Source organism: Pseudopodoces humilis, chromosome 3 (assembly GCF_049639895.1).
Source record: "Pseudopodoces humilis isolate 2021_Gansu_Grassland_sample_001 chromosome 3, ASM4963989v1, whole genome shotgun sequence".
Lineage (NCBI taxonomy): Eukaryota > Metazoa > Chordata > Aves > Passeriformes > Paridae > Pseudopodoces > Pseudopodoces humilis.
The window spans coordinates 47,523,590-48,677,022 of record NC_142202.1 but is presented as its reverse complement, the minus strand read 5'-3'; the positions used below and the strand labels follow the sequence as shown (position 1 = coordinate 48,677,022).

General features: G+C 38.5%; 5 protein-coding genes and 1 long non-coding RNA gene across 19 annotated transcripts; all 6 read left to right on the top strand.

Annotated features, from left to right (window-relative positions):
- Positions 1-13,240: 13,240 nt before the first annotated feature.
- On the top strand, positions 13,241-34,545 carry RAB32 (RAB32, member RAS oncogene family). Its single transcript, XM_005518496.3, has 3 exons — positions 13,241-13,654; positions 30,509-30,786; positions 32,992-34,545. Exons 1-3 carry the CDS (start codon positions 13,426-13,428, stop codon positions 33,139-33,141), a joined length of 657 nt encoding a protein of 218 aa, XP_005518553.1. The 5' UTR covers positions 13,241-13,425; the 3' UTR covers positions 33,142-34,545.
- ADGB (androglobin) lies at positions 33,587-142,420 on the top strand. Its single transcript, XM_088052616.1, has 35 exons — positions 33,587-33,648; positions 41,412-42,008; positions 57,085-57,229; positions 60,291-60,383; positions 62,582-62,653; positions 63,916-64,098; positions 66,543-66,682; positions 67,905-67,991; positions 69,901-70,113; positions 80,563-80,641; positions 82,987-83,161; positions 83,886-83,976; positions 86,635-86,779; positions 93,540-93,585; positions 95,216-95,381; positions 97,259-97,322; positions 98,880-98,982; positions 100,107-100,239; positions 101,268-101,382; positions 102,822-102,989; positions 104,972-105,110; positions 110,506-110,691; positions 112,094-112,187; positions 113,729-113,863; positions 114,662-114,815; positions 117,840-118,027; positions 119,542-119,726; positions 124,694-124,890; positions 126,062-126,173; positions 132,772-132,881; positions 134,988-135,143; positions 137,005-137,113; positions 139,157-139,244; positions 140,434-140,617; positions 142,256-142,420. The coding sequence occupies exons 1-35, from the start codon at positions 33,587-33,589 to the stop codon at positions 142,418-142,420; spliced, it is 5,079 nt and encodes a 1,692-aa protein (XP_087908742.1).
- A 139,933-nt stretch (positions 142,421-282,353) lies between these two features.
- Positions 282,354-382,630, top strand: STXBP5 (syntaxin binding protein 5). Of its 8 annotated transcripts, none has more exons than XM_005518498.3 (28): positions 282,354-282,557; positions 284,359-284,456; positions 309,868-309,949; positions 310,743-310,843; positions 322,109-322,243; positions 323,327-323,390; positions 325,749-325,832; positions 334,822-334,945; positions 335,981-336,059; positions 342,099-342,253; positions 343,282-343,354; positions 345,536-345,683; positions 345,916-345,983; positions 347,001-347,041; positions 347,921-348,141; positions 348,683-348,861; positions 350,642-350,767; positions 351,242-351,393; positions 358,519-358,581; positions 361,971-362,030; positions 362,127-362,174; positions 369,120-369,170; positions 373,251-373,490; positions 374,911-375,274; positions 377,775-377,940; positions 378,683-378,794; positions 380,943-381,163; positions 381,864-382,630. In XM_005518498.3, the coding sequence occupies exons 1-28, from the start codon at positions 282,405-282,407 to the stop codon at positions 381,903-381,905; spliced, it is 3,450 nt and encodes a 1,149-aa protein (XP_005518555.1). In that variant the 5' UTR covers positions 282,354-282,404; the 3' UTR covers positions 381,906-382,630. The 8 variants fall into 8 exon arrangements, with proteins under 8 accessions (XP_005518555.1, XP_005518554.1, XP_014119024.1 ...); XM_005518497.3 differs by having other exon boundaries at positions 358,516-358,581; XM_014263549.2 differs by lacking the exon at positions 362,127-362,174 and having other exon boundaries at positions 358,516-358,581.
- A 35,785-nt stretch (positions 382,631-418,415) lies between these two features.
- On the top strand, positions 418,416-959,514 carry SASH1 (SAM and SH3 domain containing 1). Of its 6 annotated transcripts, XM_088052805.1 has the most exons (21): positions 838,273-838,375; positions 838,975-839,125; positions 862,188-862,316; positions 897,944-897,994; positions 898,134-898,183; positions 909,392-909,432; positions 910,703-910,789; positions 912,051-912,163; positions 913,775-913,876; positions 927,848-927,980; positions 932,064-932,899; positions 936,479-936,550; positions 938,926-939,069; positions 941,204-941,339; positions 942,203-942,372; positions 943,482-943,691; positions 944,401-944,551; positions 947,005-947,118; positions 952,633-953,771; positions 954,314-954,445; positions 955,274-959,514. In XM_088052805.1, exons 3-21 carry the CDS (start codon positions 862,272-862,274, stop codon positions 955,532-955,534), a joined length of 3,987 nt encoding a protein of 1,328 aa, XP_087908931.1. In that variant the 5' UTR covers positions 838,273-838,375; positions 838,975-839,125; positions 862,188-862,271; the 3' UTR covers positions 955,535-959,514. The 6 variants fall into 6 exon arrangements, with proteins under 6 accessions (XP_087908929.1, XP_087908928.1, XP_014119124.2 ...); XM_088052803.1 differs by lacking the exons at positions 838,273-838,375; positions 838,975-839,125 and adding an exon at positions 418,416-419,887 and having other exon boundaries at positions 910,712-910,789; XM_088052802.1 differs by lacking the exons at positions 838,273-838,375; positions 838,975-839,125 and adding an exon at positions 418,416-419,887.
- Positions 429,680-463,757, top strand: LOC148184640 (uncharacterized). The gene is made up of 2 exons (XR_015772193.1): positions 429,680-429,726; positions 461,372-463,757. It is a non-coding gene; the product is annotated as an uncharacterized LOC148184640 (long non-coding RNA).
- A 38,507-nt stretch (positions 959,515-998,021) lies between the features above and the next one.
- On the top strand, positions 998,022-1,151,226 carry UST (uronyl 2-sulfotransferase). 2 transcript variants are annotated; one of them, XM_005518502.3, is made up of 8 exons: positions 998,022-998,616; positions 1,053,494-1,053,537; positions 1,070,277-1,070,432; positions 1,077,387-1,077,466; positions 1,093,383-1,093,536; positions 1,117,953-1,118,050; positions 1,120,190-1,120,347; positions 1,148,144-1,151,226. In XM_005518502.3, exons 1-8 carry the CDS (start codon positions 998,370-998,372, stop codon positions 1,148,425-1,148,427), a joined length of 1,221 nt encoding a protein of 406 aa, XP_005518559.2. In that variant the 5' UTR covers positions 998,022-998,369; the 3' UTR covers positions 1,148,428-1,151,226. The 2 variants fall into 2 exon arrangements, with proteins under 2 accessions (XP_005518559.2, XP_087909687.1); XM_088053561.1 differs by lacking the exons at positions 998,022-998,616; positions 1,053,494-1,053,537 and adding an exon at positions 1,064,172-1,064,232.
- The last annotated feature ends 2,207 nt before the right edge of the window (positions 1,151,227-1,153,433 follow it).

Here is a 1,153,433-nt window from a genome sequence, read left to right as displayed (position 1 = left end):
CAAAACAAAACAGATTAATAGACAATGTTCTTCAGGTTAGAATAATTTTAAAATTCTTCTCAACTTGCCCATTAGCCTTGTTTAGGTTGTGAAGTTCATAGCGTAGGAGAATTGCCTTCCTGGATGTCTTCTCTATGTGCAAGCAGGCTGTAAGTTCTTGGGGTTTACAATGACAGTAATTTCCCCTCGTAACTGCAAACATTTCCACTTCTGAGAGGTGCTTCTCCACTCTGTGAACACTGTGGGTGTCATTAAAGAAGTTTAATTATATGCCACATATATGCTACCATCTCTGCTTTCGGTCTTTATACTTGGGCTGCATGAACTTAAAACCCAGTAATTTAGGTACTTAATTTTGGAACTCTTTAAAATATTGTACCAGTTACCAGAAGCTCCCAGATGATTGTTCTCACAGCTGTTCAGAATTCTCATGGAGTGAGGATGCAAAATGGAAAACCCTGGTGTAATAGAGTGATAACTTAGGGTAGGCAGAGAAGGTGAGTTGTGATCCAAACTTTGAGCAGTCTATAATGGCAAAAGAAACACTGAATTCTCTTGATAATTTGGTGGTGTGTTTTTATCATCATGAACCATTTGAAGTGACTATAGCATGAGGCAGACAGCAAATTCCCATGCTAGTCAGTGCTGAAGTGGGAAGAAGTCCACCAGACTCCACTGCATGTGTTTCACAAAAACTTGTTCTGGTGTTTGCCACCTTCCACTAAAGGCCAGAGTTTCTTTGCAGGCAACCAAGTTATCTAAATTGCCAATGGATCAAAGCACATAGGATCTAGTTTTAAAACTCATCTGAAAATTCTATGGGGCATATACTACATCAAATTCAATTAACCGCTTCCAAAACTATGAAGGTTTGGCTAATTAGCTATAAATGCACATTCTAGATGGTCCCAGGAAATGGGTCTATTTTCTGAAACTCCTTTGAAAAATATGCCCTCCACAACATTCTGAGGAGGTCATTTTAGCAAAAGAATGGACAATCAACATGCATTCATCATATTGCAATTATCATAGAATATACTACCTTTATTCTTTAACAAGTTTAACTGAGATAAATTATATTAACCAAGAGGCATGTTTTGTCAGAAAATCTAAATAAATTGCATGACCTCAGGCACTGGTATGAAAGTGTACAGCTTTTAGTTTCCAGATTTTTCAAACAAATTTATGTACTTCTTTGTGTCTGAAATACATTAGAATACTATTGTCTAGTTTAAGAACATGACAGTTGAAAGAAAATTATTTTGATTTACCTATGTAAACATTTTCTACTGCTATTAGCCCTGCAAATATCTGAGGAGCCTTCATCTGAAAAAGACTGAAAGAGCAAAACCTCGTATTTATCTGTAAGTATTTTTGTCTTCTCAGAACTAGAAACACTTCTCCTGTTGAATATTGTTTTTTCTTTTGTAGGAAATGGAAATTGCTCATGGTTTGCCAAGGAAAGATAGTCTATGTGTTTACAAAGACTGCATGTTCCTTTACCTACCCATCCGTCAAAACCAGGCATTGAACAAGTTCATTCATTTCAGTCATCTGTAGGCTTCCAGCCTTAATTAAGTCCTAATAACTTTCAGAGAAGTAAAGAACTGGATTTATGCTATGTGCCCAAATCCCACCAGAGGAAAGCAGATGGAACAGTCCATCCCACTTTCAGCTGGGCAGCGGTGCTCTGGTTCATGAGTGGTCACACCGGTTCTAGCCTGACATTCCCAGTGTAGCTCCATGCCATCCCTAGCACGAACAGTGTCTTCCACAGTGGGTACACTGAAGAAGCCACAAGGAAGACATGTGGATTTCAAAGTGAGAAGGAGGAAGCATTAGGACAACGAAAATACGCAATTTCATTCAGTTTCATCATTCCATTGAAAAGCCTGTTTAAAGCAAGCATTTGCTTTTGTTGCTTCAGGCGTAGAACCACTGTATGTGTTTGGGGTTTTATCTTCTGGTTGAGCTTTTTAAGATTACCAGTGCTGTGATGGAGAACAGGCATGATGAATGCTCAAGACTGCAAAGTCAATGAGAGCCAAGGCTGGTTTCATCCAGGAGAATGAGCACTGGATTGGGTCCCAAATTCCAGTTCTGTCATCAGCTCCCTGCGTGGCATCCAGAGAGGATTTTGTCCCACTTTCACAGACATCAAATGGAGATAATGATGCATTTCATCTCATAGCAGCCATAGGATCATTAAAGTTCATGATTCATTTGGACACTGCTGCACTCTAGTCTGCTCTGGAAAGTATCATGAGGAAAGAAATAATTCTGCACTCATTCCATGGTGTAGCCACTAGTTAAGCAACAAGGATAAAAGTAGTGAACAGATGTTGGATTCTCTAAGTATACTGCACTACAATGAATGGAGCTGGGAACAGGGAAAGAGTATAGTTGTGCCATTAAGGACTGGCACATATATGGTGCCAAATTAAAGTTGGATGGACAGCCTCATTTCTGGCATTTCATAATTTTGAATGCTTGGTTTTTAAGTAGAGCCTTATTTCCTAGCATGGTTTCAGTCACCTGTACTGTGCAAAAAAGTCCACTGAAAAATACCAACCAAAGTGACAGCACATGGTTGGAATTCAAGCTATCTAGAATGGGCAGCAGTTCCTGGCATAGTAAACAAAGAGTTTAAGAGGCCACTGGCTGATGTGTGCTGGATGAATCCAGCAAATCCGGGGCATGGAAGAAACTCCCACTGCTGGATGTGCCAAATCTGTGCAGGTAACCTGTATTCTTTGCTCTCTCAGCAGTCGTTTGATAGAGCACTGGAACATGTTAGCTCTGAGGCATGAATCTCAGCTGTCCTACACTAACTCATATATTTGACACTAAGCATAACTTAAGTACTGTGTTGGATTGAGACTATTCTTGTCAGCCTTGTAGTTTTCCAAAACTACTGAATTTTCTGCAGTCCTTACCCCTTTACAGATATACTATAATATACCTGTGCATTGATGTATTCACAGTAAATGAGAGATATGAACAAAAAAATCACTGAAAATTAAATCAGGACCCTTGAAACACATTATTGGTTTAAAAAAAAATCAAATTTCCTATTTTGCGCGTTCCTCAAATTTCAAACATCTTGACTAATTTTTCTGAGAAGCAGAATAGTAGGTCATCTGGGGGGAAAAAAAAAGGACTTGAGACTTCTTTGAAGTAGTTTATAGGAGGCTGCCAGAAGAAATTTTTGCATTTAGGAGAAAAAGAACAAAAAGTTCTTGTTTGGTATCCCTATGTGCCATGTGACAAGCTGCTTTTTGAAAAGACTGGTTATGGTTGTTAAAAAACTTCATAGGCATCTGAGAACCAATTTTGATAAAAAAGCTCTCTGATCTCTAGCACACACACAATCTCACGTAAGACAGAAAGTGTTTCCTAGGCCCAGCAAAAGTTAGTAATGTCAACTGTAGCTTTGGGACATTTTAAACAAACACCTTCAGTTCTAAATTGAACTTCTATGTATGCAATCTGTTAACTCTCTGTTCTGTAAGTGATTTTCCTTCTGCCAAGAACTGGATTCTTTGGTGTTTTGCATCTATGACAGCAAGAAATTGCATAAGTAGCTCAAAAGAGATGAGTCCTGAGCTCTGTGACCAGCTAGCTTGTTGTTAGGAAGAAAATGTCCTTCATCTGGAAGTTATGTGTGAAGAACTTAGTATGTCTCTCACAGAGACAAATCACTGACTCAGAGCTGCAACAACTTGGAAAAGGAGTGGCTTTGCATTTCGTGGTCCACAATACTTTATCACACTGAATTTGCTGTGAGGATGCTTGAGGCAGGCTTAATATTTGAGAACTATAACAAAAGCAAATAGACACCTTTTAAATTGCTGAGATCAACACCACTAGTTACAGCATTCGACTGAAAAGCCAAGGGAACAAACTGCAGACTACATAATTTCAGAAGTAGTCAGGTACTTTTTGTTCCTATAAATTAAATCACAGACTAACAAATAGTGTCTGGTGTTCAACATAACTGGATATCTTAAAAGGATGTTTAGAGAAGTCAAATTTCTTTAGTATAATGTCTTACCAGGAGAAAATAGCAGAAAAATAATGAAAAGAGACATTGAAGAAACAAAAATAGGTACTAATAGAAAATCAGCACTTCATTTTAGGCTATAACAATTTTCATCATGATTGGACTGCGAGATGTCTGTTCTGAATTAGTTGTTTGTGAATGATACAAACAGTATAGACTGAAAATATTATCTCCAACATAAACAGACTGTTCACAAAATAAGGTACTTGGAAGTAGAAAGATTTGGTACATAACTCATGTTACCATGGTGAGATGGAAGGCGAGATAAAGATTGTAACTGCACTCCAAGTACTCCAGTTGGAAGAACACTGAACCTAAATATGCAACTCAGTGGCACCTTTGTGTACTCTCTTAGCAGTACTTTGAAAACTACAAAAATCGATGGCAGACATCAAACCAGATGCCCATTTTCTTTCTCATTGTTACTTACGGAATTAGCAACATTTACATTCTAATTTTCAGCTTGATCGTTATTCAACTTGCAAAAAATTTCCAAATACATTGATCTGCTATGGGTATGGCTCATTATTTTCTTTAATTAGTTCACCTCTCTAACTAGCTATGGAGCCAAATGGATTAAAAAAAAACAAGCTAAAACCAGTGAACATGGGCTTTTGAAACATCACATACAGACAAGTACAAAATTATTTACTGACAAAACCACCTGCAGCTACCTTTTAGAAGGCTATATCAAAAGCACTAAACACAGATGTTCAGTTGCTGGGATTTATGCCTAGAGTGAGGTCTTTATTTCCTTTTATGTTCAGACAGTTTAGAGGTATGTAGGCAATGAGATCTCCATAGAATAGAGGCTGATGGAATAAAACTGCAGCTTAACAAGATCCAACTGACAGTACCTTATGACTATTGCTAACAATGCAGAAATCAGGCAGCAGTGGCTTAGATGGCCACCACAAATACAAGTAAAATTATGCAAAAATGATAAATAACTGTAGCAAAAAGAAGCTGTGTATACGTAGAACAGCAGTTCAGTGACAAAAACTGGCACTGAGCCAGCTGTCATGCCAATCTGAAGGACAAGAATGTCTTGGGAGCTGACATAGATAAGCTATTGTCTTTGTCCCTCAGCTGATCAGCCAGCTGGCAAAAGTGCTCAGAGCCCACTCCCTGGCTGCCAGCTCTTTATGGACTGAGTGGTGCTGCTCCTCAGGAAGAATCTGGAAAAAAAGGCACATACAGCCAGGGGCAGGTTAAGAACTGGAACACTGTGACAGAATACACACTCAAGAAAGAAAATTACTTCAAGGGCACTCTAATCCTGCTTACAAAACAATTAAAAATAAAAAATAAAAGTAAAAAAAAAAAACAGTGCTTTTCTCAGTGAATGATGAACCTAAAAACCCTTTTGTCTAAAAATAAAGGTAAAGTGATTGGGCATTAAACCCAGCATCATTCTCACAGTCATAGTAGTCACACACTGTCTTCCAAATATGTTATTCCATAATTTTATTTAAGAAATGATGACTGAACGAAACCACTGTTTTGTTTAGCAAAATACATTCTCATTTATTGTTTATCAAATAAATTTGATACAGATTGAGCGTGACAGGTTTTTTTTGTTGTTGTTTTGTTTTGTGGGTTTGTTTGTTTGTTGTGTCTTGTTTGGGTTTTTTGGTTTTGTCTGGTTTGGGTTTGAGATTTTTTTGTTTTTTTTTTTTTATTTGGTTTTTTTTGTTTGAGTTTTTTAATGGTTGAGAGCAGGGCTAAAAAGCCATTTCCAAATACCTGCAGAAGAGAGGAGCAATGAGGACAAGCAATACAGTTTTGCAGCAGGAACTACTAGCTTTCCCAGTAATGAAGACTGAGGATCTCCGATATTGTTCTTTAACCTGCTTGAAACCTAAGCAAACCTTATCCATTCCAGGAGTCTGCCTTGGGCTAAAAAGCTCCAAAACCTGTCAACAACACCTGTTCAACCATTTCTCAATAATAAACTAGTGTGAGGCAGAGGGGGGAAATGACTGTCCCAAGAAAAAGACCAAAAGCCTTTAGACTGGAAAGGTTTGAAATCCTGTCCTTGGCAGCAGGATCTTGAAAACTGACATAGGGTAGCATGCATCAAACTTCATGTATCCATAAAAAAAACCTCCAAACTGGTCAGGTTTTGAACACCTCAGTTAAAATATTAATTTTAGCAACTTGCAGTTAAAACCAGTTGTAAGAAAGATACTCAGTTGCAACATAAATTCCAACACAATCTCCACATAAATGACACTGAAACCATAATATACTTTGATCATAATACAGCTTGGTCCATTATATGGCCTCATGTTTAAGCCACACAACAGCACTGAGGTCAACAAATAATGCATTGGTATGGTTAGTTTATTTTGTTAGAGAAGTTTGCGCTTTTGAATGTGAAGGGAGAGAGGAAAGGGCATGTCCATGTCTTCTGTCATTGCTGTGAAATTGTGCAGCAAAGACTGCAGTGTAAAACATCTATATCTTCAGCTAAATGTGTAATGAGTGAATAAGCATGATGTATATTTAAGTCTAATGCATAACAGCTGTATTTCCAGGTCTGCTGTAACAGTTATCTTTTCCATTCTGTGTCCCACCACAAAAAAGAAGCTGGCTACATGTGAGGAAGCTCATGCACAGGAGTGAACTCTAGAAGGTGCAGAGGATGGGATGAGTCATGATGACTGAATTTCTCTTGCTTAAGTGTGTGAGCAGAATGGAGACTTACTAGAACAGTTTACAAATATCACAATGCTTTTTGTTTCAGTTTTCCTACCTTTCTCCACATGAAAGATGCAACAAATGCTTCTGCTTTAAAGGGTTGTTACAAAATAAATACATTATAAATTATTTAAATTAAATGTGTCAATCAACATGGATTTATTTATTATTTTGTAGTGTCTGGTTGTCACTCATCACTCTAAGCATCTATGTAATTTGGTATCTATGTTTCCAAGTCATATCCTCAGTAACATTTCTGTAGCTGCAGATATTATTCAGTGTGGTACAGGAAAACGACATTTTTTAACCAAGATAAACTAAGAATGATAAGGATTTTTAGTTAAGAGTGACACAAAACAATTTGGTGAGTTATCAACATAAACATAATTAGGAATTTCTAGTGCCTTTCAGTACTTCAGTTTTAGAGCCATTTAAAACACACAAAAATGCCCTCCTAAGGCAGCTTATGTCTGGGTGGTGCCTAGTACAGAGTCCACCCATGCCCAGCTGGAGATGCTACAGTTTGCTGCTGATTGAGTAAATCCTCTCACCTCTCGCCACCTTCAGATGCTCATGGCCTCTGTGTTCAGCTGTAGATGCTAAGAGCTAATCATCACCACACAGATCATTGCCTAGCCTTCTATGCTGATGAGAGACCTAAATGACCCTGACTTTATGGAAGAGATCATGTGGAGTCACTGTGAATGGAAAGTAAGGGCCTTGCACAATTCAAAAGCTGTCTCCCTCAGTCTGTTGTCTATGCAGATGCAGATTTACTAGAAGTCAGGGAAGAAATCAGCAGATCTGTAGCACTTTCACTACTCCTTGCTCCTGCTTTATGTGTTGCAGTCACAGGCAGATGATAAGAGAGTCAGTCACTCAGTGCCTCGGCATTATGGTATCCATTCACCTCCTGATACATCCAAAGGCACAAAAGACTTTTCAAAAGAACAGAAGTAACAATAAAACTAATATAGCCCAGAATGTGGCTAAGAGGAAGCCCATAACTGGGGAATAAGTAAGCTTGAGAGCCATGTATTAGCTTGGTATTCCAAGTCCATCATTTACTTGCATAGATTACAGGTGAGAAAGACTATCTCATCCTCTGTGCAAGGCCGTCAGGCCTCATTAAGGAGACTTCTGCCTGTGATCATCAGGGGTATCTCCAGCAGTTTGCCAGCAAACGTCATTGTTTGACATGACCTTTTCATGGCTGGTTTCTCTTACCCTTCTGGACAGATGGATCCTTCTATTACTTCACTTTTTGCACCATTGTTTTACATTTATATAAATTTTACATTTCTTTTAAATAAAAATTAGTATTTATTTTTCTAGATTTTCCAGTATATATTTATGGTTGTCTAATAATAGTTTTGCATGCATGCATCCCAGATATATTTTACAACTGACACAGAAACAGTACCTGTATTTCTCCAGCTACATTGTTCGAGTACAAGTAGAACTCTCCTGTATCCTCAGAATGTATTACAGGTTCAAGCCTGCATCACTCAGTTAAATTGTGGCTGGGAGACAAGAGTGAGTCACAGTGCCTGGCAGGAAGCGAAGCCCCAGGCAGGCTTAATGCTATCACATAATCTTAGCTTTCTGTTCATGGGTGCTCTCATACAGCTGATGGCATACAGTGGACAGAAAACTAGGCATGCATTTGTAGACTAAATTCAGATCTAACTTTCAATTAATATTAATTCAGTCCTCTTCTGAATATGCTTTGTTATCCAGTGTTTTACTTGACCACTGAAGCCTTTTTTCCAAAATATCCCCAGCCTTCCATTCCAGCCTTGGTCTCCACTGTTCGTATGGTACTATCACTAAAAGCAGTACTTTGGGATATTTCCCTCAAAACCCACTGTTAAGTGAAAGCATTCAGTCACCTGTGCTGCTCCAGGAGAACGCCCTGTCTGTGATCACGGTATTTGTGTACAATTGCAGATTTATTTTGCCCTTGACTTTTGGGAAACACTGTGTGGAGCAGAGGAAGCACTCTGTGCATCCCCCACCAGATCAAGGAAGCACGTAGGTAACACAGCGTGCAAACCTGCTCAGTCATAGTCCAAGAGCTCTGCATCCTCATATTCACAGGGCAATTGTCCATGGGTAGTACCTCCACTTTTTCAGCCACTCTCACCATCCCTTCAGCTACAAATTTGGCTTCTAATACAGCTGCAGACTAAGTTAAATGCATCCCTCTGCTTCGGGCAAGAATGTGCCTCCTGCAGCTTTCCTGGTCTAACTGGCTGAACCTGCTGCTGGTCCCTTTCTCACCACTGGTTGACAAGTAGAAACATGAAAAATCTCTCATTCACTTTGGAGAGGGAAAAAGCTCAGAAAAACAGGAAAGTGAGCATGAAGAAAGAAATTGGGAAAAAAAAGGTAAAAAATGAAAGGCCTAAATTGAGGTCAGAAAAAAATAACATTAATGGCAAAAGGAAATAAAAATACAGGGGGGGGAAAAAACCACAAAAAAACCACCAAAACCAAAAAACAAAGAAAAAGAAAAGTTATTAAAGAATTACAAGACTTACAGTTGGTATGATGAAAATAGAAGGGAGATAAGAGAAAATGGTACTGTAGAGGAAGTGGAGGAGAGACTAACACAAGAAAGATTAGAAGAAGTAGTCTTGAAGCAGTCTTGAAGGAAGAAAGATACAGAAGACATTATGGATCAGAAAAAAAGGAAGCTACATGGCTGTCTTACAAGCTAAACTATTTCACCAGTTCATTGTGTAATGATCATGAGGCTATTAAAATTTCTGTGGCATTTCCAGTGGCCAGCCAGTTCCTTAAACCCAGTTGCTGTTGGAAGCTAGTGTTCTGACACGTGGATAAAAATAATTTAGCAAAGGAACCCAGTGGCTGGACAGGCTAATATCAACAAACAGCAATGGTAAAAAAAAAAATTCAGACCAAACTTTAACCTTTAGGATGAGAGGCTACCAAAAGCCTGTTTAGTAAGACATACATTTCTCTTCCTCATTCCTGAGACCTCCAGTGCAGAGAAAGAAGACAAGACAAGACAAGACAAGACAAGACAAGACAAGACAAGACAAGACAAGACAAGACAAGACAAGACAAGACAAGACAAGACAAGAAAAGAAAAGAAAAGAAAAGAAAAGAAAAGAAAAGAAAAGAAAAGAAAAGAAAAGAAAAGAAAAGAAAAGAAAAGAAAAGAAATAAACAACCCATCAAAACCAAATAGCTTTTATTTCGTATTTGAAATATGAAACACACATCTTATTTAAAGGCAACCAACCAGATAAGTTAGGTAATATGGCCAAAAATAACTCTTTTCTGGTCTCCCAGTACAGCAACTGAAGGCAAAATATAATGTTGTTATCCCAATTACTGTACCATAATTTCAACAGCCCTTGTTCAATAGAGAGTTTTTGTTGACATCCAAATGACAAAGGGAAGTCAGTTGAAAAGCAGAATTACATAAAAAGACCAAGTGACACAGAAATCTAGCTCACAATATGAAGATTAGGTAGGTGTTGATTATATTTTATTCTATAACCTCATGCATGATTGATTGCAGTGCCCCAGAAACACAGGACTACAAATGATGAAATTTTTCCAAGCTGTTTCACACAGGTATCAGCCAGCTTGATGAAAATTAATATTAATGAAATTACGGCAAAATATTAGTTCAGGCAAGATCTACTGCTATATGTTTGGTGTTATGTAATGTAATTAGTACTGATTAAACTATTAATCATGGCAAATTATCAGTCACATTTTGCCCTTGCTATTTTATACTGACTCCTCTGTGAACAGATGATGACTTTTATTGACTTCTTTGCTTTTAATATTGGTTCTAATCACCCCAAATCAGTGTGTGAGAAAAAAAAAAATTAAATTACAGGCCTCTTCTGCACTGTTGATATAAAATGTAAGTATCCTGAAGTATTTGTATTCAGTTGACTACTACTAGTACAGTTAGTAATAGCTCACTTAGTTGATACGATAACTCTATCTCAACCAAAACCAGAATATCTGTTTTGCCTTGCTTGAAAAAAAAAATGAAAAACAACAACAACAACAACAAAAGTAATAGGAGGAATGAATTTCTATGACATGGAAAACAGAAAGGGTAGTAGGCAGGTCTGGCAAATGGTAGGAAATCCATACATTTTTGCTCCCATCTATGCAAGTAAAAACATAACATTCTCTAATTTTATGAGAGGCCTGGAGTCAACATGCAAGAATTCCACACCCTGGTATATGATTCCACAATGTGCCTAGTAATCAATTAATACAACTCTCCCAGAAGGTAGGAAAGTAATGTAATTACTGTCTCACAGGTAAGGAACAAAGGCTCAAAGACTCCATCTAAGCCTGTGGAACAAGGCTTTGCATCCATCCTAAACCCCAGCCACCCTTACATAAGCATGTGACAATTTATTTCCATCCCACTCTGGTTTTTGCAAGTAAAAGGAAAACTCAGACAACTATCTGGGGAGACATTTCAGTGCATGCCAACCAAATTCCCTGTCTGAATGGACCACTGTGTTGAAGCAGACCTCAGTCTAGATATAGCTAGAGAGGTTTACCAGAACCCATAGTGGTTAAAGTACCTGTACCTGAAATAATATTGTCTCACATCTGCCTTCAACGTCCTGGATAATGACAGTGCTACTTGCTTGTCTCATCTCTTGACAGGAACCCAGGCTGCCCTGTGCCTCCCTCCACCACCAATAAGAAAATCTAAGTTATAGACTTCCCTCAGATTATATTCTGGTATCATTACAGCTGGGCAAGTAAATACTAATTACGATTGTCATGGAGTTAATATAGCATGACAAATCAACAAATTTACCAAAATAAAATCTCTAAACACAATTTTTCTCCAAGAATACTGTCTTTTCTTGCCTTATTTTGCCAAACAGCTCCTCTTTTCACCTACTTCCATCTACACGGCATGCACCATCTTTGTGTGACATGGAAACACACATTCTCAAAAAGCCACCTGAGGATATCTGGATCATCTTACTGAAGCCACTAATTTAAAGCATCGCAAAGAAATTAGTATGTGCAAAAAAATGTTATAGTTTCAGGAACAACTTATGATTGTTTGACAGATGTTACCATATATTTTAACTGCTACTTTCTTTCCCACTGGGGGCATCCCTTCTGCTACTCAGATCTTTACTTGTGTTACCTGTCTCTGCACACACATGCTGTCCAGACAACCATTTAACATTTCCATTTTGGGGTCATTGCCATTGTTCTCCAGCACAAAATAGTTCTGTTTAGGTATTTACATGATAAACAAACATTACAGCATAGAGACACTACCACACAACTCCATCCTCTTGTTACTGGCACAGACACCTGGGATTTTGCGTTTCATTTGGAGACTGTGTTAGCAAAGATTTTTTTATTTTTTTTTCCCCAGCACCTGTAGTCAGCACACATGGTACTATATGGTCCTAAGGTCAGGAAACTTGTCTTATGTTGGTTTCTAACAACCTGTGTTTCAGAGAGGCTGTGGCTGCCCCATCCCTGGATGTGCTCTAGGCATGGCTGGATGGGACTTCAGCAGTCTGGTGTAGTGGGAGGTGTCCTTGCCCATGGCAGGGGAGCAGGGACTGGATGATCTGTAAGGCTCCTTCCAACCCAAACCATACCATGATTCTGTGATTGCCTAGGGTAATTTTTAAAACAACCAGACAACAACAAAAATATTTTATTAGATCAATTTAGCAACGGGAGGGAACTAAATTTAGCTGTAGGCGTTTGATGGGAATCCTGCAGATGAGGGGGTGATTTCTTCCCGGCTCACCTGAGCCTTTTCCTTAGAGCAGCCATCGCTGCGTCACTGCCGCCGCCTGGGATCGGACCCATTTGCCCGGGCGGGCCCTGCACGGCCCGGCCCGCACTGCCGGCTTTGTTTGCCCGGGCGGACCCAGCACTGCCGAGCCCGCAGGCATCCCTAGGCCGCAGTGCAGGGCCTGCGAGGGCGGGGAGGTGGCCGGGTGCGCCTATAGCTGCCCAAGCTGGCTCCTGGGAATGGAGACTGGGAGCGAGCACGGGCCCCCTGTCGCCAAGCATCCTGATAAGGCCCTCTGTCCCACGGACCTCTCTGCAATAAAACACTCTTTGCCGGACGGTGGAGAGAAAACCCGGGTGCTTTCAGAGACTTCACCGGGAGAAAACTTACGCGGCCACCACCACTAGAAGCAAAGAACCAAAGAATAGTACCGCCAGAGAGCTGTCACTTCCCCAACCCCAGCCCTCCTCTGAGGATTAGCCCCCGCCACAGCCCTGCCGCTCCCAGCCCGGCCCGGCCCGGCCCGGCCGAAGCAGCTGCGGGGAAACTCCCGCCCTGGCCCTGGCCCAGGCCCGTTCCCAGCCGGCGTCCCGGAGCCGCGGGGCGGGGCAGCCGGTCCCTCCCCCGGGCCTCCCGCCGCCCTCCCCCGGGTCGCTATAAGCCCGCGGAGTTTCCGTGTCCTGTGACTGCAGTCAGGTGGTGGCTGAGGTTCCCTGCTCCCTCCCGCCCTCTGTCCCGCTTCGTCTTCCCCCGCCCGGCGAGGGCCGGCCCAGCGGGGAGCCGGCTGGGGAAAGTTGCTGGCTGGGAAAGTTTAGAAGCGGGAGAGCCGCGGCCCCGGCAGCCCGGCCTGTTCCCGCACTCCACGGGAGGGATGGCCGGCGGGGAAGGAGCGGGCAGCGGCGTGCCGGAGTGCCGGGAGCACCTCTTCAAGGTGCTGGTGATCGGGGAGCTGGGCGTGGGCAAAACCAGCATTATCAAGCGCTACGTGCACCAGCTTTTCTCCCAGCACTACCGGGCCACCATCGGCGTGGATTTTGCGCTCAAAGTCATCAACTGGGACAGCAAAACCCTGGTGCGGCTGCAGCTCTGGGATATCGCAGGTACGGGACGGGCGGGCTGCTCCCTGCAGCGTGAGCCCCGAGGGCGCTGTGAACCCACCCGGCTGTCTGGGACCCGGCGCACAGCCGCTTTGGAGGAAAGCGTGTTTTGACTGGGAAGTCTCTCTTCTTGATTTTCGTCTTACCCCTGTTTTAGGCAACCTCTCGTTCTTGCCTTCGAGGTGTGAGTAAAGGGAGGTCTTGATGTGGGAGTGAAGTTTTTTCACTTTACAGGCTTTCCCCTCTCCTGTTAGCAGACTTCGTGGGCCTCTTGGCTTGGCCCAGGGTTTTGTAGCAGTCCTTGAACAGCTGCTTTACTCTTACTGCTGGATCCAGGGCTCCCGGAGTGTTCCTGCTCATACTGCTCCTCCTGACCTGCTTGTCTGAGTGCTGGTGGCCTTGGTTATGGCTGCTGCTGAAATTAATTCAGGGTTATGGCTTTGTAATGCATTTAATGCACCGTGCTTTACAGGTTAAAGGTAACTCCAACAACGAAAATTGGCCTCAAAAGAAGAATGCTTAAACTTTGCATGCCACCATGTCACTTGGCTAATGTAAAAGTAGCTTTTATCCCTGCTGCATCAAGTGAGGGAATGGAACTTCTGTAATGCTTAGTTCTATATTAAAATCACAAATTTTTGTATTAGAAACATACTTTGAGCACATGGAAGCAGAAAAGTCCTGCCCACTTTTCCAAACCATGCATTATTCCTTTCCTATATATGATTCAAACCTGTTCTTCAGCATCTCTGTTTCCAAGACTCCAACTGGATATCTAGCGCGATTAACTTTGCTTATGCTGTGATGTTAAATGCCACAGAACAATCTCTGTTTTGCTGTGGTCTCATAAGAAGGCTGTCCCTCAGCTCCATAATCACCTTGGTTGGTATTGCATTTCTAGTTTTGTGTGCAACCCAGGTATTAGCTTGCAGCTCTCCTCATCCCTGTCTACCACCCTCAGAATATCTCCTTGGATATGAAAAAGCAGACTTTATTTCAAATGCTGGTGTTTAAACTTGCACTACTGGAAGATACAAGGGAAAAAACCCAGTAGTTACTGTTTCCATGAACTTTATGCTTATCAGTGGAAGCTGAGAAATGAGGAAGTGTGACATGTGGCTGCTGTAACCCTGTGACAGACTAGCTGTACCTCAGCTTCTGGTCTTTTTGCTCTAAAACACTTCAACTATGACTCCTCAAACCAAAAAGCCTTCTTACTGCCATGTGCTGAAGTACACCATGGATCTTTCTGTTGCTGGCCTGCAGGGCAAATGAAAATATTTTGTAATTGCTGTTTGGAAGAGCAAGTAAAATGTTGGCAAGCTTTCGATTCTGATGTGTTCCTTTTTGTGAATCGGCTTTAACTTTCTGTGAGTCAATTAACAGTATCAGTACAAACTGCTGCAATCATCTGGGTATATTTAGCGAGCCTGGGGTTCCAAAGATTGAAGAAGAGAGGCTGTTAGCATCCTGGGGTTTGGCAGGCTGCCATACTCGTGTTTGACTTCTCAGCCCTTCATTGCTCAGACTTGGGTAGTCTGTATGCTTTGCCAAAGCAATCTGTTTCAACAGGATAAGCAGAAACTTAGCTTTAACTTGTCACAAAGTTTGGACAGAACCTATTTACAGCTTGGGAAGTTCTGTCAATACATCCATACGTTAATGTCATGATCCAGAAGACAGTATGTTTCATTCTTGGTTATTACCCTTGGTGTATTTTTGACACTGCTAGGTGAAGACTAAGTTAAAAGCTGCTGATTAATCCCTGGAGGCTTGCGGCAAATTGGTTGAAGAATTAAATTGATTGAAGAATTTAAATTTTTCCTGTCAGTGAAATATTTTTCCTATTTTATAAGATTTTTGTATGAAACTCCTGACTAGACTTTCCCTAGCAGAAACTAAAAAGGAAGAAAAAACTGTTCTGCAGTTTGCGCTCCAAACTCTTAGTCTAATCTGCTAGTTTAGGGTATTCTGCTTCCAAAAGGGCTGGGGGGGATCTTGCCCAATGGAAAAACCCAAGACAAAGATGAGAAGTAATCCCGGTGTTTTTTGGTTAGCTTAGCCAGTGTGGCAACAATAGTTTGGACTCCTATAGTACTTCACATCTGAGAGTTAATTAGTAAAATAGAGATTAATTTAGTGTCCATACGGGTATTTGATAGTCTTAAGGTGCTGAAGTCCTCAACCTGGGAGTGTGTTCTGGAGTTGCTTATGTAAACAGGAATATTTCTAAATACCTGAGGATGTTAACAGATTTATATTGAAGCTGTTAGTTAAAGAAGCAGGTTGAAGATGGCTTCTATAATCATAGACTATATTCTCTAAAGCTCTTTATTGAAGTGTAGCATGGTGGCTGAGCATGTGATAGTCATTCCTTTTTAACTCATCAGCCCAGCTGTCTTCTGGCTTTCAACAGCTTGTAGATAATTTTGCCTGCTGGTGTGTGCAGACAAACAGCTTTAGATCTCTTGATGAGATCTGAATCTTATGGTAAGTAATGTTACATGTGACTTCCCTTCAAGCAATATGGTGCTGGCATTCTGAATTGACTTTGATGCATTTAAAAAGGCTGTTGAATTAAAGTAACCCTTAAGCATAGAAAGGGGTGTTACTTTCACTAGATCAAAGCTTGTACGTAACTGTTCATCATAAGAAGCTTTCCTTAAAGAGCTGGGTGATGCAAACTATGGTTTTCTGCCTCAGTCAATGATAAGAACTGATGCTATAGTTGATGCATCTGCTAAAGTTCATAATGCAGATACTATGCTGGATTCTGATGTGATTGCTGGAAAAGTGATGAATGTAGTGCTGTTTATTGTAATACTGCAGGTTACTGGATGATTTCAATTTCTCGTGCTAGCTGAGGTTGTTTTGGTATGGGTTTGTTGCTTTTTTTTGTGATTAGATAATTCTGTCAAATAGAGCATGACAGTGTTACGCTGCTCATGCTTTTTCTTTTTTCTGCTGAAAATAGCCCTCTTGTTGTAGTACCCCTTGTTATAAGGTACAAAGTAATGCAAATTCTTTTAACAGCATCAAAGGGGAGGTGATGTAAAATGCTGAAGAGAGAGGAAGATTAATGTTGTCCTAGACGTTTGTATTTCAGAGATAGTCTAGTGTTTTAGTTTTTAGACACAGATTGTAACTTTTTGAATAAAGGTGATGAAAAAGCTTGAGAATAAGACTGAGCAGATACTGTCAAATTATTTTGGTTACAGCATAAAGAAAGAAGCATTCTGAAAAGCTGAACAGATTATATGCATGTTCATGCAGGAACTTTAGCTGCCTTTAGGCATTATCATTGGGCTTTTTGTTTGGCTGGCTTTTGTGTTTTGTGGTTTTATTGTTTTTTTTTTAAAGTTTTGATGCATGAAGTAATGAAAAGTATATCTTTCTGGATAAATTCTGAAAGTGTTAAAACCTTGATCAAAGGGCATAAATGATTGACAAAATAAATAGGATGCCGGGATGAGTCATTGTGGTAAAGAGATGCAAAACAAAGAAATCTTAATGATAGGGGAGTGTTTTTAGTCTCTTTCAAGGAAGTAGAGCTTCCTACTTGACAAGAGTGCTGTTTTAGTGAGCACTGCTCTGACCGCAGCATGCTCAGGAGATGTATGTAACATATTGAGGAAGCTGTCAGGTGATATTGAAAGAATGCTTAAAGGACTTTCAATATCACAGAACCTTTGGAGCTGATCTAGTAAAAGCCAGCAACTGTGTTAGCTGCTGCTTTTGTGCTTGTATTGACTATCACTGTCACTCCTATCAGCCTGTATGAAGTGCAGTTTCCTGGAGGGCAGGAGTGGTAAAGATCATAGATGGTGGCTTCAGTTTGGCTTCTCATGAAGAATGTCACTAATGGCAACTGGTTGAGAAATTTGATTTTAAAGGTTTTTTTTTTTTGAGGAATTCTGAGTTAACTTCGGTGTAGTATCATTCTTCTTCCAGGATTTTGTTAGAATTTCTTTGTATAAATATCTGTTAAAACTGAAGTAATGCTTTAACTGGCAGAGCATGACTATGAAGCTGGCCAAACAAAAGAGAAATCACTGTACTTTGGTATTGTAAACATGCTCTACAGGCTTTCAAGAGCTGAATGATAAGCAGCATGTAGCATGTAAATTTGTTACTAAATTCTTGTGTGTCTCCTTGAGAGGAACTGAACTGTAACTTGTTACAGGCATATACATGTCCCCAAGAGGACGGAGAAATCAGATGAAGTATTTTGGTTAAATACTAAGTTGAAGAAGAGCTGGAATAACCCATCTTTTGTATGAAGACAAATGAGTGTTAAGATACATGAATTGATGTTAAGAGCAAGTTAACTTTTTATGTAACTCTTAAGCTTATCTATAGGAAGCCATGAGAAATGCATGGTTTCCTGTACTCTGTCCCATATGGTTGACTTTCAAAGGCATTCAGGCAGTTACAGTATGTGAGATAGTTTATTTCCATGTGAAAACTCCCGTTTCAAGCAGCTCTGTATTCCAATTACTCTGGAATACACTTGTGCCACTGGCATGTCATAGAGGCTGCCAAGTTGCTTTTGTGTACTGGGGCATTAGCTTGTTTCTTGAATTATGGACTGATTTTATTTTTTTAAAATTAGGTCTAAAGCAAGTGTTAAGTGATGTTAATGCATCCCTGAAAGTCTATAAGGAAACCAGAAAACTTCTGCTGTTCTGTACCCATACCTGGCTCTGTGCCAGAGGCATGTAGGCTTCAGTTGCTTTGTGGAGAAGTGTCTCATAAGCGTGGAGAATTTGGAGGCAGCAGGCTCTAACAGTAGTCAAGGTATTCTTGTAACAACTTGTCCTTAGCCACAATGCACGTTAAAGGGATTAAAATGGCAACTGTTGCAAAGAAACCATGAAAAAATTGCTTGGCTGTGTGAGTGGTACAAGTGGCACAGACAAGGAGGCAAGACAATCCAGGCATAACCTGCCCTCAAATGTGGGGATTTTTTTCTCACCACTAGAAATATTTTTAATGAGTGAACGATGTGCACATAAATAACTGCATTAGAAATGGATGCAGAACTTGGATCTCAGAGCTTTTTCAGAAACTTATACATTTTCTGAAGTTGTTTCCTAATTTATATGGTGGTGGAGGTTCCAGGGGCAGCCTTCAGGTAAAGATAAGGAGTGCTATCATTTTGTTTACAGCTGAGGCAGGTCAGAAAGCTCCCAGTCGGGTTTGGGGAATCTTCTATGTGATTATGTCTGCAGACTCATGGAGATATCAAAGACTTAATTTCTGACTGCTTCCTGCTCACACATGTTTAAATATACATCTCATGAGAGAAAGTTTCCTTAAGGATTGTGCTTACTGGAAGCATGCAAGACTAACAGATAAAGTAGAAGGCTTGCTCACATAGATTTTGAGCACAGAGGCAAGAAACAGTTCCTTCTAGAAACTGCCCCTCTGTGGGAAATCATGCGTGGGTGTCTTTTCTTATGACTTTTCTGGAATAGCTGGATTGGGTTATGAGCTTTCACCTCAGAATGACTTGTTGTGCTTGGAGCTCTACAGCTAAATATCCAAATAAGTGCTGAATGTGTTAAGCTTGGGTTTTTGGCATTTTTCCAATTTTCAGACATCTCTGAATACAAACAGATTCTGGATGTTTTCTTTTTTGGGAGTCCTCTTTAAATATACTTTTAATGAAATGTGATCAAGTGTGGTATGATGATCTAATAAAGGAATTTACACATCTTATCAGTGGGGTACCAAACAATTAATAATGGCAAAGGTTCTTTTGATTAATACTACGTTATGTAGCCACTCAAAGTACTGTATCTGTTATCTTGGACTAAGCTTATAACCGTTGTGCTGATTGAATTCTGTAAGCAGATGAGAAATGCTACTGTCTGGATGTTGTTGGTGTAAGGTAGTCTAGTATGGTAATTTTGACTATGCAGGGCAGGACTGTTCAGTTAAACGGGAGAATTGAAACAGATGTTCTTTGAATGTTTTGGAAATAAGCTTAGAATGTCCTCCTTTCAAGGCATTTCAAGGTGAGATGAAAAATGGGGTTAAAAAATGTGATACTAAATGACCATTGGATCTAGTACAGGGTTAAAATAAAGTTCAGTGTATTTATTTTACAGGTACTTTCAATTCCTGTCAGCAATGGAAATGCACTTAAATGCTTGAGCTTCTATGCACTATGGAATAGATGGTGTTTCAGCCTTATTTTCAAAAAGATGTCACATTGTAGTTGTTCAGAAGTTTTGTGCTTCCTACAAGATCACAATGAAAACTTTCCTAGTGCTCTGATACAGAGAGTAAGGGATGGCTGGATGGGTATACATCAAATAGACAGGGGAAATCTACCTTAAATGTAAACAATACCTAAATTCTTACATTCAGTATAGTAGACAGGAGGAAAAATAATGTATAGAGCTCAACATAACTAATTTTTGGATTAGTTTATGAAACAAACTAGAATACTTTGCAAAAATAATAAACTTACATTGATCACCCACTTTTCTGAAGGCAAGTATTAAATTCTTGCCCTTCATGTAATACTGACTCAAGTAGTCAGAAATTAAGCTGGTTTGACAAGTCAAGCACATTGCCCTTCAGAGGCAAGCTGGCACAGACAATATTGAATATACACTTTTCTCCTAATGTATGGCATTCACATGAATGTAAATCAAGCTTTATCAACTCTCCTTGTATCTTCAGAAGCTGCAGCTTCAGAGTCTTGGTGCTTAACCTTATTTACATCTCCACTTTGCCTCTTACCAGTTTGGTTTTCTTTAGGTGCACATTAGGACAGGGTGTTACAAAAGTGCATATCCACAAGTACAATTTGAGTGGGCAAGTGCTAAAAAGGGGTAATTCTCAACTTGTGACATCAAGCAAAGAAAATAATCTTAGTTGATTAGTTCCAGAAAAGGTATTAGCATGCTGTAAGAAATAAGATTCTTCCCCTCAGTAGTGAGTGAGTCCACTGGACTCAGTCTCACAGCTGTCAGAGATACTCTCCATGAATTCCAGTGGTAACCATTGCTTTGCTTTTGTAGTCTTCTGTAAATGGTTCCCTCCAAATACTTGCTTCAGAGGTTCAGAAGTGTGATTTGCCGTGTTAGAAAGAAGTGATTTGCAGAAAGGGAATGTCTGTTTATATTTTTGCATGAAAATATAGGAATACCTCTTGTGAAATTCCTGCAGATGTTAAAGCTGGCAGTAAGCAGTGACTACAAAGCACAGCGTCCTTCTCAAGCTACTGTGGTACAATGTTGAATATTCAGAGAATTCTTCTGGCTATGGAGACACAAGAAGAGGATAAACAGAGTGAGATTATGCTTTGAGAAATGGCGGGATTTCAGGGCTTTCTAGATCTTGCTTAGAAATAAATATCTTAACTGTCTAGAGAAGGCTGACAAACTCTCAGTAGCAGTGGCTTCTACATTAGCCAGTAATGAAAATATTCCTTGTTGTATGGATTTTAGCAGCTTTTCAAATAATAGGTTGAGAAGTAGCTTCTGAATGTCACTGCAAACAGCTCATGGGAACTTGTTCTTTAAATGGTCCCAGGCTAAGAGTGCTGGGTAGGGCAAAGTGGCAGCAATTTGATAAAAAATTCCAATCACACGCAATGTGCCATGACACATTGACCATTTTAGAGGTTAACATTTTTTCAGTCTCATGATAAAGTTGTTCTGGAGACAAACTGACTTCAGAATTATTCTCCTGTGTGCTGTGAAATGCTGTAGTGACACGTAGCATCACTGTGGAGTACAGAGTACAGCTCTGGCTGCAGGGCAGCACACCAAAGGATATGGATCAGAGGGAGTCAGGCATGAAATAGCTTAACTCTGGCAGATTCCTTGTTTGGGTATGTCTTGTTAAAGCAGGGTAGGAAGTACCAATTCATGCTGTTGCTGGCACTAATTAGACTATGTCAACTCTTTTGAATATTAATGCAGGGGAATTGTTCCATACGTGCTGCATGTGACAGCTAGTTAGAAATTGTTTACCTTGGTTACACTCTGATTTTCTGGGAATTGAAATCTAGTGCTTAAACAGGGAATTTCTCTCACTTGCTGTTTAGCAAAGATGCAAAAAAAAATAGGTGGATTCTTATACAAACATGACTGTCATACTGCTGCATAAATACATGTGAGGTTGGACAAAACCCATCGAACTCTAAGTGCAGGGTGTTGCCTCTCAGCTTCTTAACGACAGAACAGTAAGCTGTTGAAGTCAGTTTGGACAATTAAAGCATCTGATTAGCCCAAGACTATGGCAGCAATGAAAAGTTTGTCTTGCTGTAAAATACCTGGTGTGGGCTGTGCAATTATTTGAGGGAAAATTTTCTATCTTTGTGGGAGAGTATGGCATTCCTTTTCTATTGGGTTGATAGAAGTAATCATAGCTCCTGGTGGAGTCTGGTGTCTAGCTTCCAGCACTTGCCATCTCTGTGCTCTTGCTGTTTCGTGGGTAGTGAACAGGACTTTCCTGTGTTAAAAGTATAGTGATAGCAAACAGTGAATGGAAGGACTGGTCATTGATTTTGAAGTTTCATGTAGTTAACAAGTTGTTAGGTTAGAAACTAGCTGTGTTGGGAAATGGAACTTTAAAGCAAACTGCTTCCTAACATTTCAGAATGAAATAGTGACTTCTGTGAACATGTAGAAATTATTTGATTGAAATAATCAAAATATCACTGCATTTGAACTAATATTTGTCAGTCATATCTAAACCACTACAGTCAGTAACTTTTCAATTTCTAGAGTCCCTCATACATACAGTGCCTATATGGTATATTGTCAGCGTTATGCCTCTGACACTGCATTGTTCAGCAGAATTACTTCAACAAGCTGCACCCTGCAGCTTTCTAATATAGACGTAACCAGAGGATCAAAGGTTGTCACTTAAAATGAAGTGCGAGTCAGTTGAACAGGGATTAACTGGCTTTTACCCTGAAGACTGTTCTGAAGCATTTGGGAAAGGCTTAGTGATGGGACGAGGTCCATCCAGTGGTCAGTAACTTACCCATACCACCCTTAGTAAGAAAGGATAGTAGCAGCTGTAATTGTCTGTCAGAAACTCTAAGTACTGCAGTCAGTGAAGCTATTTCTAGTCTCATACAGGAAGACATAATATTCTAGTAATTCTCACTTCTTAGCCTCTCTGTGTTTGTCACCAGAACCACAAATACCGATTTTTCACAGTGGTGGTGATTAGAATGATGTTCCTTAACACAGGTTTCTAACATCTGCTAGAGCTGATAATGTCATAGAAGCACAGAATGGCTTGGGCTACAAGAAACCTTAAAGATCATCTAGTTCCAACTCTGCTGCCATGGGACTAGACCATAGGTTGCTCAGAACCCCATCCAACCTGGCCTTTGAACGTTTCCAGGAATGGGGCATCCACAGCTTCTCTGGGCAACCTGCTCTGGTGCCTCACCACCATCACAGTGAAACTTATTCTCAGTTTAAAACCATTTCCTCTTGTCCTGTCAGTGCATGCTCTTGTAAAGAGCTCCTCTTGTCTTTCTTGTAGGGTTCCCTTTAGGTACTGTAAGGCCTTAGGTCACCTTTTCTTCTTCAGGCTGAACAATCTCAACTCTGTCTGCCTTCACAGGGGAGGTGCTCCAGCCTGCTGATAATCTTCATGGCCTGCTTCTGGACTCACTCCAACAGGTCCATGTTATTCTTATTCTGGGGATCCCAGAGTTGGGTACCACACTCCAGCTGGGGTCTCACAGAGGCAGAGCAGAGGAGCAGAATCAACCTCCCTTGCCTTGCTGGCCACACTTTGGATGTTGCCCAGGATACAAGTGATTTTTCTGGACTGCAAGTGCACATTGCTGGGTCATGTCCAGCCTCTCATCCACCAGCACCCATAAATCCTTCTTGGCCCAGCTGCTCTCAATCTGTTCTTTCCCCAGCCTGTGTTGGGACTCCAGCCCAGTTGCAGCACCTTGTACTTGGTCTTGTTAAACCGCATGAGATTCCCATGGGCCCACTTCCCAAGTTTGTCCAGGTCCCTCTGGATGGCATCCCATGCCATACCTTGGCAGATATGTCAGCTGCACCACTCGACTTGGTGTCATCTGCAAATTTGTCATTAAATAAATGCATGGTTCAGCACCTCCATGGTTTTAACATGTACCAACTTTATACTTACCACTTAAATGGATAAGACTGAGGAGTGGGGAGCCAACTGGTGTTAACAATCTTGGTGTCTGTCTACTCTCAATCTATGTCTGCTACCTGGGGGAAAAAGCAGGTAGGCACACTTGAACATGAGCTGTAATATTGATAGTAGTTTGGTTAACCTACTTTTTGCAGAATAACAGATCCAAGCTAATCAGGTAGGACAGTTCTGAGACAAGATGTGCTGGTTTGGGGAGATGGGGGATAGCTGTCAGCAGTGGTAACTTGCCAGTAACATGTTTATATTCCTCTCTAAAAAAGGAACTTAAATCAACTCACACCTGACCCTGGTAATGCTAAAATGTACATTAGATGTCTGGAGAACTGGGAGATTCATCCTCAGGGCAATTCTGGATATTTGCTGTATTGTGCCAAACATCCAGATGGCTTCCAAAATGTGGTCTTTTCCTGCCTGAGGCTCTTGAAAGGCCTAGGTGAGTTTTTAAAGTGACAGTAGTTCTAACCCAATTAGAGGATTGAACTATGTTCCCAGCCATTTTGGATGGTGATTTAGCTTAAATCTATCACACTGAAGGACAGTAACTTTACTGAGAATTGTCACTCTGGTATTCCTGGGGAAAGAAAAAAATCTTTCCCTTATTGTTCAATTGGTCCTTTTTGCCATCTACATTAAATAAAAGCACAAATGTCTCATGGTCCTGGGAATGGATTGAATCAATTTGGTTGTGGAGTTTGGCACTGAAGTTGAAATGCTGGAACTGTGCCTGCACATTGGTCAATAAAGTCAGAGTAGTTGATAGCAAGAACCTAAGAGCCAGGGGGTTGGCAGTCAGTCTTCCTGTCCTTTTTGAATTTTGGTATGAGTGACTATTAGTGGTCTTGGTAAATAGTTGATCTGAGAATGCTTCTCACAATGCGGGGAGACTTTTAAAGTATTTCCAGACAAAAACATGGTTTGTTACAATCAGTCACTATAGCTTACTGAGCATTCCATGATGCCTGTGATCACTGCAGTGTATAGATAGAAAAGCAGAATGAATGAAATGCACTAGTAGGAAGCTACTTCTATGCATTTTGAGCTAACTGAATTTGCTTCAATATGTCTGTTGGTCATTTTGTTTACTACTGCAGTTACTGCTGGATAGTTTTTTGCACTGGTTTTATAGGTTAAATGTTTCCTGTGTGGCTTATTCCTTCTTTCTGTTAAGTTTTAACTGCCTTTTCAACTATTCTCATCTTCAGTGTTTTGAAGGACAAAATTGATGAGAGATCCTTAACTCTATTCATAAGCTGGGCTTTTTGATATTTTTCAGACTTTTGGCAACTCTATTATTTGGTCCAGGAAAAAATTTGCCTAGTTTCATTGCTGTGGTCTTCTCATTAATAGCAAACAGCTTGGGAGTAAAACTCTTCAGCTAGTTGTACACTGACTTTTGGGTGACTGCAGTCTAGACTATATAGTTTAAGGTTTTTGATGTAGAACTTCCAAACTTGTTAAAATTATATTTTGAGTTCTGGCTACCCATTAAGCTGATTATCCTGTTAAAGACGGCTTGAGCTAACATTGCTTTAATGAAAGAAACTACTTGTTCATCTTTGCAATTGTCAGACAAGTGTTATAACCCTTGGTCATCTATCTCTTCCTCATTAATGACACATCTTCTGGAGGATTCCAGAACTGTTAATCTCATATGAAAGAGAAAAACTTGGAAGAACTTTGTTCAGATGTCTATCAATGTTCTAGATGAGATATTAAGGTTTTAAATGCAACTGACACAATTCTCTCTTGAGTTATGTGGCTTCAGATAAGTAAAGTTTGGATTTTAGCAAGATAGGGGAACTTTTGCTATACTGTTGGTCTTGATGGGATAACCTTGATTGTAAAAAAAGAGTAGCTGGGGAAACACCTTCTAGATGGGCCCTTTTACTCTCTGAGTTTTTTTTTAGTGGTTATAAACTGCCTACTAACTTATGAATATAATAAGTAGTCTGGGGGAAGGAAGCCTCACACACTCATTGTGCATAGTATTTGTACATTTGTACAGTTAAATTTCTAGCCCCAATTCCCATAATGTAGGAGGAGTTACAAGTTGAAATAATGAGTGAAATAATAGGAGTGTAGGGTATCTTTTGCTAAATACATGCAAGAACTGCTACAATGATAAGTCACACTGCTGTAATAAACAGAACACTAGTGTTTCTCCCTTACACTGGGAAAGACTGCTCCAGAAACTCTTTAAAATGTACTTCAAGGCAAGGTCACAACAATAACTTACCTTTTGCAGTAAAGGATAAATGTTAGGCCTCTAATGTCAAACCTGGCTATAATTTTTTTCATGTAGTTTTTAACTTTTAGATCACCCACATTACAATATAAACTGGGAAGTGAGAATAGCTCCCAAGTTCTAATGCAGTTTTAAACTCAACTTTATTCCTGTGGTGCTGCTGTAGGGAGCTGTATTATTTCCTGATGCATGTCATTGTGCAAATATTTCACCTAAGGTTGTTGCAATTACTGGAAAATATGGTGACAATGTGTGCTGAGTCATTTCAATATGAAAACTGTGGTTAGAGAATGCAGAACTTTGCATCACATGAAGTCACTTCCAAACCCCCAAATTAAGCTTCTGATCCCTGTGACTGTCCTGTATCTTATCTCCTCATTTACACCTGAACTACTATATAAACAAACTACTACACTACTAAACACAAATTATACTTTAGTGGTACCGTCAGATTTATGCCTAGTCACTGGACCTACCAGAATGGTTAATCTTGTGATGTCCTTTGTATACTGCTGTACTAAGCAATTAGTTATCTTCCCGCTCTCTTTTTTTCTAAGATTATACACACTGGAGGTTTTAAGTCTAGTTTAATCTGATCACTTTTAGCCTTTTTCTCCTCTGGGGGTATGATCCACTTTCTGTACTGCTCAACACTATTCTCACATATGGAGAAATGACTGCAGCAAATATCTTGCTGAACAGAAGGGGCATGGCAAATGTCTGAAGTGTGCATTTTGTTTTAAGAGTAAAGAGAATGATGTCCAGCCTTGAGAATTTGGAGGATTAGTGTTTTCTAGTTTGATTTTTCTGTATGAGGGTTTGTTTTATGGTTTTTATGCAAGCTGAAAAGCGCTTGCAAAAGCTCTGCCTGAAAGTGCTGTTAAATTTTCAGAAGGCTGTCTAGAATGCTCTGCATCCTATACAAGAAGGTCAGCATGTGCTTTGTCAGTAATGTCAGGATTGTAACGAAAGTCCATTCAGTTTAAACTGAATTCTTTTCCTGCCTAATGCCATATACCTTTTGCCCTCCTGGGCAGGCTATATTTTACTGCTTCTGTCTTTGTATGAAATACAGTATATCCATCTTCATTAGGCCTCCAGACAGGATGAAAGAGCAGTTGTAAGGTAGTATTCAGGTCAGGTTTATTGTTAGTGGATGTGAATTCTAGAGGTGAAAACAGCTCTGTAAACCAAACCCTGGTTTGGGTTACTCTAGAAAAGGAAGCATTCATATTGGGCTGTATTTGACCTATTAAAAGGCCTTAATCTCTAAGAATACAATGCTGTTGAGCTTGTGTGTATTTAAGGGTAAAAGATAGCAAATCTTCCCAATATAAAGCTTAAATCTAGTAAGTAAAGATAGAAGCTTTCATGCCTATACGCACATGAGTTTTCTACTTTCACCCAAATTAAAACTGTGGAAGAATATATGTTGATGTTTTTCTAAATCTAGAACTCATACTGCAAGAAAGACGAGTTGCTGGAAATAAGTGTTAAATGACTGTTGGAGACAGCCAAAGCTCATGGTTTATACTGTGGCTGCTTTAGAGTACCAGGCAACATACAGTTCCATGCTGACTTCCATTCCTAGCAGAACTGCTGTCCTCTTACACTGTGAGAAGTCACTGTACAAGTATAGCCTTGGCTGTGTCCTCAGGTTTGGATCTGAGCTATGTAACTTTCTTTGGAAGCTATATGTAACACTTCACTAATTTCACCTTTGTGTACATCTTAAATGTGCTGTTGTGTGTGTTTCAGCAATGGTTATTGCTATAGGAGACTAGTATGGCTACCTTGCCAACTGTTTTTGTCTTTAAAGTTTTTTTGGATGGGAAAGCAATAGGCAGGAAGGGATTCAGTCAATGGTAATGGCCTTCAGTGTGCTCAGTGATTGCAGCCTTGTTAATGTACAGCATGCACAGCTATCTGAGAAATGGTAACTGAGTGATAACCTTTTTTGCAATTCCTAAATAACTTAGTTTTCATAGGTAATGATCATGTTCTGTCTACTCCTGGTAACAATCTAGCAACCCTTCCTTCAACTAATCAATACAGCTTAATTTTCTTATGTAAATGTTCACCAAATGTTTGGAAAAAAGGCCTTAAGTAAAGCCTGGAAGCCTCCCAGCTTTCCAGCAACTGAATAGGGAGGACTAATGGGACCATTTCCTTTGCTGCTTCATATTCAGTCTCATGTAAGTAACAGCAAGTGGTGTTCAATTCTGGACTATTTCAGGGCTCAATTTAAGATCTCTTTCTGTAGAAGACTGAGTTTGGTACAGGGCATTGTAGACCTTGAGATTACATGGTTTGTTTTCTGGGGCTGTTTTTATGGTGTGAAGGGCTATCTCCCTGCATTGGATACTAGAGTCGGTGCTTTAGTGTAGTCCATGTGTTCCCATGCAGTGGGAATTGGTGGTGAAACTGACAGCTAAACAAATGGGGAAGCTGAGAAGGAGCTCCTCAAAATTTGTGTGGTGCCCTGTGCAGTGACTGGCTTAGTGTAACTCAATTTGACTATGTGGAACTCCATTTAAAAAAGCCAACCAAAACTCCCCAAACCAAAATCCCTATATTCTAAGAGTAAAGCCTCTTTAAATGTGACGTCATTGACATGCAGAAGTAGTTTAAGCCTTCATATCTAACTCTTTCCTAATGGTACTTGATTAGTGGAAACAGTGGTCAGTATTATGGTCTGTAGTAAGGTTATTCTAAAAAGCTCTTTTAGGCATAAGAGTCCAGCCTAGGGAGACAATGTGAATTACTTGTGTACTCTTTTTAAGAGAATTGTATTAGCAGTGTGGCTTTTCTAGAGGCATAGCCACAAAAATGCAGGCTTGGTGCCTGACTTGTTGCATGGCCTTAAAGTCTATGGCATAAATGCTGCTTCAAAACTTGAGTTTTGAGAATGGACATAAGAGCTTTCTTCTTGGATCCTGCTTGTTCTTATACAAGATGATCAGCCAGTTGTGAAAAAGATTGCGTAATCTCCATTCTAAAGAATATGCTGGGTAGTGATGCTGTTTTCTGCAGCATCATAGTTGGGAGTGAACGGACAGAAATAAAGTCAGCTTCTTTATAGTTCTCTGGAACTTACTGTGGCTGCTGCTTCAGGCCATTCTAATAGGCAACCTTTTCTGAAAATGTCTGTGGAGAATGAAGTAATCATACTGTGAAGTACTGGCATTAAAATGAAGCAAGTGAGCTGGAAAAGCAGACTGCTGAACAGGATTGCTTGTCAACTTCCTTCGTCTATTGAATTTCTGTCTCTTTATGAGGAGGTGATAATACAGCCAATTCTCCTTGTATCTGTTTGTCCTTTCTGATCAAAGGTGGACTTCAATGTATATAAACAGAGGACAACTATGTTTTCAAATACAGCTCTTCTTTTTTAGGTGTTCTTAAACCTCAAATGCACAAAATGATAAAAGCTCAAGTGATGATACACTGGAAAACTAAAACATAGAGCTCAGGGACTGCTTTTCCCAGTGAAGACTTCCAAACAAAGCAGGAAGCTATTTCAGTAGCCCAGAGTTCCCAAACAATGTGCTAGGACTTGATACTGCTAGACAGACTCAAATGTGAACACACTCTGATAGTCTGACCTTTCAAATAGAAGAATAAGTGAGCTGGCATGCTCTAGTCCTACATTTCAGGTATTCTGGCTAAAGTAGTTGTGCTTAATAAGAAAAGGGGTTTTTTTTAGTTTTCTCTGCTTATGGGCAATTGATTTATTTTTTTTTCTGGATTTTTATTGTGAATAATTGTACTTTAACTGTTCTTGTTTTAAATCCTGGGATTGCTGTAGAAATTCTATAGTTGAAAATTAATCCAGAGTAAATCTTAGACTTGAAAAAATGAAGTCAAAGTTAACAGGTTTAGCCAGAACTGTTAAGCTAGCAGCTCCATTTGAACTCGTCCCTAAGGAAGAATCTATAATACACTTCTTCAGAAGTATTATTCAGAAGTGACTTCTTCAGAAGATGCTTTGAAGGCTGTTAGGCTTGAAGCTTGCAAAACCCCTTGTTGCTCACCATTCAGCAAAAGGCTGACTTTGCTTAAGTCTTTAGCTGAAGCAACTAGATTTAGGTATAAGCCTTAATATTCTTTGATGAAATAATGATCTGTGTATAGCTGTGCTGGTAGTTTTTAGGCATTACTTCTCAAAGAACTCTACTCAACAAAAAAGTTTAAGAAAAATTCCAAGTGGTAGTTAGGACTGCAAACTACTTTAAGCATCTGACTTGTCATGTATAGTATACATAACAGCTGTTAAAATGAACTTGCATAAGATAAAGGAGGCAATGTTTTATGCTCTAGGTGACTAGACCCAAATGCCAAACTTCTATGATTTAAGCTGCTACAGTAGTCCATTTAAACTGAATGCAGTTCATGCTGCAATATAAATATTCTGTGACTGTCCTCTCTTTCAGGCCAGGAGCGCTTTGGAAATATGACCAGAGTATACTACAAAGAGGCAGTTGGTGCTTTTGTGGTCTTTGATGTCACAAGAGGCTCCACTTTCGAGGCTGTTTCAAAATGGAAGCATGATTTGGACAGTAAAGTACTACTTCCCAATGGCAGCCCCATCCCTGCTGTTCTCCTTGCAAACAAGTGTGACCAGAAGAAAGATGGCAGCCAGAATCCCTCTCAAATGGACCAGTTCTGCAGAGAAGGTGGCTTTGTTGGATGGTTTGAAACATCTGCCAAGGTGAGCTTAATAGAAAAATATTTTTTTTTCTATTGTCCCTTTAATATTGGCATTAGAAGGATGAATATAATAATATAGGAAATAAAGTTATCAAGTATAGGAAGTGGCAGTCAAATTCAGCAAAATTTATAGTGATGTGCAGGCTAGCTTCATTCCTGAAGAAGATGAGGAATATTTGGTTTAGATTAAAAGTTATCATAAATTCAGAGCACCTTGAAGCTATCTGAAAACCTTGATTATCTGAGTTTGAGTTTTTTTATCTTGCACGCATGAGGATCACTCATTCTTTAGATGTTAATACTACTAAATGCTGGTCAAGCTCCCCAGAGGATACTCTTAGAAGATTACCCTAAAAGGTAATCTTTAGGTGCAGGTTTCTAAATTGCATTTTCTGTTGTAACTGTTTTATGTAGGAAACAGCAAGATTTGAAGTGAACAAGCTATTTGCTTACTCATTGCTACCTACCCACAGTGTTGCTAAAGCACTTTTCCATTTTATCAGGCAATGTCAAGACTGAACTGGAGAAAAACAAATTGTTCTGTATAATAATTTAAGTTAAGAAAGACAGCTGCTTTATTCAGTTAACTTTGAGTAATTTTATGTACTGTACAGTTTTAGTCTGCAGACTTTTTGTCAGTGCACAGATTAAACTGGCAGCAGCTTTGCTGGGAGTGAAACCCAGTATTTCCTTGAAGCTCAACTGATTCTTAAAATGAAGGACTCTTTTAGATGAGGACAGTGTGGCTGACAGACCAGATTAGTGGTCTGGCTGATAAATCCTTTGTAAAGTAAGATAAGCCTCAAGGTTCCACTTTTCCCTTGGCTTGCCTACTTCCTTTAACTGCTGCTGCTGCTGAAGTGTCGCACAATGTTATTTAGACAACTCTTAAAAAGCTAAGGGTCTCCAAGAAGACTATAAGAAACAAGTTCCCTTTTGGTTACTTTAAGAAAAGGATACACAGTTGAAAGAATTAGTTAAATTAGCTAGCAATTTATTTGTATTTGAAAAGATATTTCCAAACTCACCCATCTGTTACTAAGAACTCTATTTTTTTTAAGGCTCTTTATAGTCAAAAAGAACACCAAGATTCTGCTTTGGTGAAAGTCTTCCCTGAAGATTTACCTGCTGTAATACTGCTATGTATAAACTGCATTATGGCTTAAATGCAAGTAACACTGGGAAAAAATCTAATGTGATGTTCTAGTAACAACTTGCATTTTAGGTGGCATTTAAGACAGGACAATGTAAAACAAGGTTCTTGGTGCAGTGAAAAATCCAGACAATAAGTTCTAGCTTGGGTATTAATTGACTTGTTTAGAACTCTGAAGAGCTGTAGTTGAAATAGCAAAAATTTAGGATGACTGTTTTGTTTTCTAAGTATACCAAAACAGTTTATGTTTTTAAGTCCTGCCCACTTGGATATCCTATTAAGTTGCTTTTGTCTTTCTGTTGGAACTGATAATTGGATCTTAAGTCCTGTCATCAGTAGTATACTGGGCTGGTATTTCCTTTAGAACCAAAGATGAACAATTCCAAACATAGCAGCCCTGTGCTACCAGATGGCCCAGCCAGGTCAAAACTTTGGCCAGAGACTCCTTGGCACTAAACCAGCTTGGGCCCTCAGAAACTTGGATGTTCTGGCAAGGTACATCTCTAAGTATCCTGCACACATACATTCTTTAGGGTGTATGGGGAACAGGGCTTTTCAAAGTATGCACAGGAATATGCAGTGTGGCTAGATGAGGCGTTTGGAAATAGTTGCAATTTTGAGGCTCATGGAAAAGATCCTCTTACATAAATAAGTGCATCCAAATTCCAGCAGAAACAGAAAAAGTCTGCAAAAGATAGGATGATACTAAGATGATGCAGTTGCCTAGGATATTTCCTGATGCAGAAATGCACTTTGCCATTTGGGAGTCTTCCAAATGCAGGTGATGCTCATTCCTCTGACTGCCTACTAGATTAGAATCAGGATTCAACTTGTAATATGGATGAATAATTTTATATCTGCCATTTCTGCTAACTTTTTTGGGAAAAAAGTGTTAGCAATGACTTCTTGCATCTAAACAGTTTGTGTTCTGCTGCTGAGACTGAAGAATTATTTTCTTTTTGGATAGCTTTTTGATAGAAAAGTGTGAATGTTAATAGGAATGTGTGACTGTTTCAAAAAGATCACTGACTTCCTTGCTTTCAACATTTTTAGGACAACATCAACATAGACGAAGCTGCTCGATTCTTGGTGGAAAACATCCTTGCCAATTACAAAACCTTTCCTAATGAAGAAAATGATGTGGGGAAACCAAAACTGGACCTAGACCCATTGAAAGCAGAGAGTAAATCACAGTGCTGCTAATGCTACCACTGTTCAGTAAACGTGATGGGATGAGCAGCAGGACTTTGCCTCAAGTCAGAATGCTGCTATGGTGCTGCGGTGTGACAATCCATATGGGGTGTCTGGTACTATCTGAATTGGTGACTCATTTGGGTGTTTACATATTCTTGTTTAGCATGAAACTGAGTATCTTGTGAGTTATCATTCCACTTGCTTGAGTGTCTGCATCTAAGTCTGATTAGTGTCTTGTTACTTGAGAACATAAGGTAGTGTTTACACTCCTGAAAGGAACAAAGACAACTTTCAGTGTCTAGTTTTTTTCTAGGACATATGCTACATTCCAAATAGGACTCACTTTTAGCTGAATAGACTCTTACACCTTTAAAGTAAACTTTTCCTTTGTCACCATTTATGTCCCACTTGAGCCTTCTCACCAGCACAATTGTCCCTATTTATTATCCCCACCATGAGGATCTGTCTCATTGCTGGTTCTCCTGGATCAAGACATCCCAGAAATCTTGATGGGAGGTATCTTTCCTAGTGTGGTCACTAAGAATGAGTGGAGTAGATGGCTTTTACAAGTGAGTAAAAACAAGATGGTCAAATTCTTGTGTTTAACAAGGGAAAGACATGGTTATAGAGATACTAATAAAAATGCATCTCCAGCAATTTAAGGCTGAATATTTTCAGCTAATACTTGACATATAAAACACATTAATGAATACATTTGTACTGCTGGCACATAGTTATGGTAACTTCACCCCTATGCACATTCAGAAATAAACATCCAGTAACTTTCTCATGCACTAACACTGAAAACTTTACCAAGAATATAAAAAGTAAATACCTTACTGTCCTGTGATGATGAACTTGCTTCTTTTTTCTTCTGTCTAGAGATGGTTCTGAATACCATGAGCAAGGAGAGAGGTCTTGAGGGAAATAGCTTAATTGGTTCATGCTAGTCTGTCAACCTTTCTGCCCCAAGCTCTGTCATTGTCAGTTTTAGAACTCTTTTGACTGCTTTGAACTAATGAACTGGCTTACCAGTTTGTAACTGTATACTGAGATGCTTATGTTTCTTTATTATAACACTTGTGTATTTTTGGCAGCAAATGAAGTTCAGAAGGACTAGAGGTATTTCATGGTTCTTGAATGCATTCTGGAATTCCGACTCTGCTTGGCTCAAAGGCTTTGAAGCTCTTCCTTATTTTAAGGGTTTCTTCTGTCCTGGTACCTCATTGCTACTGACTTCAGAAGTCTTACCTTGCTGGGTTTGATGGTGCTGATGTTTAGGTAAACATCAGAATTTAGGTATATGCAGGATTTGATGTACTTTAATCTGTATTGAGATTTCTTAGGCTGTCTTTTTTTCTGAAGAGTAACATACTTTTTAAGAATTAAATAAATATATTTGGGCATCTTTTATGTGTTGGTGTATACTTTTGAGAACATGAATCCTCACATATGTTCCACCCTATACTCAGATGCTTTCACTGACACTTGAAAAGAACTTTATCATTTAGTATGTGCTAGTTAAAAAATTATTTAAAATTACTACAGTAAGGCTTGGCATAAAGTAAAGATGGGTTTAATAAGCTTAGGATCTTAAGGTAATTCAGATGAAAGAGATCTTAGGATGTCTTCTAAGCCAATGTCTTTCTCCAAGCAAGGTCATAACGTACTGCTTAGGTGTTCATGTGGTCTGGTCTTAACCTCAAACAGTGGAGACTGTATGGCCCTGGGAAAGTTGTTTCAGTGCCTGACTTTCCTTGAGAGTTGAAACTATCACCATCTTCCTATTCAATCATTTGAACAACTCCATTTAGACTGTGAACTCATTTTTTTGTTTAATCTTTACTGTGCTGACTTTTTTTCAGCTTTAATTAAAGCTGCACAAATGTAAATACCTACTTTACCTCCACAGGCAGTTTCCCCAGCTGTGGACTGTGAATTTTTTTTTTTTTTGCTTTAGTGTTTAGATTTGACAGCAAAATGGAGACCAAACTCCTCAAGCTTTGTTGCTCTGCCTGAATGCATGAATCTCATCTGGGTCCTGTCACTGATAATATAATCCTATGCAGCTTATTTTCAAGAGTATCTGAATTTTTGCTTAAAGAGTTACTGGTGCTATATTTAAGCACTTTCCTTGTTTTGTACATAGCTTCTTCTACACTTCTGCATGAATGTAGAAAGGACATGTCTCTAAAACTGGTGGAATGTCCTGGTTTTGATACAGGTTGTCATTACTGAGGCCAGTAGTATAAAACTACCTGCAGAATGGAGCCTTTCTCTCTCTTTTTTTTTTCTTTTTTTTTTTTTTTCAAATTTTGTCACTTGTCTGAAGAAAAGGATTTAAGCTTTAATAGAAGGCTATTCTTGCTTTGTGCTACAAAGTGCATTTTCACTACCCCTCTGCGGAGAGGAAGCATTGTGATATTTGAGACTGAGCAGGTGGATCAGGAAAGCTGCTCCAGTCAGAACAAGAAAACTGTAAGAAGAGATTGGCCTGAGGAAAGTAAATGGTAGCATTTCCCTAGTAGAGGGAAATGAGACTGCAGTTCATGGAGAAGTGTGTGGATTAGTTAAGCTAGTCATGAAGCCCTGTCCTAATGAACCCAAAAACTTTGATTTGGAAAAATATGTGGAAGACAGACACAAACAGTGATTTTTCAGTTTAGCATTTTCTGAGGTATCTTAACTGCAGTGCTAGAAAAATAGGAACTATTCCAAGTTCCAGAGTTGTGTTTAAACTGTGTCAGGACTGTTGAGTTGTATCAGCTCCTTAGATTGAACAAATCTTTGTTCCTCTATAATAATTAATCTGTGGGGAATAGTTTAAGTCATTCCTAAAGAGCCAGTACTTGATGTCACCACAGAACAGGTGGATGCTGAAAGGATGCTGTGGAAAGCCCATGCTGGAGCAGGCTCCTGGCAGAAGCTGTGGCCTCATGGAAGGGCCCATGTTGAAGCGGGTTTTCCTGACAGGCCTTGGGACCCTGGGGGGAATTCATGCTGGAGCAGTCTGTTTTGAGGGACTGCACCCCATGGAAGGAACTGACACTGGAGCAGTTAATGGAGCTCAGGGGAAGAACTCATATTAGAGAAGTTTCTGGAGGATTGTCTCCCATGGGAAGGGCCCCGTGCTGGTGCAGGAGAAACATGAGGAGCCCTCCCCTGAGAGGGAAGGAGCAGCAGAGACAATGTGCAATGAACTGGCTACAAACCCCCATTTCCCATCCCCCTGCACCACTGGGTAGAGGAGGTAGAGAAAATTGTGAGTAAAGTTAAGCTCAAGAAGAAGGGAGATGTTGGAAAAGGTGTTTTTAGCATTTGGTTTTTTATTTCTCATTATCCTACTCCAATTTGTTTGGTAGTAAACTAATTTACCTCAGTCAAGTCTGTTTACCCATGAGAGCAACTCATGAGTGATCGCTGCCTGTTCTTACCTCAGCCTGTGAGCCTTTTGTTTTATTTCCTCTCCTTCATCCAGCTGTGGCTGGATACAGTGGCTTTGCTTGGCACCTGCTGTCCAGCCAGGGTCAACCCACCACACAGGCAAACTACTTTGAGACTTAAATTGCTGGTTTTGATGGCACTTTGCCACAAGATCCACAACATTACTGCCCTCTTGTATTTAATAGTTTAAGGAGCAAGAACTTTTTCAGACTGTCCACCAGCATGCCATTTTGTTTCATTGAGTTATTGTTTAAGCACAATTAGATGAAATGACTTGTAGCTCAAATGGTTATGGTGGCACTTGGCATATGGATGATAGAATAAGTGTGACAATAATTTATATAATTTTTATGTGTTTCAGAAGTTAGAGAATGTAAACTGCTGTAGTTATTTTTTTTTTATTTAGAAAAGAAGATATCTTACATCCGTTTATGGTCTTGCTTCTAACTTTTCATGAGGAATACTAATCACTATTAATAATTTCTATTAAAACATATTTGTCCAACAATCTTACATTTTGCATTTTTCAAATAGCAGAGCTTTTTGCTTTCAGCCTGCATATACAACTGCAGCCACACTTAAAACACAGTAAAGTTAATCTCTGTTAAAAGGGATTTGCTATGATCTGCAATATGCTTTTACTTAGAACAAGACTTAACTTTTTAAATCTCCTGCAAAAAGGTTTCCTTCTTAATTTTTAAAAAAAATTGTGAAAACCAAAATACTAAAACAGTGTACTAAGAGATTTAATAGGTTCTGCAGTTGGGTAGTTTACACTACACTAGGTCTTAGTATTCTTAATTTAAAAACAAATACCCTTCCCTCAGGCTACTGTCACATTTTAATTGTATCTTTTACCCAAAGACTCAGAATTTTTCAAGAGGTAATACTACTTCCTCTGTCCAAATCCCAATTTTGTAACAGTTCCAGTAGTTAGAGAATTATAGTTGTCTTATTTAACTCCAGATTTCAGATAGGGTTTTCACACTATATCAAACACAGAAAGCCTTTCCTTTTGACATGGAAAGATATTCCTGTATCATTGAATGTAAATTTACAAAAGAAAGGCAATGGTTCTGCATGGTTCTCTGAGCTACTTTGATTTTCCACTGCTGCCTGCTCTTGGGGCATACACTCTTTTTATCCCTGTATTTGAGTGGAGAGATGATCAAAGTTGTGGTGGTTCCCAGTTCATTATTTTAACTATATAAGTGCCCTGAGCAGTCCCATGGGACTTGATGGTATTGCTGTATTTAGATTGGACTTGAACAGCTGCTTGATATTTAACAGAATGTTTTGGGTCTGTGTTCCTCCAAAATGAGATTATAGCATGAGAATGTGATAAAACACTGCTCTAGCAAATAAAGATCTTGAAAATAAAAAAGGAAAGTGGAAATCATACCACAGGACTTTGATGAACCCCACCTTTCTTACATGGTGTCAAATTCAAGAGAGGCTGGAATGCTGGAAAAACCATGTCCCTGACAAAATCAGATGCAACATGGTACCCTAAGATATTTTTGAAATGGCAGTGAAGCCCTGTCCTTAATCAAAGACTATTTTCTATTATGCAGTTGGCTGTGATTTTTTCCCCCCCAGCCTTGTCTTATTCTACCAGTTTACCCAAGAAAACTCTCATAATCCTCTTTACTCCCTAGCCTTATGTTAAGAGGTAACAGAATAGAGCTGCCTGTGCATAGTTTCAGTCCATCTGTTTGAGGATGGTTTTGTTCAAATTCAGCTCCCTGGCCTATGTCACCTCAGTGGCTGACTGTTCCTGACTCAGTGCACAGACTGCTCCTCCCAGGCTTTATCACATACTGCAGTGTTATCATTTTCTCAGGCATTACCACTCTCAATTCACCACTCTCAATTGCTCTTTTTTTGATCATCCTTCACTCTTTTCCTGATCCTTCACTACGTGCTCTTAATGAAATGCCAGTGCACTGCTGTCTTCCTCTGTTCACAATTTCCTACTGACCTGTACTTTCCTTACATCTTTTCCACCTACTCTTCCACTTAGCAAACAGATAAAAGAGAATATTGGAAGTTAAGGGCAATGGGGTTTTTATTTGTTGAGTGCGTTAATTTCAGAACCTAGATTTTCCTATCATTTGATAAGAAGACCTGGGGAAAAAATGTCATAAAAATACAACACCAAAATCCTTTAATCTCATGACTTTTGCAACCTCATGCTTGAAAATGAAGCATCTTGTCTTACAGAAGCTTCCAGCTGATTTTGACCTTAACCCATTTTTTCATGGAAAACTTCCTAGAACCACAGAATGGGTAAAGTTGGAAGTGGCCTTGGAAGATTGTGTAGTCCTACACCTCTGCTCAGACCTTGAGCAGGTTGCTCGTGGCATACTCAGTTTGATAAAAAATTCGACACTCTTGTTGGAAAACATGTTCCAGTATTTGACCACCTTCACTGTAATTAAAAATAAAGTTAAATTTTATTTTGATGAGGAATTCCTTGTCTTTGCATTCTCACATTGATTCCTCATCCTGTTACTTGGCATCTCTGAGAAGAATGAGTGTCTTTAGCCTACTCATCAGTCATTCTAGACATTCTGCTTTGACCCCCCTCCCATACTCCTTCTCTTAAGGCAAAAACTTTTACTGTCTTGTACTGGAGTCCTTGTGCCCTCTGTAAAATCAGAGGAGACTTAAGTCTGAGCTCCAAGACCCCTGAGGGGTTTTGGTAGCGCTGCTGTTCATAGTTAGCCTTTTTCTATTCTCTTCAACTACTATGTGTTGCCATAAAAAGTGCAAAGTACTTAAGATTAAAAGGTTGCTTTCCTGCAAGGGGCTTGCATGTGCTATAGCTGTTGATGTGATGCTTTCAGGGAAAAACAAAGAAGCTGGTGTTTTGAATGGTATCTTGGAAGACGGATGACCAGAAGGTCATCCATCCATTGCTAATCAGTACATGCTACCTTAGTATTTGTTTAGTGACATCTTAATGGGTTCCTAACACTTGTTTTTGTTGTCTCTTGCATTTATTCCACATTTTCTGTCAGGCTGCCTCTACCCTAACAATTTCTTTTCTTCAGGGAGTGTCTGTCAGATATACTTCATGGCTTGAGACATTAGGGCAGTGAAACAGCTGATGTGACTTTACAGATTCTTTGCCTGTTAGAAAACTAGCTTGTTTGAAATTCAGATTAATTTCTCTTTCCAAACAAGCTGTCCTTGTCATTGCTGTTAGGTTATTGAATTCTAAATTAACTTCTTGCATAGATAGAAAGATATTACTTGATGGATGTTAAACTTGAGGTTTTTTTTTTTTTTTTTCCTTCACAAAGCACCTGGCTTTTGATGCCATCACTCTTAGCAAACAAACTTATTGTAGGATTTTATGGCAAAAGGTCAGGTCCATTCTGACCTTCGTATGTAGTAACTATCATTTAACAGGACAAAGAATTAAAAGCTCTGTACTTAAATATGCTTTTCTGATTTCTATTCTTCCTCCTCTACCACCTAAAAATGTTTACAGACCCAGGCACTCAAATTTCAGTTACTTTTATGTTGTCTTTCACATTATGAAAGCTTTAGTTACTGGGAAAAACTGCAAACCTCACTGGTCATCTGCAATGGGATCAAGAAGGAAGTTTTCCTACTATGAAAACTTTCACAAGTGCCTCTTACATTTATACGTATGTTTTGTAGATTCTTTTCCATAGTATTTTCTTTGTCCATTAATTATAGGAAAGGGGATTCAGAGGAAGAGAAAGTCTGTAATTTCCATGGTGTTTTTATCTGCATTCTGGGTCACAAATTGGATCCTGTCCCCCATCTACAAGTTGTCATCAGTTTCCAGCAAGGTGTGGAGGTAAACAGCCCTATGCTAGTACTGAAGAGGTGTAGCCAGATACTTGAACTCACCTCTGTCTCTGCTATTTTTTATGTTTGCCCTAATCAATATTTGATAGCATAATTGTATGAAGAGAAGACCAGCTGTTCAGTGTGAAAAGAAACAAATAAAATTGAAATGTTTTCTTGGCTCTCAAGTGCAAAGTGTCCCAAAGTACCTCATTTAAAATGGATGCTGTTGGACATAACACTGAAGGAAATGCCAAGCTGTGGAAGAATTTTGCACTGTGAAATCTATGAGTGTGTATCTGGCTGCCTGTCATCTTGATATAAATCAAGATCTGACATTTGTCTAAAATAAGCCTCTAGATGTAGCAACAAATGCTTAATTTTCCTCCTATTTTTCATCTACTTATGCCCTCTGCAATTTGACAAATAGATTTTCATTGATTTTTATATTTGAAAAAGACTTATCTTGAATAAGAATAAACAAAAAAGTATATTCTGATTTATCAAGGATTTTTCATCATTCACTACAGACTGGGAAACAGTAAATATGATGTTAGAAATAGGTGCTGTTAGCAATAATGCAGTCTCTGGAATGTATCTGAAAAAGTCTGCTTATAAACTAAGTTGAAGTCAACTATCTGCTGAATTCAAAACCAGCAGATTAATGCTAATTTTATCGGACCTTGGTGAAACGGCATTCACTTCAGTAATCACGGGCTTCATAGCAGGAATTAATTGCCTCAATCTGAAATTAAAAAGAAAATAAAGACTTGCACAGTCTAGCTCTAAAATTTCTCTAGGCTGCCAGGGCAGAGCTGACTCATATTCAAGTTACCATCGCCCAAAGCCCCCGGGTCCCTTCCTGCAGTGCTGCTGTCCAGCCCCTGTTTCCCAGTCTGTCCGCACATCCAGGGTTGCTCCGTCCCAGGTGCAGAATCCAGCACTGATCTTGGGCAAACTTCACACAAGTGATGAGTGCCCAGTCCCCTCACTTGCCCGGGTCTCTTCAGGGCCTCGCTGTCTTTGACGGAGTCGGCTGCTTCTCACAGCTGGTTATCACCGGCAAGTAGACAAACTGCCTTCTTCGGACAGGTTCCTAAAGCTGCCGCAGAAAGCGGTACCTGTTCCCTCGAAGCCAAACCTTTGCCCACAAAGGCATTTCACGCCCTTCCTTTGGCTCCTCGAGCACGAAGCGGGCGGCGGGGCCGGGCCGGGCCCCTCGGGCCGGGGCCTCCCTCGCGGCCCCTCCCGAGGCCCGCGGGGTCGCCCGGCAACGCGGCGGACGCGGCGGCACCGAGCCGCGGCCATGGCCTCCAAGGTGAGCAAGAAGAAGGAGCTCTCCCGCCGCACCAGCACCTCCTCCAAAACGTGAGAGCCCCGGGAGAGAAGGAGGGTGGGCGCGGGAGGATAGCAGCCCCCATGCCGGCCGGCCCGACAAGGGCGGCTCGCCTGGAGACACCGCCGTGCCCGGCCTGGGCTACTGCGGCCGCCTCAGGGTCCGGCTGGGGACTTGCCCCGAGGCTTCCCTGCCTCGGCCCGGGCGGCCGCCGAGGGCGGCGGGCACCTGTGCGAGACGGTCCTGTCGCCGTGGCACCGGCCGGACACGGGTGTGTGAGGGCAAACAACTTGTGCTAAGAAAGTTCACTCGCTGGTGCGGGTGCTTCGTTAAAAGCGGTTTCTGAAGCCGAGGTGGGGGTTGGCTGTTCTTGGGGTTTAGTTAGTTTGTTTGTTCAAACTGGAAGCCCAGCTCGTGTGGAAGTTGTCCTCCCTCCCTCCCTGCTGAGGACCTTGGGGCACTCCTGTCTATTTATATCGGGTAGAGGGACCAAACTAGCTGCAGTTTTGGGGGCGAAGTGATTAGTAACTGTTACAGCACATCAGTTTCACTTACAGACGGGAAAGACAATTCCCAGTGTCTGGAAGGTTTGCTTCATGTTTTAAAGAATCTGAGGAACGCAAGTATGTTAAAAAAAAAGAATTCTTCGTATTAATTTCTTAAATATTTCTGTGTAAGTAGCATCTCGAGTTATTTTTAAATGACTTGCTATTTGCTGGGTGTTTAGTGTGAATTTTATATTTCTGTGTAAATGTCTATTTCTTCCTGAAAAGACAAATAAATTGAGAACAGTGACATCCACTGTCATTGTTTTGACTTGTGAGTCCTGTTTCTATGGTGTTAGCAGCTTTCTCATCCTGATGTAAGCCTGAATGCATGGCGCTGATAGGATTTAAATGAAAAAGATATCTCATGTATGTGCCTATGGCCTCTGCTCCTTTTTTTGCTGCTATAAATGAAGGTTTAAGTTGTATCACTTATTTCTCTCCTGAAATCAATCTCAAATACCCCTTTGTGCTTATTTCATAGCTAGTTACACAGCCTTTACTACACAGTAGTTTCTTATTTCATATTTTCATGTTTCTATTTTATATTTCACACCTTGATTCCCATTTTGCTAACTTCTCTGTTGTAGCCTGCCAGTATCTAGCTCCTTCTCCCCACTACACCCTTTGCTTCGTAACTCTGTTGTTGTTGTTTTGGCCCCAGCCATGCTGTCCTTCATATTTATTGCTTCAAGCAGTTTATAATTTTTTTTTTCTGATGATATCAGAAAGCTATCAGGGACATTTTTGGTTTTTAGCTGTTGGAGAAAAAAAAGGAAAGTTATTTTACATAAGGTGGAGTAGCTTGAAGATATCCTAGTGGTGGCACAGTGATTTTGTTTCTTCTGTAGTCTAGTAATATGTTACAGTAACCTAATTGCAATGCAGAGCCATTACAATAACAATATATAAATAGTTCATATCATTTTTTCATAAAGCCTATAACTTTTGTTTTAGCTGTAGCATTTCTTTTGGATTTATCTTGTGTTAAACTACTGTGATGCAGAGGGCCCCTGTTGTAAACATTTATTGGTCATTCTGAAATTTTACTAAGGCCTTTTGGATGAATGGATGAAAAAATGTAGATTTAGGTCAATGCATGTCTTTCCAAGCTCAGCAAATGACCTGATAAGCCTTGACTAAACTGTCAGGAAAGATTTTTCCTTTGACATTTGTTGAGCTGTAGAAATTAATTTAAATCAAGAAAGGCTATTGACAGTTGACTAAATTTTTGTGTACATAACTTTTTGTCATGAAAAAAAAAATACTGAAGAAGTAGACCCATTTTCTCATGAAGCTGTAGAGAATAGTGCTATAAAATAACTGAAAAATTTATTTCAGCCCTTGCTGTTTTCAGTCATATTGTTTTGCTCTGTCAGTTTTAAGTGAGTTGATCAAATGTATTCTACTATAGAATTTAGTCTCAGTAAGATCTTCATCCTGCTGAAAACCCTCATGCATCTTAGTGCCCACTCATCAAAAGTCTGTATGAAAACCTGATGTTTTACAACTCCGTGGAAATTGTTGGTAATTGGGAACTGAATATAGTGGGACTAAAATTTCCCCTTGGAAACACTTTTAACATCTTGAATAGCCTTTCTTCTCTCTAGCCCTTGATTCCCAGGTGGATTGGAATTTATATGCCAAACTCAGTATCAGAAAATATTTTAGCATTCTTAGTCCCTCTGAAAGGATTGAAGCATTGAAACAGTTCCTCCTTTTCTTTAGTCGTGCTGTATGCCAAAGGTCTCCAAACCTTTTTTTATTGCACAACCCAATTAGTCAAAAGTTTTTGAGTGCACCCTTCCTATATATGTGTGTTTATCCCTTTATCAGTTATATGCACACACTACTCAAGCTCTAATGTTTTTTTTCTTGTGTGCACTGCCTGCTTTGGAGACCACTGCTATAAACTACAGAATTTCTATGGGAGACAACAAGCAACTAGGCAGTTCAAATTCTGATCTACAGCTAGTAACATTTATAGGGAGCTTTTTCTTTGGATTAGGCTTATTGGTCAAAAGTTAGAGCCACATACTGTGGTGATTTATACAAAATGGAAGCTATATATAATTTTTCAATTTTCCACAATGTTTTCACTTCTTTCCTTTGTCACAGGATTTTGATGTCATAATGGTGGGAATGCAATTGATAGCAGACAGATGGATATGTTATTTCTTTATTTGGAAATGGAAAGATGCTGTATAATGAGAAATATCTGTATTACAGTAAAGATCTAATACAGATGTAATCTCAGTCTACAAGAACAAGATACAAACATCATTCATTTCCTAGAAAGTACAGTTTTAGGCCCAAATTCAGAGAAGATTAAATTTTCTGATATTCTGTGTCGTTGTCAAGAACAATCAGAAGAGTACTGAGCTGGTTCTGCAGGATAAAATGCTCTGCTCAGGCATAAAATGGATAGTATTGATGCTCTTTATAATTGCTGTTTATAATTGTTGAGAAAAGCTGCTGAACATGGTGATAAAAAAACTGTACTGTGATTCATTCCTCATTTTATTTGGTAAATCCTGTGTTGAACAGGGTGCTCTATGTTTCTTTAGGTAATGATTTTCCCCTAATACTAGGCAAGTGTTGGTAATGATTATGAATGTTTTATCAAAGGCAATTTACCAAGCCTTTTTTTGAATGTGTTGTGGAAATTAGAACTAAATCTTATACACGCACAGTAAGATTGCAGCTGTGTTCATTGGATATATAATAATTACTTCTTAGAGATTTGGATTTCAATAAAGCTGATACTATCTCTCACAGTATCCTTCTGGACAAAATGTCTCACACACAGCTGGATAAACATATCATGGGTGGGTGAACAACGGGCTCATGGGTAGGGCATGAAAGGCGATAGTGAATGGGGTGACATCAGACTGGCCAGCTGTTACTAGTGGGGCTCCACAGGGCTCCATCACACTGGCCCTGTGCTCTTCATCGTCTTTATAAATGGACTCAGGACTGGAAGGGACACTAAGCAAGTTCAGAGATGATGTAAAATTGTGAGAAGCTGTTGACTCCCTAAAAGACAGAGAGACCCTGAAGAGAGACCTCAATTTCTTCTCTCAAGAAATTAGAGTGATGGGCAATCACCAACCACATGTCTTAACAAAGACCCGTGCCAGATTCTGCACCTGCGATAGGGCAACTCGGGATATATGGACAGACTGGGGAATGAGAGGCTGGAGAGCAACACCTCAGAAAGGGACCTGGGAGTCCTGGTCGATGGCAAGTTGAATATGAATACAACACTGTGGAGGGCCAGCTGTGAGGAGAAGCCGTATGAGGAGCTGCTGAGATCACTTGGTCTGTTCAGCGTGGAGGAGACTGAGAAGAAACATCATTGCAGTCTTCAGCTTCCTCTCAAGGGGAAGAGGAAGGGCAGGCACTGGTTTCCTGCTTGGTGACCCATGACAGGACCTGAGGGAATGGCATGAAGTTGTGTCAGGAGAGGTTTACACTGAATATCAGGAAAAGGTTCTTCACCAGAGAGTGTTTGGACACTGGAACAGGCTCCCCAGAGAAGTGGTCACAGCACCAAGCCTGAGAAGTTCAAGAAGCATTTGGACATCATTCCTGGGCACATGGAGTGACTCTTGGTCCTGTGTCCTATGCAGGGCCAGGAGTTGGACTTTGATGATCCTAGCAGAATCCAACTCAGAATATTCTCTAATTCTCTCTGATATCTGTGTTCATTCTGTTACCTAGCTTGTTCAGGATGTTCGAGACAGAGACAATTACTGTAAAAATTTTGCGTAAATCTATGAAAACCGAAATGATGCAGTTACGTTCCTGTATTTGAAAGAGAAATGGATATTTGCAGCCTGCATGAGAAAATGTTGCCTTGTAAGTTTAGTATTCTGTTGTAATTGCAAGATAGATTTTCTGTTTTATTTTAGAACAAAACTTGCAGTTGCAAGGACAAAAATGTTAAAAATACTTTGTCTTTTGGCTAATACTGTCTCTCTGATAGTAAACATGACTTCTTTTTATATGTCTGTAATGATCAAAATACTAAATGGAAATATAAGTAATATAAAAAAGAAGACGACTAATTTTTCTTTAAACAATTTGTAAAAAAATCCTGAAAGCTGTCAGGATTAGCTTACCAAAAAGAACTGTGTTACATTTTCATTTGTTGTGGATAAAATTAGTGCAGAAATCCTCTGAGAGTAATGTGTACAAAATCTGTGCAATATACTTTGATCACCTTAAAATCACTTTTCTTAATTTCTAGTGAGATCAGGCTTCTTTTTTTTTTTCCCCACAGGTGTTTAGAACAGTCAGGACACTACATCTGCACTGTGGAAAATCAATCAGGATTATGGGTGTATATATTGCATTGTTGGAGTGGGACTTCAGAAGCATATGGAGAAGGCAGGAAAATTCCTCTGGACTTGCTAGCCAGACTTCCCTTGGGTCTCTGCAAGATGCTCCACTGGGTCTCTCTTCATTATTGCTTTCTAATTAGATAGCAATTCCCTCAGGAGCTAGGCAGCTGCTGGAGAGGATGGGCTGAAGAGCTCAAAAGAACTGCTGTCCTTACAGCTTTTCTTAATTGCACCATTAGAGGCTACTGAGAATCTGATCTTTTCCAGGTTTCAACAGCTATGGTGAATAGGAATTGATGTCTTTGGTGGCAGTGAAAGAGATTCTGCATAGTAAGAGCGGATAATGAATTAAAATGCTTTTAAATTAATTTGATGAAGCTCTATGCCATCAAGCCCAATCTTCTGAATTAAACTTAAGCCATCAGCATCTATCTTAATTAGGGTTTGGGCTATTAGGGACAAAAGTGAAGAGTTAGTGGTCGGTGCCAAGAGACACTGTGATTTAGGGGTAATTGTGGCATGTCACCAATGTATATAGGGGAAAGTCAGAGCAGTGCTGAAGTTCTTTTTAAAGAGTTCAGTAACTAATACTTGCTGCTGATGTATCCTTAAGGACCAGAAGAGACAGACTGAAGCCTGCAGTGGCTAGAAGAAATTATTTTTTAGCTGTGTGCCTGGTTGATTGCAGTAAGTAGCAGGTTGCTGCACTTATGCCTAGGATTACTTAATGTTTGTTATCAAGATTAAAGGATGGGACAATAAGAGCAAAAAAAACCCAGTGAATTAAAATTGAGTGGCATTGCTAGTTCATTCTTCAGTTCCCAAATACCTAGGATAAGGTTTCAGCCATGGCTTGTGATTGAGGTTTTATCCATTGCCAGAATGTGTTCTTTAGGTTTGGTAGTTCAGAGAATATAGACTGACCAGATTAATTCTTTTATGTTTTGGGTTTGTTAGGTAGGCTGAAGGTTGAGAATGGTAAGAACTAATGACTCATGGATAAGAGCATGGTAATTGAACTTGAAGTTTTTAGTGTTGTGCTGGACCTCTCATGTTGATTAATGTAAGTTTTAATGGGCACTAAAAACTTATGTGGAATCAGTGAAGAAGCCCGCAGAAAAGGAACCCACTGAAGATTATATAAATGTATAGCAACTACATCAAGCTTGGAAAGTGCTTGAGCTCTATTCTTAAAAATACTTAGCGACTGTGAAAGTATTTGAAAAATACTATATGCCTTCATGCTCTTTGCAGGTTTTCAGTTGCAGTATTGTTTGAGACAAGGTATTGGGCTACAGTTCACCCATTCTCTCATTCAGTACTCCTGTCCTCTTGTTTGTGGTCCAAGGGGGTAGCCCAGTGGTATATCTTTGACTTGCAGCATGTGTTACAACGTGTTTTATTTGAGAGAAGAGGTTCTGTATTATTAAAAAGCTGATTATATTTATATGTAGGTGCTTTTGCTTGTTTTTGACTGTGCATGAGCTACAGTTGGAATTGAGTGTGATTTCTGCTAGAGACTTGAAACAGAGTGAATGTTTCGGACAAAAGACATTGAGGATACTAGCCCTGATTTTGCATTTTTTTTAATATGTGTACCCATTTTATGGTTAATTCTGCCCAATTTATTTGAAACTGGGCTGTCATTAAAAATCTAATTAGTTTCAAGTGTTGGTTTAACCCCATCTGGCAGTTCTGACCCACACAGCTTGCTAGCTCCTCCCTAGCAGGATGAGGGCAGGAATCTGGGTAAAAATGCAAAAACTTTAAGGTTGAGATGAGGACAGCTTAATAAGTAAACAGCAAAGCAAGAAAAAGAATTTATTCACTGCTTCCCATGGACAGGCAGGTGTGCAGCCATCCCCATGAAAGCAGGGCTTCGTCATATGTAATGGTGACTTGGGAAGACAAATGTCATCACTCCAAACATCTTTCACTTCCTTCTTCCCCCAGCTTTTAGTGCTCAGCATAACAATGGTAAGGAAGGTCTCTTTGGTCAGTTGGGGTCAGATGTCTGGGCTGAGTCCCTTCTGGTCCCTTCTTGTGTACCCCCAGCCTACATGCTGGCAGAGCCATGTGGGAAGCAGAAAAGACCTTGACTCTGTGTAGTCACTGCTTAGCAATAACTGAAATGTCACTGTGTTATCAACACTATTTCAATCACAAAACTAAAACATAGCCCCCCTACAAGCTGCTCTGAAGAAATTGACTTCAATCCTAGCCAAACCCCATATAGCTACTCACTGGACTTTGCAAGGAAAAGATTTATATGAAAAATGTTAAAGTTTCACTGCATTCCTAAGCTGCTTTACAGTTGTAACTGGTAACATATTGCAAGATTTCATATTCTTATTACAAAGCTGATTTTTGATAACTCAGGAGTCTCTTCTGTCTTAAACAGCTTGGTCCAGATTCTTTCTAACCAAGGCCAGTTAAGACTGATGGTATTCTCTTGAGCTACAGCTGTTATTAATCCCCTGTTTGCAGCTACTGTCCTGACAAAACTGAGGATGTTTTGAGATCATGGTCTCCTTTAGCATGCTGTTGATTGCAATCCAAAGATAAACAATTGTTTTAGTTTGAATGGCTGTCTGAATCCTTTTGGAGGGCATTTCCTGATCTGTCAAATAATTTAGGCACAACATAAATCTGTAATGGCCCAGGATTCCAGGACATCCAGCTTCATAACTGAAGGGAGAAGTATCTATGTACCTTAAAATTTAACCATCTGAAACACTGAGCAAGTAGTACCATCCTGCACATACGTACTTTCCCCAGACACAGCAGTGTTAGTGAATAAATGTTTTGTGATCTTAGGTTCATGATTGTTCTTCAGAAGTTATTTATTGCATCATTGACCATCTGCAAACTCTACTACTATACTATTAAATGAATGCCTAAATATTAACCTGACTAAAGCTAGAGATGGTCCTGAAGGCTTTGCATTGACTTTTTTTAAGTATGAAAGAACCACTTTTCATTAATTGGTTTTTATTGTCTATTTATTTTGTAAGTAACTCGTATTTCTGAGCAGAGTAATTTTTTTCATCTCAGAAAAGAAATTTCTAAATTGCACCTAGAATTTCTGACCAGAAAAATGAAACTCTTGCTTTCAGCACCTGTGCTTCATTAATTGAAATTTTTCGGTGTGTAAATGCAGTACAATTTTACATAATCAATTTGGTGGTACTTTTTATTCCCTTCTACTTTTAACTTTCTTTTTAGTTTCCTGCTTTGTGGTGAGATAATGTTGTTTTTTTTTTCCCCAGGTAAATATGATAAGCGTACTAGAATAACAAATAAGCTGACCAATAATTTTAATTTTTTGTTAACAGATTACATGTTAATTAGAAAATTATGTATTCAAATTAATTTTCCTAGTTAATTCTAATTAAAGCAAAGAACCACTGAGAGCTCAGCCTATTTGATCTGTAGATTTCAAATTTCATGGACTCATGGGCATGAAAATATTAAGTAATTTACTAGTGGTGGTATTACACTAAATACTGTACTCCCTACTGATCTTAGTTTTAGGGTTTTCTTTCCATGAAACTCCAAGCACTGTCAGAGAATCGTACAGGCAAACACTGCATGAGCCCCTGTTTGGAGACTACAGTCAGACTGTGCAAGAGGAGCTTTGACATTGTGATGAACGGTGTGATGGAGAAAAGAAGCTTTCAGCAGAACTGCATAGCAGAAAATGTACTGTCAAAAGAAAAATACTGATAGTTGTGCTTTGAAGCTAGAAAATATTCTTGAAGTATCGTGGTAGAGACTCTGTTTGCCAGGGATTATTCATCTACTTAAGCAGAATGGTCTTTATCTTCTGTGAACTCCCTGTAACCAGCATGGAAGAAGAGGGATTTCCTGGTTTTCTTAATAATGCGTGCAAAGTGCCTTTTAAACAAGTTGGCCTAAATCCACAGAAATGCTGGCATGCTCTGCCATGCTGAGATTTTTAGCTCTCGGTTAATTGTTCAGGTGCCATATAGAAGGCACAAGAGGTTTTTACAGAAGCCAATAAAGAAGCAGTGCCATGCAGTTCAAATTTTTCTACTTGATACTTGAGTATCAAACTTTAGTGTCAAAATCAACCTTCTTAGGATTCTTACAGCTGGAACTAAGTTCAGCTTATAACCTTATAATGCTTATTCATTTGCTGCTAGTTGGAAGAAGAACACACTGATTGGACAGAAATTTGATCTGCAGATTGGACGTAGATGCTACTTGCTTTCAAATCTCTGACTTGTTGGAAAACTGCAAGATGCAGTTTTCAAACCCCTTGTTGTCCTGTGGCAGTCTTTTCACTTGGCCTGTCACCACCATCTTTTGAAACCAGTTAACCTCAAAGGATTTGGACCAGCTCACAATACCACCTGGAGCACAAGTCAGAGTCAACCATAACCATCTTGGAAGAATCAGTCAGAGATCACTTATTTTGGCTGAGATTGGCACCTGAGAATGACCAGAAAAGACATTTATTTTTCCAGGCTCTTGCTATGAAATTATCTAGGTATTGATATATTTTCACCTGGATAGAAAGCCCACCTCTGCAAACTGTTTTTATTTCTGTACGTTACAAGTGCTCATTTAAGAGCGAGATAAAATAGTGTTTCTGCCTTGGCAGGCGTCTCTCGGAATTGATTTTCAATGTTTTACTCTTGGGAATGTAATTTTAAAAAAAAATAAATTTGAAGGATGTGTTTTAAAGGTTTAAGTGACCTCCAGTGTCGTAGAACATGGAAGGCTGTCAAAAGAATGACCTCCAGGCAATCTGATACCTTCCATTGGGAAGAATGTTTTGCAAATAAGTAAAAGGTATTTTTTTTCCATTCTATATATTCAAAGCTTTTTTATAGCAGATTTGGCTCCATAGAATCAGGAACAGAGAATTTTCCCTACAACTGTCTCTCAGCACAGAAAATGGCAAGCTGACTTTTCTGGCATTGCTCTCACAGGCTACAGAGTCTTGGGCTGTCATTTGAAAGCAGCAAGTATGTGATATTATTTCTCAAGTATATAATGTCGCTTGATTTTACTTCTTTCTTTGAGCAGTTTACAAATGATAGAAACTATTCTTCCTGGAATGCAAAAATTGAAGGATCAGGATCCAAAATTCTAACATTGTATATAAGCTTGTTATGAGCATGAAGGTTGAATATTTACAGGAATTCCTCAAAAAAGAGAAAAAAAATTTTTAAAAAAATTGCTTTACATAGATTTTGTCACACAATATAAAAAAAAAAAATCTACTGTGAACTACATTAAGTATTCAGTTGCTTATCAGTCTATTTGTCACCAGTTTTTTTAAAGCATCTTCAGTTTTTTCCCCTAACACATGGCAAAAGTCAATTACTCAATTCTGTGTTTTATATTCAATTTCTAACTTCAAGGTTTTATATAGAAAAAAGGTTTAGTTGGGATAAATGGATCAAAACAGCAAAAGAAACTCAATTTTAGCTGGCATTCTAAAATTACAAGGATAAGAATTCAGACAATATTTATAGGGCAACAAATGGAATCAGGCTGAAAACAAGAAGAAGAAACAAAAATAAAGGTTTTAAAACCTACAATGCTTCTAAACCACTATTTTCTATTATTTTTTCTTTCAAGTAATGTCCAAGGCACGCTACTGTGTGAAATTTGCACAAGGGATTTGGCATATAGGGTTTTTCTTCCGCCTCCTAGAATCTGGAAAGCAGACCAAGAAGGAATATCTTGGTTTCCATTAATAAGAAGGCAAATAAAAATGTGAAAACATGTGGAGTTCTAGCTGGCAAAGCTAAATCTCAGGCTAAGTAACCATCTCTCTTAGCAAATATGTGTTTGCCTTCAAAAGAGGCTCATTCTTTCAAGTTACTGAGGTTTATTAGTAGTTTGTCTGACACCTACAAGGACATCAACTATGTTTAGAAATGAGAACATCACACTTGGAAGCAGTGATCTAAATTACAGACCCCTTTAAAAATGATATGTCTACAAAGAATAATCAGTCGGTGTTAATCTTTTCTTTCTATCATCACTCTAATTTTCCCGTTTGAACTTGTTTCACACAGAAAACACTCTGCTTTTTTGAGGAAGAAATCCTACCTCAGTACACAAAAAGTGATATGACAATAAAACTTCCTGTCATATGCTTTTGCAAGCAATTGTGATTGCAACATAGATGGTTTTTAATTATTTGTTCTGCCCATCATTCCTGTACTGCATCCATGGCTTGAATCTCTCCAAATGTGAGAGCTCTGAGCACGTAGGCTAGAGTATTTTGCTTCTGCAGAGAATCCTATAAGTTTTGGCTCCAATATCCAAGGTAAGACTAATGACAAGGTATTGTAAACAACTCATTCATATTTTGGTTTTATTTTGTGATTTCTACTGACCATTCTAATAATAAGGAGAAAACTTTATTGCTTTATTAGCTGCTTATGAAATTGTCTGATTGTGACTCATTCTGTTCGTTCCTCTTCTGAAGAATGGCACTAGGTAAGAAGAAAAAGAGCAAATTATTTTGCCACAGAGTTGCTGATACTTTGCCAAACTTTATTTTATCCTTTAGAAACCCTTATGAACTTTAGTGTTACCCTGGCTTCTTCTCTGGGTTTCCAAGATATTCAGATCCTACTTTTTAAAAATCATTTCAGTGATCATAGTTTAAAAGAACTTTCTGCTATAAGTAAGGTCTTCAAAGGAGCCTTTTGTCTTTGAAGTTGGAAGAGATTAGAGAAAAACTTAAGTAGCTTCCCTGCAGGGCAGATTTGGAGAAAATGTTGAAGCATCTGTTTGTTCTTTGCCCTTCTTTTTCCTAATATAAAAGCTTTACTGAGGACAGAAGTTGGTTTTTTCTGACTGTTCAAACAATCCACAGATAGGGACACTTTTTTTTACTGTCTGCATGGTGTCACAAAATTATTGTTATCTGATGATCCAGAACATCATGAGTATTGGGAGAGGAAGGTTGGAGTATCCGTGCTGTTCTGAAACTACCTACAAATACTTCTAGTATTTCTCAAATAATTCTTGAGAAGACTCCATCAGTGTTGCTGGATTCCCCGTGTAAGGAATGGTCATAGATAATTTACAGGTAGATTTATCTATTTTAGGAAGAAAATATTTTCTTCCTAGCTTCCTAGACTCCTTTAACTAAGCTGACAAGATCCTGCTTGCAGAATGTGGTAGTGTGTATGTCTACAGACAAATGACTGTATTACTTGAGAGCACATTTCCAGTGAGCTTGCTTCCAGTCTCTTTATCAAATCAGAAGTCTCTGAAAAACTTAGGTTGCAGTCTGTCTGCATTTTGCCTGTTGTGCTTGTCTTTCCTGCCGTCCCCTCTTTCCTCTGTTGGCGCTATATCAATTTTACCAGTATTCCTAGAGAAGCTGCTTAAAGGGTCAGAGGTGAATTAGTGCCAACTTCATGGTATTTCATTTGGCAATTTATTCTTCCTTGTTGTCCTTTTGGGTTTAGCACAGGATTAAAAGGAAGTCTGCCAGTAAATTGGTTTTTAAAATACTGTTGCACAATGAACCCATCCAGCCTGAGCATAAAATACCAGTAATTTGCATTGTCCTTGTATCTTACAGTTAATTTCAAAAAATTCTCACATTAAATTACTCAATCTTGTAATAGAGGAACTTCTTAATAGCATTGCTGAAATGCAGTATCTTAATAAATTCAGCTGTCTTTTTTAATTTATTACTATTTATTAATTATATTTTGAGACCAATTTAATTTCAGTTATTTGTGAATTTTCCAGGTCTTATTGAATTATCCTTTTTGAGATGCAGTAGCATTAGATTTCCACAACTTAGTTTAGGCATCTCAATCATAGATAGCTTTGTGTCCATATCTTCCACATTGTTAATGCTGAGAGTGTTCTGTCATGTCAAAGTGTGGTGGAAAGTAATTTTGTGTCTTAGTGTGATTGTAAGCTAAGTAGGTCCTCCATTTCTCATAGTTGCATTTTAAAATTATGTTTTTTTATTATTCCATTATTATCCCAAAGCATTCAGAAATCTTATAGCAACAAATGAGGAAAGGGTCTGAGTAACATGGTCTAGTGGAAGGTGTCCCTACTCATGGCAGGAGGGGAAGAACTAGATGATGGCAGAACTCTCTGAGGTCCCTTCCAACACAAACCATTCTATGGTTCTATGAATTATTGAAATTATCATTAATTTTATTTGTGAATGGTGTCAGAATACCTTTATTATTGTTATCAGTAAGTGAAATTTCCATGCTTCTCTATAAATATGTAAAAGAGGAAGTGCATATTTAGAAGTAGATAAAAGATAAAAAAAAATTAGTAGTCCTTACATATTTTAACTGCTATGTATGCCATTCATATTTCATCTGAAGTAAGAAAAAAGTACAAAAAATGAGAATTTTAACTTATATTTTTTTTACTATGTGCAAGAAACTGCCAGGAGTCATATTTAAATCAGTGTTAGAAGTGTTCAGGTTTCAAAATATCACAAACATTGAATCTGTTGCTACAGCCAGCACTTATTTTTCATTGTTCTTCATGCATGTGGTTAGCACAGATGCAGCAGATTCTTTGAAACAATGGGAAATGATACAGAGAAACTGATAAACACCTCAGGGTTTTTCAATTGCTTGTTAAATATTATTGAATACAGAATGAAGCATCATTTGAGTATTCAAGAAAACGCTGGAGAAAATATTATACCATTAATGTAAGATCAAACATAATAGAGTCAATTTACAGATGACTGATGTGACAAAGATGAAAAAACAAAGCTAAGCATCACCCTTCAGAATACATCTTCCCTCCACTTTGAGAACTAGAAGCTATGTTTGGATGGTTTTTACACAGCAGAAGGCACAGATGGTATTGAATTTTAACAGCTGTCTTCCATTAAGAGTTACTGGTAGTGTGGATGAATGGAGTTAATGTCTAGACAGTGAGAAATCTTTATTTTTACCCATGTCATTGTCCTTACTATTGCTAACAACTAAAGTATTGTGGAATTATAGAAAAACATTGATTGAACAGTGCATCTGGGAGCCTTTTAGTCAATCTTCGACTCAAGAATGACCAGTTTACATCAGGTTGCTTAGATCCATGTCTATTTGATTTTTAAGTGTCTCCAAGCACTGTAGTTACCAGGATCCAAGTCAGACTCCAGTCAACTCCCTCAGTACCTTTGCTCACATTGCAGCTAGTCCCATGAAGCTGTGTGTGTCCAGTTGGCTTAAGTGCTGCCCACTTCCTTCCTCTGCTGTGGGTAATGCTTCACTCCCACAGACTCTGTAAATAAACTCTTGGACTGGGGAGAGCCAAATTTGCCAACAAAACCCAAGGCACAAAAAGACATTGAGTATCTTGGCCTTTCCCATGTCCTTTGTCACTAAGCTGTTCTCCACCCCACTGAGCAGCAGACATGTGCTTCCTTGTTTGTCCTTTGCTGCCAATGTACTTATGGGAACTCTTTCCCTTGTACCTAACCTTAATAATCCTTTGATTATTTCTACTCCAGCTGAGCTGCTGCTTTTGTAGTTTCACCACTCTGCACTTGAGCAATGTTTCTGTTCCCCCAAGTGACTTGTCCCTGCTTCCACCATTTGGGTGATGCAGCTTCATGGTATTTTCAGGTGTCATTTGCTACACAAATTTTTTCCTTAGTCAGACTACTCATTTAAGTAGTCTGTGTTTGACTTTAGAATGTAGTTACACATTTTGTTGCACTTATATAGGAACAATGAATGAATATTGTAGCTAATACAATTTTTCAGCCCTTTGTACATACTGGAAAGATGAAGGTGTACTAGTGCTACTTCGTGGCAATGAACACATTGTATATTAGTCTTGTGAAAATCCTTTCAGCCTCAGCAAAATTATTGCCAGGATTGTGAAACCCAAGAAGAAAGTAGTGAGAGTGCTGGTAGCACAAGAGACCCTAAGAATGAAACTACCTGGAGACAGCACTGGCTGGTCTAGCAGCTCACAGATGCCTGCAAGTGGGAGTCCTTTTCCCCAGGACAACTTTTATCCATGGCAAGCTCCTTCTAGCTTTCTAAAGAAAATAAGTCAGAAAAAATCAAAGAAAGCCTTCAGATGGGTAAGTGAGTTGAGCTGAGTGATGAATGCTAGGACTGGCACAGGAGAGAAAGGAGAACCATGTGGCTTGAAGCAGGGGAAACGAAGAGGGAAGAAGCTGTCCTCAAATTGTGTTTTTGTGCTTCAGCTACCCAATTTAATTCAGTAGAATTCCTTGTATAAATGCATTTAAATATTTTGTTGGCTTATACCTAATAACAACATCAAGCACTTCTATAGGTTTCCTTATCTTAGTGACAAAAAAGTTAACATAGTTTAAAATACTAAAATTTCTATTACAGTACATTAAAAAAGAAGAATATAAGATAGAAGTCTTCCTACTACTCTTGTCTAATAATGATGTTCATTTTTATTTATGCTACTGTGTGTTTCCTAGGCCACCTATGCTTTCCAAGATATCTGCTTCCAATGAGAAGTGGAGATTTCCTATTTGGCCAGAATGGAATGATGCAGATATCAATGCAGAAAAATGGGATGCTGGAAAAGCTGGAAAAGAAAAACCTGGAAAAGGTCAAATTTCAGTAAGTTGTGTGACACATATTAATTCCACTTAAATTTTTGTATGTGTATTTAATAGAGTATTTGTCACAGCTTCAAAATAAAATGTTACTGCCAAATATATTAATTTTCAATCATATATTTTCAATGTGTTGAAGTGGTTCCCTACTGAACTACAGTAATAAACCAGAAATATTGTACATTGTTTAATTGCTGCCTTTCAAATGAACTGTTAACATACCTGTGTGCATTAATGTGTGTACATTAATGGTTTTAAAAAGATACAACCCCCAAATCTATTTCATAGCATAACTAAAACTGGGGATGTGGGAACAGCTGAACTCTTGTAGTACGTCAGGGCACTGCAGTTTCTCTGGGCTCAAAATATTTGATGCGTTCATCTTCGTTATGGCAAAAATGGATGTTGAAACAGTCTTTTGTACTGCACTGCACTTTCTGGACATGTGAAACACTGTCTGCAGTTCTAGAATGTAGAGAATGATTTGAAGGAGTATTGTCATTTTGCAGAAAGTAAGCACCTGCCAGATGCATAAAAATTCCTGTTTTCCAACTTTAAAATTAATTAAGTCTCATGGATTTTTACTCCTTTGAACTGGTTATCATTGCAGAATGTATGGATATTTTATACAGAGTAGTAGTAAATGTATTTCTTAAAGAATTTCTTAAACTCAGCATTTTAAATTGAAATTTAAAATGCATTACATACCACACATTTTAAATTGAAATTTCAAATGCATTAAATACCATGCTTTATAATCTATCTTATATGCAAATTCTGCATTTTTCATGTGTTTCTTCTGAATATGTCCTTGTGTGCTATGTTTATGTTTCCATATTTAGTTCTAGATTATTTTTTCCTTATCCCAAGGTTGACTATATTATATTCCTATGGGGCCAAAGTATTGTTTTGAGAGAAGGTATACATTCTGTACCAAATACTGCCATTAACTTGTCAAGTAAATAATTTTCCTTCTCCTTTTCCATTACCACATTTGGTGTCTTTGGGCTGTACTCAACATTTATCTAGCACTAATTTGTTAGTTCTACCAGACATTATTATCATATATAAAGTTCAAAATAACTATATCTGAAAACCTTTCTTCTATTTTAGCACAAGAGGTGTTCTGAGTTGTTTACTGGACTCTTCAGTTCTTCAGCTACAAGCTGTATGAAACATTGCTGCTTTTACTGTTTAAAGGAATTATATGTCAGTCACAGCAGATGAATTTACAGACCTAAAGAATTTTGTGATGTGACCTCTTTCAATCTAAGCAGAATTCAACACTGAATAGGTTATTTCAGCTGGAAACAAAATTAGTAATGTCATCCAGGACCTTTGAGTACACTTGGAACACGAATATAAACAGTCCTATTTTCCTGTGTGGGTAAAGGAATCAATCTGAAGTGGTCTCTTCCCTTGTAACACTGAAGGTCTGTTACCAAGCATCCGTACGCAATGCCCTCTCTTAGAGAACTGTGTTGTTGAGACTGGGCATTTGGCCTTGTCTTTGTCTCTTGTGCCTATTTCTTTCATGTCCTTCCTGTAGAACTTGTAGTTGAGACTCCTGTCCGTAGAGCTTGAACCCCGAGACTTAGCACTTGCCTCTTATAGCCACCTTAGATAAAAGATAAGTTAAAACTTGGTTTTTTTTTCAGACAAGTTTAGCTAGACCTACAATATTCTTCTTCAAAGCATTTTTTGCACTAGTACTCTAAAGAAACGTTTTACTTTCTAGGTGTGGTTTGTTGGGTTTTTTTAACCTTTTTGTCCTGTCATTGATAGATACATTGAATGATAGTGTCCTGTCATTCCCATTTACCTCCATTCTATGGTTTATCTAAAAGTTATCTAAACTTTTAGGTATTAAACTTCTTAAACTTATCTAAAGTTTAAGAGCAAAACTTTCCTGTTATGCCATGAAGTCAGGGTTGGATGTCTCTGAACGCAGAATATAAACTCTATTCATACAGTTAAATGTGGTCCAGGCTCCAAGGCACTCTTTAAGCTTTCAGGAAAAAAAAAAAAAAAAAGTATTCCTAAAATATTCCTTCCCTCCCCTCCCCCCCAGTGTATCTTTTTTCCTTCAGGTACTGAAATAGCTTGCTACAGATTTTTATGTTGAAGGAATTTACACAATGAAACAATTAAAAAATATGGGGAAAAGATTATTTGGGAGTCTTTGGTTTGTGCTTGGTTTTTATGCTTTTGTGATGTACTTTGTTTTGCCTTCCTTTAACCATTAAGGACTCAAAGTATCATAGGTTTTTGTTCTTGCCAACTCTTTCTCTGGTCTGTAGAAGATAGAGTGCATTGTAGAATTATACAAATGTATAATATGACTAAAAGCTGTTTAAAATCCAGGCAAAAATAAAAGGCATTGAGCATGTAACTGATTAGCTTCTCAGTCAGCACACGCTGTATCAGAGGCATGTCCAGAGGCAAGTAAACAGATATCATATATCCTGACACCTTCTGTGCACATGGAGCATAAGCACCACCTCAAAAATGCAAGTTTGAAAACTCTATGAGCCTCTCTTTTTAGTGGGCTAATTCATGCTGTATAATTATAGTTCTCTTTGGTTTATACAGCAGTGCTAAATGCATGGAACATGCTTTTTCTGTGTCTTAAAAATTGCTTCAGATATTTCAGTCTTCAACTTAAAAAGCTGTAGAAATAAGTGAGTTAGAAAAAGTAATTAGGAATAACTTTGTAGAAGAGTAACTGATGTAAAAATTTAAGCTTTTTTTGGAGACCTTTCTGAAAGGGGAAAAGAAAGAGAATAATTTCATACAGACCTCTTAGAAAGTGCAGACCACATAAACTTCACACTGTAGATGGCTTTTGTGCTGCATCTTCATATTGGGCTTTGGGCTCTTTTTGTTCAGTTGTAGATACTAAAAGTTCTTTTTTTATGCTATTTTGCTCCTTAAGTGAATTGTCCTCTGAACAATTTATTATTTTAAATCTCACAGAATTTACAATTTACAATTACAATATTACAAAATTACAATATTGTAATTATTAAAAGTGGTCCATTTTTGTTCATGCATATTTTATGTAGCCTGGATTTGATGACCCTGAAGGGAAAATAAGGTTGCCAGCATCTTTAAAAGTGCATTCATGGAAACGTCCACAAGAGTTTTTAACAAAAGAGGTAAGAAACAAGCAAGGTTCTGATGAAAAAGTGCTAATTGCCTAACTTGTGAAAAGTAGAGTGAAATTAGCAGATATCAACAGGTAAAAACCACTTGACCACACAGTCAGTCCTTTCCTGGAGACTGGTGTAGATGAGGTGTGTGCTCACACACGGCTGGCTGGGCTAGAATCCCTGGGCACAGGATGAGCTCACACAGCTGATGCTAATGGCAGAGCCTGCAGGCAGCTCCTGATCCCTACTGGCAATTACATCACCTCCATCTCCTTGGCTTTATGTAACCACAGCAGCAAGTTCTTCAATGTCCTTTCATTTTACAGCAGAAATTGTGAGCAGAGTTGTTTTCTTGTAAGAATATCCTTTCATAGCTCAAATTGTGTCATAGGTCAGTAAAACCAAAATGGATGGAAACTGCAGAGAATGCTGCATAGATGAATCAGAGGCCTGCTTGATGGCACACAGCATGGGTTTCTCAGTGTCTGAAAGGACATAAGATTACCTACACTAACTCCATTCTTTACAGTTAGCTGTAATAACAGCATTCTCAATGATATTATACAGAATCTGAGAGCCATTATTAATGGGATAAGACCACCGTTGACCAGCACTTCCTGGTGCAAAACATCATGGTAGTGTCATCCTCCCACATCTACTTCATCTCTTGACTCCCGTGTTCATTTGGAAGACAAGTGGATGGAGAGATGCCTTTCTATTTTAATTTGTGTTCTTTTTTTCTCATTTAAGAATTACTGTCATGGCAGAAAAATTTCTGTATGTTCCAAATGAGGCTTCTCTTGAGCAGGTGTCTGAAGTACTCATATTTGTCATGAAAGCATGAACTAACTTTACCAGAACTACAGTACTTTTTTACACTTCAACTATCATATTTTTCTGGGCTGCACAGAGTACATGTCCATGTCTTTGACAGCACTTGTCTGCAAGGTGACCATAACATTTTAAAATTATGCATAGCTGTTATTCAGTTTAATTTTAAAATTTATTGCAGAGAAAATAAACAGCCTCCCATTTCAAAGGTTAGTGTTCTCCAATACTGTTACTAATCTAAGAGTTTACATGATTTACTTCAGATGAATTATTGAAGTTTTAAAACACTTGGACCACCCTTCCAACTTTTTCAGGCTTGTCAGTTTTCCTTTTGTCAGCTTGTCAATTCCATTTTTTATTAACTAGACACTAAACAGATCTAAGTTTAATTTTTAATGGAGGAAGAAGGGGAGGTCAGAGGAGTAACTGACGAGACCAAAAGATTGGATAGGATATGCTGCCAAAATGCATAAACTGGGTGGAGGTATCTGAAAGATGACAGCAAGAGAGCTGGCAGCCCAGAAGGTCATGGAAAAATGTATCTGAATTAAAAATAGCTTTTAAAATCTATCTCCAGAGTACTATGAAGAAAACATTTGTCTTCTTTAGGACCTGATTAAAACTTTGATGCTTCTTCTGGTCCAATATATATTGAATCAACAAGCAATGATTACCAGAGATTTTATATAAAAAAAAAGTAAATGTCAAGTGATGAAAGGCTATTAATAATTATTTGTTACCTGATACATTTTAACTATAAAAGAAAGCATAAACATGCCTATTTAGTGTGATAAGCAAAGAATCAAGAACGAACACCAATATGTGATGGGAGGCACAGATACATTTAGTTCAATAAACTGCAATCCCAGTCTGTTATTACTAAACTGCTTAAAAAAAGGAAATGGGCTGTACAAGAGGGAAATAGTCATGAACACTATGTAATGCAGCCAAAGGTTTGATAAAGTCACTGCTCAGACAATAGCACTGTCTAACTGAACCCTGTGAACCCTGGTGGGTGGCTAAGGGAATGTCAAAATATGAGACAGTGTTATGATCATGATTTAAATGCAGATCTGCTAACATCTTAAGAAATTAAGAGCATCTCAATTTACTTATGTGATTATTAAATTTGATATTCTTTTAATCTTCTGGTAAAAATAATAATATTTTTTTAAGAATTCTGGACTTATATTTTAAGGAAGTTTTCTTAAGAAATACCAAAACATCTACATAATCACTTCTAGTTTTCAAATGTGTAATGAATGTTTGCCAGATGTCCAACATTTGCATGTTCACTGAAGTTAAATGCTAATGTTAATTTCATTTTTTCCAGATGATTTAGCTATGGACCTAACTAATTTACTTTCTGCTAGGTTCCTGTTGTAGTCCAAAATGAAACCTCATTTGACCTTGTTTCAGCAAATGAGCAAATATTTTGTTGTGAGGTAGGTGGAAATAAATTAATGTCCCTTTAAAAAAAATATTTCCTTTTTCTTATATCTCTTTAACTTTTTGAATTCCACTCCAAATTCCTACAAAGAAGAAATTAATTGTGAGATATTTTTAAAGTAGAAAAATAATGTAGGTGATAAGGTGAAGAAATGATCTATATTATTATAATTAGAATTTACCTTTTTTAGAATTTGAAAAATCAATGATGGTAAGAGGTTTTCCAAACTTTTTTAAAAACGTACATATGCAGTCTATGAACTAAGGTAATTACTACTGGATAATATTGTCTAACAAAAAGAGTAAATAAAGGCTATGTTAGAAAGGATTCATATTTTTTATTCAAACTTTCTGGAAGTCTAGTGGGTCTTCATGTGTATGCAAATATCTGTGACCCAGACAGTCTTTTCCATCTCTCGAGAATTTATTGCTTTAAAATGAATGTTTACTGAATTTCTGCAGGTCTTGGGAAAATATAAACCAGGTGGAACCATGGCATCTGAGTGCCTTACTGAATATAATTACTTAGTAATTTCTATTTCATTCAGTATGTCAATGCATATTCAAAATTCAGCACCAAAGATATAAGGGAGGAAACACCAGAAGACAGGTCATGTAAATTTTGAAGTCTACAAAACCACTAATTAATTTTAGGGCAAGTTTCTTGTAGTAAAAGCTTTTTTTCATTCCAGTTTGTATAAATCATTATAACAGTTCAGTAATACTCGTGAAAGTATGACATGCATCAGAAATCTGCATGTTATAAAAACACATGTGTAAAGCATGGTTAGTTAAAGCTGTTATTTTGAGTCTTAAAAATTACTAAGGTACATTTAATAATTTATGAGTTCTTTAACTGAATACAAATAATGACTATTAAAGGCAAGACTAATTTTTAGCAGCTGGCTTTTAATAAGCAATTAAACAAGTGACAACTTGCAAGTTCTGTAACATAATTTATTTTAAGATCATATTTCTTCATTTGTCTTTGTTAAATGATGAATACCTTTATTAATACTGCGTCTTCACTTAGTTTCATGAAGTCTTGTGCTATTGTAGATAAGTATTGTAATGATTTTAAAAGAAGTTGTAACAGCAAAATTAATTTTTCCATTAAACCATAGCTATATTTTTATGTCACTTTTTTATTTACAACAGAATCTGTTTTATACTTTGATCATTATAATATAACTTGACCTTTTTTTCAAAAATATATTATTTGAAAAGAATTTTTTTTTCTATTTTTCTCTTGTTTTAGCTGATGAGATGGATTGTAAGTGAAATCTATGCTGTCTGGAGGATATATAATGAAAATTCCTTAAATAGTGAAACACTTGTTTGGAAACCTTGGGAACACATTTATGCCTTATGTAAAGCTACCAAGGAACACATACCACTGTACAATAAATTTGGAAAATATGTATTGAAACTTTATTGGATGGTGAGTTGCTTCCTCCAACAATGTAAAATATGATGCAGCTAGCATAGCAAATTTTAATGGTTAGTGGACATATATTTTATCATTGAAAATACATAGATTTTTAGGAGTAGAAAAACTGAAAAATTGTTGATGCTTGTTAATTAAAATGCCTCTTACCGTTCATGTGATTTTTGTACAATTTGTGGCTTGATGAAAGTGTTATTACTTGAAAAGGCAATATTTCATTTTTGTAGTTTTGTAGGTTTGATGCAAATGCTTAGTAGAGTGAGACGTATGACCCACACCTCTGGTGTATTAGGCTATAAGTTTTTTGGGTTTTTTTATGTTTAAGTAATTCAGTTGACATACCTTACAGAGATACTTGTATCTAAGTGTATTTAAAGATGGATACTTCCAGTGTGAGAGCCATTTTCTGGTTAAACTAGAACATCCCAAGGATTTCTAAAGATAACAGAGAATAACTTCTTAACAGATTTGGCAGTCGACAGGGAACAGTTAATTGCATATGGAACCTCATTTTAATAAAGAAATAGTGACATATAAAAGAACTGACATCTAAACGTTATCTATGTTGTTGGAGTTATTTCAATTACATTTGTCTTTTGGAAACAGAAATATCACTGCATGCTAAGACCTATAACTAACCCTATTAAACTTGCAGTTTCAAAGTTGAAAATATTTTTGAGACTACCAGTTAAAAGAAAAACTTGAAAGTGACCTTCTCTGGAAGGGGAACACTTACCAGATTTACAAGTCTGTGCTTTCCTCATTCCTTAGTACTGCCTCCACATGTGGAATAACTTATATTCATATAGAAATGGGTTGCATGAGTTTGAGAAGGCATAAATTGTGTTGTCCAATTTCCTCAGCAGAGGACATTATTCTGTGTGTGAATTTAATGCTGCAGATATTATGTAGTCATGTGGTAAAAGACTGCATTTTAAAGTGTATCCAAGAGTCACCTGTGTGCTTCATTTTCTTTGTCACTTTTGTCACTTTTTGTCACGTTTCTCTTTTTTTTTTTGGTTTGGGCCTGAATACAAAAAATTGTATTCAGGGTTTTTTTTCCCTCTGGGTATATAGATGTATTTTACAAAAGAAAAAGCAGAAAGTAGAAAATTAAATGAAAAAGAGGGAAAAAAGTGGAGGAATAATGAACTGATATCACTAATATTCTGCATTGAGTCCTGAAGGTATTGTATATGACATCAAACCTGTGGATAATATTTTTTTCACATAATTGGCACAATATATAAATTATACCCCACATTCTACTTTCACTTTGCATTCCTGAGGCTTATCAAATTGTGAATTTTTTTCTCACTTTTTTCCATCTGTAGACCTGTCTCACTTTTTTTAAAAAAATTTCTTTACTTTCTTTTCTTTTACTTATTAACTTGTACTGTTCTCCCTACCTAGTAAGCTTCAGCAATTGTTAGAAGAGGAGGTATGTGATCATATCACTGACTAGGTCCTTTTCAAACTAGGGAAATTTAAATATTTTGTTTTGGTTGCCACAAAATGGTTCTTATCACAAAAAGCTTCTTTTATGTATTTTTAATATCTTTGCTCTCTGGCCTAAATTTGTTTTCTCCTTAGGCCTATAGAATTCATAGCATTAATCACCTGTCATTTCAGCTTGAATCCATGGTTTAGTTGCAAGAAGAGAACAGTAATTTTGCACTCTCCAATAGCACATGGGGGACACTTCAGTGTTTTGGTCATTCTTCATCATTTTGTGGGTGAATTAACAGAAGTACTTGCTATTGGCCCACCTATTCTCTATTATATCTTCGTCAGTAGGACAGAGACTTTTATTTTGAGAACTCTTGACAAGATTATTTTGTGGAATACTAGCTCAATTTACTAATGAAGTATCTGGTATTGGAGATATCTGTACTTCATCTTACTCGTTTGTTTGTTATCCGGGAAATAGAGGTATTTTTTTTTATTGTAATGCTTAACAGGAGACTAACTGCAGTCAACATCCCCAGGTAGTTTTTAGGAAGCAAAAAGGACTGCTTGCATCACTAGTATTTTCCAGACTGAGACCTAAAGAGGCACTTAAAAAGCTGCTATCTTGGTTAAGCCTTTTTTTAATCATCAATGTTTCTCAGACATCTGTCATGGCAGCTGAAGAAACAACAATGAATGCATGCACATGCTGTACTACATATATGAGATGAAATACATTTGGAAATAGCAGCAATTAGATTAATCTCTGAAACAAATAACTCAGATCAGTAATAAGGTGCTATGAATGCTGTTTCCATGCTTCTCATTTATTATGTAAGAACTTCCTTTAAAGCCATCTGTGATATAAAGCAAGTTACAGTAGAATTGGGTTCTTGGAAATGCATTAAAAGTTCTCTTACATACTCTTCACTTGTCATCCGACAAACTAATTTTTTTCCTTCTGCTTTTTTCCCCTTTCCCTGTCACAGGGTTGTTGGAGGAAGATCACTGTGGACGACACTATGCCTTTCGATGAAGAGGAGAATTTGTTATTACCAGCTACAACCTGCCAAAATGAACTTTGGCCAATGTTGCTGTCCAAAGGTATAATTAAGTTAGCAAATACGAGGTATGTTTTGTCATCTCACTTTTGGTTTGTATTGTGAAGTCACATGGTAATAGCAAAAGGTTGATTTAGTATACATAGGAAATATTTTATAATGACAATTATATACTTCCAAAAGCTGGCACTGTAAATCACTAAAACAAAATCCTCTATAGCTACAGAATGTGCAGGGTCTCCTTTCTAGATGTGTTTGTAAATTTATTCACAGAAAACTTACAAAGAAACTAGAGTACTCTCATTATTTGCTTCATTTGTTTGACATTATTCCTGAAAAACTTCACATATGACTTTCTACCAAACAGAAGTACCAGTGAAATTGTCAGCCTTGACTAGTATTGACTCAACCAATGTTGAAAGTAGAGTTTTGTGAGCTGCTTTTGATACCTTTGCTACAGTTGTTCTATTGTGTACAATAATCACTTCCCTAGAACTGACCGGAAAAGTAGAAGGTGGCCTATAATGCAGTGATTGACAATTATGACTACAGGATCCTATGAAATGAGCAATAAACACCAAGAGTTTAAATGAATAAACTTGAGAAAATAATTCAAAACACTTATCTGGGTAGTGAAGCTTCCCTGTTCTCTTCATGCCAAGTTACGTTTGTTGCAAGAGTCATCTAAAGCATGTTTACACAGGCTAAGGAGTTGCCTAGAGCTGCCTGTTAGGAAACTTGTTTGCAGAAATGTGATTAAAATACTGTATTTCTCCAGAGCACAAGGGTTAACCATACAAATGTTGGCATCTCTGGCCTTGGTCCTCTCATGAAATCTCTTCAAAGAGTAGCCGAGTGTCAGTTTGAAAGAGTGAACTTTGCTAGAGTGGAAGTAGAACCAGCTTATTCAGAATAACCTGGGGGTTAGATAAGCTGCTGAGGAAATGCAAGCTGTAGAATCATATTCCTGTTTCAGGGCAAGGGATTTCAAACCCACATCTCCGGCCCTGCAGCTGTGTGCAAATCTACATAGTATGCTTGCTAACAAAGTTGAAAAAAATGCCATTGTACCAGAGGGAAAATGAATACTGAAATAATGGACCTGATGCAAAGGCATTGACTTTGTAGGGAAGTAGTCAGCAGTGGTTTGGAAAATTCCTAAAATTGCAAGTAATGACTTGTTTTTCATCAAACTATTCTGTGTATGGTCTTAATCCTACAGAAAGCAATGTAGACAACAGAGTTTAATGTAGTTGGTTACATTATAATTGTAAAATGTCTGCTTTATAGTATACATGAAAATGGAAAAAGAGAGATGGAGGAATTTACAGTTCTACAAACACTGACTGGATGGATACCAGAAGTTATTCCTCTCCAGTAAGTTCTTTTATTAAGCAATTTATGTGTTAGTTGTTTAATATTTAATTCTATAAGGCATTTCGAAAAATAAAGCTGAGCCCTGAAAGTCCTTCACCATCAGTTTTGGAAAGTGAATGGTTTATAATTCAGGCACTTGAGAAATGTACCTTTGAGAAATGCAATTCTATTGTGTTTTTCTTTGTAAGTCATACGGTTTCTTGTAAAGCTATTTATCATGCTGATGCCTATTCTTCATAAAATTAATTTAACTGATACTAAACAGTGTGACGATAACAAGGTTAGAGAAACCTATGTTTAATTTAGTATGCAGTTGCAAAATGTCTGCTGATAATAATAATTTTATATATGTATATACCATAGAAAATGTATGTCATGAATTTGGAAGTAATCAATGTCAACTAGTATGGTTTCTGTGTCACACTATATTAGGAACAATGAGAAGTACGACACAGACTCTTTTGTGGGTTGTACAAGACAGCAAAGTTTATTATCTCTGATCTTCATTTATAGACAGGTCCAAGAAGGTCTGAGAGATAAAACTCTCATTGGTCATTAAACCAAGACATCACTATCATTGGTCAAGTGGAACACCACTCCTTGACTGTTTCTTGCAAGTAAACAACAAGTATCTAAACAACACCTGCAAAAGGTTGTTGTCCTTCTCCAAGGACTGTTTAGATTCCTCCTTATGCTTTCTCAGGCCAGAATGAGAACCTTGTGTGACTTAGTTCCACACAGACACTGCGCTCCCTGCCTGCTTTTTTGCATTTAGCATCCACATTCCCTCCCTTTAAATTATAACAGTTGGCAGACTTCTAGTTTCAAAAACAGTGTTTCCTTCCTATAATAACATTTTTCTTGTTTCCTGTGTGTTTTATGTTCATTTTGTATTTTTAAAGAAAAACATTCTGACTTTTCAGCTTGGCATTCTTTTTACTAAATGAATCACCCCAATACCAACACTAAATATTTAGACTTTTTCCTTTGAGTTACACCTTTTTGCCTTTCGATATCTACATTCGAATGAATATATAGATAACAAATACTTATGGTTTATATATAATTTATTTAGATATAATTGTTTATTTATAACCATATTGCACTATTAAATAATTTAAGTCAAAGAATTTTTTTTTCTATTTTCAGTAATTTTTATGTCTCAAGCTATACTTGTAGTTTAGGTCTTAGATATATTTGTGTCCTACAGTATTAGTTCATAGACTTAAAAATCTAAGTAGCCTAAATTGTATTTCTTTCTATAGTTAATTTTACAACTTCAACAACAAAACTAGTATTCACTTACTACAAAGATAATATATCATGGAATATGAAAAAGTGGATACTACACAGTCTTTGGGATAGATAGTGTAAGATGACTTTAGCTGATTTTACAATCACTTATTTTATCTAAAAAAAAGTTGAATGCATTTAGCTTGCATGAAACTCATTCATGACCCTGTTTGAGATTATTTCTGGAATCGCTGAGTTTCTGTGGGAAAAACCGTGACTACAACTGTTATGTCATGTCAAAAACTTTCCAGTTTGGAAGTCCCTTTGAGAAACTTTTTAATATATAGAACTAGAATCACAGTATTATACAGTGTAGTTGTAAAGTGGTCTGCAAGTTCCTCTGCCACAACTTGTATCTGCTAAAAATCTTGAGAAAGGATGCTTGATTTGCATGCATCTCTAATCACCGTCTCATTTTTTTATGGGTCTTTCCATAAGCTGTCTCAACAAATATTTCTGATACAGAGTGTGTTCTATCTACTAAAACAACCCAGTAGCATTTTTTGGAGTTGGACTGTCAGTTGTGGTATAGTGCTGTCTAAATGAAAATCACACTTTCTTCTCTTATTGGAAATGTCCCTACCATTGACATATACGTTTGTATTTTCTCTTAAAGGCCTGAATACTTGGACAAAGTTTGGGACTTTTTGAAAGAGGTTGTGCCAGAATTCAAGTTGCCAGAGAAGGCTCCAGAACTTGGCATTATTCAGGATGACACAAAAACAGAAGAGACCAGAGATTCAGAGTTAAAAAGTGAAGTTTCATCTAGGAATAAGCTGACAGATACAACTGAGAAAACAGAGACAACCAATAACATTACCAAAGGTCTGTAATTTTACATAGTCTAATCTCTGTAGGGCAAGCATAAATAAGGTTAACATCATGTCTGTTTCAAATAAGTGTGTTTTGCATATATTGCCACATACAACTCTGTGGGTTTGTTGTTTCACTGAACATGTTGCAATGATATAAATTCAAAATACTTTTTGTTTAGCTATAGGTCTTATTAAAAGCAATACTTGTCTTTTGTTTTGTAAAAATAGCTTCACTTTCTGGTGGAGATTCTTTCAGCTCCATGTCACAGACATTTCTCTAAAGTCTGGATCCTTGCAGAAAGATATCAATCAGAGAGATCAGAGTTTCTCCGAAGGCAACACTTCTCTAGCCATCAATTAATTACACATTTCATAATGGCTGTTGTAAAGTGTGATTACCTACAGAGTTATGACAAATATATTCTAATGTCTACCTGCATTTTTATTTATTGCAACTTTTCTTTTATGCTACTAGGTATAGGCAATCGTTTCCTTCAAGAGCTGCTAATCTATTTACATTTAAATGAAAAAAACACAGATTTAGAAACTTGTTTGTTCCAGTACATTATTCTTCATTGTTTTTATTTGAGACAGGATTTTCTTAGTTGTTGTTTTTAACTTGAAGGCATGGGTACAATTTCACAACACTTCTCATGCCTTTGGAGAGTACAAATCATATGCTAAAATTTCTATTTCTTCCTAGATTTTTGGAAAAATCTCTGACTTCCTCGCTTTGAAACCCCAATAATATGTCCCAATGTCAAAAATGTTATAAAAGTCTTAGAAGATACCTGGCTGAGATAGTATTCTCTCTTCTTAGGAAATCCTGCTATAATTTTGCCCCAGTCATCAGTGTGATTGATATTTCAGAGTTTGAAATAGACATGCCACTGGGAACAGCTCTGTCATTCATCCAACAGGGTGTTGTTATTTTTTCCCAGAAAACTAAGTAAATTTAATCTTGCCTAAGACTTAAAAATTCTATTAGTAACAGAAATAGTTAAGAATCAGGGAACCATTGCGTCACAATACAGCTCTGTAAACTCCGAGGCTGAAAGCTTCGTTCAGCCAAAAGCTTTGTTGACATTTGGGATTAATGTTTGGATGATAAAAAGCCATCCCCATGTCTCCATGAGAGATAAGGACCTAGGGGTCCTGGTGGACAACAAGCTGTCCCTGAGTCAACAGAGTGCGCTGGGGGTCCAAGGATGTCCTGGGTACATTAGGATATGCATTGCTATCGGGTCGAGGGAGCTGTTCCTGTCCCTTTATTCAGTCTGCATTTGGAATGCTGTGTCCAGTCCTGGGCTCTTCAGCATATTAGAGACGTGGAGCTCCTGAAGGAGTCCAGCAGAGAGGGCAGTGAAGATGTTTGGGAGACTGGAGCATCTCTTATGAGAAAAGGCGGAGGAAGCTGAGTCTGTTCAGCTTCGAGAACAGACAGCTGAGAGGGGGCCTCATCAATGTGTTTAAGTGTCTAAAAGGTGGGTTCCAAGAAGATGAAGCCTGGCTCTGCTCCATGGTGCTGAACAATAGGAAAAGAGGCAATGGGCAGAAACTGGTACACAGTAAGCTCCAGCTGAACATGAGGAAGAACTTCTTTACTGTGTGAGTGACCAAGCAGTGGAACATGTTACTCAAAGAGGTTGCAGATTCTCCCTCACTGGGAATGGCTTTAAACTGGAGATATTCAAGAACTGTCTGGATACAATCCTGTGCTCTAGTATGGCCCTGGTAAAGCAGGGATGTTGGACCAGATGACTCACTGTGGCCCCTTTCAACTTCAACCATTCTGTGATTCTGTGAGGCTGTGAAGCTGTGTTGTGCAGTTGACCAAAAGGAGCAAAAGAATGCCATCCAAAAAGACTTGGACAAACTTGAGAATTGGACCCATGAGAATCTAATGAGGTTCAGAAAGTCCAAGTGCAAGGTGCTGCATCTGGATTGAGACAATCTGAGGCATGAGTACCAACTGGAAGAAGAACTGAGAGCAGACCTGTAGAGAAGGACACGGGGGATCTGATGGATGAGAGCCAGTACATGAGCCAACAGTGTGTGCTTACAGCCCAGAAAGGCAATTGTATCCTAGGCTCCATCTAAAGCAGTGTGGCCAGCAGCATGAGGAAGGTGAGTCTCCCTCTCTACTCTGCTCTCGTGAGACCCCAACCAGGAGTGCAGCATCCAGCTCTGGGGTCCCAGGACAAGAAAGACATGGACCTGTTGGAAGGAGTCCAGAGGAGGGCCACTAAGATGATCAGAGGGCTGGAGAACATTTTCTGTGAAGGCAGTCAGAGAGCTGGGATTGTTTGGTTCAGTCTGGAGAACAGAAGGCTTCGGGGAGTCCTTAGAGCACCTTCCAGTGCCTAAAGGGGGCCTACCAGAGAGCTGGAGAGGCACTTTTTACAAGGGTATGTAGCGATAGATCAAGAGTGAATGGCTTTAAACTCACAGAGGACAGGTTTAGATTGAATACTATGAGGTGCTCCCACCCAGGGAGGCAAAGATTTAGTTTCAGATAAGCATTGTTAAAGTGAGAGGCGTGGCTTTAAGCCCGGGAAATGTAAATTCTAAACCTCTGTCTCAGGGGCTGGTCCCTGTGAGCCCTGGAAGAGTTTCCCCACCCCAGACCCTGGTGGGGTGCCAGCCCCAAAGTTCTGATTGGGGTTGAGCCCCTGGGGTTTCTCCCTTGTTGTGTTCCTAGTGGTCCCTGACCCTGAACTCCACCCTGGTTCTGTCCCTCAAAACCCCTCACCCTGCCTCTGTTTGGGGCTCTCTGTCTCTGGATCTGAGTTTGTTCCTGTGCTGAATAAATGGTTTCATGAGCAGAAGCCCATCTTGTTGGTGTCTTGTGCCTGTCACTGGTAACTGTAGCTTCTCTGGACATGATCCTGCAGCTGCTGAATGCAACAGAATACTAGAAGGAAATTCTTTCTGAGGATAGTGAGCTCCTGACACAGGTTCCCCAAAGAAAGTCTGGTTGTTCAAACCCTGGAAGTGGTCAAGGCCAGGATGGGATTTTGAGCAACCTGCTCTAATGGAAGGTGTCCCTACCCAGAGCAGGGCGGGGTGGAACCAGATGATCTTTAAGGTCTTTTCCAACCCAAGCCGTTCCATGATTCTATTATTTTTTTATTTCTTTTTTTTTGCATTTAAGTAGTCTTTTCCTGTAGTCTAAGTCTTCAAAGAATGTTTAGACTGTGGGAGACTTTCTCCTTCCATGTCCATTAGGGATCTATGCATTGTCTATGCAAATTTTTTTTTTGTAATTACTGATGCATGAGAGCAAGGACATGATGAACATATTTGGCACAGTGCCAGAAGCACAATGATTTCTTACATTGTAATAAAGACATAAAAGTTGTGCAATAACTAAAAGGTGGGACCGCAGCCTTCCTGGCTCCTTCTCAGTAAATCTTCATTTACATCCTAAGGACTACTTTTTATTTTTATTTATTTTAATTAAATTACATTAGCTTCTTATTGTATCTCATCTCTTGACTTCAAAGAGTTTATGGTTGATTGTTTTTAAAATTTATCTAAAATCTTATTAGAGCATTTACACTGACATGATATTTGATGACCGCAAGTTTTTATCTGAGAAAGAAAAATATTTAATCTTTATTTTGCTTAATAGAAAAAGCAGAGCAGAAAAAAGTAGGAAAGAAAAAAAAAGGAGGAGAGAAAGAAACAAGCAAGGTAGCGCCTCAGTCTTCAGAAAAAGTCCAAGGCCTTCAGGACTTAACTGAAAGTAAGTCCTATTATTTTGAAGCTAAAAATACAGACAGGAGTTACATGTAAAGCAAAAGGCTTTGCTTTAATTTGGTTTTGAACTTAACTGGGCAGAGGTTATATTTACTTTTTTTATTTTGTTTAAATTGTAGTTATTTATACCTAACATTACATACTGAAGTCATTCTAACCTAATCTGCAACATAGATTAAGAACAGTATATTGCAGTACTTTGTTTTAATGGCAAACTGTCTTACAGTTGTTCTGTGTTTAAAAAACAATTATTCCTCTTTCATCATTTATTTGTTCAACATCCACTTTATACACAAAATTGCAACTTGAAAAAGCAGGCATGCTTCTTTGTCAAAGGGCAAGGGAGCTGGAGGTGGGGCGGAAATACTTGTTAGAACTTTCTTCATCATATAAATCTTAATTTTTTTAAAATCTTCATCCAGGAAATACATAGTGATGAATTTAATTCCTATATAGATATATTAATAAGAATATAAAAATTAAGCAAATTCTTGTTTGTGCATTTATATTAAATGTTGAAAAAAAAAACCCAAGAAAATGCATTTTAAACCACAGTTAAATACTAATCAGCTAAACAATCAACTAAGATATTTCAAATTTACAAGCATAAACTATAGAAGATCTTCACAAATGTATAATAAGATCATATGCTCTTGGCATTGCTTATGTTTGGATACAAGTGGCATTTCCATGTGACTAGCAGCAAAAACCAGTTATTAACTGGAATAATTTGCTGTTGCAAATCAGTAGGTGGGAATAGGTAGAACATCATCCTAAGGGAAATAACTTCAAAGTAAAAATGAAATTTACTACATAAATGGTATTAGTGCTTGATTTGAATCCTGATTAAAATTAGTGGTTTCAATAATTTTAAACTACAGCAAGCTAAGATTGTGGTTTTTCATCAGCAAATATATTTATTGAAATTCCTACCTTACATACCACTAAATGAGTTAAACAGCAGTAAATTTTAAAATATATTGCAGGAATGTAGTTTGGTTTACTGTAGGTGTGGAACAGGAAATGAGATGTTTCATGTGATTAACTAGTACTCAAGCACGTGATGGAGAAAAAGAAAGCAAAAGGGAAGCAAAAGGATCCAAGATATGTATTCTAGAAATTGTGCAAAATGAGTGAAAGAGCATTAAAAAAGAGGCAGTGCTTCCATGTAAAAAAATGACATGATATTTAGATCTTTATTCTGCCACTTAAAGTACAGTTTATGTTTTTTTTCTGAAAGACAATTAGTATGCTGTGAAGAGGTTATTTAGAAAGATTATTAATTCAGGGCTCAAGTACATTAATCAGAGAACTCTTTTATCTTAAGTTTGAACCAGAAAAGACTTTAGGAGAAGATTAAGAGGTAGGTATCTCTATAGTGAGAAAATTTAACATTATTAGACTGCAAGGAAAAAAAAGGAATTGCAGTTTGAAATAATACTGAATTACGATGCATTGTTGTTGTGAGACTGTAAACGAAAAAGGGAAATCTTGCAGGCTTCATGAGACACGTGGTCTGCACAGTGGCCCAGGACAGTAGAATCATTGTTGTGGATAAAGTAACATCTGAAACTAGGTCTTGATTCAAAGTTAGACTTAGTTGCAAAAAGTTCCTGAATTGTTCTGGTGGAATTTTGTAACAATGACTTTATTTAATGCAGCAACTTATTTTTTCATGGGCTTTTTTGGGGTGTTTTTTGTTTGTTTGTTTGTTTTGTTTTTTGGTTGGTTTTTTTTTGCTTGTTTTTTATTTTATTTTCTTTTAAATTATTTGAAAAGTGTTTCGTTCCCAGCATGATAAAAGTGCTTATTTCCCTCCTGCAAGCTTTCAGTCTACCTGTTAACTGTTGACTTCAAGAAAATTTTTCTTCTTGTGATAAATATGGACTGTTTCTAAAGAGATATTTAACTACTCCAGATACTATTTATATTTGACTTTTAAAATGGCAAAACCTTCTGTATTCATTGCATTGTATATCCATGACCTTGTTATTCATGACACATTGAAGTACCAGTTACTTCTAAATGCTTGGAGACTTCTTTTACAGGCTTTTGATTTTGTGTGGGCTATAATGTTGTGATGAGTTGGTGCTGTCTGGCAGCTAAGCCACCACCCATCCACCTGCTCACTCCTCATAGTGGGATGGGGCAGAGAATGAGGAATGAACCCTTTTCCCACCCCCAGTGTTCTTGGTGGGATAGTGGAGTGAGCAACAGAAGATTTATTGGTGTGTGAGCTTGGCTCAGCAGGCACTGATGTACTGGTCTGTTACCCATGGTGTTTTGGTCATGTATCTAAAACAGAACCACAAGAGCTGCCCTGATGAAAGTTGAATCCTAGACAGATCCAATACCAACATATACAGTTCTGAACCACTTGCACAGTCCAACCAATGCCTGCTGCACTCCACAAATGCAGTATGAGTTGCAGGATCATTGAAGCACTGAACCTGTTTCTCTATTCATCCAGTTGTGTGGATCCAGCTGAATAACAAGCCCTGGTGTAGTCAGTCTGAACTCTTCCTGAGAGCAACCAACTCTTTGGTCCTTCGGCTTATCAGTCAGCCAGTCTTTGGGAAATTTTCATATTGGGAAAATTTCATATTCGTATGTTCCTACTGACCCATTTTAGCATACAAATCTGTACATTTCCACTCAGCAGCTTTATCTTCTGGTAAATTCTTTTCATACTTCGGGTATTCCCTTGTTTTATGAGCAGTTTTTACAAAGAAATTATATGATATGAGATGAGGTACTGTGAGGTGAAGGTCCAGACTGTTGCAGGGTCCCCAGAGAGGTGCAAAGGAGAGCTGCTTTATTGTAAAAAACAGGCCTTTTTAAGCAGTTAGCCCATTATCAGTTCCATTCTTTTAAATCATAACAAACATAATTCAACCAACACTATATACCTCAATGTGAACACACAGTGGTTACATCACTTGTTTTTCTGCCTCTAATTCAGCTGAGTCACTTTCCCATAGTCCTTTTCTGCTTAGCTGAAGTAGCAGGCCTGAGCAATGGTTTTACAAGGCCTTCCCTTTGTAAGGTTTCACCTATATGAAACAAGGTGCTCAGTTGCCTTGTTCCTATAAAGAATCACCACTTCGCTTTTATTTAGTTTCCAAACTACTGAGTTTCATAATAATTTCTGAGCTGCTGGAAAGGGAATGCTATTCCATTTGAAAGGGTACTAGCTAGGAATTTGGGAGTTTGTGCTACAAATCAGCCATGTGTTTTGCTAATCTCATTGTGCCTTGATACAAATTCTGTAATTAAAGATAATATTTTCTATGTCACAGAAGTGTGGAGATAATTATTATTATACTTAAAAGTTTTTGAAATCAAACAAGTAGATCTGTAATCATCAGAGTCAATGAGATAAACATCACATAACTATAACATACTTGTAATTTTTCTTTTACCTACTGAGGAGTTTTCATTTACAAGATGGATTGAAGCCTAATGTTTTGGTTTTTCAAGTGCATATCATCATTCTGAGATATTTTTGTCAATTCTGAAGAGCACAGTTTATTTTTCTGAAAACTAAAAAATACCTTCCAATACGCAAAGCTAATGCATACCTATCAGAACAGCAGAAATTAACATCTGAGCTGCACATCTGATGATCAAGATATTGAAATCCAACCGATGTGTTTTCATAGAATGGTTTGGGTTGGAAGTTCATTTACTTCCAAACATCTGCCATGGGCAGGGACATCTTCCGCTAGGCCAGATTTCTCACAGACCCATCCTGTGCAACCTGGCCTGGAACACATCCAGGGATGGGGCATCCAAAGCTTCTCTAAACACCCTATTCTGATGCTTCAACATCCTCATAGTAAAGAATTTTCTTTTACATCTAAGCCAGCCCTCTTTCAGAGGGGTCAGTTAAAACAATTGCCCCTTGTTCTATCACTCCATGCCCTGAAGAATCTCTTCAGCTTTCTTGTAAGGCTACTCTAAGATCTCCCTGGAACCTTCTCTAATCCAGGCTGAACAACACAAACTTTTTCAGCTCTTATTTATAGGAGAGGTTCTCTAGCCCTTAGAGCACTTTTGTGGTCCTCATCTGGCATCATTAGTCCTTGGAAAGTTAAGCTACGTCATTAGCTCTTGTTTGATAGATAAATATTTAAAAGAAGCATTGAGTGAGAAAATTCTTTTCAAGTTGTATGCAAACCATATAATAAACAAATAAAAATGCTTAAGATCTATTAAAATCAACAATTTTTAATTCCTGGCATTTCTTTATAAGTGGTTAAACATGTATTTTACATGGATCAATTCAAGTCTTACTTTTCCTTCTCAAAGAGACTGAAGCATTTGTTCGGGTTGTTTAGTACTCATTATCTGTAAGTGAATTTGTAAAGCTGCAAGTGTGAAACATAAGTACCTACATAGATACAGAATTTTTTAACAAAACACTGCAGAATTCTTGTATATACACTGATAGATAAAGATAATAAGCTTTGTTGAATCTACTTTGTTCTACTTTATATACTTTATATAGCTTTATTCTACTGTATATTATAACATTTTTTCATTTAGTAATGCAATTTTATCAAGGCTGTCAGTTTTAACCAGTTTCCCCAAATGCTGAATCCACACTAATCATCATTACACTTGGTGCTAAATAATTTGCATACATCAACCTAATTTTTTGCACAGTGAAAAAAGATCAAATAATATGTAATTTTTAAAGCTACTGGCGTAATGTGCTAGTATTGTATGTATATTTTTAAAGTGGATATGATGTTCCTGGTTAATCATTTGCATGCTCTAATAATTTGTTCATTGCTGTTTATTGTCTGCCCTGCAGACATTTTATTTCACAACCCATCTGGACTGAGTAGGACAGCTTTACTTTCCACCTGGTATTTGATTAAATACTTTTATTTGAGAAATACTACTCACATGCAATGAAATTGGTATGCCTTGTGGCACATACTGTTCTGTAATGTTCAGGACATTGTAGCTAATATTGCCATGTTTGTAATAGATAAGATATGTTGGTAAGGACTGAAATTAAAGTTAATTATAGCTTTGATTTTGAATACATTGAAACCCACAACTAACACAAGAGCTGTGGTTAACACAGGAATCACAAACATGCAGTGAGAAAAATTAAGAATCCATTGGAAAGTAACTCTTACCTGCTTATAGCTTATATTTAATTGGGTAACTGAATTCCTGGAAGAATATTTAAGATGCAAACATATTGTACTTAGAGAATAAAAGGTTGTATACCATATGAATAAATAGATTTTAGGTATGATAAGTCATATTTTCCAGACACCTGCCTGCTTATGTGCAGATAGCTTTGTTTTATTTCATTTCACAGAAAATACCTATTCTTAGTGCAACTTCCAGTTGAATATTTACTAAACATAGGAAGCAATTATCCTATATTTGAGGTGAAGCTGAAGGGAACAATGACGGACACAGATAATTTTACTGGAGTGTTAGATAGGATAGAATCATAGAATCTTTTAGGTTCAAAAAGACCTCTAAGTTCATTGAATCCAGCTGTTAACCTGTACTGCCAAGCCCACCACTAAATCATGTTCCTAAGTGCCACATCTACACATCTTTTAAATACCTCCTGGAATGATGGCTCAACCACTTCCTTGGGAAGCCTGTTCCAATGACACAACTCTTCCTGTGAAGAAATTTTTCCTAAAAAAAACTTTCTGATGAAAAACAGGTGTCACAACCTGTGTACTGAAATCTTGTCTCCAAGTTTTCTGAGATGACTAAGGAAAAGTAGAGATATATATATATATATTTTTTTTTTTTTTTGAGATGTCTTTTTGGTAAAACCAGAGACGTATGTTTCAAGTATGATGTTTTAGACTTTTAATTTCCCTTCAGCATGAATGAACTGACTGTCAGATATTTTTGGCTTCTCTTCATCATTCAAGGATTAGCAACGGCTTCTTTCACAGATAGGAGTAAGAGATGATTGTATGGAACAGATTTCTGGAGTTAACAAAGTGAATGTGCCCCTATTTCTATCCCTTGCCTATAGCAGAATTAGAGGCAAACAAGATTCTATAAGGTATGTGGGATAAGAGCTTCATACTTTCTGAATCAGCCATCATTACCTCCATTGTTTCATCTGCTTGACAGGAGAGCAGTAACCCTGGCTTACAGGCACTATGTTTCTCAAATTACTTCCCTCAATCTCCATATCCCTTGGCAGCAGTGGCCTGAGCCCTGGCTTTGGATCCTTTTGTTGGCAAGATCAAATTTTGCCTTCACTGATGAGAAGCATTTAACTAGCAGTTACCAATCAGGATGTTTTTACTTCATCTACACAGATTATGCATATTGTTTTATTTATGATAGTATCTATTGTTTTTAAAATTTGAAGTAAAACAGAAAAACAATGTTGAAAGTTCCATCTGACCTGTCATATTTTTAAATTGTATTTTCTGTTACTAATTTATGCAAAATAAGTAAAATATGCAAATGCTGTTGATGATTTAAATGAGGTGTTTTTTTCCATCCATGGATTCTTTTCATTGTACACTACAGTGATCTCTTCTTTCAAATGAAATAACAGTCAGACAAAGAAAACAGTAACAAAAATAAGGAAGAGAAAGCACAATAATTTGGTGTGAGGCACAGCAACAGTTTTTTGCTGTTTACCTTGTTCTAAAGCATTTTGATGTTTTCTGTGTAGAATCACCCGTACCAAGCCAGCCAGAGATGGTCGTGTGTGCTGGCTGTATACCGCTGCATTTGTTTGAAGAGGATATTTTTTTATTAACACGAATGGTAAGATTCTGCGCTCTCAGGACAGGAAAGCATTACTTATTTTGTTATCAGAGTGCTTCATTTTGTTGCAACAATATTGTAACAAAAAGAATACAATTAGCACAGTGAAACAGTTACTAGATGATGGCTATCAGTTAAATTTATATTTTGGTACTTCTGTATTCTGAACATGCATTTTCCTGCCAAAGCCTACTGATTTTACTCAGTTTTCCTCCACTTTCTTCGGGATCCCAGAGGCTGAAGTCTCCTGAGAGAGACTAAATGTGGACTAGAAAATGTATCTTGATGAGATACTTCTGAATGGAAAGTCTAATTATTTTTAAGGGCTACTTGAAAAAAAATTAATTTTAATTTTTTGAAGACTACAGTTAAGACTCCCTGATATACATTTTCCAGTATGTTGTTTGTTGTTATATAAGGAATATAATGTTTATATCAATTTCTATCATTAGTGTTGTAGCTGGTGAAAGCAGCTGGAAAAGTGTAGCACTTAATGCAGCTGGGGTAACGACAACACTTAAATTTCCACTTAGTCACTTACACTCCTCAGAAAGCTTTTTATAGTGCCAAAGCAGGCTTTCTTGAGTTGATTATTAATTAGGTTTCCCTTTTTTGTTGTTCATTTAAATCATATCTATCATCATTAGATCATTACATTTTAAGCTGCCTTTTCAGGAAACTGGTAAGCTTCATAAAGAAATTTCCAGAAATGGTTTGCAGGTGTTATGCTTTAGTGCACTTAATTCTTGCACTTAATTCTTTTTAAAAATTATGTTGTGTATTTTATGCAGTTTTGAAGATTAACTTGTTTTCTATGCTATTATTTTAATTTATTTTAATTTAAGGTCTCAGTCTATTATTGTCAATAATAAGCACTGCTAGTCATCAAAAGGCAAAGTGGAAGAGGGGACATGGGCTTATATCTCTCCTGCCACCTAACACTCTGAGTCTCAAACTTGACTATAGTCTGTTGGGATATAGAGATTACTGAAAAAGAGGTATGGCCGACCAAATAGGATGAGACAGATGAATCTATATGTCTAAAATAGTATTTTAGTAAAGACTTGATAGAAAGATGGAAGTTGACAGAAGTTAAATATAGAAGTATAGAGAATTTCTTATGGATAAAACCCCCACCATTTTCAAGCTATATTCAAGGACTAATTACACTAATTGAAGTAAAGTTTAGAAAATGGATTCACTAGGATAAGATTTGCTCCCTAAACTTGGAGAAAATTTTGTCATTGGCTGCAGTTGTGCCAGAATTTCCCTCCCAGACTTTTTCAGTATCCCTCTTAGCTTTGCTTTCTAGTATGGATTTCCTTGGATGGTTGTGGCTTGAATTTGTCTTAGTTTGCTCAAATAAGATGAAAAAAAAAATCAGTAATTGAGTCATACAAGTGTGTAGTGTACTCAACAGCTAAATTCTCCTTTATAACACCTAACTGGTTATCTTCAAAATCCTTTCTAATCTTGGATGTATAAATTGGTATTTTAAATTTAATTCATTGCCCATTCTTCAAATAACTGACATTCTTCTCTACAGAGTTCATAAATACAGAACCTAAGGAATATTTTAAAATTAGTAGAAGCAATCAGACGCTACTTGCTGATGAGTATATTAAAGAAATAAGTTATTGGTGATTTATTTAGCATGTAAAAGAAAGTGTGGATTTAAAATTAAAAGTATGTACAAATCTTGTAACAACTTTCAGTTGTGATGTTAAGTATTGGGCCATTATTATTTTAGTGGGAAGAGCACCACTCAATGTCCACATCTAAAATTGTTCTTAAGTCTGCTTCTAAGGGCTTTGGTATACAGATCAACTGAAGTGTCTTTAATGTGTTTTATAAATAAGCCGTCAAATAAAAAGCTTAGCTTTAATGATGCATTGGTTCAAAGCAATACACTACTACATTTTTACAAGTTATCTAAAAGACCAATTGATTTTAGAATTCTGTCACTTTGTAAGTTCAGCATGAAGTAAGGACTTTTTCCCTCAGCAAGTACTTTTAAGTATGTTTATTTAAAAGAAAATGTTGTGCCTATTGCTTTCTCTACATATTCATTCTTTTTACTAGTATGTTATGGTCATATAAATAAGTTAAAAGAAGTGATGAATCTATTATGAAAAGTAAAATACATATAAACACTTCTAAGTATACTTTTTGTGTTGAATATCAAATTCAGCATGTTTTTGTATAGTCTTGTCAGGTGGACTACATTAATTTAATTTATTGTACAAGCTGTTAGATTCCTTTCTGTGTATACTGTTCTTGTTTGTTAGACAGGTGTAAGGAGAAGGAAGATCTGTCCAGTCAGGTTTTCCTTTCATGTTCCATAGGCTGACTCTTCAGAGAAGATGAGGCAATATGGGCTTTCCCATATACACAGCCATCCTGTCCTGATCACTAGAACTAGGTCCTGTCCTCTGGTAGCACTGCCAGAACCACCACCACTTCCTTCTTGGAAGCTTTTCCGTCAGAAAAAGCAAGTTGTTGTGACATCTGAACCCCAAGGTTTGTCTATTAAAAGCTCAAAAATAAATTTGTAATCACATTTTAATTATTACAGGACCGTATGTTATCTTAATTTCAATTAAACTCCATTTTGTATTACTTCCTCTTAGCCATATTTCCTGCATACTTTGAGAAGTGTCTTAATTTATACTGAAAAAAAGCAGTCTAGTGGAGCAAATGAAGAGAGCTCAGAAGCTCTCTGATGCAGAACCATGAAAGCTTCTGAGCACCTTTTAAAAATTTAAAATATGTGACTAGTCCTGCTGCATCAACTCATGGTTTCAGAGTAATTTTTTTTCATAAGGTTTGTATTATTATTTGTATTATGTACTGCATAATGGAGTTAGGTGCATGATATGAGACAGCTTGAGCATGAATGTGCTACAGGCAGGCTAGCAAAGTATACTGGGATAAGAAATGGATGAAATTGGCATAGGTAAAATGTGTTGCCATAGTTGCTTTGAGCTACCCTGGACAATGTTTCATATAAGCTAGGCACAATTTAATACTTCTCAGGCTGAAGATCAGAGTGTAAAGCATTTATTTTTTCATGATACGTCACCTAGATCCACCCCTGTTTTTTCTGTTCAATTCAAATGCATGGGATGATACTTGGAAAATTATTTAGGGGTGACAAATCCCAATTGGAAACTATTTCTCAACATTAATAGTATTAAATACTTTTATGAATGCATGTATTTAACAAGTTTCTTTTTTTCCCCAGAGCCTGTGGTAGAGAAACCTGAAAAACACATTGAGATCGCTAGCCTATTTTTTAAATACAAATTCAATATTATCACAATACCAACAGACACGTAAGTATATAATGTAGTTTCAGTATTAGCATTGTGAAAGTGCACTGTGAAAAGTGCCATGGCTTATCTTTACTTGTGTCACAGGGAAAGACTGCTCAGATCATGTCTGAAGCATATCTGGACAAAGCGCTCTGTTGATGTATTAGTGTCACGTAATTAAGCAGCTATCAGTGAACTGTACATTTAGGATGCATATTGGCAATACAACATCTAAATCTGTATACTAGACACAAAATATTGATAAACACCTAAAAACTTCTGAACACCTTCCTGTAGCTAATCCCAAGATCTAATCAGGCACACAGATGCATACATATGTAATTATGCTGACCCTCCTGTCTTTGAGGCTTTCAAACACCTCCTGTTTGGGAGTGCAGCACACACTTCCTGTTGGAGATGAGAGTCTCTGGGCTTAGCTGTTTCTCCCTACAATCTGCTCATGTCTGCACTGCTGAGAATGTTTCCCAGGGGGTCCCCCTGAGTCCCCACTTGTCACACCCAGTACAGACAGTCCCCTAGGCAGATGCACACTTCTTAGGGCTTCTGACATTGGAGGATAGGGAGTGCCATCAGGCAAAGACACATTGGGATTCTCTTCCCAGTGGGCCCAAAGATGTAGAATTTTTGATAGATGACTTCTGCCAGAAACACAAATATTCTTTGATGTATTTCAAATTTTTCCTCAAACTATTGATCTTTTTTAATTCTAACACATAACAAGGAAATAATTGACTGGCCAGTCAGTATTTTCATGGGCATCACTAATTTCATAAGGAGCACTTACTGTTTATTAATAAAAGAGGCTGTTCTCTGTTCATGATAGTTGTTGCAACAAGCCTGAATGTGCAGGTGAAGAAGCTCATGGTCAAAACACAGCTTTGTATAAATGCCTTGTGTTAAAGACTGTTTGGAAGTCCTATAAACCCTTGAAAACCAAAGTCTTAATATAGGGTGTCTTAGAGAAGCTTCAGAAATTGTTGTATTCATGATTTCTAGTCAATATTCATGCTCAGCATAATACTTGCTCCCTGACAAGAAAGGAAAGGATACCATAAAGTGTATGAGCCAAAGTTTTTTCCTTGGACACCCTGTATAATGCACTTCTGTCAGGCTTCAGCTTATTATTTGAACATTGAGACAAGTTCTAGAATTATTAATCCTGTCTCTTTTATTCTGACTGAGTTTCTGTCACAAAACATTGAATGTAGCATATACCCAGTGTAGATCAAAAGGTTTATGTCATTTTGGAGGTTAGGTCTTTTCTTGAGCCTGAGTCCAGCAACAGGTTGTAAATTGTTGAAGATCTGTACACTTTCTTAGGGTGTGTGCACCTTTTGTTGAGACATCTCTAAATAAACTGACTAAATTACATATGTGACAGGTTCTACATTTTGATTAAAATAATTGAATAAACCAGTAAGCTATTTTTAAAATTTTTTGAGCAGCAGCATTTGCTCATGGAAGATGTGACCATGGAATATTCTGGGGATGTAATGGTTTTGCTGATACAGTTGCATTTTGTTAGTTAAAAGTAGTTAAATTACTGCTTGTTTTCATACAGTAGGAGTAGAAATACATTATAATGCTCTAAACAATTAACAGACTATCAAAATAAGGAGGGATTGATAACGAAGATGCTGAAGTATTTGCATTTTGACAGATTTGATATTGTTTTTCATACTTGATAGATTGCTTTATGGTCAACATACCCCATTGGGGAAGGATAATTTATTTAATGTGCTGAGTTTCCATGACAATTAGCTAATTTAATCATTGTGATTTAATTAACAGGTAATGGCCAAAAATATATAGCAAGTATTAACATTTTGTTAAAGTGATATAGCTTTGTAAATAAGATAAGGGACTTAGATACACAGTTGGGACAGAAAGTTTTTAATCTCTTCCTTTTCTTCTAATAAATTATTTTGAAACACCAAAAGGCATGGTATGTGTGACTGTTACTGCAAAAGATCTTGATCTTTCATGATCTCAGTCCTTAAAGAGGGGGATAATTAACACAGATTTTAGTTTGTTCTTTATAGCTGTAATAGCACAATTATACACTTAAGTCTAATTAGCATGTATGCAAAATTGTTTAGGTCTTGTTCTTCTAGTTCTTCACTTAACAAGCAGAGACTTCCTTATATTTCCTTCAGTTTTTACTCCTGCCTCCAGTGAAGTCAGCAGCCGAGCTTTCTTTTGCTAGTACCAGAATAGGCCTGCACAGGTTTCCGTGGTTATCCTGTGTTTTAGTGGTCTGGTAGCTATGGAGACCCAGTTTGAGGGGAAAGACAAAAAGTATTCTGACATAAAACATTTTATTTTTTTATCTTACCTCCATTTAATTAGTACTTTTTTTCTTGTCTAGAGGCCATAGTAATTTATTCACTTCTGACATTATCATCTAATTTTCTGGCTTGGGCTTTGCTTTTTTGAGGGTTAGTTAAGAGGTCTCTCTGTCATAGGTTTGTGTTTAGCACCAAGCCAGTAATGACAAGAAATATATGAAGATATGGATTCTGTGCTGCCCTAGGAATCTTTCAAAATAAAGGAGACACACATTATTTTGACAAAATTTCTGTTAAGAATAATTGTGGAAACTGCATTTTGAAATAAAATGTATGGATTAAAGTGTTTGCATTTTCTTTTATTATTTAGCCACTTTCCACAGACTACCCTCAAAAAAGGATTTCATTCTATATCCCATCTCACTTCTGTTAGTGAAATTGATGAAAATGAAAGTGACAGTAATGGGGATATGAGTCAAAATGGGAGACTCTCAAATGCAGAAGATTATTCTCAGGTAATATTTCTATTTTTTTAACTTGACCTAGTTTTGTATTACAAAGGACAATGAAAGACAAAATGGAAACTATTTAATACTGAAGTATGTATTTTCAAAGACATTTCAGAAAGCTTTTTCCCTTGCTATATAAGTAACTTCCAACCCTTTCCACTTTGTAGTTATATTGATGTGTATTCGGTGGGAAATTTTAATTAATACCTTTATTTTTCATGATTTTCCCTCAGATTATAAAAGTTCTGTTGCTAACACTGTCTTAGTTCTTTAAAATCCTTTTGATGGAAGAATCTTAAGAAGATAGTCTGCAGTGTTTTAAATAATCTTAGTTTATGTTATGATCAGTTTATTTCGGCTACAGTGCAAGATGTACCTCAGCATGTGCCTAGAAAAAATGTAAGCTTTATTTACACATGCCTTAAAATGGCATCTTCACTTAGAACTGAATGGAAAGACTTCTGGCTAGATATGGAAAAAGAGGTAAGGCTTCTCTGCTCAGTTGGCCTGCTCTTAAATTTCAGAAGCTCGGCATTCTAAAGGAATCCTCAGTTGTGATTTAGACCCTGAGGCTTCCTGTGCAACTCTGTGAGGGAATGCCATTCCTCCAAACAGGTTCACTAAGTGCAGCACTGACTGCAAGTTGGCTCAGATCACCCAAGCCAATGATAGTTACTAGGTAGGAGTCTCCACTGCAATTTTCCTACATAGGTAAGATTAATCTTACCTAAGTTTAATAAAACATTGGTAGGATTTTTGGAATTACAACTTTGGGAAGTTGTAATTACTGATTTTTATATTACTTTTTTTATTTTCTTGTTTCTGTTTTTAATTTGGAATATGTATATGCTACCAAAGTCTGTTTTTAGATAAATCTTTAACAAAATGCTCCTTCTAAATTAAATCTTGCATGCTTAACAGAGAAAAGATGATACTTTCAAAGAGTTTATGAGCAATATATGTCATGAAATATATTTCATACAGGGAAATAATTGACAACATAGAGAAATAAAGACTTAAATACTCAGTTAAAAACAAACAGGGCTCCACTGAAGTTTTTCATTTGCTACAAAGAAATTCCATGTGGCAATGCTAGCATCTCTTGAATTTCATTCTGACTGCAGCAAATGCTACTCAGAAGACTATTTGATAGCATTTCTCTTTGCGCTTTAAATTTTTAATTGAATGGAAAGTAATTTTCTATGTAATTTTTGAAGTGTTGGTTTATATTTTCTCTGCAGAATACACTCATACCATTTTTATATTTCAGATCTATATGTATACTATGTGTTTAGATAATATACATATGTGGATATCGTTAGTGGATTTAATGATTTTAAAATAAGGCAGTTCTGCAGTGAAGAAGAATACTTTACAATAGAATATATATATGACCTGTGATTATGTGATATATTTAGCTATTTGATAATTTGTGTACATTTTATGAACAATAGCCTAATTAGTACTTCAGTAGTACTTTAGTAGAAATACTAAAAGTATTTTTAATGATGACATCATACAAAAATTGTTACAAAAAGCAGCAGGGTAAAAAAGATCTGTAAGTTGGTTTGGTTCGGGACAAATTTGAAAGGAAATTTCTGAATGGGGTCTTTCTAGTAAGCAAATTCAAGCGGTCCTTCCTTCCTACCAATTCAGGAAAGATTTCCTTGGAAAAAAGTAGAGAAAGCTGTTTATTTAACAAGCAAAATATTCAAAAACATGAAAAAATTAATACTATTAAACAACAGAACCTCTTGTTGTTCTGAAGAAACAGCAAATTCAAGAAGTCTTTTTTTGTGGAGTATAGCTTGAGTCATCTCTTAAAAATCCCTTCTGTGCTATAAAATGCTGTGCCCTAAGCCCTGATAGGCCCCAAGTGTGAGCTTCTGATAATTTTTCTAAATTTTCAGTCCAAAACAAGTTTGAACAGTTCCAAAAAAACTCCAAAACTACAATCCAAAAAATTTCTCTGCTTCAGCTAGATAAAAAACTAACTAAAAGCAAAAAAAAAGCTCTGTCTGACTGCCTGAGCTGCAAACAACACGCACAGAAAGAAAAAGTGAAAGAACAAGTGCAATTTCTGAAACAAACTATGTGCTTATTTTTCCCCCACTTCACTCTTGGAACCAATATTAAAAGTGCAAAACTTAGTATCCAACACAAACAGAACAGATGATTAGAAATACAAGCATCATAAAATCATCCGAAAACAAAGTAGCATCTTATAGCATATAATTATTATTGTTTTCATTACTTCAGTCTCTAAATGTACAAATACAGATTTGGTTCGTTGCAAATTAATAGAAGTGTATGTGCTGGAAGCACCAAAGGAGTGTGAAATGTCCCTTAGATTTTATCCCCTAGTCCAAGAGTGATTTAGAAGGCTCATCTATCACAGTAGGACATGAAGTCAAGGAGAGATAAGGGCGAGTATGAAAATACATGAGAGAGATGCTGATAAAACTGGAATGGTTGGAAGAAGACATTAATGCGATGCAGGCTGAGGGCAATCTGATTCAGACATGAAATGTAAGAAGTTATGAGCAGCTAATTGACTTGTACATGACCTTTGCTTTTGCCTCAAATTAAACCTCAGCTGAAAAATGCTATGCCTGTTAATAGCTAAAGTATGCAAGTAGAGCTTCATTTTTGCAGTTTGGTTTTTAATATGGAGAACAATCTTCTTTTTTTTTACATATTAAATCTTTTCATCAACAAAATTATGTGGATACCTCTAGCAAATTGATAAAGGAAGAGTTTGCTTTCTGTAGTTTTAAAACTTGACATAAAATATACTTTTTAAAAACAAGTTAATTAGTGATAATAAAAGCAAACACTGAAAGAGAAAATTTGATATCCAAAATTCACTATATTATTGCTAATTTTTAGAATTTTGTATTGCAATATACTGAATGTGAATAACTTTGTCTCCATTTTAAACTGTGTAATTACTAAGTCAAGAGACATCTGCTCTAAAACCTTTGATACAGATTCGGTAAATCTTTGGGATACAGCCGTTTTATGCTTTAAGCTGACTGAAATTCAGTCAGCTGCTCCACCAGATGCTCAACAAGTTTAAATTGGCATATTTCAATTCACTCTAATGTAAACTGCATGAAGTAACATTGCTGAATATCTGATTCACTGTTCCTAAGGTCTGTTGTCACAGAAACAGAGACTAGTGATACTTGAAAGACAAAATTCTAGGAGCTGGATGTACCTTCTTTGAAAAATATGAAGTTGAAAGGCATGTCTCATGTCCTCAAAATATTCATACCAAAAAATAGAAATGCCTCATTATTGAATATTTTCAAACTTTTTTTTTGGTTGTTTTTTTTTTGTTTGTTTGGTTGGTTGGTTGGTTGTTTTTTTTTCTTTGACTTTCCCGTTCACTGCTTTTATGGTCCTGGAAGCATTTAGATTTGTATTAGGAAAAAAAAAAATTAAATATCTAATTTTGGTAGTTAAATTGATCTTGAATCTCTGGTCTTAAGAAAATGCATTTTGTTAATTTTTTGTTAAAAAACTCCATAAAATAGGGCCAAATTCTTAAATGGTGAGGCTCTCTTTTATTCTTGTTCCATAGGAAGTTAAGTTTTTTATAAGTGTAGGACACACTGAAAGACAAATGTGAAAGTATTTCATGGCCAGGAAAAAAACAAAACCATCAGCATATGTAAATTGTACAGTCTTGCAGATTTATGCAACAGTAATTTTGTCAAACGCTTCTGAGAAAAAGATTATCCTGGAGTAGTGTTTCCTTGTAGATCTGCCATTCAAAGCCTACTTGAATATTCTTCATTGGGATGAATTTTTCGATAGAATTTTTCTATGTGTTCTGTTTGAGGAAATGCAAAGCAAGAGAATCAGAATATCATTACCTTCAGTATGTGCAGTGGCTATTAGATATTTTAATATACTGACCTGATTGCTATGTTCATGCATCTTAAGTAGAACACTCATATTTCTCTTTGTGGCTCCTTCAGTGTCATGCTCCCTGGCAATGCTAATTTCTAGAGCAAAAATGTTAGTCTTCATTCTCCCCCAGTGACACGAATACAAAAAACTTGTTATTTCATGTTCATGTTTCCTTCATGTTTCTTACCTTGGTCTATACATTATATATTCAAACTCAGTCCTATCTTCTCATGTGCAGCTGATACCAGTTTATTTAATTTGCATGTTCTTTTGTGTGCTCTTTTCATGCTCCCCATAAACATTACTGACTGTTGTGTCATAACAAGCTTTTACTTCTTTTCACTCCAATCCTTCTGATGTTGCATTTCGTAACTGCTGTGAATTGGTATTGAGTCACCAGGAGAGCTAGGTAGTAAACAAAAAAAAAAAACAACAACAACAAAAAAATCTATTTTCTTCACAAATTTTATCATTTTGGGAATTACTTCACCCTGCATAAAGTGGAACTTCCCTGCTTATTATTTTCAGGGAAAAATTACATATGACAATGAGGCACATGAATTAGAGGAGGGACTTGAGAAGAGGCATTTAGACATTTGTGGTATAGACACACTTTGATGGGCCCACAATTATCTACTTGCACATATATATTGGGCAGCTTCAACGTTAGAGACTGAATAAAAGAGATTCCAAATAGGTAATCCAGTATTTTTAAGCTATTTCTGTATCTCAGTTTGTGCACAGCTTTGTAGATGCTTGTTCTTTTGTAACATTGCCTTTTTTTAAAACCCACCTCTGTTAACCTACTCTCACATCACAGCTAAAATGAGAACTGATATTCCATTTAGTGATACAGTGACTGAGGAATAAACAAAAGTCTCTCCAAATAACTGTAGATGTAAAACCTTTTGATGATATAACTCCCAGATCAACATCAAACTTCAAAATTTAATACAGGTTTAGAACATAAGAAATATTTTGGTCATTGTAATTTTGAAGGAATTGAAACAGATTTTTTATCTTAAAAATAGAGTACCTGAAACTTTATTCCTTCACCTGCAGTTATATTCAGAGAGCTTATTTTTTGAAGAAGACTTCTGTTTTTCACAGAAAAACTGATGTGTTAAATTTTGCCATACATAATTTCTACAATAGATTTGTGCTGTGCAAACAGGGAACTTCCAAATTCCCATAATGGACAATATTACAGTTAAATTATGTGTATTAAATTATTTGTTACTTCCAGTTTTGGGATAGAGACTCTTAAATCTGTAGTTCATTTACTCAGCTCTTTCCTTTGTTAATTCAGAGAAAATCAAACACCTAAAATTTTATGAGAGGTGAGATTTCTGAGCCTGTTCCCATGTCCCGAGCCCATAGAGATTCCGTAAAATGCCGCAGGAAGATTTTTACTTGATCTAGAAATTACAGTAGGAAGCCATAAGGTTTTCCTCTAAGGAAGCATTTACAGGTCCCTTCACATAGTGCATGCAGGGTAGTCAGTAATAGGAGGGTTGAGGCAGACCTGGATTTCCAGCACAATGACCTTGTGTAAGATTTAGGTACTGTTGTGACCTGCCATCCAGTCTAACTCAGACTGTCTAAATTATGTCAGTCAAAATATATTTCTTGATTGTACTGAGAAAGCACAAAAGCTCCAAGTCAGCACAGCCCCCACAGCTTCTCTTTGAAATGCAGAACAGAAAATCGCTGTGCGTCCAGCTGCTGGCCAGGTCAATGCTACCAGCTTCAGCATCAGCACCTTTGTCACATGTCAAGATATGTGAGGGTATATATGAGGAGTTTGGGTGGGGAGAAGGGTGACAAATCTAGGTAAAGGGAGACCTGGGATGAAAGGAAGCTTGCATATTTGTTTGTAATAGCATTTTTAGGTTAGAATATTTGTCTTTGCAAAGGCATAGCTAGTCCAGCTTAACCATTAATAGTACCGCATTCAAATAGGAAGTAAACTGGAAACTGTGCAATTTCTTTCTCCTGACCAACTTCATGAAAGGAAAAAAAAAAAAGAGGTGGAAGTGACTTCTTCAGTGTTTATATCTCGTCGTCATATTGCAGACGAGAGGGCAGTCAGAAGGAAGGATGATCAGGCACACATTTTTAAACCAGAGATTTTAATCTCTCAAAGACAAGGACCTTGTCTTCGTAAATTTAACGAATGGAGTTACTGAAAGGCTGGCTAACTTCATTTGAACTTTAAGTACAAGCAGCTACATTTCATTCATATTAGTTCAGAAATTCTAGCTTGGAGCTGGGTTGACCAGGATAAAGTTGTTTGCCAAAAACATAAAAAAAAGAGGCAACTTTTTATATAGTGATAGAAAACAAAAGATGCTATTGTAATCAAGGATGCTGTTGCTAATGACAGTTGTGTACTGTCACTTGCACAGCAAGAAATGCTTGTTGGAAAAGGAGTACTCTATATATTTTTCAGGAATACTAACAGAAAAAAAAATGGAATTTGTTGTAGAATAGGAATATTAGTTCTTAGAATACAACTTATTTTATTGTTTAAAAGCAGTAATATCAAAGAACATTTCAATAGTGAAGTGGTAGGTATATGAAACAGCTTTTATCTTGCATTGCAGATGACATGTACTTCTCTAGAAAAATATCAGTCTATTAGTGATATGCATGTAGGTATTATGATGAAATTTGACACTTTCATTTTTCATTTAAAAACACAGCCCAAACCCATGATGATAACTTACCAGATTGTATCTCTGTCTCTGGAATGACTGCCCCCAAATCAGGTATTTTCTCTTACAAAATAATGCAAGATTATAGTCACCATCATTACTTTTTCTTGTTTTGTTTTTTCACTGTATAGGAGACCACTTCCTTGTCACAACAAAAGGCAGAGGTACTCAGTAAAGGTAAGTGTGTGTAAAGTTTATAATTAGAGTTCTGCCATTCCTATGTTGTTTGGCAGCAGTGTTAACCCTCGTATTCATATATTAGCAGTCTTACTTTTTTATGGGTGTTGGTTTTACAGGAAAAGATTTCAAAGAACCGGTAAGCATGTACAATTGCATAGAGTAAAATCTTCAGTTTGGTGTTCAAAAAAATTTAAACACTTCTTATTAGTTACTCTCCAGAAAAATATAATGGATTTTTCACACAGAGCTCTTTTTTAAGAAACGTGAATTATAGTATTTTATATTTTTTTTCTAAAAAATGGAAAAAAAATTAAACAAAAACAAATGAAAAAGCAACAAAAAGCAGCTTTCATTTTAATTAATGTTCTTCTGAAATGTGTTTTACAGCACTATTTGAAGATTATTCAAATTTTTTTTCAAAACTAATACTTCATTTTTTAAATTACTTTGAATGCTTGAAGGATTTGGTCAGAAAAACAAGAGGCTCTTAAAAATAAGAGCACTGTAGTTGTTTTACTGGAAGCCTAACACCCATGTTAGCTTAAATTGAAGAGAAAGTCTAGGTTTTTCAGCTTTCAGGTACTTTTTCCATAGTTGAAGGAAAAGAAAAAGGCCTTTTGTGCCTTTCCTTATATTGCATTTCTTTCAGTTTTTGAAAACTAGTTGCAAACTAATGTAGCGCAACACATTAGCTCTGTGTGTATTGTTGATAATGAAATATTACAAAGCACATTTAAATATAAATGATGCAGATTTCTAATAGCTTTCTCATTTGTTATATCTTACGCTTGAATATTACCTCATCTTTTTCCTTATGCTTGTATATTACCTCACCTTTTTCCTCAGCAAGCATTCTGAATTAATAGCTGTTCAGTTCTTCTATTCTCAATTGTTGAGCTATTCTCAAAACTTCTTTTTGGGCCAGGTCAAACATTTTCAGTAACTATTTATGTGAATCTCAGAAAATAAATGCAAACAAAGTTACATTACAACACAAAAAGTTATTGAGTGATTGCAAAATCTGTCTAAATATGTCTGTGTTTATATTTTGCTATGAATCTGACCTTAATTCTGATTTTCCTACAAGAAAATTAATGTAATCTAGTTAAAATCTGTTTCTGTTTAGAAGCAGTTAGTGTGTGTAGCACACAGCAGTTTGTGTGAGTAGCATCATAGCGGTTACTAAGTACCAGACACAAAGCTAGGTCTTTGTGTCCTCTACATTTCTCTGTATTTTTTTCTGTGGGTTGTAGAATACTGCTTCATTAGCCTTTTATTGAATTGAGCTTTGGACAAGGGGATATATTTTCATTTATACAGATAAATTTAGGTTTGCAAATATCACATTGATATTGAAGATTCTAGGGCACAGTTCAATATGTGGTAGTTTATTGAGGTGAACTACTTATGCAGATGCGGATTCAAGCCCTAATTTTCCCTGTAGAGTTGCTTCAGTCACCATTTGAGCTCTCTAGGTCAGTGGGATAGCTTTTACTTTTAAACTGTATGCATAATAACTGATGTATAGATAATTTCCTTGTAATTTTAGGATAATTTTTAAGTATGATACTACTCTAACTTTGATATTGTCACTGTGTTGGCTCTATGTGTCTTTTTATCTTTGCAGATGAACGTGACAGTATCAGTTTAGATACCAAAAAAACATCAGAAACAGCTGATACCAATACAAAGAGCCTGACAGGGACTAAATCAAAGGATGGAACAGCATCAGAAAAGATTTCAGTTTCCAGGGAAACCTGGATTACCTTTGAAGACTTCTGTGTTTGTTTCCAGTAAGGAATAGAGGGTTTGAGTTTTATTCCACACAATATACTGTATAATAACGGTAAAATTCAAAACATGGCTATATAAAAATTGTATCTTCTTAACAGATTTTCTTTGTATAGCTATCCTGCCTTTCAGGGTGGCTTCAAGGCTACTCTTCAGACCAGACTATTCTTCAGACCAGAGGTACTATCCCTTTCGACAGTGCATCTGTAGATGCAGCCCTGCTCTGTGCTTTGGTTGTGTCCTCCAGAATACAGTGGAGAACACAACCACCAGCTCCACAAAGCAGCTGTCAGACTGCAGCTGGGGTGGAAGATTGTATGTCGTGGAGTGTTGTGGCCATTAGGTGCTTCTGTAACCCATGAGGCACTGTGCAGACACAGTCTGCATCCAGACAGCACAATTCTAAAGAAAAACGTAGTTGTTGAAATCTGTAGCCATCAGCATAGCTTTGCTTGATAAACTAGATGTTTTGTCTCACTCCCTTTTCAATATAATTCCAAGGCATTTATGCCTCTGAAAACATAAAATAAAAACAACTTGTAGCATATCTTCAGCTTCTGTCTTTAAGATTTAAGGAGCTTGGTGCAATACATACCCTTCAGAGAATCTAAGATTGCTGAGGGAAGTGATTTTATCAGAGAAAATTCACTCAATTCTTTTCTTGTTTGAATGTGTAACTGACATTTCTTTGTGAAGCTTTTATTTTCATAAGTAAGCGTATAAACTCTACTCATTCTGTAAAGGAGAATGTATAACTTTTATACCAGCCAGCAGCACAGGAACTTCAGGAATAAAAAGTCAGGGGTCACTTTAGGCCTTGTTAAGATTTCCATGCTGCTTTTAGGTAGTCCTAGGTCCAGGAAAATAGGACATTCAGAAAAAAAAGCATCACAAGCAATTTCATTTCCTTTAAAAGTCTCACATACAGAGAATGTGAAATATGAACTTTCTATTTTATTAGCCAAATGTTAAAGTACTGTTGACCTTTTTAGACCAATATTAATATTAATTAAGGCAAAAATTATTTGTCAGTTTCTTAGCTGTAAATGAATGAGAGTTTATTTTCACAGTCAACTGATAAAATATTGGTTAACAGAAAATCTTGATTGACCTTTGAAGAATTTATCCCTCAGAAGAAATTAAGCATCTAAGATTTTCAATTTACCCCTCTGCTCAGCTGAAAACTTTTCCTTCTCTGTCATGCCTCCTTCTCAGATACAGTGAAAATTAGAATGTTCATAGTTCATATCAACTTCGAGAAGTGAGGAATATTTTAGTCATTGTAGGAATTGATATGTCAGCAGTAGATCAGGATCCCTGTGGAGTTTCTGGGTAATCACTACATTGGTTCAAATCTGATTCCATCCTCAATTAAAACTTAAGCCTTTTATGTCTTCCTAGGTGAAATTAAAACCAGAAAAAATGTTGCCAGGAACTATATAGCTTTCTGAAGGTCTGAAAACAGCTGAGAACTGAAAAAAAATTAATAAAATATATAAACCAGTCCATCTTTCAGTTATACTTTGTATAAAACTTCATTACAGTAATTTTCATGTTGGTATGGAAGTTTTAGAGTAATATTAGCAAGTTACCATTTATAGATTGAAAATAAGCAAATTAGTGGTCTGACCTCCAATGGAAAAGTGTAGAAATGCAGTAAATACATGAATTAATTTCAACTGCTTTCTCTAGAGATTAATTTTATTCACCTTTTTATAGCTAAAAATGTTGAATCATTTTTGAGAAATAGCTGTGAGTCTGACTTGTGAAATTAGAATCTTGTGCTATGAAATAGACATTTACCTAAACTAAGTAATTTATACTGATTATTTTCTTATAGTCATATATATCTAATATTTCAATTTTATATTCTTCTTAGGAACCTGTATGTTTTCCACAAGCCACATACATATGCTTATAATTATCAGAAGACATGTTTTAAGGTAAATGACTGTATTGTGCTTTTTTTTTCCCCAGTTTTACATAATTAGATAATACATATATCCTAAAAGATATTGATAGAGCAGATATAACTGCTACTACTGAAAAGTAATAATGCGTTAAGGTTACTGTAGTCAATACAAATGTATGTTTGCAAGCAAATGTTCAGCATTATATATATATGTGTTTAAGTAAAGGAAAAATGCTGTGGAATGCTACTGCACAATAAAAAATAAATGGCTTATGTAAAGAAAAATGATAGTGAATCAGCTCTCCAACCATTATTTATTTTGATTAAAAACTACCTTATAACAATTTGGTGTCAAAATTGAATTTAATGATGATTCAGCTACAGAATCTGCTCTTCAATTCTCCTTCATCCTCCCCTGTTACCTAAAACCCAAATTGTGAGTCTGTTTAGCATAACACTCTGTTTTCTCTTTAAATGCTAAGTCCTTTTGCTATTTACAGCATCCCGTTGCAGGGCTTTAGTAATACTCTTTAGTTACATTCAAATAATGGAATTTCTCTAAACTTGCTATTAGTTCATATTATCAAAAGGTTATTTGACATTCTTTGAATATCCTGTCCCAGCTCTTATTTTATAGCTTATCTGAGGTGTAATTGTAGAGTACTGAAACGTAAACTCCAGGCATGAAGTTCATGTAAAATCCTGTACTGAGAAGGTTAATTACATGGATTATGCTCCATAATTATAGTACACCTGCAATTTCCCACCTCTCTGTAATCACATCACAAGAAATTTTCCTAATGACTGTGTGATATACTTTTGTAAGCCATAATCAGCATTAAGACTATGTAAGCCTGTGTGTTCTTGTGCCAAAAAACCCCTAACCCTTTGCTGTAAAACCATTCTTATTTTTAACATTGAAAGAGATGATACGTTTACAGTATTACGTATATTTTATATCATGCTTATAAAAGAACATTTTCATATTATGATAGAAGGACAAAAATACAAAAAAAAAAAAAAAGTATTTATATAACTCTGGAATATTCAGGAAGACCTGTACTGTAACAGTTCTGAAGAAAGCAGCTTTTTCACTTTTAGATTTTAAAGAATTACTAGGAACAATAGAATCATTCTATAGTTTCTAACATTGGCATAGGGATAATGTATTGAAGTTCAGAGTGAAAGATGTTGCCCTCATAGAGTTTTGTAGGAGAAAAACCCATTTATAAGGGAATATCATTCATATCTACAAATTCAAAAAGTATTTATTTATTTCAAGATTTCTGTAATTAATTTGAATCAGAAAGTTGCAGCAAAAACCAAAATTTTTGGTCTTCTGTTTTCTGGCAAGTAAAAATCCTGCATTTAGGTATGTATGATCAGTATAATATAAAAGTAGGTATATTCTCGTGCAAAAGGAGTTCTGTTTCCTTTAATCTCTTAACTGAACAGCTTATACATGCAGCATGAGGCTCTGGGCTAAATGACATGTTTGAAATTTGGAAGAAGTAGTCACAATTTGTGTAAGGCCAGTTGGACAGGATTCAGTGCAAAAGAATGAACAAACCTCCATTTTTCTGTACAGTCTTCTGATGAGGAAGTCTTCTATTATTTACTTGTGGACAGTCTGATGCCCATTGAAATCCTGGTTAGCTTTTCTGCATTAGTACACTGGTATGTTACTGAAGGTAAGGCAAACACACAAAAGTACATGTCAATGTTGCGTTTTCCCGTTCTTGAATATGTTTGTGCCATTGTGTTTGTCTCTTGTGTACTTGGGCACAGTTTGAGAGTTTAGCAATACTTTGAAGGAGTCAAATTGGTTTTAAGAAATACACTAACATTCAAGCAATACTTTGTCATTATTTCATATTGATGATGAACATTTCCATGAAAGAATCCCTCCCTTGTCTGTTTATTATGATTTGCTGGAAGCTTTTCATCTGTATATTTCTGGAATGGATTTTCTTGTGTTTCTTGAGGTTTCTTTCCTACAGATTCCATTCATGCAAGCTACTTTATGCCTTAGCTGATCTTAATGCAGCAAAAACCACAATATAACCAAAGAATATTTCTGAAATTATTTTTAAACTGGTGCACAATAAGCTCTCAAGTATGTTTAAGTTAGCTTTTTCAAGACCTAACAACTTGAATGACTTAGATATTAATCCCTTGTATTTCATGAAAAATACAGAATGGAATTCAGGAGAGTTAAGGCATTTTATTATGGTAGTTGGCTTAGGTTAATCAGATATTTAAATACTTGACATGGATGTAATTTAATGCATCTAGAATGGAGTAGAGAAAACCAAAACAAAGCTAAAAAACCAAACCAACCATTCTGTTAAAATAAACTATAAGCTATAAATGTCAATAAATGTATTTTTTTAAGGCTATTTGCTTTCTTTGCATATGGACAGAAAGGATTTTTTTTGAGTTTTACAGGAGCCTTAAGTGGCTTGGAAGATGTCTGATGCCTTAAGTTTTTAAAAAATACCTACTTTAATCCTTTAACACTGTCTAGCCTCTGTTCTAGGTAGTGTCTCAAGGCATCAGATGTATACATCTTTGTAACACATTTTATAACCATTATTTTCTAGCAAATAGTACAAATAAGCCATGTTTTGTACCACCAATGCATTTTAAGTGACTGTTTTTTTCTGTGTTAGCAAAACCTAAATGAAGATTTAATGACTGTGAAGTAGCCACAGATTCTGCTTAGGTGTGTCTGAATGTTATTGTTGTTCACCCTCCCCATATTGTGTGGGTTGTATTTTGTTTTGGTTTGTTTGGTTTGGTTTTCTTAACCTAGGTACTAAACAAGAATGTTCAATGGGCGTGCTGAGGGTTGAATATTTCTCTTGGAAATCTGTGATTCCTGGAGAACTTGTATTAAAGATGCATACATCTGCAACCAAAGCTACTGTGGTAAATCTTCCTGTTGGGTATGTATGTATGTATGTATGTATGGGTATGTGATTTTTCTTGTTAAATGCTCGTAAGTAAGAGTAGAGAACTCAGACTCTTTATAAAAAGTGTTGGTAAATTCACAGTAATTTGTCAATCTTACCAAATTAGCAGTCTGATAATCCAAAAACTTATATTTTAAGGAATAAACCCTTGCAGGGAAACCGGGAAAACAACATTTTCATGTCTTGTCATAAGCATAATATTCCTGAAAAATTCACTGAGGCCTTCTACTTTCCCAAAAAGAGAAAATCATCAGTTTTATCTCAAAGAGATGAAACAAAACGTAGTTTTAAAAAATTAAGTAAGATGTCAAATAAATAGGCATAGAAAGAGAATACACAACACTAGCACACTGAAATTAAATCAAAGACTTTTAATAGTGCTTTTTATTTGTATTCATTTAGACTAAACCTGGGACAGTTGTTAGGTTTATAGACAACATTCACGTCTAGTCCTGCATTCACATGTGTTTTCTTAGTGTAGTTTCTAAAAGTTGTATTTCTCTGTATTGTAGGGAGGCCAAAAATGTGTGTCTTTTAGCACCTGTAAATTTCAAAGCTAACAGATACCATCAGCTCAAATTTATAAGCTTCCCACCTTTAATTCTCTTTACTCCAGACAGAGACAGGAGGATTTCAGTCAGATTTAATTTACGAAAGGTGTGGGAGACAAATGGGCTTCCCCATTTCATTACAAAAGAGAAGTCACTTGGTAATCATGGAAGGCATTCTCTTCCCACTGTCTTTTAGTGGCTAAGGGGAATTTAAATATGAGTCAAAAGAAGATGTAATTAAAAACTACCTCTGTGTCTGGGGAGCATCATGTCTCTTTTCTTACTCTCACTGCTGGATCTCTGGATAACATTTTGAAGCTGTGGCCTGGATAAGCTTCTTCACCTAAATACAATTCTGACAATGATATTACCTAATGTGTGAAAGAAAAAGCTTAAGAATTGCTGCAATTAAAAAAAAAAATTGTTTGGTTGGATTTTTCTTGATTGTAGGCGACATATCCTGCTCTTCACAGTAACTTGTCCCATAGGGCACCACATTGAGCTGTGTACCATGGTGCCATGTGTCTTTGGAGAAGAGGATGCCGTGATGCCAGCTCTTCAGAAGGTGTGCATAGTGACTAATCAAACATTGTGAAAATAGTTTTTCTGGCTACTAATTAAAGTGAAGTAGTATTGGACTTCGGTTTAGAGCTGTTATATTCAATGGGATTGTATTAATTTTAATATGAAATTGGTAAGGGCATTAAAGATACGGGTTTTACAGCACAACAGGTACTGGATGCATATTGCAAAAGTTATCTTATGTAAACATGTAAGTTAAAGTTGGGTAGTACTGTGGTTTACATAGAAGTGCAGCATACAATGTGAAAAATGCTCTTCTTGAAATACATATGTCAGGGTAGTGTATAACTCACTCTTTGAGGCATGTAAAAATACTCATAAAATACATGTAGAAATATTAATTAATATTTAAAAATAACTGCGTATTTAAATAAAATCTCACATCAGTGAAATATGTGTGGTCCCATGGGATTGCATATTACACACCAGATCCCAGAGCAGCTTTTATATGTAAAATGAGCAATTTAATCAAGTAACTTTTCATAGCTAAGAGGCCCAAGAGAGAAAATATTACAGCTTTTGTTCTTCATTGTTTGTAATCCAGACAGACACCATTGTCATCCATATTTTCAAGGTTTTTTTATCAAGCAGTAGGCCCAAATATTTATTGAAGTCCCTGAGGGTAGGGAATATATTTTCTAGAGAACATTTGTGCAAAAATATTTAAAAGGTGAGATTAACAGAAAATTTACATAGCAGTGTAGATTCTGGGTCCTAATAATAGAGCACTAAAACATCTTGTGCAAATTTATCACATATACTGTGACAAAAAAGTAGAAATATAAGAAGCTGGGTCATTAAAAAAATCTTGTGGCTGTACTATCCCCTTGCCTTCAATTTTTGGATGAAAAACTATTTCCTATCAAGAAAATAAAGCAGACTTTTATCCTTGGGTTTTCCATGCAGTTCTTTTCAAAGCAACTTCTCTGCAGGCCATTATTTGCAGGAAAGTGTGCACATTCTTGCAAAGAAATCCTGATGAAGATTATTGATGCTTAAGACATCATGTATTTGATCATTGTTTTCAGCAGGATATTAATACTAATTTGTCCTTCCATAACAGAAGATGCTAAGCACTTCAGCTGACAGTTATTATCACTGCAGTAGAAAGTCTCTATATGGATCTTATTTTTGATTAAATTTCCTATGACTAATAATTTAGGGGAAAAAAAGCAATGAATATCTTATGGTGTCTGTTATTTATTTTACCGGCAAAAATCAGTGAGAATTTTATATGCTTTTGAATATCAGAGACATAATTGATTTTACAGTTTATAATATGAAGAGCAACTGCATGAATTCAGAAAGTTTTGTACTTCATCACAATAAAGAAGCTTGTATTCTGTCATGGCCCAGGAAGAAAACCAAAGAAAATCCAAAAGCAATCTTTCTAAGAATAGTTGTTTTATTCTCTTTCCCCAGGAGAGCTGTCGATTTATAGAACAGGCTACAGCTATCCTGAAAGCTGTTGGAAATGTGATAAATAATTTCAGCAATAAGGATGAGCTTCCTAAAGCCTTGAAGGAATTAGAAGTAGCTCATTGTCCTCCTGGCCTTCATGATACTAAAATAGCTAAAGAAAACGTCAAGGTGAGCAAATAGTTTAATGAACGCACATCTAAAAGCTACAGAACTGGATAACTGCTTAACACTGTCATTATCCTCTCCAAAACAATACCCGTGAACTTAACAAGGACCACCTGCATGCTCTGAATGTGGCATTCATTATAAAGTGTAAGCCCAAATGACATAACTTGTAACTTGTATGGTAATTATCTTTTAAGAAGAAAAATTTCAATGTGCACAGAGTAGCACGTTCTAAATTAAGTCTATTTTTGTCAATCCAGTTTAGCATACTTTGGGGCAGAAAGCGTGAGCTGTTTTTATATTACAACTTCATTTTGAATTTGCAAGATACATCGTGAAATGCAGAAAAGTCTAATGATTGCTTTCTCTGCCTAATGTTGATGGAACAGAAAAATATTATTACAGCTTATATTTCTGAAGGCATTAATGAGATCTTTCATTCATAGCATTTCAAGTTGATTTTCTTTGTTTCTTGATACTACAGCATTCTTATTTAACTTTTCTGTTCTGTATTTATGATAAATTAAAGATATATGATGAAAACATTAACTTTTTCTGTAGATCTCTATGCTATAGCTTTCCAATATTATAAAAAGATTACAACAAAAAAATTTTATAGAAACACACTAATTTTAATGTGTATGCAAATGTTGATCATATTGCTATAACTTTGTTTTTCTAAAGTTAGTATTTTATATATTCCAGATTCATTTATTTTCATCAAAGTACTAGAAAGCTCATGCAGTTTAGATGTTGTAGTTTAGATTGAATAGAACAAAGGTTTTAATATTTTTGTAATCAGTGATATTAAAAATCAGAACACCTAAGCTAGCAATTTTATACGTGGGCTTGGCATCAGGCTCAAATTCAAGAAAATAACAATTCATAAAGAATTATTACGGGTGCTCCACTCATGAAAGAGGTAATTTACATGCCAAATCCACCAGGGAAAAAAAAAAATTGGTTTGAACTCAGGAACAGAATATACAAATTTTAAATGCATATGCTCATGTGAAATATGTGCAAAACTTAGAGAGCTTAAGAAAAATTCAGTAGTCATAAACACAGATATCCCTTAATTTCTCCTCCACTAAGAAGACAAATTTATATCAGTAAAAGAATAAAAAGACAGAAATACGATAAATGAAAGGCACTGAGCTGACAGTGATTCAAGGATGAAAATATGGAAATTATCTGTCTTTAATACAAACGGTGAAAAATTGTTCTGAATACAAGAAAGGATCTACTATATTCTTTCTTCCCCAGTTTTACAAATTTAAAAATAAAGGACATCTTTATTAGTATTAAAATACATAAAATGTTTCCAGAAAGTAGAAAAATCTGAAACTAAGGTCAATGAAAGAAAAAAAATCTTGTTTTTTCCAGTAAGTTACTACTATGTTCTTCAACTCAGATTATGAAACAAGTTCTGTAAAACACACTCTAAAATTCCCATCTACTAAGAGTGGGGGAGGAAAAGACTGGATTTCTGCTCTTTAAAGAGCATCAATATGTCAAAGCATAAAAATAGAGCCAAATCTTCCCATGCTGTAGCACCTCCTAATCCCAAAAGCATTCCCATTCCGTTATCAGTCTCTGTTCTGAAACCTCGAGTTTAGAACTCCCATTGTCATGATAGCAATTATAATACGTTCTTCTGTCCTCTGGTATGAGGCCATCAACCCCCTACACATAAACTACGAGGATGTTTCTGGGTGATAAACACACTGTAGAATAAGTCAAATTTTCTTATTTTAATAAGCCAGGCATGAAACAGGTTTTCTCTCTATTGTTGTCCTGAAGCATTGTAGTCCGACAGTTGGGATTAATTTTCAGATACAGTATCTGTTAAAGGAAGTTAAAAACTTTATGTATATGTGGTAGGAGAAGAGGGAAACAGTTTCTAAAACAATAATAAGAAGCAATATAAATCAGTCTTTATAAATGAATTATTCTTTAAATGCTTTTCCTCTTTCTGATTGTAGGTTTTCAATAATGCATTTTGGTATTTGATCAAATATGTATTAGACAAGAAGGATCTTTACAGATATAAATTTGCCTTCAGGTCCTTTACTTTGGATTTTAAAGACACTGATTTTTCTGGTGATGACACTGGTATTTCAGGTAATATGTTGTTATTGCTAATCACTTCAAATATATCTGCAAATTCTTATTTTCAGGGAAGCCAACTCTTCTCTCTTCTTGTTTTTTTCTTGCTTCAGTAGACACAGTTGATTTTTAAGCCTAAGACTTTTACTGTTGACAGGACATCTGAGGCTCATCTCAGAATAGAAGTGATCCTCTTCTTTGTCCCAGAAAGTCTGATTACCTTTTTTTTAATTTATAAAACTGCCCTTGGTCTTCTTTGCGTTTCATTTGTCCGTATTGACAATCAATAACAATAACAAACATCTACACTTTTTACCTGCTGTACTGCACCTCGTCACTATTGTTCAAAGTATCCTCTGAGAAACCCTTAAATGCCTATATTGTTCACAAACTGAGAGCGAAGGAAGACTCAATTTAGTACCTTCATTGAAAGTTCAGCTATTTCTTAGTGATGGTTGAGAGGTTTTTGTTTGTTTTTAGGGGGAGAGATATTTTAAGTTTTGTTATCTTGCTTGCTTTCTTGCTTGTTTTTTAAGTTTGTTTTTTGGGAAATTAGTGTGTTTCCTGGCTAATTGGCTGGCTAGTCATACCCATGTAGTGTGGGACTAGCTACAGCACCATCTGCCTCCTTCAGCTTGTGGTCAGGGTGTGCTGTGTACCTGAACATACTCTGAGAGGAGCCATTGGAAGGCAAATGTATTTCTTACAAGCAGGGATAATTCTCTTCCCACTGTTTCTTTGCTTCATTTTTTGTGCAGGCTGCAATTTTACGCCATTAGAATTAAGTTTGCATGGCAATCAAATATATTGCTCTTTTCCATTTTAGGACTTATCTTTCAGTCTCTGTAACTTTTTAATCTATTAATGCTAGCATTTATTTTACTATTATAAGCCTTATGTATGTGGTTTCATATCACAACAGAAAAATAATTTATCTGATTGGTGGGAAGAGACATGATCACCATTTGAACACTTTTTATGGGGACTTAGCTTTTCCTTTGTCTATTGTGAACTTACAGAATAAAGTGCCAAACAAAACAATACTAACTTCCTTTTGATTAGTCAGTTTATTCTGGAAAAATAATATTAAAAGCTAAATTAAAATGTATACAAATACCTTTCCTGACACAACAGTGTAGTACGTTTGTCCTTTTAAGAAAGCATTTATAAGCATGTCTCTCTTTACTGGGAACTTTCCTCTGAATCTCCTCTCTTCTGAAGTTTATTGTTCCTTTGAGACATTAGGTATTTTTCAGAGAATTTCATCCCATGACAAGAGTATGTTACAAGGGTCAGCATATTGACATTTATCACACCACTTGAAGTAAACAACATCTGTCACATTTTTTTAAAGATGTCTGTGCTACTGATTTCTGTATCCCAAAAAAACCTTAAACACTTGTCAGCATTAGAAGACATTTTTTAAATAGATTTGAATAATTAGCACAGTTGACAGGTTGTAGCAAAGATCTCTTATAAATTACTAAATTATGAAATCTACTGTGACAGAATATTTTTAAGAGTTGGGCAGTGAATCAAAAAAGTGGAATAAATATATGGAAGAAAGTTCTGCTTCAGTTTTGTTTCCTCCAGTGTCCTATACATCCTTTTAAATTATTTTCTTTTCTAAAATTAAATTACAAGAGATCCCTATAGGACTGGAAAGGTAATTGTTTCCCTTTGGTTTTATTGACAGTTTTTTACATTTATTGATGTTTTGCCCTGCTTAAAAAAGGTTGCTTTGGAGTAAATGCATGCTTTTGTTCAGGTTCCATCCACAACCCTAAAGAAATAAAGCATAAACCAAGTGAAATGTCAAAGAAAAAAAGGTAGCTAGCAGGAAAAAACAGCTGAAAACTTCATTGTAGAAAGATCTAGAAGGATTGGCATGATTGCCCTGGCCCACATTAGCACTGCTGCATTGTCAGGTTAGTTGCTCAAATCTTATCAAGACATGAGGTTGTAACCTTCTGGAACCTAACAGACATCAGTGTAATCTACCATACCAGATGAATGAAATATTTTTGTCATCTGTGTCTGCAAGTATATTAAGTCAAATCTGAGGTTTTTTTGGAACAGCGCCTCCATTTTATAAACAACATATTTTGCACTGTGTGCTGAATTAATGTCAAAGTTTACCAAGGGCAAGGATATTATGATTTACTGCAGGTAGTGGTCATGCCTGCTAAGATCTCTGAGAAGCCGTCCTGAAAATGATCTAGTCAAATTTATTTGACTGCCAAGTATCATCCATCCCCATGGAGCAATTAGCAGAAAAGCCACAAGAAACAAGAGGAAGACCATGCCATGTGAACATACACAGGAATGTGATGCTTCCTGGGAAAGGAAGCATATCAGGATGATGTTACACAAGAGGTAGTGTTGGCAGTTCAACACTGCCTGCCTGCTCTCTGTAGCACACGTTCTTTGTTTACCTTGTCCGGGTTTCATTGGGCCCAATAGTGAGCCAGTGGAGCCAGGGGAGGTCTGTGGCACTTATTTTCAAGAGTCTCAAACTCTTGACAGTTGTTTAGGCACATTTCAAGAGCTACATTTCTTTCTCATGGATAAATTCCAACTTTGAAGTTGGAAGTGGAGTGCCCTTTGTGTACAGTTCTCTTAAAACCTTTTGGTCTGAAATTTTACATAGCAGTTGAACTGTTCTCTATAAGCTTATCTTAACTGTAAAACTGTATTTGGGAAGTCCTGCTCAGTTCTTTTTCAGAACAAGCTTCTCTCTCCTCCAGAGACTTAACATAGGTTAAGTCTATCTTAACATAGGTTAAGATGATTGATTGTACAGTTTTGTTGTGTTGTGTTGTGTTGTGTTGTGTTGTGTTGTGTTGTATTGTGTGACTGAAAAGAGGATTCTGAACATTTGTTTCTTCTTGCACTTTGGATATGAACTAGAGTTCCAGTAAGGGGTGAGGGAAAGTTTGGCATTATTTGATTGAATATGTAAAGTGTCTCTTGAGTATATGCAGAATACTCCTTTTTCAAAAAAAACATTCCTACATTGCCTCCAGGAAAACTGTAGTGATTTTATGGTGAAAAGTGTCTTGCTAGGCTTGAAAGCTCCAGTTTTATTATTAGCATGGTGTCTTCTGATTAACAGCTAAGGCATGTCAGAGATTTTTGACAAATCTGTTTTCAATCATAATGTCAAATTTGAAACATCCATTAGTTCAATATTGATGGATTTAAAACATTCACTAGTTCAAGATTGATTGATTCAAAGCATTTCACAGAATACATTTCTCTCCTTCTAAGAAAAAATATTAAGAAATGTTAAGTTTTAAAAAAAGCCTTAAAAGATCAGAATATTTAATTTAGACCTCATTATTTTGCCTTAAATGTTGCAAAGAAAAATATTTTTTTCTTATGACATTGTATAAAAAAATAGAACAAAAAAGAACCTCCTTAGGAATATATACATTAGAAATATATACTGACAATTTTGGGGTTTTGGCCTGATCTGTGGTAGCTTTTGACATTTTCAATAAATAGAATTGATTTCTGTGTGACAGTCCATACAAATTTTTTATTTTTGTGTTTTCAGAAACAGTTTAACATTTAACTAACTTACTGTACATCCATATATTCTTTATCCTGACAAATGAAATGTTTTACTTCTAGAGGTACAGGTATTTTTTCTAGTTATGGAGTCCACTTGGCATCCTCAGTGGATGAAGTTTTCAGCTGGTTCACAAGGCAATACTTTTTGTATTTACTTTTCTATGTTATTGGTTCCTGCTCCATGTTAGGATATTCTTACCTATTAGGTCAATCTGTGTATATGTGTGTTCATATATATACAACAATACATTATTTTATATATATTTTATATATACAATAATATATTATTTTGCTTTATATGAGGAATGTAGGCTCTGCAGCAGAATTCATTTTTCTGAGCCAAAGCACAGACTGAAAATTGAAGTCTATTTCCATTTCATGAAGACAATGATTAGTGGGGTCAAAAGTCATCTTACCACTGGGTTCTTTAATTGTAAAATAGACAAGTTTGTAGACTGAAAAATTCATTCTGGAATGTATTCCATTGACGAATGAATGGGAGAGCCAAAACCTTTCCAGAGGTGCACAGACAGAAAACATCTTAGAACATGTTAAATTCCAGATGGATGTTAGGAAAAAAAACATTTTTCACCATGAGGCTAGTCAAAAATTGGAAAAGAATGCCCAATTAAATTATGGAGTCTCCATGGTTATGGAAATATGAAAAAATGGACTGGACATTTCTTCAAGAACAGGAGCAACCTGTTCTAAATTCATCCAGTTTTGGATGTGGGATTGGACAAGATGAACTTCAGTGGTCCATTCGAGTCTGCATTATTCTGTGATTCATTATATGCTCCTGTTTTATAACAGTGGTTGCACCATTCATATTGTTGAGTTCTAATCTGGTTACTATTGAAGTGGGCTTGTGTAATCTTCCAGTCCTCAAGTATTAAAGAAGCTTTCTGGGGTTTGGAAATGCAATACTAATGAGAAATGATGGCTTGAGAACACAGCCAGATTTAGCAATATTGAGTAAAAGTGATTAGATTGAAATGTGTGATCTGGCTGATGAAAGCAATATCTTAAGATAGTTTGTTTGCCTGCAATGCTGTCTATATTTTTCAAGCAGATTCCTCTCCTCCTTTTTGTTTTTTTGGTACTTCCTTTTGCAGCAGTGCTTCCTTCCTATCGCGCTGTCTTGCTTCCTTTGTTCCATATGTGTGCAGTTCCAAACTACCCTCCCTGGCACTGGCCCCTTGGAGTGTTGTTCCCCATATCTTTCCCTAAGTCCTGGTGCTGATGGCTCCCAGGATGCTAATTTCCAGGCAAGAATGCCTTCAAGGAGCTCATTGCTAAACTGTCAGAACCCATTAATTTCTGTGTCCATTTTGGAACATAAAGTCAGTCAGATAAATTAACTCTTCCTTTATCATAGATCTTACTCTTATTCTGTGTCTACTTTGTGGAAGCTAAACAAAATGTTTTGAACAACATTGGTGTTGAAATTATTACTAAAATATTACCAGATTGAGAGACAGAAGTACTTGAAGTCTTGTGAAGCGCTTTTAAGCTGTGTACAGAGTCAGGCTTTAGTGTATCAAATCCTCTTGGTTCATGCTTGGAAGAACATTTTGAAACCACAGTAGGAGGCATGATTTTAAAAAATGTCCTGCAATAGCTGTCCATGAAGAGAAAAAAATAAATTATTTGATGTTTGTAATTAGCAAAGTAGCTGACATTTTGACTTTGTGTAATTATACAGTATATTTTCTCCAACTTACAATAAAAACAAGATTTCAAGAGTGATATTTTCATGATAAAAATTTTATGCTTGAAATCACTCTCTTGATGTTTTGTGGGGTTTTTTTTCTTCTTTTTAAATTCATTACAGGCAGCTACAGGACTTCCAGCTTTGATGTTACTCATTCTTCCATTCCTTCAGAGAGCAGTGAGGAGAAATCCCTCAGTAGTTGGGAGAATCAAACTCCCACACCTGAAGAAGAAGCAGCAGCTCTCACAATTCAAGCCATCTGGAGAGGGACCTATATTAGGAAAATACTGAAGAGCAGAGTACCAGGTGTGTCATTTAAAAATGCCTTTCAAAAATGCTTCATACTTCATCTTATTCAAATCTTCACTGTAAAGAGTTTTTTACTAATTAATGTCTAGGTAAAATTAACTGAAACTAATGAAATAGAACTTACAGTTCTATTAAGGTCTCCTAACCACTCAGCTAGCACATATGGTACTAAAAAGTATCTGAAAAATACACCCCCTAGATTTGCATAGATAATAAACCAGAATTTACATTAATGTAAAGATGTAGATTTAGGTCAGAGCTGGGATAAATGTTAGGGATGTTTTCTGGAAATGTAAAGGAAATCATACAAGAACCTGAGCTTCATATTGAGTAGTCAGTGGAACACACACAAAGCCTGATGCTGTCCTCCAAAGATACTGTACTGATACTATCCTTCATTCCTGTGCATACAGATAGAGGAATCTTGCATAGCAGTTCAGGACTTGTAGCACATTTCCTATTCAACTGTTCTGTTATCTCAGCTGGAATACTGTGTCCAAGTGCGATGTCCACAGTCGAGGAAGAAAGAAAGATAACAACCACAAAATTTTGAGTAGATTTGTAAGGATTTGGATTAAATATAGGCCTAGTACGTACATACAGGTTGTTAGTTTGTAATTTCAGAAAGATCAGATAAGAAAAATCTTTGCTATAATCATTAAGCAAGATTAACCCACATGAGGAAAGGAATCTGAAAGTAACAGTATCTTTAGGCTGATATCCAAAGGGTTAACAAGAAGATCTTTAGTCTGAGATTCAAAGCTTGTGGCTTGAATCTGGACACATTCAAGTTAGAAAAAGTGACATTTATTAAAAATTACTTTATTAAAAAATAAGGCATTTATTGGAATAAACCAAGATTTGTATTGTACTACTGAAAACTTTAAAATCAGTCTGGTCTTTATCTGTATTCCATGCATAGAAACAAACACCTTGAGATGACAACACAGCCTGTTATGTGAGTTATCCAGCGTAGGTGGGATGAATTAACCATTGGAGCTGCCCAACTCTTTTCCTGTTAGCTACACAGATAGTTTAGGTACATCCCTACCCCCTCCTGGTATCTGCAGATAGAAGTTGCTGGGAATTATATATTGTCTGAGGACAGAGACTGCCATATATCACTACATTTTACAGTGAAAAAACTGTAAACTGGAGAAAATATTGATCACATAATTTTTGCAATTGTTGGAGTGCTGAAAAGTACAAAGATGATGAATGGAATAAACTCTGTCAAACAAAAAACAGTTTTCAGCTCAGCGAGACTTCTGTAAAACTCCACATAAATAAGGCAATTTACTTGTGCAAGTGGCATTTTTCAAAAGTATTTGGCAGGTGTAAATTTAGAACAATAGCAAAATTGGATGTTATATTTTCTAACTTATTTTATTAACTCTAGGTACTAAAGAAAACACTGATGTTGAAGAAACTTTGAAAAACCTGTGGGCTATGATTGAGTTAAATTTTGAACAGTGCGCTATAACATTGTTAAGGTAATCATGCAATAAATCAAACTATTTTATTGCAGGCAGTTATCATACACTGCTATTCCACAAAATAAACATGGTAAGAACATTATTAGTGTCAAAATTACAGCACCCTGATGGAAGGGGTGAAATTTTTTACTAAATATATGCCATGCTTTATTCTCTGTACCCTACATGAATAAAATCTTATTTTTGGATATGTTACAGATTTTTTCCTTCAGCTTGAGCTAAAATATTACCATTTGCATGTATTTAATTTTTTAGTATTTGGTAGAGTACTCCATAAGTACAGATGTGATACTGATTCCTTAGTTAAGCAGTTAACCAGTTGGTTTAAGGAAACTTTTTGATTTGTGCTATCTGTTAAGCAATCATGGTTGACAGTAGAAAGGAGATAGCTTTGCTATTTGTACCATTTATTATCTCAGTCGGGGACTCTTTTGCTGCACTTGCTTGAAGGAAAATAGATGTATGTCTAGGTAGTAGAAATGTAATAGGTGTATTTCTATACTTTCCCTGATATTTTATTACAGCTTTTGGAAAGAAGGCTATTCTAATTTCAACAGTATTCATTAAGTCATTTGCAAGCCTAACGCTCTTTGGGGATCACATATTTCCATTAAGTCCTCCAAAAATCTCTCTGCAAGTGTTCACACAACTGATCTAGCAGTAAATCAGTTCTTCCAGGGGTGAGGATTGAAAACTGGTAGTAATTACTGCCTGTGGATATAAATCCTCACTCCTTGTAACCAGTAATTTGAGCAACACTCACACCAGGTATAATTTTATTTCACCTTTTAGTGTTGCTAATCCTGTAAAACCTGTGTACGTTGATGGGATCAGGACTTTGCAACCACAGCCTTGTTCCAAATATCAGCCATCCATTTTAGATTTGCAGCATTTCTACATCAGCAAAGATGAGATGAAGTTTTCAGTCTGCCTTCAGACTTATAAAACTTATGGGGTTTATAAGCATTGTCCTGAGGGATACATTTGAGTGTTAAAATTATGCTAATGTGTTTGTGGTTTTGTTTTTTTTGTTTAACAGCTGACAGATCTCCATTTAACATAACAATCTAGCACCTTGGACAAAAAGTTCTTCTTTTATTCCTTTATTATTCCAAAAAGTTTTAAAACTAAATAAAGGTATTTTAATCTCCTAGTGATTCCACAGCTTTAAGATGACAATGTAAGAAAAATGAAGTTATGCTAACTGATACTTATTAAAAAAAAGAAAGAAAGAACAAGAAAGAGGTAGAATTTTGTAGAAACCATGACATCTTGGGATATTAGAAGCAGCTGTAGTTGCAGATAGGCTGATGGATAGAAATATAAGTATATATTTGCCATGAGACCTGAAAGAACTAATCCCTCCATGAATTTATTTTATTTAAGATGAACAACTGCTAGAGAAACATTAGTAACACATTGTATCTTGTTTTACATTCATGCACAAAATAGTGTTCTTTATGATCAGCATAAGTAAAAGTCAGTATATATATATATGCCATCCTGATTAGATTGAAGTTATCTTTTCTGCTTTCCAGAGAGATGTTTAAAAGGAACTCTAATTCACCTGAAAAGTTTCCTTGTTATGAAGATGAATGGTGTAAGATGTATTTCACTGACTATGCAGTAACCTATGCTGATCAACCACCAAACACATGGTTTCTGGTTTTCAGGTAAGTTTCACAGAGCCCTATACAGCTCTTACAGGGAAGTAGCATTTATACACTGTGTCTTTTCACTAACCTGCTTAAAAACTTCTTATCTGCCTGCTTTCCTCAAATTCTGACATGCACTTGTTCTGGTTATTGCTGGAACAGAGTTCATTTTCTTCTTCATTTCTTCTTAATTTTCTTCCTAGAAGCTGGTAGAGTGCTGTGTATTTGGATTTAGTGTGATAATAGTATTGATAACACACTGTTATTTTGGTTGTTGAGTGTTTACCCCAAGTCAAGGACTTTTCAGTGTCTCACGCTCTGCCAGTGAGGAGGTACACAAAAATATGGGAGGAAGCACAGTCAGGACAGCTGCCCTGAAGTGGCTAAAGGGATGTTCCATACCAGGGAATGTCATGTTCAGTACACAAATTGAGGGAGGATTACCTGGACAGGGGCTGATCACTGCTCAGGAACAGGCTGGGCATTGGTCAGTAGGTGGCAACCAATTGTATTGAGCATTATTTGTTTCTCTTGGGTTTCTCTCCCTCCCTCTCCTAATCATTAAAAATATTAATATTATTAGAATTTCTATTAGTATATTTTGTTTCTATTGTTAAGCTGTTCTTAACACACAAGGTTTATATTTTCTTTCTGATTCTTTATCTCAGGTGGGTTGGGTGTGGGAAGTGAGTGAGCAGCTGCGTTGTAGTTAATTGCTGGCTGGGGTTAAACCATGGCAGTATTTTTTGCTTTGTGTTGCACATATCCTTTTATTTGGGAAAATAATTTTGATATAATTTAATTTTTCTTTTTTAGAGAAATATTTACTGTCCCAGAAGACATGCTTATATTGACAAAGGTGTTTACCACTATCCCTTCCTGTAGACTTCATGTCCTTGATAATGACACACAGGAGGAAATGCCACATGCCTTTTTCAAAGTGGCACCTCATGTTTATCCCAAAAATAAGGTAAATGCAAGAAGGTGTTGTGAAAAGTATAATTTTAAAAATAATAACAAATGCCCAAATTCTGTGGAGAATATAGTGGAGTTCTGTCATAGTGTTTTACTTCAAAGCACACCCTTGTTTATTAGCAAGTTTGAACAGAGACCATCACTGATCTGCTTCTGTGCTGAACATTTATTAGTGAAATTTTGATTATGCTCTCCTCTGTACTCTTTCCAGCTGCTGCTGTTTTGGGGTTTATTATGCATGACACTGAGCACAGTAAACTTTGTACCAGTGTTTAACTTGTGGCCATAAAAAGTTTAAGTAAGGAATGATAAGCACCTTTTCTTCCCATGGGTACAACACAGGACCCTCAGTGATTCTGTCAATTACTAATGAAAATGTCCCTTTCTATTGGATTCCTGCTCTTCCCCATTGAAGAAGTACCCTCTTAAAGCCACATTTTTGTTATTCTTTGCTACACTTATGGTCTATATTTTGTAATATTAAATGTGGTTAATAGCAGCGAAGGATGATTTTTAAAGTATTAAAAGAGAATTGTGCAGGCATGCTGTATTTTCCTACTTGTTCTTACTGCATTTTTCAACCACTGAGCTCCTAAGTTCCTCAGTAAGAATATAACCTTCTGCTCTACAATTTAGCTTGCTTCTTCCTAGTTCCAAATAGTTGATTATTGTTTCTGTAGACCTGCACAAGCTTTTGAAAGCTCTGTTGATACTTTGACAAGACGCTTTGCAATTAGTAAAAACAGAATACAATGGTATTATTTTAATCTGTTACCTTTTTTGTAACTGTAAAAAATAGTCAACAATGTAGTACATCAAGCAAGAAATTATACAGTATGCTTAAATGTCAGTATTATTACATAAAAAGTCATTAAAAGAAAATACACCTACCAGCTCTGCTTTCAAACTATGACTCAGCAATTTACAACAGAGATAAAAAGGAATCCTGTCAACAGATACTGACTTTGCTGCAGAAACACTCCTGGAACACATTAAAGTTCATTTCAGAATGATTGACAATAAAGATAAAATCTACACACTAGCAATAAAGTCTGTCTTCTTTTTGCAGACATTACAGCCTAGATGGAAACTGGCTACTTGCTTAGCATTATTTGGATTTTTGGGGGTTGCATTAAATTATCTTATTTTTTGGTGTTTTTTTCTCCTTCTGGATACAGTTGAATTTGTTTTAGCTCTTGGTGGTTTTTTTTTTTTTTTAAATTCTACTCTATTATTCACAAGTCTTTTGAACAGATTGTAGAAAAGGATAGAGATAAGCACTCAAGCTTCAGCTGACCTACATAGATAAGAGTTTAAGAAATCATCACTACCACCATATTTAGTCTAGAAAATAGAAGTCTGTTTGAGCAAGGATACTGCTCAGTTATTTCTCTTGACTAGTCATAGAAAGATGTAAGGGATTCATCTAACTTTGCCATGAAGTTAATTTGGGTGGTATATTAGGAAACAATCCTTTCTGTTTCCAGAGACAGTGAATTGTAACAAGATATCTAAGATATCTAGTAGTGAAATCTCTTGAAGGTTTTTAAGAAAGAGACAAATTTAATGGGGTTGTTAAGTTCTATTTTCTTATTTCTCAGTAGTGACTTTATCTTCCTACCAGACGCAAAATTTATTGTGATTTCTAATTGCTCATAGCATTCAGAAAGTGCTCACTCAAACAAACTTTTGGTCCTAAGTCTAAATTTTCTGAATATTTTTACTGAACTTTAAGATTGCATAACATTATCTTTATAGATAGGTATACAAGATAAATTGTCCTTCTCATGCATCCCTTGCTGTCAGAAAGCAGTTGAATATCTGCCCAAATCCTTCTCCATTTCCAGGTGTACTTGATAAGAACAGAGGGGCCTGTGACTCTGTGCTTAACTGTGTTGAGCTCTCCAGAATGGTTACTCTGAGTGGTTGCTATTACCTTGTGGTGATTAAAGGTTGTAAAGCACCTTATTGCTACAATTGCACAAATTGGAATCGTGAATTATTTATTTTACTTTCATTCTAAATATTCAGTATTCCTGGAGCCACAGCCCTGAATTATTGGATAGTCCTGAAATCACAACCCTATTTATTATAAGCATTTTTCAACTAAGCTGTTTTTGCTGGTAAATGGTGATTGATTTAAACAGAATTAGAAGAGGACTGAAAGAAATAAAGCCTTTCATAGAATTTTCATTTGGACTATTGCTTAGGTGGAACGTGAAATTTTAATATTTGAAATAGGGAAATAGTTAGACTCCATGAAGAAGGGGTTTAATTCTGAGTTCCCCTGCAACATTACAAGTGGCCATTTCATTCCTTATATCCCTTTTTCATGCCTCTGCCTTTCAAGTAATCACATTCATATTGCCTTCATTTTCACAAATGCAAATTAACCTGGCTCCTCATATTCCTATCCTCAGGATTCATAAAGAGCACCTAAATCTGCATCAGCCTTATTGTGTGTTGCATTTTTTATTATTTTTTTACTTTAATTTTCTCATACTAGAAATATGTTTTCATAAATCAATATTTTCATACAAATAAGATTAGTATCTTGTAATTTCATGCTATATCTGCAGTGGCAATATTAAACAGGGGTAAATGTTAATTTAACCTCAGATTTGAAGACTGAAGTAATCTCATCTCTAAATTTCCGTGCAGCAAACTCATCCACCCCTACTTTCACACTGCCTAAGCATGAAGGAGCATTTTAAATAATCAAATACTTTGGTTAGAAAGTGACTTCAGGACTTTGGTTGTATCTGCCCCTAAGACCACCTGCCAGCTTTCCAGTTAGATGAAGCTGGATTTAACTTGCCATGCAACTTTTTGCCAAATATAAATTGCCAAAATAAGAGATGCTCCGTAAGTTAGAATAAAATCGAGTTAAAAAATTCTTGCTGATGAAGGACAACTTATTATATTAAGTGTAATGGACAAAAAGTGTGTTGCATGTAGTCAGAGAGTTCCTTTTGAGTAGCGTTATTGCCATGTACAAATGACTTGTTTCCACTTTCAGAAAGGATACACTTTTGTGGCTGAAGCGCACACTGGTGACCAACCTGTGGCAGGTGGAAAATGGACACTCCGCTTCATCAGCTCCCACAGTGCCCTTCCATTTCTCTCTCGTGAAGCTGTAAATAATATCTATTCTACTCAACAATTTAAGGAGTATTACATACCCAACAAAGAGTTCCTACTGCTTAGGTAAATATTGAGAGAAGAATTAATAACTACTGGTTTTTATATTGATCATCCCTACTAGAAAGGTGTGTTCTTTCCTCTTTCTTTGAAGCAGAGAATATTGATGCAAATATCTGAATTTTATGGGCTATCAAATCAACATTTGATATACTGAAAGTGTTATTTGTGAAATATTGCCGCTACTTAATGAAGAACACAGGTGTGAAGTACACAGACTATAACTTTAAAATCCAAATTCAGTATTTTGCATTTCTGTAAGCTCAGTCTTATCCACATGCCAATTACCGAAATTCCATTGTACTTTCCGGGAGTAAACATGCATTAAAATCAAGATTTTGGAGGTGGGGAGGAGACTTTTTTTATTTTTTCAGCTATTGGGATAAAGCTTTAATTAATACAGGAATAAGACACTTTTTTTTTCCCAGTATATCAGACCATCTTCCAGTATTGGCAGAAAAATTTATATATGTTTTATTTTAGCATGCTGATTCTTTTAGGAGAATATATTTAGTAAATATGAGATTTCATATTTATTAATTCTTTTTTAATTGATTAAAGTTCATTAAAATCCCTTCTGAGTTCAAAACTGACCATTACTAAATTGTTATACTGAAGCTTTTACACAAAGAACTACACATTACACTACAACAGGCCTTGTGCTTAGAGCTGATTAAATGTGTATATTTTGAAGGTTAATTCTAGAACATTTTATCCTGATTCCTCAAGACTTTTTCAATATTTCAAACCAATAGATTTTTCTTGGGATAGAGGTCTCTTTAAGAGGAGGAATCTGTTTCAATAAAAATGAAAAATGCATGCAACAGAAACAAAACAAATGCACTAAAATTTTGTAAGCACTCTCTTGATGATTTTCATTCTTTTCCCCCTTCTGATGTTACCAATCTTAAACAAAATTATATATTTTTAGCTCCAAAGGTGCTGAAGTCTGGGTAATGGATTTTTTGTGTGTTGTTGCTTCTTTGCTTGTTTGGTGAGATTAGTTACAACAATTTGAAGTTATGGACAAAAAGCATATAATACATAAAGCAATGGGTTAGAACATAACAACTATTTGAACAATATAACAATTATTTGAATTTTGTCCGCAGACTCTAATTCAACAGTTTTTTAATGCCGCAGTCTTTTAAGCTGACCAAAGTAACTACTAATATCAAAGGAGATGTCCGTACCTATTTGAAAGCAAATACTTTTTCCCCTCAGGTACTTTTGATACAGTTCACTAATCTGGCTAATGATAGTCAACAAATAAAAGTACAGTAGGCAGTCAAATGTCTTTTTGGACATTTGATAAGTCAATGAAGAAACAAAAAAATAGTTAGACCAACCCATTTTTCAAAAGCAAAGAAGCTTAGCCCATTAGACTCCAGGAAGATATTTGATTTGTAACTCAGTTTTAGGTGTTTGCTTCCAGTTCAGCTCAACATTTAGGTACTTTCCTAAAAAAGAATGATCAGGTATAGTTGGTTATATTGCTGTAATTTTTTCTTCCTCTTCAGGTATTTTGTAAAAGTCACAGCACCACATACTGCTACATTGCAAGTACAAACCTCTAATTCAGATGTGTTCATTAAATTACAAGTCCTAGAAAATGAGAAGGAAATTACAAGTGTCATTGGAAAGGGCAATGCAGTCATCCCAGTTGTTAATTTCTGGAGTAATCAATCACTTCTGAGCTCCCAGTGTAAGTATCGTAAGCCATATTTGATAATTTTATTCACTGCAGGATGTACGTTCTTACTGTTACTGTAGATAATCACAGAAAATACTATTTTTCCCTGCTCTTTTCATGAATCTTTAATTTTACTGTTCAAAACAAATAAGTACAATTGAATGAGGTACATAATTCTTAGACATATTTTTAACAATGGGTCCTGTAGTGCTCAGGTAATTTAAACAAAACATTAAGTACCATCTGCCTGCCTCCACTATACTTCCTATACACAACAGATTTTTATGGCTACTGCCATGCCATCTTCTTTGGTAATCTATATTTTCCTGTTTTCTATACACCTCACTTCTAAACCAAATTATTTCCATTTTATTTGTGTACTATTTTGAATTATTCATTACAGTTGTGTTTCAATTTTAAAATTAATTCTTCATAAGAATTAAAAGTTTGCTTAAATAAAACAGATGCTTATAAACCGTCTGCTACTGTACTCTCCATGAACGCTACTATACATAAGGTATGTAAGATATGAAAGTCTTCAGTCCTTCTATGAAGGCTTCTAAGCAATAAATATTCTGTAAATCTGAGTTTGTCTATTTGAGCATATTGAGAACTTGAGGCAAAGACAAATTGTTCAAATACTGGCTTATTGCTTTGCTAAAGCCCAAAATAGCATATTTCATCTGCTCACCTCCACTATTTTGAACTGTGGAGTTTTCAAACATGATCCTTTAGCATGATGTGTAATAGGAAATTCCAACGCTTTATGGGAAAAAATAATTTAATCATATTTATGAAACATCTTGATTTCTGTCTCAACTGCACCTTGTTATTAACAGAAATGTAAAATCTAATCCTATGGAGACCATGCTCTTAAAACATAATTCATCAGATGAAAACATTAGGGTTTTAAAGGAAGTCATAGAGAATCTGTCATGATTCTCTCTGAGTTACCAAGATAATCAGTAGCTATTTTTGGTTACTGTTTTTGGAATGTGGAAGTGGAATAGTAAACTTAATAGTAGACTGGTGGAAATAGAAACAGGAAAGTATAAAATAGCTCAGCTTAGGATCAGCATCACAATAGTGGCAATAAGTGAGTTACTCTAAGTGAAGGAGAAACCTTGTTTTGGGAGACTACCTCATTGCAAAGATGATAGTCTGAAGACTGAAATAAGTTAAAAGGCACAATCAAGTGACAGAGAAGAGAAATGGGTTTCACCAGATGCTGAAAGGATAAGGATGGGGCAAAATAACTAGAAGTGGTGTTTTGCTTTTGCCAGTCTACCAGGACATGTATGTGGGAACTTTGCAAAATATCCTCAGAAATCAGACACACACATTCTAGCTCTAATGTGCTGTGATACAAATAAATTCTTCTAATTTAAAATTATTTTAATCCACTGTGAATTATTCAGTAAAATACCTGCTACATTAACCTGATTGAATATAGGAAGGTTTTTGTATCAGTGCTTATTTAGCAGTGGTGGCCATAAAATCATGTTACGATTTTAGGCTATATTTGAAATTGAAATGAATATTCTGATGCTCTTTAAATGTGTGTGAGTATATAGAGAGTTGACATTTGGAATGAATGACTGTGAAACTGTCACTGCTTGTTGTTTTTTTTACTATTACTTATATTTTTACAATACTAACACAATTTGCCTTAACACTGAAGTTCTTTTCCTATTAATATATATCCTGTATATCACAAGGAAGATACTTTGTGTAGAATCTTTCATAGCATCCAAATTAAATGAAAATATTGTGAAATGTACTCAGTATAACCAATATGACAGTATTGTATTAGCCAATCTACTGAATACCTCTAGGTTCAGTAGTGGTTCAATTTATGGCATTGTAAAAGTATGTTTCTTTGCTATTGTCAAAAGTGTTTTTATGGCCTGTACAATAACGATATAGAAATACCCAGAAATACTGATGCCAAGTTCAGGTGAAGATTCATACAACAGACACTCAATGCAACAAGATTCCTTCTGTCAGTATTTCTTTGTTCTCTAAAAAAGTGTGCTTTCTCAGAATAGGAATAATCAGAAAACACTGCTATACCACTGGCACCAATCTTGTTAGTTAAGCCACATATAATCCCTAAATTTGACACTTATTCACTGCCACACATGTTCTGTCTCTCACAGAATTGATCACTGTGTTGCCAGAAGTTCTCCTAAGTGACATTATTGTGCAAGCATCACCAATAAAACATTATCTCCCTTGCCTACCCACAGCCTGTTAATTCATCTCTGTCACAGATGTTCTATTAATGTCTTTTACAGCTCAAAATCTACATTAAACCAACTGATTTTGAATATATTTGCCTCTTCTGAGATCTAGCAGGTGACTTGGACCTTGAATATTTGCTTGACAATAAAGGACTTACATATTGACACACCCATTGCAGCCATAATTTGTTTTGTTGATACAAGCACAGCAGTTGCATAAGCACAGATGGTCAAGTGAATGCTCACAATCCTTTTATTTTCCACAGTAACAGTCTGATCCAATCCTGTTAAAAAGTATAAAAATACCTTTCAGAAATGTGTTTTACTCTGGAAGCGAGGTAGGTAGAAGTTTCTTCTAGCCAGAACTTAGGAAAACCAAGAGCGATATACACATACTTTTGTATGCAGCAAGAAAAATAATTTGATGTTAAAGTGCCGCCTGGTGACCACTGCGAGAATTACTGACTGTGTATTTTGGGGAGCTTTTCCAAGTGATCGTTCCTGCAAAGGAAACATCGAGTCTTATGGGTGATTCCACCATTCTGAGATGAATTATCTTCATGTCAGGATCTTCCTCTGGAAAAATCTTTATAGAGCTGTTTAATACTCAAGCTCTTCAGGTTTTGGGGAGAGAGAAGAGGAGAATAGCAAGGCATTAATGAAAATCAGTTGTAGGCTAAGGAATACAACTTCCCTTGAACTCCACCTATCTTGCTCGGTAGAGGTAAGCTCCTGCAGAGGGCAGTGCACATCTCCTACTCCTGGAACCCCAAGACAACACATCCTGGAGTGAAGCTCACCTCTCTGTTGACTCCGAGGAATTCATCTAGGTGGTCTTGCCGCTTTAAACTTATACTTTTGTATATTACATCCATTGGCCCTTGCTAACAGTGCTCAGACACTGAAGATCATACCTAACTAGAAACCTTTATGCAAATATTGCAAACAGTAACCAAAGGCAATTTACACAAATAGAAAATGTCTTTATGTAGTTATTTTTCCATCTGGAATACAAATTGTTTCTTTGCCAGCAGGTTTTCCTGCAGATGTAGAATATTCAAGATTTGGGTCTTTGAATATTGTTTCTTATTCATCCAAATGCACTTCCATTGAGTGAAAGCCTCATGATTTTGGTTCCCTCTGGTGAAAGTCCAGATACTCTAACCTTTGTGAATTATGTCTACTCTCACCTTCACCTAGCATGGGAATTTAACTGATACCTAAAAAGCTCAGCAGTAGCTGAGTGAGAAACTATTCCACAGTTACAGGCTTGCTTAGGCATACCTTTTACAAAACAACAGCCATGGAGTTGCAGCACCTTGAAAAATGGTTGAGAAGAAACCAAGTATTGTCTCCCTTCACATTTGTTTCACAGGCCTCCTTGCCACAGGGACAGCAAGAGGGATGGCTCTGGTGCTAAAGATTCTAAGTGCAACGCAGAAGGGCAACTCAGAACTTGTGATTAGGAGTTTGAGACCTCTTTAAGAGACCATCTCTGCAAGGTCTTATTTTGATTTCCTGACTTCTGTTGCTTTTCTTAGGAACAAGGAAGCACTGGCTTATGCAGAGGAAAGATGCAATAGGAAGTAATCCAGGACATTTGGCTTTCATAAAAAACAGTATTTCCTAGCTCCATTTGAGTTTCTAGGGGCACACTTAACTTCCAATTGAGCATTTATACTTTGTCACACCACCAGTAAATTGTGTTGAATCTGCTGTAATAGTCCTGCCACCTCCTGTGAATTTCCCTGGATGTTTCATTAACACACATGAAAGTGTGCATTTTTCTTTCAAAGTGGTGCAGGATCATCCTTTGTTTATACAATAAACTCTGGGAGGAGTAAAGCCTCTTGTCCTCAGTGAAGTCAAAATGATATGTCTTTCCCAGATGATGGTCCAGCTGTTTTTAGTGCAACACAGGTGAAGCTGCTTCCCCAGAGGTGTTATTCTTTGTCCTTATTCAATTTTCTGTGAGATGTTCACTTTTAGAATTTTCTTTCCTTTTTCTGTAGACATGCAGGCAAAAGAATATCATACATTTCAATGCATTAGAAATGAAAACAAATTTATGTTTTCTGAGTTAATATTTCTGTACCAGTCCTTCTTTAGAACATTCCACTTTTCACAGTTTTCCCACATTAACATCTTCCTTAGGTGACAATTATATACTTTGATAAAGGATAGATCACAAATAGTTTTGTATCTCCTTTCAAGACAGACTTTTTTTTTTTTTTAGCTCAGGTTAGCTCTAGTCTTTGTTTTAGGTTGACACAAAAGAGGTTAGATAAGAGACTTCTATAAGGGTATGCATTGCCATAACTGAGGCCAATGCATACCCTTCATCCAGTTTTACACAATTTATTAAATTAGCTTAGCCACAAAGGGATCCCATCATAGGGAGCACAAGGCATCTATATTTTGTGATGTACAGCATGATGCTGTGGTGGTTAGGGCAGGAAAGAAGGATGGGCTTATATGCTTTGTAAACAGTAGCAACAGTTATATATACACAGCCTCAAGTTTCTCATTATTTACTTTGAAGATGTTTGTGATTTGCATGCAAAATGAAATCTGCATATTTTTTGGAATAAGCATAATTTTAATTGGAAGCTTGTAAGTATAATCTAGTATGAGAAAATGGACTAGGTTAATTCTTTCTGATATTTTCTGGGGGCATCTGTTTACCTTATACCAGTAATTCATATCATTTCTGGACCTTTTTTTGTCATCTTGCAGTAAAAAACCTACAGAATATTCAAAGCAGTACAAAGAAGGGATCAGAAACTGGACGATTGAAAAAAAAAAGCCGTAATTCATCAAAGGACAGCAAAACTTCTTCCAAAACAGACCTTGTACAGGAATGTTCACTGATATCAATAGATGAATCTTTCTCTTCGGAAAACTTTGAAAATAATGTTGGAAGCCCACAACAAGTAAGAGTTTGTTAATCACTGGGATTTGGGAAGAAAGAAAAAAGCAAACAATGAAGGGTTATTGCTAATTCTTTTGGTACATGTGGAGATCTTCTATCCTGGAGCAAGAACAAGGAATCCAAAATTAAGATTGTTGGTAGCTTTTGAATGAGATGATGAAAAAAGGATAATGTACATGTATGAACGACTAAATAAGTAGGGGGTTTCATATCAAGGTGATTTACTCTATCTTTAAGTGTTCTTCATTTGGCAAATCCAGTGCAAGTACAGCAAAACTTTCACATAAGGATCAAAAATTGCCATAAATTAAATTAACATTTTGATGCTTCAATATGAGCTTTCTTTGAAATATGATATTATAGAGGCCATCTCTAATAGTTTGCATAGAGAAACACCCATTTCCAGTCAGCTGCAAGCTTTAGTAACAGACACATATTATCTGGTACTTGAGCCAGGTTTGTCAGAGGCTAATGTCTAACATGGGTTTTTCTTGATGTCATTTAGTATTTGTCTATTTTAGAGAAATTAAACTATACTATACTTTCTAAAACAGTTCTTGTTTTACAACTCCACATATTTTTCTGCTGTGTTTTTTTCTTGATAGTTGAGTTAAATTGCAACAAAATAACCTAAGAAAACAAAAATTATTGAAAAATAAACTCCAGAGTTGTCCCTTTGACTCAGAACTGGCATTATAATTTTGGAAAAAAAATTCTAAATATAATCATTTCCAATTCAGTTTAGACAATGTTTAAAACAGCCCATGGACCCTGTCACCTTTATCTCAAAATTAAGGCATTATTGAGTGCTAGTACAAGGGCTCAAAGCTCTGTAGTAGGTCTAAAAATCAAAGACAAAAGTCTTTGTTTTAGTACATGGCATATATAGGGAAGTTACATGGAAATCTTACAGGAATGTAGCTCCTTATTGTGTAGCCCAGTTTAGTTTTACTTGATAAACACATGAGTAATTGTTTAATTTCACAGGAATTAAAATAAGACCTGTGGAATTAACATTAATTTTTTAAGCTTCTTGTGAATGGTGTTATGTGCAAGCTTATAAATTAATTATGTGTTTTATTTGCTGAATTCAATAGCTGGCACTTGCCAGCTGCAGGACTTGAATTCTTGCTGTAATTGTTATGTCTTCAGCATGTTGCATTTTCTTTCAGTCTTACCAGTATTCAATAGAGGCATTGGTGTTGCATGATAGTTGGCCACTTACTGAGAGTGAGTCTTTGCTTGTTCAGAAACTGAAAGAAATGCAGAAAGATGAAATCAAAGGTAGGTTGATCTAAGTACATATTTAGTCAAATGTATCATGTTACTGTTTAAAAAAAAAAAAAAATTGCTCCAAGCAACATTTTTTCACTGTTTGAGTGAAATAACTAGGCAACAAAACTTTTATGTTCTGTAGTTCTTAGAAATGAAGTTTGATTGCATGAATCTACACCTTCACAAAATATAAGGAAATCAGAGAATACACTGTAAGACTCACCTTCTTAGGGCTCAGCTTTAGGTAGAGATACAGAGCAGAAACATGCCTGCTGATAATTTAAGAAAATATACAGAACAAGAAGGGGTGAAAAGGCGTGGTTTGGGAAATGCATTGCTTCTGTACTGCTAGGAGAATTTAGGAAGAGAAAAAACTGGGAAAGTGCCCAAGTACAGTCTGTATGTCTAAGTCACGAAGGGGACAGAGAAATTACAGAAGGTTTTGGGTTTTTTATAGATTATTGTAGCATTTCTTCTTTAGGGACAGTAAAAACCAATCCCAAGACACTAAAAGCACTTTGAATCCTAGTCAGTACTCTGTAAATTAGATAAATATCTTGTATTTGCTTCTTCTTTTATCAGCAAGGTTGACACAAAATTATTTAGATCTTAATTTTGTTAAAGTTTGTCACTCTGGACCCAAAAGCCTGAGAGAGGCAAGGCTGCCGCCAGTGCACATGGTGCAACTGTTAGGCTGAAGATATAATCCCACCAAGCACGTGCACATAGACACACATACACACGATGTATATGTGTAGGTATGTGTATATATATACATATACACACACACATTGCCAGCTACACAGATCTCAGACAGACACTCAGAGCACACAGACACAGACACAGCACCAGCTACCTCATCCTTCTTTTCTTTCTCAGACTGGAAAGAATGGAAGTCCCCAAGATAGACTATATATTTCTAAAAAGATGGAACCTTCCACCAGCTGCACTCATACACCTCTTGTGCTCAGTAGCTCTCCTCTGCATCCCCTACAAGCTTCGAGGCTGCAGCCCTGCTCCAGCTGCTGTTGCAGAACATCACACACACTTGCAGCTGATTCTCCTGTGTTCTCACCCCTAGGTTCCTGCAAAACCTAAAATATTACTTTCCATCATCATTCAGTAAATTTCCCGTATTATGAATATTAAAGTTCTATAACTCAATTTTTAAAAGAAGTGATAGAAGAAATTATTTGCTTCCTCATATACATACACTTGCTAATACCCAAAAGAAATTATTTAGGATGGTTGGTTTTTATTTACTAGTGGTATGTCTCGCTTTTTATTCTATTTACATATTTCTTTTTAAATGTCTGGTCAAGTCTCTTTTTGGTAATTTTTACTTCTCTGGACTGAACTTAGATTCAGCAGCAGTAACTGCTGATGGATGTTATCTAATTTCTTGGGTTTGGGATGTATGCAATATTTGAGATTTTTTTTCAGTATTTCTTAGTTATTATTACACAATAACTTTACAACGTTATTTTTACACAACAACTTTAAAACGTTGTATCTTCTTGATTTACTGTAGTCTCTAGTCACTTTTAGTAGCATTTGAGGAGCTATGTCATGTAGGCTTACAGACTTTTACACAGCTCTTTTAGTGATTTCACCGGCTTGTGTTTGGTTGTGTTCTTCACAATATCATCTTTTCTTCCTAGATGATTCCACTCATTCACTTAATTTTCCCTGTTAGACTGCTTCTTACGATAAACATCCTATTGCATCCTCTAACCCTTCTGAGTTGGCTACATACTGACAGCTTGCACTAGACAATATCCTTTTATACAGCTTCACCATGGTCTGTAAAACTGCAGGTGAAAGGTCACTTAATCTCTTAAATTTCTTCACTAGTTCTCAGCTCATGTCACTGAATCTTGTCAATGTCATGAGTGTTCTCAGGGTTGAATTCAAGGCAGCAGCATTCCAGTTCACAGCTCCTCTACGCTAATTGATGCTCTTTTGCAGTCAAACATACTTAAGCTACAGTCAGTCATAACAAGCACTTTTTTCTTGGGATTATTTTAAAATGGTGTAAATTTTTGTGCCCTCTCATAAATGCTGTCTTTCAAAGTAACCCAAATCCATTTCACAGTTCTTATTAACTCATTGTTTCTGTGTATACAAGGATACCAACAGATCGCCTAGGCCACCAACAGACTTTAAACACAATTTATATCAAAAAGTTTAAACACCAATACTCATTTAGTAGTTAGTGTTTATTTTATGTACCCTTTTAACAACAATATTTATCTGAAGTGCTTACTATAGTCAAGTATTTTGGGGGAAAGCCCAAACATTTTTTCCTTTTTCTGATTGTGAACTAATCTTAAATCAGTTAGAAAAATGACCTTTACCATTTAAAACTGCTGACACAGGTTGTCAGACACAAAATTCAGATAATAATAATGTTGATGTGTAACCAAAAAGGTGTTCCACCATGTGATTTTTAAGAACACTGCAGTGAGCCAGATGAAAAAGTATTGCAAAAAATTTTCCTCTTTTCAAGTATCCCATTTTCATGTAAGCCAACAGTGCCATCTGGAGTTAATTTTGTATTACATCTAATTTATCATGCCAAAAGCATATTTCAACTTTATATTAAGATCTACTAAAATCTTTTTAAACTAGTCTCCCTTTAAATGAAGACCCATGCTATTATACTATTGATATTCACCAATATTATAAATGTTTATTTAGAACATTTTTGAAGAAAGCAAATTCTCTGGTATACAGATGCTATGACAATTTTGTATTTGCTGATGTTTGTGCTTGTAAAAAGAACTGTGTTAGAGAATGTTACTTTGTGAATAATACTTAGTCATATTTATTATATATGAAATCCAATTAAATGTTTTATTAAAGAGCCCACTGTGCAAACAAAACATTAAAAAGGCATTAAGGAGGAAAACTTAAGTACACAGAAATTAGGAAGTTCCACATAGTTTATTTATACTGTCTTCATTACTTTCTCTCTTTCTTCCTCTGTTTGTCTTTTTTTTTGTTCATTTGGGGGTTTTTTGTCTCCTTCTGAGAACTGTTATGGTGCAAGTTTTCAATGGAAAAAGACTTTTAAAAACATAAGCTCAAGATCATTATTCTTTTACAAAAGGGGAACAATTAGCAATCTTGTATCTCCAGTACCATTTTCAGTTGCTTGACTGTGTAAGCAAAATCATTTTAAGGTTCATTTTTGTATAGAGGATTTTCAACTATTCTTTTGGGGTTCTTTGGTTTTATTTTTCTTGTAGTAGGATCACAAATTTTATTGTGCAACTGTCACAACCCTGAGCTGAATCATCACTGTGTGATGAATGCTGGCTGCATGTATTTTACATATTGCCTTAAATTAACTCAGGAGCGTAAGCTGTTGATGAGAGAGGGCTATCCATGCAACTGGGAAAGCAGGAGAAGATAGAGTGCCCAGCCAGGTAGTAGAGGTAGGTTTGAAAAGGCAGGACAGGCTTTGGAATATTCCTTTCTATCCTCCACAGTGGTGAAGGTTTCTCCCACAGGTTTTATTTCCCACAGGAGAACTTGCTGGCTCGTGCCAAGAAGAGGATTCCATGGGATGTTTAACTGGATATTCAGATCTCTCTCTCTTTCTCTTTTCTATTTCCCAGCTCACCTATCAGTAGTGATTAAACACTTGCCTGGTGTTCAGTGAACAAAGAGTTCACAGAGGATATATCATGGTGCTGTAGATCTCTAAGCCACACTCTAACCCCACACTACTACTGCAACCAGATTTTTGGTTTGCTTCTGTCCTGGTCTATTTTTTCTGTGATTTTAGTGTCTGGGTGTGCCCAACTTTGGAAAGATTTTTGACATTGTCATCTGCTAAGAATCCTTCTGAGGGTCCAGTCAAAGACAGGAAAAGCAACATCTGAACTTCTCAATCTTTTCTTAATGAAATCTGAAAGTTCCTTATGGGGCAACTAACAGTTGTTATTACCAACTACTGGGTAATCCCACTAAATGCTCAGAGCCTATTTCAGATAGCAGGAGCATGATATCTTCTCAAAGAAAGCTTCAAAAGACTCCTCTGTATTATACCTATGAATAAGATAAATTCTCTGTAATTTAAATTTCATAAACCAGGAGTAGCTGTCTATTGTGCCTAAAAAAGATAATTGATGTATCTCAATCTGAAGCTGAGTTTCAGATAGGAATTACTTGGTGCAGTTGTTTGACTTGTCATAGACAAGACATCAGACTGGATGATCACTTTGGTCCCATTTGGCATTAGACTAAATTAATTTTTGTTTAAATAATTGAAGAGCAGTAGAGAAACTAATTTTAAAGTTGCTGTCAGCTGTGTGTCATCACTATCAGCCCATGTGATGCCCAGGCTTTTCTTGGTGCCATAGAAATATAAAACTGCCACTGAGAGTTTGTGATGATTGATGCATAAGCTGTGAGCTGGAATGGCCTTTTACTTTCTGTATCATCTGCCTGCCTTTCTTATCATATCCCATACAAAGCATTTGCCTGGCTTTGCCCTTAGAAAAATCCCAAGTTGCTACTTGCATCTCCCTTTGAATCAGAGTGGGCAGCCTACCAAAATCCAGGCATTGCCCCCTCCAGGCATTTCTGGAGGTTGATCCCCAAACTCAGGATACTGCTTGCTCTGCTGAGGGAGTGGCAAGAGGTGGGAGAAACCTGGAAAGTGCAGCACATGGGAGAGCTTGGAGATCTCAACTTAATCCTGCCCTAAGCCTTCAGATCTGGAGTTAAAGTAGGTTACCTCATTCTAGCCCTGTCATTTCTTACGCTTGCTTTACTAACTTATCAGGGTATGCCCTTAGTTCAGAGCATCAAAATGTTATAATTCGGAGTCACAAAATAGTTCTAGAAACCAGACAAAGCTTGTAGTATCCCATGACATAGAAAGTCTTTGTCCGGGATAATTTAGCTAACTACACTGAATGTCTTTTGAGTGTTCGTGTAAACAATAAATAATTTATCTCTAAAAATTAATAATTCCTTGAATAATGTATGTGCACGAGCCTGATTTATGGTGCTAGTATGTAATGATAACGTGAAATTAAAGGGAAAGACATTTATGTAATCATTTTATAACTTTGAATTATGTCATCACTGTTTTATACTTGCATTTCCTGTGGAGTTGTTTTAGTATATTCAGTATTTGTGGAGATCACTTTAATTTTTGCTTTCATTTGTTAATATATGCCTTAGTAGCACTGAATCAATTTAAGCTTTACACTTTAGTTTCACTTTTTAGTTTTCATTTCTTAAGTAGCATCAGGACAAAAGAATAATACCATTTCTAGAAAAACATATGTAGGATGTATAATGTAATACACTTCTATACCATATATTTGTATGTGGAACCATATGTGAGTTAAAAATATGGTTTTATATATTTAATATTTACAACTTTATATATCTACATAATCTCAGCCATGACATTGCAGATCTCATCCAAAGCTCATTAATTGTGCAGTACAATGATTTGTCCTCAGTGGAAAGAAGTTGGAAAAGCACTAAGTGAAAAATGTCTTACCTTAAAAGCATTAAGTGAAAGACATATTATCAGACAGTGAAACAGTCATTCATATGAACTTTTTTCTGACAGATGTCCCTTGTTTTACTGTATTGGCTAAATCTAGGTTTTCAGCACTCATCTCAATGTTTCAGGCAGTAGAAAGGTGGAAGGAAATGAAGATTTCAGACTCAGGTTTTTAATCTTTCTCATAGTGTTCTGGATTCATCCCTGATTGCTTCATCTGACACATTCTTTATGCTATTAAAGTTATATGCTACTACATTCTTTATTAACTGATTTGAAAAAGAATATGACATGCAAGAAGTCTTGTTTACAGCTCTCACCAGCTAAGACATTGCAAAATAAGTGTTGCAAATGTCAATTCTCAGTATCATTAATTCAAACATACAGTATACATATGTACTGATAATATAATTAATTTTAAATGTTCTTAGATAGTTCTGACAATGACAATTTTGCATTTCTTAAATATGCATTGAGTCTCAAGCGTGTTCCTTTGCCTTAACCTCCTTGTATTTTTGTGGGGTGTATCTAAATCCTCTGTTCTAGACAGTCTTAGGATGTGAGATAATGAGAACATTGACTTGACCTGTTTCGAGCTTCTTACTTTCCTAGTGCATAACAAACACTGACAGAGATTGTATGAGACTGTAGAAGGGAAGTGAGAGGCTGTGATTCTGAGCATTGCCGTCTTTACGCTGACCCATACACAAAGCAGCAATGCAGTGATGCTAGCAGGCACCATGGAAAACTTTCAGTTAAGCCCTGGGTAAAGTACTATTTAGGACAGATAAGCTTGTCACAATGTGCTCACCTTGTAAGTATGTTTTTAAAAATAGTTTGGTCCTCATATTCTTTCTAGGTAGTAGTTGAAAGTGTGAACTAATTAACTGTCTTTCCTTTGTCTCTCTGTATGGCTGTTTTGTGCTGTTATTCCACCCTGGGTTTTATATGGGGAACTATATTTATGGGTAACAATGACATTCTCTAATTCATAATGCATTATAACTACATCTGAGTAATACATGGGAAAAGATGAGGATCACAGTTTTCCCCTAACTCTCACTTCTTTCCAAGTAAAAAAGATTGCAAATATTCCTAAATCAACCAGAAGATCAAAAGATAAAGCATCTGAGAAGACAGAAAAAGAGAAGTTCCAGAAAGTAAGAGCATCACTTGAATCTCAGGTGAGAACAAAGCCAAAGCCTCAATCTGTTGAATGTGCCATCCTTGTATTGAATATAGAGATATTCTCAGGTCTGCAGATCAGTACTGATAGGACATCTAATGTCCCTTGTATTTCTCTATAACCTGCTTTGCCACCTTTTTAGCTTAACACCTGAGAAAGATTGAATTAAAAATGTTGAATGTAAAAGATGTGCATCCTGGATTTAGAAATGCAATTTGCTCAATTCTTTGTTTATGTATAAAGGAACGACAGGTTGTTCCTTTTGTTGATGTAGCTTTTGTCTCTGCTGAAGGTTTACTAAATTCCAAGAATTCACCATATTTGTGTCCCATTAATCCCTCATTGTACTGGCTTCCATGGGTTCCTAGGGAGATGAAATAGGTCTTTCCATTGCAGTCGGTTCCTGTCTCACATATCACAATTGTTATTAGCATGCAGACATACAGTGACAGAAAAAATTGGTATGTACTTGCTTACTTGGAAGTTCTTATCCCCTGGGGTGGATCATCTTAGTGTTCTGTGGCTGTCTGAAAAGCTATTGCCAGCCTTAATGCCTTAAAAGGAATAACTGACCTTATTGGTTGCAAACGGATTAATGGAAGGCAATGAAGGAACTGACAGCTCCTTGTTTAATGGCATTACTTTTGCTGGGAATTTTGTTGCCTCATAGTGTGTAATTTAAGGAAGGAACCATAGAGGTTTTCATTAAGAAATCTCTACTGATTTTTTAGTTGATTAATCTTGCTGCACAGTAGACTTCCCTGTGATTCATATCCACACCTAATTATACAGAGCTCTGGAACAATGCCTTACACTAGAGGTGATGGGATGATGGTTCTTGGGAGTCCACCACTAAAATAGATATACAAGTTTTGAGATGCAGGCCTTGCAAATAAAGAAGATGCCTTCCTTTAGTCTCAAACAATGTCTTAGGCTTAAAGCTTCTTCAAATGGAATGTTTTCCAGAAATACATGCAGCACAATATCTCATTTCTTGGTCAGGCAGCAGAATAGTCTCCCAGATGTCAGGCCCTACTTACCCTGTGATTCTAGAGAAGCCATGCCTTAAGCTTTTGGGAAGTGATGGGAAAAAAACCTTATAAGACAGAGCAAGGCTTATTTCTATACAAAAATCCCACTTGAATATAAGGCTTCTAGTAAAGAAGGTTGTGGAAGGAAAAGGGAAAGGGAAAATGGGAAAGGGGAAAGGGGGAAGGGAAATGGGAAATGGGAAATGGGAAATGGGAAATGGGAAAGGGGAAGGGGGAAGAGGAAGGGGGAAGGGGAGGGGAAGGGAGGGAAGGTGCGGCAAGGGAAGGGAAGGTGCGGGAAGTTGCGGGAAAGGAAGGAGCGGGAAGGTGCGGGAAGGGAAGGTGCGGGAACGTGCGGTAAGGTAAGGTGCGGGAAGGGAAGGGAAGGGAAGGTGCGGGAAGGGAAGGGAAGGTGCGGGAAGGGAAGGTGCGGGAAGGGAAGGTGCGGGAAGGGAAGGTGCGGGAAGGGAAGGTGCGGGAAGGTGCGGGTCGGTGCGGGAAGGTGCGGGAAGGTGCGGGAAGGGAAGGGAAGGGAAGGGAAGGGAAGGGAAGGGAAGGTTCGGGAAGGGAAGGGAAGGGAAGGGAAGGGAAGGGAAGGGAAGGGAAGGGAAGGGAAGGGAAGGGAAGGGAAGGGAAGGGAAGGGAAGGGAAGGGAAAGGAAGGGGAAGAAAGGGAAGGGAGGGGAAGGGAAGGGAAGGGAAGGGAAGGGAAGGAAAGGGAAGGGAAGGGAAGGGAAGGGAAGGGAAGGGAAGGGAAGGGAAGGGAAGGGAAGGGAAGGGAAGGGAAGGGAAGGGAAGGGAAGGGAAGGGAAGGGAAGGGAAGGGAAGGGAAGGGATGCTGCATGAAGGGATGCTTCATGCTGCATGAAGGTGGGGGAAAACATGTAAACAGAACACCTCAAAGAGCTTCCAGGCATTGCAAAGTAATCTTTCTTTCCTTTGGCATCCTCTGTATATCAAAGTCTGTCAATGTGTATCAGTCAGAAAAATTACCAGTATACAAAAACGTAACTTCATGCTAAAGAGTGGTAATAGATGTATACTTGTGACTGCATTATGTTTGTGTACTTTCAGCCAGGAGATTCAAACACACCCTACTGCATTTTACGCATAGTTAGCGAACAGAAAGAGGCAGAGTTTCTGGAGGTGAAGAAAGACACCCGGCGAGTAGATGAGATCAGAGCCATGAAAGAAGCATGGGAGTCTGCAGAGCCAGGGAGAGCTGTCAAGGTAATATCAGAGAGCTATCTCTGCAGTGATGTTTCTTCACAAGTTCCAGGAGTTGCTGTAATGGTAGAGCAGTTGCCACAACAGACACCTGCCTTCATAAGGCTGTCCTCTTCACCCCTCTGGAAGACAGGAAATTTTACAGTTTAAGGAATTAAAAGTGATTATGTGCCTGAATTCTGGGTAGGAATCCAGATCATCTACGTCAGGCTTCTGTAGATCACTGAGACTTTAGATCCTACTTCACAGAACATAGAGAAGTTTCTCTTTAGAAAGCCCACTACCTCTACACATTTGCAAAGCTGCTTCTTGTGACAAGTTTAATGTTTAGCATGAACAGATTCTATCAAGAAATGCACTTCTATAAATATGACAAAAATTATTTCTCCTGAAAAACTGGCACCTGGTCATATCAGTACCCAAACTGTCCCCTGCAGCCAGGATTCCAAATTCAGTCTGTATTGCAGGTTACTCATGAGCCTGTGACATGCTCAGTATGAATTCACTGTTTTGTAGAAGCAATACTGATCTAGTTGCCAGCTGCATCTGGGTGCTTTTGACGAGACATATGCTTGAGATGGAAAAATAATACATGTTCCTTCTAGCAAAGCAAAAAGTGCAGTCCTGATCCAGAACTGGAAGCATTATTACCAAAGAAAAATGAAAGAACAAAGTGCAGTCTTCAAACTCACCTGACAGTCATTTCCTATCCCCACCAATACCATTGCCCATTAAGGGATACTCAGCCAGAATCCCCAGCTTAGAAATGTAGGTTTTTCATATTACTTTTCATAGTATGTTTTTATATTACTTTTCAGAAATGAACCTCAGACATGAGTCTTCCCAGTTACACTCTCAGATTTTCTCAGATCTTTCCAGTGTGTTCGAAGCTCAAAACTTTTCCTGACACTACTCTATTAAATTCTGAACTAAGGAGAAATGTCACTCTGTAGCTTTGATTGATTGTGCTGAGACTGAAAATGCAAATACAGCCTCCTAAAGATTAGCTAGAAATGAATCCCCTTTGATGTGTAAAGACTTCAGAATCTGGTTCTATCACTGTTACCCTTTTTTACCAGAAAATCAACTGAATTGCAACTACAGGGTTCCATTTTTGAAGCAACTTAGGCTTGTGACTTTTTTTTAAACAGCTGTTGTTAAGAAAATTGCAGCAACAATAGAATATGTTAAAACAAGGTCTAAACTGGGGGTATGCTAGCCAGATTAAGTAGCTTGTCTCTTCTTGACAGTTCATTGTTTGTCTATTCCAGCCATCACAGACCCTCTGACTCTGGAAATTGAGTGCCTGACTTCAGGCTGACCAAAAGCCAAAGGGCTTCTCTGTCCATTCTGGCAATGACAGGCCTTAAGAGAATGCCAAGTCAGTCAAAGTCGCCTTCTGAAAAGACAGAAATGCTGATGCCTGATTTTGGCATCAAAGGTAATTGAGTCTGAAAGGGTTTGCACCCAAAGGTCTCATTTTTCAAGAGGAAGTCTAAATCATCAGGCTGTAGGAGCTCTTAGGACGAAGTGGTAGTTCCCTGGGGAGCTGCATTAGCCATATTTTCAGCTGTACAGCTTTTGTTTTATTTTTAATCCCAATGCTATTTTAAACTGCCCATAGATCAGTGATTTTCCAGTATTTCACTGGACAGTGATCTTTAGTGTAAGTGTGCAATGTCTCAGGACTGATTCAGTGGGATCCTGGCATCTTTTCTGATTCCAGCACCAGGCAGACTTGCACATTGCACCCTGATGTTAGGTCTCATTGAAGACTTACAGAATCTTACTTTTGCAAAGTCTTTGGGATTTAAAATATGCAGTAGAATTTTTGTTATCTGGATTATAAAACTTTGATCTGTAGGCTTTTCAGGAACGTGTGCGTTTTATTAATAAGTATGCTGTGAGAGATTCAGAGGAACCCATAGCTGGGGCTGAGATGGCTGACTTAACACCTAGTTCAGAAGAAACAGGTAAGGGTTTCTTTCTGTGTCTTCTGTTCAGCATGTTCCACTCCTTAGGAAAGACTTCTGCATTAAATACTGGTAGTAGATGGATAGATCAGCTCCAGTAAAGGTGTCCAAATGTGCAATGGCAGGCTTGCTCTCTATCCCCTCTTTATTTCAATTGTTTCATTGCTCTATTTCCAGACACAGATACAGCCTCACAGTTCTTAAAGGCTGCCAAGTTACACTTAAGAAAACTTCAGGTAGCCCTTCTGTAGTAGAATTTTAACCCTAAATTAACGTGAAGTTTTTGGAAGTTTAGTGGAAAATACCTTCTCCGTCAATTCCAAGTATCAGATTTCATTAGTGTAGAAATGCTAAAAAAGTGTGCAGCAGCTAAAATAGCATGCCAGTAAGAGACTTATACGCATAAGGTGCATTCTCTTCATGTTCGTGGAAATTGTTCAGGGAGAATGATCCGGAAGTGAGGCGTCAAAAAGTACATGCTGAGTAGCATCAGTTTCCTGGAAACTTCCATAAGTGCTATCTGATTTTATTTAGTGATTACAACTTCTATGGATTCTTCATATGTATTGCCTGCCAATTTCTGTATTCTAATGAAGAGTTAAAATGGATTTCAAGCTGTTTGCTGTTTTGTTGTTTTTTTTTTTTTAATTCTGTGAATATGCTGAGATCAGGCCATCACAAAAAGGGAAGAATACTTCCCAGCCTGATTGTGACAATATCTGGTTATGACTCATGTGCATGGAACTAGAACCTGTGACAAGTCCTTAACTATAGATTAGTATTTTTCCACCCCAGTAAGTAATCTTCACAGGAAAGGTTCAGAACTTAGAGTAGAATTAACCCTCACCTAATGCCTTTAACACAGTATTGGTTACTCAAAACAATATTGTTTCCCCTAAGTTACTGGGTAAAAGACTTCAAAATTAATGTTGTCCACCTAGAGCTTTGTTTTAAACTAAGCACTTAGAGTCTAATATAAGGTCTTAGGAAGTAAAGTGAGACATCCCAAAGACTTTAAGTTGTTATGGTTCTGTTCCACAGAGTGCAGCATTTGGCAACGAAGGGATTGAACATTTCTGTAATATGCAGTATCTTAATAAGGATTTTTATATTCTGAAGACTACTGTTCTAATGGGCAGTGTCTAAGGCACTTCCAAAGATCCAAGTTACTCTTTGAGACCAGCAGAAAGGCTGGTATATTTGTGTATGTATAGACAGTAAATATATAAACATTAATTATTTTAATGCTCAGAAAACTCTTCCTATTTCTCATGAGAAAAGTTCAGTAATATTTTTAACACATTTCAATTGGTTACCGCTATCAGTAAGGTAATAAAAGGGTTTTTATAAAAGAAAACTAGTGCAGTCCTCATTAAATCTCATCAAATTTCTCAAGTTTTTTCAACACATCAAGACAAATTGAAAAAAGGAAGCATTGAAATAATGATAAAGCATCTCAACCCAGTGCCATGCTTAATATCATATGTGTCACTGTACTGCAAGAATGCTACAGTAAAACAGCATGGTTTTTATCCATGTGATTAAAAAAAAAGTCTAAGATTTCAGAATACCAGTTTTACTATGTTTTCCTTTAAACTGGTATTTCTTAAATTGAATCTTCTTCCTGAAAGGGAATATATTTTTAAGAAAAATACGGCCAGGACTAGAGAATCAGACTTTTACTGATTTTTTTAAACAAAAGAATATGATAGCCAGAAAGTGTTTTTTATATCTTTTAGGCACTGCAAATTCAATGTTCTTGCTTAGATTTACTAAATTTCTTAAGTAGAGAGGATTTAGCTAAAATACACATATTTGTTTCATTCTAGTATATGTGTGTTTTTATAGCATCTTTGATTCTATCTTAAGTGTTGGAAATAAAAAGTCAGAAATATTATATTCTCTCCAGCCCATATTCTCATTTAATAATGTATTTTGTTGAGCCAAAGGAAAAAAAAATTTGTGTAAGAATTTAGGTGGAGCTCCCTAGCATAACCAAATAACCAGTTTAATCTGTTTTGGTTTATATTTTCTTACCCACAGGAGTGCAAGAACCACAAACAGATATTGACTCAAGATTAAAAACACAGCAAAAAAAATGGGAGCTTATAGACCTTAATCCTTACATAAGGTAAACTGCCCTAACACAATAATGTCAAAAGAGTTAAATCACTGCACTGCATGTAATGAGTACCTGACATAAACATTTGAAGAAAATAAGCATTCAGGCAAATATGCTTATTTCAGTGCTCTTAAAAGTAGCACATATTTCCATATCACAGGATATTCTGAGCTGGAAGAGACCCACAAGGATTATCAAGTCCTGATCTTAAGGCCAATACAGGGATTGATCCCACAAGCTTAGTGTTATCAGCACCACACTCCAATCAACTGAGCCAATCCCAGGGTCATATGAAATTTGTCAGGATGTTATGCTGGTTTAAAGCAACAAATTTAACAAATGCAGCGCAGTTAATAATAGTTAATAGCTGAAATAATTTTATTAATTATATTTATTATTCAAAAGAACTACATTATTTATTGGAAGTGTTGATATGAACTTATTGAGCTAATATACATGCACCTCCTTACTTGCTGTGCTGCAGCTAGAACCCACTTTATGCTTAAGACCATTTGTATTCAATGTGGCATTTTTGCATTTCACTGATCTTCAAAAGACTTTAAAAAATTTTGAAAAAAATTCTCAAATTTAATTTTAAATTGAGAGGGAAATTGGTATTATATTGAAGTGATTAGCATTAGAATAGTAGAAAATATGGCAAAATACCTTCCAAAAGCTTGAATCTTATAAGCATTTCATTTGTCTTTAACTCCTGAACTTTTACACTAATCATTTAGGACAAAATATAGAAGTATATTAACCACTTACCTGCCACCATGCCAAAACCAAAAAAAACCAAACAAAACCGACCAAACATACAAACAAAAAAACACCTCAAAAGATAAATTGCATTTGTCTCAATGCAGAATTATAGTATCAAAAACTTGTGAAAATATGTTTCTTGGAAATTAAAAGTGTCACATGTAGAAGTTTTTCATATGCTCGAAGATGAGCATGATTTTACAAATAGATTTAAAATAGACACCAAAGTACAAGAAGACCTGACCTCAGGAATCTGTTTTCTTATTGGTGTTATACAGAAGCAGAGGAAAAGTGCCTCCTTAACCATATCTAACTGTATGATGGTGATGTTGCCAAATATAAGCTAAATACCTCCATATAGATGTTTCATGCAAAATAGACAATACCCAAAACTGTATTTGATATGAGACAAATATCTGTTTTGTATTTCTTTCAGAAAAACAATGCCTGAATCTGTGCTGAGAAATGAGTCTATCATTCAGCAGCAACAGATATATAAAGAAGAAGAAATCAACCATTTTAGGCAACTTCGCATGCTGGCTTTGGAACAAAGACAAAAAGAAGAAAAGGACAGAATTTTATTGAAGCAAAATACGCTTGAAATGTATGAAAACCTGCAGGTATGTTTTCAAGATTACCTTCCAGTTAACTACTGCTGTGTAGTCTGAATATCCTACCATTATCAACCATTATCAAAACTTTTGTATTAAGTACTGATTAAGTATTAAGTAGTGATTAGAAGCAATGAACAAGCTTGAAATTTCACTTGGGCAAAGGTTGAAACTAAAAGATCTAAAGTAAAAAAATAATACTGCATGGCATCCTTAATATGATATTCTTAGTACTTTCTTGATAAACTCTCTGCAAAAACACTATTGTATCACCATAAAAGGATGGTTTTAAGTCAGAAAAAACTGACAATTTGACATATAAACCAGATGCTTATCAGTAAAGCGTCTCCAGTCTGGCTATGTTTTTGGTTATAGAATTGCATACAGCTTTTTGAAAAGTAATAAAAAAAAATCCACAGGAGGATAAATTGGTCTTAATGTGTCTCAGAGATAAGTTAGAGAACCCAGCTTTCTTGGAATATGCATGATGACAACAAATGAAGAATCTAGATTATTAAACCTCAAAAAAAAAGGTCCATAAATAATAAATGTGGTAGCATTAGGGTAGGATTCATTGTGAGGATTAACTCAGCCAGTGCACTGCATGTGAAATTGGTACAAATATCTTACCAAACTGGCTTAACTGTATCAACAGGTTTGTTACAGTGGTGATACAATAACCACCATCAATCAACCGCTGACTATTCAGAGCTCTTATAACTAGATAAGAAACAGTAAAATTAATTTTACATCAAATCAACCTATTTACAGACATCTTACTTGAAAACTGCTCAATTAGTTCCCAGACAACCTGATTTATATTACTCAACTGTCGGTCAGCAAGGAGCTGCAGTTCTCCAACTGACCCTAATAAAGATGCCAGTACAGGTTTTCAAATGTTGCTATGATTTTGGATGTCTAACATATTAGAACGGCAAATTTTTCACAAGAGTAGATCCTTGATTCTCTCTAGAAAGTATTTCCATTAAAAATGTTTCACAGTATGAATTTAAAACAAGATTTACTTGTGAATATGCACACTGTGCTGATAAGCACTTTTGCAGGTCTTTCATCTGTAGACCACCAAGAATTATATAAAGATTTCCAGGTATCCCCATTTTTCAGGGTGGAAATAGCAAGGGAAAAAGTATTCAGAGGTATCAAAGTCCCACTAGCCCCAAGTCTCATTGAAGGTCATTATCATTCAGGCTCATTTAGCCTCTTAAAAGGCTACAACTCCTATGCCATTCCAGCATTTCTCACACCTAGTTTTTAATACTTTTTAATTAACTATTTTAATAATAGTTTTTTCTTGTTTAAGACTGCAAAGCAAACAAGTAACTGAAAAGGGACTAGATCCAAGTAGGTAACTACTCTGTCGCCTTACTCTTCTTCCACACAACTACCTTATTATGCCAGCAGTTTAAAAAAGATTTTCCTGAACTTTCTCTTCTTCATGGTGAAAAATTTACATATAGCTGTTTGTTTTGAGAAAACAATAAACATCCATGTAAAAAGAAAAGGAGAGATGCCGTCCTTGTACTTAAGAGTCAAAAAGTGAAACAGAACAGGAAGGATGCAGCTGCTTGTGGTGAAATCAAGACTGATGTGTTGAGCAGGGCAGTATTGCTGTTTGTTTTTGGCTAGGCATCCTTAGATGAAGCACGAGGCAGAGTTTACAGCATTCGGGAAGCATACAGAAATCAGCTGCTGGAGGCTGAACGCAGAAAAGAAGAAGAACTGGCAGCTCAGGAAGCAGCCCTGCAAGCAGAGCGAAAGAAGAAAAATGCAGACAGAAAGAAAAAACGGTAAAGGTTTAGCAAGGAAAGTGTAGTTGCTATCACTTGTGAATTGTATTTACCAGTTTGAAAAAGAAAGTTTATATGTAAAGATGAGAAAAAATGTTTATTATTCTCAACAATTTTTTGGCAACTATATCACATTTTATCTCTTTGCCTGTTGCTAGTGAAAAAATTGATCTAGTATTCTTTTTAGCAAAATGTTTGGTATTTTGCTTCTCACTAAGCTACTTGCTACTATTAAAGCTTTTCTGTTTTACTAGACTAACTATTGCAATAAAATTTGTATTCCATTCAGACACTTATCTCAAAATCACAGTGTCTTTTGCTTTTTTTTAATCAAAACAGAACCAGTCAAGAATGAATCAGAGTTGAAACAGTGACTGTAACCTGTCAGTTTTGAAAGTTGTTTGACCTGGCTTCTTAAGTGGATGACAATTGGTGGAGTTTATCATAATTAAATAGTGGCAAATCACACTTTTCCTATGCTGGCATTGGGAGGCTTACCAAAGCCTGATTGATTAGGCTCCCAAGCTTTCTGTGTACTGTAATATTTTTCCCTTTCATCATTTCTCTTAAATTGTTTTTGAATCGCACAGTAACTCTCTGTAGAGACAAACTCATGACATAACCTTCCTAGGCTTGTTAAACACTCTTTAAAACCCTATTATTCTCTTTGTTTATCTTTCCTAAGATGTATTTTGCCCTCACTGTCTTTGCTCAAAGTGACTAATTACAATAGACTCTCAGCTGGAATTTTAAAATACTTCTTAAAAGTAAACCAAAAAAAAAAAAGTGTATGAATGAAGTGGCAATCACAGGCTTTTTATTCAAATGGTGAAATATTTCCTCTAAGCTCTTGTTTCCACTATCACAGAATTCCATGGTTGTGTCATCAAACACAAACTAACATTACATGCTGCTGCCCTATCCACCTTTTTTCTCAGAAAAACACAAATTATCACTCTGTACTCAGACAAAATGATCAAGACTCTTACAATTGTGAAAACTTTCTAGAACAAACAGAGGTGTTTTAAATGGCTTTAAGTATTTTCTATATTTGTAGTCACAAGCAGAAGCTTGGGAAGTTAGACTATGTATTGTACACCTGCAATATGTCCAGGATGTCAAAAAGCATTTCATTATCTAGGCAAGGTAAGAAACTATGAGACTCACCCATTCGATGTAAATCATAAGAAATTTTATCTTTTGCATTTCTGACCACTGGTACTAGCTAGCCATTGTCTTTGAAACTAGCCTTTCCTCTGCATCTTAATGACCAGATGTTCCTCACTATTTGGCTTGAATTTTACTCACTCTTCTGTCAGTTCTGTGACGTGTGCTTTGTACTTCATCACACCTACACACCTGCTGTGATGCCAGTGCCTCCTTTCGGCCTCCTTCCTCCCATACATCATAAACTAAACTAACTATCTTGAGGTTTTGTCTTTGAAAAGGAAGAATTGAAACCAGAGGCCTAAAACTGCACTGGTGATTTTTATTTCAAAGAGCAGGGGCTGAGTTTTGCTTTGACCCATACAGGCTGCAAATCACAAGCCCATCAGTCTTTTGCTATAATTGGTCTTTGTCCTCTCTGTTTTGGAATATGGGATATACTGCTTCATAATATTCCATCTTGTTTCCATGGCAATAGCACGTGTTGGTTGTCTTCTTATGTGAATCTCTAATGAGCTTCTGTAGAGGAGGATCAAGTTGAAGTTCTGTTCTTCATGTCACTGCAAGCGTTATAACGACATTCTGTTGTAAAAATCAATCCAGCTCCAAAAGCCAGCATTATCAACATCTAAATGTCAAAAATTCAGCTAACAACCTTCATGATCACAACCCATCCCCACGTGTAATCAGCTGTCAACTGACTTAAACTCAGGCACAGTGTACTGAGATCTACATTATCAAATTTTGCTCTGATGTTAAACATAATTCTAAGTTTCATAATTTTCTCATTTTGAAGAGTAATGTGGCATCGTTGAAATCTGCTGTGTGGTTTGTGAATGTCTCTGTTGGCTCTTTTATAACTTCAACAACACAGATATGATGAGGGTGTGAATTACTGTCACACTGTTTAATTGCATGTACTTTGGAGTGTGTAATGTTTTAAGAGAAGCACAGTAACAGTTTTACTAAATCCCTGTGCATATTCCAGAAGAACAAAATATTCACTTACCTCAGAGGAGCCTGGAGGAGAAAATGCCTTGTTTGGGTTGTGTCAAAGAATTTACATACATTGGACCAGAAACAGATGACTGATGACATTTCATATGCATCAGTTTTACACCAACGAAACAGCTTTTTCCATGGTACACTACATTACAGGCTAAGTTAGTGGGGAAAGATGTACAAAAACTAAAACAAAACTATTTCAAAACAGCCATTTGCAGTAAGTTAAGGAGCCATTGCGTTTAACACTTCACTGTAAGAAAACAAGAATGGTATGTTGTGCTTTAATTGATAGGCTTTTTGCCTCCAGTTGTAGACCAGGCTGCCCAATAGTCAAATTATGTGTTCACATGGGTAAAACGTGTTTATTCTTTTGCCCTATTTCTCTGTAGGAGTAATACAACTTTTAAGCACCATAACTTTATAACATTCTCTGTAATAAAAGTATTGGAATTTGGATAGTCATGAGTCCTGCTTATACTTAGCTCAGCCATACTGGGCCAGATTCAGTAGAGGGCATAAGGACAAGCTTGAAATTACGTGTGTTCTCAGTGAAGAGCTTCAGCAAAGGACTCACACATGGAGCCAAGCCCTTTACAGAACAGAACAGACAGGGAAAGCTTTTCTGGATCAAGACACGATTGCCTGATCTTTCAAGATGACACTCATTTTGGAGGTGCAATGGCAGAATGGCTGCATCAAAGCAAACGATATCAGATATCTGGTGGCATCACACCACAGAAGAGGCTTGATGGAGTGGGAGTGGGGACCTTCTAACATTTTTTACAGAAAATCATCTCTGCAAATGTTGGCACAATTTGTCACTTACACAGCCTCTCGTTTTTTGTTCATGGAAGGACTCTGTATGAAAAACAGCACATGTATTTATGTTGATCTCAAAAAATTGTAGTTTAACTGTCATAACTTCTCCCCTGAAATTTCAAGTCTGACTCCTGAAGAAGAGTCTGGCAGCTATTTCTTTACATTGATAAAGAGAATTCACTCAGCACATCAAAAATTCCAATTTGTGTCTGGCAGAAGATTGTGTGCTTTGTAGAGGCAGTCTCCAGTATAATGGTAAGATTTTATTTTTATTTTTTTGTGATTCCCCCACATCTTTAAGTACCTCCAACTCATGAATAAAATACAAAGCTGATTCCACTCTCTGCACCTAAAACACTGTTGAAGAGTCTGTTAGTATCTAAACATCAAGAAGAAGCAATTTCAAGAAGCAGCACAGTAGCATGTGAGAGACAAGCCTGGTTTTCCTCCTGTGAACCAGCTGTGCAGTTGGAAACACCTAGTGAGCTCAGAATTTAGAGCAATACTGGATATGTTTTACAATTACACTTGGTAATTGGCTGGAATTTTGAACACTGATTTAGAATTTTATTAGAGCAGAGGGCATCTTTCAGCATATCGTTAAGGTTGAGCTACATTTTTTTGGGGATAAAACTAAAAGAAGTTGTTTACTGTACTCTTTCCTGACATTCATTTCTCTTTCAATTGAAACATAGGCAGTTATACAAAGGAAAAATTCCACTATTCAGTAGAAATTTGTGAAAGTTTGGATGGAAACTGAAAAGGTCACAGGAGAATGAAATCACAATCGGTTGTATTGTGAACGATCCCTAAAGAATCTATCAGAGTTTGATTTCTTTACTTCTATATTTTAGCAAAAAAAGGTAGATTCACAGTGTGGTGCAGGTAGCTGAGAAAGAAAATAAGTCTTTGGCCTGATAATTCAATTTAATGGGGATTAAGTCCATAAAGGCTTATTCACTTGTAATGATTCTTTGTAGGTGTGTTCTGCTAAGCTTCAGCAGTTTTCACTGCTTGATCCTTTTCTTTTGACCAGCTATTCTGAATTAGAAAGGATCTTTTCCATTAAAATATGTATCTACAGTTACTTTTTAATGCAAGTAGCTTCATTAATCTTCATATTACTTGTCCCATCTGCTTTGCTGTAATTTGGCTGGCATTTACACAGTGAGTTACAGACCAAAAAGCATACCAAGCCTGTTCCATGTTGCCTTGCTACTAAGACAAGCAATGTGCAGTGAAACCAGGCTTGGTTCTGAGCTGCCAGTCTGCTGACCCCAGCAAGGTGCAATCTACCCACTCTATAAGGTCTCATTTTAATTCAAGGAAGACAGAATTCATGCACATGCACAGCATTTCCCCTCCAAAAGGCAAGAAAAGTGTCTACATATTTTGTCTGGCAGAAAACATAAGAGAACAGCTTTGCATAATCACATGGCAGTTTGCAGAATGAAGAAATCTCACTCTCAGAGCCCTTTTTTCCTCTCATTCATTTATTGAATCAGTCCTAATAGAGTCAGAGTCCAAGTCATATTTCAATGATTTAAATATTTTGTTTGCAGAAAAGCAGGATGCTGTTGTCCTCCATCTCAAAAGAGGACAAAGACAGTAGAAAAGTAGAAAGCCAGGAAAAGAGGAAACAATTTGCATTGTATGAAGTGAGACAACAGCACAACAGAAGGTACAGTGAAAATGTTACTAGCCACAATAAGAAAAAAATATTTGGGGGGAGCGGGGGGTGGGACACTGTTAGATAGGACTCAGGAACTTTGATCTCTGTGGCATCAGGTTTGTGGTTAGGGTCACTGGTTCAGGGACTGGCAGGCTGTTCTGAGAATGAGATAATGTACAGGCCCAAGTGTAGCCAGGACATGTCACTTTGGATCAGATCAGGGTGAACACTCCTCTCTGAAACCTGAGCTTCCTTGCCCAACACATGGCTTTCCCTCAAAGGGTAAGCACCAAAATGCTCTCTCTTCCATAGGTACATGGGAAGTGCTTGCCTTGCACATGGCAGCCCTGTGGGTGCAGCACAATCCATGGAAAATAATACCCAGGCTTGTTTACTCTCAGCTTGAGAAAGCTGGATTCCATGGGTGAGGGCCCACAGACAGGACATCCCAGATATCTTTCCCAGATACCATGGGGGACCCATTCTCACCAGACCCATGCTCACAAGACCAAGCATAGGGCAAGAGAGGTCCTGATTAGGTGCATAAGCCAGCTCATTGTAAAGCTGGAACATACAAGGAGGAATATAGCAGCTGCATGTTCATGGACTTCTGTAAGGTTTGACTTCCTAACAAGTCATGTAAGTGATGTGTCTTCCTAAAAGGAGATTACTGTTTTGCAGCCTGTATTGTGCTAGATTTGATTTCTATTCAGTGTCTGGACATTCTACTTGTGGCAAGAACCAGTAGATGTCAGCTCCAGACTGGTACAGAGGCAGTCCAAGCACTCAGCGGTGGCATAGCTAGGAGCAACCAGAACTACATCAGACATACAGAAAGAAGAATGTGCCTAAAGGGGCACAAAGGGGCAGTGAAAAAAAACTGACCTTCCTCTTCTCTACTCCACTCCTTCATCTTTGAGGTCACAATTATTATGGGGTTTTATTATTTATTTTTTTTTTCACTACACAGAAACCTTGACTTGGCTCTGGAGACTGTTGTTGGCAGCAGATAGAATCACAGACCAAAAAATCCAGGAAAGACTAAACTACTCCACCCCTAGTCCACTAGAGTAGACAAAGGAATGAAAGCCTTTATACCATAGGACTTTACATACCCCATAAAAATTTTACTCTTGGGAACTGGAGAAAGATTAGGGACCAAAAATTAGCCGCAATTGCCCAAAGCTATGTTTGTACTCTTCTCTTACACCACAAAAATGTGGCATGACAGAATGTGAGGTTCAGCTAATGCAGGAATGAGAAACTTCCTCTTACCTTGTCCTTACTCTTGGTAGAATAACTGTTATAGCTTTCACCAAAAACATTAGGAAAATCAAGGGAATGCATTTCTATTGTTTCAGTGCAAAAGGTGAGTTTCCTAAAAGCACATTTCTCAGACTTGCTCAAATAGCTTTCAGCTGAACTATTCAGTGTTATAATTTTAAAAGACTTCATTGGTAAATTAGGTTTTTCAAGTGGTTTCTTTTTTTTCCCATATATATTACTGGCTTAGCACATTGCAGCTGTGATGTAGCAGATGGAAACTGTTTTGATAATTGATGCTCTGAAATACCATATGCATAGGCTGAGATATTTAAGTTCTGTTTAGTGTCTTTGTCTATGTCCATATCTGCTTTCTCTGAAAGACTCTGATTTGTTTACCACAAAACAACAACAAAAAATCTGGAAACATGGCTAAGATGAGAAGAATGTAGATCCCTGTGGTACCGTTTACAAATTGGATACAAACAGGTCCAGATGAAGTATCATTCTCTTTTCAGTCTTCTCACTGAACTTAGCATAAGCTGGAGGTCTACTATTGTCCCCCACCTATCTATCAGCACATGTGTGCTGAGTATATCATTGCTGTAATTCAACACACAGCCAGCACTGGTACAACAGAGCTGGCGTGCAGTGCAGAACAATTGCAAATCAAGTGTGAGACATTTTGTCAGATGAACTCCCTGCTCAGTGACATTCAGCTGGAGTTTTGCAAGGGGCCAGGAGTTCACCAGTGAGATGCACAGGACAGAACATTGTGAGGCAGCACTCTTGGCAGTCCAGTTAAGTACTCTGCTTTCAGACTCAACAGGATGCAGTCTCCTTGTTCCATCCTTTCTAACAAATTCGGCTGTATTCATTGCAGCTTTCACATTGTCACCCTGGTAGCAGTGTGACCATACAGGGAATAATATGTAAATTAATTTAAATAGAAACATACAGAAAAGTTGTGCCACAGTCTTGTTTGGTTTTGGGGTTTTCTTGGGTTGTTTTGTTGTTTTTTTTTAATTTTAATTTAATCAAAAACAGTGCAGATAGTATAGAGGGGACGCCTAACTCCGCACGTCTAAATCTGGAGGCTGAGTCATTCAGCCACATTTAAAAATTCGTAATCATGATTCTTGCCTGGATAAATTTTTCAAACGCGATGTGAATCGTGTCAGAGCGAGCAGGTAATACACACCTTATTGAAAGGACTTGGGATTTTCCGTGCAATGTCCCGGCGCCGCCATTCCCTCCCGGCCGGGCCCGCCAGGGGGCGCTGCCGCCGTGCCTGCTCCCACCGGGATGGCGGCGCCGCTGGGCCCTGCCCTGCGCTCACGGGCCGCTTCCAGCCCGGCCCACACACCCCTCCGGGATGGCGGCCGGCCGCGCCCTGTCCTCACGGGCCGCTTCCTGCCTTGTCCGCACATCCTGCAGGGATGGCGGCCAGCCCTGCCCTCACTGGCCGCTTCCAGCCCTGCCCTCACGGGCCGCAGGGATGGCGGCCGGCCCTGCCCTCCCGCCCCGCCACCAACCGGGACGGGACAGGGCCCGGGCAGCCCGCGGGGAGCTCCTGCCCCGAGCTGTGCCCTGGGACCAAACACTTCAGCAATTCGCGGGTAAAGGACAGAAGTGCTGAATTCTTGCTGACCCGGGCTGCTTTCCGAGAGGCTGAAGGCAAGGATAGCTGGTTTTTTTAGTCTTTCATTTCCCCCGTAGCAAAATGTGTACTCAGTTTTGAGACGCGCTATACACAGTAAAAAATAATAACTGGGAGGCACTTCGTCTGCAGAGTAGCAAAGTCCCCTGCTTTCATGTGGGCCCTGCAGAGCTGTGCCCCGTCTGCCCCTATTCCACTTGAAAGAGAAGGAATCTCTGTGAACTGGAGAGATTTTAGCCCCTCTGTCCGTTCAAACACCGAGTGTGTGACCGCCCCACGGCAAGCCCGACTCCGCTGACCCCCGGCTGAGCCCTGGCTGCGGCCAGGCCCCGGGAATGCAGGCGCTGGCTGTGCCCATCCTCGGTTGCCTTAAGCCTTAGAGCCCCTTTTTGAAGGCTTTTCTGCTTTTTGTTTTCAAGGTTTGCCTGCGGGCCAGCTGACGGCTTGACTCGGCTGCCCTTCCTCCCCCAACCAGGCTGACACCGGTGCACGGTATCGATCTCACTGCGGTACGGGAGGTGCAGCCAAAGCACCGAGACGCGCTCGCCTCGTACAGTGTAGCAGAGTGAACTTTCAGAAAGTAAAAGTGCTTGTTTAGGAGGCTGATAGAGTAAGTCATCAAAAATACCCACTGTCCATTGTACCTCTTGACATTCATTGTGCTGCAGCTGTAACTTACTGACTCTTTATAAGGATATAATGCGTTGGGAAGTTAGAAACTTGCAAGGGAAGTATCTGCTGTCCCATAAATTGTCCCTCTAATTTTTATAACACATTACATTTAAAGGCAGGTCATAATGTTCCAAATCAGTTACCAAAAGGTAGGTCTCTAACTAAAAATTACTTGAGTGAGGAGCTGAGGAACCTGCTTCAAACTGGAGCACTGAAAATCAGGCCAGTTTGAATTAACTGCTGCTGGAGCCTAGCTCTGAAAACACGGGCTGCTGTCACCACGTACAGCGTTTGCCTTTTGAAACAGATCCAGGGAATGAACAAGCATAAAAATATTCCAGACAACTTCAGGATGCTATTCAGCAGTACTGACCCTGCCTGCTCCACTAAGGGGCCTGACACAGCACATATCATCACTGGATATGCATCTGTTTGACACTGGACAGGTTCTTCAGCTGGAACCAAATCCACACTCTGTGTTGTACAAGAGGAAAATGGGGGATTGGGATAAGCAAGGCTCGGTTTTTCCCCTCCAAGTGTTCTTGCATGGACTGAGTAGGTAACTGTACAAGCAAGCTGAATCATAACGGGGGCTGCTTAGACTTTTGAACAGCTGATTGGCCTTTTCCTCACATTTATGTATATGTATATGAATACATATTAGTTTGAAAATTTCTTTCAGAAAATTTTTGAGCTGCAGTATCGAGAACTGCAGCAAACATCTGTGTTGTTTATTGCTTATTTTTCAAATGTCATCATGCACCAGAGGTCTGCAGGAGCTCATCCCTTCCCAGGGACAAGAAGACTGCAAGAACCTTCTGATGGGGAACAGTCCGTGCAGTCTTCTGCCTACAATAAACTTTTTTTCCCTGTATGTGGGCAAAAAGATAGAATATCACGGAATTTAAAAAACAGATTGAAGCTCTCATTGTGTTTAAGCTGCAGTATATATTAGGATATGGCATTTTTCTAATGATGAGTCTTATGGCTGAGGTGTTAAAAAAGAATTAGTCTAGGCAATTTAGCCACCAGACAGCTATTGATACCACCAGAAGCAGGCTGATTGACTTTGCAAGTCTCCAATTATAACCTGTGCTATAATTATGATTATCTTTCTCCATAGAGCACTACTGAGCCTCCACTTTTGACTCATACCAGATTCCCACTGAAGTCAGCAGGAGCTGTGTATGAGATGGGGCTTTCACAGGCAGCACTGTTTGTCCGAAAGTAAACAAGCTGTTCCTGTAAATTGCTTCCCCAAAATGGGCCATTTTCTCCTATGTATGGTCATAGCTGTAATCAGGCACACAGCTCCTGCTTTGTTCTGATACAGGAGCAAAGTCAGGTTTAAGGCACAGGTAGACTGGTGTGTCTTCAGACTTCTCCAGCACTGAAAAAGTCAACTTTTACAAGTCTTAACTTAGAGGCTAGCTTGAGTCTCTAGCCAATAATTCAGTATCAAGAATACCCTGCTTGCCTGTAAACCTTATTCTCATTAGACTTGTGCAGACAAGAAAAATGTATTTAATTGATTTCATCATCATGATTAGAAAGGGGTAAGTAGATTTATGCAAGAGGAGTAAATTCTTAGATTTATTGTGGAAAGCTTACACAGGAAAAATCTATCTTCATCTCCTACCTTTCTACACACTCAGGAAAACTACTCACAACTCTGATTGTAGGTGAAGTTGTTAATTACCTGGCCAGCACAAGTGAGGAAAGGTACTTGGGAAGCAGATTTCCATTTTTGCAGAAAAAGAGGAAACAAAGACCAAACTGGAGAAAACATGAAACAGAAGAATTCATAAGACTATAACTGTTCATGTTAAGATGCACAATGTGAGAAGATCTTCATATTAGGAAGTTTCTATAAAGGCTAACTTGCAGACAAATTGCCCCCATTATCTTGATAATCATTTTCTAAGCCATAAATCACCCATCTTGCAAGCAGATATGTGGAAATAACAATCCCATGGGATTCTGCACAGCACTACCAGCCTGTTAAAGTTGATCAGAGGGTGGTGTAGGGCTGCCATCTCAGGCTGTGTTTGAATGTTCTATTGTCTTCTTTCTGGGAGGAACAGAAGCTTCACCCCTTTGGTATTTGTGAATCAAAGACTTCATGTGTCAGAAGTAGATGGACATTTCTTCATGGAGAGTTTTCAGAAATATGATTACAGCTGTTCTTAAACATCGTGTTCTAATGTTCTCTGTGTCCTCTATAGTGCTCTGCTACACAATGGCTGTGTAACCTAAAGCCATACTAGCATTTTAATCTCAGACTTTTTATTGCTAGCTCTTTTAATCGCAGGCTTTCTTTTTTTTTTTTTTTTTTTAACTGCCTTGCCTTTCCTAAATTTACATTATCCAATACTTATAATCAATTGCTGAAGCAGGATGAAGAATATCACTCAAAAAGTTCTCCATCATTGTGGTGGCTACAGCGTGTTAACCTGTGGTATTTGAATAGTTGTATGCAGGAATGATTTCTGTCTCCTGGGAGGACTGGGGCACAAGGAGCTGCCCTGGTTTTGCAGTGAGTATAATTTGGGTATTGGCCATAACACCATATAAGCACTGTGGCTTTCTTTAAGTAGTGTTAGGAGTGAGGCACAGCCTGGCCGTGGTTTCATAGCAAGTTTGGGGTCTTGCAGTGTCTGGGCCTTGAGTCCCACCATACTTTTGACAACCAGCTCAATGCCTTCTGTTGCTGATCCACAGCCATGCTCCACAAGTCAGTAGGAGAATCCCTCTCACTGAGCAGTTAGCTTGCTTCTGTTGGAAGTGAAACCAAAATTTCAAAAGTTGTCATTTTTTCTCTACCTTACTTTTGCAAAATAATAAGGTGAGGCTTCCTAATGTGCAACCCCTTGCAATTAATCAGGCAGTGACTGTATCTGAGAGGGGCTCAGGTAGGTCTCACCTGGAGCCAGGTTAATCTTTCAAAACTTCTGTGACCTGCAGCCACAGTGGGGGTAGCAGGAGCCTTTTCAAGGGACACGAGTGTCATCTAGTGGTGAAACAAACCCACTCGCTCACACCCCAAGGGCCACCACCTGCCCACTGGTTTCCATACAGAGCACTGGGTGACACATTTTATTTCTGCCACACTTGAACAGACTAATGCAGAATATATGGAGTAATACTTCTTTTAGCTTTCATCCTTGTGGGATTTCTTTTATGCAGGCTAATGGAAAATAATATGAGCCCATAGCTAACCAGGCAGGAGACACTAATGGCTCTCCATCTGAGGTTCTTCTGTCCCAGTGATGTGGTACAAGAAAGGGTCTGTCTCCTTGGGAACAGTGACCACCAACTCTCTAGGGATTGAGAATTTTATAGGACAAAGGACTGTTTAAAGCTCTATTTACTTATATTGTATGATGTCTCTGTTGGACATTTGTGTTTCAGAGTAAATTTTTACTCAAACTCCTTTGCCTTCTTTCATACGTAAATCCAGATTTATTAGCAAAGCAGAGCATAAACATAGTAATTCTCTTGTAGCTGGTCAAATAAGAAAGGAGAAGTCTTCACCAGTAGCATCACTGGCAGAGGAACATGCAGGGATGGTGGCTGAGCTGGTAACAAAGTGGAGTGGAGAAATACTGGCTGGTTATGTTCAATTTTCCTGATGTGACTTCCTGGAAGTTCATCACAGTAACTGTAATGGAACAAACTCAGCTTAAGGTGTTGTGCAGATATTCTGAGGGAAAACAGACTTTGAATTTAGTCAGCTAGAACTTAACCATGTAAAATTACTGCAATTGCTCAGTACACATTTTAAAGTGCTGAACTGGAAGCTCACCTTTTTTTTTGGAGCAAAGAGGAACTCGCCATAGTTACAGCTGATGCCAAGGACTGAGACTTAAGAAAAATCCCAAATTCTTCCCACTTGACTAGGGGCTGGTGGATGGAGGCTGTGGAGCTACCCAGCCTTGGAGCAGTGGGCAGTGAAAATCCGAGGATCCAATCCCTCTGCATGGGAGACTATCTAAGGGCATGCCTTGTTTTTCAGATGGTGCTTCCTCTCCCACCATTTCCTGCTAGAGCAGGCCTTGGGCAGTCACGCCACACAAGTTTCGTGATCTTAAGGGTGAAGGCACCTTAAAGAAAAAACAAGCAACCGACAAAAAAGCCTAATGAAAAGCACTGAATCCCTTTGCAAAGCTGCCGGCTGGCCGTGTGACACGGCGCTGGGCAGAGCCCGCATCAGCCAGGGAGTCAGGGGCTCTTGGCAAGCCGAGGGCAGCGGAGCATATGGGTCTTTCCTTCGTGTCCTCTGCTCCCGCAGCCACCGGGAGAAGGGCTCAAAGAGCCGCCAGCTTCCACCTCCCGCTTCCCGGGAAAGCGCAGCCGGCGGCGCTCACCCTGGCGCTTTCATTTGACAGCCCGCCTGCGTCAGCGCTAATACCGAGCTCAGCTGCTCATCATCCCAGCTGATAATGTCGCGGGAGGAATTAGGCAAGGCATGCTGGTAGAAGGGAGAGAGAGGGCTTGAGGGAGAGTAATCACAGGCTCAGCGACGGGAAATAAATGAGATAGAAAAAAAAAAAAAAACAACAGGCGATTCTCAGGCTAGAAGGCAGTGTATTTTTAGGAGATGGGGCTGTTTCAGTCCCAGCTGTGGGGAGCCACGGGATAGATAGCAGCAGGTATCCCTGGGATTTCAGCAGGGTTTGCTTCAAGGCTGAAATGAGGGAGTTGCCACAGGGCACTTGGTATTCAGCTGAGTTGCAGAAGAGCTAAATGGATGGGCTGAGAGACTGGGTTTTCCCCTTGTCCACAGATGAGACTTGGCAGGAGGCAGGGGAGGGCTCACAGATACTGCTGCTTTCTGTATGGGCCTTGTGCAGGATTTCCCTCTTCAGAGAGAGGCAGAAAGGTTTTCACTCACACAGCTTCTGCCTGAGATTTGGAGCAGGCCTTCCCCATGAAAACAGTGCTAATAAGAGGCCATGCCACAATCTGATGAAACCCAGGGAGGTCCTGGCCATAGAAGCAGCACCATTCACTGCGCCGCAGCCAGCAGGAGTCCAGTTCCCAATATCTCCCTCGACAGCAGACGGAGCAGAATGCTCCGTTAAAAAAGACATACATTTAATTAATTCCTGTGGTGCTATAAAACTCAAATTTAATTTGAATTTTTAAATACACCTTGGCATTTTAACCACTGCTAGCAGTAGGGCAGTGTTATAGTCCTGCTTCTGGTTATATCCCTACAGAATGTATCTCTTTCCACTGAAATTCAGTAAATATTTTGAAAAAGCTGTGTTACGGTCAAGAATGTTTTGCAAAATCTTTATCTGTGTAACCTAAATGGACCTGGCAACAGAACAGATTGTGCTCTGAACTTAGGGAAAAAGGTGAAATAGCTCATCACTATCAGTTCTGCTCTTTGAATGTGGCAGTAAATTCAGGGTGATTGTCCATCTCCAAATGCTGCATGGCATCTAGATTTACATTCCCTGGATTGTCTGGCTTTGTAGCTGTTTGGTTCTTCCAAAAGCCATGAAACAACTCCTGAAGGAAAATGGTGTATCCAGAGCACCAGTCTGGCCCAACCACAGACCCACAGACCAAAATTCTCAGCTTAGAAAGCCATCTTTCATAGGCACCAGAGAAGAAACAAGTATCACAGTGCAGAATGAGCTTTTTTTTCAATGAGTGTTGTGCAATGACTAGCACATCTAGAACCAAATACTGTAATAATTTATGCCTGTGTGTTGCTCTTTTATTTTGTGCATGTGATTAATTTTGGACATATATTTTCCATATCTCCAAATGTTCTGCAAAGTTCAGCAGTAAATTATTATTTAACAATCAAAAATTGCTTTCTCACACCTTTTATTTTCCTCTTTCTTCTTGCTAACTGGTCTCCAGGAGAAACACCATTAGAGTGATGCTGGAATCAAAAGCTTTAGCTAATATTTTCAGAGTTACTGAGGGAAAATTGGAAAGGGAAAGGTGTCTGCATATCTGGCCTCAAAAGGTGAGCCCAAAATTGAGACACCTTGGTGATTGAATTACTGGCCAGTGATTACATTTGAATATTCAATTCCTGTGATAACAAAGGCTCCCTCAAAATGATTATTTTTGCTTGACACCCAAGTTAAATTGCATTTAATTTCATATTCTTCCACGAAAGTTATTCCATATTGTGTCTTTCCTTTTGAAACATGGCTAGGCAGGTACTGATTGCTAGCAAGCACAATAGGAAAAGTCTAGATGACACAAGATAAACAATATGTGAAGGGGTGATAGTTTTGGCAGAAAGCACTTCACGAGGAAGTGAGTGAGGATCATAGGCTTTTATCTGTCAGGTAGCTCATAAATCACCAGATCAGAGTCAGTCTGATTATTCCACTTGTAAAAATATTAAAATTCATCACTGTGATTTTCACATTGTTAGTCCTCTGTAATTGATTATGCACTGCAAAACTTTTCACCAAGCAGTGTTGCTCTTGGGTTGTCATGTAGGGTTTAGGGAACAAAAACATTGGTGACAAAAATGGAAACACCCTTTGCACTTGTGCCAGCCTCAGCTACTGCTTTTGGGCTCCATCTGTCCAGTGTTTCTGCATCCCCTGGGATCTGGGAGCAGAAGACTGTCACCAGGATAACCATCCTCCTTGAAGAGCAAAAGTCTCTCAAATTATACAATGAGGTCTACAAATAATCATATCAGCTTAGCACTAACGTGCTTAACACTTAAACTCTGGGTTGTTTGTCCTTATTTCACTTCAGTTTTTTGTTTGGAAAATCAAAAGCCAGTCCCACTATAATCTTTCAGCCAAGCTTCACTTTTTTTACTGTGTTGTGGGGACTCTTCTGAAATCCCCACCTAGATTTACCTTGTTTCTCTGTTCTGTCCAAAGGAAGAGCTTTTTGCTGCACAGCACATACATGTGCAGCACAGCTTTTGATGCAATTGGAGAGCATCTTCCCTCTCTGCAGGTATTCCCTGCAAAAATTACCAATACTTTTCTTCTTTCATTGGAGATGACTTTTTTCCCCCAAGGGCTTTGCTCACACAGTTGCAGTGACTGGATGCAAGTGCAGGACCAGGGAGTAAGGCCCTTTGTTTTCAGTCAGACCCCACAGGGTTATCCAGAGACTTAATTCACCATATAACAATCTAATTCCCTTCCATTAATTCAACACATGTGGGTGCTTCTAGAGAAGCTGTAACCAGCAGCTCACAGATGGAGCAGGCTCTGGTCTTGCAGGGGAGGATTTCATGGCAGGCTGGTCCAAATACCGACAGTCAGTTGAGGCTTAATGGAGACCTTACCCCTCCTCAATACAAAGCTGGGGTCCATTTGGCTCAGAAGGGACTCCTGTCTAAATACTTCCTTAGTTCCCTGTTCTGCCCTTGCTCTGCTTCTCACGTGCTGCATCCCTGTTCTGCCTCATGCAGTGATGTGCCAGTCAGGAGGGAGAACCCCTCTAGGACCTCTGCCTTCACCTTCCCTCAGAAAAGGCCTTGGACAAGTTAGGGCATTCTATGGAAACTGGGCCTTAGCAGGAGAAAGCTGAATGGAGAAAGTAAGCGAGGCCTGGTGAAGGGAACCCATGAGAATAAGACTTGCCTCAGGCCAGCAGGAAGTACAAAGTGGACCTCAGAGGCTTCTGCCTTGACATCAGGGGATATTTTTAACTGAATAAAAAAATAGCTCTAGGTTAGCTTCTGTGAATAAAGGGATTGAGACTAGAGTCGAATGATGAGAGACTATTGACGAAGGAAGAAAATGACTGGCTACAGGCTGAAAGCCTGAAAAAAACCCACGCTTTTTCAGGATGGATGTGAGATGAGACAAGAAGCAGCTGGTATTGCATCCACAAGGACTGAAGCAAAGCCTACCAAAAGGAATGCAATGATGATGGGACCACATCCCATTCTCCGTGTCACAGAATGAAGACGTCCAACAGTAACCAGCACAGGGGCTGCTGCACACAAGAAACAGGTTAGGCAGGGTTGTGTTTGAGCTTTCCATCCCAGTGGCTAGGGACCGCTTATCAGTCTTGTTCCTCTCTAAGGAAACTTCAAATGCTTAAATATCCCAAGGTATAAAACTTCTTGAAGCCTGTGCATTACATCTCTGCTACCTGTGGCACATCATGAGAATCAGTGCTTACAGGTCTAACTGGTGTCCATTTTTAGAGCAGTGGGTAAGTTACTGAACTGTCCACCATATTTTCTCCTTACTGAAAGTTACTTATTCTCATTTTATAATACCAGCTAGAGGCCAGGAAAATCAGTCTGTATATTTCTCAGTATATAGCTACATACACACGTATTATAAACTATTAAAAATATACAAGGTTGAAGAATAAGGGAGAAAAAGTGTTATCCACATTTTATAAATGGGGTGCTGAAGTAAGAGGAGATGACGAGTTTCAGATCATACTCAATGTCTGTGATAGATCAGGAAACTCAGGTCTAAGAAGAAGTCCACCCTTCCTTCCTGGAATGGAAAGAAGGGAGCTAATACACACAGGAAAGATGGGATTGTAACTTTTGTAGAGTATTTGTAGTGTTTAAATAACCTTAATTCTCTGCATTCCCAAAGCAGTCTCCCTGCTTTTTCTTCATTTTTCATTCAGTAGTCTAAAGCAGGAAATGTGACACTTACTTGATTTTATTTTTTAAAATTTCTTCATTATTGCAGAAAAATCTTCAATAAGTCATGCTTGGAAGCTCTTGGAAGTTTGCAAAACCAAGCCCTATTCAGCTCCAGGCATTTATACATGACGCATACACTCATCAGTGCTCATTGCTGTTGTTTCTCTGCCAATCACCTTACCCAATGTGAAGATGTGTCACAACACTGAGCAAACATGGAAACAGCCACTTTAATCAACCGTATTTTCCCCATATGGTAACTTTCCTTTACCATGGTAGTCCAGTTTTCACACAGATTTTAAAGAGAGGAAGTTTACAAGCAATAAAAATTAACAGCCAGTATATATGCAACAAACAAATCAACATCCCCCCCCATAGTGTGTGCCTGAGTGGATCTAATTCAAACTGTGACTAAACTGTGGTTGCATTTCGATGAGATATTTTGCCTAAGGATGTGCAGTGTACACAGTGCATGATTCATTTCAGTGAGAACCAGACCAGGGGTGACAGGAAGAAGTTCTGAGGACAAGCACAGAGAAATAGCCATAGCAGAAGAGGAAAGCCACACAATGATTGTGCTGCCATGCCCTTAGAGCAGTAACAAGGCAGGGCAGTGAGAGCCTTCATTCCCATGTGCTTGTGAAGAACTTTACTGACTCTCTTCGTCTTCACCTATTCCTCCCCATAAAGAAAAGAAAGCCCAGATTAATGTGGTTGGATATGGGGATAATTCATTTTTCAAGCACTCTCTCTGCCTCAGATTGCCTCACAATTCAAGAAGAGCTCCCCCTTCTCCACACACACCTAAAGGCCAGTTCTGGGAGCACGACTTTCCCAGAAGTCTCTGTAGGGCTGGGGAGCAGGTGCCTTGCTAGAAGTAATCCTCACAGCTGTCTGGTTCATGTGTTGTTAATACAAGCACATAATTTCCACTGGCGTAGATTAGGAGTATTAATGGCAACAGAACAATGAATGTCTGTGCAATCAGAATTTGACGTCTTGTATTTGTCATGCCACCAAATAGCTTGTTTCCAAATTGTAGAACAGTTCTGTGGTGAATGGAATCGGGCTGTGATAATTTGTATGTATGAACGATATTTTAAGACCCACTTGTTTTTACATCTCGTTCAAACACTGCCAGGATGGATGCTGGGTGGATGTTGGGAGCATACATACATTCTGTTTCAGAGATGCTTCTCTTCTCATCCTGCAGTGTGGCTTAGGGATCTGTCTCTCCTCCGGGTATTCATTTTCAGTGAGACTTGGAAAGGAGAAGACAAGCCAAACACAGCACAGCATCTGAGGACATAATGTTTTCAGAGCCGGCTGGCAGTGGTAGTCTGTTGTTCTGTCAAAACAAAGATGATGTGACAACTCTGCCTGTCAGTCTTTGCCCAAATTCCTTCCTTCCTTCCTTCCTTCCTTCCTTCCTTCCTTCCTTCCTTCCTTCCTTCCTTCCTTCCTTCCTTCCTTCCTTCCTTCCTTCCTTCCTTCCTTCCTTCCTTCCTTCCTTCCTTCCTTCCTTCCTTCCTTCCTTCCTTCCTTCCTTCCGTCCTTCCGTCCTTCCTTCCTTCCTTCCTTCCTTCCGTCCTTCCTTCCTTCCGTCCTTCCTTCCTTCCTTCCTTCCTTCCTTCCTTCCTTCCTTCCTTCCTTCCTTCCTTCCTTCCTTCCTTCCTTCCTTCCTTCCTTCCTTCCTTCCTTCCTTCCTTCCTTCCTTCCTTCCTTCCTTCCTTCCTTCCTTCCTTCCTTCCTTCCTTCCTTCCTTCCTTCCTTCCTTCCTTCCTTCCTTCCTTCCTTCCTTCCTTCCTTCCTCTTCCTTCCCCTCCTTCCTTCCTTCCTTCCTTCCTTCCTTCCTTCCTCCCTTCCTCCCTCCCTTCCTCCCTCCCTCCCTCCCTCCCTCCCTCCCTCCCTCCCTCCCTCCCTCCCTCCCTCCCTCCCTCCCTCCCTTCCTTCCCTCCTTCCTTCCCCCCCTTCCCTCCCTCCTTCCTTCCCTCCCTCCTTCCTTCCTCCCCCCCTCCCTCCCTCCCTCCCTCCCTCCCTCCCTCCCTCCCTCCCTCCCTCCCCCCCTCCCCCTCCTTCCTTCCTTCCTCTTGCCCTTCTCCTTTTCCATCAGCAGCATCACCTCAGTCAAATTTCGCAAAGGAAGTGAGTGATAATATCTTAGAGTTACTGAGTTCCTGCAGTTTTTACCAAAATCATACAGGGACCGTGCTGGAACCCACACTGGGGGAGCAGCCAGTCGTTACATATGCAGTTCCCAGGTGCTTCAGTCATTTGCTGCTTTTTGTCCAGTGATTTTCTGCTCTTTGTGCAATTGAGAGGCCAAACACCACTGTTGCCGGTGGGATGGAGTGGGACACAGGAAGGGCATGGAGGGATTACAGGGGTGCTGGATGCAGGAGGCAGAGCTCTGCAGCAGGGGTAGAAGTGGAGCTGAGAACTGGAAACACTTCACGTCGGGCTGAGGATATGTACAATATGTGTGAGTACAGCTCCTAAAGCTGGTGAAAAGAAGAGAGAATTCAGAAAATAAAACTTTGCCTAAGATGTCTTTTTTTTTCTGTATAGAACTTAGAGTGAATTAAAAGCAGTAAATCTAACTAGATGTTTCTTGATTTATGTTTTACATAAGTAGTTGTTTCTAGTGAATGCAATGGAAATGTATTTTAAGAGAAATGAGTGAGAAGAGGGGGAAATATTTAAGGCTCAAAACCAAGGAAAGATAAGTATCTACATTTAAAATGTTCTCAATTTTCAATTCCTTATTCAACCACTAAACCATTTGCTTTGATAACATACATTTGACTAATTGGCATCATTTTCTTTCTCAGTAAATGTGAAAGGTGATCTTAGACTAAGTTAAGATATGCTTTGCAGCCTGAGGTGATTCCATGATAAGATGAACTTGCAATAGCTACTGTGCAACTTGTATTTTTGGTTTAGTAGGGATGGGAGAGTACTGTCTCCTCTTAGGTGCTTGGGCAGTTTCGAGATCTAGTGATATCTAATGCCAAGTCATCAGAGAGAAATGTCTTATGGGCAACTGCAAACAATTATCTCCAAGCATGAGAGCAGTGGGAAAATATATATATGACCACAGGAAATATTTATGGTCCATGATCAGAATTACAGAAAGCAAGAATTATTATGGCCAGAGCAGTCAGGGGTTAGCTGACACTAGTCTGTGGGAACCTAAATTTTCCTAGTGGAACTAGGTGGAATTCCTTATTCTAGCAAAGTTTGCTGGCATGGTGACTGCTCTGTTCCATTGTATAGTGACCAGAGGGTATGAAAACAGTAAGAGGTAATTAAATAAATTCTTAACTGAAGAGTTTTCCTGGTATGCGCTTATATTTTTGTTCATTGTACTGAAATATACAATGTTGTTAAATTTAGAAATAAAATAAATTGACAAATTTGACTTAAATAATTTCATCTCTATTCTTTTCTGAAGACCAGTGTGCAGTGTATATGTGATCCAATATAAGCTTCATCAATAGAAATTTAGTTGTCAGCATATTATCATTTGAGACTTCATCCTGGAATATTTCAGCATTAATCTTTGCAGCCCAGCTCTGCACAGCCAAGATGCTGGGTGAGGAATGCACTTTAAACAGCTCCTCCAAAAACCATGGAATGTGCCCAGTGATCGTCTCCTGCAACTCCAGCTGTGCACTCAAAATGTCAGGACATTTCAGATCTGCCTTTTCCTGTGTGTTTTTGTTGCTGATGGTGATGGTGGTGGTTTAGGTGCAGCTGAAGAAGTTGTGCTATATCTGGACAGAGGAAACCACAGCGTTTTTGCAAAGCAAGCATGCACCAGGAAGTTGTCTTATATTCTGTTTTGACATTAACTCCTGAATTCTCCCATTCACTTCTCTGATATAATTTTGTTTTAAAGCAATCTAACAAAAAGCAGGCTTCCTGAAAACAGATAACATTTTCTTACTCTTTTGATAGTAGTGGTGCTGTGCTGTTCCACCTCAGCTTATCGGCACAGCTTTCATTAACTGCTAACCTTTACAACAATATCAAGGGGAGGTGGTAGTTTTTCTTTTCCTGATGAAAAAGATTTGTAAGGGCTACCAGAGTGCTGACTTTCTCATTCTCTAAACCCTTTTTTCTGGTGTTTTTTTTTTGTTGTTGTTTGCTTTTTTGTTGTTGTTGGTTTTTTTGTTTTGCTTTGTTTTGTTTTTACTTGATGATTGCTAGCAGGGTTGAGAATAGCTGACATTTTGGGATGACAAGCACCTCACCCAACATGAGTACCCACTACTATCAATTCACACAGGACCTCAGATTATTATAGAGATTAATAACTAAATAGGAGTAGTAGGGGTGATTATCACAAATAGCTGGTTCTTTCATAAATAAACCATTTATCATAAGATCTGTTAATTAAACTTTATCAAGACTGAAAGATGAATAAATGCCTTATTCTCTAAGTGCAAGTAAGATGATATTTTTTGCTCATAATACTACAAATCCTGTATGAACCCTATCTCAATGTTTAACCTTAAGAGTTTAGTGTTTCTCTTGTCAGTTTGACATGGTGCCTGACCTTTGAGCAGACACACAACAGCTGATAGGAATTTAGAGCTGCCTGTTTGCAAAGTTCTTTTCTTGTAGGATGTAATTTCAAGTCCACCTAGCTCACAAAACTCCTGAGTCATCCTATGGCTGGGTGTCTGTCTGTCTGCAGTATTCAACCAAAGTGTTGTGATCTCACAAGTCCTCTGACTCAATTTTGGAGTTTACCCAAATACCTGCACTGGGCAGAGCATTTATTGAGTTTTGTGTGGAGAATAAGGCCTGCAGGTTGGCCATCACTTTTTCAATGTCTGGTCAATTTTGGCCAAATTTGCTGGAAACATGAAGGCCACAAAATTATCATTGTCCTGTGCTTTCAAGAACTGTCAGTCAGGGAGTCGTTTGAACTGCTTAATGAATGTACAACATTCTAGCAAGGAAAGATGGGTTTAGTTTTCTTTTGGATTAGCTCATTCTACTCATAAGACAATTAAGAAGGAGGACATTAAGAAACAGAAACTTTTCATCTCCAGTTCTGTTATGTGTCACATCCCCATCCTTCACATGGTTGTTGCTCCAAAGTCAAATCTTACAGCTCTCCCATCTTTCTTTGAAGCACAGGCTGAAAATGAGGCCCTTGCAGAGGTTTCAGAACGAAGGTTCACAGCATTGCCATTATGTATTTCCCTTGGATCCAAGTGGCAAAAAGTGCAGCAGTGTAGGGCCTGCTGCCTTTGCTTAACTTTTGTGTTTCTGAGCCTTTATCAGGACAAGCAGCCATCAGCCTTTCCCCTTTTTCATGAGCTGCTATGAAAATTGGTTCAGAGAGCTGAATGTGCAAGTCTTCCTGTGGTTTTAGAAACAGCAGCAGTGGAGCAACATTTAATTTGCAGCTACTTCTTCTTAACCTCAAGAGGGAAAGGTGGTAACTGTTAATTGCATCACAGCATGCATGTGCTGGAAAGCACAGTTTGCTCTGACTCCAGGTGTCCTGGGACCAGCAAACCTAACCAAACCAGATTCAAAGCACCATGTGTGCAAACTTAAGCCCAAACCACACCGCACAATGTCTGTGTTTATTTTTGCTGTGGATTTGGAAGCAAGAAATAATTAACCATCTCTCAGAGCTCCTGGCTAATGCACACAGATATAAAAGATTGCAGGAGTGCTGACATACATTCACCGGTGAGGGCAATCACACGCTGAAGATGTGTATGTGGCAGTTCTCTCCAAAAAAGCTTGAAGCTTTACAGATCAGCCATGTTCCAAGAAATAGGTTGCAAAATCTGTTTTTGAGGCACCATTCATTTATTCTGAAGTCATGCAGGACCTCAGGGATTTTGGTTTTTTAGAGGTTTGGTCTCTTTTATTATCTAATTCTGGATGCACTATAGTAGCTAGGTGGTTTCGTGTGAAAGGCTGCAGGGGCAAGATTCCAGGATGAATTCTGCAAGATTACAAACTCTTACTGTACTTTCTGCCAGGAGTGGCCATTCTCCTTTCTCCCCTTCCCTCCTCCCTTCTCCTCCCTGCTCATTTCTTGCCAAGACTAAAGCTGTCACTTTATGAGGTAAGAGCTCTATAGGTCTGTGCTGCTTTAGAGCAGCTTGCAGGGAAGCTGTGATGATGGAAGTACAATGAAAATTGGGTATATTCTAATTAACCTTGGGAATACTGCCATCAGGAATGCAGAGTATTCCCCTGGAAAAGTTGCTTTTAAGTGGCTGATTGTGTGTTTGTCCATGAAGCTGTTATCAGACCACATAACAGCTTTGGGGAAAGCTTGAATAGGCTTCCATCAGGAAAGGAGGGGTGGGAAGTCGGCTCGGGTGCTGAGAGGCAGTCTGTTGCATTTAGGAAATACAGCAAACAGCCTTATAGGAGAGCAAAAGAAATGGAAAAAACCCAACAGGGCTCTCTCTTTAATGGCTCAAAAGCTTAGGGGCACCTCACTCAGCAATATCAAGCAATTCCAGACTGATGATTCTTTAATCATCACACACAGATGAAAGCTTTTCTGCACCAGAACAAATATCAAATCCTACTGCCATGCACAGCAACAGAATCTGGTAAACTATTTCAGCCTAGCTACGAAATTAATCTGAAACAGACTGGCAACAGACAATAATAAGGTGTAACCCTGGAGCTTTGCTGCTGTTCATTATTTTTTTTTAATAGTGAGTTCAGAACCTCTTCTGTGTGATCTGGAAAGATCCATTTCAAACAGCGTTGCAGGGTGGTGTGGGGCGTTTTCCTGGACTGTCTTGCCTGCCTTATGCCTGAGAGGCTTGTATTTAAAATGAGTCTCTCTCTTCCCCCTCGCCCCTTTTCAAACCTAGAGTTAATTTGTTCCCACACCTCAGTTTGTGTGAACAGATGCCTCCATCTCTGAGCTCACAATTGCTGTCTGGGAAGTGATTCAGCTGCTAAACAGTTGTAAGTGAGCAGGCAAATAATCACTGGGTATTGCTGACATCTGAAAAAATAATCTTGTGTTCATGACTTTGCTAGCAAATGAAAAGGGACAAAAATAGAGGCCCAAGCTGCCTTGGAGCATGCCTCTATCTGAAGTCACCTGTAGCAAGGAGCTGTTCTTGCCAGTTACCTGCTACAGACAACTTCAGATGCAGCTGTGCTCAAAGGATGAGCCCTTCTGCATGCACCACTGGATGTGAACAGCTGGACAACAGCCCCTCATGGACAATTCTGACTTTCAGAGCAGAAAGACCACTGAAAGAAAAGGGTCACTTCGGCAGCTATAGAGGTTGCCTCCATATCTTCCCACCATTGCCTTCTATCTTGCCTACAGTTCTCAGCTGGGAAGTTTGACTTATAAAGGAGCATTGCTAGCTCCACTGATGGTCACTATGATGGCAAATAGATTGAGCCACAAGGGATGTGGGGACATGGTACTCCTATACCTGGGGGAGGTGCAAAGCACCAAATGCTGCCTTCAGGGCAGCCAAGCTTTGCTAGAGAAGATGCTGTGAGGAAACAAGAACAAACATAAAACCCCAAACTCGTGGGTTGCAATGAGCTAACATGAGGGTTGCAAATGTTTCTGACTCACTTTCTTCTTTTTTTTTTTTTTTAAATCTCCACAATAAGCATTTTGTTTTTGTAGTCTTGAATAGGTTTTTTTGCATGCAATAAATACATTGGATTAATCGTGAATGTTGAATATTAATCATAGCATATTTTTCCTTTTTGATTAAATTGTGTTCAGTTTCAAAAATTGAAATTTGGAGATTGAACTCACTCAGAGATACTAACAAAGAATGTCAGTTTGGCAATTTTTTGTGTTGTGTAATCTGAAGTGCAAAAGGATGAATCCAGCAAATGGCCAAAAATAAACAAAAAACTTGTGCCAGAACAATAGCACCTCTGCAGCATATTGACTGCAGATGTGTCTTTTGTAATCTCTCCACTGTAATATTCTGTTAAAAAATAGACAAGTTTTGGGTGCCACAATTTAAGAAGGAAATAAAGCCATTAAAGATCATCGAGATGAGGGCAAGAAAAATGGTGAAGGGTCGGTAGGGGAAGCCATATGTGGAGCAGCAGAGGTCATTTGTTCTGTTCAGGCTCGACAAGAGGAGACTAAGGGGAGACCTGTTTCCTCATGAGAAGAAGCAGAAGGGCAGGCATTGATCTCTTCTCTGTGCTGACCAGTGACAGGACTAGAAGAAATGGCTTGAAGCTGTGGCAGGGGAGTTTTAGATAGGATGTTAGGAAAAGGTTCTTCACGCAGTGGGTGGCTGGACACTGGAACAGGCTCCACAGGGAAGCAGTCGCAGCACCAAGCCTGACAGAATTCAAGCAGCATTTGGACAATACTCTTGGGGACATGGTGTGACTTTTTGTGCTGTCCTGTACAAGGCCAGGAGCTAGACTCGAGGACCCTTGTGGGTCCCTTCCAACTCAGGATATTATATGATTTTATAAGAATTCCAGTTACTAGTTCAGGAATCTGTGGTCCTTTCAGGCTGATAAATCTAAATTTCAGTCAGTCATCAAAATAAAAATAGTGAACAAAGACTGTATATCTAGTTCTAAATTTCTTTATCTATAGATGGGCAAAACTATGATCCAGCATCAAAGTACTAATGTGTGATGGAACTGGAACCCCACATCTAAGCCTCTCCAGACCTCCAGACATTCATGTTCTTATGTAGTGTGTGTGAAGTGACCACAACTTTGGAAGGAAATTCCAAGATCCACTCCTGGGTACAGGTGAGGCTTTCCAGGTGAGGATTGTATGCTTTAATACTGTTTGTCTGCTTTGAAGATCCAAATCCATCATACAGATATTAGGGCTGACTTGTTCACTAAGCACTTTTTTGCCTTCACATGGAAAAATGGATTGGCATAGGTGTTTTATTCTGCTATGCAGGTTCCACAGAAAAATTCTCACTGTGCAGACACAGTACTGAGTATTGCCACTTTTATTGCAGTTAAGTATCTGCACAAGAGCCTGTTTTGTATGGCATTGTACCACAACTACATTGATCTCACTCTTCATGAAAAGCAACCAGTAGCAGTCCTGTCCTCAGGTTAGCAGGAGGTCCACAGGGTTCTATTTCTGGTTAAAAATGGAATATTACTTTTCAAGTGATTATTAGTTTTCAACATAATAAAATCCCATCTACAATTCCTTCAAGGAAAAAAAAATTCAACAAGTAAAAATTATTACTATTACCTAAAATCCTTGTGACTGTTCACCAGTTTCTTGCTCATATAAATAATATACAATGATGTCCTGCAACTTTGAACCAGGTAAATTTACAGAAGGAGCCATGAACATCTTACCACTATGAGCAAGTATGTGAACTGCTATGAAAATTACCATAGAAGGGAGATTTTGCAAGGATTCAAATGTCATGCTTAAGGGAGCATTGAAGCTCCTTGACATAAAAGTACCTCTAGCAGGAAAGAGTTTTCTGTCAGGAATTAAAAGAGGATAGTTAAATTAACAAGTCTTTAACTCTGTCTTTTATCCTCTCAAAATACAAAAAATGCAATAAGGAATGAGAGGCGTCATATGCTTATCACAAAAATGAAGATGTTGAGATAGACTCCATGCACTGAAAAAGTCCGTGGAAGCCTCTGTGGGTACATGGCCAGCCTCTGGGGCACACACTGAACCTAACATGTACAAATATAGCTGTAAGAGCCACCCCACACCTGGCCCACACACACTCCTACATGGTCCCAGGGTCACTGCTGAACAATAAAGAACAGAATGATGTATATATGTCTCATCAATAAGTCTGGACTGAATTTTAGCAAAGTCCTGCATTCCTGGGAGGAACTCCAGAACTGTTCTGGATGTATCACACAGATCAGCTGAGATGCCCTGCCACAGTTCCCAGCATGACCAGTATCTATCATATGGTCGTGTGGGCAGAACTGGATCCTACCCACTACTTCCTGCTGAACAGAACTCATTTCCTGGCCTGGCAGTCCAGCCTGGATCTTTGAAGTGCCAGCACAAAAGACATCTTGAGCAGCATCTTGTCACAGGCAACATAATTGTAACTGTATTAAATTCACAGGTTGCACCAGACTGGAAAGAACTGTGAATATGCTGGATAACACGATTATAAATCAAAATTAATTTGAAAAATGTGGCGAATTGAAGACCCCATTAAAAATGACATAGAATATGGAAGAGGAAGGTGGGTGAATGCAGAAACACAGGAAAGTATATGAATTGCAGCTTTCCAGGGATGAATTCTGCTAGCAATTTCAGAAGGTAACAAGTCAACTAGGAGTCAGAAGGATCACACTGAAAAGAAAATAGCATTTTACAGGGTGGGGTGTGCACTGGAGCACAGCCTGAAAGGCACATGAAGTAACTCTTGACTGAACTGGAAGTGGATGTTCAGATAAGATTTACTCAACTGGGCCTCTTCAAGCATCAAAACCCTCCTTCCTCTGCTGTTTGAAAGAGCAACACAGATGCGGAGTAAAACTGGTAAATTGGGATGAATTTTGTGAACAGCAAACAGTAGCAAAAAAGGAACAAAGTGAAGCCAAAAACTGTGCTATGGACTCGTTTACCACCAAAATTATTATGACAGTTGAATCTACCTCTCAAGTTCACTTTTCCAGTCTGAAAGGAAAAGCAGACAGCCTCCTTTCCTGTTACCAGATGGAAGCAGCAATATACACATATGAATGTTGGCCTGATGTCAGCTTTGCCCTGTGCTGCTTTGAAGGAATTTAGGACTTCTCATTGATTTAAGTGGAGCAGACCCAGAAGAAAACATTGCTGCATAAACCCTCTCCAGCATATTTGCAAGATATTGTGCACCGCTACAAAGACCTCTCTTCAATGGGATTGTTAATTTCAGTCTTCTCTTATTCAATTAGTTCATATAAACTCTCTAGCAGCATCGCAGTCAGGGCTCCAAAAACCTATGCCAAAGCCTTCAGTGGAATCCCTCACTGGCAGACACAGGTCTCAGAAATTTGCTTTCATTTATCTTCCCACACTCACCTCTAGCATTGCTGTGGTTCTTATAATCGCAGAATTTGGCTTATCACACAAAAACAAACACTGTACAAGCCCAAAACTTCTTAATCTTGGTGGTAGACTTTGTGTGCAATTTTTTTTTGCTTCTTATTTTTTGCATTTTTTTCTCAGCATTTTAATTTACATATGCTTAACCCATCCAAGCTTTGTCATATTAACACAGAAGAAAAATTACATAAGTAAATCTGCCTTTCTTGCATTTTCTACCTGTTTTGATCTAATAAATAATATGATGTTATGATAATATTTTAGAATTGGTTATGGCATTATATAGTGATGTCAGCCCCACAGCAAAGGTCTTAGTCATGTGTAAGCTGTAGACTCTACTCACTCATCTGGGCTGGCAGGAAAGGAGCATCTGGGAAGGAGCAAATCACATCTGCTGTTTTCAACCAGCCCACTTCAGCCTAGCAGTAGCCAGCTGAAACGCAAGTTCTGAACTGCTAAGAAATATGTGAAAAACATCATTTGCAGGAGGTTTTAGGTTGACTCATCTGGTCTTGCAGGTACACAGCTTTACAGTTTCCCCACACCAGAATTTTTTTCCCCCCCTATCTTGTGTTTTATGTAGATGTTCATTTTTAACATCATTTCTATGAAAAGCACTGTAGTGAAGAGAATGGTGGACAAAAAATTTTCCCTTGGATGGTACGGATGATACAGGTATGGAAGTAATTTTCCTTATTTAGAAATAAATGCTCCATCAAGTGCATTTTGATTGAAAAAAAATTGACCACTATCTTAAAAATCATAAATAAAACAGCTAATATGCCTGAATGTGAAGAAGACTATGACCAGGATTTTGGAGACTGGTACCTGAAATGGATCCATCGGCATTAATCAATATTATGTTGGATCCCTTGGGGCCAGTGTTTAGGATTTAGGCTTCTGAAACTGGCAGATTCAGTGTACATAACAGCTAGAATTTTTTTCTTTTTTCTTTTTTTTTTTTTTTTATAAAAATCAACAGTTTCTCTTCCAAATAGCTGGAGCTCAGATGCTGAAGCTTTTGAGTTTTTCTGTAACCCTCAAGGGTCCTGCTTCCATCTGGAAAGTTAGGCTGTCAGTTCACCAGGCCCAGAAAATAACTTAGAGAGGGCATGAATCAGAGAGAGCTATGCAAAGCTTTCTGATGCTTTGTGTAATATTATAAAGTAATCCAAATATCCTAAAGACGTCAGAGCAATATTTAATAAAACACTGCTGTCTCTCAGGTCCATAGGAAAACAGCTGAGATTCCCTGACTTCAGAAGTCATACTGAAAATTATTCTTACATCAGAATCCTATAAGATGACTTAAAAAAAACCCTAACAACAGCTGTTTTCTATTAAAAGATATTGGATTTTGGAAAAATTTATTGCTTAATTATCTAACATGGAATCCTCCCAATATGGTTATAGTGGGAGTCAGCAGATGGCACTGTTACTCGTAGTGATAAAACTTTCTACAGCTGTGCAAAACTTGCTACGCTATTCAGAAGTTCTGCATTGTTGCTCATTTTCTAATGAAATGTCCTTGGCCAAAAACTAGGCACTGTCTCCCCACCTCACCTTATCAAACCAAAGAAAATACTTCAGATGGATCTGGCCTTAGAGAAGTGTTCAGATTCCCAAGAAAGGGGGTTGTTTGCATGCTCTCTGAGTACCTTTGCTGAAAATCAAGGATTAAGTAAGGAGAATAGCAATCCTTGTTAGGACTTGTCTGCTGGGAAATTGATGCTTTCAAGGATGGTGGTGCATAAGCCATATAGAGTCCTTCTTGGAGGCCATGAGCACTAATGGAGAGGGTGAAGGGGGTGCTTATGGTAGAGCTGAGACACTTTAGAGGACAGCAAGAAGGTCTTGGAAATGAGACTCACCAGCAAGAAAACTGGAAGCGCTTGAAAACCCGAGGTAGAAACACAGGTAGGGAGCATTGCAGGGGCAGCAAGATTGGAAGTGTGCCCAAAGGCAAGGCCAGGGGGCACTCAGTGATGGTTATTCGTTCTCTGGGAAGACTTAGCACTTCTCAAGAGATTGCTAGTCCAGTCTAAACTATTTACCACACTGATCCTAGGGATGGAAAGAAATAGTGCATAACACCCACTAAGTTTCTCGATAATTGCATCTGTCTTCATTAAGGTTATTTTTTTCCTCCTATAAGTCTTGAAAAACCTCTGTGAATAAATTCCACTTATCAATATTTCACTGGTGTTTCTGGCTTCTGTTATTAAAATTGTGACATCAGTCCCTTCAATCTATCTGTTAATGATTAGCAGACACACAGAGACAGACACACAGACACTTTTCATCTCAGAATGACTGTTCCTAAGGTAGAAAGGATTTTACTATTTGACTGGGATGGCATGATGCATAAATCATCAGCAGGGTCTGTACCTAGTGAGGACAAAAGCTGGATTATAGGAATCTCACTGGGATGTTCCCATCTGGCTTCAATTCTTTTTACATGCAAATCCACAGTGATCTCAGAGACCGTTTGAAATTCAGCCACAGCTGAGCCAGGTGCAGGGTACTCCAGGTGGGGGCAGAAGGAGAGTTAATAGGGCCCCTTCCTCCTCTCCTTTCTAATTTAAAAATATCTGTCTTGCTGTGTTCCTGTTTCTGCTGGTTAATGTCAACATCCTATCTACAAGATATAATACAGAGTCTCTATGCCCTGTGGAAATTTGGAGAATGCATTCTTTCATCAGTCTTCACATAGTGCTTACAACTGGGTAACTTTATAGGCAATTAAGAAGCAGAGTATTCTAAAAATAATAGTCTATTTATAGTCTTTTTATGAGCTACTGTGTTGCTACCATAGTGGTCATTGTTTTCTCTAGTTTGCAAGACATGTTATATTTAGTTTTCTCTCTAAAAAAAAAAAATAGTTAATAAGGACTTCTGCAATGGTTGACTGGATTAATGTTATGCTTTAGGCTCTTGGTTTTCTTAGATTCTGCAGCCAAATTGTTTGTCAGTTATAAAATTTACTGAATCGAAAGGACTAAAAATTACTTTTAAAACTGCAGGAGGAGCAGAGGCTATATTCTCAATCTGCTTGCAAAAATCTGTTGCTTGCATGTGTCATCTGTCCTAGGTTTGTCTGCTCTAATCAATGTTTGCACCATCATTGATTAGGGCAGCAGTGGAGAACAGGAAAAACTAGTAACATGGACTGAGTTGCAGTACATAAAAGAAAGAAAAACACTAGCATTTAACAGATTTCTTTTTCTATTCATGGAGTTTTGCACCCAAACTATTTTCTTATGTTAGCTTCTCTGTAAAGTTTCCTTAAACTACTGGCTGAACTAATAAGTGAAAAATCCATCCAGGTGATGAAGGAGTGGGAATTGGATTTTGGAGAACTCCCTATTTACAGATTACTAAATTATATGAGGAACACTGCTGAACAACGTGCTGAGCTTATGTTCAATAAGAGCTTCAAGATTGAAGACCTGCTAAAATCATTTGGAAACAAGTCACTTGCATGGTTTCCTTCATAGGCCTTTAGGCAATTACATATTTAAACTCTCAGCATCTCTGTCTTCTATTTCAATGAACAAAGGGCACAAAAGAAATCCTTTTAAAATCTTATTCAGTCAATGTCCAGTTCAGGGTTTGTATTCCTATCAAATTTCGGTAGGTTCAATAATTTTGGGTGAAAGAAATGCAGTCCTCTGGTGCATAAAAGAGGCTGGAGGAGTAGGGGGAAAACAGAATTTTTTTTAGTGAAGTATTGTTATAGATAATGATTCTTGTGTAATCAGATGAAAATTGCAAGGTAATAGTGCTTAAACCTATCAGTTTATCTTTTGGAACCAGTTTAAAAAAAAAAAAAGCCATTACCTTAATATCTAGCAGCCATTTTATAACATGTGGAGTATTACGAATTTGGAGACCACTTTTCTTGTTATATTTGTTTCTTGGACTTTATTGTTTGGACTTTATAAGAGTTTCATTGATCTGACCCAGCTCAGCTAGTTACTTGGCCTTTTACTACAGCTGCCTGTTTACAGGGTGCTGTCTCAGAGAGTATCTGCTTTCAGGACAAGAGGAATGGCTGCATTACTTCAATGAAAAAGTACTCATTTCTGGATTGTTTGCTGGGCAATAGGGAGTTGGGACAAATTATTAGCAAAGCTTTGTCTGGGTGTGTATCAGATTATTTCTGGGTTAATGTGAATTGTTCATGGCCAAAGCCAACTTACAATTTAAAGGGGAGTTCTTAAACCATCTTGCCTTCTCCCTTCCCACATTTAAAGAGGGAATTATAGAATTGTTTGGGTTGAAAAAAGCCTCTAAGTCCAATCATTAACTCATCATCGCCAAGACTACCACTAATCCATGTTCCTAAGCACCACATCCTTTAAACACCTCCAGGGATGTTCACTCAACTGCTACCCTGGGAAGCCTGTTCCAATGTTTTACAACCATTTTGGTGGGGAATTTTTTCATCATATCCATCTAAACTCCCCCTGGTGCAACTTGAGGCAATATACTCTTGTCCTACTGCTTGTTAGCTGGGAGAAGAGACATAATATATATAAAAATGATTATTTAAGACCTCAAGACAAAGCTTTGCGATGCAAGAAGATACAGATGTGAACCTAGTCCTTCAGCTGCAAGGGTTTCCTCTGCACTGAGCAATAGCTCTTGTCTGAGCAGTCTAAGTTAGGAGGTTAAACAGTGCTGGTAATTTAGAACTTGGTTTTACTGTTCTCCACCAATGTCCCTGGACAGCACACTGCAGCTAGCAGGAGTGGAAGTGTCACAAATTGCCAGGATGGCTGTTGTCTCCTAGCCAGGGAGTAGTTTCTGGCAAGGCTTTGGGACACCACAGAAATGAAGGATGCAGCTCCCTATGTGAAGTGTGGAGACCTAGGTCTAGGATATGTAAAAGCTGGGGCAAAGTGAGCCTTTTATGGTTCTCCAGAGAGACTATTTTCATCAAAGATGTGCTGATGGAGACATCTGTTTAAGCACTGGTAGCCTTTTTTACAGACATGAGATTTGTCTCCTGTCAACACCTCTGACTGGGATTTCAAAGATGTCATTGTTTGGAACCAAGCAAAGCAGAGGGCTAGCTCATCCAAGGAGATGGCTCAGGAACAGTCTTTCTTACTAAATCAGCCAGATCTCTTGCAGAGGTATTCTGTAAATTTAGGATAAAGGCACAGGGCTTCACTTCCGTTTTTGTTGTTTTGTGATACAGGCCCTTCCCTTCCCAGGGGAGGTTTGTTCACAGCCATTCTGTTTGGGACAGCCTTGTATTATCAGAGTCTTGAAAACCTCAGCCTAAAGGGAGGTGGTCCTAAATCACTTATTTTCCACTGAAATATTTAAGGATTATTTTAAAGAAGAGCCTTAGCTTATAGTGTGTTTTATAGGAGAAGCAAGCAGGAGAGCTGTCCCAGGCCATATTTTGCTGCAGTGCTTGCTTGGTTAGTCTGTCTGTGTAATTTCAGAACTGCTGATTCATTTCCAGGCTTTGAAATTAGTGACCCCAAACATGGCCCTTTTCTAACCTGAGGAACATTTTTTTAATGGAATGTAGACAAATGACATGTTAATGTAAATCATCATACTTAAACTAGAGTTAATCTGATTTGCTTCATGGAAGGCAAACAAGCAAATTCCTTCAAGGCTGTTCCTCCAGTTCAGTCAGAGCCTCTTTCTGGAGCTGCCAAAATGTGAGCGGTGGTCAGAAAATAATTGTGTTTCAGCACTGGGGAATGTAACAGCTTACAAGAGCAAAGCCTGGCCCACCCCTCCACAGTCTAAACCAGTGCATAAGGGCAGTGCCAGAGTGCTTGCCAGAACTCTCTCCTTCTCCATTAATGCTTTTGAGATGGGGCATGTGCAGAACTCAGCGAGGCAGAAATATTGCCACTTCTTCCTCTCAACACTTTTTCCCTCTGGGGCAGCTTGTTAATGTGGCGGTAGGGAGGGAGGGAGGGTGAGAGCAGGGAGGGTGGGGGGGGCTGGAAGTCAAGCCTGTGAGTCATACAGGGGAAGTTCATTACAGGCTACACAGCTGTATACCCGGGCAGAAAAGGGCTGGTTGCTTGCTGATGAGAGTCTCTCATCGCTGGGGTTAACACACACAGTAACATGGGATTCTGTAGCTGCACAAGAGATCATGGTACAGAAGCTGTGTTTCTGAAATCAGATTAAAAACAGGTGTGGGGTGCAGTAAAAACATGGGATTGGTAAATTGCCTTAGAGACATGGATATCTGAGCTAGTGCATGTGCACATGCGTGTGGGTTGCTTGCATTCGGAAAGGTTCAGCTAAGAGTAAAGAAAATCCTTAGACGTGTCCCTTTGGTTTTGTTTGAATTTCACTGCACTCCAGAACAATGCACAGGGACTCAGCTGCTTCCCTCAGGGATGTGAAGGGCACAGAGTTTACAACTCTGCCTTTAGACGTTTCCAAATACAGAGATCTTGCAGAGTCACTTCTTGGCTTCCTACAGGTGAGCTTCTGGATGGATGCACCAAATTGCTTGGTCTAAACACAGCTAAGTATCTGATTAAAAACTAGATTTTGGAGAAGAGAAAAAACTCCCAAGTAATTAACATCTAGTAGAGTGTTCTTCTTCCAGTTGCCAGGTGTATATATTAGCTACCAGTGAAGCAAGTACTTGCAGTTAATTGTGATAAATCTCTCTTTGGAAAATAATCAATTAAAGTAATTTAAATTTAAGCAAACTAAGATTGGACCTTGGCTCCAGATATCAAATCCCTTTTCCCTATACTTTTAGGTTGTTGTAATTTAATCCTCCAGGTTGTATGTGATTTACCAGGCAAGAACACCTCTACCTTTTATTGATATCTGAGCTGTTAATGTAGAGTACAGTTCATACTCTTCTGAAAACAAAATGTATGCAGTATATTCATTTCTGAACAGAGAAATACCTTATTCACTCTTCTATAACCATCCATGTTTAAAAGGATGGAAAAATAGGAAAAGTAGAGAGGATAAAACTTTGAGGTTACTGTTTAGGAGCGAGTATTCCTGCCAGATGACTCAGAATTCAAGCTGCTGCTCACTTTGCAATGCCAAGTGAAAGTCAAGTACCAGCCTCACTGATGTGAAAGAGTAGACTGGACTGGACTGAACTGAAATATATTGACAAAAAACTGAGGTGGGCTTGTTTAGCTGTACACCACTATCCCATAATCTTTCTGGGCTTTCCTCCAAGAGATGCATACTGAAAAACAAAGATGGAGCAAGAAAAAAGGCATACAGGGTCACTGCCTACAATTTTTAATAATGAAAAATAGTTTGAATGGTCTACTATCCATCTTCCATAGCCTGCAGTTAACTTAGATAGAGCATTAAGTATTTATCTGTGAACTTAAGAGTTCTGCCTGGACAGCATGATGATGCCCTGAAAGGAAACAGTTCTTCTGACATTGCTTCATATGAAATTCTTGTGAGTCAGCTAGGGAAATGTGGTCTTTCAGAAACTAGGATGGATAAAAAATTTATTATATCCAGGTAAGCTGCTCTCTGGATGTGGTTTTTAATGTTACCGCTTCAAAATTGAAGGGGATACAAGTTGGATTATTGGTATGAAAATATTTTTTCTTGTTTTGTTGGTTTGGTTTGCTTTTTACATAGCACAAAGGAATAATGTGATCTCAACACTTCAAAAATAGAGCAAAAACCTCTGAGTTCATGGAGCATTTTTCTCAGTAAGCTTTAATTGCAGCAACAGAGGTAGAGATTGGGTGCTAGGAAAAAAAAACGTAACTCAAACAAAGCAACATCCTAAAAGTAAAGGTAATGAGATCTATTCTTAGACCTCAGAAGCTGAGGAGGTCTTTAAGAACAGATTGGACAAACATTAATCAGAAATGACAAGACTGAAGCTGAACCTGGGCATACACTCTGCCGCTTCATAGAGGTCTTCCTAACCATTCCTTCTATTGTGCTATAAGTTATGATAAAGCTTACATTTGAAAAGTGCCAACACATATTGCCTCCATGGAAAGGTTAACTTCTAAATGGCTGAACCAGAAGTGAGGTCTTTTTCTCCTAAGAAATTGAAAAATACTAAATTGATAATGATGTACTGAGTCATTCTTTCCACTGCACCATCAAATTACATGCTTGCATCTGTCAGCCATATGCCATTCCAGTCTTTCCTGTCTTGATTTCATTAATAGCACTGGGCCAAACCAGGCAGAATTCCTGTTTGTGTAGGCAGGTGCCCTCTCTCATTAGTATTTTCTTGCTTTCTGTTTTAGTGAGTATAGCCCCAATAATATGACATTTCAAAATCACATACCTCATTAATAGATGTACCTTAGAGTTTGTTTCTAGATGGCAGAAATAAAAATGCCCTCTTTATTTTCAGTTCCCTGCTTCTTGCCCCTTACAGGTACCACATTTTTGCCGTGTTCCTCCAGAGTTGCTCGTTCTGTACCTCACCCCGTACAGTGGGACTGCTAATCTCAGCTTTGTAATACTGACAATGATTTTGTCCGACATGAATATGAATTGTATGCTTTGTCTGGCAATAATTATGCTACTGAATTGATCCTCTACTGAATGATGGATTGACCTCCCTACTCTGAGCTGTTCCCTTAGGAAGCGCTGTGGAACACATGCGGGAGGCTGTTTTTGTAAGGCTGGATGACAGTTCAGAGATATGGGATGTAATTGTTCTCTAGCAAAAAAAAAAAATCTCAGTAGGACAGATATGTTAACAGACCTTTGCTGCTTTAATTAAAAGGCATCTAAATGTCTGCTGCAGTGCCCAGTAAGTTTTTTGCAAGACAAAGCCCAGGCTCTCTAATACAGATAACCAACTTGGATATAATTGCAGATATGGGACTGGGAGTAGTTTTGTTTGAATAGGTGAATGTCATTCTCAAGTTTATCACCTTGCTAAGAAGGCGTTGCAATGGGGTTAATTCTTAAACTTTCTCCTGAATGTTTCTCAAGCTTTTCTCTGTGTCCATAATTATCATCTGGAAACCCACAGAGTGCCTTGTGAAAACCCCTTGTGATTCAGGTGGGTAGTCAGTAATTGCCCCACTGGTGCTGTGAGCTGTGGGGGGTGGACCAGCCACCCATAGGTTTCTGGTTCTTAGATACTTGGGAAGTGCTGGGAAGAGGTAAGAAGGACAAAAATCTTGACATGTACAAGAATAAAAGTGGTGCACTGTTGCAAAAATTGTGATGCAATGAGGAAGCTCGTTATATTTATACTATTGTTCAGAAGTCTAAGTCATGCTACCCTAAGACGCCTCCTCCACAGGTGAAAACAAGGGGTTTGGATCTACTGAATGTCATTTATCTCAGAGGGCTCCAAGTTAGTGGGGTTTTTTCCTGTTTATGTTTAAATTGTTTTGTTTACTGAAGGGGCTGCTTTTTCCAAAATTATGGTTTCACTGACCTGTCTTAATGTTCAACACAGTTCTGTGGTTTTATAGTCTCTTCACATTAACTTTACAGTAAAGTTAATATGATAGAATGACGTTGTGCCAGAATCTGTCAACAGTTTTTTATTTAAAAAAATTTATTCAAACCACAAAACAAACCATATTGCTCTCAAAAGAAGGAGGACATTCAATCATTTCAAGACTCATTCAACTGATATGGAGGTGAGTTGTTTTGCTTTAGGAGTATATTTTGAAAAGACCCTGTTCCCACTTAAAGCAATTTTTATATCCTTTTTCAGTACTCAGTTTCACCTCTGACAGTGCTTTTTCCTGGCATCTCTCTTTGGCTGAGAGATTTACAGTTCTTTCCCGTGACAGAATAGATATTTGGCTCTCCTATCTAAGTCTTTATTTACATACTGACTACTTCTGATTTGGGAGTCTTTAGGTTCTTTGAAAGGAAATGTTATTATTTTTTTCCATTTATATCTTAATTTTATTTTTATCTCAGGTTTTATTCATCTTTATCCATGGGTGTTTTGCCAGGAAGAAAATGTTGACTTTAAATTTCCGTTTGTTGCAGGAATGCACTTTAAAAATCCCCTTAACAACAAATGTCAGTTCCTTTGAAATTGTATTTCCCAACTGTTGTTTAATTTGCAAAAGAAGTAAAACCTCCAGAGGTGCATAAAAAGGTTCTTATTCTTTCAGCAGAGCTAACAGATTTTGAAATCTGACAAAATGTGGTCAATTCTATTTGAATCAGTTCCATTTCAGCATTTCTACTTAATATAACCAAACTGACAGAAAAATTATTTGACACTTGAGATGATTGATACAATCTTTTTTTCTTTTTTTCCCCACCAAAAAACAAGCATCTACAAAAAGGTCTCCTTCCTATTTGAGAATAGAAGATGCAGATTAGGGTGTAAAGACTGCCCTGAGATTGGCCAAGCTGTCTCTGGAGTGGGGAGACATTGACTGAAGTGTATCCTTCAGGTCTGAAGCAGGAGAGAAAAAATGATTAAACGACATAATCCAAGGTGAATGCTTATATATGTGCAAAGCAGCACCTCTGGCAGAAAAACTATTTCCTTGGATTCCCTGCTCACAAGATTAGGGAGAGGCTTTGTGGGGCTATCTTGCTATCTTGATGTTAGTCCCTGGACTCTGTTTTAGGTATGGACCCCCAGCCTTTGGCAGCTCTTGGTGCTCTTCTGTACCATAGGGAGGAGGGAGAGAATGGATTTGCTCAGAGCAGATTGCTCATGGTGTTGGAACAAGCTGGAGTGAGGTCTTGCCTATGGGTGGGTTTATATGATTTGTATATATTGACATATGTTGGAATAAGATAAACCATTTTTACTTGGGCTAGTGTCACTTGTACAAGTACCTATAGTGCTACCATTTAGGAACAAGCCAGTAATTCTTACTATTTCTGAGCTACCACAAAAAGTGTGGATTTTCTGTGACTTAGCTAGAATATTTGTATTCAAGTGCTGTGTAAAAGGGCTTTTCATCACGAACAAGTAAATGCCAGACTAAATCATGTAAGAATTACAGAAAGTTCAACACTCATAATGGCCTCATATGCTCGTAAACTGAGTTATGTTAATTGGATGGAGTTACCTAAGAGGAGAGAACAGGAGAGCTGGAAAGAATCTCAGCTGAGCTAGTATTGAGTCAATGCCCAAGTGGCTTGAATAGGCACCAAGATAACGGTGTTGGAAACAAGGGAAAGATTTCTAGCATCCACTAATGAGATAAGAAAAAATTGTTGCATCTTCACACAGAGTATAAGGTGGTTATTTTTTTTTTAAGGAGAAATAAAGTTTTATTGGGATGGTTTTTGTCTCAGTTTGTATCTGGAGACCATATGTACTTCTTTCCTTCAGCTGTTTAGTGGGGGGTTTTTATGTTTAGTGTTGAGTTGGTGGTGTGCAATGTTTTTCCTAAAGTTACTTGATTAGCTTGGATTGAACTCATCTTGCTGCTCTTTCTTCTATTTATGGAAGTATCTATGTTATTGTTTCATTGCAAAGTAGCCAACAGAAATATTAATAGCATAAGGACTTCTGTCTCCCTCACAGTCTGGATTTCAGCTGGGTCAAACCTGTCACCAAAACCACTGGAGAATGTACATCAGAGAAACACACCTTCACTCACCCCCAGCTTATTGGACTTGAAGGAGTCACATACTCCATGAATGGGATTTCTAGAGGATTGTAGGGGGTGGCAGGGATCCTAGACAGCTCCTTTGAATCATTAGATCCTGTAATGCTCAGCTCTAATGAGGGGAAGTGTACTTCAGAGTGCTGCGACTGGTGATCTCTTGTCTTTTTACTACATACCAGTGACTTACTGTTCACAGCTGTCACCTGAAGGGGGTGAGAGCCAGGCATTCAGCCTTTTCCTGACCACACAAGCTTTGGACACACAGGATGTGTGTTGTGCAGCACTTAGTCTCACATAGAACTTCTTCCCCTTTGTAAGTTACAGACAAGGGCAAGACAGAAATGCACTCATTTGGATAGGGGAGTAGGCTGCATACATCTATATAAGTTACTGTCAAGTTTTATACATGCTACCTCAAGTGCAAGGGGCAGTAGGAAATTGAAAACTTATTTAATTGAATAGATAGCCTAGAAACATGGCTTCCTAGTACTTCATGTCCATAAAGACTGGAATTTTCCTGAAACTGTCCATGTTTTCTAGCATTTGCACAGGTAACACTAATGAAAAAAATTGGTCTTGTTTCATATATGTGTAGCTTCTTCTCCACTGGGGAGGCTGCAGATGATGAAGTAATGTGGAAAAGAGAAGGCTTTCGAGATGAGCATTACATGTGGGAAGGGCTTCTGCCCTTAAACCAGTTGAAGAGAAAGACCAAAGTGTTTGAGCAACAGGGCTTGCCAGGATAGGGCAGGAAGCTAAGAGAAAAATCTGTGGGATGGAAATTGCAACAGTATAATGAAATTAGAGTACAGATTCATGGCATGAAAGAATATTAACCATCTCCTTCTCACATCCATTTCTTTCTCCTTCTCACATCCATTTCCTTCTTCCTTCCTCCAATCACTTTTCTTTGGTGGAAAAATCCTGTCTTCTTTGATATCAGACTAGCATGTCTGTGTGTAAACTGGCTTGGCAAGGGTCCCTGGAACATCTTTGGTTTAGAATTGTGCTCTGTGAGGTTTTGTATGGTGCTATTTGGTAGGACAGGATTACAACAGTATAGACCATCACATGCCCATTCCCAGGAACAGTCTCAAGAATTATCTAATTAACAAGGACAGAGAGCCACTGGTATTTACTTTCCAAGATTCTTTGCTGGGTGTTCCTGGGGATCTGCAGTGAAATGACAGAAGCTCTACTGATATTTAGCAACTGAAAATCTGATTGTCAATTGCCAAGAGGAAACTGCAGTGAAAGAATTAAAAGAGATTCCTCTTCTTTTAAAATCTCTTAATCTGTTACATGCCTGGTTTTGTAGAGATGGTATTCAAATTCATGATACTCCTTGAAAAGCTGCTGGCTGTGGTAAACAGTATCTAGTCTTAAATCCAGATAAGCTGCTATTCTAGATCTGTAGTTCAGATGTATCTGAATTAATCTGGAAGTGAGGTGCCATGCATCTTAATATGACAATAGAAAAAAGTCTAGAAGTCAGACTAGGGGATTGTCTTGCTATCCTAGCTGCTATAGTGGCCACAAATGGAGGCATGTGGGAAAGTGAAAAGAGTAGGAACACAGGTAATCCTGAATATTCTCCCAAGTACAGCTATTATTGTTTTAAGGAATGGTGTGAAATGAACCTTTATCCCTTTGTTTGCTTGCAACCTGGCTCCAAATTGCTTTCTTTAATGCTTCCTTTATTTTGTTGGCAGAGAGGGTAAACTAGTGATGCCTTTTTAACCCCTTCATGAACATCGTGATTTTATACACCTCTACCTGCTTTTGTCATCTCTTTTTGTGACTGAGATGTCCAATCTTCATGTTTGTGATCTTTGTGGCTTTCCACCTCTGAATCTGTTCCAGGCTCCCACAAGACATGCGAAGATTGCACTCATGATCTTGCAACTGTGTTCATGGAGCTTCCTATTACATTTATACTGATATATCCTATGTTTCTATTTCTGTCATTGTCTCAAGATACCACTTGTGAGTGGTAATGGTCAGCAACATGGTAAGGAGCATTATTTTTATGTGAAGCTGAAACTGTGCTTTTTCTTCTGTGCATCCTTTGTGATCACCTACACTGAATTTCCTCTGCTCCTTTATTGTCCACTCAGCTCTTTGGCCGTGTTATTTTTCTGTTGGCCCTCATTCTTAATAACTTAATATTAACAAAAGTTGAAAACATTCTCACTCCATTTTTCACCCTCTCTCAGGTACTTCATCAGAATGAGAATTAGCACAAGTTCAGGTAGACACATTAGTCAGTAAGAAATGACCATTTACTTCCAACTTCAGTTTCTACTTCCAACTGATTATCTGTCTATGTAAGCAGATTCCTCCTTTATCCTATACTTCCTTGTTTTTACCACTGCAGTTAGATATCCTTTTGGAAATCAAAGTAGTTATTTTTGGCTTTATGAGACTTATCTACAGAGTTTTTTACCCCTTCAAAATAGTTTTGCAAGGTATAATTTTTCTTCAAAGCCCTATTGACTCCTGAAGTTGATCATTCAGATATCTATTATTTCTGCAGGTTGGGTTTTTTTTTATTTGAAGTTGCCATTTACTTGCTCACTACAGGTCAAGAGGCCTGAAGTTCTCTTGAAAGTGTTTGTTAAAATATGACATCACATTTTTCTGGTCCTCGGATACTGATGCAATGAGAAGCTGCACAATATCCTTGGTAATTCAGTTATTTCATCCTTGAGTTCCTTTAAAGCTCCTGGGTGAATACCATCTGGACTTGGCAATTTGTTAAGTTCATTTTGTGAATTTGTTTCATAACTTATTGTACAGTTACTTCAATTTCAGACAGCTCCTCTGAGTCACTCATTTAAAAAAAAAAAACAAACTCCCTCAAAAGACCCCCACTATTTTTTTTTTCTTCTGGGAACATGGGAATCTTCCCAGCTTCTCCCAGAGTGAAAAGCTGTCCAACAAATGACATCTTCTCTTCGTACATTTCTGCTCTTACATTATTATCAATTGACTTTGCAATCAATCTATATCTCTGGGAACGTTTTACTTTTATCAATTGTGCTTTGAAGCATTTATGTTTGCTTCACTGTGTGTTTAGTTTTCAGTCTGTAGGAGTGATATTTTTTATTCTGTTTGTTTGGACACACATCTTCCACTTTCTAAGGGCTGCCTCTGTTGAAGTATCAGGTAGCAATATTGAACTCTTTTTGCTCCCTTTCTCAAGGATTTATCAGAAGATGATGTTTATTGCCCATATGTGTTCAATATTGTGGCTTTACACAGCTTTGAGTGTGTGGATGTGATTCTGTCTTTACCAAGTTTTTCTTTAATTATACCAAGAGATCTGGCTTTCTGCAAGTAATTTTTCTGCTGTGAGGAAGAAAAGTGTGTTCATTTTTTCAGCTCCGAGCGATTGGGTCAGGGATTCCTTGTTTATATACCTGGAAGCTTATTCTAGATATCAGCTACAGCTATGCACACACAGATCTTCCATGTGCTCACTGAACATTGTGAAAAAAAAAGCCACAGGGGAAAAAACCAACAAACCCACATATATACATATCCATATATGTATACACTTGTATTTTATGTATATATGAAATATATGTACACAAGAATGAAAGAGAAATTGTGTTGTGTTCTAAATCCCTAGCAGCATATGGGATGAACTGGCTAATTCTGGATCATTTTTATGACTTCATGTAGTAGAGTTCCCAATGTGCTTGTTCCATAACCTTTAGATTTCTTTCAGAAAACCTCTCACTGAGTTGCAGTGACTGTAGTGAACAGGTCAGATAGCTCATAGTTGCTAAGCACCAAGCAGACCTTTAGTGGAAGGGAAAAGATAAATGTGCAAATTTAAAAATGCACAAGAAATTTTATTGATCCCTAACTACTGCATGATCTGCTTTGAAATGATTTGATTTTGTCACTCTAAAACAGGCAATTAGGAAGAGTAGACATCTAGCCTGTGCTTTGCTTCCTTTGGTTGCATATGGCATGTCTTGGAGCATATCTTTACAGTGATCTTAACATAAAGCTAAGGTGACTCAGAGAGGCTTCCTCCTTATAAATTAACACTTTTATCAGTTACTAAGAAACACAAGCAATATTATCTGCTGGTAGCAGCTCTCTGCAGGTGGGCATCCTGAAATATTGACATAATTTGAACCATAAGGGTTCTATGCAATTACATTTTTAAGGCAAATTAAAACACTTGCAGAGTGGCATATTAGTTTTAAATGTTATTAATAAAAGCAATTAAAATCCTCTCATTGTATGTCTGCCTTCCTGGTGCCATGAGTCCGATTTATTTGTGGGCACATCCTTGTGTAATATACGTTTATCCTTGTCTTCCTGGGAAAGATGAGAAAAATGCCTAGTAATGAGATGGATAAAGGAAGATATGCTGCTGCCTTCCTAGTGATGACAGGTTTTACATCTAATGCTTTTATCCTACTGGCCCACTGCAGTAAGCTTTGAGGCCTGTCTGTGCACTAAGAGTGGCCAGAATGCATCACAAAACAAATCAAAAAAGGTTCATTTACCAAAACCCGCTTTTTTCTTCTTTTTTTCCTTTTTTTTTAAAAAATTCAGATTCTGTTGAAAGGCTTAATCTGAGGAAGGTCAAAAGACAGTCTGGTTGTGATAAGGTTGAGGCATTTTAGCTCAATTTTATCTAGCAATCTCGTCTCTTACACTCAATGTTAAAAGTTCTATTTTAGCATTTGATCCAGCTTTTAATGCCGTGTTGTGCCGTGACCAGAATAGTAGGCAGGGTGTCACGCAGAGGACACCCGCTGCGGGCACCCCTCTGAGAGCAGTGCCAAACCAAAGCAAATATGCCTGAGTCCCTCCAGCTACTGCTGTCATCCGAGAAGAAGGAATATGATTGTTCCCTGTAAATATGTCTTGACACAATATGACCAGCGCTTCCATGTGCATACACTGTATTATATAATACAGTGTGTAGACATTCATGGGAGACTTTGCAATCATTGTCATATTTTCTTTTCCTTGATCTGATGCTGATTTACAAGGACTTTCTGATCTCTCTCAGTAGTGGTAGAATAATAACATTTTTGGGGAGGTTCTAATTTTAATACCAACATAAATGCTACTGCAAGTAATAGTTTATTTTTCAGTGAGGTTATTTAATTTTGTGTTGCACGCCTTAATGACTTGCAGCTGTTGATAGACCAGTGAGAAACTGCAGTAGCATTTTCAGCCTCTCAAGTAAGACTTTTAGTGAGGTTAAATTTCCCTGCTCATTTATAAGAAGCACTACATATGGTGAAATAGGATTTATTTTGCCTGAACCTTGTTCTCTGAAACAAGTCTAGGCAAGTTGGCTTGGACATATGTAGCTGATGCAGAGAGGAAAATTCTTTCAACTCGTGAGTCCTCCCATGCACTGAGCCTGCCTCCTTTGGATGTGACAGATTGTCCTGTGGAGCAGGCCTTGTTTTTTCATTGGCTACATATTCAGCTCATAAATGGCTTTATGGTGGGTGCATAAAGTCAGAAGTGTAGTTGAAGGTAGTGTACAGGTAGGTCAAAAGACCTCTACTTCTTTCAATTGCTAGCCATTTGCTCAGATGTGGGGTAATGCTGTACCATCTTTTTACCTTTGATCTGTGCAAAAACAGTGTTTCCCACTGCTCTGAATGTATAGTCCACAACAGACTTCCTTATAAACTGCATCTTGTTGTCTTATCAACTGGCAAGCAATTATTATTTGCTGAATATAAGATGTATATAACCTCTTATATTAAATATTAACCCATGTTAATATGCCTGATTTCTTTACACATGTCTGAGCTTTCCTGATGCATGACTGTACCATTTTTCTCTTTCTAAAATGCTAAACTGCTTCTGAAAGAAGTTTCTTCTCCCCAAATGAATGGTATTTGAGGCAGTAACTTACAGTTTAAGTATTCATTTACTTGGATTAGTAAGAGAAACTTTTCTCCCTTAAAAAGGAAAGGATTGGAAGTGTTCAGAGACAAATGGAAAATATGGGAGACACTCCAAACCTTGTATAAACTGAAGCAATCTCTCAAAATGTGAGGGCTGCTTCTTGTGAAAAGAGGTCAAAGACACTTTTGGGGACACTCTGGAGATAAAAACTAAAGGCGTCTCAGGGAGTCACAGTCCCACCTTGTCTGCCATAGAAATTTCCCATATGAACACATTCTGGTATTGAATGGCAGTGCAAGTTAGCACTTGATAGTTTGCTTTAACAATTGTATTTTTGTCTCCTCTCCATATAGTTCTCAAGTTATGTAATGGTTAAATCATTGTTTTATGACTGTTGTTAAATTGCAGCAAATAAGCTTTGAGTTTAAAAGGGAAAGAGGCAGAATATATCTAACATTTTTTGTCACTTATACCTGTTTATGCAGAAATGTGAAAATATTTTCAGCCTCTTCCCAGCAGGGATTTCAGTACTCAAAGCGATTCCTGCTTCCCTCTTGATTTGGCACTAATATGTCCTTTAGGAAGGCCTGTGAACATCTCAAAGATGAAGGAAGTATTCTCCAGCACCTGCCAGCTTTGGAGTTTGTTGCTTGCTGGGGTTTGAAGAGGTAACAGAAGAAAGTAATCATTAGCAGAAAATGCTTGCTACTTTGAGTTTGTTGTTTGTTTCCCTCTCCTTCATTTTAATCATCCCAGCTATGGAACAAATGATCATTTCCAAATAGTTCTTTTGGGTTAGGGCTGGAATGTCTGAGTGCACTGGCACTGAGGTTAAAAACACTGCCACCAAAACCCAGGACACACTGTCCAAAGTCTGCTTTTGTACAAAGCCATCTCAGAAATTAGGTAAATTAAATGGTGAGGAACCTCAAAAGCAGAAAGCTCAGTGTAAAATGGTATGAGTTAAATTACTGTTCAGCAGATTATATGATTTTGTACACAAGTACAGTCTGCAAGGCATGTCTAGCTAGCAGGATGATTTTTTTTTTTAACCAAGTCACTCTTAATTACAAAGAAAATATTGCTGACAAATTATTAATGTAGAGTTTCTGAAAGAAGCATTTTCAGATGCAAGTGGTAATTATAAAACGTAATTATACTTAATGTAAGTTACATGTAAATTAAGTAGTATTTCAGCTGCAGCTCAAGTCGCTCTTTCAAGATTATTACTGAGTGTGAAGGATGAGGCAGACCTGAAAAGAGAATATATGAACCAACAATAAAATTCTGCATTATATTTCAAAATTTCAATTTTAGCTAAATAATTCATGTCACATGTGCAACACAGTTGAGAAGACAGAAGAGGTTTTGTAATAAAGATCTTTAATTTTCCATAAACTTTTTGATATATTAGATAGGAATAAAATCTGGCCCGTCTAGAAACTTTTCACAAGTTATTTGGAAGGTCTTGCTTGAAAAGGGTGAGCAAGATTTGGTGGTCTGAGTCAAGATACAGTATAAAGCTAATTAACTTCACAGAACACCCAGCCACAAAATAACTTTCATATCAGCATCTAAAATCACATTGCATTTAATAAGCACAGTGGAAATATGCAATCTCAGGGAAATTAAGAGGCAGGGAAGCAATACACTTTTAGAGTTTTGGGCTCCTTCTTGATCACTCTAATGAAACAAGCAACAGCCAGTTGTCTGAAGTGAGTCTAATGGGAACATTACCAGTTTAAGGGTAGAACAAACATATCCCCATCAGCCAGGTACTTTTTTGTTTCCCCTAGATGTCTTTTAAATGAGTAACTGAAACAGCCTCCTTCCTTCTTCTGCCTACAGTTGCCTACTGAAACAGCCTGGCACACAAGTGTGTTTCCCATGTTTGCCTCCACAAGGGGATTGCTTGCCACAGACTTAATGTATTACACTGCTGCACTGAAAGCAGGGCTGATCACTCCAGTGATGCATTGTTGGCCCTGTGATGCATGGCAGTGCAGCCGTACCTCTAGTCAAACTGCCTCCGGCCTGTAAAAGCAGCTCCAAAGCCGTTCATTCCGAGGCAATGTAGTGGAATTGTACAAAGAATCTGCTACCAGGCTCTTTGCTTACAAGGAAATTTTTTTCTTGAAAAACAAAATCATAAACCAATAAAGGTTGGAAAAGACCTCCAAGATCACCTAGTCTAGTCCTTAACTCAGCGTTGTCAAGTCCATCACTAAACCATGTCCACATCTTCTACCCTTGTACACTGATTTTGTCTTATATATTTCTGTATATATTATATATTATATATATATATTATATATCTTTCTATATATATTATATATATTTCTGTTTAAATTTGAAAAAAAAAAGTGTGAGACAGAAGAATTACAATCTGTTGAAAGAGTTACTATCCATTTTCTAGATAATATATTCAGGTACTACCAAGGGACTTATCTATGAACTGGCAACCAAAATTTCAATATGGTAGGGTAAAAGAAGGTGGTGGAATAGTTTTTTTAAAAATAACTGCTTTATGTTTGAACTACCCTAAAAAGAGGTTGGATATTACTACTGTGTTACAACAGCAATATCAATGCTGAGAATTCCTTCAAGAAAAGTCCTGTTAGTTGCTGTGCATGTTATACAGCTTTCCTTGTGCGTTAGAACTTCCATGAAGCACAGGTTACTTCCAGTTAAACTGAGGAGTTGTATAGCCCTCCCACCCCCTCTAAGAGTGTGGAGGAGAAGAAATTACTGTTTTCACATTCCACTTAGAAGTTTGAACTAATGTATGTTAATGCTAAAGAATGTGGCTACTTCTGCAATGCAAATTTGATTCCTATAGACAGCTTAACAAAGGAATATCCTAAAATGAGACCAATATACAATCATTAACAAATACTGAGGTGGATAGGAAGAGGCAGGCAACTGAGAACACAGCAAGTTGCTAATGGTATCCTTCAAATGAGTTATTTACATGCCAACCCTGTAGTTATAATCTCACTCATACAGTATAGGTCTCTGTGGGGAAAGAACAGAAAAAAATTATGTTTTGCATCACTTGGCATCTCAGTATAATCAAAGCCCCAGATCCAGGTGAGTATACTATTGAATTGTAAAGTATTCTTATCCTTTCCTAAAAGCATCCATTCACATGTATCATCTTTGCAGTCCTTGTTCTGCTGCTAAGCTGCAGGGAAAATCAAAAGCTCAGTTCAAACCAGATGTGATCATAAATGGCAGTGATACCAGGATTTTTGTGAAACTTTCAACAATGGGATTAGAAGAAAAGTCTGAATTTGATAAGTGTTGCTGAGAGCCAAACTACTTGAGTTCCAAATGAGAGGCAGGGGTCAAATTTTCAGTCATGATGTATGTAGACTGGAAAGTAGATGATAATCTGTGATTTTCAGATATTTCTGAGAAGCCTGGCTTCCTAAAATTAATTTTTATGCATGTTGATTTTGGTGTTTTGTTCTGCGTGTGTGCTGATGATAATTTATATGTCTGTATATTAGATCAGTACAACTTTTCTAAGTTGTAGGTGTAAAGGAGCTCTTTCAATATCTGTGAGAGACTGGATAAAATGATTATTGGCTCAAAACAACTGTGTGTGAGGGGGAGTGGGCCAGAGCTTCTGTGAAGGCAGGATGATTATGCTTCCTCACCGCCTCACTGGTGATTCTAGTCCAGCCCAGAATAGCTGTCAGTCACTGGCACAGGGACAGCAATGCCCCACAGCCCACTCTGGAACCTCAGCCTAGCTTCAGAGTGGCCAGATGACTGGAAGCCCCACCTGGGGGTCCGATGGCCACAGGAGGGCAGAGCAGATGAAACCCATTGCCCTGAGACACACATAGTCATGCATCCCGTTGTCTTTGGTTTTTATGGCAGCTGACAGGAAACTGAATCCAAGGCAATAGCTGCATCTTTATTCACTCTCTCTTTTCTTCTCTTTCTCTCTTTTTCTTCTCCTAATTTCCTCCTCTTGAAATCTGGGTAATTTAAAGTTGGATGGGTTAGAGTTTGCCAAGTCAGTGTTTTGTTGAATGCTTAATTTTGATCGAATGTTTGATTTAAATTTTGCCAAGTTTCTGATCTTCTATTTTGCCAGTAAAGTTTGGTTTTTAACCTCTCGGGAACTTTTGTCAATTCTCCTTTGCATCACCTCAGGGAAAAGTACTACCTTAAACCTCCTTTAAGTAAATTCACCAAGTGAGGACCAGGGCTTTACAGTATGTTTTCATTTTCAATGTGCTCCCTGAGATTTAAGCACCAATTTAACTTGCCTTTAATTATGGCTTTTAACATCTTTCTGATTAGAAGTTTGAGCTAGCCCATTTCAGTTTTATTCTGCACTACCCTTTACTACTGGTAGTTCGTATAACTTGTGCTGCCTTGCATCACCATATGCCAGGCCATGAAGCTGAAACTGTTGGTACCAGGACCCAACCTTGACATTAGCTGCTCAGTTTAATGTCAACTTTGCAAAGCATACATGACAAATGTATCTATTCAGCAAGTTTACTTTGAAGAGTGTTATAGGCAGAAATTCTGTATTAATCCTTATTTTTGTTCATGCTCAGATCTTACGTTTTACCCCTACAGCATTTTTTCACTGACTTTTTCTTCTGATGACTATGTGTAATGACCAGCAACTCTCTCATAATTTCAGGACTATTGAAATCTTGCAATATTTTTTTTTCAATTTTTATAAACCTTAGGACTTCCAGATGTCATTTTTCCCCAAGCTTGCAAGTTATGGTATGTACCATGTAAGCAAATAGCCAAGAAGCAGGAGTACCAACTTGGTGTGTGACGTTAGAGTGACGTTAGGACTGACTGTATTTTCTTTCTCTATTTAAATTGCCCTCATACATTCAAAATAGTAATACAGTCATGCTCAAATCAGAAGTGGTTCAGAGCCTAGATAAACATTATCTGTCACAGGACGGCTGCTAAATAACTTAATTCCTATATGACTGCAACTTTGTGCTATTCCCTATGCTGCTTCTCTACCCTGGGAAGCCTCAGCAACAGTGGCTTGGGCTCCAGAAGAGTCTCTCTGCTTCTGACACTAAGCACTGCCACCAAGCTCAAAGAGGAGATATTTCCTCACAGGAAACTGAAGTCTTTTCAATTGTCCCCAACCCCTCCAGTCCTTCAAAGAATACTTTATGTTCTTGGTGTCTTGCTGTAAGTCAGGTTCTCGTTCTGTATTTAATAGCCAGAAATACAAGGGTTTTTTCCACCCTACAGGGCACTTAGGGGAACTTGCCCTTCCTGCCCTGTAGCCCCACAAAGAGCAGCAATGGTTAGAGCTCTGAAATATTTTCTGACCCAAAGTTCACTCCCAGGAATACCTGGGATACACACAATTGACCGAGACATATCCTGCAGCCATTGACTAAGACACAGTCTCACTCTGCGGGCTCTGCAGAGTTCAGTACAGTTTGGAATTTTAGATGGAGAAGACAAAATTGAATTTTGCTGTCACAAGTATATGGGACAGCAACCAGTCTGCTGCTGCTGTAGGAAGTGAATGGGGAGGCAGGGGCTTAGACAGGTGTAGAGCTGGGATGGAGGGGGGCTGTGAGAGGTCCTGGGAGATCTGGTCCTACTTCTTCTTCCAAGGCTGAATGAGGAAAGGGTGTGGGAAGGAGAGTTTACCGTTGCTATGGACCCTAGCAACAGCTGTAAGCCTTTCTTTGGCAATGGAGGGGATGTCAGCCCTTCCACCATTGCATTGCAATAACAATGCAAGCAGTAAATGGTAGGCTGCTTTGCCACTCCAACAGCCTGTTTTCTGGAGAGCTGTCCTAATCTGATACCCAGAGATGTGATGTCCCACAGTGGATAGAGCCACCATGCAGCACACGAAGCAGAGCTCAGCTCCAGCCATGCCTGAACAGCCTGGGATCTTCTCAGATCTGCTAAAGATGCAAAATTTGAATGTGCATCTCAGAAAAGTGTGTCTAGCAGATAAACAGGTTGGTAATTAAACACTCCGGTACTCTCCAGCTGTTTCTTTCTTTTTATTTTTTTTTTTTTAAGAAAGTTTCTTACAAACCAAATTGAACTTTTTGTTGATCAATCAGTTCACCAGATTCTGTCCCTTAGAAGATGTGTTTTGAAATGTGAAGTAATTCATGGGTCATAGGGTGTCCCTGGGCTAGACAGAACTGGAGAACTTTTGCTCCTCTGTGGTGGAAGTATTTCCAATGAGTGGTGTATTTGCCTCTTTGCCAAAGCTTCTCTCTTCTTCTCCCAGACTTGGAGGGGAGCCATGCTTGGGGCCAGATGTCTGAGGCTGCAGGCCTTTTTTCAATTTCAACAGCAGTCAGTACTCAGCTTCATCAATAATTCAGGTTTTTTCTTCTCTTAGGAAATCAAGAGCTTTTCCTCACTAATCTTTAAAAGATATTTTAGTCAATTTTATCAGTTTTTTCATATTCTTCTAGGTGGCAGTACTGAATCTGGTTGGGTTCTGAAGGATTTTTACTCTATAGTTTTCACTCTGAGGACCATTTTAATAATGTATTATGCAATATGATCATCCCTATTGAGTGTCTGCTTTTTTTCCCCACATCCTCTCTTGAGACACAAATGTGTTTAGGAACCTTCTTATTTCAGAAGGATGGGTCCTGTTCTTCTTTGAAGTAAAGTAAAAAGTTCTCTTATATTTTTGGGGTGTATTTTAGATTTACTTGAGTTAATACTTGAATTACCATGTGATTGTGCTCTAGAAGACCAAGTTTGAGATGTAGCTTCTATTTGGCTTGGAAAAAAGTTTGGTTTTAGTGGGGTTTTTGTTGTTTGGTTTTTTGGGGTTTTTTGTTTTTTGTTTTGTTCTTTGGCGTTTTGTTGGTTGGTTTTTTGGTTTTGGTTTTTTGTAAGTTCATATCAGAATAAATGTGTTCCCCATTTTCAGATTGGCCCTTCATAAAGTTTAATGTAACAGCTTTATAACTTACAATGACAGAATTTCTGCTGTGACATTGCCAATCTTTAATAATTTATGAACACTTGTCCTGCACTTTGGCTTTCTTCCACATTCGGTGCTTTCATTTAAGCTAAACTCAAGTTGGGCAAATGAAAAAAATCCTAGGAGCTCAAGAAGAATTAGTTCCAAGGTAAGCACACTGTCCAGATGCATAACATGTTTGGATATTATTTCATTGAAGGCTCACATTCAGCTGACCTGACACAGAATGACATACTGGCACTTCTTTCTCACTGACATCTTCTTCCCAAGAATCTGATTCCTTTCATTTTAAATAGTCTCTGACATGGCCACTGAGAAAGCTCTAAAAGCTGAATGTCACTGGTACAATAGTGGCACTGGGGTGCTATGTCCACTGGCATTTTTGGGAGCCTGAGAGAATGGTTTTGCAAAGGATGAGTGCTCCATTCACCACAGTTCCCTGTCACAGTGTTATAAATGCCAGCCTCCTATTGTGCTCCTCCTCTGAGTGTATGGAAACGGCCTGGTAGGGAAAATTCTGCCCTTCTGCAAAGATGGCTGACTCTGGCAGCATTACAGGAATGTGTTTCCTGATCATCACAGTGAGAAGTGCCTATTCCACCCTTGGAAACAATCAGATCTTTCTCCTCTCCCATCATTTCTAGTTGATATCCATGCCTTAAAGCAGAAGATTTAGCTATCTATCCTGAAAGGAACAAGCTTTCTCTGTGGAATGACATCCACCTGTGCAATTTCTATTACTTCAGACTGCAAGGTCATCCATTTCTGCCAATACAAGTGTCTAACCCTATTATATCTCCATAAGGCCTCCAAACTACATAGGATTGCTAACTTCACCAGCATGCTCCAAGCACTAACAAGAACCTCATGTAAGATGAGACCAAAAGACCAACTGCTGACAAGCTGCACACATTTTTTTTTCTTCCAGCTTTATATCCTTTTCCAAGCTGCTCTCTTTAGCCCATTTCCTGCAGGTTATGATTCTCACAGGTATTCCCTATCATCTCCAGTTTAATAGCTACCTATGTGGTAGCTATTAAAATATTTTCTGATATTAGATCAACCATATCTTTCCCTGTGTGAATACTAATTATCTCAGCAAAGAAAATCAGTCAAATCTGATCTAACACTGGCAAATTCACATTGTGTCCTATCTTGCTTCTTATTGCCTAATTCCTTCCACGTTTTTAACAATTCTTTAAAATCCACTTTAGTTTTGGTAAAAGCACAGTAGAATTGCTGCCAACATATTTTATGGCACATATATTAGATTAAATGCATTGAGTTTGCTGTTTTCCAGTCAGATAACCCTGCTGACTCTCACTTCCCATGTAAATGTGGCATACTGCCCATTGCTTTCCCCAAAACTCTGGGAAGAGAACTGTCTGTGGCTTCATCTCAAGTGCATCACTTTTTCAAGTATTTTCAAGTACCTGGCATGAGGGTATTTCATGTGTGTAAACCAAATGTCCTATTCTTGCTTTTTCTTAATGCAAATTTGAAGTAGTTCTTAGTGTTTGGGGACCATAGTTGAAATGCCCTCACCCTAAATGTCCTTCTGTGGCAGGATGGACGGGCTCAGGAAAGCAGATCCCCCCTGTAGGCACTGGGTCAGCTGAAGGGAGGACTCCCAGCTGGCGGTTTTCGATAGTCTGTCTTGGGGAAGTATCCCAGAGGAAACTGAATTCAATGAAAGCCTTTACAGGTGGAGAAGGTTCTCATTCTCAACTCCAAGCTGAATGAAGGCATTGAACCCAAAACTGGGCATCAACTGCTGCTCTTACCCAGTTTTAAAGGTGTTTCTGTGACAAACATTGGTAGGTAGCAAGAGCCAATGTGCTCACCTTTCCCAGCCAAAAAAATAGGAAAGTGATAAAGAAGAAAAAAGTCAATTTTTTTAAAGAAAAAAAAAAAGCATTTGAGGATAGATAGTGTCTGTTTGGGGATGTGCAACTCTGTGTTTGTGGCAGTCTCAATGAGAGACAGTAGAAGTCATCTGGACCAGTTTTCTTTCCACAATCACATAAACAAAAGCTGAAATCTATTTCAGCATATAACCAGCAGAGTCTGTATCTTTTCTGGTGGTCTGAAGTCCCACTCATGCAGGCCCAGTTCTGGGCAAATATCTATAGTGTTTCACATTGAAAAGTCATATATAAATATAGTAGGGTACCTTGAGAAGCTGTAAAACCTACTTCAGATGGAATAATCTGATACCTAAATTCAGCTTTTAGGCTACCTGTGATCCACTTAAAATTATAAATGTAAATTTCTTTCTACAAATAGAAGTTAGGGATTTTTTGACCAATGTCTTAGGGTAGAAGGATGTGGGGTATGGGGAATAAAACAGAGAGTGCAATAGAACTGATAGCAGAGCTTAATATCTTAGACCTGATCAGAAGCCATGGGAGAGACAGACAGAGATTGCTCCCTGGGCAATAAGTGACCAAGAAATATGTCGTGCAACTCTATGATAAGACAATGTTACCATGTGAAGTGGTGTCATAAAGAGTGTGTACTCAATGGGAGATTGATACCAAGAAACAGAACCCCATATAAGTGCCATACAAGTAAAACCCTATATATAACACCTTGTATACTCAATAAAATTGGCTTCTGATCTAGACTTTGATGTCATCATCTCTCAACCACTGGTAGTGGAGAACAAACAATCTCTCTGACATCCTCCTGGGGAGGGCAAGGCTGGGCTCCTTTCTAATCAAAATGAGCACCAGCAGTGAGAATTCTTTTTGGTGATACTGCAAACACAACCAAACATTCTCTAGGCTCCTGCAAATCTCTCCTTTGCAGAAGCAAAAAGGTTCAGTGATATAGTAGCATGATATACAAGACAATAAGCACAGATTGCTCTGTTGATCTGCTGTGTCCCTTGCCTGAGGGGATCATGTTGCAATTGTTTAAGAGCCTAATTGCAGTACTAAAATGTAATTCAAGGTGGGCAGTGAAGACTGACTTTATTATAAAAAATGAATTAAAAGCAGAATGGAAAAAAAACCCAGCTACAAACAGTAGCACAAAGTCCAGGAAGTGGACCAAAGTGGTGAAGGGTAGCACCTTACTTCTCTAATAATGTGAGACTGATTTATAAGAGTACAGTTCTGAATAAAATCTGGTTCCCCATGGGGAGCTTTGATTTTACTTAATAAGAGTTGCCCCTTCCATTTTATTTTTATTTTAACCTGGATCTAGGATATGAGAAGAAAAGGAAAGCATATACATTCTTCCATGGGCAGACATCTGAATAGCAACAATTCAGTGTTTTCAGTGCATGTAAAGACTCTCAGCCATCACCCTCAAAATAAATTGTTCCAATTGCTCCCAAAGTATTGGCCACCTTTGGGGCCTGCAGAACACAAAATTACTTATTTTAGTGTTGAATTAAAAAATCAAGATTTAGAATAGATGCTAAATAAAAAAAATGCTAGCAAAGTGACCTTTTTGTTAGAGTTTATAAGAGCTTATGCTGCTTGACTGAGCAGACTGGGCAGCCAGAACCCTCTTTCACTGGAGAAAACTGGAATGAAAAATTTAATGGAAGTGGCAAAAGACTGCACTCCTGCATGGAATATGCACAGAAGAACAAATTTGCAAAAGAATGATCAGTGGTATAAGATTGTTAGGGGCTTTCTGAATTTGGGGGGAAAAAAATTCAGTAGTGTGGTGGTTTAGCATTGGCTAAAAAATAAAATCACCAGTGTGCTTACTCATTTCTTGCTGTGAGGTATGGATTAGGCAAAGGGCAAAGCAGGCTTAAAACTTAAAAGGCATAAAGAAACTTTATTAACAGGACTACAAGAATAAGTCAACTTGAAATTTCTAGGCCAAACTGAACTCTGGTGTGATAGAGAAACTTTTTTTCTATTCTTCTGCAAGGTTTATTACATCAGTGCTTAACAAGCTAAAAAACCTCACCTACACTTTGACCCTTGAGGTCTTGCCTTTGTGACAGTGAAACGAAAATAATCCACAAGAGGTAATACTTTAGGTGTAAATGCAAGATTTATGTCACAACAATTATGCACACATAAATACAGAGCAGGAAGGGTGAGCAGGATGCATACTGACAGTCCAGCTTGTCCAGAGGTAAGTTTTCCTTGATAAGACAGCTACTTCACTCTTAGTTTCTGATCATAATATTGCAGTATTCAAAATCTCAAACATCTTGACTTTCTTCTGTCTGATACATTTAGTTATTATTTCTTCTCCTAATGTTCTGTGTGGCTCATTCTTTTTGAAGCCTTCTTTTAACTGGTCATCAGTGTTTCTGCTGAATGGTGATCAAGTAAGGTAGAATGATTTTGTTGGAGATAAATGGAAAATGTTTTTTTCCACTGTGTGATGAAAGTGGCACTTGGCTCATTCTGGTCCAGAGCACCTCAGAAGGCAACCTGCCAATATTATGTCTCTTTCATGTGCTACAACAAACAGCAGCTCCAGTAGAAATATTGTTATCTCAGTTTTCAAGAAGCACTGAGCTTTTTAGTCTATACTGTTTTTTGAGTATGAAAACTCAAAAACTTGCATCAAAACTCAGCTATTATCAGCAATTCTTCTCAGTCGTAAACCACAGTTCTTCCCAGAAATATATTGCAGCAGACTTGGTCAAGCTTCACTGAAATTTAGTCCTGTCTTTTCATCAAGCTGTGGCTCCTGGTGAATCATAGCTGAACTGTGGAGCTGTGCCTGGACTGCCAGGCACAGACAAGACAGCTTTGGACATGCAGTGTTTTATCTGTTACTGAGCATGTGCTGCAACTGACTAAAAATTAATTGGAAACTGTTTTTTTCCAAATAGACTAAAGGAGGATATGTCAACAGTTACTGTGAATAAGATCAGGAGAGATTTCTGATAAGATTTGTCCCATGCAGCCCCATTTGGAGGCAGATTTGAAAAGGGGTTTTCAAGCCCTGAGCAAGTACAGATGGCAAGGAAGTGTCGTTCATGCTGCTTTGTTGGCTGAGCCCCTCTTTGAGGATTAGTTTGGAAAGGATGTACATGCAGGTGCTTCTTATATCTGCCTTATAAAGACTTTCACAGCTGTGGAGACATATCTAGTTTGACATTCACAGGAAAATTATGGCTAGATTTGTTTTCTTGACTTGCAGTAACCCAGATCACATGTGCAAGGTGGGTGAGTGTACACAGGGGCAATGTAACACCGTGTGTATAAATGTAGGAGATTTGTTTTCTGAGTATACAAATACAGGGTGCCGATGAGTGCTTCAGGGGGAAGGTACTGTTTGTTATTCACATTTTAACACCTTATTTGTTAGACTATGTGTTTAAAAAAAGGCATGTAGTTTTTCTCTAGAGTCTGTGAGTTGCTCAGTGTCATTAGTATGTCTACAGCCCTGGCATTAAAATTACATCTCTTTTATCTCTAACTGTTTGATAAAGTGATGCAGTTTCCAAAAGCTGGGGCTACATTATAAAACATATTCATAAATATTAAGTTTCATAAGATAAAGTATTCCCCTTGACACTATCAGGATTTCAAAAGAGTTTAGCAACTCTCTTTTTTCATTCAGAGCAAAACAGAAGTGCAGCTTTGTTGTTAAAGCCAGATAATAATTGACCTATATTTCACACACCTTCATTTCCAAAAGTTGACAAGGGCAATGTGCTCTTGAAGCTGATAGGAACTTGTACTGGAATTAGGCTTAAACTTTTTGTGGTGGTCTTCTTTCCAGAGGTTTTGAAGATCAAAAAACACTGATAAAAATGCACATTGAGTTAGCGCGATGAGCTGCAGTTTTAAAGAGGAGGAGCTCAATTCTGTTATTTATTACTGACAGATTGTGAGATGCTGTCCTAGTTAAATGTAATGTCCACATGTAAGCAAACAAACAAAAGCCTTCACTTTTCCTTAGCTGAGACATGATCTGCCTAAAACAACAGGGAAACTGTAAGATTTCTGAATCTTTGTTGGTAGTAAGAGCAGAGAGAGAAAATCAGAAGTGCACAGTGACCCAAATACGGTGAAATCTTAAGCAGTTTAGCAGTAGTTCAGAAATTAATCTACCTTTCTTCTATGGCCTATAGAATTCATATTTTAACCTGACCTAAAGATCTTGGATATGTATCCAAGTTCTTCCAAGCTTATCTCAAATATAAATAAGTTTGAGCTCAAGTTTTTCATTTTTACCTGGTTCTTTTGTATCTCTCATTGAACCTTAGGTTTTTCAGAATAGTAATAGCCTTCATCCTTTACAAATAACCTATTTTCTTGAAAATGCCATTGGTTTCAGGTGGTGTTATGATCTTGAGACTGGTGACCTGCATGTATAGTTAAACATAATAGAGTAAGGAAGATCATCTGCATCCCAAACAAAATCCATGCTCTCCTGATGGTGTGTCTAGCTGCAGAACTGAACTCAGCATATCTGGGGATGGGCTCTCTCCTAAGGTCCGTGCTCCCTGACAGCCTGGGGAAAAAAATCCAATTTCAGAATTGTGTCCAGTGAACAACAGCCTATGCTGTCGATTGCTATTTCAGCTAGTTGGGAGTAAAAGTCTTCTTTTACAGAGCGGACCTAAACTCTAGTGATTTGCTGGTGAGGTTCCTCTCTCAAGGTGGCACAGCCTGTCCGTGGGATCTGAGCTGATTATAAGTGTAAATAAGATATGGCAGCGAAATCTCTAAAGACTCATAAATTGATCCAAGACTTCTACAGCCTTAAAAGCAGTTACAGGTGGGAACTGGAGAAATGTCAAAAATAAGGAATCATAGAAACAATGTGCTTGCTGGAATCATGTTCTACATTTTGGGTTTTTCTATCTGCTGTAATTGCACTATGTCATGAATTTGAGCTTGTGCTGTGAGAAGAGAAATACCTTGGGGTCTGTTGTTAGAGAAAATTTTGCATTTATGTTTAATATATCTGTCTTCAAATGAAGGTTTTATGGAAAGTAAGTCTTGACTTGAAAACTTTTTTCCCTCCAATTTCATTAAAACCCTGCCATCCAATAAAATCAGATTTGCTTGCACTGAGGTTTTTTATCTGGTTTTAGTAACTAAGTAAAAATTAGATGTGTTTAAGTAGCAAAGATTTTTTTTGTTTTCATTTCAGCTTTTTAATTAGTCTAGGTTTCTTTTCTAAAGCTCACTTCCCCTTCCTCACCACAACCCACATAGAAGCTGTATTCATATATTGCTGCTAGTCACCTAAGGGAGACTAACATTCCACAGAACGATGAAAGGAGAGCCAACTTGATGGTGCTACACAAAGGGAACAACCAGTTTTCCAGAAGGAAAAGGTAATGCTGAAATGAGCAATCTGCAGGTTGTCAGACACCTCTGGCCTCTTCCAGGTGTGTGGAGTCCTGAATTCCTCACACTCAAACGAAATCTCTTCTAAATGGATATGTTTTTTTCTTTAGCCTTTTTCAACAGAATCTATTTTCTGTTTTGAGGTTGGTTTGGGGTTTTTTTTTTGGTTTGGGTTGTTTGTTTGTGTTTTTTTAATTTTTTTTTTAAATAAATTTAAATAAAATTTAAGTTAAATGACTGGAAGAATAGGATGCATAAAAGTCAGGAGAAAGATGCAGACAGATGTTCTTAAGGTGCCATGCTTTATTACAAAATTTGTTGTTTTGATGTGTTAAATTAAGAATAAAATTCTCCTCGCCCTACAAAGTATTCCAGTCTAAGAATAAAACAAAGATCCACTAATTAAGACAACAAATAGGGAAGAACAAGAATAAAAAGGATAATCTAGGAGAGAAATTCGATTTAATTATCAGTCATAGCAGAATATTGAAATAAATGGTATGGGTAAAACCTGCTGGCAAGCTGAGTCTCAGATGCAAATACACTGGGAGTTTGCTTTGCCAGCCTGTTTTCCCTCATTAGGCACTTCCTGCATAAAAATGGAGCAATTCCTATCCATCAAAGAGGATAGGTATATTCTTTCTTAGGAGTACACATTGATTTTGATACCATGATGAGTTGTGAATACTCCAAATCATAATTTTTTTTTTCTTTAAAAATACATGTTACAAACCTTGGTTTATTACCAGAAAAAAGGCTTTCAGGTTATTTCTCATTTCAAACAAAAGGGAAATTTTTTGTTATATTCAGAATTGACTGTAACTGACTGTTCTCTAGCAAACTTTATGAGGACATCTGCAGACATTCAGTGTGTTGACATAATAGAAAAAAAAAGGAAGCTGGGAATTTAAATTAGGTCCAATTCAGAGATGCATGTGTGTTTATTCAACAGGTGGAAAATATTCATATTTTGGTGTGAACAGGTAAATGGTTAGTTAATGGTTACTGAAAGCATGATCAAGACTAATCCAGAATTACTTAAAAGATCTGTAAGCTGTGGCTCAGAGGATCTTTTAGTCATAGATGTAAATCTGTTCTGCATTCAGAGCTCAAGGGGTGACAGATACCTGGTCACTGTGAGCATTGTGTCGTCTGCTCCCTGGCAAGGGCTTCTCCTGCCTCACTCAACACTCCATCATTTAGATGAGGTGGAGGAAAGCAGCTGTTCTTCCAAGTCCAGTGCCATATTCCAGGCGTTGTCAAGACAAATCCATTAAAGCATTGCAACTGATAGCAGATCACATCTGCTGAAAAGACTGGATTTCCTGACAAGGATTTTCTTACCCTTGGAAAAAGAGTATTCCATAGGAAAAACATAAGCCTTTTTTTTCAGAAAAATCTCTAATGCTGTTTTTCAATTGTCTTTATCAGTCCAGCAAGATTCCAGCTCTCACTCACATTCAGTTCTGCTTTAATACTTGAAAGAATCTTGATGCTTGGAAGTCTTGAATTCTTGAATGCTTGAAACTCTTTGATCTCCTAGAAGGACAACATTGGAATAAACCTGGGAAAATAGGTTGTCGTCAAGCCATTCTGAGTAACTGTTTTTTCCCAGGTCATTCATAATAGGAGACTGTTTCTGAGGCAGCCTACTAAGGCTGAGGCATCTCTGAGCTTCTACCTCTGCACTCAGCATCTGACACAAATATAAATGAGAGAATGTTTCTTAAGAGCACTTTGGCTGAAATAATCCTCTCCAATCCCATACTGAGTCATGCTTTTCATAAGATTAACTCATAGGAAATGAGTTCTACTTCTTCCCCTAGCTTCAGTGGGAAAATTCCACTCATTTTTGGGTTGGCTTAAGTCTACAAGTGCTCACTGAAAAAAAAAAAAAACAAACAAAACATGACTTACTAAGATATGAGCTTCTCTTCAAACAGGTGTTGCATCTTTCCTCCTTGGTGATACCTGGAAATCCATGTGTGTATCAGGGCCTCCTATTCCTTCAGCATCCTGGTGGTTTGGTGGTAGCTGCACTGCTGCTCTGTGCAAGATCCATGATGGAAGTAAAGGACACTGGTTTCTCTGACACTGAATTGTAAGGTACAGCAGGAAAAAAAGTTTGTAGGAGTAAGAATAGTACAGATTCCTCTTCTGGTCTGTAAACTCTTATGAGGCCATTTATAGCACATCCAAGATCAGGAGCCAGCAGTAACATGGTCCCTGCTGAACCTCCTGAGTCAGCAGGATGTGATCCTCCTCTGGCAGATGATGTTAACAGGATTTGACAGTCCAGAGTAGGATGTCATGCCAGTGCAGCCCTGAGAGTGGGCCTGCTGAGCCAGAGGATGAGCAGAGCCCTTTCCTGCAGTGTGGCCAGGGCTGCCCTGCCTGGGCTGTGCCCATGGGGCGGTGCAGCCAAGCATATACCATAGCTAAGGGTCAGATGTCAATACACCTCCTCAAGAGCTGCTTCCCTAAAGTTAATTTCTGTGTCTGAAGGGAAGAGTTGCTGTGCTGTTAGCTACTCTGGCACCTGCCAGATGGGAATGGTGTCATGAGCTCTGGCTTTTTTAACGCCCTGCCATTGTGGGCCTCCTGCTGCCCCCTGACTGGAACTTGCAGGAGGGTTGGCCAGTGACAAATGTCTAGCAAAGGCTTACCCATATTTGTCTCACAATATTAGCAAGGGGAAAGGCTTTCTGCTGTCTCATGCTCATAGGTCATGCCCTGTCTCCAGAAGACTGCCAGAAGGAGAAATTGTGAAGATGTTGAGGAAAGAGGAGAGAATTAATGAGATGCGAATCGGGGATAAATCTCTGGAGAGGTACAAACTTCCTCTAAGTCATTGTCTCTAGGTACTAGGCTGTTCTGTCTTATTTTTGGCATGATCCAGCTTCAAAAGTTTCCAATGGCTTTTAAAATTCTCTTGCAGCAATTGTTTCTAATATTTCTGGACTACTGGCTCCCTGCCCTCTGCTCTGCTGAGTTGACTGCAGAAAAAATTGCTTCTCTAGGCAGTGACTGACAGCCCACTGCCCTGGGAGCAGTGGTGTCTCAGAGCTGGTTTATGTCTCTTGGCAGGGAATATCGTGCCTTCCAGGTCCTGCTGCTTCTCCACATGTACAGGCAGCATAGCTGAAGAGGAAACCTTCTTCATGTCTCAGTGCACAGGCAGCACAGGATGCCAAATTAACAAGTCTTGGTGTCAGCATTGGCATTATGCTTATGAAAAGAATAAAGTTTAAATAGGCTGCTGATCCCACGGTTATGAATGGATGCGGGGGTTTAGACAAGTCCTTGCCTTTTGCCCAGGCCTCTGGCAGCAGGCAGTAGCTTTTCTGAGGTGGCCAGCACCCCAAATCCCACTCTCATTCACGAGCTCTTTAATAATGGCTGATTCAGTCTGTTGTGGAGTGAATTTTTTATTTCATAAACAGAAAACTAACAGACACAAGACTTAAAACAAGCTAATACTAAGCAGGGATAAAAAGAGGATAAAAAGTAAGGATAAAAAGAGAAACTACTAGTAGGTATGTACAGTGTGGGGTTAAAGGTACCTAGTAATGTTACAGCTAGAAAAGAAATAATATAGCATAGGATTCAATGTATCTTACCATCCGACTGTTGGTGGGGCACACATTGAGATCCTTTCCCTCAATCCACAGGGAAGTAATCACAGATTTGTGTCCAAATTCCTGGAACAAGTCTCGAACACTTTTAGGGTGTGTGGGTGGGTGTGTGTGTGTAGAAAGCTTCTGCCTCTGTGATAACTTGTATGTCTTTTATAGTTTATAAAACAGTGTCTCTTAGTCAAGAATATTTCTTTTATCTCTTCCCACATCTGCTCTCAAGACTAAGATGTTGATTCTTAGCTGAGTCCTGAGCCCTTTTGGCACCAGAGATGACCCCTTGCTGAGCCTTTCAGCCTGGGTTATCTATCTCTTTATGCACCAGCTATCTGTGGTAGAGAGGAAGGGGGACAATCCTGCCACACCCACAAACAAAATGACAAAAAGTCTATTTGTGTAACCCTGTTAAACAAGGACATGATGTGTCTTCTGCCCTTTGTCACCTCTTACAGCACAAGATTTGTCTCTGTAGCTGGGGTGGTGTCTCTATGTTTGGGGGACTGTAGGGCTATAATATTCCAGATACTCAGGGCCAGCATGTCTAGTGAAACTTCAGCACATTCACAGGGACAGCAAGAGAGAAAGCAATGGCAATGTGGAAAAGCCAGCTGGCTGCTCACTGATGTTGTTGTCAGCCACCTGCAATCACACAAAAGCTTTGCTAGGGTTTAACATAAGAAATGATGCTACACAGCCGTATCTGTGTAGAGCAGGGTCAGGAAGCCAATGTGGAGAAAGAATAATTCACCTTCTTGAAGGTTTTCCTTTCTCTAGCTGGTAGCTCTCCTGCCAAAATCATAGTACACCTGCAATGTCAGAGCTATGTCCTCAGCACCGAACATTGCAGCAGGGCGCTGTTATGGGGAGTGATCCAGGGAAGATTGGATATGGGCACAACCAAGGTCTGTACTTCTGTTCCTGCATGCTGTGTGTAGCCACAGCATTCAGACTGTGCTGTGGACAGCATGTCAGTATGGAAAGACAGGTCCTGCACTGAAGAGCTTAAAATTCTCATAGATGCAGGAAGTGGAAGGAGCAGAGGAAAAAGCAAACTTTGTATCAAAAGTTTGCTAAAATGAAAGAGAGGTCTGATACAGAAGTGCAGGGGTGAGATCTTAATGCAAACAAGTTTTAAATATTCAAAATGTATTTAGAGGTTTTCTGGATGCCTGACTTCTTGAGAAGGGGAAAGTGTTTACAGTGGGGAAAACCAAGATTCCTTAATGTGACAAGTCATGAATGCAGAAATGTTGGCGTCCCAGATAATTGGTTTATTTCACAAATTTTCACTTGTGTACAAAGATGTGTTATAATACACCCCATTCTTCAAAACAAAAACAATGTTTTAAAATGGTTCTCTCTCATTTTAGCAAGGGATTGTGGGCTTTTAACTAGAGATAATGAGAAGTCAGTTTATGAACATCAGGGAGGACAATATTTCAGACTTGACAAACAACAACAAAATGCCTTAAACTTAAACCCACAGGACCTGAACTTTAAACTCAGATCAGGCCCAAAGCAGCAAATCCAACATGTGATGTAGGATGTAAGCTGAGCCAGCAGCCTGCTGAGCTGATGCCCTGCCTAGAGGGGAGGCCAGTGGTATTCATGTCATGTATAATACAGGCCAAGTAGGCTGCAGGCTTCAAAATGGGTAGAATGCACTAACCTGGAGGAAATCAGACCACAGCACTTTGCACCAGTTTGAACTGTCAAAGTCTTACTAGAATCTTCCCATGAATATCAGAAGCAGGTTAGCTCGCAGCAACAAATTCAGAGCCTGCTGTGTATATGGTTTGCATGGTAAAAGGGCTAGTGACTGCTCAGCTGATGGGGAAACAATAGAGCAGGAAGATACTTCAATAAAATAGTTTGAAAAGAAAAATCTTCAAGTGTTACAGTTTAAAAAATATATGAAAGCAAAAGAAGTTTGTACACAAAATGCAACCCATTTACAGCTCAGTATAGCTCCATGACTGTTTGTAAAACAGAGCTTTCTCTTCTGCAGCTGCAGGGGAACCAGTTTGCTGCCTCTGCATCAGAGGGCAGCTGGGGAGAAGAAATCACCCTTACTGGTGAGGGGGGCTGCCAGCTTGCATAGGAGCAAGGCCTATGTTTTACAGCCAATTTACATGCCCTCTTCTGGATTTGGTGGTATTTCAGGAGAGTTCAGCCTTGTGCTGGCAGCCACAGCTACAGGGCAGCCCCTATAACCTGCATACCTATGGATCCTTGTGGGAAGCATGGTCTGCAGGGCTCAGTGTGTGTGTGTGTGTGTGTGTGTGTGTGTTTGTGTGCAGGGGAGAGACTTTTCCCCAAGTAAAGCACAAGGGTTGTTAGATTGAATTGTGATACAGTTATTTATGTACATGCGAACTGCTCCAGAGAGTTATCACCCCAAGCTGCTCTGAACATTGCTGTGTCACTGCCAATGTTTATTTTACCTGTGCCTCCTACAGGGATCTTTTTTTTCAGAATTTCTGTGCCCAGTGCAAATGGATTTTGAAAGTCTGGATCTTTTTAGCAGTTGTAACTGTGCCCAAAGTAGCTCTCTACAAGGACCTGAAAGGAGCTTCTAGTGAGGTGGGAGTCAGTCTCCTGCCAGGTAACAAGTGAGAGGACGAGATGAAATGGCCTCAAGTTGCCCCATTGGAGGTCCAGATTTGATATTAGAAAAAATTTCTTCACTTAAAGAATGCTCAGGGAAGTGGTGCAATCACTGTCCCTGGAAGTGTTCAAGGGGTCTGTGGATGTGGCATTCATGGATGTGGTTCAGTGGTGCACTTGGCAGTGCTGGGTATCCAGTTGGACTTGATCTTAGGAGCCTTATCCAAGTTTAATGATTCTATCATTCTATAAAATGACATAACATATGCTCAGTCTCAAATAAAAACACTATATAACACTAAATAGAGACAGGTTCTTGGGAAAAATCCTGTCTTAAGCCTACCCTTAGCCTTGTACCTGTTTTTCTCTAAAAACTGTAGCTCTAGTACAGCTTCATTGTTAGAGCCGAAAATAATGAATTCACCTTTAGACTAATGAGAAAACAGAACTCACTGAAAGCAGAAAAACAAATGTAGTTTACAGAAGACCTAGCTAAGCTTTAAAAGTCAGTATTTACCACTTCAGGTAATTGGAGAAATTTGCAGTTTAATTTAGATGGATACATTAGGGCACAACTGCAGCTGCTGAGTGCCTCTTAGGGGAGTGTTTTTCAGGTAACAGCTTCTCTCTTTACCCTCCTTCACTAAGAGAAACCACACACAAGACAAAAAGAAAATTGTTTGGTATTTTTTTACTAGGTGTTTGATGCTTTATAAGGTCATGGTAGGGTATTTCTTGTTAGATGTACCAATAACAGCAATTTTTTTAAAATTATCTTACATTCTCTGCATGCTTTTAAAATATCTGCTCAAGTGCTTTTGATGTTTTGCAATATTTCACAGAGTGCAAAACCTGAGAAGTTTAGAATTGACATACTTTCTGGCTTGTGCTTTATTTCTGCTGCAGAAAGGATGATTTAAAACTCAAAAGATGGTGAAAGGTTTTCATTTGGAAAATACTTGTATAGAAAACAAGTCACAGAAGAGACACTGAACAGAGAGGATTAAAGGACATGCAGGATTGCTCAAAAATGCTATTTAAAAGATAGGGATAACAGACTAATTAAAAGAGCAGCAAAGCCTTAAAGGATTGTGTAATCTAAAACTAAAAAATTGTTATTGATTAAAAAAAGAGGAGAAAGAAAAACACATTACTTCTTGTACAGGAAGAGGAGAGTCTTTCAAGTAGTAACCAAATAAAATTGACAATTTGATTTCTATATTTGCCATATGGTAATGCTTGATGACTTCCGAACACACACACCCACCAAAAAAAAAAATAAAAAACAAACCCAAAAAGCATTCCCAGCTTCCCAGCCTGGGTAAGACATTGCTTCTGGTTACTCTTCCTCAAAGTAGTAAGGACCACATGTAGTCCAGGCCATCAATCATCTTCCATATCCAATTTTCACTCCTTTCCCACCTGCTGTATCTCATGGTGTGTGTACATACAGCATCTCTAATTCTCACTTAAATGTATTAACCTTAAGTAGTGAGAAAATAATGTTCTACCAAAAGGTAGAGGAAGATGGACCTTCAGTATTTGTTTTAATTTGTTGTGAAGTCAGAGCAGTACTGTGCTAGCTGGTACTTGAGTTGATGAGATTTTTAATGAACTGATAATGGTGACCTTTTACAAAAGAAGAGCTAGTGTTTTTTATAAGGTCAAACCAAATCAATGTTGTCTTCTTAACTGTTATCTATTCAAAAGAGAAAATTACAGATTATGGGGCATTTCACTGTCTTTATCAGGTTTTCTACCCTTATGTCCCTGGATGACCTTAACTTTTCCAGTGCCTTTCCATTCAAAATTGAGTTATTTCCCTTGCTTCTGGGCTGTGTTTTCCAAGATCCCTACTATTTCTTCAGCACCATTTCTATTGGTAATCCAGCTTTAAAATCAATCTGTGTTAGAAATGCAGAATCTTTACTTGATATTGGCTTTCCGTGAGATATTCATTTATGAAAAATCTAGCAATGACTTTAGACTTTTAATATTTTTGCTCTTTTTGTCTGGGTCAAAAACATTGCAGAGAAAAATTGTCACTTGAGATGTAAATTCATGAACATTTATCTTGTAAATTAGAAAAGCTCAAAGAAACTGAAAAAATGTCTTTTTTCAAAAAGGAAGAAAAATAATTTATTATTTTTGCTAAAAAAATACCACTGTGCAAAATATAAAATCCTTTTTTTAAAACAGAAGCCAGAGGAATTTGAAGTCCTTTTCTAAATTCCAGTTTAAAAGCAGACTTAATTATATAATTTCTCACAAAGCTGATTCTTTGCATGGATGAATAGCTGGCAGTGTAACCAAGCTTGTTCCTCTGATGCTTCACACCTCAGGAAGTGATTTACAAAAAAGCAGATTCTTGTTTAGTCCTTGCAGTAGGTGGCTATAAATGCCAGGTTTTCAACAATAGCAAAAACGCTAGTCTTCCTCACTAGTTTGATTTCAGACAACCTGGATGCTGGGAAGAAGTCAGTGATTATATATGTCTGCTTATGTGAAGTGAGAGCACATTGCTCATCTCTGTAGCCAAAAGACATCTGAACTTACGGAACAAGACTCACATTGTCTCCACTCCCAACCAGCTACATTCTTCATGACAACCTTGAAGAATATAGTGCTGTGGCCACTAGCAGAGGATGAGTACAGCAATTTTTCTGGCAATCTCAGTGTTTCTTTTAGGTCAAGTTCATGATTTTGTAAAAACTGAAGTCTTCACAGTACTGGTCTGAGGGTTAAAAATAAAGAAAAATCTCAAATAGCCAAAAAAAATCAATAAATGTGGACATAGGTTTATTGAAAGGGGGATGAAAAACCTGCTAGCTAGCATTTTGTGGTTCATGCTATCATGCTGCAAAGGCAGGGGAAAGGAGAAGATTCCCATCTTAATCTGAGGTTATGGTGCTGTATCACAGTGGTGCTGCAGACAGCTGATCTCACAGCTGTCTCACTGGCTTGTGCAGTGGGGACAGAAACCTTGGCACACAGGAGGGAAGATACTGTGGCTCCTCTGCGTGAGGGCTGTTTGCATTCCTTTCTGACTCACAGAGCCAGTTACCTAGATGTAATTAAGAGATAAAGTTACTTTATAATGTCCAGGAAAACCAGGCCCCTGACCTAGAGCTATTCCCTGGATGCAGTTCATAAACAACATAAGGCTTGGTTTTCAGCCATTCAGGTCAGGTCAAGACTTTCCAACGTGTTTGCTCATGTTGGTCTGCCACTGCTGAGCTCAGCACCAGGCTTCAGCTTTGCAAAGTTCAAGAGGAGGTTTAGATCTGACATTTTGGTTTGGATGCACTGTGAAAAGGAAGTCTGATTTTGAATGTTAAGAGTGGTCCAGCAAGCTATGGAAGCACTGACTGTTCAGTTCATAGTACTTGTCATTTCCATATGCTCTGAGCTTCAGCCAAGTACTGAAAAAAACTAAAATGTAGCCTTTTGCTATATGCCATACAAATATAGGTTTGGCTGCAGATCAGATGCTCATTAAATCTAAACCATTTACCTGGGTTCTTACACCTGTAGTCTTGTGGCAAAAATTAGAGAATGAAGGAAAAATCCCACTGTGTTTCTCCAGGCTCGACTCCTTTCCTTTTATTTTCCATTCAGCAGGGCTTCATGATAGAACTAACGAGGTGACATCACTCTGCTAGATAAATTAATTTTGATTCTCACCAGAAAGCTGGCAGTCAGAACCAAGAAAGAGAAAGACTGCAGGAGGAGGGAGAAGGCCACCATCTGCACAGAGAGGTGGCAATTGCCAGCTGGGCCCAGGGCTAAAGGATGGAGAAGAGGAGAAGATGACCAGTGTTCTTTGTGCTTGTCTTTTGTTGCTTTCCTAGCTACAGAGGAGACACATACAGCATTTGGAAATTGCTGAAGCTGCTAGGAGAGAATAAAGATGAAGAATCTGAAACCGCAAGCAGGAGACTGGAATACAGTTGTCTAGTGTACAACTTTTGGTGTCCAAACGTGCACAGTGCAATGAATTACAGCAGTTCTGTCCTTCCCTGTGTTTCTTTTAGAAAGTTAGAGGGTTTATGTTGAGAAAATATTGAAGAAAGAGTCACTTCCTCATGCTTAACTTTCATCAATTTGTTATCTGTCACTTTTATCAAAGCAATATTTTTCTAGTCTGGAGAATTCAAGACTGTGATGATACGTAAGAAACATCAGAATCTTTTCTCTGTATAACCCCATTCAGTCACTAGGAATCTGGCATCAGCTGGAGACTGCTACCGTTGCATCTTCAGTTCAGACACAGGCTGTTGCAGACAAGATGCAGACTGTGTTCTCCCACAGAGTATTTACTTTCAGCTTCTTTTGTTGTTCCTTTTTATGCAAAATAAGTATTTTTTAATGTAAATACAAGATTAGGGCTTGTATATGGAAAATGTGATTAGTGAGTGTGCGCCTACTAGCATGCATATTATTTTCATTAATCAGTGGTGACAGTCATTTTGTTTTCATGGTTTTTGGCAATCCATTTGCTCTATTCTGAGAGACTCGGTATCTAAGGAGTTTGCTGGAAAACAGCATTTTGTGAGAAGATGCTGGAAAAACACATTCTTTCAACCAGCTAAATGCTGTCACAGACAGTTACTCTCACATTATAAGCAAACCATGTGTGAAAGCTCAACACAAGCCCACCCTATCCTCCTGTTTTGTCTGATGAAGGCTCATAGAGGTATACTGCATGTATTTATTTCTTAGCCCCCTAAGAATTTTGATGTCCTTTAATGGTAAAAAAAAAAAAAACAACAAAAAAAGCAGTGAGACCAGGTGCTATTATCTAACCTATTGCCACTTCTGCTAAGGGTTGTTTCTTACTAAGGAGACATCCCTGACTGGATGGCTGCATTGTTTGGCTCTTGGCCTAAATAAGTATACATATGACTGATGTGTCAGGGGTCGTTTTCTTCTCAATGAAAACCAGGTGTTTGACAGTATTGCCTTAGCATCTCTTAATAATGTTAAACATAAAAAAATGGGATCTGTCCCTTCCAGATGTAGCCATCCAAAAGTTATTCCAGGTCATTCACCTAGGCAGTTAGCAAAAAACATTCAGGTACAGCTGAAGAGTAATTTGTTCAGCCTTTTTCTCTTCCCACCAGTTAAGGAGATATGTACATGACAAGATCAGATATCTAACATTAACATGGCTCACCATAAATTAGGTGATTATTCTTTAGAGTGAGCTGCTTAGTTCATTCTTAAAGTAGTAGTTTCTGTAGCTGGCATGTAGCCTTTAATTCAGTTTCTTACTCAGCTGGGACAGTTGAAAAGTCATATCGAGTTAAATCTGCAAAAGGACTCACCTTTGGTTTTCCATGACTTTTTGAACTCAAAGTCTTCAATCTGGCATTTAAACTGCAAAAACCTTGGATCACCTCTCTTCCATGGGAAAGCTGGCACTCTGGTGGGGTTTCCAGTACCTTCAGCATTGAGCTGTAAATAGGAAATGTTTCAAACAAAAGTTTGGATCTTAAATCTTCACCATGTTCTGAATCACATAGAGCTTCATTTGATAGAGATCTCCAGGTGTTACTTGGACCACTTGGCCAGGAGATCTGGAGTATCAAATCATTTCCCATAGCTGGGAACCTAAAAGACTCAGGAGGCATAATTCTTTTTCATTTAAAACATCCCCATGAGGAAGTCCTACCAGTATGAACTAATTTCCTCCAGGCAGATATTATTCATTCATTATTTGATGACAAATAATGAATGAATGGAAAGTATTAACAGGTTGTAGGGGACTTAAGTTGAGTTATTGCTTTGAGATTTTGAAAGCTTAAATGTGTTCTATCTGCCCAGTGAATTCACATCTGTATGCTGCAGGGCCATGTTTGAAAATTGGGGTTGAGAGTATTGTGTTAGCTGAGGTCCAGTGGTTGGGAGGTTTTGTGTATCCCAAGGCTAGAGACAGCAACTCCAATCTGAATATCTGAATTTACCAGTAATTAGGACACTCCTTGCTACTGGATGGAGTAAATATGTATGTGTTCATATGATGAGAAAGGGATATTCAGTATCATTCTTCCCTTTCTTTCTCTGTAACTTTTTTTTTTTTAATTTCTTAAAGATCTAAGAAAGAAATTTGAGGAGCACCATCAGGACTGCAGGAGAAGAGAAGTGATTAGTCACTTCTCATGGACTTGCTCAGTTAGTTCTCTAACACCATGCAAGTACTAGGAGAATACATTCTTAAAGTGGTGAGTTTTAGGTTCTGCAGCAGTGGAGCCCCATAAGCACTCAATAAATAAATAAAAAGAGAAGTCTCAAGCCCTCATTTTACCCACTCTCAGAACTGTTTTATCGTATTAGGTATATAATTTATTACAGTTTTGAATGACTGTTCTGCTATAAAGGTAGATTTTTTTTCTAAATCCAAAGTGGTTTTTGGCATCACACGCATATTGAGGCCTTCTTGCACTTTGGAAGAGGAACAATAAAAGTGGCATGAGGCAGCACAACAAAAAGAAAAAAGTAACCAATTTCTTATTATTTGTTGCTTGAACTAATATTTTGTTCAGATTCTTTCCTCATCCTGCTTGTACTATACTTACGAAGTTTAAGGCAGGGGAATACTACTATATTGCATTTAACAGCATCCTGAGAGGAGTGGGAAATCTATTCCCTTTTCTTGCTGTAAATATATTTATTTCATGCTATTCCACCATACCCCAGGAACTGTTATTTCATTGAAGTCATATGTTTCAGTCTCTCTCCCTTTTTATTTTGTGACTTTGTACCAGATGTCAGCAGTTACTGCCAGAGCCAGAATCAGTTTTCTCAACAGTTTTGCTTTAAATCTTTCTTGTCCAAAAATGTATCTATTCTCATGGTTCAGAGACCTTCTTAATGTTTTTTCAGGTATTCTTCAACCTTTTAAAATCACACGAGAGTCCTTTAAAAGATGAAATTGCAAACAGTTTTATTTGGAAAGTATACAATATAGTCATATAAAAGTGTACAAAACCCACTGCATCAGCAGAGTGGTCCACAATCTGAGTCTTAATACCTGGTTGTCTTATTGAGGGTCAAAACTCCACCCAATAAAACATTCCTTTTGCATCTGCAGCTTTCCTCACACAATCTGGGAGGCTCAGGCAGGCTGAGTGGTTGTTCTCCTTACACAAGGAGTCATCACTTGAGTGCTCACACCCTCTCCAGCCCAACACAGCCCCGGTGCCCAGAGTCTGCCCAGCCTTCACAAACACCTTGGTCTTGTTGAATATGGCCAGCCTTGCTTAATTTCTTTGTTCTTGCCGAGACTACCAGTACAAGGAAACTGAACAAAAACAACCTTCTCAAATCTCTTGTCTTTCAGAGACAGCCCAGATATTAAGTGGAATTTTTCTACAACGGAACCTACATTTATCCAACTTTTAATTTGAAAACTATTGTTGCTGTAAAGTAATTTGAATGAGCATTTCTCACCAGCTATAAAACAGTAAGGTTTTTTAATGAGTTCATGGCAAGTGCTCTGGGCACATAGATAATGACTACATCTCACTGGGTAGCTGCCCTTAGCCTCTGCCTTGTTAATTCCTTCTGTCCTTAATGATTTTCCCTCATGTTCCCAGCCCAGATACAAAGAGGAAAATCCCAAACCCACTAGTATGTTCAGATGCAAGTACTACAGTACTTACTGTGCTTCTGTCCTTCCTCCTCATAGGCAGGACCAAATTCACCTTCGGTGCAATTTTATCACTGTCAATTGAATTCCACACTAAATTATTTTTAGGTAGTTCCCAGTGGACAGCTCAGCAGGAACTGCTTACATCGAAGCCGATTCCCAAAGCTGCCTCTGTTACTTGTTAGGAGAAAAACTGGAAAGAGGATTTTTGATTTTTCAGTATGATGTTCCCAGAAAGTATTTCCCCTCTGAGTAGAAAATAAAATAACTTTAAAATGTACAAAAAGTGACATAAACTGTATGCAGTCTCTTTTTATTGAGCTGCCATTACTGTTGAGAAGCTGTAAAAGACTGGGGATTTGATTGAGTTGATGTTATTGAGCTTCTCTGACAAGGGTATACCCATCAATAACTTCTGTTATTATATTTTTATGTCCTCCAAAAATAGCTGCTTGTTTGCCTTATGTCTTTTTTTCCCCTCAGAAACAGTTTGTGGAAAAGCTCCCTGTAAGAAATAATTAATTTTAGTTTATACATTACAGAATTCCATGAAGTTTGCCTGAATAGATTTAGAAAGCATCATAAGTTGTTCTCTCTCCATTTCCTTTTCTCATAGTCTATTGCACTGTGTATGGAAAAGGAGAAAACTCCCATGCTGGTGTGGATCTGAGACTCAGTAAGGGAATCTGGGGTTGGCCCATGAGCCAGGAATTAGCACTAGACACTGCTGTGGAGGAACAACCTACTCCCACCTGGTGATTTCAGGGCTTTTACCAGGGCCTGTGGAGGAGATCTAGGAGCCCTTTGGCAAAGAGAAAGAGATCACCATCAAACTCATAACACATATGAGAACAAACAGGTGTACAGAAAACAAAATATGGCTTCATCTCATTTCAAACAGCAACACCAGCTCCCATCAGGAATGTTCTCTGGAGATTAATATCTGCTAGCATTTAATGAGCCAAAGCACAATGTGGGCTATTAACTCCTCTCAGCTGCTTATCAGTTCCCTGGGAAATGTTCTACACCTCACTCATAATTGTTCAATTATACCCACATTGCTGGGTTCTGCAGCCTTGCTGTGACATCACATTTCTGACAGCTGTGTCCAGCAGCCACCAACTAAAAGGCTGCATCCCAGTTCGAAGGCCAGTGGAGAGAGAAGGACATGGGGTCTGGTTGATGAGCAGCTGTGGTCAGTCCTGCATGCCCTGGCTTTCTATCAGAGTGGAGAGTACTTACAGATTCAAGTGGAGAGGAAGAGGCCTCTTAGATTAGCTGGGGACAGGGATCAAGCTCATGGAACTCAGGAGCCTCCTCCAAGCATCTGCGCAGCAGAACATGATAGCTTGAGTCAGTGGTTCCCATGCAGAGGTGCTCAGGAACCTGACTAGCTGCATTGCATAGGCAAATCTGAGTTCTTGTTTTGATTTTCAAAGCCTCATCTTTCAAATTTCCTATGAATAAGATGTAGAAACTGCAGAGTGAGTCTCCTATCAAAAGGGTTGCATTGTGAAACCTTTTTCATAAGGTTAAATCACTAGGTCACTGTAATGTCAGCATACTATGTATCTATATTATGTGTATATAGCAGCTCATTTAGTATTTAAATGCACAGTAAATCAAAGTGATAAAAGTTGAGATGAACTGTTGTCATGGCAGAGGATTGAAATGAAAAGCTTCATTTTTCAAATGGGAGAAATCCAAATGAATCAATTCTGTCATTCTTTCCTTGAAATATGTCAATTTTAATAGAACTGTCTCTTTAGTGGAAACATTATTCTGTCAGAAATTTTCCAACCAGTCATATACCCAGCAGCAACTGGTAAAAATGGCAGCACTGGCTTTGAAGGCTGTCCCAGTAGCCCTGGGCAGTGTGGCCAGTGAGCCAGCCAGGAACCTCTTTTGCCTGTGAGGAGCTGCTGCTGCTGATTCCATGTGAGGGTATGGGCAGGTCCTCCTACCAGCCGTGGTGGTGGGGTCTGCTCCCTCTGCACAGCTGCTTGCAGAGTCCTCAGTTTCCCTCCTTTGCCACATTTGATGAAATGCATCATTTCTTGCAGTGTCACATACCACAATGCAAATACTCTTTCAGTCAGAAGGACAAACCATGACATCTCAAGGATTCACATCCTACCCGACTGCTCAGATCTAAAGGGGCAGCTAGATAGGCACATTCCCATCTCTTAGAATTTTGTATTTGCATTTTATGTAAAGGTGATTTTGCAATACTCTCTTAATTCAGTGTATTAAGTGGAACGAGTCAACATTAAATAAAATAATATTTAAATGCCTGGGTGAAAATTGCTGAAGTTTTGAGGAGTCACAAGCACATGGGACACTAAAAATTAAGAGTTTGCAAAGCAGATGGCTCTTTGTTGGCTTTTAAGAAACACTCTGAAAAACAAAATTTCTAATAATGCCATGACATTTAAACTAAATTTCATCCACTGAGAGCTACATATGCAAGCACAGCAAATAATATAAAATTAAAATCTCAGTGTCACTTGTTTTCATGGATAACTTTGGATGTCCATGGGGACTCCTGAAATATCTGGAACTATCTAATTCAGGGAACCAGTCTGGAAAGTTTTATCCTGGTTACTGATTGTGAATCAAGGCAGAGTACTGTATCTTTTACACCTACTAAATTCTCATTAGGTAAGCATTTGTATTAGCTAAGTTTAGTCAGAAAAACTGTTCTGCAAGATATCTGTTGTACAGGATCTACTTTTAAAAATTAAAAACTAAATAAAGTTTCTTTTCCTTAATGTAGATTTGAGGTTATATGTTCAGCTGGAGTTGTGACTTGAAAGCTCTAGAAACAACGTAGTATGTGCATGAAATTAAAAATAAATTGATTTAATTTAAAAGTATCATGTTAAGAGCAACATCTGTAGACTGAATTCCAGTCTCAAAATAGACTTTTGATCTTCTGTTCTCATCCATTGCAAAGTAAGAGGCTGTTGCTACAGCAGAATGCAAATCAAGAAGGCAATCTATTTTTCTGTACCAAACCTTATAAACCTCAAAGTCCCTGTGTACTACTAATCCTGTGCTCAGCTCATAAAAAACAATCCTTAAGAATTCAGGTAGTTGAACGGTATGGAGAGCAGTGGTGCTGAGTGAGAGCCCTGCACTGTTAGGAGGCACATGGCTATCCCCCTCCTGGAGCAGTGTCAGGGCTGTGCTCAGGGCTCTCCCTTGCAGGTCTTTGCGGTGGTGGCAATGCAGGCAGTGCTGCCAGGGAGAGGGGCAGCTGGGCTGCATTCAGGCAGCTTTTTCTTTACACATCTCCAAGGCCAAACCACTCTGCCTTCCCAATAGAAGATGCTGTTTCTGGTAGATCTTTCTGCTTTTTCAATCCAGACTTTCCCCTGGACTGACCTTGCAGTTTTCTCTGCCTGCTGTTGTCCCTGAGGCCAAGCTGGGCTGCCTAGAAGGGTGGAGTGGAGCTCAGAGCAAGATTCACCGCTGAGGCCTTACCCAGTAGATCTCTGTGTTCTGCATTTTGCTCATTATTATTGTTAGTGTTTAGTTATTGTAGTTACCTCAGAGAGGGTCTATACGAACTGCAGATGCATCTTCAACAGGAGTAGCTAGGAAATGTCCATTGCTTTTTGAATGTCAGGTGCTTTGTAATCTGCTCCCCAGAGAACTAAAGTCAGAGCTACAGTGGCTCCTTCAGCAGTGATTCCAGGAAAGCTTTCTCCTGCGTACCTGTTCTTCAACATTCCTTCCTGTGAAAAACAAGAAGCTTCTGCCATCCTTGGACTTGTAATGCATAAATTGCCCTCTGCTGCTATACTTTGCAAGCTCCAGCAGCAAGGTTTCCAAACCATAATCCAAAACAACTCCCTATAAATTCTAATGGTGGTCATGTGGATAAGTCTTTACCTTCTGCACGTTAAACTTACCCTGAGGGACAATTTCCAAGACTCTGAAACATCAGTGAAAAGGGGAAGGAGGAATATTAAGACTCCCATCTAATGTCAGTGCCTTCTGGCCAGTTTTGTTACTTCCATTTTTATTCCTTGCCACTGATCCTTAAATAGAATTTATAGTTGTCCATTTTACACTCACCTTTTCATAGGGTCAGAGATGTATCCATGCAGAATGAGCACTCTCATGCAGCCAGAGGAAATAAATGCTCAGGGAAAAAGAGCTCCAGGTAAAAAAAAGGAGGATTAAACCTCCTGGAAAAAATCAAGCTTCTCTTATCTGCTGTAGAAAACACCCCAAAGGGACTGAGTAAGTTTTCAGTTTTGCATACATTATGGAGTTAGTTTTGTGGTCAGTACTGCCACATCCAATGTCTTCCTTAGTAAGAACACAGCTTCACAGAAAGAATCCAAAGTTTGTGGAGGAGAAATTATGCTTGCCACTGAGCTGGCAGAATATCATCTACCATTTACTCATAAAGATCACATCTTTTCATGCCATGAGAAAAAATATGCAGTCCCAGGAGTGCCATATATAAAGTGAGCCAACACAACACACACACTGTCCCAGTGTGACATTTGACAGAACTGCAGAAACAGTAATTATACTTCACCCTGTTACTGTGAATCCTTTAAGTGCCACTGCACTGCTGGTGTCATATCAAAGAAGTATGTTATCTCACTGAATTGGGTTTATATGTCAGATGGGTGAGGTACCATTGTTGATGCACCATTTCAGTGAACTCTTTTTTCTCAGGTCAGAGCTGTTTTCCAGTGTGAAGTGCCCTGAGTGCAATACTGGTCCAGTATGGTGGTGTGTGAAATTCAGCTGTGCTAGGCTGACCCTGGCTAGGTGCCAGCCAAAGCCATGATACTGCTCTCCCTCTTTGGCTGGATAGAGGAAAGGAAAAATAGAACAAAACATTCATGGGTTGAGATAAGTGAGAGAGATCACTCACCAGTTACCATCGCAGGCAAACACGCTTGGGGAAAAAAATTATTTATTACCAATTAAATTAGAATAGGATAATGAGAAATAAGATAAAAACATCTTTCTCCCACCCTTTCCTTCTTCCCAAACTCAAATTTGGTCTCAATTCTCTCCACCTCCTGCCTCCACTGGGGCAGAGGGGAGTGGGGAATGGGGTTTACAGTCACTTTATCGCACATTGTTTCCGCCACTCTTTTCTCCTCATAGGGAGATCTCCTTAATACTCTTCCCTGCTCCAGTATGGAGTCACTCCCATGGAGTACAGGGATACAGTCATCCATTAACTTTTCCAACATGAGTACTTACCATAGGCTGCAGCTCTTGGTGAACTGCTCCAGAGTGGGTCCCCTGCAGGGTCACAAGGCCTGTCAGAAAACCTGCTGCAGTCTGGGCTCCTCTCTCCATGGTGCCACAGGTTCTGCCAGGAGCAGGTTTCCCAAGGAGCCACAGCCTCCTTTGGGAATCCAGCTGCTCTGGCATGGGGTCCTCCAAGGACTTCAGGTGGTTCTCTGTTTCGCTGTAGACCTCCATGGGCTGCAGGGTGGCAGCCTGCATGACAATGGTCTGCACCATGGGTTGTAGGGGCATCTCAGCTTCGGTGTCTGGAGCATCTCCTGCCCCTCCTTCTGCACTGATTTGGGTGCCTGCAGAGCTGCTCCTCTCACAGACCCTCACTCCTCTCTTCTCCAGCTACACTTGCTCTTCACATTGACCTCTTTTTCATTAAATACATTATTCTGGCAGTGCTGACACCATGGGCTCAGCCTTGGCCACTGGCAGGTGTGTCTTGGAACCTGCTGGCTCCGACTTCCCTGGTGACAGAGGAAGCTTCTGGCAGCTTCTCACCAAAGTCACTCCTGTAACCCCCCATTACCAAAATCTTTCCATGCAAACCAAATACACCAGCTTGTCACCATCTAACCTGATGAGCCAGGGAAACTTTGCTGACAGGAAGCAGTGCCATGCATGTACATTCTGTGAAGAGATTATGTAGTCTACAATGCCTTCTGCAAAGAAAAACTTCTACAGACCAACGAAGAAATATAGAAATGTAGAGGTTCTCCCTGATTTCACTGTGTTTTTAAGGATCAGGAACATAAATTGTTTCATTCAAATTGGCTGAGGGATTTCAAAATTTTTAGAACTTCAGCCTTCAAAATGAAAACACAATAATTACCCAAGGAAACTAGCACTGCAAAAATATCTTAATAGAACAGTAGCTCTTATGTGATCTCTGGTACCTTTTTTCATTGCTATCTTTCTGAGAAACAGAGTTTAGTGTGACACTAGCCATGTTACCTGCTTATCACCACAACACAGTTCAGTGTCAATGGGCAGAAAGTGTAAAGCTTTTGAAGAATTATGTAAAAATATCTAGGTAAACTGATCTTGATTTCAAGAAGTAAAATCTAGGTCTCTGTCATTTCTCCCTTTGCTCCTACATATCCTTTGGTCAGTCTTGGGACTAGATCTAGAAATGTCAGTACAACCATCAAAAAGATGTTAGGCATTCAGGTGCTGTTTCAGCTGGAGCTGAGCACTGAAGTATGAGGGGACCCTTTGAAGATCACAGTTTTACTACAAGTGAGCCTAAAACATGCTAAGGAATGAAGAAAACAGTGGACATACTTTAAAAGATGCCCACTGCACTTCAGTTAAGATTACTAAAGTGAAGCACCCAGTCTCCTAAAAGGAAAAGTACATGAAACCATGCAAACATTTGTCCTAATGAAATTTCAGCTCTTTTCTTTTTTTTTTAAATAGCTCAAAAAATTGTATATCTGAAACAGCCACATGCTGTGGTACTTTAAGTGAGAGAACTGGAACTTGGAATTTTTTCACACTTCTTTCACAATCAGCAGAGGGTTGCAAAAAAGAAGGTTGACTTATGGGTCACTTCTGCTGAAACACTTGCTAGATCACAAGCAGCTGCCAATTGGTTTCAAGGACATAGAAACTATTGACTTACAGTAAGAGAGCTGCACACAACTTAATAAGTTGCTCCTCTGCAAAAATGTTTACCTGTTTAAAAGTGGTCTTTTTCACTAACTAGAGAATATACTGAAGAAAAAAATGCTCTGTTATGTCTTTTAGAATAATTTATTAGTTAATAGTAAGATATTTTTATAAATTTCTTTTTTCATAACATGATAGTTGGATGAAAACCAAAGTGCATAGAAAATTCACAGACAATTCCAAATAAATAAACTTCCTATAAAACCCATAAGGTAATTCTCAGACTTCTGAAATTTCTTCTGAAAAATACCACACTTCCTTCAGTACCTGCTCAGATGGCAGAATTAGTGTGCCATTTGAAGACCTTTGTGGCAGCAGTCTCCATGTAAGGTTTGCAGTTTCTCTTTGCTTTGTGTTTGCACTGATCCAGTGTATAGCAGAGTTGTTTATGGTCAAAACACAAACTTGTTTATGGTCCTAAAAGAAATTGCTACTATTTATATGTAATTCCTCCTGAATGAATCTTCTCTATTGCCATATTTTTTCTGCCTAAAAAGCTCTATTTTAGGATTCTCATTTGTAAAACCAATGCAATAATGGGAAAGCTATCTGAGCTATACCATGATTCACAGATAAGAGTTACACTTCAACTGATGGTCATTATTACTGCAGAGGACACAAATTAGTTTCAACTTGAGCTTAGGCTTGCTGAACTGACAGAACACAGTTAAACAGAAGTCTCTGAAGGGAGAAGATAAAACCTTCACTAATATCTGTAAAAAATTAACTTTCCTGAAATGAAAAAATTCAAGGCATGTGAAAAATTCTGAGTGGAATTCTTGTCTCTGAGAAACAAAATTATTAATGATGGGTTAATCTGCTGCTGCTACTTATTCCTCGCATACATCTCAGTCTGTAACACTGCAATCATTTGCTGTGGTGGTGATGGTGCCATGGAGAGCAATGACAGCACTTGACAAATTAGGCATGGAAGAGTCTAACTGAAGCAATATTCTTATTTATATCACTTTGACTCACTTGCAGCCCTGAAACTAGTTAGTGTAATATCTTCTGCTTACCTTGGCTACCTTAAATTGCTCCCTATTTCATCATGTCTTAATGTTGGCTTGAATTTCCAACCCTCCTTATGGATGTCTTGTCACTACAGGCACAAAACAGATCTCCAAATCTTTGCATGACAAGAGTATTTTTTCTTTTGCAGAAAACACTCCATCTTCTTTGTGTTTCCTCTTTACAACAATTCTATCCTTGATCCTAAAGCTACACCGGAGTTTTCCCCTTATTTCCTCTATAACCTTTCAAAAATTTGCTACCTCTCCACCCTCACAGATAAATTTCTTATTCCCATGCTATGAAGGGAAGGTGCAGAAGGCTACTGCAACAATCCATTTCCTGGCTTGTCAGTACTGTCCTGAGGAAGGCAGAGGGCTTGCATTCACGGGTAGAATGAACTATCCATCTAAAAAGAAATTTTAGCAGCACTACTTGTCACTTCAGGTATAATCCACCACAAACCCTTTCTCTTTCTTTGCTGTGAAATACCTGCTTAGATTATCCTCCTGTTTCTGTTTTTGAACCCTTCCTCACCTTTTCCAGTAATATCAGAATCAATATTCTTGTGCTCTCCTCTCATGTGAGAAGGACCCTCCAATAATTCCCCTCCTCCAAAACAATTTCATGTCCTAAAGAAGACAAAAAATACATGCTTGTTAAAATCCAGATAGCAGACAAGCTGGAGTTGCTTCATTTCAGGCCAAGTAGTATTGAGTCATCCTTATCTCCCTGTTCCACCTCCTCACTCCACACATTTTTGATTACCAGCACGACACTTAGGTTTTAAATTGCTCTGTGAGGTAGGTAGGTAGGTAGGTAGGTAGGTAGGTAGGTAGGTACTCTGCCTTGCAGGATCAGGCCCACAAGCTGGATTAGTTTCTGACAGCTGCCTCAATGCAATAACAGAAATAACATGTTGCTACTTAAGTTGTGGAAAGTGATACCTGCATTTATAGGCTTGTCAGTCTAATTGGCACCTTCAACAGTTACCATAATTTACATTAAAATAGCTTATCCAGAACAAATTCCTGTTTTGCATTTAAACATCTAGCAAACACAGACATGAGGGCTCAGCCCTACTGGAGACAGGAAAGCTATTGATGAAGCAATGTTTCATGGTGTTCAGCACACAGTGTGAGGAAGCTAGGAGTTTGGGAGCTGCATAGACACTCCTGAGACAGCAGCTCTGCAGTAAGGAGATTTTCTAGTTAGAAAGGCAAAGAGAGAAGAAAATTAACAAACTTTCCATGGGAGACGGTTGCTGTTCAAAAAATCATGAAAAGGTAGTGTTTTCCCCATAACCTAGTGCAGCTTGTAAGACCAGATGGAAAATCATCAGTCCCTCCCCTACAGGGTGCCTTGAGCTGGCTCAGTACTTTCTGGGGTTGAGGAACTGTCCACAGAGGTTTCATGTCAGCAGTATTGCTTGCTCCTGAGCACAAAACCAAGGCTGAGGCCCCTCAGGAAACCTCATTTTCATTTCCCTGTTGTTTAAGAAGCAACAGGTCCACGTCAGAAGCTGCATTTGGTGTTTGAGATGCAGCACTTTGTGATGTGGGCACTGCTTGTTGTGGTGGCCGCTGCTGAGGAATGCTGGTTCATCCCTTTGAAAAGAGGCAGACTGGTACAAGACACTCAATGCTTTGGAACTGGCTGCTTTTCACATTCCCATGAAGTATTGATAGCTTTAGAAATGTATTTTTAAAATAAGCTTTCTATGCCAATGTGTGAACTCAGAACCAGGTGAAAGCTTGCCATTCAAAAGCCATTTTGAAGGGAGAAAGTATATGCATAGCTATATAAGTGTTTTCCATTAAAAAAAAGGTCCATAGAGTAAAGAGGTGATACCATGCAAAATGAGGTCTATAATGTCAGCTTATAAATTCAGTATACTACCAGCATTTGTACATTATTTGTCCTGGTCATATTGGGGTTTTGAGTAGTGTGAAAAAACACCTTATTTATGTTCTTCTGATCCAGTGTTACAATCTCCCACACACCCCTTGCAAGTCATATAAAACAACAAAACCAATTCTGTCTCCACTGGCTAATGTGCGTTGGCCTCATTCTTGACACCTGATACTTAATGTTCTCCCTAAAAATTTGCTGATCCAGCTTGACCTTCATCTCACACATAACATCCCTTCTCACACAACTTTACGGCCACCTCACCAGCAATCTTCAGTTCAGACACAATCTGGGTCCTTGCTCCTCTGCCACACATTCATCTTTGCATGCATCAGTTCAGATTTTCCGTTCCTCCACTTCGGTGGAATTCAGTTGTATTTAATTGAGTTACCCCTGACGTCCTGCAGTGACAGAGAAGAGACCTGGCCAACCATCTTTGTTTTGTCAACTCTAATTCTCAGTTACACTTTTATAACTATCATGTCCAATTCACTGTCTGTTTCAGGGCAGGGCTGAACAAATCTCAATGTGAATGGCAACTAGTACGCAAATGGCTTATTAGACCAGTCCCTGGAGTCTCTGTCAGAGCACCAGCCCCCATCGAGCTGGAAGATGTCCAAGCACCAAAAAGACTCTGCACTGAAGGGCATCCATTTAAAATAGACAAGAAGGATGGCTGCAGGGAAGTGGTAGCATATCAAGGATGTGGAACTGAGGAAATGATGATTTACCAAACTGATTTAGAAGAAAACATCTATCATTAAGGTTTGACTCTGTACCTCTTCTCATAACAGTACTCCTCTTGCCATCCACAAGGTCATTTCAGAAACTCATTTCTTCTCCATTCTCATTTTTTTCTTTTTTTTTTTTTCCAGCTCAGCAGGGTTAGAGTTGAGCCAGTTCATTACCCAGTGCAAGGCTCACTGTCCCTGCTGAAGTCAGCAAGGGCACGCTGGTACACACACCTTCATCATCTTGAGCCTGATGGCTTATATTTCCAAGAAATGCAGGGTTGTAGAAAGGGTAAGGATTTCTCAAGATTTTATGGACACTTGAGATGGCATTTGATGAGTTCTTCTTTTCTGAGAACATTGTTAGTGCCATCAGTGTAATAGCATGGGAAAAACAAAAGCAGACAATCTTTTTTTTGCCTCTTAAAGATTTCAGAACAGAATTATGAAACTGACATAGGAAATATGGATAATATGGATCTGTATACATGCTTACCCTAACAAATTAAAATGGCTGGTAAATTTTTTTGAAGACACTATTTATTCTTCATCACATGACTCAGTACATCAGAAAACTTTTTCAGCATATGTGCATTTTTAAAGACTAGCTAAAGTTCTCACTTCTTAATGCAAGAAAGTATAAACATAGTTTGTATTTTATTGCATTACCATTATTCATTGTGTTTTATTGGTCTGCTATCTTTATTTTATTGGTACTGTATAGTAAAATCTTTGAGTATGTTATGGTTTTTGAAAGGAAATAATTAGCTGCCTTCTATTCTACAATAAACAGATGTAAAACACAGGGAGCAATAAAAGCACATTGGTCTTTTAGTAAACAGCTGGATGTGATATCAGGAGCAGAGTTCAAGCTAAATAAATTAGATTTTTTTAAACAAGAGGCGAAAAATAATCCTTCAGAAAGTAAGACCTAAATTTGATAAAATAACTGTCTAAACATATGTCTTTACAACCAAGCCAAGCATTGTAAAGCAAAGGGACTGTATCAAAATTTCTTAAGCCTGCATTTCTCTGGCATGCTCTGAAAGCATGGCAAACAACAAAGCTGATGGAAAACACTACTGAAAATGTCAAAATCCAATTTTCTTGCATTTGTGGTATTTTTTTCTAGGGAATGCTGTGATCTCCTTCGCTCCTCTGCTGCTGCTGTTTATGCATATATTTAATGTTGTTCCTGTGAACACTCTCATCAAATCCTCTAAAACTGATCGTAATTTTAGAGTTAAAAGGGTAGAGGAGAGCTTGCAGGGTTTGCATTGTATTTTACTCTTACAGTCCTAAACTACAGCTAAAAATTTTCTACACTTTACCTTGAATAGTGTTCTTCCAATCCCTTGCAATATTTTGAAACTTTGCAAAACTAAAAAAAAAAGAATAATTTTCAGCTTTGAGGCTATATTTCCTTAAGCAATTTTGAGCCTTAATTTTATTTAGAATAAAGCATAATCAAAGCTGAAAATTATCCTTCTCATCTAAATTTGCCTCTATGGACTTCTAGACCTCAATATTTATTGCTAAAAGACAATGTTTTCTGTTGCTTCACTTACAAAATATTTGAAAAAACAAAACCTGTCTGATGAAAAATTAGATTGAGATGCTGATATACTTAGTAGACCATTGCTTCTATGGGCACTTTTTATTGTGTTTTGCACCCTTCTGTGTACAAAAATCATGTCATGCTGGTAAATGCTGCCCAAGAAGTCTCCCTGTCCAGACTGATTGTTTTGGATTGGTGTTTTGGTTTGGGTTTTATGTTTGGAGGGGTTTTTTTACGTCTTCCATTAATGCTTAAGAGGAAATACTACATATTTAATGTAAAAAATGTTTTTATGCAGAATACTGTATATTAAGTATTTTGATTTGTTATTTGACCTTTGAACAGATGGACCTTCGAAGATTTACAAACCTCCCTCTCCCTTTTCTAAATTGATCATGTAACTGAACCTCACTTTGTTTTTCTTCCTTAAAAAAAATAAGTAAAACAGGGAGAATCACAAAATCTATCATCACATCAGAGTTTTCTAATTTCACAAGAATGAAAATGGCACCATTTCCAAAAGACTTCTACTGGTTTTTTTTAAATAAAACTTTTCCTGATCCTTTTCCTGTATCTGCAGTCTCCAGAATTTGTAATCCATTGAACCATTCATTTGCACAAACTGAAAAATTTAAGGTACACTTTTGTTATAAATCTGGACTCAAAAATTAATATAACCTGATAACTTTAATGACCTAACACTCAACCTGCAATATATAAGATAGTATAGATATGCTCTACATAGTTTCAGTCCCTAACAATTATGTATTTCAGCCTGGATACTATTAAAAATATTAATAGATCTTTAAAAATAGGTAATAGATACATTTCTATTTTCATATTTATTAAAAGCATTACCAAAATGCAGTTAAGATGCGTGCTGATACAACATATTTCTAGTTTGGGCAGAGGTACAGATTAATGCTTATTTGTAGGAGGCCAGCTTTTTAGTATAAAACTCTAACAGTGAAAAATTACTTGATGGGAAAATAATTGATGAGGCATCACTGGTGTGAAGATCTGTCTAATGTCAGCTATTAGGCATCAAAGCAGTTAAATCTGTGCATAGCTAATAATGACTGGAACACAACTTCCTAGGAAGTATGTTCCTTGAAGAATAGATTATCCACTCTTTGCCTTCAGCTTGCATTACACTGGCATAACTTGCATTATCAGAAATAAAATAAGCCCTAGCAAGCAACAGAGACACATGTTAATCTAATAGATCATGATATAAAATTGCCACTTCTTATTAAACCTTTTAGTATGGCAAAAACCCTGTTCCCATGTTCTAGACCTTTGAAGAATATGTCATCTTCATCGTTGCCTGTTCTCAAAATTTTCACACATATTTGAACTAAACAAAAAAATTAAAATTGCGTTGCATTTCTAAGTAAATGTATTTCTCATCCTCCTTAAAGTGGGGCCCTTATTTCATATGTCAGCTACTGCAACTTCCTTCTCTATTTCTTTGTAAAATGCAGTCTCAGCCTTGCTCCCATCCAACCCACACTGACCACTGAGGTTTCCCTGTGCTCGCCATTCCTGGGCTTCCGTTGCCTATCTAATTGAACCACGCTGCTTGATTTCCTTCTGTAAGACTGCTGATACCCATCCTGGCCATATGCACTTATCCTCATTTCTTATGAAAACACCAGCCTCTGGCCAGCCTACATTTATTTCTCTTGTTACTCTTCAGACACGGAGGCTTTGTGTTTCTGGCACACTTCATACTCTTACAAGAAAGGTCCATGATGAGTCACAATGCTACCTCATTATTTTTTTCCCCCTATCTTCCCTATAATGTTCCTTTGCTCTGATGTCTATAGAATTTGGACAACAGCTTGCTTAGAGCATATTTTGATCAATAAATACTCTTTCTTGAGTCTTTCTTAGCCTTTTCACTTAGCCTAAGCTTTTACAGAGAGAGGATGTCTTTGGTCCTTACTGTGACAAGCACAATGGGTCTTTGTCCATGAATTAGGTGTCTAAATGTTATAATATTCTGAATAGTAACTTTTATTCCCTATGAGGAGGTCACTACCCATGAAACAGACATATAAACAGGATTCTAGAAGCTTGAATTAGGAAGAAATGTGTTCTAGGTAATTTTCATATTAAAGCCTCAAGGAAGCAGTATGATTGACTTTTGTACTGGGATTTCCCATTGTACATCTCTATTTTATATGCCCAAAGAAACCTGCACATCAGACTTCAGTTTGTCTTGCTCTTTAAAAACTGCTGAATGCTTCAGGCTCAGATTAGAAAAACTATGTAAAAGAAAATTATGTAAAAAATATTGTAGAAAGTTTGTTTAATCCTATCAATTGATCACTATCTCATATGCTGAAGCACAAATGTTCAAAACTACTATATTTCTCAAACAAAAACAATTATTGTGTGCATGACTATAATTCAGGAGATTTTAGAGGGAGGGAGAAGTAAAACAAAACAAAACAAAATCCCAGAAACATCTTTTTTTTCTACATTTCTTTATTTTTTCCCATTTCCTCTCATTAGGAAAAAGCAAAGAACAGAAATAGTCACTGACCTTGAAACAGAGATTAGGAAATAAGAAAGACATATTTTACCATCAAAGAAGCAGGTGTAATGGCAAAACCCAGTAGTATTAAGCTGGAAAAGCCCAGTAAGTTAAAGATAAAATGTATTCATTACATAAATAGCTGTTGCTAGTTTCTGCAGGAAAGAAGAAAAGTACCCAAGGCAATGATGCCTTAGTTACTCTTGAAAAATGAAGATTTTACCTTTTTTTTTCTGTAAGTGAATGGAGTGCTACGGGGAGGAACATGATGGAAAAGCCTTAGAGTGTATTTCAATAAAAAGAAATGGCTCTACGAATGAACTCTGTGGCACTAGGAGGCAAATACAGCGATTACTAAGTCTAAGGGATGACAAATACAAAATGTCAGCATATGTTCAGACATTCTTGAAAGAAAAGGTCATGAAAAATGACAAATAAAAGACACGTGTTTGCTGTGAAAATATATTCTAAGTCAAAGCTAAAAACCTTTAAATAAAAGATGCTTCCACAAGAAGAGTGTGGTATCCAGAATATCTAGAGTATATGTCCTAATCCACTCACTGTAGTATCAGTTAATAGAAGCTATGAAGATATAAAATATTAAGTGTAATCTTACATCCTTTTAAAAAAACTCAAGCATGAAGAAACATCTTTGTACAGAATAAAGATTTTAGTTGAATGAAAAGAAATAATTAAAAAAGAAATCGATAAGGCCACTTTTCTTAACAATACCTTCAGAAGGGCTGTCAACTCTTTAACTTTTTCATGCCAATAATCTTCCTCTCTTTGATTTTGGTTTTGGTTTTCCAAACATGAAGTTTCTTCTCTTGTTTGACTAACACAACCTAACCACATATGGTGTCATTGGAAGCATTACACCACTAAGATAAGACCAGCTAAGTGACTTCCTGAGCAAAAGATCATATCTTTGACTGTATCATAAAATCTGATAACCCTCTGTGGAGAAGTGGCAATGAAACTCCTTCATACTGCAATAAATTAATGTGGCCAGTGTTATTTGTTTTTCAGGTGCTTGTAATAGCAGCATATTTTGCTTTTGAGATTCCTGGCATTGGAAGGTGGCATTCAGAGGTCCAGCATCTAAAATGCTCTGGGCTGCCTCTCTGGCACTGAACTCACCTCAGCAAAATGCTGTGGCCTTGCTCAGGGAAATATGAGACCTCAGACATGCTGTTTCTTGCATTTTTCATAACAGCAACAATGAAAAAAATAGTCTTAGAGCTCTTGTTTAAAGAAACAGTACCCAAACAGAGATTATCCAAAGTCCAAGATCATTGTTGATAGGAAGAAGATAAATTCCCTTATCTTGAAGGTACACGCTTTTCTTATTAATATGTTGTACCAGCGTCATTCCTGAGCCCTACTAGGAATAGGTCCCTGGATCTTCTGAGCATATCTTGCAGATACAGAGGGAAAGAATGCACTAAGGATGCCTGGGGCCACCTGAATGCCAGCAACTTGTTCTAATTCATGCACATTGATGTACACTCAGACATTCTCATTACCTGGTGGCAAAACTTCACCCTTTGAATCACTGAGGGGCTGTCATCACCTTCCACCAGCACTAGGAGGTGTTGAACACCTGACTGAAGGACACCATGAGAGCAAGGAAGAAATCATTGTGTAATCAAGGTGTTCCTTGAAAATAAAGAGTCCTAGTCAAATTTAGTTCCTGACCAAATATTTAAGGAGACTAAATATTTAAAGACAATCTGTTATTAAGAGAAATATTAATACAATTTGTTGTTCTACTCTGCATTCTTGGTAGATAACTTAACAATCAAATATCCAAATGCTGTTCCATTAAGAAAAATGCATGTTTATACTAACAAATTTGATTTTATAATTTAATGTTAATTTTGTAGCTTATTGACAGTTTAGTTAATGCCTCTTGCATCTTCTCTGCAATTGTTTGACAACATTGCCTTATGACTTCCCTGAGCTGTCAAACACACTGAATCTAGATCTTCACTTGAGTACGCATGAATGGTTCAGTAGCTTCTGTGCACAGGAAAGCCAAAATGATGAAACACAGAAACAGAGTTAGAGGCATAGATAACCAAACTCAATTACTCCACATAGTTTTCACTCTGTTGACTCTGGTAATTTTAATTGTTTTCAATCACAAACAAGACAAAGGTCAACATGAACGTGAATCATACTGTGTCATGTGGTTCTTGCAGACTTACAAACAGGTTTGTCAGCATTTCTGGCAAAGAGCAGCTGCAGGATGATACCAAATGTTTTATGTCTAAAGCTCATTAGTTGTTTCTTTGCTTTGCAAAAATAGAAATCTGTGCATGCTTGGAAACAGGAAGCTCTGAACTTAAACTGTACATCACACTCAGCCATCCTCTCTTGAAATGTCTCCTCAGATAAGGTCACTAAGATACTTACACTGATCCATTAAAATTACAGAATGAGGAAGTAGGGTAGTAACAAAGAAAATGGATCTATTCCTCTTAGCAAGAATCAGTCTGCCTGGTGGTTTAGTTGTAAATAAAATGTAGCAATAGGGGATGAGGGCAGACACAGATGTATATAAGTTAGGAACAAAGATTTCTTATGCTTTCTATACTATTGCCCTCACTTTCAAAGCACTCTGCCACTTCTAGATATAATGATTTTATTTTCATAAATCAAATTTTCAAGAAATAATCAAATGAGTGAACGAGATAGATTTTAAAAAAAGAGATCAGATATGCTGTCTAAAATTAAATTCCTGTTAGGAACTGCTTAGAAGCATAATCTCCCTGTTTCTTTAACTTTCTGTGTTTGCTGATTACAGAAATAATTGTTATAGTTGTTGACACATACAAGGGCTTGTCACACCTTACAATTTATAACCACTAGATTTTTTCCCCTTTGGCATTATTTGTACACAGTGTAGCCAGAATGACTAAAAGCTAATGTATGCTCTTCTGAAAGTTTTATTTGGGTTAAAAATATACCTTAGGCCTGATTACCTCAAAATATATATGCAGAAATAGATTAATGACACAGGATCCTAAATGGTGAAACATCAGAAACTTCCAAGAGGCCAAGGGAGTGTTCACTTTCTGGCTTGCTCAGGATAGAAGCAGGATGGTCTGGAGGCAGGGCAATGCAGTAATTAAATGGGCACTGCCCAGCAGGAATGGACACAGCCAAGCTGGCCACTGTATGTCCTTCTAAGATCCTGAAGAAGATTGCAAATAAAAAGACTGGCTGACTCTAAGCCAGTAATGACCCACTTCTGACTGGCAGACTGGGAAGAGAATTCTTTCCTGTAGCCACACAGACTTCCAAACCTGGAAAAATGGGGGAAGATTTCCCCTTTCCCCCTGCAACTGCCGAAACATCAAGAATAATGACAATGTACATCAGGGCCCAGGTTTTGCCAAGATACCTTCAACGCTGTGATGAAAATCAAAACAAACCACAGAACACAAAAAATCAAATGCAAAATTTAAAGAATAACTATTCCTGTGCCAATCTTCGTGGACACCAGGAGGAAACATCAGGAGGTATTAATCTGCCTGTGCAGACTTTAGCAATGATTGTTTTGACACCATCTCAGTGCTGCATCTATGGGAAGTCCCCTCAGGGTGTGTGTAGGAAGTAAGTGCAATATACACTGTTACATTTTCAGTGTGTGATATCTGAGCAGTGTCCATCACCTCTGCCTCAGACCCTCATAAGCTTTAATGCAATTGCTCTCTAGTGGTGCTGTGAGGGTATGTAATGCTGCAGCTCTTACTTATTAGTGCAGAAAGTGATGTATTGGAAGGCTAAGGTCTACGTGTTAAGATACTTAATTACAATTAGCTCCATTTAAAACAAACCCAATCAGTAGGATACAAGTATCTAAGTATCTTTATAGATTCAAAGATTTTGTTGAAACAGTTTATCTACAGGTGACAAAAGGAGTAATGGGATCCAGAGGACTGAACCCTATTGCATGCCTATTTACAGATCTAGTCTGGTTGGTTATTTCCTGTATCTCAGTATTTAATCTCCTTGTACAGAAATCTGTATTTAGTGTCAGAAGTGGAGATGAAGTTATTTACAGACTGTAAAGACAGTACACCACCTAGCCTGAGAGAATTTATACAAAGCTTATTATTAACCTAGGTATGTAACTGCATCTTTTATATTAGTTTCTGACATATGTGTCCTAACATGTGCTTGTGTTACTTTACCTCTCTCCATTTCAAAACCTATGAACTGGAATGAAACTAACTTTGTGTTTGAATGAATCTTTAGTGCAGAAGTGTAGTTCAGTAACACAGAAAATATTTTTTTTTTTTTTTCTTTGACATATGCAAAGCCTGCTGTTAATCTGCTTGTCCTTGTGAAACAAGGAACTCCATGAAGGTTTCTTTGCCTGCTGTGAAAAAAATGTTCATACAGATGAATGGGAACACTTCACAGAAAACTGTAGTAGATTTTGGCTACTACACTTTTGTTTCACCTTCTGAGTTACCTCTCATGAAGATGATATTCTTACTCTTGCTTTCAGTGTTGCTCATGAGACTGTTCAGAGAGAATTACTTTATTATTATTGTAATTGCTTCCCATTTGCTCATGATTATATCCAAATTCCTGAAAATCCACCAGTAGTGTTCAATGAACCTTTACCGGCATGAACTTGGAATGACAACTTCCCTTTTGTTCACAGTGTGTTGTCCTGGGCACACCTGAATTTCTTTTTTCTGCTTTGGCTGACATCTTGATGTGTATTTTAATGTAAGAGCAATTGTCTACTAGGACAACATCAGCCTTCAGTGTAATGAAAGGTTATTTTTGTATTGGAGAGCAACACCATTTTCTTTTCTCATCCATAAATTCTCAGATTAATTCAGTCTGCATCATGCAGCTCCAGATTACTCTTTAGTTCAGCCCTGAGGCCTTTGCCAAATCATTGAAAAGATAGAAGCCATCTGTAAAATCTGTATCTCTGTGCAAACTTCCTTAAGACTGGAGCCATTCAGATCTGAGGCTTTGATTTGCATGACACACTTCTGAGTATTGACATTTGGCTGAGTCAAAAAACACAAGTTAAGCCAGCCCAGATCTTTCCTCTCCACCTGTTTGTACAGAGCTGCCAAGCAGAAAAATTAAATGCTTATATTATTAAATAAGAAATCCTGTTAAAACTCCTGGGCTGTTGAATTCTGCAGTTAGTTTTCATTTAATTGGTTCTATAAAAATCGTTACTAGAATCTCTTATCAAAGCTGTGTCTCTGTTCAAGGATATTGAGAAAACACCACCAAATCTGGCTTCTCTTTTGGGATACAGACTCACAGAAGAGCAGAGGCTGGAACACACGGCTGGAGCTCATCTAGCCCTGTCACTGCAGCTCTGTGGTGGGGTCACGTCTAATGCGGATAATGTACAGCCCTAACAGAGGCTTGGACCTAACACTTGGAACAAAAGCTTGGAGACAGGGCTTGGGTACCACCACTGCACAGCCCTTGAAGATAGTTCAGAGCCCACTAAGTTCTGCTGTGTCTGAAACTCTGGGGCAGGCTGTGCCTCTACTGCTTGTCCAGGCCATTACATCTATTTTACAGCACCAAAAAGAGCAGCACACAGGAGCATAATGAGATAGCAGTTGTGAATATAAGGAAGGAGAAGGAGGGTAGGAGGGTAGTGGCTCTGGCTTTGAATAGAGGAAACCAATTACAGCCAGCAGATGGGGAAACATCTCTGTCGATCTCTGGCAGCTTGGGGTGACACTGACCTCCCCCTCCCCCTGCCCTATCACATCAGGGAAAACAAATCTAACAGTTGATGGTTAAGTAGGCAAGAGAAGTGATCAGACACCTCCCATTTGTGCCAAACAGTAGGCACAGCTGTATGTGTATCGCTAGACTGCTTTCTCTGCAGAGAAAATCAAATGGCACTTCTTCAGCTCCAACTGGGCTGATATTTCACATCTCACTTTCGACTCTTTTTGATCTTCAATCTGTTGACTGTATTTCCCTCCAAAATAATGAGGGAACCTGCTGAGGAGCCACAAACACACGAGAGATGGAGGAGAGAACAGCACAGCCCCAGGCTCACTGCAATGGCAGTTTAATGGGACCTCGAGAGACATGTACTTTAAGTGGTTGGGGGACCCCTTAGAATGCAAAATCTTATTTCCCTTGGAGAAACTGCAGTGTATATCATTAAGAGAATTACAGGGACTTACTGATATGCTTCCTCGGTCATTATTTCACCATGATGTTCATGCACCAAGCATCAAATCGTGCAGCAAATCATGGGCTTTGAGACAGAGAAGTAGAATTTGGCACAGTTTGTCATTTGAACAACTCTTCTGAAATGCAGAAAGCAAATCTTTGCTACTGCTAAGAGGGGGTCCTTTTCCTTCAGTTAGCATGAGTATTTTTTTTTTTTCAAATACTGCTTCTGTTAAATCATCCCCATGCAAACACCTTTTTCCCTCCTTAGAGGTTAAGCTACATAGAGCCTATAACACTTTACAGTTTGTCTCAGAAATGTTAAACTCAGTGTCTCAGTTCCCAAGATTAGGTGGCACAAGGCCAGTGTGAATTCATCCCTGCAGTGGATTCCTCTTTGGCTTAAAAAGTAACAAATCCTGCTGAAAAAAAAAAAATCACAAGAAGTGGTGAAACATTTGGAAGCAGGAGAGCCTGTGAAGAGGCAGCACTGCCCTCTGTATGACATTCATATACCACAGTGGAAATATGGTAGGTATATGCTGAAACTAATTTTCTTTGAGGGATTAGAGAGAAAAAGAAATGGGTGGAGAAGTGGGAAGGAATTAGATTATGTTTTTGTGATAAGAAGAGAATCTTTGAAATAATAGTTCTCTCAAGACTGAAAGGGAGAATACACAGGGACAAGGATGGGGAGAAAGCTCTTGCAAGGAAACACATCTCAGGAATCACTGGGAGCATTTTGCATGACAGCCTAAAGGGGATGAAAACATTTCCTAGACCTGAAATAAAAAACTTAACTCAGAAAAGAAACCAGCTTTTTCTGGTATTCCCCCATCCTACTCCTCACTGGCACTGGTATCCCGAAAGCTGTCTAGTCCTGCCCTTTTCTGTCAGACATGCAAATCCTGGGGCCAAGCAGAATTTGGGTTTTACTTTTCCACTCCAAGAGCTTAACAGTTATTTTGTTCTTTTCTTCCCATCCACTTTCTAGATATAATTTCAGAGCTATTTATCTATTCAGTATTAGCTCTGTCTTCTGTCAATAAATCAACACTGATCTCCATCTTCTTATTCTTTCAATTAATGCTTGTGTACTGAGCAGCATATGCAGAGAAGTTTTACCAAAGACTGCTCCTGAATGGCTAATGAAGCTGGGGGCCAGTGGTGGGAAGGGTTGGAAAAAAAACTGGGGAACATTTCCTTCTTTATTCCTTTATTTCATTTTATATGTCCTCTTTGCTATAAAAGAGAGCATTGAAGACGATCTTAGAGAAAAGGAAAGAAAGAGTCAGAAAAAGACAAATACCATCCCTAACTATCTGAATGGCCACAGCATACACAGGAGAATACATTTATTTTCCCAGGCCAGCTTAGCTACAGGCTGCTTCCAGCAGTCCTTTTTCTTCTGGCTGCACAGCTTTGATGCTGTCTGCAAGGAGCGCCTGGAGAAAAAGTTGCTTATGTCAGGTTAGAAGAGAAGGGAAATAAGAGGGAGGGAAGAGAGCCTAGGCTCATCTGCACTCTGCATCTGCCTCAGTCTCTGCTCTCAACTCACTGGTTCCTGATTTTCTGCCCCTTAAAAGACTTTTTCATTTTGGTTGTCACCCGTGCAGGAGCTGTCTTTATATTCCTAGCTGTCATCCATGGCCTCAGCATCCCACATGACCCTGTTGCCTGCACATGGTTGCAAACCAGAAAACTCCTCCCAGTGGCTCCTACCTTCCTACTTTCACCCTAAATCCCAAACACCATCAGTGTACCCCAGTCCTCACCCCAGAGACTACTGACAGCCCCAGCTGATGCCCCATCCTTGGCCTGGTGACAGGTCAGTGCTGAATATGGGTGAAAAATCCAAGTTGCATTACACGGTCTGACACCGGATGCTGAAATACATGAGAAAGGCTAAGTCTCAGCTTAATAAATTCCATTTTAAGGAGACCTGTGCTCATGAAACATGAACTGAGTGGGTCCCACCAGCAAAACATCTTTCACTGTGCTGTGTCTCAGAATGCCTGGCCAGGCAGCTGCAAAAATCTCACTTTGACGTAAAAAGAGGATTTTCTGCTGAGGATCAGTAATAAATGCTGATCTATTAAGTTATTTTGGCCCAGGCTGAGATGTGGAGGAGCAGTGCATGGAGAAATAGGTTTTTTTCTTCTGGCAGAGGAGGAAGGAAATTCTGAGGGAAAAAAAGGGACTTTAGGCTGAGTCTCAGGGTCTTGGGGCATGCCCACCAGAGTCTTGGAGGGTTGTTTGCTAATTAGCATAACAAGACTCAAGGCAATTTACAGAAACTGTGTTCACGTCACAATCTGAGGTGTAGTAAAGCACAATGGGCATAGGTCAGCAGGACACAGCACTCTGGGTATGGGTAACAGCCTGCATTTTAGTACTGTCTCACAAAACTTATTCAACCAGAAATGAAAAATAAAAGCCACAGTTACAGGAAGGATGCAGTGACCCTGAAGAGGACCCAGGGCACTGATGAACTGGACATGTGGGCTCAGAATTCTGGTATGGTCACCATAGTCCTGGGAGGAGTAAAAGGGGAATATTAAGCAGCATAACTGACATTATGCTTCCACTGTATTCCTCATCTGCACAGGCACAGCTAGAATGCTTAGTTCAAATTTGGTGTTACAGATCAAACACTACGCAGATAAATTGGAGAGATCAGGGCAATGAGCAACATGCAGAAGCAGCTCCTGGAGACAAAGAGTGAAAGAACTCAATGTATTTCGCTTACAGAGATAAACAGTGACTTGGTTACAGTCTGTAAGTACAAGAATAAGGAACAGAAATGTGGTAATAAGGTCTCTGAAGTCTAGCAGACCAATGAATAACAAGGTCCTGAGTGGGTAATGAATCCAGATAAGTTCACAAACCTTCAGAAACAAAGTTGAAATTTTAGTACAAAAGATAATTAACATTCAAACAAAGTTTTGTAGTTTGCAATGGATCCTCTATCATTGGAAAAAGTTTAGTCATTGTCAGACACTTTTCTAATAATGGCTTCAGCGCAAGCAGGAATTAATTCAGCCCCAGCTTCTGTTACAGATGAAGTCATGAAGGGACGTTGATCAATTTTAACACCAGGATTAATGAACATATATTCATCCCATAGTCTCTGGGGTGTACAATTTTAACATTTAGGCTTAAAAGACCAAGATTCTCACCAATTCTACCCTAAAACTCCCCAACAACTCAGGGAGATGTTCTCTAGAGGAGCTTGAGCCATATTATCAGGTGATTTTAGGAAGGATAAAACATTACTCAGAAAACCAAATTTTCCTCAAAACCTCCGGAGGAGAAAAGATGGTGAGAGCTATTTAAGGCTCTTCTGCTGCCACATGTCACACGTTGTGACGCACTCTGTCAGCGTGGTTACACAACACCACCACCTCCTCAGACACAGCCGCCTTTCCATGGAGGGCCTGTGCCCCCCCTGCCACTCCCTGGCCCCCCACCATGCCAAAAGCAAAGGAATAAAACTCTGCTGATATCTGTTAAACCCATCAATTGTGAAGCAGTGATGCATTCTTCCCTTCCTACAGACTTCTTGCCTCTCTTTGGCACATAAAACCCTTGCTGTGATCAAAACACAATTGCTATTTTATTTGTGTTAATTATTTACTGACATTTGATTTGGAGTTCTAGAGAAGTACTAGAGGATGATGGCATTGCAGAGGAGAGAATCTATCCAGCAGTTGTTCCACCTCCTGGCACCAGAGTATGAAGCTATAGAGAGAAGGCAGATAAGCTGCACATCCAGTTTTGCATACAGCCCTTCTGCAGCCTCGCACTCGTGAGCAGCCCAGGTGAATCACTGAGTCTGTTCTTGCAGCAGCAGAGCTGGAGAGCTCTGAAATGCTGTTTTGCAGCAGTATTTTGGTCAACACAAAAAAACATCAAAAAATTAAATGTTGACTATGATAGATAGCAGAAACTAGATAGAAAAACATGTAAGTAATTTAACAGGAGTATTTATTCTGGTTTTTGACTGAATGAAAAGCACTAAGCTTAAAATATGTACTGCTATAGTTATGATTTCTTTTTTAAAATGTTTCCAGGCTTTAGAGATATGCATGTGTTTACATAATAAGCTATTGGCATGAATATGAATATATATATATATATATATATATATATATATATACATATATATATATACAACAAATAAGGCTGCATAAGGCTACCAAGAATCTCAAGTGGTGGTTGCCCAGTGTTTTCCAGAATAGGACAGTGCTTTGAAGCATTTATGGTTGTGTCACTTTTTTTCCCTTTAAACTATAATCTTATAGTGTGGGTGTCTGATTTTTGAATGAATTTCGAGTGGGAGGGAAAAACAAAGATCAACTATTTCTGACCTTGAGACTAAAGGAAAATATTGTGTTCTACCATTTTTAAAGTACGTGTTCAAGCATTTACTTAAGCAACTCAGACAACCCTGTGGTTCTTTGATGAGGGAGCCAGCTCAGGAGGAAAGGAGCTGTATCTTGGGTAAACTCTGCCTAAATAGAAATTAAAAGTCTTTCAAAATGTGCATGTTCAATGCACAATGAGGATTCCAGCTAAACACCCCCACCGTTCTGTCACACTGTGAATAAACCAGCTTGGGACTCTCAGGCAAAGGGATGTGCCTGCACTTGCTCTGTCTGTCATGCATGGCTCTGGCTGGGCCATGGGAATACAGGACTCATGGGAATACAAGGAACTGAAAGCAGCTGTCTCTGCTTTCATGTCCAGCCACTGTAAAGATAAACAACATGACCTGACCCATGTGCATACGAAGGGAGATCAAATGAACATTAAATCTAAGTTTATAGGTGACTGGATCAAAGGCATCTTGAATTTAGGATGACTTTAACTTTGAGGACTACGTTAAAGTTTCATAAGTGACATTAGTGGTAATGCTGAGTTTGCAAATTTGCCATTCTCTGGAGAAAATAAAAACACTGAATTTGGAAAGTTTATTTGTAACAGTAGAGTCAGACTCTTTAAAATATCTTATCTTTAATTTTTTATTTAAATTTTTAATATTCTCCCTGCACAAACCAAAGGGAGAGGAATACTCTACAATTATTTTGATAATTCAAACCCATGAATGTCTTCCCAGGCAAGCTGTGTTTTCTTTCTAAAACAGCTTCACATAAAAATATCTCTTCCTTCTCCTTTACAAAATACAAGTACAGCAAGCTTTTCCAGAAACAAAGATCAAACGTGGTACTCAGATCTGTGCCCTCTGGGATTAGTCATGTTTTCAGAAGCTGCTAAGAGCTTTCCACCCTTCTAAACTGGCAGGAACCCAAAGCACACAGGAACCTGCAGCAAGTTCCCAGTTTAAAACTGCACAGGGCTGCTTCTGTTAGGATGTCTGAGAGCAGTACACTGATATTTTGCTTCAAATACAACTCTCTAATCTCTTCGCAGAATCACACAATGGTTAAGACTGGAATGGACTTCCAGAGGTCATTTGGTCCAACCCTCTCCTGCTCAAGCAGTGTCGCCTATAGCCAGCGGCCCAGGATCATGTCCAGAGGCTTTTTGGTGTCTCTGGCAGTGGAGACTTCACAACCTTCACAACCTGCTGATTGTGGCAGTGCTCAGGAATCCTCTCAGTGAAAAAATGTTTCCTGTATTGTATGGGAACCTCCTGTATTTCAGTTCATGTCCACTGTCTCTAGTACTGTCACTGCTGAAAAGCACCTGGCTCTTCTTTGCATTCTTCCTTCAGGTATTTATGTCCTCTGGAAAGAACTTTCCAATCCTTTTCTTCTTTGGGCTAAACAGTCCCAGATCTCTCAGCTTTTCCTCATATGTGAGATTGCTGAGTCTCTTCATCATCTACATGGCTGTACATTGGACTTTCTCTAGTATGTCCATGTCTGTCTTGTACTGAAGAGCCCAGAACTGGCAAAAGTGCTCCAGGTGTGACATCACCAGTGCTAAGTAGATGGGAAGTTTATTATTGCCACTTGCTGACAATAATCAGGGACGCTCTTAGACTTCTGTCCTGCAAGGGTGCATTGCTTGCTCATGTCCAACCTGGTGTTCACCAGAATTCCTAGGTCATTTCTTCTAAGTTGCTTTCCAGCAGTTTGTCTTCCAGCATGGAGTGGTTCCTCCCCAGGTGCAGGAATTTGCATTTTTCCCCGTTGAACTCAATGAGGTTTCTGTTGGCTCACTTCTCCAGCCCGTCAAGGTTCCTCTGGATGGTGGGACAACCTGCTGGCATATCAGCCACTATGCTCAGTTTGGGGTCATAATCAAACTTTCTGAGGGCAAGCTGTGCCATCATCTAGGTCACTGATGAAGATGTTAAACCTGATTGAAGTTAGTATTGACCCCTGGGGTACATCAATAGTTACTGGCCCGCAGTTATAATTTGCACTTCCCTCTATGCCTGGTCATTTGGTCAGTTTTCAGCTCACTGCTGTTCATCCAGCCCACACATCAGCAGCTTGTCTGTGAGAAGGATCTTATAGGAAACAGGGTCAAATGCCTTATGTACTTCCAGGCATACAATATCCACTGCTTTTCCTTCATCTGCCAGGCCAGCCACTTTTTCATAGAAGTTTATCAGTTTGGTCAAGTGCTTACCCTTGGTGAAGCCATGCTGATTACTGCTGCTGATTTTTCTGCCCTTAATATGCCCAGAAAAGCTTTCCAAAATTAGCTGCTCTATTCTCTGCCAAGGGACTGAGGTGAGGCTGACTGGCCTGTAGTTCCTTGGCTTCTCCTTCTCTCCCTTTTTGAAGATAGGGATGACATTTTCTTTCCTCCAGTCTTCAGAAATTTCTCCTGGCAGCCATAATTGATTATAGATTACTACCTTGCAATAATCTTGACAGAGTTTACTCTGGCAGCCCCCTGACTGTTCATGAATGCATCCTATCAGGGCCCATGGATTTATGCATATACAACTTGCTTAAATATTACCTGAACCGATCCTTTTCCACCACGGGTACCACTTTCTTCTGCTGGTCTTACTCCCTGGTCTGTGGGACCCGGGATCCCTGAAGACCAGTCTTGCTAGTAATGACTAAAGCATTCAGTACTTCAGCCTTGTCCTACACCCTGCATAATCAGGTCACCCATCTCATTGGGTAATGGGCCCACATTTTCTCTATTCTTCCTTTTGTCACCTGCTTATGGAAACCCTTTTTTGTTGCCTTTCACACCCCTGGCCAGCTTTAATTCCATTTAACTTGCCTAACTTCATCATAAATAACCTTACAGAATGGTGGAAACAGTGTCTTTTTGGCATTCTGGTATGATTGTCTGCCATGGCCTGGCAACAAGCTTTGTGAAAGCAGTTCTAAATATGAAGGTCCCGTTCTCACACAAGAAATGTGAGCTTTTGATAGCAAAGGTCATGTCCATCCACATTGCACAGCATTATTTGAAAACTTTCTATATGGAAATGAATTTTCTAAAATTTCAAAGAACTTCAGACAATAGGTACCTCTCTCACTTTTAGCAACATATCTTATTTAAATTTGGAAGAAATAGTCTTTCCAATAATATTTGGATAGTGAAGTGGAGGTGATGAATGGCCATAGAAGCTAACTCAGCAAGCGGGGCTTTTGCCCTTGTTGGTTTTTTGTTTGTCTGCTTGTTTTTTCTTTTTGCAAGAGAAACAAAAGCAAAAATCATGACAAAACCCCAAAAATCATGATACAAGGATGTGCTGTGAGCTTTGTGTCATTCACACCATTTTGGCCATGGTTTGCACACAGAGGTTAAGGAGGTCCAGGTAAATCGTATTTGCTGACTCACAAATGAATTGCGTTGAGGTTTGTTTTGGCATTGATGATATTTGCAAAAAACCAGTCCAACAGTTTCATATTTATTGGTGGCTAAAAAAACACCCTTTACATATTATCAGCAGATAAATGGAAAACTGAGCCAGCTACTTAAGGTAAGTTAGGTTTTGGAGAGCCAAGTCATTTGCCATGTAAAAATTCTACAGCTTTGTCTACTGGAGGCTGTACATCAGCCTGCAGACTAAAGTATTCATAGATACATGTGTTGGACATAGGAGATACATTCTGACATTGAAAGTTATTCAGTTCAGTAAACAGGCTCGGCTCAGCTGAGAGTCAAATCAAGCAAGATTTCCAAAATATTCTCTGTGTGCTTCTGACCAGCTCTAATACTGCTTGCCTTCCCAGAGAAATTTCTTTCTTTACTCTTCTCTAAAACAATGATTTTATTGATTTAGGGATTTGTTCAGCCAGCCTCGTACATGTTATTAGAGTGAGTAAGCGGGCTGGGATCTCTGGGACTCTGGAACCAATAAAAAGAAAGGTTTAGTTGACAAAGGGAAAGAAATTAAGTGTGAGATTCTTGGAGAGCACATATCAGTGACACACCCCTAGTAACATTTAGCTTTTCCCTGTCCATTTTCTTATGCTTTAAGTCCTCAAATCTGTTGAAGGAATTTGAATAGGAAGGGAAAGAGGTGGGGATGTGTCTATCTGTGATTGTATTAGCCTTAAAGTGTACACCTCCCTGATTGGATCCTCTTTTCAAGATTTTTGCTTGATGGAAATCTATGAAAGTTCACTTCTGCAGTAAAGCCAGCTGCACTCAGGGTAGAAAAATTACTGTGAGGGTAAATTAGAACCCAAGGAGAAGATACTGTAGATTGCCCTTAAGAATGTAACAGCTGGGAATGCTGGCTGAAGTCCTGATTGCTGTACTCCGGCATAAGCTAAAATAAATGAAGTGTCCAACCAGTTAAGAAGCAATTAAGAAGCAATGTTTAAATTGCCTGTGGTTAGAAGCCCAAGCCAGCAAGGGGAAGTCCTCTACTTTTAAGTAGTTCCTAAATGTTTGGCACACTCCTTCTGCCAATTAAAGCAGAAAGAAGCATGCACTTCTATCCTGTAACAGTAAGGTGTGAGCTGTCCATCTAGTTAACATGACTGGGGTCTGGGACGGTCAGGGCCACCTTTTCATGTCATGGCCAGAAATGAAGGGAAAGGACTCATGACTGTGTCACTGAGGGTCAGGGAAGACTGGCATCTTGCACTGTATCTTCACAATGATGAAGTAAAAGAAGAGAGAGCAAAAGCTGGTGTCAGTGCAAGGGCAAGCAGAAGGGTTGAGAGGACTGCTAAATGCAGCAACACATCCTGGCTGAACATCTCAGCAAGGGAAAAGGCAGCCTTCAAAACCCTTCCCTAGCGTAGCAAAGGCAGAAAAATACTGCAAATAGCCAAAGTGTAACTACTCCGAGCATCACAGTCTGTCCCCCTTTTTGGGAATATGACATATCCACAGTTTCAGGCACTGCAAACTACAAAAATTCTTGGTGGATTTCTGCAGGTATTACACAAATGTACAAAACCCCTTATTAATCAACCTGGCAGTACAGGACACACACAACAAAACAAACAAACAAAAAATACACTTAAAAAAGCAAACTTGATCTAGAAAAACTCATCAGATTTAGAAATAAAAGTGGCTAACAGACTCACTCAGTGGAAAGGTCTCATTATGTTCACATTAGATTTGCACTACATAAAACTTCCTAAGATTATGTAATTTGACAAAAAGACAAGAGTTAAATTCCCTTATTGCTGAGCGTTGACCATTTTTTCTGTTTTTTTTAATAGTTTCAATTTTCCTTGAGTGCAGCCATTTTTGCTAGCTGGTGATCCCAGGCAGCTGTGTAAGCAAGAGGGCAGAAAGCCCTGTTCCAGAAGGCATCCCACACGGACACAACTCCTGCTGCAAACTGACCCATGAAGGAGCTTCTCTCTCCATTAACTCTAAGGAAAGCTGAGAAAGACAGGCTGACTTTTCAGGTGAGTGGTTTCTAATACTGTGGATAGGGACAAGAATGCAAATGCCAAGAGAATATGGGAGAACAGCTTTCCTCAGAAGGAAGACTAAATGGGAGAGTTTCTTTTGATTTTTTTCCCACTCTCCCACAAGCTGACAATCAAAATAGGAAATCTTGCAAATGGCAGTGATGCAACAAAGTATAATCTTGAATTTAACTAATAGACTGTCTACTTTAAAGGAGTGCTTGAATAATTAAGAACATATTTCAGGGTTTGCTGAGTCATTACCTGTGTTAATCATGAACTATGAAACCATCAGAGGGTTATACCTGGAAGCGAGATCTTGATAGAGTTTACCTCTTCCTGATCTTATTTCTTCTACAGCACTGCTTGATGCACCTGTTTAATACGTGTGTATGACAGGGTGTATGACATCTGCATAAGTACCTACAGTGGGGTATGATTATCAAGCTCTCCAGATTCAACAGTTTTCCCACTCAGTATGCAAGTATCTCCTGCTTTTCGTCAAACGTATCTAAAGTTACAACTCTTAAGATTTCACTCTTAAGTAATAAGGACAAGGGCTTTGTCAGGGTACTCAGAAATTATATTTGTTCTGTGGTGTTAATTCTACAACTTGTTTGGGAGCTGGGTTTTTTCCCAACCCAGAAAAAAAATTATTTACTTAAAACCTTAAGCACAGCTGGGTAGGGCTCTTCCTTCAAATTACAGTGATTCACCCTTAGAGAATTTACGTAAATCTTTGGAATTAAATTTCAAAAGTCCAACTTTGGAGTTGTTATGCTGTTCTCATAGAACACTCAATTATATTTAAAAAAACAAATTATAATTATAAAACAAAAAAACAAATTTAAATTATATTTAAAAAAACAAACCACCTCACCTAATTACTTCTAAAACAATATAAATCAATCCACAATAAATGAGACAAGTTTTTTCCGTTCTAAAGGCCAAAATTTGACTTTTGCAAATGGCTAAAATATACAAATTTTCAGAATGTACCAGTTTATCATAGCCAGCCAACTGTTTTCAAAATCTGAATGTCCTGAGCCATGCATTTAATTTTAATGTATTTTGAGTAACAACTTAATTACCACATTTCAAGCCCTAGCTTAGAAGGTTGCTGGAAAACCTGACAAAAAAGGAGTTGCCAATTATTGGGCTAGGTTGGTCAACATTAAATAAATGTAATGTTTCATGGGACATTAAGTAAAGCATGCATAAAAGCAATGGAACAGGTTTTGTTTTATATAGGAACAAGGGAAATCTATTCTGAAATCATGCCATTCAGGAAATACAAATATCTTCACCATTCATCTGCAGTCAATGAATCACTTTCAAATGTCAAAAGCCTTCTATATGGTTTAAGTGTTCTCCTCAGCCTCATTTTTCTCATTATTTTTGTTATTCTCTTTACTATAGTTAGATTTTTTTATTTCTAGAAGGATCTCCTTGTGGTTCTTTTCACCTTTCATTGATCTATAAATATAAATTTGATATATAAATATATATTCCTAGAGAACCATACTTCTTTCTACCTTTTCTCGGTGTTAGTACATTGTGTATGTACAAATGGAGGTGAGGTTTTTATTCTGCCAAAGAATAACTACTATTCCTAGACACAGCTGATTAATCAATTGGTTTGATCTATTGGTTATGATTATTGGTATCATATTTAATCAAATATAAGCTGATTACTTGCAAGTCCCAGTTTTATTCCTTTCATAATGAGCTTGCCAGTCCAATCTAATACTTCACGGGGAAAAGCAATTTATTTCTGATTGGCTACCAGGAACATGTGAACAGACCAGGTGTGCTCCTAGATGAAGGAGTTCTCTATAGTCTGCTTTAAGAGACCAAATCTTTATTTTATCAGCATCTTTATCACTCTTCCCAGAGGAAAATTATCCAAACTGCCTTTCGAGAACCCTTTTTTACAAGTATCAAAGGTCATCTCTACCAAAGTCATAACTTCTCCTGGGGTTTGCAGGACTGTAAAATCATTAGGGACCCTTCCTCAGTGTAATGCTCCTTCTGTGTTCTGTGGCTTCTGAGTTCATGAAGCAATCAGTCATTTAAAAGATGTTATGGTTGATGAGTTGTATTCATTAAAATCTCTGTCATTGGGCCCCATCATTTTAGAGGAAATTTTTTTCTCTGACTTTGCTCAAAAGTGGTTGTTTTATAAAATTTGATAAAATTCCACTTGGTCTTTCTAGAATGAACTCAGAATATGAAAAATTATTTCCATTCATTAAAATTTTTATGTGCTTCTTTTTTAGCCAACCAAAAAAACTTAACCTCAAAGAAACAAAAAATCCATAATCTAAAACAAGCCAGTCCTTACAGATGACTGTTTTAACTTGTTTAAAAAATGCCAAACTTTAAATTGGAGTATATCTCTTCCATCAAAAACAAAAAAAAAGGGAAGAAAATTGCTGAGAGACAGTAAATATGTAACAGCATATTGAAAACCATGCATACCAATAATGAGGATCCATGCCAAAAGATCTAGAACTCTGCTCAATGACACAGCTGTTCATCTGTGTGTAGTGTGTGTTATATACATCCAAACATGAATCCTTGCCATGTTTGACTGGAAAGCACAATCAATTAATCATAAATTATAAACTCATTGCAAAGCCTCTCTTCAGCAGTGTCAGATCCATTTTACAAGAACGAGCCAGCCATAGTAATGTAGTAAGAAAAACTGCTTGGATTTAGGTGCTCTCTCATCAGAAAGGTTTTTATATGAAGTTGCTGATGCCTTGGAAAAATCATGGAGAATGTAAGCAGTGTCAGGTTATATATAGCTGCTAAATCATTTTCCAGACCTTGTGGTTAAGTATCACCAAATCACACTAGCAGGATAATCTGCCAGTTATCTGATCCCAAATTTCGATGGGACTCATAGGTTTACATTAAACCTCATTTTAATTATAGTTTCAAGTGGCTGTATGTGGAGAGTGATGAATGAGAAGGATGGACAAATGGCTGGCTCGCCATGCCTGATCTCAGTTCTAGGCATTGCACATTCAAAAGAGGTGAAGTGGTTTAGATTTGCTAATTTCATTTTCCCGGCCAATGCACCAAATAAATGTTGTGGTTTTAAAGCAGTAACTAAAAAATTACTAGAAAACTTATTTATTTCTTGCTGTGAGATATGAATTAGAACAAGAGCAAAACAGGCTTAAAACTTAAAAGGAATAAAGAAAGTTTATTAACAAAACTACAAGAATAAGAACACCAGAATAAACCTCCAGAAAACCCTTTTATCCCCCACTACCCACCATTCCTTTGTTCACATGACAACATAGAGACAAAAAATTTTGGAACTTAGGTGTTTAAAACAGTCTCAATTCCTGCTAGAGTTTTTCCACCAGCCTTTGTAGAGAAACAGAAGTCTTCTGCTAATCTATGGAGTTTCTCATAAGAAAACTATTTCTGTTATAGTTTTCTATTTCTCTGATGCCAGCTGCCTGGAAATCCTGTCATCAGTTCACTCCTCCCATTTCACATTACTCTGAGGTGTGTATGGGCCATGAGTCTAGGGATGTCATTTTTTAAGGATGAGTTATTCAAAGGCAAAAGTCCTCTTCATCTGTCTCTGTGAGCTTCACTGGAAACAGAAGTTTTCTCTTTGCCTCTACAACGGCCCCAAATCTTCAACGATTACTTCTCGAGACCCCCCTCTGTTCCAGCACCTCACTGTATCACAACTACTCCACTTTTTGCTCAAAATCCACACTTTGAACACTCCATTCCTCCCAATATACTCTGTCATGAATTAAAGGAGTTTTTCCAGAACACTATTGTCCATCTCCATAGCTTTAACCAAAAAATATTTCAGCTTATAAAGCATCTCCTTATTCTCTCTTCCCCATCTAAAACTTAACTCTTTTCTTCACGGTCTTTGATGGTTTTATGATGTCTTTTTTCATGTTGATTCTCTCTCTCTCTCTCTCTCTCTCTCTCGGAAAAAGAAGTAATCTGTACATTTTATCCAGGTAGTAAAAGAGTTAAAGTCTTGGAAAGCTGCAGGTATTCATGGTGTCAGGTTTCAGTCCAGCAGCAGAAACTACAAACAAGCCAGGTCGGCTGGCTCCGTTTCTCCCCCCCCCGCCCTCTGAGACCTTGTCCGGCCTGGAGCGGGGGAGGAGGCCGAGACAGAGCCTTGTTACCTTGTCAGAGGCCGGAAACAAAAGAGCTCAAGAGAGCCCTGGCTTTACATCTTAAGGTGGTGTTCACAAGTTGATCTCACTTCTGAATGGTTAAAACCGCCACCAATTCCCAGTAATGACTGATAATTGGTCAGGAGAAAAGACTCCCATCAGCCCCCAGAAGCTTCAACTTCCTTAGCTCCCAAAGCTATCTTAAAGGTAAAGTCACCCTATGACATTCCACCCCATCTCAGTTCTAGGCATTGCATATTCAAAAGAGGGAATGCCACTTGTTCCAGCTGGTATATGAATTCAGAATAATAATGATTTTTTAATGTTTGTTTTCAAGAGGAAGATCAATTTCTGTTGCTTTTACTTAAAGCCAGACAATCCTAGTAAAGCCTAGAGAGGCTTGTGGAACTCTGTGGTCTCCATTATGTTTGCTCTGCATTTGGTAACTCACAACCCCTCCCCCCTGACCTTGCCCAGTAACTTGCAGGTCACCTGGGCATGCAGGTCCCTCAGTTACCTCCATGCTTGTAGCCACACAGCAATAATGTACCCAGCCTCTGTTCACAGTGAGAATCCCACACAGATGTAGACATAAACCATGACTTCTCTCACAAACAATGAGAATCAGGGGCAAACAGAAGGACATTTTTAAAGAGGGACTGAGATCTAGTAGTGTCTCAATATCTATAAGGGTTTGGAGTTTGGTTTTTTTTGTTGTTGTTGCTTGTTTGTTTTAATTGTGTAGGGAAGTTTGTCGTTTCCTTTCCTTTATGTCACTGCAGTGATCATGAACTGCATCATGTTGTAATGACACAGGAGAGATTCTTTACCTGGAGAATCTCCCATTTCCAGAATGAACCAATTAAAGATAAGCTGAATGTATTGCAGTCATCTGTTCCTGTTTGTATAGTATTGTCGTGGTTTTAAACCAATAACTAAGAAAATTACTTATTTCTTGCTGTGAGATATGGATTAGAACAAGAGCAAAACAGGCATAAAACTTAAAAGGAAAAAAAAAGAAAGTTTATTGACAAACTACAATAATAAGAACACCAGAATAAACTTCCAGAAAAACCTTTTCATCCTGTCTACCTACTATTCCCTTGTTCACATGACAAAAGAGACAAAAACTTTGGAACTTTGATGGTTAAAACAGTCCCAATTCTTGCTACTGTCTTTTCACCAGTCTTTGTAGAGAAACAGAAGTTTCTTCCTGTTAATTTATGGAGTTTCTCACAAGAAAAACTATTTTTCTTATAGTTTTCCATTGCTCTAATGTTAGCTGCCCAGAGCTGCTGTTATTAGAGCCCACTCCTCCCATTTTCACATCACTCTGAAGTGTGCATGGGCCATGAGTCTAGGGATGGGATTTTTAAGGGTAAGTTATTCAAAGGCAAAAAGTCTTCTTCATCTGTTTCTGTGAGCTTCACTAGAAAACAGTTTTCTCATTACCTCTCAAGGCTTCAAATCTTCCAGCACTTCACTGTACCATAATTACTCTACTTTTTACTCAAAATTTACACTTTGAACACTCTATTCCTCCCTATATACTGTCATGAATTAAAGGAGTGTTTTCAAGACCTTATTGTCCATTTCCATAGTTTTAACAGAAAGATATTTCAGCTTAATTAAAGCATCTTCTTAATTCTCTACCTTTTCTGAAGCTTCTTTTCTTTCCTGTCACTGGTAGTTTATAAAGTCTCTTTTCATGTTGATCACTCTCTTTTTCTCTGTCTGGATAAAAAGATTAATCCGCAAATCTCATCTGGGTAATGAAAGAGTTAAAATCTTGCCCAGGCTGTTGTAGGTAGTTCTGTGGCCTCGGCCGGTGCAGGAGCTGGAGCCGTCTGCGATGGAAAGTTCCTCATGGCTGCTCTGGAGAGTGTAGTCGCCGTGCCCAGCCCGCTGCAGGTCTAGAGCCTCTCTCTTTCTTCACTCAGCAGTTTCTAGTGAATTTAGTTACAGCAAAAAACCTGCAGCCGAGCCAGAGATCGGCTCAGCCCGGCCCAGCCAGAGCCCGGAGAAAACCTTCCGCAGGGCCCGCATCCCCCGGCCGGGAGACGCTGGGCCCAGCCCAGTCCCCGCCCGGCCGCATGGCCTGGGCAGGGAACGGGAGGCCTGGAGCTCCGCCACCCTTCCCAGCCAGGAAACAAAGAGAACCAAGAGAGCTCTGGTTTTACACTTTAAGGTAGGGTTCACAAGTTGATCCCACTTTTCAATGGCCTAAACTGCTGTCAGTTTTCAGCAATGACCGATAATTGGTCAGGAGAAAAGACTCCAGGCATTTCCCAGCAACTTAAACTTTCTGAAAGGTAAAGTAACTCCATGACAAGTATTTTGGCTAATGTCAGAGAGTGATAAAGCCTGAAGTAAAAAGGAGAAAATTAAAAATTCATAAAGCAGCTGTGTATTCCTCAAGTAGAGGGTGGGATTTTGGAATTTCAATGAATGCTTACATCTAGTCGTGATTTGGGACCTGATTTCACTTCATAACTGTAAATTAATTATGTTAGTGACTCTCCAGCCATAGTTCTTTAAATTATGGCCACATTCTATATGTGATTTGGAATATTAATCTTCAAGGAGTTTATATGCAATATGGGGTAGTCAAAAGAACAATACTCACAATCCTCTGATATAAGGGCTTTTTATGATTATACAGAACTTCTATCTGAACCACCAAGCTCAAAAAATCATAGCTGTTTGTCGTATCTGTGTGCTGTGAAATTGGTGAATTTGTAGCCTTTTGATTTTCTTAAGAATGCATGGTGAGGAATGGTATGTACATCTTAAGGCTAAGTTGATTACAATAGACGTGAAAGAGCAATTTTCAAAGCTGGTGTAATTATGAACATTAGAAAACTGGAATAAGCAGCCCAAAATATTGAAATGAGAATGCAATACTTTACAGATTGTCCTGAGATGACCCAAAACACAAGTGAAGCCATTATGTTTTATCCTCTCACATGTAACATTTAGATAAAAAATTTTGACCTTGATTTTCTTCTCTTTTGTGTTTCCCCTTGCACTTGTAGATGAGAGTTGGAAGGTTTTCATATGTGAGAGCTGCAGTGCTGAACATTAAGTAGTTGTATCTAAAAATATTGTTGAAGAAGTAAAGGTCTTTCAGACAAATTATTAATAGTCTATTTTGGTTAAAACGAAGAAAGTAATCTCACATCTGTCACATAAAAATTCCTTTACTGAAGTAAGAGGTACCATGATTCAGAGAGGCAAAATGATCCATTATTATTAGACAGTCATTTATATTTAAAAGTAAACAAGATATAAATAGCAGTGACAGTAGGTAATGTGCTTGTGTCTGCAAAGAAGCAATTATGTTGCAACAAGTGAGTACATTATTATGGAAAGAAATATCATGACAGTAAGAAAAGAGTATATCTGTAAAAACACAGAAATTTTCCAAAGCTCAATCATAAGATTTCTTTTGCTTCAGTATATTTCCAACAAAACATTATTAATGAATGGAAATCTTCATGAATTTAAACAAAAAGAAAATGGCAAAACATACTCAAATTTAGATGGAAAACTATATAAAAGAGATACTACCAACATCCTGCATTTAGACCCATTCCAGATGCAGGACTATTTTTTTGTTTTTTCCTCATGAAATGCAGGAAAAGGAGTTACTCTCCATAGTTTTACAGAGGCCAGAAGCTAGGGAGGGGGGGAAAATAATGCAACATGTAATGAGTGAAACAAACCAAAATTTTAAAAGCTTTTCAGAATGAGGCCTCTGAGCAGCCTGGTCACCTGATCATTGGACTAGAACTCCTGCAAAGGTCCTTTCCAACCTGGACTATTCCATGATCGAACACTATGAAAATTCATGGGAATCCTATTTTTTTCTGTTAATCAATCTGTGAGTATTTTTCAAATAGTTGCAAGTTTTAAGGCTTACTTCAGAGAGCTTTTGCTAAGTTTAATGTTCTTTTATTGTGAATAACAACACTTATCTCCTGCCAAACTCTCCATAGCAATCTGTTGGCATTTTGTTATATTCTTCTCCATGCAAAACCTTGTTCATTTATTCTATCTGAGTGCAGCCTAACTTCAGTACACATCATGCTGCAGAAAGTTAACTCCTCCAAAAATTGTTATTTTTCTTAAATATGCTTTTTCTGTGTTCTTCCATCTGCTTCCCATATTTATGCCCCATGTACATCTAATCCATATTGCTTACTGCTAGCAATGTCTAAACCTTGGTTATAGAAACTAGTGACTTCAAGTTACAGAAACTGAAGTCAGCACTGCTCAAGACATTGTTTTCACATCATTAACACACCTTTACTTTGGAGGTGACTATTAAATTTCATTAATTACATTAAATTACATTTTTGGAGGTGAATTAAAATTTCAGGTAGCAAAACAATTCTGTTACCCAGTTCATAAGGCTTGATCAAAATTTTCATAGCTTTTTCTCTGATTTCCTGATCAACTCTACCTTCTTTTGAATAAGATTTATTTACTTATGTGGAGCTATATGTGTTATACCAGCTTTTTCCCTGTGTACTTCGTTGCAAGGCAAACATAAAAAACATATCGTAGAAATAAGTATGATACAAACTACATCTGATTTTAAAAGCAACGTCCTTGGGCATAACTTGTAGTTACCTGAGTCTGGAGTAATTTTACTGGGATGATGCAGAATTGCCTGTGCTGGTGTCTCTTACACCTTGGTTGTCAGAGGGAAGTGCTGTGTGCAACACACCTCGAATCAGCTCCCGTATCACTGTGTTCCTAAACAATATCCAGCATTACTAAGCAATTCAACTCTGTACACCTTGGGCAAACAGAAAGAATTGATTTAGGGTAATAATATAACTTCCTCAACTCCTGTAAAAAAACCTAAAACCAAAATAAAATCACTTTCTTTTTCTTATTTTTCTTTTCTTTTTTTTTTTTTTTTTTTTAGTTTTCAGAATTATTGCACTTGGATTTGGTTTATTCCAATGAACATGTTCAGTGAAAGGTGAATAATTTTTTTGGGGAGTTATTTTCCATTTTGAAAAGGTTTTTTTGTCAGCTCTATCTGAAAATGCAGAGGAATGCTCCTCTGGTTCCTGGGTTCTTCCATGAAGCATCACAGCATGCAATGTTAATGAAGAAAAAATTGCTTTGACCTAGTGCAGGGCCCTAACAGTCTGTAACTCAAGCAAATTTAAACTGTTTTTCACTCAATTTCAGCTTCTAACATCTCTCCATTACAGTTCTGCAGACGTTCAAAATAACATCAGTGCCTTTTTTTTTTTTTTTTTTAAATGAAAAATGTCTGACCATTTTCCCATGCTTACACTCTGAAGTAAATTTCTGATTAAACAGGTTAAAAATTCCTTTTGGGTAGAAACCAAGCAAGTAATACTCCAGGCAAAAGTTGATTTTTTGTTTTTCTGAGTTTGAGAATAATTGAATATAAGGAAAATCATTCTATTCCCTCAATCAAAGATTTGGTTTGCAGTATGATCAAATAACAGACTAGTGTAATAAAGTGAGATTATCCCAGGTATGTGCTCACTAAAAAAAGAGGTAGAATTAAATGTAAGGTATTACCAAAGTATAATGGTAACCCAGTGTTAAAAGTTTCTAAATTTCTTTTCAGGGAGTATTACCCATCTTGCAGTTATCTGCACAAAACATTCCAAAAGTTCCAGTACCTGCCTATTCAACACTTATTTGCAAACACTGTGAAATTCATAAAAGCACAATTCTCCTTTAGTTCTTGTGAAAAGTTTAACAAGGCAAAATTAATTTGGTAAGTACTGCGAAGTATTTTATTTTCAAACACACATTTGTGTTTGAAATTCGCTTTTGGGGGTTAAAGAGGAGGTGAAAGTTGAGAGGTGATAGCTGAAGAATGTACTGACTATAATGGTGCTAATTACGAACTTTCGTGCTGGTCTTTCCTTTGGGAAATTCATAAATCACCTGAAACAAAGTCTACATCAAAGACTAACAATTTTAAAAATAATTCAAATTAAAAGAATTCTACAGGGGCTTCCATCTAGACAGCACAAATGTACCTCTCACGATGCAGGTTGTACATACATACACAGATGCCCTTAGCAGACCCACACTTACACTGAAGTGTTATGGACTTTATGGCAAAGTAAAGCTGGTGTGCAAGATTTTAAGGAAACAGACTCCAATGTTAAATAGAAAACCACACTAAATATCCCAGACACCCCCCACATCCCCCACGCCCCCCAGTCTTAGTAGATTGGAAGGCTTTCCTGCTTTCAGATGATGGTAAAGGATTCTGAATATTTCTAGTCCCACTCATACTACACTTCCAGGTAGCAGAGACTGTATCGTGCCCAAATAGTGACTAATGGAGTATTTCTGCTCCAAATTCAGACTAGGTTATGGTTGGTACATTGTGAACTTTCTGAATTTGGCTTTTTGTGGCGTCAGAACCTGTGACTGGCTTCACCAGCCTTACTTTGAGTACTTCCCCACTGACTGTGCAGATTCATGTGTAGAAGAACTTTGTTTGAATCAGTTAAGGCTGAGTAAGTATGACATCCATGCAGAGAAAACTCTTGAAAGCAAGAAAATGTCAGGTTATGGAACTCCTCCTAAAGGCACCTCAGTGCCTACACAACACATTTCCACTGACATGAGTAGACTTCACACCTCCCCACAGAACTTCCTTCTGCCTCCCAAATATAAGGGATCCCATCCAGCTCATTAATTTCACACTATAGAACCCCCACACCGTAAGCCTGGCTCAACACTGAGTATCTCATAAAGTTAGTAAGGTCAAAATTATGTGAATGTGTGAGATTTTGAAATAAAGAGGAGATGGGGGTGTTCAAATTTTATTTATGCTTCAAATTTGTAGTTCAGAGCTGTCCAACTGACAACAATTTTTTTTTTTTTTTAATAGAATAACATGCAGGATCTATTTCTAATTCTATATTTTAGACTACCAGCTTGGAGTAAATGTTCTGGATTCATGTAACAGGTGATATAGCAGAACAGCTGGTCCAAAGTTTAAATGAGCATAAGTAGTAACTGAGGAATTATTAGGCTAAGAATATCAATTGAAACATGATGGATAAACACAATGGGTGATTTTTAAAATGGATAAAGAAAATACTTGGTTTCTGCTGAGTTACTTTTGAAATTATCTTCTGCCTAATGAGAAAAACCATTAAGTGTCATTTGATAAGGCAGCCAATTCCTGTCTTTCATACACCATTCTGTAGTATTACTTCTTGTTCTTCTTATTGAGGCTACCTAATATCTGAATATTCTGAATATATGAAGCAATACTTTATAAAAGCACCTGGTCACATATATTCTGCCTAGAGTAGGTAGCTCACATTAATTTTGAATGAAAATGAGAAATAAAGTACGTAGTAATGAAATTTTAATCACAATTGCCTGAATGTTTCTGTTGTTTTGTAGGCAAACTGGTTCCTTAGCATATTAGCATAGCTCTTTAGGATCTTCTGCATACAGAGAGTCACCAGGGATAACTACAGATTTACAAAATCACTCAGATGCTTTTGCAAATCACCCTCACTTCAATAGCTTTGAAATTCTGGTTGCTTCTTTTTTTCTGAATTGTGGTGACATCCTTAGTTGATAAAGGTGGAAGGGTCAAAGCTGAAGTCCTAGTTAGGACAGTTTTAAAGGAATTTTTAATTTATTTTTTTTTTTTTTTTTAGTTTTAGTTGCTTGCTTTACCACTAACAGTTTGGGGAGTAGTTTCCTTATTATGTATCTAATGTCAACATCAGCTGCTATTTGTTAGAGTTCAGGGCCAATCCCTACCAAGCCAGATGTACCCGGTAAAACAGAAGAGTTGTGAAAGCATCATCCAGAAGGTGTCTATAGCAGTTCCATGTGACTTCAGTAATCCTTGGTATTAGGAAAGTTTTGAATTCCTGATAAAATGTGAGTTTTTATTTTTCCTTCAGTGATTGGAGCAATGCAAATGCTACTGAGTTTTCTTACCAGAATTAATGTGATCTTTATAAGCCTATGGAAGCAATCACTAAGAAAATTAATGTTGATGTCTGATATTAAATCTTCTTCTGAGGAAGTCCTATGCAACATCCATGCTGCTATTAACATAGTTCTTTAAGGTTTGACAAATATGTTGAGTCAAGCTTGTTTGTTCACCACAGGTACAACTGGCACAATTAAAAGGAGTGCCTGTTTAAACAAGTATACCACACCCTCCATATCAAGGGTAAAGCCCAACTCCATTGGGGTTAATCCTTCTAATGTTTCGGTGATAATGCTCTTTGTTCCAAGGTGCTTAGACTTTCTGTTATACTCAGAAAAATGTATTGGTGTCACAGTAGCTGAAATATTTACTGGACTATGCCATCATCATATCATATAAGCACCCATTAACATCAATTCAGACTTCCCTTTGTGTCATATTTCATTGCCAGTTGTCTCATCTCTGAAATTCCCACCTAGATAAAAACTACTCCTGCAGCTACTGCGACTTCTGTTAAAAGAATGGTACCAAAAATGGACAATCATTATTACCACAAAATTAGTTTGTAGAAAGCCACAGTTGAATTTTGATATTACTAATATAGTGTTAGAATGCTTAAATCTTAATATTCTGCTGGTGGTGTTTACTTATGGTTCTTGCACCCGGTCTGTGATCTTTATAGCCTCAAATGCTAAAGGAGGTGAAAATAGTTATTAATTGGAGAATGCCAGAGAGATACAACGATATAAGAGAAGTTGTACCTTTTGGTATTTGTGCATCTGGTGTATTGTGCTTACCCTGTTTGCACACAGATATGAGCATCCACACAAATGCTTTGTTCCCTTATCTGCAATCTAGCAGTGACTTTCTGTCCCCCTTCTGGAAATCTCTAGTTTTACCATGATTCTCATAGTGTCTGGTGTTTGTCTGAAATTTAGTCACTTGGTATTACCAAATATGTGCAACTCTTCTTATTATAACAAACAAAAGTATACCTGGTCCTTGCATTTGAAAAAATAAAACAAACAACCCCTAACCAACCAACCACTTCTCTAAGAATGTCAAAAGCATACTTCAAGGTGCAAAACATGGACTGTGAATACAAGGAATCAAATTTATCCTTGTCCGTCTACAAAGGTGTAGGGAAAGCTGATGTGTTAGAGCTCTGTTTATCAGAATACTGAAGCACATGATTAGCATTAAGCACAAGTGACACTTATGCTTGAGCGCTTCACAATTTTTGATTTGATCAATCAACATTAGAGCATTCATTTTGTGAATGGGTGCTTACTCTAAAATACAAAGAAAATCAGTGAAGCAAATGATTCCTACAGTATCCCACTTGGAAAGAGAACTAGTTCAGGGGGGTTAGTATCTCTGTTTGAAAAAGCTGGAGTAATGAACACACTGAACAGCTGTTTCTGACAACAGGGAAGCCACTTAGGCAATTTATATTTGCAATGTTGTTTACATCTGGGACTAGTACTCCAGAGCACAGTATGTGAGCTAAGGAAAACAAACATACACCCAATTTGTAAACTTCTAATATGCTTGTTTTACCATAAAAATAGACTTGTAATTAGTTCCCAGGAGTTCTGGTACAATAAGATGAAGTCTAATTTCATACAAGAAGAACAGAAGATTGTTGTTTCAGCTGAGGCTTAGGCAAGCATGCCAAGACCAATAAAATGAATGGGAGTCTTCCTACATGTTTGAATGGCTTTACATCAGAAGAAATAAGATGAAATTCAGAGTGACTGACAAGCCTGACACAGATATAGAGCTGTATCACCAGACCAGAGGATTTTTTTGTCCTGTCCTCAGTATCTGAGGTTGCTGTGTGCACATAAGCCTACATTTTTTTACCAGCTAAACAAGACAGGATGATGAACTGTTCAGAGAGAGAGAGAAGCAAAGAAAGATGTCCTACAATATAAGAAAGTTCTAGATCAAGAAATGCATTATGGTATAAAATGTCCTTTGATTTCAGTCTTACTGGATCTAGACTAAAGATACAGTTTTGTAAAAATTTATTCATGACATAATGAATTACAGTCATCCCCACATGACTCCTAATATAAACAAAATACAAAAAAAAAAGCAGGCTTGCAAAATTAGTTTCAAATCATAACTCTGCACGCAGAAATTACATTTAAATATTTAAAACAATTTTAACAACTCAAAACTGGGTGAAAAACAGAAACTTCAGTCTTCATGATCATATTTGGTATAAGAAAATGTCTATGTGGAAGAGCTTGGAGCTTTTTCTGCCACAGGCACTAAAGACAGTTACCGTTTGGGGTTTTTTTTCATGTTTAATTTAGATGATCAGCACAGATGTTTCAGAGCTAAATTGTCTTTTTTTGTTGGCAATATAGGCATGGTCTCATTACATCCTTTTCCCTCTCATCAACAGCTTTAGAGATTCAGATGCAATTTTGAGTAACTTGAAGAAAAGCATGATTTTTTTTTTTATATTTTGTGATATTTGTAATGAGCTCCTAGAAGATGCTGCATGCCCAAGGCCTCTTCAGCAAATTCTCTTGGGATAATATTCCAATGTGTCCTTGTATGTATAGTTAACATATTCAAAATATATGAGATATATATTTCAAAATATACCTGATTCCTATTTCTACAATATCTGATACAAAATCTTTGATGACCTTCTCTACTCCCAAAAAATACCATACAGCTTTTCGCTGTAAATGAGTTACTTTCAGCTTCTCTGTGCAAAGTAATTAAATTATTATCAGCCCTGTAATGAGTCCCTCTCTCCCTACTGCTTTCCTTTTAATGAATTGTTTTGATTTATATTACTATTCCTTAATGTGGCTTTCTAATTTATGGCATGGATGTAAGCTCTCAAACTAACAAGTCCTGTTTGTTTCTTTACCTCCTCTGGTAATGGACCTTTCCTATAGAGATTACCTAGAGGGACGGGGACTTCCCAAAAGTGACCAGAACACTTTTATAGCAAGGTCTCTAGCCCTATCATGTCTCTGTAGTTGGTGATGTTTAATTTCAGAATGGATCGGTTCTTTCTTGTTATTTGGTTGGTGAGAAGAGAATGTCTTGTACTAGTCTAATCAAGAAAGATTATTATATAACATCTGTCAGATTGACTTGTACCATATGGGCCCTGGGCCATCTTCTGTAAGAGAACTTACAGAGACATCTCAAAATGTCTGTGAAAATAGAACATATTTTTAGAATTGTAGAATACCTCCTACACTGCCAAATGAACCTGTCAAAAGCGCATCTTGATTTCTTCAGCTCCTACAACTCTTGCTTGTTTGCAGTAATGGTATTTATTGACCAAAAGTGGGTGGAAGGGGTTTTTTGTATCTGCTTTTACAGATGTGAAATTAACAGAATGGAAGGATTTTTAGGGGTTTTTGTTGTTTTGGGGTTTTTTGGGGGGAGGGGGAGTGGGGGGGAGGTTTTCTAAAAGTTCTGAAGCTATCTCTATTTTAGTTTTACATGTGAGGAGGAAAGCTAAAAGAGACCGAGTAATGAGAAGAAAAAAGGAAAACAAAAAGCAACAAAATAAATGAAAAGCATTTACACAATCCATTGTTGCCAGGATCCAAACACAATGATTACACATATTTGACCCTATTCCTGGCCCAAAGCTGGATTCTCAGTAACAGTAAGAAGTAAAATTTTGAAATAGTAATGCTCAGCTCTGGGGTGGAAAAGTGCCATTTTGACATGGAGCTACTAGAGCTGGTTTGAGAAGAGTAAGGGAAATAGGCAGTAGGAGTGCAATTCACCTGTCTGGGTGTCTTCAAGGGGGCAGAGAGGACTGGAAGCAGAGTATTTGAGAAATGTGGGAGAGCATCTAATGGCTCAGGATGCGGATTCTGGAGTCTGTATGTTTTGTTTACCTGGCTAGTAGTCTTCGAAGGGTAGCGCACTCCTAGCCTGCTTACTATGATAGGCGTAGAATCTCCTATTGCTGAATAGGCAGGTGCTCTATCTAGCTCCTAAGAAGAAAGTAATCAAGCAGTTGGCTGCTAAAATCATGGCTGCTAGGATATGGAAGATAATGAAGAAAGCCAAGCATAATTAAGAGCAAACATAAATGAGGTTATAAAGAAAGGGAAAGTGAAGGTCCAGAATTTATTCTAAAAGTGGGCATTGTCATAAGACTAACAGTAATGTGGGTCTTTCATTAAGTGATGTGTTGGTGGAAGATCATTTTGTCTGGATGTATGCACTCACATCTGTCTATTAGTGTGAGCTGGGAAAGCATCATTCACATCTTCTAAAGGAATCAGCCTATCAGTGGTTCACAGAAATGTGTCTTGTACTACTCCTGCAGTCATCTGGCTATTATCAGATATATCTCTCAGTTCTGGAAACCTACATTCATCATAGACTAGATTTCTAAAGGCAGTAAGGGCAGAATTACAGATGTTTACCAGCACCATGCATGTATTGGTGTAAAGGTCAGTCATTAGCTACCCTCCCAGATACCTGGAGTGGAACTACAGCACACAAGGAGAGAAGTGCACGAGTGTCTGAGCTCTGCCAAATGAGCTGGTATGACAATATGGTGTAGCACATGTGCCAGCATGCTGGTTTAGCCTCAGGAAGCAGCCTGCCTTTGAAGGGAAGCCAATGTGCATGAACTAATAAGCTTTACTTCTCAGAAAGTCCAGCAAGTTTGGGATGACACTGTGCTGAACTGACTATAGCGCGGACTATGCTTCTTTTTACACTATGGATAATTTTTCTCCATCCACCGGCATCTGCTTCCACCTAACATCCTAGCTGCTTAGAGCCTGAGTTCAAGGCAATGCTCTGAAGGTGCTAAAGGATTTTAAATTAGTAGAGAGCATCTTATAGCATTTTTCAGGGTACCTGTGTACCTGTGGTAAGTCACATACCCTTGTTTTTTGGCACAAAATCTCATCAGGCCTTACAGTAGGCACAAACATGACAGCCCTCCAGTGCCATGTAGCTCTGAATAGGAATATGGAAAATGCCATTTACAAGTGGATGTACCAACACTGACTCCAAGAATGCATGTCTTGATAGATGGACGCTGAAGGGTGGGGGAAGGGAGGGAAGTCTGTAATCTTGGTAAGTGCAACAGGGAGTTGTTTAGGATTATAATGTTTACTGCCTCTGCTTACTGCTCCTTTCCATGTAGCTGCCCAAGTAATTCAGTCTGTTTGAGGCAAAGTCAGCTTCAGGGACTAGAAATACTTGCATTCATCAGTTCTTATCCAAGTTCTTATCAAAGAACCAGTAACTAATAGTTGAGCAACATTTTGAATTGTGTCCTAATGCGACAGACCATGTTTGTTTGAGAGCTATGCCCTGAAACATTGGCCTTAGCACTGAAATGCAGTGAGGGAGAAACATTCTCAATTCAGGCAGCACTCTCCCTTGAGAGGCTGCAATAAAAAGCTGAAGGGTGGTCCCTGCAACTTCCAAGAAAGGTCTTTCCCCACCTGTGGGAGTGCTTACTGCCATCTTCTGGAGCAAACATTGAGGAGCCATGTGATTAAGCTCTTGCCATCAGGAAGCAAATTCAGGCAAGAGTTTATGCAGCTGAGGCTACCAGAATACCGTGGGCAGAAGCAGCAGCAGCAGACCATTGATTCAGTGAAAAGAATGGTTAGTTTAGGATGCTACTGCATCAAAGCTGTAATTGCCTGAAAGCAAAGGTTCACTTAGCCTGTGCTAAATACATGTTTGGCTGCAAACAACACTGGCATGACCTCTAAATTACTGAGTGAGCTGATAACATTTTAAGATGCTTTTAGAAGTGGTCCTGGTGCAGCTGCCAGAGGGTAGAAGGGCAGCATGGCTCCCATCAAAACATGGCTGAGAGGCACAGTTAGGACAGCACATCTCTGTGAGATGCCACATGTAAGGCAAGAGGAACTCAGCTGCTGGTCACAGGCTACTAAGGGCTCAGAGACACCACCCAAACTTACCCCAGCACAACAGCTTACCCTGCTATAACTGTTCCAACATTTGATCTTCATACACGTACCGTTTGGTTAAAATTCTCATCGACTTTTTTCTTTGGGGCTAAGGGACTTCACCTTTGTTTGTCACTGCTCTGTCGCTGATGTATAACCTACTCCCTGTGAGAAAATGAGATTTGTGAGTTCTGTGTATGTTCTAGCTTTCAGGAAATTAACATAATGTAGATTTTTAGGTTTGAGATCAATGGGGAAGTGCAGATCAATTAATATGTAATACATGTAATGCAGCCATGGCTCCTGGCTTGGCAAATGAGGCAAGTAATCCATCCCGTGCACAGCATGGAGCATGCCACTTACTAAAACCTATCAAGAATCAGGCACCTTAGTGGACAGGTGTTGTGCCACCCAAACAAGCAATCCTCTATAAAATCACCTAAAAATTTGATCCCTGCTTCCTGTCACTCAAAGAACACGTGTGGTAGTACAGGCAGACGTTTCTAAGGTGTGCTTTTTAAAAGCACTTTAGACACCCAGAGCTGGCATAACTTGTTGCATGTAGTCAAGAGCTTTACATGCCCGAGCTTTCACTGTAGGTGGTCTTGGCCATTTCCCAGTGCGACAGGAGATTACAGATACTGCTGATGGGAAATGTGTTGTCAGTATGGAGCATTTCAGAGGGCCTAATGTCAATTTTGCATTGATTTTTGGAGAAATAAAAGAGACTGACAGGGAGACCTACAGTGCTCAGATGTGGATAAGAAGCAGCATCACAGTGCTAACATGTGACATGTGCTCAGGATAACATATGCTGCTTCTTAGCAGAGATTTGTAGCTTGGATACAATGCCATGCTAATATGGCCATGTGATTGCCAGAGAACTTGGAGTACAGGCAAAAGTCATTTGAGTGCATCTATACCTACCACATAGTCACAGAGGCAAGAATGCATCTAAAGTTACTTTATCAATTTTGGTTGCAGATATATGGAATTTTGGTGCATCTCCATTGTTTCATTAAATACAAGGGCAACATCTGCTTTGAACATAGCAGGAAGAAAATATTGCTGGCTACACCAACTCTGAAAACCTGACAGCAGCTTTTGAAGGCTGTTGTTGCCTTTGAGGTAGCATTCCAAAAAACAGGTTATTGACTGATAGGCAATTACAAGGTTTTGATTTATTTTCACAAGGAAGATTTGAATACAAATATAAATATTGCCAAAGCAGATTGCATAAATGGCAGACTGCTTATATAACTCTGGTTATGTGTCATAGGCAAGCATTTATAGAAATTCAGCAAGTTTCCTTCATTAAGTACAGATTAATTCTCGCTGATCTCTAGCTTCAACTGCTTCAGATCCAACTGAAAATGAGTCTGCAAAAGTGCGTTATTTTCTCATGTCAGTTTGAAAGCCTCTGAACCATTGATCAAACAAATTTGGAAGATCTTAAAACACGCAGCAAAGGGAAAACAATCACGTGTATTTCTTGAGCATAAATTGGCAGGAGGGAAAGGTCATTCTATTGACAGGCTGCAAAGAAAGGGTGCTTCTTTTTCTGGCAGCTGCAAACAAAAGTCATCGTTCCGTCAGAAGTGTAATATTTGTGAGCTCAAAAATGCACTACAACAGCAGGAAAAAGTCAAGAAATGGCTCAGCCTGTCCAGGACACAGAAGATGTACCCTGTGCCTATTGTCCGCACTTTTCCTGCTTCAACATCTCGCATGAGGAGGTGCTAAGTAAAATTAAGAGAGGAAAAACACCAAATTGAGCAGCCAAATACCTTTTATCTGTTGTCTGTGTAACTTCCTTGGTAACCAGTCGCTTAGGAAAAGAATAGGAGGCCACTAATAAAATGTGGGTACTCTGAAATAATGGTATTTGCAAACAAGACAGCTCTGAGAAATGGAGCTCATAGCACATATTACAGCTATTGTTTTGGCTAAAGTCCTGATGAGCACCAACACTCCATCCATTAGTATTTTGACTATTTTCCTTACAGACATGTGTGCAAAAAAATTTAAAAAATTATGACCTCCTAAAATTTTCTCAGGACAAACAACTTATTAGTTTTATAGTGATAATGGGTTTGGTGCATAAAATGTGTCTATCAAAGGCATACAATGCTGAATGATATCTTAGGAAATTTTATTAGGCTTGGCAGTGGCCTGTGGTAAGACTGTGTCTATATTTACTGAGATCATCTTGGCTTTTATGTTGCATAAGTTAAAAAAATATTTGCTATGCAGAAGCATTAAAAAATAATTATTGTGAAAGATTGGCTTTTGCTATTTTAGAGGGTAAATATAAGCATGTTTGCATTCTTTCTTCTAAGTGGAACAGACACTGAAACTTCTTGTTTTTCAACAGCCTAATGTCAACACTTACTTGCTAGGTTCAGGTTTTGGTATCTCTTCTCTGTTCTATTATTTATTGTGGGACACAATTTCAGCTGTGTTCTCTGCTTTTAGTCAGCTATGTCACATCAACTTTTTTACAATATACATTTTATTTTTTAGCTTTGTCACAGCTCAGATAAGACAATGAGAAAATGAGCCAGGTTTTACATTGTCAATAATAAAAACAATTATTCCATTTTCCTTTTGTACTGTGTGATTAAAACAGTGTAATTAGACCAAAACCAACTATTTCTGCTATGCTTAGGGTGCCAAAGGTGTGGTCCATTATCATGATATGTGAGTCAGTGAAACACCAGTCATGGTTTTCACATCTCCAAAGTAGTATTGGCTTTGCTGCCAGTTAGGAAAATCTTTTTTATCTATAAATCTGGCAAATTTTAGTTAAAAAAAAGCACAGATGGTCAATAGACATGGAATTCTAATTTTCAGAACAGAATCAACAAAGTTGAACACAAGCCTTGCAAATGCAATATTTAAAAAAAAGTAATTTATTACATGAATATCAAGAGGCACCAGTTTTGTAAAGTTCACATTATCTTTTTTAAAAGTGCATATTCCTAATATTTTATGTAAGTAAAGGAAGTTTTCTTAGGCAAAAGAAGTTTCTTTTTTATATTATTCTCAGTTGCAGATAAGTGAAGTAAAATTTCCAGTGCAAAGACTGCAACAACTACCACACTGGTCTCTTGGTATATTTGTGAAAGTAAAACAAAGATTGGGGAGGCTGTTCACCCCACAAAATTTACTCATTTCCTTACCAGCTGCAAGATCAAACTGAGGAAACTCTAAAAACTAATGAGAAAGTTGTCTGTAAATTTGGTACCACCCATAAGACTTCTAAGATTCTTTCACTGGGCAGGATATTAAAGACTCAGTCCAAGTTAAAGTTAATGCATCATTTGTCACACAGAGAGATTCTATTAAAAATTTCAGACCTACATCATTATGCACCATCTCACCATCATTAAGTATGTTCTTCATGGCTGACTAAAGTTAGCAAAGACACACTAATAATCAGAGAGATATTACTGCTGAGAATTGTTAATGCCTCCTTTCCTACTGACCATGCTCAAGCATGCAATAGTTATTTCTTCCTCTCAGCTCTCTTTGGGTGCCAACAGGCTCACAAATCATTGTCCTACCTGGTACCTGTTCCCTTCAGAGAGGTGTCTCAAATGGTGTTAGAAGGCTAAGCACAGACACCTATCAAGACTTCATTTTATTTTATCTTAATCAGACTGCACAGACTAACAGAATATTAGGCTTGATGGAAGGTCTTCTCACTGTAAGAATCAGAAGTAATTGTCCTGATTTTTTGGGTCTTCACACCATTGACTGTAATGCATGTCTGGCTTATACGGGTGTATTTCAGGGATTTCACTTTGATAGGGGATTCCAGATGGCTAGAGAATTGATTTGTTCTTTGAATTCTCCCCAGAAGAACTGCCTGTACTCTCTTTTGACCTGTCTCATTTGATGTGTTACACAAAAAACTCATGGGGATTCCTATTTTCATAGCGAGTTTAAGCTCTCCAGTGCTTTTTTTTCAAACAAAGATTCTCACTTTTTCATTCCTTTGCCAGATCTGAGAGCAAGGGACAGTTCAGTACTAAAGAGAAGTTTGTGGTAGAAAGGGGGAGTAAATATTTTTTTTGGCCCTGTCCTTTGGCAGCACAATAGCTTTTACCTAAACACTGAGTTTTATTTGCAGGGTAAGGGAGGAGTTGCTTTTAAGATGTTCATTCTGAGTGTGACTGAAGCCCTGGGCAACCTAGAAAAGCTCCAGGACAATTGATCAGTGACAGCTGCAGACTTTAGCCAACATATCTATCAAAAATCAAATTTTCTCTCTCTGATTAGGGATTTCATAGTTTGTACCACTCTAGTATCTGAAAAATGAAGGATTAACTCCTGCTTTATATCAGTGTTGAATTCAACCATTTCCAGTGGCGGGAATTTCTTAAGTGAGTTATTCTACCATTGGGAAGTGCAGCCCTTCAAGACCTATCTTGTGCCTCCAGGCCTTGATTCTTCATATTAGCATTTGATACACCCAAAAGAAATGTATGTATAAAAGACTGTGTATATATATATATATATATATATATATATATATGTATAACACAAAGTATTTGCGTACTTTGATACAAATAGTTCAAGGGTAAATTTCTTTGCAATGTTTTGGTGTGAAAAAAGCATTGTGATAATATGAAAATTTGTAAGCGAAATAACCTCTGCAGTGCTCACTCTCAAATCTCAACACAGCTGAAAAACTCACATATGCTGTTAAAATTATGGATCTGAATGTTCATGCTAAGCTTATAATACAGTAAAGGATATTTAAAGAACTATATGTACATTCAGTGGTCCGTAAACAGCTTTTAGAGCTAAAAGTGCACATCCTTCATAACTCCCTTCAATACTGAAACATTGCAAATATTTCACAGAAGCAGACATTTCTTTGTACACACTGAAAATTTCCTAAAGATATCCATGCATAAGTGCTGCTTGAATTTTAAGTGTCTTCCAGGATTCTTGTCCAAATATTCCAGTAAATTTTTAAAGGTCAGATACAGTGCTTACGCAATATATATAATTTTAACATGGTTTCTCAAACACATATAAACAATTCAGGGAATTTTTCTAATTTATATTACTTAGAAAGTGATGAATTGTCCCATTCATATGTTTAGAGGATGGGAAATGCTTGTTCCAAAATATGAAGGGAAATATAAATCAGGGAATTGTTAACAATAAAGAAATCTAGATACTTATAAATATTGTAAACAGAAAGAAACTCAGCCAAAAGTAAAAAAGCTATGACAAAATAAATAAATAAATGTTGCCTTACTTGGGAGTGGAATAACAGCTTACCAATGGAATTAAATCAGTGGTCCATATAATCTTGTGTCTGGCAGTGGACAATTTTGGGGACAGGAAGTTAGGAAAAAACCTCCAAAATGAAGAAATGCAACTCACCCCTCAGCAGAAGCAATTCTTCCCTGCTCCAGAAAAATTCTGATTAATTTGGTCGAGTCTCTATGCAGTATTTTTCAAAGTTGTTGGTGAATTATCAGTAGATGTGCTTATTAATCATCCAAATATATTCAAAAATCCTTCACAGCTCTTGGCTGTTCAATTTTTTTTTCCATTAAATTACACTGCTTCATTTAGTATAGTATAAGAGATATAGCCTGTTGTCAATTTTTAATTCGTTAGCTCTTAATTTTTTTATTTTTTCATTTGTATACTGTTTCATTTGTATACGTATAAGTATAGACACATCCCTTTCTTACAATGCCTCATAACTTTCTCTTTTTCACTATTATTTGTATATAACTAATGCCTCCTTTATTCATCTCTTTCCTCAGTGAAGTAGACTTACTCTCCAATGTCTTACAACTCTCCTAAACAAGCCAGATTCTCCTTATTTTCATTTCACAGTAATGTTTATTAACATTAGGTTCACTCTCAGTCCAATATGCATTAGTATTTTCTAGAAATTTAGAAATACATTCTATTGATTTGCTATTACCAAACATAGCTTCTCCCTGAGCTTTTAAAGGCATGATGCTGGCAATTTAAAACATGAAAATAAATATATTTTTATTTTAAATTTTACCACTGTATATATTAATTTACAAGCATTTTACTTTGCTATTCATATGGGTCTTTTTAGTTTTTTGAAGTTTTCTGACTAGTTCTCTTGCCTAGATGCCATAAACTGTCTTTTCAAGATCATTAATAAATATATGTAAATGCACATATTAATCATATGTTGAAATATTTTGTTAAAATTATTATTGTTTTGAAGTTGCTACTTATATCTGAGGTTTTTTTTTTACTTTCATTTTTTGTCTTTTACACAGGTCTACTCAATTACTTTTTTTTACATAATAGTGATCAGATGGACATCATTAGAAACTAAATAAAACAAACCAAGTTTTCCTTTATCTTTGACAATCTATATTTCACTAAATTATTCCAGACAGTAAAGCTGGGGAGGGTTATTCACTTTATTTTGTCTTTTAAAGATAAATTCTTCACCTTAAGGCTGCTCTCAGTGTAAGGTCAAGAAAGCAAATATTCTTAGAGTAACCTCAGACATGTAAAATAGTTATTATGTGTACAAAGATACCTCAGAAAAAAAGAGTGCTCTTTTCTTTCAAAACAATCTCCTGTGCTGTATAAGTTTTCTGTGTATAAGTTATATCAATTCAGATACATTATTTTAATTTCTGTTAGGTTTTTTGTTGGGTTTTTGGCGGGGGAGGGAGGTTTGTTTTTCTGCTACAGTGTGTGCTCTGTGTTGGGAAGGAAAACAAATTCACACACTATGAGAAAAGTGATAGTTATATGTAATAAAAGACACAACTCCCCCCATTTTTCCCCCTTTTAAAGCCTAGCTTAGGTCACATGAAAGGAATAGGACTTCTAGAGCAATAAAATGAAGAGCTGAGGGGTACAAATAAGACTAAGTGAAAAATGCATTAAAATATAGGGCAGTGGAGGGTTACACAGTTCTTTGCATAGTTCTCACTCATGGAATAGTGTGCAGCTGAGGTCAGCTGAAGTACTCACAATTCCACACTCAAACAGGAAGGAGCTGAAAGAAGAGACCTCCACCAAAGAATATTCAGTTTTGGGATGTGTTTATCTGTTAATCCACTGGAGCTGGAAGTCACTGCCCTCCAGACCAGACTTTTTTTTTTACCCACTTGCATACTTTGTATTACCCAAGAGAAACATCCATCTTGTTCTGACTGGAGAGAGTGGGGAATCTGAATCCTGTTTAAAGTTGTATGTTTATTACACAGACACTACACAATGCTCTTAATTACTTTAGAAATTAAATATTAGGTACTGGTAGATTAAGATAATTTTCAAAACATGAAAAGCAAAGCAGAATCTTGATTTCACCTATTTTTGCTCTTCTTTTAATTTGTTTAATTTTGATATTTTTCAGCATGAAAATGCATGAGCATAATTTGTTCCTATTAAATTTTAGAATGCTTTACTTCCACTGGACATAAATTTCACTACTTGAACTGTCCTATGGGTTTTGGGTAGGAAGAGTTTTATGGGAAAAATCTGTTTAAACAACACTGCTATTTATGTATTTACTTACTCTGTATACATTCACAGAAGAAAAATTTCTCTCTCCTTTCACCTTAATGAAAGCTTTTCCTTTGTTGTTTGCACAAAGTCCTATTTCTTCACTAAATTGAATTTACAGTTTTCATGAAATATGTATTGTCACAAATATAATTTTCTGCTGAAGCATAAGGCATATTTCTTTGATCATACCTTCTCTTGTACAGAAATACAGCAGCAGAGATGTGCAACTGACTCTCCACCTCAAAGAAAACTACCAAAGGGAAGAATTATACTGCTCATATAATTCCCTGTAGAGACTGAGAGAAAACAAGCTGCATATGACATTACGAGAGTTACAGAGCTGAATGCAGAACTGGATAGAAATAATAAGAAGCTACAGATCATAATAGGGAAATAAATTTCTTATTTCACTTAATTATTTACTTAGCTCAAAGATACTGTGCTTTCAAAAGGTGTGAGGGACAAAGCATTATTCCTCAGCATTATGTGAACAGTTTCATATACAGGGGGGTTTAAGGCAATGTTTGTTAAAGCTTGTATGTTCCATTTCAGCAGAGCTGAAGTTACTTTATGATAAAACCCTAATATGCTTTTTTTTCTGGGAGGACACCTTTTCAATACATCTGCCAACACATGAAACCTTCAAAGTCACAGCCATTAAGAATCCATCTGTTAGATGCATTATTTGAAAATACTATTCAGTGACCTAAGTTCTTGATTCTAAAATATTGTGTTTACTGTGGGACCAGCAACACAGACAAAAGTATTTCAAAGCACTTACTGAAAGATAGAACAGCTTCACGGATCTCCTAAGGATGTGGTGGCTTTTGGTATGTGGTGGCTCAAGGAGATTCCTGGAATTCAGAGTGTCCAAGAGTGTCTACACACCTGAATGGCATATCCAGGAGGAAGGCAGAAGACATGAATAGATCAGCTGATTTATGGAGAATATATCAGCAAAATATAAATACAGAGCAAGAAAATAACTCACTGACACTTGATATAATGGTTTTAGGATATAATGGTTTTTATGGGATACACTTTTATCTTAAAAAAAATTTGCTTTTGCTGGTCTTCCTGACAAAAATATTCATGACATAGAAAAGCATTTCCATGGGACATAAGACTGCTCTTCAGATATGAATTGCTACTCTAGATGTAGGCATAAAAATGCCAGAGCCCTGGGGGTACTCCCAGCCCTGACTCTCCCTACCAGCCCCCAGGGCTCCCCATGACACAGGACCCCATGTCAGCACCTGGAGTCATCAACTCCTGCCCCAGAAATGCTGCAGCAAGGCCATTCTGCAGCTCACCATGGCCCTGCCCAGCCACAGGCCGTGTCCCAGCCTCGACACATCCCCATGGAGGTTCCCCATGGGTCCCCAAGGTCTGGGGCTGCCCTGGGGCCTCATGGCTGCCTGCTCCTGGCTGGTTGGTGTCCCAAACCCTGTTTCCAGGCTGTGCCAATGGACTCCCCTAAGCAGCCACCGATAACCCACAGAGCCACCAGCCCTCACACAGTGCCCTGACTATGTATTAAACCATCTTTCCAATGAAATCTGCATGGCCCAGAGTTAGTGCAGTTCAGTATTTCTTACCACAGAAAAACATTGGGCTGGAAGAGAATTCAAAGGTCATGTAGTTCCAACCACTCTGTCATGGATGGACACCTTCCACTAGACCAGCTTGCTCAAAGAGGAATAGGGAATGGAGAGGGGTGTTAGTTAGGCTGGAGTGTTTTTCAAAAGCTTAGCAGCCATTTTTGCCTTGAAACCTTCAGAATGTAAGGGCCACTAAGGCTTCATGAGGAGCCATGTGCTGAGGAGAAGAACTGAGGGAGTGGGGCTGGCCGTGGAGAGGGAAAACGGATTTCCACTCCCTAGCTGGGAGGCAGAGCTGTGCATAACCTCAGGCTGTGCCAGCAGCCTCTGTAATTCTTCCAGACACACCTCAACATTGTTCCAGGGAAGTTACTTGCTCCCCGTGTAAGGGGAGAGATGCAAATCTAATGCAAATTAAACGGCTCCTACTGCAGATGGAAATTTAGGAGCAGCTGCACGCAGCAGTACAGACTGTACCACAGACTTGCACAACTAAACCAGCACCGCTCGCCTTGTGTATGTATCTCAATTTCCAGCTGCTAAAATTAAGGCAATCTCTTTTTTCCCCATTAACCTGTCTGTCTTGCCTAAAGAGGAGGTGCCTCTGTGCCAAGTTTTTCTCCCACTGTTACTCAGGAAATATCTTTTCAAACTGAGCATCTACATGGTAATGGACTATAAAGTATAGGTATAATTAATAAATGTTGGCTATTCCTAATGGATGCTGGAACCGGTCTAACTGGAGTGCTACAGCAGAAGGGATGCTGACTCACAGGGAGATTTGAAGGGGCAGATATTAATGACTTCTTACACACCTTGCCTGAAGTAAAGCTGAAAAACGTGATATCTATTTGCTGAACCCGGTCTCAGCAATAGGTCTGAATTTGACAATGCCATGCACTATAGCTCTTGCTGAGCTGATCTAGTTAAATCTCACAATTTCTTCTAGACTTTAATTCAATCACCCACTTCATGTCAAAGTTCAATTGCCTCGATTAGGACTTCGAATTAGACTAAATCACCAGTTGGATCTAAAACCAACTCAAGAAGCTCACTGATTAGTAGTGTCTTGGGACAGACCCTAAAAAAATATAAAAAATGGGAGAAATGAGAACTGTCAAGATCACTGACTTTAATAAATTGGAATCCATTCTGCATACTGTAGGCTTCTCCTACCCATTTGCATTGTTACCCATTTACTTTGTCTGAAACAATTATTTACTTTGTTAATTTCAGATTATTATATTGTTCCTAAATTGGAGCACACCAGCTTTTCTTTGAAATGTCTCAGCTGTCCTTGCATTTCACCTCCTGTCTCACCAGCTGGGAGGGAGGGGGGAAGATGCAGAAAGAGGCATATGAAGCACATTAAGAGCATGATAGAATGCATGTTAGAATACTCATACTTTTAAGATAAATGTTTTAATTGTCTTGATATCTGAAATTTTCTCACAGGATGGAGTTAATAAAATTTAAATATATATCTGGTGTTATTATACAGAAGAAGGGTTCACATTCACAGAAAAATTGTAACATGGATTAAAATAACTGTATTAAAAAAACAAAAGCCTAAAATTAAATGAAGCATTGATGCATTTTGGATCTTCTAGCTTCAACATCTTTAAAGGGATTGTCCACTTGCTTCTGTGCTTAGCCTTGCAGTTTATGTAATTCACCACTTTTAATTTAAAGCAAGAAGAAAAAATAGTAGTGAAATAGTAGCCATTTTTAACAAAGGCCTAATGCTCCTGTAGTCTGAGTACTTGTCTATATTGTTAAAGTACTGTACAACAGACCTTCCAACTAATGCCATGTAATTAGAATGACAGTAAAAAAAAAGTATTTTTTTTCTTGTGGTGGACAATCACTTTAAATGATTTGCTGATGAAAGATCCTGTCTGAAATGCTATACTTCACACAAAATACCGGATGTAAACAAATCACTATATTTGAAAGACATTGCACAACCATAATTATGTTTTCTGAATGCATAAATTAGTTTTGTCCATCATATTTTAGCTTTAATTCATTTAGTACAAAATGAACCTTCTTTACTTGGCAGACACTCATACTTCATCTTAATTTGGCTATTTTATAAAGCTTTTGTTGATTTCACTTCTAATACTTTGCTGTCTTTTAATGGACACAGATTGTATGTCATATTTACTTCACAGAGGACATAAAGTAACACTGTTAGAAGAAGCACTGTAAGAAGCATTTGTATTATACTTGACTGAAAACTATAAAATGTGTATGATACATTCATATGAAACAATATTCATTATTCAGTAAAGTATTGGCCCATATTTTTCCAGATGGATAATAGCCTTAAGTTATTAAAAAACCTGTTCTGACTAGCATTGTATGTTTGAGGTTTTAATACTGACTTAGGCCTGCTATTAATGTAAAACTGAGAAAACAGAAGTGCAGCACATGGAATGTGACACTGTAATTTTATTTTGCAATAAAGCAGAAAAACACAGAGGTTAAAAAACCTCCATCCTGGGAGGCATGATAAAATTTGACATGACTATAAGCAACATGCTCTGACTCTGAAGTTGGATCCAGTTTATGACTTGAGTAGACCAGTGGACCAGATGATCACCAGAGATCCCTTTTCACCTCAGTTACTCTGTGCTAATATGACTCTGCATTAATATGTCTCAGATATCCATCAGAATAGATGTAATTACAGAAGCAATACGATAAAAGGCAAGTAATGATGCAAGTTACGTACTGGTAATGAGCATGTCGTTCTGTCAGTGGAGTAAACCGTGTCTTCTTGTGATGTAGCTTAATCTTATATATACTGTTAAGAAGGAGCCCAGATTGAATTGAAGGAAACATCAGGTTAATTACATGTTGAAGTGATTGCATAAATCATGTTAAAATTAGGAATTCCTCAGTATCATTAGTTGTAATTTTGCATAGATCATGGTATAATTAGAAATTCCTTAGTATCGTTATTTATAATTTTGCTTTGGCATCTAAAGAACTACAACACATTAAGCAAACTTAAATGTTGAATATATATATGTGTTACCTGCTTGTCCTGTAATCTTGACCATCCACTAACAGTGCCTGAGTAATGATTGTCCTAAAAACATAGAGACTGAAACCCCTTCAGTCTGAGCTAAATATTATGAAATCAACCCATACACAAAAAAGTACCCATAAAAACTATAATTAGTAAGGAATGGAATAAATTGACAAAGGATCAGATGTGAATAACATGTGAATTTTATGAGCCTAAGTACAGCACTGCACTTCAGTAATAAGTAATACACACATTTTCATTAGATGCAGTAAATTTTAGTGCATTGTTTAATAGCTGGCACTGCCTTTGTCTGGTCCAGCATGACAGTGGTGGGGCAAAGGTGCAAAGAAGCATGTGAGATACTGAGAAGAACACTGCACAACCTCTTGCTCATGTTTCTGTCATGCAGTGCTGCTCCCATTCCTCCCTTTTGCCTTTATACCCTCCCTTGTTCGTGCATTGCAGCTGTTCACCTCTTGTCACTGGTAGTGGCCAGCAGTCAGAGATTCACAGGGCTCAGCTGGCAACAATTCCTCAAACCCTTCCAAGACATCCATGCCTTTCTTCTGCCATGCCATAGCTCTGCACAACAGCTACATGGCCACTTGTACATTATTGGTTGTGCTGGTTGCATAGACCAGTGCTGCAGGGCCCTGCCAATTCATATTTCAACAACCAGTGTATGCACTGGTCACGCTGTTTGCTGACCCGAGCTGAATGTGCAGGAATCTTGGTGCAGACTCGGCAGCAGCAGGATGTGCCCTCTCTGTCACATGTCCATGCAGCCTGATGACATCCATATATGAGTGCTAGTCATACGACCCATGGGTCTTGTATTACGGATATCCCATCATCTCTGTGCCTGCCAAAGACCACACAGGCTTCCAGATGCAGAAGCTCATTATATCAGTGTAGGCATGGTCAATCAGGATGTTTCTGAAGTAGCTGATTTACAAACGGGACAGTTCAACTCCAGCTGTGGTTATGGTGAGCACTAGCATAGCTTTTTTTTCCTGGAGCTGACCAGCTAATTGGCACATGCTCTTAGTTTCTGTCTTGTTTATGGCTTATTCAAACCAAGCTGCAGGAAAATCAAAAAACTCACCTGCAGCTGGAAGTCCTCCTTAGGATTCGTCACCAGTGCAGATTATTGTGGGGAAAAAAGACAGATGTTTGTTTGGCAACAGCTCTAAGTCTAGAAAGCTTGAGCAGCTTCCCAGCAGGCAGGAAAGATTCCAAAACTTACTTGGAGCTGTGGTTACACTGCCCTGTCCAATACATTTCAGTAGAACAACCTGAATAAGATTAGTCCAGAAATGTTTCCAAGCTTCTTTCTATTTATGGCGAGGAAATGTTTGGCTACGGCTCAGTCGATCCTGACTGCAGTGACTAAGCACTGTTAAGAAGTTCTCAGGAAAGCTAAGCATGCTTCTTAGACTTCAAAGTCTGGATTGACTGACTTTCAAAAGCTTTAGGGCTGTTAGAGGCCAAGCAGGGATCTTGAGGTCACTTCTGATGATCCATTTCTCATATACACTGAGTTTTGCAATAATTACCATGGTGTGCAAATCCCCTGCAGCCTTCTCTGGACACAACCAGTTACACTTTTGGGGCTCACGTACAAACTAATGACAAAAACCATGTGTGGACCTTTCACTTCATTACCTACCCACTGCTCTTGATTATTCAAAAACATCCTAGAATACACTGTAATTGGGTGGCCTTTTATTCATTCTGGCTCATGTGGGACTACAATAATTTCTTTCTTCTTCAAGGTAACACTGGTGATACATCACCCCACAAAAACAAACAAACAACCCCCTGAAAAATCAACCAAGGAGGCTCATTTGCACAGTGATAACTGCACCCTACAGTCATCTGTCAAGTTATTGTGAATATATTGAGGCAAAAGACCCAACAAGTCTGACCTACACTATTGCTCTGTGGGATCACACTGATATTTAGGACACTTCATGCCCCATTGTTTCAGATACCTATTAGGAACAGTGTCTGTTTATGTGGTATCTGTAGCATATCAATCAAGAAACGAGCAAGTGATCCCCTCTCTCATTTTCTAACAGCCTTAGATAACAAGATCAGTAAGAAATGTCAGGCAAAGAAAACCTAAGCCATGTGGACTCATTTGATGGCAGGGATTTCCACAGCACTGCTGGTGCCTAAGAAACTTGTGAACATTTAACACTGACTCTGTCCCCACTAGGCTCTGTCATAGCTGAGTACAAGTGTTGGGTCTGATTGCTTCTTGTCCAGCTGTCCAAGATACTGAACTTCGGGCTGGGGTATAAAACCAGCAAGTGATTTCTGACACTGGAGGCTGGAAGGTCTAAGTGGGCAACATGAAGGAGGTTAAGAAGAATGGTCTTGTTTGTGAAACAGGATGAGGTTATTATGTAAGTGCTGGAGAGCCCAAAGAAGGTCTCAAATACAGCAGCTAAATCCTGAGAGATAAAGAGGATATTCACTGAACTATAATATTAAAAGGCCTATTACTGTTCCAGCTGGTGTCCCAGTGAACCCAATGAACTTTTTCACTAATTTGCTGGACAAATTTATTTAAAACATTTTTACAGGAAGAGCTGAAGTCCCAGAGACTGATTCATTGAATGGCATAAACCTGAAAGCCTGAGGGAGGATCTAGTGTTGGTGCAACCTAGTGTATATGACTTGTCTCAGTGTTTGCATGCATCAATACAATATTGCAATAATGAATGGGGTCCTTCTCTTAGGTGCTAATGTAAACTGAAAATCAAATCCAATCTTTCCTCTAAAAATGCACAGTCCAAATAAAGAATGCATTCATAGGCCAAGTACATAAGAAAAAGGGAGAGACTGTAATATGCAAAAAGAGAGCTTTTAATGTCTTTTAATTCATCTCCCAGGTTTGAGGGGGTTGTTGCTGTGAATATTATTCCTATCAATAATAGGTTAGTTGTGCTATCAAAGCTGTATCTAGGAGTGTTTGCGGAGCCTCGCCTAAAACATACTGAACAGGACTACAACTTACATTCTTAGTTATACATGTGCCTGTCTCTACCTGTAACAGTTTATATTTACCATTCAAATGTGGCCAAGTTCTACAAGTTTTCTTCCCAATTCAGTGTGTTATAATAAGCATATGGGAATAGATGGGAAAATAGACATTACTACTGTAACTTATATACAGCTAAAATATGTTACAGATAAATAAAGATGCACTGAAATGGCACATATATATCTCTTAAGTTGGTTTTTACATCAGACATTTACATTGAAGTCTACTTCCTTCTTTTTCCTAGGACTTGTGTCATCTTTGGAAGCACTCTTTCACACCCTACCAAGATGATTTCAGGAAATGACCAACAGACCCAGTAACACAAAGGAACAGCTCTGTAAGTTCACTTTGCAAGAATATGTGAACTGTCTTGGTTTCTTTCAAATGCTTGTACATCATATACCTGCTGGCAATACAGCTGTAAATTAACAAGACCTTACCGGTCTAAGAAGAGTTTGTGGGATTTTTACTTATGAGGTTATGAAGATGGCTGCATTGTAGCAATTCTGCTGCATTCTGATTGCGCTCATTCTTCAGTGCACTATGACACTGGACACTGTGCTAATGCAGCATGCCTGGCCATGAGGCTGGAAACACCACCTGAAAGGACCATTTTCCAGTGTGCCGAGCATTCTACTGCTAAGGCATTTGTCCTGAGGTTAAAAAATGTGAGCCAGCCTCTTGATTCACATCTCTACAAGTTTTCCCTCCAAAACGGATGATTGCTCAGTTAGTTTTAGCTGAAAAGAAGTTCAATAGCGAGTCACAAATAATTATGACAACATGACAGACGAATAATATCTACTGCCTGACCACTCACTAGATAATCCCAAACTGCAAGCTAGCAGTAAAAGAAATTAAGAGCAAATACAGAATGCTGTACAACAGAGGCTATCAGAACAAAACGTTTGACTCTGTGCCAGCTGTTTAAATTGGTTTTGCAGCCATAAGCATGAATGGAAGCACCTTCGTAACCCCGGCGCTCGCCTTACGACGCCAGGGCTGGCCGTGACCTGCCGGGCGGTGTCGGGCAGCTCGTCCGCAGCCCTCTGTCCAGCCGCACAGCGAGCACCCCCGGTGCGGGGCCGCAGCACCAGCACAGCGCTCGGGGAGCGGAACGGGGGTCTCGCATCCCTCCGCATCCCTCCTCTGGGCTCTCCCGCAGCCCCTCCGCCGCTCCGCGCTGTCCCGGCTCCTGCGGCCGCCTCCGACCAGCCCGGCCACGCCGCGGGACCCGCGGGCGCTGCTCCGGCCGCGGTCCGCACCAGCCCCGCCGCCTGGGACGAGGCGCGGCCGCGGGGGATCTCCCGTGGGAACCCACGCAAAGAGCCCGGCTCCGCCGCAGCCGTCGAGCGCCTCCAGCGCCGCGCCGGCCGCAGGGACAGCGCTGCCCGCGGCAGCCTCGGGCCGCCACCACCTGTTACCTGCGGCCGCCCCCGCCCCGCCGGAGCGCAGCGCTCAGGCCCGGCCGCCCCGGCCCCCGGACGGCGCGGCGGGGCGGGGGGAGCGGCTCCGCCACATCCGGGTGCCGCCGCTCTCAGCGCGCATGAGCGGCCGCCCCGCCGCTGCCGGGCCGGGCGCCGCGGTATCGCCGCTGCCGCCGCTCCTCCTCCCCGGGGCGCTGCGCTCCGCGCTGCCAGGCAAGGGGGAGCGACCGAGAGGCGGGGGAGGCTCCCTCCGCGGCAGGAGGAGGAGGCGGAGGAGGAGGATGGTTGTGGGGGCGGGCGGCGGCAGGCGCTGGCAGCAGCCGGGAGAAGCCCCGCTGGTGACTGGCTGTCGGCACACGCAGCTCTGAGGAGGAGGTGGAGGGTGCTGAGCCGAGCCGCGGGGCTGCTGCTGCTGCTGCCGCTGCCGCCGCGGGGGGAGAGGCTGCGGCGGCGGGAGGGGACCGGCACACGCGCACACACGCGGACGGGTGACAGCGGCGGCTGCCACCATGTGAGGGGGCTGCGCGGGGCGCGGAGGCTCCGCGGGGAGGAGAGACGAGGCAGCCCCGCACAAGCCCCGGCGGCGGGAGGGGCGGCCGGGGCGGGGCCGGCCGGGATCGGGGCGAGCCGCGTTCCCCGGCGGGCAGGGCGCGGGGTGCCCGCGGGCGGCGAGCGTGGGACCGGCGGTGGCGGCGCTCGGTGGGCTGACCGGCTCCTGTTTGCTTGGCTCCAGTCTCCGTCTCCGAGCCCGCGGGCCCCGATGAGAAGCGCCCCTGCGCTGCCGGACTGACGCCTCGCCGCCCTCCCCGCGGACGAGGAGGAGCGCGGCGCCCCCGAGCGCGGGCCGCCCCTGCACCGCCCTCCCCGGCGGGGGCTCGTCTGCCGCCTGCGGGGCGGGCGGCGCGGCGGTGACAGCGCGGCGGCGGCGAGGCCGGGGGAGCGGGAGCGCCGCCGCCGAGGACCATGAGGAAATTTAACATCAGGAAGGTGCTGGACGGCCTGACGGCGGTCTCTGCCGTCGCCTCGGCGTCGTCCGCCGCGCAGCAGCAGCAGGCGGGGAACCGGGAGACCGAAATCCAGGAGACGCTCCAGTCCGAGCACTTTCAGCTCTGCAAGGTGAATGAATGCTGCAGCCCCGAGCCGGCGGGCGGCCGGGGAAGGGGGCGCGCCGCCGCGATGGGCGCTGCGGGCTTTGCTTCTCCGTACCGACCTCGCCGAGCCTGCCCGCCGCTCCTGTTTACTTGTTTGGATTGATTATTTCGGGGGCGAAGACGGGAAGAAAGCGGTGGGTGTAGCTGTACAGGTCTTGCCGGATTTCTTTAGACATCTTTCTTGGAGAGTTTCGGGGTTTGTCGTCGTCTAGGCTCTTTCATGCGAGTAATACTGGCAGTGTTCGCTAAGGCTTCGTAGAAAGAGTTGGATGGATGGGGGAAGGAGTGACACTTAGCTGTAGTGCAGATCTGATTATCGCGGCGTTTGAGTAGAAGCCTCTGCTAATGGGCCTGAAGGACGGGGAAGCTGTCCCTCTGCATTATTTGGAAATTCTTTATCCTGTTCCTTTACGCCTGAAAAAGGCTTTCGATGTTTGTGGTGGTTTTCACTGCAGTGTGTGTTGCCAAGTTGGTGATGCTGCTATTGCAAATCCTATCTAGAGACGAAGTTCCCGTTTATTTATTTGCTTGTGTGTGATATGATAACTGCAGTTTGTGTCTTCACGCTTCAGAAAATGATGCAGTGAATTAACCACCAGCTGAATCAAGAGGAATAAAAGCTGATTGGAATATCAATACTCATTTTTATCTTTGTAGTGCACCTCTGGCCTAGCTGGACATGGATGAGCTTGTTTGTGAGCTCTCCTTGTTTTTTTCTGGTATTGCAGGCATTACTGCTGCTTTTCTGGAGTTGGTCACGAAGGATATGGAGAAGAGCAGAGCTGTTGCCAGTTAGACTTTATTCAGTTGTGAAATACAGAGAGTTGTGGGGTATGCCTGCAACTTCAGTGACATACAAGGAGTATATCAGAAGTTTGCTGTGTGTTTATGAGGTCCTGAAATACCTCTGCTTTAAACTAAAGGCTTAGAAATAGGAAAGCTGGTATTTGTATGGCTTAGGATGCGTGCATTTAGAGTGGAAGAAGTTGTATTATGTTCTCAGTTCTGATTAATTGCAGCCTGAGAAGTTTAATGGAGTCATTGCTTGGTCAATTACCAAATTAGTCTTGGCTAACCAAAGAAGCTGAATGTGCCAATAGTTCCATATTAAGAAAGAATCCCATGACTGAGGGGGTTTGCTTTTGTTCAGTGAGGTATTTTTTGGTTTTGTCAATTCTGGGGCTGCCTGTTCTCTTTGAGGGAAGTAGGGGGTGAGAGATTGGTAGGCTCTCTCAAGCTCAAGTTGCTGTTTTTTTTATTTACTGAGCTGAGAGAGGTTGCACTGTCATGTTGGGTCTGTTGGATTGAAATTGAAGTGATTCTCAGAAAAGCATGTATAGTAGTTTCTAATAGTTCTGATGACAAGTCTGGCTTTGTTGCCAAACTTGCTAGGAACATCTCAGATTTTCATAGTTTAGAGTCTTTGTTAGAGCTGAAAATAAGATTACTCAGGGAATGAGGTAGATGAAAAAATGAAATGCTGAGTTGATACAGTCTTTATACAGAAGAAATGTAAGATTCAAATTAAGTTTCAGAAAGTCTGATTGTCACTTGATGCTCAAAGATGAGTAATTATGACTAAAAAAATCTTTTGTAACTGGTTCATGTAAGGCAGGTGATTTTCTCAGTCTGTGATTAAATTGCTTTGTAGTTCCTTTTTAAATTGTGATTAACATTGAATCCTGTTCTCTAACATACAGTCTTGATTCTGTTTATTTTTGGTATCCTGCTTGACCCATTGTTACTGCGCTGCTGTGACTTGTTAGACTGTACGCCATGGTTTCCCCTATCAACCTTCAGCCTTGGCATTTGATCCGGTTCAGAAAATACTGGCCATTGGGACTCAGACTGGAGCACTAAGGCTGTATCCTTTCGTATTCTGCAGTGGATTTAGTGCACCTCGCACAAGTGATGTCTTGATTGAGCTGCTGCAACCATTCAGAAGTCTGGTGGGAACCAGGTATGCAGGAGGAGAGAAAACCAGCAAGCTGTCTTTGCTGTGGGTAGCTTGGCTGTTCTGGTTGCTCTTTGTGTCAATTCAAGTTGTGTCAGTGATGTGTGGCACGGCTGCTCAGTTGCCGTTATCTCAAGTTAATAAATAAATTTTGTGGAGGGTTACTAGTGTGCTGACAATTTATAGCAGCTGACTGCCAATCTAAACAGGGATGGGGGCTGAGCTCTGTTTTGTTGTTCTGCTCCATCCTCTGGGGTTAAAACATTCTGTGCTGCTTGGTGAGGTGATGTTTGTTTGGTGGTTTTTGTTGTAGGGTTTTTGGTTGGGCTTTTTTTTTGGGTGATGGGCTTATTTTTGTTTGGCTTGTTCTTAAGATAAACTTCGTAATGCTCTAGTCACCTGCTACTACTTCTGTGTTGCCAAATGAAGGTTTCAGGTGGGGACAGTAAAAGGTGCAGGAATTAGATCTTGCTAAAAGCTTCCAAGTGACTGAGAATCGGAATGAATTTGTGAAGTAAAGCACTAGTAACCCTGCTTCTTTTTGTGCACTAAAAAGTGAACTACCCATATGTTTATAGCCATATGGTACCACAGCCATATGCTACTATCCAAGCCATGTAACAACATATGTGTTTAAACTTTTATTTTAAAAGAAGGTGTCCTGTAGATTCTTTAATCCCCATTGCTGTTGCCAGAACCTTTACTTGTCAGCACAGAAGAATGGATCAAATTCTTTGTTGTCCTGAAATTGACTGAATTCTAAACATTATGGGGAAAGCTTAGGCCATCTTGCTAGAGACATTAACTTAATCCTCTTTAAACTGTACCTAAATCTAACAATTTCCTTTGGTGTTTATATTAGTCTCCAAGTGGACCTTTATTGTTTTTTTCTGGTATATCACTACCCTCTCTGCAAGGTTAATAGCCATAAGGGTGTTGACTTTTAAAAGCTGAATAAGTAGAACTGAAAAGCTAGATTTGTCTTATGAACTCGCCAGATTTCTTAACTCAGATCATGAGGAATAGGGCTGATAATGCCATGTTCTTAATGCTATATTTGAAACTACACCTGATTTCATAAATTTTCTTTTTGAAGAGGTTGTGGAGTTGACTTAAATGAAGAGCAAACTGTGTGTAGGTAGTGTTAATTACTCTTATATTGATAAAATAGATGCTAAAGCAAAGAGACGAAGAAGTAAGAACTTGGATTGGAGGAAAAGAGGAGATCAAAATGTACCTGTTTAGAGCTTACTCACCTGTAATTTTGGGCAACATGATGTCGCAGTTTGGATAATGATGACTCAACAAAACCTGTTTCTGGGCACTCATCCATGGCTACACACACCTGTGAACTCTTGGAGTGTGAATTGCTTTCTAAATAATCGAGAGAGGTATTGCAAGATTCTTTGGGAAGGCAGCATTACTGTGAGAAAATGACAGGAATTGTGTTTTCTAAAAGAAGGGAAGAAGTTTCATGCAGAGACTGAAATGCTGGTGTTCCTCTAACTTGATGAAGATGAATATGCTTTTTTTTTAGTACTTTGATACAGCTCTTGATTCATGGAAGAGCAGGTTAAAAGCTGTCAGCTGAATGAGTAGCCCTGACAGCCCAGACAACACTGCAGAATTTGCCTCTCCTGTGATTACATCCTCTTTGTGATGGAGGAATGCAGGCAGAAGGAACAGACTCAGACATATTCCCAATGTAAAAGCAGCCTCTTCCTTTTTCTGCTGGTTTGAGAAGAGTGGGTAAGAGTGAGGGTTGCAAGAAGTGCTCAAAGATAGAGCCAACCCTCAGGATGCTTTGCCCACTAAGGTTTTTATGAATAATAAATTACTTGCAAGGGTTCGTTAAAGTGGGAGCCACTTACTCTTTAAGGCTGCAAAAGTGTTTTTAATTGAAATGAGGTATGGACTAAAAAGACTGAGTGTCAGTAAAGTGTTATTCATTGAAAAATTGTGAAAGTGCAATGCAAGTCCTCATTTTCTTCTGTGTTCATGCTGTGAGAGTATAAAAGTAAAGGAATGATTATGTTTCAGCTAATGTCCATTAGCATCCAGCAAATGGGAGTTGGATATTAGTGTTTTCCTTGTGTCTTCAAGTATAGGTACGTCTTTTTATGCTTTCTGTTGCGAGTAATCTGAGGAACAGGGGAAACAAGTTTGGTATTTTCTTGGAAAGGGTATTAATGGTAAAATATTCTTAAATCAAGAAGTGAGAACCTGTTTGAGATTTCATTAATATGTGAGGAAAATAATGTTACAATCCTGATTTGGCTTTGGGCTATTTATCAGCTAACCTCCTGACAGAGGTTCTCTATTTGGTCAGTCTTCAAACTGGCTATTTTCAATTCAAAACTAGTACTGATCACAACAGGTTAATGTGAGTTTTCTAAATCACACTCTTATCTCATTCTTCTTTATGAGGACTCTGTAGCCACTACTGGAAGAACAGAGAGACTTCTTATTCGCAGGTACAAATGTTTGCAGTTCTGTTAAAATTGTCTGTAAAAATAGAACTGAAACTTTTCCTGAAGAACCAAAATGTGTGGTTACAAATATACTGCCATTTCAATGACTTTGTCTTTCTTTATCTTAATGGATAAATATGCTATACATCTGCATTGAATTCTCTAAATCCACAAAGTAAATGTAAAAATGGAAGTACCTAAATTATAGCTGTCATGTTGCACTAATGGGATTAGAAATAGAATTACTACTCTGTTAATATTTTTTGCCTCTAGACTTGATGGGTGTAGTTTGTAACACAGTGTGCCAGAGGGGCAACTTTGCATTCTATGTGCATAAGCAGCTGTTGGTTCTAGATCCTGTAGTTTTAAGAGGGAGAGAAGTCTGTAAAAATACTAGGAAGAGACAGCTTTTAGTGTAAAACTTTAACCTTATGAGTCATGAAAGTTAGTTTGGGATTATCCACTGGTTTAACTTGAGCAGTATGTCCCTTGTATTCATTATAAAAAGCTTGATTAGTTACTAAGAAACATTTCTCACTCTTATTTAGCGAAGAGATTTAAAACCAAGCTTTTTGGAGGCAGACAGATCCTTAGAGAAGTATTTCCCCACCCGAAAAAGCAATTAATAACAAAAGCTCTCTTTGTTCTCAGCTATGAGCAACATCTGGGTTACTGTACAGTGTATAAGAAAAGTTACAAAGTGAGTAGCTCAGTAGAGTAGAAACCTTGAGCAGCCTTTAAGTCACCCTTTTCCTGAGACTAGGATCTGTTAAAGCAGTTAAGCTGTTGGAGTCTGTTTTCTCTGTTGCAAAGGAAATTGAGGGATGAGGTGGACACAAGGGCAGAAGCACTCTGCTGAGCGACATAAAATCTCAAATTATTTCTCCCAAGTAGTGGCTGGACATGCTGGTCTGGTTGTTCCTCTGAGTTTGTGGTGCTGGTTGGAGGATACTTTTTCCAGCTGTTTGAGGTGTGTGAGTCTCAGCTGGTGGCCTGCCTCTTGTGTGGCAGTTCTGCCTCAGACTCCCTCTTTGTGCTGGATTTTTGTGATTGGGTGTGATCCCCACAGGGAGCAAGTGTGCTCAGTATTGGTTTCAAACTGCTGTGTTCAGTGTAAGCTGCTGGTGGCCTCTTTTGTCACTACAGGTCTTTGGTTTTCTCCATACTTGAAGGGATTTAGCTGCTGTTACAAGGGTGGCTTTCAACTCTTGATCTACTGTTGCAACATGTGAAACATTAAGTAGTTAAAAATTCATCTATGCTTTGCTTCTTTCCTGTGCATACCTGAACCTTTACAGTAGGACATATAGTCCTTGGTGTTACGAAAGTTTTGTGCATAATTGGCTGTGCTTTGTTTTCCCAGCAGATATCAAAACCTAATGATTTAGAGTTCAGCTTATCTACTCAAGGTTTAACTTGATGTAATTGGATAGACTTTACCCTGCGACGTCCTGGCAGTGCTCAGTGTCATAAGTAATAGCCCTGCTTCTGTGCTCTTCTACTTAGAAGGCCCTCTGGAAGCATAATGTAATCTGAACAGGGTGTTGTGTAGATTCTGAAGAGGATAGAGAAAGATATCATGAACTCTTTTCAGGATTTTTTTTTTGCCTTTAGGATGGTGTTTCCTCAGAAGTTTTAAGTCCAGGGCTCTGTACAATTAATAATAATAGTCAGCTGAGCTTTTTTTTTTTGTTTGCCTTTATAAGGTAGAATAAACTTTGAAGCTAAAGCAGAAACATTGAAGGAATTCTCCTGGTCCCTGCTGTTTAACTGCTCCATCTTAAACAAGTTTCTTCATTTTCCGACACTTTAATTTCTATATAGCGAAACTAGGGCAATATATCAAATCAGGTGTTTTGTGATAGTCTCCCAACATGAATACAATAGCTACTGGTGCTTCGTGCCTTAAAAATACACATTTGCAACATGAAGTTCAGCCTCTCTCTTGATAGAGGAAGTTCTAGTAAGGAAGACCGTTTTTACTGGAGATAATTGAGAATGGAGTACCTGTGGAGTGTGGTACCTTCCACACAGACCAAATTCTGCCTCTGACTCTTTATTCCTCAGCAGAACAGGTTATTTAATTAAAGTTGGCTTTTCTTTTCCTTTTGCAAACCAAGTTCACAGGAAGGAGAAAAATTGGATTGTTCATCATCCCATTGTTAAAAATCTGAAGATTCCAATCGTCCTGAATGTCAGTATCTGTTAATTTCCCCACAGTCTTTTCAGCACTAAAAGACGTCTTGTGCAAGCAAATGGCTGAAGTTTTTGTGTTTGGGGTATATAAAACTTGTTTTCTGTAATTTCCATTCTCCAGCCCTTTTGAGAACTCACTTTTTTAAAAAATCAAAATAGCTCAAAAACCTGGGTATGTGGTTCCATGCAGTCAATTTCTGATGAAGCGTTTGTTGCAACATCTGGAAAGCTTTGCCATAGATGTATACCACAAAATTCAAGCAATTTGGTAAATTCTCTGAAGCTCTAACAAAATACCATTCCCAAATTGTGATGTGATTATATCCATTAAAATTACATCTCCTTTGGATCGTTCAGATTTTCTTTGTGGAAATATCAGCTTGAGATATTTGTGTGTTGGGGTTTCTGCTTTTTGAGTATTTTTTATTGAAGTAGTTCTGTACTTGCTCTTTCTTCTCTGTAGTAGCTCTACACTGGCAGTAGGACAGTGGCTTGAGTTGTTTAGAGTATGCAAAGATTTCAGTTTTTTACACAGAGCATCCAACTGAATTTGGCACATCTTCAAGTGAGATGCTGGTTCAGATGAACCTGGGTAATCCTTTCTGACCTAAATTACTCTGTAACTCTGCTGATTCTGTGAACACACCAAATTTGAACTGAACTATTCTTTCATGGATAGTCAGGGTCTTTTGGCATTTGTACACTGAAGAAAATGTTCTCAACCCTTGTCAGTAGTGTTCTGGACTTTGAACAAATATGCCTGTTTTGGGAAAAGTACTTTGGTAAACCTATAAAAAAATATTGCAGTAGTGTCATGTCAGAGAGACACTGATTATTTATTTTTGAGAAAATATTTGTTTACCTTGCCACTCAGTTAACGCAGAGTCGTTTAAACAAGAAAACTACTTTGCTTAAAGCATATGTTAATCTTGTCACATTTCTGTTTCTTTTAACACTACTGCATTTCTTGTCATATCATCTGGCACTTTGTTCACATGGTTATTGTTATCTTAGTGAAAAATTCCCATCCTCTAAATGAAGACAATCAGCTACTTTTGTGTATTCTGAAATTAAATAGGGCCTAAATGGCATGGTGAGGCATGCATCTCCCAAAAGTGCATGGAATTAAACCAACTGAGTCCTACACAGAGAAAGCTTTGACTGAATTCTTTATAATAAATAGGAGGGTGTTCTTTTTAAATCTGTGGTTTTACTTGTTGGGAAACTTAGAGTGCTGGTTTTGGCTGGAGTAAAGTTAGTTTTCTTTACAGTAGCTGATATGAGGCTGTGTTTTGGATTTGTGCTGGAAACAGTTGTGATAATGCGGGGATGTTTTCCTTACTGCTGAGCAGGGTTTATACAGAGCCAAGGCCTTCTCTGCCTCTCACCCCACCCTACCGATGAGCAGCCTGGGTGTGCACAAGTAGCTGGGAGGGAACGCAGCCCGGGACAGCTGAACCAAAGGATATTCTATACTATATGGTGTCATACTCAGGATATAAAGCTGGAAGAAAAAGAAGGAAAGGGAGGGAGGATGTTTGAAGTGGTGGCGTTAGTCTTCCCAAGTCACTGTTACACATGATGGAGCTCTGCTTTCCTGGGGATGGCTTCTGCCCACCCACGGGAAACAGTGAATTAATTCCTTGTTTTGCCTTGCTTGTGTGCAGGTGGTTTTTGCTTTGTCCCTTAAACATTTTTTATCTCAAACTGTGAATTTTCTCTCTTTTTCAATTTTTCTTCCCCATCTCACCAGGGGGAGTGAGCAAGGATCTGTGTGGAGCCTAGTTGCCAGCTGGGGTTAAACTCCAACAATCCTTTATGACACCCAATGTGCAGCTCAAAGGATTTGAGATAATGACAGGTTTGATTGGCATGTGCTAGATTGAATTTATAGCTGTAATTGCTGATCAGCTATTAATTGGCAGGAGCCTTGCTTGCCTGACTGTACATTAGAGTCCAGTGCTCATTAGTGGCTGGTTTTTGCTGCTGCTGCGCTGCTTTATCACCTCACTGCTGTGCCTGGGAACATTGTGATAACAGCAGCGGCGATGTGCCGGGGCTGGCAGCTGCCCAGGGACTGTCTGTGTGTCTGTGCTGTGCCCTGGGCTGCCAGGGACTGCTGGTGAACTGCAGCCAAAGGGACCTGACCCATGGATGAATCCGTGTGGGAGCAGGAAGGTCTGGAAGTGGCTCTGGCTGTGTCAGACCAGCAGCAGGAATAGCTCTGGAGGGATGGAGGCCCAGGGACAGGTCTGTGCTGCAGACAGGTAGACACTGACACATCAGTGCCTGTGGATAAGTCCATGCTGGAGCGCCTGAAAGCGAGCGGCCATGGAAAATCCCACAACAGAGCAGGCTGCAGGAAAGACTGCAGCCATGGGTGTGGCTATGATGGAGCAGGTTTATCTCTGAAGGGACTGTAGGTAAGGCCATATTGTAGCAATTGTGGGGAAGCAGCAGGTCTTTCATTGGGAGTATTACTGAATATATTTTAATTCTACTAATGCAACTGCTAGTAGTAATTGCTTTTGTTCAAAAATACCTGAGTATAATTGTATTGAAACTCATACTGTAATCTACAAAAATGAACTTTACGATGAAAACTTCCCTGCAGGTATTTTACTGACAGCAGAAACTTAATGGATATTGCCTTTCAGCTTCAAACTTGCTGGGTCATGGTGAACCCGGGGAAGGAAATGTTCGGAAAGCATGCAAAGTCTGTAAAGCTGTGGGTTACTGTAGCATTATCATGGTTTGTTTCCTTGTACCACTTTGCTATTTGTGAAACATGGAGGTGGTATATGGATTGTGTGACCTGATGAGCTTTGGCTAAACTGTAACAGGACATTGGGTGGCTGGAGCAGAGCTTAGGCTTTCAGACTTGTGGTACGCTGCTCAGTTCACTAAGATCTTAATTTGGCATTTTATTTGATTTGTTCTTTCTTGATCACTGTGGAATGGCTTTTAGAACTGAAGTAGCATTATTGCTGCAGGAGATGACATGAGTAGTTTTACTAAAGTCACATCTGGAAGAGTAGAAGCAGCTTAAGATTTGAGATGTGATAAAGAAAGTATGAGAGCACAAATCAAGTTTTCAAACCCTTCCTAACAAAACTTAAAAAATTTTGTAGCTGATTTATACTTCTGAGTGTCCAGGTTCCTTTGTTGTACAAAGGTTTCAAAAGACAAAGGTAAGTGTTCTTACATGATCACTTTACGGTGACTAGAAGTTGGCTTATCTATGTACCTCAGTGAAAAACAGAATAAAACTTGCAAGTTATTACATTCAATATGAAGATAAACAGAACTTCAGGACATGGATTTTGTGAACAGTTAATTTTGTCCTTGATCTTAGCTATCTGTTAGTGGTTTTACATTTTGAAAAAGATTTGCGTTCCTAGTAGTTTTGAGAGAGTTAATACTGTGGTAGGTCTTTAATCTGTTGGGTCTTCCCTCTTCCTCTTGCTGCTTTCAATGTGCCTATCTTAAAGTGTACTATCAAACTGATGATAGCTTTTTTGAAAAATCATGATTCTTGATCCTGCAAAGTTCATCTCATTAAGCAGACAAGACTCTGTTTTCCCAGAGATCTAATTCTTTGACATGCAGTAATTTGTTTGCCAGCCTGAGGTACAGGTTTGTGTCTTTTGAGGCAAAAGCACATTGCTTACCCACTGCCTGTGTGCCGTCTGCCAGCAGCTTTTGGAGTTCCCTTATTTTGCTGACCCATAAGTTTCAGTTGTGGTATTGTAATTGGTACTTGAATGCCAGTCAAGTGTAGCCTCGTAGTATTCATGATAATTTAGTGATCCCATTCATGTCAACACTTGTATCATGGGCACTTGGTAATTGTACAGCTTACATGTTTATCAAAGGAAGCACTAAGTTACCACCACTGTTGACTTTCAGTGCAAATACAGGTGAAGGTTTAATGACATAATTTAAATCTCTGTCAGTGGTATTTGTATCACGGAATTTGGATACATTAAAATAATGAAGGTCTTGGAAACAGCTGAAACAGTAATATTTCAGAAGAGAGGACTGGTAGAATGGTATAATGCCTTATTTAGTAAATTTCTAAAATATGTAACAGTTCTGTTGGCTTCTGGAGACTCATACTGAATCCTGATTCCTTGTGATTTTTACAATGCATTTGTGAAATTACTTTTTCTTGTTTTGTTCTGGCACATTGATGTTCAGTTTAAGACTGACACAAATGAGAGCCATTTTTTCTTCCACTTAAAAAATTCTCCTTTTAAGAAATTCTAAAATTAGCTTTCTGTTGAGATCTGTACAACTCGATGATGTCCTTGGTTTGTGTACTATTTATTTTAAGTTAATCACTTTGTGCAATGATTTTAATATTTTTTTTCTTTTAATATCAGGAGTAGGTCCTGCTTAGTCTTCCATCCATAGTCCTAGTATTCTTAATATTAAGTAGTTCTAACCTTATAGACTTTTACTTGAAAGATTTGAGATTTTTTTTTATTTTTCAATTACTTAGAGGTTTTTCTTTGCTTTAAATTCTATTTTGAGTGCTGAGAATAGTGAAAGTAGGTGAAACTATAAATGTGTGTCTGCAAGCATAGAAAACAAAGTGCTTTTAAGGAATGGGTAAAGTTGGATGGGACCACTGGAGGTCATCTAGTGCATCCCCCATGCTCAAACAGACCCTGCTAGAGCACATGACTCAGGATTGTATCCAGATACCTTTGTCAAAACATAAAACCAGAATTGTTTTGTAATAATAATGATGCAGATCTTGTAATATGTGAAAAAGGGCTGTGTTGCAGTTTGCTAAATCAATTATTTGATTTGTGTTGTACAGAGAGATGTTTACAGCTTGATAGAAATAACTCAAGGCTACCTTATTTGCCAGTTCTGCTAAATGTCTAGGATTTTGTTTCATAAACACCTTAAAAAGTAAGTATTAAAACCTGATTTATGTTTAGGAAAACTGAAACTTAATTTTCTTCTAGGATTGATACAGTGTAATAGCAGTGGCTGCTGTTTCCATGTTCACAGTAAGTCTTTAGCCCATCCCACTCAAACCATACAGTGCTCTTAAAAGCAGTGCTGGTGGAGAGTGGAGGTTAGGTTCTCCATCAAGAAGGCTATAGATCAAACTCGCTGTTTTCTGAAGTATCTGTCATGGATTCTCCAAGAATTTGTCATTTCCTGTTTTATATTATCGTGTAAACTCCATAGGAGTTTAACTTTGGAGCTTTGTAAGTCAGGGAACTAAAGAGAGGGTGCAGATCCAAAGGAAACAATACATTTGTATTTCTGCTTAGTGAGCTATTATTTTATTTTGTATGATTCATATTATTTAAGCAGGGGTTTGTATTCTACATCTTCTTGAAGCTGCTGCCTGGATTGTACTCTGTATGTGTACAAATAACCTTGTTTGATTTTTGTTTCACATAATAATAATAAATGTAACGCTTCAAGAGTAGCCAAGTAAAGAGGTAATCCAGCTGGTGTCCAATGTTTTTGGTAACAGTTTCTCCTAGAGGCCCTCCCACTTTCACAACTAGTAACAATGATTTGTACTCAGTAGCAGCAGATGGACAAAACCTATTTGCATTCTCCAAATCTTGCTCATTAGGGAAAATGATGGAATACTAATTTTTTTTTTTTTTTTTGTGATCACTTAATGTTCAATTGATAGTATTAGCTTGCCTGTCTTAATTTTTTTAGCATATGCTCTACCCAGTCATACTACCTTGTTAAACAGAGCAGATGTTCATCTTCACAGTTGAAAAACATTCTTAACTGGACTTTGTAATGTTGATGTTAGCAGTGCAGTTACTAAACTTTAGTGATGCTTATTAATATGGAGAATGGGCTGCAAAACAATAATTTGCCTGGCATTCCCTTTTATATGTGTTCCAAATCTGTATAGTAAACTGATGCAGTAAGATTACCCCCACAGCCACCCCTAAATGTCAGATAAAAAGGAAAGTCACAAAAAAAACCCCCAAAAACCCAAAAAAACACAAAAACAACCTTTCAGAAAGAAATCCTGGTGTGTTACTAATGGGGAAGGAGAGAGATCAGGTAGCCTGTGTGTCAAAAGCAATGTTAGTAATTGGTAGTTGTTTGTTAGTAATGTCCCCATGTTTTCATAAGGGCTGTTGGTCAAAGGAAATAAGAGTTCATGTGGCAGCCACTGACAAAAAATACTACCATTTTCTTAAACTTTTGTACTTCTCTATCTTTAAAAAGAAAAAAAACAAACAACCAAACAAAAAACACCTAAACAAAGGTATAGGTCCAAATTTCTTTTCAATTACCCCCAGTATATGTGCTGCCTAGGATGTGACTGCTTTTATACCTGTTTTCTTACAGACCTGGTCCATGGAAGTATTGGGAGTATGGTCCCAATTTTGTTAATAGTCAAAGGGTTACTAAAAAAAAAAAAGATAATTTGGTTTATGCATATTTTAGAGGAGAGGCAGCAGGAGTTGACTTTTGCAGTATTGTTTCTTACCTGAGTAGCAAAGTACAAAAACTACTTTTGAATTCTGGCAGTTGAAAATAATTTATTTTTTCCATATGAATACACTGCCAATAATTTCCAGATCAAATAAATGGTGTTGTGGTTAAAAAAAAAAAAAAAAAGTGGGGGTGGGGAGAGGAAGGGCATTTTCTGAATTAATTTTATTGACTTTTGTTGATCTGCTCTTTCTGTTGGCAGCTCCTGGTAAGAGAAGCAGCACGTCAGATAATGCTGACAGTAAAGTTTGGTTTGGTCAAACTATTTAGAAACTGCAGTTTTATATCATGGCATATAAACAGAAACATGTCTTCATTTCAACTCAATATTTAATATTGTAATTGGATTTTTTTTGGCACAACGTATAATTTTCTTAGCTTTTCTATTTTGTTATTAATGTCTTTGCTGCTAAAGGTAGAAAATGAGATGCCTGAACAGTTGATGAGAATGTATTAATGGTGTGTTAAAAAGTAAAATGCCAAGACTGTTGAAGTGGGGTAGTGGTGAGTTTATCAAGGAAGCTGTTGTGCAGACAGGAGTGTGATGATCACGCTGCTATCTGAGAATGTTCTCTGCCTTCAGTTTTTTGTCTGCAGCGGAAGTTACTGTTGCAATGCGAACACAGAACTGGGCAAGTTTAGAAAACAATACCCTTGAGTAAGTTTTAAAGGAGAAATGCTACTCTGTGCCATTCCTCAGCAGTCACAGTGTGCTACCAGAATAATTGTAACCAATTTGACAAAGAAGATACTGCTAATTCTTGCTATTTTCATATACAGAGTAATGCACTGGCATTTCCAGGAGTACAATCTACTCTATCGCTGTAGAAAAACTCATGTGAAGAGACTATTCTTGCAAAATAGTTCTGAAATGATATTTCTTCTCAAACTTGAATTATGCGGACTTTGATTATAATAGAGGCAAAATACTTAAAAGCATAGTTTGAGAGCTTTTTCCACATTCTACAAAAATACCACCCTAAGTTTCAGAATAACAGAATAACCTGTCTTTATTTGCTATAGTACAGACAATAACTAAATTATACAACTATAGTTAATTTGGGGGAAGTTCACTTATGATGAAATTAAACTCAGTTGTGCATGCTTGTTGTTAGTGTTGGTTGGTGTTATCTTAGTGTTTTGATGGGCAATATGTAAAGATAATCAGTGTAAGTGTATTCTGTATGAATAGTACTGATCTGCTGTAAACACATGATTTTCAGCTCCTAACAAGAACTTTTAAACATAGTTAGTAATCTGAAGTATCTTAGTAGCTTAGTGCTGCTCACAGCTATTATTTGGTATATTAGATCTCTAGTTGTCTTTCTTTTTTTCTTGTTTTTATTCAATGTGGTAATTTTCTTGAACTTTGACTGGAGTACATGTATCAGTCTATCACAGTGGTTTTTAGAAACCTATTTTGAAAATAGGTTTAATCCTGAATTTTAGCAATAGGTCACTAATTAATGTTTCTTCATTTTTATTCAAGGAGATTATATTGTTTCTTTTTTAGTTGCTGTTTTGTCTTATTAGAAACTGTTGGGTAATATAAATAATTTCTACTTTTCCTTTGAAATCTCATCTTTAAATTTTTCAGTGTCTCTATGTGGCTGGTTTCTTTTTCTCAGAAAATAATTCTTAAAAAATACTTCTCTTAGTTTTTCAGGTGTGATTTATAGTGTAGTGCCTTTTCTAGTAAAATTACTTGTAGCTTTTGGCCATGAATAGTTTCCAGGAATGTAACTATCCTGCATCTCTGGTGATCTGGGGTGAATGATCCAACTCTCTCCTCTTTCTTCTCTGCTTCAGGAGAAACAAGTTTGTGTATGGATGTGGTTTGTGAGGAGGGGTAAGGAGTGTTTGTGTTGAAATGTTTTTGTCCTGACTGAGGTCTTGTAGCTGACAGTGAATTTGAAGACTATGAGTTCTCTGAAGACACACCAGGTTTAGAGAGTTGAGCAGACTGAGCGTGTGAAGGAAAAAGGAGTAGTAATCAGACTTCTAAGTCTGATAAGCAGTGCTTAATGTATCAGTTGGGAACTTTCCTAGTCCTTTGTTGCAAAAGAAGTAGGGATGCTTTGCAGGCAAAACATTTTCAGATTTGTAATGCTTCAAAGAACTAAAGTGAATTTCCATGCAGTTATCCAGAAAAAGTTCCTTAGCTTTTTCTCTTAATACATATGTGACTTCTATTTTGTTCTGGTGGAGTTCTTTACCATCAGGAAGTCTAATGCTCTTCTTGATTGGGTTTTTTTTTTAATTCACAGAGACCTAGTGACCACTGTAAATATACAATGGGATTATTTGTTGCTGTTTCATTGCTATTCTGCTGTGCTGACATTTGAAAGAAGAAATAAAGTTTAAACAGTAGCTTGTAAATTTAGTATTTATTCTCTTCAAACTTTTCTAGTGAAATCTTTGAAACAGTAGTTTTCCCCGTGTGTTTTTTTTTTTTTCCCTAGTAAATGTTTGAAGAGCACCACAGGTGACTTGTCTGACACTTATCAGCTCAGATGTTTACTGTTCCAGCTTATATTTGAGCCTCATGTGTTTTTTATTCCTCACCATGCAGAGCATACATAAAACTTCCACAGTTTACAGCTTCTAGTGAATTGTAGCTGGCTGACAATTACATCTGTTTTCCTCTTGGATTTTTGATGGAAGGTGTTATAGAAGTGAACTTCCAAAACTAAATAATTTCATTTTTTCTATTGCTGAGTAGAAAAAGCTGTCTGACGCTCAAAACAATAAACCAACTATTTAATCAAAAAACATTAAACACTGAACTACACTGCATAAATGCAGGTTCTGACTCAAAGCAGGTCTGGATTGATGGGGCTACAATGCCACATTAATTTTAATGATCTGGATTTGGTGCTTAGAAACTGTCTTGAGGTTGGATGAAGAGTCCTGGTCCAGACAATGCTTTTCTTTTGTCTGAGCCCTTGGATATTTTCATGTTGTGGTATTTCTGAAGTTCCCTTTTTCACAGCTGGAAACTTCTGTAGAAAAGATAAGAAATGGTGTCTATTTGACATCTGTTAACCTCGGGCTTTAACCTTAAAACCTCAGTAAAGCTCTGGACTGTGGTGATAGTCTCCCTCAAGCAGCAATGGTTTTTTTTTTTTTTCTCTTTTCCTTTTTTCTTTTTTTTTTTTTTTTCCCCTATTTTTTTTTTCTCTTTTTAAATTTTCTTTATGGGGTAGTACTGTGATTAGTGGTGATGACCAAGGTTACTTTTTTGGAATATGTATAATTGGCAGGTTTTATCTTTTAACTAAACAGCAGCAATTTCACTTTCTTGTAAGTAGTTTGTCTGTAAATATGTTGCTGAAGATTACAGTGAGAGCCAAATTGCTTAAAAAAAGTTCAAAGTGCCTTAGTTTCGTACTTCAACAACAGTCACTTTGTAGGTAATAATTTTGAGGAATTTGACTATTTTTCTTCAAGCATATCTTTGTGCAGACTTGCTCTTTACATTGCCTTCTCTTTACCATGGTAAAAATGGTGAGAGGAACGGTGGAAATGTGAATGTGTTCTCTTGGCATTTGGGGAGCAGGGTGGTAGTGAAGGAGATGAAGTGCTAAGTGGAAAGGAAAACCTCTACTGTTTCTGCAGCTTTTCCTTTCCTATGCAGGAAGTGTACATAAATGCTCAAGTGTCTTTATAAACTCAAACCCCTGAACCTTTCCTTGCTCCTAATAAATCAGAGATCTAACTATAAACCTTCAGTGCTTGGTTTTATTGCATTGGTCTACCTGCATCTTACTGATGCAGAAATATTGGTAGATATTTCTGTTAAGGTGCAGGATTGTGGAAGAAACTTGGAAGTTCGGAGCAGCATAAATACCCTCTCTGTGTCTTTGAGGGGCTTGAAGCAACAGTTTGCTGTATATGGCACTTCAAGTTCCTTGAAACTGGAATGGTTTCAGTTATGTGAAGTGTGCTGTAATGCATGGATATCTATTATTTTGGATACTTGTAGAGGAAAGACAGACACTTTCACTGTGGAACTTGCTACTGTATGACTCAATCTTGTAGTACTGTTACATGTGTGTTGTAACTCTAGAAATGCTTCCTGTGATTACACAGAGCCTGTATTTTAGGACATTGAGGTAATGCTTTGGATGGGATATGGGCCTAACCTGGGTTTTTCCCACTCTTTCCAGCTTCCTTTCTTCCCTCATTTCAGCTTCATATTTTCATGAAACTTATGGTAAAATATTATCTGAAGACTTCTTTCCCTTCAGTCAAAGTTGATTGAAATAGCTCTTCAGACTCAGATTATTTGTTTGTTCTGCTAGTAAACCAAACATTCTTGTGATACCAGGGTAGATAAGCACTGCCTGAAGTATCAGACATCGCTTGGAATCTGACAAGCACTGGAAGTAAAGCGAATAAGATAGGGAGATTCTCTAAAGTAGCAGGAAAAAAAAAATTAAAGTTGCAAGGTAATACCTTCCCTCCATCTCAAAGTACCTACTAGGAAAAACTGCAGGAAAGATGCATAGGGGAAGTACCTTGGACTGTGCTTTTTCTGTTGATAACCTGTTTTCCGTCTTCTTGTGGTCTTCAACTGGGCCTTGGGTACCTGGAAATCTCGTAATACTGTTTGGATGATCCCCTTCCCAGTTCTAAGAAAAACCCTTGAGCTTCTGAAACTCACAGTTTGTGCAAAACACTAGCTCTGTATTTATACTCCTGCAGGAACTCCTGAGCACTGTCCAGTGGTGCATTTCCTGGGGCCAAGGAAAGGACACATCTGAAATCCTCAAGTACACTGAGAAAGAAGCAAACTGCAGGATCTAATTTTGCACCTGTGACAAATTTTAAGAGAAGAATTAAAATGGAATGGATAGGGTTATTTTTAAGGCTATGCTTTACAGCTTAATAATATTGAAGACACATGCTTTAATGTCAGTTTTTAAAATGACATTTTAGGTTTTGTGAGTGAAGTGACCACTTCTCTTCTGACACTTAAAAAAAATTAGGCTGAATAATGCAAAACATTTACAATTGATGTTGAGCTAGTGCATTAACTCTTAAAAATAAATTACCGTCGTGCATTTGAGGAGAATTAAGGTTGCATAAGCAACTTCTAGGGACAATGTCAATCTTTTAATAGTCTGTGTCAAGTAGGATTTCTGGTAAATACAAACCATAAAAATATTACTTTGTACAACACTGGTATGCAGCTATTTTTGTGGTGTGAAGTGGAGCTCTGTGTAATAGCAGAAATACCTCAACTGAATAGCTAAGTAAAATTACAGCTATTTCCCCAAAACAGTAATTTCTTTTAATGTTTTGGCATGTATTTTTTCCATGTTTCATGAAAAGCATGAAAAAATGCAAGGCACTCTAATGCGCAGGCATTGGTTTTGCATATTTAAAATAAGAGTTCTAGCTCCATGGTACCCCTTGTTTATGTGAGGACATAGTTTCTTCTCTTGATTTTTGTGGAATGGTGCCATCTACTGAATTGTACCTTGATGTTCATTTGTGGTAATAATTTTGAGCAAACCTGTAAAATGGTCACTGCTGTTTTGATGGTAGCGAAATAATAAGTTTCTCAGTCCTTTGGTGATTATCAAAACTAAAAATTATGCTGAAGTGGAACCTGAGGAGGCTTAAGGTAAGATAAAGTGAAAAACACTGTCTTAGTGTTACAAAATACTTGAAGTAGCAATTAAATGATAGCTGTGATTGCTCACACTTGAGGCTAATTTTAACAATTTTTTAGTGTCACTTTGAATGAGAATATTTAAGAAGTCTCTACTTCTGCTTTGGCAGATGAGGGAAACTTTGTTCCAAGACCCATTTATTCCATTATGTTTGAATTACTAGGGTTTAGAGCTAGTGCTAGCTGAAATACTTAGAAACAAATAGCAGCTTTTTGTGATGCTGTGCTTGTGAACATCACATGGAGTATTTGGAAGATCTTTCAGCTTGTGACTGCTATGAGACTGGGGACAGATTGTCATATCAATTTGGTATAGACAGAAGTGGTAAACTTGTACCTGCCACCTGGATTTGGCATCTAAGTTTCTCTCTCTGGCCTGTGCCACGGAAGTGTTGGGACTTCTAATCCTTAGTGCTTAGTGCTTCAACATGTGACTTTGCTGACTACTTCAAAAAGCTGTGTAAGCATAAATGTGGTATACCTATGTCACTGTATTGATAAAATCACACCAGTGATTAAACTTTTCTTCAGAAAGATGTTTGGAAGAGGAAGTTATTTCCATCATTAGTACGATGCAAAATGGTGTGGGAAGTAGAAGGACAGATTAAACCTCATCTACAAGTTGCACGTTAAAGGGCTGTGTCCAAAGGAAGGAGCTGATATCAGTACTGAGAGAGAAACTACAGCAAAGTCTAGGGAGAAATTCATAGATGTGACCAACTTTTATTTTAATACGAGATCTTTAAGACCACTTCCTATGCCTAGGTCACCTGCTTTTTCTGCTGCCTTTACCAAAGCAAATGAGTAAAAGTGTCTTCATGAAGAGTGGTAATAGTATCTGTTGTCTTATTCTAAATAACCCTGTAATGGTGTAAAGGGCTAATGAGGTACAAGTAAAATTGGCTCAGGAGACTACACTCACTGCTATGAAGTTTGTGGGGAGGGGTTTGGAGAATGGGCTTGTGTGTGAACAAAGTTGAGATGGAATATCTGGTGATTTCAGCTGCTCTTCTGTCACTTCTATCCAGTGGTTGGTCACTTGGAAATAACTGAAGAGAATTTGCTTGTGAGACAAGAGTTAAGGGAACTATTTTAGATCATGCTGTGTGAATGAAGAGAGATTTCTGGACCCAGGAAAATGCTTTACAGTCAGAAATATGTGTTGACAGACAATAATTGATTGTGCAAGGATTGGCTGTGTTCTTTGAAAATTAAATTGTCCTTTTATTAGATAATATCCAAGGTTATTTATGCTTTCATAAGCTAAATTAAATAAGTATACAAATTCACTTAGCATCTAGTTCTAGAACATTACACTTGTTAATGCTGCTCTTGGCAATGTTTGTACAAAATATGGAGAGTCTGGGAAGAGACATCATTTTTATTTCAAGTATACCTCAGTTCTAGGAGCATAGAATGCCCCTGGCCTTTATTTTCGGCTAGGAAGCTAAGCATGTAAAGAAGAAAAGCCTGATATTATGACATAGTATGTAATAACATGTTGAAATTTGACTTGGAAACTAAACTGGATTAAATGGATAACAGGTGAGCAGGACTTGGAAGCATGAAACAAAATACAAAGGTTTTACCTGTGAATTTTGATGAAGTTCTTAAAAAAAATGTAATTATTTACGCTTATATATGCAGTCTTTGGAAAAAATTTACTGAATTAGCAGTTACCATCCATTTCATGCATCCTGTGTAGTTGTACAAGCCAGTATTTATAAGAGTTTCCTACCCTTGTATTCTAGTGTTCTCCATCTCTTCCATCCCACTCAGAAAAAGTACTGGATTAGTCACCTTCTCTGCATTATTAGTGCTGAAATACAGGTCTTAGACTAAAGGGGTACAACCTGTATCAGAAAGCAAAGTGAGTAAAATCAAGGAAAACCTTTAGCCTTTTTAGTTGTTTTTTTTTCTTTTATCCTAAATTGATGCTTTTACCTCTTCATTCAATAGCATGCTTTGCCATCTGTGAATTGTGCATATAGAAACTTATCATTAAAACCAATCTTGCTTCTTGTTTAATTTTGAATCATGTTTTTTTGTTTTGTTTTTTTTTTATCCTGTTTGCATTTGTACTGCTCTATTACATCTTGTTCCAATGAACAATTGCCCCTCACTGGCAGCTCTGAGAAAACTCTACCAAATACAGCCTTTACAGAAAATTTGCTGGCACTTTTTGTAGCTGCTTGGGAAATGCTGTGTTTGTGCATATTTATGTAAGCAACTTTGAAGTTTAAGAAGTGCTTTGACCCCTGTCAGTTGTTGTTAAAAAGTTGATTGTACTTAAGTTACTGCTCTCTACCTGTTCCCTGTCAGTTTACACACAAACTGGTTCAGGCATTGTTTAATTGTAAAATACAAAACTTGTGCAAATTGAGGCAAAAAAGGGTGGGTTTGTGTTTTAAAATTGCTACAGCTACTTTATACAAAAAAAACAGTTAAAACTCAGCAAAAATTTTTGCTGGGATCTGTAGACTTTGGCATTTTTCAAAACAGAGCTCCTTTTTATCAGTCTGAGATTTTCTTTGCAAGTTAACATTAAATCATTTGGCTTCTAGTGTTTAAAGGAGCTGTTCTATAAACAAAGTGAATACTTAAGGAAGCTGATCTGTAATTATGTAGAAATGAACATTATTGGTAGCTGATTTGGACATTGAAAAATTCAACTTCCAGCCAGTTGTTTAGTCACCATTTCACTGGAAGTTCTAAAGCTGCAATAGTAAACAGCAGTATTGTTAATTTACTGTTAAATTACTATAATATTTGTAATAGGATTTAACATCAATTTTTTAAATGTTGTACCTGTTACTGCCCTCGTTCCTTGTCCTCCCCCCACCACCAAAAGCACTAATTATATGTTGTCTTGTTTGGTAGTGCATTGATGTGAAAGGTCGAAGTGCATTTTCTAGATGGTGTCTGACTAATAGTTTCTGACTTTTTAATAACTCCCTCTTGCTAAATAAGTGTGTCTTGGCAGATTGTTCTTTGAGATGGTTGCTGTAGATTATGTATGTGAAAGTAACAGTACTCATTAGATTTGATGAGATACAGTGGTGCACTTTTTTTTTTTAATGATTCAGGGTCTGTTTAAGTGGAAAACTGCTACATGTACATGACTGTAGTAAAATATTCAGGTATATTATGCAGTCCTGGAGAGCTGTATGCTGGTATACATAAGAATACATTGAGTAATCTACTTGTTTTAGTGTTTTGTATGGAATTCAAATCAATGGTTTGTGTCTTTATCTAGCCAATGGCTACTGGCTTTTTCTAGCTAATGGCTATAGATAATTTGTCAAAATTGTCAAATGTTTAAATAGTGTTAGGTGTTACAGCTCTAATTTTGAGAAGTATCAAGGAGTGAATATTAAAAGCTGCTACAGTTTCAGATTTGTCTTTATACTCTTGAGCTGTTGTAACAGTGGCAAATCTGATACCTGGTCTGTCTTTGCTGTACTATCAAGACTTCTTATCGCAATGTAATTAAAAAAGATTCCAGTATCTGTGTGGTGAAAGTTTAGAAAATAATTCAAATTATTAATATTTTTGTATACATCAGAATAACTACTAGCCTCCTGAGCTGAAAGACTGGGACAGGAAGCAGAGTAGACCACCTGGAATCCAGGAGGAAGTAGTTAGTGACCTGCTGAGCCATTTAGGCACTCATACATATATAGGACTGGGTGGGATTCATCCAAGTGTACTGAGGGAGCTGGCAGAAGAGCTCACAAAGCTGCTCTCCATTGTTTGTCATCAGTCCTGGCTACCCAGGAAGGTCGACTGGAGGTTAGCCAAGGTGGTGTCCATCCACAAAAAGGTCCGGAAGAAGGATCTGGGGAACTACAGGCCTGTTAGCCTGACCTTGCTGTCCAGGAAGGTTACGGAATAGGTTATCTTGACTATGATCACACTTACAGGAGAGCCAAGGGGTCAGGCCCAGCCAGTATGGGTTTAGGAAACCGGGTGACTTACCTCATGCATGAGGGGCAGGGCTGTGGATGGTGTCTACCTGGACTTCAGTAAAGCCTTTGACTCTGTTTCCCACAGCATTCTTCTGGAGAAACTGGCTGCCCGGAACAGATGTACTCTTTGCTGGGTTAAAAACTGCCTGGATGGGCAGACTAGAGGGTGGTGGTGAATGGTGTCATATCCAATTGGTGTTCAATTACAAGTGCTCAGGGCTCAGTGGTGGGGCCAGTTCTGTATAATATCTTTACTTGTGATCTGGGTGAGGGGATTGGGTATGTCCTCAGTTTGCAGATGACACTAATTTGGATGGGAATGTTGATCTGGTGGAGGGTGGGAGGGATCTGGACAGGCTGGATCGATGTACTGAGGCCAGTGTTATGAGGTTCAACAAGGCCGAGTGCTGGGGCCTACGCTTCAGTCACAGCAGCCCCATGCAACGCTAAAGGCTTGAGGAAAAGTGTCTGGAAAGCTGCCCAATGGAAAAGGACTTGGGGGTGCTTTTTGATAGCCAAGTGAACATGTGCCATTGTGTGCCCAGGTGGGCAAGAAGGCCAGTGGCATCCTGGCCTGTACCAGACACAGCATGGCCAGCAGGAGCAGGGCAGGGATTGTCCCCCTGAACTTGGCATTGCTGAGACCACATGTCAAGTGCTGTGTCCAGTTCTGGGCCCCTCATTGCAAGAAGACACTGGAGAGTGCTGGGGAAGGGCCTGGAGCACAAATGCTACAAGGAGCTCTGAGGGAGCTGGGAGTGTTTAGCCTGGAGAAAAGGAGGCTCAGGGGTGACCTTGCCACTCTCTACAAATGCCTGGATGGAGGCTGCAACCAGGTGGGGTCAGCCTCTTCCCCCTGGCTGCTGATAGCAGGACAAGAGAACAGAGCTTCAAGTTGTGCCAGGGGAGGTTCAGTTTGGATATCTGGAAGAATTCTCTCATGGAAAAGGTTGTTAAACATTGGAGTGGACTGCCCAGGAAGGTGGTAGAGTAACCATGCCTGGAGGTGTTCAGGAAAAGACTGGATATGGCACTTAGTGCCATTCTCTAGCTGATAAGGTGGTGATTAGTCAAAGGCTGGACTTGATTAACTTAGAGGTCGTCTTAAATCTAAATGATTCTGTGATTTTTTTGACAACTGCCTTATGCTAAGGGTTGAATTGATAGGTACAGATTTTGGACTGTCTTGTATGTCAGTTGGGTCAACCACATGTGAAGAATGCCCCAGTAGTCCCTAGGTCTGCTTACAGTAACTAAAGAATTAAAAAAAAAAAAAAGAAAAAAAGAAAAAATAGAAAGACTGGTCTTCTCTGATTTTCATAACCGTTCTGGAATTAATTTCCTCTTTCAAATGTGATTTCTATGGGCAGATGTGCACTGAATTGCTACTATGCAGCTAAGCTGTAAATAATAGTAATAACTTGAAAAAAAGAGTATTTTGAGGAGACAACTTGCATATTGCTAAATGAGATGCTTGAAGTGTAAGCTTAGATATGAAGCTTGCTGGAAAAAATACATTTTGGAAATGTTGCTTTTTCTCTTAAATTAAAGCGAGTTTAATCTTATGTGATATTAAATTAAGGTCATACTGTGATTTCCTTGTGTATTACCTGCACTTCTAGCAGTTATGAAAATGAGCACTAATGCTAGGACATGAGCATGTGATCTTTTTCTTCTCTCAGGCACAGCTGTTGTCCCTTGTTTTTGCAAAAAATATGCAGTAAAGACAATAAAATAGTAGTGTTTTCTTGGGTTAATTTCCAAATGGCAGTGGGGAACATAGAAGCAATATTCAAAGGTACAGCTTAGAAGCTATTAATTTATCCAATTTGTTAATATTTGGAATCATGGATGAAGCAGGAATTGAAGGAGCAGGGATGGGTCTTTGATTAGAAAACTGCTCCAAGCAGAGTATTTCCTCTAGAGCCACCCTAGGTCTTTGGCAGAGAGTTTTTCCTGTCTACAAAATTAAAATGCTTTGCTCATCTTGTCATTATTCATTATGATTTTTGCCTGTTTTGGGAAAAACAATGTAGTAGATGATCACTGCTCAGTACAGTGAGCTCTCTTGCCTAAAGCACACATACACAAGTGCAGCAGATTTGGGCAAACTGCATTCCCTGGGCTGCTGCCTGTTTTGTGTGGTTGAGAAATACTTCACATGTACTGAAACAGGCATGTTTTGTCCTTCTACAGTCAGTCTTTGTGACGTGCTTTTTCAATTCAGCATACCCTGCAAAACTGGGAGGCTTTACATTGCTTTAGAAAAGAAGATTAATGCTGGTTAGGAGGATGATATTAATTTGAGTAGAATAATTTTAGCTACTAGGTGAAAAAGTGAAGATGACATAATCCTCGAGTAAAGGAACTAAATAGGACTAGCTGTAAGGACAATTTTTTTAAATTTTTTTTTTTAAATGACAGTGAGCACTATAGAAGAGGCCAGACTAGTTTCACATCTGGATGTGAGGTTTACACTAATTTATCAGAGAGAGATTTTCTCTGAATATTTAAAACTTGTGTAATCTTACTCCCAGTGCTGCATATTTACTGATTTCTGGAAAAATGGTTCAGGTGTCCTGGAAAATGTAGAAGAATTTTTTGTTTAAGGAAACATTGAAATATTCTTAATAATGAAATTTTTACCGACTAGTTGTAATAGTGCTTCCAGAAACATTAGCATCAGAAGTGCTTGCAGAAAGCATCTGCGGAATAGAATTTGAAGGAAGAAGCAACTTCAACAGTGTATGGATGTAGGTTTTGCTGGGTCATATTCCTCTTACGAAGTAAAGTAGCTGTGGAGTCTCAATTCCAAATAAATTTAGGGCTTATGAACAAGGTGTGCATTTAATTATGCTGGAAAATGTTGTTCTGGGGAGGGGCTGGGAAAAATCTTTTATTAGAAAACTACCTGTGTCAGTGCAGATAAACAAATTTTAAAATTCAATTCCTGTAAGCCTTTGAATTTCACATTTGAAAATTGTTTTCGTCTACTTCTGCAAATAATTATTAATTCAAGCAAATGCAGATGCATGAGCAAGGCTGAAGGCAATCAGCTCTGAAATTCATGTTTTTCCTTGTGGATTTTTCAATCTGGCAATTTGTGTAGTCAATCAATAGTTAATGTAAAAGCAACTACTTTACATTAAAAGTATTCTGAGTTTGTGTAGGAAGGTATCGTTCATGGGGACAACACCCCCTCCACTCTTTTTTTTTTTTTTTTAAGCTATAAACTGACTGGAATATAGATTACTTGTTTCTTAAAAAAACCTTAATGATAAAAATGTAAAATAAAAGCAAAAAAGTAGGTGAGGCTCGCTGACTCTTGAAGTCCTTCCAAGGCAGAATGAAATTAAATTACTCTGGCGAAGAAAGCTGGTATTAAGTTTGATGGATTATTCAACATCTGTCTAGTGTATATCTCAACACTTAGCTGGATGTTATGCAGATTCATTAGTCTAGAAGAATGTGATTCAAGTTTAAATGTTAAAATATAGCAGTGTGTTGAAGCAGACTTCACCCTTCTGTTGTTCTACATTTTATTTTACTTAGAGGCTTAGAGGCTGAGGAGGAGATGTGTTTGAGTTTTGATTTGCATGCACCCTAATAGTCTTTTCAGCCTTTCAACTGCCTGTAGCGTGAATGCACATGTTTTTTAAGAATGTGCATATTATCCGCTTTGGTTTTGTTCAGCTATTTCTCAGTAAATTGAAAGCTGGCAGAATGAGTGAGAATTGTACTGTTTTATTAATTTTTAGCATGTGCCAAGAGAAAAAATAGTACATATATTCTCTGTTTTGCATACGGCTTTGGAATAATTTCTTTTCTTCTGAAAGCTAAGATACTTCTTTAAAACAAGAAGTGTTCAGCCCTGAGAAATTATAGTCCAGAAACCCTGGGCGTACAATGATGATGAAATACTGACTAGTTTGCTTAATTCCTCTCTTATTTCTGCTCAGTCTCCTAGACGTTGGAGAACTTAATTTTTGTATCAAAAGCAGGTACATAACCTTTATTTAAAATAACCTACATTTAAAATACAGAATGTTTGCAACTAAAACTTAACTAGGGAGAAGTGAAAGAATCTGTTTTGCTGCTGCTTCTATCAGTATTCATTATGGAAGGATAGGACTGATTTATGTGTGAGAATGAAAAAGAGCAAGCTTTTGCTATCTCATAACTGGTGTGAATCCAGGAAGTCTTGTTGCAGAGATCCTGAAAATTTACATTAGACATTATTTCCCATTGACTCCTCCATATTTTGACTACTGATCTTCTCATCTCTGTCACAGCAGATTTTTTTTAAAGTGCCTTGTGTTATTCAGCTCTTTTCATCCTTAAGTAATGTTTAAATGGAGAGAAAGATCCTTTGGCATTTGAAAAATGTAATAATTTGTTTTTGATGGTTATTTAGATTAACTTCATTTAATTCTAGTCCTGATATTTAACATTGTTAAAATAATTACTTCATCATTCTTCAAGTTATTCCTTAATGGTACCAATTCCAGCTTTGGTCGGCCAGGAGTTGAATGCTACTGTCAACATGACAGTGGAGCTGCAGTAATCCAACTTCAGTTCCTGATTAATGAGGTTAGTAAAATGATTTATGTGTAGTTAATAGAAGATATGGAACATATTTTCTTTAATTTTTCATGATGCAAACATTAAAATTACCAGATATAAGTGATCTATCACAAAGAGCAAACTGTAATAACAACTATAAAAAAATTGACTTTTTTAGTTTTGGAAAATGTTTGACTAACTTCTAAAAAGGTCTTTATCTCTAAAGTACTCTTTTGCTATAAAAAATAATTAGGAATATCTTTTCATGTACTTGAATGTTGCAAGTTATCTCTGGAATTTGTGAAGTACTTTTTCAATAACACTACCAGTTTCAGTAGGTAGTTAATTTTATTTTGATAGAGTTACTGTCTTAGACATGAACTGAATAAAGTTGCTTCAGTTTCAGATGTGTGTTTCTAAGGATGTAGCAGCTGAGATCTGACAGCAGTGCTGTTCTTGAGCTAGGGACAGTTTTTTAGAGGGATCTCGCTAGCTTTGTCAGCACCCAGATATTAGCAGTTCATTGCTTGATTTCTCTGCAGAAATGTGCATGAGGAAACTGATGGGCACACACTGGAAAAAACTCCTCCATCATCTCTCATTATAGCACTGAACAAAATATGAGTGAGCTGAACAAGATGTGATCACATCAGTTATCTCACTCCTACTGCTTAGAACTTATCTGTACTGTGGTGCTGATGGAGATGCTTATATATTTTTTTCATCCTGGTAATAAATATGTAAGATATTTCCACTGTGATGCTACACTGTTCCTAGGGTTATGAAAACAAGTTGACTAAAATGTTTTTTGTTCTCCTAGGGAGCTCTTGTGAGTGCCTTGGCTGATGACACCTTACACCTGTGGAACTTGCGCCAGAAGAGACCAGCTATACTTCATTCACTCAAATTTAACCGGGAACGGTAGGGATTGGTTATTAATGCAGTGCCCCTGAGCATCACACTCATGCTATTGTAAGATCAGATCTTATTGATGCAGTCCAAGTCATAACTTGGTACATAATTGAAACTGGGCTTACACTGGGTTTGAATTTCAATCTTTCAATCAAATGTTAGGCCCCACAGTAGTTGTGAATAAGACACACTAGTGACCTAAACTGAGATGCCTTTTCTATCACTTTATGTGTTTCATTGCTGAACATCAATTTTAATATCTTTAAAATGTGGAGGGATAGAATAATTTGAATGTATGTCTATAGAGGAATTTTGGAGCAGGTGTGTGCACCATCAAGAGAACCAGACTGGAAACTGAAATTTTTTCTCCCTTGATGGCAAACCAGAATTCTGCACTGTTAGAGCACTTGTTTGTATCAGAGTAGCTGAAAACCACTTGCATTTTAATTAAAAATTTTTCTACTCAAGTAATATAATTGTAAGCAAGCTAGAGAGACATTTAAGATTAAATTACCAGAAGTCAGTTGACTAAATTTCTGAAAAACATGTCCTTTGTTTTTAAAGCAAGTATTCCTTCCCTTTTAGGAGGTATTCCTTCTTTTCCAGCATATGTAAAGTGTCAGCTGGAGTGCTGTGTTCACTTTTGAACAATATGCATTAGAGATGGACTGCTTGGGGAGCTCAGAGGATACTAGCAAGAACACAGAATAATCTGTGACTTGTATTTCTTTTGAATAGAGAAGGAGGTAATAAATTTTAAGTAATAAATAGCAAAAAAAGTTAAATACTTAAGTAATACCTTCTAATGTAGTGTCATGCAAATGCTAAACAAACTGTTGGGTAGGTGAAAGTTTTAAAGAGCAGTAGTTTTAAAGAGCAGCTTATGAACAAATTCATTAGGAGCAACATAAATGCAGATTACTGGGGTTTCTTTGTATAGAGGATTAAGTGATTTTAAGTCCTTTTTTGAAATTATTTCTACGATCACCATGTATAAAATCTTAGGGCGTATAGGAATAGGACAAGGGGTAATGACTTTAAAGTGAAAGAGGGTAGATTTAGATTGGATATTGAAAGAAATTCTTCACTGTGAGGGTGACGAGATGCTGTAACTGCTTTCCCAGAGAAGTAGTGGGTGCCTCATTCCTGGAAGTGTTCTAGAACAGGTTGGATGGGGCTTTGCTCAACTATCTACTGAAAAATGTCCCTGCCTGCAGCAGGTGAGTTGGACTAAGTGATCTTTAATGACCCCTTCAGGCCTGGACAATTCTGTGATTCTGAACTGTTATACAGAAAACAGAAAGCTTTGTTAACTGAGGCTAATTCTCTGCCCCAAAGGAGTAGCAGTGTTCCTTTATGCAGTATAAAATTCTTTAAATGGAGAGAAATGCAGTTTGCAGCCACTAGTTTAATGAGGATTGTCCATGTGTAAGAGATACAGTAGTGTGTCCAAACTGAATTTTCTGTTTCTCCCTTCCTCTTTTTTAGTGACTCTTCTCTTACTTGTAGTATCTACCTAAGTGTTGGTGTAAAATTAGGGTTTGTATTCTGAAACCACACTTAACCATGGGCTTCTAGCTAATGCTTTAAAACAGGTATCTGAGATGATTCTGATTGTGTGCAAATCTGTTGTAGGCTGGCTTAGAGTTTTAGATGTGTGGATATCTTTGGTTAAGCCAAGTGAAAGTTTTAAACCATAGTTTTTCTGTAAATGTAGTAATGTCAGTAGCAAAACCCATCAGTGGGAGTTGAGTGGGGTTAGAAAGGAGTCTTGGTCACTGATGTTGCCTTAGTGGCTGATTTAGTTACTAATCCTGTCTTGCCAAGGTGTAAGTAATGAGAGCACCACAGTTACTATGAGTGGTGTAGGCATAGCTTGAGGCAATGGCTTATTCTTCTAGCAATTTTAATTTTAAAATATCTATTATAATAACATATATAAATAGCCAGAACACTTAAGATTCCCAGATCTGTACCTTGTCATAGCCACTTAGGTCATGCTGGATGACTGTTAACTGTTTTCAAATATTCTGTTTTCTTTTGCCTAGTTTATAAAATACAACTCTATAAAATAACATATAATTTCATTATCATGTAAATATTTTGATTTGAACTGCAAAAAATTCACTGTTAAATATTTCTAAATAGGGGCCTTTATAACACTCAGTTCATCACACCTAATAATTTTAATATGCTAGATGAATCTGAAGTAAACGGGCTTTTCCTAGGTTGGTTTTATGCTCTATATTAACAACTAAGTTTATTGAGGAGAGTGTTCATGATGTAAATTAGTTAAGCACAGTCCGTTCTTTCAGACCTTTCTGGAAATGTGTCAGATGGTTTTGCAGGTCTTTGCTGGTTTTAATCCCACCCTATAGTCCATGTCCACTTCCTGCACTTGCTTAGTGTGTTCTTTCTAAAGGAAAAGTGCTTCTCTATCTCCACTTGACCCCCCTTCTCCAACCTGTTCTTTCTCATGGTGTGTTAATACCCATAGTCCTTGGATTTACCAGCAATTCTTATCTTTTAGTAATAACAGTCCTTGGCTGGCTCCACAGCCATCCAGTTTTCTGTATTTGAGACATACACATTAGCCTCTTATCTTATGGGAATTGAGAGCTCAAAGGGATCTCACTGTGGACTGCTGTTTATAGGGTTGTTAGACAATGGGTTTTAATACACAATAGCCCCTTATAATACAGAGCTCAAAAGAGTTTCACTTTGGACCACTATTTATAGGGTAGCAAGAGAGTGGGCTTTAGTTGTAGTAATTTTCCATCCTGGCCAATTTGAGTTGGTAACTTTCTTTGACTGTTCAACAATAAAAATATTATTCCACTTGGGTTGCTATTCAGACAAGAAATATAAATTTCCAAGGCTGTTTTTTAAAAGCAGATGTTCATTAGACACCTCTTAGTTCCTGGGAATAGACAGTGTTTCTGATAAGCTCAAGGGGAATTTAGTCCAAGTGCAGTTCATCACGACCACGGCATAATGAGCATTTCTCAGGTCAGAGAAGTCGGTGTCCTGGGTGACACAGGCATGCAGCACCACAACCCATACCATGACTAAAGTCAGCTCCTCTCAGCCTCCACATTCTCAAGTCACAAGCATGAAATTGATATAAACCTAATTAATAACAATTTTAAACTACTTTATGTCGTGAGATTAAGATCTGTTCCTAAGGATAACTAACTTCTCAAACAGGATTTATTTCAAGTATTTTGTGTGCTGCAACACAGTCTTATAAGTGTCTTCTCTAATGATACTTTGTGAGTTTGTGAAGGGAGATTAAGTATCTTGGAACTCATTATATGACTGAAACAATGATTGTAGTGGCATCAATATTTGCTCTAGGATTTTTGAGGTGAAGGTTTAAAATTATTTAACTGATTTGATTTACCTGTAAGTGTGCTGAAATTGCAGAAAAGCAGCATTTGTGTCCTATTTAACAGGAATTAAACTTTAGTCTGTCACAGGCAAATTTTTATTCAGTTTTTGTTTCTAAATAACAATTTCATATGAAAGGTTTAGATTTGAACTAAAACGTTGTCTGAAGTATAGAAAGATAACTAGCATTTAGCTACCCACATGAAAGGATTTTCTTAGTCTTGAAGCCTATTCATTAACTGTGTTTAAAAAAACATTAATTAAAGCAAGTGATAAGGCTATGGCTTCATTTAGAGTTTTAAATCTGTAAATTATTTCGGAAAGCAATCTCTAGTATATGACAGGAAAGTGATGTGAATTCTTGCTTTCCTACTCATGACTTTTAAGAACAGGGAGTGGTGAGAAAGAGCTGATTCTTTTAAATATAGTTCTGTGCCATTACAGGCTTTGTTCTGATACATGGAAAATGTCTTTGGGTAATTTGCATAATGTTAGATTTGAGCAAAACATTTCTTTAAAAGCAATGGCCAAGAGTCATGAAAGATGCTACTTACAGTTGAATCATTAAATTAGTTAAGAATCTGTAGATAAAAAATTGACCATTAATGGATTCATAGCTCTTGACCTCCTTTTGTAACAGTGATAGTAATTTGAAGCAAGTCTTTTGAAGTGGGAATTAGTGAGGTTTTAGATGTATAAGAAATAAGTTAGTTGAAATTACTGATGACTGAGATGTCAAAAACTCAGTGCAAAACAAGCTAGCTCAAGTTTTCTAGCCTTTTGTTTGCTGCATTTGTGGAGGTTTTGCAGCTGCTCTATGTTCCAAACAAGAGTCAGGAAATAGTAAACCAATGTCATGCTTGGCCGCTGTTCCTTGATTGTGGGAAGCAGTGTGTAGGGACCAGGACAAAAATGCATAATGATGGGGGGCAATTGCTTGTGTGACTTGTCATGCAGGTTAAAAGGGTCTAAATGCTATCTCTTTTCAGAATGCATAATTCAGTGTGTGAACTTTGTATTTCAGGTTTCATAGTTCTCTAAGATGTCTTCAGTGGATCATTATGTAGTTCCTTTGTCATCTACATATTGATGTATAAGTACCTTAAACACAAGATTGTTGTGTGTTAACAATCAGATGCAAGATTCAAGTCAAGTTTGCTTTAACTCAGTTATAAATGTTACACTAGGCTAACTCTGAAATAAGTGTAGTTAAAACACCATATTGGATTAAATACTGAAAGCATGTTGTGAGATAGATACATACGTACGTACGTACCTAATTTGGTTTTAGCTTCCTGCTATGCAGAAACTGTTAAACTTGATGCTGATCTAAGGTGTGAAAAGTCAAACGTGCATCACTAACCAGCCAGGGACTTTTGCAGATCCTCTTTTGAGAGGGTGGAGTGACAGACTAACTTGATTTTAAAAAGTGGCATGGGATGACAAATTTGAGGCCCCTTTGCCAGCCAAAGCAAACCAGCTTTGTATACAAGTATGAAAAATTTGTTTCATTATCCAAGACTTACATCCTTCCTGAGATGACATGCCCTGTTCTAATGCCAAAAGAAAGTTTCTCTTTATGGTAAGTTACAAAGCAAGAATGGCATAAAAATAGAACCGAATGTTTCGTGCGAGTGTTCTGCATATCGATTCCTGAATGCCTTGATAGCAGTTTAATTTTTAATATGTCAGCTTCTGTGTGGTGGGATTTAAATAGTTTTCCACAACATGAAACTGCATAATTCAGTGTTACAAAATTATGCTTCAAATATCTTTGGCTTTCTATCCTGCTGTAAACATCAGCTTTGGCATTGTGTTTGGAACACTGTCTGCAGAGAGTGGAAAATCCCACTTGTATTTACTTTTTAATAATAAGATTTTAAAATTCTATTGGCACATATGTTACCTTATTAGATACTGCAACTGTGTACTCGGCCTGTGCCATAGCAGACTTGAGAGTTTTCTTTCACCTTGAGTTTATAAACTGACCAATTCTGCCACTTTGTGGATAGCAGAAGGACATACAGGTTGTCTTGCCTGTGAGAGCGGGTGATGATAGACATTGTTTATAGGGTCTTGGTTCATTTTTCAAACATAACTATGTTTTTGGTTTGGGGTTTGTTTTCTTCACACTTTTTAAAGTGAATTCAGAGCGAGAGGAAGTAATTACTGGGTCTGCATGCCTTCATGGTGTCATGTAAAACCTTTTACCTTGTGAGCTTAAAATTTTAACTCAGTGATGATTCACTAGGGCATGTAATTAGAAGGAGTTTGATCTTGTTTCAAGAAACTAGCAGAAGAAAATTAACGTATTGACTGTCTGCATTTGTTATGTATGTGAATGTTTCTTTCAAAGGATCAAATTGCTTTGAAAAGTGTTTCCTTGAGGCCATGCATACATGAAAGTTATACGTCAGTGTGGCTGATGGAAGTGGAGTTGCATCACCTGCCTTCTGCTGCCTTTAGCATTCAGGCAGAGCCAAAATGCTGAGTCCTGTCACTCAGAAATTTCAAATTTCAGAGAAACAGTTTCTAAATTGCCTCAGTTGCCCTTGTAGCTATACTTTTCACACTGACTTTCACAGTGATATGAGGCATATAATGGCCAACTGCCAAGTTCTTGAGAAGAATTTGACCTCTAGTCTTTAAGTTCTGTCTAAATGACAGCCTTCTCCATCAGTGATAGGAATAATTTTTCTGTTTCGTGTGGTAGGGCTACATCTCTGATTTGGCCATTTTTTTTCTGCAGTTTGAGTTGACACTCCCCACATGCCTTTTGAGGCAACTGATTTGGAAACTAAGAGCATTTTTCAGTATTGAAAGAATCCACACAAAACACTCAAAAAATCTGAAACTTTCTTACAGCCAATGAAATACCCTGCACTATATATTTGTGAGCTCTTGGCGTGTCTGACATGCCAATGGCCTGGTTACTTTTTGTGCTGTCCCAAGATACTTGAGTATCTTGCTCTGACACCTGCTTACTCCATCTTGACACCACTGGTGTCTACCACAACTCAGATACTGTGCGCAGGTGTTTCTCAGCTGCCTGAAGAGGCAGCCATTCAAGTCAGTGTATTTGGGAAAGCACCATTTGGAGTGCTGTTGAAGAATATAAATGGAATTGAAGTACCTGGTTCAATTCTTATGATATAATGCATTTACCCACATGTTCTTTTGGTGGGACATTTTTGGGATGCATTGAAAAGGATTTCTTCCTCTGCCTTCTTGTCTTTGAGGCCTTTTTTTTTGTACAGGTAGATAGTCTAAGCTTATTGAAGTTATCAGATGTGGAAAAAAACACTTTTGCAGCAGGTGGTATCATAGCTACTGCTTGCTTCCATCAGTATGTCATTTTGACACTGGCTTTTGACTTTTTAAGCCCATGGAGGACTTTGACAAGAGTCCATGGACTAATATCAGAATTAAACTTTTCAGCTTCTGAATTTTGTGTGTTGCTATCTTATACATGCAAGTTTGAGGATACAGATGTGCAGAATACAGCTTGATAGCTTAATCTTTTGCTTTATTTTGCCTATACGATAATGATCTGAGCTGTGTGCTTACAGTCACTGCAGACCTATAATGATAGCCTGAGGCACTAGAAATATTTTAGTGACTTAACAATAAAACCTGTTATCAGTGTTTGTCATACTTCAAAGTATTTGTCACTGTGCTTTGTTAAAGCAGTGAAAAATTCTGAAGAATATATAATGCTTCATAATGCAGTAGACTAGGAAAAGGTAAAGATTTAGAAGGATTTCTGCTGTCATAATACAGTCAAGTTAACAGCCTGCCATTTTTCCTTAATATTTCCTCTTAAAAACTAATTCTTTCAATAATTTATTAATTTAATAAGTTGTGTTCTTTAATATTTCTGTAATTAAATTGCTGTAGGGAATATTATCACTTGCTGCATTAATTGTTTTGATATATGTTGTGAAACAGCAGCAATTAAGATTTTTTTTAATAGCTTTGACAGATTATCAGAAGATACATGGTCTGCAGTTAAGAAACGGAATCCTTTCATCAGGTTTTAAAAAATCTTATTGAAGAATCTCCTGTCATTCTAAGACTCTCCCATAAGCAATATCCTAAATAATTTTAATTAGTGTAAGAACAGTAAATATTTTATCTTTGTTTTTTTTTTTTTCCCTGTGGGTGTGTCACTTGCTTTTCTTTATATAATTTTGTTTTCTTGAGCTATTGATTCAACTCTTACGAATTCATTTTGCAAGAAAGAAAAATTTCAAGTTTGTAGTTTTTTTTTGAGGGGTGGGGAGGGAGCAGCTTTGCAAGTATGTGTGTGGAAGAGAAAGATTTTATGCTCACAGTAAATTACAGCTATAGGAGAATTTAAAACTACCCTGGCTGCTTTGGGCTTGTATAACAGTGCCTCATTTTAGTGATGATGTTAGTTTATACGAAAAATCTTGCTGTAGATTTCACATTGAAAAAATAAATCTCCTTAAAGCTCTTTTTTTTTTTTTTTTTCCCCTATAAAGGGATCTTTCTCTTTGTGAAAATATGGGAAAGTGAAATATTTGAAATGACATGCTGTACCCAGTACTGGTTTATGCTAAAACTTTGGTCTGTTTCATAAAATGTACTACACTTACTGAGGGAGCTGAAATTGCCTTGGAGACAACATGAAGAATCTGTTGTGCCTTGAAAAACTGCCTGCAAAAGCCTGTTTTCTGTGACTGCTGGCTCAGACAATTCCAGGCTCTCTCTTTAGACATACAAAACTGAACAATTTTAAATCATAGATGCTTCTATTTTAATGGTTTTGGGCAGAATGGCTTGCTACAGGAGAAAAGTATGGTAGTCTGCTTTTACATTGTTTTCAGGCAGTTGGGGTTTGTGTGCAAGAAAGACCAGTACAAAATTCTTTCATGTGTAGTCTTTTTGATGTTTTCTCAACAATTGATTATATTTTTCACTTTTATGCATAATATCCATTTGTGGATAGGGAGAGAGGGGGAAGACTGCTCGAGTTGTAGAAATGGCTAGAGGATTATATGGCCAATTCTGCTTCTGCGGATCTTAAAATACATTGTGGATGAAGTATATTCTAATCGTATGGCGAAGAGATAGGTTTCTGGAAGAAAAATATACATTTTTCAGAATGTATATTTCATTCAGAAAAATAAAAATGCTGTCTGTGGCCAAGCATCATATAAGCAAATATTGTATCACTAGCAAGAAGATTCTAACCTTTTATTTCAATCCTCCAAAAGGAGTTTGAATCCCTTCAATCATCAAAACAGTTTTCAGCATAGCAAACAAGGCTGCTGGCTATTCAGATGGTCCTAGCTTCACTGATTCTTAGTTTTTAGAGGGCTGTATCACTTCCAGAGTTGTTTAAAATATACATAGTTTAAGTCTTAATCAGTGAGAAACTCAGTGCATGAACTTAGTTGGAAATACTATTCTGTAAATTTTTAAAATAAATGCAGTAATCTGAAATGAGTCATTCAGTCAAAATATAATTAAGTTTCTGAAAGTTGGAAAAGTTGGAAAGTTTCTATTAAGGTAATATAATAGTAAATATATATTTTTATTTGTAAATGGAGTAACATTTACTACATTCAGGGGAAGTGTTGGTTCTTATAGCAGGACCAGCATGCCATTCCTTTTGAGTTTAACTAGTTTTTCTGTGAAATAAAAGATCTAGGACTATTTTTTACTTTCTAGAAAAATCACACAAGGCTGATTGTAGAAGAATGATAAAATATTTTGAAGAATAAGGTTAAGAACTCTGTTATGTGCCTATTCTTTACAATTTTGAAGTCTTTTCAAAGACCTCCTGCCTTTGAGAGCTTGTAAATATTCTGTAAACCTATTTATTCTGTTTGTTTACTAATGGCATGCAATCAGTTTATTGTTTGCTAACTCTTGACAAAATTAATCTCAGCTGCACAAAGGAGACAATAAATTGAATATGCCTGCATATTCAAGAAGAATATCAAGAATGTTGAGGAGCTTCTTTAAATGTTACCCTTGGGCTACAGCAGTCAAAGCTGAAGGCCCAACTTTTATTTTTGCCCACTTTAAATGGTGTACAATGGATTGGTTTTCATAACTAAAATTGGACAATTGTAATTAACAATATTAACTTGCTAATCAAGACAAGCCTACAACCCTGCTACTGATTATTTTTTCTGGCTGCTAGGCCATGATTTTGGATCCAACTGATCTGGTTGCCAGCTGCTTCTGGCATGTGGAGTGCTGGCACAGAAAGCCGCTGTGGTGTTGCAGGGTGCTGAAGGTTTATGTTTATGCTCTATCTTTATATAGAGTAACTGCCTGCCTGGGAAGAATGTGTACCAATGTATGTAATTTAGCTTCCATTAAAATACTTTTTTTTAAAGGATGTTGGGGAAACACAAGTTCTCAGCCTTTGGTGGTTGCAGATTAATGCGCTTAGTTAAATGTGTTACAACCTCTGCAGGTTGAGTTGGAAGGGCATTTTAAGTCATGTATGTAGTATTTTTTTCTGTCAAACATCAATGAAAAAATTAGTGTAGCCTTTTGGCATAAATATTCAAGGACAAGAAATTGAGTTGGAAAGCAGATAGATAAGGTATTTGCTTCTGCAAAGTCCATTTCCTAATTAGGAAGAACTAAGTGAAGAAAACCCAAAAATGGTACACTTCTGAATCCAGGTAGTATCACTATAGAAGTTTTAACTTTTGAAACCTGCAGTGCAAATTAACATCTCTTCAGCCATACCAATTTCTCTCTTTGCTGCTGTTAGCCTTTCCTTTCAGCTGAAGTTGATGTGCGTATGCAGCATCTGATGCAAAGGTTCTAAAGCTTTTCTTTGCGTAAATACTTAACAGGCTTGTGAAGTGATGCATGGATTTGGCAATAAGCAATCCAACTGGGAGAAAACAAGAACAAAAAACATTGTAAGGCTGAGGATTAAAGCTGACAGAACAAATTCTTGTTGAATAATTGTTTTACCTTATCACTAAAGCATTTCTGAACACCCAAGTTTGATAGCTAAGTAATTCAGCAATATCTTCCAATGTCAGACCCTGTCAGATTAAAATGGTTTAGAGTTTCCAGAAAGTTTCCAGACTCCAGCATTCTGTTAGTTTGTAAAGACATTATTTCCTTACCTTGAAGAAATAGTCAACAGTAATCAGGACCTAAGGGGGCAGAAATAATCAGGTTTTCAAATGCTACTATTTGTGCTGGAGCTGCAGTCAAAGAGGAGTCCTCTGCCAGCTCATACAGTTGTTAGCTGTTGAGTCTTGTGCAGGTACTCCCTTCTAGCAGGAGGAAAAACTAAAAGACAGAAAATTAAAACATGATTGAAGTAAAGTTACAGCCTGAAATTTAAACTACTCTTAAAATTACTTTTATAATTGTTTAGGATTATTCTAAGGTTTGATCTTCAGGCATTAATTTGGATTATATGTAAACTTACTTTTCTTGAGTTATACCTTTTGGCTGTCTTCTTACTTGAAATCTTATCTGCATATGAAAACTTCTTTGTTCTTTAAAACTTGAAAGTAGATGGATTCCAAAGGGAGATTTATAGACTATAGGAGTATTGTATTTTAAGTTTGATGTGACAGCAATCACATACATTCAATATGATAGCTTTTACAGATGACTGTAATTTTTTTTTTTTTATTATTTATAAGTTTTAGAATACCTTGCTTTCTATTTTTTTGTTCATCCTAATGTTCTGCTTTGTCTCTTCATCTCTTACTTTGGTCATGTACTGGGTTTTCTACTTTACCTCAAACTTGTCTCATATATTCCTGTTCGCCTGTTGCCTTATTTCTACCTTTTGGTAGCATAGACCTTGCAGTGTAGGATACCAAAAAGACGTTTCTTTAATTACTTTTTGATGGCTTTCTCTTTCAGGATAACATTTTGTCACCTGCCTTTCCAAAGCAAATGGCTGTATGTGGGCACCGAAAGAGGAAACATTCACATTGTCAATGTGGAATCATTTACTCTCTCAGGCTATGTCATCATGTGGAATAAAGCCATTGAACTGTGAGTTTGCCCAAGTTTTGTCTGTGTTGGGGAGGGAACAGCAGTGTCTCAGATGTTAACATCAGTTGCAGGAATATCATTGTTATCTAGAAAGGCCTCCATATTCATCTTACTGCACTACATACACAGTCAAACTACATAGTCATGTAGATATTTTTATTTTCAAGAATGTGAAGTGCTAATGTTTGTATGTTTCTGCCTTTTAGCAGTATTTTATCATAGTTTCTGGGATAGACATGGAAATAAACAAAACAGAGAGTATAGAAATAGATGTAGAAATCACTGTGTGGGGTTAAAATAGAAACAAAAATAATATAGATTAAAATATGCTGTGGCTGGTACTTGGATAGACATGTCACTTCTACAGTTGGGGATTAAAGACCAAAGTGTAAAGACAATGCATTTTTTAAGAGGGCTGATGTATTCTCAGTCGGAAGTGACTTTCTGAAATTCAAATAAATGTAAAATTTAAATTTTGGCAAATTTAAATAAGTCTATTTGAAGAGCAAAATACATTTTATAGCTATTGTCACTGCATCTCCTTTTTTTAATGTTAGAATTGTATGTACAAATACAGTGGTTTGTGGGGGAAAGATGTAGTTATTGCTGCACTTCCTGTGCTGGTGTTTTGTTCCCAGTATGTTTTCTTTCAAAAATAGATGAAGTCCATCACTTGCCAAAGGGTGTTGAGGCAAACACAGCCCTTTATTAGCCCATCTTCTTCAATGCAAGAAGTCCAAATAAAGTGTTAATTCTGTGTTATTGTAACAATTGCCATCTTTGCCATTGTTTATAAATAATGGCAAAACCTGTATTCCAGTATAAAGGTAAACATTTTATCCTATGGTAATCCTATGGTTTATTGATAGGTAGTAAGTTTATTTTTCCTTAAGACTAAGTGTCTACAAACAGACATGGTATTTATGGGCTTGAAGATAAAATTAAAGTAACTCCGTTTTGGAATGTCACAACTTGCTTATTACATGGAGTCTGTATCTGCAGAATCCGTATTATTTCCAGTCATTGTGAGATACCATGTAGGGTAGGGGACAATTTTTTTTAATGGAAACATTTCTTTCTCAGGTCATCCAAATCTCACCCAGGACCTGTTGTCCACATTAGTGACAATCCAATGGATGAAGGAAAGGTAGGCTATTTTAAAAACTCTTCAATATGTTATTTTCAAGCAAGACTTGTTTAAAATACAGATACAGCTGCTATTTAAGGAATGTTTGAGTATATGAGGACAACAAAGGTTTTAGGCCCTGAAATAATACAAAGCAAGGTACAGACATGACTGTAGGACACATTACTGGAATAAATCATCATATAATCAGAAACATGTGAAAATGAAAATGATTAGCTGCAAGACTTTTGGAAATAAAAGCAAAGAATTTTACTTATGGTGATAAAAATTAAGATATTACAAAAAAAATACAACACCAATCATAACTAGAGTGCTGAAAGTGTGATGGAAATTACTTCCACTTTTTCATGCTCTTGGGTGTTATTTTACAACTCTAAACTGCTTATTTATATAGCATATTTATATAGAATACCATGTATTTTGTCTTTAGATTGACTAATATAAGGTTTTATGGAATTTGACATCTAACTCATATTCCCATATTAGGCCACATATTATAATCACTAGGTGCTGTTTGCTAATGAAACTGGCCTACAGAACAATGAGATATTCCAGAAAAGGAAACCAAAATATGTGAGAAGTATCTGTGTATTAGACTTGTATTTTCATTCTTATGAGACAGTATTGACATAATCATCTGTTCATCTTGGCAAGAAGTTTTACATAAACTACATGGTCCTGAAGCCCATGCAAGACAGGATTCCTTCTCCTGTGACATACCATTTTTCTTACTAATGTTCTACATATGCAGGAGAAATACATTTTTTTCTACTTTGTGTTTTTCATGTCAGTAGTAGATTAAATTGGAGAGAGGGAATGATCCTATTGTTTTAGCAGTGGTTTGAAAGTTTTAGCTAGTTATCAGCTTCTCTCCTAAACACCTGAGGTTTCAGTCCAGCAGAGAATTTAGTGAGTAGAAGTTTTTTTCAGTAGTATGAGGCTCACTTCAATAAGTGCATAACTAATGGGTTTCTCTGTAGAATTAGGTTGACTCGTATTGAAGGCTTATAGTCTCTAGCATATGAATGCAATGAAGCTGTTGTAATTTTAGGAAATACAAGTGATTAATTTATTTTGATGTATTCCACCCCACATCTAATTATTGTCAATTAAAGTTTAAAAATTACTGGTTTTATTAATCAGTGTATCAATCAGTGTTTTGAAATCTGACCTTGTGCTTTTCTTATTTCTCATAAGAAAAGCACTACTAAAAAACCACTGTGTAGTTGCAAAAATCCCCCATGTACGCACTTTTAAAATTTGTTCATGCTTTTAGCTTTCTAATCACAGTGGTTTTTCTAATGCTTTAAGTTAAAATAGAGAAATTATAATATATAGCATATGATAGACAAGATAATTAATAATATACATAATGTTCAAGGGAAAAATTGAATAGTCACTTTTACTAGATCAAACATGTCTAATATTTATGGTGTTTTAGTGCTGTATAAGCACTGAAAGAGATGAAATATTTTATTTCTAAGCTTGTAGGAGATCTGTTATTTTTGTACTGGAGACAACGGTACACCCTGAAAATCTTAACATGCTGAAAAGACTGTCCAGGCAAAACCTGTAGGTATGGCACTGGATTGTTACTACTGCCTTATGTTGGCCACGGGTTTTTGGTTTGGTTTTTTTTCCATTAAGAGAAGTAGCACTTAAGATAGGAGAGCAAAACACTTAGATAGTCAACAATGTGTTAGACCAGCTATTATGAGCAATTTGAGCCTTCACTCCCTGCAGTAAGGGTTCCAACTTGCTTCTTGCAAAAAGATTATTTGGGAAATTATCTACTTTGGTTTATCTAGTTTTCCTCCTATGAACAAATAATGTTTCTGGTGTTCCTTCAGCCAGTTATCTCAACTGTGATTAACATCTGGAGAAAGCTTATAGTACATAGTTTCTTTATAGACAATGAAATCTTACTGGGAACTTCAGGGGGAATATTATATTCTTCCAGCAAATTTTAGCTGAATGAATTCCAGTGAGGAAAATCCACAATAAACTTCTTTTTAACACTCCCTATTTTCACTCTGGGTGGAATACACACAGCAAGGTTTAATATAGATCTTTCTGCAACTCAAAGCAATTTCCAAGGAATCTTTAGAAGGATGCTTTCATTTTTTTTCTAATTTTGCATGAATGTCCATTGTATTTTCTGGAACTTGAGGGCAATAAGTACAAAGCAAACCTTTCAATCATTGAGGCCTTCACCTTTTTAATTTTTGTTTTTATAATTACTTGCAGTTTCTATACATGTTATTATGCTGCATATCTTTTGAGACACGAACTTCAGGCATTGCAAATGATATAATTTTGCTTTTCCTTATAAAGAATTAATGTATCTTCTTAATGCAGCTTCTGATTGGCTTTGAATCTGGGACAGTGGTATTATGGGACCTGAAGTCAAAGAAAGCAGATTACAGATATACACATGATGAGGTAACATTTTTCATCTGCATTACTTACTCTGAGGATATAATGCACTATTATACTGACTTCTATTAGTTTTTTAATCTTCTGCTTCTGTCGCCAGTGGATCAATAAGTACATCTATTTGAAATTGCAGGTACTGGAAATTTTCTCTGAAAGAGCAGTAGGGGTTGGATAATAAACTTCAGACCAAATAACTTCACTGAGTTTAAGTTTGTAAAGTAATGGATGGATTGTATTTCTTCACTAAGCTTTTAGGTCTTTTTTCTGTTAATCATTTAATTTTCACCTGTGTTAAGGGCTTAAGTTGAAACAAGAGGGTTTAGCAATTTCTGTAGTTTGGGATGTCTCACATATTCTTGGAACTGCGAGCGGAAAGGGAAGAGGAAGAAACCACTAAATAAATGGTTTCACTACAACATTTTTCTAACTACTTTTTCTTTGTAGAATAAGATAAAGATCAATTCTCTTTGAAATGAGACTGGAGGAGGTTTAAAGAAACAATGACATTAAGTAGCATTAATTTCTTTAAAATTTGATTCTTGAGAGAATAGATATCTTGAAAGACTGAGATTAAGAAAAATGAGTCAGCATAATAGCAAGTTGATGTATTTCATTTAAAATAATACAAGATTGTTCCTGATTACATTGTGTTGACTGTAAAATGGCTTTGTCATTGTTCAGTACCAACTTTAGTTTTTTTTTTGGGGGGGGGTGGGTGGGTAGGGGTGTGGGATTGTTGGGTTTTTTGGCAGCGCTTCTGGCTCAGTACTTGTGTGTATTATATCAAACGAGTTTACTTGGAGGGGGAGAGTCTGAAGTAGTCTAACCCTTAGCTCATCAGAAATGCCCATATAAGCCCCAGAGTTATGTGTTATGCAAAGAACAATTTTTCTTCCTACCATTTTCATTTCATGAAACTAATTCATTCCCTTTATCTTTTTTTTTTTCCATAAATTTGCTCATGTCTTCATCATCTTTTTCTTCCTAGACCTCTTTCTTGTGTTGTTCTCTAAGTTTTTAAACCATTGTATTTTGTCCTTGTTTTATAAAACAAGCACAGCAGCATAGTATATATGAAGATGTGGGTACACTGGATTTATCATGTGGAATAATTGTCTTTGGACTTGTTTTGTTTTTCTTTTTCTCTTTCTATTGATCTTGATATTGGATTAGCCTTAAAATGCACCATAAAACCAGAGTGTTCTTCAGGTGTTATTTGTCAGGTCAAAGTCCTGACATTCAACTGTCATTTTTCATTGACTTAGTTGGACAGTAAAAATTAGTCTTTCTGCAGGTTTTCACTAAAATCCTGATTTCTGCTTTGAATGTGGTTTGGTACTGTCAGCAGACTTTACCATCTTAATATTGTTCTAATTTTCCAAGTTGCTTATGAATAAACTGAGCAGTATAGATCCCTGAGAGTCTCTACCGTTTAGCTTCATCCATGAACTAATCAATTAGTGCCAGCCTGTCTTTATTCCAGATTGCTTTACTTCCTTAACCAGTTATTTCTTTGTTCAAAGATATCTTGTCTGTTTAGTTTTAGCTCCCTTTGAGATATGTTGTTGAAGGACTTTGAAAGTTTTGTAGACGGCTTAAGTGGTGTTTCCATGAACCTCATGCCTTTTACCATTCTTGGAGCTTAGTTTGACTATAATTACCTCTCTCAAAAAGCATGTTGACTACTTCTGTCTGGTATATTATACTCATCCATACGTCATTTAACTCTGTTCCTTGTTAAAATTTTGTTGCAGTTTCTAGAAATTTACCTAAGGTAGACATCATGCTGCTTATTCTGGTTTTTTATTTTTTACTTTGTGGCCTATTTATTTAAAAATTGACTGAATATCTGTCTCACTACTTTTTGGAACCAATTCTGACTTGAGAGGCTGTAGTGTATCAGTAACTATTTTAGATATTACATCTTTGATTTTCTTTAGGATTTAGAAGTGAATGCAGTATTCAGTTTGCAGTATTGTAGGTATTCAGTTTGGGTTTTTTGGTTGCAGAAGAGGTAGTGAAATACCTCAGGTAATGAATTACCTTACCCTTGGTAATGAAATGGTCTTACTGTAACTTGGGAATGGTTAGGAAAGGAAAAGAAAGAAAATGACGATCTGGTGATTGTAGTGGTTTCCTTGCTCATGAGAGTGTGTACACAGAAGACTCAGAGTGGAACAGTGAAGTAGTGCCTTGTCTCAGGAGATCTCCTCTCTCTGGTCAGTGTGACGCAGAGCAAAGAAAGTTCTTTGCCATTTTGTTTCCTGCTAACAAGCTGTGTGAATTTGGAAATTTCTGTGCAGAGAATCTTTCTAGCTAGTTTCTTGTTGACTTCCTGGTTTTGTGGCGTTGTTAGAGAACTTCTTTTGCGCACAGACTTTAAGGGCTGCATTCCATCATGAACATGTATGCCAACCTACCCTTAAGGGACAGGGAGCATCTAATGTCACAGCATGCTTCACCTCTTCTCTCACAGAGGGTAATGCATGTGACATTCTGCCCCGTAGCAGGAGCCGGATTTTAAGCCTCAGGATTTATACCCTTGGTTCTCTGCTTATTCTTGATGAGAGCTCTTTTGAGTGTGGAGTTGACAACCAGTAAGAAGAGAACTACTTAGTCCAATCTTGTCACAGTTGCCATCTTAGGGGGTGGCTAGGCTTCCTCAGGCATCATGAGCAGGGTGGCCAGGACATTGATACTATAAAGAACATTTGCTACAAACTTTGCCATTGGATTGGTTTCCTCCTCTCTGGTCACTTTGTAGTTGATGTTATTCTTTAAGTGTGTGACTTGAAGGTCCCTGCAGTCTTTTGCCATCATTTGATGCAACTTTCTTAACTTGAAACTTCGAATGTGTGCAGGGATCCAAATGTCATCCTTTCTTCCTTAGCAGAGGAAGATCATAATGAGGGTCAAAATCCCTGTGCATCCAGAGGTTTGTGGAAAGATACCTGTTATTTCCTGAGGGAAGGTGTTGGATCCAATTATATGGGTTTGTTCCTTCCCGCTTGGTTTCATTTCAAATGGCCTGACCTTTAGAAGGCTTTCTTGAAACAAATTCCCATGTTGTGGTAGGGCAGTCTCATTTGTTGCCTGAAAGCCAGGTTAATGGAACACTGCGCAGGCTTTGTTCCTGTTGGAACACGTGTGCTTCCCAGAGCCCTGGGCTAATAGCTGCAGCACAGGGACACTTGGACACTCATCCCAAGGACAGGAGCAGGTGGGTAACATTAACTATGGCTGAGGGATGCAGCTCAAGGTCATGATTTGGGTCAGTGCTGATTGCTGGCATATTCTCTGAAGAGCATTCTATTTACAGGACAACTCAGAGAATTTAGTTATAATTTGATCTTTCTATATTATGAATTAAATCCTGAACTTAAAATAGTGTGTATTTTTTATTATAACAGTAATATTTTGAATTTTTAGAATTAGTTAGAATAATGCACAGATGTAACATTATTTTTCAGAGAATTTGGAGGAAATTATTTGTACATAATGGAACTGCAGCTGTGAATGAACTTTTGTTTAAAAAATTTCTTTGAAACCCTTTACTCAAAACATTCATCCCTTTTGTCTTGGGCAGGCTCAATGAAAAAGTAAGACTGAATTCCTTTCACACCTTTCTTAAGCCTTTTATATGCAGACATTGGGGATTTAAGGAAAGTAAGCTGTGCATTTTTTATGTTAAATACATTTTATATTGCTGTCATTTCCCAACCTGTGTGTTCATGAAAAAAATGAAACAAATTTCTCAACTATTAGCTTTTTCCTAAAAAAAAAAAACCCAATCTCTCAACTGTAACTTCTGAAACCTAAAGCTTGTTTTATAATCAAGTCCCTTCTTCAAGTAATATTTTGTTTGTTCTGATGTCAAGTAAGCTTTGACAGCATTAACTATAATGCATTATAGATTACTATTTTTAGACTCGGTGTTCTGGTACATGGTTGAGTGTAAGAGATTATTTTAGAGCATTAAAAACATGTCAAAGTAGCTTGTGGAATTAAGAGGACAGGGGAAAGAGAAACAACCCCAGAATGTGACTTGCCAGAAACCAAAGTGTGTCAATGTATTTCATTTCATCAAAACAATCTTCATGATGCATTGTCATTTAAGTCTCAGTAGTGACATTTTTTTGTTTTCTTCCTTTTGCAGCATTTTTCCCCCTTCCCCCTTGTTGACAAGAGAGTTAGCATAAAGCCCCCAAGTTTTAAAATACTTTGTATATTTTGGTGAACCTGTAGAAAAGGATTCAGTATCATCATCCATTCATGTTTAAATGAAAATGCTGCCCATATCCGTGGAAATTAAAGGACTGTCAGAATAAGGCTGTGAAATCTGGATAAGATATCTGGGTAAGATATGGTAAATAGCCAGTCTGGCTTGCAGAATAACTAATCATGGGCTTTGCCAGTCATATACAGTGTATTTCAAGCTCAATTAATGTCATGAGAGAGTAAAGGATCATTGAGAAATCCAAAGAATTATGAAAGGACCTATCAATGTCTCTGGTACATTCCATATTTGCAGTAGTCTAAATTTGGTGTTAGAAAACTGGATTAAAAAAATTCTCTTGAAACCAAGGTAAACTGCTTAAATTCATAACTTTTGTCTTTACGTCATTGAAATCCTCCATGCACTGTTCTGATTTTGGCTGGAACAGGTTTAATTTTCTTTCTAGTAGCTGGCACAGACCTGTCTGTTTAGATGCACTATGAGTAACTTTGATAACACACTGATGTTTTAGTGGTGCTGAGTAGTTCTTTTTATCGCAATTATTGAACTGTTCTTTCCTCAACCCATGAGTTGTACTGTTTTTTTCTGGTTCTCCCCCACATCCTACTGGTGAGTGAGCAGCTGTGTGGTGCCTGGCTGCTGGCTGGGGTTAAACCATGACAGATGAGAAGAGTGGTCTCAGACTGTTCCAAAATCATATGTATGTAATCAGCTGTAGGGCTAAAATAATCCTGTAGGAATTTAAAAGAATGGGATTATTTGTATCAGTATTTAATGAATTGAAACAGCTCAATTCCCCTGGTGGAAAAATACCATAAAAGCTTGAGCCTTTATTGATGAACTTGACTCTTAAATTACAAGGTTGCATTTAAATTATTCATTTTTGTACCCCTTAAAAGAACCAAGAATAGTAAGAATAGTTAATTCTAGGGATATTTACAAGCTATTGCAGAAGTAAAAATAAATTTCATAGAATGTTTTAAAATATGCAATAATCTCTTGAAAAGCTAGTGATCTACTTATGATATTTCTGTAGGAGTCTTGAATATAAATTATTTTAATTTTGTTCCTCAGACTTTTTTGGTTTATTTGTGATTGCATTTTACAGTCCTATGTAAGTCTCTCTCAGTTAACTGCTGCAGTTGCTGCAAAAATCTTTCCTTAAAATCAGGCATGCTCCCCTTATTTGCAAGCAGCATTTTTCCACATGGGATAATCTTTTTGGAACAGATGGTGAATTGATTCTGTGTTTGTGTACACCCTGTCTTCACATAAAACTCAGGCATAGTTTCTACAATTTCTTGTTTAGGTATATATAGAACAGCAAGGTCAATTGTGTTTTGATTCAAAAAAGTAAGATTCAATTCCCCACTCCCCCAGAAAATACTTAACTTTCTTAGAAGTTTTGAAACAAAATTCCCTAGAGTCCAGAACAAGTACCTTAAATTTGAATTATAGTGGAGGATAGTAGGAATACTTCTAATAAGAAACATTCCGTGGTAATTAATTAAATACAAAGCTTTATCTGCACAAAGTTGATTGATTTTTTATTAGAGTTCTCTCTGTGAGTTCCTGTAAAGATTGCCTGTATTTGGTTCGTGCTTGTAAATGGAAGGACTCAGAACAGTAGTGAGGTCAGGACTTGATTTACCTGCGCAGACAGCTCCATTTATGGATACAAATGCCTTGTGCCTTAAATATAGCAACAATCTTCTATGATACTTGGGTATGATCTTGTTATAAGGGGTTACTTTCTGGGCCCATGTGACCAGAAGAGATGACACAGTTAGATTTGTGCCAGCTCATGTAAGCATACTGCTGCATTATGGTACCAAAAAGAAAACAGGAAGTTTTAATAATTGAGAATTAGAGTGAAAACCAAGAGTTTTATTCTGCATCAGGAAGTTTTGTGTGAAATATTGCAATAAAAATATATTACTCCTAGGGGCTCTCTAGTGTCTGGGAAGATGTGCCGAGTTTTGCAGTCTCAGTGGATTCTGCTTAATTTTTCTATTTTATGCTTTCCTTCAAATTCCAGCACTAATAATAACCGTGGAAAAAATGAAAAAACTTTTTTGTTCTTGTGTATTGAGATGATTTTTCAGATAGCAGTTTTGTTTTGGTGATTGAGACTCTTGCTAATCAACAACTAGTGTTATCAGCTAACTGGTACTACTTAAGGTTATTATACTTCTTTCATTATAAATGTATTCTCACCTGACCAGCTTGTTGTGTACCTCAGGATAGTGCTGGAGCTACTTACAGATTTGGTTTTATTTTTTAGGCTTGTAAGAGTTTGTGAATTGTGTGATAGCGAAGGATATTGCTCTATACAAAAGTTTATCATACCCATCCCATAGAGTTGTTAGTTGGATTATTTTTAAAAATGTAAAAGATATATTTTGGTTATATTTTTAAAAATATTTAGCTGCATTACTAAATATAACAAATTACTCTAAAACTAAAGAGACTAAAACTAGGCAGTAAATTGCCATAATGTCAAAAGGCTTATTGTACTCTTTGAGAGATTTTATAATTTTCATCCCTCCATGTTCCTTGCAGAAAGTGAGAGCAGTGATCCTTCTCCTTTGTGCTCAGATCTTTTTATCTTCTTAAGCATTAATGGTGTTGGAACAGTAACAGGTTGTTGCATTTCTCTTCTCTTGATGTTCTTTTTCAAGAAAAGGAAGAAGTGATCATTTCTCAGATGTATTCTTCCTTCCTTTTATGAAACTTTGCTGTCTTACTTGTTCTTAAGACCTATTTCTACATAAATGTGGATTGAACTGTTCAATTTACACTGTGGGCTGCCTACTGTTATCAGGGTTAGACTTCATATGGGAGATTGTGTAAAATATACAGATTATGTTGTATTGCTAAACATGCTGTAGACATTTATTTTCTCAGTGACAAGAGCTTTTTAAAATACAGCCTTCTCTTTACCAATCTGCACTTCAAACTTATTGATCCCTTGCTTTATTTGGTGTAATGTTGGTAAATAAAGAAAATTTTTCAGTATTTATGCAAGATTTCTTTTATAATACTGTATTTTTTGATAATTTATTTTTTTAAATTTAATTTTTTAAAAAAATACTTTTTATAATAGTTTTTGCTAAATAAAAATTTGACAGGCAGAATGATCAAGACCATTTCACTTTGACAGCAGGAGACATCATGTGAGGAATTATGTTCAGGATTCTCAGTTACATGTGTAGATGTGATACTGGTACACAGAATCTCTTTAACAAAATCTATGGTGATTCCACAATACATAGGGAACAATATTAAATTTCACTAAGAAATGCTGAACTTAATCTGTAGTTTACATATATCCATATGTTATATTAATTTATTGGGGAAATTTTTATTGGAGACTCTAGGCTCATACAGCATTTTCTTCTGTCATTTAAACTCTGGATTCTCCCATTCAGTTTGCTGGAAACTGTCTTGTCTCTCTGTATAACTTCATGAAATATGAAGATCTGATCTGTGTATAATCAGTTTGAGCAAAGCTCGCTTGGATCTGTCTTGAGATGTGCTCTTCATCCAGTAATTACTGCTTAAGCTGTCATTGCTGGTTACAGTTCTCTACTGCTCACACAGCCAGGTTTCCTTACAGAGGAAATCCCAAGGTCCCTGAGGAGCTGGAGTAAGCCCTTCTTACAGACAGAATCACTACTGAGGGTATCCAATAAGGGTATTGTAAAACCCATCAGTTTTCACTTATTCAGCACCTGCTTTTCTAGTTTGCCTAATGTCTTTGTCATAAAAGTAAGTCTACCTTTTCAGTAATACCAAAGTTCTGTACTTCTTGCAGTTATTGGTTCCTTTTGCACCTTCTGTTTAGTAGAGAAATACTCCAAGGTTTCATTGTTTACTGATATTTTCATGCTATAACTAAAATTCCTGTGATTACCTAATGGTTTCATGATGTCTCCCTGTACTAACAGAGATGATGAAAGCAGAAATGGCACCAATCTTTCCTTGCTAGTTAATATTTTTGCCTTATTTGTATTCTTCGCATTATTGTTTACTTTCTTCTTGCCTGAAGGCAGCCACTAGATTTTATTTATTTAGCTATTTTCTGTAGATTTTATGTGGCGTGGTGTAATTGTTCCATTCTTCATTTTAGGAATCTAGAGATGATTTTTTATTTATGGAAAATTTTACAAGTAGATTCCTATGTTTTACTGCACCTCAAAGCTGCCATTGCAACATTAGAGTATCCAGGCTAATACTTTGCTTTCATCATCATAATTTTAAAAAAATCTTGTTACTTCAGTTCTTGTTTGATGGAAGTTTTGAGCCAGTGCTTGCTTCTTGTGCTCATCCACATAAACAAACATATCAAAAGGATATGTAATACTTGAACTTAATGATCTCATCCCATTTTTTTTTGTCTGGACAGTATGTTTTTCACAGTACTCAAATTTTGGTTAGCAAAGCTTAAATAAGAGCTTGCAGTTATTCTCTTCCTGCTAACTTTCATGGAAGAAAGCTTCAATACTGTGCTGAGAAGGGTGGATTCCCTACTTGCTCCGCTGAACAGGTCACTACAGTGAAGACAGTATTTTTGATGGGTAAAGTGTGTCTGAAAGTACTAGTTACTTACAGAAAACTTACCGTGAGTAAAGAGAGGTATTATTTAAACAGTAATTTTTCTAATTGGCTTTATCTGTTTAATGTCATGAGGAAAGTGTTAAGAATAAAATGTTAATAAGATAAATGATTTATGTTGCTCTGTTTTTTCTTGCCTAGGCTATCCACTCTGTGGCTTGGCATCATGAAGGAAAACAATTCATTTGTAGTCACTCAGATGGTACCTTGACCATATGGAATGTAAAATCTCCTACCAAACCATTCCAGACAATCACTCCACACGGTAAGATGACAGTGGATATGCACTGCACTTGACAGCTCTTAACACGTAGAGAACTTGTTTTTAATAGAAGTTTATTTTGCAAAAAACAAGTATTAAAAGTGCACTTGCAATACAGTTAAAATCTTTCTCAGTCATATAGATTTCTCATAGATTTTACTTGAAAAAGAAAAATCTTTATGGGATAAGAATCCTAGTCAGTGCAGCTTTCTCTGAACCTTAAGCTTGTCTTCCACACAGTGACACTGATCTCAGAGTTAACTAATGCATATTTTGCAGGGCTGGCTTTTGGCTTGACAATACAATCCCATATACTGTTAAAAATACATATGAGCAAGTACCTGTTTTACGTATAAATGTGTAGATTGCCACATAAATTTTCGGAAAGGTTTGTAACAGAATAAGAATAGCATCTCGTGAGATGTGCCCACTTCTGAGAGGTCTTGCATTAATGTTAATCTAGGAAATTAACATTACATGTTGTTCTTCTGTGAAATATACTGCTGCTCTCCAAGTAAGTTCTACACAAATGCCAGGCTTACATGGTGTGCATGTCTCTATTTCATGTCTTAGCATCTTAATTTAGATTTTAAGTGAGGCTGTATTAGTGGGGATAATAGCACACTTGAGAGAGGGCGGGCTTTTCATGCTCAATTGAAGTCTTAGCCATGAAGGATAATAATCAGGATAAACCTCACTTGTAAGCTGACCAATTTCAATTGCAAAAGGGTAGACACATAAATTTTAAATCTCCTAGTTCTACTTAAAACAGCACTTTAGGGGAGGATTATGCATTTGAAAACAAATATTCTACAGCAGTCAGGTTTAGAGTTAGTTTATTCCTAAACATTCTAAGTTGGTGTGTTGAGCTTTAACAGATTTTTAATTATGTTATTCCAAGGCATACTCTATAACTGTCAAAGTTGTTGAATATATGTTTGCATGAATTTTATACTTCTCAAGCTGCACAGTGAATTTCATTACTTGCCATAATGTTACGGAAGTGTAAGATTAACACAGGAAAATCATTTGCTTTAGGGAAGCAGCTAAAGGATGGAAAGAAGCCAGAACCCTGCAAACCTATCCTTAAGGTGGAATATAAAACAACTAGAGCTGGGTAAGACTTGTTTTATATGCAAAATGAATATATGTTACAGTTCAACACTCGGGGGATGGACTTTGTTTCCCAGTTGTTTGGGCACATGTTCTGATGGTATAGCTTTGTTTTAGCTTTGCTAAATTAGATATTTGATGAAAAAACTACAAAAACTTGTATGAAGGAATTACTATAAACAAATCACCAGAACTGCTAATGCATTAGCTTCATTCTTCTTTCATGTTACTAAAACTTATATGTGCTTTTGCTCAATTTTTTGCAAGTTCTAAAGAAAATGAAGATGATAAAGCACAGAAGACAACAAAACACAGACATGATTAATTGAACTCTAATAAATAGTACCCCGAATTGAATATTCTAAAATTTGAATGCATGTTCCTCCCCCCTAAAATGTTATTAACAGATGTTTTTCTAGTAGAGTGCAGTAATTTATGCAGTGAAGTGTGCCTAATTATGCATATTGAAAATGTAACAAAGCAGTAATTGCAACAAGATACTCAGATGAAATTACAGTATCTAGAGTAGCATGTTTTGTTACCAAGACTGGAGTTAGGATGGATGGATTTCATGAACTGTGTGGAATTTCTTCTATTTGTGTTTCTGAAGTGTTTGAGTAAAAAGTGCAATATAAAGATGAAATATTCATGGAAATATGTTCAGCTATTTGTAAAAGCTGATATTTTGTTTGTTTTCTTTTATTATTTAATTTATTATCATTTATTTATTCTATTTTTAATTTAATATTTTATATATCTAAAATTTGTATTTTATTTAATAATTTAATGTTTAATATCTTGATATCATGTTTTTATTTTTTTATTTTATTGTTTATTTCTTTTATATTTTGTTTGTGTACCATTTTTATTTGCTTTCAGGAATTCAAATCTTTAGAAGATGATTACTTAAATGATGCAGTATGTGTTGATATACTCATAATATCACTGGCTTCAGGTGTTTTTATATTTTGCTAAAAGTGAGGTAAATAGAAACTTAAAACTCTGCCTAGCTCCCAGTTTTATAAAAATCTGTCATCTGGAAAGCCATGGTTTACTTGTGAAAGTCTACATCTGTCTGCATAATCCTTTCACAACTGAAATATCAAAAGCTGATCTAAAGAGAGATAATCAAAAAGATCTCAGCTTCAGCAAGTTACAATTTCTGCAATCAAGAGCCTTCTTTTATGAATAGTCATTCTGAAGGAGAAGATTAGTTTGGAGCTTATTCTGTGACATTATATTATTACAATATGAAAACTACTTGACTTTTCACATAGTTTAAAGAGTAGTTTATTCTAGTATAATTTCTAAGAATTCTTGGGTGTTTAGAGAGGCTACTTTTTCCTAGTGTTTGGCTTGTGTGGTTTTTTTTTTCCTGTTGCATTTCTCACTTTCTGATATTTATCCAAACTGAATATTTTGATACATTTCAATTTACTCTTCTCTCTAATGTTTTCTATCTTCGGTGTACTGTTAAATCTACAATTATTGATAACTTTTCCTGAACTTTAATTAAGAGAGGGGGGGAAAAAAAAAACCTGGAAAAACCCCACCAGTCTGCACTGTGGTAGAGAAGCAGTGCACTGGAAATCTCCGTTCCTTTACTGCTATGAGTACTTGAGTTTGCAATTCAATTGTCAGTTTCACTTGTAATCTTACAAGATTTTTAAGGCAAGATAGAACTACCTTTCAATAAATTTTTGGTAGATTTTCTGTTTACCATTTTCAATTGTTTAATTCTGAGCAAGGTAAGATTTTAACTTTAGATAAAAGTGCTGTCATTTCTTAGATATGGTTTAATTTCTGTAGCACATAGGAGAATCATTTCTGGACAGGACAAAATTTTTCAGGCCACTGAAACAATGTAGGAAACATATCAAACTTTTTTCTATAGCAATTCACTATAGCTATTCTTCAAATATTAAAAACAACAGAAAAAAAGCAAAGAAAGTTTGCATTTAAGAGATAATATTTAATGCTTATTTAAGATATATTTCAAATCTTTATTATGAAAAAATGTTCTTTATTTCCATGCTCTATTTTGAACATCTATCACCCCTTTTTTTTGTTTCTCCCTTATCTGTCTAGAGTGGTCAAAGATCTAGGTCTGTTTCGGTACCTCCTCCAGTGGAAAACATTTCACTGATACGATCTTAACTGGTTTTTTTGCTGCTTCTAATTCTAATAAGCTGTTTTTGGAGAAAAGGAGTTCAGAACCATGCAAACAGAAGGACAGTAACTGATGGCAACCTATATTAAGGGCTACAGACACTATTCTTTTTACTGTTGCAGAGCTATTAATTCCTTCTCACTTTTTTTTTTGTTTTTCCTTGCATTTTGTTTTCCATATTATAAAACTGGGGTCAGGACAAAAGGAGGACACGAGGCTTTTCCTGGGCTTTATCAGCTACCTATTTATTTGCTAACTTTGTGAGGTTTTCTGTTGCTTTTTGTTTGTTTGGTTTGGTTTTTAAGTGTACTGCAAATAGTGCAAATGAAAGTGAAGTGTCTAGAGCTAAAGTAATTTACCCTGCAACAAGAGTATATCTGTAGCTTTATTTCTGAGAGAAAGGTTACTATTGATGAATAAGGTGTGAAAAAGGTACATTCTTTGTATAGTCCTTGTGCAAAGTGGCATAATTTTGAAATCTCAGACCATAATGTCACTCTACTGCAGTCACTTTTCATCTAAAATACTCCATCTTTTGTGAAGCACTGAATTTCAAAGGTAGCTTACCTTTTGAGCTTTCTAAAATGGTTCCCATACTGCTTTTTTTTGTCTAATCTAGAGACACTCTAGCTTCCTAATGCCACTCCGTCCCCCTCCAGATTCAGTCCTTCCTAAAGTCCTTCATCCTTTCCACATGTGCAGGTTCAGTACCCTACAGTATTTACTCTGGTTGATATTAGCATTATGGTAAAATTGCCTGTGTCTAATAGAAATTAGAGCTCAAAAGTCTCCATGTAAAACATAATTCAGAAGGGTTTTGTCTTGGTAGCTGATGCAGCTGTCATTGACTAACTGAGTGGTGCCTCTTAGCAAGATGGTTGTGTGTAACTGGGACCTAGAGGCTGCATTAATGATGATGGTTCCCACTAAGTAAAAGTTGTTAATCTGTTCATTTAGTTTGAATAATGCTCTTTACTTGTGTGAGCTTACTGGTTTAAAACCACACTTCCTAAAATAAATTTGAAGTTTTATCTTCACTACTACTATAGGACTTCAAGTATTAGGGTAAACTAACTCTTGAAGTCTTTTGCATCTTCATACTAGGATTAACTTCTCCACAGATTGTCATGATTTGAAAAGTAAGCCAGATGGTACCAATGACCTGATTTCTCTATATGTCATTCTCTCACACATCTGGATTGTCAGAAGCTGGCTCACATTTGACGGTTTTCTTCTAAAATTGAACAGAAACGTCTTCCTGGGTTATGAGCCACTCAACTCTCAATTGTATTATGTTTCCATAGATTGCAAGACCTAATCCTGTATTTTTTGAATTTTTTTTTTCAATGACTTGTTACCCCCTTTTATGGTCAATTTCTTATAGTATTCTCTAAGTGATTTTACAAATTTCACTGATGAGGAAATTCATCTAAGTGGATTACTTGCAAACCTGCTGAAGCTGAATTGTTTCAAAGAATCTCTATGGGCAGCTGCTAAAAATACTGTAAAGCAATTCTCTAAGATGCAAATTCTGTTTTTTTTTAAATGTGTTCCATTGTTTCAGGTAGGTAAAATGTAATTCCCAAAGTTGATTCAGTGTCATCTATTATATGAAGTACAAATCTTCTGCATTTTTATTTTAAATTATGTATTTCTAATTGACGTGCACTAACCTTTTAATATGTCTCAGCTGAAGGGCAACACTTTAATTAGAAAATGCACATTCTGTGTTCATGGTAAATCCATGTTTCATGAAAATATGAAAAATTCATACACAAACTTGTAGTGGTCTTTATGACAGACTCAAGTCAGGTTTAATCTTTGCTTCCTTTGTGGAAAATCTGTGTGACAGATCAATGTGCTCTATTTTTAGCTCTTCCATTCCTTGTGTCTAAAGGATACAGTTTCTGGCAAGCCTGCCCAAAGCAATTTGATTACCTTGAGAAATAAAACCAGGAGAAGCCGACTTAAAATTGTCTCTGTGTATGAAAATTTAAAACTGAAATTTGTTACTCTGTTACTGTCAGTTGATCTCAGTGAATCTGCAAACCTGATAATTACTACAAATTCTCCTGGCAACATTATTGCTTAAAAAATCTTGATGATTTCTATGGACAAAAAATACTGCAGTAAATCATTCCAAAACAATGAGACCTTACCAGTATTTTTCTCTTCACTGACATCCTGAAAAATACCAGACAAAAGTAAAGGGTGTAACTTTCTTAAAATTTCTTCATGGACATGACCGTAAAAGATTGTGTGAAGTTTCAATACAAAGAGCTGAGATTAAATGAAGACTCAGAGAAAACTTAATCCTTTTCTAGGAATACACTCTGGGCTACTGTTAGAGGCAGATATTGAACTTGATGGAGCCATGGTCTGATTTATGGCTATTCCTTTGAGGTCTCTTCCTTGGCCAGCAGCACTCTTTGATCTTATCAAATCTTTGGTCATATGTCTTTCTGGAAGATCAAGCAAATTGTGAAATAACTGTAGAAGCTGGAAGCTTCTCTCAGTCTGCTTTGCCTTCAGTGCTACAAACACGAAATACATTGCAGCCGAGTCTTAAACTCATAAAGTGCAGCATGCGCATAAACCAAACCCTTAATACGCATTTTTTAAGAATTCAGATGTATCTAGTCTCACTTGGTGTTTCAAATGCCATCTAGGGAAAGCCATTTAGACAGTATTGAAAAGGATAGGAAATAGGAAAGGATGGGGGGGGAAAAAAAAGTTTTCTTCAGCGTCTCTTTTTACAGTACATCAGGATGGGGTTTTTTTTTCTGTAGAAATTTTCTCCAGATATTGATATACTAGCTGCTTCCAAGGAAGATGCAAATGAAGGGCAGGATTTTTACTGAAAGTGAGCATAAAAGTCAATCAGAAGCAACTGACAGATATGCAAAGTGCCCATTTTTCCTTCAGAAATATAACATGAAATTTCAGGCAATAGTCAGTAATGAGTAACATTTATTTTTTGAGCTGCCTACTTACAAACAGTCAGTATACTCTTTAAAAAGGATTATGTCGCATTTCAAACATAAGCAGTATTAAAATGAGTAACTCTAGACAATAAGGAAGTAAGAAAATACCTGGTAAAATTAACATATTTACTTCATCTTGTTTTCAATAAATGAAATAATAAATTGTACATTAATTCCATATATTGGAAATATATGGATTTATTTACAAGTATGTTTCTGCAAAAGCTTTTAAAAAAGTTTCAAGGGAAGCCTCTAATCTGCTCTTGAGACTAAAAGAAATATCTCTGCTTTGCTTGGCTATTTGATTTGGCAGTAGGAATAATATATAAAAAAGGAGTTTCTTGAATTTTGTGCATGGTGGTAGGGGCAACAATGGGTAAAACATCTAGAGTAAATGTGTGATATTACTTAAAAGATGTTGTGTCTTTAAAGCTTATCAAGCAGTTGGTTGCATCTCCATCTGCGACAAGACAGTCGTATGCCTTGTACATATGTACAGCCAGTGAATGGGACTGTTTCTTCCTGATTCTGGGGTGTTTTATGTCAGGAAAGAGGGACTGTTAGTAAATCTGACTCTGCAGTTCAGTAGAAAAAAAACAACTCTAAAACAGTACAAAAATTTTAAAAATATTTCATCTTGCCAAGAAGTTATAAAGCTTGATTAAACCAACAAAATGCTTGGAGGAGATGTCAGACTTAAACAAGAGTTAGAATAAGATTTAAAATACATACCCAAGCTGTTTATTTCATGAGAGCTGGTTTGCATTATTTTTACTACATTTCTGCTTATTTATATTTCACTGAAGTTCATCATAAGGTTGCAAAACCTGCCCAGTCTCTTTTAGCATGTTATCCTGGCTTGATCCTAAATGCTGCTTCTTTATTCCAGGGAGCCTTTCATCATTCTCTCAGGAGGCTTGTCGTATGACACTGTAGGAAGAAGACCATGTTTAACAGTCATGCATGGGAAAAGTACTGCTGTGCTAGAAATGGATTATTCTATTGTTGACTTTCTAACCCTGTGTGAAACACCATATCCTAATGGTAGGCTCTGTAAAGATTTTTTTCTGTACCTTGACTCCTTATCGCTGGAGTTTTATCCCATCAGAATATTCTTTACTATTGTCTTTCTGTTTTATCTCTGAGGATCAGACTGCAGCAGCAACATCTGTTATCCCTATTGTCTGAAGTGTGGTTTACTTGCCAAAACATCGTAATAGAATAGTTTATTATAAAGCCAAACTTGTGTCTAGAAAAAAGGCAATTACTCATAGCATGGTTTTTTGGGGTTTTTTTTAATCCCAAAAGCATGTGCAGACAAAAAGCATTACAACTTCAAGCTGTAGTTACTGGAGCAGATGTGTTTATCTGTGGATATTTGGGCACATAAGGCCTTTCCAGTCAGTGCTAAATCATGAGGAGCATTTTTGTATTATTTTTAACTTTTAGTGGCTTTATTCATTCCCCTACTTACATGGATTTCACCACTAACCTGTAATCTCTCTTCTGCAGCAGGGGATTTCTTATCATAGTTTAGGTAGTTATCTCAGATGAACACTGTTATATTGCTGATGATTCCAATGGTTTTAGCTGTGAGCTTCCATCAGAGTATATGAAATTGCTTAGCTTGGAATTTGGGATCTATCTGAAAGAGGGCAATTAAAACTTTGGAAACTTTTTCAAGTTTCTTATTTTATTGTCAAGTCAGCTGTCTTTTGAGCCACTTTGTAAACAATTAAAACTTAAACCCCACTGAATATGAGGAAAAGCAGTTTAGGGGTGGGAGGATATTATTCAGAAATTGGCTCTTTGTCTCATATTATCTGCTTATACAAGTTACTCTGCAGGTTCCTTTTTCTGTTATTTGAGCTGATGAGAAAATTGAATAGAAGAACAAGATTTTTCCAAACGTGGAGTATTCAAGAATCAGTGTATATAAAATATCTTCAAAAACTAGTAATCTAAGTGCTTTCTAATCTCAGCTGCCAGAGTACAAGCACTGATTCCATTCTTGAGGCTGTGCATGCATGGGCTCCATTTACCAATAGGTAACTTTTTGTTGTTGTTTTCAGACTTTCAGGAACCATATGCTGTAGTTGTTCTCCTAGAAAAGGACTTAGTACTGATTGACCTTGCACAAAATGGGTAAGAACCTTCTGGAGTCTTTTTAATCATTGGCTGCGATGGTCAGCCTACTGTTCTACTTTATAGATTTTTAGTCCAACCTAATGCCTCAGAACATAAAATTTTGAACATTAAATATAAAATTTCTTCAAATGAACTGATAATCTTGTTATATCAACTTTTTTTAAAGTTAATTTATAGTAGATGAGTAGAGTATCATGTGACTTTTTTCCAGGCTTGGTTGACTGACCAATAGATTATTCATAGATGACTTCTGCTTGTTAAGTGTCACAGTTTATTTTAAAGTTACTTGGTGTTGTGAGAGGAGTCTGAAGTCTTGGGGAGCTTGCAGTTTTGAGGAAGGCAGCAGGGAGAAGAACTGATCAGATAACCCAAGTAATTTTGGCTGTTGTCATCTCTTAAAATAGTATTTATATATAATATTATATATATATAATATATATAATATAATCTCACTTAAATACTTGCTGATCTTATTGCCAAATAAATTGCTACCTGAATTGCTTAAAGTAACTCCATACTGATGCAGCAATATAATATATATAAAATTTGAATGATAATGTCTACTCTCTGGTTTATATCTGTGGTAAGAAATTGCTTAAAAGGAGTGTCCAACTGCAGTATTCACAGATAATACCTGCCTAAAACATTGAGTGTCCTGTTGCTTTGTCCATGTACTAGTCCATACACTCTTATTAGTGGTGATTAAAAATTGTAGACACTACAAAATTTTTTTATGAAGGGTATTAAAATTTGTATAGACAGTAACACCTAACTATTAAGGGATCAGGAGCAGAGGAACTAGGTAAAACTTTGCTACCATTCCAGATTAAGGATTTCCAATGGTCAATGAAGAAAAATCCTTGTGAAGAACATGCTTCTAGGGCAAAACAAAAGCCTGTAAATATTTGTCCTCAAAGTCAGTGGTGACACCTTGGACAATTAAGACTGTGGAATCTGGAGGATGATCAAGTTTTGTCCTAATAGCTCTGCAGCTATTGCACAATTTCATTTAGGTTTTCTGAATGTTACATGGCCATATGCTGTATCCAAAACTTGTTTCTGATATACCAATAGCATTAAGTGTCAGCTATTTAGTTAGAAGTGCCTGAAATTTGAAGTTATGTTCAAGCTAATTCTTTTTAATTTTAAAAAATCTTCAGCAGTTTGTTTTTACAATGGTCTGTTATGACTGACTTGCAAACTACTAGTTGTCTGACACCTAAAAAAGAAATAAAATTAATAAAAAAAAAAAAAATCTACAGGCTTTCTTTTACCTTGTATTCTCACAGGGATTTGTCATACTTTGTTAAAGTTAAGCCTCTTCTGCATGTATTTTTAAAATATTTTGTAGCTTTCCATATAGCCCTGTAAAAAGTTCCTGATGTGCAGAATGTTTTCATCTGTTGTTGCTAACTTTTTCTTTTAGATGGGATGAGAAGTTGTCTTTTCACCTCTCAAAAAAGGGGAGATGAAAAGAGTAAAATTACATATAGTGTGCATTTCTCTGGAGATAAATGGTCTTTGAACACTGACACATTTACCTCTGTTAGTATTGACCTTTTTCCTCATTAAGCCTCTGTCACTTTTCTGATGGAGGTAGTGCTGGGGAGCATGTATGTGTATGTTCTTCTAATTCATAATGGAGTGTTACTATCTGTAATTTTCAGATCTTTGGAGATGCAAGTATATTAAGAAAAATTTGTCCATGCAAAATGCTGGACAACTTTCTGTTTTAGTACAGTGTACTAATACAAAATGCGATGGGTGTCTTCCTGTCTTTATCCGTAGAAGAATAGACTGAAGAGCTAGAAATAAATTCATAGCTCCATGTTACTGCAGCTGAGACTTGGCGGTTTATTTTTTTCCACAGGCCACTAAATTAGTAACCTTTTGAAAATATAAAATGACAAGGAATAGCAGTGTTCTGGAAAAACTCTAAAAACCGTACAAACTTTAGATTCCATCTAGATTACTACACTACCTACTGCTCATACTAGATGAGCAGTAAAGTTGTGTAGTGTATTTGTTCATAGTCTAATTTGATACGCATTTATTTTCTCTGTATGAAAAGAATGCCAGCTTAGTCCTTAAACACTTTTTAACTTGTGTTAACTTGTGTTCTGCACTTAAAAAAAAAGTTTTTCCTAGATTAACAGTAATCCTGCTCTTCCTTTAAAGGTATCCTATATTTGAGAATCCCTATCCTTTGACTATACATGAGTCTCCAGTTACCTGTTGTGAGTATTTTGCTGACTGTCCTGCGGATCTCATACCTGCATTCTATTCAGTTGGTGTTCAACAGAAACGTCAGGGTTACAGTAAGAAGGTACAACATCTACTACACACGTTTGTATTTTAAAATACTGAGAATCAGAAGCTCTAAATAACAGGAGTGTCCATACTAGGACCAAAGCTTCACCTGACTCAGCTTGCCTTTGACACTGGCTACTAGCAGGGGAGGATATATGTGGCTAATGTCTGGGGAGGATCTGCAATAATTTGCCTTAACTTTGCACTGTATGATATTTTCTTCCTCAGTATATTTGTTAATCTTCCAGGAATGGCCTATCAGTGGAGGCAACTGGGGTTTGATCACACGGAGCTATCCAGAGATAATTATTACAGGGTAAGTGATACCAGAGTCTACTAATAACTTTCTTAGCTCATTAAGTAGTAGTGAGAATTTTTTGTTTCTCTTTTAGAATATTTTGTATGAGTGGTTTGAGTGATTGATGAAATTATGATCACCAGACATGTCCTTGGCATAATCTTCTTGGCGTGGTACTGAGAAAGCAAAACAGAATATGGAAGGGGAGGTAGAAACAAAATGATAGCAGGTGTTTCACAGGCATTATTACTATTCATTGTAATTATTATTATGTGGTATTGTGATTACATGTGATTACTATTAAAGTAACTTGGATCAAAATTACCTTTTATTCTTTGATTTTTGCAAAACATCTGAGTATTGTTTTAAAGCATGGTAGGTCCATTAAATAGTTACTGAGTTCAGATCTTCCTCAAAGGGAAGCCAATTTTTTATCTCAAAAAGGACAAGCCAAGACTTAAATCTGATCATTTTGAGACTGATCTTTCTACTTTAAGGAACATAAATGAAATTTAATTTATAGCTTTGCAGTGTATCACTGAAAGTGAGAGCACTACTAAAATGTTTTTAGAGCAGCCCATTAGCCCTAATCAGGATTACTGTCATCTTGTACTACACATTACAGAGACTTTGAGACAGTCCTGAAAAAATAGTCATCTGATTCTCAAACTCCAGGCTAAATAAACAAGTTAGATGACTCATTAACAGTGGGATTCTGTATATTTAGGCATCTTCTTTACATGTGTTGCTCCTAATATAGGGCATCTTTTAAGAAACAGTACATGGTAAGGTATGCCTCAGTATTTAAAATTTTAAATCATCAAGGAGTTAGCCTCCAAGTGTTTTTCTAGTCTCTTCTGTCCAAAGCAATTGCAGCACATGTTGGTAGAATATTGACTTTTAATAAATTGTGAAAATAAAGTGTCACTGAGAAGACTAATAAAAATAGAATGCTAAGTGTATACTTTCCAATCAGTAACAGAGGTTAGCACTCCAACTAATCATTTCATCATCTATTTTTTTAATATTTCATAGGCATGCTGATGGATCAATCAAGTTTTGGGATGCATCAGCAAGTAAGTGTTTTCAGTAGAGATCTTTCCTGTGCAGTTTTAGATTTTTCATCTTCAGTTGAAGAGTTAATTACTTCTGATATTTGGCATAGCTCACAGTGAAAAATGCAGCAAGAATCCGAAGTAGAAATGATTGCACAAAGTTAGGTGTTTGAATTGGTCTAGTTGGAACTAGTTTTACTCTTGATACCTAAAAGCTGTTTAAGGCAATCTTGGAATCGTCATTAGTTATCTTTGAAAACTCGTGGAAAACTGATGAGATTCCAAAAGGCTAAGGCGTGTGTGGTTGTGGGAGGGAACAGATGCAATGTATGTTTAAAAACTGGGAGGAGGGCTATTTGGAATGATATAGATCTTTAATTTCAGTTTGGAGTAGGAGTGGAACCTGGGAGAGAGGAGGGGGGAAGCCAAATCTGACTGATTGTGTGCTTAAAAATTCTATTCAGTGTAGATCTGTCAAAATGAGATTCTGTTAAAGACTACTTAGTTTCTTTCTAAAACAGATAAATAAATCTATTAAGGGGGAAATTGCAAGTGTCCTCTACATTGATTTAAAAACTTTTCAGTTTTTCTAATACGACAGTCTTACAGATGAACTAGGGAAATGTGATTCAGGTAAAACGACTGAAAAATGGAAGAGGAGAAAGGATGCTATAATTCAGGTTTTTCTAATATTGTGGTTAGTATTTATAGCAGTGATTTGGGCCTCTGACTAGACAATATGCCTGTGAACTTTGAAATCAGCATGAAGACAGTTGAAGGAAAATGTAACACAGAATTAAAATTGCAGTTGAGAAGGATACAATTCAAGAATTAGTTATAGCAATATATTAGCTATCTGTTTCGATCAAAACTAATTTTTCTCTTTTGCTTTGTTCCTAGTAACGCTGCAAGTACTCTATAAGCTAAAAACAGCCAAAGTATTTGAAAAATCACGGAATAAAGATGACAGGCCAAACACAGATATAGTAGATGAAGATCCATATGCTATTCAGATCATCTCATGGTGTCCAGAAAGTAGAATGCTGTGCATAGCTGGAGTTTCTGCACATGTCATTATTTACAGGTTCAGCAAGCAGGAAGTGACAACGGAAGTCATTCCGGTGAAGTGTTTGGCCATTTTTTAACATTTTTTTTGCCATAATAAGACTGTTTTAGCAATTTACTGTATTTTTGTCTTTAATTATATTGGTGAAATGGGCAAAAACTAATTGACTCAAAATAAAGAGAGGTGGGTTTTTTGAGAGAAAGTAATTAATTATGAAATTCAGCAAAAGTAAATATTGCACACCGATATAATGGCTTTCAGTGACTTCCTAACTGAGAGTGTGTGCCAGCAGAATGATAATTAAATGGGTCCAGTATTTAATTTATTTCAATATTATGAAGCAAACTTTTAAAAACTGGGAAATATGTCTGACATTCAAATTCTAGCAATCTTCAGATATTCAGTCTGTAACAGTATGGCTGTATTTCTGAAAAATGTGTCTTTAAGTTGCATTGTTTATTAAACTGTTACCTTTTAAAAGAGGGGAAGGGTCTTAGATGTCACTGTTATCACTGCTATCTTCAGTTGCACTTCATTTATTCATGTTCAGTGTTTTGAAAGACTTTACTGATTTTTTTTTTTACTTTAATTAACAGATGCTGGAAGTACGTCTCCTATATGAAATAAATGATGTTGAAACTCCAGATGGTGAGCAGGTGCCACCTGTACCAACTCCAGGCACAGGTTCCAATCCTCAATCCATTATTCCCCAGTCTCATCCATCTACCAGTAGCAGTTCATCTGATGGACTTCGTGATAATGTCCCATGTTTAAAGTAAGTATATTCTGTTATATTTTCAGTGAGTATGAAATGGTGCAAGAATATGTGATTAGAGTATATGTACTTTGATATCATTACAGATCTAGCATTGCTGGTGAAAATGTTTTATTTTGTAGAGCTAAGTTTTCCAAGTATCTGAAAGTTGAGCTTTGCTTTACGAAAAAAAATATTGCAGTCTTAATTTTTTTAACTTCTTAAGCTGATCTAAAAGAAAACCAAAAAATTAAATCCTTGCATTTTAATTTGATTAATTAATTTGATTTAGGAAAATCTGGCATAGATGTTAATGTAGCTATAGAGATCATGCTTTAGAGCAAACAGTTTTTAATAGCTGTAGTTCAGTCACTTTGATATCTTCTCATCCTTGAAATGAATTGGAAAATTGATGTTTTGTGGCTCTCCTTAACTTAAGGCCATATCTGAACATGTTTAATCTGTTAATTTTGCAGAGCCTTAAGTTTTAGAAGTGAATCAAAAGTGAAAATTCTTACAGATAGCTAGCTGAGTGCTAACTCTTTAGGTTTATATTTCTTTTTGAAAATCCTCCAAGGGAACAACTTTGTGTTTTGGAAACAGAACTAAATGTCCCTTTGTCATGGATCTTCACTTTGCATGATACCTAGTAGTGCTCTCATTGTAGGTCTTTGACAAGTTTTTTTGGTCTTTTTAAATTGGGAGCTTTTTCTGCAAGCTTCTTTGTGTGAGCTTTTACCCATTTAGAGAAATCAGAATTTAAAAAGTCTATCTTTTTTTACTCTCCTACAAGAATGCATTATGTGATATCTGTGCCATCATTTCTTCCAACAGAATGTAAGAAATATGTAATATATACCTAGAGATATAAGTTAAGTATATACTTTGTTTTCTGAAGTTTAAGATCCCAAGTTGGATTTTAATTCTTTGAGTGTATCCATCCAGAAAACAATTAATTCTGATAGGGTTGCTTTATTTGGGTAAGAGTTTTGAAAATGTATTGATTGCACTGAGTTGGAGAGGTGTATTTCTGAATGAAACTCATCTAGGTAGAAAAATCAGAATTCTAAACTATTCTAGGCTAATATCTAAAATATTGTCCAACCTAAATATCCATCAGTGAGAATAAATGGGTAAAAGGAGAGGAATTCAGGAAACAGGAACTTTTCACGTAAAAAAATGCAAGACGTAATCCTTTCCATGGAAGTCTATTTGTCAGCATGCCAACAAAATCTTTACAGGAGTTTCATTCCCCAGTCCCAGGTTCATTGTATACACTTTGTCTACTATTACAATAATTTACTTGTTGTAAATTTGGTTTTGCCATATCATCAACTTTTTATTTGCATTTATCTCAATTTTGCAAATATCTCAATTTTTCTTTTCTTTCTCTTTTCATTTTGCTCATTCCATGTACACCTCTAACCCCCTTCTAAATTAGAGCTCTTTTGGAAACTCTGAAAAACATAGGTAACATCTTCCTTTTTAGACACTGACTGAACACCTGCCTCAATTCAAGGAAATGCAGCATAATAGCACTGTTATGCCTTGTTCTGAGGTTGGAAAAAATGAAACATTTGTGCTCGTTATTCAATTAATTTTCAATTAGGTAGTGAATCAAAAGAACTGAATTCCCAGTTTCAATGTGGCTTTTTCTTCTGGTTGCTTTTATTTGCTTTTGATCACAGTTTTTACAATTTTCCAACATTTTAAAGTCCGGCATGGTGTAGAATTTAATGAACTCTATCCCATAAGGAAAAAATGGACACAATGGAGACACCATGTTCTGTTTACTTTGCAGAGTTAAAAATTCTCCTCTCAAGCAGTCTCCAGGCTACCAAATTGAGCTCGTTATCCAGCTGGTGTGGGTGAGTGGAGAACCTCCTCAACAGATAACCAGCTTAGCTGTCAACTCAGCGTATGGCCTGTAAGTATATTCTACACAGCTCTTTCCGTCAAAGCAGTTTAAAACTATCCATTAAAATTGAGTCTCTGGGTGTGTTCACCCAAGCTGCACAGCAACATAGAGGTAATCAGTTTCTTGTGCTTCTGAGACAATTCCTTTTGGGTCATGGCAGATACCAATGATGCTGATAGCAGAAGCAAATCAGCATCATTTGTCCTCACCCGGCACTGTACAGCCAAGAGTAAGTCATTTAAGGCTCTGTGTCAGATAGGTTGGCAAGAATATTGACATTGGTCTGTCCTACTCAGCACCATGTTTTTACAAGAGAACAATTAATCAATAATGTGCTCTCAAATAGTAATTTATAAATAAGTGCAATCTAGGTTAATTCCTAAAAATTAGGAAGTATTAAATGCTGAACTGCAAAAGATATTTGTATGAAACATTACCAATGTTTAATTAGCATTGTCTTTGATTTCACTTCTCTTTTTCCAGAGTAGTTTTTGGAAACTGTAATGGTATTGCCATGGTTGATTATCTCCAGAAGACAGTGCTCTTGAATCTAGGCACTATTGAACTGTATGGCTCCAATGATCCCTATCGTAGGGAGCCACGATCTCCCCGAAAAACTCGGCAACCATCTGGAGGTGAGTAACCCGAACCATATTTCAAGCTCAGAAGAAAGGCACAATTGATCATCTTGTCTTAGTGTATGTTCACTGAATGCCAACATTCCTCACTGTGGTTTTCTTTCTTCTTGATCTGTTGCTAATGTCACTACTGCAGCTTTGTTAATTAATCCTTTCTTAAAAATTGTTGCTTAGTGGAATCTTCTGATGCTTCATACCGTTACTTATTTTTCAGGGTAATGTATATTTTAAGAAAAATATAAATTTACAATGGATTACAAGTTACAAGAATGTACACAGCATGAAGAAGTATCCTGATGTTTCTGATAAAGCTAGTACCCGTATTACATGCTTGTATAAATCCATTAATGTTTGCAAATAGCCTGAGTGTTTGCTGGGATCTTTTGGCTTCCTGTTTTAAAATTTGGCTAGAAATGTTCCTGATGAGCTAAATCATGTTATGTTGTTAATACTGTTATGTTATGCTTCAGAGGAAACCTTTGATTTAAATGAACAAAATAAACTTCTACATACAAGCTGGTAAAATAAATCCCTCTGGAGAAAAAAAAAAAGAAAAATATGCTGAAGATTGTTCTTTTTCAGCTAAAAAGCTAAAAAAAAGGAAAGTGACTTTACAATCAAAATGCAAAGCTTTTCGTAGCCAAAAGGAAAATGTATTATTTTAAAATTTTCTTTTCTCTGATGTGTCATGGGTACTCCTAAGTTATTTCAGAAAACAGCACAAGACATAATAAACTGTTCCAAAAAACCCTTCCTCATGATTGTTAATTTTTTTAAGAAATCCAGAATAAAGTCCTTCTAAGTTTTTCAGGTAGTATTTTATTCAAATTGAAATGGATGTTCTAGAAGGTATTTTAGTAAATGGATGGTTTGAAAGAGATCCAGTTAACACCAGTCAGCTTATTTCAACTGAGGAAACGGATCTAAAAATCATTCATATAGAGCAAAGCATACACAGTTGATATTCTGTCAGATAAAATATTTTCTTGTATGAAATAAACCTTGAGAGAAAGAAATAGCTTTACAATTTGACTGTGTTAATTTGTGCTGGTAGTACAGGGCTTAAAGGCTTAAATTCTGCCTCATGCCTATAGATTATAAATTGACTTTTGGAGCTTTAGACATCACTTGCCTTTGTTTCCTTAACTGTTCTTATTTCAATCCAATAAATTGGATCCACATAACTGTGTTTCAACTGTGTCTCTAAGATGTTTATGATGAAAGTGCTTTTTGCTCATTATTGTAGCTGTTATATGAAGTCATGTTTTTTTCATCTTAACTTCTGAGACTAACAATCTGCATGGCAATAGCATTTTAATAACCTGGTTGTACAAGTTACTTGGCTGGCTTTTCTGTCTCAAATGTACTGTTAGTGTCTCCGTCTTTCCTTTTCTCATTGCTTCATGAAGGTATGCTGACTGTGGCTTCTTGCATGTGCGGCCTTTCTAACTTATATTCAGAGTCTGTGAAAAAGCTTCGCACCTCTTATATAAGTAAGTCATCTCATGGCATTCAAATACTTTTTGAACATCTGAACTTGATTTTTTTTTGTGTGTTGCTCACTCACCATAATTATTTTTCACAGCCTTTTTTAAGTAATTGTTTTACTTAGAGAAACTGGTTTCAATCCATCCTGCATCCATTGTATTTCTTGTTTGTGGTATCTTTAGAAGAAATTTAAACGAAAAAAGCAACCATAATAGTCTCTGTATTTTGTGTTTTCAAATAAATAAGTCTCAAAATCAAAAAGAGAGTGTATCTCAGAATTTGCTAATGTTTATAGAGCCAAGATCTCACTCACAAATTTAGTGTTATTTTACTAGAAACTTTCCTTGCTTGGTTCCCTTTCTGGCAGAAAAAGCTTCAGAACTCCAGAGTTAGAGTATTAGTAGCAATGATAAGAATAAACATTGTGATTACAGAGAGATTCTTCTTTTAAAAGTGAAAAGTTACTTCGACAAAAATGTTGTTTATAGGGATTAAGAGTGGAAGTGTATGGGTACTGCACAGCCCTCTTCGGTTTCCAAGCAGTTTTGAAGTTCAGGTTTCCGTGTAAGGAAGGTAATTCATCAGAACCATGAATTACCTGAGAGAGTCTGACTTATACCATCCTTCACAACATCCAAGAATCTTGAGAATGTAAATCTTATTTTTTAAAAGCATAACATTGTTCCTTTTCTTAGGATGCCACTTTCTCCAGCCCTCAGGCAGAGGTAGGTAATCTCAGCCCTTTTTTTAATGAAGTAGAGTAGATTAAGCTACAGTAAAAATGGAGTTAAAAAGAAACAAACTGCAAAACAAACTTGAAATTGTGGTCCAAGTCTTAATTCTGCCATTTCCTTTCGCCCAAAAAGAAAGAAGAAATACATCTCAGAGGATAGTCTCAGTTGCCAAATACTGCTTTCTCTATAGTATTTCCTCCTCTACTGCCACGGTATGAAGGGAGCTAGGTATAAAAGAAATGCCTCTACCTTAAGATGATACAGAACTGAAAACCAGGATCTGGCACTGATTGATTATTGTTTTGGAAAAAAGAAAAAGATGGGTAGAAATCCTAAAGCTAGTAAATACTGTAAAGCTGAATTTACTTGGACTGTTTTATTTAGGAATAAGTTTAAACAAGTTTTGTACCCAAGAGTTAATTTCTGTAATGTATTCTGTAATTCTCTTTCTGCTTACCATCCTGACAGTATCTTGGTTAATTTTAAGACCTGAAAATAATTTCTTTAGTTATCATTTAACATTTCTCATTATTTGTAGTTCTTTCAGTGTATGTGTTGCCCAGACATCAGAATTTGCTTCAATAGTTTTCCACAAATAATGAGTTTGTTACATTTAAGCACTGCCCTTTGATTTATTTATAGGATTGGATCTATGTGATATAGTCAGAACACTTTTGGGTTTTGCATTCTCTCTTTCTTGGACATTTACTACCTGCATTTAGTGTGTTCAAAAATGCAAGGTGCTTATGCTTCCTTGGTTTTGGTTTGAAAGATGTGCCTTCATTGGATCTCTGTCTTGAAAACGTTTCTATTTTAATACTTTGATTTATTTTTTTTTCTATGAATAAGGTATTTTCAATGGCTGTACAACTAATAATCTCAGGGAGTACTAGTATTTAATATCTATATCTTCCTAGTGCTTTTCTATCTAATGTGGTTGGTTTAGAAAACTCATATTCATTGAGAAAACAACAGTGTAATTTAAAAAAAAAAAAAATCATGCTAGCTTACACATGCATTCAGGCAGCATGCAACAGAGCAGCATATTATTGCTATTGTACGTTCAACCACTTCCAAAAAAGGCAGGAAGGATTGGTCCTTCCTTGTTAAAAACCCTGATATTCTGTATGTTTCAGCATAAAATGCCAGTTCAATAGATCATCACCTGCCAACATACTTAGTATTTAGTAAATGGTATGTCCTTAATCAAACAGTTGAAAATTTACAAAGACATCTTTTAAAAAAATTCACAGAGTAAGAGTTACATATCTTCTAAAATATGAATGGAAATGCGCGATTTTTTTCCCTTCTCTTGTTTTGCAAGAATATGATGTATTTCTCTGTCATCTTATTTTTTCTACTCAGAAAAGAAATTCAGATTCCCGTCTTAAAGCAGCATCTATTTAGAGACAAGGCTCTCTACACTAGCTAGACTGTAAACTGTCATTTCAGGCTAGCTCTACAGATACAAGCTCCCAGTTGGGATCGTGTTTTGGAATTTATCAGTGATTCATACCAGGTATACTACTCACATGTTTTGGGTGGCAATTTATAGTTTGTGAAGCATGCAGTATATGTGTTTTGTTAAGGCCTGCCAGACAGTGTCATCAGGTGCTTGTCAAGGTTAAAAACAAAATCAATATTTACCTTCAGAATCTAATAGTCAGGGGGGAGGGTATAGAAAATCAGCTTTGACCATGTGCCCGAAGTAATGAAATGTGTAAGTAAAAGCTTTACAGTGTGATGAAAGCTATACATGATGGAGGCTTACACTGTTAGGTGACCTGTTAGGACCTTTGCTTGATATACTTTTTGCTAAATAAGACAGGAATCATTAAATCAGTACTCATAAAAAAATTAGACATGTCATAATATCATGATGAAACACCAAAACTTATATAGCTGTTATTTTTTCCTGCTTAGTTCCCTAAGTTCACAGAGAACATTAATCATAACTCTTTTTTTGCAAATTACTGTTGGTGAGAGTTACAAGATTTTATGTGACTTTTTGATTAGTGCAATGTAGTACAACTCTTTAAAAATTAGTATTTCTTAGTTCTACCAGAGGCAGTTTAGGTTTCTGGCAAAACTGAAGCAGTTCTTACATGCATGTGACTTTTTAGAAATTTTAAATTTACATCAAAAAGCTTTCTGACAGTAATCTATAAGTGATTCAAAAAGTGAGGTTGAGACAAGCTAGAAGAAAATACATGCCCAGAGCTCTTCTGGAGTTTCTTGATCATGTTCTTTTCCCCATCCCCCTTCATGAACTATTTGAATTTTAACTTAAATGTCATGAGACCAACATCAGCTGACTGACATCAGCCAAGGCCGAAATCAGAAAGTTTGACTGTTGGTCTTGGAAGGTTTTGTTTTTACCCTGTTTTTCAGGCTAACTGAAGTTTCAGGCCAACTGTAAAATTCTAACTTTTACATCATATCAAGTGAGTTTTAGTTGTAATTTTTAGTTTTGCTGTTTTCCAGTCGAGTTGTAGGTTCTTCTGAGATATGTCTGCTTAAAATTTGTGCAAAGAACTGACAAAAGTCTCATGAAACTTTATACATCAGTTAATTTCAGCTGTAATTCTTGGGAGTTTTTAATGCAGCATGGTAATGATGTCTTTAATGACATGATATGATTCTTGGAAATTTGGAGGAAATTTCAAATTTCTTTGCTTCTGGAGTATGCAGAGATAAACTAAAAGCTTATTAGAAGGTGCTATATTGGTGTTAGAGAACATTTTAGTTTTTTTAGTTCTGAAACAGGAACTCTTGGATCAATTTGCTTTTGTAATTCAAAGCAATTTTCATGGATGGTATAGACCTGAAACCAGAGAATTTTTCCAGGAGAGCTGTCTTGCTGCCAGTGCTTCTGTCAGGATACCTGGGGTTTTAAGATGAATAGCAAGAGGTTATCTTGCAAGTTTCTTCAGCTTGGTCATGGGCAGATCCTCCTAGTTCACAGCCTTAGATCATTCTTGTTATACTCTGCTTGGTTTAATTACTAATACAATCATGGCTAAAATTACTTACCATCTATTCCTGTTCCTTTTCTTTCCTAAGTAATAGCACTAATGGCTTTGGACAGATATTCAAGGTTTACATGCCATAATAATTACCATAATGCACACTAATTATTAATTAAGATGTATATTAATCAAATGATAAACTTGAGAGTTCCTACAAAGAATTCAGGTATACATTCTTGGCTAAAGACTATTGCTGTCAATTAATGAATTTTCATAGGAGAACTAGTATACAAAATTAAACTCTCCCTTTGAAGGTAAAGAATTAATCTTTATGGAAAAGAGGAAATTCTGTTCCTGAACTGCATGTATGAATTTCTTTGGTTTGGCTCCTGAAGAGGCAACTACTTCTAAGAGCACAGTATGGATTTATCCTCCCAGCACATCTATCATCTAAAACTTGTATTGCTTGTTGTGAAAGAAATTTCGAGATTTTTCAAAAATCTTTTTACACAATCCTGTCTAGTTCAAAATGTTTAGTTTCCCATGCCTGTTTAAAACTCTGGTGTAAAACCCTGATTATCCCATAGTGTTCATCGATGTACTGACAGATGTCTAAATAAATTCCACTTTTCTTTCTCCTGTGTAGTGGAAAGATACAGCTTCCACCTGGAATTTCATTCAACATTTTAGAATTTAAATTGGTTCCGGGACTGTTAAATGTAGGGTTAACAAAACCTTAAGGTTATTTGACAGTTCTAGTAATTGTGTTTTGGGGTTTAAGCTATACATGCGCTTAGTAATCTTAAAAAATACTTTTTTGGATAAATGGAACTGTTAATGTAACATATTTTCAAGGTGTTCCTTATTGATATGGTATTTCAAGAAAGTTTTCCCCTTTGAACTATTCTAGTTTAGTGTTTGGAAATCTCAAAGCTTTGATGGAGCAGGGCTGTTGTACTTTTGTTTTTTAACAGATATGTACAAATGTACTTGTGAATACTGTGTAGTGTACAGTTGTATAGACTGGCATTCCATGTGATACCTTTCTTGTCCTAGCTACTACCACTCAAACTTTTTGAGTATTGGAAATATTCGTGTGCATGCAAAAAACCCTTTAATTTTAACAAGTATCTCTTAGCTATTACTGTTCAGTATTACATGCTTGTTTTCCTTAGTATCACATCATGACATTTCTGTAGGAAAGCTTCATGATATAAACCTGAAGATGCATTAAAATACCAACCTTATATACAAGTTATATAAAATATCAACAAAAATGCACTTCTTTTGATTGTGGGCAGTCATGACAGAATTTTTTTGTCAAAAAGGAAAATAGAAAAATTTCTTGTATACTTTTAAGTTGTGCAATGGAATAGTATTTAGACCATTTTGAGGCAGCTTCTGTCTTTTGAATCTGATTGTGTATGATTAGGTTTTATTTCCTTCACTGGAATGAAAGGAATTAGCTTTCAGATGTTAACATATGTGACACCAATACGGAGATTTTCTGGAAAATGAAAGTAAAAGTAGTTTGAAAAAAGGCACTGTAGTTTCACACATCGTGTGTTTGTAATCTTCAAAACCTTCTTTTATATTATTTTCTTTTGCTATTACATTTTTAATATAACTCTGATTTTTTCAAAACAAATTATGTTTATACTTAATGTATATATGTAGCATGTAAATAATTAACTGTTCTGATAAGTCTGTCTAGCTGAAATTTGTTGAGAGAGTGTATTTTGCAAAGAAAACTTTAGTAGGAAGAAGTGACTCTACAGTTATTGTGGGTAATGTTAAAAAAAGTAATACATAACATATTCTATTGCAACTGGCTTGTTTGTCTCTAATAAGAAATGAAGTTCCTGACAGCAGTGCAAGTAAAAATAAAATGGGAACTGTATTTATAATACACTGGTTTTGTGTTTCAGCAGGTCTTTGTGATATAAATGAAGGTACAGTGGTGCCAGAAGACCGCTGCAAGTCACCCACATCAGGTAATCATAACTTTCCCTGATCTTCAGCTTCTTATTTTCCCAGAAGATGGCATGCCTTAACACTTACTAGTTAAATAATTATATAAAACCTGCTGTCCTCTCACAAGCTGTTGGAGCTGTTACAAATTTTGCCATGTTGCACAACTGCATTTTTAAAACAAGGCTGACTTAAGAGATGCAATAGGAACATGTCATAAAGATGATTAAAGAGAGATATAAGCTGAAATATTTATGCCTCAGGGAACATACTGCACAGTGGAATTTTGCAGCATTGACAAGAGATGCACAAATTCCTGTAATCATTCATGTGATTGTTTTGTATTCCTCAAAAGTGGTAGAGATGATTTCTGAACAAGTTTACTTCTGCTTCCTCATAAGTAGCAAATTACTATTTTTCTGTGGAATTAGAGGTCTACAGAAATCAGCATCCCAAAAAAGTAGAAGTTCCCTATTGAATACTCCTCTTACTGCACCCTTCTTAAAATTTTTGCTTTATGTGAATATTTTAAATGAAACTTTCAAGATTTATTATTTTAATATGGGCTACTTGAGGCTGTAACCATGTACATGCTTAATAATGCATGTCAATAATGTTGTTATAGTGATATATATATAATGTTATAATAATGTTAATAATGCATGTATTAGAGTGAATAGTTTTAGTAGTAGCAAAAAATTGTCACTTTATTTATTGCTCTGAGAACTTTTAAAGATGTCATCTTGTTTCATTCAAAACTACTCAAGGTTAAAGGACTCAACTGCACATAAAGTAGTATGTAGTGTAAAATTCTAATCAAGATGGGAGTCTAAAGATAGATTCTTTTTCCACTGTAGCTTCTATCTTTCAAATCCAAATTAAAATCATAACAAACCAAAACATTGTGTTTGTAGCTCTAGTAGAAATTTTAACATAAATTTTAATTTCCAGTTTGACAGTTGTCTTTTGATGTTCATTTTAAATTGTGCAAAACACTTCTCTAGATCAATCAATGTAATTTTCATTTTTGCAAGCTCTTTCTTAGAGAAAATTTGATTTATTTATAATTAAAGCAAAACCTGGCTGTGAATTTTAATTAAAAGTCTTACCTGAAGATGTGATTTCATGACAAATCTGTGTTGCTAAGTGTTGGCATGCTGAAGTCATCAACTTCACTATAGTTTGTAACAAAAGTACTGCTGAGAATTAAATGCATGTTTCCTATTTCATTTTTACATATTGAGACCAATGCCTGTAAACAATTTGCCATGCATTGCTGCAGTTGCAGTAATCCTTTCTCTGTCAAGGTTGAGCATAGTTACCAATTCACTGTGGTATTTGTATTTGACCCACTTAAAAAGTCTGGGCTAAATCTAGGTTCTGGTACACTGCTATAAAATATCTGCAATGAACAGCTAATGAATCATAACCTTTAATGTGTATCCTTTTCTCCCCCTGCTCCAGAATCACCAAAATGTCAGCCCAAACAACTCCTAACTTAAAACACTGTGTAGTTTAAATAAGATGGTTTCTTTCATAATTTGATGTTGAAGTAGAGTAAAACTCAGTTCACCACTTCTGCAAAAGTGCAATGAAGGCAAGTCCAAAGATGAAAGTTAAGGTTTATGGAAAACTCCTAAATTTAACAATTGGCTTCCCCTACCTTCCTCTCCTTCTTGTTTGAGTGCGAGCTGAAGAAGGTTAAAGAGTAATGTTTAAAGTACAAAAAATAGTGAATGGACAAAAAGATAGAGGGAGAACGTAACTGTTGCATTCTCCTGTAAAATGGAAACTTCTAGTAGTGAGGTTGGACTGTACCCTGCTTCCCTCAATTCTGCCCTCTGCTCTCAGTGAATGAGATGAAGCTTATGGTAGACTTCACAACTTTTCCTTTGGAAAAAATTTTGGATGCACCACCCTGGTATAGAAATAATTTGTTGATGTTTGTTTAGAGGGAAGAACTGCAATTCCTTAGGTTTGGTTTGAGTTTTGTATCTTTTCTGGGCAAAAGCATAAGACTGATAACAAGCTTGAAAGTGATGTTTAGCTTTCAGTGGTAAGAGAGGACCTTTTTGAGAAATTTCCTGCAGAGTGTTTTCAAGCTTGAGAAGGATGGAGGCTAAATTTAAGGAAACTTTTTGCAGTCTAGAGGCTTTCTAGTTTAGAGGAATATATGCAAACACAAAATGTTTGCAAGTTACTAGCTCTAAGATTAGAGGATGGGATGGGCAGTTTAATGCCTTATTGGCTTTCATTGTTACCATGTGATCTGTAGAAGAGACCAGTCACTGTTTGGACTGCAAGTTTGCACTGTTTGAAGTCTGCAATTGCTCAAATCTACCTTTCTATGTCCAAGTAAAGAGAAGTGGAAGGTAACTTCCACTAGACTTCCTCCAGTGGGTGATAATATAGATGAGTGAATTCTGAAAGGGACTACCTGCATATGGGGGTTGAGAGAGTATCCTACAGTTTTGGTAACACAGAACTATAGAACACTGTGAAAGTGCAGGAGGATTTATTTTACCTCCTGCTTTTTCTATAGATGTCAAGCAGTAATAGGACTAGACTCTGGGAGTGTTTATTTGACCTAAAACATTGTACAGCATTTAAACTGTCAAGTTTTTGTCTTCAGAAGTGCCAAAATGTTTGTATTCTATTCTGGTTTTACAATTCCACAATATAAAATCCAATTAAATTTTAACATTTTTAGATGAATTGTTTTAATTTTCTGGCAATGTTTTAATTTCATGACAACAGTAAGCCTTAAGTTGCGGTCTGTTACCACAATCAGTTTTTCGGGGTTGGGATACAGAAAAATCCAGGTGGCGGTATTGGCTCAGAGTTGTCCACAGAGTAGTTGAAGAACTGTGGTCCAACAGTGATTTACTGCATTGGAAAAAAAACCCAAAGAGTTTATAGAACTCGTGTTTATTGTTACAGCTGTGTTTTGTGAATCATAATTTAGGCTAATCTCTGTGTCTGGAGCAATGATTAGTAGAGCCATTTAGTTATTCAGCATAAACATTTGTTCAATGGGAGAATTATTTCTAGCAATAAACTCGCTGCAATGTGCAGCATTGTACCTTGCATTATAATTTCTGTGGCTAATTCCAATATGGCAGAACTCTGTCACGCCAAAGTAATTTGTACTTTGTAATATCTAGTACAGCTACAGAGAATACCAATATCAGTATTTTCTTTTCAGATTTTTTCTTTTCATATTTCAGATATTTTCTTTGTTATCTTCATTAAACTCTGAGCTCATATATAATTTTGTATAATATATGTATACATATATTGTATTATATATGTATATTTTATATGTACTAATATACATTGTTTTTTGTGTCAGAGATATATCCCCTTCATTCATGTCAAATGTATATCCATTTCATTCTGTCTCCACTTGTAGGTTCTGGTTCACCAAACAATTCTGATGATGAACAAAAAATGAATAATTTTATAGAAAAGGGTACAGTATTTTTCTTTTCTTTAGTCTTATTTTTTCTTTAGTTCACCTTTTGATACACTTTGATTTTTTTTTTTTTTATTAAAATATTATTTACAGTGAAGACCAAAAGCAGAAAGTTTTCCAAGATGGTAACCAATGACATAGGTAGGAACTAGAAAAATTCTACTCTTTCTAATCTAGTGCCTTACTCTATGCAGCACTAACCCAGCAGCAAAAAATAAAAGGCAGAAACCAGTCAAATTTCAATGCATTGTGTTATTAATTTTTTTCATTCTTTTTGCTAATTGGTAATTCTATGGGCTGCTTCTGTACTAAATACACTGGCCACAATAATTTTAAAAAATCAAGGAAATTGGTGTTTTAAATTCTCTGATTTTACAATTGCACTTCTCTGTTTTTCTGGATGGGTGAAATTCTAATACATAGTAAGAGTTCAGTCTATGCAAGTCACAACATGATTCCAATACTTTTGCAAAGGTGTGCTTGTTTTGGGAACATATGGCTGATACCATTTCTTTTTAATATTTTGTACTCATAGCCATATGGTCAGTTTTTTATATGGCTGTGGTCAAGAAATAGGTACTATTATGGTTTCATTTATTCATTTGGAAGAGGACTGGCTTTGTATGTATGTTTTGTTCCAGAACTCTCTTTACTTTTCTGCATCCAACAGTGACACAATACCCTACCAGCTCTAGACTTGTGTCTTAATTTGGCAACAAAATTGCCTTGGGAGATGTTGTATGCAGGTAGATTGAACCCTTTCACTGCTGGAATGGAAATAACTTTGCTTCTGACAACTGGCTCATTAAATAAATGAAAGCACGAGGCTGTATGATTTAGCTTTGGGAAAGGCACTCTTCTTCCTTAACTGGGATATGGTTTCTTTCATTGCAGAACCACTTTGCTAATGTTCATTTGTTTTCATTTAGCAAATTAATATATCATTGTAGAATAATTTCATTTTATCTCTTCAGTCAGTTTAGGTTGAAATTATATAGTAAAATTAATTGCTAAGCTACTATTTCACAGGTTGTGTGGAAGCATAGTTTGAGATTAGGGAGGAAGAGATTTCTTTTCCTGAAGTCTCCCTTTGTTTTTTCTTTTTGGCAATGTAAGTTTTATCCTAAAATATGAATCCCTTTCATCATTATTTAGTATTTGAGACGAATAATATTTCAGAATTCAGGGAGACAAACAGGAGTATGACAAAGTTATCCTTGAAATTTGAGGTATGGAATGAGAAAGTACTGTACAAAGGACATATTTTTGCTCTGTGTTGAGATCTTCTTGCAGTGACATCAGAAAAGGTAGGGAAAACGAATTTTGTGCAGCAAAAGTCTGAATGTAAGTCAAGAAAGCAAATGGCTGTCAATAATACATTATGTGAATTCATCTGTAATTAAAAAGAAATTGCTGTCTTTTACACAAGCATTAATATGTTCCCCTAAGGGAAATTCAAGGTAACTAGAACCTAATGTTCAGGTTGAGAAAAACATGAAAAAAACAACACCTAATCTTGTGCATGTTATATCAATGTCCATTGAGGTAATGGTTCCCTTTTGTCTCTTTTGAACATAAGACACACTGTCTTGTGCAATACACATGGAAAATTTGACTAACTGTGACCTGTTTGGGTTTTTTTCCACTTCTTTTCAAAGAGTTACATTAGAGTATTAATAAAATATGCTAATGAGATTCTATAGAGCCATTCACATCTGTTTCAGCTGGAAGCCTTTCAACTGAAAGTATTAGCAATGTTTTTCACAGCTAAAAAAAGCAAAACATTTATTTATAAGCAATGCATTCTTCAGGGTGTAAGTTATACTGTGATTTCCGTAATTTGCACAGTTTATTGGAAGCTTAAAGATAATTATTTATTTTGCATTTTCCTAGTTTTGAGTGGTTTGCTGTGCACTGAATGTGGTTGTTTCACTACCATGTTTTCTATAGCTTATCTGGCATGCTTATTCTAGCTCTTTCTGAACTTACATTTTAAGCTCTTTCATGTAAATAAAACACCTTTTCTGTGGTAATAGTTGCATGTTTTTGCTTTTCATTGTTTCAAACTGAATTGACAACCAAATGTGCATGGACAATGAGTTTTGTAAAATATGTCATTGTCATTAACATCACCATGTTGTATGAAACAAATTGTTTGCCATAACTGTGTCCTCAGGGATGAATTTGATGTCTTCGATGTGTATGGCATGGTCATAGCTCTCTGCGCTGGCACACAGAGCAATCCGTTCAAGTGCTTTCCGTTCTTTGTCAATGTGTGAAATACAACCTGCTAAATGAGGTGCAAAACAGAGTTAAAATCATTTACATTGGAAACTTCTGTTGCTGTTAATATCACTCCTGTGTTTGTCACATGGGAACAGGGAGCAAGGGAATACTGCTAGCAGTGTGAAGTAATTTTATTGCAGTGGTAGGGCTGCAAGGGGGTAACATCACACACGCAGTTATAAACGTGAAGCCATTGTCAACTTACTACTTTATTGCAACTGATGTAGAGCATTGTCATTCCTACAGATTTCTGTAATTAGTGATAGTAACAAACACGGTTTCTATGATTGGATCAAAAAAACATGTAAAACTGAAACAATAGCCCAAGTAAAGCAATATGCAAATGCTTCATGCATCACCATTTTGATCAGTTGGTCTGGTTTGTTGTTTTCTTCTAAATACTCAACTGAGAATGCTCTGTGCTAAGGAATGGGTACTAAATCAAGTTAAAGACCTGTTGTGAATGTCTTGGTTTTGGGTCATGTTTCCCTCTTATTTGCATCAAAGATGAACCTTGATAAAGTTACGCTTTATCTTGGAGATACTGGATACTTGATTTAAATTAAAATTTCTAGAAATTTTGCAAAGTGCTGTGGCCATTATTGAATCCAGCCCATTCTCTTACAAATGTCACATATTTGAAGGTGTAAACAATATTCTGTGAAGTAATATGCAGAGGTTTACTAAATGTAGATGAATTTACAGAAAGAAGAATTGGTAAGAAAGTTTATTTTCTGAGGCTGTGTCATTTTTATAGGAAGACATTGGGATCCAGCTTCAGAGGAAGCAAAATCTACAGCTGTTTTACTCATAATTTGGTTAGTTAAGTATTTGGCATGAAGAGATGCAGACGATTAAATATTATAGCTACAAATTGTCTTGGAAGTTAAGATGTAATAACCATATCTGGAAAAACCTTTAGTAAAGGTGCCTGCAAAATATGGCAGATTTTACAAACTTTGTAACTGTTCTAATAGCCTACATGTCAAACACTTCTCAGGAAAATTGGTCTTATTTATTTCCTGCACTTTATAAATTTAAAAATAATGGCAAACAGTATTATTAGACAGACTTAAGCAGTGAAGATTTCATTCCAAAGTTTTATAATCCCCACTGTTAGTACTGACAGAGGTTTCTCACATTTCTTACATTAAAAGTGCATACCTAAACTTTTCAAACATTGCTATAATAATTGACCATTAATGCTGTTTTCATCAAACCAAATTTTAAGATGTTCATAAAAAGTTCTTATTTTCCCTAATACCAAAGACAATGTGTTCTTTCAATGTGTTTTTAATACTTTGATTGATTTTTGGATGTATCCAACTATATGTTTTCTTACAGTTTCCTGTAAAATGGTTTTATTATTCTCATATGATTTTTAGAGATTTCAACATTTGCTAATTGGTAATGTAAATATTTCACTTTATGAAGTTGTCAAATATAGAGTAATTTAGGAGGTTTGGTATCTCTAACAAATTCTAAGCTGCTTAGTTATTTCTCATGTGATGTTACATGAAATAGGCTTCATAAGCTGTTCTCTTGCTTGTCAAAGCTCCAAGACACATGATCCTTTATAATCTTTAGAATTTTATTTTAAAATAAAAGGAATGGAGGAAAAAATCACTGTATTGCTTTCAAACTAATGCACTATACATTTTAAAGTATCAGCTCAGGATAACCAACTGTAAATTAATTGTAACTGTTACTTCTAAGCCACAGCTTGCTATTGAGAAGCCTTCTCATGCTTCAGGTTTTCTTCATTGAATTGAAAGGCATTCCTTCTACACTGACATATAACATGTTATGGAAAGGCAACCTTTCATATTTTAGCACCTACCTTCCCAAGCCTGACCTGTGAGAAATCTCCAAGAACCCTTGGGTTTGGACAGTTCTCTGATACAATCCCTAATTATACATATTGACAGAACATGCATGTACACCTGTGTATTACTCTTGATTTTCTAATTTAGAGAAATATTAAATGTAGGTCTAAACCCAGGCAAAACAGTCACTGTTGCCTTGAGCAGCAGTGTGCCAGGAGGAGAACAACAGCTCCCTGATCTCTGTGTCATTGTCTCGTACCAGTCTGGGCTGTAAATGCTGCAGCAACCACCACCCCCAAGAGAGATATTGAACTGTGGTATGACAGCTACTATTTGAAGTCAGCAGGAGCAGTCAGCATCACCTCTGCCCTGTTGTACAGCTGGAGTGAAAAGCCTGACACTGAATGCTCTTTCTGTAGATCTCCGTCCTGTATCTTACATTTTTCTGATTTATATAATTTGCTTTGTACAAGGCATCTAGCACGTTGCAGGTTTTCATCTGAGGCATAAAAAAATTTATCAAAATTTATTGAATTTATCAAAAATTGTAAAACTTTAGCCAATGTGAATACAAGCAGGGATTATTTTTTTATAATGTTAGTTAAAAAGGGCTTAGCTAGTGAAATAGTCCTATTTTCTTACTGCATGTTTAGGCAGGTTTTTTTTTTAAACACAAGATGGCACCATTGCTGTTGGAATAGGATCTTATTTCTCATTTACATTTGAATTATTGAGGTTTCTGACACATTAACATATGTTTTGAAATGTTGGGGGTTTTTTGCATAGCACAGTAATTCAGAATTTCCAGTAATGATATCCTTTTTTAACAATTCATGTATCCTCTTGTCCTATTAATGAGGCATAGTTCAGTATATGTTAAAAATTGTCTGACAAATTTGTTTTATCATACCAGTCTAGTTCACACAGCTGGCCTTTCACTAAGGAACAAAAAGCTAAAACTGGATCAGCTCTCAGAATCCAACACATTTGCCTACAGTTGCTATTATGTGCTATAGTGTTATATAGTATCTGTAACCTTGGATTGATTTGTATTTATTTTTTAATTTTTAAATTTTTTTAAGCTTTTTTTGGTCAGTTTTCTCCCAGTTGTTAAGACTGTGCTAAATGTTTCTATTTGAAAAGCCAAGGGTGGCTGTACTGGTCTTCAGTTAGTTGAAGAGGTTAAGGTATTTACACGTGGTAAAAGCTGTTAAAAGCCAAAAATAACTGGTTATTTTTTGTGTACATACTTCAAGTTTTGTTCAGTATCTCAGCTCTTAATATTTAAGTGTCTTACAGAGAAAACAAGTGTTATGAGTAATGCCCACCTTGTAATTCACTATTCCAGGTGAGATTTCATGATCTTGTCCAGCAGCTGATTTAAGTTCAAGCTGATAGCAAAACGATGGGCTCCTCATCACTAGTGCTGTTGTGTTCCCAGGTTTTCTGTTTGTATCTCTGAGCTCTGATCTGAAATAGGAGTTGATCTTGTTTGGAAGCAACATTTGGCAGGAACTTCATTCAGATGAGTTTTGGCCTCACTGTTAAGTTGGGTATTTGCCAGTGCTAATGCAAGGATGAGGGTAGAAAACACATAGTTGTGCTACCCTTTTCAGTTTCAGCCTGTCCTAAAATAGGTGATTAGCATTTCTGCCTGAGAGTAAGTAATTTCAATTTAATTCAAACATACCTTTAACATTGACACATAAAGGAAATTGGGAGATTATTTCTAGAGTCTTGTTCTCAAATTTTTATGATGTATGACAGGAATAAAACTGTTCAACTATTCAGATAAACTAGCATTTGCAATATTGATGAGCATAATTGATGATACAGTGAAGTATTTCACTTTTGGAAGAAACGGAAGTAACTTTAAGTCACATGCTGTTCTTCAGGATATTGAAGATTTGGAAATCTTGAAATTGGAATGATTTCTGTTAAAGTGATAATTGGAATGAGGTAACTCTATTTTTAACAGAGAAAAGCAGCAAGATTCAGGCTGCTTTGGGTGGTATCCATTACAAGGTACTCCTAGAATTATGAGGCTATGCTCAGTATCTACTTTAGGAAAAGACGTATTACCCTTGCAAGATCATAAAGAATTTAATGATATATCAAAACTGAAGCATGTGGCTGGGAGAGAAATATAGAGTGTAGTCCTAGTCTAGCAGATAAACTATATCAAAATAATTCCTTCTCCAGTTATTTGAAAGAAAGATGGAAGGGGTATGTATGCCTACTATTTTATTTTTGATGCTTTTTTTAGCAGAATTTGTTTGTATTCTACTGCAGTTTAAATGGACTGCAAGATTTCTGTTCCTGTAAAACCAATTTCTAAGTCAGTGATGAGCTGAAGTACCGTTTTTCACTTGAGCAGTATTATCAAAATCTTTCTGGTTTTTTGAATGTGTTGCAAGTGTTTGTACACTGCTGATTTTATGATTATTCTCTGTAATGTCTTCATTCTTCTAAGGTTGTGGATTTTATCTCAGGTGATTAGTTTTATACAAATTTGTATTAATTTTAGTGTAATTTCAAGTTCCTTTTCTTTTTTTTCTATTTTAAATGTCTCAGGTTTGATCAGAAAATAGGGCATGAGAAATGGGGATGGTATCTTAACTATTTGTAAGAATCAGTGCACATCCTTGTAATTCTGACCTCTCACCTGAGAAATTAAAACTTGAGGCTGAGCCAAAGCCAAGTTCATCCAATCCATTAAGCCCTTCCTGAAGCCTAAAGGGAAATCAAGCTCAACAAAAGTCATAAGATGCTGTATTTAGGGATATTGCTGTCTTCCATGATTTAGTTTGCACCCCTCACTTGAGGAAGTGAGGCTCTGCTTTAGTGGAAATACTTTAAAGTACCTCAATGAATGTAATAATCAAATATATATTAAATATTGTGAAAGAAGCAAATAAGGACCAGCAAAATTATGTTTATTCTTTTTAAAAAAAAGATATACTTCACTTTTCAGCAAAGATGTCCAGGAAGCTAAGTTTGCCAACTGAGTTAAAGCCTGATTTAGGTAAGTTTATATAGTTGATTTTATTTTTACTAAATCTGAATGTGAGTATGTTACAGTAAGAGGCCTAAGTTATGTAAGCTATCGTGACTTTATTTGCATTTATCTGAAGTATAGAAATAAAATTTTAATTGCACTCTTTTTGGGGACTCTCAGGCACAAAATGTCATTGCTGTCATCATAAGGTAAGCCTGCAATTCCTGTATATGGCTTATCGCACTTTCATTGTAATTTTTAGGCATCTGTCACACATCAGTAGTGCTGTGATAGCAAAAGCGTGAATAAGCAGACGGCATTAGGAAAGGTGCTGTCTGTGTAAGACCATCTGATACACTTTAAATTGAGAAATTAAATATCTTAACAGGATATGTAGAGGTGCTCTCAACAAATAGTTGGGTGTAGTTTTATAAATGTTAATTGTCTTGTGACCACTATCTCTAAAGTAAAGCAATATACAGCTGTTTGGATGGATGACCAGTCTGAGAACTGATTTTTCTTGAAAATGCACAGTAACTTTTTAAATAAGGATCAGTTCAGTTTTGAGGTCTGTAGTACTAAAGGTCATTGTGTTGCCTAACTAAAACAACATACAAATGAGTAGGTTGGGGTTTTTTAAATACTCCGAGTGCCAGCTGTTAGATCAGATCCAACTCCTCTGACTTGTTCTCTAGTAATGATGGGGGACAACTGTAGACCTACAGTAATAAATGCAGCTGCCTTCTGCCTGCCACAGCTTGCTCCTCTTTCTGCAGCAGAATTGCTACCACCAGCCCAGCAGAAGACAGCCAGGATCAGTCTGACAGCTGTAGCACTGTGTGTTTGCCAGGTGCTGCTGCTGTCACCAGGGGGAAAAGTCCGTGGCACTGGGATATTCTGAAACTGAGCTGGACCACCCTGATTTACAATTACAGCTTGCACCTCTCATGGAAATGTGAAGTTGGAAGCAATCCTCAGACATTCTTTATGCAAGGATTGGCAAGGATCCTTTGGCAGGGATATGGATGTTTTGACAATTTAACCTCTGATCTATTCATGAGCCTCCAATAAATAATACATATATACCAGATATATACAAATAAATATACCAGATGAAGTTTGACTGTTGTGTAGTCTAATTAGACAGATTTCCAATTATTTAATCAAACTTCCTTGCTTCCATATTAACTTTTTCTTGCCCTTTCCATGATGAACAGGGATTACAAGTACTCCCTATCTTAGTAATTTTTTTATGCTGTTGAAATCTGTCATCATATCTCTGATCTAATTTTTAGATTTTTTTTCATTACAGAATTCAGTTTGTTCTTCTCTAGGTTATTGTATCTAAACCTAGGGTGGCTTCTGTTAATCTCCTCTGGAACTGAAATTTTTCCACATCTTTCTAAGCTTAGGGTCTGGACCTAGAGCGATTTGACTGTGGCCATGTTGGCACAGAAGAGCAGAAGAATTTGACGACTCTTCAATATGTTTCTGTTGTTCCACACTATGTTTACTAATGTTTTAGGGATAATTCTGGTATAGGGTGAATTTCATACTTGGCAAACTGGAACACATTTATACTTAAATGTTAACCAATCTGCTGTTTTACTCACAGTTCTTTGATGGCAGTAAGTACTTGGAAGTGTTACTTTTCCTTAATGAAGACTGGTGAAAAGTGAATGCTGATTTTTTTTCAGCACTTTCCAATCTTGAAAGAGTTACAGTGTTTTCCACATCACTTAATATTTGCTGTTTACTGAAATAATGGAAAGGGTTTTTTGTCACATCATTTCTGATAAACTCATAAAATAGTTTGTACCTTCTGAATTGTAATAGCCTTTGACTGGTTTTGACTGCATGTATGTGAATATCTGTGCTTAGAGACCTCATTTTGTTCTGAGTAAAATTCTTCTAGGTTTTCAGGTCTGTAAATCATTTTCTTAAGCATTTACATTTAATTTTGCTTCTATTTTTTCTCATAGTGATATAGCTTTTGCATAGTATTTTTCAGTGTTGGCTTGCTTGTATTTTTGTCACTTATGTGGCCATATCTATTGGCTGTAGGAGACAACTGAAATGCCTTTCTCCTAAATTCATTATCCTTATCATTGTCTCTTGTTTCTTTCCATGGCTTCTTGAAACCTCCTCTTCCATGATCTTCTTTCAAATTAGTTTTATGTCTTTAGATCTTTAACTGGCTTCTTTTACTGTCTGAACAGATAAAATCTAAACTATGTGTTTCTGTATTTATTCTTTGCTTTCTAAAACAGAAGTTATCTTCATCATACCCTTGTCTGCATTATACCATTGCTTTTCAATGTACTAATTCAGTGATTAAGATGCTACTGCCACTAGGTGCTATTCCTTGCTTTTCTTCCTCAAAAGAACCTCATCTTTCCATCCTTCTGATGGTGCGTAGTGATTCATCACACTGCTGTTCCTTCCTCTTCATCTGAATCTAATCCATTTACAAACTTCTTTCTTGACTTCATGATAACTAGGATGCAGTAAAGCAGTTAAGCTTTTAACCCTCTGTTCTGTCTTCTGAATGGATTGTCCACCTTCAAAAATGCCCATATTGTCTGGCAAGTTAGATTTATTGGTTTTCTCCTGTCCATTCCAATGCTTTTGGAATTTGTACAAATACTCTCCAACTAGCTAGAACTCACAAATGCACATGTAAAGCTATGCTTATTGCAGTTAGGATATGATTGATTATATTCAGACTGATTAATCCATGTTAAAGTTGAAAAAAATAATTAAATTGGTAAATATTCAAGCCTGGAAAAAACAAGCATCATAAGAGGTGGTGGTCATTAGAAGACTCATAAAAACAAATTATTGTTTTACACTGGATTTACTGTTTTTAATGTGAAAACTTAGTATGTCAACATCTGAGTTTACTGAGTTAGTTTCTGTAATTCATGTTTTATATTTGACAGCTAAAATTCAACAGGACAATGTTTTTTTCTTTCCCTGTTGGAATGAGGCAATTATCTCCTGAGAAGTTTCACTGTTTGTGTTAAGTAGATATGTGTATTTAATCAGTCGAAATCTAGTAGGTATGCTTTCCAAATGCATGTTAGATATTCTTTGTAGAAAGCTTTTCAATAATTTAATGAAACTAACATAGCAATAGTTCCAAATAGTACATGGTTGAATTTTGTTCTTTAGCTCTTAATCCTGCTTTAAAATATCAATTGCATCTATACCCTACTCAAAAGATTTTTTGAGTTATTTTTTTAAAAAGCGTAGCATAAATTGCATCAAACTTTTGCTGGTGAGGGCTGTCTTGTGCTAAAACTTGGCAATTATGAAATAAGAAAGTATAACATTAAATTCAGTGTCTGCTGATATATTAGGTATTGCTATACCTACAGATAGCATACAGCAAGAGTGGAGCAGCACGTTTTTGTTGATGTTAGAATTCACTTGTTGCTAAACAGCAAAACATTCAGAAAAGCTTTAGTGCTATTACTGGAACTATGCTACAGCATTCCAAGTGGGAATCTTCAGCTTTGCATAGCAGTACCAGGTGCCATTTGATAGCATTTGTTTTTCTCTTAATAAAAGCTTGGGGGTGTGTAAATAACCTGTTAGATCTCCTGCACACGGTTTCCTAAAGTGGAACAATACTGTGAGTCATTACAGGTTCCATGCTATCATGCTGTGCAGATGTCACTGCATTTCCTAAACTGAAATGGTTGTATCTTCCTAAGATTAGTTAACTGTGATCCATGGGAGCCAATATTTTTTCATCTGATCAATGAACTAATTGGCAGAGAGGTTTCTAATCCAACTTTTTTAGAGGACTACCACTTGATGACTATTATCCTCTGGCTCTAGAAGATCTAGATCTAGAAATATGCCTTAAAATTGTTTGTGATAATTACCTATTGGCAGCCTCTGCAAATAATATTGGGTGCTTTGCTCAAGAAACAGCTGGAAACTGGGGAATAAGGAAATATGACTAAGTAAGGATAGGGGTACACAAATCAAAAGCGTTATAGTTAGTATAAAATTGACGCTAAAGAACAGAAAAACAGTTAAATTCTCTTAATCCCTGCAATTTGCTATTCTTTTTAATTAATACTGATTTATTTTCAGATGTCAAAGACAACTCTTTCAGTCGATCCCGGAGTTCTAGTGTAACTAGCATTGATAAAGAGTCACGTGAGGCAATTTCAGCTCTTCATTTCTGTGAGACGTTCACAAGAAAGGCTGATACATCACCTTCCCCTTGCCTGTGGGTTGGGACCACACTGGGTACAGTGCTTGTCATTGTACTGAACTTACCCCCAGGAGGAGAGCAAAGACTTCTTCAGCCAGTAATTGTTTCTCCTAGTGGTATGTACAAAGCAGACAGGCTAAAGTATGCTTTGATAAAGTGTTGTTGTTCTTCATATTTTTTTAAGAAACTGTTTGGGGTTTTCTTTACAATTATTGATTAATTAAAAATATTCCATTGATTTAGCTGCTAAGTGTAATAATCTAGACTGATGACTGGTTACCAGTGTTTCTCAAATTGGGAAAGTGTAAAGTACAGCTTCATAAAATATAAAAATACAACTTTAGTGTTTACTTGCTGAGAAAACAATGTTTGCAGTTGTTAAACAGATAGCAGAAGAGATGAATAGTATCAAATGCTCAGTTTATTCTTGTGGTTTTAGTCATCGGGTAAGAATCAATCAATTTTCCTGCAGCAAGAAAAGGGAGTGCAAACTGAGTCTGTAAATTGAACAACTAGCTTGATATATTAGTGGAAAATATATTCCTTTGGATTGCTGTGAAAGGTCTTGTATCTTGTTTTTCTGATGCACAGCAACTGATTTTGTTATAATTATGTAATAACAGTTCATTGGATATACTGTTAGTCATAGATTTAGCTTTCGTGCTACCACTGTCTAATGCAAGACATGCTGCTCTAGTCCATTTTGCTACACAGATGGTATCAAACATAGAAATGTTTGATGCACTGCATTGAAATGCAATGCTGTTTGATTGGAGGAATGACTAGGAGTGGCCATCTACACCATAGATGGGATTTGTGTCCATCCAGTGAGGTATTGGCTGCAGTGGTCAGATTTGGTAGCATTTGGTCATAAAGGCAATGCCACAGGCTAGGCAGTGTGTTTCCTCTTTGGATCTGCAGCATAATCCTTAAAAGATAATGCTTTATATTTTGTACATAGCAAATGTTCATGTTGTTATTTATGTGGGAATAAATTAAAGTAAAATAAAATTCATTCGCTTAAGATCTGGCCTACAGAGACAGTGATTTGAGCAGTAAGGAGAGAAAACTTTTTCATTTCAAGCTAGAGAAGTGGATTCAAGTGTGAACTACAGGGGAGAAATAAAAAAACACACATGCTTGTTTCTGAACCAATTGAAGGAAAAGGTGGTGCTCACCTTTGACTAATAGTAACATTTATTGTTGGTATTAAACATACTGTGTACTTATCAGGAGAGAATGAAATGAGTTGTATTTGTGACACTGAATTTAAATTCAAGTACATTTCCCTTGAAGTTAATCAGAGTATGTACCCACTTTACCCTTGAAAGCTGGTCTAACATTTTCCTGATTACATTTGTGCTTAACTGGTTTTTAGATAAATGCCCAAGGTTTGTGTACATCTGTTTTTCTAGGGAGACAAATTGAAGTTCTTGTTGTCTTTTCATTCTCCTAGCTTCTTAAAGGAATGTTTTGTAGCTTGGAAAGTGATTTAGGAGAACTGTTTTAGAAATGTGCTCAACTACTCTTTCCTAGGAACCATCCTGAGGCTAAAAGGTGCAATCTTGAGAATGGCTTTTTTGGACACCACAGGATCTTTGGTCCCACCAGCGCATGAACCCTGGAGAGAACACAATGTTCCTGAAGATAAAGATGAAAAAACGAAAAAGCGACGACCTGTCTCAGTGTCCCCTTCTTCCTCTCAGGAAATCAGTGAAAACCAATATGCAGTGATATGTTCAGAGAAGCAAGCAAAAGTTATCTCACTGCCATCCCAGAACTGTATTTATAAGCAAAATATAACAGAGACTTCTTTTGTTCTTCGTGGAGACATAGTGTCATTGAGTAACAGTATCTGCCTTGCATGTTTCTGTGCCAATGGACATATTATGACTTTTAGGTAAGATCTGTTTGATAGTAACTTAAATATAAAAAAGAATAGTCTTCTGCAACACAGAAAGGTTCCTTTTTCCACAGGATGATGAATTTTTAAAAAATTACATTCACTCAGGGTTGATGATTGTCTAACACTTGAGCCTGAATAATTTTGATTGCACATTCCTATTAGTTGTGTCTTTAGCACATGAGAAAGTTTTATCACTTTAGTTCAAGCTACATTGATTCAACACAAACAGTTCCAAACAGGTGATATAGATCCATGACTTTAAGTTTGTCCAAAAGTTGAATTTACTTCTTGATGGAGAAAATTGCCTTGAGTTAGACCTTTAGCTTCTACCTGACCAGAACTCTGCCTGTTTTTGTGCAGATATTTTCATCCCACCCATGCCTCAGTATTTTCTTGTGTAGCTTGCTTGTGTCTTAAAAGCCTTAAACTTCGTCTATGAAGTCAAGATTAACTGCTAGCAGTAGGATAGTAATGAGTCACCTAAAGTAAGGGGTTTAAGTTATGAGTTTAAACATGTGTTGTAGTAGTAGAAGTTCTTAAATATACTTACAGGTCACCTATGTAATCTTCATGTCCTTTATCTTAAATGTTTCTAAGTGCTATTTTATTCTGAACAAGCAGTGTGTACATACTTACACCCTTGCACCTGCAGTTTAGTTGTGGCCTAATGATAAGATGAATGTGGAACATGGCCCTACAACATTGTGCCAGTAAAGTTCCTAAAAGATTATTTTTAAGGTTACCAAAAGAAGCTTTCAGCTTGGAAAATTCTATAAAAAATATTTCTTTAGCAAGTTTTTAGAAGTAAAACTAAAACTGATACAATCAAAACTTGTTTTTTAATTGTAGTGTGTAAGTCTGTAACTCCATTGGTGTATATCCCATGTTTTATGTATTCTAAACATCTCTTAAAAAATGTTGTTCACCTTGCAGGGCAAACAGTATTGTTTTTCCCAATTAAAACTAAACTTAGTAATGTTCAGATAACATATAGTGAAACAAATCCTGTCTTCTTCAGGATTCACGTTGTTTTGTAATGAACTCAGCATTTGTGCTAAGTTATAAATAAATAGTTACCTTGTGTGGGGAAGTTGGACTCCAACGCTGAGCTCCATTTTGTAAACCTAAGTTGCTGCTGGGGAGAGGACCTTACATGCAGTTTGTATAAAGTTGTCAGAGTACTGCATCATACCCAAGATGCCCTGATACTTAACTACTGATATAAATCCAGATAGGCCTTAGTAACAGACAAACCTGTAACAGAAATTATGAAAAGGCTCTCATGGATGTCATGCTTGTCCTATTTGATCTAATGTTTTTGTGCTTTGAAGCAATAAGAATGTTTTATGCTCCCATTGATCTGAAGCAAAACACTTCCCTGTTACTGACTCTCTTAGAAATATTCTTATTTTGGATACATGCGTGGCAGAGGTGTCATATCTGGGTGATATGCTTACAAGGGAATATTGCTTGTTATTTCTCACTTTTAAAATTTGCCTACAAAGGCAATCTCAGCATCTTGCAGAAAAAGAAAAAAACAAAACAAGGCAACCTGATACTGTTCTGGTTACTGCATCTTTCTCTGGGTGTAAATTCAGTTTGCCCCTTTGCTGCTTTTTTAGTGTCTAGATTTAATAACCTTATGCAGATGGTGTCTGCAGCAGAAGCTGTTTGTTGTATTATTGGGACATTGACAGTTAACAACTTTTGTAATTTTTTTTAAAAGAATTTCACAGGGATTGTTTGAGACAGTGGTTTATTTTTGGTTCTACTTACCAAGAAATTAGGTGTTTTGTCTTTTCTTACTTGCACTTATTATCACATTGAGGGAGAGGAATGTTTGGTAAGGGAATATTGTTCTAGCCCAAGTGTGCTGGCTGTTCTTCAGTAGATTGATACAGTAAGTTCTGCAGTTACATGTACAGAATCAGTTAATACAAGGTAAGAAAACTTTGCTCTAAGAGGACTTTCCCTTCAATATCTAGTCAGGAGATAAAAGGGGGACTTAATTCATAAGATTGTTTGAGGCTACTGTGTTCTGCTTTCCTTTGTCAGCACACTCATATTTCTACATTTTCTCAAGGAGAGGTCTTTCTTTTAGACTTTTATTTTTAGTCAAGGAGAAATTATTAACCCAAGAGAAGAGACAGGATGTTTAATTGTAAACTCTTGGTAGATACTTATCAAAATGCCTTGGTAATTATTAAGTAATGCCTAATTCATTAAATAGTGAATTTGTGGTTTATATGCTCAGACTAACATTTAAAAAAATGCTTTTAAATGCATCTGTGATGCAGATGCTTAAATTTCACTTTTGAGGAGCTACCTTGAAAAATCTGATGTTTTGAGATTCTGTAATGTCATTAAATGAAAAATTAAATAAATTAAATTAAAAAGGGGAAAAAAATACCTATTGCAGTTTAAGAATGAGCCATTTGATCAATAATTGACATTTCTGCTATATTTAATGGGCTTTTTAATTATTTTCCTTAAGTTTGCCAAGTTTAAGGCCATTGTTGGATGTATATTACCTGCCACTCACCAATATGAGGATAGCCAGAACATTCTGCTTCACCAATAATGGACAAGCACTCTATCTTGTCTCACCAACTGAAATACAGAGGCTCACCTACAGCCAGGAAACATGTGAAAATCTTCAGGTATAGAACCCTTTTTAGAAAATCACGTTCTTCTTAGATGCATTCTGAGCTGAGCATTTAGGCTTTTGTGCTTTGATATTTTTTTTCCCCTTTTGTTTTCCTTCACTGTAAACTCTGATTCTGCATGAATCATTTCTACATTAAATTTTTGTTTCATCCGTGCTATTGTAGCTGAATCAGTTTCTTGCTTAATTTCATTTTGTTCAACAGGAAATTTCCTCTTTTAGCATGCAGTTAAAATTCCCTTGATCAATTGATGCATGCTGACACAAGTGGGGAATGCTAACTCAGGATATTTGAAGGAAGCTATTAAGTCTCAGGGGTATTAACAACTTCTGTCATGCTTCAGCTTGGTGGTTGTATAGAATAATGAAATAGCAGAGTTGCAGGCTGTACTTTCATACTGCTCCTTGGATATAAGTATTTGTAGATAGAGTTTCAATAGAACAAAGTCAGGAGTCTTGTCCAAGTTGTTGAGGGGCAAGTTAGTTTTACTTGAATGCATTTCTTTGCTTCTGAATTCCATGAGCTCTAAGCTTGCAACCATCAGAAGCAGATGTTTTGGACAAATTTCTTAAAATGTATTTATTTTTCCATTTCCTACATCACCTTGCAAAAGCAGATGCCCATTAAAGCATATTCATTTTGAAATTCAAATCCATTAAATAAATCCTGAAAATGAAAGAATATTCCATTCTTTTTAATAATTTCTGCCTTGTTACGTCTCTTTTTCATTGCAAAGGAAATGTTGGGTGAGCTCTTCACTCCAGTAGAAACACCAGAAGCACCAAACAGGGGGTTCTTTAAAGGCCTGTTCGGAGGTGGGGCACAGTCACTTGACAGAGAAGAACTCTGTAAGTTATTATTAATTGTTATTTTTCTGGTATTTCTTCCCAAGGAAGTCAGTGATCCTTGATAAATGTATTACCTCTGTTTATAGAATGTTACCTTTGTGAAGAGGAAAGTAAAGTAGGGAGTGACAAATACTTTCTTTCATAGATTTTGTGTTTCTGCCTTACCAGCAAGGTCAGAAAAGCTTGGTATGTTTTTTCTCACAGATTCTTTTAGCTCATTTATTCAGCACTAGATGAGTTATTCCATTTCTTGTTTTATAATCTTATTTTTATTGATCTTTTTGAAGCCTATAGTACTGACCATGATTCTATTTATGCTGGTAAACTGAAAGGGACTGCTTTTGGAGAATTCTGTTCTGGACAGTGAGAAAATTAAAACTTAATTCCAGTTATTTGCCAGATTTTCCTTGTTTTACTTGTGCAGAGATGCCATAGGAATGACAGCAAGGACAGAACTGTTTGATATTTTAATTCAGTCTTTTGTTTATAGGACAGTAAAATTTAGATTTGGCAAAATTTTCATTGCTTTATAATTTTCTCTTTTTTTTATTACACTTTTTTTTTTACTATGGTGACATTTAGCACTTTAATATGTTTAAGGAAAATAGCTTCCATTTATTTATTTAGGTATTTTCTAGATGCAACACCATATTATGCAAGCCTATTTTTAAGAACCTTTTTCTTATTAACATGAAATGTATCCATCAAAATGGACAAGGTGCCTTGCTAGTTCTTTCTTTTATGGTGGTTCTTTTGATCTCTACAGAATAAAAATTAGACTTTATTACTTGTGCTTGCACATTTTGAGCAAATGTCAGATATTTAGATATTTAGAGGTCCCTTCTCCAGGTCAGGTTTCTTCTTTGGTTGTTTTTATATATATATATACACACACACATATGTAATACTATGGAAGGTTGGTCAAGTATTCTAGTAGAGAAATCTATGTGCACAAATTATAACTTAATATGACTGAGACAGAAGAAGGATACCTTGTAACTTTAGAAGCTATATCTATGTATCATTTCAAGTTTCAATACCATTAAGTTTTTGCTTGGATCTTTAGAAGGAAAGTAGTATTGAAAGGAAGAAAAAAAATCTTAATGAATTGTATCCTGACAGAGAGTTCAATGATAATTCAAAAGACATTTAAGACTATCTTTAAAGTAGCCATATATACCATCAGGGTCACAGCAGAATCTGTAATAAGTGAAATTATTTCTCTTTCTTATTTTGGGAATTCACAGAAAGGTGTTTATAGTATTAATTTAAATGTAAATCATTCTTAATAGAAGCATAAAATCAAATCAGAGAGTCTTGAAATACTGCATCAAAACGTATTTAACCAGTTAATATTATTCTTCCTAGAGGTAAAAAGAAAATATTTAAACCATATTTCATTGTACTCAGATTTCTTTCGTCTGTACAATTCTGCATGGGATTGGCACATCAAGTATCTAGATTTTACCGGGTGGCTGATGTCCCATTAAGAGCAAAGTCGATGCAGTCAGTGCCATCACTGGAGTCTGGAGCTGTTCAGCTGACCATTTGTGCTGATTTGTTCTCACAGCCTTACTGTCTTTTTACTTTTTTTGTGTGTTTGTTTGTTTTTTGGGTTTTTTTTGGTTTTGTTTTGCAAGGTTTTGACAATAATGACAGCACAGACACCTAATCTTCAGGTGTCTGCATGTAAACTTCCATCTGAAGAAACTTCTGCTGTTGGAATCAAGCTGGCTGGCTAACATACCAGCAAAGCACTTCCAGAACTAACCACAACTTTCATTTTCAAAACCCTGCTGTGTCTGTTGAACTCAACACACATTCCACATGAAATAAGCTGTACTGTGCTGGTGAAGTGTTTTTTAACAATTCTATTGATGAACATCAGAATTTTAATTTCACATTTGAGCTATGAAGAGCTTACAGTTTTATAACCTGCCTGGAAACTTGAAAATATGTTTGAATGTCTCAGTTCTAATGTGGTAACATCTACTAATGTGGAGTAGTGAGTGTTGCTCATAGTCATACCTACAAGTAGCTGTTTGGTCTCCATGCTAAGAAATTACAGCTCTAGTTTCAGTGATATTTACATCATAATGACAGAAAAACTTACTGTTCTGTATTTGCTGCTTTTGCAAATGCCTCCAGTTGGAGAATCAGCATCTGGGAAGGCATCAAGGAGTCTTGCCCAGCATATTCCAGGACCTGGGGGTATCGAAGGTGTCAAAGGAGCAGCATCCGGTGTAGTTGGTGAACTGGCACGAGCCCGGTTGGCACTGGATGAAAGAGGACAGAAACTGGGAGAACTGGAAGAAAAAACTGCAGCTATGCTTTACAGTGCTGATTCTTTCTCAAAACACGCTCATGAGGTGAGTATGTTAAACTGAACATTAAACTGGTTGTCCGATAAATGTGATTTCTGCAAGTGATTGAGCTAACATGCCTTTGCATGCTAGAGGTATCTAAAGGGCATGCAGTATCGTTGATAAAGGATACTTGCCTTTCATCCATCACTTGTTACTCCTAACAATTAAGTACTAATTGTAAACAGCTTTGTCTCATGGCACATTGCTCTAGAGCATGCAGTCTGCTGGAGTGGCATGTAAGCTTCTAAATGTGCAACTCAATCCCCATTACTGAAAACGTTACTTATTGTCACTAAATTAATAAGAAGAGTAATGCTTTATGTCAGATTCCTGCTGTCCTTAAGAAAGAACCTGTTGTATGCAAATCCTTTGAGTGCGAGTTCGTTTTTTTCCCTCGGTAACTACCATGGAATGGCTGTTCTCATCCATTTTCATGCTGACTTCTTTCCACACCCCAAGCTCCTATGCAACCTCCCCATTCTCCCAAAAATGTCTTTTTCTGAGGCTAGAGTACCAGCAATGATGTTACCATTAGAAAATTCATCATGCTAAACACTCAATACTTAGTAATGTGTTTGCAATTTTAAGTAGCCTTGCTAAAACCCTTTTCTCCTGCTGCTTTGTAAGCATATTATTTGTTTGTGTCATTGTACATTTTGGTACATTACAGAAACAGTAATTAGAGGTTTTTTTGCTTTTCTAGATGATGTTGAAGTACAAAGACAAGAAGTGGTACCAATTCTGATGACTCTCATCAATCACATCTGTTTAATTTTGTCCTGATGAAAAAAAAAATCTTGTTTTTTCCATTAATTTTGGCAGGACCAGTGAAATTTAAAGGAGTATTCACCATTGGATATGGTTGTTTCCTAGCACAAATGACACACTGTTTTACCTCAGTCCTGGCTTTAACTGAGGAGCTTTATATCTAAGAAACACACACACAAAAAAAAAGAAACTCGAGTGTTTCTTAGCTGTTGGTTAGCATAAAGTTGGAAAAGAAAAGGTAACTGGAACACATGGAAAAGAGAGTAAAGGGAAATCATGATGAGATGGGCAGGGGCAATGCAGGGTCAATCCTGTGTTAATATTTCATATGCCAAAAGTTTTTGTGCTATTGTAATTGCTGCCAGTGTTATACCCTCCTGTAAGGAGAGGCAATAAATCAGGGGTCCAAGAGCTGGAATCAAGTTGTTTGTCTTGCTGGACAGTAGCTGACTTACAATTACCCTCTCTAGGACTCACTATATTTACCATTATTGTTGAAGAAGAGTTGAAGTTTGCTGTCACTTCTTTCATTTGAAAAGTTGGAAGCTTGGAAGATTTCTTATTGAAAATTGTATACATAGTTGACCTGTGCATAGTCTTTTCTTGGACCCCTGATCTAGTATTCTTGTATTCACATCATATTCTGTGACGTGAAAAGCAAAAGAACACGTAATTTTTGCATTAAAAAAGTCAAGTGAATAATATGGCTGGAATGTGTCATGCTGGGAGTTTTCATTTGTGTTATGGCTGTGCAATGTGAAATGTGGTAACATCTTCCTTGTGGTAAGAATTCTTCAACTTCTGTTCAGTTAAATATTATTTTTGCCAAAAATAGTTATTGGTTCAGGTTGTGTAACATTTAGAATTGGCTGTGGGTTCCATTCATGCTGTGAGTTTTTATAGATGTTTAACAGAATGTATCTTTACAGCCATTAATTAAAATATCTGAGATAGTTTTGCTCAAGACTTAAGTTCTAGATGCCCCTTTAGTCCTTCACCATGAAATCAGATAACCTTGGACTCAGGTTTTCAAAGTTTTACACACCATGGAAGTGCTGATGCATGAATAATGGCAAGCAAGCATCTAATGCTTAACAATTGTCAGTATGTTGTTCAGAAAATCTCCAGGTTCTGCCAGTAGTGCTATTTTACAAGTACCTATCTCAGCCCCACCCAGCACTAAAGGCAGTTGTCCTAAAGTTTGGATTTAGTCTCTAAAGCGATGTTTTCATTGTAAGCAGTGGCAAAGTGTGCACAAAAACTTTAGTAATTGCTGAAATAATGTTCAGTTTGGGCGAGGTAAATAATACAGCTGAGCTAACTTGTTAATGGCTACTGCACTAAAGCTGTATCAGTGTGAATGAGCAGGGCTCTTTTTAAAAGAGAGGTTTCCTTGAAATAAATGCTTGCATTTCAAAAATTCCTTTAGACCTTTTTCCTCAAAGTAGGAATAGTTATTGACTGATTTTGTTTTATAAAAGGGAGTACTTAGAAGCTGATAGGTCTACATTGTCTGAAATTAATCGCTTGGGTTTGCTTCTCCAAGCTTTGCATTTTGTGTACTTTTTTCACAAACTTTCTGAATGTTCCCGAAGCAAAACCTGGGTTATATTTGTATTGTGAAGTGATGTTGAAGGCACACAGATAAGGCAACCTTACAAATCACCTCAAGGATGCAAAATATTGAAGTTAGTTATGGTTCTTAAATCACTTTTCAAATGACAGGCAAATAAGTCTGGGCTTTGAAGCACAAACTGATAAATTTTCTCACTTTATGTATAGCAACATTTAATTTAAAAAGAGAATTCAATTGTGTTGCCAGTACAAGGGCATGCCCTACTATGCGCACTGCTCAAAGGACTTAAAAAATGAGAATGTGACAATTCAAATAAGCAGTACTATGATATTTTGATTCCTATGTCCCATAACTACTGAGGCAATGTTTACTTGATTTACTTAACTCAGTTTGCCATGCAATATTTGCCTCTGCATGTTAATTTTCTTTTTAGTTTCTAATTAATGCATATTTAACACCATTCTGTGAGACACCCAGATAGAAGAAAACAAGATAAACCACTACCCATAGCACACCCAAACAAACCCACCCTACCTGACACTTGTCCCCTTCCTTGTCTCACATTTATAAATTGAGATGACTCATTATTATTTGACCTGGTGAAGATAAAGTACGTTCCAGGGCAACAGAATCCTGGGAAATTAATCTGGTCAGGCTCTGGGGGAGAGGATTGTAAAAGTATTCTTCAACAAATTATGGTATCTTTCAATGGAAGATGATCTTGGCTTGAAAGGAAAGCATACTTAACTTTCTCATCAAGACACATTTGACAACCACCAGCAAGCAAAATAATAAGAGGCAGTGAGAGACCATCTGCCAGTACCAGAAGAGCAGTGGCTTATTTGGTGTTACAGAATCTATCGTAGTTGAATCTCTTCTGTTGCTTATGTTCAGGGCATGCTTCTAGATAAGAAGACTAATGGCATGATTGCTCATGAGATAAATACACAAATGGTTCTCGGTCGATAAAAGGGGCTATGTACAATTTTAGTCTAAAATGTTACTTTCTCCTTCCCAATGGAAGGAAGGTGATCACACGTACATCATTGCATCTTACTGTGCTATTGGTGGTGCACCTTTTGTACAGCAAAGTGTATTGAAATCCTTGCAGGGAAGCACCCCTGGTTTTTTCACTAGCATTTTAGTTGTGTGAAATTTTTTAGAGTGTTTGGAAAACTATAAAATACAATTGAGCTATTACTTTTTTTTAATGAAAGTAAGAAACTACCTGCTGCTACCTATCTGTTTATATGTAGTGTGTCTCATTAGGAACTGCAAACTGAAGAAGCTTTTCTTCACTTTAGTCCTGCCAAATCATAACTTTTGAATCCTGGTATGTGTAAATATGTCTGTATTCCAAATCAGTCTAAAAGTGTTACACCACAGGCATCTCCAGTGATTTGTTCTTCAGCAAACAGTCAGTTATAAAGTATAGTAATATATAGCTGTGTTCCTTGTCTGTCTTTATGCAAAGTTTTTGTGCCTGAGGTGGTCCTTGAATGGCAGGTGATACTGGAAAGCTACATCCAAAGGAGGATTTTTGGAAGCAAGTTCATTTTCTTTTTTTATTCCTTTCAGTTTTCCTTTTATTTTCCTTTCTATGTTTTGGTTTGGGTTTTTTTTTGTTTTGTTTTGTTTTTTCTTGGTGGTACTTTGGTTTGGGTGTTTTTTTGGAAGGGTGGGAATTCTTGTTTCTTTCTTTCTTTCTTTTGTTTTTCTCTTTTTTGCTTAATTAATGGCACTGATCTTACCTGAACTTTTAAACTTGAATTTTTCCTGCACTTTAATTCAGTCATGGTATTTTATTCCTTAATTTTGTTTCTGCATTTGTGCAGTTCAGGTTCATTATTTGTATATAAACACACATGTTCAATAAAGACTTTAGAACAGATTACTTTCAGGCACCTTTGCTAATTATGTGATTTATTTAGAATGTGTGTTTTCTTAGCAAAATATGTATATACAATAGAGAATCTAATGAAAGGCACATATTCTGTGTCAGCATTCAGTTTATAAATTAATGCAACACTTTCACATTTGTTACTAGATAATACAAAAGAAATCTGTTATATTTATACATACTGCTTAAGAATATACTTTTAGTTTTAAATAATTTTTATATGTACACTTCTACCTTTAATTTTAAAAAGACTTATGTTCAAGTTTTAAGTCAAAGTACTTAAAGTATGTATATTATCCATAGAAGTTGTTTTAAGCTTATGAATACATTCATATCTCATATCGAGATGATACAATTACTAAGCAATGAAAATAAATAGCCCATTTTGCTTTGCAGAAAATAATCAGTTATTTTTACCTCCCATTATGAACACCCTTGAACAGTTCTCCAAGTATGGAGCAAGAAGATAGGGAATTAGCCTAATCTTAAAGTTTTCTCTATAGCTGCAGTCCATGGCTGACTGGTTTTCTATGGTCTGGGGTTTTTTTCTGGTGTACACGAGAGACTTTTTTCAGCTCTATTTCTTGGACTTTTAAAATTCTCCAAAACTGAAGTGAGGTTTGTCCAATAAACATTTTTTTTTTTTTTGAGTAATCTGTGTACTTTGATTATACATCAGCTCTTTACATGTAAATCAGGGTTGGTTTTTATGAGGGTTTGTTTTGTTGGGGTGTTTTGTATCTGAAATGTGTTGGAAAACTTAAGAGCCTGTGGCTGAAGTGCTCTCTACTTTCTGCTTGTGGTTTAACATGTCTGGGCAGTCACTGACTGCAGACAGAGTCTGGTGTGGGAGGGAAGGACTGAAGTGCCTTGCCTCCTTCTCCAGGTAGAAGGGCAGCTTGTCACTTGAATCTTCCCTCATGCCAAGCCAATTTCCTGGATAATTGATTTGAGTCTTTTCGGGTGGACGTTTATAACTTTGCTATTACCACAACATCAAATACTCTGTAGACAGAAATTAATGATGCTTGAGGGGTGGAAGTGAACAGAATGAGGGGGGAAAAGGGTATAGTGTAGGTGAATCAGTTAAGCCAATTTTACTTCAGTTTTCATTGAAAAGCTAACCTGTGCCGATTTCTTCCTCTTAAGCCCCTTTGAAATCTGTGCTGTATATCTACCTTTATACTGTTTCAAGTCCGATGAGTGTACTGTTTCTGGGTTCTTTTACACCTTATAAAGTTTAGACTTAAAGATGTAGGTCTTAATTTTTAAAAAGTGGAAAAGAAGGAAGAAGAGAAATGAGGCAAAACCACCAAACAATCAAATGAAAGATGTCAATCATTATTTCTTTTAGTAGTTCCATGTGCGCCTAAAAACGTTTAAGCTAACCTACAGCTGTAGGTTACTTTGACACTATTTCTTTCTGTTAGTACCATATGACCAGGCAAATAACTAGAAGTTAAACTGTTTCAGTTGAAAACATGTAAGGAGTTGTATGTGGATTACCACTACCATTCAGTCATAAGTAATGGAAAGGGAGAGGGGTGGGAACATGTTTTAAATATTCCCTTTTAAAACAGAATTGTAAATAAGCAGTACTGTGTTATTTTAGACCTGAGCTCTGCTATCTGTAGTGGTTAGAACTAGGAAAACATGCTGCTTTCTAGTTATGCTGCTGTTTTATTGTTCCAGCACCATGGGGAAAAAAAAGTACATCCGTAAATTTTTCTAACATTGCCCACTCCTGGGTAAGCATGCTTGATGTGTAGCAGTTCTCGTTTCTGTATATGTTAGTGTGTACACGTGTGTTTTCTTTTTCCCCTTATGTTCATTGCAATTTATTCTTCAGTTAAGTCTTGCTGAGCCCCACTAGCTCTCCTGAGGATGATTACTGGAATATGCATTTTTTAGGTAGGGTTGCAAATCCATCTGTCTACAAATATAGTTTCATATGAACTGCAAACTGTACTGTTACAAACTCAACTATGTTAGATTGCATAGAGTTATTTTACTTACATGTACTTGGACTGAACTATGTCATCATAATGAAGTTAAAAAATTAAGTATGGAATATTTTTGTAAATAAAAATACCTGTGAAGCTGGTATTTTAAATTTAAAATGTATTATACATTAATGTTTCAGAAAAAAATGTTCATATATGTGTATATGAATGTGTCATTATGCTGAAGGGCTCTTGATTGGGCAAAATAAACTATTCAATTCTCTCCTGAAACGAGTGTAGCTTACTCCTTTTCTTCCCGACCAGTTGTTTTTCTGCTGGCTGGAGCAGCAGGAAGGTGTGAGTTGTGCTTTCTAACAAGCAGAGCAGCCTGGCTGACAAGGAGTAGCCCTGAAGGACCCAGAGAGGTGTGAAATGGTTCATCTGCAGTGGTGTCCCCAAGCCTGTCTAAAGTGTTCTGAAATGTGCATATTGATGGTGCCAATGTGAAGTCCTGTTATCTTTTTAAGTTACCAGAAAAGTTAAGGTCACTCATTGTAGAGACTCAGTAAAGCAAAGTATTTTCTGTAGCTGCATTTTGTCAGTGTTTATTAAATGAAGAATCCGGTGTGTAAGGGGAGAAGAGATGAAACTGTTACTTTTTTTCTTTGCCACGTTTACAGTACAGGAGATGTATTATTTTCTTGGATTGAGGCTCAGCTTTGCCACAGACCAGTTTCTAGCTTGCAGTCTTATTAAATTTGCTGTCTTTTGCTGTTGGGGAGAGAGGGAAATACAAACAACCTGGCTTTGTAAGCATACTCTCAATGGTGGGGAAATAATGAATCCGAAGAGAGGCTTGGGCAGTAAATCTGAGAAGTGAAATTGCTGTACCTTGGAGAAATTTTTGGAATCTCTTGATGTCAAATAGCAAAATATTTCACTGTTGGTTGTTTTAGTATGTGAGAATACAGTTTCATCTGTGGGAAAAAGTCTGCTAGTTCCAGACTTGTTGTTTTGTTTTTCATTTAATATCTGATGGTTGCATGTAATGAACTGGAAGCTCTGCAGTGCATAGAGTTATAAAAAGCATAACGCATTGGAATGAAAAAATTATTTTTATCTTCAGTTTAATTGGATTCAAGATATTTGGAGCTGTCACAGTGCCTGCAGCTACTCGCTAGGTCTGCTAGTCTCCAATAAAAGTAAAAAAGCTACAGTAGAAGTAGCTTCCTCCCTATGGGTACTGTAGGACTGCACAGATCAATGGACTGACAAGAGGGGAGTGCCAGAGTGAGGTTGCAAATTGAAGCATTTTCATTTAGTGAAACTCAGGATTTGATGAGACCTATATTAAGAATGTGGTTCCTTTGCACATTACGTGTTTCAACAGTTTTGGTGCCAATGTACTGTAAATTAAATGCATTTAAGACCTACAGACATATGATTATATGCCCATCAGCACTTTTCTTACTCAGATTTTTTTATTGGGAATTTCATCCCGGCAGGGTCACTGAACCAGCCCCTCCTTGTTGCCCACTGGCCGGTGGGTGCTCAGTGGTATCCCCAGTTTTGCCTGCTCTCTCCTCCTGCCTCGTGCACCTGTACTGCTCCCTTGGCCTCCGGTCAGCAAGCAAGAGGCACTGTGTACTTCCTCCCTCAGGAGAAAAGGAGGCATCCCAGCCTGGTCTGAGGAAATGGGATGTTTTCTCCCACAGTCCTGCACTGAGGTAAACCCACAAGAGCAGGAAGGCAGCAAGCACCAGTTGCTCATCTCCTAGTTTGCTGGCTGATTTTTCAAAATGTGTAATTAACGCTCCCTTAGTGAGGGCTTGGGGGCTTGCATATGCAACTCATTATAGTAGCAGAGCTCTGCTCACTTGCTATAGCAGTTTTCTGTACTTTCCAGCCACAGGAGACAATCTGGGCTGAGGCTTGTGCACAGGCTGCTCAGAAGGAGGAAGCTCTACCCACCCCCACTGCCCCTGCTGAGACCTGGGGAACACTCCTTGAGCCTCAGAAACTCCTTTAGAGCTGTTTGATTCCAGCACTGCTCAGAAGGGCTGATGGACTGTGGCAAAGCCAGTCAAGATAAAAATGGAAAAGTTGATGTATTTTGGAGCAGGTAACTGCACTTTTTTGTGCTTCTGCAGTCTCAGTGTGAGCATGGCTTGATAGAGAGTTGAGTGTTTGAAGGGATTTGTAATCAAAATGTCAGACTGTACTTATGTTTTGATAAGTTTATGAACTCCTCTACCTAATTAAGCAGACCTAATGAGAAATTTTATATAATTCTGGTTTCTGTGGTGCAAGACCCTCCTGGAAAGAATAATGTGGAATGCAGTCTCCCATGACAGAGTGAAGAGAAAACAATTTCAAGCTGGTATCCCCTAATTCTCTTGTGCACCTGCAACTCTCTTAGCATCACTTGAGTTAAGTGCTTTTTACCTGAGTGTTAGTGTCAGTTACTGACTGTGGTGCTTTTTCTTCCAGGATCTCCAAGGACGCAGCACAGTGGTCCAAGGTATCATGAGACTTCTCTTCCTTAGAGTTGCTGTCTTCAGACTGAGTATGCATGTGTCTGTTGTTCAAGATGTATGTCAGAACTTGATTTATAGAAGGAAGAACTTCTGTGTTTTCCTTTTTTAAATTTGAAAGGGTTAGAAAAAAGTCATCACATCATATTTTCTTTTTAATATGCTTAAATCCAGAGTCAATTCTAGCTGTGAACCTAGAGACCCTTTACCTCCCATTTTGTCTTTAGCAGGGCAGTTACTGGTTGGGTTTTAGAGTTCCCAACCACTTCACAGATTTTTTTCAAGGCATTCTGGTAATTAATTCCTTATCCTACTGTTTCAGTTAAACCCCTTTAGAAAACTTCGTTTTTCATACATTTTTAAATATAATTTATAGTCAGATCAGTATCCATGGAAGTTGCATGGACTTCTAGAGCTTTCCCTCATTTTTAAAAGGCCAGTAGTTGGTTTGGCTTTATGTCTGATGTGCAACTGCTTGCTCTTTTTACATTTCTTCTGCAAGCAGCTTCTTTCTCTCCAGTAGTCTCGTTATGCTGCGTGAAGCAGTTTTGGCAAGTAGCCTGTGGGTTGTAGTCACCAGTGCAAACTTTCTCCAGGTAAAGAAAACTGAAGAATACCTAAATATGGCTGGGGCTATGAGGCTCTGGCACCAGAGCCATATACTTCGAAGTATTTAGCAGATTGAACCCTAAGGGACAATAGAAAATCTCTGTGTGCCCTCTGCAGGGAACAGCACAACTCTTGGGATTTGTCATGTTGGACCTGGGGAGCATCGCATCTGAGGCCTTTCACTATTTCAGTGTATTTCAGTAGTAGGAGTGGGGAGGGCTGAAGTGGATGCAGAGTTTAGCGAGAGTTTTAACTCAGACCATCAAGATGTCTTTAAAAGTTTAAAGTGACAAGGATTGGTTGTCTACCACATCCTGGAGAGCAAATTTCAAGCCTGAAAACCCCACTCCTTTTGATTTAACCTGGGAAAAAGGCAAAGCCTATGAGAATAATGGTGGTTTGCTGTGTTCCCCCACTGGACTGATGGGAAGCAATTACCTAAATTTTTTCCTGTAGGTGTTAAAGGAATTTGTTTATATTTCCTATATAAGCTAAAAGGTTGTCATTTGCTCTCAGTTAGAGTGTGAGTTGCTTGTCTTGCTTTATTGTTGAGCTACTATTTTTGGTCTACTACCTGATTTTTACAGGCAATGTGAAATCATAGGAAAAATGTGGATCTGAGCCTGTGGTCCCATAGGCTTCAGCCTGGTAAAAGAATTTGGAGCACAGCTCAGAGAGGCAAGGAGGCAGAAACAAGAAAAGCTTGAGCTGATTGGCACAGCACCCATTCTCTTCTTGACATGTTTTTGTAGCTATTGTTCCAAAGAAAGTCTTTTAAGAGTGAATTTAAAATAAGAAAACACAATGGTTTGTGCATTTACAGGGAGTTGCTCCCTAACATAAACAGCATGGAAAAAAAGAGAAGTTGGACTGTTCGAAAAATCCAGCCAGTGGTTGTGTTTGGTGTAATCCACTGATTGTGAGAGACCTGGCATCCCACAGAAGGAACAGTGATAGCTCTGGTGGAGACAGGGTGCTGAGAAGGCAATGGACATGGAGACAAGCTGCTTGCATTTGCTGTTCTCAAGAAGAGGGAAGGCAGCTGACAGCTGGCTCTGAAATGACCTCTGTGGCTGTGTTGTGTAGGATGGAGTTTGTCAGAGCTGGAGGAAAGTATCTAAGTGAGTGCTGGCATGGAGCTTTCTCCTGGGATGTGTACAACAGGATTTGCTTTAGAAGAGAGGCAGAAAGAAAGGGCCCATGGGGCCCTTTCAAAGGCCCCATTGTCAGCACCTGGAGAGAGCATCTGGAAACAATGCCTGAGGAGACACTTGCTTGACCATAGGACCTGCGTTATCCCAGTCATCACTTTACATGTGGATACTATGTCTGAACATGGGCCATGTGTTTCCAGTCACACCTGGAGCCAACCTGTGGCTTGTGATAGCCCAGGAGTGACTGGCTCAAATTTATCTGGCAGCCAGAGTGAGGAGAGCACTGACCCCAAGGCTCTTCTATTGGTGGCAAGAAACTGAGAGCCAGAGTCTGACACTGCAGCCTTGGCCCCTGACTGCAAACCAGAATCTCTGTCCCCCTCAAAGTGATGTTCTTGTCAGTGGGGTTCTTGTCGTTTGCAGATGGTGGGAGGTGACTCAGGTACCCCTTGTGTGGTCCTGCTGGCTTCTCTGACTCTCACACTGGGGTTCTGACCCCTGGGATTTATCGAGGTGGCTGTGAACTGAATGTGAAGATACAGCCTTTGATTTTTACAGTTCTTTTTCTTTAAGAAAAGACCCCTACCCTCCCCTGCTCTAGGCCAAATTAACTGGCACTGTTTCTTAATGTAAGATCTGCAGCTTACTTCAGTGAACTGGTATGTGGCCAGATTTGTCCAAAGAACACTGCAGATGCAAACACCCTCTGGTGCAAAGAAATTGATCTGCAGAGTGCCCTTTCTTTCGGCCTCACAGTTGCTGTTCAGCAGGTCTGCCGTGCCGTGGGACACTTGCTCCCTGCAGGCAATCCATGTGACACAGGAGCAGATTTTTTCATTGATTTGTTCTCAGAGTTTTCAGCAAAGTGTCACATTTTGGCTGAAGACCCATGAGGCTGGGTATGGCAGGTTTCTGAGCTTCACTGCCAGGTCTCTGTGAGTGGGATCTACAACAGCCTCATGGGCTCAGTAGCGAACGTGCCCTGTAATAATAAGCCCTGTTGTTCTCAGGCACCAGATGGCTGTTCATAGGAGGGGTAGTGGTAATATTGCAAATTAATAAGCAAAGAGTCATCCCCTTCTCATCATTACCACCCATCCTGCCCTGGAGTGAAATAAAAGCCCTTCCTGCTTCATAGTTTTAATTAAAAGCTGTGCTGGTACATTATAGGGCATCAAGAATGATTGAAATTGCAGACTCCTGTTCTCCTACATGGGATGATTTACTGCATAGGAAATGGGAAGTTGTAGATCTTCCCGACAGCATTATCCTTTGCTCCTCTGCACATGGGAGTAATGCAGTAACTAGAATATGCTGTAGTAAAACTTCCCATTAAAAGTTCCTGTATAACTAAAATATGGGTCTCTAGAAGCTTCTGCTTTGATCGAGTCACTTAAAAGATTCACACACTCAGCTACTTTTTATATTAACTCTTCCTACCATTGTGTAAGGTACAGGAAAACCTTTCCCAAAACCTGTGCTCCACGTACTTTATTTTTTTTGTGCATCAGCATGGCAGCTCACTGGGGAGGGTTCTCCTTGCTTTCTGTGCCAGGGAAACAAATGCCTCTGGGCCGCAGGAGTGGAGGTACCTTTTGGAAGAGGAACGTTTCTCCAAGACTTTGTCTTTTCACTAGCAGCCACCCTTTTCCCATCAGGTGCATGAAGAAGATGCTGTTCTATCATCAGGAGGAGAAATGAGAGGCAGCAGGACAGGATGGGTAGAGTTTGGGGCTTTGCAGGGCTGTTGTCCCTGCTCTGTGCAGGTGAGGTGACCCCTGGGGCTGGGCAGGATGCACATATGGGGACAAGGGACTGGGGTACAAAGGAAGAGAGTATTTGGAGGGAACTGGGAATTGGAACAACACTTCCAGTGCAGGAGGGGCTGGGCGGGGTCCTAACCAGATCTGCTGGACCCCAGGCAGGGTGCGGCTGTATTTTGGACAAGTGAGGGATGGGAAGAAGAAAAGCCTGTGGATTGCCACCACAGGAGTGTTGTGGGCAGCTGGTGAATTCAAAGGTAGAGAGGATGGGCCAAGTATGGGAGGAAGAAAAAGCTCTGTGTTGGCAAAGTCACTGCTCCAACTGCTTGCTGGGATAGTGTCATGTTTAGCAAACATTGGGCATCCCTGGAAATCTGTGAGATGTGGTCTGGCTTCTGTGAGTCTTCTACCTGATGCTATTGCCCTTTAAATTAAATTTGTTTTCTAACCAGCAGAGTACAACAGAAGGACCATCTATACACAGCCTTTCACCTCAGTTAAATTCTGAGAAAATCTCCCAGGGACAGGAAGAGCAGCACCAGTCTGTGGGTCACCCAAAATCTGACCAAATCAAACACTTGGGTATGCTGCACCCTGTATAATCCTACTCACTTCTAATTTGTGTTTGCCAGGAAAATCTTGCTTCTCAGAGGTTGCTTTACACAGACTTGTGATTACTGCCTGCCTGAGAGAGGGGCAAGAGGCAGAGCAAGAGGAAAAATTTACCCCAAAATAATGAAATAATGAAATTTACCCCCAAATAATGAAAGCAACAGTGTGGATTTTTTACATAGGTCTGATGGCAATGAAGTGAACCTTGGGTCATTTAGCAATTATTATGGTTGATCAGTAATAAGCACTTAACAAATTGTGGGACTCAGCTCCTGTGCAAGACAAAGCTGTATCAGATAGCAACCTTTGCCATATTGCAAAAACACTGATACAACCATCGCAGTCTTTTCTGAAACTGAACAAATCAGCTTTTGTCAAAAGCACAATGAGGTACTAGGCTGCTGGTCTGGATTCAGAGACATCAGCCCTGTGGTTTCTCAGGAGTTTTTTTTAATAAAAACAAAATGCCTTTACTTAGCTTAGGCTGCTATTATAAAATGTCATTGTGTGTAGATTACAGATTTTGCTATAGTCTAACAGTCAATCTTTTCCATATGAGTGCATGCTTTTGGCTGGGAAAACTATTATCTGAATATAATGGCTTTCTTTTCAAGCCAAAAACTAAGTATGGAAGGCACAGCCAACTGAAACGAGAAACACTGCATTATTTCAGTTTTTGTAAAACTGCTCTTATTTCTGATAGTGGTTTTGCTGAAGACAGTGGTTTTGCAGAAGAGATGCAATCTTTTTAAGATAGACCACAAATAATGGCTAAAAACTGAATTGGAAGCAGAATAAATAGAGACAATTAATTCAACTGAAAAAGGCTAATTTTCATTCTGATTACCCATGCTAGCACACAATCATCACTTAATGCTATTACAAGACTGTAGGATAAGGAACAAATCATAGAATTCAATTGATAAAATAAATGGTACAATGTATGTGCTATTCACTTCAATCTGTCAGTAATTATTCTCCACTGTGCAACACAAAAATATTCCCTTCCAGTTTGAACACAGTTTCAAAAGTCTCATTAGGAACTTTGAAACATATATGTGGATGATGTTCCATCCCCTGTGTGTTTGTGTCTTTCTGCCTTCACCTTCCAAACATATATTTGGAAGCTCTTCTTGGTTTGCAAATATGTTCATGTGCCCTCTCTGTATTCTGAAATACTTGGCCAAGGCTATTCCTCAAACTGCGAACAGATCTTGCTGCTTCCCCTCATCCAGCTAATTTCCCAAGCTAAACCACAGTTAATTAATTTTTTGTCATCCTACTGTTCTGGACACGTTTCATTCCTACCACCAGCTGCCAAATGAAGTTCCCTGTAAGTGGCAGCTGTCACACAAAATTGGGTCTGGAGGGAAGTCCGTGCTGTGCTCTGCTAGGAGGACCCAGGGGTACATGCAGCATGTGATGCTGTGTTGGTTTCGTACTGCAAGGCTGATGTCCCCTGTACATTGCAAGAATGCCTTTTAAATAAAAGTCCTCAGTTGTATTGGTCATTTTCTGTTTTAAAGCAGCACTGTCTAAAAGCTTTATTTCACTGTAATACTGATCTTCCCCATGCTGACTCATTTCTGCCAAGACCAAATACTCTCCAGGCCTCAGCATTTCTGCCGTGGGGTATGGGCGTGATGGTACAAGTGGGACTGCTTTTCTCATTCTAACAGCTGATGACCAGAGAGTGAATCAGAATTTGGAGGGGATTGCTTCTAGTGTGATGTGAAATTTAAGAGAAATTTTAAATTGAAGTGTGAGTTCAAAAATAATTTGCTCAGCATAGGCAGCTAGACAGTATATGCACATAACATTTGTTTTTCTGAGAAACTGCCATAACGACCCAGTTTGAAATCCTGAGTACATCTGCATCAAACAGTATTGAGAAATCAATTCAAGAAATCATATGGACAACTGTACCTTAAAAGAAATAAAGTAAGTAGTAATTTCTAAGTGGTACAGCAGTGTGCTCCTAAAAATATTCTGTTAGATGGCTGAAAACTTTTTCAAGCCTGCCTTTCAGCTTATCTCTCATCTTTATAGATTCTGGAAAGGCATGTTAGTCTCTAGGCGATGAATATGATTTGTTTACTCAAAGAGTTCCTTGAAATCACAAAGAAGCACTACTGTATGTTATTAAAAGATAAAAAATGTATTACTGTCAGGTGAAGGGTCAATGTCAAATCCTTTTTATATCAGGCAAATTCAGTTTTAAAGCTGAAGCGGTCTTGAAGATGCTCAATTGAAAGTGTCATATTCAGCAAAAATATCTCATGATACCACATTGTTTCCTATGTCTGGGTCCATCTAGTGTTGTCAGGAGAGAAATATCACCCTAACATGCAGCTGCCTGTCAATTTACCTCCCTGGATACTTGCAATAAATTACAAATGGTACAACAACAACAACAAAAAATGTTAGAGAAAGGCCATCCTCACAGTGCATGAGCCCAGGCAGGGGGAGAGGAGAGCTGAAAGGCCTTGCTGGAGTCTTTGTCTCTTTCTGGCTGCAAGAAGTGGTTCTGCACTGAAAGGAGACTTTAAAAATGGCACTGGTACATACTGTATCTCAGGGGGAAGAGGCAATAAAAGTAATCTCTGTCAAACAACTAAGCAGATATGACTGGATATTGTAAGAAGCCATTCAGTCAGAAATCAGAAGTCATTTTTACAAAACTGCATTCCAGAAGAAATATCCTCTAAGTTTTTACTGCAGGACTTGATTCAGTCCTGTGTATATCTCTTTTCATTCCTTTTTACATAGAACCTTCTTCATAAGGGTTGCTATAATGCATTTTGTGGAAACCATGATTATAATCGGAATAATTATTCTTGTCCTGGGAAATTTTAAAAAATATATAGGAAGTCTGCTTGAAGTAGTGATAGTCATAGTGATGTAATGAAGGTGAAGTAGCGCAACTGTAACTCTTTATTCAGAGATTAACCCATAATGTCTGTTGAACTGGGGAAGGGGCAGCTTGCAGAGCAATGTGCTAAGACCAAAAGGCAACTAGTCCTTTCAGCTAAATTGTTGGAATCTATCACTTTGCAATGAGGTTCTCCAAGGCAATTTAGGTAACTTTGTTTGCTGTACATCTCAAAAGAGTAATGGAAACAATAGACTGCAGAGAAAACAATTTACCCTGTTTCTGACGATTATTCTTTCAATACTGCAGTGACCCCATTAACTAGCCACATGCATTAGCAAAATCCAGCATTTCAGCTAAGAATAACAATGTTTAAATGGGTTCATTCTAAATCTAATAGCTAGTTGAAAGTCCTATCAAATTTTTATCAAGTGTATAGTTTCACCTAAATAGACAAGGTTCTTACTTATTTTTCTACCAAAGAAGATGAGATCCTTAAATCCAATGCCCTTTGCACAAAGGGCTTGATTTTCTATTACAAACCTTAGCTACTGGAAACTGCCTTTGTACTGATATTTTTCTGATAGTAGACAATCAACTATTGAAAGTGCCTAATTTATGATTTCTCACCTGCAAACAATTTTTCTCTTGCAGAATGAACAAGTGCAAATAGTTACTTATGCATTCCTGACGAAAGATGCCCATGAATTTTTTCCCCCACATAGCGAGACCATTGACCCATCAGGTATTTCTCTGGCAATTGTTCCAAAGAAAAAAAATTGATATCTTTCAGCACCTTGAATATGATACTGTGTAATAGCAGCTTATGACAAAACCTGTTCTCAAAAGATTTTGTTGAAACAGGAGTTCTGCTGCCTTTCCATACGAGCAATACTCCTTGATGTATTTCTGCCACAAGCAGCTACCGTGGGTGTTAACAAATCACATTTTGTCCCCTGAGACAAAAGTGGAGTTTAAGTATCAAATTTCATTCTTGCTTCAGTCTACTCAGATATTTTATTTGGGTTGCAGATCCCATTTACTAACACGGTAACAGACCATGTTCTCACAAAGCTGCTTGTGCTTTTATTTCAGTGTCCCTATGCAACCCCAGCCTCATTTCCATGTTTTGTGCATTATGGTGGAGCTCCTTGGCCAGTAGAAGATGTAGAGGATGAAGATTCATTATTGCCAGCTGTGAAGCAGCAACTTGTTAGTTTTAATTCATTTAGAATACAAAAAAAAAGTTTTAGATGTTTCCCTTCAAGTGCAGATGTGATAGAGTGTGATTATTTCAAACTCCTCAAATTCTACAACAAATCGTGAGGACAATGAGAGCAGTGTGCCAGTCGATCCAAGTGTGGTCTTTGTACCATTTGGGCATATGGGAATCATTCTGGAGTTTGCCTCCTAGCACTCCTCTGTACATCAGTAAAAGAACTAGTCAATGCTAAAGAAAACCCAGAGCAGAGCAAACTTAGGGTCTGGCTCCATCTTATGCTAGAATCTGGAGTTATAAAGCAGCTAGAAGCATATCCTCAAAGATATTTAGCTCTTTAAAACAAGTGGAAATCAGGCCATGCTTACCTGTAAAGCTTTGCTGTTTTGGGAATTTCCAGAAGCACTTAAGTACCAAATTTTTCCTAAGCAAGCTTTGAACTTGGGGGGTTGAGCATTGCTTTCAGGTACCTATCTATGTGCTTGGGTATCTACATATCACCAAGATTCCTGCCTGTGGAGGGATGACCTCATTGAATCACTACAGGTAAGTGGCATCACAACTGGTAACTACTTAAACAATCTCCCTGATGCCCCAACAAGCAGTAGAAGCCCTCTTGTGCTAGAGATGTCCCCTTTTGATTGCTTGGGACCATTCATAATCCCATGGCATTTTTCACAAAATACATCAGCCTGCAATTTAATTGCAAGCCTAAGCTGCAGCACCAGCATAGCTGCTATTTAAAATGTTAGATGATGGTTTGGTGAGGCTGAGGGGAGAAGGGCAGGAGGGGGACCCCACTCAGGTGGCAATGGCAGCTCCTCCCCCACCAGTCAAGGATAACACAGCCTATGCCACATCTGTCCGGATTTCCTCACTGTTGTGGTAAATTACTGTCATTATAAGCAAAGAAAAAAACTTTTTTAAAGGGCAATGAATTAAGCAAAACCAAAGCCAGAACTTTTTTCAAAAACAAATTCCAACATTAATGCTTTGTAGCCTCCAATTCTTTTGTTTCTCTGGATTTGAGTCACTACATTAAGTCTTCATGTCAAGCAAAGCAATTGTTTGTGACCCTGGGAAAATGAGTGTACAGGCACTTTATGTTTTTATTAATGCTTTCCCTGCATTTCAGAGCAAGCTATCTGTGGTATGGTGCTATAAATGCTGTACTCTGCTGGAGCTTACACCCCTGGTAGGAACAACCCTGAAAAAAGTATTTTCCCCCAGGGTAAGTAAAATTTTTCAACCCATAGTAGTATGTGGGATCTCAAACAGCTGGTTTGCACTTCATATTCATTAGCCAAGAGCTGAATGTGTTGGTCGTATGAGGAGAGGTTTTTTTCCTTAGACTTGTGTTCAAAGTAATGTGGTGGTCATACTGGTCATATTTGCTTTCCTTCTGTGAAGCTACTTCACATTTCTTCAAAACAGAGACAGGCAGCCTGGATCCAATTTACTTCACCCATGATCCTTCTTGTCACACCCATCAAAGAAGTCTCTTTCATGCCAGGCTGACAGGTTTGCAGTCCTCCTGATCAATTTCTGTTCCTATGACCTGGTTACCATTCCCAAGCTTGTGTTCTATTTATTTTGCTTAAAATTACTCATTCAGCTGTTAGGAGTATACATCTGTAGCTTGGACCTTCAGGTATAGAGCTAATATAAGAGTTTGCATGGAATTGAACACCATGTTGATAGAGCAACAGTGTCTGCTGTCCATTCTCTATCAAACTTTCCCCACTATCTGTTAATCCAGAAGAAGATCTTGGTGGTTTTCTATTTAATGTTTCCCTCTTCTCTGTTTTAAAAAAAATCTAGTAATTTTAGTAAATGATGGCATAATGACAGGTGGAAAACTATTCCAGTTAAGCCTACAGAGGTCCGTGGGCAGATGGGTCATCATGGCTTATTCTGAAGGAATTCCTTAGAGGGTAAACAAACCAGCTTAAAACTAAGAAGTGATTTTTTATTTTTTTTTCCTTTCAAATAGAAATACAGAGAGCTATGATAGAAAGCTGTATTTTATATGTTAAATTATGCTAGTCCTTTATCATTTATGCATATAAGATTTGTACATTTTATGCTAACCTGAAACATGGCTAACAGGTCAGAAGAGATTGGATTCCTAGCTTGAAAAGTGAAAATGTAAACCACTAAGGATAAAATAGCTTTTCTTTATATGAGTTGTAGGAGCAGCTCTGGTTGCAAGGCAGACATTTTTTCCTTGTCCCTGTTCCCACACACCAAGTTTTCAGCCATTGTGCATCCCCATCACTGCTCCCCAGCCCACCACAGTGTCCTGGCCTGGCCTCTGAGGACTGCTGGGGACTGCAGACCCAGCCAGAGCAGTCTGTCCCCATCACACCTTTCCTGCATCACACCTTTTGCCCTGCAGCGCCTCACACCTCCCACCCATGCAAGCGTCTCTTCGTGCTAGGAGAAGCCTAGAAGGTCCAGATAGGATCCTATTAACCCTGCTTTGCTGACTGTCCCTAATTTCCCAGCATCTCTACCCTTGCTTTGCCCTCTCCTCTTGGGCAATCTGCTCCCTCTCTACCCTCCTACCCTGTCTGATCTTCTTCAGATCCTGCTCCATTCAGGTTTTGTCTCCAGTTCCATAGTCTGCCATTGACTTCCATCCCCTGCTAATCTTCCTGAATCAATAATTTTCTGCCTGAAAATAAACAATCCTTGTTAAGCATTTGCTGAATTGAATAAGCAAGGTTTAGCAAATTATTTGATTTTTCACTAATTCCCTCAGTGTTCCCTAACTTTAAAGAACATGAAGAGGGGTTAAGGCTCACTCTGAAGATCAAGAGCCCTCCTTTTACCAGAACCTGCTGTCAGATATAAAGTGCTTTGTCCCTTCCTCCACCCTGCAACTTTGCACAGCCCCAGTGATGGGTGTAGGCTGAGCCCCATGGGAAAAATCTGCTTTTTGTCTGTTTTAATAATTGCTCCATGTCACTTCAGTCACCAAGCTGTAAAATTGCTTTTGTTATTTATGTTGTAAAAGCACTTTGACTGCAGCCTCAGCAGGGCTTTCTGTGCTAGATGGTTGTTTGCTTTTTCCTCCCTTTTTGCCTTTGTCTTGCAATTTATTGATTGAGGTCCTTACACAGGTGACTAAAATCCCAGCACTTCCCAGAACTACACAGAGCACGGAAAAGTTTCATTTACCTGTTTCTCCAGACAAGAGATCAAAAATTGGCCTGGGTATTTATTTCTGAAGATGGCAAATGTTTTGGTCATCCCAGTGTCATTTTGTAGTGAGCTACAAACCTCAAACTCCTGGACCAGCTGAGAGGAAACAAAGCACAGGCACTCCCTTCAGTGCCACTGCACAGAGCTGAGCGCCCACTTTGCTGATCCAGCTACGGATCCCAATTCCAAAATCTACTGGACTCTACAGACACAAATCACAACTTGTTCACAAAACAAGATCAATCAAACCTTTCCTTTGTAGTTACATATAGAATTGCTAAAGACAGAAGAACTGAGGTGATAGTGCTTTGATAACCTGTGCTGCCTGGCGCGTGTCCTTTGGTCAGCAATGCTTTTCTTATTGCAAACAATTTACATTCATATATCAAGGCTACAATTTAAAACAGCGTTTATCATACAGCAGCCTGAATTCAACAGGAAAATTGCTGCTGCCTTTCCAGCTGTCAGTTGGATCACAAAAACGTCATCCTCCTTTCTACCAAACTCTCCCATGAGACTCTTTCAAAGCCTGAAGAGTATCTTAAGAATTTTGATGGACAAGTAAAGCACTAATGTAATTTCTTTCCAGATCACATATTTACCAAATATCATAGAGTCATATCTTATTAGGATTAAGCATTTCAGTGCTTCTATCACAAATTATGAGTTTTTTCAGAAAAAAAGCAAAAAAACCATATACTTTCTACTATTAAATTTCATGTTCCTGAGAGTAGGATAGCCACAGAAATTAATTTTTTTTTTGTTCATTGTTTAAAAGTCCTTTGACAGTTCAGGCTTCTCTATTGTCTTCCACCAGGGATGAAACATACCTGAAGGCCAGACTTAGAGGCTAGGATTTTTTTAAAAACCCAGTGAGGTTTGATTTTTTTTGTGTGTTTAGAATACCAAAATGTGTGACTGCAAGGGTGCTTACTACTTTGTACTGCATGGGTAGCATTCATTACTGTCTTCCAGTTTTGGGGTTTATTATTTTTTTCATATGACACACAGAGCCTCTCAGATCTCTCCAAGTCTATGCACTTAACCTTCCAATAGGGATTCATATTTTTCTTTGGTTTGGGTCATGAATAAAATGGTCTTAGGAATGTAAAGCAGGCTCTGGCCATCCTCTGAGTATTGTCTCTTCTTTCAGATTTTAGGGCTATGCTCAGTAAATGACCTAACTATTACCTGTTCTTTCAAAAGTCCAGCAAAACTTAGTGCAGGGAATTTTAAAGTCCTTGGATTAAAGGAAAGACCTGAGCTAGAAGAAAATCAGTGTGGGGTTGTTAGGGTGAATAGAAAAACTACTGATGGTGAGAAAACCAGGCCTTAGCTACCTTTAAGGTAGATTATTTGATACGTAAATTCTTCACTTGGCTGAGAAAGGCAAGGAGAGAGGAAAAAAAATGCACTGGAAACTATTGTTAGTTATGGGTATAATGACAATTTGTTTTGACTGCATTTTTGTTTTTACCACTAAACTCTCCTGAAATTAGTTCTTTCATGGTTTTCAATTTTTCAAGATTAGAAGGTGGCTTGTTCTTGTGAATGTCCTTGGTGCAAAAGCTTCTCTCACAAATCTCAGTGTTTCTCTCTTGTAAGCATTTAGTGGGCTTTTTGTATGCTTTTTGAAGTTGAGTGACCTTGTGCAACTCACAGTTTTCAAAGGAATGTGAACTGATGGCCAGTGAAAAGCCCCCATACTTTGGGGCTGTGACTTCATTTTGGAGGCCTGGTATTGCTGCAGTGAGTTGAGCACAAACACCAATGCTGAAGTCTCCCTCCCCTTGCCTTCTTCCTCATAAAGGAACAGCTGGGACTTCTGAAAAACCCAACATCAGATATTAATTCACATTTGAGGAGTTTCATTTCAAATAATTCCATGAGCAGTGTTCCAGGATACTTTCTGCCTTTCTGAGCTCCATCCGTTTAACTTCTTCATTCTCAGCACTAATCCATGTGAACAGAGACCTTGCAGTAGTCTTGTTGCTCCAGTTGTTTCTACTTAATCAGTCATGAAACCAGCCTTGGGGTAAAGTTTTCCAGATTTCTCACCTTCTAAGCTTGAACTAGCTCTTTGTCATTTTACCTCCAACATTAACAAGGTTTCTACAGAGAAAGAAAGATTGAAACCAAAACAAAGCAGATAAACAAAGGACTGCACTAACCTACCTTGGAAAGCAAAGAACAGCTGATGGACAAGGAAAAGCCACCAATGGCATAATTTTCCTCTGCTCCAAAAGAAATACTTGGGATGTTGATCTCCAGAGACTTCATTTGCCCTGGCACCGAAAGGAAATAAAACCTCTAAATTCTATGAAAATAACACTTGGAAACTCAATAATTATTCCCTACTCTATTTTTCTCCTGTGCAAACAGTTCTGGTTGCCAGCATACATTGCAGTAGAAATCATCTGACAGGTTGTAGGTGGTGGGGTGGGATTTCACAAGAGTCAATGGCTCTGTTAAGTTGAAGTCAGTGTTATGAAAGCTACTTTTCCATGCCTTTAGGCACTCTGGACCTGCTTCCTCTTGCTGCTTTTCAAAATACAAATCTGCCTGTAAATCTGTGTTGGGTTTGATTATTTTTGCTGGTTTTTCTGTTTCTTTTTTGTTTGGGTGGGTTTTTTTTGGTGTTGGGTCTTTTTATCAACTGCACAGGTTGAAGATTATGTCACTGCTGCTGATAATCTAATCTTCTGGACTGGAATCTTTGAAAGACCTTGGGTGTGCAGACTCTTAAGCCTGAACTTTGACCTTACAGTGTTTCAATCCACTGCTAGGGCTCACTTAAACAGAGCCTCCACCTGTAGCTTACACTCCCTTGTTGGCAGTAGACTCCTGTCACGAAGCCGCAGTACTTTAAAATGCTTAAAGACTTTAAAGAAAACAGGAGGTTTTGTTGGCAGATACAACAAATATCCCATAAAAAAAAAGGAAAATAAGATCTATCTCTGCTTTGTCACTATCTATGGAATAAGAGCTCTTAAATCCCCTCTTCCTTGTCACCATGCAAGCTTCCCAGTCGTAGAGAGTAAGTAAATGCCTTATAAAGACTGAAGTAAATCTGAGTAAAATGTATTGTATATAAGCAGGGGTAGATCCCCAAAACTAATTGAAATTACATAAATTTGTACTTTTGAAGAAATAATTGTTCCTTATCCTGTTACTTAGTTATGGATAAGCAGCACCAAGATGCTCTGTGATATTCTCAAAACTCCAGAGTGAACGTATCCTTCTTTTAGCTCAGTATTTTCTTCCTCTTAGCCACTCACACAAAATTATTCATTGAATTGCCTGTTATTCATCATACCCAATATGAATTTCTGAGCCTGTTTTCCAAATCTCCTCTGACCAGGCTAACTCTGGTTTAGCATGTTGTGGAGACTGGGGGGTGGCTGACTGCTATCACACCTTTTTAAATGCAAATATGCAAATGACCTTCAGTTTGTCCTCCTTCAAATGCCTCTAAGCATAGCATGAATTTCCCCCAATATTAGACTGCTAATACCACCACTTTCTCCAAATCTCTAATTAGTATTTGCTTCTGTGTTGATGCCTGCTGGAATGAATTAATATTTGTTAGATGCTGAAGGGCAGGAACATATGGTGCCACCTTGTGTGCTGTGCTGATCTATATGAAATCCTGCTGCTGTGACTGCTGAGTCAGTTCTTTCCTTTTCTCAGCAATAGCAGTAGCTTCAGGACTGACAAGTAGAGAAGGTGAAAGCATTTAACCCATCATCTGAGCAATGTGGCTGCAGCTGCACTGGAAAATAGTAGTAGAAAGATATTGGTAGTGAGAAACACTCAGTGTTAAATATCTGGTTTTCAGGCTACACCCAACTCAGGAAGGCTGCTTTGAACTAGGCTGATTCTGGTCCCCTGGGATGAACTCCAGTATGCAGATGAAATACATTGATGTATTTCTGGAACACCTTTTTTTTTTTTTTTAAATTTTGTTTATTTTTGACCAGAAGAAAAACAGCACCTGTGCTCCAAGGCTGCATTGTGATGCCCACCCAGCATTTGCTAATCTCTACCAAGTTTTTCAAAGTGTATCCTGGCTATGAGTTACTGGGGCCTCTCCCAGGAAGCATGTCCGAGTCCTGCACAGGAGCCCAGCTTGGGAATACATTATCCTGGTTTCTGTATTTTGAAGAGATGGAAGAGGGTACCAGTGGCTTTATGTAGAAGGCTGACATTGTCTGACACTGTATCTGGGCAATGAGATGTGAGGAAAAAAGCCACAGAGTTCAGAGGCAGGAGGGGCTTCCAGAACCACTGGAATTTTTATTCCTGCCTCATGACAGCTAAACAAAGTCAGAGCTGCTCAAGCTCTTATTCTTCGTATCTGACAGGGGCCAGGTGCCACTTCTGCATTGCAGTGACCCATAGCACAGCTCTGCTCCCCAGCAGTCTGCCACAGAGAGCAGGGCACACATCCCTCCTCAGGAAGCTTTGCCCTTGCCCTGCTGCATCTCCCAGGCAGGGATGCTGTGCATCATTACGCAAATGTTATTTCTTAGAAAGCAAGGGCTGGATTATAAATTTACTGATGTGCTGCTGCAAGATTAAGGGATCGGGTTTTGTACTGCAATTGTTGTGGGTGTCTGTTTACTTTTAGTTTGTTTGTTTGTGTTTTGCTGGTGTTTTTCAGTTTGGCTTTTTTTCTAAATCATCCTATTCAGGAACCAGTGTTAGTAGTATATGTATTACTGGCTTCCTGACTCCTTTGTTCACTTGCTTTCATTCAAAATAAATAAACTGAAAATACACTGAAAAGCCCTAAAAGAAAACAGGAGAAAACCAAGTGTGCAACCAAACCTAAACCTAAAACTTGTCTTTGCAAAACAAGGTGGTTGCTAGGAATTACAGGTGCTGAAGATCTAAGTGGGCCATAGCTTTTGGCATTGATTTGGTCCAGCTTGCTGCCAGCTCTTCAGCACATGATAGTACCAGGGAATTAGTGCAGAGCTGGTGGGGGCAATCTAGCTTTGTTATTCTTAAACCATTCAGCTTAATCCCTGCCTAGAGAGAACACATGCATTGAATAAAAGTTTATTGGTTTAAAGTTGACCAGTCTATTAAGGGTTGGTTTGGGGTATTTTGTTGGGTTTGGTTTTTTTGTTTTTATTTTTTTTCTGTTTGCTTGGGTTTTGTTGTTTTTTGGTTTTTTTTAATTTTTAAAAACAATTATTTATGGACTTAACTACATACTAATTGAAAATTACATCCACATTTTTCTCAGCTGAGGTAAACCACAAATTGGCTACATTTACAGACAGGGGAAGGTGCTGTTAAGGCAAACATTCAATTTCCTGCTGAGAGCTATGAATCATAGCTCACAAAGCAATGCATACTGAGTTTTTATTCTATTGTAAAAATACTGGGGTGAATTTGTTGCCTGGAAGAGATGAAATGCAGTGAGATAGTGCAAAATGCCTTAATTTGTTGCTTGCTGACATAATGTGTTTTGGACAGCTTTCCATTATATTACCCTAAACAACTGGACATTGGAGTTGATTGGATTTTTCAAATTTTCATAATTAATATAGTGGGTCTTTTTTCTGATGGAATGGTATTTCTAGCACAGCAAAGAGTTATTTTTTTCCCTTGTTTCACTCTCATTTATCTCCACATCTCTCTCACTGACTTTTTATTTCAGCACCTTTTGCTTTTCACGGGTCTTTAGTTCCATTAAACATCCAGCGCTAATTAGACTCTGTTGTCTAGACTCTACCAAACACTTCACTCAAAATCAAAGAGCATTTAATTAGTTAGTCTACAGGTTACACCCTATCTTGCAACATTAACACAAATGAACAGTTGAAATGCTTGTTACAGCCTAGCAAAAATGCAAAAAAAGCTTTTTTAATGGCAATCAAGATTTTAATTTTGTTATTGATGAAGGCAGGCATGACAAGTCCCTGCTACTCAGCTGAGTGTCAGGCTGTTTGTGTGGAGAGAAGGCAGGGAAGCAGTAATGCTTACTTCTATCCTTTCCCAGGAACAGCTACACAGACAGAGCCCCTTGTCTGTGCTGAGCCAAAAGCGGGGTGAAGCCACACGATGACATTGGCTTAGCACAGCCTGCCACAGCCATGGGCAGGATCCACCAGAGTCTCACTCCTGCAGTTATTTGGGATCTCTGGGTATTTATTCTGGCATTCACATGGGATGCACTGAAGTCAGAAGCAATGGGTAATATAGTCATATCTTACTGTTCGCAGTGACTACAATAATAAATAGAATGTTAACTGTATCCTGGGCTGCTTCAAGAGGTTGAGGTGATTCTGCCTCTCTACTCTGCTTTGCTGAGATGCCACCTGCACTGCTGGCAGTGCAAAGTTTACTAAAACTTACTAAAACTCCAAATCACCACAGCAAGTGATTTTGTGAAAGTCTTATCTTTCTTTAAGAAAAAAAAATGGAAAGAAAAGGAACTCCTCCACACTTTAAGCTGCCCCTGCAAAAAAACAGCTGTCATGAAAAACCATATGAATGACATTAAATACCAGACATAGTTCATGATCTCTGAATATTCTGGATTGAAAATACAATGGTTGCTACAGAGGCAACTAATACTAAGCACTTCACTGAAGATATTAAATCTCGAGTAATTATTTTTCAACTGCTCAAAACTACAAATAATTATTTGTGGTCTTTGCAGTGGTCTGAGTGTTACATTATAAAAATGGAGATGGCTAAACAGAGGCAAAAACTTGATATGAAAGTGCTTTAAATCTGTATGATCTCTGGAATACTTGGAGAAAAATATCTGCTGAAGTGAATGAACAATTCTTCTCAAAGCAGTACAGGGTAGTAACCAGCAATGTTTTCCAGGCATGCTTTACCCCTCCTTCCTTCTCTCCTCAATAACAATCATCTAGCAGCATTCAAAAAGGAAATTACTTCAGGTTCAGAGTCTGCCTCTATTTTGCAAGATATTTAAGGGTCTGTTGAAGTCAAACTCACCAAATGAGTTTTTTTCTTGCAGATGGATCTACGTAAGTCATCTTTTCAAAGAAAACTTGTGCTGAAATATGCAGAACTGCTCAAGATGTACTTGAGATAATTTGCTGACAGCATTGGTTAGGCAGCGCAATCTACAAGAGCCAGTTGTGCAACTAAAAAGGAAAATAAAATAAAAATAATAAACTGATGGGCTGCCCCCTTAAAAACTTGAAAAAAATATTTTTGATAGAGAAAATAACAGAAGCAAAACAGAATTAGATTTGTAATGCTAAACTCACTTTAGTGATCTTCAGAATGCTACACTTCAGTCACTTGCTTTGGTTCACCAGCATTGCTATTAACAGAGGCTGATGCATTTGTGTTGTTCCTATTGTAAAGTATAAAAATTATATTGGTATTACCAGTTTCTAAATATTATTATCATTTTTACAGTGCACTACTGCCAAGAATGATTGCTGCAAGACCTCTCTCTTTCTTGTTTATTCTAGCAGTAAAAATCTGATGAAATAAAGAAGTTTTAACATTCTTCCTCATGAAATTAAAATCTTCAAAATTAAGTGCACTGACAAAAAATAGCACATATTCCTACTCAATGTGTTCATTTTTTTGTTTGTTTTTGCTGTAATAAAATCTTGCTGCAGCAAACTTTTAATATAATTACATTAAATTCAGATAGGGAGGGACCAAATATATAGCTGCTATCTCTGCATGGTGATTTCCAACGGATGTGCAATGCCATGAGTATGGGGTGTCTTGCACTCCTTCAGGGGAAGGCAGGTAAATAAAGTAAAATTTCCTTCTTTATATTTATTTTAGTACATAAAGCAGCATGTGTGAGAAGCAGCTGTGATATGTCAATGGAGAAATATGTCTTTAAACAGCCATCAGAATTAGCACTTTAGAGGCCATGTCTTTGACTGATGACTGCGGCAATGTTTTAGAGGTGTTACACCTCAGGGGAATTGCAGAGACTGCTGGAACATAGGTCAGATTAGAAAAAACTAAAAGAGAGGCATTGAATGTTTGAATGTTTTCAGTTTGCATTGTAAGAAGACTCATTTTTTTATTTGTACTTCAGGCAGGGGCAGAATGAAGATATGGTGTTCTATCTTTACTTTTTGGAGCTCTGAAAGCCCCCAACATCATTGGTCTGGCATCCATAAACACTATTCCTAGCTGTACACCTCACTTAGGAGTAACCCAGTATTCAGATTTAGTTTATTCTGGAAGTTCAATGAAGTCCTCTAGCGTAGCAAAGATGTATCTACATGCTTTGTACAAAGTGCCCTCAAAATTTTACTCAAGTTTTAAAAATTAAATTAATTATGTATTACAATTTATATTCATGAGTGTTAAAGTTGAATTACTAGACAGAACTCAGAGACATATATGTCCCACTTCTGCAGTTTTCTTTGATCTCATTGATACAATCTTCCATTTTGTATTCCTTATCTAATTCACAAAAGTCTTTAGCCTCTCTCTTGCTCTTACTTCAAAAATGTTCCACTTCTGATGATCCCTCCTACAATTACAGTAGACAGGTGGTGGGTAGCTCAGCATAGCAGTGACTAAGGGAGAAAATATCCATGAAATAGGGACTTTAAGAGTTTAAAACGTTGATTTCAAAAGACTGAAAACATCCAAAGAGGACTATCTTTTTCTGAAAGTAAAAGAGATCATTTGTGTGAAATGGGATTTTGTTGAAAGCTTGTAACACAAAACCCATGAACTTCACTGAAGGTAGGGCATTTTGCCTGGGCTGGAGCTGATGAAGCTTCCTTTGGTTTGATTTTTGTGGCTGTAAGAGTGGTGAGTTTTTATTGTAAAAAGACAGGGAATATCCACAACATTATCTTACTGGTAATAGAAAGGTAGGCTACAGATTGGCTCATAACCCTGTGAGCCAATAAGAAAGAGGCATCCTAAGAAAAAGGATTGGCTTTTTATATTTTCTGGAAAAAGGAAAAATTATTCATTACAGCACATCTCCTCAGGATACTCCTGACGCTTCAGCTGACCAGCCTGAATCAATGATAGTTTTTTAAGGCTAAGACTGGTCAGGGACAAAGATGCGTTAATCTTCTATCTGGTCTTCAACTGGGCTGGAATGAAAGAGGAATTGCCCTAATATTTGATTAATTCATAAGCTAATTATGTTAGCTTTAGATCAAACCTTGACTTTTAATTCCAAATCAGAGTCTTGAACTTTGAGGACATGATTTGACCTGTCTCAACTCATTAGCAGGCTTGCAGAGGCTTGTTAGATGCAAAGGTGGTGTGCTTCGTGATATACTTTGGACACTAGTTCTCTCAAACCTCTGAATTGCGGTTTTGGTTGGCATCAGCAATAGCTGTCTTCCAGGCTGTGTGACTGCTATTCTTACCATAAGAGTTACTAAGATAACTAACTGGACCCCCAAATTCTACTCTGGTAAGAGGCTGTGACACAGCTGGAGAATTTACCCGCACATAATCTGGGAGCACAGAAATGTCCCTGGTCCACCAACTTCAAAACCAGAGCTATAGACTTAAAACTGTGTCTTCTGAATGTCACAACCTGAAATGACAACAAGAAGCAGGATCTTGACAAATGCCAAGGTGTTGTCAATAAGGCTGTTTCTGGGTTTGGTTTGACCCATGTCTAGATTAGAGTTGGTGTCACAGCTTGGATCAGCTCACATGTGCAGCCCCTTTCCACTTCTACAACACTCCTATATTGCATACTCAGTTGAAGTTGGGTGAGATGTGAAAGTCTGCAGATGCCTGGAAGGAAAGAAAACATTCTCCATCCCCCTACCAACACTTATAGGGTTAAAAAGCATCAGTGGTTTGCACATATGGTATTTTTTAAATTTTTAAGTTATTTGCTTTATAACTTGTTTTTCTCTTGTCTTCTCCCACCAGAGGTGCATTGGTTAACTCGCAGATCCATCTTTCTTTCTGCAGCCAAGGTCTCTACCCCCCAGCAGTCTTCCCAGATTCATTTCAAATAGAAACTGATAATTAAAGATAGATGTTGGTTCACTCTAATGAAAGTGTTTGTACATTAATGGAAACCGCTTATATGCTATCGAGAAATGAAGACCCAGTAATATAAAGACTAAAAAACTTCTGTTGAGCTACTATCTGTTGAAAAAAGAATTAAAATCCAAGACATCAAAAATATAAAATGGATGTGTTCTCTGGAGATAAAACCCATCATCTTGATTTTGTATCTACAGAAAAACTCCAGGTTCTTTTAGCTGTCATGACTCAGAGGAACAGAAAACACAAGTTACTTCTTTGTTTTTCTTACTCACATTTCTAATTACACTGTTTTATCAACTTTAGCAGAAATATGTGTGGTGTAAATTAACTCCTATGACTGTGAGAACTCTTGTTTGGTAATTCCCTGATCTTAATATATTCTGCTAGCCTTGTATTTATCCATCTAAGCAGTTAAAACCCCACAGATGCACCAGCTGTGTCTGCTTGTGTCAGGAAGATCCAGAGTATCAGTTGCAGGAAGGCTGGAATCAGCACTGACTTAATGAAGAGCTGCTGCCGTGGCAGTTAGTGGAAGCAAGGAGGGTGTGATGGGTTGGGCTTTTGTGATGTGTGATCGACTCCTGACATATCAAGGAATGTCGGAATTAGTCCCAGACAGGAAAAAAAAGACCATACAAAAGGCAGGAGCTGAGATGCAGCGCTGTCTTTTGGGACACCTAGTTGAATGACTGACAAAAATCTATTATGGAGAGAGGGGTGAGCATGACTAAAAGGTCTCACAGCATTTATTTTGACAGGATGATTAATTTCTCATTACTCATCCAGGATGGGGATATCTGGGGGGAATTAGGGAAATATTTGATTCTTTCAAACATTGATTATTTGGAGAAAAGCTTTTGCATAAATCCAAACACTTTATCCTGTCTTTGTTTTGAAATGGCATAGCATAGACTTTCTCATTTTTTTTGGTGGAGTCTCAGCAGTATCAGGACTCTTTATTTCAAAGCCGGGAGCCAAATCCTTAGCTGTTTCAGATGGTCTAACATACATGGCCCATGTTTTCATGCCAGCTGCTTCCTTCTCTTCCTCCAGGACTTATGGTCCTGCTGATGTGATGGATTCAGGTCCATAAGAGGATAAATCCTGACTGCTAACCTGCAGTGCTGCTTCACTCCAGTAATTTTTACCTGATAGCTACCTGGATAATAATCTTACCTTCTTCCTGTGAGGAAGCACTTTATGTTCAATGATCCTCAAGAAACAGAATAAGTATTTGCCTCTTTGCTCTTGTTGATTTCTACCTTGCGTGGCTCCTGCTTTAAGACCTTGTATTTGAAGTGCCAGAAGGAAGTTCTGTGTGTTTATAGCATCTACAGTAGCTGAGCTCAGGAGAGAAAGGCAAAGCTAGGATGGTGCTTTCACCCTTCACAAAAGCCATACTTAGTAATGGCCACACTGAATCAGATATGAAGTCCCTCTAGCTCGGTATTTTGTCTAGGTAGCAGGTGCCTAAGTGAAAAATAAATACACGAACAGGGAGAACATTACAAGGAAAATTTCCCACTTAACTATTTTTGTTGGAGGTGTAGGGGGAAAGAATTAGATCTTGAGACAGCAAGAGAAGCAGAAAACTGAAAGTGAGAAGTGTGAACAAAAAGGCTATTCAGAAGGGACGTTGTAAAGGAAAAGAGGAGGAATTGTGGAAATAAGAGATGGTGAAATAACACAGTACATGAGGCAGAGAGAACTGCAGAAAATTTCTTGGGATAATTGATGTGTAGAAAGGATGGAAGAATGGAGCAGTTGGAGAAAGAGCCCATGGAATAAGGGAACCTGAACACATCAGCAGGTAAGAGGAACAGCCAGTCTCTACTATTGGCTATGTACGTAACAGAAAAAAGCTTAAGAACACAGTTGTAATGCATATCTACTTAATAGAGTCTGGGTTTTGAGCAATTTTGAAAATCTAATTTTTTTCTATCTTCCCCTAAATATGGGCCTTTGCATATAAATTGCTGAAGAGAGCCAGAGTAAAATCAAACTAGGGAGAACCTAGTACCTGTTTGCCATAGGGCAGCTTTGATGAAGCTCTGTAGGATGAATGGGGGATGCTGCTCTGGGAGCACACGGAAGATTCAGCTGGTCTGAACTGAATGGCAGGGGTTTTTCCCTGGTATCCACCAGGGCCAGGATACTACCTTGAGATCTTAGGATACCAGAGGACCCTTTTGGAAGGGAGAGGATATTTTCTGGAAGGTTGAAGGGTTCTCACCTTTCCTGGAATATGCTTTCTCTTCCACAGGAATTACAGCTGTCAATCACAGCTAGTCATCAAGTATTAGTGCAAGTTGCACAGGCTAATTAGAAATGATGGATTAATTTCTTCCCATTTTATTAAATCCTTTTCTTCTCTTTGGTTTCCTGGAAACCTGGTGCTTGATGTTTGTGGATTTTCACAACATATTTGTTTAAGGCATGTGACTATACTGACTGTGAGTTCAATTTTGTTAAGCATTAGCTAATGCTTTAAATTAAATTTCTCACTGGAAAAAAATCCAACTTAAAAGCCTCATAAAGATTGTTGTTCCATGATTCATGCATGTGTCTTATGAAGAAGCTCTTCTTGATGAAGATGAGTAAGTGGAACTTCATTGAAAAAAGGAAACAGAAATAAATGACCAAGAGAACAAATCTTTAAGCTTTTTCTTCATTTTGATTTCTGGACAATATCACATGCATTGGGTCACTAGACTGCAAATTGTGAGGGTGTAAATTAGTTTTCTATCCACTGTGCTGATATTCAGCTGGTATTTGTAGGGATTTCCACAACTTATGGAGTAGTAAGAAGGTAACTATTAGTAATAATTTAGGATTTCTTCTTATATTTATCTACGATGAATAGCTCACTTAAAGAGCATTCAGTGTGAAGCAAAATGTTTTGAGTTTGCGTAAAATTCAACCATGCACACACCATTTCAGCACTACCTTCTGGCTCAAAGCTAATAGCAATGACAGTAGGTCAGTGGTTTATGTTTCTAATGACAAACCCACCGTGAATTATTATGAAAATAGGTGTCTGTCAGCAGCTGGTAAAATAGTGACAGAATTTTTGTTTTGGTTTAGGGTAATTTTGTTTTCTTTCAGGATAGAGTCTTTGTTACAAAAGGCCAAGAAGGTAAAACTTTTGCAAGTCCATTTACCTTCTCATAGACTGTGACATCAAAATTAAAGTGTTCAAAGTTGAGTGGTTAATGGAGAATTTGCTAGTCCATGGAAGAAGTTGGGGTCTTATACTTTTTCTTTCTGTTACTAAGGAAAAAAGGGATAATTTTTAGATTGAATTCTTGAAACAGAACTTGTTCTGATGAAAACAATAGCTTTGATTTGGATATTTATTTCCATTTCTATTCAGTTTCTTTTTCTATCTCATTAAAAAGAGAACTGGAATAAATGCCTGTAAACTTTTATGGGAAAGGAGACTCACAGTAAATAAAGTAGCTGTTCTGTTTCAAACGCACTCTCAAATCCAAATTAATTTTATGTTCACAACAACAACAAAAAAGGATATTTCATCAGCAAATCCCTTCACATTCCGTGTTGTATAGTCTCAGTGAGCATTAAGTTATTATAAATATAGTGAGTAAATTTAGAGCGGGGTCATGTTTTTGTATATTTTAAAGCTTTCTTTATAATTAAAACATTGCTTTGTTTATATAAAATTCTAAGTGATAAATCTGTTTTGTAAACAGTTCTATTTTTACATTTAAATTATATTAAATTCCTGATTGCTATGTTCTCATCAGTCTCCTTTTTTTGTTTGTCTTTTCTGTGATAAAACTTTTACTTACCTCTCAAACATCATGTTTTCACATTTTTGTCTGCTGACAAAATATGAGAAGAGGCTAGGAGAACTTGGTTTGTTTATCTTGTAGATGATGAGGCAAAGGGAACCACACTGCAGTCTTTCATTACCTGTGGGGAAAGCCATGGAGAAGACAGAACCAAACCATTCATAGGAGTGCTCAGCAAAAGGACATGAGACAAAGGTCACATTTGCTTTGACCAGACAAGAGGAAGAAATTCTTCACGGTGAGAGTAGGTCAGTGCTGGAAGAGACCACCCAGAAAGAACCTCCTGGGGAACCTCCATCCCTGTGGATTTTCAGAAGTCAACGGGCCAAACCCATCTGCAACCTGATCAGAGTTTGCAATTAGGTCTTTGAGTAGGGTATGGGACTGGGTGACTTCCAGGGGTCCTTTCCAATCTAAATTTTCCTAATCTTCTATGGAAGAGTACTTTAAATAATGGTCATCTGATTTTTTCAATGAGGAAAAGTCAGTCTCCAGAATACTTAACAAATATTACTTTCCATTACAGTTAGTAATGGGAATTGAGTTATCTGTGGGAATTGACATGATGTATTCCAGTTTTCAAAGTTCTGAGTTTATTTCTCTGCAGAGCTTACATGGGAAAATCTTTAGATGCCGAGTTATGTTGCCATATGTTTTTTTAGGATTAACAGTTTGGGTAACACATTAGATACATTCAAACCTTCTCTCAATCATTGTTACTTCCCTCTGGACTCTTTGCCAATGTATACCACATACAGTCAAACAACTGCAACATTTTACACGCAAGTATAAACAGCTCTATTTACCTGAACTAATAGCCCAGTTCTGCAAACATTTGCCATTGTGTATGAGTAGTTTTAGTGAATTATTCACTTTGTGCCCTTGTGGAAACCCTAGAAAAATATTTGTGAGTCTGGTTCTGTCCCTTTAAAAAAAGCACAGAAATATTAGCTTCCACTCGTTTATTACGCATGATTCTTTGCAACATAATCATGGGGTACTCACTCTGTGTGTAAATCTGACTTTCCTGTTCTACCTGAACACCTCCACAAATAATCCTGATGGAATTGTATTCATTTCAGTCTTCCTCACATTCATCCATTGTGTGAATACTCAGTTCTAAGTGTTTGTGCTCTTGTCTAGTTTTTTTTTCAGCCATCAAATATGTGAGTGCATGATTCAAAACACTGAACAGTATTCAGGTATCCAGAGAAAATGCCCATATTCCTTCTTTAATGTGTCAAAAATCAAATAAATCTCGAAGGTAGAAACAAATAAACAACTCTAAGTGTTCCTGAATAATATTACTGCACTTAATAAAAAACACATAGAGGAGTTTTTCAAACTGAGTTTGCTGTTACCAATCAAAACATGCCTCCATTTTCTGCTCTAACACTTTTTGACTTTCTTCCTTCTTTACTACTGAATTACCTTCCCAATATATTGACTACCCTCCCCCATTTTGTGTTGTCTAGGAACTCCCTGAGTATATGTTTCACCATGGCACTGGGAGCATCAATGAAGATTATTTTTATTGTTGTTTATTTTTGTATTTCAAAGTCACATGAAACTTTACTATATTTGCTGACATGTGACTTAATTTTGTGAAACCAAAATCAGTGTGAAACAACCACATAGTTTCACAATGTTGTAACCTTGCCATCCTCCACAGTCCCATGGAAGTGCACCACTTCTGCTGTCCCATCAGAAGGGTCTTACCCTTTCACCAAGCACATCCAAATCATAACATTTGTAATATCTTAAAAGCTTTTCAAGACCCTTCAAAAATGCACACATAAAAATTACATTATTCAGTATTTATTGTCAATAAGACTGATGAATAGGGCCTGCATCAGCCAGTTTTTCCTGCCTCTCATACCATCAGTTCCAGCTCCAGATCATAGAACCTCCTTGCTAATTTTTCCGGTGCTGTCTGTCTTTCACCAGGTCTGTGAAGAGAAGATAATTGCTGCTTCAATCTGTCTCTGGGCTGTGAAGAGAGTTTGACATATCATGTGGTCTGGAAGGAAAATAAGATTAAGGGAAGAAAAAAAAAAAAAAAAAGGATGGAAGGAGATTTTAAAAGGAGTCAAATGCTCTTCCTCCCTTTCTCCCTCTTTAGCAGACGAACCTGTCATTCCTAGGCTTTATACCCAGAGGCTGCATTTTAGCCACAGGTAAGTAGCTAACCTTTCCGTAACACAGTGCAATGCTTTCTGTGACAACGCCGCTGTGCTGCACAATCCTGTTGCGACCTCCATGAAGCCTGAGGACAAATGTGCGCCTAACTCTGCTCAAGAAAGTCCTCCAGGAAACCCATTACGAGTAAAGCCCCCCCGCCACATTACAAAAGGGAACGTGTAAAGGTGCCTCCGGCACCCCTGTGCTGTGTCCAGCTCCCCCCAGCCCGCGTGGGAAGGGATCTCTGCGGGAGAACAAGTTCGCAGCAGGTTAAAATGAGAACGGGAGGGCTTCCCCTCAGCCCGTGGGGCGGGCGAGGGGAGCGGGGGCTGCGGTAGGGCCGGGCTGGCGGCGCTTCCCTCAGCGGCCCGGCGGGGGCGCTGCGAGCCCGGCCTTGGGGGGCGGCGCGCGGCGCCTCAGCAGCCCCGGGCGGCCCCAGCGGCCCGGCGGGGGGAGCGGGGCTGGCGCCTCCCGCCTGCCCGCGCCGCCTCCCGGGGCAGCACCGCCTCCCGGGACAGCGCCGGCCTGCGCCCTTGCGACCCGCCAAGGGTCCCCTTTACACCGCCAAGGGCTCGCTGCCCCCCGGCGCAGTCGCCGCCGCCGTCGGTCCGGCTGTCCCGAGGGCGCTGGGGGGCAGCTCCCCAGGCCGTGCCCCCTCGGCGTTCCCTTGTCGCGGGGAAAACGGGGACGGGCAAGCCCAGTGGAGAGCCCGCGGAAAGCCCGCGGAGCGGTGGCAGCCCCGAGCAGCTGCCCGGCCAGGCTGCCTTGCCCCCGGGCCGGCTGCACGCCGCCTCCCCGCGCCCCCGGCGGGTCGGGCTGGACAGGCGGGCGGCCGGCGGCAGAGACCGCGGGCTGCCGGCAGGGAAAGTTGGAAAGGCCCGGGGGAGAGCCGGGCAGGGAACTGGCAGCGGGGTGGCGGGCGCGGAGGAGGAGCGGGGAGAAGCCGCACCGGGAGGAGCCGGAGGAGATCTGCGGGCGGCGCATCAGGCGCCTCCGGGGTAGAGGAGAGGGAGGACCCGGGCGGGGAGCACCGCTCCGGGTACCGGTGGCCGGGAAGGGAGAGCTCCGCCGGCATCCGGGGAAGGCGGGGGCAGCGCCGGTGACCTGCCGCAGATCGGCTCATCCGCCGCCGCCGGAGGATGCACGAAGCGCCGGCCGCCCGCACGGCCCCGCCGCCGCCGCCTCCTCCCCAGGGCGGCTGCGGGCAGCGGCGGGAGCGCCAGCGGAGATAGGGGAACGCGGGGAAAGTTGTGCGGGCCGGGCGTAGGGCTGCGTGCCCCGCTGGGGCAGGAGGGCACCGCCAGCATCAGCGTGGGGAAAGTGGGGTTGGAAAGCATTTTCTGGTCTCGCTGCCAGCGAAGCATTTAACCAGCATTACGGGGATGAAGGGAAACTGGGAAAGTAACTCGGAAAAGTGAGTGGGATTTTTTTTTTTTTTCTCTTTCCTCTGTTTTGCTCCTAATCCGAAAAGAGCCGTTTAAAAGGAAAGCAAAAGCCGCCGTGTGCGCCCGCTGCTGGGAGAGGCACGGGAGAGGAGGCACTGCACACCGGCACCCCTGCCCACGCTGGGCGAGGGTGCGGGATCTTGCGCTCGGCTTTCCCCCGACACCATCGTGTACCAAAGCAGCTACTTAGAGTAAACAGATTCATCATACGACAGAGCGCAGGAAGGTGAGACAGAAGCAGAAACAGAAACTAACACTGAAAGGAAGAAAGCAAAAAAAAGACAGCGACTGCGAATTACTTCCAGAGAAAGTGGGTGGATGTTGTGCAGCAGCGACCTGGGATTTTAGGGGATGCACCCTTATATTTTGCTTCTCTCTAGTCTGAGCCTCTCTTCTCCGGTGGCAGAAAGCGGCTGTACTTGGTACAAGAGGAGGAATAAGCAGGAGGGGTTCGCTCAGCAGTGCTTGCGGTGCCCTACTGATCTGCTTTAAGGATTGATTTTTTATTTTTTTTTTTCTTTTACTGGTGGATGTTTTCTTGACCTTGGTTTTGAGACCTCTTACTTGCATCACAGTTTTTTCTGGCTTTATTTCCTTTGGCGAAAAGTGGAAAGGGGGAGGTTGGCTTGGGTGCTGAAAGTTGCAATCGTTGTCATTTTGGAGCCAGCATGTGCACCAACATAGTCTACGAGTGGCTGAAGACCCTGCAGCTCCCTCAGTACGCGGAGTCCTTCGTCGATAATGGCTACGACGACCTGGAGGTCTGCAAGCAGATCGGCGACCCGGACCTGGATGCCATCGGCGTGGCCGTGCCCCACCACCGGCGCCGAATCCACGAAGCCGTGCGGCGGCTAAAGGAGGCGGACGAGAGGGCGGCGGGGCTCTACTTCACCCTGGAGCCGCCGCCGCCGCCCCCCGCCCCCGCCGGGCGCTGCCCCCGCCGGGCTGGGGGGCCGGGGGGGCCCCGGGGGGGGGCGGGCCCCAGGGCCCGGCCCGGCGGGCGGAGGGGGGCGGCCGGGGGCGGGGGGCTGGTCGCGTACCCCAGGCTGAAGCTGAAGATCATGATCCGGGACAAGCTCATCCGCGACGGCATCAACCTGAGTAAACCGCCCTACTCCAACAAGGTAAGAGGGTCCCGCCGGCCACCACCCCAGGAGGAGCCGTGGTGTCGGGTGTGCAGGAATAGCGGGGAGGCTGGGCTGGAGATTCGGGTCCAGCAGGGCCTGGTCCTGCCTCTGCCATGCGCCGGTGCTGAGTTTCTCCAGTTGTGCCAGTGGCGTTTTAGAGGGGAATATGGCAGGGACTGAGCACCAGCAAGGTGTGAAGAGTAGTGGGGCCAACAAAGGTCAGATCCATCAGCACTTTTTGGCATTGGTGGTATGACATGACGCTGTGTTTTGGTTTTGCCTCCCTTTTTTTTCATTAACCGGTTCTTTCAGTCCACTTTAGTTTGAGGTGGGAAAGTGGAAATTGACAGGATGGTCTTAATGATTTGGGTGCTTGTTTGTCTTTTCTGTGGAACTTTTCCATTGTGTTGAAGAGGGATGGCTTCGCTCATCTTTTGCTAGTGGTCCTGTTGTAGTGTTTCTGTTGGTGAGATGGCACCTCAAGGAGGTGGTCATCTGGCTGGAGGAAGAACTCCAGCAGCTGAATCTAACTGTTGCCTGGATTTATTTGCTGGAAGATGGTAGTGACTGGTGAATGTCAAAACTATTCATCTGCTGCTCCAGCACAGGTCAGTCAATCTCCAGGATGCACAGTCTGCTGAGAGACCAGGAAAGGGTACATCTCAGAAGAGTCCATTCCAGTCGGATGAAACTTCAATGTTTACCTAGTTCTTATCTTTTGAAAAGGTTATGATGTAATATTCATCAGTTTTGAAAGTTTAAAATTGTTTTGTCTGAAATTTTTGGTAGGTTTCCTGCTGGAAATATAATATGCAGAATAAGTAAAACAATAGAATATAATTATTAATACCCTGCAAAAGAAAATTATTTGTGAAAGAAACTAAGGTATACATGGGGGTCAGTTTCAGAGCTCAGAGTGAAGTGCTTCAGAGTAGTTTGATATCACGAGTTTGCTGTATTTTCTTCAATGAATTAAAGTCCCATTTTTCAGAAACACTGAGCAGTTGATGTTGACCTTCAACTTGTGGGTACCTTTTATCTCTGAAATGTAGGGAAGCAAAGTGATGGGGAGGGATGTGAATCTGGGTTTACGGAAATGTGAGAAATTAAAATTGAGAATGTATTATCTGCTGTCAGGGACGTGGGCATGAGGATAATGGGTAAAATTCAACTTGGATAACATTGTCAAGGTGCAGATAATAAAACTGCAAATTTCTGTATTTTAATTTTTCAACGTCTCAGTGACAGAGGCCCCTAGTCACTTCTCAAATACAGCACAGTTGTTTGGTTTGGGATATCTATTTGTTCCCTTTTCCTGAACTTCTGGCTGATGATACAGTGAGAGAAATGATGTCGGATTTAACAGTCATGAACATATAGTCTAAGTACAGCATCTTCCAAAAGTTACTGTATCGTTTTGGGGAGATTTTTTTCCCCACCCACCATTTGGAGTAACACTTCATTAGACTGAAATTACCATTACATGTCTGATAAAAAATAATTCCATGGAAGTTCTGGCTTGTCAGTGTATCTGCACCACATTACCACCTCCACAGCTATATCACATCTTCCTTTTGACTTTGTGTGTGTTCTTAGTTACCAATTCAGTCTTTCCAAGTGGATCCTCTGCCTTCTCTCGGTGGTCTTTTAAAGTTGTGTAGAAGTGGCGCTTTGGGACATGGTTTAGTGGTGGACTTGGCAGTGCTGCATAATGAACTCAGTGGTCTTAAAGGTCTTTTCCAACTTAAATTATTCTCTGATACTCTTCCATGGGAATTGTAAAATTTATAAGATGCCAGCATATGACATCAATTCAATTCAAACCTTTGGCATTGATTTCCTCTTTAGCTCACTTTATTTTAATTTGATGGGTCTGATAATAATGGTGGCTTAACTGTCAGGACAAGCTTGCCTTACACAGAAAGCATCACTCAGCTTAAATCTAAATGTAATATTTTGAAATACAAAGAGAAACAAAGTTTTCTTTCCTAGTTTTATTTTAGGCTGTGGTGTCAATGTATTTATTTTGGATAATAAATACATATAACATCATTTTTTACAGTAACAGAAAAAACTTTCTCTCTTCTCAGTGTGAATCATTTCACATTGTAGCATGTTGTAAGAAACCATAAAGCTGGCAAGATTTGAGTGTGTGTTGCTCAACATGCATTATTCTGAATGCCACCCACCATAGCAATCTATCTCCAAAATGGCTTGAAGTGAATAGCAAAAGATCACGTCACTGTGTACAGTACTCATTGGATGTTGTTTAGAGCAAGAAAGATTAAATACTGTATTTTTGCATCTGGGAAAGAGCCCTATTATAGCAGTGTCTCTTAAAAAAAACAAAGAACAACCCAACAAAACCTAAAGAAAACCAACAAAGTCAAACTTTATCAAATTGTGGGTATAATTTAAGCATTAGAGTTTTAATATAGAATATACATCGTACAGGCTTCTGCATGTCAAAAGAAACTGCATGTAACTTTTGCAGCACACAAGATTAAAGAATCAACTTGAAGTTTATGTCATGTTTTTTTGTATACATTTACCACTCATCCTTGTCACATGGATGTTCTGGAGTGAGGCACTAGACCACTGACCTACCTATTTTATATCTATTTTCATTTCTGGTTTTGCTGAGCTGCATACTAGTCTTCCACTTCCACGCCTTTCCAAGGCTTACGTGGAGAATGCCATCTTTTCCTCTAAATATCTATGCATAGAAATTAGTATCTATGAAAGGAGGCACCTGCTGGTGTGTTTATGTGTGTATGTGTACATATCTATATGCATTTCACTTGTTTCCTGAAGAGTACTTCTTGGATTCAGTTATGAAATTCTCAAGCAAGATTTGGTGTTTTATTTTAAAACATCCCTGAGAATTGGAAGTGTTGCTCCTCTGGCTTCTTCAGAGCCTTTTGCTAGCTGGCTGAGCTGTAAACATGTCAAAAGATCAAAAATGAATATTGGATGTGGCTGTGGAGATGTTAAAAGCATCCTTTTGCTGCCTTTTGTTTTTGCTGTAGTTTCAGATGAAAGGTAGAACAGCAGAGTGGGCAGAATAGAAATCTATTGCTATGGTAAATTTTAGTTTAACTTTGATTATAATCAGCAGCAATGGCTAACAGTTACTTAGCAGAGCTTAATATATATCCCTTAAAAGACATGCAGACTTGGAATTGAAGCCATGTGTGTGGGTGACTTCAGACACAGAGCATTATCATATGCCATCTTGATTATTTGAATGAGGCCTCGCCTCCTTATATTGCATCCTACGTGTATTTCAGGTAAACCAGGGAAAGTGACTGTAACTGAGGAGAACTCTACAGGAGTCAGATTTTGTGCCATGTTGGTAATGCTCTATAGTACTCAAAGCCTTATGTTTTAGTTTGTATACCAAACTTGATGTTGCTGGTTGGTAGCCTTAGGAGTCTCACATGTCTAAGAAACTTCTTGTGGAGGTGATGGGATTTAGTGCCCTACAAACAAGAGCCCATGGTCAAGTGACCATATCTTGTCATCTTAAGACATCTAGCTGCTCAAAAAATTTATCTTTGATAAATTATATTATAATATAATTATACATAATTATAATTATATATAATATTATAATATTATAATTATAATTATAATTATAATTTAATATAATGGTTATAATTCTGTTGTTAATTAGGAATTGAATTATGCCCAGAGTAGAGAGACTTCTAACAATCTTGTGTCCTGTAGAAATAAGTTTTGGGGAATGAACTGATGGCAATGAAAGAAATATAGAAGAAGTATAGCCATTAATTAACTCCACACAAAAACACTTCTTTCTTTGATGGGCTTATTCCAAAATGGGTAATGTCCATGCTGGGTTTGAGCAGGAGTAAAGCCAGTAAATGTCACTGTGGAAGAGAGAGCAGAGGAGCATTCAATTTTGTCAATATAAAGACAAGTAGGGTACCTTGTTGTGGAACATGCCAAAAGAAATTTAGTACTCTATTTATCTTGAATATGGATTAAGTGACATTTAATAGTTTACTGGAATTTCATTATTATTTCTAATTGAAATAAATGGCCTGACCTGTTTCTTGAAGAACTTTATTAATTTTTTCATCTGCAGAGAATTGCAAGTACATTAAAAACATACATGCATTAAATCTCCCACACCAATTAAGATGATTTGCTTAGCCTCAGTAAAGTTATAGTCATGGAGATTTCAATATTTATTAGAGAGAATAAAACTGTAGTGTGACATATGTACATATACGTGACCTCATTGTCACTCACTGTGCTCTTCATGATTATCAGCAGGCCTGGAAAACAAACACTAAAAATTCAGATGCATGAGATCATAATATCAAGAGTTCAAGCAGATGCAGAAAAGTAAAATGTCAGATCCAAGTGAGTATCTGCTTAAACAACCAAACAGATTCTTTTTAAGTTATGTGGTGATAATATAGCACAGATTTGTGGTTCTGATTAAGTCTTTGTTTAATCCTTGCCACTGCAAAATGAGGAATATTTCATATAAGTTAAGTGTTGGGAGGTAAAGATGCCAGCAATACTGCTTTGAAATACACTGGTTGAAGCTGGGACTGGATAATATAATCAGCACTTTAGATATCTACAGAAGTGAATTCAGCAAATTAAAAATATTGTGCTTTGAAGAAATGGCAGCACTCACCTATACTGGAATTAAACATGAACCTTTTTCTAAAGACCTGGCTGCTTTAGAATAACTGCATCAACTCTGATTAGCAGAGCGTTCTCAAATATGCCTTGGGGAAAGCAGCCTATTGACAGAAGTACTAGCGCATTAAGTAGTAACAATATTTTCATGGCAATAAATTAGCAAAGCTACAGGCAATGTTCAGAAAGTGCAAAGGTATTTTATATAAGATACCACTGAATTTGCCTTTGACTTCACAACTCTGTTTTCTTTTAAAGAAAATGTAGCGCCTCATATATTTGGCAGCTGTTTCAAAGTCCCGATTAATTAAACTCACAGAAAACAAACTGGAAAAGATCTTCCAATCAGCCCATCAAAGCAAAATGTTGCATAATACAGTACTATATTGTATTTGCATTTGAATTGTTCCTGAATATTTTAAAATATATTCAGTCTCCTTTGGAAATGTTGAATGCAAATCTTCACGGGTTTCATTATTTTTCAATTTAGAGGGGAGGGAAGATCTCATTAGGGTACATTACAGGTGGAGTCCTGAGAGAGGATACTATCAACTCCATAGCTTTCTTGCCTCCTTTCCACAATTGTGTTAAGAGTAATTTCTGAGCTCTGATCGTGGTGTGGGCTGGGAGAGGAGCTGTGCAGGACTGAGCAGCTGCCCTGCGAGGGGAATCCTTTGTGCGTCCTCCACAAGGCTCTAAGTTTGAAGGAAAAGCTAAACTTAAAGGCTCCTGGCAAAAGAGAAATGTGTAGACTCTGTTAGTTCCTTGACGGCTTTTTGCTTCCCCCGAAGGACTTGATTCAATCAGAGTTCTGTAGTGCAAAGCTGAACTGATTTTTCCCACCTAATGTGGGTGTTTTTGTAAATACTGCACCTCAACAAGAGCACCACCAGCTGTGTGACAAAAGTCTGTCTACCAGTTTTGCTCCCGCACACTGATAACCTGCCTTGTTTTAATTAAGTTTGGTGATCATAAGTCGTTCTGAAAAGTAAATGCATTTTAAGGAAAATATTTGTGTTGATAACCCCACCCCCAGAGCTTCTGTCTCTGCCATATGTAGGATGATGAAGCCCATACACACAACTACACATGTGGAATACAAAAAAACCAGGGTAATTTCTCACCAAAGAATCTTGTGAGCCATGTTTCTAGTTTCGAATATGAATATGAATATCTCACATATTCCATAATATATAGGGCAGCTGTGTCCCTGATTTCTGATATGGAATTGAAGAATTTATTTAAAGTCATGACAGATTTTAGATAGATGAGGCTTTGGGACCCACTGCTGCAATGTCTTTTTCTATTGGCTTAGGATTAAGAGTAAACTTCCTTACTTGGAAGTAACAGAAAAGTGACTGAGGAATAATTGGTGGCCTGACTGCATGGCAATTAGTTATGCTTGTTAATTCTCTGTGTTAGTTATACACTGTGTGCATATGTCATTCTGGAGGGTCCCTATTCACTAAGGTGTATAGATCCATAAATAACCTGAAACATACTAACAGCCCTTACAGAGTTTTTGAAAAGTGCGGCAGAGAGGTTTGAATTGATGGGAATACTATTATTGTAGATTAGGAATAAATTTATCATATCACTTACAGGAACTCGCTTAGTGGTTTGAGAATTTTCTACAGCAGAAGAGGTTGGAATGTGTTAATATTGGAATGTAGGTTCAACGTTTGAATTTCTTGCTTTGTCAGTTTGTATAAGCCCCTCTGCTTGGTGTTTGACAAAGCTATCTGTTCAATCTCTTTGTCTAGGCTAATATGACATCTCATATTGATGTGCTTATCTTGACAAATGTGGTGGCTTGTGCACCCTGCAGGAATCGTCTTTTATTAAAAGAGCACGACGTGGCTATGTTTAGCACTGCCATGGTATTTTGGGAATGGCTGTGCAGCAGGAAGGGGAGAATGGGGTGAACCTTCTATGACACTGGCAGTCTGCAAGCCAAGCCGGTCCAAAGCTGTCTCCAGTGACTTACCCAGCCTCTTCAGTTTGTTACTTGCAGATAGTAAAATAACTTTCCTTACTTTTCTTTGACTTTGCAAAACAAAAAAGAAGTGGCAGGTCACGTGAAACACAAGTAGAAGGGCCTTCAAACAGTATCTCATCTTCATTCTCACAAACTCAGCAGGATGGGAATGACAGTAATTCATGTCTCTTGTGGGAGCCCTGTTCTTCCAGTTGGTCTCATTCCCAGTGAAGTCAGTGGGGGTTTTGCCAGGGATTTCATTTGATGCTGCTTTTTGAGTGAGGTGTTCAAATTTAAATCAGCTAACAAGCATACCCTTACAGGCTGTAAATGTGGTGGTGGACAAGAACAGGATTACACAAATTTAGAACGGTAAATACAAAAAAATAGTAATCAGAACTTTTCAAAGCTTTAAGTATCACCATTAACAGCTTGAACAGTAGTGAGGCTAACTTTTGAACATAGATCTTACAGGTCCATGCTAGAATAAATATTTGGTAAATATTCTCTGAAATCTCCACTGATGTGTATTGGTTGGAGTAAACATAGTTGTCTAGAGCTGTTCTCTCAGTAACTTAAAATCAGGAAGAAATAGCAATAAGACATGGCAGATAAACCCTGTAGGCAGGTACAAATGTATGTCTTCTACACATTTGGGGTTTTTCCCAGAATAATTGCATTGGTTTTGAGGAAACACACTCTGATGCAAGCATGTGGTATTATCACTGCATATAATGTTAGTCTTTTGGGGAAATTAATTCTGGTTCTGATGTCTGTGTCTCAAAAAATACACTGTAAACTAAGTCTGGCTAAGAAAAGAGCTAAAAGGCTGGGAAAACAATCTTGCCTTTCAGTCAGGGGCTAGGGAAAGCTTGTACTGTTTTGGTTGTTTTTTTTTCCCAGAATTAGTTAAGTGGCCACTTGGCTATGCTTTCACATGCACAGAAGGAAATATTTTTATTAGGAGAAAAAGGCATTGAGAATTTCAGTGACTGAGATCTGGAACTAGGCTATTCATGCTGTGAAGAAGGCCAAAAGCCAGTATAAACCAAAAACTTACTAAGTTAATATTCCATAGAGGAAAGAACAAAATAACTTACAGAAAAAACTAGGAGTGTGTGCCATTTTTGCATCAGTGCCCTTACTTTGTCGATAGAGAAATTTGCTGGAAGTGTTACCTCTGCACTAGCAAGCTCCTGTCCTTTGGGCTCCACATTTCCCAGCCCTGCTGTCCCAGAGCCTTCTGCATACCCCAGGGCTACCCATTCCCTGACTTCTCCTAAATCATCTCCCCAAAGTCTGCCTCAAGACACACTATCTTCTTCCCTAAAAGCAATCTCTTTCCCACCCAAGAATATACATCTTTTGCCTTTGGTCTCCCTAACAGTTTTTTCACTTAATCTATATTCTGTATGAGTTTAATTCCATCTCCCTCTCCTGCTGCCCAGTGTCTCAGGTTGCTATTCAGATCCTTCTCTCTCCTCCCTTATGTTCTAAGAGAAGAGCAACTTTCTCTCCCTCTCAGGAGAGCGGGGCAATCACTTCTCTGGCCGTTGTGCTCAGTGTCCCCAGCTGCCTTCCCACTGACTTACACAGGTGGCTGAGCCCATATTGTTCTTATAAAATGAAAGCTCTAAACTTTGATGTTAAAAATTGCAATCTTAAAACTGCCACAAGCAGCAGTCATCCAAAGTCCCTCCAGCCCCAGTTTTGTGTCAGAAAGAAAGGATTGATCAAGGTAAAGGAGGATGTATAATAGCTTTTGAACTGCTGTATGGGACAGATTTGGTCTTTTTGAAGCAGGACTATGTATTCTTAAAAATGAAGTTGTAACCTCAATGCAAAATGCCTTCAATGCAAAAATTTTGAAAGGCTTTTTTTTGCATAATTTTCTACTTCTAATAATACGATCATAATAATTGCTTCTAATTGCAGCATCTCTGAATTCTTGTCCAGTTGTTTTTTGTTTGCCAAATGTTTTTCTTGAGATTTTATTTAAACCTTTTCTACTTATAACTGTTTGTGTTGTATTGCATTAAGGATTTTTATACAAATGCATCTCTGACCTCTCGTTTACCTCGTAGTTTTCCCCCTAAATATCCACCTATTAGTTCAGAAAAGGTTTTTCTGCAGTAAGGAAATTAAGAGTACCAGTATAAAGAATGACCAAGACTATTATAGGTCTTCTTGTGCTAGTTCCTAAGCTAAAAATTTCAACCTAAATATAAGGGCAAGTGGCTATTTCAGCCTCTGTCTTCATTCTTTCTCACATCACGCCAAACTTCAGAAGGGGATCTCATTTTAAAACACTAAGAAACACTTATTTTAAAACACTGTGGAAACTAATGGTGGAAACTGAAATTGCTCACCAAGAAGATTTGTTCCTTTTAAGGTATTATAACACTTAAAAGAGGATAAAACAGAAAATAAGGAAATCGGACTAAAGAGTAATTTTGATTTAACCTGCTATTTTCATGTGAAGAAAACTTATTGGACTTTCCTGTCATAACTTCTAAATAAGATTTTGCCAAGATGGTGTTTCAGAGAGAGCATTTTCACATGCACTTAGTATTTGCACAGTGTTAAAAATAATGCTCTGTAGTTTGTGGAGTAGGATGGAGCAAGAGGAAGTTTGACAAGAATATCACTAGCTGGTTTCTGTCCAGCTCTAAAAATTACACACAGTAGGGACATACTTCTTAGAGACAATGATTAGAAATAATAAAATATGTATGTGTCATTGCCAGTAATATTAAAACCAAACAAAACCCCCAGTCACTCATTTTATATCTCTTCAAGAAGTAACATTTGTATCACAGCAAAGGTTAAGGCAAAATTCTTCACTATTTCTCAGGCTTGTGGTCTAAAATCTCCTTGTTTGAAGCAATGTTGAAAAATTCTCTTTTCAGTAGTGTTTTGAGTCCTGATGCAATAGCTCCCTGGGAAATTTATTTTGTTCTCTTTGACAGAAAAGCATGCATGTGCTGTCGAGTGAAAGGGAGCTTATTTGCTATCAGGCAGCAAAGGAAATCAGCTGAGCCAGGCTTGCCCCTGAGTGCTCCCAGGCTGGTGGCCTCAGTGCTCATTTACCTCTATAAATATGAGTAGTAGCACTGCATAACCTTGAACCATATGGGGTTTTTATTCCAGGGAGTTTTGTCTGTGATGACTCTCGTCATAGGTAAGTTTTATGCATGTCATTGAAAGCAGAAATTTTCCTAATAAGAGGTGGTCTGAATCTCTTGTGGAGACTGTCTTATACTACAGCAAGTATGTACTAGTTTGGGTGCTGTGCTTTTTATAAAACGTTGCATCACTTATGAAATTGGGTGGCTTTCCTATGAGCCTTCAGTAGCGGGTATTAATTCACCTCTGTAAGAAGTTGTGAAGGATTGAGGTATTTCCCTAAGGAATTATTTTATCATGGAGCTGGAAACATACTTAAAACAGAATTTATGTTCTTAACTTATGTATATTAAAAAGAACTGTTTATGCAACCACTGGATTCATTAAGTCAATTCCTATGGTGTCTATCAGGAAATAAGCTATTGCAGTATATCCATATGTGTGTGATGGCTTTGGAAGAAGCATGGTTTTGTCTAGGTTTTTATAGAACTTGTTTTATAGACCTCTCAGTGGCTGAAATTGATGTAATAGTTTATATTATTGATCTCATTTTGGAAAATAAGGCAGAGACTCCTTTGTACTGAGTATATTTCTTCCTACAGGGACAAGGAAATGAGTATCATCTTTTCAATAATAAATAGCAGCTTTGTACTTAGGATGAATATGAATTAAATTCAAGGTGAAGGTAGTGAAAGAATTTCAAGAGCTTATTTTTCTTTCCTTGTATCTCTTGTCACGTTTACCTTGGAAAAATGTCTTTCTCTAATTTGAATTTGCCATACAACTAGACAAAACCAATTTTGATACTTTTACTTAGCACATTCTAGTTTTAAAATCTTCCTTTTTTGTTGTTGTCTTTCCTGATAGTTTGTGCAGAATATATGCTTCATGTAATTGATAGTTTTCAGTTTGTAGATGTCTAATTGAAAGTTTTCAAGATGTGTTATTTCTGGCTAAGTGCTAGCATTGGTTTGCCTTCAAATCGATCATGGTACCTAAATGCTGCTCTAAAATTTTAGAGTTGGCATCCTAGAAAGGACTTTCAGAATTACTTGGATATTATCACTAGTACCTTGCTACCTTGTACAGCCTCTCCCACAACTCATGTGCTTTTTGGTAGTTGGTTTTTTTTTTTTTTTAGTTCCTCCTCATTTTGATCTGTATTTTAGATTTTGTTTGTCTTGCTAAGTGTTCCATTTACCAAAAAAAAAAAAAAAAAATTCTCTAGACTCTTTCAGATAGTTACCTGATTAGTAATTACCTATTAGTGGTTATGTTTGTCTCATGGACAATAAGAAGCTAACAGAAATATTTATGGCTTTAATATTACGTGGGTTTAGGGGCATGTATGAATATTTAAAAGCATTACAAAAACCCCTAAAACTAAAATCTGAGCAGACTACAGAATTGAATTTTTGTCTTGCTATGCTTTCTTGAGGTCTGCTCATTAGCTGCTTGAAGGTGAGACCTACTGAATACGCAGTTGTATGTTGCTGGGTAAATAGCTCTTTGATAGAAGAGGAAACTTCTGCAGTTTAAGTGTTATCAGTTATCTTTGCTATAGTAGGGCTTTCCAGTTAAAAGCATATTTACAGTAGATTGTGTCTGGTGTGTAGGCTGTGGCTATTACTCCCATCATGTGAGTTGGTGGAAATTTTGCTATTGATTTTGTTGGGAATGGTGAGGGTTTTCCAAGGAGCTACAACTGTGCTTTCAAAGTACTAAATAAAAAATGTAGCCATTATGGTTTCTGGTTGAAATCTTGCCTAGATTTAAATGGTTTTTAAAACATATTTTTATTAGCTGCTATTTTCACAAGCTTTTCTCCTTGGAATGAGCTGCTGAGATTGTGGGTGCCCCTCCCCCACTTAATGTTGTCAGCCAAATGCTGTTAAATAAATCTGGACCTCTTTTCTTTCTTTTTTTTTTTGTTTTTTTTGTTTTTTGTTTTTTTTTGCTTGTTTGCATCTTTTTCTTTCTCCTGCTCATCCAACCCCCCTCCCCCCATGCTCACCCACCCCCTTTACTTTTTCCAGTTGGGAGGCTACAAGTTGTAGCCTGTCAAACAGTAAGGTGAAATTCTGCATGGTTTTCTGTTTTCCAGCTAGAAGTTAGGGAACAGAAAATGTAGTCAGTAAAAGTAAGATTTTTTTTTTTTTTTTTTTTTGGTTCATGAAAAATACTGAGAAGAAGTGGAATAAATTGATAATTGTGTTTTAATTATCTACTGATGCTGTCTATATATTTCAAAAGTATTTTTAAACTATTTAGGAAGACTAATCCCATATTTTAATTATTGGTGCCTTACTAGACTTAAACTACCTAGGAGGAGCAAAACTTGGAAAGGAGGTATGAACTATAGTAAAGAAATTGCAAGAAAGCCAAACTGAAGAAAAAATGGCTTTTGCAATGTGAGTTATGCTGTTTTGGAACTGTATGTCCCAAGGACCAGATCACTCTGACTTCAGTGAAGGGGTGGGATTTGTTTGGAGGTGGATAGATTGGTTTGCTTTTGGGTCTGGTAAATCTTAAAGGTGGAAAATTTAAAGACATTGCAACTAATTTCTTGGGTTTTTTGTTTAATTTAAAGTCATGTGTTCAGAGGAATTGTTGGCTGTCAGACCATGTTCTCCTTTGCTTTTTCTTCAGAATCTATTGTTTTTGCTCCCTTTTCTGATAAATACACACATTTTTTTAGACCTGTTAGCCCTTTGCTTGTGCTCATGTAGACCATCAGCCTGGGGAAAGAAAATGGCCTGAAAGGGTATTCTAATAACACCCTAAGGATGTTTTCTTTCTATATCTCCAAAACTATGTATAAAGAATACTTAAACTCTGGCTTTCTAAATACTGTCACTGTCTTTTAAATACAAGTAAAAATTGGAAAAGAAAAGCAGATTTTTTTTCGGAGGTTCATGTTTAAATCACAGCTCTGGATGTTGTTTAGACAGCTTGCAGCTGAAGAATGTTTCTTGCAGTTTTATATAAGCTTCTTTTTCCCTCTGTACAAGTAAGTGGTAGTGCTGCATGGAAATGTGTATTTCTAAGTATCAGAAAAAGGAGTGAAAATGGTTCAGTCATTTTCCATGCGTTCTCTTTCAATGTATCTAAGATTTGACCAAGTGGATGTTGCCCGAGTTGTAAAAATAATTCTGTTTATGTGACAACAGTTCTACACAGGGAGTTTCTGCAGTTTGGCTAATTGGTAGTAGTAACCCTTGGTAGTTTTTGTGACTGAAATACTTGTCCAATACCTTTGAGTAGAGGTGACATACTGGTAAGTATTTTTTTTCCTCAGTTGTAAGTTGGATTTTGAAACTGGTTATTGACAAGCATTTGTATAACTTTACAAAGGTCACAATACCGGTGATCTTAATCTTGGCTATTAATTGTTTGACAATCTTTGCTGTTAGAAATTTTTCCTAAATTTTCCATGCAACAGTTCTAGCTTGTTGCTTCTTGCCATGTCTGCCACGGTCATGGAGAATAAAAGGTTTTTGTCTTGTCCTCTGGTGACAAGCTTTAGCTGCCCAAGGATGTTACTAAGTTCTACCTAAAGGTGTCTGCTTAACTAATAAAGATGGTTCATTAATCCTTCTTTTACGTTATACTTGCTGGGCCAATTCCTGTTCTTCCAAGTTGGTCCCCTCCCTTGTTGGCCTGAAGGGCTCTGGCTGTTGAATCCCACTGGGGCCTTGCTGGTGTTGGGCAAAACTCTTTGCAGCTGATACCTTGGATTGTTTGCCCCCATATAGCTGTTACCCTTTTGTCATGTTGTGATACTGTGGATTCACGCTCTGGATCTTTGGATCCAGAGAACTAGACATTTATTCTGCATTATTGGTGTATGTATTGCTTTGTGGTCAGTTGTACTTTCTTGCTGTTGTCCCTTTCCTACGTTCCTGTATTTTCTAGGCTCTCCCTCCAGTGTAAGACCATTTGGAAGTCTAAGGCTGTTCTATACACTAATGCTCCATCCAGTTGAATGTGGCCTGCTGATACAAAAAATCATTCTGTTCACCCAAATCAGTATTAAAACCAGTGATTATTTCTGTAACGAGAACAGCCCCCTGCAAAATTTTTCGTGATCCCTCTTGAAGTTTCTTGTTTGTAAAAATACTTTTTTCCTTATATATTGTACTCATTTGTTATTTTGATTTATACTGTGCTTCTCTAGTTTACTAATCCAAATGTCTTGTGAAACAACATCAAAAGATATACTGAAGTTAAGATTTTTGGCATCCACTTATTTCCTTTCTTTTGTGGCAACTTGTCTGGTATACAAAGAAATTGGGTGGATTTGACGTAATCCATTCTAGACCAGTCTAGGTTGACTGTTGAACATCTTGTCCCTTTTTGATTAATGAAACAGAATCATTTTTATGTGGGAGGATCAATAAATATTCCCTGTACAACATAAAAATCTTGTTCCAACAATACACATTTGTTTCAACCTTGTTACCTTATTTACCCAAAAAATCAGTGCTCTTGGTCATTTACACCACTGGTTTTGGGTGTAGCATGTTCTCATGCTGAGCAGCAGCACATCTCCTTCCATGCAGTCTTGATTTCCCCTCATGCTGTCATCACAAACCACACCTTGTAGTTCAGAGCCTCTGCACAGCTCTTGATCCCTACATGGACAGCAGTGTCCGTCAGACAGAGACATCCGTGTGTCCTTTGCGTTTCGGCCCCTGCTGCCTTTCTGCTGGGTAGAGGGAACTGAGGGCAACTTTGTTCTCCACTTTAAATATGTTGTGCCTGAGCAGGATTCGCCTTTAGGTGCTACAGGAATGTGCGTGTGTAAAAGGAGAATCTGCAAAGGACGCATGCACAATATCATGAAACACTGCACAGTAATTTAACCAGGGGGAGGGATGTGCTGCTGAAAGGAATCAAGTTTGTGGAAAAACCCTGGACAGTTCAAATGCACAGCCAAGAGAAAATAAAGCCAAAAATGTCACTCTTGTGTTTCCTCAATCCTTAGCAATAGAAGGGATAAATGAGAAAAAGCCCCATGTTTGTATCTCTGTAGTGCTGTGTATCTTACTCTCTACTTGTAAAATCAGCAGATCTGCTGGTTAATGCAGTGGGAGCTCATGCAGTGTCTTTGAATGTTGTCTGCATTATCATCCTAATGGACTGAATGTGTTTTGATTCACAAATACTGATCTTAGTGAGAAAGGGGGCAAGCTGCAGCATACTGGAGATTTTTTTTTTATGCTTCATTGCTGAACCACATATTAATCTACTTATGTGAAGTTTGGTGCTTTTAAGAGTTTTTTATTTTTAAATAGCAAAAAACGTTCTTAAATAATAGTGATGTTACCCACTTTCACCACAGAATTCCTGAAAACAAACAGTTCAATATATTGCTTTTAGGGGAAACATTTTGCAGTTGCTCCTAGCCTGGAGCTTTGGGGAAATTAGGAAATCGCTTAGAGGAAGTTATAAATGTGTGCAAAGGGGCTTTTAGATTAAAGAATACTTTTTCAACCATGACTGCAGCTCATAATAGAATGCTGTAGAATGGAATATATAATCTGATTGTGTAGAAATTACTGTGTTGAAGTTGAGGGATGTGGGGGCAGGCAGAGAGGTGGGAGGAAAGAAAGGGTGAGGAGAGGAATGGAAAAGAAAGGGCCAAGTGTAGTTTTTACCTTGTTCTCTTCAAATTCTGTCCCTGGAGGTTCTGCAGGAAGGATCTGCAAAATGTCTGTTACTGATTTTTTTTGCAGTGTCATTAATATAGAAAAGCCCTCACCAGAATAAAAAGCGATTTTTATTGCACACTAAAATAAACTTCAGCTACCAGTTGAAGCAGCCAATGACATCAATATGTAGGTGTGGTAGAATCTTTCTGACTTAGCAACTGGTTTATTCCTATTAGTCATCCTAAGAGAAGTGCAGTGCAGGATCCTCAAAAGTGTTTTTTCAGTTTTTTTTCTTTTAGATAGAAGCCGTCTTCAAATTTTCAGCCTACATTTATTATGGTTTTGGTTTTCATATTTTAAAAAAATATAAATAATGATAATCTTTTTAAGTTTAAGTAGGTTATTGTGTAAAAAGAACAATCCTGACATGGCACCCTGTGCATAGTCTCCAACAAGTGTGTATTTCCTTGCATGAAGAGATAAATTGCAACAACAGCCCCCATTTGAGGGATAGTCCAGACTCACAGCACAATAAGAGCATGTGTATCTCTTCAATGCTTTTGTTCTGATAGCTGAAACAAGGTCTTCGGGTCTCTCCTTGTTCAAATAGCCTACATCCACAAATACTCTGCTATCCCTTTCTTCCTAAACCCATCTAAGTTTTAATGTGGGTTTGTTTCAGAATTTTTAATCTGGTATTTTATGAAATGTCTAGCTAGCATACACTTTAATATCTCTAGAAACATTGAAGTCTTCTCCTGTTATGAGGTATTTAATTTTCCTGATTTTCTTTCCTAAAAAAAAGCACACATTTCTAGAAGCCAGTTTTCTTTTTTTACCAAGGAAATGCAGTAGATTGCTCAAGTAATGTGTAGGCATTTTCTTTTTTGTTTCCTGAGTTTGGTTTGGTTTTCTATTTTTAGTATGATATACAGGGTTTTACTATTTTGTGGAATATTCTTGGACAGTGCTGTAGGTGGTAAATTATCTCATGTGTTACAAGTTGTGTCTTGGAAGTTTTTAATTACAGGTTCAAACTGCGTGTATACCACTGTTGACCTCTTCAGTTTTTGCTTATAGCACTTAGAACAGATTTTATTTTTTTTTAATGGGTGAGTTTGGTAGCCACATGTATTACATAAACAAGCAGAGATGCCAAATATGATCCTTGATGTTTTTACATTTTTGTTTACGTATCTCAAAACAGCTACTACTATCCCTGCCCCTACTGCTTTCTTAGATAAAGTAAATGTTTGTAAAGTCAATTTTGCAGGGCTGCCATTCTTGGCAACAAAATAATTTTGAACACTGGTAAGGAAATTTATGGATTTCAATTACAGTTTGTAGTATATCATAATTCTAGTTTTATATCCTGTGCAGTTCACTGTTTTGGATTTTTAATGGGTATAGAGCAGTAATCGTAAAAGTGATTCAAAATGCACCCAGTAATTACAGAGATTTGCTGTTGCTTTTTGCATTAAAATGATGATGATTTACAATCAACAAAATTGCAGTCTGTGGTTTTACTTCAGATATCCATGCTATTACACTGCTTATTAGTTATGGTCAGTGATTTAGACCTACACATTAGAAAGCTGTAAAATTAGTTATTCTTTAATAGTTGAGAACAGTAAATTTTAAAAAAGACCTTATATTAGTTATAATCTTGTATATTAAAGAATACACATGTAGCCCTTTGTATCTCCTTTTGTTGCTGGAAATTAACTACAGCTAAAATGACTTAAATGGACTGCAACAGTCAGTTGCATACATATACATAGGGGTTTTTTCCTCTTTGTTTTTATTATGGCCTAAGAATTTAAGGTTAGCTGCCACCCTCCTTACTGTTTGTCATGGGATGCAAGTCCTTTTCTTCACCCCTTCCCACCATACACCAAATGCTTATCTAGGTATATTTGAGTTGTTGGAAAGGTAGCTAGTATACTGAAGTTCTGAGCACTTAAAATCCTACAGAAAGAAGGAAGATCTATTTTGCTTGAAAATTATTGTAGAATGCCTTTTGAATAGAATAAGAATACAGAGGAATTTTGCTCGCATTCCTTCTTTCTATCAATTTTCTCACTTTTCTGCATATATATATATATATTTGTACCTTCATGTGTCAAAACTCAAGGAGAACACACAGCTACCTTTATGTAGTTAATAGACTACAAGAAAAATGGAGACTATCTACAAGAACATGTAGTGACAGGATGAGGGGGAATGGCTTTGAACTGAAAGGGGGTAGGTTAAGATGAGATATTAGGAATAAATTATTTACTGTGAGGGTGGTGAGGCACTGTAACATGTTGCCCAGAGAGGTGGATCCTGGGAAGTGTTCCAGGCAGATTAGATGGGGTTCTCTAGCAACCTGGTTTAGGAGAAACCTGGTTTAGAAAGGTGCCCAGATCAGTGGGGTTGGAACGAGATGGTATTTAAGAACCTTTCCAACCTAAACCATTCAATGATTCTATGATTCTGAGTTGGGCTTTAGGACCTCTGAGTTTTAATTTAAGTTTAAGTTTAAAGCTGTTTTAATAGTAACATGTTTCTTGAGAGCATTCTTGAACATTAGCATAGAGAGCACTTTTCCATTCTTACTAAACTTAGATTTTAACTAAGATAAGATAGTAATCAGGTACATTAGCAGTCAAGTCACGATGTAAAATGTACTGCTATAGTTACTGATTATATACCTGTTATTTAGGAATACTGAATGAAAAACTCAAAACTGGAGAGGTTTCTGAATATTAGAATGACAGTGGTTTGTTTCTATATGCTCTCATCCAGGGCCTTTATTATTTTTGGCCAATAGTGTTACAAGAATAGATGTAGTATTTTATTTTAGCTTGTGTTTTATGTGGAATTCCTACCTAAGGTTTCAGTCACTGTTTAATTAACAGTTGTATTCATACCGCTGATATAAAATATTCTTAAGAATGGTCTTCAGAAATTTTCCGTATTGAGAATCTTCATCAGGAAATGGGTTTTGAAATGCAACAGAGATCACCTCAGTACTGGTTGCTTTGGGGTTTGCACACTCTGGCAGATTCTCTCCAGCCTGGTGCCTCCTTTAGTGGTTATGATAGTGTGAGACAGGGCGCATTGGAAATTAAAAATAGCAAGATTTCATCTTTATTATTTCCTTAAGGATTAAGTACTTGTAAAATCAAGCAGGAGAGATGCCAACCAAAATTGCACCTGAAAAAAAATTATCACCATTATCTGTTTGTGTCTAGAGATTGTTGGATATTTTTTGGTTAAAATTAAGCATCTGAAGTGTTCTGTTTATATTCTGCCATTTTGAGTGAACTTTTGATTTCTAATGAGACTTGGCCCAGGCTCCCTGCAGAAGCTCTCTGATCTGTAGAGCCTCATCTGTTTATTTCTCCTTCTCAGCTTCTTCACTGGAGGATCTGAGAATCCCTAGCTGCTTCTGTCCCCAGTTTCTGCAGCTGATCTCTGATATATTTGTGAAGCCCAGATGGGTGTCTAGGGTGTAGCCAAAACTTCAGCATTTGAAGCCCAGAAATTGTCAGGATGAGGAGGAGTTTGCCTAGGAGCCATTTATCCTATAACCTCATACTCATAGCTGCTCAGTGAGATTGCATTCTTGCATGACTAGAGATGCCTTTTGCCAAATGAGATTTTAACTACTGTGCTTTCACTGCATTAGCTGAAGTAGCCTGTATTAGAATAAGGCCCTCATTTTATAAGCAGTTCAAACTGGTTGTATTTAAACAAACAAACAAAACCCCAAAGCCAACCTTTTTATTAGGCAGTTAATTTTAGATTTCTGTTACCTACATCTTGTTTGAGCACAGACACACGCATACACACACAAAACTCCTCTTTGAGAGCAGTACCTTTTGAGAGGTGTCCTTTGAGAAGGGTTAGCTTTGATTTGGATAAATCTTATGACGTGAGCAAGTCCATGGTCTTTTGAAGATGGGTGGCATATGGAGATGGAGTATAGGCAGAGACGAGGACATAAGTGATGGGGGAATTCACAAATGCCTCTTTACAGTCAGAGTTTGACTCTGCCTCATTGTACTATGTGACCCTCTGTCCTCTGCACTGTAGATTCATGTTTTGTGAGAAGAATTATTTTAGCCAAGTATTAACTGGGAGGGGTAGTAAGTGATGGATGAGTAGCCAATGACCCTGACAGAGTCCTTTGCTCAAACAAGCTTTTCTGCCATTTGTCAAGAGAGTTCAAGCTTGCCTGTTTCATAATAGCTCTGTATTTGTGGAAATAAAACTGTTGGGCAGTTTATTTTTTGTTGATTTGTAAAGTAGATTGTGTTGGATGGGTTAATACTTGCTGCTAGTAAGTCAGTGGTTTCTCTGTTTAGATTCTCTTTTCCATTTAATACAGGAAGGACAGAAAAACTAAGACGTTAAGTTTCCAATAAGTCTGTAAAGCACGAACATCTGCTGGAGTCATGAACTGTGTATTGACTGTGTTTGGTAACAGGGCAAAGGCAGCTGATCATGATCATCCTTCTCTTAATTACTTTGTCAAATGTCACTACAGTTCCATGTAGGGAAAAGAGGCATTTCCTTAATGAAAAGGAAGCAAGATAAACAGCAAGCAAAAATGGGATAGACTGCTAGTATGTACACTGCAGCTCTTAGTTTTATTTAATCATAATTATTAATTGCCACATTAAATTCTTCCTTGCAAAGATCTCAGTACCTTTTTTCTACCAAAATACAGGGTCTTTAGTTCTGGTTTTACAGGCTGTTGGCCTTTGACCCTGCTAGTTACCCAAAGTGAATGTCGGTCAGAGTTTCAATTTGGCTGTTTATTTTGACACTTATTTTCTCTAGTCTTATGCTTATCCACCAAGTATTGATATTATTTTTTAACAGGGTCTTATTGTTTTTATGCAGCAATATGAGAAGGAAGTATCCTATGTATTGCCTATACATAGGCAAATGTGAGTGTCCATTTTACATTTTGGTAAGCCAGATTTCAGATGGATCTATCACTTGAAGCTCAGCCTGGAAATAGAAATTACGTTTGAGGCTTTTGGACCTTCATTTGGTAGTAGTAATCTGTAGCTAATCTTTGTGTTAACAAAATCAAAGACATGGTAATACATATTTAACCCTGAAATACTTTTACATATTCAATCCCTTTTGGAGTAGAATGTTATGTAAAAAGTGTGTTATATCCTGCTAATTCTATTTTGGTGGTTTAGCTTGTGAAGCTTGAATAAGGTATTTGTGGTCTAAAAAGGCAAAATAGACCCATGGCGTTTTACACAATCATGACCTCTGCCTGCACAAAGGCAAAGTGAGATTGTTTTGGGTTAAAGCTAACTAGATGACAGTAGCATTAGCACAGTTCAGACTTTGGTGTTGACTGTGAAATTCTACTGGGAATTTTCTGGACAGCAATGCACACATGTTAGGTAGATGTACAAGTTACACTTTCACTGTCCTGGAGCTGCGCTTAGTCTTTTTGATTTGTTAAGTAATGTTGAGTCCCCTGAGCATTTCTCTCTGTGGGAGTATGACAGCAATAGTTTCCTGTGCAAAACAACCCTCTACAGCTGTTTGCTAACACTTACTATAAAAGTGTCTGTTTGCCTTAAGTTATGCTGAATTATGTTAGCCTTTTAAAATGAAATATTCTGAAACCAGCTGCATTTACATACATTAGCTGAAGCTGCCTAATTAGCTTAATTAATTAGCATAATTAGCTAAGTCTTCATTGTTCTGTAGAGTTAGACTGCTGGGTAAGCCTTTGGGCTCAAAAATAGTATTTGAAGTACCTGGACTAAGCTAGGGTAGACAGGGATGAACTGATTACTTCCGAGATTAGTCTTGGAGGTAGTAAAAGATGATATGGAAATTACTGAAGGTACATGTGCGTTTAGTCTGTATGTATAAAGGAGATCTTTGCATCTGCTAGGATGTATAGTTGTCTCATATGAATACTTAAATAAACTTCACATGAACCATTTTCCTTGTGGCAAACATGAGTTTGAACTGTGTTGCAGTGGCTGAATATGAGATGGGAGTGTAATTTGATGGGATAGTTTAATACAGATTATCAACAAAAGGTCCAGTCACTTCTAACTTCTAACATTCCACATGGTTACATGGGAGACTTCTAGGTGCCTGCAAATGGCACTCAGGATACTGAAGATCGCCAGCAGTGAAAACTGCCACAATCATCTCCGTTTGGGATGTCTGGGCAGTGTCAGTTGGGTGATGGTACAGCAGGATCTTCTCTCTGATGGCTGAGAGCAGCATTCCTGCACTGTTGGAGTGCTTGCACCTGCAGCCTGAGGCTGTCCAGGCTCTTTCACAGCACATCCATGTGCAATGCAGGTAGACAGTGTGCTGCTGTCACCACATGCTAAGTGTGTGCTGATCTTCTCAGGCTGTCCAAGGGGCTGGTGCTTTCTTCTAGGTCAGGTTGCTTCTGTAGAGGTGTAGATGTATTCTGTCTGTGTGCCTGTATGGCAACAGTGTATAGGGTTGGCATTTATCTCGACTGCTCACAGAATTTGAGGGGCATGGTTTGCTGCCAGTGTCACAGAACTTTAGTGGAGTCAGTGCACAGTTCAATTTGCTATGTTTTGACTTGTGGGGGTTTTTTTATACTAAAACAGTTGTAGCAGACAAACAATATTGAGCAAAACAAATGTAGGTTTATGTTGTAGATACTGCAAATTTTAGGGCAGTATCTATGATGTGGTAAATCAGTGTCACAAAATAGATTTATCGAGTCTAGAAAAAGTCTAGGAAAATGGATTAATGAAGTGTGAGCCACTTCATTATTTGCTTTTGGGATAATCATTTTGGCTATAATAACAGAAGTGCATCATAGCCATACCTTCTTCTGTTTCTTATTGAATCAGAATTTTCATTTCTTTTTCCTAGAATGACTTTTGTAGTACACTTTTATATTTATTTTTTGTAATGATGTGATGAAGTGTGAGAGAGAGGATTGCTCATACTGTTTTTTTCCTCTTACTGGTTTCTCTCTTGATACATTGCAAATGATCTGTTTGAAGATTTTTGGGGCTTTATTGTATGTTTCACAGCATGCAGTATCAAAGCATGCAATGCCCTATACCAAAAACCAAAATATTGAGGCTTGTATGGTGAAGATGTGAAAGGGAGATAAGGCATAGTTATATGCTTTTGATTACTTGTAAATTCTAAAATATTATTAAATTAGGGAAATTGAGCAATAAAGAGAGTGCACAAAATGGCAGCAGCTGGCTTGGACTTGTATAATTCCAAGTGTGATGTTGAGATCATAGTAATTGTCTGCATTATTAATGCCTTGTGTATTGGTTCCTACAGCAATAGTGCTATCACTTGTCTGTGAAGCAGCATGCAGCAGACACTTATTTCAGTCATTGGCCTAAATATAACTGTAAAAGGTGCACATCTGGGGGCTCAGTTGGATCCAGGCACTTGTGACTGATCAGTCCTAGGACTAAGCTAAGCTTTAGTGTATTCATGAGTGAGTGTATTCATTCTAAATTTTGCCTATTTTATATAAATAGGAATATTGTTTTACTGTGTGAGCATTTCCTTCACCAGCACCACTTGTTTCAGAAAACATTGTAGATAAATGATGAGTGTATAGTAGGGGCCATATGGATGGAGTAGTAGTGTTGAAAGCCAGATTAATTTATTATAATCAGCTTGTGTCTGGAACAGGTGAGGTAAATCATTAGTTGCCAAGGACATCTCATGAGTGTGAATAGAAGCAATACATTAACTGAGGAAAAGGCAGGCCAGAACTTTATTATTCTCTTGTTCCAAGTATAAATGAGGAGAGTGGTACACATGGGGTACTCTGTCCTGCAAGGGCTAGAGAAGATGTTTTTGGGTTTGTTGTTGTGGCAAATGTATATTGCTGTGAGTGGCTACATTTTATTTGTTTTGCTAGTTGTCGCTGATAGGTAAATGAGCTCTTTTGAGTTTGCATCTTCTGTTCTTTTTGCAGGGCTTTTTGTGTCTGACTATAATCCCAGAACATCAGAATCCTCTGGCTTCCCTTTCCAAATTTTAAAACCAGTTGTTATACTTACTTGGATAGAAAAGCTGGTTCTATTTTTTATGACAATATTTTAGGGAAGCAGTATTGTTATTAAGTATGTGAGATTTTATTTTTTAATGTTTTGTGTTTTCACAAAAACAGCAGCAGTCATAGTTTTTAAACAAGAGTTTAAATGGTCAATCTAGAATAGAGTACTTTAATTTGAAGTACAGACTTGTTTAAATAAAATTGCATTGTGTTTTTTGTCTTTACCCCCTAGGGAAAGGATGATAGTATTTTTTTGAAAATTGGAATGATAGTTTGGCTTTGGAAAAAAAAAAGCAAGAATTGATATAAGACTTGCAAGATTAGGAATGTGGGAGGTGGAAGTAAGGGATGTGACGGGGTGAAGGCCACACCAAGAGTCATTACAAGTTTATTCTTTGTCTTTTGGTAACTAGGAAGGAAATGTAGCAGAGTAAAGACAAAACATAGAAGGCTGTGATGGAAGTATAGGTTAGTATAGCCATCCTATGCCCAAGTACAAAACCTATTGTGTGTGAGTATGGCAGCTTTTTGGGAGAGCTGGTTTCATATTGTAGGGAATAAATAAAGCCGTGGCCTAACTGATAGTTACTGTTGAATGTCTGAATAGTAGCTAAATGCTGTTGGATAAGAAATTGACTTGCTTTGGATAACTGGGATCTTCTAAAGCCCATCTACATTTTCCGTGTTTGTTTATGCCCTTAAAGTTTGCATATCAGTATTCAAAAATAAACTTGGGTCTTGGCATTGCATAGTTGTATGTCTGTTGACAACCTATACATGTGGGGTTGTCCCTCTGCTGAAAACCTAACCCCCATATGGTCAGGGTTTGTTACAACTGATTGCTACCAGAGCTTCTTTTTATTCTGTGGTGAATAAGAGCAACTTTTTTCCCCATTGTCTTTCTTCCTTGATGCACTCAAAACTAGGACTCTACTGCAGCAGTGTGCACAATGCATCACGCAAAGTTTGCATAGAACTGCTCTTGTTACACTCTTACGACTCTGAGCAGGCCTTGACTGCTGCATGGGAACTGAAATGTTATATCACATCCTGTAGTTAGAGCAGCATTGCAGGTTATAGTGCTAATCTGTGATTTTTTTTTGTACCGTCAGTCTGACTCCTGTATGTGATGTGAGGAAAATCTCTACATGTCACTCCTCATTATCTTGATTATTTCAGGAATTAGAATCTTCCATTTTGTAATGCCAGTTTTGATACTTCATAGCAGATACTTCTTCTTGTTGATATGCTAGGAAGGATTTTGGCCTAATCTAGGAATGGTGTCTCTCTCAAGATTTCCATTTGTCCAGACAAGATGACAACATTTTGTTTTTCTGGAAGCTGTTTGGCCGGGGGTCTCAGGCCCTCATGTTTCCAGCCCTTGCCCTTTCTGTGTAGGCTGGCATGCTTGGGAGGGGAGTTCTGGGTCCCTTTGGCCTTAGAAGCAGTCTGTGTGGTGATAAGGCAGCAGAGGAATTGCATCAATTGTCTAAGAGCCCTGATAATGGAATAACTGTGTTTATCAAATTAGTTGTTGTCGTAGAAGAGGGAGATTTTTTCCTAACATAATTTTTGACGTTTTCTGTCTCTTTTTCCTCTTCTCTAGTAGTTTAATAAGGCACCAGGATGACTGAGTTAATAAATAACTTACATCTTCCTCCTGCTTTGCATACTAATCCAGTTCTCTGTGACCGCTGTGTCCAGTAGGCAGTTGTGATTGGCTCTGAGGGTTTTTTCTAAAATACTTAGATCTCCTCTGAACTGCTCAGCTGGTGCTTTCCTGCTGCAGTGGAAGACAGGAAATGTAATCCCTGATTGGTGTCGAGGAGCTGCAGTGTCCTGCTGAGGGCTCTGTCATTAGTCTCCCTCTGCTTCTTGAAATCCAAGGATTCCTTTCCTGGAGGTGAAATATCAGTGATTGGAATGCATGTACAGCAGTGTAAAGGGGTAACATATGAAACAAGTCATCTTCTGATGACGAATTCAAGAAATATGATCTGTCACAGATGGCAGAAGGGCTGTAACAGAGATAAATGCAGTTGAATTCTATACTAAAAACACCAAAAATACTTGACAATAGCAGACTTGGTTGAACTCCTCATCACCATGTCAGTGAAAAAGCAAAGCATTTGAAAGTGGAAATTCTTTCATTAGTGTTAAAAACTCATACGGGGAAGGTTTACTGGAGTGGACATGATTTTTGGGTTTTTTTTTGTTTGTTTGTTTTTTGGTTTTGGGTGGGATTTGTGGGGTTTTTTTTGGCTGTTTTTGTTATTTGATTATTTTTTTGTTTGGTTTTGTTTTTTTAATTGTAATTTACCTGTAAGTTAAAAGACACTGAGGTGTTCCATCTTTAAACAATTGATGGACAGTGGTTGAAGTCCTGGAGCCGGAGTCAGAAAAATAGATATACAACTGCAATGGAATGCGATGCTTCATGCATATTTGTTTGTGTAATGTGGGTTGGAATGCATTTTTAATCTGCTTTATACTACTTTACTTCCAGAATTTCAGAGTTAATCACTGCACAGAATTTGCTATAATCTGCACAGCACTATTCTGTACATCATGTGTTGGTTTTCTGACTAGAAGCAGTGGATCTCAAAGGATAAGAAATTTTGGGGGATGGTAGAAGGAGCAATAGGAGGTTAAAGTGGACCAAGCTCTTCATGAAAGAATTGGAGGGGGGAGGTGTAATATGCATGATGTTCTGATATGACATCATGCATATTACATGAGGTGTAATATGCATGATGTTGAAGTGATCAGTATAAGGAGTCAAGTGTCATTTAGAAAAAGCCAAACAAATAAAAAAAATCCCAAAACTCCAGGATTAGTCAATGTATACTTATTGTAGGCAAATGTTTTATTGCAGTGAATAATAATCATAGTATCCTTTATAATTTAGATATACCAAGTTCAGCCAACAGTGAGTTATTTGGGAGACAACTGGTAAAAAACTGATCTGCAAGGTAATGGAGAAAATATGAAATTATTATCTAATACCTCTGTATCACCCAGGCTCCCACTTAGCCTACAGAATCTGAGTTGTCAGGCTAAATAGTATCTAGTTTGGTACTGAGTATTGTGATATTAGTGACAATCATCTTTATGCCAGGTTATCTTATGCTGCTGTGTTGAAGAGCTGTTGGACTTGCCATCTGAAGGGGCAATATGAAGTATGAAACAGAAAAATATGTGAAACATAGAGCTGAACTGGGACTGGGTTTTCCAATTTGATTGCTTGTCTTCAAAGCTCTGGTGAAAAAGGGGAAATAGGGACCTTGGTCTTAGCCATTCCTATCCTTGGTTCAGCAGCCTTGTAATCTTGTTGGCGGAATCTTCTTTCTGGTGGATTGCAAATGTATGGAGCCTAATGGCTTCATACATTAGGGGGATATAATCTGCACTTAGTCTTCTGGTGCTCCCATTGTACCAAGTGACATAATTATGTATTTTGCTTGGAGAATCTTGCTGAAGCAAGACAAGAATTTTCCTGTTTTCCCCTTTTGGGTAGGAAGGAGTAGAAGTGACAGCTGGATGAGCTGGCTGGCAGGCTCCCAGTTCCTGACAATTCTCAATGACAAAGGAAATGTGAAGTTTGGAGTGTTGTATAAATTATTTTCAGTGATAGAGTAACCTGAGCATAAATAAAATAGTATAATTGACAAAAATGCTTTTGTTATATTTATATTAAGAAAAGGCTTGGTAATATCTCTCCAAATACAAGAACACAGTAGTTCTCTAAATCGTAATTACAGGCTACTTTCCTCTGTGCTACTGTAGGCTTTTGTTTTTGTTATTTTAAGTAACATTGTTGCTCAGCTGCAATTATTTTAAGTTAATGTTTAATATTCCAGAAATTTGATTTTAATAGGAGCTGAGAAGGGGCCACTTCATAGTTAACTTTTTTTTGGTTTTCTAGCCAGTGCAATCATATTTCTGTAGGAGAATATGTACAAATCTAAATTAATATGTACTTAAACTGATGTATGAGAGATTTATTTTTCTTAAGAAAGCTATAGATGATTTTTGGAATAAATTAATCACTTTCCATCAAAATGCTTTTCTTACTAATGGGGAATAATTATTTTAGGAGGGTTTTGGGTTTTTTACTCTGTATTATCTCAGCAGTGATACTCTCAAGGCTGTGGGAATACTTTTTAATATTGCATGTGATAATTTTTTGTTCTTTAAATCATAGATTCTGTAATCTCTTGACCTAGATGCCTACTTAGTGAACTAAAAAATAAAAGTACTTGATTATGTAGAGATCTTCATCAGTACATTTCAAGTGTTTTACAATGGAAATAAGTACCATTTTACAGGTGATGAAACTTATGGATAATAGCAAATTAAGTCACCTGAATGTGCTCATTAGATCAGTTGAAGATCTGGAAATAAACCACAATATTCCTGTGCTGCTCTCCTGTTTTCTTTTCAGTAAAAAAATACTTTCTTGTGCAGACAGAATGGATGGCAGTTGGCAATGCTAGTAACAGGTATCCTACATCTGTGCAGGTAGTGCTATATACTGAGCATGCCTATGCATGGCTCCTTCCAAACACCACTTATTCTAACTATCTGCAAGGTTATATTTTATTATGCATTGTAGGTATCATTAATATTCTTAATTATCTACAATGCTAACATCATTTTTAAATTCAAGCAGGAAAAGCTGTCTATATTCCAATGACAGCATCAATCTCTGATTCAAAAGAATGAGTTGAAAAAAGGAAGATTTAGTTTATCGCATAAAGTGAGTTTTCTCTCTTCCATGAAGTTTTGTTGTTTTGGAGGGTTTTTAAGATTGGTTATTTTTGGTTTCCAGCATAGATCAAAGGAAGAAATTCCAAAGTAGGATTAAAACTTTTTTTTCCTATCTTTATGATAAATTCCCTATATACATATATTGGATTTATTACAGCTGAAATAGAATATTTCCATGATACATACTTTGCTGATCCACCACTGTTATTACATCTGATTTTCCTGTGGGTGGGTTTGTCCTTCTGACACTTATGGTTAGTTACAGATTGATGTAAATGCTTCAATGTCTCTAGTGTTTTGATATAAGCAGACCTTTCCCTCTCAAGTGGTGTACATGTCTGTTTTCTGTACAGTGATCCTTGAGTTAACTGTTCTGTGTGAGACTGACCTTTCTGTGTGTTGGTGAACCTTCTATGCCTTGTAACATTCAGAAAGTTGCTTCCTTTTTCATAATAAATCCCTAATGAAATTGATGAAGTTGAGTTGTGGTTTTGGGTTTTTATTGAAAGGGGGTAGGGGGGAGTTTGGTGATGTATGTCTTTTTGATTTCTTTGGGTGCTCAAATTCTTTCGTGATGTTGCGGAGGAGCTTCACAATACCAAGTGGGCAAAAAGCATCAGATATATATTGTTCTGCACTAAAGCTGAGTAGTACATTGAGTGGAAGAATAATCCAAACCAGGCCTACCTGTTTCTGACCTTGGAAATGCCAGATACAACTCAGAAATACCACAACTTGACAGACTGGATTTGCTATTCACCAAATCTTGCGATGTGAAAACAGTGGACTCAAAACTTGTAGGTTGTGGGTGTAAAATGGGTAAAGAAACTGTTCCTGACACAGCAAGTTGGGAACTTCTAAAACTGCGGAAATTATCTGTTCATGTCTGCTCTAGTAGCCCCTTCCCATTATTGCTGCTGCTTCTAGGGACAGAACAGTGGTCTAAACCAGTGAAACATTTTTCCCCTGCAACAAAAGATTTGTTTTCTTTGTGCAAAAGTCCTCTCATTGACCTCATGACTTCTATTCCTTCTCAAGCTTATGGAGTACTGTTCATCTAGCTCTCCAAATCCAAGCATAAGCCTCTGCCTTGACGAGTTCAAGAGCTCAGGCCTCTTTTTGCTCATATCTCCTGCCTTTGTGTTCTCTATCCTCTGCTATTGAAAACTGAGTCAAAGTAGGTTTTGTTCCATACCTCCCAAAACTTTTTTGGTAACTGCTGAAAATAATCTACTTTATAACGTTATCTTCAAGAGTGAACATCAGGGATTTTACCTTGATACTGCACTTACATGTTCTAAAAAAGTCGAAAAATGCAATGTGAGCTGTAAACAACCAGTATTTGTTAAAAGGTTTTACTTGTCATCATTTGACTTTTTTTTCTCAATATCAACTTCGTATAAAATACTAGTGTTTATACTAGTGTATATACTTTAAAGTTTATTCTTTGTCAAAGAATTTCTCTACTAAAGGTTGTGCAGTGTTTTTTTTGGTTTTTTTTTTTTTGGTATGGAACAACACAGCGTCTTTTTAAAATTTTTACTTAAAACATTCATCTATTTTTTCCACTATGTTTGTTATTTTTCTTAGTTCAGTATTTTAATACCCATTTTTCTTTTCTAAAAATTCCTTAAGTAGTATGAGAAGATACACGAGTGAAATTCTCTGTGTAATCTGTCTAGCATTTTGTGGTTGCACTACACAGTTTGGTTGAATACAAAATCAATTAATGTTCATGGTTAACATACTGGCACCATCAGGCAATTATTTGAAGTGTGACTTCTTTTTTTAGCATAATGAAAATAATATTGGATAAAAATATGCTTTTAATGTATCTGAGTATGCTTTGAAATAAAATGACGTGCTGTATAGACAAAACTTATGTTCGTTGTGGAAAGGGGAAAGTTAAAATCTAGAATAGGAATACTTCAGAATGTTGATTGCTATTAATAGTAAAATCAGGAGAAGGTGTTGCTGGATTGTTGAACATAAAAAGATGTCTAAACATATTCATGTCACTGACAGAAGAATATCTCCCAATTTCACTTGTGTCTGTACTCTTTGTGGAATCCTTGAACAGTCTAAGTTGGAATGAACCTTAAAAATCATCCAGTTCCAACCCTCCCTGGCATAGGCAGGGCCACCTTCCACTAGACCAGGTTCCCCAGTGCCCTTTATAACCTGGCCTTGAGCATTTCAGGGATGGGGCATCCACAGCTTCTCTGGGCAGCCTGTTCCAGAGCCTCACCAGCCTCACAGTAAAGAATTTCTTCCTAACATCCAATCTCAACGCACTCAGTTTGAAGCCATTCCCCCTTGTCTTGTCACTACATGCTCTTGTAAAAAGTCACTGTTCAGCTCTTCTGTAGGCCCTCTTTAGGAACTGGAGGGCTGGAAAAAGGTCCTCCTGGAGCTTTCTCTTCTCTGGTTGAACAGGTCCAATTCTGTTTTTCCTCTCAGAAGACGTGCTTCAGTCCTCTATTTCATCTCTGTGGTCCTCCTCTGGATCTGGAAATCTTTATCAAATTACAAACTCATGCTGACTCCTCCAGCATAGGAGGTTGAGGCACAGACTTGTGTGCCATTTAAACTATGTGCAAACCTCTTAGTAAGATTTTTGCTGGTGACTAGGATGTCGTGTGAAATTGAAGCTTACAGGGACTGCTGAGGGCCCTCCCCCCAGCCCTCCTCATGGTTCTGGCCCTGACTCCCCCTTCTCACCTCCCCCAGAAAGGTGGGGGGAGATGTTCCTGCTGTGACATGTGCTTCTGAAGGGCTGACTCTCGGCCTTGGCAGATGGGCGCTGAATCGTAAATTCTGTGTGCGTTCAGTTTTGCAGGGCCTGTCGTTCCAGTGCAGGCAGTTAGAACTGTCAACACCTAACAGTGCTTGAGGATAATGAATGTAATGTAAACCTGAGAAGCCCATGAACAGCGCTGGCTTCCCACATAGCAGATGAAATCTACTTGGTCTCTTGTATTTCAAGAAAACCTCTTAATTCTGTTCAGGCATTCATAATAACCCAGTGCTTTGGAAAAATAATTCTGCTTGTTCAAAGATGCGTGTTAACAAAAGAAGTTTAAAATATTTAAGCATCCTATGTTTAATGTGTTTGGAAAACCATTCGAGGATGTTGACAGCTGATTATTAATTACAGCGCCATGGATAAATATGCCATGATTATGCAGCATATTTATTTATGCAGTATAAAATTACATAATTTTATGTAACTTACATACATATTTTCTAGTGCTTGCTCAGTATTTTTCTGATGGATTTAAGTGAAAAAAGGATATGGCAGAGGTTTTTTTTTGTTCTTCACTAACTTAGCTGCTTTTAGTTGAGTGCAACATAGAAGCAAATATCATTATCAGTTAGTGATACTTGTGATACTTGTTTATTTTTCTAGAATAAAAGGCCTTGCATTTAAGTAAATTTTCTTTGGGGAGGAAGGTAGAAGGAATGATCCCTTGGAAAGGCTCTTTCAGAAAGACTAAATGCAGGAAACAATTGTGGAAGAGGGCTGGCTCTCAAAATCCATTGAAATGAAAAAGAATATATGGAGCATGGTTGCATAAAGTAATCACCAAGGAAAGAAATCATAAAGGAAGTGGTTATGAAATGTGTGAAGTAATTGCTGAGATTCATGCATACTGAAGAGTTTTTTTTCTTTTGGTGTGTTTGGTTTAACTAGAAAACAATCTTACTTGAAGATACAGATGCCATTAGCCATGAACTATTGTTTTTATTTGACTTTTATTTTTATTTCAATTTAAGTGGCTCAAGCTTTTTAGTTATATGGCCCTACATGATTGGCAGTATTTGTAGTGAGAGTGTAGTGTTCTTGTTGTACAGATCACATGGATGCTCTAGAAGTGTTCAGTAATTATTTATTACAAAAACTGGTCTATACACTTATCCACACACATACATTACATTTATAGACCTGTAAGATTCTGACAAGAATAAATTTTACTGTAACAAATGACTTACCTGTGTTATCCTCAAAAATCTTCCTTTGCTGTAGAGGGATGTGTGTGCTGTCCATTGTCACGCAGTAGAATACTAATATATTATTAGCTAAAACAGTAGAACTGAGTTTGATAGGGGAATGCAAAGTGAAGTTCAGCAGCAGCACGTGTGAATGCCATTGCTGAGCTTGCAATGCTCTTGGTAAGTCGTGCTGTTGTGGGAACATCTGAAAAAGAACAAATGAATCTGGAGAATTTATACTGGCTATGAAGGCAATAACCCATTTTATGTATTTCCTTGAATGGGCAATTCAGAAAGGACTTTTAACTTCCTGAAGTAACAAGATTGTCCACATTAAATCTACATGGGAGGAAAAGAACTTCCTTCTCCCCAGATTGTTTTGAGGCAGAGAAGGTAATAGGTACTTTACCCTTTGTAGTTACACGCCATACAATGACCTGACTGATACTTTGTCATAGTCTCTCTGTGGAAGCTCACCATCACTACTTCTATTTTCTTTTCAATACTATTTTACAGAAAGAAAAGACACACTATACAAGCTCCAAGCATTTAATTCAGTCAACAAGTGACAACAAGTGTTATGATGCTGTACAGTAGAACTCTTGCTTAATTTTTCATTAATACCAAAATATATGCTTGCACTTGGAGATCCCTGTGTTGAATGATACCAAGAAAAGCTGCAGAACCTCCATGTAAAATTGCAAAAGCTTGCCTTAATTTCAGCTATTATTGCCTATAAAATGGAATTTTTTGCAATTTACATTATTTACTCCCTTGTAATGTAGAAGGAAGAGTTAGTTAGGAGAAGAGATGCATTGATTTCTGGAAATTTGTAAGCAACTAACAGTGAAATGCAGCGCTGTAGGAATGACTATAGCTAGTGGAGGATATAGCAAAAGCTGCAGTGTGCTAATAAAACTGATACACTGAGCAATTAACTGGCTTTGTAGAATGAGGGTCTATAAACTCTAATGATGTTAACTTTTAGTCAAGTGAGCTGTTCCACTAGAAGACAAAGTATTATTCACTCATGTCTTAAATTCAAATGTTTCAAGTTTTAGTCCCATGGAAGGTGTGTTCTGGAATGGTACTTAGTATAAAACAGCTATTACTGTAGATTTTGCATGTCCCACAAAACAAACAATGCTTAGGTGGAGAAAAAGGAAGTTTTGACCGTGATTTTGGAGATTTATTTTGTGCATTGAGTTGGTCCTTTTGGTCTGTTTTTGGCTTTCTTTTCTTTTTTTTATACTGCTGTTTCTTGGTTTAATGTGTTGTGTGTGTTTCGCTGGTATTTCTTTTTTTATTCAAGGCTTGGGCATCTCCTCTCTTGTTGTTGAGTGTACTTAGCTAATCTTTTTTCCCCCCTTTGGTCTTGGGCCGAAAACTTCATGCCTTAGTGATCAGCTTGATATGAATAGAGAATGTTGTACATGTATGTTTAATAAATGTATGTTTAATTCCAATCCTTGTTTCTGTAATACTTAATAATAATACTTAATAATAATTTTGTAATACAAAACTCTACAGGGCTGCAGTGAATAGCTCACTGCAGAGTCAGTCTGGGAGGAATTTCTCCCAATGGAAAGGGTTGCTGAGAATCATGAAGAAATAAGTTAAACAGTCGAAAAAAAAAAAGGCAAAGTTGGACTTTTCAGTTGGTTTCTCAAGTAATTTCCCTATAATTTCTCAGGAGAAAAAATACCAAATAAAGGCAAAGTGAATAAAAAGATTATTTTTATAACTTAAAGCTTGGAGAGACTTCAAATTTTTTCAAATATTAGTACTCATTTCAGATCAGAAATAAATGGGTTAAGCTCTGCATTTAAATCTGCTTTCTACTTTCTAGCAAGTTCTGCCAAAAGGTCATTCCACTGGAACATTAGGAAGGAAATAAACTTTTAAACATAATTTAAGACCGGAAAAATCTTTTATGGTTGTATTTTGTATCATGACTTTTATAAAACTGACAGCATTTATTATTTCAAAAGTGAAACAGTCTTTCAGATAAGTACAAGATAAAAATAAGGAACCAGCCCTGGGACTGAATGTCACACATGTCACACGTGTCACTGATTTCTGTATTCATTTTAATGGCTCAAAGTGTTTAACATTCTCTAGGAACTAGTGCTAATGGCTTAATTCAGTGAAATCCTCTAAGAATAAGGAAAACTGCCCAGTCCCTGAAAAATCATTCTGGGGCTTGCTTAACAATGCAAGTGCTTATATAACAGTGTGTGAGGTCTTTGATTTTATTTAAATAATGTTCTAAAAATAGTTCCCTGTTGATTTGGGCTTTTTGCGGGACACGTATCTCTGAAGGATTTTGTTTATTCTTTTCAGACAGAATAAATCTTACTTTCTGCTTTCTTTCTTTTCACTTGCCAAAGCCATTGCGGCAGTAGAACCATATCTCCATTGAATAACATGCTATCTTTGAAGTATTTTGAAATTTTTATTGGACCACCACTGAAAGTAAAATGTGCTTGTGTGAGCAAAGCAGGTGTAGGCTGGTGGCAGTGGTCTGCAGCCATGTGCCGTCAAGGATGTGGGAGGCCTTGTACTTATTAATAAAAAGGTACAGTTTATCAGATATTAAAATTACTGCTTAAAAGATTGAGTGGAAAAGGTAAACTAGAGGTATATAGTTGAGGCCTGTTGTTCTAGGGTCAGAAACAGATGACTGTGGCCTCCAAGTCCATTGTGAACTGAAAGAATATTTCCACATCCAGTCTTTTTAGACTAAGTGATTGCATGTTCAGTGAGGGGATCACCTGGGACATGTGAAGAGGGTAAAAAACCAATTCCCAGTATTCCAACTGAAACAATTCCCCATAAATTCTGCTGAGCCTATCATAAACAAAGTATTCTTCTAATTGACAGTAAACCAAAGTATTTTCAACCAAAATGGTAATTTCCAAGAAAGAGTGAATAAAACTCTCTCACTTGAGCTGTAGCTGCAGTCAGTCTCAATAAACTTGAATGTTACAGATGTCCTTAATTCTTATAATTAGGAAGGAGGAGATTATCCAGATATCCTGCTTTGCAAGCACCTGCCTTGATAGTGCTTTATTCATTTTATTTTATTCAATATGGTGCAGTTTTACCTACTTTGACAGGGTCCTATACAGTTCCAGTTTTGTTAAAAAAGCCACTGTGAAATGATACATTTCCAGGCTTTTATTTCCATAGCCCCACAGTATATTCTAGGAAAACATATATTCATCTGTGGTTTCTTCACTCTCTCTGTGGTTCTAGAAGACTCAGTACGTTGAAAACTAGAAAATACCAAAAACCAAGGCCAAAAAAACTCACAGAATTAAGAAAAATAAAAAAGTCAAATTATTTTAAGTAATCAGAAGAATCTGTGTTCCTGGGAAAATGGAAGGCAAATATACTCTTTCAGCCTTCCAAATGAAAGGGTTAGAGATTGAGGGGAGAAGAGCTTGCAGAGTAGCATCTGAAAGTTCCAGAAATAAGAATTATGGAAGGCAATAAGCAAAATAATGAAGTATTCTCCATGGAGAGTGTGTTAAATAAGGGGAGAAAATAGCTCTATGTTCAATAAACTTTAACATGAGGTGAAGAACATATTAATTTACTTTGATATCTAGTCAAATTGCTTGTTGTTGAAGTAGAAAATTAAAGTAACTTAGAAATAATTTATCACATTCAAATACCTGTTTCACATGCCACATTCTTTCCCATTACCATACAGTGTACAAAACTGATGAGATGAAAAAAATCCAGCCGCAGAAACAAGTTGCAGCATTCCCTGACAAATTGTAAAGAGTGTGTGTTACTTACTGAGATGAGACTTTAATCAAAAGATCTGAAACTTTAGCACAGGGAGTTTTGCCTGTGTTTATCTAGTTAGTATTCTTGAAGTGCATGTGGATAGGATGTGATTGATTTTTAACTTGGAAACCTTGAGTTTACATCTTCACACCCTTCTGCTTCCCTCCTTTTACTATCTTGGATGCTCTTATTTTAAATAACTTCAGTCTTGCTTGTTCTGCATTAATGATACATTATGTCCTTGATTTCCTAGATGAAATTAAAGTTTTTCAATTAAATTTATGAATTCAGTTTCTAAAACTACTAACTTCTATACATTCAAATTTCTAATCAATCAATCATATTAGTTGAGCAGATCTTTTTCATGGATTGTAAGCAAAAAATAAAAACAGTTTTTAAAATGTTTAAGTCTCCTGGAACTAGTAGTTATCTTCATAATTGTTAAGAGATTTACAAGTCATGTTACTTCACAGAATTTTTTTAATGTTTCAAAGAAACATTTCAGAATGGTTTAACCAGTCTTATGTCACTGGGATAATTTAAGATCTAGTCTCATACAACTCAAAAAGCAGTTAAAAGCATGCTGTTATATGTCTAATATGTATTCTGCTTGCTATTAGAAGGTTAATTGTAAAGGAGAAGCCTTGAACAAATTGTAAATATGAGTATCAATCATTTTTCAGCCTTGCTTGGGGGCAGTGTGTATTTCTGTAATTAAAGGTGTGCGTTTAACCAGCACTAACATTAGGGAAAAAAGTAGCAATGTCTTAATACTAACTTTGTGAAGTTGTGCCCATTTTCTTTCTGAACTGGACTACACACATGAAGCTGTTATATTAATAAGTCAAATAACTGCATTATTTTCAGTGGTTTTAATGAAAAAAAAAATCAAAACCCAACAAACTTCCATAGTGGTGAAAACATCTTGGTTTTGCTGTCCGTAAATACTGGGTAAAAGATGACAGTCATTAAACAACAATCTTGGGGGATGTTGAGGATCTGTGTCTTGGTTTTCTGGAGAAGAAAATGCTACTTTTGTTCAGATGTTAGTTTGCCAAAAGAAAAGTTCAAACACTGAATATTGACTGTTCTTGAAAGTCTTCCCGTCCCCATTCCTTTCCCCTCCCCCTCAGTCCTTTTGCATCTTCCTACCTGGGTTTTGTATGAAATGAAATGGTATTTGTAGGTCTTGATTTGCTGAAGTCTGTTTTTGATTAACTCGGGGCAGATTATCCAGTTTTGAGATTAACTCAACTACAGAGCAGACTTGTGGGCCATAGGCTGGGAGGGCTCTGGGCTGCCCTTGGGGACCGCCCTGCACAGGAGCTGCAGGTGCTGCTTTGCTTTGCCATTTGCACCATCCTCTGTTTTGTAATCTCCCTTATGAAGCAGCTTGATTGAAAAGCTGAGTAACCTACAAGTGTAGAAAAAAATAAAATGAAGAAAAATAGTGCATGATGCTGAACTTAAAAGCACAGTTAGAAACAAAAAATCTCTAGTGTTTTTCCTTCCTGAAGGTACTTGTGCTTTCACTTGGAAAGGAAGCTTCTTTGTGTTGGAAGTTCAGCCATCCTAACATCCAATGCTTATCGTGAAAGACAGCAGCTCTTCTAAACCAATTGTGTAGCAGAATTGACATAATTGGATCTTTTCTCAGGCTTCTGGTGTATATTAAGAACAGTTAAATTGGATTGTCTTGTGTTACTGTAGATATTACCTGTGTCTCATTGATCAGTTTATACAGATACTGTATGCTTTTCTCTTCCGTCACTTTACCTTACTTTTTTAGCTCCTCTACTTACTATTTTGCTGTTAATTGTATCTTTTCTCTCATTCCATCCAGAAGTCACTTCTTATGTACTGTCTGGAAATTTTATTCGGATTCATAAGTTTTCATACCAAGTTGTGTCTGCTTCAGTGGGTACAACCATTTTGCTCAATGTTTCCACTGAGCTGTAATATTCCAAATATATTGAAAAATACTCTCATGGGTGTCCCTTAACGCTGTAACCCCCCAAATAAATTCATTGCAGTTCTTTGTTTTCTTTAAGTTTAAAAATAAGAACAAATTTAATAGGAAATCATATACACAATTGGGTAGTTGAATTTAATTCCATCTCAAAAAGCAGAACATGAATGTGACAATTGTGGTTGCCTACAATGTCATCCTGGATGATATGAAATGCAGTGGCTGAATATTCTCTACTTCAACTGATAAAAATAAGGAAGTCTTTTCTACTTCAGGCTTCTCCCTTGTGTACACATACAAAATATGTCAAGTGATGAAAATCAAGTTGTACAGTGACTTGGACTCTTCACAAGCCCTGTATTTTACTGCTTTTTGAACTGCATAGTTCATTAAAAACCAAGGCAACAACTTTGATAAAAAGTGTCTTTTATACAATAAAAAGGAAAGTAAATGGCATGTCACATCAATCTGCAGCACTAAACAAACATAACATATGTAGATGCATTTACATCAAAACAATATGTTTAAAACAGAAGTTACATTTAAATTCTTTTGGATTGCATACAAATAGCCCAGAACTGAGAGACCCTTGAGATCTGTACAGGAATATTAAGTAAATGATTGCAAAAAAATCAAATGAATCAAGCAAATAGAACTATTAAATAGATGGTATTTAAAGAAAGAAACTGTGCATTTCACAGCCCTTTACTGTATGAAGCATTCTGAAATACAGCTATTTACACAACCGTCTGTGTTCTCTTATTTCTCACAGTATTTCAAAATGCTCATCTTCAATCTACCACTTGTCAAAAATGAATTAGTTGGCCTCCACCTTTTTGAACACTTCATAAATCTTGTTAAGTTGGTTTAAAGATTTATTTACAGTAATTACTAGGGAAGCTTGCAGTATAATTAATATTTTGTCTATTATCATGGAATATCCTGAGTTGGGATGGGACCCACAAGGCTCATCAAGTCCAACTCCTGGCCCTGCGTGGCCTCACCCCCAAGAGTCACGCCGTGTGCCTGAGTTGTCCAAATGCTTCTTGAACTGTCAGGCTGATGCTGTGACCAGTTCCCTGAGGAAGCCTGTTCCAGTGCCCAACCATCCTTGGGGTGAAAAACCTGTTTGTAATATATGATATTATGATGCTTTGCACATTGCATTGTGTAATTGTTCCAAATATTTCTTGAAGAAGAAAGAATCCCTAGCTTATTAAAGTGAAGTTAGTAGAGTGTTGATTTAGAAAATGAAAAGCTGTGTTAAATGATTTAGTATGATAATCCCAGTATACTCTTAGAGTTAACACCTGCATTTTTTTAATTAGGATAGCTACAGTAGAAACAAGGTACGGCTCATCAGGTTTTATGCTTCAAAATTTTTCTTGCAGAACCTGAAAAATACCAAAATTGGTTCTCCCTTTTTTTCTCAGTTGAGAATCTGTATGCTACAGTAGGAAATACTGTTTTGTAGGAGAAAGCTAGCACTAGCAAATGAATCTCACTGGGAATTTTGGTGGAGGGAGAAAAGCATGTGTGTACATTTAAAAGGACACAATAGTGTGTATAGTCTTATGACTAATTTTCTTATTCTGACTGTAACTTGCTCTTCCTGAGGCTGTCTGAAAATAGCCTGTTTTCAAAATCAGGAGAAAGGGTGTCAGGAGAAGTGTCTTTAAGTTTTTAAATTATAGAAGCACTTTGGGCTGTTTTTAAAGGGCTGAGTTTTTTCAACAGACAATCTTTCTTTTCTTATTTACATTTTTTATATAAACACAATGCTGATCAGCATTAAGTCTTACCTCGCACCACTTGCTTCAAATCATATGTTACTCACAATAATGTTATGGCAGGGTTTGAAATGCTGCCTAGAGAAGTAACATGAACTAAATGAGGTAGTGTAAAGGTATAGACTTTCTAGATCTGTGTGGGCTCACATCCAAGGCGCATCAGGCTATGTAGGCTGTGCTCTGGGAAGCCTGGCAGGACATCTGTACCGAAATTTTTCTGTTCAGTGCCTGGAAATCCTTATTGTTTTGAATGGCAACTCCTGAGATAGCTAGAGTCTTTGGTGTGTGTCTCCTGGTGTGATGGTCCTAAAAGAAGCTGTTTTCAGATGATGCAAGTGCAGTGTATGTGGGGTTTTCATGGACTGTGCTTACTTGATAGTTGTTTGTCAGATCTAGGAAGGTAAGAGCATAATTTGGAGAATGAGGGCTTGTAGCTGCAGGTGACATTATTTTCTTCAGTGCTTATCTTCATTTGAACAATGTTTTTTGAAGAATAGCTTCTAATATTTCCATGTTTAAAACATTTTTGTTTTACTAAGCTGGTTCTTCATTTAACCTTCTTTTGCCATGTTACATTGTTTCCCTTTTCCCTTTACTTGCACAGGTGAAGCAAGGCATTTTCAGCAATATGGCAAAGTCTTTTAATCTCTGGGTTGCAAATTAAAATTTTTCCTCTACAAATTCCTCAGAATTTGCAGATAGGGTCATAGTTGTTTTAGAATTGCAAACACAATATTTTTGCTAAGTACTAAATTAAGTCTTACAAAAGATTTTTTTAAAAGAACAAGAACAATGGGCTTTTAGTTGTGAAAATTTGCTTATGACTCACAGAAGTAATGCATTGTTGAGAAATCATAGCTACTATTTTAATCTAAAATATCATGAAGAGAAATCACTTCTGAAGTGATTTATAAGTGTGTAATAAGCATACTGATTGGTTTGACTTTATTTTTAGGGATGAAGCAGAGCACAGAAAACTAAAGACCTTGGCTGAAAAAGCCTTGAGTACTTGTCCTTATATGCTGAATCAATAAGGACATGTGAGGGAAGAAAGCTGGGTTATGATGAAAGAAGTAGTGTTCAGTTACCCTTGATTATGTTTATTTTGGCAGTGTTGCAAATGTGGATTCATGATGAGATATGGTTTTTTCCACTTTGTTGCGTAGTGTATATGTACATGTTTTCTTTGGAACTGGTAGAGAAAAGTAAATGTCATAGGATACACTGGGAATACGGGTGTTTAAGTGTACTCTCCCTGTAAAGCTTGTTGCTATGTTAGGATGAGAACAAGTTGTTAGAAGTTCTCCAAATGATGTGTGCTTTTATTATCTTTTCAGTGTAAAAAACGCAAGTACTTTTTTTGTGGGTTGTGGGTTTTTTGAGTGTTTTCTTATGGATATTATACAGAATAGAAAATGAAGCAGATGTTTCAACAGATGTCACAGGGGGCCTCTGGAGGGAATGGATATTTCATGCACCAGAGGAAAGAAAACTACTGAACGGGGAGAAATCTAGAATTGTGTGGCCTGAGGTCCATTGAGCTCAGTCACTCATAGATTTTTTGAGGTTGCAGCTGCTAAGAGCGGAAGGTTTTTATTTATTATTCTAGTGTCAGGACACAGATTCAGAAACCTTCATCACAAACAGAATTTCTTCTCATTTAGCAGCTATGAAATGATCTGTAAGGATTTCAGGGGCCCATTGCAAGTTCCTGTGGAAAGTGCTCCATCTTCAAGAGGAGTGTCAGAAGGAGATTCTTCTGCCCTGAGAAGAGAAACCTTGCCTGGCCCACTGCAGAGAAGTGCTTCTTGGAAAAGCTGCTAGGAGGAAATCAGGCAGACTAATCTGGAAATGTTTTCTGGACTGAAGAAAACTGCTGAGGTAGAGTAAGGATGAAGAAGAAAAATTAAAAACAACTTTACGTAAGGTAGAATGGGATATGAACTTAAAGACTTTTGCTGCACACTTAAGTGGTACCACTTGTAGTGGTTAGCTCTGCATTGAGACTAATTTAATTTCACAGCAAGGAAGAATTGTAGCAACCTCCACATCCTGCCTAGCAGTGCTTTGCTCAGGAAACAGCTTTCCTATCACCCTCCTGTCTTTTTTTTTTTTCTTAAATCAAAATCCTAGTTGTAAAAACCATAACAATAAAAAACAAATCAAAAACTTGGAGTTGAAATTAGGTGATTGGCAACTCAGTTATCTTTATTCCAGAATGTCTTTTCCACAGAATGTGGATATTGGCTCCAACAATCCTGAGTCAGCACAGTTCTTTGTAAGGCGTTAGTGCTTTGAATGTGATCTGCTACATTCTGTAAATGCAGTTTTGTGGAAAAATGTCATCTTGCTAATGAAAAAGAACATATATTAAGAAGAAAAAGCAAGACCCCATTTCATTTGGGAATAAAAGCTTTTGTTATGGGGGCCTAGTAGCTCCCTAATATCTGAATCTTCTGTCTGAATGACACAAAGCAACAGGGAAGATGAAGTGATATGTCTTAAGAGTCAAGAAAACCTTTCGAAATGTAAAACAAGCCTTTGTCTTTTTAATTACTCAGAGTGGACTGTTGAAAGAAGTGGGATGATGGAGAGGGCAAAGAGCAGCTCATGATTTCTCAGAGTGGAACTTCCCCAAATCTGCAGAGGCAGAAAACACATTTTTCCAGTTCATTAAAGGCAGCAAGCTGTCAGTCAGATGTTTGAGCCAGCTCAGTTGAGAGAGGGCACATGCTTTGGTTGTTTACACAGAAATCCTAAGAGTGGTGGAGGAACACTTTCACAGCTGCTATTGGCAGCGCTTAACACAGTGGCACATGGCTTTGGTTTCAGTCATCCTTCCTGGTTTGGACCTACTTTGACATGGCATCATAAATTGGCTCAGAGGGATAAAGAGTACCCTCAGCTCTTCATTATCTCCGAACTAAATGTACACCTTACGTTCTACCAGGGATTGAATGTGTATCTACTCCTTTAATCTGCGAGTTACTGCTCCTAAGAATAAATTATATAATGGGAATCTGTAATACTGAAATAGAATGGTTTCCTGTAAATCCATTCCTTTCCCTGCTGCATGCTCCAATATGAAGTACAGCCACCATCCTACTTGAGGGGAAAAGGACTGCCAGGGCAAGAGGAAGAAAGAGATTAAAATTTCAAGAGGATTTAAGAATTCCTGACAAAATAGTTTTTGCCTCACGCTTTTCAAAATCACGAGAAGCACAAAGTGAAGGGGAAAGAAGAAAACTGAGTAAAACAAAAAGCCCAGAAACATGGAGCTGCAAGAATGTATGAGGTGTTGGGGTTCTTTTGATCTAGGTTTATTTGCATGTGGAATTTGAGAAGCATCTTTGGGCAGTAGAGAGCTGCATGAAGAGCACTGCACGCAAGAGTGTAGAAAACACTCCGAGAGAAGTGGAGCAGAACCTGGGACCAGCCTGGACTACCATTTCCCAAACAGTGTGATATCCAAGAAAGATGACATCAAATGGAAAACAACAATTTACTGAGAAATCAGTTATTATATTAATATACTGCATCACAGCATTGGAGTAATACCATGTGCTCTGAAAGTAATGTGGAAGATCTACATGTATTATCTGGTACCTGAATGAAAAGAAATGTTCTGCCAAATTCATAGTTTTGATGGTGGCTGGATTTATACTCAGAAATCTATCTTCTATTACTTTTTTATCATTTAGTAGCTCCTGAAAAAAAATAGCTTTGCTTATTCAAGGGTTTTGGAGATGTTTATTGCTTTTTTCCGCATGTACCATAAATCCTATTATTTGTACTTTCAGCAGCAAGCAAGCTGATTTGCAGATATAGAGACTGAAACTTATGTAAGAGGTACAGGACTCCAGTGGCTTTAATAGTGTCTACAGCTGAATAGAAATAAATCCAGATCAATTGAATTTAAAGGCAATAGTTTCTTCAGAACTTTATTAATTGCAATACCTTTTCTTTCCAATAGGTTTTCTTTTTTTATTGCTGCTTATTTATTAAGATTCATGCAACCTGCGACCATTAAAAAGAGATTCAAGAACTAAATGTTGTATATTTGGGACTCTTGAATATCTGCTTTATTTCTGAAAGACAGCAGTAGCAATAGCTACTGTTGCAGTAGCAGGTTTTTTGTTGATTCTTTTGGAGTTTTTAGGTTGCTTGGGTTTTTTTTAAATTCACAGTGAAAATATACAAAGGTGGTCTCTTGCATGGTGGAGCTTTATCCAAAACGAGTTATATCTATATTACACTAATGTATATAAATATGTGTGATTTGATTTATAAGATCCAGTATAAGATACTCCATTCCACACTGCAGAGCTATTAATAAAGCTGCTCTTACACATAAGTTGCCAATGCACCTTGAAAATGATAAATTAAAGCATTGAAGAATCATAATTTTTCCTTTTTATCATGGTTTTTAACATTTTCATGCATTTGTGATATGAATGTAAAGCAGGTGGTGAAAGAGTAGTTATACTTGATGTCCACATTAAGCAAACCCTGTGCACTGTGGAGGTGTATATGTATTTGTTGCGCTTTTACTTATTTTCCATTGAAGCACCTTGACAGAAAACCCCATGGAAAGATATGGGACTTTTGAGGTAAAAATCTGTTGCAGAGTAGTGGCATTCTTTCCAAAACCGTATTTATCAAAAATCATGAGGTAGATGTTAAATATCTAGGATTCAGTGTGCATAAAGAAGTGAAAAGAGGGAAATTTGCATTGCTTTTTAGCAGGACCAGACTTGTTGCTCAGAGCACAGTCAGAGAATTTGTGCCAAGAGGATGAGGTGAACTGGGGAGAAAGGATGCTGTTCTAATGACTTCTGGATGGTGTTTCAGTTCCACTCTCTCGGCTCCCTTTGGGATCCAGGGACTGTTTCATGCCCATGAGTACAAACACGTTCCTTTAAAAAAAGAGGGAAGAAAAAAAAATGTATCACATCTGTAGGTGTCTCTAATAGATCGCTCTTAATGGTTGTGAAAAAAGATGTTGTGAAATCCTTACGAGCTTGTGCCAGAAAATCTCTGTTGCATTCTCAGGAATACGATTGCTGGTCCATCAGTGGGCATAATTTCACCCAGCTCTCCAATGGGGAGGGTATTTGCTGCAGAGGCCTGCACAAAACTCTGACTGCATTCATCACCCTCATTCTGCAGTAAATCTCTCTTGTGCTGGATGTGGTGAGGGAAGCAGACACAATTTTTTGATCACATGAGGAGCACAGACTTGAGACTTTGATGTTGTGTTCACATTGGTGGTACTTGTTCTCTTGATGGTGATTCTTCATTACTCCTGTTCCTTCCTGATTAGTTTTAGGGCACTGCCATCCACAGATCCTACTGAGCGCAGTAGCCCGTTATTAGCACTTCTAGGCCACCACAGCTATGTTGTCAGTGTATTATCATCAGGTAATTTTTGTCTTATTTTTGCTTCTGTGCTTTTTAAGCTTTTCAGCCAGCTACAAATAACATGTTATTAAAAAACGGAAGCCCATTGGGTTGTTACTGAACCATATGCCTTGAGGGGAAAAAAAAAATGCTGTTAATACTTTTGACAGTGTTGTAGAAGTTGGCAACATGCTCATATTCTGTGTTTTTGACAGAATGGCAGGCTGACTTTGACATTTATATTTTGACACTCTAAATTATTTGGCTGACGTGCATATTAAAAACAAAACAAGAAAAAAACCCCAAACAACATCCAAAAACTCCCCAAACTCTATTCTTTCCACTACTAGCATCTAAACAAAGAATTGAAAATCACATTTAAATGTACTGGTGTCATGAGAATTCTGTTGTGGTCAAGCACAGGTATAAAATCCCATTGTCCCAGATTTCTCTCTTCCATTCCAATCTTCAATTTTGTGTTTCCATATGGATTTGTCTTAATTTTTTATGACTATTGTTTTTCCCCTGTGTTAACTGTTAACTTCCTTTCCTTTTTTGCATTGTCTACCATAAAAATTAGTCTCAAAACAAGTACACATTTATTGGATTGGTGAATTGGGTTTTATTGCACTTTGCTGCTCTCAATAAAGCATAATAATGCAAACAATATAAGGAGAGGATGTTTTAATAGTAATTAATTCAGCTGCAAAAGGTATTCCAATAGCTGAAACTATAGCAGTAACAATATTTTCTGTATGTGTTTAAGGTCATTACAGAAATCTTTTGCAATAGTAAAATTAGGCCCTCTGCCATTACCTTTAATCTACTGACTGACAGATCACCTCTCATCTGCTGATGGTGACCAGTTATCAAAGGCTGAATGCAGCTATCCTTCAACATAGCTAGAAGTTATCTTCTCTCCTGTGATAACTTAGTTGAATGGGGTGAAAAAAGACTCTTAGTTGTCTTAATCTATACCACCCTAAATAATTACATTGTTTGAGTAATTTGTTTTTTAAATGTCAAAATGCCAAAAAAAGGCAGAAGGACAAAGGGAAAGCTGGAGAACCTTAGACATGCCACTTAAGTCAGCAAAAGCAATCCTGTGCTCTTTGCTTAGTTTGAGTAGTTGGGTTCAATACATTTTTCTTAAAGCTACTTTTCTGTTCTATAAGTCTCTTCCATGCTCAGAAAATAATCTACTCTTAGTTGTTGTTCTCAATTGAAATATATGGTTTGGTAACTCTTATGTTAGGGAATTTTTTGTGTTTCTCACGTAAATAAAATCATTAACTTTGATACTTTCTTAAATCCGTATCAGGAGGAAAAGGTGTCCAATGCAGAAGAAAAAGTAATATGAAAAAGTCACTTTATAAGTTATGGATAAAGGTTATTTCTAGAAATGCAATGTCAATGATTTATTTTTAACCAGTTAATCCCACTTGGTTCATCTTCCTTCAGACACTTCAGTTATTAATGTAATACAAATAATAAATCATTCAGGTTCTCTTTGCACTTGTCAGACACATTTCTATGCTGTCTGTTTTGGCAGCAGCAGTGATGAAATACACTTGTTGACTGCAGTCACCACAATCTAAATAGATATCTGTCGTTCCTTGACACCATGTAATAGGAATTTGTGGATTTTATCCCTGAAATAAATCTACTTGAAAAATTTTTCTACCATAGGCTTTGAAGTTAATTTTTTTTTTCTAGAGTGGTTTTGGTAACTTTTGGTATAGAGAAGGCAGGAAGGTTGTTTCCCACACAAAACATTCCTTTGAACATATATTGCTGTATTTTCTACGTGTTTCTTAGAATTCACATTTGTTCTTTTTCTGTCAGTTAAAAAAAAAAAATCATTTGCTCTTTTTATTAATGTGGTATAAAAGGAGCCTGAAGTAATGTTTTTTCCCTTCACCCCAGTTCATGATCCATCTCTTTCTTTTTTTTTTTTAAATCATTTATCTTCTTTCCAGGTTATTCAGAGGACGACTTCACTTAGTTTTAGTTGTTCTTTGAACTGTGAAAGTTGCTAAATGAAATAAACAATTTTAATGGGGAAGTTGTCAGTCCTGTGGGTCTCTGTTCTGCTACCTGTGTCTTTATCATGTATGAAATAGAAATAATAATTGCATAAAACAAATAAGTCTGTTAGAAAAATGTGTTGATTGGTAGAACAGTGGATGGATGTCTTTGCCTTTGACTGTGGAGTTATTTACTTTCTTTTTTCCCTCCCCCTTCTCTATTTTTAACCATGATTGTGACATTGTAGAGACAAACTTGGCAGATACAGTTAACAAGGACCAAAAAATGCTCTAATTAGTTTTAGCCTATGATTTGATTATTATTAGTATGTGCTCTGGGGAGGTGTGATGGTGGAGAGCAGGTGGATGCCTGAAGGAGGCTGTAACCGTATGGCAAGTCTTCACTAGGGCAGGCTTCTGGCAGGACCTATGAACATGTGGGGAGTGGAGCCCAGACTTGAGCCAGTTTCTTGGTAGGATTTTTGACCCCGTCAGGTGCCATGCTGTAGCTTTCTGTTCCTGAAGGACTGCACCCCATGGAAAGGACCCACCCAGGAGCAGTTTGTGAAGAGCTGCAGCCTGTGAGAAGGACTCATATGGAAGAAGTCTGTGGAGGACTGTCTTCTGTGGGAGTGACCTCACACTGGAGCAGGGAAAGTGTGAGGAATGCTCCCTGTGAGGAGGAAGGAGTGACAGAGTGTAATGAACTGACCACGATCGCAATTCACTGTCTCGCAGCACTGCTCATGGAAAGGAGGTGGAGAAATCAGGAGTCAAGTTAACCCTGGGCAGAATAGAGAGGTGGGAGGGAAGGGGTTTTCAAGATTGGGTTTTATTTCCCATTGCCCTTCTCAGATTTGATTGGTAATAAGCTAATTTCCCCAAGTCAAGTCTGTTTTGCCCATGGCAGTAACTGATGAGCAACCTCTCCCTGTCCTTACCTTGACCCATGAGCAGCTTTGCATACCTGGTGTCCAGACATGGTCAGCCACAATGTTTTTCTACCCCATCCTTACCCATGCAGTCTCTGAAGGCATCTCTAAGTGCTTCTCCCACTCTCTATTCAGTTCTTGCTCTGCAGATTGCATTTTGGGTGAGTTGTAGTGTGTTTTGGAAGCATTGGGATTATGGTACATTCAAGTGTGCGGGTACTTGGTAGGATGGGAGTTAATGGCTAAATTTACTTGATCAATATTCTGTTAAGAAATTTCTAATTTACCATACAACTGCAGAATTTGTAGGTGTTTGTGACAAGAAATATTGATTTTGATTGTAATACCCAAACATGACATTGCAGGTAAAATAAGACTCGCCAGAGCTAACAATGACAAGATTTTTATGTGTTTAAGTTGTAGTTTCACTTGAGCTATAGGCTTCTTTCCTAATGTCATGTAGTTTATTATAATAATCTGACATACATTCATGAAAAGATTTATTTTACTCACAAGAAGCGGTGCACACAGTGATGCTGTAGAATTTTGAAAACATCCTTGGTATATCTTCCCCATTGAATTTCTACAAGGCACTCTGTGAATTTTTATTTAACTAAGTAGCTTTTATAATTTGATGTGGTGTGGTTTCTTTCAATCCTTGACTTAGCCAGTACACTTCATTTTCCAAAAATCAGCAGCATGTGAAGACCTAAAAAGCTTAAGAATTCATGAATGCAGGAACAGAATTTTGTCTGCAGAAGCAAATACTCGGAACGGGAAAAAAAGTCAAATTGCGGCTTCCTTTGCAATTTTAACTACTTTATCCTATCTCCTCTCCTTTCATGTGTAACTATTTCATAGTTAATTATTTTCGAACTGGTTGTAAACTTTTTTATCATGTGGAATGTTTGATTTGCAAAATGTCATTTTTCCCTCTCTGTATCCGTATTAGATTTTTTGATGCTAATTAAATAAAATTCCGTGCAAAATGACCCATTTATCTGTGGGATTTTGAGGTGAATGACAGTGAAGCACCTTTGTGCTTCACAAAATTCATTAATTTATTTTAACGATACTCCTTGGTGTACTACCTGAATTATACATTTGGCAACTTAGACACAAAGGAGGAAAACCAGCATGAGAATTTTTAGCATATTTAACATCAAACAGACATACTGTCAGATTCAACTCTGTTGACAGGAACATTCTGCAATGAGGTCTTTAGCTCATTATTAAACAGAGCTCTAAGCTGGCTGTCACACATTGTAGATGATTATGGATGGTATGAAATACCTCATATAATTTCAGCATTTCTTTTCTAGAAAGGGATATGTCTATCTTGATGAGATAAGACAAATAAGATTATTCACAAACCCTGCAACCCTGTCATGGTTTTGTAGGCTTATCTTTGCTGTTGTGTGGCATTTGCATACCTTGATGATTTTAAATTAAATTATATTCATAGGCTGCCTCAGTTTTTATGTAGCCCCACACAGGCTTAATGTTTGTAATTGTTTTTCTCAGATTGCATTGTCAAGGCCATACTTCAGAATCAAGAAATAGGTAAGTTATTGTTAGTAGCATTTGCTCTGGATATTCCTATGGCATATACAGTCTTGTAAGTTTGTCAGTACTTAGTTAACATGTTCTGGAAATGTGAAGTTAATCATGCAGATGGGCATTTAGGAAGTCAGTGTTTTCTCATCTCTGTGGGTAGATGATGATTTTCTTTAAGACTAATTAGTAGAGTTATTAATCCAAACAATTAAATTCTCTTCTAACACTACAGCTGTCTAATTAACAAATCTATTAATTAATCAGTAGGTTCTCCAGATGTCTACTGAGATACTGTCCCTTGAGCAGCCATATTAGCTGTTGATTTTTTTACAAACCAAGGCCTGGAATCTTTCATTTGTTTGGTTGTATGTGAAGCAAGAGCCTGCTTTATTAAAGTTGTATCTTTTCCTCTGAGTAAAAAGCTATTTTTATTAGTTATTTTTTCACCTGACGTACATGTGACCAGATATTGTATCATTAAAATCTAAGGGAATGAAATTCAAATGCTTCCTTTCCAGCAATCCAGAAAAAGCTCTTGCAGAAATGAATGTCACCGTAAAAACACACAAATAGCTTAATTGCTTTCAATTTTTAAAGCCTTCTTACCTTGTGCCAGTAAGTCATGACCTTACCACAGTGTTCTTATCTATGGCATGCTGCCTTGCACTGCAGCTTGAAAATGTGCTGTCATTTGGGTCAAGTCTGGCAAAGTCAGCCGGTCTGATTCAATCTGCCATACCATTTCTCAGACAGGAATGAGAAGTGTTTTGGCCACACACAATGTGCACAGGTTTGAGCAATTAAAAAAAAAAAAAAGTTTCTCTGCATACTGTAATATGTAGGATATACTTTGTATGCTATGCTGGTCTGCTTGGTTTGTAACTTATTGAAAAAGTGGATTTTCAAATTAAGTGTTAAAACTTGTTATTTGGCATCTTTTTTTTCATGACTAAAGCAATTAACTGTTTATTCAGTAATGAAATCAGTGTCATCTAAAAGTACTCAAACTGATATTCATGCTTCCCTCTCTGTTCCTTTGAAGCCAAGGTATATGTGACCTCATCAGTTCTAATTATTGTACCACAGGTTGGGATGTAATTGCTAAGTTACTATAGCTGCATTTTTGCTAGCATTGTCTTCCTCTGCAGCAAGGCTCTATTTTATTTCTCTTCTTCCTTCCTCGTAGAATTTCCTCCCTTTCAATTTATGAGTTCCAAAAGAAGGTAAGGAGGGGGAATTTAAGCCTCAAGAAAATTGTATTCATTTTAATTAAATCCTGGAATGCAAACCACACCCCCTCTATTCCTGTGTTGGTGGGCACAACACTCCAAAAACTTGCCAGCCCACAGCTGCCAGTGTTGCTGTATTATTGGAACATATGCAGAGTTGGCTGCTTTTCCCAGTGCCATGCATCCATGCTGAGGAAGGTGCTATACTGTGAAAGGATGGTGTCAGAGGAGTCAAGGGCGTATGTTCTCAGTTGTCCGTACTGACATTTTGCTGGGGGCTTGGGCTGTTTAGGAAGGTAGTTTTACTGAGGTGACAGGCTGGGTTTTGCCAGCTGGCATCAAACTTACACAAACCACTGGCAACAAGAAACAAGTGCTTTGAATTAAACATTGTAAGAGCTCAGACCTGAGCAAAACTGACTTTATGTAGGAAACACGTTATGCAGGATCCTTCAGCTTCTGCCCATTTTATTTAGTGTTAACACAGACATTTTAGGGAGCTTTGAGATTACGTTTGCTTGGTTTCCAGCTGAGTTCTGGGAACTGAAGACTGAGCCAGGGTATAATTCTGTTTCTAGCTATAGACTGAGCTAAAGATAACTGCTAAGTGTTCATTGTCTGGACTATGTTGTGCAGAAACCTACTGTTGGACTATATCAATAGCTCCCTGCATGTGACTAACCAAGCAAACAGGTCTATCTGGAAAATAGAATGCTGGACAACCAAGGAAATAAATCCTGAATCTGTTAAAGGAAGAAAATAGAAAACCTAGCTCTACATAAATCTTTTGAATTAGGAAGACCCTCAGTCTTCTCCAAGGGCAAAAGCTTTATTTAGCTCATCTTTAAGAATTCTCAGTGTTCTGTTTCTCTGAATTTTTTTTCTGGTATTTAAAAGACAAATCTGACCAATTGTAAACTAAAAAGCTTTTAGCGGCAGCTGAACAAGTAGTATTTTGGTGTTCAGTATTTTTTTTTCTTCTAACTTACATAATGTATTTCTATTCCAATAACTGAAAAGAAGTACTTTAAAAACACCAACAAATAACTTCCTCCCCTTCCACCCCTCCCAAAAAACAAAACAAACAAAAAAACAAGCAAGGAAAAACCTTAAGTATGTGAGCATTTACTAGAAAATAGTAACCAATAACATTACAATTTGATTTAGGAGTGCAGAGCTTTGTGTAGTTGCATCTTAAATATTTCCTTTCACTAAAGAATCTTTAGAATCTGGCTAATGAGGAATGGAAAAAACCATTTTTTTCTCAACATCCCCGCTTCCCTCCTTATTTTCCTCTTCTCCCTCTATATCATCCACCTTACCTTCCAAGCTCAATTCTTTACCTAGTTTTAAAATGGTGCTAGATATCACTTGCTATAATATTAGCCCTACTGTAGATTTAAGGCAACAGTGCTAAGATTTGTTTGAGTGGTAAAGTGAAACAAACAAAACTCACTGTTCACCTACTTTTTTCTTGACTTTCCACTGTGTCAGAAAGTGTTTCACTCTGTGGTTCACAAGTTACTGATGGTCTGGTAAGTATGTGCCAAATATTTGATCCTTAGAGAGGTAACTAATTCCTTGTATCCTCTTCATTTTCAATTTTAAAATTTCATTAAAAGGAAGGCAAAACCACATTGCTAATATTGCTCTTGTAAGCAACTTATATAGTCACTGAAAAGATGTTTTAAGACTTGTGAAAACTTGTCAGTTGTTATGAAAGATGTATGTAAGACGATGTTAAGATATAGTCTGTAGAATAAAAGCATTTTAGAAATCCTGCTATGCAACCTAGACCTCAGTGTGTTCATAGATTCAGATCTTTGGACCAGTGCAGTGTAAAACCTGCATCTAGAGATTTTCAGACAGAATTGAGATCTGCTGATCTACAAGACTGTTTGTATCATGTGATTGTATTTGTGCTTCTGAAATTGTTTTTTGGCATTGGATGCAAAGGTCTGTTTTTTAGTCCTGGCTCTATTAATATCTTGATTTTTACCCCTTTTGTGTCCTAACCAAAGCTACATATACAGTGTTTACTTCAATCACTTTCATTTTGTTTAAAAAAAACCACAACATGACTGTCACTCCTCTGTTACTCTTACACTCTGTTACACCTTACACTAGCACAAGTAAGACTACTTTAATGAGACAGAACTTCTTCTCTATCTTAAGTATTTTCTATGTTATAGATTTTCACATTAAGTGCTGAAGAAATATAGTTTTGTTATCACCGCAACTTAATGAGAAACTTCCTTTTAGGATGACCAAAGTAGATGATTTGTTGCATTGAGCTCCATTTTTGGCTAGGGCTGAGAGCTCCCTGAAGGGCATACGTTAAAAGCATATTTTACAGGTGAGATTATTTCAAGAAATAGTAGTTTTTATCTCCCTGACAAACTCTTGTATGTGCTTGAATTTTTCACTTCCTTACTTTGTTTTATTCCTTTGACATTAGCTGTTTGTAGTGTACAGATACACTTTTACTCCATCAGGATGTCTCCAGTGTAGTAGATTCTAGCTATACGAATATGCCAGCCAAATTTCCAAGCAGGCATAAATAAATAAATTCCAAAATGGGTCTCACAGAAATGGGTGTGTGTCTTTGGTCCCACTTCTTCAAAGAGTAGGATAGCACAGAGGCTACTCTGTTTGGCAAAGACAGGTTTTTAAAGACAATTCAGTTTGAACCTTCTGTTTTTGATGTATGTACTAAGGATCTTTGAAATATGAATCAGTTTTTGTTCTCCCAGCCTACCTAAACACAGCTGCTAGAATGTCAAGTCTGTGCTGAATTAAAGTGGAAGGACCCCTTAGTCTCCTATTCAGACAGACTGTCTCAGTATACAGTTCATGATACTTCAGCACTTTAAATAAATATGCTGTGTCAGGCATACTTGATCAAAGGTAGCCTTCTTCTTCTGATTAGGGCAGGTGAGCTTAGTGTCTGCTTTTTCAGAAGTGCTGAGCATCTACAAAGCTCTGAGTCCCTTGCATTTGCAAAGACTCAGCATCTTTGGAAGTCACACCACTAGCAATGACAAAATTGGAGTATCCAATTAGGTGATCTCACTGTAAGTCCAGTTAAATTATAGATGTTAGTGTATTTACAGACTCAGGTAATTGTGTGAATGCATACTTGCATTGAAATCAATAAATGTTAAATTACTCAGTGCTTTTAAAAATCCAATTAGGCACTGAGACAGCTGAATAACTGCAGAAATCTGATGTATGGGGACATGAATTTATATGTACGGCATCCATTATGCTAGAAGACTGTGAAGGAAAGCTGAGGAATGAACTGCCCAGTCAATGGGGCATTCAGTGGCTAACTTCCATAAGCTGCTTTAAAGTCTAGGATCGCTGCCTCTGCTTTCAGAAGTTTATGGGTCTGTATGTGGGAAGAGAGTAACTTGGCGTATGACAACCCTGAGGCCCAGCAGTATGTTCATTGCCCTTGGCCAAGAAATATAAATAGTGAGCCATCGCCATACTTTGTAACAACGTTTTGCTGAATTCTCTTCTCAGATTCATTCATGCAGTGCCATTAAGTTTGGTGTATGGAAACTAATAAACATAAAACGGAGCAATATTTGGGAGAGCAGGAACTCTTTAGAGGTTTAGTTTGTTTGTTTTTCATTATAAGCATATTTAACTCAGTTTTCTTCTGATCTTTGTGTGAAATATCAAAACATAACATATTCTATTTCTTGCTTGTAAGAAAGAGTTATAGTCTCTTTGTAAGGAAGGGGTAATTATGGATGGTAATCAAAGCCTGAGTGGGAGAAGTCCAGTTTCAGTGAGAAGATGCTTAGCCAACATGAGTCAGATGAGACAAGTCAAAGATATGCAATTTCATCTGTCTGGCAGATTTTCAAAAGCTTACTTCAAGGGCTTGCCTAGAAGCCTTCGGTGAATATTGATGTATTAACATAATTACTCTTTTAATTGTTTTTTTAAAAAAAACTCAAAACATTAAGGCTAGCACATTACTGTCAGCTCCCCATGAACTTTTCCAAAACCTAGCTACAGATAACAGTGAGTTTTTCATCACATAATTTTAGACAAGTGTTATGTCTTGGTTTCTCTTTATTGAAATGAGTAGCATATAGAAAGGGATTCAGAAATTTATTTGACATTTCCTTGAGTTGTGTAGTTATTGTGCTTTGCTGTGATTACTCAGGGTAGTTTTTTTAAATGTATTTTTAAGATCTTTAGATGTTAAGAGACTATTGCTATAAAAATTTTGTAATGTGGTCATTTAATACACTTAGAAAAATAGTAAAAGGTGTGAGATGCCTTGCTTTGAATACAGAAACTGCTAAAGTGAAGGGTTGAGTTACAATTTTGTATGGTCTGAATATATTTGTCTCATTTTTTACTAATGGCAAAAATATAAATTTATGCCTAAAAAGCATGGTGAAATGCACCTAAACTGGTGTTTGTTGCTGCAAGGCTATTTTCTTTCCTTGGGGCAAGGAGAGAAGTGAGGAGGGCATTGTGATGGTATGGTCTTGATGGAGAAGGGATGTGTTTTTTTGGGAAGTTTCGAGAATGGGCACTTAGCAGAGCTTTCAGCCTTCACATTATTTTATTTTTGAAGATAAGGGTCTGGGTTAAGAAAAACTGTATGTGCTTAGTGGTGATAACATTTAATAGCACTGCAGAGTGATTCCTGAGACTGGATTGTTCTATATGATTCTTCCCTGTTGTGTGGCTTTTTTTCTCAATGTGATAGGTATTTAGAGGTATGGAACTTTTTCACTGCTTGACTTAAGACAATTTTGTACCTCGCTGGAATGACTTATGGCAGTCCAGGTATAATATTTTTGATGGGCCTGATCACTACATTTATACATGTATGTGTTAAACTTTGTTATAATTGAATTTTAATTTTTTGAATCTTTAAATTTTTGGACTAAATTATTGCACAGTTTCTGGAAATAAGATGAGGCGAAAAAATGTCTTGCATTCAAAATAATTCCAGCAGCTAATAATAATTAGCTTTATTTATTAAGATCAATAATTGGAGCACTGCCTTGAAATTGAGGAGCAGGTGGCCTTTTTTCCAAGGGTATCTCTTCTGTAATTCATTTGCCAAATTAAAAACGTTTAAAGTCTGCTTGCATGGTCTGAAAAGATACAAAAGGAAGATTTTAAAAAAGTTAATCTCTGTAGTTAATGGGAAACAAGTTTTTCCTGGACTTATTCAAAGGATCAAAGTTAGGTTCCTGCTGAGTTGCTGTCTTCCTTCATTACTTCTGGAGGAAGTCAAGGCAGGGAAAACTTGCTTCACTGAAGTTAGTACTGATGAATTCTCATTTCAGGGTTTCCTGAGTTCTCTGAATTCATGTGTGAGCGTCTTTCTGCATGTTTTAGTTCTGCTAGTGCTGACCAGTCTGTGCACATATCACCCCCTGTGCCGAGATACTTAACATGCTTTAGCCTGGAGCTACGTCATTAAAGCTGGATTCATTTTGCTGCAATTGCTGCTCCTGGCTGAAGAGCTAGCAGTGAAACTGAAATCATAGCCCCTGTTTTGCTGTGCTCTTGGTGAACCCTGTGCTGGCCCTGAGGCAATGCTGTGTGAGAAGCTGTCAGACAGGAGTGTGCAAAGCAAGAGGGAAAAAGAGCATGGCTGAAGCATTTTGCTGGCAGCACAGCAGTGCTGGGAGGGAGAAGAAATAGTAATCCTGGGAGTTCATATCTTTTTGTGATACTGGGGAGAACAGGGATTGGAGAAAAAGAAAAAGCCCAGCAAACTTAAAAAGACTCCACTAACCCAAAGCAAAATATAAAACCCTCTTGGTATTTCAACATACCACTAAAACCCCTGCTCTTACGTATTCTCTTTTACTTTTTTCTATGTTGTTGCTCACTGCTTTTTAATTTCAGATTTCCATAATAAACCCATTTATACTGAAATGTATTGAGAGAATGATGCTTTTGTGTGTTGAATGTGCTTTGACATAATTTATCTAGAGCTTGACAGGGATTCCATCCTTGATGATTAAAAAGGCATTAATGAGATGGGTACTTGTCAAGACTGGATTATGGCCATCTTCAGGCTAGAGAAAAGGCAATGGAATGACTACTGAAAACAAATGTGAAGCCCACATTTTTGTAATGAATTATTGATTGTTCTTGATAGAGGAAATAAGAAATTGGAATGTCTGGGAAGCAAAATATAAACACTCCTTGATATTTTAATCAGGCATATTATGACATTGTTAATGTAAGATAAAAAGCTGTACACTATACAAAGTAACTTTCTTTTTAAAGAAGCATAATTCAGTCTAGAAAGAAAAAAAAATGGGTGTATGTGGGTTTTATATTTATTAAGACATAATGCACTATGGCTTATGTAACATGCAAATAGATTTCCTCAACATGTACATGAGAATTCTTAATTACCATCAGATAAACTGATGATAATTCAGCTAGATACAAAACATATGGTTGACAATACATCTATAACAATTCTCAGAGCTTAAAAATTTGAGGATACACTAATGCTGATTTAATTTCTTAGCTATTTAGCTATTTTTATTTGACAAATTGAAATAGGTAGCATTCTGGGGAACCAGACTAAAATCTGATCTGTAGAGGCTTATTATCTTTACATATTGCTTTATAGACACTGCTTTGCTGTGACAGTCTTCACAGATTTTTATCCTGTAATGTCAAAACAATTAATGGGAAAATAATAATTTAAGGATGCTTCATCTTACTTACCTTCAGTTTGCTAATGAGCTGCTGTCTCTATCTCTGGAAGTTTTTAGTATGTATGTGTGAGGAAAGATGGAGTGCTGTGTTGCTGCTGCTTTAGTAAGATTTCAAGAAAACTGTAACCATGAACAGTTATTTCTATACAGACACATATCTAATCTCAGAAGTATGCAATGTGAGATGCAGTAAACCATAATTTGTATGTTTTCAAAAAGGAGATAAACAACAAAGTATTGGGGTTTGGCAATTACAGAATTTTGCCTAAATATGTGGAGATACTTTTAAGGTATGTTGATCTTGATGGAGAAAAAAATAATTCTTCCTTTTACTGTTGATGTCATACAATTGGAGAAAAATGCAGCAAAACAGTTTTAATCCCATTTAATCTTGTAATATGTATTTTACTTCTTCTTTGCATAAAATCAGCAGTCTCTATCCATTTTCTTGTTCATTACTGTACTCAGTGTGTTTTTTTTCCTGTTTGAAGCCTCATTAAAAAAAATGGTAGTTTTAATTCTGAGACATGATGAATGAGTGTTTCTGGGGTTTTAACACTTGATATGAAAATTTTAAAAAGCCTTTATTTTCACATTTATTTTTCATTATTATGGTAAACTACAGCAAAATAGTAGTTAGGAAGATCCTAGCACTGATCCAGCACTGAAATGAATTTTGTCTGGTCTTGTGGAAGGCAAGCAATCCTCCATTCTGAGTTTAACCACATACTTTTGTTAGCAGATCGGTTTTTGGGTTGCCGCACAGGGATTGCAGGATTACATTGTCGATTAGGTTAGAATTGGATTCTTGTCTGGCTGCAAGGCAAGTATATTGCAAGGAGAACCTAAACTTTAGCTCTTCTTTTCAACCTTTTTGTTTCTTCAAGGCAGTAACTTGAAAAACTGCCTCCCATTGCCTCTGTTTTTTCTAGCTGAATAGTCTTTTGCATAGCAGGTAATTTCTCTTAGAAATATCTAAGCATAGATGCCTTCTAAGCCATTGTATGGGTGTTATGTGCCAAAATACCCTAACTAGCTTACTAGAAAGTGTGATCATCATATGTACAAACATTATCAAGCACACGATCACATCTTGTGACTTCAGCTTCGCCCATTTGGCAATATTATGGGATAATCTGCTTCCATTTAAGCAGTGCAAAGGGAACTAACTTGTTTCCTGTTCCCTGGCCAAGCAGTAACATTTGAAGTGACTGTGTGGGTGGTGGTGGGGGTGAGCAAAGACCACTTCACCAGGAGAAGAGCTTGGTCTGCTGTTTTTTTCAGCTAAATTAGTGCTCAATCTAAAGGGAGGCAACCTGCTCAAACTATAAAGTAACTGTTGGCAGGACAGCAGTTTCCTGTCTGACTAGATTGTGCCAGGATGTGAACAGCTACATTTTAGCTATAATGTGTAAAATAAAATCCATTTGGTTTTGCCATACACATTAGCTTTTTTACTGCAAAATGTTAATTTACAGAGACTTGGGGGTTTTTTTGCGGGTTTTTTTTGTTTTCTTTTTTCAAACTGTTTCTGTTAGTATAAGGTTTCTGTGTTTAGAGAGAAAGATCCCTTTTTCTGGTTTGGGATGATTGTGTGTTTTATCTTTACATGAAGGATTTTTAAAATAATGAAAGTATTTGGGGATTAAAATTCTCCTCTTACTGAAAGCAGTCAGCAAAAATCAAGAGCTTGGCTGGGAGGACTATCAGGCCAAGAAGAGTAGGAAAAAGCTGGTTCTACTTGTGCACAGGCCCAAAGCATTTTCTCATACAACAATTGCTGAGAGGTTGTGTGTGGTCAGCACCACACTGGTAGCCTTAGGCTGACTGGAACTGCTTCAAACAGACCTAAATATCACCAGATACAGAGGAATCTGTTGCATGTTCCCATTGTTCCTGCTCATAAGAAGTGATCCATGGATAAGCAGGCAAAAAAAAGTCTTTAGTTAGGGTTGTAATTATAGTTTTAGCAGGTCTGCCACAAGCTTAAAATTCAAAATAATGTTATGCTATACCCAAACCTGTTACACCTCTGAGTGATTTAGTCCTTTCTGTGAGTTAAGCTAATACAACAAGTAATAAGGCCTCATGTCAGCATTTTGCAGCTTAATAATCACAAAATACAGACTCACAAGAACTGTTCTTAATGCAAGTCCAAGCATAGGGTGAAAATTGTTTCCTGTAAAAACTCCCTTGAAATATTAACTGTGATTATTCCACTATTATAAGTAGTTAGATCCTACTTGGTTGAAGAATCTTGTGGGCAAGTAAGTAACTATTGAGTGATGAGAACTGTGAGAGAAAATAGGTTCTTTCCCCATCTGCTAGATTTAAAAGAAAAATTATGCTAAATGAGAGGTTTATGTTATCATTTACTGATGATATTTTTATGCCTCCATAACATCTTAAATTTGAAAATATCCATGCCTCAGGAAGCTAACTCATTTCTCTGTAGGTGCTAAAATTTCCATAAGTGTGTAGTATGAAATCTGATTGTTTTTACTGAATTGAGATGTAACTGAGACTGTATTAACTTGTTATATCCCTCTGCTAAATTGGGTTCTGCATGTTTTCTCACTATTACATTTTACTATGCATTATACGTATTTTAAATATGTACCTCTGCAATTGACTGGGAGTAGTTGTGAAGAGGCTGTTATGGTCTCTCTTGCATAAGTAATACATCTTTAGAAAACAGAATTAGGTCATTGGCATGCACGTCTAAGTGATTTAGCTCCAACAGAAGAACTGGAACTGAGAAAAGAGCAGTTTTCTGTGTCCTGCGGTTTTCCTGACTTTTCATTTTAAGGCTACATGTTATGGCTACTATCCATCCTCTGGAAGACAATTAGATCTTTTTGGTCAGTGTTTAGCTTTTTCTCCTGGTAAATGAAGCACCAACCAGCTCTGGGGTATTGCTGTGGCTTCAGACTAAATCAGCAATACAAGAGGTATGAAGTTCAGAAGTCCGGGTTGTTGTATGTTACTACTGAAATTCTACTTCCTCTGGTACACCTAACTGAATAACATCTAAAAGTCAACTGCACATCCAAAACTGGCAAGGAGTTTTAAAAGTTTCTACTAGAACAATCTTTACATTTTTGAAGGATCTCAGTGGTGCGAAATTATTCAACAAAATGCGTTACTGATGCAGGATGTTGGCTGGCTGGAGTGGCACTTGTCCACATGAATCCCTCAGTTAAGGTGTGATTTGCTTAGTCTGTGTGAGGTTGTCCCCCTGCTCTGCAGGAAGCATGGCATCAGCACAGCTGTGGAAAGCCACATGCATAGATCTCGATGTTCTTCCTCCTCACCCTCTGCTCTGGCTTGAGTGTGAAATGGCTGTATAGAGTATTGTCCATAAGTCTCCTTTCTTTTTGCTGCAAGAGACCCTCTTAATGCTGGTTCTTTGTTACTCAAGAACAGTTTTATGATGGTTTCAAATGGTTTAAAGAAGACTCACGTGGCCTCAGGCTACATTCCCACTGATAGGAGTGTGCCTCACTAATGAGCTGAAAACACCCTGTCTGTAAGCTGCAATGCAAAACATGAGCAGGTAAACTTTGCCAGACCTGCTCTAGTTTTTTTGCATGGTCAGTTTGTTATTTAGGTCCCTAAATCTTGGTGAAGGAAATTTGTAGACATGAGTTTCCTAAGTGCTGTGGCTGTGAAAAAGTTTGGAGCAGTGCCCCACAGTATGAAAGAATGTATGGGAGAATTTGTTTCTAGCAGTTAAAAACTCTTCATGTTTATGCTGGTCAAAACAAAGTAATTTCATTAAATTCAGTATCTATATTCTGGACTGACAAATAGAGCAGAATTGTCACTTGCTCTTTGAACATTTTGTTCCATACAGTGTCCCTGACAAAAGAGAAATCTCTATGTATTAAGAAAACACCAGTGACCTGGGCTGCAGTAGTGGATTGCATAAGAATCTCAGCATGCTTTAAAAATAAGTATATGAAGTAATGCTATATGTAGCAAGTGTCATATGGTTTAATCATAGCTTAATACAACCGAGTTCAGTCTGAGTCCAAGAGATAGTTATCCTATTAAAATCCAGTGTGATTACAGAGCTGTTTTCAGGAAAGAGGAGAAAAAAGGCTTGTCAGCTTTTGGCAGTGCTGAGGTGTTGGACTTTGATCAGAAACTCTGATTCCTGTGGCTTCTGTTACACAGGAAAGGAACTTGTCTTGGCACATCTTCTAACACGTTGTGAAAGATCCGTTGCTCTTGCCCATTGGAAGAACTTCCTTGACTATCGGACATCTTGGTTTGATTAAATCATTCCAGAGAAGTCATGAATTAGAACCTGAGCATTCACTAGAATGGTTTTAATAGTGAGTTTCCAGGCACCAAATTTATGAAGCATGGGAGAATAGTACTTCTCTGCCTAGCAGATACCTGGAAGGAAAAGTTTATTGAAGGCTGTAAGATTACTTAACTGGAGATGGTAAAGGAATGGTAGGTTGAAAGTAATTTGTAAATACTGGTATGAGAACTATGAGCTATGATATGATTTATGATTGTGAATGTAATTTATTTTAATAAGCATATTGAACAATACAAATGGTTGAGATTTTATATTTTCTTAGATTTCACTTATTCTGTTTCCACTTGATATGTTGTCATTCCTCTCTTAAAATTAGTATAGTGCTACAAATGGTCAAGATTTTCTGGATTTATTCTTCAAGAGTCACTGGAAGACTTGAAATAGAAACATATACAATCCCAAGCAGTGTCAGTAAAAAGAAAGCAAATAATGAAAAGATACTGACTGAATACAACTTATATTTTCTTTTTTTTTTTGATAAAGCTGAGCACTACAGTCATTTCCCAGAGCTCCACAGATAAAGACTGGACCTCAATGGAAATATAGGTGCCAATTTTTTTGAAGCTTCTAGGCAGAAATGGGTTTTCTAGAAATGGACAAGTGTTGTTGCTTTTGCAGCACTACTTCAACTTCCCTCATCTTGCCTATATGGGATGGGAAAGGCTGTGTATGATCTCCACTTGCAAAATGAGCCCATTTCCATGGCTGCAGGTAAATCTGGCTGCCAACCACAATTTTCAGAGATGTGGGGCTCCTATGGCTGATCTCACCTGAGGCCTCAGTATGTCTGAAAGTTGATTCTTTGTGGCCTTCCCAGTGTTTCTTCCTAAGGTAGAGTGTTAATTTAGGGTGTAATTGTTGTATCTGATCAACTCCACATCCTGACCCTGTCATCCAAAGTGATGGAGACCAGGAAACAGATTTTCAGGTACTGTAAGTCCATGCTTGTAACCTTAATGTTCAGTTTATCTCTTTCTTTAAATGCAGCTCTTGAGCTGGTTGATGAACAGTGTGGAGTCATGTTGTGTCTGTAACTATGTTCCCAAGGCCTGAGATGCCATAAGGTTCTCCCAGCTAGGTGTGGAAAACTGGACTTACTTACGGGGAAGTCTAAAGCTAGCCTTTCTTAGGGATTGCAGAGGGGGCACTGGAGGACTCTCAGTGTTTTTATTTGTATTCTTGCTACAAAATGGGCAAGTGCTAACTGAGTTTAAACTAGATCGTGGGCTCGAAGCCATGCTGCCATCTGTACTAGCTAGTCAGGTTTCAAGACATTCGGACTCAAGTTAACCTTCTGTCTCTGGGAGGTAGGGAGGTTTCAGCCAAGATTCAGTAAAATTTTGGAACTATTGATAGTGCAAAAAAAACAAGGCTTTTTTATTTTTCATTAATTTTCTGTACTGAATTTTTTTCCTCAATCTGTAATGTAGGTAAAACACAAATAGACTCTGCAGTGTTTTAAAAAAGCTTGAGGTAACTTAGTTTCCATAAAAAAATAGTAAAAAAAATAAAATATCCTCAGGACCTGTGAGGAATCAGTGACTTTTGGAGTTTTTTTCTTATCATTCCAAGGGATAATTTTTCAGTTCAGCTCTGAGTTTGATTTTTCACTTTGGATGATACAGCTCTTGTTTTAAGTGAATAGCTAAACCTGTCCTAATGCTGTAATAGTTATTTAAGACGAAGATGTTATATGCAACTTTTTAAAATGTTTCCTGCTTTGGGGAAAGAAGAAAAAAAGGAGGAGAAAGGACTTATTTTCCCAAAATAAATTCTTTCTATGTTTGGTATACCATAATTTCATGTTTAAACTTTTAACCAAAATCCAGCATACTTAATGAAGTATAGCATACAGATCAGCAGTTCCCAACTTTTTGTTGTGTATGAATCCAGTTCCAGCAGGACAATGTTTTTTTTCCAGTTTTTCTTTTGGTCTGTTAACCCTGATTTAGAATTACTGCCTTTGCAGAACGATGGCTATGGGAAACCTCAGTGATGAGGAATGAGCCCTTTGTTTGTGGGAATACCAGTTCCCAGTGCTGTCTTGGCTGGTGTCCTGGCTCTGACAGTGTATTTGACAGCATCAGATAACTGAAGTTGTAAAAATGGCACAGTAGGCATAAAATTTCTTCTTCCAACTGTTTTCGCTCTGATTACAGATATTTAAAGACAGGTTTAAACCCATAAAACATGAGATTTTAATAACCTTTCAAGATGTTATGTTGGTTTCACAAAATCTGAGTATCCTTGACAGCTGTGCAAATTATGGCTGTCAAAACTTTAGGTATATCCTTGCTCTTACTTTGATTTTTTTTTTAATTCTGCAAAACAATACTGATAAGTTTCTTCCCCCTGCATTTCTCTGCCTTCAGTTTAGTTGCATAACTCCTTACATTGCAAAGTACGTCAATTGCATTCTAACTTCTCTATGCAATTGCTAATTTTTATGTTCTAGCTGTTATTTTTTTCTTTTGTTTGAAAAAAGCAAAAAGAGTTGAAAATATAGTCTCTTCAATTTAATGCTTCCAACTTTTTCCCATTTTCCTCATTCAGAATGTACAGATCAGGTTGCCTGATGAACTATGACAGATCACGGCTCATTTCCCTGTGTATACGGTCTCTCCCTTTTTCCGTTTGCAATACTCCCAGCAGCACGTTCCTTTCTTTGCTCTGCATTGTCCCCCCTAGTTCCTCTTCATCTTAATGTATCTCAAGCATTTGGCCTTCTCTGGGTGGATGAACATGCATTCAGGCTGGATGAGTAAAGGAGGTGGCTGGGAACTGCTGGACCAGCTGGCTTCTGCCTCTTGCCTGTCAAGCGCTCTTGGCAATGCACTCTTCCATGGTGTACTTGTTTCCATAGCACAGATGTGATACAGAGGTGATGGATTCAAACTGAGCCTGGGTTGGGTAGCTCAGTATGTCGGTGTATTGCTGATGTGTTTGCTGTCAGAATATGCAGCTCCAATTTAGAAGGGAGCTGTCGGAGGAAAAATAAGTAATAATGAAAAGGACTATCTGATGGTAAACAACTTCTGGACATTTCACATGGGAATGCCTTTTTTTATTCCCAGAGGCTCTGGGAATGCTGTGTCCCAAGCTGGCTGTGCAGTCAATCTCTGGTCACAAGCAGCTGGGGCCACAGCCTGACAGCCCCTGCCGTGCTGAGGCCTGGGGACATGGTGGGGTCTGTGGTGTGATGGGCTCTGCCGTAGCGCCTGTGGGTATCCAGGCCTGACTGGACCCATCCCACCAAGAAAACAGCACTTCTCCTCTCTGAGGTGAGATGCACGGACAGACAAGGCGGCTGGGGCAGACTGGCTACCCAGGAGGGTGGCTCTGGCTCTTTTTTTCCCCCAGACAGGAGCCACTGCTGTGCCTCACACTCTTCAGCATCACCGCCAGCCATCTCACTCCTCAGAGAGCTGGAATGGGGAAGCAGGTAGCAGGGACACAGGACTGTTTTCCTGCCCCTATAGTTTGCTGCTGTAGGCAATCATCAGCTTCAGCTGCACACCTTTAGAGGATCCTACATTGGGAAGAGTCTGAACAGAGACTGGCTCACACTGTGGCAGCAGGTGAACCGCCAAGGGCCAGCATATTGGAAAATTGGATTTGAAGAGGGGTGAAATTTTATTGTATCTTGATTCAGGATGTCAGTACTGGGATTTTTTACATTTTTATAGATATATAGCTGTATGTGTGTACACACACACATATATATACATACATATATATCTATGTAAGATATTAACAAATCCAAAGGGGAAAGTTACTGGGACTCTCAGTTCACAGACCAAAGCAAACTGAGGTATCCCTGGATTGGGATAGATGTAATTTTCCAAAGTTGTAGTTTATTTTGTTGTTCAGGGTGTGGCCTTTCTTTAGTGAACAGAAGAAAGCCAAGAGAGATACTTTCTGAGCTTGCTAGCAACATCTGTCTGGTGAGGGGATGTAAAGTTAATTTACAGAGTATTTACAAATCTTTTCTGTTCAGCTTTGGTGTGTGTGTCTAGTCCTGTAATTTTTGATGAGAACTGTGTGATATTCCATCAACACTTGCAATGGACCCCAGAAATCATTAGATGGAATTTTTGGCTGGGTTTCAATGTACATTTCAGTAAGTGTTTTTTATAGTAAGACTGTGATAAAAGATCTGCTCTTATAGAATATGCATGACTCTTCAAATGCTGTGCTCAGATTAATTTTTTTTTTATTCCCAGCAATTCCAATAGCAACTTATTACTGGAGTTTTTTCATTAAGTTGTTGGAAACAACTATACTGCTGCAAATGATAAATACACTATATTATTCTGAAAATTCTGCACTGTAAAGCATGAACATAATTTTCTTACTTATAAGATACTTTTCATGCTGTGCACAAATCTCTTATTATGTGTCTTGTGTTGTGGTTGTCCTTATTTTCATTTAAATTTATTGCAGTGCTTTGTCTGAAGAAAATATTTTGATTGGTTAGTAAACATGCCACAGGGGGTAAGTAATTTACATGAACAGCAATTCTGTTGAAATTGCTCTTCAGCAATTTAAACTACCTATTTCATCCTTGCTGTAGTTAAAGGATGGGAAAGATCTCCCCAAAACATGGCCTAGGAGGAGAAAACAAAACAAAATTACCCACAAAAACAAAAGTCTGCCAGTTACAGAAACATGAAATAGGTGGCTTGTTTCTAATAAAGGAATAACTTTTTGGGAAAATAGTAGGAGTGTGACTTGTTAGTCTCTGTGAACACCCCAGCAATTTGTTTCTATTGCAATGAATTCCTGTAGCCTTCTATGTTGTTCCTGTTCACCTATAAAACTAGATGGGACTGAAGTTCTTTACTAGTAGCTTGAGACAGCTAAAGTTAATTTCTCAGCTACTCCAATTAGCACTAAAATATGCTTACAAAATAGCAGCTTCATTGACAAAATGAAGGAAATGAAAGCCAGAGATCAATCAAGTATGAAGATGGCAGTTTTCTCCAGAACATGAATTTTCTTTAAAAGCTGTGCTTGATGAAGTTATAGTAAACCTTTTATTTAATTAATTAATAACTGAGACATTATGACATTATGTAAAAGCATCTAATATATTATTAGATCACCTGAGGCTTTTAAGAAAAGCTTAAGATGTGAACAGCCTTCCAGTTCTGATACAGTACTTTTGAAAGTTGTGCATTCCTGGACCTCCTTTTCCCAGTTTTTGAGGACTGTGTCAGGCTGCAAGTGAAAGCACTTCTGTTTGGGGAACCACTGATGCATACATAACTATGAACACTTGAAATATGTAAAAGATTTTGCTCTGGGAGATGGTGTGACAGAAGATGTCCTTTGTCCTTGGACATTGCAGAGCATCTTTCACTCTATACATACTTGCAGAGTGTTCACTGACAAACTGCTTTCTTCTGCCTCACTCCTTCATTTCCATTTTCATGTGTTTCAGTGACATAGTGAGACCCAAGCCCTAGTGGGCCCAAAACTAGGTAGAAAAAGAAATTTAGAAGCCTACACAACGTATGTCTAACAACATACCTCAAGTTAGTTAGTACTCAGATTTTCATGAATAAAATTTTCTTAGCGCTGAGAGATCTGATTCTAGGCATTAAAGTGTCTGCCATATCCACGTGATTATTTCTACCAACTTGCTGCACTGAAGAATTACAATGGCAATAAGAGATGGGGGAAAATCCACCCCAAAACATGAGGAAAGAGAAGCCTTCCCATCTCTGTTTTAAAGGCCTCAGCAAGGATGTGAAAGATTGAAGATGATTTGTCACTTGCATCTGGGAAAATGTTAGTCCAGACTCAGGAAATGGTCCTGCCTTGCAGATGACACTCATTTGGGTTGAGGGAGAGTTTTCAGCTGAAACTGCTTTTTTGCACACAAAAAAGATGAGACTTACCTAAAAACATTAAGCAACAGTTTAGATTTGATTATATGCAAGGCAGCTTTAATGGAGATATTGCTGATCCTGGTCCACTGATGGCAGAAGGGGCATCCGGAGATGCACCAGTAGGCTCTCCCGTTGGCATTTTTTGTTTCTGTTGACTAACTTTGACATGTTGCATGTTGCTGGCCTCTGAAGCTAAAGCACCTCCTTATCTTGTGACGTTAGAGCTCAGGGTACAGGTACTCAGGTCTGTAAGGACAGTGCCTCAAAATTTGGCAATGATATCTAGGCAGCAGGTAGTTCAGCTGTGCAGGGGCTGATAAATACCAAGTGACATATATATCAAGGTGTATTCTGTGCCCAAGGGAAAATAATCCATAAAATTTCTTTGTAAATCAGTGTTTTCAGCCTACCTAAACACTTGATTATATGGTTAATTACTCAGGCTATTTCCTCATGTGAAAACTGCAGAAAGTTTGTACCAGGACATGTTAAGCATGTCCACATATAACGTGGTAGTTGAAAAGGCAAAGCTTTTTCTTTTTCTAGATAGTCTTTTCTAAAACATAGAAATACTCTTAAGTCCTGTATATCTAAAGAACTTTTAGGAAATCTTGAAAGCAGCTGTAACACATCTGAAGATAAAATGTGCTTGATCCAGGGACAAAATAATTAATTCAATGCTGAGACACAGATCTACAGCATCCCTTTTTTGTATTTCATGATTCCTGTGGATGATTTAAAGTGTGAGATTGACTCACTACCCAGAACATACAACAGAAGCTCATTAGCTTTTCACTCATTTTTCAAATACTTTTTGTTCCAATAAAAGCAATGAATTAAAAATCAAAGCATAAGTTGCTGTGATGTTACTTCTCATAGTTACATGCAGACAGTTTCTGCTTTTTCCTTTATTCCTTATTTAAGGTCTTCTGATTCTGTGACAATTCATTTACGTAAATATAGTTTTAAAAATGTACTCATAGTTCATTCCAATTTCTAAAGTGGTTGACTTTGGAATGCTATCTCTTCACTGCAGTTCCATAATAGAAATACTTCATGTCATGCACACAAAGAACAGCCCAAGCAGCAAGCTACACCAGAATTTTCCTGGCTTCAGCCTTAGTAGGAAGTGTTTGGGAATTTGCTGGTTTGAAATGTTTTTGATGGAGTTTTGAAATTATTGTGACATTCTAATTTAACACTCTTTAAATTAAATCACCCTCTTTGGTGTTTATTTCAACAGCTATAATAATTAACAGTAAAAAAAAAAAAATTGCAGCCATCTAAATAAAATATTTTGATTAATTTTGGTTTACTTTTGGCTTTAGGCCATGTTTGAATTTTTGACATTTTACTCATAGCTAGAAAAAAGTGAAAATTTTTGTGGCAAAAAACCTCCTTTCATCTCAGTCTAGTGTTAATATTGTGCTAAGTTTTTTATATTGGAAGTTATAGAGGGAGGGAAAAAATACAGTGAGACTATATTTCTTAGATATCAGAATTAATCATTATGAATGACATGAAAAACTTCTAACTGTCAATTGAGAAAGTCAGTGTCATAAATATATGGATATATTTGTATATGCTCAAGCCTTAAAATATTTTAAATGCAACAGCTTCTGTTTCACTTGGGCATTTTCTCATATTTTTAAAATCTCTCTGTTATCTCTTTTGTTCCCTTTGTGTCTCCTTATTCATGGAAATGGATTTTGGTATTTGTGACATTGTAGTTATACTTGTGTTCCTGAAGTTTGTAAAAGCTCAGTGGCTGATGAATATACAGCATAATAACAATCATGATAATTTATTACTCTGTCCAAAGCCTAATCCCATGTGATTGTCAATGTCAGATGCCTGTGAGTTTGCTCTTCTTTCCCCCCTACCAAGTTAGGAGAAAATGAAGGGTTGGCAAAAAATGGCAAGAACATTTGCATTTAAAAATTATTTTCCATGTTTATGAATGTTTAAAAAAATCAGTCTTTTACTGTTGGGATGGTTTTTGTGAAGATATGTTGGTGTTAAAGCAGAGAATTCTCTATCCCAGGAACTATACTAATATTTTGAAATTTTGAATAGATTTTGCATGTGGTTTTTTTGGAGTATTACTATAAGCTAGTGTAGGTATCAGAGTGGTAGAAAGCCTATCAACCACTTTTCTTTTTAGCTGTTTACTAATATATTTGGAAGCATCTATTTTTGCAAACATCCTATTCTAATGAGTAACCAATTTACTGACTTCTGGGTAGTCAAACTTCAATTATGGAAGCACAATTAATTTTTTTTTTGTTTTTTTTTTCTGCGCATGGAGGGTTTCAAGGTTAGAAGCAGCCAACATCAAACCTCATAAAAATGGCAGCTTGGGAAAAGTGTGATGTAGTTATCACAAAGAACTAATGCCACTGATTATTTTACAGGCACAAAACTAGTTATAGGCCACAGCTGTGGATAGGGATGGAGAGAGAAGGAAGCATGCCAAGACTGCAAAAAAGAAATTAATTTTTGTCAAGCAAGCTTAAGATGTTCAAGGCAGCCTCCCAGGTCGCTGGTGCATGGGCTATTTGCCCACCTGAGAAGCAGAAATTCACCTAGCAGGGAAATGCTGAAAATACTACCATGTTGTTAACTGTAGTAATTTAAAATGTCTTGCATACAGTGGTCATTTGAAAGGCAAGGTATTTCAAGGTGGTTTACAATCAGAGTAATTTAAGCTGGGGGGACCTCTGTAGAGCAAAGTCCAGCCCTCCAGTGCAACTAGGAGGAAGTACAGCAGGTTGCCCAGAGCCTCATCCAACCCAGTGTTAAGTCTCTTCAAAGATAAGCATTCAACAGCTGGACCAGCCCCTTGTTTCAGTGCTTGACTATTTCATTTTGAAAAGTTATTTCCTAATACCTCATTGGAATTTCCTGTATTGCAGCCTGTGTTGGTGTCACTCATCCTGTCCCTCTGTGCTTCCGAGAAAACTCCACATGTTGACACCCCACCCCCTATTTAACTACCTTATTTTGCTGTATTATTATATTTATGCTGTGTGTGATGGAAACTTAGAACCAGCAACCTTGTTTCCAAGAGAAGCTGCACATTCCAACTCTTACCATTTTGAGGGAACCAGAAGGAAAATTAAGAATGAAAACTCAACATCTAAATAGAAGAATTTTGCTAACTGTCTTATCAAATACCAGTAGGAACAGAGCAATAATATTCTACCTAGTTTTTTCATGTTTTAAAAAATACATATCGTAAAGTAGCTAAAATATATAACCGCTATTTAGATAGGGTCAAAATGTTATTACTGACAGTAGTCTAGTGAACACTTTTCCTCTTTTTTTATGGTTTCTAGTCTAACTCTGAGCTGATACTAGTTAATTAGATTTAATAAGACATGTCTTAGTTCAAACATAACTTTGTCTTTAGATGCTCCTTGATACATGTCATAGCAGAAAGAAGTGCATGTTTTGGTCATGGTCTTAGGAAGTTCTTTGCCTGCCCCACTTCACTGCTGAGCAGCTGCTGATGGATACCTTTTGTGCCAGTTAGATACAGTGTGGGGTGGCAAGTTCATGACTGGTCAAGAATACATACAGCTGATCACAATAAAAATTGATTATTCTACATCTGATGAAATGCCGAACAACACTGGTGCCAGTGTTGTGCTTTGATGAGCCAAGGACAAAATGCCTGACAAGTTTTCCTGTATATAATTTAGCTTTATTTTGTTGCCTAGGGTGTGTTTCAGGTCACCTAAATCTAGCTGTCTGGGCAGGCACCAGCATTGAGCAACTCCCTTTTGTGATTTTTTTTCTGTCTTCAAAGAAGCTCATACCTTGTCCCTTTTATTTTAATTTTTTTCAAGCTGGCCAAAGCCTGCTAGAAAAACCATGCCCCTAAGCAGTGTCTATCCCTTGTGTGTTATCCCAACTTCATTTTCATAATAGCATAGCACCTTTCATACTTTCTGCTTCTCATTTGTAGATTTCAAAGCACAGTAAAGACTAGTAGCAATATACCAGTAACTGGGTGGGAAATTGAAGCGTCATAATCTGAGAAGGGAAGCAGATAACAAGAAAGCCATAGTTATAATCTGTGTTTTGTATTTCCCAGTGTACTGCCCCAACCTCCAGTACAAACTGGAACATGAGTCTTCTTTGGATTCTCTTTTTTTTCCTGCAGAAATACTAGAACTTGGAATTCAGTTATTATGTGATAATTTCCAATTTCTTTTAAAATTTTAGTTACACTCCCACCTTAAACATACAGACTCAAAACTCCAAATGTGAAGAAAATAAAGGCTTTGCATACATTCTCTAGAAAAAGCATCTGTTTTTAAGCAATCTCCTGAGCTTTGAAGAGGACTTTAGTCATGGCTCTCCCTTCCTCAAATGCCTAAGATTTCAGTTTCCCCCCCAACCTTTACTGTCTCTTATGTGTGTGTATCCAGCCAGTACAGTGTGCTCTGTTTATGCGGGGATGGTAAATAGTGCAGCATAGCAGGTCTTTGCATAGAGAGCTGTGGTGGTGCTCCAATCTGTCTCATGCAGAGATGATTCAGTTTTGAAAAGCTGGGTGGTCTTGGAGGGAAAGGAAACAATAGCCTGATATAAGTAGCTGTATTTTAAGAGACCACCTCCTCGCCTTTTTATGGGTTGGGGGGCAGGGAGAAAAAGGAAAAGTGACATAATCTGATCCATCATCAAAAGCCAAGCAAATCTGTAAGTCTGTAAAGGGCCCTTTTCAAAATCTGTCACTTTTTTTTTTTTTCCCCTGTTGGAAAACAAAATGAGAATCCTGCTGGAATTCTTTATTGGATTTTGGGGTTTTGCATGGGTTTTTTTGCATAACAGTGATACTGAGGTACACTGGAGGGAGTATCTCCTGGATCAGTGGCAACTTACAGTAATGCTCTGCATCTGTTGGTGTGGAATATTTAACATTACAGAGCACTGCAGATGCTTATGCCTGAACTGAAGTCAATGAGACCTTTTGTGAGTTTAGAGGTCATTGTGCAATAATTCTACATAGCAGGGCATTATACTGTAGAAAATACCTCTTAATGTTGTGGTTTGGTCCAATTAGAAAGAATATAGCAGTAAGGCTGATTAGGATTAAAGATTCATGTGGATCAAAATTATTTCTCTGGATGATTATTTTAGACTAAAATAAATATAACTTTGCTAGGGGTTTTCAGTCACCTGCAAGGAGGTAGACACTGTCTTTTTGCCTAATGTACTATGTGATATTGTTTCGTGTAGTGTTAAATATGGCTGGCTTCCTAATCTTAACAAATATAAGTACAATATATATGAAAAATGAATCATTCTGGCAGTCTGGAATATTGTTAAAGTGTATAGAAAGGAGTTCAGAGAGATACTGAGCTCACACACACTGTGTGTGTTCTTCTGGAAAAAGCATCTAGTGAAGAATACATAACTGTTTCAATGTGTGTGGGACAATAAAATAGATGTACTCTTGTTACCACCTCAGTGTATGTACATGCTTCATTGCAGTAAAGTGAATTTACTGCTCATAATGCAGCAAAAATCACCATTAAGTGATATTTAAGAGTGTTTTTAGATTCAATTTAAGCCTCTAAACAATTAGTAAGTTTTTTCCTTAGTGGCTTCTAAATAAAAGGGAACTTGTTTTGTTTTCTGTTGAGGAACAAATTGTTTCATACATAACAAGCTGCTTCAGGACTTTTCCTTTCTAAATCTTTAAAAGCTGATTTGGTCTTTACAGAAGAAAATTCAGTTGTGACTCCCACTTGTGCTGCACTCCTGCCAACATACCTAGGGTATGATTAAGATGGTAGTGCATGTTACTGAACAGTTTGAAGCAAACAAAGAATTTGTAGTTCTATGCATTATTTTGCATATGCGTGTATGCAAGTGTTATATGGGTAAAAAGTAATAAGCAAGATTTCTGGCTGAAGCTGTTTGTAAGCATTCCTTTATTAGATACTCTTTTTTTTTTAATCTAAAATTACGGTTATATTTCTGTGTATATTTGGAGTCATTTTAGGTACTGTTATTTATTTCCCTTCAGTAGATGTTGGCTGCCTGCCTTTATTTCTTTATGTCTTTGCCAGTGATAAATTTCTGGACACATACAGCTATGCTTTGGAATCGAGCTGTTGTAGCTTTAACATTGTTTTATCAGAGACTTGAAGGGAGTACATCTACTGCTATTTTGACTGAGCTGTTGCCTTTTTAATTGGCAATGTATTGTATTCTTTGCCACATTACATTTATGGAATGAATTTAAAACCACATTTTTTCCTTACTATTTTTTTTAGTATGGTAGTCCCTGACAAATACCTAAAACCGTAACTATTACTGTTTATCCCTCACATTTTTATTTATTTCTTGCATTTCTTCCGTTTTCCTTACACAAGGTTTGCTTGCGCTTTTTATGTAAGGTCTTTAGATTTGATATTTTGCTTGGAATACAATAACCAAATTTTATGGTATCATATTAAATGAAGAGATGCACTACAGCCCTTGTTATACACTCAGTGCATGGCTCAGATTTCTTTTCTAAGACAGTGCAAGCAACCTTGAGAAGAAGAGAATGGCTTTGTGGGGATAGAGAAGTCCTTTTTACAGCTGACTTTCTACAGTTGCTGATAGAAAAACAAGAATAGAAACTGGATCTACAAAAGAAAAGTCCTCCACCTAAGTAATTGGATAAAGGAGCACATATTTTCAGATGAGTTTGTGCTCTGCTTCACTCAGTGTAATACATCAGAGGATTTATGTTTCAACAACACAAATACAGTACACTTTATACTCTACTGGAGCACAAGGAACAGAATTCAAACTGAGTCAGTGTCCCTCTTTCTGAGGCTGTGAAACTGCATCCTATTTGCTTGTGACCTGAATTGACTGCAAACTTAGAAAAAATTCCATTTTAGGCACTTAACAAGGTCCAGAGCAGTTTATTTGCAGGGCTGCCCTGCACAAGGCTGTATTTTAATCCTAAGTAGTTAAGCTTGTGTGATTGAAAACATGTGACATAGCGCTACTTGCTACATCACCCAGCTCCTTGCTTTTGCAGTGCTTGTCCTGAGTAACTCATAAGCACTTCAGTAAAGTTACTGCTTTGTTTGGAAGACTGGGAAACTGAGGCACAAGGTGACATGTCTGGGTCATTGGTCTCTGGAGCATCAGCTCAGTGCACAGTGCAAAACACCATCAACTTGTGTTTGAGCCATTTGTTGCCAAGGATAGCAAGATTGAGTCAAGTGCTCTTTGGATATGTAAGAGCACTGTGTGAATGGTCTGTTTGCTCCTGTTATGTTATGAAAGATTTTTTTTCTCTTTAAAGCTTTTAAATATACACCCATGTTTTGGAATCAGTAATTGTCTTGAACTATATTTGTTTTTATATCATACCTAATCCATCTGTTTCTTCCTTATTTGTTAGCTTAAGACTTTTTTCCAGTTTGGCAAAGGTTGGTAGACTTCCACAGTAGTCTTTATGCCTAAACATTCTTCATCTAAAATCAGTTTTCAACAGCAAGGATATAAAAGCCTAATTTTAAAAGGTGAAGTAGAAGTTTCTATGTCTGGTGCGATTTGAAACTGTAGATAGCAGTGGCAGCTCAGCCAAGAGAAAGGTGTTTGTCATATGGCACTGTTCAGGGAGGACAGTCCAGGGATGTAATACTACACACCCTGCTACAGCCTTACGAACACATATTAAATAATGGTAGTAATTAAACAAGATTTTCAGAGATATTTCAAATGAGCATTTAGTTTTATATAATATTGAGGTAGGGTGGCATGCAATTTTACTGAAACCAAATTGAAACAGTAGGTATGATTTACACGGGAATGGATTTTATTTCCATATGCTGCACAAGAGAGAATGTGTTGGCAGTGGAGGGGGCACTGGGAAATCATGTGCTCTTCACTGAGGTAAGAAGAAACAAACAAGCCCAAAACCAGTCTGATTGCTGCTCATCATAACAACACCCTTCAAAAAATCTTAAAGTAATTCCAAAATTAGTAAAAAAAAAAAAAATCTCATCATTTGTCTGTCAGCACAACTTGTGATTCAGGCCTACATACTTACCTTTTCTTTTTGCAACAATTTTTGTACCCTCTCTATCTATGCATTCCTATGAACTTTGGAGAATTGCTGACTTTAGAGGCAGCATGTATTTAGTGAGATAGTGTGCAGCAAAACAACCTGCAGAGCCATTATTGTAAACTTTCGTTATGTGGCTCATCTTTTAATGAGGATAAAATAGGTGGTAAATTTCAGATTTAAAATAATTTAATTTTTGAGATACTTAATTGGGGAGAAAAAAACCCAGCTGTATAATCCTTTAATCCATGTATTGGTGATAGAGCATATTTATGCTTAGCTGTTTGCTGTGGGTTTTTTGTTTTGTTTGAGGGATTTTTGGTTGTTTTGTTGTTGTTTTGGGGATTCTCGTTGTTTGGGTTTTTTTATATGCAGTTTAATGAGAATGACAAATTACCCTCAGAAATCATGGGAACACATCAAGCATAGAAATTTTGTCCCAAAGATGACCTTCCTAAGAAAATGCATGAAAATACCTGACACAGGGACTTATGATAAAAGATTACTTATTCACAGCTATGACATTGTCCCTCCTATCCTAAAGCCTGTGTTCTCAGTGAAGCAAACAAGATGGGATTTTGTTTGGTTGTGGCAATACATTGCTGCTGTTCCTACTAATCCTTTATGCAGCTTGTTAGAGCATTTATTCTGTTACTGTCCTGAAGCATGAACTTAGTGTTAAGGCTGTGGTATGCCTCCTGCCTACCTGCACATTTCCAGTTAGAATGGATACAGCATAACGTGCTTTTAACAGAAAGGTTATTTTCATATTGTCAAGTAATTGGAAAACCTTTACATGTTGGAGTAGACTTGGGAAATGCTAAAAATTAAATTGATGCTGCGCCAACTTCATTCATGCTTGTAACATCGTTGGCTTCAATGGCATTACAGCAGGTCGGATTTTACTCTATTGTTACTAAGTTGCTTGGTTTTTCCAGGCACAGATACAGGAAGGAACAGGGTGGATATAGAATAGCTGATATCGTCTTTGTCTTTCCCATGATTCATTTTCCTTGTAAATTAGTTTCACTGAAGGAAATGATATAACTTAGTAGATACTTGGCCCAGTTTTTCATACAAGCAAAACACATTACGGGAAAAAAATAAAAAATTCTTTGTCCATTATAGTTTGACAGCATTGTGTTCATGAGACATGTCTGACATCTGAGAACATAATGGGAATATACCATCTGAAGCAAGAAACAAACAAAACATTTCAAATGGGATGACAATGACTAAGTAACTTTCACAATGTGGGGGTTTGTGTGTGTTCTTTTGAATGTTTTATAACTTTGTGGCAATCTTTACAGAGCCCAAAGAGCTTACACAATAACTTTATTTGGAGACGTGTCAATGAAAGTAGAACCCAAAATAGAAAAATGGGCAAATTTAGTCTGTGCAACAAATTTGTCTAACCTGATGATGGTTACCATCATATCTTATGGAAAGAAATTAAAGAAAAATAAAAGCAGCATGGTCTTGAATTCTACCCTGTAGGAAAACAGTAAAGTGTGAATTGTGAGTATGAAAATTACATTTTGGGGAGTTTCTCTTCATATTTTACTCATTTGTTTTCCAGTTGCTTCAGCAGCAGCTCTTGGAGCTGGCAGAAAAAGATGAAGATAAATTTAGTTTCATCCTGGCTTTTCTGTAGGCACTGATCCTTTTTCATCTGCAGAGGAAGCTTGTTTGCCTTGCCTCCTTTTGAGTTGCTGCATATTATGTCCTCTTCATGACCTGTTGCATGGAGTGTGCTGCTCTTTGAGTCTGTGCATTTGCTCCTTCTTTACTACACAGATACTTGTCTTTGCTTGTTATTTGTGATCCTTTACCATTTGTTAGCATCGTGCTTTTGCACTGGGTAGCTCTAGTGCAAATCTGCTCTTGGGGACATCTTTCCCCTGCATTGGATTGACCAGTGACAGTCTCACATGCAGCTTTCCATACTTGCCTAGAGTTCAGCATGAAGACCTACAGAACTCTTTCATTGCTCCCCATCATGTTCCTTCTTTAAACTGCCCATCATGAGGCCAATGGAAAACAGACTTTATAGAGGGCTGTTGGGCTGACATGCACTGCTCTCACTTTTTATTTTGCTGGTTTTACAAAGCCATCACCCCTCCTTCCATATTGATAATATTTTAGTAAAAGGAAGAAGCATCCATTTGTTCTTCATTATTTTTTCTACAACAGATCTACAGCTAAGGCAGAGAGTGAATAATCTTACTCAAATTTTTAATTTGTTGTATTATGTAAGGACTCAAAGGATAAAGAGAACAGCACTTTAAAAACATGCTTAATTAGAAAAGTGGCTGAGGTATTGGAACCAGTCCTTTTAAAAACCATGCCACATGGCACTGTTCCTATCAATAGCATTAATTTTGGGACTGTTTTCCTTAATTCTTCTTTCAGTTTCAGTGTCAATGCTCTGCATTATTTATCTCCAGTCATTGTGAGAGAAAATTCTTCTGTGGTTTAGAGTTGGCATGCAAATCATAAATTAAAATAGATTGGTAGCTAAGGAGCTCTTCGAAAGCAGCACTACTTTGAAGTAAAATCTGTTCTTCCTGCAAATCATTTAAAATACAAGGACAGGTTTGTGTCCAGGAGAGCCCAACCATGATATACAGAAGTACAGATAAGCATTAGTGAGGTTTTCTTTGGAGTGGGAGAGATCAGGGAAAAGCAGCAGTGGGAGAAATTTTGATTATAGATTTGATCTATGTCCACTCTCCCACTTAGCTGAGCTGCTTGACAGGAAACTGGTGCAACTCCCTTTAAGACTGTATTTTGGGGAAGGGCACGCTGTCTGCTTCGGAGCCTGCACAAACCCCTTCTCTAAAACTCTTTGCTTGTCTTTCTCCACTCATGTCTCTGTAAGAACTGTGCATTCCTGCTGAGTGCTGTTGTACTCTGATGTAACTGCACGTATTATTTTTTGTGAAGATGAATAACTCTGGGATTTTTTTTCTTTTTTTTCCCCTCAGTGTTGTCTCTGTATGAGTATACATAATTACAGTGCTATATTCTTTTGTTAGAGTTTCAATATCTACTCTTTTTGAACCTAACATTGCAATTGTATAAGATTTTTTTAGGTGTAGTGATTATTTTCTCTCTAAGTCCACTGGCAAATTTCACAACCCAATGAAGTAGTACAAGTGTGTAGGAACTATCTTAACAATTCTAGCCAAAAGCCAAATCCTGTTCTGTTTTATACCAGTGTAACACAGAAGTTAAATATTTTCTGGTCTAGCTTGGATTCACATTAATGTTGTTCATGCATTTGGTTCTTTGAATTTTACAAAATTATGCTGCTATTATATTATACAGTAAAACAAAACAGAGCACAAAGCAGAAAAAAAATATCTCAGTGTTATATTTTTACTTTTATTTTCTAGCAAGTGCAAATAAAAATGGGCCTGTTTTATGAAAAAGTAAAAGTAATTTGAAAACAATTAATGTATTTTCTTATTTTTTATATCAAAATAAATTCATAAAGCTTCATTGGGCTGACAGAGCTTTCAAACAAGGAGGAAAAAGAACCCTAACAAAATACAGACTTCATCCTTTAGATTATTCTTGATTTACTGCCTATGAAAATCAGGAATTGTAGCATTTGTTTGGGGTGCTGATAGAACTTAATGGTGCATACGACACTGGGATCTACTGGAGCTTAATTGTTAGAAGGATGGTCCTTTGCTTTTTTGTGTTGAGAAAGAGGGCATTTGTTCAGTAGCAGAGGAGAGCCCAGTGTAGCATCAGCTATGCCTTACCCTACAAGTGGCAGCTGAGAGGGCTGCTGAGTTTGCTCTTGGACTGTGACAGGTGAAAAACGCTATTTAATGAGTTTCCTTCCCAGACAATTAGCAGAGGGAGGGAGCTTTCCCATCTGTGCCCGACACAACCAGGGTTTGCTGGTTGCCACATTTCCTTTGTGAGAATGATGGGTGATGCATTGAATGGAGTAATGACAGTGACATTGCTGGCTGCAGTCGGTCTCACTAACTGTTCTGATCTGTTTAATCTCGGGGGCTTTTATTAAATACTTCCCACCAGTGTAAAAGGGCAATGTGAAGGAAGGGCTCCCACTAGGGCAGGGCTGTTTGAGGACTGTGGAGTTGTTGAAGTAAAATGAACCTAAATACAACCAACAACTCGCAGACTGTACTTAACATTCTCATCTGCACATGTAACATGTAACCAATAAGATGTGTTTTTATTGCTTAATCTCTGCATGAACTACTAAATGTTGCCTTGTTTTTGATTAGTACTGGCTTTCTTGAAGCACATTAGATAAGTAAATCATGGTTAAATCCTTCTGAAGTCTTTATTAATTTCTTCCAACCCTTTCCAGGATACCATAATAAAGAAAATTTCAGTCCGACACCAGAAAACACACAAAAAGTCAGTAGATTGCCATTCACATGAATGTAACGTGCCCTCCTCTCTGCAAATTCACTTCTTAATTTAAACAGTTTTCTAATTGTGTATTTTATTCATCCTAGACTCTATTAATCTGTCTAATGCACAGACTTTAATTTCTTCACACATCAGTTCTGCTGAAGTAATCAAAATTAGAACACATTAACATATCACATCCTGCTGCTGATACTTGGTACTTACTTGCAATGATACATAGAATTTTCATAGAGGAAAGGACAAGAGGGGTAGCTATGCTTTTCTGTACAGTAAATCAAAATTTCTTTGCAGGCTTTCCTGGAAAATAAGCTGTAATCATTTGGCTAAGAATTTATATATTGGATGGCATTCAATTTCCTGGTAGCAGTGTTATTCTTGTTATGTATTCTCTTAGTATTTATTTTTCACTTTCCAAAAAAAAAAAAAAAATTATATTGAAGTCTACTTGAGCAATTTTATTTATTGCCCATTTATAAAATAGAATAAATACAGTTTTGAGTAGAGGGAGTTGCTTTGGTTTTCTTTTCCTTTTCTTTTATTTTAGACCTTCAATTCTGTGAAATATAGCTGCCTTGGGGATTCCTTTGAAAAACCTGATAATGAATGTAAGATGTGAGTGACTGGTGTGTGATTGTGTTGATGTTTTCCCTTCTCTTGAGCCCAGTTTGAAATTCAGCTCTGCACAGCAGGGATTGTCCTCAGCCACATATGACTATTTTGAGGATTGTGTGCTTGAGTAGCTGTGCAGGCTTTGGGCAACTGGCAGCAGTTTGTCATGGCTGCCTTTAGGCTAGTAAACCTCAGGGATTTTAATCCCTGTCCCTTTCTGTCAATCAAGTCTGTTTCACTTTTTAATGTACTATTATATATTTTCAAACAAACAGTGTTTGTTCTACAGTGGGTGCAAGAAAACTAAAAGACCAAGCGTATAATGTAGGGGGTTTACCTATTTTCCCCTAGCTGTGTCACTGAAAATTATTTGCTTGGTGATAGAATTGTTTGTATTTAAATCATCAAGCTTTCTTGCCTGTTTTTGCATTGTTTAATTTTGATTGAGTCCTTTGATGCTGTGAATACTGTCTGCATTTAATTTATTATAATCATGTGAAATGAAACCCTGAATGGCTTCCAAATGAATATTATTTAATTTTCTTTGGCATTCACACAAACAGTGTCTTTGCCAGCTGAGTAGTAAGTAGAGATGTGTTTTTCACTTGTGTGATCCAGTTAGGTTTTAGACCTGTTCTTTTGCATTTCCAAAGTTCTGAATATGATATTATTTTTACAAATTTTCCTTCCTTTCATTCCCAAAACATGAAAAATAAATAATAAACTGTGTAAACTGGGTTTTTCTTCAGTGCTGTGCAAGTTGAAAAGTGAATTTCCACACTTAATAGCCAGATACTCTGCAAATTATCAGGCATACTTATGTCCACAAAGAATAATTTTAGGTTTATTTGTGACACATTAAAAAAATATTGTGAAAAATGTATTTGTCTGGCTTTATGTATATTGCCATGCTACTAAACTGCAAAATCTCACATTGTAAGGTTGACAGGACTCCCAACACCCCAAGTGAATTAGTTTTGATTTTAAGCTTCTCATTGTCCCTTGTTTCTTCTTGGGAAAGCCAGTGAATGCGGTTCATTTTTGAGTTACTTTATAGGTAACTCATACTAAAACGTTGGAATTTTCATTTCAACAACTTAGTCATAGAAAAACAATTTAGGAATAAATTGTGCTCAAAATGTAAGTGATTTCAGGAGGAGATTGAGACACTGTTTTATTGCCTCATGTAGTAGGGGAATCAGTGGGGCTTTCAAATGCTCTTTTGATTGTTGAAGTCATACAATTCTTTTCATGTTTGAGAGGTGCAGGCAGCCAGGGATTCAGAGGCTGCTCATGCTGAGCCAATGGTGCTGCACTGCTAACTGTGGTGTGCTTGAAGCAAACCAACAAAACTCAGCCTCTTGGGCAGAAATGGGCACAGAATCAATCTTTTAGGGATTGTTACCCTTATTGTAAAAGATGGGTTGGGGATCGTTTAGGGTTTTGTTGTTTTGTGTTTTTTGGTTTGGGGTTTTTTTTTGCATTTTGTTTGGGTTTTGGTTTGGCTTTGTGTTTTTGGGGTTTTTTTGTGGTCCAGTTTTTATTGGGTGTTTGTTTTGGGGGTGGGTTTTTTTTTAATGAAATGCAAGATCATCAGGATCATCAGTCTTACAGCAAAATGTATGATGAGCAGCAGCTTCCATGATGTGATGATAGGGCTAATGCTAAGTTGCCTGACTTCTGCCTTCTTGTTGAGTGCATGCAAGAATGGGCAAGTCCCTAGAGCCTTTGCTTAAAAGACAGATAAGGTAAAACCCCTTCATAACAGACTCCACATGGGACAGAATCCAGAGACTTTGTTCAGAACATGGAGGCTGTCCTTTAGTGGTGATTAACAGGGCTTCTCTGGTCACCATAATACATGTGCTCCTGTGAGAGTGTGTCTTGCCTCCTACTCTGATTTTCTAATTAGGGTTTGAATATGTAATAGCTGCAGGCTATGGTATATCTGAGTGGCAATGACATCAGCCCAAAAGAGGAATCAAATGGGAGTCCAAAGAATTAAGAAATGAAGTGGCAGTTGGTTCTGATAGATGAACAGGAAAAATCTCATGAGATGTTGTAGACAACTTTTGCATCCCATTTCAATATGATACTGAGAAGGTATGTTAAATACAACATACGGTGCTTGGCCTTCTTGTGTTCTGAGAGTCTGCCCTGACACTTGAATTTTAAAGCCCTTGGTTCTCTTTCCTGGCTGAGGGAGATGTTTTCACGTCTGCATTTCCTGTAAGGCTTTTCCTTAAGCCTTTTCTCCTTGTAATTATCATGCTGTTATTACCGTGTTACCTACTCAGTCACCTAAACGCTATGTGTTCTGCAAAACATTGACCCAGTATTCATCAGGCTGTCAGACTCCCACAGCACAATTACAGGATGCATGAGGGAGGTTTAAAAATTATTTGGTCCTCTAGTTTTTTAACAGTTTTACATATGATTAACTACTAACTGGCTCAAAATGCTGCTGTAAGCACCATCTTTATATTCCACGAGAGACATGCTCTTGGGCGAACAATGAGACATTTATGGTGTTTGCATGGGAGGGAGATTAGAAAGTGTAAAATAATTTCTTACTCATAAACTCCCAGTAAATTATCTTTTCATTTTGTAATGAGACACTTAGTTTCAATAAAGATCTACATCAGTGGATTGCCAGAAAATAGCACTGTATTTCCAGTCCTTACTGAAAAATAGCAGTGAAACAATCAGCTGTTTTTGTAAATTGTTTCTCAAATCCTTGGATCTTTATTTATGGAATTCTAGTGCTGAGCCCTCTCATTTATATTCCCCTCTCATCATCCCATGTTCATTAATTTAGAACCTCAGGTTACTGAGTTGCAAAGTCTGCTGTTGTTTTCATTTAAATTGCAGAATATTAAACAGCAGTGTTATGTTATATTTAGATGGAAGTGCTGTTTTTCTCCTGAAAATTGAAGATGTACAGCCCAAACCGTCCTCTGCCACAAGAGAATAGGTGGTTCCATAGAATGACAGTCTAACCCTGACTGCCTGCTGTAAAGTATCACTCCGGTAGTGCTTTGCATAGAAGATACAGTCACAGACTGTCACCATGTCACTTTTTCTAATGTTCTTGGTGATGGCCCTTCTCTGTGGCCTACTTGGTGTTTTTCATGCTTTTCTAAAGAGCTCCCTAGTCTGGAGTAATTCTGTGTGGAAAAAAAATAACAAAATAATGATGTTATGAAGTATTATGAAGGAGACCTCCTCCACTGTTCATTTGTAAAGCTACATGGATGGAATACGCATAAGGATGTTAGAAAAACTCAAGTTTCTCCTGAAAATGTCTTTTTTTACAGTTTTTTTTCTGGAGTAGACTAGCTTGCTTTGAGCTGGATTCTCCAAGTTGCAGCACCATATTTGCTTAGAAATTGCCTTGTGGGTTGGAAATTCTTCAGGCTTAACCCTGGGAAAGGCAACATAATGACCATTACAAATGGCATCAAAGAGACAGAGTCCAAAGGCTGTGTCCTTGGGCATGGAGGTGATTCAAATCCCCATCTTTAAGCCTTGCTTATATTATGATTCTTAGTCTTTCTTACACTCACCTTTGGGAAAGCAGCCTGCAACACATGTGGTAATAATTGCTTAGAAATCTTCAATATCTATAAGACACCATTATGCATAGAAAAATATACAGTTGGATAATGTCTAATTGATGGACTGAGGCACAGGTGATATTCCCAGTGATGAGCATCCTTCTTTCAGTATAATCTTGTTCATTCCTCTATTTTTAAAATAAGAAATACTTGCTATTTACTGATGTTATCACTGTTCAATTTTATTTTAAGTCATACACAATCTGTTATTCTGCCTTCTAATTCTGCACTAAAGCAAAGTGTTAGTAACTTCATTTCTCTAGATGGTGAGTCTTGGGCTTCAGGTGTTTTCTTCCTCTCTGTTGATTTAGGCTGCTGGTGTTTTCACTTAACATCCAGGATTCCATAGCCTAAACTAATGGATCTGTGTGTTACTTTTCCAACAGCTCACGTCAGCTCAGTGCTGAACAGCTGGGGATTCTTTCACCAGTGACTCTGCTTAGCATTTGAGGAGTGTGCAGCTCCTGGCTGATCTGTACATATCTTCTTAAATTTGGAATGTTTTAGATGACAAGAATAAATTTTAAAACCTTCATATTTATCTAAGGGAAGCTGAACCAACCAATTTTTTTTTCTTGTAGTTATGAATTTCAAAGTATACAGCCAGGCTTCAAATAGCTGATTAGCTTGCTTGATAAGAACTTGCATAAAATTACAGTCATGTGTCTACACTTTTTTCAGTCTAATAGAAAATGTGAGATGCAATATGTGAGTGGCATACTCAAAGCAATAGCTTCAGGAAGTGATCACAACTGAGCATTTTTGCCATTCCCAGCCTTAGAAAGAAAAATAATACAATAATCAAGGTGCAAGGTGCTGTGGACTTGCATGAGCATGGTTGCCATGTGGATGAATACAAAACTGCCCTATCTACTTTTCTTCTCCCAACAGCCCAAGCAGCTCATTCTGCACTCCTTTTACCTCAGTTTAAAATAAACAGAACTTAAAAAAAAACAAAAAAAAACAACCCAAACAAAATGCAAACCTAAATAAATAGAAAAAAAGCCCAACCTGACAAAGCCCAAAGCCTACAAATGCAATGTTCAAGTACAAAGAACTAGAAACTGTTTTGCTGTACTATCTTTCCACACTTACATGTCAAGTAATTCCCTGTGGAATTATGTGGGTTTTTTTTTCATTTTTAAATAAGGGACCATAACAATTATGAGGTCTTCTACTCAGTTGTTTTCTTCATCTGTAACACAATACATATTTATAAAGTAGTAATGCATATTTATGGATTGCTTCTGATACAGAAAGTGTTCCACAGTTTGTAAAGAAAATGGTTAGGGAGCTCTAATATGTATTTTCAGTACTTCCAAAAATGTAACTATCTGCAACCTCCTTCTGAAGAGATACAGCCTTAGCAGATTTCACTGTTAAATTAAAAAAAAAACAAACCAAAAACCAAACCAAAACAAAAAACCACCAGCAATTAGACCTTTTATGTATAGCTGAAGCTTTGTTTTTGAAACATGGAAGGAATTCAGTTTCTCCACAGTGTTTTTTTTTTTTCTTTCCCCCTTACTCTACAAAGCACAAGGAATGGAGGAGGAGTGAAGTGGTATATGTAATCCATAGCCTTCCCTCTCAGAACATGATGTACAATGCATTGTGCTTGGGCGGGAACCTGTGGGCCAAACAAACACTGCTGTGGTGCTTTTTGGGGGTGAAACTGTCTGCTAACTGGGAGAAGGAGCGGATGTGTGTTATGAAGCATCCTCTAAACTTTTTAATACATCTTGGAGACATAAGCGTGACTTCTGCTTATTCATTGTCCTAGGCTGAGTGTGGTCTTCTGTATCTTTTAGTTCACACAGCACAGGATAGAGCCATTGGTTTGTGGTCTCAGTTAAACAGAATGAAGTTTGTGGATCAGAACCAATCGCTTTTCATACATGTCTTTTTTGCTGCTTTTTTAAAATTTAGATATTTTAGAAAACAAAATATTCAAGTCTTTAGGAACTTGATACTGAAGGAATTATGCCTGCTATTTAAAACCAGATAGCAATGGGAAGGAGTAATTTCCTAGACTTTAAATATTCTGCCTCCATAGTATGGTATTACTGATTACAGTAACTTTTGTTTCACAAGAGAAAAAAAATGGGGTTATCTGATTCCACAGTTGTTTCATCCTTGTAGTGTTATCACCTCTCCTTTAAGGCTCATGGGGCCAACAGTATGTTTCCCATATACCCAGGAATCAAAGATTTTAATTTCTGTGTCTCTTAGTTACTCAAAATACACATCTTCTGGCAAGTGAATCTGAGTTCACATAATGTTTTGAAAACAGATTGTTCTCTTGCACAGGGAGGAATATATCATGTACCTAACATGAGGGAGCTGAGTGTTTTGTTTCTACGGAAGCTCACACTGAGTGACTGCAGAAAGTGAAAAAGATGAAAACCTATTTCTTCACCTCTGCTCATCTTTAAAATGTTAGTCTTTTAATGTCCCAGTTTCATGTTGAGACAAGTCTAGACCCTACAGTAATTCCTTCTGTCCTGTCCCCTTTTTATTTATTTTTTTCCCTGTACCTATACATGAACAGGTCAGATACCCTGCAGTTTAGACCATCTTTGTGACCAACAAACCTCAATGCTGATGCGAATTTCCGTCTGCCTTATTACTGCAGTATAACAAATATATATACTGAAACCCTTTATATTGGCTGACTCTTCAATATTTTACATTTTAAGTTTTATTTCTGTGATTTTTCTATATTCTTTTTTATTATTACTTTAAAGATAAATGCTTATGTTAGTTTTCTGGAGGCTTTGCTACAGTACTGCAAAAATGTTTGAAGTGCAAAGAGAAATGTTTTCAAAGAGATCTGACATTTACAGGAGCTCAGATCCTTTTGGTACAATAATTTATATTCAGCTTTATTAGAGTCAAAACTAGTGGGTTTGTAAACCCAGCTTTGAACATTCTTAGCAGACTTTGGAGGCTGTTGCTCTCTTACCTTCTTTCAATGAAAGTCCTATTGGAGATCGCTTTGCTTTGTAAATTTGGAAGAATAACCGAAGAAACTGTGGCAGTTTTGCCTTTGTGATGCATTGTCCTTCACAATGAGCAAGGACCTTCATGTCAAGAGGAAAAAGAGAGGAACTTCCTAATAAAAATTGAGGAGAACCATAGTTACTGTACTTTGGAGGACGTAAGCAGAGTTAGTATTTCTTCCCAAAGTTTAAATCCTGTTTTACATGGCTGATCATTGTAGTCAACAGTAAGAAACTGCACAACAAGCTAAAATTATATAATTCCACAACCTTGACTGCAGCAGTACCAATTTGATGCATTTGAAAATAGAATTTCCTGCTTCAGGGCTTGGCACAAAGTATGGGAACATAATGCCTGGTATTAAAACCATGGCTACTGAGCTGCCATGGTAAACTAGGCTGTGATTCTTAGCAGTCTTTCAGTTAGCAGCATCCAGACAGGCAGAGAGCTGAGGGCTATCTTGGAGTATGTAAACCTGCCAGCGAGCAAAGGAATTCACAGCAAGGCTGAGGCATTAAGGAGAACTATAGGTGGCAGATATTTTCTGTTTCACATCACTCTAAGGAGATGAAAGTGTAATCGTGTTTCAAATGGTTCTGTATGCAAGTTTGGTAGGTGTTTAAACTCCCTTTATTTTTTACAGGCTGTATTAATGGATTTCTGCTCTTTGTATCTTTGCTTTCCTAACTGAATCTGTTGAATGTAGCAAGAATGAAGAGTTTTACAGTACTAGAAAATGTACAGTAAGTTCATAGTGCCAATACACTCCAGGTTACCAGACACTGTGACCCACTGTACCATCCCCCCCAGTTCATAATCACTGATGTTGCCACGCATATTTTTCCTTAGTGTGTTCTATCTAAGTTTTTGGGTGCAGACCTTATGAACTTATTATCTCTGGTGTACGCATCCACATGTGAATTCAGCTACTTTTGCTGTTCATAGAAGTGCTGCTTGGGGAATATGATTCACATGTTAATCCTCTGACAGTTCCCTTGAGCTGATCAGGTGAATCATAGCCCAGAAATGCCCTTCTCTCATGGTGAGTCTAGGCAGCTAGCCAAGATGTGGATGTCTGCAGAAGTCTGAGGCTGTGTCCGTAAAGTAAAATGTCATTGCTTTCATTTCCTGAACAGTGCTACCCATAGTATTCTGATGCTGTTAGGCTATTTAGATAATTCTGCAGAAAAGGTTTACTTTCAGAATCTGAAATTTGGGAAAATAATTTAAAATTAGTGTTGAATAAGTTAAATAGACAAGGCATAATTATTTAAAGGTTTTGTTTTATAATATTAGTATTTCTTTTGTTTGTCTTTTGTGGGAAAGGTAGGACTTATACCTTATACACAAGATGCAAAATTATTTTTGCACATAATACAGAATATGTTGTAGGGATATGTAAACGTTCAGTGACTGTAAAGGCAGATGCTCCCTCTAGTGCCTAAGACTATTTTCTTGTAATGGCAATAGCTTTGTTGGGCTTTCTGCCATGTTTTATTATGCAGTTGCTTAAGTCCCTCAGGTATCAATCTTAAAATGAGTAATATGAAATGAGGATAAACTTTTAGTATTGCATGCCTTCTGCATCTCTCCCCTTGTGTGTAGCAGGAAGAGTCAGATAATACAAATGGATAAAGAAAGTTATTCTATATACATTATTTTAATTAAAGATTTTTATAGCCTATCAAGTCAGTAAACTGTTACTTAAATTGAATATCACCTGGGAAAACTTTGGCAGCTGTGAGCATTTATGAACCAAATGAGAGTTGATTGGACCTTGAGGGATTCAAAAAGTACCTGGACACTAATCGCAAAATTCAGGTCATTGTTCTTTTCTTGATATTTTTCTTAGCTGGTGTTTTTAATATAACTATTGAAGATATCAGACTAAAGTTGTAAGTGTTGTAAACTGATCTGTGGTATCACTGTGTAAAAAGAAATGCCTGAACTGCTGAGACAGCCAAACACATTCTTTAGTAGGAGAGTGTAACCATGAGCATCTATGCTTGGTGTCTGGGAGGAGGAGAGGGAAGAATGGAGTATATTTGTGTGTCATGTGAGGTGCTGAGGATATGTACACTCCTTGCTTCTTAGGCTGCAGCTGCCTTTGTCCTGACACAGTCCTTTCAACAGTGTGGGGGTTCTAAAGTTTTTAAATGTTATCGTTAAAGATACGCATATCTACAGTTGTGTGTCTATCTGTAAATCATGCTTAAAAACCAATTCCATTAGAAATAGTGTGTGTAGAGAAATTTGTATGATGCAGGATGTGTGGAAAAATATTTATGAATCAAGGTATATTCCTAACAACAATTTGATACTAAACTGTAAAATCCAAGGTTATAAATAGTTCTGCAATAATGCATTGCCTACATTATTATCAAGCTCTTGTAGATATGACAGCAGAGGATTTGAAGGGGGAAGAGAATAGGTAAATTTTTTAAAGAAATATTTTACAAGTGTGACGATGAATGAATATGCTTTGTATTTATCCTAACTAAAAGCCGCTTGAAGTGGCGAGCTTTTATCTTGAAGGATTTTCTATTATTTTTGTAGGTAGTCTGTGCATCCCCTCTCCCTTCTTTTCCTTCTTTCAGTCTTTCTCTTCATAAGGAAAACAAATGGAAAATTTATTGTAAAGTCTCTGTGGACAGCAGCATTCAAATCCAAGAAAAGTGCATACCAGTAAATTGTGTGTTCTACTTTGGTGGACTGGGAATATCAGTAATATTTTTCATTCTGTCTCTGGCATTTGTACAGCTGAATGGAAGAGTGACACAGTACCATTTGAAACAGTAGCAAGCTGCAGCTGCTTTTCCTTCTTGAATCCTTGAGTATTTTTTGTCTTTCCCAGGGAGAGGAAGTGAGAGACAGTGTTTTAGAAATCTTTTTTTTCCAACATGTGCCGCCTGTAGACAGCGTAAGAACAAGTAACTGACAGTATTTAACTATGCTGGATTACATCTTAAAGTAGTCTGATACTAGAGCTGAATTTAAATAAAATATATAATTCAGCAATTTGTTTCAATTGTAATGACTGAAGTTACTTTCTCAGTGTTACCACTGGCAAAGATTTTTGTCTACTGCAAAGGTTTCTTTTCCTGTTGTTGGTGTACTTTTTATCAGCAGTAGTGGGCATGGCAATTAAACAGCAAAATCATGTTCTTTAAGAGTTAGGCTCTACTCTGAATAACCCCTGCATGAAAAAGATCCATTTAAAATTATTTAAATTGTGACAAGGTATGTTTATGTCCTGTTGGATGCATCTGTATGCCTTTAACCACTTGGCAGTCTAAATGCTGTGTACTTACTCCTTTGTTTCCAGCTGTCCATTGTAGATTTTGTGTGGTAAAATGTTCCACCTACCTGCTTCAAAATTACTAGGTAAGCTAAAAGCTTAGCCAGTTGTCCATAGTTTATTGTGATCTTTTGGGTGGTCCATGACCTTCTCAAAAAGAACACATCTTTGTTAGGGGCTGATTTCCCCTCCTAACTTTTTATTATGTGCTACTTGATTATCTTTGCTGAGACTCTCTCAAGAGAAACACAGTTTCTTGGCTATTGCAGTATGTTAGTAGAGACAAATATGGTTCAACAGTGTCATATTCAGGAATTTTAAAGATCAGGTAACATGTCAACATCCTGAAATACATGGAAATGATCATTCATGAGGATGCCATTTGCATGCAAATATCACATTTCTTTTCTTTGAGGAAATGGGAAGGAATTTATCCACAATGAGTATTTGTCTTCCTACTTCAAATACAGGGCTTTTTTTGAGCTGTGTTGAGTCAGGAGGATGTGACCCATTCCTACTGTTCCCTCCTTGCTCCTTTTGCCCAATAAGACACTATCAGTTAGCTGATAACCTGTTGGAATCTCAAATCATTACTGCCTCTTCTGCTGGCTCTGCTTAAGGAGGAAAAAAGGAGGATGAGAGTTTGGTTATGAAATGCTGAATTATGTGCTTTTTTTAATCTCATTATCAGCCCTTGTGTATTCAAACCAAAGAGGTGGGTGCTATTTAAGAAATATTTAATGAAGTAAACATTTTAATTTATCCTTAATGTTGTTTTATAAGGATTGCTGTTGTAGAACCAAAATGCTCAGCCTTGTGATCTTAGGCCTGTTTCTGCTCTGCTGAATGTGATTAACTTCTTGCTTCTTAGTTAAAATAGGGATGATTGTTTAGAAATTACTAAGAACATAAGTGCACAGCATGATGCTGCATTGATGTAGTTATTCTTGATACTCCTGTCTAAACATCAACTTTAACATGATTCCAACTTTAACAAGATTTTTGTGTTTATGGTTTTTGTTTTACTAATAAAAATCTAAAGTCTGTCCTTAAACTCTGAAATAATGCACCGGCTTTGGCTTTTATACTATATAGTGTATATATATACATACATGTTATACATATATATTAAAAATTATATATATATATATCAGGTAAAGATATTATAATTTAATGTAGCTAAATACATATTTTTAAAAATGCTGTTTCAGTAATTGTTCCTTGGAGCCATTATATTTTCACTTCCCCAGTCCCAGGGATGTCTGAGCAGTGGGGCAGTGACCTGACCTGTAATTCTGCCATGAATTCAGGTCCCATCATAGATAGCTGTTCTGATTTATATCACTGCCAAAGTTCAATTAAGACCTTGATCATTTATATGTCAGATAGCGATTTTTTAAATTTACTTGTTCTTTGAAGTCTTTCTTTGAAAATGGTGACCATTGTCTTTCTCTGGATTGTAGAATTCTGAATGTTCTCCGTCAGTCCTGTTATTCCAAATTAGACTTCCCCTGAATACATTTGTGAAAGCTGATTTTTCTATGACGGAAGATGAGGGCAGTATTTAGGTTGATTTTGTTTCATTCTATTTATGACCTATTTGACACAGTTTGCCTTTTTATGGCAATTCATACCTTGCATTTGATATCATTGTATTTCACCTGGATTTTCTCAGGCTAGACCCAGCAGAAAATGGGTGACATTTTAGCAGAAAATGACTAGAGCTTTAAGATGCTAAAGCTACAGGCTGTATCAGACATGTATTTTCTGCAAAACAAGACAGACATAATAATGAAACAAAACCCCATAACCCCTTTAGTGTTATCCTACATTCCTAATTTAAAACTATAACATAAAGCCATTGCTATTTCACTCAGTTTTCTTTTGTAACAGTTTATCATATCAATAATCTCATTTACACCATTCATCTGACATGTGCTACCAGGGGTTATCTTCTAAGTGTAAATCAAGCTTTTGGAAATAGTCCAGAATATATCACAGTGTGGTTTATGTCAATGTATAAACATGTTGGCCAAGCTTACATCAGTATAAATACAGTGGATTGAAAGTTTGAGCCACTGTTGTGTTCATCTATTTCCTGTAGCTATTTTTCCTTTTCACACTTTTTGTGATAGTTGACCTTCTTATCTTGTGTTCTTTTCTCTGATTTGTATGCTCTTTCTCATTTTCCATCCGTTACAGTGCTGTATGCATTTCCTGATGGCCAATTAATTGGCTGTCTCCTCACTCAGCCAAGAATAGAGGTAGCAGTTCTACATGAACCCCTCATGTCCATTGATGTGCACAGCAGACATCCTAAGAATGGGGACACATTTCCCTGGTCTTGTGGCTGCATGCTGTTCACATCAATTTCCCATTAAAAGGTAATTTAAAGGTATAGCCCCAGGCAGACTCGGGAGAGAGCTATAAAAAGAGTTTAATTAACAGTTCAGAATAATATAATCTAAGGTTGAATAGTCTGTAACCAGTTCATTTTTTTGTTCACACTTGTCATTTCCTTTACTTGCAGATTAGAGGAGATTTCCTTGTTTGGTAAAGAATGCAATGAAATAAGTCTTCGAAGAAGCTTTATTGTACGTGTCTTGGAGCTAGATCACTGCATTATCATAAGCTTTAAACCTGCCACTGCTTATCTTCCCCCTGTATTAGCTCACCTCTTCCGGTAAACACATTTTAAGGAAAGAGATGCAAGTCACCTCACATGTGCCCCCATACTTTTTGAAAGGTTTACTGCCATTCAAAAATGCATTTACCCCACCTTGTTCTAAAGTAGTCTAAAGAAGTAGCTATTTTATGTGACAAAATGGTAGAAAGTTGTGCTATAGTAGATATAGGAAGCTTTGTATTCAAAAACAAATATCATTGTCTCTTCCCTTTTTGGTTATGTTTTTGGTAAAACGTTCTTTGCAGAGACTTTGTTTCTAGTGTTGGTTTGGTTTGGTTTTTTGTTTGTTTTGTTTTAGGGAGATTTTTATTGTTTGTTTGGTTTTGGTGTTTGGGTTTTTTTGTTTTGTTTTTTTATTTCTCCTCCACAGCACATCTTCCTGTGTTTTTGCATTGTGCAGGTTTCTGCACAAATCCAGCCTGGCTGAATGTAGCAGGATATGTTACTTTCATGACTCCTAAAAGCCTTCAAATCAAAATGATTTTCTGTCACTCTTGCCTGACCCTTTCCTGGAAAAATTTATTACCTAAAAGAAGGATGAAAAAAAGACATATTAAGAAGATCTGAAGTACTCTCTCCATTGAGGGCTAAAGATATACAGTACTTGTTGTCATTTAACTATCCACCCACCTAATTCATTGTAAAATGCCAGCTACAAGTGCAACAAATTGTGGACATGACATATCTTGCATGCTTGGTACATAAGAGCTAGGAGCCTGACAATTTTATTCTCCTGGAGAAAGCTGTCTTGCTTTCTTAGATCTGTTTTCTCTACCAGTGGAAAATATGTAGATTTCCTAAAAACTTTTGGTTTTTACCTGGATCACCTCTGAGGAAGAGAGTGAAAGCAGTGACTGAACTTTTGCTTTGTCCTACCTAGTATGTTAAATCATTCACTAATTAAATATGGCTATGCTGGGACACATTCTGCATAAGTCACATAGGCCTGACGTTTTAAGTATTGAATTTGTTTTGATTGCAGAGAAAATGAGAGGAGGCATAGTTTGATCTTCATTCTTTTGTGTGCCAAGTTTTTAAGTATGTTATGACAGTTTGGAGGAAAGAAAAAGAAGCAAAACAGGAATATTTTTGTATGATTGACAGAAAGACCCCTTTAAGAAGTGCTTAAAGTGACTACCTCAGTGAAAATTGTTGTGGAGCTAAATCAGCCTTTGCAGTATCTAATTAACACTGCCACAACATCCAGATAGTTAGTTAATTACTGTTCTGCTTCTCCCTCCAGTTGCTGTGTCAGGCACAAAAGTTAACATGTACCTTCACAGTATACATCAAATCTGTTAATTTTCATCATGCTCTAACAATAGAAAGCTGTAGCAGTGATCACAATAAATTTTAATCATAGCCATTCTGAAAGCTTAGTAAGGTTATATGTGTCTATTTCAAACATGCAGAGGGTTTATAAATCCAACTGTGGAATGGTGGGTGAGGCTTCTGTCTTTTAGAGCTGAGACTAAAAGCAGCTTTTTTCAAACAAGACTGAGAAATTGCCATGTGCTGACAACAGGGATTTTCCAAAATGAGCGAAGCCTAAGAAGGCTTGATCTTCAGTGCCAGGAAACTCTGACTTCAGGGGTCTCTAGCTCATGACTTACAGGGAGTGGGTGAAGGAAATTAAAGTCATTTAAAATAGAGTTCTGTTTCTCTGCCGTAGTGTAGACATGCTGTCTCATGTAAGTAGTCACTGTGGAATTTGGGTTTTGGGTTTTTTTACCCTTTTGTTTTTTAGTCTACCCCCACTCCCTCCAGTCTCAGTGCAAAGTTTCTGATCTGTATCAGTCCTGTACAACAGACCCTGTATATTCAAAGGAGCAGTGTTTCCATATGGAGATGAGAGCTCTACAGTAAAACTGGTATTTACTCTCCTATATGCATAGTCCTTCACTGCAGGACTGAGCACTGCTGTGGAAGAGGTTTAGTGCTCACCTTGTACCTGTGCTGAAGCACACTGGAGGTGATGTGAGCAGGACTGGGCACATCAAGAGCTGCAGGTTTTGTGTGGCTTTGGGTTTGCTCACAGATAGTTGCTGACCTATACACGCAGCATGTAATTTACTCACAAGGCAGGTCTGGCTAGCATATGCAGTCATCTGGAAACAAATAGCTGCTTATCTGTAGTAAATATCTGCTCTGAGAGGAAAGAGGACAAATCAGGCCAAGTTTCTCCTGTGATGTAGACTTGGACTTGATAGGTGAAGATGAAAAGGTGGGAAGCTTCTCATTGGGCTGCATAGCAGAAATCACTTTGTAGCTGTAACTCATACAGGTTTGAAACTACCAATTTTCAAGGATGAGAGTAAGATACATCTCTGTCAAACTGTCACTGTCTTACCTTAGGGTCTCCATCTTGTTTTACTGCAGGAACAAATCTAACCTTGCCCAGGACTGTACTACAGATTTAAAAACCTGCTGAGAGGAACATTTGACAGCTTGTCCCCGAGAGCCATTGCAAGGTGATCTTGAGTTTGGGCTGTGTCTTGAAGTTGGCCCAGTTGGCAGGGACAGTGAATTTTCTGAGGGAGCATCACTGAATAACTAAAAATATCTGACACTTCTCAGCCTTTCTACCTGGCAGAGAGAGACGGTGCATTCAAGAGCTTGTTAACCATCCCTGTGCAAAGATGACTGGAGAACAAGAAAACAAGACATTCTGCCTGCCCTAGAATACTGGACATTTTCAGATTCTGGAAACTGAGATTAGATAAGAGTGGGCAATCCCAGTATTTATTTTTATGGCTTAAATTAGAATTTCCAAACCCTGTGAAGAGGGGATTAAATAATACCCTTCTTTAGCCAGAATTGGTAAAACTAGGAACAAGGGGAACATGCAGTCAGAGTAAGGACTGAGGAAGAGTGAGTTTAAAGCAGCACCAAAATATTTAGAGGTGCGCCCCAGACCTAGAGAGAATTGAGTCTGTTGAGAGTGACTCTGCGGGTGCACAAACTGTTCAGTGGTGAATGGGCCAAACTGCTTCACTGAACATCTTTTGATGGATATCCTTAACAGCCACAACTGCAGTCAGGAGAAAATCAGCACATTGCAGTTTTAAAATCTGTTTGCAGTGTGTTTTCATTTTGCCAGCTGTTCTGTCCTTTCTTCATAGTAGCTTTGAAAGTTTTAATTATTCTGGCCCATAGTTAAAATTATGTTTGTGTGGCTAAATGCAAGTGTGTTGTATCTAATGTCAGAGATAATTGCTGACTGCCTCAAGAGACTTGATAGATTCATTACCTCTACATATGGTAGGAAGAAAACTGTCAGATTTTATTTAAGCTTTGAAGAGCCTTTAAAAAGGGTTACAAATTGTCACAGAAAGAGCATCAGTTTTCTAAACAAGGTCCCACGCATTGCTACATTAGTGTAGGGTGTTTAAATTGATGCATCTCTTCTATCTGTCTTAGGAAAAATAGTCTGGAAGCAAAAAAATAAACGATTTATAGCTCTCTTCCTGATGCTCATAGATCTTCCAAAATGAAAGCACTTTATGCTGGACTCTGTCATTTTGAATATCCGTATGAGATCGGTTAAATATACTGAGGTATTTTCTAAGCCAAATCTGTGATGCATTTGATGCTATCACTTACTGGGAATGTGGCTAGTTCAGCAAACATAAAGTGACATGTTCAATTTGACATCTTATTTTATCTGTTTTATTATTTTTCCAGTGTGATTGCACTTAATGGCCTTATTGAGTTTGAAGTTGTATCATATGAATGCAGATGAGATAAGTTCCTGTCTCAGAAAAATATCTGAAGCTCTTGCAAGCACATAACAGGAATTTTAAGTTGGTCTCACTGTTGTCTCCGTAGTCACAGTCTGCCCCTTCCTTTGCCACACATAACCCACTCATGTTTGACAGTTCTTGTTTTCACCAAATCTGCATTTCACCACTCCAGGACAGTGAAACACAGGTCCCAGTAACCAGTAGCTGTCCTGCTTAGCCTGCTCTGGAGCCACAGCCTGGAGGTGCAATCCTGTGTTACAGCTGAGTTCATTGAGAGGTGTAGAGATGAGTCCTCCCTTGTTTCTCCTGTCTGCTTCTAAACCACATGGTTGTACCCGTCTCCTTTGCCACAGCATTGGCTCCTACTAACTTTTCATTTAAAGGTTTAGGTTGCTAATTCAGGAGGACATTCTTTAGTGCCTCTGCTCAGGCTTTGTTTCTGAGAAAAAGGTCTATCCAGGGCAAAATTAGACAACTACTTGATGTGGTGCAAAGGAAGATGAGGGGAAGATGAAATGACTGAGATCAAAGCAGGGGAATGGCAATGGAGTTTGCAACACTGGGAGCTTCTCCTGCATTAGCAGTGTACATCAGATGTTTGCTCATAATGTCCCAGAATCATAAGCAGAGGAGCAAATAAAGTCAAGATCAGGAAAAAAGATACACAGAGGAGAGTAGTAGCAGAGATCTGGGAATCAGATGCATCATCCAGATTTTTCAGTCATCATGCATTTTTTATAGTTTTTGTGAACTTGTGGCAGGATTGTGAAAATATTTTGCTGCTGCTGAAGAAAAAAAAAGCACAATATTTTTTTATTGCATGTTTTCCTATTTGAATCCATCTGCCATGCCCAAAATATCTGCATGAACTTAAGATACTGATTTTTTTATATTTTTTTAATTAGCTATATACATTGTAGAGTAATTTTAGTGTGTAATTGAAATGGTTAAGTAATAAAAGGAGAGGAGGGAGTAGTCATAAGAGCAACAAGTGCTTTTACTGTTACAGGGGATATGTGAACGCTGTAGGGCAGTGTGGTTGCCTAAGGTTTCCCAGGGGCACTTCCTGGAATTCTTAAAAGCTTGAGACATCCTTTTGTGCTGAGCTGTCATAGGTGTTTAAGTCTGTCATGAGCAAGCCAGGAATTGATAAAAATATAACATGCATTTGATGTAAAGGCAGCTACAGAAAAGGGGACTAAATCTGCTACAGATGTTGACATATTGAAGTTAGCTCAAGTGGAAATCTAGCTTGTCTTAATTAACACACAGAAAGCTGGAATACACATAAAGTGCTTATTGGAAGTGCTTCAGTATTATGGGGAAGTGCTTCAGAGCAGATATGGGACCTTTCAGCTAGTTAGCCCTGGTCTCAAATTCAGAATGACATACCCTTGGAGAAGAGTTGGATGATGACGCACAATTGTCTCATATTTTTTCAATGTGTAATTTTGAAGAATCTAGTTGTCCACAGAAAGCCCATGTATAAAATAGGTTTTTTGCGTAATATCTGTAGCAAGGTGTTGGAAAACTGGAAATGAAAAATGGGGAAGATACAGCAACAGTGTTACAGCTTTTCCAGTTTTGAAATCTTTCTTTGCAGTCAGTCAAGGTTCACACACGTGTACTACTTAAATATGAGTTTTGTATAAAAGTAGATTAAAAAGCACATAAGGTACCTATGTTACTATACAGAATAGTCTTATGAAGCAGTGAAAGCAGTTGTGAAATTTTCTTCCAAGTTTGAGACACCTAAGAAGGAGGGCTACTCTGAAGAGTGATGTGGGGGAAAGAAATTTGTTTATGGTGTGATATATTGTGCATAGAGTCATAAAAATCTTTATAGAATTTTTTTAGAAGCAAAGGAGAATTGTTTGCTGTTATGTAAGCCTCCCTTGGAGAGAATTTATGTTGGTTCTTTAGTCCTCAATTTTGTTATTTAAAAAATATCTGTGCATTCTGCACATTACTCAGTTTCTCTATACTGCAATTTTATCTGGTACTCTGGGAAGGGAGGTTTTGAAGCCAATAATTTAGAAATTTTTCAGATGTCAACTGGAAAGTGAAATTTATCTCACTAGTCTCTGAGCTGTAGGAATTAACTTGCAAGGTTAACAGTGAAATAAAAAATGAGGTTTGGTGGGGTCTTTTATTGTTTGTAATTTATTTGTGGTAATAACCTCTGTCATACAATTAATGATTTTACAAGTGTTCAAGGAGAACATTCTTTGCTCTAGGGAACTCGGAGCATAAGGAAGACTGGTCAAGGGAACAAGGGGACAGGGACAGGCAATTTAAAACTTTGAATGTGATGACAATAAGCATAAATTTGATGTGATAGAAATGGAAGGCTTCAAAGAGAGAGTGACTTGACATGATCAAATCGACAGGTGAGGAAGATGGCTATTGCAGCTGTGTTTTTCGTGAATGAGGAGGAGTCTTTTGATGAGTCAAGGAACAGGACTTTATCTGTTCTTTGGGGTTAATAAGGGTCTGAGTAATAGGCTTGTCTGTAGGAAACACAAGCAGGGTCTTGGAGATGCTAAGAATGAGGTAGCAGTAGAATTGGAGCATCTCAGCTGTGTGGTAAAGAGTGAAGTGATAATTGTCACTGAGATTTTAAGCATCAGTGATGGTGAGAATCAGTTCATTTGTCATCTTGCACAAAGTGGAAAAGCAGAAAGGAGGTGTTAAAGGTAAAGGTGTGGCTACTCCTGTTGCAGTATTGTATAACATCCATTTGTTAGTGGACATTGAAAAATCTAATTGGAAGTTCAACATCTTTCCCTTCAGTTTTCCATGCAGTAGGACAAAGGCACAAGGTAAATATTCCACTGTGTGAAGTCTGTCACCAGTGCAAAGCAGAACTGTGTACACTGTGAAAAATACAGGAGTAGTTTAGAGAAAGAAAATTAAATTCACCATGAACTGGGTTAAAAACTGCTCGAAGCAAAGTCACAATAATTTTACTGACAGGGAAAAGTTCATTTCAGGTCTCAGAAGTCTGAGATACAGAGAAGCTGTGCTCATCTGAAACGTAGCCTCTCTGGCTGAAGTCTGACTCAAAGTCAAGCAAAATAATTCTGGTACCTCATGTCAAGTTTAAAATACTTCAGTTGCCTCAGCCATAACCACCCTTGTCTGAGGAGCAAAGGGCTAACCAAGCACAGAGAATAGACACAAACCACAGCAGTAATTTGAAAAGATCTTTTTTTTTTCTTGTTGCCAGTAGACAAACTTTTTAGGGGATTTTGGTTTTTGTTTGAGTGTAAGGAATCAAGGCTTAAGGGGAATTTCTTGGAAGCATCCTAACAGATTACTGCTAGTGATTCAAAGCCACAGCTTTCTCTTATCAGGAGAGTTTTCAAACCAAATAACTTGAGAAGGGTTGTCTTTGGGCAAGCATCTAATTATGATGCAGGACCTATGGAAAAGATGTCCCTTTCACCAATATATATTTCATTTCTTGACTTCTCTTAAGTTTGAGGGACTGTTTCTTCTAGGTAATAAAGATTATTTAAGAATTATGAAGTGCTTGTTTTCTCTAGACTTCTCAAAATAAGTTTTTGCTTGCTTGTAGGATATGAAATCTGTGACAAAAATTATTCTGTTACAGGCTAATTGTGCTGGTTATTTTTAAAAAGGTAAGAAAAAATCCTTCAAAAATCAATTAGCAGTCAGATAGCACTTACAGATACTATTGTATTTTTGCCAGTGTAGGAATATATAGGAAAGCCAAACCCAAATGATTTTCACCAGAGTCACTGCATAAGAAATAATTATGATCTGCTCCCCTGTATTTTTTGTGATTCTTCTCCTAGCCTTGAGCTGTATGAAGGTTATTTTAATTTCATTTTATGTTACCATCTGAATAACATGGTTGCTGAATGTTAGACTAGAGTTAAATATGCTCTCTTCTACTATGGGCTTTGACACAGGCTTTTCATTCCTCCTGTTATTGCAGAGTACTGCTTGTTTCTGAGCTCTTGTAGTGAAATCTGCAGTTCTCTCTGCCTGTCTTGGATATTTATGGATTGCTGCACTAAGAAGTCAAAAAGTTTGCATTATTCCACAAACACAACCCTTACGGCAGTGTAATGTAAGAGGCAGGATAACCCCATTACTGCTGTAATGGGACAAGGAGTGTTCATTTCCCATTGCGCTTGCTCATGGTGACCAGAACGTGCTAGTTTTGTTTTTTTTTAACCAGGATTAGGTGGACAATGGGACAGGACTAACAGAAAACATCCTTTAAGACAGGGAGGAGAGAGAGATAATGTTTCATCACTGTGATGGAAATCACAGCCTTCCTGGGAGTCACTGGCAGTTACTGCAAAAATGTTTTAAGGGGAAATGGACCTTAAAGAATTTGTGCAGGTACATTGTGTGTTTTCATTGCAAGAATAATGTTGCTTTTTAGGTGCTCGCTTGTGTTGGTAATTTCTTTACTTCAAAACTTAGAGTGAAATTTCTAACTATTAACTCCCTTGTTCTCTTCTTATCTCCATGTAGCGGCCTGATTACATAATCCAGCTTTCAGTTTACAAGGTCTTGTTACTCAGTGGCAATGCCTTTGTGGGATCCTTTGCCATGAATGTATCTTGGAAAAGACAACATCAGAAGGGAAAACTCGTAAGGAAATGCCTGAATGTTCAGAATAAATTGAGCATCTATCTGTCACAGTCATATTCTGTGTATTTATATATTTTGAGCTTTTTTGCAAAGTAAATGTAATTTGGAGGGGTTTTAACCGTGGAAAAGAAAACATTCAAAACACAGGCAGACTAATAGAGATATGCAACATAAAGGCACTTTTACAGTAAGAAAAATATTATCATGCAAGAGGAAAGCCCTTTGTATTTTAACTTCTCTGTCTCTAAGAGTTAGTGCTGTTAAGTTTGTGTGACCAGTTGCAGTCATTCACCACCTATGAGTAAGGAAATCCTTTTTTTACATGTTATGTACCTCTTTCAGTGGTTATACATATATATGAACTCATAAAATGTCACTGAGTAATAAAATAGCTAAAATCTCTATCTCTATAGGGATTGTTAAAAAAAACTCACAAAAATAGGAACACAAAGGATGGAAAACAGGATGTGATATATTAAAACAGACTTTAGATATGTGTAAAATAGATACCCCAATATACAATGAGAAGTTATTCCATAAAAGGGCTGTTTCACAAGTTTCGCATCTTTATTTTCCATATCAAATTCTAAAATCTACAATTATTAGTATGTTTTGATAAACACTTGACATCTTCCTCACTGTCAAAACTAGTATTATTTAGATGTACTTAAGAAAGAGGCTTTAGTAAAGAGATGCCTTGCAAGAGAAGAGTTTACTTGTGATTATTCAGTTCCACATTCTTGTTTAGTAGTAGTCAACAAATCTAAGCAAAAAAAAAAAAGATGCATGGCTTGGAAAAAGTACACTTGAATGTAATAAACTACTAATATAGTAGTTATTGGTAACTTTAAGTTCATTGCTTTAAAAGTTTTAGCAAAACCAGTACTTATAAAGGCAGACATTCAAGCAAATTAGTATACTTTTTTTTTTCTGATGTATATGCTTTTCCAAAATATTTTTTTATTCTTGGAAGAGGAATTTAGCTGTATGTGTTGAGGAGATAATGTTTAGAAGGGTCTGTCCCAAATTCTCTATGACACATCATGTGCTACACTCTAAGTAATAGAACTGACTTCTGAGAACTCAGAACAGTAGCAAAGGATTATCCATTTGTGGGCTTCCAGAGATGAAAGTAAAACTGTTCAGATTTTTTTTTTTTTTAAATTTTCATTTCACATCAGAGAAATATTAACAAAATCTTTGTTATTTAAAAAAAAAAGGAAATCCCAAGTTTTTATTTGGAGGCACAAAGAAAAAGGCATATGGATATGTTGGTAAAGCATATGGAGACCCTTATGTAAAGACAAAGCAAAAGCAAAATAAAGTTACTGACTGGCCCCCTGAGGTGCAGCACATAAGCACATTTGGTGGAATGTTGCCAATTCTCTTTTCTTCTGAAGAACAAAACTCCCTTTATATCCTAAACAAGTAAAAACAACATAGACAGTATACATCTGGTAGCAGTACACTGCTTGAATCTCTGTTTTCTTACTGGTTATTTTCACTCAGTGCTCAGAAAGTAGTGACCTTGGGTTTGTAACAATTACAGTGTTACAGCAGTTGGTTTATTCTGAATGCAATGCACCTTTTTTCTTAGGTTGGACATCAACTATATAAAAAGATCGCTGCTGTAGGAAGCTCCTTTCTATTAACAAGGGTCTTTACCCTGGACTGATGTTTTCCCACTGTGTTAAATACATTTGGAAATAAACCTTCACTGACTGAGTTCAGAAACATAGTGTAATGCACTTACTTGAAATTTCAAGCAAATTTTTGGTATGTTTTGCTTCTTTAGTATGGTTCATATCTTTTGTCTTCATTTATGGCAGCTATTTAGACACACCAGCTGTGCAAAGTTAAACATGTACTTCAAACAATTAAAACATCTTTTGCTGAACATTGTGTCTATTAATAGCTTGCTCTGAATGTATTTGGATCAACCTCTGGGATCTGCTATAACTGACACACACTGTCATTACTAAATTAAACATGCCAGAGCTGTTATGGCATATCCATACACTCATAATACATTTTCAAACACTTTTCATGTTCTCATAAGCAGGGCCAGCATGGCTGTAGGGAGACTGCCTGTTAGTCTCCAGTGTATACTAACTCCTGAACTGTGGCAGGGAATTGTTAGGGAGCACAATGGTCATCACAGCCTAAAAGAATATTCTAGTGATTTAGGAGTAGAGACCACTAAGGCTTAGTACCCAGGAACATTCTATGGCATAGTAAAATTTACTACTGTAGATGTAACCAAGGAGTACTTCTACTAATTAGTTTTCTAGGCTACTGCTGTCTTTCTATTCTGAGTTATTTTTAGAGAATATTGCTCAGATAATAGATAATATTGCTTGGATAAAGAGACCTCCTCACTGAGTGTTGCCTCCTTTCACTGCACACACATGGACAAGAGCTCATGTATCACTGTGCAAATTGTTAGCCTCTATAGAGATTTTGAGCTATGAGAACTTTCCAACATTGGTTTTTATCAGATGGCTAATGAATTGTGTTGAAATTTTTTGAAGGACTCAGATTACTCAGCAATAGTCAATAAAGATGCCTTGAAAATTGCAGGTTCTTTTGAAAATAACAGTCTCCATTTTTATGCTTTTTATTGTCTTCTTAAAATTATTAACTAAAAAAACCCCATAACTATTATTGTTGCATAATAATAGTTTATTTCTTGCAAAAGGGAGCAAAAGCTCCTGATGTGTAGCCGAGGTTAAGTTCTAATACATGGAAAATATGTTTAAGAAAGCTGAAGAATTGCCATATTCTTATTTAAGACAGATACTATATCTGAAAGTATATCTTTAAATTACAGACCGCAGTGAAGTAGGAGCATGCATGGCCAGGACAAGGAGGGGAGAGAAAAGAATATTAAACCCTCAAGGTGGACTTGATGCCAGAAATAATATCACTCAGAGCTGTAGCTAAGACAAAGCAGTGTCTCCAAGGGCACTGAGACAGGACTTCCAGAGCATCATCTCTATGTCATCTGTAAACTGGTTTAAATGCACGCCTTGGCCTCAGTCCTGCCCAGCCTAGTGCATGAGATAGGCTTCTGTGTCCAGCTTCTGCCAAGCTAGGATAACATCCTGCAGGCTGGAAGGATGGCACTGGCCACCTTTTCAGTCTGTGACCCCTCACACCAGAGAGAGAAACATTCACCTGCCTCTGACCCTGGAGATTGCTGCACTCTGCTTCAGCTGTGTGTGCTTCCTTGTGTAGCCCTGTGTTGAAGCCAGAGCTGCTAGAAGGCTTCTCGTCTTCCCTCCTCATGCTTGGAGAGGACTTGCACAGCCCATCTCCTTTTACTTAGCCAGTAATAGTCGCTGTGCACACCTGTATTGTGTGGGCCCTTGAAGAAGAGGAGGTTAGTCTCAGTCTATAAAGTATCTCAAGGTCTTGTAGTGTCCCATTTTGGTTCTGGAGAAGATCTTGTAGATTATATTGTTAAGCATAATTCATTAGGAAGGCCATTTACCATGTATAAGAGTGTCCAGCTGTTAGTGTGAAACAAACAAGACGAGCAATGCTTGGCCCTGGCCCCAAGCCATGACTGAGAAGCAGTTGGGCAACCTATGCTACATGCCTTGATTTGTTTTGCTATTTTTTGGATGTAATGCCTCTGGTACAGAGATTTTATCTTCTATTCCCACCTCAGCTTTTTTAAGTGGCAATAGAATTTAAATTGAGAATGGTTTCTGGACAGCCTTAGCATTCCCTAAATTCTAAAGGCATTTCTGTTGTTTACTGTAAATAGGGAAGAAAAATATCTAAAAAGTCCATGTCCCGTTTTATGTCAGTCATCTTAGCACTCTGCTGTGATTAGATTCAAAATTCACAAGTTATCTTTACTATTATTGCCTATCAGTTGCACCAAGTGGAGTTGCATACTTTTGCCCTGTGAGTGTTCTTGAATGTCAGACTGACAGAAACAAATGCAGAATATATTTTCACAGAAGTTTCTATTAAAAAAACTTCAAAATGAAATGTTGATAACACAGTCATGGTCTTCAGAGTGAAATTCTACTGCAGATAGAGCAATTTCTTCTTTTTTTCCCCATCCCCTGATTTGATTGTGTTGATAAAGGTTTATGTTATAAGCCTATATTAGAAGATTAAATTGGTTTGGGGAGCTTATGCACAGTGTCCCTGCAAGGCACAGACCATCTTTTCACATGGCTTTGCAATCCTATGGAGCAAGGTTGGAGGTGGAGGCCACGATGAGCAGGAGGAGATCAAGAAAACTGATAGGTCTGCTCCTACACAAATCCCAGAGAGAGTAAGGGCATGGGAAAAACCAGGGGGCTGCTGCCCTGCAACACAGTTAAGGAGGGAAGGTAGCTTTCCTCCTGGCCTTATTACTGTCAAATATTTCTGCTAATAATTGTTTATGTGCTATGGCAGTATAAATATGCTGCATTATTAAAAGGCACATAAGAGAAGATTCTCTAATCTGGAAATTACAAGACTGTCTGTGCATGACAGCAATTTTCCAGAAGACTTACATTGCTAATACATTCAAATCTTTCTAATATGATGCTGAATTTTATTTTTTAGACTTCTGAAATTCAAATTATTACAATGATATGATAAAATAATGAAGACTTTTTCAGTACTTGTTATCCCAAGCAGTAGGTAGCAGCAGTGCTTCCTCTGTAGTTATATAAATTGTTTCTTTTAATGCTTTAACCACCAATAGTTTCACCGTAGGATTAGTAAACAAAACCTTCTTATTTCTGTAGCAGAAGATGGCTGCATCAATTTGAAGGCACATGCTGTCACATATAGAGTTCCTTCTACTGAACACTTAGAAGCTCTCACCAAGCCCTGACCCATTGACCCAAATCCTTGTTTTGAACTTTCCCCTATGGTCCCATAATACAGGTAGTTTACAGTGTTACTTCTTTCTTTGGGCTCAGTGGCACATGGTGGCGAAGGCTGTCCACTTGTTAGTTCCCTGTGACAATAGGTACTTTAGCAATCTGGCTGTGTGAGAGCCCCAAAATATTGCTGGTCCTTCAAAGATGTTCTACTTGTGCAAGGACCATCTACAGAATTTAACACTTCTTTTATGCTTCTTATGGGAGTAGAATAGACCATGGCTGATACATTCCAAGTGCAGTGAGGCTCCTCCTAACAGTTTGACAAATCAGCCGAAATTATGAATTCACTTGTGCATATAAAGTTTAGAGAATATTTGGTTTTACAAACACTCCTCAGACTATTTCCCAGTCTCCTGAATATGACCTACAGATACCAGGTGGGTGGATTTACGTAGTGCGGTTTTAATATTGAAATAAAACATAACAGTAGATTAAAGGAAATTAGAAGCTGGCCAGAGGTGGCCGTTTGTTGTTGAAGTACAGAATCAGGGGAACAGTTGACATCATGCACCCAACAGCATCATGGTCTGCCAGCACTGCATGTTCTATGGAAGAGTTTTGAGAGGCTTGAAATAATTCTCTGTAAAAACAGGGTATTCACTATCAGTTTTAATGAAGTAGAACATCTTGGTTACAGTTTTTCGCCCCACTTTCATTAACCACTGTTAGTTTTGGGTTTTTTGTTGTTTGGGGGTTTTCTTAACATTGAGAGCAATAATAATGACTCCTAATTTAAGATAAGAAAATGTGTCTAATGAGGAAATAGTATTTTAGATATTTTCAAAATTTTTCAGATGTGGGGATTTTTTTCTTCTTCAAAGCAAATAGACAGTAATTTCCCTTATTAACATGTATTTTAAAAATAACTTTGGGTTTTGAAAATACTATTAGTAATTTGAATAATGGTAATAGTAATGGAAGAACAGTCTTGGGATAATATGCCTGTCTTCAAAAATCAGAGGCTCAATTATAATCAGAATTAAAGTAAGAAAAAATTCTGAAAGAGATTTGTTATAGATGTTTATTGGTGTACATGTGGAAAGTCTGCTAATATCAGTGGTTCACAGATTGTGAACAGTCCCATGGGTTCTGGTAATTTGAGGTCTTCATCTCCCAGAGTGGTGTTTCTAATTTCTATTGCTGGGTGTATGAGTATGTGCAGAAGTGCAAGGGAATAAATATTCAGCGAGTAATTGCCTCTTCCTTTCAAGGAAATTGATTTTTTTATCACCAAGTGATTTCTGAATTTCTCATTTTGTTTATCAAGATACAGTACAATATTTTTTGCCTTTCAGAAAAATTCAGATGTAAACTCTAATTTTACAGTGTTGCTTTTCAGAATGGAAGTTGCATTTAGCACCTCTGGTTTCCTACACAGCACATTAGGAAGATATTTCTATGTGTTTATGAAAATACACAACATTGTGCAAGACTATTAATCCCAGGTTATCAAAATTATTTTTTAAAGCCAGAATTTCAGATGATTTAACATTCAGAGGGTTAATAGATGCTATGGAAAAAAAAAAAAACCAACCCAAAACTTAAGCATAAGAGGAATTTTACAGAGCTAAGATGAGACAGAACTTAGTCACACTAAATGCCCTTAAAAAGCTGAAGACAAGTGTTCTCTGCCTTCCTACAAGCTTCACAGAGAGAGATGCTGTCCAGGTATTATGCAGCATATCCTTGTGACTGAAAAGTTGTCACATCCTCCAGCTGTGTAGTGCTCCCACTCGCAAAGCTTCAGCAAGGTGAAGATGATTTGCTAACTTTAACTTGAAAGGAGCTTGGGAGGAAGATTAGTAATAAAATTAATTAAGATATTTATAGCTCCTTCTTACCACTAACATGATCATGTGTGCATTCTATGCCTCTGACCTTGCAGCTTCACAAGAGGATATTTACTTTAGGAATATATGATAAGCCATGCATTTGTAAAATCTTGTAAGTATTAGTTTTTTGGAAAAAACTTATAATACATAATTTAAAATTAAAGCAATTCACATTACATAGAAAAATGTCATTATCAGAGAGATGAGAATTATAATTGCTTGTTAGTTTGCTGTGGGTTTTAAAAGAAATTATAATAATCTAGGCCATATGGAAATTCATAACCTTCTGCTGTAAAACAGCTGCAGTTTTCATAACTAGTAAAAATTATGCATATTTTGTATTTGTCAGATTAACTGCTGGGTTTAGTTTTTGTCAGAGCTGCTCCTACAAGACAATTCACAAATATCAAGCTAAGCTTTTTAGAACTCACTTTCTTATTCCTGCTATTTGTTTTTCCACCCTTCTCCACTTCCTTATCTCACTGTCATAATTCCCACACCATCTCCAAAGATCTTTTTTCAAACAGGCTTAGGTCTGTTGTTGGCACTGGTGTGAGTTTGCTGTTAAGAAGATGATAGCCTCATACTCCTCGGCCTTTGCAGTGGAGAAAAGTTATGTAGGAATAAATGTTTGATACTGAAGAATATTTTAGTTCCTGTTTTTTGAACATATTTCTGAATCCTTACCTTTCAGAGCTTATTCCCTGTCTACACATTTTTTTTGTGTTCTATGTAATTGACTCTGAGAGGGAGGCTGCTTTTCTGAGTGGTTATTGTTCAGTAAGGAGTGGCGTTTTCCAAACAGGAGAGCAGCATTATCATGTTTCACAACAGGACTCTGATTTCAGAACACAGGTTTTGTGCAGCTCTTCCAAGGAACCAATGCCTGTCCTTTAGTTACGTGCAGTGTGGAATAAAAGGCTTCTGCACTGACTCCCCATAACCTCAGCCTCCCATGTCCTCTATAAACATGAATGTGCTGTGTCTGCACCTCTAGATCATGTTCAGAAACTTTGTTTGTTACATCATCCTGTGAAAAGTAAGCAGCTGATGCTGAGTAATAAACACCTGATTCCTGGTTTGCAAAGGAGAGAGGTGGGAGTTCTCTGCTTACTTCCCTTCTCTCTCTGCAGCTGCTCCCCTTCTTTTCCATTTCAGACCAGGAAGATATATCTTCTCAAGTGCTGATATTAGAATACTTGACCAGAGGTTTCAAGTTGCTTCCATTTGTGTCTATTAATGTAGATTAAATTAATTTTGAATTAGGAGTTATTACACAGCGTTTTCAGCTTGCTTGTCTTTAGAAAGAATCCTTAACTCTCTGTAATTATTGTTTTCTACAAGCTTATTATACATTGGTTTAAAATAGAAAATCCAGTAGTCAGGGAAGAAGTCTCACTATCTCACTTTTATTCTAGATATTTTTGTACCATCTGGTTTTCTAATAATGATAGGTTGTGGAAAAAGAATGTTTATGTTTACAGCTGTAATGAACTGCATGATCATGTGAAGAATTGGCAAGGGATTGCTGAGAATAATTCAAGAAGGAGGAAGTGAGATGTAGAACATAAGTGCCAAATACTGTGTAATTATAAAATCTGCAGCGCATTCTTAAGAACTGTGACCATTCATCTGTCCTTCAGGTTTGTCCTTAAAAGGCCTGATCCAGTGAGATACTGACTGTGATATTTCCAGGGTATCGTTTTCATAGACATTAGTAGGAACTGAGGGCATATGTCACCTTGCATGAACATATGCTCAGAGGGGTAACATCAGTTACTTCCCGCTATGTGAGTGCCAGGTTTGATCTATCACAATTCAGTTTGCCAGATGTGTCCTGGATCAGATGTCTGTGCTTAGCCAGTAGTCTTCACCTAGAGGATGAGCATCCCATATCACTTCTGTGCACCTTTCTATACGTGGGAGGCTATTTAAACCAGCACAACTAATTCTCTGTGGATATATCCTGTGAGATTTTGTGGTTGAATCTCTGTTTGTGAGAAGTATGAGGTATTTACTTTTTAAAAAGAAAAAAATAGGTCAGAGGAAAGACAGTATGAAGCTTAAGTCTTCTGGAGGAACTTCAGGCTGATGGAATGTTTGATTTGACTGTTTAAAAGTGCTCAAAGTGAACTTACACCGCCTCATTGATTTTCATGACAAAAAATACACAGGAGGACTGTTGCTGGAGGCATAGACAGCACCAGAATGCCTGGCAATTATATTGCCACTTTAAAAAACTGATCTTTGCTTCTGCTTTTAATCAACATCTTTAGCAAAGTTGTTTGTTGGGGTGTGTGCACGTCTGTGTCTGTCTTCCTTCCCCTTCCCTTTCCATGTTGTAATGGAAATGCAAGCTGCCTGTGTACAATCTTTCACCTCTGACAGCATGTACTGCATGCTGCACACAGCTGTCGCAGTAATGACAAGTCTGGTGCAGCAGGATAATTGGGTACTTGAAGAAGATTCATAAGGCAACGTTCTGCACAGTACTGTGTTGTACCCTGGGGCAAGGGGAAGAAGAAGGGAGGGTACCAGGCAGAGTCGAGAGTGTATTTGTGAGAAATGATGATGTAGTAATGTGATTTTGTTTCCTTATGAAGTGGTTTCCCTCATGCCTGCTCACTCCACAGAATTACATTAAAGGTTTCAAAGTTGGTTTGTTCTACCAAGGAAATTGGGTTCCATTTTATAGGTAATGGAATTGAAATATCCCAGGGGAGTGAAGGAGATGAGTGTCGTCACAAGAGTGCGGCTCTCTGCAAGTAGGTTGGTGTCAAACCATGCTGTAATCCCGCCACCTGACAGCTCGTTATTAAGAAACAACAAGAACTGACTTTATTACTGTAGACTATAGCTGGCTTATCTGCAAATTAGCATCTTTTCTTCCCTTGTGGCAGATTCTGTCTGTTTTTCTGGCATCTGTCATGAGGTGTTAAAGGGGAGCATATTTTTAGAGTCTAATGTGATAACAATTAACCTTTGATCTCTTTCTGATACATCTCCTTTTTCATTATTGCTGAAGTTACTTGTCTTGGAGTGAAGATGAAATGGTTGGGTGACAATGTATTTATGCACACTGATACTGATAGTCTGTGTAATGCACAATTAGATGTTTAACAGATAAGTCATTAAAATTTTTATGATTGTTTCTCTTCAGCAAAAAGAGAGGAAGTGTTGGTCATCAGTAAAAGCAGGAACCCAGGATTCAAACCTTCCATCGGAATCACTGATTTTTTTCTGCATTCTTGAACAAGTAATTTTATCTCTTGTTAGGATAAAAATAATAGCTGTGGTACCTCACCAGCATCTTGAGAAACATAATTAATTACTGTTTATATAGCACTTGGGTACCAGCAAATGACTCATGGCAGAAATATGAAGTAATAATAGGTTGGAAAATTTAAAAATGCCAATATTGTTTTGTCTGGGGACTTTTTTGAGGTATGAAAACAGAATTTTCATCCCAAGGAAAAAGAAATCATTAAAAAAATAAATCTATAATGCAACCTATGCTGCAGATAATATAGATAATGATACCAGCATAGCACAATACCAGCACTTGTAAACAAGCACTGACTTGCAGTTAGATAGAGGGAGGTCATGTGCCTAAAAAGCTTTTCTAGCATCACCAACTTTGACTATTACAGAAAATGAAACATGTGTCAAGGCATTCTTATCTTATTAGGAATAATGGGGTTGACACAGGCCACAGAGGAATGCTGAAAGAAGCATTCCTTAACTGCCTAAGTGGTGAATTAGGGTGAGCTTCTTTTTCATACATCTTTACAAAGAACTTTGTAAAATGAACATTTATTGTTTTGTAGATATCACCCTTTGGAAGTCCTTCAAGGAAACTAATTTGCAAAGCTTTTAATTTTGCAGTGCCATATTTTAAAAAAAAAAGGTAATTCAGAAGCAAGCATGCTGTCTTTACATATTCACTATTTCTGGCTGACTGTGTGCATGGTCCTCCTCTGAACAGATGCTTGCCTTCATTGCATTTCATTTCTCTCATCAGAAAAGCATCTGAGCTTTTTCACTGTGTCCCTATCCACGTGTGTTTTAACTGTCCAAGGATCAGCGTGTTAGGACAGGCCGGGTCCTGTCGCTCTATTGGGAAGGGCGAGAAGAACGACACAGACTCTCTTGGGAGTCAAACAGGAGAATTTCTCTTGGTTTATTACCTTAGGTCTTTTTTATAGACTGATACGTGAAAGTACAGAACGGTAAAACTCTTACTGGTTAGTAAACTAACACATCACCATCATTGGTCAGTGGGGTTCACCACCCCTCGACCTTCTCTTGCAAGAAAACAAGGAACAGACAAACAGCATTTGCAAGGCTGTTTACTATCTCTGAGGATTGTTTTAATTCCTCCTTATAATTTCCTAAGCCACTTTCTCAGGCAAGACTGAGAAAGTTATGCGGCCTGCTATTCCACAGGCACTGTGCTCCCAGCTTCATAGTTAGCATCCATAGGGTCCCGTTGGTTTTAAGTGAAACTTCCAGGCACGATCCTTCACAGTGCAGAGTGTTGCACTTCCCAGTGTCCTCTGTGGGAGATAAGAGTTCTTCACACCCTCAAAAAGTTTGTGCTGCCTTGCAGTATATTATTATTTTAGTAATTGTGTTAGAAATGTGTCATTTAAGAGGCAGAATGCAGGTGTAAGTCATGAACTATTTAGCTGCTGAGTTGCAGTGTTATCTTTGCATTTTGATGACTTCTGATTAAGCCATTTTTATTCTTCAAGTATTGAAAGAGATAACCTTTTACTAGTCTGTGCTTTATGAATCTTACTAGCTCCCTCAGATAGCTGCATAATATGTATGCAAACCCTGAATATGTAGGGCCTTTGACCAACAATGGATTCTCTTGGCAAAATTTTTTTGAGAATGGAATAGAATTTGTTTTCATTTCTCTGAGAGGTCCAGAACTTAAATTATTTATTTGAATGTTATTTTGAGTGCAGTGATGTAGTACAAAGTGTTCTTTTTGTGGTAATACCTTTGAAATCTTTGAAATAATACCCAATTATTGGTTAGGTTATTCTGTCTATACTGTGTTATATAGATACCTAGGTCCTCAGACTTTTGAAGGCACATAATGCAGGAAAATTTCACTGCCCAGCTGATAATGCCATCTGGATATCTGGAAAGCTCTGAAACTAGTTTTGGTGGTTGTTTTTTGGTCACTGATTTTTGGGGGATTTTTTGTTTGTTTTCTAAACTTGTTTCTTTTTTAAATACAGGAAGATTCAAGCTTAGGAACACTTAGATTATTTTGTTTTTCAATAGAAAGATGAATGCTAATACAAATTAAATATATTATATGGAACTTTATTTGTGGTATGTTATAGATAAAAGATCAAGCAAATAAGGAATTAAAATTGTAGTAAATCAGACACAATTCCCTTACACTGTTTTGTATGCTGTGAATTAAGAAGTAAGCTTTAGAGGGTATCATGTTTTGTCCTCTGAGGGCTTTTAAGGCTTTTCATTCCTACCCTATTGGCTTTAATTCACATTAAAGACTCTTCCATGAAAATGAAAGCTCATTTTACTCTATTATTGTACAGAATATTAATCTGGGACCTTAATTGATTTGGGGAATTTGCTACAGTTTGGTGGTGATAGCAGGCAGATAATCAAAATCATTCACAAAAACAGGTAAAGACAGTGGCCTAGATTTCCAACTGCTCTAAATTGCTTGACTGCAGTTACTGATTCTGATTAAATTTGTGCTGATGTGGGTCTAGTCATCCTCTTTGGGGTCTGTTCTGTGTCTGAATTGATTACAATACTTAGTAAAACAGACCCCTGATCATATTATCTCCTTTAGTATATTAGGCGTATTGGGTGACAGAAAGGTGAATTTTAGGAGGGCTGGCAAGACAGTCTGCCTAATCTGTCCCTATTGACTTGCCAAAAAGGCAGGTTGGTGCATCTGAGGATTTGACACAGGTTATTTAAAGTAAAAAGACTGAGCTTTGTGAACCCTACAGACATGCTGTAGGTGCAGAAACTTTTACATTTTAAATCTCGATTACAGAAAAAGTGTGGATTCCCCAAATTTAAACATGTCTTTCATTTGAAGAATGGGTATTTTCATTTTCAGTTATTTGCACCATGTTAAGATGTCTTTTGAACCTCAGGAAAAGAATATTCCAATTCAGTATTACCTAATGGATTAGGTTTGCTTTCTTTTCCATAAGTCTTGCTAATTTGAAATGTGCACGTGAAGAACTAAATTGTAGAAAAGATGGACATTAATACTTGCAAGTATTCTTAAAACTTTCTCATTGCTGTTATTAACAGTCTTTACTCATTGAAAAAAGTATAAAATACTGTTATTCAGAGGTTTATTTCTCATCTGTTTTGAGATGCATTAACCATATTAGCTTTTAACCCTTAGTAGAGTAAATAAAATTACAGTAGAAAATTATGTTTATGCAACACAACCAATAAAACACAAAATACTGTTCAGTAACAGCTTGATGTTTAACATCTGAATTACAGTTTATACACATAGCAAATTATCTAGAAATAATAATCTGTAATCAATGTTATACTATCAAACAAAGAGAATCATGATATGTTGGGATGAGAGGACCTGGTTTTAATGAGTACAACTTTTAAGTCCTAATTGATTCATCATTTATTCATCTTTCACAATTCATCTCATGTTTTCCCTTTCTATTCTTTTGAAGACCATTGTTGCAGCGCCCTTTTGTTCAGTGCCTTGATCTTATATGCAAAACAGTCAGATGTTTATGTTGACCTGAATTTTAAAAGTTATAAATGTCATGTTTATATGGAGTAAGTGCTTCAGTCTTCCTTTGGTTTTTTATTTTATGTATTAAAAAATCATAATGATCCTTGTTTCCCCCTGCCACAGAAAAGCAGGTGACAAAGGAATTAAGCCTCTAAGGAAAGAAATTATCCTTGAGTTGCAAACAGAGGTCTAGAAAATATCAGAGGAATATTTGCAGAGCCTGTAGGATCCCTTGTAGGGACCTCTGTTGTGACTTCAGACCCTTCTCACCTCTTTCAGTTCATCCCCCAAGCAAGTCTGTTGGCAGCACTGGTAGGTGGGAGCTCCATGGAGTCTTTCTTGCTGCAGGTACTTCAAAGTGGAAGCCACTTGAGGGGCTCTTTGGCATAATCTACTTGAATATCCTTGAAAATCAGATGGCATATTTATTATGGTAACTGCTCCTTGGCTACTTCAGCTCCTGTCCTAGACATGCCAGTGATTCACTGGGAATGTTAATATTGCAAAGTAGTGATAAAAGGTGCCTGAGGGGAAGCTCAAAGCAGCGTCTCCGTTATCTTTTGTCATCCTCACCTGACTCACACAGGTTTAGTTGATATCAGTTGTTTTGTTGAGACCATTGGGACCGATATCTGGAAAGTAACAGAACTGTAACTGAGGTAGAAAAGCAACTGTCTTGAGGCATTAGTTGAAAATTTGATTGTTTTTAACATGTGTGGTATGTTGAGAGTTAGAACTCGGGAAGCTAGTGCATTCTTTGATGCAGGTTGAGGCCTAATGTGACCAGACTGACAATACTAAAGGCACTATGTAAAAATGAAACATAACAAAGCACCACATGGTTGAAAAACATTATTATCGGAAATAATGACAGTAAATGTGATTTGCTTGTGGTAAATTGAAATCACTGATTAAATTACATCTTTGGCTAATAAATTCACAGGGGTAACAGTGCACAGCAAGTGCCAACACAGCACAGCCCTAAGGCATAAATAAAAGTTATCTAATTGATGGTAAAGATAAATCAGAATAGAAGTGGCTTGTTAATGTGCTTGCACTGAATTCATTACAGCTGGAAAAGAAGCTCCCCCTCCCGACACACTTCACTGCACAAGGCAAATCCAGTGTCTGTCACTTCTACCCACTTAGATTTGTTACCTAACAATTTTTCTTGCATGAGAGTTCTTTTGAGGGCATACAACAGGTATCTGTGAAATAACTCCATTCTTACTAGACTACATTGTGATTAAATTGACACTTAGGCTATCTTTTATTGCTTACATAATTTTTCCCTGTTGCTCAAGAAGCCTTGAATATTTCACCAGGAGGTGACTTAGCTTTAGTTAATGGAGTGAGTCAGGGATCCAAGCTGATTTCAAACCTACCACCAAATGGAGTGAATGAATTCCTCAATCAGTTCTGATGGGGAGATGCAGTTTCTAGTCAGTGCAATTACCTGTGCAGAATGATGCACTCTTCAAATACAGGACATGATACCCAAGTCATCAGACTGAGCAGCCATTAAAATGTGCTACTCAAAAAATGTGGCATGGAAATTATCCTCTCTTTTAAAATAATTTGTGGTATCTGTGGCTGCTGCTTTGGGCTGTATGATCATGCGGTTAGCAAATAAAGGCTTAAAAACATCCATTTATCCTGTTAAAAAGGAAGAGTCTGATTCTGCAGCATCTGAGGTTCATCTCTAGGAGAAGTTAATGAGAATTTGGATATCATATTTCTGAAAACTTATTTCTTCAGTTCAGTAATAATAGCTCTTTTAGATGTCAGCTCTAGGAAAAACAGGTAAGCATGTACTGTGCTTTGCTGCTATTTAGTCCTCTTTTGATCTCAGTGTCACTGAGTAGGGCTCTCATGTAACTCTGCTGCATTTAAGGAATTTATTATTTCTCTTCATATTGCTGAACAGAACTTGTCCTGCTACCTCAAGCTGCAATTAGCTGGTTACTACACAGAGTTTATATTGTTCTTTTTTGAGATGGGACTTTAGTGATTGATATTCACAATATTTCTACAGCCATGGAGCATAAACATGAATATGAATGTTTAAATAATGACAGCAGACTTAATACGCAGTAGAAATCACAGAAGTTGTGCAGGTAAAGGCAACCACATGCCCCATGTAAGATAAAGTATAAAATAAAATTTTTCAAATGCAAGTAACCATTGGATTGGGGAAAAAAAAAACCAAAAACACATGCAATTCAAACCTGACAGTGATAAATCCTGACAGACTTTATTGTCATTTTATGATAGCCCTTGCAGTCTAGTTTTCCTTTTTATTTTGAAGGTTTGGAGCTGCAATTTAGTGAGAAAAAACAAGTCATCATCTCTCTTCTAGGCTGAAGGATAATGGCTCAACTTTTTTCTATCTTAGTAATTTAAGAAAAGAGACAAAAATTGCCTTACTTGAAACAATCATGTAATTCTCCAGAAACCAATCAAATGAACACTCATGATACCCATATTGACTTATTTTACCTGCCCTGTTGAGTGCACACATCATTCAAATGAATGCTAAATCAGCATTGCACAATCCTTTGAAGCCTATTGAAAATTTTTCTTGTTCATCATGAACTACAACTTCTGACACTGATGAATTTGTAAAGAGAAGTAGGGTGAGTATCAGGGAAGATTATTGTAGTGAACTGGAAACTGGAATAGGAGGAAACTGTTTAAAGAAACACAGTAAGTGTACTTAGTAAGTGGGACAGCCTACATTTTCATCTCCAGATAAAAAAATTACCTTTGCTGTTCTCTTTTACCCTAAGGTAGCTTTTACATAGATGTATCAGCTGATTGTGGCCAAAAGTATTCAGTTGTGTGTTCAAGAAACTAAAATTAGATTGAAATGGCTAGAAGATGGTTGAAGTTCTAGTGGTCTTCACTGGTGCTGAACAACTCTTTTCAGAGTTTCTTTTGCAGAGTAGGATAATTGATGGTTCTAATATTTCAAGTGAAAATGGGTATGATTTTTAATTCATACAGCCATTTATTCAGAGTCTAATGTTATAGATGACATGTGCAGGTATAGCCTGAAAGCTATCCATGACTGGATATGGAAGGTTCTTTTTCCTAGCGAGTCCCATAGCACTCATACTCAGTGGCAGAGTAGATCATTGAGTTCATGGCAACTTCTGAATGTGGTATAACAGGAGGAAGTTTTGAAGGTAAACTAAGAGATAATTATGATTTGCTCCTTAGTCTAGATGCTGAAAAAAAGAGGTGATGGAATGACTGGGCCTTTCTGGAGCGCTACAGAGCCAGCTCCCATTTTGCAAATGGGTTCTATATCCAAAAGACCTCCATAATTCCTTGCTCAAAGCCAGCTGCTGCTCTTGCTCTTATGCATGGGAAGGAGTAGATTTCCCCTGTAATGAGTATGGCTGTCTTGTTAGTACTAAAATGCATTAGTTATTATAAATGGCAGCGATGGATAACCTCCTGAGATTATTGTCACGGCTGTGTGCTATCAAATGCCTTGACATCCCCGTTCAATGCATTAGAGGAACAAAGAGAATGCTCAATGAGCTGATTAAATCAAATAAACAGATTTTTAATTCTCATTAAAAAACATTAAACAGCTACTGCTTTTACCAACAGAGAATGTGTATGTGTGCGTGTTGTGGGTGTGCATGAATAATAAAAATCTGCTGCAGTAATTCAGAAAATTTAAGGTAGTGTTTGTATTAGAAATATTGGGAAAATATAAGTCTATCTTGCTGAATGTTGCAAACCTCTTTTGTTATAAGCAGCAAAAGTGCCAAGGTACATTTTGTATTAATCAGTCAAAATGCAGAAAGTAAAATCCAAAGCCTTGTAGAGCAGCAGAGGATATCCCTCAGGGGCTATTTCGGTGGAATTGCCTGACTTTTGCCACTGCACAATCCAGATATCCAGCTATTGATTTAAGTCTAATTACATGCTTTTTAGTAATGGTTTACATGAGTATTAGAGCAGGTTTCAGGAATGGAGTAAGAGGTTGGGAAACAGAGATAAAATGCAGGGGTGGTCAGGAACTGAGGAAGATAAATTCCAGATGTTTTTGGACTGTTGTGAAAAAGATTTTCGTCTATATGATTGGAGAGTTACATAACCAGAAAGCCCTGCTTTGCAGGGATAAATGTATTTTGTTTAGCATTTTTGGCCTTATCGGTGAACACTTATTTTGCTCACCATTTTGAGCTCTGTAAAAGCAGAATTAATGTTTTCATTTAGTTCGCTTGAGAATTTGTAAAATGTCTTGAAAAAGGGCAACTGATTTTCAGTCTGGAACAGACAGAGAGACAGAAGGGAAGAAATGGGAAAATAGAACCGTGAAGAATTAGATGAATACCATCTTGGATTGTCCGTCTGGTTCCTTCTTTCCCTCACCCATCTTCTTTTCATCCTCCTCTTGGCCATCTGCCTTGGTTGCAGCTCCCACAAGTGCTGGGGACATGAGCACATACTAGTTTCTATTTCCTAGAACTGGGGCGGGAGAGGGTGTGTGTGTTTGCTCACTATAAAAGTACCAAGTACTTTTGACAACCTTCTGAACCAAAATACTTCATGAAGAGTTTAATGGGAAATGAGCAAAAGAAAATCTCCCAGTACAAGCATAAGGTAATCACCTGGTGGTCACGGGCTTTTCTGTGGTACTCGTAGCAGCTGTGGATTTAAAGTCATTGTATTTGAAAAGTTCTTTATTAGATGAGTGTTACAGATTGAAGAGGGGAAGAAAAAGGGAAAGAAAGCTCTGTGCAGACTGGAATATTACTGTGAAGGTTTTTAAGGCTGAGTAATATGTGTAGTGCCAAACATAACTAAACATACCTTGTTTAGATCTCTTTCATGATCACTGAATTAGTGGTGAGACTATTGAGGGTTTGAGTGAACAATTGGTATTACTTGAGGGACCTGTTCTGGCCAACACTTAAATGACACAGTATAAAACACCCAAAAAAAGAAATAGAATGAAGTAGTCAAATAATAATTAATAACCTGAAATATACACACAGCAAGAAGGACAACACACTGCATGCTTCTCAAAACCTTGAACTTGCTAGTTTTCACACATTTAGTTAGAATAATTAGGAACTTATTAGGATAATAGTGGAAAATCAATATTTTAAGGTAAGATTTTGAAAGGAAAAAAAAAGGTTCTCATAGAGAACTGCTAAAAATAGTTGATACATCATTTCCTATCCTGCCATTACTATAAGAATAAAAAGAACTTTTATTTTGTCTCTTTGAAAAAATATCTAGTAATTTTTCCTTAGGGAGTTGGTCCAGTTTCTTCATTTTCCCACAATTCTGAGCATATTTCATCACAATAAATATTTATTGTGAAAATAGTGGACTTAAGAAGTAGTCTGAATTTGGAAAAGATCATGTTTTCAGGGAAAATTATTATCAAAGTCATTCTGAGGAAGTACTGAGATGTCTGTGTGTAGCAGAGGCACTCAAAGATCTTGACATTTCTGGTTGTGACTTATTTTGGAAAATAGTAGTTTGGAAGTGGAGGGTAAATTACATACTTTAAACCAGTATTTATTCAGTATTATGACTATTTTATTTGGTTTTTGCTCAGTACTATGAAGTCTGTCAACAACTTCCCATGCTCACAGTTTCCTTATCTTCTCTGAGCTTCCTGCAAGATGGTAGCTGATCACTTGCTTTATTTAATAAAGTTTTTCCATTGTATAGACATCTAACCTTGTTCCTAGATAATCTGATTGTACTTTTTTGCCAGGTAATTATCCCCACTGGAGATAGTCCCAAAATATTAGAAAATGAGTAATGGAATAATACCATAGATTTTCTTATGTGACAAATGAGTCATGCAGAGTCCATTTACAACTTGGGTGATATCCTTATCAAATTCTTCCTTTCTGAATCATCTGGTTATCTAACTGTGTTTCTTGTTCTCTGTGGAAGAACTCTACAAGGTACTGCCCAGAAAATGTAATGTGGACAGAGGTAATATATAGACTCCTATTAACAGAAAAATGTTCTGTCTTAAAGTTTCTGTATTACTTGTAGGGTTTTTTTCCCCCCTTCTCAGTGTCACTCTATTTTGTCAGTCCATTTGGAAAAAAGATAAAAGAAAAAGGATAAACTGTGTCTAAATTACTTCAGGGAATAAATGTGTAACTGGAAAATAGGTTGTTTTTTTTTCTGACTGCGCCTTTCCCTTTGCCTCCTGAATGATTAACTTCTGTTTATTTCTAATTAGAAAAGCCGCATCAGACTAAACCACAAAGCATGTCAAAGAGTATGCAAATAATGCAGAGTACTTGAAAAACTAGGGCACTTTGCCTTTAAATGCCCCGCATGGTTTATTAAACTGTAATTGCACTCTCTGAAATGTCATATTGCAATTATATCCTAGGTTATTAATTAAAAGAAGAGAAACTATAAATGGTAAAATAATCTTGCCTGTGAAAAGCTTTAGTGAGATTTTTGAGAAGGGCGTTCAGGCAAAAATAATTTGTGATAAAACCCACAGAAAGAAAATTAGATGTTTTAGTCTCCTATTGGGGAAGTAAATCTGAATTCATCCTCAGTAGCTTGGGAAGGGTAGCTAAGGTGCAGAGACCCACAGAAGAAGAATGGTAGGTTGTAATGACCAGTTACTTATATGAATAATTCATTAACATGCAGCCTTATACTAAAAAGCTCTCTATCTTTTCTAGTATTTACTCATATATTTTGGAAAAACTAATAAAAAAACCTGCAACAAAACCAGTTTGCTTTTTAAAAATACTTTGCTTGTTGGAGTTACCATAATAGGGGGGCTGTTAACATTCCTTAAAAATAGATGCAGCTGATGAAACTTCTGAGATTTTTCACCAGCATTTCCAACAGTTCTAGTAAAAGTGGAATGAATTTTACTATTTAGGAAACAGTACTTCAAAAGAATAAGTGTTTATACACTTGGTTGGAGTTTACTTCTTATATTTATGGATTAATATGTCTTTTCTTTAATGGAATCTAATTTTATGATATACAGAGAAGACCTAAATAGTTGTTTTCCTGAAGTAGGAAAGATTTTTTTTCTTTTTTTTTTTTTTTTTTCCCCTGAATGTCTCTCTTGTATGACTTCCCTTTAGGTGTTTGTTTGTTATTGAATCCATCCTGAGAATGAGGGATTTCAGTCTGGCCAAAGCTTTCTGGTATAAAATGATTATTTATTTTTCTGAGAGAATGTAGTGCTACGTCTCAGAAATCATTGTGCTATTGGACTGCGTTGCTGGGATGGAGCATATCAAAGGATTTGCTGGTTCTTTTTTTCTGTTAAAGCATTCTTCCAGTGCAAGCTGCATGCTCACACATATTGCTTTGCATCTGATGTCAGAAACTAAATCTGGCAAGGTGCAGTGCATATTCCTGTATACATGGATATTTTCACACAGACCATAAATAGACTGTGTTTTAACTTCCCTAAATGTAAATGTGGGAATATTTTTTTGTTTTTCTACTTCTTCACAAGAATTCTACAATTAGCTGTCTTTGGAAGAGAGGAAGGAACATCCATCTGATTACTTGATAGGTTTGGCTCCAAAAGCAGTTCTGTGCTTCTACACAGCAGTGGTAGGTCAGGAATTATGCAGTCCTTCTGAAAAGGAGCTATTTGGGGTTTTTTTCTTCTGTGTTGTTCTCTCAGTGCGAGTCATAAGGTTGCTAATTATTGGAGGAGTCTTCAAGTTATGTGATTTCAGTGTATGGCTTTCATTGAATTCCAGAGAGACAGAGGAAGCTTGGACAAGAAGTTCTGGCAAAGAAAAAGGACCAAAAACAACTTTAAGAAGTAATCTTCTTTTTCTTTGGTCTTGCAGATGTAATTATTACAGTCAAAGGGGATGCTAGAATGATTAGAAGAGTGGATAAATAATAAACAAACTGCCTCTTAGCACAGAAATAAAGCGTTTTTATCAAAAAAATCTCTAACGCCTATTATTTTCTTTCAGTTGTTGAGAGGAAAATAAGCTTAGAGGTTTGGTTGTTTTGTGGAATACTTATTGGGCTATGCTTTTTGTTATACTGTCTTTCAATAGAACAAGAGGTAAAAAAAGAGAAAATATATTCTTAAAGGTATTTTATAATTTCAATGAATGAAAAAAAAGCAAATCCTCTCCTTTTAGGAAAAAAACCCAAAACCAAATCAATCCAAAGTACTATCATGTAACTAGAGGCACAAAACTCTTTAAATTCATGTTTGAATTGTTTCCAAATGTTTCTTGCACAAACAAGTCTAGGGTAGTAAGAGAGTTTCACTGAATCTGGTTTCCCAGTCTGAGATTTGCTGGAGGAAAGGAGTTCTTGGAGACATGCCACAGTTGAACTTATTTCTGTCATAGGGAAAAGGGAGCAAATATGTTTGCTTTTTGCCACAAAACAAATAATTAAAACAAAAATAATCTGCCTGAACTGCCAGAAAGTGGAGTACATCCTGGAATGAATCAGGAGCTCACCACTTCATTTCAGCCAATGGTCCTTTGGCAAGCTTGCAAATGCAAAAGGGTAAAATGCCTTATCAGTGTATGACCTTATCTGCTCTGTCCCCTGTCAGAGGCTGTATTTCACCTTCCATTTCTTCATTTACTTGTCTTAGAGATATGTCAGATTCAGGAGCTCTTAGAAGTGACTAAGGAGATTAGCTGAGAAGTTGGTTCTGAAGTAGAATGTTTATTTTACAAAAAAATCATCTGTAATCATCCAAGTGATTGACTTAACAGTACAATTTGGACTCATCAGAAGCTCATCATTAGGGTCAGAATTTGAAAAGCTCAAAAAGTTTAAGCAGTGCTTACTGCTGTCAACCTACATTACCATTGTTGTCTGACTCAAAGCATGTGTTTAAATAACTAATTGAACAGTATTAAGACAGCCCAAAAGAGACTGCCATGAAAGCGTAATGGAAGTTGTAGTACTGTAAAAGACTGATTTACACTTTACGCTACTTTTAAATCCGTATAAAACTTCAGCATTAAGTTTTTCGACTGTGTGAATAAAGGAGTAATGAAGAATTGGATCTTCTGTTCTATAAGGCTGCACTGATCAAAAGTACAAGGAGTTATGGATTGTATGAGAAAGGGAATTACTGCATCTGAATTTCCAGAGCTTATTGTGTTCAGTTCTGGAGAACTACAAAGCTTGTACCCCAGGTTTCAGAGGACATTTGCAAATAAGTTTGTTGATTTGGAATTGATGGTTTTGAGGGAATCTGTAGTGACAAGAATAATACTATAGTGTAACAATTCTGAAGTTATTTGTAGAGAGGAATGACAAAAACTGCTTACTAAACCTGGGAAGATGAAGTATATGGGATGTTAGGAAGTGTAGGAGCTGGCTAACAGGATGTGATTGTAGATTGTATTGAAAAACAAAATATTGGTTTGAGGGTGAAAAAGAAGTGGGATTTCCTAAAGATCAAGAAGTAATGGAGTAATTAGTATCTTTAATTAAATTCTAATAAGTTTTAGTGCTCTGTTTTTGCAGTTGACACAAATTTAGGAGGAACTGTCAACAGAGGAAGATGATTAAGATAAGTTGTATGGGAAAAATCAGATGAATTTGAAGATAATAATAACAGAAATGTAATGAAACTAAGTTTTGGGAAGTGCAGGATCATTCCTTTGCATTACTTGTAGACTGCTAAATACTTGCATAGATTGCACTGCTTGATTTTTAGCATGGTCTCTAATTTATAGCGTGCTTCTTGATGAGCTTTGATGCCCTCTTCAAGACAATGGCCAGGTATGGCTTAGGAAACAGCTCCAAATATCATTCCTGGCTGCCAGTTTGGATAGTGCTGGTAGCAATTAACTCCCACATGCTTTGTACTTTCAAACAATCCCCTATGCTTTCATACTGCATCCTTGTGCTGCACATTGCAGATAAACTCCCTTTTGTAGCATAAAACGGCTACAGTGGTGGGCTGCAACATGGGGTTCATATTTGGTTTTTTTTTTGGTGTGTGTATGTTGAACTGGAAAAACTCCATGTATTAGCAGTAGTAATACTAATAGTAAGAATGATAGGTCACTATCACTGTTGTTATCAACATGTGTCCTTGGACCAAGGAGATAAAATGTGTGCCCAGCCTTATACTCTAATGGTGTGTGCTGTGTATGTGGCTTTAGGGATAGAGAAGTTCTGGGACTTGGAGTTATTTTAGCCTTATAGGATACAAGTTTATGCACTGAGTTGACCCCTTCAATGACAAATTAACAAGTAAAAAAAACCAAACCTATTGTAACCCCACGTATCAGAGGTGTCTGTAAGTTGAGTCCATAAAACAGGCTGCGGTGTTAGCCACTAAGAAACTGATTTGGGTAGAGATAGGTGAGCATTCATCATGTACATCATGGTGCAAGGACCTCACCTGGCAGTTTAGTTTAGCTGTGCTTATGGAAAAGGAATTTGAACTGGGACAGGTGGAGCTAGGGTAATTAAAAAATGGAAAGCCTACCATGTCCAGGGTACAGAAAGAGTTTGGCTTGTTAAATGTAGTACAATTAATGCTGAGTGTGATTACTGCTTTGGGAGCAGGCACGAGAAGAAAGTGAAAAAATTGTTTCAGATAAAGGGTGGTAGTAGCAGGAGGGTAAAATGAATGCAAATATTCCTGAATATATTTGGTTTGGGAGAATTAATTACAATTATAAAATGTTAATGCTTTTATAGGCTGTATGAGAGCTATAAGCTTGCGACAATTTACTGGTTTATTTTTTAGAAGTTGATTCATATTTAACATATTTGCAATTTTTAAGGAAGCCTGTTTTTTATATAAGACTATTTCATGCTCTATTTTTCCCTTTGCTATTTTATTTAATTTTACAGTATTTTATTTAAATTTACAGTATTACAATTTCTGGTGATGGTGATTTCAGAAGCTCGTCTTGGTATTAAAATGATAATATTAAGCTAGCCAAAGTTTACTAAATTAAACTTTTTCCCAATTTTTAGCAATAAGATAGTATTCAACTCTACAACAAATTCGATAGTCTTACTTTATGTGTTGCTAACTTTTGTGGGTGTTTGGGGTATTGTTTGGAGGACAATTTAGGAACACTTGCTTTTAGGAAACTTGTGACCAGTTTATGGTTTTTTCCTGCATGCTAACTGGAAAAATTCCCGAGGCAGAAGGTCACTAGGAGAGTACAAATGTATTGTTCCTCAGGAAAGCAAAAAACCCCACAAATACTGCTATAATTTTAAAAGAAAAATTGTTAATATACCGAGAGAAAGTTAAGTTTTCAGGGTATCACCTGGAGTCTGGGGTTGCACATACAACGTTAATTAATATTAATTCATTAGGGACTGTGTCTGGACATGTGCCAACCTTAGCTGTTTTTTGTAGGATATGCTTCTATAATCTCAGTTCATGACCACGTAATTGTGTGGAAATTTTTTTTGTGCTATATTAAAAATACCATTCTAAGCAGTATTTAAGCTGGGGTGCGGGGAAAGGCTAAGTTAAATATATCAGGCAATTGTCTTTATATATCAGCATTCTGAACCATTCTTTATTTCTAATGGCTTCCTCTGAATACAGAAACCAAATATATGCAAATGTATGAGGAGGCATCCATTGTTTGGCTGCTTTTGTGCCTGAGGACACTTTATGAAGTGTCAGTGATTACAGGTGCTTTTGTTTCAAACAGCATTTCCCCTAAAATAGCAACAATCACCAGTAAGAGGAAAAAACAAGCCTTGCCAATATCAGCTGCATAAATGAACTCAAGGGTGTTCAAGGGCCCTTCTAGTAAAGATAGCTGGTGGGGAGATGGTCTCCTCTTGACATATGAAATGTGTTTCATTGGGGTTTTTTTTGTAAGAGAGGAGAATTACTCACACCTTCACCTCTCACAAACCCAGTGAGAGTGACACTGCTGCATAATGGGGGGCTAACTTCTATGCCTCCACTTGAAGAACCTCATCACAGCAGTGAGAGATTCAGGGAGTAGGAGCTTCTAACCATTGCTTACATACAGCTCCCACTCTGTGCAAAGAAACTGGACAAAAGCTAAGAATTGTTAAGTAAACTAAAGGGCTCTCTTAGGAAAATTGTTACTGGTTTTTCACAAAGATAGAAATTTAAGTTTTCTCCCTCACTCCCTGCTTGCTAAGGACTCTCTGGCTGAGGATAGTTCTTGGGAAGGCATGTTGTTCTTAATGATGTGTTGAGCATTTCTGCCCTGCCTCCTTCTTTTGATTCCCATATCTTGGTGTTACATATATTGGTTTTCCATCTAACCATAGCTGCAGGTATTAATGAATGTATAAAAAACTCTATCCTTAAACATGACTGTTTGTATAAATTTAGTTGTTAAGACTTAGACCACTGTAGAGATATCATTAACACATAATAGAATTTGAGATTGCAAAATACATGTAAATCAAGATTTTATCATTCTATTCTTTTGGTTAACTAATTTCAAGTATTTTTCTCTCTCCTACATCTTGTTACACATTCTTAGGACACTTGCATGACATCACAGCTGGATTCATTCTTAATACAGACTCTTGCTCCTAGGCCTTTTCTGCTGACTAGAATCCTGATTTGAAGATGCTGGGTTTGTTACACATCCAGACACACCTAGGGTGCCAAGGATGCTGTTGCATTCTCTTCTCTCAATGGCTTTTCCACAGAAGATGAAGGGAATAAGAAGTATGACTGAATGCAGTGTCCAACCTCTAGAAATGCAAACCTGTATGTAGTATCAGGTTGCAATCTCATATCCAGGCAGAGAGAAGAATGTGCAAGTTGGTCTCAGCATTTTAAAAGTGCCCTGAATTAGTATTAGTTCATTCTAAGGCAAATCCTTCCATCTGATTCACAGGCAGTAGCTCTCAGGTCAGGTTGTTCATGCTCCAAGAACTACCTTTTCTGTACAAATAGACACAGATTCTTAATACAAGGGTGCATTTAAATCAGAGAAATGTACCTGTCTCATGACTAGCTATTAAATGAAACGAGACTTAATGATAGCCACTCTTAAGAGAAAATTTATTGAGACAAAGAATGTTGTAAGAACATTCTTTTCTATTAGCTGTATTTTGTTGGACCAACAGTAATTCTGGATACTGCTGCATATGTAAAATGGGCAAATAGGAATCAAATGAATATGCTCCTCATTACATGAAACAAAACATTAAAGACTTATTTAAAACAATCATAAGTAGATTTTTATTTTTAACCAAGATCGACCGGTAAGAAAATGAGGTGGTGTGAAAATATAGCTAAATATTATTAATAGGTTGCACAGATGGAAAATGATTCAGGCTTTCACACTGAGAGATGAATGACTGTATAATCCAAGATCTAAATAGCAGAGAGCAAAAGAGATAGATGCGCCCAGCAATGTTTCAGTGTGCTAGGCTACTGTGAATTAAAATGTATGATAGCTCCAAAATCAATAAGAAAATCCATTTTGGGGAAATAAAGGATGAAAAAAATTGTGGAAAATGTTGGTTCCCCAATAGCCTCTTTAAAAAGTCATTTTCAATTTCTGGTGATAGATCAAAAAAAAGATAACATCATCTTCTATAGTGGTTCTCTTCTAAGACAGAGTACATGAGTTTCCATAATGAAACAGATGAAACATCAGATGCAATTAACTTGCATATAACCCCTTATTTTTGCATAGCAGTAAATTCCATTAGCAATTCTGATCTTTCCTTTATGATAAAGTGTATCAGCTCCTTTGTCTTATACTGGTGTCTGTATGGAGACCAATTAATTTCAGACGAGTTTTTACCAAGGTTCTTGCTGAGAAAGTTTTTTATTATAATGCATATGACTTGCCTGAGAAGAATAATGTCACATGGTTTTCACTTACTACAGTAAGTAATCCAGGTCCCAGCTGTCAGAGACTAAGCCAAAAAAATCTATACTGTATCTAGTATATGGATACAGTCTCCTTTCAACCTTGTTAAAGACAGGGAGCTGAAAAGTAGAGCAATTGTGCAGTATAAGTTACCTGCGATACATGAAATAAATTAATTTGGAGCAGTGTATTTTTGTGCCAATAACTAAATATCTGTCAGGAGTTTGAATTGTTTTCAGATTTCTAGAAGGTCTTTTGGCGTACTCTTTCATTAAATGCAAGTTTTACAAAAGTTCTACAAGCAGTTTTATACTGTAAACCATTTTAAAATAGATTAAGAAAAATCCTATAAAGCAATACATATTAAATAAATTATTCAAAACAGGAAACCGTTTGTATCAGTTATGGTCAAAAACAGTGTTTAAGAAGGCTTTTCAGTATTAGGCTAGTGAAAGAGTTGTGCAGCACATACAACCCATTTTCTTTGTAGGTGAAATTTCCTGGGCATCTGAGCAGACATATGACCCTAAAGAAAAGAATTAGTGATTGCAATCATATACAGCTAATCAAGCCTTCTGCAGTGAACCATATTTGAAAATCCTTCGCGTACACAGGATGTTTCAATTGACTTCTAATTTTTTCTCTCACATTTTTACAGCAGTCAAATGTTGAATATTTGCTAATATTCCCTAATCTCGTTAAACAGAGCATGGAAGATGGTTGAGGAGAAGAACAATGTCAGACTTCAGTAAACTGAAACTGGGCTGTTGTGGTTGCTTTATAAGAACTTGTGTTTGTTGCTCTGATGTGAGAATTGAGAATGCTCTGTGGTGCAAAACCAACACCACTTTTGAGTGAGGAACGATGCCTGATCCCCTAGAGAAATTCACAGGCCATTTTTACTTCAATAGATTTTTCATTTAATGAAAATCATGACAATGTGCTAGATTCACCCAAATAAAAATCTCATGAATAAAAATGTTTATTTTTACAGGCAACATTCTTGATGAGACTTCTTTTTGAGACGTCTAAGCTCCAGTGTAAAAAAAATCACAGTTTCTTCTATACCTACACTGTCACTTTTGTTCATGTAGAAAATGAATATTTTCTGAAGGTTCTCCCATAAAGAAGCAATCTTAAATGATTTTAGACAAGGAAAAATATAAATTACCAAAATAAAAAAAGCCTAGCCCTGAATTATTCAAACTGACAGAGGTCTTTCTTCTGACTGGTTCCAAGCAGTCATTTAATGGAGTATTTCCCATACACTTGTTATGTATGCCAGCTCTCTTTCCCATTTAAGTTGTCTCACTGCAGGAAGTGGGGTGGTTTTCTGTCTTTGCTAGCTGAGCTACAGCTAAAGACAGCAGCCCAGGGCAAGACTGTTTTATCTGCAGTAAAACACTGGCTTCAAGGCAAATTTTCTATGCCTATTTCCATAAATTAACAGGAAATCGAGCTTGGGATTTGAATCTTGAATTCCTGCATGGCAACAGCAGTTTTCTGAATGGATTCTCACTGTCCAGCTTTGTACAGAGATGGTGGAAGGTCTAATATGAGATCAGATGATCACATTGTCCTTTTTTGACCTTAAAAATCTGTGGATGAAACACTCCAACCTCTTTGTTCCCCAGTTTTTCCATTTTAAAATTGAAATAGTTCTTGTACACATGGGTCATGGGATATGCTAGGACTGTTCAGTTTTTGAGAGTGCAATAAAAAGAGAAAGGTATTTATTTTTTAAAATATTCAAGTACTGTTAGAGACTTGGTTTAAAAATTTACCAAAGTATCATCTGGCTGTCAGAATTAATCAAATATGATTAACAATTTTATTATTGTGATTGTAGTGCAGGCATTTCAATAAACGTTCGCAAGGGATTCCTCCTGCTTAATTTGTATGGTAATCCACAGTCATTTATTCTACTTTGTGCCTGTTTGTATGGGGTGGTTATAGTCTATGTTAAGGTGTTTGTGAGCTGGATAGGCAGCTGGATTCATGCTCATTAAGCCTCAAAGCCTCTCAGTTTCTCCCCTGCTAGCAGCATTCAACGTGCTGTGGTTTTGTGATTTGGAAATACAGCACTGAGGGAACTGATCTGAAACCACCAGTCTAATTTCACTTTGGTCTTTTTTCACTTGACTGATCAGAATGATTTTCAGTCACTCTAGTCAGGGCTGGAATCCCAGAGGTGAAAAGTCAGCAAGTAATCCATTTAGCCACTAGGTCCTCCAGGTGGAGCTTAGCAAACTATAACAATTACTGTATTCTCTTCTCTCTTATCATGGCATGGCCATTGCTAATGTTGTGTTGGAGTTTCCATTTTAAACCATGCTTTGCAGTAGGTGTGGAATTTGCTGTAAAAATTCCCTACATTGAATCCGGACACAGAAGGTTGCAATGCAAGAACCATTTTTGGCAGCAATGTAAAGATAAGCTTCAGTGACTTTTAATGAAAAATTGACTTTTCCATCCAGAATATTCTCCCTCAAAATCCAAGCACAGAAGGCGCCTTCTGTGAGAGGAAAAAGGTGTATTTGGTGGATATGTGTCACCATTTCTCTCTAGCTGCTGCCTAAGTTGCAGAGGGCTACTTCCATATTGTAAGAAATATAGAATAGCTAAGGAATATTTATGGATTTCCCTATTAGTTAAACAAGGTAAAATAAATATCTTTATTTATTTGACCAGCAACACCTCATTCTGTTATACCTAAATTGCCTTTTAATGACAGAAATTGCTTTTCACATTTAATGGTTTTGTTAAGTTCTTGCACTTCTTTCAGGGTGGACAATATAGAACTGAGAAGTCACTTGTGTGGAAGGCAGTTGTAGTTTTCCAGTTACTTGAACATCTGGGAAGCAAACATCACAAAATTGTTCTGTTCAGTATGAGATCATGGAATCAGGATGACTTTGAGTTCTTTTATTAAATGCATTTTTTGAATCCCTGTTGTAGAAGAAAACCTCTTTTTATCAATTTAAATTATACTGAATTAATACCCATCCTTTAAAAAATTATCTTGGAAAGTCACATGTGCATGTATATATACATGACATGTATTTTCTCACATGTGAATTTTTAACTTATAAAGTAACCTCTTGTAAACATGAAATGGTGGAAACCAGGCAGAACTTGGAAAGATTACTTACGTTTAAATCTACTGTTTAATAATCAATCTTATGTTTTGTGAGGCATACATACGAAATTGAGGGAACTAAAGAAGAACTAAAATCACTTAAAGGGGGTATTTCTGAGCAGTATTCAATTTAATTTCAGCTGTCCTCTTAGGATTTGGATTTTGGTCTTATCTCATTATCCTTCTGTCACTCCCGATAAGGAAACATTTTAAGGTCAGTGGCATTCTTTTCCCAGGCATGAGCAGGATTATACCTTTAACTTGTTGCTACTGTTAACCAGGCAGATACCTTCCCAGAGATTCTTTTTCTAGTTTATCTCAAGTACTGCTATTTCTCAGGATTTGATTGTCTCAAAAAAAATATAACTGGGGGGGGCGGGGGGTGGTGTCTAGAAAACAAGAAACCTGCTTTTTCATGTTATTGGTCTTTCATAGGGTTGCTGTGCAACCCTTATAATTTTATCCCAGTTTCCAGTAAATTATTTAACATTTAGCAGTATTAATTCTAAGTTTTTATTCTCTTAAATCCTTTGAACTTTGATCTACTTTTGTATGTGGGAACAAGAAGATATGCATTAGTTTTATGCACCCGGGATATCCGAGGTGTTTTCTCTTTGGAGACCAAAAAATAGGGAATATCATCTAATAGGAAGAAATATTTTGAACATGTCTTTCCGTATACATAACACAATAGGAAAGATGACAAAACATTTCTCAACTGAAGACCCTTTCTTTATTACAAATCTTTAACACTCTTGGCTGTTAGAGGCAAAATGGATTAAATTATTTTGAAAGTGACAAACTCTAATCAATATTCAATTGTTGGTGTGTTAATTAGGAGATGACACCTTGTCTCTGTTATTAGTACAGGAAATTTTCTGCTGAAGTTGTTCTCTGTTTTGGCTGCTGAGTCTCCAGTTAAGAGACTGAATCACTGCAGAAGCACCAGCAGCTGCCTTCTTGGAGCTTTAGGTTAGCATTTCACTAGCCAACTCTCTCAAGAAACATGAAATTTCTCAGAAGAAATATTTCTGTGGGATTATGCCACTCTTTGAAGAGCCTTTGTTCGTTCATTAAGCAAAGGCAAAACTGCAAGAGTTGTTACCATATCTGCCCGTGCTTGCTTCTGAAGGGCAGATGAATTGCTTTGGAGACCTTGACTTCAGGGTAAACCTTGCTTGGATTATTTGTGTGTGATGTAGTTGGGATGGTCTTTCTATGATGATGGCTCCCTACTAAATTCATGTCTGGACTTTGTTTTTTTAACTATTACGCATTGTACATACTTTCATATTTACTGAAGGCACATTTTAATTTAGGAATCAGAGTGGAGAAAAACAAAAATTGTAATTATTTCTTACAGTCATGAAAGTCTAGAAATTTATATCCTATCAAAAGACAATTATTGTTTACACAAATTATTTTTTTCCATGCTGACAAATTTAGGAGACTGTTAATATGTGTCTGCTTGTGGAAGTTCATTTGTTTTATTAGGGCAATAGAAATAAACGATAAATCTAGGAGCATCATCCAGAAACTTCTAGTTATACGGATTAGCTCTAGGTGGTTTGGCAAGGAGCAGGGATTTGTCTTGATGATTCTTGTGGCTGCCTTCCAATTTGAGATATTTTAGGATTCTATGAAATGGTCTCAGTCAAGGATTATTCATAATGAGGCAAAGTCAAATCCAGGCTCATTGTAACCTGTGGGACATCAGTAAGTACTGGAGCTCTGCGGCAACATGTTTTGGGAATCTACCTGTTCCTAGAGATGTTGGAGTCTTGATACATTAAAAATTTTCTATACTTTCCAAAAGTATTACAGTAGTTCACTTTTTATGTTAGTGGGAAGCTATAAAGTTTTAGTTTAAATATATTATTAATGAATTATTAAATCTATTATTAATTATTAACATTATTTAAAATTATTTGTATTATTAAAAATAATAACCTTTGTAATGATACAGTAAACAAAAAAAATTATATACTATGTAATTACATGCTACATAATAATTTTAATATTATACATCATGTCATTTATCTTAATATACTGTTAATTATTTAATTATTTTTTATTAATAAAGGCATATTAATCGTGATACCTAGGGAAAAGAGTGCACGATGTTAACATTTAGCATCATGGCAAAAAAAAAAAGAAAAAAATCAACCATTTGTTTTAAAAATCTATTAATTCTGCAAAAGATATTAGAGTACCATCGCTTTCCAACCCCGGTATAACCCTGGTACCTTTTTTCTGTGGTGGTTCCATCTGTGTTTGTCTTCTTTTTTATTTACCCAGGACTTTCCTGCTGGGCCACTAAATGTGCAGTGCACAACAGCCTTGTATTTTCTTAAGTATTAAATGTTAATTAGGATATGTGAAGTTCATCCTTGCTAATTTTTCCTTCTTTTATGATACTGCTTTTATCCTCTGAGTTCCCCCTCTCCTCTGGGGAAGAAAACGAATGTTGCATGTGGAAAGGGAGGAATGAGAATGGGAGCTTTTGCTCATCAGGAAGTGATGATGCATAGCCCACTATAGCTCAGTATATTTTCAGATACAGCCTTTTGCCTGGCCACTCTCTTACCAGCTCCATGCAGAGATTAAAGTCCTCGGTATTTTTCCCACCTCCCTAAGCTTTTCTCTGTGTGATTTAGCTGGGCAACACTTAATTAAACTCCATTTCCTCTCTTTATGCTTCAGGTATTATTATGCAGCTCCCTTCAAGTGGTAATTTGTAGGCTGTATATCAAAGCTATGAATTTAATGATATCAAAGACATGCTACTGCACTGTCACTCTAATAAGATGTATTGACATTTCTTATGAACAGAATTTTCTCTCCATAAGTATGTTGCTCATCTGCTGAATATTGTGGGCTTTCAAAATAATTAAAAAACCCACAATATATACATTATTTAGTCATATTATTCCCTTACCCTTACCACCTTCATAGTTAGATACTGTTGTCTGAAAAGCAGAACTTCAACACTATAGTACTTTCATTGCAAGAGGAAAACCATGTTTCATTTAACAGTGTTACCTTCAGCATCCAGCTAATGGTTCTGTTTTGAGGCATTAGGGAAATGACAGCTGTGCCCTGTCAAGCTGTTGGACACATAAGTTGTCTCTGTTGTGGTTCCAGAGCAGCGCAGATTGTGTAATTGTAGATCTGCTCAAACCCAGATTTCCTGTGGAGCATGGGTATGACTTGTTAAAAAGTCGGGAAATTTTTCAGGAGACAGGGTTCTCAATAAATATAATCATTGTATAGAAAACAGTTGCTTTCTTTAATAAAATGGAAAATTACTCGGTGTTTTTTCTGTGTAGTTTCACACAAATATGTAGCATGATTACAGTTCTTGCTCTTTCCTTAACTATTGTCTATGGCTCTGCTTTTTGTGCAGTTTGCTCTCTTTTCTTTATTTCTTTCTGCTGCATTCAGGAGGTCTGCTAATATTACATATCTAAAATACCCAAAAGGCAAATACTGAAAAAAGATTGTGGAAGGAAGTATAGAAAAAACCCCACAACTTCCAAAATCTAACTCCTCCTTCCTTTTGTTTCAGTTTTTCTCTCCTTTAACGTTCAGAAAAGTAGTAGAATGACAAAAGGAGCACCTTGCAGGCATTATACAATCAGCAATGACTTAAGTAGCTCAAATTTAAAGCTCATAATAAACAGTTATGTATGTGCATTAATGCTAATGTCCATGGAAGCAATGTGGAAAACCTGTGGTATTTTTTGAACAAAAATTTCTTGATTAGTCAATCCAAATTTTTTAATAGCATTTTATTTTACACTTTTATCAATTTTAATTGTTTAATTTTGACATTTGGGGGCTGGTTTAGCTACCTTTTTTTTTTTTTCTTGAAAAAGTGTGAATCAATTATTAAAACATTAAGAACCAATGACTGATGTTTATGGTAGTCCACATGGACAGCCCAGTTCTTGTATTGTTTTCTCTTTGAGTAAATGTCTATAAAGAGTCTATATTTGTTTAATGTGTGACTGATGTACTGATGTACATGAGACAAGATTTATTATGGGTTCTGCTCTACAGGATGTGGCCATGGATGCTGTTATTTGAAAATTCCTGGCATAAGGTTGCCCTTGCTTATGTAAAAACTTTTTCTGTTGACAGAGTACTTTCTCTGAGCAAATGCAGTTGTGTCCTGGCTGCAAAATCGGTGATGAGCTACCTCTAGCCAGGCACTCTGACAGAAGATGCGGTGTCTTGGAAACACCCTCAAAAAACTGGTCTGTCCTCATCTGCACTATCCTGTAACCTCATCTGCTGTGTCTCAGTGACTGTAAATGCTGGTATTATCACAAAGTCAAATCCAGAGGGCTTTCTCACTTGCAGTCCTTTGAGACATTCCTCAGTACTGCATGTGAGCTAGGGTTTCATTTGCATTAGGCTAGGTACACACAGAAGGAGAAGGCACTCTAGGATTCCCAAATGGGACTTATGCTGCCAGTTACCTAAGCAATGAAAAAGGAGCTGAGGTGTTCGACCAGCTCAGCAGAGGAAATTATGCAGGGACAGCATAACTAAAAGTAGACCTGCAGGGTAGATTACAAAATATTTTTAGGTCATCCTAAAATGCTCTTTTGAATTAACCGTGTTAAATCAGTGTCAGGATATAGTAACCAGAGGCTTGGAGCTGAGAAAACAAATCAGTTATAAGATTACTGTAATGTTTGTAGGTGATATATTCAGGGGAGGGAAGAACTTCAAAGAGAATTAGTCACTACCTTTCAGTTTTACTAATTAGTTCAGTAGACTTGTAAATGTGCTTGTTCCTCAAATGCCTGTCTGTTCTCACAGAAATGTTCACATAGATTATAAATATGCATCACAGTGAAGAAATTGTTGTTGACCCCAACAAAAGACCAAGTCAAGCTTAGTGTGAGACCAAATGCTAGCCATGTGCTATGTCTCTTCTGTCAGAGTTTACTTATGGGAAGGACAGTTGCGTCCCCTGTCTTTTAGGGCTGCCTGTATAGTTCTCCATCTTGTAACATTCTTGTGGCTTCCTCAGCTCTGGACACAGTTGAATAATTAATTTATTACTGCTAGAGGAGCTAACTGTTTCTGAGAAGCCAGTTTGCTATTGTCAAGGGCTGTTCTTGATCCTAGGCTCATTATTGCTAGGTCTGTGTCTGTAAGCCTGAATGTCTTCTTTTTCACAATGGCTTATGATGGTGTTTTCTCCTCTGCAGCATCTCAGACACAGACACCTGTGATTTCCACAGGCTTGGTGTTAGCACCCATAATCTCTTGCACAGCCACACAGCCCAGCACTGAACATCACAGAATATCTTTACTTGGAAGGGCCCAACAAGGATCATAGGATCCACCTGGCCGTGCACAGAACAACCTCAAAAATCACATACCACGACTGAAACTGCTTACAGTATTGGCCAAGCTTATGAGTTAGATCTGTCTTGGATTTTGCACTAAACTTCAAGAAAGATATGAAATTGAGAGAGAAATGGCAGCTCCAGTTCCCCTTGAAACAGCATGAGGTAAAATTGGTACTCCGCAGATCCAGGCCCTTAGCTGATGATTTTGTTCCTCTTTCAGCTGTTTCTCTGAAAAGGAACCAGAGTGCTCTCTCCAGGCATTCTCTGTCTCAGATCTCATAGAAATAGGCAATACACTGAGCCATTTGCAGAAGATAATAAAGGAGACATTTTCCTCACATTATCAGTTCATCTACGCACGGAGTCCATTGTTCTTCAGGAGCCCTCTAGGCCTTGGGTGTCTGTGACTCACTGCATCGTGAATTTCTTTTAAAAAATGTTCTCATAAATGATCCTACCGTTCCAAGGCTTTTGTCAGAAGAACTAAAGTATATGGTTGCCTTTTGGACCTCTGTTTTTCCAGTGTCAGTCCCTAGAAACCAAGAAGTACTTCAAAAAATCATTAGAAGGCAAGATGTATTTCAGAAATTTAATAATGCTGCTACTTCTTTTAATAGAAGTGACTCTCCTAATTTATGTGGCACTTCTCATGAGGAGCTTTCAATGCTTAGTCTGCCTCTGAAAATACAGTTTAAGCAGTTATGAAAGGATAAATTGCAAAGATATGTAGACATGGATAACTGGGGAGAGGTATTACAACTTTTTTGATAATATACAATAGCATTTGAAAAACTCATCTGTTAACACTGTGTAAGCACAATGAAGCCATGGGGCACAATCTCACCCTTCCCAGAAAAAGAAGAGTTGAAAGGACTCCGAGGTCACAGCCAAGGAAGAGGAGAGATCTTAGATGGTAAAATTGAAGGAATGGCCCATACACTGGGGATACATGAAGTATGCGAAGCTGATCCTGCGGCAAGAGACTACTTAAACAAAGTTTGTGTGCTTTCCTTCCCAAAACCATATTCCCACTTCTCTACTTTACATTAGATTGAGTGATTTTATCACTAGAAGGTGTGTCAATATATCTTGTTTAACCATCAGAAAACTTGCCTTCTGCTTTTTCTGTGCTGGCAGAGTTAGTTTTCAAAAGGATGAGCCAACTGAAGTAACTCAGCATATAACTGTATAATTCCCTTAATCTGACACAAGGCAGAGACAAGAATCCTTGACACAGAAATGCAGAAAAAATTGAATTATTTTGGCTGTAACATCTATTCAAAAGCTAATATCTAAAAGTGAGGTAGCCATTGCTCAAGGTCTCAGTCTTTAAATCTTTCTCCTGGGGCCCCTTAAAAAAAAATCAATTTTGCAAAAAAAAAAAAAAAAGTTATTAATCTCTTATGGAAATAATGTGGCACATGAATAAAAAAACCCTCACAAAACTTATCTATTAAGTTGACATTTTTATATAATTAACATTTTACACATTTTTCAATAAAATGCATGTTATTACTGGTGCTCTGTAGGACACATCTTCTCTGGATACACATCTCTTTTTTTAAATATATTTATTTTATTATGCTTGTTTTGTCCTAGTTATACCCCACAGACTGTACTATGGATCACCTCTGTTTTGAGCCAGACTCTTAAACTTTTTATTTTTATGTGTTTATTAATATTTATCTGAACTAAGTTCTGAAAGAAAATAATCCTGATGCTTTTCTGATGCAACTTTGTGTTCTGTAGTCTCTTGTGGTAGTACTACTTACTCAAAAATGAAATAGAAATTCATTACAAGGAAGGGCCCATTACATTTTTAAGCCTCACTTAAGAAGCTGAAGGCTTATCTTTGAATGTGCTGCAGCTGTTCTATGATCTTGTGAATCAAATTCTAGGTTGCTGAAAACAAATGAAACAATTTGTTCTTTCTAGCCAACAAGAAACAAAATTAAGTCAGATGTCACAGCTTGTAAACATTACTGTGCTTGTCCTTTGAATAAAACAAGCAAAATCCAATCCCAAATTTCCTTCTGAGCTTGTCATGTAAGGCTACAGTCATAAGGCTACAGTGTCTTCTAGTCATGTGCTGTAGTATAGCCTTTGGAGGGTGATTTTTCATATATGCTTAAAAGATTTAGCAGCAGAAATATGTATAATTCCTCAATTATATAAAAGAAGGGAGATGAAAGATAAGCATGTGCCACAGATAAGTATGCATTTCTAGAAATGTTCTAAAGAATTCTTGAGATGAAAAGCCTGTAGAAAACATAAATTTATCCTTCATTTTGATGTTTTTACTTTTCATTGTAAAAACTGAAATATGGGAGCTGTTAAATGACAGTTGTAAATTCCTTATAGTAAACACAGAAAGTTTTAACTCTCTTCTAGGCCACAAGGTAAACTCTGGGAAAGTTGTATTTTCTCTGAGCTGATCCCAAGGAGCTCTGTTTATGCTCTGAATCAGGAGTAAGAATTGTGTGCACAGCAGTATCTTACTCAGATAATTCTGAAAATATCTTCAGTTGTGTCCCTAGGAAAATATTCTCATCAGCTGCCTGAGAACAGAAGTTGAATATATAAGGACACTGCCCTCATAAATTGTCCTTTTCCAGATTATGTCAGTGATGGTTCGTGCACTGAAAGCATAAACATAAGCAAAAGCTCTTTTTCTTCCTTTAGTTTGGAAATCTGACAAGGACAGACTGTGCTCTTGTCCATTCGTATAATTTTATGTTTCAAAACTGGAAGAAGATGCCTTTATATTCAAATAATTTCTTTCTGGGTGAATTTCTTTCTGACACTCCAGAGGGTGTCCCCTTTTTGTTTTCTTTCTGTAATCCAAAATACTTCATCTGTGGCTTGCTCAACCTGCTGAATAATATTAATACTACTTTTTGTTCTTCCTATTTTTTCCTACTGAATTGTCTATTACTTTAATTATCTGTGCCCCTCCATGGGATATCACAGAATGTGTTCAGGCTAGCATGGTGAGAGAAAGGCTCGTTCAGCCTTCCTCTCTTGTACTTCTCCTGATGGATTGCTGAGGAACATTTTTTCTTTGATTGTGTAGCCACCATGAGAGTCATATCAGGAAAAGTGTTAAACTCTAGCCCATGGTAAGGGCAGGTGTAAGCATGTGGTGGTTTTAAGCACTAGGTAAAAATCACCAGAATACTTATTCATCTTTTGCTGTGAGATATGGATTAGGAGAAGGGCAAAACAGGCTTAAAACTTAAAAGGAATAAAGAAAGTTTATTAACAGAACTACATGAATAAGAAACCAGAATAAAACCTCCATAAACCTTTCCTTCTCACCACCCACCCTTTCCCTTGCCCAGCTGACAACATAGAGACAAAACTTGGGATGTTAAAGCAGTACTGACTATACAATAATCTTTTCATCAGTTTTTATAAAGAGAGAAGTTTTCCCTTGTCATTTCATGGAGAGTTCTCCACAAGAAAACAGTTTTCTCATGGCTTTTCAGTCCCATGATTGGCAGCTGCCCGGAATAAAAACTGCCATCATGCTTTCCTCCCATTTTCACACCACCCTGAGGGGTGTGTTCATGGGCCATGAACTCAAGGGGTATTATTTTAAGGATGAGTTATTCAAAGGCAAAGGTTCTCTTCATCTGTCTCTGTGATCATCTCTGGGAAGAGAGGTTTTCTCCTTTTCTCCCTGGGGCCAAGGGTCTTAATCAACTCTCACTTCTCTTTCTCTGTTCCAGCATCTCACGGGATCTGCTCTACTATCTGCTCAGCTTCATCAATGGATACCTTTGCTCAGATCTACATTTTGAAATACTTAATTCCCCCCATATACTCTTTCATGAATTAAAGGAATTTTTCAGAACATTATTGTCCATCTACACGGCCTTACCAAAAGAATATTTCAGTTTATTAAAGCATCTCCTCATTCTCCTTCTATCTGAGGCTTGACTCCTTCTTTTACTGACTTTGATGGTTCATGTTGTCTCTTTACATGTTGATCACTCTTGCTTTCCTCTCTCTGGAAAGGGATTAAGTCTGCAGGTCTCATCTGGGTAGTGGAAGGGTTAAAATCTGGCCCACACCGCAGCAGGTACTCATGATGTCGGATTTCAGGTGTCTCTCTCAGCCCAGCAGCCGCAGGGAAGGAGCAGACAGTTCTCGGCTTAGAGCTGTCTGTGCAGGCCATGGTGGGGATGTCAGCAGCCCAGCCTAGGGCCAGGGGAGCCTCCCCCTGGGAAAGGCTTCATCCACCCTGCTGGAATGGGACCCAGAGGCTTTCCCAGGAGAGCCACAGCAGAGCCTGGCCCCGGCCTGGCTCGGGGAAAGCCCCTCAGTCTCCATCGCCCACCCGCTGGAGTCCTGCTCAGTCCCGTCCCCCCAGGCCGGACAGGCCGCGGGGGGAGCAGGGGCCAGCCGGAGTCCTGTTACCTTTCAAAGCTGAAAACAAAGGGAGACAGAAGCTCCCGGGCTTAGGTTTAAAAGGCGGTATTCACAAAGGTGATCTCACTTTTCAGTGGTGAAAAATGCTGTCAGTTCTCAGAATTGGCCAGCTATTTGCCAGGTCTCGGGCAGAGAAGAAACTCCCAGCAGCCTCTCTCAGATTCATCACATCCATGGGTATTTTCCACTTTTTTTTCCTAAATACCACCCCACCACAAAGTACCAGCATGATGTTCAGGGATTATTTTGAAGTTGGCTAGAGATGCGTGGTTTAGATTTTGGAAAATACTAGGAGCAATACCTAATGATGTGAAAGTGGGATCATATTTTAGTGTTAGGAAGAAATATGACTGGGAGAAAGGAAGCACTTAGACCATGCTGGCTAACAAGGTGGGGGAGTGGGGAAAGTGAAACAGCAAGATATAGGAAGCGGTCTAGTGATAGGCCCAGAAATTTCAACACAAGAAAGTAATGGTAGTTGGGAGCAATAAAGAATTAATTGCATAAGAAAGGGAAATAAGAGAAAAAGGAATTAATACAGGTAGGGTGGAGAAAAATTTCAGATAAGATATACATGAAAAAGAAAAAAATAAAAATAGAGGGAATGTGCAGGAAATTTTTTTTCCACATTTTATATTAAAATAATGAGCAGCTCAACTGTAATGATTCTGAAGAAAAAAAAGAGAAGAGGCTTGGGCAAGTTGAATTGGAATGTGTGCATACACATAAAGACAGCAGCAGCAGTATTTGCAGGAGATGTGGAGTGACTGTTCTGCAAGTCCAGTTTTATTTCTAAATTATCATATTTCTAAATTCTTTATTCCTATATTCTAAATTTCTTCTATCTGCCTGGTGATTGAGTTTCTTCTTGATAAAGTTGTATGTAAGGTCAAACCAAATGTGGAAATAGTGCAGTGGTCTTATCCAAAGCTGTATTACAAACATTTCGGTGGAAGGTCCATTCAGAGCTTGCACTTTTGATCAAAAAAGTCAAGTGAGAGAAAGGGTATAACGTGCAAAAAGGAACAGGATAATAGGGGATGTAATTATCCCTCTGTGTGTGCACTGTATCATGCTGTGATGTCCTTTTCAGAAGAAAACAAGTGAGGTTTTGTTGTTTACTCCATGCTTAGTTCTTCCCTTGTTGCCATAGATTTTGTTGGCAATGATGTGTCTGGTTTTACTGAGAACTTAACTTTTGGCCAGGTTTTAATTAAATCAAGAATATTAATTAATATATCTACATCATAAATGAATAAAGTTCTAATATTTTAAAATCAAATTGCTGGTTATGAAATGTTCTACAAAAAAAGCACAGGAAGGCATTAAAACCAGTTTTTACTGCCACGTGGAACATCAGTGCACTATCATAGCCTAACACAGCATTTTATATTGCTCCTCTGGTAGCTCCTCCACTGTACTTGCTCTACTAAGATTAAGCAGACTCAGCTGTGTTGTCAGCTTCAAGGTTGTCCCAGGCTATAGGCAGGTACCCGTGGCATGGGTGGTGAACAGCCTAGTCCACTGACAAGGAAAATTTCATGTCTTCTGCTTCTTCTTAGTTTCGCAGGAATTTTATTGTCAGAAGTAAAGGGTCAGGATTTTTTTTAGTCACAGCACAAGATGCTTATGGACAAGTTAATTTATTAATAAATAAATAAAGTCTAGTGTTGCAGGAAAACATCCCATTCATGCTGCTGCCAGGTAATGCTGCTAAAAAGAGAAAAACTGTTAGGCTGTGAGGTACTTTTGATCTTAATATTTTAGAAGACTATTTATAAATTTAATTCAATAATATTTTACTTCTATTGCAGTTAATGGCAACATTAATAATTTTCAATGTCATAATTCTCAAATTCACCTTCTGTAGTTTTGCTTATGTGTTTTTAAATTATTTTCAATGCATGCAGTACATCTGTAAGTAGAAAATACACACAGATTTAATTTCTCTCCCCTTTAAATCTCAAATCTATTTCCAGTTATTCACAGTGACTCTTTTCTCTATTCTTTTGGCTGCTTGTCAGCTAGGAGCTCTGGCAATTATTTCCTTGGAGACCTGCCTCAGGCTGTAGCATTCTGAGACTGTGGTTCTTGTCTATTCAATTCTCACTTAAAACCAGTAGACCTAGGGTTTAACTGTGAAAAAGCACTTCTCTGAACTGCTTTTCTATTTGATGTTAAAAATACAATCTTAAAAGGAAACACAAATTATATTAAATTTAGACTTGGTTATAGATGTAAATTATAGGCTACTAACCTTTGTTAGGCTTTCCTAGAAAGCTAAGGATTCAGAATTTGCTAATTTCTAATAATTGTTTTATGTTTTTTCTAACATTTCCTTACATTTGGTATTTTTTGTAGCTGCCTCATTCCTCAGCGGTACCTATCAGGCCTGAAGTTTCATTCCCGTTAACTCCTTGGCTTGGGAATAGGTACATATCTTCCACTGTTTTTCAGTACTGGATTAAAGAAGAAAATGAGGTGTGGAGGTGGAACATTCTTTCTCAAATAAATTCCTATAGGCAAAACTAAAAGATGGTGTATACTTAAATATTTCAAAATTGGCATGTCAGAAAGTTTTCAGTTATTTGGATCCTTTGTAAGACACAATGTACTCAGTTTTGTCCACTGTCAAGCCAAAGATTTTGCCCTTGGGAAACTGTTCAAAGATCTCTGTTACCAGCAAAAGTAACCTTGCTACTCCCCTTAAATCACTCCTTACCCTGTGTGGTTTTATATTGGTTTTTTCCTTTTTTTTCTTTTTTTTTAATTGGTACTTCTAGTAACTTTCTGATATAAAATTCTATCTGTGTTTTTTTCAAAGCTTTTAGCTCAATTTTTTTGTAAAATCTTAGTGTACATGCAGGAACTCATTATACATAACATAAATGTTAGCTCATTTATGACTTTTCAACTATTCAAGGTGTTGGGTCTTTCTGAATCTTAGTTGGACAAAACATTTCCATGAAATGTTATTTGAATGTTAAAATAATTACAGTACTTAAAAATTATAGTCTGTGCATTTTTAGTGAAAACATACAGAATTATGTTCTCATAACATTCATAACAGAATTATGGTTCTGAGCTGATTATTTTAGAATAGTCTCTAATTATATTATTGTTTGCAAAAGCAAGGTGGTGTTTATACTTGCAGCAATTTGAAAACTGTAATTTTCCTACATAATAGCCTGGCAGGAGTAATACAAAATTGACCCCAGCAAAGCATCTAGCCTGGGATAACTCCAGCATAGTGCCTTGAGAAAGAGTGAAGAGAAGGATGGTGTGCTCAGTGGCAGGCTGAGTCATGTTGAGGTTTGTTTGGAATTCAGGCCTCTCTTTTCAGTGATACTCAGTGTGTATTTAAGGTAGGAGAACATTCATCCTGGTCAATTTGAGAATTATTGTAATTTTCTTTTAGTACACTGCTCCATGCCTAGTAAATTGCTTTATGATACAAAAAAATAATGTAGCACCTTGCCTTTGTCATATCCAAGAAGACTTTCAGTCCCTGAAAGATGTGACTAACTGGTACTTAATAAATCCCATGATAATCTCTAAAAGGACAGAACGCTAAAATACAGCAATTTCATTCTCCTCACAGAAACAGCTGAATTCACTTGTTAAATTTGACTAACACAGTAATGCTATTTAAAGTATGTCGGAGAAGTACTTAGACCTTTAGCAAGTAATATTTTTGTATACTGGCCTATAGATTAGGATTGTTCAACCCTTCCTCTTCCAGGGCTCTTAAAATTCAATTATATATTCACACTCAAAGTCTTTGCTGTCCTGTGCATTGTCCAAGAGGCACTATTTGGCAGGAACATCTTAGTGGGTTTTTTCTGGTTTTTTTTTTTTTTTTTTTTATTTTCTGGGGTTTTGTTTTTTGTGGGTTTTTTATGAACAATAAAATCCTGTACACGCATAAAATGGAAGGTTGTAGCATGCACAGAAATAAAGTTAGATGGATAGAAAGTCTAGAGAAGTTTTCCAGGGTGGTGTGGTGAAGGGACTGTGCCAGTGCCCTTGTATCCTCCTTAGCTCCTGCTGTGTCTGTGCAACTATAAAGGACAGCTGAGTTAGAACCAAAGATGGTGCAGGATGAATAAACAATGACCCTGCCTGCACACATGAATAGATACCATACATGTGATTATATGCATTACTGAAATACTGTCTTCCTTGAATCCCAGTAAAATACACAAAAAGGAACAGCTGCTGAGTATATTAAGAACTTTTTTTACTCCCCTCTGTAGCCTGGTCAAGTGGCCAGGGGCATTGTTTGCAGCAGAGAATATTTCAGAGGTGTGGGTTTCTGCTCAACATGACTTTCAGCCTTATGTTTGCATAGGAAGTCATCTTAGCTTTTATTAACCCAAGTATTTGGGCTATACTTTCCTGTCAGGTGCAATAAAATTGAACATAAATATATGGATATTAAAACCTGATGAAATGTCAGCATATTTTGGCTGCTGACAAATAATTTCTGAAGGCTTTAGTGGTTTGCAGATGAATGGAACCATGAAACTGAACTCCTAGCTACTTTGATAAAAAGACTGATTATTTGTCCCTGCTATGACTTGGATTGATCACTGCCTGAAAAAACTTCCTGTAGCTTCTTCAAAAATAGTAGGGCATACCAAGACCAAATTATTTTCTAAACAGTAAAGTCTTTTTAAGCAGCATAACATGTAGATACTGCGCAAGAAAATTTTCTGATCTTCTAACGTGGGCCTCAGTTATCAGAAAGGATTATGTGGAAGCAAGGATAATTTAATGAGCTTGTTTTAAAAATGGTATGTTAGTTTACCATTTATTTTTGCAATTGCTTCCAACTTTGTCTATACTTGATTATAGTTTTACCTAAGGAAACACCAGCAACTGAGAAATTCTAAGATATTAGCAAAGTTCTATTAAGTTACCTGTCCTTCTCTGTGCTACTGCACCATTATTCTCCACAGGCAATTTTCCAGTGGTTTGTCTAATTTGCTTTTAAAAACCCAAGCCAAATTGTTCTTTTGCTGTTTCCTGTGGGAAGATGATATTGAACAGTCTCAACAACCTTACAGATATATATATATAATTTATTTCTATTATATATGATTTAATCAGAACTTTATCATCCAGATAAAATTTTAGCAGAAAAGTATTTTTGTATTTATTTTTTCAGAGAAGTCCTAGTATTGTGGTGAAGTGTTATTCTTCATAGTATAAATTTTATACCTCAGTGCACAGCAGCTGCCATGTCCTATAGGACACTTCAGAGGAGATAGATTTATATAATACTGTCATAATTTACAGGTATTATATGAAGATGTTTTATCAATTATGTAAGCAAATTTGCAGAATTTATACCTTTTAGTTATTAAAAAGCAGTGAGTTTCTTAAATGAGTTATTGGAAATAAAGAATTCAGCAACAGAAATTAATCACTGTCATATTCTTGTGCATGTCTGGCAGATGCTAGGCAGTGTGGAACGTTTATTTGGAAAATGGAAAAAAATTATTATGAAACCCTTAATAGAAAGAGACAAACAAATCTTAATGTGAAAAGGTTTTTGCAGTCATAAATCATAATGAAAATGCGCTGTAGTGGAGGAAAAACATCTTCATAACTGTACGACCTTGGTGCAGAGGGCTACGTTCTGGGAGGGATATGCTCTCATCAGACATTTTTCCATTTCAAAGACAGATGACGGACACATTTACCAAAATAGAGAATAAAAGACATGCATTGCAATTCCTGGCAAGATCACATTTTATTTATCCTTACATTCTCTGTCAACAACTCTGTTTTTCTCCTTTGTTGAGATTATCTCTCTTTAAAAGGAAAAATTTAAAATGGAACTTAGGCTGTGCCAACCTCGGCCAGGGATGTAACACACCTTAGCTGCCATTCAGCCAACCTGCCCATATCATTGAGAGAGGATTTATTTTTACATACGTATGCACAAGTAAGCTATTTAATCTCTAATAATAATTTCATAGTTTCAACCCTATTGAAAGGGAGAAGCTAGTAGAATATTGAGCAAATTAAAGGCTGAATGGTGAAGATATTTATCTTCAGCCAAAGAAGAGATAAGTATGAATTTAAACTAATAAGAACCGGGTAGCCAATTAAGATAGATGAATAGTTATTTGCATACTTTATTCTTTGTTTACAAAAGCTATAGTCATCTCACCTAATGCAGCATGAGTGGGAGGTAGCTACCACCTCTCTGAGCAATCTGTTCCAATGTCTCACCAAATTCACTGTAAAAACTTCTTCCTTGTATCTAGCCGAAATCTACCGTCTTCCAGTTTAAAGACATTATATTCTATCACAATAGGCCTTACTGAAATGTGTCACTGCTGAAGCAATGAAGGGCATAGCAAAAGATCAGTGATACCATTTCCTGGTGAAGGTTTGCCATCTATCAGCATGTCAACTTGTATGGTGCATGTTTGCCAACCTCCTTTCTTTATGTAATGTTATGCCTTTCCTGCAGGTTTTCTCAAACAAGGATTTTTGGAGTAACATTTTGGAATAATTTTTAAGTGTGACAGGTTTTGTGCTGTGAAAGGAACAGGCCCCATAATAAACAGCTCAGCAGTGTAACATAATTTTTTTCAGGTCACCTTTAAAGACAGACATGGTGTTCCTACTGTGCTACATGCCCCCAACAAACTGCTTCCTTAGCAGGAGCTCTGTTGTTTTATTGATAGCACAACTAACTACAGATAAATCCTCTGATTTTGTAAGTCCCTGGTTACCTCCCTGATACAAAGCATCTCCTACTGTGTTTCCTGACTATCAGATGATCAAAAACCTGAACTCTGAAAACAACAGTAGCTGCAAGTCTTCCTTTCAGAATCCAGTTTTTGAAAATAAGTCTTGTAATAAATTAGTAGATGAATAAAATATATCTCATTAATATACATTATAACAGCGAGAGAGAGAGCAGATTTTGAGCTAATTAAGTAAATAGAAGGAAAGAGGGGGAGTTCAGCTTTGCTCTGTTCCTAATGAGCTATATGGTGTGGACAGTTGGTCATTTACATTGCAGCGTGGTATGTGATTCAGAAGACAACTGCAACTGTAGATTCAAATAGTAGAAGAATAATTGTATATTAGGTGATAAACAGCAGATGAATACTGATTGTATTTTAGGTGGTGCCCAGCTTTTCTGTGCACAGGATCACACTGTGATCTTGGAGTATTTTTTGGTGAAGAAGGCACTCACAAGGTGTTAGCATCCACTCTGAAAGGAGACTCTGGGAAGGTTACAGACTTCATTGTGTGTATCAGCTGTTCGTCAAAGCTTCATAACTTTGCTTTAGCAAATTCCCACTGTGGGATGGAGTTCAGTCACACACTTTCTCATGAAATCTTGCTGCCAAAAGTATACTGACTGTGTCTGGTGTCTCACACCTCGTGTAGCCCCATCAGAGGGATTTAAAGAATGCAGTCATAAATTAATTACTTCACCGATTGCACTGTTAAGAACTCTTCAGCTATACTGCAGTATTTACTCAATAGGGGTGGGAACTGACAAGTCAGAAATGCCTTAAAGACATTAAAGGGGCTTTGACCCAGTCTTGGTAATTGTCATGTTTAATTTTAAAAAGGTTTTTAAAGTCTTTGGAATAGCTGCTTCATTATAAGTGAGTAGTGGATTGGACCATAAATTTGTAAAAATGGTCTTGTTGTTTTTCTACATAGTTTTTGAATGGAAGTGTTGGCTAATAAAAGTGGCACTTGCTAAAATGCAAGTGTTAGTTTTGGAAGAATCTCAAGCACTTTGAATATGTTTGCAGAAATGCAGAAGAACATTCAATCACTGCATATACTGACTCCACAAACCAGCACCACTGAAAAGAAACTTCTGCTTTTCGTCAGTCTGACCACAATATCTTGTCTGATATTTCTGTGATCTGGAGATCACAGGAGAAGAAAATGCTGACGGGAAAAAAATATAGCCAAGTTTTTCAAAGCACAGAAAATGTTCAGTTTGACTGTGATTTGGTTTTTGGATACAGACACAGTGAAAAGAAAACGTTTCTCTATTGTCAAGACTGGGTTTGTTGCACATCTGATTTCATGTTATATCTGGGCCTTGTGTGTTATGAAGATATAAGGATCATTGCATTATATTTGTAAGGAACATATATAGATCTATAAACACCCAGTGTTTCTTTAGGAACCCAAATCTTCATTTTATGTCTGACATAAGATATTTAAATAAAAATCATTTAAAGGAATAAGTTAATATTCCCTGATTGTGGCTGTCATTAGAGTACCAACATTCTGTTTCAGAAACTGACATACGTTGAAATATTGAAATGCAGCACAAAAAGCCTCAACAGTGGGTGTAACTTTTTTAGTATTTTTTTTAGAGTGTTTTCTGTGCACTGAGAGTAAATATGGAGAGGTATTAAAAGAAGGAGGTAGAAAAGAAAGTAATGAAAACCAAGAGGCTAATGAAACTTCTTAAAATGCAGTAACAGTATAATGAGCATCTTATGCAGTGTCCCCTGAGTAATGCGTTCCTGGACATAGGAAAAGAGCAGGAGAACTTTCTGTAGATTTTTCTCCTTTCTTGTTTTTATTGATGAGGTGCTCTGGTGAAGCACTGGAAGTTGACACTGTCACTTTGATTACTTTATGACATTAAGGGGCTCAACATAAGAGGGTTGAAAAATGCTAGGGATTTTTTTGTGTCTCTTTTCATAAATTAGCTTTAAAAATAGGGCAGTCTCTTTTGAAAATGAAGAAGCCTATTGTCAACAGTTGGATGCAATCATTGTAAAGATCCAAACCCATAAACTAACAAAACAAAAATGCATTTTTTGTTCTCAGAAAACTTATAAAAACCAACTATGTGATGTTCAAAACTGAAATTGTTCTGTTTCCCTTAGGAAGAGAGCATAGAAGGCAGTTTTCATTATGCCCTGATCTAAAAGCTTTATTCCACCAAATTTATTTTATGATTAAAGTTTATTATGTTTTGATTACAGATAAAAAGCATATGACAGTTAGAACCCACATCTGGACTATATTCTGCTAAGCAGAAAATCATCAAATGTTTATCCAGTTCAGACAGTGTCTGAGGTTATCACATGCATGGAGTTCAAAGTCTGCTTGCTGTCAAGCAGACAACAGACATCCAGTGAAGACATTCGTGCTCTCTCTTGTTCAAACACATACATGCCAAATTCTCAAGACTTTGGGCTCTAACTATAAAGATTTCTTTGTTTCACAGTAATATGCAAATGTTAGAGAAGCAATGTGTAGGTGGCCTGAAAGTGACTTGTCATTTTTCAGATTCAGTGAATATTGTTAATTGCACAAGATGCTATTTACAATAATAATTTCTGAGCCAGGTAATGATCTTTTACACTTTATGTGATGGTTTAGATGTTGTATCATGCTCCAATGCATTTGGACTTATTACCAAGTCATTACAACAGGAGTAAAGCTTTCATAATTTACAGAAGTGATTATGCTGTGGAGTGTAAGATGTCATCAAGTAAATAATTGAAAATGGTATTTTTTTTCCCCTCAGGTCCCCTGCCACAAGCACATTTCTCCACTCTGACAATTAGAAAACTGTGTCTCGAGCTACTGTTCAGGCAATTCAGAACATGGTTACAAGCATCTTTGTTTCCATCAGTCTAAATGTGATATGTGCTGAATTCAATCATGTAAACTTTGTATACTGGTTGTACTCTACTGATAACTTCAGATGTAGAGAATAGAGTTTTATTTTTTGTCTTCCAGATGCTTGATGATTTCACTCCATCACTTTGTTTTACAGTTATATATGTTGTACAGATTGTCACAGCTTTAGTTCTGCAACCCATATCTCTTTAGGGCTTTTGCCTCGGGGCAAACTGTAACTGTTTCCTTGTTTAAATTTGTTTGTTTGGAGTGTATTGCAGGAAGAGACCGAGTAATGAAATTTAGTTCCTGTCTGTATATAAAACAGGTTTTTTTCTCATTGGAAGATTTGAAGATTTGAACTTGTGTACTAATTTTGGGCTAGTTGTAGGGAAGTCTGAAGCACCAGTGCTAGACTTGTGAGCAGTCCTAGTTGCGCACTAGACACAAAGTGCTCCAGAGATCAGCCTGGCTTCTGAAGAAGCAAACTGAGGCCCAAATTTTGATATTGTATTTCATTTTCCGCTTTTTACAATTAAAATCTTAAGTGCATGTCACAGGGCAATCAGCTGCAAAAGTTTAACAAGAACCTCCTGAACAGATGTGTCAACAGGTTATGAAAGTGCTCATCAACCAGTGCAAAGTTAAGTGGTTTTTGTTTTATATTGTCATGAAAATGCAGCTTGGGCTAAGCTGCTGGATTTCACACCAAGTGGCTGCAGAATGCATGCTGATGCAATAACCTCCTGCACCAAGGCACTAACATATTACTGTGGAACAGCAGCATCTTCAGTTACTGTGGGTGTTTGCTAGGCAAGATATACATGTGAGCTGTAAAATCTCTCTGCATTTACTGAAGACAGCAACTCAGGACAACCTTTGCCTCATTTGCAATACATAGTTCAATAATTGGATCTCTGAACTGTGCTTTTCATTTACTTTTTTAAAAGAAGGTGTAAGTTTTGAAGTTTCATCCTCTTTTTCTGTTTGTGCTAACAGGTTAGTGTATATGCCTACTCTCAGAGATCTAGCTGCTCTGCAATGAAGATTCTAAGATCCTGACAATGTATTCCTTGATAGCTGATATATAGCTTTTCACGTGCAAGAGTGAAGTGATGTGTTCATTATAAGGGTTTGTTTAGAAGTATAATAGAAGACTAGGAAGATAGAGTAGAAATGGAGATGAATTTTTAAAATGAAAACCAAACCCTGACAGCTATTTCTGACCACACCAATGTACAGTTGCTAGCTTCTGTTGTATTCATGAAACTGGAACAGGGTTGTTCTTGGTTGCTGGTTCTTAATATTTTTTATTAAGAAAAAGGTATAGCCAAAGAGGACAGTGTGTACCACACACCTGCAAGGTGTTCAATAAACCAATTACAACTACGTGCCTGAGTAGGGAGTAGTATCAAGAAAGGTTAATGAAGAAAACAAAACAAATTTGTTTGAATCTTAGGTTAAGAAAAACATACTGAACAAAACCATTCAGGATTATGAAAAAGTAATAAAATGTGTCTGGTTGCTAAACTGACACTTTATTTCAAGGGCTTAGCTCTGTGTTGCAACCTTCCTATTGCAGTGTCATCTTCACTGGCTTTTGGGGTGGCTTACAGCAACAATTGTGCCATAGATGTTCAGCAGCTGACAGGCTCCAAGTGCAATAAAAGGCCTTCAGCTGAGAGGCATTTCCCTATTACAATGACACTTTCTCACTTATTAATCACTCCTTACAGAAAATGGAGGAGAATGTGCATGTTTGTGGGGAGGTAGTATGGGGAAAGCAAAGCCCTGAAATTGTCCAGTGAGAAGTAATCAGTTAGACAGAGTGTTCAGAAGTTAAGAAACTTGACTGCTGAGTCTCAGTTATTGCCTTCTTGCCATGTTTTGCCAGGAGTTTAGTACATTTGCAGAGAAGTAGATTATATAGGGGCAGTATCTATGGGCAAAGCCCCACTCCTTGGCCTTAAGTTCAAGTAGCAGAAGACAATTTGTACCCATATAGTATACTTTTTTTTGTAAAAAAACAGCATGTCCTCGTCTACACAGGCTATGAGGAGCAGCCCTTGCATTTTGCTACAAGTAGACTATTACACAATCACACCTGGTGCTACCAGTGCTACCTGGTGCCTGCAAAAACACCAGACAAGATACTGATTACAGCTTTGACACTAAATGATCACAGAGCCTATACCCCACCCTATTATCCATGCATGTTGGGGAAATACATCTAAATATCTCAAGTGATAAAGTAGGAGATGCTCTCTCTTAACTCACAGAGATCACTGAGCCCTCTTTTTTACGGGGATACCAGAAGTGATAAGCGCAGTTGACAGCACTTGAACTGTGGGACTTTGTAAGTCACTAGACAGGCTCTGAGGCAGACTCAGTGGATCATGTGGGGAGGAATGTCTATCCGTGAGAGGACCAGGCAGTTTCCATGTTCTTGCAGTAGCTTGGTGAAAAGCCTATGGAAGCACAGGTGAGATAGAGGAGAGCCTTCATAACGGGTAAAGGAAATATGCTGTAGCTTCCACAGTGCCACTTCTAATTCATGTTTGCATTGTGAAAGGACCAGGTTTACTCTTCCTTATGTAATGCTTTAAAATGTTCTAAAATTGCACTGACTAATGGTTCTTTCACTCAGTCTAATCTTCAGTTGAAAATTGTAATGTTAAATGGAACAAACCTACAAGGCCATACAATTACTATAAGGGTATGTTTGAAAGTTGTTAAAGGATTCAGAGTTGATACACAAAATTCATCCTCCAGTAGACTTCAAAATGTAAAATGTAAAAAATACACATCTCAGCGTGCATATAGGTTATCTTTGAATTTATAATGAGTGCTTGATTAATGGAATTCTAATCTAATAGCAGTTTTCATCTTCCTTACCTCACCTTTCTGGCATAGTATACTCTATCATAAAAATACACTGAATTCTTTTAAAGTATATTCACAGTAACTATAGGGAAGTGCATTTCGTGATTTTACAACAGCACCTCAGACTTCACAAAGCAACTGTATTGGGTTTTATGCATCCTTTTAGCATCTAAGTTACTTTATTCAGTAGTAACCATGAGTAAAAGGCATAGTAGTCTCTTGAGATATGAAGACAGTGATTGTTAATCATAGTTTTGTAGTTGTTCATTTACAGGAACTAGGGATATCAAAATATATGTATTATTTAAATGCTTGGCTTAAATGGTTTTTATTTACATGACTAACTGTGAGAGTGGAGGTTAGAAACACTAAACAGAGAGCACAGACAAAAGAGGAACTGCCTTTTTCATGTTCAGCATAGATTTAGATCAGTATATGAAAGTGCCATGACCACAAGTGACATAGGCCAGGATGCTGTTTCGCAGGCGTGGGCTGTCTTGGGCAGCTTCCTGCATATCCTTACTCTGGTTCTGCTATTGCCTCCTGAACTATGTGGGAATTTTTCTCAAACCAGCCAGCAGATATGCTCTCTTTAACAGATGCTATTCTTCTAGCTTTTTTAGTTTCTCAGGTTAGATCAGGATTGCTGTTTTTTAAAGATTTTTTTTAGAACCTTTGCAAAAATTTTAAGCTGATTCAGATGAAGGAGGGGAAAGAAGAATGCAGATGTGTAGACAGAACAGGAATGCTTATCTGGGTGTTAGAGCAGGTTTAACTTTTAAAAAGTCATGAATCTACACTGAGTATCTGTCTATCTGTCTCCCCTTCCTCTTGTCCGAGTTGAGAACAAGACTTGGTTGACATGTGAGTTAAGAGACTAGAGCAAGGTTCATGCCTCTGCAATTTTTAAAAGTTTGCCAATCACTATAGAGCAAATCACCCTATTCTGCAGCCTAGATTCCATTTTTAGAACAATGCCTCTATTAATGTGAAAGCAAGGCATTTTTGGTCCATGTCTACAATGGTATTTTTTTTTTCTTTTGTGTATTAGCTGGTTTGGTCTTCAATCCTTCAGCACTTCAGATCCTGAACTTTGCAGTATATATTCATTTTTTTCTCAAGGGAGTCTTAAATAAGATATATATTTAAAACTATGAAAATTCAAATATAAAAGTGTGAAAACTGCCCCCTTGTTTTGCAGAAAGGATAAGATCTGGTGCTTGGATGGGGGGTTTTTAAGATAAAAGGCACTGAGAAAATGTCAAATAGGTATTCTATATAGAAAGTAGAAGGACCATTCAGGAAATCTAGGAGGCTCTGCCTGTAGGAGACTGTAACCTTCTGGATTTCCTTATAGAAATATTTCACAGAATTTAAAAGTAATGATGACTTCTTTGATTCAAGAGATAATAGCAAACATAAGGCCAGATCACAGCTTGGTCCTTCTGTGGATATACGGAAGCTTTTGCCCCAGTAGGAGCAGGCCAGCTGACCCATTTTAACAAACCATATTTCCCTCTGATGCTTAAAAGAGCAGGTTCTATTGGCAGAATCTTAGCTATTGTAATCGAGACTGAATGCACCAAATTTCAGAGCTTAAAGCCTTCAGAAAGACCCAGCACATCAGGAACATCTTTCAAAGGTTTTAGGGAAGGGTTCCAGCAAAAAAAATCATAGCACTTTTAAAAAATCATTATGTTAGAAAGCAGAAAGAGATTCTTTCTGCATTTCTTATGAGAATAAAACTTATATAAATTACTTCATGAGGATACTGCTGAAATCTGGAAACGTTAAAACCTCAGAGTGGTCCTTGTTTATCTCGGTCATTAATTTCCAGGAATGGCCTGGAGCCACCAGTAAGATAATAAGTAAATAATGTAAACCTTGTAAGCCTTGAACATAAAATATAGCAAACTGTTATTAAAAACTGTAGTCATGTGCAGTAAATAGGGTCAGCAGAATTAGTCAGCTATCTGGGAACACAAATACCGTCACTCCAAGCATCCCCTTTTCCTCCTTCTTCCTTCCACTTTATTATACACTGAACATGATGCCATATGGTCTGGAATATCCCCTTGGTCACTTTGGGTCACCTGTACTGATTGTGTCTCCTCACAGCCTCCCAAGCATCCCCAGTTTCCTCACCAATGTAGCTGTACAAGAAAGCAGAAAAGGCCTTGGCTCTGTGCAAGTCCTGCTCAGCAATAACAAAACGATCTCTGTATTATCATCCCTGTGTTCAGCACAAATCCAAAACTGTTGCAAATAAATAAATGCATTTCTGGATATCTTTCTCCTGTGTTAATGTTGCCACTTGGCCTGCTGAATCACGTCTGGTATTGAAATTATAGATACTTTTATGTGAATAGCACCAGTTTTTAGTGGGTTTAGGTTTTGCATGTATTCTGCAGATAAATGTCCTTCAAGACATGGAATTAGGTAAACTAGTTTTAATTTAGATCTTCTGTTTGGACATTGAATAATCATGCTGGCATTGTCTTACTGGGATACTTAAATAAGACATCTAAGTCCACACTTACAGATCAGAAATACGCACTTATGTTGATTGCCAAAGAATACAGATTTCAGAGACTAAATTGTGTTTCTGTCAGCCAGGCAGCTTTCATTTTTATAGAACTTGGCCATCCAAATTTGAAAACGCTCATCAAATTTGTTCACAATGCCAACAATAGTTTAATGCTTTTTAGGAAAAAATGTAAACAAGAAAAAAATCTTTAAATGCTTTTGGGATGATTTTTTTTCCTTAGTAAGAATGTGCCTGTGCTCTCTATCAGTACATGGATACAGATAATAAAGAGGCCTGGGACATGATCTTGGCTAAAGGCCTCCACACTGCTTCTACAAGCAGCCCCGAACAAAGGCATTGTTTTGGCCTCTCCATTTTGTTCTGCCTCAGACACAGCTGAGTGGAAGGTTCCTGAGCAATGGGAGCATAAATAGAGCAGTTTCTGAGCATTCAGAGTTTTTCAGGAAACTTTGTATTTGTGATTCATCTGGTCCCTGTTCTAAGTGAGGATCCAGAAAGGAGGCTGCCCTCTCCCCGAGTACTCAGAGCAGCATGAACCACTGAAGACCTCAGAAGATCTCAAAGGCCCGTGAAGCTCGTCACGAAGTGTGGCTGAAGCTACCACATGCTACTGACAAAAGCTGGACTGCAGGTCTTTCTTATGTCCCGCCATTTTACTGATTGCTTTCACTTTAGGAACCCATCTAGAAGCTGCCAGGGTCGGGTTGACTCCTTTCTCAGCATTCAGGCAAAGCAACTCATCAGCAACTTCCTTATTGATTCTCATTTTCCCAAGCTGTTACTGGTCGAGCATCAGATTAAGAGAATCTTGCCTGCTTCTGCCCTGCCAAGTGTGGCTTTGCCCTCAGCCTGAGGAACAGTACTGGATGTGAGCCTGTCCTGATGAGGGAGCAGCTCCTTTTTGGAAAGCCAAGGGCTTGGTGGGAATTAGCCAAACCAGTGCAGGAAAGTCTCTGCCTTCTCACTATCTAGTTTTCTACTGCAAGTTTATTTCTGTCACTTGTAAGCTGTGGTTAATGCCCAATGAACTTCTGTTTCTAAATTTTAGATGCAATTGCTGTCCCTGGAAGTGGAAATCTGCCCTGGGAGAAGAGAAAGGGAGCAATAATTATAATTTTTACAGTTTCTGTTTACGGCTGCCTTTTTTTCTGGTTGCTACTATTAAATTGTTAGCTCTCTGAGTTTTGAACTTATGCTGAAAAGGCTTGATCTTCACAAGGTTGAGGGAGATTCAAAAGGGGCCCCAGCTGCTTGTGCCATTGCCAGCACTTTCAAGCTGAGCATCAAATTTTTTCTTTTGTTCTGCTCGTAGCCACTCTTAATTCCTATAAGTTGTGATGGTGGTTAGACATATTTTTTTTTCCAATTATTTCAGATTTCAATGTATTTCAAGTGGTTTTCTCCATTATGTTCTCAAGAAGGAGTAGGTATGTTAAAAGATATAAAATAGATAAATTATTCTAATCCATATATGCAGAGGGAGGATGGTGACCCTTCCTTGTCTCCACTGCAACTCTCCATCTTCAGCTGGTTCAAAAGAGGCCTGCCCTGGGATTTGTTTTGCATCTAGTTTTAGCAATTACTTTGCTGCAGGGTTGGCATATCATCATTTTGAAAGGGTAACTCATATCCTGTTAAGCAGTGTTGAGTTTATTTAACTGTATAGGACACAAATTACAGCATTTGTAAGTGTAAAGCCTACACAGACTTTTATTTTGAAGTGCTGTTTCAGATAAAGTGTGTTTGTAGGCAGTAGGAGCAAAGTAGCCTCTGAAAACCTACATTATACTCATATTTGTTACATATGTGACTGCATTCTTCTGTTCTTGTAATACACAGAAAAGGGTTTGCGCTTAGACTTGCGGCTCAGAGCAAAGACTACTATAATAGAAATTATAAGTTGAGATTTAACTGCTCCGTGGATGTAGTACAATATATTAGAAATCCATCTCTACCATGATGGTTCTAATTTTTTATTCAGCTGTGGCATTCTGTACCATGCTGTTTATCTTGTACTTTCATTCATTCGTGGATCTGATAGTTGTGGAATTGGCAGATGGTTTGTGGTGCTTTTCTAGGAGTGGTTGCATCAATCCCAGTGATTAAAAGGCTTGCTGATTTGCTTACCCAAAAGGATTAATGGTAGGCAATGAAGGCTTTGTTTGAAAAATCCATGCCGCGTAATTCAGCAAAGGGTCAAAAAAGTAGACTGGAAGTAATCCAGTATTAGAGCTGCATTATGGAGAAGCTTTTTAAAAATCTGACTGACTCAGCAATTGGATGTTTCTTGATGAGGTCTGAACTATCAAGGAAAATGCAGCTTCACAGTTTTCTCAGTCATTCCATGAGGATAAAGTTCAAGTTTTTAAGCAGGTCAGCACCAGAATTGAATGACATGTAAAACTTTGGAGAGCTGCCCTGCATATTTTGTTTCTGGAAAAAATCAGAAATTTAAAGTACAGAAGTATGACTTTGACCCATCCTCTCCAACCTATGTAATTTAAACATTCACAAACTGCTGATTTTTTTGTTGATACAGTCAAATGCTTAGGCAGACCAGACTGAGCACTTTGGCCTGCTGCTTAGACTTTTGTAAGTTGTGATGTTTTCCTAGGAATTTACAGTAGCAAATTGCAAACTACAGACTACTGCAATAGTAGACTACTATATTTAAAGTTAAATGTCAAATATACAAATATACTTATAGCCCATTGAAGAACAGACTCCTCTGGGAATTCAGGAAGCTGGTTCCTGTTCTGAAAACCATTTTTAAGCTGTATACAGTGGTCTGTGAATAGGAACAAAGCTGCCATATCAACATTTTTCATGCTCATTCTCTCTTCAGCCCTTTGCCTCTGCCATTTTTGGTTTTCTAGATCTGAACAGAGGCAGCTCCCTCTCAGTTCTGCCTCTTGTCAGACAAGAAGGGCACTCATGAGCAGTGGGTTTCAAATATTCTCAGACTGGGAAGGCCTGGGTCCTGCCTCTGTCAGCAATTGTGCAAACTACTGGATGTCCCACTGAGGTAACCTTGGCTTTGTCTGCCCAGTGTGAGCTTCCTTTTTCAGTCAGGGAAGGTTGCCTTAGTCATTTTGGAGTGCTTTGCTCTAAACACACGAACTGACTTCAGTAAATTTACACGGAGGGAGGTACACGCAAATTTAGGTGATAGACACCTCCCCCAGACTGAGGTGCTTCTCCATATCCATTTTGTGGTTAGGGAGCGGAGTTGTTTCTTGACTATGCATTTCTGAAAATGGACAAATGTGTCTATTTTGGGTCTCTAGCATACTGTCGGCAATTTGCACATGCTGTCATACACAGTGATGCCACCATTTCTTCTGTGATTCAGCTGAATCTGGATATTGGTATTCTTTCTTAAATTGTATCCCTTCTATTTTTTTTTTTATTTTTTTTTTTTTCTCATTACATTTTCTCAGTTTTGGCACTTTGTGCAAGCTCCAGGTATTAATAAAAAGACATTGAACTAGTTCCACTTTCTTTTTGCTTCCAGCCCTTCCTTGTGATACCTTTGCATTTTTAATCTCACCTGTATGGTCAGAAACTACAGCCTGATCAGCATGGGGGCTGTTCCTGAGCAAATGAGAATCTCCCTGTAAAGAACTCAGAATGAGTGTCCTTGAATCTCACTTTGAGCTTTCTATCCTTTAGACAGACCAAGAATTGGTCTTTTATCTCAACTAATCCCCTCAGAGTTGCCAACAGCTTTTCAGTCCTAGGTAAGCTACAAACATTTTTCAAGGTTTAGTTTATCTTCTGTTACCAAGCTTAAGACATACATGTTTTAAAACAAATGTTGATCTTACCTGAGATATGACTCTCCTCAGTCATATATGATGCATCTGCACAATCAGCTACCTCTTTGTGATTGCCTACCAAAATACATGAAGAACACAGGAATCAGCTTCTATCAGACTATTCTCTGCTGATTCTTTTCACCAGAACACATTTTTTAAAGTACAGAATGTGATTTAGATCTCTTTCAGCTGTCTTTATTATAGCTGGAGTTTCCATCTTTGCTGCTGAGATTATTTTCTGTAATTTCATTTTCTCCCTGGTGCTAGATGCTATTCAGATATCACTTTGGACAACAGTGCTTGAAAGAAAGATCGTTTTTTAGGGGTGCATATTCAGTCACTTCTGCTGAAATGGAGCAGGTGCTTCAACGTGAGATCTTCCTCGATCTTCCAGAGAATGAGCAGAATTATGTAAAGCTTCAGTTCTTCTATCAAGTAGCATTTGTGATTATATCAACCAGATTACTCATCTGGAGTGTTGTCTACAGATCCTGTGGCCCAACTAGAAAACCTGTCTTATAGAGCAAAGATAAAATGGTTAAATATGCCCAAATAATCTAAGACCCAATGTGAAACAGAAATAAAAAATAATTAGGATTCTAAATTTAATTGAAAATATTTCCACATTCTTTTGCATTATTGGATCTGCTAGATTTAAATCCAGGGATTTTAAATATGCGTGTTTTCCATATTGTCTCACTGTACCCTGGAGATGCTCTATGTAAGCTGTTTTTAATTAGATTTGTGTTTAAAAGAAACTGCCTTTCTCCTAGTTGTGCAACTAGATGTGTTGAATACTTTTAATGGCACTCTCTATTCTGTGTCTGATCATTTACTATTTTTTTCCAAGCTATAAAAAGACAACCAAAATTAGCTTAAATTAATAGAGGCGTGATACTGGTGTGGTTGTGATCTCACACATAGTAGATGGGAATCAGCTAGTGAATAAACACCTAAAAAGTGAATTAATTTAGGATGCTAATTTACCTAAAATTGAGGATAGCTTCCACAACCAAATACTTTTCCTTTTGGTTAATCCCTTCAGATTAACACAGTACACAGATGTGTTTTTACATTTGCACAGTATCCCTTTCCCAGAGGAAAATTTGGCAGTATCTTACTGGGTTGCTAGTGTTTTGGCCAATCCTGGCTTTGGACCATGACCTGGTATCTCGTTTTGGATCTGTGCAATGTAATGATGAAAGAGAGGAATTATTAGCCTTGGCCTAATGCACTCTGCTTGTTTTATAACTTGGTGATGTGATGTCTATATTGAAGCTAGTTGGTCATGACTTCATTTGAGCTGGAACCAGCCTTAGGCTACAAAAGAAGGCCAGCCAGATATTTTGGGGTTTTTTAATAGATCACATGGAGTTATCTTCAGCACCCAGCTGCAGTGAAGCCCTTTTCTTCCTAACCTCTTTTCTATGTCTGACTATATGATATTAAAAAGCAAAAAAACCCCACACCACTCCACGTACTCATACACACACACACACACACCTGTCCTCCTTGCCCAGTTAATTCTCCAAACTGGATATTTACAAATTGGTAATCTGTACTAAATGTGGAAACAAGGTATTTTGAGTGTATAAAGGTACAGTTTTTCAATAACTGATGAAAATCAAAAGCTAGAATATCCTACTACTTACTAGTGAGAGACTGGGGATGTGGTTTTTTTGAGAGAACTTTCAAATAGGGACTGGAAGTTAGTACAAAAAGACTAAGAATCACAGAATCTTTTTCCTTTCCCAAACTAAATCCTGATTACTCATTTGATTAACATTTTTTTAGGAAAAGCTAGCTGTTAATTTTTGCCACTGTAAGGAACAGTAGACTGGTATGAAAAAAAGATTTGTATTACAGATGAAGACCATAGAACTGGTGCAGCATAATGACAGGTGCATCCAGTTCAGCTGAAGACAGTGTGAATCTTTGTGTCTGTTGCCATGCTAATGAAAAGGATGTATTTTTGTAACTTCCAGAATTTTAGTGTCTCTCTCCTCTTTGCAGGTAGTGGTATCTTGTCTGCAATAACAAGATGAAAATAGACTTATGATTTTTGCTTCTTGTTTTCTGCTGGTTATTGTGTGACATTTACAAGCTCAGCAAGTCATGTGTTTTCAAAAGAATAGTTTTGTACAGTATTTTAAAAGCAGCAATGGCTTCAGCCTGATTTGGAGTGGGTGACCATGAAACTGAAAGGAGAATTTATATTTTTCTATAAAAAACTACCATACCATAGATGACTTTCAATCAATCAAACAAACCTCTTAAACAAAGTTGCTGACACAGGTGATAACTGGTTTCTGCCAAACATCCACAGAGAAAGTGACTTCTGTCCTCACAACAAGATACAGAATAGGCTGCCTTGTGCATTTCCTTTGTGAAGGAGTCAGGCGAATATCTTTGTCATGCTGTTGAAGAGGAGATTACATCTCCTCACCTGAATTGGTAGCTGTCATAAGGTTTTCCAAAAACTATAACATAAATCTTAGTTCTTGATGATTTCTGAGATTGAATTCAGTTGAGCTGAAGCCTTTACTGCATTGAATTGCAATGAGAGTCAAGGACCAACGGACATGAATAAGAATTAAAGAGATGCAAGAAAATAGCCCCAATAAAAAAGCGCAGCACTTGGATGCCACAGTTAGATTGAGTCCTGAATTGCCTTTGATGGGTTTCTCAATCTTGTCAGTAATGATGGTCTCCCATGGTGCCAGCAAACCGCAAGCAATTTTCTGCAGTAGCTGCTGTGACCAGATTGTATTAAGATGAAATGTTGTCAAGAGACATATACAAAATCTTCTCCTTGCTTGTGTCTGATGCAAGGAAGAAAACCATCTTTCTCTACTTGGTGAAGCATAGAGAACCTGCCTCAAATCAAGGCTGGAAGAAAATACGTTTGTGTTTCGCTCACTTGCTGTTTATTGTATCTTTATTAGAGACAACTTTTGTAACTGGAATAAAATTAAATTGTACAGACTATTTTCAATATATTAGATAACATTTGGTCATGTATGTGGATATATTTTCAACAGTGATGTTTTTTAGAGTAACGTAACCTAGTAGGAACATTTGTAGATAGCGTTCCACTGTGCCTAATGCATGTTTTCTGTACATAATATAATTTTTTATTTCTCAGGTTAGCAGTGGATGGATAGCATAGAATATTTCAGTTGGAAGGAACCTAAATGATCATCTAGTCCAACTGCCTGACCTATTCAGTTGCTGATGAGATAGGAGAACAAAATCATTTAGATGTTTATTGAGGAGCACTGATGGAGATGACAGGTATCTACATCACAGATGTTCAGTTCTGTTAAATCCATTGCAGTCTGCCATTTGAGACCTTTCAGATGGTGAAAGTTCACAACTAAACAGTTCTCTAATGGAAATCTAGGTATTTTAAATTAAAAATAAATATGAACCTAATTATGCCAAAATCAAAATCTTCATATCCAATGAAGTTTTAATTCTTGGGCAGAATTTTGGTTATGGTTTGTGTTCTTGAAATTACTTTTGCCAGTAGTGAGACATACTAGCAGGTACTGCAAAAAAACCTGTTTCTGCTCATAACCAGTAAATCAGAAAATTTCTATCTTTGCATAATCGTGAGGAATAGTACTTTCAGTTTTAAGTGGATAGAGTGCATAAGCAGTGAGGTGTAGCTGAAAGTAGAGCAACAGTTCTAAATCCCTCAGACATATCATTAGCTGATAGAATTAATGGACACATGGATAATTATCATGAGCACTTATGATGGTTATTTAAATAGAATGCTTGACTTATAAAGCCACTGAAATTTTTCAAAGTTGTTAGCAAGTACATAGGCGAGGGATATTGTTAGAATTTCCAGGTGGCTTTCATAAAAGTGACTTCCCAAAAGTTTTAAGGAGATCAAGTGACTAAAGGGTTGCTACCTATACAGTTCCTTTAGTAGTCAGGTAGTGGATGACAAAAAAACCAAAGAAATAGAAATAATGAGACTGAATATAGATATGACAAAGTCTGTTCATGATATTAAGGTTAACTCAGCACAGTAACCACAAGGTTCATCAGCAACCAACTACAAGATAAACCTATAGAATCAGTGACTGAGCAGTGAAATGGCAGATGAAATGCAATGTAAACAGATACAAAGTGATACAGAGGTAGAAGAAAATCAGAACTTCACACAGAAAATGAAGTCCTTGAGCTCACTATTGGTACTCAGAAGGACCAAGAGTGGCCTGGCCAAGCTGAATGCATCTTCCTCTATAAGTAAGAGGGGGCTGAACTGAAGCCAGCAGAAAGCAGGTTTGGAACATTAAAAGGAGGCAGGGTTTCAATAGCTATGATACCTCTTGAGGCAGAACAAAAGTTCTTATGTGTTGAAGCTAAGGAGCTAAAATTGCCCTAAAAATTATTTCAAGGATAGTTCTCTCTCGGACGACCCCAAAAGATGACCTATATTAGCACCTATACAAGCACATGAAAACATAACCACCTTCTGTGACTGTCACAGAGAGTTTCTGAACTGTGCTGCTGTCAGCACCTTTCACAAGCAGCCATATAATAATACTGACAAATCTGTGGTGTGTTGCTTCACTGATACTGTTTTCAGTCTTGTGAAGATAAAAAGGAGAAATCTCACAGAAATCTGCATGAGAAAGAGGCCTAAACTCTGAAGATGAATCCCTCATGGATGATGAGGTCAGCTGAACAAACAGGATGCTTCTGAAGAGCTATAAGGGAGAAATTGCATTTCTGAACTCCTGGACCTAACAGCTAAGACTGAATAAAGTGAAATGAAGGAGTTGAAAATACGATAAATGCATCAGCCAAGGTGATTGAGGTTGATGGATACATGTGAGCAAAGTGCAATTATAGAAGCCTGTTAGAGAATCCCTGAAGCTGCGTGACTTAGCAGGATCTCAGTTTCTGATCCATAGACTTGAGCAAGACGTGAGTAACTTTTAAGATCTCTGCCAAAATGAGTACTTTCAAACACAGTTTATGTGTATTTGAGTAAGTATGTTGGAAAGAAATTCTTCCAGAGAGCTTGTAAGGTTTTTTCCTTTTGACCATGACAAGATGTGACAGTTTAACAAGTGCAAACTCAGAGGAGGAAAAAACCGCTATATTTTTTCTTCCTTTTATTGTGTTGAGTGATTTCCTGTTAACCGAATGGAAGGAACAACTCACTTTTTCATATCAGTATCCCAGTGCATGTCTACTCTCTGGCAGATCTTAAAACAGTAGTAAGTGCTTGTTGGGTAACGTTGCTTATTATCATCTTCTAAGACTTTTTTGAGTCATTCAGTAATTTAAGTTGCAGTTTAGACAAGCAGTAAATGCATACTTCATTTATCAATTTGAGTTAAATATTTGGAAAGAGATGTACACACGTGAGGGCTGTTAATATATCCATTATCCTGCAGGTGTACAGCATATGAAAAAGTAGAATGTAGCAGGTGGGAATGCTAAAGACCTCTGGAAATTGATGAAACTTGTGGCTCTTCATCCTGAGAAAATATGTGGCTAACTACTGTTAAATATTATTTCTTTATACATTGCCTTTATTCATTGATTGATTGATTGCTCAGTTAGGAGGCTTAGATTGGTTATTGTTGGTTCTACCATTTCTCATGGATGCAAGGTAATATTTCTATCTCTAAACATTCATTTAGTAGTCTCCTCACTTTCTGCACGTCTGGTTTAGCTTCTGGTGCTTCTTTAGGCTCACTTAAATGGTTCATCCCAATCCTGTGTACTTTGGGCACCTCTCTTGAGAAGATACTCTGCCTTTCAAAGTGGAAAAATCCCATCCAATAACAATTCCTGAACTATTTACCTTAAACTACCCATATTTTCCATACAATTTTTCTGTCAATTGTCCTTTATTAACCATTTCATTCTGAAGCTATTTTTTTTAAAAAAAAAAACCCTTCTAGTAAGCATTTCTTCATCCCCCTTCAAGCCAAAATTCTATTTTCCTTTTGCCTGAAGCCTCCTGATATCTTTCCTGTAAATCATTCTTCATATCATCCCTAGATAGTTTCCACTTCAAAATATCCCTTCCTATCTGCCTTCCATGATGTGTACCCTTTGTTAAGTCTATCCTTGCAAGTTCTGACATCTTTCTTCTTTCCCTATCATATGGCTACTCAATATATTTATACATTTTTGCCTCTCATATGTACATTGCTGTATTTTTACTGCTCAAGATCTCTTCTGTTGTAAAAATGACCTCCTTGCTTTGCTTTCATATATTGCCTTTGTAACCCTCTGCCTCATCTCACTGGGTTTTCTTCTTTTCTAATCCTTGTATTTTCCACATCTGAGAGGGCACTTATATTTTCTCATCCTGTGAAAGACTTTCTAGCCTTTAAGAACCCCTTTGCCAGCTCTTTTTTTTTCATCTCACTCTTTTTTTGGGTTTCCTTCTCAGTACCACAGAATGTAAGCTATGGAAAATGAGGGGTTTTTATCAGCAGTCCTAAAAATAGTGGGACCTGTATTTCTCATTCTTCTTTGTAGCTTTCATATTGTGTATTTCTGGCATAAAAAGATGTTCCTGTTCTCTCATGAAAGTGTATCTGCCTTTTTAGGGCCTTGGTATGAGTAGAATTGCACTTCTGAAAAGCTGAGGCTGTATCTGCTGCAGTTACTGCCCTGCCACAGGATCAGTTTATGGACCAGAAGATTAATTTGAACCATTTCTTACTGTGAGAGAAGTTCTTTGGATACTGGCTAACCTCATTTATAACTTGAAGTGAAAAAAATCTATGTGAGCATTAACAAACAAAGCCTTTGCAACAAAGAATTGCCACAGAAACATTCTGATATTACTTCCCAACAGTGCATAACCTGAATGCTGAATCTGTAGGACAGGTACACATGAAAATGATTGGTTAAGAGATTAAACTTCTGTCAGGTGCTCAAAAGATATTAGCTGCCTAACATCTAAAATATCAGCTGTCAAAGTCCTTAAAATCCTGCTTCTTGAGCAGCATGATCCGGAGCTAGGGTGAGAGGAAAAGTTATCACATATAGGACTCAGAGGTGATTGTGCATTGTACTGGTCTTTCAATTCCACTTTCACCAAGCTTTCTGTGTGCAATAGAAGAAAAAATTAAAATGGAATAAAGACTTTAAAATGCATGCTAGATTAGAATTAAATTTGATCTATGACTGGTTACAGTCCATTCCCCACCAATCCATCTGAATTTTGGGTTTTTTTTTTCATAAAAACATAGCTTTTTGCAACTTAAAAAGACTGCACATAACAGAAGACTGTTCATTTAATAGCTTTTAACTATTTGCATCTTTTTTTCTGAAAATATAATCTAAATGCCTAATTAGAAAGGTTTATTTCTTCCAGTGCTAGTGCATCTAAAATCTTAGTTTTTCTAAGAGAAAACAACTCTTCTAATGCATAAGTCTTTAAACTTCCATGGTATTTTTAGTTGAGTGAATATAAAAGTGCTTATTAATGGAGGGACAAATATAGAGAGGAAAAAGTTCCTATCTCAGCTCAAATATAGGAAGTGTCTCCTGTATTAAATTTTCTGCATATGATTTAGGAATAGGTATGCCAGTTGTCAGTTTCTGAGGGGGAATTTCCTTGGCTCTCATGGCCATAACCATTCATAGTTCACAAAATCTTGTGGTGTTCTTGACTTCCCTTGTCATGTAAGTGATGCAAAGTTACTGTTACAATTCTTGGGAATCTGTAAGGCAAATGCTGAATGGCTTACAGTAATTACAGAAGAACCTAAATATGTTTTTTTCCTTAATATTTTAAAAGCTTTCATAGCAATCTATGTTTCGCCATTTCAGAAATAAAATTTGAAAAGATATCCTGTAAAACATGGCTAATTTTAAATTAGATTTTTCCCCTGTTAAGATTTTTGCCTGAACAGGGTCAGACAAACATCAGTGTTTCTGCAGAGCAGTTAATACTGAATCGACTCATCATAAAAAGGAGGTGTGGATATATCCTGCAAACGCAGCATGACTTTCTCCCAAGCTCCCCTCAACAGTTCCAGACTGAGATGCCACTCAGAGGCACAGACTGAAGTGCTAAATACCCGAGCTCAGTAGTGTTGGTACCTGTGTGTTCCCATAGTTAAAACATCATGCCAGTTTCCCATCAGAACTGTCTGGCTCCAGTTATTTCTTTCTTTTTTCAGGGCTTAGCACTGGCCATTGCAACCTGACCCAGGGTTGTTTCCAGCTGAGGAGTCCAGACTGTGTTCTGCTTTTTCATACAGAGGGTCAGAAAATACAGAGCTTGGTAGGATGTACCCCACCATTTTTGGGATGATTCTACTTGTGGAACTGCTGTGTGAGGCAGTAGTAGCTTTCAGGCATGGGATGGGATAGAGCACTGGGGCAGGATAAAGAAGAATCACAAAGGTGCTTATCTAATCATCTTGAAATAAGTTTCTTGGTGTGTGGTACATACGGATTGGCTCTGAATATTTTAAGCAATGATATCAAAACCAAATAATTTTTTTAAAATCTCCCTGGAGTTTCTTCAGTTTCTGAAAATAGTTTTTCGCTTATGCCTGCCAAGTATATGTGAAATTCTCTTATGTCAATTTAGTGCTGTGGTGAAGTCATTATTTCTGCTTAATACCTCTTGCTCCTGCCCAAGAATTTCATAAGTGCTTTTTATCATAGCATCAACCTGCGAGTTTATGTTCTCTCTGAACCTTTTCCAGCTTCATCATTTTCCAGGGTTCAAACTTCCTGTTCTCTTAGTGTGGTAGTGTGGGTCATATTCGTGGTTCCTGGATGTGCTACCTGCCCAGTAACTGGTTTCTAGGCACTACTTCCTTCTGCAGATCTGAATTTACAAGCATTCTTTGTGTAATTTAAAAAATCAGCAATCTTTTTTGTTGTTGGTTTTTTTTTTTTTTACTCCTTCATGCTTTTTAAAAAAAATTTAGTGGGATGTCTCTAGTACTGAATGTTACAAAACTGCACTTTCAGCATTTTGAGAATCATTAGCTATTATTAGATAATTTTAGGTTGTTTCATATGCCTCGTGCCTTCTTTACTGGTATTGTCTGGTGTTGCACTGTTTTTTTGGGTTTGTAGTTAATGTGATTCTAGCTGAATCAATACAAAATGCTAAGAATATTCCAACTTTGTAGTTACCAATGTATAACCTCTTAAAATAGTAGAATTGGGTATGGCTGCCAAGACTTTCATTATAGAACCGCAAATGTAGTGTTTAACTGTATTCCCATCCTCTAGAAATCAAATCTTTGGCAATCTTTTCTTTCATTATGAACATTATTCATACTTCTTTGTTTGCCTTTGTTGGATAATGAAATGCTAGACTGCCTCCAAATTTCTTAAGTAGTCTATTAAGGGGTTTGTATAAAAACTGGTAGTAGTGGTTGAAATATCTCTCCAGTCATCTCCATAGAGCTTTGAGAGGTCATTTTAAAAAAGAAGCAGTTTAAGTAGTTCTTTTCCCTAGTCCATATTGTGTATTTATACTCTTAATTTATTCACACACAGTGAAAAAAATCTTTCTGAATTCTCATGTGACGAGTACTACATTGTGCTCTTTGTAAGTTCAGGTATTACTTGGATATTTGAGTCTCATTGGAACATCATGAAATTTTATCATTTCCATTTATAATTGAAGTTTTTACTATTGCTAAGTATTCTCATGTTACTCTATTTAAAAGCCTTTTTCAAAATGGCTGTATACCTGCCATCTGTGATTTTATTATGGTTGATCTTAGATTGCATTCCCATGTTTCTGATAACATCCATCCCACTAAATAATTTCCCCTTACTTTATCATTCTCCAATTTGGCATATAGCCCTTGGGGAAGTGGTGATAAAAAAGGAGAAATGTCACCTAGTTGAAACCTATTATTTGTTCCAGTTCAGTCACTGTGTAGTTGTGCTGGAATAAAGAACATGGCTTATTTTTAGGTTTACCAAAGCACTGGCATTTTTAATATTTTGTTGTTTGCACAGAATATTAAATGAAATCCTAAAATCCATGGGAGGGGCAGCTCAAAAAAAAAACAAATTAAAAAAAATCACAAATGCAAGGATTTTTTTCAGAGTGAGCAATACATATAAAATAAAACAAATTTTAGCAAAACAAGCATGTTTATTAGTTTAGTCAAAGAAGTGACATAGTCTTCTTGGAGATAGTTAAGGTCTGACAAAAAAAAAAGTGTGTGTATCTTTTGAAACAAGATTTTATTACCTTTAACTTCAGTGTAGTTAAATTGCTTCCATTTTCAAAGTCTTTTCTAAATATGCCTGTATCAGTAGGCCAGGCATCACATGGTGAATCAAAAATCATGTTGCTTTTTGCTCCCTCTAGAAGTCAGGTGTTGATATTTTCTGAGGAGCTGTTTGCTGTGTAGTTGCTGTGCAGGAGCAAGGTTGAAGACATATTACTGTGGAATCTGTGGTTTTTTGAACATAAATGGAACACCCCTCCAGCCTGCTGTGACGAATTTCCTGCACAGTCATGTCCTTGAATCACAAGCAATCACTGAAGCATGGTTGCAGGAGAAGATTCTGGCAAAGAATCCTGGGGGATAACTACCTTTTAGGGGAAAAAAAATGTAAGCAATAAAACTATAGCTCAGATACCACACTCAGCTCCAGGTTAATTCTGGAAATTATGTGTATTGAGCCTGCCACAGGATCTTGGGCTTGAAAAGGCACATATCTGTAGCAATGTTAATCTTAAATAATACAAGAATTGTTCTACTTAATTAGAGATGTTTTCATTCTTTAGTAGACATGGAATAAAAACCTACCTACAGCTTTTTTATCAGGTGCTAAATGTCTTGCAAGAGAGTTCTTAGTTACTCATGCCAAAAAGCCAAACCTCTTGGATATCAAGGTACAGATTTAGTCTAATTTTAGGCACTCCTGTAAAGAAATTAAGCAATTTCTGGGTGTGTCTCAAGGCAAAAAACTCTGTATCCCTTCTCTCTGTTGGATAAATGGAGCTAACAATAGCTGATGCAACAGTAGAGTTGGTATCCTACACATAAAAATGCAATTGCATACGTTTTTTTACATTCCTCAAAAGGAACTGGCTTTTTATGCATACAAGAGCTGATTGGACATCTTTCCTTCTTTTTTTTATAAATTCCAGGTAAATTCAATAAAGAGGTTTATCTCAGCACCCATTCCCACCAAGTTTCCATTTTTATATGGACTTTGATTGCCAAAAGAAGGATTGAAAGTCAGAGGGATTTTTTTTATACGGCAAATAACGTAACTGATAAGGAGAAAAGAATAAAGATATCCCCAAAATGTTAACTATTGAAATACAAGACTACCGTATATTTTTTTAGAACAGGTCATTTGGTATAGATTATTGTGAAAAGTAGCTTTAAAATCTAACCTGAAATACTGATACAATCTTTCCATAACCCAAACAGAAGTCTCTCAAATGCTCCTTTATTTTTATGTGCTCTTTCAAAATATACTTGCTCAGTAGACCATAAAAATCTTAAGTGACATTGTAGTTTGTTAGTGTCTTAAATATTATTAATTATTAAAGTAGCTGTTTTGTCCTCTTTAAAGTAGTTATCCATCTGAATAATTGATAACACAATTGGTTGTGTTTATTCGTATTACCTAGGGGCTTGTCCATTTGCTGTATTAACATGGTTGTCTGGAAGGAGGCTACTGATAATACATGAAACAGTTTTTAGTGCTTATTCAAGAGGATAAAAGTGTATTATACTGTTTTTTGGTAAAGAATTGCTATGCATTTCTACAAAAACTATGCTATACTTGTGTTTCAGGGAGGAAATGTCACTGTGATTCACCTTGGGATATTATAATATACAGCAGGAGGTTAGGACATTTTTGCATTTCTTTCATTTTTTTTCAAGTGAGCAGTTGTTGACCTCTATCCCTTATGCAGTGGCTTTGTCTAACAGCACGCGTAATCACACAGCACTCTGCTTCCCACATCTCAGATCAGACAGCAGCATGCAAAGCAGCTTAAAACCAGAAGAATGGCTGTCAAGGGATCAGAGTGGCAAACTGGTAAGGCTAGGAGGAGGGGAGAGAGGATGGGACTGGCCTCATGATACTTGTAATGCATGGCAGCTGTTCTTGGGTCCTTCAGACTTAGCAGATTTTTGGCTAATACTGTGAGAGCATTGTAAATTGTGAGTAAGATTTGCGTGGGCATTGTATAAAATTTTCCCTGGTCCTGTGAGAAGATTGGCTGTTGTGCACCCAAGGCAGTGAACTGGGTCACCCCGCTGATTGCTGAGCCTCCAGTCCATACAGCAGAGTGCAGTTTGCTGTTTGGACAATCCCACCATTGCATTAGTCACCTGCAGGAGGTGAGATGTGCTTTTCAAACTTGCTACTATAAGCTGCAGGAAGAGCAGCCCGTATAGTTAAGTTCAGCTCCACTAACAGTCACAGTCCATAGGAAGCATGGCGAGTAGGTCACAATTCATTCTTTGGCTTATAGTCTTTGACCTGGGATTGTGTTGTATGGAAAGGGAAGCAGATCTTTGCATTCTCATAAAAACTGAAAGTTGTCTCAGCATGGCTGTAAGAAATTAGTAAGAAAAATACGAAGGAAGATGTAATCTCTGTGGAGAGTGGTTTAACTGTGATACACAGGACAGGAGTAGTTGTACTAACAGCTTAAGGCCTTTCTCACTTTGTATTAGATTGCACAAAGCGGATATAATATTATAGTTTCACAATATATTTTTGTGAATATCTAAAGACCACAAGGTCTGGAGAACTTCTTAGTGTCTATTGCTTTGTAAAGCAGCAGAGAAAAAACTTTTTTTGCAGAAAGTTTTTAATGGAGAGGCTTCCTTATTTTTATATGTCAACCAAAAATTACCGCTTCTTCTTAGTAAGTGCCACTGTAGGAATTGACAAGTTTGCTCCTATGACTCCAATTTAAGCCACTGTCATGCTGAATACATAACAGTGTCTGGGCTGGTTGCCTCCCAAAACTATTTTGACAGCAAAACAAGTACCCCTTCCATCCTGTGTCATAGCAGTGGAAAATAAACACCCATCTGTTTCTTCAGAAAATGTAAAATGCAACATCTGAGAGAGTGCCTATATACAAGAGCATTCTTTTGTCAGAGAAAGAATGCTTTCTCTAAGAAAAGAGAAGACAAAAACTTTAAAATCACGTGTACAGTATTAACATCTGGTTTAAAGTGTGTTAAGAGCCAACAACTCAATGTCAATTTGCTCTGACTTTATGGTATTACTTGCTTGATTATGGCTCTCACTGGGGGAGCCAAGCATTTCGATATCATCCAAAGCCCCTGAGAACGATTCAAACCAGCTGGTATTCTCTATATTACATAATTACAAAGCACGCGCCGCCGTTTGGCAGACTGAAGAGGCACTGGGGGCCCACTTCTCAAAATATTTACAGCCTTTTAGTCTTCTCTAAACAATCATTTGCATAGTAAAAGTGATATACAGCACACAGACGTGGGTTTACTTTATTTTCACTTTCTCCAACTTACCTGGAAGTGGCTGTGTAGCAGTGAATAGGCAGAAGTGAAATGGAGCCAGCGGGGGTAAAGGCTGTAATATTTTCAGGAAAAACTTTATGTTGACTCACTTAGTGAAAGATGATGAATGTTTCAAAGAAGACCGGAAAGTTGTACAAGTATTTTGCCTACGTGAAAGCAAACCATGAAATGTCTGCCCTGGAAGTGGAGAAGTTAAGAAACTAGGAGAAGCTTCATGTGAGCGAGCTGGTCAGAATACGATTGCTAATGTGTAGATGAGATGCACTGGCTGCATCTTATTAAGAGGTGTGTGTGCATGTGCATCTTTAAGTAATATATTTTTGATTGTGAGATTGATTTCTTTCTATGGCCGAGTTGGTAAAATTCTGTTTTATCTAAAGTGAACAAAAAGCTGTGGAAATTATCAATAGTTGAGATGCTGGGGGAAAACTAAAGGGAACAAAAGAAAAATCTGCTGGAATTTCTATCTTTATGTATCAGTCTGAAAGATTTAAAGTTGGAAAGGGACAGGAGAATGATTAATGGTTAACTATTTTCTCCCTACCACACCAAGAAAATACATACACTTCTTGTACACGCACAACTTTTGAATTACAAACCTGTCTGATCTTAGCACCCCCAGCTTTCCATCATGCTATGTATGGGAGGCATCGCAGTGTAGCTAAATTCCTTTAAATCTCCAAATTATCCTCAAGTTTTCTTCTTAAATTCACATTGGTAAAAGGGAATCACATATAACAATGTTAAATGATTGATTAATGAATGTTTAAATGTTTCTATGCTGTGTAACGGATTGTTTTTTTCCTCTTCTGTAATGATTTGAAGGAAGAGATTATTAAAAGTTATATTGTTATATATAGTACTAAATCAAATATCCTGTCTTTTTATCCACAAAACTTAAAATCTGATTTGAACCAAGCTTCTATATCTTATAGAATGGTTTTGAGGCAGAAAAGCTAAAAGTGAGCATAGGCAAATTATTAGAGACACTATAGGGAGCCTGGTATTTACATACTGTCCAGGATCTGAATGGCAAATCATTGATATGAACAGATATGATTAGTTGTAAATCTCTACATCCCTGTGGGGGGTGTTATCATTCAATTTCCACGCAGCAAGGGTTACTGAAACTAATTTTTGGTGCCTGTTTGTTTCCCACTTTCAAGATGTTTTATTGCATTGCATAATTTGGACTACAGGTGAAGGGATTATAAGTGCAGAATCAAAATGAGAAATGTAGTGGCAGTCTGAGTGGGCTGAGCACAGTGACTTAGCGTGGCAGGTGTCGCTGTGTAAACCTGCACACTGCAAACCTTATTGAATTCTGAACTATAGTTTGCTGCCAGGTCCACTGCAGAATTTGACTGAGTTCCAGTGAGTTTCACAGTCAACTTCCTAAGACACGGCAATGAAAGGATGCTGCTGTCACATGGAGCAATGAGACAAACACCTTCATCACACAATGCCATATTAAATTACCAAAATAAGCAGATCACCCCTTGCACTATTTCTGAATTTAGGCATACCACTAGAGTATCTGCCCCAGGAGATGCTAGAAAATTTATTTTAAGCCTGCTGAGGAGCTGGAGATGAATGTATGTTTCTTTGTGTAAGGAAATACCTGACTGCATTTTAATGTATGCTGGTTTTTCAAGTGCTGCATGAATACTCAAATAGGAAACCATACCACTGTTAGTTGTTTTATAATTCCCCTTGTCCTTTAGTTTTCATTCTTCATGATTCTGCTGGTTTGGCCTTTCAATCTTTCCTGTGCAGAGACAACATCACAGAGGAAAAATATGACTTGTAGGGGAAAAAAAGGTTCACTTATGACAAAAGTCATCAGTTAGCCAATAAAAATACCACTCTGCAGAACCACAAACTTACAAACAAAGAAGAATTGCTTGGGAATTTGAAGCCTGGAGTGGGCAGCCTTTTTATGCAGCAATCATGAAATAGAGAAGTTCAGTATGTTCTAAGGCTTTAACAAGCCAAAAAGTAGGATCATAACACTGTGCTTCAAGAGAACAGGCTCTTGCATGATCTTCCTGAAATAACACCATGGGGTATGGCCCTGGATAGAAGAGGTGTCCAGGAGATCTTGTTGGTTTTCCAGAATCTCCACTTTCAAGTTTGGTAATGATCCTGTCTAACGTGCAGGAAGTGAGGCAATGTTGGCAAGAAACCTGTGTGGATGAACAAGGAAGTTGTGACAGAAGCCAAATACAATAAAAGAAGGTAGCGATCCAGAGGTGGAAACAGGGGCAACTGACTTAGCAGGGACATAGAGATATCATCAAGTGCACAAATCCATCTGATTCAGGAAAGCCCAAACAGTAAGAAATAAATGCCACTGAAGATTAAAGGCTTGGCTCTGGAGTCTCACAGACTAATTTCTGTTCAGAGCTGCTTCTCTTTATCTTGGAACCTGTTATCCTAATAATAGCCAAAAAGCATAAAAGGAAATCCAGATTTATTAATTTATTTATTTATTCCTCCTAAATAAATGAAGTAACAAGTACACGACTGACCTCTTTATGAGAAAAATCTAATATGTTTGTGAAGAACTGCAGTCTACGGGAAGGAATCACACTGAAGGAATCCATGCAGGACTGTCTCCCCTGGCAGGGACCCCACAGGCAAGGTCAAGGATGCCTCTTTCTGAGAAGAAAGCTACAACATTTATAATATGTGGTGAGCTGATTGTAACTCTCAGTTTCCTTGCCAGTGTGGTAACGCAAAAAATAAAATAAAGGGCCTTAGCTCTGTGCCAGCCCTGCTAGCAATAACAAAACATCTCTGCATTATCAACACTGTGTTCTGCACAAATCCAGAACACAGTTCCATACTCGCCACTGTGAAGAAAATTAACTCTACCCCAGCCAAAACTATCACACCCCCATTCCCCATCTCCCTACATTGCTGTGGGGGAGGAGGTAGAGTATCGGGAATAAAGTTCAGAACCTGGCACCCAGCGGTGATCAAACCACCACACAGTGGAAGAACACTTCATAATGGAAATCTGATTTCTACTAGTAAGACAGATCCCTTGAAGAAGGCTGCTCATAGATGTCTAACCAGACAATGGGTCCTTCCGTGTTGCTGCTGTAAGGTTGTTGTGTATTGAACACTCATCTTCCTGAACGGGCTCTGATCTGAACAGCAAAGTAATGGCTTTGCCTTTCACCCTGCCACTTCAGATATGTATGTACATAGTATAGAAAAGGATGTTACACAGGAGTCAGATTTAAAACAGGTTTCTGTCCACTTGCTTGGAGGTTTTGCTCAACAGTCAGTGCAGCTTTCAAATAGCCAGACGTTTCTCTTTGTCACATTTCCAGAATAGTATTCCTTTGCATTCCGACTTCTTTTAACCCTTCTGCTCCCTCTCCGGACACATTAATAAACATGTGACACCTGGTTCCATCCTGTATGATGGTGATGTTGTTTATGGAAGCTGGAAAAGGCAGTGGTAGCAGGAAGCCTGTCTGTCGTGATGTAGATAAACCTTACTAGTAGTTACTCAAGGCTGGATAAAAATTCCATTTATTACATACAAGTAGTTTTGTCTCCATATGTCAAAGATATTTTATAGTGTATTCTGTGTTTTAATTGCTTCTGAAAAAGAAATTTCAGTGAAAACTAGCCATAATCTTTTTTAGTGATACAGACAGAGTGGATAATGAATTGCATGTAGAATAGACAACATACCTCTCCAAACTTATGTAAAACAGTATTGCTGCTTTGTTCTTTGCTAAGTTTAAATCCATTTTTTTAGCTAGCAGATTCAATAATCTGTGTGGTGCTACTACGTGATTTAATTATATTTAATTATTATATTCAATCCTATTATTAATAATGTTCAACAAAAAGAACAAGATTCTGAGAAAGCAATAATATCCCCTGTGACAGCTCAAATAAGTGACCCTTATTCTATTGAAATATGCATCATATCCTGATATGATTAACATTAATTATGTTTGAAAAGCTTTTCACCTGTTGTAAGAGAATAGACCTTTCACACATGGATCAGTTTCTTCTACTGGCTTTAATAATTATATTTATCAGGTACTAATATTTGTCCTTTTTAAAAGCATGCATAGTAATTTTTGTGTATATATATTAAGTTGAATTGCCTAATTTCTCAGTTCTGTAAAACTGCACTTTAAAAGTCTGTACATCTTGCAACAGGAAAAGAGCTTCTTTTGTGCACAACTAGTGTCAAGATACTCAAGGTGGATAATACAGGTTGTGTTCTTCTGAATAGTATTTGTGCAACCTTTAAAATGTTCAGTGTGCCATTGTTTTAAATCATGGTTGAAACCTTATTTGCTGAAAGTTTCTAAGAAACACTACTTTAAAATTTGTCTTAAGTCACTGAAAGTGATATCTCTTTAAAATGCATGTCAGCTAACATTTTACTACTTGAAAAAAGAAATAAAACCTAAAGCTTAATGAAGCAAATGTATCAATTAGATAATTAGCTTAAAAAGCAAAAGGGAATTTCATGTCACTTTTAGTTACTGAACCTTGGGATGTCTTACTAATTTACACATTAGATTTTTCTCATAAAGAGGTCAATCATGCACTTATGAAGATGGTAAAAATAGCAGGCATGAAAAAAGAAACTTTTAAAACCTGAAGAATTTTGCTTACTATGGACAAATAGTTTATTCTAAAATAGGTCTCATATATGAAATTTAAATGTTGATTAATAAAATTATGCTTAATTCAGTTGCAGGAAGAACTTAAGTAGGAACAGTGCAGAGAATATTACATCTTGAATGCTATGTTGCAGAAGTGATAATTATTTTTATAGCAGAACATTTTCATTTCCCTGTCTTAGAAGCTGATTAGGGAGGCAGTTTCCAACCTTTCTTTCTCTGCCTCTATTTTATGGGATTTAAACATGATTTTCCTGTTATGACTTTGCTTACTTGAACAGTTACAGGTTCTCACTGCTGGGTGAGGCAAGTGCAAAGCGTTCCTGCATCTGTGTGCTGGTTTGTAAACTGATGTGACCTCCTTTAAAACAGTCAATAATCCATATCCTTCACTAAAAAACACCTGTTACCTCCCCTTTCTGTGAAATAAATAGGCTGCTTGTTTGATGGGTGAGGATTGTTCTTTTTATACACACAATGTTTTTCAGCTTCAGAGTTCTAAGAAAACTGTGCAAGACTGCATTGGAAAATAAGCAAAAAATTTTTTTGAAGTTTCATCTATTTTTTTAGTACTGTCTTATAACCCAGGAAGCACCAAAGAAAGGGGCAAGAAAAGTACAGAAGTGTGATGTTTTTAAAACTATGAAACTGCTGAGAAATGCTGCATATCTTTCTAACCTCTTCTTGAAGGCCTTTGATATAATCCTTAACTAGTGGGTCCTTAACTTGCACAAGGATTTTATAATCAAGTACCCTGTCTGTGCTGATACAGTGCTTGATAGTGTCATTAGAAACTTCTTTTGGATCACACTTGGATAACTTCTAGGTTTTTGTTACTGCTTTCTCACACTGATTAATATCCAAGGAAAGTAGTTAGTGAAAGAGATTTTACTAGTTAAAATCCTGACCTTGAATTCTGATATCTTGCCTTTGTATGCAACATCTGCTCTTGGAAACTGGTTGATAACTGACTTTTCTTTAAAGCCCTAGGTCTTACATGTTTTTCTAAGAAAGGGATTTTCAGAGGCTTTTTAATTCTTCTAGGTTCTGTTAAAATCCCAGATAAATTCTTGATTCATTTGGCTATTGACTGCACAGTTCTTTTTCCACTATAGTGTTAGGCTCTAAGTTCAAATATATTAAATTTTATTTAACTGGATTTTATAGCTATCTTTCTTAGAGGTATTTGTAAGGGCTTTTAAAACTCAATTTATAACTATTCTTAAAGCTTAACTCTTAACTCAAAATTGTAAATTCCTCAGACTGACCAAAAAAATGAATCAGAGGAAGAGCTTCCCATCATGCTGTTCTCTAAGTCTGTTTCCTGTATGTAAGCTGCCAACCTGGCTGTGTTTGGGATGTATCTGTACAGCTGCTTTAAACCAGCTCAGGCCTTCTGTGCCACAGCAGGGAAGCAACAGAAATGCAAGAATTTGCTTTACTGTATCAAATTTCTGTGTGAACACTTGCAAGTGTATTTGCTACCAAACCGCAAATTTTGACAATAAATCCTTGTAAAATAGACCAGTATATAACTTCTGTTAATTCTGTTTCTTTTTTCTCTCTTGATTCTGCTGCTGTGCTTCTTCTGCACTTCACTCTGCCTCTCGGAGCTGAGCTCCTTGGGGATATTCCCTCACGGGGAATCCCGCTTATCACAGTTCTCCGGGTCAGGACAGAAACTCCAAAGCCTGTTAGGATCTTGTTTCTCGTGTTTATTAGGATGTTATCACAAAACTTGGCAGGTCTCTCCTGACTTTCTGCACAAGTTCAATTCACCGCAACCTGGCTCATTTTTGATGGTACAAAATGGCCCTGAACCACGCAGTTCTTTTATCTTTATACTCTTTCTTATCCAATTAACAATAGACACGTGTATTATTTTTCTTAATGACCCAATGACCCAACACCTGTGTGCTGCACTGCAGCATTTTCTATCCAATCACCTACTATTACCCAAAAACCTCTAGAAGAAGAGCATGAAGAAGAAAGAAGAAGGAAAGGAAACAACATTCTAAATCCTCCATCTTGTCTTCTGCTCTCTAAACTAGCTTAAACTCTAAACTTTAACTTTTTCACTCAGTGACTTAAGAAAACTCTCTAGTCTACATACTTACACTTTTAGCTTTTCTATCTAATTTTAACAGTTGTTTTCATGTAACACTATGAAAACATGCTCATAAATTTCGTGTTGTATGAAATTCAGTGTTTTTCTGGATCTCAGAGCCAGGTATCAGAGACAAGGGCACACACTCTGTGTTTCAGACTCCGACACCAGTATGCTTCAAAACTCAGTTTGTACTTCCGTGTATCATGAGGCAGTGTACTTGAACCAAGGTCACTCAGATGTGATCTATTTCAGTTCCCCATTTTACCTTTGCTTTCACCTCTTTTCCCTCCTTCATTTTCTCCATCACGGTTCGAATTCCATTACAGACCAGAAAGCTCGAGCACGCTCTGTGAGCCTGCACAGCTGCTGCTGGGCCTCCCCTCTGCCAAAGGACCTCTCCTCTCCACACCTGCTTTCACTGCACTGCCAACATGCATAGGCCAACAGGCACAAAAGTGACTGGGATATGCTTGAAGAAGTTCAATTAGCTTTTTTTAAATTTCTTTCTTCCCAGTTTCTCTTCATTTGTGCCAGATTGGCTTCACTTGCAGTCTTACTAAGCCTAGCAGTGGCTGTTATCTAAGCGACGTTGCTGAGTGTGTCTAATTTCTCGCCCCATTGGCCTGCCAGCTCCAATGGACTGGCTAAATAGTTGTGGACCTTCAGCCCCAAAGGACAAGAGGGCAATATTTTGTTGCACAGCTATAAAACCACTTCATCAAAGCTTTAAGAATTGCAGAATTTTTTGTACTTGCATGCATAATATCATCTGAAAGTTTCATAATATTGGTACTAAAAAGTAAGAATCATTATACTGCAAATTCTGTGATTCTCTGAAAACATTTAGGTTACATTTTAAGAGTCTGGGGGTCTCTCCTCTCTAACACTTTTGTCTTCTAGACTTCTAGACTTTTTTCTTCTAGTCTTGGTTTTATTGTGGACATGAGGACATTCCTCTGGGAGATTTTGTTACTAGCTCTTCTCTTGGCAGTTTGTGAGTGCTCTTTCTCTCATCAGTGACCCCCCAGCTTCTCTCCACGTCCATCCAGCACCCCCTGACCCCACACCTGGAATTTTGCTGGTACAAGTCTCTTTTGCTGGAGTGCACAAGCCATGCTTCCAGCACAGTCCTCATGCTACTAGGCACAGCTTGGGATAGGTTTGGCATAACAAAATGTAGTGACTTAGCAAAGGGCCAGACCTGCCAGCAAATCTGGGACTACAGAATGAGACACAGGTCAGGTACCACTAGTACCACCGTAACATTAATATGTAATGTCCTTCATAACAGTAACAGGTTTCAGTTTATTGCTGTTCCAGGAAGAGGCTTCCAGCAACCGAGTTCATTCCTGACCTATTGTCTATCACATGTATCCTCCTTATCTTCCCAGAATGATGAGTTATCTTGAAAGTGGAAGTATTTCAGGGAAAAAGGATATGAGAGGAGTTCATCAAGTGAACAATCTTATTTAATATTCTCCTTAATGACCTTGACTCACGAATGAAATTTGCTGATATAACAGAGATGGGGTCAATCTCAATGCAGAGTAGGAGTTGAATAACAAGCAGGATGAACTGGGTAATATGAAGATCTGAAATGAATAAAAAGAGATGGATTTTAATAGTACAAGAGACAAAGCTGCGTATCAGAAGCAAATAATAACGTCTGCTATATTCTGAGCCCTCATCATTTAGAATAAAATAGACTTAAATGCATTAAGCATTCATAGGATGTTTATGAAAAACTGATGAGATTTTGTTGTGCAAAACATGCAATAGCAAAAGACATAAGGTATTTCTAGTTCTTGTACTGAGTAGCATCAACTATTTAAAATGTTGATGGAGTTACTTCTGAAATGCCATGAACGTGTGTGTCTTCAAGAAGGATAAAAAATATATTGAAATTACTGCAAATAAGGGCTAAGATTGCAAGTGATCAAGGAAATTATGTTTGTTAAGAACAAACAGGTGTCAGCCAGTTGAATATTTTTAAGTTTCTTTGTAACAGAAGGAGAATTTGCATTGCATTGCCTCTTCCCAGATGATGAAAAGAACCTTTTCATGAGAGAATCTGAGTGTCCCTAGTTTGGAATAAACAATATTTTTGTCCTAGAGTTTCATTATGTCATCCTAAAAGGAAGCTTGCCTTTCTGTGTTAGTTTCTCTGAGTTCAATTTTGCCGTAGTACTGACTGGTTCAAGGCAATACCTTTCCATGTACTTGGATGGTTTTTTCCCTAGCTGCAACATGTGTTTGGATTATGACAGAAAATGTATAAGCCTGTTGGTAATGATAACATCTGTGTATAATGACAGAATCTTTCAGCTGAAAGACACCTTTCAAAATTTTTGTATTTTTTAATTCTCAGCCCAGGTTTGCTATTCTAAAATAAATATTCCTAGTTTTACTTCAGATAAAGAAAAATTGCCACTGTTCTTTTTCTGAGAATTTCCAAGTATTTGATCTCAAGGAACTCTAATTACTTTGACAGTTACCAGATATAATGCTGGTAATTTTCTGAGTTCTCATTAACGACCTTTTCAAAGACCTCAGAAAACAGACATCTAATTATTACAAGTACCTCCATCTGAAGGAAAAAGGTTAGTGGTTTTACTACATCCAGTAGGATTCATGAGAATGAGAATAAGAGTCCCTAGACAGTTCACAGAAAGGTAGTCATTCAGTTACTGTCAGTTTTAATAGATAACCAATTCAGTATCAACAAGCACTTTTCTATCACTCTCCTAGATATTCATACCTAGGTTTCAGGACAAGAAACTGAGGGATTTACCTTAGAGGCAACAAGCACTATTACATTTCTCAGTCAGCATTAGAAAATACACACAATTTTTTACTGACCGTAATTGTGCTTCAGAAAGGACAGATGTCCAAACACAGCTGAGGTATACCTTTGTATACAGGTGCTAATACTCTGCTTTGAATGAAAGTTTGCTGTTTGTTAGCATTTCCATAGGTTGCTCTGTATTAGCTGATGGGAAAGTTGCTGAAGTATGAGAAATGTGTAGCCCTTCTTAAGCATACTTGCACTCTTGACCTTTGTTAAAGAGTGTCATCTCCTGGTAAAAAGCTCACAGAAAGTAGTGGTGATTGAACGTGTGACAGAAAATAAAGGAATTTCTTGATTTAGGTCTAAAATCTAATGGGCAAAAAGAGCTGATTTTTGCTTTATTTTTACTGTGATTCTCTTTGTATTAAGTATATCTGGGAATTTTGAATTCCTCTCCTAACTTTAAAAACCATAAAGTCTCTGTAGGTGCTACTCACTGAGAATGTTCTGAGATTATTTACTGTCATTTTAATTAACAATACTTTTCTCTTTTATTTTTTCGTAGCTTTAGTACTCCACTCACACTCAGTTTTAACTCAAAATACTCTCTTGTAGCTATTCCACCTTCAGGTAGATGATGACCTTGAATGATTACCAGCTATGACTCTACCAGTTCCAATGAAGAAGATATTGGGTGGGGTTTTTTTTTTAACTTTCTCTTGCATGCTGCTCCAAAAGACACTGATACCTGGTACTTTAGCTTTTAGACACAACAACTGCCATGGGAATCTGAAAGTTTACCCCCAGACCCTTAACAAAAGTGCACCTTCCTTGTGGCAAATGTGTTTCTATGGTAACATTTTACTGGAGGCCATAGAACTTACATGGGATGTGCCATAAGGCTTCTTTTGCGCATTATCTCTCTTAAATATGTCAATATAGGTTTAGCTATGTTAAGGCAGGAGACAGTGAGAAGAAATGTTTCCCTTGCTGACCAAACTCTCTAGGAGTTATTGAACACAATTCATCAGAATTTTACTTTATTCCAGTTTTTTATGCTGTGCTCTTCCATTTTTTTTTCCAATGGAGTGCCCTGTTAGTCAGTGGTAGCCATTGTCTGAATAATATGGGCTGATTGTATTATCTTCAAAGAACATACTGTATCAGTAGGATTTCTAGTTCTTCTTTAATAAACCCAGTAAGACTTTTGATTTCCAAGAAGATGTCGATGTTTTTCAACTTCCTAAGATGTTTTGGTGTTTGTGAGGAAGTTGAAATCAGTAGTAAATGTACAAGACTGAAGGGTTAAGTATGGGGGTTTATTGTTTCTTTTCGTTCACTATAGATCATTGTCACCTCTGATAATGGCTTTCACCTTAAAAAATGAGATGACACTTCCCAAATTAAAATGGTCCATGTTTTCTCGCTGAGAGTCATCCATTGATGTCAGCTTCCATTTACAGCAGAGCCTGAGCAAGCAGCAGCATTCTTGCCTTGTAATAAATAATTTTGGGTTATCATCATTGTTTTATTACTGTGCTATCAGCCTTTATATTTCTTCCTATCCATCAGTGAAAGGATTCCTATTGCTGCCAGGTATGTGGGCCTATTTTGTTTCCCTGCCTGCTTTAAAGTGCTGGTCTTGGCTTTGCCTCATCCATTGCTTTGCTTTGGCTGTTGGGACCGGCTACAATCTGGGTTATTATTAATGTCGATCATTCTCTCCTGGCAAGGGTACAAACTGAGGTTCCAGCCAACACCTTGCTACTTTAACAGGGCTCTTAATTAGATCTTCTTCCTTGGCCAGGGGACAGTGGAGAAGAAAAAATGAGATGAGCTAACATAATTAGGACAAATAAAAGCATTTTGTGGATGCATTTCTGACAAATTAGCACAGACTGCAAATAGAGATTGATTTGTTTCGGTGAAACAAATTGGTTTTCAGGAACGTAAGGATCAGACTCTTCAAGTTTAATGTGAAACAAGGTGTATTTAGAACTGTTAGCTTTTCTTCTGACATTAACCCTAAACTGAAAATTCTGTCTGAAGTTAGCACTGTGGAAGCTTCTGCCATAAAAAGTCTTCTTAGGTAAGGAGCAGCTGTTCTCACACAGAAGTTGGATAAAATGCAAATTCTAAAAGTGCGAAAGAAACTGAGTCACACCCTATAGAATCAAAACCTTAAATGCCTGCCACCTTAAGCATTCTGCCATGACAGAGAAGGGTGCCAGCAACCCTCGTGCTCACTTGCCCAGAAGACTACAGTCTTACTCGTTCCTGGTGCGCTTGGATTTACATCCACTTGAGATGAGTTTGCTTAAACTAAAGATGCTGACCTGTTTGCCAGTGTATGATTAATGCTAATTTTTATCTTTATCATGTAGAAGCAAAAGGAGTGGAGAGGAAATTATTTCCATCCAACCAATTGGCTTTTGGACTATTCAATTCAGACAGCATTATTTTATTCTGCTTTGTAACACAGGCATCACACAATTAGATGCTTTAGATGTGAAAAATTCATGCACACATGACTTTATCTGGCATTAAATCTACTTGGAATAATTAACAATTCAATAAAATAGGAAGCCATATTTTCAGTAGGGGCTCAAAGAGGCATTTTAAATAATTCAGATGCTTGTTAACACGCATTCATTGCCACACATAGGTTAGGTGACTGCACACAATTTGATTGGTATTGTACCATTTGGTGCTCAGTTTCAGATTGACTCCAAATTGGAACATTTGTTTACTTAGCTGGATTTCTTAGAAATGTGTTTTGCCAAGAGTTTAAGCAAGCCAAATATTTACAGCTGCTATTTGCTAAGGATTATTCCTAGAAGAAAATCTGCCAGAACCCCAAAGTTAAAGCATTAACCCAATTCACATGAAAGGGGATGAGAAATGTCGTGTGATGCTACCTGTCTCTCTCCTCTTTGGTTAATTTCCATCCATGTATCTTTACTTCTCTGAAATAAATAATTTCTGTCTTCAAAATCATCAGTCGAACCCTTTTGTAATTGAATAGCACCCAGCCAAATGAAGTCACTTAGTTTCTAGTATCTTGGCCAAATCAAATTAATTAATGCTGGCCTCCACTCCTTCCTCAGGTCTTCTCTGCTGTTACACAAAACTGCACCCTGTATAAGCAGGCCTTCAGGGCACCATTTTTTTCTCTTTACTTAAGGCTGCTGCCCCCTCTTGTCAGCAGTTCAGAAACTATTTAATACTGCATTTTTGTGCCCAGGAAGAAGGATGAGGCGCAAAGGTTAGTTTAAACTAGTCCTCATCTTGTAGACTGTGAGAATATAACTGCTGCCTCACTTCTTTCTTCTCTTCCTTTAATTTCTATCTCTAACAGCATCTGTATTTCTGGTTTGAGGGGGTTTTTTGTTTGGTTTTTCTTTTTTTTTTGGTACAGATTCTGTCCTCCTACCCAACATTTCTTGTTCTTTGAGTGCAGCCCACTGATAGAAGATAGATCATGTGAAAGGGTAGCAAGGCTTTTCTTTTCTTTTTTTCATGACTTTCAGGAAAAGTCTATTTTGATGTTTTATTTAATAGATCCTTTTGTGGTGTTAGAAGACAATGATAAAGTTAAATAAGGAAGTGATACAAAATCTTCAATTTGGCATGCAGGGAATTCTCTCTTGAGTTGTCATAGCTCCATCTGTGCCCTATGAGCTGAGAAGTTTTACAGAAATGGAGGGAGAGAGGGCCTGGTGATAAGCCAGATTCCTGTCCTTTTTTCCCCTTGGCCAGCACAGGTTTCCTTATCCCTTGAAGTACCAGATGAGAGCTGTCATTTCTGCTCTGTTATAACTGGGGAACGGCACAGGGAGGTAACCCTTTACCTAAGGAAAAAGGAGAATGTAGAGTGGATACCACAAGTGCTCTGGGCTGCAGCCTCCACTAGGTATTTTAACCTTTCCTGCAGAATCTAATTTGAAGTAAGGGTCCAATTTAAGGCAGAAAATGAGTTTCCTGTCTTTGCTCATTGTCTCCTCTAACTTTCTTGAAAATGTTTCTAATATTTCCATTTAATCCATGAGGAATTTTGGTGAGAAAGTTTGAATAGTATTGCCTTGGATATCACTGAGAGCAGTGGTAACCTAAGTAACAGTCCAATAATGAACCTTCTCTTGTGGCATCAGTATTTGCTCTGTAATTAAAGTAGAAGTTTCCATTACAAGTTTGATTTTATATCCTTCGGTGAAATATAACAATTCCCATCAGCTTCAAAATGGGTTAGATTTCCTACAGGACTGAGAATTTGTCTCTTCATTTCTTGCTCCCAAAAAAGGACAGGAATGATATAATATTTACCTGAAGATAATATTTATTAAAAAGAGGAAGATGTGTATTCTTTTGTATCTAAACAGGAAAGAATAAAATTTAAAAGTGGGATTTCAGGTAGACTGACATGGGAGAATGAGGATTTTTCTTGATAGACACTTGTTAAGTATTTCAGTTTCATAGTAGTAATTTATAAAAATATGTTGTAATAAAGATTTTAATGGAGTAATTGATTAGAGTTACACTATAATTTCATGGAAGATTTTTTCTTTCATACACTTTATGGTGACTATCCTGCTTTTTGTTTCTAGTTGTCATTTATGTAAAATAAGGGAGTAATGACGTGTTTGTGTTTCTTTTCAGCAATTCATTGCTAGTTGGGATGACTATGGATATACTTATATATACCTTGTAGCTTAGCAAACCTAATCATGAGCCTTTCAGTACTCTCATGGTAGCATTCCTTTGACAAGTTAGGTAGAAATTAGCCCCTAAACCTGTTGTTAATGCAATTACATTGAAATCACTCTAGATGGAGAGAGAATTAAATCCAGGACTCTTAACTTCCAGGGCAGATTATCTAGCTACTAGGCTAAGACTTCATTCCACCCTTCTGCTTCCAGGACCTTAAAGCAGGTAATCAAGCACAGCTCAAAATTTGGAGTTTTCCATATTTCTGCGCTGATATCTGGGACAGGGTTTGGCTGGGGGGTGTCAGTCACCCCTCCTGGCCAACAATTACAGTGTCTCTTGCAATAAGATGTGTAGACTGCAGTAACACAGCACTCAATTATGGAGCTCTGTTACATGAAGCTCTAGCAGTACATCCTGTGGACTCAGTTATGACTGACACAAGATTTTGAAAAAAATTGTTTTGACTGTTTTTGCAGTCTCTTAACTAGAAGCCAAGGTAGGAAATACCATTTTTGCTCTATAGGAGCAGAATAATTTAAAACCATATGAATGAACAGAATTCATTATTCTTCATTGTACCAGATTCTTCTCTAATGAATTTTGGCAGTAGGATCTAATTAAAGTAAATAGTAGTAAATGGTGACAGTAATACATGGAAGCATGTCAAATAAAGAAATAGGTATCTTGAGAGACTTTATTGAATGTGTTTCATGGCCTGTTCAAGCTGAAGTATTGTGTAATGCTGTATTTTGTGTGTTGTGTAGTGACTTGTTATTTGGGATTTTTTTTGGTTTTTTGGTGAAGGTTAGCTATTTTTACAGTCACATTAAGTCTAAACCAAAGCTCTACTTGTCACATATTTTGTTTCCCAGTAAAACAACAATATAGCCTGCCCTATTATTGAAATGTAGCTGGCTAGGTTATCTTACCTGTCATTTTCTTTTGGAAAATATAGATTTCATGTTCTAATCCTTGGTAGCATGATACTGATCTCTTTATGTAAAGACATATGATGTGGGTGCACTGTAATCTACTAAAAATGGAAGTAATTTTTTAGTTAGAATTGCAGTGCTTGGAAACATTCTCTTGGTTTTCTAAGTTTATCTGGAGTGCAGACTGACTATATTATCAGGAATCATATTGCTAAATTTAAAATCTTCGAATTGCAGTTCATTGTCTTCTGTCTGTATGTGTTGGGGTTACTTCAGATTAGCACACCTGTAGGCTGTTGAAAAACATGCTTATTTCAAAGGAGAGTTGAAAACTTCAGACTGGATCTTTTAGAAAGAAATGTCATGTCATCCAATGCTCCAGTTCAATCCAGCCCTTATTAAAAGTTAGTGAGCACAGAGAGGCAACTATTGTTTTATCCAGATATTTAAAGTCAACAAATTTTAATAATGTAAAAAAAAGTTAATGTTTCTTGTCCTTTAGTCTTTTACAAGATAATTTTAACAAAATCCCACCCTAGTTTCTTTCTGTGTTTTTGGCTTTCAGTTATATAATACTATGCTTCTGTAAAAAAAGAGATCATGAGATTAGAATGGGAAAGGACTATTGGGTTGTCTTTGTTATCTCAAACAGTGAGCACACTGGGTAGAAGCCAACATCAAGTAGCAAGGATTCAGGGTTTTGTCCTTTTTTTAACACTATTAACTTTGATTCTGCATAAATTCCATGTGCCTCAGGGGCCTGCTATCTTGGACAGAGGTTAGCCATTAACTGCTAAACTTGTCTGTATTACTATTGATTCTGCACTGTTAAAAAGACAACTTTCTAAATAAAAATTGTGTCACAGTCCAATGCAAAGTGTTTACCAAAGCAAGACTAAAAAATTCCTAAAATGTTCCCTTGTGTCTCCTCCTTAAACAGGGGAATTAATTTTAAGTGGATGCAAATGCTTTCCATGTGCCTTATGATAAATATTGTAATTGGAAGTGTGCTCTTTGATGAACAGTAAAGGTTTTTAGATGTTTCTTCCTACTTATGGGGTAAATATAAAATCTTAAATCAGTAAGAAAAGATGGGAGAGAAGAATGATGGATGTCCTTTAGACCTGGTCACCATTTCTTCAGTTTAGCCTTCTGGAGAGGATGCAGGAAAAGGTTTCTTTTTCCCAAGAACAACCAAGCTTTCACTTCTGTCACTCATTGAAGAGTAAAGCTGCTCAGGCAGGAGGATCATTCAGCTGTGTCTCAGCCAGGGTGACCTGGGTAAAGGTGGAAGCTGATGGGCATTGGGAAGCCCAGTCCCAGAGCTGATCAAAAGAAGAGAGGCTTTCCCTCTGATATGATGGTAAGAAGTTTAAACCATTATACCAGTCATCTTTTCCTAGTAATTCCTCTAACTAAAAATAAAATAAAATTAAAAAAAAAAAAATCAACAAAAGAAAGCCCCAGCAAATCTTCAATTAAAGAATGCAAATACTTGGTGTCTTTATAGATGCTGGAAAGAAAGAGAGAGACATTTGTATCCTAGGGATCCAGCTGACTTGAACTTACGTCAGGCTTTCTTCAGTCACTCTGTGGTTTGCACGATTAACTTGTGCAAACTGAAAAGAGTAGCAGGGGCAGGCAGGGAGATGGCAATGATCTATTGTGTCTCTATTCCAGCCACTTAGAGTTGCTCTTTACAAGTACTGTAGTATGTTGTGTCATTTTGTCCAGTCTACTTCTGGGAATCTGTCCTGGGGTGACTTTATCCCAAATGAAAATTTCCTTCCTATGAGCTCCCTAATTTCATCATACTTTCATTTTTGTCTCTTCTTTAGTATACTCTATCCAGTCTACAGGTTGCTTTTGTACCATTTCAAATAATTTTAAAATATTTTTTGCTGAAAGACCTGGGTGTGCTTGCTTACATTTAAATAGTTAAAGTTTTGTCCTGGTCTCCAGACATTTATTGGTGATACTGAAAGTACATAGACCCACTGAACCAATGTATCAGGGTAGAACTTGGACAGCTGTAACCATTTTTCCTGTGGCGTTCCCTGCAAGTCAGAGACTGAATGAAATCCTCTGGTCCATTGTCCATCAGCACAAAATCACCTGTCCTGCTTTTCATTTACATGGATGAATCTACTGTGACAAGTCTTTTTTTTACCCATTACTGGATAGAGGAGCATGAGGAATGAGGTTTTCATCGGAGTAAGTCCCAAGATCATTGACAGCAAACTTTGCCTCAAGACCAAACTAGTTCCAACACTTAAAATAAATATTGTGAATGCTCACATATTTTGTGTAATGGCAAATGGTAAAGTTAAGAGTCTTTTCATAAGTTGCTTCATAGCAATTTATTTGCACATCACAGTTCCTGCTATGCATTTTTCTCAGCTGTGTAGTAAGAGCAATGTATATGGAACGGCTTGGGCAACAACGTTAGGGGAGAAATGGGATGGAGAAAGCTCAAGGGAATCAGTACATCATCTTTCTACAGGAAAATGATGTTGCAGTAGTAGTGATACTGTTTTTACTGAAAGCTGTTCTAAATAAATGGAATATTCCACTAGAGGAAATGGAAAGCAAATTTGTTTTGGCTTTACTACATACTAATAAATACTGTGTTTTCAGTAGTGTGAAAGGAAACCTTTGCTATAGCCAAAGGAGCAATATATTTCTATTGTAGGAAATAGCCTTAAAAAGCAAAAATAAAACCCATGCAATACCTTTCTTTTCCTTTAAGCAGACAAAATTTCTTTAATGAGGAAATGGAGGGAAAAAATTCATTTTTTTCACTCGACAACTAATCATTATGCCCTTGCCTTGGTAAACATGTATTTTTCTCAGTTTAGCTACATTACATAATAAAACATTCTGGTTTCAGCAAATGTGTTTTCTGCTGAGTGTTGTGAAATTTAATATAGAAGTAATGTCTTATTGATGCTTAGTTTTTGTGACCTTTTCCGTCTTGTGTTAGTGACATATTGGTCCTCTGTCTCAAGTACTATGGGATTCTAATGGATAGTATAGAATGGGTCAGATAATGAAAGTCCCTGGTACATTAACTTTCAATTTCATGAATGTCTGAGTACTGCCTGCAAGATGAATAACAGGCATTTCCTTCCTTTTGCATTTTAACATTATGACCTGGTTATGATTTTTTTTTTTTTTGACTGTTACTTCACAACAGGTCCTATATTATTATATTAAACTGTGTACTTCAGCTTTTTGGCAAAGATCAAATGTAGTTTGCAGAGAGAGGAAGATAATGTCTAAACCCTGCTAAATGAGACAGTCTAATTCCCATGTTTTTATTAGAAAAGGCAATTTCCCCCCCCCCCCCAAATTTATGTTCCTTGTTTAATAAGGTCTCAGTGAGATGGTTTAGAAAAGCAGTTAGACTTCGATAGTGGTCGGTCTGTAACTGAAAAAACAAAAAAATAGCAATTATTGTTATAAGCAGTATTTGAGCCTTGTAAGGCTGTAATTGTAGGCATGATATATAGAAGACAACCAAGGATAGAGATTGACCAGTATTTGTAGGATATATGCAAGTCTATGTAGGATACATTATTACATACGTAATGTACATATTACATTGTGTATATGATACAATGGGAAGCTGGAAGTAGGTTCATATCACCAGTGTTAAAATAAATAAATAAACAAAGAAATAAATAGCTGTTAGTGGTAGCACTGAGGGTAAAGCAGGTGGGAACTCAGTCTTCCACCTCTCCATAGTTTATTAATATAGCTGTTAGCCTTTAAGCAAAGTGCATAAGAACCAGCCTGAATCATTCTAGGTTGGATTTTTAGGTAATGTTTTAGAAGGTGTTACCTTGTATGTCAGAGTATCATCTTTGCTGCTTTCAAGAAGCCTCTGCAATTTCAAGTTCTGTATAAATGAGCACCAGATGTTAAATAACATCAGTGTAACATATTCAGAATCTTTCTCTCAGAAGCACTGTACAATACTTTTAGGGGATGAGAATGAGATGAAGCTCACAGTCCATAAGAGAGCTTGCCTACATTTATTCTACTTCCATTCAGCCACATTTGGAAACTGGGAGCAAAGTGATTAGTGTCAGTACTTGTTTCATCCATTGAAATTGATGCATATAGATAAATAGGCTGGTTAACAAGGTTGGAGTATAGTCCATGAATTATGTCTAAATAGGAATTTGACTAGATTTCTCCATTACAGCAGTCACTGGGTTCTGTTCCAGATAAAATGAAGTGAGATTGGGACTAGTGAGAAAGAGATGTTTTTCCCATGTCAAGAAGGAAGAAAACCCACAAATATCTAAGATTTAGGTGAGATTTTCTAGGGGGAGGTAATGAAACGTGATTCTGAAAGTGGGGTAGGTTGCATCAGAATGCTTTATTGTTTTGTGGCTGCAACAGCTGAGTCAGTTCACAGTGCATCTCAGAGACAAATAGTATGTCAACGATTTCTCAGTTCCCAGCATCAACTATATTTATTATCAGAAGAATTCAAAACATTCTGGAGCCTGATTGAATCTGCTGCTTGGGATTCTTTTCCTGAAATTGTTTTATGTTGGAGCAATTCAGAAATGAGTAGCTGTGTGAATGTAGAAGAGATTCTGTGGAACCAATCATAACACTCTTGCAGTTGTGTAGGTGCTTTATAACTAACAGTTTGATAGACATTCTTAGTTTACACCAAAAATTGTAAGGAAGAAAGAAAAAAAAGTATTCACCTTTTTTTTTAAACAACCCATATTGATATTTTTGCTTTTTCCAAGGTGTAATTTAAAGGCCAACTAGAATTTAATAATGCAGTATAAATACCAAACAAATTACATATTTAGCAGAAAAAGGAAAAAGAAAGTTCTGTTCGTCAGGCTGTATGTAAGAATTCCAAATTTTATCTGCAAAGAATTACAAAGTAACTTCTGTGTTGTGCTGGTTCATTTGAAAAGTTTCAAAGGTGCCTGTTTAAAATAAGTATTTTGGGAGGAGAGATTCCTCAGTGGGGTTCTGGCTCCCTGTCATTAGCATTCCCATCTGTTGCAAGAGCAAAGACTTGGGACTTTGGGAACACCTGCTGATTATGCAGATGCTGCCTCTTTTACAGGGGTTCTGTCAAGAAGTAAAACATGAGAGTGTGTGCACATGGGGCATCTTTTACCTTGGTTTAGAGGATTGCTTCAGCTTTGGTAAAAAAAAGTTGCAAAGACTAAAAAGACTTTTTTGGACTTAAAAGTCCAAAGCACTGTGTAGCTGCTTTGTGGAGAGATACTACCTGACAGGCCATAAATCCTGTTGATATATTTGACACATGTAACAGGCTGCCTCATACAGTAACCTGTTATAAATAGCTACTTAACTGCTTTTCTGGTTAATTCTGTTCAGCAACCAGTGGGAAAGCTGGTGCATGTGTTTGGAGGGTTGGTGCATATGTACAAAACATTTCATGTCTCAAGCTGTCCCCATTCCATCCAGGTCTAGTTGCCTTGGAAAGACCACAGCTGGGCTTGTGAGGTTCCTGCCATCCCTTTCAGGACAAACCTGACTGTCAGTGTAGTTTATGACATTGCTAAAAGCAGGTGTAATGGTATTTGGCCAGAGGTAAATTCTACACAGTACAGATGCCATCTATTAAAATCAAGGGTGGCCCTCTGTATTCAGTGTGAAGTAGAGCAAATCTATGATAGAAGGGAGTGACAGCAGGTCAGGCTGCCAGCTTGAATGAACTTGATTTATGTGAATTTCAAAATTAACTGTGTTGCATCAATTGGTCTTGGTCTGTTCTTAAAATGTAATTTATTTCAATGCACAAACAAAAAGGTACTTAAAGTCATTGTTTAAAACTGCAGGCATAAAACATTATGCAGCATGTTTTTCCCAGATACAAGAAAGAATCAATAGAATCAAAGAGATAATCTGCAATTTAATTTTGTTACTTTTAATGCAGATATAATAGAGCCAAAGAAGAGATACTCTTTGGGTCAGAGATGAATATCCAGGTCTTTAAAATGAACAAAATAAATCTGGTAAAATGAATACAGTACATGTGGGAATCAGCCTGACTAAAATACAGGGTCAGTCAGACTTTATCTCTGGTAAGCTGAGCCTCAGTTTTAAACCTTGGGAAACATTTGTAAAGTCAGGGCAAGCCTGAAATCTCCTCCCAAGAGCCTTTTGGAGCTGTTATGTTAATTAGTCCAACTTCTACTTCCCGATTGGTTACTTGTGTTCCCTATATGGTGTTGTTTCTAGAATGTTCCACCCCAAGACTATATGTTGTTACTTCTCCCTCGTTTCAGGTCTCTGGAGCTTCTCCCTATACTGCGTATGGTTTCTGGGCATTGTCCCTATTTTTATTTCTCACATTTTTTCAGGCACTCCATTGTTCTAGCTCCTAATTATTTTCTTGCCACCCTCTGCCCTGAAGTCAGGGGACCTAAAGGTTTGTCGCAGCCACCCTCGCTGTGACAAATAGGCAGCCTGAAAATCTGTCTCCTACCAAGGCATGCCACTCTGTATGCATTACATGGCACATTCATGATTGTCGATTCAGGCAAATATTATAAGGTTCCATTTTAAGTTTAAATAGGCAGCTTAATTTTTGTTGTGCTGCACACAGATCTGAGTGATTTTTATGACTGAGAAGTGACTTTTATTGTTCATCATCTTACCATGGCTGTGATCATCATAGCTTTTTTTTTTAATGATGAAGAGAGTGACTTCTCTCTTTCTGGGCTGAACACTCTTTAATAGCCTTGTGAAAATCAGAGAGGAAGCACACTGGGGAATTCCTGCACCAGCACATTTACGTGGATCCTAAACAGAGGACCTCTGTACTTGAGGAGGGGGGAGTTTGTAAATAATATTTTGTAATTAAATATGTTTTACTAAGAAAATGCCCCAGCACAGGGCTGAATTAGTGTCTCTTTAAGTTTGAAGTGTCTCAAAAGCCCCTGACTCTGGGCCTACGAAGAAAAGCACCTACAAAAGTAAAATTTCAGTTATCAGCAATTCAACTTTTTATTAGATCTTAGCAAAAGAACATCCTGTTGATGTGGTCCTGCTGCAACCTTGCTAAGAAATGCTTCTCTGAGAAGGTATGGGGGGCTGTTCTGCAGACATATATGTGCCTGACCTAGGGCAGAGGCTGGAACAATGGCATTACAAACAATACAACTGGTGTATCTTAAAAAGGATTATGAATTCATTAAAACAGGAGATTCATATTAGAAAAAGAGGCTTTGTAGCACTTCTGGAGGAAAATGTGACTATTTTCAGGGTGAAGCTCATGGAGACCAAGGTGCTTGGGGAGAGCAAGCTCAGGGGATGTGCCTTTGCAGGGAAGAACTGAATTCAGTTTCCAGTGATTACAGCTACAGCCTGATGAATTATTGGTAATAAATTCATCAAGTTCCATTTGAAAACTAATTAGAATGGTTGCCTCCCTTGCTTATGCAGACTAGTAGTTTCATTTTAATTCTTAAATTAAATTTATTTATATACTCAGTTTTTCTCATGCCAACATGACCAGTTAGTTTTGATGTCTTTTGCTCTTCCCTAGTGTCTGTGTGTCTCTCTGGTTCCTTATATTATTGTCTGTCCAGTTTAGTTTCTATCTTTCTCTATTTTTCTCATCTGGGAAAATTTTCCTTGACATAAACTTATATGCATGAACCCTCAGCAAAAAAAAAAAAAAACTGAAACATTTTATTAACTACTGTACTGTTACCCCTTAAAATTAAGTCCTTTCTCCCATTTAATCCCACTTAACCTTTCAGCAAGTATACTGCCCAGTACTAGGAACTGAGGTTGAAAACCTCTCCTCTCATAAAGCAATATAAAATGCTAATCTTTGAACATATTCCTCCTGCCCAATTCAATCAAAGCAAAACACATAAAACACATTAAATGTGGACAGAACATTTAACTTTCATTCACCAGAACAGGGAAATATGCAACTAGGAAACCATGTGACAGTTACTGTATTTCTCTAATTTTCTTGGCAAGTTTCCTTTAACCCATATTAGCATCTTACACTAATTGAGAAGGAGGTAAAAAATTTCTCCATAGACCATTCAAAGTCTGATGATGCAGTGACATACAAAGATTTTCTCTTATGAGTCATTAACTGATTATTTAATCTTTGCCAGAGCCTGAAATTCTGTATTTATTTCTAGGCTTTTTTAAAAGACTTCAGTGAAAGATGTGATGGTCATATCCTGGAGGTGCGGTGCCAGAGAATTAATGGTGAATGTATAATCAATATTTCCAGCACCTATTGATTTATGTCTGTAATTACTTCTGAACCCATAATGCTGACTGTTGCCAAAATAGCCTTCTCTCTATAGTGTAAAATACTGTTTGTACCAAGGGATTCCTTATTTATCTCAATAAATTAAGTATAATAGTGATAACTCTAAATAAGTGTTTATATTACGTGGCACCTTTGACACTGACCTGAGAGTAATTCATTCAGAAGTTTTCTTGGCATGAATTAGTAGAGAAAGTAGTAATTCCAGTCAGAGTCAGACAGCAAAGCCCATGGGCTGAGTCAGCCTGGGCAATGCTGATGTAGGATATGTAGTTAAAAGAAAACAAGTCAGCTCTCCCAAAAACTTGCACAGATAAGCTAAGAAGCAACAGTCTAAGTTGTGTTGCTGGGAAATTTGTTTCACAATAACTTATAGCTTATGGAAATTGAAATACAGTACTGAGTTTCTCTAGGTTAGTAGTTAATAACTGAAAAAAAGAAGCCTGCAAATTTACCAATTTATTGTGACTCTGTAAAGAGCACTTCTAAAAACCAGAGTCTTTACATGCCTGTTACATTATGCTTTTCCAGCGTGTGAGGTGTTCCAAATTTTGTCAAAATTCATAGGATTGGAGTCATGGATTTTCAGTAGCTTCTGTGTATATTCAGCTCCTTTCAAAAACTAACCCACAGAAACTGTGGCTGTGTTTCCTGTAATTGAGGAGCAGTATTGAAGAGCAGTAGTTGGTACAATTCAGTTTGGCCCATCTTAGAATATTTACAAAGTGGCCACAGCTTTATTCCTCACTTGGTTGTAATCATGCTAATTATCACAGCGGTAATTCATCTCTTGAACAACTTGATTATTTGAGCGTTCACCTGTTGCCTAAATGTGTTCTTTTGTTTGAGATAGACACCCTCCTTTCCTGGCTCTTTATTTTTTCTGATAAAATCACCAAGATTTTAAAGGAACAAAAACCATAAAGCTTCATATTTTTAAATTGAAAAGAACATGAAGAACATGGCCTTTACTTTCAGTGCTAAAAAACACCAGAGCTTAAAATGCTTAATGGAAGCTGTTAAACTTTATTTTTCTAGCATTATTTATTACTGACAAAATATTTTGATGCTTTCAGATTTATTGTTAAAATTAGCAGTGTTGTTTGCACATTTGAAACTAAGCGTAGTTTCAAAGGTCTTTCAAAAAGGTCTTTTGCTGCAAAAGTTGCCACAGATATAGAAAATATTTTTATAGCAGAAAACCCCTGGTTAGAAATGCTTGTCCCTTATGTGTTTCCCCCATATTTCTGAGTTAATGAAATACAAAGCAATATCCTTTGATAGGTCACATCTACTGAAGTTAACAAGGAGAGGAAATGCATATGGATGTAGTGAGCTGTCATTCAGCATTAATTTCTGATTGGTAATGCCATAGTCAGCCCTTCTGCAGCAGAAAACTGAATTAAAAACCTTCATATTAACTTACATTATTAATACTACAAGAAGTTAACTGGAAAAAGAAAAATGCTGACAAAAAGGTGGTTTTTTGAGTTGTCTTATAAAAGCACTGAATCTTTCCTTTTTGTCAGAAAATGGATGTCAATCTTTTAATTAACACAACCTGGCTTTACCTGACAGAAGCAGAGCTGTGGCTCTATGGTGCTAGCAAATAAGTAGGAGAGATAACACTGCAGCCTAATTTTAAGTTTCTTTTCAGTTCTAATTTTTATTGATATAACCTATTCATTACTGGAAAAAACCAACAGAACTACCAAAAAAATATCCCAGCACAACAACAACCCCTCAAAACCTTAAATAGCTCCAGAAAGATTCAAGCTGTAGAAGAAAACCCCTCTTTCTATGATGCTACCCTTTGTGACAGCCACAGCTTTTAGCAACCTTTCCCTCACTGTCAGAAGCATTTCTGTGAAGGCTGCAGTAGATGTGTACTGCAGCTGAGATCAGCAGGTTCTGCTGCCATAGCTATTATGTAAGACTCTTCCTCAAAGAGAAAAGTATCTTTTTGATTAAGAACTTAATACCTTGAGCTCTCAGCATGACACATAAAGTCCCCATTACCTAATGGAAAGATTGAGATGGCAGCTCTCAAGAAGGATTTGAATTTCCAATCTGGCCCAGATTGAAAGAAAAAGAAAAAGAAATAAGCAAGAAATTTCATACTTACCTGTCTGCCTGTATGCCAAAGTTTCCACTCAGGCAGGGAGACAGGGGGTTGGTAGGGGTATGTTTATATTTTGACAGCATCCTTTACAGGCAGATCCTTCCCTGCCTGGTGACCATCTGTGTTTCTGAAGACCATGGGCTACACAACAGTAATGTTTTTCTTGATTTGGAAGAAAAGCTGCAATGACAGCTTTTTGTATTTTTTTCTGTTTCAATTTCCAGAAGTTAGCATTAACAACTACTTTGAAGGTTTCCTTCCAGTGTAGTTAATTTCTGAGAATTGAATATATCTGAAATACATCTCTACCTTAAATGGTTGATGTGTTTGTTTTATCACCTTGCATATGGCAAGTCAGGGGACAATCTCTTAAATAAGTATAGAAAAGGTTTTTGTCTTTGTGAAATCTGGGGGAAGAGAACCAAAGCCAGAAAATACAAAACAGGAAGGTTTTGTTGATAGGTCATTCCATGCTAAGGAATGATTAAAAAGTTGATGTTAAGACAAAGTGCAAATAGGTATGATTGTTTGATGTGTGCAGAGTGCCAGCAGAACAGCTCATAAAAATAAGTTGTTCCTGAGAGTGAAGAATGGGCCAGATCTTACCTTTGCCAGCCACATAAGGATGTCTAGCTAGTGCCTTATACTCCATCAGGGGAGTCCCAGTGAATGAGTGCAATGCAGCATGGACATACTATTTTTCTGAAGTGAAACTGCAAAGCTCTAGCTCTTCATCAAAGGCTAACTTGACAGTTTGACCTCTTGAGAAACACTTGGGAATATGCATGAGAAGTTAGCTTGACTTGACTTCTTGTGCTTTGGTGCTATTGCTGCTACTTTTTGGCTTTTGTGAGGGAAATTGCCCTTTTCTTGCATTCTCAGCTCTAGCTGTAAAGCAGACTGCCATGAACAAACTTCTGCCTTGGAAACCTAATACGTAAGATTTGCTTGCCAGCCGTTTGTTAGCTGCTATTAAGCACAAAAAATGATGTCTTGGGGTATGATCAAGTTTTTACCTTAGCTTTATAAATATTCATTATCTTACATTTTCACTAATTGCTCTAGAGCAAGAGAAAATGTTAATTTTTAATCAATAATACAGCATCCTTGAGAACATTTTACAAATTAGGACTTCATTACGGTCCCAGCATATGTTGTTAATGTTGGTTGTTACATGCTAATTAGTTGGTTTTTTTTTTTTAAATCAGGAGTAACACTGGAAGTACAAGCTATGAAACTGTCATTGTGCAGAAATTCTCAGGGCAAAGTTCAAGTAAGAGCTCACATATAGAAGATGTGGGATGTAGTTACTTGCTGTCTGAATTTACTCTGTGAAATTATTTGGTAAGGAAATTAACTCCTTTTCCTAATATAGGTTAACCAACTGTATGTGTAATGCACAAGAATTTATTCTGATTTCTGATTTCACCATTTTAGGGCACCATGATTATAAATAGATGGGCTTTTTGAAGGCTGAGCATTTTAAAACACATAGATTTATTCATGCAGACTATCAATTACTTTGATATCTTTTGAATTAGCATTCAGTTTGAGGGTCTTTGAACTGAAAGGATTTCATTAATTGAAGGCAAAAGATAGGGAGTCCATAATTCCTTTGGATGTAACTGCCATGAATCTTGAAATGTGGCAGGAAGAGTCATTAGCAGTGTGCCATTCACATTGGCTTATCAGAAAGGGAGTTTGATGTGATTGCCTCAAGCAGAGTACAGAAGGTCAGCACGGGCCAATACCCTCAGCTAACAGAAATGTAGAAAGTTCACAGAGCTGCATGACAGCTAGCTCCAGTAATCCTGACTCCTCTGTCTACATGAGTTGTTTCTCTGGGAGAAACCTATCGTCAACCGCTCAAGGCTCTTGCCATTTAAATTCTTAAAGGGATTTTATTTTTTATTAGCTGACATTTCTGTAATATTGTACATGACTTAACATTATTTTTAGGGGTAGTAGTAAGGTTCAGTTAGAGATTACGGATCAAGACAATGACCTGCTCCCTCTATTCTGCATGTTTCACTTCCATTTTTTCTCAGTGTTTAATGTCCTCCTGCTATAGCTCTTCTATAATTTCACATACTGTTAAATGCAAACAGAAAACCTTGAATCTTCACACACTGAGAAGATATGTGACTGGTCAGGAAGGATCATTCTTCCACTTTGTTTAGCAGAGAGAACTTGGGCACAGAAAGGATGGATGTTTGAGAGGAGACAGCACCAATCACCAATTCTTAATTCTTTTCTGCTTTAGTTTATTCTGCTGGTACAGGAGTGGGCAGGAAGGCACACTTAAATGACTGTAGGAATTTACCTTTCTGCCCCCTGCACCACCAAGTTGGATGGGCACAATTCTGAGAGCAAATGAGGAAATGTGGGCTGGCAGAGCCACCCAAGGCAATGAAACATGAAGTGGGAGGGGTCCTAAGGGTCTTTGTCCAATATAAGAAATTAGAAATTATTTTAGTTAGAAGGAGAATATTCCTCTAAACTTCTGCTTTTTATCTTATCCAGTATCAAAAATATGAGATCTGGAGCTGTTTCAGCTCCTTTACTAGATTTCAGTTACAAAAGTTTTAATCTTAACCAGTTCTGTAGTAGACAAGAAACACTTTATTCTTTATATGGCAGCTGAAATTATATATATAATTTCACACCTGCTGGTTGACGTCTTTAGAAAGACTGTCTGCCTCACTATTCCCTGCTTATCAATCCTCCATTGTCCCATTTTGCCACATTAATGTTAAAGTTAATATTCCCCAAAATGAGAAGCTGAGACACCAAATTGATCCAAGTGGTCTGGTTTTGTGTCTGAGTAATTGCATGCGACTTCATGCCTACAGAGAAGTAAAGGGAGATTAAGTTTTCTAAATCTCACTTGCTTCTGTTACTTCTGTAGAACACCTACCATTTCTTCAAATGACAGTTCCTGGTCTCAGCCTCTATAAGAAGATTATTTGAGACTAGAAGTGACTGAACACATTGACTTGATTCATAAACCTTTCAAATTACTAAACTGATAAATCTAGAAGAAAGCATGGAAAAGGCTGGAGCTGACTGGTAGCAAAAATTGCTCCCATGTGAAGAGGACAGTGCAGACAAGGTGGTGGGGCTGGGTTTGGTTTCGTTTGCAGGGTTGGGTTTCTTTGTTTTTTGTGGGTTTTGTTTTTTGTGGTTTTTTTTGTTTGGTTGTGGTTTTTTGCTTATGGAGGGTGAGAGTTTCTGTGGTGGTTTTAACTGTGGTTATTACTTTTAAAACTGCTGCCTTTTAAGAACCATGTGAGATGCACTCAGTTGTGGTCACATGAAAGTTCACGCTTAGCCTCTGGGGCTGTGAAAAGGTTCAGTTGATAGTTAAAATAAAAGTTAGGTCACTCACTGTGATATAGTCATATCTTAAATCTGGTGACACTTTTGGAGAACTAATTTCCATTCCATTACAAACAAAGGCTCTTTTTCCCATTTCAATTGGCATTTCAGGCTGTGTATTTTCTCTGATAGTCAGGTCTTGAGTTTTCATGTCTCCTGTCAAAGTTACAAAATGTTAATGATTTCATTCAAGTAACCAGTCAAATTAAAATATACCACTATTTATATTACTTATCCATCTTGTCCTACTTTCTCTCAATAGTACTTTTAATCATTAATGCTCAGTGACTCCTAAACCTTGACCAAAGTTTACGTCCCTCGGTTATTTGGGTGTTTTCCTCTTTATTATTTAATTAAGCATACTGGGTCTGTGGCCTATCACAGTACCTGCTTTATTCATTCAGTTTCATGTGTATACCCTCAGATTCAAGCTTCCCATGCACGTTTCAGACCTAGAAGTCACCTCTGAATCAACAGGAATCAGAAATGTTAGGGACTGAAAAAACAAGGAAGTCACAAATATTTCATTTTTAAAGTGACACCTTCACAGCTCTTCTCCTGTGTATCTCCTGTTTTATTCTCACCTGGTATTACTTTGGGTCAGCAATGAGCATATGCAGCTTTCCAGGTGGTAAATGCTATGGTTTTAAAAAGTAGTAATTGATGACACTGCTGCCAAACAGTGGAGCTCCAGTAATTCTCAGTCTTTTGAATCCAAACTCAACATGCAGTGTTTGGAAATACTGCAATGCTGTACAACTACAACTTACTTACCTCTTATGAGGGTTTCTCTGGCAAGATGCATTCCTCCACAAAAACCAGAAAAACTTGGGAAATGTTTGGCTCATGGTGATCCAACTTTTCCATATTTCTTCATCGCTGTCCAGTAGGGAAGATTCAGTGAGTTCATTTAGTGAGACCCAGAGATGACAGTATTATTGTGAGGGAAGAGAGCAGAGTGAATGAGGACTTGGAGGGTAGATATGTAAGTGTGTCTGTGTGTGTATATATATAATGTATAAGAGTAGATACATCTGATAAGAATGAGTGATTTAATTTGATCTGATTTTCTACTTATCCCAGAAATCCATTGAATAACATTTTTTTCAGATGTAAATTAAATCTAAACACAAAGACAAACCAAATTGCATATCCATTTATTCCACACAAGGGAAGAAAATTCCATAAATAAACTTAGAATCAGCTTAATTTTTTTTTAATGTTCATTTTATTGCACACGCCCCTTGACAGTTACTTAATTTTAAGTGCTTTGGGTTTTGAGTCATAGATTTTGAGTTCAAAACTCTTCAAAGAGATTATCAGTGCTGCTGCATTCTGAAATAAACTTTCATAAAAGTAAAGCAAAGTAAAAATCCTTTAGTAATAGAATTTAAATGTCCTTTATGCTGTAGTTCAAAAATCCCAGATAATTTAAAGTACCATTCCTTTAATTTCTAGCTGTTTTCTTCATTTTTTAATATTAAAAATGTAATAAAGTATACTTTAAATTATAAATGTGAATATATACAGTGTATTTAATAAAAATATATTAAAATATTGCATCCACTATATACATATTTTCATTTACTGCTAGCTGCAAAAAACTGCAAGTGAAATTTCAATATTCCAACACTGAGACCAGCTCACTTTCTAACATGAGTCTTGTTTGATCTGTATCTGTATAACTTGGTCTAAAATGGGGGTAGGTAAAAACAGATACAGTGCTAGTTTAAGTTCATTTGAACAGACATCCAACTGAGATGATGCTATAGATAGAAATATTTAAATTCAGCAACTATAATAGGGATACCTAAGTAAGGTTTGCTCATTGTTTTTTTGTAGATGTTTTCTGTGGTTTTGGTTTTGGGTTTTTTTCACTTAGCCTTTGAAGAGCAAAAATCAGGACTTCAAAATACTACAGAACAAAAAAGGGAGAGATGCACAGACACAGAGAAATACTGGGAGGTTAAACAATTTCCTAGGACAAACTGCTCATATATATATATAATATGGTAATGTATATATAATCATATATGTATAATATGGTAAAATATTAACTTGTCCTAGGGTCCTCCTTTGTCTTGCACTTCCTCAAGTACCCCTCATCAGGATTTAGAGAATTCTTAGCATTCCTAGGACAAGCCTTATTGGTAAAGAAAAATTTGCATGGAAGCACTCAAAACAGTAAGAAATGTCACTGCCTGGCAGTAATTTTCAAGTGAAAATCCCAGCAACATTGATTATTTTCAGCTATTTCAATATTTTCAAAGCCATAAAATGATCTCTCTCAGGCTATAAAAGGCTATTTTAAGATTATTTGAACCCTTTTTAAGAAGAGTCCTTGAGGATTCGCTGCCATTTTTGATCTGAATGTGTAGCTTTCATATTGATTGAATTGAAATTTTCATGAAAAGAAATCTTGTAGCATCTTTCTCTTTTATACCTCTGGGTAAAGCTCTTCTCCCCACATGCCGATTAAGTCAGAATTGACCTTGCAGCTCCCAGTAGAAAACACAAAAGTTCGTCTTGTCACATTTTTCCCCTGCTGTTTTCAAGAAGTTGTTGTGCTCTCCAGAACTGTAGGATCAACCTTCAAAAATATATCCAAAGCACACCATGGACATACTACAAATACAATCTCTGTATTAAAGGTAACTGGTTGCATAACTCAACCATCTTCTCCTGGGAACAGTTAAAATCATACAGAAGTTCATCAAAATGAATTTTACATTCCTTGTTTGCACTACTGGCTAACGTCAATCGTCCATAAAATTCTGTTTGGGAGGGTGGTGTGCCGTGTGCCAGGCAGGATGTGCTAGTGGGGATTATTGGGATAGAGCAGAAGCATTACAGATAACATTAAACCATAACTGGGTTTCACTGCCAGTCAGTAACTGGGTCTTGTGACAGCAACTTGGTGTAGAGGATGAGGTGCACAGGAGATATATGAAGACCTGGACCCTGAGAAAAATAGATCCTGCAAAATTGTTTGGGGGTCTTTCCACCTTCCTCTCTGCAGAGGGGCTTGTGTATGTATGTATTTCATACAAAACACAGAACAGAGACCTATAGAGAAGGTAATGCTTCCTGAATCCTGATGACAGAGGGATATTCTTATAGAACATTCCTGAATAGGGAGTAAATAATACAAAGACAGGTATAATTGATTTGAAAGCACTATATTTTCTGTATTATTCTCTACATTTTATTGGGCATTTACTCAAAAAGGAATTGCAGCATGTTTTGCATTTTGATTATTCTGACTTCCAAAAAATAGACTTCTCAAGTAGTTTTAACAGCCCTTTATATTTTGTCTAGAATATATATATATAGATATATATATATATAATATATATATCTAGAATATGGTACAGCTGTTCTATTTTTCACCTCTTCCATTTTTTATTTTTTTTTTTTTTGTATTGGAATGTAAAAAATCCTTTATTAGGTACTGGAACTTACACTATACTATATTCTTACAGTACAATGGACCAAAACCCTCAAGCCTATTCAGTTAGGTTTGCTAACATTTATGTTTTTAACTATTGCATGATTTTCAGAGACTTCTGTTGTATTATTACCTTGAAGGGCTTTTTTCTTCCTAAGAAGCAGTTTTGTAAGGTTAGGTATTTTAGAGGCTTATTAAAGCCCAGGGAGGACTGTTTGTTGGGCTTGAATTTTTTTTCTGTTTTATTGTTGTATTTAGATGAGTATTAAAATCATGTGTGTTATGGATTGGGTTCTGCAGTAAAACATGTTTCTTCAGGCTTTCTCCTCTAGGCTACAGAGTCATATCCAAATTCATTAGTCCCTTTCTATTTGCAAGCCAAGTAAGATGCTCTGACTGGCTATTTTTCATTTTTCTTTGGGTATTTGGTGTATATGAGTGCAGATATTTTTTGCTCAGCTTTGTCTTTGATAGTATATGTATTGCTGTGGAGTTCACAGGATCAAAGCCAGAAAGATCTAATAAATACTTTATGTCCTCTTGGCACTTTTTTTTGTCTCCAATCAGACTGGAATATGTATGTTGATTGCCATTTCTTCTGCAGATAGTAAAGGGGGATAAGAAGAGTTGATACTTGGTTTTCATTTTACTAGAACTGTTGTCTGGTAAAAGCAGAACAAAAGGAAAGCAGAAATAAGGTATGAAAATCTGGGACTCAGAAGCTGTCCAGTCATAGCCTGATTTGCCGTGCTTAACAGAAATAGGTCATGTATTCAGCAGAAGAAATATTAAAGCAGCAGGCATATTTGCCACTTTGGATGGGTTTGTTCAGTTGTCATTAGCTGCCATAAAAAGATGTCGGATGCAAGATACACGTACATATTGCAGGAGTAGAAAGCAATTATTGCCTAGGTAGCACCCAGAAGACAGGCAGGATTTAATGAGCTCTCAGGCTAAGCCCCAGTCCGTGAGCATTGGCTCTTGGGCCGAGCACGCGGCACCTGCGGCCAGCACGGTCCGGTGGGAAGGGTCAGCCCTGCAGCCCCCGGCCCCACTGCGCTGCTGAGCCACCGTCTGCCACCCGCTCTGTCATCACTGCTGTCACTGCCACCTCAGAGCTGGCACCTGATGATTCCCAGCTCCCCTGACTGGCATACATGGCTTTTCCCTTTAGGATTTTAGACCTCGCTGTGTTAGTGCAACTTTCCCTCTTGAAAGTTAGCTTGCTTTTCTTTCCCTCTCGAATTCTTGCACTGGTAACAAGCCCCAGCTCAGCAACTGTCCCCATTTGTAATTTTTATTTTCTCATCTTTCTACTCTTTCAGACAACTCTTTCTCCTACCTTAGTCACTTTCTCAAAAGCCAGAAGCACAGTAACACAGTTGGGTTGGATCAGATCTGGGTATCAAGTTCTGGAAACACAGCCAGGCGAGGTCCTGGAAGTCAGAGGGGAAGCTTACAGTGCTGTTGTTCTTTGCTGTAGCGCTTTTTTTTTTTTTTTTTTTTTTTTTTTTTTTTTTTTACTGTTAATATTTAGTTTTATCAATTTTTTGACAATAACAATTCTGAACATTTTGTTCCTGGAAGCATAGCACTACATCATGCTTTCCTCCTTACACCAGTGTAGGCAGTTGCTCTGTGTTGATCAGTATTTCATCTTTCCACATCAACCTATATGTTGACCTATTTCATCTTTCCTTACATTTTTCAACCATTTGCTTTGTTTTCTCTTCACAACCAATTTCAGGTGCACAGCATATTCTGTAGGCTTATGATACAAATTCTAACACCAGGAAATGTATGTATTGCATGCATTACAGAGGAAAGTAAGTTACATTTCCATGAGGAAAATGGAAAAGCTGTGTTTTCATTCCACAGCATAACTGTGTTATCTTGCTGTGTTCGCAGAAGCAGTCCCTCTAAATATATATGGATGTCAGTGCTGAAAATTCCCAGGTATTTTGTCATCTATTTTTTCTAGTATAGATTTACTTTTGGTACAGATTCCTTTTTTGAATGCAGATTTCTCTATTTCAATGGATTTTGTATACTTATGTAAATTACTACTCAGGTTACATAAATTTAGTTTGAGGTCATTATATGGATAATTTGTTGCTTAGTAAAGTACTTCACCAGGTTATGAGACATTAATCCTTCAATAGGTCTTTAATTAGGAGAGATGAACTAAATAATTCATAGCAAAACTTGGCCTGAAAACATTTATACTACACGATTATACCATTTTACATGGAGTGACAAATTGTTTTGGTGTAGTCTGGAAATAGTAGGACTTAATTAATTACTTCCAAGGTTTTAGACATCTGTGATAGGTTCTTTAAATGTATTAGACTGGAAATTCATACAAAGGCTAAAAATAGAGTTCAAGTCCTTGGGGTTAAAAAGCTGAGATGAGAAGGGAGCTTGCAGAAAAGAGCAGGAAGAAGCTGACAGAGCAGAGGAATGGCAGCTAACTAGTATGTCCAATTCCCCAAATAGTATTTTTGCAAAACTGAGCTGGAAATCATTAAACATGGGAAATGTCATGGTTTTACATTTCAGTAAAAGGAATGTGCCTTTTGCGTATCTGGTGCATTAGATGGAAGAGGTGGCTGAGAAAGAAGCCCTGAATAGTTTAAAGAACATATAACCAACTTTAAAAAAAAAAAAAAAGATGATTTTCTATTCCAAAATCACATGACAGATGAAATCAACTAAATTTAAAAAATTTATTAGACTGGAAGGAGATACTACTTTAAAAAAAAAACCCAAACCCAAGCAAAATAATCTGGATTTTGTTGTAACCCAAGGATCAGTATATGCCCTTAAGTAGTGTTTTCCAGATGTTGAATTGGTGAATCATGCTGCTATTGCACCTACAGCTAGCGGAAAGAGCAAATAGCAACGAATTATAGTCATATGATCATATATAGCTGAGGAAAAAGAAAACCTTTTGATAAGATTTTTTACCAATCTATGCTGTGGAGGAGGGTCTTTTTCCTACAAAGTATATACCATATTGAATATTTGAATTGTGAACTCTGAAAGATGGAAATTCATGACCCCAAGCCTGGAATTAATCCCTGAGACTGGTCCTTTTGAGTATGAACAAATAACTAATTTTTTTTTTTGCAGTCAAGTTGCTGACCTTTACATGTAGCCTCACAGCTGGAGCACTCATCCAGTGCTCTCAAGTCTGCCTTTAGTTTCCTCTATGGCCTGAGAAGACTCAAATACACATTGCTAGCACTCAAGAAGACATCTGGTTCAGTAAAAGGAGCTGCACCATTGTGCTGGATGCAGCTGTGGGAGACCAGAAAATGAGCAATCAAAATGGAAAATAATAGAAAAGATAAGTCATTTGCAGACTACGTGATGGGAAAGGGAAGTTTGAACACCTTGCAGACTGATAAGCGTGTTTTATCTATGAGTGCTTTCTGACTTTTTGCTGGAGATAGCTGCTGTACAGCTACCAGCAGACCTTGAGGTTATACCTGTTTAATTTACTGGTATGGATATGGCTTGCGGGGACACCTTTGTGAAACATCTTACCTGAGTCCAGGCCACTACCTTGCACTTAAACTGCATGTTAAGTGTCTTAGCACTTGTGCTGGTTTAGACCTTTGTCACTTGGGTTTCAGGTTCTCTGCCAGACTGTGAAACTGCTGAACTGAAAACCTCCTGTGCCCAGAACACTGGCATTAGGAACAGTGCCACTGAGGACAGCAACGTGTGTGACAACAGGAGGTGTCTGAATGGGATCATTCACACATGAAGAATGAAACAGTAGTAGCCACCCAGTAGCCCCTATTGCTAGAGTGCACATACCTAGGCTCATTCATAACAGATTTCACTGGTAACTCTTTGAAGTGATCCTAGGAATTCTCAGAATATCTGCTGCTTCAGGGACTATTTTAGACATCTATAGAAAATTTCAAACATATTTAATAAAGAAAGGATCTGACATCCCCCTCAGAAGCAAAAACTCTCTATGTATTACAAAAAGGTACTGACTGTAGAGACGCAAGAGGTAGAAGAAAAGGAACCTGTAGGGTCTCAGTGAAACAATACAGTTATATCAAAAGGGATAAACAGTTAAAGAGTAGGCTTACTGATTATGTTTGTCCAGTGCCCCTATGCGAGTTAGGTTGAGGCTGAATTTTATGGGTTACATGTGAGTAAAGAAATTGCATTTCACAACTTCAAAGCAATTGCTTTATTTCATAATAATCCAAAATCAGATTAAGTTTTCTTGTTCCTTTTTTCAGTCAGAAACACATTTTTACAGAACCTACTTTTTAGCAAGACAGGGCACTTAGAAGGAACTGCAGCAAACTCTTTCAATTCCCTTATCAAAGCAGAGCCCATTATGAAACAACAATAGATGTTAACAAAAGGAAGTTAATCTGTATTCTATAAATAAAAAGCTAGAGAACATCAAAGCTACTTGCAAAATCTTATGTTTCTTTTAAGTTTTGTTCAGTTCCCCCTCTTTGCATCCATGTGATGGAAGTTTATTTAAGGAGCCCAGCTAAAATATTCAGCATTAGAGAAAAACAAAAGAACAACCTCCATAAAGGAGAAGTAATAAAAGTGCAGCTGAGTGAGGAAGATGTCACAAACTTAAAGCTTAGCTGTCAGTAGCTGTGATATATTGCTGAGGCAAAACCCTGCAGACAGGCTTTAGTTGGCTGCTGCCTTCCTCAACATGAGAGGTCAGCATCCTGAGCAGCTCCAGCAGCACTGCTGGTACGAATCACAGGAGCACCCTCTGCCCCTCCAGCATCCACAGTCTCAGTGCCTGCCTGAAACTGAGCCTGGATTTCAAACCAGCTGATGCCACCAGTATTGTTCCTCTAAGTTCACCTGAAAAAACCCATGAGCTGTTGGTCTTACAGGGCCTGCTCCTGCTTTCTACATGAAGGTTCAGACCCTGCTGCAGGTCTATGCAGCTGTTTTGAGTTTTTCTGAAGAAATTAACTGGTAGAAGTGATGGCTGCTCCTGTGTCTCTGGCAGTAGGAGCAGCAACAGTGTCTGTGGCATTGGAGATTACGTGCCAAAATAGCACCAAAGCAGTGAGTACCTGATGTCGTAAAACCAAAATCAAGAAGAAATAAATTAAGTGGGACTCAAAGCAAATTGACAGTGGAGGGGTCTAGTAGAAAAGCATCCTCTGCCAGGATGAACCATTTCATGTGAAGGATGCAGGGAAGAGGCAGCCATGGCAGTAGAATTCAGCATGATCTGTCTCACTGTAGCCTGGCTGCTGAGAGACAACTTCAGGCAGTGGCAGATGCAGTCCAAGTTTCCTTCCCTACAACAGAGCCCATAAAACCTGAGATAGGTGTCCTTCCAGGGCTAGATTGCCTCTGTCATTCTCTGAAGAGTTTTTTATTGTAAAGCTCACTGTGTGTTCTCTGCTGTTGATGCATCTCAGTTTGCTGTGTAGATTTTTCGAGGGCAGAACAGGTGCTTGGTTTGCCTAGTTGGAGAAGCTGCCAGGACAAGTAATGGGGAATTCCTGTGCTGATGCCACTCAGAGGTTAATAATAATTATGTCAAAGGTGAAATCAGCCTGTGAAATTGTTTGAATGTAAGTTAAGTGACTTTTAGGATTTATGGTTCTTAGAAAGATTCTTACAACTGGATAATACAGATACCACTCAGTTCTTTTTACTTTGTTTGGAAAAAAAGCCCCTAGTATGAAAACCAAAAACCCAAGAGCCATCTTCAAAATATTAGACTGTGTTGTCATATATTTCTTAGTCGTCCTCACTAAGAATGTTCCAAAAATGAAGAATACTGAAGAATTCTTGAGCTACTTAAGTGTATTTTGCATTTCTCTTATTTTTCAAACCATTACTTAGATGTGTACAGTTATCCTAAGAGTGCCACTGCAGTGGTGAGATGGATCTTAAAACAAGGAGATCTTGCATAACTTAAGCAGGGTTTGCATGTTTTACTGTTTGCAGAAACATCTATTCAATATTGGGAATTTCAAGAAAAACAAAATCTTACAATGAAAGGGGAAAAAAAGGAAAAAAAAATTAATAATAATAATAAAACACAGTCTCCTGGGGGTCTTGTGCTGCTTCTGAGGCACAGATGTGTGTTGGGCAATATAAGAGTCAAATTGAACATAATGCATCATATAGGTAAAGATAAATATAGATAAAGATCATGTAGATTAGATATAGATATAAATAGATATATATTAAACTTTTAAAAGAGCTCTTTCTGTGTCTATGAATCAGGAAAAGCTGAAAAACACTGAACTAGCAAATAGACAGCTGTTGGTATTATCTGAATTGGGGTGTTTTCACTTCATCCTGGTTGTAGTGTGGAGAGAAGTTTCCAAGGGTGTCTCTTACGCTTCCTCGCTATAGCACTGTATAACTTTTGGATAGAAATAAATCAAGTGCTAATGCTGCTTTTGTGGAAATACAGTATCCATGATTACTGGTAGTTAGGGAAATAATTCACTCTGTTCAGAAACTCTTGACTCTGCCTTTATTTACTGCTGGTTGTCAAAAATGAGAGATACTGTATAAAATACCTGTGTAATAAAGTAATCCGTAAAACTAGTGGTTATATTCAGAAAACACATTCAGAATGCTTTATGTTGAGAACATTAGGTAGCATATTGTAGCACCGTAGCTCTGGGTATGTGCTAAATTTACTCACCAATATTCAGTGTTTTAAAAGCTTAATTAGGCTGGAAAACAGAGCAAATTTTTATACTGCCTTCTGGTACCCTTGCAGAAATGTTTCAAAAGTGAAATAAAGCTTTTGAAGCCTGCCTGTACTGAGCCCCTCAAGGTGGTGTTTCTTGATAGCTCCTGCCAGACTCCTGCACAGCCAGATCATCTGGTGGATTGAAGCTGGTCGGTAATTAGGCACAGTTACATGCCTGGTCTCTGCTACATAATGGCAGCCATCCAGTAGAGACTTTAACATTTACAAAGCTTCCTGAAACTTACTTTTTCCAAATCCATGTGTAAAAAACAAATACCCTTCTCCCCGTTAGTCAAGAGTCACTCTCTTAGAGTTCCTCCTGTGTACTGACAGTTCTTCAGTGCCTTTTAGTGTGTTAAAGCTGTATCTCTCTGAGATGGTGTCATCCACACAGACCTTCATGGGAGCTCTCATGAGCAAAAAGTATTGACAAAATGTGTAGTAAAGTCTTAATGGGATGTCTTCTGAGCAATCCTCTGCCCACAGGAAAGCCATCTCACTCCCCTTTGTTTGATACCACCTGGCTCTAGCTATTAGGACACTATAGCTCTTCAGCCATTAATGTTTCTTTCTGCAGTATTTGTTTATAACTTTGCATGGTAATTTTTTGGCCCTCTTTGGCCTGTGGGAAGCATTGGTAGAGGAAGCTTCATGAAAATATAGGATTCATTGGAAAAATTCCAATTTCCTTAACTGGAAAAGAAGAAGGAGGGAGATAAAGTTTGATTCAGTCTACAGAGCAACCTCCTTTGACTGGCTTGTAAAACTTTTATTTAAAATGCAATCCAAAAAAATGCTTTGAAATGACTGTGAACGGGAGTATATGAAACATTCAGCAGTCTCTGGTTTGAAATACATTATGCAGTGGTCTTTAGGCCTGCATTGTTTGGGCTTCCTGCCTCTAAGTGGTGTGTGTCTGGACCTAGTTTTGGAGCAGAGTGCGCTCCCTGTCCCTTGGTATAACCTTAACTGTGTGAAATGTAGATTGAGTTTGTCCCATAACAACAGCATAATAATGAGAGAAGTTGACTATTTTATAACTTCTAATACTTCTTTAATTATATATTCTTTCATAATGGCAATTCATCCATCTCTCTAAACCAGCTTGGATTCATAGAATTGTTTAGGTTGGAAAGGACTTTTAAATCATCAAGTCCAATCATTAAAACTAGCAGGGCCAAATTCACCACTTTTCCAAGTCCCTAAGTGCCACATCTAAAGGGCTATTTAACACCCCCAATGATGGAGACCCAACCACTTTCCTGGGGAGCCTGTTCAAATGCCTGTTCAAATACTGACCACCCTTCTGGAGAATAATTTCTTTCTAATACCTTGGCCATACCTTCCCTGGCACAACTTGAGGCCTTTTCGTCTTGTTCTGTTGCTTGTTACTTGGAAAAGAGATTGATCCACTACCTGGCTGCAACCTCCTTTCAGTCTCTTGTACAGAGTGAGATCTCTGGTTATCATTTAGGCTACATCATGTAGCTTTCTCGTATACTGATGTATTTATTTTTATACTTTTGTGGCATTAATTCAATGCTGTTGGAGATGTGTCAGGTATTCATGTGGCCAGACCCAAATGGCAAATGTCCAGTATGGCCTGGGATCCCTCACACCTGAGTAAGGCAGAGACTTCTGCTAAGAGGTCTGCAAGAGCCATGAAATCTGTTGGAGAGTCTTTAGTAAGTGACTTAAAAAACTGCCAGTGATACCTGCTGGACTCAGCTGTCAAAACCTAAAGAATTTGCTGATTTGGTGTAGCAGCTTTTCTTTTTTAATTGTTCCTTTTTTATATTGCAGACTTTTCTGTGTGAATGAGAATAATTGTATTATATACTGCACTGTGCTACTTTAACTATGGGTAAAAGGTGATAAATGTGTAAGAAAGGGAAGAGAAGTGGTGAGATGCATTACATAATAAATCACTTTCAGGTCTTGCAGATAGTAAATGCATGTAAAATGAAAATGTTTCCTTAGGTTTCATTACTCGTCAGTTAAAGTTCTGCTGTATTCTCCATAACAGGAGGCAGGAAAAACCATGCTGGATCATTTCCTTGAATACATCTTGGGAAAAATCTTTTAAATTTAAACCTCCATTCCTCAAATTATCCTTTGCTTATTACATCTCAATAATAAAAGCAGAATATGTTCACAAGTTGATTAAGTAATTCTTATTATTGAAATGATGTTTTCAATCAAAAATGACCTTTTCTCACATTTATTGGGAAACCAGCTTTAAGACATATTACACTAAAGCTTTTGTGCTGGCACCATAAAGCTGCTGTCCACAAAGATGATCTTCAGTTTGTTTGCTCTCTACAGCTCTTATTACAGGCAGCTGGCTGCTTGATAAGCTTTTGGGGAGAGGAGCGGTTCTCTCATATTTTGGCTCTGTCTTCCTGGTCTTTCAGTCCCTGCTGCATGTTAAGTCAGCTTTACAAAGCTTTTGCTCTTCTTAAATTCTGTGCATAAAGAAGGATGAATGAGAAGGGGTTTTAGGTAAAAGATTGTCTACTGAAGATTGTGCAGCAGACTTATTACATGGGGTACTGCATCAATGTTATCTTTAGATGTTGAATAAGATGATTTTGTTTTAATTCAGTTATTTTAGAGAATGTAAACTTGCCATTTTCAAATTTGATTCTTATCTTCCATTATAGTTCTATTACTGGTTTTCTAGTAATGGCATTTTATATTAAATAAACTTCTGTCTCCTTTCTGAACCCTTTTCATACTGCTAAACAGCCTGAGAAGCACAAAGAATCTAACTATGCTGACACTTGAAAGGAGAAAGAAATTAGAGGAATACGGTGCTATTTGAGAAATGCTTTCACCTGCTGTCTTTTATGTTTCTTCTTTTCTGCTCAGAGATATTTTCTTAAGAGCAGAATTTTTATGTTTGTCTAACGTTGCTTTATGTGGTTTTTATTGTTAATGATCATGGTAAAGAGTTATCTTAGATTATTGGGTTTTGCTGTAAAACTTACAATATTTCATATTTTCCTGCAGCATTTGAAAGTACATAAGCATCTGGTTTTCTGTAGATCAGTTTCTCCTTTTCGTGTGCAAGTGAAAATAAAAATCTTACTGAAGATTTTAGCTGTGTATTTTTTCAAGCTGTAGCTTTTCAATAATCATTCATTATTGAAATGATTATTTTCAATAATCATTCATAATCTACATGTTGCTAAGATTTCACTATATTTTATCCCTATTCTATATTTTGTGCTATTCTATACTATGTAATTTACAGCAGTGCTATAGTGGATAGATTGTTTTACACTGTGTGGGGTCTGTCTTACTTAAAGCCTTCCCAACTCAGGCATCCACATGTGAACCAAATGAGTAGATCCCCCCTTTGTAGTCAGTGCAGAGAAAAAAGCCTTTCTAGGATGTGGTCAAGATCATCCTAAGGTTAGTGCCAAAAATACAACAGAAGTGTTTGTTTCTTTCCACGGACAATAAAAGGCATTTAGAAGTTGTCATTCTCCAGACATTTAAAGTGACATTTCTATCAACCATACCCTCAGCTGTGGAAAGTGCAGAGATACAGAGTTGAGAGCATTGCTTACTGACGGTCCATAATGCCTCTGTGTGCTCAAGTTAATTGCTGTGTGGTTTTTAAGCTCTTTTGAAAGAAACATTGTGGGTTTTGCGACAAGAGGGATTGGCTTTTAGATGGGTGATAATTTTTAAACAGTAGCTATGCCTTATGGCTTGATACCTGGGGATGTCAGAAATAGTACCGTGAGAAAGAGAGAGAGGGATTTGTGGACAGAGGGCAGGTGAAGATAGTCAGAAGTACCAAGTAAAAGCTTTTTATCAAGTGGTTTTACTGCACAAAGAATTCAATTTATTCTGTAGGTAGTTACCACATAACATTTTTTTGCTGTGATTCATCATAAACTGTGGCTCTCTCACTGCGAGGGGGACAAGGTACACAGTGACTCTTGTTCTGTCTCTGTGCAGGAGAATGGCAGAAGTTTCTAATTCTCCCCACAGCTTCTCATGAGGCTTTGTAGAGGGTCTTAATGGTGTCATGCTTTACCTAAGATTTTGTCAAATACTTCTGTCTGCACTTTCAAAGAATTATGATAGATTTGGAGAAAATCTGTCATCTGTGCCCTGATTGCTTGATGACCTGACAGAAGAATGCAGCCTCTCTGCTACTGATATATAAGCTCCTTGGAAATATAGAACACGAGCTTTTTTAAGTATCAAATGAAATAAACTGCAATTTGGGTTTTTTTTTTTCTTTTTGGTTTGGTTTTTTGGTGCTTTTTATTGTAAAAGAAAGGCTGTTGTGTGCAAATACAAATCTCCTGGAAGGTGGAGAAAAACCTGTTTAGTAAAAAAAGCATTCTGTTATGTATGCGTTGGACAAACAGACAAGATACATCCACAGTTTAGTGGTCTAAAATCATCCACGGGGCAAATGGAGCACAAATCATGAACTATCTAGACATTTCTACCACATAAAGTTATCCATTCATATATAATATGAAGGTAGACTGGAATTCAGGCTCAATGCGTTTAAATAAGGAAATTGTTCTCAATGCAGTATAATTAGGCACAGTATCCAAAAATTAGAGGAGAACTTTTTATCCAAGAGGATGAAGTGCTCTGTGTTTTACGATTTTTTTTTTTTTAATAGGAAACTTTACCAGATTAATTCTGACATAGACATTGAATTTATGTGATATTATTATTTCAGATGCTACCATCCCAAAGACTAAATTTAGGCAGGTTTTGACAGAAACATGACTAAAGTTCAAAACATTTCTTTCCTTCAGGCAGGTTTTAATTATAAAAACAATTAATGTTGTGTGATGTCTACAGTAAAACCTATTAGGCCTTTTAGTTATGTCTTAAAAAAAACAGCAAAGTTTTCATCAAAGTAATTCCAGTGTACAAACAGGAGCTATTAATGTTTGGATGCACTGTTGTGTCATAAAGTACATGAGAGCTACAGGGCCCAGTACTTATTGATGGTGTATGTCACCTCCTAGGGCATCATCTCTAAATTCTGGGCTGGCTTTCATCTTCAACATCACCTTACCGACATAGAAGCTGTATATAGTGCCAGTGAGTTCTGTGAATGAAGAGCAGTCTGATACTAGTATATTTTAAGTCTGAGGGAAAAAAAATACAGCATTCAAAAGATAATTGTTTTCTTCCTTAAAAATTAAAGACCAAAGGAGAATAATAGTAGACAAATACCTCAATTTGCTCTTAATTTATTCAGACGTGTGATTCTGTGACTGGGTAGGATAATTTGGTTATTTAGGTGAATTTCTGACTTTATGCAAATAAAAATTCAATGAGGCAGAAAATGAGAATTCCACAGTAAATAGAAGCTGTTCTTTTTACTCACAGTTAACTGATTGGAACAAGTGGAAATTAAAAGCAAGCCTGGAATTTAGTGACCCACTGATAAGATGCCTCAATTCAAGTGGCACAAGGGTGGAAGGAAAATTAATCAGGTTCAGGAAATAATATGTAGGGGTGCTAGCAGTAGACAAAGAAATGTTGATTTTCAAATTGTGTGAACTTTATCAGGAGTTTCTCACAGACTCACAATTCTATTATGCATACATACAGACATACATACACACATATATATATACACACACAGACATATATATATTTATCGTGTGTATATTGTAGTGTCCATTTTACACATAACATATTTGCACATTCATTTTCTGATGGCATCTTATTCTACAGACCTTATTTTGATCCCTCAGTAGTTCTTAAAAAGAAAAGATTCTTAATACTACATTCCAGACTCCTCTAAGATTTACAGGGAAAGGCTGTAATCTCCACAGTTGATTTCTGTGTACATGAAAAACCATGTGAGGAAGCACATATTTCTTGGATGGTTATTGCAGCAGAAGTACTGAAGTCATAGTTAAGTATTCTATCTAGTATCTCTAGTGTGGAAATGCTTTTTAAAACTCTTTTTTGATCTACTGACACAATTTTTTAAATTTACACATTTTTTGATTATGTAAGTGCATCTCCAGAGAGGGACTTTAAAATTAATATTATTTGGGCTTTTCAGTCACATTTTTCATAGACTTCCTTTTTCTCAATTTTCTTTATAATTTAATTTCCCTTAAGTAATTATATAACTAGGCAGACTAGCCTTCATCTAGTCTCTGCTGATCTTTTGCAAGCTAGAAACAGATTCATAGAGACAGAGTGAAATTTCTGTCTGGTGGCAAAAGTCTCAACTGAAGTCCTAACAAAGGATTTTGAAATCTGCACTAAAACCTAGATATTCAAAACCCTTTTCTGGGTCTTATTTCTTAGTAGGGCTCTTACTTCAGAGCCTTTGATTTGTGCTGTTGGTTATAGATGCTTGCCTGACAAAAAGAGAGTATCAGCCTTCTGGTTTGGGTTTTTTTTGTGTGGTGGGTTTGGATTTTTTTCTTTAATAATGTGATTTGCCAGTTGTACATTACTAGGGGGAACTGGCAGTAATATCACCTATCATTGAGTTCTATTCACTTTTACCTGTAACTTACATATTTTAAAAGTAATAATTAAAATTTATCTTTTTCACCCCCTTTCACTTAATTTAGAAGGGAGGTTTAACAGACAAGGGTCACTTATGTGTAAAGGAGCGTAATATGTGTAATCTATCAAATGATGGATAAAGGCTGGGAAGGGTACTTTTCCTTTTATTCATATGCATTTCTAATACTTTCTTGGAAACCATACTTCAGACCACTGTAAAATCTGCTGTAGCTTTTCTAAGGTGGTAAGTGGAGAGAAGATGTGCTGCAATTTTTAAAAGTACTCGTGGAATCTACTTGACAAAAGTCAACACAATACTTTCCCTTACTTCACACACATCACCTGAGAGGCCTCATCCTTCCAGAGTTCATTCTTTGAGCTTTTTCTCTGATGTGCAGGCACAAAGCCTTGGCAAAAGTTTGATGGTTGCACTTTGCTTTCTCTTGTATTCAGTAGAACTCTTCAATGAAATGGAATATAATCCCTGTGAGTTTTCAGGGAAATAGCATTTTGATGTTGAAGGGTAGAAATCTTCTCTGACCTAAATTTTTAGAAGTGACTAATGCTTTGGGGAATTGCATTTTCTAATACTTGAACTGAGGTTATGTAAGGAGACCTTTTATGTCAGATGAGTTCTAACAATTGGGGAATTGACAAATCTTAAATTATCTAAATTGGTTGTCTGAATATTCATGCCATAAAAATGGATGAAATGCAGTTTCTTCTCTCAAATTGTGTAAAATAAATACATTTTTTCAGTATTTCAAAATCTACTCATATTAACTGGTGCATAAAAATGTGATGGCATGAATTAAGGCAGGATTATTTTTTCCTATTCTGATTGAATTGCTCCTCATATCTTTCCCTCTCTCTTTCTGACTTATTTTACAAAAGCTGCATTAATTTTTATGGAAAACATTAGGATATGAACAAAAATGTAAATCCACGGAAGTCAGAAAAATAAAAATTAGGGTTCTTTTGATCTCTGTCACTTTTCCTGAGCTGTGGATATATGCAGCATTTTGTTACTGAGATTTTCAGTGCTAAACATGTGCCAGAAAGGAGCTGCTGCTGGAAGAAATATTTTTGTCTGATTTTTGTGCAATTTTTATGTCAAAGAAATCTTTTATTTCAAAGAAATTCTAGCATGCCAACAAAAACTCTGTTCTCTTACACAGATTAAGCTATTGGGAATCATACTTCTTTCAGGGTGGTCCAAAGTCTACATGACTTACCTGCATTAATTTGCTTATGCTGTATGAAGTGTATAAATCTGCTCTTAGAAAAAATGTGTATCGGTTTTGAAATGCAAATATTTATTTGTCATCTAATTTAGGCAGTCTCTTGGTACCTTCAAAGCAGGTGACACCAACATCAATGTAGTGTAAAAACAACGGATATTACTTAGAGAAAAGAGATTCCGGCAGAGAAGCAAGGTATTCTTAACTTATTTACATTTTTTACATGTTGTTCAGGATGCTTTTGAGTGAAAAAAGTGGAGATATAATCAACAAAACTAAGGCTAGCTAGAAATGTGTCTCCAAACCCTTTACAATTCCATGTATTTCATATTTGGTAGATTTAGAAGTACTGCCATACTGTAACTGAAGTTAATTTGTTGTATATGAGAACTGAAACTTTTTTAAAGTGATTTGCAGAAAAAACTGCTGAATTTTAGACAACTTCTAAAAACTGGATGTTGATTATATTGGATGAAATTTAAGTTAGCTTAACGTGATTGAAGCTTACGTCCAGAAGGATTGTATATTTTAAGGGTCATCCTTTGATACTTAGCATATCCATGTCCCTTTAAAAATCCAGCTTTGGAAATCAGGAAAAAAATTTCTAATTTGTGTGGGATGCCTAAAGATGCAGTGAATGCCCGGCAGAATATTGGAGTCACATGCATCTGAATGTTGCTGATTGGCAAGATAGCTCCTGAAACTCAGTGTGGAGGGAAGAGGCTACATAAAGATGCAGCTACCTAAGAGTTTGACCATACTGTGACTGTAGGCACTCTGAAAGTGATGGGAAATTGCAACTTTTCAGCTCACTCTGTAACTTGGAAAATTTTCTCATTGAAAATTGTTTTATACCTTTATGTAAGATTTAATGGCAGATGATAGCATTAAAATCCAGATTAAAAGAGATACAAATACCCTATGAACAGAACTCTTCCCCCCTTGGAAAAGAGAAGGGATGCCACAATAAATGGTATTTTTGTAAATTTAGTTTACTTTAAGAAGCTTTTAAATCTGAGTGCAGAATTCTGATGCAAAATAAGTAGCCACAAAAGCAGCTGTTAGGATTTACTCAATACGGTGATTTTGTGCTGTTGAACACTACGTTCAGTGCAATATCTGGATATATCCTTGCTGTGCACTCTTTTCTCATCACTTTTTCCTAAGTAAATTTTTGTGAAGTGCTAAAGAAATATTTTCCTCTTCATGAATTTTCTGCTCCTTATAGTGGCCTTCTAAATACCTAAAGGGGCCTACAAGAAAACTGGCGAGTGACTTTTCACAAGGGTGTGTAGTGATAGGACAAGGGGGAATGATTTTAAAGTGAAAGAGGGTAGGTTTAGATTAGCTATTCAGAAAAAATGGTTTACTGTGAGTGTGTGGAGGCACTGGAACAGGTTGCCCAGAGAAGTGACAGATTCCTATCCTTGGAAGTGTTCAAGGACAGGTTGAATGGGCCTCTGAGCAACCTGGCCTAGTGGAAAGTATTCCTGGACATGTCAGGCAGTTTGGAATTAGATGAGCTTTAAGAACCCTTCCAATCCAAACCATTCTACAGTTCTGTTATTCCCTATGCAAAATCCCATCACAATGATTTTGAAGACAAGATTCCTCTCTAAACATACTTGGGGAGAGGGGAAAGGAAGTTAATGTTATTAATTTATTCAACACATCAGCCCCCTTAATCTCATAGGATTTAGTAGTCTTCTGCATTATTAGTTCACTTTTACAACCACCAAAGTAATTATTTCTTGTTCCTTAAGCTGGCATAAGGAAGTTTCTTGTTGCTTTTGTGGATACTCTAGAGTCTATAGTAAGCTAGTTTGGGGAATTAAAGTCAGTAGCATCAATATAAGTTGTATATACTCTTTTTAGTTCTTCCATGCTATTTCGTGAAAACAGCTCTTCTTACTTTGAAAGCCTCTCTTTTGGCTGCCGAATACTGAATATATGCAGGGCAAAACTGGAGAAGGCATAGCATGGAAACTAGCACATCTAGTAGTTTTTGATGGTCTGACTCAGTCTTTGATCAGCACTATCAAGGGATGCATCCTACAGGATTTAATTCAGTTCACTGTGTTCAAAGAAACTCTATGCAGATGTGTACAAAAATGTCCTGAAGTAATGTTCATTAAATCACCTTCCATAGTAAGATACTGGTAATTTGCTGCAAGTATTGCACTAAAGCACCTATAAAAGCCCTGGTTAAAAACACCTTTCCAGGGATATCCCTGTTTTGAAGTGATGTGGAAATACTTCTAACTTCTTTGAAACCCCTTTATGTCCTTAGCATCAGCAGAAAAGAATAAAAATGTGAGGAAAGATAGAGGGTTACATTAAAAATCCATTTGGGAAAGAAAATACCAAAATACTTTTGAACTGATAATAAAATTATTCTTTCCTTTCATCATGGAATTGTTTAGATCTTTGGCTTTTGACATCTTTGAGCAGCGTTATTACCATTACATCATTGCTAGTCCTGAGTTTGTAGTTTCCTCCTGAACAATGTGAGTTGTGGAAGCACAGTTTAAGCTGCAGCAGTCTCCTTTATTATATGACAACTACTGATCCTGTGAAAGGGCTGTGTCATGCTGCATTGTGTATGTGCATTATTTCTCAAAGAGAATCACCATTCAGAATAATTAATCATAATTAGCAGCAAAGAGGCAAGAAGGTCAAAATAATAACTGGGGTTTTTTTCCATGCACATCAATCTCACGTATTTATTGTGCAGTCAGGAAAAAAAAGTCATTTTTTAGAATGTGTGCTTTAGTAGCTTGGACTCAGCAGTAAAAGACATCAAAATGCAACTGTTACAGCTGATTTTATGCCAGTTTTTTTAAAAAGTCCCAATTTAAGCACTCAAGTTAGGAAGTATTTTTTTATCATCCCTAAGGAATTCTAACTGGAATGTAGTCATCCTATTCAGCCCTGTAGGTTGTTGGAGTCTGTTTTAGTTTCTTATCAGTCTATTCCCCATCTGCGCTCATGAAATGTATCAGCACTCCAGACTTAACTACAGCAATTAAAACAGAATTTGAGGCCAGCACGCTTACTAAAAGCAGTGAAATCCTTAACAATAGGAAAGAAAACAGGAGAGAGGACCACAACAGGAATTTTTGCATATCCTCCAAACATGCACTGAGACTATAAAGCTGCACAAATGGAAATAATACCCCTAGGCTTGACTCTAATGATTGATAAAAAGTAGGAGGAAGAACATATCTGATCTGAGGACTAAGGAACTGGAGAAAAGGTTATGACTGATTTGACCCTGAATACATTAGGAAATCATTAAAAGATGATTCTGTGTGCTGGTTATCCATGTAGATAGGAACCAGCTGACTGAAGGTACATTTGAAAGGACTAGATAATTTGTATTTAATGGGTCAGAGCACTCTGAAAATGTTCAATAAACTTAGTACTTGTTTAGTTACAATGCTTCTACTTCAAGAACAAGTTTGACAAAAGTAAACAAACCAATAAAATTCTGTCTGCTTTTGAAAAGTTAATGAAAATGAATTTTAAACTTTGCCACTTTCCTCTTTATGTTTGGTCTTCTTTTTTTTTTTTTCTTTTTAAAACAAAGAGTGATCACTCCTGACATAAAAGATTGATTCCTGACTTTATAAACAATGTTTTACGCATCACTTACATGCTGTAAACCTGATGTTGTAACTACAACCTTTGATAATTTGGAAACACAGGTTTTTGAATGCAAATATATCAATGTACTGGCTACTAAAACTCAGGAGAGAGCACTGCTGGGACATATCACATATGATTGAATGAAACCAGGAAAGATGATGAATTGCTCCTTAAGTAGCTGCAAATCATATAAGGAAAGGGAAATATTGCTGAAATGCTTTTATTTGCAACAGGCGTGTTAGAAATTGCATGCAAACAACATTTTCTACAATTTAAATGTTAACCGCTACAATTTTTTAACCTAGTCAAGTTCTGTAAAGTACCCTGTAGAAGTGACAGTGTTTCAGAACGGAGGGGAAAAGGTATAAATAGGAAAATGCTGGGGAAAAAAATAAGGCCCTGAATGACATATACTTGGGGATAGCATTTCATTGTCAATGAAACAAAACTGTTTAAGCTCTAAATTAGAGGTTCTGAAAGAGATCTAAGAACAGTGGACCAAAACAATGCATTTCAGTGGACTTGAGTGCCACGTTACAGATTTGGACAAGAGACTTTTCATTATAAATATCAATCTTTACAGATGATACAGGTGACAAGTGGTGCCCTATTTCCCCCTCTCCATTCTAGGATCCCTTTTAGCTGAATTATCTTAATGATTATATCTGTATTTTGTTTTCCCCTCATGGAAGGTCTGACATGAGATTCCTGAAATACATTCCATTTCTATTCCCATTATGTAACTATGAAAGTGAAACAATACAACAGTACAGCAATAATTTTGTGTATTTTATATACATTGTGAGTATATATAATGAAATATTTAACAAAACCAAAACAAAACTGAACAAAAATAAAAATAAAGGAAGAGTTCATCCAGTTTACTTTCTCTGAAGGAATACAGATAGATAAAAACTCAGCTGTACTCAGTAGGGCTGGAGAAAGTCATATACTCTTCACCTTTACATATTTTCTCTCCTTGTATGTTGTCATGGTGTCATTTAACTTAGTTACATGAGAATTTAAAAAACACTGAGGACTATATGAGACAGGAAAATGTGGACATGAGCATAGCAACAACTGATTATGAGTGCTGTTGACTGGAAAACAGATGTGAATTGAAATCCTGTTATTTGAAGTGCTTGTGCCCTCTTTATAATTACTTCAGGGATTTTTTTTTTTCGTTACTATGGAATTGTTTATTACTGCTGTCTCTGTTCCAAAATGCTGCATCATTCTAGAGTGCTCTAGGGATACTTCCCCAGCACCTAAACCTTGTGTTTTAATGAGCAGATATATAAAGCATGCTATTAGTTTTTTCATTATAATCCCTGGCATGTTAATGTTGCTGAGATGGTTTCTGGAAGATTATTAAAACAAATTGCTCAAAAGTAACAAATCTTGCCACCAGGGCAAGGCAGACTAAGAATTTAGATGAAAAGGGTGAAGTCAGCTTTACAGTTGCTTTATTTTGCTTCAGCAGCCAATATGCCCTTGACTAGATAGGGTCTAACCATCTAGTACAAATTCTTATACTTGCTGCTTCAGTGGGTTTTGTTGAAGATACTGGCTTCTTCTATATGAGTCAGCAGTGTTTATCAATTTTTCTATCATGCCTCAGGAATATTGCCACTTACACTTTAATATGACTTGGCTTGTCATTTCAAATCTTGGAGGCTTTTTTGCAATTTCAGCTCTCACGTTGTTACAATTTATAGGGCTCCATGATAATTAAACTATGACTGTCAGTTCTCAGATGAACAGTTTAGGAAGATGTGTCTTTTTGTTCTGGCAATGAGCTGATTTATTTGGCAGGTTTTACTTAAAGGTGTAACATTGGGAAAACTCTAAATGCAAGTTGAGAAGTTCATATTTGAATCACAGTGGGCATCCTAATTGGAAAATGCTCCTGTAGATGCCATCCTCTAGAGATTTAATTCTTGTTGCTGATGTGCCCTACAAAATTCCTTTTATATTCATGTATTCAAATAACAGCTTTTATGAGCCTATTTATGTGGGAAATTATACCTTTTGATATAAACTGATACCTTAATCTGTATCACCCATCAAAACACCCACCAAAAGAGTTCTGTTTCCCAGTATGTTCATAGTCCTGAAATCATAACTCCTTGATATAACCTTTGGTATAGAATTTTGCAAAATGATGCTGAATGAACATGAAATCCCCAAAGACTGCTGATCATTGAGTATACTTCTGAATAGTAGCTTTCAAGATGCATGAGCCCCTATTATGGGGAGACGTGGAGGTGTAATAAGGGTTTAGGGGTTTTTTGTTGTTCTTTTACCCAGCATTTTATGAGCCCGAGTTTTTTTGTTGCCCTGTTCTATTGCCTGTAGCGCTTGCTATTTGTACATATGCAGGTTACTTGGTTCACTTTTTTCTATCCCTCCTGCCACCAAGCTACTTGGTACCATTTCCAAGGTGATACTTCAGGTACATAGATGTTAGCTGGTGGCTTAAAACCTTTGTCAGCTGTAAAAGAATAGTTTAAGCTGGAGGTTTACTGTGAAGTATTGACCGCCATAGGGTGAACTCAAAACGTCTGCTTTAGGAAAATAGTATTTGCAAAATTCATTGCTACATACTGACAGTGAATTTGTACACCTCCACTGTTGGGTATTGCAGTCTACAGGCATAAGCTGACAGAATAAGGAAAAGAAGAAGGAGTTCCAAAGATTTAATTTATAGTATATGATAGAGTTATAAAATTGTAATCTTGTTTTATGTGTTTAGTTTTGTCTAAATTGAAGTTTATGGGGTAAAGAATACAATGAATCCATATCTATCCCTTTCCTTTATTCCAAATTTATGACTTCAAAAATCTTCAGTGAAAAGCTGTTTGTCTCAGCTCTGTGCATTTTGACATACAGGACTCATGTGGTTCCATTTATTTGATCTAGAATGCTGGTGAAAGAAACAACAATTGCAACTGTGGATATTCAGAAATATAGTGCAGTGATATAAGAGCAGGACATCTTCGGTACTTTATGGTCTCAATTTTTCAAAACTCTTACTCTTTCCTAAATAAAACAAACATGTAGGTAAACTTGGTAGAAATTTAGGAGAAATCATTTTTAAAAATCAAAATGAGGAAATGAAACAACGTTTTTGTGGTTTTGTATCTGTTCATGTACAAGTATGTGCACACATTTATTAAATAGCAAGTTTCAATATCTATAATGCTTTCCATATTTAAAGATGATTATTTCAGTGGAGCTACCTGTCAATAAAGATTTAGAGTTATGCCATTTTTCTTCTGTGGACATCTGCCCTTTGCCATTCCCCAAACTAAGAGTCTCTGGATCATATTAATGCTACAAAGAAATTAAACAAAATAAAGGCGCTGCAGTACCTCTAAGGATTGGTGCAATTTATTATTTCTTTTGTATGCTTTACATTTATTGTTCTGAGAGTAGAGCTGGGGGAATTAATGAGCTGGTCTGTAGTTTTATATTGGGAGAGTAGCAGAGGTGACAGGCTTGAGCTGTAGGAAAAATACATTTGTGATAGCTTCTTAGAGTTTGTATAGAGTTTGGGGGTCTTTGGGGTTTTTTTCACAATGCTCAGCACTCGATAATCTTAACTTTTCTTGGTGTCAAAATCAGCTCTTCTTCATTTTTCATGATCTTTATTTTAGAGGCCAATCTCAAGAAAACATATAATTGATGTTTGTGATATTTACAGTGAAGGTCAATATACTTCCCTCCTTAGATGCACGTTAAGCATTGGTTCCATGAACTGGTCTGTTTCCTCTGGGCAGTGCTCCTGTGTCTGGGTTCATACAGAGCTGAACACACTGTGCGGTCATTGCTGCCATGGCTATCAGCCATTTCACAGATCACATCACAGCCTGATGTGATGTTTCTAAATACCTCCTTGCTCTGAAAACAATATTCTACTGACCCAATACTACCATCCAGCTCTTTCCTGATCTTAAATATGTGTTTTCTTCTCCTAGAAGTTTAGCTTTCTTGATTTTGTAACTGCTTGCATTCTTGACTTTTCCATGTTCATGTATATGCAAGGAATACTAAGCAAATGGAAGGATCACTTGTGTTCCTTCCTTCCTAAAACTCTATGTTTTGTTCCTCTCTCCAAACCCAACATATGCTGGAAATCTATTTATGAGATGCAGTCTTCTCATCCACCTCCTTCTCTGTTTCTGCAAATCCCTTCATCATTTCTGGATGACCACAGGGTAGCTCTCTTTTCCCCTAGAAGACTACCCTGACTGGGTTTTTAATCAGGACAGTGCTGTGGTTTAACACCAGCTGGCATCTCAGCCACTTCCTTACTCCCCACAGCAGGATGGGAGAGAGAATGGAAAGAAAACTCATGGGTTGAGATAAGGACAGTTTAATTTTTAAAGCAGAAGCTGTTCATATAAGCAAAGCAAAACAAGGAAATAATTCACAACTTCCCATGAGCAGGAAGGTGTTCTGCCCTCCCCAGGAAAGCAGGGCTCCATCACATGTAATGGTAACTTGGGAAGACAAACGCCATCACTCCACACATCCTCCTCTTCCTTCTTCTTCCCTCAGCTTTATACACTGAGCATATGGTACAGGATATGCCTTGAGTCAGATGGGGTCAGCTCTTCTGGCTGTGTTCCCTCCCAGATTTTTGTACACCCTGAGCCTCCTCACTGGTGGGCTGGGCTGAGAGGCAGAGAAGGCCTTGGTGTTTAACAACAGCAGAAACATTCCTGCATTACCAACACTGTCCCAGCACAAATCCAAAACACAGCCCCGCAGGAGCCATTATGAAGAAAATTAACTCTACCCCAGTGAAAACCAGTGCAGATATTTAAATAAACTCTATGACCTGTACCACATGAACAGAGAGGGGATGTGTCCTTTAACAGCAATGGATGAAATTATTTAGGACGGCCAAAATTTTAAGTAGTGGTCAGGAGAAAATGCAACAGTGGAGAACATCTCTCTGGGCTCCCCTGCCAAGCAAACATCTGCCTTGGCTCTTGGCTAGATTACAGCTCTTAGTCACTTCTAGCTGCCCTGTACAGATCAAACAGCTTGGCTCAGGGTTTGTCTCTATCCTGCTCTAGTGAGCCTGGAGTGACTGGTGAGTGACTCTGTCTTCAGTGTGATGGCCTTGACATATGCTAATGTTCTACCACACAGTAAACCCAATGTTTTGTGATATTGCTTGTCTACTGTGTTTCACTGTGACTTACCTAGAGGGGCTCACACTGCCCATTTTAATGTTCTATGTCTAAGTGGCTCCCGACCTTCCCTTCACCACTTTCTGTGCATCTATCACAATGAGGCGTAAATGAACTGTGACTGTCAGTAGCAACTTTTTTTTCAGTAGCAGTGTGTAGCCCAGCTGATCACTAATCAGCCCCACAGCCTGTTTTGCTTCTCTAGATGAGTGAAGAACTGCAGCAGTCAGCTGTAGCTATGAATTTTGATCAGAGTAAACACTGAGGCTCATTTGTTATGGAGATAGGTGGGAGCATGGCACAGGCGATGATGGAGGAAAGCAGGGCTGTGTGCTGCTAAAAAATGAGACAGTCAAATAATGTTACACTTCACAAATTTTCAGACACAAAATATAGTATGAGGGTTTACAAGGCTGGTATACTGCATATTACCTGGTAGCACTTGGAATGTTAATTCTGGGTAGCTGTGTCTGTGCCCACACTGTTCAGATAAATCTTTTAGGCAATGCCTCTAATAAAAATTAGAGAAAATTGAAAATGCTTTCAATTAAAGGCATTTACAAACTGCCTATAGGTATGCTCATCTACAGCTGTTGGTATATGTCAGAAGAATATCTGTGTTAAAATTGGCTGCTTCATCAAATGGAAATGATATCTGATGTCCAGTTAGATGTTGATTTTGCTTGTCTGTAACATATTCTATGACTTCTTTTCCCACTCTTGGTGACATCAGCTTGGGACTGTACAAATTCCTATCTTGCACATTCACATGGTCTATCAGAAGCAAGAGATCTCTTTCTCCACCATTCTGTCATGTTCACTTCATAAATTTGCTTACAAGGTAAAGATATGCTAAAAGGAGGCACGTGGGGACAGGTGGGGCTGCATTTGAAACTGAAGTGATAGTTATGATCCAGGGGGATATTTTCTCTCTCTGAGGCCTTTATTTTTTCATCTTCAAGCAGTTCTCAGTTATATACAGAAGACTTCTTGTGACAATTAACTTTAAGGAATATTAAGATAATTGGAAGAGATACTGGATTGTTCACTATTTTCACTGTGCATTGTTTCTAAGGCCCCAGTGAGTTAATAAATTACTACATTTTAACAAGAAGTTCATCCCTGCCTCTAAGGGGTTACAAAGTCTGTTTAAAAGAACATTGGAAAGTCAAAGGCTCAGCCATTACACTGCAGTTGCCCACTCTGCTTACAGGCAACTCCTTTTCTCTGAGAATTATGGCATACCATTCCCTATGTTTGCTACTCACCAAAAGCCACTGCCTCGTCTGGTACTCAGGATCTTGCTGAGTGCTGTATGGAGAACTAATGCCATCGGCTGTAGATCATCTGCCTTGTTTGGTCTTGTCTGACTGCATGTAAATAACTTCAGTGCCTCCAACTGTACAACTTGGCCGTGTGTGTGTGTGTGTGTATCCTCTTAGATGGGTTCAGAGCGCATCAGAGTTTGTACACCACTCAGATTCTTCTCTGATTGAGCAGTGCATAATTAACCACAACCAACTTAACAACTCTGCTGGGATTTTGCTGGAGTTCCACAAATATAATTTGGGCCAACACAGAATTTCACAAAGATAAACTCTTGAGTGTCCACTGAGCAGGTGCTGCACAGAGATAAATCTTTCAGGACCAACATTGCACAAGCCATACTTTTACTGTCATGGGATATATCTACATAAGCAAGTTTTATCTGTTTGGTGCTTGGTATTTATTTTTGGGTTTATATTTGTATGCATTAATGGGTCATTTAGGTGCCAGGATGTCATATGCTGAAAAATTTGATTATAAAGAAGATATACATAGGAACAAAAGATTCCTCAAAGAAGGACACGGTTTGGCAGGGATTTTATGATTAGCACTGACTGGTACTGCATTTCTGTAGAATGGCTCTATGCTACGGAATCAGGAATTAAGGGTTTTATGTAGTGACATCCTTTATACTGAAAGGGATTCACCCAACACTGACATTAATTCTGTTCACACTATCACTGTGCAAAGTGCTGAGTGAAGAAGAAAAATTATACAGTTGTTTTTTATTGGAAGTAATTTTTTCATATTTGTATGGATGAATTGAAAAAATATGCCAGAACTAATATCCTCAAGCTTGTTTTATCAAACAGCTCATACTTTATTAAAATAATATAGACATGTCCTGCCCCTTTACAAAACTTTACAAATTTTTTCTTTTTTCAAATAATAAGTGATAAGCATGGGTCTTGAAAACATGTTCTCATGGCTTATACGCTGTATGTTCGAGAAGAAGTTCATTCTCAATCACTGGGCCTCTGACAATTTTTTCAGTGCCACAGTCAATATAGCTCTCAAAACATGATGAAATTTTATTTTATACACTTCTTTGCAGATTTTCTTTTTTGACTTCCACTTGATTTAGGGTATTTTTTGAGAGCACTGTGCCCTTACCAGTGAGATGATATATGCAATAACTACATTATTTAAAATCTTTCTAACTTAACAAGACCTCAGAGGCTGAGCTGACATTATCTGGATGATTACATTTCCTGCTGGTGGATTACTGTCAGGAATCATTGAAAAAATTCTTGGTGGGACAGATAGAATCTACCTATCAGTTCTGCTGTGATTAATGTAGAATTTACAGCAAAAAAATCCAGACTCTCAGTGATGTGTTCAGTAACTCATGCCAAGACCTTGTTATCAAGAATTCTTATCTTCGGAAGAAGCACAGTTAATGTCTTCAGTAGTCCATAAAATTACTGCAGAACTTACAAATCTCCTATAAAATCAATGCAATTAATTGTAAATTAATAGATTTCTATGTGTGAAGGAGCATGTAATAGTGTAGATGAGTCCTTGAATGAGCATGCCAGTTCTGGTGTCAGGGGTGGGAACTTCCCACTGTTTTATGCGACACCTTCAAGTGTAAACACATTTCTTTTCCTTCCCCCAACTGATTTGGCTTGCTACCATAGCAAGTAACATTTCCATTAGCCTCCCACAGTTAAATCGTGGAGTAACTATAATCACAAAAACATCCACCATGCAAGCAAACTAATAGAGCAGCAACTGTGGTCATAGCTTATCTCCATCTTACAGGCATTTTTTGTGAGTTCACCACAGTTGGTGCAGAAACAAATCCCTTTAAACTGAGTCTAATGAAGGAGAATAAAAATGGCTGGTTGCAATACAGATTAAGGGCTTATAGATATTCTTGAGTGAGCTTGCTAGAAAGAAAAACATTGTGTTGTTTCCCTTATGTGAAGTACTCAGCAGCAAGGCAGTGTCCTGTGTGTCAGTGCTTAGAGTGCTCAGGCTTGATGAGGCAGAAGAGGAATAGTCTGGCTTCAGGTTACTTCAGATTTTACTTAAAATATATGTAGATGTTGACAGGTTTAGCTTTATTACAGGTAGCAGGACAGAAACAATCTTAAGACCAGAATAACTTTCCGGGTCATAGCTTGCACTATTTTGGTTCTGAACTGTAACAGACTGTTTTCATATGTGAAATATCCACCATTTTCTGTGATTTAGCTTTACTTTTAGCTAAAAAAGAAAACAAAATGTAGCTGTATGGCATAATCAGGTTTTTTTTTTTTCTACAACCCCAGTTTTGTAAAGCATGTAGACTTGAAGCTGAAGTGACTCTGAGGCTGGGTTAACTTTTGCAAACAAGTTTTTCTGATCTGGGATTTCAAGGTGTCTTTATCTTCCTCTGAGGCTGAAGCCTGGAAACTTGGCAGAAAGCCATTCATGCCAAGGGCTTATCTTGCAGCACAGCTCCTCTCTTCTGGATACAGCTATGACTGTTCCTGTTAGTGAATCTTACATCAGCACCTTTACTAGGTACTATGCACTGTGGGTTTGGCTTGTGGGGTTTGCTAAAATAATAAAATCATGAATAGGATGGTGACACAAGGTGTCATAAAGTGGAGTCTGTATGTTAAATATATGTAATAATAGGACATTTACAATGTTGTATTTTGGAGGGAGGACAAAGTCTTAATAAGCTTTGCAATGAACTACTAGAACTAAAGTGTGTTTCTAAGTAGATGGCTTTTCTTTTTAGCTTTTGTTGATTTTAAACATGAAATATGGGATTTTTCTAACAGCACGTTAGATGCTGTGATGTAGCAGCAGGGTGATATGGAGGGAGGAGGCACAGCTCACTGTGCAGACCTGCCCAGGAGGAACAACAGTGGCAGAATTGTGAGATCATTCCTAGCAATATCAGATGCCACCCAGTCATTCTGACAGCCACTCAAGTTTAGTAACCCTTAATGCTTATATACTTTTACTACAAGCTGACTGTTGCTCTGGGTTTCCAACTATTCTGTAGCAGAAAGATAGTGTAGAAATAAGAGGTTCCTTAGAAACAGTGTTGGACCTGTGCTCTATATTCCCTTCCTAGTTTGTCAAATGTATCATGAATGTGATTTTTTTTTGGTCCAATTTGAGCATTTGTTCAGGGCCTTAGCATTTGAGTCCTTTCCTGCAGAGTGTCTCTTTGGATGAAAGGAAGCAGAAAAGCAATGTCTTAGCTATGAGAAATACAAAAACATTAAGCAAAAGGCTGAAGGGAAATTTATTTCTTAAAATGTCTTAGTTTACTTGCCAAGGATACAAATTTTAGAAAAAAATGAGAGTTGATGAAGAGCTTTACAGGGGTTGACAAAGGGGGGTTTTTGGTGTGTCGTCCCCATCGTGCTTTTTCTGGCCCTGACACATCTGCCCCTCTCTCCCTTGGGAGAGGGGAGCTGGGTAACAGGTGAAAAGGGCTCTACACTGCATGACACAGCCTTGTGCTAATTAGATGCCATCTCTAATAATAGGAACATTTTTGCTATGTTAAGGAAAAAAATCCCAAAGGATGCACTTTAAATATATATTGGAAGAGTACAACTGCATGCAAACTATTTTAAATCTTCTGACAATTAAAAGTTTATTATAAGGTCAACTATACACTGTAGGAAATACTTCGTTTCTCCTTAACAGGCTTTCAAAATTTCTTATTTAAATGTACAACATCATGTTTTAAATTATTGAAACACTTCCTATGATGGCAAATTTAGAAAAGAAGTAGTGCAGTTCAAAGGTGGTATCAATTGTAAATGAGGGACTTTGTTCTTTTTCTTTTTCCCTCCTCCTAACCTCTCTATAAATGTCCTTATACATTAAATATTTCATGTTGAAAGGTTGGAGAGTGGTGTACCCTTAAACTGTTCCTTCTTTGATAATACATGCTAGTATTTAGAAAGGATTTGAATGTCTGTCTACACATTTACAGTGGAGACATATGTTCTATTTTTTAAAATCTCATATCCCAGGAACTTTCAGATACTACCTCATTTCATATTTCACTGAATTAATTTTTATTATCACAGTTTTTGCTTACAAAGTTAATGAATTATGGAGGACTTCTGATCTAACACCACTCCAGTTATTAAGAACTATTTAAGCAGAAGGGATTAAATACTGTGCCAATTTTATAGTTGCTGCGTTTATAACGATGCATGAATTTAGCTTTATCTTGCTTTTGAGTAAGGCCACTGAAATCAATCCACCCATTTAGAAGGGGTGAAGCTTCCTCAGGTGTGTAGTGACTGAGTGACCCTTTGGCTGTTTCCTAAGGCAGAAGGGTCCATCCTGACACACCCCTCTGAGGGAGTGGGGGAGTGAGCTGTGGGTCTGGCCCCACAGCTAGAGAACTTCACAGAGCATCCCTGCCGAATAGGATTTATCTGGCATATTGATGAAGATATGTGGTGATTAAAATATATATATGCTGGTTATAGTATATGCAGACTACTATAGTTTCTCATCCAATGCAAAAAGTCTTTTTTGGTTTTTTTTTTGGTGGGAGGGAGGGGAAAGAAGGAAAAGTTAAAACTAAGTGCATAAAACAAATTTCTCTCTTCTAAATATCAGATCTGTAACACTGATGTAATTCTAATTATCTTAATCTTACTTATTTTCTTTTATTTTTTTTTTCATTTTAGGTAAGTGGAAGCTTTCTCTTTATGACTTGGGGCCACATTTAATTCCTGTGGTAAGTGTTCATCATAAGAATATAGGGATCAGCTGTGTGTAAATTAACACCTTAAGTTGGCTTCACATGTGATAGTGGATTCTAGGAGGCTGCATGTATATATCCACATGCTGTTTCTCCTGCACAAGTTATTGATGTTTTTGAACACAGGTGACGTTTCCTTTGCAGACCTGCTCAGTTGTACAGCTTGCAGGTATCCTGACTCATTTTTCCTCATAGAATTTGCATTAGCTTGTTGTGTTTGGTCTTACAATGGAAAAACTTTTAGTTGAAGTAGCTTATCTTGTTTCTGTTTTGGCAGCTTATTCTCCAAAATTTCTTGTGTTTAGCTATAGGAATAAGTATTGTTTTCCTCACCTCCTTTAACATTATTTCACACTGCTTTGTAGCAGTGCAGTTTGGATCATTACTGGCTTGGGTTTATTGTGGTCTGCGGTTTTTAAATTGTACATTACTTTATAAATTACATGTGTGTGTGAAAAAGAATTTGAACACCTAGCCGTGACTTGTTTCAGAGAAAAAATAATATTTACTTTTGTGCACTTAATGTTCTTGATGTATCATAGCTGGGTGAAAGGAAAGGATGGACTATTTCTTAGGAGCTTGGGTTTTAGACAATAAGGGGGAAATTTTCTTTTGAGGCCCTGCAAATTCCACAGAGATTTTATTTTTGCTTAAGCAGGTGTATGATGGAAGAGGCAGTGGACTGCAGGAGTGACAGACTTCCTTTTGCATTTCCAGCATTGTCCTGGGAATAGCAGTACAGGTGTCCTCCTCTTGTTGAAAGGACTGTGAGCGTGTGTTGTAGCATCATCTATTCAGTTGTGGCTTTGAAATTAAACTTTATGATTCTGCTTGAGTTTTCATTTCTTTTGGAGGAGTTTGGAGGTTTTGTGGTTTTAAACCTTTATCCTGCGTGTGTTTTGTTTATACATTGGATTAAATAATGTATATGCAATGCTGCATTGGTTACAGCAATAGTATTTTAAGCATACCCATCATGTTTAACCTATGCCAACAGCATTACTTATATTGATGGTATTTTTGGATGCAGATAAAGAAGGTTGTGGTAGTGCAGAATAGTTCCTCAGTAAAATGGCTTTTTTGTTTTCTATATATCACCTTTTCAATCAAATGAAGTCCATTTATTTCTCCATTTTATTATCAAAATATATTTATTATCAAAAATATAACAATGGTGATACTTACCTTATTTTTTTATTTTAATTTATAATTAAATGATGGAGCTGTAATATGTCCTGATTCAGAATTATTATACAAAGGCTTGGTACAATCCATCTACACAGGCATGGCTGTTTTATGTGGAAAAAGCTCATTGTATAGTTAAGTCTGTACTTGTAAAATTCATGTTTTATGCAAGGCATTTGTGAATTAGCTGGAGGACACCCAGGTGCACTTTTTTTTTCTTTTTTTCCTTTTTTTTTCATTCTGGATTGTTTTGGGGTTTGGTTTTGGGTTTTTTGATTGCTGTAGGGAAACTTTTATTCAATACATAGATCAAAACTGGGTATGTTTTTTAAAGGCTATAGGTTATTTAGGTTATTACAGAATGAATACTGGGGTGAAAGAGAAGCTAGCACAGCAGATAAAATCACAACCAAATATATGTACTGTTTATTTAAAGATGTTCAATTAGATAGAAACCTTTCCGCAGTATAGAAGTTAATAACAAATTAATAGCATATGTTGTATTCAAATATTTTTTATATGATTCAGTGTCCTGATAAAGAATGTTATCTACTTGTTACAAAAAAGAATTGCACTTACAATGGAGCAGTACTTCCTTGCTTCCAGTGTCCTTTCCCCTGCTCCTTTTTTCACTCAATATTTACTAAAATATTTGGTGAGGTTTTCTTCAAAAAAAACAAAAAAAAACAAACAAAAAAAACCCCACAAAGATTAAGTTTGTTGTCCACAAAAACATATAGAAAAACTCAAAGTAACTAAAACCAAATCACCCCTTATCAATACAAAAAAGAATTTATTTCTTGGTGATGTAGAGTAGAAAAACGTCAATGCTAAGAAGCAGAAAATGTCCAAAGGGAAGAAAATTCGGCTTCAAAGTTGAATAAAAACCTCATGGGAATTGTAATGCCTTGCTTCATTGGTTGAGCAGGGGGAAGGAAGCCATATGTGAGCGTAACATTATATACAAACTATCTGCTGAAGAGTTGCCAGTGGCCTATGCATAAAGGAAACTGCGCTTGTAAATGCAGTTATATCAGTGTCAACACTAGTTACATATTCTTTTCCAGCTTTTAAATTGTATCTTCTTCTTGTGTAGGAAACTTAAAAATGAATTCCTGGCAGACAGATAATTTTTTCTTGAAACATTATAAAGACAGCAGACTTTTCTTTAAATGCCACATTGAAGTCTGTGCCCCATGCTGTTCACCAACTCTGTTATGGTTTTATTTTCTATTGAAGAAAAAGGACAAAAAAGATCAGAAAATAGAGAAATGCAAAGGTGAAGGTCAGTTTTTCTGCTTGCATAGGCTTTTTGTGCTCGTGCTTTGAACCCTTGTGAGAAGGACAGAGGCATGCAAATCCAGATGTTGTTTGAAGAGCTACCTCAAAGGAGGCTGGTCAGAGGAAATGACACAGTGTCAGGGCAAACCTGTGATTGTGGTTTTTCATGACCTTATACAGTTTGATATCCAACAGCTTGACGTCTGTATCCCATTTCAAGTGTTAATGGTGTAGTGATATCTCTGTCTTTTCCTCCGTGTTTGATTTGAGGGTGCTGGTTCTTGACACCTGAATTTGTTGGCAGAACAAGGTGCAGTTAACAATTCATCATAGTTTTGGGCTTGTTTTTTTTAATACTGCTTACCCACAGTGATCTTCATTTATATTAGGCATCATTGTACATGAAGTTTTTTTTATTTTTAAGCAGTGATTTTCCTGATTTGCCTTGCATTTCAACTGTCAAACAAAATATTAGAAAGTGAATTTGGGATTAATGCAAATACTCAAATATTTTTCAAATTTTTTCAGCTCAGATTGCTTTCAAATTTCTGTGCAAAAGTTTTAATAAAACAAAATAGTGTTGTAGAAACTGAGAATTTAGACTTTAATCTGTTGCACACAGCAAAAATTCTAATTAGTATGGATTTGCAGGCTTCCTTGGTTATGTTCATTTTAGGATGTAAATGTTTCTAGTCCCAATTTTTCCTTACTCAACCACCTGTTACATTCTTGTTCAAGTTTTGTTTTCGGAAATGAGGTAATTTTTTTTAAAAAACCTTTAAATGTTGTTTGCTATCCTGTAAGTAGTAGCTACATCAAGGGCTGGAGGCAGGACGTTAAAACACAGAAAGAAACTGCCATATCTTTTGCAGCTGCTCAAAGGAGAGGCCAGATGAAAAATTACACTATCAAAAACTTGTAAAAGCAAAAAATGTCACACTCTAAAATATGCTATTAAAAATAACTGTTCAAGTAAAAAAATGTTGGATTTGGTACTCATGCCAGTTACTTTGGACTTGTGAAGTATTCTATGTGCATGGGAGGGAAAAGCATTTCCAACCTGCTACATACGTTACTTCAGGTGAACGTTTGAGGCATGCCTGAAGTGCATGTACTCCTTGGTGGATGAAAGCTATCATAAAGTTTCTCCATCTGGCAACTTTCCTTTAAGAAATAATCCTGCATTGATGAACTTCGAGGGGTGGGGAGAGTTAAAGCTTTTTTTGTGGTGATATGTTGCATTGGTTTCTTCAGTTACTACATTTCTCAAACTACTTTTTAAAAAAATTATTTTGCTAGACTGTTTGTATACTTATTAAAAATATTGATTTTCAAAAATATTTGGTTCCAGAAAGTGCTCCATAAGCCTTTATCTTATAGGATAAATCAGTGTTTTTCAAGACTTTTCATAAACAAAAATGAAGCAAATAAGATCTTAATTTTCTGACAGTCCAAGGTGTAAAATCAAACCAGTTCATCTTGTATTTTGGAACAGATGTGGCATTTGCAATAACAGATTGCATCTAATAAATTTACTTCCACTGCATTAATCTGTTTAGTAACATTTGCTTTTCATTATTATACTATACTGTTATACTATTGAGATTTTTTCCAACCTACCTTATTTCTACATCAGGTTAGTTAAGGTTATCTCTCAAAGAAATTTCCACTAAGAAACATCCAGCGTCTTTGACTGAACTGAACCATGGAAATAATAATCTAAATGTTTTGAAACATTTTTGAGTTTGTGGGCATAGATGTGTAAACACGTACAAAACAGAGCAGGCTTATAATACCAGTCTGGCTAGATAATTTGTTTTAATTTGTTGTTTTGACAGTCATAACTGCATTACCTTCTGATTATGTACGCAGACATTTTGTATTGCATTCTTATCTCTTGTAGTCCATGACTTCACCTTTACCTTACCTAATTTTTGGTGGGATTAGTTAGGATTGCATTCCATAAAGTAAAAAGCACATTATTTGCATTAATTCAGAAGGCCAGTCCAGAGGGATTGTAGTCATAAGCTTATCACTGTACCTTCTAGTCTATTAAATTTCATTCAAAAGGCTTAACAATAACCAGGTTGGGTTTGGGTTTTTTTTAATCTGTAGTTTCTTAATTTTGAAAGTGAGGGGTGAATTTGTATGGAGATAATCAGCATAATCTCAGAAGATGCACATGAAGTTTTGTTTCTTTATGCTGGAGTGAGCAGAGCCACCACAGCAGCAGCAACAGTGAGTTCGTATGTGACAGGGTTTCAGGTTGCTAGTTTGGTTTGTGCAGTGTCCCTTGGACAAACCCACTGGGTGCTGAGTTAGGGGTGACAAATTGTCTTGTTAAATTGGCCCTCTCAGATTTGGCAAAGACCCTGAAGAGAGCACTTAGGTGTACTGTGTACCTGCCCTTATTCATGCCAGTCAAAGCAGGATGTCAAAACTCAGCGTCTGCTGGTTTACGTACTAACGGAGCACTTGGCTGGCCTTATGCATCTGATGAAGCCTTGATCTTTTTGTGGTGTTTTGGGTTGGTTTGTTGTTGGTTTTGAGTTTGGGGTTTTTGTTGGGGGGGTGGTATTTGGCTTTTTTTGGGGTTTTTTTTTTTTGTATCAGCTAGTGAGGACAAACTGAAAGGCAAATTATCTGGTGTTGTACATGAGTGTTGGATGTTAAAAAAGAGCCATAGTGTTAAATATGGAGCAGAGTAACTCCAGAGTGTTAAATTGTTGTGAACATGAAAAAATTAAAAATCACAGCATGGATTGCCACATAAGTATAGATATATGCATTTTACTACCATGAATAGTTTTTTTGTTGAAACAAAGTGAAATTTGTGAACCGCAACTGAAATCCAACTCTTAATTATTTAAGAAATGTTGAACTAAAGTATTTTCTTTTGCTATTATTATTATTACTTGAATGAATGCTTTCCTAATTATATGAAATACCTGTTTTACCCAAGGTTTGCCTGTCAGGAAATAGTAAAATGCTATTTTATAGCTTTTTAGTAATGGAGGAGGGGATGTTATTTGATTTTGTTTTGATTTTGTTATATTTGAGGATTTCTCTCTGTCTTCTATATTCAGAACTTCTTTCTTTTTTGGAAAAAAAATGGGAAGAGAAGCTTCCCATTGTTGTTACATATCTGTAACAACACCAGAATGAAGTGACAGCAGAGGTGTTGACAACAAATTGTTTTAACCTTTATTTAAAAATGTAATTAAGAAATGAGAAGAGTACCTTAAAATAAAATCATGGGAGAGAGTCTTATGCATGGCAAAATCTGCTCTTTTCACTACTGCACACTTTCAGCACTCATTTACATTGTTATTTCCCTAAGTCCCTGCAACTGTTAAATTATGCAAATCAAGTTACCATAATATTCAGTGCCAAAATGTTTTATTTAATAGCAGTCATTAATTTATTTCTCTAATCGAATCCACTAGGAAATCATCTTAAATGTATCATTTTGCTTTAAATAGGTCCCAGTTCACCAGAAAGAAAACCTGTTGGGTCTTACAGTCATGGGATTTTTTAACACATGCATGACAATTCAGCAGTGATGCCTCAGTTTTTCCCTCCCAGTAATTTTGCATAATGGGAAAATCAAACAACATGTTTAAATGTGACATGACCAGTTATTTTATAATGCAAAGAATAACTACTATTGTTAATTCTCTTGCTCAAAGTGAAGCATTGTAAGAAGAGGAGTTGAAGCAGACCGGAGAGAACTAGGGTAGCCCCTCTGAGAGATGACGAAGGCAATGCTAATGAGATTGAAAAAGGAAAAAAGGAGAAATTCTTGTATAGCTCCTAGTCTCTTATTCATGTGATATTTAGAGTAGAATACAAGAATATCTTGAATGCAAATGCTGCAGTGAGGCAAGTTCAAGTGCTTTCTGGATCTCTCCAGGAAAGTGATATTTTTCAAAATCTTAGCAAAAGGGAGGCAGGAGAATTTTCTGTTGATTCATCCTTCTGTGAAGTGTATTTCAAGTCTGCTGTTTAGAAGAGGAAGATTTTAAGGGACATGATTTAGTTCACTGCAATCACAAGAAGAAAACATTATGGAGTTAGAGCTGCCCTAGGTTTTGGGTAGGCTAAGCATAATGTAAATGTTCTGTGATCTGAAAATACTATATGAGTACCACAAACAGAATTTCTTTTTGTCAGAGTAAGCATTTGATATCTGGAATTTTAGGTATAAAATATAAGGATTTATTTGCACATATTTATAAGCAAAATTTGGATATGGACAGATATTCTTTCACTTAAGTTTAAACCTTTGCACCTTCACCCCACTACCTTTATGGAGCTGTGACAGGAAATTAAATTTGATGCGGGACTCAAGATTGTAATCATCTCTTCGCCTGTATCTGACACATTTTTCACCTTGCTCTGTTGCTGGGAAGTTCTGGCAACTTGTTTGAAAAGGCAAGTGAAATATTTTTGCAGGGACATCTAAGGTTACCTTTGCACCATTTCAAAGCCACAGGAAGCCGAATATCCTGTTGTCTTTGAGAACATGCAAATGAGATTCTTGTCTAATTGAAAAATAGGACAGTTCTGGGTTAATTGCTGGAAAAGACCAATTATCCAAATACCTTCAGTAAAAGTAACAGCATTACCCCTCTGCTATCTTTCTTCAAAGAAATTATCGTATTTAATCTGTAGCACATTCACCAGAAGACTACATGACTCTTATTATTCACCTTTGTGAATAACTGGTGAGATTTCCCGCCTGCCTGATTTGCCATTTGAAATTAAATGGAGCAATAGTTCTGCTGTCAGTGCCTTTCCTGTGAGTGTCCCTCCCAGTGACCAGTGGCAGATCCTTCACATGAAGTGATGGGAAATAGTAGGCAGAGGGCCATCACCTCGTATTTTTCCATCTTCCATCTATGCAATTTAATCCAGCTCTAAACAAGTTGATTCCTTCCACATCCATTCTTCCCTCTCTGCTTTACCTCTGGAAGTGTTGCTATAGGAAGCAAAGGAATTAAAGGAGTGGATAACCTGATCCTCCTCTTTGTGTGGTGAAGAGCAAAACAAGGCTGCCCTGGTCTCCTTACGCTGCTTATCTCCCGCTTCCCAGCAGCCAGGCTTCAGCTAGATCTGGCACAAAGGAAGAACATTCCTGCCTTTAATCATGAAAACAATCTGAAAGAGTTCATAGGCTTCTTTGTGTAATTGTATGTTTTTCATGCAACCCCAACATAATCAACATGATAGTGTGTATACATCTTTTTGCCTAGTAAATATATTTACTTCAGGTAGCTTTGTCTCTTTGTATGTAAAGTACCAGGGCTTAAAATACGTTAGAAAATAAGTAGGTCTTTTGGACAAATCTGATTATATTTTGTTGGTTTGAAAACAAAGAATTTCATCACTCTGAATGCTTACTTTCATGCTCGGGACAGGTTTTTTAATAATTATTTTCAATATCAAAACCAAAATGAAAACCAAGAATGGCACATAGAAAAAAAAATTAACATTAGCCAAAGTAATGCAAATTAATTTTGACTAATCTCCCCATATATATAGATGTTGTCTTGGGGCACAATTAAATATTCAATGTATTTTAAAATAAAATAGTAAATAGAAGTAACAAGTGAAATTGGTAACTATCCCCTCTCTTTCTCTACCTCTTGACTTTGTTCTCCACTGATTTCCTGTCTGTGATTGTGTATTTCTTCATTCCCAAGATATAAAGCTCTCTGTTGAATCTCAGTGACAGGAAAGAACCTCAGCAGGTTTGTTCTTTAGTGATCTGACCTTTCTTCTGTCAACCTGTTTACTTAGAAACAGTTCTGTATCGTTGATTCAACTTGCAGTTTACTGAAAACAAGAACTAAAACTTTTCAGTTTACCTCTCTGCTTCTATGGTCTTTAATTCCTGTTGCAGAATAACAGTTTGGAAGAATAAAGGGAGGTTTTTTTCTTGGTTTGTCTGTTGTTATTTTTCCTGGAGCACAGGGTCTCGGGCTTAAAATTTTGTCGGCACTTTTGGTCTGTCTTGAAGTGCTGTTTGCCTTCATGCAGGGCATGATATTAATTGGATCAAATGGAGGTAACCAGCTGCTAATGCCTCAGCTCCTGTCACTTCCACATGGAGATAACACAGCTCATCTGTCCTAGGCTTTTTCCGTTGTCCTGGCTGAATTTCTTGGGGGTGATCTAGAAATACTTTTGCCAAGTCACCAATGTTGAGAGAAGCCAGTTGTGAGAGAAGCGTGTGTGTGTGGGCATGAGGAATGAGGGGAGCCTCTGCCACGGCTCACTCTCAGGAATGATAGTTTTTATCTAGATCCCCTTTCCTCCTCACCATGTTTGCATCTGTCCTCAGTGACCAAACTTGTCATAGTTAAACTGCATCTACCTAATCTGCCTGCCTCTAGCACTTCATGTGGGCATACATGATTTCCTATTGGGTTTGCTGGTCATGGACAACCATGTGTAAGTATTGCAGTTTTGTAATCATAATAACAGGGTAAAGACTCATACATACAAGTGGATTTCTTAAAATCTAACATAACTTCCTTAGCTGAAGACTGTCCAAAGCTCAGAAAGCACTGTTCTTATTATGGTGTTTATTCTTGTCATGTATCACAACAATCCAGGATTTTCTTTCCCTCCTTCTGCTGGTTTTACTGATGAGAATTTTATTTTTTAAATAATATCACACAGACTTAGAAGGTCTTTAAAGAGAGAAGTGCTTGCTTGAACTAATTACCACTTTGGTAATCATTTGTAGCTGTTCCTAGACTTCTCCCCCCCCAGATTTCCCTCCAAAATAACCTCCCTGCTCAAGGTTTGGGAGGATGTTTGAGGACCTTTCCATTGCCTGCAAGTGCTGAGCTCTCTGAGGGTACCCAGGGTGGCAAGGTGGGCTTCTCTACCAGCATACAGTGAAGACAGCTAGAAATAAGGATTTTATTTTTTTTTTCAGAAGTTCAGCTATTCCCTGCCCTATTGCTGCCCCTCTTAACAATTAGCTTTATCTACAAATAATGTCAGGTACTCATTAAAGCCCAGATGCTTGAATTTGTTTGTATGACCAACTTCTTTAGGTTTCAGTATGCAAAACTCTCAAAAATCTCGTGTAAAACGTGACTTCTCAAACATCTACACCCAGTTTTCACTCTGTTTCATTTCCCTGATAGCCCTCTGCTATGCTGCTGCACACTCTTGCATATAAAAAGTGGATATGAGAAATTAAAGTGTATTTGCAGATGAGTCCCTTCTTTGTTGTTTCCATCAAGAAGGCAGTGCCTAAGAGATTTTTTTGTTTGTTTTTTTTTCCTTCCCAAGCATGTGCTGTGAATCACATGAGGCTCTGCAAATGAAATATACTTGTATTTTTTTACTTACAGCTTTTACTGTTTTGTATTGTTTCATTTTTCTTCATCATTACAGGGGTTTGTGTACTTAGTTCTGAGTTTATTTTTACTGAGATACGATTATATGGAAGAATCAATAAATTACTAAAATATCCCTGCTTATCTGCAAAGACTGTTCAAAATGTACAAAGGATTAGCAACCTTAGCAATGTTTAGTACCCTTTAATGACTAGTTTCAAGTGCCATTTGAAGCCATTAGTACCTGTTAATAGTCTTCGGAACAATCCACATGAAATTTTGAAGTGGTTCAGAATTTCTGTGTTTCATCAGGTATGTAATTAAATTGGTGTTATTCAAAGAAATCTATGTAAATTAAATATATTTAATACTTCTTTCTCCTGAAAGAATCAAAAGTGTAAATTTATAAGAATTTTTTTGTAAGAATTGGTGGAAATTTTGTGTGTCCTGGTTTACGGCTTTTCTCCCTCTTCACTCTTGGAACCAGTCTTAAAGGTGCAAAACTCAGTATCCAGCATAAACAGAACGGACGATTGGGGATACATCAAAAGTCACCCCAGGACTTTGTGTAACTTGGCAATAGTTTGAAAGAATGCTGACCAAAAAAAATCTAAGATATCTAACTAACCTTATTCTGACAAAGTTATAGATAGTGCTGGCACAGCCTATGTGCACTGTCAGGCAGAAATTTCATCTGCTAGATATCTGTTTTTCTTGGTTATATGACTTAGAGTAAGTCTTGCTTGAAATTATAATGCCCCTTTTGATGTAATGAAAATGCTTTTTGTGAATGTGTTTGCTGGATGGGGCTGAAGCCTGACTACTGAATTAATTTTTGCATGCCACAGAACTGTACTCAAAAAGAGGTGGAAAAACTTACATACTTGTAGGATTCAAATGTTAGCTTTTCTTACTGACAAATTGTAATTGTTTGTTTTCAAGTTTTATTTTTTAATCAGTGCTAAGTCTGGGTTTTTAACAGAGTGAAACTGTAGATTTAGGGAAGTTGTTAATATGCCTTTGAATGTTAAGGAATTATGTGTTGTTAAAGTAATCTGAAGATCGTTGAGATAATGTAAAAGTAAATGTATGTATGTCCTCTGTAATTACATAGCAAATTTGATTGAAGAAGGGGTGAAAGTCCTAATTTTGTTTTAGCAGCTTCCATAAGATTGCTGACCATGGAAGATAGCAGAGTCCTTTTGACACTAAATGTGAAGAAATTAATTATATTGGTAAACAGTAATAAATAAACTGAAGAGGCTAGAAAGCATATAATGATAGTGCTTTGACTTATTATTTCATTTGGCTTCATAGAAGTTCTAGAAAATTTTGCTTGGCAGGTTTATGAACTTTATAAACTGAGGAAGATGCTCTGACCAACAGAAATGCATCAACAGCTAAAATTTGAAATTTTAATTGTGTAGGAGCTGTATAAAATCCTTTCAGGCTGTCTTGTACCTAACAAGTCAAGGAAGAAAGATGCTTGTTTGCTGAGATCCTTCCCATTCTATGTTATAGCATTGTAATCCTCTCAGACTTTTATTAATCTTTTCTACCAAACTTTTTCAAAAGAAGGCCAAACATTGAAAACAGCACAGCATTTTGATAATTGAGTATGTGTTACTTAATATACTCAAAACTACGGTTTCTGTTCTGATTCAAAGACGTTGGTCTTTAGTTGACTATATGGTTGCTGTTAATAGGCAACATTAGAAAAATGACAACAATGCTCACCTCTGTTAAATGTATTTTCTCAGCAGATGTGTGTCTCTGAAAATGAAGTTAAATTCATGCTTCACTCAGAAATCTAAGAAAGTTATCTTTGGTATACTGTAGTCCTGAAAATTGAAGTGATAGCTGAATTAAATTTCTCTAACAGGCGTTTTTTTTTATATTTCTCACATGAAAATGCATAGCACATCTAGAAAGCCACTGGAATGTGTTGCTAATTATTGTTTAAAAAAAGATTAATCCATCCTCCACATAGATGACATTTCATTTAAGTGTGATAAATGCATATTTTCTGTAAGGAGTGGGACATCCTGTTTCTATTGCATACATCTTGGCAATTACTGTAGTGCTGCCTTCTGAGAACCAGTTTTTTTGCAGATAAATATTAGTGCTCTAGTGATCCCCAAGAGAACCTAAGAGCATGTTCCACAGTGTGGAATTGGCCCTAGAAGCAGCAGTAGATCCTAACAGCCACATGGATGATTTCTTAGGTTGGGCTGGTGGCCACAGCAGCAGGATCTCAATTCTCACACACTTTTCTGTGTTGGTGCGCCTCCAACACTTTGCTGGACTCCGTATGTCCATGAGGTGGAATGCCTTTGGAATACATTGTCTCCTGTGTGGCCATGATGGCAGCTCCAGTATTAAATGTCTGGTGATATTTTTGCCTCATGGAGACATTTGTTTAACAGTGTGGCATGAGTTTTCCCATCAGCTATTCATCATCCTTGAAAAGAAAGGAATATGTCACGTAACAGCAGGCCAGGTTGTTCTCACACTTCCTCCCTTTAAAGCAAGGAAACTTAAGAGGTGTAGATCTTGAAACTGCAGAATTTGTGATACCAAACAAAAATTGAATGGAAATATCAGATTGTTTTCTACTTTAAACTCTCTTTGCAGTTTGTTTTATTGGTTATCTCTCAATTAGCTTGCTCAAAAATAAAAAAAGAAAAAAAAAATATGGGCAGATTATTTCTAGAGCTTTAATTTGTTTTCTAATTTCTTGGGCTGGGCTCTTAAAATATTTTTGTGTGTGTTTATTTATAAAGTCTGATTGTTACGTTAAAGTACATTTAATGTGTTACTTTGCTTCTAAAGCAATAATGCACTGGCTATCCCTAAAGTGCAAGCCTCCACTTTGGAAGCACTTTCTCTGATTAACCTTCCTGCCTTCATAATCACATAATGTAATTTTTAATAAAGTGAAGGTACAATGAATGATGAAAGATCTATAACAGAATAATCTGATTTGGTGCTGATAATTTGTCAAAGTTTGCCATGATTTGGAAATACAGAAAATTGCTGTAAATGTGTAAAAATAATTAATTGTTTGAAAGCAAGGACATGTTTTCAGTGCATGCTGGTGTATTGTTTGATCCTGGGGAAAGAACAGAATACTTTTGGAAGATCAAATGAGCTCATGTACGTGTTAAATTTTATAGTCCACCTAATGTTTGAGCCTTTTTTTTTCTAAAATTCCTCTGAAGTTGTACCTTGAACTCTGGGGGTTTTGGTGAAGTCACTGCACAGTCAGTTGTCACATCATCAGTGGGAGAATCTGTCTGTGGTACCAGAACAGCCACCATACTGGAATGCTTTGAAGTATAGTCAAATCTGTACTTTTAAAAACATACAATGAAGATCTTTCAGTAATAGTAAAGTTATCACGTACGTTAGAACCTGATCTTGAGGGTTATTTCACATTTCACCTCGATGTCGTTTGGAATATTAAACTGGAACAAGGTAACAGGCAATCTTCCCTGTGGCCAGATAACTGGCTACTCTGCATAGAGCAGGTCAGTGACCCACACTCAAGCAGAATTTCTTTAAGTGTGTGTGTATAAAGGCTTGATAGCTTAACAAGTACCAGGTAAAATTTAACAAACAAAAAAAAACCAAACCGAAACCAACTAAACAAAAAAAATAAAATCAAGTCCCCTTTGGTTTGTATCAGTTGTTGTACATGCTGAGTAGTTTAGAAAGTCCCTCATTTAATCATCAGTGAATAATATGATAATCTTTCAGCATTCTAGTATGTTGTCTCCTGGGGGAAAAAAATAATTTTTGAGTTTAAAGCACATAATAGTCAAGTCAAGGATGTATTTCAGATGTATTTGTGTTTCAGTTGGCATTTTAAACAGCAGACTCCTGATTTGTGGCATTTGATTCAGATAAGGGAGGGGGATTCCTTTCGGAAGGGCAGAGGAGATATTACCACACACACTCCAAAAGCACCAGCAGAGCTGCCCTTCAGTGACCCTGCTGTTTGTCCTGCCCTTTCCATAGGCCTTCCTCAAAGCACAGGCATCATGACAGAGCCTCGGCTCCCCCTGTTCTCTGGCCTGTCTTAACCCCTGCAAACACTTCTGCACTTTCCTGAATTCGGAGAGGAGCCTTGTGACAAGTACCCGTCATGAACGTAGTGTGTGGCTTCAGCTAATGCTTCCCAGCTTTTCTCTGAACTATTATTAGGTCTGCTATGGTGGCTGGAAAATAAGAATGTAAGAGTTTTCTGCCACCTGCTTGCTTGTTTTACCTCTATTGTGTTCTTCAGCTACCAGTCCATGTAGTCTGTTGATAAAACCAGTTGCCAGTTCAGCCACATCACTATATATATATATATATATATATCTATCTAAACAGTATATCTGTTTATACTCTTCTGTTTGAACTCTGGCTTCTTCATACTTCACTACAATTAATACTGTTATCATTGGGGTTATATATATATAATATATATAACAGTGTTATCACACACATATATAAAATACTATATAATATATATATGTTATATATAATATATATATATAATTGTTATCACTGGCGATCTGTTTCCTTATCAATGGAAATAAAAAGGCCAAAAGCAACTCTGCCTTTTTTAAGTTTGCAGGTGAGCCAGGTAAAGACTAAAACTTCCAAGCTGAACCCTTAACATCTGCATTTCAATCCATTATTACTTTCTTTCATATTGCACTTTGCACAGCCCCGCTCTTTCAGAATTGATATTATCCTGTGTTTCAAACACACAATCAGGTCACCCCAAAATCACGGCTGACTCTCCTACAGACATAGTCTGTGTACTTCCTAGAGAGCATGGAAACACTCATTGTTTTTTCAAAGCTTTTTTTAATTGTGGGAGAGGATGAAGAATGTCTGGTAAAAAGCTTGACAGAACTGGATTCATAAGTCTGAGGAAATACAATTCTTTAGGACTCATTCTATAATAATTAAGTTTTCTTAAGTTGCATGCTACAGGAAACTTAATTCCTTTCTGCCTCTCCCATATTGGGTTTTGTCGTTGCACGTAGCTGTTTTTTCTTTTTAAACTTGTGTGGCATGTCTTAAATGGTATGTAAAATATGATATGGAGATTGTATCAATGGCATTTCTAAACATAACATTTCTGGTTTCCTTTCCCTACTTTGATGTCAGGGTTTTGACAATTGCCCTTTACTTGTGTGCCTACATGCTGCACCTGGAAGCCCAGCTCATATGCCATATTCTACCTTTAAAACTAATTTTTTTTTTCCTTTGACTTTTATTTCTTTTTTTTTTTAACTCTCAAATGATTTTGTGTTTTCATGGTGATTTTTTGTTACTCTTCCTTTTGTAGTAATAGAAACAAATCCACCAAATCCTCCAAAAGGTGAGGGGGTTTTTTCCTGTAGTTTTCCAGCTTCTCTGTTGGTCATGAGGTGTTCACAGACATGCTGCACTTCACAGACAGTATGCTCTGGTCTAGCATTACACTCTATAATAATTTGTAATCAGATGATTTAACAAGCAACACTGAATGCAGTTGCTAAGTAGAGCTAGTATGGAAGCAGAGCTGATTTAGAGCCTGCTCTTAGGTCTTAAGGCATAAATCTCCTGGTGCTAAGATGGTAATGTGGAGACAACTCTTTGTTACCTGAGCCTGGCACTGCAGAAGCCTAAATTAGGTCAGTGCTGTGGTCTTCACATGGAACAAAAACTGCTTCACATAAGGAGAGCACAGAGAGATGTAAAATCAGCTCTGCCAAAAGTGAATTCACAGATTCATCTCAAGAGGATGGGCAGCATATTTGTAAAGTTCCATTCCTGATGGTTTCCTTGTTCTGAAACACTGGGCTTTTACTTAGGAAGGCTAAGATGGGGGGAATAGTATTTCTCCTTGGAAGAAGAAAATAGGGCCTATTAAAAATTCCAAGACTATGAAAGCTTATGGGGATAAATGTGATTGGGCTTTGTGGTGCAGAATGATGAAGAGAAATATTCTTGCACTCTGTGGTTGAAGAGATTACGTATGATTTTTACTTCTGCAGGTGTCTATAATAAGCCTTATTAATTACATTTCTCAACCACCATCTCTGGATTTAACTGAAAGAATTCAAAATTTAGCACTGACTTTAGTGGTGGTTTGCAACAACTGACTTGCAACAATTTCAGACATTTTAAATGTGTTTCTAAAACAGACTGAGGTGTTCTATTGATGTGTTAATGAAGCTCTTAATTATGTAATGGTGCACTATGATAACTTTGTATGATGTGACATCTTCCCCAAACTGTTCATGAGAAGTTACATGTTTGATAAAAAGAGTAAGGGGGGTTGCAGGTGAGAAGTTGATTACCACTAAGATGGTAATAATGCAGTTTTTAAAATCAAACATATTTTGGTTTTGTGTGAAGAGATACAGCTTCAGATTACTTTCATTTTGTAGTCTAATTATGATTTTTTGTTTATATTTGTATTTAATATATATTTGTATTTAATACTTATATATAATAAATAATGTGGTGCATTGCATTTTAATTATATTCTTTTATTAATATTTATATTTACTATATATGCTTTTATTTATTTGTTTATTGGCTTTTTAATTCCCTTGCAATAAGTTTGTCTGCAATTTAATAGGTTTTCATTTTGTTTATTTTTTTACCTTTTTAGAAAGTGGAGGTTAGCAGTGCTTCCTATAGAAATGTCCAGGTAATAAATTTAGTACCCTCCTGGTGAAGAGCAGGGAAGAGAAAAGACTTCCTTGGGGAGCATTTAATTTGCCTTAGAAGACTCCCTTTTCAATTGAAGGGAATTTATTATTATGAAAAATCAAAAGGCATTCAGCCTTTTTGATGATAAACCGGCTTGTTGCAGTCAGACAACTCTTCTTACAGAGACAAGGGCATGGATAAGCTATTTGAACTGAAAGGTGTAACAGACAAAGGGAATGGGAGTTTCTAATTGTGCCAAGCCAGTTGTGGGGGTGTTTTTACCTTGAGTAATCTGAAGGTGAATGATTCAGAGAAGGGAACGAAGCTGGTGAAGGGTCTGGAGTGCACATTCTGTGAGGAGAAGCTGAGGGAGCTGGAGTTGTTTAGTCTGAAAAAGAGGAAGCTCTGGAGTGACCTTAGCGCTCTCTGCAGCTCCCTGAAAGGAGGGTGTAGCCGGGTGGGGGTCAGTCTCTTCTCCACAGAAACCAATGACAGGATGAGAGGACACAGTCCTAAACTATGCCAAGAGAGGTTTAGCCTGGGTATTAGGAAGAATTTATTCACAGGAGGGGTGATTAGGCATTGGAATGGGCTGTCCATGGAGGTGATAGAGTCAGTCCTGAGAGGTGTTAAAGGGATATGGTCCTGAGTGCCATGGCCTGGTTGATACAGTTGTGTTAGGTCGTAGGTTGGACTCGATGATTTCAGAGGTCTTTTCCAAAGTACTAAATTCTGGGATTCTGTGATCCTAGGGAATACATTAGTGACATAAGCCAGAGTCAGAAGCTACTGATGCTGTTATTTCATGTGTGGTGGCAAAGACAGAGTTCCAGTGTCAGGAGTTTTTCCACTGCTGAGTGATGTAACTGTGCCCAGGCAGTAGTGTGATACTGGGGAATAAAGTTAGACAAGGTGAAGTGGTAACAGGGGATTGTGGTTTAAGTGCTCTCCTATGCTGGTCCTTAACTACACTTTTATTCTTATTTTTTAAAACATCTTTCCAAAGTTATTTCTGTCTGCACAGTGTAATGGTGGGAGCATTGGTGTGGAAAGACACAGCTGCCCTCTGAAGCTGTTTACAGATACTGCAGTCTCAGTAGCTGCTCTGTACACTTCTAAAACTGATACATCCTAACAGGTGGTACAAACATTGGCTGTTCCAGGAGAAGAAATGTTCTGTTAAATAAGATAATAGTATATCTGTATAGTATCTTTGGTTCTGTAATTACATACTAAGGCTGTAAACTATAATTATTTAACCCACCTCCAGTTTAGAATTTGACAACACTGATATGTAAGCCTAGAGTTATAAGAGAGGATAATTTCAGGCTTCAAAGCTCCCAGCATAGATGTGTCCAAAAGTCCATTCTGCACTCTGAACTCTCTGTGGTTTTCAATTACTACACACAAAGGTCATGATTTTCAACCCTATTGTTCTGCTCTCCCCTAGCTTTTCCAGCCCCTGATTTATTATAGCAGGGAGTGAGATAAGAGCCAGTAAGTTAAAAAAGTGTGTATGTTTTGGTGGGGGATGTGAGCAAGGCTACAAATGCTTTTAGTAAAACAGAATGCTCTCCTGGTGGCTGCTTTTCTGAGGTTTATTAGTTCACCTGCCTTCAAATGAGTCCTGCAGGTGCTTTGACAAATGGATTGAGAGATTGCCTAGTAAATTCCTCGGCTTCTTGTAAATACTTCTGTGCCCTATGTAGATGATTTGTAACTTCCTATGCCAAGGTGTCTTTGTAAATCACACCAGAGACCTCTGTGCCTTCCAAAAGCCACAGTGTGACTTGGATGAGAAATGAATAAAAACTGAAGAAAAATACTGACAAAAACAAAAAAGTGTTAATAGAAAATTAAGGTGTTGAAATTCTAAATGTGTATTGAGGAAATAAATGTTTTTTACCCTTGCTAGTTTGTCCCAGTCATGCCAATATGTGCTGTTTGCTCGTGGAGTTCTAAGATCAGTTATTTCTTCTGCCAAGTGCCAAGGTCCTAATTTGAATCTCCTTCTCCTAACTCTCATTTCTGTTGTGGATTCTCCCTGTACTACTCCTGGTCACTAAAGTGATACATCAGACATTTGAGTTTGGCTCATCCCAATGCTGCCTCTGCCTTGAAAAATAAGTTTAAACTTGACATGGGGACTTAAGTAATTCACAACTCATGCTGACATGGTAATGTATTTGATCTCTCCTAATAGATAAAGAGTTTAGTTTAAGACAGCTGTGGGTGTTTCTGATGCATGAACAAAGTGGGGAAGATCGTGTTCAGAAAAACTAAATAAACCATTACTCATACAATAATCAGTTTCATTTCACCCTGGATAACTTAAATGCTTTCAAAGTATATCTTGTATACAGCTCTGAGACAGGCAAGTACTGTTTTTACAGAGGGAAGTGGTCAACATTGTTAAGTGCTCAATTTGAAGAGCTGGAAATTCTGGTGCCCTCATTTCAATCCCTTCCTTGTTTAAAAGCAAGATTTTTGTTTTCTGCAATATCCTGCAGGTCAAAATTCAGGGCTGGAGATATTTAAAAATGTGTAGATATGACACTTAGGGACATCATTTAGTGGTGGATTTGGCAGTGCTGGGTTAGTGGTTGGACTCAATGCTCTCAGAAGTATTTTTCAATATAAAGAATTATTTGATTTAATCAATTCTGGAAGTATTTCCTTCTCTATGTAAACTGTGTTTGTATGTGTGTTTATATCTGTGTCTTAAGGGTGGGAATAGCACTTCTATAACTTGCAATGTGAATTTCTTTGTAGCTATTCTTACCTTATAATTTCTTCTGAATTTATTACTGTCAAAGCTGAGCTCCACATTTTATGATTGAACTAATTAATTCTATTCAAAATTAATACTGTTATAAAGCTAAAGATACTGTTTTTGTTTGTTTGTTCCTAGCAGAAAAAAGGGTTTACAAACAAGAATTTTCAAGTTTTAAACATTTTTTGTAAATTGTTAAGGTACTTCATGTCCTGATTTCATAGAACATATTCTGAAATGTTTCTGAAGTCAAAATGAGAAGATAGATTATTTCTAAAGGAGCACAGAAGAAGGTTTTCTGAAATCTTCACCTATTTTATAATTAAGAATATTTTGATACAGTTTTTTTTCTTATTTACATAAATGGCTGGTGTGGCAGGGGTACTTTCTGATTCCTTCCTAGAGCTCTTACCCTGTACTCTGGCTGAACCTTAGCAATTTCCTTTTTACATCTGCAACATTTTAGCACCTAGTAATTTGAGAAAAATTAGAGGGATTGAACAGTACATGCACTTACTCTTCTCTGTTGGTACAAGAGGATAATTTTTTAATCAGCTGTGTTATCCAACTTGGGAAAGAGTTTTCTGTTTTGGTCTACCATTTCTCCTGTATATTTTGTACCTTAAAACTTAGTCTTTGGCTAAAATGTGCTACTATGCAAAAGCTCCTTGCTTTCAAAAATGTTGGTGTCAGCTCTCAAAATTCCTGATGGAAAGAAATTAAGGAAGCTTGCTAAATTTTTAGAAATGTTATTTTACCTGCTGGGAAAGTTGCAGTGCTTCAGATGATGTAAGTGATAAATGCAGTCCTGGGAGACCTACAGGTTGTCAATAACCTTTGACTGGCTATGGCAGCCCACAAAGTCTTAATAACTGGCTCCTTACAGAGACAGCTTGTAGCCCACTGTAGCTGTAGTAAGTGGGGGCTATTACAGTATGATAGGTATTTGGAGGCTTGTGCAAAATGAAGTGGCTCTTTCAGGCTAGACTAGAGTTGGCTACAATAGAATATGTCCATAACTCTGTATCTTCTTTTATTGGCAAATACACAGCTTGGCCAGGATTGATGTAAATTGTCTTTGTGTTAAATCATAAATAAGGACATACTTCATTCATTGGTTAAACAAAATGTTTAAATGATTTTGTTGCTTTATTTTGTTTCAAATCAGAAATACAAAAGAACTGATACAGTTACGAGTTACAGAAAAATATTTTAATAAATAGATATAGACATCTGACTTTAAGAGCATTCATTACTAAAAGACATACAGGCCTTTTATACTGGAGTTTCTAGATATTGACAAGATCATGTATTTAATTTTCTGAGTGTCAGGAAAATCCCTAATATAATTTAATTTTATAGGGAATTTTCAAGTGTCACTGTAGACCAAATGTAGAACTAGTGCTAATAAAAAATCTCTACTTCTTTCATTATATGCATGTGCATGTATATTTCCAATATGCTTTCTGTTTTCTCTTATGCAGTGTTTGCTAAGGAATGGGCACTTTCTGATGATGCTTACCACACAGTGATACCTGAGCTTGGAGGCTGCCTTAGATTTACTTTTTCTTTTCCTTCTCTTGCATGAAGTTGAACTGAGAAGATTGTCTTTCTTTGCACAAGAGAAGAAAAAAAAAAACTCCCTATTACGGTTTATCAATGTTGTCATTTCTACAAGCTTGAGAGGTGATAAAATTTAACAAGACTAGTGTCTTTTTCTGAAGCATTTGTTAAGGGAATGAAGACAAGAAAAATATGGAGTCATAATTTTGAAAAGATATGGGGCAACACTGCTTACCTTTCTTGATGATCCTTCTTCAGCACTCTAACAGTGAAAATCTGAAAGCAGTCATCCTACTGTCTAATTCAACATATAATTTTAGGGACAAATTTATAAATACTCTGAAAAATCTAAGCTTTTTATACAAATACTAACTAAAACTATTTCCCATTAAAATAAATTGTTTTCTGGTGAGTACTTGTATGCACTTTACTTTTTTTTTTTCCTTATCTTCTTGGTTTTTAACTCTTTGATGTGGGTGCTGTTTCTTCCTGTGCAGAGGGAAGAATGTTTTCTGTTAAGTCATTCAGGTTACTGGAAGTGTTTAGAAATAAGAGTTTGAGCTAAGGACAGGGTTGGTTTTTCACATTGGCCATGAGGGGAGAGGAGCCTGGAGCTGTGTGGGCATGGCCAGGATATTTCACTGTTTGATACCATCTTCTGTCACAGCCAGGGTGAGGGACAGGGATTCTCACTTCCCATAATGACTGGGGTGTTTCTTTTCTGGGAGAGAAATTGGTAAATGGAATGGTGGTAATGCTGGTTCCGAATGGAATGTTTGTCCCCCATTGCTTTCCATTGTCTCAGGCTTGGAGGAAAAGCAGAGGGTCTGGGGGTCATTTTGTTCTTTGTCTCAGGGGCTGCACAGAATTGGGTCAGTTGGTCAGTGATCATTTTTGTACATAAATCACCCTCTGTTTTGTATACTTTTTTTTTTAGTAACATTGTTGCTGTTAGTGTTAGTTGTTTTTTTTAAAAATCTCATTGCTGTTTCCAAAAATTGCTCTTGTATCAGCTCGGGATCTCTGCTTTTTGTCTCTTTCTGACTAAAAGAAGTGGGAAGTGGAGAGGAGAGGCTTGTGTCTTTCATTTTTGTGGGAACACTAATACCATTCCTAAGCCACAACACCAAGTAAAATCCTTTTGAGTTCATTTAAAATGAATATAGCAAACCAGCCAAAGCAAACTCATTAATGTAGACATTTGTCTTGACAAATCTGTATGCGTTAAGTGTAGTAACTTCAAACTATGCTTTACTGACAAGCTAAACAAATTTTCATTTCCACTTCGCATTTTTAGTGTCTAGTTTTGTATTGTGGGTACGAGGCAGATTTATAGTAAAGTGGGGATGGATAAGGTGGTGAATTTGGGGTTTGAGATAGTTCAGTGCTAGATCAAAAATATCTCAGCCTTGGTGGACAATCTATCTCTGTTCCAATTTGTTTAAAAGCTCTGAAAGAACAACTTTGTCCTGACAAGATTCCAATTGGATTGTGTCCTTTCTGCTTTCTTATGCCATTTGGTATTCAGACAAACATTGAATTGGAATGACGTCAGCACAAACACCATAGACCTGGGTTAGATGGAAGGATGCACAAGTTTCTTCATGCTTGATCCACTTTAAACTGGTTCTCCATGGTCTGGCATTAGTGAGCACAGCAGCGTGATGTGCGCTGCCTGTGTCAAGAAATTGAATGCCAACTCACAAAACCTTTGTGGTGAACCTTAATATAAAACAAAGCAAGGCCACTGTGGTCAGTAGAAGTAAAAATAGCAGTGTAGATGACAGCACCACAGTATGAGCTGTCTATTGAAGAGAACTGAAAGCTGTGTTTGTAGTGGATGCTTTCTGGATTCTGTCTCAACCTGTACAAATAGAACACAGCTGGAGTATTTGCAGAGCCTCAGATCTTTGGGGCATGCTCAACAATAACGTTTAGTATAGATCCATTTTTCCTTTTGCTGGCTCTAAAGTAATTGAAGCACAGGTCAAAAAGAACATCTTACTGAAAATACCCATGTTGAGATAGCAGGACAATTAAAACAGGAAGAGAAGGTGGAGGATAATAGCAGGACTCAGCAGTCACCAAAGCATGGTGACCTTCGTTGCTGATCCTGACCTCTTTGCCTCCTTTCCTTTCAACTCCCGATATTGTACTTATATTTTGGGAGCATGTTAACTGAAAAAAAAAAAAAAAGGAAGAGAAAGCAGACACTAATCTAAGGATACTAAAATAGCTCTGCAAAATGGGATATTGGTATTGCAATTTGAATGCTATTTAAACATTTTTTGAATGTTAATTTTCTATTTTTAATCCTTTTTCCTAACTGAGCACAGATATGCCCATGAAAAATGACACTTGGCATGCAGTGATTTGAAAATCACTGTCTGTCCCTTGATGTCTTCATTTGACAGCATCTATGTTACCAGGTTGCCATGACAACTAAGTACAGTTGTAATTGCAACCCTGGAAAGGTAATTCTTTCACTCAAAATGTGGCATACATTTAGCCTGTCTGAAGTTTCAACAAACCATCTTTTAATGACAAGTATTTTGAAAAGGCTGAATGAGGTGCTTTCTTTCAAGTCAATTTTTTTATTATCTCATGTAGCTTAGAAAGATATGTTGGCTTTTATTCAGTGGAGTCTGTATTTTTTAACCTTTTTATGTCTTATTTAGGTTTCAAATATATGGTATTGACTGTGAATCTGAAATTAACATATGAAAGCAAAATATCACACGAAGTGTTCATATGTTTCTGTTGCCAATTCTGAAAGCAGACCTTGATACATTCCTCATGCTTGCTATCTTTCGGATTAATCCAAGTGAGTTTTGTATGTCTGACTGCATTTTTTTAAACTAAAAAAAAAAACAAACCCCAAAACAAACAAAAAAGGCCAAACAAAACCAAAAGAGAAACTAAACCAAATACCAAAAAAGCACACCCATAAAACCTGAAAAATAACTGCAAGGGTTTCTACTCAGCAGGCAGCATAGGCTTTATACTACCACAAAGGCATCCTTAAGAATCAGAAAAACTGTAGTAATTTTAAGAACTTTCCCCCTGATTTTTATGCCTGTGGGAAGAGAAAAAGAATTAGGGAATTATGTGTGCAAGCTGAGCCTTGCTATTTGTCTACAATCCTTTGGATGCTGAGAATTAGCAGCATGTGGCTGCATTTTGCCCTGTTGGTAGCCTGACCCATCTTTCACTTCCATGATGATGCATGGCTTCTCACCATCCATTTCCATCAAAGAGGAAAAGTAGTACAAGAGTCAGCTACGCCACTTGGGAGTAGTGGGAAAAGTCATCTTCCATGGATGTTTTGGTACTTGTTTACTGCTAGAATATCAGGCTTTAAACTGTTTGAGGGGTATCAGCTAGCTCTGGAAAGTAAAAGCAAATGTGGTACTTGGCTTTCCACATGAATTTCCTCAAGTTGTTTTACCACTCCATGAAGACATTGTAGGAGCATTTTCTAGATGTCTGAGCTCTTGCTCACTAAATGCTAGTGCTGTCACTTGGGATTTCTGGGATAAATCAGGCAAGTTTAGCCATCAAATTCATTAGAGGTTTAGTGAAAGCTAACATAAATAGTGTGGATTTAACTTCATGGGACAAATGCCTGCATTTATCTGTCTGTCTCAGCAATCTCTCAACTAAAATCACCCTCCATAAGACACACAGAGAGATGTTTGGGATTCATTTTATTCCCTCCCTCAAAAACAAGAGCAGGGTGGGGCTTTGAATGTGTTTTGAAAGTCAAGTTGATTTTACTACAACAGCTTTGACTTTTTAGCATACACTTCAATTGTCAGTTGAAAAATAGTTTAAATGCATCGAGGCCATTCACACTCCCATGTTGTTGTTCAATCCCAGCTGGCAAATAAGCTCCAGAAAGGCACTCCTCACTCCTCCCCAAGTGAGCTGGGGGAAGAGAATTAGAAGAGTAAAAATCAGAACTTGTGGGTTGAGGTGAAGGCAGTTTAAAAGGTAAAGCAAATAACACACATAAGCAAAGCTATGCAAGGAATTCATTAATTCCCATCAGCAAGCAGGTGCTCACTCATGGATAACAAGGAAGAAAGGAAGTGAAGGAAGTTTTCCTTGAGAAGACAAATGCCATTTCTTCAGATGTTCCCCCTTCCTTCTCGCTCTTTGACCTTCACCTTCAGCCCTAAAGAAAGACTTTGTGCCCCCCAGCCTTACTGGTGGGGTTGGCTGGCAAGCAGAAAAGGCCTTGACTCTGTGTAAGCACAGTTCAGCAATAATGAAAATGTCCCTATATTTTCAACACTTTTCCCAGCACAAATACAAAACACAGCCCCATACAAGCTGCTATGAAGAAAATTAACTCTTCCCACAGGTTAAACCAGCACATCCAAATATGGAGGGGTTTTTGATGGGTATCCTTGCAAGTCTAAACATCCATGATAATTTCAGGACAGGTCCTCTGCAGTGCCAGCTATGGCATTATGCCAACTGACTTGCTCTTTATCTCTTCTTTTGCATTTGAAATTGTTCAAAGTATTTTTATTTGGCTTTTTTTTTTTTCATTGCCTCCTAATGAAACAGAGGAAAAAAACATGGTATCATTCAGGAAAACAGAACTTGTATATTTTGAAACAAGTCAGAGAGGCATCACTTGAGATGTCCTAAAGCTCAATATAACCAAAGTACTGAGCTAGGCTTTCAATATTCTAACACACAGTGCAGCTGTATCAATTGCAGAGAGACAATCCTGATAGTTTAATTTGAAATAATCCTTTTATCTCTGAGGCCTGTGCTTTGCTGTATCATTTGAGCATTTTGTGTGATCTGGTAAAGAGTGTTTTAATTGTTTTTGCAGATCACTAGTTTAAAAAGCCAGGCACACCTACATAGGGTAGAAAACAGCCATTCTGTGATTAAAAGACATTGAGCATCAAATACATAATACCATCTGGTAAGGCAAGAGGATTAGGGATGGGACAACAATCCCCCTATCTCTCAATGCATCTTACTCTGAATATTCATATAGGAAGATATTCTTGTGCCTCTGAATAAACAAACTAGGGTGTGCTGGTGTTATTCAGCTCAGAATTTGCTGCTTAGTATATATAAAATATATGAGGTGGTTTATGTTGAAAGTTAATTTTTTTGCACTGGATATTTATCAAGTAAATCCTTCATTTACTTATTTCTAAAAGCTTTAAATATTCACTTTAGCACACAGGGAGATCAACAAGGATCTTATATTCTGATTTCTGGTTTATACTCTATTTTTTAGTTTTCCTTTTTTTAATGCCATTGAGATAAAAATTTGGCCCGGTGTTCTTACAGGAAGACAAGTTGTTTATGTTTTGAAAGCTAGTTATGACCGTGGCTTTAATTTTTTTATTCCTGTTGCCAGTGCTTCCTGGCAGAGGCACTGTGTTATGCCTTCAAAGTTTAGAAGTTCTCTCAATCCTGCAGTAATGGCACAGTATTTGGATCTTCACCTTAACTGTTGTGCTTTGAATTTTCTCTTGGCATATGAAGGGACTGAATCTCTTCCTTCCCTCTTTTTTATTTGTCTGGTTTGTAGCTGCATATTTGCTAAGTATGTGGTCTTGCCTTCCCTTCATGAGAATTGTGCTTTCTGACTAACCTGGAAATCACTTGCATGCTATTGTTCTCTGCCCCTCTGAATGCTCTGTACCTACAATTCATCTGTTCACAATTGTGTGACAGGGTATGGCTTATAGATATGTTGCATAGGATTAGAATATAATTTTTTTTCATAACTTGCACAAGGAATGCAAAAGTAGGGATCCACTTAGTGTGTTTCTCAGTTGCCCCAAGGTCCTTCAGAACCCCTGTGTTTTAAACTGACTTGCCTTCCCACTTTTTGTGACCCTGTACTTAGTCGGGACTCCACCTGCCAGGAAAGCAGGCTCTTCACTTTCTGTGTGGTGCCAATGCTCTTTGGGGGCTCAGTTGATTTATTGTTATGGTGACTTCATCAACCACTCCAGCACTCCTTTGCACAAAGCCTTAGACAAAGTGTGCCCACTGAGGCAGCCTGCTTAGCCTCCTGCCCTGGGGTCAGCACAGCAATGTTAAGAGATAATCACTTCACCTGAGCCTGCTTCCCACAGAGATGTGTTGCAGTTCCCTTTCCCACATACACGCATTCCTCCTTAAAGCAAATACATGTCAACATCATAATGGTGCCAAGAATTCATAAATTATATAGAGACTGCCTGTATCATCATATTTCTCCTTTGTCAAGGAAACCTCATTAGGACAGAGGTGAGCTGGTCCCCTGAGTGCCTTTCTGATGTTCTGGCATCTCAGTCACAACACACCTTGTAATCCTTATTAATTGAGACTGCAGCATTCAATGACTTCAGCAGTCAATGACCCCCTGTTGTGAAGCTATTTTAGGTCTGTTTTCATCTACCCCATGTAAATCTCCTTTCTTGTTGTGTGTAGGAAGCTGTACAGAAAGAAGCATTCATAGTTCCACTTCTTAAGTTCATTCATCTATGAAATCTGCGTTTCATGTGTTTCACACATGAATATTAAAGGTGAGGATTTACATGACGTAGGTGTGAATTAACCTGTAATGCTCTTACAAATCTCTACATCTGTGTGATCATTCAGGCAAATGGGTGGTTGTGGTGTCTGTATGAAAGAGAAGCCACTTAGGTGCAGTTTTGTTACTACTGTAAACCCTTCTTGGAGAAGTTGGGAGTCCAGAGTGTGTTTCTATGCCAGTCAAGGTGGGACGTGTAGTGAAAAAAGAGTAACAACTACACAATTTCTGTTTCCCATTCAGCATGTATGAAGAAGTTGTTTCTCAGGTAGAAGTGTGATATAGATACAGTGCCTTGCATATTCTGTTATAGTTCTGGTCTTTAATATGCATATTGTGGTTAATGCAGTCCTCACAGGCATTGGTTATAAATGTGGAAACAGGCTCATCTGTAAGAATCAAACTTTCAAAATGTACAATCCATGCCTGTAAATCTGAGAACCCTTTTTGGCAATGACAAATGTGTTTGAAGGGAAAACAGTATTTAAATCAGAGGGTCACGCAACATTTTCTTGAAATTATAATTCAATAAAGAAATTGATGCTAATTAGTGTTTAAATCTCTCATCTTGTCAGCTCTGTGTGGTGCCTTGTTTGAAGTGAAATGTTTTTCGACACAGCCTTCCTAATGCAAAATTTGTTTTCCTTAGTTCTTTGATGTTGTTGTTAAAGGGAAGGACATAAAAAAGCACTTTTTTTTTAGCAATAGTAGTAAAGGAGAGAAATTGAATTGATTTGATATTCATATTACTTTGTATGCAGAGCCCCAGAGGATTTATCAACAGCTCTGACCTATCTTCATAAAAAATGGAGGAAAAATGATTTATATTTTGTATTATAGTTGCACCTAGAGGCCCCTTTCAAAATAAGTTTTATCAAATTTGATGTTATACATGCCAGTGAGCATCTGTCCTCCAAAAATTCGCAAATAGGCCAGGCAATGACTGCAAGTAAAACTGGTGCTAGGTGCCCATGTCTGTATTGCTTTGTGGAACTGAGTGCAGCAATGGCAGTATCAGCTCAAGGTGAGTTGAAGGAGGATAAAATGCTGACAATAAAGGCTTCCTCTGAGAGCACTGGTGCTGTTCCAATTTGCACTGCTTCTGCACAACATACTGCTAATGCACTGTAGTATAAACACGTGCTTGCTTTAAATGCCGTGACAGTGCAGTGCATTGTAATCTGGTGTTTGTCTTGCACCTGGCAGATGCATAAAACAGAATATTCCAGGTGCAAGTGAAACAAATTATAAAATATGCATTGTGAAATAATAGTGTGAGGGTGTGTTTTTTGGGGAATGTATGTGTGCATACAGATGTTTTGTAAGTCATAAGTAAACCAAAATTATGTAATATCATGCAAAAAAGCAGTGTTAAAGTAGCTCAATTAAAGTCAGAAAATTTAGCTTTTAGGAACTTGGAGATGTTGTGAAAGTTTTCTTCCTGGTCTCTGTTTAATTTTCTCTTCCCCTCTCCTGTTCTTTCTTTGTGCACAGTCCCTATACTTGCTTTATCACACATTATTCAGTTCAAATAGAACAATTTATGTCTTTGAGTATTCTAAGTAATTTTATTATTACACATATAATATTAAAAATTGGTTTCATTATCAAATTTATAATTATTTTTTTCTGGGGTTTTATCACAGAAAGGATTTAAAAAAATTTGAGTAGTAGGAACACTAGAACTGAGGCAAATAGATTAAGTTCAAAATAGCAATTTTTTTCCTGATCTGAGATGTCTGGGATCATGCTTTTCAGGGTACTGTTGGGTTCAAAATACAGCTCCTGCTTGGATACACAGATCCAAAAGTTTGGATCTCTATCCAATTCTACAAATAAGAACCAGACTCTTTAGCTAAGAACTTCAACAATGTAAAATGCAAACATTTAACCATGTATGAAAGTTAACATTATGATTTTGTCCAGTATTCTGTCTTCTCACTCAGTGACTATGTAAATGGAGAATTAAATTCACCATGGCAACATCCTTAAGACATGACTTTTTTTTCCTGCAGTATTTCTCCAGCTTGCATTGGGACATCCAAGCATGAAACAAATGTGACAGTGATTTTGTGGGTGTTAGTAATCTTTATGAATCTCCAAGGGGAGGTACATGATATCCAACTACATTTCACATACAGAGTCAAGTAGAACAGTATCTGGTCAATTTTAAAGATACATTATGCAGCTAGCAGTCAGTGTGACACATCATTTTATTATCTGCCATATGTCATTGCTAGGAATGAAAAATGGAGGGCTACCCACAAATGATGACTGAGTTAACAGAACACTCAACAGTAAAGGAAAGCTATTTTTCTTTAAGTCAAACAGAAGATATTGAAGGACTTGTAGGGGTGGGTGGGTCTTGGGTTTGGTTGGAGGGCAGTTTATATTTTTTGGTTTTGGGGAGGTTCTTTTGGTACTTTGGGTTTAGTTGGTTGGAGTTGTTTTCTTCTTGACACACAGTGCAGAAGACAGTTGCTTACAACCAAAATAGCCTGTACTTCAGCATATTGTCTTCCATTTTAAAAAGAAATCAAATTTTGGTAGTGCATACTAAAAGGTTTAAAGCTTTTTCTCTGAAATGAAATGTAACAAAAACAGTAAAAAAAAATAATTATGTGAAGTCTGGGTGTATCTTATATATCTATATCTATATATATAAATAGGGGTTTTTTTCAAGATACCCTGGTCACTATTGAGTAGTATAAGAAATCATAAGTTGGGCTAAACTTGGTGACCGGATTTGAAAAAAATAGAAATATACACTAAAATAGATTTATTCTCAATACATAGCATAGAATTAGCTAGAATGCATCTAGAGACTATTTCAAACACTGTGTTTGTATTGAAAGGATGTTTCGTATCTAGCGTTCTTAAATAATAATCAATTGCATGAAACTTAAATTTCTAGATGGATTGATTCATTCTGTCTGTATTATTAATGATGAATTGCAGTTGCAATGCTTGTTTATATTAATTATGCATCTTCAATCAATAAACAGCTTCCAGCAAATATTTTACAATGCTATCAAATCTGTTGATATTTTCCATGGATTAATTTGTATTGTATGGTGCTGATTTTCTGCTCAAATTCTCTCAAAATAGCAATTATTATAATGTGAACTTTGTGTGGATTATCTTTTATTAAGAAACCTAATAATTATTGCTCTCCTTATGATATGATACAGTTTTCCTTATGAGCCCTGTCATGTGTTTACTGGACAATTTAGTAATTTTCAGTCCTCCCTCACATCCTAAGGCAGCTCTAAACGTAGTATGATTGTGCTGGAGAGCAGTGTGTGTAGAGAAACCATCTTACAGAGCTGTCTGAAAATCAATGGTAGTCATTAAGAATAAATACTAATTTGTATTGCTATTCCCAGATATTTTCTCTCCTTGGATTAGGTTATGTTGCTTTGGAATGTTTCTTCTTTCTTTCTTTCTTGCTGTGTGCTGTAAAAAATGTTAAAGCATTCAGGCTATTTTAATCATCTTTTTAAGTACTGCTAATACAGTGGGTTAGCTGATCCACAATGGAGAATTATTAGTCAAATGAGTCATTTCCCATGCTCTAGCAGTAAGTGTCATATTTAGAGATATTAATAGCACCTTTAGTTTGGGTAGATATGGCACTCTTATTTCAATGGCTTGGAAAGGTCTCAAGTCTTGCTTCCTTAGGATGAAACTATTTGTGGTATCTCCAGGTGAACTCTGCCTGGAAAAGTGTGCTTTGGCACAGAGTGTGCTCCCTGTGGGTTGGTTTCTTCTCTCGTGTCACACATTGGTGTGTTTCAGTCTGTGGCTGCCACTTGGGTCAAGGGCAAGCTTTGACAAGGCTTAACTAAATTCTGTGACTGGAGCTCCAGGCTGTCTGTTCAGGCCTAAAGGATCTAATTGTAGTGTTAGCGTGGTATGTCAAAACATTTGTACAGTCAATATTCATGAATTCTTTAATATAGCACTTGCTTTGAGTTTCCTCAAAGTAAATCAGCACAGAACATCACTGATTGTATTTGTAATTACTGCCAGCCCTGCCTGCCTATGGAGCCATGTGAACACCCACTATTTTCAGGAAATTCTAGGGTTGTTCAGCCCTTGCTTTGCCTAATTCAAAAATGTCATTGTTGTCAGACAATACATCACCATTAGTGTGACCGCTTAAATGGCAGGGTAATTTCCTCTTGTCTTAGGGTAACATGTTAAATAGAAAATGCTAGTAATGTCAACCTTAATAAAATAAAAGGTTTTCTGCCTGGGTTTTTTTTCTTATATTGCCTATCAAAAGACCTTTCCCTTTAAGTTGAGGTACTCTTTGGTATGAATTTTGATAAAGAAACTTTTTGATTACTGCAAGATCAGTTTAGCTTAATAGCACCACAAATATGAGTGACTATCTGTCTCAGAACTTTCCTCTGTCATGTTGCCACCAAGTGCTGCCCATTTCTGAATTAGTGAGAAAATAATGGATCTGCCAGAGCAGATTAAATATTTAGGAAATGTAGCCAGGCAGGAGGGATATTCTGACAGTGCTGGGGCTGCAAGCAGAGAACTGCTTGTCCTCATGTTTATCTTTTGCAATATGTAGTTATGTTGAAGGTCTGGGTGTCTTGGCTTGCTGAACCTCTCTGACATCTGTATGTAAATCTTTTTTGTATCCATAGTTAATATTTAATTTGCCTACAAGCATGAAAACTTTAGAAACTTGTTACTTTTCTCTTTGATAATGTTAGATGTATAGGTTTAGGGTTTTAGCCTCTAATAAATCAGGAGATTAATAAGGAATTTTGCAGGAAAATTTAGTTCTTTGAATTTAACTAAATTCATCTGAATTTACTTAATTGCATGTGGAGAATAAATCTACGTTCTAAACACAGCCCTCAGAAGTCCCAAGTTTAAGGGTATCCATGTTATACCTACATAATTCAGACCAGTATCCTGTATGCATGATACTCTCAAAGCTAAAAACTCTTATACATGGAGCTAATATTGACTTGAAGCTAATATTGCCTATAGCTGTGCAGGTAAATAGCAATTTATGATCAATATGCCTTGTATTAGATCAGTTTGTTTTGTCATGAAGAAATGAAACGGCAATAATTTTTCTATTTGTGAGCAAAACTAGCAAATTCTATGACTTGTTAAAATCAGTTCATGTATATTTATATTCTATAAAAAGTTTTGGGAGGTTCTTTACTCATGTTCTTCATATAATTCTAGTACTGATAACATGACCTCTGGTTCACCTCTTTATTGAAAATGTGGCTAACAAAATATATTAATAGATAGATTTAGACATTACAAATGTATATTATCACATATTCAATTCATTTAAATGCAGAGGTAATTTTTGAAAATACTATGAATATGACTGACTACATCTGTAGAAATGATATCATGCTTGAGTACCTCTGAACTTTAGGGGAAACTAGGAGAAATGTGCATGCTGGAAATCAGAACACTTGCTCGTACAATTTAATACTTTTGCTACTGAATTTCTTGAAGGAAAAAGTAAAACTAAATGCATCTGAAACAAAATTACTCAGAATTAAGAAATAATCACAAGGTAATTCTGTAATGCTTTATCAATATTTATTTTCTGGAGATAGATTTTGATGGTTTGGGTTCTTTTTAGCCGTTTATATGGGAATTATTTGAAGCTCAGCCTGAGAGATAAACAAGCAGAGAATTTTAAATTAAACTTGCCTTTTGGTATGTCAAAAGACATCAGGATAATCCTTCTCTTTAACCCTCTCAGACGAAAGGAGCTAAAAATCTGCAGGGAGTGGATGTGCTGGTAGCCCAGGGAATTATAAAGGCTGCACCTCTTTCTTTTGTCATGGGAAGACACTTCTGTGGGTTGGAGTGGAAGGAAGTTCAAGTGGAGAGAGTTCCTTTGGCACAAGGCAGGCATTTGTAGGCTCCTGCAGTTTCATCCTCTAGGTCCAAAGATACAGGGCTTTGATTTGGAAAAGTACATTTGAAGGTGCCTTTACATTGGCTAGATTGAATGAGGAAGATGTAAAGGCCCTTCAACAAAAATTCCTGAAAGCCAGAGCACAGTCTGGATCTCTTGTCTCTGAGAGCAGTTAGGGTAGCTTGTGAATCATTTTGCGTTTTTGAGAAAGCACAGTCCTCAGGCCCAAAGACTTTAAATCTTGATTAGATTCAGGCCTCATGGGTTGGTCTTGAAATAAATTCATGTATTCAGTGCAAGAAGTTAAAAGAAATTGCTGTCTCTTGAAAAACGAGTCGGCCTTTGCTGAAGAATTCCTTTAATTATATTTCTAGTCTTCATTTTTTCTTTTGAATTCATTCAACTTAATCTTTGTTGCTGTCTCCAAAATAAAACTTAGTTTAGTTAATTGGCTGATGAAGTGAACAGGCTCTTACATAGCTGCTGCATGGTTCTTTCAGTGGTAAGATGGGGAGTGGGCTGAATCCTCTTTGCAGAGCTCCCAGGACATGCATGGTGCTGCTGGCAAGAGCTGCTGCACTTTGGTTTAAGACTTGCTTTCCCTATGTTTGTATTCCAGATGTGAGTATTTATATATGTTTTCATGCACAGCTCTGTCAGCATATTTTGTCACTGTGTAACCTCCCTTTATTTCTTTGCAATATCCAAGCATCAAAAAACAAATGATTTTTTTTCAGTAAAGGCAAGATGGCAGTGATTTGTTTGCAGCCATCAAGTAAGTCTTCAGCTTTGGCCAGACATGGATTTTTAAGCTAGATCATTGTGATAGAATGGCAGAGTAAACAGTACGGAAGAGACATAGGTGATATTAAAGTAATAACTTGGTAGTTCTATTCTTGTTATTGAACTGCATGTCAATTTATAATAAAAATTGTGACTAAAAATAATTTTAAAATAATTGAAAAAAACCCTTTCATTAAGGAGAATTAAAAGGCTAAGAAGGTCTGTCCAAATTTAGTTGTAGGATTTTAAATACTTTAGATCAACGTCATAATATATTATTTATAAAAAGATAGGTCTTTTGTGAAAAATGTTATTAGTGGAGGCCTTGAAGCAAGTGCTAGAAAATGGCTTTTCCATTACTTTGGAGGCAGCATTAAAGTACCATGAAACTCAGAGCTTCTGATTTTATTAGACATTTTTATACCAGTATTTAAGCATTTCCCTTATAGCCCTTATAGCTAACATCCAGCATTTTAAGAGAACTTAAATACCTGGAGATGGATCATCAAGTGATAATTTAACAGAAAGTTATAAGTCTACCAGATTTTCTAAGTGTTGTAAATACTTGTATATCACTTATTTATATTAAAAACTTACTAGGTTTTAATTAAAATTCTACTGTACATAGAACTTGCTTATATAAAAGGAAGTTGTAGATTTAGTGCACCTGAAGCAAGTTATTGCTTTGTTGGGTGTTTTTTTTAATTTAGGTGGATCTTTTACAAGTTAAATTAAATTATTAGTTTAGGTCACATAAATGAATAAACATCCAGAAATCATTCCAAATACAGACATGATTTTTATGAAGTTATCTTTCCTGTTGCAGTGTCATCTGCAGTCTATAGAAAAAGAAATTTGCTTTTTAGTCCTCCCTGGAGACAGCTTACAAGAAAGAAGGATTAGCAGGTAAAACAGAGCAAGTCTGAACTACAGCACTTGTGCTGACTGTCCACCCTCCCATCAGTCTCCTCTTTCCAGCAAATTCACTGAAGGAGTATTTTTTTAGGCCTGCAGATTACTTAAGGTAGCTGTGGCTGATGACTCCAAGAACACAGCTGCTGACACCTGGGTTATAAATAGGGGTAGCTGCAGGGGAAGAGCAGATACATACCTGTCTCCAAGCCAAAATATTCTGCTCAAGGGGCATTTTCAGAAAAAGAACAGACTACGACAATGGGAACTGTTTTGAAGAAATATGCCTAAGTGGCACTGTGCCAGGCAGGGCAAGAGGGGTTACAAAATAAGAGCAAACGCTTTTCTTAGTACCCAGAGCAATAGCTTACAGGAGGGAGGAGCTGGGAAACTCAAGTGGTTAGATTGGCATTGCCAGACATTTGCTAGGACACTTTTTTTTCCTAAAATACTGACAGCAGAACATGGTATTTACAGGTCAGTTCCTTTTGGGAGATATTTGTGTGCCTGCCTAGCACAATGAGGCAGATGTATTGTTCTTTTCCTCAGTTACCGGTCAGATGACTGCTCTTTGAATGTTCTGGTTAGTGTTAATATCCCAGAGAAATATATTATCTTATAGCCATCATGTTTTGTTGTCTTCTTTCACCATGATAAAGGACAAGGCACAAGGAGGTCTGGTCAGTCCTTGATTGGTAGATCTATCAGGAGCTTGAGACGATTCATAGAACTGGTTGGTGAAGGCTAAGGGGGGTAAATTATTGCATTAATAGAACATTGCATAAGGTTGTTTTCCTCTTAGAAAAGTTATAAATCTCAGGTTTGATCACTTTGAGTTTTGACATTCTATTTCACCTTTCATAAGGCTCTTCCAGAAGTAACAACTACTGATGTTCAGAGAAAATTTGACGTTAGGTAATTGTTTCTGTGTTGCAGTGCTTCTAAAGTAGCGTAATCACAGCCTCTCACAAAATACGGTCTGGTGTTATTGCATATTTTATAAAATAATTGTTCCTTCTTTCCTAAAGCATATGTCTTGAAGGAGAATAGGCAAATTGTTTTTGACAGAATAATTTTAGGCTAGCTAGCAGGGAAATAAGGTTGGCTAATGCTTTCCATCATTAAAGTCTGCTTCCTGTAGCTTATAGTTTTACCAGACTTAAATTTCTGGTTTCAGGTTTTCTGTGCTTGATCTCTGTTTTAGGGCAGGTATAAACTTTTTGCATGGAACAAGGTTTACAGGTGTTACACAGATCTATAATTATATGACCAGGTCATTGCAAATAAATTTGGGTTGACTTGGTGGACTTACTGTTAAAATTTTTTGGACTCTTGCATGGTTTAAATAAAATTAAACGTTTCAGTAAAATTAATGTGGCAGTCTTTTGTAGGATAATGTAAAAAGTAAGTGAGAGCTGAGAATAGTTACCAAATACTATAATATTCTTTCCAGAAATTTGAGGTCAGTCTTTAGTATGGTTAATTCATAAGTTGGAAATTAATTCATTTGTTCAGTCACCAACAAGCTAGGGGAGCCACCCAGAGGAAAAACAATGGCCTCAATTTCATGGTATGCTCTCATTGCATCACATTATCGTGGTTAAGAAGGAAAATTATCTAGATTTAAAAATTATTCATTTATTATGAGATCATATGAAATATCACTTGAAAATATAATTCAAATTGACTTAAATACCCTTTGATGGATAAAAAAACTGAAAGGCAGTAATCAAAAACTACTGAATAATCAATGACAGTGCACTGATTATAGGAAGCAGGATCTATTGAGGGCAGTTCCAGTTGTTGGTACTACTGCCTATGTTAAGCAAATGGTTTCAGTAGTTATTTCTTGTGAAAAATATGCCACATTTATAAAACATGTCAATCACACAAAACTGAAGAGGAAATAAATAATGGAATGCAAAGCAGCTATTAATACAGAGAGGCAATTACAGATTTAAATTTGTTATATAACATAGGTAAGAAAAACAATTGCAGATTTACTTCTAAAGTAAAAAAATTGTCCTGATGGGGGTACCTCTTTTAGTAGAAAGGATATAGTTTACTGCTATCAGGTTCTAGTGCAACAACATCAAAGCTGCACAGGTATTAGAAAGTTACACACTGAAATAGAAAATCACAAGTTGAACCCCCAATAATGAATCATTGGTTAGAGATTTATCTCTGAGTTGTACAATAAAGAGGTCTAGAGTGCCTTAAGTTCATGGCATTTACATTAAACTCCTCGATGGTGTTTCTGCTGTGTACATATTGCTCTCTCCTGGACTATTATAGGGCACCTCTGTCACTCCCAGACTTACTTATGTGAGCATTAGGTGTGGTCAGAAGGGGAGAAGTTCATAAGTTTAAATAGAGAGAAGACTAAGTCACAGCCCACCAGAGTGGTGGTTTATGACATAATGGTGAGGTCAGGACAGAGAGCAGCAGTCAGCCTCTCTAATAGGAGAGCTGGTCCTGGTGCAAGGTGACATTAAGTGTGCTGCCTCATTCTTACTGCCCCTCAGAAGGAAAAGCTGAAGTAAGTCCCCACAGCACCTCAGTAGTGTCTGAGTGAATACTTTCTCCAAAGAAAGAGACACAGATACTTAGTGGGATGTCACCCATTAGAAATCTATCTTGTTTGCTGATGTATGTGCATGGTCACAGTTGTCTGTGTGGGCTGGGATGACTTTGAGTGATCATTATCTGTAATGATATATAGCTAATGGGCTACAAAGAATTATTGTGAAGTATTCTAAATTAAGATAGGAAACCATGAAAGCTTCTGTTGGACTAGTTCCAAAAAATGTGTAACCTAATGGATCATTAGTCTTTCACATATATATATATCTCCAATCTCTTCCACACCATTGAGATCAACAGTGTATGCCACGTGCCTTTAAAACGCCATGAGTGACTATGTTAGTAAGAAATTCCATCACTCTGATGATTATTGTTCTTCACAAGCTAACGTAGTTGATGATTGTTAACCTGAGAATTATTAGGTATGGGATTAATGATGTTTCCCATCTGTAACAATGAAATTTTAACCTAAAATGGCTGAAAGCACTAATGTCTAACACTGGTATTAATAACAACTTCTGTTAGAAATACTGTAATTGAGGGAATCAAGGAACTAATGAGATTTCACATCTAGTTCTAATCATTTCAAACATCTAGGTTTTGTTTTGGAATCTAAAATAGAGATCTGAATCTAGATGGAAATTCCTAAGGACTATCCGTGCATATTGTTAAAATTTAGCAAAGTTAAACTTAGAAATGGTTTTATAAAACCAAGAAAGTTTTTTATTTGTTTGTATTTTTTTTCCTTATCTGTGTTTGGGGTTTTTTTTAATTGGCGTTTGTTTTAAATCCCCACTGTATTTCCCATTCTTTTTCTAGCAGCAGAGGTTTCTTGAAATTTGAGGCTGTTGAGGGATAAACAATAAATTCTTAGGACAAAAAGGTCTGTTAAGTTCTTTGGTCAAAATTGCTATTTGAAGAATATTATTATAGTCATAGAATCAAAGAACAGTTTGGGTTGGAAGTGACACTTAAAGGTCATCCAGTTCAACCCCCTTGTAATGCACAAGGACATCTCCATCTACATCAGGCTGCTCAGAGCAACCTTGAATGTTCTCAGGCATGAGGCATTTACCACAAGTCTGGGTAACCTGTTCCATTATTTCACCACTCTCATTATACAAACCTTCCTTATGTCTAATCTAAGTCTAGCTTCCTTCTGTTTAAAACATGAACCCTTGTCCTGTTGCAATAGGTCCTGCTAAACCTTTGTTCCTATCTTTCAAGGCACCCTTCATGTACTGAAAGACTGCAAGAAGGTCTCCCCAGAACCTTCTCTTCTCCAGGCTGAACAATCCCAACTCTCTCAGCCTTTCCTCATAGAAGTGCTCCAGCCCTCTGATCATCTTCATGGCCCTTCTCTGGACCTACTCCAACAGGTCCACATCCTCCTTGTGTTGGGGGTTCCGGAGCTGGATGCTGCGCTCCAGGTGGGGTTTCACAAGGGCAGAGCAGAGGGGCAGAATCGCCTCCCTTGCCCTGCTGGCAATGCTGCTTTGGATGCCCACTGGGACTCTGAGCCATTGACCACTCCCCTCTGCCTGCAACTGTGCAGCCTGCTCCTCGTCCATGAGGCAGTCCACATATCAAATTCATTTATCTCCAGTTCAAAGAGAAGGATGTTGGGGGGGCTCATGTCAAAGGCCACACATCCAGATAAATGATATGAGCTGCCCTTCCCTTGTGCACCAATGTAGTCGCTCTATCAAAGCAGGCTGCTGGGTTGGTCAGACAGGACTTGCCTTATAAGTGAGACACTTAGAAAAATACAGAATAGGCTGGTCATTAAGGTGTAGCATACTGTTTATGAAAAGTACTCCACAATGGCAACATATATTATATTGTTATTGAATATAGATGCAGATTTTCCACAATGAGAGTTACTATTAAAGGCATTTTCTGTGACACTTTCCTTGAAGATGCTACTTGGTCTACAGGAATTTGCCAGTGAGTTCCTGGTGTAAAAAAATAGATTATAAAAGTTGCTTGTGAATATGTTCACATCAGTCACTTCATATGAAAACAGAAATTCCATCTGAGCAATGAGCTACAGAGAGAGGGCTAAAGAATGAGCAGTAGGATCTGTGCCAGTAGTATGTCTTATATCTTGAGGAGAATGACTTTCTAAGATTAATTCATTTTAAGGAAGAGGAATCACCTTGTTTTATGACCACGCAGTAATCTCAAGGTCTGTGCATTACATTTTATCATTATGAAAGGTTTCAGAAGTCACATAAAAAACATGACCTGTTAGAACAATCCAGTGCGCAAAGCCTATTTGCAAAATTGTTTTATAAATCATGATTCGATTGTGATCAGTATGTAGTAGAAAAAAAATAATCTTTTTCAGTGATGTGTTCTTTTATGGCCTTCTTTTTATACAGTAAAATTGGTTTACTACTTTGTTCTTTATCTGAGCTTAAATAGATCTTACATCTTTGCTTGCATATTTTCACAGGCTCTATTTTATAACACTGAAGCCTTTAGAAGAAAAAGGAAGGATTTTGGTTTTTTTCTTTCTTTTGCACTTTATAGAGCCTTTCATTTGCACTCATGCACTAACGTTTCAAATGTGAGACGAAGAACGTTTTAGTGAAGTATCACCCTCCTCATTTTTGACCCAAATTGTGGACAATGCCTACTGGCAGGAGATTCCCTAAATCGTTTGCACCACTGTCCTGGTGTGTAAATTGTAACCCAGAGGGTGGAAAACCAGTACTGCTAAACCTGAATGAAAGCTGAGGTAGAAATCCTTCCTCACTGCTCCTTTTCTGCTACAGTGTGCCTGAGCTGTCACAGAGGTGGGAATGATTTGGAACACCATAAAACTGTCACTGTGCCCCCTTCCTTTGAGTTACTGCCTGATACAACTGCTACTCTGAGTTTCTCCCTTGGGTTTTGTATCAAAGGTAGAACTTAAACTATTTTTGTAACCCAAGAGTATAGGTGTTTTCAGTCTTTGTGAAAACTTCATTTTCACTCACTCTCAAATGATTTAAAAGTATAGTTCTGGTCTAAAACGTGATGACAACACAGATTTGTAACTTTCCTTTACATGACATGAGATCAATTTACACCCCAATTTTTTTCATTCTTCTGTGCTTGAAGTTCTTGAAAATATTTTTCTCTGCCAGCAAGTGCAGACCCTCTGTATTTAAATACCCTGTGTATTTAAGAGTGTTGCCAGTTACCAAACTTCAACAGTGTAAGGAACAACAGATGGAGAGCATAATAACTTGACTATCTCGGAAGAAAGCCAAAAACCATCAAACTGTTTGACACATGTGCTCAAAAGCACATAGAATGATACAGTTTTTTTCCACTGGAGAAATTTGAATCTAAGATCCTAATTGACCCACAAAATGTGAAAGGTACACTTGGATGTACACGGTTTTCAATTAAAAAATACATTTGCTCTAAGATACTTGCATTCACATCAACATATTGAAGGATCTATACCTGTAATAATTAAAAAGTAAGTAGTTATAATACTTCATTCTAAAAACCTCTGATATGGAGTATTCTATTATTGAACTGAGTAAGACCTGTAAATCTTTCACTTGTGTGCAGAATCTTGAACTCTTCTACTGCAGACTATCAAGCTAAATGTCCTTTCTTCTGCATACTATGATTAACAGTGTACAGGCCTTTGAAACTCTGAGCTAAGCTTTTCTAAACATATCAGTGAAGGATATTTCTTTCTTTTTATTCCAATGACATGACCTCTGAATCAAATCATGCAAGGCTTGCCTTAGAATTAGTCTGTGATGCTTTGAGAGCAAGCCAGCAAGGGATGTGTAAATTATGAAGAGAGCAAATCCCGACTGTGTCTCGTTTACTTGCACAACAAGCTCAACTTTAATTAAGCCAGGGCCTAAGATCCTTTGCCAGGTTGCTTTCAGTACTGATTTTACAGTTCACGGAGCAACATCCTCACCTATATGAAGCCTTTTTAACCCTTCCAAACCCTACCTGTTGTAGAATGTGTGTGGTAAATGGCAGTCATAATTCAGCAGCTGACAGAAACACTCTTTGATAAATACAATGATTTTAGCAGATTGCAGACCTGAATTAAAAGATGTGGATTTTCAAACTTCTTTACTGTAACAGGTATAATGATTGACATGACCTACCACTATAGTATTGGTATTAAACCAGTGAGATTATCACCTGCTAACATCAAATGGGAAGGATTAGAAAAAGGTGACCTAAAGGGCACACCCAGGATTTGGAAGTGAGATAAATTCTCAAAACTCAAGAATACTGAACCTCCTGTGTGAACTGAGAAGGTGTTTCCCATTGAGTGCAATCCATTCTAAGGTTACACATTACCGTGTGAATTCTTTCCTCCTTGAGCAACTAAAATATTAACCCATTTTGCTTATATTCTACAGAGCTATATTTTTTAAATTCTATTACAGCTTCCAGCTAGCAACTGTCACTGTTTCATTTTAGAGGGCTGTGGTTGCAGTAATTTATATTCTAATGTGTTAAACATTATTTCTAAAATGGATAGGGTTTGATTTCCAGTACTAAAATTCAGTGGTGTACCTAATGGTAAGATCCATCTAAAATCTTCACTTTAACAAAGAAGAAATTGAAAAAAATTGATCACATTGCAAAATTTAGTGATAGATAGCTGTAAATATTTAAACTTGGCACATGCTGTTAGTGTTTTGGACTTTATTCAAGAAAATTAAAGAGAAAGAAATTTTAAGCAAGAAATAAAAGTAAAAAGATTGGAAGGTTTTTCCTTTCTTATTATGGTGTTTTTTAAAAACACCGTACTAGCTCTGGTAAAGGACTTAGTGAAGAAGCAGAACTTAGAAGTGTGTATTAAAATTAGTCAATAGTTGGGGGGTGGGGCAGGGAGGGCAGTGCTTTGTTTTTTGCTTTGTGGTGCTTGGAGGGGTGTTATGGTTTGATTTTCAGTATTAGATACCTCACAAATGTTCAAGAGCTCTTTCTCATTGTCTCTAATGACCTTCAATAGGTTCTCCTTGCTTACTCAGCTAATGTCAAATTTCTGTTAGATCTCAGCTGAGGATGGGGATTTGGATTTTTAAATAAGACTAGAGGGAAATTTTGGCTGTTAGTCCATTTTAAAGATGCTACCGTGTGTCAGATGCAGCCAAATTTGTTTCTTTCATTGGATTTCAAATACTTTCATCTATTTATTAGCAATTTCAAAAATCGTTTAAGCTTTATTATGCCTCAAACCTTTGGAATGAAGCTCTCTGAAGTTTGGTGGTGATGGTTAAAATTACAAACTGCTGTGCATCCTGGTCGTTGAGCTGAAAGCCATTATCAGATAGTGCTGTTTGTAGCACACTGCTCATATTTAGTTCTAGTGCATGCTGTGATATATTTTAATGAGAGATTTCCCTTTAGTGCAATCTCTGGAAATGTAAGTAATAAGGTAATAGTAAATGTGTGTAAATATTAATGTCTGGTTCAGATGATATCTTTGACATTAGCTTATGCACCAGTGTTGTTTCCTCTCTAATTTCTGTGAGACACTCTGTGAATTGCCTAAGTTATGTGTTTGTGTTGATATTTTAAGAACTCTGTATGGTGCAGAGTAAGTAAGAAATATTCTACTGGTTCCTTTGAATTTTCAGCTTCTGGTCATGTAGAAATTCAGTGGTTGTTAGTTCCCCACTAGTCACCCTCAGTTTTACTGAAGTTTTCTCTAGGTTTTTTGGTTCATGAATTTGCTGTTGATAGGCATGTAAATATTAAGTATATGGTGAAAATTCAGTATTTAGCAATCAGATATACAGGTGTAGTCTGCACAGAGACTTCATACCTTTTTGTTTCCTTTTGAAAGACTGCACACATCTCCATATCTTTTTTTCAGTAGCTTGTTTTAATATCTTTTTTTCTAGTCACTATCCGATCTTGTAATGAAAACTGCAGTCGCATCATTGTGTTTTAATTCATTAGTCAAAACAAATTGTCATGGTTTCCTTTTCCAGCTTCATAAAACTCTTGTTCTCCTCACCCAAATTCTATGCAATATTCTTTTCTCTACTCAGTATAACTTACGTGCCAACTCATCTTAAGAACATGAAGCCTGAGGAAGAGAAAGATAATCAGGGATATAAATGTAATTTTCAGTTAAATATGGGGGAGGAGTGTTTAAGAAAAAGAAATTGGATTCCTCTTGGAGGTGTGCACAGAGAAAGAGCAAGTAGCAGCAAACATTTGATTGGACATACTGGGATAAAAAGATGCTCTAGTATGCCCAGCACTGTTCATTGAAGTGCAAGTTTTTGGATGAGCTGGGGTAGACATGGGAGAGCAAAGTGCTGGCGTAGTTCTAGGTTCTTTTGCTGGGCTTCTGCGGTGGGGAAGAGGTGGAGAGTTATCCAATACTCAGGTAATGTTAGCTATTTCTTACCTCAGGCTCATTTGAGGAATGGTTTTGAATATGCCCTAAAGAGGCTATCAGATATATTTAGTGTATTGGATTAAACCAAACTTAGATCTCATATATGCATTACCAGCAACAGGAGGGGGAGGAGGAAGGAAAAATAAAAAAGAGACCTTCATAGGATTATGCCTGTATCAGCAAAAGTTATGCCCAAGAAAGAAAGTCACACTTGGGCTACAGGAAAAAAACAAACATTAAAGTGACATTATGTAGTAGGAATTTCTATTTGTATTGTTTTTATTTGCTTTAATTTTTCATTCATGCATCACCCTTAACCTTTAGGGTAAGAGGTATTTCACATTAGCATAAATATTAAGCAGATGCCATTTCTGCTACATAAAGAACTTTCAGCTAATAATTTTTCCATGCATTTAAATAGGAATATTAGAATGAGGGTAATTACTTCAGTTTTCCATGAGTGATCCATCAAGACATTGGATTTCACTGTATTTTCTTGCACAGACTAGGAAGTGTAGAATTAAATTACAAACCAGTGTTAGAATATTTGAAGTGTTTTGACAAGTTTGTTTGTTTTTCTTAATGAAGTTAGGGTTATATTTTGAAAACGTATAATATACATATAATATTATGATCTCTTATGAAGAGGTTATTTTGTCAGGAAAAGGTACATCAGATTGGATGATAGGACAAAGTTTTAGGTTTAAAATAGGTCACTTATTTGAAGGAATAACTTAGGAGTGAATTAGAGTATGTGAAAAAATTAGCTAGTGAAGTTGCTTTAAAGATTTTTAGATTATTATTGCTGTTGTCATTATTTGATTTCACATCAAAGATAGCACTCTTGGCACTGGGGGAAGATAGCACAGCATTGTTGCAGCAAATGTTATTGTAACAAAATCATACAACTTCAACATAAATATCTCTGGGAATTTCAGATTTGGCTATCATCAAGTAAAAAGAGCTTCTATTTGCTTTTCCAGGTTTTGGCTATTGTATCCAGAGAAATTTTACTTTCCAAGTCTTTACAAGAGAATTTCACATTAAAACATCACACTGAAATAAGTGCAAGAATGTTCATTCCTTTTCCAAGTGGAGAAGCAAAGCTTTTTTGTTCCACTCTCTGCCTTACTCTATGCTTGAAAACCGATCATCAGTTAAGCAAGTGATGAGCCTTGGAAAGAAATTTGCTTTTTGAGTAAAACAGACTACATTGCCAGAATAATGTTTCAGAGGAGCTGCTCATTGCATGAGAGCAGATCTGATATTAACAGGATGCTTTGTTGGTTAGAAAAATCCTAAGTAGGCATTGACTTCTCTTGCCAATATTAAGATTTATTGGCACGAGACATATTGACTTCAGCAAATCCATGACATTATTATATCTCGAAGACTAATAAATCTTGTTACCAGCCAAAAAAATAAGTCAATATAATTATGCTTGATGATGCATGTTTTCCCTAAAGATCTCAGTTCCATGTTATACTTCCAAGAAATATCAAAATATCAAGGAAAAAAAAAATACAGTATAAATAGCCACATTCACATGAACGTATGTCTTGTAGCCTCTGGATATTCACAAAAGGTAATTGCCTGTTTCTGTGTGAGTTCATATGCTTTTTGAAACAGGTTCTTCTCTCTCCAAAAGTTGGACTCCTTTTCAGCAATAGGATTGAATTTTTGTTATTGAAAAACAACCAGATGATGCATACATGTGTCCACAGGAAATTCTAAATTCACAGATAGTCTTGTTTCCAAATTATATTGTAAAATACATGGGGCTACACAGGACTGTGGTCTGTTGAAGAGACTGTTGTTGCTAAAGGACACAAAATGGTTCACACTCTCCATAGTGTCTCAGTGACTCTCAGTGTCAGAACAAAAACCCATGACTTTATTCTCTGACTCCAGTATTTATAGATTCTCAACAATGACCAAGGATTGGATAATTAAGTCACCACCTTCCCAAGCACACTTGTCATGAGAAAAGTCCAACAAAAGACATTCTTAGAAGGAATGTGATAAAAAAACCTATGTTTATAGAACTTTCATGGGAAAGTAACTAAAACTATGAAAACATTATCAGAAGGCTTAATATTCACAGTGACAGACCATGTTTTATAATTCACAAAGGAAAACAGTGCTGTAGTGTTGGGCTTTTGTCTTGGATTGTGTTCTTTACAGCAGAAGGAAGGCTGGGGAGGCCCAGGAAGGCTGCTCAGCTGTCCTGTGGTGGGAGGGAGCCCTCCTCACCACCCCTTCTGAGGATGGCAGGGTACCCAGCTGGGATCTGAAACATGGATGCTCCTTGGTGGGAGGCGTGGACAACATAGCTGCTCAAGACTCAAAATTTTTTGCAGCTAATATTTCACCATGGGAACAGCATTACTCTGGGACTGTGTTTGTGGTTGTACATTAATTTCTGGTTCCCTGGGGCATGTTATGAAAATTTCTTTGCCTGGACTAGTTTTGATTTCATTCTTGATTCATAGCTGATTTTTAAAAGTCTGAAGGAACTTCTGACTAAAAAGATATAATTATTTCTTTATTTCTCAAATTATTACATATTTCAGTTATATCTTTTTAAATATCCTTATGGTCAGCTCTTCTTCAGTTCATTTTTTGAAGCATGGTATTTTCTTAACCCCTTGACATAATCAGCAATAGAAGCTTTTCTGTCTGATTTCTGAAAGTAAGTGATAATCATCTTATTGTGGAAGCTTTGGTTTAATATGTTGACTTGCAAAAATATATTACATGAAATGTGGGAGCTATATCACAGCAAACATGTAAATTTCTGAAGAAAAATAGAATGGTTCAGAAAATGTAACAATACATTAAATTGCATGTTTTTATTTTTAAAAAGAGGAAATTAAAAGAAACCCTGATATGACGACCTACAGTCACACAACAGTGATGGTAACAGCTCTACACAGGAGTTTAATTCAGTTTTGCAAAAAGAAAACCAGTTATTGAAAATGCATTTTAACAAAATTGAAGATACTGGTGGGGTTGAGGAAGAAGATAAGACTAGGACGTTTATTTAAGGAGGAGGACAGTGTTAAGAATAGGTGCTCTGTCAGATCTGATATAGTTGAGGTCACAAAATGGTTTCCTTATGATGTGACGGGTTGTAAAGTATTTATGGCTCCATAAAATGTTCAAACTTAATTTGGCAACTTTTTTGTAAAGGATAATAAAAATGTTCTTACAAATATATTAACAGCAAGAGGAAGGGTAAGACCAAACTTTGTTCTTTATTAGATGCGGGAGGGAACTTAGTAACTGCAGATGAGAAGGCCGAAGTGCTCAATGCCTTCTTTGCCTCAGTGGGAAAACAACTTGCCTTCAGGACAAGTGTCCTCCTGGATTGGTAGATGGTGGCAGGGAGCAGAAGGGTCCCCACGTTATGCAGGAGGAGGCAGTCAGAGAACTGCTGAGATCCTTGGATATACATAAATCTATGGGACCAGATGGAATCCACCCCAGAGGGATGAGGGAGCTGGCAGATGAGCTTGCGAAGCTGCTCTCCATCATTTACCAACAGTCTTGGCTCACAAGCTGGCCAATGTGACACCCATTCACAAAAAGGGTGGGAAGGAGGATCCTGGTAATTATAGTAATTATAGACCTAGTAATTATAGGCCAATCAGCCTGACCTCAGTACCAGGTAAGGCAGTGGAGCAGTTTATAGTGAGTGCCCTCAAACAGCACTTACAGGATGGCCAGGGTATCAGACCCAGCCAGCATGGGTTTGGCAGGGGTAGGTTGTGTTTGACCAACCTGATCTCCTTTTATGACCAGGTGACCCGCCTGGTGGATGTGGGGAGGGCTGTGGATGTTGTCTATTTGGACTTTGACACTGTCTCCCACAGAACACTCCTGGAAAAGCTGTCAGCCCAGGCTTGGACAGGAGCACTCTGTGCTGGGTTAGGAACTGACTGGATGGTCTGGCCCAGAGAGTGGTGGTGAATGTGCTGCATCCAGCTGGGGGCAGTCACCAGTGGTGTCCCTCAGGGGTCTGTGCTGGGGCCAGTCCTGTTCAATATTTCTATTGATGATGTGGATGAGGGCATTGAGTCCTTCATTAGTAAATTTGCGGATGACACTAAGCTGGGTGTGTCGATCTGTTGGAAGGGAGGAGGGCTCTGCAGAGACACCTGGAACAGTTGGATGGGTGGGCAGAGTCCAACAGGATGAAGTTTAATAAGATGAAGTCCAAGTGCTGAGTCCTGCATTTTGGCCACAATAACCCCCTGCAGTGTTATAGGCTGGGGAGGGTGTGGCTGGACAGTGCCCAGGCAGAAAGGGACCTGGGGGTGCTGGTGACAGCAGCTGAACATGAGCCAGCAGTGTGTCCTGGTGGCCAAGAAGGCCAGTGGCCCCTGGCCTGGATCAGGAATGGTGTGGCCATCAGGAGCAGGGAGGTCATTCTTCCCCTGCACTCAGCACTGGTGAGGCCACACCTGGAGTTCTGTGTCCAGTTCTGGGCCCTCAGTTTGGGAAGGACATTGAGACACTTGAGTGGGTCCAGAGGAGGCAACGAGGCTGGTGAGGGGCTTGGAACACAAGTCCTGTGAGGAATGGCTGAGGGAGCTGGGGTTGTTTAGCCTGGAGAAAAGGAGACTCAGAGGTGATCTTATCACTCTCTACAACTCCCTGAAAGGTGGTTGTGGTCAGGTGAGGGTTGGTCTCTTTCTCCAGGGAGCAATGGACACAGGAGAAGGAAGGAGAGGACACAGTCTCAAACTGCACCAAGGGAAATTTAGGTTGGATATTAAAGTTTTTCACAGAAAGAGTGATAAAGTACTGGAATGATCTACTTGGGGAGGTGGTGGAGTCACCATCCCTGGATGTGTTTAAAAACAGACTGGATATGGCACTAGGTGCCATGGTTTAGTTGAGGTGTTTAGGGCTGGGTTGGACTCAATGATCTTGAAGGTCTCTTCCAACCTAGTCATTCTGTAAAATCAGGGAGCAAAATCCCTTCCCATAATCTTTCTGTTTCTCCCAGTAATCAGCTGGAGGATTGCTTTACTTCACATCCAGTCAGAATTGTCAAGTACTTCTGAAAAGCACAGATTAGCTCAGGGAGATTTAGCATGTTTCAGGATCATATCAGTCAGTATTTTAATATTTAACCACATGATGTACTTATATGTTATTCAAAAGTTGAGACAGGTGGTCTTACATAATTTGAAGCAACTTACAGAGATTGGGGTTTCAGTATAAGAACATGAAGATAAATTTAAAAATCTGCTTCCAAATGCTCGCAGAATTACAGCAGCTTTTTTAACCTTGTCTGTCCTGTGCTACTCAGAGGTTTTCAAGGTGGCACCCCCTCCTAGAACTGGGGTCTTTGCGCTAATAGAGACAGTATTAGCACTGCAGGAAGAAAACTGTCACCACTTCATCTGTAGACACAAACAGCATGGGTTTTTCCATATGAATTAGTACATGTTCTCCAAACTAAATTATTACCCTTTTTTTACATACCCCAAATATTGTAATTCATATTTTAAAGACAGTTTGAGAACACAGTTTCCCCCTTAATGTGTTGTGTTTGTCACAGCACAGAGCATAGCACAGGTGATTGTATCAAAGAGAAGAGGTAATTGAGTGTATAGCGAAGTGTAACTTGATAATTTTCTGATGTGATAATCCTTCTCCCTTTCCCCTCTCACTTGATGGACACTCACGGTTTTTTAGCTAGTGATTCTCTCTGGCCTCTGTAGTCCTTTGGTAGAGATCACACCTACAAGTCTGCTAATTTGGGGGGATTGGTGGTGGTATTGCACTGTGCTGTTGTGGTTTAGTAGACCGTCACATTCTGAAAAATGTGAATGCACAATCAGATTAACTGTTGTCTTCTCAAAAGGTCCTAGGAGTGCAAAGGAATGTGTAGGAGATGGAGATGAAGCAAAATTTATGGAAAAGCTGTACCAGAAAAAGGGACAGTCATTATACTGTATACAAATATAGTCAAACAGTTAATTTTTTTTTGTGAAGGTAGTGGGGATTAAAAAAAAAAAACCCGAAACTGTACAACAAAGAGGGTTTCCATGAAAATTAAAGACAAATCTTTATCCAGCTGAGGGATATGCTCTGGAATCTCTGTGTATCTCTGATACACAAGGCAGAACTGTGATCTGAGGTACTCGTGATACGTAAGAATTTCATTCTTTTACAAAGCATGTGGGCCAGCTCTGTAGTACATCCTAGTACAACTCTAATGCAAAGCCTCTAAACTGCTGAAATGTGTAATTCAGCTGCATGTCTACAACAAAACAATTTTTCCTATTTCTAGTAGTTCTTCATAGCAGACTTCACCAACTCTTTTTAATTTTCATTTCCAGTTGGTTATAATAAAGATAGCATTGGGTGGCTGAGACACTATTACAGTATTACATTATTCTAGTTTTACTGACATATATTGTCTTTTTCAAGGTGGAACACAAGATTTCTTAGCAGTTTATGAAAAGCTGAAAGCAAAGCTGAAAGCAAAGATCTTTTGCTTTCTTTTTCTTTTAAAGATCTGGCACCTGCTGATCTTTAAAGACTTTAGAGTAGCCTGGCTAGAGCCAGTTTACACTGCATATATCGAACCACTGCAATGAACTTCCTGATGAATTTGTGATTTGTCTTTTTGATTATGCTATATGGATAGACTCAAATCCTGTAAAGAAACTACTGATCAAATTATTTTGTTTAAGAGCAATATAAGATAATGGTATGTTGTACTATGCACATTAGACTATAAACCTTTGCTGTCTGCTCTGGTAGGGGTTCAGTTTGTATTCTTTGATTTCAAGCTATTGCTCATTCTTTTTATGTTCTTAGCTCTCGGTTGGCTGAGCCCCAACGCAGTTTGTTCTTTAAGCAAGCACTGGGAGCAATAGCCATTAACCTTTTTAAAGTGGCTTTTTAGCATGTCATGAGTTTATCTGTCTTGCTTCTTTTTTGCCATTAACCTTTCTGATGGGACAGTGCACTGTGTTTTGCTTACTTCAGCATGTCATGCCCATTTTCACCCCTTTCCCATTTGCAGTCACTGTATTTTGTTACATAAAAGATGGGGAAATGGTGGGGAAAGGACAAAGGCAGTGCATGCCAGGCCTTGTCCCTACGCACACAGTCGGATATTATGACCATAGTTAAGAAAAACAGCCCATTAAAGACATATCCTTGTTTAGGTGGAGAGAAGCAGTTCTTCTGACACTGTCCCTGGCATTTGCTACAAGGCCATAATTGTCAACCATGATAAGGCATTGCAACCAGAGCCCTCAAAACAAATGCTGTTCATCTGAGGCCAGCATCAGTGAAAGGTTCAGTTATTCTTGCTTTACTGAGCATGAAATGGAATTGAAAGGCAATATTAAATGGGTTATTAAACTTAAGACATGGTTTCTTTTGATCTTCTCTTGCAATTGCCCTTACCACATGCATATATAATGTATTCTCAATAGGGTTCGTCATTTGTGTGGCCTTTCAGTTTCAAGAAATGTTAACATTGCATTACTCAGTTGTCATTTCGTGATAAACTAAAAATATGGTTCCTTTGGAAATTAAATGTTTATCTTCTGGTTATTTTCATCCTCTTTCTACAAAGGCAAGTATCTACCACAAATGATTAAGAAGTAGCAAGAATATACATATTTCTAGCATAGTTTCTCTGCCTCTCAAAAATCCTTAAAGTGAGTGTACTTTAGTTTCTCTTCAACCTTAACACTTGTATCTCAAGGTTTGGGTTTATTTTACATATATATGACTTATATATATATATATATATGTCCTACTGAAATGATTCTAAGATAATTGACGTGTTTCCTGAAAAAAAACCAACAACAGCAAAATGACATGAACTTAAACAGGAATGCCATTGTTTTATACCATATTTATCAGAACCTCTTCTCCAGTGAACATCCAACAGTGGTTTCAACTGACAGTAGCTGGCTTGAGGGCAGGCCCCAGGGAAATGCATGAAAGCACATTTCTAGTGCTGGATTCAGAATTTTTTCAGCTTACCTAGAAACCAGAAAGGGCTGGAACATCAAATAACATGAGTTATCTAAAGAACATTTGCTGGTTAAACCCAGCAGCTGGTAAAGGTGCCTGGTAACAGCATTTCCACTGGAAACAGCATTACAACCAAACTGGATTAGAAAGCTTCCTTGTAAAAATTTGTCATTTACCTGGCAACAAAAGTATTTTCTAGGTATTATCTATCTCCCTAAATAATCGAAAGAGTTAAGCAGACTGATCAGTTATCATCAGACCGGACAGTATCACAAAATAGAAGATGGAGGAACTGACACTGCACCTTACTGGGAATTAAGCAGAAGATAGAGCATAAGTTAATTTTGCTAAATGAAGCTTAGCTGATATCCAATTTGTGTTTAACCATTTACCTTAGAGCTCTTGCTAAAGATTTGCAGAATTTAGAAGAAGGGAAAAATTATTTTCCTTGTGGAATGAAAGAAATATTATAAGATAATTCCCAAAAGATATTGCTAGAAATGTAATCGCTTCTACTAGGATTTGTCTGTCTTATTTTGACAGTTCATATTGAAAATGTCATCTTGACTTAGGAAAGGCTGAAAAATATGGCATAAATGGGTACGCCTGTATTAGAATTTCTAGTACATATAGCTGCAATGTATGAATGTATTTCTGAAACAATAGTAGAGTAATTCCACTTTTTCTTTTAGTATTCTAAAATATTTTTATTATCTCTTTAGTAGTTCACCTAGCTCTGGTAGATCTGTCAAACAATAAAATAAAAAGAAGCATCAATACAGTCAAAGCACTCACAGATAGCCTTAGAGCACGAAAATACTGAATGGAATCAAAGATGCCACTGTGGGAGATTAGGGTTTAATCTAATGAGTTGGTTTGGTTTATGTCTGCTGACAGATGGGTCAACTGCCACAGCTTAATTTTTACACTTTGCAAAACCATCTTCCAAATTAGTAGAAGCATAAAAAACATGTAAAGTCAACCTTCACTTGAAAAATTTCTGTATCAGAGGAAAAGTAAGGTTAGAATTAAATGTTTTATCAGATCAGGTTTGAGTTGCTTGGACCAATTACAGGTGATGTAATGATACTCTGAAAATGTTGTGAAATTAGGATGCTATTTTATGCAGAATTAAAACTACTTAGTTTCAGATATTTAGGGTCCTATCAATTGTGTGTGTTTTCTATGCCTAAGATTTTGGCTTATCCTAGTGATCTTTCACAGGAAATATAGAATGTGACTTCTGATTGTGGGGGCACCTCAACCTGTATCTAAATCCTGGATGTACTATTCATAAATAATTTTTCAGTCATAGTATTTTAAAACTATACATAGGGGGATAAAAGTATTTGTGCCAATGATTTTGTGTATATTTTTTTCTTGATTTGCAGTAATGAAATCCCAAGTTATATTTTTTTCACAGCAGGCATTTTCTTTCCCACCATTAAGTCTTGTTCTTCAGCACTTGTGTGAGTCTGGGGAAATGCACAGAAATGCTTTTTGTTTCACACACTGACACTAGTGATCCAACTTTCTCAGTTAAGGAAATGGGTAAATCCACCGTTTCTTCATGGCTCAATCGATTTCCTTTTGAAAGGGGAAATCTATGCTTCTTTTACCTTCAGACAATATTTCACTGTATCTACTGTGTTATATAGACAATAGATTTAGAGGGAATTTTTTTTCACCCATAAACCAACTAGACCCACGTTGCCTGTGAAGTTCATGTTTGAAATATGTTACAATTAATCCTTCAAGGACTGGTTTTAGCATTGCAGTTTGTGCTTCTGCCTGCACAAGGTTGGTTGTTCTCGCTCCTTCTGCTCTTTTCTCTCACACTGATTCCACGATACAGATCTGCACCGGTGATGCAGGGCTCTGTGCAGCCAGTGATGCCCGGTGTGTTGTGTTCCAGTGACTCTGCACACAGTGAAGAGCACATTTGGAGTGCTCTCCACAGAGCTGCCAGTGGCCTCTGTGTCTGAGCTAGTCCCACTGAGCTTGCTGAGATCCACGGCAAGAGCAGTACTGCAGTGCACAGAGGTGTCGTGGGTGCCTTGTGATTTTATACAATACAATACAATTTTGTACTTCTCCATTCTAATAAGAATGGCATCTTAGAGGTTTGCTCTAAAAGTGACAGAAAGACAAAGTTTCTACTTTGTGGGAGATTTCAGTTTGGGCCTAAAATTTGGATTAGGTCAAATTTGGCTTGGATGCTTCAAATCCACCTTTTTTAGCTTTAAAGCTGTGAAGCTTTAATTTACTATGGCAGGTGCAGGAAGCTCAAGTGTCTCTCTCCGCACGCAGCCCAGGGAATCCTGTTAGGAAGTCAGGCTTGTTTAAACAGCTTTGTGTTCAAGAAACAAAAAACATTTAAAAAAATCCAACAAACTAAACCAGAATCCCAGGAAAAAAAAAAAAAAAAGAGAAAAAAAAGGGTTATAAAGATTGAATTTTACCGTTTCATTTTTAAAAGATCAGCTGTGCTTCCCTGAAAAATCTTAGGGCCAGTTCTGCCTGGTGTGAATTGCAGCTCTCTGACACTGGCAAGGGCAGGGTTACAAATGGGTGAATGTACATGTCTTCATAACATGTAAAAACTATATGGTGACATCCAAGAACTGGACACATTTATTTTGATTTTAACTCCTACATTATTTATTGATCTTGTTTTCCTTTTATAATTTGAAAAGTGTATCTATTTATCAAACCAATAAAAGATGAATAATATTTAACCTAAATGCATGTTTTTAAGAGGACCTCAGTTTGATGTCTGAAACCCTTCACTGAGGACAGAAGTCAACGTTTATGTTGGTTTTCAGGTCTAGGATGGTATTCCAAATATGAGAGAGTATAATAGAGAATAAAAAACAGGACATGGTTGTCAATCCATCATACCCATCACTGTGTTCCCTTAGTAGAACAATGACTTCTGTAACTTGTCAAAAAATTTAGAGGCAGTTTAAGCTTAGCAGCTTTAAAAATATTTGAAATGTTTTTCTTTTCATTTTTTTCCATTTTTAGGGTATATCTAAATCTCACCGGTGTCTGCTGTCACATGCAACAGGGATTCTTTTTTCACTCTGAGGCAAGGCCTGAGGCTCTAATCCATGTCTGCAGGTGACCTGTGGTAAAGGCTTGTCAGAATAATTACATCTTGCCGTGGATAGGCATAAGCATTCCTTCTCTCTTTTTACGATTCTTCTGTGTAAACTATCTGGCCTGAGCTGACTGTTCTTCACAATGGGGCATAAAGAAGCATAAAGCAAAATTAGCTATTCAGATCTTGCTGTCAGCCTGAGATCTCCATCATTGACTTCTGTCAACCTTCTTGGCAGAAAAACAATCTATTCTTCCCATGCTTTGCTTTATGAAAGCAATGCTCGTCCATTAAAGTAAGGAAGAATAAACAAAACAAAACCCTCTGTCATATGTTAGTTTCTATCAAATTGTCCCAGAAACCAAACCCCACATGTTTATTAAGATGTCTTCCTGTTGCTGTGACCACCTGGTGTTGTCTTGAATTGCAAAGAACAGAAGTGATTGAGTGTGGATTTTTCCTCTTTATATATTATACTTTAGTTTAGTCTCAGTCTGGCTCCTAAATAGAATAATCAATGCCATTATCTCTTCCTCCCTTATCTAAATCACATCAGGAGATCAATAGCTACAACAAAGACAGCCAGTGCTTTCTTTCCACTGGGACTCATTACTTTGTTGCCCAAGATGGGGGTATAGATATTCTCAGGAAGGTTATCTGGTGTTCCCTGGTAGTTAACAACAACTGTCAGTTATTAATGGTGCTCTGCAGCCTCACCTTTACAGTGCTGTGACTGATAGCAGGACATGTTTATAACAAAATGAATCTCTGCTGCCTTTTTTCCTCATCCTCCTGAATCTTGTTAGTTCTTTAGTTTCCTTTCTCCCTCCTGTCTGCTGCTGCAATCCCAGGCAGTATGTTTGAGAATATCAAATGTTGGGGGTCTTCTCATTGAGATTCCTCACAAGTGCAGGTTTGCTTTTATACAGGCTAACATCTGCTGCAGTATTACAAAGACTAATTAAAATAAATTCAGATCCTAAATTAGTCTTTTCAGTAACATTTATTACACAAGACACTGGGTGATAAAGTGTATTATATGGTTAAGCTGAATCAAAAGTCATATTTTTATTGGATTTGCTGGCCAGTCAGGAGCAATCTCCGCAAAGAAGCTTATATTTGCAATACGGTATTTTCTACTAGACTAATAAGGAAGTCTACCACAATGTTCTCATGTTTATTTATACATATCAACTAAAGTGATGTTTAAAAAAAGAAGAAAAGTACACCTCTCCTATTTGGGCTGAATTCTCCATTTTTCTTATCAAAACTAGAGAGTCAGTTTGCAAATCCTAGGTGAACTGATATGACAGACAATTCACACATGAAGTCATCAAATCCTCGAAGGGGTAGTTATCTGCTAATTTAATGGCTTCACTCTCTCTGCAGTGGAACAGCCTCAGTTTAAGTGCAGATCCCACCCTACACCATAATTCTGCTGGGGGGCAGCTGGGCCTGGATCTTGGGTAACCCCAAATTTCTGTGTAGTGAGGAGCAGCAAGGCAATGGTACATGAAGTACAGTTTGTATGTGACAAGTGCTTGCAGGAGTAAGAAATAAATGGATAACCAGGACTGTATTTATGCCTTATTAGGTGTGCCAGAGAAGCAGAACAGGGTGCTAAAACAACAACATTATTGCTTTTCTGACCTGCAAGGCTGTAAATGAATGAAAACGAAGCAAGAGCAGTTGTGAAATTGTGCCTTCCAGACATGCTAAGCTAAGGAGCCAAAACATGAAGCACTCATGCTGCATCTTTTTTCTAATACAACATCAGAATTTCCTTGTTGAATCTTATAGAGCTGACCTTATGCCAAATGAAAATAATGAAAGTTTAGTCGTTGGATTTGATGGGAACAGGAGTCACCTTTCTCTGCAGGAAAATGAGGGGGGTTCTGACAGATGGATGAGAAAAGAATGTGGATATTTTCAGGCCTTCATAACATCAATGAACATTACCATGTTGTGAAATATGTAGCCATAAAAAAGCCTATCTTTATAAAAATCTAAGTTACTTGTATTTCTAGTTGTACTGCATATTAGAAGAGGTTATTATGATGGGGTTTCTCTGACTCTGTGTTAATAATTCCCTTGAAATTTTTGTTGACTCCCTTTATCTGCAGTCACGCTTAATTTTTGATGAAATAGACTGAGAAAGAGCAGAAAACATTTTACTTTCGTTTTGGTTGTTTCTCAATGTACCTAAGAAAATGTATGTCAAGAATTCAGAGTGTTGGGGTTATTGTTTTCTTTTGCATGTGCAGTATTTCAAGTGCAAGACACCTTGGCCCGGACCATTCCCATTTTTGGGTGCTTTTTTGGTCATCTTTTCTCTTTAGATATTTTGACTTTTGCAATTAAAATAAATTTGCCTTTAACAATTAACAACTTGGCATCTGTACTGCTACACAAAAAGTTTGTATGCCTTCCAGTGAGTGGAACGTAAGTTAGTTGGCAAATATCTGCATTTTTTTCTGTATGAAAGAGAGAGAGGCCTTGCATACACTGTTTGCTTTGATAAATTTTATTCAGGGCCTAAACTAAAGCTGAAGGACGTATTTTCCAGTAGTTCTCCATTGGTTACTTTGTTTTCCATACATGAAAGAGCAAAGCAGTGCGGGAGTTAATAAAAATACAGGTCTGTAAAAATGGCATAATGTGTTGCAGACAACTCAGCAAGGATATTTATGTTTTCTTTTACTCTGACAGTGCCCAGATTATAATATACAGATTGAGTATTTCCAAGGACACCACAGGGAAATGTGCAGAGAAATCAAAATGGATTTTGGTAGGATATAATCAAAAAACTCTCCAAAAAATTGCCTTTGAAAGAACCGAGCTTCAGAATAAGAAAATCTCGGCAAAATACTTAAAAGGAACATAATGAATGAAAGAAATGAACAGCAGAAGTGACTGAAGCTGTCTTCAATTAGAAAAACAAAAGCGAAATGGAAATTCTTGTGTCTGAGTTTCTTGAGAAATCTGTGTAAAGTTTCTCTTTTCTCTGATTTTTTTTTTTTTTGTTTGGATTTTTTGGTTTTTTGTTGGTTTGATTTGGGGTTTTTTGGTGGTGTAAATAAAATCACTTGTTTCTAGTTTGTTGCCTAAAATCAGTCTGGCAGGAAACATGAACTGGTAGTTATATCTTGGATTGGCCATCTTTGTTACATGTATGACATTGTCTTCATCTCAAATGAAGATGAAAGGCTTATACCTGTTAGAGTGCAGCATTCTTCTCTTCATCTGACAATGATTTTGAGTTTTCTTTGCTGATTTGGGGACTCCCTGTGCCATCCACTGTCTTTGCATTACTATTGCTGTCAGCTGAAGACCATGGAAAGATGAAAGCAAATGTCTTAAAATCAAAGTATGACCCATAACCGAGACAAACACGTCTCGGCAGTGTGAAACTGGGAAGCTCTATTAATACAAACCTTCACCTTTGCCACACTGGAAAGTGAGTGGTTCTGGATTTTGGATTCAGTCTCGCAGGAATAGTACTGAAAGTTTGGTCACGTCTTTCCCAGCTCAGTGTTGGCTGCAGTTCAGCGGGAAGCTGAGAAGGGAGGAGCGAGGCAGAGACAGGCACACCACGCGGGAGTGCCGGTGCTGATGAGACGTTTCACTAAGATGATTAATGCCCATTTACAAAATTGGGCTATTTACAAAATTGAGCATGCGGCTTAAAGACTGCCTGGGTTAAAAGGAAGTGTCCCTGCCTGCTGACACTGCTTTCATGCCACACTGTTCCCTCTGTCCCACTGTGCTGTAATTATGGCTGAGCCTTGTGCAGTGGCCTGTCCCAGGTGGCATTAGTCCAGGTCCTTCTCGCTGCAACTGTTCCTGTCTCTCCTGGTGTGTTGTGCCAGGCTGTGGGAGCAAGGGGATAAGAGAGCTCTTAATGGAAGGCGAGAGGTTTCCATTTATGGCTGTTATTTCACTGTGATTCTGGGGTAAGAGCCATTATAAGGGTGTTTCAGAGCACAACAGGAAAAACTGCCATAACTGGGAGTAATGGGATAAGGTTGAGAAAAGGCAAATGGAGGCCATTTCCTGACAGTGAGATCTATTAGGCTGTGGCATAGATAAATCTCCCAAGAGAAGTGATAGAAGTCCAAGCACTTGAGTAATTTAAAACTGCAGTAGACAAAGAGCTCAGGTGTATGTAATAGGGAATAATCTACCAGCAACCACAGAATGAAAGATTAATGTAGTATGTCCTTCCATCTCTAGTTTTTGGAATACATACAGTCTGACTGCAGCTTTCTAGCTTAGTTTCCTGCTAAACATATTTTGGAAAGTCCCATTTCCAAAGCAGCTAAAATAGCTGCAGGTGCCTCTTAAAGAAACTACTTCTTGTTTTGTAATGTTGTTCCACTACCCTTTCTGTAGATGCTTCCTCTTCAGGTGGTAAGTTTCAGGCTTTTGCAATTGAATGAGCTCCAGCTCAGGGGACAGCGTCCTCTTCAGACATGCTGTTTTTCCTCCTTGTACCCTTGTGGTTCATCACACCCTGTACCTAAATATGTTTAGCACTGTTAATATTAGTTTCAGGCCCTTCTTGTACCTTGTTTAACCATTTCTATAATTAACCATGAACCCAGAAATAAGGTTTCATCTCTGTGCTAACCATCTCCTTCACCTTATGACCATACATTGGCATGATGGAATGGACTTTGCAGGAAGAGGAGTTCATGGTCCTACAATGAAAGTCAGGAGAGGGAAAGCACTTGATGCATGAGAGACAGTAAAAGAGAGAAGCCCAAGTAAGTACCTGTGAGAAGCATAGCAAAGTCCACAAATATTAAAAGAGCAAGAGATGGGGGATGATGTGGTGCCAAAGGAGAGCAATGGAGTTTGTAAGTGTGCTTGAGCATGAACATTTGATGCAGAGGGATAGTGATGTGTGCGGTGCCCTACAGCAGTAGACCCAAGATGCCAAATTTTTTATAACTTTTTGGAGGTAAATGCGCTGAACAGGAGTCATTGAGGAGGGCAGAGAAACTCCTGAAATACTTCTGATTTTGGAAATTCCACTGCATCCATTGGCAATGTTGATCTTATGATACACTGAATTAAAAACTGCATCTAATCTGTAGCCTTGTCCTGCTTTCACTGTTGCATTCATGGTGTAAGCTTCCATTAAACCACAGACTACAGAATTCACAGGCAGGCTGTGCAATGTACTTATGACTCGCTCCTCCTCTCAGGCTTCTGCACTTCAGTGGGTATTGACAGAAAATACTACTAGCATAAGAAATGGCTTGATCTAATCTGCAGTGTTGTTTGTGCGAGAAAATGGAGAAGAAAATTGAAATGGATTATGTTCAATAAGCCTGAAGGGTGGGCTAATATACTCAGAAATCTTTAGCACCCTGTAATGATTCGCTGTCTTCATAAGGCTGGTTCCTTTTTAACTATGAGTTGTATATTTTTAATATTGCAAAATTAATTTTTGACAAATCAGATCTGAATATTACCTTGTATACTCCATATTTTTTAACTTTTTTCTGTGGTTTATTTTTTAACACTGATATGTTTCATGTTTGCCATTTATATCTAAGCACACATGCACTGCTATCTCAAGATTGTCTAGCTAAAAGCCTTATCTGACAACTGAAACAGATTAACCATCTCTGAATTATGAACATATCTCATTAAAACTTTTTTATCTTGTGTTGTGTTTTATCTATAAATGAAAGGTTTTATTTCTGTTGTAGGAGTTTATTTACATATTTAATTTTATTAGCTATGATAGTTGATTCTAAAATTTCAGCCTCTAAGATGTTCATTTGATCAGCAACTGCATTTCACTGATGTAAGTGGTCAAGATTTTGATGACAGTGCACTGCAATGCAACTTGGTGTGCCAGAAGAAAAGACAAATATTTTATTAGTCTTTTGCTAATTCAAAACTTCTATTTTGCTTGATGTGTAATCTCAAATTAACAGTAGCATCTTAAGACAATTTTATGTCTTTTGTGCTGTCTATATTAAGCAGATCTATGTTTCTCACTAGTTTGGTTTTTTTGCAGACCAAATCCATAAATGTAGAATTGATTTGTATAGAATAATAATAAAACTTAAGTATCAACACTGTACCTGAATAGCACTTGCTTTATAGATATATTTGTAATGCTCTTTTATATTTAAAATTATAAAGAACTGCTAAAGGAGGAGCAAAATTCCAGTGACTATACTGGTATTTATCCACTAAATAAATGCCTTTATTGTATCATTTATATGAAAGATAGGTATATTAAAATGCTTATGTTATGGCAAGAAGCAGAATGTGTATACGCAGGCCAGTAGAAAGCCGTGCTCAAGTATGTAAATGGATTAACACAGCATTTGTAACCATAGTCTATCAATATATATATTTCCATGTCATTTCTTGTAAAGTGTTCTCCAGGAGGGGAAAATAAAAGCATGTGAAATATGAATACTGATTCCACTGGTAGTGATGGCATCTGATCTGGAGAGATGGCTACTAGACTCAATTTGTTATCACCTACTGCCTTCCCGGCAGCTATTTTTCAGTGCAGGATTTACCATAATGATCAGAAAAACAGCTGGCAATTATCAACTTCTTATAAAAAAGACTTGAAATGTCTTCTTCTGTCTTGCTGTGATGTAGTGTGACTTCCTTTAAAATGTAGCTATTGAATGCATAAACTTATTCAAGACCCAGAACTCCATTTAGCTGGTAAAATCCTGCTCTGGCTTTAATTGTTTTAAGTTTTCCATGGGGATGTGAGTCTGTAAAGAGCTGAAAGGGGGTGGAAGGAAGGGGTTGACTATGTTTTGGAAATTCTATTTCCAAACTGTGACAAGAATGTTTCTTTCTGGACACATCCGTACTATCATTAGCAAGCAGGGAGCCACATGGTAAATATTACAGAAGGATAAAATACAGCAAGCTGCAGAAAAATATACCTGAAAAAGCAAATAAAATTGGGGGTTGAATGAGATGTTGGATATTTAAAGCAGGGGAATAAATTAAATCATTAATGAAATCATTATTTATTTTTTTTTCTGTAACTCAGTTGGAGCAGCAGTGCAGATGTACAGTCCATGTCTCACACACTCTACACTGTGTGTGGTAATAGTATGTCTGCACAAGAGTCAACGGAGAGAATTGGATGGGGGTGATTTTGAAGATGGATTTTCAAGACACATTCTGTCTAAAGCAGAAAGCTATGAGGAAATGTAGTTGCTATCTGCTGGATTTTTATTTCTATTTCCTTTGTAGGGTGCAAACTTGTTCTTTAGTTTTCCATACTCACCCCTTTATTCTTCTCTATTTATTTTTTTCCCCTCCACAATTCCTGGAGCTCTCTCTGTATTGCCAAGTATCTAATTCAGCTTTCATACCTGTTTTCACCATCTCTTTGTTATAGCTACATTTCAATGAGCTATCCCACTAGAATATCCTGTCTGAAAACTCAGCCCAGCAGCTGAGAAGAGTGAGGATGGATGGATGGATGGATGGATAAACAGTTATCCAGAACAGCTCTCAGGAGCCATCTGTTTTAGCAAACTATTTAAGCTGTCAGCCTGTGTGTATTTTTAGCCTACTTATCACACTGGTATCTGAACACCTATAAATTTAGCATTAGAAATCCAGTCCAAGTCTCAATCCAATTGTGGAGACTTATTGGATGTTGCTTACTTGCTTTAGATGAGTAGCATAAAAGGTGTCATATCCAGCCATGTTTTGGTTTTTCCTTCCTGGTCTATTATCTGAAAGCTTGATCTAGGGCTTCCCTATCAGGAAAGACTCTTTGATGATTCCTTAGTTCTTCATAACTCATATTTAAAAAAGGTTTATCTCTTTCTGAAAAGGAATTTTCATTAAAAAATCTTGCAGAATTTCCAAACTAAAATGTCAATTTTCCTTTTTCCCTAATTTTTTCTCCTTTCTTAGTTTTTTACCCCTTACCATTTCTTTTATCTGTAGAGGGGGGTTATTTGTTTTTGTTTCTCACATTACTACTTGGGCAATATGTCAAAGAGAAAGTGAACAGGTTTGGTTTTTTTTCACTAGTGAAAATGGATAACACTTTTCATCTGACAATCAGAATTGCTATGCTTTTAAAGTGAAGCTGTTCTACAGGATACTGAGCTGAGAGCCACCTAGAGTGGGGGGAAGAAAGAAACTTTTAAAAAATTGGAAGTGTTGTTCTGATACTTTGACATTTATTTTTGGACTTTTTCTGGTTTGGTTTTGGTTTGGGATTTGGTTTTTTTTGGCTGAGTTTTTTCTTCATGTAACATACTGTCTATCTCGACCACCAAGACTGAGAGCAAGTTTTTCTTGCTTTTGCTCTTCTCATTCTTTGCCTTGTCCCGCTGTGGGGCAGTGATGAAGTAGACTGGGTGGGAGCTCAGCTGCCAAGCAGCCCCAGCCCACCACTGTACATACCTACCTAACTTTGGAAACTATGGAAAAGGTCGAGTCTCTCCTGCTGGACATAAGAACTTGGTGTCAGCTCCTCCCTGCTATGCAGCTATATTTACTACTGACATATTTGCTGTATTTGTAGGCTGTTTGCAATAAAAATATAATGGAGAGAAAAGGACATGCATATAAATATAAATCTGTGGAGTTGTTAATGACAAGTTGCTCTCAGAGGAAACAGCTGATCAATGTATAGGGAAAGATGAAGGGGTGTGATCATGATCAGACAACAAGGTTAACAGTATCAATCAGATCTCCTAAAATAGATGGAAGAGTTGCAGTTTCACGTCTTCAGCTACAACCTGGCCTTGTTTTCTGGCTTCAAATATAAAATAGCAGTAAAGCATCCATCTACCTGACATCCTTTTATGTTCTCTTTCAGTCATGGGCCACAAAATGTTTCTTTTCAGGTTTACCCTGGTTTGACATTCCTGTTATTGCCTATCACTTCAAGGAGTTGAAAGGCTGGGGATTGATTTCATTTTCTTTCAGCTCTCAAGGTTTTTTGTGTGGAATCTGTTTCTCACTTGGTTTGCATTTCATCTAAGATAATGTTGGCTATCAGTGCTTGAATAATAATTGAACTGAAGCAAGCTGTTCAGCCTAAGGTCTCAAGCTGGGAAAGCTGTGTTTGTCATGTGTGGGTATTTCAAAAGAATTTAACATTCCAGATTTAAGTTGCAAGCAAACACAGAAGTAGGGGAAAATCTGTGCGGCTCTGGCTGTACAGCTGCACCTCTGCCTTCAGTAGTTCCTCACTGAACATGAGCTTAGCCCTTCATATTGTTTAAAAATTTTCATGAGTGGTATGTAGTAAAGCATTACAGCACTGAGAGGTGGAAAATTACATACCGGTAATTTTGAAAAATGGATGAGCCTTGTGGAATTGTTTCTCCCGCCCCCTCAGATGCTGTTGAATGGCCATTTAATAGTTACCCTGCTTGAAATTGAAGTTTTATTTTGATACCATTAGTGCTGCTAAAATGTAGATGCTGTTTGTAGCTTTTATAATTATGTTGCACACCTTTAGTTGACAATAACACTCTACAATTACAGTTCCACCATCTGTAATCTGTGGTAATAAGTATTTGAAATTGTAGCTCAACTGGCAGAAAAAGCAAGCTTATTTTACAATATCAGTCTGTAAGTGGATGGGTGACCATGCAATTTGAATATTGCTTATATTAAATGCCACTGTTTGACACATCCTACTAGAATTTGGCAGATCATGGGATTTGGAGATGCAATTTTGGGCTGCAGTTTGGGTTCACCTGCAGAGATTGACAATAAGCACCAAGTACTCAGAAAGTAACATGACTCAGCTGTGACTTGGGGATAGAGGAGCAGAAAAATTTTCACTTAGTGAAACTTAACAGATTTGTACAAAACTACTGGATTCTTTTTTTTTCATTATATTGCTCTTTGAACCATTCTAATAGTCTTTATACTCTCTTACACAAACTGTATTTTCTTCAGCTTCGGAAAAAATGTTTTAATAGGTCCAAATAGTAATCACATTTTGTAAGTCACAATCTGATGGCTTGAAAACATGGGTTCATTAAAAATTTGCAGACTGTTTTTGAAAAGCTTTAACTTTCTTCTGGCATATTTCATCCAGATATGGCAGTGAAAATTCACCAATATATTAGCACTTTTACATATTTTACTAGTTATTCAGATGCATAGTTACTGTGCTGCCAGTTAGATGATGTGATATCTATGTGCTCTGGAGACCAGTGACAATGAAGGATGTGTTAAATATTAAGGAAAGGTCTTTCTATGAGAAATTCTGCCATTTGCATAAAAGATGCCACAAAAATGGGAGTTAATCACAGAGGTTAAACCATAAAAGAAGAAATCATGCTTAGAGAGAGAGAGATAGACATTCCTGTTGTAGCTATCTGTGAATTTATGGTACTGCTGATGGGTATCTTTTAAACATCATAATTAATGAGCACCCTGAGGACAATGAATGACAGTTGGTTAAAAAGGAATTAAAGAGCGAATGGGCAGTATTGAATATAGAGGTTTTTGCTCTGCAGAGGTAGGCGTGCTAAAATCCTTTTGCTGATAAATATCAAATATCTTTTGTTTTGAAAAATGTTATGCCTCAGCCAAATTAAAAATTATACCAACAAGTGTAATTTTTAATTTGGCTGAAGCAAATTTGTATAAAACCCATAGCTTAGGTCCCTTATAAGGTAAGAGGTAGATAGCATAACTTAAAACAACACCCCTAGCTTTTTCATTACTTTTGAAACTTCAAGGATAAATGCCAAGCTTTTAAATGTTGGATTTTACCCAAACTGTTAGTGACTTCCTTTTTTGGAAAGAAAGGAGTAGAACTGGGTTGCACTGGGACTGTGTACATCAGGTTGGAACTACACACTCTTGAAACATCCCTTCCTGGACAAGTGACTGCAGAATGCTGTAACAGGTGCATTTGCAGCCTTCCTGAACTGTTAAAATGTTTTTGTTCAGTGTGAAGTACTTGCTTGGTATTTCCTTTCTTAGGTTTAAAGTGCTTCTCATCAGTTTTGAGCACTCCATATCAGCAATGAGGTTTACTGCTTTCAGCACTGCTCATGTTGATCCATGTGGTCTTGACGGGTTGACGGAGATTCTGACCAGCCATTATGATTCAGATTGATTTCAGAGTCTGACTACAAAGTAGTTTTACTTAGACCTACAACAATCCTCCAGCTTTTCAAAATTCAGAATTCAAAATTCAGCTTTTCAAAAGGTTGCAAACACATGCATGTGGTGGACGGTCCCTGTCATGGCACAGGTTTGCATTCAGTTTCCCTCTCTTGTGAGCACACACTTCATTATCACCTTCATGCAGATTTGTGGGTTGCACCTGGTCTCTTGTCTGGCTGTACCAAACCAATGGCCATAAATGTGTCAGCAGCCCATCAGTAAGTGACTTTTTTAGGTTGTAAGTCTGCTACCTGCCTTATGGAAGAAGGGAGCATTGTATTTTATGGAGTTGTCTTGGTCACATAACAATGTTTTTTTCTCCATGCCATATGCCTTCATCTTTGCTCCATTTGTAGAATATTCTGGCAATTGTCTGCAATTTTTCAACTTACAGAGCATTTAGTTGTGAAAGCAATTTAATTTGCTGAAGCTTTTCCTTTCCTCTTGAAAAACTTTTCCTTTAGCCTTTGAAACATTAGTTCAGCAATTTGTTGAAAAGATCTGTATGAATGACAAACTCCTTTTAATCTCACTTACCTGTTCATTCTTCTGCTTTGTCAGCCCTTGTCATGAGAACCCCTCTTTCATATGGGTATCTTTTCCTTATCAGTGCTGAGCAAGTGCCTCGTGGTTTAATATAAAGCGCTGAGATTTCCCTGTTATGATGGGGTTAGACAAGTAATTTCAACAAGCCTCATACTTTTTGAGTCTGGTCAGTTTTTTCTTTGCCAAAACAAACTTGTGGCAGGTGAACAAACAGATGAATATGGAACTGCAGTAAGCAGGACAGAATCTTCCCTCCCCTTGCTGGAGGGAGTTCAAATGGTGAAGACAAGGAATGTGTGAGGTGTTCCTCTGGTTGGGTTATGTTATCAGGGCAAACAGCAGTGCTGCATCTCTCAATCACAGCAGCTATCAGCTGAACATCATCTCCCAAGGCAGCAGAGAGGCTAATAAGTGGATAATTGCCACCTTTAGATATTGAATTTGGTATGAGTGCTTCTGGAGGACTGTCTAATCCTGAAGTCCCTAGTACAAGAAGGAAACAGCGATTTGAGAAGGTCTCAGGTGAGAGCCTTGCTGTGATTTCCTAGAGGATTTCTGTTGGTTCTGTTGGTCAAAGAAATTGTTAAGAAAGAACCAGATTACTTTAGATTAGTATTGCACAGAGAACAGAAATGTGATGTTAGAGGGCTTTGCGGTCCAGCTGACAAATGTGTCTAACAGGTGGAAGCTAGGAAAAATTGAGAGAAATACAGTGATTATCACTGGCAAAGTGTGCCACAATCAAGGACAGATTTTCTAAATGAAATCTATGGTAGAACTTGACTCTATTTTCAAATTCAATCATAGATTATTTCTAGGAGTATAAGAGGTTCCTTCTAACCTCTCATATGGAAGTATTTCAGAAAATTCATCCATAATACACCTTCCACCTTGCTCTTGAATTTTTCCAGTTTTTTTTTCTTATGGGATAACACTGTATTTCCAGACTCCCCAGCAGCTTCTCTTTCTGCTAGGCACAGAGTCTGTATTGAATATCCATGTGGCAGTCACCTCCTGACTGGGTTGGATCTGAGTACAGAAATAGCAATATAAAATGTGAGAGTAATTATTTGATTTTTTTTCTGGGCTTTGAAGCTGCTGTCTTAAGAGGACAAAGGAGAATAGAGGCACATGAGGACATTTTTAATTCTTTTTTCAGACCTGTTAAAGATGCTACATGAAAAACAAGTCTGTGATAGTATTAGATTTGAAGTGTTATCATTAGATTGCCCTACTAATAACATAAAGGTATATAAAGCCTTCTGTCCAGCTTCCTACTTTAATTAAACACGGAGGTTTTAAATAATCAGTCCTGATGCCCATTCCTTCACTCTGCAATTCACTTACACTCATTGCATGGATCTCTTGAAACAATCCTTTCTTTTGCAGTCTCCTGAGCCTTCTCCAGGCCTACAGATGGCAACTATGCTGTGTGATTTTTTTTTTTAATTTATTTTTTTTAATAAAGGTGTTTGAGTGCCTGCAGTACTTCATGCTCAGAATTGAGAAAAAGGTGATGTGCTCCCAGAAAGCATCAGAATATTTAATCCCCAGGGCTAGGAGTGTGGTGTCCATATCTCTATTCATTTCTCAGGAGGTTTTTACGTCTTGGGTTCCTTTTAGAAAACAGTGATGTTTGCACTAGGTATATTTTTTTATGGTGAGGAGAACACAAACAAGACAATAATAACTTCCATTTTCATTAGCTACATCTCTGCATGTCCTGATGTATTCTGATGAACACCCCCTAGAACTGCAGCAGCAGCAACAACAAAAACTACCAACTTGAGGTTTCTGAGCAGGTTGAGAAACAGGGAAGCAGAAACAAAAGGAATATTCTAAAAGTATATTGACTGTGGCAGAATTTGGATGTGACTGTGGCAGAATTTGGGTCTGCTTCTGATTAATGTAACCAAAAATACACTTGGGAAATGAGTAGGAAATTATTTATGTTCTCAGACATACAGTTTATATATTCTCTCTCCCAGTTTTCAAAAAAATGCAACTCCTGAATATGAGAGCCACGGTAATTTTAAAGCTTTATCTGCTCTGTGTGTAAAAGGTATAAACCAGCTACAAGTGGTGCCAGTTGTTTCAAACACCCTCATTTTATGGAAAGAGTTGGCTGGCAAGTGGCTCTTATTAATGGCAGCAGCCAGGAAGGCAGCTACGCCTGCAACTTTCTCAGCAGTGCTGAGTTGCTATTTGTTCTGAGCCCTCAATAAGTACGAGCAACTCCTGCAAAAAATTTAGCAGCTAGACAAGCCTTTTCCTTTTTTTTTTTTTTTCTTCCTTTTTAAAAGTATTTCCAAATTTGACCCATACAATTATATATCTGTCCCAGTGTTTCTGTTTCCAGCAGTGGAGAGTATTAGGTCTTGGAGAAAAGTGCTAAAACTCCCACAGTGGACAATTATGGAATAAGCTGCTCTAAGGAAAAGTTCTTTCCTAACCGCAGGATGCCTTGAAGTATTTCTGTTCTGTTTAATGTAATTGGAGATCTTCATATTAGTCCTATAAATGCCAAGTCCCTTTATTAATCCTTCTATAAAATGAGTTCTTTTAAAAGTCAGTTCTGCACAGTGGCTGCTCAGAAAAGTAGAAATTCAGCTTTTAAAAAAAAATCTTTCTGTTTGCAAAGCAGGACAAGATCTAACTGATAATTTTAAAATGTATTTTTCTTCATGGCTAGCCTGATATATTCCACTTGAAAGACAAGCATGATAATTCATGCTGGTTGTAGGAAACTGAATAAATTTTGTTGCTGTTAGAGTAAGTATTCTTGAAACTTCTTTTTAATGTTGGTATTTTTTATTTACCTATTCCAGGTATTCCTGTAATTCTTGGAGTAAAACGCCTTCCCTAATCCTTTGATACATACCTCAGATGCTCTCTTCAGAGCTTATGCACCTTTTTTCTTTTCTGCAGGTTCATGATCTAAGTTTTAAGCATCTAATTCACCACTAATCTTTATAAGAAATATGATCATAAATTCAGGTATTAAAGATAAATATTAGGTAAATTACGAGGCTAATGTGTTCCCAACTAAGTAATTTTCTGATAAGCATTGACATTTTGGAAGACATTTAATTATTGATGTGCAATAGATCAAGAATGATTAATCAAAAGGGTATTGTAAGTTCAAATGGATATAAATTATAAGTTTTATAATGCTGACATTATTTCATTTACTAGGACTTTAGGTTAGTAGTCATCTTGGATTAGACAATGTAGGGGCACACTGTGGGAATATTAATTTCTTTTCTGAATTCCCACAGATTCTGAACTGGCAGGAACTGGCCACAGTTGCCAAGTCTAAATCCTACATTGAATTTCAATATAAATGCATGCCTGAAAGACTGTTTAGCATGTATAATTGTGTCAAACACAAGCAATCTTTTAAAAGAAAATTACATTGGCTTCAGTTTTCCAGGACTGGTGGGGAGGTGGTGTTTAACCTTCTAATGATCTTACGAGCAAGAACTGTGTTGTACCATAAGGTGGTGAAAAATACCATCATCTATTTTTATCCAAGACGGCATATTTTAAGGTTACACTGAATAGTTTAGATGCTGTGGATTTTATTTTTCAACCCAAATTTTTCTCTGATAGTGTAGTGCTGATACAGCTTTCTCATGAATATGTAACAGCATAAGGAAAGAGCTGGACAGTATGTGTTCTATATTAAGAAATCTATTTTCTCATCATTATAAAACACAAATATGTTCCTAACAGAACTACCCATACTGTTAAATATGTTTAAATCAGCTGTTACACACTGGTTTTATGCAACAATACTATTCTTATCTATTCAGGTTCTGAACATGCAACTGTCTGTTGTGCACTCTACGTGCTATCTGACAGCTCCATTGCTGTTAGGGTTGTGTCTGTGGTGATGATTTCTCAGCCCTTGTGAAGGTTGTATAAAGATGTGGCATTTCAACTCTGAAATGAGTTTGGGTTTTAAAGTCAAACTACTCTCTAAAATGTGTTTTCCAGCTCAATAATCAGCTTACTAAAAATCTTCTAGATGAGCACAGTACCAAAGTAATTGTGAAACTAAAGCTTAAAACAATAAAAAATCAACCAAACAAATAACACTGAAAAAAATCCCAATCACCAAAAAAAAAAAAGAAAAAAAGGAAATATTTTAGTGCCCTTTGAGCAAATTTTTTTAAAAGTTAAAATTTGGATGCAAGTTTAAATAGAGAATCTGTATGGGGAAATGTCAGCAAATAAGAATTCATGTTTAAGCAGTTTGGTATTTGCCCTCAATCTGACTTGCTCAATTATTCAAAGCAGATAGGAAGCCCACTTATAAGGACCTTTAGTTATTAGTTCCTTTCATGTATTGGGGTAATATTGCTCTTCCCACAGCTTCCATGGCAACTGAGGAATATTTAGAGGCTCAGTTCAGTGGCACACATCAGTGGTAGCAAGAGGAAGACAGTGGCTGTCTGACAGTAACATCTCTGTTCTCAGTTACCTTAGAGAACAAGCTAATGGAAGAAGAAAGGCCCCATTTCTGCTACAGGTCAGAGTGGTCCTGGGTTTGCCAGCATCTCATGCATGGAAGTGTCAGTGACTTCTTGGGCACTTTTGCTTTCCCAACATACCATCCAGCAATTGCTGCAAGTCATGCAGACATATACCAGTGTATTACTTTTTTGCCTTTTTTTGTTGTTGTAATAGGTGACAACTACAACTGTACAGCCAGTATTTTGTTAAAAAAGGTCATGTCCTTAATATGGCAGTCTTCAGCCTTCATGATAATGAAAATTCCTGTAATTTTTTTTATTACTATGATAGCTGCACAAAGACTGTGATAGCATCTTCAGTTTGGAAGAATTAAAGATCAAAGCATCTTAGAATTTGCTGGAAGATCTTCAGTAGGTTATGCCTATGAGTTTATAATTTTCAGTAATTTTTTTGTTGTGGTGGGCTGAACACTACAGTAAGATAACTGTTCTTTTTCTTGTCCATTTCCATTAAAAAAATTAATATGTTCCAAGGGTGGAGATCAGTGCAATTTTAAACAATTGCCTCAAATTGCATTTTTAGAAGAGACAGGTTTCTGCATCAAAATAAAAATCATCCAACAGCCTAAGTATTCAATCTGGTTAGAAGTTATTTAATCAGCTCGAAGGCCATGACTGTGTCAAAAACAAACTTTTCTGTTCTATAGCTATTGGCATGGGATTTTTTTAAAAATTGTTTGACTTTCTGTATTCTTTCTTCAGTCTCATTATGCCTTTGAAAACACCATGGTACAATAACATAATTTTGAGCTGGCAAGTTCTGTATGAGTGCACGTATTTTAAAGATGTGCAAGGAAGCGCTCCAATGAAATCTTACTCATATGCCTTTACAGAGATTCCTGATTTTCTACTCCGATTCTTTCATGATCAGCAGTTCTGTTCCTGATGTCTGAAGCCGAGTTATTATTTTGAGTGGCCTTTTCATGTAAGCATTACTTGATTTTTCAGGGGGGTGTGCTCTTTTCTCAGCTGTGTGCTTGAGCTACCTGGTAGCAGGCCAGCATGGCTGGCTCAGGGTCTTAGCTTGAATTTGGATAAACAGTGATTCTGTTAACTGCAAAACAATCATGTAATAAAATGGAGCTTTAACTAAATCAGCAAAGAATAGAGAAATATAATTCCCTCATGTGTAATTCCCATGTGCTTCACCTGGTGATGAAAGGACTGAACACCAAGGACTCACTGAAGATGAAGGGTAAGATGGTGTGTGATGAGGATATTTTGCACTTAGTGTTGCCCCAAACCCAGCTCTGATCTCTAGGGTTAAAGAATTCAACTGCCATGATTAACCAATGTCAAGGAAAGATTGGAAACAGCAATCAATACTCAGTGGAATAAATCTTGAGGGTTGCATATAAATCTGTATACAGTAATTTTTAAATTACATATTTTAATGCACAAAATGCTAAGATTGGTTTGTAACTTCAGAAGACACTGCAGAAATTACCATGATAGTTACTGTATTTTATAGAGTACCTCTTTTCTTCTTTTCTGCTTGTTTATTTTAAGAACTTTGAAGCTTAAAAAAAGCCCCACATACTTCCCTGTGTATTTAAGTTGTTCTGTGGGGAGTGAACCTTGTATCATAGAAGCAAAACCCACAAGCTACACATTACATTTGATAAGATTTAACTTCAGATTTTTGTTTAAGCTTCTCTCTGCAGGGATCAGACTGCCACAGTATTCTGAAGTGGGCTGCATTTTTCTAAAAAGGTTTTTTGCTATTTTCTTGTAAAAAGGCTCACAAGCACAGAGCTCATGAATTTGGAATGGGGAAAAATACAGAAAAGAGTAAGCATTTTGCACTTGAGAAATATTGGTGTATTCAAGGATGGCCTTATTTACCAGTAGAGATTTTCTATTTCCTTTCCTCTTACACACCATGAAATGTGGCTTAATACTGCTGATCTATTGCATGGTGTTTATGGTGCCTGGCTGCATGGGGAGGTGCAGGGGGGCAGTGAGCTTAGCTGAAGGCAATCTAGTAAGGACTCATTCCTGTGCTGCTGAGTTAAAATTAATCTGTTTAGGGAGAGAATTTGTCTTACCACTGTTCTTTAAACAGACGAGAAAAGGCCACTTCTGTGAAGGGTTAGAGGCTTTTCAGTAGTCAGAGTTGTCAGCCAAGTGAGGGCTCTGTTTGCTTTCCCTCTGCAGGGGCCTGTGTGCAAAGTGGAAATTCAAGGTTGAAATGGGATCTCTGCAGTCATTTATATGAAAGTTGTACGATGATGCCCCTAGATGAAAGAATACATAAAAATTCATAAGATACATGAGGAGCAAATTTCATTAATATTTATCAGCCGCCTTCTTTCTGGAATATACAGATGTTAGCTCATTGTTGCATTTAAATGCCATATACTCAAGACAGGAAAGGAGTAATGGGCAGTAAATTCCAGCAACTTAATGCTTCTGAGTACATGGCCATGCAGCCGGAATGATAGCATCCCTGCTTTTGAAACAGTATTTTCATCTACTCTTTTTCTCATGTGAGTTTGTGAAAATTAATCAACTTTATTATCATCCCAAGTTAAGTATGGCATTAAGGCAGTTGTTTTTTTTAAAGGCTGCCCTTCAAACTTTACCACTTGCTTACCATTGCAATGCCAGTAAGAGTGGAAAATTAAACTATGGTAGTAAGACACTATTTCTGTTAACATACCTGGGTTTTAATCTATGGCACTCTTTCTGAAAGAGGACAAAAGTTCAACCTGTAGCTCATCTTTCTGAAGTGCTTCTGAAGTGCTGCTTCAGAAGTAGCTGAATGGGAGAGGTTTATTTGGAGTTACAAATGTGCTAAAGCCTATCAAATTCTGCTGTGGCTACTCGTGTTCTCATGCGAGGGGGTAATTACTTGGAACCAAGGTTCTTGGCAAATGTACTTTGTGCCATACCAGAAAAACAGGCAGAGCAGTGCAGTGTAATAAGCAGTTTTGTATAACACATTGTTCCAATTAGCTCGTGCCAGGACCTATTAACAGCACTTTCTCCCATTTCTATCTCCCAGCCAAACACAACAGTAATACCCCTGCAAAACACAAGAGAACAAATACAATCAATCCATCAGCTCTTACCAAATGACAACACATAATCAGTTACTGAGGAATCCCGTATTGTTTTTGGTGACTGACAGGGCTACCCTGAAGTAAAGCCAGAGTGGGAGCAGTCTTACTGTGGCAATTCTGCTTATGCCTCAAACTTAGCAGTTTCATCTGGCAGGTCTCACCTGAGACTTCCTTGGACAAAACAGCGTTCTGCTCTCCCAGGATGTGGGAAAGATACCAACACCTAATTCTGTATAAAAAGGGCCTATCTTGGTTGAGAAATTCATGCAATGCTGCCACCAGTTTTCTTGTGATGTCCTGCTATCTGCAGTCATCATTCCCTGTTGTAGGCATTTGTTTTCATGACAGCCTCCAGTAGCCATGTGGTTTTGCTTCTTCCTTTTCTCTCCTTAGCTGCTGCAAGTCCTGGCTGCGTCAGATGTTGGTTCCCAGCAGTGCATGCCTTCTCTTTGGAGTTTTTGGTTGAGCAAAATGTGATAGCTATTGGGAGAATGTCTCCTCAGCCCACGTTTTAGATCAGATATTTGTGCAGACCCAGGATATACTGAAGTGCCAGAATTCCTGCTTAGCGTGCCCTCCAGTTTCACATTGGCTTACTGTTGGAGTCAACTGCCAGCTGAAAGGATAGCAGCTAGACCCATACACATTCTCCAGGCTATCCAACAGACTTCAGAGAATTACAGCATTAATCTCAGTGTCAAAGGTGGGGAAAAAATTAAATAAAACAGTCAAAATTGATGCAGTTCTCCCCACAGTGGAGGCTGGCTCTAATGGCCTGTCAGAGGCACAGAACTGTGTGTGTCAGGCCTGGGCAATGCTCACTGCACAACAGGCTATTGCAAAAATAGTACCAGAGGAGCAGTTTCAAAAAGCCCTAAGGGCAAAAAAAAATAATCAATGATCTAGAAAAAACAGAGTTGAAGAAATGATGATATGATTGTAGGAGTCCTGAAGGAATTGAGGACTTTGACCCTCAGAGGATTTTAACTAAATAGCTGCTTAGTTGATTGGATTTACTTGGGGGCAGAGGAAGAGGGAGGGAAAAAGCTTAAATGAAGCTAGATGGAGAAAAGATTCTCTAATAGATCAGACTGAACAATAGTAAGAGCTTTATTACAGTCTTGTTAAAATTCCCCCAGCTGAACAGTTATTCAGTTATCATGTTAAGATCCTGCTATAGAATGTTCCTAAGGGGATTTTTTCAGTCTCAGAGGTTGTATTCATGCCATAGTAGAAACAAAACAGTATTTCTCCAGTTTATGTGCCAAGGGAAGACTGAACTCGTTCCTTGTGAAACATCAGCAGTGCTGTGCAGTCCTCATCAGCCCAAGAAGAGCCAGGTATAAACCATTTAGATCAGACTTCTGCAACTATCTTTTCATCCAATCTATAGAGTGTGTCCTTAATTTCTTGCTCTTTACTGTGTATGCTCAGTTTGCTTCTTTTTTCTGCTGTGAAAATGTCACTCTGGTTTTTGTTCTTTGAAAGGCATGTGTATGTGAGTCATCCCAGCAACTCTTGGATCTCATTTCTTAAAATCTGTGACTAAAAATTACTGCTTTGTATTACCCTGAATAAATTCCACTGCTCCAGACATCAATCTCCTTCCTCCCTTCTTCTAAACGCTGCACTTTGTCTGTAGCTCAATTGCACTCTGATCTTACAGCAGGGTACTTCACCTTAAGTGATGGTTCTCCAGCTTCAATGATCTTTTACTTTCTGCAGCCCGGAAAATGAGTGGTAGAATCCTAAATGTATGTGATTGCCTGCCTGAGCACCAAATGCAAAGTGTTGCTAAAGGAGCACTCACTGCCTTACTTCATACTTTCCACACAGGCACATTGGTGAAGCTATCACACTGGGGCAAGGAGGAGGGTGGTTAGGTGTTCGTATGCAAATGTAAAGATAAAACGTGGTGCAGAAGATGGTGACAGATGAAAATGTGTCAGCAGATGGCAAGCTGCTGCTGCTACTGGTTTATTTGTTTCCATAGCAAAAAGCGAGTAAGAAAAAATACCTTTGGTCAACCAACTAAGCACAGAGTGCCATGTGGATTCTTTAGGGCAACGTTTTGCCTCTTTATGAGAATCATAATGGCTGAGTTTGTCATGTGGTATCAGCAGGGAGATTCAACTAGATGACCTCCAGTAGTGAATTATCAGTGATGTTTATACAAATTATTTCCTTTCATGATTTTAGTAGCAGTACACTGAAATTATTCTTTTTAAAATATAGCACATTCATAAACTATTTATTAACTATTTGTTCTTAAAATTACTAGTAGAAATTTTTCTGTGTTTGCTTTAGTGCTTTGTAGAATGCAGATGGACCATTATGCTTACAATTAGTTTACAAGACTTGTAAATAGAGGGGTGAAGTCTATGAATTTAAATACTGATACAGGAATTAAGCTTTGCTTCAACAAAGACAATTCATGACAGTTCTTTTGGAAATGCTGCAATCTGTTAAAGCTGAAATTACATTAAAATACACATATTAAATATGTATTAGATAAATATTAAGACTGAAATATGCAAATTCTGGAGCTTGTAATTGCATTTTTTGTTTTTCCTGATGTGTCTATTGATTTTTTTGATGACACCAAATTTTCTTCTTCTGATCTTTTAACACTTAAAAAAAAAATGTAGCAGTACCAGGGTTAGTTGCATTATCGTCAAATCCTCAGTGGGTTGTTCTGTTGAACTAGTGACTCACCTCACCTTCAGTATTTACAAAGAAGATTTGGTATATCTTAGATATTAAAAGAAGTAAATAGGTATATAAAACCAATTTCCAGTCAAATGTCATTTGAGACTTTGAAGTAAATATTGCATTATTTTATGCACTATCATTTATTATTTGCACTGAATAAAAATAAGACTTTGACCTTCAGTGATTCAGTTGTTTTATAGGACACAATGAAGGCTTTAGTAAATGTAATTTAATGGTCTAGGACATGGGTAAAAAGATGTGCAGATACAGACTGTAAGGAAAATGCTAATTATCTTAAATTTAATTACAGAAAAAGATCGTGATGAGAATACATAAAAACCCTTGAAATGCAGCCAAAACATTTTCCAAAGAACATTAAAAATGATTGCTGTTTACTAATCACAGATGATGTAGACACAAAGCTGCAGCAAGAAACACGTTTAAATTTCACCTATGTGGGTAACAGTAGAGAATCTGGGCCAGATGTAGAGAAAACTGGGACCTTAGTGTTATAGAAGAGTAATTTGTTTGAGGCTGAAGCACAGACTTCCCCATTACCTCCAAACTGTGCCAGCTGAACGTGTCAGCAGCCTCCATACATGACAAATGGCTCCACACAGACTTCCTCATCCGTGAGTACCGATGCACACAAAATTGCATGATCTTTGTGAGGAGTCCTGCAGCTTTTGGTGGTCTCCTTTTGTGTTTAATGTAAAGTCTGAAGAGTACAGGTAGGAGAGAAATGATGGTATGTGACAGCAGCATTACCAATAACTGTGGGTGTTCAAGGATTACTCTCCCTTACATGTAGCTGGTACCTTCCTTCATCATGGCAAAGATGGAAAGTTTCACAATCCTGCTTTCTCAGACAAGAAATGCGTGGTAGCCAGGGGTGAAGCATAAAAGTCTATTTATTAAAAAAATTGTTTGTGAAAATTGATTTTAATCTCAGGACTCTTTCAGTTCCCTTGAAAGGTACTGCTAATTTCTGAAATGTCTCATTCTTGCATTGCTTTATCCCAACCTGAATGTTGCCTATTCAGACAAACTGAATCCCAGAATGCTAATTTTTGTCCCTATTAAATGTAATATTTTATATATTTGATAAATCACTAACTTCAAACAAGGATTAAGATGTCCAAAATTATAGTTTCCTTTCAGAACTTTCACTTAAAGCACTTCTTTATCCCTGTTCCACTAAGGAAAAAAAAGTGTAGGTAACTGGGCTGGCTGTTTGTCTGGTTGGCTTCCAATTGTCCTTCCTAGTTTGAGATGAATAGGAAAAGACAGCAAATAAAAAGTATCCACAGAGAGACACTACTGAGAATGGATTAGGATTCTCTTGTTTAATATCCAGCTGTTTGTTTGAACCTTTATTTTCCCTAGAATGCTACTATTTCTCAACTGCTAGGTAATCTGAATTTAAACTTCCCAAATCTGAAAGTGAGGTAAGAACAAATGATATGGTAAAACAAAGGAGAAATCTTCAGGTCATTCAAGGACAATCCTGAGACACGGGATCAGGTTCATCTTCCTGGCGGTCTGGAGTACAGTACTTGAAAGTATCACTTCCCTCATCCCACCCATTTGATTTTTTATCATCGTGATAGATGTATTGATTACTCAAGTGCCATTTAGAGTGAGCAAAGGATAGAGGCCTGAGATACTGCAGGTGAGAAGGGCAGTACTGGAAAGGAAGGAAGTGACCGGGGGCAGAGCGTGGGCTGAATGCAAGCACAGAGCCTTGGTCCTGCATCCTGCACGTGCTTTCCGCTAACAGCGAGAGCTGGCCTGTCACTAACCTACCCCTGACATCTGTTGAAAAACCCAATGGGAGAGTAATGACCCATGAACCACAGTCAGTAACCTCATGCAGTCCTGGCTGTAGATTTGGCATGTGCTTGCAAGACATTTTCAGGGAGCTTTTGTTCTGACCTCTTAAGCAATGAGTGCTGTCAGCTGGTGTGGGGCTGGCCCCCATGCCCAAGAGGGGACAAAGGGAACTAGGGGAGCAAAACAAGTACCTGACAGAGCCCCTGGAAGGCTGCTTGGCCTGGCATGCTTGGGGAGAAAGGATTCATTATAATTCAGGCAAACTGGAAAACACTGTGGTTCATAGACCTTTCAGGCTGTGCAACAGATGGTGTTGTTTTGGCTGGCGCAGGAGGCAGGTGTTAAAGCAACTTCCAGAGATAATGGAGCTGCAACCAGCAGAGTTGAAAAGAGTACAGAGAATTAGAAGGCATAACACATTTACATGGGAAAAGGAGAAGAGGAGCTTTGAAACCAAACTTGGACTTTAAAGGCAGCCATCTGACTTAGTCACTGCTTCTAGGTAGAGTCACTGGTGACTGCAAAAATGGAAGAATTGCATGAATTTTTAGAAAGGTAGAAAGGAAGACACTGGGAACTACCAACCTGTCAGACTCACCTCTGTGCCTGGAAAGATCATGGAACAAATCCTCCCAGAGGATATGCTACAGCAAATAGAGAACAGGGACATGATTCAAGACAGCACAGCTTCACCAAGGGCAAGTCCTGCCTAAACAACCCAGTAGCCTTGTACACTGGAATGACTATTTCAGTGGACAAGGCAAAAGCCATGGATGTTGTCTCTCTGGAACCTGTAAGGCCTTCAACAGAGTCCCCCACAACATCTGTCTCTCTGTGTTGAAGAGATACTGATCTGAGGAGTGGGCTGTTGATGAGGAATTGGTTGGATGGTCACATCCAGAGAATAGTGGTCGACAGCTCAGAGTCCAGATGGACATCAGTGACAAGTGGTGTCCCTCAGGGATCCATATTCAGACCACTGCTATTTAAGGTCTTCAACAATGACATAAACAGAGGGATTGAGTGCACTCTCAGAAAGTTTACATGACACCAAGCTCTGTGCTGCAATTAGCACACCTGAAGGATGGGATGTCATCCAGAGGGACCTGAGCAAGCTTGAGAAGTGGGCCCATGGGAATCTCATGCAGTTTAACAAGACCAAGTGCTGGTGCTGCACCTGAGTCAAGGCAGACCCCCATATCAACACAGGCTGGAGGGTGAACAGATCAAGAAGAGCCTTGCCAAGTACTTGGGGGTGCTGGTGAGGAGTGGCACATGGGCTGGCAATGTGCATTTGCAGCTAGAAAGCCAATTGGATCTTGGGCTGCATGAAAAGCAGTGTGGCCAGCAGCGTGAGGGAGGTGATTCTGCTCTTCTCCACTCTCAGTAAACTGCACTTGGAGTACTGTGTCCAGCTCTGAGGTCTTCAGCAAAGGAAAGACATGGACCTGTTGAAGCAGGACCAGTGGAGGGCCATGAAGATGATCAGAGGGCTGGAGCATCTCTCTTATGAAGACAGACTGAGAAAGTTGAGGTTTATTGTGGCCTTTCAGTACTCAAAGGGGGCTTATTAAAAATATGGGGAGAAACTTTTTAGCAGGGCTTGTTGTGATAGGACAAATGGAAATTGTTTTAAACTAAAAGGGATTTACACTAGTTCAAAGAATTCAATTTCTTACAGCAAGCCGGGGTAAAACACTGCAACAGATTGCCCAGAGATGTGGTAGATGCCCCATTCTGGAAACACTCATGGTGAGGTTGGATAGGACTTTGAACAACCTGATCTAGCAGATGATGTCTCATGATCTTTAAAGGTCCCTTTCAACCCAAACTGTTCACTGATTCTAGAAGGTAAGGAGATACAATGGCATGAGCTGCTTTGAGCTCCCTCAGGAACAGTGTAAATTGCTGAAAATACATAACCTTGCCAGGACTGAGACATTGTCATTGTCATGTCTTATTGCTGGTGTTTTCCATCCTCATATATCACTGAAAGAAGAGATTTGCTGTCTGGGAGAAGTAAAAGTTGTGAAAAATGAGTGTAGATGATCCTTGTGCATGGTGATATTAATCCACCAGAGTAATCAGGGCAGAGAAAATGTGTCCAGCCAAGGACTGGGTCTTCAGCCTGCAGAGGATCTGGTCTTCAGTGATTAATCCCACCCTGCCAGTTTCTGGGGTTTGTTTCTGTAGATGAATTTCAGGTTGTAAACCCTTGCTGGGCACACCTCTTCCAAACCATAACTCCTGCTCTGATGGTGGGCCTGACCCAACCTCTCCAGTGCCTGCACTGCAGCTTCACCCCTCCACTGTAGCGTCCAGGGTGGATCACGGACCTGCTCTGCTGCAAGCCTGGGGCAGGAGCCCACACAGGGCCAGGCACTGGCTGAGAAGCTTGCCCTGGGACACATCCTGTTTAGATCATGGTCAGCATTTGCTGCTGTGACCAAACAGTGCTGGGTAGATAGCAATGCTTGTTTCCTGATTAATTTAATGCTCGCTTTACTGCAGCTATAAGGACATACCTGATATTCAAGTGGAAGTCCCAAGGCTTGTGGTACAGGCTTAATAGAAGGGCAATATTGAATCTTATTAAGTCTATTCACATTAATTTGCCCCTTGGAAAATATCTGCTGCCGGTCTGCCCAATTTATTTTGTGATTCAGGCATAATTTCCCACCAAGGGACACTTGAGATTAAAAAAAAAAAAAAAAAAAGGGTTATCACAATCTGCAGGAGTAAAGAAGTGCTGGATGCACCTGCACAGTTTTCTTCCAGGTCAAATACAGATATTGATGCAACCCCATCAGGTCAAACAAGCCTTAAGAATGCAGAAAGCAGCAGTATGTGTGATGCAGATACAGTCACCAGTGTGTGCCCAGCTTCAGAGCCCCCGACTGAGAGAATGACTTTTTAGGTATTGCTTTTGTGCTGTAATTTCAAGGGTTATTTCCTCTTCTTCTTCTCTGTCTTATTTTAGTTAAATTTATTTTCATTTCATTGTGACGTATTTTATCGTTGTTACAGCAAAAGTAAATAGTAGCATGGTTGCTATAATAGTTGCTATGTACAGATGATTAAAGTAGAAAATATTATTCTACTCATTTCCTTTCACTAAGTTAATGAAGAGTCATTGAAAGTCTCAAATGCCACTTACTGTTTAAGATGCACTTCATGATTGTGTCAGCTGCTCTCTTGGCAGATAGTATAAAGAAATATGAGCTACATGTCCCAGATAGGGAACTGTAATAATACCTGGGGTTTTGCATCATGGGGATTCTTTTCCTCCAAGGATTGGTGTGAATAGATTTTGCAAAATATTTTAGAAGTAGAAGTCTTTTTACAAATTCACTGATCTTGAACATATGCATGGATTATAACTGGTGTTTATGAATGAGCAGAAAAAATAATCTAGGAAATAAAATGTCTCTTTTCTAATTTAGACTGCTACAGTTAGTGCTGAATGTTGGTTATCATCTGTTAGGAAGATTGATGCTCAAATAGTTTAAATAGGAAACTAGAAGTCTCCCTTTACAAAGAGAGCTACAAAACTGCTCATTTTCCAGTGAGTGAATGATACAAATATGTATTATTCTTGAAGTGTGGTTCTATATTTAAAGTAATTTGGAGACTTATCTTGCAATAGGACATTTTGTCTAAATTATTATGTCTTCATACAGCAACGTTGTGATATCATGCATGTTAAAACAGATGCAGTACCAATTGTCTCTTAGACTTGTCTGTGGGAGGGTGAGCAATCCACTGTTTGAACCATTTCTGGTCTGTCCATATTGGTTTTGGCTGTATGCTTGCCTATTCCCGAGCCCAAAATTTTCAACATTTGAGACTGATGTACCAAATGACAAAATAAACTCAACACCTACCCAGGGGAAAAAAAAAAAAAAAACTTGCATAGAAGAACAATGCAAAGAATATTTAAATTGGTTTTTTGTAGGTCAAAATGCTTACAGATTTCTTTTAAATTGTCAGTCTGCATAAAAGCATAGATACTTATACTTCATTCCTTGTTGTCTAGTCAAGCAGACTTTCCCCTCTTTCAACTTGTAGTTACTATAATAGGAGCTTTGAGGAACCCTTTGTAATTTAATTTGACATGTAGATTGTATATGCTGCACAAATTTAGAATATGTGGCACTTAAAACACACTAAAGGTCTCAGTCTTACTGAGTTTTGATAGGCAAAGAAGGATGAACAAAATGATCTCATTGTGAGTCTTTAGAAAAGTCAGAATGTATTCTTCCTTCCAAGCAGTGCATTTGTCTTGCCTCTGGCCTAAGCTCTCAAAAAAATGTGAGATTTTGCATGACAGTTGGTGTGAAGTTAGCAAGGTGCTTTATTTCTTGGCAAGTATTATCAACAAGAGATTTGAATACTATCATTAGTTTAGAAAGTTTGAATTGGCTTAATATTCAAGAATAGATGGGTCTTGTTTTCTGTCTTTGAAGTGTGAACTATCACAGCATAATTCAAGTTTGAAGATTAGGAAGTATCTACTCCCATTTCCTGCTGAAAATAGGGTGAAGTACGAGTTCAGATGAAGTTGCTCAGGATTTTTTTCCAGTTGGTCTTGAAGTCTTCCAGGGAACATGGAAATTGTTCAGCCTCTCTTGGAAGTCTGTTCCACTGCTTCATTGTCCAAGCAGTGGAAAAAAAACCTTTGTGTGATAAACAATTTGGACTTCTCATTTCAGTTTATGCCTGTTGTCTCCCACTCTCCTACTATAAACCACTGTGAAGAGCTGGCTTCATCTTCTCAATAACTTTCTTGTAGGTACCAGGAGCTGCAGTCAGGTCTCACCAAAGCTGTCTCTTCTCCAGACTGAACAAGTCTAGCTCCCTCAGTTTGTCTTCATGAGACAAGCGTCCCATGTTGGTAGTCATCTTCTGAAACTGGTTTTTTATCAGTGTCTTGTGTATTGGAGGAAGTGCTGACTACAGAGGGGCTGTGGTTATGGGGCTCCTGTACCTGCAGCCCTGGGTGCTGCTGACTGTCTTTGCTGCCAGGACACTGCTGGCTTCTGGTCAGCTCAGCACTGCACACACCGAAGGCCAGTGCCCTGAGAGCTGCTCCCCAGCCATTACTGTTACAGGAGTTATTCCTCCCCAGGTATAGAGGTTTTTATTTGTCCTTGTTGAGTTTCATAAGGCTCTTGTCAGCTCTCTCCTTCAGCCTGCCTAGGTTTCCTGGAATGGCAGCTCTTCTCCCAAGCATATTGATGGCTCCCACTGTTCTGGAGTGAGCTGCAAACCTCATGGCAGAGAGAGCTCTGCTACCTCCTCTGGGTCACTGATGAATTGGGTCACTGTTAACTACAACAGGTCCCAGGACAGACACCTGCATCTAGCCAGCCTCCTGGCAGAGCATAACCACTGACCCAACCCTCTGAGCCTAACCTGCCAGGAAATTTTGTACCTGCATAGGCTGTAAATCTCAACATGGATACAGGAGTATTGTGGGAGATGTGTTCCAAGCCTCTCTGAAGTCCAAGGGGCCCACTTGTTTCTTTGTTTGGCCTTCTACTTCAGAAGTATCTGTACTGTTTCCATGTTTTAAGTGCTGTTTGCTGACACTCTGTGTCCCTGTTCTTTGGAAATTTTTGAAGCAGCTCTTTTGACTGACTGGATCAGGAAGTCTTATGAGTGGCTTTTCACTTTAATTTTATTGATTGAAAATTGGAATGAATGATAGTTATCATTTAATAAAAGAAGTAAATGGAGATAGTTCGGAAAAGGAGTACTAAAATTTCATATTTGTTTATATTTATTTGTTCAGTAAATAATGACTTGCACTGTCAGACCCTTTTAGGCTTTTAAGAAATGCCTATCTGTAATGGAAGTTATTTTTATTAATTATAGAGACAAATTATAACACAAACTAATGGAAGGCTTTATTTTCATAGCAGTATCTTTTAAAAAGGTCATTCTTCACCTTCAGGAAGACTGTTTAAGGCTGATTTTTACATCTGTTCTTACAGATATCCTGTCCAGCTAAGTCCTGTTAGAATATAACATTTCTAAGTAATTGCAGTCCCTCAATTCCATAGTTTAGGGATTTGAATGCAATCTTTGGAGGTAAGAAACTCTGCTATGTCTGTATGCATGTGTACAAAAACTTGAATCTTTGAGACCAAAATACTGAAGAACCTGAATTTCATTTCCCAGTATGGCAGACACTGCAGGTCAGGCTTCTAAAGCTGCCTGGGTACCAAAGGATATGTGCAAGCACTGAGATTGGTAAGCATCTGTTTGTCTATCTCCATCATATTTTACTTCTCTCAACTTCAGTCATCCTGAGCATGTAGTCAAATAGAGTATCCTTGATTTCCCCAGCCATCCAGAGAGAGAGACAGATCCATCACAAAGTGAATTCTGCAACGCAATCCAGATACCTCCTAGATGGCTTGTGCTCTATACACATATACTGTATATGTGTGCACTATACTATATATAATATATATATACACTATATATATACTATATAGCCTTTTAGACTATATGGTGATGCTGCGATTAAATATCAAATTGTATTTTTGCCCAAATAAAATTATTGTAACTACTTAGTAATTTGATATTTAACGCCTAAAAAAATCTCATGCTTGTAAGAATTTATAAAATCATGTTTAAGAACTTTTTCAGCCCTGATTTTTATTGTTCTTATCTATTGCAAAAGCCTGAGCAACAATTCTGAAAGACCTTGCAGACTCCTTTTTGCATGTAAGAGCGAAATGGAAAAAATAAAAAAAGCATTTATAAATTATGTTAAAACATATTTCTATGTGTATTGGAGGGGATCTTCCTTTTGTAGTGTTTGTGTGGCAGTTTTCATGAGGGTAGATAATCTAGTTGTCTTCTGCTATGTATGCAAGAAAACAGGAACTTGGACACTTTTCACTTCAGAGCTGGAATTGAAAACAGAACATATGCACCAACTGCAGAACAGCTGCCTTGGCCAAAACCCACTCTGTTTTATCAGTTCAATTTAATTTTTCTTCATGCATTCAGATAATAAGAAAACAATGTATCCTAATTTTTTCATCCTGTTAAAATAGAAGTACCTGTGCATCAAAGACTAAGATTTTATTAATATTAAAGGAAAAAAAAGTGTGCATAGGCAGGTCAGAGGTACTAAATGCAAATTCTCCAATGAAATATTTCACATTATAAGGAAATCTTTATGCATGCGGTGAAAGACTGCATAAACAGGCTCCTTTTTATTCTGTGTGGTAAATGGTAATGAATTTCTTATAGAAAGGTGTCTACCAGAAGCCGTGGGACAAGATAAATTGCAGAAAGATTCTTGTTTGGGATTTGAGCTCATCAAAATAACCGGACTGTGGTCTCTGAGTCCACAGCCGTTTTTCAGGGAACAGCAGCTAAGTCTGGAAGGTAAATAGGTCCCACCTGTGTCAGCAGCAATGCAGAGAGGCAGTGGGGACCCAGGTACCACTGCTGTGAGCTGAGCTGGAAGCAGCAGCCCTGGCCGGGGGGGTAGGAGAGGAGGGGAGCGAGGTGGGGAGGCACTAATGGGTACCTGGAGGCACTCTGCAATCAGGATGAGCAGCCAGTTCTCAGGCTCCTCAGCTCCCTCACCCTTCAACTTGAAAAGCTCCGGGAAAGAGATAAGTCAGCCGGTTAAACACAATAATTATATTCCTTCAAAAGCCAGTGAAAGTGGCACATGTTCAACACGGATCTCCTCCCCGCTTCTTGATTGCAAGAGAAGATTTGGGCGGATTTCCTATTCGGACGCAATCAGTGAATGTGGAGAGTGAGGGATGAAGGATGCCCTGGCTGACCTTCAGAAGAATTATTGTTTCTTTCACTCGTAGTTTCTCCCCCCCAGCCCCACCCCCATCTCCCTTGTACAAGGCTTGGGAGCTATAGAAGCTTTTTATTTAAAAACAGGTGCATAAGTGGAGCTCTCTGCTGTGGGGATGTAATTGATTCAGGACAACAGTGCCCCTAATCAGACAGCTGCTTTTGTTGTCTTGCCCTTTTGTATGAGGGAATAGGAAAATAGCTATCACTATGTGTCTTAGTCAGGAAATATTCAGCAAATATTTGTCAAGTAAAGTGTGTTTAGAATATTGCTTAAAATTACACATATATTTAACACTTTCCCCTCCTTTTTCTGCTCCAAACTGCCAAGCTTTAAAGGATACAATTTAATTAGCAATGGCATTTTAATACAGTTGCTTGCATTGGCTGTGCTCTATGCAAATAATTTATTTCACGGAAATTGTATTGGGATTGAAAACATTTTTTCTTTCCCAAGAAGTATTATAATTCCTAATTGGCTGAAGCTTTGCTGATTTAGAAATGTGTTCAAAGAAACCGAGGCGCAAGTCAAGGGTATAGGGGGATTAAAGTTACTGTCACTCTTATGCAAATGTCTGTCACCTCACACAAGGCTCACAAATTAAAATTGAAGTGCTGGTTTGCTGCTGCAGTCACGCTTTTGGAATAATCAGTAATGAATTCAGCTATATACCACAACTGTTTCCTAAAACCGGAGCATTATTCTTGTGTAAAATGCCACATTTATATTGTTAGAGAAAATTTATACCCATTTCATCCTACATTCAGATCTTTAAAGTTGCTAGATATGATCCAAGTGCCTTTGCCTGCCCTGAAGATGAGTTTTCCATGTGCAGCAGCATGCTTGTCATTACAGATTAGTGCACCATTTAGAGGGAAAGGGAATAGATAGAATAGATAAAATATTTTGCATATGCATAATCAACACAATTGCAAATAAAGGCAAAAGTCTTGGGAGGCAAAACACAGCTGTAATGCTAATGCTGAGTGAATAATTTTCTTGATGAATTTAGCCTCTGTGTCTGCTCACCAAATAGCCTCAAACATATTGTAATTTCTGAAAATTTGGTTATTTGCTGCAGTTTTGTGGGGGGGGTTTTGTTTGTTTTATTTTTAACTCTTTGGATTGCATTCAATTCATGATTATAAAATATTTGCTATCCAGCCTGCAGGCATTATTAGGTAGCTCTGTCTATATAGATACCTACTGCTTGTAGCAGTGTAGTTCCTTTAGGAATACCCTCTTCAGTTGGCCCATAGCAAAGAGTTAGAGCTTTATTTGTAGTGGTTCATGGCATGTCCTAGGAACAGTTGCTTTTTGTATGGAAGAAAAAATTTTAACTTTTATGTAGCTGCAGTCTTTGAAGGAACCGAAAGATAAAGGGGTGGTATTCTGCCCATGGGACATATATATATATATGTGTATATATATATATATATATATATATATATGTATGTATGCATGCTTTGCTTACCACTTTTTCATCTACTTGGTCTGGTTGGACAAGCCATTTTTTTGTGGAAAGGAATGTTGATATTTATCTGATGTTTATAATTAAATTTATAGCTAAATTGATAATGACCACAAGCACTTTGACAAAGGCAGTTCTTACAGATTCTATCTGAAAAGTGTTGTTCTTTCTGGTACAATATAAGCAATTTCTTAGCAGGGAATAGGGAATAAGCATTGTTTCAGAGCAGTTACTGTCCTTCCTTGAGTGATTGGATGATTGCTTGGTATTTTGTGGTGGGAAGTATTTGCTTTAGTGTTAATAAGTATCATTTCACTTTCTTATTGCAGTTATTGGAAAGCTCAGTGTTGAATCATATAAGGCAGTTCACTATTGGCACAGGCTGCCCAATGATTTGCCAATTTCTGTGATTGTGTTCCAATGGATAGCAGGCAAAAGCCATTACACAAAGTATAAAGCCATGAACCCATTGAATCATTTTCACACAGAAATAAAACCCTATGATTTCAAAAGCAGTAAATCAAAACTGTGTCCTTGCACCCTGAAAAAACACCAAGACAAGTAGATGGACTTTTATTAGTTCATGCAATTTAAAACTGTTTAGATGTACATGCACCAAACAACAGTCTGCTGCTTCTCCCAGTAGTGTCTGCATTCTTGCATTTGCTTTTCCATAAATCCATTAGTCAGGCACCACTCTGCAACAGCCTCTGTACTGGGTTTTATAAACCATTACAGTCAGTTATTCTAAAATCAGCAGTTTATGTACACCAGATAAAACCCAAACCCTGTGTTTATCAGGGGCTCTGTACCAGTGGTAGGGTTGGAATCAAGCTGCCATAAATACAATATTGTTAATGGTTCTGATTATGCAATAGTCACCCTTATAACACAGGAGGATGAATGATTGCCCATAGCAAAACAGTGTGTGCAAAGAGCTCAATGTATGCCATTTTCTTTCATGACTCATTTGATGACCAGGTCCAAAACCTTTCTAACTCCATAGTTGTTATTCAGGAACATGATTTGTTTTGATGTGAGGAATGAAGGTCATACTCATTTAACAACACTGCACATTCCCCACCTGTGTCTTTGATATGTTTAGTGCATAGAATCTGATTAACAAATCATGTTTCTTTGACCTTATTTGAGAAAACAATCTGGATGCAGCTTTTATATTTGATGTGTGCTGTGTTTTCAGGAACTATTAGAAGTAGACCAACCAAACAGATTCCTATAGCACCTGTAATTTTTATTATCGATTTTATGGCTTGCTGTAACCCTACCCACAAGCATTCATCTCTAGTACTGCAGTACTGCTCTTTGTCCAGTTCTCTTGGGTCTGAGGGGTTTCTTGGAGTTAAAGCTGTTCCCTTACAGGAACAGCTTTAAATAACTAACTAAATAATAACAAATAACTAAATAATAGTAAATAAATAAATAGATTTTTTTTAATTAGCAGTAAAGCATAAGTAAAGCATATTGGTTATTGTTACTCTTTTACATCACAAAGCAACAATTTACAAACTGGAACTACTTTTCTTTTCCCCTCTGAAAGTAATTATTAACTACAAAGCTGTAATAAATCAGAGCACTTAAGGATGCCTAAAGGGAGCTTTCACATTTGTAATACCTTGTCAGTCAGGGTTTGGTTTTGCAAAACTCCAAATGAATCAAAGTTTTTTTATTGTAATTTTATTTGAACTTTCAGAGCAATGAAGCTGAGAAGGTGTGGATTAAAGTTTCTTGTCAGGTTTTTCTTTATTTTTTTAGTACTGTTATCAGTGATAGGTAAGATATCAGATATAATAAAACAGTTCTCTTTAATTCCCAGACTGGCAAAGATGTAAAATGATATGAAGAAAAGATACATGTTTTATATCTTTCTAAAAACTAATTAAGTGTACCCGGACCATTAGGTGTTTATGTTACTCTGTATTTGAGGATTGACTGCTTGGAGCAGAGATAACTTGCAGAAGGATATGCATTGTGCTGTTAGCAGAGTGGCAGAGCTCATGCCAGGCTCAGGCAGCTATGGAGCTGGAGACATTTCATGTGCTCACTGCAAACTTGGGCACCTTGGGTCACTGCACTACAGCAGCAAGTTTATTTAACATACTACAGATCTATAGATGCGTTTTACACATGTGAGAGTGCCTTGAAGTACTTCTGCTAGAGGACACAAAATACACTGTAAGGATGAGTAGGAAGAAATCTCTAAAAAAGGAAAATTGTCACAGAACATTGGCAAGGACTGTGCAGTTACAGTGATCAGGGCAAAGAAATGCAGCATCTTTATTCCTGAGTCTTTAGTTTTATCTCAGTAGAATGGTTTTTTGGGTTTTTTTCAGTGAATTAGGCCAGAGTTTCCAAAGTTTATATATTCGTTCTTTTCACAACTGAACAGAACTTAACCTAATGGCAGGTTTTGGTAGGACAGATGAGGTTAAAAGTATTGATGGAGAGAGCAGAGTTATAGCCCATCTAAAGAATATCTGTTGGAATAGTTGGGTTGTATTATCAAAGAGATTGTAGTTACAAGCTGTAAGTTGCTGCTTACTGTCTGGACTGTATGGACAATGCTCTCAGGCATGTGGTGTGATTCCTGGGGCTTTCCTGTGCAGGGCCAGGAGCTGGACTTCGATGAGCCCTGTAGGTCTCTTCCAACTCAGGATATTCCATTCTTATGGCCAGTGAATCTGCTAACCAGTTAGTACCTGTGATGAAAAGAAAGAGCAAATGGGTGTGGAGGGGGAGGTGTACAACAAGTGCTAATGCACTCATTAAGGTATACGATGACTCTCAGAGGTATAAAGAGTAATTGGCATACCTGCAGAAAGAAGAGAACACCCCTCTAGCATGGTTCAGGTGGGCACAGCCTAGAGCTGTTAAATTTTTCATGTTTTAAGTCTTTCTTGTCCATTGCCTCTCTGCTCCACTGCAGCAAGAAAAAAAGTTCCCTTGCAGTGAGTGGTATATATTGTAAGCAATTTTTTTGTTGATTACCTGATCTAGAACTGAAGCTGTTACTGTAATTCTTACTGTATTTGTAGAGTAGCTGCAGTCCTGATTAAAAAAAAAAAAAAAAAAAAAAAAAAAAAAGAGTGAAACTTAAATTGGTGGGACTGTTTAACTGCTGGAGGAGTGGTTAAACAAATTTGAAAAAAGAAAGCATTACTTTAGAACAGGCTAGACCTAGGCATAGTGACAGCAATAGTCAGGACCAGCTACTTAAAAACATTAGACCCTCATTAAAATAGACACCTTTTTACTATAATTGAAGAGTCATTGAAGTATGAGATAGAATAGCAGAACAATGAAAAAGAAAAATTAAAGAACTGCAAATAATTCTTCCCTTTCAAATGCTTTGTAATTAAATGCCTGGATAATTTCTACTACTCATTAACTGAGATCAGCTAATGAAGAGCCCACAAGACAGATGGGCTGTAGTTCTACAGTACAATTGTTCTTGTGAATAAAATTGTTACGTGACAGTAACAAAGTGTTACTGAAGCTGATAGTAAAACTCCAACTGACCTTAATGGGGAAAGAGAACAGCCAGGATCTTATTTACCATGTTTAGCTAATGGAGAGACTTCTAACATTATTGAAAAGGGAAAGCTATTCTGCTTCAACTTTTCATGGAAACACCTTAAATGAATAGGATTATACATGTGTAAGCTGTTCTGATCTAAAATAAATTCATCAGACTAACAAATGTATGCTCTAACAACTAAGTCTGTAGTCTGATTAAAGAGGGTGAATGGTAACTCAAAGGCAAGGTACATAAATTCAGATAATTCCTTTTTTAATTTCATTTGTATTGGGAGAACTAGTGAAAAAAAAAAATGGTTCTCAACTGCCAGTGGATTACTCATAAATTATCACAAATTACTAAAACAGACCCACATTGACCTTAATGGCATGTTCCCAAATGACAGGAATCTTCCCCACTTCTAGCATGTTAAAACATACACACAAAATCAGGCTTTGGATGAAAAGGAGCAAACACAAAAATGACTAGATGGAAAGGTGAAACACTGAGGAACTAAACCAATATTTTATTTTGGTCCTTCAGTCCCTATTCAGCTGAGCAGTGAGAAGCGCAAGCTCCTTTTTGATTCTCCACAAAACTTCAGTGCCTTGGTTTTGTGGGATTTTTTCTCTTCAGGCTCTCTTGGAGATGTCACTCCTTCCTTCCTAATAAATATTTGTGAATCATGCACATGCTAACTCCGGGCTCAGCAATCCTAATTTATAGGCTTTGTAGCTGCATGTGAAAATGCCGTGCAGCTCCCAGCTGGCAGGCTGTCCAGCTGCCTTCTGGGACAGCCCCTTGGACTGTGCTCAGGCTGGACTCCTTCCAGCAGCTTTAGTCACTCTTTGCTAAACCTGCTAACAAGGATCTGGTGCCCATTTTTGTGTGAAGGGTGTAGTGACAGCGGCAACAGCTTCTTAGTTTTAAATTTGTTTACTGCTTTTTGGCAACTCCCTCCCCAGTTCAAAGGGGCATCTGAGAGGTCATAGCTGCAGCCCTTCTGCTTCCCTTCTCCACTGCAGGCACATGCATTGTCTGTTTACCTTGCTTTAACAAGATGAATCTTTTAGTCTTCCAGTTCAAAGCCAAAACGAGAGGAATGGTGTTCAAAAGCAATGATTACTTTGCATTTTTCCATGATGTCATCATCTTAAAAATTGCATTAATCAATGAGCTTCTGTGAGAAAGTCAAGAACATCTGGTTGTGGAAAGGCAAGTATTAGGTGAAGATCTAATTTGACCATTGTTCACCATGAAAAACTACTTTCTGTCAAAAGAAGATATTTACTTGGCATTGCCTTATATTCATAAATTTCAGCTCCTTTTAGTCTTGCTAAAGTAGTTTTTATTTTGAAAAGAAAATGTCAGATACTTGAGAACTTGAAGACTATTGTCTGAATTTGTTGCCATTATATGGAAGATGCATGAGTGTCATAATGATGGAGAGAAATGTGAAAACCTTAAAAGAAACTTCTTTTGGAACTGGAGTGATCCAATGAAATGAGTAGAATTACTATAGTATGAATCATGGCTTGGCCCAAAGTCTGAGTATTTCTGTAGGTTTTGGTAATTGCATGTAAGGCCCATGTAATTTTGTCAGTGTACAGTGCGTGCAGTCAGTGTTGCCATTTCCTTCAGGCTAGCCCTAGTTGTGATTGTTTGTTAGTTCCTAAATATGCTTTTAGGGTTGAATGGTGGCAGGCTTTTTCTTCACCTATAAAGAAACACAAAAACAAGGAAAAGGGTCCCCTAATGCTTTCTTCAAGTGGATTGTTGACAAGCCCTACCTAGTTTCCAGAGAAAGCAAACATTCTCTTATGTTTTCCTAGCACAGAAGTTATCATCTCAAACCAGGAATAGTGCCAGCAAACTCTGGCACTATAGAGTAAGCAGTTTACTTGTTCAAACTCCCAGGCCATATGGGAATCGGCACTCTTCTCCCCCACAAATACCTCTGTTACTTGAAAGAAGTAGTCCCTGTGTTGCACATATTGAGGATCAAGGGTTCATACTTTGAATTCCAGTTGAAAGAGTTATTTTATGCAAAGATACCTTTCCTTCACTCTGTCTCTACTAGGTATTCCAGCTGGTTAGTAACAAGATGCAACTATGCAGGTATGGAATTTTTTTATATGTTTGTGCAGGATTAGATTGGATGTAGTCTGTGAAATTAAATAAAATTTTATCTTTGATACATTTGGTGTGCCTAATTTTAGAGTTCCAGATTTTGGGTAGGCCCAGGACTGCTTAAAAGCTGTTGACTGGGAGAGGTGTCAAATCCTCTGTCATAACTTAAATGCCAGTGTCAGTACAACATCTAGCATAAAGCTTCTTCAAATCTACCTTGGTCTGCTTCTAAGATCATGACAGAAGATGCTGAACAGGCTCAGGCACAAGACCTGGGGGGTATGTGTTTGGTCGCCTGCCTTTAAAGCAGCAGGAACAAGTGGAAGTGTCAGAGGATCACCTGAAACCTGCTAGGAGCTTGTGACACAGCCTGGCACATGCTGTTGCAGTTGAATCTGCTTTGGACCACTGCCAGGCTGGAAGAGAAGTCGGGGGTGCTGTTAGGAAGCTGCATACATCCTCCCCAGTGGTACTGTGCAGCTGGGTTTTGGGGGACTGGGAATTTTTTTATCAGTTTCCTCAGTCTCTCTATTGGCTTCCTGTAAGTCTCTGAAGAGAATGGAAAAGCTTTAATAGGTAGTAAATTAGCCTTTTACAACAGCAATAGTGAAAAAATTGCATTCATTTTTCCAGCTATGTGGTGTTGGGGGTGGGGGGAGTTATGTAGTACTCGGGAGGATATTTTTAAATTTTTTAGTGTTTATATTTTTCAATACTTACTGCATAAGTGGGAGCATGAGAAATTCAGGTGTGATCCAAAGTGGTAGGGCCTGTAAAGTCCAGGTTTACCTTTTTTTACTCCCGTTTGCTACGGGTGAAGGCACTGTAAACACTCTCAGACTTCACAAAGGTGCAGAGACATCCAAAGTGGTTTTCTCCTGGAAAAGAGTCAGAATTAGCCGTCTTGGTGCTTATCTGCAGGGGAAATTTGCCAGTGTAATTAAACTGCTCTTGTTACACAGGTTTAACTCCTTGCTCAGTCACTCTTGTCTCAGGAGTGCCCAGGTGACTCGATCTTCTCGAGTGTGGCCCGGCTAGCTCAGTGATGAGGTTTCTCTTCACTCGAGTTTCAAGCCAGCATATGTTTGTGGGGTTCACTGATTTTCTTCAAGAATCCAAGTCTATAGAGCGAGTAAAGAAATCAGGGGGGGACTCTCTCTCTGGTTTGCATTCCACAGTTTATTTCTGTGAAGGGGAATCCAAAGGATGAGAGACCAAGGATTTGGGGTCTGGGGGGGTCTCTTTTAACAGGGTTTCTCGGAGGGAGGGAACATCAGAGAGGGAACCAATTATTTTCTCAGTTAGTACATTTTACAAAACTTTCTACAAATCAAGGTTACACACGCCAAGATAAAAAATAAACAGACACCAACTTCTTCAAATGCCCACAAAGGTGTGGGAGTATTCTATACAGGGGGCAAGGGGGGGAGAGAGGGGGGGCCTGGTTTCCTGGCAACACAGGGGGGAAAGAAAGGGAAGGCAAGGTAAGCATGCCCTCTCCTCTTCCATAGTTTTAGAGGCATTCTGGGACAGGAAAAAAGTTACAAAACTTCCGTGTAGGAAAGAAGAGTTCTCTTCTCCCAACCCCGTGCTTTCCTGGGCTAAAGAAACTTCAAGCAGCTGGAAATGCCAGCGGGGTCTTCTCTTTACTCTATCCGGCCTCTCGCCGTGGGGCTGAGGAGAAAAACTTCAGTAACCATGGTAACTTGACGCCAGGTAAACAGGAGAAAGAGAAGCTGGGGGGAACTCACAACTAAAAGATGGGAAAAAGATACATTTCAGGCTATCAACTACAACATCTCCCCCTAATTTTTTTTCAAAAGAAGGAAGTGGAACTTGGTTTTTACTTCTTCAAACCAAGGGGAAGGGTTTGGGGTGTATTTGGGATTTGGGAATTCCACAGCATTTATCTGAGGTGCAGGAGAAATTAAACTTGGTGGTGGTGGTGGTAACACACCAACGTTGCAAAACAGAAAACATAATCAAAACAACAACAACAATTGCAAAAAACCCTAAAACAGTACGGAAAAAAACAGAACAGCCATCCCGAAAATCCCCATCCTGAGAAAATGTTTGTAAACCAGTCTTCAGATTGCTGCTTGATGTTTCCTATTAGCTTTTGCATCTTGTCCAGGATGGAACGGACATTCTCAAGCTTGAACTTAGGTTTAAACAGCACAGTCCCTCAAACTCTGAGCAATCATGATTGTGCAGCAGCAGCAAAAAGTCGATAGCCGCCCTGTTCTGAAGGGTGGCTCGCCCTGGTTATTTCTTCATCTGCTAGGAGATTACTGATGGCAGTAGAGGGTTAAATTGGCCTGTTTCATTATCCAACATTCAAGGTGGCCTAATTCTCCTAAAGCTTTTGCTGCCGCTACCCAGGGTAAGAACACTGAGACGGCAACTCTTTTCCCTTTGGCCCAATGAATAATAATTTCTTCATTGCAATGTTCGTCAAATTCGCTAACCACTGCGTTTCTGTATTCTGGTCGAATTTACAATTTTGTTTTGCCAATTTGCAATATGGGTTTTTGTTGGGAGTAAATAGGAAGTCTCCCAATGGTACAAGGTCCTCCTTACCATAAGAGGGATGCCAGCCCAAGCTCGATCACCCACAAATAAAAAAACAAGGATTCGGGGGAGTCCAACAGGGGAGAGATTGAATTATTGTAGCAAGGATTTACACCAGCTCTGCAGCTTGAAATTCCTTTTGTGCTGCCGCAGAGAAACGTGTATCCTTTAGGGTACGGAGTAGAGGGTAATTAAAATGCACACAATAAGTGGGGCATGGGGATGAACCCAGGACTTCAAACTCCTGTGGTTCTGCTGAGGAGATGGGCAGGTCTTGAGTCCAACCTTGCCAGAGGGTTAAATGGATTATCTACAGGGGAAAAGAATTCAAGAGAGATCCGAGTCCTTCTTTGCTTTTAACTTCAACTTTGGTTCTAACGGAAACTTGGGGGTGTGGGAATTAACCTTGTAAAATAGGGCTTTTAAATTGGATGGTAGTTCATCAAACTTCGCTGGATCCCCACCAGGCATGTTGACATTGGATTTTCTGCTGCTGCTGTAGAGAAACAGATGTGGGGTTGTTTTGGGGGTTTCTGCCAGTGTAACCCATACGTTTTTTCTGGGCTGTGGAACAACCCATGCTTCTGCGGCTGGCATCAGCACAGGGAGGATGAAAATGATCCACAAAACTGTCATGCTGGGGATGATTTCTTCCTAAAATACAGGTTAACAAAGAACAAAAACCATTAGCTAAATTCATCAATAAACAGATTCAACAGCGGAAAGTCAGGGTAGAATGGAGAATCTGGATTTCCTTCTCCACCCAAATACCTGTTTGTTTTTTGAACTTCTGCTACTGAAATATCGGGGGGTCTTGTGGGATGTTTTTCAATATACGGTTTTACCCACCTCTGTGGGACCCACCGCAAACCCAGGGGTGTTGATACACAAGCGTATCCTCTTCCCCATGTCACTAATTTGTAAGGACCTTCAATTTTTCCACTCTCAGGGTCTCTCATCAGCACTGGTGGATGTTCCTTGAGCTTGTGTTTGCCATGAGGGGAGAAATGCTTAACCACTGGGGGGTTTTGATCTTCCATAGAACAGTTTAAAAAATTGAGAGTGAACAGGGCTTTGTATAATCTTTCTTGTGGTGTTAACTTTACTTTGTTTTTCCATTGATTTTTCAAAACTCTTTTGAGTGACTGGTGTGCTCTCTCTACTAATGCCTGTTGGACCTGTTGGAGAGTGGGGGATTCCTGTCTTGTGTCACACTCCCCATTCCTGCAAAAATTCCTTAAACACTTTGGAAATATATGCTGGTCCATTATCTGTTTTAATTTTCTTTAGGGATTCCTAGTACAGAAAAAGCTTGCAACAGGTGCTTTTGTGGCATGCACACCTTTTTCTCCTGCATGGGCTGAGGCAAAAATTGCTCCCGAGAAGGTATCAATGGATACATGTACATATTTTACCTGTCCAAATTCAGGGATGTGTGTTACTCATCATTCCATATACTTCACATTCAGTCCCCTTGGATTGACTCCAGCACCCAGGGATGGCAGAGCTGTGCGCTGACAGTGGGGGGACATGTGGCCACAATGGCTTTGGCTTGGATCTCGTTTCAGATTAAACTGTCGAATCAAACCTGGTACATTCTGATGAAACATTTCATGGCTTAATTTTGCCTGTTGAAACAGGTCAGGGAGTCTGGCCAGTCTGGCCAGTCCAACAAGGGCAGCAGCCAGGGAATCAGCTCTGTCATTCCCTTCTGCTATGAAACCAGGTAATTCCATGTGCGACCGGGTATGCATAACAAAATAGGGATGTTCTCGATGGGAAACTGCATAAATTAATTTTGAGAGCAATTCAAACAAAGTTCTGTTTGAGATCTCCTTGAGGACTGCATTTTCTGCTCTGGAAAAAATACTCCTGCTACATAAGCTGAATCAGTGACCAAATTGAATGGTTCTGAAAACCTCTCAAATGCTAAAAGCTGCTAACTCAGCAATTTGAGGGCAATCCTTCTCATAATCAACATCTGTTTCCCACTGTCTGGAGGTCTCTTTCCAGGTCATTCTGTACTGACCTTCGCAGATGCTCCAGTAAGCATCAAACAGTCAACAGCTTCAAAGCTTCAAGGGGCTTCTGACTCTTCTTATCTTTTGGTACCAAATAAATTTGGTTTAAAAAAAAATTTGAACTGAAATCTGCCCAGTAAAATTCTAACCAAATGCAATTTGCAGAGGTCTCCTTGATTCTTTCAAGAGGTGCTAAACATTTCCCTGGTCATCTTCACTCTGAGGAGTTCTTCTTCCTCAGAGAGGCTTAGGGGGGATTACATGAAAAATCACAGCCAGCAAGTTCTCTCATTCTCAGCCTGGCTTTTCCAACCAGCTGGGCCAATCAATTCCTGTGGCCTTTGTAATATTTTTTGGACCGATGGTGACTGAGAAAGGACCCACTCAATGATTATCAAATGGTTCTTTCTGGTCCTTGTCCCACTGAGAAAAAATCAACCCCTGAAGGTGTGGCAATTTCCCCATTACAATAATTTTAAAGGCTCAGCTCTGGATGGCATCTATGTGCCTGTCTCTTCTCCATCATGCTGCTTACCTTCTCTAAAGCATCCCTGGCTTCTGGAGTCAGAGTCCTTGAGAGCACTCATGCTCTCCCCTTTCAATAAATTGAAAAGGGGTGATGAAAAGGTCTTCAGTGGCAATTGCCAAATCAGCCAAGGCCTAACCCAATTCAGTGTTCCACACAGAGAGTGCAAGTCGGCTAAGGTTTTGGGATTTGCTGTTAAAGAAAGCTAATTTTTTGAGAGGTTTTTTGCAATTGATTTTTCAGTGTATTTCCAGACCGTATTTTCTTTCAAGGAGGCATCTTTTTGTACTTTTTCTTCCTGAAGGGGACTGAGCGTCCTGCATTTGTTAAACACTTCGGTCACCCGGTCCATAGTGGACTGGAGCAATTTTTCTTGGGGGTTCACACTAGCACATCATGGCATCTAACATGCTTCCTACCTCAGCTCGCACAGGGGATAACAAGGCAGCAACATACCATTGGCAATCACAGGTGAATTTTTCATCATCCCTTGGGGGAGGGGATTTCCAATGAAACCTTCTCATTGGGGCTTCTCTGTTGAGGGAAGGCACAGAAAAAGCAAACCTGGGGGCATCGTCGATAGGGTCTAGAGGAATTTTGAAAAAGCAATCTTTGATGTCAATCACAGCAAACTGAAATCTTGCGGGAGAAGCATGGCAGGAGACGGCATCCCTGGTTGAAGAGGTCCCCATGTCTTAATTTCTTTGTTAACTTCTCGCATATAATGAAAAACTAATTCCACGTTGTCTTTCTGGCTTTTTAATGACAAACACAGGGAGTTCGGGGCTTGTTCAATATTGGCCGATGGGTAATTGTCCATTCTGTACATATATTGCCTTTGCCTTGCTCTTTCTCGACTACATGGGCATCTTTTCCCCACTGGGGTACCAAATTGGGGAATTTGTGGTCCATCTAGTTTTTTGGGTCTGGCGCTTCTCAGTGGCCGCAATCAAAAATCCCGAGGCTGTTTTCGGAATTTCAATGCGGACTCCCATTGGGACACATGACATCTCTTCCCCACAGGGGAACCTGGATCAGTGACAATGGGGCGAATAGATGCTATTTGCCCATCAGGTCCTATAATCTGAATGAGTCTTCCTTTTATCTTGGGATTGGGTCCCCTACACCTTGGATGTGGCTAACCATCGGTGTGCAGTTTCCATTGCGGTGGCCATCGGACCTTTCAGGATGACAGTGACATCTGCTCCTGTGTCTATCATGGCCTGTCATCTCTCATGTTTTCGTCATTCCATGCTGCTCACTACCTTTTTTTGGGCCCACTGCATCTGGGCCCAGTAGAATGAGGGGCTACATCATCTACTGGGATCCCTGAGTGGAATGGGAATAAGCTTGAGCAATTACCTGCCCTTGTGCAGGTAGAATGGTGAGGTTTTACCGTGCCAATGGATGAGTGCATCCAAGTCAGCTGAAAGAGTGTTCGAATTTTCAATCTCTGGGGTGTGTTTTTTGTGTCCCCAATAACAAGAAAAACAATTCAAGTCGGGGGGGTTAGTTTTTCCCTCAGACAACGGTCAACGGAAACAAACGGCGAGACCTCAGTGGCGAGACCTAAAAAATTGATCTTTCACAGTAAACAATTTGAGAGGGTTAATTTTGGCTTCCAAACCTCACAATTGGTGTTATTTCGGTGGCAGAGTCAGACCTGTGAGAAACGTCAGAAGAAAAGTCACATGTTATCACATTCAATTTTCCCTCCCCCGGGCGACTTCTATTCTACTTGTGTCTCTGCGCGGAATAGACTCGCGCTGGGTATCTAGTTTTTTTGGTTCTGAGGAGGACCCCCCCTTTTCCAAGTTTCTTTGCCCTTGCTTGTTAGGATATGGCACTTGGCAAAACTGCAAAATGTCCTGGCTGTCCACACCGATGACAGGTGAACGCTCCCTTCGGCTTTGCTGGTGATGGCGAGTAGGTACAGTTGTGGCTGCAATCCTTCCTGGGGTTCTCTGGGAATCCTCAGTCTCCTTGGCATTGAAGTGCTGATTACATCCGTACACATCTCGATCAAAGTTGTCAGGTCGGTGGTGGATCCTTCGGCAGCACCCGAATCTGTGCTTACAGGCTTCATTCGCATTCACTCGAGCCATTTCAACAACAGCAAGTCAGAGTGCAGGGTGGTATTCTGCACTTGTCTACAAAATCTGTACAAAATCTCTTCATCAGACATCGTTTAACTTGAGCATAGGGGAACAACAGATTCAGAAAGAGGAATATTGAAAAATGCTTTCTCTGCAGCCTTCTTTATTTCTCTCTAACTCCTTTTGGCAAATTTTGGGCTTGGTCAATAGGTTCGCTCCAATCACCTTCACCACATAAATGATTCATGGTAATTATTTTACCCGTTTCATCTAAAGCTTCAAAATCACTGCTCAATAATTCTCCCAAAAGGGTGTTTTCAACAATCTTTTCCAAGCCCCTTCCCAGAGCAAATATTCTCCTGGGGATAGAAGGCAGGAAAACAAATCCTTCAAATCATGGGGGACCAATTGGTTGGAGGAGAGGGTTGCCTTTAAAAGACTTTTAAAAAAATTGGCTTTCCTTTCCAAACTCTTTTGCTGCTTTGCATAATTCCCATTTTCAATCGAAATGACATTGCATTCATTAATTTTCCTCCCTCCCATAAGTTACAGGTGCTGCTGGCTAAAGAAGGCAGGCCTCTGTTTCCTGGTTTGTCCCTTCACTCCCTCCCTTCTCCAACACTGTGTGAGCTGGAGGGAGTGACCTGGGCCAGCAGCAGAGAGAGGGCAGGCGGGTTGGGTTGCAGGGGGGGGGTCCGGAGGGGTCAGAGGCGGGGTGCCCTTGGGAGGGAGACACCCCTGAGGGGTGGGGCGGGAGGCAGAGGCGAGGGAGGGTGTCTGGAGGACCAGGAGGGGGGAGGTCTTGGGGGAGGAAAGGGTTGAAGGGGGGAGGGGGTAACAAAGGGATTGTGGGAAGAAGAAGCAACCTGGGGGTTGACCATGTGCTCGCCACCCATAATTGAAGGGCCCTTTGTGTAACACTTGGGGGGAGGCTCACCATGTGGTCTCCTCCATTTTGTGTACCCAAAAGACCACCAGGAACAAGAGGAGAGGGATATTGAGGGTAAAGAGGGGTAGGAGAGGGAGCTGGGATGGGTTTTTAGGGAAAGGTTTCCAACAGCTTGGCCAGGGCTAACTGGAACAGGGGTGCTGAGAGGACTCCCCCAGCTTAGGGTAACAGGGTTGAGGTAAAGAAACAAGGTTATCAGGGTTAGGATTGGAATAACTTTTTCTTCTTCTTTTCAATAAGGGTTTAGTCTAATCAAAATAAACAAATGGATTACTTTCTCTGCTGAACATTACAATCTCAGCTCAATTTTGTCCCAATTTTTCCAACATTTTTTCCAAAGGAAACAGGAAGTTACATCTGCAGGAGGACACTTAGGAAAATTTAAAAAAAACCCAATTCACACAATTTTTTCACTTTTTTCTTAGAAAACGGTTTCTCTCCAATTTGCAAAATGCCAATCACTTGATTAAAAAATCCCCCTTTGTGCTACAGACAGTCTTGCACCCATCTCTGTGATCTCACCTGTCCGTCGCAGCTATTTCACCGCTTACGGCTCCAAACTGCTCTGCATCCAGAAGTTTCACCTGGGATGGATGGGACTCATCTCCCCACTCCCTCTTCACCACTTCCCCCCTTTGGGGAATTCAGTCTTCTGAATGCTCCTGCCGTTGTCTCGCTCTCAAAAGCAGCCCCTCGGTGCACAAGGGGTTCTTGCTTTTCTCCCCAACAACGTCTTCCACTTAGAACAGCGAAGAGACGAAGAGACGCTTCTGGGGTAGATGTCGTCCCAGCGGTGGTCAGAATCTCACCTTCCGTGGTTCTTCTGTCCCCTTTGTTGAGGGACAGGCCAGCCTCACGTTCTGGGCGTCATCTGACTCGATCTCTCGATCTCGAGTGTGGCCCGGCTAGCTCAGAGATGAGGTTTCTCTTCACTCGAGTTTCAAGCCAGCATATGTTTGTGGGGTTCACTGATTTTCTTCAAGAATCCAAGTCTATAGAGCGAGTAAAGAATATCAGGGGGGGACTCTCTCTCTGGTTTGCATTCCACAGTTTATTTCTGTGAAGGGGAATCCAAAGGATGAGAGACCAAGGAGTTGGTGTCTGTGTGGGGGTCTCTTTTAAACAGGGTTTTCTCGGAGGGAGGGAACAATCAGAGAGGGAACAATTATTTTCTCAGTTTAGTACATTTTACAAACTTTCTACAAATCAAGGTTACACACGCCAAGATAAAAAATAACAGACACCAACTTCTTCAAATGCCCACAAAGGGTGTGGGAGTATTCTATGCAGAGGGGGAGAGGGGGAGAGAGGGGGGGCCTGGTTTCCTGGCAACACAGGGGGGAAAGAAAGGGAAGGCAAGGTTAAGCATGCCCTCTAAGCTTCCATAGTTTAGAGGCATTCTGGGACAGGAAAAAGTTACAAACTTCCGTGTAGGAAAGAAAGTTCTCTTCTCCCAACCCCGTGCTTTCCTGGGCTAAAAGAAACTTCAAGCAGCTGGAAAAGCCGGGGGGAGCGGGGTCCTCTCTTTACTCTATCCGGCCTCTCGCCGTGGGGCTGAGGAGAGAAACTTCAGTAACCATGGTAACTTGACGCCAGGTAAACAGGAGAAAGAGAAGCTGGGGGGGAATCACAACTAAAAGATGGGAAAAGATACATTTCAGGCTATCAACTACAACACCCAGGCAGGCAGTTTACACGAGAGTAACCACAGCAGCATGCTGCCCTAGGAGTACAGGAGGCCACTTGCCAGCTGGTGTGTGCCAGGTGGTTGCCATCTGAGATGCTCAGGACAGCACTGCTCATGGTAAAAAAGTTGCTGAGTTGTGCCAGGGCCTTAGGCAGGACACACATTCTCACCAGTGCCCTGAAAATAAACATTTTAAATCACAAGTCAAATTACTTCCCTAAGTGTATACACTCCAGCTGCCATTGAAAACCTCCAATCACAGCTTTCTTCTGCAGTTTGATTTGAGAAAAATATGTAGAGGAAAAAAAAGAAGTAACTGTTAATATTCAACAATGTTTCTGAAGTTTGGTCCTTTACTCAATTCCTCACTGCTCCTCTTTGGTACCACCCTTCTTTTTCTCCACCTTGCCCCTGGTGGCAGAATGATTCCTGACTGAAGAAAAGGTTAGGAAATATATGAGTGACTAGCTGGAAGTATGGGCTACCTGGCCCCAAGTCCTTGCTTTGCTGCAGAATTTCTGTTTGGTCTTGGGTGAGATACTCTCTCTGCAGTTTGATTTCTGTTCTGCAAGGGTGAGGAGCAGCATGTTCACAACTCTGTGGAGAGTTGCACGTTGTGGTAACCATGTCAGAGAAGGTGAGTTATACAGGTTGTGCAAGATGAGAGATTGTGTCAGTATCTCAGCTCTGTTGCACTTCACAGGAGATAGGGACTGAAATGTTGTTAATTCCCCAGACAGGCTGCTTTTCTGGAGCAAATCCAGAGCTAGTTCCCCCTCCCCTTCTTCTACTGAGCAGTCGTCCAGAGCCTTAACTGCCCGAAGCATGTTTCTGTTTGCCCTAATGCACTCAAAAGTATCTTTCTAAACAGGGATAATACCCCTTGAAACCCATTGTGACCTCTGATTATTACAGCCTGAAGAAATAATTGATTTTAAAGAAGGAAGGTTCATGAAACTTCTCAGGTCATTTGTCTTGCAGTGAGATTTAGCTGGAGAAAGACTCATTCAGAGAGACAGACTGAAAAAGGGAAAAGGAAAAAGTGGGGGGTGGGGACACACTAGGTTAGTCTTCATTTCTTCCTCATCCATGTGTAGCATCCATTCTTCACCTTGTCTGGACTGTAGTTGCTTTTTTGGTTAGTGGGGTTTTGCAGGGTATTCCTGAACTGCTGAATAATTGTGTTTATCATCTTGTATAATTTCCTCTTACTTATCTTACAACAATCTCTGTCTGAGGAGGAAAAAAAAAAGCATATCTTATGTGGGAAGTTTATTATACAGCTGATAACAGCAGCTGTTTGAATCCTACTATCCAGTCTTTCCTTCATTTCAAATGGGACAATTCAGATTGTAAGTTTAGTTCACGGATATATACAATGAGGGTAATCAAACATCTTTATATGGCCTCAGATTTGTGTCATAAAGAACTGCAAAAAAGGCATCTAAACACAACACTGGAAGTTAGATGGCATTTTATGTCTATAGTGTAATCTGGCAGTCATTTTCCTGGCCTACAAAAGGCTTGGAAGTGCTCTGCTATGGTTTGTACACCCTAGAAAGAAAGAGATCCTCATGAACATACACACATGCTGATGTCAAATGTACCTTCTGTGTTTCAGAATTTCTGTTTGCTAGTGTCACTGTAGGCACACAATATTCCTGACACAAAAAGGAAGGGATAGGCTAATGTTTTATCTATAATCATCTGTGTTCCCTCCGGCAGTCATGCTGCTTTTTCAGCATTGGATGTCTGGTGATGGGACAGACAAACCATAGCTTCTTAACAGTTCATAGATTGTGCTGGCCCTCCAGTCTGATCCTTGGACAGGCATGGATGGGGTGATAGAGAATACTTAGCGGGGGGGAACTGCTGGGTCCAGTCCTTCTCCTTATCCAGACTTTGGTCAGGTTTCTCTCCCTCCACAGATTACTGAGTAGTCCAGTGGGGATGGGGGCACCCACCTCTGTTTTCTCTTTAGAGCTGCCTCTGGTTAAGTGTCCCTTTTATTTTTCTTCTTACTCTGCTGAGGATTTTTTTTTCTTCAGAAACAGTTATTTTCTCTTCTTTCTTTCAAGATGCAAAGCAAAGCAGCACTCTGTTTTCAGGCCAGTGACAGATCTTTGTTGCTTTTTGTGAAGAGGCAGCCCAGAGGGGCACGGTCAGACCCCAATCCAATAGGCTTTATTGTCCAGGGAAGGGGAATGAAACTGGTGAAGGGTCTGAAGTCCTGAGGGGAGCCTGAGGTATTTGGTCTGGAGAAGAGGATGCTCAGGGGTGATTTTACCACTCCCTACAACTCCCTGAAAGGAGGATGTAGCCAGCTAGGGGTCAGTCTCTTCTCCCAGGTAACAGTGACATGATGAGAGGACATGGCCTCAAGCTGTGCCAGGGGGCATTTAGGTTGGATGTCGGGAAGAATTTCGTCATAGAAAGCATGATGAGACACTGGAACGTGGCCCAGGGAGGTGTTCCAGAAAAGACTGGAAATGGGTACTTAATGCTATAGCTGACAAGGTGGTATCCAGTCATACATTGGACTTGACGATCTCAGAGGTCTTTTCCAACCTAATTGATTTTGTAATTGACACGTGCATAAAACTAGAGCTGCTTTTGCAGTCGCAGCTGTTTAAGTGAAAGCCTACAGTACAGTCAGAGTTTCGTGGGATTTCATGGGCACGCTTGCTTCGTCTCTGCATTGGCTTAAACAGTGACGGTGGGGACGTTCTGTTCAGATCTTGCTTTGCTGAAAAAAGGGGGAAAAATAAAATAAAAAAAAAAAAAAAAATAAAACAGGCACAAGAACCACACCAGGTATTTCGGCAGGAGTATAAATCATTGTCTCCGGACCGCTGCTAAGTTTCGTAGCAAGTTTTGCGCGCCGCCTGGGCAGGGCCCGCTCCAGCGGCGGCTCCGCGAGCGCGCGCTGCCACCTAGCGGCCTTCGCCGGGCCCTCGCCGCGGCCTTGGCACCGCCTCAGGCCCGCAGGGCCGCAGGAATAGGAACAAATGAGGCTCAAAAGGCAGCAAAGCCCAATCTGACTGCCCACCCCCCCGGCCAGGCTTCCCCCGAACACTGTGCGTGCTTCCTTGGCTGCTGGGGGTGCTCTCTGGGCTGCCCACCCCGTGCTGGGAGTCCCTGGGAGCGCCCTTATTGCCAGGTGAGGGATCAGCTTTGCCATTTGCTTTTGCATTTGCCGATCGAGTACTCGTTTGCTGAAGGAATACTCTAAGCCCACCGGAAAAAGTCCATGGTAAATAGTTGCTTCCCTGCCAAACTCCAACAGAGTGAAAGAAAAAGGAAGAAAAACATAGGACAACTTTAAAAGGCAGAGGAAGAAAAGAAATCATGTTTTGCTTACGTGCAATGTACAAGATCACAACGCAAACACCGCATAAAGAGCTGATATTTTGTCCTGACTTAATAATCATAATTCTATGCAATTGCATATTCTATTGCAATTTGTTTTTTTCAAAAAATGAAATATCTCCAATTAGGATGGTGATGCTGCTTAAACCATTTAGCCATTCAAACTGTTCTTTCAAATTATCTGGCATCTAATAATTGAAATGAAGTTATGCCATTGGCTTTTTTCAAAGCCTGTATTTGAAACTACAGATTTATTAGCCATTTACAGTTGCTTCATATAAAAACATCCCTACTGTAAAAAAGACAGCATTTGCACTGTCTTTTATTATTAAGCACTGCAAGATGTCTGGGCTGTTTGTTGCACAGGAAAGTTGTTTCCTTGTGTGCTTCCCACTATGCCACACTACCTTTCTGAAACCAGTGGAACTCAGCACACTGGAAGACAGAGGACATCTTGAGCTGTTATGATATTTGGCACAAATCTGGACAAAATATAGATGAGGCATCCATTGTGGTCTATGATGAGAATTGTGGATATAAACAAAATGCTAAGGGGTTCTGTTGGTGCTAAGAGATTTTGATTTTGCCATTGCTAATGCCAGATATGAAAAAAAAAAACAAAACCTCAGCTTTATTTACGTTATTACATTTTATACCTTTTAGGTACTAGAATTTATGTCCCTTCTCTGAGATCCTGAGTACTTAAAACAACCTGATTTTCTTTGTGAAAACTGAACTTCTCACAAATAGTGTGATTCCAGGAGCTGAAGCTTAAGTAATAAAGCTCTGCTTATATACGTATGAGAAAGTACAAAGTTATGAAAGTTATATTAATTAAATGATAGTATTATTGTTTATGGGGCTTGTGTGTCATTTTTAGTTATTGAAGCATCTGTGGATATTATGTATAGATAAACAGGAATGAGACTTACCAAAAATACTGCTAAATCTTGTTCTTTTGAAGCCAGATGCTGGGGGAAGGGTGGGGGCACAGCCATTGCTTTTGCCAAGAGCTAGGCTGGAATTATATTGACATCTAGCCTTGGACCCTTTCCCCCCATCAACTAGTGTTTATCAGTGTGATAAATATCTTTCTGATTATTTATATACTTTTTATAATTCTGGCTTATTTTTGACAAGTAATCAGTCTTTGCTGCAACTTAGCTTAGACTATAAATGTTTTCCTCATACTGCCCAATGCTAAGTTGAACACAAGGATTGTCTGGCAGCCCTTGTGATGGAGAGAAGGTGATGCTGCATGAGAAAATGGTGTTTAAAAATCTGTGTTTTCAAGTCTGAGCAAGCGAGAGGAGGAACATTGTTTACTGTTGTTTGCTGGGGACTTTCCAGAAGAACAAATCAATTTCTTTTTTATTTCCAGTAATGATCTGTTGACTGAAATCTACTTTACCTTCTAGGATTTAGGGGTTTAAACCCAGTGATTGGCAGCAGCCTTCTAATAATGGGTAAGAAAGTTGTGTAGGAAGACATGCAACATGAACAACATAATTTACAGAGCCATTAGAAATTCAGAATAAAATTACTTTTTCCTCTTTCTTTCTTTTTTTTTTTTTTTTGTTAAATTAACTGATAACTTTTTAAAAAAAAAAAAAAAAAAACTGTATCAACCTTTACTACATTTTTTCCAAGAAGCACAAAATGTCCATGTGTGGCTAGGCCTGACTGAACAGAGTGTCAGTGGTTTTCTGTTCTGTCTTCTAGCACAGGCAAATTATGAAGTAACAGAGCTGTATAATGATTTTCTCTTCCCCCTCTGAAATGGCAACACTCTGTGTATTGTCTGCAGCACACATCACACTGTATATTGTCAACAACCTTAATACGCAAAACTTAGATCAGATGTAAATAAGGCAGCTGGCAGATATCAAGTATTTTCAAAATAGTTTTTTTCACTCTGATCTGGTTTGTTTTGGTCTTTACCTAAGCTTGAAATTGCTGTTGTCAGTCTGTCCAAGATAGTGAATCTAAGGAAGAAATACTGAGCCACTTCCTTGGAAAACAGCTAAAAACGCATTTTTTAAAAACAGTAAGTATTTCATGTGCACTACTTTGTTCAAGAAAAACCTTTTTGCTTGTATTGATGCCCAAGTGTCATGGTCTGTGCATGGGACATATGTGCACAGATACATTTCTTGCGTTAGTCTGGCTGCAGATGGAGAGCAATGTCATCTGCTGCCTTTAACTCACAGCCCCAAAGACCGTAGATCTGATCCAAGGAAATGACTTTGTGCTCCTCTGCTTGCAGTATTTTGTAAGAGTTTCTTACATCTCACACAGGAGTTGACCTTGAGGTCCCAGCTTCATTTCAGCAGGGAAAGGTTACCTGCTACTCCAAATTTTTATTCATACCAGCGTTTTCTGCTACAAAATCTATAAAGAAGAAAAGAGCAATGGGAGCTCTTCCTGTCAGCATCCTGATTTCAAAAAGTATCATTGTTCCTGCAAGGGAAGAGAGAAAAAAAAAACATAAATAGCTATAAAACTAAAAACAGCACTTCCCTGTTCTTCCATTTTGGCAAAAATATCTGGGAACTTGACAATGTTCTAGTATATGTCAGTGCTGAAGACCTGAGTAAGGTTCCTGCAGGATGAACTTGCTGACCTCTGCTTTGAATTCCCAAACCCGCCGTGAATTTTACCATCCTCATTAGTGTCCTAACCCCACTGAAGACTCCATGCTCTTATAGTGTTGTAAGTTAATGAAAACAAGAACTGAAGAAAATCGAGTAAAAGGGGTTATAAAGCTTTTCCTAAGCAAATTATCTTCTGATCCTTACAAGTCTCTGTAGCATAACAAGTAAGAACAAATGGTAAAATTTAAGGTTCCCTTGGCACAGCTGTTTTTTCCAGATTTACTATATAACTTGCATTTGGAGTCACCATCAGAGATGCTGGAGACCTTTTTATCCCGCTTTGTTTTTTATTAATAACCAGAGTCCTTTCTGTTGTATTCTCATATACTCTTCTGTAATAAATACAAAAAATGATGCCTCTCACCCCTCAGACTTTTTAGCTAGAGTTGTCACCATTTCATGTGATAATTCTCAACTGTAGAACTGAATCCAGTATTAGAGAGTTTACTTAGAGTTTAGAACTGTGAAATTTTATGACCAAAACTTGATATTTTGTGACCAGGTTGTATTTTGGGATGTCAGAGGAGGTCGTGTGCACAGATTACAGTGAGGACCTGTAGCAGGGTTGTGTTTAACCATTTACGTTTGTCACAAATATTCAGAAATAATTATTTTCACGGATCTTCTACCGTGACACGTAGTGAGAACACAGTAATTTTTAATATCTAAGGTTAGAACTACTGTTGCTTCTTATGCCCATACTAGATGTTTAGCTCCACTCTTATATTTTAGTTTGATGAGTCTGATTCAAATTCCATTGCTATTAATGAAGAACACTCATTGACTTCAATAATCTTTGAATTGTGTCTAGCATCAACTACATTACCATAATCAAGTGAAAGGCAATTGTTATGGATGCATTATTTAGCACTGATTGGAGAGGTACTGTCAGCTCCCTTTGTCACACAGTATTAGATGTTATTTTATAAGGACTTGATTATTAAATTAATACTGTAAGTTATAAATCTTGCAGTTGTGCTTTCACTTCTTGTTGTGGAATAGTCTGTATTTGTGTTATAGTTCCCCTAAAGTGTACACTGGGAGAGTTCAGCCACTTTATATAATTTCCAAAACTGTAATCTCTTCTTCTGCGAAGTGGCATTTCTTACAAACCAGAGTGAAGTGAGAACAGCATTGTGCCTTGCATTCCTCTCCATGTCCCATAGCGAGATGCACCCTGCATTGCTGCTGGTAAGGCTTTGACCTGACAGCACTGATTTGGACATAAAGCATTAAGACAATAGAATATCCTGGAATACCTTCCTCAAGCCCTGTTCAGGGCTGTGATCAGCAGTCACAAAACAGGCAGCTGCAGTTAGGAAGCAGGACATTGGCAGGTCACACACACATGGCAGTGCTCTGGCCCAGCTCTTTATTGTGATGGTGTTAGATGTTGCCCTGTCACGAGAGGATCTGCCTGTGCCCAGGATGGGTGGGTTTAATTTTTTTTAAATCAGCATTCAGTATTCAAGTCATAATTACAGTGCATTTTGAGTGAGCAAGCTCAGAGCCACAGTGATGTAAAAATAGGAGACAGAATGCTTTTCTGTAGTGATAATCTCAGTTTTGTTAGTATCTATGGGGCAGTTAAAAGTAGTTTTGTTGGTGATCAGAGTTTTCCTTCAAAGAGCTGCAGAGGACTTAGAGCTCTTCTGCAAGTTAGCTGCAAGTCAGCTGTTTGCCTTAAAGGAAGATGTAATTGGTGTTAGTGAAGTCCAAAATTATTAACTGCTATGTTGACCAATGCATAGACTTGTTTCAGCAGCTAGAATTTCACTTTAGATTCTGACTTTCAGACTGATGGGCTTCTGTGCCGGTGCAATGCTTCTTCAGTCAATAAAAGTCCATCTGCAACCTTATTTCATGTTGCAAAATGCAGACCTCCCAGAGTAAATCAGATGTGAAATCTTCCTCTGCTTGTCAGATTGGAGTGATGATTCTGGATAATAATGTGATTTAAATTTTAGGATAGGGAAATGTGTGCGTGTTGTATTGAGAACAGTAGTATTACAGTGGACTGTCTTAATCACCCATAGGATAAGGGAATTCTGAAGTGTGGCAGCAGTGGGTAAAGAAGGCCCCTCACTGGGGTGAACTGTTCCACAGCTCAGAAAGGAGTATGTGACTGCAGGAGCAAGCTCTGCTTCAGAAATGGGGCATGAAAAAACAGAATATACTTGTGCTTACTACAGGAGCCAAACCTCAGAACTAGATGATGAACATGTGAAAATGTTCAAACCGTGTTTTCTGGGGGGGATCAATATAAAAGAACTTCAGGAAGGGTACATAAAGGTGATTTACTTTGTACCTTTCTTTGGCTTACTGCAGAAAAATGTAATTGAACTTCAACTGGTCTCTGAATTATTCGGCCTTCTGTTAAGGCAGCAGAGAAAGATCTCTGGTAGATGTTTATTATGATCCTGATGAAAGATTTTGTGCTGTGTAGCATGAGAATGACGAGATTTAAAAAAAAAAAATAAAAAATATAGACTTTTAAAGATGATTTCTACCATACACCATTTCACCTCTGTGATTTTCCTTGCTATATCTATTCTGAGTGCAAGCTTACAAGATCCTGCAGTGCACAAGCTGCCATCACTCACCCTTTGCTCTCCTTTTCCACACTCCTCTCCAAACATTACTTCAAAACTAAGAACTCAGTCACTAAGTGTTTATATCACAGCTTGTCACCACAATATTTCTAACTGTGGAAATTGTTTCCTACATTTTTAAATAACTAATCTAGTACTTTCATTTATTTTAAGTAATTTTCAATGTAAATTAAATTTCATAACACAGTCTCAAATGCTTCTCAAAATAAAATGACTAAGTAAAATAAAGTAAGGTTATCATGATAATGTAATGGATGTACAAAAATTCCTTAACGCTTACAGTGGAGACATTTCCAGCCCACTGGGTTCAATGAACATGGTTCAAAGCAACAGGTAAGGTATTGGAGACATTCTGTTTGTAACTGGAAAGCCCAGAGGGTTAAGGATCCTTTGCAAAAGGACAAAAATGACTGTGTTCCACAAAATGCCAGAGTTCTATTAATTTTCCAAGTTGCAGGATTTCGAGAATAAAGCAAGAAATATGTACTTACCAATAACAAACAGTTTGCTAATTTTTGCAAATCAAAGAGCTTGAAAAGCACTTATAATAGATTCATTGCTGAATGACCTCCTTTGAAGTTATTTGTTTCTGGACAAATACAGGATGATCAGTATCCTGTTTTATTTAATTTTGTTTGTATAAGTAGAACACGGAAACTAGTAACTGGGGAAAAAAAGTGCTGATTAAAGGTGCATCTAAATTTATTCCACATTGTTTGGGGATGGCACAAATCAGGATATCTGAAATCAGGTAGCTGGACTGTAAATTTCTTCAGTGTGTTAAACAGCCTGAGTATATCCCAGGCCAAAGTGTGCAGTCAGAGTCCAGTAGGGATGTTTCACTAGCCTGGGAAACTTTATTGGGTGGAAACGTGGCGTTTCTATTCTCCTTTTCATTTTGTCCCACTTACCTAATTAAATGCTGCCTGAGAGTGTGTAACTAGTTCAGGTTATAGTAACCTGATATTCTACTGTTTTTTTATAGATGGATAGATAGATACACACACACACACACACACACACACACACATATATACATACATATATATATATGTTTATGTATATGTGTATATATATATATATATATATATATGTTACGTAGAATTTCCTAGGCTGTAAGAAAGCAGAAGGTTTTTCTTCTGTTTTTAATTAAACAAGCCAATAGCATTACTGCTCTCACCCAGTGAAAACCACTGGGTAGGAGTTTCATGCCCCAGCTGTTAAGGGGTCACCCCAGCCACGGGGATGAAGTGCCACAGGCTGGCCCAGCTACCTCCCCCCACTTCAGCCCCAGCAGAGGGTGCTGGGGCTCCCCTAAGAGCCAATCCCTGCTTTAATTCATGTCCTTACCTAGTTTTGCCTGCCTGCTTCTCAGACTTGGGAGAAGAACCTGCAAGCACAGGAAGGGCATCACAGGAAGATGTTAAAGATAGAAGCTTGGAAGAAAACATGATCTTTTAAGTGTTAAAACTTGTAGCTGTGAAGAGTATTCATCTAGATGCAGTTTCCAAGGCAGTGAGGGCTGCAGCACATGCAGTGCTCCCAGCTCATTAGGAAACGTCAAGTGGTGTAGAGGGAATACTACCTCAGACCTCAGTGTGTCAGAAAAAGTAAAAGCTGGCAAAGGAAAAAAGGTTATTCAATGAATCCGGTGAGGGCTTGATGGTCATGTAAAGGTCTGCATCAGCATTTATTTGCTGATGTCTGGAACTTGAAAGATTTTGAACCTTCACAAGGTTTACCTGTCAAGGCAGCTGACATAAGGTTTAAAGATTGATGAAATAAATGACACATCTTGCACTGGAGGCTCCCACCTATCAGGTGGTCATTAGGTTGTTATGGATTTCTCCCCTCTTCATCTTAAGGCAGAGATTTGTTGCTAAACTGCCTCTCAGGGCTCAGAAAGGTCTGCACCTCTGTCAAGAGGAAGACACAGCTTTTAGATTTTCTCCGGTTCTTGTTACCCCCATTTCTTAGAAAATTACCCTGCAAATTCTTCTGTGCTTTTCTTGGCACTTGAGGGAGGAGGGTGTTAATTGTTAAAAGTTGCAATTATAAACCTATTTAAATACGTTTTTGTAACTTCTTCCTATCACAGTAGTTGTGTGCGTTAATCTCTTAATGCATTGTAGCAGACTGTCTGTTTTTAATGTGTGGCTTGTGATGAACTTTATCGTGTTTATATATGCAGCGAGCAGGAATCCACAGTTACATTCCATACACAGAATGTAACTTCATACACCTTAGGGACTTAAACTTCAGAGACTTTTAAATACAAGCCTCTGGCTTGAAGCTGTTTTTCTCTTGGCTGCACAGAGCACCCAGAAGAAGTTTGTATCTGGCTCGTCGTTTTTGAGGTGTGGCAGACTTAGAGATGGTAATACAAGTAGAAGTTTTACAAATGATTGTGTTAGAGATGTGTATGAATCCCTGAGTTCCTTTATTATATGTTGTGTGAGCATTCAGTTAGCTGAGGCATACTTCACTTTTGAATCATAAGGAAAATGCCACTACCCAGCTTGCTTGCAAACTTGCTCATTTGCTTAGAAGCCTCATTGCATCAGCAAAAACAACAGTGCGTGTTTAGAGTGCTCTGTGGAGCACAATGTTTCTTTTTCTGCATTCAGTAATTTAAATGATTGGAGTGATACTTCTGACAAGGAAGAAATAATTTCATTGTTATGGATCATTTTTCAAGTGAAACTGAGTTTTGGAATAAAGTGATGGTGAGTAAACCATGTGAATGGGGAAGGGGATTTTTATTGTTCTGAGTTTTATTCAGCAGTTTCTGAAAAGTAAGATGGAAGTGATTTTGCTATTCTCTCTGCAGGGTTATATGTCTTTTATTAAGCGGAAAACATAATGTAGCCATTACAGACAGTAACAGGCACGTTTGCTGTTGTGTTCCGTTGGGAAGTGGAATGTGATTTCTCTTTTAATATCAAGATACAAATCTGATTCACAGTTAGTTCATATGGCTTTCAGAAGAATCTGAAAGGGAAACATGTCAGCTCATTAAACAGATGTATTTTGTCAAAGCAGCTGCTTTTAAGATAAGTGTAACCCAGATTTCCAGATTGCTATCTTGATATTTAAAGAGTTGGCTTTTTTACTTAAAAAAAAAAAAAAAAAGAAAAAAAGGAAAAAATAAAATTAGAACCTATTTTATTTCTGATGGGGGAAAATTTTTTAAAGCTGACTAATTATGACTGTTCTCTTTATGAGAACAGTATTCTGCATGTTCTGTAAGTGGCCATTTTCTTATCTTCTTTTTTCATTTTTTTTGCCATCAAAATGCAACTAATATTTCAGCCATTTAATTATTGATTTCATCCAAAGAGAGACTGTGGTTTTTTTAAGTCCAAGTTTTGTCCATAAGAGCAGAAAGGCCAGACAGAATAATGCTGCTTAAGTAAAGCATATACTTATATGTATAGCTGCAGGTTAGGACAAGTAAATTTATTGTGCCTTCTCTTGTTGCCGATGGTAATCAGGGCATTCATATTAGCCTGACAAAAAGGAAAAATCAACTGGAGGCTTTCTAAAGTAACTTAAAGAACACTTTCTTTTCTGAGGGAGAAAGGGAGCCTGATCTATCTGGTAAAGCTTATAATCAGTGTGTCTGGCTTATTGTCTCACGCATTGCCACAGGCAGCCTTAGATTGGATTGAGGAAGCCACAGTACAACCCATTTAGCTACACTTGCTTACAAAGTGAATTGTACTTTGTTTGTGTGGTACACTATTCCCACAAAATCTTTCAGTTTCCATATTCTTAAAATGTCAGTAATTTTTCCTTACTCTACTGGTGCATTTAGTCTGATGACACTGTTTCAGCTGTCTCTAGGTCTTTCTTGTATGGGCAGCACTGCAGCTGGGAGAGCATGATTAACATAAAACTTTTTCAAATTTGTGAGGGCTTATTTGTAGCTCCTTGTTCTAAAAAAGGTAACTAAAGTAACTGTTTGGCTGTCCCACTGCTGAATATATAGGAGTACACAAACAACCTGCATATTAGGGATGTATGAGTTAAGCTAATATTTTTCCATATAATTAAGCTAAAGTCTGTAAGCTACTAAGTTCTTCATTTTTTTGTCTTGTATATGTGATTTGTGTTAACATCATTAGCTCGTGACAGCAGATTTGCAAGTGGAAATGATTGTCCCATTGAACCTTTAGGCCAAAATAATGTAATCTAGTTGTAAACCAAGAGTCTTATGGGTAAAGACAACCTCTGTGTTTGTCTGAACATATATATTGAACAAGTTACCATGCATGGAACCTTATTGCAACTTATATATGCAACTTACTTATATCAACTTCAAGTCCAGTGACCAGTTTGGAAATGTCTCCTGCATGATTTATTTGCTAAGTGGCTTAAATATCTCCTTAAAAATAAAACTAGGAGAAAATCTCAGGTTGTTCTTTTTTTGCAGTGGCTGGGGGGTTTTACAACCTTTCTTCCAGAACAGCAGCACTTTCATCATCATCTAACTGTACTCTCTTCTCAGGTGAGCTCTCTCTGCCAAGAGCAGAGCCCTGCACTCAAAGCTGAACTTTAGAAACACTACATGAAAAACATGCAATGAAATCTTTGTCTCCTAGATTTCCCTTTTCTTGAAATAAAAAATGGGGGCTATGTTTGTGTGAACATTGTGATTTTAAAGAAGTATTTTAAAAGAAAGACGCCTGGAAACATTGGTTGTAGTTTCAAAAGAGAAGAGCAAATGCTTTGCACTCCTTTGGAGGAAGCCAGCTGGTTGTCATGAAGAAGACATGCTGGTGTTCACACTGGTAGAGAGGTTTGCAGTAACGCTGCTGTGCTGAGCCAAGATCTGGAGGGGATTCTCAAGTTGCTCTGCAGAGTATCACAGCACTGGAACCTGGTGAACTGGTTCCCCATGTCTTGACTATGGGGTTATCCAGCCAGCTTGGTGAGAGTGAGTCAGGAAATCTGGTCCTTACTGGATCATTGGTCTGAGCCACATCCCCTGTCAAATACAAAAAGAAAGCACTTTGAGGCGTGCTGAATGTTTCAAAGGCAGTAGTGGACCCCTTCTCCTGATCCACAGGCATTTTTCTCCCACTTTTGAGTTTTAGTAACAAAATGCATAATAACAGAACATGGCTTATGATGTCAGCATAGAAATGGTAACAGTGGTATGAAAGTGTTTAACCGTAAAGTCATTTTCATTGAAAGCTAGGAATGGTAGGGACATCATTAAAGCAAAATGGCTGTTTGGTGCAGGGACACCAAATCCTCTGGAAAGACTGGGTTTTTTTTCCTTTGTTTCATATTAGATGCTGATATGCTGCCTCTATTTATGTCCATGGGTTGGGTCTGGACTATGATTCTCATCAAGGGATGATGAATGTAAAAGGTCTCTTGACTTCCTTTGTGGCTGCTGGTGTCCTGAGGTCAGGAGTCACTCTGGTGAGCTCAGAAGTGCCCTGCCATCCTTATCATTGGCTCATTTCATTTGGGGTGCAGCTAGTCATGAGCAAAATCTCTTGCTGATGGGGATTCATGTAAATTCAGAACTTCTCTGCTGTGCCAGCTGGTGTCAATGTAGCATTTGATACAGGTTGAGACAGGCACAGAACAGAAGGAATTAATTGCCAGGTCACAGGTTCTGTAATGGGGTCTGTGCAACCATACGAATAGGATGTGCCAGTGTTTGCTATTGGCAAGTGCAGTGTCACTCTGCTAAGACTTTTGGGGTGTAGCTCAGGAACTTGGCTCTGCAGAACTGTAAGTTAACTGTGTGTGTTGACAGCTTCACCACACAATGGGGATAGTGATCACACTTTCCTTTAACTAAAGTGCTTGAAGCAAAAAGATAAGACAAACAGTTCTTTAGCAATAACAGAAATAAAAGCACTAGCAGGTTTTAAACATGAATGCTGAAGAAATCATGGTTTAAAATGAAACCCTTAGCTCAGGCACGGCAAGGGAGTAGACCGCATCTTTTCTTTGTTCTGAGTTCTGGACACATTCATTGTATCAGCTTCCCTTACCAAGCAGAGGTCCTGTCATTTCTGAGAGGCCTGTTCTTGTCTGGATATAATCTGCCAACATCTGAAATGCTTTATGCACCACTGACCAGGTGGAAAGTTCAAATTCAAATACATGAAGAAACTGCTGGTCCATTTGCATGATAAGCCACAATCATGCTAGTTTCGGGCAGTTAGTTAGTAGATGGCAACATATTCTTCCATAGTAATTGCATAGAGACTTTTTTTCCCTCCTAATCACCTCTCCCATTTCACTACAATATATAGTTTGTGTTTTGTGTCTCTTTCACCCCATCTATCAATCTGAAAGTGCTGTATCTACTGCACACCTACGTTTATTTTCTGTCGAGACATCCAAATTCTAAAAATCTAAAGCAAATGTTAACAGGTAATGTGCTCATCTGGAAGCCAATAATTTTTTTAGCATCAGGTTGAAGACTATATTTTTTCCCCAGAGAAAAGACATATATATTGACATGTTTATACTTTGCAATAGTAATATTTGTCCATGTGAGAAAGTGTGAAGTTTTTTTCTCCTGCCACACCATATGGCTTATGACTATTTACAATCCAAACAGTAACAGCTGCTGCTGTGTAAGAGAATCTATTCCTCTGAGCTGGAGATGTGCTGAGTAGGGAATGACAAAGTGTATGTCCACAGATGTATTCCAAATATCCTCATTTACCACTCAACATCCTGTCTATCTTTCTCCTCTTGGAAACCATTGGAGCTTTTTTCTTACATTCATAGCTGATGGGGAGAGCTTTGACAGCTTTGTTTAGCAGTTTGGGAACAGATAGGGAAGCAGTGTTTGATAATGACTATCCAAATGGGAGAAGGGAATGACATTCCGGTTGGGTGCTCAGGAAAATGAAAAGATGAATCATGCTCTTAACACCTTTCAAAGAAAAACCGATTGACTCTTGAAATAGTTGACTCTCCTAATCAATAAATTAGAAGTTTCTAGCTGGAAAAATAAACTTGGTAGTCTCTACAACTTTAAAATATGTGTCATTTCATGCCCTTCATTAATGGCATTCTTAAAGCTTGGAACGACATATTGCAAAGATGTATTTAGCATTCCTCAGATAGTATCAGTCATTTTGAATTCCTGTCAGTTACCTGTTTGAACCTCTTTTTCTTTCCTGCATTTTTCTGCTGGCCATTTTGATAATTCCTGAATTTTTGTATCAGACATTGTAAGAAGACTTTCCACTGTCAGTCCTTCCTGTCAGCAGCAGAGGGACATTTTCCAGATATTACACAAGTGATCTACATGCCTGGCCTTTACTTACAGTGCTCTCATTGAAAATGGCATTTAAACCACGTCCACGCCTGTCAGCAGGTTCTCCCATATTTGCACCAAGCTGTTCATGTAGCTGCTCTTTCCCAATAGGTTAGACAATTGGCACATTATATTTATTATGACTTATCTCACAAAAGCATATTCCAGAGAGAATGAAATGTTCAGCAGGGTATTCTCTGAACATATTCTTCCTGTCATACAATAATCTAGCAATGCTCATTAGCAAAGAAGAATTGTAGGTTTCTTGCAGTGGTTGCTTTATCTGCCATGAAGGTTTGCTGGTAAATAAAACCCAGTGGATTTTGTCCGACTTCAGAGTGCATTGAAAGGGGCTGTCAATAGAAGTGAGCACACCTTCTAGCAACATTTTTTGTTACACTGAACCCTTCTGATCGAAAAGCCTTAAAATTAAACCAGATTAGCTCCCTCACAGTATATAATGATATATAACATTATATATATATATTTGCATTTCAGGTTTCTTAATGTATCTGCAGTAGTTCTGTGCCACTGGGATTTTTTTCATGTCAAGGCTACAGCTACCATAGAGACAAAAGAACTAAAAGGAACTTTCTGGTGGCCCCAAACCTCACTGCTTCAGCACTCCTTTAATTTAGATGCCCTTGTGGTCATCTTACAGAGGCATGTTTTTAACTTAAGTAGCATTCTTCCCTGGGCTTGGTATGAGCAAGTCTCCAGCTCAGACTCCACTTACCAAGATCGAAAGCTTCTGCCCATCTCCTCATGTACAATATGATGATATACAGATGCTCTGCTGCTGTGATTACACTGCCTGCTTACAATTTCTCTGTGCAGTGACCAGAAGGGTTTTGAAGTAGAGACCCCACAGGAATGAATACACTCCTGTGACCACCTGATAATGACCTGCAGGGCACATCCCATGTGCCATTTAAACATGTAAGTAAAGTGGAAGTCCAGGTGTAGATAAAGATCAAATCCCTTTATTGCCCAAACAATGCTGCTTATAGTTAAGGCAAAATCTTTATAAATCTAAGCCCTGTAATATGGCACCATGTACTTGTGACTTCGTAATTCATGTGCTGAGTCAGCTCATTCCCATGTGAGCAAAGAAATTACTTGAGAACATGCTCCTTGGTGTGAATTTCATCTTGCTTGTCACAGATAAAATGAAATTACCAGAAATATTTGTATCAAAAAGTCATAAGTGCAAGCTTAATCTACATCAGTGTTACAGCAAGGAACTTCTAACATATTCCCACCAGAAAAAAAATGTGATAGGTGCCATTTCCTCCCCCATTTCTGCTTCACTAGAAGAGAAAAATTACTTCAGCTTCCTTAGTTCAATGCAGCTGTGCCCAGATTAAGCTTGGAACTGCATGGAGAGAAATCAATATAAAACAACTGACAACAAAAATGGCAGATTGGAAGAATTTCTCTGTATAAACTACAGCTATGTTTTGTCATGGCCTTTGCTTGCCAAAGCTGTTCTGTGAGCAGTAACAATGGGTTGCATAAACAAATTTAAGGGATTGATGGAATTTGATTTCATGCTTTGTTCTGGCTAGCTGTCTGCTGTGTTAAGTAGAGAATCCATTTCAATACTCACTATGCAAAATTCTAGAAACAGCTGTGAGTATTTACTTCTAGGGTGCTGCCTAGGGATAGCTGAGTTTCTTGGCAACTGTGTTAGAGCACTCTGTCTAGAAATCACCTGGAGAATAAAATTGTTTTGCTGACCTCTGACATGATTTGATGCCTTCAATACCAGATATTAAAGCCTCTGCTCTTCTTCCAGTCCTGCTCTTAGTTAATTCAATACTGAAATGAGAATTTGCTGTTGAAAGCTGTCTCTGCTTCCTAGCAGGGAACCCATGAGTAGAGGCTGAATTTACACTCATTACTTTTTGCTGCCCCTTGGCTTTGGAAACACTGCAGAAATGAATTGCAGAGGGTCTGTGCTTCACAACCAGCTTTATAACCCACTGAAATTTGCCTCTCCTGCACAGAATCAGCCTTGCATACTGAAATTGCTTAGCTTTGAGACCTCATAGGTGTTGTCTGCATTTTGGCTTCTGACCAGCAAGCTGGAATCTCAGAGAGTAAGCTCTCAAATCCCATACAGTTGCTTAGCATAGCAAGTTAGAGCAAGAAGCTGTATTTGGATGGTATCCCAGTGAGACAACATGGAAATTACAGAACCAGTTAATGTCAGAAATCTGTACCTTGATGTGAATCCTAGTGCTGCCACACTTCTCAGAAACCTCCTCCTGGAAGTTGGACTCATTGATTTGCCCAGAGACCTCTGCCAGGATCCAAGTGAGAGATCTGAATGTATTTACACAATAACCTTGTGAAAGCACACCCAGTAGCATCGGGCAGGCAACTCCAACGGTGATTGTTTGTATGTTTTTTCCTGCCATTCCAGAAAACCTTGAGCAAGGGATGAGGTAAAAGGGTATTTGAGGAGATCGTCTCTCTGCATCCTACTCTAAAGCAAAGAAAGTCTTGCTCCTTCCATCTCGTGTGTAAGGGATCTTCTTTCCTTTGCTTCCACGGGCTGATGATATGAGGGCTCATTTTGTTGGGAAATACAAGGTAGGGATGGTAAAACAATGTGACAGCAGAGTCTTACAAGAGAAGAATTAAAGTGCAAATGCTGTGTCTTCATCCTTTTCCCTGCAGAAATGCCCCATTTTAGCCCTGCCAAAGAGCAGGGAAAGCTCAGCAGGGCTGAGATTGTGGGATCCTCTGGGAGCCTCAGGCCCCACTGTACCATAGGAGAAGCATTTTGGGCCATTTCCCTCAGTGTGGCCGTCACTCCATATCTCAGTAGCACAAAACAGTCTATCAGTGGCCCAAGTGAGGTTTGACAGGCTGAGAGCTGTGCACAGGCAGAGGGGTTGGGAAGACTTCAAGCATCTGCATGATCTGCTTTAATTCAGGCCATTTTAGATTTAAAATGCACTTGAACGATCATCCTAGATTAATTCCTGCAGCATGAATTGCACTTTATAGTGCCATTGTTCTCATTATTTCTTCAATTTCATTCCTTTAACTGTGAATTTTATCTGAAAAAAAAAAAAAAATTACCATTACCCACTTTGTGCTGTCACTGGATAAACTTACTTTCTCCAATAACTATATTAAACCAGTGGTGCAGATCCTCTGTTAAAAACCTGCAGCTGTTACAAGAATTTCGAATGTACATCTTCAAAATCTATCTTTTGCCTCTTGATTTAATAGTCTTCTAAGCCATTACTTCAAAAAGGGATGTTGCCTATTTTTTATTTCTCAGGTTCAGTAGCTAGTGATAAATGAATCTCAAGAGAGAAAAAAAGCTGAAGATGATGAATAGAAGAAAAATGTTCATTATTAGCTCAGGCAGAAAATGAATCCCTTTTCAGAAATTCAGGAAGTTGATAATAGTGGATTATTTTTTTATATAGATGATTACCCTCATGACAAATCTATCACTTTGCCTTCTCAAACAAGTATGATATGTTTTGTCTTTTTTTTCCTCTTGACAAGGGAATTCACGATATAATGTCACCCTGTTGGAAAATGTATATGTTTCTGGTAATTACTGGAAATTATGATGTTCTTAATTTCCATATTATGCAGGGTGGTTGTGATTAAAAAGTTAGACATTGACATGCAAGAAAGTGCATGGATAAGTCAGTTAATTTCTCCTAGCTGTAGCAGACATTTCTCTGTGAGGAGACACACTACCACTCGTATGTGCTTTTTTTAACTGTTTAACAGCAATCCCTGTACAAAAGCAGAGCTGTGATTCCTCAGAGATACTGAATTTTTTTGCCATCTTCAGTGGATGTACCCTGTCCCTCATGTAAATTTGTCTGGGATACTTTTTTACTATTGCCACACAAAACAAAACAAAAAGAAAGAACTGTCTTCTTACCCATTTCCAGGTCTATATGTATTATTTTCATAGACACAGAGGTGAAACTCCATTTAAGCACTTCCCCCCACAGTGATGTGCTGCAGTGGAAACTCAGGCAGAGAACAGGGTGCCAAGCTGTCCTTCTTATCTGTAAATCAAATCAGCATCCCTGCCTTCTTAGACATACCCTGCCTTTGGATTTCATTCAGTATTTTTCTCCAAATTGCTCTCTTTAAAAGTCAAAGCCAAGGGTGACAGAAGCACTCTGTCACCATGTGTTCTGGTCACTCCTTGCACTTAAAGAGTGAAGTCACAGGCTGTGTTAAATCTTGCCCAGCCCTTTGTAGCTCCTCAGCCACATTTAACATGTCACATCTGGCCACCCTTAGGTGTGGTCAGCATCTTTATTCAAAAAGTGTGATGGAATGCTTACCTAAAATGTTTGCCAAACGAAAAAAAAAAAAAACAAAGTAAAGCCAAGATTTAGGGTTCTCTTGGGAAATGGAAGGAGAGGCTGGCAGCAGGGCTGCTTCTGGAAACTGCTGGGCAAGGAGTAGTCAGTAAAGGAGGAGGAATCAAAAGAAAGGATGAACCTCTCACCAGTATGTCAGAACAAGGCAAGGTTTGTGTTAATGGTTTGCTGCAGCATAAACAAATCCTGAGAGCTTTCTGAACTTAGAAAAGGGTTTTTTTCTAATTTTTTCATTAAAGGATTACTTCTCTACTTATAGCAGGGAAGTAATCCTTTAATGCAGTGAGAATTTATAGTATTGCAACACATTTTTCATCCTTCAAGTAGGAGGAAGAGCCTAACTCCTGTGAAGCAATATAAATTCACAAACAAAAAGTAATTAAATAAAAAAATTAATAACATCATCTCCTTGTGTTTTCTGCCCCTTTCCCTTCTATTATGTACCTTGTTTTGCCAGTTTTTTTCATTTAAAATTGCTAATCCTTAAGAAATTATTTCAATGGAAAATAAAAATTTTTGCAATGAGTGGTGTTCTTGGTAAATTGAAGTATTTTATAAACACAGGATGTGCTAATTGAAAAAAAATATCAGTTGACTCAACTTTACTCCTAAAAATAGTCCCTTTAAATTCATGCAGAATGCAGGTTAAGGCCCCTTGGTAGTCCCTTCCCCTGGACTATGGTTAAGGAGTCTGGGTGCTGTGGGCTTAGAACACAAGATGAAAACGGTTGTATAGACTAGACCATAGTATAATCTAGCTTGAGCAATGGCACTGGATTTTATAGCATGTGGCCCAAAATGTTCCAAAATTTCCTGTCTAGGGGGAAGAACAAAGAAACCTTGTGTTAAGTGCCTAGATTAAATTCCAGTAAGCCACTGTGCTATAATTGAATGATTGATAAAAGAATAACACACTATAAAATGATGTGAAAAAGATGAATACTGTTCAAAAAGATTACTATGCTAATAAAGGGCAGGTTTGGCTTGTACTAATTATAAAATCCACCTCCTGCAAATGACTGAATAGGCTCAAGTTGCTTCTTCCTAGAATTTCTTTGCCGTTAGTTATCTTTTTGCAGGAAAGTTCATTGTGTGCAGTGTAGTAGTATAATGAAAAGCAAGGGACAGAATTGTCATCAGTTCAAGAGGATCTCAGTGTTTTTAATCTTGACAGGATTTCTGGCAGTTTCATTACCTTTCAAGCATGCAGAAAATGTATTTAGATTTTGGATGCAATGTACAAAAATTTCAAGCAGATGTTTTTAGCCTGAGCAAGCACCAGTCAAGAGAAGGGAAGCCCTGCACATATGCTCTGGAAGCTGATGTGTGATGATCCCTGTCTCTGCTCCTGGATCATCCTGGGTGTATACTGGATTACTCTGGCTTATTGAAAAGGCTTTTTCAGGTACAGCTGACAAAAAAAGCCATTCTGATATGATTCCTGTGAAACTGTGAAGCACAAGGAGCTGTCAGGGTAGAGATGGTAGAAACACAGGACAGCTGAGCCAGAGAAAGTCAAACACCCTCTATCCAGTCCCTTGCTAGGAAGGTAGCAGGATGCAGTTGGTACTGCAGAAACAGGATAGATGTGTGGCAACTCTCTCAAAAGGTTCCTTTTTCTCCTGCAAGACCCTCATTTGCAAAGTCACCTTGCTTTCACACAGCTTTTGTCTGATCTCACCTCTCTCATCTAGCATCAGAGGCCTTTTGGTCCTACCAAAGGATGCCTAAAACTTGTGCTGCCTGAAAGAAGCCTTTCTTTATCTTTCTAAAGCATCTGTTCACCATCTAATTTCAAAGCATAGCTGAAAATCTTTTTTTGTTTGTTTGGTTTTTCCCCCCCTGGCCAATGCTTTTAAATTTCTTAATCACTTTGTTGTTGTTGTTTAATTTGTAAATTTTTAGATGTGGTCCCTTTTTTTCTTTTGAGAGCAAAAAGACTGCCTCAAGTGCAGCTTTATGCATGGCAACATATATCAGGAACTTATTAGTTAATAATACTTAAAAACCCCACACAATATCCTCATTTTGTTTAAATCAGTGTAATGATTTGGACCTGTTTAGTTTCACCTAACAAAAAAGCACAAGAAAGAAAACAGTTCTTTCAGAAGATGAAATAGTTAACCCTGATGAATTTTCATACACATCAGTTGCGATCAATTTTTTTAAGATTTTTTTTTTCTAATGCTATAACTGTCTGAGGGTGGGATGCCTGTCATGATTCTGTAATTCATGGCTATAGAGAATGTATCTGCTCCTTAGTGCATGGAAGAATAACTTTGTTTTTTTTTTCCTGTCCCTTACTTCCCCCTCCACCTCATCCATATTTATACCAACAGTGACAAAATAAGGAGAGTTACCTCCTACCATTTACTTCAAGGCTTAAGAAATTGGGGTACATAACCAGTTGGGTTACACCTTTCAGTTTATGGGGAATTTTATTATCTCAATTTATAGACTGAAGTCAGGAAATGCCTTCCTTTTACAGCCAAGGCTCTTAGAGAACAAAGGGCAACAAAGCTGGTGAAGGGGCTGGAGCTCAAATCTTAGGAAGAGCAGCTGAGGGAGCTGGGGTTGTTTAGCCTGGAGAAAAGGAGGTTCAGGGAGCATTTTATCACTCTCTACAACTACCTGAAGGGAAGGCGTAGCCAGGTGGGGATTGGTCTCTTCTCCCAGGTGACAACTGACAGAACAAGAGGGAATGGCCTCAAGTTGCACTAGTGGAGGTTTGTATTGGGTATTAGGAAAAAAATATTTATGGAAAGGGTTGTAAAGCATTGGAACAGACTGACCAGGGGAGTGGTTGAGCCACCATCCCTGGCAGTGTTCCAAGAATGTGTGGACATGTTTTAATGATGGACCCAGTTGTAGGCTGATGGTTGGACTCAATGATCTTAAAGTTCTTTCCATCCTTAAAGATTGTATGACTGTATAACTCTCAGAACTTTTTTTTTCCCCTTTCTTCTCCCCCCACCTCTTTCTCTTGAAATTGCTGGTCCAGACATCCTCATCTCAGCCAAACACATATTTTAAATGGCATGCATACATACCTGATCTTTTAAAATTCATTTTTCAAGTAAAAGGATTTCCAAGTAAAATTCACAGTCCTCAGTGTGGGTGGGAAAAGCCTTGAGAAGAGATATCCAAACACACCATGCTAAGCTTATGTCAGATGCTGCTTCCTCTGAGTACCTTCTGTGCCGCGTTACTTAAGCCTGCTTTCACCAGTGCAGCTTTCCTAAACAGTTTGCCGTGTGTTTGGCCTGCAAGTAGCACCACTAAGTATATTTGAAATCTGAGACTTAGATAAGACAAATTATATCTTCACCAGAAAACTGAAAGTTTCATCTTATTCCTCCTTAGATATTTTTGTACCAAATACTTTTCTTCTCCTGCCAAGTATTTGGGGATAAAATCTCCTTTTAAAAATGGTAATAATAATGAAAATAGCATTTAGGTTTTCATAGTTCTCTGAAATGTTTGAACTGTGGAAAATTCATCCTCCAAGAACGAGAAGTACAGATGATGTGAGTGTAGCAGTAAATGTAATTGAAGCTGTAAAAGTATGAAGATCAAGAAACTCCACTAGAAGTATTCATGCAATGTGATGACTGCTGTTCTTCCCTCTGTAAAAGATGGCCAGTGGATGAACACCAGGGTTTGGATGTATACACCCAGCTACTGTAAAACTTGTCCTACTGAATACAACAATACTGAGAATTCAATCAAAAGGTTTGGAAAAAAATGTGAATGTTGAGTTACATTTGCAGAAAATAAGAATTCTGCATCTATTGTCAGTGCAGTAGTTTAGAGGGGAGGAAATCTCATCTAAAAGCAGGTACAACAAGTATGGTTTGCCTGAGTTACTCCTTTGAACTTAGAAATGGTCTCCACCTAGGTGAGCAAGAGCCAGCTGCCTTCTTGCTTATATTCATGCATGTCTAGTCCTGTAGAGTGGGCAGAAACTGAGCTGATGCACCGAGTAAATGTAATTTAAATAACAGGTTTAATTACACTCCTTGAACTGGAGTGTCAAGTTTGTGACAAACGTGTAGTAATTTCCACTGCACCATATTGAGTCAGCAAATGTTGATCAACAGGTACTGCTTATTTTGTCTTTTTGAAGTTTTGATTTAAAATAACTGAGATCAAACCAGTCCTAAGAACAAGATATGCCTGCGCTGGATTCTTAAAGTTTATTCATTTTACCAATTCATTGTTTATCATGGTACATATTCTTAGTAGCAACAGAAGCTGCAAAGCAACTGCTATGAAAAGATAATATGGTTTTAAAAGGCGGTATTGTTGACTGCTGGAAAAAAAAATGAGAAGTTATCAGCTTTTGTACAGACTTAAAATTTGTGTGTGGTGACAGTTGATTTCCTGGATATTGGTGGTTGTCAGTAATTGCATCCTATTCAGGAGATATGTCATCAAACAAATCTAAAGGCTAAAAGCTATCTATACATTTCCATTAATCAGTCAGAGCTGTATTCCCACAGCATTTGACAAATCTGCCCTTAAATCTTCCTTTTTGTTTAGATTATGAAGGAAGCCTCTTATATTAAAATTATTTTGCCTCTGGTTAACAGAGAATAATGTTGTTAAGGAAAAAATAAAAAAGAAAAAAGCAAAGAAAGAAAATGTTGCACAAGCAGTTTATTTTTAGAATCCATTTTCTAAATATGTCATTTGTTTTATGTCCATTACCTACACTAAAAATGAATGATGAATTGGGAATTATATTTCAGAAATAAACCTTTTTTTCTCATTAAAATATACTTTATGCATTTTGTTTTTTTTTACAGAACATGGTAGTTTAAAAGAAGTTTTTCAAGCAAAATGGGTTGTTGAATTCATTTTCCTTTATTTTTCCCAGGATTTTTGCTTCTTCCAAAAGACTTTCCAAAAAACCACTTCTGAATATTTAAACATTTATTTGGTACCGTTAAATCAATGTTAGAAATAAATAAATTACTCCAGAAGATACTTTGAAATTCAAAACCAATTTCATTTTGTCCTTTCTAATTCAGGCATGCTTTTTCTGTTCCCTTGATTTTTCTTCCCTCTTCCCCTCCCCTAAATCTCTGGAGCATTTCAAAGAAATACATTGATGACTGCAAGATTTTTGCCTTCTTTCTATACTCCAATATTTGAATTCAAGAAATAGGTTGTATCTAATCTGTTCAGTTTCAATGCCTCTGATGTCAAAATCCAAGGGACATATCAATGAATGCCACCTTGGTCCCTTCAAGAGGAGAAGCCAGTTTTGTATAGTCTTTTATCTTCCCCTATGTTTTCCATAATGCTCAATCAATAGAAAAAGGCTCATCCCTTGTGCTTTTAAATTAATCAGTTTTCAAAAAAAATTACTGAAAAAAAAATTTACTTTGTGTTGTCTGCCTCTGTCCTCTGGCAAATTTTAGACAACGTTGCCAATTTCAACCATACTTGAAAAAATACTTGAAAAATACTTGAAAAATATTTGTTTTAGTTTTCCAGCCATGTTTGTGAAGACCTATGAAATAACTGAAAACATATGCTCCATTTACACATGAGCAGATTTTGCTTTTCTACATGCAGCATGAGGATAAGCAATTCCATTAATCAGATATTGAATACAGGATCTGATGTCAAGACAGACAGTGAGAGCTTGGTTGTGACCCATTGCAGTGAATCACAGTGAATGGTCTGTGGCTCTGCACATTCTGCAGGTCCCCAGCCAGGTATACACTTATTTTTATGCCTTTCCATCTGAAAATTCCTATCTTCAGACAGCATCTTAGCATCCATAGTTGACAAGATTGTGCGCTATCTTTCTGCGTGTTGGTTCCAACCATCCCCTACCCCGCCCCCCAGAAGGGACCCTCCCAAGAAGATTTATGTCACTTCTGCTCCAGAGTATCCTGTGTGAATGTGAAGCTTGAGTTTTCCCCACACATAAAATGTCATGAACTTGTCTCAAGACTAAACTTGACAATTGCCACTCCACAGTGTGATATGGCATCGTGACTCCATGCTCTTCTTGGGATTATTTCAGAAAGAGAAGTTGCAGTGCATGTCACTGCACCACAGGGAAAATGGAATTATGTATGATCCCCCCTCAGGCTTTCTGCTTCTCTTAAAGTATTAATCAAAAAGCAGCCTTGGAACCAGGAGACTTAGGGGATGATGCTTTGGAGCTGTTCATGATGTTCTGTTGCAAAGTGGAAGAAAGATCTTCAAGAGTCACAGCAGGGCTATCTGTGCTGGCTTTGCACTCTGATATTATTGTCTCCTCAAGGGATGATCACAGCAATAACTCTGTTATATGTCAGTGGCCTTTTTCTGTCACTTATATAAATCTTTTAGGTGCTATTGTTCATTCAGAAACAGTCCAAAGAAAGGCTGGCTGATTAAGAAAGACCCAGTTGTCCAGTGTTATAAATATTGGCTGATGGCTTTGCTCTTAGTGATCTGAGAGGAACCATAGGTTTTTTTATTATCAGTACTTCCCCAATAAAGCTATTTTTCCTCAAACCTCACATATTAAATTGATTATGCACCATGTCATTTTAAAAGTATGCAGTTGCTGTTGATTTATATGGTCAGACTGGCTGCCAACTCAGCAATTTCCATCCTAAAATAACAGATCCAAAAAACCCCAAGTCCCACAGTCGGCTGCTTTATGTTGTAATGACTCAGCTGCAGATCTGTGCAACCACTAATTTCAGCCCATTTGTCCAAAGAGACAGGCAAAAACATGCAATTTTCTAGCAATTATAATCAGTGAAGAACTCTACATGGAAATGGTCAGCAGAAATATCAAGAAAAGAGTTTAGACCAGGAAACATTTTCTGCTGTTTTCTACATGTATGCTCTCTATATCCATATAGATGTTTCCAGTAAACAATTGGATGGCAATTACAGACCTAGTAGGCCAGTTTTAGGAAAAGAAAAAGAACATAAAAAGCTGAAACAAGAAGACCATAAAGAAAACCTGTTGAAGCCAATGAAGTTGCTGAAAGTTTGCAACTGAGTTGCAAGTGTGTAGTTAAGTGAACAGATACTGGCAAGGCAGTGCAAGTTTTAGTAGTCTCTCTTAACACTGTAACAAAATAAATGAAACTTTTTCTACACATGGTTGTTTCAGATGTAAACCAGTGAAGCCTTTGTGTCATGTGAGATTCTCTGCCACTGAACAGCACACAGACTAACAGAGAGCAGTAGTAAGTGTGGCAAAGCAAGGAGAGATAGCTAAATAAACTATATAAGCTTATATAAAAAAGCTTATATAAGAAGCTAAATAAGGCTGCTACACTCTTCATGTGTATAATATGCATCTTGGTTTTAATTAGGAAGAAGTAAGAGAAGAAATTAGTCTATGCTTACTTCTAGGCGTTCAGCATACAGAGTTTGCTGATCTCTTCCGTATGTTATTGTGGAGCTACCATGTATTGTTCACTTAAAACCCACTCCACTGTAGTACTACAGTCCTTTCTTTGTGAAAAGAAAGGGACTTGAAACTTGCAACATGAAAAGCTGTAAATTCAGAGAAAGAAATGGCATCTTCAGCATTTTCTAGTGGCAGTAGGAAAGGGGGAAAAAAATCCAACCTATAGTGTAGTACAGCATCTATACTAATAGAACCCATTTCCATTATCTTCCCTTTTGGCACAATGAAGGGCACCAGGCACTGAGGTATCCTTTGTTGTTGTGTAAGAGCCAACGACCATCTGACAATCACTGCAGATACCAGCTTCTATCATTCCAATTACTTATGACTGTAATCATGTGTGACTGTGTCATTTTAAGGTGATCTACAGAGCTTTATATTTAACTTGTGTATTGTTTCTGTTAATGATGCATAGTTAAGCCTAGAGCAGTAATGTAATGAGATGAATCAAATAGAGTTCATTTGTAGGGCCTGTGAAAAAAACATCTTTAACAGACTTTGCATTTAATGAGAATATGGTATTGATTAAATTAGATCCACAATGGCATAAACAATAATACTGAGTTTTCAAAGTGTGCTGATTGAGCTACTACTTCAGATTTAGGCTCTGGGGTTAAAAATGGGGTGAATGCATATCCATAAATAGTCTTTTCTTGGCATCAGTACTAATTAGTGTAATTATATGCCAATGTCATTTGCTTAATTTATGAGTTGGCAACATGGCTAAAAGTAGGGTTTTTTCCTTGCCTTTTCTGTTTAGAATTTGGTTATTAGGATGAGGTCGTTAGTTTACAATTAAGTCACTTTATTTCCTCTAGCTTTAATATTAATGGAACACTTCATCACTGGAGCACATATCTTGCCTTTCTGGTAAACAGAGGGAGGAATTCCTATGGGGCTTTGCTTCCCACTCCATCATTAAAGCTGCAGGAGGAACTTTTTATATGTGTTATATGAGACAATGAGGCAATTTCTTAAGTCATTTTTGTACACACATTCCCATCTTCATGCCTCCAGTGGGCTCCTTGGATCTTACCCCTAACCCTCTGCTGGTACAATCCATCAGTTCAGATGTGGAAGAAGGTTTTGCTTTGCAGAGAGGACAAGTGTGAGACCAGCTGTGGTGACAGAGTTTTACCAACCCAAACCAGCCCTAAACATTCAGTTCTAGGGTATATCTGGCAGCAGTTGACATCAGTCTCTCTGATGAAAGCTTTTTCTTCTTGATGTGGAAAAGGGATAAGGGAGGAGACCTGTTCTTTGGATCACCCTAGATCATGAGTGTGCCACATAAATGACCCCTGTTGTTATCACCATGTGATGCTTAAAAATAAACAAGCAAAGAGATCATAAAAAGCTAGGAGAGATTCCTTTTCTATCTCTCTCGCCATGCTGTTCCCTCTAGTGGTGGATCAGAGGAGGAGCTGCTGCCTTGTTTAGAAGCAATTGTTCCTGTCGTTTCCAGGCAAGTATTCACATCTTTTCATAGTTTTGCTTTTTCTCCCCCCAAAATTAAATAACCTACAGGTCCACGCTACTGTCATATAGCACACATTTCCCTTTTGCAGTTCTCTTCGCCAGCAGTATCCAGTCAGAGGCTGCTACTATAATAGAAAGTTGTATTTTAATCCCAGTTCACTAGTTGTGTCTTTAAATTTTCCAAATCATTCTAGATATGTTTTAAAAGAATCCCAAATCTGATGCCCTCAAGGGTGTGTTCAATGGCTTTTTACCAGCACAGCTGTGTTTCATGTGCAGTTTATATATCCCTGCATATAAACTCTGTGCCTGAACCTTCTGAGCCAGCTATCTTGAGTTCATTAAAAAAGCTCCTCTGTGCAGTTCCTGATAGAAACCCTGGGTAGCTGCAGTGGTGACCATGTGAGGATGTGTCAGAGCGGGACCCTTGCCAAGGCTGGCCTCCTTCCACCCTCTCTGTTTGCCCCTCAGCCTCTGGAGGAAAATACACACTGGAGAGCTCTGCCCCTTGACAGCAGGATTAGCTGTTTTTGCAATTTTCTGAGGTGGGTGGGAGTGCAGAAAGGCTGAAGCTGAGCAGCTGGCAGGGCTCTGAAAGCAGTTAAAGGGAAAGCTGGGGCTATTGCCTGAGAGTGGAAGTCCTGTGCTAGCATTCCTTCATCCATCCTACATTCCAGCCTTCTGCATTCATCTCAGATGTCTTCCAGAAACCTTCCCAGGAGAAACAGCTGCCTCATGCTTAAAAGAGGAAATATTCAAAAGCTCCTGAGGCATTAAATCTTAGAGAATTGATGCAATTTCTCCTTTTTGACAACGCAGTGTTTAACTCATCTCTTGATACAATCAGGGGCTGAAAGACTACTATAAAATTTTATGTTTATTTGAATAAAAGATTGTACCTTCTGCAGGTTCTCAATGGTCTTAAAAGTGGACAGCTCTTTGATATTCAATCATAGAGCTTAATGAGATTTGAAAAGCAATATTGAGGAAAGGATTGCAGTGATGTGATATTGGCATGTGTGTTTAAATTTTCAAGGTTTCTAAGTACTTTCAGCTTGTTCATCTAAAAGTGGCACTTCAATGGGTTTTTTGAAGTGTCCACTAATAGTTAGAAAATTGAAAAATAATTTAGAAAATATACAATTTTTTGACCCTTTGAGACCCTAAATATCTTAAAAATATGAAATATGAAAAAAAAATTGTGTGTATTTCTGTCCTACAATGGCTGAAGTTTTACTCCATTGCCACTGGAAGGTAGAGACAAATATTGGTCTGATATAGGACTGACTCTTAGTGATTGCTCATGGACAGAAGTAGCAGCCTGGCAAGAGTCTGGCAGAGAGGCTGAAGCTTGAACATCTACACACATTGATATGTTTGTACTTGTGTTGTTGCAAACAGGCAACTTCTCTGAGTTGGTCTTGCAGCAGATTAATGTTAATTGTAAGTAAAACTTTGGGTAGATACTCTGAGTCATAGACATGTGGTCCCATTCTTGTAAGAGTGTGGGTCAGCTTGTGTTAACACTTGTGAAGCTGTAAACTCAGAGTGGCTTCCTAGAGGCAGTGGCTTTAGCAAAAAATTTGACAGGGTGTAAAGGGGAACAGGTACCTGAAGAAGGGTGGTTAAGATATGGAAAATAATTGTTGTGGTATACTCTGTAATTTTGCTAGAGGAGATAGAAATGACATTGATATTCTTTATAAACATAAACAGTTGTTCTTCAAGTAAAAGACTTAAAGATAGAAAACTTCCATAACTAAATAAACTTCCATAAATAAATATGAAGTATTTTTTCTTCTATATATATCTTCCAGCTTGCTTGCTTCACACATTTGAGAGCATTTTGCAGGTAGATGTGTTTGCTGCAACCCCTAGCGTATTATTTAATCGGTTTTCAGTGTTGTGCCCGGGTCGCTGCTGTTAAGTGTTTGCTCGAGTACCAGCTGTATGCCTGGCATTGCCTGAGAACATGAGGATGACAGCTTGGAAAACTGTGAAGGCAGCTTAAAAAATCAGTGTGTTTTTAAAGCAGCATGTTGGAAATGGATCTGCCACATTCAGGTAAAGCAGAGCTTTTGGGGAAATTTGGACAGAAGAGGGCAAAAGACGAGGAGACTCCAAAAACCTGGTAGGCAGGAGATCTGGCAGGAAAGGGGAAGGTGTGGAGGGAAGCAAGAAGTTAAGATAAATTGAAGTTTATATATATATATATATATATATATATATATATAAACAAGATAAATTAAAAGGACCCAGAATAAAATTAGCTTGAAGGATACTGGTATGTTTTGTTTCTACAGGAAAGCTAATGGTGAAGTAAAAAATGGAGGGGTGGAAGAAGGAAAGAAAATTTTAAAAAATTAAATTTTCAGGCAAGAAACATGTTTAGTTGGCAGCACTTTGATTTGTATGATTTAGTGCACACAGGAAGTTAGAAAGGAAGAATGGAGACTGCAGTAATGAAAATGGGAATATGTGCTAGAGATGAAGTAAAGAATTTCACTCTAAAGATGGAGATGAAAAGGTGAATTTTGAATATGCTGAAGAGATTAGTGTTAAGACTTGGAGATGATTTGGATGTAACAAAGGGAGAAGAAATCGAACACATCCCCTGAATGGGGGCTGGAGTATTTGAAAGAGAAGTGGTATTGTCAACAGAAGAAAGTTTTGTGAGGAGAGGTAGATTTGTTTTGGACATAACCCATCAAAAATGACAAAGAATTACAGACTTTCTTGGATAGCTTATTCATACTTAAACAATGATTTTTTTTTTTCATTGAATTAACAGCATAAGCTCCCAGCAACTGAAACAGTTGCCAGTTTATTTAAAATAACCTTACATAGATTTGTAAAAGGCCTCACATTTCATAGCTCTATTGAAATGGTTGGTTGTTTGGGGATTTTATAGGTTTTTCAGATATAAATAGGGTATGAGGAAAGGGAAAATGTAATTGAAAGACTGGAAGTTGGTAAGAAAATCTAAGGCAAAATATTGGTACGTTAACTAGGTATGTACAAAGTGCTTGAGCAGGGACATTAGACCAGATAGCCCCACTATTGTCTCTTCCCAGCTTACCTATTCTCTGGTTCTGTGATTAGTTACAAGTCAGTACTGCGTTTTTTTGTGCATTCCTGATGGGGCTTGGCCTTCCTTGTTTCATTTCTACTAACAGCAACAACCTTTCTATATTCATTCCAAGTGGTCTGACACTGCTTCTATATCCTGTGTATTTTCTGCTTATGCTTAAGTAATAACAGGAGTTCTTTATTCATCCAAATATCATGTCTAGGATTGCTCTTGATGCCTTCCTGGACCACAGTTCAGAAAAAAGCTGAACCATTTCTCAGCCACTATTTGTACAGCTACATAGAGCTATTTATTCCTAAAATTTTTACAGTAACACAAAAATTACCAGTTTTAGTCTATATAGCTGAAAGCCATGGTTCTTTCAAGATTGACAGCAAGGTTTGTTTTGTGCCAGCTGCCAGGTCTAGGGTATCCATGAGAAACCACCTCCTAATGAACCATTGTGGACTACCCAAGTGGAAGAGTCTGACAGGAGTTAGACAGATGTGCATCAATAAAGTGGCACCATCCTGACTCAGCTGATAGACAGCATTGAAACAATGAGTTGCCAATATCATCATGGCGTTCACACTACTAAAAAAATTAGTGGATTATGCATTTCTTCTCCTCTTCCTTTGCTGTTGTCTGCTCCCAAAGTGGGATCATGCTGCTGACGCAAACCTGGCTATTCCTCCTGGGGAGGTAAGAGCAGCCCCCACTCCTGAGGAAAGTGTGAGGGCAGCCACAGTTTCCTTCCATTCCTTCTGTCAGGCCCTATGCAGAGTAAAGTTCTGCAGGGACACAGCTGGGACACCAGCAAAGGCATGTAATTTTAGAAGCAGAGAGGTTAATATGGCAAAGAGATTCCTGTGCCAATGGGATACTCACAGTCACCAGTCTACTGTGGGACAATACAGATTGAAATTCTTGAGGAGTGTGGTCCCTTTTATCTACAGATGAATGTACTACCTCTTTTTCTTGGTGTAAAAGAGAGGCTGCAGTGTGGTTGAGTTTAAAATGTTAAAATGTATTTATAAACCTAATGCTTCCTCCAGCTGGGAGCTGGAGCAATTCCTTTTACTCAAGGACAGTAGTGGCTGGTCTGCGATAAGAGAAAATTATTCATGCGAAATGTCTGGAATACAGATTGCATCCTTTATTTCTAAACTATTAGAGGAAGGACATGCACATGACAGGTGGAAGGAAATAAAAAAACATAAAAGTTTTAGGAAAGTCAGTCCACCTCCTGCCCCTCCCCTAAGCAAATATTTCCTTGCACAGCATCAAGGCCACTTTGGTCATTTATCAGCACTCCTGGCTAACTGGGGAGGTCCTGGTAAACCAGAGGTCAGCAAATGTGATACTGTCTACAAGGAAGGTCAAAAGAAGAATCTGGACAACCACAGGCCTGTCAGACTGACCTTGGTGCCAAGGAAGGTCATGGAGGAGATCATCCTAAGTGCCATCATGTGGCACATACAGGACAACCAGGGGATCAGGCTCAGCCAGCTTGCATGTGTGAAAGGCAGGTCCTGCTTGGCCAACTCTGTCTCCTTCCATGATAAGGTGACGCACTTCACGAATGAAAGAAAGGCTATGACTGTTGTCTACCTGGATAAATCTATGATTCTGTGATCAGAAGTTTTGATTTCCTTGGCATTACTGTATGCTATCATCAGCTTAGAGTATTCATTATTATTATTGAAGAAAACTGAGCTGGAAACTCCCCATTTTTAAACAAAGCATTGCTTGCTAATCAGGGTATTATATTTCATTTATGGAAATCACAGTGCAATTTCCTGATTAGCAATCTATTATATTGGGGTGGGGTGGAAGCCTTAACTGCTGCTGCTACTGCTGTTTTGAAGTGCTGGTCTGCATTTTCTTCATGTAAAATTTGGAGTCCCCTGTTTCATGTGTATGTAATGATTAGGGAGAGGGTGTTTTAGAATGTCCTGATGAATTTCCTCATGAACCAGACTGCTGTTCCACGCCTTCTGGGACACTGTACAGGATTTGTGGCTGTCAGAAGTGCAGAGAGCGAATAAAAGTGGCAGCTGTAGAGAAGCACCAGCAACAAAGGTCTGCTCTTACCCTTTCAGGTGCAGGTTGAAAGTTATTCAAATCATGACAGCTGAACATTTATTTCCTTTGTAGCAATTACTCCCAACATAAGTTTCCTCTAGGACATAATTGGGTCGCTTGCTGTGGGTTTTGTTACCTGTCTGCTATGAAGTCTTGCATGAAATGTAGAAATGGGTCAAGAACATTTAAATCTTATGGGGAGCTGTTTGCAGACTTAAACCAGGCATAAGGCATGTTGTCCTGCATACACAGACTGTGTGCTGGCAGATGGGAGGTCTGTGTATACTGAGAAGATTGACTTCTTTCCACTTGGACAGTGACAAGAATAAAGGAATATGCTTGGGTATCCAGAAAAAAAAATTGAAACTAGATTACCCTATACTTGCTGCTAAGAAATGCAAAGAGCATCTCCATTCATATAACGTTTTTCTACTCAGGCATTCTACTAAAGAGGCATGAGGCAGCACAGCTTTACTCTCATTAGAAATAAAACAGCCCCCATCTCCTGACTCAAAAACAGTGCTCTGTGGCTTCTGCTTGCCTGAAACAGTAACTCCTGTCTTGTATAATTTTTTAGTTTTAGTATTTTAGTTTTAATTTTTTTAGTTTTAGTATTGCTTATCTATATATAGCTTTGCTTATCATAGTCATCCAATCGTTTACAAAAACAAAAAAGGCTGATATTTTTTAAGGAAAATAATCACCTAAAGACATTCTATTTCAAAGCTCAAACCATCAAACTCATTGATTTCTTGCCTTGCTGCATTTTCAGGTTGACTTTTCAGATCGCTTCCAAACATTGTTTTGGTGGATTATCTTAATATGTACTTAGTATGTACTTGCAGTGTGTGGGACCAGAGTTTAATGATCCAGTCATAACCACTACATCTAAATGTATGGTACCAATCTCTACCTTTTGCTGTCACACTGCAGCCTGTGCTCTGCTTTGATTGCCTCCACTATTTACACTCCATATTGCTCTCTGGTTGTAGTGACTCAGCTTCCAGCATGGTTCTAGTGCACAGATGTTAATGCCAGAGAACCACTAGTATCACCTGCACGATACCGTGCCAAGGATTTTGGCATGGAGCCCATTCAGTCTGTGATTTATATTGGATCAGTGCTAGGGGTCCCAGATGCAGTCTGGTGGAGAGAGTTCATCTTTGTCTGTCCTTGAGTTACAGAGGGACAGCTGTGAAACCATAAATGGTTCGACTTCAGCACTGTGATCGCCTTTGTTGGTAAAGACTGAAGTGGACCAAGATGAGCAGGCAGGACATTCGTCATTTCCCAGGCACAATTTATGAGGAATTACATTTAGAATGGCTGAGCAATAGTGGCTGCTTTGTCCAGCTCTGTCTCTTTCCTGCATGCATGCACACACGTATGAGTATGTATTTGCACACCCATACACACACACACCCCCTCAGTCTTTCATATCAATAGAATTTGTGATGCTTGCTCGGCTCCTTTACCCGTGTACGATTCCAGGTATAACATATGGTTCTGGGAGGACAGTAACATCACTGTGCCAGCGGAGATCTGTGAGCAGTCATCGGTCTCTGCTAAACAAACGTGCTCTTTGTCCTGATGAGATGCCATTTCTCATTTACATCATCCCCCTTGCAGTACTGTATCCTTCAGGCTGGCCTCCTAGGAGGGCAAAGGAAGAAGGATTGGCTTCAACAGAGGGGTTGGCTCAAGTTGGTTTCTGAATGTCCAGGTGTTATTCTCAGTAGAAATGCAATCCATCATAGTATCCACATCTGCCACTGTAGATCCCATTACTCAGGTGTGCCTTAAAATTTTGTGTCTATTTACTATAAAACCAAGAGATGCTTTAAAAAAAATAGATACCTTGCTTGCTTGCCTGATCTGTATCGTGAAGCGAGTGAGCATGATCGCTGATGAGCAAAGTGTAAAGCATAGTTTGGAAAACATGCAAATCAAAAAATAGTACATCAGATTTCAGGTGAGAAAAAGAAAAGCGAACAAAGATGTGGGAGCTTTTCCTCAAGCCAGTATTGTTAGTGGGGTTGGTGAAAAGGAGGAGCTGTTCTGAAACACTGAAGCAGCCCAGACCCAAATGCATAACTTCATGTTCAAAGACTATATTATTGTTTGGTTTTAATTTTTGTGACCCACCTGCACATCAGGGGTAGATCATCCTTGTATTCATAAAAGTTGCTCTTTCTCTCCGTAGTGGTGCCACAGAAAAGCAGAAGGCTGTGCTTGGGTTCACTGAGCTGGAACAGCATATTGATATAAACAGACCTGGGACCTGCCGAAAGAGAGCTGCTTGGCACTAACACCACCTTGAGTTCAGACAGGATGTGCATCTGTGCCCCATTGATAATGTAATAACCTTCATTACATTTTTGCCTGAGAGCACCTGTGCACAGCCCGAGATGTCAGCACAGGGCAACCATTTTGATCGAGGTGATATTAACAGCTCTCATTAAAACTGATGACTATAGCAGTGCCCAATAGCACTGCTGTACTAAAGCGTCTGTCAGCATTTCTATTACAGAGCTCTGTTTTCAGGTGTTAATAATTTAGCCATGAAAGTTTTCCTACCTCTGAGCTGGAACTTGAATACAAAGTATCAGACTGGAGTTTCTTCAAAAAAACACAACTGTTACCAGTTTGGTTCACTTTTTTTTTTTTTTTTTTTTTCCTGAGTCTTCTTGTGCTTTGTTAATAGTGCAATTGTGTTTATCTGGCAATTTTAAGATGCCAAAAAAAGTCATCTGTCTTCCTAGGCTGAAATAGGAGAGCTGGAAATGCCTAAATAGTCTTGGCAGTCCTTTGGAGGAGATATCTTCCATCGGGTCTGGGAGGAACTGAAGCAGTCTGTTACCTAACCTTTAACATTAGACCTTGTGCTAAAGTATAGCAATATGATTAACTTACTTGTACTTGAACTTTGGCGCTTTTTTTTAACTGGATTTGAATGTACAGACTCTAGTATTACATGTCTGGATAATAATTGTCTCAGCAATAATGAAGGAATAATTATTTCAAATAAATATTCCTGGTTAAATTTCTGTAGGTAGACATGCTTATTCAAAATAAGAGTATCATCTTAATACTAAGTTTTTATACTTTGGAGAGTGCATTTAAGTAATTTCCAAAACTTAGGCATTCTGATTTTAGAATGGAATTTTTCTACTAAGCTATTCCTGAATGATGTTCATTTTAAATATACTTGCCTCTGGGGACAGGCCCAAGAAGACACTTATATTCATTTAAACATGTAAAGTTAATGCATAAATACAGACCTTGAAAATGTCATCTTTCCCATGCTTAGCTTTACTGTCGAATAATATTAATGTGTTTCAAGGGATTAAATCACAGCATTTAATTATACAATTCCTTACAGACACAGAATGACCCACTAAATCAGTGGGGACCACAAGACAGCAAATACATGTCAGCAAAAAAGAATGTGGATAAACAGCAATTATGAAACAGATCTGACAAGTCAAAAATCCAGCTGAGCTCTGGAAGTTTATATTTTGGCACCTGGCTCTTTGCCAGCACCAGTGTTTCATACTTGACACCTTACATGGACAGTGTGTGCTTCTGAGAATATTCTTGCTCAATTATGTGCATCTTGGCCAGCCAATGTCCCCCTTAGGGGAAGGAGGGGGTGGGAGAAAGAGAGGAGAGAACAAATAATGGGAACATTAATGATGCCCTTATTACTCATATATTATATAATCACATAATAATTTAAGTTGAAAGGGGTTTATGGAAACCATTGAAGCAGGGCTGATTTCATAGATGGATCAAGCCCTGTCCACTTTTGACTGTTTTCAGGGGTGCTTATTCTGCTCATTCTTGGGCTCCCCTTTCAGTGCTGAGCAACTCTTGCTGTGAAGAATTTTTTCTTTCTGTCTAATCAGAGTTTTTCTTGTTTCAATTTGTGACTGCTGGCCCTTGTCCCGTTGTCATTCATCTCTGAGTAAAGTTTGTCTCTGTCTTCTCTACATTCCTGTCTTCTCTACATTCCTGCTTTAGGTAGGTGAAGACAGGTTACCTTGCCCTTCTGCCTTCTTCCGTCCAGGGTAAGCAGATGTGGCAGCATTTGGCTTGGGCCCAGCATCTGCTGCATTTCTTACCATTTTATTTCTCTTGTGCTGTGTGGCCAAACTGGCCACAGTGGTTTGGATGTGATTTCAGGTTCTACAGAAAAGAGAAATAACTTCTCCCTTGATCTACTGGGTATTATCTTGCTCATGCAAGCTGGTAAAAAGCTAATCTCCACCACTGCAAGGGTGCACTGCTGGCCCACATTCCACTTGTTCAACAGGAGCCCGCAGTGCTTTTCTGCAAGGCTGGTTGGGCAGGTCAGGCTGTATCAGTGCCACCTTTGGTCTCTCAGTATACTGATGGGTGATGTTGTAGGGGATGTTGGAGTTTGTTTGTTTGTTTGTTTGTCTGTTTAAAAAAAACTCACAACTAAAGTACTCTTAAACTTCCACGTAATTTTCTTTAAAAAGCATTGGAGATAAAAGGACAGAGGGAAATTAGTTCCATTAATCTATGGAATTAAGTCTATCAATGAAAGAAGGTCATTTCACCAGTAGGTCATATTCATTCTGGAACTACTTAACACATGTTTAAATAGTTTCATCATCCAGAAAATTTGGTTGGTATACAGGTGGATAAAACAGGCTAGGCATCCTTTCCATGTATGATACCTAAAGCATAGCACAAAGGTGGTCTAATTTAGCATTCCTCCAAATGCTTCAGCAAGGTAGGGAGATAAACATTTATGACCACTGTAGAGGGCATAAGAAAATTGAGACACAATGGTTCCACTTTTACCAGAGGTCCATGCAGTAAGCCATTAAGGAAAACAGTCCTCCCAAGCCATGTACCAATCTGTCACCTAAGCTATACATTATGTGTATTTTAAATCTAGTATCTTTAAGCTTTTAGTAAAAATCATTTGAGGATGGTTTGAGGAATGTGTGAGTGTTCTGCATATTTAAGTTGTGAGTTAACCAAGTGGTTCCTATTTTTGCCTTAAAAAAGCAAACACTTAGGAGAGAATAAATAAACTACAAATCAACAGAAAATAAAAAAAATCCCATTTTCACAAGTGAAAATAGGATTTATGTCTTGATGTTAGAATGACTACAATTTACAGGGGAAAAAAACTCCAAACTGTATTTAAAAGGAATCAAACAGCAGTAAAATAGGCAGTAAATCTAAAGTTTAAAGACTGAGACAAAAAGCTGTGATTTGAGGAATATGGTTCTCAGAATGCAAAGACAGATCCTTAAATCTTCACTTTTGGGAGAAATCAATCTAAATAATGCCTTTGTGATCAGTCCTTCCCAGAGCAAATAGATGGTGCTCAGTGTATTGGGTGGTTTAGATTAATTGACATGGAGTCTCCCAGCCACATCAGAGAGATGGGAAAGCAGATCTGAGTGCTTGGCACTCCTCTGTAGCTGAACACAGCCGACAAGCTGTTCATGATGGCAGCAGATGTTCCTGCCTTTGCCTTACTCCAGAGTTCGCCATATGGACTTAGTTCATGGCCCAGTCCTCCCAGCTGCAAATTCCAGTGCAGGCGAAAGCCCATCAGAGTAGAAAAATTGGATGCTGAGGCATCAAGACCTGGAAATAGTTGGTGTTTTCAGATAGGTGGATAATAGGATAACAGTAATCTGCAGTGTAGAAATGAGGTTGTTGGAACTGCTTTTCCTTCCAGACTTCGTCCAGGCACGGCTTTCTTTTGTTTCAGTGCATAAACACTGAGGTTTTTGTGGCTGGACCCCATTAAAATTTGCACTTCAGAAAGTCCACGTTTCTTTTAATGTAGGTCATGAGTGTTCAGGGAAAAAGTTCCTCAAGGCCATGATCCAGCCCTATGGAAAAATGCCAGCATGGGTTTGTACAAGCAAATAATAATAAAGCAAGATTTTTATGTATACTTTTATCCAGAGAAATCTTAGTTTTGCTAATGAAGGGCTTCACAAACAGCAAATTAAGGCCAGCTCTGTTGCAGAGGAAATTATCTCAAGAAGGAGATAAACAAACTTCATCATGTGCATCAGGGAGTAGGATACAAGAGCAAGCTCCTCTCTGGAAGCTCTGCATCCCTTCTGAGCCTCTGAAAGGTGAGCATGTGTCGAAGCCATACGGAGAGCATGTGTGGAGTCTGCTCTGGCCTGCCATGGGGAGCAAGCAAGGCTGTGCTGGCCAGAGCAAGGCTCCACCCTGGAGATGTGACTCAGGCTGCGGGACTAGAGCCTGTGCTCCATGGGAATGGCAAATTGCAGTCTTAAGAGATCATAATTCCTTTTTAACTTGGGGAATTATCAGGGTTTGGAGCGGGTTGTTTTTTTTAAGAAAAAGAACTGGATGTCACATTGCTTGTAATTTTAAAGAAAATAGGTATTTTTTTTTTTTCAGTTGATCATGTAACCTTGCTATAATAAATATATTTATTGTTTCATTTAAAAGTATAGAAAGTCAAATGGCTGGTTTTAAAATGCAGGAGTTTTTCATATTAGAGGAAGAGACATGGACCCATCTCCAATTTTATATTCCTTTTTGTGTAACCTTTTTCAGTGTATACAAGTTCTTAGTGATTTGTCTCTTTTACTTTTAAAAAATCAGAAAGTACTATGCAAAATCTCAGAAATTCTGATCATTTTCCACAAAACCTTCTTTTTTTTTTTGCACATATTCTACCATGAAGCTGACTGGTCTTATAGAGGAAGAAGGCAGAAAGCCCACAAGGGTGTTCCTTTGGAAACATGACAGTATTTCTATATCCATTACTGCAAGAGCATTTTTAAATATATCATCTTTCACAAATGGGAATTTTGGAGTCCCATTTGGGAGTTTTGGCTTTTATTCAAGCTAGAGAGGAACCTAACTGAACAGTATTCCAGAGCCTTTGGAGGTCCATTCCTGATTTTCAAAACTGAAAGAATTTAAATCCATTTTGAAAATAGGACTTGAATTGCAAGACCAGTGTTGCATCTGGAATGATTTGCCTTTCAACTACACTACACCAGAATCACAGGATCTGGTTAGAATATGTTTAAAATGTACAATGTGTCTGGCACCTAATGGCAGTGTGTAACATTTGTTTATTTTTAAGAGGTTGCATTGCAAACCCCATCTTTCTTTTTTAATATTGGTTAGTTGTATAAGCTTTAATTTTTCCACATGCTTACTGACAGTTTGACAGAATTTTAAGTAAGCCTTGCATGGGAATCAATTCCTCTGTTTTATGTACTGTGCTAAGAGTAATTTGATTATCCCTATGGCTGAAAAAAAAAAAAATCTGCATCTGTCCTGAATTGAAAACAGATCTGCATTAAAGAGCATTACCTCAGTACCACTGATATGCTAGAAATTAGTCAGCTGGGAAGTACATTTTCAAATAAAATACGATGAAATTACAAGCAATTAATGTCTTCCTTTGAGTAACAGAGATATACAAAATACGTGTTTCATTCTTTAAAAATACCTCATGCTGTTAGTTAGAGAGTAAGACAGGAATAATGTGCTCAAAGAGCGGACTACACAGGTAACAAGGAAACGTGCGCTGCCGAGCATCAGGGACTGCTTCAGCTTTGCCCATGGAAGTGGTGGATGTTCAGCCAAATGGTCATCACTGCTTCCTCCTCCAGCTGAAAATATGGCCTGTCAGATCTAGTCATGCTGGTACCTTGATAGCATCATACCAGGGTCTAAAATGTATTTTAGATTTGCTTTCCCTGTACAAGAGATTACAACTCTGTGGGGCAAACACATTTTTAATTCATATAATACAATTCTTAGGATTGAGTTTATTTGGGTACAAACCAAAAAACTGCTTACATCATGAGCATTTTTAGTTCTCTCAAGGAACAAAGAGAACGCACTAGTTACGACTTCTTGATAATCACCAAAATAATTTAAAAATCCTTTAGAAACATAGATTTTCCATAGCCGTTTCTCATTTTAAACATTATGTGTGATTGACCTAACTTTCTTTCATTAAAGGAAGCATAATTTTAGCAGATTAAAATGCAATATGTCAGTATCTCAAAATTTGAAATCTATATAAGGCATACTATAATCATTATCCAATTAGGATGTTTTTAAAGACCAGCTTATGCCAGAGGTGATGGAGCAAAGCACAGGGAATTCTGCTGTAGCAAGTCATTCACTTTGAATCTGCCCTTGACTGTTTCACCTCCCTTAAAAAAAGTCAAAGTTACACTGCTTTGCTATTTTAGTCCATTGTTTTGGCATTTTCATGTGAAATGAAGTCTCTTCTTTGCATTTGGGACAACAGTGACAGAAATTATAATTGAATCCTATAGATATATGGAGTTCAAAAAGTGGCTAGCACAGATGGGACAACCACTTGATTGACTGCTTTTGGATGGCCTGCTTGGGACAGGACAAGACCGTGGGAGGCAATAAGCCTAATTTTTAAGGAAATGAGGCTGTGAATCAAAGATTGACTCCCTGCAGGAGGTATGAGTTACATCCAGTGACTAAAACCATGTGGAGGATAGGGAGCCAAATAGCTGACAAAAGTGGAAAAAAGGATTTTTGTCAATTCATTATAAGAGAAATAATGAAAGCTAAGAAGATTTTGAAAAGCTGGAACAATTGCTACTGGGAGATTTTCTTCCTTTCTTTTAGAGCTGTTGGAAAAGTGGGAGAAAAATCTGATCTACTCAGCTACCACTTTCTTTTTCCAAAGTCCATTGATCATAAATACTGTGATGGTGTTGAGAAAATTTATGTTACACGAGATTCTCATTACTGAATAATGATGCATTGGCCAGGAGGTGATGTGTTCTTTAGATTGTCCAAAATTTTGTTTTGTTTTGAGAACCTGCCAGCATCTCTTAAATGATGTCAGACTTTTGTGTATGCCAGACATTACTGCAGAGTACCATGGGACTCTTTGCCTTAGAATCAGACAGATTTTTTTATTTGGGTTTCTTTGGTGGCTTATTTGTCTTCACCTAACACTGAAATATCAAAACTGTTGATTGATAGAATTAATAGATTACCAGTATCTCAAACCATTTGAGCAATGGGTTGTCAAGGGTCAGTTAAGGAAGTAGATTGATAGATAGCTCTTTCATCTCTGGAAATCCAGATCTTGTCCTTAAATTCATTTTTCATCAAAGTTAAAGACACATTCCTTGTTTTTGACTCACTGGTCATGCTGCTGCCAGTCTTGTGGTGGCAGAGGAGCACAAAGGCCAGAGAGACAGTACTGTCCTGGGGATGAGATTGGGATATGCTCTTTGTGCAGAAGAAAACTCCTGCCTAAATGTTTTACCAGTGCACAAGATGGAGTTTTTTAGAAGATGTAGTGCACTGTAATCATTAATTTAGGCTTATGTGTATTTTGTTACAGAAGAAACATGACATTTCTGAGAAAAGGAAATAACCTCTGTACATTTACTTTGTTTTCTTTGTACAGTTATCTTGTTTGTGTGTGTTTGTAAGATTACCTGGTATTCACAGAATTTGATTTAAAAATGTTAGCAAAATCCAAAAATTTCACAAGTTACTCCTGACCTTGCATGCTTTGCAGATTATTATCAGGCATTAGTCACCTCTATTCTATAATTGTAAAGCAGGAGAAATAGTCAGCAAAAAAATAACCAAAACTGGCAGTATTGTTTCACTAAATTTTTTAAGTACAAGTTATTAATATAAAATATGTTTTCCTTAATAGACCAAATATAGGTTCCATATAGATTAGGGGAGAAACAGAACAATGCAGGGATGTGGCTGTTGTGCCATCACACCAACTAGTGTTACTGGGTGGTATCTGTTAGATCAGGGAAGATCCTTGCCTTCTCCCTGAGAAATCTGCATTTGTCATCTGTTAGATTAGATAATGAAGCTTTTTTGTGAAACAAATACATCAACTTCACGTAAATTCAGTGGTAGTGATTTGGCTGCCCTGCCAGCCCTGCCCAGGGTGCAGTGGTGAGTGGTCTGTTGCAAGCTCTGATAAATCTGTCATGACAAATCCACCAGCTAATTGGCTCAGAATGTTACACCATATACTCAAGCGACTCTTATTTCCTCATCTAACAAAACTAGAGCCCAGTCTTGCAGGGTATTGCATTTAAGAATGAATTTAATTGTCGTAAGATAAATAGTTGAATTGAGATGACCCACATTGTTCTTAAATACATGAATAATTGTCCTGTTGGACTGACACCCCAGCACTTTCCAGCATCTTTTCAGAGGAAGATATTGTTTTGTTATTCAGCAAAACAAAGTAACGTAAGCCATGGTAGTGTACACTGCACTTGGAACCATTTCAGGACATCCAGCTATAAGACCACAGGTTTTGTCCATTATTAAGGGCCTTTTATTTCTTATTTAGTTGATTGGCTGGTTGAAGGAATTTTTGTTTCACGTGTGTTGAACCAGCATTAGAGTGGCTGGAGAATAATGTTTAATTCTATTTGTAACCATTCCCAGAGATGTGGACCTTTCCACATTGCCATTACGAACAACATGCATTCTTTTAACTTTTCAAAAAGCTGACTTTCAATAAAGAGTAGCTTTCTAGTTTTGACTGGCAAATGTAGCAGAGAAGAAAATAATAAACCTGATCATGACTCTTTATTGACCATGTCACCAAAACTTTCTATCTCCTATGTATCAATGCAAATCCATATCTAGTATAGTGCTTTCGTTATCAAAGCTTTTTTCAGACAAAAAAAAATAAAAATAAAATCCTCATTTTCAATGGGAAAATTTTATTTTATTCCCAAATATAGTCTGTGTGCTTACTTTTTTCATACATTAACATCAGGAATAGGCATTTATTTTATTTATAATTTTTGAAGGAGTCCTGTCATCTGAGCATTCTAAAGGGAAAGACGTGATGTGTATTGATTAATACTCTATATGTTTTCATTACTTAGCAGCATTGCCAAATGATTTGAAAGCAGGTTAGTACCTTAGAGGCAGCTATCAGAAAGGCTTTCCTCATTTATTCAGATATAGACCACATGACATAAAGGACAAAAATGTGTCAAGAACTCAGGTGAGAATTATATACTCTGTTGCATTCTGCAATGTTTCAAGAGTCTTGTAATTTTGATATCTGTTTGCTTGGCAATATTCCAAGTTTTTAAAATTCAGTATATATGTACATTTGGGTGTGCATGTAGAAGCTGTTACATCTATTCTCTCTATTACTGTTATTGTGAGCATTACCGCAATTACTGCTTTGAGAAACCCAAAATTTCTCTGGGCTGCAAGGGATATAATCTTTTTCAGGCTGTCAAACCAAAAGAGAATTTAAATTTGAGAGCTTTCAAAGGAATTACTGGTGACATTTTAAAGTTTATGACAGAAAGGCAGATAATAAAGTTCTGTCTAAAGCAAAGGCACCAAAATGAAGCACCGTGTTTGCCTTTTCACAGGCTGTTCAATGTCAGCCTCCTCTCAGGAGGATCCACTGCAGTGTTAATAACATCAAGATTGCTTCAGGTAATTCTCTGACTTCCTTAGGGTAAATTTCAACCTGAACTAGACTGTTTGAAAAAGTGCAATATACCTAAGTAGTCTGTAACCTCTTTTTTTTCCTAATCTGACCTGAATTCTCACCCCTTTGTCACTCACCTTAATCGTATTAGACACCTGATAACAGTTAATGTTGTTAGCGGATGAGAAACAGCAAAATCTTCACATGCATTAGCAGTCTCTGCAGTGCACGTTTGCTTTAGGTTTCTCTTGAAGCATGGATCAAAGCATTTCCTGGTCCCTACAGTTAATCTACTGTGCTTTCTTATAAGGCCTCCAAACACAGGAAGTTTACAGCTCAGGCTGCACTTTGATTCAAGTATAAGATATGTAAATACAGCAAAGGTATTTTCCCACTCTCAAGCCAGTAATTATTCTACAGAGTAATTTACATTTTGACTGGTGTGTCTCTGAGTCTTGCTTAAAAAAAAAAATATATAGCTTTTCTCTTTTTTGCCCGATATGCATCATTATTTACTATTCTTTGCATGTCAAAGTTCATCTGGTAAGATAATTTTATAAAGGCATTCTGCAAGGAATACAGGGGAAAAAACATGTTTTCATTTTGAAATGGTTGATACCTCTGTTTATGCTTTGGGGACTGGAAATTACATCCCCATGGGAAAAAAAAAGTCTCCTTTGGAACAGATGTTCCTTTCTGTTGTGCAAAAATACAGTGGACTAACCTGGCTACTGCAGTAGTTGCCTAAGCCAGCAGTTCTTTCAGTCATGTGAGGTTTTGCAAGCACTGAGAGCAAACCTCACTGGAGAAGCAGTGCCCCACACTGTCAGGAGAATATTGCTGAATTCTATTATATGAAAAGTTAAGTGTTCTTCATGCATGAAGACTTCTTTGCAAATGTTTTCCATTATCTAAACTGTTGGCCCAGATCCACTAGCAAGAGCAACAGTGGGAGTGTAGAACAAGTGGTGAATATGGTTGTCTCTTTTTGGTTTATAACATTTCTCATGATATTCGGTATTTTTTCTAATCCCTAGTTGCTGAATACAGTGATTATATGGGGAAAAAACTTTCATTTAAATAAAATAAATGAGAAGTTGCATCAGTGGTAAAATTCAGCTATTGCTGTTGCAAAGAAACATTTGAAAACATATAGTCTGGAGGTGGAAAACTCCAAACGGAAAGAGAACCCTGAAATCAGCAATTTCTACAGTAATTTAAGCTACTGTAGGACACTGGGGAGTGCAAGCTACAATATTTGAGAGTGGGATGTCCACAATTTAGGGCAAATGCATTGCAGACCACCCATTCCTTACTAGCTTCAGAAAGCAGCACATAAACCAGTTGCTGCCAATTCACTACATCTATGCAAAACCTCTTTTGCCAAGTGAGATGGGAATAGATGAAGTCACTGGGTGACCAGGCACTTGCAGATAACACCATATGCATGTTAAAAGTGATACGCAGCATTCTCCTGCTCTTTTAAAATAGCTTTGAAAATCAGAAGGTGGTGGTGTTTACAAAAATGAACAAATTCAAACTTTAAATACTAAGCTAGTAAGATTTAATTGAGAAGATGGCCTAGTTCACATCATATCTGTTTGCTATGACCAAAACAAGAGCAAAAAATAAATCTTAAAATGCAGGTTCAATGCACTGAGTGGTGTGGGTGAGCAAGGCAATTTCTAAAATCCAGCTGAATACTTCAAGAAACCGTGTTGATGTGAACCGCTGCAGGAATTATGGGCTGGCAGCAGGGAGCTGGAATCCCCAGGGCAGCGCTATTCAGCTGTCTCAGTTCTGAACCCGTGCTCCAGGGGGCCCTGCACAGCTAAAAGTGATGCTCCCTTCACTCACCATCTGGAAGCCAGAGGGTTGTGCTGCTGCGAAGGTGTGAAACGCCTTTTTGCAGTTACACATTAAATAAAGTATCTCAGAGCAGCCTCCTCTGCCCAGGTCCTGCACACTGGCAAGAGTCACTGCTTGCTTTTTACAAACCACAGATTGTTATAGGAATGATGGTTTATTTAGAGAGAAGTATTTTATTTTCAAATAAGAAGACACCCATGAAGAGCAATGAATTCTCTGTGGGTTGTGCTTGCATGTTTGTGATTGTTTCTGGATTTTAAATAAAAAAAAAAAAAGTTAAAAGTGGGGTGGCAGGGGCTTGTAGTGCCTGTCACATGTTTTCTGTTTTAGTTATTGGTTTTATATGGTCTTGAGCCTTCAAAGGTTTAAAACTGTTCAAAACAACTGTAAGTGCACCTCTTGGAGAGTTCCTGATCTTTGTCACACTGGGGTCTGTATCTTTGCTACCCTCCTCTTCCCATAGTCTTTCAGGTCCTACCTGCAAAACTGATGCACATTGCAAAGGGTGAGAACAGCTGATTCACTTAGCCGTAAAGTGTTGGACTGTCCAACACCTTTTGCTTCCTTTAAATAAAAGTGTGTTTCCATATCCCTGAACGGAAATTCAGATTTCCACCTTTTCTGTTTGCTGCTTGGGTTTCAGCTGTACTTGGTCATGTGGCCTCTGACACTGTAAAAGAAAAGCAACCTGTTCCTTTAACGGTTCCCATCATTGAGACAGGAACCCTTCTTCAGGGAGATACTGGGGAGTTTTAACCTGCAGTATTCCCTCTGGCAGAACAGACTTGAAATTACACTTCTCAGAACTTGGCTAGCCTCAGGAGTCACAGAGTTATTCCTAATAAGCTTTAGTTACTTCAAAAAGCGGTGATTTGGAAGTTAAAGTCTTGGAGTTGAGAGAATGATTTTTTTCTTTTGTAGGCAGCCTCTAGTTTTTCTGTACACAAGTAGACACAAGACAGTTTTCTGAGAGGGAATACAATGAATCAGGCTTTCCTCGTGGATGTAGTTGGTTTTGTGTAGTCAGATCAATAGAAACTGACAGGTCACAGAGTAAGACTCAACTTCTTCGGCTACCTGCAGATTTCTATAAAATGCTTACCTAGTTTTGTCTCATTGATGGCTGCAGTCCAGAAGATATAAAACTGCTTAGTCTTAACAACAGTGATCATTCTCGCTTCAAAGACCTTCAGAAATAACTGTGTAGCAGACCTGGGATGCCACATAAAGATGCAGTTAGAGACTGCCATGGTCATAATCATGGCCTGTTTCCACAGGGCACTATTACCAAGATTATAAAAAGTCATGGCCAGCTTTATTTAGCTTTACAAGGCTTTATCTTCATTCCAGCAGAACCGCATGAACCTGCTTCCCCACACACCGCCATGAGAAGGAGAGAAAGTTTAAAAACGGAGGCCAAGCTATTACTGATGAATACCTGAACTGTGCCCATAAATGCTACTTCTCAGGGACATAGGAGAGGGCTTTGGCTGTAGCTCCACATCAAGGAGCAGCACTGTTTGAATAACACCTCCCATAAAGCAGCCTTCTTTCTTTGCTCTTGCCCACCTCAGGCTATGCCAACAGAAGTGTTCATGTGGCTTCCTGCTGTACCTGATCACAGAAGTGATCAGGATGGAAAAAAATTTTTTTAAAGGTTCCTTTTCTCCCTGCCCAGATCAGCTCCTTGAAACATTTTACCACACAGCTGCATAAATAGTTGGCTTTGGCAGAGCACAGGGAGGAAAGCAGGATGGGCACCAATGTCCGAAGAAGGAGAGCAAGGGCTGTTTAAACTATCCTTGCCATCAGAGAAATGCTCCAAGAATCACAGTCCCAGCTGCATGAAGTGCAAAAGCACAGACCTAGATTGCCTGCTGTTTTCAGTGTGTATGAAGAACCTGTACAAAACTGGGAGGCCACTGCGTACAAATATGAGACTAGCTCTGATCTGTCTCTTTTGTGGCGGCTGTTCTCAGTGCTATGGGCCATGCTCGTTGTTCAACATTATGTTGTTGGATTCCATCCAGAAATAGCTTTGTGCTTCTGAAAATGCAGCTTCCAGGGGTAAATTCAAGTGACTTTTGAAATGAGTGGTGCAAGAACTGAGGTCCCACAAACATCCATCCTACTTACCATGCCATTAAGATCAGGTCTGTACAACACCAGATCCAGATCAACTGGCAACATAGATGTGTCCTGTATCAGACTTGGGTGCATGGTTACTCAATTAGCCTGCAAAATAACCTGCAAACCAGCATGCATTTCAGACTTGTTTATGCTGGATTCAGAGGACAGACAGTTCCTAGTCAGGAGTAATGCCTGCCAGAAAGAAAAAAGTTATCCTTCAGAAATACTTCAAAACAAATTATAACCAGAAATTTAAGTTTGGACAGATTTGGTGGTTTATGCCAAATAGATAGGTTTTATTTTATTTAGTATTTTTTATTTATTTTATTTAGTACTATGAACCAGAGTTAGCACATTGTGTGACAAAAATGATATTCTGCACAGGAGTTACAATAGGAATGAAAAAAAAAAAAAAAGAAAAAGAAAACAGCTAAATTCAGTCGGTTAAAATCAAGGTAACAAACTCTAAAACACCAGAAGCTCATGAAGTCTAGCATATTTTCTCTATTTTAATGCCTCAGACTTCCAAAATGCTCTGAAGACAGCTAAATGAAAAGTACCGAGCTTCTTGCTTTGTTTTCATGGTGGTCTTTTATGGAGGGAGAGGCTGTTAATGTTGGTAGCTAAAGCAATGGAGAGCAGCATCCGTATATATTACTGAGTCCGTGGGTGTATTTTTTAGGTACCCAGGAAAAAGCTTTTTACGCAATGAATTAGGCTCTTTGTGATTTGAGGGTTTTGAAGGTGTCTCTGGAGGTGGTTGTACCACAGTCTGTGTGGGCACATTACTGAATACCTGCCAGGTGTCTGCATCTGACCAAGAAGGGTATTTTGCAAAATCCTTCTGGAACGAAAACTGGTCACAGAGGTCTGTTTGAACACTTGGAATGATGGCAGAAAGGAACAAACCAAATTTTTATGGAGTCTCATCCTACAGGTCACAGAAAGCAATTTGAAAACATTGAAGAAATGTCAGGGAAAAGAGTGGTAACACGGTCCATCCAGCTCCAAAAGCATCTGTGAAAAATTACATAGCCCAGATGCTGAAATTATTTTCACATTCATTGCACATGTAGTCTGGTTTTAGCTATCTCCAGTGCAGTCATTCTGCTGATCTATGGAAGTTAGTCCCCCCTCAGTGCATGAGCATGTTTCCCATTCACATAAATAAGGGTTATGTCTTTGTATCCAGGGAGAGAGGATTTTATTTGTCAAGTGCCGAAGCAGCTTCTCACAGGACTGTTTTCCTCCCACGTTCTCAGTTGTGTTCAGCTCTCCCGACCTGCGTTTTCTTTGTTTTGATCTGTTTGAACTTTTATATTTTAGGCAATAAATGTTAGTAAACTATGGAAAAGGTGACAGGCTAGAAATGGGATCCTTAATAGGTTAAACCACCTCAACCTAAAATATGAGAGGTGGCTAAAAAGGGAGAAAAAAATTGGAAAGTTTTGCAGCATAGAAGTAATTTGATTTTATGTGATGATATCACCACATTTTCCTCTCTCCTTTCCCCTGGTACCTATCAATGAGAACCTTGTTTTGCTGTATGTGGGAAAGTTTGCTCTTATTTCCAGGGCTGCTGTCAATTGCTTTTAAAGTATCTGTCATAAGGTACTATTCAAGCAGTGCCAGGGATGACTATGGCTATCACTGCTAAAATGTTCTCAGCCGTGGAGCATGGGTTTCTTTAGTATGAGTTCAGGTGGTTTAATTAATGGAGTGCAATACCAATGACCAGGGTGCCTCAGCCCCCACAGGCACTGGTGCTGTGCTAGCAATCACAGGGTCTCATTTTGACACCTCCCATTTATTTTCCAAGACTGTTGCTTGGAGGGTGGAGCTAAGGTTTACTCAACATTAGGTTTGATGTACCAGGGTTTTCTGAAGCTAAAGTCTGTCAAGTTGGAATAGTCAATTTTTGCCATTTGTTCCTCCCCTGTTTAGTTCACTTGGTTATAGGCATGGGGTTAGATGTGCTCTTCTCCTGTGAGGTTCTGAAGTGTTGCTGATCTGTCTGCTTCTTGTCCCCTCATTTTTTTTGTGGGGGAAGAGGGGAGAGATGGGAGAAGAGGAAGAAAGCAGCAACAAAATTTTATTTTTTTTTTAAATTTTTTCATCTTTTTTTTTTTCATTTTTAGAATTCCTTTTTATTCCTCTGTTACTGCTATAGACCAGGCCTCCCAGCCACTCCAGCCTGTCTCCTTCTGTGTGACAGAAGCTGACATGTAACTTTCTGATGATGGTATTTCTCTTTACCTTTTCTGTCTCTTCTCTTTGCAGGCAAGTTTTCCTAACTTGCTCACTGCCTGGTTAATCAAACAAATTGACATGCAGCCACCTTAGGAAACAATTGTGTAACTGGAGAGAGCAGGGAGAAGGTGGGGGAGGTTTCAGCAGCACACAGTCAGTAGCAATGTGGGATGAACTGCAGGCCTGTTAGCATTCCCTCAGCTGGCTCCTGTATAAATCGGGGTCAGCTAAAACCACTGGGGTTTTACTTTTAAGTGAGTGCTCTATAGGGCCACTGTAGCTCTAGAATAACTTGGCGTCGGCGTATGGATAGATCCTGCTCTTCTGCAGGTTCCTTTGCATCCTCTGTACCGATGAAAAGCAGTTTCCCCTCAACTCCTTGTGGCGCAGGACAAGCGTCCTGTTTGCCCAGGCGCCCCCGGGTTATCAGGGGCTGCAGAAGCAGCAGATTAGGCCCATTCACACCGGCAGCTTCCTTAGTGCCTTTGCGAGAGCGATAACCCCTGGCGGAGCGGCAGTGACGCCAGCAGGCAGCAATCTCGTCCCCAGGGAGGGCTGCCGGCCCTGCACGGGTGTTTATCCCCGCAGGTGTGGCTCCTGGAAACCCTCTCTCTCCCTTTGGTTTTTGGAGCCCGCAGTAGTCTCCCAGACCGGTCATCACGGCTTGTCCGGCTCCAGCCATTCTCCCTGGGGAGCCTCTTCTGGGCAGGATCTCGGGGAAGTGTTGCTCAACAGCAGCCTCATCCTTCACAGGTGCCTTTATGGCGCTGCCAAGGGGGTACGTGCTGAGCCAGCCCGGCTGTGGCACGGCGCGGCCCGCACCCCCCTGCTTCCTCCTGCTGCCTGCCAGCCTGTGCGGAAAGGTGTTGGCTTCAGAAAACACGACGGGCTAGGTGAGCAAACAAGAAGAGGCATGAGAACGGCTAGGTTTAATTCCTGAGCACTTGAGTGCCGCCAGTGAGAAGGCAGGGCAGGGCCCGAGGAGCCCGGGATGGGCGGCAGGGAAGCGTGCCCCCCCCCGGCCCTGACCGCGCCCGCTGCTCCACGGCCCCGGCCAGGGGAGCGCCCGCCGGGCCCAGGGGCTGCGCATCGCTTTCCACAAAGGTCCTTCCCACAAAGGCGGCGCTGAGTGCGGCAGTGCCCTTCTGCTGCTGTCCTCACCTTCGGGAAGTTGCGAAAGCAGAGTTTGAGGATTTTTGCACGCGGCTCTGAATGTATATTAGCTCGCTTGGCCCAGGATATAGTGAGCCACTGAGACTGAGTGTTTACTGAAGTGTACCCTGGCATCCTTATCCTTCCTTTGCAGCTGCTATTTACCAGACAGCATTTGTGGTGAACGTAGCTGGCAGGAAACATCGTCTGGAATGAACTGAGTTAAAGAATTTTTCACGCTAACATTGTTGCAAGCATTTGAAAATACTTCACATGAGGGCATATTTTTGTAACGCTGAATTAAATTAACATTGCATGAAGCTAGCTCAACTAAATCGAATTTACCATCAAAATAATTCGTGTTTTTGTTTTTGGTCCCTGCCTTATTTACAGCTCCTCTGTGTTCGGCTCTGTACTGCAGAGAAGCATCTCCATCCATTCTATTGACACGTTGTCTCACAAATGTGGCAGCAGCACAGCTGATTCATCAGCGCTGGGTGGGGCGTGTGCTTGGCGAGATTTAGTCTTTCTCTAGGCAATTTAAGAAACTGATTATGAAAATGCAGATATTCCTGCTTTAGTCAAAACGGCCTGCTATGATGCTATTTCTTTAAGAAACTTAGATTGCTTTACTAGAATGGGAATGTCTCCTTTAAAATTTGCAGGAACAAAGTAGCAGGATTGTTTCTTCTGTAGGCTGTTCCAAGATGCAGGAAATTGCTTTCTCCATTCTGGGCTTTAACTTGACAGTCAGATATAATTATTTTTCTTGTAGTTTGGTAACCCACTAATGGAACTTTTCCTTTATTTAGCTATCATTCCAGAAACTGAGAAAACTGCTTAAAAATAGATGTAAAAAGAGACCAGATCCCACAGAAACAGACAGCCATTAATATGCATGTCACCCTACCATGCTGAGTCTTTCTTTGTTGGTTGTGCAATCTACTCCTTCCTTTACCCATTGCCTTTGTTTTCTTACTTTGTTCCTTGTTTAGATTTCATGTAGTACTGTTATTCTCTATTTTTTTCTTGAGAAAATTTCTAGCAGATTGTGGCTGTTATAGCTGTATGGGAACAGACTATTTTGGTCGAGTTATTTATTTGAATTGGGACTCTGTAAAACCCCCTCCTTGTCATCAATCTAAAAGAGATGTTCCGACAGTGTATTAGTCATTACTGGGGTGACAGAAAGCAGAATGTAGTTCTGGAGATGCCCTTACAGTGAAAGACACTGAGCTTTAAACTCTCCTCACAGATGTGCAGAGCTGTACTAGCCATGCCTAACTCCCTTGCATGCTTAATTGGCTTTATTGCCTATAAATCCCCACGTGCCATTGAGATACTGGATCTTGGTAGTAGAGCTGGATTTAATGGGAAGCCTGGATGTCTCCAATTTGTCTCACAGCTCCAGCCCTCATTGTTGCTTGTGGGGGGTGGGTGGGGTGCACTACTGCTGCCACCCTGGTAAAAGCAGCAGAGGGAAAAGATCTCCCTGCCCAGCACCCAGAAACAGGCTCAGAGCTGGGGCTTTGTCTCCAGAGCTCTGACAGCAGCATGGCCATGCAAGGTATGAAGTAAACAAACCAACAATACAGGCATTTTTGTACATAATAGGTCTATTATTCTTCTTGACAGCATGACTCGGAATTTGAGTTGTCATTCTTTGTATTGTTCCATATTTAAAAAGAAAGAGAAAGCAGAACAAGGAATAATACAAATGAGACAGCCTGGGGCTTGTGCTTGCCTATAGGATATTCTTAAGGTTCTGTTGGCACTACAAATTGGAACCATTTTGTAACCAGGTCCCTGAAACCAGAAGTATTCTTAAAGCAGTCAGGCCTTAAAGTCTGACACACTGTGTGGTTGATTCACCCAGGACCGTTATGCAGCCCAGTATCCAGGAAACCATAACCAATCACTTACCAAGATTAATTCATTGATCACTCAATGCACAGAGTTTTCCTTAGCAGGCCGATGTGGTTTGCAGTCATACAAGTGTGCATTAATGCCCTCTCCTTTTCAGCCCTAGGTGAGGTTTAGGCAGGAAGATGCTGTCTGGGCTGCAGCAGGGATGCACACTGCTGCTCCTGGGCACTCCGAGCAGGGAGCCCTGTCCGTGGCAGGCTGCCAGGCTGGATTCTGCCCTGACTGTCCCTGCCAGGCAGTGGCGTCTGGCAGGAGCCCATGGCTGCTGGAAAGGTGCATGAAGCTGTCAGGGATTCAGACAGCATTTTGTTGCAACCCTAACTCAGTAAAGCCTAAAAAAAAAAAAATTGCATTTGATGAATTTTGTGCCCTTTCTGGTTCTTTGGACTGGAAATCCATACTGTCTGCTGGACACAGAAAAGCCAAGATGGATTCTGAGAGATAGCCTTTTCTTCCTTACTCCAGCAGAGGCTGGCTGTGCCTGAAAAGCAGTCCATGGGCTTGCTGAAGTATCTGGGTGGGGATGTTTCACAAAGATGCATCAAAAAGAATATGGAGTTACACACACCTGAAAGCACACAAACTCCCTGCCAAGGGGTAAGAATTTTGTCTTATCTGCATGGTAACCTCCTCACCTGGCCAAGGAAGTCTTCTGGAGCATTCCCTTGGCTGGGGGAGGTATGGCTGCAGGGAAGCCCTGCATGAGGGAGAGTTGAGGGAGGGTCTGTTGAAGCCCTCACATTCTTCTCACACTGATTTTTTTCAGCTCTGGGCAGCCATAGCAAGGGAAAAGCAATAAAACCATCATCACTGAATTGAGATGCACTGTTACCATAATCAAATTAGCAATCTTGATCATGCTTTGGGAAAGAGTACATCAGGAAGACTAGGTAGAAAATTGCTCTGTGTTTAAAAATTGTTAGTTAATGACTGTTTGTGTGAAAAACATAATTTCTTGAGTTGTTCCATATGATTTCTGTTTTTATCTCTGCACTTCTGGTTTTCTAGGGAGAGATGTGGCATAAATCCTTATTCCACTTTTTAAGACTGTGTGTAAACCTCAATTTAGCTGGGCAGCCTGGAAGGCCTTTCATTCCGCTAGACACCATTTCTGTTTACACATCTGTAGCATTTAAACATTGCAGGATTGTTTAAATGCATTTAACATTTAATGCATTTATGTTTATGTTTAAATGCATAAACAATGCATAGATTTTGTTTAAAGGCATAAACATTGCATGACAAACTCAGTTCATGGTCTTAAATAATTGGGGGATTTGGCCTGAAGCAAACAAACTGGCAGTGGAGGAATTAAGGGGAGCCATAGAATATCTCTCCATTATTGACAGGTAATAGATAACAAAATAACTTTATTGGCAGATAAATGAATAAATGACTGAGAGTCATATCTATTAATGGCAATCAGCACACATCTTCCCCACTTAGTCTCTTGATACAGTTTGTGAAGTCAAATATGAAGTTTGCCTGGATGCCCAGGAATGCCTCTTGCCTCCCTCTTGCAGCAGGAGGTGGGAAAATGGAGTGGACAAGCAGCAAGGAGAAGAGGAGAGAAGGAGGCTTGAGGCACTCTGGTAGGCAAGTCAGATGCAATTAAAAAGTCTTTGACGGAGAGACATGGAAAACTGAGGAAGCAAGCTCACAAAGGGCATTCAGCAAGAGAGGCAAACGGGAGCAGACACAGATTATGCTACAGGAGGGCATTATAATGTCCTGGTCAGGAGATGTGGAGGGAGAACATAAGGGAGCACACGAATATTTCATCTAGAGCAGACTTTGGCAACCAGTGAGGATCAAGGGATGGAGACACAACAGGAGGAAAACAGTCACACATGAGTTAATGACTCATGCTCACAGAGCCAGGTACCTGGAGGCGCTAGAGAAGTCCACATTGGGAGGACACAGGGTACACACAGGACTGCTGGCATGGGAACACCATGGTCAGCTGCAGGAACTTCTTGTGTGGCCCTGGGAGAAGTTCAGTCCCTTTCACCCCATGTCTTTATTGTCTGAGCCATAGTAAAGGCAGCATATGCAGTGAGACTGTCCTCAGCAGTGCACTACACAAGACTGATGGCAATACAATTTCTTCAGGAAATATATTATACATTTGTTATTTTCAATGAATGTAAAATGGGAGAACCAGCTAAAGGTAATTCACTGGCTTACTTCCTACTCATATTTAAAATTTGGAAGCTTAAGCCTTTTCTTTCTGGCGTTGTGGCTGTTCAGCAGAGGTTGTAAAGCTTTGCTGTCAGTGGGGAAATTGATCAGTTTGAAAACAGAAAATTGTCTCTGTCTGACACTGCCATACAAATAAAACAGAGTTCAGTGCATAATGTTCTTTTTGTCCCTTTTATGCCATAGATTTTCTAGAGTGGGGTGGTTGTACCACATTTGTGAATGAGTGCTCATTTCTAATTGGATATTTGTTATTAAACATTTATAAAGTTCACAAACATATGAAACATATGGAAGTCTTGCTAAGAAGGATTTAGTCCCTTTGTGACTATATACAAACATTTGAATACTTGAATCAGACTGAATCATGAGGTTAAAAATAGATGGGTAAAGTTTTCAGATTTACTTTCTAAATTTTAAACCCTGTGGAGGCATATGGAAGATTTTAAAGTTAGCTCGCTTTAATCTTTTTTTCTGATACCAGAAAGAGTAAACAAGGGGGATTTCTTTTCTTTTAATGAAAACAGGAGATTCTCAAGACTTGAAATTGAGACTTGAAACTGAGAAGAGGCAACAGCTTGTTTCCTGCTTCCTTCCCGTTTTGTTTCTGCCAGGGACCCTCAGTTGCTGGGCTCAGCCTCCCACCCTCCTACACCCTCATCCCACATGCTGTCCTTTCCCTGGTGCTTCTGCCTCTCACCACCCATGGACGGTTGGCATTATGCTTGGATGGGCTAAGGCTGCTCCTGCCCACTTTGGCCACAAGGCCATTGCCACTGAATGTAAACGTGGGTGTAAATCCCAGTCCTGGACTGTGAGGATAGAGGCTGTTTGTGGTATGCATCTCACCTAATCTCAGCCCTCATTCCTCTTCCCACAGCAGCAGGGATGGTTGGTGGGGTTGGCACGTTGTGCAATTCTAGCTTGTGCTGTTTCTCCCTGTAATACTGAGGTCAGGACCTCTTTGTCCTCATAGGAGTGTAGCAGAACCAGACCCTCCAGGAACTGCCCAATTTAATAGCTGCAGATGAAAAGACCACCTGTAAGAGCTGGAAAGAGCTGGTGCTAGAGCACAGCTTTGCTTTGCAAACACAGGAATTATTGAGTTGCAAAGGTGAGCTTATGCAAGTAATGGAGTACAGGGCAATTATTTAAAATCAACACAGTCACCATCATCTGTCAAAAGTGGTTTTCAGCCACTTCTGGTACTTCAAAACAACAGTGCCATTTTTGCTCTTCTAAGAAAGATATCAAGACATTTTTAACCTGAAAGGGTGAGGTCTGAGAGCATGACTGACTTACAATAGTGTGGTGGGACATATGGCACTCCATCTCAGAATCATTTTTCCCCTTTTGAACTTGTAGTGATATGTCTTTGATAGATTATTTTGTTTTTTTAATTTGCTTCCAGATAGTGCTAAAAAGGTATTTTAGAAAATTATACTTAGGAATCTTGCTAAGGGCCTAACATTTAAAATCTTTCATGAGTGTGTGTGGGCATATGCCTAAGAGAAATTTTTCTGTGTATGTATACGTAGGAACAAGTCATACTTTTCAACATGTTTTCTTGCTTTCTGCATTCCAAGCTCACTTTCATTTGTGCAGCTACAAAGCTTCTGCTGGTTTCAGTTCTAGATAAGATTCAGAGGGCCACAACGAATTGGCTGTACAATCCTTATCAGCCATTTTCATAACTGGCAGAACTCGGGTTGGTCCAGTCTGGAGGGGAAGCTGTGAAGGGACCAGCCTGGGCTGGGCCAAAGCTGCAATCTCTGGGTGAGTGGTACCCTCAAGGTGATGCTGGAGTGCTGCTGGGGAGCAGGGCTGGCTGATGATCCCTTCTCAAGCTGGAGAACCTGTGTATTCCAGGCGCAGATCTGCCATCCCAGTGCTCTGGCAGTCGGTGTTAGCGGCAGCCGGCAGGTGGTGGTGGAAGTGACACATGTCTAGCAGGAAAGGAAGAAGGTGTTTTCAAAGGGGGGGCTGCAGCCAGACAACTGCAGCTGGGTGGTTCTGCCTTTGTTTGAAATGTAGTGCTGGGGAGTCAGCAAGGCCTTTGGCTCAGCTCCTCTGAGCCTTTGTATGTGCCCGTCAATATACTTTTTTGTATTTTAAGGAGTGGTTACCCAGCATTTTTAGGACACATGGCTCTTCCTCAGGAATGGGACTTGCCTATGGTTTTCATCTGGAGTATGAAGTACTGCTTTGATGGCTGATGGGGTTTTTCCCCTTCCTGGGTCTGGAAGTTGATGAAGAAGTGAGAGGCACAAATACTTTGGAGAACAGTCTAGGCTGTAAAGAAGAATAATCTTGATAATCCCTGTCAAGGCAGTTGTTCATCAGTGTCAGATGGTAAGTCACTGAGATCACTCCATCTTCATATATTTCTGTATTGTATCTTTGAACTATAGACTACATTGATGCTTTTTAGAAATGTATCATATAGTTAATTGTAGCTGAATTTAGTAGTTCCTGGCATTGAATATTTGACTGAAAATAGTTGCTTTCAAACTGGTTTCACCTGAGAAATATAAGCAGTACAGTTCTGCTGCTTCCTGTCTTCTTATCACAAAAGTAAGAAATTAAATTAGACAGTTAATTATCGTTATAGGTAAGATTTAGGTGTTGGTTTATACTCTTAATTTATCCCTTAGAATAAAATTTGTGGATAAATATGAACGTGAGGAATGTTTAAATTGAAAGGAAACAGAGTGATAAATACAAATTTTGAGCAGTATGATGTGGATAAAGTTAGTCATGCAGGATACTGTTTCCTCTCTCTGCTTTAAATACTAGTGAAAACTTTTCTTGAATTTAGCTTGAATTCAGGTTGCTTTCCATTTGTTACATCTTCTAATTAGTCACCTATTGACATTGTTTTGGAGGCAACAGGAACTGAATGTTGTTCCTATGTGTTCACTTGGTTTAGATCTAATTTTCTGTTCAGGGCACCCGTATGGGAGAACATAAAAAAACTTCAATGATTCATTGGGTGGCTGGAGCTGTTAGTACTCCCCAGGGATGGTGCAAGAAATGAAATCTCAATTAAGAGTGACTTTCCCTTACAAAGTAAAGCCTTTGAATCAGAGCATACCTCTGAGCCTTTTGTCTGCCAAATGGGTGGGGGTAATTCAGTTGAGAAAATGCAGTCAAGATGTGAAAAAAAGTGCCTGGGGGCATCCAGGGCCTGTTTCCAATGATGTACGGATGTTAGCAACATGCTGAGCTTTAAGATCCCAGAGCACAATACGACTGAATATTCCCTTCTCAGTCTCTGGGAATTAAATTAGGTGTCAAACCAAAGGCCTTTAGGGAACTAAAATCAGAAAATGTTTGGTTTTCAGTTGGAACTTTTACATAACTAACAAACTTTGTGTGTGAAAGCTTATGATAAAATGGTTCTTTGCTGGCATTGGAATGAGGACTTGTCACTATTTTAATGGCAGTGCCTTTTGTATAAGCCAGTTGTAACTTTTAACTCAGAATCTTCAAAAAATTTCAGACTATACTTTAGCAAAATGAATTCTAAATATTTTGAAAGTATAACGTGTACTTTACAGTACTTTGCAGTGTATACACTTTATAATAGATTGTATAAAATTGATCTTAAGATTAATTGATCAATTAAGATCTTAAGACCGCTGTTACAACTAAATAAGTGGATTTCCACAATCTCACATATTCTGTTACATAAGAATTTTAAATGGGAAAAAAAAAAAGAGGACTGAAGCTAAATGTGTATTCCTCTGAAAGGACAAAGTACAGAAAATCAATAAAAGTGATTTCACTTCAATATATTGTAGGGGTGCTATACATTTGATTTAAATGAATTTGAAGTACACCACTTAGACAAATATCTTGTATGAAGGTATCACTATGGAGGGAGGGATCTCTCAAGTGTAGATTGTCTGTTTTAAAACAAAATAATAAAACAAATAAAGAAACTTGATCTTATTCTATTCTTTGTATTTTATGAAGAAAATCTTTAATGCCTTCAATATTGTTCTTATAGGCTGCTGTAAATAGGTAGTATTCTTGATCTCAGCTGCTCAAGCTTAGGTTAGGCTGCCTGAATAATGAGAATTCTCCTGTAAGCAATTCTTCCCCAATACATTTTTTGTTCCTTTTAATGCTCAGTGGATTTTTTTCAGTATTTGAAATACGCTGAAATTTTATTTTCATGCACTCTAAAATCAAAAGGACTAAAAATCTCTGCTTTCCTCACCATTTCCATTTAAAAAAAAAGTATGCCTATATTTCATGTGTTTATAGGGGGGCAAGGAAATATGAACTGTCATAAATTTTTAGGTTTAAGATCTTTCAACTGAGCTAGTGGTAACTCCCAGGCAGTTGGTTTTTTTAGAAGGACATGTTTTGTAGACCTAATAACTAGGCCTCTGGGTTATTTAAGGTGTTCTCCTCTGGACTCTTCATTGAGATTTTTTTGAAGTGCAGTGTCAGGAAAGAGTCTCATAGCCCAGATGATGGAGGTCTTGCAATGCTGAGGAGAGCAAAAGATTTATTTTATGTGCCATCTGTTAGTAAATCTTTATGTAATGGTTGCTTTTCTATGACAGCAAGAAAGAAGTTGACTCATGCTCAGCCTGAAGCCTGTAGATCCTTTTGTGAGAACTGCCACAGTGCCAGCTGTCTCCCATGCCCTGCTCATCCTCCTAACTTATTTCTTCCCAAGTGAAGTATTTTGCAACAATATGTCCTTTTTGCATACTGCTTCCCTTTGTCTTAGCCCATTTCTCCAATTTCCATATCCATCTGTGTATCTAATCTGCTCTCTGTTACTCCTGCAGCTCCTTCTAGCTTTCTGAAGTCTGAAAACTCAGAAATCAGGTTGCATCATCCTCATCAACAGACATGGTCCTCTCTTACTCATGGTTTTTAGTGCTTTCTGCTGTCCTCTGCAGGCTCAGGCACTTCTTGCAGATTTCTCCTGAGTACCATGATCTGGAGAGGATGGTCACTGAGGCCCCAGAAAAGCTTCAAAGTGGATGTCTTGGATTCAAAATGTGAATAGTTCCTAAACAAGTATGCTGTAAAAATATTGAATAGTGTCAAAATGTCTTGATGCATCTTTCAAGTTTGATGAGGAATTACTGACAAGTACTTTTTCATGTTGTTTCCCTGTCCTGCACATTTTCATGTAGATCATTCTCTTCATGAATATGCCATGTGAAGCAGCTTTATAAAAAAAAAGCTATATCTTAGTTGCTTCCTTCTTATTTGTAAGGTGTATTATTGAACACAAATTAACATTATTTGACAATAATTCACAAAGTTTTTCACAAAGGCAAGTGACCTCAAAGTCTTTATGTGCTTACAAAATAGTATGTGTTATCCATTTTTTTTCCTGCAAATTTAGGTCAGACTGAAAGGTCAGTGGGGTCCCTGTGAAACCTACTTTTGGCTTATAGAGATAAACATTTACTTGCCTTTTCTTTGTCTTCTGCACTGTTGTGCCTGGATCTGTGCTATTGACCTCTCCAGACTTGTGTGGAGGAGGATTTTTCTGTCCATGACAATGACAGCCAGAGGGCAAAGACATCATCAACCCAGACAGGACCAGTGACCTCTCTAGGAGTGAGAGGACTCAGTCTCTCTCTCCCTGTCTCATGCCCAAACTGCATATGCCATGACCAGTTCCTCTCACATATCAAAAATACACTTAGTGGCCTGTGGCGTTTCTGTTTCAGCAGCGTTCGGGTAGTCAGGTCTTTCTGCTAGCAGCAGGTTCTGCTGTGTGTGATACTATTCAGGAAAAAATCTTTATTCAACCTGCTTTATACCTGATGTAGTCATCTGTAGTAGGTGTTGAACAGTATCAGAACCTTTGCTATTTTCCTCCCTTATTAGTGTCCCCAGACTAACTGGCCTTTCTGAGTTTGGTATGAGTTTATGTTACCTCTGAAATACAACTGCAGTTTCTCTTGTAAGTTAAATCTCTCAATTTTTTGAGCACTAAGACATCCTGGTTTATTCTTCATGGCTATTTTATTAGCACACACTTTTAATATGATGGCCAGAGTTTGCTCTTTGTTCTTGTCCCTTTTGTGACCTTTCAGTGAACTCCAGTATCTCTTTTCCCCTCTTCCCCTCTTCATAGTTTGTGCTCTTTTTTTCCCTTTTTCCATCACTTCCCTGGGTTTTGACTGTTAGTCTGCATTGTTTTAGTTGAGAGGGGAGAATTTAGTTCACTTTGTTGTTTTCTGTCTTTCTTCACTAGATGGATAACAGCAGAATAGCAGGGAATCTGTCGTGGAGCCATTATTCCGTGATCAAAGAAGTCAAAGCATTCTTGGCAGTGTCTTCCACATAGCCTGTGCATGCAGCCCCATCATGTCCATCTGCATGTGTGCCCACATGTCCATGTGTGCCCCTCTCTGCCTGGTGTTTTACTTGAGTTGGTAGGGTCTAAGGTGATGCTGAGGCAGCCCCTGCACCTTCTTGCTTGGCCCAATTATTGTCCAAATTTGTCCCACTTTCCCTAGGAAACCTCCATTTTTTGAAGAGGGGCTTTCCATCCTTCCTGAAAGAGACCAGAGCTCTGGATAGATAGCAGGAGGTCACTGCTATCACCTGAGCACCTGGAGAGGAGCAGGAGTACTTCCCACACAGGCAGGGCATGCCTGGCCTCCTGATAAATTGAAGAGCAAACAACAGCAAGGGAAGAAAATCAAGATCCTAACCAAGGGAAACAAACTCCTAAATATTTATTTTAAGAACCTGGGAGAAAGATCTTGTGATGTCTTAAAAGTGTTTGTCATTTCCTTGAAAATGTTGTGGCCACCTCCACCACTTGATTGCTCCTTCCTTCCTAACCTTAAAGATGGTGCATTTTAGTGCAGTGTACGTGTACTTGAGGGCCTCTGTGCTACTTAGTCACCTGACTCCTTGGACTTTGCCATGAGAACTGGTTACTAAACTGGCCCAGAAGAAGCAATTGTCCCGCATACTTTTTGCTTGCAACAATTTCCACAGACTAGCCGTGGTTACCATTAGTTCTTATCGTTAAATGGCACTCCTTGCATGTTTAACCATTAATCTGACACCATAACTTTTCTAGCTGGTTTCAGACTCACAGCATCAGAAAGGATTTGCAACTTTTCTGAATTCCTGAAGATGTTTAGGCACAGATGCAAATCAGTGTGGTAGATTTAATTATATTAAAAACTTAAGAAATTTTCTTAATGACTTTATAAGGACTTCATTAGGATACTTAGTAAGGTCTCAGAAGTCCATGAATCACAAGCAGAAAACCACAGCTTCAGATACAATCTGTTGGAAATTAGTGGTGAATTCACAGTGTTTGTTACCTGCATTGCTGCTAGTAAACAAGAGGAAGCATCTGCTATCTATTTAAGCAGCAAAGATTAGCAGCAGAGGTTTCAAAAGCAGTCAGTTTACTCCACTGATGCTGACCTGGAAAGGCCTTCAGGATCTAGATTATTCTAAATGCCTCGTTTCTCATTCCCCCCTTTCACCATATAGTTTTCATTATGGGGAAACATGAAATCCAGAAAGATGTAAGAGCCTGAAATGAAGAGATATTGCTGTAAATCATAGAAACCTGTGTTAGTGCAGTTGTAGTTAAATACTCTGTGGTTCTTCATCTTTTGTACAGTGCCAGTAAATTATAACCATGGGTCCCTATGAGGTAGTACCCACTACTTCCATAATTATCATTAGTATAATTTTGCATGGAAAATACAATTGAAATATAACTCTCTGTCCCTATGCTACCCTCCACAATGATTACAGTGCTGATAAAATTCTACCAACTATGATACTTTTAGTTCTAATGTATCAAGTTTCCTTGCAAAAAGACTTCAAAAATATTTGATATTTCAGTTTGTTCTGAAACTCTGAATTTTGCATGTACTTTATAGTACAAAATTATTACTTTCCAGCAAGCACTTCCATCTCTTTACATGATTTTACAGGACTTTCTTACAGAGCATTTCCCTTTCCCATTTACAAGAGTGTCTCCTTTCAGCTGCTTATTTTCTCCCGTTGTTGCTGTAATATTTTAGCTGGTTTATTTCTTTTATACTTCATTGTATAAAATTTATACAGCAAAATAGATCATTTCCTAAAATATCTTTGCTTTCCTAGAGTCATGGAGCATGTGATGTGCAGTCTGTACTGGTGCATGATTATTTACAGCACAAGGAGTACAGACAGTGTGGTCCAGTTGGCAGTGCCCTGAACCACAACTTTGGAAGACCCTGATTTCCTTTTTGGCTCAATTACTTATTTGCTGTGTTTCTCATTGCAGATAACTTTAATTTTGTGCATCTTCACCCTCTATTTCTGACTCAGATGTAGAGTGAAAATGCTTTTAATCTATAAGCAATGTTTAGTAGAATATGACAGATCTTGTTCTTTAGGTGATGCTCCTGTAATAAATACTCAATGCATGTTAAGTAATATTAGAAAAGGTACCAAAACATCTTAGAAAGTGAAACAACATAGGCGATCTATTTGGGCAAACATTTGTCACAAAATTTCATCATGGTCCCACTACTTCTAATTTCCTACTTCTGTATTTATTCCTGCACTATTTATTTCTGGACTTTTCAGAAGCTTAAGTGTAAACAAAAGCTCCCATTTTACTTCTTATTTTCCTCTGACTTCGGTAACTAATTTTGGTAACATTGTCTCATTATTACTGCAAGACTTGTAACATCTTGACTTCTGGGTGGCTGGCATTGTAGCAGTTTGGGCAAGTTGCTTTGAAAAGAGGGAACTCCCTTTTACAGCTGCCAAGGTAATTTTCAGCTATGATAAAGTCAAACCACTGATGATTTTATATTGAGTTTTGTTTTAACAGAGAAGATGGTCATACCAAGGTGGAAAAAAGCTCTTTTCAGAAGCCTGTGTCATAACTTTGTATCGGTGTCATCATTAATTTTCTGTTTTGTGCAAATTTCATTAGTCTTCAGACATTTTAAAGCAAGCAGAAATGGCTAATGCTGAGAGGCTGCAGGAAAGGAGTGCTGGGATTTCTGCCTGTTCAGTGCAGCAGGGAGAACCCTGCCTGGATATTGAAGGAGAATTGCTGTTCCTTTGCAATGCTCTTGTTTCCAGGGAAATGAGCGGGTGAATTATGATCGGCATTGTACCTTTTGCAATACACTAACTTAGAATTTACTACAAATGTGTTTAGACCCTCCTGGCAGGGAAATGAGATACATAAAGAGTAAATTATCAACTTAATTCTTCCTTCAAAATTTGTAGTTGAGGAGAGGGAGTGTTTTCCTGTCAGTGGAGTCATTAGCTATAGTTTTTGTACCTTCAAAGTTATAACAAAGCTGACTGACTTTTGTGGTATGGCAAATGGCAAATGTGTGGAAAGGGTTTCTCTTTTTTCACCTTCCGATATAAAATACTACTGCAAAAAACCCACAAAAATTCCAAATTTCCAAAGTACATTTGCCGCAGAAAGCTCTAGCACAAAGAGGCCTCTGTTTCACAGGAGTATTTAAATCTGTAGTAAACTCTTGCACTTTTGTGTTTGGGTTTGTTTTTTTTTTTCTTCCCCAGACAGGTGCCATGGAGCTCTTTGACATTTGTAGAGCAGATGGGATGCCATTTTACTGTTGTATCTAATTGACAGAACCTTACATACATTCTCCATGCATCCTGCTTTGGAAAGTGTGGGCCCTGGAGATTTTAGCACTTTTTTCCTCAGCAGCAGTAGCTCACCGCTGGATGAAGAGTGAGAGCGATAACTCACTAACTGGCCTGTGAAACCTCTTGGAAATTCCTAACTTCTTGGTGCTGAATTTGCCATATTGTCTGGGTGGTCACTTGCTGTTGATTTGGCTACCACACATTGTATTAGGCATAGCCACAGATGTTACTGTGTGCATGTATTCTAATATACATAGCAGCACTGTCTGTGAAATCCTGTAATGACAGACATAATTGAGTATGTGTAAAAAACACAAAGATGTCTGTGAAATGCTGTCTCTGGAGACGTGTGAATGCACACATCTCTCTATGCCTCCTTCCCATCTCAGACTCCCAATGAAGGGATTTTGCAAATGTCCAGTTTTGGGATTCCGGAAATGGTGAGGGTCTTATTTCCAAAAGGCTGGTGGGTGACAAGGTCTCAGAGAAGAAAAGACGTCCCAATTATTTCTGCTAATCTTGGCATGCCACCCTCACACTCAGTTCTTGTACATAGGTGTGTCTCATACGAAAAAAAACATAGTAACTGTTTTGAGTGTAGCTTCTCCTAAAAGATGTGTGCTCCCTGGCAGGTTTCGTTTACACAAGAAAATCACATTTGCAATGTGCTTCCAGCATTTAAGTTCTGAAAGATACGTATGTTTCCCCAGCAATTGCTCTTCGGAAAAGGCAGGTGATGATTTCACTTTCAGAACGGTATCTGTAATTAATAGTGATCATCACTGGATATGACCAAGAGGGGTAGGAATGAATATCCAAACAAGTATTTAATGCATTTCAGTTAGGGTATAAATGAACAAATAAAGTCCTTGCCCATGAGCAGCTGTAATTTTTAGGATTATTCTTATGAAGCATATTGAGTTTGAGATTCTTGGCTTCCTTGTGCAGCAGCCTGTCCCTCTGGCAACTGCCATCCTCTGACATATCAGTTACACGCTGACACAGCCACTCAAACATCTCGTGCAAATGTTAATATTAAAAGCAGGCCAGGTGGCTGCAAACTCTAGGACAGATCTTCAGTTCAGTAGCAAAATCATTGGATTGCCTGTATAAGAATATCAATAGCCTGTATAAAAATTATCCAGTTCTCCAGGTGACAATGCTTTTTTTTTTTCTGTGGCACTGGCATGCAAAGCATTTCAATGTCCTTTGTGGTATCCTTGGTACCTGCAAACTCTAACTTGCAGCATTGTATCTTGGCTTTTTGGCATGAGTGCCATTCAGACATGCTTTGGAGTAGGTGCTGGCCACTGTGCAAATGGCTTTCACAGTCTGGTTTTAAAGAATTAAAATTTAAAAAAATATTTATTAAAAAAAAAACAAACTGAAGAATCTTAAGAGGTTATGTAGCCAACTCCAAATGGAAGATTCCAGAGTGGAATCAGTTGTACCAAAATAATAGGATATTGGGAGGCTCTCAAGAACAGGTTAGACAGTGATGAAGGCACCACACTGACCCCAGGCAATCAATTCCATTACTTTTATGAACCTTGCAGTAAGAAAACTTTTTCTAGTGTTTAACGAACATTGCCCCAGCTGCAATTAAACCTGTTCATTCTTGCCCTATGCCCAAGAGATAGAGAAGTTTGTTTTTCTTAATGAAGCTAAGGTTTTACATATTTGAAAATTATTATCCTATTCTCTGGTAATATTCTTTTGTCTTGGGTAGAGCATGCTCATTCTTTCAATTTCTGCTTGTAAACATCTCATTTATGTGGTTGTCTTCTAGATTTTCTCTCATTAGTCCGTGTCAGTCTTGACATCTAGGGCAAACTGGGTCAAAGCACAACCCAGAACTCCAGCTGACAGCTTGAGCTTGGTGGGCACTGCACAGATTGCTACGTCTTGCACATGTATCCTAGTGGCTGTACTGGGTATGTCCTGCTATGAAACTTGCTCTTCTGCAGCAAGATGACTTCTTTTGATGCATGTTCAGCAGCTATTTTCAAGCACTCTGAGCTGTCTATCATCTGTAAATTTAATGAACATATTCTCTATTCTACTCGCCAATCTGTTAATTAAAATATTGAAAAACAGATCCCAGCAAAACCTCACTCAATACATTTTTTCCCTTTGGTGCCAACCACTGAAAACTAATCTCTGAAAGTGTTTCTTTCCACCAGTTGTGTACCACCTTATAATGGCATCAGCTGTGTTGAATAAAGTAGAAACCTTATTAAATTGAATATGTATTCCAGCTGCTTTTACTTCTTATCCACTACCAATTACCCTCCAAAGTAGGAAATTAGATTGATTTGACAAAATTAATTCTTGTCAAATCCATTTGGCAGTTTAAAACTCTTACAGGATAATAGGGTGGAAAAAGAAACATTATATAACTCATTTGTGTGTCTTTCCAGCCCCGTGCTTGCCCTCCCTTAGCCTTCTTGAGCTCTCTTCTTCATGAGCCCTCATTTGTAATTACTGTGGCACAGGAGTGAGAACAAGAGATGGAGACAGCAGTCATTATTACTGCCAAAATCCTTGTACCTTGAAGCCAAGCCTGGGTATTCTTGCACGAAAATGAGCAGATTAAGCTTATTTGAAACCACCAGGCTCACTAAGTACTCTAATACTGTTTAGCCCTTTGACACTGCCCTGAATTTTCTGTCATACCTGAAGCCTTTTACAATCCTTCCTCATGCATCCATATAAAACAATCCAGCTATTTAACCTCTGTTACCTGTGTACATACACACTTCTTTGGGAAATGGGTGCTAAAGTATTTAAAACCTGTTTCTCCCTTGCTGAAATCTATTTACAGATCAGGATAATACTGGGCATGTTTGGGGGTCCTTTGAATTATTTTCTGTTTGCAGACAAACATAAATACTAGCTAGGCAAGTACAGGGAATAGAAAGCATACTTTTAAATCATGTTTTGTACATTGAAAACTGTTTAAAGTAACTATCCAAGAGGATAATTATATTTCCTTTCTATTCATAAGAACTCCATATCTATTAGTATGTATATTTGGAAAATGCTAGGAGTTAAAAAGGTATCACAACACTTGGAGAATGCTTTAAGGAGGTAAGGAATTTGTCTTTTTCACAAGCCAAAAGGCAATCTTTTCTTAGATCTGTCTGCACATGCAGTTTATATATACAAATATAATAAATAAATAATAATATACAATAATATAATAATTTTTATCTCTAGGAGTTTTAGATTTCTGTATAAACCCCTGAAATTTGGTGAGTAATGAAAATTGTCCACATGAGACCCAATATCTTGCTGACATCTTACTGTGTGCTTATGTATTCCCTGAATGCCTCATGTGTTATCATGGGAAACCTAAGGGCCACATAGGCTTTTCAGACTTCTAAGCAATTGCTCAGATAGCATACCTCTTAGAGTCATCCACTAAAACCACCCAAAATAATTCATGGAGCTGCAAGTCATGTGAAATTAAGTCATGGATTGTATCTAGCCCAAAGCCTTGTGGCCTCACCGCCCATCCCTGCTGCTGCCTCCTCAGCGGTAGGGACAGCAAATGTACAGTGAATCCATAAGGTCACTTGGCTTATCCCTAAGACACAGGCTTACTACTGCTCTCTTATATTCCCCATACTAATATAGCAAATTTTTTCATTCCTTTTAATTCCCCTTCACATATTCTGTCCCCAGTGACACACAGCAGTGACCAAAATGACCAGTTTGTATACACAAATAATGTCATAGTTTTATGAGCCAGTATTTCAGGGCTTAAAAACACATACATTTATCTCATGGCCCTGAGTTACACCCTCTTGAGCTTTCGTCTGCAATCTGGCTTTCCCCTTGGTGTTTACACACCCTTCATGCTTTCAGATAATTGCTGCATCCTTTCCCTTCCCTTTAACCTTCATCTAGACAAGCAACAGTTAGTTCTTTGCTTAAATTTATTCTCACAAATCACATCTTCCAACAGAAGTCAAAAGGAACGTGTGATGCACTTCTGGGATCAAGTATATTAGTAATTTTCAAAAACCCAAGTTTCAATTACTTTCTGTTAGTCATATGCTGCTGCAGGATACATATTTTACTGAAGCAGCATATTTGGCCTTGTAAAACAGAATTGCCTAATTATTAAATCTTTGAAAATGAAAATCCTTTTTTTGTTTCCTGAGAACTAGAGCTACCAGCCTACTCTACATATACTTAAACAAAAAAAACTTCCCTGTAAAACTTCATCAACATGGAGCCATTGTAGTAAGCTCACTGCCCTCAAGGCTGTTTTATCATCATTGATGCAGTTGGTTGAGTTGTGGAGGGTAAATTCCTCCCACTCACACCACCACAGTCACAATAATCCTTCTGTTCGTGAACTTCCCAAAATATTTATTGAGAGAATAGCTTGGAGGTATGTTTTCAGCAATGCTTAAGCCTGTTTTCACTTGTCTTTCTTTTCTTTTTTTTTTTTTTTTTTTTTTTTAATTACATTTTGGGAGGGGGTTGGCCAGTGCTTAAAAGCTGGAGTCTCAGATAGATGGCTTCTTCTCATTTTAATTACTTTGACAGGCACCTCTCCTTTCCAGCTGAGCTACCCTAACTTGAAGCAGCTGCTCCTTGGAATTACTCCCCCTCCTCACTGTGTTGCAGAAGTAATAAGTGTCTCATGCCCCTTCAATTAATTTATTGACTTGAAGTGCAGTGTGGGCCTGCTTGTATAGAGATGTTTTTCTCTTTTTCTCTAGTATTTAGTGAAGTTTTATGAAGTGAAATATGCCATTAACAATATAGGAAAAATGAAATGTACAGATTGGATATGATTCTCCGCTTCTTTCATAACTCTTGTTAGTGAGTGCAAAGCAGGTTTTATTATATTTTTCCATGGCAATTTGAAACTCCGATTTGAGAGAGTCCGGAGTGATTGATGGTACAGCTTGCTGGGCAGTGAAGAATAAGGCTTCTCTAGAGGAGTGCAGACTCTGTGAATCAAGCTCATGCCTGTGTTTACAGCCACAGCTGAAATGAATACTTATCATCTTGACTACATTGTCAGAGTCTTTTGAATGCTCCAGATTTCATCACTGGCTTGATGATTTATTTAACATCCTAGCACCTGCAGCCAGTGATGTAAAAGTTTCAATTTGCTGCTGTTTTTTAAATAACGGAAATGTAAATTCCAGGTTTTATTTTTCAATAAAAGGATGAAGATGTGATCTAAGTGCACCCTAATGACTTAGACAATTGAAGCTGAAGCACTCCAAAAGTCCTACTTTTAAAATTTCGCTATATTTAAATGGAAGTGTAATATTCAGGTGCCTGACATCTATGATTTTTGAACACTAATCATTACAACAGAAACTGCAACACAACTGCTTTCCTGCTTGCTGGTCAACTGCCATTTGTTTTTCTTAAACTCTCTCTTTATATACATATCTGGGCTTGCTGCATGGCACACAGGTCAGCCAGGGGCACAGCTCTGACATGGGGAGGACACCCATGTTTTAGTCAGATGTGGTGCTTTGGAGAATGGGCAGAAGGCATTTGAAAGGAAAGATAGGCAACTGTTTGGAAAGTAGGGGAAGAGAGCTAATGAGAGCTGTTTCTAGGAAGATACAATAAGCATCATGTCTGAGGTGCATACATTTTTATCTTAAAAATTTGTGCTAGTCACAAAGTGAGTAATAATATAGGTGTCACTCTGTGAGATTGGCCATCTCTGTTGATGCTTTTCTCGTCTTACCACAACTAATTTGGAGTGACATTTACATCAGCACTGAGCACCTCTGAAATACACAGTTGCCACACACTACTGAGTTGTATCTTATGCCACTTTTATGATCTGCTTTAGGATGAGATCATCAGGCTCCTTTTCATTAGTAATTTACTAAGAGTTTCAACAAAGGAATCAAAGGACAGGCTGAAGTTCTATTCCTAGGTTTCAGGATAGCTTTTCACCTTTTTTATTTCCACAGTTCTAAAATTATTTGGGAGAAGATCAGCCAAAGGACACTGAGCTAAGTACTTCTATCTCTATGACCTTTGTAAGTCTCTTAAAAAAGGATTTGTATACATCCCTTCTAGCCTATGAAAACAATTCAATCTGTTGAGCAGCCTTCTGTGAATGACAGTGCAGAGACTACCCCAAGGTATCTCAAAGGATGCTGAACTCCTTTCTGAAAAAATAACTAAGGTTTAGAAAACATTTTGTAAAAAAGTGCTGCAGAAAGCTAAGAAAAAGGTGAATGCTGACTATTTCAATGTTGACATTAAAACTGGCTTTGCTGTGCAGGTAGAAAAGAGGGGATGCTGAGTTTAGGTGGAAAAAGCAAAAGTAACACGAAGAACAAGAGTCTTAGTAATTTCTGGAAAATCTCCAGATGGTGCCTGATATTGTGGGAAGCAATTGGAGTCTTGATCTGCAGGCACTTCTGGAGTGGCTTGATGTGCACCTAAACAGGATCATGGCTGTGGTTTCCCTCAAGATATGTGTTCCTCCCTAGTCATGCTCTAGCTCCCAGAGCCCCTTCACTGGCTGAGCTAGTGCTACTGCCTCCCAGTCAAGAAATGTGATGCTGTGCTCCATGACAGATAGGGGAACTGGGCAGGATATGAGAGGCCTCTGTGGAGCATATCTCTGGGCAGGAAAGGAAGGATGTGAACCTTTCCTTTCTCCTTATGAGTCAAAAGATATCCTTCCAAGAGAGCTGTGATGCTTGGTGCATTTGGATTTCTTTTCCTTATATGATTTGTCATGTAAATTCACAGCTACTGTATTTTAAATGAAGCCTGACAAGCTTCGCAGTACTGTGTCTACTGAGTGTGGTGCTAGCCCAAAATACTAAGACTACAGGAATAATTTCCCTGGGCACATGTGTCTCCCACCTTCTAATTTTTTAATCTAGTAGAGTACTGGTATCTAGGGGAATGATAGATTAGGTGTAATGTGCAGAGTTCAGACTCTTATCAGAATAAAGCAATTTGTTGTTCCTAACTGTGTTCTACTGATAGAATTAAACAGACTTAACTCCATCTGGTTTGTGTTGGGCATATTAGTGTGCTGCTCTTGTTGGGATGTACTGCTTTAGTCAGGAGGCTGGCAGTAGGATGGGGAGCTGAGAGCTAAACCTCTAAAAGAATAAATAATGATTTCTGACCATACAGCATATAGTATGTGATCTAAATAGCATCCGTTTTAAATCCATTGGATAAGTGCTGTCTGTATCGCTTCTGACATCAGGAACATTTTATTTTCTATTGTTGTCTGGCTGGCAGAGGGTGCTGAAACATGATCCTTTTGGAATATATAGAAGTCTGATGTGCAAATGGATGGATCATGGATGCATGGTGGATCTTGTACTCTCTCATAGTTTATGCATGTACATTTTAGGAGAGTCTGGGACAGTGATAGCCTGTTTGTCAGATCGACCGATGGGTCATGTGTGTGGGTCTCCATTCTATCCCTATTCCATTCTATCTATGCAGAGAACAGTTTCTTAAGCAGCTGTTGGCATGTCTACTTTCTGTTGAAGAGCAGCTGCTGGCCCCTTTGGCTGATACAGGTGATCCCTACTCCAAAGGATCATGCTACCAGAAATAATAATACTACTTAAACGGTTCTTAAGGAAAATTATTCAAAAATTAAATTCCAGGGAGAGGAAAAATAAATTATATTTTAGAAGGGCTTTAAAAAAATGTAGCAAGGACAATGAGATAAAATTGTTTTAAGATGGATCTTGATGAGTTGATGGGATGGAGCCTACAACCACTAAGAGTTACACTTCCAAACAAAGACTGTGATGTAAAACTTTGTGTGTTTCAATTTGATGACCTCCACCAAACAGGGAGAGGGAGAGAGCTGAAAAGTGATGCAATCACTGGTAATAGTGTGTTCCATTGTAATGTGCTTGTGTTAAGAGTTTTAGGGCTTTGGCAGGTCACCTGCAGGAGCTAGCTGGAATTTTTATTTCTTCCTTTCCCTGCAGCCTCTCTGCATACAATGGCTTGCTTATTTATTTCTCTGAGGCTTTGATGTTCTGATTTGGACTTGATCTACTGGGCAGGGTGTTGTTAGTGATGTTGAGAAACCTCATGTATTTTGTTCATGCATGCAGAGTTAATTGCCAGGTCTCTGAGCAGGAAGCCATTTCCCTCAGGTCATCTATCAGGAACCTATAAAATTTGGTGTCCATTTACTCTGTAGAGCATAGTCCCCTTTCCAAGGCAACCTGATATCACCCTCTTGCAATATAGCTTAAAATTGATACCAAAGTGCTCAAGGTTGTAGATTTCCTGGATTAAATGCCTTTGATGTGGGTGACAACAGTTGTGATAGTCTGATTATGATAGTGCAAGTTGGCTTTGCCAGTTTATTTTGACATATATTTCAATTTTTCCCTATTAAATGCTGTGTTGAAACACTTACGTGACATTGTGGTGAGATGGAACACACCGCTTTGGAACAGAAGGTTTGTCACCTATTGCCTTCATGACTCAAGAGGTTTGTGTTTGAGGCTCATGCTTTTCATAGAGAAAGAATTTGTCCTAGTGAAGGTCATCTCCCTAAACCCTCCGTAAAGAAAGGAGAAAGATGAGCTTCTCAGCAGCCACCTTAACGTAGAGCTAGGATCCTGCTCTGAGTCTTACTCTAGAAGAAAGTCCATCTCTCTTGAATACAGACCAGTGCTCTCCAAGTTGGTTAATCCTGCCTGGTTTGTATGTCTGGGGAGCTCATATTAACTTTACATCCACGTGTAGCTGATGGAGTGATAGGAAGACAGGCTTACATGCAGAGTGCATCGGCAAGACTAGGTTGGCCACATATGTGTCAATTGTTCGCATCTCCTCTTCAGAGATTTGCAGAGCACAAATCATCACAGCCACATTGTGGGTGCAGCACACTGGGGAATCATATCAGGATTGCTGCCCTGCTGCCTAGTGCTCCCCTGGAGGTGCACAATGACCATTTCTCAAGATTTCTGAATGTTATGCACCTGGTAATACCTCTTGTGAAACATCACAAAGAATCTCAGAAAATTGACTAGATTTATTTCTTCCAATAGCTGTAAGAGAGATCCAGCACAAGATGCTTTTAGAGAGCAGTCTTTTGTAGATGCTCGAGTTATTGTCTAGGCAACTACAGATAAAATTACAAACAAAAATTGTATTCTAACATGCCAAATTTCAGATAATTTGTTATTTTGTAGTAGCGGTTGTATCACAAAATACTGCACTCATAGCTGGGCTTCAAAACCCTTGTAAGATCTGAGTTCCTGCTTGTTCTAAAACTCCCATACTCTTGTGGCAGCTGATTTTTGCAAAGTACTCCTGGGCTTTAGTTCTGCAGGACATTGGCTTCATTAAAATAGAGGAGCCCTGTCCTATCAAGAAGGAGGGCGTGATTCTACTTGAGGGAAGAGCAGGGAATTATTTTAGCATGTCATATTCATTGAATGTCTTGTGAAAATGGCTGAAAATGCATAAATACTATAGTTGCAAGACCGTAGAAGATGGTAGCTATTGTAAACTGCCATGGATTTGTTTTGATTCTCTCGTGTCCATTTGGTTTTAAAGCAACTGCTCCTGGAGTCATGTGATTTCACAAGATCTTTCCTTATCTCACTTTCTTGAAATCAAAGGGTGTGTGTCTCAAAGGCTGAGGGGAAGACTGCCGCAGCCATGCATCATGCTCCTCTGATGAAAGCTGCTGCCTTCACAAAAGGGATGGCTCAGGAAGCAGCTCTGGGACCACCACAATTTATAATCTAGTTTCTGTTACCTGTACTGCAAGGCTGAAAAGTGTGGCTATTCAGGACCTGCTTCAGTAAGTGATGTAGTCATCATTGCACAGAAGCAATGACCTCGGTCGGAAGGGAGGGGCCAGGCAAGTGGGAGTACTGCCCCTTGCACCTATTTGATCTTAATCTGTTGCCGCCCAAGACACAGCAATGAGTGTTTAGGCTTTGTGCTGCAGAATTGTTATTCTTGTTTGTTTTTTTTTCCCTTAATATGCCTCCATCTATGAAAAAGACCAAGTACAAAAGATAGTGTGTACGACAAGCCCAGAATACTTAAATCCTGAGATCAAGTGTGCCTTGTTTAGATATTTTAAAGTAGATTGACATTACTGCTGTAAGTGGTTCAACGTGAATTTCAGAGGGTCAGTCAGTAAATTACTCCTGGCTAATTAAACCAGTTTTGAGTTATGCAAGCCATCTCAGAGTACCAAGAGACTGACACACCTTTAGTCTTGTACTTCATAGGCTTATGGCTGTGTACAATTTAAAGGTCTATTAGAAGAGATTTTACACCTGGTTTGGGCCTTTCATTATTTCTCATTACTAGTCAATAAGATGCATTACATAGGGTGTATCCTACATGTGAATTCTAAAGGAGGGTCAGAAAAATTGTGTGTATTTCTACATCATCATCGGTGGTTTCTTTACCACTTTCTCTCAGCGTAATTCTTTAGTTTTTCTGCCTCTGCTCCCCACCACCTTTTCTCTATTCAAATTCTGCCGTTGACCACTTGAGCAAAAGTAACAGTTTGTAGTAACAAAGTGCTTAGAAAAGTCTCGTCCCTTTCTTCGTGTGGCAGTTGATGAGAAAGAAAATGTTCTGGCCAGCTTTTCTCTCCAGTGCTAGCCTACAAACTAAATTACACAATCCTAGCTTTGAGGACAGAAGAAGAGCATTGCTGAGAACATTGAGAGAAGATGAGTGCCATAACCCCACTTTTCCTTTATTCATTCTCCGGATGCTATTTTTAGCCTTGACAGCAAATGGTATCATTTGCTGCTGCAGCCCTCCCAGACCACCAGTGCTGTGCCCTCAGTGGGAGCCTTGTCAGCTGTAGGGCTGGCGAGTGGGCTGAGAGGAGCCTGGTGCCAGGAGACCCCAGGGCTGAACAGAGAGCCTGAAGGGGAGCACAGGTTCTAGGGCAGGCTCTGAGCTGTGTTTGGGTGGTGCAGAGCATGTAGCATACAGCCTGGCAGTGAGCAGGGCAGGAGGGATGTTGGAGGATCTACTGACTGCTCAGTTTTGTGAACTCTCAAAATGCTTGGTCAGTGTGTGACAGCTGCGCGTCCATTAAATACATCACTTTCCCTGCCACCCCGTGCAGACAGGTGCTTCCAATAAAAGGCAGCTTGAAACAGTAGCTTTTCAAGGAGCATCTAAACAGTTCAAAGCTTAGGAATGAGCACTAAGAGTAAAGGATTTCCTTGCTGCCGGTCACAGCAGAAGCTGTGAGTGAGGTGTGAGGTGGTGGATAGGCCTTCAGGTCATTCTTCCGCTGACCTCTGCCACTTCTTCCATCCACAGGCAGTGGGGTTTGGCCACTGTTGTTTAATGCGCCTTCCTCAAAAAGTGCGTGTGTGTGGGCACTTAGCAGTTTCCCATGTAGAGTGCAGGAGCGTCGCTGCTGCTGTCCCTAGTTAGTAATTATTCAATTTGGCTATAATGGGGACTGGGGGTGGTACCAGGGAGCATGAGGCACAGACGTAGGGGAGGTAGCATTCTCACAGTCCCTCCTAAGGGCGATAGGTGATAGACCATCGCTCCTCAGATGACCGCCTTGTACCCAAACTCTGAACCTGAACTAACAGGGTGTCCCTTGCCCTGCCGCCGTGTAATGCGTGTGGCTGATACCTCTTCCCACAGTCTTTCTGCGGTGTTAAGAAAGCTCGCTTGACTTGGCCGCTGGAGCTCCCGGCCATCAGGCGAGCCACCGGCACGGGAGTAAGGAGGATGGCAAGAACAAGAGCTACGCCAGCCAGCACGCGTGTCCCGACACCGGCTCTTGACTTCTGGGGTGCGTGCAGCCGCCGGGGCGGCGCTGGGGCCCTTTGTTGCTGCCCCGGGGCGGCCACATGCGCCGGGCGAGCCTGCGGGCAGGGAAGGAAGGAGGATTTTTGGGCCGGCTGTTCTGTTGCCGGCTCGAAAGTTTGAGGGGCGGCGGCGGCGGGGCCGTCCCGCGGTGTCCCGGGGCGGGCCGGGCCGAGCCGGGGCGGGGGAGGATGGCGGGGCGGGGCGGGCCGGTCGCGGCGGCGGGGGGGGGGCGGCGTTGATCCGACGGCCGGGCCGGGGCAGGGAGGGGGGGCGGGCGCACGGCCCCGCCGCCCCGGCGGAGAGCGGCACGTCGGAGGTGTCCGCCCAGCTGTGGGCGGACGTGATGGGCATCCTGGTGAGTGCGGTGGCCACGGGGTCTGAGAACGGGGCGGCCGCGGGGGCAGCCTGCCGCGGGACGGGGGGTTTGGGTTGGGGTGAGGGGATGGAGAAGCTGCAGAGCGCTCGCCGGGTCTTCCTGGCACCTGCTGCGGAGTTTGCCCGAGTTGGAGCGTGGCCACCCTGTGCGGGCGCGTACGTCCCAGAAAAACTAACTTCAAGGGCAAAGCCACTCGTCGTGTCGGTGGCCGCCTTCATCGGGGTTCTGGAGCAGAGCTCTCTGGGCTGTCGTGGTGGAAGGGGCGGAAGGGCCGCGCCGAGCACCGCCAAGGAGCGGGTCCGCGCAGGGGCTGCCCGCTGGCGGGGACGCTCCCGGGAGCGCCGGTTCAGGCGGATCAATGGGCGCATTGTCCCCCCGCTGCCCCGGCGTGCCGCCGATTCGGGGCACTTTGGGCTGAAGGCGGTGTCGCTGCAGCCTTTGCATCCCCCGCACGCGTTTCGGGGTGAAGCCCCGAGCGTGGGGGGCGCAGCCCCGGGGCCCCCGGGCACGGCCGCCCGTCCCGCAGCGCTCCCGGGGCCCCGCGGCACTCCCAGGCGCCGGCTTTGGAGCTCTTACTCCCTCCCGGTAGTTTTTCGGAGACGAGTTGCTCGGTTACGGCCCGTGGAGTTTCTGCGCCGGTGATCTTCTGAGGAGGGACTAATCCTCGTAATTCACTGGGTACAGACAAAAGAGATGTCACCAGTAACGAGGGCTCAAGGAATTACGTTTAATGGGCACGTAGCGTACCGACAGGACGGACTGGATGGCAAACAGTAAAACTACAGGAAGAGTCAATCCTTTATTTCTACTTGCAGCGAGAGAATAATATTTACTTTAGGTGCAAGATGATAATTACCGCAGAGGACTGCCACTCAGCAAAAAAACAAATACTAACGTTATATACGTACTGGAGCTGGCAGCTTTCCAGTGATACAGGAATGTGGTAATCAACAGTGGAGTGCCTGTTTATTCGTTTTAAAAGCAAATGAATAGGCTTGATGCGTGTTAGTTATTGTTGTTAACATTTAACCAGCAGACATTCAAGAATATTGTGAGAAATACTTTTTGGAAAACTGCCACGGAACGTAATGAATGGTAAACCCATAGGATTTAGTTCAGATGAAATGTTATAGAATCAACCAGAGAATTTAGTTAGCATTTTATGCTGCATATTTTTTACCACATGGACTTTATTGTTAATATTCAAAGTCAGGTTAAAAAATGTGTGTCATTCCTTCATAGAAATTCTCCATTGACTTGACATTCAGTTTAATAGCACCCAACTGCGTACACTTTTTCACTGTTAATGATTTTGATCTAAGAATGCAAGCAGAGTCAGTTCTGCCAGTTTATAAGGAGCACACAGTTGGTACTTTATGAACAGTCTCTTTCTCTCTTTTTCTGGCAGGTTTCAGTACTGCATTTAGTAAGAGCAAAGTGCTATTGGATGCCTGGGAAGGAGTGTTTGAGGAGGCCAGTCCAACTGCCTAGCACGCTGAAGCTCAGTGCAGAAAAAGATCTGATTGTCACACAACTAATAATTTGAATAGGTTTCTTTTGGTCATACAAGCTAGTTTCCTTCCTGGGAAAACAGAGCTCTCTAATTATTATTTGCCTTCTGATAAAACAATGCTAAAATCGTTTGTCTTAGAGTTGGTCAGCTTTATAGAAAGGAATCATGTTGTGATTATGAAGTTGCTGGTTTATATCAGTTGCAAACATCACCCAGAGTTATTAGCATTTCTTCTTTCAGTGTTTTGTGTTGCAACACAATTACAGATATGAAAAGATAGGTTGTGTAGGCTCACCTATAAGAGGGAAGACCGAAGTTCTTCTTGCTGCATGCTGTCAGTTTTCTTCAGATGTAGATTTTTAAAGAGTTCCTTTTGGGCTGCAAAATTAGGTCCTAATAGGTACTGAGTATAAATTTACTTAGTGCTCTGTCCTTCTTTGAAGGCAAGGAAGAGGTAGCTCCAGTGCCATTTCCATTGCTCATCTTTGTGGTGCATAGAGTTTTGTCTCTTTCAAACCTGTGCTGCAAAAGGCAAGCAGTAAACTGGAGTTGTGGCTTCCAAATGGGAGTCTGTAGCTGGTTGGTTGTAGTCCATGATGCCACATCAGTAGCCTGTGTAGCTGGCTTACTTCTTTTGCATTGTCAATTATCATTGTCAATTATGTGAGAGCATGGGTCTTAATTTCCTGGGATCTGTAGCAGTTCATGACTCAAGCTGTGTGGGGAACACAGATGTAGACACCAGGGTGATTCACTGGGGATAGCTCTATAAATGAAAAAGTTGGTGCAGTGATATGGTGGCCAGGTTGGCCCTGGAACAGCCTGGAGGCTACCAAAGGAATGCACTAGCAGGAGAGAAGAGCCAAGATCACTCTTGTGAGACTCCCACCTGAAGCGTTCCATCCAATTCTGAGGTCCCCAATACAGGAAAGGACATGACTGTTAAACAAGTCCAGAGGAAAGCTGCCAAGATGGTCAGAGGGATGTAACATCTCTCCTGTGAAGAAAAGGATAAGAGATTGTAATTGTTCTGCCTGGAGAAGAGAAGGGTTTGTGGTAACCGGGTTGCAGACTCCCAGTACCTGCAGGGAGCCTACAACAAACATGAAGACTTCTTACAAGGGCATGTAGTGACAGGACATGGGAGAGTAGCTTTAAACTAGTAGAGGATAGATTTGGATTAGATATTAGGAAGAAATTCTTTACTGTGAGAGTGCTTAGTCACTGGCACAAGTTGCCCAAAGTTGTGGGTGCCCCATTCCTGCAAGTGTTCAAGGCCAGCTTGGATGGGGAGCTCTGAGCAGACTGGTGTAGTGAAAGGTGTCCCTGCCCATGGCAGGGGCGTTGGAGCTAGATGATCTTTAAGGTCACTTCCAGCAGACACCAGTCTATGATTCTGTGATCTTGGAAGGAGAAAACTAGAATGAAATTAAGAAAGAAGCTGATCATCAAAAGTTTGTTGATGGAATGAAAGAGAAAAACACATTCTTAAGCCATGATTGTAGGATGATGCAGGGTGGAAAGAACCTCAGGCAGCATCTAGCCTATCCTCATGCTGAAACAGGGAGAGCTCTGAGGTCAGGTGAGGTTGCCTGGGGCTTTACTCAGTTGCATCTTGAAAACCTCCAGGGCCAGAAACTGCACAATCTCTCTGTGCAGCCTGTTCCAGCAATTTGCTGTCCTTAAAGTAAAAAAGACATTTTTCATAGAAGTGATAAAATGCCTGATTATTCCCTCCTCATACTGAGAAGTTAGAGCAGTGGGGAAGAGGAAGGTGTTGCCTTCCTCCCACTGGCCCTGCTGGAAGCCTTGTGGAGTGTGGTGGTATCTACTCTAGGTGCTGAATTAGGAGGAGAGGCCATAGTGTCAGCCCAGCTGATAATCAGTATTGAAGTTACTTGAAATAAAAATTGAGCCCCTCTCCATATTTATATGGATAAATATATTTCATTGTTTGTATATTTTTAGTTATGTTCCTTTAAATAGGACCTCATTAGGAGGAACCTGTGATGGCAGATCCCAGGTCTGGAGGGGAAGAAAATAGTTGTCAAGTGCTGCTTGTAAGGAGCATATTTTATAGACTTTGAAGTCACGTAATAGCCCTGTACTTGATAAATACTGAGTGTATGCTTGCCTCTGTACTAGGTCTTGCTGAAGTAAATGTGGCTTTTCCCTTTTGCACTTTTCTAATTAAATATTCTGTAGGTGCAGATCTGGTATAAGCACTTCAAGCTATTTGTGCTGTTAATGGAGCTTACTAGATAACAAAATTATACTCAAAAGCTTTTGCTTAGTCTGTAGCAAGCACATGCTGGAATGTATTGGATAGTTATAATTTTCAGTGTTTCAAAGCAGTGGTGGATGTTGGAAGTGTATTAAGGTTTTAGAGAGAGGTGGACTGTGAGCAGTAATAAAGAAATTCTCTGCATTGCCAAAACTCAATGCTATAAGAAGGGATATTTTTTGGCATAGAATAATGTATTGATGTGGTGATCGCAAACTCTTTGTTGTTCAAGGTCTAAAAGTTTGTGTTATAACATCCAAGAACAAATTTTGATATTAGATTAAAATCATGAGCTTCATTTTTTTAAAAATGTGCTTTCAAAACATAGGCCATTTACCTTAGTACAGGGAAGTCATTCTAGTACCCCTCTTGATTTTGCAAAGTTCTTCCTTCATATATATATATATATGAGAGATATCCAGGTCAAATCCTGACATTAATGAAATCACTGGCAAACTCTGATCAATTTTAATAAGTTTCACCAAAGAAAGTGTCTTATTTGTCTTATTGAGGAGATTTTTGACTTCAGTGGCCAAGATGCAAAAGATACAGTAGAACTTGAAAAGCCACACTGATTAGAAGATGAGATGCCACAAAATTAGAAGTCTTTCCAGCTTTTTATTTCAAAGCAGTAGCTAGTTTGTTTCAAACTACTCAATCAGTTATAACAGCTGAAACAGAAAAAAAATATTATTTCTTTTTTGCAAAAATACAAAATAGTATTTTGCAGTATTATGCTGAGAGAAAACCAGTCCTTTCCCACCATCTTCTGTTAGTTGAAGTGAACAGAGTATTTTGAGGACAATAAAGCTCACTTGGCTACCAAGAGCCATACTATTTACATATATAATCTATCTTGGTCTCCATGTTTAAGTGACTATTTGAATTTCTTATCAAAGTAATAAAGAAAAAACCAAAAGAGAGAGGCCAGCTGATAATGCTACTGTGATAACATGTAATTGGATACTGGCTAGCATACTTTGGGAAGAGGAATTTGATATTAAGCCAGGGAGTCTGGATATCTGGAAGGATCAGGGAAGTAGATCCCTGACTGATAAAAGCAGTTGTAGAACTGCCAGGAGGAGTTGTGGCAGCTAACACCAGCCAAAGATTTCTTGCAGGATTGCTCTTTGTTAAGCCCTCATTAAATCACTGTAACCTCCTATGGAAATCTCTGCTCTGTTGCTCTCTCAGTTTCTCATTGGGTGACTCTTTCTGGTGTCAGATTGGCACCAAAAGGCCACTCCAGCTGAGATCACGGACGCTCAGCACAGCTCTGTGGAAATGTACAGGCAACTGAGTAGCTGCCTCAGGTAGAATGTGCTTTTAAAAATACAATATACTTTTTTTTTATCATTTTTATTGATGACATATCAGCAAAGTGCCTGTGGCACTGTGCAATTAACTCAAAATGCACTTTGGGAGATTCTGATTCAAAACACTTTTGTTCTGACTTCTATTTGGAGCACATTTTCTAAAGCATATCCTATTTGCAGCAATAAGGATAAACTCAGAAGGCCTGGCCTCTGCTTTCAAACTAGCAGATATTATTTTTTCTATTTTACAAAACCATGAAGGGTATTCTGCTTTCAAATAAAGAAGACAAAAGAGAGAGCGACTGGCTGTCAGTTTAGGTGTTGGATTCAATTTTATAATTTAAACTCAACCTGTTGCATCTCCTTTGCCTTTCCATGAAATGTTATGCCTAGAAATGCTAATCCCTTTATGAGGAAAGACAGCTCACAGAGATAACCTTTGGTCTAGGCTTTTTCTTGCACGTCAGGGCATATAAAACAGATGTCTCCATCAGAGAATTTAGTCCCCATAAGACCCTAGACCATGAGGAGTGATAAGAGCTTTTGGTTCTTGTGCCTTCTTCATTTTTTCTTGAAAGCGAATTCTTTCTCTTGCTGATTTACTGTGAATACCAACTTGGAAATACTCTCTTTTCTTCATTTTTCATCTTTTGAAAGTCAGTCAACCAAGCTCTCTCTGTTTTTTAAGAGCAATGGAATACAAGGTTGCTAGAATTTGCCTGTAATGATGCCTTCTTCCTTCTGTGGATATGAAAAGAATGTCAGTTCCTAAGCAGAAAGAAAATGTGAAAATTGATGTGGAAAAAGAAAAGGTGTTGCACGTGAGCAGTTAAAGGACTTTTATTACATGGAATGCAGTATACTATGCTACACATGTTGGCTACCATTTCCTACAGTCAGGTGAAAACCTTTATTTTTAGTATATTTTAGAGCAAATGACGTTTTACAGAAGTAGGTAATCATTAATTTAACTTAGTCCACACACACGTTGAGCTGTTCCAGTTTTAGCCCTGGGCCATGTTCCTGCAGGACTTTTTTTCCCTTCAGAGGTGGCATTGTGGAGGAGAGGGTTCTCTGGTGAACCCAGCCCTGCTTCCTGCACCCTTCTGGGTCACTCTCTTGTCATGTGGAATCCATGGCTGTAGCTTTTCCTTCATCCAGCAGCCCAGACTGCCTTCTTTTCTGCTTGCCCTCTTGTGACAGTATTAACGTCAGAGTACACACTGTGTTCGGACTTCAGGAGGTTCAGAAGCACAGGAGGAGTAGGAATACTTTGTAATGACCCAGCAAAGTGATTTGTCACAGTACCTGTTTTAACAATGAATGCTGCTAACAATTTCCCTCTTGGTGATTGCTTGACGCAGCTGATGACTAATGAACCTGCCACTTTGTCTGATGGCATTATTAGTGGTGGGAGGAGGAGGAAGGTGGTTGTGACTGCAGGGATGTCGTGGATTCCATGTTTTTCATGAGATAATGGACTAAAGGAAGAAACTGGCTTTCATATGTGTAAGTCTAAAAATCAGGTTTCTACTTATAAAAACATGTTCTCTGTAAAAATGCATGTAGACACATTGTGCAGTAAGGTAAAGAGATATCAGAGGGTTTTATTTTTGCTTGACACCAAGAGACAACTCATTGGCAAGGAAAAATTACAACGTGTTTTGGGCACATGGGTTCACAACACAGATTTCCATTACTGAAAATAACGACATTAAAAATAAAAGGAGCTACCTGTGCCTTCTCCCCCCCCCCCCCCCCCACAGTGCAGTTCCTGTGGTGTGGTCAGGTGTGGGCATACTGGCTCTGCTTTCATCTTCTGGAAGCAGGGGGAATGTTTTTCCTGGCTTATGGTAATAGCTGAACTTTCTTGTCTACTGCCATGTTTTGAAACACAGACTTATCATGTACTGGGTTTATTTGAACTAAGATTAGTATAATAAAGTACTTAACTGTTTAAGTTCTAATGACACCTGTATAAGCATTTTTGAGCTACATACTAGTTTTAGAGGCATGTTTCTTTGAGGAGCTGGAAACTGAGAGTGAGGATTGTATAACCTATCTGGAAAACAGTTTTAAGCAGGGTGTAGCTGGAAAAACGGATGGACAAGCTGAAGAGTATAATACAACAATGATTTATAAATCACACTTTCAGGCTTTTTAACAGAGTCATACAATAAATTGGAGAACTGGTTTCTAATATCTGTGTCACAATCCGAGTGTGATCTGGTTGGAGTGCTGGTGCAGATCTGCTCTCTCGTTAGATTTTGGTGATTTGACTTCCCAGCAGCCCTGCATGGACAAGGCAATATGCTCTTGAGATCAGTTTGCATCATCAGGCCTCCAGATGGAGAAGATATGTCTGTTTTCATCTGTGTGGGTAAACACACTGGGAAGGTTACAAGCATGGTAATACAATTATCTAGAATATGAATACATCCTTTTATGTTTCATTATTGGCACTGTATTTATGATGATATACAGTGCTTTTTTGCTCTTTGTAGGTAACAGCCTACTAATATTTAATCTCACAGAATTCTCCACCTGGAGGATATTCTTTGTGCGTGGGAGTGTGTGTAAAAGAGATTAGGTAACTGTTTAATATAATAATAAAAGCAATGCTTTGAAAGCTTTGCAGCAAGCATGACGAGGGCTGATAGATGATAGTGGAAACAGTACCATGCTTGTTACAATATTAAATTGAGAGTACATGAGCAATCTCTTGCAAGATGCTCCTTAACTCTCTCACCTGCAACTGAAGATGCTTTGTGCAGTGCTGATAGGTATGACAAAAACAAAAGATAAACAGAAGATAAAGGGTCTACTTTTTGCACTGTTTACATAAAAACTTCAGGAGCCTAAGGCACAAGTTTATTTATAGCGGAGCAGTGTGTGGCCTGTAGGCTTTTAAGAAAAAAGGAAAACACATCTTTTGTTGTTTCACAGGTTCAGGTGAGTTGAGCCTCCTGCCCCTTTCAATGCCAGCACCAGGCAGACCCTGCTCTGCAGAGCTTGCTCTTTGCTTCACTGCAACCCCAGCACAACTTGATGGAGGAAACATGAGAGCTCATTGCACCATGGTGCACTGTTAAAAGTTCTGTCAGCAAGTGCACATCCACAGCTGGAGCTTGGATGAAAACGTGCAAGAGCTGATTGCATAGCATTACATTGCACTTCAGAAAAAAAGGCATTTTAGGCTTTTAAGGAATTTTGCTGCCAGAGTAATATCTTGTTAATCATAATATATACCTTTAGAAATGATATTTCACTGCTGAAGAATCTGTGGGTTTTACACATTTTACATTTGCAGGGATGTTTGGATGTTCGTGTTCTGCTTGTTTATTATCTCTGTTTATCTATGTCTGTTACAGTTCTGAAACATTTCCCTTCTCATTGGATTCTCTGCTTGCTGTTTTCCAGCAGACACATGCTGCATATTGCAACTCCGCCAAAAGGGGTTTTTACATCAGAAATTTCTAGTGCAATCCTAGGGATGGAGTGCAAATTGAAAACACTTATTTTCTATTGCTAAATTAAGAGTCATCTCCTTTCACCATCCATGTCAGACATGCTTCACATTGTTATGAGTATCACTGATAGACTTAACACAGCCTTCAGTTATACAGAATAATATTTAATAATTGTGAGTTCTGGAGCTTTAGTGGTTGGCCACCTTAGTGCAGTAGCTCTGAAAGCTGATGATAAATCCTTCGCATTTAAGCTGCAGTTTATAATCTTTGAGGATGAAAATAAGAAAAATCCTGTTTTATACATGTGTTTGTGTTCATACATAATACCCACCAATACCTGGAGGTTGTGATTTCCACTCCATTATTAGGTTTCTTTCCCACCTTAGAATTCATAAATAACCATTGTAAAACAGGAAAAGGTGTGAGCAGACTACATGTTTTATGTCAATTGTGGTTTCTCTCTTCAAGTTTCCATCTTCAAGATGACTGTATGTTTACACCTTAAAAACACAATGTTTCAGAGTGTTTTTAGGGCTATATCATGTTTTATATAAAGGTTGGAGAGAAATATTTTCCTGTGCAACGTTTTATCAGAGGGCTGGGAATGATACTGTACTTCAAAACCAAAAAACCTGGTAAGGAGAGGAAATTTCTAGAGGAAATTTTTCTTGTGAGATTTGGGGGAAGGGTCAGTTTTGTTTCTTGTTTAATCAGTGGAGACTGCTCTGTTGTAGGTAGTGCAAAAGGACACCCCATCCTTAAAAATTCTGTTTTCCTCTCTAATAACACCCACCTTTGTTCTGAGTGGTTCACAATGAGACCAGAAATGGAGTTTAATCCTGTGCAGCCCCGCTCCGCTGTGGTGCCATGTTCTGATGTGCACTGAATTGAGAGGACACTGGGATGCTTCAGTTCAGTGAGATGTATTGTTTCCTGCTCAGCCCAAACCCAGCAATGCATTGTTTAGATTTTGTGTCAGGGAGTGACTATATATGTGCAGATGGATAAACTTTGTAAAACCTAAGCTTTGCATGATAGCTGTCTAAACTCAGGAAGTTAACAGGGAACATAAGGTCAAGGACCTCACCAAAATACTGGCGTGATGGTGATGATAAAGAATAGCTTCATACCACATACGGTGTGTGGTCACGCATAAATGAGAAGGGAAAGGGATTCTTCTGCATATCCTTGTTATCCTAGTCATGATGAGTCTCACTGGGTTTGGTTAGTGTGGAGTTTGAGTTCCTAATTACCAAAAGTAGGAGGAAAAAAAAGGGGTGGATGTTCTCAATGCTGCTTTTTCTCTCTGATGGAATGGTACTTTCTTCAAATAATCTTTGCCAAGTTACTTGTGGTTTTTAATCCTTGTCTCAAGTGTACACAGAATACAAAAGATTGTACAAATCTTCATTTTTTATCTGTGAAACCTAATAACTACTTCAGAATGCTTACAGATGGTTAATTATTTTATAAACTGCCATGAAAGAGAGAGTGGAAAGGGGGATAAAAAGGTATGTTAACTCCTGCTGACCCTTCTGCCTTTCTTAGGCAGATCTGTTGCTGGGGGGTTTAAGCAGTTTACAAAACAAAAAAATTAAAAAAGAGTGAAGCAGGGGGTTTTTCTCCAGACTCGTGTCTCTCTTAGGAAAATACCTCTCATATAAAGCGGAAACAGAGGATGACAGGGGATGGAGGTGCAGTGAGTCAGTATCCAGAGCTGTATTTCTGTGGCCAGAAAAGTCCCAGCTGAGAAGAGTAACTTGCAACTGCTAGGAAGAGGGATTTAGAAGGATCATGTGAAAGGAAGAATTGCCGCCTTCATGGCAGGAAATGGCTGGAGCACGCACCGGGACCTTGGCAGGGGAAGGTCAGTGTGCAGGCTGGCTTCCTGGAGGCCCAGGGGAGGTGGCTGAATGGTGTGGATGTCAGGGTGCATGAAATAAATAATGGAGATTTGAGCTTGGATCAGAAATGAAAAGGCTTATTTCAGGCAGTGAGTAGGGATATCATAAGCAAAGTAAGCCTTCATGTCTAGCTGGTCACACCTTGTTTTGTTTTTGCTTAGAGACAAATGCAGGCTATAGGTGGGTAACCATTGATGGGTGTATGAGTCATGTGAAACTAAACCATCAAGGTACTGCCAGTGGATGCTTTGAATGGGTAATTGGTAGCAGAGGGCTGGTTAGATGAAGCAAGCTAGGGATGAAGTGCAATTTACTATTTTCCTAGAGACAGTCTGATGCCCTGTTTTCCTGTTCACATGTCATTCCTTATGAACCAGCCCTTGCACCTCTTAAGCTTTGAAGAGATTACCATATCTGAAAATACATGATTTTCCTTTCCTTTTGAAAGAGTCATACTGCAAAATCTTTGTTTTCTTTCAAATCCTAATTCTCTGAGAATGAAAGAGCTTATTTACTATACGTCCTTTGTTTTGAAATTAATAATGGTGCAGACTGTGAAAAGTGGTTTAACATCATCTTGCTCAGAGAGCTCCCTGCTGGTTTTGTGTTGCTTCAGATGCAGCCTGGTACAGAGGTTGTCCTACCACTCTTGCTGAGTTTATGGGGTGGTGTTCCCTGAGACTGCAGTCACTTTTTTCATCTGAGAAGCAGAGTCTGTGAGGAAATTCCTTCCATCTGAGACTTTCTTTTCATGTTACTGTCATTTTTACAACTAGGTGAGATGTTTTTCTTTGGCATGACAACTGTCCTGACAAATGGTTAGTTAGCAGGATGCTCTCCTTTTGATGTTCATGTCACTATGCATAAAGAAGTTGCTCAAGTGAGGGCTTAGCTTGCCATCCAAGTCCAAGTACCTTTATCTACGGTTGTTTTCTTTTCAGCCTGTGGTTCAGGGCCTTGGGTCAGTGAGAATCAGACACGGGGTTTTGTAGAGACACAAGTATTTTGCAAGGTTCATTAACACTGGGGTGCTGCCAGCTTCTGCTTTTTATGACCTCTTTAGTCATATGGGGCTTTTCAAACTGTTTTGTGCCTCAGTTTGAGGTGCATCTCTGTGATGTGCACCACTTGAGTAACTCATTCAGTCTCCAGTAAAAGCATAAACATAGAATCAGAGAATATCTAAGTTGGAAAGGTCCCGTAAGGATCATTTACACTCCTCACAAGGTGCCTAAAACTGAACCATAAGACTAAATGCATTGTCAGATGCTCCTTGAACTCTGGTGGGCTTTATGCTGTTACTAATTTCACAGAGAGCCCATTTCAGTGAAGGATCACAATCTCTGTTTTTTCCTAATGTCCCATCTGAGCTTCCTCTGATGAAACTTCATTCTGTCCTCGTGTCTCTGAGCAGTGGGCAGAGCCACTGGACTGACAGCAGCCACAGGATTAAGCACTTCCTTGAAACAAGCACATGACATCCTTCATGTCCCCCTTCAGAAAAATATGGGCTTGAAATACCTGGGAGATATGGCAATCGCACAGTTATTCCGGCCCAGACTGTAGGATATGCTCTGTTGATAGGCAGAAATATTCCTCTTTTATTTGTGTAAGATGCCTATGTAACCTAATTAGGAAGTGCTTTGGCAATGGTGAAGCAGTGTGAGCACACAGGAACGCAAAAAGCCCTTCTTCACTGTACACAGATACAAGGAAATGAGTAAATAAAATACAGAATTCCAGAGTGGAAAGGATTATAAGCTGGCAAGCGATAGAGTTCTTACTGTTAGGTTGATATCCCTAATTGATATAAACATGAAGCCCTGTGCAATCTGTGGTACTTAAAAGATACGCATCTAAATACTATTTAAATAGATTCTTCATTTTTAAGACCCACTGGAGTGTAATTGTATTCAACTTAATTAAATGAACTGAAACCCCTTGATAACTGTGCTTTACTGTTCCTAAATAAAACACTCTCCAAAGAGACTTGAGGAAGCTTAGTTAAGGCGATAAAAAACCTGAGCCCAGCACTGTGAAGTTTTGCATGAGCAGTGTTATATTTGGTTCACTGTAGCTACCTACAGTGGTTGAGACTGTGCTAACAGTGCCATACCTCTGTTAAGAGTCAAAAGCTGAGGCTTCACTGAACTGCTTCAGGGCAGAGTCAGCCTTTCTGGTTTCAGATTTGTTTGAATGTGGGGTGTCTGTTCAAGCTAGTTTATTAATGCTGTCTCTCTGTGCGAGCACGGAGCACGTGGTCCCTGCAGGAGTGAGGGTTTGCAGGGATAGCACAGACAGGCGGGATGGGCGCTGTTGGTGAAGGGGAGCCTGGGCACAGCTTGCTTACGGGAGCTACCGGAAACCATTTCTTCTGCTGCTAAGATTACAGGGGGAAACATGGATTGCTCCATGCTCAATTACAGTTGTTTCCTTTCCTGGTAAAAGCCGTCCTGTCAGGAAGCGGTAGGAGTGAAGGCGAGGTTAGTCCCTGCTTATGTAGAAGTATTGGGTGTATCCTCTAGGCTGTGAGCTGCTGAATTTCTAGCAGGAAAAAACCAGAAAATTATCAGAGTTTGAGAAAGCCGTTTAAACATCAGCATTCTGGCTTTCCACAGCTGGCAGCTGGGCTGCTCTCTGCAGTTGGAACAGTAAATCAAGGGCTGTGTCTCTGGGGCAGGTAGTGCCCTGTGCTTCTGGGAACCTCCACCAGGACTGCTGATTTCCATACCTACTCCCAGAAAAGAGGAATGATCCTGTCATGCCTTGGGGTGTGCAGAGCAGTGTTTTTTCACTCTTCATAAAAACAGTTTGAAGTGAAGGCAGATATTAGAGATTTCCTTTGCCCTTTCTGAAATCTTAACATGGATAGTAGGAGAGCACCTTCCTCTTGGAAGTCAGCATCCAAAATGGCACAAGCGGGAGTAAGTAATTGTGCTTGCTGTCACACCCAGCCTCCTAAGAGCAGCATTTCTAAATGCTGGGATGCTCACAGCCAGGCTGGGTGATGCAAGGTGCAGTGCTGCCTCATAGCTCTTGCCGTGTAAGTAGGTAAGCAGATGAGGTAATAGGCTCGTCCAGCCATGAGAAACAGAGAGCAACTGCATCCCTGCTGGGTTTTCCCAGTGCTTCAGAGTGGGAGAGGACTGTGCTCTCTCCTCTACCCTTCAGTAGTTGTAGCTGGGGGGAAGGTCCCATGCAGGATTTAGCTGCTGGGGTGGTAAGAAATGAGGGAAGGCATGGAGTGTTCTCCTTTACTGGTGCATCCCAAAGCCAGTACTGCTGGGTTTTGGTGGGCTGGGGGAAACTGCTGCCCATAGGGACCTGCCCAGGATCCTGGGCCTGGCTCTCAAAGCAGCAGGGAGCATGCAATAGTACAGTGAAGAGCCAAGGGGGAGGAGCAGGGGGATCAGAGAAACAAGGATGAGGAAGTTTTTTGAGTGAACTTTCCTTTTTCTGGACAAAGTATGTCCTCCTTCTGCCACACTGTCCAGGGGAAAAGCGTAGCACAGTTCAATTTAAAAATAGTTATTCTCTCCTGCCTTGACACTTGGAATAGTTGTTTTGTTAGTAAAACTAGCACATAACTATTACCAAAGTTTGCTTTCTCTGAGCAACTTTAACACCTTGGGGAAATACTGTAAACAAGACTTGCTGAGCTTACACACTTGTCCTGAGATACTGTTGACTACTCAGTTTGTTTTGCCTTTAAATATCCAGATATTTTTTCTTTACCTGCTTTCTCTTTATATTTTTTCACTCACCTCTTTTAATGATTACTCACACCTCAGTTGTGTAGTCCCATATATCACAGAGGATTTGGTTTTTTCATACTGTGCTACTACAAAATATAAGGAAAAGAGCTTTAATGAGACCTCCTGCACTATTGCAGCAGATATGGCTAACTCCCTGAAATATTTATTTCATCATCTACTTGAGATGTTTGCCTTTTGCATATCTATTTCATTAGACCCTAACTTATCTCAGACATGAAGCCACCCCCGTAATATATGCTAAGTTTCCCAAATCTGAAACAAGAAATTCACCTCCATCTCCTTAATGGTGCTTTTATCAGATATATGTACATTTCTTAACCCTTGCCATTCTTTTGTTTAGCATTGGTTTGTGTTCCAAGTCTCAGGCTAGAACCCAGTGCAGCTAGTGCGTGTGAAGTGACAAATTTTCACTCAGTTTAAGAAAAAAATCTCAGCAGAGTGTGCAAAAGGAGGAGACAGTGAGAGCAGGGGAGACAGAACTAATGAGAGGATGTCAGGTGCAGTTATTACATGGCTTACGGAGTTTACTTGCTCTGCTTTACAAGCTGGCAGTGGCAACTTGTAGCCGACTGCTGACCAGTCTGGTGGATGGTGGGTACCTTTCAGGTATCAGAGCAGACAAGGGTTTTGAGCACCTCAGGGAGTGGAGGATAGAAGATAATATACTGTTATTAGGGAAGCTGGACATTAAGAGTGCTTTGAACTAACTTTCATGAATAAAGTTTGCATATATTCTTGCCTGTCAAGACCTGGTTCTACTTGTGATAAATACCAACTTTTTAAGTATGTTGGAATGTATGTTTGCATAGATGCAACTTTTTTGTCAGCATGCATATATTTTTATTTTTTCCACAGAGGACTTCCTTGGTTGCAAGCCACAGAGAGGGATCCCAGTAGTGTGCTTTTAAATTTATTTTTCTTTACAGAGGGAAAAATAGAAATCACATTCAGAATGTTTTTTCCACAGATGCTTTGTTATACCTTCTTGACAAAGACTTTGGGGCTTTACAGTAAAAAGATAGGGGGAAAAGGCTCTGGTGCTACTGGTGAAGGAAACACTTTATTTGCAGAATTTTGAAAAAAAGTAAGAGGGTTTTTTGATGTAAAGATAGGGCAAAGTCATATATATATATATACATATATATATATATATACACACACACACACACACACACATATATATATATATATATATAAAATATATGAAAAAAACTGTATAACTCTGTGGTTTAATATTAATTTTTTGGGTCTAGAGTGACTGTGCTCTGAGCCCAGTGGGTTGTATCAGTTATTTCAGATAACTGCTGCAAAATCTTTGATATCAAAGTATACCATTGTGCTTTCTGCTTATTGTACAGAATCTATAACCATGCTGCAGAGAGCTTGACACAATAGTATCACATCTATTTTTGTAACTCTGTCTGTAAAGCCACATAGTTTAATGACTCAACCCTCAGATGCCATAAAAATTAATGGAAAGTCTATTGAATCCGTCTGGTCTGTATGTTCTTTTTGTTCTCACAGTGTCTGGTATAGAGAGGTCAAGGGAACCATGACAACTTTTCAGCATCCTCAAAAATAGCTGTTCTCAATATAAAAATGTCATGACTTGTACACTGAGTATTTTATGCTTTTTTCTGAATATCAAGGCAAGCGCTGTCTGCCTGGCCTTGCACTTCTGTCTCATTCACATTTGTGACCCTGCTGACTGTCAAGACAGGCTTTGAACCTGTCATTGCATAGATAGTGGAATTGTTAACTCTGGTGAATGGAAGATTGTCCTTGCTGAGCCCTAGGAATATTTCTCTAGCAGCTTGTTGGGTTCATTTTTAATGCAAGCATTTTGAAGCTGTGCCAGAAAGCAAACATCAGTCCCATTGCTAGCAGAAATACAGTGGTAGAAAGAGACAGGTAAGAGGGTCAGAAATGTGTAACAGATAGAATTATAATGGAGCTCTGCAGGTTTTCCTGCGGATGCCTGTCCTCACTGTGTATTACAGTTGTAAACTGAGACACAAGCTCTAGCCAGAGAGGTGGATGCAGATTTAACTCCTCTGTTTGGAAAAGGTTTGGGTCTGATTTCAGTCTGCCTCCTTAGAAAGAACTGTGAAGGAACCTGGAATACAGTATCTCAGATAAATCAGCTGTAGCCTGAATTCAGGTATTAGTATATTTTGGAATGCAGGGAGTTCTGCCATGAGTCCAAGGTTGTTCAGGGAAGGATGCAAAGTTTTCCAAGCTTTTACAAGCTTTTATGATTAGTAAAAGTATCTAACAAGCAATGACATCTTAGTCAAAATTGTCCCATGAAAATCTGATCATTCCTTGCTTTCTGGCTAAGCTAGTTCTGCTTAACTTTAAACATCTTGTAGGATGTGTGCAATGCAGATGAAGTCCTGTCAAAAACAGGGTGTTTATTAGGCACAAATATGTTTTCCTACAGTAGATGTTCCCATTTCACTGCTTTTTTGTCCCTCCTCCCTCTTACCCATCTCCCTTCCCCAAACAAGCCTGTTTATTCTGGCCCACATTCTGGCTTTCATTTATGTACTTCTTAGAGCTATCCAAACCAAAGGTATTATTGAAATGCAAGGTCGTGTTCCACAAATTTTTAGTAGGCATCTCTGTTAAAATCTAACTGCCAGAAATAAGCTGCTAATGTTTAAAGTGTCTCTCCACACAGTAGTCCTGTGTTTTAGGCATGAAAATGGATTTTTCTCATCTTAGCCTGTAAAGGTCAAAAAAAGTGCCATTGACAGGGCATGATTGCTGTGTATTGTGGAAGAACACCTTCCCTTCGCTGGTGCCAGTTCCACATTCATTTATACTTTAATAGGAAAAAAAGTCAGATTGTCTTACCCCCAGTTTCTGACCTCTTCCTAAGATTCCAGATTACGCATGTGCTTGGCCATAGCTGCAGTGGCTTGTAAGTTTTGAACTTCTCCAGTTGTACTGTGTGCTGTAACCTGCATTGCCATGTGCGGGCAGACAGTCCCATCTGTCTCGCTGAACAAACAGGATTGTAACATCCACATCTTTTTACATTTCTGAGATTCGTGCAGTTACAAGAATTTCACCCTGGGGCTGGGAGAGTGAGACATATATCCGGTAATCAAGACCTCTTTCCTGACATTCCTAATATCTGCCAGAATAGGAGGAGGATATGCTGAAATATGCAACTTTGTAACACATTTTTCAGATTCTGAGACAGAAAAGTACAGAGTAAAATAGTTGTATATTTAGAAGATTTTTTCTAAAAATCTTATTCTGCATAGAAATTTATGCAGAAGGTATGGATGCTCTGCTAGTGCTTAATATTTAGGTTCATCATGTATTTATTCATGCAGGCTCTTCAAATGTATCTGTTACTTAGCAAAGTTTGTTATTCCTCCTTAGCTATTAGTGCTTTTATTTTATTATACTATTAAAATTTGAATGTGTTTTTACTTAATTTTACAGCCAGCAGAGTTCTCTAGCAAAACATTTTTCCCTTTTACACTTTCAGATGTCAAATACAAAGGATTCTGCCAAGGCATTAAACTAACTGATGTGCAGTGACCGATAAATTCTAACTTTATAATAAGTGCCAAATCGTTCCAACTTTTCTTTGTAGTCACTCCATTAACAGGAATCCCAATGGATTCCTTTGGTATTCACATGCATATCAGAACTAATTCTCTAGGAATTTCAGGGCAATTCATCATTTTGCTCTGTTTTATGATGCCAAAAAATGTTGCATGCATACATTATAAAATGGAAATTTAGGAACACACGTCACAACTAGAAAATAGAAATCTGAGATAACTTCTGTTTTCATTAGACTATTAAATCTTCATTTTACATTTAACCCTTTATAAATAATGGGTTGTATACTTTCCTGCCTATCAAATTATTTTATGGAAGGGTCTGTGCAGTAGTGAAGTCTTAGGGGAAACACATTGTGACTTTTTACCAATAAAGTGTTTGGGGAATGGTTTTCCTGCTTGATATTTGTATTGCTCACAAATTTTTTTCCACCAGAAGATCTGCAGGATTATATCATTGGGAACATTGAGGTTTGGATGGTAATAAGCACAATTGCTGTAAACCACTCCTCATATTAGTGCTTTTTTTAACTGTTTAATTTGTAACAAAATGAGAGTTTATTATGAGGTTTTGTTTTTTAAAATATTACTAGCAGTTCAGAGCATTTCAGAGGCTTCTGAATTATAGATATATCAGTAAGAACAAATTTGAAAGCAATATATTTTTTCATTGCTTACATAAGCGCTCTCAAATATGCAACCCATCTATATCAAAATGGGACCGAGTGGTACATGATTGAAGGCTTATTATAAATTACATTGGCTTATTATTTTTTTTGTATCAAGTAACTTTATGCTTTTTTCTACCTTTGAAACTAAAATGGCGCACTACATTTGTCTAAACTTTTGAAAATTACCACTGGGTCTTACTCTTTGTGCATCAGAGTGAAATATTTTAAAAATATTGTTAGTTATGCTTTTAGTGTTCTATTTTATTAATAATTCTAGATTTTTTAAAAACTTCTCAGACTGTTCCTTTGACTCTGTTTGTAAGGGAATGCATGACTTACCAAGCTGGAGCTAATGTTTTGCATATGAATATTTTTTAAATACATAAAACCAAAATAGAATTGCAAAGGACACTGCTGGTGATTTTGTGTGCGACAGTTTAGAATTATTTGAAGACATTGGGAGGGTCAATTTAAAGAACAGACAAAATGTCATGGTTCTTCACATGAGTTATACTTGTGGTTTGATATCTGAAGTAGGTCTTGGCCATTATTTGTGCAGTAGAAAAATGAAGCATCTTCTCTTTTCTAAGTTTTGCCATGTTTTTAGTAGTGCTTGAAGAATAAAGGAGGATGATGGAGATAACTCTATGTAGGGATCAAATTTGAGGTCATATAAATCAAATACACAATCCTTTGTTAAGTTGTGAAATTCACTTACATGAAATGTGAGCAGATGCTGTGGGTTGTGAGATGCTTGCTGTCTTTGGCTTGGGTTGATTTATGTCTCTGTATTTCTTTTGACAAAAGCAATGCTCTCTGCATTGCCTGCATGCATAAACTCAAAAATAACTCTTGGCCACAGACACAAATCATTCAGTTGGCAGTTTCCACTGCACCTTTCTGGCAAGTTGAGGTGCAAATGCAAATGTTTGTGGTTTTGTTCTAATTTTGAAGCTATGGGGCTTCAAACTTCCCAAAGCTTTCCACATCTAGTGAGGAGGGTGCACGTGGCCTTTGTGGAATGGCACCTGCATAAAGCTGTAGCTGCCCTTGGTCTGGTAACCCAGCAAAAGCACGTGGCAGGGCTGTAACAAGTATGTGTGTCAGCTGTCTATTCTCGTCTCTAAGATCTTGTGGAATTTTTTTTCTGTTCCTTCATCTTTTTCTGGGCATTAAGCTTCTTTTCATTTGCAGCACGTCCCCCTCATGCAAGCGCCGAGCAGTGCCAGCAATCTCTGCTGTCAGTCAGGCAGGCTGATGCCTGCAGCTCTGCTCTTCTGGACACGATGGCACAGGCGGACTGGGTCACTTGTGAATAGGCCTTTCTTTGCAGCCACGTGCTCCCTGGCAGTGGGGCCACCCATGTTCTGCGGCCTTTAATTGGGGTGCTGCAATCGAGCTAATTTTGTTCTCAGGACAGTCCGAAGCCTTCAGCCTTGTGGAGGCTACCTTTAAAAATAGCACAGTGAACTGCACGCCAGCACAAGTGAAAAATGAGCGCTTGTTCAGCTGTGTTTGATCCACTGGCAGTGCCATTGCTAGCCTGCAAATGGTCTGGGACCACGTGTCTGAGGAGGTTTGGGGAGGAGCACTGGAGCGTGCCGAGATCCTCAGCTCTGTCTGGCTCACAGCTAAGCTGAAGTTCGTGTGATATGTTTGGGTTTGGAGTATTTCAGGCAATTTCAAAGTCATTTCAAATTCATTCAAATGAATTTCACATTAATTCATTCGGATTACCTTTGAAAATTATATTTTTCCATATTTTGGACCAGGTTAACTTTATAGAATGTATGGTTTCCAGAATTGTGAGAGGAAATGGACTGATAGGCAGTTTTCATAATGTTCTACTAAAATAATGCTTCTCTCTCTTTCTCTTCTATCATGTCCATTTCCACCTTCAATATTCTTTACTGGTAAATCTCATCAAGGAATAAACATTCTCTGGCTGGGGAAGGTACTCCAAAGTGGGAATTTTTGATAACCCTTAGAGAGGGATGTTTGTTATGATTGAGTGGCTGGGATTCAGATGTCATGTCGTCTCTTAGGAAGTCATACAGGTTCTCTTACTGCCCACAAAAGTGAGCAAATGAAGGTTTAGTTTTGGGGTTGCTTTGTCTGTTTGGTGTTCATTCTTTTCCCCAGCAGTGCAGCACTGGTTATTCCTACTGAGTGTTTAAACACCGAAAGCAGCACATAGTGCATGTAGGACCAGAAAGCACAGCCTCAGCCACCAGAAGAGTGTCCAGTGGCACAGGGAAGTTTGTACAACCTGTGGTACAGGCAAAGACTCCAAGTTTCTTCCCCAGCTTGTTGGGAAGAGATGGATGCCAAGGAGGTGAGGGGGTTGGAAGAAGACATAGGCTTCCCCTTTGAACAGGTAGCACTGTCACTCCTGTAGAAAGGCAGGGGGTAGTACTGTTGTGTTCTCAAAGGCTGGCTTTTTCCCTGTGTAAACTATACGTTTTCTTAGCAGCGCAGGAAATTGTTTGTCCAAAGCTCTGGAAAGCCTGAATATACTAGAAGTGTATTTGTGTAAGGACCCCAACCTTTTAATGCTTGAAACATCTCTTGTGTGAGATCTTTGGCAGGTTGAGAGATAGAAACTACAGTAAAAAAAAAAATTAAGTATGGGGGTAGGGGAGAAAGTGTAGGCATATATTAGTGTCGTTATTTTGCTTCTGCTACTCCAACAAGTGACATGCAAATTGTTTTCCACCTGTATTGAACACAGTAGTGTTGAGAAAATGCAAGTTGTTCTAAATTTTGGAAATGAGAGCTCCACAAAAGTTTCTGGGGAATCTGCAAAAGTTTCAGGAGATAACTGTTCTGCCTGTGGAATTACACTTTAAAAGAGTAGAAGGTAGCTTTTGATAGGCTTTCTCTTTGATTTAAACCGGAATGTTTTTTCCAATTCTCTGGAAGTGATACTTCATTAGAGCAAACCTACCTCTTCAGCACAGTCCAGATCCCTGAGAGTGGGACCATGTGCTTATTTCCAAGTAACAACAGCTTCAGTAAGGTGTGGTTTCTAATTAAGAGTTCCTCCTAGCTCATATGCTATAACTCAACCTTGCAATTTATGTATATTATTAGCATAATTATCTTTACATTACTTCTCTATTGCTTAGCTTTTTCTTAATAATCAAGACATAATTTCATGTTTATATGTGTGCATCTATTAACAGCAGCAATGAAGTAATAGTCTGCAATGTATTCTTGTTCTACTCTCAGGATAGGCACAGAGATCAGATTGTTACCTTCTAAAGAATGCACACAGTAACATACATGCTCTTTCATAAATTTGACAAATACGGACACAAGATTACTCCACCCCATCTTTTGGCCCTATCTTCAGGTGTGTGCCTATTGTACCTGCTCACCCCCTCACTTCACAGGTGCAGCACACATATCTGATGTTTAGGAAGGTTTCTCATGACACTTAAAATTTGGCCCTTTTATTGTCTTGGTCTTATTTTCTTCATTCATCATTTTTAAAGTATGAATTTGGACTGTAATTAACAGACTATTCTAATTAGATTTCTGGGCTATAGACATTTTATTAGCAATGTAGCAATCCTGCCCTGCAAAGCAGACATTTGGGACTCAGCAAAGTGTGTTGCTACCTCCAGTACATCTTACAAGACCAACAGGCAGTGTGTCTTTGTGTCTGGCTGATTTGGTGTATTGGGAAGAAATACACTTTAGTCATTTATCATTAGTCATTTGTCATTAATGACAGTTAGTCATTGTTACAAAGCAGGGCTACTCTTGGTAGGGTATGTGAAATGTGAGCAAATGTTGCTCTCGGAAGAGTGAGCTGCTGCTGCTTGGGAGAACCAGGTGCAGTACGAGTATATGCTGATGGGAGGGAATTGAGGCAGATAGTGCCTGAGGATGTGTTGTTCCACTGGTGTGCATTGTTGTCCCTGCCTTCTTTCTGTCTGTAGGAATTAACAAAGTCCCACCTGATTGTGAGGAACTGTTCTTGCACTGCAGTTCCCAGCTGTTCTTGGTGTTAGTGTGTTCTTGGGTAGAGATGATGACCTGAGCAGGGTGTGCTGCAGGGAGGGGGGTTTCCTTCATAGTTGTGGTGCTACCTTTAAATTAGAATTTTAAAATTGATTAACCCGTTTTCTTTGTCTTCCCTGTAGGATGGGTCACTGGGAAATATTGATGATCTGGCACAGCAGTATGCAGACTACTATAACACCTGCTTCACAGATGTGTGTGAGAGGATGGAAGAGCTGCGCAAGCGGAGGGTTTCCCAAGACCTTGATTTGGTATGTAGAAACGTTACGACTTTATTAACAAATAATTGCCATTCATGCTCCAGATGAAGAATCAATATTATAGCTTGAAGAATTAACCAGGGAAATAACAGTACGTGGTTGTGTTCACACACACAAACGTTTCAGCCAACTCAATTAAACACATGGAATTAGCTGGATTAGGTTTTTTCTAGGTATTTTTTTATGATTCATTAAGCCTTGGAGTCTGCATTTCTTATTTCTTCTTTAATTAGAGTACTTCATTCTTGCATATATTTAGTTGCAATCCTCAACTCTCAGAGGCAAGATACTGTCTGAAGAAAGCATTGTTTCCTTGCTTCAAGATGTTCCCAGTGTGAGCACAATGAAATTGTGAAGGTTTTCAGTTGCACTGTACAAACTGTAAAGAGGTGCTTCTCAAAAGTCCAGGGTGCAAATACTGGTTCCAGACTCCCAGATGTAAGCAGTTCTGCAAACTTTCCATTATTTTGTGTATTATAGAAAGTGTAGCAGGTGATACAGGATCACAGGGCTTTTCAGGATGGAAGGGACCTCAGGAGGTCCCTAATCCAGTTCAAAGCAGTTTCAACAATGAATTCAAACCAGGTTGCTCAGGGCTTTGTCTGACTGAGTTTGGAGATCTCCAGGGATGCAGATGTTACACTATCTCTGAGAAACCTGTTAATACTGCTTTGCTATGTTCATAGCAAATTTCTGTTTTTAAATAATATTCTGTGAGATCCTCCCCATGGCAATTTATACCTGTTGTCTATTGTTCTCATGCCACACACCTTTTTGATAACCTCCCCAAGGATACCAGTACATAATCTTGCGACATTCTTTACTGACAGGTGAATCTCCCAACTCTTCTTGCTGGGCACAGGCACAAGTCCTTGAGAGCGCCTTGGTAACAGCTGCAACTGATGATGTGGATTATTTAAGGCTACTTTATTTCTTTTTGGGATTCCAGGATAGCAACTGAGAGGCTTCCAGAGTTTGTAGAGACTACAGACTTCAGTTACACAATTAATGGCTGCAGAATCAAGGCAGGGAGTGATCTTCTGCTCCACTGAAGTTTGTTAGTACCTTCTTTATTTTTAAATAGAAAAAAAGCAAATGTTTTTGCAGATCTGTTGCTGCCAAGAAGTTCCAAGGGTTAAACAAAAGGCTATTGCAGGAAATTCTTTTGTAGACAGACCCTTGAGGCTTCTGTGCCGAGAAGCTGATGGCACAGAACTGTGGTTCTCATGAAAACACCCACGCCTGGCGGGCCCGGTATTCTCGGTAGCTGTTGGCAGCAATGAAACCCCCTTTCCTGGTGCTCTTGGAAGGCAGCTCCTGTGCTGGGTAATGGAGTGTGCCTTATGGCGTGAGAGGACTCCTTCCATTTAGACAGATGGGCCTAATTTGGCTCCCTTTGCTTCCGAAACTGCAGTAGCCAGGCTGGAGAAAGCCATGTGAGCTTAATTAACTCACATCAAAGGTGCGGATCTTCACGCTGGTTTAAATAGATGTGAGCTAACCAAAGACAGACCATCAAGTGATTCATTCTACTCCAGAGAAGCTATAGCTGTGTGAAAAACAGCCTGGAGATTCCTCTTCAGTGTCTCTGATACTGAGTTTGCTTACTCTAGTGGTCCAGGGATGACTTCTTGAACTGTCAGGTCAGAGAGAAGACAGTGCAATTGAAAATTAAATTAGTGCTCCATTTTTGCTACATCTGTCACTCCTATAATACAGTTTCTAGACATAAGATAGCCATTCTGCTGATAACATATGAGACTATAGATATTAGCTCACTTGTCCAACAACTGCATCCAAACAATGCTGACTGCAGCTGAAACTTGCTTTCATCAATAAACAGGCAGGCTTGACTTAGTTACACAGGGAGAGGGAAATGGCTGTGTAGACCAGAATGTGATTTTAGTGTGATGAACAAAAGAGTGAGTCACTTGTGGCATTTTTCCTCTCTATACACCTTGAGGAAAGGTTGTGTATTGGCAGATGTTTGGGGATAGTGAATGGGAAATGATGCGTGGGGGAAATGCCCAATGCACATCCCAGATGTGCTATGATAACAAAAAAAAAAAAAAAAAAAGTACCAGATAGCAAATACATGTAGCTCCAAAATTATTCTGCACCAGTATTGTTGGTCTGTTAGTCTAGCCTGACCTTGCTCTGCCATGTGTTGCTCTTCTAGCAGGGATGAAGAGGGCAGTGCTGTCTCTACACCCTCTCTTCACAACAGTGGGGTTGTGCCAGAGCTGGAGGTGGGCAGTGTATCAGTTCTTCCTCCCCTCCCCAGTGGTCTTCTCCCTCTCTTTAGTGAAGTGAACCAAGCAGAGCTGACATACATTGAGTGTGAGTGCACATTTTCAGGGGTTTGCTGGGGTGATGGTTACTGAATCCATACGAAAATGCAGTATTGAGTGCATAATAATACTTAGCAGAAACACAAAAGGCCAAGGTTAGGTTGCTGCTTTTACTGAACAAAGTGAAAGAGCAGGTCACCCCAGGAGTCAAAGCGTCCTCTAAACCCTGCACAGAGAGGCCCTGTCAGGAGGAGCAGTGCAATAACAAAGACATGCCTGAGCTGGCAGAGCTTTGGCAGGAACATGTATTTAGCACTGGCTCGCCCAGATTGCCCTTTGTAGCACGTCCACTGGAAGGACAGAAATATGAACTGTTTATTGCTGCTTCTGTACCCTTTGAAATAATTTTAAGCTGTTTGGGTGCAAGTGTTGATATCTTGATTGTATACTGTGCTTTCTAATCAGCTCTCCAGCCTTTCCTATCAGACCATGGCCATTTCAGTCTGGATATCCTGCTCTGAAGTTGAATTTTTAAAAAAATCACTTGGTAAAATTGTTTGGGAAAGCAGCATATCTCGTAACAAAACAGTGGGTGCAGATGGAGCTGAACATAGAGTATTTTTCCAAATGGTAATGCTGTCAAGGATTGTTAGTTGTCCCTAAACACGGTAAGTGCTTTCTGTGTTTGGAATTTTGCCTATGTTTTTGTAATGGAGAATGTGCTTGGGTTTGGACACTAATGGTTGTGAACAGCATGGGAGTTGCCCACATTTCCTAGCATTTGGCCTATTCCTGTACACCATGTGGGCTTTTGGCTGAGAAAAAACTGCAGGTGGAGTAGATTGAGTGGATTTTCAGTCCCTTAATGAATGTATCACTGGTAATATTGAGGTGGACATCTGCTAAAATACAGTTATGGCCAGAGAAGTAACTCCGTGAGGATGGTATTCTCTAACTGTTCATATGACATCCTTGTCTTTAAATTGGAGAGACGTGAATCAGACGGATGAACCACTCGGATGTATAAGGAATTGGGTGGATGGCCACACTCCAGTGAGTCAATATCCAAATGGAGATCAGTGATGAGTGGTGTTCCTTAGGGATCAGTATTTGGATTGGTGCTGTTTAACATCTTTGCTGGTAACAGGGAGAGTGGGATCAAGTGCACCCTCAGCAAGTTTGCTGATGCTTCCAAGCTGAGTGGAGCAGTCAACACACTGGAGGGAAGGGATGCCGTCCAGAGGGACCTGGAAAGGCTTGAGAGATGCACCTGTGAATCCTCATGAAATTCAAAAAGGCCAAGTACAAGGTCCAGCACATGGGCTGGGGCAATCCTGAACACAGGTACAGGCTGGGAGGAGAGTGAATGAAGAGCAGCCCTGGGGATAAGGTCTTAGAGGTGTTGGTGGATGAAGAACTTGACATGACTTGCAGTGTGTGCTCACAGCCCAGAAAGCCAACCAGGTCCTGGGCTGCATCAAAAGGAGTGTGGCCAGCAGGTCAAGGGAGGTGATTCTTCCCTTCTACTCTGCTCTGCATCCAGTTCTGCGGTCCCCAGCACAGGAAAGATTTGAGAGAACTATTCATTCAGCCTGGAGAAGAAAAGGTTCCAGGGGGACCTCACTGCAGCCTTCCAGTAGGAAGGGGGGGCTGCAAGAGAGCTGGAGAGGCACTTTTTACAAGGGCATGTAGTGGTAGGGATGAGACACTGGAAGTTGGGGGTGCCCCATCCCTGGAAGCGTTCAAAGCCGGGTCAGATGGAGCTTTGAGCAGCCCCCTTGCAGTGAGTTTGGAACTAGATGATCTTCAAATGCATTTCAACACCAACTCGTCTATGACCTGCTTCCTTTGTGTCCCTGGGGTCATATCTGCCTGGCTCACTGACAAAAGCAGCTTTGCCTTGCCTGTCAGCAGGGCAGGACAGCATTGACTTAGTTGTGCAAGAGCAAACTGCATTCTGTTGTCTCATCTATCACTGACAGTGGCCAGCTAACTGCTGGTGCCGAGGTCTGTATTGTAGGTGATGTAGGAGTCAAAGAATGGCTTGAGGTTCTCTGATGGACTCTGGCAGCTGCAGTTGGGGCATTGAGAAGTTGCATCCATCTTTTGTCTTGCAAATTCTAGAAAATTAATGCCACTGAAAAGCTAAATGGCATAGTAGTATACTTTTTTTCCCACATTCATGCAATTAATTTCATTGTGTAGAAGGGGAAGTGTTCAGAATCTCTCTCTGTACACTGTGGTTAAGTACAATGCATGTATGTGGAAAAACTAACTTGTAAATCCTGTGTTTGTATGTGTTTTTGCACGTGTACACGGGCAAAGCTGAAAAATAGAAATGAACATAAAACCATCATAAGTTTCTTATCCTACTTCCAACATCCATGTAGTCTTCCTAAGTCTTGTCTGTGCATGGTTTTAAAAGGTGCTCGACAACCAGTTGTTTGATTACAGATGGAGTTGACTATCTAGGTGATGTCATCCTGTATAAATGGTATGTCCAGCAAGAAAAAGGTGAGGAAAAGCAGCAAAAGTAGAGGAAGTTTGAGTGATAGGGTAATAATGATTTTTCCTCTTTAGAGGTGCACTTATCTGGTATGTTACTGCTGGTTGGCAATATCAGTGGGCTGTTTGAGAAACTAGCCAGCCTTTGCTGAAGCACACTGAACACCCAGAACAGTTGCAGTCAGTGATTTATGTATATTTAAAAAGTGTTCAAGGGAGTTAGCCACCAAAGCTGGAGTTGGGATGCTGAAAGTGTTTGTGGAGTGTGCCTGTGCCCACTCTGTAGCTGACACTAGTCATGTCCACCATTCTTCACATCTTACATTAATATTTCAGGATCCTAGAATAAACTGCTTATTCGTGCTGTGAAATGATCATCTCTGCTGTGAAAATTCAGTGCTGGCTGCTGTTGCTATTTGTCCTGAGAGGACATCTCTGCATCTCACTGGAATAGGATCCCACTGTTTTGTTTTGTCTTGCTGGCTGCAAGAGGCCCTCCAAAGTATAAACAACATCTGAGTTTAATTAAAAAGGTATCTACAGCACCAAAAAAAAAAAAAAAAAGAAAAAGGAGCTGGAGAACACAGAGATAAGATTTCCTAATTTTTTGAAAGTATCCAGACTTTGTAGGGCAGACAGACACGCAGAAGAAAAAGTAGCTGTAGAAGGGGCGGACTTTCAAGTGTCATTTTGGGGGTTTTTTCCTCAGTGCAGATTGAAGTAGGGGGGATTTAGCCTGAGTATGAGGTACATAAAGTAGATTCACATAGAAAATATTTAATGGAGATTTACTGTGCGTGCAGTCTCAGTCTCTCAGTATTTCAGTTACCTTCATAAGTTAAATTCATATCATTTTTATCATTAATTGAGCTTTTCAAAGGTAGACACAACAGAAATTCTGGAACAGACAGTCTATTTTTAGTGTCTGATATCACAGACCAAGGCAGCAAAGGCATTTAAATATAGAGCTAGCATTAAACATGAAAACAAAGCAAGGCTTGTTCTGTATGCAGCAAAGTGAATACCATTCTTAAACAGTTCTTAGTTCACTTAATACTAGCAGAGTAAGTAAAAATCTCCACTTTCTGCAAGCTAATGATCTCCTGCAGTCTCACCACTGTTTTTGTTGGAAGGCCATTTATGAATAATTCCTTAAGCAAAATCTGTTCAGTTCTAGACTGGAGACTCAATGGACTTTGCAGCTGTGATGGTTTGGGTAACCTTATCTTCCTTTCATACTTTTGGAAGATCCTTGTTTTTTGGAGTAGGATCTTCAGTTTAACACTCCTGGTCTTCTGAAGTATTTTTGGTAATGTCAGTGTTACAGGAAAAGTAGGTTATCAAAGGTAGTTGTTTTTTGTTTGTTTTTTTTTCTGAACTGGTAATACTGTTATAAACAAAATAATATTTATGTTATAAATAGAAAAGATAACGTCTGTCAGACTTCTGGCAGTCTGACTGATAATTGTGGAGGGGAGAAATTCTCTTTAGCTTTGTAAGTGTTTTTCTAGGTATTCTTAATCTTCTAACATCATTTGTAATAGTTTTCTTGCCCCTTTACATACAGCAGGAATTTTACTTTGAACCTTAGATCAATTGAATATATTCTTACTGTGCTCTTCTTTTATCCTAGAAACAGCACAGATCTGGTGGAACTGACAGACTAGATTTGTATTAACTCTGTGATTTGATCTCATTGCAGCCTGAAGACTAGACGGAAGGGGTAATTGATTGACTAACTTTAGCTCCCTTTGTGTATTTTTTTTTTCCTTTCTTCCCTTAGAATTTAAAAGTGACAGTAAAACTGGAAATGTACAGCATCATGCTGGTAAGTGTCATTCCAGTGGGTACATTGGAATGAAACCAATCATTCAAATTGTTTAAAAAGAGAGAGTAGGTTAAATTGTCATTTAAGAAGGTGCATCTCTGAGGGGGAAAAAAAAACCTCAAAACAACCAAAAAACCCAAAACTAACAAACAAAATCAACTCAAACCCACCCAAACTCTGTGGTGAGCAGTTTCTGTGATGTGCAGCCCAACTTGCCATTCACATATTACTAGATTTCCAAGATACCCAGCTGAAGTGGCATTACTCTGGGAAGGACAGCAATGTGTATTGGCTGTGTTAGAAAAGTGTCAGACTTCAGTAATGTGATAGCAGCTAAACCAACAGAGGAATGAACCTAAAAGATGTCATGTCTTCTATTAAGATTACTCCTCTTTGTCTTTGCATAGAATCAGCTTGACTCTCCAGGCAGCCTCTCTGTGTTCTCATTCTGTGGTGCCCCAGCCACTCTCGCCAGTCCATCTGTGTGTGTTGAGGACAGCTGGCAGCAACTTCAAGTGCCAACTAATTGTAGCTCTTGCTTGTGCTACTTCTAAGTCCCCAAGTAGGGAAACACTGCCGTGTGTCCTCAAGGAACAGTAAGGATATTGCTCAAGATAGATGTCGTGAGGTTAGTTGAAAAATCTCTCTTTTAAGAACCGTAACAGCCTTGCTGGTCATTAGGGAAAACAAACAGGTCCTAATCAATAATAAATCAAGAGCTTGTTGTGAGGAGAGTGAGAAACACATTGTGATTATTGGTGCACATCTGGATGCACTTTGGAATGTCTCTTTCTCCACAGCAGAAGGACACTCATCCAACGAAGATGCCTAGAGGAAGGCAGGCCTCCCATCTGTGAATTCAAAGGGACTGATTACTTTTTTTTCTCTTCTGCTGGCCTGGCCTCTGCTCTTCATGATGTAGGTTCTGATGCTTCACAGCTACTCTCCTTTGATCTTTCCATGCTTTATCTTCTCTCAGTGTTGTGTAGGTTTCCTGTTTCAGCAGTGCTGCCTGAAGCGCACAGAGAAATGCTCCATTTCAAACAAGATGCTCTGTGAATTTTGTTTTTGAAGAAGAACTCAAGCAGTTTGAAGAGATGTGATTTCTTTGGTGAATGATCAATCTTTTTCTACAAAATAGTGAAAAGGAATGGCTATCAGCTGGAAATCCCTCTTCCTGACTCCCATATGTCATATCCCTCTTGATTTATACTTTTAGGTTTTCCCCAATGGTTTAGATTGCAGATTTATTTTACATAAGGGAACAAAGTAATCTGGGATTACAACATCCAGATTTTCCCTGATTCTAAGGCTTTTTTTGGTTGTTCAAGCAAATAGAATTGGGAAAGGCAATAATCGTGTAAAAACATATGTATGAAAATGAACGGGTAATATATTCAAAAGGATTCCATTTCAGTTCCTTATCAGAGGGATTAATTTCTTGCAATGCTTGTGGGCATGATGAATAAAATAAGTCATGGATTAGAAACTAATTAAAGAAGAAAGACTTGAAATGATTAGCAAAATTTGGAATTCGTAAGATCACTATGAAACACATACTGGTAAGTTTTTTGTTTATGTCAGTGTCTTTTGCCTGTTGCTGTTGAAGTTCGTGATAAATCCACAGTTACAATTGTTTGGTTTACAATTCGTGTGAAACCAGTGGCAGTAGAATTGGGTACCCGGATGCACTTAAGGGTGTAAAGAGGGTAGAAATAGCATCATAATGAATCAGTGGTTATAGATGTGGAAAAATAGACAAGCTTTTCATCATATAAGGCTTTATTCACAAGACATCCAGATAAATTAGAAGATCTAAAAGGTAGCAAATGAATAATCAGAATTTGTGAGCTTTCTTTACGACAAAATAGGCTGATAAATAGTATTTGAAAGAAGTCCATCTCCCCTTCCCAGGGGCACACAGTTCAGGCTTCTGACAGCTTTCTGTCTTGGTGTGTCCACAGATCACAGAATAAGAGTCTTCTGAGTTGGAAGAGATCCACAAGGATCATCAAGTCCAACTCTGAAGTGAACAGCCCATACAGGGATTGATCCCACAGCCGTGGCGGATTTAATTTTTTTTGGCACCAGGCTTTAACCAACTGAGCTGATCTCAGGGTCATGGTAGTCCAGCAAAGATTAAGCTGGAGTTGAAGTCCATTTTGACAAAAGAGAGAGATTGTAAAGTTTTGAAGCATGTGCCAAGTGCTGAAAGTCACACAAATGAGAAATAAAAAGGAAGTCAGTCATCAGAGTAGCTTTGTTTTGTTCATGTGGTTAACTGTTGAAAGCTACATAATTGCAGCCTTCAGTTGCTAGCCTACACAGAAGCTCACCAAATAGTTTTATTTCTCCTTTGTGTAGCACTTTCCACCCTCAAAACCCTTTAAAAATGTTAATTAGCCTTTGTTGCATCCTTTGAAGCTGGTAATTTCAGTATCTTATCCCTATTTAGGTCTCGCCTTCCTGAGATTCAGCTGCTGATGAAGATTTACCTATGTAATTCCTAATTCTCTGTAGCTAAATTCGCAACAGAGTAACCTGAAATTTATAGTAGATTCAGAGCAACTTAATAATACGCAGTGGTGTACCCCAGTGTAGCTGTAAACAAATCCTGTCTGGTGAAGCAGTGCACGGTCAGTGGGTGACAGACACCGTGGGTGACCTGCAGCTCAAGCCTCAAATCCAGTCCATTAGACCACACTTCAAAAACACAAAATTCAGATGTACTTCAAAATTGTGCCAGACTCTCACAGTATTCCTGATTTAGCAATTTCCCTTTGTGGCTGGAATGTGGAGGTCTGATGAAGAGTCTAGCTCTCTTGGTCAGTAGCTGGCTGCCAGCCATCTCTCCTTCCTACCATCCGGCCTCTGCTTAAAATAATTGTGTGGCATATGGCAGGGATAATAGAAATACAGAGGTGCTGTGGAAGAGACTCTTCAACGTGTTAATTTCACTGGCATAATGTCAGTTGGTGATGACTGAAAAAAACCGCTCTTGTTAAACCCCAAATGAAATATTTCATCTTGAACACCTGTGGGAAAGCATGAGATATGAAGGGCATGGTGTGCAAAGCAGTAGGAGGTGGTGGTTTGATCCACTGCTGTAGAAAACCGAAGTTTGGTTTTTCCCTCTGCCTGAGGAAACTTGAACTCTTATCTCTTATCTTGAAGCACAGTGCTCTGCAATTTAATATTCTGTCTTAACCTTATCTGTTGATCAGCCCTGTTCGCATATGTAAACAGTTCCTGGTGAGGCAATGGGAATAGCAACATCTCCCAGGTAGGCATCTTCACAAAGTTAGTGATTCTTTTCTTTTTCACTTGCTAAAAAAAGGTTAAAAAATTCAAATATTTTAAATATGGTTAGGCAGAAATGGAGTAGGAATGTGACTCTTAGCCCAAAGTTTTTTAATTTTAATATTATACATTTATATATAAAATAAATAATAATATAATTATATATTTTTAATTATTTTGGTTACTTCACATCAGAATTATACTCTAAAAAGGAACTAAAAAGCTGCTGACCCTCTAGCAAAATTCAAATTTATTTTTCTTGATTGCTGTTTTTTACTCCATAATTAGTTTGGATAATGTTTTGTTTGTAGGCTAGACAGCAGCAGAAAAATTCTCCCTTGATCTCTTTTTCTTTGAGTAGCCTTTCAAGTTAACAGTCAGACTAGCGTAATGCTAGGCTGGATGAGCATTTTGAAGGACTTGGTAATTTCTTTTGGTTTTCCTCCTTTGAACTGAGCTCTGTTTAGCCTTAGTGGATTAGTTTTTTTGCAGCTATTGAATTGCAGGTGGTACCTGTAAACCCACACCTTTGCTCCTTAAATACATACAGATGTTTTGTAGCAGTCGTCTTAATTTGCTAAGAAATGTTAATGTTCTTCAAATTTTCTTTAAAGAGTGGGAATGGAATAACACCAAGAATTGCATCAGCTCTTGTATTTGGTAACAAGGAAATATGAAGTATCTCATAAAGCTTTCCATGACTGAATGACAGGGCGTATTTAGACATGGAACACATGTTGTTAAAAACATGTAGATAAACAAATTAAATACGTTCTTTTCAGTGTTATACATTTTGGCTAAGGTAAACACTTTCTACAGAAGCTAAATAGGCATCAAATTTTTTTTTCAGTTGAAATTTTGGTCTGAACGTAGAAAAGGACATTAGAAGGAAAGAAAGGTGAATGCAAATTGCCAGTTGGACTTGCCTTTTTCAGAGCTTCCTGCTAAGTTTTTCTACTCTTGTAAGTTTTGTTTGGATTATGGGTTTTTTGAGACACAGGAGGTAATATGTGCTTAAGAAAGAAGCCTCAACTTCGGGACAAAAAGTGTGGGGTAAGGAGTCTGAGAGCATCAGGAGGAGGTGCCCCAGGAGCCTGGGACCTCTTACTGCATTTGTCAGGTGGAAGAAGAGGAAAGGAGGAGGTTTGGTCATTGCTTGCTTACAAGGGTAAGGAGTGAAATGTTAGAAGTTGGGTGAGTAGGTCACTAGAAAGCTAAGCTGGAGTAAAGAAAAACAGGTGATGCACTCCTGTGGCTGCAAAAGGTGAAAAGTGCCGCAGTTTGTGAGCCCTGTACTGTCTGCATGCACCAGAATATTGTAATGGTGGAACATAGTTTATGATAAGTAATAATGAAAGGAACCACAGTAACGTAGCACAACTGGTCATTTTAAGGCACAAAAACGTGTTAAGAGTTAGAGCTAGAATGGTTGCCACTTCTTGCCAGAAATGTCTTCACTCATTAGTGCACTCTTTTTCTGTGAGTCTGTCGTGGTCACTGGCCATAATGGAGGCTTGATTTGGTAAGGTACAAGGTCAAAGGAGGAGATTTTGAATAGCAGTTTTGACCTTCTCACTATATGTACTGCAGGTGAAGCAGTGAGCCACAGTCAAGCTTCTGACTGCCACTACAATAGGTTGTTCTGGAACTTTGCAAGCTCCAAGATGAAACTAATGAGAAAAGAGAAATGAAAGAATCGAAAAAGGTCATGGAAAGGTTGAACAGTTTTTTATTTTCTGAACAGTCTTTTCTTAGTGTGTTTTATGCACCTGGAAACTCCTAGGAGCAAAAGAATAAAATCAAAGTTAGCCCTGTCTTAGTCCAGCTTCACAAAATGACAGAAGGAATTAAAACCGTTAATGTTTATGAATAAACTGCAGAAGTTCAGTGAAAAACTTAAGAATACAGAAGGTATCTGCTGTATTACAGCTTCATTTGGAGCAGTGGAAGGGCATGAGTATCCCTAGGGTTTGCATACTAAATGCATTTCTTCTGCTTTTTAAAATCACAAAAATAGAAATACCGTCCTGACCATAGTTTGGTCAGCAAATGGAGAAAGCGGGAAGATGTTTTATCTGAGTGAGTGATATGGAACATCTGAGGTCTGCCATGAAGTTGAAGGAGATGGGCATTTTGCCAAAAGCCACTTTCAGGGGAAGCATAGCAAAGTATGGTAGGAAACAATCTGTATTTTCCTCTATATCCATGCTACATGCAACAGGAAATATTATTGTTTTCCCTAAATAGTGCAAACACAATTGTTTTTCTCTTCTTAGTGATCCATTGAGATTCTTCTGATTGAAACTACTTAGATTCTAAAACAAGCATTATTCTATAGTGGCCTTTGTTGACACTAAAAGGGATATAGCTAGGGGAAGACATCACCATTGCGTTTCTAGCAGATTACCTGTTGTTTCCTTTCAGCCTTTCACACAAAGGGCTTTTTTAATTCTTCTCTGCTGAATTTTGAGGTCCTTCTAGCACTAAAGAATGTTTTATAATTCATTATCATTGACATACTGTGAGATGATTCCTTTGAAAGTATATTTCTGGTTTCACAGTTGCAGATCTTCAAGTATGAAAGCTTTCTTTAGAGATTATCACAGCACTTTTCAAATCTCTACCTATATGTTTAGGGACTGTCTTAAAAATCTAGTGTTATTGCATCTTTTTCATGGTCTCTGGGACACGGTTTTCTGTGTTTTTTGTTACTCCTATTTCCCCTTATCATTTTATGACCACAGTCCTTTTCACCCTCTGTTAGTCTTGAAAACAGGAATATTTTCTGTATGAGATCACAAGTTTGCCGTAAGCTGAGGCCTAACAATTTCCTTCTTAAAAAAAGAAAAATCAGAATTTAACCTTATATATTAGACAGTGCCATTCTAGTTCCTACTGCTGATGCAATTCCTTGTAATTGATCTCTTACCTCAGGAACATCTTGAAAGTTAGCAACTTCATTTATTTGCAGGGAGATATATTTTGTCAATGAGTAAATCCTAAAAATTTGGTGGCAGTGTTTATATATTTCCTTTTCCATATAAATGCATATCCTATCATGGTAATACATTACTAATGTAACATTTATAACACAGAAATGCTGACCCCATAGCACATAGATTATTCATAGCCCAAACCCACCCAAAGTGGAATGATACAAAATGAGCTGTGTTTTGTCTCACCTTTTTAACTGGAGGGAAATTGCACATTTTTTTCACTTCACACCTAATAGAAACACGAAAGGAGATTTGGAAATCTAAAAGGGTGTCTTACATAAATTGCTCTTTAAGCTGTCTGAACAGTGGAATAAAAACAAAATGAAGACTTCTTGTGAACAAGCACAAGTCACAAGTATTTAATGTAATTTTAATAGCTCCTTTTATTAAGAGTGGCCTATTAGAAGTTTTTAAGGAACCTGTTGATTGTCCATGTCTCTGCCCATGGCAGAGTTCAGTATCTGTAGTAAGAGTGCAAAATAGTGCAAAAAGTCATCTTATGCTTCATACTAAGAAAATTAACTTTACTTGGAACAAATCACACTGCTTATCCTGGTCTTACCTGCTGTTGCTCATCTCAGGACTGGACAGCTGAGCAAGATCTGTTTCCTATCCTGGTTCATTACTTTCAGAATATGGTAAATTCTTTTGAGCAAGAATTTATAAGCGTGCAGAAAGGGGTTGCACAAAAGACAGATGTTTCTTGAAACAGAATTGTATTAATCTTTGTGCCCTTTCTCTTACCAGCACCTTCAGATTAACACAGATGCAGTTATGTTGTGTGGCAAGATATTTTGCAGTGGGGAATGTTATGGACTACTTATCTCTGGGTTTGAGCATGAGATTTTTATGTCCACCACTGTGTCAGAGCAGCTCAGTGGCACATGAAAGGCTTTGATCACCAGCCTCTTATCCAGAGCAGATAGAGGATAAAATATCTGAGGAAGCTGCATTGTTCTAGACTAATTATGTCTAGTCCTCAGTGTGAGCTCAGATATTGCCTCTGTACTGCCTTGTTACAGGAGACAAGAAGTCACAGAGGCCTCTATGTTTTATCTCTACTGACTCTGCTTCCATGACGCCATGCTTGTTCTCTAGGCTGTTCTTACCACTAGTCACTGTCATCTTCCCCCTTCATCCCATTCCTTAGTAGCTCAGCCTATGCCCTCCTGCCTTCCGGATTTACTCTACCCATGCATCTTTTCAAAGCTTCACAAATTTTTCTCTCTTCAGTACTTGGAGTAAAAATCCTTACAGCACCCTTTCTTCGTTCACTTAGTCCCACATGCTTCATTTTATTTTCCTTGAGCGCCTCCTACACCCTACTCTTTCTCCATCCTTCTATAGTCCTTATCCTTTCTTGTGTTTGTCTCCCTGGTTTGCATGTTTTTAGCTCTTGGAGAGCAGTGATTTTGTGCAACCAGCTATGCTACTTTTGCAGAGTAGCAATAGAAAGAATAGAAACGATCAGAAATCTATGAAAATGCAATCCCTTGAAGACTAGTGAGTTGAGGGTAGTGCACATGTAAAATGTCCCCCTGAAACACAGAATAAATGAGAAGTGAAGCTGTTTATTAAACTTCTCTGCTTACAGCTTTGGATTAGACATCACCATAAGCAGTCTGCATCTCAGCTACACCAGATTAAGTTTGCAGAACCTGCCCTGGGATAAAATTTCCAGTTATTGCAAAAGGAGGAGTGGAAATTCTCTTTGTAGTTGTGTGAAATGTATAAACCAGAAGTGAAACACAAATACAACAATATCAGAATATTTTTGTTGTTGGTGTGTTACCAAACCTGTTTTGTTATAGGTGCTGTTATATTTCATGGAATTTACCTTGGCTTTGTTTTATAATTCTGGGAAATCACCTGGTGCCTCCTTTGCCCCAAGATAGATTCAGCTGTCCTTATCATGCTTAACAGATGTTGATCTGTCTTTAAACTGTCCCAGCATGTTAATTCCACTGTCTCCCTAGGCAAACTATTTTAGCATTCATAATATCTGTAATACAATGGTGGTTCTTTACACAACAACGTGACACTAAGGCTTGTGCTTACCTTATGATTCACAGTAATCCCTGCATCCTTTTTAGCCAACCTGTTAGCTCCCCAGATGTTCCCCACCCTGAATGTCTTTGTCTGTGTAATTTTGTTTCAATGCAGTACCCTTCAGTTTTCCGTATTACAGAGCATCTTCCCAGAGATTCCCAAACATTAGGCCAGAATAACCTGCTTTTTCTGTTATTTCCCTAGAAGTGGTAGTGGATTGACGTGTTTGTTTCTTTAGAATGGAGCCTTAAATGAAAACAACCTTTGTCTCTCTAACGGGTAATGACAGTACCTTCCAGCCCTGTGCTCCTTGGAAACCAAAGCAGGCAACAATCTCTTCTTTGCACCTTTCTCATTCAATCTTTCACCAGAGATCAAGCATATATTTATTGATCTAATATGTATGTGTGAACCAATATGTGTATATTCATATAGATTTCACTAGCTTTGACGAGAATTAGTTTTTGATTGCCCAGTCCCATTACACCTTCACTGAGAGAGGTGTTTTTTTCAGCTCCTTCTGAAAAGCGTATGCCCCTGTGGATATCTGCAGGAGAGGGTCAGTCTGTTAGCGTGACAGTGGAGGGTCCAGAGAACACCCTGTATTTATGTGTGACCTTGCACAAAAATGGAAGATTACCTGTCTCAACACAGAGGTCATGTTCAAAATGCTAAAGAGTTTGTTCAATGCAAATTATATTACATGGATTGATTTGGCATGTACTTGCTATGTAGAAAATTTTGCCATCCTCTCGAGTTAACAGTATTATGAAGTTGTTTTATTCATAATGCTTTCTTTAGTCACTATTTATTGATTTTTATAGTAGAGCTTTCCATAAATTTCATAATTAATTACTTGATCTTGAACCCTTAAGGCCTTATTTATTGCTTGAAAATTAAGAAATCAAGTCAGGTTGTAAGACAACTGTTATCCAACCTTCCTTTCAAAATAACTGACCTGTAAAATTTAGTGGGTTATTTTTTTTTTCAATTTTATATAATATTAATACCTCCTGTTTTGTGTATCCTTTGAAATTTTCCTGAGATGTCTGTAAACAAAACACAGTTGCATTCTTCCTTTGCCTGATGACTTTGAAATCAAGTGACAAACTATATTGCACAGATTTACATTGTATAATAGCTTTGTGATACAAAATTATTTGTGTTGCTTGTTTTCCATTGTCAGATATTCTGTTGTTCTATGGAACTGCATTTTAGAATCCTGACTTATTTTTTATTGTTTCAGAAGAAATATCCTGAACATATCTTATGATGGGGAAAACTCTATTGGTTTTAATACAGTTTTCATGTAATTACTTCTATACATAAATACATATAAATTTCTATTACGTGTGATTTTGTATATTTAATATAATTTTTAATATATTGTCTGCTAATTTCTTAGTTCACAGACTATTTTATGATCTGTTTTTCAAAAATATGAAAGAATACCCTATTCATAAACTCCTGCTGAAATTAGTTTCATATTTCCCCACCAACGTCCCCCTTCCTGTCCTCTGGAAAATACTGTTCTCCATTAAAAGTTTAAAACCATGCAGGAAGGCAGTTTTCTGCTGTGCTCATTTGATTTGTCTGTAAAAATCATTTTAGAAGTGTAAGGACATGTCATGCAACATACCTTCTGTCCTTTGTCATCACGACGTCTCTTTCTGAAACACTTTATGGTTTATGACTGCTCTGAAGAGGACAGATTTTATAGGAGTTTTGTTTTGGTACTGTGGTGTTGCTGTGTAGGCAGACAGATATTGTTACATGTGATTTGCATCTCTGCATTGAATGCTAAAATATCCATTTTACAGATAGTTTAGCAGAAGTATTCATATATTAAGTAATTTGTATTTGGCTTTGATATAGCATCTACTGACAAAGATCATTTTCCTGACTGGGTATGGAACAAGCCTGGGATGAAACAGTGGAATTGACTGGATTAGACTAATGACAAATGATGTCTCTTCAGTGACACTGAAAAATAACACAGCAACTGAGTGTTCCTTGTGTTTGGCATACAGGATGTTCTGCTGCTTTTGGTTTCCCCATTTTCTTGACAGTTTGCTGTGGCCCACTCCTGGATTCTCATTTACCGAGACAAATTTTCTAAAAATTGCAAGAAAATAAATTAAGCTTGCAAGTGTTGAATTATAGCAGTGTTCCTTCTCTGAACTTGATGAAAATTTCAGGACATTCATTCATATGTGCTTTAACCAAAGGAACCTAAATTAGCATTTGAAGGAGTTGCAGCAAAAATTAAGGACATGCTGTTTAAGAGATGCTAAGTCAGAAGAAGGAAAGGAAATGTGTATTCATGATGCTTTACCTTTAATTAATATACAAAAGGTGACATTTTTATGCAGTCAGGAGATATTTTTCTGGAGGAGCAGAAAGCTCTCTGTGAATGGTTCCCATTTCTCATTAATGAGTGACAGATCCTAAGTCTCCTTTGCGTTGCTACATGAGGGCCTTATCTTAAGCAGTCAGCAAGGCAGTGCTGATAATTTGAAAACATTTGTGTATACTAGGAAATTGACATATAGAAGCATTACATTATAGCTTCAGAGGGAATTTATGGAGACCATAAATATATTGGTTTAATTAGGGGCACAGTGCTAACTGCTGACACATTCTCCTCAAAGTATGCTTTCAGAGCACAATTACTAAATGTTTTCTTTAAAAACACAGGAAGCTTGAGGATGAAAATTAAGTTAGATAATTCAGTTGAGGTTTTTTGTGTATTTGAAGTATAGTCACAGTCCATGAAGTCTACAGGGCTGCTCATTAGTGTGCATCTAGAACACAGCCAGAGCTGAGAAAAAGGAAATAATGAATTGCTGCATAGATTAAAAGTTGTAACAGTAAGAGATGTTATCTCAGTTTGGCCAACACTTTTAATGAAGCAGGGCAAATTGAGAAAAGTGAATTTTCAGGGACTTAGAATGCTATTAACAAAAACAGTTGTCTGTACTCTTTTGTTTTCCCCCATTTATTTTTTCAAAATGGTTATTTACTGTAAAAATCAAGGACCTGAGAGTAGCCATGCAATTACATAAGGCAGGGTGAACTATTTAACCTACTCAACATGACTTTATCTGTTTGCTGGGGCTTTTGCCAGCTGTGCTTTCATAAAGACTAGTTGCAAAATAGCTCCTTTCTGTCTGTGTTGTCCCTTTCTCCTTTCTCAGACCACTAGAGATAGCTACCCCTGCCTTAAGTGACCAGGTCTAATTAAAATCTAGTCTGTCTAATGAAAATATGCAGGCAGAAATGCCTGGTACACATTCCTTTAAGAGTATGGAGAGAGGTTTGTATGACACTGAGTGGGAGACAGTCATAGAATGTTTAGTGGTTACTTTCTCAGTGATCATCTCACCAGTGGCTTTCAAGGTTGGTTTTGGCAAGGAGGTGGTTGCTGTAGCAGAGCCCTCTCCTCTCCTGCAAATCCAGGACACCAAGGAAAGGAGATGTACGTTGTGATTCCAGTTATTTACAAGTCTGTATGTCTTTTCTGAGGTGTGTTGGCAGCTTTGACAAAACTGAAGTACAGTAGGTAAGAATTCTTGTTTTCAGGCAAATATATTGATACATATAGGATTTAAGTAACTTCCTGAAATAATACAGAAAACCAATAGCAGAACTAGAAGAAGGACTAAATATTTTTATTATTTAGATGTCCTTATTGCTGTGTTGGGAGTGGCCTTCATAGAAAGGGACAGGTAAAACACTGCTGTTTCTGTGTTGTTTATGATGGGCTTGAGTTTTTTACTTAGGTTCATACCCCAGGAGGACTCTTTTTATATCTTTTAAGAGATAATTCTCATTCTTTGAGCACTGTAGGAGGCATGTTATGAATGTTTTTGGTAATTCAAGGCTGAAAAGGCACAAGTAATAGCTTCATTTTACTTTCTGTGATGCCATACTCTGGGTCATTCAGGCTCCTAAATCCTGGAGGATCTTTTTCAGACTGTTTGCAGCCAGAGCACATGAAAATAGCAGAGAGAACTCTTTTTCTTTATGGCTTTGCTGGCTGGACTCTGAGACTGAGTCACTCAGCATGGTGCTGAGCTAGTTTATTGAAAGAAGTAGGAAAAGCCTTGCTGTCCACTGGAAGACCACAGCAGTCCGAGTAATGTCAAGTATAATTCGGATGCATCAGCGCTGCACTGCTGCTGATTTTTGTCTCCAGCTGTTTCCTCTCAAGGAACACCATCTTCTGAAGCAATCTCCTGTGTGTTTGAGCTTTGTGCTTTGCTCTCTTCTGGCCATCACACCATACTTTTCCCAATTTTTACTGCTCAGGTGCTGATCACTCTTCAGCAGTACCAGTGAGAGAGTTCAAAGCAGTGTGACAGGTGTGAACCCAGTGGTTGTCCTGCTGGGAGGTAGAGTCTCAAGACTGAGTAGGTTTGGGATCAGTTTTTCTCTTACTCCTTGGGAACAGGTCCTACAGAGACAAGGACAGTGTTTAGTTAAACAGCTCTAAAAGGCAAACATTTCACTTGAGGCAGTGCAAAGTGCAAAATATGCAGAAGAAGGAGGAAATTTTTTTCCTCTCTGAAGACTTTTACTTTCCCTTTTCATAATGTGGAGGACATCAAAATCTATCACTTTGTAGCATACCTGGAAATGGCGAGATGGGAGAAACAGCTGGAAAGAGAAATGGGCTCAAATTAACCTTGCGTGCCAGCCCCTAAAACTGTAGTGGTCTTTCTGTAACTCATCCTATTTTTAACAAATATTTCATTATTTTGTTGAAAATAACGATTATAATCATATTTAGAGCTACCAAGAAACTGATTTTCAAGGTAGTAAAGCAAATAGTTCATTCATTTTTTCATTCTGATCATCTCATATATTTCTATTTTGCAGTAAACTTCAAAATGTCTTTTTTGTCCTCTAACACTGAGACTTGAAGTGATAGAAAGGAATGGTGTAAAAGACAAGTGTTTGCCAGTGCTAGAGAAGCCAAGGACGTGCAAAGAAAACAGATTAATTTAGTGGCAAACAGGCAGAGACCATGAAGAGCACTTTTTACAGCAGATATCTTGCATAGCCAGCAAAGGGATTGGAGTGAGCGTGATCTACTGAGATAACCTCACATTTTAGTACCAAAACAACAGCAGCAACATTTTGAATCCTTGTAGGCATTTCAAGGCCTTGTCAAGGGGGGCAGATACAGAAGAGCTGAGAATCCATTCACTAGGAGGTGTTGTGCTGTAAAGAGTTGGTGCTTAATTAGATCTGAAGGATACCAAAGGAGTGAGGAAACAAAAGTGTTAATATGAAAGGTTAATAATAGAGTTAATAATTGAATTAATAACTTTGAGTAATTAATAGTGTCTGATTCAAGCTGAGAGCTGGGAGGCAAATTAATTACTGTTTAAAAGTTTAAAGATAAAGATCATGGTAAATCAATTCTATCACCTTATTTAAGCCTAAATTTTGGCATTTTAAAAGTCATAGTAAGCCACATGTGATATGAAAACAGGCTCTGTTATAGTATATCCTTTTACCATTAATTATTTTCAAGAAGCTAGAAACGAGTACTTTTCAAGGACAGGGAAACAGAAGAAAGAAGCATTGCTTCAAATCAGAAATCAATCAGAATTTGGCCTTACAATTTCATTAAGATTTGGAGTTTGCTTTCAAAAGTGCAGACTACCAGTAGATTTTTGATATCTAAAGAATTCTGTTAAATACACTTTTGCAGTCATAGGAGCCCCTGTGGAATTTCAGTGCATAAGGTGAATCCTTAATAATAATATAGTATTAATAATATAATAAGTGATCCTGGGTGTTAGGATTTCCATGAATTTATGAGTAATGTTGAATTATGATACAGTCTTAAGCTAATCTGCCTATCATTGCTGCATCCCCCACTCTTTCTTTGCACCAACCAATTTCCACCCTCTTGTCTTCTTTCATTTTGTGATGTGATGCACTGGTAAAGAGTGGCCTCTGGATATGCTGAGACAGCAAGGGATTTATTCTTTTTCCAAATTTTAAAATATATGTCTGTCCTCTAAAGGCTTAGGTAGTTGTATAGAAACTGCAGCTTATGTGCTGTGAAATAAAAGCTGCAGTTTCTACAGGAACTGCAATCCTGTGCAATGAAAAATGAAGGTATCCTGTATTATTTACTAACATGTCTTACTGCGCTCACTGTCCTGTGTGATCAGGACTTAATGCAGTAAAGCATGCAAAAACATGCCAAGGTTTAAACACACTAGTACTGTTGCCAGGCATGTGCTTAAATACTTTGTTGTTCTAATCCCTCAATTTCTCTTAAATATTATATTAAAAGTATATATATGTAAGAATTATCATGGAGTAAGTGAAATGAAGAGCAGATGAGACAGGGAATAAAAATTGATGCTGATTGACTTCAGTGTGTCTCTTTCTGCTTTGAAAGTTGGTGGAAGTGCATAAACCCATATTTTTTTTATAGAAGTGAGTACCATGCTGAGCACGTTACAAAACAGTTAATCTAATTCCTATTAGATTGGAGGGACCTGTTGGTGTATGTGAAAGTCTATTGTAGCAGATGGGATATTGTTCTGTAGTTTCAGCTACATTTACTAATCTACTATTTTTATTTCACTTGTTTTTTAACAAAACCTTGTGTAATTGATAACTCATTCTGTATCCATTGGCATGCATTTATTCACAGACTGCACGTAACCTTGAATAAGAGACAGTATTGTTGAGGAGAAGTTTGTGTTAGAACTGGATCTGAAACAATGAAAACTTCAAAAGAAATGGCTTATGTACTAATAGAGCCTCATATGTGTTAGGGCCATAACCGGGGGGGAAAAAAACCAAAGTCTTTTGGTCAAGACATTTTATTGCTGTCCTGATTAGAGCAGATTTGTTTCTAAGAAGTCCGGGCTGCTTTCCCTGCTGAAGACATTTGAGCAGAGGAATTTGTACCATGGCCACTCCCTTAACAGTGGCAGCACCTGCCCAAACAAGCAGGTCTTGGCTGCAAAACCTCAGGCATTTAGAAACTCTTGCAGGTGTTTGTACAGCTTCAGTTTTACTTCGCTCAGGTTTTCCATACCACGGTAAATTAATTTAGTTGGAGTGCCTACCAGCAAACTGAGTCATACTGCTTGCACAAAGACATTTGCAAAGACAGGGCATTTGGTGATTTGTTCATGGAGCTTTGCATTCATAATTTACATTTGCTGGGGGGAAGAGGAGACAAGACTGAGCACGCTCGCTTCCTGCAGCAAACCCTTGGCTTGTTGCAGGCGGGCAGCTTGCAGTGCGCTTGCTCCCTGCAGCAGTGACAAAGCAGAACTGAAAGCACTTAGCAGCAAATTATTAAATGAAGTGGTTTGACTTCAGTAGCTTTTCCCCAGTCTAAAGCTTTGACTGCCATTTAGTTTAGACTGAAATCGAGAACTGTTGTTGCACACAGCAGTGTTGAGAGGCTGGAGTCCAAGGTTTGTGGACTTGTGGGTCTCATTTACTAGTTATTTGTGAGTCTTATGTTTCTTTTGTACTTTTGCTACTGCCTTTCTCTTTGTGGGTTTTGTGCAGCTCGTTGGGGTTTGTTATGGTTTTGCTGATTGTATTTTATTCCAGGTATTTTATCCATCTTCAGGATGAAGTCCGGCTCAACACTTCTTGCCTTGAGGATTACAGTGTAGAGTCTGCTTTCTCTTGCTACAAATTTTCCAGCTGCCAACATTTTCTTTGTCAGTTCTAGTCTTGTGCTTTGTTTTGTCATTGCCCATAATATTTAATTTTTCTTTCTCGTTTTTGATGGGCTGTTTTTTGTCTGTTTCTGTTCAATGTACACACTTATTTAGAAGATTATTGGGGAAGACTTAGATGAAGTTGGAGTCTGATGAAGCCCCAGGTTTCTGCAGCATGACAGTAACAGATGACCTTTATATTGACCTTAAATTATCTTGGCTTAGTGTGGAGCTTGCTTGCTCTAGCTGCCCTTCAGTGTGTTACGGTTTAACCCCAGCTGGCAACTGAGCCCAGCACAGCCACTCACTCACTCCTCTGCCCTGGTGAGATGGAGGAGCCAATCAGAGGAGTAAAAGTGAAAAGATTCATGGGTTGAGATAAAGACAGTTTAATAGGTAAAGCATAAACTGTGCATACCTGCAAAGCCAAACAAGGAGTTCTTTCACTCCTTCCCATGGGCAAGGTGTTCAGCCAGGAAAGCAGGGCTCTCCTTCATGTGTAACAGTGACTTGGAAAGACAAATGCCATCACCCCTAGGGTCTGCACCCTCTTCCTCCTTCCCACACCTGTGTATGTTGGGCATGATGCCATATGGTATGGTATATCCCTTGGATCAGTTGAGGTTAGTTGTCCCAGCTGCATGCTTTTCCAATTTCTTGTGCACTCCCAGTCTGTTTGCTGGTGGGAGGTAGAAAAGGCCTTGACTCTGTGTAAGCACAGCTCAGCAGTACCAGAAATGTCCCTGAATTATCAGCACTATCTCCAGCACAAATCAAAAACAGAGCCCTATACTAGCCACTGTGAGGAAAATTAACTCTATCCCAGCCAAAACCAGCACATTCTCCACCCTTCATTATTTACCATTTACGTCATTCTCAGGTACCACACTATCCAACACATCCTCATTATTTTCCACCCTCCTTCTCATCCCTTGATGCAGTACAGATATTACTTCCCCTAGCCTGTGGACTATGCCTTTAAAATGTCCATAAGTGTCCACTGAGTTTATTCAAGACAGGAGAGGTGGTGTGGTGTGTGGAATTACTGTGCACCAAAGCCAATTCAAATCCATTTGCTGCTGTCCTTGGAACTGCTTTCTATTAGACTTGTTCTCCACTGCTTTGTGTGGTTCCTGCTATAGCCATTCCTTGACATGCAACCCAAATCATGGGTTACAATGATTTAAACCTATATCCATTACAATCTCTGCCCCTTGTCCCTTGGAGCCAGACTGTAACATTGAACATTCCATCTCTTGCTCCTAGCCTGGCTAGGATTTATCCACAGACTGCAATCCCATATGGCTATGCCTGCTCCAGATGGAGCCTTTATCTGAGTCACGGTGACTATGGGGGTATAGCTGCTATGGCATAGGACTATCCATAGTCACAGCTGCTTTGAGGTGCACCTGCTCCAGTGTGGCCTTACCCACAGCCACAGTCCCTTCAGAGATAAACCTGCTCCATCATAGCCACACCCATGGCTGCAGTCTTTCCTGCAACCTGCTCTGTTGTGGGATTTTCCATGGCCACTCGCTTTCAGGCGCTCCAGCATGGACTTATCCACAGGCACTGATGTGTCAGTGTCTACCTGTCTGCAGCACAGACCTGTCCCTGGGCCTCCATCCCTCCAGAGCTATTCCTGCTGCTGGTCTGACACAGCCAGAGCCACTTCCAGACCTTCCTGCTCCCACACGGATTCATCCATGGGTCAGGTCCCTTTGGCTGCAGTTCACCAGCAGTCCCTGGCAGCCCAGGGCACAGCACAGACACACAGACAGTCCCTGGGCAGCTGCCAGCCCCGGCACATCGCCGCTGCTGTTATCACAATGTTCCCAGGCACAGCAGTGAGGTGATAAAGCAGCGCAGCAGCAGCAAAAACCAGCCACTAATGAGCACTGGACTCTAATGTACAGTCAGGCAAGCAAGGCTCCTGACAAGCACCTGCCAATTAATAGCTGATCAGCAATTACAGCTATAAATTCAATCTAGCACATGCCAATCAAACCTGTTGTTATCTTGAATCCTGCAAGACTCGTGTTGGGCACCAAGAAGGACTGTGGTGGTTTAACCCAAGCTGGCAATTAGGCCCCACAGAGCCACTTACTCCTCTGCAGTGGGATGGTGAAGAGAATCGGAAGCAGCACAGGCGAGGCATTAATCCCTTAATGTCCTGGCTTTGCCTGCTTCATCAGGACATTGCTGTAACTGCTGGCCAGCTCTTGTGCTGCTGGATTGCCTGGGTAAATTCACTGTTTAGTGCTAATAGCAAAGGGGCGGGGTTTTGAATGGACCTCTGAACAAAAGCAGTTATTCATTGCTGAGGCCTCTGCTTTGCTTCATGTGTGTTTGAAAGACAAATGACAAAAATTCAAAGCATGCTGGCCTTTTTAATGCCATAATTACCTGTGACTACAGTATTTCTTTAACAGTAAAACATGGCCATTAGTGGATAAGGGGAAAAAGAAGGTGCATGAGGGAGTGCAAAGCTGTACAGGCTTTGCTGGAATGAAGTGCGTGTGCTGCTTGCATCACTGAAAAACTATGGGTGGGTGGCTCTTGGAGTGCAAGACTGTGCTTCATTTGTTTCTGCAAGGCTAGCTCTGTGCATCCCTCTTAAAGTCAAGTGTGACCCAAAGTGTGGTGGAGAAAAAGGCTGAAGTTTCAAGTGGAAATGGGGAAGAAGTCTCTTGTAGCTGCTGTTTCAGGAGCAACTTCAGGAATAAGCAAGGACAAAATGTTAGGCGAGTGAATAATTTGTAAGGCTTTGCTCCAGCACTCTTAATTCTCCAGTGAATAGTTGTAGATGATGATTGCAGATGATTTGCTTGGAACAGTGGTGGCAGCTTTCTTTGCAGATTCCTCTGGTCTGAGTTATCTGTAGTGACTGAAGGATGTATGTTTGCTGGGGTTCAAGTGCTTTGTCTGCAAGCAGCACATGTCATTTTTTCTCTGCAGACCTTCTCGGTACTAAGTTTGTTCATTATTCAGCAATTGGCCTTTTGTTTGGAAAGCATCCTTACTCAGTCTGTGATGGGATAACCACGTTGTGTAACAACCCAACAAGGCAAAGCAAAATTGTGCATCGCCACCCTGTGCTAGCCTGGAAATGGGATGATGACCCTGGGCTGAAGGGAGCAGCAATCAGGCCCAGGGGCTGCACAAGCCAATCTTACCAGGAGGCTGCTGTGGCCCTGGGGGGAAGAGTTCTGGCCTCCACTGTCCTCTTCTGGGGAAAATCTCTTCTCCTCCTGCCTTGAACCAAGAAAGGAACATTTTACAGCTGCTTGATGGATTCTCAGAATTCAGATTTGTCGCCCTTTAGACTTAAGAATCACTGAAACTTGTATTAAGTACTTTTCTTCTGTTTGGTGTGTGTGCCAAGGCAAACCCCACATTCTACCCCAATTGTTGGTCATGTGGCAGGAGCCCACTTGTGCATTTTCAGCAGAACAGCTGAGCTTTGCAAAAACTGTCTGGAGCTCTGCAGCTGGGCTGGAGCCTGGCCCAGCAGTGGGAGCTGTTAATGGTGTGATTGAAGCCTTTAATTTAACCCCTTACCAGCAGTTGTGCTGACTTGTGTTGGAGCTGTCAGATGTCTCTGAAGCACCATTACCCTTCAAAGCAAAGTATGCAACAGTATCCCACAGAGCAAGGCTCCTATTTGCTGCACCTCCAGTTGGGGCTGTTCCTGTTAACTACAACATCTATGGCATATGAATTTCTATCCCAGTCTTATTTTAAATGTAAATAGAAAATGGAGAATATTTCTTTCAATAATTGTGTAGATAAAGGTTTTTAACATGAATGTGTACAAGGCAATAATTACTTCTTAATATTCTGAAATAGGGATGTTGCAAATCTTCCGTGTACACAACTAAATTGTGCCAGATAGTCTAATGGTATTCAATAATAATGTTTCCCTTTGATGGGAGCAATCTACCATGATGACTTAGAGCATCAGAGTTGATTTGAAATTCAGTTTTATAATAATGATCATGTGATGAGCAGTGATGAAGATTTAAGTAAGGTTCTGGCCCAAAGTGTCCATCAAATACAGGCTTCAATTTCAAAGGTAAAGAGAGAACAGCTAATTTAAAAGTTCTTTTATCCAAGGCTGTTTTTATAGTGGGAAGAATGAGTAAGCACAGATTAGCAATTTGTGGTCTAGTCCTTTTTTTGCATAAATATGATTAATTTGTTTTCAGTTCTTTTGTTCAAGAAATTAATTTCTCCTCTCACTTTCTAGGAGACTTTGAAGTTAATATCTAGCTATCAACCTTTGTCTCTCTCCCCTCACCCACTCACATTCCTGAAGTGCATCTATGCAGGCTGACAGCAAGAAGTGCAGTGCCCAGCTCTAGGGAATGGATTCTTATTATTAGTCTTCATTTTCAGGTGTTCAGTTTCACATATCAACCTACTAAACATAACCAGTTTGATTTCAAGTTAAACATTTATTCTGCTTTTTAAAATTGTTGTAAAACTCATATTTTAAAAGTGTATGTCTATTATAAAACTTTTCCCAGTATGACCAGTTTCTTTCCTGCTTCAACTGCCTTCTTAAAATGGATCCTGAAAAAAACTGTTTCTTCAAAATGAGTTTATTGTAATAAAGAAATGTCATCAGAGTTAGCTCCCAATATGCTGACACAAGTTTGTCTGATACAAATTTTTTTTTAAAACTTTTTCTCATTCGTTTTCCTGCTGTTTCCATTGTCAAAGTGGCTGAAATGGGGGTCAGACCACACCAGCCCTCCAGGTTTGTAAGTCCTGAAATATGCAGCATATGTCATGTTGTTACACCTTTTCAACTGTGGTCCTCATCAAATAATGAACATAGAAATCACTAAGGGAGAACTGAACTGAATTTAAAAAAATCAAGTAATAGTGCAAATCAGCAGAAAAGGCTTACCCAGTCTCAACCACAAGGAATGGATAGCTTGAGAGCTTGGGCTGCAAGGCTTACTGCCAACAAAGACCTGAGTTCAGGATATCTGCTTTTTTGAGCTAGCAGCTGTTGATGTTTCTAACCTCTGGAAGAGGAAAATAGAGGTACAGTGTTACTGTCAGCTGGAAAGCAAGAATCTGTTTTCCCAAAATGCTTATAATTTTGATGTAATTATTTTTGCACAAAAAGATGCAACAGTAGGCTGTTTGAATTTCTTCATGGAAGGATGAGAAAACCAGTAAATGTGCATGTGGGCACAGCCTCGTGATAAGACTGCTTACCAGTCTTAAGACTGCCACATTATCATGTGACTCACATCCTGACTCAGCACAACTCTCGGTTACATGGTTCTGTTGCCTCTTTTTCCTGGTGGGGTTGGTCTGGGATTTTTTTTCTGTGTTTTTAGAGGAGTTTTGTGTTGTTTGTGGTTTTGGGTTTCTTTTTGTTTTGTTTTTTACTGTGTTCTTTCACTTCTCTAGAAAATTCAAAGTTAAATCCATTTCCTGAACAATAATATTAAAACTTTCAGAAATTCTGTGCTGGCTGTGAGAAAGTCTTAAATCAGTTTTCTTGAATTAAATAAGGACTTTAGTGTCGTGCTCTGAAGGGTTTGATTTCATGTTTTAAAAAGCCCCACAGAACAGGTATATGCACATCTATACATACAGACTTTTTGAAACTGGAAATGTGGATATAGGTTCAGGTTTTTCTAGAGGTTTATGAAGGAAGTCAGGAGCTCTGAAGAGCACAACCTTACAGCAGCCACAGGCAGCCCAAAGAGCAGCAGTCGTAGAAATAAAAGGGTTGTGCCAGATTTCTTCTACTGCCCACAGTGCTGTTGAGTTTTCAATTTTGGGTTTGCCTTTTAGAGCTAGAGAACCTAACAGAAAGAGTTGGATCTTTTTCATATGTACTTGGGTTTGGTCACTGCAATGTGAGGTGTCTCAAGTAAAAAAAATGGAGAGAACTTGTCTAATTCTACTGCACATTGTAGTGAGGGTGTGATGGAAGTTCCTGACACAAAATACCTTTCAGTTTATCAGTTTGTCCTAAATTAGAAAAGAAAAAAAGTGGGTAAGTTTAAAACTAAAATATCCTTTGTTTTCTGCTATGTAACCTTTATATATTCTTTTTTTTAATCTGTCTCCTTTTTAACAAACTAAAACAAATCACTGCTTTCCCAGAATGAAATGAATGCAAAATGTTGGCATTTTTTCTCCCTGGAATGAGGGACTTCATTAGTGATACACCGTACATCTGTGGTAAAAAACTGTTTGTAGGTCTCTTAATGAGCAGTGCCTTCTCTTGATTTACCGCCTCCTCAATTTTACCAAGGTTTTTAAGTAACTCAAAGTCGACTTAGTTTCTGAGCTTCTTGGTAAATTATTGTTTGGTACAACATAAAGTGAAAGCAACATTTAGTTTTTAAATGTTTGCTATCACAGTGATGATGTGAATGGGGGTATACTTGCAAAAAGTCATCAATATTACAGTAAGAATCCATTTTACGATAATCCCTGAGCCTTGAGCATATGGCTTCATCCAGCACGAAAAAGCTTCCATTCATTTGCATTTTCTTTCCATTCATTTGATCATCTGAAATTCCATGTGCTCGAGACACGGATATTGGCACGTAGGTACACAAATATAGTATCAAAACAAATATGGCAGTGGGCCTGTGTTAGCCTCTGTTTCCATGGTGTGTCTGAAAGGATTTATAGCATGGCTGTAGAAGTTTTCATGGAGTCATTGGTCTAAGTCTGAGCTTCTCCTTCTCTTTCCTTGCCACTTTTCAAAAAGAAAATACATTTTTTTGTTGTTTTTGGACACACTGAAGAGAAAATGAGAAAATGGCAAATAATCTTAATAGGAATATATTACAGCTTTGTGTATGTGAAAATAAAGAATTGGTAAGATCTGAAAAGTGTTATTTAGAGGGAAATGGAGAACATTATTGACCCTTAGGAATAGGTGGTCTGGACTTGAAGAGCACATATAAACAAATCAGCACCATCGGTATTCAGAAAGAGGTTTGCCATATTCAGTCATGGTTTTTATGGCAAGGAGCTCCTCATGGTTGTTTCCTCATCTTATCAGTGAGTGCTTCATTTCAACCACTCGAAATTCCTAGCCCCACAGAAAGCAGGCTGCAGGATGGTGGTGATAGGAATGTGAGGCTCAGAGAGGTGCTGCTTTCCTCATTAATTGTGGATATTTGTTCAGGAGGTGACTGGGGCCGTGGTACAGCACACTCCCATTAGCCATCCTCACCAGAGAGCCAGCACCTGGGCAAGGAATCTGGACTTGGCTGACCAGACTGTTCAGACCACAGGGCACCCTGTAGCAAACTGCTACTTGCTTGTTTGTTTATCAATTTATTTTCTCTCTTTCTTTTGTTGTGCTTTTCCCACAGGACAGAATGCTCTCACTGGGGGAAGTGGTGGCTCTTCCCTAGGCCCATTGTCAGCTTTTGAATAAGAAGGGTCCCATTTGGGCAGTATCCAGTTGGGCTTTACCTCATGCCTTCCTTGTCTGTGTCACATCCTGAGTCCTCTGGCTTTGCATTTAACCATCCTTGATGTGGTTTGTTTAGAATTTTTTTATTCCACTGAAACATTACAGCTCTTCCTGATGCCAAAACCATTCTCTCTATCTTAAAGTCCTCCCTGAAAACACGTCTTTCCCTGTTTTCCAACATTATTTCACAAAGTTTCTTTTTGGTCTTACCTGTACAATAAAAGTCAGTGCTGACAAATGGAAGGATTTTTAGGCAAAGCTGGCAGGTCGTACTAATCCTTTTTATACCTGCAAGAGCTCTAGTACCAAGGCAGTTCCTGCCAGCAACAAGAACACTTTAGTATTGTACCATTTGAGTAATAAGTGTAAAATGCATCAATCAAAGACCTGCTGTGTCTCAATCACATGTTGGCCCTTATATTAATATGGTTTTAGCTGTCATAGTTCTGGGCTTGCTTCATCTTGTTTGGAAAATTGATCAGAAGGTATTTGATTTCCCTGCTGCAGAATACTGTGTTCCCATATCGACTTTCCTTTCTCTGAAGCCCATTTCTATTGAGTTTTTTTTTGTGTTTGTGCCATAATTCTTCTGGACTTAGCACTGTTTCACTTTTTATTGTTACAGGGCTTTACAAAAGCTGCAGTTCCTCTCTAATCGCTAATGAATTACATTTTTCAAAATCATTGTGAAATGTTTTTCAGCTCTGTGGGTCCCAGCCTTGGTGTTGAATGCAGTGTGTTTGAGATGGGTGAATAAAACCCTTCTGCTTTCATTGCTGGCAAAGGGGAGAGAGAAAGAGAGTCCAATGTTTGTCCTGAGATGTGTTAGGCTTGATAGATTCTGATGTTTGCATCAAGCTGAGAGGCAGGATATTTCTTCCCTCTCCAGTACTAAAAACAGACATGTGAGTGCTCTAACAGTGTGTTCTCTCTGAAGCTGCATTTCATCAGTAGTTAAGCTAAGTGTTTACCTGTGTCTGCACTTTTGTATGAGGCATTGGGACACTTGGACTTTGTTTCGTGCTTAGAAGTATTTATTGTTTGAAATTTTGGGTTGGTTATTTTTTTCCTTTAACCATCCCTCCTTGCTTAACTCATTTCCTTGATCCAGAGTTTTGCTGCTGCTGCAGGATGCTATCATTTAGCATGTGTCAGCTGAGGCTCTAATGTGCAAGAGCAATGGTGCAGAAAAACCTTTCATCGCTGAAACAACCAAGGGCATGGTCCAGAGATTGTTGTTTGAAACTCAAAATGGCACTTGAACTAATCTGTACCACTGGAAACCCACTGAATTGTTAGTTCCCTCAAACATTTGCTGAGGTGGTTGATAGAGGAGTAAGTCCTTTTTATGTCTTTATTCTGACCTATGGCTCATATTTAGTGACTTGTAGGCAATTTCCATTATGTATCTGCATACCTGTGCTGTCTCTTTGCAGGGGATTCCCTACTTCTTCCCCAGCACCTCTGCAGAGGTTGAAATAATAGAGTGTGGTGGAGGACTCCAGGCAAAATTATTGCCTTCAATGTAAATCAAATTTTTGCAAGCCTTCACTGCTCTGCTGTCTTTCAGATACAAGTTTGTTTAATCATTTTAGAAGCTAGACTAGAACATGCAATACGTGTTCAGAGCAAAGTGAGAAAACTTTTGGGGAAAGACTGGCAGAACTCTCACAGAAGTCTTCTACTGTATATACCTTATTTACACCTGCTGAAATGGTTTCATAAAATTATTTATACATCTATGAGCTTTTTAGTCATCTCCTTTTTACTGGTTATGTCTCTATATTTTTCCAGTACTCATCTTGGTCTCACTTTGCACACTTTCTATCTGCACAGTGAGATTAATCCTGTCTTGGGATCTGCAGAGGAGTGCTTAAATTTATGATTCAAATGGATACAGCTCCTGTGGCAGAAATTGTGAAGAGGTTCATGAATTTTTAATTAGAAGGGATTAATTCAATGAATATAATTTCCTAAACTAAGTTGTGGTGTGAAGCATAGATGTTGCTTAATGTTTAAGTAATAAAAATACAAAAAGTATAAAAATAAATAAAAATAAATATAAATAATATAAATAAATATAAATATAAATAAAATAAAAAGAATTAAAGTAAAAACATTCCCCCTAGAATGTGTGAGCCATACCCTGGATAGCCAAGTTTCCTTTCAAATGCTCTTTTCTGCTATAACTGTGTATTTCAGGAGCAGACCCGCACTGCCTTCAGATAGGCTGTGATACACCTCTTATCTGTCATGTTACATACAGAACAAGTGAACTGAAGTTGTCATGAAGGAAAAGTCCCTCATGAATTCAAAACCTGCCATTTCAGTCAATAAATGTTTTTTTCAGCTTATTTCCCTTGTGTTTTGTGCTTTGTACTTTCTCCCCAGTTATGTTTCTCAGACATAGCTCATAAATGGTTGCAAAACTGTTTTGAAAATTTTTATGAGGAAACTGGTATATAAAACCAAAATCACAATATTTAGAAACCTGCAGTAATATGAAAAGAAAATACATTTAAATGATCACATAAATTCAGTATACAAAGTAGGCAGAAAAATCTACCTTTGAAGGAAGATTCATTCTTGACACCTAAGTCAAACAACTAAAGGTTTGAAGCATAAGCTACAAATCCTGCTTGTTTAGCTTACTACACATGTTTTCTTCCAAAACAAAAGATTGTCCTTGGTTTCATTTTTAAGTTTTGGCTCAGAAGGATGAAAGATGTACTTTAATGAAAGTAACCTTTAAAAATATTTTCTGAAAAGATCGTATAGCGTGCTAGAGAACATGCCAACAGTACAACATTTGCTCAACCTTCTAGAATTAGCCTTTGGTAAAAAAGAGCCCTGATCCCAATGGATTAAAGTCAGCGCAACCTGTGAATTTTAGAGTGAGGTTTAATGGGAGGTTTAATGGATTTTTACCAAAATAAATAGAATTGCTCAAGGCTGATGAAAGTCCTATGATCTCTGATACAGATCTTAGCCAGAAGTTTAGTTGAGAGTAATATTTTCCCAAGTATTTTCCTTTGGTTTCTTGTGTAAACAGCAATAGTAAAAAAAATACCATTCTGCTGGAAAGGCAGGTAGGAATCTTAATCACAACAGTGCAGGACTATCAGGTGTTCTGCATTCCAGCATTGCAAAGTAGTGCTCTAGAGGAAGGAGAGGAACGTGGTCACTGCTTCTCCACAATCATCTTGGTCCTATAAAACAACTCCTGCTCTAACAGGGTAAGCTTGACCACAAGTGAGAAAAAAGAAAGTAAATACTGTGAGGTTTTTAGGATTTAGTTACATGGGATGCAGGTGACAGTTCAGCTGAGTAGTTTTATGCTGAAAGTAGGAAGTTTTCATTTAATTGTAGTCTCAGACTTCAACATAACCAGCAAATGCTCAAGCACAAGACTTGTTGTGGGAGGCCAAGCAGCATCTTATAAATGGTAATTTACTATATTTAAAAAATAAAAACACTTGCAGCAAAGCAGCTTTTTAAGACATCAGGAGCATGGGATCTAAAGGCCTGTTAGGGACATGGTGGGTTCTCCTGACTTGCAAACTGAAACTACCATATAAAACTGATAAAATGTTCCTTTTCCCATCAGTGCAGCAGAGTATGGATGAGTGAGATGCTGATGAATGGCAAGCGTTTGGATCGTGGGATTGTTCTCTCCCTCCTTGCAAAGGCAGGAATTGGAGAGTGTCTGAGGAAGATTCATGGCAATGTGTCTGCAGCCTTTTCTGGGTGCAAAATATAGTCAGATTCCATTTTGACAGAATTAATGGAGAAAAAGAGGGATGCCTAGTGCCAAATAGCTAGTTTCATTTCTCTGATCTGTGAACATCTCTGGAATTTCCCTGGCCTTGGCCCAACTTCTCCTTGACTAGAGGAGTCCTGTTGGGTCTCAGTAAGTGGATGTGATCGCCTTTTCATGTCCACTTTCACTCAAGGACTTCATTTCCCTTTTTGTGCTACAAAATCAGCAAATGCAGATATTCAGACAATGCATGGCTGGGCAAAATCCCCCAGCAGGGCAGTGACCTGGTGTCAGCCTTGCACAGGAGCAAGGACATGGCCCTGAGCTATCCTGTGCTCTCCCTGGCTGCCATGGCCAGCGGTGCAAGCTGACTCAGTTGTGTGATAGCAGAGCAGGCTCCTTTCTACTCCAGAACTTGAAGACCTCCTCAGTGGGTCAGTCCAACACCACCTCATGGCAGTCAGTAATAATTTCCTGTTTAGTATTAAAAGGCTGCATTTCCAGAAAATTGTGTCTGGGTTTGGTTTTGGGTTTTTTTGTTGTTTTTTTTTTTGTTTTGTTTTGGTTTGTTTGTTTGTTTTTTGTTTTGTTTTTATGTGTGTGTGGTTTTGTTTGTTTTTTTTGTTTTATTTATTTGGTTTTGGGGTTTTGTTTTGTTTTTTTATTTAAAAATTAAATCCCAAGCATGTTTTGTCACCCTTTGTGTAAACAAAGGGCATAGGAAGTACAGTTTCACAGAGATAACAGTTTTACATGTAAGCTGAGGAATGCATGAATAAGAAGTCCTTTAGTATTGAGAAACAAATCCATATTTTTTTTTTTATTTTCTTTAAGCGTGTACACCACTGCTTACCCAGCTGTGATGAGTAAATTACGGAATTCATTTTGCAATAACTTCACAAGGGCTACGGCTGGCTGAGAATAAAGTAGGAATAAGTAGCTTACCCCATGATTTCATGTGAAGATCAACCAACAAAATGTAGTTCTTGGTAGTGACAACTGTATTATCTTCATTCTAACTGGATTTTTCCCACTGATTTCAGATAGACGTGTTAACAGTATGTGCCTTTTAACCAGTTAGCTTGCAGTCTTCAATTAGATACCCTCATCTAACTTGAGGTAGCTGAAACCCATCAGGCAAGTTGTTCGCTAAGAGTTTCTGTGTCTCTTCATCTGCTGCAAAGAGAGCCTGGATGACTGAGTTCTGGAGTAGATGGTTATATCCTAGGTGTTTGTAGAAAAGTGGTTTGAACTCCATACTGTTGACAAGTTTCTGTGTGAGAAACTGGTCTTGATGAAAGGTATCTGCATCCTCTTAGTATTTTTACATCACAGAATGTTCTTTTAATGCCAGATCTTTCCTGAAGGTAATTTCTTGGCAATCGCACTTGAACTTATCTAACAAATTGGGTGGTGATCTAGTGAAAATAAAACGCCCCTCTTTCTATTGTGTTTTGAATGAGTTCCGTCTGGCAGTTTTACTTCCTGTATTCTCCAGTGATAAGTATGAAATTAGCTGTTTTACTGGATTATTTCAGAATTTATCCTGAAAGCAGTTCTTTCTAGAGTAGTTAATGTTTCCTGTATGAACTGCTTTGAAATAGTTCTTGGTTCTGTTACTCTCTTTCTTTTCACTTTTTTTCCCTTCGTATTTCTACTTCCTGGTGTTTGTATATTTCATTAACTTGATATTTGTTGTATTTTAGGAGAAACCTGATGCCAGCCCCACATCTCTACAGCTGCGATCCCAGATTGAGGTAAGCACTTAGATTTTGATCATCCACTTTTGTTTGTTTGTTCTTTAATTTGATATTCTGCATAAAGGCTATATTATTAATTTGATATTCATAGGCTTCTTTAGTGCCTGCTCTCAGTGCTGCATGTCTTCTCTTGCAGGAGTCACTTGGTCTCAGTAGCACCGCATCAACACCTGACACTGAAAGAAAGTAAGTGAAGGCACAGAAAGTGGGGAGGGAGGAGGAATTTGTTACGTTTTCTTTATCCTTGGAGTAAATTAACTTTAGATTGTACTGATGTATCTAGATTTCAGATCCAGACACTGTGAATGAGACCTGTTTTGGAACCTGTGTCTTTTCTTCTTCCCTTTTGGCCTTCTATTATTTTGGGATTTTATGTCAAGGGAGAGTTATTGTTTCTCCCTTCTGTGAGTACTTGGGGTGTGCATACACCAAGACAACTGGTAGTTATTTCTGAGGAACATCAGTGATTCCACATTCTCTGCAAATTACACCTGCTTTATTAATTACTTTCTTTGACTAGATCTAAATGCAGCCAAAGAAAGGTAGGTAAGGGGAAGGGAGAGTTACAGACTTCCATCGTGTTCTTTTTCCTGCATACTCCTGAGTTTGTAACTGTGCTTTTGAAGAAGGTGCCAAGGGCACAAAGTATTTAAAACCAAGTTAAAAGGAGCTTTAATTTTAGCATCCTTAATGAAAACCTCTCTGTGAGGACTGAAAGGGTTTCTGTTTACTGTCACCTCCTGCTGCAATGTGTGTGCTTGTTTTCTGTGCCCCCTTCCTTTGATCCCGAGATCTTGGATCCCTGCTGCTGAGGGTAACGTGCAGTGGTGCATGAAGACAACTGACACTGTATGTCCAATTGCCTTCACTTCCATGGGGTAGTGCCAGCTGGACGAGTTCAGAGGGAGTACATGGAATCCATTTGTGATGGGACATGCTTTTGTATGGTTTCACAGTCTCACATTTGAAGATCCTCAAGTAATTCATCACTGGGAAGTAACAGGAAGGTTTCTTACTTTTTCTAGCTCTGTAGGACTGTCAGTCCCAGAGCAATCTTTGGTGGATGCGGTGTATCTTGCCTGAACACTGACCATATAGAAGTCGGTTGTATGGCAGTGAACAACTGCTTAGGGGCTTCCTTTGGGCTTGTCTGGAATCTGATTCATGCTAAAGATCTCAGAACGTGATAAATTGTCTTTTAGAGGTGCCTTGTCTTGCTTCATCACTCAGAGAGAAAGGCAGAGATGGTTTTCTTTAGGTAGATGCTCATTTTTGAAACAGCTTAAGACAGATAAGGTGAATTTTACCTTGGATACCATCACTGTTCCCGTATTACATGCTGGTAAAAGAGAAGGCCTAGAAGTCCTAGGGTTAATACTTTGTGCTTCCAAATCTCCTATATGGAAAGGAATCATTGAAGGATGCCTGGCTGTCTAACATTATAATGAAACCAGAAGTGCCAAGAAGATGGAAACTGTAATCTGGGAAGTAAACCTTCAAGGTTATCCTATAATCATATAACTTTTCTCTCATCCTCAAAGCACTTTACCCATGGGTAAATATTAAAATCCCACCTCAGGTAATAATGAAATGAAGATCTCATAGGAGGACAGCACACAACTTGGAAAAAAAACTCCACTTACCAGTCCTAGCCAGCTTCCTAAGTTATGCCTCTGTGTAGGTGTTCTACAACAAATAACCAACTGAGAAGGCAGTATCAGCAAAATAATCTCCTGAGTGACTCCTCTGAGGCAGCCAATTTACCTCACTGAAAGTAAATTATATTATCTTAGTCCAGATGAAAGGGATATGTGATTTTTATGGACCTTGTAAGAGTGGAAGTGTACCATTTGAGGATTTATAGAAGGGTGTATGTGATTTACCTGATCATATATATGAAACTGGTGCAGGACAGGTTGTGCCAGATACTTGCACAATAAGCAAGGCCATGTGACACATGATAATTGGACAAAGTGTTGAAAATAATAAATTATATCTACTCAGTACTGTACAAATTATTCAAACCTGAACTTATACAGGTCTGTGCCTATTTGTGACAGCCTGTCACATCAGTGTTGGGTTCAGCCGTCCAGCCTGGAAGGCTGAATTGTCACAGAAATTGTCTCTTCCAGGGAGACAGAGTTTAAAAATTGATCTGCAGGAAAATGACCAGTTCAAGCCCATCCAATACACCAGTTTTTCAAGGAAGGATGTTGTGTTGGCCCCAGGGATTTTTGTGGGGTTTAGTATATGGCCTTCATCTGAATCTTCTGTGTGGGCATGCTACTAGACATACGTGGAAGTTTGTCCCTTTGAGGACAATTTTTATGTCACTCTCAAGCTGCATGAAAGATGTGTGGTAAACCTTCTACAAGACTTCTTTTGTTGTGAGAAGACTAGTTTGCCAAATATGAAACTCGATGCAGATGTACATTGGTTTTTCTTATTCACAAAAGATTTGGGAGACAAAAGGAGAGAATTGTTCAAAACTCAACATACAGACTTTCAGGAGATGTGGAAAATGTGGTTTTTTAGAGTACTCTTCCACAAGAGCTTATCCAAGAGCAGCTACAATTCTACATATTGAAAATCCAAATGTTTTCCTAGAGTGAGATGAGTTGTTTCTGGTCTGGTGTTCTGAGCAGGTTGCTTTAGAAAATAAGGGCAGTCCCAAGGGAAAATCTGTACTGAAATAAGAAGGAGAGAGCAAGTGTCTGGCTGGAATATGGTCATTCTCAGTAACTCCCTCGCCCAGCACTGCTGCCTGTACACCCTACAGCTTAACACTACCAAAGTCTAAAGCTTTAAAATAACACATCTGGATGGTTGTTTAATTTGCCAGAGTTTAGACATTCCAGACAGAAAGAAGCTTTGAGGGAACATGGGAAGAGCAATGTTTGCTTTAACCTGGTTTGGTTTTACTTTTCTGTGCTGCTCAGCTGGAAGAGAGAGCCCAACAGTCCCCACTGTAAACCACACTGAAAACAGATTAACCTTGGTGGTCTATGGTAGGAAAAAATCCTGTTTGTGTGGACAAGCAGTGTATGTTCTGTCTTGCCTTGAGTCTTACTAACCCTGCTGCCCAGTCTGGTGTAAAGTCAGTGCAGAATTACTCAGTGCCCTCAGTCCAGCAAGTTGCTCAACAAGTATCTGTAGCGAGTGATGTGCTCTAGATGAGCAGCAGCAGGGCTCGTAGGCAGGCAGAAAGGATTAAATGAGCCTGGAGGCAGAATTGTTTGTCACTGTGAGTCATTGTGGTCACCCCACCCCCGAAGGCATTTGGGGCAATACTACCTTCCTCTGTTGCTAGCAACATTGTTCCTGTTAATTAGATGAAGCTACAAAAAACGCCTGCATATGTGAACCTGCTCGGTACATTATATGTGCTCTACCAAATATGCCTTTTGTTTCATTGGTTCTGACAAAGAAAGAAACGTCTTCACTCAGAGGCAAAAGCCTCTGAGATTTATGTGAATAACAGCAAGGGTACTGATGTGGCCTGAAAAGCTATCCATAAACAACGGAAAACAAAGTCATGTTTGTTCAAGCTTTGCTTCACAACTGCTCTGGTTTTTTTGCCTTACTGGAGTTCCTTCTGTAAATTGAAACAGTTTGCCAGGTTTCTAAGTTATGTCATATTCAGCAACTAATGCAGAGCATGGAATGAGGTGTTTGTAGCTTTCTTCTCTGAATAAATTTCACTTCCCTCTGCCCTTTCCAAGATTTCCATCTTTTAAACTGCAGTCGTGCTGACAGTTGTGGTGCTGGTGTAACTTTGCTGTTTCTCGGTGTGCCTTCAGTAAAGTGGCAACAGCATCTTTAACAGTTATATTATTCATTTTAAACAAAAATCTCCCCAGAATCACAGGTGCTTCTATACAGACTTCTGCTTTTGCTAGAAGAATTATTAGTGTAGAAAACATGCAGTAAATGTATTCTTCAGCAATTACTGCTGCTTCTCTGACCCCATACCATGTTCAACTGGGGATGTATTGTATATACAATTCCTATTATTTCGAAGAGATGGCAACACCCCAAGGATGTTTACTCAGCTAAGGGACTGAGCAGGGTTTTCTCATAATTGTAAACAGAGCATTTAAACAATGTAACCCAACTTTTAGCCTGTTCCCATTTTTGAGCATTCAGGTCTACATGACAGACTGATGAGCTCTGCGTGTTTGCCAGGAAATCCAGGTTAAACCCAGTCCCCTGAACCCGGGCTTCTGCATCCTGACTCTCATCCTGTTTTTAGAAGGACTGGGGGGGATGTTGCAGAAAGGAAGTTGTGTGTTTTCCCTCTTTGGAAGTAGATCTGTTTGCTGTCACTGTTTGCTCCCTCAGCCTTTGGGCTGTGTTTCAGATGTGGTGCATCTGAGATTCTGCTGGGAAAGAAAAGGAAGTGGGTGAGAGACTCAGGAGCACTGCATACAAATAGGATGAGGTGCAGATATTCCTACATACTGATATTTTTCTTAACAGTTGCTAGAGAAAGAAAGGATGAAGACAATGCATGAGGTAACAGTTCTATCATGTGTCTGATGTTTCAGTCATTTCCACCACCTTTGTGTGGCAGTGGGGGTTATGAATTGTCACCTTCAGGGAATCACCTGCACTTCCTTGAACTGTACCACTCCTGCACACTCCTGACCAGTAAATGGTCACACTTCACATCAAGTGCCACAATTCATCCTGCTGTACTCCTCTGGCTGTGGCTCAGTACAGTTTAAACGTTCTTGACCCTGTGACACTCAACACCTAATCTGAGACTCTGCCAGAGCAGAGACCTGGCCAGAAACATACGTGTCAGGCAGAAGGAGAAAAGCAGGCACATGTGGGGTGCAGGTGACGCAGGGCAACATTGCTCAGGGGCTTTGCATTCCCCCTGCCTGGGGGAGCTGCTGTCCCTCTGGCAGCTGCATCCTCAACTCCTACTTCAGCTGCTCCTGGGGGCGAATGTCTGTCACCCTGCGTGTGTGCAGGGTGTACCGAGGAGCCACTCACACGTTCCATTCTTACAGTTTGTCCCGATCTCTGATGGCTTGTTGGGAATGTCACAGCAGGAGCTGTAGGCTCCTCGGGCGTTATGGCTTTCTCCGAGGTTGTTAGCAGGCAAGCAGTGAGGCCACAGCACAGGTGGCTGCTATCTGCATTGTAGCTGTTGTCACTGCAGGAGATATCATTGACTCAATCTGTTTTTAAGAATTTTTTGCAATGAATGTGCCATAGTACAGCCATTCCAGTGCCCCATGGTATAAACTGGAACCCTGTATCAACCTAAGGCTGGGAGAGAGCCTGCATTTCAGTGTTCCCGTTGCCCACAATGATTTTCAGTGAAAGCTGCAGAAAGGTTCATCCAAGCCTCAGTTCTTTGCCCTTCAGTACACTAATCTACTGGCCTTTGCCAGTAGTTTTTAACACTTTAGTCCCTAGTCTTCTTTCTCTGCAGCATCCGATCTGCAGGTCAGGATTTGAATGCAGGAGGTTATTAAGTCACTCCTCCAGGTCATGGTTGGGGGGGTTTAAATTCTATCAGCTTAGATTCTGGCAGCTTCTCAGAGTGCCCAAATTATTTCTGGCAGGTATTTGTAAACTCATCTGCAAAGAAAGAGGAGTGCAGGTCTGAAAGAGCATATAAGGCAGAGAGAGGGCAGAAACTGAGAAGAACAAAGCAAAAAATAAACAATTCCCCCAAACTGAGGTAGCTAAAGGCTGCCCTTAATTGCTAAGAGAATAAATTCTTCCTTTTGCATAGTTTAAAAATTAAAATGAGTATTGGAAGAAAAAGAAGTAAGGGCTTTTTTTTACTTGAGATGTTTGAACTTAAGATACATATTTTTTTATACCCTATCCTTGCAGAAATTGAAAAAATCAGTGAATGTGTATGGCCCTGTTTTCACTTGTTTGAGGCCTGATTTAGTCAAAGGCAAATTATTCATGCTGCCTTTAAACAGCCTTCTCAAGAGAAGTAGGGCAGGAAACTCCCACAATAACCTACACAATGGGAGTGAGAGGCCAGCCAAACGCTGCCTGGGACACGTGAGGAGGGAAACCAGTGCGCCTTTGAGCAGCTGGAAGAAGATTTCAAGCCTGGTAATTTCGTGTAAGGAAGTTTGAAGGGCACATTTCACGAGAAAGTCTGACTTGTCACAGCAAGTTGAGATGGCACGTAGTGAGCAATACACAGAGAGCAGGGAAGCATTGCCTGCAGCGTTGGGCCCTGCTCTTTGCTCTCAGAAGAGTTTTTAGCTGGCAATTATCTGCCCCCTGGCTGTGACCAAGCATTCTGTTATTAAATACATGACGTGCCCCCATCTGCCTGCTGCCAGTCCGAGGACTGAGCCCGTGGGACCAGTGTGGTGGCTTCCACGCTGGTGATGCTGCAGAGCACACATACACACGCACGGACCACAAGCAGCTCAGTGTTTGTTTCCACTGAGAAAGTTTTGACCTGCTTAAAGAGCCATTGCTATGGAAACCTAATGAGAAGATAATTGAATGAAACCTCTTTGCTTTCCATCCCTTTCTCACACTGGTGCCAGCAAGGTCAGAGCCTTGCAGGCCTCCTTTCTCTTCAGGTTCATGCAAATTTGATAAAAATACCAAAGACCCATTTTCTTCCCTGTGCCAGCTCCAGTTAGATAAATTACCTTGTATTCAGTCAGGAGCAGTTACAAGTCTGTCAGTTTTTCATACTAATTATGTAAGTGGGCCATTTCTAATGCACACGGATAACCAAATGGCTTTGCAGCAGAGCCAGCATGGGCTTCTGCATTGGTTTATTCACCGCTCTGAATATACATAATATTCATATGCTAAAAATCCCATCTAAACAATTTTCTGCAGTGTACTATAAATAATCATTGGTAAGGAATGAGAGGGGCACTATCAGTTTATTGAAGATGATAGCAGTAGTGGTTCCATCATCATATGGTGCTATGCACCTGTGGATTTTATGGTCCATAAATGAGACACGGCCATTTGTTAAAGCACATCTGCATTTAAAGTATAAATGCCCATCATTCTCAGTTTCCACATTTGTTCTTTTTTGAGAGTGATGAGATTTCAAAAATCAACAGGCACATTCATGAAAGCAGGGCATGGTGTCATGTTTCTTTCCTTGTTTCTGTGGAGTACCAGCACGTTCCTGGGGCACGTATGACTGTGTCTCTTGTATATCAACCACTGTTTATGCAAGATTAGCCCCAGTGTTTTTCTGTCTGAGATCAGAATCAGTCCACAGTTAACAGGAAAGCTGTAGCCTAGTTAAAACCAGTCTTAATAATCAGACAGGCTTAGTTGGCTTGTGACCCAAACGTGTGCATTGGGTCTTCCTTGCACACCAAGTTTTGGAGACCACTTCCAGGTTTCAAAAGTATTGCTTAGGTGTAACAACGTTATCCCCACTGCAGCGCTTTAATGAAAAGATAGATTCAGAGACCATTTTAGGTGTCAGGCTTTGACATTGCTCTTACAAAGCCCCCAGGCTGCAAAACAAGAACCAAAAGTGCCCTCCAGAGGCAATGCTTATGACAGTGTCTGGTTGGATCTGTTTAAGATGTCTGGTCTGGGCTCTTATCTTTCAAGAAACCTCCTGTAAAAGCAGTTAATTAAGTTTTTAAAGTTGCTCTCCCTTTCTCTACCTACTGTTGGAAGTTTGTCCAAACAGTTAGGAAATGTTAGCTTCTCTTTTCTAATTTTTTCCAGCATGTGTCTGTTTGTTCCTGAGCCTGATCTATGAATAGGCAGTAAGTTAATCTTCTTGCAGCTTTCCAGTTTTACAGGCAAAACTTTTCTAGCTTTCTTTCGTAAGATCAGCTGTCCAGTTCCCTGGCTATTTTAATAGCTTTCTCTATACCACATCTAGTTTGAATTCATCTTTCTTGAGCGTGAATAATGATGGTTGTACAGCCATTCCCATATATGTTTGTTCTTCATATTCTTCGTACTGCCATTGGAATTTTCCATCCTTATGCCTTTTAGGATTAATATAATAGTTTTTTTCCTCAGTCATTCTTTTCTACCTGGTATCCCCCAGGTACTCTGTCATTTGCAGACCTCTGGCATTTGAAAGACTGTCTGTTGTGTCTGTCTTGTTTGTGTATTTTAACACTTCAATGTTGAATATAAACTCACTTCTGTTAAGCCAGTCTTTCTAATCAACGAGTTCCTAGTCCAGGTTACCTGCTCCAGCTGTTGCTACTAAGTTTTGAGTCATTGAATAGCCTGATGTGGTTTACTAAATTCTGCTCAAATCCATCAACTCTCTAAGGCAGTAATATTTGGGTACTCTCAAAAGTAACTCCATTTTTAGGTTATATATTATGTTTACTGTTTGAGGTTTTTTGAGTTTTTTTCTCATTTGTTTATTTCAGCACTTTGGTTCGAAGAGGCACAAAGTACTGGCCTAGAGATGGTTTTGGATGTGTGAGATTAATGAATTAAAGTTTTGACCCCATCTCCTGCCCGCTTACAGAGATTATGGATTGATAAGAAAATACCCCTTCCCTCTGGCTGTAAATCTTGTTTTGTTCCTCATTGTGTGAATGTATACCCATACATTTCTTCTGCTTTATGCGGTGACAGAGTACATTTCATGTGAAAGCTTGCTAATGAAGTTGTACATCAGACCACAACAAAAATGAAGGCCTCCATGGTGGAGTAATGGCATTTGGCTCCCTTTCAGACACACAGTGCTGAAACTTCTGCCAAGTGTCACTGCATCATTAACTTTCAGTACAAGTTATCAGTCTATGAATGGAAGAACACAAATCACTTTCAGCGCACGTTCACAGAAGCACTGCAGATTTAACAGAGTAAGGGAGTGTAATTTGCAAATCAAACATACAGCGACACCAAGGTAGTCTGGAATTTTTCACTAGACATCTAGGAGGTAAAATGCTTGATTGATTTCACTGAGGACTTCTAAGCATCAGAATTGTCGGGTGGAACTAAAAAGCAAGTGCCTTATCAGGCACTGTGTGGTAAGTTTTGTTGGCATTTCCATCTCTTCAGAGCAGCTGTTAGCATTTTCAAGGTCAACCCAGGCATGGAAGATTTCCTCTTTAAAGACTGCGTGAAATAATAATTGGAATTTGCATCCTATGATGAAACTCAGCATAGTTCTTAAATCAGTTATAAATGAGAAGGTGGTCTGCTTGCTGTGGATACTGCTTTTCTCCTCACACCCTCTGGTTCAGGCGTGTTGGATGTTTGCTCCTACTGCCCTTCCCGTTCTTTGGAGGCCAGTTTATGATGAGTTGATGGCCTCAGGCTAACTACTGAACAGATGTCCACATCACAAACGTTGCTGCTACACCTGCTGCTTACTTGCATAGTTTTTGGCAACTGTGCAAGAGAAGAAAAGGATTAAAGTGAATTTGGAGGCCACAGAGCACAAGAGACTGCCTTTCCACTTTAAGGGTGATTTCACTAGCGAGACAGAGCTCTGATCATTAACAGATTTCATTTTCTAAGGATGGTGATTTGGTACATTTCATGGCTACTAAATTCATTTAAAATAAATAGAATAACTGCTTGATGGGTGGAGACCATGCTCATCTGCAAAACATGTAGCAGATTAATTCTGTCAGTTCTGACAGAGCTTGGCGTTCATAAAAAGAAAAATCTCCATATACTCCTCATATTTTCTTATCTGATTTACCTTTATTTAGAAAAACACTTGCTGACAACTTTACTTTGAAGTGTCTGGATTGATTCCTGGCCCTGTTGAAGGGCATTTTCTGGAAATTTCTACCCAGAAAGTGTGGGGTTTGTATTTTTCACTTTTTACCAGGCTTCTTAAAAATTAAATATCAGGTGGCATATTATTGATTTTTCCCCTTCAAGAGTAAACACCAGAAAGAAAGACACTAAATTTCTCCCTCCTCCTGATGCATTAAAAATTTGACGTTTATTTGCCTCAATTAGTTTGCAGTTTGTGCTGAATTAAATTTCAGTCTGTTTTTAAAGAGGTTATATTTCAGAGCTTCACTATGCCAGATCCTCCTTGTCTAGGTGAATTACTGAATCACACTGAAACTTCATACTGTCTCGTTTCCCCTTTAATGATATCTTTGCAAATTGATGAGCATGTATTTCCTGCTTGTAAGATGCTGGCCAGTAATTGTTTGTGTCTTCTGCACACCGACCTGGATTGAACTATAATTTCCCTTCAAGCGGTTCAGTGAATTGATCAGAAACTCTTTATTGCCCTCTGCTGGGGGACTGAGAGAGCGAAAGCAGCCCCTGCAGACCATGTGCGTGGACAGCGACAAGAGTGTGTCATGTGTGTGTCATTACATGGTCTCATTCAGAGAACGATTTGGCTGGAGGTCTCCTTGGTACGCTGTGGTGTGTGTGTGTTTTCATCCTGCATGGCTGCAGGACAGCCACCACACAATGGGAGCTCAGCGTGTCACGGGGCTGAGCCCGCAGCAAAGACACCGCAGTGATGCTTTGCACATGGAGCCTCCAGCCCTTGATGCTGGAAGAAGTCGTTTTGCTGCCTTTCTGCAGTGTGGTTAAATGGCAATTCCCACAGAAAGGCTTCAAAGAATAACACAAAGTTTGGTAATTTTTGTTAGCTCCACTTATGCAGACAGAGAAAAAAGGCAGTGAAGCAGGGTGATGTTGTCTCATTGGAGATCCCACAATGAACTGTTGTTGGAATCCATTCTGGAAAACTGGTTGAGTGGATGTAAAGACGAAGAACAAAAGATATTTGCTATTTCAGTAGGTTGTTTGTAAAGCCCAAGTTCTGGACATGACTAAGTCTCTCCAGCTGGCTTTTGAGGAAGGGAGCATACACTGATGAGAAAGCACACAGAAGGGATTTGGGAGAAAGAAGCTGTAGTCTCCAGTCAGTTATGGTTTCACTTCATAGGGTCTGGACAAACTTTCTCTACCTTCTGTTTAAATCTCTACTATTGTCTTCCACATGGTGCCTTTCTGGAGGTGTAATGAGCACATACTTGCAAAGATTGTCAGATAAAAACCAAATAGGCTGAAAATTGATGTACAGCTAAACAAGTGCAGCATCCCAGTTCTACAGTTTCTAAGGCAGCAAAATTACTGTTTTGCAAATGCAAGTGGGGAAACTATGTGAATAATTGTTTTTCTGAGGAATCCCTGGGCTCCTTTGCCTTAACCATTGGTTTCTGTCAGTATATATTTTTCTATGCTGGTCACAAAAGGCACATTTCAGAAGGAAACTCAGTTACTGTGGTCAGACCAGTAGGTTCAGTTTTCATTTCCAACTTGCTGTGTTGGGGAGAAAAGGGAAGAGAAAGCAGCTCATGATATATTGTTTGGAAACTATAATTTACTGTAACCAGGCAGCTCCCCTGAAATGTGAGAAGCCTGCATCAGTAAGTCCATTTCTCTTTTTTGTCCTAGGCTCTCCATTCATAAATCAAGTTCAGAAGAAGGCTCTGTAGGTCAGTATATTTCATTTTATTTGATACTCCTATGGAATTCTTAAGCAGCTTTGGAGTCTTGCTTGTGCTGGGATGTGAAGAGCTGGCAGAAGCCAGCAGCATTTGTGTGTGTGGAGGGCTAGTCTCAGCAGCTTTCATTTTGATGCTGAGTGTTTCAGTGATAACTAAAACTGCTCATCCAGAATTGTCATGTGATAAATACGCGTCTTTTGACTTGTTAAATGGAATTGAAAATGTTTGCATGTTCGATCACTGCTAGCCTGTCCTTTTGTATTCCAAAAATTACCACCACCAGTAAATAGTGGGGGTTCTTTGTTATTTTTGTTCATGTCAGGCCAGAGTCTATTTCTTTGTTTCCAAAATTTTTGTTGCTTATTGGAAAAGGAAAATAAAAATGGGAGGTTTTTCTTGTTTGTTTCCTTTTAATGGTATTCTAGGGACATGTCCACACAGTCTAAACTTAAGCAGTATTTCAGAGAGTCAGAAAGCTCAGCTCTAGGTCATCCAGGGCAGGATATAAATACTAATAGCTCTTTGTCAGTAGCATTTCTGCCAGATCAGGCACAATGTGTTCATTTGTAGGTGACATAAACTTTATAGCATGTGCCCTGGTTTGTTCACAGGATACAGATATATATGCCCTATCTAGAGCTCGATGTGATTTTTCTTTCTAGAGCAAATTATTTACATTGTGTTCATCAATCCATACAGAGATCTGGCATTGTGGACATGGAAACCCAGGCTTGTACAGTCCAGGCATTTAGAGAGCAAGAGTCCATACCAAGTAGCAGAATGTGTGTGTATATGTTAATTATTTCATTTCTTGATAGACATGCACAAAGATACTAGAAAATCACTTATTTGAGTTGTGGCATAGGCTGCATAGTTCTGATTCAGTTAAAGAGAGTAAGCCAACAAAATACTTCAAAAAACACTTCCACACTTCACATTAGCAACTCAACAGACATCAAAATTTATGTAAAATATTTTCTGTTTATAATTCAAAATATGTAAGTTACTGGCTTATCTCAGTCCTCTATAGCACTGGCAAATATAAAAGAATGTGCATTGCCCTGAAATAGCTACATCAACATAGTCCTAGTATAGAATAAATCGAGAAAACCAGAAAATTGGAGGGTTTTTTATTCTTGTTTCTGATTTCAAAATACAATGTAATGCTGGAAAGCTTCTCTAGAATTTACTAACGAATGTTTCTTTGTAAAATTCTTTTTTCCTTTCCCCTCATCCTCCCGCTTCACTTTCCTTTTAGGGAAAGCAGACTGGAAAAAGAAAAATAAGTTTTTTTGGCAGAATTTCCGAAAGAACCAGAAAGGACTGATGAGGCAGACTTCAAAAGGTAAAGCTATTTAAAGGGTTCACATCCTATCCATATAAAATGTAAAGAGCCAGTATCACAAAGGAATAAAACACATTTGTAATATTGTGGCATCTGGGGTCTGTGGCTCTGGAAGTGTCACAGGTTTGGTTCGTGATGACAGTGCTCAGTCAAATTCTTGAGACTGCAGACATGAGGCTGGGATGCCTTTTGTCCTGACTGTCAGTGATGGCACACGTGAGGTAATACATAAGCAATATATGTAACTAAACAAGATGCTTTTTATTTTCCCCTAGTCCTAACTTGATAAGAGAAATACTGTTCCAATTAGATATTTCCCCTTTCTTTGGCATTTTGTTGCTTTGACCTACTTGCTTTAGGCTTGAATCCAACCTCTCATTGTAGAAGATGCCACAAGAAGGAGTAGTAAAAGTGCCCCTGGTGACTAGTGGAAATGTAGGATTGATTCCATTTAAACAGTCAGGTGTCTTTCTCTAGTTCTTCTGCAAAAGATGCAGCTGTGGATTGCATTAAGTATTTTTCTTCACACAGAAAATTTCTGTTTCCCCATGTGTATGTTAGTTTCTTATGTTGCAAACAGATGTTCCTCTATGTCTGTCTGTGTTCAAATGAATTATGAAAGATGACAAAAGCCCATTTAGTAGGTCGAAAAGGGACACACTTTCAGTTAAGTGTGAGTCCTTGCTGGTTCTTGAGGCAAGATCTAATTGTCTGTGCTGACATGCCAAGCATGTTAGAAGCAGAGATAGTTGAGAGTCCAATATATCGAGCACCATGTACCAGCTTAGTGGGCGATGAGAGAGTCTGGATAGATCACAAGCAGTGGCCACGCCACAGCAGAGAGCTGCGAGGGCCCAGCACACCATTGCTGAAAAGGCCGGTTCTCGCATCTGGTTCCAGTATTCCTCAGGGCTGACTGCTGGACTTTTGCAGCATTAGCACTTCCTCTTTTAATTCTTGTCGTTCAGGGTCAATAACCATGTGATGATGGTCAGTTTTTATTTCTCCTTTTCATGCTTGCTTTCCGTGTCAAAGCAGACCTAGTTTTTCAGTTCTAAATTGCTTTTCCTCAGTTACTTCGAAGTCAGTCAGTTCTTTGAAATCATACCATGAGCCTGCTCTGGGGAGGGACTGTTTCTGGCCAGCCAGATCCACGTGGCAGCCAGATTTCAGAGCACTGGGTAAAATCCAATTTCAATGTACCCTGCCCTGTGCATGAATTCTTACGTATGCTTAAAATATTTGTGTTTTTTTTGTGCAGGAGAGGATGTCGGTTATGTGGCCAGTGAGATCACAATGAGTGATGAGGAGCGGATCCAGTTGATGATGATGGTGAAAGAGAAGATGATCACCATTGAGGAAGCACTTGCTAGGGTATGATGTGTGCATACATCTATCTCCTTGATAAACATGTTTTAGAATGTAGGATGTATCAATCTGGAGTTTTGCTTTATTCACAAAACATAGGAGAAGGTGGAGAAAGCCTGTCTGTTTGCCCCATTGCAGTAGGTAGCATAAATTACATAGCAATTCCTTTGTTTTTTGAGAAAAGTGAGATTTAGCTCAACCAGAAATAAATATCGATTACATGGTAAATTAATAGAGCCCTAAAAGTATTGCTTCTCTCCATTAACAATAAAAGGTACTAATCAGAGAAAAGATTAAGTGTAGACTTTTTCATTGCAGCTGTCTAAAGAGAGGGAGAAGAATCGCTCTCTGACTTGTACTAGCTCTTCTTTATTATGTTCATAGATTTAAGTATTAATAGAAATGCTTCAGGTTTTGCTGACCTTGCCTTACTTGATTCAGAACTCATGTATTTCTTACTATTTCCCTTTAAGCTAATTTTTTTCCTGCTTATTTCTTAGCCAAAAAGGTGCTGTTTTACTTTAATAACATTCAAGAAAACATATTCAGCCATTTTTGGCATATGACATTATGTCAGATGTACAACACAGATACGCTTTTTTCCTAAATGGCTGTCACAAATGTTTACAAACTCTAAATTATAATAAGCCACAAGAAAAAGAACACTAAAATGTTGCATTTGTGCAGCCATAGGACCAAGGTTTTAATTGCTCAGAAGCCAAAAGAGGGTTAAAATTTCAACTTAACCTTTGTGTTAAATACTATGATGGAACACAGGATGTTCTGTATGGGCTCCATTAGAGAGCACATCATTTCAATCAGTTGGCAGTCAGATGAATATCTTTACTGAAACACTACATTGTAAAGCAGATTATTCTAGAATATAAATTTATGTTATTGTCTGAAGAAAATATTGCTCTAATGGAAATCATACGATGAAAAAATGCACGATTTTAAAATTATTGTATTGGAATATTAGGAATTCTTTTTCTACTCTGCTGTTAAAGTTTTGTGGGGTGACAGAATTGTACCTAATCTGATAGTTCATATATGGACTGGTAGAGTTTTCCTCTAGTAAACTACTTGCAACAGCCTTTTTTTCTTAAAATATCAGTTCTTGATCCTTACAACACTTAGTCTCCTGTAGTATTGGTTTTGTCTGAAACCTTTCTTGGAAAATGGGAGAGTTGTTTTATTTTTAAATTACAAAGGATGGTTCCTAGTCTTTACTGCAGATCATTTTCTTTATGAAGGAAATTGGCAGATCATTGTGATTTAGTCTGTCTGCTGTAAACTCTGCCTCTGAGATGGGGATGTGTAATTTATGTTTTACCAACAACAGGTCATCGAATTTCAGTATTTACAGATCATTTCCTTCTAAGAAAAAAACCCACCAAAACAACTTATTTTTTAAACTGCTGATTGTTGGACAATTTTATTTTGAGTAAGTGAGGCATGCAGGGGAAAAGTTCAGATTTCCCCAGTTCCACAATGATACAGGGAGAACAGAATTAAATTGCATTAACTCTTGCTATTTTAATGAAGATTGATCTCTTCTTGAAGATCTCTTCTTCTTTCTGAACTGGAAAATGTTCTTTTTGTCTTTTCAAATTTCAGCTGAAAGAGTATGAAGCTCAGCACAGGCAGTCGAGCACTGTAGATGCTGCAGAATGGCCTGATGGTTCTTACTCGACACTTGATGGGTCTTCCAATTGTAATGTAAGTACCTGTCATTGTGGTACTGCTCCCCAGTGTCATTTAATATTTAAATTCTTTCACTTAATTACCGAAATGCCCTGATTTACCTGGGAATTTCCTTTATAGCAAATGTACCACTGACCTTGTGATGCTCTGTTCTGTCTGCAGAGAATCTTTAACTTGCATTTTAAATCTTCAAAATCTGTTGTCATAGACTTCAACAGTCTTATTGTATAATCACTGCTTTTTTTTTTTTCTTGCCTTCTTTTTTTTTTTTTTTTTTTTTTTTTTTAAATCTCACCACTTTTGTCACTGAGCTTTTGAAGCACAAGTTGTCCCAGGCAAAAATCCCCTTGTTTCAAAATGCACAGAAAAGGGCTTTTAGGTCATTTAGAGGGAAGCTGTTGATTCGCCCGTAGAATTTCTCAGGCTTTTCTAGCCCTTGTTGATACATTCAAGATGAGGATCTGGCTAAGTCCTAGCTGCCTGCTGCCTTCAAACAGTTCTGTCTCTGCATTTGCAAACTCACAGCCCAGAGTTTGTGTCTTCTGTCAGATCCATAAGCAGTAAGGCAGCTTTCCACCCTCTCTTTTTTGCTTCTGAGCTGTTTAACTTCTGTTGTTCTTGTGGGCACCAGGCAGCCTTTGTGTCATGCCATACTGAATTAATTAATTTTCCCTTCCAGATATCTTCATTTTCACTGAGTAGTTTATTCCACTTCAATTCTCTAATTGGAAGTTCACAGATAAATCTTAGAGAGGAACACATTTTACTGTCAAATTCAAGCTCTTTGTAACCCATATAATTGAATCATAGGCTTTTGAGACCATTGGTTGATTTATTTATTTTATTGTCAATGGAATTTCCTGCTAACTGCAGCAGCCGGTTAGCTCCTCCTTTTCTAAATGAAAAAAAGGAATGCAATGTCATTTTATGAGATGTTTAACATATTTGGTGGCAGAGAAAGATTTTGTTGTTTATGTTCAAAAAAATATGCCCATCTTTAGTTACATTGGAGCAGAGGGGAGCTGATGTTGCCTTACATTCTGTTCTGATATATCGAAAATGTGGAAAGAATAGGGAAGGAAGGATCCTGACTCTCCTGAACTGATTTTTTAGTCAGCTGAAAGATGTCTTGATCTTTTCCTCATTAGTATTTATAGCTTGAACTTTCCCTTCTTTCAAGGCTTTTGTCCAGGGTACCTATAGAATAAGCCCCTCAAAATTCTCATGGTCAGATCTCAGAAGGATACTGAATTTCTCTCTTAAATCCTCTGATAGTGATTTACACTTGTGTTGAATTACTGAAAGCTGTGTGTGTCTCTGAGGACTTAACATGATTCAGTATTTCCACCCTAATGGAATGACTTGGCACCTTTTCTCTAAAATTGTTTTCCTAAGCCATCTTTGCACTTTGAACCAAGAGCTTGATTGTCTCTCTCTGCTGTTCTGGTAGGATTTGAACCAGCTTTCTGCTAACTTCAGTGAGGGATCTCTATGCAATCACTGTAGATAATTCTCAAGATTTTTGCCTTTGGCCCTGATTTTTGTCCCAGCTGCCGTTTACAGAAGCTGTGAAACTGCTTGCCTTCAAGGGAAAAGAGGATCATCTGCAGAAATGAAACTTCATGTTAGAACAAAACTCAGCTTGACTTTTTTTTTGTGGACGAGAATGCAACTGAGGTTAACTGGGGTGAAAAACTTTGGGCTGTAATTGACAAAAGGGAAAAACAAACAATGAAAACTGTCAGATATGTCTAGAGATAGGATATGCATTCACTCAGACTTTTTTACCAAAGGACCTCTCTACTAATCTGAAATGACCAGATTTTGAGACATGCAAAGATGATTCTGTTTTCAAGCACTTTCTTTCCCAAATGGTTTGAGTTTCAGTGTCATTTGTGTGATTTGTAGTCTGCTTATTTGGAACCTCAACTTAAAATTACCCCACTCATTTTATATAGGCCATGATGCAGAGATGGTTTTCCATATATTAAAAACATAGTTTCAGGTAGCCCACTGCCTTATACTCAGAAAGTAATTGGAAATTCAAGTTCCCTGCAATAAACATTTCTGGTTTGATTCTGAAGTCCTTGGGCAATGGTTTTTCTGGTTCTGTTTGCTTTTTAAATTTATTTATTTATTTTTCAGTCTCACAGCCAAGTTGTTACTAGGCAGTTTTTAATGAAACAATGTGATCATTTTGTAAACAAAATGAAAACAAGTTAGAATCTAAGCAATGAGAGAATCTAAAAATGAAGGCAGGATGTCTGGAGTGTTCTAACCTTTTTAGTAATCCTTTCCTTTCAAGTCGGCTCTGCTCACAACATAAAAATAATATCTGAAGTGCACATATCATTGGTTATTGTTTTCCTTTTAGGAAAATACCACTTTTTAAAAAAAGCTCTTATTGCCATCCCATGTTTATGACTAACACAACTGGTGTTGATTTAAAGATTCTCATTTTAAAGATTGATTTGAGGATTCTGTTTTCCAGATTCTCTTCTTTTAAATTACTGTACCAGGAAGTGGAAACTTGCGTTTCATACCCTTAACAAAAGTAAACCCTAAAGATGAACCACAAAGGAGTGAGGAGTAGAAAGGTCAGCATCCCAAGGGAGGCAGCCCCATGTCATTGCTATGCTGTTAATTGTATGTCCTGTTTGTTCTTAAGAAACAAATAAACAAACAAAAGCCTTGCCAAGTCAGTAGGTGACTTGGTTCTTTGCCACTTAGGAGCAGCTTTTAGCTTTCAGTCTCACTCCTGCAGTCCCCTTGTTTCAGCAAAATATGTGTGTTCTTTATTTGCTACTGTGGGTATGCAGTTGAAACTGTTTTACTTTTTAGTCAGATGTATCAAAGCTCTAAAACGCCTCATTTTCTTACAAACTTATTTCTGATTATTTATGTTTCATCTCTGTTGCAATGAAGGCAGTTCACAGTAACACTAGACAGGCTTTCATTGCCTTGTGCCAAGCATTGGGATGTAAAGCAGGTGCAGATTACAAATGGATCCCTTTCTGGATTGTAGATAAGGCTCTATTTGTCCTCAGGAGTCAGAAAGTCCAGGGAAAGAGAGGACCTCAAAATTGTATCACATTCCTTCTTTACACTGAGGTGCCTTTTATGCTTCTTAAAGATAGAAGAGCGCTTGATAACTTTTGGGGGCTGACATTCTCAGTTCATCTAAAATAGGGCTGCTTCATCCCCAGAGCCCTTGCTGGTACAGCTCCAGCCCAGCTTGGAGACCCAGCATGAGGAGGAATCAGTATATTCAGTGTGTCATTCAGTTTCTTTCCTGTGCCCTCTGCTAAACACCACTGGTGGTACCAGTTGCCATGTTTCATGTCAGAGTGGGGAAATGGGGAGAATCACAAGGGAGCTTGTTACAGAAGCGTGTATTATATGTGTGCTGACACTGACACAAACCACTAATTAACTTCACTGACAGTTTCTGGAGATGCAAGTTAAATGAAGTTGTAATTATCTCTGGAGTAAACTGGTTTGTTGGTCTCATCTTCTGCATTTTGGTTTCAATCAGCAGGTAATGCTCAGCCATCCAGCAGACTTCCAGGTATAGTGTAGCTGGCCTTCATTTGAAAGGTGCCACAGTGAGCTGTGCCATGCTTGTCTGACTTCGCCCTCCCTACCAGATGTGCCTTAGCAGCCTCAGGAGAAAGGATAATATTTATGACTGGGCAGAACAAAAGCAGCATCTCCCTCCAACAGTATGGCCCACACCCACACATGGGCAGTGGGGAGGCCTACACTGCTGGTTTACATCCCTGCCCTTCCAACACTTGTTTTCCCAGGATTATTACAATACCAGTAGGAAACTGGCACCCCATTTGTTTTCTCTGAGGAAAGTGGCAGCAGTGGTGCAGACCTGTAAGTGTGCTGTGCTAACCTGCATCTACTGTGAGGCTGATGTGGGGACAATTCCTGCCTGTGTTGCCTCTCTTCTCTGTCTTCTCTGGATCCATTTTTCAACAGATGGCAGTCCACTGAGTCCACACAGCAGTAGCTCTAGCTGGACTGATATAATAATATGTTACTCTGGTACTTACTATTATTTCTTTTTTTTTTAACAAGTGATTAAATAGGGCTAAAAGTTGAAAAGGCTGTGCGGAATTGAGTTTGTGTCTGCTACAGGCATCAAAAGCAGAGTAACAGATGAGAATGGACTTTGAGTTGTATTCATTTCAGTCCCAGAGATGCTGAAGCTGTTGAATCAGGATTGTGTTTCCCATGGTACAAACCTGACTCTTAACAAAAAAATAAGTCTGATATAATTATCTCTGACTCATGACAGTCATTACTCTGTTGTTTGTAAGTGTGAAGAATAGGAAGAAAAGAAATAATGAAAGTGTAACTTCTGTAGTACCAATTACCTCAAAAGTAAATCTAAGCATAATTACAGCAAATCCACATTATTCAGGGTTGTACTGTATTTCAGTACGTGGATGCTTTCTGAATGCAGCTATTTTTTAATTGATTTTTATTCATAGTAGTGATGGATTCTTAAAATTTTTAACCATTGGTTAACATTATTGATCATAATACAGGACTGTTAATGTAAACAGGAAAATGTCCTTCTTTTGGTATACTCAGTTTAATTTGTTAGAAATAAGCTCAGAATTAATGTACATTGGGAATCAGCATTGAGTATCTGTGGAGAGTAGGGCATGATGAGTTTTGTTTTATTTTAAAGAGTAGTATTTAATTTGAAGCAGTGTGAATATTCTGAAGTTAGCCCTGGTTTGCTGTTATCCCAAGACTCACCATTTTTGGTAAGGTTTCTTTTCCATGAAACGCTAAAGGGTAGGAGAGGATGTTTCTATGTTTTACTTCCTCTTGGAGAACTTGTTGCCACCTCCAGGCTCTGCATGCTCTTTCAAGTAACAGAGGGGAGCTGCTGCTCAGCATGGTTGTGAATGAATGCAGAGCTTTCATCTTTGCTCCAAAGAATCTGGTGACCCAATTTCTGTTAGGATTTCCTGAAAGACACTGATGTGTGCCTTGTTGTATTGGATGATGCATTTATTATTACTACCGAAATTCCTGCAATACTGTCAGTGTTCAGTAACAGGTATGATGAAAAAGAACCTATAATAAGAAATGTTTTGAAATGGTAGTGGTGAATTCCCACGCTATGTGCCTGTCCCAGGGACCTGTCCTGGGAGCCCTTGGCTGCCCTCCTTTTCCACTGATCATAGGATCAGTGTCCAGCACCTCATGGTGAAAGCTGGTAGCAGAAGAATTACAGCATATTTTGTTACAATCTTTCCCCTCTCTCTATCTATGCATAAGAGCAGGATTTCCCATGGGCACAGTAATACAAAAACCTTCATGAGAGAAGTGCAAATCATCATTACAGTTCCCATGACACAACCCAAAGTAAGGTCAGTGCTAGGGAGTGATGATAGCAAAGCGAGGGACCATTGATGTGTTTGTATTCAGTTTTGTAGAACACTCTAAGCTTAGAGTTTTTTACCCATTTTTTCTGAAATTTTCCAGAACACTTCAGAATTTGCAGGAGAAACTGCTGCAAATTATTCAGAATAAAACATTGTCACCACAGGATTATACTGAGCAGCTGCAAGTAATGTAGCCCAAGTAAACCTCCTGCTTACTGCCAGCAGGAGTTTCTCCTGTAGTTAGTCTGTTGTAAAGTCTCTGAGAAAAATCTTCCTTCTGTCATGACTCAGAGCTTACAGTAACACCCAAGCAGTGGCTGCAGTTAGGCTTTTTCATAACCACTTCTGTTTGCCTGCATTCAGACAAGCCCTATTGACTTACTTTATTGCAAAATGTTTGGCCATGTGTTTGAGAATGATGGGAGATGGGAAGGCAAAATAATTTAATATTTATTCTAACATACAAGTTCACTTTTTTATACCGTTTTTGCCTTTTGGCAGCTGCCTAATTTTTATGCTTATTACCTAGAGGGTGAGGGGGTGGTACCAGCTTTTTCCTGTTCTCCATGCATCAGCCAGCAGGAGATGCTATAATTCATAATGTGGTTTCCCTGCCCCCATCTTTTCTGAGACCAAGCCTATTAAATGAGAACAAAGCTTTGCTCAGTTCAAGAATTAGGAATCGCAAGAACCATGTGTTTCACTGCCCTATTTGGCAGACACAGGCCGAATAATCTTTACTTGTGGTACAACAGAAAATTTTAATTGCCCTCTCATTGGTTTCCACTTGTGCCCCTTCCCCGATGCTGGTGTTTCCTTCCTCATGCTCTGAGGATTTTTAACAGTCTGATTGTTTGAAGGTAACAAAAGAATGTAATTGAAGTTACTACAGCCTTCACTAAAAGGCTCTCATTCTTTTGCTTTGTTTCTCTGATAAGACTTCTGCTGTGTTTCATGTATTGCTGTTTTACCCTTGTTTTTCCAAGAAGTCGAGAGGTGGATTTCCAGTTCCATTCATTAATAGTACAGCCTATGCCAAAGAGTAAAAATTCTCCCTGAATCTTCTTAGCCTTGTCAAAACATAAGATTCAGTTGAGAGAGTCTTGTTTAAGACTTTTGTTTCCATGTATAGAGGAGTCTGCAGGAGAATTGGAAAATAATGTTGCATTGTAACAGGTAGAGAATAATGTAATACAGAGATTCATTCTGCTATGTATACCTATTACAAGTGGTACATGAGTACAGTTGTAATGCCATTAAAATTAATTATGCTAATCAGTGAGAGAAGCACTTTGCCATGAGGAAATGTGTCTGGCTTGCAGATACAAATGTCAGCAATGTGCTTCTCAAAATTAAACTAAAACCTGGAAACAGTTAACAGCTAGGAATTTGCCTAAGCAGCTATTCTTGTATTGAGACAGACCTCCTGGGAGAATTAAACTTTTATGCTCTCGTTACTTATGACAAATATTTCCCACTAATTTCAGCAAGCAGTGTCGTCACCAGCTAATGTGTAATATATCTCTCACCAAAGTAGCCATTGGATGCTCCTTTGATTTTCTTCTAAGTAATCACAGAGCAAACCCAGACATGGTTACCTACGGGGGCTGACACTGCACATTTTAGACATGCACAGCCCTTGCAATTCATGCTTTGAGAAAAAAAAAAAAATATTTATGACCTCTGCTAATTTTCTTTAAATTTTTGGCCATTATTTGTAACTTCAGGATATGATGCAGATTATCACATCTTAGTTTCATGCAGTTTTCTATAAACAGCCTCTGCAAGGATTAGAGGTCTGTGAAGCTTTTTTAATGAAACCCAAAACCTTCAAAACTCAAGTTGCAAAGCCCCAAACTTAGATCAGTTTCACTCATAGTCATGAACTTTTAAGGGAATCTGAGATAGATTTCAAGGAAATTGCTGTCGTGTTTCACTTGATGTGGGCTTGTATGTTATTGAAACTGAAGAACACTAGCTGGTTTTATCTGAAGCTTAGAATTTTCCATAGGGCTTTACATCAGAGATTTGGGGCTGAAGTAATTCAAGGGTAAAAGCCCAGCTACAGCACATTAGTAAACCTAGTTTACATGACCACTAGGGAGTAGAAAAGCTGTGTTCAGTCTCTAGTACAAAGGTGGAGAAATTGAAAAAAGCTATTTGATTGGGGGGCTCATTAAAATCAGCCAGTCATCAAAGGAAATAGATGTTTAGTCCAGCTGTGATTTCACCATGTGATTGATTTGCAGTGAATCCAGATTAACAGATATTGTGGTCCTGATAGAGGGGAATCTTCCCTGGCTTAGAAAGGGTGCTGTTGTGGTACACCTTTGCTACTGCTTTCCACCCCTGGATAGCAGAGTTCTCAATAAGCAGTAATTTTGGTCCTTGTTTTCTTGTACTCTGAGAAGTCTGAATTTTTTGTGAGGTTTGAGATAAGGTGTGGTTGCCTGTAAAAGGAGTGCCAATTTACTTGAGCATCGCAGAGTCTATTTCTTAGGAAGGGAGATCAGACCCCAGCCTAGGCAGAGAAGTTGAAAGTCACACTACAATGCTTCAAAAAGCCACCACTTCTGGACTAGCATTTTTCTTTCCAGTTCTTATTTATGTTTTTTTTCTAGCACTGAAACTGAGGGGAAAGATCAAAAAAAGTATCTAAGTTCACCAAATTAAAAAACATTTAAGCAAGGTTTATTTTTCTTTCAAATTAGCCCTTTTTAAAGGGAAATTCTCCAGGAATTTTTGTCAAAAGAATTAAAAAAGAGAAAATAAAAAAAAACTGGTAAAGGCCTTAAGTTATATTTCCTATAGACACAGCCTCCACTCTAGTGGTGGTGTTTGAGGGTCAATCTTCATCCTGGCTTTGCAGAGATTCTCTGTATTTTTTCTTTCACTGAAATTCCATAGACAGTAATTAAGGAACTGGAGGCCAGCAAGAGGTCAGCAAGCCTTCGTCAGTGAAAACAGGGATTGTTTGCCATGTACAACACTCCCTTTTTTCCTTGTGGTGAATAGAAGATTTGCTTAGAGCTGATGACTTATGCCTTTCTTGCAAGTTATGCAGCTAGCGAGTAACTAGGGGAATCAATCAGTGAGCAGAAAACAGCTAATTGAGTCCAGCATCACGCTTTTTTCTTCCTTACATATTCAGCACTGGAATCGGAGCCAGTTTGGTGTCTGATAATGTAACTCGAGAGAAGAGGCATTTTGTGTGCAGGATTCAGAGCTAATTCAATACTTAAGAAGAACTGTCTGCTCCTAAATTTTAGGGTTACAAAGCTGACAGCGGTTGAGGACTCGGGGGAAAATACTCGAAACTGAGCTTTAGGCCTATAAATGCCGAAGCTGGTAAGTCACTGAGCTTGTAGCATGATGTGGAGAGGATGTGCCTCCTGTTTCAGAAAGGGAGAAAGAGAAAAGGCTTTTGTGGTTATTCTTAGGCACAGCACAGCATGCATAGCTTTCCTCAGTTTTCCTTTTCCTTTCCTTGGGCTTTTAAGTTCTTTTCTGTTCTATTTTCCTGTCTCTGACTTTATGCAGGCGTCTTTAATAAAAAACTTTTTAAAGTTAGAATGGTTGGGATTTTTGGCAGATGGAAAGCCTGTTAGAAAGAAGAAAGGACACGTGTAGCCACATCTCCTAAAGAGAACAGCAAAGTCTCTTTGCATTTACTACAGAGCTTGTAGTTCTGAGGTGAGCTAGCCAGGGCTGGGGGATGTGATGTGATGTGTCTATGAATCTAAATGTGGTTTTTTGCCCCACTTTGCTGAACAAGAATCGTCTGATAGTGAAGAAGAATTGTGGCTTAAGTTTAATCAGGTATTAAAAGATTTCTTTTTTTTTTTTTAAGTGCAAGGTTTCCTAGAGATTTCAGTTTGGGGCTGAACTATTACTGGGCATAAAGCAAACTGTAAAATTTTAACATCTCTCTAAATGGCTTCACACAGCTCATGTAAAAGTCTTATATGTTTGGGTTTTTTTCTGGAGCTGAAGCAAATTAATCAGTTATGATAGCTTTAACTGGATGTTGTCCTAGTGTTTCTTACACATTTTTATTGGGACATGGCTACCAAGCTTTGGCTGCTTTTTAAGGGCTGCTGCTATAACCCTGAAGTGTTTCCAAACATAGTCCTGTTGAAAGCCAGCTACTTATTTCTGGTTTACATTTTGCCAATTACTTCCAAGAACGCTAATAAATGTTAGTTGTCTCTCACTCTCCCTCTCTCTCTGTGAAGCACTAATGCAAAGAGGGAGGTTAAGATTGTTATTTCTGTGGCGTGTGAAATGGGCAGGATGTTAGCGAGCAGCAGAGCAAGGCGTGTGCCCTGCCTCCCGAGCAAGCAGCAGCAAAGAGCCTGCGTGAGAAAAGCAGGAGAGAAAGTGAGAAGAGTGCCAGGAGCAGAACTGTAGAGAGCTCTTAGAATGTCAGAGTACGTGTGCTGGTTTCCTATTTGTTCCTCAACAGAGAGCTCTTTACTTTGATCTTACATACGAGGGCCTTTGGGGGTACACAAGTAGGGAGTTTTCCAAGGTGAAGGGATGCGAGAGGAGGCAGAGGGGATTTATTTCTTCTGGATTTGAGAGCATCTTCACTGTTTGTGACCACATCTTGCAGCGAAAAGCTGGGCAGTGGGCATGGGCCTTGGCCTCTCTGTAGTTTTCCAGGCGTGTGGTACGTGGTGGCTGCAGTCCTCTGCATGCAGTTCTTGGTATTTCCAGATGCTGTTAATATATTCCCTGTTTCCCTGCGGTCCTTCGCGCGTCTGTGCAGCCAAGCTCTCGGAGCTGGCGCGTTTCCGCACCGTGAGAGCATCGCAGATGCGGGATGCACTTGCTCCAAGGCTCGTGGGGAAGGGCCGCTCCGCCCAGCCAAGGGGCCCCGCAGGCTGTGCGGGTCCCCGGCAGCCCGGCCGAGCCCTGCGCTCGCTCTCAACCCGCGCGAGTTTTGTGCATCAGCTTTGGCCAGTTTGCTATGGTTTAGGGCTGTGGAGCCAGCTGTCTGCAATGTGATGTAATGTTGCCCTGGAAACCAGAAATGAAACACTTTAAGCATTCACCACAGAGTTTCTACATACAGCATTAGCCAAAGTAATTAAAAGTTGAGCCATATGGGCTTTCGGATGGAAAAATTTGGAGCGGAGGAGATGGAAGTTAAGTTGTTCCTATTTGCAGTACTGCAAATCTGTTTGTTGTCCCCTTGAGGGCACGGGGAGAGGCTGCCTTGGCCGTGCACAGGGGTGCAGGGAGCTAGAGGGGCTGTTTTATCAGCACGTTAAGGACACCAAGGCTTGGCCTGATGGAAGAGCTGTGTGCCAGGGGCCAGGAGGCACTGGTGGGCAGGGCACAGCATGGATTCCTCCAGGCCGGAGAGCCTCTGTCTGAGCATCACGCAGACTTGTCCACTCTGTAGCAGACCACACTACCCTTCTGCAGTGCTGCAGCCTGTGAAGGGGGAAGAGAGCAAGAGGGGCTGGCAGCTGGCTACGTACAAGCCCTGTGCCAAGGCCTCACTGCCAGAGCTGTCCAGGAAACCATTTGCCCAGCCTCCCATGCTTTGGGGACATTGGGGTAATTTTCCCGTCTGAAGTCAGGGACAGCTACCAAAAAAAGCAATTCAGTCACCATGAAAGAGGGGAGGGGTAGAGTGGATTGGGGAAGTCAAAGCATGGAAGTTCAGTGATTTGAATATGTCAATTATGGCCTGAATGCTTTACATTTCTGTTTTCTGTTTAATATTAGCTGTAAAAGAAAGCATTACTTAAGCTGGAAAATTAAGCTCTGTTTCCCATGTGCCAGAATGGAAACTTTTGTTAATTCCAAGGCCTTTCTTAAAAAGTTGATTCAAAAACAGGAAGCAAGTGAAGAATAAATAAAGTTTCCTGAGCAGCACCAGTGGTGTAGTCAAAATTTTTAAGCCTTTTTGCATAAACTTATTGTCCATCCTTTTTTTGCTGTAGAAGATTTCTCTGTCACATGCTACGTGGTATGATAGGAGGTAGGCTTTTGAAGGGAGACTGTCTTTGTCTTTCATCTACCCATAAAGCACAACCTGTTCTCACCTACCTTCAAAGTACTGGTGACAGAAAGGATCTGTCACTGCTTGTGGAGGACCCCAGCTCAAAAGGGTACTAGGAATCCTGAAGCATGGGGGAAAAGCAGCTGGCACTTACTTGTGATTGGACTTTATTTATTTTGAAGTATGGTGAACCCCCTCTTTACCACCCACTCAGGTTTTGATTTCAGTACCTTGCGCTGAGGTTATTTTGACACTTGCTTTTACTGTGATACTTTTGAATGTAAATGTCAGATAAAAGCTCTTTGTTGTTGTTGTTGAGTCTTCATAACCCTGAGGGGGCACAGTTTCTTATCAGATATCAGTGGTGCAAAGTAGGACTAGCTGTTTATTCTTCTATGAAATCCTGGATGGAGGGACCAGGTATGAGCTGTTCTCCAAGTCTGACAGAGCTCACAGTTTCAGAGACAGTAGTCGTGCAAACTGAGGGTGCCGGAAGAGTAAAGATGGAAAGCAATCCCCTAGAGTGATTGCATTTGAAATAAACCCATCTTGAGTGCAGAATACGCGTGATGGTTGCTTGCCAGGATGTACTTAATGGCCCAAGAAATCTTGACTGAACTTCTTGATTACAGTCAATAATCCATTCATCAGCTTATCTAAATGTGTCTGTCTTGCTTGACATCACTAAGTTGTCGTAGGCATAAACTCTGAATTAATGCTCATGTTGTTGCTTAATTTACTTCTTGTAAACAACTCTGGTACTCTTTACAGTCCTATATTTCCCAAAGGAAGTTTATTAATTACCTAGCCATTCTGTAACCACAATAAACACATTTGTGCAATTTTTGGATGATAGAATGACAATTCCTACTGCCATATGTGGTCAGTTTGGTATTCCTCCTTATTTTGGAGTAATGCAAAGCTTGTGGAAAAGTGGTAATGGGCAGTGCCCTTGCAGCAATTTGTTGATGTTTGCTCTGGTGTGGTTCTGGTGAGGTGCATGCCTGGGAGGCAGGCTTTCAGAGCTTCCCTGGCTCTGTCAGGCACTGTCTGTGTCTTTGGAAGCATTCCAGTGCAGCTGCTATATGGTGTCCTGCCCCATGGCATCTGCCTTTAGTACCTCTTCCTGGTATTTAAGTGCACTACAAAAGTAGAAAGCACTTTTATGTTCAGCCTCTCTTACTCATCCTCCAGATTAACAGACAGCATTTTTGCTGGGAAGAGAAGGGGCTGGCTTTTTTTTGTTTGTTTGTTTTTACTTGGCTTGCATCTCTTGGGGATCTTTATTTTTAAAAGTTTAATTAAGGAGAAGGAGAAAAAAGGATGAGCACACTGTGGAAATCCAGATTTCTGCACTGACAGGAAGTTGCATGAGGGATTTTAGAGCTGACCATTAGGAATGCTGTGAATTGGCTGGGTGTATGAGTGCAAACAAAGTAAGGTATACGATCCATACCGCGCTCCAGCTGGAGCCTGTGCTGTGTGCAGGAATGTGCAGCGGTGCAGGATGCCAGGGCTGTCCTGGCCAAGCCGGAGAGCCCTGCTGGCCTCCTCTCCTCTCCCCTTCCCTGCCCTTCCCCCCGCCGCCTTCCACATTCTGAACTGATTAAAACAGAGGAAGTAGCACGTTGAACATTGGATCTGGCTCGAAAATCGAAGTTGTCTTCTCGTTCACAAGGAATGGATTGTTTCAGCTTGTTGTGTCACTGCTGCTGGAGAGAAGGGAATTTTTTTTTGTCTCTGTAATGTTTGATACTTGAGGGAAAACAGCTGGAACTGAGCATACTGGATCAGATGCAAAACGAAACGGGATGCTGGGGAATATGGACTGCACTGTATATCTGAAAAGGTCAGAGTTTTCCCTTGGTCAGTGCTGGAGGAATGCTCTGTCCATCTTAATTCCAGCCTCGAGAGCCTTCAGGAGGAGTGTAAGGAGCAGGGAGGAGGAAGGGAATATTTTGTAGCTGTGGCAGTCTGTGTGTGAGGCAGATGAGGTCTCCTCCTTCCTTTCCTTCCCATCCCTTTCTTGTGCTGCTGTTTTTGATTTTCTGGGAAGACTGGGGGGGAAAAAAGAGAAGTCGTCAGTGACAGAGCTTCAGTGTGGAAAAGCTGTTTATAACCAGGTTTAAACAGCAAGTTCTGAGATGCCAGACAGACCAGGGACTGACTAAACCACGGGAGCATAACTGGTATGGTAAGAAGAAGCCTGGAAGAGAGCCCTGCCTGAAACATACTGGAAGAGGACGTGGAAGTAGTTATTACACAATGCATGTGAAGAAAGACAAGGGCAGGAATGCATTTCAGTGCCTAGGATCTTACGTTGCACAGATTTAGAAATCAAAATGGTATGTCATGCTTTCAGAAAAAGAAAAAAGAAAAAAAGAAAAAACAAGAAAACCCTCAGTAATTAAAATGTTTCTGTCTGACCTGAGCTGAAAATATAGCACCAGTTACAGAGCTGCATTGACACAACGCAGCAGATGAGCTGGGTTAACTTGACTTGAAGGAGCAAGCCGTGGAACTACTGTTTTATTAATATTCCCTTTGTTTCTTTGCCAGTCAAGAGAACAATCCGATGATGAAACAGAGGAGTCGGTGAAGTTTAAGAGGTTGCACAAGCTGGTGAATTCTACTCGGAGAGTCAGGAAGAAACTCATAAGAGTTGAAGAAATGAAAAAACCCAGCACAGAAGGTAAAAAGCAACATGGTTAAAACTGCTTGCGTGAATACATGTTTCTGTTGAGAGGGGACTGAAAGTGGAGGGTTGGGGAGGGAGGGGTGGAGTATTCCTAAGGGATAGTAGGAACAACTGCCTTGTCTATTGTGCATGCCTTAAGTTACTGAATTTTTAGGCTTTAGGAGGAGGAAAGTGACAGCCTAGAATGTGGTTACTGCTGATCTGGTGTTCTCAGAGCAGCACTAGGGAGCCCCTCATTAAGAGATTAGAAGTTGGCTTATGTTTTATGTCCCATGCTGGGGAGGGAACGAGCCTGAGAGTCATCCCAGCCAGCTGCCCGACAAGATCAGCAAGGAGGTAAGTGGAGCCATTACCACACTGCTCCCCCCTCCCAGGCCCTGGGTGGCACACAGGTGAACCTCCTGCTCCTTTTGGGAGGGTAGCAGCTGGCTGGTGGTACAGTTGAATTACATGGCATCACCCTGTGGCAAAAATACAGAACCTCTATCAGGCATTCTTGTAGGCTAGAGGCTGCCTTGTGACTTCTACTTCTGGGGGATCCTGTCTGCAGTTTGGCTTCTGAATGAGCCCTGCTCCCTACAGAGAGGGGGAGAGAAGGGAGGAGGAGGAGGAGGGTGGGGAAAGGGAAGCAAAGTTCAGGGCCTGGGAACACTATGCTGCAGAATTAACTCTGGATGACCTGTATGCATGTGTGAGCACTCAGATTAATGGAGCCTGATCCTCAGGAGCCTCTCTGCACAGCTGTGCTTGAGTCCTCACTGGAATTGTGGGCATCTCTCTATGTTGGTGGCCTTCCTGGCATCGTATGCCAGTTCCCCTCAGCTCTGCAGTGAGCTGAGCAGTATTACGATTCTTTCCTAGTGCATTTAAGGAGAACACGTGCATCTTGCGTATGTGGCAGGAAGCTGCTGGCAGATCTGTGATCCAGCCTGCCTCTCCTACATTATGGATGGTGTTACCAGCTGGCGTGAAAGGCACAGCCAGTCTAGAGCTCTGGAATGGGCAGCTGTCTCTGTCTGGAAAGGTTTTTATCACCTCATATGGTGAGCATAGAGCTGGGATACCTTGGAAACAAATGTGGATTTTGAGATGGGACAAACAAAATAGGGCAATTTTTCCACTGCTCTGGGGAAAAACGGCCCGCAGAGAAGCCTGTCCTACGTCCTCCTTCTCTCCCCGGGAGTCTGGGAAAAGCTGCAGGGAGCGATCAGGAGGAGGCTTCAGGGATGGGAGCAGACACAGGAGCAAGCAGCTCAGGGGCTGCTGGGCATGCAGATGCCTTCCTGCAGTTGGACCAAACTTTCTCTTCAGCATATTAAGTATCTGTCTAGCTCTCTGTATCCTCTCTTATGGTGCTTTACCTCCTTAATTCCTTTTTCCCTCAGTCTTTCACTTAAATGTGTCGCTCCTGGATTTTTATTCTCTAGGGCTTTTATTTCCATTGAGTTTTTCCACCCCTGCCCCTGCAGAAAAAGCACTGAACTAGCAACTGTATCCAAAAAAAGTTTGTTCTCCTTCCTTCTTTTTCCATCTGCTCTCTGTCTTCTCTAGCTGTAGGCTTCTCTGATTAAATTATCTGTAACTCTGAGTTTGTAGTTTATCTATCACTCTGGACTTTCTGTGTAGATTCACTCTTGGAAAACTCAATAGCAGAACCAATTATTTCTAAATAACAATATGGATTAATTCTGTATAACTTCTGTATAACTGGAAGGCCCCCTCAGTACCTAAGTGTACCTTAGCAGTAAATATCTATGACTTTCAGGAAATTCAATACCAGAATTTTCATATGGCAAATTAGAAGTGCTTTATTAATGTTGTCCATCCCAGTCCCTCACAATACATGTCTGTATTCCCAATTGGATATGTCAGAGGGCTGTGCAAGTTCACAAAAAATAGGATGGTCAGATTTGGGATTGCTGTCTGGCCTTCCAAGTTACCTGCAATTGACTGGATTGGTTTTTGAGCTGCTTGCTATGGCTCTTCGAATCTGTGTTATGAATGTAAAGTAATGTGAAATCACAGGTGACTAGGTTTTGGGAAGTTGGCTGTAATATTTGATTGAGTAACATCAGTAAAATTTGAATAAATTTTTTAAAAATTTGAATGATATTTGGATAAATTCATTAATGTTCAACATTAAGTTGCCTTTAGTACAGTGTAAGCATAGACTTATTTTGAAAACTGACATGCAGTTTCCTGGAAGAAAGATTCTACATAATCCTACTCAAAAATTTCTTCATGAAGAACAACTTTGCTGAATTTCACTTTCATGTTCCTGTAGATTTTTAAGAAAAGCTCACTAGTCTCTGATTCTTCTCCCACATTTCTATTACTGACTCTGTTATCACAATGAATGTACATTTGGCTGAGCTGATACTCACTAGAATTTGCCAATATCTGAATCCATATGTATTTTGTCTTAATCTGCTCCTAAGTGAGCCAAATAACTGAAACTTCCTAATTCCTGGGCACCATTCTTATATAGCACTTAAAAATGCATCACATCTACATCTGTGTCATTATGGCTTTGTGTCATGGACTCACTCCAAATAACATCTGTTACAGTGTTGACACACAATGCATATTTTACAAGCTGTTTGAAAACATATTTACTTAGTTGACTAAAATTGTTTATCAGTACATACTCAGTCCCAGGGGAATGTCTATTTTCTGTTCAAATTAAGATGTAGAGGGGGAGAAGAGCAAGCTGGACAGTCCAGGGAAAGTGGTGTCAAAAAAAGACTCCAGTCTACAGACCTACCCCAATAAATTTCTCAAGAGTGAAAGTTGCATGTCAGATTTGATCCATTATCCCTTCAGTGTCATGATGAACTTTGTCATAGTAAAATAGCATCTTAGGTTTCAACAAAAATATGTCAAAAGTTTTGCCAGTGGAGTGAGCTGAAGGTGAGGCAGGAATCCTATACAGGGCTGCTAATCTGTCATTGTGGAAGATGTTCCTTGTAATTGAATGAGCCAGTTTAGTAAATTGTAGGTATTTTGGTAACAATTCAAATTTAGTTCTGCTGTAAGACAGTGGAAGCAGTCAAAGAAGAAGGCAAAGTTAGGTCATTAGCAAATTTATTTTGGTAAGAAATAAATACAATCATATTTGTGTGTGTGTTTGTGTGTCTGATGCATAACTATGAATGCTGTGAAATTTGTCAGGGAGACAGAGGAGGATGTATTTTTTTTGACTCTTACCTTGTTACTGCATCCAAAACCTGTGCTTCTACTTTGCTCAAGAGAAAACACCAAAGTTTCTCTGAAACTTTGAATTTGAAAAATTTAAAGGAATTGCATTTTCAAGTTCTTTATTCCCTTCACTCCAAAAAGGAAACCTGGCTATCTGCCCATGTCCAGTACTTATGTTGCAAAATATTCCTGTGAAATATTTTCTGGAAAAATTTGGTGAAAACTAAGTGTTTCTTTCATTACCAGGACACTGTTGAAATTGGCACACCTTCAGTTTGACCTACTTCTTTGTTTTTGCCTCTGCTAAATAAATTCTGTGTGATTACAGTTGGTACCTCTTCTCCCATCAAAATCCAAGAACATTAAATTTCATCCTGGAGTGTAACTCTATAACTTTCTGTGAAAAATTCTCCTTTCTGCAGTCACAGGAGCAGTAGGTATTGGAAAACTGGACCTGAGAGATACTTGTTTGGATTTTAATACCTATTGTAAGCTCACTAGAGCTGAGTGTCATATGCAAGTATCAGAAGAAAAACATGAGAAACAGATCCCAGCTCCAGCTTTTAAGGGGTTGTTAGTGGGAACGTCTGTGGTCTTAGCTGCAGATGAAAGACAGAAACTTAAAATAATGATGAGTTTACTTACAGGATATTGTCTTCTGTCTGTTGTTAACTAATCCTAGCATTCTCACTTCACAAATGGAAGGAGCTGCTTCAGGTTTATCCACTCAAAAATAACTTCTGAGCAATTTACATCAAAAATAGCTTTCTCCCAATTTAAATGGATGATATCTTGAATAAATACAGTAAGACTCCACAGGGAAACATCTTAGACAATTATGAACAATGACAAACGTTGTGCTGCTTTTGTCCCCTGTAGGTGTGGAAGAGCATTCACTTGACAACTCTTCTATTCTGGATGACAGATCAGCACTTTACTCTGGAGTTCACAAGAAGCAATTCTACTTTGACAGCTCCTGTGAAAAGCAGCCAGAGGATGACTCGGACTCACTTACTACGTCTCCCTCATCCAGCAGTCTTGATACATGGGGAGCTAACCGGAAGCTGGTGAAGACCTTCAGCAAAACTGATAGCCGTGGCCTTATCAAGCCTCCCAAGAAACTTGGGACATTTTTCTCTTACCCAGAAGAGGAGAAGTCCCAGAAAGTTTGCCGCTCCTTGACAGATGGGGAAATGAAGAAGAGCCTCGGCTCGCTGAGCCATGGGGTAAGTACAGAAAGCATTTGCTTTTATGACAGCAACAGGCACAAGCACCATCTTCTGGTGTCCCTGGAGGAGATTCAGAGTGTAAGGAAGCAGATCCGATTGAAGAAAATGGATACTAACTATTCCTGTTCCAGAGCTTTTCTCTGCCAGCGCCCTGCTAGGAAAGGAGCATCCCCCACAACTTGCGACCTGCAATTACTGCGGCACAAAACGAAAGGGGGTGGAGGTTGTGGCTTCCCAAACAGAAGGCTACGAGGGCGCACCTCTGTCAGCGAGTTCAATATTACCTATGTGGTGGAGAGAAGCCTGTACAGTCACCTCAACCTCTCACAGCTGGTGCGTCCCGTTACTGACAGGACCCTGAGCAAGGCCGACAAGCAGGACCTGAGGAGATGCCTGCTGGAGGAGGATGAGGAGGCCAAGAGGAAGTGGGCTGCTACAGTGGATCGCTGTACTAAAAGGGTTCTCTTGAGAATCCACCAAAAGTCTGTGAGTCAAAGAGTTGCCACGAAGGTGGTCTTCCAGTTTCTGTGAGGTTGCAGTGAACACTTTCTGCTTCATACTTTTAACTAAAATTCAGTGCTTCTGCTTTCTTTGCCATTATAAACTCTTAAGCACTGTAATGCCAGTGTAAGGAAAGAGCTGGATATAGTCTTGTCAAAGAAGAGTTTTGTTGAGTCTGCTGTTTATGTGTGTACAGAGTAACTCAGTGTGAGAGGGCAAATATGACAAAACTCTGCTTTTTAAATTAACCTAGTGCAGAAGTAGAGATCACCAGTGAACAGAGAAGGTATGAGATGCTATAAATATGTTTTGTGTGATGCTTTGAGAGTCAGTGTTCTCTTCAAGGGGTAGCAAGAGATGAACAAGATTTTCAGAGTAATAGAGTATTGTTACTCAACTGTGCTCTATTCCTCTTCAGCTGTCAGTGCCTTAAATTGGCCTTTCCCGTCTCAGATTGCATCTCATCAGTTCACTCACCCTCACTTACATACACAGCTACAGAAAGACAGAGTTTTGCATTAGGTAGTCACTGCCCTCCTGCTTGCTGCTCAACACCACCAGAATTGTCACTACTGCTCCTTCTTTCTAGAATGGAACGATGGTGGCACCTTCCCTCAGAGCGTTAGAGAAAGGCAACAAGGGGTGGGCAAAAGAGGAAATTGTGCTTACAGTGAGAAATTAAGTGATTTGAACACTCCAGAGGGATCCAAAGCTGCTTCCTGATTATATGACCCAGTTTTGACAGTTCTGTTAACCATGATTCTGAGTTTCCTAGGAACGTGCCTTTGGTGCCAGATCTCCAAAGCTGAGCCAGCTAGTCTGTTGTTCAGTTGACAATGTTCCCTACTTCAGTGGATGGAAACAGCAGTGCGCTCGTAACATTAAGCAAGATATTCCAGTGAACAATACAGTAGAAACAGCTTTTCCTCTTAAGTAACAGATTTTATTTTTTTTGAGAGGTCTCTGCTTTATTTCATCTGCTATAAGGTATAAGAGTGATGGCTATGGTCTCCTTGAATAGCCTGTGGGAGGTGACCAGGCGTGCTGGTTCACTTTTTGCTCTTTGGCCACAAAATACAGATTGATTTTTTTTTCTACCCAATACTGTGAGCATTCTCTCTTGCCAGCTTTACTGTTTCTTCTGCATTGATTGCTTACCCTACCCCTCACAGGATACTGTTTATTGCTACAGACATTGTACCCAGAAGATGTTGCTTTCCTTTAAGGATATTACAATGATAGGAGAAACCTTGCTTGTCCTTCTGTGAGTTAAATAATAAGGTTATCTTGAACCAAAAAGCATCCTCATATATTCTAGAGATGCCCCATAATTAAAAATACCCTCTAAAACTGTCTTGGTGAATACAGATGACAGAAACAAACTCTTCAATTCTTCTAATAAGTTAGTCTTGTCTCACCATAGTAATTTCATTATGAAAACTATCTGCACTGACCTTTGATTAATCACAGAGATACAGTTAGAAATGAACAGTGTTTTGTTGTTGTTGAGGAACTTCTCAGTCAGCTGCTTCTCCAGCTTTGTTTAAATGGGATAAATGTTGGAGACCTGCTGCCCTTACTAACTTTTTCAATGCACTTTTTCCTGGAACCACAAATAGGTGACAAGCTTCAACTAATGCTGCTCCTTCCTAGAAATGCTTAATGTTTGTTTGCTGCAACCTCAGGGAAATTGCAATACCTCTGTATTCAGTGGAATTGGTCACTCTGTCTTGCCTTGCCATTCATTTTTGTCATTTATATTTGTTTCAGTGGCCTGGACATGCATGAAGTTTTCAAATGGCATCAGTTTTTCTTTTCTCCCAGAAGAATAATACTTTTGATTGCATGGCCATTCCATTGAATATCCCTCTCCTCATCAACAGACCTTTTGTTTGCTGCAGGATTGCCAGGGTCTCTACTGAAGTCTGAAGGTGGAAGTTAAATTTTAAATATATGGGGAGGTCCATAGGGAAACAACAAGCATCCTTAACAAGGTACATTTACTCAGAAGCTTTTAAGCAACAGTTGCTCTGCTTTCCAAGAAGACTTCTTTAGGAGGAGCTCTGGCTGGTTTGACAGACAGGTTTGCTCAGAGCAGTTCCAGATGTCCTCTCTTCATTGCTGGGATTACCATACACTGCAGGATGAGTTATAATGGTTCTTCACAGAAGGACCAAATTACTCCTAGCTAAACATGCTGTTCTTTAGAAACTGATCTTACTACTTGTGGTTGGTCTCAAAAGTTTTCTAAAAACAATTTTTAAAACCTGTGCCATAGTCACATTGCCTTTTGGAAAAAAGCACATAGAAAAATTCTACATCACAGCATCCTCTTCAATGTGTGTGGGGCCTACACAAAGCTGGCTTTGAGTTCCACTAGAATTGTAGTTGGTACAAAAACTGTCATCCAAGTTTGTTGGGTGTAAGCAGCAAGAAGCTAGAAATAAAACCTTTTAAAAGCTATTAATATGAATGCTTCTAAGTGGTGAACAAGAAGAATGTTTACTTTAAAAGAATGAATTCTTATAATTGTTTATTAAGTGTCACTGTTTATACAGCTTGCTTCTTCCTAATAGACAAAGTGGGCTGGTAGTTCTCAGGTGCTGGGTTTTCACTGACTCATGATCCTTTGTAGTTGTGAGCCAATACCTAATCAATACCTAACTGATTCTTAAAGTGCCTTTGAAGTTACTTGGTTGGGTAGTTCAGGCCCTAGAAACTTTTAGTTCACAAACATTGATCTTCTGCCTCATGTTTATCTCAGCTCGGACTGTGAAAAGAATACTTGTAGTAGGAATCTGCCTGTCTTCAAAACCATGCTCAGAGCCCAGAGTTGAAGAGCAAATTAATTGTAATGTCCATACCTTCATCTCCCTGCATTGATTGCCCCATGAGACTTCTGCCAAGGCCAGTTACTTGAGTACTGTGCAGCTGGTTTCTCATTGGTCATGTTTTATTACTCCTTGCATTGCAAAGAAAAAGCTGAAAGTGACTAATGTGGAATCAGGGCATGCTGAGTCTCTGGGGACACAATGCTTATGGATAATTGGGCTGGGTTTTTCCCTCCTCTTACCAAGGGCTTAGCCTACTAGGCTTCCAGTGATTCCCTGTATTTCAGTGGAAATGCAGCCTATGCAGCTATTCAGAAGGTAGGTTGTCCAATGCTCTAAAAGATTTAGATTGGTGGTTCTCTGTTTCAGTGCTGCTGTGGACTTATTTATGAAGGCAGATGGGAGTGAAGAGATGGAGTTGCCAGCACCTTGGAAAACTTGATGCATAAGATCAGCAGTTTCCTGAGACCAAAAAGTCTTTTCTTTTTAAAAAGAGGAGTAGGCAGTAGATGACTCAACAGCAGCAGACCTTAGGCCAAGGAGTTGTCTCTGGAAAAGAGAGACTCATATTGCCTTACAACAGATTTCCTGATTTATAATCTCTCATCCCTTTGTTTGTTTGTTTGTTTCCATTTTGGCAGACATTTGTATTTTAATTGGTGTTCTCCAAATCGCAGATGTTCTAAGGGAGCTAATCACGGTGATAAAACCATCTATCCTTGGTTTTTTGCAGAGAACCTGTAGCTTTGGAGGCTTTGATTTGACAAATCGTTCCCTTCACATTGGAAACAGTTCTGACCAAATGGTGAGTTTGAGAAGGTGCAGACTTGGAATAGAATAAAATGAAATACACAGTTATGAGTTAAAATAGACTAAAGTGTAATTTAGGTCTGTAATAACAGTTTGAGGATCCAAGAAAACAGAGCATCTTTGTTAACCTCAAACTTCCTTAGCTTTGAGAATAGCATACCCACCCATATCCATGTGTGTAAAAGTATTTATATACAGTATATGTGAAGAGGTAGGAACACGTGATCAAAGCACAGATCTGGGGGCACATCTGTGGGCTGTTCTTATATCTGACTTCCTCAGAGCATCATCCAAGACAAAACATGTGCTTGCTCTACTTCCTTGGTGAAAATATTTACTATTTGGAATGATGAGGCTAACTTTGCTGAAGGTCTGCAAATTATTTGCATGGAAGTCATTATGTAAGAAGTTCATTATTTTTCTCATTGTATCTCAGAGCTCTGGAGTAGACCAGGATCCCATTGTGCCGGGTGCTGCGCATTAGGTCTCAGAGCATTCTTGTGTTTAAAAAAAAAACACATTTCCCCTGAGAATTAATTCCATTTTATGTTATTCATGTTGATCCCACTGTTACTGTTGGTTGGCCTGTGGTCAAAAATAACAGAACAGAAACGAGCCAGAACATTATATCAAATGAAATTGCGAACATATTTTTTCCTTTTGCCCATATATGTTTTTCTTCTATGTTTCAGCATTTGATCTGATAACTTTTCTGTCTGCTTAAATCAAGTCTAAAGTGTCAACCATTTTGTAGGCCAGCATTATATTGTTTTTTATGTTGGCTGGGGTTTTTAGGCATGTTTTTTGTTGTTGGTTTGTTTTTTTAAACATCATTAATTACCCCTAAATTTGCTAAATCTGTGTGTGGTTATTTTACTCATCAATTTGCAACTCAGTAAACAAATTAACTTCTGAACTTCTAGTGTTTATCTTTAAATATGGATACTTGTTTTGGTCATATTGGTTTTTAATATAAGAAAGTGTGAAGTCTAGATGTTATATTTATCCCTGGGAGCATCAGTAGTGGGAGAGATGCAGTGCGCTAGAACAATATATGTGGATCAAAGTGGGTTTTTTCTTGAAAACATGTAAGTCCATTAAGTAGAAAGTTTATTTCAGAAAAAAGATTAGGCAAAAACCTATCGTTAATTTCTGGCAAAAGACAAAAATTACCAAGGAAGCTGTAATTATGAACAACTTTTGAGGGGAAAAATAATGTATTGTCAGAAATGAAGTATCAGTTTAATTTTGGAGAAACTTTTTGTAAGAACATTGATAAAGAGAAAACATACATAAATGCAGAAAAAAAAGATAAATCTTTAATGTACAATACAGTGTACATTTATCTTAGGGTTTGCTATCTTCTTGCAGCTAAATTTAACCAAGTCAGAGACCAAACTCAGTGGTCAGTCTCTTTGACCAGATGGATTTTGGTCTTTTTTTGTGCTGTGATTTTTGGTGCACCCTTGCCAATGGAGGGTGCTGGAGTACATCTAATAGACCTGCATTGCTCAGTGGCTCCTGAACCAGAGTAGAGCATAAGACTCTGTGCAATGTCCTGCCTGGACAGTCTGAATAAGGGCTGAATCATAGAAGTTTGGTAAAATGTCAGCTGATCCATGTTAACTATGTACTTGTGCCGTAAGTGCTCGCTACCCTATGCTGGTTTAGAAAAGGTTAAATGAATTCAAAGCAGCTGGTCTTTGTAATCCACTATATAGGGAGCAGCTAATTTAGTTTGTCAGTACCCTGTTGTGTGCCTTAAAAAAAGCAATGCAAGTTTAACCTACCATGGTTGATGGATTTAGTACATTTTTTTGTGGTGTTTGGTTTTTGGTGTTGTTTTGGTTTTTTTCTTATGGGCCATAGTAAAACCACAGAGGTTTAGCAGAATGCATGTCTGAAAATAAAAAGTAAATTTAGGTAGCCAAGTGTAGATATCCATATATATAAATACACTCAGAGATATATATTTGGCTGGTATCTCAGAGGTACCTTTATTCCTGTTAAACTCTTTGTAGTATTGACCAACATGAGCCACATCTACTGTTTTGTGTCCTGTTAGAAAGGTTTAGCCTGAAACATGGAGTTTTCTATCAGATCAAATACTTACTGAAATTCAAAGGGATAAAGGCATCCTAACAGTCCCCAGCACGCAGTCTACACACAATACTTTCACAAAAATTTACACATCAGGCCTAAAGAGTAAGCTTCAGTGGTTTGCACAAGGTCTCAACACTGAATTTGGAGCAGGCAGCAGGACACTGTGCTGCTGTCCTGTGTCTGCCTGGACACCTCTGCACTAACTGCTGGCTGAGGGAAAAAATGGCTCTTCTGTTTTAAAGGTTTAAGTCCTATTTTATTTTCCAGGGCAAAGAAGGAGACTTTGTTTATAAAGAAGTGATCAAATCACCCTCTGCCTCCCGTATATCTCTGGGCAAAAAGGTGAAGTCTGTAAAAGAAACCATGAAGAAAAGGATGTCAAAAAAATACAGCAGCTCTTTGTCTGAGCAGGTATGTAAGGTCTGCAGTGGAATACACTTAAAAATGTAGTAGTGATAATCAATATTGTTTCCCATGCATCAAGGCATCTCTGAAGAAATTTCTAACAAGATTATATGGTGTGACTTATTCCTATGCTCTTAAAAAATCCCTCACTGTGAAATGGCTTCCTATAGATGCCAGTACCGTGGAAAATGCATTTTCAGATTTTCATTTAAGTAGCTCATCAGAAGTCTGTTGTTGATGGCACTACACACTTCACTCTCTATTTCCATTTCTTTTCTATCATAATTTATTAAGGGAACCAGTCTTTGACACAGGGTCACAGTAATATATTTAATCTGCAATTTACACCCTAGTTTAAATTCCCAGCATAACTTCATATACACAACTCTTCTCTGCTATTACAGGTCTTTTCTCCATCACAGCTTGTCCTATGCAACAGCACATTAAAACAGAGGCACAGTCTAGTCAGAAAGGGGCATCTAACAGAAGATTTTCCTAATATTCTTTCATTACAGATTTTTATAGTCTATTCTTAAAGGCGAACCTGAAGTACATTAGTTCTAAATTAGGCTTTGAATTTCAGTGGCCTAGAAACAATTGCTGTCTTTTTCCCTTTTCCTTTAGTGGAGACAAAAATCTTCGGCATTTGTTTAAAACCGGGGCTGCCTCTTGGATTGTGTCAGGAATAGGTTGGAAAGCGGCTGGGAAAGCAGAGCTCTTTCTGGTTAACACCGCCCCCAAGCGGGCTCGGACCGGTCGCGGGGGGTGCTCGCAGTCATGGCAAATTGGGAATGGAACTTTTGTTCCTAATTCAAAGCCTTGGTTGCCTGTAAAAGGAGCAGTTTGTAACATTCATAGTAACAACCCCAAACTGAAGAATCCAGAGGCACCAAGAGAGCCAGAAATGTGGACAGTGTTATGCCATGCTTTGTGACTATAGAATCCCTTTTCTGCAGAATTGTTTATTAGCCATACTTAATAACTGGCACAGTGCTTCACTTACAGTTTTTTAATTTAAACTTGCAATTAAAATATTTTAAAGTGTAACATGATTTTATATTGATAAGAAGATGGTTTGGTGTCTGACTGGCTTTACAGTGCACTTCTGCAAAGTCCGCCAATAAAAAGAGATCCTTTGCATTACAGTGATTTAGAGATACTTCTGCTCTCAGTCTCTTTAATTTTGACATATGACTCTGAAGTCATATGCTGGGATGAGATTTTCTTAATGATTCTGCAGCATGCAAATAATAGTGTTCATCTAAAAGTTTTATGGCTATACATCTCCACAAAACACTCTTGTTTGCAAGCTAAAGTTATTTTGTTTTATTTATGGCACAGTTGTTTTAGAATAATTATAACTTTCAGGGATCATGATTCAAAGTATGTTTCAATATCTCTGCATGCATTAAAACAAGCAAAAGTTACGCTGGCCACAAGTATCTGCTGCTTTGTTTTAACTGTGCTTCACAAAGGCTGACAGAATTTCAGTTTAGGAGACACCCTTTTCATTTTCTGTAATGCGTGACTGAATGAAAAGAGAAATTGTCTCAACTATTGCACACTGTAGCAACCAGGACATGGACATAGCAAAATCTTTTTATATTTATGTTTAGGAGTATTTGTACTGTGCACAAGCTGCATTTTCTAGCTAATTTTTTTTTTGTTCTTACAGGCAAATGAGCCTATAAAAAATTCACAGAAAAAAACCCCAAAAACATTGCTTCATGTCTCACTTGCATTGTCTGGTTTGTATTCATCTTTGTACAAAATCCTGATGCAGAAACCTGAATTTGGCACTAGTTTTTTTGCAAGTACTCCTGGCAAAAATATAATGTGTCATGAAAACCCTTGAATTGAGGGTTTTGTGTAAGATTTTGGGGTTTTTTTCTGCTTACAATGCTAGCTTTTTCAGACTTGTCTGTTTGCTCCCATCACCACTATCATGCATAATAAAGTGGAGTTTCTACCACACCCAGGTGTGGTAAATAAATAAGTAACTACTAAATAAATAGATAGAAGTTTTCAGCCTGTCTGGTTAAGATCAGGAAAACAGAACCTTTTTCCTTGGAGGTGGACAAGCAGCTCCCATCAATGCTTATGTTCATTTATCAAACTTTAATGGTCCAATGCCTTTTAGGAGTCCAGCCCTGGGATCATGCCGGGTTCCCCACAGTCACCACCACCAGACACTGACTCCCTGGACAAACCCAAGCTGAAAGCTGGTGGCTCAGTGGAGAGCCTGAGGAGTTCCTTAAGCGGTCAGAGCTCAATGAGTAAGTTCAGTTGTAATTGTGTTGCTCCATTTCTGTGGCTTCAGGGAGCAGAGATCTCCACTGTAAGCAGAATCAGAGAAAGTCAAAGCAGAAACAGTGGTTAAAATGTGGATGGGCTGATGGCTCAGTCATTAGGGGTTTGCAAAGAACTGTAAGTTCTTTGGTGCAAAGACAGGGGTTCTTTTTGTTTTATGTTTATGCAGAACCCTGAAAAAGTGAAATCTTGCTTTCTGGCTTCTGGGTCCTGTTATTACAATCTAAATGTTCTAATATACATGTAATGTAGTAATGAGCCTGTTTGCTTCTTGACCAGTAGTAAATTACTTGACCACTCTAGATGGACCTTTCATGCTCCCTTGAGAAAAACCTTGAGTTTCTCTCATTAACTGGTTAAAGGAAGAGTAGTATTTAAAACCTCTCTGGTCTAGACTGTATCTACAAGAAACAGCTTAAATGGAACACACGTGATGTGAACTTGCTACACTATTCACCAAATTTCTGGACTTGAGAGGGATTCTAGAACCCCTTGCAGGTTTAAGGGCTTGTTTTCCTCTAAAAAGTTTTGTGAGCAATACTTCCCAGAAAGTTGTCATCAGTTTCTTGTGAAGTACCGTAGATGAGGCACTTGTTAAACAGCTTCTCGGTTAAATATTGAGGGGGTGAATTCAGGAAAGCAGGAGTGCAGAGTAGATTTGCTAACTCTCCCATCCACATGTGTGTATCAGAAATAAAAGCATTTAAGGACTTTTAACTTTAATTACCATGTTTTGTGGAAAGAAGACACATTTTCTGTCTTGCCTCTGTTTCTGAAGCTTCTTCACAAAGAAACTTTTGTGTGAACTGATACTGTGTCGTTCACACAGGTGGTCAGACAGTGAGTACAACAGATTCCTCGACCAGCAACAGGGAGAGTGTGAAATCAGAAGACGGTGATGATGAAGAGCCTCCTTACAGAGGACCTTTTTGTGGAAGAGCCAGGGTTCACACTGATTTTACTCCAAGTCCTTATGATACAGATTCTCTGAAGCTCAAGGTACCAGCTATATCTGTTTTTAAGGAGTCGAACATTTATTTTGCTAAAATTCTAAATTAAGATCTTTTTACAATAACTATAGCATTCTTAATATTTTAATTAATTTTTATGTGTTTTTGAAGCCCTTTAACCTGTCTTATACATTTAAGATTTCCCTGTATAGCAATGATGGAATTATAGCAAAATGTTATAGAATGTAAGTAGTCATGTTTCTCTGCGTCCATGGAAAGACACTTGTGCCTTTAGCTTCTGGAAAATTAAAGATATGCCATGAATCCATTTCCATTTTGCAAGGGTTTTGCTTGAAAGATTGGAAAAATACTTTGTCTGCCACAATGAAATAATCCTCAGTGGAAAAATTTTCAGAACTCTTGGAAGAAATGTGCATGAACCTGCACACAGTGTCTCTTAAAGGCATTTCAGTTAATAAAATTTGCTTTGAGTTAATATTGAAATACTTTTCTAACTGAGTTGTCACTCCCGTTTAATTTTCCTGGATATCAGCTTTGATTATTTTTAGTTGTTCTGTATTCAGTTCAAACTATCTGACTCCTTACGTTCATTATTTAAAATTAGCTTCCAAGGGCAGCTAATTCCTGTTAAAACAGATGTATGTAAGCTAATCTCTTGAGGCATGCAAAAGCAGTTGTGTGTCCATTTCTTTGTTATGGGTCGGGAGCACATTAGGAAAATCAACTTTATTGGTTCCTTCTGCATTGGCTTCCTTTGCTCAGGAGATCTGATTTGAAATTCTGCTCATTTACACTGAGCATATTCTTATTGGCACCAATTTCAGGTAGTTGCAAGCATAGAGACTTTTGTACCACACAGTACTGATGCTCTACAGAGATGTCAGCAGGTTTGTGAATCTGGACAGTTGGGGTCCATTCCAGGATCCTTTGTTGACTTGCTCTGCTGTCTGAGGCATGTCACCTAATTAATTTCCCTTCCATTTGTGAAACAAGTATATTCAGACATTTTTGCAAAAGCTTGTGGTTAACCTTTTGATAACTGAAGTGTTTTCAAAATGTACATGGAAATCCAAGTGGGTGTGTTTGCTTAAATATCTGTCAGAATCCTAAATGTCTTTCTTGCTTCTTTGTCTGCAGAAAGGTGACATCATTGATATAATCAGCAAACCCCCCATGGGCACTTGGATGGGTCTGTTGAACAACAAAGTTGGCACCTTCAAATTTATCTATGTGGATGTGTTAAATGAAGAGGAAGAGAAGCCGAAGCGGCCCACCAGGAGACATCGAAAAAGCCGACCACCCCAGCCCAAGTCAGTTGAGGATCTCTTGGATCGCATCAATTTGAAGGTCCAAATTCTCTCTCTCTCTGCTTACCCTTTTACTTTTGCTTGCAGGAAGGGGACAGCACCTTTGAAGTTGTTAGTTTTGGAAGCTGCACACCGGATTCACAGTCCCAAGGATTGTGACACCACTTAGCAGAATCAGGTCTTAGCTGCAGAGTGGAAATAGCTGACGCCAGGCAGAACTGCCTGTCAGGCTTGACGAAGTGCCGCAGGTTGTGAGTTGTGTACACTCAGACACCATAAATTGTTGCACAGTATGACCACAGCCTAGCACTCTCCAGAGGCAAGCAAAAAGTGTAAAATAACAATAGTTACCCTGTCTTTAAAGTGGGCATTTTTTTCATGTTTCTATTCAGAAGCTCTTGGTATAAATTGGTGTGAGTGTCATTCACCCTTCATACTTTTCCCCTCATACAGAGCCATGCCATGTTGTGCCTTCAGGTAGCATGATACCCAGGCCATCTAATACACTGCATTCCAAACACAACAGTATGTGCAGCGTTCTAGTTCTGGCACAGCTACCTCCCTGAACTCAGAACAGTATTTATGCAAACTATAATACTATAATTTTGCTGGTGTGCACTGGTTTGCACTTACTTAACTTACTGCTTTTCTTGCTGGTTGCAAAAATCACTTTTAGTATCTTTACTGACAAAATAAGTTAAGTGAATATGTTGTCTTACCACTCTTCCTACTTTTTTCCCTTTGTGCAGGAGCACATGCCCACTTTTCTGTTTAATGGTTATGAAGATCTGGATACCTTTAAGCTTTTAGAAGAAGAAGATTTGGATGAACTGAACATCCGAGATCCTGAGCACAGAGCTGTTCTCCTCACAGCAGTGGAACTTCTTCAGGAATATGATAGTACGTGGGATATTTGAGGTTTTCTGTTTTACTAGAGCTCTGCCAAGAACCTTGTGAACCCCTTAAAGCAGAAAACTTGTTCCAGGATTTTGATCTCTTTTTTTCTTTTCCTAATGTAGTTGTTTCCAGGGTAATCCTGTGTAATGTTAGATTTTTGAAGGGTGACGTAAGACTTCTTTTGTTCTGCTGGAATTACTGTTCATGTGAGCCTTGCCACTCAACTTACTTAATATCAAGTATGCAACGCATAACACTTTAGAATACTGATGTTCAAGAATAAATCCTGAGATAACCTACTCTAAGTAGAAGACTGAGACATAGAGAATAGTAAAAAAAAAATTTCCAAATTAGAGAGAAGAGATTAGCAAGAGTGAAAAAAACAAAAACCGAAGCCTAGAGGGCTGTGGAGAAGTGTAATGTGAATCAGTTTCATCTGCATGTGCTTTTGGTTCTTGGACTGTTAATTGCAGGATTGTAAAGGTAGCTTCAGGTTTTCTGTGGACAACACAGCAATTTTCAAAGGAAGAAAATATATGAGTCAAGTGCAAAGACTGAAAAAGAGCAAGCTGCTTATCTATGTACAACAGTGCAATTTTGCTCACTGACCACGTGGACTTGTGCAAGTGGTTGTAAAAACAAGGAAAAGTAGAATAAGCCACAGCAGTCAAATGCAAGAGTGTCTTTGCACAGGAGTAAGCAGAGCCTAGCTGCAGCCTAAGACAGTACTGAATTTGCCCTTCATCCCCAAGTGTCCGTAGAAGGTTGGTATCCAGTGTGCAGAGTGAGTAGAATGGATTGTGTGAGGACTTTCTCAGCTGCTTCTGTGCAAATTAAACTGCCACAGCAGCAATTTAAACAGCTGTTAGTAAATGGAAAATGCTTAATTCAATTACAGCAATATGTGTGGTTAGCATCTTCAGGCAGTGCTGTGTGCCCGGTGTAGCTTTCTTGTTCATTTCCCAAAGAGGCGTCTGCTCTTTCCTTGCTCTTCTCTAGCTCCCAGTAAAGTTGCAGTTGCAGAATTAGTTTATTTTCACTTTAATCAGAGTAGCTTCTTGTCACATAAGATGAGCTTCTCTTCATTATTTGCAGATCTATTTAGGCTGCTAAACTTCCCTGAAGTAATAACTTTTTTGAGGACACTTCAATTTTGGTTTGCAAACTTGAAGATTTGGTGGTTGGAAAGTATAAATTCCAGCTCCAAGTCAGGATGATGAGGAGAAGCAGAAGTGGGGACCAGACTGATGGAATTTGGGAAGTTCAACGGCACACAGTTCCACCCCATAATTACCTGTCATGTGCTGAGATTAGGAATTGGAGTAGCCATTTCTGACATTTTATTGCAGGGGAAAAAAATAACCACAGCATGAACTGTATTCTTATATCATGATACTGGTTTTCTGTATCTTCAGCTCCAGATTTAGCTTCTTTACAAAATATGATTTCTGGCAAAAATTCTGGTTAAATTCCTGGAATCCAGTGTATGCAAGCTAGATAGACCACACTTGAGTTTTGGCTTTTTACACAGACCAAGGAAGGAAGGAATTGGCACCATTAGTCTCCTTCATGTCCCTTCATCCTTTGTTATGGGACAGTATTGAATGTGCCAAACTCAGTCCAGTCCTTCCTCCGGGTCTTCTGGAAGGTAATTCAGAGTTAGGATTTTATTCTTTTTCACTTGACTTGGTTCTTTTCAGCTATTTTCTTCTGGATTGGGTGCTGGAAGTTTTTTCTAAGTCTTAGAACTTTGACACAATTTTAAATAAATTTCTGTGGCGGTAAGTTGCAGAACTTGGCCCCAAGGCAGCTGAGGAGCACAGGAATTCCATTCTGCTTTCATTGTGTGCCATGCAGCTCCTTCACAATCTTGCTGAGGGTGTTGTTAATCATTTACCAAACAGGATGCATGTTTCCAGCTTTTGCAATGGCTTTTCTTAATGCTCACTCTTTTCTGATGTAAGTAATACATAGATCATAGAATCACTTAGGTTGGTAAAGACCTTTAGATACAGCAAGTCCAACCAAGTCCCCCACTAAACCTGTCCCTAAGAGCCACATCTACACATCTTTGAAATACCTCCAGTGCTGATGACTGAACCACTGCCTTGGGCAACCTGTTCCAGTGCCTGACCACCACAAGGTGCCTCCCCTGGCACCACTTGAGGCTATTTCCTTTAGTCCTATTGTTTGTTGCTTGGCAGAAGAGGTTGATCTCCACCTGGCTACAACAGTACAATTATAGAGGGCATTTAGGTCTCCCTTGAGCCTCCTTTTCTTCAGGCTCAACTCCCCCAGCTCCCTCAACCACTCCTCATAAGGCTTGTGCTCCAGACCCTTTACCAGCTGAGTTGCCCTTCTCTGGACATACAAAATAATGGTGTTTGAAACTGAAGGTTGAGAAGTTCAGCTGCATTTTGTTTGCCTGTTTTTCACTGTATTCTTGCATCCTCTAGGTAACAGCGACCAGTCAGGATCTCAGGAGAAACTTCTCATTGAAGGCCAAGGCCTAACCGGATGCTCTCCTCGGGATTCTGGCTGCTACGAAAGCAGTGAAAACCTGGAGAACGGTAATGGTGACAGCAACAAGCTTTATAGTTCCTGCACTCTTTTTTTTCAGTAGATAACTTCATTTACTTTTGTTCCTGTTCCTAGCTAACACAAGCTACTTGCTACTTGACTTTGTCCTCTGCTGTGACTCCTCTTTCCCTCTTGGCTTGAACCATTGGTTTTCACTGCTACTGTTGCTAATTTATTTATTTGCATTAGTAAGAAACAGATCCCATTTCACAAAGAGTCTTTGTTTCATGACCCTAAAGTAACAGTCTTTCTCATGCCATTCCCCTGCCTTCTCCACTCCCAATCATATTCTCATACCGCCGTGCTTCATGAGGCTTGTACTGGTTGCACAAGTGATGGCCCAAGTCTAAGAGGCCGCCAGTGGAGACGTCTCTGAACTTTACTGAGATTAGGAGGATTTCTTTTGAACCCATACAAGAGCTGTTAAGAAAAAATGTTCTTGATTTTAGGCCGTATTTTTCTGTTTGCTTTGGGTTGCATGTTGCATTGTCCTCTGATCAGAACCCAACTGCAAAGATTTAGGACTTTTTAGTATATGAACACTAGAAAGTTAAATTATTGAGAAGTTGGCAAGGAAATAAACTGAAAAAAATGCTAATGGTGTCAGTGAAAGGTGACACACTGAAAAATTACCAAGACAGATGACGTTAATAGAGATTGCAGTCTCTGATCTGAAGAAATGGGTTCTTGTGCTGATTGAGCATGTTTTACTTCAGAGATGGTCTAAACTTGTCATTAGGATGAAATCTTAAAAGAGTTGAAATGGATTTGAGTTGGGTATTTTCACCGCAAGCATTTGAGCCATGTCTTGGCCTCAGACTGCCTGGATTCATTGCTAACATTCACCATGAACAGGAAACCAAGAGCCATATAAGCAGATTCTGTACACCCCTTATAGTGGTCATTTTTCCAATTTAAAATAAGGGCTTAGAATCCTTCCCTTAGAATGTGCATTTTCTGTTAGTCTGCCCCTAAAAAATAACCATTTATTGAATAAAATTGCAATTTGCTTTGAAGCTGAATTCCTGAAATTTACAGTATACCAAATTCCTGAAAGTGGGGAAGCTTTTTTCTTCAATAGGAATCCACATCTACTAAGCATGCTGGAATAGAATCATAACTAAATATATGGCATATGTGACAATTTTATTTTCTTTTTATCTGTAAGTACAATCATAACGATGGCTGTAACACTGAAGTTGAAGTGCTGCCTGCACATTTTCCTTATTTTAACAATATAATAAATCCTTTAGAAAGCAATTGACATTGCCTGTCTGGTTGGATACATAGATTTAAAGTAATATTTCTGAGTTTTTCAGAATGTGAAATGCTGATGATTTTTATATTGGTTTTTATGTATGACTTGATGCATTTCTGCATCATTTTTGCTCACAAATGCATTTAGTGCTTGTTTTGAAAACCATTATGAAAAGAACATTTGGTTCATTCAGAGATTTTTGTCAAAGCTATTTAATCTGAAAAGTACTCCACCTTCTTTGCAAAGTTCACGGTCCATAGTTGTTTATATGCGTATTTTTTTTTCAAAATACATTCTGTTCTCATTTAGGATAGTCAGTTGTCTGGTATAAATATCATAATGTGCAGATTGCACTTCATAAAGGGCAAGTGCATTCTGAGAAGAAAAGAGTCCTCTGATTTTCTGGGGAATGGTTATACATAATATTTTTATGACTAGTACAGTGTCCACTTTGGGGCTGATACTGGATCTTTTGGCATCAGTTCAAGATTTCAGAGCTACTCTTCCATTTTGGCTAGAAAGTGGTTTCCTATGTACTAGAGCAGAGTATCTTTTGTAAGTACTTTTCTGCGTCCCACTGCAGAAATACTTGGATATTCTCTTAGGTATCTACAGTGTACTTACGGCAGCATTGTGGTTTTATTTTAATTCACACAGGGCAACGAGCATGTAGTCTGTGATCTACCCAGTGTTAGACAGAAAACACCTCAGAGCAGGAAGTAACCATCCATGATCAAACAGTTAGTCTATATGGAAACAGGGCAGAGAGAAAAGCTATTGTGACAATGGTTCAGTTATTGGGCTTGTTTTGCATGCAGGTGTCGACAGATGTGCATTTGGAAACCATATCAGAAATCTGGTTTGCACAGGACTGGCCAAAAGCAGATAGCTAGGAATGGTCTAAGAACAGAGCATGCATATTTGATGCTTCCCAGGACAGTCTTGGGGAATGATTCATTTAAGGATTTCAAAATCTGGGTGCTGTTTCCTGGCATTCACCAATTTTTTTGAAACTTTTTATGAACATCCCTGGTCTTCCATAGAACCTCCATACCTAACAGTATCTGTATATAGATCTCTGTCATACTCCTTCCCAAGTCATCTTTTGCTAGTCTGAGAAGGCCTGTTAATTATTCCCTAAAGGTCATTCCCATCCTTGTTCATGCCTGGCTTCTCTTGTAGAAGCAAACCAGACCTCTATCAGGTTGAGATAAGGGTGTTCTCTGATTTGTTCAGAAACTGATGCCTAGATTCCTATAGTACCAGGCAGGCAATCTAAGCACTTCAGCATTCAGTCCTGATTAGTCAGAAAAGGAAGCAAAAGAGCAGGTGGCCACATTGCCAAATGTAATGTGCATTTCTACTAGTTTGTAATCAATTGAAAAAGCAATGAGGCCAGTATTGTCTAAGATGCCATCATCTTTGTTGTGTCAACAGAGCAGTTTGAAATGCACCCAAAATACAGCCATAGAAAGCATGGCCAAAATGAAAGAAAAAAACAAAAGTTAATAAAAACTGGGATTTGGACACTGCATTCTGTGTCTGGTTTTGTATACTTAAATTTCTGATGACTATCTTCCATAAGGAAAAAAAGTACTACAAGAAGTGCTGGATTTTTTTTCTGCTGTAGCTATGGTGCTTCCAGAAAGATTCCCCAAGATAGTCCCCTCTCTTCTAAGGCAGATGATGACAAGGAATGGAAAAGTTTCTTCCCTGTATGGTAATAGCAGGAAGTATCATGAGAGGTAGACAGTGCTTTTTTTAGCAAGAATTGCACCATGATATCATCCAACAGAAGAGTTCCTATAGCTTGAACTGAACCTGGAAATAATACAAGCTTTGCATTCATTTTGTGCAAGAACCACCTTTGTAGTATTATTTCTTTACCCAGACATCTGTGTCATTCTGCACACATCTTTGAATCAGAGATGCCTCTATGGTTTACAGCCCTATGAAAGGCATTAGACTGCATAACTGTACCAGGGGTTCACAAGACTGAGTTATTATCAAAAATCCTAACATTAAAAATGTGGTTTAAACTTTACTAGCTATACACTTTTACCCTTTCAGGTTGTTTTCCCTTTTTTTTTTTCTTGAGGTAGGAAATGTTGCATTTGTGAACTTTATTTATATAACTCGCCACTTGGTGAAAACAACTTTAAAATATATTTTAAAATCTGTTTTCAGGAAATATTACCTCCCCATGTTAATGTCTCAGAAGCATAATGAAATTATACCTGACAGTCAGAAGGAGGGAAGGAATAGATGAAAAAAGAGAAATAAATCATAGCTCCCCTCCTGTTACTGCTCTTCACTTAAATCACATTGAAAGAAATTACACTTTCAGCTACTGTCCTTTGTACAAAGCAATAGGATTGAACCCAGCAGTATCTTTTAAACCATTGTGAAGCAGAGAGCTTAAAGATTGCATATTTGGTTATATATGTTATAGGCAAAATATTTAGAACTTCCTCCCATTCTTACCTCATTTGTATATGTATGCCTAACAGGATTGGAATTAACTAAAGATTTGATTTTAGTTTTGCAAAATTTATCTTTCCTTGTTATTTTTTTTTCTTAATTTTCCTATTCTTCATTTCTTCTATCTTTCATTCCCAGGCTACTACTGGCTTTACACAGACATACCCCATTTCTAAAGAAATTAAATGCTGCTTACTAGATACCCTTATGGCTTCAGTAAGAGCTTCTATTGCACAGCACTAGCGTTTTTCACAACTTTTCTATTAGTGCTGAGTGGACTTTCCGAAAATATTTGTAATCCCTGATCAATATATCAGATTGAAAAGAAGGCACATGGATTTTTGTAGCATGAGCTGTGACAGCAAGTCCCAGACAGTATGGTGAATTACTGCACAAGTCGGGCATGTGCTAGCAAATAGGAATAATGGAAAGAGAACACTTCTTTCCATGCTTATTAAATATTGCCATTAGCACCTGGAGGCACTAAAAAGTGAATGTAACATTTCTAACATATCTTTCTAATGTGATTACAAGTTATTTTCAGAAGGCGGTGGCCTAGCTCCATGGAAGGATGCAGACAGAGAAGTTCTTTCTGCTACTTTCTGCTACCTGAACTCAAGGTAGCACCAACAGAGACAACTTAAGTGTGGGATGTGTCTTTATCAGCATTTTTTGGAAATGGTGATATTTAGCTTGAGTTGAGCTGTGAGCAGTACAGCTTCTGAGAAAGGAGTTGCTGTGTGCTCACATTTCACCTTATGAGCTCACCCTGATTTTAACTTTTTTTGATGGGAGTGTTTTCCTTATATCTCCTTGAATGTAACCTCCATTTTCTTTGCTAGTTTTCTGGATACTTTGGTTTTCAAACTCCTTAAGCACAGTAAGAGGCAAGAGAAAGCAAGGTATTTATTGTTTTAGGTTAAAGAGATTCTTTCATTCATATGCAAGGTGAACAGTGTATATTGTGCAAAAGCCAAGTACTGAACTTGTAGCAGGATAAAGCTCTGAAGGCAAACAGTACAAGAAGAAAGCATCTATTGCTAAAAGTGCACACTATGACTTGAGACTAACATTAGTCACATTTGAAACTGCTTTTCAAAACACTTCTCCATCTAATAAGATCTTTTTCTGTAAAACTCTGCTGTCCCTGCAGGTAGCTTTCCAAAGGGGCTGATGCAGAACCGGTCTTCATGTGCTTGCTTTCTCTCTGTTTTGCCATTGCAAATAGTTTGCTGCATGTTTAAAAGAAGGAATAACACTATTGGCATAAAATTAAAAAAATCATAAAGAGGGTCTTTTAAAAAAATCCTATGCAAACTAGTAAAGTTTATTAAAAGATGAACGTTATTATTTATATACTAAAATTAGAGGCAAAGAAAAGAACGTATGACTTTTGAATTATTTCAAGGGGGCCTGTCAAACCACTCCATACAATGAGTATGGGGTATCAGTTCTAACTGTAGGATATAGTATTTCTATACTAAACAAGGTTTATGTGAGCTAAACCTCAAATCTCTGCAAACTGGAGAATAAGAAGGATATTAAGTATGTTAATATCTTATTATTTGGATGTACTTTATTTAACAGATGACATTTACTAATAAAGCTGAAGTTCAAAACAAATCTTTATGCTTGAAATGCCAATGAGTTCTTCCACATTTAGAATTAACAAAAAGGGAATAAATAATTTTGTTTCAAAAGCATTTGGAAGGGATCTGTTATTTATGTTGCAGATTTTTTTAATGGTGAATTTATTTGTTTCTAGGTAAAACTCGAAGGACCTGTCTTCCGCCCTCAAAATCAGCAAGTGAGCATAGCTTTAGGGATTTCAGCAGAAACCAGCTATCAGATTATCCCACGCTTCCACTGACCAAGTCAATAGAAACTCTGCAGCCAGGGGAAAAAGAGAGCCGGCTGGGGCGTGCCCATCGTGCTCTAAAGAGCTCTGTCAAGCCTCCGGCCGTCACGGGTCTGAAGAAGAACCGCAGAAGTTTACCAGTTGCTGTGTGTCGAAGCTATGAAACTCTGGATGGCCCTCAGGGTGTAGATACATGGCCAAGATCTCACTCACTGGATGATCTCCAGGGAGAACCCACTACTAACTTACAGGACACTACCAAGAAAGTAGGCTCTTTTCCTCAGGATTCACTGGATATAGCTAAAAAGGCAAGTGGCTCTGCCTTGCCGCCTCAGTCTCATGGAGGCAGCTGTAAGGTAGATGATGTCATGGCTAAGCAGGGCAAAGGAGCTGCTAATTCTCAGAAGGGAAGAGCTAAGGAACTGAACTGCTCTGTAGTAGAGACTGCAGGTGGAAAACCTGCTCTGTTCCCCCTGAAAAACTGTGAAGCTCAGCCTGCTTTAGTGATGCATCATGCAACAAGGACACCTCTGGAAATACAGAGTAAAGGTTTTCATGACCTTGCACAGGCTGATTATGCTCCAGTCCTCAAGGGAGGTCTAGAAGCTGAACAAAAAAGCACAAATGAGGCAAGAATGCAACCAAAAAATCCTTCTCAGCCTCCACCTGTCCCTGCCAAAAAATGCCGAGAACGCCTTTCTAATGGATTATATCACCCTCCCACGACCACAAGTGGAAACCGCTCAAGTTTAGAAGCACCATGTTTGCCGGTAAAAAAGACCAGCTCATCCACTCCCATTGATTGTCATGGAGTACCTGTCCATAGGACATCTTCTGAACAGGAGCCCAGTAGCCCTCCTAGCCCACTGCCACCCTGGCTGTCGGAGCTCCCAGAGACTGCTAGTGTTCAGCAGCACGTGGTAAAGCTCGGCCCTGCATCAGCAAGGAAAGTCTCTTGCAGCAGAGGAATGGATCTGGAAATGGTGATAGAAAACAAGCTGCAGTCTGAAGACATTGATCTTACTGAAGAACCGTACTCAGACAAGGTAAGTGGTAATCACTTCAGTGGTTTTATTCCGCTAGCATTCCAAGGGATAGTCTGTCATTCATTGTATCTGTCATTTTTTTGTGGGGAAGATAAACCAACAATTGTTGGGACATTAGACATTCTATAACTCATTTGTCTTTGCTATCAGACTTCATAAATGCTTGTGTTGTGGGGGACTCAGAAGTCCCAGGCTTATTCTGAATCCTCATCTTTTCAGACCACTGGTGCCTTGGTGGCACTGGGCATGGGAATGTGTCTTTCTCTGCTAATGTGGGGGAGTAGAGCTGAAAAAGGAAGTAATGATTAGATTTTATCTTTCCAAGAAACTATGAATTGATAGCATCAACCAGTACATCTTTTTGTAGGGTGAAGGAAGGAGTCTTTTGGGGATTACTTTTTCAGTTCTCATGGAACTTCGAGGAAAGCTCCTTCTTGCTCCCATCCTGCACTTTTCTTTCTTTTGCATTGGTTGGTTTGGTCTGTATAGATACAGTTCTTTAATCTATCCTCCCTCTTTTGTGTCTGGCTGGGAACATTCAGCATGGTCGCTGTGGCATTCCTGAGGCTTTGGTACAGAGGTACTCTGAAGACTTGGAGCAGCCTGAAAAGGATGTGGCTACAAACATGGACCAAATCAGGGTAAAGCAGCTGAGGAAGCAGCATCGCATGGCGGTGAGTATTTCCATAAAGCAGATTTTCTTATTTATGAGCAGACTTTTTAAAGGACTGACTAATAGTGAAGGGAGATACTTGAGAAGTCCTGGTACAGAAGTGCTCCTTATGTTCATCTAGCAGATACAACATAGGTAGAGGTACTGCAGGGGCAGGAGATACCTCCCCCAGGCCCACAGGAGGACAGCCAGTAGTTGAGAGTGGATAGCCCTCTCTTGACCAAATAAAGATCTTAAAAGTCTAAGCAGACTGCAAGCAGTGGTAACAGAAACTTGCTCACCAAGGGTGGCATGATTTAAATGCTTCTGTATTAAAATTTGAAATGCTTTACACTCCTTTTACATTTCTTAAACTATACCAGTGTCCACTTCTCCTTAATAAAAGCAGAAGGGAGAAACTATCAAAAACTTTAATGGCTTTTTCTGCGATAACCTGGTCTGTCTGAGGAGGTAATAGGCAAAATTGGTATTCTCTTGACTTACTGAGAGATTAAATGGATCACTCTGAAAAGTCTTACTACTGGGTATTCTTTACTGAACTCAAACTAATTCAGAATGGTACATGAAAGGCAGCCAAGCAGCTGCATACTGCCCACTGTGTCTGTATTGCCAAAATTCTTGTCAGTGCTTCTGGCCAAGGGATCTGAGCCTTTCAGCCCACACCACTCTCACACTGACAAATGTGACATGAGAAAAATTAGAACATCTGCCATGAAATTCTACCAGTTTAGAAGAGACAACAAGCAATACAACAAAAAAGACTTACTGTAAAACAAGCAGGTGAGTTTAACATTAAGGGTTCTCTGTTCTTTCTTTTTTTGCTCCCCAGATTCCAAGTGGAGGACTCACAGAAATTTGCCGTAAACCTGTATCCCCAGGACTCATCACCTCTATATCTGACTGGCTGATTTCCATTGGTCTGCCTATGTATTCCAGCCTGCTCACGGAAGCAGGATTCAACACACTGAGCAAAGTGCCTTCTCTGTCACAAACTTGCCTTCAAAAAGCTGGCATCACAGAGGAAAGGCACATAAGCAAGCTCCTGGCAGCAGCAAGACTCTTCAAACGTCTTGATCCAGAGGCAATTTAACATGCTCCATAGTGTGACATTGCCTGGTTGAGAATCCACTGCTTCTTCCTGCACCAGTATCACTCTAATTACTTCATGTAGCTAAAGGGATCAAGGAAGTGGCTCCCCAGGACAGGCAGATATCTTCTTCAGAGGATATGAAAGTCTTTGGCAATTGAAGGAGAAGAGAGGCAACCACCAGGTAACATAGATGTGGTACTTCCCTCCCCGCCCACTCCCATCTGAAGTATTCCTATTTCATAAACTGCACAGGGTTGGCCTGAGAATCAGACAGCTTCACAGAGTTAAGGGACCCTTGCACATTTTCCTCGAGTTTCTGATAGTGATGCTAGTAACAGGTCTTCTGTACACCTAGGTTCTAGGTACCTGAAATCCTAGAGACCAGGTACAAATCAAGGTGTGAATTCCAGTAGAACCTGTTTGGCAAATGCCTTTTGTTTATTTTAGCAGTCTAGAGCAAACAAAAAGCCCTCAGTCATCTTTACTGTTGCTTGGTGTAGGTCCCAGTTGCCACAAAGCCTTTAGCTAGGCTGAAGTTGATGGACTGAAATTAGTTTTCAGTATGGTCCATCTCTGTCACTTCAGTGCAACTAACCCATGAAGAGTCAGAAAGCTTCTTTTTATTTGTACAGAGCTGAGGTAATTTTTATAACTGCTTTCTAGCAATCAGCTTTTTTATTTGCCTTAAAATAAGCTTTTAAGCAGTTACCTAGTGTTCACTTTACCTGTATTCACATTTCCCAAGCCTTGTTTCAACTTAAGTTGCATTTAGGGTGATTTCCAGCTGAAGTTAGCTTCTATAAAATGCCTCATCATAACATCTCCTGTGTTATAGAGGTCCTTTTACAAATCCAGGGTTACGCTAGGGTTTGGTTGTCAGGTTAACTCCTTGTTCACTACAGTCTGCATTTACTGTTGTTACTAAACTATTCCAAGATATACTGCCTTGTATATATGTAACTGCTTTTCATTTTAATCATATTCTGTGTACTGTGTTATATTGTCAATCATTATGCTGCAGCTTTGACTTGGTATCCTGACCATATTGATTCCAAACAGTGGGTTTCTGCAAATGAAAATTCACTTGCATTGAAAAAGCAAATTGTGTCCCATAGAAATCATTAGACCCAGTAATTCCATTGCATGGACAAGAAAATTCCCAGATAGTCTTATGAATAACACTGTGATTTTTAAAACAGTTGATATCCCTCACCACTGCATTACTATTACCTCTCACTGGAAAAGAGTATTGTTCTGGCAAATGTGATGAACCATTTTTCATGATGCAGTGATATTTTTCTGCCTAACTCCATGTGAAATGTTCCAGTCACATATGTGACTAATGACAGATTTTATTTTTCTATATTGGGTACACCTTTTATATACCAAATACAAATGATCATGAATAGCACATAACCAGCTTTTTCTTTGGGGTCTATATATGGTGTGTCCTTCAGCTTCTTGTAGTGCAAATGCCCTGTGGAAGACAAAGCCAGCTTAGTCTGGCAGGTAAAGGGAGATAAAATAGAAACTTATGTGTGGCTGTTTCCAATATCAGTTCTGACAACAATTTACTGTATAAAACCAGACAAGGCATTTCACTGTTTGGTGCCCCAATTATCCCAGTCTCATACTGAGCTAATGACTTCTGATAAAATGCTGTCAGATTGATGAATGAAAGATTGTGGTTATTCCATGATTCCTTACTATATATGGCCCTTTCATTGTCATGTTCTAAGTGTATGAATATGCATTTTACTACAGATGATAACTGGTTTTTCTCCTGGTAGAATTGATAGCTGTTAGGATTACTTCCCACATTTCGTATTTCACCAGTGTCTACTGCACACCGTCATATGAAGGCAACTAAGTCACTGATGCAACTTGAAATTGTTCTCAAGCAAAGCTCTGTAATATTCTCCTTGGTGTCTGATAAGCAGCATGTTCTGATATGACAGTATCAGGAAACATTCAGCAGCCATGTTTTGTACAGCTGGTGAAAATCTGTGCAGCCTCACCTTGAGTCCTGTGTGCAGTTTTGGGCACCAGAAGTGACATTAAGCTATTGGGGAGCATCCAGAGGAGGACCACGAAGATGGTGAAGGGTCTGGAAGGGAAGCTTTGGGAGGGACAGCTGAGTCTGTTCAGCCTGGAGGAGACTGAGGGGAGACCTCATTGCAGTCTCAGCATCCTCATGAGAGGAAGCTGAGGGGCAGGTACTGATCTCTTCACTCTGGTGACCAGAGACAGGACCCAAAGGAATGGCCTGAAGCTGAGTTGGGGAGGTTTAGATTAATCAGGAAAAGGTTTTTCACCCAGAGGGTGGAAACAGGAACAGGCACTGGAACAGGCTCCCCAGGGAAGTGGCCACAGCACCAAGCCTGACAGAGTTCAAGAGACGTTTGGACAACGCTCTCAGGTAGATTGTGTGACTGTTGGGGATGGTGCTGTGTGGAGCCAGGAGCTGGACTCAATGGGTCCCCTTTTGTAGCTCAGTATATTCTATGATTCTAAGAGAAAAAAAAAAAAAAAAGAAAAAAATTGTGTTTTTTCAATAATTATTATTTTTCTCTTGTTCCTCTCTGAGGCTTACATGGTGACTGTCAGTAAGCAGGAGATAGAGTATTGAGACTTCTGGGATTGTTGGCAGGGACCAGAACAGAGTAGAAGTGGACAGCAGTTATATTGGAGCAAGGGAAAAGTCCAAGCTGACTATAGCAATAAAAAAAGAAACAAATTCCCTTGTGTTGCAGGGAAGACAAGTCATATAATAAAGCTCTCCCATATTAATCACTTTCCCCTCTCTTAATAACACAAGGAGAGTTTAGGGAATAAGCTGGACCCGTTTGCCAAACTCTCTTTGTAAATCCATTATTTTAAAATGATTATGTGACCCAGGGAAACCAAATCACACCCATCAGGACTGGAGTGAGCAGTTTGAGATTTATGAGTTTTAATATTTGTTTTGTTTTCTTTTAAAGAATGTGCTTTGTGGTCTTACTTGAATTACAATTTTAGTTTATAATCTAATCTAAAAAAGCCTTAAGCTTCTCAGTGTTTGAGCTTCCCTGCTGTGGTTTCAGTGACCTGTGGCATTCCCCAAGCAGGTGAGGTGGTGCATTACGAGAGCCATAACCTCTTGCATCTTCTTGCAACCTTCAGTTGTAAAGCAACTTTTAAAGTTGCTTTTTCTAAGCAAAAGTTCACTCATTAACTCTTGGAAAGCACAGAAGAAACCTGCTGCTGGAATCCTCATCTGCTCTGCTCAGGCTCACCATGTTAAGTATCTACCCATTGTATCTTAGTAACTCAAACAGCTATTTAACAATAGAAGCAGCAAGCCCAAAATATTATTACCAAATGCCATCGTAATCATACACTTTGATCAATAACCCGCTGTTGCTACCCAGGTGGCAATTCCCTGTGCTCTTTTATGAGCCTGGCTGTGGATGCAGACTGGGAGCATGATCAGAAGCATTAAACATTGCATTATCCAAACAGGCCATCATGTCTAAGAGCAGCAATAGTGGTCGATTCACTAAGTCACAGCTGTGCAGTTGTACTGTACTATTTTTAGAATAAATAATACTTTCAGTCCAAGATACTTTTAGCATTAATTGACACCCTTTGGGGAATCAAAAGTGTCAAGCAAGTTATGTAACAACTAACAAAGTTGCACTTTCTGTATATGAAATCAATATTTAAATAACTTATTTTTCTCCATTTGCTGTTCTTAAATGATGTAAGTAGCTGTAATATACCAGTACTCAATATGTCCTGCAGTTTGCTTCAACCCAAGAAAGCTGTGTATTGTAAAGAAAAAAAAACAAAAACAAAATATGAATGTGTAAAGATTATTGTGCTGTTTCATTTAGCAAAAAAAATGGTTGACAAAAGGGTTTTCCTGTGTATCAAAACTTGTCTATATGTCATACTGTTCATAGATAAAAAGTAAATAAATTTCCATGATCTCTCTCTTTTTTTGTTGTTGTTTCCAATTTTGCTAACACATCCTCTATTTAGTGCCTGGCTAGTGTCCAGTGATGTAATTTTTTTGCTTATATCTTTGGCCCTTGCCCTGTAGCTTACTGAGCCTCTAATTCCTCTCCTGGTAGGCACTCTCAACACATCAACAGCAGGAGAAAAAGGTTTAAAAATATTGAAAATATTAAAAATATTAAAAGCCCAAATAATTCAGGACTAGAAGCAGCTGTTAAATGATATGATGTGAACCAGGACTGTCCAAACTTTGTCTGTTGTATCCTATGAATGTCCAGCTGCTGGCTCAGTGAGATACGTGTGAGAGGTCTCCCAGGTCTCCCCTTGGGAGCTTTATGACTTTTCAGTGGAATAATTAATAACTGGGTGAGTGGAGAGGAAGGGCCCATGAGTGCTGTGGAGTTGTAGTTACAGCTCTTGCCTGCAAGAGGGGATTTTGAACCTGGTTTGCAAATGCAGCTCTGCTTCGTTTGGCTGCTGAGGTGCTGTTAACTCCTGAAGCTGTAACTCCTGAACAGCCAGGTAATGTCTCCAGTCCGGGATAAGATGCCAATGACCATGAGGGTTGGGGCAAAGAAGCCTTGGGACGTGATTCTCGGCACTTCCTTCCAGCTCGCTTGAGTAACTTCTTGCTGGCTGTTTTGCATTTGTCGGTCTGGTTAAATTTGCTGTGTAATTAATGGCTGTGCTGAGCTGCCTGACAGCGTGCTGCCAGCTCCTCGTGGCAACAGCTTGAAGTTAAATCCTTCGTGGATTTAGCCCCAAGGAACCAGGGGGGCTGTGTCTGCACGAGTTGTTCTCCGGAAGCTGAACTCGGGAAACGACATGAAGTGGAAAACAAAAAGAATCTTTTGGGCTGGATCCAGACTGCTGGATCTTTGTCTCCCCGCCGGCAGCCCCCCGGGAAGCTCGGGCCGTGAAGGGATTCGGTGGGAATGCGGGAGGGGAGGGGAGGGCGCTCGGGCGGCAGAGGGCGCCGGGACCCGCTGTTTCCAAGGGTCTCTCAAGTGACAAAACAGAAATAAAAACAAAACAAACACTGGGCAACATGAAAAGCCAGGGCGCTTGCCATTTCTGCAGCTGGAAGGAGTATTACTTCCCTTCCAAGATTGCTGTGGTCCAGGATTGCGTTGACAGCAGCTGAAACACAAAGCCCCCATCTATTGCTCTCAGCGTTTTGCTGCTGTGTTTGATCCAAATGTGTGCTAACCGCGGTAGCTGCTGCCAAAACCAAACGCCGCCACATACATACCTATCCTTACTCTAAAAGTTCTCTTTCCACATGTTTGCACCAGAAAACGCGATGTGGGAGAAACCTGCTAAAAATTCTTGCTGCTAATACTTACAAAAAGAAACTTTATGCCTGAGCAGAGGGTTCATGTCTAAGCCCACAGAGACTTAAAAGCTAAGAATGTAATGTTACATGTACCACCAGAGCTACCTCAGGAGTCCACTAAAGGATGACCCTTGAACATTCAGGAAGCAGTACAGAACAAGTGGTGTGACTCCTGGGGATGGTGCTGTGCAGGGGCTGGAGTTTGACTCGATGATCCTTGTGGGTCCCTTCCAACTCAGCGTATTCTGTGATTCTTGTTAGTTCTTAGCCTTGCCTTTTTGCAGGCACTGCAGTCTTTCATGGCATGAATGGACATCATTATTTGTTTCCTTCAGTTCTGCAACACAAGTAGTCCATGCCAGGCTTGTGCCTGCACGAGTGTGTTTGCAGGTGTACTGGTACTGTTCAAGTCCTGACCCCAAAACTATGATAGTGCTGAGATTCTGTCATTTCCAGTGGGTTTGGGCCTGTCTTCAAGCAGAAGTTTTGCACATGTAAACTGACTTACAATCAATATCAAAGTAAATATTCTACACCAAAAAGGACCCCAAGCCCTCTTAAAAAACTTCAGGACATTTATAGGATTAGTATTCTTCCAAAAAGAGTCAGACTAGAACAAAGCCATAGGTCTTACTTCAAAGGAATATTGTTTCTTGGCCTGCTGCAGTTGAAGTTCATGGAAAATACAGGTGCCTATGGTCAAACAGAAAGATGCCTGGTGGGATTAGCTGCTTCCAAGACTAGACAGGTTTGAGTAGGAGAGAAAGGTAAATTTCTCCATATATACTCCATATAGCCCTGTTGTTTATTGACTCTGCTGAAGTTCACCATCTCTGAGATGAGTTCTGCATGGCCCTGGAGGTTCTGGACTTGGCTCTCCCAAGGTGGATCCCATCCCAGGTAGGCAGAGCCCTTTGCATCCCTGACAAGTTCTACATTCCTTATGCTACTATGCATATGTTATTCTGAAATTCCCCCAAGTTTCATTTTTTCATTCAGCCACAAATTGCATACCCAGATGTGCAATTTTGTGAAAATAAGACTGGTGTTTATGTCCACAAATCCTGTCTTAAGGGGACACCCTCGTGAATTAAACTATCAATCTACTGTTTTTTGGTTTTTTTCTCTTTGGCTCCGCTGGCACCTATGGTAATTAATATATTCCCACCATATACTAAAATTGGAAGTTACAATTTATTTATTTTTTTTATGTTTTACTGAGGCATGACTAAGCTGTTACCTAATACGACCACGCACTTTCAAAGTTCTGATTTAAGTGGTTCCATTTGCACTTAGCTAAACAAAAAAAACCACCACAATATCTCTGCCTCGATGAATGGAACTGGATTGTCTCTGGCAAGTTCAGTGTTAAATAAAAACCCCATGCAATGTCACCTCAACCCTGTGGTGAGCTGTTCCTGTAGAGCACTAGCAGAGTGACAGTAGCCTGACCTCCATTCTGATGTCCAGAGTCCCCACTGGAACAGGCCTGGTAGTGAGAGCTGAGTTTAGTTCAGTTTGCAGGTGTGTTCAGGTTCTAGCAATCCTACAAAACCAAAAAAGAAATGGATTTGCCATCCTGCTGACCACCTACCATACCCTGGGGTGTGAGCAATTTTATAGTTGGCTCTGGCTGTCTGAAAGCAAGATTAGTGGTGCTCCTGATCACACTACAGGCAAGCACTACACACCTTTTTGTTTTCTTTTAGCAGCACTGAATTGCCTGCCATCCGGAGGAGCTGCTGCCTGAGTAAGGCCACATTTAGGCCACATAAGGACTGCTCCCCGCTTCTGCCTCCCACTGCCATCAGATCTGCTGCTGCTGCTACAGAGCAGCACAGGCTGCCTTTCCCCATCAACATCAAAGCATAAGCATCATAGAGGCATAGAAGGTGTTTTGGATTTGGAGCAGTGCAATATCTGGAGAGCAGAAGAATGGCTTAGATCAATTCAATTACACAAAAAAGCACTTATGTGCTTAATAAAGTCATCTAATGAAATGAGAGATGAAAGGCTCTCAATTCATTAAACCACTTCCTTTTGAAAGAGACTTTCTTTTGGATTTAGAAACATGCCTTGGGATCAACTGCTGCCTTCTCAGTTTTCTTCTCCTCAGCCTGATGACAGAGTAAGGAAAGGTTTCAGGCTGCTTTCTAACACATATATGAGTGTGAGTCAAAAATTTGGTTTTTGGCCCATAGGAAACCTCTGGAAGGCATTCAAAAACTTGTTTGTTTTCTTTTTTGTGTCTATTTTAGCAATTTCATCAGTTGTGTTTTGCTTCAGGAATATGGGAGGCTTCTACCTGAGTCTGTGAAGATTCCTGCAAATTCACATCACAAGCAATGGCCCAAGCTTCCACACAACGCCTGTCTGTGTGTAGATATGTCTTCCCTGGAGCTGGCAGGTGTCTGCAACACAGTGTTTAACCCTGCAGGCAAACCTTCAGAGTTGTTTCATACCCAGGAACACATAAACAAATTTGTCCATGCTTGTTTGCACACACAGAAAGCCAAGATTCAGCCTCACTCCTTGCATCCTGTGAGCTACATCCTGCTGCCTTCTCCTGTCATGTTACGTGTTTGGCCTGTGAGAAGACCAAAGCCAAGGTTTGGTCAAGTTCTGGTCATTGTCTGGTGCTCACTTAGGAGCGTGCACAAACAAAAGTAGCTTGTGCAAGCAGCCCAAGTGACCTGGGGAACACACAGTTAACTCAACACTGATGTGGTGAATACCTCCTCAGGGCCTCACAAAGATCCCAGGTTCAACACAGGAAGAGAGGCAGGAAAACAAACCAGTGAGCTGGAGACCCACCATGCTGGTGACTATTTCTGCTCCTATTTCCAGGTGTATCTACTTGGCTGAGAACTTTCATAAATTTCTGTGAATTCAAGATGCTATTTGGAGAAGAGAAACTCAATTCAATCAGGTAATTGAGAGACCATGCATACCAGATGCACTCTTTAATTCTGAGAAATAATGTTGTTGCCAGGAGCATTGAGTCCTGAAGCACAAGCAGTGAAAGGCCCAGGAAAGCAGGAAGCTTTGGTGGGTAACGGTGGAATCCTACAGATGTCTTCTTGATGTAAGTGAAGTAAACCTAGATAAATCCTACTTAGAGAAAACTGCAAAGATCTTTCAGGTTGCACCCTGAAGCTTGTGCAAAGTTTTCACTGTGCCAGAGTAGGAAACATTTGATTCCTTTTATTTGTTTTCAGTCATTTCCAGTATCAACCCTAAAGGGTTCCTTACCTCTGTTTAATCCTGCGTGTGCTGTGGGAATAACATCTACAGGCTGTGCCTCTCTTCTTCCTTCATGCCCTCCCAAGGTGTGCCTGAACCACCCAAGCACGGCAATCCCTCCGAGCAGGCAAAGTGAAAATCCACAGCATTGCTGGCGTGTGTTTGCTCTGGCTGCATTAAGGGCACAGGCGGAAGGAAAAGGGATCAGCCAGCTCATGGAACAGCTGAGGTGGTAGTGAGGCTTACTGGGAGAGACAGGAGGGAAAGAAGGAAGGGCTGGGTGAAGAAATGAGGAGAAAGCTGATGAATGTCTTAAAAACAAGAGAAGCATTTCTCACTTTCTGGCAACACAGAGGTCTGACGTTCTCAGGTGTATATTTGGTGTGAATTAGGTGAGGTTGTGCTTTGCCTTATTATGCATTTAATAAGTTGGTTTGAACATATATTTTTAAAGGAGAAACTCCTTAAAAGTATATGAAGAATTTAAGGACAAGAAGAAAGTTCTCTTTTATTTCCACTTGTGGGAACTACATGGTGTTCTCCTCCAGAAGAGGCATCTCTTGGCTCAGGACAATTCCTACTGGGCAAGGTGAGGCATCAGGCTCTCGCTGTGGGCTGTTTTATGTTTCTGTGCTGTTCGAGCAGGCTGTGGCTAACTCTGAATTGCAACATCCGATTCATCCTCCCTCACACACAGCAGTGGGAACATAAAACAGATTGTTAGTTTTCCCAGAAATACCGTTTCTGCTCACTGGCTTGTCACCACCTTTGCATCAATTATGTCTAAAACCCAAGGCCTTTTTAAAAACCAACCAAACAAAACCCAAATGATGACAACAGACCAAATAAGCAGCCCCATGCTTGTTGCTAGTAAGCCAATTAGGAAAAGAAAACAGTGTAAGCCTCTCTGAGCCACATTTGTATAGGAACATTGCTACTTGGTGCCTTATCTCCATCCATGGAAACCTGTGATTTCCTTCAAGCTCCAGCTTGATTCAAGGTGGAGTGCAAATATTAATTGATGGCTGGTACAAGGTTCTGAAAATGTAAACTGTTCTGCAGGGCTGCTGCTTGCATCTCTGTTACACAAGGGTCAAATATTTGACAAATGGCCATTTTTGCCCCTATCAGTCCACACTTTTAGAAATCACAAAGCTTCAAAACAAATGCATAAATTAAGTGATGAAGAAAGCCTATGAAGACTCTGAGATACTAGCAAAATACACTTGAATTTCTGTTGATTCCCTGCTTTCCCTTCACTTTGTGGCTTACTGACTTTTCCACTGGAGGGTGTGTCCTATCTCTCTCCAGGTAACCTCTCTGGAATATGGGTCTCTGAGCTGGGACACAGCCACTGGATGATGAGGAGCACTTCAGCCATCCCTGTGTTGTGTGATGCACAGCCAGTGCCAACCCCCCTGATCTCCCTCCTGGTGCCCCTGGCTCCCTGCTCTGGAGGGAAATACCTGCACCCACCCCAACTCCTAGGGAAGGCTCTGGTGACCTGGGCATGTGGGACAGGTGAGTAGCCAGGCTGGCAGGTGAGGCAGAGTCTGTGCCAAATCTGACATATTCTGTGGGTTTGGTCTTCCAGTGACAACCCCAGGAATGTCCCTGGAGCAATGAATGAGCAGGCAATGCACAGGCACTATGGGACACACAGCTACCTTCTGGAGAGGGGGTCAATCAGAAGGGAGAGAGTTCAGGGAGTTCTGTGCAATCTTTTCTTAAGCACAGGAAATACAACACTCCAAGAGCAAGCAAATTTCCAAATGAGAAGGTACTAAAATTTACAATTTTACCTCCCAAGTCTTCTCAAAATCCATGTAAGAGGCATAGCTAAAACAACAAGCAGCCATTAAAGACATTAAAATCTTGCCCTCTGAAAGGCCATTTCCACATTCACTTCTCAAATCTTATTTGTTCTGGTGCTGTCTCATGCTGGCCAGCAATATAATAAAACACTAGTTGAATTATTCACTTGGATAAAGTTTTCAGTCAAAAGTTGGACTTCAAATATATAACTAAAGCCCCCACAGACTTGTATACAGAGAAGGGTCTCCACATGTCTGTTTTATTGGCCAAGTGCTGGATTGCCATCTACTGGAGAGTGAAGAAATAAAATCCAATTAACAGATATTTCATAGTGAGGGAGCTATGTTGTCTGCATTTTTGGCTTTAACTTTCCCTGCTTCTGTACAATTAATACAAGTCTGTGTTGGCCTATAAAGTTGTCTCTCTGTTATGGTAAGCAGCTTCTGATCCATGCTATCTCCAAAGTTAGGCTGAATAAACATTACTTTTAGAACGAGGCACTTTAGAAGTTTCTAAAAAGGTTTCTTCAAAAGGAGCATGGTCCATTTAAATATGGTCCATTTAAAGCTGGAATTAGTGGATAAGCAGCCAGTAAAAATGTTCCTAAAGATTGAAGTTTTCTTAGTTCTGATCTACTGTATTTGTGTGACCTTTGCATTCTTACAGTTGTAAGAAGGGTTATTGGATAGCTAAATAATATTATTACTGGGAGATAAAACTACTTCTGGCAGAATTTATGCCAAAGGCAAATTAAAGTGAAACATTTAAAGCTTTCTCTCTCTATCTCCCTTTGTCTGTGAAATTAATCTGTGTATTAATATTACAATATTAATATTAATACACTATTAATATTACAATATTATATTGTATTAATAAAGCCTATTAATATACAGCAACCTCTTCCTGCCTTCCATTTACTTTTTAAAGGCCATAAAGCCCAATGCTCTCAGAGGGTAGAGAAAAGAAAAACTACAATTTGTGGGACAGCCTCAACTTGCCCTACCTAGTGCACTACAACTTCCTTGATGAGCTAGCTGAATGTTCTTCCTATAGGATGCTCTTCTCATTTGCTGGAGAACTTGGTCCTGTCCAGGTGGCAGATTTAAAAGAAGAGGGGGAAAAATGAATCTGTAGGACTGTGGACTACATTACTGAGGAAGCTTGGGGCAGATATCAAATGAGGCAGGTAAGCACAGTAAGAGAAAGAATGGTTTCATGGCTGGGTCAGTTGAGGCTGGTTTGAGTCATGCTTGTAACAGAAAATAGGAAAAACCCAGATATTTTGTTTAAAAAGACTGATGAAGATTATTGAAAAGTTGGCTGGATTTTAAGAGGAACGAGCTCCAGCCAGCACAGCTCCTCTGAGTCCTTCTGCGTGCCCACATGCCTGCCTGCTGCTCATCTTTCCTTACGCCAGTCCTCTGATGATCCTGTGTTTTCACTGCCCCTTTTCTCCTCATTGCCTCTGCTTGCTTACCTTGTCATTAGATCGTGTGTTGAGGTGCTTGCTCCAGTCTGCTCCTCTCTGTTGAACACCACAGCCCTGGGTGTTTCACTCAAGACACCTCACTCATTGCTGCTGAGGCTCAGCTGGTGCACAAACACATTTTGGGGAACATCCCATCCAGATCCTGCAGTGTTATGGCAGATCTGTGGAACAGATTCATATGGTGCACAGTGGCTGCAGCCAGTGTTAGGACTCACCATGAGCTGGACCATTTTCAGTGCAAAATAAATTAAATCTTCTCATTGTTTAACCATTACATTTTAGCAAGTAAGCAAACAGAAAGGATGAGACCCAGGCTTTGCCGATAGCTGTGATGCCGAAGCAATAAGGTAATGAGTGCTCAGTGGCAGAAGAGGAAAAAGTACAGTTGAGGGATTACTGTTATTGTTGCTATTATATAATTTTCCCTATTTTTTTTCTCAAAATGGTTGAATGAATTTTCTTTCAGGAGGAAACAGATCAGTCTGAAACTTAACCAGGGAAGGACACTAATAAGTTATAGCAGCCTCCCAGGACTGGACACTAATACTTATTAGAACCGTGTTTATCTCATTAATTTGGAGATTTCTCTTTCAGAAGGAAGTACATCTCTCCTAATCTCCTCTCCCTGAAAACAAAGCACTTTTTATTCTCTGCATCTTATACTGGTGTGCTGGGCCTCTCTGAAGAAAATCTGCAACACCATCTGACTTTTGCAGCAGACCTTAAGACAGGGGTAAATCTCAATGTTGAGCAATGTATGACTGAAAGGAAAAAGAAAAAAAACCAAATCAGTTTGCTATTAGTGCGGTTATCCTCCAAGCTCCAAGTCAGGTGACCAGTCTATTGGCTCAATTTTCTGTGCAGCAGTTTGGATATTTTTCCATTTTGATGAGACTGTATTTCTTGAAAACAGAGACAAAAAGCCAAACAGGGTGGGGAGCTGGGGAGGTTTCCAAGCAGCTCTGACAGAAATACCATTAATAATAATATATTTCTTTCTTCCAGTAAAATTTCTGAGTGGCATTAAAAAAAAAATTATAGAAATCTCCAATTTACTGTCCTGTCATTCAATAATGCTTCATGTAGCTCTGTGCCAAGCCCTTTTATTTTCTTCCTGTGGATCCTACAAGAACCAGGAACACAGAGCCAGCCATGTATGCCCACTGTGTCACCACCAGTGCCACCTGAGTGTCTCCCTCCAGCCCAGCTGTGCAGGCCAGGGCTGGCATAGCTGGCAGCTCAGTCAGAGCTCCATTAGCCACCAGGTTTGATGGGAAGGTGCAAAACTGAGGCAAGTCCCATGTCCCATGCTAAAGCACTTCCCTGTCCTCAGATCTGGAATCTGGGCTTAACAACAAGTTATCACTGTCTTGATTTTGTGTCTTGCTGCAGGGGCTACTTTATATTTGTCTGAAAATGAGTGTTTATGTTGTCCTTACCACATCCTGAGTCAGCTCATACCTCCCTCTGTGGCAGAGATAGGAAGGCAATTCACCTGGATAGCCAGCTGTGCCTTGCAGAAGCTTAAGTATCTTACAGAAGGGGCAAGAGAATAAGGCTGTGAACTACTTTTTGCAAAACCTTTTAATTGCCTTATTCAGAGACTGCAGCCAAGCCTACTTGCCATTCCTTTAAGTTTTGTTACTTTTTCTTTACAGCAATAAAATATACTCATATTCTTCTATATACTTCCATGGGCTGCCCTGAACTAAGGCATTTATTTCTCCCATCCTGATCCATAAAAATGATAAACCAACCTATTGCTGGCACTGGTGCCATAATGAAACCTGGCATATTTAACTACCTTGATTTAATTACCCAAGCACAGATTTGTGGATTTGTTTGTTTGTTTATTCTGTGCATCCTTTGCCTTCTTGAGGACATGAAGACAGACTTTTCCCACCTGAAATATGCATATTCAGCCTTCTTTATGCCCAAATAGTGCTTCCCTGTAGCTGTCCTCCTGTAAATCTCCCAGGGGCTCCAATGGCCCTACCCACTTTCTTTTAGGCTACTATGGCTACTGTCATTAACCCTGCACTCAGTACTTTCCCTCCAAAGTATTAACCCTATTTTAGCCTCGACTGTCTAAAAAGTTAACCCCATGAAGTTCTTACTGACATCTGCCCCTTTTCTTCCCCACTCATAGCACTGCCATGCAGGCTGCCCCTGCCTTCCTCCTGCCTCTGGAGAGCTGCCTTTCTCGGGGGGAAATGTGCTTTGGGCAAACCGTGATCTGTGCTAGGGCAAATCCAGGACTTGGCACAATTGGAAGAGCCCAAAAGGACATTTCTGGGCTTGCTGTAAGGCAAGTATGGGTCCCAGCGAAGCAGTGAGGACATTGTTCTTTCAGTTGTCTGAGTTAATAATATCTATTTAACTTCTTTCCTAAGTTAAAAGCTGTGGAGTTTGCATGTTTATCTATATCTTGCCTGCTGAATGTCATTAAGGCCACTGCTATCCCAGAAGGAGTTGTGTCAGAATTGAGTACAGCACAGGATGAGGGCAGGGATGGTCAGTGCAGCACAGCTTTCCTATGAAAAGAGACTAAATAACCCTGAGGTCTGATGCAGAATGGGATGGGGAGCAGTGAAGTGAGGATGGCCAGGGAAAATGTGAATGGAGAACAGTTTGCTCAGGGTCTTCACAATGCAGTGAACAACTGATATCAAATCAGGGAAAGGAAATAATGGTTCATGACTGTGTAGTTTTATTGTGGTGGTGTTTACAGCAGACTGCTTCAGAAACCACAAGAGCTAATAAATTGAGAAGGTTGTGGAATTATGCTTTGTTTGTAGCTGCTAAAAAGATTATGGAGTGCAGGCTTTATATCGGGACATATTTAAACCACAGAGAGCTGGAAGAGTGTACAGGGGAAAAGGTTTCATCCTCTTTCTTCAAACGTAGCTAAGATGCATCTGAAGGAAAGATACTGGGATGAATAAACCTTTAGTCTGACCTAACGCTACTGCTCTGATGTTAATGAATTTGGGAGATTTACTGGAAGACTGGAGGGTGCAGCTTGTTCTTCCTTCTTTGTATCTCATTTTTTCCATAGTTGGAACCAGTGGTAACAATATGGATTTAGCCACAGTGGGCCAAGTAAGAGGTCACTTTTATTTTACTTAAGAGCAATCTGTGGTACCTCAAACCCCAGCTTAATTGTCCAGAACCCTGTAAGAATTGAAACTGAAGAGGAAAGGTCCTTTCCACTGAAAACTGAGCTGTTCACTACTGTGTTACCCTACAGGACGTCTCAAATTTCAACAGTTGCCAACAGCAGCAGCTGAAGAATGATCTCTCCTGGCTGTCCCTCCATTTTCATACACAATTTATGGTACTTAGTGTTAATATATGGCCATAAACAGATGCTGCTTTTCTCCTCACATGTGATAATGGAGCTTGTGACAAAGCCAGGAGTACCTGAAGAGAAGGAAAGGAAGCGGAAGTGTAAGGGTCATTGTAAGGGTCACCTCACCACAGGGAGACTTTGGTGAATTAAGCACCTGCTCACTGAGTGACATAAATGAGGCTCAGATGTTGTCTTTGACCTCCCAGCCTTTCCTTCCAGCTTTCCACTAATGCCTCACAAAGTGGGAAACAGAGAAACTGCCCATGCCATTTAGTTCAGACAAATTCCAGATATCTACTTTCTCACTGTTATTCCAATTACTAATTTTTCAGGGTAGAAACAATTGGGAAACAACCACAGCAGACACAGCCAGACATCTAACACCTCTCTGGGAGAGGCTGGGGGCTGCCACAGCTTGGAGAAGGAAACTTGATGGAGCATCCTCAGCACTGGCAGCTGGCCCACAGTGCTCGCTGGCCCCTTCTCCAGCAAGCCCTCCTGGTACACGTTCCTCCAGGCTCTGCTTTGCCACCATTCCCACCAAATAAATGGCTCTTTGCAGCCCAAAAAGCCCACGCTCACCACCCACAGACTCCTGCACACTGGAGTCTGCTCCCTGCCGTTGTTTCCTGCAGGGAAGTGGCTAAGGATCCCTCTGCCGGTGCCACGTTTTTCCACGAAAAGCGCCTGTTGTGATTAAGTATGTGCGCACGAGGGAGGTTTCCAAGCTTGAGCAATCCATCTGGCAGCAGCACGCTCTGCTATAAGATTGTTCCCGCAGTACAGGACCCAGAGCTGATTTAATTGCATTAGTCACCACCAGCAGCACCGCTGATCTTGGACCCAGAGTGCTGGCTGGCCAGCAAGCCTCATGGTTATTTTAACTTTGTTTGCTTGACCTTTCCAGTGGTCCAGACCCCTCGAGGAGCTGAAGAATGCTTCATCCCCCGCTGCTGCCTCTGAAACGCAGGGCAGCCAGGGCCAAGTGTAAGGCTAAATATCAGGATGCACAGGCTGAGTAATGGTTCCTCCTCACGAGGGGAAAATTTGCCTCTTACTGACTGACTTTAAGGAAACCGGTTTTAGAATAGCGATTGCATTTGATGGGAAAGAAGGAAATGGGGCTGGCTAATGTTTATTGTTCTGAGGATCATTAAACATTTCTTTATTTTGTTTATTAGCTGTGAGATTTCTTTATAGGCAAATAAATTTACAGATCAGCAGAACAGACCCAAAACTTGACATCTAGAGCCAGATTCAAGTTTTCCCAAAGTCTGTGAGTGTTCAACTCAGGTTATCCAGCGATTCAGGATAAAGAAAGAATAAAGAAGCTGAAAAAGTTGTGTCCTGGGAGAAAGTTTTGAAAGTCCAGCAGGTAGCAGTCTCTTTCAGGTAGATCATTCAAAGATACATATTGTATATCTAATATGTTACTTGCTATGATTCCTAACATTGTAGACAAAGCATTGCACAAGTTTAAGGAAGTCTCCAAATAATACTTCTAAAAAGCTGTTTACTGCCAAACCATTATTTTTTTAACCTCTTAAGCCAAACTCTCTCATTCTGCACAGCATCTGGGGAGGAAATTATAGCTCAAACTGCCAACGTCAAGACAGATGCCAGACAAATTTAGCTGCATAGCAGTGATATCTCATTCACTGCTGTGTGAGCAGCACACTCGTCCTGGAGTCCTGTGCTCCTCACCTTCCAGGAGAGCACTTGTCAGAGCTCAGCTGACACAAGAATTTGTACATTAGGAGCCATAACACAACTTACTTTAATTTGGGAAGATTTACCATTACTCCTCTCATCAACTGGATTACTGCCACATGGCAGGTTCAAAATTAAGACAAAACTAGAAGAAATTTACACCAAATGATCTACAAAATTTCTACATGTTTCTATATGACAAGCAAGTAATATAGAAATAAGCCTAGAATAGATAAAATTTATTTAATTATACCTGATATTATGCAACTCCATACCCTATGGAGTTTGAAAGACCACCAGAAAACCCATAAATCTGATAACCTAAAACAGGCTACTACAAGAATCAGATCTCTGTTTAAATAATCTTTTCCTCACAATATCTTGGTAAATTCTGACAATTTATTCTTTTTAAAAGATCCCACACCACTGAGTTTTGAGGCTGACAATGATTATCTAAATGTTCTAGTGGGATATTTGTTCTTTCACTATGAGCTTGTAGGCTAATGCTTCCGAAGTAGGAATAGTTACCCCTTGGGTTAAGGCTGCTCTTAGCTGGAAATACTTCACTGTTTGAAACTTCCTGATTAACACTTATTGGGATTCTGTAAATAGCTGGGGAGGAAAACATCTGTGCTCAGATAAAAGACATTTGTGGATTTGCTGTGGGAGATGTGCAGTTCCCAGAGCAGATCGCTAAGTGATCCCCGTGAACCAAAGGAGATGACTGTGAAAATGATGCCTGCAGTCACACAGGGAGCAAGAGGGACAAACAGACTGTCACATGCAGACCCTGCTTCTGGAGGTCAGTTAGTACTCTGGCAGACTATCCAGTGAAAATTTTAATAGGAAGAAAGATAGCATTTAAATTCCTTCAGATTTGTTTTTGCTCAGTTTTACTCTAACCAGGGAGTCAGGGCAAGCAGCTCTGTTTTCAAAATTCACATTTTTATAGTGTGAAATTGCTTTACAGTCTTAGGGAAGGGGAAAGAGCTGAGTTTTTTTAGCAGAAAGGTAACTTTTCAGACTTAACTACTTTTAGCTAACTAAAACATGATAACCTTTCTTCCTGTACTGCCACATAAAAATATGTGTATATAAGGTATGGCTCTGTCCCAACTTCTGAGGTTAAGAGCTCCAACTCCAGCTCTACTCTGAAATGTTACTCTGTAAAAAACAAAAATACATCCATATTTATTGGTTCTAAGTCACTCAAACCTCAGATCTTCTCACTTAAAAATAAAAAAAAAAAGCTTTTTCTAGCTGCTGGTGCTTAAACTGCACCTGGCTCACAAATCATCTCTCACAGGCTTCGGCTGTACCTTCACTGCGCCTGTGAGGCATCTCAGTGGGACAGGATTATGGATGAAGCAGTCAGTGCCAGGAGGAACACAGCCTGTCTTTCACAGCCCTGGGAGGGTCTGCAGGGCTGGCAGTCCTATAAAACAGCTTTTTTTAGTCATGAGCTGAATGCATTCAATCTGCTGGTCAGCTGAAACATTCTGGAATTCACATGAGGTTGTGCCAAATACCCCAAGAGCAGAGGAGAGTGGTGGTACATGTTCATCAGGTAGTTAATGGGGAAAAAAAATTCCTTTAATGAGCTGGGCCACCTCCCTCACAACCTCTGGCTTTCTCTCCAACATGCCTCCCAGCAGAGACAGTGCAGTTATGTTACATGAACCACAAAGTACTGCTGGAGGGAAGAAATGTCTCCATGGGTAGGTAATTTAAGTGACACTATTTCCCTTTTTTAAATGTGGTTTCATGAACTTGTAATGGGAAGTCATCTCAGAAGACAGATCTCTCACAGCTTTTGAGTGCACCAGGGAAAGGCAAGGACCACACAGTGGCTCCCAGGGAAGGAGCTGAGCCTGCAGCCACAGCCAGAAGGAGGATGTGCTATTGAGGGAACCACCAGGCTATCTGCAGGAAATGCTTGGGCCCTGCTGCCGGGGAGGCTGGGGAGATGCTAAAATATATGTGGGCAAGGCCAAGCCCATGCTGGGTGCAGAAGGGAGCATGGAGCAGTGAGGACAAAGGCTGAAAGAGGCTCCAGAAGCCAAGCTGAGATGGCAAGCATAGCAGCACCTGTAGCTGGGCTGGGCTCTATCTGGAAAAAAAAGAAAAAGAAAAAAAAAAAGAGAAAAAAGGGCAGGGATAGCTCATGTGATAATTGCTAATTAGCTCTTGTTTGCAGGGAGTTTGGGGGCTCGGTCAGAAGCAGGTGAGGAGTTTGGAGCTGGTTTTGCTGAGGTAAGCTCTGTGCTGATGTCTGAGCCCATGGCTTAGCCTGGGACTGGTACTGTGCTGTAGGGTCTCTGCTCTGGGGAGGGTGAGCAGCTTTTAAAGTCTTTTAGCTTTAGTTTGTAAGCTTTCATTGCAGTTTAATTCCTTCTGCTTGTCCAAGCATTAGTGGAGGTCTCTTAGCCTGTTTTACTTTTCAACGTGTTATATTTATCTTTTGTTACTCTTTGAATGATTTCTTTTTCTTGTCTATGCTCTCCCCGACAAGGTTTTACCTTCCAATTTGCTTTTCCCCTTCAGGAACATGGTAATTTATCTCTCTCACTCCTGTATGTGTGACTCTGCCTATAACTAATAAGTTAGTTAGTTTGCCACACAAGGTTGTTTTCCTTGCATTACATGTGTTCATAAATGTCCTATTCTGAACTTTTTTAATCTGTGCTCTCACTTAGCAGGCTGATAAGAAACTATTTTTCTGAATAACTGCCCATTTATTTTCAAGAAGTCCACCTTAGAGAGGAAAAAATTTGGCAGCTGCTTAATTTATTAAATCAATGTCAGTGCAGTTATGCTTTTAAATGGGTGAAGCCTTTCATTGAAGGGAGCTGTATTAGCCATCAAAGTCACCACAAATTCTTTTTAAGTGGCAAAAGCACAGTAAAGAATCACTGCACGACTACTAAATGCATTGTCGTCCTTCAGCTGTAAGAACTGAACCATCCCCTACCCCTGTAGGAAGGAAGGTATCATTTATCAACCACTACATCTCCAGCAGGTAAGAGTTTAAGATGGTCTCTGGTGCTGTAAGCACACATTTTGCATGATGTTGAACCAGGAAGGAGTGGTTTCAATTTTATTTTGAGGTTAAGAGGCACCAGAAAATTTATCATGCATCCTAGGAGTACACATATATGTATATTGTTTCTAATTCACTTAAATCTCAGTAAATTATGTTATGCTTACAACAACAAAAATAATTTTGGAAGCTATAGTAGAAGGCACTAAGTAGGATTGTTCACAGCACTAAGGGAAAGATAATGCTCCTAATTAGGATAAAGTATGTGGCCATGAGGTGCACGGGACCAGCCCCCCATTTAACCTCACCCATGGCACAAAGGAGAAGAGGTTGAGTTCCCACCAGCTGGTACTGGCACTGTGTGCTGTGGAAATAAGAGGGAGGGTTTTTCAAAAGAGGGAGGAAATAAATGTCTCAGAATGGATGAAGACTTCACTCCTTGTTAGTTTTATTATTGTTGTAGCTCCAGGGGGCACAAGACCATTGACTTCAGCCTGACCCAAGCTATTGGTGGCTGTAATTTCTACCATCCCTTATTTTAGGAAAATTTTACCAGAGGTCATTTCTCTAAGTCACTGCACAGAAGTGACAGCACTTGTAAACAGATGATGATGATGGATTACCTGTGGGAATTACTGCTCCTGCATGTAGTGCTGTTGGAGGGTAATAGCTGCCAGGTATCTGGCAGCTGCAGAAATCCAGTGAGAGCAGAGGGACTGAAGAAACTAACCATCATTCCACTCTTCATGCCCTGCAACAACTTGACTTTTGGTGGGCAGCTGTGGGACTGGTATAGAAAATGTGCTGTTTGCACTGCCCATGCAGTAATAGCTTAAACACCAGATTTGCTGAAAGAAGAGGCTGGGATGTAAGGAGGAGAAGAAAAGGGGGAAAAGTGTCGCTTTCTCCCACACAGAGGTTTCAGCTCTGCACACTCACTCTGTTCCCTTCTGCAGCACTGACCCAAAGCTCTCCAGCAAATCCACTCCTCCATCGCCATCTACATTTAGCATTTCACAAAAACATCTGTCAAGGTCTGATTAGAACCAGAACATGCTGCTTGCTTTATCCTAGACCCAGTCTAGGATATCCAAGGATCAGGCTGGTAGAGCCAGAATGCTCTCTGGACATAGGTACAGGTTTTTGAGGATGGAGCTGTATCCAGTTTCAACTTCTGCCAGCATGCAGAGATGCTCTCCCCACCCACAGGCAATCCTTGCTTGTGCTGCCAACCACCTGGCTAGACAACACCTCAGCTGCTCACCCCCTCATACAGCACCACACACCCCCATCCTGCCTGCCAGCCTTCTTTGGGAAATGCTCAACAGCTTGAGTGTTGAGAACATACTTAACATGTTTTAAGAAAAAAGTTATTTAAAAATAGAAAGAAAACAGGTGTCTTTACTTTTTTCCCCCCCAAGTATCCTAAATAAGCATGTTGAGTAAAGAGCTATAAAAAATATGCTCTCTTCTCCCCTGTCTTTCAACTCTAACAGGCATCTTTAGAAGTCACTCTGCTCACAAAAAGCTAGAAGTAGCAGAGGTTTCTTTCCCACCTCACAAAAGTGCAGTCTTCTGCTGGCAACCAAGATCATGCATCTGTTGCTTATCATCATGTTTCATGGACTTAAGAGCATTTCAAGTACCTCTTTTTATGAAATGCAGAACAGACATAGTGAGTTTTCTGGATCACTCACTGAAGATTTCGGACACACCTACTGTTAGCCAACAAACAACAGCTTTTGTTTAGCTCTTTCTATGGAAGAGTATTTTATTAATCTTCTGTATTCTGGAAAAAAAACCTGCTTTCATTGGAAAACAGAAGGCATGCAACATTCTTCTAGTATTAGGAGATGAAACATGTGTATCTTGGCATATTGTATGTGCTCGCTCTCCTGCTGCAGTACTCGGCATCCTACCCTGAGACAGGCTCCAGAGGGTCACACCATGCTCTGCACCACAGCAGGCACCTCTGCAGAGCTGGACAGCTGAGCAAAGCAAAGGTGTCCAGTGACAGAGCACTGGGCATAAGAGCTTCTGGCTAGGGTCTGACCTTGGCTGCTGGGGTGTTTCTGTGTCATGCTCCCAAGTCTCTGCTGTGCTGGTAACTTTTTAGCTCTGGTTTCCTGCCCAGAGCCTCCCCAAAGCTGAGCAGTGCTGTGTCAGTGGGGCAGTTGAAGGGAATGACCCCACTCACAATTTAAATACACAAAACCACAGGAATTTGGTCATAAGACTGCTACACTTCTAGCAGTACTGAACCATCTGCTATGATCATACTAACTTTTCTTCTTGATGCCAGACCCAAGCCCTCTGGGAATTTATGAATTTTTGAATATATAGATCAACATACATATAGACTAAATGGTGTTGTCATGACCCAGTTTCTGTAATGCTTCTAGTTGTGTGCTGGATATAAGAGTTTGAGGAACCTTATTCACAAGTTAAAGACAAATGCAAGATACAGCAAACAGAGCAAGAGATTCCATCCATGACCTGTATCACACGGTGTCCCTGAGCCCCTACACTTAGAGACTGAAATGCCAGCCGTGATCTTTTTAGGCAGATGTTTGCAAGTGTCCATCTTTACCTTTCTTGAGTACCTGTTCTACATTGCAAATGCTGCAAGAATTCCCTAAGGGTTCCCACATGATAGAGCGTTAGCTGGTGGCCACTCCTCTCTGCCCCTTATGTAAGTGAGAAAGAAGAGGTGCAGAGACAGACTCCAAAAACACATTAGGATTCCCTGAGAGAAGGTTCTGCATGAACCTTCTCAGATATATTGTTTATTAAATGTGCTCTGGAAAAAATCTACAAAGTATGTTTCATTTGTATCAAATCATGGTGAATACAACGGAGATTGCAGAGTTTCGTACGTGACACAGGAGTAAGCCCAGATTCAAAGCCAGGTTCAGGAGGCATTCAGCAAAACCAACACAAGGCTTGTTCATTGGATTGATTTTGCTCCCAGTGGAAAAGCAGATAAGGGTCCAGGATATCTAGCAGCACAGTAACTTAAAGGATAATAATTCAGGAAAATCTATGAGTTTCTGTGAGCACTACCTCTTGGCACTGTTTGTGTTTAGATCTCTTTCTCAAAGTTTTATTGTGTCTGAGTGTTTCTCCCATCCCCCTTTAAAACCTGAGACAGACCCTAAAGAAAGAAAAGGATTAAAAGAACCAGTCAATAGCCAATGGCATGCAAATAAAAAGGTGATACAGGAGTCTAGCACATTTTTGTAACTATCAATTTTTTCTTGAGAAAGGAGGTAGCATAGTCCAATATAGAATACATTTATACTACATGCATACTGCACACATACATTCCTATGTGTAGTCTGGCATTTAAGTTTGGATAATTTTCAATTAATGACCTAAATCATCCTGTCTAAGCTGTACCTCCCATATATGACTCACTGCTTGTTGGTATGTCTTTACATTTTCTTCATCACTGAAGCTCACAGTGCACACTAAAACATTCATTGCCATGAGAAAGAATGTTTCTCGTGGTGTTTTTGGTGATAAAATTGGGGTTTTAAGGCTCAAGTGCTAGTGTTAAACTCATCTACAGTTACTTTTGATGTTGTAAAATGTAGGGCTGTGCATTCTCTTCAGAAAGCACATGACAACTTAGGTAACTAAAAAAAACACTTTTCCACTAATTTTTATCAAACCTTCCATATAGGAAGGAGGCAGCCTGCAGAGAAACTGTCGGAAACTTATTTCAAAGGCAGGTTATAGATGATTGAGGAGAGACACAGTAAAATCTGGATGAATGGTCTGTCCCAAAGCCAAAAGATTTTGAAGGAAAAAGCTTAACCAGTTGGAAGAAAAAAACAGATTATTTTGTCAGCTTGAATCAAGCAACAGAGTAAAACCCAATTTCCTGGGAATTCATAAAAAGAGGTATTTCCAAAAAAAAAAATAAAAATGAGAGAGTAAATAAGGATGCTATATCCAGATGGTCAAAATTATACAGTGAAAAACTGTCTTTAGCAGGTGGAGATTGCCAGCCTTTTTAAAAGTGGTAGTGTCTCATCAGCCAAGGAACTGCAGAACTGGGTAGGAGGCATCAGAAAAACATGGAAGCATCACATTTTCCCCAGTCACTCATTAGATATCATTTCCAACTGCTCAGTGCTGAAAGGTGCTATCTTCAGAGTGAGCTGCTGACCTTCACATCCATTCAGGAGAGATTACTGCCAGTTTTGAATAACTAAATAAAAGTAGTGATTTCCACTCAGCCTTTTTCTTTTTTTTTTTTTTTTTTTTTAATTTTTTTAACTCTTACATTTCCAGGAGAACAGAATGTCTTAGAAATTTCAAAAACAATAATACAGATGTAAATGTTGGTACTGAAATCTTTGGGTTGGAGAGGAAAATGGAGCTAGTTCAGAAGTCCTGGCTCCAGCTTCTTCAGGCTCTGGATGCCCTCTGGAGAAAACCACATGTGGTTCTGCCACTGCTATGGGATGAAGTGTAAGGAGCCTCTGGCAGTCAAGGAGGAGAGATTGCTGGCCTCAGAAGTTTCACATGTTTAATGCTTTCCTACCTTGTAAGGTAAAGGTCTAAGTAGAGCTCTTATGACTGCCTTACCAGGTTTTAGGTACTGGCTTTGTCCACTCAAGCTGTGGCTGCTGGTTTAAAATTCAAAGTGGAAACTTTTCCCTTCTGTACTCTCCCCTAAATCTCCCTCTGGTCCTCTCTCCTACCAATGGTTTTTTCATATAAAACCTAAACATCTACCTAGAATTCCACATTTGTAATTCTGAGTCAATCACAACAAGATGTTACACTTGCACACATCTGCCTGGACTGTGGATGTGAAGACTGAAGGACTCTGAGGGTGGGGTTTGGTTTGGTGGGGTCTTGCTGCTGTTTTCATGGGCAAACTTCACTTCCTGTCTTCTGTTCATGCCACAATGATTTGGGAAGGAGATGCCCAGCCCAGCTGAGGGAGACCAGTGGGTTAGGAGCTATTTTGACAGGTACTAACTCTATTAAAATCCATGGACCAGCTGATTTACATGAGAGCGCTGATTAAATAATAATAAACCTTCAGAAAGAAATCACCTTTCATTTTGGGATGTGAACCAATTTCTGTCTCCTAATTCTAGAATATTTTTCTAGATGGCCTTGAAATATTCTCGAGCTCATCACAAATATACAGAAAAGAATAACTTACAAACATATTTTTGGTAAATTTTTTTCTATTCAGAAATACCAAGTGAAATCAGTTTGATTGTACAGTGAGGCTGATTCACTGCTCTAAGTGGAAGATATACATATTTTTTCTTTAGGTGTATTTTCTTTATTAGCTAACTTGACTAAAATGATCAGCAGTACAACAGTTAACAATGTTCACATTCTGTCTGTCATCTTCAGATTTCAGAGCCGGTACTGTAAAGGGATGCACAGGCCATATCGACTGAAAATTATTCTTTGGTCTTTTGAACATAAGACTACATCAGTCCTGTTTGATTCATGTCTTCAGTGATTTCTTCACAACCATGACCCTGAGGAACATAATTTTATTTTAAATGGGATGTGAGAATTCAGAGGACTGGCTTGACACCAAATTTAGTAACAACATAAAGTGCTGTGTGAATGCAGCACGAGAAATTTAAGAATTCAACTGAACATTCCCTTCTTCCTTCCATCCTGTTGTCTCCCTGTCATATTTAAGTTCAGGCTGGCATTTGTTTATGCTGTAAGCATAAGCTAGCTCCAGCTATCATTTCTCAAGTCCTCCTGCCTCTTTATTTCCATCTCTATGAAATATTTATTGCTGTTTCTTACACTCTTTTATCCCAGGGCATATGGCTTTTGTTTGCATCGTAACAGAATTAAGTAGCAGGATGTGTTTGCACAAGCCTTACAGGCATGCTCCTGCTTGGGCTTCTCAGGTGTTAATTACAGCTGCTGATGTTTTGTAAGCAAAAGCCTGTGTTTCTGGCCAAACAGAAAGTTTTACAATACATACCAAGAGAGAATGTGTCATTTTAGGACTATTAACTCAGATGAGCAGTTTATTTCCCTGCAGTAATAAATGCATTTTGCATTTTTCTACTCTTGATGTGATCCACAATTCTGTGTTTTTGCCTAGAACAAGGCTTAGATACAAACTAGCCACTTGGCAGAAGCTTTGCCAGATTAAAATCTGTTTGCCTGTCCTTAAAGCTGTTGTCAAACAATTTGTCATTTGTTAAAATTGCAGAAGTATATAGTGTCTTAACTCCGCAGTTCTTGATTTATAGGTGGGCATTTACCCCCTGTGCAGGGTGTAGGAGACGAGTGTTGAGCCTTCCTCTTGCCTCGAACAATTTTAACTTGGATTTTCCCACTTTTCTGCAAAGCTCCCTCATTCAGAGCCTGCTGATCCCTGCCTCTGGGCCCAGGGACCTTCGAGTCTATGCAAAGTAGAACACCTGTAAAGAAGGTCAGGGTGGGAATGTCACCGTGGGAGAGAGGGAGCTGAGCCCTCATGTTCAGTTTTCTTTGTGCATTGAATAGCCTGAAAGGAACCACCAGTGGAAACAAAACCTCTCTGCATGTCTGTCTGGTACTCCTCAGAGCTCTGAGGAAGATACTGTCAATCCACTTTTGTGGCAGGAAATTGGGGATTTACTACAATCGAAACTACAAACTGTGCATACCATAACTTACTTCTCCCAAGAAGTACTGCGAGGATTATGTGTGTGGAATTGTATTTACAATTAAATAACTCTTCTGAGCTGCTTCTGAGCAAGCCTCACTGGTTATATCTGTACTGCATAAAAACTGGCAGGAAGCAACGCAAGATGCATCCTGTCCTGGTCCTCCTGGTGCCCAGATTCCCTCTGAGCAGAATGTTCTGCACGGGGCTCTGCCCTGCACCTGCTCAGGGTCAGCTGTACTCAGGTCCCATGAGGCAGCAGGTAGCTTTTGGGGAGAAATCTCAGTATTTATATTGCTGCAGAGGAAGACTGCAATGAGGGAAAACAGACTGCAGAGGATTTTTTGTTTTTTCCCCCCAGCTTATATTAATGGCTGCTTATTTGAGCCATAGGGTGCTAATGGTTTGGGAAAAGAAAAACAGAGCATGACTTAAAATTTTTTAGAAGTATGTACCTTTACTATGGCTTTAATGGTCAAGAGGAATAAAATACATGTGTTGAATAGTTGTCTCTAAAAAATAAATACAACTAGAGCAGGACATACACAGAAGAATTAAGAGGTAAACCTGCATGAAAATATGTAAACATGTATTTAACGTAAACAAACATACAATAAAAAGAACATAAGTACACATTAAAAAGAAACATTTTATTTCAGTTTTCATATTGTCGTTTAGGCCTGAGCCATGTATCTTCAAAAGCAGATTTCAAAAAACTAATCTAATAACCTTTCATAGAGAATTAGGCTCCTAAATCACTCAAATTTTGCAGAAAGTAATATCCCCTCATATTTTCTAATTAACTATCTAACCATCTTAAGGACAACATAGTTAAATAAATTTAAGTTAAAATTTAGTAGTAGTTTATGATTTGTGGTAGGGAATAAGAAGATTCTCTAAGAAGTGAGAACTATGATTAATATGTGTGTATCTGCAAGAGAAAACAATTTAGACTTTTGTTACATTTCAAGGAAAATGCTAGTTGGAAGATTATCGGTTGGCAATCAACTTTTAAACATGATTTTCTTAATTAGGACTGTCACTTCATCACTTTTCCAAACACATTGTCCATGGAAATGAGAAGTTTGATTCCCAGAGAGCAGACTTGAAAGGTGAAAGGCAAAGGTGCCTGCGTTGGTAAGAGATCATTAAACCATATAAAAAGGATCTTAAACAACTGAAGAGTCATGGGCAGGAACAGAATTGGGCAGAGCTGGAGGAAATACATGACTTGTGACAAAAGTCACAGGAATTTGGTTTGTTTAGCATAGAGAAAAGGTGACTTAGAAATACTGTAATAACAGTCCCAGGCCACCAGAAAAACAAAACCAAACAACAATAACAACAAAAAAAGATTAAATCCCTTTTCTGTCACCTCTGTGAATAGGGTGAAAAGTAATGATCTCAAACTGCATCAACTTAGATGTAGATGAGACAACTCCAGTCAGAATAGCAAAGGACTGGAATCATGTGTCTGGTGAATAACACAGGGATTCTCAGGCTTCTGATCATTGTTGTCTGGATGCATAAGTCCTATGCCTTTCCACCCTCTATAGAGTAATAGAAAATTGCTTTACATTTAATGAGAGAGAAAAACTTGCTTGAATGCTCCACCCTCACCACAGTAACTTGGAAGGAGAGATGTTTTACATGGTCAAAAACATGTCCTTTTTGGAGAGTGTTTTTTATGTATACAGTCTTGGCTGCAGAAGACAAGAGTTAGTGATATATAGCTGTACCCATTGAATACAGAGATTTTTTTCACTGAAAGTAATGGCAGAAACCACAACTATAGCAGAGCCTTTTTCTATTATGCCCTCCAGATTCCATAATTGGCTGGGCTTGTTCCTGGAGTCAGTCCATACACATTCAAGTTTATGCAAATCAAAGAAAACTTGTCCTAACTCTGTAATTAAAGCCTCTTGGCCTTTCATGTTATAATCTATAGGAGATAGGATGTTTAGGTAATGAGATGGTTATCTGTTCAGCAAAATGTGTACATATGTCTTTTGGAATTCATTTAGTTCTTTATACCTGGACATACTGAGGTAGAAGCCTTGCTGGATCACAGCTGCAATGCTGTTAAGGCTTTGGTGGTTCATAGCTTTGGTGCTGGGAAGCGTAGTGCTCCCTGGCAAAACCTGGATTCCTCCAAAGTTTAGAAAATACTGTGAAAATGCTAGGTACAGAGACAATGAGCTTTATCCTCTTACAATCTACCTGTATGCCTCCAGTCAGCACTCTTTTTTCTGGTCCTGCTATGGTCCTGGCCTACTGCAGGCTGTCTGGTCCAGCTTACTCAGTCATTCACCTTGGGAAGATCTTCTCTTAACCACTGCTGACTCTCAGTTCACCACTGAGCACATCATTGCCTCTGCCATACTGTCCCCTTCCTAATTTCAGTGTCCTTGATTGTTCTCTTTGATACTATGATTCCTTCTCATTTCAAATCACCTTAGGTTAAGATCAAAGCTTTTCAATGTCTTCTCTATCTTAATCTATATCACATCAACACATTGCTTCTGTCCCCTGAAATTCCCTACTATGTGCACAGATAGACACCCCTTCTACTTTTCTTATCAATGATGGTTTTCATTTTTACCTTTTGCTGTTTGAGTTATTAACATAGATTCAGTCACTTCCTCATACTGTCACTCTCTGGGGCTTTAAATTTGAGGATTCATTAGGATCAGAAAGGAAGGCAGGACACTTACCAACTCAGATCTTGGCCATCATAAGACATATAGCTCCCAAATTCTATTCCTGTAAGATGTGACCAGGAAAAATCAACAGTATTAAGTCCAAGAGCTCTGACCAGCTCTTACAAAAGCAGTAATCAGACAATGAGGTGAGGAAACTCTACTCCACCTGAACATTTCATTAGGACTGCTGAGTTCTGGGTCTTCATATGGACCCTGGGTCTTCATATGGAGCCCCAGCCCACACAAAGCCACTGGGGGCAAAGTCTTCTTGCTCTATGACTGAATGTAAAAGTTAAAAAATCAGTATTTTGTTTCAGCAGAATAAATGTTTGGTGGTCTTTCCAACAGTTCTTTTTCCTGTTTTGCCATTAGCTTATATTTTCAAAGGGAAAAAAATGTATTCAATTCGACAGTTAATGCCTCCTCCCAAGTTCTGCTTAAGCTGTGATCAGAGAAGGACAGAGAAATAAAAATTACCAAAACTGAGACAGAAAATAAGTGCTAGGAGTTGTTTAAGCTGAATGAATGGCTAGGCAGAGCAGCTTACAGAACTGGGAATGTTTAGGAACAGCCTACGCTGTAGAATGTAAAAGTGGTGCAACTCAGAGATAACACCAGACATTAGGTCTGAGAGACTGGCAGGGTGGCTAAATGCATGAAGAAGAAAATATAAAAAGAACACATAGAGGATGACTGAGTAATTTTTCTACTGTATTAACAGCTGAAGATCTATGAAGTGCAAGGAAGATGGGCTGCAGCATTAGCTTGGACAGGAGACTGATCTGAAGTGAATCTGCAGAACCACAAACCCACACTAACTGCATTTCTGATCACAGCTCACACTGCTCAGAAACGAGGAGTAGAGGCAGGAAACAGAATGTGTCCACAGATAGCTGGGGAGGACAGAGGAGGGAGAGGAAGGAGCCAAGGCCTGTTGTGAAAGCTGGAGAGTGCCTGGCTTCGGGCAGAGTCAGCAGTGTCCACAGCATCTGGCACTGAGAAGTTCTGCATCCAGCATCACATTAAGGAAATGGGCATATGAAAACTTGACAACAGCGGCCTGCCTGTTCTCTAAGCAGGAACCTAGTCTCTCTTACTTATAAAGGAACATTTAGTGTTTCTAAATCTCTTTTAACAACCACAGGAAAGGCCCTCTGTCAAAGCTGAGTGTTACAGTTTGAGCTGCATCACTAATGTACAAGATCAGTTTTGCTTATCACCTATTAATTTATTCATTCTTTCTATGTTTGGAAACAACTTCCATGATAGGTATATCTGTAATATCAAAACACCAAAGGAATTGTAGTCCTGTAAACTGTTTCTTCTTTAATCACCTAGACTGTGTTCAACTAAATATGCACTATTGTAAAGAGAGAGTTGATATATTAAAAGGTGATAAACAAGCTACCTTTTTGTAGTGGAAAGGGAATTAAAATACAATGCATAATATTTATATTTCCAAAATATGTAAAATTGTTTTGCTTCCAAAGCACTAACCCTGCAACTTGAGTTAGAAAAATTCATCCAGCCATTCAGCTACTTTAATGTGATACATAGGTGACATAAAACACAATTTTCTTTTCTCTTTTGCTTCTATTAATAATAATAGTAAGAAGTAAGAAAAACCTGTGAGAAGAACTAAAAACCAAGCTATGTCAAAACCACAACAGCAAGGTAAGTTATTCAGTAAGCTAATCATAATTCATATAGAAAGACAATATTGATTTTTATGAAAAGGCTGAAATGAGAAGATATAAAGCATCCTTTTGTCAGATAGGCTTTGGGGCCTAACTATTTCAACCACATTCATAAACAAAAACTGAATTTCTAAAAAGAAGAATATATCAATAGCTAAACAGAATGACTATGACACATTTTTCTCAGTAATAAAACTTCTTTCATAGAAATGACAAAAAAAAGAGAACATATATGGTGGGCAGAATGATCTATTGGAATAAGATAAAAGATGCAAATTTTGGTCTAACTTCTGGTTTTTTTCCATGGCAAAATCAATGAACTATGGCATATAGTAGATTAGTTAATTATGTAAGATGTCAAACCCCATAAAAGATGTAAGATTTGATTTTACAAATCAGTTCTGCCTCTAAGAAGTTTTGCAACAGTAAGTACCAGTGATTAAAATGTCAGCATGAGGGACTGCTGCAGATTCTACAACTCTAATAACAGAAGGTAATAATTACATGCTTGGCAAGTCCACATAATAACAAATTTCAGATTCTTTTAAAGAGTGAGTTAAACTGAAATTATAAAAAAGAAGCACTAAGTTACAGGAAGGTGGTCTCCACATGGGGCCTTTTTTTAATCCGTACATACTCTGCAGGTGCCTTTGCAGCACGTTTACTACTCTGCCAGCCAGAGAACCTGTGTTTGGGGACTGTGTCAGATTTTCTGTGTTGGGTTTTACAAAAATTGCACACATTCTGAATGTGATGCATTTGCAATTTCTTAAAATACTCTTCAATCCTCAGTTATTTGCATTCTTCAATTACCAGCCAGCCAAATCCCGACGGGACTTGACAGTTTCAATTCCAGCAGTTTCTTCTCACTTTCTATAGCATAACATAAACCACTGCAGAATTCCTGTAGGCTTTACTTTACCTCTTAATGTACCATTTGCTTTCTTCCTGATAAGTTTTGTATTACTGTTTTCAAGCATGCAAGAAATGTGTTGCATCACCCACTGGTGACACTCAGAAGTGAACTTTGCAATGGCAGTTTAGGTTTATTTGATAGTCAGTCAAAAGACATTATGTGTTATTTCATATTTATCAAAATGAAGAATGTTGGAAAATAGTGGCAATGGAAAGATTCGGGGGCTCTGAATTTGGAAATTTTCCTACTGTGATATTTTTTTTGCATTCTTCTTTAGTTTAGCATCTCCTTCCTTCTACTTCCATTCAACTAGCGTTATATCCACTTACAAGAATACAGCTCATGCCCTTTTGTTGTTATTATGATTGTGTTCTGCACACTTCAAGACTTCTGGATATTTTCTCAAAAACTTTTCTTTGAAGCACTGCAGCCCCTGAAGCAACATCTTAAAAAATTCCTTCTAGCTGGATGCATTGCCAAAGCAGGTACACGATTACTTCTTTCAAGACGGAGACTGCTGCAAAGCATGCTCAGAGTGTGAACATCTGTCAGCCTCTCTGAAGCAACGAGCTGAGTTGTAGACAGCAAACTTAGCATCTCATCTCAACTTCTCACCACAGACATCCCAAAGGTATTAACACATTTGCATATTCACTCAGTAAGGGGCAGTTAGAGTTTAACTTTGGAGACACTGGACAAACTTTGAGAATTCTCACCTTGCTATCATCAGCTAATCTTTCCTCTCTCTAAGTTAGCGTGTCGTGCTCCAGGAGGGATTAGATTTCTACTCACTGTAGAAATCACACTATGAGTAATTTCCCTTGAAAAACATAAGACAATGATGTAAATGTTATAAAATGTTTCACAGTCACCCTGCCAAACTTCTTTGGGATCTTCCAGCTCTGCTTTAATATACAAAGGTCTTGAGCTGTGCAGAAAAACAGCACGTGGGGTACCCACGTGCCTTCACCATTCCTCATTTAATAACTTCCACCATTAAGCAATGTTATCCCAAGTCTTCTGAAACTATATTCATTTTTTGGCTTTTCAAAATTTTCCCAGCTGTGAAACTTCTGTAAAATTACTATCGTCACCCCCTTCTAGCTGTGGTTTCTTATTTACATTGCATCTATTCACTAGAAGAGACCTTTAAAACAGCCAAGGGGTGAGAAGTAGAGGCATTGTAGTGGAAGGTACATCTGTCCAGTTGAGATTCAGTAAATATGTGGGACTGTCTTCTCACGAGTTGTGTCTCTGCCCCAACAGCAAATCATATGCAAATGGATTCAGGCTCCCATGTGCACAAGCTTAGAGAAGCTGAAATGTCTCAACTATTACAGGATGAGGTGCAGTTACATGAACTTCAGCTCCTTATTAGTATTAGAAAATTTGATTAGTAATTAATAGGTAATAAGAGTCTTCATCATATATTCCCTCAAGAATTCAGAGAACACATCTGAAAAGCCTTTGCAAAAAATAGAAAGTACAGTGAGTTGCAAAAGGGAAATGGAAGAGAATGTATCTTCTGTAATAGGAGATGAATGTTTGTCATTAGTTTAATGAAGGGGCCACAGAAACCTCTTGCAGCCCCCCATTAGTCTAACAATCAGTCCTTTGATACATATACAATACACAGTCATTTGTCCTTGTGAGGGATCATGTCTGGGGTAAGTCCAAAGGCTAAAAATGAAGCCATTTCTACAGTTCTGAAGATAAGGCTTAAAGTATCAGGAATTTTAAAACAAAACAAGCCCAACCAAATTTTTGACTGCCCTATTTTTCTAAAATTGTATTTCATCCCTACAACAAACATTATTCTTTGTCTTAGTCTGAGAGCTTGGTCTAATCATGATTTATTTCTACCTAATATTTATGTTTCTGGTTAGGAGAAGAATTTTCAAGACATCAGTGTTCAGCTTTACACCTACTTCCCCTGGCTTGAACAAATAGACCACATTTATACGTTAGAGAAGAGAGACATTTTGGTTACTTGTGTGAGCAGTACATGCAGTTATGCAGAGTGGGAAAATTTTAGCTTTCCATCTTGAGAACAGTTAGAGGTACAAGGCTGTCACTTGGAAGGGGAGCTCAAATGAAGATAAAAGGTGCAGTTTATCCTCTAACTGCTATAGGATCCACAAATGTATGGATTCTTATGATAGAATATTCAAGTCAATAACAATTAAAGTACCTATTAAAACACAATTTTGAGGAAAAATTTTACTCTTATAGAGACAAACAAGCCAACCAAATCTTTGAATTCAGTGGGAGAAACACACTTTTGATCCTGTATCATAATTTCTTCCACAGCACTTGCATTTTATACGCGTGCAGCTCAGTGTTGTAGTTTTTTCCTGACCTGGCATCAGACACAGATGATTGCAGCAAGAATAATTCTTCATCACATTGTGCTTGGCACAAGGAGCACAGGCTGAAATCCAGAGAAGTGGAGATGCAGCTGGTGCAATGTGCAGATTTTGGAGCAATAGCCTTGTCCTGCCACCATTTTCTGGTTAGCTGTCCTGAAGGAAAGGGGGATTTATATACCAGATAATATCCATATGTATTTGGGGGTTTCCATTATGCAATTCAGAGGGAGATTTCCTACCCAGATGCACGTATGTCATCTCCCATCCTTGAGCCAACGTAAGACTACAAATGTAAGAGGTCTGTAACTCATCTGAGGGTGAAAGCAGGGACTGTCACACACAGTCCTTAAAACAGCCTGCCTTCCATGGATAAATACAATGAAATAAAAAGGCAAGGCTGAGGAGAAGGCAAAGTGACCTTTCTTTTACAGTAAATCAACATTTTTCATAAAGTTCATAAAGTTCATAAATAGTCTTTTTGATTTATGCTGTGAATATGAAAAAGCAACATTTAAGCAGATCTTCAAAAGACACAGTGTACTGTTCTAATAAATGCAAACGACATATGGTTGAGCCTGCTTGTGTTAATTGGAGATAAAAAGAAAGGAAAAAAAAGGTGACATCTTTTGAAAGAGCCTCCCATTAGGGCAATAGGAGCTGCCTTTACAAGGTGTGATGTTGAAGTCTGGCTTAGCTCAATCAGCAGCACATGTGCAGTCCCACTGAAACTGCTAAGGTTGCTGCAGCAAGAGACAGGGAAATAAAACGTAGTGCCAACAAAATACCAGCAGCAACAAGAGAGTAATTTTTTTTTAATTTCAGCAAGCAACAGAAATCAGACCATAATTGTTACTCTGTTTTTTTAAACTCAAGTCCTGAAATCAGGAGATTACTCAGCTGAAGGCCCAGTTAGAATATATGCTTTCTTTTGCCACAAGAATTGGAAGCAGTATGATCTAAGACTGACAACTTCAGCATCTGGGAGTGCTTAAAGCAATTCGTAGTTTTGCTCCAGTCACGTGGCTCTGGACAAAGACTGAACAAAAATCAAATTTATTCAGAGGAAGTCCCAATGTTGAACAGGACTTCAATAAATTGACCAAGGAGACTTTGATTTATTTGCCTTTATTCATTATAAATTCATTACTGTCTTTCTCCTCTTGCAAATGCTTGGCTGCTACTTCTGTGTAAACATTCATGACTATGTTAATTGCACTGTATCTTTTTATATTAATTTTATAGATTTTATTGCTCTATTTAGAGGTCCTAAATATTTGATTTATATAGTATACATTTTCAACAGGCATTTTCATAAGCATTATCTTCCAGATGTACTTTGTATAGTTTCAAAAGAAATGCATACCACATTCCAGAAGTACTGTTGCCAAAGAATCTAATTTAAACGTGGAAATACTTTATGATATGCAGATCTACTTTCTGCTTTGCATATTTCACATTTTAACAACACCATGAAACTGCAAGAGTAGCAAGAATTAATTACTTAAGTGAGAGCTATTCTTACTGAATTAAAAAAAAAAAAATTCCATATTTCCCACAATTATTCCGCAAGCTAATACTGAATAAAACTCCTAATCTGACTGTACAGAATCAAAATGAAATTTTACATACAACTTCAAAACTTTCAGGTTTATATATGTGTGTGTCAAGGAAGGGATGGGAACCCAAGATTCTGTTTGTAACCATCAGGGAAACGAGTCAAAAAACCAAGTGAGAAAAATAAATCTCTGAGCTGCCGCAATGAGCTGCCTGAACCAGTCTAAGTCAGCACTGTGCACCTATAGGTACCTCACATACGCGTGTGCATACTTGTGTACAGGACAGTGTTTTCACCTTTGGTGCTCCACTGTTTACCAGTCCCTCATGTGAGGGGAGGAAATTATCAGATATTGGTGTGCAACTGGTATGTTAATCTGTTGGCTTGCTGTTTTTAAGTTTTGACCTTCCATTTCTCAGCCACACATCACCACTCTGAAGTCAAAAGCTTGCCTGAGTGCCTGGAAGGCCAAGTTACCTGTGCAGCAAATGCAAACAGTTCTGAAGGACAGCCCCTCTGCTGTGGCTCAGGAGGGAAGCTTGTATCCACTGAAATATGATGCGCTTCTGGTTTGGGGTTGGGAACAGCAGGACATGGACAGCCAAGGGAGGAGCACAGGCAGCTTCATGTAACACTCATGCTGAATGGCCACCACTCTCGTAAGAGGTTAGAAGATGAATTAGCCTGACTCACAGGCTTTACAATAAACTTCATCTTCTGTGTCAGTCCTTTTTTGTTCACCGTTTTTTCCAAAATTTGATGTGACATATATAACGACATCCCTGCGGCATATTATACAAAAGCAGCCAACGCATAACTCTATTTTTGGTTAATACCGCTTTACCAAGCGAGGGATCCGTGCTACAGAGCTTGACATTAGATGACTTCTTGATATGTGAACAAACGGTTTTTCCGAAATACTTGATTACAATCTGTCTATGAATAATTAAGTAAAATAACATTCAGCTTGTGACTTTTTTCATATATAAGGTCTGAGATGAGCTGAAAAAACAGAGGGCCAAGCTGCCTGAGGAATTTACCCCCTGTTGTTCAGACAGCTGCCTTTAAAAATCCTGTCTAGAGTCTGAGACTGCTAAGCACTAAAGGCATATCAGCTGCCGTTTTCCCACCCCACACTAGGCAAGAATTTCCTTCTTCTCCTTTCTAAGTACAAATCACCCCTCCGCCATGCACACCACACTAAGTGTAGGATCTTTGTCTTTGAACCACTCTTTTCCAGCCCCCCATGTGAACTTGCGTCCCACTTCTTTTTTGAACTTCACTTTGGCTTTTCACTTTCCTTCTCCTTACACTCCCTGCTCCTAACCCCAAAACCCTAAAACCAAAGAAGTTGGAGGGTCATCTCACACTGGTTGGAACCCTCACCTGTGAGAAAGACAGACCTTGTTTTCAGGCCTGCCTTATTTTATAAGACTACAGTGGTGGTACTACTCTTAGGATAATATTAAGACTTAGAATATTAATCTTAGGAGTAATTTTAGACATCTGGATTTGGGTTCCATACAGACTAAACTAGGTAGCTGCTTTATCTTCCCACAGTGATCGCAGCTCCAACACCAACACACCTCTTGGTGTATGAGCTTACTTCTCCCTGAAGCTTTTTGCTGTGTTGCAGAATGTGGAGCTCTAGGGGAAGCTGTAAAATGTCTCACAAATTGGCTGAGGTAAATCAGTGCCAGGACGGCTCCCTGCCCACTCTGGCTAGTCGTGCTGAGAGCCCGGTGCTAACCTGTCACTGCTGCTCTCTGGTGTTGCAGTGCTGTAACACTGCATGGCGTTGCATGCATGCACCAACTATTTTGGAGGTTCTAACATATTTTGTATTTCCTGGATTTAGACATTTCTGCTTTATTATCTACTTTAGTTGGGGCCTAATTAGCACCAGTACAATGTTTTCCCCATGTGACTGTCTCCATCTTTACATGTCTAAATCTGTCCAGTCTATCATATGATAACTATGCTAACTTTCTAAATAAATCTAGCTTATAATGGGTCTGCTGTGTGAAAAGTCATGTTTACAGATTGAAACTTCTGCCTTTCTATTAGTAGTTTCTGCAGATAAATGCAGGAAATAGACTGCTATTCAAAAACCAATACAAAGAGGACAAAAAGGGAACACAGTTGTGGTGTTCTAAGTGGATATTGATGACAGGAAAGGATTGATCATCAAGACTGTATATTATACAACATCCTCTTTTACTTCTAGCTTTGATTGCCCCTTCTGAATGATATGCATGCTTGATTAAAAAGGAAAGCAATCTGGCTGAATTTTCTTGTTACCCATTTTCTGAGAAAATTAACCAAACAAGTAAAAACAATAGTATCAGGACTTAATATGGCCTTGTAAGAAGCACTCTGCTGGAGATAGCCAGCCATGCTGAGGGATTAATACATTAATTAAAATTAATAAATTCCTCATGATAAATCCATCATACTCCAAGTGACATAGATAGAACAGGCTAAGGTAATTCCAGTACCATTTCAATTACAAATTATAAATTTCTCTTCTGCAGAGAACCTGCTCCATCAGTGTCACTAAGTTGCATCCATCTGGCACACAAGCTCATTTCCTTGCCTTCAGATATTTACTATCATATTTTTCACAGGCATATATGTTCCTGAACCTTCCACAAAGGACAGAAAATAATACCACCAGCAGAGAGCTGCAATTTCAGTGCAGCTAAGGCAGATGAAACTTGAAAGAATTCTATATATATGAAATTAAAGGCTATGGTGCACTCTCATTTCATCTTCATCAAAGTATCAGCTGTTGCTGAATAAAGCAAAAGAAAGCTTACATACTTGCCATCAATGACTCTGTTATACTCTGAACCCTTTCTGAATTGCAGAGTGCTGGAGGAATTGAAATCTGAAATCTTTCATGGGTGCTTCCCAGATCACATTACATTATGTCATTCTGTTATAACAGTGAATCTTTACTCAGTAAAACCTTATATCTAGATTTCTTCTATCCTTACTGTCTTGTGAAAACTAGGGCCCAGTCTGTGTCTTATTCCTTTCTAGTTATTTATACCTTTGCAAACTGTCAACTCTGAAATATAACAGCTGAGAAATTTTGCTCAATGAGAATTTATTTCAAGAATTTACTTAGAAAATAATAATTAAAAAAAGGTATTCAGATGTTCCTAGGAATAAGAAAAACATGTTTTGCCTAGCAGATCTGACCAGCTGGTAGGTAACCCATCCTGATCTGGCCAAATGAGTCTCTCCGCAAAGAATTGCCAGAGACTCAACCTCCTTGCACTCTTTATCTCACTTGTTGGACTTGTTTCTGAATCCATGCATTTGAAATTATGATTCAGTACAGGAATATCTAGCACAGTACAAATGTGGACTCGCTTGGAAATTTTTGGCAGCTATGCTCTCTGTTCCTTCATACAGAGAAGCATCCTCTTCTAGCCCTGGGGAAAGTGCCTCTGTGCTCACTATGTCCTCCTTGCTGGAACTATTGCAGCCAGGAGGGGGATTCAGTCTAGGCAAAAGCTGGACCTACTCTGGATGAGGTCATGGAAGAAAACAGTTTTGGACAAAGATCTTGGAGCTGAGACTAGATCTAGAAGAGGAGGAAAAATAGTGACACAAGGTCAGGGCAAGCAGAGGATGAGGACTGCTGCAGTGAATACAACTCTGAAAATGAATGATTTTGTGTCTGCTAGCACCAGAGCATGTCTACATGATGTCAGATGCATTACTTGAGTTACAGGTGGCCACCGAGTGCTCTTTTGGCGCTTGGTGTTAGGTTTGAGAGCCTGAGGTCTGATTTGTAGAGGTAGTTAGCATTCACAGCTGCATCTGAAGTCAAAGGGAGCTATGCTTCAAATGTACAAAGCACTGCATCACGTTAACTATTTCACCAAGGCAAACCCCAGTCATCTCAAGGCTGCCAACCAAAATTAATAGGCATGTTTAACCTTAATCTCTTTGTCTCATTTCTCAATAAGTAAAATGTTGATGTTCCCTACATCTCATGAATTAATTCATAAGCATTTGTTATATGCTCAAGGTACTGTAACAATGAATGCTGTAGAAAAACCTACTACAATGTCAAAAATTCCACATTACAAGCAGGATTAAACAGCTTCAAAAAAAGCCTGAGGACATATGCTGAACAAAGAGACTAAATGTAAACCAAAAGGCTGCACAGTGTCTGTCCCATGCACTCGACAAGGCAGTGGTCCTCTGAGTAAAACAGTATCATTATACAACTAAAGGCTAAATTGTAAGTCATACCCTCTACAAGTCAAAACAGGTTTGTCTGGCCTATCCTAAAGTGACAATACTTGGCTTTTAAACCATAATATTCCTTTCATGTGGGGCTTGTGTTTTGAATTCTTTGGGGGTTTTTGTGTGAACAGAATGTAATAATTTAAGTATATATATATATATATATATAAAAACTGCTTTACGTTGTGCATGCAGAATCATACTGTTTTTGTTAACGCAGATGAGTAATAGGGGAAAAAATAAAAATAGGAAAACAGTTGTATTGTATCAAGCTATAGCACAAAGTAAATTGTATTTATTTTTTATGCACATTGCCCTAGCTGGGAATTGTAATAGTACATGTGATAGTTCACATACATGAAAGTAAATAATTTTACAGCTAATTTACATGTTTAAGCATGTTTCAACAACAAAGATTTATATTTCTTCTTCCTCCAGAGAGATTTTTTTTATCTGTTGATGCTTAGAAATATGGCAAGAACTCTCCACAATGCAGCCTTTCCACTTAAATTTTGCTCCATTGATTGGTCTTATTCCATCCTTTTTTTTTTTTTTTTTTTTTTTAATCTCTGCCTAGAGATCAAAGACATTCTTTGCAACCAGGAAAATAAAGATTTATTGATTCACCTTACAGGTGTTGTCTGTCTTCTCATTAAAGCATCCATTTTTCTCAGACATTCAGTGTAAGAGCCTGTTTCTCATCTGCAACAGCAACTAACACTACTAACCAAATCTGCAGTGTCGTCACCCAAACAAGAGAGTAGATACTGAAGTATTCAAAAGAATATAAAACATTACAACATTCATGGCAGCAGAGCATGGTAAGTGAGCCCCCAGTACTTCCTAAGTGTCTCAAAGAAATATTAATGAGAATTAAGAAGTCGTAGTTTAACCATGCAATTAGTTATGACTTTATCTGCTAAAAGGTGCTGGCTGTTTCTGTTTTAAGTGAACCTAAAGGTTTAGCAGAAAGTGGGCTTCTTTTTTGTATTCTGTTACTTTATCTTTTTCAGAAATGACATGTCATACCTCACTTTGCCTGTGTTACAGGTTTTGTGTAAGACTGTGGAGCATCTGTGCATCGATGTTGCAGAACTGTGTAACTAAAACCAGGAGATTCCTCTCCAGACTAAGAAGGTCTGTTTTTTCAGGCAATATATGAGTATTTATTTATCAAGGAATGCAATAGGAATGGTTCTTTATTTTAGACTCTGTCCTCTTATCCACACCAGCAAGATTAATTTCCATATTTCACCCTTTGCTGCTGGTTGTCAACAAAAAAAATCAAAGCCAGTAGCACAGGCAGCAGTTACCCAAGCCTTTCAGGGCAAGTGGCAAAAACATCTGAATGCAGTCTTGTGAGCAAAATTTCCAGCTGCAAGTGTGAAAAGATTACAAGTCAGGTCCCCTAAACAGGAATAATTTTTTTTAAGCCTTAAAAGGAAAAGTGTGATTGCTTTTTAATTTCTTACATGGTGAGTAACACTTGGCTTCTGATTTCCAATTTTTCTTCAAAACCACTAGCAAATAGAATTTTTATGTTTCTTAGAAATGAAGAGTCTCATATGATGCCATGAGCAGGATCTTGGTAAAATCCCCAATTCCAACCAGGTCCATAAAACAAAATGGTAAACTAACATTACCACCCCAAGCTTTCCTCCCTCCACTGCTGCACTGAAAATGCAGGCACACGGGGGAATGAAATCTATTTCTACATCAGAAAATGCCCAAGAACAAGAATAGCTCCAAATAAGCCATCAGAACACATTGGGGACGTATGTTGTATAAAGAGGATGAAGCTATTACACAGCTCAGCAACTGAACGAATGCCATTCACCCACCAGTCACATGGTTGGAAGTGGCTGTCTAGGAAAAATAACATGATCGAGTAATTAGAGACTCATATGAGCCACACGTACAAAAGGTCAAATTAAGGTTGTGTGTGCAATTTTAACTTTGTAGTTTCTGTACTTCTCTAAAGCCTCGTCCCCAGTAGACAGCAGCTCTGCTTTAACCACCCCAGCAAAGCTGCAAGGAGAAGAGCGGTGCCATTCGCTCCCCACGAACCATGTTACACGACTATAACAGCAGCGGACCTTAACCCCGCCTCAGACTCTGCTCCGCAGCCGCGATGTGGAGCCCGCCGGGCCGGGGCAGGTGCGCTGTGCCGGCGGGCCCGGGCGGCGGCGGCGCCCGCAGGGGTCGCTGGCGCGGAGGCGGCGGGCGCATGGCGGGCCCGGAGGCCGGGGGGGGCGGGCCCGGGGCCGGGCCGGGCGAGGGGCGGCGGGGCCGGGCGGCGCGAATAAGTCGGCCGCGAGTTGCAGGCGGCCGGCGGCAGAGCGCTGGCTGTAACTTGACACCGGGGCGAGAGGCCGAGCGGAGAGAGGGATCGAGAGCGGCGGCGGAGGAGGAGGAGGAGGAGGAAAAAAAGAAGAGGAGCCCCAGGGAGCGGGATGGTGACCACCTCCTTCCCCTCCCCTTAGCGGCGCTCCGTAGCAGCAGCAGCAGCCGCCGCTGCCGCCTCAGGAGCGCTGGGGACTCTCGCCTGCCGCTGAGCCGGGGGCAGCCGGCGATGGGGACGGGACGGATCCCCTGAGCTCCCGGGAACTTTCCCGGCCGCGGACAGGGCAGGCGGATGGAGGATGCGCTTCCCCCGGCGGGCTGCTTGAGCCGGCGGCGGCGAAGGGGAGGATGAAGAAGAAGCAGCAGCACAGCGGCGGGGAATGCCCGGCGCCCCGGCCCCCGGCAGCCGCGGGAGAGGGCCCGGGCCAGGGCGGGGGCTTGATGAGGCGGCGGCCCCTCTCGCTGCTGCCCTTCCTCTCGCTGCGCGACTACGTCTTCTGCATGGCCACCCTGCTGCTCTTCTGTTTGGGCTCTCTCTTCTACCAGCTCAACGGGGGCCCCCCGCACTTTTTGCTGGCCCTGCGGCACTGTCTGGGTAAGGGCGGCCGGCGGCGGCGGGGACTTGTTGCGGCTCTCCCTCACCCCCCGTGGCGGCTGGGCTGGGGCCTCCCCCCGCACCGGGGACACGGCCGCGGGGCTGGGGCGGCCGGAGGCCGGGGTGCCGGGCGGGGTGGGCAGGAGAGACGCGGCGCCCTGAGCGCTGACACCGGAGTGGGACCGGCCGGCGGCGCCCCGAGAGCCGAGTGTGGGGGCGCGCCCCGCCACAAGTTCATGATGCCGAAAGCGGAGTCCCTTCGAGACTTTCTCAGCCCCGAGACCCCTCTGCGCCCGAGGGTGGCTGTTCGTGTGCCCGGTGACGGTAGCAAAGCGCGGTGTGCCGGCTCCTCTGGCCGCCGGTCCGTCCGAGGAGGAGCGGAGCGGGCGGCAGCGCTCGCTGCCCCGGGGGTCGCGCTCCGGGGGAGCTCGGGCGCAGCCGCCCTGAGCTGTCAGCGCCTCCCCGCCCAGTGGTGTGCCCGGAGCGGAGCAGCGCGGTACGGATGGCCCACAGCAGAAGATGCCGTTGTTAAACCCAAAAAACCACAAATGACCAAACCAGAAACCCCAGATGCACTCCGTGAACCAAGCATCCATCCTCGTGCAGGAGGCTGGAGTCTGGAGAGAAGGGTGTGCTTAGTAGGGTCAGTGCAGTAGCGCTCAAACACTCGAGCTCACTCTGGTGCTTTGCCAGCCTGGTTGCTTGCGTTACCCTGAAGGAGGTGCCCCGGTGGAGTGGATGTAAGCCCCAAGCTGTGGCCTGTAGTTCTCATCCTCATGCTGGCCACAAGTTTTCACGTGTTTTTATTTTGTAGCCAGTGTCCACATCGCCAAGTGTTGCTTCTCTGCTCAGCAGAGAAGTTGTGTGAAAAAGAGTTTATCGTGGGGTCGAGTAAGTGTCTGAGACTGGCAGGACTAATTCGGGTTGTGGTAGGACGAGGGGGAATGACTTTAAACTGAAAGAGGGCAGATGTCATTTAGCTGTTAGGAAGAAATTCTTCACCATGAGAGTGGTGAGGTACCAGAACAGGCTGCCCAGAGAAGCTGTGGATGCCCTATCCTTGGTATTGTTGTTCAAGGCCAGGCAAGATGGGGTTCTGATCAACCTGGTCTAATGGAAGGTGTTCCCTGCCCATTGCGGGGAGATTGGCTTAGATTGGAAGAGACCGTAAAGACCTTAAAGTTCCATTCTGTGATTCTATGATAGGAAATACGGAACAAAAACCAAGTGTTTCTCAGTATAGGAGGATTACCACAGAATAATTAATGGTGTAGGTTTTTACTGCATTAGCTGCTTTGCTTCACTTGCCTGCAAAGGTAACTCTTTGGTGGTACAAGTACAAGCCGTAAGAGACAATGTTAGGTTACAAACAAATATACAGTTCATGTATTTCAGAAAAATAAGCTGCAGATCCTTTTCTATGTGTCTGTATTTTATGAACATTTTGTGAATACAGCCGTGTGTGTGTGTGTTGCTTTTCCTTATGGGAAAACTATTGCGCATCTTCAGTTAACTAGTGAGAGAGAATGGAGAGGCAGTAAGACAAGAGACAGCAAACACAAGTTGCAACAAGGGAAATTCCAATGAGATACCAGGAAAAAAATTTCAATGGGGGAGTCAGATGTTGGGAGAGTCAACCCAGGGAGGTTGGGATGTCCTTGCAGATATTCAGACTTAGCTGGACAAGCCTCTGAGCAGCCCAAGTCAATTTGTCCCTGTTTTGTTGGGGAAATAAATAGGACCAGGAGAACAAAGTCACTTCCAGATAATGTTATTCTGTGTTTGTGATGTAAAAAGTCAGTGAAAATTCAAGTGAAAGCAGAAGAAGAAGAAATGCTTTGGATATTACTTCATGAACAACAGCAATTTTGGCTCGAGTTTTAATGACTTTTTTTTTTTTCCTTTAATATTACAATTAGAAAGAAATTCCTCTGCTGAAGAGGAAACTGACAAATTTTCTGCCATAGAATCACAGAATTGCTAGGGTTGGAAGGCATCTCTGGAGATCATCTAGTCTACCCCCCATCCCAAGGCAGGTCACCTAGAGCAGATCAACACAGGAACGTATCCGAGTGGGTTTTGAATGTCTCCAGACAAGGAGACTCCACACTGTTTGTGGGCAGCCTGTTCCTGTGCTCTGCCACTTCTTGTGCTTTAGTTTATTGCCATTGCTCCTCGTCCTGTCAGTGGTGTCCTTCCAGGGCACCATGGAAAAGAGTCTGGCACCATCCTCTTGGCACCTTTGAGGTATTTATATGCTTTAAGGAGATCCCCTCTCAGTCATCTTCTCTTTTCTGGACTAAAGAGGCACAGCTCATGCTGGTAGAAGATTTTGTTTGCATTTGATTGGTATTTTAGTGGGATTAAACACAATCTCTGGTTTTCAGAGGAAAATTTTTGTCATTTTTAAAATTTTCGTCTTCTTCAGGGATGTTGCTTAGCTTGGGTGAAAATAGACTGCAAGAAATGCAGGGTTAATCAGCTTCTTACTTTGTGGCCTTTTGACTGCTTTGAGGGATGGGGGAAATAAAGCTAGGATCTACTACCCTAACCACTCTAGCCAGTAGTTGCATGTCTGCTGGAAAATCTTCTGAGGCCTGCAGATGAAAGGCTTGGAAACCACTGCATCTTGGAGAATGGGTCATGCTAATTTTTGTGAGGTGCTCAGCAAGTGCAGAGAAGCCTTTGTTGTGTGTGCCTGAATGTGATGAGCCTCTGGGGATGGAGTGCAGTCTTATTGAAAATGTTTTGGGGTTCTTTTGAAGTGTAGGATTCTCACAGGAGAAAGCAGACAGATCTATTAATCTCTGCTCCTGAACTTCTGCACTTGTTATATTAATTAGTGTAGGAATTTCCTTTATGTGCCTGAGTGACCTGGGATGTTAAGAAGATGCAGACTTGGCTAGCATCCTGCACCAGGCTAGTGGCTGAGAGGGAAGCAAAGTCCTCATGGCAGGCTGGAGTCCTGGTACCCACTAAGCAAGTGGTGCTGCTGCCTCCACAGACAAGTGGGATATGCTTTAGGTGCTAAGGTGTCTGCTTGTGTGCAACTTTGTGAAGTTACTTTATACTTCCTTGGTCTGCAGTTTCATTTAGGTTGTCAAAGTTGATCCATGTAGGTGACTTAGCTGAATATTTTATTTTTTAATTTTTCAGAGTCATGCATACTCCTTGAGGTATCCAGCTGGGAAAGCATTCCAATTAGGAAAAATTTTTTTTGTAACTAGAAGGCTTATTGTCTTCCAGGGAGCTAACAGAGCTGCTTGGAGTAATAGGTATCAGGCATCCTGTCCTGCTAACTACCAAAGCCATACATGTAAATGTGTGGTTTATACAACAGCTGGAAGTTTCATGACATTAAAAAAAAAACAAACCAACAAACTTCCTCCCCTGAAGCCACAGATTCAGTGTACAAGCAGTTCTTTCCTTGTAGTCCTTCCAACCCATAATTTATGGTGTTAAAATTTACATCTCCAAACAAAAATGAGCAGTTAGTTTGTAAAGCATGTTTGCAATGTGAGAATTTTGCAGTTGCCCTCATTGTATTTCAATCTACAGAAACCAAGGAGCAGCCTAAAGGGAATATTGATTTTTCTATTTTGTGCCCTCCATAGTGTGGGAAGGGTCATCTTGTCTGACTTGAGAGTTTTGTTTGCATTTGCAAGTTTCAGAGCATTGTTCATGTTTAGTTATGTTATTGTGGGGGGACTGCTAGGATTTTTTTTTACCTCAGAATCTGAAAGGAAGTTCTTGAGCAACAACACAAAACTTCAGTAGTGTTCTGGACAGAAAGCACACGTGCATCAGGCAGGTGTGTGCATAAAAGAAAATCAAGACAGTGTGAAAACACTTGGTTTGAAAAATTTTCATTTTTTTATTAGGCCTGCATGATATGTTGTGGAGGAGGTATACATTTATTTTCAAAGGAATGAAGTGTGAACATTTGCTAGTTCTATTAACTTTCCTTTGGAAGTGAGGAATATGAATGTGTTTTCAGAATATTCAGACTATTAGGAGTTCGGTTTTTTTCTCTCCCAGACCAGCTTCTCTGCTGCCTTGTCCATATATGCCTCTTTTTGTTACATTGCCATACTGATTGGAGAGAATCTTGGAAAACATTATGGCAGTTTGTAGGGTAGACAACAGCTGTATTCAGTATTTCCACTTCACATCACCGTCTCTTCTCTTTTGTACCGGAGTCATCCCAATCAAATGAGAGCAGATAGAGTAGTAGCTATGAGGCTGTGTTTCGTTATTTATCCTGTCCTGACTTCAAGCTCACACTAATTCAGGGTACATAAGGTCTGTGGAAAGCTGATGGTTTCTGCTGTCTCTTCTGGATGTGGCTCGCAGTGAGTGACTCGGCTCAAGTTTCACACTGTAGTCATCCCATTGGGAGGGATATGGAGCCCTGTTTTTCAGCATGAAAGGGAGGTCATGGATATATGTGGGTTATTTCTGAAGAATCTGTGGAAGATACTTACAAGTGCCTCTGTTGCCATTAGGCTTAAATTTGCTGTATTGGGGCTCATACCAGTCCTGGACCATCTATGAGCTCCAAAAAAACAGGAAGCTTTAAAAACTGCCAGGCTTTCCAGTAATGAACTGCAGTATTGGGATTTGGACAAATGAGGTCTTGCTTGTTGATTCTGCCAAGGTAATCCTGGCTCACTAATTGAAAACCAACTCCAGCAGTGAAAGGAAGTGAGAAGAGTCTTCTCTTAGATGAGTAAGACACAAATTGTAAATCTTAGCCCAGTGGCTTTTGGGGAATGCACTAGGGACTCCATTCCCCTATAAGTGCAGTGGTTTTTCATTGCTTTATTTTTCCCTGCTTTGACTTGTGATATATACATGCTTCAAATTACAGAAGTGATAATTTCCAAGGGCTGGCAGCAACCCTCTAATGGCCCATAAAAACACAAAACCTTTGTATCATCAGCATTTGCTGTGCAAACTTGTTCGTGTCAATTAAAACATTGCCCCTGCTGTACTTGCCAGGAACCTATACAAGTACACTGGTTTGATTGCATGTGAAAGTTGCCTGTCCTGTGGTTTCCTAGACTAAAGACAAGAGCCTTAAGTGCCCACTTGTGTTCCTCAAACAATTGCTATGTTGCTCTCCCTCTTCATGACACTGGAAGTTCTCAGGTATTTTGGCCAAGATGTGCTCGGTAGCTTTAAAGTTGTCAGAGCAACGGTTGTGTTTATTTTGGGCACATCGAGGAGTATAACCATAAGAGAAGCAGAAAGAAATCTGAGTATTTGGGGAGGTTGTTACAAAGACCTTCAAAATATTTAAAACTAAACAGCAAGTGGAACTTTTTATTTAAATCAAGGTAGTATGAATTGGCTTTATTTTGGTAGGGTGTTGCGGTTGGATTTTTTTGTTGGTTTGGTTTGGTTTTCTTTTTCCCCTGACCCATCTGACTTTTTCCTGTTAACCTATTAAGAGAGTGATAAAAAAAGAAAACCCAACTATCCAAATAAAACAGTTGAAGTAAATGTCAGTGTTTTGTATGCAAATTTTTTATCAGCTGTAGAAGGGAGGGACAACAGTAGGGTTTTTAGGGTTTTTTGGGAGGGATTGGTTGGGGTTTTTATTCTGGTAATACTGCATTTACATATAGACTTAATATAAAGTGCAGAATTCTTCAGGGCAAGCTTTTCTAAAAACTAGAAGCACCGACCATACTTGATTTTTTCATGTAGACAGCATGCTGCCTTTACATGGCCAAAAAGGGTTGTCTGATCCAGTTTTGTTGTGCACATGCATGGATCAGGAATCCCTTAGAGTTTTGAAGGTCCTTTAGGTGTGTGAGTAGGAGAAACACACTCGAAACACAGTCAGGTCTGTAGGTGAGACTGACTGTGGTGATGCAATACCCATTTCTGAGATGCCTAAGCTTTTAAAAAGGCCTGGGTTATGTTCTTATGATAAATATTTTTTCTTATTGTTCTTAAAAGACAAAGCTCTTCTGTACTCTATAAAGCATTTTGATTTTGGTCTGACTTCTCAGAGGATTATTTTGTTATAATACAAGTGGAATTAATTACACTTCAAAATTCATTAACACTGTAGGGAACTGAAAGGTCAGTTTAGAAGATGCTTCCTAAAAACCTTGAAAAGAGATGGTCTGAACCTAAATCACGAGTCTGTAGCTATATCTTTCTTAATTAGCTTTTCTGTCCTCTTTGAACTTCCTCATTTTGCTGTTGTGAAAGCCATACATGTTATCTTTTAGATAAAGTGTGTTGGGACTTCCATTTAGGTTACTAAGCTCTTAAGTTTTAAATGAGCTTCCTTGGAAAACAAAAGAGGAGCCTCATCTCCAAGTAGCTTTTGTTAAAAGACTGCTCATCACTCACAGCTTGTCTGATGGGAAGATTAACAAAGCTTTGCCTAACACAAGGTGATGTCAGGAAATACTCTGTGGATAACCAGAATGCACCTAAATTTATGACCAAGGTCATAAAATTCAAGCCTTTTCCTTTCAAAAAGATTAAGTGGTGTCTGGACTACATTGTGCTGGCTGGCTACAACACTCTGTACAGTGAAGTCATAGCAAAAAATGCTTGTGTGAATGTGTTGTGATGATATTCTAAATATATTTGGAAAATCGGATGGCATTTATTCAGAAATGTATTTTCTGCTTTCAAAATCAGACTCCAGTCTGGGGATCAGGAATTGCTTTTAGGTGTCTGTGTACATGTTTCTTTTTCATATTGTCCACTGTCATTTGACAAAGGATTTAAAGGATTAATTAAGTCCCTAATGAGAGGGAATATTACTACAGCTTTTTCAAAAATTTCAGGTTATATGGCAGTGTGGTATGTACACCTGTGAGAGAACAAGTCTGTTGGTTAAATGGGATGTTTCACCTAGGATGAATAAATAAATAAATGGGATGCCTGAGGAGATGAGAGAAGCTTCAGTTCCCTGCCCTGAGAGACTTCATGTGACATTGAACAAATCGTGTATTAATTCTCTCTAACCCCCTTTTGTTCAAATGACGTTTTGAAGATTAACGTGTGATAGAATAGTCTGAGATATTGTGGTGGTCATAGCCACAGAAATACTGAGAGGAAAAAGATGCTTTTGATAAACCCTTTTGTTGTGGACAGGTTTTGGCTGTGTCAAAGAGATAAGGCAAAGAGTGTTAAAAAGGAGCTTCTGTGTAGACTGAGACAAAGTCAGTGGTCCAGCTGCTTTACTTTCAAGGGTGTCACCACTGTTGGCTATCACAGTCTCTACTCAGTTTTAATTCAGGAGTTATTATACTTAGTTTCCAGAGTGTCATCAAAGGGCTTCAATTTTTAGATGTGTCCTCATCTGGAAGACTTTATGTCCACAAAAGTTACCAAATCATTTATTTCTTGTTTCCCATGGTGCTGCTTAGACTTGATTTGTGAAATTGCAGTTTCTTGAAGCCTTGTTCATCCTGAGTGGCAAGCACTTTGTTCTCTACTGGAGTGTAGTCAGGAATTGATTGTTATGAGGAAAAAAAGTGATTCTCATATTTTCATACAAAATTAGGGAGAAGGAAGGTTGCTTTTGTTGGGATTTTACAAAGACTGATAAACATTCAAGGGAGAGAGACTCTGTATCAAAAGTAACTCCTACAGAAGCTACAACAATTCATGCTCTGTGGGGAAAATAAAAGCTGTCTAATTTTTCCTCCCCTTCCCCTTAATGAAAAGTCTGAGATTGATTAACATCTGTGCTAGCTCTACTGCACTGATTCCTGATAAAAACTGTTTTGAAATCAGTAGCGCGTGTCAAAATCACCAGTGACAGTAAGTGGAAGTTCTTCATTTGTTATTTAAGCACAGGGCTCTTATAGCAAAATTTGTAGAACATATGATGAAGGTATAACAGAGGAAATTTGATTTTGCATGATTTTTTGGTGGGAACATTCTGTAAAATGGTTGAGCAGGTGTCCTTTTTTTACCACTTTTTTACCTCACTTCCAGATGGTAATTTGTCCTTTCTCTCCCATCATTTAAATTAGTATGTTAATAAAGAGTGCTGGCTTTTTTGTCTAGCAAAAATCTGGGATTACTGAAATTGCTTGAGTGTATTTTGTATGATAATCACCACATGTTTTTGGACATGCATTTTGAGACTTTCTGGGTTGTTTTCTTAGTTTCATGTGCAAATACTTGCACATCATTAGTTTCTGGCTTCTGTAACCTGTTCAAGAAGAGCTGGATGTTTTGTTTTCATAGTGGTCCCTCTTTGCAAAGACAGGTTTTCAGGTAAGATGTAAGAGTTTGTTTTCATCTTGGACTGGACAAACGAGTCTGTTGTAGGGCTTTTTTTGAAATTGTGACTTTGCACCTCCTGCTGGACCCCCTGTGAGTTCTGTTTGAAATAGCAGTGGTGTGAAAGAAAGCCCTCTGTTTCCTCTGGTACAGCCAAGGGGGTCAGTAGCCACTCTGAGGGCTCATGTGAGTATGTACAAAACACACAGAAATCAGCTACTGCATTGTTGTATGAGGCAAATAACTTTTGAGAATGTTTCTATTTGGATTCTCTCTCCTGAAGAACTGGGGGGGTAGGGGGAGGTAATCCTATCCCCTTCTATGCTGTGTTTTTGGGGTTTTTTTTGACCTGTAAGTTTTGGAGCTAGGGCTTTCAAGGGTCTAGGTGCTGCTCATTCATACCATGGAGGCAGGGAAGACAAGAATCCTTTTGAAATTGTCAAGAATTAAGTTCTTTGAATCTTGCTATAAGATTTATGGCCCTCTCAGCTATTTGTCTGCTTTTCCTGTCTCATCAGTGAGGGAAGAGAGCCATTTCCAGGCCATTACAGTTGATTATAGACATGATACAAGTAGGATCCTCCCTTTTTGGAGATGTCAGTTGTCTGTAGCCTGTTGATATTAACTTAGAAGGGAACACCGAGCTGGGATCGGCTGCCACTGCCTTTCCCTGGGCAGCAGCGGTGCTTGCCTGCAAGACCTAGTCTAACTGGTACAGCAGTAGCTCTTCAAGGTTTAGTTTATGTCTTGGGTTTTTTTTGTGTGTTTTTTTTTCTATTTTCAAGTGAAAGCTGTGGAAAGTGATGACATGATTTTTTACTTTTTTTTTTTCCACCAAGAAATGTTTCCTCATCCTTATTGGTGAGCAGGCAAGTAGATTTTCAAATATAACTTGTGTTTATATAATGAGGCATTTGTTTTTCTTTGTTTTAGAATCTGGGTTAGAGGATGTTTGGAGACTGGAGGGATGGATAGGAAGTGGAGAGCAATTATTTGACTGAGATTTATTTTACTCTCTTGCTCTTTAGAGCTGTACTGAGGGAAGCAGACCCTGATGTGTTGAAAATGGATGTTTGGCTTTGTTTGTAAGCATGGAAGCACAGTGATAAGGTTTGTGTTACGGTTTTTGAGTACTAATGCTTTAGAAATAGACATTTGGAAGCTTGCCAAGGCTTGCTACTTATCATACTTAATGATTTGGAGTAGAATTCATCAGGAGACTGGGATGGAGTTCATAGTGCCTGTGCCTATTTGAGTGAAGAAGCAGTACATCTCTGCCGTAAGTAAATAGCATGTTTCAGCACCCCTGAGAGTGTTTATTTTAAAAACCTCTGCTGATCAAGTGGATGGTTCAGTTTAATGTAGCAGCCCCAAAGAGAGGATGCCAGCATAACATTGTACTCTTACAGGGTTACTAACTGCTAGCAAGTGACAGTTCTGGGAGATGAGATGCTGGTGCGTGGATTAACAGTTGCTAGTTAAGGAGATTTGATTTATTATTTCCACTTATTTTTTTTTTTTCTTTTTCTTTTTTTTTCCCTTGATGTGGAATGTCCTGTATTTCTGGGAGGGGACTTGCTCCTTACAACTCTTCTCATAGTTTAGTAATAGATGCTTCTGAAATACATACAACAAAGTTAGAATAAGTGAATGTTTCTTAGCTTTTGCTTAATTACTGCTGGAGACTATTGTGAGGCTTGTGTCATTTCATGGCCTTTGAATGTAATGGCAGATTTCTTTGAGAAAATCAAAGTTTCCTCCAAAGATCTTTACATGGTGTTTTAGCCCAGATTTTAAAGCTTGCTTTTGAAATCCAAATTCCAGTTATGTGTCTTTTTACCTTGTAAAATACCCTAAGTTTTGGGAATTCTTGTGCAGATTAGATCTTTCATTGTTTGTCTGAATGTTCTGGGTTTTTTTTTATTTTATCCAGATTATGAAGTTTTATGCTTTTCCTTCATGGCAGTGTCTTGTCTTGTGTCAGGGCACGAGTCCTGAAGGGATTGGGGCATGGGAAGCCTTATGACATTGTTTCAGAAAGACCTTGAGAATTATCTCACAATACACAAGTTTTGTGTTGGCTTTCAGAAGGTGCAGTAATTTTGTGAATATTTAGAGTAATTGATTGATGTTTATACTTCTGTTTATCTCATGGCAACTAGGAGCAAATTATATCAATATTGGCTGTACTTAATGCTGTCTTTTTATTCAGTCTTATTTTTTTGTTCTCTTACTACCTTCTAAGAACCTCTTTTTCTTTCTGCTCTCCTTATATTTGCAGGTAGTTTCCCAGTCCTTTTGTTACTCTGTTCCTCTATAACACCAAACCATGTTTAGCAGATGGTGATTTCCCAATCATGAATTGCTGGTGGTTCTATTTCCTTCAACCAGGTTTTCTTTCTTCAGTGGCTTGCTCATAAAGCAAATACTCTTGCCTCTTTTGCTGGCCTATATCTAAAGAGCCCCCTGAATCTCTGCATTGAAAATCAGAAAAAAATGGGATCTGAGAAGAAGTGTCCCATAAGCAGCCCGTGCTTTTGCATTTTTAAAAGGTAAGGAAAAAGGCTACTGAGGTACTGTGAAATACACAGAAAGATCTTGGAGGGGCAATGTTGGTAGACCTCCTCTGTACAAGTTTTATGAGATTACAGGTAGAAATTGCATTCAGATTGGGTAATACAGTGCCTAGAAGAGTAGTGAAATAGGAGAGAACTATAGGGGGAGCAGGGGACAGACAGGTGTCTTGAATAGAAAAAGTTACACAAGATTTAAACTGTGCATGGCTTGTCTTGTAAGACCTTTGCTCCTTGTTTCAGAGGTTCCCTCTGAAATCAGCAGGGAGACAGTGGTATCTCCAAAGACTAACTCAGACTTCTTATGTATCTGTGATGGCAGAACCCCTGACTTAAGCACAGATAAATGCTTGAAGTTTGGTGGGAAGGATCTGAGTTGTCGTGGTACTTATTCTCAGAAACACTCGTTGATGACAAATGGTAGGCTTCCAGAGAGAAAGGGGAGAAGGATGGGGAGGGGAGAGAGGAGCTGGGAAGTTACACTAGCAAGATTTTTAAATAGAAAGGTCATCACTTCATGTCAGTGGGTCATTGGAAGCTGAGTGCTTAGGATGCATGAAATAATGACTATGTAGGACACTGGAAAAATATCACCATGGGGATATCTATCCCTGCTTGATGGGTGGATTTGGTGCCATGTTTGTTTCTCCCTAACTCTTGCAGTTCCATGGAAATGGTGCATGACACCAGCTTAGATATGATCTGAAATGCTGAAGCAGATATTGTAAGGCAAAGGCTGTGAAATTGCTGACTTCTCAGTTCCTTTCATGTCTGCAGCTGATTGTTCTTTTCCTAGCAGAACTCCCCATACAAATGTGCAGATTTCTTTTGTGTTGCCTGTTGGGAGATAGCACAATAAGTAAATTAGGGTGAATAACAAAATAGCAGAGTCTAAACCCTACCAACTGTTTAGCTGAGGTTTTGTGGGGGTTTTCTGTGAGGGAGCATTGATTTGTTTTGGGGCATTTTGTGGGGGGAGGATTGTTTTTGTGAAGTAGAGATTTTCAGAAGTGTGATTAAATGAAAGCTGAAATAGAAAATGTTTCATTTTCTAACTGAGCTCTCTACCTTGCCTCACTGTTAATGAGCAAAATTATCACTTAATATCATCCATTCAATAATATTTTTCTGGGGAGTCAGTGAAATTCAGCATGAGTTACTTAATCTTCTGATGAACAGCCTTACTTCAATAGGCCTGTTGCATTTTCCCCTGTCTAGTTTTGAATCTGATACTTGTCTCATCTAATCAATGAAGCAAATTTTGGCAAAGCTCTTTGATTTTTTATAGCTCAGCAGTTGTCTGTTTTTGCACTATGTTACATGGAAACAGCTGACAGCTTCAGTTCTTTTTCCTCTGCAACTCTTTGATTATGAATTTTAGAAGCTGAAAGACTTTTAAATAGAAGGTGAATACCTTTCACCTTCTGACCCCAGCTCAAAAACAGCTGAGGCTGGCAGTGACTGGATTTTATTATTACTGTGCTGAGGTGTTCAGTTAGCTGTGTGCAATAAGTTCATTTAGGTGGTTGTGATACTGCCACTCCCCTCTTTGCTCCGCTGGCTCAAGGATGCTGCATGTCAGGCCAGTGAGAGAGTGTGTAGCACCAGTGGAGGATCCAATGGTAAGGTACCTGGTGAGGGTCCTAGTGGGCTGATGCACTTTTTTATCTTTCTAAATGTGCTGTGGCTGTAGTGGTGGTGTATGTGCTACTCACACTTAGTGCAAGAAGGACTTGAGCTTCAGAAAGATGTTAGGATTGCAAAGCTTGGAAGTGGGAAGGGAGGCATGGATCCAATTGTCCCCAAGATAAGAGCTGTGCCTGTATGCTGAATTTCTTTGTACTACACTGCTGCATAGTTAAGCTTGTTTGTTTGGAGCTATTATATCAATGATAAACTTATTATTTACAAAAAAGAAAAAAAGGATAAGCCTGAAATTTCTGCTCAAGTGTCCTAAACAAAGAAATGTTTCCATCATCTGTAAAAGAAGCTGCTCAGTGTCCTTGCTTCCTCTTCACTCAATCACTACTGACTGGAGAGTACAACTCTGGTTTTTTATCCTCAGGCCTCAGTTTTCATCTAGGATGTCAAAGAGGAAGATAATTATTAACACTTTTAATTCATTTAAAGGGCACAGAGAGATGATGTGCCTTTGGTGTCTTTTGCCTGATTAATAGCAGTATGAAGAACAGGGTTTTGATTCTCTTCACTCTTAGAAGGGCAGGGATTTTCCCAGAAACCTGTGCACCATATCCAACACAACTGATGCTCAGCAACATGGAAACTCTTCTAATTGCCCTTACTTCAGCACTTGCCAGCCTCTCCTGGCTGGGGTGGTTTGAGTTTGTTCAGTATGTGAGCTTTTTATCTGCACAGTGTTCCTGAAAAGTAATGAAGCTGTTTTTCTGAGGGGACTTCTGAGGCACAAGGTGTGGTTCAGGGAAGTGTGAAGACAGGTCTACCAAACTGTGTGCAGCTTTTCCCCAGCCGAGCCTCCATCCAGCCCAGGCATAGAAACTCGTGTTTTCCTGTCTTTGAGGAGCAGCTTTTTAGAGTCTTTTCTCACCCTCTTTCCCTCACTAGGGAAGCCTGCTACTGCAGAACTGTGTATTGGGCTTGAGACTCTCAAAATGACAGGGAAGCATGTGGGAGGGAGTGATAGCTGGGAAAAGAAAAAGTGGGGTGAGAGAAGCAGAGGTTGCTGGGCAAAGCTTTCCTGATTTAAGCTAGAAAAGCATACCTTTTAATATATTCTGCTTAAAATGAGCTTGTGAGAGACAGGAATAGTACTGGGGGAGCAGACAAATGTTAAGCAGCATATTAAGGAACCTATTCCTATTGAAAAGTAATTCTTGCTCCTTTCTGCAGCTGTCTTCAACACGTTTGTGGAATTTGCTCAGTAAAGCCTCTACTGTGAGTGGGAAAAGTTGTATTTGTGGCATGAGTAGATGTTAAAACAGCTGCTTTATATAGCCATCATAGCTTAAAAGCTGTATAGTCAGCTTTAGAAATGTTTCCTTAACTTACTTAGTCTCAAGACAAAAATATTTTTAATACAAAGGAGCTCATAATTCAAGGGAGTTGATTTGCTCAGGCAAATTTTATCCGTCTGTTAAGCTCTCTAGTTATTTTTAACTGAAACTTTGCTTCCACATTTTTACTCTGTTTGGGGGTAATGCTTGCATTGTATGAGAAGAATGACAAGAGAACCTGTTCTTGCACTCTAACAGAATCATCACCATGCCACGAGCACAAAATGATTATGAAACTGAAGGCAGATCAGTTGGATGGCTGATGCTCTTGCAACATGATTGTTTTGGCTCGCAAAGCCTGAAAACAGAAAATTTTCATACAGACGACTCTGGATCCACATCCAAGTTTGAAATCCATTTGTTGTAAGAAATAAATGTGGTGGTCTCAGGCAATTCCTTTGTGAATATGGTCAACATCAAAGAAAATAAGAAACCCACACTCATTAAATATATAGCTGAGATAAAAATGCCAGGTTTAGCTATTCAGCTAAATATAATATGTAATATGGCCCTGGTTAAAAATATTTCCTTACTCATGCTCTATAAATAACATCATAAGTATGGTTTATACTTTCTCCAAATACCCATTCTTGACTTCTGTTCTAGCCTGTTTGCACTCCTCATCTCAGACTGCACTGTGTCTGGTGAGGCATCTCTTCTATTTTCAATGAATCTTTTGCTTGCTTTAGTGGCCAGTGAAGGGTTCATGGATTGCAGAATGGGGGACCTTTAGTTCCTGATGCCACACAAGCAGCGAGATTTCTTATTGCAAACCTGTATGTTGCATTTGGCCCTATTGCATAGGGCCAACTTTACTGTGCCCTTCATAGCTATGGCCTGGCGAATGCTCAGCTGGGAAAGGAGGTGGGAGGCAAGAACAAGGAAGAGGAGAATAGTAAGCATTCTTTCACCTTCCTTCCTTCTCTGTGTTTATGGACACTTAGAACAAAGTGTTGGTAGCCCTAATGTGTTCAAACTCCACTTATTAAAAAACCACAAAAAACAGTTTAAAGAAAGTACTAATTCGTGGAATGTTCTTTTGTGTTCTCTTGCATGCATTGCAGTTTCTCTGAGAAAGAAAAAGAATTGCTTTACTGCCTTAAAAATCCTGGGAAGAAAAATAGTTTGGAATTGGGAAAGTTTGTAGTTGGCCATGAAAGTTAGAGTCTGCATTGATGGTTCTTATGTTACTCTTACCAACTTCAGTCTGTCTGTGACACAAAAGTTAGGATCCTACTAAGAGTTACGGCTCAGTAGAGCCTGATATTTATTTTCTTTTACTAGAAATAATAGTGTGTGACCAAAGTAGGGTTATTATACTGGCATATATTGAAATTTCTTAGAATTTGCATTTCACTATATAATATTATTTTATTTATGTAACTCTATCTTCTATTTGCTTTATTTGGAGATCAGTCTGTAGTGCCGTATTTTTGTTCTTAGGAGGAAGGCATGCTAGATTTGTTTCGTGAATAGTAAAATTTTTCCTGCATGTGTTTTAGTGTGGAGGTAGTGCAGAGCTTAAATGAAAAGTCAGCTCTAGTGTAAAGTGTGGAAAAATGTGATTGACATCATAGACGTGTTGCTGATTAGTGGCAGTTCTAGGAACAGAGGTTGGGACCTAGTATCGGTCTCAGTGTGAAGGAGATTGATATGTCAAAATTGCATGTCACATTTATGAATCACTTGTAAGACTTGAATTTTTTTCCAGGACTCTGGAAAATTATTTCCTAGGAACTGATTAATTAACATGCAAGAACAGAAGTTTCGTGTTGCAAAAGGAAAGATAAACTACTTGGCTGCTAACTGTATAATTTCAGACACTACGAATCTTACTTCCTAAGTAGTAAGCTAGAAGATGGAATATGCTGCTGCAAACTTTTCTTGATCATGGTGTCCTTTGTATAGGTTTGTTTTAGTGCCTGTGTGAAATCTGTCTGTTGTCTTGCGTCGTGTCGTTCTGAAGGAAGGATACAGCGAGTGGCTGAGGAGAAAAATAAGTAGTGACTTCGGTATAAAAACATGAGTTTGCTTTATGCACAATTAAATATCCTGTTGGACTTGAGCCTAGGAATCAGGATAATGCATGCTTCTAACATACTGTAGCTGAAAACATTTAGAAACAGTGTTTTATTAGCTTCTGTATGTGTTCTGCAGAAATAAGTTTTTTCCAAAAAGGGTCTTGGATGATATCTGAGTGTGAGGGAGAAAAAGGATGGATAGCTAGTCCTAGAGAGAATGCATATGGTTGTGCTGGGAAGGGAGTGCTCCTTAGCAGTGCTGGTTATCATTTACCACTTTTAGCACAATTGCTTTTTTCCCCTTTGTGGTATGTTTTCCCTCTTGGATCAGTAGCAGAGCAGTTCCTTAGAACAGGGAAGTAGTACAGTAAATCCATTGTGCCTTTAGGATGCATTAACTTCAAAAGATATGATGCCTTAGTCTCCTAGTGAAAGATAGAATCTAGCCTGCTTGTTTGTGGGGGCTTTTTTTCCCTCTTACTGCAATGTGATTTTATCTTGCAAAGGCATGGTCTAATTCTTTCAAGTGAAAAATGTTGAAGCAGATTTGTTTCAATGAAATTGATACCTCTGGCAAGTTGGATCTAATTCAGATGGCTGTGCCAAGGATGGAAGTCCTGAAGCTTAAGGAGACAAAAGAAAACAAAGAAATTTTTTCAATTAGAGCTTAACTTTTAAAAAAATAGAGCAAACTGAGCTTAAAATTACATGTGAATTGAGAGCTGTTGTGTTAATTTATTTACTAAGTTAAGCATCAATATTGTGAGATTTTTTCCTTCTCTCAAATGACATTCATATTTGGCACTGGTGAGCATTCCTATCTAAAGGAAATTTTCTTGGTTTTTGCAGCACTTCTCTTTGCTGGAGTGAAGGAAGAGCAATTTGAATACATTCCTTTTCCTACAGTCCCCCGTAACTGTGTGTGTTAACTAGACCTTGTCAACTGGAAAATTGATTCTGAGGAAGTTTTAAAGGAAATCTTTAAAGAGTCAAGACTGAAACTATCAGGGCAGGCTCTGATATCTTTGCAAAACTTCAATGGAGGCAGTGATGAAGCAAGTTGACAAATGATTCACTTGAATAATTTAAGACATAGAATTGAGGTATATAATTGTACTTAATTGATTTTTCTTAATTTTGCCCCCCTCTCTTTTCCTCAAGTATCTAAATAGATTATACAAGTCTTACTTGTGGTAGTCTCCATGTAAACATATACCAAATACTTCTAAAAGGTAAAGATGTAGCTCTCTACTTTCTGTGCCTCTCCCCACTGGGTTGTCAACTGACTGCCTGAACGTCTGAAAAAACTGTGTAGCAGAAAAAGGACAAACCAGCTAACCAACTTCTTACCCTTTAACATGGAGTCTGCTGCTGAATCACCACTGGATAAGAGATGAAGGAATTCTAAAAAAAAAATCAACAGCCCAAAACCAGGAAACAAAGGAAAATAAAAAGGATTGAATACTTGAAAGATGTCTTGTGACCTTAGCAGAAGGGTACCTGTCTAGTAAAATTTTAATCTAGTAGATTAAACAAGAGGGTAGCAATTCTCAGATAAGGGGCCTGTGTAACTTTCCTTTAAAAGGAAACCCACAGGTAGTGGGTGGTAGCACCCAGTCTGCCAGCACAAGCCAGGTCAAGAGGGTCTTTTTGGGAAGGAGGGGGAACCATGCTACTGCCCCTCTGCCTAGCAGCCATATAAAGCTGATGATTCTCTTCTCTAAAAATAAACAGTGGCAATAAGAGAGTTGGGAATAAAGATAAACATTGATACTGTAAGGTGAATATTAAATCCTGCTCTTTATTGTAGACTTGTATGCCATTTTTAGAAGGCTGTGCTTTGTTGCCCTGTGGAACTATACAAACTTTTGCAAATGATAGGAAATTTTCCTCAATTAACCTATGGGTAAGAGTAGTTTCTCAGTACTTTGGGATGGCAACTTTATGATGCACTCACAATGAGCATTCCCTTACCCACTGTGCTTGCTTTTCTATTCTACCTTTTCTTGGGAAGGCAGGAGCATAAGCAATAGGATGAAGAACTTCTTCTGAAGTTGTTCTGCAAATTAAAAATTGGTCTACTTAATACATATAACAGTACCTTACACTGTGACTTAGTTTTACGATTTCAAAAAATGTTGATGGGACTTCTTGTTCTTACATGTAGGAGATTTTATTTTTTAATTAGTTGTGCCATATTTGGATTGTAATTTCCTTACAAACTGAAAGGAGAAGTTTGAAGTTGAAAATCTAAATAATCAGATCAATATTGCAGAAGCAATGCTTACCAGAATTAATGTTAAAAGCCTAGCATCAATATCCTAAAAAGAATGTCTGAGACCAGAAAGAGGAAAGGGTCTTGAGATAATGTTCATAGTTATTAAATACAAAATAAAATTAAATACAAAATAAACTTCACTAAATACGAAGTTTTAGATAGACAAGGTTTTAGGTAGACAAGAATTTACAAAGTATGTACCTTTTATAGCTGTAGGGAAGAATGAGAAATTACTGGAGTTTTAAGCTTATTTCTGTCAGTGTGCTACTCCCTGCACCACATGAACAATAATCTAGAGAAACAACTATTAATCAAATGGTATTCCAAAAAGTTAGCAGTTTAAATCTCCAAGGAGGAATGTTTGAAATTGTAGGAATTTTTGAATATCTCTTCTGCTGTTCTGTTAAAGAAATAATTTGAATCTTGGATCTTCATTTGAATCCGTCTCTCTGAAAGTAAATATCAATATGGTCTGTTAATTTTGAAATATATTGAAATTGTCATCACGTCATTGACAGTGACTACTAACAGTTAAGAAAACCCCATGATCTAAAGAGAACAAATAACTACTGCTTACTGTTGGACTCTCATCAAAATCCTTCTCTCTCTCTCAAAAATGCAGCTGCCTGTAGCTGCCAGCTAATGTACAAACAGAACCAAGAGAGGGAACAGCTGCGCTCTGAAAAACAGCATCGCTCAAAGGCAGCAGCACCCGCCTCAGCTCCTCTGGTATTTGGTTTCAGGCTAGAATTATATATTTTGGGGTACTTTCATATATGTAAGTAAGCTTTTCTAGGGGATCTGTAGGATTATGGATTTCTCAAAAAGAAAAAAAAAGTAGCAGTATGTTGATTTTAAGAGTAACTTCATCCCATTTTTGCTTACCTTTCTGCTTTTAACATTTCTTACCATGTTCTGTAGAAGTCAGTGTTTTTTGAATAGGGTTTGTAGGTCCAGTATTATGCAGACAGCATATCTGAACCTACTTGGTGAGTGCATGTTGGCCAAATGGTCCTATGCCTGGTTCACCTGGATTTTGAGGAATACCATCTAGAAATAGGTGGCAGGTACCTAATAAAAATATTTCTGCTTGGTGGGCTTCTGTGTGGGGCCCCCTCATTAGAGAGAAAGTAGCATGTGTCGTGTTTCAGGTGGGACTGGAGCTGAATCGGCATGTGACAGATATAAAATAAGATAGCAAATGGTGGTTAAAATTAGGTCAGTTACACTAACAGAAAAAAATTAAAGTGGTGTGAAGAGTGGTTAGTATGAAGGTGTGCATTCATGCAGCTCTTTGTGTGCATTGTGGTGTGCCAAATATTCTGTATCTCACTGAAACATACACAGCTTGTTGTAGTGAAGAAAATTTGTTAGACACTAGAAACTTTTGACAAACTATGTTCTAGTGAATGTAAATTCAATATTGCCATAAAATCTAACTCCAGTGACTCTTTAAGTGGCTCTAGGTTTTTGTGTAGTAAAATATTCCTCAGTTACTACTGAGAACAGAAGCATTTTGTCTCTATTGCTATTGTGTATTTTGCTCCAGATGACACGGGATAGAGTATCTTATTTTTGAACTCCATAAAAATAAACCTTAATGCTTTGTTTGCTCCAATCCAAAAGAGCCTTTATTTCCTGTTTGTTATGGTTTAAAATGGACTGTATTTTAGAAAGGGTGTAACACTTGTACTTTCTAGGTAGTATGAATATAATTTTTCACTCGGGGGAAAAAAAAGGTGTGTTGTTTTGATTTCCTAACAGGTAACTTGTTTCTGGGTTCATGTTACCAAGTCCTGGTTTACTGAGAGAGTAGGCTTTACTCTTCCTAGGCACCATATGGTGTGTTGTTTTCTGCATAAAACCTGGTAATTTTCAAGGGCAAGACAATTGCAACTTGTTCGCTGTTTTTAGAAACTTGGGTGTTGCTGTTGCCGAGCATACGAAGTTATGTTTTACATTGGTTTTTCATGGGGACACTAACATGGAGCCAGAATCTGTCTGCTCCGTCACTGACATCTTGCTCCTGGGAAGTCTTTCCTTGCTGGGAAGGTGGTAGGCAAAGTCTGTCCCCAGCCTTGCTGCCCTGAATCCTTCACCTTACCTGCCTGTGGGGCACCCGGTGGTCGGAACGGTGGACCTCATCACAGAGTGTAGTTTTAAGGACAGTTTGTCTGACCTAAGACATTTAAGTTCCCCCACAGATGGACAAGTAGTGTCAACTTGGTTGTTGGTAAGAAGTCTTTCAAGTGATATGTAAGAAATAGGCATTGGGGTTTAGTAATGACTTCTGTGAACATTACGATGTATTAGTAAACTTAATTGAAAGTGTATTTCAATTGACAGTGTCCTAAATGAGGCTTTTGAGATCATAATTATGGTAGTTTGGGACAAAATGAATACTTAAGGTAAACTTACTTTTAATTAGCATCATTGTTTGTGCTTGCAATAACATCAGATTTGCAACATTTGACAGTTTAGGAAAAGAGGAAAAAACCCAATCACAAAAGACTCAAAACTAGTAATATGTTTTTAGTATTATGCCTCATAGGAAATTTATATTTATTATATGAATACAGAAGGTGTTTCTCTGAAGAAAGAAAATAAGTGTTTTTCTCTGAATTCTAGTCATAGGGAAAAAAAAAGCCAACCTGACTATTGTCTACTTCTAGTTTTCTGTGAAAAATATTAAAAAATGTTATAATGGCAGGTGTAGTGGTAAAAGTTACACTTAAGCGAAGTTGAAGAAAAGGAAAAGACAATGTTGGCAGCAGCAAGATAAAGCTTTGAAGGTTTTTCAGAAATTACAGCATTTTAGTTTTATTAATATTTTAGTTCAGATTCTTTGTTTTCTCTTACTTCAATGTTCTGAGGCTGTAGTGACTTGGGGAAATGTGTCTGGTTTTGGGTTTTAGCATGCACTCAGTTGTTTCCTTCTGACATTCTGGAAGTTGGATAGCTCCTGGGCTAGGTACATCTTTGACAAATTAGAAAGCTCTTTAGTTCTGTGAAATGATATCAGTAATGTAATACAGATTTTTGTAGTAAAGCTTCTAGTAATACTGAACAGCTGTAAAAAATTACAAATGTTTTAAAACCAGAATAAACAGAGCAGAATAGTGTTTTGGACATGCTGTGCTGTGTCTTTTGGTGATTGTGGGCCATGTCTTGGTCATGGTGGCTAGTGAACATCTCCTGTAGAGCTAGAAGAATGATGGGTGTGCAGGAAAGCCAACTTCCCTCAGAGTACACCTGTGGTGTGTATTGGGCTGAGGTTGCCTGTCAGAGCTATGATTTTTCTGGTAGTGCCAACAATTTGCTTAGGAATAGCGTAATCAGTATTGTCTGTTAAAATATTGAGTTATATTAGCTGAGTAATACTTGTTGGGTGGGTGCTGAATCATTCTTTCTGACCATTGCAGAATGGCAGGAGATGCCATTGTAGGCTGCGTGTAGTTCTTCCACTGTTGAATGCTACTATGAACATTGAAAATGTCTTGAAGACTGTGGGAGGAAATGCACAAGTTTGTGCATCCCCCATGCTTTGTGGGTTATTGACCAGAAGGTGTTTGTTCAGTCTTGCCAACAGTAGACCTAAGCTACATGCAGGATCCTGGCCTCTCTCCAAAACAGCTTGTGCCTCTTCTGCGAGGTTTCCAGTCTTTTCTGGGCTCTGACTGAGAGTCTGGACAGCCAGCCAGTGCCTCTCACAATGGCACCAAGTGCATTTGGACCAGTACCACATAGCTCTACATCAGCTTTTTTGGGGGTGTGTGACAGTAAGTTGTTGTATATTGCAGTGAGTTTAGAAGCTCTTGACAAGGCCCTTGGGGTGTGGGGGCCAAAGAGGATGTTGTGTCATGCAACACCTGGATGCCTGCACCAGTCCTGAAACACACCAGGCATGTTGTCTTCCTTCCTACCCTAAGTCATGGAGTTACCAGTGGCAAACTAGCAAGCAATGGAGAAGACTCGCTGGGTCACTTTGTGAGATGTGCAATAAACCATGTGCTGGTTAAATATAGAATATGTAAAGTGTATTTACTTACATTTAAGTTTGGATTTAGATGCAGATGTTGGGAGCTTGCACTAGTGAATTTTCTAAACAAATAATCTCCTGCCTATCAAAAGGCAAGAGATTGGTCTTGATTATGATACCAGATCTCATGTGTCCTAGCTGGTTTCATCATGTTGCTTCAAATTGTGTTAACACCTGAATGCAAAAGTAAATGTTTGCTAGGTTTTTTGGGTGGGTTTTTTGTCATGATAATAAAACTGGGGATTTAAGATTCAAGAAATCTGTTGCATTGAATGACCGAGCCTATTTTGCAGAGTTTGAAAATGGCATTTACAAAAGCTGGAAATGATAAACTGAATTTGAATTTTGGAGATGCTTTTTAGGTTGGTGAAACCTGATTACAGCAAACTTCTTGATTTGAGTACTGCCAAGTTCCCTTGGAGGGCTGTCTTTGTCTTTTGAACTCTGCAGATGTCAGATTTTTTTAATGCATTATATGAAAGCATTGGAAATACGTGCATCAAATGTTTTATGGAAGCATTTGTAGCATAAAGCTAAGAGTGAAAAGAGTGTTCTGTCTTCTGCATCTGCCCAGACACCAAAATCCTTTGCAATACTGTGGTCAAGATGTTTTGTTTCAATTTTTTTCCTGTATGGTAGGGCTGTTGACATTTTAGGAATTTTTGTGGCAACAGTTCAGTGGAGGAAAACAGGATTAGAGCCTTGGGTTGGGGGAGAGAACCCACATTCTATATATACCTCTGCTACTGGATATATTTGGTATGCTGTTTTAAATAACTTACCTTTATTTTCCCTTTCGATAATCATATGGGCTAAGCTGTTTGTTTTTGAATAGTAAGCCACACAGTGGTGATTCTAGATCTGTAATTACTGGAAAGTCTCTGAACATAATCAAACCTACCCTTTTGGCATTGCCTGAGTTGGACCGAAGTAAGCAGCTTTTAATAGCACATATCAGCATACCTGTCTCATTCAGAAATTGTTGACTTTATCTTCATACACTTGAATTTTAAAATTCAACTGAAGCTTCAAGCTGGTGTGGCATAATTTGATGGAAACATGAGGGTTGTTTTTTTGTGTTCGTTAGTTCTTGTGTTGTCAAGAGAAAAAAGTTAGAAATAAGTAAAAGAAAAATCTAATGCTGAAACAATGCCAGATTTGATTGGTATTTTCAATGGCACAAACAAGGTGCTGTGTTTGAAGAGACTTTCCACCCCTCTGGTGGGGATGGTGGCCATTGGCAAGTATGGAAGCCACTGTTCATCAGAAGTCTGCAAGCTTGTAATGTTTTCTTGGTACAAGTGACTTTTGTCTTTTGTCTTTTTTCATTTTTCTTTTTTCTTTTTTTTTTTTCTTAATTGCTGATCACCATACATTATTTACAGATTGAAAATAATGAAGGGGAAAGCACAAGTTAAAAAGAAAAACTTGGTGATAAATATTTTGTAAGTATCTGAAGTAGGTTTTATTGAAATGGAGATTAATGTCTGTAGCTCTGAGGCAGATGTGACTATTTGATGCATTTTGTACCAACTGATGCCTCTGTGTTGATCAAGCTGTAAGGCGAAGGACTGAATTTCTGTGTGTATGATGGTCTTGCGTTGAGTCCCTGCTCTATTTAGGCGAAACAGATTGTTTCTAGCTGTCAACTAGATTGTTGACTAGCTGTCAACACTAGTGGCAACAGTAATGGTGGTGAAGCTTTTTGAGGCAGGTCTTTTAACTCCTGGTGTTACCTGAACAGCAGCATGAGATCATGGAGGGAGTTGGATGGAGTGGGTATAGCTCCACAGCTGAAATCTCTGCCCTTTTGTTTTTTTTCTAATACTCATGATCCATAAACAAATCGCCACATTATATGAAGATATTAAGCTATTAGAGAGCGTCCAGAGGAGGGTAATGCAGATAGCCAAGGGCCTTGAGGGGGAAGTCACATGGTAGGAGTGGCTGAGGTCTCTTCAGCCTGGAGGAGACTAAGGGGAGACCTCATTGAAGTCTACAACTTCCTTTTGAGGGGAAAAGGAGGGACAGAGATCTTCTGTGGTGCCCCGAGGGAATGGCCTGAGGCTGAGTTGGGGGGCTTAAGTTTAAGGTATCAGGAAAAGGTTCTTCACCCAGAGGGTTTTTGGGCACTGGAACAGGCTCCCCAGGGAAGAGATAACAGCACCAAGCCTGACACAGTTCAAGAAGCTTTCAGACAATGCTCTTAGGTACAGGGTGTGACTCTTGGGGATGATGCTGTGCAGGGCCAAGAGTTGGACTCAATGATCCTGATGGGTCCCTTCCAACTTGGCACATTCTGTGAAATAAAGCTTATAGGCTTGTTCCTAAATGCTCTGTTTGAGGATGTTTTTATGGAAATCAGCTTACTGGGTAAAAAAATAACTGATAGTATCAGGTAGGTTGTTCAGCTGCCAAACTGCAAGGATGAAATTTTAGAATGCTATTCTAATCTTTCTCTTGAATAGAGCTAGAGATATGAGGGACATAATACAGAAATCAAAGCTAGGAATACAGGAGGGTAAGACCCTACAATCCAATTCACTACTACTAAAAGCAATTATCTCCCATAATGAATTTAATAACTATTTTAAAATTGGGTAGATTTGTTTACTTCTGCATTCTTACTGAAAACTTGTTACCAAACAACACTGCTCTGATGTTTAGAAAATTCCCCTCATATGCAACTGAAACTTTTTGCTCTGGCATCTTTATTTATCTTTGTTTTTGTGCCATAGTTTTTTTGTCATTTAAATAACTCTTGTTTCTATGAGCCTGTAAAAGCCTCTCTCATAAAAAAAACCCCAAAACAACACTTTTAATTTCTGGCAGGACTTCCTCCTTTCCTCTGGTGGTGCTGGTAACACCTCTTGTACCCATTACAGGGTGAATTACTTTCTGGAAGAATGGACAAAAATGTTAGACAGTACTTTAAATATAACCTCACGCAAAACTTAAGTGGTATTACTTGTTCCTTTTTCCACTGGACATAACTTTCCTGAGGCACACTATGTTCCCATTGACTTTTTTAACATTCATCTAGATATGGACTTGTTGATCAATCCATTGTTTCCAGGTGGAAAGCTCATGTCCTGTTAGGGAGGGTTTCTCAGTGTGAAGTTTGTCGTTTGAGTTGCATCTCATTTCTGTTATTCTAATCCTCAGCATTGCCACAGTTCTCCATAGATCAAGTTGTAATCCATCTCTGATGACAGTTCCTTCAGCTTTGTGTCACCAGGGAGCATCATTGTGGCTGTCCTAACCTTTGTTCCAAAGTAATTACCAAAATTATGCCATTTTGATTATAGACTGCAACATGTCCAAACTAAGGTGGTGCAACTTTTGGTTCTTACACAATTACAAACTTCTTTTCTCTCTTTCTTGTGTAGTTCAGAGCAGAGCACTAAATTCTGTTGTGTTTTGGTGTGGTATTGATTTACAGTAAATATATGAAACTGTAACAATTTTGCATTCCTTTGAGTGTCAGACTAAGATGAAACAAGTTCTTCCCTTTGAATTTGCTATTCCAGTTGTTCATAACTGCAAATGTAATATAGGAACACACAAATGGAAATTGTCTGAGATGGATGACAGCAGGGAATACTCCTAAGACTACTAATTTAAACTAGGCAAGTGCTGCCATTGCTTTTCCTCTCTGTTTCATGTGTGTTTTCTGCCCTATACCTGAAGATGCTCTGTGGCAGCTTTTGTGTCCACTGCATTCCTTCCACAACCCTGGCAGAGCTCGCAGGAGACCAAATTTGAATTCAAAGGATGTCATTCATGCATAGGTGATTGCTCTGTCTGAATCTTGAAAGATTTGCCAAGCTATTTATCATTTATTTTTCAAGCAGAAACATGAAACACTACTATTTAAATTAAATCAAGTACATGACGGAACTACAGGTATTTAAATTTTTTTCAAATCTGTTTTAAAATATTGAAGTGATATTTTTGATAAACCTCATTAAAGGCAGATTAGTTTTGTAATCCACAATCTTAGAAGATTGTGATAAAGAGTAGGATACCTGAACTAAATGTGAGCAATACTTACCTGTCATGGTGGTTTCTTTGTATGTTGTTTGGATTTAGAGAAAGGACTGAAATGCTTTTTGCCTTACTGCGCTTAAAAGTCTTCTTGGTGGTATGAAGCCATTTCAACAGTTGCTGTAAGATCTCTGAATTTGTTGATGTCATTTATTAATAAATACCACAAGTCAAGTATTAGTGTGTTAGGTGTAAACTGCTCATCTTTCCCTTTCTATGTATGAAATACAATGCCTCTGACTGGATATTATTGGTTGCCTTCAGAAGACTTTCAGAGAAACGTGGAGTTATTTATGTGAGATATCAAAGTATCTTTCTTTTCATCATTAAAAAATGTGACATACTTCTAGCCATTGACTTCTGTCTCCTCCTACTTTTGTATGTCTACTGAATCAAATGAACTGTGCGTGTTGAGAATCAATGTTCCCACCTTAAAAAACCCATAAGATCTGATATGTTATGGAAAGGAAGGACTGGACATCTGCAAGAGAAACTTTGTGTAGAACTTCAACATGTGGGTGGTCTGTTTTCCCTCTTGGAGTTTTCCAAGGTTGCCAAAGTACCTGAGTGTTTTATTGCAAAGGAAAGCTCTCTGATGTTTTCTTGTGCTGAAAATAGGAAGTGTTTCTCCCTGAATTTAAAGGTAGAGGGAGAACTAGGATGAGTTTCATTCTGGGGCGAGAAAGCCCTGTTAAAGAAACTTGCAAGTATGTTTTGTGCAAGATTGGCCTAAATCACCCTAATTAGGATGTAGTCCTGGAATGGCTGTATCAGCTCTTGTTCCACCTGTTGAATTAAGCAATGATAACATGGCAACTGCCTGCTTGGAAAATAACATCTGCTGTTAGAAAACTTTCTAAAATGCCTGAAGTGTATTTGGTTTGCTTTCTTACAACAGTTGTTTTTATCTGTTAAATGACAAAAAAGTTGTCTAGATGCTGGGAAGCACGTAAAATGCTTTGAAAGCTATAAGGAGTCTGCTCAGTACTGCTCAAAACTGAGCTTGCTGGGTTGTCCCATCAGGTGCTCTTGCTTTCATTCTGAACAGGGAATTAGACCAGCTGGCAGCGTCTTATCTGATGCAGAGAATTTTGTACTCCAGTAGGTAGAGAGTACAGCAGAGATTTAGTCATTGTTGTAACAATCCTTAAAATGCTTGAGCATATGCAACTTTGACTTTAGCATACTTATATGCTTCTGTTGCTTACTTGCATGCGGTGAGAAAGATTTAAACAGCAGCAAATCTGGATTAGAGGTGATGCTTCTGCCAAACAGTTGAAGGCCTCCTCTCTTGAAACAAGATTTTTACTCTTTGCAAGTTACTGTTTCTCTGTTACTATTTTTTCTAGTTTTGTGTGGCAGAAAATGGGGGGACTTTTGAGTGCAGTTACCTTTACTGGTGGTTCTGTAGAAAATGACTACTGTGTGAAGCCAGCAGAAAGCTTTTCTGCTGTTAGTGTGCTGATTACAGTTAGTTATGATGTAGGTGAAAGGGGCCTGAAGATACACAAAAATATGAGATGCACATGGGTTTTTCATAGTTAGGGGATTAGGTAAGAGAGTTACTACAGTAACAAAGAGTCAATAAACGGTTTCAATTGCTGGAGTCCATAGGCTGTGGGGTTTCATGCATGTGCCTAAAGGGCTTCCTGTAGATTCAAATAATTTGCCTATAACGTAGGGACTGTATAATAATGAAAGTTACTACTTCAGTAAATGTTTCCAAGCAGGAATAAAAATTTGAATCCTTTATTTAGGGAATAGCTATTTCAATAAAAATTCTGTCACACTCTTTCACTCCAGAGGTGGGGGAAGAGGTTGTTGAATTGGCTGTTGCAGGAGAGAGCTCACATAGATGCAAGAGAAGATGCTAAGAGACCAAGCTGCAGAGAATGTGAGACTTGCCATTGTGGCAGGTCCTCTCAGGAAATGTGATGTCTTCTTTCCCTTCCCACATCCTGCGTGCAGTCTCTGTTTACACAAGTGATTTTGCTCACACTTACAGACTTACTCTGAGGACTGTGATGGTGGTAGTCTCATGGCTGCTACTGTTTGTGGTTTGGACTGGGATAGAGTTAATTTTTTCCTAGTAGTTGGGATAGTGATGTGTTTTTTGATTAGTGATGTGTTTTTTGATTTAGTACGGGAATAGCGTTGATAACGCACTGATGTTTTAGTTGTGTGAAGTAGTGCTTAGGATAAGTCAAGGACTTTTCAGTTTCTTTTTAATGAGGATGATAGCTGAAATGTAAATATGGGAAGGAAATGGGGGGGGAATAAATATGAAGAATGGTAAAATAATTAAATATAACAAATAAAGTTATGTGGTGTTTTAGACAATGTATCTTTTTTGGCTAGATCTGCTCAAATATTTCCTTCTTAAGAAAGGAAGACTTTCTATAAATCATGAAGATAAGTTCTGTGGAAATACATGTATCTGTGTGTGAGAAAGACATATGCAGTTCTGTGAAACAGGGATTTTTCGTACAAAAGGTGATGCCTGTATGATGACCAAAGAGGATAAGATTTCATTAAAATCATGCTTTGACTTCTGCTACTATGGGCTTAATTTTTCAAATGTAGATGACCTGCCAAAATGGCTGTTGACAAAATAGTAGTTTTAAATTATAGCTGTTATTAACTTGCTACAGAGAGGTGTATTTCACTAAGTAGTCACAGTGTATTTCACTAAAATATTTGATTTTAAGTATTTTGTCTGTAACCAAATGGAAATTAGTCCCAATCCATAAATCAAAGGCAGAATATTTAAGGACTAATCCTGAAAATTAGCTGGACAAGTAATACTTGTCCTTTTAATGCTAAGTAATAGCATTGTCCTTTTAAGCTTTTCTTGGCTACTACTTGAATACTGTTGCTGGTATCAAGTTTAGCCATTTAAGGAGTACAGTTGATTTGGTTGTTTAAATCTGAAGAATCATCTCAGTATTGCAGACATGGATTGATATTCTATATATTTAAATACCTGATTAAAAATTCTGGCCTAAGCAGCAAGCACCTATTTCACTAGTATGTTTGTACCATTCAGATTTGGAATACTTGCAAATACTTAAATATATAAAATTACACAATTGTGTAGGTCAATCTTCGAGTTTAAGCTTGTGTTATATGTAAATGTCTTTTTCTTGTACATCACCATGCCCCTCAGACTGATACTGTGATAATAGAGGAATACTTTTCTCCTAATACATGTGAGATGTACTCACAACAGTGAAATGACACTTATCTCTGTGCATAGTGCAGTTTTGAAAGTTGCATTTTTAGGAGGGTAAAACAAAATGAAAGAGTAGTGGGAGGGGAAAAAAAAGGCATAACGATTGTTTGAAGGCTGGAAAAAATACCTTGCAATGTGACACTTGGTATTGGCTTCACATAAAGAAGTCTGGGACATAACTGGCTCACAGTGTTCAAGTACTTTTGCAGGGAGAAAATTCCAAGAAAATTACACTATGTGAGAAAATAATAACAGGAAGCAATAGCTGGAAGCTCCAGTCAGATAAATTCGAATTGGAAATAGCAATGATAATGAGATTATGTGGAGAACTGGGGACAATCATAAGATACATGACAAGAAAAATCTGTTGTGGAGAATCTTTCTCTAACAAGGTCATTATGAGTAGCATGTTCTTTGTAAAAAGTTACAAGAAACATTTTAGCTTTCATATCCTGTTTGTGTAGAAGCTATGGAAAAAAAATACCACATTTTTAATTAAGGGAGGAGAAAATGTTCTGGGAGGTTATCAAAAATGCAGGACAAAAACATTTCTTTTGGCAAGGACTCAAAGATACATCTTTTCTAAAAAATAAAATGCAAATGTTCTGGAAAATACTAGAGCTGTAATATTCAGCACTCCAAAAATCAGTCATTTTAATGCAACTTCATTGTGGCTCTTTAGTTTTGAAAGAAATTTGACTGTAATCTTTTGTCAAAATAGTCTTAAGCTGTTTGAGAAGGATCAATCGCTTTGCTTTTGCCTTCAAAAATGGCAGCTCTCATGAAAGAGGGAGTGCTCTGTAAATATTTTGAAGGACTCTACAGGTGGGAGAGCAGGGCAGTAATTTGGAGGTAAAATTTCCTAACCTGTTGTACATTACTGTGACATGAGAATAACTTTTTCTGGCCTTTAGGAGGCGAGAGAAGTCTGATTTCAGGAATGAATCTGAACTTTATGCAGTATTTTTGGCCTTGTTTGTTCATTCTATGTATTTTGTCCAAGGATTATTTATATTTGGTGTACTTCAGCTGGATACTCGTCCTTTCATAAAAATAAGGGTGCTGTGGGGCTTGGTATTATGAACAATTGTGGATGATAGCTTTCATAAAACAGCCTTAAAGAAGGGTGTGGGAGTCAGGGCAGAGCTCCTGGGCTCTGGCAGGCATTGTTACCGTAAGATCTACAGAGATGTCATGGAAGAGTTCTGAAAGACTCTGAAGAGTTCTGAAAAAGCTGTACAAGTATTCTCTGAGTGCGTTTTTTTAATGAGAATGGTTTCCTATCTGTTTTTCCTTTGGCAAGATTCATCCGTTTTGACTGCAAGGGAGGAAGAAATACTGCAGGTGCAAGATGTCTGGGGAGAAATGTGAACAAGGGATGGTGATTCGCTGAGCCTGGAGCTGATGGAGCTGGATTGGGTTTTGCAGATAAGGGCAGAGAGAGGAAGAGGGATGGGGAGGAGGCAGCAGGAGCCAGGGAGGCTGGCAGAGGTTCTGCAGAGCACAACCAGTGAGGGTTGCCTTGGGTCACACCAGCCAGCCAGGTCTTGCAGCTGACAGCAGCATTGGAGGTGGGACTGTCCCAGAAGAGGGGCAAAGCTAACAGTGAAGCAATCACAGATGCTCCTGGGAAATTCTCGTACATGCCAGGACGAAGCTGCTGCTTTTCTTGGATCTCTGTCTTGAACTTCTCATAGAAAACAGCAAGAAAGTTAGCATTGCATTGAATTGGGAGCTTGACCTCCTGAAAAAGGGGAGTTGAAAATCCAAATGCAAAGCATGTGAATTCTTGTGGCTTAAGAGCAGATGTCCAGTTTAATATCATATACCTCCCCAAAGCACTACATATTTCCATCCAAATCTAAACCAGTGCCAAATACCAATGTCAGAGTTAGTGCCCTGTTTCTGAATTGGCCTTCCAATATTTGTAGCTCTCTTCAGATGGATGGTCAGTCAGTCTTTGCTCGTAATGGTAGTTGAGTCTTTTATACTTCTTTTCTTAGTTGTTTGAATAACAGAACTAAAATTACTGAGTGATGATTCTTTCCTTCTATATTCTGTAGTCTAAGTTATTGGGAAAAGTAGGAAAGTAGCCTTCTTTCACAATTGAACAATCCCAGCTTCTTTTCCTCAGTACTGCAGTTAATTCTAGGGTTTCATGCTTCAGGAGTAATGTGCATGCCTAGTGTTACCAGTGTTAGCTGGTAAGCTGCCTGGAGATTGGTGACCCCAAGCTAAAGCTATGCAGCCTAACAGGCCCATTTTCTATATACAGAGTGGTTTTAGAAAAAGAAGGACTTGTTTGTGTGAAAGTACTGTTAAGTCAGAGGCAAGAGATAACAATTTGGAAAGAAATGTTTTACCATTTGAAACTGTGTGTAACAAGGCAGAGAAATTATTTTCCCAAGCTTAAGAGATGACAGTTGTTTCTCACAAAAGCACCCCAGAAGAAAAGGTAGTGTTTCTTCCCAGTTAATGGGAAGTTAATGATGTTCTGTAGTGCTTCATCATCTTATTTGAATATGTGTGCTCTACTTACAGTGAGCATGAACTTGTTTCTCAGATTTTAAATCTGTTTATTTTGAAACTGATATTTGCGACTTTGGAGAAAAAAATAATCCCTTAAAATTAGGGTTGGGTTTACCATGGCTGTTAGATATTGTGATATTGTTGTGTCTGAGGATTTTGTTCTGCACTTTGTGAGATATGAACAGAGCAGTCACAGATCAAAAAATGCAAATTCTCATTCTCATAACCCAGACTTTAATTTCCATAAAGCTGGAGATCCAATAGGATGACCACTTTATTAGCCAAAAAAAATTTGCAAGAAAAAGCTGGAGGAAAGAAAGGTATAAATGCCTGCATTTAAATAATGGGATACCACAAATGAGGCTGGATTTAGTTACTTTTATTGGACAGTGTAGAAACAACAAAAGAAGTTAATGGGCTCAGGCTGTGCAAAGGAAAGTATTTACGTAGATAGTGTTGGAAGGCTTCTTGCTTTCACCCTCTTCCTGATGAGATCTGTACCTTTGCCTCAGCCCTTGTTTGTGAACAAATACTTCTGGGAAAGCATGTGTCTCTGGAGTAAAGAAATCTTTTGGTATATTTTTGCCAGATATTAGAAAGGACAATGGTAATTTTTGTTTTTCCCTAAGGAAAAACAGGTGTGGCTCCTACGCTCCTGTGCAAGGCACAACAGCCCAAGACATCTCTTCGAGTATGGAAGAGGAAGGATATCATGATGTAGAATGTTGCACAGCAAGCATCATCCAGGGTAGCACCCCTAAAAAGTCTATTATGATCTGTTAATAACATCATCAATTAGAAAATGTCTGAAATGGATATTTTCAGAGTTTGGACTAGCTGATCATGAAGGTCTCTTCTGTATTGAATGACTTGACTGCACCAGCAGCTAAAATCCGCACCTCTTAAAGGAAGCCTCTTTCAGGTCACCTCTGCCTGTAAGTTGCCTCTGAGATATACCTCAAATAAAAATTGGAAAGTTGATACGAGAACTGGGCTTACAGAGAAATCCAAATTGTCATGAGTGACATCAGAAAGAAACTTCAGACTATTTCTGTGTTGTTGCACTGGAACTTGCTGTGTATCAATATCCTCATGTCAGGTACAAAACTATATCTTGAAATATTAGGCAAGAACGAGCTCTTAATTACATGCATTTTTCAAGCTTATCGATTTACTTGGGTGGACTTTTTATTACCAAGGACAAAACGAACCTTAATTTGTCTTCTGAAGTCAACTCATTAAACTGGGGACAAATTAGCATGTAATCTGTGTGCTCAAGACTTTGAGCATAAACAACTACCTAAACTCAGAATATATGAAATAGTAACAGCATGACATCTCACTGCAGTATATCTGTGTGATCACATTCCACTTTTATTTTGCACGCAACTTTTCCTAAGGACTTAATCAAAACTTGGATTATGCTTTTAACATCCTGTGATTCTGACATTCAAGAATGATGAGTTCACATAGTTAAATTTTCAGTACTTAAAATAACAAAACAAAGCTACTAAAATTAAAAAAAAAAAAAATGCAACCCCCAAACCAAAACTTTTGTTAATTGAATTCAGATGTCTTATTTGGAGAACATTCAATTAAGAATGAAAAAAGATAATTTTTAGTTCAGTGAGAAAGTGAGTTTTTAAGTTTTAATTTCTTTATTTCTTTCTGTGCTTCTTATGTGTCCTGAAAACCTGTCTGGGTAGCACAGTATCAAGATTTTGTTTGTATGGTCTTGCTTTCCTTTTTTTTCTGCTTAGTCAACAACCAGGTTATGTTTCCAGCTCCAATTTCCATGTCTAGCTTCAGAGTCAGTTTCAAAATAGGTGTTTTGTTTTTACAAGTCTTCATAAATTTGAGATTTTAGTAGGAAAATGTTCAATTGTGTCTTTAGATTGCAGAAAATGTCATTTATAAAAATTCACTTTGACTTTTTTTTTTAACATTACTTGATGCAAAAAATGGTATTGGCATTATGAAAATAATGGTTTAGCTGGAGGTGAGTAAAAGTGTTTATCTGTAATAGTGCCATGTGAAGCTGCAGACACACAATAGTTGAAATATCGGTGATGTTTCCCTCACTGTTTTCATGAAAAGTAGTCACTCTTCATAATTAGTTGTTCTGTTGTCAAGCTGGGCAGATCAGTGAGAGCAGGAGATCTCCTGTGACCAGTCTGATAAGCTGTCAGGACTACTGCCAAGGACCAAGGAAGTGAAATCCCTAGAGAGGCTGGAGAATGGGTGCAGGGCTCTCCTGTCTCAGTGATGCAGGGAGCCAGGCTGCCCTCGGCTTCATCAGGCACCAGTGTGAGAGCAGTCCCAGAAGAGGCAGAGAGCAGGAGGGCGGGAGAGGAAAGCCTCCTGCTGACAGCCCCAGTGCCCCACTGGAGGCTGGCATTTGTTCTTGCCTTTGCAGTGGGTGCTCTGGTGGGCAGTATTTTTGTAGGTGATTGCAAACTGAGTGTTCCCTATCTTCTGGACCTGGAAAAGAAGATGTTTCTGTCAGTTTTCTGGAAGCTTTAGGTGCACAAATGACACAAAGCCTGTAGTTCAGGCAGGATGTTTGTCTGCCTTGTGTCATTGGAAGATTGTTTTATTGACTGTTCCATAACCCCAGCAGCCACTGTGTGCATGGATTGCATGCTTCCTGATGCATCTGTACCTTGGCTTGTCCTGAAGGATCTTCTTCAGAATAATTGCTGCTGTGGCTGCTCATGTGGCTGCTGCAAACACAGGGTGGAAACAAGTCTGAGAGTTACTGTAGGACCAAAGTGCCTCTGTGTGAGACAGGTTCCTGCAGGGTGTGAGCATGGGGAGCATTGTTTTCCATGGTGGCCTTGAACAAGGGTCCCTCGTGACCAGGCTTGCAAAATGCTGCCGGGGACTGCCAGCCAGACTCCATGGGATTTGGCTCATGCAGGTCCTTGGGAGGAGAGTGTGACAGCTCAGCAAGGGACTCCACTTCTTGTGTGAAATAAGGAGGCAGGTGAAATGTTGATAGGACTGTAAGGATGAATTGATGCCCGCTTGCCACAAAGGTTGTTCACTTACCATGATGTGCAGCAGGAGGCTGTTTGGAGGTTTAGGTTTGGTTTGTATTGCAACAGAAGGCTGATACTGCGTGGTTGGAGTTGTGGTTTGGGAATTTTCTTTATTTATATTTCATTAAAGCAGCATTCCTAGCAGTTGAAGAGGATGCAAAATAGTCACAAAGTGTTCACTGGAAATGTAACTGGAGGGTGGAGTATACTGAGAGACCAAGTTAGCAGGCCTTCTGTTTGATTTGGCAAAAATCTCAAATGTCATTGAGTAGTAGCGGGTTATTCAAATTTGGGTTATTCAACTTTGACTTTGAATGTTCTCTCTCACTGTACTGTTTTTCCCTGTTGCTGATCAGACTGAATCAAGAGGTCTTTGGGATGAACCACAGTAACACAGCTCTCCCTCTATATGGCACAGGATGCTCTTACCAGTCAAGAAGTATTATTTTTTAGAGTAGTATATGGATTTCTGCTAAAGTGAAGACAGGAGTTTAATTGAAAGTGTGAAATTGAGTTCTTCTAAAAGCAGCAGTAGGAAGAGAGAGCAAACAGGTTTCAGTTTGTGTAGAAGCAATGAGGGGAAAGAAGAAAAAAAGTTATCTTGTAATCCCTGTGTTGCCTTCACACTTCAAGACAAACAGGAGTCTCTGAAGTAAGCAGTTTATCAGGATTCCTACTTTCAAAATTAGTTGTTTCAATTCATGGTGGATAGACATGAAAATACAGTCAGGAACTGTATCTCGGTGAATGATTTCATATATAGCACATTGTAGTTTTGGAGTATCCAAAGGTGCATTTGCTGATTTGGTCATTAATTCAAGTTTAAAAATACCATGGTTTGTAGTGTCCCACGGTTTGCTATCAGCCACAAAAACATTACTGTTCAGGTGCTTCACACAATGTGTGGAGAAGCCAGAGGGAGAATGCTGTGTGCTGGTAACAATGGACTTGATGCAACTGTTTGGCACTCTGAGGTCGTGGTGAAAGCTGCCCACACAGTGTGAGATGTGGCACTTCTGGTGCTGCTCAAGAAAGGAAAGTGGCACTGCTGAGGTGCCTCTCTGGTCTGGTCACTGTGACTGGGAGAGGTGGCTGAAGGCTGTTGCCAGGATGTCACCAGGGCTGCAGAGTGGCACTGGCAGCTAAGGGATGCAGGTGCCATGTTTGCACCCAGGAACAGCTCAGGGCAGGTTTGGAGAAGGGATGGGAGGGGTGATCCTGTGCTGGTTGCGATGGTTGCTTGAGATGCTGAGGGTGATGATAGCTTGAAATAGTCTGGTTTCTGGGTGTGGTTGTGGTTCTCTGAGGGCGTGCTACCATGCAATACTGCCATTATAAGCAGAAACCTGGTAGTGTTTTATAGAAGTAACTTTTCACTACTGTGTTTAACCCTCAGTCTCCATTAGGAGATATTCTTTATTTGATGAGAATGCTAGTAATGAGTATAATATTTTTCGTATACTATGGTGCTACAGCTATTATGTACATATGTACATGTTAAGGAAGATGTCTATTAAATATTTGTACTCTCGTTTTGAGCAATATCGGTTTTAGTGCTTAGAATGGGAAGATGTAACATTTTGGTTATATTTGCAGGTGATTCTGAAGTAAAGATACTGTAAGGATACCAGAAAGGGCAGAGAAACATTTCAGAATAACGTAGAAATAGTACATTGACAATAAATAACAGATCAGTTGTGGGAAAAAAACATGGAACCCTCATATTTACAGAAAAATAGTTAAAATGCCAAAATTGCATAATATTCTGGGTCCTAAATGGCATACCAAGAACAGAAGTCGAGTAAAAAAACAAATTGTGTGCCAGATTTGCAAGGAAGTAAAAAAGACTATAATTTTAACTGTGTGAAAACAGTGTTATGTTAGATGTGAAGATACTCTTCCATTTGTAACAACAAAAAGACTTCTAATCACCAAAGACATCATAACTGGGTTTCTCATATTTTTGTACTGCCTTTATGAGTTTCCTGAAAAGTGTGAATTGCCTTCACTTACTCCTGTGCTGAAAACAATTTTTGAGATTGTAAAATGCCTGTTTCTCTGTGATCGTTTTAACAGAAACCATAGTTCATCCAGGATATTGCTCAGCAACTGGGAGGAGTAGAACTGCTCTCCCCTTTGTGATCTTGCAGTGACTAAATTGTTCCTAGACTTTAGTTGTACTATGAAATCACATTTCCCAGCCTTCCTGAATTACTACTAACATACTCTGCTGTCCTATTCTGGAGTGTCTGAGTGAAGGCAGTGCTAACTAGCAATGTACTAAAACAGAAACACATCAAAGTTCTTGGAACTTCAGAGTTGTCTTCTATTTGTACTGTATACTTACAGATATATGCATACTTTGGAAAGGGTGCCTTGATTGCCTGGTATTTTTGTGTTAATATTATCAGAATATTGCATGAAAAGTAAAGTGTCAGAAAAGTGCACCTTGTAACAGCTCGGGTTTGTGCAGGAAATCCCTCTGTCCTTCAGAGGAAAAACTATTATATGTAACCAAAACTTAAGTAGATGGAAGTTTCCCATGATTTCTGTACTGTCTTCCAGCAGAAATTCTCAATGTTCATTTGGGTTCTGATGATTTGAGTATCTGTTCTGCAGAACAGCTGAGAAATTAGGAATAGGCACCTAGGTAAATGGTGTTTTTCATTAGTTTTCTCTTTCTGGGTTGTGGGTGCTGTTTTTTGGGGTTTTTTTTTTGTGATTTGTGGCTAGAGCACCATTATCTAATGTGGTGAACTTGCTTTTGGTTCATCATCTACCCCAGCAATGGAACCAGTGTTCGCCAATGAATAGGGTTGGCTCTGTTGAATCCACAACTTGGAGAAACAACAGTGGAAGTCCAAAAACTTTTTATCCACAGTTTATCTTAATATATGTTTTTTACTTCATTTGTGCTAAAAGAGGAGAGGAATCCACCTGATGATCTGATGTTTCACTCCATGTTTCTTGACACTGATGTGCACTGCCCTTTTTCTCTGTTGGCTCCCACAGTAACTTTGAATGTGTTTAAGTTTAAATGTGTCCAAATGGCACCTCCAGAGAAGACAAACAAATCTGGTGAAAGGTCTAGAGAAAAAATCCTATGAGGAGCATCTAAGGAAACTGGCATTGTTTACCTTGGTGACCCTATCACTCTTTCACCTCAAAGAAGGTTGTAGCAAGCTGGGGGTACATCTCTTCTAAGTAACAAGCAATAGGACAAGAGGAAGTGGCCTTAAATTGTGCTAGGGGAGGTTTAGATTGGATATTAAAAAAAAATTCTCCACTGAAACTGTAGCATTGGAACAGGCTGCCCAGGGGAGTGGTTGAGTCACCATCCCTGGCAGTACTTAGAAGATGTATAGATGCAGTGTCTAGGGACATGGTTTAGCGGTGTACTTGGCAGTACTGAGTTAATGGCTAGACTTAATGATCTGAGAGGTCTTTTCCAACCAAAATGATTCTTTGATTCTGCAGTCTAAACCGAGACTTGTGACTCCTGGAAGCTGTGAACATTGGTATTTGTGAACGCTGCCTCAGACTCTGTCGGTGTTTAACTTAGAGGAAGTTGTCCCGCTGTTGCTGGTAGCACTCCCAGATTCAGCAGTGATGGTGGAAGATGTTGAGGACATGGCTTGATCCCTTGAACAAGGCTGGCATTTTGCATGGGGTTTGGGCTTTTTCAGGGTCTGTGTACCTGCAGTAACCAGAAGGATGCAGCATAGGACTTAGACCTTGCAATGCCAGTGACAAAATGCTGATATCTATGTTTCTGCTTGTTTGTTATTTTCTTCTCTTGGCAAATTCATAAGGGATGACCTCTGTTAGTTAATAGCTTTCAGGCATGGTACTTAAAATTTGGCTAAGCATTCAGCAAGTGCCATGAGAATACATGGTGAAAATGGATCTTGTCATTCAGCTGCATTATAAAAAGGGAGGATATCATGAAAGCTATGGTTTATTGAGTGCAGAAAGAAGCATAAGGCCCTGAAATTTTTTCCTTAACTGAAGGTGGCAGGAGTATGCTTAGCCTACTGGCATCCTTCCCAGCCCTAGCAGAAGTGTAGTAGCCTAATATGACATGATGAATCAAGTGCAAAGTTGCTTTTCTTGCAGTCAAGATTGTATGTAGAGTATGATTCCATTATAATAAAGACACACATCTAAAATAGCAGGTGAGATAGGAGAGAAACAATGAACAAACCAAACCCAGAAAGGATATGTGAGCACAAAACTGGTCTTCCTAGTTCTGCTGTCAAGCTCTAGACTTTTTTGTTTTATTGAGGGGGTGAGGTGATGGTATGTGTGCACTGGTTTCATGTTGTGATTCATGTCCCAGGCCATTTGTTTTAAAAAGAAAACAAAAGTGACACAACCACCCTGGTTTCCAGTAGGATTCTCTGTCTTGCTGTAAAATTGTATAGTTTTATATATGCCTCGTATAGCTGCCTGTACAAAATCCTGTTTGTGCTCACTTGATGCATGTTCCAGCTGATGGCACTCTATTGTTCCTCTGTCTTTAAGTTTCCATGATCTATAAAGGCAGCATATTACAGGGTTTCTTTGGAGCTAAATGCATTGCTTGTTTACCTGCCAGCCAAAGAGTCAAAAGTGTAGGAGTTTATAAAGTTCTGGGCTTAAATAAATGAATAGTAAACTTTTAGGGATCTTGGAAACTTGATGTGTTTTAGTTAACAGTGAAGTTAGTGAGTGCTGGGCCCTACGTGAGTGTATCAGAAGGCTGTGTCCTCTTCCCAAGGAGGTCTAATCTTAAGGCTTGGTCCTGCAAGCGTTGCAGGTGTAGACCTTATTTTAAAATATCAGTTCCTGTCAGTAGCCTTTCCAGGAACTATTGTATTAAAGTGACCCATCTCAGGGCTTTTATAATGGTTCTCTTTTTATTACTCTTAAAAAAATGCATCACCTATGATTTGTATTTAAGGATTACTCTGAAAACAAAATCGCTATTAGCGATGTTAGATGTGATGACAGTATTTTGTCTTATTTGAGGGAAGACTGTAAAGAAGGGAGGAAAGCTGCCTGGCATGGGAGTAGGAACTCTAGGACCAGTCATTTAAAGCCCTTTATTGCTTGTGTCTTGGCTGCGAACTCTCATCTCAGCCTGAGTAAATACACTGGGGTCTTCTGAAATATAAGTATTGGTAATCCCAGAGCCATGGCATTTTGTCAAGTCTTCTACCTCAGATTTTACCTTCTTAAGGTCTAATTTTTAGCTTTCTAATTTTTAATAATTTAGACTGGTATATTTTCGATGTCAGGAATATGTCTAGGGCTGGGTTTTCTTTTTTCTTATCTGTTTGTTCCAATTTTATTAAAAAATAATGTATTGTTTTGAAAAGGCTAGGGGAATTACATTGTTTCATAGAGTTTGACAAAAATAAATTCTGGAGGATTGTTAAATAATGTAATACAGTGGAAACTGCTGTGGGAAATGAGAAGAAAACAGTGGAGACCTATTAAACAGCTTGTGTGAAGCTGCAGCGGCAGCAGAGAGGAGGTATTTTCACAGCTGTATTTTGTTTGGAGTTAGGGAAGCTGAGGAGCTGACACTGGCTGACCATACCATGAGAGCTGCCGATAGAGGATCCATAAGGATGTCAAGACTTGGAACAAAATGACTTGCGGTAGGAAGTCTGAGCTGAATTTTTGAGGTCTAAAAGGGAAAGTAATGCCACAAAGTCCTGACACGTGTCCCAAAGCCTAGAGCGTTGTCAGGCCAAAAGACAACAGAGCACACAGTTTCCACAGAGCAAACTGCTGCAACTTTGCTGAAAGGTTATTTCACGTTCACATCAGGGCAGCAAATTGCTGTGGCAGTGCAGTTCACTGAATGTGCTCTTTTCAAGTGTGTAGGTTGTGATCAGACTGAAACAAATTCGGTGTTGGTAATATATTGATTTTTGAGTATTTTTTTTTTTTAAAGAATCTCTTTCCCATAGGTGTCTATTCAAAAGTCAGAGTTCTGTATTCTGCAGAAAGTACCTCTGTCTTTGAATCAGAGGTCAGGATAATTTACAGAAGTGTTAAATTTTCCATGAATAACTAATGTCAGTACTGCAGGCACCATCTCCACAGCTGTTTGTGTGTCCTGATGGTTTTTACACTGCAGCCCATTGTTTCTAGGTCTGGAGATGCTAGGTTCCTTAATTTTTAAGTACCTGGCTTTAAAACACAAGCATTAAAAAACCCAAGACCAACAAAGAACACAGTAAAAAATAATAAAAAAAACACCGAACAAAACCTGTGAGCAGTGAACACTTGAGTACGTGGAATGAGATTTGATTTTGTTTCTGCAGTGCTTATGTGAACACATTTCCTGAGTGAAGACTGCATCCTAGATAGGGCTTACTTAGGAGAAGACAGTTTTGCAATCTGTTGTTGCCTGGGGAACTCGATTTAACTTGAGAATTTCTTGTTACCAATTACAGAAGTACTTAGTGCTCATCTTAGTATCTTATCCGTAAAGGGACAGAAATCCCATGTGTAGGAAAGACAAAGCCATAAGAAAATTAATGAGTGAGATCTGGATGTTCTTGCCATGAGAGTGTTCTTGCTTAAGGAAATATATAACTTGAAGTGTAAATTGATCCATGATTGCAATTAAACTGATCTGTAATTGTATGTAAGTTTGTATTTAAGCTTCTAATGCACAGAAAATTGCAACTCTAACTTTGTTAATAGAGGAGAGGATGCTTCTTGTGTTACATTTGTATAAGTTTTTGGTTTTTTTGTCTTCTTGCATCCTTGGGGATAAAGAGAACACATTTAATTGTTAATGTTTTAGATGTATACTATATAAATAATAGTTAATAATTACCTTTTCCTAGTACCACAGTTGCTGTTGACAGATAGCATTGAACAGTAGCCTAGCTTAGCTCAAGAGGGTCTTCAAGCTTTTTTTTTTATTTAAAGCAATATAAACAACCCTACATTAGATTTCTCTGGGTAGATTTCCCTGTTTTTTTGATAATGCCATCTTTCTGAGAAATGTAGAATCTAATGCAGAGTAAAGAACAAAGGATTACATTTTTCATGCATCTAAATGTTGATTTCAGAATGCTGCAACTTCTTTACTCTCCATCTCAGCCAAACTCAATGGAAATTTGTAGAAATTAAATACTTTTGCTGAAATGACCCTGTGAAATGTAGAATAACACCACTCTGCCTGCTGTATGATTAGAACAAGAAGCCTATTCTCACCTTTCAGCAAAAGTTAAGCATTGTCTTAAAATTCTGGCATTATAAAATCATTTTTACTCTTAAGCAGAAGTTTGACAAGCAAGTCCTAAAAATATTACATCATCATACATAATACAGATGTACAATAGTACATCTAATTTTTATTAGTCTGTAGGATGTGACAATGTCAATATCTTTGTTATAACTTTTGAAACAACTAATTTAATGTTGCATAGAAATCTCCCAACAACTGAAGCAAAGCAGAGTTTGTTGCTTATATATATACACACACACATATATATATATATATATTTAGTTAGTTAGTTACATGTAGTAAAAAAAATACCTTAATCCATGTGTACATTGAGAAGTTGAATTTAAATAATGGTTACTATATTGTCATAGTCTGCATGGCACGGATGTTTTTCATATATTTTGAGATGTCTCTTGTAAGAAACATTGTCTGCAGGAGGCCTGGTGAGTGGCAGTTAGAGATCTATTAAACTACCACATCTTAGTGGTGACATCCTGATGTGGTTCTCCAAGCTAAATAAAACACAGGAAAATGATATAAAAAGAAAGAGCACGCCTAGGTAATTGTTACCAGTAGTGAATGTTTGCAACTCAGAGTTCATGAGTGCAGTCAAAGCATCCAAGAGCAGTCCTAAGTAAACAGTTATTCCAGTGAGTCAAAATACATTTTAGATCCTCTTGGTTGCTTTCATCAAAGTTGCTTTTCATCATTTGACCTCCTCACCAGTTAGGTTAGGAGTAGATATATATAAAGTGAAAATCTGTCTGGGACAGGTAGGGAGCATGAGAGAAATAATTCTGATTTGAAGACTTCTGCTGAAGCTGATGACACTTGGTCTGCTTCTGTGGTTGCATGGCACTGCTACAATCGTAGTTACCTTCTCTGTATAAAGATGCTAATGCAGACCTGCCATTGCTAATGCTTCTAGGATGCTGTTTTAGTCATTGGAGAGCTTAAGGCAACAAGAATTAATCAATACATCTGAAAACTTGTCTTCCAAAGGTTTTCACTCAAACTTTTGAGAATTGAAAGCATACAAAATGCTTATCAAAAAATCAGTAGCCAAATTTTTTCTGTTTCAGATTCGTGCACATTTGTATTTACTTCTGGATATGTTTGAATTGATGAAATTCATGAGGGCTGTTGTGGATTGGCATTTAAGAAAACAAAGAGAAACACCTAAGGAAGTTAAGGCTGCTAGAGGCTGATGGGAGTTCTTTTATCCTGGCCAATAACTGGCTATTTCTGAGAATTGACAGTAGTTTGACCATTGAAAAGTGAGATCCACCTGTGAACACCACCTTAAGACATAAGCCCGAGAATTTCTTTGTCTCTGTTTCCTGGCTGTGAAAGGTAACAAAGCTCCAGCTGGCTCCCATCCCCTGCCCAGGCCATGCGGCCCGGGCTGGGCTGGGCTGGGTCTGCCGCGGTCCCCAGGCAGGAGATGGGGCCTTTGGGGCTTTTCCCCTTCCCTTCCTGGGCCGGGCTGGGCCTGCTGCCGTCCCCGGGCAGGAGATGGAGCCTGAGGGGCTTTTCCCCTTCCCTTCCTGGGCCGGGCTGGGCCTGCTGCCGTCCCCGGGCAGGAGATGGGGTCTGCGGGGCTCCCCCCAGGCTCCGGCCGGGCCGGGCTCTGCTGCAGCCTCCCCGGAAGCTTTCGGGGTGGCTGAAGCTTTTCTCGAGAGACTCCTGGCTCTGAGCACCGCTGAGCTGAAACCTGGCAGCATGAACACCTGCGGCTTGAACAAGATTTTAACCCTTTTACCACCCAGATGAGACTTGCAGATTTAATCCTTCTTCCAGGAAGAAGGCAAGAGTGATCAACAGGTAAAGAGACAACATAAACTATCAAAAACAGTGAAGAAAGGAATTAAGCCTCAGATGGGGGAGAGAAGTGAGGAGATGCTTTAATAAGCTGAAATAGTCTTTTGCTAAAACTATAGAGATGAACAATAGTGTTCTGAAAAACTCCTTTAATTCAGGAGAGAGTATTTTGGGGGGAATAGAGTATTTCAAAGTGTAGATTTAAGCAAATGGTGAAGTAGTTGTGATCCTATGAGATGCTGGAACAGAAAAAGAGAAGTAATAGTTGTTAAAAATTTGTGGCCCTTAAGAGGCAAAGAGAAAACTTCTGTTTCCAGAGATGATCACAGAGACAGATGAAGAGAACTTTTGCCTTTGTATAACTCATCCTTAAAATGACACCCCTGGGCTTATGACCCATAACACACCTCAGAGTGGTGTGAAATGGGAGGACTGAACTGATGACAGAGTTTTCTGGGCGGCTGGCATCAGAGAAATAGAAAGCCATGAGAAAAATAGTTTTCTTGTGAAAAACTCCATAGATAGCAGAAGAGAACTTCTTTTTCTCTACAAAGACTGATAAAAAGACTATAGCAAAGTTAAGACTGTTATAACCACCAGGTTTTTTTGTCTCTATGTTGTCATGTGAACGAGAGAATGGTCAAGTAGCGAGGAAAAAGGAGTTCTGGAAGTTTTATTCTGGTTTCTTATTCTTGTAGTTGTGTTAATAAACTTTCTTTATTCCTTTTAACTTTTAAGCCTGTTTTGCTCTTCTTCTAATCCATATCTCACAGCAAAAAATGAGTAAGTTTTCTAGTGATTTTTTAGCTAATGCTTTAAAACCACAACAGGTGTGTAGTGTCTTTCACACAGGTAAGCCTCTTTTATGCATTGTGGGTCCTTGGCTTCAGTAGTGAGGACTGCTAGATTTTGAAGAGCAAAACAGTGCATTCCTTCTTTTTTCTTCATAGGGCATCCAACCAAATGTCTATGAATCAATCTAACAAATCATACACTCCTACAAAAATGGGTAGAAATCTTATTTAAGATCATGAGAAATGAGGCTAAAGGCAGAAAAAGTAATATTTCTAGAAATCATAAGGTTTTGCTGGACACTTGCAGTGCTTTGTAGAAGAAGAAAATACTTGCAGAAATACTAACTTTGTTACCTATTCCAAATGTACCAAAATGACTCTTCTCAGTAAAGGCTGAAATTGAAAGTAGAAGTTATGTATTGCAAGGTTTTGGAATGACAGGAATGGGGTTAATCCTGTACTTTTACAGTTGCAGAGTGCAACTGAATGAAAGGGTGCTGAAATAGAAAGGCAGGTTTAAGTCTAGTGCAAAGCTCTGTGTATGCTAAATCTTACCCCTTGGTTTTGAACATGCAGTTTTTATACAGAAGTTCTTAAAATACAAAACTTCTGCACTAAGAAGTCTTTCTGTCACTCAAATGCCTGTGTTTGAGACTGGGGTAGAAAGGAGTTAAAATGTCTTCATGAATAGAAGCTGGATAGTGTGAAAAATGAGCAGTTTGGCCAAACCATTTATAGTAATGGAAAATATTTCTATTAAATCATGTTGAAGTCTCAAAAGCCATCTGAAGCTGTAGTATTTTCTGTAGTAGAGATTAATAACATTTTATACTAATGTGTCATAAAGAAGAAATAGCTCATTTAGGTACATTATGTTCCTTATCTGACCTACTTATATGCTTCATTTTGCAGTTATAGGCATCTAACAGACTTGGCAAGAAATGCTATTTCTAATTTTGTGTCTGTTAAGACCTTGGAGGATGGGAAGCTAATAATAGTTAAACAATTTGTAATTCTTTATTTTAATTATATATTCAGAAAAGAAAGCAATGAAAAGAGAGCTGCTTCTTATAGAGTGGTCTTGCTTTTCAGGAGGCGTGTAAGTATAGGGAAGAGTTTTACAGTCGTTCTCCTGTGTCACAAAGAACCGGTTAGGAGGAAATGGAGACAGACTTGTAAAAAGGCTCTTTTTTAAAATTTTCATTTGTACTTTTTAAAATCAGATTCTAAAAGAACCTGAACTATGGAGAAAGTGAAAAACAGACATACAGCTTGATATTGGCAGGCTGCCTCTTATGGGGGGGTCCATTATCCTAAATGCAGCTGCCTCCGTAAAGAAGTGTGACAAAATCTTAGCAACCATATGACTCAGATGTTGTGAAAAGCACATGCAAGGAAAACTCATTTGGCTTCAGCACAATAAAAATATGAATAATTCTTTAGAGATGTATGTGACCAATTTTCTGTGAAGCGTGTTCATTTTTTCTCTGCTAGGAAGGTGCCACTGGGGTCAGACCACAGACCTAGGCAGCTTCTTGGAAATGTGCCTCCAGGGACAGAAACTTCAAACCAAACGCCCAACAAACAACTCCTTCTGGATAGCATTTGCAGTGTAGTACTTAATAATACTAATAATAGTAATAAAAATCTTCCTTGAATAACTGGTGACATGCCAGCTGGGTGTTTTCCAAAATTCATTGACTTGCTGTTTGCCAAGATTGCCTGTGCAGGGGGGAAAAGAAAGAAATATATCTGCATACATGCAGCAGACAGGAATAAAGCTTGCAAGTTGGATTAAGTTTAAATACTAAAACCCTTGTCTTTGGAAAAACATCATGTGAAAGTGCAGAGCTGATGTCTGGCACTGATGTAAGAGGAAACTCTTGAGACTGGTATCATCTGAGAAGGTGTCTGGTCAGATACAGAGTCCCTGGAGTTTGTAGCCTGAATGGCAGAGTGAAGTGAGACTAAGAGGCCTTGCACTGGACAAGGTCTTTATTGAAGCTTCATCATAATGTACTTTGTCCATCCCTCAGCCTCAGTGTCATCACTTTGGTAAGGGGAGCCTTATGAAGACAAGGTTCATCTGTGGAGCTGCAGTTTTGTCCCTCAGCTGTGCAGAGAGAGGGAGGTCTCCTGTGTTGGCTGTGCTGTTCCCTGTGTGGCAGAGTGTGTGCTCTGAAAGGGAAAGTATTGTGGCCCTGTCACCATCATTCCCATAGTGTTTCTTCCTCTGCATCATGCATTCTGCACAGTAGAGGGGAAAAAAGTTTTCTCTGAAGAAGTCAAATAGCTTGCAAATATTCTTGCAGTTATCTCTCTGTTAGGAGGAAAAGGGGAAAATGGAGTAATCCTAAGACTTAAAAAGTTTCTTCATGTGACAGTCAGTTAAAGCAAACTTCTTACCAAGCTAGTGAAACTATCTCTGTACATTCAGCTGGGGTGGAATGATCTTCCTGAAAATCTTTCACAGAGTGCTTAAAGAGATCTGAAGGAAGTAAACTGATTTTCACCTCCCATCATGGCTCTTTTCTGCAGTTTCCACTTTGTTTCCATTCTGCTTTTATGAAGATGTTGCCCTTATCCAAGTTGAAATTTGTATTCTTGTTTTTACTGGATTGTACCTTGTATCTTCAGACCATTTCTTTAACTGATCAGTATGTTTCTGTTCTCCTCAGAGTTTCAGCAGATTTTAAGTCCTTTCATTTGGTATTGTTATCAAATTTGATACCGGTGCTTTTTAATGCGTCTTTCAAGTAATGAATGAGAATATTGAGTAATGGGATCCAGAACAACAGCCAAGGGAAGTTTGCCTGATTTAAAACAAAAAATGGAGATAATCATTAAAAAGAAATAATGCTGGAATAGGACCTGGTTTAATTTGCCTGTTGGTTCTAAAGCAGAATGGTAACACCTGGCTCATTCCTGGCAGATGCTTGACTGTTTTCCTCTTGGATCTCTCCAGTGCTGTCCAGTCCTCATCCCTGACTGTTGCAATGTTTTTCTGTTTCCAGTTTAAGAGTGTTGGGTTCTGATAGCTACTTTCAGAGTATTTTCTTTCAGCCATGTTTTGTTCATTCATTTCCTGTTAATTCTCAGGTATCATAGTTACTGCAGCCTTCCACAGGCAGATTCCCAAGTATGCTACCTGTATCTCATGGATTCATGCTCTTTTACAACTGTCAGATGTTCTACTCTTAACTTGCTGGTTTCTGTGCTGCTCTGACCACTTTTGTATTCAGCCATAATAATTTGATACAGTGTCCATTATTATTCTCACATTATCCAGTTAAGAAATGAAGTCAGAGACCAGTGTTTGTCTGTGTTATTTCAGTGGGTGGTGGTTCAGCTGTTGAACTGTGAGCTTTTCCCAACTTGCCTCTTTAAATTCTGAGCAGGTCTGTTGGCAGCTGTGTAGCTGTAGGTATTACTTGACCACACATCTTGAGAGATATTTTTTTTTCCCCCTCAGGAACACGTGCGTGTATTTATAGAACTGACTCTGCATTCTGTTAAGTCTTGCTGAGGAAATTAAGAAAAGAATAGAAGTCATTACAAAATATTTGGCACACTTTTTGACAGAATGTAAAATAAAAATCTTTGAGGAGAAAAAAAAGGACACTGTATTAAATTTGTGCCCATTTGCTGTGTGATACCAGAATGCTGAATTTAAGAACCATCTGAAAAGCATACTGAAGTTAGCAACAGGTTAATGGGTCTTTGAAGTGTATTTAGTAAAGAGCTGCCAGGCCACAAAGATAGATCAGTCTTTGTTTACATAGCAAAGTGAATTAAATAAACCTGCAATAGTTTGGCTTAATGGCATCTTTTTTTTTTTGGTCATTAGGTTTTTTCTGCAGTGTCTCAGTAGAGCTGTATATGTGCTTTTCTTTTGCATGCAGGAAAGTACCTGGCAGGGCTGGTTTTATTTCGTGATTAAATGTTAATTTTTTCCCCCATCCCTTCTCTGAGTATTCATAAAGCAGTGTAGCAGACAAAACAAATTTAACACCTGTCTGTACATTTTTAAATGCTGACAATCAGAGTGGCTCTGTGGCTTTGTGATTTTGGTCTTCTGCAGTCTTCTCTCTTTGCAAGAGGAGGAGCATCTAATGTATATTATATCTAGAACCTCCTGTTACTCAAACCCTTCATATCTGTTTTCCAGTGGTGCATTCACATATAACACATATGCAGAATTGCCAGTAAGTTTTCAAAAACTCTCCTAAAATGTGCCATTTTCCCTCCCAATTGTGTTAGAAGTATGAAACTTGTAGGTAATCAAATGTGAATTACATCATGATTAAGTTCTAGGCTTCAGGTCACTGGGTAATAAAGCGAAATAGGTATTTTTGTCATGTTCCAGCTTTTTTCCTTCATTGTGTGCAGTAATGTAGAGTGAACCGAATGTGGGTTTGGTGCTGGTTTGGTTTTGTTTTTTGGCTGTAGGTTGGTTTTTGTTGTTATGGTTGGTTTTATTGCATTTAGGATTTTAAAAATTAAGGATAACTAAAATTATTTTAAAGACAAGAAAGGAAGAAAAAAAATCCATCGTGGATTTTTTTTAAAAAAATGTTTACTTAAATTTTTTTTTGTGCTTATAAATGAAAATTTTGATAGGATGTTAGTCTTGCACAGAGGAAACTAATTGTAGGTATGCAACTTTTTACATATGATAGAGGAAATGGCAGTAAGTCACTTTGTATTCCAATGCAGACTGGTCAGTGGGGTTTTGCTATGTTTTGCTGTGTTAATGTTCTCTGTACACCTCTGTGAAGACTTTCCTCTGTGAAAGCTGGTGTGGCTGTGCTGACTTCAGCAATAGCAGTGTTTTTCCTTTTAGGTTTGATTTGAGCTGTGGGCAACATCATGCTGCTCATCTGCTGGTTTTCAAGTTGTAGCTCCTAAACCCCTTCCTGCCTTTGGACCACAAAGGGCTCCAAGACATGATGACTTAGAAAGTCATATTATTTCAGATGTGGAAATATCTATGAAATTTCTACGGGTGTCCACTGCTTAATTATGAGGGAAAAAAGACAAAGAAGGAAGCACAGCAGAATTGATCATCTTCTGATAGCTCACTTGGCACTTCAGTTTATTTTGAAGGTGCAGCTCTTAATGATTAGTCGTGCTTGGTGGGGAAATTGTTCTTCAAGATCTGAGTTCCAGACCAGAAGACTCCTCAGAAAACTATTAAACTGTTCCTTTCCTTTAAACATCAGAGGGTCTAAAGGATTGTTTGCCAGTAGAGGTTGTATTGGCGCCTGGGAATTTGAGATGGTGACCGGATGAAATCAAAGAACAATTCCCACAAGACAAATTAAATATGGCCTTAGCTGGATCTCAGCTCCCTTAGACTGCTGCTTGTGATTTCCTACAAGGGAAAACCCTACTCCAAAAAAATAGTCCAGACTCCACATTTTCAGTGTTGGCTTTCTTTCACTATCTTTACACAATTCTTTCCGTGGGATATCTGAATTGTTCAAGTAGAGTCACACTGTTTCAGTTGCTATCAAAGGGTCTTCAGTTCACACATAAGTCCATTTACTTCCTATTCTTGTACTCCCCAGTCATTTTTTGGAAAGGTTTTTTTCCAGAATTGCAGTTACTTTCATTATCTGTGCTTCTGAACAGTACACGGCAATATTTGTCCTTAATCCTGGTTGACTGACCAACTTACTCTGTTTAAACTTGGCTTGCTTCAAGCAAAACCCCTACACTTCAGTGATTCCAAGAAAAAAGGAACATAACCACAACGTTTCCCCAAAGATTTTACATACAGCTGATTCACTTGACCTCAAAGATAATAAATTATGGACAAATTTGGACTGCATCCATGTATTCACCATTTTCTATAATAAAGCTGACTTTTTTTTTTTAATCATCTCTGGCAGAGTGTGGAGATGTGTTCAGCCAGCCCAAGTGTGCTGTTGAGCATGTTTGTGGAATGCATAATACCACTTCTTTTGAGATTTGATTATTTTGTCTGACTTGTTTCTAATGCCTAATATTTTCCTGCTATTACAGGAAGGCAGAAATTTTCCCTTTTATAAAAAGTAAATACTCTTCTTCAGGAGAAACAAACAACTAGAACAATCTTGTTATTAGCAGACAAGAGCAATGATGTCTTTATTAAAGCTTTATTAAAGGAGTTGAGAGAAATCATCCTAATAATTTAATGCCATAGGTTGCTTTGGGGCAACAGATAAGGTTCCTAGTGAGGGAAGATGACTCTCTCTTCTATCACTTTATCATTTCCACCACAGAAAGCCTCTTCTCTTCTTGTGGCACGTAGTGACGTCAAGCACATGTTGTCTGTGCCATAGCATACAAAAGCGGTAAGATAATGCTCTCTATCTTCTATGGGCTTGTTAATACAATTGCAATGAACAGTTGAGGTTATGTGCTTTTGGTACAGTGAGGTTTGGTGCTTTTGGTATCCATTCCTGTGTCTCTGATTTTTTCTGTGCAACTCTCCTGCTATGTCAGCTGTTAGTAGATGGTAGCTCATAGATTGGCTCCACGGTTGCAATTTTTGTAATGCTGAATTTTTCTTTTGTTTTTAAACTAAACTAATCTGATATGCATTGTCTGGAAAGTGGCCCTGTGTGTGAAAGCGGCACCCTGTTTTAAGTATTTACAACTTGCAAATACCCAGGTTGGGCATCACGCTTAAGATTTTCATGGCCTCTTGTGTTAGAGAGTCATCATCTTTCCTTCAGGCCTTTGGCATAGGTACACATGTTCTATTATATTTCTGTATGCATTAAGGCTCCCGTAGTGTGGCCCCTGTTCTGCAGACAGAGGGGAAACAAGCTGAGATCTCTGATGTGGTGATCAGTGATGGCACCTGCTGGGATTCACAGGGTTAAGGAGCTGGCTGGTATACCTCACAGGCTGCTGCTGCACTCCATTCAGCTGGGCTTGTGGAGTTATTTTAATGTATTTTACTTACTGTATGGTATGAATCATGCAGCAAAGGGTTTTGCTTTTATTACTGAAAACAAATTCTCAGTTAAAACTTGAACCCAGAAGAATTTAGACTGTTAAATTGATGTGGCAAGCCATGGAAACTGAGATTGACTCTGACTCGAGGAGCAGAAGGAGGAGCTGCACATGGAGTTTGGGGCAGTGTAAGGGTGTGGGGGCTGTCTGCAGCTCACCATCCTCTGCTCATTGTGAGTTATTCTAACTAGGTTTAAAATCAATACTCTCTGTTTCGTTCTTCATTTGTAGTTGTCTGGCAATTAGTTTCTATCAGTTCATAGCTTCTGAATTTGAGCAAGAAGCTGCCTTGGAAAAAAAAAACCTTTACAAAATGGCCCATAATTGTACTCTTGTCTTTTAAGTGGATACAGTAGTAACTAGACTGCTGTGGAAAAAAACCAACATTTTGATTAAATCAAATCTACAAGGCATATGTTCAAAACTAGAGATATTTCCATGTTGCTTTAATAATTAAAAAATTTCCAAGGAAGAGGAATGCAGTCTCCATACTAAGGACATATATTACTGATACAGAGAGGTGAAATTAGTTACAAGCTCTTTAATTTTAAGGAAAATCTTAAAAATGTTTCTGTGACATTACTCTGACACTCGTGATGCTGCACTATAAGATGCTCTGGAGTTCTTGACTAGTAATTCAAGTCCTTCTCTACTGTGAAATTGGCTGTGATAGGTGATTGGTAAAGATAGTACATATGTAATTAATATTCCTTTTTATTTAGTTAAGCATAAATTGCATATGATTTGGGCAGACAAGAGAAAATAACTTGTTACTCCTGTAACCACCTTAATACCAATTATGAAACTTAAGCTTTGCTATTTAAAAAAAAAAATTAGCAGTTTTCATCTGATGTTTATGACTTCTCTAATGTGTTAGCTTGTTTAGACAACAAACATCACTTTTTTGTTAGGTATCAAAATGAAACAATTTTCCTGACACAATGAGAGAGCAGTAAGAAATGTTTTTATCAATGTGTCAATCTTTCTGCTTGCCTAATTGTGAAGAGGAGAAAGCTGCTATGAACTGGTAACAACCTGGTTCTGCAGAAAAGGTAAATCCTGAATGAGAAGTTCTCCTTGCTCTTATCCCAGATTAAGTGGGAGGAGAAATGCTTATTTTCAAGTCTGCGTGTGTGGAGTAGCAGCTCTAAACAGAAAACCAGACTGCCAACTCTTTTAGCAGTCTAGGAGCTGAATTTCTTTCCTGGCAATTAGAATCATATCAAAGGGACGAATAAAGAAATTGTCCTAAATGTAGGGCATCAGCCATATTATCTATGGCATTAAATTAAGTCACTGGATTGTTCAGAGGGTGGGTATTTGTCTCAAATGTATATTGAGGTGGGTTTCTGGTATGCTTCAGAAAATGATTTGTGATTTCAGGTGACAGTTAAAAGGTTACTGTTCAGGCTTTTGTAGTTGCACAAACTCTTCCAAGATCAAGGTACATACATTAAAGAATGTGTTTGGGGTATTGGGACTTCTCTTTAAATGAGTTGGAAACTTTTTGACTGAAACTTTCATGGCTTTGTAACATGTGTTGGAAAATCAGAGGGAAAGCAGAAAGCAAAATATTTCTGAGAAGTTATCCCAACTTCTTGTACATAGAAATCTGTCATGCTGTGATGGCAGTGGTGGTCTGCAGGCTCTCTCTCCCCAGGATGGTGTGGTCCAGGTGGCAGCTGCCTCTCCCAAGAGTCTGGCATGGGAATGGTGTCCTTTCCCCATCTAGCCCCGTGCTTATCCTGCTGAAACTAACCCCCACTACTGGTGTGGGTGCTACTGAATATTCCACACTAAAGCTTCACCTCTTTGTTCTGTAACAGTGACACTCACACACAAACACCTCTTTCTTGCCTCCTGGATCCAGAAAACTCTGGGAGAGGAGTTTTGGCACTTGGAAAAATGAGGGGTTTGGCCAGACTGTAAAGAGAAAAGCCATTAGGTTCTGGCTTTATCCCAGTAACCTGTGTTTGTTGCCTATTCAACACCCCAGAAGCTCATGAGCAGGACAAGCTTTTTTAAGTCCTCTTCCACGTGACTTTAGGATGTCTAGTAGGTACCTGTAAAAATAATTCTCATACCCCATAGTGATGTAAGGTTAGAGCAGAGATATTTTTTCTGTCTTTGGTAGGAGGATGACTGAGAGGAGAGGCATGTGTGGTCCAAGGGGATATTTTAGGTTTGCTGCAAGGTTTCATCATCTGCTAGAAGTTGTTGGGAAAGCACGTGATTAATACTTTTGGAGAAGGGTTGGGGTAGGACAGTTACAGAATACAGCCTATGTGTGGGGGGGAACTGTGTATTTTATGTATCAGTGTGTGTTTTTAAGGAAGGGGTAAAAAGTCTGAAATTTTTGCCTTTTTTATTGTAGCTAAGAAGGGTGCACTTGTTCCACTTGTTTAGAAGCTTTTTTTTTTTTTTAAGCTTTTTGTCTGAATTTAAGGAACATCTTGAAAAGGCAGATGCAATTACATCAGAATACAGCTCCCATTCCACCAGTACTGTTTAGGAATGAAAAAGTAGCTTGGAGATTGGGAAAAAATACACTTATAGAAGTGAATGCTTGCCAGTTCCATCAGACCAAGAATTGGTAAAGGTCTTTGATACTTGATTATTTAAGAAAACTTTTTGAGGTTAACCCTCCTCACTTAAAATGTACAAGGTTGCAGCTGGCAGATTTTTGTCATACATATGATTGAATGCTGATTGATTGATTAATTAAAGCCACCTTGGGCCATGTTATTTTGTTTGTAAAATGACAATGTGCATCTAATCTTGTATGACAAATGTAGTCAAAATAAATTACTTGTTAATCAAAAATTAAAACAGAGGAAATTTATTTTCCTTGAATTATTTGACATTATGAAACTAGTGGGATAGAGATGCACTGGTTCCATGAGTTGGAAAGTTTGGAAGTTGCATTGGATGGCTTTTGTTTATCTCCATCCTTCTTATTTTTGTAGGAAATTCCACTTATCTGGATGACCACGGACCACCACCTCAAAAGGTAAGCCACTGTTATTTTTGTATTTGCTTTATCTTTACTTTTTTGGCTTTTGTTTTTAGCTTGTATGTTTACTCATGTGCCAGGCAACTCTGCTGAGTTTACATCAACAGCATGTGGACTTTCTGACTTTTTCCCCTCAAGTGTTTTCAGATGTTTGTAAGTAACTTGGGTTAAAATGCATTGTGATTAAGCTAATGGAATTTTTCTCACTGGGTCAAGGGGAGGCAGGGATTTAGTGGTTTTGTCTGTCAGCACTTTCATGCAAAAAACCTAGACACTGCAGTTGGAACTAATCTGGCAGGTGAAGATAGCCTTTGGCTGGCAGCATTTTCTGAAACGTGTTCTGCTGCAAACACAATACTTGAAGCAGATCAGTAGGATAAATTTAATGAATGTGAGTAATGAGCCCTCTTTTAGGAATAAGGTTCACTGCTCCTACCATATGGGACTGTGCTGCATAAGCTTATCCTTCATGTCATCATGGCACTTCATGACATTTCAGGTTAGGAAGAGCATCATGATAGTTTCTTCAAGAGGAAAAAAGTGGGAGTAAGCATTTAGGGTCTCGTGGGGGTTTTTTGTTGCTTTTATCCTGTGTTGGTTTGGTCTCTAAACACGATTTGGTAAAATATTGTGCCTGCCTTTCCAGTCTGTTAGAGCTCCTTTTGCATAGTACAGACACATACTAAAAGGATGGATTATTTCACTGATGTGGCCCACCGTGGGTGCTAGAGCAGCAGGTGACAGTGAGTAGTTAGAGCGGGGGTGGGTGTGAATTGCCACTACCTCTGGTTGTAGCCCTCCCTCACCTCTGTTCAGCTGACTGTCAGTCACATCCTGAGCTGTGGGCCTTGAGTTAAAATGATCAACCACATGTGTGCACCTCTGCGGTAAAACAGTTGGCTTCTGGTCAGCACAAGGAGGATAAAGTGGAAAGCAATTCCACTCAGCTTAATTATTAGTGAAAACAGACAGGAATCTGGGTATCTTCAGCTTTTTGCTGTGCAACAAAATCTGCAATTTTCAGCTGATACGTGAGTATTTGTACATTGTTAAAGTTTAGGTGACTCACATGGAGGAATAATATACATTTGATTTTCTTCCTGTCAAAAAATTACTCAGTGCAAAAGCAAATGGACGTAGAGAGAAGTGACAAAATCAACCTGTTATGTTTATCATTGCAAACTGAGATAGGACACGGGTATTCTAAGGTAAAACAAAACTCGCCAAAAGAAAAAAATCTGTTTAGTACTCTCTGGTTCTTTTAAAATACTTATTTTTTCTTTTTTTTCTTTTTTTTTTAATTTATTTAGTATTACCTGCTTCTCTTGTTCAGGAGAACAGCAGGCTGCTTGAAGTAAAGAATTATGTTTGTTGTGTCTCCACAGTGAGCACTCTGCTTTGAAGAATAAAGCAAGTCTTATTCCAAACCTGTATTTCTCATGCATGCATTAGCATTCAGAAATGCCAAGCTGTTCTAGTAAGGATAAGACTTTCATCTAGATAAGAGTTTTTAACCTTGAAAACTTTATTCAGATTTTGGTACTTTTTCTTCTAGAATTTTGCTTTACCAATTAATGGTGCTGTGGATGGGATCCATACTCCAATGGGTAGTAGGAATTGGGCAGATTTATCCAACCCATTCACTTTTCTGTTTACATTGTGAAAATATCTTTTGCCTGTCTAAACATGTAATTTTAGGCTATGTTCACACAGCCTCATCCAGCTGCAGCTCAGCTGTCTGTAGAGAGGCCAGCTCAATAGATATCTACACAATTGATTGGTTGGGTAGGTACTCTTTGATTAGCTACCTACATCAGTAAAGTTTTTGGGCTTCCTCTGTAATCATCCTCACTCCTGAAAGCTTGGTAAAAAGCTCAACAGAGTAACAGGCTATTATATAGCCTGTTTATACACATATATATGCACACACACACATATATATACATACATGATATATATGTATGTATATTATATATATATGATATATATCATATATATATATTACATAGCCTTGTGTAAGTTAAAAGTATTTTATTTTTTGAAGTATTTGCCTGTGTTTCAAAAGCATTGATAAAATATGGATCATTTTGATCATCCCTTCGACAAACCTGCTTATTCCTTAGTGATTTGGGTTTTTTGTTTTGTTTTTTATTCCTCTAAGACATGGGTGGAGATTGATAGATCCCCAGATAATTCCTGGTATTTGCTTGGGGTCCTGTTTTGAACTGAGATGTTCGTGCTTTGTAAATCTCTTGCATTGCATTTTTGGTTACATGCAGTTATTTACCCCCTTACAGCTTCATATCTGAACTGTGAACTCTGTGGGTGTGAGTGAAATTCACTGTAATTGCCATTATCTTTTAAGTAGCCTCCATTCACATGGCTTGATAGCTGCCTTCATTTAAACTAACAGATGGTCTATGCATGCTTTAATTCAGCATATAAAAATGCATCAGAAGAAATCAATCCTGACTCCAACATTTAAAATATTTTATTATAAAATGCTTAAAAGCTAGAAGTGGAGATAATGAACAACAATGCATTGCCTGAGGTTGAAATGACTGGTAGCTAATATGAGCAGTGTGTAGTAAGCTGTAGAGGAAGGCCACCATCAGTTGATACGCACTGGACCGTAGCTGTTTTGCAGAGTACATTCCAGTGTTTGTAGGGAATCATATTAGTTTTGGCTCTTTGTCATGGCTAGGTGCCAGAGCTTTGGATTTTTTTTAATACCTGTGGGGGGGGTTTTTTCCCCCAGTGGAAGAACTGGAAATAGCACTTGTTCTCTGAGTAAGGAATTAGCATCATCACATTTCAGGAGATCAGGGTACTGGTCTGTTTTTTTTCAAATAAAGGTGGCAGCACAATTTTCTCAGTGCAAGCAAAGAATGAAGGCCTGGCTCATTTCTGTACCTAAGCATTCTGTACCTAAATGGTGTGGTTTTGATTCTTCCTTGAAGACCAGGTGAGCCAGCTTTTAAGGTGTTCCCCCACTACAGGTTTACTTGACTGTTGAAGATTAGCAGTGGTTACCCTTGCCAATGATATGAAGGCAGTGTGTCTAGGTGTGGTAGTTTGACCCTGGCTGGAGGCCAGGCACCCGCCAAAGCCTCTCTATCTCTCCCATCCTCAACTAGACAGGAGAGAGAAAATATAGCAGAAGATGAGATCATGAGATAGGGACAAGCAGAGATCACTCACTAATTATAGTCACAGGCAAAAAGATTCAACTTGGAGCAATTAATTGAATTTACTGACAATCAAAATCAGAGTAGGATAATGAGAAGTAAAGCAAATCTTAAAACACTTTTCCCCCACCTCTCCTTCCTTCCAAGTTTAACTTTATTCCCAATTGTCTACCTCCTCCCCACCAGCAGCACAGGGAAACAGGGAATGGGGATTAGTGATCATGTATTGTTTCTGCCTCTGCTTCCTCCTCTCTAGTGCAGGATCCCGTCTCTGGGAGACAGTTTTTCCCAAGTTTGTCCAGTGTGAGTCCTTACAACAGGCTTCAGTTCTTCATGATCTGCTCGAATGTGGATTCCTTCTACAGGGTGCAGGTCTTGGGTAGCAGACTCATCCAGCTAGCATGGGTCCCCCATGGATTCACTAAGTCCTGCTGAGCAACCTGCTCTAGTGCGGGCTCTTCTCTCCATGAGTCAACATGTCCTTCCAGGAGCCTGCTCCTCCATGGGCTACAGGTGGATCTGTGCTCCTCTGTGGACCTCCATGGGCCACAGGGGCTTCACAGTGGACTGCAGGGGAATCTCATTTTGGGCACCTGGAGCACCTCCTCCCTCTCTTTCTTCACTCACCTGGGTGTTTGCAGGGCTATTCCTCTCACATATTCTCATGTCTCTTTTCTCTGGCCACAAATTAGTTTTGCACAATAACATTTTTTCCTTCTTAAAAATCCGTTATCTCAGAGGCAATACTACTGTTCCTGATTGGCTTGGCCTTGGACAGCAGTGGGTCTGTCTAGGAGCCAGCTGGTGTTGGCTTCGTTGGACATGGGGGAAACTTCTGGCAGCTTCTCACAGAAGCCATTCCTGTAATCCCCTCTGCAGCAGCAGAACTTTGCCATGTAAACCCAATACACAAACATAGGCCACTCAACTTTGGTCCTTAGGCACCAAAAACTTCACAAGATTGACTAATCCTAGATTTTTCATGAGTTCTGAGACAGATCTGTGTGCGCTTCTCTGCAGGTAGATGCAACCTCCAGTAGCCCTAGCAGTGATGTTAGTATATGATAGATAAAAAACAAATACAGTTGAGCAAAACAACCACTGCTGGTGGTTCTACACTGCCAGTGAAAGTTGACTCTTTCCTATTTCAAATCTCTCTCTCACTCCCTCCTGGCTTTTTTTAAAGTAAGCATTTGAAAATGTAAATTTTAAGATTTGCAAAGTGATGATTTGTTTATCCTTTTTCTGTAGATTGGTGTTTAAGTGGTGCCTTTAAGATTATGCTAGCTTGGTTTTTACAAACACTTCTGAAATGGATGTTCACTAGTGGCTGATAGTGTTCGCTTAATATATTTCATGTCTGAGCATTTCTGCAAATAAAGTGGGTGTATTTTGTTCCACTATTTGGACCAGCTATTTCCTTATCAAATCTTCGCAAGATTTTTTTGTTCTATCCAAGATGGTGAAACTGGCCTTAGAGGACAAATGATGCAAACTTTATCTGACCTACTGTTGTTTTTAATTGAAAGCTTTTCCCTGAGAACTTGGCAAGAGCATCAAGATATGTCCCTCTTTCAGTAGTGATGACGTATATATTTGTGGGGGAGCTGTACATATGGCTTACAGATAAATTACAGTGAAGTAATCTATTCCCCTTTTCTTGATGGTTTTCCCTTAGGATGCCTGTCATGGACCCAGTGTCTTTTGGCAGCTGTTCAGGTGTCAGCAAGATGCTATGCTTAGCATGTGTGACAGTGCTTTAAATGAATACAAAAATGGATGGGGGCTAGGATGAGGTCAAAATCAATCAAAATAAGAGACATAGACAAAATAAATTTGATTGGATTTTAGTGGTTTAAATATGGAAAGTGGATATAAGTACTCTTTTCACCACTCTTTAAGTTCTTAGCTAGTAATTACGTGCTAATTGTTCATGTTTTTCTTATGGAGCAAAACTACCATATCATAATAGAATCATTTGGAGAAGACCTCTAAGGTCATTGAGTCTGAACCCTAGCCAAGACCATGTTCAGCACTATTGGAAAAGGTGGCAGAATCCTTGGGTGGCCTTTGGTGTGTACATACTGTATCCAGTCCTAGTCACTCTCCATTGTCAATTAGATTATTTATTTGACTTTAAATCTTACTAAAAGGTCATTTCAGCATTGCCCCTTTTACACTGAGTTTTTATGTTCATCAGGTTTATGTCAGTTTTATTTTTACCTAGTATTTTGATAGCAGCATTAAGATAATGAGAGCTCTGTGTGTATATATTTTTTTAATTAGTTTTTTTTCAGTTTTGATTTTTTTTTTCCAGTGGATGCATCGTGTTTCATTTGAACTAGTGTTTCAGTTCTAGCCATCCCTTATGAGAACATGGTTTTAACCCTTCAGCCCTCTACAGTCTTAAGTGATTGATTTGTTAGGGATAAAACGTTTGGTTTACAGCCAAACAAACAAAAGAACAAATTAAAAAAACAAACAAACTAACAAACCCCCCAACACTTAGAAGCAAGCAAGATTTGTTTTCTTTTAGGTATATGCTTACCATGGATTTTAAAAGCCTGAGTAGTAGTGTGTTGTTTTTGATAGAGTTGAAACTGTTTAGCTGAAAAATGGGTAGATAATCTTTAAAGTAATCCTTCCAGGGCAGGTTGGGAAAGATTTCTGTGATTTAAAAAAAAATTCTACCCTGCTTATGAAATGAAGAGTTGAGATTATTGTGCAGTGTACAAATTTTCAGCTAGAAAAAATTGTCAGAATTTAGCAAATAGAGTAAGTAATAGAAGCAAGTAAATATAGATATAGATATAAATATAGAGTAAGTAATAGAAGTAAGTAAATATAGATAGAAGTAATAGAAGTAAGTAAAATAGAGTAAGTAATTTCCAGTGATTACCAGACTTAGTACCTGGCTGATAAAATACTAAGAGAGAATTCACTAACTGCCTTAACCACAAAGATCCCTTTTATAGTTTGAAGCACTGTTTTACAGTAAAACTGAGCTTTTAGGCCTAAAAAAACCCATAAAGCGTTTCTCCACTTCCCTCAGTTTACTAGAAGCAGTGTGTTGTGGTTTAACCCAGCCAGCAACCAAGCCCCACATGGCTGCTCTCTCACGCTCCCACCAGCAGGACTGGGGAGAAAATGGGAAGGGTAAAAGGTAGAAAACTCATGAGCTGAGATAAAGACAGTTTAATAGGGAAATCAAAAGCCACACACACAAGCAGAGCAAAACAAGCAATTAATTCACTGCTTTCCATGGGCAGGCAGGTGTTCAGCTACCTCCAGGAGAGCAGGGCCCTATAACACGTAACAGCGACTTGGGAAGACAAGCCCCACCACTCCAAACAACCCTTCTACCTTCTTCTCTTCCCCACTTTATATACTGAGCATGATGTCATATGATCTGGAACGTCCCTTTGGATATCCCAGTTGGGGTCAGCTATCCAGCTGTATTCCATTCCAATTTCCCAGGCACCTCCAGTCTACTTGCCAAAAGAAAAGCACAAAAGACCTTGGTTCTGTGTAAGGCCTGCTCAGCAATAACAAAAAATCTCTATATTATAACAGAATATCTCTCTATTATTGCTGTGCAGCACAAATCCAAAACAGACACATAATAGCCACTGGAAAGAAAATTAACTCTACCCCAGCTAAAACCAGCACACGGTGTAAAATATTTGTAGACTAACTGGTTTGTGTTCTTTTAAAACTGTGTTTTCATTCCTTCTAAGTGACAGTATCTCAAGGGAAGAAAAATCTGGTTTTTACAGAGGATTTTCCCATTGTCTGTTATTCATAATTCTTTGCAATCCTGCTGAAGCAGGTGGTGAATGATATAGAACAACAGTAAGTATGGAGATATATCCAAAAGCTAGAGTTGAATCTCTGCTATTAAGTATGAATTGCATCATAAAAATATATGAATTGTACTGGAGCACTAATTTTTTTGTTTTGTTCATTTTAATTTATTGCTCAAGAATCTTAAGGATAAAACAATCGATTCCATGATTTATTAATATAGAGATGATTACTTACTTTTTAATACTCGTTCAGTTTATAGTATGTCAGAAAGTTGTTGATATGGGGAGGCTGACTGATCATAAATGGAAGTACAGAGAGACTTGGGAAATTAAAGCCAGATTGCCTGTCACAAGAAGATAAATCTGTGAGGGATGCTGTGCATGCTGATGTCCTGCAAAAATTTAAACAGTAGTCAGCTGGATTTTTACTAAGCCTGACATTTATAGCCTTTAAATTTTGAAATATGTAGACAGCAGGTATGCAGGTTTTGTGACTACTACAGTAGTCTGTAATTTTCATCTAATTTCAAGGATGCTTGGAAAACATTTTGCCTTTTGGTTGGTGCTTTGTGCGCATGGTTAAACGTGAATCTTACTTGCCTCTGGCATTAACACAGCAGCCTACCCACTGTTACCCAAAATAGAAAAATTCTAATATCACCAAATTTTCAACCTGTAGGCTTTGTTCTATGTCACATGCTGTATCTAAAAACATACATAACGCATAATCACCATTTCTGAAGCTAGTAAAGCTCTGTGCTTTCACTGGAATTTAGGACATAATCCATCCTGAGATGATCTTTGTTCACCTGCAAATAATCTGTGCAGATTATTACACAGCACATGAAAATCTCTTAGAGATTACAGGTTTAGATTTCTAGCTGTCTTGCATATTCCTCTTTTCTTTTCCTTCTTTCCATGATAGGAAGGTATTCATAAACTAGCATAGCATATGAGAAGGTCATGGCAACTCAATCATAACCATTATTCATTCATTATCTTCTTATTAGGAAGTGCTGGATTTTAATACCAAAATCCAATTGCAGCTGCATCTGGATGGAACCTTCAGTGGAAAAACAAATCTGCCATTCTGTGTAGGGTTAACATGATGGAGTATCTTTTGAAAGTGACAAATTGATTTGGCTAATCTTGCTAAGCTTTGAGACTCCACTGAGTATCACTCGGGTTTCTATCACCGGTCTTATATTTGTTAATGGTGTTCTTAAATCCTGAACTGAAAGGATTTTCTTAGCGTTGATGTTTGAAGAAAAAAAGAAATCTTAAACTTGAGATGATGGGGAGTCTTACAAAACTGAAAGAAACAACCACCAAATATGAATTCTAGTATTAATTTCGAAAGCCTCATGATTCTAAAGATGAGCTGGTAGGTCCTGGCAGTCTTCTACTCAGCCTTTAAGAAAGGATAAAGTTTAGGTCAGGAAACTGTAAATAGCAGTGAAGTACTCTGGTAAGGGCCATGAACTTTAATCAGATACGAGATTGTTAACATGCCTACACGTGGTCAAAAGCAGAGCATTGGGCAAAGAGGACAGAGTTTCATGACTGGGCTGAAGAAGCCACTGTGAAAGTGGCAGTATCATGATTAAGGTGAAGGAATTTGGGCAAGATAGTTCTCAGGACAGGACCCACAGCATCCCCATGTCCTGGGGTAGTGTGGAGGCCTTTGTGGCTGGCACTACTGGGGATTTTCAGTAGATGCAAGGAGAAGCTCCTTCCATTAAAATGGAAAGGAGTCATACTCTTATCAGCAGGAATGAGGTTTGGTTTGTCTCTGAGCAAGTCAGATTAATAATTTTAAAGTGTAGCAGAGTGAAATGGGAGCACTTGATGCTGGACCTCCTCTGTTACTGACTCTGACATGTTGTCTTCAGCACCACGAGATCCGTTTGTGATTCAGGACATGAACTGTGGTCCATAAGAGAAAGTATTTCAGGCCTCTGAGTCATTTTAGTGATTTCTGCCAAGCTCTGGTTCTGCTGGAAGAGTTGGCCAGCAGCATATTGTCCTTCCTGTAGGTGCTTCTTGGTGCTGTTCCTTCCAGGTGAAGAGACCACGCCATGAACTAGATTTGAATCTGTTACCTGCAGGAGTGGTAAAGGAACTGCCTTGGAGTTCCTGCAAGCATGCGGAGCAAGAGTACCTCAGAGACAGCTCATCGGTAATGAGCATGTGGGTTTCAGTCCTCCAGAACTGGCCTGTTTTACAAAATTAAAATCCAGTTATAGCTATAAACAACCTTTCTTTCATGCTGTGATTGACTTATGAAGTGCCTGTGCAAAGTACAGTGGAAAAGACAAGCACACTAGAGACTATAAAACAGAACGTGGAGTTACTGAAAGGGAGCCTAAAGTAAAGGGCAAACTGAAATTCAGCATGACAGGTCCTTGGCAGTGGTGAAACTGAGTTGCTGCACTAGCTGCAGCCCAATCAGTAGTCAACCACAATAGCTACCAAAGAGTTAAACCTTAATGTGAAGAAAGACAAGTGCATACAGAGGAATAAATTATTCAGTCTACCACTCACCACATTCAAATCCAATATTATTGGCTCCCAGGGTGAATTTGTGAATATTGCATTGGAAGGATAGAAACAACCATAAGGTAGTAGTGAGGTTACTTAAGGGAATGCCAGTGCTGTGAAGTATTGTAAAAAGTTTTAAAATCAGGCTTAGTTACTTAATATCTCTCATTTTGCAAGTATCCAATATAAACATGTGGGTTGGATGCGATAGGATTTACTACTTAAACAGAGAATAACTGTGCCAGTGTGTTCTGAGCACATCACAGAATGTACAAAACCCTGGGCTCTGAAGGAAAAACAGCAGTTTTAAACCTTACAGTTCCAAGATACATATAACGTGACGCTGCTCTGGAGTTAAAATCAGTCTTGCACAAATTCTGCAGCTTAAAGGGTTTTTGATATTACATAGTAAACCTTCCAGTGGAAAATGGGGCAATTAAAGTGACACTAAAATTCTTAACCTGCCTGAACTCATGTTAGTTCTTTCAGTACCAGTATCAGTGAACCATGTTCTTGGATAATTCATCTCCTTTATCTTCTTATTCATTAGGTGCATACCAGAAAGATAACTTCCACAATATGATTAACTTAAAAAGAGATAAATATACTGCTTTTCATAAGAAAGCTAATGAGGGTCTTCCAGTTCTTTTTCTGTTGTAATCTGTAGGATAAAGATGTAATCTCATGTAGGATAAGGAAGAAAAAGAGTGATAGGTTTGTTCTGCATCCCTCTCTGTAGTAGTGACAGTACCATGTCCTTTGATTCTTGTAAATTCTATCCTGAGATGTTTGCAAGACATGAACAATGACTGTTCAGTTCTCCTTGGCACTTTGGAGACAAGATACAGTACTGTATCTGATTTTGACCCCAAAAGAGGTGAACAAGTTGCAAACTGCAGAGGAAAGCAAGAAGAATGAAGAAGAGGTTGAAAAGCATGTCATGTTAAGAAGGTTCGAAAGGAAAAGATTTTATTAATCTAGAGGTGGTGGTTGTACCCACCCCCAAACAATTATCCATTTGTTAGGGTGATTCCCTTCACCTGCTTCATCCCTGAATGGAGCTGGAACTGAGCTGCCATCACTTCAGTACAAGTGAGTGTTGCTGAGTGATGAAAGCCAGGAGTGCTGCTCCCTCCTCCAGAGGCTGCTTAATATCAGTGAGTACCTGAAAGTGCTGAGTGAACAGAGCATCTGCTCTCTACCAGCCTGTTTGACTTTGTATACATGTGCTGAGTTTGAATGTTGCTGTGTTGCTGTAACTTCACATGTCTGAAATAAACCTGGTTCTGCACTCCCTGTGGTGTGGGGAGTTTTGTGCAGCAGATTGGAGGTGCAGAGGTTTTGTTCTGCTGCAGCCTGCTGTTGTAGATAGTAGTAAATCAGGGGTAAGGTGTAAGGTGAGCAAACCCAAATGTGTTGACAGGATGCATCCAAAACTTTGAACTTTAAAAACTGGATCTTTGACTTTTCTTTGTAGTTTTCCCGGGTTATTATTGATGTTATTGTTGTTGCCATAGCCACAGTGTCTTGTAATAGATGTCTGAGACATAATGGGGATACTTTACTATGCTTTGAACTCGGATCTTTTTAGATTTGTAAGTGTGCAGTGCTTTGTCACAGAAAAATTACTGCAAGTTTTGATTTTGGCTATACAGATCTGTCTTGTGGGACACATCAGAGATCATAGGCTTTGGCAGACACTTCATAGTAATGCTTTTCTTTAGTCTTAATAAATTTGAGGACTGTCTACAACCAAGTTTCCTTTTGCTGCTTGTGCTCCATGCTTATGTTTTCAATTTAGCTTGGTACTTAGGGATGTTGAACCATTAGAGAAGACATTTTAACTTAGTCTTCCAAATATGTCATCTGTCTAACAGATGAAATGCATTTTTTGTGGTGGTGGGGGAGGAAGTCACCCTTTTTCAATTAAATTAGTTTCTTAATGAAAATGCAACAGAAGAATATTCTGTTTCTTCTTCTGCCTTATTTTCAATGCTCTGCTGCAGTTATATGGCATTTAAACTTTGAAAACAAACAAATTTCATCCTTACCTTTTCTTGTGGTTTCTGGTGTATTTTCAGTGACCCAGAGAGATTACCATGCTGTCTAGTCTGCTTTAGAGTTGATTAATTCAAAAAGCTTGTCTCTGTCTAGCATCACTGCATTCTACAGGTGACTGTTTTTGTAACTGGAACTGTGTGGTTTAGATGGGGAAGGAGGAGCCTAGCTAGTACTTTATTTTGTTTACTCCCTTGTTCATTCTTCAGTCATGTTTTCTGCTGACATAGCTTTGTGTTAACAACTTTGCATTGTGATTGCTTTAAAAGTGAGCAAGTTGATACTTGTTTGGAATGAGATTTTTGCGCAGCAATTCCTGAATTTAGTTTTGGAAGGCTATCTCTTAGTGGCCTTTGAGTTTTTCTTTAAAGACCATGGCAGGCTTGTGAAAAACTTCAGTTAAAAAGAGCATTCAATGTATGTAAGAAGATCTCAAGGCTGATGACTGAACTATCTGATAATTATCTGATGATGATTATTATAATCCACAATGTGAGAACAGATACTCTTTGGAAATGGAAGAAGTTGAACTAAAAATTAAATGTGTGGTGGGTAACAGAATTCTGGAACAAGTTGTGTAAGAAATTCTTCAGGGAGCATGGAAGGATGTGCCTTCTAACATACCATGTATAATTTTTGGGGACAGTGAAGAAAGAAGATAGACACTGGAGAGAAATGGACTGTTGACAGCTCTCAGGTTTGTAGTTACCTTATGAGTATCATCCTCCTCTCATGAATCAAATGGGCCATTCCTTTGACCAATTAAGCCATTTTAAAAATTCTTATAAAGCTGTCTCAGTTGGACAGGAAAAGAAAATTAAGAGGCTTGACTGGGAAGACATGATGCTGTATAAAGATATTCTGGCAAATGTTTCACTGTTTGCACAACCTTATCAGTACTTTCTGTATTGGTTGGCCTTATTCACCTGGTAAACATGGAGCACTGCCTGACCCCAGGTTGAAGTGTTCGCTCAGAAAGGGGAAGCCACATCTGGCCCTACTTGTGTGTAAGGACATGGGTCACTTGCTGGCAGAAGGTGTGAATATAATGGATTGCTTTCTGAAAACACATCTCTCTGACGTGAGTCAGGGACTGACACCTGGATTGGGAGATTTTTGCCAAATGGGCAAAATTGTACTGGATTTGTCTCGGTAACAGTGGAATGATTTAGGCCTATGAGTGAATCCCTACATCACTGACACTGCAAGTAATTATCCAGCCTATTTTTTTTTTTTTATAAGTGAAGTACCATTATTTTCTTAAAATATTTATCTGTAGACAAAGCCCCCACTGAAGATGAAAGGTTTTTATCAGGTTATCTGTTGAATGGCTCCTTTTCTGAGACTGATAGACCTCTCTGTAGAGGCACTTGACAGTCATCTTCTGCAATGCAAGTTCATTTGGGGTTAAGCTTGCTTTCTCTCCTTGATTTAATTTCACAATGATTCTATACATCTTCTTTTACTATGGAACAAAAGAAAAAAAATCCTGTTTGAACTGACAAGTAAATTGTCATATGACTTTCCAAACCCTTGGAGGGAGCTGTTTTAATTATACTGTGGGTTTTACTTTTTTATGGCTGTAAGTGCTAATTTGTGTAACTCCAAAGTGAATTATCTGTTTAAATTGTTTATATTACCTCTGGGCTTTGATGCAGTGCTCAGTAAAGTCACTCTGCAATTATTTTGCAGTTGTGTATATTGTTACATGAATATCAAGTTGCCAGAGCATCATCTCAGCGGCTAGTCAGTCTTCATGATACCCACTCTTAGGTAGTAAGTTATAATAAATGTAATCCATTTAGCATTTTGTAAACATCCAACAGCTGTTTTTCACCTTGTTTCTGCTAATACAATAGGAACCTTCTTTTCAAGTTCCTTCCCTGCCACCATCTCTTGTATTGTTGGGAGTGTCTTGTGAGCATCATGAGGGGGAGAAGAAATTTCCTCTCTGGAGAAGTTTTCTATTTCTTGCATCTTTAGGTTTGCCTGGTACAAAGTCATGTTTCTGGAAGAGGTATTTCTTCTCAGAAATAACTTCAACATTTTCTAAATGCAGAAAGCATATTTACAGCATCCAAAGGGAACTGGTCACATTAAACAAATAGTTGCTTGTGCACCAAAAGCCTGTGTGCTGCATGGCTTTGTGCACTGGACACATCCTTCGGGGCATTTGGGTGCGATAAGTGCAATGGTGACGTAAATGGACGAAATATGAGCAGAGCTTCAGGAGTGCACCCCGAAAACCAACCACATTCAGCAGTGCTGCAAGGGAAGTTTTGGTTACCACTCATGATTGTTCTTCTGAAGTGAGTTTTGAGTTGTAGTGTTAATCTTGAATCTTGCCCGATTAGGCCCAAGTGTATTCACTGTGTACTGAAACAAGGCATTGATACATTGGTCTCCTTTAAGCTAAGCAAGTATCTGAAAATAATAGCCCTTTATTTCAGGTTCCTTTATCTGCAGTATTTGCTGTGGTTTCTTTTTGGGGGTTACCATGGTTATTGTTTGTGTGCAGAACAGAATTGTGCTACCTAGGAAGATGAGTTTCAGAAACAAATGTGAGAACCGGCCAAACTTGGTAACTACTGTCATTTTTTAAAGCTGACAAATTTGTTTTCAGTTAGAATAGAGAATTTACAAAGGCCTCCTTTAATTTTACCTAGTTTTTAAAGAATTAGAAGATTCACCCAAAGTTACTGAATAATCCAGTCAAGGATTTAATTAGAACTTGAGTGTCATCTGCATGCAGTAAAATTGTATGTGACTGAAGTACCAATAAAGAAAAAATTCTGCTCACGGTCTTGCCTAGTCCAAACTGCTAGGAAAATCAAAGCAATTAATAATTCTGAAGCATTTAAAAATATTTCCATAACTCTACAAACTCTCATCATTCATCTAATTTCTGGGATGCTAGGGAAACACATAGTGTATGTGCTCTTGCTCCTTTACTGGCACTTGTCAGCATCTACATATCATTTCTCTTGAAGGCTTTCACTTACTTACACAGCAAAGTATTCCAAAAGCATATGTCTGAGCAGAGGAGTAATTCCCAATCCACAAGTTGCAGTGATGTGTGGATGGTGCTGCAGGGCTGTGAGAAGTATGACAAACAAATGCTAGTGTTTGTTATGCAAAGAAATGAACCAAAAAGGGAGCAATCCAGATTAGGGCTCGTGTTTTTTCATTATGGTGTGATAATCAGCATAATAAAATGTATTCAAATGTTAACCTTTCACCATTAACAGTAGTTTTGGGAAAGGTTGGCTACAGCTGTAGTGCAGAGATGTTAAATTCATCACCTTTGGAGCTCTCTAATAATTGAGGCTGAGATTTTGCATTTCATAGGAAACAAGGCTTCTGAAGGAAAGATTGATAAAGAAATATGGGGACTATGTTTCTCATAGAAAACCCTATAAAAATGTTACAAAATAGTAAGACTTAATGCATTGTGTGGGGTTTGTATGGGCCTTGAGAGGTCCTTTGCTTGCTGAATCAGCAGATGCTATGCCCTGGAAAGTTTAACTGAGGCCATAATCACCCTAACTCTACTCCTTCCCAAGGTAATTTGAGGAAAAAATAACCTCCACGTTTATGTTGCAGTGCAGGATATCCTAAATATTGCAACCAGTAACAGCAGTAATATTAATTTGGTCATGAAATGCAACACTGAGAGCAAAGTGCCAGTAGGTTCCCGTTAAATATAAGGGAATACAGATTTTTTCCTTTTTTTTTCCATTCTAGTTGGCAGTTCTTTTTTAAAGTAGTCTGAAGGGTTGCCTGATGAATCATTTTGCTTCTCTCATGAAGATCTGTTAGCATTTCAAATGCATGAAGAAGTACTCTGCATTGATAGTGCCATATGCCTCATCTGACTGATTTTTGTTAGAAATCCTCTGCTGGGAGAACATGATTGCAGGAGTAACTATGTTGAGGCACACCATTCCTTTGGCCATTCCTTGTGCTGAACACAGGTTGCCTGGAACCCAGGTGCAGGCCCTATCTCAGGAAACATTTTGTGCTATTGTCTTAATAGAAAAACGATCTTTCCTTAAATGCTGTATATGCACCACTGTGAGTGAATCTGAGCTACGTACTCTTGTTTGCTAATTTAAAGACTTCCTTTGGAAGCCTTTAAACAGTTTCCTCTGGACCTATATTATCACATGCTGCTATATGATACACAGCAAATACTTGTCTGGTGCAGTAGTGACTTTAGAATGCCTTTTGCTGAAACAATAGCCCATGGACATCATTCAGGAACAAAATAAGGCTGCATCTGTCATACTGTGAGACACTGATTGCCTTTTCCCTTGTTCTGGTTTCCTGAGGAGGAGAGCAGGGTGCAAGAGTTAGTGTAGGCTGGACACCATTCCCAGTGCCCAGGTTGGATCAATGTAGAACAGGTGGCTGTTTTATTTAGTGGTTTATTTATTTAATAAATAAAATAAATAAATAAAATAGTATTTTATTTATTTAATTTAGTGACCATTACCTGTACAGAGGTGATCAGACTGTGCCAGTTGGCCTCAGGCCCCCTGTGGCCCTGTGTTGATTATTCTGCAAATAGGTCCTTGGCCAGTGGCATGACTTGTTCTCTGAGTCTGTTTGAAAGATTCATGTTTATATTTGAAATTGAAAGGGTTGATTAAATTTAGTTCTGTGCAAATGGTTGTTGTTTGGTTTCTTATGTTTCTTTTTAAGCTGAAGTTTTGCAATTCAGGCATTCATTCCTCCTGCATTATGTCAGCTTGACTTTGAGTTGCAAACTGTAGCGCAAATTCACTCCTTTTAATTCTTTAAATGGGAGCTAGTCAACCAAAGATGACTATTTGCATTGAGATTACAAGCAGTAAGCTCAACATCATTGCCAACAATTATGTAGTATTTCTGGAGTAGTTGCCAATCTGTTACATTTAACTACATCTCAAGGGGGAAATCTCACCTTGCCACCTCCCTGAGCTATGCTGTTTCTTTTCTGAAGAGCTACCTTGCTAGAGGAAGTGAATGCTTCTGATGTAGGCAGCGCCCTAGAAACTCTCCACTATGTGTCTGTTGGTTTAAGGCAAAAACATGTGATTCAGAGGTACACAGAAACAAAAATATCAATATACTGATTCCATTTTTTTGATCTTTTGTTTAGGTACTTCCTTTCCCCAGTCAGGTGGTCTACAACAGAGTTGGAAAGTGTGGGAGTCGAACTGTGGTTTTGCTTTTGAGAATTTTATCAGAGAAACATGGATTCAACCTGGTTACATCTGACATACATAACAAAACAAGACTGACTAAAAATGAACAGGTAAGTTACTCCTGCTCATCTTCGATCCTGTTTTCTTATTACATGTATGAAACTGAGATACAAAGGCATATGCTAGCAGATAATCCTACTGAAAAGATGTCTTGCTACTTTGTTCTGAGTAATCATGCAGAATTCATCATTCTCTAAGTGACTTCATTTAATAAGAGAAACTTCACTTAATAAGAGAAACGAGTGCCAGCGCCAAGAGCAACATGATGTGGCAGCTAAACTTCCAGTGAGACAGCTCTTGAATTTAGTCAGCATAGTAGTTAGACTACCAGTGAGGCAAGAAAGGTTAAGTACAGTGAAGTAAAGTGCTAACAGATCTGGGACATGTATTAATGTATCTGCAGGGCACGGCCATTTATAGTATAACCAGAACAGCTTATTCAGACCTAGCTTGGGTCTTAAACAGAACTGAAGTAAATAGCTGAAAGGGTCTTTTTTGTTGACTTTCTTAATTCACTTTAGTAATCAATTGTTTCAAAAAGTTGTTTCCCAGGGCCATGCTAACCCATGTTGCTATAATATGACATGTCCTTGATCCTATCTGAGCTTCTTGGTTATCTGTCTTTTTTATGTTTCTTGCACAAACCTCACTGAGAGAAGTGAAAATACCACACGAAATCTCTTTACCCATGCACCCTTTCGTTTCCTTAAAGTTGTAGAAGAATTATTTTGGTAGCTTTTTTTCTATGAAAGATGCAGTTACTTAAATTTTCTTCTCTCCAGGGTACACATGTACCCACTGTAGGTATCACTTCTGTTAGCAGGTTGATACAAATAGTGCAGGAAAACCTCAGACTCAAAGTGCACGTCTGTAGTCAGATGCTGCACACATTGCCCACTGCTGCTATTTTGAGCTACTGTTCAGGTAAAGGCTGCAATTGCTGCCTGTGTCACTTCTAGAAATAGCAGCCTGCAAACCACAAAAGGATGTGTGCAATGATCAAAATATGGATGTGGGCCTGCCAGTGACATCGTGCTGTGATTGGGGGTCATTTACTTGCAGCCTGTTCATGAGTACAAGTTTGTTATTTTAGATGCAGCAGTTCATTCCAAATGAACATATAGGAGCTGATATTGCTCCTGCAGGTTCCACCTTCCTCCCCTTCAAGGTGTCCCTTGTGGTCCCACTGCAGCTGGATGACTTAACTCCATAAGTGAAGTTCAGAGGTGGGATCCAGCTGGGCAGGGTTGCTGCACCAGCCCAAATGCGGCTGCTATACTGAGCCTGTCTAGTTGGTTTTTCTGCTGGGATATGGGAATTCTGTGGGTAGGGCTGCTTCTGCATTTTGAGCTGTTTGATTGAATTGATGAATGTCTTTCATCAATTTTCCTTGCTGATTGGAGGATGTGCCATAAATCCCAAAAATCTTTCAGGTGTTAGTAATCACCAGCTTTCACCATGATCAGCTTCTTCCTTTCAGTTCTGTCTTTCTCTGGTAGGTGGATTTTCCTTTATTAAAACCTGATACAAGATCACATCTTGACAGTCTTCTGTGCTTTAGTCCAGCATATGGAGATTCCAGAGAGGCCCAGACTTACTTTTGATGCAACCAATACACTGACAGATAATTATCTGCATTACCTTTTGCACTCCCGAAGCGGTTAAGTTACTAGACAACAAATGTGCTGGAAGTATTGCTATGAGCTGATGATTTACTCTATAGATTGCCCTGCCATAATTTGAGTCTCTTTATTTTCATTAATGGTTTATTTCCATAGTTACAATAGGCTCATAATTTAATGAGTACTTTTGCTGAAAAGTGCCTTTGATCACCAGAAAACATGCTTGGAGACAGTAACTGTTCTGTTGTTCAGGGTATTTTTAGTTGTCTTCTCAATTTTTAAGAGCAGAATATGAAAAAATAAATTATGTTTTCCACCTTTAATGTGGTGTACACAAGAGGAAGTTAAGGCAATGAATGATCTCAGGCTCCAGGCATTGGAACAAGAAAAAAGAGAGCTGGGCTGGGCTGTAGGCTTCCAGCAGGAGCATGGGCTTCTCACTTGAGATGATAGGTCTTTCCTTCTTCGCTCATTTCTCTGTCCTGTGTTTGGTTAGAGCCCTGATCCAGCCAAGACCTTGCTGTAAATATTTAGCTTATGCAGTCTGCTGTTGTTAAATAAAGTTAAGCATGTAGGTGTTTTTAATGACTGTGGGGATTGCACATAATTGGAATCCATATTCTCATTGCCTTTTCCAGTCTCCTTCCTACTAAGAAATTTTCCCAAATTATGTGTGTCTGCCAGCAATTAGAAGTGCAGCCTCTGAACATCTGTGGGCATATGGGAGTGAGTTCTGGAAACAGATGTATTAATATATGGCTTTTCATTCGCTATAATATTTTCAAGTAAATTAAATGCAGGAAATAACACATAATATTAATCTAATTGATGTGACTTTAAAATGCCACTCAAACTGTTGCAAAATGAACTCTTCCCCTGCCCTTTGTCCTACACTCCCATTTTATTGCATTCAGGGAAGTAAGAATGAGTATGCTTATAGGTATAGAAATGCCAGTCGCATACAAGAGTAATTGGTAGTTTATCCTCAAATTGTTTCCTTCTACCACCCATCATTATGGTTGTGCAACCAACTTCGTGTAATTCCCGTTCAACGCACTAAAAATCCATCACTAATTTTTCTTAAATGCTTTTAAAGAGAGAAAATTGGTCATACCAGCTTGGGGAGGTGAAGAAATTCTTGAAACCGTTCCAAACTTTTGAGAGCTGAAAATGAAGATCTAGTCTCATTCCTGGGAGTTGGTTGTTTATGGAAATGAGTACTGAGATGAAAGTGATATACCAAAATTATTGTAGGTACTTGTGTCTCCTGAGCCCTACGTGCCTTCAGTAGAGACTGAAAGCAGTGGAAGAGCATAAAGAGCATACAAGAAATATACACAGAGGTTGGTTTTTTTTGTCCTTTTCATGTCAATATTAGTAGAGACCATAGTGCGATCATGCAAGACCGCATTTGGAAAATCCCGCTTGCCTCACCATTTTTATACATTTTGACCTCGGATTCTCACACTGAAATGCAGCATCATAAAAAAATAGTAACATTTAGGCTGTTGTTCAGGTGGGATTGTTACCTGATTATTTAGTTTTATTCCCAATAAAAATTTACTTATTTCAAACCTCTGACAAAGCAGGGTTGCTCTGGGTGGTCAGCACGGGGACTGGACTAGCCATCTCCAGAAGAGAGAAAGGTGACCTGTCTCAAAGGCCAGAGTTGAGTTTTTGTGCAGGAACAATGCTGTGGCTAGAGAAAATCCATGCCCCACGTTTCTCCCTTCTCAGGGAGGGCCCCATCCAGCCCTCCTGGAGTCATTTCACGGTGCCATCTGCTGGAGTGTTATTTGCAGTGCAGCACCAGCCCACTGCAAGTTAATTTCAAGAGCAAATCAGTGTGTTTTTCAGCAATGCTTCACTAAAGCTGCTTAATTCCTGCAGAAGAGCTCTGGGCAGTAGTGAGAGAGAGAAACAGCTCTTTATGGGCCCTAATCCTAGCAGGTACATGCTTCTTTCATATTTCTCAAAATACTTCTACAGCTTCTCCCTCCAACCATGGATGTGTTCCGGCTCATCTCTTCCCTAGCAGAGTTTCCCAGGATTGTTTATCTTCTGTTGCTTGCACCTTTTTACTTCTTTTCGAACTTAAGATGAAACAACCATCTGTACTTGTATGTCATTCTCCTTCATCACTCATTCCATCCAAAAGTACTTGTTTTCTTCAGCCCTCATCCTCTGCTCTCTGTGGGTTCTCTACATCTTATTTTCTTTCTTGTTTCATCTTATAGAAACAAACATACGAACAAACAAAATCTTAACAAACAAAACCAACCAACCCAACTTACTCTTCAGGGAGACACTGGATGATTTTTCTTTTTGTTATGCTTTTTTTTCTTTAACATAATCTTTAACATAGAAGGAAGGAGGGATCACTATGTCTTTCTGAGCAATGCATTTGGGTTGTTAGACTGAAATCAGTTCAGGACAGCATGATGTGAGAGGGAGAGGCCCATGGGAAATATGGCCACAATTTGCATGTGGCCATGAGCCATTACAGTTACTTATTTTTCCCTCCTGACATCTGTGTGTCATTTCAGTTGAGCCTTACTTACCCTTTTGGCACGGTGTTTAGAAGAATGGATTTTGCTTGTTTGTTCTTGTGCACATTGTAGCTTTATCCACATCTGCTTACAAGTCCAGTTGCTGATCATTAAGTGTCTAAATATGAAGGTACTCTAACTCAGAACAAAATTCTGTTTCTGCTTTGAAGCAAGCTGTTGTCTTAGCTCAAGAGATTGAGTTTGGTAGCAAGAGACGAAAAAAAAAGCCAGGAGCCAGATGCTGTCCTGCACTGTGTGCATCTTTCCAGCCTCCCTTTGCTGCTGAAGCTGAGGTGCTTGTGCTTGTCCAGCAGCAGGTTCATGGGACTCTGATATCAGGTGAAATGGAGTGAGAAACATGGCATTGCTGTGATGTGAATCTGCCTCCTGATAGCAAATTTGGGACAGCCCTGGGGACAGCTGTGAGCCAAGGGAAGCACGTGTGGTGCTTTGTAACACTCACATATACACCCAGCTAAGTTTATCTAGCAGTATTCTACTACAGCTGCCTGTGCTTTTAGATTTAGTGGGGTTACTTTGTATGGGTATAGTATCTTTATATCTCCATATTTATACTCTAGTAAGATTTTTTTTTCACTTATTCCAAGAAGGAATTACAGTGATGACCATGGAGCCATGAACAGAGTTTTTATACCAGATCAGTAACTTCCTTCTGCCATCTTCCTTCCTTACTTCATGCAGATAGAGCAACACAAGTAAAAGGCAAAATATAACATGAGGCTTCAAGAATCAAGAATCAAGAATATAATTTTTTGGCAAAGTGACTTGCCAGTTCTAAAGAACTATCAACACCTTTGTTTGCTAGGAAAGCCTTTGTCTCTTCAGAGCATGAAAAAACAATATTCAGTTCATTTTGTGCTAAGTATTGGAAAGCTTCCCGGGCCTTCTAATTCTGATCTGGACAAGCTTTGCTCTTCAGGTTTATGAATTTCTTGCCCGATGCATTTATATTGTATTGAAGAAACTGTGCAAGGACCTGTTTGTGCTTGAATCAAGCAGTCCAGACTCCAAATAGGACTGCATAAGTAAGGGATGCTGTTTCCTTCCTTTGTTTTTAATTTTTTTTTTTTTAACTGCACATTTTTTTTCAATATTCTCTTGTATCTCTTTTCCCTTCATATTGTCGTTCTTTCGGTGATCTTATGTTCCATTTCTTTGGGTTTACAGCCTTTTTCAAATGTAACATACCTTGCTATACTTTCTCAAACCTAATAGCTATTATGCTGTGATGTATATTAGGTTCTGTACCTAATATTCCTTGATGTGTTCAGTTCCTTCCTTGTACTCCTGATGGACAGGAAAAGGTCCATCCTGAGAAGATGGAACAAGCTGAACTGTTTGCTTTAGTGGCTATTGTACATGTATGTGTATAGAATTGTTGAAGACAAAGGGAAAATAAAGGAAGTCTATAAGTGTGTGCACTTCTTTATTCATTCCCAGCAGTTAAATGGCTGCAGCTTGTGTTAGCTGAAAGAAGAAGGCAGGATATGTGCACTGGGAAAAAGTAGAGGATGCAAGATGGATAAGAAGTAGTAAGATGCCACACACATTATAAAAACCATGGCAAAATATCAGTCTATTGAAACTGGACATTAGAAAGGGAAAAAAATTGGCAACTGCTGTCTCTATGGTTTGGTATTTGCTGTGGCAAAGGCAGAATGTTTTACCATGCTCTTTTTGCTGCTAGTAATTCCACACATGCCAGTCACTTTATTTTGACCACACAACAGGTTGGACTCCATGTTTTTGCTTATTTTATTTATGTCAACTGTAGCATTCAAGTTTTAAAAAATAAAATTTTTAATTAATGTCTCCTTAATGGTGATAAAATTTAGTGCATAAATTAATATGATTCAAATTAGAACATATGGTTCACGGACTTACCTCTTTTTTTCCCAGTGTATGAATTGCTTTCCACTACCCAGTTTGTAAAATCAATAAACCTGTCATTGCAAGTCATTTATGTTCAGTGTCCATAACATAGCCTGTGTCTGAACACAGAACAGAAAATTGAAAAATAAATCTTAGGAAATTAGTAAGAAGGAAGTAAAATTAACTGAAACATTGACTCTCTAGCATGATGCTTCACTAGACACTTCCAGTTTCCTATAAATCATAGCTAGAGCTTAGCTGACACAAAGTAGATGATCATATCCATGGTATTGTTTACATAATTCTATTTTAATAGTCTGAAAATTTGAATTATTTTTTTATTTTTTTAAAAAATTAATGTTTTATGAATGGGCCTGAACTGGAATTTAGCAGCATCTTTCTAAAAGTGCTCATTTAATTTATACTCCTAATTTGTTGTAATAGGAAAAGCAATTTCTATATTTAAACAAGCAAATCAGTTGGTGTCTTGGCTGTGCTGGCAGCACTTATTGTTACACGAAAATGGCCATTGGCTCAGTTCCCACTTTCTGCTACAGTTGCAGACATTTTACATTTTTGGCATTGCGGTGAATAGAGCCAGTGTCTTCAGAGGGCAGCTGCCATTTGGAAAGCTCTTGCAGATTTAGAAAGAGTTGAGATTTTTCCTTTAGTTTATGCCTTTCTTTAAACTGATACCCACTTCTGGGTACATAAGCTCCATGGTAGCAGAATGGTGTCTGCAGCTCAACCTTTCTTGCTTAGACATAAAATATTAATCATGCTATCTTGATGACAGTATTCCGAAGGAATAGTGGGGAAGGAGGTCCTGAGTAATTCAAACTTGAAAATTATATCATCATATGTTGTTTGAAAGTTTTATGTTTGTCTCAAATTGTGCATTGATGTAACGTGGAAAATTTGATTTGTTAATTCTTTTTAGATGGAATTGATTAAAAACATAAGCACTGCTGAGCAGCCCTATTTATTCACTAGACATGTTCATTTCCTCAACTTTTCAAGGTAAGGCATTTTTTTGGTCAAAAATATTTTTCTCTGAATTTTATTAATTGTTATACATAAAACACTTTCCCTCTTTTACTCATAAACAATACCATGCACTTTTTTCCCCCTTCCTTCTGGCACTAGAATTCACATGCTGAAGTTGTTTTTTCCCCCCACACTCACTTTTCTGTAGCATAATTATGTGCAGTATGTTTGTAAAAAGCCAAGATGCTATTATATGCCTTTGCCTCTTGAGATGATTGTGATTTACAATGTTTCCAGTCAACATGCAGGAGATGGTAACTTAGGTCTTTAAATTGTGCGCTTGTGTTTCAAAAGTGGCAGAATACTTCTGTTAACGTTTCATCTGAGTATAGCCAGACACTAAAAGGAGATTGAAAACTTCACTGAGTTCATTAATTTTGTGCCTGGAATAACTCTTTACCAATATAAGCAATTTAATTTTGTTCTGACAAAATAGTCCCCATTCCACAGGCTATAGAAGTATTTTTAAACCATGCAAACAGATTATGCTTTGTATCATGGGAGTGCAGTTTCTTCTGGCAGATATTTAAAAGTATGCAGCAAGGCTCTAGAGACTTTTATAGCACAGAATGTGAAGAAAATTGAATTTGGATGAAACTTCTAAGGAATTTTTGGAAGGACTTGAATGAGTGATGCCAGTTAACATTTAGCCAGGATACAGAGGTTAAAGCTGACTGTAGATGGTTATTGCCCAGGCTGTGAATTTAATCTGGAAATGATATTCAGGAACCATGCTATCTGTGCCATCAGATTGGATTCTTGCATTTAGATTTTAAAAAATTCTGTAGGATTATGAGTGTACTGCAGACGTTTGCAAGAGCTTGTCTAAATACACAGCATTTTGTTTGTAGGGTAATGTGAGTGCATGGCTTCAGGCTTCTATAGACATGATAGTAAGAAATTATAAAATTGGGGGAGGGGTGTGTTTAGTTTTGTTTTCTTAGAAAATAAAATATTTTGAGCAATTGGAAATTCACTTGATATAAAATTAAACTATGGGCACGATATGTTTACATGGAAACAAGAAGAGTGTAACAAAATTTTGATCTTCTGTGTTCTATTTTCTGATTCCTTGAGAGTTCCATTTCTAATGTATTATCTTTAAAAAATAAAAATCATTAGGACTTCACACTTTTGGTAAATTATCTCTTTCTTCTTCCAAACTGCAAGATCAAGAGTAGCCACACATCAGGGTCAAAGGAATGTTTCCTGAATAGACTGATTTTTCAGAGATGGTACTCAGGTTAGGTATGAGAGAAAAAGATCAACAATCTTAACCTCTTACTCCTGCCTATGGATCCCATTTTCTGTACCTATGAAATAATGTACAGAAATGAAATTTCTGTACCTATGAAGTGGTACATCCTTGCCACAAAGGTACCATGTTTCTTCTGCAGTGTATACATGATGTATCTACATTGTATTTAATTTTTCTTACAATACAAATCTGAAAAAAATACTGAACAGTTATGTAAGATGTACAAAATTATTTGTAGTTTCTCTTTTGTTTTTCCTTGCAAACCTGAAAACATATCTTTTGTTTTATTGAGAGTATCATTGGTTTAACTAGTAGGTGTAAAGTAGTGAAAAGGCTGATGAGTCTTCTAAATCAGACAGCATTGAATTGCAGCAACATTGCTTGCTGGTGTTCAGCATTTCTTTGTTTTCTGATAAAATAAGCATTTCTGAAAGTTTTAGTCCCTGGTTTCAAAATTTATTAGCAGTGTTACACTTAATAGAGAAGTAGCATGTTTTATATTTTCTCAGTTATTTAATTCTAAGGTGATTTTTTTTTTAACTGATTTCATTAGGAAATGGATTGTCAAGTATTCCATTTATAAATATTTTGGGATGTGATTTAAATACACATCATAAATGTTAAAATATTAAGAAAGTGTTCTAGTTTTGCTTGATTTATTTAAACTATTAATTTATAGAATCCTTCCTATCTGTAGTGGTTAGCTGGACTCAGATTGTCTATGGAATACTGTTCTTCCAGTTTGTCCCAGCTTTTCTGCCAGCTCAACATAAAAGTTATGCAAAACTCCTCAGACTAAAAGAATGGGGCTCAGAATATTGATGTGGTGCTTTCTGGCTGACAGCTGAAGACCTCCAGACAATAGCTTGGCATGAGCATCCAGCACAGTGGGGAGCAGGACAGATGCACAGGAATGGGTAGGAGACAACAGTTGACTCCTGACTGCAGGTTTAGGTCAGCTCTAGGTTCATGAAAGGCTCAAAGATCAGCTTGAAGATTAAAGAATCCTATTTTGGTGAAACTTCCTGCTCCCTTCCAGGAAAAGGCGTGAGGCTTTCTACATGCCATTGCAGCAGAGCTGTTACTGGAATCTGTGAATTTTTGCAGGAGCAGCCATTTTGGTCATCAGTCCAGTGACTCACTTCTCTTGTCTGGCATTTTATACCTTTGAAACCAAGCTTTTGTTCACATGAAGGGATAAGAAACAATTTGTTCTCCTTCCTTCTGCATATTTTGAGCTGGCAGACAGGTAGGAGTTAGTAGCAAAGTTAGCTACTTTGCTACTCTTCTGGTAGGTCACATTTGGAACAAAAGAAGTCTCTTCTGCTTGCCTTGCATCTCTCTGCTGTAGTGTGGGGATTGTGTTAGCTCTTTAGGGCGTGTCACCAAGGTACTAGAGAAGCAGAGAAAATGTAACCAGAGTTATGAAAAATGTGAAATAGAGATGTAGAATCATTTAGGGTGAAAAAGATCCTTAAGATCATCAAGTCAGATTGTCAACACAGCACTGTCAAATCTGCCACTAAACCATGTCCCTGAGTGCCACATCTACATGCCTTTTTAAACGCCTCCAGGGATGTGGACTCAATCACTCCCCAGCAAGCCTGTCCCAAGACAGCCTTTTCCATGAAAAACATTTTTCTGAACGTCCAGTCTAAACCTGCCCGGTACAACTGGAGGCTGTTTCCTCTTGCCTGGTCACTTCTTACTTGGCAGAAGAGACCAGCTCCCACCTGGCTATGAACCTCCTTTCTTACTTGTAGAGAGCAGTAAGGTTTTCCATGAACCTCATTTTCTCCAGGTCAAACAGCCCCAGCTCCTTCAGCCACTTCTCATATGACTTATTGTCTAGACCCTTCACCAGCTTTGTTGCCTTTCTCTGGACACACTCCAGCATTTCAGTGTCCTTCTTGTAGTGAGAGGCCCAAAACTGAACTGAGGTGTGACCTCACCTGTGCTGGATAGAGGGGAAGATCACAGCCCTTGTCTGGCTGGCCACACTATTGCTGATCCAGGCCAGGATGCCGCTGGCCTTGGCCACCTGGGCACAGCTGGCTCATGTTTGGTGGTTGCTGGCCAGCACCCCCAGGTCCTTTTCTACCAAGCAGCTTTCCAGCTACTCTGCCCCCAGCCTATAGTGCTGCTTGGGGTTGTTGTGACACAAGTGCAGGACCCAGCACCAGATCTTGTTGAGCCTTTTTCAATTGTCCATCAATCCAGCCTGCCCAGACCCCTCTACAGAGCCTTTCTACCCTCCAGCAGATCAACTCTCCTGCCCAGCTTGGTGTTGTCCGAGGGTGCACTTGGTCCCCTCATCCAGATCATTATTAAAGCTGTTAAACAGAACAGGCCCCATCCTGAGTCCTGGGTAACACCACATGTGACTGGCTGCCAGCAGGAGTTAACTCCATTCACCGCCATTCTGGGCTCAGCTGCCCAGCTTTTCACCCAGCAAACAGTGCAGCCATCCAAGCCATGAGCAGCCAGTTTGTCTGGGAGAATGCTGTAGGAGACTGTCACAGGCTTTGCTGAAGTCCAGACAGACAACATCCACAGCCTCGCCCTCATCCACTGAGCAGGTCATCTTGTTGTAGGAGTAGGTCAGGTTGGCTAAGCAGGACCTGCCTTACACAAACCCAAGGTGTGTGGGCCTGGTCCCATGGTTGTTGTGCACATGCCACATGGTGGAACTCAGGATCATCTGTTCTACAACCTTCCCTGGCCCTGATGTCAAGCAGGCTGACGGCCCTGTGCTTCCCTGGAGTCTCCTTACAGCCCTTCCTGTAGATGGGCCTCATGTTTGCTAACTTGCAATAACAGAGACCTCCCTGCTTATCCAATACTGTTGGTAAGGGATGGAAAGTTGCTCAGTGAGCACTTCTTCCATCTCCTTCTGTACCCTTGGGTGGATCCCATCTGGCCCAATAAACCTGTGTTTAACTGACTGGTGTAGCTGCTCACTGACCATTTCCCCTTGAATTAAGGGGACTTCTTTCTGCTCCCTGTCTCTGTCTTCCAGCTTGGGGCAGGGTGCCCCAAAAATGACTAGTCTTTTTATTAAAGCCTGAGGCAAAGAAGGCATTAAATACCTCAGCCTTTTTTTTCCTCATCCTTGTTGATGCTTCTCTGCTTCCCAAACAGTAGTAAAACAATAAGCTTGTTTGTTTTGGTTTTTTATAAACCTGACAGCATTTAAGACTTTCTGATTATTCAGAAAAGCATCACAGCATTTACTTATGATTGTTTCCAAGTGAAAACAAAAAAAGGCTGTATCTTCTTTCCAGAATAAATCTCCAGTGGAAGTGAGCTAAGCCTTCAGTGATGAGTTTGAGTACTTGCATGTTTCTGAACCATTAGTTTTACTGAACAAAGTTCTAAAACCTTGAAAATCTCATCCTGTCCTGAATGCTTACCAAGGCCATTTTCCCCTCATTCTTGAACTGTTTTTTAAGAGTGCCTGTTGGTTCAGCTGAGTAAATGAATCCCCCTTTACTCTTCTGCAACTTCATCTTTTGATTCAGTACTATCTTTTCTCAATCTGAAGTAGTGCAAAGGGGCAGACAAAAAGATAAATCTTAAAAGGAGACATGAAAGCAAATCTTATGTGAATTTTTACAGACATACAGACATAACTCTAATTAATTCCAGCTTCAAACAGAAGATAGAAAACTTTCTTGTTCTTCTTTCATGTTAGAGAATTTCTACATAGCCCTTGTCACAGAGAAGGCTTTTATTCAAAGTGTTTTGCAGCTTCTGTTCCCAATCTATCCAGTGAAGTTATGGCTAGCTTTAGGAGATGACTCCATGCTTCTGAAGCATGGCTACTCCATCCAGTCCTTTTCAAGACTGTGTCTTTTGTAGAAGGTGGTACTTTTTTTTTTTGTGGGTTTGGGGTTTTTCCTGTCTTTTTCTGATTTGAAGTTTATATACTAATGTTGCTGGGAAAAAACACCCAAAGTGTTAATCAAGAACAAATATTAAATAATGTGTCTAAGGCAGTAAAGGTTTTTATGTTGGTATATTCACTGAGATTCCAGGTGTTGCTGGTAGATCCAGGCGGTACAGCCTGCTACAGTGTTGGAGTGCAGAAGCTGTGAGGAAGTGGAATAACCTGCAGAGAGATAAAAGGCTATTTCAGAACAGCTGCAATTTTTTCACTGTGCTTTATCATACATGCCTGTTGTCATCTATTTAGTCTGAGAAAATAATGAATGAGGAAGAAGCTTCAAGTTTGGGGAGAAGCCCCATCTTGATTTCTCAGTAATCTGCTGAATTAACTGTAACAGTCACTGGGCAGTGACTCAAGACACTTGGTGCTCCAATTGTCACAGATTTCAGAGAAGTGGGAAGAACATTTGCAGAAATTCATAGACGAGTAGCAAGGCCATAGTTTTGGGTAAGCATGAGTCAGGGATGTGGAGAATTGCACAACTTCTGTTTTGGTCATGGGAAGGCAGCATGTCTTTCTCCAACATCAAACTGTTATCCTCTGGCCATGCACTTATGGACCCCGGTTCTGGCAGAGCAGGGAGCTTGGGCGTTCCTTCCTGTCTTGGGGTGAGTGAATGTTGCAGGTGAGTGTGTAAAAACCTAATGACATGCCTCTGTCAGTGACTGGTGAGTTTTGCTTGTTTGAAGGCTGGCTGATCAGGGCAGGATGAAGTCAGAGGAGGGAGAAGCATTAAAACAACCACCCAGAAAGTGAAACATGTCTCACTGGTGCCATGAATTCTTTACTTTCTGCAGTTATAGGCCGAATTTTAAAGGAATTAGCTCCTTTAAAATTTCCTATGATATGTTAAGAAGATGCAAAGATAAAGTACTGATTGGATTTAATTTATTTAATTTTACAGTTTAATTAGCCCTTATAATTCAGTTCAGTATATCTTATTTGTTCAGAGCCAGGATGAATTATCACCCATCACTACTGTGTCAGGAGTCCTCCTTTCTGTGCTGTCAGGCTGCTGCCCTCTTTTTCCTTTCAGCTGCAGTTTTTAAGATCTTAGGTGTGTATTTAGCATATGTGTGCATGTGCTTTAGGGGAAGGGACAACACTTCACCTTTGGAGTCAGTTTTTAAAGAAATAAGAGCCATGCAGGAGTTCTAGGTGTTCTGCCTGTCTTTCCATCCTCTCCTTCCTGAATTCCTAAATAATTTCTGAATATGTTAGCCACTTGGAAACCACATTGAGAAGGTCACTAGAGGACTCTGAGGCAGCCACACTGCAGGTACATCTGCTGAAGGGAAAGCCATGCAAAACAGAGTTGGTGGACTTACCTCCTGGGCCACAGCCAGCAGTCACCTCCCTGTGCCCTGCTTGGATGCCAGCCCCAGCTCTGTTGTGTCCTTGCTCAATGTGAGAGGTGTGGGGAGACAGCTTTGGGGGAGGAGAGAAAGATCTGTTGGGTCTTCTGCTTGGGAAGAAGCTTGCATTTAGTCCCTAGAATCAACATAAGAAATATTTCCAGTTTTCTGTTTTTCATTAGCAGAGTTCACGTGTAAAGTTCTTGTTTTTCTTGAAACAAGCCTTTTTTGGTAGACAGTCTGTATCAGTATTGCTGAATTTTATTTTTTTTTATTACTTTTTTTGCTCAGATACAATGGCCAACACTAACTAATAAAAATTAATAAATTGAGCTGACAGTGTCACATGAAGCAGTGGTGGTCAGGTTGGCGATTTTCCTTCAACTGAATTCTGACCTGAATTCTGACCCACGGGTAGCAATAAATCACATGCTACATGAAGGCAGTGATGGACAGAGAAATTCAATCTGGATAAGCCCAAAACAAAACTTGATTTCTGAATGTTGCTGACCTTTTTTTTGGTCATTGGCTCTGTGTTTTTCTCAGGCAGAAGCAGCTCTAAAAATTACATTTAAACACAGCACTTTGGTGTTACACCATTCCCCTGTTCTCGCAAAATGTATCTATAGCTAACAAACAAAAAGGAGGTAAATCTTGATGAATTAACTTTGTCATGTGAATAAGCTTCGTGTTTGAAAGCTGAAACACAGTCTGTGCTGGCAGCTTGTGTTTGGAAGCCTTGCATGTTAGCTTGTTGATTTGGAAGGGTTGGATAATACATTTACAATTTTTTTTTTGGCAAATAAACATCTTGCTTTGCAATGACTTAACCTATGTATGTATATCTTTGGTCTGTTGATTTGGAAATAGAATTTCACTTTTTTTATAGACTGACATGCTGGAGGTCAGTTAAACCAGAGTGGTTCTGTGATGCTATTTTCATTGTATTAGAGTGATGTGATTTTTTGTCACAACACCCAGATTTTTTAGTAATTTGAGGGTTATTGTTTCTTCTTTTCTTTGGAACAAGTAATACCACACAGCGTGTTCATGTTTTATAGAACATGCCTATTATGTGTTAACCACATTAGCATTTGAAACCACTAGCATTTGAAATGAGTGTGTTGAGCAAATGTGTGGAGCTGGCACAACCAGATGCTGAATGTCCATGACCCTTTGAATGCAAGCTCAGGTATACTTTGTACAAAGAGCAGTAGTTGGTTCAGCCTGCACTGACTATACAGCTCAGCTGTGGGAGGGATTGGGCTCTTTGAATGCCTCCTTGAATCAACATCTTGAAACAATGATTGCAGCCTAAGATTATCTACTAAAGTAATTTTATGTTGTGGGATTTTTTTTCTCCTTTAAAAAAAAAATACACACTTAGGGAAATGCCATTAAAAATATGGTAGCAAAAAAAATTACCCTCTGGGTAAGCTGTTAAAAGTAGGGAAATGTCAGCTAAACTCATGCATGGCTTTAACACTGTGTCTTTATGTGTGTTCATTATAATCTGTACTTTTTGCTGACACATCATGAAACACTTTCTACCATCATGTGAGGTCTGCCTTGTACACATTTCATGAATGGCCACATGGTGCTGTAATCCCTGCTACATATTTTTTTTCCTTTCTTATACTACATTTTTTTAATTATGTGAGTGTGTAATGATGTTTTTTAACTGTGACTTGATGGAAGGCTAAGCACAAATCTAATGTGCAGTTTGACCTTTATGTGATCTAAGCAGGGTTTTTTGGGGGTTTATTTTTTTAAAAAAACATTGCTTTATAGTGAGCTTTTCCACAGATTTTAAGATCATTTAATTTAGAATTTATTCCCCTAGTTTTCCTGTGTTCTTTGCATAATGGACTTTTTATCTTTTGTTCAGCTCATAGCACGATACTCTCAGAATAGAGATTGTTGCTTGAAATCTAGTTACTGAAGGTGGGGTCAGGCATAACTTCTCAATTATCTTGTTCTTACTGTTGTTCAGCTTCCATGCTCACATTCACACTGCAGATTACCAGTTTGGGAGTAACTTGATTTAAGAAAGACGATGATTAGTCCAGGGGCTCCAAAAGAGAATAAGAAGATGATCAGAAAATTTACCTACAATCACAGGAAAAGAAAAACAAATAGAGAAGACAGGGAAAGAGGGTACTCTGTCATAAGACTTCTGAATTTATTTTTTTTAAAGGTTCTGCAGAGACAAAGAAGCTATGCAGTTCTTAATGAGTAATGATAACACAGGCGGTGGACTTGAATTGTATCAGGTTCTAGATCAGACATCTAGGAAAAAGTTAAAACAACAAGGACAGCAAAGCAACAGAAGAGATTGTACTTCAGGATTTTGAAGCTGGTAGTGGCAGTTGCATATCTGATCCTGCCTTCTGGGAAAAAGATGGACAGTGACAATTCTGAGTAATTTTGAAGCTTTTTTACCCTTAATAAATAAGTTTAAACCTAAAACTTCCATCTTTCAGGGAGGAAACTGAAGTCTTGATTCTAAATCACCAGTAAGAGAGAATCTGTTGCTCTTGATAAATTCTTTCAATAGTGAATTGTTCTCTCAGATAGTAAATTAGGAGTTATTTTTCCTCCTAATTTTTCTGAGAAGTCCAATTGACTCCTTTTCCTTGGATCTCAGAGTGCATTTGTCCACTATGTAAAGACTCATCAAATTTTTCACCAGTGTAATTTAATGTGTAATTTCTTACACAACTAACATGCAGTCAACTCTCAGCCTTCTCTGGTTTTTTTTCCTTCTCATTCTCTTTTCAAGCTGGAGGCTTGTAATTTTTTTCATCGTTTTTGTGATGCTGCACATAACTTTGTTTTTCTGAAAACTGATTCTGTGAATGGTCACATGAGTGCTGTCAGGTCTTTGCTCCTCTCTCCTCCTGCTTCTCAGAAAAAGGGAGACTAAGATTATTCTGGCCTGTAAGGTCTCCCACACTGCTGATAATATGTGGAAGTATGCATGTCCTTGCCAGAACTACTGCTTGCCTATGAATATGCTCTGCTTCAGTTCTAGATGCTTTGGGTTTCATTAGCCATACTACAGTGCCATACTACAGTGCAAAATTGTGTTTTCTTGTGTCTTTCTTGCCTGGTGGCTCAAGTGGCTCTTTGCCAGCAAACCACTTCCTTCATTATTCTCTTTTTGCAGCTTTGTTTTCTGAAAATATTATCACTTTGCACATAGCTTCTGAATCACAGATTATCACTTTTAAACTGTGCAGGTTCAAAGCATCAAGCAGAGTGATGTCCACAGTCCCTCTGTGATGGTAGATTTTCACATCTGTGACAGGACAGCCATGTTACAAGTTTCACTTAAGTTGATTTCTATACTCTATAGATTGCATACTTAATATATACTGCAGAGTTACAATGATTTATTTTTTTGTTATACAGTTTACTGTATTTCAGTTTCTATTTGGACACTTAAAACATTGAGTTGCTCTCTGCAACAGCCATTTCCACAGGACAGTTGGAGTCACCCATAATCCCCCTTGATAAATGTATTCATATGGGAAGTTGCATATGCAGTGCTGAGTATATAGCAGCATCCTTTGCGTAATAACATTCCTGAGAAGTTGAGCCCCAAGATTTTATGAGAATGTAACTTCCTCAGACAAATCTGTGATCTCATTCAGTTTTGAAAATAAATCTTTTCCACTTATATTTGTTGATTTAATACTTTCCAAAGAGCTGTATCAGCTACTCTACTATTTGCAGGAAATTTATTGTAATACTTTGTAATTAGTTTTTCTATTCTTCTATATAATGCAAAACATTTGCATCTCTGAATTACAATGAAACATTAATCAGAGGTCCAGAGAGATCCTGAGGCAGACCTTTGGAAGAAAGTCTTAAACACAGGGTGTCTGGAAATAGGTGATTTTAATTAATGCAGAGTTTAGCTGCTGTTAGTCTTTTATGGAGAGTTAGTGTTTACTCTCTTTCTTGTTTCTAGCTGTAACTTTGCATTACATAAATGAAAACATAATTAGTATTTCCTTTACTTGGGACCCATGCAGGATACTTTTCCATGTTGGTGCTGTTCATTGTGAATTTATATAATATTAAACTACTTTGATATCCTCAGAAGAATGAAAAGTACAGGGTAAAGAAAGGACCCTCACTGTTTAGTATGCATGAATGACTGACAAAATAGAGTCTAAAATATTCTGGTGGATTTACAGGATAGTGAAATAGAGAAATACAAGGCTTTACAGTGTTATATTTTAGCCATTCACTGGTCTGAGGCAGGTTACTAAACAATTCCTAGAGGGCTCTGTTGTAATTTTACAGTGACATGACCCAGACACATCACTTCAGAAACTGAAATTTCTACTATGGAAATCTCAGGTCCAGAAAGGGTGATTGATGAGGGGCGTGCACTATTTTACTGCTAACCTTGGACCACTGGGCATTTTATATCCCTGCACACACTTCCCATTGAAGGGCAGGCAGTTCAAGGTTGGAAAAGATTGTTAAGGTCCTCAAGTCCAACTGTTAACCTACACTGCCAAAGTCCACAGCTAAACCATGTCTCTAAGGGCTGCATCTACATGTTTTTTCAATGCTTCCAGGGGTGATAATTACATCACCTCTCTGCATTGCTTGTTTTTTGTCTGGGATAAACTAGAGAGCAATAACAAAAAAGCAGACTGGCATAACTTTGAGTTCAGCTGGGGAGAGGCAGCCTAATTAGTACTCTGCAAGAAAGGAGAAAAGCCTCATGAAGCCAGAGTTTTTCACTGAAGTCTGCTCTACATAGTCCTTGTACCAGTTCAGCTATGCCAGTATTATTATGACTGAAATAACTTTATGGCTGGCATAGGTGCATCAGTAGATATATGCCCTGTATTAACTCCCCCAACTCTAAAGAAAAGGTTGAAAACATGACCACAGCATGAGGGTGAAGTCTGCAATAGAGGCAGTACAGATAAGAGCAGGAAGATAAACAAATTCTTGATTGTGGGGGCTGGCAGTACCATGTACTCCCAGGCAGGCAGTACCTCAGCCCATTCCTCTTTGCTGCTCATCCTTGAGGAGGATCAGAAGTGCCTGCTGCCTTGTATGCAGGGGATTGCTTTGCCACAAGTTCATGCTGATACAAGATGGTACAAAAACTTGTATTCCAAAATACCTTTTTCAGAAGGTAAATGTTGAAGTAACTGCATCTTATTTAAGTCCTAAAAAGGTGAAGGTTCTGTGTTAGTGCTTTTACATGACCTCACCGTTAAGCTGTGCTGCTGGGCAGGTAAGGGAGCTCTAACATGATTGATGAGTAAAGGTGGCTGGGCAATTTTACTCTCAGATTGTGATTCTCAGTTATATGGCACTGTAAGAGGAAACTGTGCTTCCTTTATAAGAAGGACACAATATGCCTTCTCCTAATAATATTATGTGGCTGCTGGTTCTTGTTTGTTTCCATTTTATTGAATTTCTAGTAGCTGCCCTTTTTGTTTAAGGGAAAACTGTGTATGTTAAAAGAGTAAGAGGCAAAGTTGTTATGGAGAATAGATTGGGAGTCATCTTTTCTCTGAGGAGTTGTGCTTTGCCTGCAAGGATGAAGAGGGCATCTTCTGCTTGTGTGAAGAGCTTTGTATTGAATACAAAGGCAGCAGCCTCCTGAAGTGAAATGGAAAATAATAGGAACTAAGAGAGTCTCCATTTTAAAGTGAAGCAAATCACTTTTGTTGATTTTTTTCCCCTAATTTGCAAGGGGTTTGTAAATGGTTTTAAATTAAGACTTTGGTCGTGTAAATAATAAAATTGGAATTCATCAGAAATGTGAAGGGGCAAGCTCACCTACCTTGCATAGGGAATATATTATATACTGTATATTGTATATATATTATATATAAGACATAGGGAATATATTATTAATGAACCTAAACATAATTGATTGAAGCTTTCAAATAGTTTTTTTGATAAGGACACCAAAAATACACCTTTAACAACAGATCAGTTAAAATGAATGGGATTTACTAGTATATATAAAATAAACCAGGAGACATTAAGTATGGGAAGAGTGTTGTGGGGGTTGGTGTATCCATTTTACAATGTTCTGGTGGAGTGGTGGTATCCTGACCCACTCTTCACAATTGCACTGATTGCAACTTCATCATGTGGGATCCAGTCATGATCCCACTCAGAGAAGGTAAGTCTGCTACTTAGGCCTAGAAAATATCATCATGTCCCATTTAGAATCCTTCACAATAGGTGTTTGAGAGCAAATAAGGTGATGTGATGTATAATGAGAGCACATATCTATTTTTTTGCAAGAGCACTTTCATGTGGGTGTTGTTAATCTGAAAAGTTTCACTCTGGAAAGCATTTAATATGTTGTGATTGATAGATATCTAAAAATACGCTGAACATACTTGAACAAATGGAGCATTGATTTGCCCTTTTCTTCTCTAAATAGCTAAAGGTAATTGATTTTTTTTAACCATTAGGATTTTTTATGTATGTGAGTGCTGCTTAGCTTCCATAAAAGACTCTGAGTACAGTCCATAGAAACAAATGGTTGGAATTTGAAGTATTGTAAATTGTTTAAAAAAAAAATGCACATTTGAATAAGGACCAGAACAGACTTGATTTTTCTAATAATTCCTTGCTTGTTGCCTGGTGGAGCAACCCACAGCTGGGTGTATAGCAGCTGGTTACATTGTGCAAAAAATCAGAAATTTGAGCTGTCCTGTGTCTGGGGAGGTGGGAAGCATGCACAGTCTCCATTTCAGAAATGGAAGTTCCTCTGTAGCATTTGTGAAAGAGTGACCTTCTGTCTCAGCTGTCTTCTTGGGATGAATGAGCCCTCTTTTCTCAGGGCTTTTGGTCCTGAATTTACTGTTCTCATGTTCAGAAACACAACCAGCAAAAGGACTGGTTCTGGGAATATTGTTGGTTATGTAATCTCACCCCTCCTTTTACTTCAGAAAAGACAATATGTATTGAAAATTTCCATCAGGATAGCTATTAGCTGTCTGATTTTCGTTTTTCACTCTTCTGATGAACATTTATATGGATTTAACATCCTCTACAAAACCTGGGGCAGGACATTCCTTCTCTCTTGCTTCTATGAATCTTGTGGTCTTTTTGTCTTTATCTTAAGACAACTTGCTGGTGTCATCACTTCTTACTGTCTCTATTGTTTCCCCTTTTCTTTGTCCTCCTCCACTCACCTCTGTCTTTTGATTATTGCTATCTGCATCAAGCAGCAGAAAGATAATGCGTTCAATAATTTAGATGCAATCTATTACTTCCAGCAATTTCACTTGAAAAGTTTGGTTTTCAAAACTATCAGGCCAAGGCATCCACTGAAAGCTTTCTATTTGAGTGAGTATTGTCAAAGCTTTATGCCCATATTGTCCTGTGGTATTTGCAGAAATGTTTTTGGGTTTTTTTTAGTGTAGGTTTTATTTCTGTATAGAGATTAAAAGCAGCAAAGATAAGCTTAGAGAAGAATTCAGGATCAGGATACTAAATTTGGGATATTTCACTTGCACATCCATGTCCAAACTGGGTCGTGCACTAATCAGGAAGCAAGGAGCATATGCCTTTTTAATTGGATTGTTTTAAAAATTTATGCTGTCTGTGCACTTTCAAATTATGGCAGTGATCCTGAAACACTGAGGTCAATGAGATTACTGATAGGCATAGTTACTCATGAGACAAGCCTTTGCAGACTGTATTTTAGGAGTCTGTGGACTCATGCAGAATAAAAATCAGGTTTAAACTCTGTGAGATTTTTCTCTTGACTTTTACTAGAATTCATAATTTTAAACAATTTTGCTATGTCTTTAATATTTATGAGAAGCCCTGATACATTATTATACAAATTCAATTATTCATCACCTCAAAAGATGAGGAGAAACTGAGAGGGTTTTTTTTAATTTAAAGGGTGTCTTCAGTTTTTCTCTCTTTTTAATCTAGTATTTTACATTTTAGAAGAAATTATATAAATGGTGACTCAGAAAATCATCAGAATAGCATTTAAATGCTATGTCCTCAAGCTCCCAAAAATAAAACATAGGCTAGTGCTTAAGTGAGAATTGTTCACCTAAATTGGGGAAACGGAAGGGAGAAGCATAATCCCTTTTCTTAGATGATGAAAATTCTAAATTGGATTTATCCTATGAACTTCTCAATCCAGGAAGGTTTTGTTTTATTCTTTGTCTCACAGAATTTGTAGTCTATAAGTATGTTCCCTGAATGTTCACTTCTTAATTTTGACCATGGAAGAGTGTAAGCAGCTTCCCCTTTTTTCTTCCAGTTAGGCCTGCTCTCCTGATGCTGTGTGCTGATCTAAAATATGCAGTCATTATTTTAACATTCTGAAAATACAGTGTAATCACAATCCCTCATAAGCTTCTTTTTCCTCCTTTCCTCTTTTGGTATCTCAGCTATTGAAGTGAAGATGTTTATCCCTTAGCACCTGGAGGAGACATACAAGAGGGTAAATTCAAGGTGGTGAAGTTGCTCATCTTCTCATCTCTAAGCTGCACATATCTATGCTACATTTTGCTTATGTGCAAGCCTGGTCACAGCTGGTGTTACCCTTTCCTTTTCCTTGGACTTGCATGTACTTGAGATTGATACTTAATTTCTTTTTTGAAGCAAGAACTTTCATACTGACTTTAAAAAAAAAAAGTTCATGAAGTGCAGTACAGGGATAAAATATTGCATAACCATGAAATAGCCTCAAATCCAGCCAGTGGTGAGGGTGAGGGGATGAGATTCTGCACATGTTCCAAAAAATAAAAAATTGGAAATACCATGCATATCTGTCAGTTCATCCAGAGGAAGCTTTTGGAAAAAAGCTTTCAAAGTAAGCTGAAAATCCTTTGCACATTACTACACTTACTGTACAGGCAAAGGTGATCCAAGGCTGCCTTACAGCAGTTACTGCTGGGTGGTGCCTGTTCTGACATGACTGCCCAGATAGGAAGTGTGTTGAGAGGAAGAAATGCTCATTCTCTGACTCATCTGCAGAAGAATCTTCATCTGAAAACAGCAGAGAGAGAACTCAAAAAGCAAAACCATTGATACAGTGTAAGAAATGGTTTTCAACTAAAATATTTTTAGTATGCATATAGCTTAATGTGATTCCATATTTACTGTTCATCCTAAAGAGATTTTACATGCATTTACAAAGGTCTAGAAATTGGTTGTAAGATTCTCAGTTTCACTCCTCACCTTGTAAAAGTTCTGAATTTCTGTAGGAAGTAGTTTGAAAGTGTTCAGATGAGAAATAATAAATACGTGTCTGTATGGAACCTTGTGATGAGATTCACCCATTTTTCTTCCCACCAGGTTTGGAGGAGATCAGCCCGTGTACATCAATATTATTAGAGATCCTGTCAACAGATTCCTATCCAATTATTTTTTTCGACGTTTCGGAGACTGGAGAGGAGAACAAAATCACATGATCCGTACCCCCAACATGAGGCAGGAGGAAAGATACCTGGTATGTTTAAATAAAAGGTTTTGATCACTAACTTCCCATCACTGTTATGTATTGCTGTTATTGAAGCTGGATGCGTGAAAAGTGGGAGACTGAGGCATCTTCTGTCTTGTGTTTTTTCCTCTGTGTTTTCTTGCCTGGTCCTTAGTTTGCTCAGCTTGACCGTGTAGAATTCAGTTTGAGCTTGAATAAGCTGACAGCAAGTTCCAGATTTCCACTATTGAATTATGGTCCTTTCACTGAGTTGCATTTGCACTGCATAGTAATATAATAATTCTGCTTATATTTATCACTGTGAATGTTCAGACAGATTTTTAGGTTCAGACTGTATCTGTAACTCTGCAGTCTCAGAGGAAAATTGAGAAACAGAGCAATGCAGGGAGCTCAAGTCTCTAATATTCTTGCTGATAAGTTCTTTTTAATGTTCTTTACACCAGGGCTCTAATCTCAGTTCTTGCTTTGGTCTTGTTGCCTTGTGTCTTTTTTTGAGTTCATGATGGCAATAATGATGAATAAATTATTCATAATAAGTTTTTAATTTGTACAGTTGTAACACCTGCCAGCTTTTGTTGTATACCAAGTTCCCATGGCAGTAGGTGTTGAATGAATGCTAAATAAGAAACACAGAAGCTAGAGAGATGGCTAGTTTGGTTTATATTGATCTCTTTGCATGTAAACAGACACCTCTCAAAAAAGGCAAAATGGTGGAGTTACTTCTTGCTCTCTCTCTGATGGAGATCCAGTTTGATTTGACTCAGCCTTCAGATGTACTTGAACCTGCAGAGTGAAAACTGCAGTGAAACAGCAGTGGCAGGAAAGCTTGATGGTCTTCTATGAGATGTTGCAGGCCAGACATAATGTCAAAACAAGGTATGTCTGTGGCTTTTGGAGGAAAAAGAGGGGATGCTTTTGTGAGGTTTTGAAGGAGGCAGGATTACAAGATGTGTGATGAGCCATAGAGAACACAGCTCTAAACAACTGCCACACAACAGCTTTCAGCCCTAGCTGAAGTTAGATGAATCCAAGGAGAGCTGGGGTTTTTTTCCGTGTTACAGATCTGGTTTGATTTCTTTTGTCATCTGCTGTTTGCCATGCAGGACCCTGTGAACAGAAAAGCTTGTAGATTATGAGTAGTTGAAGGGGTTAATAATCAGTGTAACTCTCTAATTGCCTTAAATTTAATGACATCTCCTATACAGATATAAACTGTGAAGGGTTTCTTATTTGCCATTTGCCTAGAGATCCCAAAGAAGTCCCTATGTTGGCTGACTGAGTCTATCTCCTGGTGTGCAGAGCTAGAAGGTTTTGCATGTTGTGTGCCCATGGACTTCTGCTTCATCATCTCTGAATGAGACAAGAGGGTTGAGGAGATTAATGAGGGGTGGGGGTTTTTACCAAAACTTTATAACACTACTACATTTTCTTTTTTGGAAATGTTCAAAATGAGTAGCAGAATCTGTACTTTACTTTGAGTGCCTTCTTGTTTGAAGTGCAGTGATTGGTGTCTCTTACATCTGTGAAATGTAACAAACTGTATTAAACGTAATAAACTGTATTATTTCAGTAGTGACCAAGCAGCTTAAGACATGATTGATATATGTATATATATAGCCAGTGAATTTTTACTTCAAGCAGAACTGAAACAAATAGATCAAATTCATGTTGTCATGGTTTAAAAACTAATAGAAATTACCTTGCATTTTCATGGGCATTGGCATGTTCTTTAAGAAGTTAATTGTTGATGTGTATATGCAGATATCTATGCATACACAAATCATTACAAAAGCTATAATGATAAAGAAATAAAAAGTGTCTGACTGAGGCCAGCAGTCATTTTGTTCAAACGGCAGTTTGTTGATCTGAGGCACCATTAGCATCCTTCATAAAAACTATTTTTACATTTTCATTTTGATTTTCTCTGTTGGTAAGTCAGTGTTAGAATCCTGGAAACATATTTGGAACCTGTTTTTCAGCCCTCCTTGGCAGACTTTGGCAGTCACTTCCACTGCTCAAGGAGAGTGACAGTAACGTATAGTCCACTTGTGGTTGAAATTAATTTTTACAAAAGCCACTCATTCTGAATGTTGAGCATTTTTAATGCTTGAGCTATCCAACCACATCATATATTGCATGCCTGCATTTTAATCTTCTCCTCAGTGGTGCAAGAAAATTAGCTGGTATATTTCTTAAAATTCATGTATTGGAGATTTTGGAATCATAGCTTCAGAAATCTGCAAAATCAATTGTCAGATCTAGCTGTGAAGAAGGTAAGAAGCTGGTTTTACCTCTGAGCATGAGCCAGTATGCCATTTTAGCACAGGACTGATGGGTGGCCTCATTGCAGGTCCATAGCTTTTGCAATTATTCCCTAATATTCTTTTAAATGCAAAACTTACCATGAAACATTACTCTTTTTTATGGGGGACTATTTAAGGAAACTTAGATTTAGCATATTAAATAGTTTCAACATTGATCACAATATTAAACCTAAGCTGTTTGGGATGAGGTGTGCCCTGACTATGAGCAGATACATGAAAGTAGGGGGAGGATATGAGCTTTCACTTTTCTTCTTCAGATCCACAGCTAGGAAAACACGTAACTGCTGGTTGACCCTGAGCTCATTGCTGGAGTACTTGAGAAGCCTTGTGTTGATAGCAGTTACAGACTTACAAAATGGACTGGAAAAACTGTAAATATCACTTTTCTGTTTTACCAGAAGACTTGGGTTTGCAGGCAAAAGACATGTATGTATAAACTGGGTCTTAGAGGCTAATTGTACTTTTATCAACCATGATGTTCTTGGCTCCCTATCTCTTGGAAGGTGATGTGGGAAACTGGGAACCTTTCCAGGCCATCCTGGCATCTTCATCAACAGCTGCCAACACTATCCATGTCCCTTGAAAAGCGGAGGGTAGCATCCATATTCCTTAAAACTGCAGTGTGAAGGTGTGGGAGCTCAGCTGCTCTTAAGTGAGGAAAAGCATTTTAAGATCAGATTTTGTGTGATGTGTTTGTTGTGATGAGCTCCAGATCGTGGTGCCCTTGATGGAAGCATTCCCTCCCCTCAATTCTGATCCTTAAGAAAAAAAGGGAGCTGAAAAAAACCCCAAACTATCTTGAAGTCTTGTAGTACCTTGCATGCTGGGTTTTTAACATTGAAAATCTGAACTTCTGACATTGCAAAGGTCAGAAACAGAGACAGAAATTCCCACCATTCACTGATCATTTGAAATTTTCTCTGAATAGAGCTGCAGGTTTTGACTTTGTTCCAGGAAACACAACCATTCATTTGGGAGTCAGATAAATTGTTGTAAACATTTTGGTAAATGTCTGTGTTTACCAAAATTTAATTGAAAGTCAAGATAGAAAACAAGCCTTTTATTCATGAATCAGATACAGCAGAGGCAGCTGCTGCAATGTGGGACTTTTTACCCAGGTCCACAAGATCCTTGTCCTGACCTGGCACTTTCACTGCTGCAGTGAGTTATTGTTTGTCACTTGAAGAAATCACTTCCAAGCTCCCCCAAAATAAATAGTGGCAGCGTGGTAGTGTGGAGTATGGCAGAGAGGTAATTAATGGTGAGCACCTTGAGTCAAGTCTCAAGCACACTGATGTGACTGTCAACCCTACATTATGGTCCTTTAAGATGAGATAAATTCACAAAAGTTAATTTAAAGTCATGTAGTGACTAAATTAAATTAAAATTAAAGTAGTAAATGTGTTTCAGGTTGAACTAGCGTTCTTAGAGTAAATATGCTTCAATAAAGCAAGCAAACCCCAATCAGTGAAGCTGTGAATGCTGCAGGTACCAAGCAAAGAAAATATGCATGAGATGCAATTTAGTTCAGGGCTTGGAAGCACAGAAGGTAGGAATCACCTCTGATGAAGACGGACTACTATAAATATTTTAAAGCTTTATATTAAAATCATTCCTTCCAGAATGTTTGTTTGTAATTATCTAGTATCTATTACCACTTCAATTTGAGACAGCAAATATAAAAAAGGGCATGTATAGAGTTTTCATCTTTTCTTGGTACTTGGTAAAACTTCAATCTAAGACTACTAAGGCTGAATGAATATGTGAAGCAGCATGGGCTGTGTGTTGTTGCCCAAATTGCAGGAAATCTGGTTACATGGGATTCTGATCTCTGTTAGGCTCATGAATACCACAGCTCCTAGTTCACTCCAGTAAAAGATTTCTGAGCTAATGTATCAGAAGTGAGAATTTTTGTATTTAAAAAATCATTCAGTAAGATAAGAACTTGTCACCTTCCTATAGGATCTTTCAAATTTTCATTACAATTAGCAGTTACGCTTACTTGGCATCTCTGGGTGGCTCTGCAAAGTTTTTCAACTTCATCTCTGAAAATAAATATGCTTTTCTCAGCAAAAATTAAAAATATTCTAACAATATTCAGCCTCATTTATGTTAAAGATTACTCATGCAAGTGATCCCATAAAGGAGCATCTGTCCTTTTGTCTTTTAAATGAAATGTTAAAATAATTGTTAAAAGTGTATTAGGATTACTGCAAAGGAGGGAAGTAAAATTCAAGTGGTGTCAAGGAACTTTCACATCAAATTTCTTATAATAGGGAAAAACTATTCCTTTTGCAATGTTAGCTTTTATGACTTAATAAGAAAACTAATGTTGTTTAGGTTATTTCATAAATTTCAAACCAAGTAATAGAAAAAGGTAAACTCCATAGAACATTTTTTTTTTAGTCCTGAATCTTGAGAATTTCCTTTTATGATTTCCATGGTTTTAATTAATATAGGAATATTCACTAAATATATTTAACTAGTTTTATTATTTATGTTTTCAAATTTCTGTCTACAATGAAAAATACTCTTTTACCAATTACACTGGTTTTCAGACAGCAGCTGGCTGTCTTATCTCCTGTGTTTATCTGCATAATACCATGGGTAATTATGTTATGAATTGTCATCAGTCGTTGTCGTCACTGAGCTTTCTCCTTCATCACTTCAGGTAAGTTTCTTCAAGCTTTTCTGTTGCCAGAGACATGGCCTCCTGGAGAGACCATGGTATGGAGCCCATGCCTTCATCTTCTGACTGTCACTCTCATGAGTGTGTTTCTCTATTTAAAAAAAGGCCGGGAGAGAGTTGCCTGCCCACGGATTTGGTGCAGAGGGAGCAGAGGGTTCATGACCCTGACTTCTGACTTATGTTGAGCACCCCACAAGAGGGGCTACAAGTGTCTGTTGATTGAACCTGGGAAATTTTGGGAAGGCTCTGATACCTTGGTTAACATTGTTTAGACTGGAAATCTGAGGCATGCAGAGGTTAAAATTATTTGCCTTTGTCTGTGTAGTGCATACCAGATATTGGGGAGTTAAATATATAAAATAAAAAGAACATTTTTCACTTAGTGGGTTCTGAGCTGTAGTTAAGAGCCTAAACATTGTGTGCACTCTCAGTGTTTTCCCTGACGTAGCCCCATACACACAGTAGTTATTTTACTGTCTGTGTTATACACTGGTGCTGCTGAGGTGGTTTGAGTTGGTCACTGGATGTGCTGCAGCGCAGCTTTGCAGCTGCAGGTCTGGTTTGGGGATCTCACAGTAGCACCAATCCCTGCGGCTGGGACGGGGCTGCCAGGAGAGCACTGCTGAAGCGCAGCCACCTGTCAGCTGACCCAATTAGAACAGTTTGCTGCTTCTTCCCTCTAATGAGTGCTTTTAATAGTCTCCAGCTGTTCCCTTTTGCTGCATTACCTCTTCACAGCAAAATTTCTGGCCCATTTCTGCAGCTCTTCATCTATTGTGTGTGCTCTAAAGCACCATTTCCCCCCTTAGATTCTCACATTTTGTATTAATAATTTATTGAACCACAAAGTTAATGGTAATTCAGACCTCAGCTGGAGGAGGGACTGATTAAACAACTTACAAAACATAATATTAAAGGAAATATTTTCATGGCTGACATTTACTTTTCAGTGACTTCAATTTACAAACCAATATTTTTTAAATGTTCCCCTGTGGAGTTTGCATTCCAAACATTGCAGCATTATGCATTTATACAAAAGCAAGAAAATGTGCCTTCCTAATCTGTTTTCATTCAATGGTCTGAGTCAATTGCACATAGTAGATACACGACATAGCATTGGTTAAGATTGCAACACTAAAACTTCCATGTAATTCACAGTACATACTTCTATCCATAAAAAATGTGAGATTAATACCATGCTTTTATTTTGATTATATCATTCTGTATTGCCATTCTCCTTTTTGTGGAGACAGGATACAGGATAATAACAATATATTGCTTCAGAATGTAAAAAGGTGAGGGGTTTTTTCTTGCTGTGTTGTAGTGGTCTGAAAATTTCTGGCTGTTGCAGATTTTAAGGAACTGCAGAGAAGCCAGAAACCAAGTAGCAGTAGAGGTCCAAGGACTAAGTACCTACAATCTTTTTTAAATGTAACATTATTACTGGGTCTTACCATATACTGTGTTTCAGTAGTGCTTTTTAAGACATTTGTATACGGAAGAACTTAATATCTTTTATTAAAGAACCTTGCTGTATTAAGTTTAAAATTATGTATCTTCATTTTTATGGTGATTTTGCCAAGTTTTTTTATTTGTGCCTTTCTGAGCACGAATACAGGACAGCTCTTGATGTTCTTTCTTTTTTTGTTTTTTGGGTTTTATGTGTTGTGGTAGCTTGGGGGAAATAGTTTTCTCTATCTTCTCTATAGGAAGATCCTGTTTGTAGAGTGGAAAATCCCAACCAAAGAACAAAGATTCTAATATATTGATGCCAGCTTTTTAAGGCCATGTAAACTGTATAAGAGAAGAGGGTATGTCTGTGTAATATTTTCAGGAGATGTATTTTTGGATCATTGAACAAGAACAGAAAAGAGCATTCTTGTGCAGCCCAGGGACAAAAGTCAGCCACGCCTTCAGTGAAGGCAGGAGAGCAGTTTGCAGGGGATAATCTTTATTTTACTTAGAAACTGAGGGAGTCTGACAAGCCTTTTGCAGGGTTAGGAGTGAGATCTTCTGTGTGTGTTGGGTGGTTCTACCATAGCATCTGCTTGGTTCTCAGTAGCAGTAAAAAAAAGGCAAACCAAAAGCAATAAAGAGCAGTACAGAGAACTTCATTGTATATAAACCTCCAGTGTGTCTGCACTTGAGTACTTTCATGCGACATTTGACCTCTTGTCCTAGGGTATTTCCTCCCAAATTTGCCCTAAACCAGGACCCCTCATTCCAAAAATGGGACTGAAAGAACAGGAAAACACTCACAAATGGGTAGGAGCCATGATGAATAATTTCCATATGAGGAATGACAAAGATTAGTGCTCTTCAAATAAGGAAGAAGTAAACAAGAGAAAGGACATGAGAAGACATTTTCAGGATGCATAAAAAAGTGGCCTCAAGGGTGATTGCTTTTGAGCTGTTTCAGTGTAAGACTAATAGAAGTTTACAATTTGAATGGGTAGTTGCCAGATCCAGTAAAAAATAGATGGTTTGGACAACATGTAATTAGGCTGTTGGAGTCCTTGCTGGTCATTGTTGTGAATGAGTTTATATGTATTCAAAAAGGAAATACTTTAGGAAACATTTCTTTACAAAGAGAGTGGCCAAGCACTGGAACAGACTTCTTAGAGAGGTGGTCAATGCCCAAGGCACGTCACATTTAAGAGTGATTTGTACCTTAACATATTTTAAGTTGCAGTCAGCCCTGAAGAGGTCAGGCGGTTGGACTAGATGATCCTTGTAGGTCCCTTACAACTGAAATATTCTCGTCTCCTCGAGTCTCCTCGAGTCTCCTCCCTCCTCCCTCCTCCCTCCTCCCTTCTCTTTTTAAAAGTGCAGCTATGTGGCCGTCAAGGGCTGTTAATTACCAAAACAACACCTCTTCATCAGAAAATATCTGATCAGTACAAATCTAAAGCCTCAGGGGTACTTAGAAAAAGGTCCTTCGTGTATGGTAAAAGTTCCTCATAGCCAGTAGTGATTTTCTGAAATTGGTTTCTGCTCTGGGTGACTCAAAAACAAACTTTATAATTGCATGCTAACAAGTGAATTACTACTTGGTGATTTATATAAGGTAGTTATATAAATAACTTTATATAAGTTATAGACATCTCCAGTTGAATGTGTTGTTTCTTGACTTTAAAATAGTTGAGTGTTCTTGGGTATATGCCATAGTGGCTAAGACTTTGTTGCCTTACATTTCTGCCAATCAAATTAATTTTTGTAAGTTCCAGACTGATGCTGAAGCAATTAACTGTTAACACTGTCATGACTATTCTCAAATCTATCGTTAAAAGCTAAGATACAAATGCATTTAAAGTATAAACTGCATCCAGTTTTACATTGTGCAATGTACTACTAAAGATACCAGAAGAGAAGATGTAAAAATCTTTAAAATAGTGGGATAAAACATTTGTTTCAGTGTGTGCTTTTTAGAAATGTGAAATCTCTTTCTTTTTATATTTCCGTATGAGTGAATTTCAGGTGTTCAATAATTTGTATAAGCCTCGAGTTGAGTATTTGCATTTTCAGTACTTGTGTACTTTGTTAATGTGAAAGTAACAGAAAGACATATCTAAGCAGATAACACACACATGATTTCCAGTGAGGAATGACTTAACAATGATAATTAGCTGACAAATAACTATTTCAGCTGAATGAAGACAAGAGGATCTGTGTGTGATATGAATGTTATCTTCAGCACATAGTCTAGCATTTTGGGCATTATGAACCCAAAAGCAGTGTTTAATAGTCATCAAGTAAAACTAATTATTGATTGATATTTTGTTTGTCTTAAGTTGGAATACAATGGTTTTTAAAACTGGAGTGTTTTATCATCCAGAAAAATAGAATGCTTTCAATTTCTGTTAGTGCAAATTTTAAAACAATTCTTTTTAAAGTTACAGTTTGTACATGGCATAAATAACAGAGATGGGGCATTGACCAGCAAATAGTGCAAATAGTGTGTCTTAAAAATATGATATAATTATATATATATATGTGTGTGTGTGTGTGCATATGTGTGTGCTTTGGAGTCAGACTTTTTGAAATTATGTTTCATTAACAATTTTTTTGAAGATTTGTCTAATGAGATCATGGTGGCTGTCCCTAGAAAACGGTACTGTAAAACCTCCTAAGTACACTCCTTGCTAGGAGTAGGCCTATTTTCTTTTCCTTGTTGCGTTATGCTTTAACCACCTTAAATGAAAACCCTTTTGTTGCCAGTAGGATGGGGAAGGAAACTGCAGAACCTTTTACTCCTCTTGACAGGGGAAGGGCAGAGAGAGACAGCCCTCCTCTTGCTGCCAGCATATTGAATGTGTTCAGGCTGTGGCATGATAATGTAATTTCAAGCAGTCAGATATTCACTCCACTCTGTAGGTGTCAAAACCTGCAGGAACTGACAACCCATGAAAAGAAAACTGAATTTATTAGCCCGTTTTATTCCTTGTCTGTCATTCTCCTTCCTCTTTCCTTTCTGTGATTTATACCTAAGTTTTCTGGCTGTCAGAGCTGCCAACAAAGTGAAATAAGCAGAGATCCTGATCTCTAGAACTTCCTAGTTAAAGCAAAGCTGAAACTTTGAGGTGGTGGATGGCAAGGAGAGTGCAGGACAGTAGAATTAGGAGAACTGCCCGCCCATGGTGCGTGGCTGACGTGGTGAGGGATAGACATGTCTTTATACAAGCATCCAGAGCTGTCCTGAGCCTTAGGTGTTTGTTGACAACAAAATATTTTCCTATCGTGTAATTTTTTGGTGGTGGTGTGGACTCTTCTGTTGACTGCAGGATGGCTGGGTCACACTTGTGAAATCTGTATTTTTAAGACTGAAGTAGTTTATGTTGAAACCATATGGAAGCGGAGATGGTATTTTGTGGAAAAAAGGGGCATCAGACACACTCTGACTTAGTTTATTCTAGTTTTTCTGAAGTTTTTAAGGTTTGTTGTACTCTGCAGAGTAAAATCCTGTGCCTTATCCTGGTCCAAGCTCACAGGGCCCCCAGGGCCTGCTGTGTGCTTGCTCCTTTCTGGTTTGCACTAAGGCTCATGTCTCTGGAGCCAGGGCACACGTGGTGAGCCTGAATTTCCTGTGGGACACAACTGGGCTGCTTGTCCCACTGGGGAGGTGGCAGGTTCTTCCCAGCCAGCCCACCCAGCAGGGAGAGAACCCTTAGTACAGCAGTGAAGATGAAGCACAGAGGTGCAAATCTAGGTTTTGTTTCTGTCTCATTACAGAATGAATACATCTCATCTGGGAATAGTCTGCCTAAAAATCAGATGCTGGCTGTTCTTCCTTTGTTTGCTTCAGTATGCTCCTAGGATGGAGAGATGGGTGTGTGTGTTTCTCCAAAAACAACCAAATGCCATAGGTTTGTCTTGGCAGATGGATTGTAATATAATTTCTTTTTGCTTGGCCCTGCCTGGCAAGTGGATGCTGTGTTTTCCCTCAGGAGTGCTCTTCAGGTGTCAGGTATTCCAAAATCAGATTTTCCTTCTTGGCATAAAAGATATTACTACAGTTGCTTTTCTTTCCTTCTTCTTTTCTTCTTTTCTTCTTCTTTTCTTCTTCTTTTCTTCTTCTTTTCTTCTTCTTTTCTTCTTCTTTTCTTCTTCTTTTCTTCTTCTTTTCTTCTTCTTTTCTTCTTCTTTTCTTCTTCTTTTCTTCTTTTCTTCTTTTCTTCTTCTTTTCTTCTTCTTTTCTTCTTCTTTTCTTCTTCTTTTCTTCTTCTTTTCTTCTTCTTTTCTTCTTTTCTTCTTCTTTTCTTCTTCTTTTCTTCTTCTTTTCTTATTTTCTTATTTTCTTCTTCTTTTCTTCTTCCCCCCCTCTTCCCCCCCTCTTCCCCCCCTCTTCCCCCCCTCTTCCCCCCCTCTTTCCCCCCCTTCCCCCCCTTTTCCCTCCCCTCTTCCCCCCTCTTTCCCCCCCTCTTCCCCCCCTCTTCCCCCCCTCTTCCCCCCCTCTTTACCCCCCTCTTTCCCCCCCTCTTTCCCCCCCCCTTCCCCCCCTCTTCCCCCCCTCTTCCCCCCCTCTTCCCCCCCTCTTCCCCCCCTCTTCCCCCCCTCTTCCCCCCCTCTTCCCCCCCTCTTCCCCCCCTCTTCCCCCCCTCTTCCCCCCCTCTTCCCCCCCTCTTCCCCTTCTCCTTCTCTTTCCTTCCTTTTTTCGTTTCCTTTCTTCCTTTGCAAGAGTGGATTATGTTGGGAGGTTCTTGGCATACTGGTAGCTTCTATTGGAGTAAGAGGTTTACTACTCTAAGTTTGGAGGCTCCAGCCTCATTTTAGATGTCCTCCCTTCTCTTTTAATTGAAAAGATATGAAAGGATGAGGTACTTCAGACAATGAGGTGACAGACTGGCTTCTTTGCCAGACAGATAAGCAGCTGCAAACAAAAGAGTGGGCAAGTTTTGCTGCTTAGTACAGTGGAAGGACTAATGGCTTCTGTTCCCTGAAACAAGGATGGATTCAAACCACATGCTCTAAGGCATCTTGGCAGCTTAATGAACTGGAAACCCAATAGAAATAACCCTAGACATTTGAGGGGTACTGATGGTCAGAGGGAGTCCTTCAGAAAGCTGTTTCCTTCAGCCTTTTTGTGGTGGATTTTAGTCAGTTTCAAAAGGAAAAATAAAATAAGCTTTTCATAACTTGGTGAGAGACTATTACCAGGAGAAAATGTGAGGGAACAGAGTGTGATAAACTGTAAAACTGTATTTTTTGTCACTGAATTGGGGTTCAGGGCATTTGGCCATTTTTTCGTTCATAATCAGTCAAGTAAAGAAGGGTAGTGCTGCCAAGAAATAATTTTTTATTGACTTCCTTATAATTCCACATTATTTAAAGAAAGAAATGTGAAAAAAAAAAAAAGCCCCAAGGTATCAGTTGTTTCAAATGTGGTTTTGGTTTTTGTCTGAAGATGGGTGTTTGAAGTTGAATTACCTTTTTCAAAAATATGTCCCTCCCCAGTTTGCAGATGATACTACATGCTTGTGAGTTATCACAATCATGGGATGGTGGGTGCATCAGGGATGGCAGTGTTGAATGAAATGGTAATTCCATCTTTCAGAATAAGCAGTAGGCCTGCTGTGTCAGCTGAGAAAATTCCCTGTGTAACAAGGTAGTGAAATTCTCCTTTGAAGTAAAAGCAGTGTTCATTTTTTCTGGTTATTATTCCAAGCATTGCTTTTTTGCTTGTCTGTTAGAATTTTCAAAGCTCCTCTATCCCTTGTAAATTTAGTTGCTTTATATAAAATCAAAATCAAGCTGTCCAAAAACCCCAACAGAGGGTGTTAAGCTGATTGTTGTTCTAGACTCTGGAAAATGGACTGCCATTGTTTCAGCAAAGCTGGCTACTGCTCAGTGAGTTATTGAAACACAGTCTAGTCAGGTTACCTTGAACACAACTTTTTCCTATGAACTCTAATCCAAGCAAAGCCAGCCACTATTCATAACTGAGCTTGTCAAGAGTAATTTCCTTTTTCTTGGGAAAAAATCCACTAACTGGTGGCAAATAGGAAATTTTCCATGGTGAAGATGGATTGTTAAATGAGATTATTATTTTCTTCAAAATTAATTTTTTGTTCTCTTTGAAAGGAAAAAAGAAAACTGAAGTGTTCATCAGGGGCTAATGAAAAAAAAAAAATTAAAAATTTCTTCAAAATGTAATCCAAAGAGATTGTCTTGGATAAAAAGAAAGGGGTGGGGGGAAAGCATATTTTACACTTTTTTTTCCCCTTCCTAACAGATTTTTTAACCTTCATGGTTTTATACTTGATCTTGTTGCTTGCTGAGCTTTTTAAAGCCACAGCACCTGAGCTGAAGGCATTGAGAGATTCTGGGTTTCTCTGTAGAAAGGGAAGTATGGTTTTGTTTTTCATAGTTGTAGAAAAGAACTTCAGCAGATGACTGAAGATTAAAAAACTAAAAAAAAAATACAAATAGGAACATTATTTATGCTTCTGAACCTTGTAATTTTAGGAGGTTTATAATACTTGGTGTTGTCAGTACAGTGATAGTCTTGTCAAACTGAAAAGTGGAATCAATATGTTCCATTTTGTGCCCGCTATTCAGAATGGCAATGCTATGAATAATGCAAAGTATTAGTAATTTTCCAGAAAAGCATTAGAACTGTTCAGCAAGGGGAAGATTTTAACTAGGGAAATTAGATATGGGCAGCAGAGCAGAAGCCATCTCCAATTGTAGCAGCAGGGAAGCCACATGCAGAAGCAGTATGATTTTCTTCTCTGTTCTGCAGCTCCTTTTTCATTTCAGCCCTGAGAGATGAAGGGAGGGATTCCAAATCGGTCAACACTAGGCAGAAGACTGATAAGAAGGTAAAATTGGCCCACAGCTCAAACTTGTAGCTGTTTTCTCACCATTCAACAGGTTTGTGTTAAAGTGCCACCACAAAAGTGGTAGGTCAAGGAAACAAAGGCATTTAGACCTTGATGCTATGAGGAACTTTTTTCTTTAAAGTCAGTGCTGTGGTTTTTGAGATTTACCATCTAACTTTAAAAAATGGTCAAACACAAATTTTATCATGTGTGCTGTATGATGAATCATATATTTTCTCTTTTTTAATTCAGAGGTCAGCAGTATGTTTCTTTTCCTTTTTTGCTAGACTGTGCTTGATGTGACAGAGACATCAGGAGATGTTGAATACGGCTTCTCTCTTTTTAACTTCAGCAAAAGGGAATTGTATCACTGGAATTTGTGACAGCAGGTAGTCTAAGCTATAGCTGCTATATCTGTGGATTAGGAGAAGCTTAATAATTTTAAAAAATTATTTCTTTCCTGATGCCTGCAATAATTCTTTTCATTTTGTGGGGCATATCTTTCCTTTTCCATCTCTTCACTCTTTTATTTTGAAGATTTATATTGCAGAAAGTAAGCATTTTCCTCCCCAATTTTTGTCACATGAAGTCCTATTTAAAAAAAAAAAAGCAGCTTGAATGATCTCTTTTGTTTGTTTGGGATCTCTCTGTCCTGTTGGGAGGATATATGAAAGTAATAATATCTAATTATCTAATGCTCATTGATAGTGAAGTTAATTTCCTTTTGGCTTTTCTTTTATCTGATGATATATTTGGTACATGGAACTCTGACATTTGTTCTAATAAGCCTCTTTTAAACGTTTGTATAGTTTTATGTGGACCTCTGCTAAAAACAATGTGTAATATTAGCTTTGAGATGTCGAGGCTTTCATAGAACTTAAATGCGTTTCTGTTAATATAAGCATTTTTGAGGTTTTGGCTAAAGTCTGCTGAATATGATTTCTGTGTATCCAGTCAGGATTTAAAGGAATGGAAACGTTTGACCTGGGAAAGAAAATGGGAGAAAAATGTGAACTACAGAAATGTATCATTATTAAAATAGGCTTTTCTGTATTGTAGGAAATGTGATATTTTGAAACATTTAAATTCCCTGATGGCTGTGCAAATTATATTGTGTCATATGTGGAGGTGTGAATTTTCTGCATTAGGCCCTTCTTGAGACATGAGCACCATCCAGCCCAGCTGGGGAAGCCAGTTCAAGCTGGGGGCAGGCTAAAAAGTGCTTCCTCTTGAGTGTCCTCCCAGGTTCTGACATAGTTTACCAGCAGACATTGCCACCATATCCGTGTTTAATAGCCCTCGATATACCTCTCTTCTATAAATATGTAATTTCTGTTTTATTGTTGTTGTTACTCTTTTGGTGTTTTGGGTTTTTCTTTTTAAATCTGGTTACATCCTTATCATCCAGAGTATCCTGTTGTAAGGATCTATGTTTTTGAATGCTGAATGTCTTTCAGCATTACAGAGTCATTCTGTATCTCCTTGAGGTCAGATTTCTTACCTGCTCCCATTAATATTCCCTGAGAAATTTGCTACTTTGCTGTTAACCCTTCTTTGTTCTCAAGAATTGTCCCAGCACAGATGCTGTGCAACCTTACTCAGTGTCTCATTTCCCAGCTATTTTATTCCAGTCTTTAGCTATCTATCCTTAATCATCCTCTCTTCTCTTTTTCCCCCCACTTTTTTTTTTGTACTGGGAACAAAGGATGTTTATCACATCTTTAGTGACTGGATTAAAGATAGAGAGGCTTTTCTTGTTGCTGGTTCTTCCCCTTGCTGATTGTGTTCTTCATTACAATGTTGTTGCTAGGTTCTGGCAATCTTCTGTTGATTTTATCCATTTTTTTTTATAGTGTCTTGACTGTCATTTCAATTGAAGACTGTTTTTCCTGACTTATGCTCTTTCTAGAGAGCTCTTTTCTGTATGTGAACAACCTGATGTAGTGGAAGATGTCCTTGCCCTTGGCAGGGTGGTTGGAACTAGATGCTCTTTAACTTCCATTCCAAATCATTCTATGATTCTGTGACATCTTGTGGATTTTCTCATTACATGATTTTTCATTCTGAGTAATCTGGTCATGCATATTACTATTCTGTTGTGAGCAGGAATTGCTGTCAATACAGGTCACAGAGTCTTAGTATTACAATATACTTGGCTGAGCACTGATGCTTTTAACATTAAAAAAGTGGTGTATTAGAGAGGTGATTATCCACAGTGTTACATGATGATTTCCTCTGTATCTCCTCCAATTTTTTATTTTATTTTTTTTTAATGTTTTAGCAGAAAAGTAGTTTCTGGGATACAGCATTTCATGGTAAACAAAAGATGTTAGGTTCCAGGAGCCAGAGGTGTGAAATGATACCTTAATTCCCTTCATGAAACTTAAAAATTGTCCTGTTTTAGGACTTCTGAAAAATTGAAGAGTCTGGAAGATGGTCTTAAAAATGAATTGCTGTAGGGAAATATAAATCTTCAGGTGAATAAAAATCTGCTGTGAAGCAGATGTCCTGCAGCTATTCCTTGAGTTCATCAAGGTGAAGACAAAGCAGTTTTCTGAATTACATTAGGGTGGCTTTTGTCAGATACTAGTAAAGGTTTCCTGACAGTAAAGCATTGCTATGCATTAGAGTGGGTGTGAACTTTTTTTTAACAGATTGGACAAATGATAACCTAGTATAGATAGACTTGCTTCCCCTTTAGCAAAGGGCTAAAATATTTCTCAAAAACCTGAATCTTCTGTAGCAGCCTTTCTTGCTGGGACCAGAGCAGCCAAGGCTGCACTGCCAGGTGTGGTGAGACCACCCTACCAGGAGCACCATCACCCGCCAGTGGTATCTCTGTCCATTTACATCCCACTGACTTCAGCCTTGCAGTCAGCTCCAAGATGAGGCTCCTGCCTGTCAGAAATTAACTTTGTCTGTGCTCTAGAACTATCTTTTGTGAGCATAAATTGCTGGATGTATCTGTTGACTTGTGCAAAGTATTTGACACTGTCCTGCACAGCATTCTTGTGTCTAAACTGATGAGATGTGTATTTGATGGAGCTGGAATTGGCTGGATGGTCACACTCAAAGAGTTGCAGTCAGTGGCTCAATGTCCAAGTTGAGACCAGTGGCAAGTGGCATTCCTTGGGGTCAGTATTGGGACTGGCACTGTTTGACATCTTTGTCGGTGACACTGACAGTGGGATTGGGCGTACCCTCAGCAAGTTTGCAGATGACACCAAACTGTGTGGTGTGGTTGACACACTGGAGGGAAGGGTTGCTATCCAGAGGTGCCCAGAAAAGCTCAAGAAGTGGGCCCTTGTGAATTTCATGAAGTTCAGCAAGGCCAAGTACAAGATCCTGCACCTGAGTCAAGACAACCCTTCTGTATCAGGACAGGCTGGGGTTTGAACAGATTGAAAACAGCCCTGGGGAGCAGGATTTGGGTTTGCTGGTATATAACAGGCTAGACATGAGCCAGAAATGCGCACCTACAGCCTAGAAAGCCAATTATATCCTTCACTGCAACAAAAGCAGCATGGTCAGCAGGTCAAGACAAGTTAGACTCCATCTTCTGTGATTTTTCTTTTATGACTCCACCAGGAGTGCTGAATCCAGCTCTGAGGCCTTCAACCTAAGAAGGACATGGATCTGTTTAAGCAAGTCCAGAGGATGTCCATGAAAGTGATCCAAGAGCTGGAGCACCTCTTGGGCTTGTTCAGTCTGAGGAAGAGAAGGGGAGACCTTAGAGCAGCCTTCCACTACCTGAAGGGGGCCTACAAGAAAGCTGGAGAGGGAGTTTGTAAAAGTAGAATGTAGTGACAGGACAAGGGGCAATGGCTTTAAACTGAAAGATGGCAGATTTGGAGATTAGGAAGAAATTCTTTACTCTGATGGTTGTTCGAACAGGTTGCCACAGACGTTGTGGATGCCCCATCTCTGGAAGTGTTGGGGAGACCAGGCTGGGTAGGGTTTTGTTGCACATGACCTAGTGGAAGGTGTCCCTGCCTTGCCAGAGGCTTTGGAACTAGGTGATCTTAAGGTCCCTTCCAGCCCAAACCATTCTATGACTTGCTGTTTTTCTGAAAGGCATCAATTTGCTAGAGACCACATGCCCTCCATTAAGGAGGGCTGAAAAGTCCTTGAGGTGGTGGGTATTTCCTGCTTGGCATTTGCAGGATTCAATGTGCCATCCCTAATGGATTTTATTAAAGCTTGTCATCCAAGCAGAAAAATTTTCCAAGTTCTTTTATGAAGAAATGTTAGTAAACAGAATTAGCAGATGTACTGTCTCCCTGCTGTTAGTTGCCAGTGGGATTCATTCTTGATTACAGTATAATGATCTTCATTTTTGGTCTTCCCTGGATCTGTGCCCTCTATAACAGGATGGTTATTTAATGCTTACACACTGCTTCCAGCTGGCAGCCACTTGCCCTTTTTTTGGCAATTTCTTTCTATTTTTTTAAAATATATTTCCCGTACTAAGATGTTTTGAGGTGAAAAAATACAAAAGTAATGGAAAAGAAAGATATTGTCTGCTTACAACTATGAAGTGATTCCATTTGTACCAGTAAAACTTATCTTTGACAAATTGCTAACATGATTTCTGATAACAGAAAAGAGAGAAATATATCCACCTATGTATTTCTGTGATGTACGTAATTTTAAGTTAGAAAATAATGATATACAAATGTGTTTCATGTTTGTCACATCTAAACAGTAGCATTGTGTGCATAGTTCATCACTTTGGCTATGTCAATGCCAGCAAAACTTTGTATATGAATGAATAACTTATGTCTGCACTTAATGAAAATGTAGATGGTTAGCAGAAGATGCTGTTTTGTTAGCTGCCATTTCACTTGTAAGATGCCAGAAAGATGAGCTCAATACATTGTTGGCTGAAAAGTCAGGCAAATTAGCCCAGGCAAAAGAGTCCAGGCAAATTAGCCCAGGCAAAAAAAAAAAAAAGTGGGAATTAAACTTGGCAGCCTATTTACTTATGTGGTGGTGGGGAAAGTAAAAACATGCATTTTACCAGAAGAAATTGGAAAGTCAATTGGAAGAAACCCTAGAATTATCCTTTACAGAAATGTATTGAGTTTGCACGGCAAACTTTTGGTAGCAGTGGTAGGAGGGCAGAGGGGCTACTGGGGTGGCTTCTGTGAGAAGCTGCAGAAGAATCCCCCATGTCCAGTGGAGCTAATGCCAGCCAGTACCATGATGGGTCCACTGCTGGCCACGGGTGAGCCCTTCAGTGATGGTGGTAGTGCCTCTGGGATGGTCTGTTTAAGAAAGGAAAGCAGTTACTGCACAGGAACAATTGCAGCTAGAGAAAAAAGGAGTGACAGTATATGAGAGGAACATCTCTGCAGACAGGAAGGTCGATGCAGAAGGATAGGGAGGAGGTTTTACAGCAGCAGAGCTGAGATTCCCCTGCAGTCCATGGTGCAGACCATGGTGAGACAGATGTCACCCTGCAGCCCATGGAGGTCCATGGTGAAGCAGAGATCCACCTGCAATCTGTGAAGGACCCCAGACAATAGAGGATGGATGCCCAAGGAAGGCTGTAAAAGAAATTAATCTAGTGACTGAAATCATCCACTGTGGCCTGTGTCACCCTGTGCAGGTTGGGAGAGCTGTGGTGGCATTAATGTGAGCTAGCCCCATGTTGTTCACTCTCCTGTTAGAAGACCAGAAGGCAGTGGAGGAACAGAAAAAAGGTTTCTGTTGCTTTTTGAGCTGGCTGAGCCTCACAGAAGTGAAGGGGCAATCACAGCTGGTGCAGGGGGGCATCTGGGGATAGAAGTCCTGCATTCTAGGGTTAGCTGGATCTGCTCTGCCGTCTTGTGGAACTTCTCCTCAGGATGCCCACTGCTCACTCTGCAGCCTGCCACTGGTGTCCCAATAAACTTGTCCAGCTTGCTGTCAGCTCCGGAGGACAATTATCCCACAGTTTGGCACAGTCCATCCCACCTGGCACCCCACCTTGGAGGGCCTCAGTGCCACCACAGTAGCACAGGATGAGAAACATTTGGCTGTCTGTGTTGGCAATGCTGATTTGGGAAACAATGCCCAGCACCTGCCCGCCCCACAGCAATCTGCTGCCTGTGCTGTTGGCATAGATGCACAAACAGATACCAAATGTATTTGAAAGAAATAACTGATCTTGCTGCTGTGTGGCTCTAGTTATCCAAATACTTCATTGAGATTGAATAGAAACATTAAATATCACCTGGTGAAGTAAAACTGTCTCTAACTAGGGTTGAAAATGTATTGCATTGTATCTTATGTTTCATTAAAATGTGTACATAGTTTAAGCTCCTAAATAAGATTTAGTAAGTTCCATTTCTACTTGGAAACCTTCATGACAACTATACCTTGACTTTTCAGTGTCCTCGTGCAGCCTTCCAAAGTCAGAAGTTGTGCTTTTCCTTCTTTCATGTCATATTTGTACTCACAAGCCCTTTTCTGATACATCATGTTTACATTTTCCTTCCAATCACTCCAAGGCCACCCAGAGCTCCCTACCTTGGCCAGAAAAGGTGGGGAATTTTGTTAGGGTTTTTGTAGTGTGGTTTTGTTCAGTTTACATGATGCAGTGTTATCCTCAGGATGTAATGGTCAGTTTGACCTCTTCACAAACACCAACTATATGAGTAAACACTTTATAAGCTGTGAGAGGATTCTCGGTGGCTCTCAGAAGAGTGGAAGAATTTTCCTTGGCTGGCAACACTGAGGACTAGACTGCACAGCTGACTGTAGTGGTGTATGAAGAACAGCCTTGTAAGCAGGAGAGGTCACCCTAGACTGGGCTCAGTCACTGGTTTTCCACATCTTTTTATTTCATTTCCTTTTATGAAAACTTGAAATTTAGGTTGCTGCTGACACACCCCCACATCTTCACTCTTCAGACTGAAGGAGCATGCACTGTTGTTGGGCTGTGAGCAAGGTCTCCTGGTTTCACAGAAGTTGTGCTATCTCACAGGGCGTAGAAAGAGGATGTGTATTTTTTGTTTTGATTGTGAAAGAAAGGATATTTTGATGTTTTTTCCACAGGTGAACAGATGGAAATGGAATAGAAATTATTTTCAAGGCATGTATGTATTTGAGTTATGATTCCTTATTTTAAATTGTCAGGGCTACTAATAATTGTAATGCATCTAGGACAAAATATGGTGTTTCTGTAATTTTTGGTTGAGACACAGATAATCAAAAAATAAGGAATGCCTTGAAACCCAAGATTATTTTTTTTATTGTTCTTCCTTTTTTTTTTAAATTTGGGTGCTCCTTTTACTGGATAAAAATCAAGTTTTTATTTCTATCAGTACTCTTAGGATTTTGTATTAGGAGGGAAAAAAGTTTTAAAATCTTGTGTCACATCTTTTTCTATATGGTACAGTATTTGTCATAAGACATTAACTTCAGTAAATTGCTTATTTAGTAATTGCTCTACAAAAGAACACTTTTAAATTTGCTCTTTTTGTGATAGCATTAAAATTCCCCAAGGAATTTTGTAGCCCTTCATTCTCCACAGCTACCTGAAAGGAGTTTTAATGAGGAGGAAATTAAAGGATGGTTGGAAATGTCCTTAAGCTGCAAGATTGAGGTTCAGATTAGATATTAGAAAACAAAAAACCTTCACTGAAAGGTATTAGATGTTGGAATAAGTTGCCCAGGGAAATGATAGGCACCATCTCTGAAAGTGTTCAAGAGGCATCTGCATGTGGCACTTGGGGTTTAAGGATGTTGTTGGTGATGCTGGGTTGGTAGTCAAACTAAATAATCTTGAAGTTCTCTTCCAAACCTGATGATTCAATGATTCTATTAAATATTTTTAATCAGGTGCTGACTTCCTCTTCTAGCACGTATGAGCTCACCATGGAAAATGAAATTGTTTATTATTAATCTCAAAAAACATATTAATAATACACCTTTGATATATTTCTGATAGATCAGTAGTCTGACTCATTGAAAGATTAAAGGATTAAGGCACGTTGTGCTTTTTATTTCAAAGACAATTTTACAGTAGAAGGAAGCAGAAATTACCAGTTTAACTTTCCAGACAAAATTGTTGCATCAGTAGAAAAATATAGTACTATTTAAAAGAAGGACAGTTTCTGTTGTTACTTGGAGCTGCAGGACTGATTCCCAGGCCTCCCACTGCGCTGTTAAAGACACAAGCCCAGTGGGATGTGAGTGATATGAACTGTATAGCCAGGAGCTAAAGAATAAAATAAAATACTGCTTTCTTTATTATGAAAGGTTATGATCAAAGTAGCTCTGTGTGTTTCCATCTGTATTTTTCCAGACTGTTAAAATAATTTTTTTACAAGACTTCTCCAGTGATTTAAATGAGCAAGGTTGTCATCTCTCACCTTGCAAATTTTTGTCATTGTCGCCTTGTAGATAGAAATATTTCTGCCCTGAAAGATCTGTGTTCTGCTGAGAAAGTATCTTCTCTTACTGGGAGATGTAGCTTCATTAATGTTGCTTAGGATAGCAGAGTATCACTGCCTTGAATAATGTCATTTCACCTTGGATTTCCATGCTTGGAAAAAACCCAGAAGTTCCTGAGCACCAAAACGTATCTTCCTGTAGGTGTGTTTAAGTTTTGTAATGTCTAGCACACCTCAGGCTGACCTTTCTATCACCCACTTTTTGGCTGAAAACCGATTTCACATCTCATGGAGTGAGTGGGTACTGCAAATGCACGAGGACAATCCAGCAGCTGGAATACAGACCACAACAGTGGTGGTAAACAAAGCCTGGGAAGGGACAGTGCTTCTACTGCAGAGAAAGCCTCATGCTTCTGGTGTCAGGAGGGCGAGGTGCATGTCCTTGTGTGGCAAAAGATGGTAGGTTTCTATGAAAGCTCACCTGGCCTTTGTCTTCAACCTTGAGTTATCAGCGAGGAGTGGGGAAGATTACATTAGAGCCAGTCTGGTTGTTTCAGTAATCCTATATCAGTGTAGCCTACAAAGAACACTAAAAATCTCTTTTTGAATTAGTATCAAATGTTTAATTGTTAAAGCTGCAGGGTTTTCCTGCAGTTTCAGGATTTTCAATTCCAAATGAATTTACATTGCTTTTATTATACAGATGTTTCTCAGGCCATGTGAATCAAATATTGTTTTCACAATTACAAGAAGGTCCTGGTTACACTTTTGTGTTGGGTATTGATACTCACCTCAGGGAATATTTTCTGGCTCACCATATTCATTACTCTTGCAAAGAAATGGTAAGCTTCTTTGTTGGGAGCTAATGTCCATTCACCTTTGTATGAGAGTGAGAAAAGAGGTAATGTTCTTAGCTGGGTGTTGCTACAGATTTTTGAGTCTTATGTAGGTGTACTACCCACCTTCCATCTAACCTATCAAGGGCAAGCCAGCTTGGACATAATTTTAAGCATTGCCAGGGCAATATTTCAGGTTTTTTAAAATCCAAGCAATTTATTAATTCATTGCAGGTCTTTAGGTTCTTATGAAAACAAAAAATATATATCACTGAAAACATCTCTGGTGATGTCTGTAGTTAAAGCACGATAAGCCTTTAAAGAAGTACAATTTGTAATTCATGTTAAAAAATGCTGTTGGGATGATAGGAGGGACACATTGCATGTCCAATCTATGCATCCACAGAAAGATGTCTTAGTAATCATAGTATGCAGAATGGGGGTTAGCTTCAGCTCAGAGCCTTTAATGTCAAAATTCAGGTCATGACCATAAATAATCTGGTATGTATTTAAGGCAAACCCTGAATATACTGTGGGGAGCAGGGGAAATGGATTGTTTGTATCCCAGTTGGCAATTTTTATGTTTTCTTTAATGGTTCCTCACCATGTGATTTACTTCCTAGCCCAGGGTCTTCTGGTGTGCTTGTAAAGTTGGATTCACATAAGTGTGAGACAGAGTAGGAATCAGAAATGTACTTTAAAAGGCTTACAGACCCAGTGGGGATGTAATGAGGTTGGGTGAGAGAACTGAAGTTCTGGGAAGAGCTTTTCTCTGATGAGGCCTTAGATGCAGATGCTGTGGCTGGAGGCCTGTACCCTGCCCTGCCTTGCCCTGGGAGAGCAGGGGGTGCTGTCTATATTTTCCATGCTGCCAAGCACATCTGTCTTGTGGAATGTTCTCTATCACGTTTTATTTACTTGATAAAATATGCATTTGTTTAGTTGTTGGTTTGGTATTGATTTGTATAGCGCCTATAGCATTGTGAAAGCACATATCTAAATAACAATGAAGATTGATTCTGCAGAGGTGAGATCCTTCCATCCTTGCTTTTGTTGTCTCACCCATTTTTTGCACTGTATGTCTCTGGAGTGGGTGTGTCTGCTTGCAGAGTAAGGCTGTATTAGATTAAATAAGGGTAACGGAATTCAATCCCACATGCTTATTATTGTGCTGAAGTAAAGCTATAAATGTAATGCAGTTCCTCTGGGTTTAGTAGCTATGCCTAGTCTTTGAAAAATGATAAATAGCTTCTAATTTGATGAATGATATTTCATGAAAATGATAAATACTTTTTAATAACCCCTTTTCTCAGTAGGGTTTGCACAGTTCAGTTCTGAAAATCTGAGAAGTTTACAGAATTGTAACCAAAAGTGATGTATGTGATAATACTGAGTGAGATATACAAATTACAGTCACTGAATGCAGCAGAATGTAAAAAAAGGAGGGGGAGGGGACCAGGTAATAATTGTTGTCTCAATTTTATTTATTCTGGATACTTCAGGTTTTCTTCAGGGTGTATTTAGAAAAAAGAAGAATCTGAAAATAATCTTCTGAATATTTAAAATGTTGCTCAGTATGAAAGCTGATTAATGTGTCCCATTTTGAGTCATACAGTAATTTCAATATAATAATTGTGGGGTTTGCAGCAAGGAGGAAAAATTGCTTTGTGCATTCTTGGACAAAATAGGTTTTTGTTTCCCCTGCTGATATTTAGAAGTAGATGAATGGACCAATAGATGACTTTTAAGATATCTTTTATAGCTTCAGCACAACTCTTTGACCCTGAGACGACTATAAAAAGTATGAGATAAAGAAAATGGTTGCTAATAGAGAAAGGAAAATACAGTGTTTTTTTTTTTTCTTTCCTCCCCCACAGGACATTAATGTATGTATCCTTGAAAACTACCCTGAATGTTCTAATCCCAGGTTATTTTACATCATACCATATTTCTGTGGACAGCATCCAAGATGCAGGTAAATATATGCGAGGTATTTCAATTTGTTCAGCAATAGCTACTGCCAACATTTTGTCAGAAATTGGTAATAAAGAATGGCATTATTTGAAGTACAAGAGAAAAATAAAAGTACAGGGAATATATCACTGTTCGTGGTAATTGCATGCATATATTTTGAAGTAGGGAGGGCATGGCAAATGTAGCACTATTCTTTTTTCTTTATTTATAGTATGAATAATTCATCAAATATGAATGTATTTATGTAGATTTTTTTTTTTCTGGGTTACTCATTTTATCTGCACTGTAATTTTCTAATACATGTTTTTGATTTACTCAGATGCTTGTATCAGGTCTATATGAAGAATACATGTTTCTGTGTCCATGTAAGAAACCATATTCATGCTTAAAACTATGTAAAATGCAGTCTTCTACTGCTTTAATTGAGTTACCTCATTTTTAACATCTGTGTATGCCATTCTAATATTGCTGCATTACTGATACCATAGTAAATTTTTTGTGCAATAATATAGGAATAATTTTAAATACTTTCTTGGTTTAAAATACTTCTGTATTTTTGGTAACAAATGTTCTTTATTAGGTGTGTTCAACTTCAAGGTGTTTTGTTTCTGTATTATTCAGGCTTCTCCATAATGAAACAACTGCACATTTTCCAGAATTTCTTTGAAAAGCCGTACTTCTTGTAGCAGTAATAACAAGTGAAAATGTGTTACTTCTTCTGTCTTAATTTCTAAATATCTATGTTGTAAAATCCTGCCTTATTTTTTTCTGCTGAAGAGAGTTTATGTATAAGAAACAAAACATTTTCATTACAAAACAGATTAATGACTTAATTTTCATTACACTTTCTTTTTAACGTATTTTGGCCTTATTTGCAAATGCTTATGATCGCACATTGCATGTGTGAGTAATCCCATTAACAACAGTCACATGCGTAAATACTTTCCCAAAATCTCTGTGAGGTTCCCAAGCAGAATACTGAAGTACTGTTTTGTACCTTGTAGATTTGGCTCATGTCATGCCCTTGCAGTTCCTTCAGCTACTTCTTAGTCTGATAAGGAGCTACAAGCAGGAGGCTTATAGTGTTTGTTAGGACACTTTGCTTTTCCAGAAAACAGATCAGTGCACAGAAGGTGGTAGAGCATGAAAAACCTGCTACAAGTCTGTTCTAGCAGGAGTGGAAAGTAGTAAGCTTTTCCGCTTGACACGGAGAGAGCTTCAGACAGATGTTAAATTCACTGTTGCATAGGGTCTGCATTAACCTAATGAGGTCAGGGAAAAGGTGTGATTTACAGCTACTCCTAGGCAGTGTGGGAAACTGATTTCCTTTAGCTTGGGACCCCTGGCATTATATCCCATGTCAGTATGAATGATGGCTGCTGCTTCCAGAACATAAGTAATATGAATTATTATACGGAATTTAGGATTCATATGGTTGTCTAACTACATCGTGCTTTTGGGAAACAGAGAAGCATAAAAATGTAGTCAAGTCCTGCCAGCTTCTCCTGCTGGGAAAAAAGACAGAAGAACCCTCAACTGTTCTTCAAAACCAGTATCAGTCACAGCAAAAAAATGCAAATCCTTTTGCCTTGCAAAGCTGCAAGGCAACCAGGGGTAATGACAGTGAACAGAACACTCCTGGAGACTTTGGTAAAAGTAAAAATGAAGGACAAAGTGGGTTGTGTCCTGTGTAGGATTTACTGAGTAACAGCGAGCAGTGGTTGGTCCCAACAGTTCTCCTGATGTAGCTCAGGGACACCACCACCCCTCAGCACCTTCCAACATCAAGGGCAGTCATTCTTCCTGTCAGACGGGTTGTGCTTCCAAGATGAAATACCAAAGTTCATAAGTTTGAGCTTATAAACAACTTGGCAAAAGATATCTTCAGAATGGAGTACTTTCACACAGTGATTAGCCTCCTTTTAATGTGATCCTGTTTTTACATGCCAATCCAATTTTTGATGTTGCGTGAAAAAGCTCAGTAAGCTACTTGGCTTTGGTGGAGGGCCTTTTTTTGTCCTAAGTATAGGACTGAATGTATTTTTTATTCACTTGTGTTCTTGGTTTGAATTTGAGAAGTAAATGCATATTTAAACTTTTCTTTTTCCCTCCTCCGTCTTCCCCCATCCATTCCATACAGGGAGCCTGGTGAATGGGCCCTTGAAAGAGCAAAGCTGAACGTTAATGAAAATTTTCTGCTTGTGGGCATTCTGGAGGAGTTGGAGGATGTGCTGCTTTTATTAGAAAGATTCTTACCTCATTATTTCAAGGATGTGCTTAACATCTACAAAAATCCAGGTAACTTTTTCCATTAAAAAGCTATTCTTATGGAAACTTCAGCTAAATCTGCATAGCTGCTGCAGGGTACATGTTTCTCTCTTGTTCAGTCAATGAAGAAGTTTATCTCCCTTTTAGGGAGCAGATTTGATGATAGGGGAAGGTCACATATTCCACTTGTATCGTTAATGTTACTGTGTGATTTTCTTTCCTTGCAAGCACTTGTTGCTGAGTGATCTTCCCACATGCCAGAAAGCTACCCATTTTCCACTGGAGTGGTTTCTTCTTTTAATTGTGTCATACTCAGTTCTCAAATAATACTGTCAAAATATTGTGAAAATGATGTGAGCAATATGTACTTAAGTAAACCTTCAAGAAATGATTTTGGGAGCTGGACACTTGGAATATTCTCCAGGACCAAGTTACTTATTTTCCCTCAGCCTTGACTATGAGTTGAAATAAAATGAACCTTCAGTTGAGCTGAGTTTAAGTAAAATTCAAAGACGAATGTGCATTTACAGCGCTTCCAATACAAGGCATGCTGAGGAAAAATACTTAGGAGATTGGAGTAGAGAAATGAAAATGGGGAGCACTCAGTCTACTCCTTAATTTGCCCCCCATGGTCAATCTGTAAGGGTTCTCAACATCAATCCATCCCTCCAACATTTATTGCTGACTTTTTTAAAAGGCAGTCTTGTGTCCTATTCCTAAAAATAAATATGATGCTTCTGGAGGGCTGTGCATGTCATTCCAGTAGAATTGATTTCTTGCTTGCATTTGACTGGCACATCAACTCTGTGTGCACCAAGCAGGGGTAAAACTTCCCTTCTTCCTTTGTGACTCAGTTGCATTTTTGTTAGTGTGAAATGCCTACAGCCATTAATATGTGTATTTTGTACCAAGCTTTATATTCAAAGCACATGGAACAAAAATTGAATTTAGCTTCTGACTGAGAACAGCTATTACAGCTGTCAGTCACTTTGGAGAAATTATGGGATTCTGTCCATAACTGGGATTTGTGTGTGACTGCCCACCAAACCCTTCTTTGAAGATACATCTTTGGAAATTCTGTATTTAGCTGTGATACAGGTACTAGGGAAAGTATGGCATTCTTTCTCTGAACATGCTTGCAGTGGGTCATTGCCTGCTTGCAATCAGGCAGTTAAGGCAGCTCTTTGGAAGGTGGGAGTGTAACTTTGTGGTGCCACATCCAGCCAATAGAGCAATTTTGCTTAATAACAGACTTGAGAGTATTGTACTGACGTAAGAGCAATGCCCAATTTGGGATCAGGTATTTTCCTTATCTTTATAAACTAAAAAATACAAATACCTATGTTTGTAGTATGTGGAAGTGATCCTAAAGGTTTGCACAGTTTGGTCTCAAAGGTTTCCCCATAGGGATGTTACACAAAAAAAAGGCAGGGGTATCAATAGAAGGATATGCTCTCTGCCATGAGAGTTTTCTTTGAGTTTATATGACTTCTTCAGCTGTTCAGTGCATCATGTATTTTCACTTCTTTTACAATGAGGGAAGCTAATTAGCAGCACGCAGGGTTGTGATTTTCATCATGGTGCCCTAGAAATCGTCAGGTGGGAAATAAGCAATCTGCCAGAATCATTAAGTGCTGGTTAATCTTTCTGTGTATTTTCAAGTATTTGGAGAAAATTTGATCACCTGTTACAGGACAGTGATTTCCTCTGGGATTTCATGTGAAAGACGGATCTTGTGTCATGTCTAAAGATTCACTACTTTCCATCAGTGTTCCCTGGGTGGATTAAACCTTTATTTTATCTTTCCCATTCATTTATTGACAGGGCATATTAGTAAGAAAACAGTTTCCTTAAGTTAACGCCTCCTTTTTTCATACATGCATATGTTTGAGGATTTTTTTTTTCTATAATAATTATTTTCTGGTTATTTCTGAGTTGGTGCTAATGCTTACAGAAAAAAAATCCCTTAACAGAATCAGCCAAAAAATATAAAATATTCAAGCAGTGTGTGTAAGAAATCCTACATTGTTCTCCTCAGGGCATCTTAGACCTCTGTTGATCTGCAACACCCTCTGCTGTTGCATATGAAGCATGTGGAAGAAGACCTGCTGTTCTGCCAGCTGTGTGGTGGTCACACAAAGCAGCAGATAACTTGGGCCAAAAGTGACCTTTTGTTACAACTAACACTTGCATAAATCTATGCAGTTTACAGTATTGTCTGCTAACCTGCTGCTCCGCTTGAGATTCTCTTATGTCAGTCTTTCCTCTTTCCACATTAAGAAGGAAAGTTTTTCTAGAACTTTATTTTTTGTCAGCTGCATGTAATAATATGAGGAAAACACAATGAAGAACATGTACAGAAAGGTGATTCACTTCCAGATCTGTGAATATCTGCACCAGAGTCCACTTGCAACAGGCAGTTAAATAATAATAATAATAATAATAATATTTCAGAAACTGGATTTGTAGAGCTGCCTTTAAGCAAAAAGTAGCTGAAGAAAGACAGTTTCAATTCAGTGTTGCTTTAGTGGATGACAGAGATTAGAAATCACAGTAGGAAACATGTGATTGCTGTCCCACCAACACCATTAATCTAAACTGTATTAAAAGCACCTTCCTGCTGTAGGAAGCAAAATGCCTGATGTTATCAAACCCATAATATCACATGTGCATTTAAGATACTTCTGCAGGAGTTGTGGGTTAAACCCCTTCTTCCTGAAGTTGGGACTCTCTCATTACAGGTGCTTTGGATTGTCACCAGATCACTGTAGCTCCCATCTAAGCAAACTTCTTAGTATTGGAAACCTTTAGTATAAGTTGATAATACAGAAATCAGGAAATTTAGAAACTTTTCCTCATCTCTGCTCCTTTGAACTGTGCAGGCCATATTCAAAGTTCTCTGTTTCTTTTGTGTCTGTAGGGAAATTTCTCATCTGAAGCACTATAATAATATTTATCAAGAAGCTCTAGCTCAGTGTTCTCTGAGGAGAAAACAAAGTCTGTAGTTGCTTTACCTTCAAAAACATTTTTCTGCTGTTGTTCTGAAGCAGATAATTAAAACTGCAGCTCTATGATCAAATAAGTTAGTGTGGCATTTTCATCAGAAAGCTATTGTCTGTCTGTATACCTGATGACACAGGTAACTGCTTAAAGCAGTATGAATCGAGTACTTTTCTTGCTGATGCTAATGATTTGTCTGATATAAGCTGGCAGAAGGAACCTGTGAAGAAAGGTAAAAAGTTAAAAAAACTTGGCAATTCAGCATGACAAAAAATTTTAATGTCAAAGGACACTAGGAAGGTTTATTCCTTCATTGCATTAACAAAAAGGTTGCATTCAGCTATCCCATATGCCAAATATTTTGACTTTTGTGTTTTATAACCACATGTAATAAAATGTGAAACCTCTTTGTGGTGCTAAAGTTTTCACTGGAACCAATCTGGTTTTATCTTGTACAATACTTTAAAGCTATGGGCTTCCTGGTTTTCTGTGTCTCCACTCCTCCTTGAAATTAAGCATTATCTTAATATTAATACCAAGTCAAGAATTGCAAAAGGACTCTCTTTTTTGATGTCTATCTTGTACAAATTTACAAACTTGTCTTGACAGCCAAAACTGGCTTTGACAAGGGATTAAAAGGGCAGGAATGGGGGCAGCAGACTGTGAAATCAGTAGATGATGAATAGATGGGTAGAACAAATTTCAAAAATATTTTTTGTTTTTGATAACTTGCTTTGCTAACACAGTAAAATTTGCTCAAAATTTTGTCTTTTTTCCCCAGTGTTGAAGCAGATAGGATCCAATTGCAGAGCCTTAGATTATATTTATTACAGAATTTGAAAGTATTCTTTAACTTTTTGAAAGGCCTGAAATAGTTATAACAGAACTTGACATGTAAAATCTCTCCTCACTCTCAGGGGCTGAAGGAAAAAAAGAAGTGGTCAGTCCTGTTCAATTTTGCTGGCTATAGCTCACTTCTGTAACCTGGCTGGTAGCCAGAACACAGAATACTTACACAGGTTTTTGGTTTTTTTAATGGACACACATGAGTTTCATATCTTTGGCGTTTTTAAGAGACAAAAAAATATGTACTATACTCAGCAAAACAGAGTTTTCTTCTGTCTTATCAACTTCTGTGGCATGGGGTAAAATTTAACAGCATCCAGTGTAAAACAATAAGCAATTAAATGGTATTTTATCACCTCAGAAATAAGCCATATACTCACAACTCTCTGCGGGAGTTCATAAATTTTCTTTGGCACCAGAAGCCCTATAAAAACACTTCTTCCCAATACCAGGAAAAAACCGCTTTGTTTCCTGAAAGGTGCATTTAGCATGGAGAATGTATAGGTCTTACTCTATAACAAGAAGACTGACTTTAAGCTTTTCAGACAGTGAATTTTATTGAGTGCAATGAAATAACTCACACTGTCATCTGAAAGAAAATATATTGTTTAAATAAAGTGTAATTTTTTTTTAATGCCATGAAAATTTGGTTCTCTTATGAATTGCATTTACAGGGAATGTTTTTAGCTGTAGTGGTAATATTATCCCAAGTAATATAAACCCTCTAATTTTTTAAATCCACTATGTTCATGAATGTAATGATACAGTCTTGACATTTTCTATTCATAAGTTTCCCCTTGTCTTCAAACCCAGTAAGGAGAGAGATACTGCCTATATTTGTCTTTATTGCAGAGCTGAGGTCCTGAGAAACAGAGCATTTTTGATGGAGTTAGGAAAAGGGTGCAGTCAAGCTCAGCAGTCTTTGCACTGTGCTGAAGATCAGTCCTGTGCCAGGCCAGCACTGAAGGTGGGACGAGCCTTCAGATGGTTCAGATGCCATTCATTTGGAAAAGTTCAGAAACCAAGGGGGTTTTACCTCTGAGAAATTGTAGTGAATGTGTCTACAGGCACCACCTCCAAGAGCAAAAACTTGGAGTAAGAAATGATCATAGGACTCTGGTGGAAGGAGGTAGTGCTTTTTGTGGAGTGTCTTTAAACAGTAACATCTTATCATCTTTTATATTCTGCCTTTGTTCAACACAAAATGAAAGTAAAGAAAAAATTAGGAAAATTCTATGAGGCTTCTTATTCTGCTGGCTTCTTGTGAGCTGCACTTTCTGGAGAGGGTTGTGACTGGTAAATGGAAAGGGAATACACTGGCTCATCTCCTGTGCTTAAGTGCCCAACCCTTCTCTCTCCTGCAAGCCACCTGCACTCGTGATGGGTGAATAAAATCAGCATGGATTCGTTTTAATTTAAATACTGAGGGGTTTTGTGGTGAGGTTTTTTTGTGATGTTTTTTGCATCACTTCTAAAGTTTCAAACACGTTCAAATGTTTAAAAGCTTTGGAGATGCCAAATACCCTGTCTTTTCTTTTGCCTTGCACTCTAGAGGAGCTTTATGTTTTCCCTAAGTAATACTTTGAACAGGAATCACTGACTATTAAACTTTACCGCAGGATAGGAGAATTCTAAATTTCACGTGGAGGCAAAACATGAGGTTGGACTTGGGAAGCAGCTACCTGTGTAACGCTTGGGGAGCATGTGTTCAGGTCTCTGATGAGAGGTGTCCTGTGTGTGTGAGCAGAGCAGCTTTGTCCAGCAGGTGGAGCGATGTGCCCATGTGTGCGGCGCTCCCAGCGCTAACAGCACACGTGGATTATTTACATTCTGCCTGGGTGGCGTTTTCTTATCACCCAACATCCTGTTCTGAAAATAGAAAGCACGAACAGACCATTCTTTTCTTCTCCCTCTGAAGTCTCAACTTTCAATATTGCATAGCGAAATGCTATAAAACCACGTAAATGCTAAAACACACAGTTTAAGAGCTAGGAGAAGTGTTTAATTGTACTTTTGTTTCTTGTAAAACAAATTCCCTGTTCTCTGTGTGCAAGACGGGCAGGGAAAGAGGAAGAGTCACAGTGCATATCCCCGAGGACATTTATTTTTTTACTAGGTCGATAGCATCTAGGACATTCTGCACAACTAATCTTTTCCTTGGTTTGTTTTATAAAACTGAAGGTACTATCAAAAGCTGTAGATATATTAACTAGCTCTTCGGCCATGAAAATACAAGGTCTGGGGAGCAGGGACAAAACCAGACTGCCTGATCCAGGATGCCTTGAAGTTAGTGGATACACCAATGAGTGATAAGGATAGTCATTGAAAGTACCCTTTCTTCTTCAGTCCCATAAAAGAAAAATATGTTTTGTTGTTTGAAATCTTATTGTGAATAAGCTAAGCAGTTTTAAGAATAGGAGCTCTTGGAAGGATTTGAGGACTTCTGGACTTTCTCATGACTGTGTTTTTCAAAAGAACCACTAGGTCTTTGGGTGATTTGTCTCAGAAGCAGAACTTCTCTGTGGTGAGTTCTGAAGCAAAACTTGACAGCTTATAACAGCTGTGGTTCTTGTTCTGCTGAGGAAGGTGAAGCTACTCCAGATAATATGCGTGTGGAATGAAAACCATAACTGGCACCAAAGATTTACCAAGATAGTATCAGTCTCATTGCTAAAATGTGATCAGTAGTAAAGGTGTGGCAAGTTTGGTATGGCTTTCCAACCCACATGGAGCCTGTGTACATCCAGGCCCAAGTCCTATCTTTTTACTCTTCCTTGCTAGCATGTACTTGTTAGATTGAGTTAGCTCGTGTGTGCATAGTTACACAGCAGAGAAGTTGCCTATAAATATATCTCGTGGCCCCATATGAATGGCATTTTGAGATGAAAAGTGAGGCAGCTGACACCCTGACACAACATTGACACTTGGTCTGGGTGTATCTGTTCCGTGAGCCTACAGTACAGGGAAGTGGGATTTACATGTCCATTTGCCAAACACATTGCTATGGCTCTGCTTTCTCTTGAAGTCAAGAGCAAGTGGTTGACTTGGTAAGTGCTGCAGCACCAGCAACCATCATTTAGATCAGGTGAGAAATTTACATAATTTCTATTGGCAGGCCAGGACTGTGGGCATGATTCATGAACCAGAGAAATGAGGAGTGAGGCTACTGTTGATCCATGGTTCCCCTTCCCAGTGCTTCTGGTGTTCAAGGATGTTGGCTGCCTTCCAGATCTCGCCACTGATTATGGCAAAGAAGTTTCTCTTCTTGATAATTACAGCACTGATTTTTAAATCCTTATCTTAGGCTTGGATTTTCATGGGAGTTGAATTTGTAAAGGCTCTGCCCAGAATCAATTGTAGGGGAAAGTGAAGTCCATTTTCCCTTAAAACATTGTTTGAAAAATCCTGGATCTAATGTTCCTTTTCTAGTAAAGTTTCTGGACACATGAGTTCATAGACTGGCTCTGACAAACTGCAATGTATTGTAGATACATGCTGAGTATGTTTTGTAGATTACTTAATCTTCCCTTTCTTTGAGCTATAATACATGCCTATACTGAGCTTGTGCTCTGCAGTCTGCTACCTTTTCCCTATTTCTCTCCTCCACCTTTTTCATATTTCTCTTTCCTGTCAAATGGCAGAGTCTTTACCAGAAGCCAAACAAATTTTACTTTTTTGCATGCTCATCTGAGCCTCTCTATCATTAACAGAGTTTCCCCTTGCTAAAGTTTCTGTATATCTGTAGGATTATGAAGACTGAGACCACCTATCACCTATGCACCTATGCAACATCTTTGTCTTTTAGTACAATTCCAGGACTTCAGCCTACAGATTTTGCATTTCATCCGACCTATTCATGTTGCTTTCATTCGACTTCCTTTCATCAGATCTACCAATGGGTTGTCTGGTTTAGGATTAAACCCACAAAGATGTAATTTCATACTGTGTTGCGGTAAAAACAATACTTAATTTATGTTCTAAATCCCAAGGGACCAGTCAAACAACCTTACATCTCACACATCATGAATTCACGTGTGTTTTTTTGGTATATGTCAGGAGATTGAAGGCTTGGTGCTGATATCTTCCAAGCAACAGCCATATTTATCTAGTGAGCATATCAGTCACTAAAGATGTTGTGGTTTATAAGTGTGCTCCTGCTGCTCATCTGAGGTTGATTGCCTAAAGCATCTTTTGAATATTTCCTGTTCCTAGTATCACAAAATGGATAACCAGCTTTGTTAAAGCTCTAGCACAGAAGGAAATCTCCATTTGGATACCGCATTAGTGATATCTCATAAATAATCCAGGGTTACTGATGACAATATACCACAAACATTTTAATGACAGGCAGTTAAAGCCTGCAATGACAGTTCATTCCTTCTTGAGTAACTTAGTAAATAAAATCATAATGCTACTGCATTTCAGCTAAACCTCAGTTACTGCTTCTGCTTTAAAAATAGCATTTAAACAAAAATTACAGCAGTAACAGATTATGCAGATTGTTTCTTTGACAACTTTGACCTCTGTCCAAGCAGCAGAAGGCATACAGAAGAAGCCATTAAATCCCAGTTAACAGGCCTGCTTCTGTTCCCAGGTGAACAATTCTTCATTTCACCTATATGGAAACAAGCAAGCTGCACAAGGTGGCTGAGGCTGGAATATAAAAAAATTCTATTAATAATAGGACCAAAACAATTGAGAATTTAGCTCAATTATCATTGTGTCCCACAGTATATTTTCAAGGCCAGTGTTTGAGGAGAAACGCCTCTTAATTGAAAACAAAGCATATTTGGTGTTGAAGATACAGGAGCAATATGAAACAAGATCACAGAGCTGACTTTCACTTAGCTTTTAGGAGCATAATCTTATTTTCAGTCTTGAAATAAAGTCATTGTACTTTTTTTCTCAGACTAAGTCACTGTAACAATGGTAGAATGTGCTGCAGGTTAAAATGATTATTCTTATCCCCAAGGCATCTTGCAAGAACAATGCAAGTACCATGAGCCAGTGTCTTTGATGGCTCAGAAATGTTTTGAAAAACATTAAGGGTAAGGTAGCTATAGAAAAGAAATTTAGTTGTTAAAACACTTGTAACCGTAATTATTGTACAGTAGAGACAAGGAGCCATCCCTTAGGAATTACTAAGATTTTCACATAAATGTTGCAATTTAATATCAAGTTTTTACAGTGATGCAAATTAGCTGTTCTAATAATTAAAATGTAATAATTAAAATTAGGAAAACATGAGATAGCATAAATTTTGAGAACTTAGGTGTGAAATTACAGCAAGGCACTTTCTGGCATGCAACTTGTGAAAGGAATCAAAGCTAACACCAAAAGGGTTTTTTCCAACTGCATCAGGGCTAGGTGACCAAGAAGAGTCAGGGAGAGCGAGACATTGGGCAGCTGGGAGAAGTGGCAGGGAGACAGGGAAGAGACATCCTCAGGCTACATCTGTAAAGGGATCACTTGCTCCCAGAGGATAGAGTTTATTGCGCTCTAAAATCATCTGAAGAACACTTGCTACTATTAGAAAAGAAGGGAAAAAATTAGTAACAGGAATTTCAGCAAAGTGCAAAGGTCAGCTCTTGGTGACAAAATTGTAAGAATTAAAATGAAGTAAATGTTTGCAGTGTAGCTCTCAGCTGCTACACAGCTGGTACTCTCAGCTAGTGTCTCCCAGCCATCACTCCTCACTTGAACACATCTTCACACCATGCCTGTGCTCCTTCCTGTGAACCTCTTTGCTTTACCTGCCCTGAAGGCAGATTATGGTGCTGGAGAGCTGACCCCTTGATCTTCCAAGAGTCTTTCTTGGAGTTATGTTCCCTGCTTCCTTTCCTTGTTGGAATTTCCCAGCCTTTTTGATCTGTACCCCTTGAAAATTTACTCTCCAAGAAGCTATAGTGAGAAAATAGAGTTTTACTAAATACAGCTAAAATTACATTTTTCTTCTTTTTTTGTGTTCTTACAGTAGAATCATAAATTTTCAAATCTAGCATGAAAGAGCATCCTCCCCTCTGTTGCTCTCTAGGCTCATCGTCCCAGTTTCCTCCCCTTCCAAACTGCATTCCCATTGTGTTCTTTTATTACTATCTTCTCTCCAGTTTTCTATCTTTGTCTGTCTCCAACATTTCCACAATTGTTACTACACTTTATAAATCTTCTATTTTGATTTGTACTATTTGCACTCCATTTGAATACCTTCTCAGTTACTTGCAGATGCCATCTATAATGCGGGTAAGTGTTAGGGTGTGGCATTTTTTATTCCACAGCTGTCTTTACTCCTTGGCAGTGTTAGAGATGCTGCTATGAGAGCTAGTATTCAGATTCAGAAACTGAAATTGCCAACTCTGTGGTGTGTTCCCTGATTCAATCAGCAGCTATTTTGGAAGAATAGTTAAGATCACTCCCAAGCTTTTAGAGGGCTGCAGTTGTCACCTAGACAACAACAAATGAAAGAATCAAATTGACATACCAGGAGGAACTGTAATAGAGGATGCGATTAATAAACAGTTGGGAAAAGTCAGTATGGCATTTGTAAAACTTCTAAAATAAACTGTTGCCTTTAAGGACTCAGCAAGCACTGGGATATGAGATGGTACAGGTGTGAATTTCAGCAAGATCTCTGTTCCAAAGCTCTTTAAGAAAACGGTTTGTCAGGATAGGAAAAAGAATGTTCTCTTGCAGGATAAAGCTGGTGGAAGAGGTAGGCATTCATTGTTTGATAGTGCCCCCTTGCTTTAAAAAAACAGGGAACTCTTGCAGGGGCTGTGCTCCAGCCTGGGATAAATGTTCTCTTAAAAAGATATGACAGAGGTAAGAGAGGTCAATGCTGATATGATGTTACCAGGAAGCAACAAAAAAAACCCAGAAGTGGTTTACTAATCATAACAAAGGAGAGCATTAAAATTCAGCTTGTGAGCAGTTGAGAAGGTCTGTCCTCAGCACTCAGTTGCAGTCCTCAGATGCTCTGGGTCCTGATCTGTGTGGAGCTTGGTAGGAAAGCGCACAGATTATCAGATGGGTTGGCATTTTTCTCTGCACAGGGAAACAGTCTCCTATAGAAGAAATTTTTGTGTGAAGCTAGATCAAGCCATGACTCAGTTTTCCCAGATGGCAGAAAATGATGATACAGGACAGAAGGGTTAAATCCCAGCTGAATTGCAAGAGCAGCTGAAGGAAAGGCATTCACATTTGAGGTGCTGCCCTCGCTGCAAAGCAGGGAGTTCACACAGCTGTAGTTCTGATTTGTGTTTAATGGCAGGTGATTCAGGAGCATCAGAACATGCCTGCTCTTGTTCTGATTTATCCGTTCTCTTTCAAGTTTGCATTCTGGGTAAGCAAAAGGTGGCAAGGATGACAGTGAAGCCAAAGAAAGATAATTTCCTGCAGACACACCAGGCCTCATCTTCTAGCTAGCCTTACCATAGAAAGAAAGAAACTGTTGAGTTGGCCTCTGGTTTTCTAGCAGTGAGCAGCAGCTGTTTTGGTAGCAGTAGCAGCAGCTCATATAACAAATGTTTCATGATGAATGCAAACAAAAGACAGCCTTGAAATTCCAGCTCCACTATATACACATAAAATATAAAACCAGTTCAAAATAACGTAACTACTCAACTTAAGGGATTTTTTTTTCTCCCCCTCTAAATAAATTCCATATGAGAATTAGCGTTTGGTCTATTCAGTTCTCCAGGGCTCACCCAGAAAATTTTTATCATATAGGCCGAGGGCAAAAAGTGAGCTCAAAAACAGACCAAGAAAAAATATTTTTAGAAGAAGTGCACGTGCAAAGAGGTTGTGTGGTTTGGGTGAAGGTTTTGAGAATGCCAAACATGCTTACTGAATTGAAATTACTGTTGATGCTTGTGAGTTGACTGAATTCACTTGCCTCCAAAATAAGTCTTGGAGGAATTCTTTATGCATCTCTGTGCAATTTGCTTTCTGAAGATGACTTGTAGTTTTAAAGACATCTACGTGTTAAAAGTTATGCGCTCTAGCATGAATTTCTTTCCAGATAGCTAGTGAGAGGATTTCCAGGGAATGCAAGTTGCTGGTCAGTGTATACTCAGGGGAAACAAGAATATTGAAGAGAGAGAAAAATATAATAATTGGAGACTCGGGAGAAATACTAAAGCTATCCAGGGGGCAGTGTCTTAAATTGTTATCTTCCTCCAATTGCTTAGGTTAAAACAGCAAGTAAATACCAGCATTTACTCATCCCTCCCTGCCCTGCTGTTTGCTGAAAGTCTGGAACATCCTCTGTTGTCTGCCCACGCAAGCACTCCTGCTCTGTTCTCAGGCCCTGAAATACTCTCTTCACCATCAGTTTGCTTTCCTCATGGCTATTTTTTTCTGAGCTGCTTCCCTATAACTATGGAATTATTCAGGTCTATGCATCCAGCACAGGAAAAAAACCTAATTTATTGTGTTCTGACAGATTAATGATAAAATAATACAGCTTATTATTGTGCCTTTTGCAATGTGATTCTATGTAATACCTTTTGTGTAATGCAGATTTTGAATGAGGCTTGTCTTCTTCCATTTTGTTCCTTTCAACTGAATTTTGAAGGGCCTGTGAGGTTGTGTTACAGTGTGATGTATTGCTGTTCTTGGGATACACGTGTACCTGTAAGTCATTATGGGTATCACACCTTCAGTGTAGCAGAGCATGCAAATGTAGGGCTTAGAGCAGAAACTGTGTGCTCTAAGTGTTTTGTCTCTGCTTCTCCTGCTTCTTGACTGCTTCCATTCATTTCCAATTCATCAGCTACATTATTTGATTTCTTGGTATTTGTGGAGTGGAAGTGGGAAAAGGAGATTGATAAAGAGTACTGTTTGATTTGGCAAAGAAAAGAGAACAGAAAGAGTTGGCTCTTTCAGGTTTTGCTTCTTTCTCACTAGAAAGAAGTGCAGCACAAGTTACTGGGAGAGCCCAGTGGTTGTGTTGGGCCTGTGTGAAGGGAAGACAGGGCCACAGATGTTGCTGCAGCAGAGTTTGGTGCATTCAGGGAGCCACAGGTGTGTACAGTCGGCCAGAGCCCACGGTGCTTTGCAGAGCTGTGTGCCTGTGGCTTTTAGGATGTTACCAGGTTTGGAGGTTTATTGCTTGGGCACCAACAGATGCTTTTTCTGTTACATAAAATGAGAGTGTGGAATTAACGGGTGACTGATACATAATATACATCTACAAAAAGCTAGTGGAAATTTGACATGACAGAAGTGACAGCATAGTCAAAGCAAATTTATTTAAAACATTGAATGAAAATATTCACCAAAAACTCTGTTTTATCCTAAATACCACTAAATATTTTCTGGGTATCAGAGCCTTATTTTTATCTTTTAAGTTTTCTTCCACTCCCTGCTGTTCCATAAGTGCACTGCCAATTTCACAGTAGCCATGACTCATCCTTAAAGGGTCTTCAGACAGCTGATAAATCTGCCTTACTTCTGGTATTGACATTATTTAATGTCAGTGCTTAAATTATGTATTGAGGAAACGGAGCTCTCTGCATGATCAGTCAAGAGATGTAATTGGCTGTTTCTCTCTCTGGAGGTTGTTGGATGCCCTGAGTGGAGCTCATCAGCAGAAATACTCCTGACTTGTGCTGTGTGCTGGTACATCGTAGGGTAGAGAGGAATGCTGGCTAGGAGTTGACATGCAGTAGTGTTTGTAGGAGCAAGTATGAGGTATGCATATAAAAACAAAGTTTATGTCATCCTTCTTAGTGTTTTCCTTGCCTATCCAATAGACAGATCTGTGCATCAAGTGCTATTTGTTTTAAGTTTTGGTGGAATTGTTTGGGGTTTTCTTAGCACCCCACTATATTTGTCTGCAGTGATTCCAGGAAGTCTATGACCTTAGTTCCCTGTGGGGCACAGAAACATAGCAGAAGCCCAGAACTCTCTTATTGAGAGCAAAAGAGGGGAATGAAGAGGAAGATCTATTCTAGTAAACTCTCAAGAAACCTCTGTATGGTGACCAAAGCAACTACTAGAGAGTGAATGAATTGCTGAAGATGGGAAACCTGGGGAAGGATTTTGGACAGTAAAACTATGCTGGGATCTTGAAGAGGGTGAAGCATGGCAGGACCAACTGGGATTGAGGGATGATGGTTAAACAAACCTGCTCAGGTGCTTTGACAGTGATGTAATTTCACTAGTTGCCTCCTCTGTATTCTCTCCAAGATTTTTGGATTAGCACATGTGAGATATGTTCTCTGGCCTTCCACAGTTTACATTTCAGTGTTTGAGAAGTCCTCAATCTGTTTTTCTGCACTGAATCGTGATTCACAGGGACTAATGTTTGTCCAGTTTCACCACAGAAGTATCAGATGCTTTCCACATCTTCCTTAGGGTTATTATTTCAGGATCTGTGGATACTTAAGGTGTGGGTTTTTTTTCTCTGTAGATTCTTATCCTATCTATTCCTATTCTTAATTTAAATCAGTAAGTGTTAAGCTCAGTGGTAAATTTGGGATGTTGGTGATGGCAATTACAAGCTATTAGAGTCAGGATATTGGTATGGAATCCTGGATACCAAATAGCATTTTGAAGAGTTCATATTCTTTCCTGAATTTGGGTACTTAGTCTAGTTCATGACTTTGTGTGTCAAACCAATTAATTGATTTTCTGTAATGACTAGGTGAGATGCTAGGCATGGAGGGTGTGTACTCTTCTTAAGTGCAATGAGACAGATTTCTTGTGTTAAGATTGTGATAGTACAATCACATCCTGATACACATATTTATATTCATCCAGATACCAAGAACAGCTCTTGGAGGAAAGCAAACCCTTTTTGTAGTCAGCTGTTTTTAGCTCTTATTAGTTGAAAATAACAAGAACAAATTGCATCTTGTACAACTTTGCCTGGGTGCATACATGCCAATGCAAGTGGTTGATTGCAGGAAAATTCAGTCCATTGTCTTACACTTTAGTAAACAGCTTACCAAAGATTGTCAGCCCATTTCATCTTGAACTTTTACTAACAGAAGAACAGTGAAACAGCAAGGCATATCTGTATGTATATTAAATTTCAGAATTTACTTGGCATTGCCTTCTGCTGCTGGTGGAATATGGTAGCGGATCCCTGGCAGGCCCCAGTACTTTGTGCATTTGCAGAATACCTTATTTAGCCTATTTTAACCACTTTGATTCAAAGCAGAACCTTTGGGATTGAAAATTATTTTCCTTGGTGCATGTTTTTGCAAGCTACTTGTAGAAATCAGTGGTCTAAATTCAACTGCTCAGTTCACAGACTGCTTTGGTTACCAGTTCAGACCACATCTTGTTGTGCATACCACTCTTTCAAAAATAACAAAAAGTTAAGTGCATAGCCACTTTGTATCTCATGTGCAAAGAGGGAAAATCTCCTAGTCCCATACATCTTTTCATACTGTATACACATGTGAGTAATTTAGAGAAGAAATGGTACATGATACATCAGTATATTTTATTAGCAATTGGCACTGCCAGACCAATATTTTGATTTTGAGATAGAACTTTGCAGAACTTGCCCAGATTGCTGCTAAAATCAAAGGTCAAATCTAGCACTGCCATCCCCATTTCTGAGTTTTAGCAGGAAAAGACAAAAAGCAAAAGATACAACACAAGTATTTTGATAAACAGATGTCACCCACTTTAAAGTGTTGAATCTCTGTTTAATTTTTCCCATGCTACATAAATAGTCCCTTCACTTCCTTTAGCCTTGCAGTTTTTCATTTCCCACTGTTACTCAAACAAAATGAAAAAAAAAAAAACTAGTTATATTTATGAGGACTCTATATTTGCTCAGTTTAAGGGTTTTCGTTTCTTCAATAAATGTACTTAATAAAATTAAATGCTCTGGGAATGTGCCAGAAATGCTGTCAGCCACTATGGCAAGCAGATGGATGAAGTTTCAGCTGAACGTGATGTGCCCAGGTTACTTTGTTTGTTTAGAAGCTGATGACCACAGTTACTGGACATACTGGAGCAGCCTGTGAGGAATGTGTTTTTAAAGAGCTCAGAGTCACAATTTCATACTCCCAGCACTATGGGTTTACTGATGAATTTGGCAGCATCCAGGCATTGAATTGGGTTCTGGGACCCACATATTCAGCACCAAGACTGGATGTGAAGGCAATCCAGCTGCAGCATCTGTCCCCACCGGCTGCCAGGGCTGATTCTGCTGTTTTAGGTTTAGGTTAGGCCGGATGTCCCCGCCCTCCTTCAATAGCTCCATGTGTGTCCCTCCCAAAGCTGCACACTCGGTTGCAGAGGACAACCTCTCCAATAGGTTTTTTTGGCTGGAAAGTGGCGCAGCAGAGAAGGAACTGAGAGTGCAGCAGCCAAGTGAACATGAGCCAGTGTGTGCCCAGGTGGGCAAGGAGGCCAGTGGCATCCTGGCCTGTATCAGACATGGCGTGGCCGGCAGGAGCAGGGCAGGGACTGTCCCCCTGAACTTGGCATTGCTGAGACCACACCTCGAGTGCTATGTCCAATTCTGGGCACCTCATTGCAAGAAGGGCACTGGAGAGTGCCCAGAGAAGGGCAGCGGAGCTGGTGAAAGGTTTAGAGAGTAAGTCATAGGAGCAGCTGAGGGAGCTGGGTTTGTTTAAGCTGGTGAAAAGAAGGCTTGGAGGAGACCTTACCACTCTCTACATCTGCCTGGAAGGAGGCTGTAGCCAGGTCGGTCTCTTCTGCCACGGAACCAGCGACAGGACAAGAGGAAATGACCTTAAGTTGCACCAGGGACCGTTCAGGTTGGACATCAGAAAATTTTCTTCACTGAAAGTGTGTTTGAGCATTGGAAGAAACTTCCCAGGGAAGTGATAGAGTCACCATCCCTGGAAGTGGTCAAGGAAAGACTGAATGTGGCACTTAGTGCTATGATTTAGTTGACATGGTGAGTTCAGTCAAAGGGTGAACCCGGTGAGCTTGGAGGTCTTTTCCAACATTAATGATTATATGATTCTAAGACAAAACCTGATTGTGTGCATTGGTCACCCACTGAGCACAGAGCCTGGGTGAAAACATGTTCCTCAGAGCCGTGCTGTTATGTGAGTGCATACACACATCAATGTGGCCAATGTCCCTTCTACACAAATGTACACTGAGCCTCCCAGATGTGAATTTTTTATTTTTTTGGGCAGGCCTTTCTAAAGTTGGCTTGATTGTTTATTTTTTTCATTGTTTTTCTTACTATGGAAACCCTGAATGTGCTATTCTCTTCAGATAACTTTTTCATCATGTTTTCCACAGAACTTCATTAAAATATTCTGTATTGAAAAAAATATTCTTCTAGTAAGCTTAGGAAATCGAATAGGATTTTGTAGATTCAGGCTCAGATTTGTTGTTTAGAGGAATAGGTTTTGAAATCGGGCACTGAAATTTTGACTTTTGGTTCTTAATGATATTTTCTGTGTTATGTTGTCAGGTAAGTTAAATTTACTTATAATCACAGAATCATAGAATTACTAGGTTGGAAGAGACCTTCAAATTTGAGTCAAACCCAAAGAACTCACACAGCATCAGTGCCTTCTCTCCTTGTCACTTTGCTCTTTGGTCAGTAGGCTGGGGATAGACAAGAGGTTGGGAGAGGACACGGCCAGGACAACTGACCCAGACTGATCAAAGAGATAGTTGATACCATATACCAACATGTTCAGTAACATGTTGTTACTGAGTGGGATCTTCAGCTTCTAGGATGGCCATTGCATATGCACTGACTGGGGAATGGGGAAGGGATGTCATTTGTATCACTCCCTCCCTACCCACCTTCTCTACATTAAACTGTTCTTATCTCTACCAGTTTTCTTGCTTTTGTTTTTCCTGTTCTCTCCATCCTCCCACTGTGGAAGCAGCAGGAGAGAGCAAATGCCTACATGGGTGCTTGACTGCTGACTATGGCTAACCTGCCTCAAAAGGTTTTTCTCTTTATCTTGATACAACTCTTAACATTGCACGTGTTGTGAGTAATGTTGAATGTCTTTATTTCACCACTTCTGAAGATTGTATTGTGGAAAATTGCAGTGTTCTTCAACAAAAGTCTAGGTGTTCAACAAAAGCACGCATGGTGTTCCTTTTAACAACCTCATTCACTTCCAGAATTGATTTATCTTGTAAAGAGCTTTTCCTAATTGCTGTCACATCCTTCCTGGTTTCTATCTCATTTTATTCTTATTCAGAGGTGTTAACATTTATGAGTCCCCATAAATACTGACATGGAAAAAGACAGCAGCTCATTTTATCTCCTGTTTTGTTAATCACAAGGGAAAGGTTTGTGCAGTTTAACTTTGAAGCACAGTAGTCATTATGTCAGGTCTAGTATTGTCATTAAACTAATGTGCAGACTATCCTGGAAACTTTGATACTAGCCAGTCCAACACTGGCATGAAACTACTGGTTGAAATACTGCAGACATAAGACAATTTACAGGATTAAGTGCAGGAGCAATGGGTTTTCGTACCACATAAGTCTCTCATTCAGATTCATCTGTGCTTTCAGAGTGTTAGCTAAGTCCTTTAACAAGCAGTAAAGACTACCGAGAATATACTTCCTATAAACAAGGTGATAGATGGCAGAACAATGTGCCTATTTATCTCTTCCCTGTCTGTACATTAATGTTAAATGGGAATTGAATTTAGAAAAATCATTGGGCAAGCCCTGTTTCCTCAATGGATTGTTCTCAGTGCTGACGCACAAGCAAGGTGTGCTGGAGCTGAAAACAGGTGAGAGTTACTACAGAGGCAGCTGTCTTGGCTACTGGCTGGTAAAGGTGCATGGAGTGCATAGGGAAGCTTTTATCTTAAAGATCTTAGTCCTGTAAGTATGTCAGAAATGCTATTTTCACTCTCCTTCTGGAAGAAAATACAATGCCTGGAATACAGAGCAAGTATGTGCATGTGTAAATCTTGAAGGTGTTTGAACAGCTTCTAAACACCCCAAAATGTTCTGTATTTATTTATATAAACCCAAATAGATTAAAATCACACTTATCCTTGAATTGGGGCCTGCTTCCAAAAGCTCTTATGCATATAAACAATTGCCAAGGGAAGTCTCCTGCCACAAGTCACTGAGATACTACATCTTGTGATACAGCCTCTGAGGGAGTGCTTTGGTGTTCGGGATCAAACAGGTCACACCAGACCTAGGGAATTTCTTCTGCTTTTTCCAAGCCTCTATCCCTTACCTGTGGCTGCGCTGCTGAAGAAGTTCTGAGGTTGTCATGAAGAGCCAGTGTATCTGTAACTTCTGCAACAGCATCTGCCTCCGTGATTTCCAGGACAGATTCAAATTGCAGCAAATCCCAAGTGTCCCAGGTTCCTCATTGCAGACATGGCTGCAGGCTCTGTACCAGAGGCAGTGAAAAGTCCAGGCATGAATTCACCTTGACTTAGGTTTAATGCATTTGTGGAAATCCAGCAAGAGCTTTGGTCACTGTGAAGTCCTGAGATAGCTAAATGTTTGGCTTATCTATCTGTCAGACTCTTGGAGGTCTGCTAGGTGCGTAGGAATTACTCTTTTTGTGAGTGAGGACACTTGCCCTTCACATGAGCCTATTAGTTAAGGCATGGAGGCCAGAGTGGGTTGCCTGGAGCTTCCTGGAAGGAGGAAAGATGCATTCTTGTTTCTGGTTCATAGTGATCTCGGGGGATGTGAAGACACTGGCAGCCTTAGGGCTTAGCTCTGTTGGGACATTGTACTTTGCCTTCTAGCCTGAGCAGTAGAAAATCAAGATGTTCTCTCTTCAGGAAAAGCATAGGGTGAGAATTGCATTTGCCACACTACGAGATTACTCTCCTCTCCCAGGGCTTCTAGTTAATATAATTCCCCTTCCTTTTGTTTTTTTTCTCTTGCTGAAACAAGTCTGCCTGTGTTAAACAGACCCTTTTCCTCGGTTTTGGCCAGAGGAGGAAGCCTTTGTCCCGATCTCCTGGCAGCTGGCCAAGGTAGTCGGGCTGTGGGCCAGGAGGGGGTGAACTTGAAAGGAACAGTGTGTTGTTTCTGCTCTGGTAGCATTCTTCCTTCTTCAGCAGTGCCTTGGCCCCTGGCTGCCTTCCGTCACTCATTATGCACAAAAGAACCTAAGGGCAAAAGAGACAATTTTCTCTTGACCGCCTGTAACTTGAAATAATAAGGAATAAAACTATTTTGGGGCTTTCAGTTGTCTGTGTGCAGACATGGTCGGGAGAAAATCTTCTTGGAACTGGCAACTTTCACACAAGGGAGAAAAGAATCAATAGCACCTTTTTTTCCCCCCATTTTAGTAGCAGCTTTCATACAGTAACATGAATCTTGCCAGTCCTGGATCTCCTATCAGTTGTGATTTTACCTTGGCAGTGCATAAGTTTTATTACTGGACATTACTTGCATACTAGTTAGTATTTTTGCATTCATTTTTAATTTCAGTATTTATATAAAGAAATAAGCAGTCATATGTGTGCTCTTAGAAGACCTAAGTCTAAGAGGCTAAAAGTCTAAGAGGCTGCATTTGTAATTAACAAATTTTAAGGCCATGGTCTCGATATTCTTAAAAAAAATACAGAATTATGTCCCATTCCTACAAGGCCTGATACTACAGGGTGGTGACCACTAGGTTTGAACAGTCGAGAAGTGGAAAACGTAGCAAATTGGGTGTTCAGACATCTTCCAGAAAAAGACATTCACACTGAGGTATCTGAAACGCAGTGACAAAAAGGCTTTTGCATCTGGTCCTTCTGACTTGGAAGCTGACACAAGCAAGACATTTGAAAGAAAGTCTGAAAGACTTTAATGGATCATTGGGTCATTGAGCTTGGCTTCCTGTGTGCTATAGGCCACCCTGTCTCTTCTGCGTACAGACCAGTATCTGGAGTTCATTAAGATATCCATCGTTGATGCAGAATTATCAAGTGATAGCAAATGAACTGTGTTTGTTTTGTATTAATCACCTTCACCGCTTCAAGAAAGCAGTGCCTTACTTTCAGTCTGCATTTGTCTGGTTCCTGCTTCCAACCCAAGTACCCATAGTTTTCTCACCATGAAAATACGCAGATGCTGTAAACAAGTCACCTCTCAATCGTCTTTTTTTGGTAAGCTGACCAGAACGAATTTATCATTTTTCCTCAAAGTGTCCCTTTCAGCCCCAGTGTTCATTCTGAGGCTGTTTTCATACTTTTTCTGATTTAGGATGTGGTTGAAAAACTGGATGCTATGTGCCAGTGTTTCACTTACCAATACTATATATGGAAATAAAGATACCTCCACCTCTCTCCATCCCTCTTGGACATCTTAGCTTGCACAGCACGCCTCTTCATCATTTCCTTTTTGTGGACAAAAATCAGAGATAGCAGCCTACTATGATTTGAAGTACAAAGGCAAGACGCCTGCTCAAGATTCTCAAGTCCTGGGCTGTATCTCTGCAGATTTTCTGCATTACATAGCTGTGGTGAAGCTTTTCCTGCTCATAAGCGCTGCTGAAATTTGTCTCGGTCACTGCAACTCTCTCTTCTGTCTGCAAAAAAGTGGTAATGTTAGTATCTGCATAACCTACTATGCAGCACTGTTCACAAGCCATCTGTAAGAACCTATTTTTAAATTGTGGTTTTGTCAGATCCAGATTTGACTGGATTCATTCTATAACTCTTACACAGCTATAAAATACACATTAGAAATTGCAGCATATGAACTGAAACCATAGCAGTTGTTTCGGCAACTCAAACTAGACAATCCTGGCATTTCCTCTGCAGATGACTTCGGTTTTGGCACCTCCACCTCTGTCTAGTTCAACTTAAAAGTTGCTTAATGGCTATAAAAGTACCTGACCACATTCTCATAAGAATCTGCATTTTCATTCTACTAGTGTGGGTTATTTTTCAGCTTTACTTCTTTTTCTGTGTTAACCTACCTGAACTGGGAATACAACATTAAAATGCAGCAAATAAAGGAGTCTCTTAGGAGATCCTGCTGAGATTTGTTATCTGATCTTGTGTGAGATACAGCACATTTCCAGGAGGAGGACAGCATCAGAGGCAGTATGTGGTACAGGAGGGTTGGTTGAAGTGTCCCATGCAGCTGGAAATCCATGTTGTTGGATCCACAGCTCTGAACTAGTAGGAGCAAAGGCACAGCACTGTGACATTTCCAGGAAAGTTTAGAGATTTCATTATATTACTTACTGGTTGGAGAAGAGACTTCAGAAAGTGGCAGCTAGATAAAGTTATATATTTGCATTGCTGGGTGTGTTGTATGGCAAATGTTTCATAATAGTGATATATTGCAATATAATAAATGATTTAGCCTTTAACAGCTAAGGTAGTATGTAAGAGCATTGTTGAATTCATATCGCTGTTGCAGTGGCAAGTTGACAGCCAGACCAGTGCAGTGCTGACCTCTGCAATATTTAACATAATTTAATATTTATATATTAAATTTTATTGTCATTTAATATTAACATAAATATATGTTACTCACATAGTATAGGAAGATGTTCGTTATTTATGGCCATATCAGCCCAAGGTACTCCTTACATTTATCACTTATTACTAACTTTTCTTTTCTTTTTTCTTCATCTTTCTTCCTTGCTGTGATTTTATGTCATGCCTCCTTGGTGTTTACATCCTTGAACATTAGTAGTTGTTTGATTACATGTCTTTCAGATTATCTCTTTGAACTCTTCCTGGTTAAACTCTGTTTTGGCATCCCTCCATTTTTCTGTGCCACCTTATCATTATCAGAGCTTCCTGCATTTTGTCTGTGTTAATATAACTAATGAATTATATAAGGTTTACAGGGAGACTATTCTTTCTTTCAGTTTCTTTATTCATTGTAGTGGTAAGAAAGAGGAAAGACCATTTCTGTCTCACCTAGTTCTGTCACTGACAGAAATAATTTTGCAGTGTCCAGGCTAATAACAGTCTGGTGTATCTGTTCCCAAGATCCCTGTGTGATAAATTATAGGACATACCATTTCCTAGGATTGCAGATCTCTGAAGTTCTGGGAGTTTCCGTGACTTCTGGAGAGCTGTTCTTTCAGAGACATCCATACCTGACCTTCAGGAGATAGGAAACGGCTGTGTGCCAGTGTGCGAGAGTTCTCCTAATCCCCTGGAGTTGGGAGTTGTTCTGTGTCAGCAAAGCACCACAGTAATTCAGAACAGAAATGTAAAACAAGGCAAACATCGCTGTGAGCCTGGCATAACCGTCCCAAGCATGCACAGGAGGGTCTAATCTTTATCTACATGTTATTAAAACTTACACCATATTTTGTTGGTGTGAATAATTGAGAGGGGAGTAACTAGTGGTAAAGAGGTTAATAACAGGGATTCATGGTATTTCAGAAAAAGTTGGTAGATACTATGTGACAAATTGCTACTTCACTTTTCCATCAGTTTTGATTTTTAATATATTTCTGCCTGGTTGGTGTCTCTGTTAGAATTTCTCCACCATCTCTGCTTTCCATTAACAAACGTGAGCCTGAGCAAGGTGCTCCATTGCGGAGTGTGGCTGCAGCACACCACCCCAGCTCTGGCTCGGATCAAGGGACCTGCCCTGGGCTGAGACTCCTGAGTGGCAGTAGTCCGGCGGCCATTGGAAAGACATCCGAGCCTAGCACACCCGTGTCTCATCCATTCTCCCCGAACTGTCCTTTTCCAGCTATCCTTCAAGAGCCAGGCTAAAAATTTCAAGTTTGTAAGGCAAATCAATTGTGCCAGAAAATGTTTTGCTAAGCTGTAGTTGAGCATTCCAGGGGAGATCATTCCTAGCGTAGCCATCAGAGCCCTGGTTGGCACCACAGCAATGAGAAGCAGATCAAGCAGAGACCCTCGCCCCTTCGTACGTCACATCTAACCACAGTGACACACATCTCTTTCCATTTAAACTCTGGAGAAGTAGGTATGTGCTGTAACTCAGCTGCATACAATTGAGACTCAGGGCCTCTCTGCACAGTTGCAGGAAATGAGTTTGGTGTGTCTGGGACAGCCATCGTGTTCTCGCAGCCGTGGGAGCAGCACAGCTCAGCGTGGTGTTCTCCCACCACGGGCGTGAGCCCGGCAAGCCCACGGTTCTGCTGGTCTGCAGCCACCCTGTGCTGCCTCCAGCCTGGCTCACCTCCCCTCAAGGGCCCCCCAGGGCTCCCTGTGGCTTCATCCAGGAGCGGCGCTGAGGAGCAGCCTCTGCGTGGCACCTCCCAAAACAGCAAGACGCTGGAGAGCCCATCATTCTGAAATTTTCTTATGAGGTGGAGAATTCCTTTAGGATCATTTTGTCTAAATATGGCAATTCAGGGGTTTTGGAGCCACAAGTTATAATACTCACTTTTCCCTATGGTTTGGATTGCTGCTGTGAGTAATGTCCGTTTCTTAGTTTAAAAAAAAAAAAAAAAGTGAGAGTGTGGAAAGTAACAGTAAACACTCTTCAACTGGTTACCCAAAAGAATTTCATTTTCTTCATTCCTATCTGCATATCAGTTTAGTCTTAAGGTATGAGCCTGCTGCACTGGGAGGTTGCATTACTGTATAGTACATTCTTCTAGTAATTTAAAATAATGCCAAAGCAAACACATTTTAAAAAAATAAGCATAAGAAGTAAATGGTATAGTTTGTTGCCCTCCATGTGGTTAGCTGTCTCAAAGGTCATAAAATGGGGATCCTTTGGTGGAGCAGCTGGGTTTATGTAGCATATGCAGATTGGTATTTTGGATTTAAGCCAGATCTACCTGATTTTCCATTTTGCTTCTATGATGAGAATAGGTGGTTGAGGTGACTTCAAGGGGAAGTTTTGTGATTTCATCCATATTTGTATTAGAGAGACTTTTAAGAGTATTTAAGATTAAAACACAATCTAAGTAAAGTTCCTGTACAAAAAATAGCTGATTTGTTTTATCAAAAGGCTGAGCCTGCAGCCAGGCACAGGCCCAACTCACGCCATCCAACAGCCCACACCTCACAGCTCTTCTTGCTCTGCAGTTCCAACGATTGTGCTGCGAGGCAAACAAACAGGAGCCAGAAAATTTACACAGCCCCTGCAGCCTTCCAGAGTATGGGTGTTTCTGCCTGTTTGGATGCGAGCTTCTGCAGTCATAGGCGTGTGCACAGAGCAGAGAATTGCGCACATCCAGAAACCCCTCCTGTGGCCCTGCAACAGCAAATTCAGAGGAGTGTGTTGTGCTGCAAGGGTGGCACAGAGCACTGTACAGCTCCCTGCCTGGCACACCAGCAGGACATTGCCTTTGGCCACTCCTGCCCCCACAGACTGCCCCCCAAAGAAAACAGGCTCGTGCTTTTCACCTTGTCATCATTGGCAGTGCTCCTGGGCTAAGCTTAAGTGCTTCTCTCTGCTGGGAGAAGCAGCCACTGAAGGGAGCTGGAGCTGTGAAAGTGGCTTTCCCCACTTACAGTCCTGGAGGGACCGTATAAGTAAAGAGCTTTTTCCAGTGAGCTAAATGGAGTTTTCTGTAGCAGAAGTAACTTACATAAAATAAAAATGAAGTTGGCAGGCAGTATAAAGGCTTAAGCTAATAAATGCAATATTTAGTAGTGTATATTTGCTGCTGAATTTGTAAAGAAAACCAGACTGCAAAGCTGGCAGGAACGACCAGCTAAGCACAATAAAGAGGAATGTCTTGAAGTGTTCAATAACCATAAAAAAGTTTTCTCACCAGAGGACAGACTGAGTACACTGACCTTCTTGGAGTGTAGTCATCTCGTACCCACCAATGGCAATTTGAAGGTAACTTGAACAACTTGACTGAGAATTTAACAAGATTGAGACATTTGTTGTCTGTTCCAGTCTATGGATAAAGGTGGTGCAGAACCAAATAAGCTCTTGGGGAACCCAGATACTTCACCAAATACTTTCACCAAAAATCCTTCACACTATTCACTAACTACAGGTCCTGCTTTCTGTGCTGTTTCTATGTCTGTTTTGAAATACAAGCAGTTCCTGATCCTTCCTCTACACTTTTTCTTAGCTAAATAGCACATTAAAATTGCATCTTTCTTTCTGTTTTTGTATATTTTAATCATTTCACTACTATCTAATTAAAATTAAGCAAATTGATAAACAGTCTGTAAATACAGAGCATATCTCACCATACATTACTGTAATTAAGGAACAGAGAACTCTGTGTTCTAAGTTGTTTAATTACTTAGACATATGAACAGAGACACAGATTTCAGAGTAGAGCTACTAAATTCAGTGTAAAAAGTTCTATTTAATTACACAGTAATATTTTTTAATAGTTACCAACTAATAGAAAACATTATTCCTTTATAGAAGGAATTAAACGTATAGATGTGAAATATAATTAATGCTTTAAATAATTTTTTTGTGATTTAGAAGTGTTGCATTGGGTAAGCTAGTCAACATATCTTCTCTTTGTACCATTCATCCTACATTTCAAATTACTCTGCTGCAATTCATAAGCAAAACTGACTATTCCAGATATAGATATTTCAGATATAACTTTTTTCTTCTGCACCAGATGGGTGTGACACAGTGAAGTCCAGTGATTAAAAGAATGTTCAGCCCAGAAGCAATTCTCTCATGTAGTATTATTAAATTGTTCTAAGTTGTTTTTCTCTAATTCCTTTACTCTGAAGGAGGAATATGTGTGTCCACCGACTGACATTGAATATTTTCACAAGTATGGCTACCTTAAGCTTTATGAATATTAATCTTTTAAAATTTAAATAGAGCAGTTCATGTTAAATGCTGTGCTCTGCCCATCTGTTGTACTTTTCAAGATTTAAAATCTTGTACCAACTTTTTGTCTAAAGATCATTGCTGTTGTGCTTGCTAGATGGACTTACTCATATTTTATTACTTCTTGGGATAAAAGGGTTTGTCTTTGTTTAAAGTTCCTCTCTTCCCTAAAAAGCTATTCTTGATTATTTCACTTGGATAAACATATAGCTTGTGGGATCCCAAAATAACTTAGTTTTCCTGCTAGGAACCAACGTTGCTGGTAGGGTAGGAAGGATAGGAACCCTTAGTTTTATGTGTAAGCAATTGTGAAAATCTGTTTCTCTGTAAAGATATTAAGCCTATGTTAAGTTTTGCTGGCAGGTACTTCAGAAGAGCTCCATTTGTTCTGCTTACATGAACAAAACTCTATCCATGGTAAAATCACATTTTGATTTATGGACTCCCTCTGGAAGTGAGGGTGGTTGCTGCCACTGGAACCCAGCTGGAAATATGAAATGTTCTTTGCTGTCTGCTTCCACCATGTAAGCTTTTTCTTTGCCATCCTTCATGGCCTGACCCTTTCGAATACTTCCGACTTGAAGAACTGCTGTTACAATAAAAATTAGGTTCCCATGTTGTATACTTAGGATGCTCTGGCAGCCTAATTCCTTATCAACAATAAAATGTTTGTATTTCAGTTTACCAAAGCAAGAGTTGTCAGGTGAACAAAAATGTAGTGAAATCTTCCAGGGCATGACAAGAAGATGAGATGTTCCATTAACAGGTGTAACTGGATGAGAAAGTTAACAGGCACAGTTGATCCTAAGGTGTCATGTGGTGATGCCAACAATCCTTCGGCGCTACCCTAAGATGGATTCAGATTGACAAGTATGTTTAGATTTGAGTTAAAATAAAGCACAACTGAGACAGGTCACCATATGCCACATAGGAAACAATTGATTAGTTAAGCTCGGTGGTGTGCCTGACATCAAATTTCCAAAGCTAGGCAAGATTGTGGATTTCTCTACGTGTAGCTATGCTCATAGTTCATACAACATGGTTTGCAATTTCAGATAACCATTGACAATTAAGATCTTTGGTGACTGCAGACAAGACATGTATGAATTAGCCGTATTTAAGCATGCAAGTCTGACTTCAAACATCTGTATTTTTTCGTATCTTGTTAAAAGTAAATCCACTGTTAGAGACAGCTTGAACTCATTTGTATCAGTAATGTAGTAGGGCCATGCCTTAATGTTTAAATTAAGAAGTTTACGTCCGGTTTCACTAATCAGCACCTACCATGTTGCTTGTTGTTCTTTCTTTACAGAACATAGGAAACTTGGCAATCTGACTGTGACAGTGAAAAAGACCGTCCCCTCTCCAGAAGCAATACAGATCCTCTACCAACGCATGAGATATGAATATGAGTTTTATTACTATGTCAAAGAACAATTCCATCTGCTAAAGCGCAAGTTTGGACTGAAGTCTCATATCAGGAAACCAAGTCCCAGACCTGAGTTCTTCATTCCTTCTCCCCTGGAAACAGAGGAACCAATAAATGATGAGGAAGAAGATGATGAAAAGTGGCTAGAGGATATCTATAAAAGGTGATGGATGGAAGAGCTTTCCTTTCTCTTCTGGTGGCCCCTCCAGCTTTCTTAAGATTTTTTTTAATTATTATTAAAAGTAATTCCTTAAGGAACTGAGTTAATGCGCAGTGGATTTGAAATGGAACAGAGGAGACCATTCCCACATGCTGGAGCCATTGGGAGGTACCTGATTTTGCAGGTTTGATTCATTATACAGTGCTGGCTCTATAGCATCCTTGCTATGGCATAGTTTAAGAGAGAAGTACCTACTATCTGTCACAAAATAACTTTTGGAGTACACAGTAGTCCTTTGTGAATTGCAAAATTGAAAAGTAAATCTTACAGATTCTCATCTCTCTCTTTGACCAGCAACAAATCTTCATGGCACAACACTCTGGCATGAACTTCCAGCAGGTGAACTGCAGGCAGTGAGCCATTTGGGAAGAGTGCCAAAACACACTGGTATCCCAGTGGTATGGTCAGAGCCATTACTTTTTCTTCAGATCCAAGGATAACAGGCTCAGAAAGAGGCTAGGTAACAGTTCCTTGAATTACCTGTGCCAGAGGAGCGAGGCTGCTGTTCTGCCAAATCAGTACTAGTGACTGTAAGGCAGCTTACAGGAACCAGATATTTCTGGTTCATAGCGTGGGAAAAGTTACCAGGTCAGTGAATGGCAACAAGAAATTAAAAGTGCCAGGCAGAGCTTTATTTCAGTAGTTGACTGTGTTTCTATTGGACTCTTAAGGAAAATGTGTAACATATGGGGTTTATGTTCAAGATTGGTATTTTTAGATTTTTATTATTCTTTTGGGTCACAAATCCAAAGAGATACCAAAAAACTACTCATTAAAAAGCTCAGGTGATCTGGAACTCTTATTGAGCACAACCCGTATTTCTGCAACTGCAGAACTGTTCACATCTGAATCTTGACATTTTCCTCACCAGCACAAACACCAGACTCCTGCATTTCATGTAGCTAGAAGGAAAATTAACAGTATGAACATACATAGCTTCTCTAGTTGAAGCATTTCAGAATCATCAAACAAATACTATAAGATGCACTCTCTGAAACCAAAGCTGATTCAATGACAGGTTATTAAGAGAGTCACTGTGGAAGTTGCCCTTGTTAATCACTACAGGTATTGTCTGCCAACACTAGGAAAGGGACCGGTGGAAGCTGGGAGGGGAAAGAGAGGTAGCACCAATATGTGACATGCTGTTGTTACTGAGGCAGGTGTCCCTGGAGTGGATTCCCTGTGATGTGTGGGTGTGCTGGCTGTTGGGCAGCCTGCCAGCCCGGGTGGTGCAGAAGCGACAGACCCACAGGCAGCCCTGGGCAGAGCTCTTTGGCCTTCAGCTAGACAGAATAGGGGCAAGTTTGGGGTCTTGATGAGGCCTTGACCTCCTATGCACCATTGTTGCCAGAGAAAGCTGGACTAACAGAGAATAAGAGCAATAACTTCCTGTCCCTAGAGCTCAGGAAAGAAGCAGGTACAAGATGCTGCAGCTGTTTGCCAGGATGAGGAAAATCCTCCTCTGTCTATCTCGCATCCTTTCTCAAATATCTACCAGAAAATTTTTGGTTCCTATTCCACAGCTGCCATCTGCAAGGTCATACTTTGGTTTGCTATATCAAGCAAAAGTTATTTTGTGACAGATGAAGCATATCAAGTCAGGATGAGCTCAAATGGGCTTTCCAAGGGGTTTTCTCTTCCATGAGCCTGCTGAGAGCCAGTAGAAATTACGGTCAATCTTCTTCACCGCTCAGTCTCTACCTATACACAGAGAATGAAAATAAAGGAGAGTTAAGACAAGATGCTAACTTACAGAAAATACTAGGAAGATTCTGTTCTCACTATTAACATCCCAGGTTGGTGGTAGCAATGCACTACTGTGGGGGAACACATTAAAGAAAGCTGAAAATGGCACAGATAGTAACTAACATATTAGCTAAAATATGAATCTGCTGCATTGTATATTTTAAGTGGTTTCTATGAAATTACATTGAAAGAGTAATGATTAGTTTACACACTGTGGAGTTGTTATATTTTGGAATGAACTAGTATTTTCATGTTTCTGAAATTCTGTTTGAATCCTTTTTCTGCCAATGTTTTAACAGAATATAGTCACTTAACACGTTCAGCCTTCCTGAGAGTTCACTGATGCTTACAGTAAAATCTCTATCTGTTTGTTTATTTAATGGTATCTTCAGCCATCACTACTTATAATCTAAATACAGAAGCTGCTTAGTGATTTACTCGCTAGGTTTTAATATTGTTCTGTTTTCATAACAATCAACCTGGCCTCTCCTCCTCAAATGATAATTCTTAAATTTATCTGGCACATAGCATCTAATATTCCTGGTCCTATGGCCTATTTCTCTGTCATTAAATATATTTTGCTTAACTTTTAAAAGGTACGTTATAAGCTGGTAAATCTTTGACTTATTTATTGAAACTTTTCAGCACATTCCAAATTCTAAGTTGCTCAGGAAGAAGTTGATTTAAATAATTATATTTGGGTCTGATAAATATTTCTTATTCAAAAAAAATCACTGTTTATAAGCCTTTAGTCCACAACAGCTTTGTGGAAAGTCACAATGCATATCCTTAGAGATCTTTGTGGGGGGAAAAGGTGGCTGTTCAACACTTAGAAAAATAAGAAAATATATGTCTACATTAGCTTAGCTATGAATGAAGCAACGTATGTTTTGGAATGAAATCTTCTTTAACTTATTCACTACTATCTCCTAAAGTATCAATAAGCCATATGATTCTTTTTTCAATCCAACAATGTTTAAAAATAAAACTTGCACATTTCTTCCTGGTGCCATAGTTCTCTTGCTTACACTAGTGTTCCTGCCTGGATACAGCGGCTGTGGGTAGGACGTGGGAGTTGCAGCCAACAGTACAGGGTTGGATAAGGCATAGGGCATCCTCTGAAAGTCATATTTGAGCAGTGAGACTGAAGCAGGTTGCTCCTGGGTTATTCCATCTCCCAATGAGGTGTGAGCTGAATTGTTTTACTCCCCTGAGATGTGCGGTCAGTACATTAAAGTACATTGTCTACTGTTCTGTGGCTGCTAAGTTGAAGTTTTATCCAGGAGAGAAACAACTTAGTCTCCATACACTGCATTTTTACTAGATATGGTGTTTGATGGCCCGGCATAAAAGTTTCAGTAGTCACAGTGGTGTTACAATGTAAGTGAAGTATCACAGTGCTTTCACACTAAAGAGAGAATCAACTGTTGTTAAAATGCAGCATTCTGGAAAAAAAAATAAATTTTAGTCTTAAGTTTCAAGTGACAATGACAAATTGTGCCATTTTTTTGTTTCTGTTCAATTTACTTCTCTTCCACATGAATTTTGTTGATGATGAAAGGCTAAGTCCAAGTATCTCAAATGTTCTCTGCTTATATGTAGAGAAGTAGCTTGGCAGAACTGAAAGTACATTAACCTGATGATGTATTTAAAGCATTCCAGTTTCTTTGCAATTCTTTTATCATTGGATCTTTGATGAATCATTTGAGTGTTAGGATGTAGAATGGCATATTGTATCATAAACACATGAGCAAACCCACAAATTTTAAATGTGGGAGACCACATCTGTGAATTCAAGCCATGGAATTTTTCCTCCTTTCATTATTTTATACAATAAAATTGAATGTACAGGTACATTTTTTGACTTGCAAAGGAAACCACACTGCATGCCAACTTTTATCCTCTTATCAAATGAAAAAACATTGTCTGCCAAAGAATAAAATTCTACATTCTTTTAAAAAATAAAGACCTGTAATTCCCAGCTAAGAGTAATGGTGCTCTGATCTTTCCCTCCATTTTAAGAAAGGGAACATCTGTGATGTTAGAACATTAGCCTAAAACAACACAGCAACATTTTTGAGAGCTAAAATATTATAATACAGTACCACAGCATTCCTTCTGTTTTATTTTTAAGGACTCGGCCTTTTTTGTAAGGAGTTCAACTAACACATAAAACACTGTTGATCAGTCTGCTTGCGTGAGCCAAGACCAGAGTAAAGAACTGAGTGTTGCTACGTACAGACCTCCATACACAGATTCCATGGGAAAAACAAGGGTGTTACCAAGCCTTGGAAGTGCCTGTCTACTGGCAGTGGAATCACCGGAATCACTTTTGCAGGGTCTGTGCCAAGGGAGGGTTTGCAAAGTTAGGCTCTGCTTAAATACCCACAGGAATGGCAGGAAGGTGCTGGAAGGCAGCTCCGTGAGAAATGGCCACTGCAGCATAAAACAACTTCACTGCAGAATATTTAAAGTGGATGGGAAGGGATCTCAGTTTGAAGGTTGAAAGTTAAATTGCAACCAGCATAAATCAATTCCTGATGTCTCACAGCTGAGAAACAGTCGAAAGTTTTCTTTGGTTTGTCTGGAAATGGTGTTGTATGCCAAGCTGCAGCGTGCAGTGAACGTTGAATCTCGGTTGTAAGCTTCAGAAAATCAGTGTGTGTGTGTGTGTGATGAGAGCACCAGCACACCGAAATGGTTGTGTCTCGGCACCGATGGCTGACCCTGTCATCTTGGAAGAGCCTGCAGAAAGGTTGTTGTGGGGGCAGTGGGATGGGGGAAGGGGAAAGTTTTCTGCAAATACAAATTTGGCCTTGCAGACACTGTAGGATGGCAAGATTTCACCAGTGGTTTATTTAAATGTGGATTTTGAGTATAAACATGTGGATTTCCTTTTCTGAGTGTGTAAAGGAGGAATGTGTTGGTTTTGTATTTAACTGATTGTGGCTGGAAGGGTAAGTTATACTGCTGTCAGGTGGATTGGGGTGTACTTTATGCACACTTTGTCATCTCTCTGTTCCCTTCTTTGGATGCAATGGGCAAAAAAAACCAAAAGCTGAAGAATTCAGCTATACTGCAGGGCAGTTGGTGCTGTGAAAAGTAGAGATTAGCAGGAATACATGGAGGTGATGCTGTTCAGAGTTAAGATTATTGGTGTAAACACAAAGATGATATAGAGCAGCCGGCAGCAGTGGCACACAAGCT

Excerpts from the sequence above, each read along its gene's own strand:
- SASH1 (XM_088052802.1), top strand. The coding sequence starts at position 419,432 with ATGTGCACCAACATAGTCTACGAGTGGCTGAAGACCCTGCAGCTCCCT. Across the intron at positions 912,164-913,774 it reads TTGAGGAAGCACTTGCTAGG|CTGAAAGAGTATGAAGCTCA; the intron begins GTATGATGTGTG and ends TTCAAATTTCAG. Across the intron at positions 941,340-942,202 it reads AAGCGGTCAGAGCTCAATGA|GTGGTCAGACAGTGAGTACA; the intron begins GTAAGTTCAGTT and ends TCGTTCACACAG.
- ADGB (XM_088052616.1), top strand. The coding sequence starts at position 33,587 with ATGAGGATCTGTCTCATTGCTGGTTCTCCTGGATCAAGACATCCCAGA. Across the intron at positions 33,649-41,411 it reads CCCAGAAATCTTGATGGGAG|GGCCTCGCTGTCTTTGACGG; the intron begins GTATCTTTCCTA and ends GGGTCTCTTCAG. Across the intron at positions 80,642-82,986 it reads TTTTTTTATTAACACGAATG|GCTGACTCTTCAGAGAAGAT; the intron begins GTAAGATTCTGC and ends CATGTTCCATAG.
- RAB32 (XM_005518496.3), top strand. The coding sequence starts at position 13,426 with ATGGCCGGCGGGGAAGGAGCGGGCAGCGGCGTGCCGGAGTGCCGGGAG. Across the intron at positions 13,655-30,508 it reads GCAGCTCTGGGATATCGCAG|GCCAGGAGCGCTTTGGAAAT; the intron begins GTACGGGACGGG and ends CCTCTCTTTCAG. Across the intron at positions 30,787-32,991 it reads GGTTTGAAACATCTGCCAAG|GACAACATCAACATAGACGA; the intron begins GTGAGCTTAATA and ends CAACATTTTTAG.
- STXBP5 (XM_005518497.3), top strand. The coding sequence starts at position 282,405 with ATGAGGAAATTTAACATCAGGAAGGTGCTGGACGGCCTGACGGCGGTC. Across the intron at positions 343,355-345,535 it reads ATTGACCTTGCACAAAATGG|GTATCCTATATTTGAGAATC; the intron begins GTAAGAACCTTC and ends CTTCCTTTAAAG. Across the intron at positions 348,142-348,682 it reads TGACAACGGAAGTCATTCCG|ATGCTGGAAGTACGTCTCCT; the intron begins GTGAAGTGTTTG and ends TTTAATTAACAG.
- UST (XM_005518502.3), top strand. The coding sequence starts at position 998,370 with ATGAAGAAGAAGCAGCAGCACAGCGGCGGGGAATGCCCGGCGCCCCGG. Across the intron at positions 1,077,467-1,093,382 it reads CATTTCCTCAACTTTTCAAG|GTTTGGAGGAGATCAGCCCG; the intron begins GTAAGGCATTTT and ends TCTTCCCACCAG. Across the intron at positions 1,120,348-1,148,143 it reads TAACATCTACAAAAATCCAG|AACATAGGAAACTTGGCAAT; the intron begins GTAACTTTTTCC and ends CTTTCTTTACAG.